This window comes from Eublepharis macularius, chromosome 17 (assembly GCF_028583425.1).
Source record: "Eublepharis macularius isolate TG4126 chromosome 17, MPM_Emac_v1.0, whole genome shotgun sequence".
Lineage (NCBI taxonomy): Eukaryota > Metazoa > Chordata > Lepidosauria > Squamata > Eublepharidae > Eublepharis > Eublepharis macularius.
Window position 1 is genome coordinate 37,502,831 of NC_072806.1, and position 1,147,733 is coordinate 38,650,563.

The 1,147,733-nt window shown below is 45.6% G+C and overlaps 5 protein-coding genes and 1 long non-coding RNA gene across 14 annotated transcripts; 3 read left to right on the forward strand and 3 right to left on the reverse strand.

Annotated features, from left to right (window-relative positions):
* Nucleotides 1-53,851: 53,851 nt before the first annotated feature.
* On the reverse strand, nt 53,852-622,782 carry MSI2 (musashi RNA binding protein 2). 8 transcript variants are annotated; one of them, XM_055001133.1, is made up of 17 exons: nt 622,550-622,782; nt 622,221-622,261; nt 621,627-621,708; nt 620,982-621,066; nt 616,759-616,800; nt 465,921-466,013; nt 332,736-332,784; nt 215,595-215,677; nt 183,892-184,006; nt 164,035-164,109; nt 126,347-126,385; nt 107,353-107,376; nt 102,999-103,061; nt 78,003-78,179; nt 64,016-64,224; nt 61,311-61,388; nt 53,852-59,416 (listed from the first exon to the last, which is right to left on the reverse strand). In XM_055001133.1, the coding sequence occupies exons 1-16, from the start codon at nt 622,609-622,611 to the stop codon at nt 61,347-61,349; spliced, it is 1,281 nt and encodes a 426-aa protein (XP_054857108.1). In that variant the 5' UTR covers nt 622,612-622,782; the 3' UTR covers nt 53,852-59,416; nt 61,311-61,346. The 8 variants fall into 8 exon arrangements, with proteins under 8 accessions (XP_054857108.1, XP_054857102.1, XP_054857100.1 ...); XM_055001127.1 differs by lacking the exons at nt 107,353-107,376; nt 126,347-126,385 and having other exon boundaries at nt 64,016-64,170; XM_055001125.1 differs by lacking the exons at nt 107,353-107,376; nt 126,347-126,385.
* A 114,148-nt stretch (nt 622,783-736,930) lies between these two features.
* AKAP1 (A-kinase anchoring protein 1) lies at nt 736,931-790,666 on the reverse strand. Its single transcript, XM_055001105.1, has 11 exons — nt 790,577-790,666; nt 766,107-767,463; nt 756,542-756,645; nt 754,414-754,540; nt 753,344-753,471; nt 752,223-752,400; nt 750,304-750,454; nt 749,229-749,296; nt 748,161-748,234; nt 747,848-747,913; nt 736,931-738,227 (listed from the first exon to the last, which is right to left on the reverse strand). The coding sequence occupies exons 2-11, from the start codon at nt 767,437-767,439 to the stop codon at nt 738,165-738,167; spliced, it is 2,292 nt and encodes a 763-aa protein (XP_054857080.1). The 5' UTR covers nt 767,440-767,463; nt 790,577-790,666; the 3' UTR covers nt 736,931-738,164.
* Nucleotides 790,667-818,326: 27,660 nt separating this feature from the next.
* NF1 (neurofibromin 1) lies at nt 818,327-1,109,031 on the reverse strand. 2 transcript variants are annotated; one of them, XM_055001103.1, is made up of 58 exons: nt 1,108,786-1,109,031; nt 1,085,888-1,086,031; nt 1,083,998-1,084,081; nt 1,078,616-1,078,806; nt 1,075,854-1,075,960; nt 1,074,399-1,074,466; nt 1,071,668-1,071,743; nt 1,070,565-1,070,722; nt 1,059,881-1,060,054; nt 1,057,971-1,058,093; nt 1,056,218-1,056,292; nt 1,053,472-1,053,603; nt 1,051,945-1,052,079; nt 1,050,097-1,050,210; nt 1,048,469-1,048,548; nt 1,045,686-1,045,809; nt 1,040,999-1,041,154; nt 1,035,840-1,036,086; nt 1,033,507-1,033,580; nt 1,033,278-1,033,361; nt 1,031,195-1,031,635; nt 1,028,305-1,028,444; nt 1,027,519-1,027,641; nt 1,026,506-1,026,589; nt 1,022,642-1,022,758; nt 1,022,031-1,022,212; nt 1,021,725-1,021,936; nt 1,017,813-1,017,974; nt 1,017,243-1,017,346; nt 1,016,417-1,016,552; nt 1,011,697-1,011,759; nt 1,007,748-1,007,906; nt 1,004,807-1,004,904; nt 1,003,013-1,003,159; nt 1,001,916-1,002,062; nt 997,004-997,114; nt 905,678-906,110; nt 898,762-899,102; nt 897,333-897,535; nt 888,752-888,945; nt 886,363-886,503; nt 884,143-884,422; nt 879,742-879,956; nt 875,508-875,569; nt 875,252-875,366; nt 872,456-872,557; nt 871,480-871,620; nt 868,604-868,730; nt 866,642-866,773; nt 865,084-865,219; nt 864,589-864,746; nt 863,317-863,439; nt 862,690-862,817; nt 861,113-861,213; nt 856,608-856,750; nt 854,774-854,820; nt 850,171-850,387; nt 818,327-823,724 (listed from the first exon to the last, which is right to left on the reverse strand). In XM_055001103.1, the coding sequence occupies exons 1-58, from the start codon at nt 1,108,843-1,108,845 to the stop codon at nt 823,582-823,584; spliced, it is 8,514 nt and encodes a 2,837-aa protein (XP_054857078.1). In that variant the 5' UTR covers nt 1,108,846-1,109,031; the 3' UTR covers nt 818,327-823,581. The 2 variants fall into 2 exon arrangements, with proteins under 2 accessions (XP_054857078.1, XP_054857079.1); XM_055001104.1 differs by lacking the exon at nt 1,011,697-1,011,759.
* Nucleotides 941,903-944,801, forward strand: OMG (oligodendrocyte myelin glycoprotein). Its single transcript, XM_055001108.1, has 2 exons — nt 941,903-942,130; nt 943,030-944,801. The coding sequence occupies exon 2, from the start codon at nt 943,036-943,038 to the stop codon at nt 944,371-944,373; it is 1,338 nt and encodes a 445-aa protein (XP_054857083.1). The 5' UTR covers nt 941,903-942,130; nt 943,030-943,035; the 3' UTR covers nt 944,374-944,801.
* On the forward strand, nt 974,313-981,255 carry LOC129344463 (mucin-2-like). The gene is made up of 2 exons (XM_055001106.1): nt 974,313-974,384; nt 979,233-981,255. Exon 2 carries the CDS (start codon nt 979,240-979,242, stop codon nt 981,055-981,057), a length of 1,818 nt encoding a protein of 605 aa, XP_054857081.1. The 5' UTR covers nt 974,313-974,384; nt 979,233-979,239; the 3' UTR covers nt 981,058-981,255.
* On the forward strand, nt 988,835-992,386 carry LOC129344465 (uncharacterized). Its single transcript, XR_008598395.1, has 2 exons — nt 988,835-989,099; nt 991,304-992,386. It is a non-coding gene; the product is annotated as an uncharacterized LOC129344465 (long non-coding RNA).
* Nucleotides 1,109,032-1,147,733: the final 38,702 nt, after the last annotated feature.

The following is a 1,147,733-nucleotide window of genomic DNA, read 5'->3' on the forward strand; positions in this document are numbered from 1 at the left end:
GCCTCAGCATTTGAAACAGGACCTCCAAAGATGACTGAAGTGAACAGAGCGAATGATGGTTTTGCTGGCTATTTTAACTTAATACAACTGGCGGGGGGAGACGAGAGGTATCATGGGGAGGGCTGGGAAAGCTCCCTCCAGGAGACCTTACATTTTCATAGGCTTGAACTGGCCAGTTCTTCGCTTTAATCTGTTCTCAGATAGGTCTCAAGATTAAGTAGGAAGGCAGACAACCAAAGTTTTGCAGAACTTGCGTAGGTCATGGGCCTTTTCCGTGCCTGGGTGGAAGCCACTTAGGCACCCTTCCTCCCATGAGTATGACCTTGGATGCCACAATGAACAAAAGCTTAATAACCCCTCCATCCTGTACTCAAACCCTCCAATTCCCCCTAACGAAAGGCAAGGTAGCTTGGCTGGAAACAACAGCCAAGCTCTCTGTCACTGCAAAATTTAATCCTAAACAAGTTGTAACTAACAACGTTAATCAGGCATAAGTAGCAATCTTAGTTCTTCTTGGCTTTTAAAAAAAAAAAAAAGTTCAAAATTTTGCTTAAAATGAATTTCAAGCAAAAAGACGTCAATTTTGAAATGTAATGCTAGTTAAAATTGTAAAACAGGAGAGACAAGAAGCCTGCCCTTGGTATGAGATGATGCAATTAAAAATATTGGTGGCTACTGCATAAGGAGGTTTTTAGCTTCCTGGAACATTGATCTGTGGTAAAATATCATCATATAATAGGTGAGCAGTTGACCCACAATCAATAGATCCAACCTACACAACGGCATAGTCACTGTCCAGTAGGTGCCCGTGATAGTTTTGCAATCAGATTTCACGAGGAAAAAAAAGGACAGAAATAGCTGCTGAGGTCCAGCAAACCACAGGTCCGGGCAGGAGAGGCTGGAAAATAACTTATATAAATAATGCCCCTTAGTAAACCCTTCAGAGCAATGCCTTTTCTTGGATTAAATGAATGGCACCGATTGAGACAAGTTTGATGCAAATCCTGGGGAGAATCTTATTTTCTCACTTTGGGTGCTGGACAAATGCTGCTTCATGCACAAAAAATTTAAAAATGCACAATTTTAAAAAAGTTCAAAGGCTGTAAGTATATAAAGCAAGCCAACCCATGACTAGACATGGGCACAAACAGCATTACGAACGGAAAAAAATCCACGAACAGCCCGTTCATCTGTTCGCAAACAGGGCCGTTTCCACACGGCTTACCTGCTTGAGTTATGTCCCAGCAGATCGCGCAAAAAACGAGGAAGATCATGTTTTTTCGCACAAGATTTGCGCGACGTCACGTGACGTTGTGCAAATCTCACGTGAAAAACCACAATCTTCTGCGTTTTTTGCACGATATGCTGGGACATAACGCAAGCAGGTAAGCCGTGTGGAAATGGCCCAAGCCATTTGTGAGGCTCCATTCTAAACGAACAAGTGGTCGTTGCAAGCCTTGTTTGTTGCCTTCATCAGCTATTCATCAAGCCGTACAGTCTGGGGCCTTTCAATCAATCCCCCTGGCAACGGCAGGGACTGAACTCTGTCTGAACTCCTTCTGGCTTTCCTTCTGGCTTTAACCCTTCAAACTACTTCCATCAGAGAGTCCCGTTTTTGCCACTGTGAACAGAAAATGACAACAAAGGGAAGGACCCATGGATCATACCTTTCTCAGGGTGCAATCTCTCTGAAACTTGGGGAGTCTTCAGAGGACAGTGAGGACTATGTCCCCTGCAAATTTGGTGGGTATTGCACATTGGGAAGGTCAGTTTGTAACCCCTCAAAGTAGCTGCCTTCCAAAAGGCAGTTCCGTTTTTTGCCACTGTGAACAGAAAATGACAGCAAAGTGGGGGACACATGGATCATGCCTTTCCTGTGGTGCAATCTCTCTGAAACTTGGGGGGTCTTCGGAGGACAGTGAGGACTATGTCTCCTGCAAATTTGGTGGGTATTGGACATTGGGAAGGTCAGTTTGTGGGGTGTTTAAAGGGCCCTGCCCCTTGCACGTGGCAGGAAAGGGCCCTTTAAGCTATCAGCTGGCAGGCGGCAGGGGGGAATTCCCCCTGCCACCTCCCAGCTGATAGTTTAAAGGGATCTTTAAGGGGCCAGGAACAAAGAACAATGAACATGTTTGTGAACAAGGTCATGTTCATTACTGTTCATTGTTCGTTGTTCATGGATGGCAACGAACAACGAACAGCTTGTTCGAGTTTTTTTCCATTCATGCCCATGTTTACCCATGACTAGATCTGAGCAGGGCTTTTTTTTCAACTGGAACATGGTGGAACGGAGTTCTGGCACTTCTTGAAAATGGTCACATGGTTTGTGGCCCCGCCCCCTGATCTCCAAACAGAGGGGAGTTTAGATTGCCCTCTGCGCTGCTGAGCGGCACAGAGGGCAATCTAAACTCCCCTCTGTCTGGAGATCAGGGGGTGGGGCCACTGGCCATGTGACCATTTTCATCAAGGGTGATTTAAACTTTAACCCCCCCCCCTTGTTCCAGCTGACCCAAAGTGATGTCATTTTGCAGTTCTGAGTTCCACCACCTCTTTTCCCAGAAAAAAAGCCCTGGATCTGAGTCTGTTCTCCAGTAGTCCTCGAACAGAACAGGGTGTCCCGTTTCTAATTCCAAGTTGCTAAAATGTGTGCGGTCTTTGCAAAACTGGGCTCTGTATGAAATGTTGTCAGGGGAAGCAAAGCATAATGTGTGACCAACTTGGAAGTGAGGCTGGTTGTTTGTGTGAAGTGGTCTTGCTGTTCTTTTCTTGCAAAAAAAACCACACCAGCGACCGTAAGGTGATTATCAGGGAATAAGAGGTACCAAAAGGAAAAGGGGCAAAGAAGGAGGGGAAATGCCACTTAAGTCACAAAATGCTTGTGAGCCTGAACAATTGAAACGGGGAAAAAAAATTGTGCTTCCATTTTTCTATGGCTTTTCTTATCAACGACTTTCTCACCTTTGGTTTTATTTTACACATTATTTAGACTTTACCGTAATCCCTGCTATTTTACCATTGACACCTCCTTAATACCTTGTCTAACACCTCTGACAATTCTGGCTGGCACCTGTGCCCTTCTATAATAGAGAACAGCTTTGCCAAAGAGGGAAAGAATTGAGGGGGCGAGAAAAAAGCGCTAAGAAATTATTTGCTGTGTGAATAATAAAGATTGAGGGAAGAGAATCCCCTTTCCGGTGAACTTTGCCATTTGGCAACATCTGTCTGCATTCAGCCGCCTCCTGCAGTTTAAAGATTGCATAGAAATGGGAGGGATTTATTACATGGGAGAAGCGGCTCCTTATATGGAAGCCCAACTTCGTGAACCAAAGCGGATTATTCTCTCTCTTTTTTTTAGGTACACCATATACCATCATCTTATGACCAATTGACAGGATGAATGCCTACTATATTTTTATTCTTATAAATCTCGTTGCTATTTTATAACGGGTTTCCAATTTCCCCCAAAGCCAGTATATGCATCAGAGGTTGAATGTGTAGCGGTTAGAGTGTTAAAATTTGGACTGGAAGGCTAGTGTTTGAATCTCTGCTTGGGCTCCGAGCACTGGGTAATCTTGGAACACTTTCTTCTTTCGCAACCTTGCACACTGCTGCAGAAAATGGTAGCCCTTTTGTGCTGGGTTCTGCTCTCTTCCTCTGTGACTGGGGTTGCCACCCTCCAGGTGGTGGCTAGAGATCTCCCGGAAGTACAATTAATCTTCAGTCAACAGAGATCAGTAAGTACCCCTTGAGAAAATGGCTCCTTTGGAGGGCGGACTAGGGTTGCCAGGCCCCCCAAAGCTCAAAGAGGTGGGGTGGAGCGTGACGGAAGTACCTACTTCGTGTGCATGCACAATGCCCGCACGCTCCGGAACACATCTGTGTCATGCTGGGAACGATGCCATTCCCAGCCCAACACAGAAGCAAAGGTCTCACCAGGGGCCAATTTGGTAAAAATTGACACCCAGTCTAGCGTTTGAGGGTGATTTTTTTTCTAGATCAGCACCCGGAGAGTCCTTGCACTTTCGTGTGAGGTGAAAGTGTTCTAGAGTGCATGCTCCATGGGTTTCTTGGTCCATTTCTGTGTCCAGGGCTTTTTTTTCTGGGAAAAGAGGTGGTGGAACTCAGTGGGTTGCCCTTTGGAGAAAATGGTCACATGGCTGGTGGCCCCGCCCCCTGATCTCCAGACAGAGGGGAGATCAGGGGGCGGGGCCACCAGCCATGTGACCATTTTCAACAGGTTCTGAAGCTCCATTCCACCACATTCCAGCTGAAAAAAAAGCCCTGTCTGTGCCTTTCCCTCTACCAGCCATGTAAGAGGTAGTGGAGGCAGAGGCTGGGAGCAGGGAATCCCTCCCTCCCACCAGAGGGCTGGTAACCCTCGGGTGAACTCTATGGCATTATATCCCGCTGAGGTCCCTCCCCTTTTAGACCGCACCCTCTCCTGAATTTTACAACCCAACTGTATCTGTGACACTGACTTTAGCTTACTGTTTTATCCCAGTGATATTCAAGAAGTGAATTACTCCACTGCCCCAGTGATAACCATTTCTGTGGAGTGGAGGCAAGGCAAGGCACATTGGGAATGAGATTTCAATGCCAGGAATGCTAAAATAGCTGTGATGCAGATAGGAACTTGACACAGGCCTGTTCTTTTTCAACGGCAATCCTGTTCTTTATTTGAAATTTTTTCATTGTTCAAAACACTTCATTATTTCATAAGAATACGTTATAATCCTGTGAGAGACACCAGTATGATTGTCCTCGTCTTGCAGCTGGGGTGGCTGAGGATGGGTAGCCTTGCCAACCTCTAGGTGGGCCCTGGAAATCTCCCAGAATTAGAACTGATCTCCAGGGGACAGGGATATCAGTTGCTCTGGAGAAAATGGCTGCTTCAGAGGGTGGGCTGTATGGCATGGTACCCTGCTGAGGTCCCTTTCATCCCTAAACTCCTCCTTCCCCAGGCTCCACCCCCCAAATCTCCAGGAAACACAGGTTTCGCAACTGTAAGGATGAGAGCGTCGCTTGCTTAAGGCCGCTGGGGAATTGGTTGGGTACTAACAGCTCTCAAACTTTTTAAAGTGGAGACCCAGCGTAGAGTTCAGAATGAATTCCTGGAGTGTCACACTGATGTGATGACATCATTTCTGGTTCATACTGGATGTGATATTGTGACAGGGTCACCAAATCCTGCTTGGGGGTGAAGCCTAGGGAGGGCAGGGGAGGTTCCTCAGCAGGGTATAATGCCACAGATTCCATCCCCCAAAGAAGCCATTTTTTTTTCAGGGGAACTGTCAGCTGGAGATCAATTATAATTCCGGGAGATCTCCAGGCCCCACGTGGAGGCTGGCAACTTTAGTGACATTGGTATGATGCCAGTCTGGTGGGTCCCTGCCACCTGCAGTCTTCCACCAAGTGCCCCTGCTGGGCTGGCAACCCTAGCCAGACCCCGTCAGGTCAGACCTCCTCCTTCAGTTTTCCCATTTGGGAACTGGTTGAACTTAATTTCCTCAGCCTCCTACCTAGCTCTTCATGGCCTGCAGACCTCATATAGGCAAGAAGACAGTCAATCCCCGTATACTCCTACCAGTCAAGGCCTACTATTTTAAAAAATCTAAAATAACCAGTTTCTGTCTTACGATCAACATTTGCATTTTTAGTTTGTTTTAATTCTAGTTTGTATGCTTTACATTTGTTGTCCTTCCGGGGAGTTTTGTTTGTTTTATTTTGTTTTTACTCTAAGTTGCCATGATGAGTCCTTTAGGAGATAAGTGGGATAAAAATGTTCTAAATAATTGCAATAATTTATTCTGGAAAGTTAGAGGACCTGCAAGCTAAGCTACAAGAGACAAATTACATGAGGACGCACACATGAAGGGAGTTGCGATGTTAGCTGGGAAGCTGAGTTTTAAAAGAGATTGGAAGGCTTTGTCAATTTCCTCCCTCTACAGAGCCAGCAAAGATCAGCTCCTCAGAGGGTTTGTTTATTTCCTCTTTGTCTCCGGAAGGCTCTGTCAGTTTTACCTCCCCTTCTAGGAGGTGAAGAGGAAATTCGTCTCTTGTAGTTTAGCTCTTAGTCAAGGTGTCTCTCCCCTGATGACTTCCCCCAAAGTCGAATTTCATGGATTTGGTTTTGGAAGGCAGAGGGCATCATACGTAGAAAAAAAAATCCATCATGTACCATTGAGGAGTCAATGAGGAGTCTTGTATTTGTTGCTCAGACTTGAAAAGCCACCTGGATTTCCCCCTTATACCTTGATCTAACTTCCCATTAAAGCAACTATATCTCAAAAGTAGGAACTGTGACAGCTTTGTTGTAAGTTGGCTGAGTGCTAATTCAGGCAAATAAATTTGCCCCAGCTGTGGATCAAACATGATTAATAAACCCTGAAGATCACTTGGCTGCTCTGATGAGTTTTTTGAAGATAGTGGAGTACGTTGGGGGGGGGAACACATCGAGAGTTTTTTAAGGCTTTAATTATTAGTGACACTGTGCAAACGGCTTCCTATGAGTGGAAAGCCAACTACTTAACTCTCTGACCTTATTATTCAAATAAACACTTCTGATTATAGTAACAAGGCTTGTTCGTCAACACATCAAATCAGTTGCCACAGCAGTAGATTTGAATGTCCCCACAGTGTCAGCAGAGAGTACACGGACCTCATTAAGAGTGCCATAGCAGCCTTAAAAGCAGACACCCCCGTACACTTTTACTATAATTCAAGGGCTATTGTGCGTGGCTGAATATGTAGCACAATGCTCTTAAGGAGGGCTAAACGGCTTTTTGGTTCTCATTTTGAAGGGCACATTTGCAAAGAAAGTGTTCCATTTCTCCTTTCAGCATGTCAGCGCTAATACAAGAGGCACATGTGTTCTCAGACTGGAGTAAGTCTACATATGGCACAGAGAGTGTGACATCGTGGCTAGAATGCTGCAGGTCTTTCACCAGACAGACACAGGTTCAAATCTCCACACAGCTCACTTGGTAACCTGGGGCCTGTTGTGCTCTCTCACAGCCTGATCTGCCTTCCAGAATTGCTGCGAGGATAAAATGGGGTGGTAAGAACCAGCCATGCCACTTCTATTTACTATTTACCGAAAATACAACAGATGTTGAGGCAGCACAAAAAAATAGCTTCTGACCCTGGGGTTGCTTTCGTGTTATCATGATGCCGCAAATGCAGAGGTATTTGGAGTGGTAATGGAAATCAGAATCTCCTCGCTCTGATATTCCTTTTTGCTTGCAGATCAAAAACGGAGTGTGACCTGAACAGTATGTGGGGCCTGTTATGACTTGAGACAGGACCGTGATGGTCAGGGCTTTTTTTCTGGGAAAAGAGGTGGTAGAGCTCAGTGGGTTTCCCTCAGAGAAAATGGTCACATGGCTGGTGGCCCCGCCCCTGATCTCCAGACAGAGGGGAGTTTAGATCTAAACTCCCCTCGGTCTGGAGATCAGGGGGCGGGGCCACCAGCCATGTGACCATTTTCAAGAAGTGCCAGAACTCTGTTCCCCAGCATTCCCCCTGAAAAAAAGCCCTGGTGATGGTCATGGAGCCCATGAGATCCTGAGCCGCTCCTAAAAAGCCTTTCTGTGATCTGTCTCAAGCCCAAGTTTACTGCTTCCCATTACCTGGCTGGTTTCCTCTTCCTCTAGGAGCTATGACAGAGGGAAGCGCCTGAAAGATGGCACTGCGCATGGATACCTTGAGGCAGATCTTCTAGAGAGAATCCCTTTAAGGTTGGGCTTCCATGTCTCAGTGTCATGGTCAGAGATTTCAAATTTCCTCTTGGGTTCCCTAGGAGAAGGGCTAAACTTTCAGTGTGAAGAGACAGAACTGAGCAGCAGTTCTGCTTGCTTTGATAGCTTTTGATATTAACCCCATTCCATGTTCATCAGGGTCCGTTCCAGAGGTACCAAGCGCAGCTCGTCTCTTCTGGCCCCCATCAAATGCTGTCCGGATGAACTTGCTACCCATCTCGCCCATTCCACCTCATAAGCTCTGAGGCTCCACCCCTTTGTTCCTAAGCTCTGCCCTCAAAGTCTCAGGATTTGATTGTGAAGGCATTTGACAACTCTAAGATAAATCTTGAGCCCCCTCACTCCCAAGGAATACTAACTATCAATTTTGACTTATTCAAGATTTTTCAGCATCTTTCCCATTTGATTGTCTTGGATCAGGCCAAGTGAGAGAACTTGCCTTCTCCTTTCCCTTAACCAAAAGAAGAAGAAAAAACACCCCAAAACCTTAGAGGAGAGCATGCAAAAAAAGCCCAGCCTCTGCTGAAGCAGTGAATCAAATCAATTCTCTCTTTCTTCTTTGTGATTCCTTTAGCTTTTACATTTTCAACCTTGTCGCAGAAGAACGAGGCCGGAGGAGCAATCCTTTTGTATTGCTTTTGACTCAATTATTTTGCCTCTTGATTTTCTATGAAACGGGCCAGAATGGCAGGCTGATTGCTAATGGCTGTGTATTGTTAAAATCTCCATGTTTTGAAGGTGCTAACTAGAATACCTTTGTCTCTTATTTCTTTTTTTTTCCTTTAAAGAACTTGACTGCTTTTGGAGTTTTATTTTGATTGATGCAAACTGTAGTCGACAAGGAGGGTATGCAAGATGAGATTTAAGCATTAGCAGCAAGAACTAAATGCAGCGTTGTAAGCGGGTTTCATAATGAAAGGTCACATTTTGTCATTCCCGGTCTGTATTACATTGCTGACCTTACTTTTTCTTTGACCTACTTGTACTAATATGCTCAGTCATGTGGTGCCCCAGAGAGCCAATGAGATTAATCTCCTGTGCACTTTGATCGATATATCGCTGGCACGGGGACATTCTGTCGATGTTGCATTTACACAATGTCATTGACTATCACTATTGACAACTGAATGGGTGTTCTCAACACTGAGGTGGGAGCTGCTAGTTACAGGATAATTAACTCAGCAGCTGCTCCTTGGAGCAGAAAACTCAGCGTGTAATAGCCATTGAATATTGGCCTGTTGCCTTCCTATCTTTGACAATATTGTGTGCTTTGGTGGTGTTAACTGAGAAATTACTGGACTCAGTTGGGGACTGCGCACAAGTTGCAATGGCCATGGCACACTCGCAACACTGGGGCCACTGTGGTTTTTAGAAAAGGCTCTTTTTTGAAACGTAACCCTCAATTCATTGTAAAAACAGTTAAAGCCAGAGCTAAAATAATAGCAAATTTAAAAACATGGCAGGAAGAAGGGGCCATTGGAGGAAGGCTGGGCAGACCAAAAATGGTTTCAGGCACTGGCAGAAGATAGTGACAGATTGGGGCAACAAATATCCCGGGGAGGGAGTTCCGTAATCTTGGTGCCATGACTGAGAAGGTGCTGTCTCTTGTTGTCAACTGCCTAGCCCCAGAAAGTGGGGAGGGGGATTTATGAACGCCAGGCCGGTGGCAAGCATCGCCAGGAGCTTTAGGGGCAGGTGGCGGGCAGAAATGACATCACATGATACATGGCTTCACTTCTGCCTGAATACCCAAATGAGATGTCAACATGTTGAGGGATGTTCTGAGTGTTCCTGAAAACTCCATGGTACTTACCATGGAGTTTCCAGGGATGGCCAGAGCATCCTCTGACATGCTTACATCACATCTGTGTTTTCACATCATTTCTCCCCCCCCCCCCTGGATCTTTCTCCCAGTGGTCTGAGGTTGGTGGGAGCCTCTGCAGGAAAATAACAACAACAACATTCGATTTATATACTTCCCTTCAGGACAACTTAATACCCACTCAAATAGGTTTACAAAGTGTGTTATTATTATCCCCACAACAACAATCACCCTGTGAGGTGGGTGGGGCTGAGAGAGCTCTGAGAGAGCTGTGTCTGACCCACGGTCACCCAGCTGGCTTCAAGCAGATGAGTGGGGAATCAAACCCAGCTCTCCAGATTAGAGTCCTGCTGCTCTTAACCACTACACAAAAGTACAACATGGGGCAACTGAAACATGGGGTTAGCGGTGTAGTGGTGAAGGCCTCATTAGGAATATTGTGTGAATTCTAGTCACTATTATGAGTGATTCCGCACACGTTGGATAATGCACTTCCAATCCTCTTTATAGATCATTTGGAATGGATTTTTTTGTGTGCGGAACAAAAAATCCACTTCAAACGATTGATAAAGTGCATTAAAAGTGCATTATCCAACGTGTGCGGAATCAGCCTATATTTCAAAAAGGACGCTGCAGAGCTGGAAAAAGTACAGAAGAGAACAATCTAAATCATTTGGGGATTGGAGCACCTGTCCTATGAGGAAAGGCTGAAGGTGTTGGGACTTGTCCGATTAGAAACAACTAAGGGGGTGTGTAATAAAGGTTTGTAAAATTATACATGGAATAGAGAGGGTGGACAGAGAGAAATTGTGTGTCTCTCTCTCCCAAAATACTAGAACTCAAAATACTTCTTTACACAAGGAGGGGTGAATAAAATGTGGAAATCACTGTCAATGGATGTATTGAGGGCCATGGGCATAGACAGGTTCACGGAAGATAAGTTTATCTAGTGGGTACTAGCCATGATTCCTAAAGGGAACCTCTGCATTCAGAGGCAGTGCCAGGAGGCAAAATCAGATTAAGGCCTCGACTTCTAAGCCCTGTTGTTGGTCTTCCGTAGCAACTAGTTGGCCACTGTGTGAGACAGGATGCCGGACTTGATGGACTGCTCTGGCAGGGTTCTTCTTATGTGCTCAGAGGATGACTGCTTCATTTCCTCATGTGCTTTAACCTTTCTTCAGTTGGCATTTTATTTATTACATGCATTTCCCACCCTTCTTTGGACCATATAAAAAGGACCAGTGAGCCCAAACTAGTCAACTGAAGGCCTTTCCTGGTCTTGTGGCAGGATGTTTAATGTCTGTTACAAGTAGGGGACAGCTGGGTTCGAAGGGGTCTGCCTTTCAACACCAACGTCTTGTACCATGCAGTTGAATATGGCTATTCTGCAAGACAGGGTTTCCACGCAACGCGGCTCTTAGCAATCGTATAGGATTGGCGCAATATCGAATCTTTCCCCCCTCAACCCTTTTGCCTTCTTTTTTGTTTTTAGGGTTCTCACTAGCCATCCCGTTCACATAACACACTGTTTAGCAGGCAGGCTGTATTTGCTTGCATTGAACTGCCACTGTATCTGCTATGCTGACATTTTACTGGCTTGTTTGTCAGCATAAATCAGGGCCTTGTTATTTTGATGTCTCCTCTTGACAATTACAGTCTCGATGGAGGGAGTGTGTAAATCTCTCTGGTCACGGCTGTGGTCTGTTATAAACCTCAGTAGTGATATATCCCTCCTCCCTTTAAGCCGCACGTGGGCTACGTGTCTTGCAGGCATCAGCAATGGGCTTTTATCATTTTTATCATTCAGCTGGAGGCAGTGAAGGCCGCTTGATTAGAAGGTTTTAACAAGTATTATAGAATTGAGTTGAGCTATTTGACAAAATAAGAGCCACAGCCTCTCCCTCAGTGAAGAGCACCCTTCCCTACAGATTCTTTGCATACGTCCAATGACACTGACACAACAGGATTTGAGTCCATCGGCTCCTTAGGGACCAACACAGTTTTCAAGGTAGAGCTCCCACCTACTTTGGAGAGCTTCCTTCGACTCTCGGAAGATCATACCTCGAAATCTTGTACCAGCGGACTCAGATCCTGCTGTTCTACTGCGAACCAGCACAGCTCCCACCTGAAACTATCTTCATGACTGTGGCAGTAGCAGAAAGAAGTTGCAGCGAGTTAACATAGCACGCATCCCCATTGTGTTATGCTGTGTTATAGAGCAAGAATAACATTAAGCAGAGGAGTAAACAACAAAACATCCAGTTTTCTTTAACCTGAAGGTTTCTCCCCCCTCCCCACACACACTTTTTTATTATTATTAAAGCAAAAAAGGGGGTACAGGAAAAAAAGAGGGGAAAGGGGACACGCAGACGTGAAACTGTGTGCTACGAGGATTATCGAAATACAAAATACCAGAGTCATGATGACTCATGAGCTTTATGGATATTAAAATAGCTCTTGAATATTTTTCCAGAATAAGCAACACATGCAAAGTTCAAACCCTCCTGAAGGTTTCTTTTTTAACAGGAATTGTTGGGCAGGTAACTTGGCTTGGAAGAAAACATATAAGAATTCTTAACGAAAGACGTTTTCTTGTCCCCTAGGCCCAGGTTGTCCTGGCCGGGTTCTGAAGAGTTTCTTGGTAGGCCCTACACTAGGATTGCCAGGGCCCCTGCTTACCTGGTCAGTGGGGGGAAAGGAGGGGGAATGCGCCTCCCAGGGTGCCCTTCCAGGCGGTGCGGCGCACACCTGTGCTCTGCAGTGGGCCGATTTTGGCCCCAAACAGGCCTGTTGCAGAGCGCCAGAGTGCGGCAAGGAGGGCCCTGGGGAGCTCCTGCACTTCACAGTGGGCCAATTTAGGCCCCAAATAGGCCCAATTTGGGGCCCAAATCAGCCCACTGCAGAGCATAGGAGAGTTCCCAGAGGAGATTTGGAGGGGAACCTCAGCAGGACCCTCTATAATGCCATAGAGCCGACCCTCCAAGCTGCCACGTTCTCCAGGGGAACTAATATCTGTGGCGTGGAAATTAGTTGCAATTCCAGGAGATTTCCAGCTACCACCAGGAACTTAAACCTACAATGGGCCCTACGGCCATATTATGACTCAGTGCGAAGTAACCAGTCTTTTAATCAGGGTTGCCAAGGCCCCTTTCCCTCCAAGTGGGAGCAGGGGGACCTGCACTTAATGGGGGTGGTTTGCATGCGTTCCCACTGGCCATGATGACATTACTTCCTTAACCACTACACCAGCTTGGTGTAGTGGTTAAAAGCACGGGACTCTAATCTGGAGAGCCGGGTTTGATTCCCCGCTCCTCCACTTGAAGCCAGCTGGGTGACCTTGGGTCTGTCACAGCTCTCTCAGAGCTCTCTCAGCCCCACTGTTGCACAAAACTGTGCTCTTCCCCTTTGCCCCTTCCAATCTTCTGAGCAAAAGAGAGATGAGACAGACAAGGGCTGTTGTAACAGAGTATATTTGCAAATATAGGGTACCAGCTTACAAAATGAGCTTAGAATGTACCACAGAACAAAGGAGCACATGCTTCTTTTAAGGGCTCATGACATCATTTTGGAGAAACGAAACTCACATTCAAACAAAACATGTGATCTCTTTACACCTATGGATAGGCTATTCTCCATTTCTCACTCTCGCGACAGCTTTATTCTTCACAGTAGTCCCTCGTTACTTTCACACACACACACTCTTCCTCCAAAGAGGAGGGGGGAGGACTTACAATTTTCCCTTTGTCTCTCTGCCTCTGCATCCCAAGAATGTTCAGTTATCTATTCCCAAGGACATACATTTCTTCTGTCATAAACAACTAGAGAAAAGGGGGGGGGTGGCTAAAGAGCAGAGACCAGTTAGTTTAAAACATATAAATCCATTCCTTTCCTCTTGCTAGCTTAATTCATAATTACATTATTGATTCAAGGTCTCCACTAAAAATTTGCTAATTCCACACCACCCACTTCACAGGGTGTTTTGTTGTGGGGATAATAATAACATAGTTGTAGATTTTCCGGGCTGTATGGCCGTGATCTTGGCATTGTAGTTCCTGACGTTTCGCCAGCAGCTGTGGCTGGCATCTTCAGAGGCGTAGCACCAAAAGACAGAGATCTCTCAGTGTCAATATGTGGAGAAAATGTTAGCAGGTAACAGCTGCTAGTGAAACATCAGGAACTACAATGCCAAGACCACAGCCATACAGCCCAGAAAATCTACAACAACTAACGTTCTCCAGCTGTGAAAGCCTTCGACATTAATAATAACATACTTTGTAAACTGCTCTGAGTGGGCATTAAGTTGTCCTGAAGGGCAGTATATAAGTAGTCGAATATTGTTATTATCGTTATCATTATCAAGTGATGTCTCTGCACCAGTCTGTGGGTATGCTCTGTCAGGTTCAGTGGGTATCTGTCTCCATTTTCTAATGCTTCTAGTGTTTAAGTGCTTTCCCCACAGGTGCACAAGTTCCCAAGCAGACTTCTCACCGAACGAGATTGTTTGTCTAACAACGTTCCATCCCAGATTGGCCTTGACAGAGTCCAGCTTCCCAAGACTGAAAGATGTTGTTTTGAGAACTGTGGGGGGAGGCTGGCTCAGCTGGGAACTGTTACTTTGTACCTCATGATTTGCTCTTCATTGGTAACAATGCTTTTGTACCATCCTGGATCCCTTATCCAGGACAGTGGACTATAATGGGTCATTTCTACAGTAAAGTTTCCTTATTCAAACAATGGACTCTTGTTTGCTTGTAGAGGAGAACCTGTAGGAAGGATATTATTTAGCCACAGTCTGACATTTTGTTACCAATCATGTCTCAGTCGGGCCCAGCGGAATCCAAAGCCGTCCCAGACAGGGATCCTTTGTTTGAGTCGTATGCGTCTCCCGACAACCCACAAGTGTAACCCCAAGAACTTCAAACACCTGCACCAGCAGGGAACGGAGCTTCAACTACTACTCCGCCTCTAATCGATCTCGGCAGTGGGGAGGAAAAACCGAAGGCCTCCAAGCCAACGGCCACCACCATCCCCTTGTTCTCGTTACCTACACCTTCGGAGTGGGGACCCAGACCCCGAGAAACGAGGGAGCGCAGGACCAGTGGGGTGCACCAGCAATTACCCATGGACGGGCGTCGAAGCCTAGAGACAGTCCCTGAATTGGACAGTAGCCAACCATGGCTGTTTTGGAATAGGACGACCGAGCAAACAGAATGGGACACGTCCCGCCGCGGTATCCTAAGTTGGGATTATTCGGAACTCACTCCGTGGTCGGAGCAACCAGAGGTTTCCGAACAAAGTTGGGTGCAGATGCAACATCGCACTCTTGCTGTGGATTCCGGCATTTCGGCAGTTACGGGACTAGCCAAAGGGATTCTAGCAGCGAGATCGCAAGGCGATCAGGGAGACCCTCCACCTTGGGGGCCAATTTCCCCGGTGGTAGCAGTCGCAGGGGGCTCCACGACGGACCAACCGGGTCCCAGTAGAGTTCAATTGCTGGAAGCTAGGTTGGTCGATATGGAACAAAGCCTAGCCCATGCTATACATTTACTCTCATTGATGGTGGCGGGAGAGAGACCATCACCAGAAGAGATGGCTATACAAATAGCCACCCTGCAAAGTGTAATTTCCAATCCGGGGGAACCTGCCCCGTTGCAGCCGCCGCCCTCAAACGAGTCTCCCGTGCAGCCCCCAGACGAGCCTTCCGAATCGGAGGAAGAGGGGGAGCCCTGCCCTGGAGAGCCGGGAGAGACTCCAACGGAAACCCCTAGGCCGGACGAGGTTCCGCATTCCGGGGATACTCCAGTGGAAGTTCCAGGAGGGAGTGGAGAGGAGCCAACCCGCCCGACAGAGTCGCCGGTGGTACCCCCTCCAACTTCCCCGATAACGGTCCGGCCGGACCAGCCAGAAGAGCCTCCAGCTCCCCCAAGGGAGGGAACGCCACACCAAACTCCAGTAATCATTCCCATACAACAAATCCTAGGGGAGGATCAACCAGTGGAGGTCGTACCACGAGAACAACCTCCAGGTCCCAGACCAACGACGCCGGGAGGGGCAAGCCCGCGCGGCCCAGCACCCATCAGGCCTTCGCCGCAGCGGCCCCTCCCGCTTCGACCACAACTAATACCACTACAGCAGCCGGTAAGACTACCTCCAATGCAACCTGTATTCCCACCTCCCGATCAACTATTACAGCCTATACCACTTCGACCCCGCCGACCCGCACCGCAGCGACCAATCATGGCCCAACCTGTTCGGCCACCTCCAGCCCAACCGGTGCTGCCACCGCCAGCACAACCGGGGCTGCCGCCGCCAGCCCACCCGGTGATACCGCCGCCAGCACAACCGGTGCTGCCGCCACCGGCCCAACCGGTGCTGCCACCGCCAGCACAACCAGTGCCACCACCACCAGCCCAACCGGTAAGGCCCCCTCCGATACGCCCCGTCCCGTATCTACCACCGCCGCCGGGGGCCCCCGGGCAACCATTACTGCCGCAACAGCTATGGCCCCAACAGCCTCCTCCCGTGCAGCCAGCGCCACTGACCATTCCGATGGACTATTACCCCGCACCAGCCCCAAGGCAAGACCTTCCAATGGGCTGGGTGAAACTGGAAGTTACTTTTGACGGAGATCCCTCGAAACTGGGATTTTTTCTGGTACAAGTAGTACAGTTCTTCAATCGATGGGGACATCTTTTTGGGAGTGAGGCCAGCCAGATTGAACATCTCGGTTCACGGTTACAAGGCAAAGCGGCAGACTGGTATGTAGGACTATACAATATTGGGGCCCCGGAACTTAATACCTTACAAGGGTTGGTGGATGCTATCCGGGCTCAATACGAAGACCCCTTAGAAGAAACCAGAGCCCGAACAGAATTGCAAGCCATTAGGCAAGGCAGCATGTCGGCTAGAGACTATGTTACAAAATTCCGACAGCTAGCCGCTAAATGTCCTAGATGTGAAGAATCCACTAAAATAATCCTGTTCAAACAAGGGCTGAACCCGAAACTTCTGGATAGAGCCCTCATGCAAGACAATCCTCCTACTTTGTTGGGATGGATTCAACTCACATGTGAAGTTGAAAATCGGATATTGGAGGTCCGCTTAGTTGAACAACAACAACAAACGGGACAAAGACGCCCCTTAACTTTGCAGAAGGGAGGACGAGGTACTGGATACGCGACCCGCGGAGCGAGGGATGCTAGATGGCAACAGGGTTTGTGTTTGCAATGCGGGCAAGCCGGCCACTTTGCGGCACAATGCCCGTATCGGCCTGTGCAAAGACCTCCGCTCCAACTAAGGCGTCCAACCCCTGCTCCATTCCCCACGTTACAACGCCCAACACCCGCTCCCCGATCGGGTAGAGGCCGTGGCATCTCCCAGCGACCTGCCCCAGACAGAGGATTGGAGGCAGAAGAGCTTATGGAATACGACCCTGCTACCCCAAATATAGAAGGGAACCCAGAAAGCCCCCAGTCGGGAAACGAAATGGATCTGTTGTAAAAGGGCCCAAACGACAGATCCACTCCCGACCCGTCCCAACCAGGGACCGGCCGCATGGGTCCATATTATTCATGCCAGTGACTTTGCTAAACCCCGAAAGGAAAATGCACATCCGTGTACAAGCCCTCATTGACTCAGGCTGTTCAAGAGACATCATCGCCCCAGCCCTAGTCAATGGACTAGTATTGCCAATCCGGGAATTACAAAACCCAGTCATTTTCGAGCAAATGGATGGTACCAACATGAACCCCGTCACTACAGAAACAGTCCCAGTGGTGACGGGCATGGGCCAACACTGGGAAAAAAGGTCGTTTGTCATCAGTACAACAGCCAAATACCCGTTAATTTTGGGCAGCAAGTGGCTATGCGATCACAACCCCTACATAAATTGGGCAGAAGGTAGTATCACCTTCACCCACGCCAACTGTGAAAGCCATCGGTGGAACCAGAATTGGGGTAGTGATCCAACTCACACCGAAAAGGCTCTTCTCACCCAAGAAGAAATAAATCAAATACCCAAATGCTACTGGTCCTATTTGAAGGCTTTCTCCGAAGAAGAAGCGGACACTCTACCCCCGCACAGACGAACTGATTGCGCCGTCGAAATCTTACCAGGAGCCTCACTACCCAAAGGCCGACTCTACCCTATGAGTCTCCATGAATGGGAAGAACTCCGTAAATTCATTGACACCAATCTTCACAGAGGGTTCATCCGTCCAGCCAATAGTCCCCATGCAGCCCCGGTACTCTTCGTGAAGAAAAAAGACGGGGGACTTCGACTGTGCACAGACTTTAGGGGACTTAATGCTGTGTCGACCAACAACGCCTATCCCATCCCGCTCGTCCGGGACCTTCTCAACGTCGTGGCGCAAGGTAAGATCTTTACAAAATTGGATTTAAAAGATGCTTACTTCCACGTCCGTATCAAGGCGGGAGATGAGTGGAAAACCGCGTTTAATACACCCCTCGGACAATATGAATACTTAGTTATGCCTTTTGGATTGACGGGAGCCCCGTCTGTATTCATGTCCATGATAAATGAAGTACTACATGAATTTTTATATAAAGGAGTGGTGGTGTATCTTGATGATGTGTTAATTTACTCAGACTCTGAGGAGGACCACATTCAACTAGTTCAAAAGGTCCTGGCCACTCTAATGAGTAATAAATTGCCCATCAAGCTATCCAAATGTGAATTCCATAAAACTGAACTCACTTACCTTGGTTACTGTATATCTCAAGAAGGTTTAAAAATGGATCCAACCAAAATACAAGCGATCCAAGAATGGCAAACTCCCACTACCCGTAAAGAACTGCAGTCTTTCTTGGGATTTGCCAACTTCTATAGAGACTTTATTGCAAACTTCGCGCAAATCACGCTCCCCTTAACAGAACTGTTAAAAACCAAAGATAAAGGGGACCAAGCAAAGAAACCCTCCTCCAAATTACAATGGACACCCGATTGCCAAACAGCCTTTGAATGTCTGAAAGGGCAATTTGTAACAGAACCCATTCTCTGCCACCCCAACGAGAACTACCCTTTCATAGTACAGGTCGATGCCAGCGATACTGCAATTGGAGGAGTCTTATTGCAGAAGGGGGAGGATGGGAAACTGCGGCCTTGTGCATTCCTATCAAGGAAGTTTTCGGAGGCTGAAAGGAATTGGAATGTGTGGGAGAAGGAAGCCTTTGCAGTAAAAGCAGCCCTCACTAACTGGCGGCATTGGTTGGAGGGGGCGCGCCACCCCTTTGAGGTTTGGACAGACCATAAAAATCTGGAGGCCCTTCGAAGCCCCCGCAGATTAAATGCCAAACAATTACGGTGGGCAGAATTCTTCTCCAAATTCAATTTCACTTTGAATTACCTCCCGGGCAAAACTAACTTTCTTGCGGACGCCCTATCGCGCATGCCCCAGCACAGAAGCAAACGGGAGGAGACTATAGACACTGTCTTCTCACCTACGCAATTGGGAGGCGTGGTAACTACACGCAGCCGCGCAGTCCAGCCCCTCCCGCACAGTCAAGAGTGGAAAACGAAACTTAAGGCTGAGGTGGAAAAGGAGGGGGATAAAATACCCAAATCCAAGCTGAATCAATCACCACAGGGGTATTGGTTATCCGGAAATAGATTTTATGTACCCGACAGCCTACGAAAAGAGGTCTTACAGCGGTGTCATGATGCCCCCACTGCAGGACACTATGGGTACTTGAAAACGCTGCATTTAATACAACGGCAATTCTGGTGGCCGGGCATGCGCAAAGACATTTCCCAATACGTCGCCTCCTGCCCCATTTGCCTCAGCGCCAAAACCCGCAAGGGAAAACCTCCGGGGCTATTGCAACCCTTGGAAACGCCCAACAAACCTTGGGAAACGATATCCATGGACTTCATCACTGATTTGCCAGTATCCAAGGGACATAACTGCATTTTAGTGGTAGTGGATCTGTTTTTCAAACAAGCCCATTTCATTCCATGTACCACTATACCTACCGCTCGAAAACTGGCAGATCTATTCTTAAAACACGTTGTAAAATTACATTCTTTTCCGTCCAAGGTCATTTCGGATCGCGGCGGACAATTCGTTGCCAACTTCTGGCGGGAGCTTTTACAGATGTTAAATATTGAACAAGGAATCAGTTCAAGCCACCACCCACAAACCGACGGGCAGTCCGAAAAAACTAATCAAATCTTAGAGCAATTCCTTCGTTGCTACATCAACTTCCAACAAGATAACTGGGTGGACCTCCTCCCTCTAGCAGAGTTTTCATACAACAACAGTGTACATGCCTCTACAGGAGAAGCCCCTTTCAAAGTTGTGTACGGAGCCCACTTTAACCCTTTTCCACTGGACGCTCCCCCTTCCTTTTCCCCGACTTCGCCAGATGTGTCTTCTTGGTGGGGGGAGGCAGCCCAACAATGGACTCTCATTAAAAAACACCTCGAGAAAGCCAAACAGGATTACAAAAAGTACGCCGATCGCCACCGTGCGGCCGAATGGGATTTGCAGCCTGGTGATCATGTTTATATATTCACCAAAAATCTAAAACTAGCACAAGTCAGCCGCAAACTAGCCTTAAAATTCCTCGGACCTTTTACAGTGCGCAAAGTGATCAACAAAGTGACTGTTGCTGTAAATTTACCCAAAAATCTGCGCCATGTACATGATACATTCCATGTCAGCCTGTTGAAGAAGGCTCCAACAGATGATAAATGGCACGTCAAAGCTCCACCCATTCCAACGTTAATTGATGATCAAATACACTATGAAGTACAACAAATTCTGGACTCTAAAATCAAACGCAATCAGTTATTTTACCTCATCAGGTGGAAGGACTTTGACTCTGGGTTTGATGAGTGGGTGAATTCTGTACATGTTCATGCTCCTAGATTAACCAAAGCTTTTCATACTCGCTATCCATATAAACCTGGGGGAGATTTATTTTAAGGGGGGCAGAATGTCAGGTTCAGTGGGTATCTGTCTCCATTTTCTAATGCTTCTAGTGTTTAAGTGCTTTCCCCACAGGTGCACAAGTTCCCAAGCAGACTTCTCACCGAACGAGATTGTTTTGTCTAACAACGTTCCATCCCAGATTGGCCTTGACAGAGTCCAGCTTCCCAAGACTGAAAGATGTTGTTTTGAGAACTGTGGGGGGAGGCTGGCTCAGCTGGGAACTGTTACTTTGTACCTCATGATTTGCTCTTCATTGGTAACAATGCTCTTGTACCATCCTGGATCCCTTATCCAGGACAGTGGACTATAATGGGTCATTTCTACAGTAAAGTTTCCTTATTCAAACAATGGACTCTTGTTTGCTTGTAGAGGAGAACCTGTAGGAAGGATATTATTTAGCCACAGTCTGACATGCTCCTGCGTTTCACAGGGGCCAATTTGGGTCCCTCTGGATTGCAGCAGCATGCCCACCACCGGGTACGATGTCACTCAAGGAAGTGATATCATCATGCCCAGCAGCGGGCATGCACCCGCCCTTCACAGGGGCTAATTTCAGCCCCTGGGAAGGGCAGGACATGCCAACTGCCAGGTGTGATGATGTCACTCCCTTGACTGAGATGGTCGCACCCATGAGGAGCGTGCCCGCTGCATGCTGGGTGGGGAGCCTTCTTGCCTCCAGGGCCTGTTCCCTGTGGCCTTTTCTCCCAGCTGACCAGGTAAGTGGGGCGGAGGGGGGAGGCTGGGAGCAGGGGATCTGGCAGCCCTACTTTTCTTCCATCTTTAAGGGCCACCTGATCCTTTCCAGGTCTACCGGATTTTAATTGGACTCATGGGCAACTGAAGTTTATATAGGGGTACTAGAGCATAGAACGGTCTGCATGTTTTCCTTGGCTTTGTTTATTTAGTAGTAGAATTATATTCTTATCCCCATAAGTAAAACAACTGGAAACATCCCTTTATCTTTTGAACACAGTGTAAGCAGTCAGCCCAGCCTTCGCCAGTTGTACAGCAGTTTTCATATAGCTGCATGTGATATTAAAAGTGTACAAGCCTCTGGAGTTTAAAATGGCTGCTGTATTGCCACCAGAGAGCCCCTGCCCTTGCTACATCCCGCCCTGGAGGACCAGGCATGCAAGGAATGCTGCCCTGGAATGCAGAGTGACAGCAGCTTGATTGGATCTACTGTCTCCCCGGCCCCACCAGTGCCCAGAGCAACAAAGGCCTCGCAGAGTCACCCCCACTTAGCACATTCCTTTCCCTCCTTCCGTGATGAGATCTCCTGACCATGATTGAGGAGCTAATCAAATGACATTCATAAGTATAGACAGTCGTTCCTGGCACAATGTATCCCCTCCCTAAAAACACTTAACCTAGCTCTGGTGTACTTCATCAGAAAAACTGTCCCTTTTGTGCAGCTCTAGAACTAGTTTTACATTTGTATTCACACACACCGGAAGCTATCAATCAAAGTACTCAAGCCTTTTGTCTAACCCAGGAACTGACCATTGGAGTCTTTGTTCTAACTGCTAAGAGGACTCTCCTCCACCTCAGGGCACATTGTACCTATAAAGGTTGAGCCCTGGCCCCGTTCAAATTGAACACGTTTCCGGATCCACAAGCGCTGTCCCCTTGAGGTTCGCTCTAAGCCTCTTGCCTTGCTGAGGACGCTGGAGGTTTGAAGCTTCTCTCTCTCTCCCCTCACCGCAGACTGGACCCCCTTCTCCAGGATAGGTAGATATATTTACTCCCTCTCACTATCCCCAATTTCTGGCTACATTTCCTAGGACTCTGTGTGTGTGTGTGTGTGTGTGTGTGTGTGTGTGTGTGTGTGTGTGATTATTTTCCCCAGTAATTTGTGTGTATATGCATGAAGTTCGTGTGTTCAATAAAAGTTATTGTTTGATATTAAGCACCAGACTCGCTGTTCTATTGTCGGAAGGGACCTGGTATACAAAGGTGACAGATCCCAGTTACTGCCTCTCATTTAGCTGTCTTCCTTGCTAGCTAATTCCCCCATAAATCATATTTATTGCAAGGAGACCACTTCAGGTAACAACAGAAGCTAAAAATGGGTGGCAGCAGAGGCTGGAACATTTCTGAGGGGAGCACATGCTCTTCTCACCCCCTGGTCTGACTAGATCCTGGTCTGACCCCCACTTGTGGATTCTTGCTGAAGTTTTTAAAATGATGTGTAATAGAGGTACCAGCTGGCAAGCCTAAGTGTGTTGTAGTGCTTAGTGTATCAAACCATGACTATGGATCCTGGGTTCAAATCCCTGCTTAACTACAAAGCATTCTGGGTGACTTTGGCCTAGTAGTCCCTGCCTCTCAACATATCTTAACTTACAAAGTTGTTGGGAGGAGGGAAGAATCAGGTATGCTGACAAGATCTGTGTGGGGAAAGCAGGATAGAAATGCATAAATAGATAATATTTTCCTAAATATGGGTAATTTTTTCTGTGAAGAAACATATTATGTAAGAAATTGTCTTCTCAAGGGATTAGCTTTCTACAGCTTTTAAGTTTTCCTGGGCTAAAAAGTTTAATTTTCACGTAGAGGACAAACTGCATCCCAAAATGCTGCTTTTGCCTAAAAGCCACGTCGACTTACATAGCGTGGCATGCCTGTCCGAAAGCACTTTTGGCAGCTCGCAGGCTGCAGAGTGGTTCTTCCAGCGAGGATGCATGCCAAATGATCTGAGCTGTTCTGCCAGGCCTTGTTAACTGTTTTACGCCCATTTGGACCTTCGGTGCCCAGAGAGACTGCCCTGGCTGCCAGGCAGAACTAAGTGTCACTGAGCCGACAGTTTGAGGGGATTTCATCTCTGTGGACAGCCATGGTAGGAGATGGGCTGAGTTGCCAGCCCCGGGAGTTGTTCTGATTGGATCCCAAAGCCAGGTTAAGTACCTCAAAGCTGCACAAGCAATTAGTACGGGCCAATCTAGCAGTCTAATTAGCTTGGAGTGTGGTGCCAAATGGAACCCAGAGGCCAAGCCGCCTTCCTGAAAACAGGTGTCAGCATATTTGCTTTAAGAGGGGAGAAAATGTTCTGTCCATCCAATTTGACCAATGGTATAGTACATCCTCTCCTTCTTTTTTCCCTGTGAATTATAGTGCAAGAAAGGCTTGCATTTCTTTCTCCTTTTCCCCATCAAGGTAGCTGTCTTCTCTAGTGTTCTTGTTAAGCTGCTTAGCAAATAGTGCTTTAAAGAGAGAAAAAAAACAATCTAAACAGATTCCTGTTTTCTCTCTGGCTGTGGCAAACTTGAGTTAAATATGAACAGGGGATTATCTTCTAAAGAATAAAATAGCCAATTTCAACATTAAAGCCATTTCCAGTTCTCTTTACTCCCCCTTGCCCAAGTACATCAGCTCAAGGAGGCATGTTATTGTGGAGGGAGGTGATGGAAGCTCTTTAGTCTGAAACAAGGAGACATCATTTTCACTCCATTTCTCCAAGCCAATCCAAGAAAATACTCCACTGTCTGGGTGAAAACCAGACACCTTGAGTTGCAATCAAGACCAGGACAAAGGCTGAGAACAACTCCGTGTAGGATGTTGACATTGTGTAGGGGAGAAATTTATTACCTCTGTTTCCAATTTTGAGGTCCCTCTTCTCTTCTTGTCTGAATAATAAATCAAGGCTTCAAACTTGGTGATATTAGAAGCAGAAAATGTTGATTCTGAGAAGTTCTCACATAATCCTGATGCATACTCTTCACAGCAGGGTTCATAACAGCAGGGTTCATAAACAATAAGTTGTCAGCATCTGCATTTATACCTTTCCAGCAATACAAGACAATATTGTTTACAGTACAGAGGATCTCCTATAGGTCTATAAACAAACTGTTAGGTCTTCAAATAATCAAATCAAGTTACATGATTTCCTCAATGTGATGGATTGACAGGTCACGACTAGCATTTAGAGAGGTCACGGTAATAAAAACATTTTGCATGTCACCATTATGTTTTATAACATAACACAGGAAGGAACATACTCAAGGCCGAGACTAGAAATTGTGGACATAAACACTTTTAATCTTTGGTGTGTAATGAAAATTACTTGCAGCGCTTGCTATGTTTTTTCAAGGCCTTTTCGTTGTTATTGTTATTGCTAATTGTAGGAACAAGAGAGTTAAACAAAAGGATGCAGAAAGAATTCATTTGTAAACATTAAGTAATCTAGATCAATGAATTTTAGCGGGTATTGTCATATATGTCTGTCTACATATCTGCCATGAGTATTCTGTGTTCTGTGCTCTGTGCTGATCCACTAAGAGTACAGAAGTTGCATATCAGTGGCCTGTTTGGCTGGGAAGTGTTTATCTTACAGGTGCTGGCTGTGGTGTCTACTTTTGTTTTCCCAGCCGGTTGAGAATGTGTCCTTGAGGGCTGGCTTGAGCTTCATTTTTTGCTTCTCTCCTCTAGTTCTTCTTTGCTCCTATCTCAAAGCCCCTTCCACCCCTTTCTGGCTCTTTCGTGCCAGAATCCTAACCGTCCATATCCTACAGGCGAGAACTTGCCCTATAACTAACCTCTCTAAACCTTTACACGTCACTTCTCCAGTACCCTTGTCTGTGTATGCTGATACTGATGGATCTCTAATAAAGTAACTTTAACTTATACACTGGAGTGTGTGCGTGGAGTGGATCTAACTGCCGGAACCTGACATTTTGGCAGAAGTCCTTTAGATCCTTGGACTTTGTCTTCTATGATTGCTCCATGGCGGAAGTAGCGGACCAGAGAACTAACGAGAGGCCAAAGGAACCTACTACCAACATCCTACAGATGTTGGCCTCTGTGGGGAAAGGACTGGGAGCCATTCCCAAGCTTGGGGTGAATCACAAGGACTGGTTGCTAACTACTCCATGCAAGTGGGCACCCCATAGATCTGGGAATCAGCCAGGCCCAGAGGCGAAGCAGAGGTGTCAAGGCAAGCTGTTCAATCAGAGGATGATTGACCCAAGGAATTTCTAAAGGGGGATTCGGGAGAACCCAAAAGCGTCTCCATGATCCTAGATCAGAACCAAGCGGTTCCAGACAACAAGATGATCGGGCTGGACTGGACGACCAACTGGACCCGGATAAATCCCTGGGAACTCTTGTCGGCTCTGATGAGAAGGACCCTAACAAGGGGAAAGACATCCTCAAACCTAGTGAACCCGTCATTCCTCCTAAGAAGCCATACGATGACATGGAGGATGAGGATGAGTCGAGCGGGAGCGAAACAGAGAGCCCTGATGTAGCTGAGAGTCTACAGATAGTGCAAAGTGAGATGCAGATCGTTTGGGGGGAGTTGGGCAACCTGAAGTCCGATATGAAGCAAGTGATGGGAGGCCTACAGGAGCTAATGTGCCACCTGCCCACCCCTGGACCCCCGACCGGCCTGGGGCCAAGTGGAGCCCCCACAGCCCCAACAAGACGAACCCCAGTGGTCCCACCACCCCGAGGAGCACCCACCGCACCACTGGTGACACCTCGTGCCACACCACAGCCTCCAGGAGGGCTGGTAGCCCCACTGGGAGTTCCCCCACCTGCCAGATGGCATAAACTAGAGGCCTGTTTTGAAGGGGACCCCGAGGAACTAGGTGTCAGTCCCTGGCAGTTAGGTCCCTTCAAGTTCTCCACAGTTAACACACATGGGTTCCAGTTGAAGTAACTTTATTAGACAGCTACACAGTCCAAAGGCATTACTAGTTATAGGGAAACTTCCTGCCCTTCGGGTCCATTGACATTCTGGCACAAAAACCCAAAGAAGTTACATGGGAACTGATCAGCTTAGGCTAGACAGAGTACAAAGTGAAATTATCCCAGTCTCTGGGAAAAGATACATCATTCACTGCTCGCAGCTCGCCTCCAAGGACACTTGCTAGAAAAGTGAAAGTAAATATTTTCAACAGGTAATGGAGAGGCACCACTGGCTCTCCTGTGTTTCATGTTAGCAGTTTACACATTCTCAGATGATATAACAGAATACAACTTTAGCAAACAGTTATGATCAGCACAAACTGTAGAACACAATATTGGCAGGTATGCTGGCATACATGACACTAGGATTCTTCCTAGTACAAGCGATGGAATTCTTCCAAGAGTAGGGTTACACTTTCCCGAACTAACACAGTTGAGTAAGCTCATGGTTGGGTGGCCCAGCCGCCAAGTGTTATGTCACCCTATATGAAGCTGGAGCCTCAGAGCTGAATGATTTGGAAGCATTTGTGAGGGCCCTCCAAGCTCAATTCAAGGACCCGCTAGAAGAGGCGTGGGCCAGAACCAAGCTGAAATGAATAAGACAGGGCAACCAGCCCGTGCAAGAGTATGCTGCAGAGTTCTAGCAGTATGCAGCCAAGGTGCGGGACTGGACAGAGGGGATCAAGATTGAGTTCTTCCGGGCCGGCCTGAACCCCCGAGTTGGTGGCCAAGATGACCCCCGAGCTTTGCTGGGATAAATCTAACTCATGTGTGAGGTGGAGAATCGGGAGCAAGTAGTTAAACTTCTGAAAATGTACCACCAAGTGGGGGTGTGGAGAATCCACCCAGAAGGGGCCCCAAGAGAGAAGAGGCTCCTGAAAATGCAGTCTCCAGAGATGGAGAAGGCCACTCAGATGAGACGGGGACTTTGCCTCCAGTGCAGGGGAATTGGCCACTTTGCAGCCGACTGCCCCAGGGGGAACAAAGAACCACTGGAGAAACCTACGGCTGTGCAGAAGACTTGAGCATCAACTAAGAAGTTCTCCCATAAACCATCTAAGAGACGGGGCGAAGCTGCGACCGGCTTAGATGTGGGAGGGAACCTGGAACCTTCAAGCAGAGATCCTTCTGAGGAGGAAGAAGGCTCCCCTGCACTGGTGGGAAATGCCACCAACCTGCTGTGAGGAGGCCCCACTGGCAGATCACAGAGGAACCAGCACCCACTGAGGTGAGACCCAAAGGGGTTTTGCTTTACATGCCAGTGACTCTAGTTAATCCCCGGAGGGGACTCACATTCGAGTGCATGCTCTAATTGACTCGGGATGCACTCAAGATTTGATTGCCCCTGCGCTAGTTACAAGACTGGGGCTAAATGTGTGTAAATTAGCCCACCCCTTAATTTTCAAACAAATGGATAAGTCGTGAATGAATGAGGCTCCCCGCAGCTACGAGACTGAATTAACCCCCATGGGAATGGGAGTCATTGAAAAGCCAGGAGCTTTATAGTTACCGAAACCACCAAATTCCCCATGGTGCTGGGACTATGAAGACTATGGGACCATGACCCATATGTAAGGTGGAAGACGGGTGAGCTATGCTTTGCGGGAGGGAGCTGCCAAGACCATGAGTGGAATAAAGAGTGGGGGCGGACTGCCCCCCATCTCCCGGAGGTGTCGTTACTAAGTTGGGAGGAGCAAGGGCAAATCCCTCCAGAATACCGTGATTTGAGGCAAGTGTTCGATGAAAAAGAGGCGGATGAACTTCCCCGCCATAGGGCTATGCACTGTGCCACTGAACTCATCCTGGGGCAGAAACTGCCCAAAGGGAAACTGTACTCTATGACCCCTATCGAGCGGGAGGAGCTATAGAAGTTCATCGACAAGAACTCAGCTAGGGGCTTTATCCGTCCCACCAGTTCCCCGCATGCCTCCCCTGTACTGTTCCAAAAGAAAATGGATGGAGGGTTGAGACTTTGTACCGATTATAGAGGGATCAATGCAGTGTCAATGTCCAATGCCTACCCTCTTCCCCTCATCAAGGACCTTCTGAGTGTGGTTACCCAAGGGAAGATCTTTTCTAAACTGGACTTAAGGGATGCATACTTTTGAGTAAGAATCAAAGAAGGGGATGAATGGAAAACCGCATTCAACACCACGATGGGACAGTTCGAATACCGGGTCATGCCTTTCATATTACAAGGGGCACCGGGGTTTTTTTATGAATTTAATTAACGAGGTTTTACATAAATACCTGTACAAAGGTGTGGTGGTTTATCTTGATGATGTGTTGATCTATTCGCAAGATTATGAATCCCATGTCAAAATGGGTGAAAGGTACTGAAAGCTCTATTGGACAATAATTTACCTGCAAAGTTATCCAAATGTGAATTTCACAAGGAGGAATTGGATTTCCTGGGATATAGAATATCGGGACAGGGGCTGAAAATGGACCCCGCTAAGATACCAGTAGTAGTCGGATGGGAACCCCCCAAAACAAGGAGACAATTACAATTGTTTCTGGGCTTTGCTAACTTTTACTGACCTTTTATAAGGAACTTCGCCCAGGTCTCTCTGCCCCTGATGGACTTGCTGAAAACTAAGGGGAAAGGGCAGCAAGGGGTATAGCCAAATGCTAAACTGAACTGGACACAAGACTTTCAGGATGCATTTGAGTGCTTGAAAACCTTATTTACATCCGAGCCCGCTCTGTGGCACCCTGATGAAAATTGCAAGTTCATTGTGCAAGTAGACACTAGCGACATAGCCATAGGGGGAGTTTTACTACAAGAGGATGATGAAGGCAAATTACACCCCTGCGCTTATGTCTCAAAAAAATTCCCAGAGGCTAAATGCCACTGGGCCGTGTGGGATAAAGAGGCCTCGGCTGTTAAATTAGCCCTACGTACCTGGAGGCACTGGTTAGAAGGGGCTGAGCCATTTGAAGTATGGACAGATCATAAAAATTTAGAAGCGCTGTGGACCCTGTGCAGATTGAATGCCAGACAGTTGAACTGGGCAGAGTTCTTCTCCAAGTTCAATTTTGTGTTAAATCCTCCCTGGGAAATCTAATTTTCTAGTGCATGCCCTTTCCCGCATGACCCAACATGACAGCCTGAGGGAGGAAAGAGCGGGCACCATGTTCTCACCAGCACAGTTGTGGGGGGAGCGGTGACTACTTGAAGCCAGGCAAAGTATGCAAAACATAATACTGACCAGAAGGTGTGGGAGGAAAAGGTAAAAAGAGAGACAGAAAAAGAGGGGGGAAGAACTGCCAAAAAATGAACTAGAAAAAGGTGAAAATGGCAGCTGATACAGACATGGTAAAATGTACACCCCAGCTAGCCTGAGGGGGGGGGGGAATCTTAAAGAACTGTCATGACTCCAAGCTAGCTGGACATTTTGGGTATGTAAAAACATTGCACCTATTGCTGAGACAGTTCTGGTGGCCCAATATGAGACAGGACATTTCTCAGTATGTATCTTCTTGCCAAGTATGCTTGATGGGGAAAAAAAGAGGGGGGAAACCACCCAGACTACTACGACCCTTGGAAACCCCCTCCTGACTGTGGGCAACAGTATCAGTGGATTTTATTACTGATCTTCCCCCTTCTAAGGGAAAAACTGTGATTCTGGTGGTGGTGGATTTATTTTCCAAGCAAGCCCATTTCATCCCATGTTCCAAAATCCTGACTGCCAAAAACTGGCCACCCTCTTCATGCAGCACGTAGTCAGGCTGCACTCATTTCCAGAGAAAGTAATTTCCGACCGAGGAGTACAGTTCGTTGCCAAATTTTGGCGGGAGCTAATGAAAGTGGTGGGGATTGAAAAGGGACTTAGCTCCGTCCGTCATCCCGAGACCGATGGCCAAACTGAAAGGGTTAATCAAGTGTTGGAACAGTTCTTACGTTGCTATATCAATTACCAACAGGACAACTGGACAGACTTCCTAGTTCTTGCAGAATATTGTTACAATAATTCAGTACATAGTTCAACAGGGGCTTCCCCTTTTATGATCTTTAAGTATTTGAAAGGCTGTCATTTGAAGGAGGGCAGGGAGCTGTTCCAGTTGGCAACAGAGGGTAGGACCTGAAACAATGGGCTTAAATTACATGCACAAAGGTGCCGGCTGGATATTAGGAAAAACTTTTTCACAGTCAGAGAAGTTCAAAAGTGGAATCAGCTGCCTAGGGAGGTGGTGAGCTCCCCCTCACTGGCAGTTTTCAAGATGAGGCTGGATGAATACTTGTCAGAGATGCTTTAGGCTGATCCTGCACTGGGCAGGGGGTTGGACTAGATGGTCTGTATGGCTTCTTCCAACTCTATGATTCTATGATTCTATGATCACTCAGGGCTATGAGGGCACTGCAATGCCATTTGTCAAGACCCGCCCCCCCCCAACACAAAACCTGGGGACTTTTCAGAATGGTGGTCCAAACTAACAAACCAATGGGGGGGGGGTAATAAAGAAAGCTGTGGATAAAGCAAAAGAGGACTATAAAAAACAGGTGGACAAAAAGAGGTCTAATCCATGGACTTTGCAAGTGAGGGACTATGTGTATATTTCCACAAAGAATCTGAGGGGAGAGCAAACAAGTAAAAAACTGGCTTGGAAATTCTTGGGATCTTTCCCAGTAAAGCAAGTAATTAATGAGGTAACTGTAGAAGTACAATTATCAAAGAATCTGAGAAAAGTTCACCCTGTATTTCATTTCAGCCTCCTGAAGAAAGCTCCCCCTCCTGACAAATGCCACCCGAACCGAGGAGTTCCCCCCCACTACCGGTGGATGGACAACCACATTATGAAGTCGAAGATATTCTGGACTCTAAACTGCAACATGGAGAACTTTTTTATTTGATTCAATGGGTCCATTTTGATAAAAGTAATGTGGAATGGGTAAAAGCCCCTAATCTTGTACGTAGATTTCATAAAGCCTACACTGAAAAACCCGGCCCCTCGTGAGGTGGGGGGGCATCTCCGGGGAGGCAGTATGTCATATATGTCTGTCTACATACCTGCCATGAGTATTCTGTGCTCTGTGCTGATCCTCTGAGAGTACAGAAGTTGCATATCAGTGGCCTGTTTGGCTGGGAAGTGTTTATCTTACAGGTGCTGGCTGTGGTGTCTACTTTTGTTTTCGCAGCCGCTTGAGAATGTGTCCTTGAGGGCCAGCTTGAGCCTGGGAACTGAAAATGACTTCATTTTTTGCTTCTCTCCTCCAGTTCTTCTTTGCTCCTTTCTCAAAACCCCTCCCTCACCTTCCTGGCTCTTTCGCACCAGAATCCTAACCGTCCATATCCTACAGGCGGGAACTCGCCCTATGACTAACCCCTCCAAACCTTTACACGTCACTTCTGCCAATACCCTTGTCTGTGTATGCGGGTACTGATGGATCTCTAATAAAGTGACTTTAAGTCATACACTGGAGTGTGTGCAGTGGAGTGCTATGGGGATCTCACCGCCAGAACCTGACCGGTATACAGGGGACTCCCCCGAATTCCCTAACTCATTGTTAACAATCTTCTTCTTACCCTCCATGCATCTGACGAAGAGAACTGTGATTCTTGAAAGCTTATGCTACAGTAAAGTGGGTTAGTCTTAAAGGTGCTACTGGATTCTTTTCTATATTGTTAACAATGACATACATGGTCGATTGAGAGAAAGGTTTATGCCCACCCTGAGACCATGCTAAGAACTACGTAGCCCAGAAGTAAGTTTCTTTTTCCCCTGGCTGTCTAGCTTGTATGCTTGCAGGAACCATATCTCTGTCAAAAGCAGACAAGAGGCTTCTGGCTAGAGTTCCCAGGTGCCCACCAATAGTGGGCAAACTCCTGGGGATATGCCCCCTTGTCCACCGATTGCCCAGTGATCAGTGGGAGGTGCTCCCGGAGGTTGCCCGAAACCTGCAGGCACCTCAGGAATGCACATTGTGTGCACACTCCCAACAGTCATAATGATGTCACTTCCGGAAGTGACATCATTGCTCTGGCCATGGGACTGTTCCTGCACTTCATTTGGGGATGATTTGGGCCCCAAATGGGCTGAATCGGCCCTGTGCAGAGTGCGGGAGCACTCACATGGCCGGTGCGGAGACGTCACTTCTGGAAGTGATGTCATCGCGTCAGCCTCAGGGTGCGTACGCAAAGTGCATCAGCCCCGGGGCACGCGTGCAAAGGGTGAGCCCAAGCACAAGGGAAGTGCCAGGGTCTCCACCCTCCCAGCAGGAGGTGAGAGGGACCTGGCCACCCTATTGGTGGCTCTTTAAAGACTACCAGATTTATTGTGGCAAGTGGTGTTTTAAAACTTGCCTGGGCCTGAGCAACGTAATTCTCAGTCCTCAAATCAAGGGTAGCTCGTAGGGCTATGGCTGCGTCGTTCACACCTGCATAAGGCGGGCCCCAGGGTAGGACTGCTGTACCTGGGTTTGGGCCTGTGTAAGTTGGTAACTCCCTCACAGGTATAAGAATTAAGGCTGTCCCTTTCTGGCTGGCTTTTTCAACTAGGATGAAATATATTCATTTTAAAGTGAGCTTCTGAGTGTCCTTTCATTTCTTGACTAGTTCTCTGAATATTTTATTCAGTCGTGTGGTTTCTGAGCTGCTGTTACCTTCCCTAAGTCCTACAGTGCAGTGAGGTCTGCCACTTTTCCCGGCACTCAGGTCCTAAGAAGGGTGGAGCCTATACGGTAGGACCTCATAGGTCAGGGAGGAGCCTGATGGGATGGGGCGGGGCCTAGTGGGGACTGGAGAAGTGACCTGGTGGCTCAGACTGGAGCCGGGTGAATATGGGTGCTAAAGCTAACAGCCACACTGGGTTCCCAGGTGCGCGCCACAGGCAGGCAAACTCCCGGGGGGTTGCCTCGTTACCTACCAATCCATCAGTGATCAGCGGGAGGTGGTAAGCCACCGGTAGGCACCATGGGAACACCTGTGGCAAGCACACTCTCAGGCAGTGCGACAATGTCACTTTCTGAAGTGACTTCATTGCGCCGGCCGCAGGCAGGCTCCCGCTTTTCACTGGGGCCAATTTTGGCCCCAAGTGGGCCAGAATTTGATCTGAGCTCGCCCGTTTCCAGCATGATGATGTCACTCCCAGAAATGATGTCATCACACATGCACCAGGAGGAGGACCACGTTGAAGGCACAAGATAAGTTTCAGGTCTGCCCCTCCTGCTGGGAGGGTATAGGCGCCTGACAACCCTCATCCACACAGAAAATCACTTGCCCTTTGGTTCTGCCCGTCCACCTTACTCCTTCACCTGGGAGCCCTAAAGCCAGAAAACTTCATTCAAGCCCTGAAACATGGTAGCCCTACCTGGATAGAGTAGAAATCAAAAGAAAAAGTAATGCTTATTCTCCCCATCCCCCCCCCAGTTATTTAAAGTTCTTCATGGACATTATCCTAGTTAGCCTGTGACTAAGGGATATTACTGGGGAATATTACAGTAATATTACTGGGGAAAGGAGAAGGTGTTTGTCAGTGTGAATCGGGGGCTTGCCTAAGGCTGTCTAATGAGGTCCTTGTTAAGGCTGGAGACAGTTATTTTCAGAGAACTAAAGATAATATGACGAAGGGATTGCCGCTTTTGACTTGCGCTACTTTTTTTGCCTGTGATATGATGAATAGGTGCTGGAGGGATTTTATTATTCAAAAAATCTCTGACAAAAAGCAACAGTGTCTCAAGAGAAATGTATGTTGAGTGAGTTGCCAGCTCTCTCTTGGATGATTCCTGGAGATTTGGGGGAGGGTGGCGTTTGGCAGGGGTCATTTCGTAGACAAAGAGCTGGAGGAACTCATTAGCATAACTCATTAGCATATGCCACACCCCTTGCCATCACCGGAAGTGTGTCATTCGCATGACTGATTTGCATATGCCAAACCTCCTGACATCACCTATCCTGGCTGTTTTGGACCCAATCCTGACCATTCAGTGCTGAAATTGGGCCCAAAATGGCAAAAAGGGGCTGAAAATGGCCAAAAAGGGGCACAAAATGGTCAGGATCAAGCTGCTGCTGAGTGGGAGAGTGATCCACCACCCATTAGAGGCCCAATCTGGGCTGTTTCAGCCCCAATCCAGGCTGAAACAGGCCCAAAATGTCAGGTGGGCGGGGCCATCTGACATGTGACCTCTTTGAGGAACTGCCGGAACTGCGTTCCTGCGTGTTCCCCCTCAAAATGAGCCCTGGCGTTTGGGGAGAGAACTAGGGTTGCCCATGTCCTGGAGATTTCCTAGAATTACAACTGATCTCCAGGTGATAAAGATCAGTTCCCCAGCAGGGTGGTCTTTATAGCCCTATAGCCTGCTGTAGTCCTTCCCCAACCACTGCCCCCCCCGGGGGCTTGTCCTCAGCAAGTAGGTGTGTGAGAGAGAGAGGTGGGCAAGGGAGTGGAGTCAGTCCGCTTAGTCGGTGAGATCACTGGAGAGTGTCGTATCTGGGGCTACCCCAAACCTACAGCTGGCTTTGAAGTCAATCCTTCCTGAGAGACGAAATCTCTGCCTTCCCACTCTGACTCTAGGTTGAGATGACATTTGAACTACCACCTCTAGGCTCATTGCTTAAGGTCTTCACCACTGTGCTGTACCAAGTTTATCATATTTGTCTTGGATATAGTAAGTTTCTGTAGGAATAGAATTATCCCCTCCCAAGCCGAACAGAAGCCCTGTGGAAGCCGGGAAGGCTTCGTTCCAGCCTGCGCAGTCTAGACATCCGCATGCTTATTTTGACTAAATGCGATTGCCTACTGGTACAAGAGGGCTCTTTAGGATGTGTTCACTGCTGTGTTTTAAATTGGTGTTAAGAGAAAAGATAAGCATGCTTGCCTGAAATCAAGGCACCAAGGTGCCCCAAAGTTACTGCTGAGATAATGGCCCCAAATTAGCCAGATACAATACACACACAAACAGTCAAACTTCCTAAATTATGGGGAAAGTAGGGTCTGGGGGAGGGGGAGGGGGAGCCACTTATGGCTCCCCTTAATGAACATTTCACTTAGGGTGAGAAACGCTGAGAGCATACCGGCTTCCTGGTACATCTCTGAAGTTATTAATTTTGCTACTGGTGTCATTTTCCATTTACGAAACCATGAAGCAAAGGATTTAATTATGCAGGCTTAAAAATAGAAGAGACTGTATTTTGCAGTTTGGGGGATTCAAGGCACGCATGCAAACAAAGGCAAGCCAATGTGGTTTGTGCACGGTGGGAGGGGAAGCGGCAGCCCAGGTGAAATTAACTGCTCTCGCCATAAATCTCTGGGAAATTCAAACAGCCATTAATGTTTGTAGACATTTTAAGCGATGGTTTCATAATCGCTCCAATCTATCTGTGGCTTTGCTATAGATGAGGGTCGTTTAGTTTAATGTACGTTTCAGTCTTCATTGCCTTTTAACTAGTTTTTAATCAGTAATTATTGCCGAGCTGGAATGGTATGTGCAGGCCTTCCTGCCCGCTCCCGGAAAAGTGCCAGTCAATATGTCACGTCAATTAGCCTGCAATACGTGGACTGGCAGGAAGCGCTGGGTAGCAAAGGGCAGCCGGAGTACTACCCTGTCTGTCTGATCAACTTTAGGGGGGTGGGGGGGGCGTGGAGAATCTCCCCCCCCCCCCCACATACACACACAATCTTGTTTGCAATCTTCCTCAGGCCTTTCAGAGCAGAAGAGCCAAAAAGGCCGACTATTGAAAATTAAAGCAGTACCAGAACCTCCGAGTCTGTCTGCAACCAAAGTACTTTAGAAAGTGCGCCAAGCTAATCTTATTTTAGACACAAGCTCCTATGAGACCATTTGGGCGGCTTCTGGGGCTGCTTTTTGAAAACACGGGCGATGCGCATCTCTGCAGTTTGTGGGATGTAGGGAATAGTGGAAATGTGTGTTCCTGTTACCTGGGCATAGTTCTGTTTGTTGGTCCTGTTGATATCATGACCAAGCTTAACTAGAATCATTAATAATTAATTGAATGCTTATAGAGCATACAAGCAGTGATTTCTTATGTGTTCGCTATATGCTTAGTTATTCTGAAAAGCTGTGTTTAGTTACATTGAGTACCGAAGGCAAGAATTCAGAGCTTTGTCTCAGAAGATAACGATATAATGGCATTGTGTGTTTGCCAGATATTTCAGGCAGGAAGGAATTTTTGAAAAGTAGCATATTCAGACAATGGCTTATTCTGGAGGCTCACACATGCACAAATCTAATATGAGCTGACTTTGCACTAAAAAAGGTGACATGCGTACTAAAAATTCGAACTGCCCCCTAACCATGAACCAATCATATTGTAATTAGGTACAATGATGTTGTGATGTCATAAGTGCTATAAAAACTCTGCTGCTCAAGGGAGGAGTCAGAGGGAACCATTTGGGGTAGTTTGTTCTCTCTCCTATAATTGCAATTAAAGTTCTATAGACCACTCCCTTCGCTCCAGCCCTTTGTGTCTAATTGGAAGGGGTGCAGAGGTTTCGCTGTTTCAGCCATAACACTGTCTCCTGTAATCATGTTCAATGCAAGGGAATTGTGGGGGGGAGGGGGAGGGAGAGTCTTCTTTCTCCTTTTCTTGCAGCATTGAAACTCATCAGTCAGGGAAACTGAATGACAGACAGGCGAAAGAAAAAGACTTCAGTCCCCGTACACTTGTGGAACTCATTCCTACAGGGTGCAGGGATGGACATTAGCTTTAAAAGAGGACGTGATGGATTTGTGGAGAAAGATCAATCCATCTATGGCTGTGAGGGCTAAATGAGAGCTCCGTGTTCAGAAGGAGCGATATGGGATGGAAAATGCTATACCTTTCATATCCATATGTCTAGTCTGTTTATCTGTACTTGCCGGGTTGCTGTGCTACCAATCAATCATGTTGGATGGCCTAAATAGGGAATATGAAACATGGGCAGACCCCAGTGCTTGAACACGATTCTGGCTTGTACCTGGTGCAGTATTTGCCTCCTTTTGCTAACATTATTTAAATACTTATTTATTTAAATTTGAAATTTTTCAATTCAGATTTTCCTGGAACCCCCGCCTTGCTGCCTTTGAGTATCAGTGTAGAGTGGTGGGAGGGAGGAGGGTTGAATGAGAAGTTCTGAAGAGATCTGGCTGGCCATTGTTAGAAACGGGGCTGCATGAGACGGGTGGATCCTGAAGATCTGTTTTGCAAGCAGACGCGCATTCCTCTGAGGAAAGGCACCTGACACAAGAAGAGTCCCTTGCATCAGTGGAAAATGCCCTCCGCTGCAGGATCTGGGCCAAGTCTAGCAGCGTTCGTGTGTGCAGCCTGCCTCTTCTGTTAGGGTGCAGGACAAGGCACCTTCCTAACTGTGTCAGAAGCTTCCGAGGCGGTTCTTTTAATATTGCTTACTTGCCTCTTACAGTCCTACTCCCCTGCCACCCCGTTTATCATTTTGCTCTTAGTGGATACTGTAGTTGCTTAGAAATTGCCAGGGCACCCCCACCCACCCCTGCCTTCTCAAACTGTTTTTCCTTTGAGTGCTTTTGCCCAAACATGTTGTGTTAAATGCACAGTTTAGACAGAGAAATCACGGCATTGCCTCATCCTGTGGAATGCCTTCCAAAGCTTTGGAGTTTTTCTGGCAGAAAACTGATGTTGACTGATGTATGTATATGGAGAGAGAGAGAGATCTGCTTTTAAGCCTACTGTGGAATCAGGGTCACCTCATGTTATTGCTGCCCTCGAGGATAATTAAGCTTGCAACCACACACTGCAGCTCGGAGGTGGAGGCAGCCCCCTTTCCTCTGCCCTACAAGTGAATGAGCAGACAGCAACTGGGGAAATGGCGAGGGGTGGGGTTATATGCCCCAAACCCTGTTGTTTCTAATTATGGAGGTACAGAAAGCTGGGACTGCTTGAATTTGCATACTCTTTGGCAACTGCCATGCGCACTCTGAGCTTTTTCATGTGCAGGCTACTTTGGGAGCTTCAGCAGAAAGGATAGCTGTGCTTTTTCTACCAGTGTGTGTGCACAACGCCTTTCTGCTTTGCTAAAGCCAACGGGATAACCCTTGCAGACTCAAGTATCTTATTTGTGCATTGCCCACAACAAGCTGCTGGTTTATGGGGTTCGTTTGCTTCCCCTTGGCTTCTTTGTTTGCTAAGATAACTAGTTAAGTTAGCTCCAGAGATTTCACAGGCAGGGAAGGAAGGTGTTTGGTGTGTGGGCACGCAACCAAAGAGTCCGCATGTGTGTCCACCATCTCATCATTAAGCATGCCCTGATCTTATGCTCACTTCGTAGTGTAAACAGTCTTGCTGCTTTCTGAGGGCCTAACTCACCTTCATGTCCTTCCCAAGGATTTTTTATCAGATGCACCTTGCGAGTTGGATGCTTAGATCTCTTTCCCAGGTGTGCTAGGTCCTGCGCTGGATCAAGACGATGTTTCTGTTTTATGCACTTTCTATCATTAGATCTTATTTGTCTTTTTAAATACATTTTCTATAAGAAAGACAATGTTGCATGGGGATTGGACACTAAGCCTTCCTCTCACACCCTTTCCCTCCTTTGGGAAGCCACTATTTCCCCACTGGAGATCTATCAATATATGTACTTTTCCCAAATGGGGTGAATGGCGCTTCCTAGAACTGCTTCAGGTTGGGAAAATGGTGCCTCGTGCCCCGTGCTTCTGATTCTCCACATGGAACTCACAAGGCACATCGGGTTGAAAGTCCTCGTGGCAGAGTGGGAGAGGACACGGAAGGACAATGTCATGTACAGTCAGATCTTGTGTCTCTTCAGGATCCAGTGCAACATCAAGGAGAGATCCCTACCCCATTCAGAGGGGGAGGAGGAGGCAGGGACATTCCCAAAGATTTGCACCGGGCATTGGAGGCAGTCCAAGCACCCACTAAGTGTGACATCAGGGAAACCCTGCTGAGGCAGGGATCCAAGTTTGCGGATCCCGGGGCTGCCACTCAACAGCACCCCTTTCCCCCCCAAGGTGTAGGCCAGTCTAGCTCTGTCACCAAGCTTTTTTCTGGCGGGGAACAGGTTCTTCATCAGGGAAAGGACCGTCCGTGACACTTGGGGTCTCCGATCCATCCAACGTGCTGTCTATTGTGTTGCACTGGACATAGCTGGATACTCCTGCTTTTGTGTGTGTAAAACGCTGTCAGGTCGCAGCTGACTTTTGACAGCCCCTCAGGGGGTTTTCAAGGCAAGAGATGAACAGAGGTGGTTTGCTATTGCCTGCCTCTGCATGGCAACCCTGGACTTCTTTGGTGGTCTCAGATCCAAGTACTAACCAGGGCTAACCCTGCTTAGCTACTGACATCTGACAAGAATGGGCTTGCCCGGGCCAACCAGGTCAGGGCTGTCTGCCTTTTAGTATTTATTTATTTGTTAGGATCTGAAAATGCCAAAAATAACTTGCTAGCAAATAAAGAGGCATGAGGCTGTTTTGTTCCCATGGATAAATAGGTGAAGAATATTAACGGGCATAATTGTTGAAAGGTAAGAATGATTGCTCATTACTGAAGAGCAGGTGGTGCACTGAATCCATGGTATGTGTCACAAAACCAGAGTTGGTGGGAGCAATGGAAGCAATCTCTCTCCCGAGCATGACGGCTTTTGAGCTCGATGAGAGCTTGTGATTAATTTTTGACTACCAAGCAAGCTTCTCCCACCTGCCACCCACCCCCATCTCTGCAATAAGGGGACAGGAAAAAAAGAAGAACCAGGGGCCAGGGGAAAGGGTTTACTGAAGTCTTTAGATCCCTACACATTTTGCTTTAAGCTTTGCCAGGGGATCTTCTATGGAGTATTTCAAGTTTCATTTTGAGCAATAAAATCCATAGACGATCCCCCAATGAAGCTTAAAGCAAAATGTGTAGGGATTTAAAAACTTCAATAAATCCTTTCCTCTTGTACCTGGTGTCTGCGGTCTACAGCCCAGCCCCTGGACTTACCTGGAGAAGAGGACGGGAGACCCTCGGGAGACAACTGCGCAGCTGCCTCAACAGACATCCTGGGCTAGTCCTCGTTCCGCCAGGCTAGCCCACTCAAGCCACGGACTAAGAGCCCTTCCGCTGATGCCCTTCAGCCCACACCAAAAGGCTCTTGTCTCTCGCCAAGCCCCGGCTTAAAGACCTGCAATAGGAAGGAAAACAGAATCTCCCCCTGGATGTTATGCAGAGAGCAGACACGGAGCCAGGCTACAGGGGACGGATGACGCTTGCCTGGCCAGGGAACAGGCTCACACGTGTATTCCTCCCTGTTCACTGGGAGAGCAAGTGAATGGCAAGTGAACAGGGAGCCTGTTCACTGGCTAGGCAAGTGTCATCCGTCCCCTGTAGCTTGGCTCTCATTCCCCCCCCCAGCCTCGATTCCCTTTCTCTGCTATTATCTGTTGTGTCATTCCTCTTTGTCATCTACCAAATCATGGTGGAGCTGAGGTTCCGTCTGGCAACTTTGCCACTCACTCATCCCATGCCATCCTAAGCAGGTCTACTCAAAATCCTGCTCAGGTCTTTTCAGCAGTGCTTACTCCTGGGGAAATGTTCTTAGGATGGCGCTGCTAGCCACTGAGCCACACCAGAATACAGCGGCCATGTGAGAGTTCAGACATAAGTAACGAGACCACTGCGAAAACATACCTGCCACCTTTTGGATATCGTTTTCATCCAAAATATTCTCAAGCGGAACCTGATCTTCGGGTTTTTGGGCAGACGTGCCAATGAGCGTTTGATTGCAAAAACAAGCATTTGATGAAGGGAAAAATGAGATGGGAAAGCCAGAAGCACGTGCAAGTGGGAGACAGGGTTATGGCGAGCAACAGTGGCCCAAGGCATGGAGAGATACTTGGCCCAGGTGCTCCTGACAGGCGCAGCGTCATAGGGGGCATATGAGGTGCTTGGAGGGAGGGCACACAGCTCCTTTCAGCCGTGCATGGGGAAAAACTGTGCTCCTCTCCCTCCTTGGAGCAGCTAGAGGGTCCCCCAAAACCTACTGCTGTCCTGGAAAACAGAAAGCCAATTGAGTTTTGAGCCAGTTTGCCTTCACAGGAGCAGTGCTCACATTGCAAACAATCCCACTCCCTCCCTCCTTTTCATGGGACCTTTCTGTCTGCCTGAAGACCCCTCATGTCCCCTGCTCTATGCAGGCAGAGCTGAGGTGATTTATTCAAGCGACGTGTGTTTCTTTTTTCCCAGTGCCAACGATTTAGAGTGTGTCCTTATGGCTCTATTGCCACAATACACTGGCAACAAAGTCTGTGGGAACCTGACACAAACAGCTTTGCTACATAAGAAGGGATCTGTTAGTGGCACTGTGTCTATCAACATAAAAGGAAAAGCTCCTTCTGGCCTTTGCAGATGGCTTCCCATGCGCACAGTTGCACATTTACAAGATGCCCCAGAAATATGCCACTTCAAAATGCAAATCAGCAGCAGCCTCCACGACTGAAGTTGGTGAACGGAGCTGCAGGAGGGGAAGAGAGAAGCTGCTCCAAGGGTGAGAAAAGAGAGCAGAAGTCCAGCATTCATATACTGGTTTTTAACCATCCTGGTTCTATTCATGGGTTGCAATAATAATAATAAAGCCACAAATGCAAATAGTAGAAATTGAAAACAACCACCAGCAATTACACCAACAGAACACAGCAGCCGGTAGACAAAAATCAAGGACCAGTAAGCTCTTCAGGCTTTCCAAAGTACACAGGTTGGCCCTGGGTCCCTACCAAGGGCATTTTGGCTATTATGGCTAGAGATGGGCATGAACAGCAATACAAACAAAAAAAAGTCACAAACAGCCCAATCTGCTGTTCGTGAGCAAGGTATTCATGAGGCCCCATTCCCCACAAACATGTGTTAGTTCCAAGTCCTGTTCGTGGTGTTTGTTAGCCGCTCGTAAAGCCAGGCAGTCTGCCACCTTCAATCAATTCCCTTGGCAACATAGGCAGGGACTGTCTGAACTCTGTCTGAACTCCTTCTGCTGCCCTGGAAACCCCAATCTAAGGCCAACTTACCTTGATAGGCAGGTCTCCCTTCCAAGCATGGAGCTCCCATTTTGTTACATGGGAGCAAAGAGCAGGGAGGAGGGGAGGTCTTCTGTAGCCATAGGAACACCAATCTCATCCCTCCAAACCCTGTTAGGCAGTTCTGACCACCAACCACAGACCTCCTGTATTTCTTTATGGGACCTCTGGTTATAAAAGGCACTGTGCTCCCAGCTCTGGCTTTCAGTTTTAGCAGACAGTGGAGTGGGAGAGAGCTGTTGCTGGCATTTGAGAGGGAGAGGGAGAGTGCATTGGAGCTTGAATTTTTTCTGTGTGTGGTGTGGTGGGGCTCTGCTCCCTCAGGTTCCAGGGCTGCTGCCAGGCTCTGGGGCCAAGCTATTCTTTATTATTATTACTTGTCTTGTTGCCTGCTCAGGTCAGGTTTCTTGACCAAACTTGGATGATGGCTGGAGGAGAGCCTTCTGAACACTCCCTGTGAATATGGGCTCTCTAAGTCCCAAGGGGGCCGTTCTGGTCCCAACGAACATCCAATCACGAACATGTTCGTGAACAGGTCATGTCCGTTGGTGTTTGTGAATCACTGTTCATGGATGGCAATGAACAATGAACATAGTGTTCCTTTTTTTATGTTTGTGCCCATCTCTAATTATGGCTGCTGGGGAGAAACCCTGTGGGCTGATGGCCTGAGAGGGCTGGCCTCCTGCCACGGCTGCCCTGTGTGAAGTGGGTGGGAGGCACTGCTGCTGCAAGCTGGCAGCCTGCCCCCAGACGAAGTGGATGGATGTGAACTGGGTGGAAGCTGCATGCATCTGTAAGCCAACAGCCCCTGTTCTGCACGATGCAGCTGAGCAGAAGCATGATGCGTCTCTTCCTTCCCTCCCCCTCCAGTGGAGGGCCAGGCCTCTCTTGCCTTCTCTCCCCCTTCCATTGGGCTTGGGGGGGGCAGGGAGTGGGGTCTTTTTTGCTTATTTATTTAAAACAAATATTTAAAATAAAATAATAGAAACTGTGGCAAGAGCTTCCCAAGGCTGCATTGGAGATAAGTTCCCGTAGAACCCCCCAAATAACATTCCACAAGGGTTGTTGCCACCCTTAGCCTGGCTCTGAATGAACTCTGTGCCACATGCTCCAGCTCTTGCAATAAAATATGTCTGGTACCTTAGGGATCCCACAAAATCAAAAACAGGGCCAAAATAAGCAGGGGGAGTGGACAGGGAGTGGAAAACTGGGGCTCCCCCCTGCTAAACTGGGACAGTTGAACTATATGCCCTAGTTTTAGTTGTTCTTACAAGCAGCATGTGACCCACAAAGCCAAACTTGGGGAATTTTTTAATATATATATTATATTTTTAAAATGTTTTAATATTTTTATGTTACTTCATTTGTATTCTGCCTCCCCCCCCCGCCCCCATGGGAATTCTGAGTGGCTGACATTTCTCTCCCTCCATTGCTGCTCCTCTCCTCCATTTTTCCTCACAACAACCATCCTGTGAGGTAGGTTAGGCTGAGAGTGGGTGACTGGCCCAAGGTCACCCAGCGAGCTTCCACGGCAGAGTGGGGAATCAAACTTAGGTCTTCCAGATCTTAGTCTGACACTCTTACAACTTTACCAGACTAGCTTTCAAAAAACAACCACCATCCAGAAACCAAAGAAGGCGTTTAAAATGAAGCTCTGTATACAACAAATCAACACTCAGCATTGGCAGAGGGCTGAAATAAACCAATCTTCAGCCAAAAGCCCTTTAAAAATAATTCTGTCTTATTCTCTGTGACTGAGGGTGGAGGTGTCCATTAAACTGTTTGGATGTTTGGGGATTTTGCGAGGTTGTGTGTCTTTTGGAGGGGTTGCATAACTTGACTGTTTCATGAGCATAGATGACAACAAAACGAAGTCTCCTTTTAAGTGGCTTCATGGCATAATATCAAATGGTGTCTGTCTTGCCCAGCAGCTGTTACAACAAAGAGAAAAAAGAAAGTCGCGGCCTCTTGGAAACAGCCTTTCTTCCAGCAGAAGCCCTGAATAAACTGCTTCTTATTCAAGAAATTGGCTTTGAGGCCTCACATTTTTTTCACACAGGCTGAAAAAGGTTTTGTTTTTTCCCCAGCAGGCAAGGAGAGATCAGAGGGAAACTGGTTCCAGAGTCAGACAACGCAACAACAGGGCCCTTCCTTGGAGCTCAGCAGCAGTGGAGGTAAATTGTCCCCAGCCCACAACTGAGAAAAAATGAGGCTGAAATCCAGTGCCATAGAAATTAGAAGGAGCTGCAGTTTCGGTGCAGCTTCCTCCAGTTTAGAATCTGGGACTGAACCCTGGCACCACCAGACATGCGAAAAGGTATCAGGGAAGGGTACTAGCTACTTTACAACAGACAGAAAATCAGGGGTGGACAGGGACACCAAAGCAGACTCGGAAAAGGACCATGCCCCCGTAATTCCTCTCCTCCACTGACTGAGGAGCAAATCGCGAGAGAGAAAGGAGGTATGGCTGTGCTCCTCTTCGCCAGCTGCTCTGGCCCTTGCCTGAAAGTAGGGCTGCCAATCTTCAGGTGTGGCCTGGAACTACAACTGAACTCCAAATGACAGAGATCCTGGAGAAAACGTCTGCTGCAGAGGGTGGAGTCCATGGCATAAACCCCGCTGATGTCCTTTCCAGACTTCCACCCCCAAATCTCCAGGAATTTCCCAACTCAGAGCTGGTAGCGCTATCTAGCACAGGGCAAAGCCAAGCACTGCTGTGCTCCGTCCTCCTAGCCCCGTTACGGAGGGCAGGAGGGGAACACTTAGGGCAGCAACCCACCAGGACTTTCTCCAGTAAAGTAAATGGCCAGCCCGCCCCTGGATAAACTCAGGAAGGGCAATGACAGGCTTCTCTGGCCAAGGAGCATTTGCTGTGCCAGCTGCTCTGAAGGTCATGCCTGCTCCGATGCACATGGGCTCCGCTCCGCTCCGCTCCCCCCCCGCACCACTTTTTCTTTTAATGCTTTATTTATTTATCTTCCTCTTTTCTCCCTGATGGGCTCCAAAGTGGCTCATTACATCAGTCTCCCCTCCTCCACTTTATCGTCGCAACAATCACCCTGTGAAGTAGGTTTGGCTGAGAGAATGGGATGGATTTAAAGCTTCCATGGGAGAGTGGGGAATAGAACCCAGTTTTCCCAGTGCATTTTCTCAAGGTCTACTTAGAGCCGAGCTACAAGTGACGCCTTACAGAGGTTGGACACTTGTCAGCTTCCCTCAAGTTTTGATGGGAAATGTAGGCGTCCTGGTTTTACAGCTTGGCTCTCCATTACAGCTGCAAGACCAGGATGCCTACATTTCCCATCAAAACGTGAGGGAAGCTGACAAGTGTCCAACCTGTGTCAGGCGTCACTTGTAGCTTGGCTCTTACATGCCAGATTTGCATCTTTGGAAAAAGCCATCAGCTGCGTAGTGGGGTGGGAACCCGACAGAGTGTTTTGATGCTGGCAGTCGGTTCTATGGTCCTCCCAGTCCTCAGCCTTTTCTTGCCACCAGGTCATGCCAGTGAGATGACTGAAAGTCCCATAGCCCAGTCCTAGGCAGGCCTCCTCAGAAGTAAGACTCTATTAAGTGGGTCTTTGCCCCCACATACATCCCGGCGGCATTCCCACGCATTCCCTGGTCTTCAGCCAGGGATGGTCTTTGTTATGCTGGGCAAAAGTCCAGGATGCCCCCCCAGAAACACTGCTATGTCCCTTCTGCTGGGGGCCTCCTGCCCGTGTCTCTTTGGTGGCTGCCAAGCTGGCTGCAGCCAGAACTTCATAGGCCGTGGAAGCCTGCTTGCTTTTCCTCTTTCACCCTCTGTTTGGGGAGGCATGGCTGTGGTTGGGCTGGAAGCAGATGCCCACAGCTAAGACCACCTCAGCTTTCAGCTTTCCAAATTTACTACAGTTGGTCATGTTTAGAAATGTCACATGCTCATGGTTAGACCTCACCTAGAGTATTGTGTTCATTTTTGGGCAGCACAATTTAAGAAGGATATAGAGAAGCTGGAAGGTGTCCAGAGGAGGGCAACGAAGATGGTGAGGGGTCTGGAGACCAAGTCCTATGAGGAAAGGTTGAAGGAGCTCGGTATGTTTAGCCTGGAGAGGAGATGACTGAGAGGTGATTGAAAGCACATTAGGGTTTGGGACCAAGTAATCCCAGGTCTCATGTGCGGAAGCACCTCTGTGCATGAATGCAAAGTGCCGAGCTACCCTTGAGTTAATAACTCCATATGAAAGACAGTTATTTTGAAACAAAGGAAAGCAAATTCCCTTTGATCAAGTTTGTTTACTGTGCTCATAAGAGCCATTTGTTCGTTTAGGCCATTAGAGAAGACAGTTATTTGATTTTTTCCATGTGGTATTCATTTGGGGGGGGGGAATGAATGCGATTGAAAAAATGTCTATTTTTTAAAAATTAAAATAAAAGATCCTTAGGGTAATAATCAGTGTGAATTACACCTTCCAAAATGAATGTCGGGTAAGGATGGTGGTGCTTACAACGTGTGCGTTTCTAATCTATGTACTCCCTCCCCCACCCCCCGGTAATCAATATGCTGTATAAGGAATGAGCTTTAATAAGCACACTGTTTTATTATTCTTATTAATAATATGGAGGCCCTTGAAAATATCTATGAAAGGATCCACTTAAGTCTATAATTAATAAATGCCGGTTTCAGTTTCCGCTGCCAATGAGCTACCAGGAGTGGGTTTGAAAGGGGATATATCTTCATTCCAACAGCAGAGGGGGCCTGAAGTGTGAGCGTGTGCGAGCCGCAGATTAATAAGCAAGCGTAGCAGAAAATATTTAACATGGTTAATGCAGTGGGAGATAATTTCTTTTGTTCTCCCGTTTGGAAATGTAAGGTGAGCTGCAGAGCTCAGCAGAAATTGAGCTGTGAGGGAAACACGGCCACCTTTTCCGGAGTTGGGTCACTTCCCTGATTGAAAGAAAAGTCCCAAAAAAGTAATTTCCATTTTTCAACCTGCTCTGGGTGGCTAAAAACATATTTTACTGGTGCCTGCAAAGAGTACAAAGTAGGCAAGTACATTTCATACACTATGGTGGGGAGGGAATACGGCTCAGCAGGAGCACATCGGCTTTGCGTGCAGAAGGTCCTGGTTTCAATCCCCGGCCTCTCCAGCGAAAAGGCTCAGATGCTGGGAAAGACCTTTCTGTGCCGGAGACCCTGAAGAGCCACGGCCAAACAGAGGAGAAAGCACTGACCTGAATAGACCCAAAGTCTGCTTTGCTATAAGGCAACTTTATGCATTCATGTACAAATGTGTTTAATGCAAGAAGAAGCACTTCCTCACATGGGTAAGATTTTGGTAAGCCTGGTCAATTTTTAGCTAAAGGTTTTGGTAAATGTGGAGGGTAATATGCAAAATGAATACCAAGAATGCAACTCTGTATTCCCTTGATGTTGCCAAGGGGCAGAGGTTGGTCTCCCCCCACCCTTAATTTCTGGGCCCATTGCAGGAACTTTTTGTGCCAGAGCAAGAAGCTTGGCCCGGTTACCAGAGCAGTTTTTGCATAAAGATCCATATTTTTGAGCAAGAAAAGTAAGCCGTGTGGCTTTCATTTGCTGCCACATGGGAGAACTGCTGGGTGTGCTTCGCATGATGTCCGCAATGAATACATTTCTCCTGTGTTTATTTCAGCCTCCTCTCCCTTTGCGGTCTCCCATATATCAAATGTGAACTCCTTGGGATAAGGCTGTGCTTTCCATGCAGTCTACTGCCGTATCAATAATGATGATGACGATGATGTTTAACTGTCACCAGCGCATGTGCAGTAGGCTACCAGGTGCATGCAAGACACAAAGAATTAGTATGGCATAGTGGCTGAGAGACTGAGCTGCAAATTCCCAGGGGAGGGACTGTGATCAGTAGTTAAGCCTCTGTTTGGCATGCTGAAGGTCCTAAGTTTGATCCATGGCATTGTTAGTTTAAAAAGGACCAGGTTTCAGGTGATGCCAACTCTACCTGAGCCCCTGGAGAGCTGCTTCCAGTCTGAGTAGACAATGCTCGCTTTGGCCTGGTTTGGTATAAGGAAACTTCACGCACATGTTCCATCATGGCCAGGGCTTTTTTTCAGCTGGAACACGGTGGAAGGGAGTTCCGGAACCTCTTGAAAATGATCACATGGCTGGTGGCCCCGCCCCCTGATCTCCAGACAGGGGGGAGTTTAGATAGCCCTCCACGCCGCTCAGCGGCATGGAGGGCAATCTAAACTCCCCTCTGTCTGGAGATCAGGGGGCGGGGCCACCAGCCATGTGACCATTTTCTTTGAGGGCAACTCACTGAGTTCCACCACCTCTTTCCCCAGAAAAAAAAGCCCTGGTTGTGGCCTTTGGCAAGCCTGGGCTCTGGGGAATAATTCTGACATCCATTATATATGGTTGCTGCTGTGAGCATTTAGCACACTTGCAAGTATTATATAAATATAAGCACCTGCAGGTGGATCCTCTGTTGAGCCTAGGAGGGCAGGCTGGATATTGGCAGAGCAACGTGGCAATGGGCAGTGGCCACGGAGATAATGTTTGCACCCATTTGGGGGGGAGCTATTTTGAACTGTGTTTGTTTTCCTAGAGATTTCAAGCAGCTGGGATTGAAATTATCGTTAATGACCTGGCAAAGGTAGTTAATGTTGTTTCTTCTATATTTAGGTAAGTAAAACAAAGACTTGGGTTCCCTTGTGTTTAGCAAGTAGTTGTCTAAGCTATATAGAGAAAGGGGGAAATGTTTGGTAGGTGGAGTTGAGGTTGAGGACCGGCGTCCATCCCTTCTTCCATCTTTCGTTCTGACCGGCCTGTCCCATTTTCCATCCCACTCTGGGTGCCGTTCCACAGCTGACCCTGTAGAATCTGAGTTTATACCTGTTATAGTGGCCTGTGTATTTTAATGATGCCTTGAATTGAACTACTGTGATTGGTGATAATAGTTATAGCTTTATGTATTTTAAGCCTGTATTTGATATTTTGTTGTTGCTTGCTGCCCCGAGCCTGTTCATGGGGAGGGTGGGATATAAATCTAATAAAATAAAATTAGTTCCATCCTGGGTTGAAAATCCATTGCATTGCTGATGGCTCACCTGGACTCTCTTTAGGAGTGTGAGGATGAGTCTTTGTCAAAAGGTGTGGGAACTTTAATTTAGGCAAATGCCCTCAGAGTTGCTGCCGAGCATTTTGGAGGATGGATACCCTGAAGAGTCTGGAGGCTCAGGACGGAGTCCCTAGTTCTTTTATCTGTTGAATGTGCAGCACCAAGATCCTTGTTCCACATCCTGTGAAGATCAGAGCCCGTGGAAGTGGGCTCAGTTTCTGGCCACGCCTGCAGAAGGAATAACAACCAAAGGGTAGGGCGAGTAGACAATCTGTGGTACAGGTGCTGGAAGTGTTAGGAATTTGTGGCTAGCTTGGATGGGAGCAGGAGGGGATCCACACACCAGGTTAGAAGATAAAGTCTGGCATAAACAACCCAAGGCAAAAGCATATGTGCAATAGTACCTCCCATTGTGGCACTGCTTCCTACTTTGGACTTGATGTGTGCTACATTGGACTTCGCTTGCTCAGATTTCAATGGCTTCATATGCAGCTGCGATGCTGCAGAGTGTAGTAAAGCTTCCTGGAGATATAACGGTTAATGTCGGAGAAACCGAAACTATTGATGTTCTGCTAAAACGGTTTGTTTGCATTCTAATTATTAGAGCCCTCTGGACCTTTCCTAACAATGAAGACCAGCTCAGAGATGACAATTTTATTAAACAAAATAAAGTAGGGAGAAAGTTTCCAAGTTGTGCAATATTCTTTGGCAGAACCTACCAGAAGAAGAGTTCTGTGTTACTCAAGAGTACAGCTTCCTTGTCCACAGTATTCAATCAAGGGTGTCCTCTGCATCGTTTCAGACCCTGCTTTTGCTATTAGTTAAAAACAGCTGTCTTCCCCACTGTAAATAAATCTCTGTAGACCATCTGCTGTGGCAGCTAGGCAGTTCGAGCAGAGCAGAGTGTTTAAAACCCATTGCAATCCACTTCTGAAATGTTTATGGCATCAGGAAAAGCTAATAAATTAAATCTTCAGGGCCTCTTTTCCTTAGGGAGGAAGGACATTTGACAAGGAGAAGAAATTTGGGTATATTTTACAGACCTGGTTGTTCCCTTGTGATTTTAAGAAGCTGAGAGATGAATGGGAGATCTTATTTTGCTTTTGTGGATCCTGTATATATACAAAAAATCTGGTTGTTGACACCAAATGCTCACGGGCATATTTTTAGCGGAGATACAGGAGGCCGTGGGGCAGCTTGCAAACGCAGAACCCAGTATGTAACACACTCATAATTCACTAATGTTTGCTGAATGGCAGGGTTAAGTGGCTGCTATTCCCGGCCTCCCACTACACTAATGCATTCCAGACCGGCTCTCCTTCTCCGCCTGGACAGAAGTCAAATTGCTTCCTGCCATCCTGGAGGCAGCAGCAGCCTTCCACTGGGCATAAGCACCACTTCCTAAATGGTTTTCATTTGTTTTTCTAATCTAATTTCCCCCCTGGTACTTTGCTAATCATCAGCCCCATTAAGGCTTTGATGGGTTGACAGCTTTCCAGAGAGGGTCCGATCCCACATCCAGCAGGGCGCTGACCTTCAACAGCAGAAGCTCTGAGTCGATCTCCTCTGGTAAAGTAGGCTGAGCCCGGGAGATCTCTTTCTGCCATGGAGATGCTTTTCAAAGGAAGCAACTCTGGGCTGTTTTTCTGTCCCTTGGTTTTCTGCTTGCCATCTGCCTGGCCGTAGTGTAGGGTTGCCAGCCTCCAGGTGGTGGCCAAAAAGCTCTCAGAATTACAACTGATCTCCAGGCCATAAAGATCAGTTCCTCTTGAGAAAACAGCTGCTTTGGAGGGTATACTCTCATTGGACACTGCTAAGGTCCCTCCCCTTCCCAAACCACACCCTCTCCAGGCTCCACCCCTAAAACCTCCATGAATTATCCCAACCTGGAGCTGGCAATTCTACTGTGATGTGTAATCAACTGCCCTCTGTCTTAATCCTCCACCCTTGAGAAAGTGAGGAAATTGAGGGGGGGGGGAATGGCTGGAAAACGGCCTCCTTAGTGACAATCTAGAAATTTCCTTACGTCTTTTTGGACTTTGCCAGTGATTAGAGGAAGTTCAACTGGAAATGACATCAGATCCTTCCCATGCAGGGCCCTCAAACTCTGCCATTTGTTGAGGTCGTGGTGGCAGCCATACAGTACCTTAGGCTCTCTCTGACAGACCCAGGACCTGATTGTATCCTATAGTGTAGCGTGTTAGTGACGCCCTCATTTTTCTTTTTAGTAGCATATAGTAGTCAGTGAGTGGGATTCTGAAAAAGAGTTGCCAATGCTGCCTGTGAAAAACTGGAGTCAAACCAGAAAATATTCCTTGCTGTTCTGGCTGGAGGGACAGTTCTAGCACTCGTTTGCTCGCCGTAGTACCAACCAAGCTACTGGTCCAAACGAGCATGCTGGGGAAGAAAGAAGCTAGGAGGCTGATCGTGCAGAACAGTAAGACCAGATCCTTCTACTGGACCCATGGCAAACCCAAAGAAGATTCCAGGGCCTGCTCAACGTTTTCACTGATTTAGTCTACGGGTCAAGAGTCAAAAATCACCATATGGTTATCAAGTAAGATGGCAAAGCTTCTTTATGTTTTTCTGAAAGGCAATAACATAACATTCAATTTATATACCACCCTTCAGGACAACTTAATGCCCACTCAGAGCAGTTTATTATTCTCATGACAATCACCTTGTGAGGTGGGTGGGGCTGAGAGAGCTCTGAGAGAGCTGTGACTGACCCAAGATCACCCAGCTGGCTACAAGTGGAGGAGTGAGGAATCAAACCTGGCTCTCCAGATTAGAGTCCCGCTGCTCTTAACCACTGCACCAAACTGGCTCCCTGCTATGTATTATGTTTTGAAGTGATAATGATAACCCATTCTGATTGGTAACAAACTTTTTATGGTATCATCAAGATGGTTGAAGCCAATTTTCCGTACCTTTTCTAATTTGAGCTATAACTTGTAAACCAATAGACCAGTTCCAATTTTTATAGCACTGTTGAAAAGCTAATAAATTCCCATACAAGTAACTAATATTGATAATGCCTCTATCACTGTTTTTATAGTTTAAGCCATAAATCAAAGAAACGCTTAATTTCCCCCCACATTTTTATAAGGCTTATGGTGCTTTACCTAATCCAGTTAGTCACCTAAAGTATATTAAACAAGTGTAGCTTATTCTTTTGCCTTTCCAATGAGCCATAGCACGAAGAAATTCATTTTGATATTCCACACTTATGTACATGAGAACAGATTCATGTTATGTGATTTTTACCTAGTTAATTTGTCCGGGGGCCATATCAGATGTTAGGTGGCAAGACTTCTTTATGTTTTTTTCTAAAAGGTGTATGGCTATGTGATAACCCATTCTGATGGGTAGTTTAAGCTTTCTATGATGTCATCAAGATGGCTGAATCCAATTTTCACTACCTTTTCTAATTCGAGCTGTAACTCACAAACCAAGTGACCATTTTCACATTTTAAAGCACTATTGAAAAGCTAATAAATTCTCCTACAGGTATCTAATATTAATAATACATTTATCCATTAGTGTTTTTGTAATATATATCAGCCATAAATCAATGAAAAAGTCCATTTCCCCCACATTTTTATAAGGCTTATGGCGCTTTACCTAATCCAGATAGTCACCAAAATATATGAGACAATTGTCGCAAGACAGTCTTGGCTATCTGCCCACAGTCAATGCTCTTGCAATTGTGCTGTCAACTGTTCATGAAGTTCTAAACCAGTCGATCCACATCATGCAGTCTTCGCAGTGATCCAAGGTTGTGGGCACGTTTGATCAGCACTTTATGTGAAAGCCGCAGAAATCATAAGGAAGCATCCAGAAAAATTTAAGTATATTATCATAATTAGAATGGGTGTATTTTACACTTATGTGTACCTTTTTTGGCACTCATCAGTAAGTAATTTCAAGATGCTGGACTGCAGGACTTGTGCATGAGTCTGGCGCCAGTGCAGAAGGTTCAGTAGCGGGGTGAGCAGATCAGCAAGATTTAAGTCCAGTAGCACCTTGAAGACCAACAAGTTACTTCCAGTGAACTGAATGGGTCTTAAAAGTGCTCAGTTTGGGATATATCATGCGCAACCGAGAGAGCTGCTGGCTGCTCTTGTAGCTAAGCTGCGTTTTCTTTGTGAAATTTCAGTTGTTTGCTTTCATAGCTAACCTGGGCCTCCATTCCCAAGAAGCCACTAGAGGAAGACCGTGAAAAGCCTGGGAATTGTGGCGTCTCCTAGATTGTTCTGAGCTGCAGATGACATGCTTGATCTTTCCTTTTGGGACTCTGACGCACAGGAGAGGGGAATGATTAAAGATGAGAGAATCTCACTATCAAGAACACCACCTTCACGCCAGGTAGGTTTATGTCTCCTCCCTAACAGATGCGGGGAAATGTAGAGCACGTTGTCTGCTGAAACACAGTAATTAAGAAATGATGATGGGCTGGAGCATATGGACACTCTTTAAAGATGAAAGCAAGTAAGGGAAGGGGAAAAATAGACATTAACAGTTTAGCTGTCAAGATCTGCAAAGACACACACAACACAACAATGTTCAAAACAGATTTTTTTTTTATTTTTTCTGAGACAAACACATTGATTTTCTGGACCACAGTAGAGGATGGAAACCTTTCACAAACTTATTTATTTGAAAATACAAATATAAAATTATACTTTCCACATCTGTGATGTGAGAGACCCCCATCCATGTAGTATTTTACAACAGGGCTTCGGAAAGCCATACACAGAGACCTGAAAGATGCTTGATATATATAGATACACGTATATATATATATGTATGTATATATATATTTATATATGTATATAAAAAGTCACTACCAAAGTTCGCATCAGTTTCATACTAAAATATAAAAGGAAGGGGGCTAGGCTTGGCCACTGTGTCATTGTTGAGGAAGTACATTGAGAACCACCTGAAACGCTGAGACTTCGCATTGGGTTACTGATGGAATTCAAAAACGTGTACAACACATACGGTGGGAGTATTTGCTACAGCTAGAATTCAGAATGACAGTCACATTCCGCACGAGTGGTGGTGTTGGAGCATGTACAGAGCACAGCTTATAGGGCACAGGTGACTTCAGCTTTTTTTTGTCTGAAACAAAAATTCTGTCAAGACAATACATTCTGATTGTTTGGTAACTGGTGAACAGATCACTGTGATTTTTAACTCACTTTTTACGTTTTTGGTAATTTTTTAATTACAGTATTAAAGTATTGCTTAGCTTGCAGAATCTCATGTAGTGTTTGCACACACAGAGTAATGGAGTGAAATCAGATTCTGCACACTTATGAAATTCTACAGTGTGTCGATGCAGATTTTGGGGAATCTGCCAGTGTGTCTAAGGCCCCCTGTCACTCAAAACATAGTTAGACCAGCTTCAGTTTGCTTTTCCAACCATTTTGCTTTTCAGAAAAACAACAAACTCAAACACAAAACGAAAAGGAAACCTTTCAAAACAAATACACCCCAGAGTAAAAAATAACTAGTTAGTGTTTTTGTAAACAATTTCATATGCAATATATGATACACAAACATGGCTGACCTTCAAGAAAAAAAACAGTAAACTATATTGCTTTATTCTTGTTTTATGTTGCATTGAATTGGATGGCAAATGAAACAGGTTGGTGTTGCTGGCTGGTGTCAGTAGCCCTCATTCACCCTCTGGATCGAAAGAGCCGTGCGGCTTTAACAGCCGTTTTGGAGAAGAGAGAAAATAAAAGTCTGAACACCTTTCAGGTCCTTCTTGTTACCAACAATTACCCAATGATTTGACTAGCCTAGTGTGATGTATGACATTCATCAGCTTGTGTATATACTGCTGTACAAGGGGAGGGGGGGGGGATGACAGCAACAGAGCCATGCTACCTTAAAGTCCAAGCTACAGATTCAAATTAAAATGAACAATATGCAGAACAGAAAACAAAAGGAACAGGTTGCTCTTCATTTTAATCAAGTCAGTTTTGACTCAAGATTGGATTGTGTGTGTGTGTGTGTGTGTGTGTGTTCTTTTTTCCTTTGGCAGAAAAAGCAAGCAAGAGACTGATGGAAACACTTCATTCTCTTGCAGGAAAAATTCTGCCCCTGTCCAAGTCAGTTGCAAGCAAACAAACCAAACAAACAAAAAGAAGAAGCCTGCCAGAGTTTCCTCCTAAGATCTTTTCAAACGTCCAGACCCATTTGAAATCCTAGTTCCTTTGAAAAAAGGGTGGGATTTCCGTTGCATTTCATGGTGCTTGGGTTTCACAATGTTGTTTTACCAGTGGGAATTTATCTTGAGGCACAAAACAGCATTTTATTGTTATTCATGGAGGTGTACAAAGTATCTGGGGTTAGATACAGACACCTCCCCCCATCAATGGTGCTTGTCAATCCCTGTTTGCACCATTCAGCTCAAACGTTTTGGTTTTTTGCTAACTCCAAGGCAATATTTATAAGGGGAAGTTTGGGACAAAACAAGATGCTGGTATGAAGCATTTGACCGGCTGTGCTTGACTAAAATCAAGAGATAGCTGAGCCTTCTGTGCTAAAATTGATTTCCAAAACTAAACAAATCTCAAATCCTTCCATATGGATTTCTAGATGAATGAGGGAACGAAAGTGAGCCTTAGTCCAGGAAGCCACTCCGGAAACACCAGTTTCCACAAGAGTTGTGCTATGGGCCACTGGGGCTTTTTAAAAAAGGTATAGAAACATCTAAAACATATTCACACAGGATAGCAATTTTCTTCTGACCACTCTTTTTTTTAAAAAAATATTTTTTTCTCTTAGTAAAATCATTTTATTATACCATGCCTCCCTCTTTTTTATTTTTTAAAAATAAATTAAAAAAACCCAGTTTTGCATATCTAGCGTTAGCATTTAAGGTAGTATGGCACACCCTCTTGATAAAAGTCAAAGGGTGGGGATCTACAAAATGCTGCAAGAGCGGTGCAAGCATTTTCTTTCAAACATTGTGAGACCTTTGGTTAGTTGAAACCACATGAGATCAGCAGAAAGAAAAACAAACAAACAGAAAATTTAAATTATTTTTTTTTAAACCTGCCCAAAATTATTAGCGATTATTTTTGTCTTAAATAAGAGAAAGTTCTATCCTTACTGGTCCTAAATCTGAATAACTACATCTATGTATTTAACCTTAATTACGATACAACTACCAATATGTACTAGAAGAGGAAGAAAAGAGAAGGGTCGGGTGGGTGGGTGTCACTACACTGGCATTAGGACAGGACTCTTACAAGATAGTCATTTTATACATTATTAACATACAACAATGATCAACAAAGAATATTCTATGAGGTGACAGGGAATGAATGAGGAGGAACACATGGTAGTATACAGCACAGGCACAAATTTCCCCCGAACTTTTCTCCCGGGAAAGACCATTAAAATGAATGGGAGCCTTTCAGAGCCTGGGGGGGGGGGGCTCTCAGTCATTGGAAATGGGCTTCCGCCAGACAAGTTCCTGGTGGTTGTACTCTGATGTCATCTACATTGATCAAAGAGTAATTAAAAAAAAATTCCCTGCCCACCCCCCCGTTTAGGGTTGCCAGCTCTAGGTTGGAAAACTCCTGGAGATTTAAGGGTGGTGCCTGGGGAGGGTGGAGTTTGAGGAGGAGAGGGACCTCAGCAGGGCATAGTGCCATAGAGGCCACCCTCCAAAGCAGCCGTAGCCTCCAGGGGAACAAATCTCTGTAGTTTGGACATCAGTTATAATTCTGGGATCTCCAGGTCCCACCTGGAGATTGGCAACCCTATTACACACTGACTATCAGGGAATTTTGGTTTGCAGTTAATTTATTTGTAAAGAACTTTTTTTTTGTCTTTTTAGTGTATTACTTGATCAAGTCTCAGTATTTTAAAAAGCGTCCAGCATTCTGGCTTTTAAACCTGGTTGTTTTGAAATAAGAAAATAAAACCTAAAGCATTAATATGATAATCAAACCTCCCCATGATTTGCTTTGTTGGTTTTAAAAACAAGGAAAATGAGGGGTTTTTTTCCTCCTTTCAGTTAGCATTATGGTGCTTCGGTGAGTGTTAACAGATGCCTCGCTGTAAATTGTCTACAGAATGTCTACGTTAGCCTACTCATTAGTAAAATTTACAAAAATAGGAGTGCAGCAGCGATTTTTTTTCTCTCTTAACAAATGTCGCATTCAGTGTCTTATTCTGGCTGTACCTAGAGTACCAAATTTATAAACGTAACAATTTTAAAAAATATTAATAAAACTTGTCAATATTAATGTTAAAAAAAAGAATATATCCACACTATAGTTATGCTTGTATTATCACCTACTGTCTTGTACTTCGAGTTGCTGTTGCCGGCCTATTGACCCATATTTAAAAAAATTAAATTAAAAAATATCCTTCATAAGTCTCCTCCCCAGCAGAGGACCATATATATAACAGCCAAACATTAAACATGTGCAAATAGGAAATTGTCAGTTCTCCCTACCACTCACAGTGCAATGATGTTTTATACATTTTTCCCCATTCTGTTTTCATCTACAATAAATTAAAATCTTCTCCTGCATCTAGGGTGATAACTTGTAGCACTGAGGTATTAAGAACAAAATTTTAAAAAACCCTTTGCTTTCCCTAATTTGTTAATATAGGAAAGGATGGATACAAGGTGAGAGGATGCAAGCTTTAACACTGCCCCCCCTCCCACAGCTTGGGAGCACCCAAGGCAACGCTCGTCCTGGTCAGTGCGCTGTAGGAGACACGGGGCAGCTGAAATGGTGGGACAGTCAGGTGATCTAAATCCCTAAAAACAAGTGTGCTTGAAACTTTAAATACCTTTTAAATATTAAAATTGTAGCTTTTTCAGTTACGAGAAAAGCAGTTGTGTGTGTTTTATAAATTAAAATGTAACTAGACTGTTACTTGTTAAGCTGTGCACAGGTGTCTAGTTAAATATGCTGGTATGACGCTAATACAGTTCTAAGGTCTAACCCCTACAGAACAAGCTAAACAGTGTGGATCTAACTGCTACGGGCCAGCTCTGGCAGCTGAGCTCAGCGTTTACAATGGGAGGGCACAACCCATCAGCAATGTTGTCTGCGCATGTGCTAGCAAAGATGAATGGAAGTTGTGCAGGGGCACAGCAGTGGCACATCTTCCGTTCATTCCAAAGAAGCAGGAGCAGAGAAATATCCTGCTGGGTTATGCACCTCAAATCTTCACTATTTTCTGCCATTCCGTACAGAAACTGCCTTAGTCTGGCTCCATCACAAAAATATTATGCATTTTCTCCTTTTGTAAGTTAATTAATATGCAAGTTAATGGAATTGTATTTACAGTATTTTTTTTTCAGAATTCACAATTTCAAAAAATCTTATATCACTTCTTTTTCAACAAAAAAATGCACTTATAGAAAAAGGACACAAAAAACTTTGTTGTCCTTACCTTATTGCCGAAAATAGATATAATTAGGTTAACTAAGATAAAGAACTGCTAGAGACCTTGCTACCGAGCCAGCCTCCCATTCCCCATACAGCATAAAATAGAACATTTCTGCTCACTGGTCTTCGCTCTACTTCTAAATTCAGTGTGTGCTAAATTCCACCTTAAAAGGTTTTTTCAGCTTCAGAATTGGTACCAGTCAACTGAGAATTGTGTTACCATCTCAGCTTTCTCATTAAGCAACAAAATTACTTAAAGCTAAAGAAAGAAAAAAAGGGAGGGAAATCAGAAAGCAAAGCAAAGAAACCCTTAATATATAAACAGTTATATTATGGTTAGGCTTTTCCTAAATACACAAAGTAACCTACATGACTACAAGCCTATATCAAAACACTACTAAAAAGCAACTAAAATAAATTTAAAAGGATTTAAAAGGGAAGAAAAACCCATCAAGAAAAATAATAAAATGAACAAATGGATTATATATACACATTTTTTAAAAAGCTGTTGTTCTATATAGTACAGCAGGTTCATGAGATGATAGAGATTTTGGACAACCAAGTCTGTTGAGTGCCACCTCCAGTTTGTGTGGATTATTTGGTGATGACGTAACGCTCAGAGTCTGCTAATGGATCACCTAAACATGGGACCATTTAGAAACTTCTCCCTGTCTTGCCTGGACATCCAGATACACTCTACAGGGGATAAAGAAGAGAAGACAAAGAAAATTATTATGCCCAAATCCTGAAGAAATGCATCACTCCTAGAACTAAGGTGGAGTTCCTTACGGGATTTAGGGAGCAGTCAGGTGGTTGCCTGTGACGTTACTTAGTTCAAAATGTGTCAACCATACGCTTGCATCAAAGGACGGATACGCATTATACCCACCAGGGATGTGTCTGCCGCACACTGTCACAAAAGCCAGATTCTACATCAAGTGTGCAGGCTGCCTCTTCACGAGCACAGCCTTACTTGGCAAAATTTGATGGATTTTCATAATTTATTTTGCATTTGCTATTCACAGGAAGGGGCGTGGAGGGCACTGATGGATCTGATGCAGACAGTCCTCCAAGATGACCTCAGGCTGCACCCAAACGCTTTCAAGCATAAAGACCAGAACCTTTCATTTTTCTTCTTTTAAAAAAGAAAGTTTAGCTTCTTAGGGACCCTGATTTCTATGGCCTGGGTCACACCAAATGAGCAATTCCTACTGATTCCCCTTTCCCACCGCAGAGCGTCCTCATGTCATTCCTCAGGGCCCACTTTCCTCCCCAAAGCAGCATTTCATGGCGAGTGCAAGGGCCAAATTACACAGTCAATTTACAGAAAATGGCAGGAAATCTGATTGCAGATCCCTCACATCATTTTGTCCTAAAATGAATGAAGATGGTGCTGTAATCTTGACAACACTGCTCATTTGTTGGTTCTAACTGTCTCTGAACACCCCTTTTAACTTTGACTTAGTGTTTGTGTTGCGAGTAATTCGAGTGTAACAAGCGCTCTGAATAAATGGGCTAGGAATAACTGAGGGTCCAAAGAGATCAAACATTTTTCCATCTGCTCAATGTGGTTCCTGACCACAGTGCTCCTACTCCTGCAGTGTGTGCTCAAAGTGTTTGGGGAAAACTGCCTTTCAGCCACACTGAGAAACACGTCTTTAGGCAACCATCTTGAGCCTGTGCCATAAGGGTGCATAGGAATGCTTTATGCAACATCTGATCGAAGTGAATCGTGTGGGTGTTGTGCCTGGAGGGAGCAGTGGAATATAAGTTCAACAATATGGCATCTGCCAGAGCCTGTTTTAAAATTAATTTCTTCTTGGCCAAAAATGGTTGAGTCACTTCAACACCCTAACTTCCACAACCTTATTCACATCCATGACATACGGCAAGCCCCTCCTCTCTGACAATGAGCCGCATTGCACCAACTGTGAGTTTCATTCCATGCACTGGTGTTTAGAACGCATGCTACAGATCAGACACGTGAGGATGAGTGTTATAAAAATGGCAATGATTCTCTGTCTCTATTTGAGTCATCTATTTTGTCATTCTGAGCCATGGATTTTTTCCTGTGAGCTGTTTTACATACTAAGCTAAATATCTGTACAAAAGACCCCCAAATCAGGGTGAAAACCAACGTTCAGATCAGTTGAAAGGGTAGGAAACGGGCAGTGATTCAGGTGTACATTAGTAATAACATTTTTAATTTGTTTACATTCATTTAATTTTTTGAAAATTGAGGCAGTTGCTGGGCACAAATTCTGTATCTACATGGTGCAGCCATTTAATTAAGCCTTGTTGGTTTTCATGGCTTTTAAACATGTTGTTTTAATAATCTAAAATGCACATTACCAGTCCTTTGAAAACTGCACAAAACAATGAATTTAAATGCTTTTTACAAAATTAGCTTAGAATACCTTTCCGGTTTCCATCCCAGAAAACTGACTTTTAATTTTTTTAAAAAATAAAGACTTATTAGGAGAAAATTGGTGATTAAGGACAGAAAGAAAGAAAAGAATAAAAGTGTGACAAAAATATGGCAATAGAGAAGGGACATAGCACAAAGTACAAATCATATATACTGGAATACCTCCAAGTGAGATGGCAACCAACCCTGTGTAACGTTTCAATGGTATCCATTGGTAAAAGCCGTTGCAATCAAAGGCCCCTAAAATTGTACAATTGTTAAGGTCATCAGTGTGATACACAGGCAGAGATGGTGATTTTTTTAAAAAAATATCAGAAATCTCGAGAGTGTGTTTGCCAGCATGAATATTTTGATAAACTACTGTCTGGTGCCTCCAATGTCTCAGTGCATTTAATGTGAGAGATACTTTTCTTAGTCTGCATCTCACCCCTTAGAAAAGTAAACTGGGAATTGCAATTCTTAAATCACTGTTAGTAAACGGGTGGCATATTAAGATATCAAAGGCATCCACTTTCTGCAGAATGTTATGAAATGTGAAATTTAAGAGCCACCGATGTGCAGACCAAATAAATTTGTAAGCCATATTAGAGCAGACAAAGCACAATGCACAGATTGGGCCACTGCAAAGGTCAGAAGAAGCACACACATTTTCAAGAAAAACTAGTTATTTTTCTGTAGGCAGAAAATGGAAAGGAGGGTCGATGTGTGATAGGTGGCAATTTAAATGGATGTGAGTCTTAACAGAATAATAATCCAAATTTCATAATACAACTAATTCAATGGGTTTTGCAAGTTTACATTATGATGGAAATGGAATTAAATGAGAATTTGGTATTAGAGTGCCGTAACATTTTAAAAATGCAGTAAAACAATTTACACTGAGGCACTTTTTCTATACTTCTTCATTAATTGGTTTTACAGGGGTTTCTTTTGATAATTAAAGGATTCCTATACCTTTTGGTTCCAATAATTTGGTTAACAGAAATTACTGAAATCCACTAATTGTATTGGACATTCATGCTAACACACACAGCTTGAACATAGTACAATTGGCTGGAGGGACCCCATGCATGCAAATTTGTTAAGCAAAATTTCTAGTCCCAAATTAGTAACACAACATTAATATTAAAACATCTTCCAGTCACATGAGTTAATTAATGTTGAAAATTTACAAATGTTTTTGCAGATTATCAGATTAAGGCTGTGGGGGAAAAAAACACTTCCCTGGGGAAAAGGCCCATTGAATAAAATGGGACTTGCTTCTGAACGGACCTGTTTAGGGTTGCTCCCTAAGCCTGCAATCCTGTGCACACTTATTTGGAAGGAAGACCTGTGGCTAAATTCAAAGGACGTACTTTCAATTTGGGCTACATGAGTAAATTGGAATCACAAAACCATTTCCTCTCTAATATATATTGTTTTTTGACTTTCAAAATAAGACTGATTTGAACACAATGGTTATGAACAACTTGCTTTGGAACAGCTCAAACAGTAACCATGTGCAGGGGAAAAAGAGTCTCTAATCTAATCTGGTGGATCCATTCAGTTGGGCAGGATAAGGCAACTTCTTATGCTAAATGTTATAGCAGTGCTTGATTGCTAAGCCTGTAAAGATTTTCAACTTGCCCAGCGCAATTAAAAGCCACAGGAGCAACCTTGCAAGTGACTCTTGTTATCCAAGATGAAATCAAAGGATGGATCTATTCACACATCTGTTTCTTGCAAGCATGGCACATGGGTATATACAAACCTGCTCCCAGATTTTAGGAGTAGAAATGTTACTGAGTAGCAAACAGATCCGTAACACTAATTTATACTTTAGTTATTAAAATATTTCAAATACATGATACATATGGAAGTGATTTGCTTGCTAAAATGTCCTACCTGCTAAAGGTTATGTGAGAGAGATCTCACAAATTTACTTAAATACAAGCACACACATGGCTGAAAAGAGAGATCTGTACTGAAATCCTAAACAGGCTTACACTTCAGTCAGCTGACTTAGAACAGGGGTACCAAGTGCCTGCTGGTGGCAGGCACCCACCTGATGGTTTGCCTGCTTGCCTGCCCAACAAGCTGCCTGGCAATTGCCCGCCACCTGCAGGCACCCTGGACAGAAGCGCTCCCAGCAGAAGCCCTGACGCCACTCTCAGAAGGGATGTCATTGTGCTGGCCTGGGACTGCTCTCGTTCTTTACTGGGAGCCGATTTTGGCCCCAAAGAACACTCCTGCGGCCGGCATAATGACATCACTTCAAGAAGTGACATCGTATTGGCGCCAGGAGCAGGTCACATGAGGATCTTCAACCAGCTAAGTGCCAAGTCTCCCCCCCCTGCCCCCCACCAAGGTGGTACAGGGGCCTGATAACCCTAATTTAGAAGGGAGTCACTCTGTTTAGGATTGCACTGTTGGTGTGCTACACAGCCTGGTGAATCACTGAAAGTCTCCCCCATCCTTTTCAGAAATAAATATACAGCACAACCTCTGTCAAAAGGACACCTCTCAGTAGCTGATATTTATCGGAAGTAAGGGAGCACAACGGCTGTCCAGTATCTGGCAAAAGATCTATCTAGGAGGTCTTGCTGAAGGAGGCTTTATTGTACTTGAAAGAGTAACACTTTATTGTTGCTCTTGGAAATGCGATGCTTTAGTTCTATGGGATCCATATAGGAGGATGTTGTGGGGAGGGGGGGGGGGGAGAGCAGAGAGCCACACAAATAGATTCAATTTAGTTTGTAATTCACATGACAGGCAGGACAAAGTGGGCAGCTTTGAAAGGCCTATTAGTAAATGGAGCAGATTATATAACTAACTTGGCTCATTTCAGATCAGTAGAAGAAACAGAAAACTCAAAAAGGGTTACTTACGGCGATTCCATGCCCAAAGCCGGAACCAGGCTGGGGGCTGGCAGCACTTATGTAGTTACCAACACCGGAGTCTTGACTGGCTGTACCATAGAGGTCTGCAACGGGCCCCGGGCTGTTTGCCCCTGGAAATCCTCCTGGCCGGGCTGGGTTGGAGCCTGCCGGGGAAGCAGGTGCGCCAAAATTCGGTTGAGCACTGTAGCTATTCAAGACTGGTGTGCAGAGAATAAAGCTGGGTATGAGGCCAGAAGCCTGGCATGCACCGTTATTACAAAGCCAAACACTCAAAAAACAGCCTAGGCCCAACTTCTAACACTTAACCAAGGCCATGCGATAGGAGAGCAAGTACTGAAGAATAATCAGCCCATACTACTAAGAAGCTTGGAGCTCCAAATATATAGAAAAATGTATAAAGAGAGGGAAAAAAAAACATTCACTCAACACACTACTGCAACCAGAGACTGTCAGTGCTCATTTTCACCAAATTATCACAAAATATGTATTTTCCAACATTTGATTTGATGCTCATGCAGCAGTAAACGAGTTTTCTAGATCTGGGCACGTCGAGACAGCATTCACATCCCATGCAAACTACAAAGGAACTAGTTTTAGACTACACATTGTGTTAATATTGATAGTAAACGTTGACAGCAAATAAAGCAAATCACAGCTAGGAAAACTATTTTTGGATCCACTGAAAACTTTGGGATGAAGAAAAAAAAACAGGCCTGCCCCGCCCTCCCCTTTTAGCTCTCAAGATACGTGAAGATTTGGAGGTTTGAAATGTTTTCTTTAAATAAAAACAAACAAACAAATGATATGCAATGAAACATTTGGAGTGTTTTGGTAGAAGAGAGGGTTGGTTTCCCTTTGCTTCCCTGTCATTAAAAGAAATAGTTTCTGCCTCTGTCTCCAAAGCTATGCTTGGTACATCACCAAAAGAAAGGAAGTGCTAGAAGCAAAAATTATTTCTATAAGGGGGAGTGCCATGAAACGTGATTATTTCCAGCCAGTTCCTAGAGCTTGAAATCCGTAAGTAGTTCTTTCTTACAACAATTTGTTAGAAGAGAGGTAAAGCAGTTTGGGAGGAGGAAGGTGCCTGCTTTGTGCTCTGGGACCCCTGTCGTCCCACAACTCTTCCCTGATAATATCAAGACACTCAGACCAGGGGGGCTTCTCAGAGAAAGGCAATGGCTAACCACTTCTGTCCATCTCCTGTCTTGAAAATCCTATGCGCTTGTGACTTGACAGCACTTTACAAACACAAATACAGAGTGATATTTTTCTGCAGATCATTCTTGACCTTTCAAAGTCTATTGCTTAATTACATTGACCAAGATGTTCTCAAATAGCTGAGCGTAAAGATTCAATGCAAGAACTTGTGTTCTAGCAAGGCTGTTGTTATGAATTCATCCGTAGTTATTTATTTATTAATGCCTAGACATGTCTGATTTGTAAAGGAGTGGGATTTCTGAAAAAGGAAGCGGAAGTAAATGCCAAAAGCCCCAGGGACCTGTTCCCCGAGAACAGAGCGCTGCTCCACTTATTACATAGGCAAAGAGAAATGGAAGCCTGCAGAATCGTGCCTAGCCTTTCTATAGCTTTGAACTCTTTAGCCCACCAAAACTGCAAGCTTGCAGGTTTTCCCCAGAGATCAATGCAGCACAGAGGTACAATTCTGAGTTCTTGCCTTTCTTTTCTAAGCTTGCTGAAGAATGCTGGGGGAGGAGTATGTGCCCATGGCATTTCCTATTAGCTTTCCACCTGCGTTTTGCAAGACACACATCTACACCTCAAGTGGATTTCTCTGTTCAAAGGCAATAGGAGCCCAAGGTAACACCATGGCCTGGAAAACCAGGGGACTCTCTCAATGCCCATCACATGAAAACGGGAGTCTGTGTACAGTTCTGGTCGCCACACCTTAAAAAAGATATCATAGCACTGGAAAAAGTACAGAGAAGGGCAACTAAAATGATTAAAGGGTTGGAACACTTTCCCTATGAGGAAAGATTGAGGCGCTTGGGGCTCTTTAGCCTGGAGAAAAGACGACTGAGGGGAGACATGATAGAGGTTTACAAGATAATGCACGGGTTAGAGAAGGTAGAGAAAGATGTGTTTTTCTCCCTTTCTCACAATACAAGAACTCGTGGGCACTCTATGAAATTATTGAGCAGTCGGGTTAGAACAGATAGAAGAAAATACTACTTTACACAAAGGGTGATAAACACATGGAATTCGTTGCCACAGGAGGTGGTGGCAGCTACAAGCATTGCCAGCTTCAAGAGGGGACTGGACAAATATATGGAGCAGAGGTCCATCAGTGGCTATTAGCCACAGGAGATAGATGGTATTCTCTTTGTGGGGAGGTGGTGCTCTGTTGTCTTGGTGCTGGAAGGAAGGCAGTGGGAGGGCTTCTGGTGTCCTGGCCTCACTGACAGTCCTTTAGATGGCACTGGATTTCTAGCCACTGTGTGTGACAGAATGTTGGACTGGATGGGCCACTGGCCTGATCCAACATGGCTTTGCTTATGTTCTTATGTTTCCACACCCTACAGACCATCAGTCTAAAACTGCATTGGAATTCCCACCCCAATCCTACGTTTGGTACACTCTGAGCAATATAACACGGGCCCCAAGATAACAGCCTGTCAAGTCTATCTACGTGCACCTGCCAGGATGTCTCATTTGGGTACCCAAAAAATGGAATGTGGGAGTTTAGGGAGACACTGCCGTGCTTTGTCAGCCATAGTTAAATATTTCACAAGTACCAGCCTCCTCACACAACACAGCATACTGGTTGTTTAGTGCAGGAATTGTAATTTACAGGGAAAATGGTGTAGTGACATTACTCTTATCAGGCCAAAGGAAAGGTGAGCAGGGTCAGCACTGGTAAGAAATAACCCAAGAAAGTAACTCTAGTGTGCCACACTGCATTGGAAAACAAAGCACTTTAAAATGTTAAAGATTAAATGTCAAGCTAACATTTGGTGTTCTCACTCATGGAGAAAAACATCCAGCTGAGATATTTGGAGGGCCTTTATTAACTTGTGAGAACGGACTTTTTTCCAGTTCAAGGAAGTGGAATTAGGCGTTTCTGTTAGCTCAAAAGAAAGCTTTGGCCTCTGAAGTACACTTCACATGGAAGCAGCTTGAAATCACATCCTGTGGAGGTCGCCTCTGTGCAAGTGAGCGGTGGCTGTCCTGATAACATGAGGCTTCCCTGCATGACAGGAAGTTCCAAAGGCAGTGCAAAATGGCCACCGTGTGGAAGCTCTTGATGTGAAGATGCCCTGAGAGTGGAGAAGTCTTTTTCAACAAGCCTGCAGAAGCACAAGGCTTTGGAGAAGTGCCAGAAGGGGGTGAAAGATTTAAAGTTGCTTCAGAATTATGTGGCTCATTATTTCTTCATTGGCTACTAAAGCTTGAGCTGCATTCCAAACCAGCTAGAAGACTTTTATTGTAAGTGGCCTTGCACAAAGATCTTTAGAATGGTAAGTTTTAAAAAAGAAACAATCAAAGTGCATGAGTAATTGAAGCAATTCTACGGAGCAGGATAAAGGTGTATCCTTACAGCCCGGATGCAATGCAAGGACACAACTCCCCTAATGCATACTTTATGTTTTCCTTGAAACAACACCATATGTGTGCAACTGTGTAGCCATGCAATCAGTTGGTTTCTAGACAAGCAAAGGAGTTCTTAGATTCTGTGCAATCATTCAGTGAGAAAGGAGTCTTCTGTTCATGGAAGATCTTCTGTAAGCAGAAGAGCACCTTTAGACTGAGCCCCATAGTTTGGATCCAATCTGCTACATATAATTTAGTGGTTATCCTAACAAGAGGTAAGTGAAATGATTCTAAGGAGGGTCAACAGGTTGAGACTAGAAAAAATCTACAAAGAAGATAGATGTTACCTATAGGTGTCGTGTAGAATAAAGATGTAGCAATTGCCCTAAGGCAGAATGCTTTTTCCTGGAGCAAATGCAGCACAATGTAACATGTGCCCTTGGTGTGTATCACTGATAGCATTCTGACTAACCTATGGTAAAAAAAAATCCCTTTCATAGCTGGAAGACACATACGCTAGATCGGTATTGTTTATACATACAGTTTTACTTGTAAAGTCTAAACAAACACTTTAAAATGGTTAAATATACTATGTCAAGATCAGGGCTTTTTTCCAGCTGGAATGTGGGGGAATGGAGTTCCGGAACCTCTTGAAAATGGTCACATGGCCGGCAGCCCTGCCCCCTGATCTCCAGACAGAGGGGAGTTGAGATTGCCCTCCGCACCACCGAGCGGCACGGAGGGCAATTTAAACTCCCCTCTGTCTGGAGATCAGGGGGCGGGGCTGCCAGCCATGTGACCATTTTCGTCGAGGGTGATTTAAACTTTAAATAACTCCCCGCTTGTTCCAGCTGATCCAAAGTGGTGTCATTGTACGGTCCTGAGTTCCACCACTGAGTTCCACCACCTCTTTTCCCAGAAAAAAAGCTCTCGTCAAGATAATTTCCTATTGTCCAAGTATCACTTTGACAATGCATGTTGATCAGAGAACTGATGGAAGGGAAACTGCACAGCACACCAGTATGCTCACTGTGACGTTATCTTGCGAATAGGCTGGCAGAATGAAAGATGCCCCACCTCTTTTTTATGCAAACAGCAAATTCTAAAATCGTCAGAGGCAGCTTTAGAAACTTTTAGAGAGTTTTACTTGAAATCCAGTGAAGATAACTCTTGAAACTGCCGTGAGACCAAACACCACACAATGAGCTGGCTTTTAGCCACACATTTGGCTAGATTCTAGAATGAATTGCTCAGTAAACTTTTACAAGACCTATACTCAAGCCCAAAGCCATAAACACCTCTGCAAGAACAATGCCCCTTCCCTGACGAGAGGACTCATCTAATGTGCAGACAGAGTGGGCCTGTTTTAGAAACAATTTTCCTGTATAACCTGCAAGATTTAGATTGGAAATTTTATCAAATTTAAATGGTTAATACGGTTTCAGTTGCAAAAGGCCATGTAGAATGTTATGGGGATATTGATTTTTTAACCCACACTTTCTGACTTAGTTAGGGCTTCTACTTTTGTTAGGGGAACACTGCAAGCAAGTTCAGTAACTGCAACTTGAAAAAACCAAGTGGCAAAGTTTTTCCCTGATTCTGGCCTAAAATCCTGAAGGCAAAACATATTTCAGTGTCAGGAAACCTCAGAAGTGTGTTGGCCCCTGTGAAGTGAAGCAAACAAAGACAACCATGGACTATTGTTTCATTCTCCACTTTCTCTAGATGCCAGTTTGGTGTAGCCAATTTGGTGTAGTGGTTAAGAGCAGTGAGGCTCCAATCTGGAGGATCGGGTTTGATTCCCCACTCCTCTGCCTGAAGCCAGCTGGGTGACCCTGGGTCAGTCACAGCTCTCTCAAGAGCTCTCTCAACCCCACCCACCTCACAGGGTGATTGTTGTGTGGATAATAACACACTTTGTAAACTGCTCTGAGTGGTGTTAAGTTGTAAATCAAATGTAAATCAAATATTGTTATTGTTATTATTATTAGATGCAACATTCCTTTGAGTTCCCTGGAATGAATTCAGATATGTCCTCCGGGAAGACACAGTAATCTCAGGGGAGGCAGATACTGTACTTGCTGCCTTTTGCCATGTGCCTGATGTTGCAGGTTCCACTGATACGCTCTTGCAGAGAAAATCCTCCTGCATTGTACCCTGGTGGCACACAAACAAAAACTTATATAACTGCTAGTGTAGTGTTCTACACTACTACTAGCACTATGAGCCAATGTAGTGTAGTGGCTAGGATGGCCGATTAGGATCTGGGCGCCCCAGGTTCAATTCCCTGCTCTGCCATGGGAGTTCACTGGTTGATCTCGGGCCGGTCACATACTCTCAGCCTAACTTACTTCAATAGGGTTGTTGTGAGAATATAACAGAGGAGAAGATGATGATGTAAGCCACTTTGGGTCCCCAGTGGGGAGAAAGGCAGGGTATAAATGAAGTAAAATAAAAATTAAAAAATAACTAGGATTTATATATCCCGCGCTTTCTCTTGTATCCTTTAATGGGTCATGGTGAAGAGAGGGGCAGGAAACCTTTCCAGGTTAGAAATTAAAATCCAATCTCACTCCAAAATATAGAGGGGGGGGGATATTCTTCTGTTTCCGTCTCCCTCATAAAAATGGGTCAGGTTAAAGGGGCAATGTGCATCAAGTCCAAGGAAGTGTGACATCCAAATGTGTTTTATAACTTTCCTTGCAACAAGCAACCACTCCCCTCGGACTGTCCTCTGATTCTTCTCTCTTGACTTCCCATCTCATTGCTGCTCCCGTGACACCCCCAGCTACAATACCTGCTCATGATATCAGGACAAATCCGGTTATTTACCACTCCAGCCACGGCTGTCCCATTAGAGGATGTCCTGACAATCATGTGATGGGCTTCCCTGGTTAGGGTAGAGGTTGCCTATCTCACCAGGAGCAGAGGCATCCCTTCTAAATTGTGAGCTTGCATTTCTGGAGAGGCTGTGAAATGGCATTAACCCTTTCCTGCTATCATTTAAAGTAAGCATACGGGGGCCTGCAACTCTCTGGTGCTGTACATATTTGGGGGTTAGGTTGCACAGCCACAAAGGTCCAAAGAGGAGGGTTGTAGTGCCAAGAGGCAGTTGCAGTGGGATGTTGGAGCCTGCAAACCTGTAAGCTATACTGCTATAGTGGATAGTACTGTACCACTCAGACTTGGAGCTGACTACCTGTAAACACAAGTGCTCTCTGATGCAATTAACTGGTTAGTAGCTTTATGAGGCAGAGTACCGAATCAGATTCAAGGTTTTGGTATTAGCCTATAAAGCCCTCTGCGGATTGGGACCAGCGTTATCTGCGGGACTGCCTCTCCCCATACGTGCCCCAGAGGACGCTTCGATCAGGAGATAAACAGCTACTGGTGGTCCCTGGCCCCAGGGAGGCCCACTTGACCTCGACCAGAGCCAGGGCTTTTTCAGTTCTGGCTCCAACCTGGTGGAACTCTCTGTCTAGTGAGACCGGGGACCAGCAGGATCTACTATCTTTCCGCCAGGCATATGGCTGGGGCTAGGCTAGGCCTCTGCTGGCCTAGATAGAGGAGAAGATCTGAGCCCTCCCTATTAGAGTCATCCACCATCTAGCTTCCAACTTCTGAACTGATTGCTCCAATTGGCAAACTGGTTGCTGCTGCATGTATATTAGTTTTTATACTGTATTGTTATGATGTTGATTTTAAACTGTTTTTATGATGTAAGAATATGAAATGTTTTCTCTGATGTAATCCGACCTGGGCCTGCTTGCGGGGAGGGCGGAATGAAAGTCTTAAATAAATAAATATCGTAGACTGCTGAAAGCTGTCCTGGAGGGTCTGCTGTGATGGCAAGGCACAGTTATCAATGTTTAAAATAAATAGTTAAATACGGTCATGTATAGGTGGTCTTTGTAGGAGGTCTCCCATCCAATTACTATACCCAAGGTTGACACTGCTTAGCATCTGAGATCTGATAAGATCAGGCTCACCTGGGCTATCCAGGTTACAGCATGTATAGGTACAGTTCTGGAATGTTAAAATACATCCTTAGCCTGTAGTGGGAACTGCTGGTTACGTTTTTCATTCTCTGTTTTGTTGCAGAGAATGTGAACTTAGGATCCCTGCTAATGAAAAAACTAACTTATCATTGCCTGAATCAATATCCCGCACAGAGGCAGCCTGTCTCATCCTTTACATAGTCAGGCATAGTGTCTCAGGTGGGCAGCTGAGAACAGGCTGAACTGGCGCTGACCTTCAGAGTAAGAGCTGGAGCCTTTGCCAAAGGGAGCGATCCAGGACTAGGCACAAGCTGGGCTGCGGAAATGTTGAACTACAATGGGAACTGAAGCTGCCCCTTCCTGCATGGAGAGTTACATCCCAGATCCTGCCTCCAGTTACACCCCATCTGCCTCCAGCAGCCACCTGGGATCGGGAAGTCCCTGAGCCACCAGGTATGTGTTTGTCTGCCTGGTCCAAGCTTCAGTTCATACATTATGTTGAGAACATGCAGGGACTGGGGGCAGACGTAATATTTCAGGGGCTCCAATCCTCCTGAAGCTCTGGTCCTTCTATGGGAACCAGTGGCAACAGAGAAGACAGATCCTGGAGGACCTGGGATGCAACAAACCTGAGTTATAAAAGGGGGCTCTACAGCATCTTCCTCTTCCGATGAGGAGTCCTCTCCTGGTAAGAATAAACTGGGGCAGACCCTGATACAGCCACATCTTCTTCCTTCTCAAGATAGCTCTAAAATCCCCAGTGTTGTTGCTTGTTTAATTGGGGGAATTAAATAGCAACCTTTATCGTGCTCTGAATGGATACACCACAGAGGGCCATCTAGAGCCATACTCAAAATGTGATACTGGCTTTATAAGGGGATTAGACAACCTGATAGAGGACAAGGAAAGATCTCAACAGTGATCCAGAGGAGTTAGCCGTGTTAGTCTGTAGTTGCAAAATAGTAGCACCTGTAAGACTAACCAACTGTAGCATGAGCTTTCAAGAACCACGGCTCTCTTTGTCAGATGCATGTATTGTAGCATAAGCTTTCGAAATCTGCAGCTCTTTGCCAGATGCATCTGATGATGCGTCTGACAAAGAGAGCTGTGGCTCTCAAAAGCTCATGCTACAATAAAGTTGGTTAGTCTTAAAGGTGCCATTGGACTCTTTACTACATCCACAGATGTTAGCCATGATGGGATGGAACCTCCAAATTTGGAGGCAGTGCTCTTCAGAATACCTGTTGATGAGAAGAAGGTCCTTGCAGGGATCCCAGGGATACCTGGTGGGCCATTTGTGGGAAAGAGTTATTGACAGACCCACCACCCGATCCTGCAGGGCTTCTTTATGTATTTATTTGTCCCAAAAGGATCAGGATGTTGGAGGATGGCAATGCAAGAGAAGATCAGGGCGGATTCACCCTTCTGCCACAAAAAAGGCATGGAAGTGAAGCTTAGAGTAGCCAGCAGGAGACAGGAGTGGGTTTAACAGGCTACTGAGTGAACAAGGTGCATGAAGTGAAGTTGGTAAGGACAGGAACACCATTTTTAATGCTTCCAGGATGCCTGGGAGAAAAGAGGTGAACAAATATTTTAAATAAAATAAATAAAATAAGCTAGGATCTCAAACCATCTAAGGTTAGTCTCATGGACCGAGATTTACCTCTGGTCAAGTTCAAACGAGTGAGCTGTCAAACTGTCAGAAAAATAAAAGACTTTTCTGGGAAGTTTCCCTTGTGTGTTCGCTCCCTCCATCCTGTTAATTTTCAAGCTTGCCTCATTTCTCTCCAAATTTAAGAAGTGCTGAGCATCTTTACCATCCAACCTGAGATGAAAAGCATGTTCTCCACACCAGAGAGCCCAAGAATAAACCAATTCCATTTGGCAGTCATGAAGTTTTATGAAGTATGGGGCAAAGCAATATGCTTGAAACAAGTAAAAAAAATGCACAAACAAAAAGTGATGGATTACTATTCGGGGTTCTTTTTAAATTGGGGTCATACAGGTTGATGACTGAAATGGGAAGGGGGAATACAGTGGTAAAAGCAGCTGTAATCTCCAGGTTTATTGGACAGTGGATCTAACCTTACTGTCAAAACCAGCCGGCAGCTCTCAAATGAGTCTCCAGTGGGAAACTAATACAGCAGTAAAATTCAGTTTCCAGCTGCTCTTTAGGAAACAGAACTGGGCCACAACAGGAACCGAGGGGTGGGTGGGTGGGTTGATTCTTACACCATATAATACTCTCAGTAACCTAGATTACATACTCATGTCAAAAAATTCACATTAAAATAGAGGCTAAGAACAATGAACAAAACCTGCAATCAGGGCTGTTTCCAGATGGCTTACCTGCCTCCGGAACGTTGCACCATCTTGCGGGGAAAACGTGAAATATCGCGTTTTCTCGCACGAGTTTTGCGCGACGTCGCGCAAAACTCGCGCAAGAAAACGCGATATTTCGCATTTTCCCCGCAAGATGGTGCAACGTTCCGGAGGCAGGTAAGCCGTCTGGAAACGGCCCTGGCTAGTTCAGTCTCTGACGAACAGTTTTGTTTTGTAGGGACCTATTGCAATTTAACGCTCAGGTGGAAAATCAGGAGTGATTTCAGAAAAGTGAAGCAGAGATGGAAACATTGTTTAGATGTAAAAAAAGAGGAGAAACAAAAGGAAATAAAATTCAGAATCCAATCGAATCCACTTGGGATCTCATAATCCAACTCAAAGAAGAGATGATGGAGGGAGGGGCATGATTTATATTTAGGTAGCCACAAAATTAGGAGGTCAGTTCATATATTATGTTGGAGCAAACTTTGGTTAGCCACTGAATGTACACTGCAAATTGCAGTCCATCACTACATCCCAACAAATGTACCTATACGATGCCTGGTTTTACAAACATGTTACATTCTTATATTACATTTTTAGGTATACACCTAAACAGTGTAATGTGAACGGTGTCTCTGAGAAAAGGGAAGAGGTTTAAATTGCAGAAAAGCAAACTAAACCCAAGTCTTCTACCTTTCACAGCAGGAAACAAACAGTGATTCTTTATTTAATAGGCTCATTTATTTAAATAAAAGGAAATAGAAGGTGAGCATTGATTTCAAGTAAACTAAAAAAACAAATCCAACAACAAACCATAGCAGAGTGCCCAGAAATAATTTTGTATGAACCAGGTGGCAGTCCTTTTCCTTTGATCAGTTGCTTCTGTAAGTACTCAGATGTGATCGTAGTGAGTAAATGAACTTCTCTTTAACATAATGCCTTGCTGCTTTTCTACTACAGGCTGGCCATAGGAGAAGACTATAGCCCAGAGGGCTTCCCTGGGGAAGGCAGGAGGGAAAGGAGTGGTGGAATGGGGAGAAAGCTGAACTGGGATTAAGATTGAGATGGACTGTGCCACAGCCAGGGCTTTTTTTCAGCTGGAACATGGTGGAACGGAGTTCCGGAACCTCTTGAAAATGGTCACATGGCTGGTGGCCCCGCCCCCTGATCTCCAGACAGAGGGGAGTTGAGATTGCAATCTAAACTCCCCTTTGTCTGGAGATCAGGGGGCGGGGCCACCAGCCATGTGACTATTTTCTCCGAGGGCAGCCCCAACTGAGTTCCACCACCTCTTTTCCCAGAAAAAAAGCCCTGGCCACAGCCGTCAGTCTGCTCTTTATGCCCATCCAGTACATACTTACTCCAAATTCTTAATCCCTCCTTTTTCTTTCCAGCCAGCATGAAATTAGATGTCTCAGAAACAGTACTCAGATTTTGAAGCCTATGACAGACTAAAGTAGCTCTCTGACAGCATGTGAAAGCTGCATGGCTGCTGGAAACGGTGCTTTCGCAAATGAGCCTGCACTGCAGTAGAAAGTGTTCCCGCTTTCCTCAACAGGAGATGTTTTGTACCAGTTCCTTGCTATGGAATGTGGCACCTGCTCTATATTCTTCCTCTGCATCTGGCAGCATTCACACCCCAGTCCACACACTGTGTAGGCCTCACCTCCTGTAGTTTCTGTAATATGATCAGATGAGTAAAATTTCCAACCTCATTAGGACAGAATTATTTCAGCATATATGTTACAAGATCATATATTCTGCATCCCACAGTCCTTGACTGTTTATAAATTCCTACATGTCTCTTTAAATAGAATATTTGAGTAGCTTGGGAAGTGGAAGTTTTCAAGTAAAATAAGGTGATTTTTTTAAAACAAAGCACAAAAAACAGGTGAGGGAAGCTGAGGATTAACATCTCCACCCCCACGTTCTGAGATTTACACACTGGCTTTATTGGGAATATTCTAAAATAAGCGCTTCGAGAATTACATTATGAACTTGACATTGTGGGACAATTTCTGGGAGACTGATTGTGCTCATCGTTTTTTTTACTCCCCCTCTTAAGCCCCCTCCTCCCCTCTGAATGCTGTATCACAAACTGCTTATGAAACTCTGCTCAGGTTCAAAATGGGTTTGACGTGCAGTGGCAGGGAAGGACAGGCCTGTAGATTGGGAAATCCGAGTTTAAAGACCACCCCCACGGGGTGCACAGAACTAACTCTGAAGTTCTTTGGATCTTTCCAGAATTCTTACCTTCTGGCTTTAAACCACATCAGTGATATGTTTTGAACCTGGTTTTATTTGGGCTCTGGGTTAATCAATAGACAATTTATTATTTGCTTATTATTTACCGAATGAATGGGACTGTGGGGGTGGGACGGGGGTAGAGTTGCCAGTCCCCTGCTGGGGGCAGGGGGTTCCCTGCTCCCCCCTCCCCCCCTGCTTATCTGGCCGGCGGGGGGGGGGAATGGGCCTCCTGAGTCGTGTTCCCACGCTCCACAGCAGCCGGATTTGGGCCAAATCATGCCTGATTCAGCCCCCCACGGAGCACTGGAGAGCTCCCAGGGCAGCATGTGGCATGCACGATGATGTCACTGTGACATCATCACGCAGGCCAGGAGAGCGCACACACGTGTGGAGTGCACACGAGAAGGACAACAAAAAGGGAGGTGGTGGGCCTCCAACTTCCACCTGGGGCGTGGGACAAGTGAGAATCCTACTACGGTGTCTCCTATCTGCCTGTTGCACTTTTAGGAGGCAAAAACCTGTAGAGTGAATTATTGCCTCTTAAGCATCACTGAAAGGCCCCGAAGCCACACAGTTGTGCCTCTGTAGCTGACAAGGGAGCACTAAGGGGCCAGCGTATCAGGCATTTTGTCCCATAGCCTGGCATCTTAACATAAATCCCACATGCCAAGTAATCCAGTGTTGGACAGTGTTGATACAAAACTGGGGAGAAATTTCCAGTCATGATTCATTATGACATCTGCCTTAGCATATGGTGTATTACAGCAAGATGGATTCACAAAGTCTCTCTGTGAGAGAAAATGCTGGCTTCTTATTTAAAGGCAAACAGTTCCATGTGTGTTGAAAAGCTCATCCAAGTACATGTATTTAGATCAATTAGCTGTGCAGGAGTTCTCCACCCATTGCGGGGGGGATGGGACAACCTGTATGGGGAGGGTACTTTAAATAAAAAACACCACATGCAAAAACAGGTACACCACTCTGTATAGGGCCAACAGTTCAGTGACAATGCATCTGTGCGATATATGGGGTTTCAATTATGTATTTGTCAGTAATCGCACTTTACTTACTTGGAAAAAGAACTTAGAACTTTCTGCTTAAAAGCAGAAAATGTGTGAAGGGGCACCTTAACATGATGGTCAGACTAAAGACGGGCATGGCTAGAAGTCTACATTAGAAATCTGGATATCAAACCGTTGTGGGATACGATAATTAAGATGGCTGCACTGAAGAAGCCTTGTGGGTTGGGTGCTAAGGAAAAGCTCATTCCAGTGGAAAGCAAATGCTGGAGGAGAAATGAAGTCAAATATTCTCAAAATGGTAAAATATTTGTCGATTAATTCATCAAATGCATAGACATTTCTAAATACATCTTTCACAGGTCATACACCTAAAACAGTAACTCTAACCAATAAAATATTTTCCCCATGCAATGTGATGAATTTTTGCATCAAAATCCACAGAGTCCTGAAAAATCAACACAAATTATTTGGATTTTTCATTTGAGCCTTCCAAGAACACAGCTAGACTTTAATCCAAACCTCAGTGACAAGAATGCAGAACGTGGCTATCTAGAGATACCCTCTTCAGAGTAATGCCTGCAGTGCTCATTAGAACTAGGATTCCACTGACATTTATGAGGTCTGGATTAGGCTCTGGAAGAAAGCAATGCCCTTCAGAGACACCACAAAGTCAATACAAATCCTGGAGTTGAGTAAAAGGATGGAGTGAAGTTTGGTAGCCAACCGTGGTGGAATGGCATGCAGGCCTCCTGCCACGCATCATTAAATATGTGATGATATCATTTTTATTATTTTTTGTTTTACTTCCCCAAAGGAATGAAATTCTATACAAACCTGGGCTCTTAAATTGATCCGGGCTGGGAAGGTGGTGGAGGGGGGAGTTACTCGCTGATGCAGGGTGCTCGCTACGAAGCATCTGAGCCACCCGAGGACCCATGGAACCATAATCCGCGTACGATAACGGAGCCCGTTGGTCACCGGGCGGAGAATAGAAACCGTAATCGGGGATCCCTGGAGATACAGTGACTCTATCATTGTGTGATATTGGACTGATTCTTATTTTCAGTATCAAATTGTGCTTTTCTTTTAAAAGTTACAAGCATGGAAACATAAAAAACAAATATAAAAAGTTGAGGAGTGAATGGACCAAGGTATGAATGCCCATACTTCAGGGTGCTTACTCAAGCCTGTATTGTATAGAGTCGTATTAAGCCTGGATTTGATAAACTCACCATCTGATTTACTAGGTTTTCATTTCCACAGCAGGAACAATGGAACATAAGAATTAAATACAGTGCCCTACTGATTAAAACAACATGGAATACAATTTATTCTGAGAAGTGTGAAGAACCAACTAATGGAGCTAAAGCTAACCTGACAATGGCTACATGAATTCATCCACTTAAGCTTTCTTTCTCCAAACCAATAAACAAAAAATAAATCCCACCCTCCACCCCCTACGTACACAAATGTGTAATTTTTGCATATATATGAAAATATATATACATACACATTCACAGAAAACTATGCATATAGAGCACTGCATGAGCACACAGATTCTCAAAGAGAGTGAAACAACCCCCTCCCTCACTTTACCTTAACTGACCTAGATTGGCTTGTCATCCCAGTTCCTCCGAGATCCTCCTCCCCCCATTTTAGTATTGCATAGAGGCAAGGATCACCATCTTAGCACATAAACCTCATTTTGTAACATATCTGGCCATCAAGCCTCAATGCACGGGACTAATGCTTAGTAGCGACTGCTTTAACTGGGGTGCTGGAAGATTTCAAGTATGCCCAGTCCGATGGTTTTGGGTCACAGCAAGTAAACAATGGACATTATTTCCATTAAAGATTTAACAAGCGAGTCCTGGAACACACAATGCCAAACTACTAGAAGACACGAAGCTGAACTACTCCTTTATTTCAACAAAAAAGCAAGCAGAATCCAGCCCACGTGACCACCGCACCCAATTTATTGGGATTTGAAAGGTTTCAGTTGTTCTTGTCTCAATTCATTACAAACAGGGAGTATGAACAGAACAGCAATCCCGCACAGGCTTTTTTGCCTCTATTTTTTAACAAACCAGACAAGAAGCTTATTCCTTCAATCCAAGGAGTCTGAAGGCACATTTTACTCTAGCTGGTAAACGCAGAGGAAAGATTTGGTTATGCCTGCATGGCAAAGGCCCTTGCTGACAGAAAATGACCCAGCACTTGCAAACCAAAACATCCCTCCACATTTTTTATTACTTTCCCACTGAAATAAGAATGGGTCTGAACTTACAGTGAGAGAGGATAAAGTTAAAATTTTTTTTAAAAAGAAGGATTTTTACATTTAGCACCAAATTCATCATCAGAGGCTGAAAAATTCTCTCTCCATTACGAAAACAGAACAAAGAGCCTGCCAGAGAAGAATCCAGGAAAGGAAAAAAATAATTCACAGGAAATTTTTTCTATCCCAAATCTTTCAATACAAAGTTTTGTGGTAGATTCTCAAACTTGAGATTCTCTCAGACTTGGTCTAGGCATTAAATTATTTACACCCCCCACCCCAGGTTAGAAAAGCTGCATGTTTGGAAGTAGGCACACAATGTGTGCCTTTGTAACTTGTGAATGATACATGTGGCAAAACTCTCAGAAGCTAGCCAAGCAGAATACATGTCTAAGAAACACCGACGCTTCTCTTCTGATTTTCCCAGTGCACATAATATGGAGAGGGACTTCGGCAGAACAACCCAGGCAGAATTCATTTCCATGCTAACTTTTATATTTGCTCATTGCCTTTGTTCTTTGGCCTTGCATAGCTTCTCTTGCCAACTGCATTAGCCATAGGGAGGCAACCCTGTATCTTCATGAAGACTGCTTCTCCAGGTTCAGGTAATTGCAAAGGGAGTTTCCGCACAGGTGGACATAAATAATTGGTCTCTGCTGAGGAGCTGCACACAATGGTGTCCTAGTTTCCAGGACCTCCGGGGGACTCTTTAAGAAGTTAGTGTTCCAACCTTAGCTTAGAACAATTTTAGCATGTGGAAACCCACCAAAATTAAGAGCGTTTCTCAGAAGCAATGCAGCCTGAGACCCTAGTTTACTTGTTAACCATGTCTGGTTATGGACTACAATGCCGAAACGATTGATCTGGACCTCATGTATTGCTGCTATAGGTCAAAGGAAAACTCCAGGAAGGCTTTGTTTGCCAAAATGTTCCAGGAATACAGGTTCTCCGTGACAACCTGCCGATCCAACTCCTGTCTCTTTCTCAGTCTTCCACTCTTCCCCCCACCCCATAAGCAGCCACACACAATTTGGTAGTCATTTGCACCATCACTGTTTATGATAATAACCATGCGTGCTTGAAAGCAGCAGGAAATTTTCAATATAACTATCATTAAGACAAAACGCTTTAAATCAAAGCCATTACTGCTACTGAGAGTTAAAGCTCACAAGATTAGGCCGCCTTTTATCTTTATGAAAAATTCATAGAACAAGCTGCCAAACATCATCTTCCTGCTCAAGAGAGTAAATGATATAATAATATTTAATGCTGCCGATACAGATGAAAGTGGAAACGGAAGCTGCACACAGTAAAATGTATATTAGGAGGACCCTGTTGAACAAGAAGCTTTGACACTCAACACAAATACCAGTGGACATCAGAACAAGCGGGGGGGGGGGGGGAAGAGGGCTTGTTTGCCCATCTCTTACATTTTACAGACCAACAGGTGTTGGTGTGTTCAATGTTTAATAGCTAAACTAATTATTTCCTAAGACTGCAGATTTGCAAGTTCCTAAGTAATATTCCGTTAAAAGGAGCCCTGCAAGCCAAATACATGCCAGGCAGCAACTAGCCACTGAGACAGGAATAGCTCAAGGTAAGTTAAGAACACAGCTATGAATTCTCCTTGTGACCGGAACCAGATGGCCCAAGGAACCATCCCTGCATCATTTCTTGCTATAAAGCTATCAAGAGTCTTCGGTCTAGGCAATTCGCTTTGAAAAGCTGCACGGCCTGTTGAACAGGCAGGCGAGCTGCTCAGTGCCCCTGTTTGAAGTACTTGTATCTTAAGTGGTAAGGGGCGCTGCATCTGGGCTGCTGGTAACTAGTCTGCCTTTTTTTAAATTGCGCAGAAGTTGGTGATGGAGTCTTATTTGAATTATCTTCATGTGTTGTGGATGCTGGCCAGTGTATTTTCTCTAACAGCCCATGCAAGTAGAGCTGGAAGTTTGCATACTTGCTTCTTTCTCTGTTGTAAATAAAAGATATAAAAATTTACAGCAAGAGGGCTTTACTTTTGTGAAGTATGCACAAAACCAGGTCCTGTCTGAATGCTTGAGGGGCACCCAACCTTCAACTTCCCTACTGGTTTCTCTGGCACTCACTGTCCTTCGAATTCTGCCCACGTGTTTTCTGTTTGAGCATAGTTTCTCCCATCAGGAAAAGGTGGGCGTTATGCAAAAATGCTTGTAGATTTGATTTACATTTTTTTCTCTGGAACACCAGTAGGCCAACTTCTAATGGACAAGCTACTTGCCTGCTCATTCTAGGATTCTCCGAAGGACTATTACTAGATGAAGCGGACCTTGGTCTGATCCATCAAGACTCTTCTTATGTCCTTATGTAAGAGTGTATAACTCACTTAACTATCCTTAAGACATAAAAAGAAAACCATGTTGCCAACGACTCACTTCTTATCCCTGCACATGCGCAGTATGCGGGAATAAGAAGTGAGTGAAGGTAAAACGGTCTGCCTCCCCACAGCCACCTCCAGGCCTCCAGAGGCCTGTAAAGGCCCTGCATGGCTGCAAGAAGGCACCTGGGCAGGGAGAAGGTGGGCGAACCGCCACTTTCTCCCTGCCCAGCTGATCTGCAGGTAAGGGGGGTGGCGGCGGCGGAGGGAGGCCGCCCGCCCGCCCACTGCTTAGCTGGGCAGGGCTCCCTCCTCACACAGCTTTCCCGCTGCCTCCGCCAACTGCAGGATCATGCTACTCCTCCCCGCTGGCTCTGCGGCCCTCAGAGGCCTGTCTGGGGAGCCAGCAGGCAGCTGCAGCGTGGGGGGCTCCCTCCTGCATGGCCTTCCTGCTGCCGCTGCTGGCTGTGAGACCTTGGGAGGGCTACGCTGGCACGGCCCTTCCAAAGCCCTGCTGCTAGAGCCCATTGTATTTGTTTTTACAACAGGTTCTATTGCTTGTATCTTAGCAATTAAGAGTTCCTAATAATGCACTCTTTTGCTTTGGAATAAAAAAGTAGACCACACAAGATACTAACCAGCCTTCCTCTGTGTTTAAATACAATGACCTATCCTCAGGAATTCATGACGTACTATATTTCTTCCTACATGGAACTCAAAGCAAAAGACATAGAGGGTTCTTATACAGCATCCCAAGTTAGGCACTGACCAGACACACATCAGCTTAATTTCAGCGGAGGTTGCTGTGCCATACATACTGCGAGATCAGACTGGCTTTTGTAAAGTATCTGGAAACTATAACAGGTTCAGAACAAGGCAGCCAGAACGTTAGCGGGAGCATACAAATGCCCCCACTTGGTATGATCCTCCTGACCTGCAAGGGTACCAAGTGTCAGAATACATTGCTCGTCCTTCAGCTCTTCTGTGTGACTTTATTGCTCGTGCATTGTGGTGTTCTGCCTGTTTGTTTTAACTCATAATCTCTGTTTAACTGATTGTTATCAGTATTCTTGGGGAGTTCCCAAAATCTAAAGTTGTGATATAAAAACATTCATAATAGTAAACAAATATGGCAAAGAAAAAGCTGGTGCTGGCCTTCCAAAGTACAGTCCCAACCAGCATGCACCTACCGCTAGAGATAGGTCAAGGTGGGTAGCCCTGTTAGTCTGTCTACAGCAGCAGAAAAGAGCAAGAGTCCAGCTGTGACTCATGAAAGCTCACACCCTACCACAAACTTCGTTAGTCTTATAGATGCTATGGGACTCTTGCTCTTTTCTATTGGTACAGCTAGAGAGATGCTGAAGCAAATCTGCACGTACTTCCTGAACATCAGTGACACCCATGTGACTAGTTTCTTGTACATTCCTTTCTTACCAAGGGATGAGTTCATCACTTCCATAAGCCATACACATTGGGGGGCGGGATCCCCAATGTATTGCATCCAAGCTGAACAGGACCTAAAAGCCACCAGCTGTCCCGTCTGTGCCAAGGAAGTCTGTCTGCAATTCCCAGAGAGGATTAAAAACTTGAAGGTGGACTGTACTATTTTGCTATAGTCTAACAGGGGCAGGGAGGCTCTTGTGGGGGATGCAGAAAGAAATGTGTGACGTCAGAGCGTTAGCTGTCTCACCATGTATTGCAACAATATTTACCGGCCACAGTCAACATTCATATACTGCAATCCTATGTAGAGTTTCTCCAGTCTAAGCCACTGATTTCTATGAGACTAAAGGAACGCTGCACAGGGTTGCACTTAGAGCTTCTTAAAATGTGCTACAGCAAGGATGGGCAACTTGTTCCATGCAAGGGCCGCATGAGAAATAAATCATGAGGTGAAGGGATGCAGACTTGGCTGCAGGTAATTAATATACTCAGTATATCTATTTCTGAGCCTCGCCATACAGGATATTTTCAGGTGGATAGCTATGTTAATCTGCTGTAGATGAGCAATGTTAAAGACAGGGCTTTTTTTCTGGGAAAAGAGGTGGTGGAACTCAGTGGGTTGCCCTCTGAGAAAATGGTCACATGGCTGGTGGCCCCGCCCCCTGATCTCCAGACAGAGGGGAGTTTTGATTGCCCTCCACGCCGCTCAGCGGTGTGGAGGGCAATCGAAACTCCCCTCTGTCTGGAGATCGGGGGCGGGGCCACCAGCCATGTGACCATTTTCAAGAGGTTCCAGAACTCCGTTCCACCGCGTTCCTGCTGAAAAAAAGCCCTGGTTAAAGATCAACAATTATTTGATCCAGGTATTTAACCCTCTGGTCCTCACAGCTGTTTACACTGTAAATAATTTGAATGTCTTCTTAGCCTTCACCATGGAGCAAAGTTCTGCTGTAGTTCATCCTTCCCTCATACCTTATAATGTATCCCACCCTTGCTTTCTTCTAAAAGAAAACCTACGTCATTACTGGGTCAGTTCTAAAATATTATTCACAAATAGATCTGCAAACCACAAGTGGGCAGGCAGGAAGGAAACAAATGCGGTTTGCTTCAGCTATGAGGCTAATCTGGAATGGCAGTTCCTTGATGGTGAGGGGGCTCTTTCCTCTCTTCACATATTGGAGATATTTAAATGCTCCAGGAAGCAGAACAAGGAATAACCATGTATCTGTTCTACATACCCAGCATCATCCCTCCCCATTCGTGGGGAGGGTGGAATATAAATGGAATAAATCAATCCAGAACAGTGCCTCAATGCTAGGTTGTGTCTGTATTACTGACAGGCCGATTTTACTGATGAACAGTAACAACCAAGCCTCCAAAGTATCCAAAGTCACCTGCTGGGAAGCACTACTCTAAGGCATGAGCAGGATGGATGCATAATTTTTATGCTGGAGATGGCTTTTCAGGGAAATGTTAGAAGACTTGGCCTAAATATTCAGGATATGCTGCTGACTAATTCTTTGGTTTGAGATTCTTTCACTGCAGCATTGGCCAGGTGGCCTGGAGAAGATCCATGCTGATTTGGCAATTTATAGTCATATGGTAGGAAGGTCATTTTTTTAAGCAGCATTAAAAAAAAAAGTGGTATGGAATGATGAACTGCTAAGAACATACTGTAGATCTGATGATCCTTTCAAATCTCACCAAACAGTGAACTCTTGCTGACCTCAGACAGACCCATTTTGAGAACTCCCAACTTCAATAACAGATCAAAACCTTTGTGATAGTACTGCACAAGATGTGGTGGAAGAGATCTCATGGGCAGTAAATCAGACTAAACGACTGCATAAAGCATTAGGACTTTCTAAGTATTTCTAAGCACAAAGTATCTGAATCAATGAAGGGCACAATGAAGGAAGTCTAAAGGCAGTGATACAACAAGATTCCTTCTTTCCCTTTAAAGTTGTCAAAAGCTAAATATACCTTTTGTGCTCCTCTCTCTTCCTCTCTAATAATCAGGTGGTGGTCTTTCTACATCAGAACTCTCTGCTAGCCAGTAAAGATTAAGATGAAAAATTGTCCTAAAGCAATTTCTTGAATAGGTGCATGCAATATCACAAGAAGACTATCTATATACCTAACTGAAAGCACTCTTTGAAGGTTCTCTCCACAAGGCCTCTTTAGAAACTTGTCCATATCTGGGGTTTTATAAAAATAAATGCCAAACAGCAGCATATGGTATACTATCATTGGAGGGCAAAGGTTGTAGGTAAAGCATAGCAAAACCTTCATAATGCATCATTTAAAGTGCTTAATCTTCTGTAGCCTCACATCTCTAAATCCAAGCACTGTGAGTACTCACATTGGTAGCTGCTGGTGAATGATATTGACCCAAATATGTTGGAAATAACAACGGTGCTCTTTCACAAGGCAAAAAAAGAAGAAGAAGGGAGTTTAGAGTCTGAAGAAAAGGTTAGAACATTCCTCCACAAACTTCAGAACATATTGATTGCTTCAGGTATCAGGGTAACATACCCACAAGGGGTGTTAAAGATAGCCCAGAGATTCCACATGCAGCTGTATTCACAGAAAGTCTCAAAAGACCACTGGATACTTTGGGAGAAGTTAAATCCCCCTGGCTGGTATCAAACAACTGTAAACCTCCTGGCTTATGCATCCTATATTCTGGAACATAGGTGCCGCTTCATAGCAAATAAGCAAGATTAAATTGCAGTAAAATCAACGTGACTCAAATGTGCAAAGGACTGCACCACAGTTTAGCAACAGCTTCCTCTTGAGTAAAAACGTCACACACTTATTCCTATACATAACATGACCAGAAAAGTGTGCACGTGTTGCCAGTCGCACTTGTAGCATAACAGGAACACATCAAGAGGATGTGAGGGACTCATATGACACTGCCTTATAACAATTTGGATCATCAGTCCCTCCAGGTCACTACTTTCTACTCGGACTGGGAACAATTTTCCAAGGTCTTGAACAGACACTCCTATCTAGAGTTGTCAGGAATTGAACCTAGGAGGTTCTGCATGCAAAACATGTGCTCTGCCATGGAACCGCAACCAACAGGTTTGTGGAGAAAGATTTGCAGAGACTGGATTCAGGACCATGAATGCCCAAGGTATGCAAAAGATTTGGGTTGGCAGGATGAGAAGAGATATATATGGAAAAGGCGCTCTTGTGGCTAGCAGGAAGTCTGCATGTTAAAAGCCTTTGCAGAAATTCTACACTAATGTTTAGTGAAAATGGCCAGAAATATTCAAGTTGCATCTAAAGTTGTGAAGGCTTGGCGTGGGGGGACAGAAAAATGTTGCGGGAAATGTTTTTTCAAGGCCTCGTTTTCAATTTTTCCAGGGGAAAAACTGGAAATTTCAGGGAGTACTGAAAAAGAAACTCCCATGAAATATTTTCTCTTTTAGAATGGGCGAAAGACTTTTAAAGACAAGGTGAGTATGCTGTAGTCATATACCGCTCTTAAATCCAAGATGCATTTCTGCACCTAGAAGGTGTGAAAACAGAAACGCTTATTTCAATCCTTGTAAACCTCGAGTTTTCCAAAGAGCTGAAGGAGGATAAAAATGAAGGCTCAGAACCAGAAGTGTCAGAATCTGACTCCGATTAGAGACTTCAGGTCCCGATACTTTTTTAAAAAGAGTGACAAATTTTGTACATAATTAAAACACTATAATGTGTTTGCTGATAATACACTACTGAATAGTTCAATACTTTAACGTTATGAATTTTAACTACACATCAAAATATGCTCTTAGTTTTATCGTGTGTGACCCTTCTGATCAAATAATGTATTTTATGTTATTTCACACAAAGCTGGTGTTTTCTGTTTAACTCCTATTTTTTCTCCTTTTTAGACAGCAAAAAATAAGATACTAAGGCGTTTATAACTTTTAAATCCCATAAATAATGTCAAATATTGCAATTTTATATATTAAGTAAATTATAAAGGATGAATTTTATGTTGTTAAAGCAGTAAAAATAGTTTAGGTTTGATGGAACAGTAAGTATTGTGTATATTTCAATTTCCCCCCAATCTCCATTTTCCCTCCCCAAAAGGGTAGTGAGTCCCCCCCCCCCGTGGCTTCTGAATATCCAGAAATTTTACATATTTAGCTGCATCAAATTTCTTATGTAAGTGCTAATAGCTCTGTCAAGTCCAGTGTACAAGGGTTTGCGCCAAGGACAGAATGAAAAGTCAGAAAGGGCAGAAAAAAATGGTTTCAGGCTTATGTGTGCACATCATGAGCCTCTGAAATTGGACCTGTGTATATAATTATCGTGAGTTTCAGGGGGCAGTTTTACTGGTCTGCAGCAGAACAGCAAGATTCAAGTCCAGTAGCACTAGATGGCACCTTAAAGCCCAACTGTATTTCCTGGGTATAAGCTTTTGAGGGTTAAAACTCCCTCTGTCAGATACTCTTCACCAGGTATCTGATGGATGATTATGTAATTCTCAAGAGAACTGACAATAAAAAGTACTTTGTGTTTTCCAAATCACAATGTATACAGTCTAAGGAAATTACTGTTTTGCATTACTAAAAAATTGTGGTATTAAGGCAGCTTCTTCTAATCCACTTGACTGGTCGCAGGCTGACTGGGCTTCCAGTGGTGGGTAGCCATTACAGGCCATAAATATATTAACAGCGACTGCATCTGACAGCTGTTTAAACTCAGTTTAAACTTGAACATTGGTAAAGGACCATCAACAAGAAACTGGGGTCACATTAACAAATACAATTTAAAACCACACAATAAAATATATTGAAAGCATCTCTTCCAAGCCTCACAATTGCTTGCGGTGGCAAATAAATACATTTCTCATATGAGCTATGATGTTTCATGAGTGATCAATATTTATAGCTTATTCTAAGTTTCCCGTTGCAATTTAAGCAGCGCCTCTCTTACAGAGGGAGGGGCGGCATCATTGCACAGAGGCCAAGCAAAGCTCCACTAAGAGAAGCTGCAATCAGGGAGCCGGTTCTCCTTGCAGCATTTGACAAAAGAGTTCCACTTGAGGAGCTCATCTTTAATCATTATAAAAGCACAGAAGTTTAATCCATTTTTGATGTAAGTGCTAATAGCTCTGTGTCCTTGAAGTTCAAAGTGGTCTTCCAGCATGTCACTAATTAGCCAAGCAAGCAGACAGTCCGCTCCCTCTCATGTTTCTAATTAGATCCTTAACAACAAACAAATGTCGACCTTACAAATTCTGTGCTACATTTCCCCCCATTTTTTAAATTTTTTGGGGGTGGATCATTCCCACCCAGAAAACCCGTATTTTGATATTTCATGCACAATGAGACAACATGGCCAGCAAGGCTGACGCATCCATGGAGGCAGGTCCGGCAGCCGCCTTGAGTGCTGAGGTGCCGGAGGAGGTGCCAGGGGCAGGGGTGTATGTCACGGAGCTCGTGGCGGCAGCGCTGGTGGCTGAGCGGGAGGGGTGAGAAGTCGCCTGTGTACCGCCCCGGCCGCCTGTTGTGCCTAGCCCGCAGCTGTTGCGCCCGGCCGGGAGCGTGTGCTGGCAGTGGCAGCGCAGGGCAGTCTAAGCGGGCAGCCTCCCAGCCCTCCTGCTCAGTTGCCCCATGCTGCCGCCGCCTGCACACAGCTGCAGGCCAGGCGGGGCAGGTGGCCGAGGCAGCACGGGGCAACTGAGCGGGAGGGCTGGGAAGCCACCTGTGCACCATCCCAGCAGCCTGCCACGCCAATGGGGCCAGCTCACAGCGGTGTGCTGCATGATGACATCACACACAGTGATGTCATCACACAGCCCAGGTACGTGCGCACTTTGCGCGTGCGTGTGGGGGCGGCAACAGCCCCGAAGCTGCCCCCGGCCTCAGGCACCAGAAACTCTGACACCAGCCCTGATGGATAGACAGACAATAAATTTGTTGTGGATGAATGTATAGGGTGAAAAAATTAAGGCAACATAACAACATGACTGACTATGCAAATAACCCGTTTTGCTTCTTCGAAGGAAGAAATAAACACAGAGTCACACCATTTCATGTTAACACTACAGGGAACATGTGCAGTGTAGTGGTGGTTAAGAGCAAACTAAATGAATGGGGAAGTCCAAAGAGAAGTCCTTTTCACTTTATGCCAAATTCTACAATGGAACTATCAGTGATGTTCAGGAAGTGATTGTCTTCTTTACTTGGCCACTTAAGTGAAGTTCTATCTTCTGTTATTTGGTATTAAAAGCCTCCTAACCTGCCTGTCATTTATAGGGGTATACACTTCAGGATTCCGATTCGGGATAAACACCCAAATTAGGCCTGATTTGGAAAGATTTGGGATTCCTGAATCAGCCCCAGCTTGCTGCTTCAGGATTTGGGTTATTCCAAATTGTTTTCCCGCTACAGGTAAACTGGAAACGGGAAACCCGAATATTTTTCGGTGCACACCCCTAGTCATTTATGCTTCCTCCACTTTCATTTCTCCTGCTCCTGGGCAACCAATCCTTTACTCCATGAACAATGTTTCAGGTGGTAGTCTGTATTGATTTGCAATAGAACAGCAAGGTGCCAGTGGCACCTTAAAGACCAACAGGTTTTATTTTTTTTAACAAGGTAATTATAGGAACTCTAGTAACAAGGGTGGGAAGAATCCTGTTTAAGACCCTAGAAAGCAAGTGCTAGGCAGAGTGAACAGCACTAATTTAGGTGGCGACGCAAAGCAACTTTCTATATTTAAACTCTACCACCTCAAATTCCAAAATTCATTAAATATTTGGTCTTTCTGACACCTAAGAAGCAGTTTATAATCCAGCATTCTTACTGGGACCAGCTCAACAACAGCCTGTTGCATCGTGGTTAGAGAGTCTAAAATCTGGAAGACCGAGGGTTGAAGCTAACTGCCACGGAAGTACAACATTTTAAGTGCAAAATGTATATGATCAGGGGTGTTCACTGGAATTTTGAAATGCCTTGAACACTGAACTCAACTCTTGCAATTTTACAGTTTCTCTCAGACCACTCCATACCATCAAATCCTTTATCTTTACCACAGACAGACCCTCCTTTTTAGTATCGGCCATTGGTGAAGCACTATGTCTATTCTCCTCATAAGCTTTTTAAAGTATTAATATGTGTACTTGTAACACCAGAGTGATTATTCTTCAGCTTGAGAGCTGCTGTAGCATAGTGGTTAAGAAGGTGGGTGGTGAGTCAGTACTCTGCTGGTTTGAATCCCATCACTGCCATGAGCACTGCAGGTGGCCTTGGGTATGCTGTGATGTGGGGATAATAATAACACTGATGATGTTCACTGCCCTAAGTGGGCACTAATCTTTCTAGTAGAGTGGTATATAAGCACACTGTCATCATTATTGTTATTATTAAGTTTCAGCAAGCTCCACTGTGTGAGTGGGACTGGAGCCATTTTGACGATGGCGTCCAGGCACATAAATACCCTAAGGCACCATACAATGAGCAGCCTGCAAGCTATGGAACTTCTATTTAGCATGATAATATGAGCTCAACAAATGCAGGCTCAATTAATTCTACATACAGGAGCTTTTGGACCAGATGCACAGGGACTGGGGCTAGGGTTCTCAGGTGCCTGCTGGTGGTGGGCAATCTCCTAGGGATTCCTGCCTCTGCCCACCTCTGCCAGCTGATCAGCAGAAAGAAGCAGACTTGAGAGAAGCGCTCATGCTGGAGGAGGTAGGCCAGGGAAATGGGAGCATGTGCATCTTCAGCACTGGTTGATGCTGCTGCTTCCGGTGCTTCTGGTGACGTTACTGACTGATGTCATTGATGCATGCACGCAAAGAGAAGAGAGGTAAGTGCCCACTCCCACAGCCGCTAGTTGATAGGGGGACCTGGCCATCCTTGCCAGGAGCTTTCAGGCAGCAGTTGCTGGAGTGAGATTACAAAACCTCAGTTCCACCTGTGAGATACTGAAGGGCATGCAGCTCCATGCACAGACATCTATTCATAACCACGACCACTGTTTGATGACGACTCCCTGCACCAATACAGAATGATTTCCTTATTATTTTACATTTCACTGTCAGAAACTAAATAACCTCTCTAACTTTCTCACTCCCTCTTTGGCAAGAAGAGCTCTACTGCTGCCTTTTACCACTAGCAACCAGATTTGCATTAATTGTTTACCACATCCCGGACAGGCCTTTTATTAATATTAATGAGTGACTGGGAACAAAGGGCCCCTTTATTTTTAGCCTACTCTAATTGCGTAGTAATTATTCATCTACAAAACAAATGAGCCGAACTCTATCGCTATGGCAACCAAAACTCTGGCCTCCCTCTGTAACACATTAACAGGCGATCGTTCCTGCTAATTTTAAATTGTGGCCTTTTGTGCAATAAGAGATATGAGAAAAGAGGCATATTAAAATAAAATCAGGACTTCTTTGGCCATACACTGAGGCTATGACCCTAATTACATTAAGAGGTTTCTCACCTGTTGTTACACCTTGTGCTTCACTAGATATTATGGTTCTCTGAAGGGAAACATTCAGGCAATCTACAATTTAGATGAACACACTCTATGAGACATGGCTAGTTGGAGCTGGTAAATGTACATATGTTCATTTTACACAGCATTAAACTGACAACTGGGAGCCAGAGTAGCAGAGTAGCTAAAAGTGGGAGCTGAGAGCCAGAAAGCCCCTGGCTCAAATCTTACCTTTTCCAGGGACCAATTAAGAGGCAGGCCACTCTCACAACTTCGGCTGCCCAGCTGCATTATGCAGGCACGGATACTGACCTACCTCACAGGTATCGATGACATTTCAGATGAAGCGTATGGAAAAGGCACTGCAATATCATCCAAGATGCCTGGGAAAGGCAGCTGCACTTCTATGCAAAACAAAAGGGGTGCTAAAAGACCAGTCCCCCAGTTTCTTGGCAGTATGAATACATATTTTTTAAAGAGAAAGATTTCTCTTGTAACAATGTTCTCAATGATTAATAGAAAAATGTGAAGGCTAATAGTGGTAAGTGGAGGTAGAGGGATGGACTTGGGGGAAAAGACTGGAATTCTCCATCCCTTTGTGCCCTAGGTGTAGCTGGGCCTATTTGCAACAAAAGGTAACGAGGCCAACTCTTTCTCTAAAGAGCTCAATATCCAAGTAGTCTTCCATCCAGGCAGCCTACAGGGGTGACCAAGTTAGCTTTAGAGCCTGCCCTTTATGTTTCCTCTCTCTGGGCCAGTTGCCCACTGACCACTGGTCTCCCTTCTGTCCGTGTCCATTTAGGACAGAATCTTCTCTGGAGAACTGCATGAAGATCAGAGTCCTCTTGGGACAACATAACAGGAAATGAGGAAGAAAGATGTTTGTTCCAGCAGAGAACACCCGAATGAGAGGAAAAGGCTGTTGCAGGTATTTGCTTCTGGGAAAAGAGGAAGCCCTAAAGCGAGACAGCTTGACTCGATAAAAGAAGCCACGTCCTCCAGTCTGCAGGATCTGAGCAAGGATGTTTGGGAGGTCTTTCATTCACAGGGTCGCCATAGGTTGGAGGTGACTCGACGGCACATCACACACACAGGCATTTGCTCGGAGGGGAGTAAAATTCACCCATGGAGTGACAGAACTTCAGTGGCCCTTCTTCCTGAACGCATGACCAGTCTGTTTGGATGAAAGGGCCATCCAGGTGAGTGTGAGGAAAGGCACCCTGCGAGTCAGAGAAGGTTCTGGGGAAGAGCTTTTGGCCACTGGAAATACATCCACTGACTGAGAAGGCCACTAATAGTTAGTGACTAAATTCATTCAAACTTAACTTATATGGGTACTTAAGTCTGCACTCCTGACTGAGCCGGTTGCTAACGGCTCTACAGATGATCTGTCAAGTGCCCTGGATTTTCTATTATAAAATATGTGATTAAAAACGGATATGTTTTACCTACAATACGATCTAGTAAAATGACTGTGCCTGGGGGTGAGAGAACTTGGCCACAATAATGTTTGAATCACAAATTTACAGAGAGTTGCAGAGTATTCTGCAGATGCTTCAAGGGGAAAGAAAATGACACCCAGCCTCAAGAAAGACAAACAGGTGCCTTGTTCGTGCAGCAGCGAGACACCCGCAACGATATTTACAGGCACCCACGTTTTGGAATTAAGATTTTCAAAGGGCCATTGGTCCATGCAAAGCCAAAGTGAAACCATTCTTCTTTTTTAAAACAGCAGCTTCTTTAGTGGAACAGTACAAGGGGAAGGAGGCCACCGCTATCATTCCTACTGTCCTCACATCTTCTCAGGGCAACCTGCAACAGCTTAGTAATGGCACCTTTTTGCTCCAAGAAAATGCTACACTTTTTGCCCCCAGATGTGTGGTCATGCAGATGGCCTTGGCACTATCCTTTAAAAAGAACATGAGGCGGGTGAATACTACCCCAGAAGATCTCCCTATAATATTAAAAACATTGTCACAAAGTACTAATCCCCCCAAAAGACAGCCAGTGTTCTACTTCCCATTGAACTTCTCCAAGCACAGAAATTAACTTTCTGCCTCACTTTCCTAACTTGTACCCAGGCTCACCACTGCCTTGTCAATCATATATATGTTACATAGGACATCCATATTAACATGTGAATGTTAATAATTCAGGCAACATCGATGAATGTTGGCCATCATCTCGTGATGGTCAGCATACACTGGGATATATCAAAATTTAAAGAAACCAATACCTATGTTTACACTGTCATTAAATTAATCTAAGATTGTCAACATCCATCAATATTTGGACATTCATTTCAACATATTTATGGGTTAACGACCCAATGCACCCAGCAGCATTCTGATCAATGCATACACAGCCAGAAAGGTAATTGAGCTGCAGTGTCAGTGTGGGCTCTGGAACATTCTTTTTAAGACATGGAGGTTAAATCCATATTATAATGAAAAAAATTACAAAATTGTGCTATAGAATGTACAATGGATGCTCAAGCTCTGGCCACTTTCGACTTCAATCTCAGTTCATGTATCTTTGTGCCAGTGGAAGGTCCCAAGATCTCTAGTTAACAGAGCTCTGTGTCAGATTTAGCGAGTAGGCAGCATGGGGCTCCTTGGGCCTGTGACCTAACCCAACCAGCTTTGCGTGTTGATGTGCTTATATAATATATAGCCAGGGAAGAAACTAAAAGTAGGTAGGACATTGTAAAAGAGCAAGGGCAGCCAGGCAGATTTTGTGAGGAAAGCAAATTCAGCTGCTACTTATCTACTCCTCCCTGTTCTCAAGTTTCACTCACTGCATAACTGATGAAAGGTGATCTATATACTGTACAATACAGCTCTTACCGGCCACTTTCCATCTGTAGATGGAAAACGTTTTTTTTTCCCCCTTTTGAAAAGATGGACTTTATGGTTAGGGTAACTGAAAAAACAAACGGGAAACCATGAAGTCTGAACAAGAACTGTATGGCAAAAAACTGGACTACGACCCAAATTTTTATGTGCCTTGGCAGCTCTGTCCTTGAGATGAGGCTGCTTCTCTGTACTTACAGTGCATAGGGCAGCAGGTGAGAAACCAAGGTACAAATTAGGAATGCCCTTTTCCAATCTCACCTCTGCCACAGCCTCAATAGGTGGCCTTAAGCAAGTTACTCTCAATCAGCAGCAGCCTAGTTAGCCACATCTGCAAGAGGGAGATAATACTAACCTACCTTACAGGGTTGTTGAAGCATTAAGGATGTTTGTGAAATACAAATGTTAAGTAGCCTTGTATTGTCGAAGGCTTTCACGGCTGGAGAACGATGGTTGTTGTGGGTTTTCTGGGCTGTATTGCCATGGTCTTGGCATTGTAGTTCCTGACGTTTCACCAGCAGCTGTGGCTGGCATCTTCAGAGGTGTAGCACCAAAAGACAGAGATCTCTCAGTGTCACAGTGTGGAAAAGATGTAGGTCATTTGTATCTACTCAGGAGGGGTGGGGTTGAGCTGAGTCATCCTGTAAGAGTTTCCCAGGGTGTGGAATGCTAATGGCGGGAGGCTTCACTGTATCCTGAGGAGGTTCTTTTGCATATGGATTGGTACTTGATGTGCTAATCTTCTCTGCAGGGCTATTGTCGGGGATAGAATGTAGCCTTAAGTAGCCTTATTATTTAAACATGACACTGTCCTTCCAGTTTCATCCTGTCCCACAGGCAAATATGAGCATTTACAGATGCATCCTTAATTTTGCCAGGCATGGAGGCAAAATTAGTTATCATTTGAGGTTTTCTGTTTCAGCTGCATCAACTCTGCAAAGCTCCAGTTGCTGCCTTCTATTGAATAATTATTTGCTACTCAATGGAGTGGGACACGGTGGACCGGAACCGCTTGCTTTCTCCTCTGGTCCTTGTTACATATGGGACTTGGGGAGGCTGCATAGCTTGTACTAAACTTCACACGCTTTTTATACAGTCTCAGTGCCCTCTGAATCATTGCCCTAATGATCTGGATAGAAAAGCAAACGCAAGCGGCTAGCTAAATGGTTTTGACGCAGTGCTGGAACTCGCTCAGTCACTTTGTGTATATAAACCAACTGTGGTCCCCATCTTTTTTTGTGACTGCAATTTGCAATACAAGATAGGTGCTTAATGACAAGACTAAATATTTGAAAGTACTAGAGTTAAGAATACAACAAGGATTGCTACTTCCCATGCAATTTTCCGCTTCGCTAACTTTTAGATACGTTTCCCATCTAATTTCCCTGGTAAACCCATTAAACAGTGAGCTCCATTTCTTGTAACAGATTGCAACTTAAGGGGAAAGTTATTTATAAGATGAGTAACTCTGTGGAAGCTGCACACCTTCAGTCAAGGAGCAGTATGCACCTGTTCTGGGTGTTAACGTTTGGGTGCAAGGGCCTCAGTGTGTTTTACGGTGTGTTAGAAGAGATGGACATTAATTCTTAATTGCACATCAAAATAATTAACATATTTCAAGAACATATGCTAGAGACAATACTGTGATTCACAGTCTCAACTGGAGGCTCTCGGTCTCCACAGAGCATGTTCAGTAAACTGAACACACTCAAAACCAGCAATGTGGATTGTAGGCAAGATGCTGAACTGGCTAGGAAGGGTACACAATTTACTCTCAGCAGGAGCTGTGCTGACAAAAGAGCAGCACCCACAAACAAAATATGAAGTGGCACTTGGGACTTGCATTAGCAACTGCCAACCCTAACCGACTGCTATGCACTTGGAAAAACAGTTGGAGAAGCTGAGCACAGAAAACTAGGTGCACAAAAGAAACAAGTGAAAATGCAAAAAACAGTTGCTGGCTCAATGGTGAAGATGATGAAACTTGTCAAAGAGAGACCTAATACTGGCGATTCATGAAATGTTCAGCCGTACTTGAGAAGAAAGAGTCTCCTAAGCCCTGACAATGTGGGAAGGAATACGAATAGAGATGGGCACGAACTGAAATACAAACCAAAGTTCGTCATGAACCAGGCCGGTTTGTGGTTCATGAACCAGCGGTTCGTCAGAGCCCATTTCTGACGAACCATCACGAACTTTAGGGCGGTTTGTTTGGTTCATTTTTTGGTTCGTCACTGCAGACAGCCTGGAGCCAATCAATCAGTTTTCTAGGCAACAGGGGTTGGGCTGCAGACCTTCTGCTGACCCGGAAGTGACCTTCTGCTGACCCTGGAAGTGAAATTTTCACAAACCAAAATGAACTGGTTCATAAACTGGGGCAGGTTCGTGAAAGTTCATGGTTTGTGAAATGTGACAAACCACAAACCACATGGTTCGTTTTTTTCTGGTTTGTGCCCATCTCTAAATATGAATAGCAACAAGCACCAATTTTGCATCTGAGGATCTAAAACCAATTCCCTTGTGCCGAAGCATAGTCGGACACTCAGTCACATTCTTTTATTGAGGTCTCCAGTGGGGTGGCTTTCCTGCTCTGCCAGGCCTTCAAAATGATTTGGAGCACTAATATGGAATCTTCAAAGCGTTAATGTGCAATAGGAAACCATAATTATACAGTACTTGCTGAGATTAAACTTGGCCTCAAGCCCACAACACTTACACAAGAGTAACTCCCACTGACTTCAGTGGGAACTACTCACCAGTAAGTGTATATACAATTAAAACAGGGGCCTTTCCCCCCTTTTGATAAAATGGCAAAGTACGTTACATTGGTCAATTGACTCCTACCAGAAGAGCACTGCGGGTCCTTGCAGAACAAGAAGCCATGTTAAATTTGACAGGCTCAAGTTGGGGGAGGGGGTTTAGTGGATGTCGTGCTATAGATCCAGACATTCAGTAGTGCTCTGTGCAAGTATATCTACTCTTCCGAACCAACCACGGCTATGCTTTGACTGCCATGCTCTTTCGAGTCAACAATAACCTATAATATCAACTCAACAATGCATGTTCTACTACTACGTCTACTGCTACCAGTTACGACTACTACGAGTGCATGCATTTAGTTCAGTTCCACAGATACATAACACTCTAAGAACAGGCAAGGGGGATGTGAGATGTTTTACAAACAAACAAGTGTTTTGTTTCATTAAGTAAGGGAAAAGTAATAAGAAACAAAAAGAGAGAAAGTGTACTAAAATAAACAAAACAAAAATAATAAAAGAGAGAGACATTTTTCAAGAGTTGGAATATGAGTCGTTTCTTGAACCGTTTCATCTGAACAAGCAAAAAAAACATGCAACCAGCTGCTACTAACAAGAAGCTGGACACAGAGAGAGGATTAATAGGTGTGGACAAACCTTCCTGCTGAGCGTGCTCAGAAGAGTGTTTGAGAGGAGTGCTCGTCCCAGAGCAAGAGAGGCCGGAGAGAATGCCTCAGAGACACCCTCTCTCACAGCAGCCCCAACCAAGCAAGAGAGAAAACAACAAGAACATAACTGCTCACACTCACCATCCAGGTCAGTAGCTCATGTTATGAGATGGGTTATAGCCAGCAAGTATAAAGGGCAGTAAGGAATGGCAGGTTTTAAAAGGAGCAGAAGATCTGGCCAAGGGGGTGGGAAGGGGAGGCTGTGGACTGTGTGGGACCTCCTGCTTTAGCAATCACTGCAGAGTGCCTACAGATGGTCAACCAGGTAGATTCTCCAGCCTCCCCAGGGCCTGGCAACAGAATCTCTGGCCATTTCAGTCTTAAGTTAGGAGGGAGAAAAAGGGGTCAAGCCTTAGAAGCAACTGGCAGAGGAATAGTCTGCCAAGGTTCATCTTTTGCTGTTCTGTTTCAAATGGACATGAGTGAAAGGAAACAAGCAAGAGACATGTCTTGAAAAAAGGATGTAGGCCCAGTTCTGCCTTCTTATTAGGTGGTGATCCGTTCATGGAGTGGAGGAGCAGATGCATACCTCTCCCACACTCACATGTGCTGCTCCATGGGAAGCTGGTGAAGGGAGATAACAGCATGAATCAGACCGTTACATCATGTACAAATATCCACATGGAATGTTTGTCTCACATATTCCTTAAGGCACATGGAAGAGCAGTGGTACACAGACCCGGTCCTCCATCAAGTGAATGGATCACCATCTTGGTAAATGTCTGAACTAAGCCATAGGAAAATAAAAGCAATCCTTAAACTACGTCATGGGAAATATTTATCTCAATGCAATGATATCTTGATGGCAAGGCTTGCTGAGTACATATCCAGCGTTCCCTTGCTTGTAAAGTAACTTGCATGTGCAAAGGGATAAATGTACAGATCTGTCCCCTCCACTGAAGTGAACATGGAAACTGGAATACACAGGATTTCTGTACATGCTCAGGATGGGACACAAATGTGGGGCTGATAGTGAAACTGTCTCAGATGGGTTTGTTGCAAAATGCAGACTATCATGCTAATGCAACACAGATTCTAATTCATTCACATGTGCAAGAGACAGTTGTCTGGTGAACTGAGTGGTTTTAGTGTACTTGGGCTAAAACACTGCCTGTGGATATTTTCATAGTAGATCTGTGGATCTGAGAGGGGGATTCATAACGGTTCAAGATGATCACTTGATATTATTGTTGAAAGACTTGCAAGCTTTTGAATTTCACAGAATCTTCTATCAGTCAAAGAACTCTTTCATTCCAAAAACTGGTACCATTCTGGAACCATTTTGGAAACCAAGCGATCACTCTAGTAAAGCCTAAGGGGGTCCCACCTAGGATCCACTGACCTGGTACATGTAGATAAAACTTCCCTTATTTGTCACTGAAAGAAATGGGATTCTGTCTCAGAACAGCAACCACCATTTCCTGATCTTTCTTCTCTCCTCTGGGGTGCAGTTTACAGAGGATGCTCATCATCTCCCCTGCAGGTTTATGGGAAGCAAGCTGAGTGTGAACTTCTGCCCAATATTGCCACATTTTGTATGTCTTTCCAAAAGATTTGTCTGTGGGACTCTCCCGCTTACGGTGTGGGTAAATGTAACATCAGGACTACAAGGTACACGTCCATCTTAACAAAGAGACTGCGCAGGGCCTGATTTTTAGACCACGTCTGGAAGTTCCCTTCCAAAGTGAAGGCCTGGGCCTTGGTCTAGTGAGTTTTCCAAATCATGCCTGGCAGAATTTTCAGCATCCGGTGGTTTTAAATGCAACTATTTGACCCCAATGAAGGGATCCGTAAACATACCAGTAGGGTGAGCCCCAGCGGTGCACTTGTGAGGTTCCGGCCCCACTCCCCGGTGGGAAAGAGGGACCCTGCAGAACCTCCCCACCCCCTATAATCTTTCCAGGAGGGAGAGATTCATAAATGCTCAGTGAACTAAAGGGATGTTTTGCAACTGCACATTAGATCTTTGTGCTCTTTAAGGCACAGAGGCAACTAAGTGGTCACTTAAGTGATCTTCTGTATGTGTTCTGAGCAACATGGCTCTAATCAACAAAAAACGAAGCCAATTACTTCCATCTGAAGTGCATTTGGCATTTCCTCCCCTGCTGGTAATGAATCAGACCTGAGCACTGTTAGCATGAAGCTGATTATATTCCATTGCTCCTGAAAACAATTCACTATCACTGCTGATCCCCTTTGGTAGAAACGGCTGCAAACGGAGTGCCATCCTGTGCAGAACAGGCGTCCTTGCCAGTGGAGGCGAGAGAAGGCCTCCGTTTTGCAGGGCTTAATGCACCCTTTCTTCCTCCTCGTGGATGTTCGCCCGGGGATATTTTCAAAACACAGAAGGCGTAGCAGGTGCCGTACTGCTCTTTAAACTTGCATAAATGTTGGTGTTAATTTTGGGTTAGATTTTGGTTTGTATCACACATTAATTTGCTCTTTTTAAAACCAGATTTCAAATAATAGTAAAGAAAAAAAACAATCAAATGATATCAAGCAGAGAAAATTGGCTGATGGTCAGTTCAGTTGTAATGGACACCAGAAGCACTCTAATTAAAACAGGACAACACTGAAGGCAAAGGTACTTTGGCAGAACCCTCAGCCTTTTCATAGGAAAACATGTCATCTCTACTTAAAATAAAACTAAAGCCATGTGGGGAAGGGGTGTGGGAAGTTGTCCGCTCTTCCTCAAATAAGGAATAAAATCAATTTGTTTGAAAGGCAGAAAAAAAACGCAAAGTGAAGTGAAGTAAAAGTAATCCCAGAGTTGTCTGGCAAATCACCCCTTGGACTTTCCCCCACGTCTCACAACAAGAAGCTGCTACGGATGATCCTTTGTAGCCCCGCAAGCAGTGCCAGTTTGCATGGAACGGAGTTCACTTTGGACTCTAGTGAATTCAGGCCTTTCCCCAATGTCCACTAGGGCATTCGCTCTTGGTAGCCCTTCTCATTTTTGTCCCCTTGATTTTGTTCCACAGGGCCTAGCTAGTGTGTAGAGAAGCGCTGCATGGAAGACCCAACCATCATGAGAGAGCTGTAAAAACCAGAGACCACCGAAATCTTTGCTATGTCTCTGAGGTGCCCGATCAGGTAGAGGAATATGGGCCCTGAAAGAAAGTTTCCAGCTGCATTCTTCCTCCCCTTGCCCCCAATAATTCACTCAAGATTAGCAAGAACAAATGGCTGGATAAATGCACAAGACGGTACGCAGTGAGGAGCAAGCAAAGAAGACCGGGAGCAACTAAACCCACTGAGAAAGTGGCCCTTTCTCTTTGCTCTGTATTTAGGGTTTAGAATGGCTGTACACAACCAAGCTGGAGGCCAGCAAGCAAACATTGCAAATAAGAGGCCCTGGCAAGTCTTCACAGCCCACTCATGATGGTCTCAAGTGCTTCAATATACCCAAAGTGCTCATTTGTATTTTCCTCAGCTGAAATCCCTGGGAAAGGACTAATTGATAACAGCAATCTCACTTCCAGGAGGGGCACTGGGGTGTGGGAAAGAAGGAAATGGAGAGGGTTGTGTTTTGTTTTGAAAAGGTGGACTCAAAAAAAGGGTTAACATTTCTCATGAAACTTGTTTGGGAGTTTGCAGCAGGTAACAAAAGCTGAAGCTGTATCTAAGCTCAAAGAACTTGAAACAATATCCAGGCTCTTTTAAAAGTGCTTGGAAAAGACTGTGCTCTTCAGCAGTTATCTAATCTATCCCTGGTATACTGTTCATTGACTGAGACTGCAGATAGCATTCTGCAACTACTTTGGTCTTCACATGACAGCTCAATTTGGACATTATATCAAAGCATGGTTTGGGTTTGCACTAACCATATTTTAGAAACCAAAACATGGCTTGAGCTGCTAGACATACCACGGGGAAAGAATGGTTTAGAGCTTCTTGCTTTCATTCCCACCTCCATATTTCTCAGCTCCAGAACAGGAGCAATGGCCGTAAATTATGCTGTGTTCGCAACTGGGGGAGCAGAGGGAGAAGTTAGACCTTTTAAGATGTCTGTTTTGATGACGGCCATTTTCACACTGCTTACCAGCCATGGAACATCGTGTCGAGCTCCTGAACTGCCATTCTTGGGCGAAATTGCGCCAGGAAAACGCTGTCGTTTCAGAAGCTCGGCACGATGTTCCGTGGCCGGTAGGCCGTCTGAAAACAGCCGACAATCTGAATCCAGCTGGCCACACTTTTGGCTTATCAGTGCACGTAAGTGGGGTGGGAAGCAAATCATACTTCTCCACCTACCCTGCATATTACAGCACTAATGCACATTAGCTAGACTTGGATTACCACAGTTAAGGGACAGGGAAAATTGCTCAATATTTCAGGGTTTTCTTGTCAGTCATATGGGAAAACATGAATGAACTGTCTGAAGAACCCAGCTGTTGAAAGAACCACTGATCAGGAAATGGGGCCCCAGAATACCTTTAGCACATCACATTTTCTTACAGAGCCCTCTGTCTTGGTCCTACAACCAGCCTTTGGAACTCTTGCCAATTTGCATGGATTTGTTAATTTAAAAACCAGTGTGCTTTGGGCTGAAGTCTTTCTGAGAGTGATGTAAACACATCTGTCTCAAGCATAAAAGTGGTACATACAGCTTGCTGTTCCCGCAGTTGAGGGTTTAACTCAGGAAGAAAGAGGACATTGTTAGCCCAGTGCAAACTGCTGAGAAATGAAAACGTGTATCGTCCTTCCTCCCCCTTTTTAAAGGTCCACCCTACAACTCCTCTGCTTCAGAAGTTCTTTCTGTTGTACAGCCTATCAGCTGCTCCAAGTCTCACGGCCTCTGCTTGTCATGTTTGATTTTATTTGGCAGGTTTCCCCCAAGATAAGCATCAGGAAGATCAGAAATGTGATGGAGAGTTGCAGCCACACAGAATACCGACAGAGCTTTTACCTGCCCCTGCATTCTGAGGGTATGCCATGTAGCCGCCTCTTCCACGGGCCCCCCTACCTGATCCTCTCGCTGCTGCCACTGCCGCCGCTGCTACTGGTCCATAGGCTGCTGCTGGAAAACCTATGTACGGGGAGAAATAAGAAGGGTAAATGGAAAAATGCAACATACAGCCAGCAGAATGAAGGGCACAAGCAATATGCACAACTGTGCGTATCTAGTTGCAATGAGCTGAGAAGATGGTCATACTGGGGGGCTCAGAAGTCAGACTGCACAACCCACGTTAGTCTCGTCAAGAACTTCGCCAGCCCTCTGAACTGGAAGGGTTCATGCTGAAGCTATCCAGGATTAAATGCACGATCTAGATATGCCAAATGAGATGGCAGAATGCAGTCAGCTGGTGGGGATTGCGTTTTTGAATGCTTGCCTCCATTAAGAAATCCCAGCATAAAGACAACTGGAACATCAGACTGAAAGGGTCAGCGTAGCTCTCTTTTAGGAGTGTTAGTTTACCACATGGAAGGAGTATTTTTATATGGGAAGGGCATTCAGAAATAGGACAACTCCACTTGCCCTTTGAGGGAATATAGTCCAGAATTTTACCACCTCAGTCTATTAGTACATTATGTAGATGTCCAGAATAGCTGGTGGATTTGGACTGTACCTGCAGCAGAGTGAGGTAGTGGAACCCTGAGGGGGCAGGATGAAGCAGGCCACTCCAGGGCCGTTTCCACACAGCTTACCTTGCTGTGGAAAATAGCGAAATCTCGCGCGAAATCACGCGAGAAGACGCTGTTATCGTGTCTTCTTGTGCGATAACAGTGTCTTCTCGTGTGATAACAGCATCCTCTTGTGAGATTTCATGCGAGATTTTGCTATTTTCCACAACAAGGTAAGCTGTGTGGAAACGGCACTGGGCAGGGGATATAACTGCTGAAGGCTTTCTCATGTGAAAAAGCAGCTGCATACCAGTGAGAAATATTCTCATCCAGCCTGCTCTCTGATTTATTTATTTATTTAGTAGTCCGCTCTTCCCCGCAAGCAGGCTCAGAGCGGATCACATCAATTTAAAAAGACAGAAATAACAATTAAAACTGGTGGCATAAAAAGCAGTTGCAATTTCACAACCCACCCTCAGCAGCATATATTACACATTGCACAATGCACATTGCACAATCCCTGCTCTGTCACCTCATTCTGCTGCATGAGACGGTACGCAATGGGCTGTCATGGTGGATGAAGCCAAATTTGATTGGGATGACCACGAACCAACAAATTCTGATGGAAGATTTTGGATACTCTGAAAGACTGTAGAGTTACTGACTTCTGCACAGAAACACCCCATTGTAAGGAGCAGGAGCTTCCTATTCATTTTAGTGTGGCTTGCAAAAGAGTACTTCTTAGAGATTTGGGCTGCAAATTAATTAATTGTAAAGCAGGCCCCATTTGAATTTTCTGCCACAGGCATCAAAATGTCCTAAGCCATTTGCACCTATCAACTGGGACCTCCCTAGCACCGCCTTGAAGCAAGTTGGTTTAGTAAAAGATCACTGTCTGCTAAGTTATAGAAAAGAACAAGAGTCCAGTAGCACCTGTAAGACAAAGAAAATTAGTGGTAGGGTATGAGCTTTCGTGAGTCACAAAATTTTGAAGAAGTGACTCACAAAAGCTCATACAAATGTTGTTAGTCGTATAGATGCTACTGGACTCTTGTTCTTTTCTACTGCTACAGACAAACACGGCTACCCATCTTGACCCATCTCCATGCTAAGCTATGGCAGTCACTTTTCTCTGGGGTAACCAATTTCGTCTGTTGCAGCAGAAACATAAGAAGGGTCCATGTGGCACCTTAAAGACTAACAAATTCATTAGTCCTTGTCATCTTAAGGTGCCACAGGATCGTCTTTTTTCATATGAAAAGAAGCAGGAGGAGAAACAAAGATCTCTCTTGCTCTCCCCCTTCCCTGTCCCCAGACGAACAACTGGCTGGACTCCTGTTCTCTGGAACAGCCAATCTGGCTTCATTTCCATGTATACATTCAAGCTAGCTAAACTGCTTCTTTTTCAATTGGGCTTGCCTTATGGCCCATTGAAATGTGAGTTAAAACAAGAACCCAGGATAGTTATAGCTGAATTCACAACTGTAGAATTAAGATTCTACTGTCTTGCTTTCACCCTTGTTCGAATGGGTGAATCAAGTTTTGTACTTTATTTGCTTGGAAAAGGAAGGGAACGCAGCAATTTACAGGAAAATGCTACATGGCTGCTGGAAGGCTGTAACTGCCCTGTGCTGAGTCACAAGAAACAGCTGGAGGGAGACAGAGAGGACGGATCAGCCACAAGTGCTTTTTTGCAGATGCTGAGGAGACCAAAACTTTTACTAACTCAACCTCAGCTAAGAATCAACTTCTGATTTACCTGTAATGTGTATATGAGACATGAAGGATTGTGGTCTAGCTCAGATGCCTCATGAACAAACATTTGAGGAGTCTAGGGTTAACTCCCATGATATCTCTGCCAACTCCATTCTTGTCCCATGAGCGAATTTGAGTTTTCTGGGGTTTGGGGACAGCATAGTTGGCTGCTATCGGAACTGGCAAACCTTGGGTTTGAGCCTTGTCAAGCAAGTTTTTGAGGTAGGAAAAAATTAAGAGTTAGGAATTCCAGTTTGCAGGTCTAACACAAACCATACCTTGCAGGTTTGCCTGTAATATTAGAATATGGTTTGCTAAAAACCGAGAAAAATCTAATTCGCTCATGATAGACAGAGGAGGGAGGCAACTACAGGAATGCACCCCAAGCTCCTTAATGGATCGTTTGTGTAGCACCAAATCATGATCTGGCATTAAAGCCAAAACAAGCTATATTACATTTTTTTGCCTGCCTTGCAGACTCATAGAAATCTGGGCAAGGGGAATAGAGAAAAGTTTAGGCATTCAAGATGTTTGAGGGACAAAGCTGGACAATCCCTCTAAGGAGCAGACCATTTTTTTGCTCTGTGCATTTGAATCTGCTTAGTGCTGTCAGTAACTAATTCCAAGTTTCATGAATTTCACCAGAAATAGCCAGTACCTAAGAATTTTTTTTAAAAAAGAGACCCAGATTCTTTTAAAAGGAGACCCAGATTTTGCAAATAAAATTAGGATAACTGGTTTTGTGGGCCCTGGACTCTCATGGGAGACAATGGGTCTGGAGGGTGGTGCTTTCTGATGGAAGACCGCCTAGCATGGTTCAGCTGTAAAAATATGCGACCACAAATTACAAAAAATGGGCCACTCAAGAAGGGTTGGACTGCCCATTATGCAAAATACCTCACATAAGTAAGTATCTAAGCAAACTGGGTGTTTTGACTAGCCCTCCAGTGTGGAAAGGGAGCTTTTCTGCTCCTTAAAAATGGCACTTTCAAGGACAGTGAAAGGTCGCTGTTTCCTCGGTGCCCAGTACAGGAGGAACAGCTTAGTGGTACCAGAACACCAGACATCTGGCTAGCCTGAAAAGCACATATAGCATCTGAACTAAATTTGCAGACTATTCCAGAGCCAGAGTTCATGACTAGGGGCAACCACAATTGTTCTCATGTCTGCCCCCTTTATATCTGAAGTGGCAGGGGCATGTTTCCCATTTTTACAACAGGAGGAAAGGTGTGTTGATGAGGGGAGCCAAACCTCACCCCCTGTACCTCACTGTGCCCCATTATGGCAGGCACTTTTCTCTCAGTGCCAGGCTGAGAAGAAAATCAAAGCGGCAGAGAGTTCTGAAGTGAAGCAAGGGAGAGGAAGGGGGCAGTTCCCCTCACACAAATATTTCTTTTTAAAACATTGACACATACCTCACCCCCTGCATTATAAACAAATGGGACAGCCATGTGAATGAACAAAGATGGCTGCCTGCATCTAGCTTAACCCTCAAGGCAGGCTGGGAACGAAGGCTGAGAGCACAGAAGGCGTCGTCTCTGGGCCCAATGCATTTGGGGCTCGAACATATGGCCAAGTTTCCATAAAGGGGAGAACGGGAGGCGGGGGTGGAAATAATAATTTTAATAAATTCAATTTTTTGTTGTTTTTGAGACCAGATGTGCTGATTGCCAAAAATGTCCTCACTGCAAAGAGACACACATATAGAAGAGGCTGCTGGAAAGATTTGGTATCCTCTGTGAAATTATGACTACCGAATCTCTAGGGTAGTAACTAAGCAGATTGTGCGTCGTTGTTATGAATACAACTGTAGACAGAAAAGAGAAGGGTAGGGAAAAGCAGAAGAGAACAGAAGAGAGAAATCCAGAGTAGTTAGCCAGCTAGCTCTAGTTCTATCACCGTAGCTACATGTATTACTACCAGGGAAAAAACGAATGACAAGAAGAGATAGGCTAAAGTGTCTCTAAACTACTGTAAAATAACAATTAAGAGAAACATACTTGCATTTAAATATGGTAATAGGGCTGTTGAGGAAAAAAAGATTCCAGGTAAATAAATGCAGAGATCCCTCCAGCTATTGAGCCCCCCCCCCCCCGCCCGACATAAGCACTGCTAATCACATCTCTATTAAATGCAGAACGTAATTGGCACACTCTTAAGTGGTGGCATTTAATGGTTACAAAAGGCTGGTGGCCCAAGGGGGTGGGGGAGAAGAAGAAATGCTCCACAGTGCCCAGGGCTGAAGCAAGTTCGCAACCGGAAATGTCTTCCGCATTCAAGTGTTTACTGCCACATTATACTGCAGGGTAGACCAACACAAGCTATTTCCTGGGATATGGAGTGATCTCCTTTTTCATAAAGACTACTGGTTGCCAACCTCCAGGTAGGGATTGGAAATAACAGAGGTCAGTTTCCTTGTGGGAAATAGCGTCTTCAGAGGGTAGAGTCTATGGCATCACATTCCCCAAATTCTGTCCTCTCCAGGCACTGCCCCCAAATCTTCAGGGATTTCCCAAGCTGGAGTTGGCAACTCTACTGTTACCCTAGTCCTCCTGATTATGTCATACAAGTGGGGAGCTGCAAGGAAATTATGGGAGCAACCAACCCATTCCCCCCCCACACCTCTCAGTCTCTCTTTCTCCCTTCCCTCACCCCTTCTCATGCTTTCTGTCTCTGTGTCTCACCCATGCCTGCTACTCCTCCTCTCTTTTTCTCTCCTTCTGCCTCCCCCACCCCGTCACTCTTTCTTTCTGCCTCAACAGCAGTGACTCCCTTGCCTGCCCACAGCCTCGCTGCCTCAGTGGTGGGGGTGGCAGCAACTCCCCTGCCCACCTGCAGTTTCACCGCCTCAACAGCCATTCAGCTAATTATTTTTTAACACTGACCTGAGGTATGCTAAGAGAGGAGTTTGAGGAGATTTCCCTGGTCCCCGTGGACTCATTAATCCACTTACCAGTCTTTGCTAGTCTCCAAGGAAGTGTGTCTAAAGCTTGGCCTACTCTGTGCCACAATGGCACTGTGCGTCATACTACACACCCAAAGAAGACAGAGCACAATTTTTCATTCTCTCTTATAATAACAGAAATTGGGCCACTAAACGAAATTGACTGACAACAGATTTGGGACAGATTTTAGAACCTAACTCTTCACAAAACGCATAATAGATTTTTGAAAGTTATTGCTGCAAATGTAGCGATTCAAAGGACAAGAATCCGGGGAACTATAACAGTAAACTATCAAGAACAATTAATATATATATTTTTACATGTGCAAAGTGCTAAAGTGCAAGTGTATACAGAATCAATACAAAGTGCATGAGCATTCAGGGGTAGTCTGTCAATAAATAATTAGTCACAACAATTCAATATATAGTCTCAACTGGTGGGCAGAGAGTACGCAGAGGTGGGAGAAAAGCATCCTGCTTGAGCTGGAAATCAGTCCATTAGTCCATAGGTCCACAGATAGGATAGGACGGGCCCTAAGGCACTGCTAGCCGACGGGCTTCTGTGCAATTTTCCGTTCCCGTTTTGGTGTTTCTTCTTCTAGGGCTAGTTTTAATGGAACTCCGCAGGCGTCTCTCCTCACACCACACTCAGTTGGAAGCACAATGAAGCCGACAGACACTGCTTCCCGTCGGCTAGCAGCACCTTAGGGCCCGTCCTATCCTATCTGTGGACCTATGGACTAATGGACTGATTTCCAGCTCAAGCAGGACGCTTTTCTCCCACCTCTGCGTACTCTCTGTCCACAAGTTGAGACTATATATTGAATTGTTGTGACTAATTATTTATTGACAGACTACCCCTGAATGCTTGTAACTCATGCACTTTGTATTGATTCTGTATACGCTTGCACTTTAGCACTTTGCACATGTAAAAATATATATATATTAATTGTTCTTGATAGTTTACTGTTATAGTTCCCCGGATTCTTGTCCTTTGAATCGTCCTTTTTTCCTGGGGGTGCCCTTTTTGTTCTCTAGCAAATGTAGTGATGGCTACTACTAGCTTAAAAGTTCCTGGAGCAGGGGGGAGGTCTGCCGATGGCCAATAGCCAATATAACTAAAAATGGAACTCTTATTCATCGGGACCTCCTGCAAGAGATCTGGAAAACCATTCAACAGTATCAGAAGGCCTTACGTGAAAAATGCAGCAAAGTTCACTGCCGGGGCAGATTGTGGCAAAGACCAAGAGCATGAAAAGTCTCGGAAACCTGCTTGCATGGCAGACTGAGGAAGGGAGCTCCAGTCAAAGAGAAACAAAGATGGACAGCCCTCCTATAGGCCTGGCTTTTAGCCTGGCAACTGAAGGGATCGAATGAGTAGGCAAGCATCCGAAGCATCCCTATCTAAGCCTGTGGAAACATACCACGGCAAACACACGAGATCACAACCAGGCACATCCAAAGGCGGCTTTCCTGTGCCAGGGCCATTGGATGCCTAGGGGGGGGGGGGATTCTCTCTTCATTTTAACATACCTTGGATCAGAATCTGGAAAATAGTTTTCATCATGATTTGCCCCAATCCCACAGAAACAGGGAGATGAGGGTCCATTTTTGGGGGGGGGAAAGCAGTAGATAAGCAAGGAATGCTGGCCCCTCCTGCAGGTGAAATCGCCACAGCTTGTTCTCCACCCCATGGCACTTTACTTCTCTGTCAAGCTCATCCATAGGACAACTGATAACAAACAGACTGGAGAGGGTTCTGTACTTAATGTATATGCTATTTTGAGTGCAGAAAATGTACACCCTAGCTCACTCTTTCGATACAGCCGATGCATGGTGATGTGTCTTTAAACACATGGATTTGCAGCTGTTGTGTCTCAGTTTGATCGTCAGAGCATGGGAAAGCAATGTCATACCTGCTCAAGAGCTGCCATTGCAAGAACCTTTGCTGGACCAGCCAAAAACGAAGGATCTGATAGGAAGAGAGAGACTGACACATGGGAGGTATTATCTGGAGCCTGAAACCCTCCCGTTCCTGGCAAAGAGATTCCTTCTGGCTCTTTTGTGTGCCTTGCACTTCTAATTGCTCAGAGAAAAACAAGATGCTGAAGCCATTCAAAGGAGCTAAAGTGGATTTTGGCATTCCAATTAGCGAATATTTCACAATTAATGTTTTGAATGGGTTCCACTGCTGTCCAAGAAAATCCCAAGGATTCTGATCAATTTCATGCTGCCTTTGTTAGTAAGAACTAAAGCCTGTATTTGGAGATAAATTTTTCACAGATAATCCCTTCACTCCCACCCCTACTTCTTGCATCAATAGGTTCCCTAACTACTAGAGCAGCTGTGTGTGGGAGGAAGGACACATCTGCCTTTGATGCCAATGCCCTCAGGTCCCAATTTAGTGAGCAGCCCTCAACAAACATTTTTTCTCCAACATACAAACAAGATTGTGAGAAGGCAGAATGGTAGCAGTCAAGCAATCTACACTTAAGGGTATTTTTCTAACAATGAAGTCATTTCTTGGTGCAGAAGATTTAATCCTGCCTCTTCCATAACTCTCGTGGGGCCTTATGCAAGCCATGCCCTATTAGCCTGAGCCTTCCATCTTCATTATAGGAATAATAATGCAGGCCTGCCTTACCAGGCTGTTGTAAGGAATATGTGAAGCATGTTGAATAGAGATGAGCACGAACCACAAGATGAACTAAAGTTTGTCACGAACCGGGCTGGTTCATGCTTCGCAAACCAGTGATCCTTGGAAGCCCATTTTCCACGAACTTCCACAAACAGGTCTGCTGGTTCATTTGGGTCGTGTTAAACTCCAATACCCCTTTCCGTGCTGCTGCTAAGTGAAGGGGAAAGGGGCATTTCCACCCCCGAATCCCTGACAAGCAGCTGATCTAAGCCTGCTGGGGTGAAATGCCCCTTTCTGTGCCGCTTCACAGTGGCAGGGAAAGGGGCATTTCCACCCCTGGATCAGTTGCTTGTCAGTATCTCCTGCAGGGGTGAAATGCCCGTTTCCCAGTGAAGCAGCACGGAAAGGGGCATTTCTACCCCCAGATCTGCTGCTTGTTGGGGATCTCCCCGCCAAGCAGCTGATCCAAGCTTGCGGGGGTGAAATGCCCATTTCCATGCTGCTTTGCTGCTGCATGGAAAGGGGCATTTAAACCCCATGAACCACGAACTGGTTCGTGAACTGGGACAAGTTCGAGAAAGTTCATGGTTCGTGAAACAGGACGAACCACGAACCGCACGGTTTGTTTTTTCACAGGTCGTGCCCACCTCTAATGTTGAACACTGGATATACTATATAAATACTAAGGATGTTATCTTACTCTAAATGCCTGATTTAATATTACTTTGAACAAGCCTGTTACATGTTTGGTGTTGGGGGTACTATAATCACTTGTATTCTAGTCATCTGTTATCCTAGCTAAATGGATTGATTTAATCTTACTGGTTTCCTTGTGAGGAAACTCTGGGAATCTAAATGAACTGTTATATTTCTGTATTCCAGAATTAATCCATGAAGATCAAACAAGATTTGTTCTAAGAAGATATATGGAAGATAATATCAGATATATGTTGAATGCAATTGCATATTCAAAGAGAAAGGGAGAAACAATGGCATTTATATTTTTGATGAAGAGAAAGCTTTTGACAATGTATCTTTGTTGTTTTTAATGAAAGTTCTACTAAATACGAATTGTGGAATAGAATTTTAAAGTATTTATACAAACCAACAAGCTAGAATCTGCGCTATACATTGATCTCTCATCTAAGTTAACTAGGAGGTTCCAACTGGTGCAAAATGCTGCAGCTCGACTGTTAGCAGGAGTGAGCAGGAGCATGAACATCACTCCCATCCTACAGTCACTCCATTGGCTACCTATCAGTTACCATGCTCAATTCAAAGTATTGATTATTACATACAAAGCTCTTCACGGTCTTGGCTTTGCATACCTATGGGACTGCCTCCCTCCCTATGTCCCTCCATGGCAGCTTCGCTCATCTGAACAGGGTCTCTTGCAGGTGCCAGCCTGCACATGGGTGAAATCAACAGCAGCCCGTCTCCGTGGTGGCCTCTGTCCTGTGGAACGGCCTGCCTGAGGAGGTCAGGAGAGCCCCCACTCTCCTGGCTTTCCACAAATGATGCAAAACCAAATTATTCTAAAAGGCGTTTACTCAGATAGGAGGGCGATATTGTAGGGAGGGGGTCTCACATGCTTCTCACATGCTTAGGGACCATAGACTTCACCACTATGTTACCTTACGTATTATCTGTTGCTTTAAATATATACTATATACTAACTACATACTATATGCTAATAAATATATACTCCTATTGACATGTGCTTCATGTTGTCTAATGTCCATCCTAGAACTGATTAAATTCTGTTTCAGCAATCCTTCAACTCTGTATCGGATCCTTGCTAATGTAAACTTGTATTTATTTATTCTATGGCATTGTTTATGGAAATACCCTTGACACTGTATGGAAATGTCCTTGATACTGATCGCAATAAATAAATAGATAGATAGATAGATAGATAGATAGATAGATAGATAGATAGATAGATAGATAGATAGATAGATAGATAGATAGATAAATAAAGGCTCTTTAACAGAAAAAAGTGAAATAGCAAAAGGAACTAGACAAGGTTGTCCAATATCACTGTTATTGTTTATTTTGCCAATGGAAATACTGGCTATAAAACTCAGACAAGATAGTAGGATTTTTGGAATTAAAAAAGGTAAAGAAGAATATAAGATGAAAAATTATGCAGATGACGTTGTTAAATCTGTAGTAAAATATATAATATTCCTGAAATATACAATGGAGCAAATAATTAAATTTGGAATCCACTCTGGATATAGACTGAATAAAAAGAAGACAAAGATAATGTTACTAGTGGCAACTATAACAGAAGATGAAGAGAGAGAAAAAGTAACAGAATGTGTCGAAACTAAAAAAAATCAATAAAATATTTGGGAATATATGTAACAGGACAAAATGAAAATCTCTGTAAAGATAACTATCAAAAAGTTTGGGCAAGTATCCTTGAAGACTTTCAAAGATGGGAAAGGTTGAAAATTTCGTGGTTAGGAAGAATTTCTACAATCAAAATGAATATATTACCAAAGTTTTTTTTTTAATGACAAAAATGATTAATAATTTTGTATGGGGACGAAATAAGCCAAGCATAAGATTTAAAGTGTTACAGGATGAAAAAAAAGAGAGGAGGCTTAGTCATACCAAATATTAAATTATATCGCCAAGCAGCTGCACTGGTCTGGGTGTCAGACTGGATTTTAAACTAAAATCAAAGGAATGTTAAACTGGAGACAATTGATACTAAAGAAAGAATACATAACTATTTTTGGATTTAAGAAATCACTAAAAACAATTCAAAAGCAAGATGGTAATCATATATCGAGAGACGGTCTGTTAAGAATATGGTTTCAATACAGAAATAGAGTAAGTCTGCCAACTTCGTCACTGACATCCCCAGTTGATGTTTACCGATACAATAACACAAGAAAGAAAATTGACCATATGAGTATATGATGAACAAACAAGGAAAAATAAAATCTTGGCAAGTGGTTCAAGAAGAAGGAAAAAAATATTTTGTGATTGTTATGTCATCAAACGGTGTCTACATTGAAAGAACAAAAAGGGGGACGATTAAGAAATAATACCACCTTTAAATAAAAAATCCCTGGAGATTTAAGACATCTCTTAGAAAAAAATTATAAAATGCTACTGCAATATGACACTGAAACAGAACAAGTAAAAACCTGTATGATAAAATGGATACAAAACTTTGGAGAAAATACACACGAGTCAATGGGAAAATTTATGGACGAAAGAAAATGAGTATACTGAAAGTCAAATATGACAGGAGAACTGGTATAAAATATGTTTAGATGGTATATTACCATTAAATATATAGCAAAAACAAATAAAGATTATAATGCGAAGTGTTGGAAATGTTAGAATAAAGATGCAGTATTTCATCACATGTGGTAGTTATGCAAGAAGGCAAGAAAATATTGAAGAAATGAAGAAATGCAAAAGATATTAAAATGCAAGTTTCCGCTGGATCTGGAAAATGTTATTAAATATTTTACCAAGTAAAATTGCAAAAATACACAGTGAACTATTCAAATATATGGTGGCAAGAATAATATTTGCAGCAAAATGGAAAGTGGTGAAATGCCCAGACCTGAATGAATGGAGGAATAAATTAAATGAATATGCGACAATGGCAAAATTAACCTATTTTATACATAATAGACTGTAGAATTCCAAGATAAATGGAAAGCATTTTTAATTACATAGTTGAAAACTAAGAACAAAATTAATCTAACAAAGAGAATGATAGAAGGAAAGAGTTAGGTAATACATGTCTATAATAAAAATGTTATTAGTTGATAAAAATTAGATATGAAGGTAGATGGTAAAGATACAATAAGATGGTAAAGATAGAATAAGATATTTAAATAGAATTGAAATATTAAAGGTAGATTTAAGTAAGCTTTGTTTAAATATATGTATGTAGTTTTTATTTTAGATTTGTAGGATTATAGTGTATATTTTATGTACATCTGTATGTTTGGGAAATGAAATAAAATATATTAAAAAATAAATGATCTATTAAATTTCTGAGATCATCTTTAAATATTTTAACTAAACAGGCAGTTGTGAATAAAGTCTATTAGATATAAATCAGGGAGATGAGATTTATTTAGGGACTAGCAATAAAGCCCATTGTGTGAAAAAATACAACAGGCTTGAGAAAACTGTGGTTGGTATTTTTTTTATTTTTCATTTTTTCATATTTGTATTCTGTTCTTTTCCCCCTCAGTGCCCTCCCGCTCTGGCTTGGGGGCTGCTGTGAAGTGCCTTCATGCCACTGTGAGGGGGCCTGGTGAATAGACAGCCTGAGCACTCCTCCCAGCGGCAAGTGGGTGCTTCACAGTGGCCTGGAGGCCAGAGCGGGAGGGCAGTGAGGGGAGGCGCAGGGAGGAGTGCTTAGGCCGTTGATTCAGCGGGCCCCCTCCCGGCAGCAAGCAGGCACTTCACAGGGGCCTCAAGGCCTACGTGAGGATAAAAAGTGAGTCGTCGCCAATACGGCTTACCTTTTATATATTAGGATACCCCTTTTTTCTCCTCAAAGTAGCTTACAATATCATCCTTCCCTTCTCCATGTTATCCTCACAACAATCCTGTGAGGTAGGTTAGGCTGAGAGAGTGTGTGATAGGACCAAAGTCACACGGAGAACTTTCATGACAAAAGGGAAATCTGAATCTGAGTCTTCTTCGTTTGAAGGCAAGGTTTGTTACTCTAGCCACTACAATATGTTTCAATTTTCTGGTCACATATGAAGCGTTCTTCTACTGATTGGACCATAGGGCATTATTGTCTACTCTGGTTTTATCAGACTCAATACACCACTCTCAGTCCCCCAGTGGATGAACGGGAGAATATAAATTAAATAAATCTTTATTCATAATAATCCCATACAGATGGGAAAGGACTGTAAGAAATGCTAGATCTAAAGCTATTGCCAAGCTGTAGGGTATTGGCTCTTCCTTTCCTATTAGGTCCTCAAACTGAGATTAGATTGGATAGTGAAGGTATCTGGGGGACTGAGAGTTCAAAAGAAAAAATGGAAGGAGCGAGTGATGGTTTTGTGAGCCTAACTTAAGCGCTGAGTCATTGGCTTAGGGAGGATTGCCCTCCAGTGACCGGCAGGCCTGAAGGGTATTAAGCAAAATGGAGCCTGTTATACTTGGCCTTTTGGACGCTACTTAAGTAGAAACAACAAAAGACCGAGTCCGGGAGAGCAAAATGTTTTTCTTCACTGTCTGAGAGTATTATCCCTATTTTTTAAAGTGAAGCCTACAGATGGGGACCGGAAAGGATACATTTTCTAATTTATCCTGTCCTTTAAACATAGCATATTTCCCCCCTTGTAGACTGGGCAGTTTCTAAATATTAACTAGCTCTGTGCAGAAGCTACGCTGAATACTGGAAGCTACCAATTAAAACCTGCGTATAGGTTGGAACACAGAAAAGGAAAGCAAAACAAATCCTGATAACCTCTTTTCAAATAAAATTTACCAAGCCCTTTTGATTGGCCCAGAAAGTAGTTAAGAAGCTCCCAGGTGTTTCTGCAAATGAAGCTCCTTTTTATGATTATTTTTCTCAGACAGGGTTAAGGCTATGCGTGGAAGGAAGAAGTAGGAAATACCTGGGGCATGATATGATTATGAGCCATTTACTTTAAGATTTTATATTGATTTACAATCAGGGGGAACACATAATATACCATTGCTAAAGTTTCTCCACTCGCCACCAATCAGTACTCTGCACTGGAAAGCTATGGTTTCCCCAGACATAATACTAAAACTGTCACTGCAAGAGTTATAACAAATAACTGTTGCAATGCTGGGTGATGTATATGCTGCTAGCAGAATTTGTCAATAATACCAGAGTCGCAAAGGTTGTAGCTATGGTTTAATATATAAAGACTCACTCAACCCTACAGAAAGAAGCCCAAGGCCAGGAAGGCACGGTTCTCTCAATAAGTTCATACTACATTTTAAACCTGTGATTCTCAGGCCCAAATGACAAAATCCTGTTGAATGAGTTTGTCTATGGAGTGAGATAGAAATGTACAGTCCTGCCTGATCACTGAGACATTTTTTAACAAGTTGGGTTCAGGATTCACTTGCCCTGAAGCTTCAAGGAATGTCATTTTGAAAGTCTGTGTGGGCCTGATTCAGTTTGGGACCATGCCATAGGGGAAGGAGGGTCTCCTGCCTCCCCTCACACTGGTTTCCTGAGCTGAAACAGCCCGGGGGAGAATTATTTGCCCCAATTTGGAGCCGCACATGCAGTATTCTGTGCACACACCCCTCCAGAATGGGACAAATAAATTCCTCCCCTGGGCCATTCTTCTTCTCTCTTTCTACTCCTTTTCCAATACTCATTCTCTTTTTTGTCACCTGTAAATTCTGCGTTGCATAATCTGGGCCAGTAACCTGTTAGCAGAGTAGCATAGTAGGCAGAGAAATGTAGGGGGTAGGAGCTTCCCTTGCTGGGTGTGCACAGGAGAGAACACAAACACACAGAGTCTTGGTTAAGCTTTAGAAAGGAAAGGAGTTCTTTACTGTGTGAACTCCATACATGACAGGAAAGGTGATAGAGAGATCCCTATCTGGTTTTTTAGTCTAAGGACACCAATACAAGACAGGAGGTCTTGCATTCATGGTGCAAGATGGAAGGAAAAATCACGAATGTGACAAAGAGAGGAAGATGAGATGTCACAAAGAGGAAATACCTTGAATAGCATTCTACACATAAAAGTATAGTGTCAGGGCAGTAAAGAGCAAGTGGATCCCTGAATTACTATCCTTCTAATTCTTTGGTTTGTTCCCTTCAAACACATAAGTAAGGGGCATTAGCCCTCCTCTTCTTACACCGCCTCTCACCCTCACTTGCATCAGTCTACTAGGTTCATCTTTGCTTGTAGAGCCTGAAAGCAGCTGTTGGGAGTGGCTTGGTTAGACATCAGCAATCATCTCTTTTGATGGACAAAATAGCAGAGTCCAGTAGCACCTTTAAGACTAACTGACTTTACTGTAGCATAAGATTTTGAGAGCCACAGCTCTCTTCATCAGATACATCTGATGAGGAGAGCTGTGGCTCTCGAAAGCTTATGCTACAATAAAGTTGGTTAGTCTTAAAGGTGCTACTGGACTCTGCTATTTTGCTACTGCAGACTAATATGGCTAACTCCTTTTGATGGACACTAGATCATCTTTGCAATGCCTTTTTGCTGTAGTTCTTTCAGTATGTGGCACTTGATGTCAATGTGCTTGGTATGGTGGTGAATGTCTTCTCTCTGTAATAGCTTGATACAACTTTAGTTGTCTTCATAGAGCATTATGAGTAGTGGGACTTCTATTCCAAGATTGTGTAGTTGCAGGAACTGTTCTATCCCTTGACAACAGCTGAGAGGTATTCAGCTTCTGTGGTAGACTGGGCAATTGTTTCCTGTTTCTTGCTTAACCAACTTATCATTCCACCTCCATAAAAGAAGGTATATCCTCTGGTACATAATCTGGTTTTCAAGTCTTCCCCATAGTTAGTGTTTGTGTACACAGTCAGTTCAGATTTGCTGTTAGCTGATCACTTGAGCATGAAATGTAATGTACCATTCTTTGATGGTTGGTACTGAAGATTCTGCATAGTAGACCCACTGCAGCACTAATGTCAGATCTTGTCAGCTGATAGATTTTTGTCAGTTGATAGCTTTTTGCTTTCACCTGGTTCCTTTACATAGGTTAGCTCCATAGGAATGACAACGGGGTATGCATGAACGTTGTAAGTTCCTTGATTTTTTGTTCTTGCTTGATAACAAAACTTTTAACTTCTCTGTATAGTTGCATGCCTAAGTAGTGAGTAATGTTTCCTAGTTGTTTCATTTCAACATGTTTCCTCGGATGATCCACAACTTCTTTTCTGACATTTGGATTCTCACATGCTAGGATCAAATAATCAAATAATTATAAATCCCATTTGCCGTCTTTCTGTTCAGTGTACAGACAACAATCATTTCCACTTTTTCTTGAAGCCTGCTTGAATGAGCAAATAATTCAATTTCAAGTTCCAGACTCGAGCAGCTTGTCTGAGTCTGTAGATGTTCTTCTGTAGTCTGCACAGGAGTTGTTCTTGGCATGGTTTTACAAATCCTGGTGGTTGTTGCATGCAGCAAGATGTTCCACATGCATGCTTTTGCTTGCAGTAATGCTTCGTAGCATGTCCCACAACAGTTGCAAAAGTTTCATCAAATTCTTCTCCATATTTCTGAGAGTATTCTTTCGCAACTAGTTTCATTTTGACCTTCGGACTGAGCCCTGCTCATCATGCTTGGTTTTGAAGACCCACTTGCACCCCACAGCCTTCCTCTTGCAATGCTGTGTATCCATGGGTTGTTCTTGTACAGGGCATCTATTTGCTCTTGTGCAACTTGTCTCCATTGTGCTGCTTCTTCTGGTGGTAGCTGAGATAGTTAATCCCATGATGTAGGTTTAGTTATCTCCAGTATTCTCATGAAGTCTCAGGACTGGAATACCTTTGGTTGAATTTGTTGATAGTCTTAGATCCACTTCTCTCTGTACATCTGGTTGGACAGGTGTTTCTGTGTGATGAAATATTTGGTGTTGTTGGGATGTGTAATAGGATTCCCTCTAGTTCTGTTGGTTCTTCCTTTGGGCAGTTGGCTCCCTTCGCCAGATACAAGTAGGACTGAGGATTTCCTACAGATTCTTTTTAGCAGTTAAGAATAATGGGCACTGTGGGTAAGTTCTGAAAGAGTTTAGATACATACTTCTTTATTTTCCTTTTTTAAAAATGCACGTGAGTAGGGGTGTGCAAAGGCACAATGTTTCGGGATTCTCGTTTCGGGTATACCCCAAAACACAATTGCTTTCAAAAACACTTTATTTCTTTAACTGTTTTAGGTTATACAGTAGGAGGGCACAACAGGGCATGAAAGCAGCACACTGCACAAAATAATACAGCCCACTTCACCTTTTTTGACAGCAATTGTGTTTGAGTGATTCTCTGATGTGAAGTGAGTTGTGTTATTTTTGTGTAGTAGACTGCTTTTATGCCCTGTTGTGCCTTCCTACTGTGTAACCTAAAGCAGTTAAAGAACTAAAGTGCTTTTGACAGCAATTTTTGGGGTGATTCTTTAATGTGAAGTGAATTGTGTTATTTTTGTGTAAGATACTGCTGCCATGCCCTTTGGTGTGCCCCCCTGCTGTGTAACCTAAAGCTGTTCAAGAAATAAAGTGTTTTTGACAGGAATTGTGTTTTTGTGATTCTCTGATCTTAAGTGAGTCATGTTATTTTTCTGTGTGGGGGACTGCTGGTGTAATGTGTCATAATGCTTTGCCTACTTGTACTTTGAAAGAGAGAAATGTTTTTTAAAAAACTTTGTGTTGTTCGTGTTTTATTCTTTGTTGTCCAGTTGGTTCCCATCATACAGAACAATGGGGCTGGCTGGCCAGCCATCTCTGTAGGTGGTGGGGGAATTTGAAGGAGGGTGTCTGTGGTTCAGGTGCTCTTTCACAGGGACAAGCTGGCACTCAGAAGTGTGCCCACCATTGTGGCACCCCTGGGCTGTGCACATTTGCTCTGGAAAACAGAGTGTTATAGTTCACAGCATAGGAAACAAAAGGAGAAGGTTGGCCAGCCTGTTCCTGGGATTGTGTGGGGCTGCTGGGGCTGGATTTGGGCCTGTGAGGAGCTACTGTGGGGATTTGGATCTGTGTGTGGCAGCTGGGGGAGAATTGGGTATGTGTGGGGCTGTAGGGGGTGGACTTTGGAGGCTGAAAGCACCTACTTTGGGAGGCCATGAAATGCCCCCCCCCAAGTGGGAGCAGGCTGAGCCTTGGGGCTGAGCCTTGGTGGGGGTGGGAGGAAAGGTAGGAGAAGGGCCCCTGAGGGTTGGGGGCATTTTGCATGCAAAATGCCACCCCTAGCAAGACAAGCCTCTGTTATTTCCCAGCTGGAAATAGTGCAGAAAGGGGGGGGAAGAGCACCTACTTTGAAAGGCCATGAAATGCCCCCCCCCAAGTGGGAGCAGGCTGAGCTTTGGTGGGGGGTGGGAGGAAAGGTAGGAGAAGGGCTCCTGAGAGTTGGGGGCATTTTGCATGCAAAATGCCCCCCTAGAAAGACAAGCCTGCCTCTTCATTTCCCCCCCCCCCATAGGAAACATGGAGATCAGCAGCAGCATCCACAACTTAAGAGATCAGCAGCAGCAAGCAAAAATCTTTCCCTTTTAGGCGAGGATAGTGGGACCTGTTTTGGGGGGCCATAACTTGGCCCCCCCAAAGTCCAATCTTTATGAAACTTGGGGGGTTGTTAGAGGGGAGTTAGAGGAAGGTCTCCACCAAGTTTGGCTAGATTTGGTGGGAAAATGCTTCCCCCAGGCTTCCGGGAAGCCTGGGGGAGGCTTTTTCCCATTGAAATGCATTACTAAAACAAGCTGAAATACCGAAACGTTTTGGAAATCGCTGTTTCGGATTACCCGGAACGTTTCGGGTTTTCTGAAACGTTTTGGGAAAACCCGAAACAACCCGAAACAGGTTGTTTCAGGTTTTTTTCGGGTATCATATACCCGAATTGCACACCCCTACACGTGAGTACAGAATGTTAATTTTTCTTTCTTAGGAGCTCTCTCAGCCCCACCCACCTCACAGGGTGTTTCGTTGTAGGGATAATAATAACAAACTTTGTAAACCATTCTAAGTGGGCATTAAGTTGTCCTGAAGGGCAGTGATAAATCGAATGTTGTTGTTGTTCTTTCAGGACACAGTATCTGTCTGTCCTCTTCAGTGTTAGCCCCCTCTACAGGTGTAGCCTTCTCACTTTCATTCCAGTATACATCTCTGCACATGCCAGTCCTTTTGGTGTGAATAAAAAATTCTATATTCTTTGCTTTGCACTGAATATCCAAAAAAGGATATGGAAGGAATATGGGTTTGGAATGTAGGCATAAGCCTTGCTTCCAAATACTCTTAGTTGTTGCATACTTGGTACATAGCCATGCCAGAGTTTTAACGGTGTGGCCCAAATAGCTTTTGTTGGTAGCCTGTTCTGTGTAGCCTTTATGCTTCTTTCCAAAATTGGCTTGGTAGCTGAGCATCATGCAACATGTATCTCGCCATGTCTAGAAGTGTTCTATTTTTTTCTTTCTGCTGTTTCATTTTGTTCTGGTGCAGATGCCACTGTGGTCTGGTACTGGATGTTTTCCTCTCTCGTGAATTGCTGTGTGGCATGAGTCAGGTATTCTGCACCATTGTCTGAATGCAGGAACTGTGATTTCCTTCCAAATTTATTCTGGACCATAGCTTTATAGTCTCTTAGACAGTCCAACACCTGGAATTTTTCACTGAGGTATAATATAGTGTTTCTTGTGTGATCATCTACGAATGTCAAAGAAATATTTGTGTTTTCCCAGAGTGTGCACAGGTAGAGGGCCACAAATATCTGTGTGGATTAAATCAAGTGGCGTCTCTATTTTGCTTTCACTATGCTTTGGAAAAGAAAGTTTGGTAGCTTTGGAAGAAATGCAGCATTCACATGTTTGGTTAATTATATCACTATGTTCCCAATCAATCCCCTTAGCTGGACTTTATTCCGTGTATTTGCAGAATGTGTTCATAGTGGTGTGACCTAATCTCTTATGTCACAAATGTAAGCAGGGTTTGTCTGCACATGATATGGTAAGATTTGCTTGCTCTTGTACAGGTCTTCTGTTGTCTCCTTCCAGATTATAGAGATTTTTACTTAAAGTAGCCACAGCATAAGTTTCTCTGTTTAGGAAAATTGTACACACTCCCATAATTACAATTAAATTCATATCTAGCTTTGATTGGGATATTAAATTAGATTTGAAATCTGGTGCATAAAGCACATTCTTTAAGAGCAGTTCACGCGTTCCTCCATTTGGTAGTTTACAATTCAGCACACCACTTCCAATCTTAGAAATTTTGCATAATTTCCCATCAACTGTCTGAACAAAAGTTAAAAGTATACTTCTCAATTCAGTAAAGAAAGATGCATGATTGACAAAATATGCGCTGGCTCCAGACTCCAGTCTAAACTGTGGCCGTTAATTTCATAATTTATTGGTATATGATAAGACTTGTGAAAGGTCTGATGAAACGGGCATTCTCCCCCTTCCAGATCTGGTTTCTCCATCTCCAGTCCTGCAGCTTGTAAGGGCAGTTAGTCTTCTTAGCAAGACAAATTGCAGCCTTATGACCAATACCTGAAGCAGTGGGTTAAGCTTTCTCTCTATACACTCTCTCTTCTTGCCATCTCCTGCTGCCTCACAGCATCCTCTGTAACTGGACTGCACCTCTTTGTCTACATGAATCTGTGGGGTTGAGCTCGGCTCCTTCCAGTCACACATGCTTAGTAAGCAGAAAGAATTTCTTCCTCTGCTTTCCTTATAATTTCTCCCAACACTTCCTAGTTTATTTGAGAACATGCTTGCACAAAAGACATCACCTTCTGTGTTTTGTTCACACTGGCAAAACTGCTCAGTCGAGAAACAAACAGAACACCAATTTTCTGTTTCTTGTTCAGAACAGAATCAGTCTCTTAACTGGTAAAACACATCTGTAAGCCTGGCTAGATGCTTTTTAAAGCACAGCCCTTCTGAATACTGGATTGAAACCAAGGCTGTTTCCACACGTCTTACCTGCTGCCGGAACAATGCGCAAAACACCCGGAAGACAGCGTCTTCTTGCGCAAAATCGTGCCAGGAACACGCAATTTTGCACAAAACTCCCAGATGACAGTGTCTTCCTGGTGCGATTTTGCACAAGAAGACGCTTCTGGGTGTTTTGCACGATGTTCCGGCAGCAGGTAAGAGGTGTGGAAACGGCCCAATTATTGCTGGAGCTGAGCGGATACAGCCCATCCTGTACTCTTATGAAATAATTCCAGGAGCTGGAATTTTTCTCTGGATGTTGGTGCCTCACTCACTTAAGCCAGATAAGCGTCACTTAGAGTTGCATAAAGCAAATTCGGCACTCTGACATGTAAAGGATCCCATGCCTCTTTTCATTTGTATCAGAGGGAGGTCCCAGAATAACTGCCTGCTATAGCCCCATGCACCTTGAGGGTGAGCCCCAAATGTGTCTTCCGTGATGAGAAATGTCCGAGTTTCAGCTTGGTTAGTGCACAGAAATATCCATGCAGGAGAGGATCCCTCACTCCCCTGCTCGGCCTCCCTGCATTGGTACAGGGAACGCCGGGGCGGGGGGGGGGGGGCTTGAGGTGCCTGCTGAAGTAGCAGCAGGGATGATCACCCTTCCTTTGTCCTCTGTGAGCTCACTTTCTCTCTCTACTCCTTTTCCAATACTCATTCTCTTCTTTGTCACCTGTAAATTCTGTGCTGTAACCTGTTAGCAGAGTAAGCAGAGAAATACGAGGTGTAGGAGCTTGCGTTGCTGGGTGTGCATGGGAGAGAGAACAAACTTACACCCAGGAGTTCTTTACTGTGTGAACTCCATACATGATAGGAAAGGTACGAGAGAGACCCCTAGCTAACTTTTTAGTCTAAGGATGCAAGTGGATGGCAAGACGGGAGGTCTTGCAACCATGGTACAAGATGGAAAGAACGACAATGTGACACAACGAGGGCGATGAGGTGTCATGAAGAGGAAATACTGTGAATAACATTCTACACATCAGAGGATAGTGCCAGGGCAGTAAAGAGGGAAGTGTAAACATCCCTGATTTTTCTTTCTAACTTGTTGGTTTCCCCCCTTTAAAAACCTGAGTATCAGACAGGGTTAGTCTTCCTGTTCTGGGCCCAGGAAAACAACACCGGGGGGGGGCATGGGGACGGGACTCCTCCCCCTGCACTAAGGCCATGAGCCAAATCAGGTCCCTAGTGAAAGAACTGACTGGTGCAGAGTGCAAGAGGGTCACTCTCTGCTCCAGGCACCTGACCCGATCCGCAATCTCTCATTTCCGAGCTGGGAGGTTCACTGGAAGGAGCAAAACATGACTCTTCTGTGCTCCAAGCAGCTGTCACCAATGTGGCTAAAGGAGTGCAGGAAATCCAGTCCCTCCATTTGGGAAGAGTAGGGAACCACAGCAATGGGGGAAGGAAAACAGGGGAAGGAGGGAAGGTGGCTGTGTGGAGCTGGCATTGCTGCAAGAAGCCTGTAGACACTGTCCAAAATTCTGTGAAAAGCTGCAACTGGCTGTGTCTTCAGAAACCCTCCTCTGGTGCTCTTGCCTCTGTTTATAGCAGTAGTCCCAGGTCTCTGGCTCAGCCTTCCCTAAAAGGTCTGACTGGTGCCACCTTTGCTGGCGTGTGGATGCCAGGCAAAGACTTGTTTCAACCAGCTTTTTTTAAAGTCTCCTGGTCAGGTTAATCTGGTGCTGTTCCCTGTTTTTAGCTGACACTGTTCCCTGCCTCCAGTTCAGAGAAGATCTGTGTAGTGCATTTTGGCAACTAGAGTAGGCTGATGCTATCTTCATATGGCAATGGTTTCTAAATTGTGTTCTCAAAACCCATGGTGCTTCATAGGGTTACTTCAGGCGCTTCATAGGGTTACTTCGGTGAGATAACCAGGGATGTCAAATAAGATTTCCACATAACACCTCATCCATCACTATTTTCTTTCATGCATTTCTATACTGCACTCTCAACTAAAAGTTCACACGATGGTTTTAAAACAGTTAAAACAACAAAATAAAATAATAATCCAAGAATGAAAACTAGCAGTATAAAACCAGTAGCATAAACTAACCAAGTTACAAAATAAAACAGTTGTTAGGCATCACTGCTGATGTTCCAATCTGTGTGCATCCACAATGTCAAGAGTGCTCCAGGCATTTACAAGCCACTGGTTTGGGGAGCATTTAGAGAGGTTTCCAATAAGGCAATTAACTACACCACAGATAGAAATGTGTAAATCTTCTAAGTAGGTGAGCAGGGACATGAACATCTATTTGTTACAAGCCTTTCTCCAAGACACTCACATTGAAGGAAGCTGCCTCACACCATGTCATGCTATTGGTTCATCTACCTTCACCGGGCCCAGTGTCATCTACACGGGATGACTGTGGCTGTCCTGGATCTCAGGCACAGAAGGAGCTTCGCCACTCGCATTTTACCACTGACCTACAACCACGTCTAAATATGCATATGAAACAAACAAATGAAATTGCTGCCACACTGAGTCAGATTATTGGTTAATTTAGTCCAGAGTTGCTATCGGACTATTAGCTTCATAGTCCAGAGTTGTCTACTTCCATTTGCAGTGGCTCACCAGGTGCTACTGAAACTTGCTTAGACCTGTTAACTAAAGATGCCAAGGACTGAACCCAAGAACTACATGCAAAACAGGTACTCTCAGCCACAGACCCTCCCCACCCAAACAGCCATAATTCTACCAAAGTTTTCAATGGGAAATGGTTTAAGTGTAAGGAACTTGCCTGGGTAACTGGGTTTGATTGCAGATCCCACGGTAAGCACTAAAAATCCATAGAATCAGATACAGGCATTACTGGCCAATACAGAAAGGTATGAACTATTTTTTTAATGTATGACCTCTATATTTAATCCAGCTATTTTCTCTCTGTCTTCAAAAGAGTAGTTTAACCTGTGTTTAAAGTGCTCACTAAAGGTAGGCCAACAGGGCTCCCCTCCTAGGAAATGACAAAAGACTTTTGCTGTGCTTCTGATAAATTAATCCCATTAACATTTTCAACATCTGCCCAAGAGTGCTTTATTTTGACAGCCACATTAAGTGGCTCCCTTTGTCTTTAAATGCTGTTTTAGATCAAACTTATTAAAATATATTTCACCAGGTCAGGAAATTAGTACGGTGCAGGCTCAGTAGTGGCACGCATAATGAGACTGTCATTAAATAGCCTATTATGAGTTTCCTAGAACAGGTGCTGACAAGTACCAAAGCCTTGAAGCAATGGGTGCACAAGATTCTCTGAGGTCTGGTTGCGATGCCATACCGTCCCACTTTTTCCGCTCCTCACAAAACCCTTTCATGATGGATAGTCCCTATAACATGGGGTTGCTGTCAGATGTTGGCTTGATTGGACACCTGCTGAAACGGACGGCCTGCAACAAAAATAGAGGCGTCCCGAAGGGATCTGGTCAATTACACAACTGAATCGCCTGGCAGAGGGCCCACCTCCAACTGAAGATGCTGGGTTGATCTCCCAATTCCCAAGAAGAGAAGTGCTGAGCAGTAGTGGAAACAGCCTGCAAGACAATCATGCTCTGCTGCCTCCTCCATTCCAGGCAATGCAAGATTGCCCCTGAGGCCACTGTAATGTATAAGTTGCTTCTTTCATGGGGGGAGGTATAGAGCCCCGGCTCTTTTGCATTCCTTTTAAGATCTGCCAACTCTGATGGGGTAGCCACAATCGGAGCAGGCAGCCAGGGAGCAAATGAACATCCTGTGCTTGGGAACACATAAAAACCTGCAACTGGAACCACACATTTCTGTCAGTCCTTGGCAGGTCGACCCCCAAGTCCCTCACAGCAAGCACTCAGGTGCATTGGTTGAAGTAACTTTTATTAGGGATCTATACAGTCCAAGTGATCTATACGAATGCATTGGTAGAAGTGACTATTCAAAAAAGGACAGGGTTAATTATAGGGAAACTTCCCGCCCTTTGGGTCCATTAACATTCTGGCGTGAAAACCCCAAAGAGTTACATGGGAACTGATTAGTTTAGGATAGACCTAGTACAGAATGAAATCATCTCAGTTTCTGAGAAAAGATGCATTGCTCATTGCCCGCAGCTGGTATCCAAGGACACTTACTGCAGAAATGAAATACCTTCAACAGATAACAGACAACCCCCACTGACTCAGTACATTTCATGTTAGCAGTTTACACACTCTCAGATGATCAGTACAAAATGCAAAACACATTAATGGCAGGTATGCAGGCAGGCATACATGACAAATCTCTCTCACCAGCTTTGGGGGAGAAAATGGGCACAAGAATGGCAGAGGGCAACAGATGCAAATCCTCCAGCAACATGCACGTTGGCCAGACCTATGGGAGCATGCCACCCAAAAGTGATGCTGGTGTGAAACCTGGCAAACAGTCCTCTGAATGGTACTAGTCCACAACAGATATATCAGCCTAATTCCTCCCAAACATCTATGTTAATATTTCCCTTCCTCAAAGGGAGGAGGATCGAGATTGTAAATTTTTCTGACTTGAAGGCAATTTTATTTGCCACAAACAAGTGGCTATTTACAAGTGAGATGTAGTACTAGCAGCAATTATTTGCAAACTGCTCTCCATACAATCCTTACCTTGATTCATCTAATAAAATCTCATCTTGGGCAGGAGATTTCTGCTTGCAATTTACAGAGAAGGACATCTGAGAGGCTGGCATGATTCAGGTGTAATGGCAAACCATGGCTTGCCACCCAGTGAATGAGCCAGGAAGATCCTGGCAGGAAAGGGACTGAAAATCAAAAGCTGGCAACAAAGACCCTTGTATAGATCTATGGTGGGGCTGCATTAGGAATACTGCCTACAGGTCTGGTCGCCCCCATCTGAAAAACAATCTTGAAAAAAGGAAAACGATCAGCATGTTAGGGTACCTCCCCTACGAAAAAAGGCTAAAGAGCTTGAGGATTTTCAGTTTAAAGAAATGAAGACTGAGGAACTGATGTAGGTTTATAAAATTATGTATAATATGAAGAGAGAGTCCTTTCCCCATAATACAGGAACTGATGCTCAGTAGATTTAGGGCAGACAAATAAAATACTTTTTGCCACAGTATATAATTAATTTATGGAGTTCACTGTCATAGGGTACAGGGATAGTCACTAGCTTAAATGACTCTAAAAGGAGATTAGAGAAATTTACAGAAAACGGGTCCATCAGTGGCTATTAGCAGTCGCTGGAGAGCAACAACAGGAGGTAGTTCTGACCTATGTGCCTTGCTTCACTGACTTTAAGCAGCAATATATGTGATGTAGAGGGATTTTGTGCGCTACATTTAAAAGGCAATGGCTTGCTGTGCACTTGTAAGTCAGCCCCTAAAGGTGCTCATTGAAGTGTGGCCAGTATCTTCCCAACAGAGAAGGTGCTCTTCACTTCTGTCCCTAAAGTCTGACCCTCTGCTTTGAATCAGGTTGGGTAATTTTCAGTAATGCAGAACTTCCATACCAATGTATTTCAGATTATATTATCACACTGGGTGAAAAGAGACTGAGAGTGAAGACAGGTGCAACATAAAAAGAGTGAAGATGCAATATAAAAAGAACATTTAACTGTGCATCATAGAGGCCTGATTTAAAGTAATAGTGAATGAAGCAAAAGGGCTTTCCCACGGGACTTTGCATCTGCAGTGGCTTGTCTCAAAGAGTCTTCCTGCACAGCTGCTTCACACAGGTAGCAGGCCCAGTCTGAATGAGATACCGAGAGCACAAAGATACACAGGATAGTGTTTTTGCTTCAGTCAGCATCATATTTAAATCAAGCCTCTGTCACAAAGGTGACTCAAGTTTCCTCCTAGTTTCACAAATGAAATTACAGATGTGTATACCCAGCTAGCTCAGTTGTGAGTTTTTCAGGCAGACTGCCCTCTTATAATTTTTTTAAGCCCCCATGAAAGTTGACGCATTTACGTGTTAATTCATCAATTAATTTTTTAAAAGGAAACTTGTATAGCACAGAAGTGCTGCGATGACTGGGGGAAGCATCGTGACAACAACATGGGGGCAGCAAGTAGCACCACACACAGAGCGAGCTTCTGCTGCTGAGCTTGGTACTGGCAAAGGAAGGTCTGGATGTATGCAGAAAGGGGTCTCACTGCACGGAAAACAATCAGCTTCTTTACTGTAAAAGCCCGCCACAGAAAGTTACCGCTTGGTAAACTTTGTCCTAGGGTAACACTTCCATTATCCTACCTGGAATGGCCCTTTACATTGACTGGGTTCCAATGAGAATTCTGTACATCAGTGCATGTCCTGCATTCAGGCTTGCTGTGAGAATCAGACTCACTTGAGCTTGCAGGGGAGGAAGCCTCCCACTGTTCTCTGGGCACACATGTGCCTGCTGGATGCTGCTTCGATATAGCGAACATGCGCACATATTCAACAGCTGTGCCTGCCATCTCTTCAAAGCAGAAATGATTACTACGAAGGAGCAGAACCACCCGACCTCTTTCAGAACAGAGGTCGACAAAACAAATGTCTGCATCCCCCCCCTCTTCTAAATTGGCCCTCATTATACTCCCGAGAGCACTGGGGCCTGGAAGCCTCCCTGCCTCCAACATCCACTTCAAGTCCTTATTACCACAAGTGGATATGGAGTGGGAAGAATGCATGTGATGTTTTACATACAATGATCAAACTGCTCATCTCAGTTCTCTGTAGAGCCCTGCAGATATTCAAGGAGAAACAGACATGCAAGGGCTTGTAAAAAAAAAATTCCCCTTTAACTGAGCCTCAGTGCAGCTGGATTCTAGTAACTTTTTATTGTGCTACAGATCAATTCTGGAAACCTTCCATAGTTTGCAAATGTTTTTGCCTTCTGAAAATTAGTCAACTTTGACCTGATTCTCATGAGGTGGCCACCCTGTATCTGGGCAGTTCCACCTTGGTGTAGTGGTTAAGAGCAGCAAGACTCTAATCTAAAGAACCAGGTTTGATTCCCTACTTCTCTGCTTGAAGCCAGCTGGGTGACCTGGAGTCAGTCACAGCTTCTCGGAGCTCTCTCAGCCCCACCTACCTCACAGGGTGATTATTGTTGTGGGGATAATAATGGCATACTTTGTAAAGCACTCTGAGTGGGTGTTAAATTGCCCCGAAGGGCAGTATATAAATTGAACATAATTATTATTCTTCCATTTCAGATTACAGATATGGGCTCACATGACTGGATGCTTCTCAATAAAAAAAGAAATCCCTATACATGGAAAAGTGATATGACAGGAAGAAGAACCAGACAATGAATGAAGGGGCAGGTGACCAGTTCCCACATGCAGCTTGAGGAGGTTCAGATCAGATACAAATTGATGACCATGTGATAACTAGGAAGTCCTGACAACATCGTCAAGCAATTTTATGAGAGATTCCCAGATTTAAGCTGTGAATCAGTAAAACCTCACTGGGGTCTAAAATGCAACAATCGAAGCTGAATGTTTTGGAGGCTGTAAGGCCATTGTCGGGAAAAGCAGATCCTAGCCTCCTTAGTCCTCCACTTCAAATTCCCTTATAAAAATGAAGGGAAGTGGGGAATAGAAAACTGTAATGATGCTGCACTAAGCATTTTGTATTAGTAGATGCAAGGGGAGGGGGGGTGAGCATTTTAGCAGGACTTTGTAATGTCTAGTTCTGGATTCAGCTAAGTGAAGGAGGTAACCCAGGACAGACAACCACTAACGTATTTCGTGCTTCACTGAGGGCCAAGAGTACCCAAGCATCTTATGCCACGGTCTGACATACGGCGGGTAGATTTGGCACCGAATAAGCTTTTTTTATTGCCATCTTTTATTTCATGATAACCTTTTATATTGTGACTGTTTAATGATGTCAGGTTTACTGCTATGGGAAGTTTCCTATCAAACTGCCAGGCAGCTTAGAAAGGCCTGCGAAAAAGGCTTGCAAAACCCTTATTATTTGCCCACGCGTGGCGTTTAGGGAAAACTAAACAAGCACTTACATGGTTAGTTGAAGAAACTCATCGAAAACTAATCAGAGCCAGTAAGGATGGGCTTTGCAAAACTGTTGTTTGAATGTCATTTGAAATTAACTAGTAACTTCTACTACTGTAGTAAAACACCTTTTAGCAGCCTCTCAGCTAGAAGAAATGTTTACTTAGTAGAATATGTTGTATTCCACCCCATTAGCCTCCCTTCAGCTACCCTGCCCCAAGGGACTCTAGGATAAATGATGAACCTACTTTGATCAAATACTGATCTTTGGTAAATTTATTTTATATCATCCGTTTTTATTATTGTACATGTTGCTGATAACATTAAAAAATATGTGCCACGGCTTGTCAACCATCACAAGTCCTTTACACTCGTTAACCAGAATACTGAAAAAGATTTAGGTGGTTTGCATTAACTGAGCAATTTTAGATATTTTCCCCTTCTGTTCCCCTAAATAAAGGGCTTGAATATTGGGATTTAAAAGTTAAAAACTCAGAAAAGGGCTCAGGAATATTTCTGAGGGATATTGCAATGGTCATGATTCTTAGTGGACTGCTGCCTTCCAGACGCATCTAACTGGCTACCAAAGGAAACAGGACGCTGAACTCAATCGTCAGATCCAGCAGAACTCTTAAGATGATGTTATAATGACTCACTTGTTTGAGTAGGACAACCAGGCCTCCTCTTAGACAAACATTTTTCCAGGTCAGCATTTCAAATATTTTTTCTCTTAAAGCAAGTAAAACCCTTGGTCAGAGCAGGCTCAGCACGTGTCACATTCGACTTGGTATATGTCATTTTTCCACCAGCAGTTGTGCCAAAATGAGGATGTTCCAGGGGATATGAAGTCAGATGACCAGTATGTGCCACATGACAGCCTTCCTCCCTGTTTCTCCCAAGAGGGAGACATTCAAATTGCTTTATTTTTAAGAGTCTTAATTTTTATTCATGAATGACTGAATGGGGAGGGACAGACTTTTCTAGCCAGATCACAGAGTGGCCAAGGGAAAGTGCTGCTTATGGAGGACACATGCTTTTCATGGAGACCGAGCTCTGGGCACAAAATCTCCAGGGAAAACCAAACCAATCTGCTTTGTAAAATGGAGTTTAATGAAGGGCTTCATGGGTATTGTCTAAAATGAAGTGTTGCCAGCAACACAAACACTGAAACCTACTTTTGTCAACCTACTTTTGCTCCGCTCATGGGATGCAAACATCATCTGAAATGCCCATGTTTCATAAGTTCATGAGCAAGAGAAACAAACTTTTGAATTGATTAAACAACACAGGGTGTGTGTGTGTGTGTGTGTGTGTGTATTTTCATCACCAGCCTGTGTAATTTCATCTCACGCTGATGGAAATTAAAATGGAAGGGTCTGACGAATGATAATTAAACTTACTCTGGCTGATTTAATATGCACTTTGAAAAACCATTTTATGCCATGCAGATGTTGCCAGTACTTTTTAGGTAGACAAAGGGGGGTATAGAGGCGGAAGGATTCAGTCAGAATTTGAGTAGGCAGCAATGAACTGGAAAAGAGAGCTGAGCAAAGGCTTCAGTTCTGCATAACTGAACCAAAGTTAAGGTTATTGACTGGCCTAGAAAAAGTCGCAGGCAACTTTTTCCTGCACAATGAGGTCAAAATCACTAGCCCTGTTGAAAATCAATACAGTGGTATGCATGCTGCTCCCATTCATTTCAGTGGGGCTTTTCTATGGATAATATCCTCAGTGCACTCTTGTGTAAAATGATCTTTCCCCAACGCAGCTGCTGTTGACTACGTTGCATCAGTAGTTACAACACAGCACTGTGTCGACTGGGAAAATGTGGGGTTTCCTCTACACTGAACTGAAGAAGAACAATACTAGATCAGAACAAAGAGTAATCTAGTCCAACAGGTTCCGTGTAGCCACCACAGTTAGCAGGCATGGAAAGACCTATCTTCCATGAAAAAATTCCAGTTATTTTTAATGCCTTCTAAACCAGTGGCCATAACCACATATTGCGGTAGTGATATTTGAAATAATTTATTTGGTGTATCCTGAATCCACCACCAACCAGGTTAACTGGATGACCCTCAAGTTCAAGTATTATGAGAAAAGGGCACACAATTTATCTTGCTCTCCATTTTCATATCATAAATCTCTAATGACATGTGGTTCCTTTCTCATCTTATGTTTTTAAACTATACATACTCAAATGCTATCGCCTTCTTTCACCTTGATCATTTTGGTTATTTTTTTCTCTGTACTTTCCAACTCTTAATATTTATTTTGGAGATGGGCTGACCATGGGCTGGTCTAAAGTTTGAAATGCTAGGTGGAACGGCATTGTGTAAGAGCAGGTGGCATGTCCTGGATAGTGCCTGTGGCTTCTCTTGTACACCAGCATCTTCCAATTTAATAACTGCATTTGATTAAAAAATTATTTCAAGACTAATTGAAATTACTGTACCACTCAAGTACAGAACATATTTGTAGTTCTTTAAAACAAAAACAAGCAGTGAACAAGTTATCCCCTCCCACCAAAAGCATTCCAGAGGGAGGGAATATTGTCTCATAGGCGCTGGATGATTCCTAGTGCTGTTAAAGCATTTTTTTTGGTACCTGGTGGCTCCCACTTTTTCAAAGTTCAGCAAAAATTGAAACAAGGAGTCACTGTCCACTACAAGCCTTAACCCCAGACTCATCTGGGGCTCTGTGTTGTGGTCCATGGAGTGTGGGCATGTGGTGCATGGCGGCTACCATTCTTCCTCGGGGTCCAACAGCTCTTGGCAGCCTTCATGCAGCTGTGTGGGTAGCCCTAGACTCATCAGTTAATGGCTGGCCAGGCTTGTTGGAGGCCGGTCCCAGATGGCAGATCTGGAAAGGGTAGTCTTCCCTCTGGTTTGCCAGCTGGGTATATACTGAGGGACCAGCCAGGCCCTCAGCAGTTGGCTCTTGACCAGTTTCAGGCATGAGACAGGCGGCATGCAAAGATACTGTGAAAGATGGGGGAGCAAAGAGCTGGCAAGAATTAAGAGTGAGTTTCAGAGAGGCTGAGCTGGAAGGTGGCTGGTTGCAGCAACACAGCAAGTGGCAACGGCAAGGGCAGCAACTACAGCATCAGTGCAATCAATGGCAGCAGCCATTTTGTTGAGGGCTCAGTGGCCGTCGTGGGCCTCCTCACAAATAGATTAATAAAAAACACAAAAGAGATTTGCTAGGCAGCCATTGCCTCCCACGGGTTGGAGCTGAAATCACTTGGGGTGGTGGGTATACTCTGAGGAGGCCTAAATGAAGGCGAGTGGGAACAGATCATCTCCACACTCTTAAGATTAGGGCTGTGGATTGGGCTCATTATTAAACATTTGATCATGCCACACAAAAAAAGCAACCAGGGCTGGGATCCAGCAAGGGGCTCAGACTAGGAGGCACCTTATGCAGGCTTGGCCAGCATTGGCCTCCCTTTGTGGGCAAGGGCAGTCATGTTAAGTCATTTCAGGGGGTCACAGTTCAGGGAAAGTGGAGGCGGGGCCTTGAGGCTAATTAGGGCCACTGTCGGAGACCCGTGTCGGCTGGGCGCATTACCCACTGACGATCCTTCCTCCTCCTCTGAGGAACTGGAAGAACCCGTGGGAGACCCGCCCGCAGCCCCTGAAGAGCCATCCGGCGACCAGCAACCTGGCCCCTTATTGCAACCCGATCCCGCAGTGCATCCCGGCCCCTCAGCGTAACCCGGTTCCTCAGCGCAAGAGGAGAGGGCGCACAGGGAGGAGGAGCAAGCAACGCCTCAGAGAACCAAGCCTTGCGAGCTGGAGGCAAGGTGGAAGGCTCGGGCAAAAGAGGCGGTTTGGGAACGATGGAAGAGTGCGCGCCTGCAAGCGCAGCGACGGGCGGAGCTGGACACCGAGGACAAGGCAGGGCAATGAAATGAAGGAGAAGCACCTGAGCCTCGTTCCCTTATGCTGCACTGAGCTTATAACTCCACTCCTTGCGTCCAGCTTATAACTTCACCACTCCTTGTGCCCAGCAGCTCGGCTCCTGGAAGCTTCACCCTGCCTTGTACCCTGCCCTCGCTCAGATAGACCTCCTGTGTCCTGACCTCGGCTTCGCCCTCGACCACCTCTCGCCTGTCTCAGCGTGCAACTGACGACTTGGCTCTCAGACCTCGGCTCGGCTTTCTGACTCTCCTCTGCTTGCTCCCCTGATGGACGGACTCCTTGGCTCTTGACCCTGGTGCATTTTGGACTCGCGCTTTCTGCCTCCCGCTCAGCCCAGCACCCTCCCAAGTGGGAACCCCAGCCCTGACCGTGAAAGCCACTCAAGGGCTCACAGTTGAGGCCAAGGGTGGGTGCCCTCTCCAGGGTCTTTCTTGGGCCCTGAAGCTCCTTTCAGAGAGAGTGGAGTGGCTTGGAACCTCTGGGACCAATCCAGCAACTGAAGCAGCTGTCCCAGTGCCTGTACACAGCATCCCCCTGGTGGCTGGCAAAACCACCGAGGACTGGAAGCCCTCCAAGGGTCATCAGTGAGCCAGTGAGGTATCCAGCAGTTCCAGCAGCCCAGAAAGGAGGCCAACTGAAAAAAGACTCTGCAAGACCCAGAGGAAGACCCAGAGAGCTTCTTGAAGGGCTAAGGAGTCATAGTGTGGGAATCACTAGTGAACCTTCTTCAGATGGAGAGGCAGAGGATCCTGTCGAGGACTATTGGGTGCAGCGGCACACGTACCTGGCCTACCAGCTGGGGCTCTGCAGAGGAGGTTTGGTAAAGGGGTTATTGATCCAGGCCCTGGATCAGTCTGGGCAGTGGATCAATTAGGGGGCTCTCATCCCTTCTCCTCATTTACTGATGATGAGGATCTTTCTAGAATTCACCTTGCCTGCAAGATGTGGGAAAGAATCCTGAAGGGCTTTTACATCAATGTCTCCTTGCTGTTAAAAACAAAGGTAGAGGACGGGAGAATCATCCCCCCCGAAAAGGGACAAGAAAGGGTCCAAAAAGGAGGCGGTAGCACATACCTATGGCAACTGACCTGAGGGTTACACAGTTTTCACGGAGGTGATACAAGCAGTGTACCCAGAGATGGGGTGGCACTTGGCCAACCACCTAGGAAATGTTTTGTGTGCCTGAGCCCTCATGGAGAACAAGGCAGCAATAGATTATAGTGAGGCCTTCCAAAAATGTGCCTCTCACAGCGCAAAGGTTAGATGGGACCTTATAAATTATGGCTTCTGTTAATGGGCTCCCATATCAAGGGCAAATATGATGCTTCCAAGGGCGGAAAGTGGGTGGGCAGGTGGGATGGCATTAGGAGCTTCTTTTGGAAGTATAATCAGAGGAAATACCAGTGGTTGAACTGCAAATTCAACCACAGCTGTGACAGCTGCTTTGGTCTACATCCCAAGCCATCCTGCCCCTGCAACTTCAGTGCCCAGAAGTCCTTTAGGGCAGCTTGACCCTCTTCCAATGGGAGAAAGATCCAACAGGACCCCTGCCCAATCCCCTGACTCTGAAAAATAATACTCCAGGTCCAAGATTGAGGTTAGCCTCCACATCTATTAACCTGGAGGCTCTTTGCTTCCTCTTGGACTGCTACACAAGCAAGACTACTGCCAAGTACCTCTGGGCTGAGTTCACCAATGTTCTCCACATCTCTTTCATGGGCCCCCGCGTCTCCACAACCTCTGGTTATCTCAAATCTGCCATGGATGTGCCTGAAGTTGGGGCTGCAAATATGCTTAAAGAGCAGGCTGTGAGCCGCATTATGGGCTCCTTCCACAGCCTACCCCTTCTGAATTTGCAGGATTCCCCACTGGGAATCATTTCCTCCTCCCCTTCCCATGGGGGAAAAAAGTGGCAGAGCGGAAAGTTTGAAAGATACCCTTTTTGTGCTGCTTTCAAACACCATGCTGCTTGCTTCCCCCATTGGGGGAAGGAAGTGGAGTGGCGTTTGAAGCTTAAAGCGCTCCTTTTCAAGCTGCTTGGAAGTGGCACAAAAAGAGGCGCTTTCAAATGCTGCACTGCTTGTTTCTCCTGATGGGTAGGGGAGCCCCCTTCCCCTCCCCTTCCCCTTGCCCATTGGGGAAAGGAAGTGGTGGGCGGGAAGTTTGCTTGCAAGCTGCTCGAAAAAGGTTGCTTTGAGCTTCGGTGCGCTTTGTAAAGATTTTGGAATCTTTATGGAGCATACTGAAGCTTTTAAACACACTAATTGTTTTCCTGCTTCGGGTAAACCTGAAGTGGGACACCCACATCTTTTTTGGGTACACACCCCTATAAGCCAATGCAATAAAGATGATGATGATACTACTTGATTCATCACCTTTCATACCCACAGGGCCCATCTGTTAATGAGGCCACCCCTCTTCTGAGTTATGCCTCTTTTGACCAGGCTGTCCAGCTAGTTAAGTCATGTGGCACAGGGACCATTATGGCTAAGTGCGAAGTCCGGTCAGCTTTCAGATGCCTGCCAGTGCATGCAAGCAATTTTTTCTCTTAGAATTTATATTTAACGGCCTCTGGAATGTGGACAAGGCAATCAATGCCTGTAGGGTGCTCTGATGCCTGTGCTGCCTTTGAAATCTTCAGCATGTTCTTGCAATGGGCTGCTTAGACTTGCAAGGGCTGCCCTCCTGTTATACACTATTTGGATGATTTCTTGATCATAGGCCCTGTGGGCAACATGACCAGTGCCAACACTTTGGGCACATTCCAAGCTCTGGCTGATGAGCTAGGCATTCCACTAACTCAAGAAAAGACAGAGGGTCCTGCCACCCAGTTAGTCTATCTTAGCACTGAACTAGATTCAGTGCTGGGTTGTTCCCACCTCCTCTCTGACAAGCTGCAGAACTTGCGGGAGCTTATCCATCAGGCCCTGTCCCATCAAAAGTGTACACTTCAGGAGTGATAATCCCTTATCAAGAATCTTAAATTTGCATGCAGGGTTGTTTCCCCTGGCAGGGCTTTCTGCACCAGCCATGCCAGAGTTACTGCAGGGGCATCTGCCCCACATTCATGTAACTAAAGGCATGAAGGAGGACCTGGGAGTTTGGCTTCCCTTCTTCACTGGTTTCAATGGGGTTTCTCTCTGGCAAGGACTATGGGACTTGAGGTCTGACTTGCAAGTGTACTCTGTCTGATGTTGTGGGCAGTCTGGGCTTTGGGGTCTATTGGGGGGGTTTGCTGGTGTGACGAGAAATGTCTCGACCAATGGGTGGGGTCTGGTATCTTGTGCAACCTAACCTTAGAGATCTTTCCGATCCTGGTAGCATTTGTCATTCAGCGAGAGTAGCTTAGGGATAAGAGGGTCAAGTTTTGGTGTGATAACTAGACCATGGTTTGGGTCCTAAACAGGGAGTCATCACACTCAGAGCAGGTCATGTTCCTCATATGCAAGGTTGTGCTGGTCTGTGTATCAGCTAACACTTCATTCTCAGCCCAGTAGGTAGTAGGTAGTGATAACAGCATCATGGATACCTTATATTGCTTTCAAACGGAGAGGATCCACAAGCCACATCCTGGACCAGTTTCCAGAGGAACTGAGGGAACTTGGGAGCAAGCAATGATGCAGGGAGCACTCAGAGCAGTCTCTCCATCCACCTTGTGAGCATACTCAGCTGCCGCCTCTAATTTCTTGGCATTCATGGCCAGCTCTGAGGCCTACATCTGAGACCATGGTCTAGCACTGCCTGGTCTTCCTGAAAGAGCAGGGCTTCCCCCGCCCCCCAACCTATGAGCAGTCACCTGGAAGTCATTTCCTTTTTCAGCAAGACACATGGCTTTCCTGACCCTTGTACCTTGTTTGCCACCCATTGGGCAACAGAGGGTGGAAAAGAATGATGCCTAGCTCCCAGGACACCTGCAGGCCCATCACATAGCCCATCTTGGCCAATATCATATGCCAGCTTCCTAGCACCTGTCTGCCAGACTTCAGGGCTCAGTTATGTGGAACTACATTCACACTAGCTTTCTACAGGGCCTTCAGGATTGGCGAGTTGGTGGCTAATTCCTGTCGGGATGTTTCTGACTGGGCCCTGTGGTTAGGATAGTCTGATTCTAAGGTCCACCTTGTCTTAAGGACAAGGTGATCAGAGGGAGTGGGGGAGCATATCTCCCTGAAATCAGCAACAGGTGCCCTGCTATGCCCAGTCTGAGCCACTACAGCTTACCTTGCCACCAGCCCTTTCCTCATTCATGCAGACTGTTCTCCACTCACTAGGTTCCAGTTTACCTGAATCCTAAGGTCCTGTCTAGCTGCTGCCAGTGTCCCCTCCAAGGAATTCAAGGCCCACTCATTCAGGCCACTGTTGCTGCAGAGCTTGGCCTTCCCCCCTTCCCATATGCAGGCCATAGGCAGGTGGGAGTCAGGATCATATAGATCTTATATTCATCCAGAGCTGGGGCTTTCCACTGACTCTCCTCCCTTTTAGCTTCTGCAGGTTGGCACAAATCTGTTTGGATCTGTGGACACAGCATCATACACTGTCATTGTTGGGATGGGGAAGACACCTACAGCTGGATGGGGCCATGGTCATCACATAGATTGTTGTCAGAGGGATGTAGTGGGACTCTTTGGTGCCAATGGGGCTTTGTCATGCCAGAAAAGAAGGCTTTCCAGATGCTCTAACTGTCCAGCAGGAAAAGAATGATCTTGGCAGCTGGCAGGGCATGGATATAACATTGCCTATTTTGGCTGACCTGGAATCTCTTATGAGATGCTTTCCAACAATGCAGCTCTTTTGGTTGGACTTACTGGAAAGATGTTCTAGGTGTGGGGCTGCGTGCCTGGACAGGGTTGACGTGGCCAGAAAAAAGGTGGCCAAGGCTGTGGGGTACTTTATGGAATTGGCTGCGGGCATGGTGATCCATCACCAAGACATTTAATTTTGATTGGAGGCATTGTTCCATCCAGATGGGGTGCACCTGTCCAGCTGGGACAGGATATTTGGGTACATGACATTTAGGATGGGCTTCAGTGTTGGCTGCAGGTATAGGAGTTTTGGTGGGGGCTGGGCAAGGCATCACCCACCTCTTATGGCAGTTTTGTCATTGGGCACAGATCCTTTTGGAGGGGAAACATGGCCTATGAGCCCAACTTCTCCATAACTGGGGATCCCCTGAAGGAATCTCAGAGACAACACATGGCAGGGACATGCTTAGTTCGGGGGCTGTCAAGACATATTCACTCCTAGGTGGCAGGGGATCCACACAGAGGTTTGTGCCCATGTGGCATCCCACTTACTGTCATCCTGCAGTTTCCCCCACAGCAAGCAAGCTGAGGGGGTGAAGGGGTCATCAGCTGGCAGGTGGGGCAATCAATGCTTGGATCCATACCCCATGTGGTGCCAAGGATCCATGCACAGAAAACCAAAAAATTTGTGGCCTTTATCTACGGGACCGTCTCTCCCCATATATTCCCCAGAGGACACTCCGATCAGGGGACAAACAGCTGTTGGTGGTCCCTGGCCCCTCGACTAGAGCCAGGGCCTTTTCAGTCCTGGCTCCTACCTGGTGGAATGCTCTGTCTGCTAAAATCAGGACCAACTATCTTTTCGCTGGGCCTCCAAGACAGAGTTGTTCCACCAGGCATATGGCTGAGGCTGGGCCTCCGCCAGCCTAGAAAAGGGGTGTATAAAACCCTCCCTGTGAAGGCTGTCCACCATCCTGTTTTAAATGTGTTGTTTTTAATGAACACAAAGTTTTAATTGTATTTTAATTGTATTTTTAATATGTTGTTATCCGCCCTGAGCCCGCTCGCAGGGAGGGCGGAATACAAATTTGAAATAAATAAATAAAATAAATAATAAATTCCACAAAATGTGTCTTCTATCACCTTGCCCTTACCCCTCATTCCTTTTGACACTGGGCCCGCAACCAAAACCGTAACATTTCTTGTTCAAGGCTGCTTTTGTTCTGCGCATTTTAATTCTAGCTATATGTGAGAGGTATATCTTTCAGCATTCCCCCTGTAATTTTATTGTGCCATCTTGTTATTACAAACATGTCCCTGTGACCTGTATGAATATATCTCTGTGACCGCAGGGAGATGCCTGGCACAAACCAAAGCAACCCAGAATTGTATGTGTGAACCCACCTTTCTGTGTTTGAACCATCAATTAAAGCTGTGTTCCAAAAAAATCAGCCTAGACACAAATTTGATGTGCTTGATATAAGAATCCCTACAGCACAGAATGAAGGTCAAAACAGGTAAGTATCATATATGTCATCATGCATATCTGCCATGTATGTATTCTGTGTTATGTGCTGATCCTCTGAGGGCATGGGAAGTTTCTTATTGATGCTAAGCTAGTCAGTTATCTTGCAAGTATTTACTTTCTCTTTCCCTGCTGCTTTGAGCAAGTGTCTTTGAATGCCGGCTGTAGCCGGCTTGAGATGTATCCTTCTTGAGAACTGAGATGATTTCATTCTTTGCTCTGTCTAGCCTAAACCTATTTTCTCCCCTTCAACCCCTCTGGCTCCTTCGCACCTGAACTTTAACAGTCACTGTCCTGAAGGCAGGAATCTTCCTTATAACTCACACTACCAACCCCATTTACATCACTTCTGCCAATCCCGTTGTCTGAGCACCCTGAACTTGTTGGATTTCTAATAAAGTTACTTCAACCAATACACCTGTGTGGTTGCTATGGAGAATTTGGGGGATCTAGATGACTGGATATTCTCAATGATTGCTGAAGATCTTCACCTTCATGAGGCCCTAGTTTAGACTGTGATTACAATTCTGCCTGTTTTCTCTAATTGAAACTGTTTCCCTACTATTATTAGCCCCTGAAAGACAAAAGAAGAGTTCCGATATTTTCCCCTCTGTAAAGGACTAAAAACAGTACAAGAATAGGTGTATTTTCAATGTGTAGAAATGTAAGTAGGCAAAAAGGTTAAGTCTCTTTCGAAGTCTACCTTTAAAAGATACTAGGAAATCATCTGGTTTGGCCCATTGCTCCAAGAATTATGGGACAGCAGACCCCACCTTGGCAGCAAGCAGGGAAGCTGAGATGAACATGTGGGAGGCTCAGATCCATTCCATGGGCCCAGGCAATCAGAATTGTCAAGAGATGGTCCTGGTGCCAAGTCCCAGGGTCACTTGGGTGTCTTTCTGAGAAGCTATAGTTTTTGCAAGAGATCAGAAAAAATAGGATGACACCAAGGCCTGGAAGCCAATGACAAAAAGCAAAGAAAGGGAGGGGCACAGAATGAATCACCCTTGCAGGTCTGTCCTAAATCGAAGGGAATGCCAAGGTGGTCCATGGCTACTTGCTGCCCTCTTCCTTGCTTATAAGGTCATTGTGAATTGTCACAAGAACCAGAACACTTGCTTTGAGCCTTTGGCTCAAAACATGCAGTGCCAGCAAATTATTTCCAGGATGGGAATTGGATGTGTCATATTCTTGCTTATGATCAATTTTATGCCGCTTGAATGGCTAAGATTGAGGAGGTAGCCATCTAGTTCAATGGTTCTCAGCCTTATATCTTACGTCCACCAATCACTGTCAGAAAACCTGGGTCTCCTTGACAGAAACAAAAAGCCCACTTTTGCCTCCAAAGAGAACATTTATATGTTTACATGCATTCTGTTATTATATTTAATCATTTATGGTAAATTTTAGGGACATAAAAAACTGCAGGACAAAAAAATTGCGATTATTTATGCCGATCATGTTTCAATAAATTTAAATTTACTTTGTGACAGGCAAATTAAATTTACTTTATCCTGTGCACCGGGAGAAATCTAGCTGTTGGTCACTTCAACCTGATTTACTAAGTAAGAGATTACAGAAAAGTTTCAAAAAGAATTATCAGGATTTTTTAGGTTAAATATATTACTCAGGATTCAAACCCAATTTCAGTTTGGAAAGCTGGGAAGACCTACTTTAGAGGGCGTGCAATAAATTCCTTAGCATAAGGGAAAGGGAAACAATGTGGCAAAGGGAAACAATAGTTTTATGCTTTGCAAATAGGCAAGAGATTCACAGAAAGATGGGGCAGGTTGAGGGGCTGCTTGGAGCCAAGTTGTGTCTGGAGTAGATGTAGATTTGCCAACTCTGACTTAGAAAATTCCTGGAGATTTGGGGACAAAGCCTGGGAGCTTGGGAACCTTAGTGGGGATAAATGCCGTAGAGTCCACCCTCCAAAGCAGTCATTTACTCCAGGGGAACTGATTTCTGTCATCTGGAGATCAGTTGCAATGCTGGTAAATCTCCAGCCACAACCTGGAGGCTGGCAACCCTAGGTCCAAGTAGGCATGTAACAATGTGCATAATTAAGAACTGGCTATTTAAGACTGCCAACTGAGCGGAACAAGTAGAAACTGCTTCTGGACTTGTGGCCAGAAAAGAATGCTTCAGGGCTAGCTGTTTCCGCTAAGCTTATTTTGGGACTGGTCTCTGACCACAGTCACACGTGAAGCCACTGGTCTCCAGTTCACCAGGGTCTCTCCCATGCCAACTCTAGGATCCACCCTCATGCATTAGCCAGGTTCCTGAATGTTCTGCTTCAAGAACTGGCAGCTCAAGGAGGGTCCCCTCTCTGTGGTTCTACAATCCACAATACCAGTGGGAAAGAATAAAGACGAGCTGCCAAAACAACCAAGATCTGATGTGAGAAGTTGCAGTCATTCCAATATTTTGCTTAGATATTGAACATGTAAAGCCAGCTTCTGTTTTCCCCCTGGAAACACCCTCAGACTCAACGATGGTGTTACATACTCAGCTAACCTTTTCATATGTTACTCTCAGGCTAAAAAGTGGGGTCCACTTTATTCCTCACCTTCAAAAGCCTTAAGAAAAGGAAAACAGCGGCAGAGCTGTTGTTGTTACCCCTCAACCATAAGCTGATAACAAATGCAGTGAAAATCTCCCTTGGTCATGCAACATATCTGGTTCTTGTATCTTCTACTTCCCATAATTTCAAAAAGATCTAAATATTTCTGTAACCTGACAAGCCCTTCGAGGACAGGAGCTTGTCATGAAAGCCACTGCTCGGGTATTGTTCATTTTTCTCAAAGTGAGTGCAGAATGAGGCACTGCCCATGGGGACAGCCAAAGGAGGGGACCAAAGATGCTGATGTTTGGTGTTAGAGCACGCTATAAAAATTGTTATCACCAGGTCATGATATCGTAGAACTCCTCTTGGTCTAAACGATCATATAGGATGCTTCTGCAGGCCAGAAGCAGGCAAAAGCAGTAAGGTGGATCATGATTTAGGTATTTTTTGTTAGATGTGAAACTGTAGAGGAGGCACAAGCTATATATTTTACCTCAGTGGTCCTCAAACTTTAGCAACTCCAGTTTGATTAAAATGTTCACGAATTCCCAAGCCCTCCCTTCCTCCATGATGAACATGCAACGCACAAACTGGACATCCCCTTTCAAAGTGTGCAGTAAGGTGTGCATATCCCATGAAGACCTCCAGGGGTCATTTCATAGAAAAAGAGCTGAACTCATTAGCATAACTCATTAGCATATGTCACACCTCCTGACATCACTGGAAGTGTGTCATTAGCATAACTGATTTGCATATGCCACACCCCCTGACATCACCTATCCTGGCTGTTTTGGACCCAGTCCTTGCCATTCAGGGCTGAAATTGAGCCCAAAATGGCAAAAGGGGCTGAAAATGGCCGTAAAGTGGTCCAAAATGGTCAGGATCAGGCCACTGCTGAGCAGGAGAGTGATCCACCACCTGTCAGAGGCCCAATCCGGGCCGTTTCGGCCCCAATCCAGGCCAAAACAGGCTCCAAATGGCCGAGAGTCAGGTGGGTGAGACCACCTGACATGTGACCTCTTTGGGGAACTGTTGGAACTGCGTTCCTACGCGTTCCCCCTCAAAATGAGCCCCGAAGACCTCTATTTTCTAGTGTTCTCAAAACAATATGGGGAGAACCACACCAACCACACCAAGAGGCTTCGTGTTGTGGATTGTAGATGCATTAGTAGTTTCTCCTCTCTTATCCCATTATCTGAAATATGTCTGTGCCCACAAAGACTACAGAACTTGCTTTTATTTTAAAATAAAAGGCAGGACACTTAGGAGTTGGAATGATCCATATGCTTTCTATCTTGATGCTGTAAGAACGAAGCAAATATGCTTCTAGTAACTCTTGTACAGACTTTTTTTATTAATAGTATAACATCCTGAAGTAAAATGCAAAATTTTGTTTGATACAGTTCAAGCATGGGAGTGGGGGGAGACTGTTAAACATTTAACGGATTGATTTAATTTTTCCTCATACTATTATTGGTACTGGTTATTTGGTGCAACCAAACTGAAAGGGCAAGCTAAAACAGCAGAAACACAGCTGGTCTATTGTAACAATTTATTATCATTCATTTTCTCTACCTTAGTTGCTTACAGGAAACAAATGTCTTAAAAACACAGATGGGCTATTTACACAAAGAAACTAAAAGGAATGAAGTAAAAATAATAATACAAGTTAAAATGCCTGCAAAATCATGCACTCTAGAACAAGATCACAAATGCAAAGCAAGTCATAGCAAAAAAACAAAACCCCCAAAACAAATTAAAAAGCCATACAAGTTTTAAAAGCCATAGCTTGCAGTAAAAGAAGGTTAAAAAAAATGAAACAATTATTACATTAAGCATAGTCAATAAAATGAACAGCACAGCTCTGTCTGTAGAGACTTTGACATTTTAAACAAATGTGGATTAAAGAAACACGAAAAAATGCATTACATGCAACCAATTTCTCACAAACTTAGACCTTGAGTAGGAGAGCTTCTCTCTCTCTCTCTCTCTTTTTTTTAAGTGCAGGAGTGAGCCCTTTGTCACACAGCTGGGAAACCAGTTCTCTAGGGACAGTGATACACACAGAGACGGGGGGGGGGGCTAAATAGAGGCAGTGACATGGCATGGGTTGGCCCTGACTTCCTATTCTACCCCCGTGCCATAGTTCACTGATAAATCCACACTGGCTAACTGGTTTGTGCTCACCCTCCACACCAGAATTAGAAGCACCAGTCAAGTAATGGTATCCAACTGCAGTTTAGAGGGCAAGCACAAATAACAGCACACCAGTTTTTTGGATGGGGAACAGAAACTCCCGTGTTATAGAGTGATAGTGTTCCACAGACCTTCATTGACTCAAGTCAGATGCAACCTTGCACTGCTTCCACTTTTTGGCAAACTGTGGCTACACACTTTCCCCCTTTTCCCATACCTCCCAGGACATGGTTGGGTTGCTTGAGGTGAGAGTGAGAGGTGAGAGCACTTCTAGAGCAGCACGCTAGGCAGGGGTATAGAGTTTGCAGTGTGAATGTCTTGGGAAATGGTTTCACAGTGATTGCTTTTGTCAGTAGTCTTTTAGTATCCAAAAGTCACCGTGACCTTGTAATTTCTGACACAAATTTCTGTTTTTTATCACATGTGAACACAACAGACAGGTGGACAAGAACTGGTGGTTAGTTGGCTACAAGTCACAGTTCAATCACACACTCCAAAGCTGGCCTTAAGTAAGCAGTAGTTTCAGACAGCAGCACGGCAAATACGGGTTTCTACTTCTCTTGCTACTATGTCCTCTCATGGTTTGGTGAAGCAATTTGACAAGTGCTTTGCACTGTGGCCAGCTGGAGACACACAGAATTTGTCAGGTGTCGCCAGGCAGATAAGGATTGTATGGATTAGTTCTAAGTCTACTGTTGACAACAAGTGAAATGCCAAGGGCTGTCTCAAATGAATGGGAGCTGTGCGAAACTGTGTGCAGAAGAGCTTCCAAAATGATTGTGCCTGGCAACTTTACTTGGTTCTAAGGCTTATGCTAACAATGTCTTTGCAGGCAAAAAGAATTTATCAATGTTCCAACATAATCTAGTACTATGATGGAAGTATGCTTAATGTGGGGCTACCATTTCCATTCCTTCGTTGAATTATTTCTCCCCCTCCTTTGCAACATACTGAGTTCTCCTCTTATTTTGCACCACTGGCTGTTGGTGGTGCACATTGGATTAGATCACAACATGGATAAATGCATCAAAGCATTTGGAGGAGGATCTACACAGATATGCTGCTATTTTCAGCAGTAGCCCCTTGCTGAGAGTAGTATGTAGTTTGGCCCTATGATGCATGCCATATTTTATGATTTTACTGGCAAATAAAGTTCACACCCAAATGCCCTAACTGAGAAGTGTGTGCAGGCGGAGTTTCCAAACAGAGCTCTCTGTTATTTATTTGAATCAGCACCCCATACTTTGGTGGAGATGCAGGGGAGGTAATACCATGTAGACTTCCGAAAGATGGCTCCATAAAGGGAGGAGACAACGTCAGTATGCAGTTGCAAGCTGCTTGGATTAATTGTCATGATTCCTGGATCGTGTATCTTAGAAAATTAGAGTCATCCTCCTCATTTGTCTAAGAGCCATAACAGCTGTTGTTCGAAACAATGGCAATAATATCTGCTGTGGCTCAGACATGATGGACAGCAGTAAAAGCTGAATGCTAACTGGAAGGGCCAAGAGAAAAATCTCAATGGATGCTAATAAATTATTCTTAAAAGTTTGTGAGAAACGGCAATGCCATCTTGCCCCTCCCCACCACCAGTGTAATTTACATTCCATGTGGGTATTAAAAGATAAAACTCATACAAAGAAGAAGAAACAAACAAAAAAAGAAAGCAAAATCAAAACCAGAAAAAGATATGGAGATTTTCTTTTTGAAAAAAATAGTCCAGTCAGCCAAAGGAGTCAGTAACAGCAGCCATTGTTTTTTCAGTGGACATTTATATTAATGTATGGGCCACCCAGGCTCTCTCTCTCTCTCATTAGCACTGTAGCCAACCCCGATTAATTTGTTATGCATCTTTAAGAACTAGTTGATAAAAATTATGTCTTGTGAAATCGGCAAATAGTCTGCAAAGTGAAATAAGAACAGAAATTAATAGATTAAACTGAAAAGATAAATTCCAGAACTTAAAAAAGTGAAACAGAACAGGGAGCAATTGTGATTGGTTTCAAAAGCAAGACTCAAGCTGAAAGAGGGGAGGGGAAGAGAATCTAAAATCAACCACTGAAGTGCTGAATATTTTCCCACTTGCCCACCAAAGGCCTATTGCCAACTTTTCCGGGAGTTATTGTACAGATAGCATTTTATTTATTTTAATTTATTCTACATTTGTATCCTGCTTTCTAAACACATTAAAAAGCAGTTTATAAATCAGGCAGTTCAAGTGATAAAGCTACATCATAAAACAAATTCTGCATTAAAAAAAACTCAGGCAAGAAATTAATAAATAGTACTTCAAGATGAACATATAAACAAGCCTTGAGATTCCAGTGGGCAACATGCCCTTTGGAAAAGGACATTTTGTCTGGCTTCTAAAGACAGAAAAAGGAAGATGGACAAGTGAACCTCCCTGGGCAAGAAGTTCCTAACCTTGGTGACTCCTGCAGTACCTCAGATGGCAGGGGCATTTGCAAGAGATATGCCTCCACCATTCTCAGTACAGGAAAGGCTTGGAGTAAGTGTTCCTTCAAGTATTGTGTGGATTGTATTGCTCAGACTCTGTGGAACTTTAAAGATGAGAAGAAGCACCCGGTATGTGCCCAGAAACCAACTGATTGCTACTATTAGAGGTCAGGTGCAATATAAGAGGTTCTTGAAACCTCTCTTAGGGCAGCCCTGTATTGAGTGCATTACAGCAGATAGCTGGAAAACTAAGCAAAGCCAGAAAAGAGCTTTGCTTAGTGCACCAGTTTGGTGGGGATGGCCAGTTTGGTGCAGTGATTAAAAGTGACGGGACTCTAATCTGGTGAGCTGGGTTTGATTCCCCACTCCTCTGCTTGGGTGAGTCACAGCTCCCTGGAGCTCTCTCAGCCCTATCCACCTCACAGGGTGATTGTTGTGGGGATAATAATAACATACTTTGTAAACCGCTCTGAGTGGGTGTTAAGTTGTCCTGAAGGGCAATATATAAATCGAATGTAGTAGTAGTAGTAGTGGTAGTGGTAGTAGTAGTAGTAGTAGTAGTAGTTATCATCATCATCATCATCATCATCATCATCATCATCATCATCATCATCATCAACAACAACAACAACAACAACAATAATAATAGGGCACTGCTGGCCATAGCAGCCATCTGACACTCTCAAGCAGCAAACTGGAGACCAGAAGCACCCCCAAGCTGTGGACTTCCTTCCCTACGGAGAATGTGTCTCTGTCTTGAGAAGACAGTTGACCTGTTATCTAGTTGTGCCCCAGCAAAACAACAATTCTCACATATCTGGACTGAGCTTCCATTTATTAGCTCTCAATCAGCCCAATACCTTTGCTTAGGGATTGTACTGCCTTGCTAAGATTGGAAGAAAAGGGAAGTTATAACAGGGTTTTCATTAGCATGATAATGGTACTGAAATGAAAAAAAAGGCTATTCCTACAGATTTTGTGTAGATCTGAAATAGAGTGGACTGGGGGAAACCTCGGTCTGAAATTACAAAGAGCTGCTGTCCAGAAACTACCCGTTAGAGGTACCCACTAGAAGGCTGTCTAAGCTGCTTTGGAAAATGACTATTGGAAAAGTGGGATATAAATCTAATAAGCCTGATGTCTTCTGTTAGTCTTTCACAGCAAGCTAATATCATATATGCCTTAGTAAAATGCAGCTTTGACTACTGTAGACTGCTCCGCATGGTGCTGCCCTTGAAGATGGTTCAATTTTGACTGGTTCTGAATATAGGGGCCAAGGTACTTACAGAGATTGGCTGCAACAAACATATTACTCCCATCTTCTGCCAATTGCACTGAGATCAAGTGTGCTTCTGGGCCAAACACAAAGTACTGGTGTTAACCTTCAAGGACCTAAATGTTGTGCGTGGGTCCAAAGTACCTAGTAGACTGCCTCCACCCATACTGAGGCTGTCTGAGAAAGCCTTATTGCAAGAGTATCATTAGAGAAATCTGACTGGTGGAAACCCATGCAAGAGCGAGGGGTTTCTTGGCAGCTGCCCTGGCTGTTCAAATGCCTCGCTCCCCACAAAGCAGCAGGCGGTTCCTTCTCTTGTGGTTTTTTGACATCAATTAAAACTGCTCGTATTCCAGAAGGCCCTTCATAGTTAACTCTGTCTTCTGAGCTTTGATATTTTTATGGCTGCTATCTATTTTAAACAATTTTGTATGGATTTTAATATTGTAAGCCATCCTGAGCAGTTTTTTAATAAAAAGATGGGGTATATGCAGGGCTTTTTTTCTGGGAAAAGAGGTGGTGGAACTCAGTGGTGGAACTCAAGACCGCACAATGATGTCGCTTTGGGTCAGCTGGAACAAGGGTGGAGTTTTTTAAAGTTTAAATTGCCCTCGGTGAAAATGGTCACATGGCTGGTGCCCCCCCCCAACCTGATCTCCAGACAGGGGGGAGTTTAGATTGCCCTCCGCACTGCTTGGCGGCACCAAGGGCAATCTCAACTCCCCTCTGTCTGGAGATCAGGGGGTGGAGCCACCAGCCATGTGACCATTCTTAAGAGGTGCTAGAACTCCATTCCACTGCATTCCCACTGAAAAAAAGCCCTGGGTATATGTATTTTAATAAATGTGTCAGCCATGGAAAAAGAAGGAACACAGGTAGTCAGTCTGCCTTAAAGGACTTTGTCTGCATCCTCAGGTATTAAGAACTGAAACTCATCCAAGCAGTTTGTGATGAGAGGCGGCCAAGGATATGTCAAACTTTTACAGATCCAGTCAACCCCAGAGAAGTCAGCCGGCAAGGACATCAGAGATTATATCCACGAAGTGTTTAGCAAACATGTCACAGTGAGGGACATCATGAAGGAAGCAAAACAGCCACAGTTTAAAAAAAAATCTTTTCTCCACCTCATCCCATATAATGGAAGCATATGCATACAACAAAACAGGTGGATTGTGCCTTTGTTTCACCTGACAGAAGTAAATATCACATTAGCATGCATTGTCAACAGGCATTTTCATTTGCTTTGAAAGCAAACCAAGCAAAACAGCCTCTGCGGAGAAAGAGCCCCCAAGAACCACCCTGACTGATATTAAAACATAATGAGTGGGTCCCCTTAGCAAGAGTAGCTTAATAGCAGCACACTTCATTATTTTCACGCACGGGAGACAATAATTGCTGTGGGGTGAGCTGACTTCTTCTACCATCTTATTTTAGCACAGACATCAGAAGTATACTATATTTAGGTTGTGTGACACATCTGTGCCGTAATAAGAACTGACATCAGGCCTGCACTATAATGAACCTCCTGACACATCGTAACGAGGGTTAAGAAAGTGAAGTCCTATCAATCCCAGACTTTTGAGGTATAGATAAGAGACACATTCCAATGATTGCTCTTTCCAGCAACCCTAATTTATTTTCACAGGACTTGAGCAGCCCCAAAGCTGGCCAGATTGGATCACAAGGTCCTCGGCTGCATGCTCTTATACTCACAGATCTGCTTACAGAACAGGGCCATGGGACTGCCCAAAAGCATGGCAGTAAATCTGACCGGATGAAATTACCTGCCCCGCTGCACATAGAAAACTTACATCCAAATGAGCTACTCACTTTACTACCAAATCCCTTCCCACAATGGATTTCATTATTTACTCCGTGCTTTTCAGCCACAGTGTCCGAGGCCCAGAAGATTCTCCAGCACCAAGGTATTCATATTATTATCTGTTTCAGCATTTCTTCAACTCTGTATTGGATTCTTGCTAATGTTATGTCTTTGTAAACCTGTGTTTATTTACCGTATAGCATGGTTTATGAAATTGTCCTTGATACTGACTGTACTAATCTCACACTGTGTAATTCGCCTTGAGCCTCAGTGTGAAAGGGGGATCATAAATGACATAAATAATAAATGTTGGCAGCTAGCCCAAGGCTGTGCTTGTCACAGGCCCTGAACCTCTCCTGAAGAGTTCTGCCTGTGACCAAAAGCTGATCTTCAGAGGTGCTCAGCAAAGCACAATTGTGAGGTCCTGTACCCTCTGCAGTCAGCTCTGAGCTTACCAAAAGCAGAGGAGACGCACTTGTCACAGCAACTGAATTTGTGGCCCCTAACAATGTTGCCTACAAGAACAAGCCTTCCCAGAGGAGAATGGGATGGACTGCTCTTAGAAGAAAAGGGAGTATGACCTCTGATGATAAGAGACAATGTTATACCACGCACGAACCCTTCCCCCAATTGTAACTTGCTCTGCAAGGGAAAAATATACAGTTACTTCTGTTTTCCCTGGAAGAGACAAATAATCTCTCTGCTGCAAGGGAAAGTGTCAAGAGGTGAAAGGCAGGGTTTATAAATATTTTAAATAAACGAACACAAGCATGAAACTTCTATACCTGTGCTAAAGAAAGAATTCCACACCTCTTGTCCTATCATATCATTGGTCTCCAAAATCTCTCATGAATCCAGCTATCTCTTACTGGTATCTCCTCAGCCCCAAGTACAAGAATCCCAAATCCTAAGAATACTGAAAAACCATCATAAATGATAAGGCTAGGCCATGTGGTCTTTTATTCCCCAAGATTTGAATTAGGACGCGAAAGATATCTTGGGAATATTATATTACAATATCCAGGGAGATCAGATGATAGATTAACTATGTTACTTGCCGACAAAAGTAAATGGATAACGATGCAAATGACAACATTTATTGCAAGAATGATAAAGGATTTACCAAAACCACCCACTGTTATTATGGCTGATGGATAAATCTATGTATTTTGGCAAAATTGCTTGAACTGATGTTGTCTTTAACTCAAATTTTTGTGTGATTTTAATGATTGTTTATAAATTGTAATGCATATTAGAATTTTTATTGTTATTGTGTTTGTTGTATTATAATTTTTATGTTGTTGGTATATTTTGGTATTAGTTGCTAAGTCTGTGAGCCAATGCGATAAAGCTTATGACGACGACGATGATAAATGATAAGGTTTGCTTCGGCACTCCCTTAAGCCCAGTATCCATTCAGACGCCACTGGGCAGTCACAAGAAGGGTATAAAGGTGAGGAATGTAAAACATCATTTGGCAGTCAGTGGTATACTGTCTTTGCACATGGAAGCTCCAATCAGTTATCACCACTGCTAACTGTCCACCATGAATTTACCTAGCACTTTAAAAACAGCCATCTTAAGATAATGTCCATCACTATACAGCACATCAGTGAATTCCACACAAGGGAAATCTGATGTAATGGATTTTGGGGTAGAAATCAAGGAAGGTTCTTTGGTCTGCCCCCCCCTGCCCCCGCATTCTATCTTCAGTACCACCAGGGCTTTTTTTCAGGGGGAACGTGGGGGAACGGAGTTCTGGAACCTCTTGAAAATGGTCACATGGCTGGTGGCCCCGCCCCCTGATCTCCAGACAGAGGGGAGTTTAGATTGTCCTCCATGCCGTTCAGTGGCGTGGAGGGCAATCTAAACTCCCCTCTGTCTGGAGATCTGGGGGCGGGGCCACCGGCTATGTGACCACTTTCTCTGAGGGCAACCCACTGAGTTCCACCACCTCTTTTCTCAGAAAAAAAGCCCTGAGCACCACACTATAAATTACAAGACTATTTCTCTTCTAGGCAACGAGTAATTCTGTGTAAAGTGCTGTAAGTATCCAGTAAGATGAGAGCATGCAGGGAGATTCGGTTTTCAAAAGGATATGGTCTGTCCCATATGCCTTGCAGCCAAGCACTCAAAATGACCACCAGCTGCACTGGGACTGACACTGAATATTTAGGTTTGCTTGTACACACGGCTTATACAATGTATACCACCAGGTTAAATCAGCCTTTATCCCAGGGCTTTTTTTGAGCTGGAACTCCCTGGAATGGCGTTCCAGCAGCTCTTTAAAATACCCACATGACTGGTGTCACGTGGGTATTTTTAAAATGACCTATTTTGGCCATTTTGGGCCTAGATCGGGCCCAAAACAGCCCGGATCGGTCCGCTGCTGGGTGGAGGAGGGTTCCCCCACCCGGCACCAGCCACACCCTGGCCGGTTTGGCCCCAATCTGGGCAGTTTTGGGCTGTAAATAATCCCAAAATGGCCAAAACGGCCTGGATCGGGGCTGAAATGGCCAGGATCAGGCCGGTGCTGGGCGGGGGAACCCCCACCCGGCAGTGGCCCAATCTTGGTCATTTTGAGCCCCTTTTTGCCATTTTGGGCCAGGCTGCCTGGCGGGGGAGTGCTTTCCCAGGTGGCAGCAGCCCGTTCAGGGCCGATCTGGGCCATTTCTCGCCTGTTTTGGCCCAATTTGGGCCCAGAATGGCCCAGATCGGGCCCTAAACAGCCAGGTTCGGGCTGCTGTCCTGTGGGGGAGTGCTCTCCTGTGTGGCAACAGCCTGTTCCAGGCTGATCTGGGCCATTTTGGCCCAATTAGGGCCAGAAATGGCCTGGATCCAGCCACTGCCGAGTGGGGGAGTGCTCCACTGCAGTGGAGTGCCCCATTCTGGGCCGAATTGGACCCCCCCTGGAGCACAGGAGCACTCCCGGGGCAGCCACACCTGTGTGATGACATCACTTCCCAGAAGTGATGTCATCATGCAGTACCAGGAGCGCGCACACATATCTTGAGAGGCGTACCACCTCCTCCCAGGAGTTGCCCCATGTGAAAGTTCCCTCACCTCTTTCCCCAGAAAAAAAGCCCTGCTTTATCCTATGGCATAACTTTGACAGGCCAAGTAACTGGCGCCCTATTTTTCGCCCTGGGACCTGGCTATAGTAATCCATGTAATAGTCACCTCTGGGCTAGACTACTGCAACTTACTCTATGCTGGGCTGCCCTTGGGCCTAACCTGGAAGTTAGAGCTGGTTCAGAATGCAGCAGCACACGTCCTTACTGGAATGCCAATCCGAGAGCACATTCATCTTGTTCTGTGCCAGCTGCACTGGCTCCCAGTGGAGTTCTGGATCCGGTTCAAGGTGTTAACCTTGGTGTTTAAAGCCCTTCATGGACTGGGACCTGCATACCTGTGGGACTGCCTCTTCCATTATGTCCCCTGCAGGGCGTTGTGCTCTGCAGACAAGCAACTCCTGGTGGTCCCTGGACCAAAGGACATCCGTCTGGCCTCAATCAGGGCCAGGGCTTTTTCTGCCCTGGCCCCGGCCTGGTGGAACGCTCTCCCGCTAGAGATCTGGGCTCTGGGGGACCTGTTACAGTTCTGCAGGGCCTGTAAAATGGAGATGTTCCACCGGGCCTTTGACTGAGGGCCAGCGGGTTTCCTCTTTCTTCCACCTAAGACCACCACTTTTTCTGGGACTGCCCTCGGCCATGTGCTACGCCCATAAATATGCCCATGTATGGACTCCCAACTGTTTATTTAAGTAGCCTGCACCTGGATTATTTTAATGATTGTTTTAAGATTATTATTGATTTTATAGTTTTATGATTAACTCATTGTATTTTATGAATGTTGTGAGCTGCCTGAGCCCATTCGTGGGGAGGGCGGGGTATAAATCAAATCAAATAAATAAATAAAATAAAGCAGGTGTCAGTTACTTTTAGTTAAATTTGTGATCAAGCAAATTAGCCACAAAAACACCCTTTTGCAGTGGCTGCTGGTAACTATCTGATTTTTATATCATCCAAGAACCTTAGGGGAGCATACATGATATTCTCCTTCTCCATTTTTTTCATCACAACAATCCAATCAGGTAAGTTAAATTTAGCAAAGGCTGGCCCAGGATAAGTGATGTTCATGGCAGAGTGGGGATTTGAACCCTGTTCTCCCAAAACCTCATCTGACACTCTAACCACTACACCAGGGCCCCAATGTTTTTCAACCTGTGGGCTCCTTCAGAATTTTGATACAAGGTTATGGGTGTAACCACAAAATGACTGCAATGGAAGTGAGGTTACGCATAACTCTGATAGTTCTTGAGGTGCCTTTTAAAATTTACATGTTGTTTAAAATATTTTCTTGTATACACATTGACCTGCCAGCTCTGGGTTAGAAAATTCCTGGAGATTTGGAGGGAGGGGAGAGTTTGGGGAGGGGAGAAACCTTAGCTGGGTAGAAAGCCATAGAGTCCCCTTTCCAAGGCAGCCATTTTCTACAGGGGAACCAACCTCAGTCATCTAGAGATCAGTTGTAATTCCAGGAGATCTCCAGTAGACATGGGCACAAACAGAAAAAAACCAAACATGGTGTTCGTTGTTCGCTGCCATCCACGAACAACAAACACTGACTAACATGGCCCGTTCACGAACATGTTCATTGTTCGTGGGGGCCAGCACGCTCTCCTTCAGCCATCAAGATCCCTACCGCACCACTCCCAGAAACCTTACCTGAGCAGGCAGCAGGAAAGGTACCAATAGTAAATAATAGCTTGGCCCCAGAGCCTGGCAGCAGCCCTGGAACTTGAAGGGGTAGATCCCTATCTCACCACACGCAAAGAAAATTCAAGCTCCAATGTACTCTCCCTGTCTCTCTCTCAAAATGCCAACAGCAACTGTCTCTCCCTCACTGTCTGCAAAACCAGAGCTGGGAGCCCCCCTCCCCCCCTGCTCTTTGCTTCCTTGTAACAAATTTGGAGCTCCACACTTGAAAGGAAGACATGCCTATCAAGCTAAATTGGGCTTAGATTGGGGTTTCCAGGGCAACAGCAGGAGTTCAGACAGAGTTCAAGGAAATTGATTGCAGGTGTCAGATTGTCTGGCTTGACGAACAGCAACGAACGAGGCTTGCAATGACCACCTGTTCGTTTAGAATTGAGCCTCATGAATAGCTTGTTCGCGAACAGCTGATTGGGCTGTTCGTGGCTTTTTTAAGTTCGTATTGCTGTTCATGCCCATCTCTAATCTCCAGCCACCACCAAGAGGCTGAGAACCCTGAATACACACAACATAAGTTTTTGATTTAGCTAAGAAACCCTCATGTTTCAGGCATCTAACACTTACACAAAAGTAAAAAGTTCTTCTTTTCCTGGCTATCCCCTTTATGTGAGTTCTTCTCTCATGAATCCAGCATTTTTTAACCTGCATTATTACTTCTAACAATGAAAGTTGGTGCTGGTGAGAGCTCCTCATATATGTGATTCTACCCAGGAACAGAAATGATTTTGGAAAAGTGAAAAAATTGATGTAGTGAGGTTATTATCAACTTCTACCCGAATTAAAACTGGGAAGATCAGGTCACTCTAAAGAAGTTACTGTTGTGGCATTTAATCATGCAGCCCAATTGTGTATAGTCAAAATAAAATCCAAGTATCTTTTTAGAATAACACTCTGTCATTTGCACAGGTAAAATACTTTACATAATGCCACATGTCTGCATTATATCATAAACATCAAAAATTCAAGAAGACCCACTTAGTCCCTACCCACTTTCTAGAAATACTTGGTGGGTACCATAAAAGCTGCTGGCAGGCACCACCGCACCCCTGAGTACCCTGTTGGAGACCACTGCACAACATTGTTCTTACTCTCAACTACAGGAAAATTCAGGAGTAAACACAATGTACTCTCTCTCTCTCTCTCTCTCTCTCTCTCTCTCTCTCTCACACACACACACACACACACACACCACTGAAGTTACTGAGGAAAGGAAAGAGATGAAATTATCCATCTGCTTCCCACATTGCCTTGGGAGTGGCTAAACTACTTGGAAAGTGCATTGTTTAAACTGGTATGACATTTGCTCAATTCTTCCTGGGATCACTATTTCCCAGGAGGAGGAGTATGAGGAGGATTGCTTCCCCTTCTTTTACTGATGCTTTGTGGAAGGGTGGATGGGACTGCCTCAATATAGAGAGGGATAGCTCTTTAAGATCTTTTTTCTCCCCCCAAACGGCATTTCTGAAGTAGCCACATTTCAGAGATTTGTGCATGTATCAGCAACAAACTGCACGTGCAAATCAAAAGGTTAGTTGCTACATGAGATGGATGTCCAAGTGCCTTAGGTAGGTTAGCAGGAGAAATTCCCATATCACACAATAGTTGTTCCATTGAAGCTTACAGCCACCAAGGTTAGAATGGAACATATTTGGGTTTTATTGTTGTAAGCTGAGGGATCTAAATATAGTAGTACCAAAAATATGACAATAGCTTTTATGCGTTTACTGGTGTAAAAGTTTGCAAGCTTTTAAAGATACACAGATCTCTCAGCAGGCAGAATGAAAAGGATGTTAGTCACCTGCAACTCAAGAGTCTCTCTACAAAAGACATCTTAAACAGGGACACTCAAGTGACTTACTTTCTGTGTGGTCTTACATTCAACAGTACTCTTTCTCCCTAGCAGTGCACATGTAGCGACAATGGGAGGACAAGTTCACGTTATTTCACGTTCAAGTTATTTCACTTGATCCTACTTGTGTAAGATGTCTTGTGTAGAGAGACTCTCCGAGAGCCAAGGTTACTATGGGTGACAAGTGCAGTCATCAAACAGAAATGGCTGACTATTTCAGCTTCCCTTTATAAAAGAGCCTTAACAGAATCTTTACCCTCCCTCACACATCCACACACAATGTTTCTTTTAGTCAGCATTGTTTCAAGTAGGTAGCTGTGTTGGTCTACAGCAGAACAGGAAGATACCTGAAGAAGGGAGCTTAGACTCTGAAAATCTTATTGGTCACTAAGGTGCCCCTGGACTCAAATCCTGCTGTTTAGCCAACATTGGCACGGCAAGGCTGGAGATGGTAAGTAACTTGCTCAAGATTGCACAGGGTGCCTTAACCATAAGGTTAGCCATCTTTGCCTTTGCTATTTCATTGCGTTTTTTTGAACAGATAAATAACAGTGCAGCTGATTGTTATGCACTCAAGACATTCACTGGGAGGTATTTTCCCTGGTTTTCTACCATGGCATGCAAAATCTCATAAGATGAAACCAAAAATCTCCAAAAGAAAAAGGATGAAAGCATCTCTGAGGCTTTGACAAATGGCCAAGTGAATTCACTCCTATTGGCTTAGAGGAAACATAATGACAAAATTCATCCAAATTGATTCGGTTTAAAGACAAAACAGGGCTATAAGAGCCTCCCACCAGTCCAAAGCATGACTATTAGGAACCAAACTGAGAGTTTTGTGGAAATGCATATATTTCACCTACAATTAACAGAGCCTCATGGCGCAGAGTGGTAAGCTGCACTACTGCAGCCCAAGCTCTGCTCATGACCTGAGTTTGATCCTGGCGGAAGCTGGGTTCAGATAACCAGCTCAAGGTTGACTCAGCCTTCCATCCTTCCGAGGTCAGTAAAATGAGTACCCAGTTTCCTGGGGGCAAAGTGTAGATGACTGGGGAAGGCAATGGCAAACCACCCTGTAAAAAGTCTGCCAAGAAAACGTCGTGATGTGACATCCCCCCCATGGATCAGTAATGATTCGGTGCTTGCATAGGGGACTACCTTTACCTTTACACCTTCTTTGGAGAAAAAAGTTTGGAGAAGGAGTAATTTTCAGTGAAGAAGCAGTAGAGGAGAGGGGATGCTTTGCTTGTCTGTCAATTTCCAGCTGCAATGCCACCCCCACCCACAACTGCTTTGTCATTCAGCAGGATTCCAAAAGCACATTCACTCTCACAAATATACATCTGGTGTGTGTGTATATGAAATACAGTAGAAAAACAATGGACAAGGAAGGGGTGAAGACCCTGCCCGTCCCCAAATATGTCTCTGATGAATATTCTCCACTAGGGGCATGCACAAAAACGGAAATTCGGGTGATCCAGATCCGGGTTTCAGGGATGCCAAAAAAAATTGGTATCTCTGAAATCTGGCTCACATTCTCTAATCCAATTAGAGAATCCCGAACGTATTCCCTAAGGGGAAAATTAACCAGGGAGCTGGAAGAGAGCATTTTTTCAAGCAATCTCCATCAAATTCACAGGCAACCAACTCTTTCCTGTCCTCTCCCAAATTTCATGAAGACTGGATCCCGGTTCTATGGTCCCCCGAACAAGCTGCTTCCAGCTACTCTCCATTGTTTCTTATGGGGGAAACATTTCCAAGGCTTTCCAGGCAAAGGGAAACCATAAGCAAAGGCAACCCCAGGCCAAAAACCAGTCCCAAAGGCAAGTCCCGTTCCCATGCAAGCTGAACCAATAAAGTCCAACAGAAGAAATGTGAAGCAAGGGCACCAGTGTCAAAACAGAGAACCCCAAAATGCGGGGTGGTGGTGGTGGTGATGGTGGTTGAGACTCGCTGGAGCTGCAGAGTTTCAAAGGCAGCTGGCGGCAGCTTGAAATGCTCTTTTGGACCTCAGGCAGGGGTGGTGGGCTGGGCTGGGAATCAACTCTGCCTGCTGCTGCCTGACCCCCACCAGCCTTGCACCGCTCTCCTGCTGTGGCATGGAGCTTGCCTCCGTTTTGTGCCACTGCCCTCTCATCTGCACTGCTGCCCTGTCACTCAGTTCTGCTCCACTTCTGCGGTGGCTGCCTGCCAAAGCCTGCAGCCAAATAATATGGCCCAGAAGAGCTTGGCTCCCTGGATCGAATCTAGGATTCTCCAGTGTGATCCAGCATAGCCAGACTATGCCAGATCAGCATAAATCCACCTATTTAGCTGGATCCCAAATCCCAGATCACACACCCCTACTCCTGAAGCGGTTTTTCTTTTATAGAAAAAGATATAAATTTCTTTACATGTTATGTTCAGTTTGGCCCCAAACAGTAAAATCAGAAATTGCACAGGGCCTATATAGCTAAGAAAAGATCTCCCCTGTTACAATCGTGGAAACTGCATCTTGTGAACGCCTAGTTTGACTGGTAAAAATCCAAGCTGCCATTGGCTCACAGCTGTGAGGACCCCTCCCTCTGGAGGGATGTCTTTCATTTTGGCTGGCAGAAAGCAAAAGAGGCTCTAAGGCTATTGTGCAGCTTATTATTTAAAAACCTGCTTTAGAGTGCTAGCCCCCAGAGAACCCAGGAGTAGAGCACTAGACCACATGCGGGAAATGCAAGAAGAGGAATGGAGCTTGCACACATGCTCCAACAGCCCCTACAGGGAAAGGCCCAACTTTTTGGCACTAGTCCCAATCACTGCCGTTTTGGAAGAGTTCGGAGATGCCTTTTAAAATTTGTTTGTGAAAACTTCTAGAGTAGTTTCAGACTTTATCCTCCTCCCTGGGCCTCTTGTTAAATCTCAGAGAGTGAGCAAGAGCAAGAAATGTGTCTAGTCTTTCATGTATATGCGCACACAGACACCACATAAGGGACAATCTGGCTAGAACTAGCTCTAACTTTTGGGAGGGATGCAGGGAAAGGTTCTTCCAGTGCTCTTCTAGCTAAGCACACAGTGTCATTGTGTGCATACGTGCACACACATTCCTGGAGAAAGAAGCAAAGAATGCTCTTTTTTACACACTTGCATCCTCCAACATAGAATGGGAGACTGCCCCAGATGACATTATGACACGTAAGGGCTTCAGGGGTCACTGACCAAGGGCAAGGACACACCCAGGGGTGGCCTCAGAGCCTTGCAGGCCTGGCACATGCCACAGATGGGAAGCAGGGATAAGGCAGCCAACTGCACCTGGGAGGAGGCTGGAGGAGGAGGCTGGCAGCAGCTGGGGCCTCCAGGGGCCTGGTCAAGCAGGCAGAGCAGTCTCTTAAAACCTCTGAAGATGGCAAGATAGGTGAAGAGAGGGCCCAGCCAGGGAGGCCATTTGCCAAGATTCCCTTCACTCATTTTGGCCCTGGAGAGAGGGCATTGAGGGAATCCAAGGTTAACCCAACCCCAGACAATCCTTTATTAGGCTAGCCCAGGCAAAAGCAAAGGGGAAGAGCTAGGCCACTCTGCAGGAGGTGTTGGGAGAGGCAGATAGCTAGAGAAAGAGAGGGGCCAAGGAGAACTGACCCCCCTCCCTACTGTGACTGAGGCTCATCCAAGGTCTTACTGGGGAAAGGGGATGCTGGAGGGCGCTGTAGCCTACAACTCTGACCGGCCACTGCAGCATATGGGAGGTGGAGGACAGCCTCTAAGCAATGCAGAATGGTGGACAAATGACTCTTGTAGTGACCCTTCAGATGAGAAGTGATATATCACAAGGACAAATGGTAGCAGCAAGAGCGTCCTTGTTCTCAGATGTGATAGGCGGGGGGGGGGGGCACGCATTGCATAGGAAGGAGAAACAAAGGCTTGGTTTTTTATAGGAGAAAATTCATGGAGGAGAGGTTGGCCCATGGCTCTTGGCCATAATAGCTCCACAAAAGCCTCTATGCTTGGAGAGAGCAGCCCTCCCAGTGCCAGCTGCTTGGGATGACAGCAGGGAAAGGCCTTCCTGGCCTCTGAGAGGGTTCTTGGAAGCCTCTAGCGGGTCACTGTCGGAAACAGGGTGCTGGGCCAGGTGGACTCCTGGCCTGATCCAGCAGGGCTCTTCTTATGTTCTATGACAGCTGGGCAACGTTTGCACAATGCTGGAGCAATGACTATGAGGGACCTCTCCCAGCAAGGAACATCACAAATGCGCAAGAGTGGCCAGTCCTCACAGAATAAGGATAGAAGTATTTCTGAAATCTACTGGCTTACTCAAGACCAAAAATAAGTTTCCCAGTAGGATGACTTCCCATTTTCCTACAGGTTTTTATGAAGACCGTTTAACTTGGGTTTTTAATTAACTTGAGCAAGACTCTCTCTTGCACCCTTCTCCTCATAAGCAATTACAGAATAGAAGGCAAGAGGGTGTAATCACTCTCTTGCAGCAGACAGTAATGAATTTAATACACAGTGCAATGCTGGTTGTTAGGTAGCTAGACAGGCTATAAGAAGCCACATGCTATAAGCCAATGCTATAAGAAGCCACAAGTGCCCCAGTCAGACTTTGGCTTCCCACAGGCCTCTCTAGAAACTGGGAGAAAAAAGAGACAGACAGACAGAAAACTGTTTTGTATGGAAGCTTGAACGGTGGCTGATATAAAACAGTACAGGGCATTTGGTTTCCATGACTGCCTGCTGACAGTGGTAGTAGAAGGGATATTTAAAAGCCAGCCAGCCAGCCAAGCACTTCAAAACTTCAGGAGTTCACAAAGTGATGGTCAGTGGTATGAAACTTGGGAGCGAACGGAGATCTCTAAATGCAGCTGGTCTAATAGCTATGCAAAATGGGGGCAAATGACTGGAAGAAACAAACAGGCCAAAAGCATCCAGCTGAAGCCTCTCTCAGTACAGGTGGCTTCTGTGGAATGCTACAGACAGACTACAGGGGGGAAAGACATAACTTAAGAGTGCGTTATAGAGACAGAAGTAATATGGACAATAGTTATACTTAACTTGAAGGAAAAAAAAGAATGCTGTTTTCAAATAACCAGTACCAATTGACACACAAAATGGACACTTTTCCATTCCTTTTTTCCCAATTATTTTCTTCTCATTTTTTTTACTGTTTTACATTAAAAACATTCCTGGAAAGAACAAGCTTGTGTGTTGCCCCAGAATCAGAGGTCTTCTTTTTAGAGACTTATCTGCCTTGGTCAAAGTTACAGAAGCAATTGCAATTGTTTTGTTCTTTTGCTTTGCAAGTATCTGCTCCCTTTGTCAGTATCTATTAAACATCTTTTTTGGCTTTGCAATACCCATTAATGAAGTTTCACATACCTGGGAATTGATAACTGTAACTGGGGGCAAATCCAGGATATCCTCGGCCATAGGTCGCAACAAAATTAGGGTAACCTTGAACACAGAAGTTTAAAAAAAGACAGAGAAAAAACAAGATTTAAATTTTAGCTCTTAAGCCACATGCAAATTATTCCAACAAGTGAAGAAGAAATTTGACTTTTGCACTATGCATTCAAAGAAAACAATGTATTCCTCCTGTACACACCTCTTAATAATTAGTACACACAGTTAATAACAGTGCACATTTAAAATGCTTCACGCTTAACATGTCAAAATAATCTTTAACAGCAACCCTGCAAGGCCGGCCAGTATTAAACCAGTCTGAGCTTGTTGCACTTGAGCAGTGATTTGAAAGGTCCGGGTTCATATCTTGCCTCTGCCACAAATTCATTAGGTAGCCTTCAGCAACCTACTCTCCACTCTCCCATTTGTTATACAAGGATAGCACTGGCTTACCTTACAAGGTTGTTGTAAGGGTTACAACTAAATAATGCATACAAAGCGGTCCGAACACCGGAAGTGCTAGAGAAATGTTGATACTTCTTACCCTATTGCATGGGGGAAGTCGAGGCTGAGAAAGGGCGGCTTGCTTACGGCCAGCGAGTGCACTGGGGGCGGAGGCAAGCCTTGAGCCAGACACTTCTTAGCCACTACAGGACAGGATCCTATCTGCAGCCAAGGTTTCATCAACATGCTGCGGGAATAACAGGTTGCTTGCCTACAGTTTTCCTTGATAATTTCTCCTCGAGACTGGCTACTTATAATTAAAATGCACTCCAGCCCCTTCAGTCCAAGGACTTGCCTGCTTTTTCAGTGTGGAAGAATAAATGCCAAATGCTAAAGCTAAGCACATAACACAGGTTTGCTCTGACATTTGGAGAGCTTACAACAAATGTACTTTGCTTCAGAACTATTGACAATTGGAGATTAAGGCACTAGTAATGCTTCATCTTGAGAGTGTGAAGGGCAACTGTTCACTCATCCAAGAATCAGGGGCAGCCAGACCAAACAACCAGGGAGACTTGGGAGATTTTAAGTTTGCAGGCTACTAAAATGCTAAATACTAAACAGCGGTTGTTCATTCATAGGGTCACCATAGGTCGGTGGTGACTTGATGGCATGTAACACACACAAAATAGAGCAGAGATAGTTGCTTTTTTACGGAGCACCGAAAGAAAAACCTGCACCCATCTCCACGTGTATTTGGCTTTCTGAGAGGGGAACTAGATGTCACAAGGGAAACAACGCAAGTGTCCCTATCTTATCCCTTCCTGGTGCTGTTAATGCTGGAGAGAACTGGAGGCAAGAGGCAGGTGCGCAGCCCTTCACCTGCAAATGCCTTACCCCCAGTGGTTGGCTTGGAGGAAAAACAGCTTTCCGAATATTAATAGGCAGATGCAGGAAAGGTAAAGCACCTCTCTCAGGTCGCACCCCTGCATTCCTATTTAGGGATGCCTAGAGCCAACATCAGCCCACAAAGATCCCCCTACCCCAAAAATCATATGAAACATAGCCCCCCCCCCCCCGCTCAAAGTTATGTCCCTTCTTCTCAGCAGCCTTGCTCCTGCTGGCACAGCAACAAGGACCTAAGAACACGCATTTTCTGAGATCATTTTTAATTCCAGCTAAATTCAAAACAGAGCATTTTCTCGGGAAAGATGACTGCATGGCCCCTGGAAGAGCCTGATCCAGAATTTGTACGTCTTCAGACAATCTTTGTAGTGCTTGGGAAGCTTGTAGTGTGGACTTCCTGGCACTGGATCAAATGCTTTGTCAGTAGTTTTTAAGTATCCAAAATTCACCCTCGTGAATCCTGACACAGAAAGTCTAGTTTTGTATCAGATGTGAACACTAAAAAGAGGTGGAGCTGACAGCCACTTGACCAGAAATGACTCAAGAGTTTAATCATCTGATCTCAAGCTAGCCTTGAGTAACCAGCAATTTAAGAGTCTCTCTACACAAGACATCTTACACAAGTAGGATCAAATGGAAGAGCTTACACTTGTTCTCCCATTGTGGATACACATGCACTGCTAGGGAGACAGAGTACACTTGAGTATAAGACCGCACAGAAAGTAAGTCACTTGAACGTCCCCGTGTAAGATGTCTTGTGTAGAGAGACTCCCAGCTACATGGGAAATATGGGTTTCCACCCCTCTTGCCACTAGTCATTTCATTATGTGGTGTGAGTGATCAGACAACTGCTTTGACCTCTGGCCAGCACACACCTGTGGCCACAGCAACTCTGGCCATAGCACACTCACTCTTGCCAGGTCCCCTTGGCCAGATAAGGACCAAATGGATCAAATTCTACTATTGACAAAAAGCAAAATGCTCAAGGCTGATTGAAAGAATGGGAGCCATGCAAAACTATGTGCAGAAAAGCTTCCAAGTGGGTTGGCGGGGAGAGAGTATTATTGCTGTTGATTTCATGTGCAATTGAAGACTTATAATGTCTATTGTCATAACTAAGTTAATGCTCTTTTTTAAATTAGATTTTAATGCTGCTGCTTCATCATGCATATTAATCATACTACATTGTAGCTGCAGTGAGAAAAGCATGTTCAGTTCTGGGAGGTCAACTTCAAAAATATTACCCTAAATAGAACTAGAAAAAGCAACCAAATTTATTAGGAGGTTGGAGCGTATTTTCTTTGATCAAAGGTTAAAACAGCAGGTTCTATTTAAATTTAGTAAAGAAAAAGAGTGATGGACTATAACTTGGGACAAGGTTCCCATTTTACATAAAGCTCATTGGGTGACTTTGGGCTAATTCCAGCTTAACTTGCCTCACAGAGTTGTTATAAGGATAACGCAGAAGAGGGGAGAACATTGTACACCACCTTCTGCTCTTTGAAGAAAGAGTGCAATCGTTTAGGAGAAAGAGACAACTGGAGGTGGGGGCAGAGGTTTAAAGTGGTTAAGCAATGAAATTGGGGGGAGCACAGTAAAGTGACATACTTCTTCCTATCATGCATATTGAACTGACTGAACTCATTGCCACTAGATATGGTGATGGCAATTGGTTTAGATGCCTTAAAAGAGGCTTAGACACACTAATTGTTGATCACTGACTATAATAATAATAATTGCACTTATATATCATCCTTCTAGACAGATTAGTGCCTCATCTAGAGTGGTGAACAAGTTATTGTTATTATTATCCCCACAATACAGCTGGGGAGCCGGGGCTGAGAGGAGGGGCTTACCCAAGGCCACTTACTGAGCTCATGGCAGTAGTGGGATTTGAACCAGTAGAGTGCTGATTCGCAGATGAACCACTTAACCACTGTGCTACAGCACAGTGATATTACCTGCTTATTATTTACTTAAATAGCCCTCTTGATGCAAGCGTTCTCAAAGGAGATTGCTTTTGGGGGTGGGGGGAAGGGTGGAGGAAGAAATTCAGAGGGAGCTGAATGCAGACAAGAGGAAGGGCTGCTGGCTCTCCTGGGTGCCGGCCTCACCCTCAGAGAACTTCAACAAGGTCGCTTTCTTAAAAGACAATTTGTGCTGTGATTCAAACTTCCGATAGCTGAAAGCACACTGAAAGCAAACAGAACTAAGACCTTCTATTCCCAAGGAATGTTACTTTTTGAGTCAAGCAAGAGTAAATTAAAGGAATGGTGTCTTGGTGCAAGTCACTATTCTGGCTGCTCTTTCTGATTGAAAGGAGAGCTGTGTCTCACGCAGAGGCACAAATCCTCGCTAAGTGCAATGCTGCCTAATGTAGTATTACTGCTTGGCCAAAGTAGTCTTGCCTTCAAATTATACTCAGTTTCCCAAAGCTGGTGCATTGCAATGCAACAAGCTCAATTCTTTTGCCAAACATTGCCTGCCCTTCCATTTCAGATGAGATTTAGACGTCCATATTTCTTTCCATTAATCATCATTTATAGCTGGAACATTAAATGCTTGGATGAGTTTTGATTACTAATTATGAAGGGATGAAACTGAGCATGCAACAAAAAAAGCAGCCAGGGGAATACAAGGTGCTGCGGCTTTAAATGCAGGCAACGGTCTGTTTTTGTCCTCAACAGGCTCATCATTCTGCTAGGAAATTCGCTGGATCATGTTTTGCAAACTGTTTCTTTGAGCAATAGCGATTGAATGCCCTTCCATCCAAGGCAGCATCCACCAGGACTGAAAAATTCACGACAAAGTGCCATTTTGAATCAGACACTATTTTGTTCCTTAATAAGGGCTCGTTTCAGGGTCAGCAGGGTAATGAGTTTGTCACACTGAATTTGAGGGAGTCTTTTCTAACAATTAAAGGCTGGATTGGGTAATGATACAATCATTCTGAATGTAAAGAGATGGATTATATGACTTCTGTTCCAAGAAAAATCTGCACACTGGTTCACACATCCAGGTTCTCTGAAGTTATATTGTAAGTGACTCCCCCACCCACCCCCCACACATGCCACGCCCTGATCCGTGAAAATACCATTGGGAATGTGTTGCTTCCCTTCCACGGAGGGATGACTCCAAATTTTGGAGGGTCATAGATGGAATACCTTCCTGTTGTAATAATATAGATTAAAGCATATTATATTAATCAATACTAAGCTAATACATAGTAATGGCTTGTATTCTGGGTGAACTTTGAAACTTTTCATGAACTATTGTCGAAGGCTTTCACGGCCAGAACTGTCTATGCATTTTTTTAGAGTGTTGGGTAACCAAAACAGGTGCGCTTTAATCTTTTGACAGCTAATTAAAAATAGTGGACTCCATCTAGATTAATGTTTCTTTATCCGAGACTGGACCAATAGTGATCTAGTATCTTAACTCTTCCAGTCATTTCTCACGGATATATGGCTTTGTTTTGTAAGTTAGCTATAACGTCATTTTTTGGCTAATTAGAAGGTTATACAATACAAATTATGAATATTCAATGAAGCATTAAACCAATCATAGTTTGCTTAGGCTATTAGGTGAAAAGATCTTAGGTATTTGCATATGATAACCTATAAAACATGCTAATCTAGATAATGAGTTAGAGTTCTGATTGGAAGAGATCTCATGAAGATTAGGTGAGATTCTTATCTTTGCAATGTAGGCTATGAAAATCTTAATGCATTTCATAAGAACTTTGATTACTTTTAAACTTAAGTGTTAGTTAGGAAATGTTGCCAGATTTAATTCTGATTGCCTTTCTGTGTTCTATTTTTGTAGGACTTATATTAATAATCATATTTTTTTAAACTATTTGCTTCATAAAAAAATAGAGTGTATTTTCAATAAAAGAAATAAACTCGAACAGGTGTCTGAGTACTTTGATTAGAAGCGGCAAAGCAATAAAGAACCTTTTTACAAATAAATGTACTGATAAGCAAATGGTTCAAAGCAGGGGTTTTTTTCTGGGAAAAGAGGTGGTGGAACTCAGTCGGTTGCCCTTGGAGCTAATGGTCACATGGCTAGTGCCCCCGCCCCCTGATCTCCAGACAGAGGAGAGTTTAGATTGCCCTCTGTGTGAGGGCAATCTAACCTCCCCTCTGTCTGGAGATTAGGGGGCGGGGCCACCAGCCATGTGACCATTTTCAAGAGGTTCCGGAACTCCGTTCCACCGCATTCCAGCTGAAAAAAAGCCCTGGTTCAAAGAACAATTTTGCTTGTCAGGTCTTGAACTAATCGCTGAACACTATCCAAAAGAAAAGATAAATCTTTACTTTGGAGTAGTGGAAGCTTAGTTCAGACACAGGCAAGAGAGCCTGTTACATTCCAGAGGATCTCTCACTAGGCATGAAGACGAGGAGGCAGCAACGCCTCTCGTCCATGGTTTGATCTTTGCTCCATCCATTTGGAAAAGGTGTGGGCCAGTGGCAGAGCATCTATGTTGCATGCAGAAAGTCTCAGACTCCATGCCCCATCATCTCCAGTTAAAGAGGTCAGGTAGAGTAGGTAATGTAAAAGACCTCCAACTTGAGACCCCCCCCCCCAGAGCCACTGCTAGGCACAGCAGGTAATACTGACCTTGAGAGGCCAGTGTCCTGACTCAGCAGAAGACAGCTTCAAGCATTCATCTGTTCCCTAGCATGAAACGGGTGGGAAATTATCCCAGAGGCAAGGCCACCTCCTTGTGTGGCAACCTCTCATTCCTTGGGGAGCTGAATAAGCCAAGCATTTCTAGTTGACTGTGGGCCCTCTGCCGGGAGGTGGGCCTTGGCAGATGCCCCATCAGAAGGGCCTTGCACATGGGCTCTGCTTCCACATTATCTTTGGACCTGGATCCAGGAATTTTTGACAGGGTGAGCAACACAGAGTCTGAATTTTTTTTTTTTGCACTTTTGAACTAGGTGACAGTTGATAGTTGATTTTTCCCATGTGTAGACTTTCCCAAGATGAAAATCATCATCCATGATATGTGTGATATGTACAAATCAGTACAGTGACAAAAATCAACATGAGAAAAACAACGGCAAGAAGGGCTAAATGAGATGTTACATGCAAAGATGTGTAATGTAACCCCAACAGCCTTTTTAAAGCAAGAAATGACAGTTCTGCCGGAGTGATCCAAAAGGAAGAAAGTGGGAAGGGATATGTGCTTAACACTTATTCTCTGCTGTAAATTTCTTTTCTCCGTGTGGCTTTTCCCCACTGCAGTGTCCCAGTTCTGGAATGTCCTTGTCATCTGAAATGCCTAGGGAACGGAAAGGAAGCTGCTTGGGGAGGCACAGTTTTAAGTAGGGAAAAAGCAGGCGGGAAAGACGGGTACACATCCAGATTGCTCTAGCTGCTTTTCCTTTTTTTAAAAAGGGCTGCCAGAGTACTGTTACATTCCTCAACACCTAGTCTGGGCCTCACACATTACCCTTTCACTGGGGTCCAGTGCACAGACTGTGCAAATTTCAGTATCTATCTGTAAAAGGGATCACGACACTTTATCTATTCCAAAGTTTCCAAGATTAGGATATAACTAGAGAGAAAACAACCTTGACCAAAATTCAAACCTACAAAACTTTGCTCAATTTAAAAGCAGAGAAGAAAGAACTGAATGCAACCAACTGGGATCAGCAAACACAAAAAGGACACCGTGTCACCCCCCCCTCCCCTCCCTTGTCCCCCACTGCCTTGAAACTGCATGGCTTCCAACAACAAAGACAAAATATACAGCTGACTGGATCGCAGTTCTTATCCATATATCCCATCACAGAATATTTCTCGAGGTCAGGCAGATGAAATCATAAATTTATAATACAACATTACTTCAATTTTCCTCTTCATTTGCCGCTGCGATGCCCAGCTCTGCTCTAACGAGTCCGAGCCTGATCTGCACGGGAGGAAATTGGCTGGCTGAATATCAATAGCACATTAACACCATGCCCATGTGGATGCTTCATCAAGCCAAATTATGGGCAGGCCAGCCTAGCCGCCATTTCCCATTTAGCCACCATTCTCGCCTTGCAATGGGTACTGAGCAATTTATTTGCTTCAGTACTTCTGGCGAATGATCAATCTTGCAGTAATTATCTCTTGTCACTAAACTGAAAAATCAAGGCTTTGCCTCGATTACCTCCCTTGAAGAGAGAACTTCCTACCCGTGAAAGTACAGACCTAAATCAACAATCAAACATGCTTCGTACAGCACAACTTCTTCCTCCCTCTTTCTCCCTCACTCATCAGGGACAGCAGGGGCCAAACAATCCTGCTCTTCCAAGCCTGTTGCAAAGGATCCACAGATGGTGGTAAAGGTCTTGAGCCTGCCAAGGAGGCCACACATAAATACTGCAGGTTTTCATTACAATGTGGCTATGGAGCTGCCTCTGGCACTGATCCCTGGAACACATGGGGCACTGCCCACCACCTGGAGGTCTGAATCTTAAAATATTTTCCTTTAAAGTTTTACAGACTGCTTGCACCCTTTGTCACAACAATTGTCACTTGTCACAAGCACCCAGAAGCAAGTAGGGAACTGCCCACCACAAAACAAAACAGACACTTAGATGCAACTAGAGAAGATACTGGAGATCCCTGATTGATCAGGTCTACTGACACCCTGAATTTTTAAAAAAGCATCCACAGGAAGGAGGAGGCACTGCATTGGCACTAGAACAGGAGGGGCTTAACCAGGGCTTTTTTTCTGGAAAGAGGTGGTGGAACTCAGTGGGTTGCCCTCGGAGAAAATGATCACATGGCTGGTGGCCCTGCCCCCTCCAGACAGGGGGGAGTTGAGATTGCCCTCCGCGCCACTGAGCAATCTCAACTCCCCTCTGTCTGGAGATCAGGGGGCGGGGCCACCAGCCATGTGACCATTTTCAAGAGGTTCCGGAACTCCGTTCCACCGCGTTCCCCCTGAAAGAAAGCCCTGGGCTTAACCCTTTCTCCAATGCAGTTTCCTAGAAAAGAAATTATTTCAAGCTGCAGAGTGGCATGAGGAGAAGGCAGCAGCAGGAACAAGAGAGCAGTAACCCCGCACGCTTTCTCCCTTGTCTACGTATATATTTACTTGCACTGTGTAATCTGCCTTGAGTCTCAATGAGACAGGCGGACTACAAATAAAATAAAATGAAACAAAACAAAATACTGCATCTTTGCCACTGGAAAGCTGCCAGAATTCAGGTGTGAATTTGAATGCTTGCTGTATTGAGGGCTTGAAATTTAAACGTTCCCTAGATACACCTTACCCTTCAATAACAACTCAGCTGAACAGCTGAACGCTGGCTCAGTTTGTGGAGGAAAGAATAATTTGCTTGTATTGATTTTGAAATCAAGGCTTGTAAGTACGTCTTGACTGGTTTCTTGACATGTAACAGATGAGTTAGCGTTCCTTCCCCCTTATTGCAAAGCTATTTCCCAGAGTAAGGAATGTTTACAATCTGGCTCTGCAATCAGAGAGAATCCCATGGAGTTCAGTGGGACTCCCTAGTAAAATGCCTAGGAATTTAGCCAATGGAGCAATTGAGAAATCACACCAAACCATCATCCTTTTTTTAGAACCCAAGCTCTGGTTTGAGCTTCAATACCTACAATGGGCAAACCCTGGTTTATAGCTAGCAGCTTGCCTGTTTTCCTCTCAACACTCAATTTTCTAAGTTCATTTGTTAGTGTCTGAAGAAAGGAGCTCTGACTTTTGAAAGCTTACACTCTGAAATTCTAGTAAAATCAAAAAGAGTCCAGTAGCACCTTTAAGACTAACCAATTTTATTGTAGCATAAGCTTTCGAGAATCAAGTTCTCTTTGTCAGATGCATGATACAGAGACTGGTCAAATACAGAAGAGGAGGGAAAGAAGGGGAGGAGAGAGAAGAGGCAATTAGGGGGGGAAACCAAAACATCCCTTTGCTAGTATATGTAAACATCTCCTTTTGGTGTGTGGATCAGTTGGCTTCAAAGGAGTTTTCCCTGTTAGTTTGTAGCAGCCAAACAGCTAGACCATCCAATTCCAATGCAGTATGACCAATATCCCACATGCAGATGGACTGCTAGCCATAGGGAATACCATCCCGGACAAAACCACAGCACACCTCGCCACTGAACTTTGTCACTTCGTACTCACTCACAATTACTTCGAATTTGGTGACAACTTATATCTACAGATTAATGGCACAGCCATGGGCACACGCATGGCACCACAATATGCTAACATATTCATGGCCGACTTGGAACAACGCTTCCTCAGCTCCCATCCACTGGAACCACTACTATACTTAAGATTCCTGGATGACATCTTCATCATTTGGACCCATGGGAAGGAAGCTCTTGAGAGATTTCATCAGGACTTCAATAACTTTCACCCTACTATCAACCTAAGCCTGGACCACTCTACACAACAGGTACACTTCCTGGACACCACTGTACAACTACATAATGGACAAATAAATACCATCTTATACCGGAAACCAACAGACCGATACTCATATCTACATGCCTCCAGCTTCCACCCTAAACATACCACTCAGTCTATTGTCTACAGCCAAGCCTTACGTTACAACCGTATCTGCTCCAATGCTCTCGACCGAGACTCACACTTAAGAGATTTACAACAAGCATTTTTGAGACTACAGTACCCACCAAATGAAGTGAAGAAACAAATCAACAGGGCCAGACTAGTACCCAGAAACAGTCTGCTCCAGGACAAACCTAAAGGAACTAACAACAGAACACCACTGGTTGTCACCTATAGCTCCCAGCTCAAACCCATCCAACGTATCATCAGTGAGCTACAACCCATCCTGGAAAATGATACCTCTCTCTCAGAAGCCCTGGGTGGAAGACCTTTCCTTGCCTACAGACAGCCCCCCAACCTTAAACGACTTCTCACTCACAACCATGAATCGGCCAGCAGAGTCACCAGCAAAGGTACCAGGCCCTGCAACAGACCCAGATGCCAGCTCTGCCCCTATATCTACCCAGGGAATACAATTACAGGACCCAATGGCATCAACTACGCTGTCTCTGGCTCTTACAGCTGCTCATCCTCCAATCTGATATATGCCCTCATGTGCCAACAATGTCCTTCTGCTCTGTACATTGGACAAACCAGCCAACCTCTACGCAAAAGAATAAATGGACACAAATCTGACATTAGAAATGGAAACATCCAGAAACCAGTGGGAGAACACTTCAATCTACCAGGACATTCCATCAAAGACTTAAAGGTCAATGTAGTTCAACAGAAACCTTTCAAAAACAAAATCCAACGGGAGGCTGCTGAACTGGAATTCATATGCAAATTTGACTCTGTCAAGCTGGGACTGAATAGGGACTATGAATGGTTATCACATTATCACAGGTAACAGATTTCCTTTACAGAGGCGGGGTCTGGGGGAGCTCAGTGGCACCTGGCGTGGGCTTTCGGGGACCACAGATCTCTTTGTCGGATGCATCTGGCAAGGAGAGCTGTGGTTATCGAAGTCTCATACTGCATTGGAATTGGATGGTCTAGCTGTTTGGCTGCTACAAACTCATCCAGGAATCTTAAGTATAGTAGTGGTTCCAGTGGATGGGAGCTGAGGAAGCGTTGTTCCAAGTCCGCCATGAATATGTTAGCATATTGTGGTGCCATGCGTGTGCCCATGGCTGTGCCATTAATCTGTAGATATAAGTTGTCACCAAATTCGAAGTAATTGTGAGTGAGTACGAAGTGACAAAGTTCAGTGGCGAGGTGTGCTGTGGTTTTGTCCGGGATGGTATTCCCTATGGCTAGCAGTCCATCTGCATGTGGGATATTGGTCATACTGCATTGGAATTGGATGGTCTAGCTGTTTGGCTGCTACAAACTAACAGGGAAAACTCCTTTGAAGCCAACTGATCCACACACCAAAAGGAGATGTTTACATATACTAGCAAAGGAATGTTTTGGTTTCCCCCCCTAATTGCCTCTTCTCTCTCCTCCCCTTCTTTCCCTCCTCTTCTGTATTTGACCAGTCTCTGTATCATGCATCTGACGAAGAGAACTTGATTCTCGAAAGCTTATGCTACAATAAAATTGGTTAGTCTTAAAGGTGCTACTGGACTCTTTTTGATTTTGCTACCACAGACTAACACGGCTAACTCCTCTGCATCTATGAAATTCTAGTTTGTCTCTAAGGTGCTACTGGACCTAATCCTGCTGTTCTATTGCAGACCAACATCTAACTGGTTTGCTCCTGTATTCCTGGCTCAGCAGTCTGCAGAGGTGGAACAGTGGCCGTAGCAATGGCTTTTCTTTTCAGACGTTGCCAAGCTCTGTCGAGCACAATCTACTTCAAGCCAGCATCATGAGCCTCAGGAAAGGCCAGCCACTATCCTGATACTTCCTTTCTCTTCCCCTTTTACACAGCTAAACTGAATGCTTTAATGGCAAATGAGTTTGTTGATTTATCCAAATCACAAAATATTGTCGGTTCTTTGGCCCCAAGGATTCTAAATCACAAATTTAAGAAGAAAGAATACGGGAAGGGCCATGGACCAGTGGTAGGGCTTCTTCTCTGCATGCAGAAGGTCCCAGGTTCAACCCCCCAGCATTATCCGTTAAAGGGATCAGGCATTGGTTTGTGTAAGCAGTAGACCCTGTTCTACCAAGTACAAAGTGAAACTTTGGTTCAGGCTTTATACCTGTAAGAAATTTTACCAGGCCTGTTTGCTGAGACAGACACAGCCTCTGCTGATTTACTGCACCTGGGCTACTCTCTTGCTTTGAGAATGTGACCTTGGAGAGGCTTGGAGCCTGGTGCTGCTCTCAGCTCTAGCCATACCTCCTAAACTTTCTCACTGAGGTAATGTCCAATTAAGTAATGAGCCCTGATTGGTTCCTTTGGTGGACTGATGCTCCCACCACTTTGAAGAACCCTCTCTGTTTCTAGGCAGTTTCTCTCTCTCTACACCATTTCCTGACCAGTCCTGACCAGCTTTGCTGCCATTGCCAACTATCAGCTATGCAAGAGGAGACCTTCCAGCTCCATGCCATCTCCAGGATGCCCAGAGTGAGCTGGCACGGATGGACTTTGGTAAGAACAACCAGCTTTGGAACCAACTCAGAGAATGCTGAGTCAGTCAGCCAGCAAGTAGTATTTTAGTCAGTTAGAACATAGTTAGATCCGCAAGCTGTTGTTTGTTTTTTGCTTTGCCTAAATGCTTTTATGAGCGGTTTCTGCCTAGCACACGTTCCTATGTTCTTCTTCTAATAAATTCCTTCTATATTTTACCAGCCTGTGTCCAGTGTTGCTTGCTAAGGAGGTACACGCACTCATAAAGAACCCAGGAAGCAAGGGTGCTTCAAACAAACGACCAGAACTCTTAGAGGCTCCTAGGGGTCCTATGAGGCCAGGAGAACCGGCAGGGACGGGGATGAGAGTCTCTGGGTCGATACAGTCTGACACAGTAAAAGGCAGTTTCATGTATATATGTGTGTGTGACCTAGTGACACGCTTTGGTTTGCTGCAAGGACATTTCACTTTCAAGCTGTATGCAGGGGAGGAACAATGAAGCAGACGAATCTGAGGATTTCCCCAGCTTGTTCCTACAAATATAAGCCAGGGAACCACACCCCACTGCTCCTGATTCTTGTTTGCCAGCCATTCACAGACAACGTAGATTTAGCCATCATGTCCAAATCATCATTAAGCGTCCTTCACCATGACATCTGAATCAATCCACAGTGTTTGATATAGCATTCGCATGGCCGTCTTCTCCGTAACAAGGTGACTTTGGAACAATCACTTTGCAGACAACGTACAAACCTTTCTTGAGAACAGTTTCGCTACAGATTCTGCTTTCTTTTAAGATAGCACCATAAAAAGGAAATCACCAATCCTAAGTGCCTTCTGTTTGCAGGATCTGAGCAAGTCTGTTAATGATAGGATATTTTAGAGGTCTTTCATTCACAGGGTCACCATAGGTTGGAGGTGACTTGATGGCACATAACACGCACACACAAGGGTCCTCCAGGTAACTGTTTCATGGGAGTGTTGTTTGTCTATCCCCTTTTTCTGGGTTTACAAAATATCCCCTCTCACTTTCCTCCAAACAAAATCTTCCATGTAGCAATTTTTTGTTTGGAGGAAAGTCAGAGAGGATATATTTGAACCAGCTGAAAATATGAAACATACCAAGCGACTCAGAACACTCTGTGTGTGTGTGTGTGTGTGTGTGAGAGAGAGATATCTAAAGTTGACTGGAGTGCCTGGGATGGTATTTGATGGAATCGCAAAGCATCAGGCCCCTGGGGTATACTGCTCTCCACCTTTGCTTGCCTTCAGTGCCTTGAAGGCAGCGGTTCCTCTAGGAGAATGACTTTCTTTGAAGGACACAAGCCTCTTTTATGCATGAATGCAGCCTATCTAGATTAACCGAGTGCACTAATGTGGAGAGCTGTGGTCTGGTTCCTACAGTAATATTAAAAAGTCATACAGAGACTTCCTGGAAATAGACTTTCCCATCAGGTAGTATTTCTGTGGGCTGAGGAAATAAATTATTCCTGGCTGCATTTTTGTAGCTTGGAGGAAGGGGAGCTGACTTTGAAGCTTCAGGCACCGTATTTATGAAGATCTCAGCTAAAATGCTTGTCACTGCAAGGGATCTAATCTAAGGAAGAATACCGAAGGACTCTAGAATGGGTAGGAAGTGGCATACACTTCAAGAAGGGAATGTGGGTCCATGATCAGATAAGGTCTTTTTCAAGTTGCCGCCTCATCTTTTTGATAACTTTTTTTTTTTGGTCTTGTACAGGGCCTTGCAATGCTGGAAGGGTTGTCCAATAGTCACAGTAGGAATTTCAGTGAAGTTGGACTCTACAGGATGGGAAACAAGTGGGCATCAAAATACTTCTCATTCTATAAAACATCTTGCACAGCTGAAAATCATGCATATTTACAACTGCAAAATGGTTGCCACACCTGGTTGATCTATTTTCCTTGGGGCCAATATACCAAATACATTCTGTATCAAAGCAGAGAGTCATAAGATGGGAACAGAATCTAGGAATGAGAATAATCCCTTGACCTGAGCCAAAATTCATTAGGCACCAACCCACAGGGTGCATCTGGTTAGCCAGAGAGAAACAGGGTACTGGAGTACATGGGCATTTCTTATGTTTTCTCCAGCCCCTACAATGCAGGGGCAAGGTTGCTAAACACTAGCTTCTTTGTTTCTAGAACCAAACTCCAACCTAGTTTTTGGAATGACTTCTAAAAAAGCAAACGTAAAATTTTTAGTCAGAGTGGATCATCTATTCCATTTCCTGAAAGGCAATGCTGGTGCTTTTGAATCCAGTTGGTTTAAAAAATCATTTCTGACCAAGTTGCGTGGACAAACCATTGGAAGGCTGTGTATTGTAGTAGTTAGAGCAGTCCACTAGGAGCAAGATTTGAGTCCAGTAGCACAAGACCAACAGGGTATAAGCTTTCGAGCGTCAAACCTTCCTTTATCAAACAGAACTAGGAGCAAGTTCAACTCGCTATTCCCACCATGACACTAAGAGAGTGATCTTGCATCACGCACTCTCCTACTTCACCTCTCAAAGAGTTGTTTAGAGGATCAAATGGAAGAGGAACAATCTCTGTAAGCTTTCCTGAGCTCCTTGGAGAAAGGACAGGATAAAAAATATGGTAGATAGATACTAATAATCCAAACAGTTTTACTAACGCAAAACATTTTGCCATAATGTTCTCAGAAGGTCCCCCCTCACAAATACTGGAAGAAGATAACCTCTAAATCTGGAGGAAAGCAACAAAGCTTTCAAAGAATTTTATTTCCTTTCGTTCTCCTACAAACAGTCCACCAAAGGTCTTTAGGATACTAGGTGAAGTATCAGTCCGCATCAGTCTCCCCATGCTAATTTTTCTTGATGAGTTAATTACACCCTGCTTCTGTTCATGGGAGGGAATTCCACCGCTGTGCAGCTGACAGGCTAGGAATGGAAGATTCTGATTGCCTGTTGAGAATCTGCTGACAGCCTCGACCTTGAAGCGAACTTGTTACAGGCAACTAGGGAGACGTGTACGGAATGGGCCAGGCAGACTCCGACTTCTCTGCAATAACTTGGCAGGTTCATAATGATGCCACCGAAACAGCTACCCAGAGCTTGGTAAGGGGTGCAGGGGGTACGAGAGGAGTTGGAGCAGATAATTAAGCATCTGGCCTTCATCATGAATCAATTACTCACTCAGAGCCAGTCAGGATGATTTAAAACCTAATAAGATCACATTAAGAGTCACCCTGCAAAAGCCTGTGGAACAGAACCAATCTGGATCTCTTAATGAATCTGAGCACCCCTTGTGCACTGACAGGCACCTGTTCGGCAAGAAAACATTTGCCAAAACTCATCCACGTCACTTCCTTTCAACTGCAGGAGGTGCTGGCCTGTGGTTTCCATAATCAGCTAAACTTTAATGTCTAAAATAATCTTATTTCCAAGAGTTAATCCAAGCAAAAATCGAGTCAGATCATGCCCCAGGGTTAAATCTGGGTTTCTGATGAATGGCGGTGGGCTCTGGCTCTAAACATCCTTTCCTACGGCTTACCGTCAGTATATGTGACAGAGCAATGCTGGAATTAAGCTCTGGTAACAGACATGGACTGGCCACCTAAGTTAGCGGACAAGTTCCTGGTGGGAAGCTACCCTGGAAGAACTCTGACAGCCAGGAACAAGCTACAGTGGCTCTGCCAGTGCAGGAGGAGCCTCTTTGCTCAGGAGCAGCAGCAGCAGCAGTGATCAGTGCCATTTCATCAGTTCCCTGCTCTCATACCACCAGTGGAGGCAATGGGTGAGCCAATGACGGTAGTCAGCACTGCAGGCTGGGTCTGTGATGAGTGGCCCTTGAATTGTTGGCACTGCACAGTTATCACTGTTTGGCATATTCCTGGGACATTTAAACATCCCCTGACTGACAGAAATTAGAAGGTAGTTTGGGGGCTGTTTCCCTACTGAACGTATAAATGGTGTGTGTAAAGTGCTGTCAAGTTGCAACCAACTTAGGATGACCCCTTGTGGTTTTCAAGAAAAGAGATGTTCAGAGGTGGTTTGCCATTGCCTGCCTCTGCATAGCAACCCTGAACTTCCTTGGTGGTCTCCCATCCAAGTATTACCCAGGACCAACCCTGCTTAACTTCAGAGATCTACGGAGATCAGGCTAGCTTGGGACATCCAGGTCAGGGCAATATATAACCTAGATGTCCTCATTTCACTTGGTACTGTAGAACAGCTGGCAATGGCTGCTCGACTGGGAATTAGCGGCTGTTCCTTAGGAACCAAAAGGAAACGAGGAAACTTGAGGAGCCTGAGCTATATTTCACCTTCACTGGTGGGTGGGGCTCTGGCCTTGTATATAAAAGGTGTCCCTGGAGCTGGCTAAGCAGAACTCCAAGATAAGGGCCTGCAGGTCACTGCAGCAAACTCTGAATGGTTAAGAGCAAACAAATCTCCCCCCAAACAGCAAACAGAAAACCAAATAAAAAAATAAAACAAATATAAAACAAAGTAACTGAATTCGAGACTAACAAAATGGCATCTTTCATTTCTGGGGCAGAACACTGAACCACTGCAGCCAGTTAGGATTCCTTAATTTAGCCATGGGGAGGGATAAGCAAGGGACTGAAGGTGCATGAATGGGAAATGTAAGAACTTTCAAAGGACTTTCTTTAATGTTTATTAGCAAGTTCAGCCTAATCTTGTGAGAATTCTAGACAGGAATACTGAGATCATGGGAAGAGAGGGGGTGCAGTTCAGTTTGGTATTTGGATTAAAATACTTTCTTAAATTTGGTCTGGTAGAATGGACATGATTCTCTGGTGTGACATTGGTCTCCTTGCTTCACTTTGGTTCTGGGGAGTTTCCATTCCTGTGCTTCAGTTTGCTTCTGTTGGGCTAAGTTGCAACAGTGTCGCTTCAGTTTGATTTGGGTGGAATGGATGTGATTCTCTGGTGTGATGTTGGTCCTCTTGCTTCACTTTGAATCTGGGGAGATTCCATTCTTGTGTTACAGTTTGCTTCTGTTGGGCTTTCTCTGGGATGAGCTCAGCTTGCATTTGGCAGTGTGCCTTGGCCATGGCTACCTTGCTCCAGTTTGTTTCTGCAATGGGAATCAGCTTTGACTTTTCCCCCATAGGAAACAATGGAGTGGCTGGGGGCACATTCTTTGGGGGTCCACAGAACTGGCCCATAGGGCCCAATCTTCCTGAAACACAGGTGTCTTTAGAGAACAGTCAGAAGTAGGATCCCTGCAAATTGGGTGCAGTTTGAAAACACCACCCCTAGCCCCCTGGATAGCCCCCCGATAGTTTTTCCCATAAGGAATAATGGAGACTGGCTGGGGGTCCAATCTTCATGAAATGTGAGGGTCTTTAGAGGATAGTCTAAATGACCCTCCCCCAGCCCCCTGGATTGATTTTCTCATAGGAAACAATGGCTGGATTTTACCGAATGTCTCTAATATTCCTGAACTGAATCAGAGAATCAATCCAGTATTCAGGGAATTCTGGATTGGGGTGGTGGTGGTGGTCGGTATTTCTAGTAATGATTTAGTGAATTTTTGGGGGGGTGCTCACTCCTAGATAAGAGTGACAGTTTTTGAATATTTGTCTGATATTCCTGCTGCATGTATGGGTAATCTGAGATGTAATGGACTCTTTTTTCATACTGATCTCTTATTATACGGGCATTTATCTACTATTGTTTCTTGTATGGTGGCTCTTGAGGAAAAATGCACATTTTGGAAGAATCCCAACACTTCCTTTGAAATCCCTGGGGACCCTATTTTGGGTGGAAAGGCAGCATATAAATGTTTTAAATAAATAATATTTGTTTTACATTAAAAAGACCAAGTAAATCAGATCAGATATATGATGAGCAAGTCTAAGTGTGTTGTGAGAAGTTTGCCCAAACCTATCACTTACAACTCCGCTCATCATCATTACTTCCTTGTGTGCTGAAGGGCCAAGGTTCAATCCTTGGCGTCTCCTGGTAGCAAGGCTGGGAAATAACTTCTCTGCCTGTGATCCTCTGTCAAGTAATACTGGGCTGGATGGATCAATGAATTGACTCTCTATAAGCCAGCTTTATATAACCAGACCATTATGGAGAAAAGCTATAATGACAACTTGAGAACTCTCAATAAGCTGAATGCAAGCCTGTAGGTCTGATAATTGTGATTACTGTAGTGACATACATAGACTGAAGAATCTATGGACTCTAGGTCAATGGAAAACAGTAATTTCATACTACCTGAGGGAAATAAAGGTACAGCCCCTTGACTTTAGCCCCTTTCTGGGGTTCAGCTTGAATGGCAGTAGCTGCCAATGTCTATCTCAATACGAAACAAAGGCAGATAAATTCAGGAGGGGAGAATGAATGGAATATTTCTGGGAAATAGAAAAAATAGGGGGAAATACCCTTTAGCAATGGATAGCAATTTAGCAGACCTCTCAAAATGTGTGTGTATATAAAATTGCCAAGTTATATAGGAAAAGCAACTAAGAAGAAACAAAGGAGAGCCAATTATAACTAAGATGACCTGCCACGCAAATAGACTTTCACCATTAAATACCATTTATCCCATTTAATTAGTATCTTCTGGACACAATGGTCTGGACTCAAATGTCGCCTTTCTCCTTGGAACTTCTAATTATTGATACAACCTATGCTAATATGCCTCTCCCACTACTTTTTACAGCTTATGTGCCATTTAAAGCCACAAAGATTTTTAATTATCTATACGGTACTGTCAAAGATACCTTTAAGAATGTGTGACTCAATTTGTCTTAAGGTAGGGGGAGGAAAAGATCATTTTTAGCCATAATTTTATTTTTGTGAATGTTAAGCAGACCAGTCTATTGGAAACATCCATTTAAATGCAAATTTTGGTATTCCAAAGGGTGTGTGCGCATCTTGTGGCAGTGAAAAGATTACTGTGCCCCCAACACCCACATCAAGTCACATATAGGGATGAATGAATGTTCCTTTATAGTTGTATTATATGAATGCTCATGTTTTTTATCATCATTTTTGATTTTTTACTTTTCTCTGTTCGTTTTCAAGATTTGTCTGTATTGTGTACAGACACTGTATAGTTTTTGTATGCAATTTCGTATGCTATTTATATGTTCAATATACATTATTCAGACATAATATATTTACATAATGCTAATTTACAGATGTGCAAATAATGATAAAAATACCTGCATTTTACAGGAAACTTTTAGTGCCAGGAAACAAAATGGTGTGAAAAATAATGAATCACAAGTCTGATTTGTACAACAGAAATACAAAATCAGTTTGCCACAGGAGGGAGAAAAAATCTGAGATCCTGGCTAGTTGTTCCTCACAAAAGCCAGATAGCTGATGTACCTTTGAGTCCCGGAATATGTACAGAAAATACAAATTCAAGTCTTGCCAATGGCTCATCTCTTGCACACTTACCCAACATTCCCATCCCTAGCATAAAAGCATCCATGGTATATGGTAATCCTCGAGCCCTTCCTCTCGTCCCTGGTGGAAACATCACTTCTTTAGGTTGTGCTTTCTTACATTCCACCTATTAAGCAGAAACATGTACAAATGAGATGCAAATGAATTCATGTAAAATGTCAAATGCTGAATTGGTCTGGTTAAGTGGGAGGAGGGAGAATTATTTTTAGCATTTCTTTTCTGGAAAATGTGAACTTTAAAAAATAGGCCAGCAGGGTAAAATGATTTTCAAAGAGTATATTTAAGTTACGGGTACTTCCAAAAACAAAGTAGAATCCAGCTATGGAAGAGAGAATAAACTAGAGAACCCATGCAGCTAAAGAGCTGACGCTAGGACCCATCAGGCAGCCAGCCTGGGAGTTTCTGGCATCTCTGGACAGCTGCTTCTTTGCGCAAGAAGCATGTCACTGATGTTCTTTTGTTTTGCATGAGCCATGCTTCTTTCCATCCAGTAGCATGTCAGCTGCAGGAATATGTCATAGGGCAAGACTATGTCCTATGAAACTAAACACAATGGTAGCCATAATCTCTCCCACCCAGCCAGCAGCAACTGCAATTTCTTCCCTGGCACTGAGAGACCATCAGGATAAGCACTTTCCCCCACAAGATGGGTGTGAGTACAAAGGACATGCCTGTTCAACATAACGCCCCCCCCACCCCCCAAGCAGCAAAGTAGTAGCTGCCTACGGGCAAGGAGTTTAATTCAGCATAGGCATCGAAATGTTTTTCTGCAGGGATTGCTGTAAAAACTTATCAACAGAGGGTTCTTCATGCTAACCTTAATGCAACTTTTATCACATTACAAGTTTTTGACTCATAAGCTTTCAAGAGCATGTACCTCCAACCATAACCAAAAGAAAATGGCAGAGCACAGGGCTGAATTCAGAACTATTTCTACTTGCGTGGTATTGTGGGGGAGGCTGGGAGGGAAAGGCTTTTGGGGGGGGGGGGGACCCAGAGACTAGACTCGGAGGGGACGGGCCTCCTGGGTTCAGTTCCTCATTTTTGTATCTGGTTTCTCCTCAGATCCTATAACTTGATTCTCGAAAGCTTATGCTACAATAAAATTGGTTAGTCTTAAAGGTGCTACTGGACTCTTTTTGATTTTGCTACCACAGGCTAACACGGCTAACTCCTCTGCATCTATAAATCTTTTGTATTCTTCATTCTTGTCACTTCGAATGTGCTGACAATTAGGTGTGAATGGAAAAAAGTTGAAAAGCAACATTTTAAGTTTATTGCCACCAGCAAAACAGAGGGAGAAAGAAAGTATACCTAAATCTTTGTTTCCCTTTACCATGCTTCTTTTCTGTTAAGCCACCAGGATGGAACTATCAAAATATGTAATTATTACTTCTTACATATAGCTCAGGAGAAGTGCTATATGCAAAGGTGAATATAAACATTACATCAAACAACATGCTAGCTGATTGCTCCTTGAGGCATGGGGCAAGTAAGAGCCTGTCTGCCCACCCACGAAGGCCCCCCACTTCCAAATATATCAGGCAGGTAGATGCTATGTTGTGATGAGCATTACAGATCAAAACCAGCATGTCAAATGGAGCTTGGAAACATGTTGAATGCCAGCAGTGCAGTTGCTTTAGAAGTGGAATCGCTTGTGCATCACACCTCCCAACAACTGAGAGATGGGCCAACCTCATCTGGCACAATGTCCCCAGCAAATACACCCATTCCCATTTCATTGTAGTCCCTAAACCCAAAGGTGACAGAAGCTCAGTCATATATAGAATCCTCATCCTTTGACTCAAAATCTTCTTGGTTCACCAAATCCCACATTTATGAGGGTAGAAAATGGTATCTGCTTCAAACCCCAGTCCTTCCTTGATGGCTGAGAGTTTTCATTACAGTAAGATGTTCTTCCCTACAGAGAGAGTGCCAACCATTCATTCCAATGGAAGAAAGTTAAGGGGTACTTCTAAGGTGGAGGAAAAATGGTTCCCTACCCTGGAGGTTCAGCTCATAATGATCAAGATGGCTCCTTTTTGCCTGGCCCTGTATCTGTGAGACCCCATTTTGGTCACAATGGAGTGTGACAATATTGAGAATTAGCCTTTGTACATATAATTAAGATGCTGCTTCAGACAGGGCAATAAGGTCCAGCTTCACCAGGATTTTGAGCAAGGCACAGAGATCTGTTTTTGACTGCGTGCCTGACAGGAAGCACTGTGTGCACGAACTCTGCCACTGGAGTGAGGAAGGAAAGGTGGGCATTGTTCAGAGGTGCAAAACAGGTAATTACATGAGACAGAATGCAGGATAATCTTGCTAACTGGCTCCATTTCTAACAGTCCTACCGGTAACAGTCTATCCATTGTCTTAGAGGAACCGACCGGTGGTTCCTAGGCAACCCGATCAGCGGAAATTTCAGGTTTGCACAATTTTCATTTAGGTAACATAAAGGTTAACAAATTGAAACGAGAGTATTTTAAACAAAACCGCCCACCCTACCCCCATCCTGCATTGCCTCACAGCGTATCTTATTTATTCAGTCTGCAATATTTCTCAGAGCAATAATGCCTCTGTGCTGCCAACAAACTTGTCAAAATATTGGCTTCTCACAAACAGCTTTGCCAGAACCCTTGGCATGCTGGAAAGAAGCATCACTAAGCCCTACTTATGGCCACACCAAACAAACCTGTGGGTCAGGACTACTGCCCTTGGTGGGATGAGAGCAAACTGGGAGAGGAAGCCACTAGGGATAAGCCAGATGTGCAGTCTGGGTCCTGAGTTCGCCAAGCTCGCATAAAGTGCGGGCGTGCAGTCCTTTAAAGCACAGCCTGGGCAGGCAGGCAGCAGGTGGAAATGGAATCCTCTCCCCTGAACTCACCATCCTGAAAATGCTTTTTAAAAACTTGCTTTTCTCCTAACACAGCCCTAAGACCAGAAGTCAGCTCTGCCAGCAGAAAAAACAGCTAGCTTTCTAGTTTTAGATGACAGTTTGCAGGGGGAGGAATCAATTCCCCTCCTCCAGGTCATGTAGCTTTAAGTTATCCCACCCTCTACTTCACAGACAACTGGAAGGACATGGATTGGGCCTGTATGTTTCCACAGAATCAAATATAATCGCTTGAGTTTACCAAAGTGAATTCCTTCCCACACCTAACCCCGTAAATGTAAACCCTCATCACTTACAGAGCTTGGCGTGCTGCTTTCACGCTGGTTTCAGTAGGCCCAGCAGATCCTGAGTCCTTTGCACTCACAGCAGAACTCTCTACTGCCATTCAGTCATCCTGTTAAGTCATGCTTGTGGAGGGAACCTTTCAAGGCATTGTCACGTGACAACAAAGCGACATCCACGTCTGGTCCATCCTCACAACACTAGATGTACACCTGTAGACTGCACTTTAGCATCCAGCCCTGCCTGGCACCTGTTTCCATATTTTAATCTCTTATCTACTGTCCACTCCAGACAAAGATCCACAGATTCTATCTGGACTAAATTTTCCATCCATCCAAAGAACAGAACTTTCCTGCCTCCTCCCACTGCAGCCCACTGAACTCCACAAAATGCTGGTCATGGGGGATGGCGAGACCCTGAAGAATGACATAAAGGGAGGGTCTGCAGCGGAAACACAATTGGTGGACTTGTCAGTTTAGTCTGGATCCAACCCTATGGTTGGTTTATTAGTCAACAACTGGTGAATCTAGAATGGACCAGCAGGCAGCATCCTCAAACACACAGCCTGACCCAATGTGCATTCTTTGAAGCCACATGGCAGTTGTGGGGGACCTTACTCACCCAGGTTCCTGATTTGAATTGGGACCATAGCACTAGGGAAGGAGGGACGACAGCTTCCACATAGCTCATTTGCCCCATTGCAGGGCTCCATGTGTTCTAAATTCCGTATATACAGCTCCACAATGAGGCAAAAAGCACCCCCCCCCCCAAGCTGTATCAGCTTGAGGAAACCATGCAGAGGGGAGGGGGGAGCTCCTCCACTCCCAAACACCACAGTCCCAACCTCAACTGGGCCCTCAATTGGTGCTTGGATAAGCTCCCTGCAAGCTGTTATGAGGCTGTGCAGTCAGCAAGCTAGTTTGGGTAAACCCAGATATGAGTTATGTCCAAATCAGTGCTTTTTTTTCCTTCAAAAAAAGGAGCTGCTGGTACTCATGATGTTCACCCCCTCAGTCCGTCCCAATGCTGAAAAGGTGCTGTCCTGGAGCGTTTCCTCTGAAAAAAAGCCCTGGTCAGAATGCATCATGTTTCACACACAGCATTACTGGAGTAGAAAAGCTGCACAGCCGTATTGGTCCATGCAAAATCCAAAACCAAGAATGAAATAAACATCCTAATAACAGATTTCTCCTCAGTATTACTCTCGTTGGCAACCAGAATTTATGCCAGTGCTAGCAACTGCACCAGAAAGCTGGAATTGTTTGAGAAACTGGGGTGGCGGTGGTGGAATAGAACCTGATCAGGGGCAAAAACCTTCTTGTCTCAACAGTGATCAGACAGACACCCACCAACCCACCCTGTGAAATGTTATTACTGGGAGGATTGAGAGCCAAAAGAGAAGAGCCTCAACCAGAGACGACAAGACTAAGTCTGGCTCTAGTCCCAGTCCTAGAGCAGGACACGCCAAGAAAGCCATGAGCGAAACCCAACAGGGAAGGCTTCCAGCCTGAGCCCATGTCAGTGTTGGAAACCCCTCCCCTGCCCCGAAACAGTCCGTTTGGGCACCAGGGAAAAGGAGGCGAGCTCGGGGGAGGGGGGGGGTCACATGGACACCTCCATTATCCCCTCAGCACCACTTTCCCCTTGCTGTTGAAGGGAGTCTCTTCCGTCCCCATCTGCTCCACTGAGCCTCTTTTCTAGTCTCCACGCACAGTTCCTGCACCTGGTTAAATAATAAAGTTTGCTGTAGTAGAAACTGAAGGGTATACAAACATCTTGAGAAGTGATGAAAATAATGGAAGCGACAAGTAGGAAAAACTGAGGTCAAGGGGAGAAAAAAAAAGGCAAGCTGGAGGAAAAATCTGCTTCCTCCAAACGCCGGGGAGATTGTCCTCCGTCATTTAGAATGACAGGCAAGAAACATCAAATATCACCAGAGGTAAAAGAAGCGAACAGTACCTCTTTGTTTTCTATGTCTTCCCCTGGAAACAGGAGAGCCAATCACAATGATGCCTAAACACAGAACAGTTTGGCAGCACATTTTGTTTGCCACGCTTTTGGGCAAATGTACTGATCAGCACCATCTTGTAAGAGGAGAAAACAACAGTGGCTCCCTTGTTCATTCTCAATCACATAAGCATATAAATTAGGGATTTAAATGTCCTATGAAACTGTTTCACTTGCAATTTTACCTCTGGATTTACTTTTAATGGTTTGGAACTTTATTTCTAATCACCACAAGAAAATTTCCTGTCAGACTGGGTGGCATTTGTTGTAAATATCCCACTACTACCACCACTTTGTGATGCATTGAAATGGCAGAAGAGGGAAGTAAAATTTTTCTATAGGAAACCCCCCACTCAGTCCAGTGCCCCTGTGATGCTCATGATGCTCGCTTGCATTGATTTGGGGATTAACACCACACTTCCCTGCCACACCACCAAGTACACCTGTGAAACAGGCCAAAGACCTGTGAAACAGGCCTAAGTACTGGACTGCAAGCACTTGGCATTGTGTGCTACGCTAGGCCACCACATTAAACAGTCCTCTCCCCCCTGACGTGAGTGGAGACAGAGCAAGATTCCCGTCCTACCTCAGGAACCTCTAAACTCTCTCGGACTCAAGTGCCTGTGAAGCAGCTATTTTTTAATTCTGCTCCTCTCCTTCTCTCTGCCAACGCCCCAAGGCCCCTGATTGGCTGTTGCTGGCTGTCTCTCCAGACGACCAGGACACAAAGGGGATCGACAGATAAGAAAAAGGAGAGGCTTGGCTCTTTCTGTCACACGCCTCCCCCTTCAACAACTCATCGTATCTCCTGGTCTCATCAGGAGATGGGGGGGGGGTCCCCGTTACACACCTTATCTGAAGGACATCATCGCACCGGCCGTGAAAGTGTTCCTGTGGGAGTGCTGCACTCCCACAGAGCTGGCAGAGCCATATTTTGGGTTGCCAGCACCCGGGGCAATACAAGTCCGGCAGCACCCCTGTTCCCACACACTCGCTCCCATGCACGCGCTCCCAGGAGTGCGTGATGATGTCACTTCTGTGACATCATCATGCGGGGTGCCCACAGGAGTGTGCCTGCCATTCTGACTGCTGCAGATCTCCCAGCCCAGCTGCGCAGCTGCCTGTGCTGCCGCTGGAGGGACGGGAGTGCACGGTAAGCCGGCCACCCGGTCAGCGCAGCAGATGCCCAGCATGGTGCGGGCAGCCTCCCAGCCCTCCCACGCAGCCGCCTGCACTGCTGGCGGAGAGCCGGGACTGCGCGCTCCAAGCCAGCAGCTGCTCCGGCACCCTCTGTTTGCCGACGCTCAGGGCAAGCAACCCCCCTACCCCCCCAGATCTGGCCACACACACACACACACACACACACTGCCCAAAGTACATGCTGGTGGCAGGCAATCTTTGGGTGGTATGCAACCTCCTGCTGATTGTCTGTGGGCATGGGGGCAAATTACTGGAAGTTTGCCCACCACTATCGGGCACCTGAGAACCCAAAGGGAGTCTTAAAATAAGTATTTTCTGAACAATAAGCAGTACTTGCCATGATCGCCCTCCGATCAGCATCTGACCAGCTCTCCAACCAGCTCTGGAGAGCTCAGAGGAACAGACTGAGGAGCCAGGGACAGGGAACCAGCAGGACCTGTGGGGGTTAGGGAGGACCTGATGCTGCAAAGGCATCTGCTGACCATACCCCAGCAACACCAAAGGCCGCCCTGCCAAAGCCTGCGAGCCCCTGCTGCTGGCCCGAGATATAATCTCTAGGCTGCCAGGCAGGACACGAACCCAGGCCCACAGCCTACCAAGACCTCTTCCGCACTGCAGGAACGGTGGCACTGTAGGACCCAGGCTGAAGTGGCACAGAGAAGGTGATGTGCCAGGCTGTGCACTACCTCCCTGTAGATCCAGAGCAGAACACTGAGAGTGGTAATTCCTTGCAGGATCTAGCTCAGCCTCAAGAGTCTCAGCACCTGCTAGTAGATGCAGCTGAACTAGATCACCACTTAGCTTATTTAGGTTGGGGTTTGAGAAGGCTGCGTTGCTGAACCAACTGGTCCACTAGGTGCAAGCCCTGCGCTCCAAGCTCTGAGCCCCCAGCATAGGCCCATGGCAGCTTGGCACTCCTGAGCCTAGTCAGCCAAACCAGGCCGTACTCCCAGAGAGTTCAGCCCAGCTAAGCCTGCAGGGAGCAGGACAGCACTTCAAGTACATACAAATTTTTTAACAACGAGCCATATTGGTGGTGGAGAATGCCCTCAAGTCACAGTTCACTTATGGCGACCCTTGGTGGAGCAAAGAGACTATCAGAGGTGGTTTGCCATTGCCTGCCTCTGCAGCCCTGGTCTTCGATGGAGGTCTCCCATCCAGTTACTAACCAAGGCTGAGCCTACTTAGCTTCTGAGATCTGATGGGATTGGGCTCACCTGGGCTATCCAGGTCAGAGCCAAAACTGCCCATACAAGTACATATAAAACAAACCTTGAATCCAGGAGCACCTTAAAGGCCAGCAAAATTTTCCAGTGGAAAGTTTTCATGAGTCAAAGCTCACTTTATATATATTTATATATATATAAAAGTTACGCAATAAAATAAACACTAACATTTCCTGAAAAGAAAACCAAGTTAAACGCTATATACATTTATCCCAGCCTATTTACAATCATTTACACATTACCTAAAGCTTACACTCTCTTGGACAGTGCATCATCTACCACTAATAATATTGTACTTTACAAGATGCTAGAATGTTTAGATCTAGAATTAATCTAGAATAAAATTTCTTTTAACTGGCATTACCTGTGTGATTGAACATACCCATGCAAGAGTGGCAATTAAACTAAACCACCATGCCTAGTGAGTTAGTTTAATTTGGGCTGTTTCCATATATCTCAGCATAGCATACGGACCGAGAGCGTCTTCCTGGCACGATTTCTGACACATCAGAAATTGTGCCAGGAAGACGCTCTCAGTCTGTGAATTTATAATAACATTTGATTTATATACCGCCCTTCAGGATGACTTAATGCCCACTCAGAGCAGTTTACAAAGTACGTAATTATTATCCCCACAACAATCATCCTGTGAGGTGAGTGGGGCTGAGAGAGCTCCTAGAAGCTGTGACTAGCCCAAGGTCACCCAGCTGGCTTCAAGTGGAGGAAGGGGGAATCAAACCCGGTTCTCCAGATTAGAGTCCCACGCTCTTAACCACTACACCAAACTGGTTTAGCACTATGTTGGGATGTGTGGAAACAGCCTTGGTCTGACCTCTGTCTGCCAAAGTTGCAGTAAACTATCTTAAAATACAAAATTTGACCTGAAAGCATTTAAGTACATTTATCAGTCCACAACAGTCAGATCACCAGGGTACAAAAGGAACTGGCAGATAAGAAAAGAGATGGACTTGGCTCTGTCCGTTACACTTGCCCATGAGCCACTCACAAGCAATGCCACAGAGCAACTTAAGTTCCAAGGAAGGGGACGCGGCGTCCAAGCAGACCAATTCCTCTTAAAGTGCGGGCACGGAAAATCAAACCAATGTGCACTTAGAGAATCCACATGTTCCTTTTTATTTCAACTTTGTTCTTCTTATTTCCAGAGTTATACATTTAATCCATACTCTATCATGCAGTATAATTATCCCGCCGTGTTGCCCCAACTGGAGCTCCTGGTGGGAGATTGGCAACGGGTTTGCAAGCCTTGGTTTTTTCCGTTTCGCTTCTTCACGGCCTTTCAAACTGCTAGTTGTGGCTACTTGTTATGTTCTACTCCAAAGTTTTTCTTTCGCCTTAGTCTCAGACCAACTTAAACCAGGGCAACTATACCCACTGAACGCAGACTACTGCCCAAACTCTGCAGCCTACCAGATGCTCGCGTCATGCATTCGGTCTCAACTGCAGCTTAGAAAGAGGCTATCAAGAGTTTAACGTGGGTTTGAAAAAGAAAAAGAAAAAAAAAGAAAAAAAAAGATATCTAAAGTTTATAAGGTCCTGTTAAGATGGTACACAGAAGATGAAACAGTTAAAGTGCAAATGGTGAAATGGGCCATAAATTGTAACAGAGACATAACAATGGAGGCGTGGGAACACTTGTGGAAGAACACCTTAAAGATATCAACATGCACCAATATTAAAGAAAATGTATATAAGATGATGTACAGATGGTACTTGACACCGAAGAAAATAGCATACGGAAATAATCAAATGTCTGATAAATGTTGGAAATGTAAGAAACATGAAGGTTTATTTTATCATATGTGGTGGACTTGTGATGTTGCAAGGCAGTTCTGGAAGGATATTATAGAAGCTATGTCTCAAATTCTACAAATCCAAATAAATAAAAATCCAGAACTGCTTTTGCTGGACTTGAACTTAGACGGAATTATTCCTCAAGACAGAACATTAGTATTTTACATGACAACGGCAGCAAGAATATTGTATGCTCAAGTGTGGAAGACACAAGAAGTGTCATCTGTAGAGAATTGGATACAAAAATTACTACATATGTCTGAAATGGACAAATTAACAAGGAAGCTAAGAGAACAAAATCCAGAAGAATTTTTTAAAGACTGGGGGAAATTGAAACAGCATATAGAAAAAAAGTGGGACGTAAAAGGGGAGATGTGGGCATTAGATAATTTTTAGTTTTTGATTAAGGGAGGAGTTAGTGATCATTACAAGGGGGAAATATGGACAATGATGTGAAATAGTAACTGAGTTAAGAGAACAATTTATTTGCTAAATAGCCAAATAATATTAAGCAGAGTAGTTAGATATTGGGTTGGAAAGCTGTTGGAAGTCTATAGTAGAAAGGGGGGAGGGAAAGGGTGGGGGAATAGATTAAGAATGGGCAGATTTGGGAAATGTAAACATTTATATTATACTCACCCAATATTTTTTTTTAAAAAAAGAGTTTAAAGTGGGTTTGGATAATATTTCTTTTTTTACTATGGATTAAAAAATCAACTCAGAGGCTTTACTATCTTAGAGAAAATATGAGGAGACACAAATAAGTCTGGTGCCAAAGCACTCACGTGCTACTGCTGTTGGTTGTCCAATCACTGAGTGTGGCTAGGAGACAGCCACTGTCACTGAAAGCTCCTTTCAGCCCATTTGCACCCACTTTCCCAATCCTCTCCTCTCCAACCTCCTGCTGCTCCCTTCTCTCCTTCTGTTCTTTCTTCAGCTCCGCCTCTTCCTACTGTTCCCAACTGCCTCTCCTCCCCAAGATTCCCCATCCCGCCCTTCCCTTGCCCACCAGGCTCAATGACTTCCCAGGGACAGGCATAATGCTTGACAATCTTTTCGATTTGCATCACCCGGCACAGTCAGGAGAAGTCTCCAGGGCCTGGCTGGCCATCACCTCGAGCGACACTCGGCTTGGCCCATCACAAGGTGGGTCTGCCTGAATTTCACCAGCTTCAGCTGGCCTCACAGCTCAAGAAACCTAGGAGTGGCTGGAAGTTCATTTATGCTTTTATTTATTTGATACAAATATTAGTCACGGTTCAACTGAAAAAAATCTCCAAGTGACACTCAAGCGATGAACGAATTCATCTTCTGGAAGCTTGTACAATTCAAGGACCCCCCCCCCCCATCCCCGGCGCGGTACCTCAGCAGGCTCATGTTCTCCCCGACAAGCCTCACTAAAGTGAATGTAACGGCACTAAGTCTCAGAGCAGCCCTGCGGGAAGTCCAGAGGAATCTCGAATCCTGTTTCAAACGGTGGCCAGCCCAATGCCTCTTGGAATTTTATTATTTATTTGTTTGTTTAGATTTGTATTCCGCCCTCTCCGTACCGGCAGGCTGAGGGCGGATCACATTTATATACATTAAAATTACAGCCACAGTTTAAAACGTAATAAATACCACCAGTTTGGTGTAGTAGTTAAGAGTGTGGGATCTGTGGGATCTACAGAACCAGGTTTGATTCCTCACTCCTCCACCTGAAGCCAGCTGGGTGACCTTGGGTCAGGCACAGCTTCTCAGAGCTCTCTCAGCCCCACCCACCTCACAGGGTGTTTTGTTGTGGGGACAATAATGACATCCTTTGTAAACCACTCTGAGTGGGCCTTAGGTTGTCCTGAAGGGCGGTATATAAATCAAATGTTATTATTATAATAATAAAAAATATGGAAGCCAACACAAAAGCCTCAGACCTACTGTAGCAACTGGGCTATTCGGGGGCATGCCACCTTTGAATATGGGGGTTCCCCTTAGTTGCCATGACTAATAGCCCATGCAGGAGACCTGGTAGTCAGGAGGATGTCTCCGTGTGACACTGGGGAGAACCAAGTGCAACCCCGCCCCCTGACCCCTGACCCCTGACCCCAGCCAGGAACTCTCCAACTGGCCTGTATCAGAGAACTGCTGTAAAGATAAAGGCAGGCTCAGATTAAGGGTGGGAAAATTTAAACAATAAACAACTCTAAGCAGCCCCGGCAGGATGCCTCCAAGGTGTGACCACCTAATTCAAGGTTGCAGATCTGGAGACCAGAAGCTAAATTTCCAAAAGAACTCTTTAGATTTTATTGTTTTTATAAGAAATATTTAAAAAGAATTGGCCAATTTTTCCCCTCGCAAATTATGCTAGAGCATCAACTCAGGCACATCAATTCACTTCAGAATCGTATTTCTTTATACATCCCTGCTGCATGTCCTGGGGTTACACCTTACCGGCATGTCTATTTCTATCGCTCGGAATGATATAAAAACAATACAGCCTACCTAGACAGACAATTAACAGGAAAATGAAGTTTGGATTAGCAGTGTAAAAACTATAAACTATGAAATTCACTTCTGCTAGCACAAAAATCAGCGACTGTTTCAGAGGTGAAAGACCAGCTTGATTTATGGTTTTCATAGCACATGAGGATGCAAGGCAAAGGCTAGTGCCCCCCCCCTTTTTTCAGGATTATTTTTTAAAACAAAAAGGTCACAATGCTGGGTCCATTTCTAAATCCCTACAAAAAACTATGGACAATCTTGCCCCCCACTTCCCCCCCATTTATTCATGAAAGAGTAAACTATCTTCCATTAATGTGGCTGGAGTGATACAAGCAATCCTCTCTATGCTTGGCAAGTCTGAGCCTGGATAGATGACATTAAGGAACAGCCCATGGTCAAACACTTCTCTTCCACAGCCCCCAACCCGTATTTCAAAGCACTTCCATAATGATGCCTGGGTGTGCGTCATTAGCAGTTCTTTCAACAGGACAGGAAGCCTGTCCTAGAGCCCTTGATTGAAAAAAATCAAAGGACATTAAGTCCTCTGTCACTCCCATGCCTGCCCCAGGCAAGGGGGCTGTGGATTTTCAGGGAGTCCCCCTCTTTCCTAGGGTTGCCAATCTCCAGGTAGGCCCTGCAGTCTTCCCGCTGTTATACCTCCTCTCCAAACTACAAAGGTCAGTTTCCCTAGAGGAAATGCAAGCTTCTGAGGATGGACTTTGTACTACCACAACCGTACTGAGCTCCCTCTCCAAACTCTGTCTTCTCTAGGAACCGCCCCCAAACCTCCAGCAATTTCCCACTGTCCTTTCCAGCTATCTGCCGGCACAGACTCAATCTTGCAGGAGGAAGGAGGTATGCTTCTTCCGTCAAAGTCCCAGCTCAGCCTGCCTTTTCAAGAGAAACTCGATGTATACGTGTGCGTGTATGTCATTCTTCAAGATGCCAAAAAGCAACCACATGGAAACTTAAAACGTAACTTTGGTTGAATTAAAGCTACGTATAAACCACTAGCTCATAGTGGGGAGTGAATGCTTCCTCTGGCATTCACCGCTTCCAGGGCCCAGGCTTCTGGCTTTCAGGGGAAAAAACACAGTTGTACTTACCTGTAACTGAAGTTCACCAAGTGGTCACCAGTGCAGTCACACTTCCCTCCGTCCTACACTGCTGTGAGCTCTCTGTTTTAAATTGTACGTACTGTTATGCTGAGCTCTAGAAGACTGAGAGAAGGTGCTCCCCTTCCCCCCATGTGCTGGGGAAAAAGCAGGAAGACCTGGGAGCGTGCTTTCCCAGCCAATAACCACCCAAGAGTTCTAATTAAAAGCTTTATTGAAAGCAGTATACATGGGATAAAAGATGCAAAGATACATAAAGCACTCTTGCATATGTAAAAGCTATTATGTTAATGAGAATGCATGATAGTTCTACTCTGCCTACATTGAATCTAAGAATAATTCCAAATTATAAGTCTCTTTCCAAAGCATATGCAGAAGAGGCACCCGCACTTCATCCAGATCTGAGAAGCTTGTATCATAGTGCTGGGAGTGTTTATAGAGAGTGCATGTGTGGAAAATTGCGTTTCTAAGCTCCTCCATCCAGCTGAATTGTCTATTTCATGACATGCATTACTCTGAGCATACAAGTGATACTCAAAGTGAAACTGTGACGGCTAAAGGCATGTTGCCAACTGCAAAGTCCTTGTCGTTTTCCTGGGATTTATAATGACAGACAAATGGTTATTCATGAGAAGTTACTTCAACAGTTATCAGAGCTAGTTTATGTTAGCTGAATACATTTCTCTAGGTTTCTAACTGTGCCTTAAGATAGTGAGAAACAAGAAATGTCTGACTGGAGATGGTAAAACCATAACTAATTCTGGCTAACTTAGAATTACAAAATCATACAGATGGAACGAGCCTTACAGACCATCTAGTCCAACCCTCTGCCAAATGCAGGAACAGCCTAAAGCATCCCCAACAAGTATTCGTCCAGCCACTCCTTGAAGACTGTCAATGAGGGGGAACTTATCCCATCCCTAGGCAGCTGATTCCACTGCTAAATTACTCTTAACATGAACAAGTTTTTCCCAATGTCCAGCCAGTACTTTCCTTCCAGTAGTTTACATTCATTGTTTCAAGCCCTATCCTCTGTTGCCAACAGGAACAGCTCCCTTCCCTCTCTAAATTACAGCCTTTTAAATACCTAGAAGAGAGCAATCATGTCTCACCTCAACCTCCTCTTCTTCAAACTGAACATTCCCAGGTTCCTCAGTCTTTCCTCGTAGGGTTTGGTCTCCAGGCCCCTGATCATCTTGGTTGCTCTCCTCTTCACCCATTCCTATTTGTCCACATCCTTTTTGAAGGATGTAATACTCCAGGAGGAGTGTGACCAATGCAGTACAGTGGGACAATGACATCCTGTGATTTGGATGTTATGCCTTTGTTCATACACCCCAAGACTGCATTCCCCTTTTTGCTGCTGCATCACACTGATTGCTCATACTTAGCTTCCCATCCACCTGTATCCCAAGATCTTGTCCACACACACTGCCACCCAGAAGTGTATCCCTCATCCAGTATGCATGCTTTGCATTTTTGTTAACCAGGAGGAGAACGCGGCACTTATTCAAGTTAAACTGCATCTTATTCAATCTGCCCAATGTCAGTCCCTGGCAGTTAGGTCCCTTCAAGTTCTCCACAGTTAACACACAGGTGTTCCAGTTGAAGCAATTTTTTTAGAGATCCATACAGTTCAGGGTGTTCACACAAAGGTAGCAATTGGCAGAAATGACTATTTAGAAATGGACACTACTAATTATAGGGACACTTCCCACCCTTTGGATCCGTTGACATTCTGGTGCAAAACCCCAAAGAGTTATTTGGAAACGGATTAGTTTAGGCTAGGCATAGTGCAGAATGAAATCATCTTAGTCTCTGAGAAAAGATACATTGCTTGCTGCCCACAGCTTGCATTGAAGGGCACTTGCTACAGAAGCGAAAGTAAATACTTTCAATAGATAACAGACAGCTCCCACTGGCTCAGTACATTGTAAGTTAGCAGTTTACACACTCTCAGATGATTTATACAAAATACAACCTTAGCAAACAGTTATGATCAGCACAAAATGCATAACATAATATTGGCAGGTATGCTGGCATACATGACAGCCACCTTCCCAGTGTGTTCAGATCTGATTGAATTCTATTCCCTATCTTCAAGGGTGTTTGCTACTCCTCTCAGTTTCAAGTCATCGGCAAATTTGATGAGTAATCCTTTCACACCCTAGTTCAGATCATTTATAAAGCGCTGGGCCCAGAACCGAGCCCTTAGGCACTCTGCCGGACATCTCATTGCAACCAGACATGATGCCACTGACAGCTACTTTTGGTTGTGGTTATCCAGCCAGTTCCCTATTCATCTAACCATCCTAGAGTCCAGTCCACAGTCCTCCAGTTTACCCATCAGAACATTATGAGGAACTTTGTCAAAAGCTTTACTGAAATCCAGACAAACTTCACCGACAGCATTCCTGCGACCCAGTAAGCCTGTCACTCAATCATAGGAGATGAGGCTGGTCTGGAAGGACATGTTGGAGACACGTCCATGAGGACTTCCCCGTATCAACATGTTGTCCATCAGATGCTTGCTGACTGACATCTTTAATATCTGTTTCAGTATCTTCTCTGGGACAGAGGTCAGGCTGACTGGCCTGTGATTCCCAGGGTTATCCTTATTTCTTTTCTTGAAGATTGGGATGACGTTTGCCCTTCTCTAATCTTCCGGCATGTCAAAGTCTCCAAGCTCTTTTGAAAATTCTTTAAGCACTCTCGGGCATACGCCATCTGGCCAAGGGGCTCAGTGCACATCCAGTGCAGCAAGATGCTTCTCCACAATTTCTCTGCCCATGTCAATCAGCATGCTTTGCCCACTACCACCTCTAGATGGGCCTATTTTCTCCTGCAGGGAGAAAACTGAGGCAAAGTAGGCATTGAGCCTTTCTGCCTTCTCTCTGACATCTGTCAGAAGTTCTCAATTTTCATGCAGCAATGGGAGTATTGCTCCCTTCACTTTCCGTTTGCTCCTCACATATCTGAGGATTTTTTGTTGTTTTGCCACTCGCACCCTGGCCAGTATCAATTCATTCTGAGCTTTGGCGTCTCTGACAGCTGCCCTACAGTTCCTACCTATCTTCTTTGGATGCCCTTCCTTCCCTCCATTTCTTGAATATCTCCCTTTTCCTCCTCAGCTCATCACAAAGTTCTCTGTTCATCCACATTGGCTTCTTAGATCTTCGACCATTGATCTTCTACTATTCAAGAAGAACAGGAAGTGTCATAGAGGAGGTGGAGTGGCTCTGTATCTGAGGAAAGGGTGCGATTGTCAGGAAATACCAGAGAAGGAGAGTGACAACCCAGTAGAAAGTGTCTGGGTGAAGATAAGGGAGGGAAGGGCAAGCAGTATTGCTGGGATGGTGATAGCTTGAGCCTGCAAGAGGTGTTCTTTTAGGAGCCCACCCTTCATTCACTCCTTTCCCTTCCAGCATTCTTGTCCATGGAATAACTCTCATCATAGCTCTGAGTTTATTAAAGTTTGCCCTACTAAAATCTAAAATCTTTGGCTACAAACTCCCTTGGTACACCACAGCAAAAGGAATTATAGGAGAGCATGATCACTTCTCCCTAAGATTCCTACCAGCTTTACCTCATCAACCAACTCTTTCTTGTTGGTTAATATCAAGTCCAATATGGCCAAGCCCTTTGTCGACTCCTCCACCATTTGATTGAGAAAATTGTTGGCCAGGCAGGTCAGGAAGTTGCATGACCCTGGGCATGTAGCAGAGTTGGTCTCCCAGCACACATCAGAGAAGTTAAAAGTCTCCCATAAGTACAAGGTCATGTTTCTTGTAAACCCTATTCAGTTGCTTATGAAGGGCAGAATCCACCTCATCTTCTTGGTTTAGGGGGTCTGTAGCAGACCCCAGTCACAATACTGCTTGCCCTTCCCTCCCTTATCTTCACCCAGACACTTTCTACTAGGTTGTCACTCTCCTTCTCTGGTATTTCCTGACAATCACGCCCTTTCCTCAGATACAGAGCCACTCCACCTCCTCTATGACACTTCCTGTTCTTCTTGAATAACTCATCCTCACCCACTACTGTATTCTAGTCATGGGAATCATCCCACTAAGTCTCTGTAATGTATTTGTTTGTTTGTTTGGATTTCTATTCTGCCCTCCCCACATTGGCAGGCTCAGGGCGGATTACATTTATGCACATTAAAATTTACAGTTAAAACACAATAAATACAATATAAATATTTAAAAATACAAATATAGCGCAGCACTAAAATAATTCAGTTAAACCTTTTCCACTGTCACCAAAAATAATTAAGCATTTAAAATTTCTTTGGAGGTGGATGTTCTGATAGGGAGGGCTCCGTTCTATCCTATTTGGCCGACAGGGGCCCAACCCAGCATCAACCATATGCCTGGCGGAACAGCTCCGTTTTACAGGCCCAGCGGAACAATAACAGATCCTGCTGGGTCCTGGTCTTATCAGACAGAGTGTTCCACCAGGTTGGAGCCAGGACCAAAAAGGCCCTGGCTCTGGTCGATGCTAGGCAGGCCTCCCTGGGGCCAGGGACTGTTAATAGTTGTTTTTCACTGGATTGAAGTGTCCTCTGGGGCACATATGGGAAGAGGCAGTCCCGAAGATACACAGGTCCCAATCCACATAGGGCTTTATAAGTTAATACCAAAACCTTGAATTTGATTCGGTACTCCATTGGTAACCAATGCAGCTGGCACAGTACTGGCGTAATATGTGCACTTCTTGGCACTCTGGTGATGACACGTGCCACTGCATTTTGGATCAGTTGCAACTGCCGGATCAGATCCAAGGGAAGCCCTGCGTAGAGTGTGTTACAGTAGTCTAGCCTAGAGGTGACCATTGCCGGGATCACCGTAGCTAAGTCGCGGGTCGAGAGATAGGGGGCAAGCTGCCTAGTCTGCTGTAGATGGAAAAATGAAGACCTGGCATATTCAAGGAGGCATTCAGGATCACTCCCAGGCTCCTGACTCTTGGGGCCGGTACAAGTACCGCCCCATCAAGGGCAGGAAGCTGGGGCCTACTAAGTCATATCTTTCCATCTGCATTAGTTGATCAAGTTCCTCCTTCTAATTGCCCAAGATTTGGGCACAGGTATACAGGCACCGGAAGCCTTGCAACATTCCCCCTCTTTGACCTGGCCTTCCCAGGTAAGCCTCTGCTATTTGTTATCCTTCTTCCCTGAAATTCCTATGCCAGTGGTCTGTGATGTCAGTTTAAAGCCCTCCCAACATACTAAGTAATGAAACAAAAACTAGAAGGAAGCATATTTTCTACATACAAGGGGACTCAAGAGCAAGGAAGAGGTAAGGAGTGGCCTTGGTATTGAGCTGCCTTACCCTTTGCTCATAGTGCAGATAAACAGAGTGTGCGTGCGCGTGCGCGTGCGTGCATAGCTCTTTTCAGATGATCAGTGTGGGGGAATGAACATGCATGGTGGAGCAGTAAGATTACGATGGCAAGCTCTGCTCCACTTACGTACATTCATTGGCACATATGTAGAGACTAGAGACCAATGCACATACAGCTCCCTCCACGCTATCGGGAATCCTCCTTTTTCAGGGTTCCTAACTGCGTGGAAAGAATCCTGCCTTCTGTATGTATGCTTCCATGAACCTGCACTGTTGGACAAAGGGTGAGCTTGTTGCTACAATTCCACTCACATTCCCTCCCACTCCTCACATCTAATTTCTGAAACAAACTGACTTTCACTTCTGAACAAAATGTGGCTATTTCTACTTTTCTACCACCACTCAGAGCAGATACTAACAGAAATACCCAAGAAGGTGCTCCTCAAGACATGTGCTATTTTAACTTTCTATCATGTTCCATTCACCTTTGAAGCTTGAAGTCTCCTTTGCATGCTTTAAAGCTTCCTTAGTGAGGGTGATAAAGACTTTGGCCAGAACTGCAATGAGGCTAAATTGGCACATTTTTGTTTTGGCAGAAATTCATGTTATACTGGAATGTTCTTAGGCAAAGATTGAGAGGCCAAGCCAGAGGTGAGAAGCCCTTGGTTGCTAGAGTTGCAAAATGAACTCATCATTCTTTTTATTGATGGACTGATTGATACCTGACCTTTTCCCAGAGATGACTCTTACTGGGCAGTTTTAGTAAAACATCTAAGTCGTTATTTGAAAAGTTGCTCTGAAGATCGGACACTTGCAGCCAGAAAATTGGCAACAAATGAACAAACATCATTTGCATTGCTCAAGTGCTGCACCAAGAGCAGATTATTTGCAATCGACAGCACAACAGAAGAGCGATGCTCCTCTGCTTCCTGGGCATAATTCAAGGCCTGCAGAGCCGCTTGGTTTCTACCCCTAAAATCAACTCAAAGCATTCTTGGTTTCCAACTGTGGGATTCTTGACCTGGACATCTGAGAAAGCCCAAGCCTGAGCAGAGCCTTCTTGGGGCAAGTAGAGATGAGCAAGATTATTGTAGTAGTCGCTTAAAAAAAATCTATGCATGCCTTTGCAATATTGCGAGCTGCCCTGAATAGGAAATAAACACATACAAATAATGTGTGTAATACAGAACACACTAAGCATTCGCTAACAAATGCAAAAAGAGTGCACAACTGCTGCAGCAACAACAGAAATGGCATTCTGTAATGAGAATTATGCAGAATTACCTGCATTTGCATAATATTGTGTGACTGCAAGAATTAGATTTGTTGAAAAATATGAATTCTTTTGTTAAAGAAATAGGTAAGGAAAGAAGAGTGACATGGACCAGACAGACAGGTGTGGGAATGGGAAACAGCATCTTGGGAAAGTGTTTCCACCAAGTTTATAAAATTACACATTGGGGTGTAGAGAATGGATAGAGAACTCTCCCATAATACTAGCAGTTGGGGTGATGGGCAATAAATTCTGGACTTCACTGCCAGTGGATAGAACAGGATAGACTCACGAAGGAGAGTGCCATCAATGGCTACTAGCCGTGGTGGCTAAAAAGAACCTCCACGTTCAGAAACAGCCTCTGAATACAAGCACTAGAAGGCAGCATTGGGGAAAGGCCTTGGCCCTTATGCCCCGTTTGTTCCGGGCAGCTGGTTGGCCACCGTGTGACACAAGATGCTAGGCTAAATGGGCCACATGTCTGATCCATTTTGCAAGATGCTTTGAGAAAAGTGTCTAATATACGTATTACATAAAAAGAAACTAGGTCTGAATAAAAGGCAGCAAAGATTCTCAGAAATCCAAATTTCTGCACTTGTGGCCATATTAATTCCACTGATGCATCTCCAAACAAGTTGCAACTGTCAAGTCTCTACTTGAGAAGCTCAGGCTGCTGTCCTGCCCTGTTCCCAGACAGGCACCCATCAATGCACTGGCTTCACTGGCACACAGTATGGCACCCGGTTGCAAGGCTGCTGCCAAATGTTCTGCATTAGGCCCGGCTGCTGCTCCAGGGCTTTCTTTGGGTGTATCAACCTGTCACCATTCCACTCAACTCACTCCCGGAGGGAAGGGTTTTAGATACAATTTGAATATTTTAAGGAAGGAAGAAGCATTCATCAGGAAGGCACAGCATGATGTGAAATATTCATAATCCGCCTCTTGGTGTATTATTCAAGGCAGCTTCCCACAGTTATTAAATGACTAGCAGTAAAACAATAGTTAATTAATTAAAACAAGAGATCAAGTAAAACGAGCAATAAAATCTAGGAAACAACAATTAAAAACTTGCTATAAAATAGCTATTAAAAAGGGAGGGAGGAAACAACCACCACCACCCAACAAAAAGTCCTGGAAAAAATAAAGCTGGTTGCCTAGTACCTTAAAAAAACAACAAAAGCAACAACAGCAGCGACAAAAATCCCTGAATTCCTAAAGCATGAGGGTATTTCTTATTGCTTGGGACTGCCCTCCCTAAAGGCTTGTTTCTAGGTGAGCCAAAACGACGAGGGAAACGGCTGCAGCAGAGAAGTCCTGGCCTTCCACAATGCACCTGCTTTCTGCAGACTGCAGCACAGGGGGAGCTTCTATGGTTGATTGTGGGGCGAGGCTGCACAGGAGCAGGAGCCTGTGGCTCAGTGAGGCACAGAGAGCTGAAGCCCACATGAGCCACAATGCCCACGAGGCCCCCTCCAGTGCACAAAAACATCTGTGTGACATTTTTCAAATGATGTATGTGTACACCTGCACACATCTCAAACGGAGACGAATGCATGAAGTTCAAGTCCACACACTCAATCCCACTCACTCTCTATACATATTGCCTTTTGGACATATATGCCATGTGCACAGGTCCAATGTCATTGTGAATACTGATTATGGATTTTATTTATTTTTATGTTATTTCTAATCCACCTTTCTCATTGAGACTCAAGGCGGATTACACAGGCTAAGTAAATGCCACGGGACATCCAATCAGCAATGCAATGGGGAATGCAAATGCAAATCTGCGGAGATTTGAAAAGAGCTGAAACAGCGCACAAGCATTTAACTTGACATTCAATAATGTAGAAATAACCCAAAAGAAGCATACTTACTGTAACAGGAAAGTACGCAGTAGTACAGGTTACAGTCCCTATCCCTTGACCAATGCGATGCGAGTGTAAGACAGCCCAAGCAAGGAAGATACATGAAATGGAGAAAGTAGCCTGGGCCTAAGATGACAGGGAAGGGGGTGGTGGTGGAGGCAACAAAAGAAGCAGGACAGCAATGGGTGGGACGGGCAATGAGCTGGCCTCAGTGGGGACCAAAACAAGGGGATGAAGGTAGCTGGAAATCTGCTCAACTGAGTATTCCCCCTCCCACCACACTGGCTTAGTAACGCCATCCTAGATTCTGGAAGAAGGAACAACCGGGGTCCAAGGGACAAGAGGCGTCTGGTGCTGACAGTGTGAGGAGAGAGGAAGGTAGAACTTCCTGTGGACTTCCTCTGAGGTGCTTTGCATCATCTCCTAGTGGCAATGGTTTTTAACAATAAATCAAGGGCACCTCAGTCCATGAACACACGACGTTGGTGGGAAGGGGTGCAGAAGGGTGGGGAGGGCCAAATTAATTCTAAGAAAACGCCCTCTCCATTTTTCAGGCTTCCTCATGTACCACACGGCTGCCTTTCCCAACAATGCAGAATGAGTTCACAGAAAGAGCCTCCCTCTTTGCTTACACATGTCAAGAAAGGTGTGTGGTTTTCGGTTCCCAAAAAGCTATTTTTGGCTGGCTGTTTTGTTTTCTTCAATGCTTAGCAAGAATCTTTTTTGCTCCCACACAAATAGTGGGTTTCACTCATTAAATGCCTTGCTGGCATTTCCTTACCACTTCCATACTGCTTGTTTAATACACCCGTTTGACACTCAGGCTTCATAAATGGTGACAAAAGTAGCGCGGAGGCTCTAAAATTAGCACCTGAGCAAGAAGGATGCTGGAAATAGTTCTCACCGCGGCAGTCGCTGAGTTAGGCCCCCCCTCCCCCACCTTCAGGGAACAATCTCTCTCTCAAAGAGCTCAAGAAGGAGAATTATGAGCCTCCGCCGACCTCGTAAAGGAGAGGCGTTCATCTGAGGATGCATTCTTAGCTGCTGCGGCAGCTGCTAAGTGTCCTCCAGTGAGTGATACAGAATTGGCCAAGTCCTCTTGTTGGTCACCTACCCACGTGCTGGTCCGTCCCATCCCCCCCCCCTGCAGCTGATCTACAGGCTCTCTTGTGAAGAGATGTCACTCCCTTGCCTGGATCACCCCACCACCTCTTGAAGGCAGGTGTAAGGCCTATTTCACACATGCAAGGGAAAGAGATGGAAGAATGAATCATTTCAGGCCGCCACTGGTGGATTCCAACTGTGAATGTTTCTGTGTGTGGAAGAAACATTGCTGGACGGGCTGTTCATATCCCTGCAGTTTCTGACATAGAGGAGCATTCCAGAACACAAGCCTCTACCTGCAGCCTGCAGTGATGCAGCCCATTCTGTCAGCTCAGGTTTCTGTCAACTTACTGCAACTTAGTGCCTTCCCTGTGCCAACCAGACCAGACTCAACACAGGAAGAGTCTTGTTGGATCAGACCAAAGTTCTATCCAGTATCACGTTTTCCACAGTCATCAACCAGTTGGCCTTGGAAAGCTGACAAAGCACAGCACTGAAGCCCAAGTTTCCCCCCGTTTGCCTGACCCCGCAGCAGCTGGCATTCAGAAGTGCACATGAAGGGACCGATCCCCCAGGAATCTGTCTACCTCACTGCTAATGCCATCTCCATTGATGAACACTGCTGTATCCTGTGAAAGTGGATTCTATAGGATAATGATGTGAAGGAAAACTTTCTTCTGTCTAACCTTAATGTACTGTACATTTATTTTGTTTGGTGAGTCCCGTGCTCTGCTATTATGGAAAATGGAGGGGGGGGGAACGACTTCTCTCTATCCATTTCCAAAGCAGGCATCAATATATTTAATTCTCAAGATGGCCAAATCTCTGAATACTTAAATCCAGAGACTGAAACCCTGAACCAACAAGACATTCTCTAGAAACCTGAAAAAGCCCCAGATTTGCAGAAAAATCTAAAAAAGAATACATTGGGAGGTAGGGTTGCCAGATCCCCTCACCCTCTACTCACCTATAGCAATGTCTTTGCTCCCGGGCTGTGCGATGACATCACTTCTGGGAAGTGACATCACCTCTCAGGGCCTTGTGCTGCCCCTGGAAGCGCTCCTGCACTCCACAGTGGGCAGATTTTGGTCCTTTTGGGGCCAAATTGGATCCATTTTGAGGCCTAAATTGGCCCGCTGTGAAGTGCAGGAGGTCTCCAGGGCCCGGCAGCACTCCTGCATTCCACAGCAGGCCAAACTGGGCCCATTTGGGGCCAAAATTAGCCCGTTGTGGAGGGCGGGAGCACTCCCAGGAGCAGTGCAATGGGCCCTGGAGTGGTCCTGTGAAGCGCCTCCAAACAGGCCTGATTCAGCCCACTGTGGAGCATGGGGGCGCTGCCAGGAGGGTCCTGGAATGTTCCTTGCTTCACAGCAGGCCAATTTAGGCCCCAAACAGGCCTGATTCAGCCTGTTTGGGGGACAAATCAGTCCACTATGGAGCATGGGTGCACACCGTGTCATCTGGGAGCATGCCCCAGTAGGCATGTTTCTGCACCTTTCCGCCCGCCAGCCAGGTAAGTGGGGGCAGGGGTGGAGGGTGGGAATGGGGTATCCCCCGCCGCCAACTGGCAACCCTATTGGGAGGGGTTAATGACTCCCCAAATAATAGCATCTATAGCTTTAGGAAACCAGTGTCCTCAGTGGCCATTGCTAGGCAACAACAACAGTATTGACAGCCTCCACGCTTTGGTTTCTGTCAGTAAAAGGAAGGGAGAGGGGACAAGAAACTTTCCAGGGCTCTTTTGGCCTTTGAGACCTCATCAGGACCAGGCCTGACAGGACCAGGACCAGGCAACCGACAGATGACTTGGGGTTGTCCGGTCCCCTCACCCTCCTGGCAGGTGAGGAGGTACCTGGCACTCACCTGTCTTCTCTTTGGGAAATGATGTCATCATGCAGCCCTGGGAGCTCATGTATGCACTTTGCACTGGGCTGATTTGGACCCCCATATGGGCCTGACTCCACCCATTTGGGGCCCAAAGCACCCCAGGAGCATGCCTGAGAGGCCTATCCCCCCTCCCCCTCCTGCTGGCCAGGTGAGTGGTGGCAGGGAGTGGAGCATGGAAGCAGGGGATCCCCCATCCTCACCTGGGGAACAGCTATCCTAAGATGGACTTGATACTATGTGATTTGCATGACTCACCAATGATTGGCTGTTTATTACAGTTCAAGAGCAGCCATCCCATGGAAACCATGAGGTGTGAGGTATTGGTTAGAGTTTCAGATTATGATACGGGAGACCCATATCACCACTCTACCATGGAAGTTACTGAAGTGATCTTGGGTCAGCTATACTTTCTCAGCCTAACCCACATTTCACAGTTGTTGTAAGGATAAAATGGAAGAAAGAAGAACCATGTAAGCTGCTTTGGGTCTCCACTGTGGAGAAAGCTGGGATATAAATGAAATAAATAATAAATATAATTGAAGATGGTGCCCAGATAAAAGGGTGATTGGTTGGTGTGTGGGTAGGAGAGAAGCAAGCAGAGGAAAGTGAGAATATGAGGGTGTGGGGAAGGGGATAGAGGGGAAAGTGGCATGCTCCCTGCAACTAGTTCTACATCATGCGACTGGGCCCAGCCCAGCCTGCTGGCCAGCATCATACAAACGGGCCACAATTTTCCTGGGTAAAGAAGGGAGGAAAAGCAGAAGACAGAGTGACAGATAAAGGTAAGTTGGCTAGTGGGTGGGAAGGAGAGAAGGAAGCAAGGAAAGGAAAGAGTCTATAGGGGCTTTCAGGGAAGTGAAAGAGAAAGTAGTGGGGGGGGGATGAGATGCCCGAGTTAAGTCTTTGCAGGTCCCCCACTTGTAATTTTATAACCCTCTACACCTAATGGGTGCCATGGCAACTGCTGACACCTTTCTGGGCACCTGTCAAGCATTTTTTAGAAAGTGGGCAGAGCCCGATGGGGCTTTTGTACAGCAGGCTTTATGATTTGCCACTGGAGATCCGACTGGCTGGGCAGATCTTTAAAAACTTTGCTTTGGCAGCAGCTCCCACCACAGAACAAGGATCTTCACTGTGTGACTGAAGTCATGCATGAAAATATTTTAAAACAATACATTCATTTAAAAGGCATCCTGTTAAACAGAACTTCTGTCTGAAATGTTGAAGTTATTATTAGTTATGCATAACCTCATTCCCTGAGAATTCCATCTCTCATAGCAGCCATTTTGTAGCTGGCTCCACCCCCCGTGGCAGCCATTTTGTGACTCACCTCCCTGTGTCAAAGTTCTAAAGGTGTATGCAGGCTCAAAATAGCTAGGGAGCCCTGCTTTATAGTCAAATCTTTCCTAAAGTCATGACTATAGAGCAGGCTCTCTAACATTTAATTTCTGTTGTATTTTGGCCATGGCTTTTTGCTAACACAATAAAGTTTGATGATGAGGATGATTTTTCCTAAACTAGAAAGGCCCAAGTCTTCCCCAGAAGGAAAGACAGGGTTGCAAGCCTGTGACTGTCACTTTATGATTTCCATAAGGGACAATTTCCTTTTCTTGCATAACGCTATGTGAGGACTGTAGCATGTTAGGACCAGCTGGCTCATTTGTCTAGATGTCTCTCCAAAGAATGCTCTCCTTCCTTCTTCTACCTTGCCCAGAGAGCTGGGAAACACTGCAATAAAGCCAGAAAGTAGACTAAGAAAGGATGGCTGTGTTATGATGTGCCTATAACCTGAATCAAATTCTTGCATCTCTTTCTATGTTTCAGTGAGAAAACTCTGAAACTATGACATCAGCCAGACATCAAAGCTACCAACTTGAATACAACAAAACATGCTCCGCAACTGTAGTCACAGCAAGACAGAAGCAGTCACAGCCCCTTCCTGTATATGTGCTCAGAAAGTTTTGCTAAGCAGGCTTGACTGCATGAGCCCTCCCTGCCCTCGTCTCACTGGACTTCTTGCCAATCCAAGACAACAGGGGCAGGAGGAGGAGGAGGAGGTGTGACAGTTCAAGAAAATTGTATTGGAAGTACGCTTCAAAGCTAACAGCTGTCAGCTACCCTGCTGCAATTGCGTAAGCACTACTGGTTCTCCCCAAAAGGACAGGGTAACTCAAGGTGAGATTTCAGTTTAGAACATGCACAACGCTTTGATGGGCTTTTCATTCACACAATGCGCTAGAAGTAAGACAATAAGGCTGGTGAAAATGAAGAGTTGAATCCAGTCAGGTTTTTTATTCAATCCCATCCAATTTCTCTTCTTACTACAGCCCCCTTGACTGCTAGGAAAGTCGCCTCCCACAGACCACTCTCCCAGCAACTGCTGGTTTGCATATGCTAATTCATTTCAATTCACATTAAACCTTGTGCCCATTGACTAAAACTCAGGCTGAGCTGAGGAGGAGGGGAACAGCTGCAGGGCAGAAGGAAATGGTCAGGCCACAGATGGCAACTCTCCTCCGTGCCCCAAGACATCCGTCCCTGACGTGTGGTCATTTGGAGGCACATTTGGTTGCCAGTCTGCAACAGCTGTGCCATTTATCCAAAAGGAACAATCAGTGTAAGTGTCTCTGGCTACAGGTATCTGGCTATGTCATTTTTCTGCCAGAAAGCATTGAAGTCAACCTTTCTTGCAGTATCATTTTCTTCCTTCTCAACCCAGCAATTCATATTCCATTATCCGTCCCACCAAATGACTGGCATCCGTATCAATAGAGTGAAGAAAATGATGACGATCCTGAAATAGAACTGCATAGCCTGGAACCATTAAGCCCTTTAATGCATCATGTTTAGTTGACACATTTCAGCTGCAACGGCTTGACTGGCTGCAGCCTGTCACTCCCTTTCCAGGGGAAAGACTTGGAGGTCGGCCACACAGGGGGTTCCAGGTGAACGTATTTTCACAACTGATTCCCAGCATAAAACACTGCAGTCTAGGCGAGCAGGGCTGCCTGAAAAAATAACACATGTAGCACTAATCTAAGCCTCCTTAAGAAATACTTTAAGCTGGAGATGGACCACTGAGTTTAAGAAAGCTGGAATAGAACTTCCAGGCACTTGAGGTCATCTTCTCTGCCTGCCTTCGTTGTTGGAGGTATGGAGGGGTGTTTTCTAAAGAAATTTCACTACATTGGAGAGGCTTGGCATCCGTGGAAAACTGTTTTTAGGAGAGTTTTTTCTATCAAGGCAAATTAACGTATTTGCCCTGGTTTGGGGGCTAGGTGACACTGTACTTGGCCGGGTACCTGATTTCTATGCTGCTGGTTGGAGCATCTGTATTCTGGAACATTTGGTCTATTGCTGAATTTTATATGTGATTCTTAAACTGGTTAAAAGTTTTTCTTGAGATTCATATGGACAGGCAGGCATTCTGTGCAGTCTACAGAGTTAGCAGTGACTAAAAGTATGTGTATGTATGAATGTGTATATATATTCTAACTAACTTGAGGCCTGTGCTTCACTATGGTATTTAACTACTTTAAATCCAGTTATAATACTTACAGGTATGTAACATTTTTTGGTTTGTATGTGTGTGTGTTTTGAGTTGGTTTTGTAGTATAATAGCATAGTGCCTAAGCTTCACAAAGGCGTTTGAATAAAGCGAAGCGTGTTGATGCTGAAAATTAATGATGTGAATTTCAAAATGTAACATTTATTGAAGAGATTTTAAAAGGAAAAGATTGTACTGCAATAAATAAAGTGAAAAATACGTACAACCATTTTTTTTCCTACTGAAGGACCTCTTTGTAGACCATATTGGTGGTTTTTCCCTCAAGTGATAGGGTCACCAGGCTGCTGGGTGAGCTCATTCTGGAGCAGGCCACACAGAACTGCCCATGTGAGAAGCAGCCCTCCCTCAAGTCAAACGATGTGTGTATTTCTTTGCTGCCATCCATAAGGTGCTTCCTCCTTTTAGTGTCGGTGTATCTGGCACAACGTCTGCCAGGAGGTTTCTTGGGGGCAGTAAGAGGTGATGGCTGCGAGAGGTGTGAGGTGGAGTTGGACTGAGGGAAGGGTGGTGTGGTGGGCATGTCAGCAGGTTCATGTGAGAGGTTCACATCGAAATGGCCCCTAGAAAGGTCACGCACCATCTCCCCATGAACATTTTAAAACTCAGTTGCCATACTGACTTTTATATAAAATCTCTATTCAGGAGTTGTACCATCTTTCTTCAACTGTCTGCAGTTTCCTTTACCTGATTTTTACCTCAGAACACAGAGTTCCACAGCTGACCCATCAGAGAGAGGGTGGTGTAAGCAGGCAGGAGCCTGCCAACCACACAGGAAAACCAGGCCCCAGAGGGAGATTGGCAACCCTAGTGAACTTTTAGGGGAAGACTGGGAGGTTGCATTTGACCTTAGGACATATTCAATGACTCCCAATAGCAACCGCAGACTGCTTAGAATGTGAGAGGTGAGGACCAATCAGGCCACATACGCAAATGACCTCTGTGTTCCAACTGTCTCTGAGCGGGGAAGAGGATGAGGAGTGGAATGTCGTGAGCCCCAATCAGTCTGCATATGCAAATTGACCTTGAAAGGCTGGCCGAATCAGGGAAGAGTGGCTGAGCTGGCAGTGGACGGGGATGCAAGCAGGCAGCAGCCTGCCAGCCACACAGTGAAGCAGTATCCCTTTGAGAAAACACATTTTACCCCTTTTTATCCCCTTATGGGGCAAATTTCTTAAAATCTCTTCTTAGTAGGTGTTTACATCATGAAAAGAATGTTCTCCCCAAATTTCATGTTTCTAGGTTTGGGCTAGGAGTTGATGAGTCAGTCAGGACATTTGTCTTTATATATATTGACAAAGCCTGTATTTATTTCACTCTGTATTTCAACGTATTATTGGAGACTCATAGAGAAAAATATTGTAGCAAGAAAATATATAGACCAACCCAGCCAGTCATCATGAAACAGGCATGTGAGCTTTGCCCGTTAAAAGTTAATGGACTCAATGCATCCGGATTGCCTCTTTGTGCAGCTGCACCTTCCAAGTTCAGCTTTGACATCTCAACACGTAGCATTTTTAAAAAGGGGCCTGTTATTTTCGTTTCAGATGCATATTGTGCAGAAAGGAACAATGCGAGGGATATTATTTCAGGGCCCTGGGAAAAATTAGCAAGTCAAATATTGAATCAGCCTCTAGCATATGCTAAGGAGATTGCTTTGATCTTATCCAGCCTAAAAGCCCTATTATTGAATTTAAAGTCTGTGAACACATCTCAGACCAATATATAAAGCCTATTTGAATGCAAGTTTGAGAAGCAGAAGATGTTTGACAAAGACAGAGTGGCAGAGAATATTTTAGCTGAAACTGCACGGATTAAAATGCAGAGCAGTTTTTTCTAGATCCCCTCCCTCAGTAATTTGAGGCACTGGCTTTATTGAAAGGACAGCCTAAAAGCAGATCTAAAGCTGTCATAATTTCCCCTCTGGAACACGGGAAACAGAAATTCTCTAGAAAAGGAGGACTAACTGTGAAGTAAGGAGGCAGGGGGCTAGTGTATCCCACGGGGTACACTGAGCAGCGAGCTACCAATGGGAGGTAAGCTTTGAAAAGTTGTAGGATGGCCTCTGAAAACAATTGATCTGCATCAGGAGCAGACCGGGAAGTTAAAACGACCCTGGAGCCAGCCAAGCTGAGTGGCCCCTGCAGCACAACAAGCCAACACCACGTGGGCCACTCAGCTCAGCTGTGCTAACTCCAGGCGTTAATTCACCCAGAGCTTCCTCATGCAAACTGGAGGCAGTGTTTAAGGAGACAACTGGGAAGCTAACACTAGTTATGATAGCTGCTGAGGGGCCTGAGCCAAGCAATCCCCTAGGGTGTTTGCAGAGTTGCTGGGGCTTGGCTCTGCTTGCACTTGGCTACTAGGAAGCTACCGGTAAGCTAAATGGCCCGTCTCCCTTCCCCCAACCTGCATCTGAAATGGTAGCCTTGGGCCCTATGTTTTTTCTACATGTCTGAATCAACTTGAACAGCAAGAGGAAAAACAGGAGGTACCTTGAGGAAATTGTATTTCAGATGAAAGAGGCATCTTGTTTCTGCAGCCATACTCTAAAATATGCAGGATAAAATGGCTGAATTCTGTTGAAAACTTATATAGTTACTTCAAACCTGGTGCGGGCAGCCTTGGCCTATTCCCAACAGTTTAAGGTTGCTGGTGTGGACAGACTGCATCACACGCAGCGTGGTAACATCACTGGAACAAAGAAGGATCTACTTCCTTAGATTACATCAGGGCCAAGGTTTCTGGCTTTTAGAGGCATCTGAACGCACAAGGTTCCTTGGCACCTGCACTTCAAATGTCTCAGACTGCAGGTGCTGAGAAAGAGGGAGACCCAGCAGAATGGTTATCAGTCAGAAGACACAGCACTAACCTCGATGGCCAGGGGTCTGTCTGAGACTAAGGCACCCTGCACATGCTCATACAGATGCTCTGACGTTTACTGGACAGTGTTTCAGTGTCAAATACGTGCTGCCAGGGATTTTTTTCTGGGAAAAAAGGTGGTGGAACTCAGTGAGTTGCCCTTGGAGAAAATGGTCACATGGCTGGTGACCCCGCCCTCTGATCTCCAGACAGAGGGGGGTTTAGATTGCCCTCCGCACTGCTGAGCGGTACAGAGGGCAATCTCAACTCCCCTCTGTCTGGAGATCAGGGGGCGGGGCCACCAGCCATGTGACAATTCTCGAGAGGTTCCGGAACTCCGTTCCACCACGTTCCAGCTGAAAAAAAGCTTTGCATGCTGCTGCTACCACTCTGAATGTGAACGTACCTGGCAGTGTATCTTTAAAAGGACAATTTTATTAACATTGTCAACAATGTTATGATCGTCTATAGGTGAATGTATAACGTGCTGCTAAGTTTGCAATTTTGATAGCTGTATTTATATGGTGCCAATGTTTTAAATGAATGATTTGTATTATTTATATTTTAAATGGCTATTCCTGATGTATTGTGTACTGTGTTTTAAATTGTTGTAATCCGCCCTGAGCCCACTTGGTTGGGGAGGGCGGACTATAAATCTAAGTAAATAAATAAATAAATAAAATAAACAACAGTCCATGAAGGACAGACACCCTACGACATCCAGGGAAGAGGGAAAAAGTGCACCTTAAAAGCTGAAGAGCATGCCAAGTAACTTACCATTTTATTATTGATTTCATGAAAATGGATTTCACAGACTTTTTCAACAACGTCTTCATTCTCAAAAGTTACAAAGCCAAATCCTATTAAAAAAGAGAGAAAGTAGTATTAATTATCATAAATGAGGGTTTGCTTTCTTTTTGGTTGCCTGCAAAATATTTTAAAGAACTTGGATATCTCCATACAAACATGTGAGAGGACCAAAAATTTAAAGAAAAAGTCTTATTAATATGGATTAAGTCAAAAGGGGGGCTTTCCAGAGATGGTAGAGCTATATATTCCCCCTGTCCTCTGGTTTTTCTATAAAGTTAAATAGTTATTTGCCTGGAATAGGGTAGATCAAACATGAAATAAAAAGGACAATAATTCTCTGCTGCAACTATAGGGTTATGAGCCATAATTTCCCTCATAGCTTTCCCACCTGTCCATGAAATTCTATAGTCTTCAGCAGTAGCTTAAACCTAATGGAACTTTGCCCATTATGGACATCTCATTAAGCAGCGGGGGCCGGGGGGGGGGAGGAAGGTCAGTACAAAAGGGATATTTATGAGGCATCCGTTAGCCCGAGGCAGCAACACCTACAACGTTGGTTTTACAAACATGTTGCAACTCAGAGACAGAACGTGCCTCTGAGAGAAAACACATGCCACAAAAGCATGCCTTTTATTTAAAAGGGTTAAAAGAGATCAGCTTTGCTCTCCCTGAAAAGCAGTCAGGATAATCAGTGTGCCTTGGATCTCGGCAGGTCCCAGGCTGTCCTTTCTGTTCACTGTGGCAGTTCAACTCTACAGGTCAGCCAAGATTCAAAGGCAGGCGATTTCCCTCTTTTCTTCCTGAATTACTTCCTCTAATACCTCATCAGGATATCCTGAGGCCTTTAAGGAACTATGGAAGGAAGGTCTCTCCTCAGATCCCTCCTCTTCTCCTCCCTGCCACTTCAAATGCTGTGCCTGATATGGGCCAATTCAAGGCTGTTTGATGCCTGCTGTCTGCCCATCAGCAATATGCTGTGTTTACCCTGTCAGGCCTTCACCATGCCAGGCAAAACCCATCTGAGGGTTTCCGGCAGCCAGCTCCACGCCTGCCTAATGATTCCCACACATGTCTCTTCAGGGGAGTAGGAGGGAGGGGGAGAATCTGCCATTACATTTCTGGCACCAACTTAATGAATGAATGAATGAATACAGAAACCCACTGAAATAAAGTGACAGCTCCCCGAGTGAACCTACAGAACAGAGCTCAGTTCCCAAAACAGTGCTGTAAGGAACTTGGCAGCTACCAAGAGGACAGGAATTCAACACACAACTGACTTGCAGTCTTCACTCCGTGTGGCCATTGCAGCTCAGGAAATAAAACATGGAACTGCCTAACCATGAACGTCTTGAGCAGAGGTCCTATTCTGCACGTCCGGTCTCCTGAGGGGATGTTAGTGCTCATCAGGGCTTTTTTTCTGGGAAAAGAGGTGGTGGAACTCAGTGAGTTGCCCTCAGAGAAAATGGTCACGTGGCTGGTGCCCCCGCCCCCTGATCTCCAGACAGAGGAGAGTTGAGATGGCCCTCCGCGCCGCTTGGCTGCACGGAGGGCAATCTAACCTCCCCTCTGTCTGGAGATCAGGGGGCGGGGCCACCAGCCATGTGACCATTTTCAAGAGGTTCCGGAACTCCGTTCCACCGCGTTCCCGCTGAAAAAAAGCCCTGGTGCTCATCAGAGACAGGATCCTTCTGGTGTGGTGCCTTGCCTGTGGAGCTCCCCCTCACACACCTTCATTTGCCTGGCACTTGCCACTTCTGAGGTTTAGGAGCTAGGTCAACATGTCTCAGTTTGCTCAGAGCTTCCCAAGTTCGTGCTGAGGGCACAGCAGATGCCCAGAGAGATTTAACTGGAGTTTTGCCTGAATGACACAGTATCCCCGGTGGCATGCTGCCATTACTTCCAGTTGCACGGGGTGTGGTGTCAGCGTGTCACTGGAGACGGCCCCCACTGCCTCGGTGAGTCTGTTACTGGTCGCCAGCCTTGTGCCAACAACCCTACATGGAAATGTGTCTTTGGGGATTTTGTTTGCTTTGCTCGCATCTTCTCTCCCTTCCCTGTGCTGTTTTTCATGTTGCTGTTGCTTCCTTGTGTGTTCAGTTGAGACATTTTTAGTCTTTCCTTATTTTTTATAGTAGTTAAATCACATGACAAAAATGTATCTTTCTACCAGCATATTCATGCGTTCACAATTTCAAAAATGCCACATCAATAATATTTTACATTATACCATTCTTTTCCCTTGCTTTATCTATTAAAACACTTGTTCTAGCTAGAGTCCAAATATGCTGCTATTATCCGAATGGAGCAGCAGGCATCTTTCCAATAGTATAGTTTAATTATTAGGGTTTTAATTGTGTCATTGGATTTTATTGTCTATGAACTACTCTTAAGAACTATATTCTTAAGTGTTAATTAAGTCCTTGGCTTGATGTCTCTCACCCCAAACTCCTCGCTTGTAAAAACAGGGCAAAGTTTTGTGGTTAGAGCACTGACCTAGGCCTGGGGAAACCCAGGTTCAAATTGCCACTCAACCATTAAGTTCGCTGGATGACTTTGGGCTGGTCATTCTCTCTCAGACTATCCTACTTTTTTTTTTAAGTAATATTTTTATTAACATATTAAAATCAGGGAACAGAGTTAACAAAGAACAACAAAGTAATAGTTAACTATATACAATTATGTACAGGAATACTTAATCACGATTGGTTATAGCTTCGAACAAGAAACAAGGATAACAGATAATAGTCAATAAGTCAGCTTTGTTAAGGTTCATATAACTAGATCTTCTTTGGAAGTAGACTATCCTACTTCACAAGTTTATTATGCCTATACAAGAGAGGAGGAGAAAACACGACGTGTTGCCCTCAGCACCCTGGAGGATGGGCAGGGGAAAATCCAATAAATAAAATGGCACTTAAATATTTTAAATAAACCAATATGTAAAATAAATCTGATGGAATGATTCATGCAAATAACTTTCTGTAGAGTTCCGATAGCAAAAACAGGTCTATGCACCCAAGTAGTTTACAATCTGTAGGTAAAAAATGGGAAACAGCAGAGTGGATGATGGGGTGAGGGTAAGGGAGTATCAGCTAGTATAGTGCAGTGCTTGGAGTGTCGGACTAGGATCTGGGAGACTGGGAGAAGTTTTAAAATAGTGTGCTCCTAAGGAGCATGTGTAAAAGATGAGCTGGAAACCATATTAAATATGAAGCTGCATTTTTCAGTGTCTGAAGCATGGCTTTTTAAAAACATTTAGCTCATTTTTTTTAAAAGTTCCAGCTATAATAAATTCCTTTTTTTAAAAAAGCTGGTTTAGAAGAGTATCTGAAGGTAATGCAAACATCTACCCTGTTAAAACCGAACTCATGACCCTCTTATGAACTTATGACAGGCTGCTTTTCTTGATAAAGAAAGAACCGCAGGGAAGAATATCTTTATTAGATATCATACAACACAATGGCTCATATTATTTACATTATTATAGCTCGATACTAAGGGTCAGGGACTAGCAAGTCACACAACGCCACATCTGTCTGTTCCCTGGTTGTCACCCACTGATCTATCTGGTCAACCTGTTCTGTGCCTGGTGATTCTCTGATCTCTGCAATTTGCTTGGCATTCTAAATATAAACCTAAGCCAAATAACATGAACATTTTACCTTCCGTCTCATGGACAACACCGATCTGACTAGCAGTTCCCATCGGCCTTTGCTTCTGATCAAGGGATGGGGCATGGCCGTTATATGACAAGGGAGAAAAGGCAGATTAAACCAGAAAGGAACACTGGAAGGAAGCAGTGCAGGCCAGTGACGAGCCTAACCTACACCTGCCTACTAAGTTCTGCCGTGGCTCCTGCTCGAAAAAAAGGACCTCATTTGAGCATTTAAGAGATCTGAAAATACGCCAGGCATCCTTGATCTTTTTCTTAGACAGCGAAAATATTACATTAAATATTTTAAAAATGTATACCCTCTCAAGTTCTATAAAGGCTTTATGCCATTTTAAATCAACATGTTTTTATGGTTACAACAAACCAATGATTAGGTGCCTCTATTTAGGAAGTATTAACTAATAAATGGAAAATGTTGGATAAATTGGACTTTTATCTTGGTGATGTAAATTTCATTGATTAAAAATGAACTTCTTTGTATTTCTTGTATTGTTTTAATATATTGTAAACTGGAGATCATTCAGTCAAAAGTTGGCATATAAATTAAACAGATGTGGTCTGTAAACAACAACATATCCTGCAGATTGCTCACCTCCACCCCCTCAGAAGTAGTTGCTGAGGAGAAAGCAAGAGTAACGTTTTCTGAACATGCCAATTTCACTGATAAACATCAGTTTGACAGCCACGAAAACAGGATTGCTCTTATCTGAAACTGTTGTTCATTCAGGTCTTCTGGGCGGACACACATACGACTGCGCATGTGCAGGCCTGTTGACCAAGAGGTTGTATAGTTTTAAATCCGAAAAGGGCGAATCCCTCCCTCCCAAAGCACATGTGTAGCTGTTTCACGTCCAAACCACACACCCTCTGGGGGAGGAGACACCCCCTACCCTCAGTCTCTTAAGCTGCTGCATCCCCAGGGAAGTACTGAAGAGCACAGCAGAGCAGGAGGGAGGGTGTGAGTGCCCCGCACAGAAGACCCCAATGAACAACAGCTACAAGTAAGTGCAGCCCTGTTTCCATTGTCAGTCTTCTGTGCCATCCCTCATGGGAATTCAGCAAGCCACTTATCATAGGTGTAGATCCAGAGGACTTAGACGTGTTAGTCTGTAGATGCAAAATGGTAAAAAGTCCAGTAGCACCTTTAAGACTAACCAACTTTATTGAGGCATAAGCTTTCGAGAACCACAGCTCTCTGACGAAGAGAGCTGTGGTTCTCGAAAGCTTATGTTTCAATAAAGTTGGTTAGTCTTAAAGGTGCTACTGGACTTTTACTATTTTACCATAGGCAGCGGGAGATGCTCTTCACATGAACAGGGACTGGAGAACAGCTTCTCCCACAGCAGCAGCTGTCCTGGGGTTGACATCCAGGACATAATGTCTTATGAATGTATCTGCAGAAGACCAAGTTGCAGCCTTGGAGATGTCTTACAATGGGACATTTCTTTTTTTTAAAAAAAATATTTTTATTAATTTTCCAAATTTTTAAATATAACAATAGGAGCATATAGCAAATAGCAAGTAACAATAACGAATTTACAATTACAACTTATAACTTTTAAAGCTTTGCTAAAATTCTATACATTGGCATTTTGATAAACTATGACTTACATTATGTTGTTTAGATTCTTACTGGGTTACCATAAGCCTAACATTTCAAAATTACAAATTGCTTGTTGAGGAAGTTTTGTGACCAAAAAATCATTTCTAGAGAGAAATTCCAAAAAGCGTTCCCATTTAGTATAAAATTCCATTATTCTCATCAGATTCATTTGAAAGCATATTTTATCTGTTATTTTTGGTCCCAAATTTTGCTATACCAGGTATTAAGGTTTGTGATTTCCAATATGAAGCTATCGTAGACTTTGCTGCTAATAAAAAAGTAGTTATTAAATGTTTCCTGATTTGTGGTATTGACTGATCTTTCCAGATGTCTAAAAATATCGATTTTGGTTTACAATGGGACATTCCTGAGGAAGGCTGCTGAAGATGCCCGGGACCTGATTGAATGAACGTGTACTTCTCATGGACATGGTAAGTAGGCCCATTCATAGCTAAATTTGATCATTCTAACTACCCAACGAGAGACTGTTTGGGACAAGGCCCTAGATCCCTTTCCTATTCCCAGAAAAGCAAATAAACAGCTAGGCCTCCGATCTAATTGGTGCTGAGAGATCTATATAGAAGGGTATTCCCCTTCACATATCCAACGTATGGAGACCCTTTTCTGCATCCATGGAGGGTGAGGGGAAAAAGACGGGCAACACCACCTCTTGAGATGTTTGAAACGTAGACACTACTTTAGTATAAATTGTAGGCTGGTTCTCACTTCTGAGTACGGCTTTCCCTGGATGTATCTTGAGGGATGGCAGGTCTGATCTTAGCACTGCCAGTTTGCTAATTTGCCTTGCTGAGGTGACAATGGCCACTAAGAAAGCTACTTCCAGAGACAGAAGCTTTAGAGAACAGGTAGCCAATGGGTCAAATGGATTTGACATGGACTTTATGGAAAGTACTACTAACAATGATCACTGTGGCACTATTGGTGAGGTTGGTGGGAACATGTTATTAAGTCCTTTCATGAATAACTTGAAAGCGTAGTGTGAGAACAGGGTCCCCCTGTCAATCGGGGCATGGAATGGGGGCCAAAAGAGCAGCGATAGATGCAGATAGCCCCTCATGCTGAAGTTTCAACAAGTATTCTAAAACTGCAGCTATAGGATAGGAGTGTAAGACTCTCGTCTTGCTCACATTTCAAATGTGAGCATGTGAAATGCTCACATTTCAAACTTATTCCATTTTCTCGTACAAGATACTCTATTCTTTAGTTTTCTTTCATTTAGGATAAGTTCTGCATCCCATCTGAAAACCCAGCTTCTAGGGGTAAATTAGCCACACCATGAGCCTCAGTTTGGATAGACTGTGATGCTTCACTTACCCACAAAGCAATATATCCCGGACTACAGATAAGTGACTACATAGACTTCTGGCTAACAGTAGTAATTGATGGAACCATTTGACTGGCAAGGTCAAAAAGGTGCTATTATTATGCATGTGATTCTCTCTGCACCTTGCTGGGGGAAAGAGGGATCAGGGGCAGGGGCAGAAAAGCACAGAACAGAGCCCCTGACAATCTGATCTGGAATGCATCTCTTACAGACGTTCAGTCCATGCTTCTATCCCCCAAGAACAACATACAGGGCCTTTGTATTTTCAGTTGCGGTAAAGAGGTCCACCTGTGGAGATTCCCACTGCCTGAATACTGAATACTCAACAACCGCTTGTGATTTGTATACCCCAGCCTGCTCAGTCTGTCCGCTATGACACTGGACAACCCAGTGATCTGGATTACCTGGACAGACATGCCACGATGAACAGCCCAGTCCCATATCAGCATGGCTTCTCTGCAAGTGTTTGTGATGCAGTGTCCCTCCCCACACTGCACACATTTGTTTAGGCTTTAGGCAAAACATGGCCATGCAATTGTTGGCGAACACTTGGATCATTTTGTTGCTTACCAGATCTGAGGAGGAGGTAAGGGCATAATGTATGGTTTGTAGTTCAAGCACGTTAATGTGCCAATTTCTTTCTCTCCTCAGCTAGGCACTCTGGGTCAACCTGTGCTAACAATGTGCCCCCTCCATCTTTCTAACAATGCATCAGTGGTTATTGTTACATCAACGTTCGGGAAGCCAAAATCAACCCCTTTCATCAGGTGCATGTCATTCAGCCACCATCCCAGCAATCTTGTTATTGCCCTTGGTATTGAATATTTTCTGGACTGAGAGTGCACTGTGGAATTATAGACCAATAAAAACCAAATCTGCAATAACTGCTATAGTTGTGGCCATGAGTCCCAGTGACTTTTGTATCTTTAACGCTGACTGGAGCTTTTTGAGAGTTAGGGATGACACTGACACTTTAATCTTGTATGCCCTTTCTTGGGGAAGGAAGGCTTTGTTCTACATAGAGTCAAGGACGGTCCCTGTGAATTGTACCCTCCTAGTGATAAGACCATGGGGAGTATGACTGTTCTGAATTTTTGTTGAGGTTTGAATACCCCATCTTTTTTATCCAGCAGGAAAAACCTGCAATAAAACCCAAACCTAGACTTGTTCTCAAGAACAATGCTGAATCGTCCCCTTTTTAAGTAATGTGAGGAGTTCCCCCACCATTCATGTGAGCTGACACCCTTAGCTCTATGAGAGAGACTTAGACACAGAACTTCTTTAAATTCAATTTTATAGCCAACTTTAACTATGTTTGAAACCCAAGAATCTGAGGAGATGGATTCCCACCCAGAAGCAAACTGTGAGAGCCTCTCCCCAAACACTGCCTTTTGCCTCTTCCCTAATCATAAGAGTTGCTTCTGGTTTGGGGGCTGACCCTTGGAGGTGTGGAACCGTGAGTCCAGGTTCGACTTATGAGCAGGTCTCCTTCTCTGATTCAAGGCTGGCATTGTCTGAAAAGAACAGTGTGGATGGGGTTGTTATTGGTGGTAGGGTTGGTGGCAGAATTGCTGCCCTCTATATGACTGTTGTCTCCCATGTGACCTGAAACTCATAGACTGGGTCGAGGGGAGAGCTCCACAGGGCCTTGCCATCTGGCGATCCTTACGCTTTTGTGACAGACAATCATCTGTCTTCCGGGAAAACAGAGCTTGGCCCTCAAAGGGCATGTCATCAATGTTGCGTGTCTCTACAGGGAGGGCAGTTGTCATCACACCTGCCCTCTCTCCTTCTTCTCATACCTATCTGCTCACTTACAACTCCCAGAACTCACCAACAAACTGCTGCTGAATCCACTTCTAAAGGCTGCCTGCTGAGCAACAAGAGTCTAGACAAAGCGTCTCATGCTGACTGTTAATTTGGGCAGTTTTGAATACTCAGTCATCCTTGCCCTTTATATACAATGTGCACTAAGATGGCATGCCCTCTGTCTAATTTGTCTGGGTGCAGGGCACAACATCAGGTTTCCCTGCGTGGCTCTTTATGCCCAAACCTTGGGCATAAACACCTGGCAGTACTTACCCCACCCCTAAATTAATTTTCAAATCCCAAAGAACCCCTACCTATGAAAACGTTTACAGGCCAGAAAAAGTTGATGCTAGGAGCACAATCCATTACTGCTGAATTACTGTCAAGAAACTTTATTTGTAAAGAGCTCCATGTGCTCTCTCTCTCTCAGCCAGCTTGTATCATAAGAAAAAAGTGAAGCATTTCCTCCCTTTTTATTAACTATTTTTTTCAAATGTCAAAACATCAAATCAAAATAAAGTTTACTTAAGTATCAAAATAAAGACATTCAAAGTAAAATATAAAGTTTACTTTCAGTGTGACAAATGGGCTTGTATATTTAGAATTTTTGCAGTATGTCCAAATTTTTATTTATTTATTCCACGATTTCTAGCAAATCCCCAAGATTTCGATGGACACCTGGTAGAGCACTGCTCTACACTATGGATATACCACAATGTCCACTGCGTCTAATTTTTAGACGCTGTCTCATTTTTAACTTTCATGTAGCATTAATTATTGCTGCCAATTTGCAAATGGCAAATGATAAGACAGTTGTACACTTGTTGAGATTTGGAATCAGGAGCAAGATATCTGAATACTGTAGATGGACTTTCCTTCTGTCAGAATGTCTGTTCTCAAGCCACAGCTACGCCATGTTCTCCTGTTATAATCTGTAGTTATTTCGTTCTCCCCCTCCAGGCCCAAGTGCTGCCCAGGCCGCCTATATCCATGGGAACGAAGAATTCTTATCAGCCCGGCCGACCTTGATGTCCTCGCCTTCCCAGGCCTTCTAGACAGGACTAAGGGGGGAGCCTGGGAAGGGGTGTTTGAAGTGTTGTTACTTTCATTTTATGTGTCATTCTCAACAAAGCTTCCATTCAGCCAAGGACCTCAAGTCCTTGGATCATGGACCCCTGTATCCTGAGCATAATCTTCCAATAAACCTTTTGAAACCAAGAGACCTTGTGCTTCTTGCAGAAGGGGGGAGACGAACTCTAGATAACTGGGATTCCATAGCCTGACACCTTCATACTTGGACCTGGGGATACAGCACATGCAGCCGGGCTTCCTGATGAGCCATAGGTGGTTTGCCCAAAGAATACTATAATCCAGATACCGGGAATTATTAGATGTGGAACAGCTGTGGTTTACACATCACACCAGAGCAAGTAGCTGGCCTCCAAAGTTCTTCTACTGTCATGGCAGCAGGATTTCCACATCCTTTCCCTAAAGAGACTGTTCCCATTTCTTCCTTCCCTTTATCCACTTCAGCCAGCCTATTTAACTGCTATACAGCAATGCCTGCAGCTTTCTCAGTCAGTTGACTTATGACTTTCCAGGAATTTTGGAGACTTTAGAGAGTTAAATCATTATTAGTATGATTAGAACAGCATTCCACAGGGATCCCAGTTTTGCCCAGCCCTAGGAAAGTCCAGTTCTGCAAGTTATTAATTGCTTGATTGCCAGAAATATCTTCATCATTAGTACCTCATTAGCAAATAATGCAGCAGAGGACTTCACTTTCGATCCCCTGCCCCCAGTCTTAGGCTGCCAGTAACAAGAAGCGAAAGGGCATTTATAGGAGATTAGAGTTAACCATGCATAACAATGCCAGAAAGTCCACCACAAATCATTAACAGTCCCCAGCTTCTGTGCTACTTGGCCCCTTTCCCTCAGACCAGAAAAAGCCAGTTCTTCGAGAAACTAGCAGTCTGCTCCAAGAGAGATACAGATCTGGCTGTATTTAGAGAGAATAGAAAAGGGGCATTTTTAAAGTTATGAACACTCATTTTTCAGGCTTTTAAAGATCTGCACCATTTTAAAATGCATCTGGCTGCTTAGTTTGATGCAGAAAGTGTTGATCTCACCAAACAGATATTTATTAATGGGCCTAAGGAAGAGCCAAGGCCTCGCAAGACAACAGAGCGGCTCCTACTTCTATACGGCCACTCCACTGAGCAAAGTTTGAAGCCTTAAGTTGGATGAAGGCTCCTCAGGTTGGAAGAAAGCTCCTTAGAGGGTGGTTGGATTCGCCTTAATGATTTGTTTTTTTAAATCACTTCCTTAAAAGTCTGTGGTTGTTCCACAATCCACATGTCTCACACAATGATGTAAGTTAAAAGGCTCACAGCGAGATCTTGATGTAAGTTATGTCATGGGCATCAAGGCCAGGCTGGAGCTTCCCACAGACATGCTTAGATTCAGAAATGCAGCACATCATCTCAAACCCAGTTCCCCGAGACCAGTTGCCCAAACGGAGGAAACCAGAATCGGAACTGCAGCAGGAAGAAGGCACCCCTCTGTTGACCATGCAAGGTCTGAAAGCCAGGCTCCTAGTATTTATATATCAGGCTTGGCTAGAGGTGTGATCCCCTGCCCCCAGTTCCCCTTTTCTGATTCTGCTTGGAGCAGTGGAAGGGGGGGGAATGGCTGTTGAGCCTATGACATGACTTCAGTTCTGGGAAAACCCAGAACTGACATCGTTCCTTTCCTGGATTTTCCAGAAAATATGTGGTGAAACCACAGAATTTTCAGTGATTCCTAGAGAAGACTAGCCGGATTTGAGTCCAGTGGTACCTTAGAGACCTACAAGACTTTCTGAGTATAAGCTTTTGAGAGTCAAAGTTCCCTTCTTCAGATTCTAGAGAAGACTAATATCACTTTGGAGGGACCAGAAGTGCTATCAGTCCTCTCTAGGAATATCTGAAAATGTTATGGTAATTCCTAAAGAGATATGACATCACTTTTAGGTTTTTCTCGAAAGTGATATCACAACATCACTGATTGCTACTCCCATGCCCTCCCCCACAGGTCTCCTGCTGGTTGGCAGGCTGGAGCTCGCAACCTTAGGTCTGCCCAATCCAAAGGCTTCATATGGCAAGCCGATCAAGAGCCCCAGTGTTGCATATAGCTGTTGCTTTCTGTGCCTCAAACAGCTTTAGTGTATATAGTCTCTTGTAGCTCTCCAGGCCACAAGATTCTTGGTTCAAGTCGCAGCATACTTGGCAAAATACTGGGCAGCATACTGGGTGGAAAATCTTCTCAAAGAAGCACATTAAGAAATCACAGTAATTAATGTACAAGTTAGCTGATATAAACAGGTCAACAGTGAATGAATTAAAGATTGAAGAAGGCTGCGAAGAGACTTAGGCTGGCTACATATAGCACTTCTGAATCCTTCATATAATATGTGAAACAAGAAACAATGTATGCTCCAGGAATAATTTCTGCTTGTTTATTTATTCACAACATTACAACCATGCCTCAGACAGGGTTTTGTTTGTTTGCACTGCTTTCCAATTCTGTAATTCTTGCTTTATTGCACTGTTAATAGATACCTTGTGCTCTCTGATGGAACTGTTTTCTACTGCTTTAACTGCACCGTCTTTTACCTTTGTAACCACAGTCTGCATTATGGAATGTCACGTTTTCCCTCCCCAGACAAAGATTCCCTTCGGGTCCCCACTAGGGTTGGGGTTGGGAACATGTTGTTGGACAGCAGTGTGGGCGTAATGATGTCGTTTCTGGGGAAAACCAGGTTTTTTCCTGGAAGTAAAATTATCATCCCCGTGACACTGCCAGTGTTGTCCTTAGCCACCACCTGGAGTGGCAGCAGGAAACTGGAGCTCTGGTGACATCTGCTTGGACCAGGGGAATGGCAAGCTTAGTCTGCACTATCAACACTCAAACATAATCCAAGTGACATAAAAATATAGGCCCTATAGTTCCCTAGAGTGAGCAGGGGCCCTATAATTTTTATCGTTCTAGTTCCCCGCCCTCCAGCAGGTATGTTAGGGTCTCTTTTATGTCATTGTAGGATTTTTCTTCTTTCATAATTTAAGAGATTGCATGTATATATGATGGGACAATGTATACGTGTGGGGAGGCACTGTTTCAAGAGAAATTAAATATGGGCTCTGCCCTCCTGGTAGACTCCACTGCAGGCAAATGAGCCATCTAGATATAAAAACTACTTAATTTGAAGAGCTTTTTAAAAAGTCCATGAAAAAACTTGCACTGGCCAGTATTTAAAACACACAAAATGTATGCCAACCAACCTCTCCATTATTTCAAAGCCAGGAACTAAACAGGTAATTTAATTTGGAAGGAAAACTTTATAACTTGCAATGTCCAGCCTCTGAAAAAAATTACAAAGACACCATATGCAAAAGGGAAAAAAATCCTTTCTCTATGCCCCATTAGTCAGGGTAATGAATACACACTCATTTTTAAATTACCTCAAGTCTTAGAAACCTTCCTGGATTAAACACACAATTGTTTCTTATGAGTGGTACAAAGAGTCAACAACAACCAAAAAAAGCATTCCACCGAAAGTGTATGAGAAAGATTAACACAAAACAAAAGAGGCTGTTTAAAGCGGTGACATAAATAGGAATCCGGTTGTCAGGGAGCGCACATTTTAAAATGAAATTATACTGCATCTTCCTGAATGAAGCTATTATTGGAAGCTAACAAGCTCTATTTAAGAGATAAGCGTTTAACAGAGTCAAACAGGGTGATTCCCCCCCTGCTTTATTCAAATGAATAAAAACTGCATATACATTTGAATAATCCTTTTTGAAAGAAAAATAAAAGGAATGGGGGGAAAAAAGAAACTGGGTAGGGGGAAAATGAGGGTGAAGACAAAGAGCCCCTAAAATGTGGTGATCAGAGCCAAGCCAGATCACTGAAGCGATACAAAGGCAGGGTAAAGGGTAAAGAGAGAGAAAGAGAAAGCAAATACAAACAGGAATATTTTTGGAAAGAGACAGCCAAAAATCACCAAAGCACCAACTACTTGGGAAAATTACGCTTCTGAGTGCTGGAGGGGGTCCTTCTCGTTCAGGGTTTTGTCTCCACATTAGCTATATTTCAGTCACACATTTGATGCTGGAGAGGTTTTGAAATGTGGCCCTGATGCTACCACAGCTGAGAAATACTGTGGTGAGTAGTACTATCAATCTGACCGGGTTCATTTATATGCACTGACACTGAAGCACATGGACCAAGTTGTATAGCACTGTGCTATATACAAATATTGGAGATGTAACTGTTTCGGTAACATTTTATTCATGTGTCTAGAAAGATATATGTAGTGCACAGAAGCTACTGAAGAAAATAAAGCAACTGATCACAAACAATGAGCCGCTGGATTGGCTGATAACACTGTAAAAGGTAAAGGTGTGCTGACCCATGGGGGGACGTCGCATCACGATGTTTTCTTGGCAGACTTTTTGTGACGGGGTGGTTTGCCATTGCCTTCCCCAGTCATCTACACTTACACTGTAGGACTCTTTAAAAGGAGTGGATGAAGAGAAACTCCTGTGACCACTCCACACAGTACGATTGCCCCTATTTCATGGTCCCCATCCCTGGTCAGGCACTGTCCCTGTTTATGTTGGGGGATTATGCTTACAATTTTGTGAGTGACTTTATTCTTTAAGGGTTCACTTCTCAACCCAGTGTCTCCAAATTTCTGCATGGAAACTGATGCATTTTGTCTCTTGCACACAGGTGTATATAAATGTAAACGCATGAAAACTGAGACACCACGCAGGGCACTTTTCACACACGTTGCATCTGCTGGGGCACCTTTACAATGATGAGTATCCCACTGTAAGAGAAATATACTTGTGCAGCAACAGACTGACTTGGATATCCTTCTGGAATTATATTTTGTGGTATATCTTTAACCAAAAGAACCAAACCCACTTTTTCCTTTTAACCTGGTAAAAGACAGATTCTTGAAGAATAATTGAATGCAGCATTCAGACAGTGGAACAGAGTCTTCAGCAATGCGAATTACTGAGGGCTCTGAGAGCGCTTCATGGTATGAGGACGAGTATTAGACTCATGTTCCTATTGCATCTAATACTGGAGGATATTCTGCCCTGAATAGTTTAAATTTTTTTCTTGAGGATGTTTGTGTAAGCAGTTTTGTGCAAAATCAAACAAGAAGCAACTTTTCCCATAACATGCCGCTTAATTATCTTGGCTTCTAGGCATGAAACACAAGAGGACAGGAAATGCCCACCTGTAGCAGTTGGCATGCCTCTTTTAGGGGAGCAGGGGATTTTATTTTTCCTACAGTAGAAATTCTTCCGTTTTTTCTTATGATCCTCCCTGATTTAAGGAAAAACATTTCCTCAAAAAGAACTAATAAATAAGTATCTCTATAAAATAGATGTTGGATCTCCCAGTGCTGGAGCATGTCAAGTAAGAAAAAAGCAGCAGAACCTCTGAGCATGTGCAGAGCAGCTTTTCACAGTGCTACGCAAATGTGCCCACTGCAACCCTAAGTATGGAGACGGGCAGATCAACAGCAAAGGACTTCCTGATTCACAGCGTCCCCACTGTAGATACTAGAACAATGTTTCCCAGACTTTTGATTTCTGGAGCACAATTTGCTTCTGGATTACAAGAAAAGGTGCATCTCAGAACACTTCCAGGACACTCTGCCTATGCATATATTATTTTCTTCATCAGCTTCCAATGAACAGGCATCCTTTCCACGTGCAAGTATGAGACAGCTCCATTAAAATGACTTTTCGGTGCCCCACCCTCCTCTTTGCCCAGAGTCAGGGCTTGGAGATGGGGCTGCGTTTTCTGGGCACTGGGGGTGCTTTCAGGACTCCCCCATGTCTGTCCACTGAGACTGCATCCATGGCCAGAGACTGCCTTGCTAGCAAGGCAGTTTTCCTGGTGACTCTTCAGAGAAATTAACAAAAATCCAGGATACATGGAATAACCAAAATTTCTACAATCCAGTTGTCAAGCCCAAATGTCTACATGAATCTATGCCTGAGAACTGTTAAGTGTCCTAAATGTATAAGCCGAACAAGAATTGTTCTTAAAAGCTTTTGCCTACTTCTAATGAGCTTGTTTCTTAGATAAATAAGCGTACCCCTTCCCTCTTTTAAGCCCCTTGCCATGCTCACAGAGAGGTTGTCAAGGGAGACTTTTTCATTCCTTGGCCTTATATGGGCAAAAGTCTATTTGACAGATCTGCCCTAAGTCAGGGAGATTTTGGATGGACAGAGGACATGCGGGTCAAGGGGGCAGAATTTGACCCCCCCCCCCAATCACTTCTGTCAAGGCACTTGCAGAAGTTTCATCAGAAGCTTCCCATTTCTGTATAAACATAAATCAGACCGTAGAAGGCTCTGATCTTTGCTCCCTGTTCTAGGATGGCATCCTTCCTCCTCCTCTCGCCTCTTCTCCAAGAAGCCAGGCCATTTAAGAACCTGAGGTGGAGAACAGTAACGTATTCTTTCTTCCCTTCCTTATTTTGGCCTCCTTTGGCCCTCTGTCGCCCCTCCTAGCATCCAGCCTCCCTCTCTGGCTTGCGCCTCTCCTCCCCGCACCCCCAGCCATACCCGTCCCTTCACGGCCTCTTTCCAAGTCTAAGTCCTGGGGTCCCACTGCCACCTCCTCCTCTCCATCCTCTCCTGCTGCCACTGCACAGCAGCTGATGAATAAAGAGGGCACCTTCTCCAACGCTTGCAGTGTGGCTGATGGCCAAGCAAGTCAGACTGTGATCTGGGAGACCCGGGTTTAAATTCCTACTCCAGCACTGGTGCTTGCTAGGTGACCTTGGGCCAGCCACGCTCTCGGCCTAACAGGCCTATTACGAGGCAAGAATGGAAGAGGCAAGAACAATGTAAGATGGGGTACGGATGAAGCCAGTACATTGCAAAGAAGCTTGTGATTCTGCTAGGGCTTTGCCTGCCAGCTCGTAGAGCAGCCAGGTCTTCTCAGGGGGAAGTGTAAAGGCCCGGCATACTTCAAAACAAAACCAGGACTGGCTGATCTTGTCTGCAAGCTGAATCCTGGTTGCTCTAACTACGCACAGTTAAGATAAACCTACAGTTTTGCATTATGTTTAACCCAACCCAGAGTTCCCTTGAAAGGAAGGATTTCCTGGTCAGTATTCTGCATGATTTTATTTTATTTATACCTCACTTTTCTCCCCAGTGGGGACCCAAAGCACCTCGCAACACTCTCCTCTCTTCCATTTGAACCTTGCAACAATCCTGTGAGGTAGGTTCGGCTGAGAGTGTGTGTGAATGGCCCAAGCTCATCCAGTGAGCTTCCATGGCAGAACGAGGATTCGAACCTGTGTCTCCCAGATCTTAGTCCAACACTCTAACCACTACACCACACTAACTGTCTGAATGGCAGGTACCATCCTAGAACACTTCCCAGAATTCCCCACAACACACCTATGGTTTTACCGTAGAGGTGTGAAGGTTTCATGGGAAGAAATGCCATGGCTGAAACAGTTCCCTGAAGATTGTGAATTTGAAAACTGGGCTACAAGAGATGCATCTCAGGTTTTTCCTTGACCATCTGAGGATATTTCCTCCCGCAAAACCATTTGAAATACTACAATCACTTGCAGTTACTTTCTTACCAACATCATCATCTTCCATTTTCCCCCCACCTTGCATCTAAAAGGCAGGTTTGAAAACAATAATTATTACTTCCCATTTCTCCTTTCTGACATCCATGCAATCTGTGGGATTTTAAAAAATATTATAAGGGGCTTGACAGCCTCAGGTGCTAGATGACTGACTAAGTAATGTTTCCCTCCTGATTATGGGGGATGTGTGAATAAAGCACAGCCATATTGATTCACACCAATCTATGCATCGACTGTGCGAAATCCACTTGCAATTCCCAGCAGCACGAGTAAGCTTTGCATCGGGGAGGGACGGGACTGGGCAAGTTGCAAAAATAAATTAAGAAGATTGTCAACTTTTTTTGTTTCTTGCCTCGTTATTAATGGACGGAATGAGGGCTCGTTTATCAAAAGGGAAGAAAAATTAATTGACGCCAGCTTTAATATTATTATGCCCAGCTTGTCTAGTCACATTTCTTTATTTTAAAAAGCATTTTATTACAGTTTACAGCGGCCAGCTGCCAAAGCAAGCAGAGTAAACAAGAAAGCAGGTGCATGAATTGTATGGCAACAAAAAGAGAGATTTCTGTATGGCTTCAGCACAAGCGACTTAAGGGTGGGCAGAGGGAGAGACAAAGTAAATATGGACTCTGAAAAGATCAGATGGCAAGAAATCATATTAAAAGGCACGGCAAGAGAAGAGCCATATATCTTCATTATGCAGCCCAGGCTGCAGAAATAGGTTACGGGTGGTGGCAGGTGACAGGGTAAGGCACATCCTTTTTGAACATGAGGTGACTTGTGTTTGCCCAAAGTCCAGGCTGGCGACTCCCTGCTAACAAGTTTGTGTTCTGAACTGAGCAGAATCCAGCCACACTGGTGGCATGCATTGACTCACTCATTCAGAAGCGAATGGGCAAGAGTTTCTTCAGCCCCTCTCCTCCCCAGCATAAACACACACGTCAACTGTCCCTGTTTTTAAAGGACAGCCCCTGCCTTCCTCTTTATGTCCCTGGCAAATTGCTGTTCCCATCTTATCCCCGTTTGTGTTGTTTGAACGGACCTTGTTTAAAATGTTAACATAAATGACTGGAGTTGTCATCCTTCGGTGGTCTGCTCCTTTCCTAAGTCACTGGAAGTCAGACTTCAGAGTGAGGAGGGGGTGCAGCTCGTTTTTAGCGCTCACACATGCGTAGTGTATTCAACTGAAAGAGGCGGTGTGGGCCACGCTCTCCTATCATGCGTCTACAGACTCTGCATGCCACGAGCACAGAAACACCTTCATCCCAAGCTCTTAGGTTCCTCCCAAGGACTACTAGAGGCAGGAAACTGGTCTCCCTTGCAAGCAACTCAGGGAAGATCCTATCCTTACTTCACAATCTGGATCGAAGACGCTGCCCAACTCTGGGCTGGAAACCTCTCCCAAATCTAGCTAGAGGGGAAAGAGCGACCATGCAGAGCAGGCTGCGCTCCAGGCACCTCACGAAGGCACAAGAAGGAGAGGCTCCCCCCACGGCCAGGACCCAGCACAAGTCTTGCAGGCTCTCTCTCAATCGCACCTCCAAGCCACAGTCGCATTCGATGGGTAGACCTCAGGCGTAGCACTCTGTCAGCTGACCCCAGGCTGACAATCAGTCAATCAGGCCTCAGAAAAATCTCATGCCCCGAGCACAAAGTTTGTCACTGGTGAGGACTTGACCTCCTCAGTAAAGGCCCCTCAGCCTTTACTACCCTGACAGAACACAATCCTTGCTTGTCCTGGACTATGCTACTGGGTCTCTGGCCCTACATAACTGACAGCCTACTCCCCACACATCTTTAAACCTTATCCCTAACATGTATACCCTATTTGCTCCTGCAGTATGGGCTACGTGTGGGGAGCCACTGTGTATACCAAAGTCCTGCCTTGGTGTGGGAGCACTGGAGACTGCACAGCCTGCTGGACCCACAGGTAGTGGATAAACTGGTGGACTCAGGTATTAAGTACTAGGTGACCGTGGGCCTGTCAAATTCTCTTAGTCTACTTCATAGGGAACACAGCCCCACGTACGCCATACTGGGCCCCTTGGAGAGGGCGGGGGGAGATGCAAATAGTTCCAAACTGGGAAAATGCAAGCACCCTTCTAATATGCAACCGGAAACGAATGGGGAGCCAAGGTGAATCCAGCTGCTGGGCATACATAGTGAGGTTTAGAATTATATGCGCACCTCGAGGGCAGGAACGTAGTCCAGGAACACTAATGATCCTTCCCGAAAGGCAGCTTCTTGCTGTGAACACAGGCTCATCCCTTGCTGTTGTCAGCCAAAGAAGAACAAAAATAAACCCAACGAAACCACACACCTGTGGCCAAAGCTAGAAAATACCAACCTCATTTAATTCTAAAGCCTCCTCTCTAGTAGCGAGTCTGTGAATGACACTTGTCAAGGGAGAAGATTAGCTCGCAGATGCTTTCTGGTAAGCACACAAGAGTGTCTGAAGCTGGATGGAAGGGAGGGAGGACCACTGAGCCTGTTTCTCTCTACAGACCCACAGGTACGGCTGCCATTAAGATGTGCAAATGCGCAGCCTGGGCCCCAGCGCCAGCTCTCCAAAGCGAAAGCAGCAGACAAGTGCCTCCGAGCGAGAAAGCTGCAAAGAGGTGCTAGCATTTCAATATAAACACAGCAGGAAAGCGGAGGGCTGAGGTCAGTCACACAGCGGGATGAAAGGGCAGCCATATTCTGAGGCTTTTGTTCTGAACAGGAAGGTTCGTCTTCCCTCTCCCCTCCTTGATGGCATTTGCAAGAGAGCTCATTCAAAGGTGTGAGGGAGGAGTGATACACACACACACACACACACACACACAGACGGAATGGAATGAATGCTTCAGTAAATTGTAGAGAATAAAAAATATTTCGGTATCAGTAGAATATCAGAACTAAGCAATGCTGGGTTTTCCTCTTCTCAAGATTTTGTTCTAGACACTTTCAAATATAGGGGTCAAAAGTAAAGATCCTAAATCCTTAAGAGTAGCACAACAACTTGGTTTCCCAAAATCTTGGGAGACATCTACTTCATTTACCTGAACAGAGCTCTGCACCCTGAAGTCCGGCTGTCCTCAACCAGAGCCAGGGCCTTTTCTGCCCTGGCTCCCACCTGGTTGAACTCCCTGCCAAGTAACATTCATGCCCCGCAAGACCTGATGCAGGTCTACTGACCTGCACCCTACTGACACTCCCTCCTTCTCCTTCCTGCCCCCTTTTGTTTGTTTTGGGGCAGTGGTGAACTTTGGAATCTGAAGTAGTATCACCATTCTGAGAATGTTTTAACTATGGATCATTTAAATTGTTTATTATTTATTATTGTTTTTATTATGTTGTTCACCACCCTAAAGCATGTGTATTCAGGAGTAGTGTGGTCTATAAATTGAAATTGTAAATTAATATAAAATAAATAAACTGTTGACCGTAAGGAAGCTCCTGTTCCAAAACTCTGTGGTAGGCTCTGGGAAAGGGTCGGTTCCCAAGTGGCAACCTCCCTTCCCTTTCTTAACTGATACGACTGAGTATGTACCCCCAAACCACTTCCCTTCAGTACAGCAACTTTAAAAATAGGTCTGATTTAATAATTACTAGGCATAAGACAGTTTTTTAAAATGGTGTCATAAAGCTAGGGGCTGGGGCTATCCAGGGTTTTCAGAGAATGCCACATACAGAAAGCCAGTGTTGTGTAATGGTCAAAATGTCAGATAGGACCAGAAAGGTCTGGGGGGGTCAAACATGATTCTGGCCCATGCTGGGTTACCCAGGACCAATCGCATTTTTTCAGCTTAGCCAACAGGGAGTAGGAGATGCCTGCTGCCCTTGGAGGAAGGACGGGGTAAAAATGTGTATGAGAGACACAGGACTGCCTGACTGCAGGGCAGAAGGGGTATGGCTAGGGATCCCATTCGCCCACTGGGGTGGGGGATCCCCTGCTCCAAGTCTTAGCTCCCCCCACCAATTACCTGGCCAGTGGAGGGAGGGGGAAGGTGCGGGGAATGGGCCTGGGAACTTGCTCCAGAGCACTTCCTTGTTGCTCTGGGAATGACATCGTTCCGGGTGTGATGCAGAAGTGCTCCAGAGCACACAGGCATGAGGTAAGTTCCTCCAGCACATGCTCCCCTCACCCCCCCAGTTTGGGCCACCCCTAGTTGTGGATTTGGAGTTCTCAGCACGTTCTTGCTGTTTGGGAATGTTTTCCCAGATAGGTCAAGAGGGCTGATCTAGAAAAGGTAAGGCCCAGACTAAGAGAGACATCCCCCAGCACCTACAGTCCTCATCCAATCCAGCCCCCTCCCCACAGCTACTGTTTCCAGAAGAGAACAAAAGGGGAGGGTAGATAAGAGAACCAATTGCTGATCTTTTAACAAACATCTATACTTTGTCTCTAAAATTTGCCTCCCTACTTGAGTAATGGAAGATAACGCCATATTTTATAAAGATATCCAGACTGTTAGCCCGAATTCTGCCCAAATAAATGGGCTGGGGAATATAATTCAAGTTAATTCGAGAGTTATTACACATAGAAGAACAAGTCTTACTGAAGAAGAATCTTATATTATCAAACTTAGAATTCTGACAGTGTGTTGAAAAATACAATGGTAGTGGTAGTTTTATATATGTTTGTGTATGTGTGCGCATGGTGCATGTCTTTGTATGGATCAACAATCTGGCCAACATCAAGAAGCAAGAATAGGGAAGGGAAGAAAGAGAAGAAAGCAGTGAAGTCCCCCATGGATCTTTACTGGGACTGGTGCTAAGTTAACATCCATAAATTATCTAAAGTCAGGACCCAGCCATATTGGCTGATTATACTAAATTATGCAGAAGGGTTAAAAACCCAAGATGATCATGGAAGAGCTGCAAAATAATCTCTCTAAACTGAGCTACAAAATCTCAAGTAAGATTCGGTGTAAGTGTAAAGTTACGAACATTGGGGCAAAAACAATGCTAACCACATCCAATTACAATGCTAATTAATAGGGTCTGAACTGACTGATAGGAACCAGAAAATTAATCTTGGGGACATGGTAGATGGGAGGGGGGTAGTGGGAGGGGGGAGTTTACTCATGTGCAGCAGCAGTGCAAAAGGCCCATTCTGATCTTGTAATTATTAGGAAAGACATTAAAAATAAAATGTCTGGTATCATTATGACCCAGTGTAGTTCTATGACGCAGCTGCATTTTGAATACAGTATGTAGTTTTGGTTGCTCCATCTCAAAAAGATACCATACAGCGACCAAAATTATCAAAGGTCATCTCTCTTACAACAGACTTTTTAATTTCAAAAAAGACAGTATTGAAGAGGTTCATAAACATTATGGTATGGAGAAAGTGAAAAGATAGATCCCCCCCCTCTCTTTCCTAATATTTGGGCCATCAATAAAATTGGTAAGAATTAGGAAAGACAAAATACTTCTTCATGTAACATATAACTAACTTACAGAACTCACTGCCACATGATATAGTGATGGTCACTGGCTTAGATGGCTTTAAAGGAGGTTAGACAAACTAATGGAAGGGAACGGAAGTCCCATGTTCGGCTGCACTGTACCTCCACGTATCAGGCATCGGGGGGTGGGGGGTGGGGGGGGGTAAAGGGTCATGGGGATCTGTTGCCTTTATGATCCATCTGTGGCCTTCATAGAAGAATCTGACTGGATAAGACACTAAACTAGATGAACATGGGGCCTGGTGTGTAGCATGGCTAGTTTTCAAATTTCTGGTGAGCTGAGATTGAGGACCTGTCTATAGCAAAGATTTAAACTGGCTTTAAAGTTTCCTCCCCCTTGAAGGCACTGGGAAGCAGGTATTTGTCAAAAACTACAACCCCCAGAATTCTTTGGGGGAAGCCATGACAGCTAAAAGGTTAGGAAACTGAGATAAATCTGTAGCACAGATATACTGTGGTGAATTCTCATCTTTATCTTAGCTAAGATTAAGAATTCTAGTGAACTAAGACTACAGTTGCAAATCTACATGTTAAGCTTTGGATTTTGATTAGATATCGAAAACTGACTGTTTACCCATCACATTCTGTCATTTTGGTCTGCTAAATGAGCAGACAGTAGACAGTAATCACTAGTAACTTTGGAAGGGTTGTAACCACCAGTATTAATGTGCTATTACAAATGAAGGAACAGAGCATGTTAGAGAGAAATTACAAATGTTTTCCTAAAATTACTGATGAATATCTGTGCTTCTAATATAATATGCAAACCAATTTTGCAGGGGGGGGGGGAAACTAGAGGCACATAGAAGCTTTTCTGTTGCTTTTGTTGTAATAGCCATGCAAAATGTTGCATTTTCTGGTTTGGTCTTCAGTTTTATCAAACAGATTTCTAGTTCATGGTTCAGAAGCGGGAGCTGTGCTTGATGTCATAAGCAGTGCTAATGCAGGCAGCACCTGAACTTTGCTTGATGAATTTTTCATGGCAACAAATCTTCATTAAAATTTTATTCTACTGGCATTTCGAACCCAAAACCAAAGGGCCGAGTAGATTATGCTGCACCGATAATACACTGCACAGCAAATCAGAAATGTGGGCTTCATGTATTGTTAATTAACAGGGGAAAGATGTATCCCTGGATGTATTCATTTAGAAGCTCGAATGGTGACCCTGGAAAAAGACTGGAAGAGGGAAAGGGTGCTTTCCTTTCGCTGTTATCCTTCCTTTGGTGTCTGCATGGGTTTGATCACCCGTTTCTACTCATATTTCTAACAAACTGAATAGGAAATTCAAATGAAAAGGTCCTCCTCTGAGTTTGCAGAAGACATTTTCAGAATATCCCAAATTCAGTTCAATTTAAAGGCAATACATTTCACTAGGGAAAAGCTTTCACAAGGCAGAAGTCTGGTGCCCTCCACACTCTCTGCCCCCGATTCTTCTGCTCCCTTCTCTATCCCTTCTGCTATGCCACAGCCTGCTCCCAGAACAGTTCCCACAGGGACAGGTTGGCCATAAAAGCCATGGGGAAACTCCTGATGGCCTGGGAGGCCACCCCCCTCCATCAGGGCCACCCTGGTCCCAAGTGAGGGGTGGCTCTCACACTGCGGTGGTGAGAGCTGTCTCTTGCTCCTTTCCCACCTTTCACTGCGAGGCCCACAGCTCTGCTGAGGATGCCCCTTTCCCACCTTTCACCTTTCCAGGGCTGTTTTTGCTTCCCAGTTCACCTGAGTCCCTGTTTTCTCCTCCCAAAGCCTCCCACCTTTCACAGATGCTGCTGCTTTCTAATGATTGCTGTCGGGGTGAAGGACTGGCTTGGCTGGGGACCTGCTGAGGCCCACAGCTCAGCAGAGGGGCATCCTCTCCCGGACTAGGGATGCTCAGCGAGGGGAAGTAACGGGCAGCAGTGGGCCAAGGAGAGCGCCAGAAGACAGCTACATGCTGTGATGCCTTGATCCAGGCATCTCTCCCATCAGGAAAAGGGAGGTCAGCCCAGAGGCTCCCTACAATGTATCAGATTGTTCAGGAGCAGGAATTATTTTGAGGAAGCTACATAGTTCACCGTTACTGATCTTTTCATCAAGGAACACACATCACGCTCCAGAATAGGGCTGCTGTGAGAAGATGGCCAAGCTTTACGGGAGTCACTGTGTGTGTGTTTATCTGTGTGCATATCCACTTGTGTGTCCTTTCATAATGAGACTCTCCGTGTGTTTGTGATCCGGGCAGCTTGAGACCAAAAGAACTTTCTAAGAGTGAGAACAAATTCCATACTCTGCTTTGTAGCACAGTTGTGCTGCACAAGGAAACTTGATGGCCTCTCCTACTCTTACACTTTTCACAATGGCAGCACTTTCAAAGTAAAACGCCATGAGCAGGCCCACTCTGCAAAGCTTCAGTTACATACACTCCTTCTGTCTCACTCGATCAGTGACTGTCCCTATTTTGGTCCTTGTCCCCTGGCAAATCAGTGTGATTATTTTTGCTTTTTGTGCAGGTTGCTGGAGTTGCCACCTTTGGGGTTCTGCTTCCCAGATACTCTAGAAGCTACATCTTGGCATGGAGAACAAGTCCAACCTCTTTCTAAGGGCAGAGCCATGTTATCGCAAACGCACAAATACTCAGGTACCATAAGAAACACAGTCAGCCATTTCACATCCTACAGTCACACAGTATCAACAATTCTGAATGGCTGATAGCCTGTTTAGGACCATGTTGCTTTTCTAAAGTATTTTCAACAAAAAGGTCCAGCATCCTCTCGGCTTTTTATTTTCTTTCTTGCATTTGTATCTTGCCTTCCCCTCAAGGAGCTCAGGGCTGCATGTGTGACTCTCCCTACTATTTTATCCTCACTACCACCCCGTAAGGACTTTTAGGCGGAGAGAGACTGACTGGCCCAAGGTCACTCAGGGAGCTGCGAGATGAAAGAGGAATTTAAACCAGCGTCTCCCCAAGCCCAGCCCAACACTCTAACCACTATACCACACATGCTCTCAAAACTTCTCTTTAAATAGGTGGGACACAGTATATCGGGGAGAAAATGGATACAGCATCAGCATAAAGTAACAGCGGGGTGGGCAGTGGTTCTTGGTAGAGGAACTGGAGTTTCAAGCCTCTATTTTCAACTGTGAAATGTTGAAAGGTATGTATTTATCTCTTCTGCTCTGTGTAAACTGGGTTGTCTTGAAATCAGCATCACTATTTAAAAATGATAGACTGGAGAGGATGCTGGGACTGGTTATGGGATGGCTTACATTCCCTGCTGCCAGAGTTGTTTGCTCTTTGACCTGCTGGGGTGATGGAGGCATCTCACCTTTTCTGATTCAAAAGGGGGGGGGGGGGAGCGCCACAGCGACTCTGGCATTGTCCCGAAGAAGCCCTGCTGCTTCCAGCATCCAAGAATTGCTCCTGTCAGTTCCTCCACAGTTTATTACCAAATTTCTAAAATATTACATTTTTTATTACAGCCAAATTCACATTATTGCATTTGACAATACAGATAATCACATACCATATGCTCCAGTGTTTTGAAAGCGATGTATGTTGACAGCACTTCTTATTCATAATGCATAATTGTATTCACGGCTAAGCAAAGAAGCAATGAAGCACCCGGTCTGGGATCTCTCTCTCTCTCTTTTTGGTGGCTTAATAACAGATTAACAATATTGCGAGTAGATGACACTTCACTTTCAGTCCAAATGGGAAATGCGTCTGGGCTGAAAAGAAGGGCTTATCAGGGAGACGTGTACAAACACATTTCTAATGGCTTTCGGCTACTGTAACCTGGCTTCTGAAACTTAATATCGAAAACAAAGGGCAGGGGCACAATCCAATCCAGGCTTTAATCTCATTGGTGCTCAGGCCAGACGACCTCATGACCAGCATGGTAAGCTATTAAGATGTTCAAATTGGGTGCACTAGAAGTAAAGCTGCAGGGTATCATACTCTGAGAGGAAAGGCTTTAAGCCAGCAATTAGAAGCAAAGGGCAGCCGCTGCAAGCAACACACGCTCCCTCCTGTTCAAGGCTGCAAAGCCTCCCCCTGTTGCAAGAGGAGACTAAAGCGGATTCAGTCTGCACCGGAATTCGGGAGCAAACAGATGACCTTGTAAGAGCACAAAAGTAGAAAACGTGAGATGAGACACTTGCCAGATGGGTTATTAAAACCCACTGCAAGCTAAAGGCGGGAACCAAGATGCGAGAGCCACGCTCCTCATTCAGAGACAAGAGATTGCGTAAGAAACAGGTGACTTTCTGTTCTGAGCCTCCGACATGACACCAGATCAGAAAGTGAGGAGACAGAGAAATCAGGCCAGAGACTAAAAATGTGCTCCAGCAGCAGAAGTCCTAAGACTTCTTTTTAAAACTCCTAGCCTACCTCCTGTCTCATCCATCCCGAATGCTTGCAGAAAGATACTTCGTGGCTTCTGAGTAGGGAGGGCAGGCAGGGTGGCACCTACCTGTAGCAGTTGTTGATCGAGTGTTCTTCTGTGCAGGCACACGTGGGAACTACGCAAGGAATGGCTCACACTGCTTTCATAGCAAAGCTACTTCTGGGCATTACAACGGAACCACAAACAATGGTTTGCACCTTTCTCCCACATACCTGGATTGAACCAGTTGAGCACCCTGGTTTGCAGAGAAGAGTGGAAGCTGTCGTTTGTGGCTTGGATTCAATGGCAAAATTGTTTGACATGCAAAGAGAAACCATTCATTTGCTAGCCATGCAGAATGGCTGGAGGGAGAGGGGAGGGAGTATATGTGCCCTAGTAGAGGCAGACTATTACATCTGACCTATGCCTGTATCAGTCATGAATGTTGTCAAAAATAATTTCATGGATGAGTTATACTTTGTCAACATGGGCATTTTAAGGGTTTGTCTCAACTGTTCTGATAGGGCTCCTGTGCAGGCCAGAAATTCAACCAGTGAAGCTTCCCCCTCACCAGTTCTAAATGCTGGTGAAACACGTCAAGCTGTGCCAAAAGACAAAGCAGAAGTTCAGTGTGCTTCTGTAGGGGCTCCGCTCCATTCATAGGTGTCATTTTCTTGGGTAGTCAGTAAACCTTGTCAGCAGTCAAGTCCTCTGGTTTCAAATGAGCCCCGGTCTGCCTATCCATGTAACATCCTGGCATATTAATGTCCCGTGTGACATTCTGCGAGAACCAAAAGGCATCACTCCAACAGCAACACAAGGAAGAGATCAACAAAGCTATTTTCCTCTTTACAGCGAAATCATAAACCCCAAACCAAGACTTTCTGTAACCAAAGAATGGATGATCTACTCTTTATCCCAGGGCTTTAAAGTGTCCCTCCTCCCCTTAGCACAATCAAGGCCATTTCATGCTTCTCCTAAGCTTTTTCATTTGCTCCAGAGATTTGCTGAGCAGTATTGTAAGCCCATTAGATTATGTTACATGGGGGGTGGGGGGGTGGGAATGTTTGAAGGAAAAATAACTCATCAAAAACTCTGCAGCTCGATCCAGCCTGCTTTTAAAGCTTGCAGGCTCAGCACAGCTCAGGGCCTTAACCTGGAACTTCGTTTATATAAATGTTCACTTTTCCTAGTGGTTAAGAGCAGCAGGACTCTAATCTGGAGAGCTGGGTTTGATTCCCCACTCCTCCGCTTGAAGCTAAAGGATCTCCAGATTACAGAGACCAATTCCCCTGGAGAAAATAGTTGCTTTGGAAGGTAGACTGTATGGCATTATACTCCACCGAGGCCCCTCCACTCCCCAAATTCTGTCCTCACCAGGCTCCACGCTCAAAATCTCCAGGAATTTCCCAACCTGGAGTTAGCAACCCTATCCCAATTGCAAGGAAGGCTCCAGGCCTAGAGACTCCCTTCCAACTTCCAGTGATGGGGCAGTCAGAGGTGGGGGGGCGCGCAAAAAGAGCTAGGAGTCCAGCTCAGCTGTCCCCCCCCCCCGCCCCTCTACATATATGGAACTTGGTGTTATCTGAGTCCCATGAGCCTCTTTGAAAGCCAATTTTTGGCTGAAACGTGGGATAAAAATATTACAAAAAACACCTAGGACTGCTGCAGGAGGAGGAAGATTTTCTCGACAATGTGATGGAAGTCTCATAGGAAAAAACAGCACAACCCAGAATCATAAGTCTCAACAGGGGCTAGCAAGAGTCCCCCTTCCTCATTCAACAAACTTACTTCAGTCTCCTGCTGCTTTGTCCGCTTATGCTCATCTCCCTCACTGGCTGCATGGGCCACCCATCGACTAAGCAGGTATTGCTCAGGCCTGACTTACAAATAACAGGGAAATGAGGTGGTAGATAGATCTGTGCCAAGCCGGAATTAGAATGCTAGCCTTTAAAAAAAATTAAACCTTCCCTGCAAATAGAAAACTAGCACAGAAAGCAAAGAGAGGGGGTGGAAACACTTGCTGCTGTGCTAGTTATCTATATACAGGGAGGGTTTTTTAAAGTAAAAAAGCATTCAAAACTGGAATTGCCACTTGCTGTCTGCAATGATGCAGTCAATTTCTCCACCTCAATATTCTACCACCTGATACTCAACTACACACAATGCTCCATAAGCAATGCCTCCTGGCATTATTATTCCTGAAAAATCAGGTATGTGGGGCCTGATTTGAATCAGGAGTCTGTGGTATAAAGTGGTATAAGGGAGAGGGTATAAGGGGGAGGGTTCCCAACAGGGCAAACAGTGGCTCTGTGGGATGGAAAGCTAAACCTCCTCTCGCAACATAACCACCCTGAGAGCTCCATTCACAGGACTCATGTATCACATGTATTTCAGTTATGTTTGCATACAAGTTAGAGACTATGAGATGTGACAAAGGGCTTCTTGATCTCTCAAGGTACTGAGTAAAACAGACCCATTCAAGGTGAACCTTTGAGGAACTTCTAAGATGGTCACTAGACTGAGGACCCACAGCTGGAATTGTTACCCTTTCTAATAATAAAACTACCTGCCAAAGTAAAACACAGGCATAAAAACCTTGAAAAGCTGCCCACCTCCCTGCCTTCAAGGATAACAGTTTTGTCTCAAAACAACACATACCCAAGAGCAATTGGTAAAACTGTGCGTATGGTCAGTGAAGACTAAACTAGCACAGAGGAAATGAGAAACTGCTGCTTCAAGATGCTCCCAATTTCTCAAAATACACCAACCAGCAACAGATCTTGCCTCTTGAACAATGGAGTCCCGACATGCACCAAGCAAGATTCTTTGTCTCAATTAAGTGGGGACAGCCTGTTCCAGGGGCCATTATTAGTCCGATAATAATCACTTAGAGAAGGTTAGAGTCTTAAGCCAAGGGCACCCAAATCTATTAGCTGACTTATTAAAAGTTGCCAAGCACGTCATTATTTCTATAACTGCTTTCATCACCTTTAACAAGCGTAGACTTTATACCTTTGTTTTTCAGGTAAGTGATGGCAATCCACAAAACCTGGAGGAGACTGAAGAAAACTCATCAATCACCACAGGAGAAGCTGGAGATGGCTATCTTATGAACACATTTCAGGAGGTACAGATACTCCAGTGGGGATGGTAGATGGCAGGGATGAGATCCAGATATGTAAAAATACCCTCTTGAGCAAGAGCCTGAAGAATTATTTGTTACCAAAGTGGAACTTAGGATCTATGCTTGGATAGCAAACGTCTCCCCATCAATTCAGAATGGCCACTGGTGTTTTGATTCCATCCCTCAAGTCAATGTCTCCCAATCCTGGCAAGTTCTTGGGAATGCAAATCAAACATATGATACAAATAGGGGAGTGCGCTTCGGGTTTCCGATTCGGGAAAAATACCCAAATCGAACCCAATTCGCAAAGATTCAGGATTCCCGAAACGGCCCCAGCGTACGGGGGCCGTTTCGGAAAGCCCGAATCAAAGATTCCTGAAGCTATTTGTGTAGCTTCAGGAAGTTTGGGATCAAGGGGTTGAAATGTCCCTCTCCATGTTGCTGTGCAGCGTGAGGGAGAGGGACATTTAAACCGTCGATCAGCTGTTTATCGGGGGTTTCCCCAGCAAGCGGCTGAGTGCAGCGTGCCAGGGGTGAAATGCCCTTCTTCCTGCTGCTGCCCAGGGACATTTCACCCTCGACTCAGCCACTTGTCAGGGGTTTCCCTGACAAGCGGCTGAGTGCAGCCTGCCAGGGTTTAAATTTCCCTCTCCCTGCAGCTGTGCAGCGGCACAGAAAGGGGCATTTAAACCCCGGGATCAGCTGTTTGGTGGGGAAATCCCTACCAAGCAGCTGTTGGCGGGGGGGGGGGGGCTGGAAGCTTCTCCCTTCACTTCCGTATGCTCCAAATCTTTACGAAGCATACCGAAGCAATTTAAACACCCGAATCCGAAGCAGGTTGCCGCTTATGGTTTCAAGTGTTTACGAAACTTTTTCCCACTCTGGATAAACCGAAGTGGGAAACCCGATTTTTTTTGTGGTGCACACCCCTTGATACAAAACACTAGCATGGATCGCGAAACATGGTGTTGGAGTTCTTTCTATTAGACTGACATTGTTTGTCTGGCTTTCTTCTGTAGCTAGGATAACCAATTCTCAAAATGTCTGGCATTTATGTGCGCCTGGGAACTGAGCCCAAAGTTGGCCCAGCCAGCCAACCCTCATCCTTTCCTTTTCTGGTTGCTGGCCCAAATGCCCTCCCCCCTCCCCCCCCAAGTGGGCAGGCCTTTTTTCATGAGTGGATTCTCAACCCAAACTGCAGCATGGGCCTTGCCTTGCCAGAGCTATTTATGCTCTGGGTATCTTTTTTCTGCAAGCTCTGGCAGCAGCATATGGTAGCCCTGGTTACACAAGTTGCTGTGTGGGGTTGGGAAATGTCTCATAAAAGGAGACTGAAGTTGAAGACCTCCTGGGTCTAATTCTCACTGACATGTTGTATACCTGTGTTTGGGCTATAACATTTCAGATGCTGCTGTTTGTCTAATTCCCATTGAAGCCATCTAAACTAGCAGCCACCATTACATCATGTGGCAATGAATTCCACAAGCACTTTGTCTGTCCCCACTATGCTGCCCATCAACGTCACTGGGTGACCCTGAGTTCTAGGGTAATGGGAGAGGCAGAAAATGTTTTCTATTCACTTTCTCCATGCCACATATAACTTTATCTACCATATTCTTCTTAGCTATCTCCCACTCCCCTCAAATTAAGAGGACCAAAAAGCCTTTCAACAAAGGGATCCGCCCCTTGACTCTTTGGTTTCCTTTTCCTTATCTTACAGTCACTTATTAAATTTTAGTCTGCACACATGATTAAAAGCAGTAATGTGTGAATGCAAACATACACATGTATTACAGTATACTTAATAGAACTTTTCAGAAATTGCATTTGCGGTTTAACTACACAAACTGGGAGCATGCATTTTATTTTATTTTATTCATTTATGTCATTTATAGTCTGCCTTTCTCACAGACTCAAGGCGGATTACGCAGTATGAGATTAGTACAATCAGTATCAAGTAAATTTCCATACAGTATCAAGGACATTTCCATAAACAATGCCGTATGGTAAATAGATACAAGTTTTAAAAGACAAATCATTAGCAAGAATCCAATACAATGTAGAAAAAATACTGAACCAGGACATAATCAATTCTAGGTCTGACATTAGACAACATGAAGCACAGTTAGTATATATTTAAAGAAACAGATAATACGTAAGGCAACAGTGGTGAATCTACGGTCCCTAACTCATTAGCAAAGCATCTGAGACCCCATCCCTACAATACAGCCCTCCCATTTGAGTAAAAAGCCTTTTTGAATAACATGGTTTTGCATCGTTTGCAGAAAGCCAAGAGAGTGGAGGCTACCTTGACCTCCTCAGGCAGGTCGTTCCACAGGGTAGAAAGCCCATGCACGGGCTACTGTTGATTTTGCCCACGTGCAGGCTGCCACCTGCAAGAGACCTTGTTCAGATGCATGCAAGCAGGAAGACCTGCAAAATTTGGGGGTCAGGCTGGTAAATGTCTCTGCTAGGCTGAGATAAAGTGGAATGAACATGCCTATTTTCCTCTGACAAATGTTGGAAGGTTTATCAGGTCAGTGCTAGAAAATAGCCAAATGAACACATGGTAGCAATCAAAGGGCACACAGAGCTGGAGTCTGGAGCAAAGCAGTTTTGGACAGTAACTGGATGAAGCAGCTGTACTTTAGAGCAGCCCAGCATGGCCAATGCAATGAACAAAAGCTGCCAAGCTCCAGAACTCGTAACTGTCAAGGTACAACATGGTGACCTGCCAGGCCCAGAGCTTTTACATTCACTATGCCAGAACATCCACACACAATTTAATTGCATTATAATTTCAAAAGCAGTTTTCAAACTGGAAAAAGGCATTTGCTGATTAACCAGTGAAGAGCAAAATTGTTTATGAAATTGAATACAAAAAGCTACAGAAATGTAATTGGGTCGTTCTAGCACCTAATTTTCAAGCCATTTTCCCACTTATTTCATCACGAGACACAAAAGGAGCGAGTGAATTGACTTCATACTAATTAGATTACTCCCTACGATACTCATGGCCCATATTCCAACTGGTTGATAGCAACATTTTAAAAATGAAATGGAGGGGGGGGGGGCTGACAACAGCTTGTCTGTGGGATCCACTTATTTCAAAATCAGCACCTCTCTGGTGAGAAGGCCGTGAATGGTATTGCCAAAGGAGCCCCACATCAACTGTGGCACTTCACTCCATAACAGGCTTGAAAACAGCCTCTGTTAGACAAACAGCACTGGAGGGAACAGTTCGAGGATCCTGCAGGCGCAACTTGCACTAAAATGAGAATTAGTGATACAATACTACCCATAATAATGATGCATAATGCGCCTCAGCGGAAGTTATGAATATACAGCAGCCAATATCCACTTTGACTAACTCTCTAGCCCTGTTCCCTCTTTCTTCATGTAAACATGCAGGGTGGGGTGGTGCGGGAGGGGAGGACTGAGATGGCTCAGAGGCTGCACATCTGGTTTGCGTGCAAAAGATCCCAGATTCAATCCCTGGCATATCCAGGCAAAAGGATCAGGGGGTGGGTGATGTGAAAGACCTCAGCCTAAGACCCTGGAGAGCCACTGCCTGTCCCAAAAGACCATGCTGACCTGGAAAGACCAATGGCCTGACTCTGTAGAGGGCAGCTTCATGTGGCAGGCTCTGTCCCCACCCCTCCACATGTTCAACTGGAAGTGCATATATAGCCCCTGTCAAGGACAATTATGTTGGGAGATTCTGTCTTCTGCAGGTTCTCAATTGTATGGACAAAGTGTACATTTACATTATATTGTCTTGGGTTTTTGTTAGCCCCGTTTTAGTCCCCCCTGGGGAGTAAAGCAGGCAACTAATAACTAAATAAATAAGTGCATACAGTTGTACATGAATAGGGCTCCATGCACATTTTCAGTTGAATCTGTGGAGTGAGGGGTGCAAACATTTCCCCATAATTCACTGACCTACAAAGAGGGCTATGAATTAAGAAGAAAGGGGTACAGTCCACGTGGAAGATTTCCTACAAAATTCCTTCGAACAGAAGGGCTCTCTTATTCCTTTTTATGAATCGTATGAAGGGAAAATGCTGGTGGATTATGTCCATATACAAATTAAAATATGGAAACCGGCCAAGAGTGGCACACTGCATAAAAACTACACTTAAGAAGACCCTGCTGTGTATAACCCAAGGACCAGCACCCTGCTTTTCCACATTGCTTTTCCAGCCAGATGCCTCTGGGAAGCTCCCGTGCAGGGTATGATGCCAGCAGCCCTTCCTTGGCGTTTGCCCTCCCAAGTGATATTCACGGTACATCATCTTTGAACAAGCAGGCTCCATTTAACCATCACGGAAAATCCACTAATAGATGTGGTGAATCTGTTGAATCCCCCCTTTAATGCCATTCATGCTACTGGCCATCACTATATTATGTGGCAAAGAAGTTAATTATGCAATTATATTACAGGAATGTAAGTATTTGTGAAAAAGTGTAAGCCTGTAAAAAAGAGGTCGTGAGGTCGTATTTGATTTATGCAATTTTTTTGTTCATTTAACAAACCTAATTATCTAATTCAATTCTAACTATATCACAATTGCTTTTGAACACACCTCTAATATTTATTAACTTCCTTTTCAGTTATTCATTCACTCAAGGTGGCTTACAACACAACACCAAATCAGAAACAGAACCAATCAACACCAAGTAAAATACAATGCCAAAGACACGCCCCCCCCCCCCCCGAGAAATAAGCTGGGGCAGGTAATAACAGGCCCCACACACTATTCCACAGTCGATCCAGTATTCTGTTCTGGGCAGAAAGGTGATCTGAAGGTGGGGAATTGAAGATGGCCTCCTTGGACAGATCACTAATTGGTGGTGTTTAGACTTAGGGGATGCCAAGGCCCCGCAGAGGTGGGGAATCAGTTGAGATGATCTCCCCCACCCCTAGAGCCTGAGGGATCCAATTGATTCTCAGACTGCACTGGGAGATATGGTTGGTACTCCTGTCAATGCCCTGGTTGACCTCTGGAATGGGGAAATAACCCGGGAAATTGATACGATTGCTCCTAGGCACCCTGTCTCAGGCCTAAGAGCCAGGCAACTCCTTGGCTTACTGAGGCGCTGCCGATGATGAAAAGACAAGGGAGGTGGCTGGAGCAATAATGGAGAAAGACGTGGGATGAATCCAACCATGCTTGGAGCTGGAGCTCATTTCAAAGCCTACTCTGCGGTGGTGATGGCAGTGAAGAAACACTATTTATCCGCATCCACACAGTCTAGACCTGCAGAACTCCTCCAAGTTGTCAGGGGCCTTTTGGGTTCCGGCCTACAGGAGGAAGACTGTGCTGCAGCATGCTGCAAATCATTTTGCTAAACATTTTACAGATAAAATCTCTGACATCTGCTCCGACTTGGAATCTACATTAGCAGTGACAGGATCGGATGGTCCCAGGGTGTCAACTACTGCTTATACAATCCTTGCTCCTCTAGGCTGCTAAAATCTGCCAGGGGAGGGGCTGGTGGGCTGGGTCTGGGGCACAGTAAATACTTCCCTGAAAGAGGGGTGGTTGCACCCCTCTTAGTGCTTAGTGCTCACTCCTAAAGAAACCTACTCTGGACCCAGAAGAGTTGAATAACTACCATCCAGTCCCAAATGTACCATTCTTGGTCGCTGGGCAACATCACGGATTCCTGAACAAATTGGAGGGGTTAGATCCATTCCAATCTGTTTTCAGGCTTGGTCATGGGACCAAAATGGCCTTGGTTGCCCTTATTTTTAATGCTGCTTTAAAATTTTTAGATGCTTTCAATATTTTGACATTTGCTGCCTTGGGGACCCTATTTGGGTGGAAATGTGGCACAGAAATGTTTTAAATAAATAAAGACACACACCATGACATCGGCACATTATTTTCCTGCTCTGTCCCACAACTGGAAGCCAATGAAGCAAGGACAGGGAACTGTTAACACAATGATACTGCATTTCACTGGGAATTTTGCCCAGTACAAGATACCAGGGAGACAGGGGCGGGGGGGGGGACAACACTGGTTAGCAGCATTTCTCTGTAATGTGTCCTTTCGCCTCTACAGTTGCCAACTCCATCTGGGGAAATTCCTGGTGATTGGTGGGGTGGAGCCTGGGGAGGGCAGGGTTTGGGGAGGGATCTCAGCAGGATATAATGTCATAGCAAAGCAGCTGTTTTTTCCCAGGGGAACCAATCTATGCTGTCCAGAGATCAGTTATAATTTCAGGAGATCTCCAGGCCCCAACTGGAGGTTGGCAAATATACCACATATACTTACTTGACAGGGAGTTCCATGTTCCCTCTGCCACAGTACTCCAGCATGGCCCTGGGCAAGAGGGATCTAACAGTGTGGTCAACAACAGTACTGCCTCGTTGTGAATAATTCACCTCACTTCACTTCGTGTCATAGTCTTCTAGGAAATACGGTGGTGGTCTGGACAGCAGCTTTTCAGGCATTGTGCAGTGGCGAGAACTCTTTTGCCGGAACAGCAAGTCCCTTATTCGACTTGGAAAGAAATATGAGACCAATATATGTTTGGGATCTAATGCAGGCTAATTCTTTTTGGCATGGTGCCAGCCCAGTGATTAAAGGTCCTGCGAAGTGCTACATTATGTTGATAATGTACATTCTACGTTTGATTATATAATCAATTACGTTGCACCTAATGAAATTTCAAATGAGTTACTAAAGCGGCAAGTGGATTGCACCAGGTCGACGTATCGAGGTGCCTTCAGGAAACCTCAGCCGCCTTTTCAAGCAGAGTATGAGCCCTTTTGGCAAACATACCAGTTGCAGGCTGGCTGGTATGGGAGAAGGGGGGGTGGCTGGCAGACTTCAGCTGCCTCAGTTAACACTGCCAATGGTCTAAGGGTTGGTTCCAAGAAATCGTTTTGTGTTAAATAAGTGGGTCGACGGGGCAGCCTCATGAGACCAAGCAAAATACTGGGGACTCTGTGTTTTCAGAAGCTCTGTTTCAGGAACCGTTCTTTTAACCCCGTTTCTCGTAGGTGAAGAACAGGGTGCTTAGCAACCAATGTTACATTGACCTCTCCGTGCAGCACAGCCAGAAAGCATGGAGCTACTCCGGAGGGCTCTCTCTGCCCTTCTCGTCTCTGAAATTATGTAATTCTCGTCACCAGACACTATGGAGGCCTTGAAAATATAATCAAAAGCCATATATATGGATTCCTATTGTGAACAGACTAAAACAGTCATATGCAGATGAAAGAAAAGTCTCATGCAAGCTCTGTGTCTACCCCATGCATACATTAAAAAAAAATTAAAATCTGATGGCCAGGCAATCTAAATCTTGCACTAGAAAAAAATATACTTCAACAACCTGCATAAATTATGATAACACAGCTGATTTGCATAATTTTGCATATCATGCAAATATTGCATATCATGCAAGTTAGTTACATAGGAACAGGGGTCATTTTGAGGGGGAACGCACCGGAACGGCATTCTGGCAGTTCTCCCAAGTCAGGTGCTATGCCCACCTGACTTTAGAGCCTTATAGGCCTCGATTGGGGCCAAAATGGCACGAATCCGGGCCAAAACGGCCTGGATCAGGTTGGTGCTGGGAAAGGGAACCTTCCCGTGCCTGGCACCGATCTGATCCCGGCTGTTTCGTCCCCGATATGGGGCGAAACGGGCCCAAAATGGCCATTTTGGGCCCATTTTGTCCCGGATCGGGGACAAAATGGTCCGGATTGGGTCAGTGCAGGTGGGTCTCCCCCGCCCGGCACCAACCCAGTCCCGGCCATTTCGGCCCTGATTCGAGCCCAAGAGAGCACAAAAGGGCCATTTCCGGCAATTTTGGGCCCGTTTTGGCCTGGATTGGGGCCGAATGGGCCTGGATCGGGTCAGTGTCAGGTGGGGGAAGCCTCCCTCACCAGGCAGCAACCCAGCTCTGGTTCTTTTGGCCCCAATCCGGGCCCAAAAGGGCCATTTTCAACCCTTTTGGGCCCTTTTGGGCTCGCATCAGGGCCAAAACAGCCCAGACTGGGTCAGTGCCAGGCAGAGGAGTGTTCCCCCGCCCGGCTCCAACCCAATCTGGGCTGTTTCAGCCCTGATCTGAGCTTGAAAGGCCCAAAATGGCCACTTTCGGCTATTTGGGGCCATTTTCTACTGGCATTGGGGCTGAAACGGCCGGGATTTGGTTGGTGCTGGGGGTGGGGGGTTGCCTCTCCTGCCCAGCACCGACCCAGTCCTGGCCATTTAAGCTGTGATCCAGCCCGAAATGGGCCTAAAATGGCCATTTTTTGCCTTTTTGGCCCCATTCCCGTGGGGATCGGGGCCGGAACGGCCGGGATTGGGTCGGTGCCAGGTGGGAGAACCCTCCCCCACCTGGCACTGATCTGGTCCTGGCTGTTTCTGCCCTGATCCGGGCCCAAATGGCCATTTTTGTCCATTTGGGGCCCGTTTCGGCCAGGATCGGCACCAAAACCGCCAGGATTGGGTCAGTGCCTGGTGGCGGACCGCTCCCCTGCCCAGCACTGACCTGATCCTGGTGGTTTTGGGCCCAATCCAGGCCAAAAGAGGCCCAAAATAGCTGTTTTGGCCTGGATTGGGGCCAAAGGGGCCATGATCGGGCCACTGCCAAGTGGGGGAACACTCCCCCGTCTGGTAGCAGCCAAATCCCGGCCATTTTGGCCCGATCAAGGGGTGTGGCATATGCTAATGAGTTATGCTAATGAGTTCCTGCGGCTCTTTTTCTACGAAATGACCCTTGCATAGGAGTCTGAAACCCCTCCCCTCCAACCACTAACAATTTTCTTTAGACGCTTCTGTTTGGCTTCTGGGATTCCACCATGCACTACTCTCATACTTCCATGCATAGCTTTACAGCTGTAAGGGCTAAACATTTGCTGCTTTGAATAAAAAATGAAAGCTATGGTTCTCAGGAAGCCTAAATTGGCCTCCAGTTCTATATCCTGCACTTTAAAAGCTCCAATGGACCCATGGTAAGCAAGTAACAATAGTGGCCACAGAAACTGAACCAGAAATTAAAACATCTTGGAAACATGCATAGGTACCAAACTGCTATGCGGATGCTGTTGTTATGTTTCACTTAAGGCACAATGAACGATACAGGGCTATGCTCCCACATGGAAAAAACCCTTAACGCCCCCCCACACCCACCCCACACACAAAGCCAAGTTTTCACAGCCAATTCCAACTGCTGAAGGTCAGCATGATCCTAAGAGAATTACTGCTACCCAGACAAGGAAGCTCTGTTTCAGGAACCGTTGTTTTAACCCGGTTTCTCGTAGGTGAAGAAAAGGGTGCTTAGCAACCAATGTTACATTGACCTCTCTGTGCAGCACAGCCAGAAAGCATGGAGCTACTCTGGAGGGCTCTCTCTGCCCTTCTCGTCTCTGAAATTATTTAATTCTCGTCACCAGACACCATGGAGGCAATCAACAGCTGCAGGATGCACTGGAAGAGCAGTGACGTGTCTGCAGAGCTGACTTTGCACGAGGGAATTTTTTTTCAACAGCTGAGGCTCTGTGTTCAAGGTGACTTCTAAGTGATTGGTTATTGAGAGAAATTTCTGGGTGGATTCTGAAGAGGAGAGAAATCTTGCACCCTGCGAGTTACCAAGGGGAGGGGAGAGGGTACAGCTATGAACAGCAGCATTTTGCAAAGTGCTTCAAGGGCAGCTTTACGGTGTCCCCAAGTATCTCCTCTTCCCAGGTCATAACCACAGCTGGTTTTCTGGTTTTATGAAAGGTGACATGGGAGATCGATTACCAGGGGTTCATTTTGTTAAACATCAAAGCAGCTGTGTTTGGCTGGCGATGTGACGGGGGCAGGGGGTGCTCTACTAGTACAGGACTCAGCCATTGCTTCCCCAATCTAAGGTCACCAGAAGAACTTCACAGCACAGTGTGGATATGACCCCATCTCTCCCATATTCCAGTCTGACACACTCGCTGCTACACCACAGTGGGTGTGCTTATTGCATGTCCATGCTCCCTGTCTACATCAGGACCTGGGGCCTGCCTGGAGGAGTGGCACAGTGGAGCATTAGGTGGTCCCAATCCTGAAACACACACCTGAACCATGAGGTTGCTTCATGCCGCCACACTACCCCTCAAACTCCTGATGTTGTGCGGTGCTGCTCCTTTTTGATTCAATGTGAGGCAGTGGTGATAAAGGCAAACTCCATGCAAGAGTTATTAGGGAAACTGAAAATAAAATGAACAATACAGTAATGCTCCTGTATAGATCTATGGCGTAGAGATCATTTGGAATACTGTGTGTAGTTCTGGATACCCTGTCTCAAAGAAGTTGTTATAGAGCTGGAAGTACAACCAACATGTTTAAAAGGCTGGACCTCCCTTCCTGTGAAGAAAGGGTAAAAAGACTGGGACTTTTCAGTTTAGAAAAAATATGTGTGTGGAGGAATGATGGAAATTTATACAATTATGCATGAGATGGAGAAAGTGGAGAGAGAGAATTATTTTTCCCATTCCTATAAAACTAGCAGTCATCTTGGGGGAACCCAATGAAGTTGATGGACAATAGATTCAGGACAGACAAAAGGAAACACTACTTCCCTCAACAAGAACTTAAATTCTGGAATTCACTTCCAGGGGATGTAGTGATGACCACGAATATGCATGGCTTTAAAAGGGACTAGACAGATTTATGGAAGAAAGGTTCACCAATGACTGCTAGCTATAGTGACTAAAGGAAACAGCAGCAAATGTCTGAATACCAATGCTAGGGTGCAATATTAGGGAAAAGCCTTGGCCCATATGCCCTGTTAAGAGCCCTGTGGCGCAGAGCGGTAAACGGCAGTACTGCAGCCCAAGGTCTGCTCACGTCCTGAGTTCAATCCTGGTGGAAGCCGGGTTCAAGTAGCCAGGTCAAAGTTGACTCAGCCTTCCATCCTTCCAAGGTCAGTAAAATGAGTACCCAGTTTCCTGGGGGTAAAGTGCAGATGACTGGGGAAGGCAATGGCAAACCACCGCGTAACAAAAGTCTGTCAAGAAAATGTTGTGATACGACGTCCTCGCATGGGTCAATAATGACTCGGTGCTTGCACAGGGGACTACCTGTACCTCTATATGCCCTGTTGGTTGGCCCTCCAGGGCGCCTGGTTGTCTGCTCTGTGGAACAGGATGCTGGACTAGACGGGCCACTGGCCTGGCCCCGCAGAGCTCTTTTGATGTCCTTATGCTTACCCCTGGCTACAACAGACGCCATGACCTGACCCGAGTGTAGGGAAGGTGGGCCGGAGCGTGCCATTCCAATGTCCATCAGCTACCCTGCCTGTGGCCTGGTCTCCGTGCCGTCTGTTTGCTTCAAGTGGGGACGTGCATGGGCAGAAGGTGCTTGTTCACCTGTGCAGCTCCAAGCAGATCCTCTCCTCAAACCCGAGTGAAGGGTTGTGGCTGACCTGCAGGGATGGGAGTGGCGTAGGCAGGCTGGCGGCTCCTTCCTTTTCTTATCAACAGGGAGGAAAGCGACCAACACAATCCAGTTTTTAACCCAGAACAAATGCAATTGAAAGTGCAGGCTTGTTTTTGCTTGGGATACATAGAAGTGGGGTCACAGCTCATAAAACTCACACCTACCCAGGTGTTCAGAGAAAGGAGCTCAGTTGCAATGAAGTTTTGACACTGCCCTTCCTCTTAATCCTGAGTTTCTGCAAAAAAACCCCTCCTTTCCTGACCTTTTTTCCCACTCTGCATGGCAGAGATTGCAGGATTGCAGGAGTTCAGCAGTCCACGAAGCACGGACAACAAGCACTGGCTATGGGCAGGGGATCTGGAGAGCCGGTTCGGCGTCGTGGTTAAGAGCACGGGACTCTAATCTGGAGGACTGGCTTTGGTTCCTCACTCCTCCACGTGAAGCCAGCTGGGTGGCCTTGGGTGAGTCACAGCTAGGGGTGTGCACCCGGAAAAAATGCAGGCTTCCTGCTTCGAGTTTATGATTTGTAACAACCTGAAACCCAAAGCGGCAAGCCACTTCAGATTCAGGTGTTGAAATGGCTTCGGTATGCTCCATAAAGATTCAGAGCATACCGAAGTAATGGGGGAACTTTGTATCAGCCCCCACCTCCCCACTTAGCCCCTTGTACCCCCCGCCACTTACCTGGCCAGGGAAGGAAGCCAGGAAGACCAGCTGGGCAGCAAGCTGGAGCCGCCACCTCCGCCGCAGCCACTGGGCGGCAGGGAAGGTTGGAGCCACCTCTGCTGCTGCAGTGGCCACCTGGGTAGGCCAAAGCTGCTTGCTCTGCTGCCACAGCAGCCAGCTGGACAGTAGGGAAGGCCGGAGCCACTGCCTCTGCTGCCACACTGCTGCCTCCGTGGCCAGTGGGAAGGCCCAGGTAAGTGGAGTGGTGGGAACTTCAGCTGGCCTGCGGCTGGGAGGGGGGTGGAATCAGGTCTAATTCGGGAATTTTTCCCAAATCAGAAACCCCATAGTCACAGCTTCTAGGAGCTCTCTCAGCCCCACCCTCCTCACAGGGTGTTTGTTGTGGGGCCAATAATAGCATACTTTGTAAACCGCTCTAAGTGGGTGTTAAGTCATCCTGAATGGCGGTATATAAATCAAATGTTGTTGTTGTTGTTATATAAGAGGGAAAAAACTTGGAGACACCTGACTTTGGGCCATAATATTTCCACTGATTCTGTAATAATTCTTCCCATTCAAGCCTCTTACTGCAGGTACCATTCTATAATCTTCACCGCTGTATTATTGAATCAACAGCAGCTACTCAAAACTTAAGATAAATTGGAGTATAATATTAACTGGGGTACGGGGAGAATATCGCCTCGGTTTGGCCAGTGTGAAGGATGTCAGGGAGACGAATCACCAATGTTTTGGTAAGGAAATGGCTGGTTGTGCTTAGGAATTTCTGACACGGAAGGCATGTCTTCCTTATGTGCCCTCCTCAGGGCAGATCCTACTAGCTAACACATTTTTAACCTGCACTTCCCCCAAGGGTGGCATATCCAAGGGTTTCCTTCTTCCCTCATAAACCCCTGGCAGTTAGGCTAGGCTGACCGGACATACCTGGCCCAAGATCACTCAGGGAGTTTCATGGCTAAGAGCAAGAATTTGAACCCAGGCCTCTCCAATCAAAATCCAGCACTCTTGCCATGGCAACCACACCAGTTTTGCCCTGTGCAACACACCAGTCCACCTCCTGCTCATACTATACAAAACTGGATTCAGACAAATGTGCAAGGAGCTAAGTACGTGCAGGAAATCCCCTCACTCCTTTTCTGAAATTCAGTCTAATCCTTGATGATGCCCATATTCCTCCCAGAGAATGGCTGTAAGTAGAAGAACTGTTGTGTGTGCAGAACTGTGACAACAGCAAAGTGTTTGCAAGGGAGCTAAGTTCTTGATTGCAGTGTGTTGTACAGTTGTGGAAGCTTTGAAACTCAAGGTCTGACACATTTACAGTCTGGATAGCCCAAACGGAACTGCAAGGGTGAGGAAGTTATGAATTATACGCTCTGCAGATGGTGGTGATTTTTCAAGATCACAGCAGCCCAAAGAACTATGTGACTTCTGAACTTAAAAAGCACACGTTTAAAGGAGAAGGGAGTTCCGGGACATAAAATACCTTTCAACAGTCGGCCCAGAACTACGTAATCCCACAGAAAACTTCACCCCATCACCATCTGCCGACGTACAGTACATTGTACACAAGTGGTGGTTCAGTATCAATAGAAGAGAAGATAATGGAAGTCAGACTTTACATACAAAACCACAACACAGCTTTGATTATTCTGAACATTCATTTTAAAAATACTGCTAACAAACATCCTCAGATTTATTTCTGATTCATGTTTTTGAAAGGAGAAAAAGTCTACCTATTACAGCACAAGGAGGAAACTTCTGATATATGATCACATTTGAAGCCTGCTTTAATGTTCGATGCCACTGGCAACAATTGAGTGAAAGATAATATCGGTTGCTTTAAATGCATATCAAAGCAAACAGGTTCAGGTTTGCCAAAAAAACCCAACAAATGATGTGTTATGTTAAGATAATCATGTTTTTACATATACATTTAAAAAGTCAGATACAGAGAGCAAGAGTACAGGGGTGGAGAAGACATGTCAATTACATAACACCCATTTATAAATCCATGTCAGATCGTCAAAGGGCAAAAAAAGGTCTTGTGTATGCTTAAACTGATCAAGGATGCCTTTGAGGCAAGTCCAATAGTTATTAAAAGGAGAGCAACTGTTTGCACACACCTCTCCCCAAAAAGTCAGCTTTCCTTGACAGCTGTCAGTGAGGATACCTCTACTCTAGCAAACAGAGAGCTCGGGTGTCTTTGTTGGGCGACAATCTGTTTGGAACAGCAATTTATGTAAATACTACTGAATGGGAGACATGGTTACAGTTTGCACAGCTGATAGAATCCATCTCCATACCTTAAAATTAATGATGTTCATCAGCTTATTTCTCTAACAGAGGCACCTTGTCCCCCATCCCCTCCCCCGGCCCGGTTATAGCTTTATCAAAAGCAGACAGAACTAAAATGGCCCCTGTGATCATTTTCAAAGGGCCTTATGTCAGAGAGAGAGAGAGAGAGAGAGAGAGAGAGAGAGAGAGAGAGAGAGAGAGAGCTCAAGGGCTCAATTCCCAGAGACCTGGGCCTCCTTCCTTTCACAACAGCACCACATAGAGATGAAACCTTCAAATGAATATCAGGCCATGTCTTTCACAATGAGGGACTTCAGTTGTGCTGCCAAATACACCCAGGTGCATCTCACACAGGTACCTTTTGGCACAAAGATTTGCCTGTTGACTTCTGAATGTGAAAAGCGGCCACATGAATCTGCCAAAGGCAGTAACAGAAACCCCTGCTTTCAAAACAGATCCCTATTGCCCTTAATTCCAATTCCTACTTCCGTTATCACCATCTTTAGGGTCAGCAACATTCCATATTAAACGTTTTATCCGTAAGGCGGATAAAACAGCTTTTATAAGAAGAGTCCTCCTAGATCGGTGCAAAGGTCTATCTATTCCAGCATGCCATTTCTCACAGTGGCCAGCCATATACTTACTGAAAGCCCCCAAGCAGGCACCTGGTATTCAAAGATACTCTGCCTTCATTGACGGATCTGTCCATAAATTTGTCTAAGTTCCCTTTAAAAAGATCTAAGCAACTGATCATTAGTATATTCTGTGGCTGTGAGTTTCACAACTTATGAGTTGAGTGAAGAAGTGTGACTTCCTCCCTTACTAAAACCCCCCAAAGGCCTTCCCCAAATGGCAGCACTTCCGTTGCTCTCAGCAACAATGACTGCCAGACATCCTTGACCAAGAGAAATTGGCCACATCCATTTCAATCAACAACAGGTCAAAGGGGCAAGCAATACCTTTCCCCTTTTCCTGCTTTAGAGATTATGGGTTGGGAACCATTTCTATTACCTGGATTCTCATCCACTGAAGCTGGGGGGGGGGGACCCAGGCCAAGCGGCCTCTACAGTAGGCATCACATTTGGCAGGGGAAACCTTTTTACTTTATTTTGCAACGGAAACCATGATGACTTTAAGGCATTTGATCGTTGCTCTTTTGTTTTTTTCTGCCTGGGGCAAGAAACTGCCTTTGGGAAGCAGCAGAAGAGTGTGGCACATGGCCAAATGAGGGGCATTCACTCGCCCAATGACCACCTTGCATATGCAATTAGCTTGCAACACGGGTTGTCTGGCCCAGCGTGAACTCACCTGACCCAACTTGAACTGCTTGGGAAAGGGCCAGGGCCGCTTTCTGCTGCTTCAGCTGTCTGTCTTATTCAAAGAACACAGATATGACAGATTCGTGCTGCCACAACCCCAGAACAAACAGAGCAAGCCAATTTGCTCGTTCTTTGATCGACTGCGTTATTCCTTTGCTGGAATGACTACCATAATCTGAACACATCTAAATCAACCCCAGTACTGTGAGGTCAGCAGAGAGGAGCCACAGGTGCAGAAAAAGGGCAAGTGCAGGCATAATGTTGCCAATATCTTAAGTATGATCAAGCAACCGGGAATGTTATGCCCGTGCCAGCTCAAGAAACTATACCAATCAAATCAAGTCAAAGAGAAACCCTCTCTGTCTCCCAAGATTTCACCAGAAATTGCCCAGACATTCAAGATTTTTTCCTGCAGCTGGGAGCGGGAAAAAAATGGGAGAAAATTGAATCTGAGGATGTTGCATTCTGCACCAGAAGCCAAACCATTTGCCCTTCAAATACGCAAGACCAAGAAGACAAAGAATGAAGTGAACATTTAAAATCTAACAGCCCCAAGCAAAGATCCAAGAGGCGGAGCTCCCTTCAGACACAAGAATACTGTAGTGTTACCAGGTTCCAGTTGGGGCTGGAGATCTCCCAAAATCACAATGGATCTTCAGATGACAGGGATCCATTCCCCTGGAGCAAATGGCTGCTTTGGAGGGTGGACCCTAGGGCATTAAACCCTGCTGAGGTCCCTTGCCTCCCCATACCTTGCCCTCCCATGGTGCTACCTGCCAAATCTCTAGGTATTTCCCAACTCAGAGCCGGTAACCCTACTGTACATCTGTACTGGGGGTGGGGAGGTCATAATAATGTGAAGTTCAGCATCAGTTGTTACAGCAAAAAAGATGAGAAGTACAAAACAAATACTTTTTTCAGCACTCGTAATACTTTTTTTCAGCACTCATAATTTCCTTTTTATTCCTGAACTACTGCAAGGCTATAAAAAGTCTTGGCTGTGGTCTTGGGCTTCCCTGGAGTGTGGCCTCTGATTGCTCAGTAGGAAAATGCATTCTGCATAGGTGTTCTGAAGCACTTTGCTGCCAGAAAAGTCCCAGAGGACAGTTAATGCACCCGCTCATTTAATGAACTAGGGAAATGATGGCTGGGGGGATTCCCAGGGAGGGGATAGAGGGTTATGTCTGAATGTGTGCATGTACACCTACAGAAAATCCACAGGTGCACTGCAAGGGTGTATGAAATGTACGCAAGTAAGTGAATGCTGCACGTATGCGCTCACTCCCAGCAACACCCCAGCCATCCCTCTGCAATTCTACATTTCTTCTTTTGGAAACCCTCTAATGCGTGTTGAAAGTCAAAACCTCAAAAATGTACTAATGCCAATTCTATAGGAACAGGTACTCCACTCCACTCTTACTGGGCAGGGTTTTTTGTTTTGTTTTTTGCAGAAGGGACTCCCAAACTATGGTAAGCTGCAGTAAATAAAAGAAAACAAAACCAGGTCACCAACTGCAGGGAAGGAAATGTAAACCTATTATAAGTACACACAATACTTTTCTCCTAAAGTGCTTCTGTAGCCTTCTGGGAGCTGTTTGCCCCAGGCCCAAAGTGGCAACCCTGCACTTCCCAGAATCCCACAGTTAAAAGAGCCTGCCAGACTCCATTTTCATTCACATCAGAAGCCAAGGGACACAGACTGCTCACTCAGGATCAACTGTCCTTCTTCCCAGGGAAAGGCATCAAAGCACAGAAGCAGCAAAAGGGAGGCAGGTGCTTGCTGCTTTCACATACATTTGAAGGCCAAAAAAAAGAAAAAGAGGTGTGATTTGGGACTGTCCAATCTCCGTTTCAGAGTTTAACTTCCCTTTTAGGGTCTCTAAGGGAAGGAGTATAATTTCAGGGAAAGTACAGAGCCAGAAGCTGGGGGCTGGGAGCCAGAAGCTGGGGGGGAAGCAATTTTCCATGAAGCGCCTTCACTTTCAGCTGTTTAAACTACCCCACCCCCTTTCACAAACTCTTCTTCCAGACTTGCAAGCCAGCTACCTTACTGTGACTTACACCCCACCCTCCGTCTTCCACAAATTCCATTTCCACAACCGAGTGCTAGCAAGCCTCAGTTGGGCACATAGGTGCCCAACTGTGTGAGACAAGAAATAACCCTGCATGTTCCAATTGTCAAGGGAAAACTAAAGCACTCTAAATGCTCTGAGTGCTTGCCAGAAAAGCATTATATAAATATTTTAAATAAATAAATAAGTTAAAAAATCTGCAGTTCTTTACTGATTGCTTTCTGGGTCTCCTCTGGTGCACTCCTCTTTAGTCAATGCTAGCCTGGTGCTACCTACTCAGGCATCTGCCTCTCCCCTCACCGATTCTTGCTGCTCTCCCCTGCCATAGTTTTCATCATACTTCCCCCTGTCGATGGGTTTGCCTGACTCTTGCAGACTCAGTAAAGAGCCTACTGGCTCCAGCGCTACTGCTAGACAAGCAAATTAAGGCAGTTGCAAATTAAGGCAGCTGCAAAAAAAGCTCTCTTGAACCTCCTCAAACAGACCATTCCATAAAGTGGAGGCCACCAGAAAGAATGCCTATGTACAGGTAGCTGTTGATTTTGCCCATGTGCAGGGTTGCATCTGCAGAATGGTCTACCTGAGAAGGTTAGGAAAGCTATCACTCTCCTGGACTTCTGCAAACAATGCAAAATTGAATGGTTCAAGAGGGCTTTTTACTCAGATAGGAGGCCTGTAGTGTAAGGAAGTGGTCTCATAGAGATCCATCCATAAAAAGATAGGGATGGACCACAGGCTTTACTACTATTGCTGTAAATATTGATGACCATAGACTCCAATACTATTGCTGTAAGTATGATCCTACTGGGTGTCAGTCCCTGGCAGTTAGGTCCCTTCAAGTTCTCCACAGTTAACACACAGGTGTTCCAACTTCCGGTTTGGGATTCATGGAGGTCTGACGCAGCTCCATTTGCGGAGCTGACCGGACTGCCGTTTTAAGTGGCCGGCGGGGGAAAAATAGCCCGCGGCCGACTGCTCTCAGGCGGAGAGCAGGCAAAGAACGCTCAAGACCCTAGGGTGTGCTAGATCTCGGACGAGGGGGGGCTCTACACAACGGGTCCCCTCCCGATCCTGGAGGTCCCACCCTGCGACAGGTCGGCTACAATCTCTGCGGCAGTTCTGGGGCCAATTCGGCTGGCATAAGACCTACATACCCAAGCTTCGATTGGGGGAAGAAACGGAGAGGAGAAGTTAAAATCGAAACAGCGATTACAACCCGAGAAAAGTGAATGAGAAGGTAAAGATCACTATCTTCTGTTACGGGACAGATTGATCAAAGCAGAGAGGAATAAAAGTAGATTTTCAAACTGCAACAGGCTAACGATAAAGAGGGGAAGACTCGGCAAGAGTTGTATTTGAAAAGAGACTCAGTTTAAAGAAGTTATTAAAGGAATTGGACTATTGTTTTGAATACTTGCGGTTATGGAGCTGTGAGAAAAAGACACCATCGCGAGACCTACTGTGGGAAGTTGGGAGACAGGAAGTGCGTAACAACAATAGAGTTGCTGGAGAGAAGCGGCCCTTGCTGGAGGGCAGGAAGAAGGGAATCGCCATCTTTGAAAGGGGAAGGGTCGCGGCCTCAGCGGAAAAGGAAGTAGGCCATCTTGGATTGCAAAATCATAGAGAAACCATAGAGAAAAGACGCCCGACATTTTGGACTCTTTAAAATTTAATTTTTGTAAGAAGACCGGGACATTTGAAATAAAAGGACATTAAATTTTACGCCACGGAGTTAAGGAAGAGAGCGGACTCATGGGAGCGAGCCAAAGCAAGCCCCACGATGTCAAAAAAAGAGTGGCAATCGGCAATAGAAAACCTGGATAAAAAACTTTTAGATGTGATTAAAGAACTTAAGGACACGAAACTGGAGCTGATTAAAGAGGTTAAAGAGGTTACACAGACAGTAAAATCGGAGCTGTCAGAAGTGAAAAAAGGTATGGAAACAATACAAAGTGAACTACAAGGAACGCAGCAGAGAGTTAAAACAGTAGAAGACGCGATGGAGAACTTAGCAGATACGCAACAAACAGAGATGAGACTGATGAGGGGGAGAATGTCAGTTGCAGAAACTAAACATATGGAGAAGCAGTTACGTTTTCGTGGCTTGCCAGAAGTGGAAGGAAAATCAGCGCAAGAACAGATGACTGAGGTGTTAGCTGAATACCTGGGGAAGGAGGAGGAGGAAGTTGTGGCTATCCTAGATGTGGCTTATCGTGTGAACTCGAGAATTGCAACCCAGAGGAAATTACCAAGAGACGTGATTGTGCAGTTTACGACACGAAATATGAAAGAGAAGATTGTGACAAAACAGTTTCAAGATCCATTGGAGATTGATGGCAAGACGATTATCATAATGAAGGAATTACCCAGGTCAGTGTTATCAGATCGGAAAAAATATAAAGTGCTAATTCAGATCTTGAAGGACATGAAAATCAGGTACAGATGGGAGTTACCAGAAGGTGTGTCCTTTGAGTTTGGAGGGGCCAAAAAGCGCATCAGATCTGAGCGAGAGATGGAGCGATTTATAAGGGACAATGAAAAAGACTTACCAACAAGACTATGAGTATGGAGTGTAAAGTTTTATCTTGGAATGTAAATGGACTAAACTCACCGAATAAGAGAAAAAATATTTTCCACTGGCTATTAAAACAAAAATGTGACATTGTTTGTTTGCAAGAGACCCATATTAGAAAGCAGGATGTAAAATATTTAAAATCAGGAAAATTGGGCAAAGAATTTGTAGCGGCCTCCAACAAGAAAAAAAGAGGAGTGGTGTTGTACATAAAAGAGGAGCTACAGCCAAAATTTGTAATGAAAGATGTGGAAGCCAGATTTATTGCAGTGGAATGTACTTGGGACTTAAAGAGAGTGTTGGTAGTCAGAGTTTATGCACCTAACGGTGCAAAGGAAAGCTTCTTTGAGGATTTGAGGAAGCAACTAGATGATCTTTCATACGACCAGATAATTCTTGCTGGAGACTTCAATGGAGTGACAAACTTGGAATTAGATAAAAAGACAACAACTGCACAAAAGAAAAGAGGACTATTACCAAAGCTCTTTTTTGACTTGATACAACAGGAGACTTTAGAAGATGTATGGAGAAGAGAATATCCTAAAAGTAGACAATTTACTTTTTATTCTGCAAGGCACTCTACATTATCAAGAATTGATATGATCTGGGCCTCAAAAGACTTAGCGTTATGGACTAAGGAGGTAGAAATAATGCCGATGGTAGGCTCAGATCATAATCCAATCATGTGGAAATTAGGGAAAAGGAGAAAAAGGAAAGCATGGAGAATAAATGAGGACTTGCTACAGGAAGGAGAGAATATGGAGATGTTGAGAAGAGAGACAAAGTTCTTCATACAATACAACGTAAATAAAGAAGTACCAACTGACAAAGTTTGGGACGCTTATAAGGCGGTTATAAGGGGCATACTAATGGACTTAAATGGTAGAGCAAGAAAAAAGAAAGAGGAGAAAAGACAAGAGATTGAGGAGAAAATAAAAGCCAAAGAAATACAGTTAAAAAAGAGACCAGGGAAAAAGAAATTATATCAGGAAATTAAAATACTTCAAGAACAGTTAACAGCAATGAATAATAAGGAATTGGAGTGGAATCTTAAAAGATTGAATCAGAAAGCATTTGAAGGTGCAAATAAACCTGGGAAGTATTTGGCATGGCAACTGAAGAAGAGAAGGGAAAAGAAAATAATAAATAGAATTTGCGAAGATAATAAAACGTATTTGGAACAGACTACCATTAGTAGAGCCTTTTACAAATTCTACGCTAAGTTGTATAATAAGAAAGAGGTAAATAAAGAGTCAATAGCGTTATATTTGGAGAAAATGAAACTTCCAGTAATTTCGGAAGCTTGGAGAAAGAAACTGAACAGTGAAGTAACAGATGAGGAACTAAACAAGGCAATACAATCTGCAAATCTAGGAAAGGCGCCAGGGCCAGATGGACTTACAGCGAAATTTTATAAGGTAATGGCCAATGAACTGGCACCATTCCTAAAAGAGGTGATCAATGGAGTTTTAAAGGACCAGCGGATTCCAGATACCTGGAATGAAGCGAATATATCATTGATCCCCAAAGAGGGCCAAGACTTGACTAATGTGAAAAACTACAGACCTATATCGCTACTTAACAATGATTATAAAATCTTTGCGAAGATACTGGCGGAGAGACTGAAGGGGGGGCTTTCGGAAGTCATTGAGGAGGAACAAGCAGGCTTTTTGCCAGACAGACAAATCAGAGACAATTTAAGGACAGTTATTAATGCTATTGAATATTATGACAAGCGTTGTGACAAAGAGGTTGGTTTCTTCTTTGTTGATGCTGAAAAGGCGTTTGATAATTTAAACTGGGACTTTATGTTTGCCACTATGGAAAAGCTACAATTGGGAGAAAGATTCATTAGAGCAATTAAGGAAATTTACAGAGACCAGACTGCAGCAATTGTGGTGAATGATGAAGCGACTAAGAAATTGATTATAAGTAAAGGAACAAGACAAGGTTGCCTGTTGTCTCCACTGCTGTTCATTTTGGTATTGGAGATCCTGATGATACAAATACGACAAGATGAAAAAATTCGAGGAATTAAAATAAAGGACTATTCATATAAGGTCAGAGCATTTGCGGATGACATAATGTTAATTGTAGAAGACCCATTGGAGAACATGCCAAAAGTGATAGATAAGATTAAGGAGTTCGGAGACTTGGCAGGTTTTTATATTAATAAAAAGAAGTCAAAGATACTATGCAAAAATATGACTAAGCAGAAACAACAATTGTTAACGGAAATAACGGATTGTGAAGTAACAAGTAAGGTGAAATATTTGGGAATCGAACTGACTGCTAAGAATATAGACTTATTTAAAAACAACTATGAAAAACTATGGACTCAGATAGAGAGAGATTTGATTAAATGGAACAGACTAAATTTGTCATGGTTGGGAAGGATTGCAGCAGTTAAGATGAATGTGTTACCAAGAGTAATGTTTTTGCTACAGACAATACCAATCATCAGTGACTCTAAGCAATTTGAAAAATGGCAGAGGAAAATATCAGACTTTGTATGGGCAGGCAAGAAGCCTCGAGTGAAAATGAAAGTTTTACAAGATGCAAAGGAAAGAGGCGGAATGCAACTGCCCAATCTAAGACTTTACCATGACGCAATTTGCTTGGTGTGGCTGAAGGAGTGGATGATGCTAAAGAGTAAGAAATTACTAGCCCTAGAGGGATATAAAAAAATATTTGGATGGCACGCATACTTATGGCATGATAAAGTAAAGGCGAACTCGATGTTCCTGCATCACTATATACGGAGAAGTTTATATATAATCTGGAAGAAGTATAGAATCTATCTGGAAGAAGGAACCCCTTTGTGGGTAGTTCCATATGAGGTGATAGATCCGAGAGCTGTTGATAATGAGCAACAATGTCTAACTTATAAAGAAATAACTAGAACTGAAGAATCTAAACTCAGAATAAAGACTCAGGAGGAACTATCACCTTACTATGATTGGTTCCAGTATAGACAGATTAGAGATTTATATAACTCGGACTCTGTAAAAGGAGGTATACGAACAGAAAACTCGGAACTAGAGCAGACCCTTCTTAAAGAGGACAAGAAAAGAATATCTAAGGTATACCAAGCACTGCTGAAATGGTATACTGAGGATGAAATAGTTAAAGGACAAATGGTGAAATGGGCCATAAATTTCAACAAAGAAATAACAATGGAGGCATGGGAATACTTGTGGAAGACTACAATGAAGACAACGACATGTACTAGTATTAAAGAGAACATTTACAAAATGATTTACCGTTGGTACATGACACCAAAGAAGATTGCGCTAGGGAATTTGAACACTTCTAATAAATGCTGGAAATGCAGGAAGCATGAGGGCTCCCTCTACCATATGTGGTGGACGTGTGAGGTAGCTAGGCAGTACTGGGGGGAAATAATAAGAGAAATGAGTGAGATTTTACAATTTCAAATTAATAAGAACCCAGAACTCCTGCTACTAAACTTGGGAATGGAGGGAATTCCAGCCCATCATAGGACGTTGATATTTTACATGACGGCAGCAGCTAGACTTTTGTATGCGCAAAAATGGAAAATACAAGATGTGCCAACCATTGAAGATTGGATCCACAAATTGCTGTATATGGCAGAAATGGACAAAATGACAAGAAAATTGAGAAACCTGGACTCAGGACAGTTTAACACAGACTGGGAGAAGCTGAAACAATATTTGGAGAAGAAATGGGAGGTGGGAGGAGAACTGTGGCAGTTTGAGAACTACTGAAGTACAATAAAATATAGAGGGGGGTGACTTTACCGGGGAGGAGAAGAGGTAAAAGAGAATTTTTAAGCAGTTATGATATTAGATTGATATATATAGAATAATAAATAGAATATTGATAGAAAATAATTAATCATAAGGGTTAACTATAAGGATTGATTAATTAATAATATTTTCTTTTTGATTCCGTACAGTGTACCAAACTGAATATGTTTATTTGAAGTTGTATATGAGTCAAATTGATTGATATCATATATAGACTTATGATTGAAGGGGAATAGAAATACTAATGTAAACAAATATAACTAAAATAGAAAGAAGAAGATAGAATGAATAATATATAGAGTATAAGTTAAACTGGCTGAATTATATGAATGTATGGTTTACATAGTTTATGATATATAGAAATATTTGAAAGTGAAATAATGAAAAATGGGATAAATTGTTTATCCATTATGGAAAAAGGGACTCATAGTCAGGGTACAGAGTATTAAAAATAGTTAAAGAAGTATTGCTTAGAATAAAGGGAGAATATATATTTGTTAGATAGAGGAATATATAAAGAGTAAGGGAAAAGGGATAAAGGGTTGGAAAACTGTTGGAAGTCAACAAAATGGGGGGGGAAGGGAGGGGGTTAGAAATTGGGAAATGGGAATATTGACTGTAATGTGTAAACATTTGATCCTAACCCAATAAAAAAATTTTCAAAAAAAAAAAAAACCACACAGGTGTTCCAGTTGAAGCAACTTTATTTGAGATCCATACAGTCCAAGGTGTTCACACAAAGGTAGCAACTGGCAGAAGTGACTATTCAAAAATGGACACTACTAATTATAGGGAAACTTCCCGCCCTTTGGGTCCGTTGACATTCTGGCGCGAAACCCCAAAGAGTTACATGGGAACGGATTAGTTTAGGCTAGACATAGTGCAGAATGAAATCATCTCAGACTCTGAGAAAAGATACATCGCTCGCTGCCTGCAGCTCGCATCCAAGGACACTTACCATAGAAGTGAAAGTAAATACTTTCAACAGATAACGGTCAACCCCCACTGGCCCAGTACATTACATGTTAGCAGTTAACACAGTCTCAGATGATTTATACAGTATACAGAATACAACATTATAAGAGCACAAGAGCACACAGTTATGATCAGCACAAAATGCAAAGCACATTAATGGCAGGTATGCAGGCATACATAACACGGGGTTAGTTTCCATGTTGTTTAATATGTCCGTTGTAGAATTGCTTATGTTTTGTTTCAGCATTTTATCAGCGCTGCATTGGATTTCTGCGGGGTTTTTTTAAATCTTTGCAAATTTGCACATATATACCCATTACATGTCTTATTGAAATGTCTTCGATATTGGTTGTACTGACTCACACTGTGTAATCCACCTTGGGTCTCAGTGAGAAAGGCAAACTAAAAATAAAATAAATAGAATAAATCACAAGCAGTAGAACCCTTCGGATTTCCACATTCTGAACAATGCAATGACGCTGCACATTCAGGACACAGCAGGAAGGCCAGCTCCACCGACAGGCCCTCAGCACCTTCTCCCTCCAAAGGAGACTGCCTAGCAAAGGACCCGCAGCACCTGCTCAGTTTTAAAGGTCTGAGCTATGCTCCTCTTACACACACACACCATTTCTGGAAGAGGTGCGGATTCCCGTGGAGAGCTTGGAAGCCAAATCTCTTGCCTCCTTGCAAGACAGACACAAGTATGCTATATTCCAGAAGTGTAGCCATGCCTGTCTGTTGCAGTCAAAAACATCATAAAAAGGTCTTGTCTCAAAGACTAGTAGATTTACTGTGGCATAAGCTTTCTGAAGCCAGAGTCTCCTCTTACCAGAGGCACAAAGTGTTACCCTCATAGTGGGGCTGAGGGTAGAGGGAAGGGTACAAAGAAGGAAGATGGCAAGGGGCTATGCTCACCGAGTCAGGCCAGAAGGGCCAGTAATCCAAGAAACAGGATTACAGAACAGGCATGAAGAAAAGATCTGGTCGAAAGGTAAACAACCTCATCAGAGTAAACATGGATTCCGGATAACTACTGATGAATCGGGGAAAAATGAATAGTGTGTATAAAAACTGGAAGAAGCGACAATAAACTTTTTGCAAGTGAGCTGGCCACTCCCAGACTCAGCTGAGACCAAGGCGGATAGTGACAAAGCTGCACATAAATTCTACCTCTGCAGTGTTGCTTTAGAGTCTCCCAGTGTTAAATTATCTGGCCAATGTAAATGACTTTAGTCACATCATGAGAAGACAAAGGTTCTCTGGAAAAATCAATAATGCTAGGAAAAGTGGAAGGCAGCAGGAAAAGAGGAAAACGGTGAGATGGCTGGGCTCAATAAAAGAAGCCACATATTCCAGTTTGCAGGATCTGAGCAAGTCTATTAATGATAGGACGTTTTGGAGGTCTTTCATTCATACGGTCACCACAGGTCAGAGGTGACTTGATGGCACATAACACACACACCATGTAAATGACAGGCAGTTATCCATCACTTCAGAAGATGTGCAGGTGAATGAGTGCAACATGATATTGGCTTGGATTCTTGCCTGAAGAGGAGGGATGATTAGATAAAATCAGCTAGCATGTTAGGAGAGCATGCTGGGAATCTGGGAGCATTTGCAAGACACATAAAGCCGAACCAGGTACTGCTTACAACACAGAACTGGATTCCAGTCTGGTGACTAAGAATTGTCCTATTTTAGCAAAACATTTCAGTAAGAGGATGAACATTCAGTAAGCAAGAACTCTGAAGAAAAAAACCCTTGTCTACTTGTGAGGGAGGTACAAAGTATGTTGAATTTGAAAGGGGTAATAGCAGTGTTAATCTGATGCAGCAAGTCAATTTGGCAAACCCCTTAATGGAAACAAGAGCAAAAACAGTCTTAGAGACTTTCACAGACTAACATCCACTTCATCAGATGCATGAACTGTACCATCAATTTCTAATCCACAAAAGATGATGCCACAATACACCTGATAGACTTTCAGATGCAACAAGATTCTTTTGTGCTTTTTATGGGCCCATCTGCAATGAATGATCTGCTCATTGGCTTACTTCCTAATATACCTGCTCTGCCTTGCTCCCATATAAACTGATATTTGGGCCACTGGAGAGAAAAAGAATAAGACTACCGGGTATTACATTATGTTTTAATTCTTCTCATGATATTGAAAGCAGCTTCGTTGATCTATTAGAAGTTGTTTCACTTGTATTGTAATTTGTTTCAGATTGATTTTAATTAACGATTTGCTTTTTTAATGACAATGTTTTCAACTGATGTTATCAGCTGCCTTGGGATCCTTTGTACTGGGAGGCGGTGGGCGATTTTTAAAACAAACCATTTTCCCAGGTATCAGCCAAGTAAGTGCTTATTCACTGTTTAGTTTGGAGAAGCATTTCCCTGGGCATCTGGGGGAGAGTGGCTTCACGGCTGCTACAAGGAGCAGCCAATCAAGATGAGGAAACGGATAGGAGATGACATCACAATTGCGACAAAATGCCAGCTAATCAGCACTCAGTACAACTAGGGAGGAAGGTCACTTTGTGAAGGTCTCAAGGGCCACTGTCTGTCTGTAGACAAGTATTTGCTCCTGGGCTCAGTTAAATTTGTGCGTATATTTGCTTGCCCAACGCAGGGTGACTACAATTGCAAGGCAGACTGCTCCAGCTGTGTATGTTCCCCTTCACCCTTAGACACAGGAGTGACTTAGAGGATCATTCTTGTTTCAAATAAGCACACAGGAAATACTCCTTGGAAACACAAGAAAGGTTATGTCTGAACAGAGCAAGCCTAGGATATCGCGCTCAGGCCATGACCCCCTTCTGTCTGTTCCCCATTTCAGGAACCCTAGGCAGTACTTTCAGTGAGAGATGTGGGCAGGGGGTAGCCCTATTAATCTGTTACAATAAGAGTATCATCAACAAAAAGCCAGGTTCCTGTCCCAAAGAGTTCACTGTCTCAGTTTACAGAGGGGGAGGAGAGAGTGTAGAAGGGAGGAGAGATGGGGATGAGGGTGACAGAGGATGAACATGCACATATGCTTAGGCACTGTTGCAATGGAGATGAGGAACAAGAGGTCAAGCCCTGTAGGAGTTTAAGGAGGACGTGTTACCACATCATTTCTAGAGAATTTTCCCCAGGCGCAAAGTGCTCTATAGCTCAGTGGGGAGAGAAGTCCTCTGCCAAGGCCACCTAAGGAGCTTTCTGACCTGGCTAGCTGCACTGCCAAACCCTGGGCTTGAGCTCACCGGACTGCACTGGAACTCCATAACATTATGCCTGGAAGATTGTCATTAACTGTATTACAAAGTTCAGTGCTGTCCAACGTTCGATGCTGTCCAACGATCTGTGTCATTTTTAAATACTGCCATTCTCCCCAACTTAACGTGATGGACAGCTAATAAGGAGCTGAGCCAAAGTGCTGAATGGGGGTAATTATGTGGCGGTTCAATAGGCTGAGACCACAACTGCGCAGAGCTTCCACTGTGAAATGTAAGCATGCCCTTTCCCCAGGGCTCTTATTTAAATATTGTTCCATCTCCCATCGCCTTGTGCTGGAAGGATACTGCTCGGCACGCTTCTCATAAAACCGCGTAATTATGAATAATGCTTCATTTTAACAAAATAAATCACCCAGCGTCATAGGAAAGGCAGCTAATTCTGACATACTTGAGGAATTTTATTAAAATGCCAAGCAGAGTGAAGCGCTGTTTTCCTTGAAATACAGATCTTCACCGTTTCACTGCACTAACTGAGTGGGGCTTAAAAATCCTGATCCCCCCCCCCAACATTTTCAAAACACTATTCCTAAATAATTTGGCATTATACTGCATTTTAGAAACCAGTTTGGGGGCTCTTTAAGTACACATATGTGCACTGTGTCTGAAGTTTATTCCAGCTCCTCCGAACTGTTAGCTGAAACTCAAGGCCAATCTATCCCAATAGAGGCACTTCCTGTTTATTTTATTTTTATTTATTTATGTAATTTTTATTCATGTGTCTGCCATCATGTGTAAAATGGAAGGGGTCATATTTTACAGAAAACACAGCGGGCTGATGAGTATGACAAATATATGAAGCTGCCTTATATAGTGTCAGACCATTGGTCTACCTAGAACCATAATGGCCTCTCTGAATGGCAAAGGGTCTTTCAAGACTATCCTGAGGTCCTTTAGCTAGAAATGCTTCGATCAAATCCAAAACATGTGCCCTACCACGGGATCTGTGCCCCGCTCCTTAAGATCCCAAACATAGGAGTCAGATCATTGGGCCAACAAGCTCTGTATAGTCTACTCTGATTGGCAGAGGACAGCAGATACAGAAAGGTCTTTCCAAGCAACTGCTGAGACCTTTTAACTGGAGATGCCCCATGGTCCCTAAACCCTCCTCCATCCTACACTTTACCTCATTGAGCTCCATTGCATGCCTCATTTAAAGTAGCTGAGGATAAAAGATCATTTTTAATTTTTTAAAGTCAGCAACTGAGATCAAGCTTTTAAAAAGCCATCTAAAGGCTTTGAAGTACCTTAACGTGAACACACATGCATATTCTGGACTGTGTGAGCACAGGAAACAAATGTATTCCATTCCATTTCCTCACTTTTTGTCTGTCTCCAAAATTTGGATTACAAATCAGAAAAATGTTACTATTTTAACACAATGCTCTAAGTGACTTGTACAGCCCCTGTCTTTGTCCCTAAGTATGGACATAACATATCTACTCCATCCCAGAGAAGTACATGACCATTTTTGTTAATCTGTTTCACGACAGTTCTTAGCACGTCCTCTCACTAGCAAATGATTCCTTCCTACGGCGCTGCATGTACCAATTTGTTTTCAGTCTTTACGTAAGCAATATTTGTTAAACTTCCATACATTTTTATGCTAGACCGCTAGAGAGACCACTTTGGATTTCGTATATAAAAACGGGGCAAAACTAATACAGGGACACTACAAGACGAGCCCGATCTCGTTAGGTCTCGGACGCTAAGTAGGGTTGGCCTTGGTTAGTGAATGGATGAGAGGGCTCCATGGTCACTATGAGGAGGCAGGCAACGGCAAATAACCTCTGTCAGTCTTTTGCTTTGAAAATCCCAGCAGAGGTCGCCATAAGTTGGCTACGACTTAATGGTACTTTCCACTAGTACCACAAGTACACAGAGCAAAATTCACATAGAAAAGAAACCAGTGGGAAAACATCGAAGCTTCCTAATGCAATGCCTTACTTGATTCCTATCTCTGTCTCAACACCTAATTCCACTAGGCCAGTCTCAGCCCACCGTTGGGTGATGGATCAACTCCCTTCCAAAGCAGCCTCACTGATGTTCCACTTCAGGGAATGAACTCTCTCCCTCCCTCTCTGTTAGAGTTCTGCCTTCTGGACAATGACTGGTGCTCGTTTCCCCTCCATTCCCCCCTACTACAATTCTGAAGCTTGGAAGGTAGCTGGGAAATGGAGGCCTACAGAAAACTGGCAGCCAGGCCTGCTGCCTGAGCATGATGGAATGGCTGCATTAAGGCCTACCCTCTAACCTCAGGCTTAGGATCATGACATACGCATTTCCCCACAAGCCCCATATCAGGGGCAGATTGGCCATTAAGACCCACGAGAAAAGTCCCAGTAGGCCAAAGGTATGGGGGGCAACCTCCCTCGGGGCTGCTCCAGCCTAAAGAGAAGGGCAGTCCTCATAGGCACTGCTGCAGTGAGCTGGCAGCCTTTACAGCAGCGACTATGGTAAGCTGCTGGCCCTCATCCTACGTAGGGTAGGTGAGCAGCTGCTCCAATGAAAAAGACAAACTTAAAGATTATGTTCGTTCTTAACATCAAGTCCTGAAGGTTCCCTTGTAAATGTGGAGTGATGTTCTAATCATGCAGTCTGTGGTGGACACAGAAGACAACCCATTGGGGCTGGTCGTCGTCGTATGACTGAAATTAACAAGGTTTGTTTTTCTCTCTTCTTCCAAACAGGTGGATATCAAGGAAGGACGGAGGACCCACTAGGGGCTCTCCCGGCCCTACAAGCCGCCGGCTTGAACACTCAGCTTGTTCCACGGCTTGTTCCATTTCCTCAGGGGCCAGTTTTGTTACCACCAATGCAAAGCCACAATCAGTCAGGAAAAGGTTCACGTGCTGTACTCAGCGCATGTGAACCGCCTTAAAGTGATTGGAACATCACTCCACATTTACAAGGGAACCTTCAGGACTTGATGTTAAGAACAAACATAATCTTTAAGTTTGTAACAAAAGAAGTTTTCCCTCCTGTTGGACTACCTTACAGGGACGTGGTCAATACTTACCTTTTGTATTTGTAATACTTGTACTGTAATGACTGTATACATTGTAATCATTGTATTAATGAATTGTTTGGCACTGAGCACTTTAAATTGGTAGCTAATTTCTTACACTAATTGTATTCTGTTTTCATGATTATTTGAAGTACCATCTAAATATTAGTGGCAGGTGCTGTTGGTTGAGCAGTTCTTTCATGTACAGCCTTATGTGTCCCACGCACAAAAATACTGGACATTTATATGTCTTGTATTTTCACTCCATTTTCCCCAGACAGACCAAGGAAATACCGGACTGTCCAGGTGAAAACCAGACACCTGGCAACCCTGTATGTGGAAAGCAGATGCTGTACCACTGAGCCAAGTTTCTAAGCCCTTAGGCAGAAGGCAGCCACGCAATTGCTCTGAAACACCACCTATCTACCTTTTAACTTCCTCTAAGGAGCGCAGGGTGGCATACCTAAGTTCTTTTCTCCTTCGTTTATCCTCACAACCAGAGCCAGCTACCATGTGCCCCATAAGCAGGAGAAACCCAACATCCTATGGCCCGGCCCCCTCAAAGGATGTGTGAAAGCAGGTTCCTGCCCATGTGGAGCTTGGGGAGCTGCTTTCCACTGGTTGCAACAGCTTCTGCCCACCTTGCATGGGGCGAGGTCCACCTCTTTCTTGGCCCTGGTGGAGGAGCCAGCTGTGGGGTGGCAGTGATCCTGGGGCCCCATCCTGGGCTTTTCCCTAGGGATCCAGAATCACTAAGACCACCTCTACTCACAACAAACCTATAAGATAGGTTGGAGAAGGAATTTGAACCCAGACCTGCCCAATACTAATGCAACACTCTACCAATTACACCACACCAGCTCTCCTTACTATCCTAAACCAACTAATCCTTTGGAACTAGTGAAGGTCTCTGAAAGATCCACCTGAACCAACATGACTCTCCCTCCAGAAGGCTGCTATAAAAACTGCTCTTTTTAATTTTTTTTTTATAAAGGAACTTTTCAAGCCATCAATCAAGACTGGCCCGCGGCAACAGCCTCACTGTGCCACTTTGACCACACTGCTCTCTTGAGATAAACAGGGGACTTTTTACAATTATCTTTTGCCCACAAGCAATACTGGAGGGAGGGGGGAAGAAGCAAATCTTTCTACCAGTCAATAATGGAAACTTTCAATAGATCAGAATGAGAGATATTTTAGGCATGTTTCAAATCAAGTTCAGAAAGATAGCTGGGGAAAAGGAAGGCGGGGGGAGTCACCTATCTCCAGCTTTTTGCACATTTGGAAAAGGGTGTTAATTTTCACAACTTAAAAAAAGGAAACATCTCTTACTTATTTCAGGGAAGTCTAAATCTAACCAATTTCACCTTCTAAAAAACCCAAATGAGCCTAGATTAGGGCTCAGACTTCAATAATGTTGTTTTTAATTGGTATCAACTAGATAAAACTCAGAAGTGTGTTGTGTACTGGAGGCCAAGTTTTGCTGGGGGTTTTTAAAAGGTAAGTTTAAAAGATTTTTATTATTCAGTCAAGATGGCAGTCTGTGCTTGAGAACATGCAGACCATGGTCCCTAAACATTCAATTCCGTTGTGGTGTCTGTGTGTGTGTGTGGGGAAGATTGCATACACTCATCTTAGCCATTCTTAAGCACCTATAATGCATGTGCAGGTGCGAAGGAACATGATTCTGACTGGAAGCTCCACCCCTCAAGCTTCAGATATTCAACAAAGCGTATCCACAGAGTTTACAGTATTATAGAGGAACATATATGCAGCTCTCTGCACGCAGCTGGGAATTCACAGGCTTTCCCATTGCATGGACTGAGCACCGAACGTACAAGCTCTATGCACACGTTACTTAGCTCAGGGGAAGAACAGCAGTGAAGAGGCCTGCACCACTGCCAGACCTTCCTGAACGCCTGTCTGGATGGGGATAGGGGCAGAAACAGGGACGCTCACTGGGAGACCTTGGACCAGCCGTACGCTCTTAGCGTAATCTACCTCACAAGGGGTTATCGTAAGGGTAAGATGGTGAGAGGAGAATTGTATTAGTCATCCTGTGTCCCCATTGAGGAGAAAGTTGGGGCATAAATGAAATGAAAAATACCAAAATAAATGTCAACTACTCAGAAGCCAGAGGGCGCCTCAAGCAGTGCAGTGTATTGGGCTGCAACTGAGGAGACCCACTTTTCCCTTCCACACCCTGGATGACTTTGGGCCAGTCATCTCCTCTCAGCTTAATCGACTTCACAGAGTTATTTTGAGGATAAAAGGGAGGAGGGGAGAAACACGCACGTTACCCTGAGGCCCATGGAAGAATAAAATTCATTTGGCCGGGCTTCTATGGCCCAGGTGTTGCCCCGTTATTGCTCTGCCATACTCAGTGGGCTGCCATGAGGTGCCTGGGGAAGTATGGCGCAGTGGCAGTTTTGCCAGTGTGGGGTCCCAGGGCGCAGTTCTGGCGACTCCAGTGAAAGGATTCCGGGTAGGAGGAGCCAGTCAAGGCCCTTCTCTATCCAAGACCCCGGAGAGCTGCAGCAAGTCAAAGAAAGCATGCTCTGCCTGACACTTCTTTGCACTCTTTTTTGTGCTTTTGCTCAATTGTAATCCTAGTCCTAATAATAATTTATAATCCTACTCCTAGTCTAATAAAATGCCTCTTGCCATTATTATTAGATGTCACATGCTACTGGACTGAATTATAATCCACCTTGTATCTCCATGAGAAAGGAGGGCTACAAATAAAGTAAGTGTACAAATAAACTTGATGCTCCTATATAAGGCAGCGTCCTCTGTACCTCACTCCTAGAGCCTTGGGGGTTAAAGAAGGCATTTTAGTTTATTTGTTTAGCTATTTATACCCTACCGTTCTCCTCAATGAGACCCAAAGCAGCTTACAACATGGCCTCCCCCTCCTCCATATGATCCTCATAACAACCCCCTTGCAAAGTAGGCTAGGCTGAGAGAGAGAGTGATTCGCCAAGATCACCCAGCGAGCTTCTATAGCAGAAAGGGGATCCAAGCTGGATTCTAGCTGGACACTCTAACCACTACATCCGTCCGTTTATATGATGCTCAGATGAGAGGAACGGTGGCCAGGATTTGTGACTAAGCACTCCAAGTTCCTCACATGCGCGGTATTTCTTATTACAGATATTGGGCAGGGGTGAGGACTGAGATAGTGCCTCACTTAAAATCAATTTCTTGCGAATCTCTCTTGATCTTAATCCTAAAGCAGTGAAAACTGGGCAGAAAAGAAAAAAAATCAGGCTGGATGGTGTTGGAAAACAGGTTGTGCTTGAAAATATGGCTTCAGTGCCAATTCTGTTCTCTTTTAATAAAGAAATTAACATGATGCAGCCAGGGTGGTGTAGTGGTTAGAATACCAGGCAAGGGATATTCTGGTTTGAATTCCCACCCTACAGTGGAAGCTCACTGGGTGACCTTGGGCCGTTCCCTCAAACTTCCCTACCTCACAGAGTTGTTGTGAAGATAAAATGAAGAAGGGGAGAAGGAAGTTGCCATGGGTCCTCACTGGGGAGAAAACGGGGGTATAAGTAACCTTAATAAATCACAACTGAGTTCCACAGAGGAAAGAAATCCAATGTAATTCAGTTGTCATGGGCCTTAACAAGGTATCGGTCTGTTCTCAGGACTTCCATGTTGTAGTTGACAGAGGACCCATTTCCTGAGCCATTCACCCACAGCAGACAAATCCTGCCCTCACCCAAACCCACCACAACCTGAATGCAATTTCTAGAAGTTCGAGACCCAGAACCACCACACGTTCCCTTCTGTCACCCCCCCCCCCCACCAAGGAGGGTGTTTCCAAAATAGGCAAGGTGGTCTTTTTTCCGGTTTACCATCTCTAATGTATCAAAATGGGCACGAAAGGGGCTACATCAGGCACCACATTAGAAATGGGACCTAGAATGCACCACCTTCCTGAGTTGTGACATTCCCACACACACACACACACACACACACACACACACACACACACACACGCGCGCGCGTGCGCGCGCGCGCGCGCGCACGCACGCACGCACGCACACACACACACACACACACAAAGCCAGAAAGGTTAATATGGATGTGGAATGATTTCACCCGCCACTACTGCAAACAAACAAGGCCAGTAACTGCAGCCTGGCAGAGAAGAGGACACTGGAAAAAGAATTGCTCCGAGCACTGATCAGGATTTGGGGCGGGGGAAGAGAGGGCCAACACCTGCCTTCAGGACAGAGGGCCAGATGCCGCTCTTCGCCCCAAAGCTAGGCCTGGTGGGGAGCGGAAGCCCCTCCCCTCTTCTCCTCCCACCCAAGCCCATGAAGCAACTAGCCAGCTGGGACCCTCGTTCCTATTAACCTCAGCACCTGCGCTCAACAGCCATGGATGGCAAAAGAAGCAGCTGTGGGATTTGTAGACAGAGCTGTGTCTGCTTAATGAGGGAAGAAGGACGAGAAGATCCAAGAATCTCCCAAGCAGATCTCCTTCACTGGGGCTTCCCATGATCCAAACTTGGTCTGCAGAGACTTCCCCATCAGGCCCATATCCAAGGCTCACGCTTCCTCCCTGTACTCTCCCTTCCCCCAACTGCCCGATAATGCAAGTCTCAGACTTCACGGTAGATAATTTGCCGCTCAAGGCCAACATTAGCAATGCCAGTCTCTCAGCTAATCAGCAGGCAATTAGCTCAGAGAATTCAGGATGGCACATGAGATGGAGAGGAAACCCAAAGATGCTAAATTATCATTTCACAGTGATAATACTGCAGGTTTCCCCCCCCCCTTCTACACCCCCCAGCTCCCCTCTTCAATTTACTTCCAGGGACAAACGAGAACGTTTTTAATACCCCTACTCACAAACAGTTTTGCTTACTTTTAACATCTCATTCATCACTGAATTTCAGAACTAAATGGTATTAATGGAACAAATGATTATTTTGGAACATACATAATAAAACACTTTCTCATTTGAATGAGCATCGGGTGGGGTGGCGGGTGGGGGGGGAGAGAAAGCCGCTTATTTTACGTGTTCATTCTGTCAGAATTCATTTTAAGTTGTTGTTGAATACTGTGAAGTTTTAATTAGTTCTCACACCAATTCTTACAGGCAACATTTTAAATAACTGATTTGAGGCAAGCAAGCACATCATTGAAGTGGAACACGGCTTAGGACAGAGATTTTAAAAAAATAACCTAATGTGTCAGTTTAGAATAATAACCTTTAGTCGGCAGAAGATGCTTTTTTAAATTTGAACATGCTTTTAAGAGATTCTACAGACTGACTCTGTGCATGCCTCTAAGTATGTTTTATTGGGTTCAATGGGCTCACCAAGTGTGCTCAGGATTCCAGGCTTAGCCAATTTCTCTGGGAATAAAGCATGAGAATAAACCGTACCAAATGGTGTCTGTACACAGGAGGTGCGCTCCTCCAGTGACCCTATCCCCCAAGCTACTTTCTACAATGAAAAAGAATACACCGGTCTTACATTTCAGAAAATGTCACACACACATCCAATACCTAATGTAGTTAGGAAGGATAAATCATGATTATGTAAGCCCAGAGCCAGCACCAAGATCTGAGCAACCGGACAGCTTTCCTTTATTTCACATGTCTTGCACACACTGAGTAGACCATCATTGGAATTTGCCCTGTTGCATGCACAGGTGCTGTCAGACATGCTTACTAAATGTCTGCCATACATCTCAGCTACCTGACTGGGCCCCTGTGGGTGTGGGGAAGGGGAAGATAATGTGAATCTCCTGCTAGCTTCTACCACCTTATCTGACTCTTCCTGTCATTTACACATGCCTTCCTGCTATGTCCGAGGAGGGGTGGCCTGGAGGAACTCTTCTCACGGGACAGATTAACAAATTCCCGCTTAAAAGCCCCGCACCAACGCTAATGACCCAGGCTGGGGAAAGGGGGGTGGACAAGAAGGAAGAGGAGGGTATAACTATAGATGCTTTGCTTTGTGCAAGCATTCCTGTCAATGACCTGTTGGAGTCATGAACTTGTGATCGTCTAATAAAGAGCTTTAACTCATACAGCCTGGTCTGACGCAGTGAAGTATCTTGGGGGGGGGGGTCACCTGGCAGAACCTGACAGGTGCACACTCCATATGCAGCCAAGCATTCAGGGAGTGGAGAAGGGGCGTGTGTGTATACATGCATCTACAAATATCAGCAGCAATTTAGAGCATATTTGAGCAGCCACGTAACTGAACTTCCAAAGCGCTAATGGAAGCTTTGGTCCTATATTTAAGAGGCATTCAGCATTTTAAATGGCAGCTAGGCAAATCTGTGCATCCACAGATTTGTATTATAAGTATGGGAAGAGGAGATGTGTGTTCCTGAATGCACAACAGATACATCCCAGAGAGCTACAACCAATCGTGGGTCTGCATTTCACATCCACCTTGTGTCCCAAGGCACCTGAGGATACACCTCCTCTTGCCATGGCAAATTCTGGACAGACTCCATGCCTTATTCTGGTCTGATGTAGCATCTCCTTTATGTACATGGCGAAGATCTTTCTCATCTGGAAAGTCTTTTCAAGTGGGCAGACTGGGTAGCCAGTTTGGTGTAGTGGTTAAGAGCGCAGGACTCTAATCTGGAAGACCAGGTTTGATTCCTCACTCCTCCACCTGAAGCCAGCTGCGTGACCTTGGGCTAGTCACGGCTCTCTGGAGCTCTCTCAGCCCCACCCACCTCACAGGGTGTTTTGTTGTGGGGATAATAATGACATACTTTGTAAACCGCTCTGAGAGGGTGTTAAGTCATCCTGAAGGGCGGTATATAAATCGAATGTTGTGGTGGTGGTGGTGGTTGTTATAGCGGTGCTATTTTTCCTCCTGCTGCTTTCTATTTTGATGGCTCCCCGGAGTTTTATGATTTTAGATTGCATAATGGCCTTTCATAGGAGCTGCCTTGAAGATCTTTGCAAGGTGGGAAAGTGGCATATAAGTTTAACTAACTAACAAAAAAGGGGAATGTGTGGCTGGGATGTTCTTCCCTTCCAAGCAGCTTGGGGAGGCTGTATAATCACACCGCACTCAATTTCTAAACATTGCAAATTAAGGCACAAAGGGAAGTAGCAATAACCAAGGATCCAGTCAAATTATGTCCTGTGGGAACCTCACAGAAATAGAAACGAAAGAGAAGAGGAAAAAGAACCACCCTCTGCAGTTTATGGTTTAACTAAACTACGAGTGGAAAGGTGGAAAAATGATGTTGACCAGGGCTCGTTTTGAGGGGGAACGTGCCGGAACACAGTTCCGGCAGTTCCCCCCAAAGGTCACGTGACAAGTGGCCCCGCCCAGCTGACTCAGTCATTTTGGATCCGTTTCGGCCTGGATTGGGGCAGAAATGGCCCAGATCAGGCCTCTGACGGATGGTGGATGACTCTCCCACTCAGCAACGGCCTGATCCTGACCATTTTGGGCCCAATTTCGGCCCTGAATGGCCAGGATTGGGTCCAAAACAGCTAGGACAGGTGATGTCAGGGGGTGTGGCATATGCAAATCAGTTATGCTAATGACACACTTCTGGCGATGGCAAAGAGTGTGGCATATGCTAATGAGTTCTGCTAATGAGTTCCTCCACCTCTTTTTCTGCGAAATGACCCCTGATGTTGACCCAGTCTTAGTTATCACATACTATGAAGGTCTTGTCTGGAAATTCTCCTTCCCTGCTCATATCAGCACCTGTCTTACAAATCAGAGGTGGAACTGGAGGAAGATCCCTTGAGAAATCTTCGTCAGAAAGCTAAATGTGTCTCTCCCCAAAGCCAGTTCACAAAGCAGCTGGAGTGAAAAAGGCACGGAAAAAATCACCCGCAAGCATGATGTTCTCTCCACTATCCCTTTGTTCTGTGCCATGTAATACAAATAAACTTTTGGTTGAGTAATACAAGGGTATCCATAAGAATTACTAGATCTGGCATTTATTTATACTGTCCAGCTGTTCATATATGCCTGCATCAGTCACTTATCAGCTACAAGAACCTACTTTTGTCTGCCTGGTCACTTGTCACCAATTATACACACCACAGGTGACCAGGCAAGTGGCTGTTTGCAAGCACGATACACTGCCATCTTGCAACAGATTTCAATCTGTTTTTTCTTTTGCAAACTCTCACTGCAATCCTTGACTCAAGCAACATTTCCAACAGATCATGTTTTCCTTAAGAAGGTATGGATGAAATGAACTACCAATGCCCTACTATGGAGAGAGAGAGAGTTTTTTCCCCAAATGCAGCTGGGTGCACACAGATGCATATGACATTGCCCCTAGACTGCCCTCACTTCCCACACAAGAAAGGGCAAAAGAAGCGGTTTGGTGGTAAGCTGGACAATCATATTTGCAGGAAATAAAAAAGCAGCAAAAAGTGACAACAAATAAAGACTACACTGAAATGGGAGGTGTTCTTTTGGCTAGATTAAAGTAGCCCATCGGTCTATTAAAGTCAGTCTCATCTACTCTAAACAGCAGCGTCTCTCTGGGGTCTCACGCAGGAGTCCTTCACATCACCTTGCCACCTGGATATGTCAGCAATTGATCCTCGAACCTTCTGCATGCCAGGCAGGTGCTCTACCATGGAGGCACAACCTCTTCCAAGCATACTACATGCAAACAGACAAAGCTGACCTATGCAAATTTGATTGTGCCTATACATTTGATTGTGCTAACTTAGCACAGTCTTCTGTGGCAGAGAAGAGTCTTTCTTACCACTCAACCTCCTTTCACTAGAAATGCAGAGGACTGAACCTGGGATTTGCTGCATACAAATCAGATGTTCTACCAGAAGCCGCAGCCCCCGCACCCGCCTCTCTCCCGCAGATGCCTCCAGAAATCCCACAAGCAGGGCGTGGCCTAGTTTAGTCTGCTCTGACTGGTGGCGGCTCCGTAAGATCTCATGAAAGGTCCTTTCCCGCTCAGTAATCTGAGATCTTTCAGCTGGAGATGCTAGAAACTTTCACTCCGCCTCCTCACCAATCCTTTTAAGTGGAGGTGCTGGGGACTGAACCTGGAACCTTCAGCGTTCAAAGCAAAGGCTCTGCTGCTGTGTCATGCCCCTCCTTAACTGCAGTGAAGATCCTTCCTCCATCCTCTAAACCAGAGAACCCCAAAGTGGTGCCTGTGTGCACCAAGGCACCCACCAGCACCTTTCCTGGTACCTGCCGAGCATTTTTACCCAGTGGGTGGGGCCCTGTGGGGCTTTGGGCCAGCCGGGTTTCTGATGGTCCACTGGAGATCTTATTGGCTGGGCAGATTTTTTAAAAAAGCTGCTTCAGCCACTACAGCAGAAGGATCTTCATGGAATGACGGAAGGAAAGCTGTGTGTATGCAAGAAGGTATTTTTAAATATTATGTTTATTTTAAAAGGCTTCCTGTTAAAGAGAGCTTCTGCCTGAAATGTTAAAGGTAACCGCATTCCCTGACATTTTGTGGTTGGCTCTGCCTCATGTGGCAGCCATTTGGTGGTTCCGCCCACCATCCTGTGTCAATATTTCAAAGGTGCTCACAGGCTCAAACAGTTTGAGGACCCCTGCTCTATACTATAAATCCTGAGTTGTCTCCAAAGCCAATACAGCACTTACTTTAAACCTGGCTCTCTCTGCAAGGAGTTTAAAAACCTCTGCAATAAGGACATATATTTGACATTAAAGAGAGAAGGAAGACGGCAGGCAAGGTTTTTCCTATCATCTGCAGAAAAAGACCCTTCCCAAAGCTGCTCCCTGCACATCCAGACATTTTGGTTTTCATTCTGTGATCACATGAAAGCCACCTTGCACCAAATCAGACCATTGATCGAGCTAGTACAGGAATGCCTATTACGATTGGGGTTGCTCTCCAGGGACTCAGACAAAAAGAGGTCTTTCCCATCACTTGCTACTGAGATCCTTTAACGGAAGTCGCTGGGGGTTGAGCATGTTGCCTTCAGCATACCAATTTGGTGTTTCACTGCTGAGCCTCGGAGGAAGCATTAGCGCTGGCCTCCCATTCAAACAAGGGTCAAAATGCACACACACACATAAAAGACAGAAGTTAATACAGACTGACAGAGATGAACAATTAAATGGGAATGTGGACATGGACTTGGACACGTGGACTTGGGGTTCCTGTGCAGGCTCCTAAGGTATACTGCCGGTATAATGCAGTTAACTTTGCTCAATCAGCTTTCCCTGTAACCTGTGAACTGAGGGAAAGCTGGCAGCACTGGCAAAATCACAAGGCTCCTCGTTCCAAAATACTATAGCAGAGGCCATGCTGGTCAACTACCCCCATTCCCTCCAAACCAATGTCTACAGTGGTTTGGACAGACTGCACTCACAACCTACTATCAGGTAAATGAACCTCATCTAAAATCTTACAGATGGTTTCCCACTGATGGAGGTGAAGGATGCTTCTAACAGGAGATCCAGCAACAAAGCAGCACGTGCAAAGTGCACTGAATTCTTTCTGAAGATTCATATAGTGATTGCATCAGTGTGTACACTTGGAGGCCTTTTGCAACACCAAAAGAAACCCACACACCAAAGCCAGGAACTAGTCTGCGTAAACCTGAGCACCATCTACTGGTACTTCCCCTGCATATCCCTTTGTTTATTGGCATACAGAGATGCTTCCAATCATATGCTGCATTTGCAAGTGAGATTGTGAATGCCTTTTGTCTCGACTTGGGATTCAAAACAAAAATGATGACTATAGTTATTGATGTGAGAAAGGGCTATTTTTAATCTGAATGACTGCTTATAAAGCAGGGTATTTCTTTTCAGTGTCCTGCAGGATTCGTCCCCTACAAGCATATACAGATGAAAATTCACTTTATTTATTTCTAATTACTAGGATTGTTATAGAAATATACTGTGTGCAAATGTCTGGGATTTTCTTTCTAAAAGATGTTGGATGTGGGATAGCCAAGAGCGAAACAGAATAAACATCTGAGCAAACATGCGCATACAGAAGATATAGAATAGCAATATGTCATGTTTTTGTGAAACTAGCTAGAGTTAGCATCTAGTTTAACCACCAATCCAAAGCAGAATTTAAAAAACCTCCCCGTTCGATGTCTGCCAAGCCTGTACTTTAATTCTGCCAAGGAAAGATCTCCAAAACCTCCTTAGAGATCATCATTCCATTACGGTAACCACACGGAAGCTCTGGATGCTTTCCCTGAATGTGTTCAGATTGCAACTCAACAGCAACTAAGGCAACTCATATGTGGTGAGCACCATCGGATGGACACTTCTCCATGAGCCACTAAAAAATAGCTTAAAGTGTTCCAAGACATCTCAACAACTGAATCTCATTCTATCTACCACAAAACATAAACCTTGTCACTTGTGGATCTAGCCATTTTATTTCCAAGGTCTTGGTGCTCATTTAAACAGGATGATAGCCACACAAAAAAGACTTAACCTGCATCAAAACATGGCACCGGCTGCACGGAGTGCTTACACGGGCAAGTCCTTTTTGAACAGCTATCACCATATTTAAATCAGCCCTTCAGGATGATGTTCACATTTGAAACTGGAGGGTACGTCCTTTGAACTTAAGCCAGTCAGATGGTTGATCTTAATCCACTGTACAGTTTGAAAGGAACCATCATGCACCTGCTGGTTACTGGAATTCTGGTAAAGAATCAACTTGTAAAGTTGGTCCTGCAAGGCAGCTGGGGGGGGGGGGGGCGGGGGAGTAGATGATTGAAAGTAGGCGGATGGCAGTAAAAAGGTATGAGTCATTTAGGATATGGGCATGAATATGAATGATGGGAAGATGTTGTATACTTAAAATACAGGGGGATAAATTTCTGTACTCAGGTGGCTGGATAGAGGCCACTGCTGGCATTCTACAGGGATGTGCCACTGTGCAGAAAAATGCCTTGAGTCTGTTCTACAGCAGGGGAGGCAGAAACTAGACGGTGAGGCCCTGGAAACCGACTGCAGGAATCGTGACGGACCACCTAGAACGTGCTTATTGCTAAGATTCTTGCAAAATGTCTGAACCAGGTGGATCCTGGTTTGAGCCAGCGAAGAGCTTCTTATGTTTGAGTTTGAATATATTTGATTTCTAGCCCGCCCTCCCCACAAGCGGGCTCAGGGCAGGTTACAACATTAGGAAAAAAATACACAGGATAAACAATAAAAACAACAATGTCAAAAAGGATATAACTTTCAGCACTGAGAATCAAAAATATAAGTTCCAACGTCTCAGGATGGGGCTCCTTCACACTTCCCTGCCCACCAAACATAAAGAGAGAGAGAGATGTGCAAGTTGATTTTTCCCTATGACAACATATGCAGGGGGGGGGCAAATCACTATACAGACGACTATATAGGCCCCCCCCTCCGCTGGCAGGAGACCATTAGGGAGGCTCGTTTGATGGACCTAATGCCATCCTCAACCATATGCCTGGTGGAACATCTCTGTCTTGCAGGCCTGCCAAAAAGATACGAGATCTTGGCAGGCCTGAGTATCCTCCAACAGAGAGTTTGACGAGGTTGGGGCCAGGATACAAAAAGAAAAAGGGGGGGGGGAACCAACTTCCTTCGAAGCATTGGAAATATTGAGTGGCCTGATGAAAGAACTCCCTGAAACGAGCGAAGCGTGATAGGACCGGCATAGCTCGTTGCCACGCTATTGTTTCGTGCCACATTGTTGGTCTGTTGCTCCGTGTCAACCTGATAATCGCCTTTGCCTCCTTACAGTTGCACGGCTTCGTGGTCAAGAATCCACCAGCTGACCTACAGACTTATATGGAATCTGTATGGACTTAAATGACTGAACTTTACTTGTGAATATCTCTCTGTCTATAGGAACTGTTAATAGATGTGACCTTAATATTGGGATGTGATTTCACTGGATTTTCAGTGTTCCTGGAATTGTATTTCATTGTATAATATATATTAGCATTAGCACACTTCTTTTTTGTGGAGGTTGGGGCCAGGACCAGCCTTGGTCGAGGTTAGCTGAGCCTCCCTGGGGCCAGGGACCACCAGCAGATGTTTGCCCGCTGATCTAAGCGCTCTCTGGGGTACATACAGGGAGAGGCGGTCCCTCAGGTACACTGGCCCCAGTCTGTTTAGGGCTTTGTAGGTTAAGACCCAAACCTTGAACCTGATCCGGAATTCCACAGGGAGCCAGTGTAGCTGCTACAAGACTGGAGCGATGTGTGCCCTGCATGGACTGCCCATCAGGACACATGCAGCAGCGTTCTGGGTCAGACCCAAGGGAAGACCTGCATAGAGCGAGTTCTTGGGCAAGAGAGCAAACTCTGGATTCTTCCAGAGAGATGTCATGACCCTTAACAGATCCTCGGTGTACATTCCTCTTTGTCAATTTAATACATACTCTTAGATTGTTGGGAGTTCTAGCTTTTAAAAAAGTAATGCCAATAAAGGTTGCTGCTGCTGCTTTTTAAAAAAAGCATAATACAATGACGTTGCAAGTCCCCAGTAGCCTATCAAAAGTCCTAAAGTCATGAGAGCTTGAAGTTCATTTCTGCAGCACAGCCTAGCACTAGATGGAAACATTTTTCAGCCCCTGGGCCACAGCAGGGTCTCTGGCTGGCTTTTGAGGTTCTCAGTGGAAAGCAGGCTGTTTCCAACACGAACAACCAGCCCTCAAAAGCAGGAGGCAACTCAGAAAGGCCTTCTTTTCATACTCTGCTTCTCTTACTCGCTCATGGGATGGCTTTCCAGAAGTATCGGCCTCCTCGTCCTAGCTGGGGCTGCAGGTTGCTGGGCCAGGGTCCCCAAGAAGTCAAGCAGCTTAAGGGCTAGATGAAAAGCGCCCATGGGTTGATGAGGCCCTGGACCAGGGCTTTTTTTCAGGGGGAACGGAGTTCTGGAACCTCTTGAAAATGGTCACATGGCTGGTGGCCCCGCCCCCTGATCTCCAGACAGAGGGGAGTTTAGATTGACCTCCGTGCCCCTCCAGCGGGGCAGAGGGCAATCTCCACTCCCCTCTGTCTGGAAATCAGGGGGCGGGGCCACCAGCCATGTGACCATTTTCTCCGAGGGCAACCCCACTGATTTCCACCACCTCTTTTCCCAGAAAAAAAGTCCTGCTCTGGACCAAAGTCCAACCTACTTCACATACACCATCCCCTCGCTGAACCACAGTGTATCACAGGAAGAAAACTTTTTATCCTCCAACATTTTTCAAACACTTTCTGTTTAACAACTTCATTCTCATTCTAAGGAACATAGTTGGAATTCCCCAAATTACTGCTCTTTGAAGAAGGTTCAAACTCTACCTTCTTGCATGCTGTATTCATTTACTCTTCCAAGAGTTCGTCCTCCACAAATTTAAAAACTAAGAGAGCATTAGTTCTTTTGAACAGATAACACTAGAAAATCATCAATGTCCTAAAAGAGGCTATCAAAAGTTCAAAATGCACTTCAGCAGCAGTCGTTCACTGCTTGGTGCCTTAGTATGCATTCATTTTATTTATTATTTACTGATTCAATTTATAGCCTGCCCACCCCGCAAACAGGCTCAGGGCCGGTTACAATAAAATGCTCAATAGGCATTAAAACATATAAATACAGTTAAAAACCGAAAGGATCATAAATACAAGCATTTCGGATGGCGGGCCCCCCTCCAATTTCCCAACCGTCTTATGACAGAACAACAGAACAGAAAGGGGGCGGGGGTGGGTCCCCCCTGCACTTACAGGGGGACGGACGACAGCATTGCCCTCCTGGTGGCAGAGCAGTAGGGAGGCTCCTAAATCATCACTGCGTTTGATGCGATTCATTCAACCCTCCCTCTGAAATTTAACTTCTAAGAGATTTGGCAGAACCCGGAAGCACAACAACTCCGCCAACTCACACAGAACATTTTACCAAAATGTGCACTAAAATTAAAGGAAGAAAATAAGAGAAATAATTTGTTAGAAACAAGGACCAGAATACAGGAATAAAGTAACGGTCAACAGGGCAGTACAATCAAGATCTGACCGTCATGATTTGACCATTAATCTAGATTACTCTGGGAGAAGAGAAAAAAATCGTGTCCAGTCCAGAGTCAGTAGTTAAAACTGGCTAAAGAGAAATGATTTCCCCCAAGGGCAAGAATGGTGGTCAGGCCACACACACACATCACACACCTCAGTTGCAGCATCTTCCCAGAAGTAAAGCTGACCAGATACATCTCAGCATCCAAAACCCAATTCCAGTCACAGCCCGAAGCGCTGCTGCGACAAAGAACAGCACACCGCAGAACAGGCCTCCTCTATGAGAACCCTTATAATTTTCAGATCAATCGCCCTCTTGCACAAAAAAGTCCCACATCCTTTTTTTAAAAACTCAACCAGCTTGCTGTTGGTAGCTTGCTATAGAACAACTCTTTATTCCCCATCACCCCAGCAGCCTTAGCTGTCCCCACCCACAGTTTCTCCCAGACAAGTTAATAAGATGGAAGGCTCCCTCGAGGCCTGAAAGCCAGTGAACATTATCACTTGGAAGCAAGGCAGAAATACTGACACATCGGAAATGACTCCAAACCTATTAATTACCCTCTCTTCTCTGGCACATCGCAGAGAGAAAGCTTGACAAATTGAAAGGCGGCAGAGATCAGTCTCTCCTGCCCCTTCCCCATGCTAACGAAGGCAAGATCTCCCCTTCCACTTTATTATCTATTAAACCATTACAAATTATGGAAGCACAAAGAGCTTTTTAGAAATGGACATGACTAGTTTCTCGCCACCCCTGCTCCAGGTTTAAATCTTTTAAGTAACAAGCCAATACTGATACTGATCAAACAAGGGGTATGAATATATTTATAATACCACAGTGATGTTTGTTTGTTTAATATAAAACACACTTTGGAAATAAGCTCAATCAATAAAAAAAATCGGTCTTGGCTTCTTGCATCAGAAATGCAGGCAGGCAAGTGCACACAGGCTTTCTATTAATTTTAGATGAGGAAATCTCACACTCTTTTCTCTGTCTTCCCTAGCCGTCTCATACATGTGCTAAGGATTGGGTGAACGCCCCATGGTCGGGACCACAGTTTTGAGTTGTGCATCCCTGCAACGATTCCGGCCCACCCAAAGCTAAGCCCAGCACTGGCCTTTGGCAAGTAGGCCATCCAAGAGACATTTATGAATGACACCAGAGTGGTGTAGGAGTTGGAGTATCAGCCTAGGATCCAGAAGGCCCAGATTCAAATTCCCATTCCGTAATGGAAGGCGGTGCTAGGTATCCGTGGGCCACTCACACACACAGCCTAAGCCTTCCTCAAAAGGTGATTGTCATGAGGAGGTGAGAACAGTGTTGTATGTTGCTTTGGGTCCCCATTAGGGACATAAGTGGAATATAAGCATCCAAATAAGTAAATAAGTCACTGCAATCCCTATGCATTTCAAGCTATGAAACAGCTTCAAGGATCCAGGAGGCCTTGGGTATGGCATCTACAAGGGAACCTTTCCTAGATGTGCAAACTGAACACTGAACAAATATTTATTTTGCCTTTCTGCCAAGGAACTTAGGGCTGCATACAAGCCCCCCCCCTTTTTCATTTGATTTGCACAACAAACCTGTAAAACAGATGAAGCTTAAAAACAACAACTGTCCCAAACCCCCAGTCTAAGCTTCACTCTAACCAGTCTCTCCATGATCCTAGTCAGGTGCTCTAACTGCTAGATACACTTCCTCTCTTAACATTCTTGGGAATAAAATAAAAGCGTAAGAGCACCAGATTGGACTAAGATACAATCATGCTTGTTGCTGAGAAATGGAGATATGCCCCCAGACAAGACCCGAAGTTGTGGATCGGGCAGAGGTGCAGCAAACCCCTTCCTTTGCAGATGGGTGCTTGGGATCCTTTACTTGTTCAATCTGTGCATTAAGGCACACCAGCAGTTCTCCCTCTGACACACCCTCTGAATGTTCCTGATTTAGAGGCACAAAGCCACCCCTCGTAGAGACAGACGCGAGTTAAAAATAATGAAAATAATCCTGCATCTTCCGTGCTCCCTCCTCCCCTACATTGTAGGCCTCGGTACAAAAATCTCAGGGATATAATTGATCCTAATTACCCAAGATGAAGATTTAAATGCAGCCTCTCTCGCTGCGTAGCTTCTGCTAAGGACTTTATGAAAAGGCCATTGTATAAATAAATGATTGGATTTCCTATTCAGCGTCTTCAGATCTGACAGCCTTAATTTTGATGCAAAGTAGCCCCTGCCACAGCAAAGAAAGTCACCACCGCCTACTATGGCTTTATTTCAAAGGTGAATTTGATGATAATCTAGGTGTTCTGTGGGGCTGCTTTTTTTAAAAAAAGCCTTAAACAAACCCCCCAAGGTCATTTACCCAGGAAATGACCATTATGTCATTTGTTCACTCCTTTTTATTAGCGTGGCTGTAATTAAAGGAGGGGGACTCACACTTAAAATATCTATCTACCTATCCCGATCTTTAGGCACCACTTATCAAAACCCATCCACATCGCCTATCAATTAGGATTACAATAACCCCACTCCCCAGTTGCCTTTGCTATTAGCATTTTGATTGAATGTCTGTTGAGAAGTGACTGGAAACAGAAGACTGTGCTCGGAAAGTAATGTCACTTTATTCGCTTTCACCGAAGCTTGTCTAGTTGTCTGCAGCCCCGACTCAAAAGAGACAAGACAGTTCCAAAAGCAGCAATTTTTTAATGGTGGATTATTTATCTCACCTCCCCACTCAAACCTTCTCAAGCTGGAAGAAATTGGTAAGGCAGAAATACTATTAAAGCACTTGACAGTAGGGGTCTTGCTCTGCTCTTGAGTGGGATCTGCTTGCGATGAGGACAGCGTTAAGCTGTCACGTTAGGCTGTCACAGAGCGAAAATACCCTCCCTGCCCAAGCTAACCCCAACCCTGACCTCTGATGAGCTACTTTCCAAGAGACAGTTGCTAATAATGTGCTATGCATGACTTCCCAGGAGGGCCAGCAACAGGATTTGGGGAGCCCTTAGCCAAAGCACCCACAATGGACCCTCCCATAACCTGGGACAGGTGGGTGAGCAAACTGAACGTAAGACTCTAAGGGCAGCACCAACGGATCAAAACATGGGCCCACCACCTTTCCCCATGCTGGCCTGCCACATGCCACTGGGAACCCCACAAGCAAGAGGTGAAGGTGAGGGTTCCCCTTGTCATTTGTTTGCAGCCTCTGAACATGAACGCAGAGGTTCTGTTTCTAACTAGCATGACTGGTTAGGTCAGGGAAAAAACCTTGTCGTGTCAAGCCAAAAGTCCGCCTAGTCCAGCCTTCTGCTTCCCACAGTGGCCAGCCTTATGCCTCGACAGGTTCAACGCAGGGCGTGGAGACCGCGGCTCTCTTACGTACAAAATGAGATCAGGGATGCTGCCTGCTGTGTTCCTCCACGGTAGAAGGTGGGTCAGAACCAGGGGTCTCTTCAACTGCTCCCTCACCCTGGCTCACTGAACAGCAGTAACTGGAAGTTTCTACTCTCAAACTGGACTCTATTTATTACTAATGAATTACAAAAATATTTATTTACTTATGTCATTTATAGTCCGCCTTTCTCACTGAGATCCAAGTCGGATTACACAGTATGAGATTAGAACAATCAGTATTCAAGGACATTTCAATACAGTATCAAGGACATTTCCATAAACAATGCCATAGGGTAAATAGATACAAGTTTAAAAGACATAGTATTAGCAAGAATCCCATACAGAGTAGTAAAAATATTGAAGCAGAACACTTCTAGGTCTGACATTAGACAACCTGGAGCATTGGTGGTACATTGGAGTCCATGTTTAAAGCAGCAGATAATACATAAGGCAATATACTGATGAAGTCTATGGTCCCTAACTCCTTAGCAAAGCATCTGAGACCCCATCCCTACAATACAGCCCTCTCATTTGAGTAAAAAGCCTTTTTGAATAGTTTGGTTTTGCATCGTTTACGAAAAGCCAGGAGAGTGGGGGCTCTTCTGACTTCCTCAGGCAGTTCATTCCATAGGATAGGGGCCACCACAGAGAAAGCCCGTGTATGGGCTGCTGCTGACTTCACCTGTGTGCAGCCTGGTACCTGCAGGAGACCCTGTTCAGATGAGTGAAGCTGCCGTGGAGGAACATAGGGAGGGAGGCGGTCCTGTAGGTATGCCGGACCAAAGGCATGAAGAACTTTGTATGTAATAACTAATACCTAGAACTGATCTTGGTAACTGATGGGTAGCCAGTGGAGCGACTGTAGGATGGGAGTGGTGGTCAAGCTCCTGCTCGCTCCTGATAACAATTGAGCTGCAGCATTTTGCACTAATTGGAGCCTCCTAGCTAACTTAGATGGGAGGCCAGTGTATAGAGCATTACAATAGTCAAGCCTTGATGTTACCATAGCATGGATCCAAGTGGCCAGGTCAGCCGTGTCAAGATAAGAAGCCATCTTCCAGGCTAGAGTGAGGTTGTAGAAAGCATTTTTTGCTGCTGACTTAACTTGTTTTTCTAGTAATAATGCTGGATCCAATATAACAACTAGGCTCTTAACTGAGTCTCCAAGGGTCAGACGAACTCCACTGAAAGTGGGGAATGCAATGTCCTTCAAGATCTCTGCCTTCCCAACAGGCATCACTTCAGTCTTGTCTGGGTTCAATTTCAATTTGTTGTTTTTCAGCCATTTCACCACGGCTGTCAGGCAGTGATCTAATATTTCCACTGCATCCTGTGGGGACCTGGATAGCAAGATATAGAGCTGGGTGTCATCTGCGTATTGATGACATCCAACTCCATAGCTGCGAATGAGTTCTCCTAAAGGCTTTACATAGAAGTTGAATAACGTGGGAGATAAGACTGCGCCCTGCGGAACCCCGCAAGATAGTTCCCATTCTGGAGATAGCTGATCTCCAATGGCAACCCTTTCAGTGTTTGCTGCCTTTCTACCCAAATAGGGCCCCCAATGTGGTGAACATTACAATACTGAAAACATTTTTAAAAGTATAAAAAAAAATTAAACACACAAACACACAACACAATGAACAGGGAGGAGAGCCTGTAATAGGGAGGATGAGATGGAACTTTGGGGCATCCCATACTCTGAAACCTACCCCCCAAGTAGGATTGGAACCCCTGCAGAACAGTGCCTCCCAGTCCCAATCTCAAAAGGCGGTCCATAAGGATACCATGATTGATGCTATCGAAAGCCGGCAAGAAGTCCAGGAGGATTAACAGGGTTGCACTCCCTCGTACTTCTCCCGGGGCGTGTCATCCGTAAAGGGTGACCGTGGCTGCTTCAGTCCCATAACCAGGTCTGAAAACAGACCGGCAGACTGGATCCAAGCAATACGTGTCATTCAGGAATGCCTGGAGCTGGCCAGCCACCACTCGCTCAATCACTTTGCTCAAGAATGGTACCTTTGAGACTGGCTGCAAGTTATTCAGCTCTCCTAGGCCCAGAGTGGATGCACCGAGGTTGGAGTGACCACCTCCTCTCTCAGGGAGGCATTTACTACCAAGAATCCTGGTCCATATCCTCGGACTGTTACAAGCTGAAAGGTCACTCACACAACAGGACAAATCAGCATCCTGGGACCACCCGATCCTGTCACTGCTAATGTGGAGTCCAAGTCCGAACAGATGTGAGAGATTTTATCTACAAAATTCTTAGGAAAATTATGTTAGCCAACTACAGAACAGTCCTTCTTCTCCTGTATGCCAGAACCTAATAGGTCCCCGACAACCACCTGAGAGAGTTCCACTGTCTACGCTGCGTGGATGCAATGGTGGCAGAGAAATATTATTCCTTTGCCATCATCACTGCCACAGAGAAGGCTTTAAAATGAGCTCTAGCCCTGTGCCTTGCTGGATTCATCCTGAATCTTCCTCCACTGTCACTCCAGCCACCTCCCTTGTCTTTTCATCATCTGCAGCCCCTCAGTAAACCAAGGGGCTGCCTCGGCTCTTGGGCCCGAGAGGAGGCACTTGGGTGCTATTGTGTCAATTGCCCAGGTCATTTCCTCACTCCAGAGGTCAACCAGGGCGTCAACAGGTGCACTGACTAGATCAACAGGAAAATCTTCTAGTGCCATCTGAAAACCAACTGGATCCATCAGGCTATGAAGGTAGATCATCCTAATCGACTCCCCACCCCCGAGGTGCCTTGGTAGCCTTGTAAACCATCTGAGCCAGGGACAGGGACAGTCTCTCTTTCACCTGTTCCTTTGTTCCTATTTTTCTTTTTAGAGAGTCACATGAAACCACCTCTGCTGCTCATTTGCCCTGAAAGCCCCTGCTGGGGTTGCCATTAGTAAGTTGTAACTTGAAGGCTCGTCCATAGTATACGGCATCGCATGCACACAAGAGCTGCCACTCCCCATTCTACACCACTTACTGGAAGGAGAGATGCGCCTTCCCTGCAGATTAGTGGAACGCACGAGCACGAGCACTAAGACAACAGACGGTGCACATCAGGATTAGGCTTTGACTGTAGCTATGTGCAAGAGCATGGCCATGAAATGTTAGAGAAGTAACCTGGTTAGAATAAAGGTTTCTCTAAGGATGGCTGACCTGTACCTGAACAGAGGATGCGTCCTTCAAATTACCATGAATTTCCATGAGTTCATTAAACTGACTATATTAAAATTAAAATTAAAATAACCTGCCATTTCAGACAGGTCTATGGATAGCTTTGGACATTGCCACTACTGCTTCCCCCACCCCCCAACCATTTGTTCTCACAAGTTGTAGCATTGAGGTTTGCTTCTATCGGGTGATGGGAAAAGATGTGTGACATTGCATCTGCTAGCCATATCAAATTCCCTTTAGTGGAAATCTGCTGTAAACTTTCCCCAAGCAGGTCTAAACAGGTAACGGGCTCAATGAGGCACTCAAACTTATATCAAGATCATAGTCTTCTAACATCAAATTCCTAGCTCAGTGCAGTGAAGTAGATGGGGAGCAAGAAAGAAAGGGGGAGCAGGGGCCAGAAAAGAAGAATTCTCACAAAGGTACGTAGTTCTTGTTCAAGATTAAGTGTGCAGAACCATTTTGAAGACTTTATCTATGTTTACTCTAACCAACAGCAACATTCAGTTGTTAAAAAGAAAAACAGCCTGAAACGTGTTAGAAGGCTGCAATGGAAAATTCTCAGCAGTTGTTGTATTGGGGAATGTACAAAATGCAGGACATTAAAGCTGGACACTTCATGTTAATAAAAAAAAAGGGAGAAATAAGTTTAATATTTTAAAAGCAGTCTTTCTACAAAAAAAACTCAAGTAACTTTTTGTGGTACTATTTATTTCCTGCCTGGCTGAAGGGCACAGACAGGCTGGTCCTATTTTATACTCATTCTCACATCTACCCTCTGAAGTAGGCTAGGCTGAGAGGAGCCATGATTCAGGGGCAGAGTGCTGCCTTGGCGTTCGGAAGGTCCCAGGCTCAATCCAGTTAAAAGGGATCAGGGAGTCAGTGAGGTGAAAGAGCGTTCTCTGCCAGAGACCCTGGAGAGCTGCCGCCAGTCTGAGTAGGTATTTCTGACCCTGCGGGACCGACGGCCTGATTCAGTCGGCGGCAGCTTCACGTGGCTGTTGCTCAGCAGGGGTGTTGCCTCGGCATGCAGAACATCCCAGGTCTGCTCCCCAGCACCCGCGGGGGTTTTGGGGTAAAGCAGCAGCAGCAGCTGATGTGAAAGACCTCTGCCTGGGACCCCGGGGAGCCACTGCCAGGCTGACGAGGCCATACGGACCTTGACTGACCAATGGTCTAATCTAGGCAGCCTCGTGTGAATGCCTATGAGAAACTGGGATGCACCCGAGGCCCCTCACTCACTGAGCCTCACTGTTAGCATTTGTAAAGCTGTCTTTCTGCAAACAAAATGGCAATTAAAAGGGGAGCCTGCGTAGTGTAATGGCTAGAGTGTTGGAGACAGACCAGTGAGGCCAGGGTTCAAGTCCCTGCTCAGGCCTCCAGGCTCACCTTGGGCCACTCTCAGCCAAGCCTTGAGCAGGTCACATGGAAGGGCAGCACACACATTTTCTCAGCAAACCTGGCAATGCTTGCAAGCTCCCAACCAGGACTCCAAGCCTAAGAGCTCTAGGAGGAGGACAGAATCAAAACAGAAGGAATGAAGACATTCACCACAATCCACTCAAATACAACAGCCATAACCTAAAGACGTTCCCCCCGCAGTTATACCCAATGCTGTTTAAAAAATAAAAAGGAAATATGGAACAGGCAAGCCCCCCTCCCCGACAGCTGCCTATCCGTCACCCCAAGAAAGCAGCCAGGTTGGCATATACTTCCGTTCCCTTTTGTAGCTTCCATCTGCTTCCACCAGGTTTCATCCTGGTACTAGTGAGGCAACAAGGGAGGCCTGGCAGGTGCCACACTCTTGCTCGCTGTTCATATTGCTAAGGTCACGGCAGTTGTAGCAGCTCCAGTCCCTGCAACCCTTTTATGGAAGTCATAGTCCTTTATGAAACTCCTTATCTCCACCAGAAATTCTATACTCCCCCCCCCCTCTCTCTCTCTCTCACACACACACACACACACACACACACACACACACACACACACACACACACACACCAGTATTATCTCTTTTGGCAGTCAGCCAAGAGTTTATAATGGTATCAGGTAGCAATTTCATTTTTTTATAACATACTTATCATACATTTAAAGTGAAAGATAAGAAGAGCATACTAAATCATCATGGAAGGAAACACTGTATAAGAACATAGTATTTTACAAATCAAAATAGTTATCAAAAATGAGATTGGGAGGAATATAAAACATAAACCGAGCCCAGAAATGAAGTGAGAGGTGGTAGATCTGGATTATGCAAAAAAGCAATCCAAAATTGAGACTCTTCTGTCAAGAGGCTTTGGGGCTCTCAAGTGAATTGCCTGGTTTAATTCCCCCAAATGGGAAACAAACTTTGTCACAGCAACGTAGAGGGAAGTTTAGAAGAATACTGAATAACCATTTAATCCCTCACCATTTAGTACCTAAACTGGGCGGAGAGCCCCTCCAAACGTTCCGACATGTGACAGATGAAAATAGGGACACGTTTTAAAATTAAAATTATTGAACAACTCTCTTTTCATTGCACACTGTTGAAGGATCAACTCTAATGCATTACTCTACAATACGCTTGTCCCACACTATTAGAACACACACACAAGAAGGAAGGACAATTACTTTCTGTAACCACCCCCAGTCCCAACTGAATCCAGGTCTGATAACACCAGATCTGCAGACGTATGCTAACTCAACAGTTTCTTCTGTTTCCTTTCTCTGCACGATTACTAAAACCTTCAAGTCCTGTACTGACTGTCCAAGGATGCTCCCCCATTAGTTTCTGAGGCCCTAACTACACACTAGACACTTTCCGGGTTGTCATCAAGTGCTGTCGAGCAGATGCACTCTAGGAATGTCCAGCTGAAACGCAGATGTTTGGCCATGTAGGAGCCGATCTGGATCAGGATGAGGGTGCGCTGAGGCCCCTGCCGTTCCCCCAGTGCGAAAGAGCCTGGGGGAGCCTTGCCGGTGAAACTTATGTGTAGCCCATTGATACCATTTATAACGTTATCAGGTGTGTACAGGCTGCTGTTCTGAAAAATAACAAACTGATTAGGAAATGGAAACATGGCTGACATTTAGATACTCAGCTTGCACTTTCCTTCCATCCATCCATATAGAAGTGCACACGTGAACACACACCAGCCAGATCAGCCCCTTGCTCAATCAAGGTGAGTCTTGTCTACTCTGATCGGCGGCAGCTCTCCTGGGCCTCAGGTTGAGATCTTTCACATCACCTGTTACCTGATCCTTTTTTCAACTGAGATGCTGGGGAATTAACCTGGGACCTTCTGCATGCAAAACTGATGCCGTACCAATAAGCCACAGCCTCTCCTGAGTGTATAAAGTCAGCTATGCAACATGCCACTTGCCGTTAACCCAAGAAATGTGATCAATACCCTAGGGCCAAGCAGCTGAGGCCAAACTGCCCCTGCCTGTGTCCATCGCTGCAGTGTTATGCTTTGTCTCTGTTCCAGTCACTGGAAATTGGGGCTGGCAGCTGTCACAGCACTGGATACACAGCCTTTCCTCTGTCACCTATTCTCAAGAGCAAAAGCAAAGTGCCTGCTCTCATATAAAGCACCACCTTAGTATTGTCCTGTTTTCCCCAAAGGACGATCAATACTCGGGCTGCTGCCCCTTCTGGATCCTGCTTTGCCCCTGCATGGGAGGCGTGAAAGAGTGACAAGAAGGGGAAAGGGAAGGCAGAGCAGGCAAAAAAGGAGAGGAGGGGACAGCCAATTCCACTATCCACTCAGTCCTGAACAAGGCTGGTACACGGAGGACTCATTATTACGTCACATATATGTATCTAGTTGTGTAAACAATTTGCATGCACCAGAGATGATTTAGAAGTTATGTAGGATAACCATTTGAATCTAACATGTTAGACTCAAACAAACGACCTAGATAGTTTGTGCGATACCACGACAAAGTGATTGTTCCACCCTTCCTAGCATTGGTAAAATCATTTTGAGCACCATAATTCAAGTAAGTTGGAAAAGATTCTGTGAGCTGCAAAGGACAGCAACAAAACAGACTGGCTCCTTCACCCTGGCCCCAGTCAAATTCTCCACACTATACAATAAGCATATGCACAATAAGCTGGGGATACGCAAGGAATCACATCTTCCCTAGTTTTAGGTGTAGCACTTCCTGGATGAGGCCTGTGCACATCAAAGGCACCTACGTTCATTGCATAGTGATACATGCCTGTTTGTACAGACACATCTCCCCCCCTCCCAACCAATACCGGCAGTTGTCGGATTATCTGACCTGCAAAAACATCTGCTGTTAGAACTACTATTTCATTATTTATCAAATCCATTTTTCAATGAATGACTAATTTCAGACCTGCAGCTGCTCTCCTCTTCCTCTGCAGCTGCTGTTCTGTCCTGAGTACAGCCAGCCAGGTTCCATATTTATCTATCTCCTCTCCTCTCCTCCTGTCCCTGTCCTCTGCTCATGAACCATTTCAAAGACAACACTGCTGTTTCCCAAAGGCTAAGCACACTGTTCTCATATGACAGGCCACACTGCAAAAATGGTGGGTGAGAAAAGAAACAACACTTTAACATGACTGTCTATTGCACATTTAATTCTCAGGTATCAGGTGGTTCTGTTTCCCCCCTAACTTACGGAGTTACTTCCATTTTTTCCCTTTCTTTTTCTAAAAATCAAAATACTCAAAATTTAATTGTCAAAAAAGAAGACCAGTTCACTTACACCTGCGATGGTATAACATTCTCAGAGAGAAGTGTTAATGCTCCCCCCCCCCCCGCCAAGATATTTGTAATAAAGATTGAGAGGAAAAGTAGGGGAAATTAAATGTTTTGTAACAATACATGCCAATCTGCTGGGAACTTGGAAAACAAAGATTGCTTAACTTTAAAAAAAGCTACTAGTGTGGACTTGCATAGAGTCTCCTAATGTATCTGCTTACAAAACAGGGTCCTTTTTGAGGAGGTACAATCCCAACACTGTCTCTAAAAAGGGACTAAGTTTACTTCTATACGCTGCATCCTTTTATTCTTCAATAGTATGCAAAAAGGGTGTTGGTTCTTTTGGCTAAAGGTATCCAGGAAAACATAATTGTCTTGAAATGAGCTACTAGGACTTCAAAACATGTATCAGCAGCTCCAGGGTCTGGCACAGCAGGATGCCTCCATATTCACTGACCCTGAGGAGGAGGCACCCAGTCCCCGCTCAGAGGTTTAGTTTCTACAGATGCTGAGGAGAGAGGGAAACTCCGAAGATTAACCACCCGCACTCAAAAATTTAACAGGACACGCTTGCAAGGTAAAATAGGGCTAGCGTTTGGACAGAGATCAAAAGGGCGGAGGGGGGCTTACACTGGTAGGAAGGGGAAGGTATGCCACCACACCTGGAGAAACTAGGCAATTGGAAGGGATGCTTTCAACACAGAGGAGCCACGCCCAGGAGAGAGAGATGGTCTCCAGAGAATGGCCAATGACAACTTTCAGTTTATAACGGAAGTTCAGATTGTTCATGACTCTTGCATTTCCCCCTCTCTTCCTTTCTCCCCCTGGCGCGGGGAGGGGGTTGGCTTCCAAAACTGCCGCAGGCCAGGGAACGCTCCCTGCAGCGGTGGAAAGTAACACCACGAAAGAGGCATCGTAGCCCATAGGTGCCCATTAATCGGGAAAACTCGGAGCTCCCTCCTGGCACCCCACTCCACCCACATAGCCCGAACAGGGCATAAGATGGCATCTGCCATGGGGACCAATCTGCATGCACTTCCGGGGTGGGCAAGCCCCTCTCCCCGTGCCCAATCAGCTGCCCAGCCTCCCTACATAACCTCTGGCTGTACTGCCCATGAACTCAGGTAAGTGGGAAAGGGGCTGGAGGCTCTGCCCAGCAGCCCCCTGCCACTGGGACTTTGTGTGCAAGGCGGGAGAGTGGGTACTCACAGTGGCAGATCATGAGTGTACTGGGAAGACTTACCAGAAAACTGGGAGCACTTTGCACTCGCTCAAGGGAAGAACAGCAAAGTCCAGAATGTCTGACTAACAACAACCACCAAAGTCCTCTTGCAGGTTATCTTACTCTGCAGTCCCAGCTCACGAAGGGGCGAGGCAGCACTGACAGGTAAGTAGGAGTTGGGGTGGTGGCTACCTTGGCTTGCTGATTTGTGCCAGTTGCCCTCCCGCCCAAACCCTCCCAAACACCAGCCTTTGCAGGTGAGGCTCACTGGAGGAGGGGCAGCAGCGGTGGCAGTGTTGTCGTGGAAGAACAAGAGCTTTGATTCCCAAAAGCTCATACCCTGGAAATCTAGCGGGTCTTTAAGGTGCTACTGGATCTGGTTCTTGCTTAGTAAATCGAAAGTTAGGAAAAACAAGGTTGAAAAGAGAAGAAGAGATCTTTCAGGGTTTCCTACCATTCAGGCAAAAGTTGAATACAGGCAAACATATAAAGCTTCCTTACGCAGAGGAAAGAATATTGATCCACCTAGAAGAGTAGTATCTACTCTGATTTGCAGCAGGATCTCAGAGAAGGGATTCTTCTCAAAACCACCTACCATTTTTAATAAGAAATTTATGGGAACATAACAGCAACTATCCTGGATCACCCAGTGGTCCATTTAATCAATCATTTTGCTTCCCCCCCACAGTGGTCAACCACAGGCCCCCAAAAGGCCTACAAGGATAGCATTGGAAGAAATGAAAGGTATCAAAACAGAGACTTTGATGCACACAAACCATATACTCTGGCAAGCAGGTGGGGGCCGGATGGGAAGCCTAATATTAAATGTATTACACAATTCAGTATATAGTATTAAATTATGATAAATTCATTAAGAGCCATGAGTACCAATCCACTAGACAAGAAATAAGTCCATGCCTCTGTAAGACACTCTGAAGGCCAAAGGGCTGTAGAGGTGCGATTGTTTTTGTGGAGCCTTATTTATAGATTTACCTCCTTTATACTCCACTTTTCCTTACATTCTAGGCAATATGAACCAATCTGCTGGATTTCAGAGTCCCACGGTTTTACCCCCTTTGCCTCCCCACCCCATTCTGCACCACTGACTGGAGGTGCCAAGAATTGAACTTGGGGCCTTCTCCACGCTGAACACATGCTCTGCCACTGATCCTCAGCCCCTTGGCCAGATGGTTATTTACAACTTGGATTGCATAGGAAAAGTAGCTCAAAGAGATCTCATTTACACTAATAAACTGGGCAGAGAGGATATGAAAACTTGGTGCCTACAGCAGAAAATCCAAAAGGTACGTCCATGATGGTAAAATACAATCAAGCCAAGTAATTAATAATTGCAATAGCACCTCAAAATCAATACTTTTCCTTGCCAGGTAGTAGGGTCAGCCATGAAGGTGGGCCCCAAATCACTTCCCCTAAAAGAGACTCCATTGTTTCTCCTGAATTATTTTTTTGAAAAATCTTGGTAGGCAAATGCAATGGCAAGAAAGGGTATAAATGTAACAAGATGTTCATTTGTGTTATATTTTGTTGGGTATGCTGATCTTCTATGAGCGTTCACACAACCATTTGCAAGGCTACCACTCCTCACTGGTGGTGCATATGAAGGCGTACTTGAAGACTGGAGGATTTCTTTCCTTTTGCTATACAATTCCTTGGTCTACAGCAAGCTGTAATGTTAACCAAGCGTAGCCTTAGTCAAGGCTGTGATTGGAGATTAAACCCACAAGTGGATGTGGATTGCATGGATCCAGGGAAAAAATAACATGGAATTATTAGGCCCAAAGTCAACAAATTAAAGAAGGTCAGAAATACCACCCACGAAGCGGAGGGAAAGCCTGTGACACTGATAAATTCATCTGGGCCTAGGCATGCTTCCTTTCAATTCTCAGATAACTTGATCAAATACACGCAGCACACTCACTAGTTGACTTACTTACACTGCTCAGCCCTTCAAACTCTCTCATACTCCAAGGGAAGATCTGTTCCTCTCCAACCCACTTTTGAGTTCTGCAGACCAACCACATTGCTGCATACATACACACAAAAGTGCACCACTTTAAACTAGAATCCATTTCTGTACACTGGTCTGACCACCAGTTTTCAGAGAGTGTTATAGGTTTTCGTTCAAAATGTTTGATTCTTTTCTATAAAAGACTCTCCAAATTCTACGGCAGCAACTGGTTCTGTGGAGTTTATGCTTCCATGTTGTGACTGCAGCTATTCAGATTTCAAGATCCACTGCCCAAAAGAGAACACTAAAGGGGGTTCTGGAAAATGCCCACCTTCTTTTCAGAGTATCTTTTTAGAGCCTCAGAAGAGCACATCTGCAGAGCCCGTGGTCCTTGCCAGTCTACAATGACTTATTCAAAGCTTGGGGATTTAGTTACCAGTTAATCTCCCTGGGACCTGCCCTGCAAAAGCCGCCACAAATGCATGACCATTGAGTCTGGCATGTTGTGATGAACAACAGAAAAAAGACTGTCTGGGCTGGGAAAGGGGTCAGGATAGCAACCCTCCGGTGGGAGTCGGTTTGCTCATGCATTTGCAGCCAAACATGACGTACCAGTTGCATAGCGGGGGAGGGGGAGAGAAAGACTACGATATGAGTCATCCACACACAGAGTTTGTGCTTGTACAGATAAAACCTCTCACAATGATGCAACAGGCTGCTTTTGAAGGTTATTCTTTTTATGGCGTGGGGGTGAGATTACTGGTTAGAGAGGAATCCAAACCAAAAGACATCACTAGACACAAGGCTGCTAATTAAGAGCCAAAGGTCTTTCATGTTCTGTTTTTGACAGTGAGAAAAATACTGCAGTTGGCCTAATCTGGCCCTCTGCCCACCTCCACTGAGACATTTCTAAAATGCACACCTGGAATCCGAAAACAGTTTTAAATCCTACCCCTTCAATGCCTCCCTTTCACAACTGGATGGCCTGAACTACAGGAGCAAGCACTAAGCCTTCTTCCAATTCATTCCTTGCTGAAGCCCAAATGTATTACTTAAGTGTCAGGAAAAGAAAGAACTCTGCTTAGCATTTAAAACACTATTGCCGTCCGGAAATAAAAACATCTCAAACTTACAGGAGCATCCCCAAGCGTAAAAATAACTTCCTGAGCATAACTAAAGGCCGTTCATCCCTAGGTTTAAAGTCTCCCAGATCCTAGTCTGACAGTCTAACCGCTACACCATGCTGCCTACAAATCCTCCTTTGGCATGGAATCTCTCTACATAATGTTTTAGGTAGGTAGCTGTGTTGGTCTGCTGTGGGACATCAAGGTAAGAGTCCAGAAGGACCTCTCCATGCAATAGTGGCAACTCCTCATCCAATGGCAGCAGTCTATAAGGTGACACTCTTTTATTAATTGTTTTGTATTCAATTTTTAGATATTTAGGTAGGTTAAGGTGAGCTAGAGTGATTAGCCCAAGGTCACTCAACAAGCTTCCATGGCAGAATGGGGATTTCAACCTTGAGTCTCCTAGTTTAACACTCTAACCACTACACCAAGCTGGCCACATGGAATGGCTACAACAGGGAAGTATTTCCAGCAGTTTCTATGTGCTCTATCCTTCCACCATAACTCTATGGGGAACAACAGCCATGCTGCCAAAGGAGAAGTCTAAATCCGTATCTTCTTTTACCTTCCTTTTCCTGTGAGTGTGTGTGCGAATGGCAGCTGTCCATTTCATCTTACGTATTTTGTCTCTCCCAGGATTCTTCAAATCAGCCTCTCAAGGAATGCACAAGGTTGTCCCTTGTTGTTTTTGTAGTAAAGGAAGTCAACAATGACTTTCATTCTCTGAATCTCTGATAATTCCCTTAAAAAGGTGAAGATAGCAGATTTCTTACATCTGCTTGCAAAACCTCAACGATAGCAGGCTCGCTCTTTTCTTTTCTTTTTTAACCAAACCCATTAAAAACCACACTCAGAAATGACAATGTAGAACAAATTGTTCAGTATGTTAAAATATTTTATGTAACATTTTCCTTGATGCTGGAGGGTATCTGCCTGTTTTCTCAAGGCTGCCTGCTGATTTATTACACTTGGCATCTTTAATACCATTCACTGCATTAAATCTGTCTATGTAAATGTTGCGTTTTGTTCTTTCTCTCCATGCGCACTTGGATCTGTACCAATTAATGTTTTGAAACCGTCCCTCATGACTTCATAATACAACCTGATAACATCTCTGCTTTTTCACCTTCAGTTCAGAGATTGTACGAACAGGAATAATGCTCAGAGAATTAATTCATGAAGGGAAATTTCCTAATTTAAATCCTGAGCGCACCACAGGGTGTTCCTTATACCGGAAACACCCTGCATGAGGGTGTTCCTCCCAAATAACCTCCCTCCCAAATAAGACTACAGTGAGGAGTTTGCATTTTCTTGTCAACCTTTTGAGGAAAAAGAGGCTCTCAGCAACAGAAGTTGAAGCTCTTTCCTGACTTAGAAAATGACCGCCCCCCCCAAAAGCTCAGCCTTCATCCAACAGACAACAGTTGTAAGAGGTTACCGTAGAGTTGTGTTGGACAGCACTTCCCAGCTTCTAGAAAATGGCCCTACAAGTATAGTAACGGACAAGCTTAAGCACTCCTCCTCAACAAACATTTGTTTTTCCTTCTTCTCTGGATGCCCAACAGGAGATTCCAACTGTTCTGCATTTCCCTCCAACTTTCTGGAACTGATTTCTTGTTACTGATACAACATTAAGCAGTAAGGTACGACAGGCAGCATCTCAAAACATGGCCAATTATTCTGCAACCCGGGCAGTGATACTGAGCACAGGGGGGAGAAGAGGCCAAGGAAGTGGAACCACCACTGATTTTCCTAGCCGTCCAGAAACTTGAGGCTCAGATTCGGAGAGCCACTTCACACATTCAGTCTAACCTGGAAGCCTTCCTCTCTTCCACACGGTAAGGTGTTTGTGAAAGTGCTTGCCCGTGAATGATTCTCTGTCAACGGTGGTGGGAAGAGCTTCCTCCTAGCCCTTTTCAGATGTCCATGCCTCTGTGCGAATGTCTAGAGCAAAGGCTGCTCCCAACACATGCAATTGCCATGTCGCCTGAATGCAGGGAATGCACATATTTTGTGGGCACGTAATATTTATTTAATTTTAAACATTTATTATCCACCTTTCTTCTAAAGGTGTTTTTACAATGTAAAATATAAACAACATAAATATATCAAAAAACAAAAACCCATTAAAAATCTGTCCTAAATAAAATGGCCTTCAGCTGCCCCCTGAAGCTAGAGAGTGAGGGGGCCAGGCACGTCTCCCTGGGGAGATTGCTCCACAATTGTGGGACTGCCCTGTCTCATTTACCCACCAACCAAATTTCTTTGGTTAATGGGAAAGTGAGAAGGGCCCCTCCCTGTGATCTTAGCTCCTGGGCAGGTATGTATGGGAGAAGATGGTCCTTCAGATGCCTTGATCTCAGGCCATGTAGGGCTTTAAAGGACAGAACCAGCACCTTGAATTGGGCTCAGGGGGTGGGCAGGCATCCAAGGTAGTTGCTGTAATATCAAGGTCACATGTTTCTGACCACTGGCTCCAACCAGCAGCCTAGGCTCAGCCTTCTGCACTAGGTACATCTTCCAAATCATCATCAAGGGTAGCCCCAAGTAGAGCACATTGCAATAGTCCAGTTGAGATGTAAGAAAGGCAGGGATCACTGTGGCAAGATCACAGTGAACCAGAAATGGACACAGCTGATGCACCAGCCACCAGCTGACACTCTGAGCCATTGCAGCCACTTGGCTTTCTAAGGAGACTGCTGTGTCAAGCAGTACTCCTAAGCTGTGGACCTGACTTTTCAGGAAGAGTATAGCCCATTCAAGACAGGGGAGGTCTCACATCACTGGTCAGCCTTCCAACTAACCCAGAGAACCTCTGTCCTGTCAGAATTATTCAGCTTGTTCCCCCTCATTCAGCCCATTACTGACTCCAAGCACCAGTTCAGAACATTGACAACATCTTTGGGATTGGATGGAAAAGAAAGCTACAGCTGGGAATCAGCCGCATATTGGTGGCAGTGGAGCTCAACCCTCCTGATGACTTCTTCCAGCGTTTCATTTAAATATAAAATAACATGGGGAATAAAACTGAGTCCCGTGGGACTCCATAGGTCAATGACCGTGAGGCAGAGCAGGAGTCCCCCCGCCCCCCATAGCTCCGACTCAGATTGATCACCCAGACAGGACTTGAACCACTGAAAGGTGATGCCCCTCAGTCCTAGGGTCAGAAGGATACCATGGTCAATGGTATCGAAAGCCTCTGAGAGATCCAGCGGTACTAGCAAGGTCACACTCCCCTGTCTAGTTTTCAGTAGAGCTCATCAACCAAGGCAACAGATGCAGCCTCTGCTCAAAATCCCAGCCTGAAGCCAGATTGAAATGGATCCAGAAAATCAGTCTCTTCCAAGAGCCCCAGGAGCTGAGAAGCAACCACCTGCGGTAACACCTTGCTAAAAAAATGGAAGATTGGAGACTCTGGAAGTTCTCAACATAGTAGGGCACAGGGAAAGGTTTTTTTCAACATAGGTCAAATTACTGCCTCCTTGAGCACAGGGTGGTGCAACTACCATTCTCACGGAAGCATTTAACACTCCGCTTACCCAGTCCCCCTCTGGCAGCCTTTATCAGCCAGGAAGGGCAAGGATTGAGAACACAGGCTGTAGGTCACATCTCTGCAAGGATCTTGTCAACATCCTCGGGCTCCACAAGCGGAAAAGTGTCCTTATAGATCAGACAAACAGATGTCAGAGGTACATTATCTGACCGTGCATCCACACCAGCATCTAACTTAAAGCAGATCTTGGCGATTTTGTCTGCAAAACAAGCAGCAAATTGATCACAGCAAGCTTTTGTGTAGTCAAGAGTCAAATTCTGTGCAGTCTTGATGTAGAAGCTCTCCAACCATACAAAACAACTCAAGGGATGATTATGTGCAGACACCACGGTGGTGCAGTAATATTGCCTTTTCGCCACCATCACTGTCACAGAATAGGCAAACCAAAGCTCTGGGAAATCCAGCGGTCAGTTTGCACATACAAAACCTATATGCACATGAAAATTGTTAGCCCAGTTCAGAAAGCATGGAGATTGGTTATATCAGAAAGATTTGAGTTCCATAGCACGTTAAAAACCAACAAGATCTTCAAAGTATAAGCTTTTGAGAGTCAAAAGTCGCTTCGTCAGATACAAATGGAGATCCCTGAGCCTTTATATCCCAGCCAGACAGCAGAAGTGTTGTTGTAAGGAACGAAGTCAGGTACAGCGGCACAATCCAGCTTGAGAAGAGCAGAAGCTAGCATTTGTAATGAGTGCGTGGGGGGGGGGGGGGCGCGCATTGGTCTGAATTTGTGCATGAAACTATGCTCATATCAAAAATATCTATATGTGGCTGCTGAATTTATGGTACATGTAGATATAATGTCTTTAAAGGGCTCCTTAAGAGTATCTTTTATAAACCAAGATATGTAGGTAGGATTGTATCCACTTAATCCTACTATATAAAGGCTAACTGTGTTCCAGACAACTCACTTCTTACCCTGGTGCGCGTCCAGAGGGCACTGTCATGGAGGGAAACCCAGAAGAGGTAGCCCATCCCTCTGGGAGCACGCCGCGGTGGAAAGCCCCGGTCAGGATCAGGCACGGAGCAGGTGGCAATGCCTGCCCCCCGCCTTCACCCAGCTGGGATCAGGAGTGGAGAAGGTGGCAATGCCCGCCCCCCTCCCCTTTATGCAGCTGGGATCAGGAGCAGAGCAGGTGGCAATGCCCGCTCCCCCTTCACCCAGCTGGGATGAGGCACAGGCGGCAATGTCTGCCCCCCACCTTCACCAAGCTGGGATCAGGGGCAGAACAGGTGGCAATGCCTGCTCCCCCTTCAACCCATCAGAATCAGGCATAGAACAGGCAGCAATGCCTGCCCGCCCCTTCACTCAGCCAGGATCAGTCATGGAGGAGGAGGCAATGCCCACCTGCCTGCCCTCCCCTCTCTAGAGCCCGTTGTATTTTTTCCCACAACAGGCTTTGTTACTAGTATTGTATATTTTTTACTTACTAAGGTTTTGTGCTGAAATATGCCTAATGATCAACTGATTCCCTCTATTCTTTACCTTTAAGGTGGTAGAGGCTCTTTGTAAACTAGGGAGGGTAGCAAAGAAATTCATGGCTGTATTCAGACCTGACAATGCACTGTAGTTTGTGTAACCAACCCCAGCCTTACTAGACATAGGTAACAAATCCCAATTTGTATGCAAAAACAGGGTTGCGCTTACCTGTAACTGCTGTTCATTGAGGTCTTCTCTGCAGGTACACATGGGACTGCGCATGCGCAGGCCTGCCAATCAGAAGTTCTGTAGCTTTAAATTTCTCTGGGGGGTGCCCACTGCCTCCCCGTGTGCAGCCTAAACAGCCTATATCGGGGAGGCGCAACACCCTCCACCTCTTTCCACCACCAGCCCTTCCAACAAGAGCATCCAGCGGGGAAGGAGGGAGGGTATGTGTGCCTGCACAGAAGACCTCAATGGACAGCAGTTACAGGTAAGTGCAACCCTGTTTTCATTGTCTGTCTTCTGGTGCAGTCCCACATGGGAGATTACCAAACTTCTTACCTGGGTGGTGGCAGTGGATTAACGGAAGATTGATTGTAGCACTGCAATGCCAACTGTCATCTCCCGCCTATTGAAGATGTCAAGAGCATAATGCCGTACAAAGGTGTCCGTCGATGACCACATCGCTGCCTTACAGATATCCTGCAGAGGAACCCCGGACAGGAGTGACGTCGACGTTGCTGGGATCTCATGGAGTGTGCCCGAACATCAAGTGGACAAGGTAAGTTGGCGGTTTGATAACATAAGGCAATAGCCTGTACCACCCACCTAGCAATAGTTTGTGAACTGGCTTTCCTCCCCTTCCTAGGGCCTGCATTACAGACGAAGAGGTGTCTGTCCAATCTAAAACACACACACACAACAGGTAAAATAATATCGCTCTCCTCACATCTAATATGTGCAAGCTTCTCTCTGCATCACTAGAGCAATTAGGGAAGAAGACTGGTAACAAAATGTGTTGAGATAAATGGAACGTGGATGCAACCTTAGGTAAAAAATCCAACTTAGGTCTGAAAGTAACCTTTCACTGATGTATCTTTAGGAAAGGCTGATCGATGCAAAGGGCAGGTCATTCACTCAATCTTCTGGTCGAAGTCACTGCAACCAGCAGAGCAACCTTAAGAGTCAATGACTTCAAGGGGCAGGTGGCCAATGGTTCAAATGGCTTTAACATCAACATCGTAAGTACTAATTGCAGTGACCAATGTGGTACTACTTTCCCTACCGGAGGAAACATTTTCCTCAAGCCCCACAGGAAGAGCTTGGAGGTGTAATGGGAGAACACTGTCTTCCGATCAACAGGTTCATGGAAGGCTGAAATAGCCGCTAAATACACCTTAATGGAGGAAAAGGAGAGCTCTGACCTCCTCAATTCCAACAAAAACTCCAGAACTACAGGTAAGGGACACAAGACAGGATCACTCCCCTTATTCATAACCCACAGGAAAAAACATTCCCATTTGCGAGTGTAAGATTGCCTAGTAGATAGTTGTTTGGCATTAAGCAGCACTTTCGCCACCCCCGTGGGGAGGGGACGTACTGTCGAATGAGCCGTGCTGTCAGTCTGAGTCTGTCGATCGCATGGTGGAACACCCCTTCCCACGACAGAAGGTCTGGTTCCAGAGGGAGATGATGGAAAGTCTGGTCGGACATCTGCAGCAGCCGGTGAAACCATGGCTGCCGCGGCCAGAAGGGTGTCACTAGAATGGCCATCGTCCCTTCCGCTTGCATCTTGCCCCAAACCCTGGGGATCAGAGGTATGGGGGGAAACACATAAAAGAAATTTCCTGACCATGCAATCTGGAATGCATCCCCCAGAGAGGTAGGCTCGAGCCTACCCCCCCCCCCACCGTGAGAAAAAAAGAGGGCCCTTTTTGTTTTCCTTTGAGGCAAACAAGTCCGACGGAGTGGAGTGGGAGCCCTGACACTGTCTTGACTGCATCTCCTCAGTCACAAGGGAAGATGGAGGGGGATGAACTGACAGGAAGGGGCATGACTCATCCCTAATCTTGTGAAAGGTCTCAGCCTTCTTTGATGTTGGTGCGTTAGAAGAAGGCTTCTCGCAAAGGTTGGCCATCAGATCTGCCAACTCCTCAACAACCAGGAAGATAACGCTGAGCAAAGTACCAGAATAAATGTACTGCAAGATCTTATCCCTAGGCTTAGGGTCAGTAGGCGTAGACTCGATCTCAATCACCTTTGTCATACGCAAGAGCTGTTCTGAATATGAACAGAAATCATCATTTGTTGAGACCTCTCCAGTGTCACCAATAGCCTCGTCGGGCGATGGTTCCAAGGGACCGCTCAGGCTGCCCTCTTGTTGTTCAGGGTCTTGGACCTGGAAAGTCATTGTCGATCCATGGGAGGTGTAGGAATCCCTACCACTGCCAGGGCAAGCGCTCGCCAAAAAAAGGGATTCTGTATGAAAAGGTTCCCCTACATCAATGCCGTAATGGCTAGCAAAGTGCTGATGCTCCCATGGAGAGCACCCGTGCGAACAGCATCTGCTGGAACGCTCTGATCGCCAGCTCCTCCAAGATGAATGTGCCCTCCCCTTTTCCTCTGAGGAAGATGATGGGGATCGGAGCACAGGTGACAGGGTTCTAGGCGAGATCACGGGCTCTGCAGGTGCAGGTTGAGAACCTTTAGAGGCCTTCACCGGTTCCTTTGATCGGTGCTTTGACTTGGTTCTCTTCTTCTTGGATGGTTCACCCAGTCGGAGCCAAAGGGTTGGATAGTTCCAACTGCACCTGTGGAGGGGAAGCTGAATCCCCTGGTTCCAAACGCCGGCTCCGAGATCCTGTCAGCTCCGAATGAGAAGGCGAGACTAAGTCTGAGCTACGCTTCTGGTTCCGGGCAGAATCCGACAGGCTGGATGTCTCATGGGTGACCAATGGAGGTCGACTCCGAGGAGTCAGTTCCGATGGCATCGCTTGGGTCGCTGGTATCGGAGTTGAGGTCGGATCTGACCGACTTGAAGCAGCCTCCGAGGTCTTTGGGATCGACCCCTCAGCCAGTGCCATCGCTCTTGTCCACAGGGCATCTCTTAGCCAGCTCAAATGTTCTGTGCGCACTTTAGGTGTAAAGCCCTGGCAGATCTTGCAGGCCTGAGTATTGTGCTCTTCCCCCAAGCACAACAAGCAAAGCCAGTGACTGTTGGTCTTAGACATCTTCATGTTGCATTTCGAGCAACGCTTGAATAATGCCTTCTCGGCTATTACTCACAAGTCCTTCTTTATTTTTCTCTCCAGAAGAAGAAGAATTGAAGAACAAGACAAAAACAAGAACGATTTCAATAATTGCTACAGGGAGTCTCTCCTAAGCCAGCGGCAAAAGAGGAACTGAGGGTGGAGGGTGCCGCTCCTCCCCGATATAGGCTGTTTAGGCGGGAAAACAGCCGTGGCTGCGCACGGGGAAGCAGCAGGCGCCCTCCAGGGAAATTTAAAGCTACAGAACCTCCAATCTGCAGGCCTGCACATGCGCAGTCCCATGTGGGACTGCACCAGAAGACTGACAATGAACTCCAGGTTGTCTGCTTCTTGCTTCCTGATCTACCTTGCAACAGGGACATCTTCTCTATATGGAAATTATTGTAGGCAGATGACTAAAAGGGACAATGCTCTAATCAAACTGTGGCTTTCTGAATACATGCACCAAACTAATTAAAACAAGTGCAAAGACTGTTTAACAAACCAACTACAAACTCTAGTCTGAAATCCCTAGTTTGATGACAAATTTGTGTGTGTGGGGGTGTTGCTTGACTGCACACATTCAGATGTCATGACTAACTGGGGTTTGATCAAACCATGGTTTATCATTATAGCTGAACTCAGTCCATTTAAACAGAGAAGAGAGTTAAAACTTAAAAAGAAATGTTGAAAAGGGAAGTGGGAAGAGATCATGGTTGGCAGAAGAGGAGAAAACAGAACAATAATACCCACAGGGAAAAGAGAGAGAGCAAAAATTCTAAACAACCACATCTGAGACATCCATAGGGAACTGATACATGAGAGACACTAAACACAATATAAGGGAAACATGGAAAATAACTCTTAGCCTAGCTTCATACAGCATTTCTTTTCCTTCTTTAGTTCCCCCCCCCCCATCTGTGTTGCCAGTTTTGAACTGGTTCTTTGGAAGCTCTTTCATTAGAATTTGGATGAGTATAGGGTATCTGTGGGTTCAAATGTGTGTTGACATCGTAATTTTAAAGATATTTGTACGAGGGCTTTTTCTGACCTCAAGTGGGATCCACTTCATCAGATGCAGAGAACTGTGGACTGTGAATAGGGGGCACAATGAATGTCGTAATGGCCACAAGCATGGATGGCTTTAAAAGGGTGGTTGACAGATTCACAGAGGAGAGGTCCATCAATGACTGCAAGCCATGGTGACTAAGAGGAGCCTCCGCATTCAGAGACAGCAAACCTCTGAAACACAGTGATACAAGGCAACGTCAGGGAAAGGCCTTGGCCTGTATACCCTGTTGTTGGTTCTCTAGTGCCACTGGTTGGCCACTGGGTAAACACGATGAAAGTCTGTCACTAGATGGACCACTGGTTGGACCCAGCAGGCCTTTTCCTATCTTCAGTACACAGGGCAAGGTATACAGCACAGAGAACATCCTGACCAGTAAATGCGATTTTTAAATCTGTAAATGGGGTTATTATAACTTCTTCCTGCATCAAAGAGATAATGCAACAAGGATTACCTGTCAAGGTGGAGGTAGGTGCTGTGGGAATGAGACAGATCAAAATGTTCTGAGGAAGGAGAAGTTAAGATGGCGACTCTTGGTAACATCTCAGAAATTAAAATAAGAGGGCTTCAATGAATCCTTGCCTAATTTTCTTCTCTAATTTTTCAATTAAGTAACATTAATTAAAAGCATCAAGTTTCTCAGCTCTGCTGGAAAAAGAATTAAACTGTGAATGAGATGGGAGGGCACACAAATCACCAACTTCACCCACAGCATGTGCAACTGACAGATGCTATTTGTACATGAGACAAGAAGATCTTGAGTCAATGCTCAAGTTGCGGTTTCTGACCAGGAAGCCAAGCTGTTCCCCTAGATAAACTGGTCACAACTCTCTGTTGCAAGCCAGCACTTAAAACGAAAGATACGGCAACTTAAGCACTTCATGTATTAGAAGTCCTTCTCTACTTCACCCGTTTCTCATTAATCTTGGTACAGTATTCAGAGTGCATGTAAATGTGTCATGCAGCACAGCCACAGTACACCCAGGTAAGATTTATAGTGTATCAGATCTTGAACCTCTATACTTACCCAAGCAAGCCTCTGTGCTGAAGTCAAAGCAGTACTAACTCCATACATATTATTTAGATATTTGGTGCATGTGTATGGGCTGTTCACCCTACGTCCAATCTGTTCCAGGTTTCAGATTGCTATTAGCAGTTTACCTGCTGAGATATGCATCACTATTTTGTTATTCTATTGCAGTCTGCTGGACATATGTAAATTTTTAAAAGTTTTGATTTTGTTTTAATTCCATTTTAAATGGTTAAAAAACCAGCATGCATTTTTTTAAAAACAGGGCTTTTTTTTCCAGCTCGAACGCGGTGAAACGGAGTTCTGGCACCTCTTGAAAATGGTCACATGGCTGGTGGCCCCACCCCTGATCTCCAGACAGAGGAGAGTTTAGATCGCCCTCCGCGCATAGCGCATAGCAGGGCCACCAGCCATGTGACCATTTTCACTGAGGATGATTTAAATTTTACAAAACTCCTCCCCTTGTTCCAGCTGACCCAAAGTGACGTCCTTGCACGGTCCTGGAAGTGTGTGCACACTTTGCACGTGCGCATGTGATACCAGGGGCACCACCTCCTGCCAGAAGTCACCCCCTGTGCTGGCAACCCAGTGAGTTCCATCACCTCTTTTCCCAGAAAAAAAAGCCCTGAAAAAAAATATGTACTAAAATATTTCTATCCAGCTTTGCCAGCCAAAGGCCCTCAACGTAACTGACAGTTACATGCCTAATGTGAAAAAACAGCATGGCGTGGGTCTACTCTGCAGCTAGCCCTTCTCCATGTCTCCTCCCTGCTAGTCATGATCTAGGAGTGATGTAAAGGCCTTAGATGTGATCCAGGGTCAAACCCTCACTCAGCCATGAGACACCTGAAGTTAAGAGCTAGTAAAAATTACTCAGCATTACCTGCCTGCCCAGAGACTGGGCACTCAGCGCTTCTCAGAGGAAGAGGTCTTGTACAATGCTAATAAAACACGCAATGTGAACGGAAGGTAAAAAAGAATCACAGGGTCATTTCAAGATTAATGCAAACCTCCACATCTGGAGGTATTCCACATCTTCTAAATCCATATTTTCCCAACTTCCACAGAATCATTTTTAAGGTGAATGACTTTGTTTTGTTTCAACAAGACAGCAATAAACAAACAGCGGCATCAATTCTTAATCATCTTTATGTAGTGTAGATAAAAACGTCAATTAGAATTTTCAGAGGTCGACTACAGAAGTGAATTCCTGGCATCCACACAGAACAATGAGAAGTTATTTTTCTCCTTAGAAAAAACATTCTCCTGAGTCAGAGCTTAGATGATATCTCATCAACAACATCATTCCTGTCTCCTCCAATAAACAAGGTGATTACACCAACTGGCCATACCTAGACAATTACTTGTACTTATCAAGATGCACTAGAAGCCAAACTCCAAGTCTTTCTTTAATGACAGAAACTGAAGGCAGGATGCAAGAGAGAGTGACGATTTAGTGATTACACTGCTCAGCTAGGTCCCAAAAAGTCCTTCAAAAAAGTATTTGGCTGCATTGTCAAGATTGGTTGAATGTGGAAATGGGTAACCCGGTCTCAACTTGAATCAGGAATGGCTGTCTGTTTACAGGTGTTAAAAGTGAAGAAAAAGAAGAGGAATGTGTTGAGGAGTCGCATATGAGTCATGGTGACCCCTTCCATGGGGTGTTCCAGACATGAGAGGAGCAGAAGTAGTTTGCCATTGCCTTCCTCCATGTAGCAATCCCAGTATTCCCTGGTGGTCTCCTATCCAAGTACTGACTGTGGCCAACCTTGTATAGCTTCAAAGCCCCGATCAGCTCGGAACAAACTGAGCTAATCAGGCAGTTGCCAACAGTGAGCATTAAGAAAAAATACTCTGTTCCACTGAATGGTCACTGTTCCCTTGAATGCACTCGTTTTCAGCTTTGTACATGCACAGTGCATTCCAGTTCTGCTCTAGCAACTAGCTGTGGTGCATTGCCTAGGCCAGTGGTCTTCCACCAGACACCACAATCAGGATCTCTGGTCTAGGCAACAGCATGATGCCCTCTCTCTTTCCAAATATCCTGTGTATTTGGTGGTTGTTTGCCAGGAGAAAGGAAAAATCTCTCTCCCTCCTTTTATTTTTCTGCTTCCTTGGGCATTTCACCTCTTCCGTCAGGAACTGGAATGTCTGGTCGCTCCAGGAAATATTATCTATTTATTTATGTTATTTATAGCCCATCTTTCTCACCGAAACTCAAGGTGTATTACACAGTGTGAGTTAGTACAGTTAATTTTAAGGACATTTTAATAAAATCATTATGGGGTCTATAAATGCAAATCTGTAAAGATTTAAAACCAGCAGAAATATAGAGTAGAAGAAATGCTTGAAGCAGGGCATAAGCAATTCTAAGACCGATACATTAAACAACACAGACCACTCAGTAGGATCATACCCAAGCAACAGATAGCACACAGTAGTAAAGTCTATGGTCCCTATCCCTCTACTGATACATCTCTGTGAGACCGCTTCCTTATATTACAACCCTCCTATCTGAGTAAAAAGCCCTCTTGAATAATTCAGTTTTGCACAGTTTGTGGAAAGCCAGGAGAGTGGGAGCTTTCCTTACTTCTTCAGGTGGGGGCCACCACAGAGAATGCACGAGTACAGCAAGTGCCTAAGTGCAAGGTGGCACTCACAGAAGGGCTTATTCAGATGAGAGAAGCTGCTGTGGTGGAACATAGGGTGAGAGGCGGTCCTATAGATATGATGAACCAAGGCCAAAAAGAGTTTTGTATGTAACAGCCAATACTTTGAATCGGGCCCAGTAACTGATAGGGAGCCAGTTGAAAGACTGCAGAATGGGAGTGATATTTATTCTTCTCCTAGCTCCCAATAATCACCAAGCTGCAGAGTTCTGCACCAACTGGGGTCTCCGAGTTAGCTTAGAGGGGAGCCCTATGTACAATGCATTACAGTAGTCAAGTCCCAATGTTTCCATGACATGGATCCAGGTGGCCAGATCAGCTGTCTAGAGATTATTTTTTAAATTAGTGGGAACATAGCCACCTGTTTGAGCATCTGGGGGAAAGTGCCCAGAGATAGTGATTGATATACGATAGATCTCATGGGCTCATTTATGTGGTCCTTCATTGATTTTAACAGCCAAGAAGGGCAAGGATCCAGTGAACAGTTCCCACAAGCCCTGAAGTCAGCATGTGTGATGTCCCAGGGACATCATGCACCATCTGCCTCAGCCATTGATAAAATGGAAAGATGAGGCACTGGGGAAAGGAATCTCCTCTCACTTGTTGTCACTGCCATTGTGGTCACAGCAGAGCAACAGGTAAGATGGACTGGGGAACAGGAGAGGAAGATGGGAAATCCTTTTTGGCTTAGATGGTATAGATTTCTGGGGCCTGTTGTGTTCACCTCACAGAGCAGGTAGGCTTTATCAGTCACACTCTGAGACCAGGAAGTACAAACTCTGGTAGGCTCAGAGTAAGACTGCTTGGAGATAGCAGAAGCAAAGCCTTCCCAAACTTTCTTAAGCTCTTGTGGAGTGTAACAGAAAACAAGAAGTTACAAAAGGGTGTACTGATTCTTTTTAAAGAGAAATGAAAAAGAAACACTGGGACGGCGTGTGCAGGCCAGTCACAGAAAAGACTAGGAGTGCCCCTCCTCCCTTTGGCACTTTCCCACCAAAAAAATCAGATGACCAAGAGGAGAAGCGCTATTCCCTCAGATCTCTCCACGCCGCTGGAGACCTCTCAGAAACTAAGGTTCCAGAGAGTTCACAGCAGGGCAGGAGGGAAGGATGTGCGCCTGCACTGGAAGCCAAATTCCAAGTCGTTCCACTCTCAGGAGTGACATTATCACACGGGCCCCGGGAGTGCTCCCGTCTTTGCACCAGGAAAAGCAGAGGACAGCAATGGAGCTCCTCTCTCTGCAGGGGCAAGAACTGAGAGGGAATAGGGCCCCTCCTCCTGGTCACCAATGGGAGGAGGGGTGCTCCTAGTCTTCTAGAAAGCTATGGAAATCTTCTCTGTGGCCGGCCTGAGTATGCGCAGTCCCAATGTGGACTGCCTGACAGAAGCCACGAAGCTGAACTATTGATTGCTCTTCCTGTCCAAGGTAGCCCTAAGATTTGCACAGCACAGAAAAATCAACCCACAGGGTCCCTCTTCACCAAGCAGGGACAGGTATGAAGACTTTCATGCCACCTCTCCAACAACCTTAGGTGATGGGCATGAAGTGTGAATGGTAGCTGTTGGAGCCTTGGAAAAAGGTCAAAGCCACCCACTGGTGCTGGCCTTGCCGACCTGCTTGGCATGCTCAACAGGTACCTGGTGTGCCTTTGGAGCTCTCTTACCTAATGAAGTTAGAAGGACATGATCTTGAGAGATCCTTTCCAGCCTGTGAGATCGATAATTTCTGCTGAGTTTAAGATCTTATCTAGGAAACCGAAAGGATAACAAAATAACTCCCCCTTTCCAATTACTTAATTCTCAGGACTGATCTCTTTTGAAAAAAGGGAGGGCTTCCAACTTTGAAAGGGCCGAGGGAACTCTCTTGACACACTGTTTAAGCCCACTGCAGCCCCTGGTTCATTGGGGCTGTGGGGGAGGGTTCAATAACGGCAGCCTTAGAAATGCTTTATTTCACTATCACAGTATTCTGGGGAATTACTAGCCTGCCCACCTACATGCTCCTGTTCATCAGCTGGTAGCTTGAATGGCAAGACTGACAAGCCACTCAATCATTACTTGCAGCAGGTGAGTTGGCAACTGCCAGACTAAAATGTATTCATCAGCAGAGCTGAACTCCCAGATTACAAATTACAAATTCCCAAATTACAAATTCACAGGGCAGTATAACTGCACAGAAAAACAGCCCAGCTGGATCAGTCCAAAGGTCCCTTTATATCCAGTATCCTCTTTCCAGCAACGGGCAAATAGGTGTTTTCTGCCTCCCAGGAAGGGCGGTTCCATTGCTACCGCAACTAATAAAGGGAGCCCTGCTGGATCAGGCCAAAGCTTCATCTGGAATAGCATCTCATTTCTTACAGGGCTTAGCACGATGCTTTTGAGAAGTCCGCAAGCAGAAGCTGGAGGCAAAACCTACCCTCCCCTCACATTACAGCCTCAGGATAACCAGCAGTCCAAATTAATTCACTGCCTTTTAACACGGAGGTTCCATTTCACGGCAGCTGGCACACCTAATAGCTGGAGACAGACCTCCTTCCTCTATGAATCTGTCTAGTCTTCTCTAAATCTCACATGAGTCTGACCTGGCAAATTAAGGCCCTGCAGCATACCCTTCACCATTCTGAGGTGAGAAGGGTTTAGACTTAACCATCAGCCCACCTCTATTGGCCAAGCTTCTGTCCCCACCCTTATTTGCCTAGACTAGATCAGGTGAGCAACGGAGAGAAAAAGTGGGGAGTGGGCACACTGCCGATGCTCCCAGGAAGTTTCCAGAGGACCATGCGGGTTGGGTGGGGAAGGTCATGACATCACTCCTGGATGATCACCCAGAAATGACATCACAGCACCCACACTGCTTCCCCCCCCCCCAAAAGCTCCTGGGTTCTGCAGATGGACGGCTCGCAACCCAAGATGGGCGGCTAGCAGAGACAGAGGCCCTCTCTGCAGCAGAACCCACAAAGGCTTGCTTTGATCCAGGCAAAAACATCTCATTTCACCAGAGTTAATTCTCTTATGGTTTTTGAGGTGTTGGGCGTGTAATGATCTTAAGTAAATGTGTGCATCTTTAAATGCTTGGTGTGGTATAGATGAAGAGTGGGGTGAAAGAGAGGGATGAGTGAGGGAGATGATTGGTTGATGACTGACATTGTGGGTGGAGTGAAGGCAGAGTGGAGAAAAAAGATTCTCTGATGTTAAGTGAGTTACTGCTGCCATGCCCTTTGGTGTGCCCCCCTGCTGTGTAACCTAAAGCTGTTCAAGAAATAAAGTGTTTTTGACAGGAATTGTGCTTTTGTGATTCTCTGATGTTAAGTGAGTTGTGTTATTTTTCTGTGTGGGGGACTGCTGGTGTAATGTGTCATAATGCTTTGCTACTTGTACTTTGAAAGGGAGAAAATAATTTTTAAAATACTTTATTTTGTGTTGTTCATGTTTTATTCTTTGTTGTGCAGTTGGTTCCCATCATAGGGAACAATGGGGCTGGCTGGCCAGCCATCTCTGTAGGTGGTGGGGGAATTTGAGGGAGGGTGTCTGTGGTTCAGGTGCTCTTTCACAGGTACCAGCTGGCACTCAGAAGTGTGCCCACCACTGTGGCACCCCTGGGCTGTGCAGAATTGCCCAGGGAAAGAGAGTTTAGAAGTTCCCAGCATAGGGAACAAAGGAAGAGGGCTGGCCTTTGCCAGCCTGTTCCTGGGGTTATGGGTGTGGGGCTGCTAGGGGTGGATTTGGGTCTGTGAGGGGCTAATGTGGGGATTTGGGTCTGTGTGTGGCAGCTGGGGGGGAATTGGGTTTGTGTGGGGCTGTAGGGGGTGGACTTTGGGGGCTGAGAGCACCTACTTGGGGAGGCCATGAAATGCCCCCCCAAGTGGGAGCAGGCTGAGCCTTGGTGGGGGTTGGGAGTAGAGGTGGGAGAAGGGCCCCTGAGGGTTGGGGGGCATTTTGCATGCAAAATGCCACCCCTGGCAAGACAAGCCTCCCCCAGCTGTCAGTGGTAGAGAACAGAGCACCTACTTGGGGAGGCCATGAAATGGCCCCCCCAAGTGGGAGCAGGCTGAGCCTTGGTGGGGGGTGGGAGGAAGGGTGGGAGAAGGGCCCCAGAGGGTTGGGGGGCATTTTGCATGCAAAATGCCACCCCTGGCAAAGGAAGCCTGCCTCTTCATTTTTTCCCCATAGGAAATAATGAAGAAAGATGAGCAGCAGCATGCTAACAATATGCTCACCCTTCGCTTTCTTATGGGAGGATAGGGGGACCTGCTTTGGGGGGCCATAACATGGCCCCCCAAAGTCCAATCGGTCTGAAACTTGGGGGGTTGTTAGAGAGGGGTTAGAGGAAGGTCCGCACCAATTTTGGCTTGATTCGGTGGGAAAATGCCTCCCCCAGGCGTCCGGGAAGACAGAGGCATTTTCCCATTGAAAAAGCCGAAAGAAAGCCGAAAGAAGCCGAAACGTTTCGGCTTTTTTTCTTTCGGATAAACCGAAACGTTTCGGCTTTCTCTGAAACGTTTTGGCTAACCCAAAAGAAGCCGAAACACTTTTGTTTCGGCTTTCTTTCGGCATTCAGAAAGCCGAAACGCACATCCCTAGTTATCAGTATTAAAAAAGAAAAAAAGAAATGAAAGTGAAAGGAAATCCAACATGGTGTGTGTGTGCAGTGTTGGAGCAGAGTAACCCCAAACACAGAACTTTTTACCTAAAAAGCATAGATAGTTAATCTTTGAAAATCTAAAAGCGATCCATGTCACCACAACACAAATTGAGCCTGTCATTATATTATTATGACATGCCTTGGGGGGTGGATTTAATGGCATTATAACGTCATAATCACATTGTGTCGGTTTGCCCCCTGAGTTCTGACCTCTGCCTCTGAGCTCTGGGTGAGTCCAGGTGGGGCATTTCAGGATGGCCCGTGGGAGGTGGGGGAGGGGATCATAAATCCAGAACAAAAATGTCTACTCACAGCACGGCTGTCATGTATCAGGGATTTTTTTCTAAAACCAAGCATAATGACCGTTATACATTTATTATGACATCGTTATGCTTGTTTTTTTAAAAAAATCCCCGAAGCACAAGAGCCATGCTCTGAGTAGACATTTTTGTTCCAGATTTATGACCCCCCCTAGCCCCCTCCCCAACTCAGAGAGCCCTGCCCAGGCTCACTCAGAGCTGGGAGCCAGAGGCAGGCAGGCTCCCTAGACAAATCCGCCACGCGCATCACTCTTCAGATCGTATCATTCTAAGACGCTGACACTTTTGTGGTGTATAAGACAATAAAAGCAGCAGTCAGAGAAGTATCCTCCTCTGATGCTGAACCAAATCCAAGCCAGAGACACAAAATGATACAATTCCCCCAAGGTCTGTTCCCACTTGGAAGCAGAAACCACGAGGCAGGGCCTGCCCTCACTCATTCTATTTATGTGTTTAGTGCAAAAAGCAGCAGGGTACACATGGGGCATTAATCGCTACTGGAAAGATGCACCCACCAGACCCACGTTGCACAGGGTGGGGAAGAAAACCTAGGAATGGCTTATACTAGATCACTTCAGTCAGTTTTTGGAAAGGCAGAGCGAAAAATGCATGCAAAAGACTCCTGGCTCACAGAAAACTTAGCTAGCCAAGGAAAATGTTAAGCTTGAATCTTACTTTCTGAAAAGCTAATCAGCATGTGTTTTTTTTTAAAAAAAAAACCTAAGTTTTCAATTCTGAGAGTCTCCATCTTGAAGAGTACAGCCAATATGCACCCCTCAGTGAAAGTCTAAGTCCAAAAACACATCCGGCTTTTTAAAGAGGACATCCCGCTCCGTCCTGATACATGAACACAGACAGCTTAGGCCAAGCCAGACCATAGGCCATCTAACTCAGTACCATCTGCTCTGAATAGCAACAGCTTTCTGGGATCTCTCCCCAGCACTGCTACCCAAAGGCCCTTCTTTTTAACTGGCATGTCAAAGATCGAACTTGGGCCTTCGTCATGCCAAACGGGTGACGTACAACCTTTCCAGAGCTGGATGTCTGTAGAACCATTCCTACAGAGCTTCCTTGGGCCAATTCCTAGACTGCCACCAGAAACAGGATGATGGTTTCCTGGTCAGAAAGCAACCAACAAAGGCGAGGCTCTGTTTACAATGTAATATGATCAGGTAATTGACCTCCATGGACTCTGGCTGACCCATGCAGCATACGACAAATCAACTACAGACAAGGCTGCTATGGTCCTGCTGCACAATGCAGGTCAGCCAGAGAACACACCGCTCCATTATCTGACCCTCTGGAAGGGTTTTTTTCTCTGCTTGAAAACCTGGGCCAGGAGGATTTATTGTGAAGAGATGACCCACGTTTCTGAACCATCAAAACCTGAAGGGTGTTTCGCAACCTTTCTTCCAAGGCAGCAGAAACACCAATCCACGCATGGTTTGAACCACTGGCAGAGCCTTAGACCAGACTCATACTATGCAGCAAAGCACTGAAAATCAGTCGCACACTGGTGTGCAACAAAACCATGAAATTAAAACAAAAGACCAGCTCTCCAGCTGCTCCTGCGCTGGTGCTCTTTCGGGAATATTGTCCGTTCAAGACTGTCTACACCCCCCTGCCCCAATTTTCTAAAGGTATGACCTGTAACCCTGCAGCCTGTAATGGCAATTTCACATGATGAGGGCACAAACCATGAGGATGAGCAACAGGGTTGTCCGTTACAAAGGGTGGCAATAGGTTTCCCACAGTATCTCAGGCCACGTGCCCTGACTTCTCAGGAGCACAGCTCCATCTCACCAACTCACTCGTTCTGATTACTGCTATGCCTATCACCAGGCATACATGCCAAAGACACAAATTCCTTGGCAAGCAAGATGGCTGTTTTAGATCAATATTATTATTACTAATATTCTGGGGTATTAAAAAAGTCTTGTTAAAAATCTGATCTTGATGATATCCGATAGTGGGCTGTTAAACCTTGCTGAGAATCCACACCCTTCCCCCTAAAATTGAAAGCGGAACCTCTGCTCCAGTTTCGTGGGTCTGAGCTGCTCCCAGGTTTGAGAGCCAGTGAAAGACAGACAGACCAATGGAAGATCCGCCCGGTAGAGTTCCTGCTTTTCCTGCATTTCAAACAAAGTGGGGGATAGCAAAAGGTGGTGGTGACGTCATATGGATGCCCCACACTGTCAATCCACACAAGCTGGAACTTGGCATCCTCGCCCCAGCTGAGACAGATTTGGGATGGAGCTCCCAAGGGAAGCCAGTTTCACGAGCAACCAGGGCCGCCGCTTTCCGGCAGGCTGCAGCTTGCCTGGAGCTCAGCCGCCAGGAAGTCTTGTGCCTAGGCAGCAACAGCCTCATTCCAGCCACAGCACCCTCAGAGATCTTTGCTGGAAGGTGAAACCTGAAGCTCCAACAAGGAGAGATGGGAAGTTACTGCAGTTGTATTTCAGGAAAGCTGTAGGTGAGAAAAAGTGCCAACAAGAAGTTACTGTACTCTGCCTCAAGGGCATTAATTAATCCTTTTCAGAAAAAAAATCTTTACTCCCTTAACAAGAAGAATCAAGCCCTAGAATTTGACACCAAAGCGCCTTTGCCGGTTTCCATTCCCAAGCTTGTCACCTCAGCTCTGCCTGTGGGGAATGGCGCATGGAGCCCACACAAAGCCTGTTTGGCTGCTTTCCTGTTGAACATCTTCTCATTAGGTCTCGGCAAGCTGTCACGCTTTCAGATTTTTAAAAAAAGAAAAACCTCAGCCCATGAAAGCAAAAGAAATGTTGCACAGGTAACAGCAGGAACGAGGGGAACCAAGCCAGCTTAGGCACCAGCACCGGAGGCCTCTTCATAACAGAGCAAGCTTGCACTACGTTCCTTCATCAGGGTGAAAAGCCCTGAATGAGACGTCTCAAACCCACTCAGAAAGTGTGCTTGCATTTGCCTTCAAGAAGACCACCAGGCAAACATGAAAAACTATCAACTTCCCCAGGGATCTGCTTCTAATGGAACGCATGCATGCTCAGTTCAGATCACTTTTGTGCAATTCCAGAGACAAAGCGGACTAACGGCAGAAATAAAGAGCATATAGGGATTTGAAAGGATGAAGAGAAACCTTACTGAAGCAAAAGTGAACCACCTCATATGACCCGATAGGGTAGGCACAATGGCTACGATTATGTGGGTATCAGAAGACAATGTTATGGGGATGCAAACGGACAACACTGTAGACCAGTTGCATTGATCCTAGGATTTCTCCAAGACCACACCAGTTTTAAAAAGTCCTCTTCCCAATATGCAACTGATTCCATGCTCTCGACGCACACTTTGACATTTTACCCTCTGAAATTCTGTTTGGCAGATTCACAAATATTCCCTATCTTAAAAAAAACTGTCCTTGTGGAAGGAGGCAACCCAAATCAGTAACTCATGTTCTATTTTATTGTGACTTTTATATCCATGTGCAGGACTCCTGGATTAGCCCCCTATTGTTTAACCAACAGGATCAATCTGACGGAAGGTTCGTCTTTTTATTATTATCATCAGACCAGCGCCCCTATATCACATATACAGATGCACCGTATCTCTCAATTGCTATGTGGATTAGGGAGTATATGGTTAATTCTACTGCCGGCTGATCTTGTTGTATCCTTGGTTTGTCTTTCTCGGCGTAAATTGTTTTTTTTTTTTATTGAATGCCAATAAAAGGTATTGACTGACTGACTACCCCCTGTTTACGTTTCACAAAACAGCTCACATCCATGGGCTCCCTACTCTCTCTGGGCTCTAGCTTGGGAAACATGAGCCCCAGAGCGTTTTTCCCCTATAACCACTGTGCAGGGCTTTTTGGGGGGGGAAAGAGATGGTGGAACTCACAGGGTACCATACACATGTGCAGAGTGTGCACGCACTCCCAGGACGACATGATGACATCACTTCCGAGAAGTGATGTCATCACGCAGGCGCTCCAGAGGGGGCCTGATTCGGGCCCAAATCGGCCTGGAACGCGCCGCTGTCACGTAGGAGAGCACTCCTCCGCCCAGCAGCTGTCATGTATGTCTGACTGCATACCTGCCATTAGCGTGTATTTCCTTTTCTGTGCTGATCTCTATTGTACACCATATTGGGTTTCTGAGTGTGTGTAAAATGTTGAACTGCAATGTACTCAGCAAAAAGGGGGGAATTGTCTCCTATCTGCTAAAGGTATTCACTTTCATTTCTACAGCAAGTGTCCTTGACGGCAAGCTACAGCCAGCTCAGATTGTATCTTTTCCCAGAGAATGAAATGATTTCATCCTGTACTATGTGTAGTCTAAACTAATCAGTTCCCATGTAACTCTTTGGGGTGTGCGCGCCAGGATGCCGACACTATCTTGGGGTGGGAAGGTTCCCTATAATTAATACTGTCCTTTTTTGAAAAGTCACTTCTGCCAATGCATTCGTATAGATCACTTGGACTGTATAGATCTCTAATAAATGTTACTTCAACCAATGCACCTGAGTGTTTGCTGTGAGGGACTTGGGGATTTACCTGCCAAGGACTGACACCAGCAGCCTGATCCTGGCTGTTTCGGGCCCAAATTGGGCCAAATCGGGCCCGAATCAGCCTGGAACGGGCTGCTGCCACAAGGGGAATGCTCCCCTGTGCGGCAGTGGCCAGATCCTGTCCATTTTGGGTCTGAATTGGGCCAAAATGGGTCCAAAATTGGCCCAAAATGGCCCAGATCGGGCCTAAATCGGCCTGGAATGGGCCGCTTCCATGCAGGGGAAGCCTCCCCTCCTTGCAGGGCCCCTTGCAGGGCCCGAAATAGGACCAAAATGGCTGAAACTGGCCCAAAACAGCCCGAATCAGCCTGGAACAAGCCGCTGCAGCATGGGAGAACCCTCCACCACCTGGCAATGGCACAATCCTGGCCGTTTCAGGCCCGAATTGGGCCGAAACAGGCCCAAAATAGCCAACACAGGCCGGATCAGGCACGAATTGGCCTGGAATGGGACACTGCTGCACAGGGGAACCCTTCCCTGCCTGGCAGTGATCCGATCCTGGCTATTTCGGGCTCGAATTGGGCCAAAATGAGCCCCAAATGGCTGAAATGGGACAGAAACAGGCCTGATTGGGCCCAAATTGGCCTGGAATGGGCCACTGCCACACGGAGGAACACTCCCCCACTTGGAAGGGGCCCGTTCCTGGCTGTTTCAGGCCCGAATTGGGCTGAAATGGGCTCAAAATGACTGAAACAGGTTGTAAAGGCCTGGATTGTGCCTGAATCATCCTGGAACAGGCCACTGCCGAGCAGAGGAACCCTCCCCCACCAGGCAGCGGCCCAATCCTGGCCATTTTGGGCCAAAATAGGCCCAAAATGGCCAAAACAGCCAAATGCTGACCAGTCATGTGGGTATTTTTAAGGGGGGAAAAGCCCTGCCACTGTGTAACATAACAGGGTCCTCCCCGCTCCCCTGCACTAACAAATTACGGGAGATTTTGGAGGTGGTACCTGAGAAGAGTAGAGTTTCAGGGGATGTGATTTCACATCCTCTGTGATGTTCTAAGAATTTCCCCAGTCGCTATGATCTGGAGAAATTATTATGTTGTTGTTTGTTTATAGTCCACCTTTCTCGCTGAGATCAAAGGCAGATTGCATATTGTAAGTGAATGCCATATAATCAATAGCTAGGACATTCACAGAGCAAAAATACAACATGATCAACAGGAGAGTCAATGAAAACAGATACAATAGTGTATGTTAACTGCACATTTGAAACCCAGCATAAAGCCAAACACTGAATTAACATGACATCTTTAGAAATCTCAAACTACCTAGCAGGAGCATATTTACATCAGCAGACAATACCCAACAGCCTAATCTACAGTCCCAGTCCCTTATCAAGGTATCTTTTTGAGCGATTCACTATGACACAGCCCCCCTATAAGCTGAGAAGAAAGCCCTCCTCAATAATTCAATCCTGCATAGTTTGCAGAAAGCCAGAAGAGAGGAGGCTTCCCGGGCCTCCTCAGGCAGGCCATTCCGCAAGGAGTGAGGTACCACAAAGAAAGTGTGCTTAAGGGCAGTTGCTGATTTAGCCCAACTGCAGGTTCTCATCAGCAGAAGGCCCTGCAGGGGATGTGATGTTCCCCTGCACTTGGAGGCTGCAATGAGATCTGGAGAATGTGAAGTCACTTCTGGGGGGCACTCTAAGAATCCCTACAATCTTTATGATCTTTAACACAGAGATGGGGGAAATTTTACAGTGTCACTATTGACAATATCTCCCCCTTCCCCATTTTCACTCATACTCTTCAAATAATTGAGAATGGAGGACTAGGGCCGGGGTGGGGAGGGGAGAGAAACCCATATAGAACAGACACATTCAAAGATTCCCATTTCTCGGGATGTCTTTGGGCTTCAAAATAACTTGAATCTCCCCATCTTCGTGATCCCATCAAGTGTCTTAAATCATCCAGGAAGTCCGGAAACTGCCACTTTGGCCAATCTGCCATAGACAAACCTGCTACAATTCTGTATCCAATTGCAAGGCCCAGGAAGAAGGTTAACCTCACGTTTGGGAGAAGCACAAACTCACCATGCTGGGACAGAAGTCCAGGAGTTCTGTTTGTGCCCTAGGAAGCCAGTGAAGGAGCTGCCAGTGTACAGCTGTAAATTAATTCGTCCCTTTCCAGGGGAGGGAGGAAAAAAGAAGGAAAATGTGATCTTGGGCCAGTTAGGATCTCAGCCTGACACGAAGGAACCATCTTATGGTTCCTCGAATTAAGAAAAGGGCAGATGTAAGGAATGATATGACCACTACCACCACCGGGCAATTTATGGCGCGCCCAGTGACAACCAAATAGAAGTCTCTTTCTGCTCAAAGCAAGTCATACAATGGGGAATGCCTGGGACTTGAGGTAACAGCCTGCCTGTTGGTCATTGGAGATCCCATTACCAATCCCATCTTTTGACCAGAAAGTCATCCACATTTAGTCATGTCGTACGGAGAAAAAAGTCCATGACTTGCCAGCAATCAGGCCAATCTAAAGTGAAAAATGAACATCATAGCCGGGGATCAGTTTCGCCCTCTTACCTCTATGTCTGTTGGTGGTCTTGTCAAACATAAGCATGGCATCCTCTACCTGCAAAGACAAAAAAGGAAGGAAGAAGCTTAGCTCCGTGTTCACTAACAGAACAGTCTTAAGAATCTAAAAATCAAATTAGGAAGTAATTAAGGAGGTGAACGAGTAAGCCCCTCCCCCAGTTTTGAGAATAGAACACGTTGTATGTTTGCTGAAGGTATGGATCTGCACAGAAATCGGGATGGAAAAAATTGGGAACTTCATGGAAGAGAAAAATATAGAGATAATAAATTTCTGAAAATTCAATTAAACGCTACAAGTGAGTAAGGAGAATAGGACTTCAGCCTCTCTTCCTCTTCATGACATCAGGAACACATGAAGCTTTGGATATGCAAAACTAAACGGGAAACAAATATTCTGAAATCAACAAGTGACGCTTGTGACTGCATCACAGTGAGATAAATGGTGGGTCCGTTGTTACTGGGAGCAGATCTGGATTCCAAGACTGCCATCTTGTTGATCAGGGGAGTGTTAGGATGGAATCTCCTGATATTCATTTTTCTTCTGTAAATATCCCAGCATGATGTCCCTGCAATGATCTGAGCTTGGATCTGATTGGCAGCCCACCCAGTCTCCAGGAGGATTCCACATAACCATGGATTCCTCTCCTTTTGCCCTCACTGTTCAGTACAGAGCGAGAAGACAAACCACTGAGGACCTCCTGACTGAGTGGGACACAGATCGACCCCTTCTCTGCCCAGGACTCTGGCCTGCACACCATCTGTTCAGATCTGGGATTCATGTTCCACATATGCCTACAAAGTGGGAACCCAGTTGAATTGGTAAATATACATAATTGGTAAAATTACCCTGCAGACATGCTGGTTAAACAGGAGTTACTTCTAACTAGGGAATTGTAGCACGTCCACCTTCCCACCCCAATATCATTCTATTTTTTTCCTTAAAAACAAAAATTCAAAGTGCAAATGTTGGGTGTCACAAGCATGACTTATCTTTGAGTAAGCATTGAAGACCCAGGTACCACACCATAAGGATTATTTTGTTTTGTTTCTGAAAGATGACAGTAGTTGTATTAGGTAGCTCTTTTACTGTGTTACTATAGCTGGCACTTGGCTTCTGTAACTCTCCATGCCACGTTTCAAAGCATGCAGGTGTAATTTTCAAGGTAGTTGCTTGAAGAGGAACAAACTCCACCCCTCACCTCTCGAGCTTTTCCCAGCCACTGGGAAGATGCCTCTGCTTTGCTGCAGAAGGTTCATCCCCCTGGCATCTCCAGATAAAAGGAACAGGTAATAGGGGATGGGAAAGGCCTCTAAGAGTGAGCCCCGTGGTGCACAGTGGTAAGCTGCAGTATTGCTGCCCAAGCTCTGCTCACGACCTGAGTTCAATCCTGGTGGAAGCCGGGTTCAGGTAGCCAGCTCAAGGTTGACTCAGCCTTCCATCCTTCCAAAGTCAGTAAAATGAGTACTGAGTTTCCTGGGGGTAAAGAGTAAATGACTGGGGAAGGTAATGGCAAATCACCCCGTAACCAAAAGTCTGCCAAGAAAACACCGTGATGCAATGTCCCCACCCCCACCCCCACCCCATGGATCTATAATGACCTGGTGCTTGCTTTTAAAAGGTCTCCACTTGAGAACCAGGAGAGTTGCTGCCAGTCAGAGTAGACAAGGTTTGGGGTATACGCAAAAAATAAAAATAAATTGGCTGATCTGCATCCAGGTTTCAGGGACACAAAAAAATTCAGTATCCCTGAGATCCAAGTCAGGTTCTCTAACCCGGTTAAAGAATCCCTAATTTATCCAGACACTATTCCTTATGAGGAAAATTATCCAGGGGGTGGTGGTAGAGGGTCAGTTTTCAAGCAAACATCACCAAATTTGCAGGCAACCTATTCCTTCCTGTCCACTAAAGATTCCCTCCTCCTAAGTTTCAAAAAAATTAGATCCCAGTGTCTAATTCTATAGGCCCCTGAACAAGCTGCCTGCAGCCATTGTTCATTGTTTCCTAGAGGGGAACATTTCCAAGGTTTTCCAGGCAAAGGAAACCTTAAGCACTCCCATGCAAGCTGGACCATCAAAGCCCAACATAACCAAAGTGAAGAAGGAAACCCAACTGCAAATCAGAGAATCCCACTGTCCAACCAGAGTATCTCAATATCCAATCAGAGAACCCCAACGTAAAAGTAGAGAATCAAATCTCGCATTTGACCAAGAGACAGCATTAGCTCACCCTTCCCCTCCTTTACCAGCTGCATTCTTGACAATGACTTGTCCTTGCTATTCCCACTGCCCATGGGCTCACTCAACCTTGGCCTGTTCTAAGGTTGCCAGCCCAGTGCAGGCACCCAGTAGAAAACTGTGGGGTGGGCAGAGACTTGCCTGATTGGTAAGTCTTCTTCTGGCACAAACTGGAAGCAACACTGAACATTTGCTCAAAGGTATTTTTCAGGTTGAGTTATGGCATTAATTCTTGACTTCTTGCCTCCTTCAGCATCCAATATTTTTAGAGTTTTTCTGGTCTCTGTCCTGGTTTGCAAACTTATTTATTTAGATATTTATGCCCCACTTTTCTCCCCAATAGGCACCCAAAGTGGTTTACATTGTTATCCCCTCCATTTTATCCTCAAAACAAGCCTGTGAGGTAGGTTAGGCTGAGTGAGAATGACTGGCCCAAAGCCACCCAGTGAGCTTCCACAGCAGAGTCGGGATTTGAACCTGGGTCTCCCAGAGAGTAGTCTGATACTCTGGCCACTATACCATGCTGGGTCTTCTCCATCCTGTGGGCTATTTAGATTAGACAGGGCAAACATTCTTTAAATGAATTAATTGTTGCCAAGTCAATATAGCAAGGGGCAGTGAGGAGGCCTCGTGTTCAGGAAGAGCTGGCAGACCACGTGGAAGGCCAAGGGAACCATCTCTTCTTTCGTGGTGGGCATTCTGCATTGCTGGAGGTTTGCTGAAATGGCCGGCATCCTTCTCTTTGAGTGATCTACAGCGAAGTCATCTTTCTTTGGCTTTGGCTTCATTTGCAGAGAAGCTCATTAGGGGACCATTGCCTTAATCTGTATTCACACACTGCATGATATTTGGATAGGGGCAATTGTTTTATAGTATCCCTGCACAGAGAGATAACATGGGGCACAGAGAGTAAGAGACTCTCTGCACACTGTCAAAGACCCACAGAAGAAAAGAACACAACCTGTAAGAAACGGAAACACAAACATACAAGACTCAAAGGAACCCAAATCGGTAGCTCTGCTGCCAGAATCCTCCAGGCACCCTTTAGGGAAGTGTGCACATCCCTCAATGGAGTGGCATCTTTTCTCCTAGCCTCCCATTTTGGAGAGGCTAGTACAAATATATCCTATCCCCCCTTTCCAGCTCAGCTACCAAAAGCTTAGCTTTACAAGTCAAATCTATAATCCTGGGAAAGATGCGGGGAGCAGATTGCTCTGCCAGTCAAGCAAGGGCTCACCTGGGAGGCTAGCTACAAGAAAGGGGGGGGGGGCACGCAGATATTAGAAACTAGAATCTGAAGCAACTGTTCTGGTGCAACTGGAGGTGTCCCTTGTCCCTAGCTAACCTAATCTCATTACATCTGCACATCTCCTCTGTTCCATCTAAAGCTTCACTCCGGGAAGACTTTCCTGCCCCAATACTCTCTTCCTCCCTTTTTGTTAATCCTTTGGCCTGAAGAAGCAGTGTAGTGAGTTAATGCAAAAGCTTGCTCACTACTGTGTGATAAAGGCATTGCCCTGCTGTTGCACTCAGAACAAACCCTTACTGAAAAAGGGATGTCGCTGCGAAAGCCTCTTTTGTCAGACAGACTGTAACTGAAACACCAGCCACCTTCTTCTCTGCGCCTCTTCCTCATCTGCTCAGGCAGCTGAAGGAGAAAGGAACCAGGGCATGGACAACGTAACCCTCCTGAAGCAAGCCACAGAACCAAGAGAGATTCCAAGCAGGTGGTGTGGAGGGAAAACCTGCTTCGCCACAAAGGCTTTTGAAAAGCAACAGGAGAGGAGAGAAGGCAGGGGGTTACGTTTGCCTCAGTTCTGGCATTTCCACTTCAGAGAGGAGACTAAACGTATCCAAATGTGACAAAAATGGCTTTCAAGTTTTGCTGGTATTTGCATGATTTATGCCACCTACATTTAATCTGCACAGCCACACCTAGATCCGATGCTACTCTTTAAAAGAGAGAACGCTTGCAAGTTGCTCTGAAGTCTTTCCCTATCCATCCTACAGACCTGTCCCTATCCCCATTTCCCCCAGGGCTGTCCTGCCCGAGTATTCAGGGAATTTCATCAGCCAAATGCTATACCCAGTGTCCAAAGGAATTTTAGACAAGGCATTTCATAGTAATCTTCTTAACCAAAAAGGTGATTAAATAAAAAGAATTGCATTATGTTTTGAGACTAGCATGGCAGTAAAGAAAACTCTATGGCTTGTCATCCTTCATTTAACTCCGTAAACGTATACAACTATGCTTGATCTTGAAAGACTCAGGGCCAAACTAGACATGACATCACCCCATCACAGCTGCCGTGAGGATACCACCACCGTTTTAAAGCATCTTAAATACTGCCACAGGAAGCCGGCCGGGGTGCTTTTGCTCCCCCCTCCCACAGGCCTCATCAAATGCTGAAATGGCTGCATGCATGCGCGCGCGCGCGCGCACACACACACACACACACACACACACACACGGTGGCTGTTTCAGCACTTCAAAAAACAGGGGAGCAACAAGAGCTGTGGGTGTGATCAGGATCAGGCCTTCGCGATATTTTAAAATGACCTCAAAACGTTGGCAGTGTCCTTGTGGGAGCCATGAGGATGCCGTTATGTCTAGTTTGACACTCAGAAACTAGAGAGATTTTTTTTTCTCCTTTAAAAAACCTCATACAAAATAGAAATAAAAATATGACAACAATAGCAGAAGGCCTACACATAAACACTTCTAAAAGGTTTCCAAATATCTAAAAATAAGTTCATGCACAATTGTCATCTATACAACACATGTTCAAATACTTATAAGGTTTTAAGGTCCTCAATCCATTGAATTACAGAATGTGGCCATTTATCTCTCCAGGGTTGTAACAGAAGTCTTTTGGCTACAGTAAGGGCACAGAGGGTCCATTTCAGTTGACCATCAGTTAGCTTCCAAGAAACAGGCAAATAGTTTAAAAGTACATAAGCATCCTCAAAAATGCTTGTGGGAAGAAAGTGGAGACAGAACGGCTCAGGAAACATTCTTCTTTTGCCTTTTCACAAGATGCTGCTGGGTGTTAATGTATTTTCCAGTGCTGCTTTATGGCACTTTACAGCTGTTTTCCAGCACTGAGAGTCAAGAATGTACATGCGGCTTTTAGGAACAGCCAGCTTTCATCTAAAAAAATATAAGGAGCTTAATCAAAAAAGTCAAAACACAGATAAGCTTATTGACTGGTTGATGACTGTAGTAGTTTTGCCCTAGATCTTCCATACAGTTTTCATAAATAAGTAGTTTCTTGTTAAGCGCAAAGAGTTCACACTTAAGAGTCCATACCCAGCATAATACATGAGAGTATTAAATGAAATGGGGAGCCAGTGGGTGGAAGAGAAATAGCTCCGTTCCTGAAACACCAACATACAACACCTAATTCCATGATAACAGGTTAATAACCAGCAGAGCGCAGCAGTTAAGAGTGTGAGACTTGAATATGGGAGATCCAGGTTCAAACCCTCACCTGCCATGGAAGATCACTGGGTGATCTTGGACCTGTCACTCTCTCTCAACCTAGCCTACCTCAGAGGGGTGGTGGTTCGGAGGATAAAACAGAGGAAGGGAGAGTGGTATTGTAAGTTGTTTTGGGTTCCCATCAGGGAGAAAAGTGGGTCATAGATATTTCTAAATTAATAAACAGTGTGATCAGTAGCATTAACTTTGCACTCAAGTTTTTTTAAAACCCTATAAGTTTACTACCTGGTCGAAGTGCAATGCAGGTAAACTGTGGATGCAATTCAAAGAACACAATAAGGTTCAGTCCTACTTCTTTCTTCAACATTTCTGAACAATGTCAGCAGAAATAATCAAGAGTAGTTAGCCAAGTTAGTCTGCAGTAGAGAAATAGCTACTGACGATGCATCTGATGAAGAGAGCTGTGGCTCTCGAAAGCTTATGCTGCAATAAAGTTGGTTAGTCTTAAAGGTGCTACTGGAATCTTTGCTATTTAGCAGAAGAAATAACATGCTTGTAAACCGCTCTGCGTGGGTGTTAAGTCATCCTGAAGGGTGGTATATAAATCAAATAATCTTAGCCAGATCTCAAATTGCAAATTTATATGGAGTGAATTACACCTTGCTTTTTTTAGAGTAACAGCTCTCTTGCCTGCTCCCACTGCACTGGTCTACAGTCTTTTGCAATTCAAGAGCCAAAGTCAGTCAACATTCAGAGCAAGAGCTCCAACAGCTGAAGTAAGAGAGCCTATTTGCGTGACTAAAACTATACAGCTTGACATTACTGGTAACATGCTGATTAATAATCTCATAACATTTCTGGAGCCCCAATACCAATTGTTGCAAGTCCTTTATTAGGAAGTGGCACACACAAGGGCTCACAATAACTAACAAATATACCCAGAAGCACCCTGTGCAACCATTTTAGTGCACTAGCATAAATCTACACACAGTCCACACATGGATTATCAGCTACTGTTTCTTTCTACCGTCTGCCTCTCAGTAAGTATCTCCAATCACAATTTCTGCCTACCATTGCCATCACATACTGGATATTCTAGCATCCCACATTCCCCTCCAATATACCTTTTCACGATTGGACTGGATCGTAGGCATCGTATCGTTCCATCTGCACTGGCTCCCAATTCGCTTCCAGGCCCAATTCAAGGTGCTGGCAGTGGCCTATAAAGCCCTATATGGTTTGGGGCCAGCATACCTTAAGAATCATTGTCCATTTTATGCAAATATTTGTTTTAAGTATCTTGACCCTATTCCTGGAAATAACACAGGTCTGTCTGATTACATTAAAGCCCGTCTTGAATGACATCTTTTCATTAAGCATAATATTTCCCCCTCTCTGGCAAGAACTTTCACTCAAGGCTTAAATTGTCTTTTTCTAACTAGCTGTCTAAGTAAACAAACAGAACAACAATTTAACTCTTTCATGAGGTTCTAATGCTGTAACTAAATTTTATCTGTATAACTTTTTAACCTTTTATTGTAACAATCCTGTATTTTGTACCAGCCTATTTTTATGTTTTATGCCATTAAAGGTGGGATTTGGATCTGGATTTGAACCTTAAGAACCACCTTCTCCCGTATGGACCTACCCGTCCACTCTGGTCATCTCTGCTGCCCTTGCTTCATGTCCTCCCACCATCTGAGGCTAGAATGGGGGCAGCTTGAGAAGAGGCCTTCTCAGTAGCAGCACCAAACTTGGACCTTCCTCTCCAGGGGGATTGGTCTCTCCCCCTCTATTGTGGTCTTCCACCAGCAGGTAGAGACTTTTTTGTTTTATTTTGCATACCATCAATAGCTTCTACTGGCCTTCCTTCATTCTTTATGTTGTGTGTGTTCATTGAGTTGTTTTTATACTTTTAAAAATGTCTCAATTTTTAAAAATGTTTTAATGTTTGACACCTTGGGGATACTATTTGGGTGGAAATGAGGCACACAAATGTTTTAAAATAAATTGTAAAAATAAATTTTCTTCTTTACAGAGCCACATTTGACTATGGAGCCAAAAGCTGTAGGCCCTGGAGCTAGTGGTACACCAAGCCCACTGCTCTCTCGCACAAGCCTTGCTGAAATGGAGCTAACATAAGCCGCCTGAGCCAGCCTGCATCTGAACATTTAGGAGACTGTTCACTGAGCAATGGCATCTAATCTTAGGCTAGGCATCACGCTGCCCACGTACTTGGGGCGCGGGGGAGAGTTTGGACTCAGAGGTTTCTTCTCCTGTTTGCTCTGTCAACCAGCGTGTGAGGGAAACGGCCCGTTCAGTTTATCACCACCTGTTGCATGTAAACTGGATGCAATTCACGGCTACAGCAAGACACTCCAGCAAGCTCCCGACATCCCAGGAGGCAGCCACTTCTGCTGCTCTGAAGTCCCTTTGTTTACAGAGTTGCTTTAAGCTACTTTTGTAGCTAGGGTTACAAATGGCAAGGAACTCAGCCGATAAGGGAACGGCTCTTTGTCTGAAGGGAAAGCGCTGGGCACAATGACGCAGAACCAGCTCAGTACTAGCTGTAACCTAGGTGACTGTGCTCCCAGCCAGCTGGCACAGGGCTTCCTTGCATGTGATCCTGCAACTTTGGGATTCCTGATCAACCGGTTAATGAACATATTACAAATGTACATCTGTTTGCAAGGTCAAGGTGGGAGGAGAATGTACAATGCCCACCCCAGTGGTGATGTATCTCTCTCCCCCTACTGAAAATGTCCTAATTTTTGTTTTGTTGCAGGAGGTAGTCAGTAGGCAGTACTGACAGGCTCGAATATGGGACAAGGCCTGCTCACACAGCTCTTACAGACAAGCTGAAACGATACTGCTATCCGACTCCTGAAAGTATAATCTATCCCCCAGAGGCAGGGGAAATTGATCATAAGGGACCCTCCTGTGGCAACGTGTACTTCAAGCACTCAAAAAGGTCATTCAGATAGCACCGAGTACCAAGCTTCACACAATAAGGAAGGCGGGGGTGAAGTCCAACACAATTTTATTGAACAAACAAGAACAACAATAAATAGATATGCATATATACATCTACGTAAAAATACTGTGTAAGGACACATAAGTTCGGGGATACGGCTGGCGTGACCCGTCAGTACTGCCTCCCGGCGCCCTGCTGATCTTTCTGCTGGGCCGGTTGTTGTGACGGGCGAAGCTTGAAGGGCCGACGCCTCCTCTGCTGTTGTGCGGGAGGGTATGGCCGCTGCTGGTAGGCAGGATACGGTTGGTAGCCCGGCCGCTGATGTTGGTATCTGCCCTGGTAGTGGTAAGGGCCGGACCGGGGAGCGTACCGTGGTCTGGAGGAGGGCTTGTCCGCTGGAGCCAGACCCAAGGACCGCGCCGTCTGCCTGTCCTCTTTTTTCTTTTTCAGGGTCTCGTCGGTCGATTTGGAGAACAGCGAGTCCCCTTCAAAGGGCATGCTCTCCACCCTGGAACGCACCTCCTGGGACAGGGCCGTAGACCGCAACCAGGAGTGGCGCCTGAGGACCACCGCCGAAGCCATCCCCCGAGCAGCAGTGTCAGCAGCGTGGCTCCCGGCATTCATCTGCTGCTTAGACAGCCGGACAGCCTCTGTTTGCAGCAGGGACACCACAGCCTTCTGCTCCGGTGGAAGGTCCCGGGTATAGGATGCCAACTTCTCCCAGAGGTACAGCTGGTACCCTGCCATGATGGTCTGGTAGTTGGCAATCCTCAGACCCAGCGAAGCGACGATGTACTGGCGCCTGCCCATGGCATCCAGCTTCTTGCCCTCTTTATCGGCAGGCACCGAGGAGTGACCCGACCGTCGGGGGTTGAATTCCTCCGTTGGTCGGCTCCGACGGCGCGGGCTCGGCTCCGGCCCCGACGAGAATTCCGCGGGCACCGTCTCGAAGGCCATCGGATCCGGCACTGGCACGGAGATGTCTTCTGGCTCCGGGGAGCCCAGATGAGGGGAAGGCGTGTGAGGAAGCACGATGACCTCCTCCTGAGGAGCGGGACGCGGCGACCGATGATGCTTGGTCTTCTTCTTCTTCTTCGCTGGTTCCGAAGAAGACCTCGGAACCGACGCGCTCCTCGCCTTCGAAGGGGACCTCGGCTTCGACCTCTTAGGCTTCATCGGAACCGATCCGGTCGTCGGTTCCGACCGGGGACTCGGTACCAGGATCCTCGGTTCCGAAGCTGGTCTCGGATCCGACCTGGTAGATGACGCGCTACGGGGCGGCCGCACCGGTCCCTGCGCTGGAGAGGCCGCTCTCGACGCCGAGGTACTCGGGGGACGCGGTTTCGACCCCGACCTCGCGGAGGCCACTGAGCCAGCTCTCGAATGCCGTTCGGCAGAGGGGCTTGGGCCGGCCTTGGAAGAGGGCAAGGGAGCGCCTCCGGACATGACCTTCTGCCACAGGGAGGAGTTTAGTCGGGCCTTGCGCTCCTGCCGGGCCTTGCTGGTGAAGCCCTGGCAAATTTTACAGGCCGTCACATTATGGGTCTCTCCCAAACAGAACAGGCACAGTTCATGGCCATCGGTCTTGGCCATTTTTGTGTGGCATTGCAGGCAATGCTTGAAGAGAGCCTTAGAGGCCACCTTCAGGGGCACGCGAAAGGAAGGTCAAAACAGTCCGAGTCAAATTACCGAGTCCACAACAAAGTCCAAAACGAGATCCGAAGAATAGTCGAGGTCACGAAGTCCGAAGTCAAAAGCCAAGCAATCAGTCAGAATAAGCACGAAGCACAAAAGCACAGAGCAACGAAGCTCACGTTCTCTCCAAGCGGCGGCAAGAAGAGAACTGAGGGAAGGGGCCGTTGGTCGCTGGAGGATCACGTGACCGTTTGGGCGGGAAAACGGTCGCTGAGGCGCGCGACAAACGGCCCCTTCGGAGCCATGGAAGCTCTAGAAAATTCTCCAGCGGCTGGCCTGCGCCTGCGCAGTCCCCATGTGTGGAGGCACAGAAGAACGAAGATGAACCTACACTTTTGAAACAGGGTACCTGTGCAAAACCCCTGCACACGCACACTATGTGCTTTTTGTGTAATATCTGCACCAGTCCTGAGATGCGCACAATCTCAGTGTGGGTGTCCCCCAATGCACTGTGGTCTTAAGCATGACCTATCATGGAGGGAGGTTCACTCCACAAGGTTACTGATACAGCATTAGGTTTAAATACTGAGTAGATTTTGCTGGAAGCAAACTCCCTGGAATCCAATGGCAATCACATTTGAATAGATTTTGTTAACAATACCATACCAATTGTAGGTCCTGCTGTAGTATGAACTAACGGGACGCTTTAAGGAACCCGACACGATACTACTGCCTTCTTCCTATGAGGATGCTCAAGTTAGAACCTCCTTACATTCTGTAGAACCTCCTCACTTTTTGTGATTGGACCCAGCCCTACCTGGCAGCCATTTTATTACTGGATCTGCGCACCCCCCCCCCCAGCAGCCATTTTGTTGTGGCACCCACTACCTTTTCTCAAAGGTGCCCACAGGCTCAGCATGGTCAGGGAGCCTCATTTAAGGTGCCTCTAGTTATTTTAAATAATTATCTCTGGCTGTGAACATAAAAACCTTAGAAGAGTAGAAATATTCTCCCAAACCAATGAGATAGGCGCCCATTCACTCTGAGGAGCAAATAGTAGCTCTGGGACATTTTTGTTCTATCTAAATTATTGGGGAAGATGGAAAGAGAGCTAGTTTCTGTTTTGGACTCCAAAACAACACGGATGAAGTAATAAAAAAGAAAAGGTTTTATCCAAGGGAGAGACACATACACAAAGCTGTAATTTTGCAGGATTCAAAAGCTTGGGTGAGGCAAGGAAAAGTTCTCCAGAGGACAGAGTATTGTTTGGACCGACCAGTGGGTTATACCCCTGGATATTTTAAAGCCAGGCTGCCCTTTTAACCAGGCCTAATTGGTTATCTTTTTTTGTTTCAGAAGGTCAGAACATTTTATCTTTGCCTCTGCCCTTTCTAGGTTTGCCCCACCCGGCGTGATTTTTTGTAGAGCAACCATTGTAACAGGAGAATAGCTGCTTTCCTCCACCGGCTAGTGACACAATAGCGTTTCTCAATACCTCCTGAACAGATAAAATGCAGCAAGCAAAAGAGACATTCTATAAATGCCTTTTGAAAAATAAAACAGGTAAGATGACAGGAAGATGTGCAAAGTCAAATGGAAAGAAAGGTGAGTACTTTGCAGGGGAAACTTCTTTAGGAAAAAAACTCACTGAAAACAGGAGAAAGGTAAGAGTAGGGCTAAGCAATAGAAAGAGGCTATTCATTCAGAAGCCCCATCAATGCCACTGAAATCTAAGTGGCACAGCCCAAAAAGAACACAGAAGAATTTGAATATGCAAAGGCTGAACAGAATGAAGTCAAAGGCACAGCAGCTCTTCTCTCAAGCTTCTTTGTTCCCATCAAGTCAAAAACTGCTTGTGTTAAGAGAGAAGAGTCCAAGTACCTAGCAAGAAAAGCGGAGGGAAGTAAAGCTGTTCTCTCCCACACCCTCCACTTTGCTCCCAGAAAGCACAAATGAAACTGTATCCAGATTTGGGAGCAGTTTCCAGATTACTATCCAAGACTTAATCCTGTTTGCGTTGGTGAGATGTATTCCTGAGAGAGTGTAACCATCATGTCTTTACAGAAGGCAGAGGAGAGACGATGTCTTTCCCCAGCCCACCCAAGAGACAGCTCTTCATCTGGGAGTGTTCAGCTCAAACTAAACCACCCAAATAAAAACGGGCGGGCAGGGGGAACCCTGAGATGGTTAAGGTGAGAATACTTGCAACCTGAAACACCTAGCTGAGAAACCTAAGGCTGGAAAACCAAAGAGGAAAAAGATAATACAGCACAGCTTGGATGAAGCACAACTCCATCTACCTGGGTCTCCTGACACCCAAGCAAGGAACACAAAGCCAAGGCTTCCAGCTGGCTAGAACAACCATGGATCTCTTTTCAGCTGTTCTGTGACTCAGTCCATGAGTCCAACACATCTGCTAACTCCCTGATCTTCGTAGCCACCCTACCCAGTGCTTCAGGGGACAACAGCCGGGGACACGATTGTCAACACCGTCTGAGGAGGGGGGAAGGTGGGGAGGATGTGGTGTCAATTCTGGGCTGGGCCGGCTCCAGTGTTGCCGGCACCCGAGGCAGCTTAATGCGCACGCGCACACACCAGACTGCGTGATGACGTCACTGCATGTGGTGTCATCACGCAGGGGCTGGCACGTGCACGGGGAGCCTTCCAGCCCTCCCATTCAGTTGTTCTGCGGGCCAGGCACAGCCAGCCGCCCTGGCCGCCGGCTGCGCCCGGCCAACAGAGCAACTGAACGGGAGGCTGCCTGCTCAGCTGCCCCACGCTGCCACTGCCAGCATGCGCTCCTGGTTGGCAGCAGCAGCGGCAGCTCTGCGGCGCGCACCCCTGCCGGCGCCGGTCGGCACCCCTCCGGCGCCTTAGTGCCTGAGGCAGCCGCCTCATTGGCCTCAATGGACGGGCCGGCCCTGCTTCTGGGTGACATACTTAAGAATTTTCCCCAATCTCTATGGCAAAGATCACAGAACCATGGGGAAACTCCCGGGATGTGACTACGGAGGTCATTTTTCAACCATATTTTCTCCAGCAACTCAGCTCCTTGAGGGTGGGAGATGGGGACCACATCAGGTTCTGCTCCAGAAGCCAGGTCCTCTGTTGCAATGGCAAATGGCCAAACTGCAAGAAAACAGCATGGGTGGATTCCCATACAGAACTGGATCAAGAGCAGGATGGGTGCGAGAGGCAGTATTCTCATGGAAACGATACCACTCAGTACTCTCGGGAAGCCAACCCTGCTGGACTCAGTACTTACCGTCAGAACTGCATAGTGGTTAGCATGACAGAGTGGGATGTGGGAGACCCAGGTTCAAATCCTCACTCTGCCATGGAAGCTCACTGGGTGACCTTGGACTCAGCCACACACTCAGCCTAACCTACCTCACAGGTTTGTTGTGAAGATAAAGTGGAGGAGGGGGAACAATGTAAGCCAATTTGGGTCCCCATTAGGGAGAAAAACAGGGTATAAATCACTCAATAAATAAATTGAGGGTATAAAACAGGGTATAAATCACTCAATAAATAACTACTTGCACACGGCTTCTGGCACAGGAGACACCTCTGAACTGTGCCACCGTAAGCAACTGCTTTGTCTTACTTTAGTGGTACAAGCCAAATATCCCAGATCATCGCCTTTCCTTAGCAAAGTGCATAGAAAGAACAGCAGCAGTGCAGGTAGCCTATTTCAGAAGACAAAAGGGGAGGATACATCTCCAGATCACAGACGACTAGGATGGCCGGACCTGGCTGGGCAACCAGTGGGAGACGGGGGTGGGGGTGGGGTTGAGACAGGGGTGGCTGGCGGCAACAGCATGACAACGCTTATAGGAAAACCCAGAATCGCTGGAAGCTCTGTCGAGACAGGTAGCTGTGTTAGCCTCTGTAACAGTGGGAGAGAGCAAGAGTCCAGTAGCACCCATGGAAGGAAGCCCTGTGATCACTTCGCTTCTAGGTTTTTCCCAGAAGTGATGTCAATGAGAGCAGGGTTGTTGTTTTTTAATTTCCATATGCCACTGGAGTGCCAATGGGCAATGCCCACTGAGTGGTGGGAAATCTCCTGCCCCCAACAGGCGTATGGCAACCCTAAAGGTGACCCAGGTGCTCTGATGACAGATCTCGGCAGGCTTCTCCTCTGGAGCATCATGTGGCAGACCTTTCCACTGAACAAAATAAAATCTTCTAGTAATGCAAAATGAGTATTTTGCTTCTTTGTTTGTAAAATGTAAAGTACAATTCCAAACAGTTATCCCCACATGGCTCCATGTGGTAGTTTGCAAGAGCTGATTAATCCAGACGAATTAACAGCCTCAAATGAGAGGGACACTCTCAAAGCTTCAGCAGCCTGAAGGTGCAAGGGGGGGGGGGTGACATTTGCTATTAAATTAAGGTCAACAACTAACTGATAGGTAATAAATAGTTTTGTCTTCTCACGTCCTCTTTCCTCCCTCTGATAAACATACTTTGCTCTCTCTGACAGAGACCAAGTAATAGGTTTGGACTCACTTAAGGTTTTACTTTCCAAGCCAAGAAGAAAGAGAGGCACCAAATCTTTGATCAGTACTGTTCAGGAGCAGGATAAAGTGAGGCATCACAATTTGGGACAGTGAACTAAAAAAAAAAACCCCAGAGACTTAAACAATCCTTTACTTTACAGTTCCTGGACACACCAAAGCTTTTCACAGGGGGCCCCTATTGAGACCGACATAGGGCAACTTTTGTCCTCCTACTTTAATAACTGCTTTCGCTGAAAGATAGTAAAACTGAGATGAGCTGTGCATAAGGAAAAATCCTCTTCCGCCATACAGACCTCTCACTCCTTCTCCTGATTGTAAACCACCAGAAATATCCCTCCATGTGAACGGGGGGGGGGGGGGGGAAGAGACCCGAAGTCCTGCCCTCAAGCCATAGCTTACTTACAGCAACCCCCTGGTTGGGTTTTCATGGCCAGAGACTAACAGAGGTGGTTTGCCATTGCCTGCCTCTGCATCCCTGGCCTGTGTTGGAGGTCTCCCATCCAATTACTAACCAAGGCCAACCCTGCTTAACGTCTGAGATCTGAAGAGATGGGGCTCTCCTGGGCTCTCCAGGTCAGGGCTCCATGTGAACTTACTGTTGGTAATAAGGGGTTAGTAATCAAGCTTTGGTGAGTGCCTGCTTTGCATGCAGACGATCCAACTACTGGCCTGGCCTTTGGCGGGTCCATTTAAAGGATCCGCGAGAGATGTTGGGAAAGCCCTTTGCCCAAGGCCTAGGAGAGCTGCCCAAGGCTCCAGCTCAGCACAGGGCACCTTCCTGTGCTCATAACCACACTGGGAAGCAATAGAGTTGGAAGACAATCCTCATGTAGACGGGCTGTGGCTCATATGAATCTGCCCACCATATAATTATTATAATTAAACAGAGATCGTCATTACAGACACTTGTCTGAGTCTCTGCTGAACTTGAGTTGGTGCCAAAGGCTGAAAGAGTCTATTCCATGGTGGCCCCCCAGCTGCCAAACCCCCTCTCCATTCAGGATCCACTTGGCACCCACAGGAACATCATTTAAGTGCCAAGTGGTCTCTATTCAGTTCACCTGTGCTTTTAATCAAATCAACAGCTTTCTAAAATGGAGTACGTTATACTAACTGTGTTGCCTATTTCATCCTGGATGGCTATTATTTTTATTTATCGTTTTCTGCTTTAGTGCAGAAGTCTCCAGGTTCAATTCCTGGAATCTTCACTTAAAGGGACCAGAGGGTAGGTGATGTGAAGGAATGCTACTAGCAGACAAGACTGACCCTGATAGACCAGGGGCCTTTTTTGGTATAAGGCAGCTTCATACAGCAGCTAACAGGAAGGCAACAGGTGCCTTGGACTTTGCAGAATAATACCCTGTTTTCCACCTGCTAATGCCTGGCCAACATTCCTCACCACCCACCACCACTTCCCAAGCCTTATGTTATCTTCTTTGTCATCAAATACATATTTATGTAGCTATTTCCGTAAGACTGCATACACACGTTCTCTCTTAGTAATTCTTACAATGGCCCTCTAAGATAGGCCACAGAGATGCAGAGGAGGCAGAGATCACCCTCAGTTCCCAGATAGTTTTCTTAACAGTGATGCTTAACAGTGTCTGTTCAGAAGGGTAAAATGTACAAATGTTAAACCTCATTGAAGAAAATATTCTGGGTTTTGCACCCCATACAGTGTTCCATGAAAGGCCCTCCACAGTATTCTCCTAACATCTCTAAACGCTCGGCCACCTCCCACCACTGAACCATCCACTGACATGTGTCACCTCCAGAGTGACCTGGCAAAGCGGTGCCAGACAGCCCCAACTGCTTCAGTGCTCCCCACATCTGCTTCCACTGACTGCGTCGGGAGCGAAGAGGCGCGACTCAGCCTGGGTGCTAGATCCTGGCCAAGCACAGCAAGCAGATAGTCAGGAGGAGATTTGTCACTGAGCACGGTCTGCACAAATAGTTATGGGGGAAAGGTGGTAGTTTACTTAATGGACAGAGAGAAAAGAGCTGTGATGGACAATTACTCAAGTAGGGAGACAACAGCACTATCAAGCACTTATTGCAAGATGGGGGAGAAAGCAGGCCTGACACGCTTCTGACAGATGTCACAGATGCAGCACGTGTGGTGCTACGCTCTCCTTGACTAGTGACTGGCAGTATTAAAACCCCCTATTACTTCCCATCACTTGCCACCTCCACAGCTGCCTGATGGGGGGAACAGCTGCAACTTCAAACTGTGGGCTTCTCCCTATCGACTTCAAAAGGGTCAAGCAACTCAAGCTGGAGAGAGAAATGCCTTTGCCACAGGGAGCCAGCCTTACAGGGAAGGGGGAATGGAGAGTGTGGTGTTTTATTATCATAAAGACTAATGTCAATATGATAGCTTTTCTGCAAAAGAAAAAAATTATCATCATTATATATAACTGACAAGGTGGATCCTGCCAATCATGAAAACAGCAAAACTAGGTCACCGTAACCCATACCCCAACTACAGACTTTGCAGGTACGATATTTGGGGGATATTACAGGTATAGGGGGGGAAACCTCTTTAAATTAATCAAAAGACAATCTCAGCCCACTGAAGCCTGAGTACACTCCAAGAGGCACAGAATGTTGAGAATCAGTTAAAGAGAAAGAGATGCAGAGAAGTTAGCCGTGTTAGTCTGTGGTAGCAAAATCAAAAAGAGTCCAGTAGCACATTTAAGACTAACCAATTTTATTTTAGCATAAGCTTTCGAGAATCAAGTTCTCTTCGTCAGATGCCTGATACAGAGACTGGTCAAGAAACCGGTTAGGGGAAGAGACTTGGCCTGCTCAAGTCTAGGAAAGTTTAGAAAGTCTTGGAAGAACTTTGAAATGGTGTAGGGAGAAATGTGCAAATCCTACTCTCCAAATACGTAATTCCTTGTGGGCTGTCTCCCTTATTTTTTCCAGCAGGAATCTCAGCTCTTCCACAAACTCAGTAGATGGTGTTTATTTCTATTTTTTTTACTTCATTTATACCCCACCTTACTACCCCATGGGGACTCAAAGTGGCTCACAGCATTCTCTTCTCCATTTTATCCTCACAACAACCCTGTGAGTTGGTTAGGCTGAGTGTGACTGGCCCAAGGTCACCCAGTGAGCTTCCATGGCGGAGGAGGGATTCAACCTTGGGTCTCCTAATTCTTGGTCTGATGCTGTAACCACTATACCATATTGGCATTAAGGCAAGAGGCACTTAGTTGGTGTTAAGGTACGCCTCAGCCCCCCCCCCCCCCCCGCAAATATAGGACTATCATGCCGGGCTGTTGACAAAGCTACAACAATATTATATGAGTTGAGTACTATATGAAATGTTAATTTTCATATTTCCTAGGAGGTCTGAATGATGGTTCAGCCGCACATTAACCCAGAGAGATAGGTTCAGCTGAAAGAAAGTGACCCAAAATCCAAAAAGCCCCCCACCCCCACCCCGAAGCATTAATAATAAGTGGTTCTTGGATTACTCACAGATTGTGAATCCTTCTTACATGAATATCAGCATCAAATCTCAGGGAAAAGTTACTGGTCTGAACTTGCTTTGACAAAACCATCACTCCCAGATGGGCGGCGGGGGAAAGCAGAGGCCAGCAAAGGTGGTTTAAATTTCCAGTGCCGGTATATCTTCAGAATCTCTGATCAAGAAGCATCTGCCATTTAGTGTAACATTCACCATTTACACACACACTCAATTAATGAATGTTGACCGAGTGATAATTGTACAGATCTATCTAGCGCTCTGAGGAATCAACGTGTTTATTACTACTGAATCAGGGAGCCTGTCAATAAGCTAATCTTTTCGAATACGTACAGAACACACAGTGACAGCCGTGAAATAAGGGCACCAGACAGTGAAAAACACACACACCCCCTCCTCAAAAGGAAACCATTTGCAGCCCTGATTAAAACGCTCAGTGCTGAACAGCAGCAGGCGACCTCACCAAACGAGCAGCACGGGGCACTGCTCTCCTTCAGCAGTTGCAGCAATGAGGCTTGGGTGGTCGGCAACTGGCCAATCAGAACCAAGTGGGTTTTTCAACCGGCTTCAAGAAATAAGCTCTTGGCTCCTCTGAGCGCGACCCCAAGCATCCATCACTGGAAAACTGGCTGTTGGAATACAGAGAAGCAGCTCGGCAGAGAAAGCAATGGCAGGTCAATGGCAGTGGGCTGAGCAAATTAGAAAATTAATGTTCATGCCAGAACAACAATACACTTAGGGAAAACCAGACAGAAATCACTCAGGTTCCCACTGTTCCCAAATTGGGACAACCCAATCACAAATGCAAGCCTGGTTGCTTCAGAGCTTGAGCTGGCACAGCAGATTCAGATGACCCACTGATGGTCACTGGTTGACCTTCTGGAAAAGGCACCTGAGCAGGAGCAAAGTTCCTCTGCATAACCCTTGCAACCACTGTGTTCAAAGCTTCAACTCAACCTTCCAGTCCCATCGTTTAGTGTTCAGTGTGTTTTACCCCAGAACTAGTCACATCTCAGTGAGCAAAGGAGTGACATCTTTCGAAGAAAATCACAAAAGTGAGACAGTGGCCACCTCCATCCACCTTGCTGAAGCCATTTGGCTCCTCCCCATCCAGAGGGACTCCTGCAGTAGCCATCCCACCTGAATGTTTCCTAAGAACTGTTATCCGCATTTAATTTATTTCCTTTTCCCATCCTTACTTGTAGCACATCTATCACAACATATACCATTTGTTTAAGTGCCTTGCACGCACTGGAAGAAAGGTGGTATGCACAGCACATGTTTCAAAAATTAAGAATGCATTTCTGAATGCAAGAAACCTCAAGTTAATAAGAATAACTAAAAGCACATATTCTCAGAAGAAATGCTGCTCCATTGTCTGCATCTGAGATTAGACTGGTAGGGATGAGGAGCAGAGCCTTTTCAGTGGCTTCCCCCACCCTTACAGATTATTTCCCAAAGGAAGGCAGCTGGACAAATTCTGTGCTTGCTTTCTATACATTATATAGCACATTTTGTTTGGTGGGAAACATGGATTTTCACTGACTTTTTTGTAACTGCTGCTTTGTTGCATTAAATTTTCAATTGATTATCAAGAGGGTGTTACTCTTTTTACTAATAAGATTATTTTGTATTTTCCATAGTTGTTATTCTGTTCACAGCCTTCAGAACCTGTTAAGAGCCAGAAGGTGTGATGCAAATGCAAAAAAAAAAAATACTATTGCACTCTGATATCAACTTTCATTTCGCCCAAAGTCCTTTTGACAGCATCACAACCACTTAAGAATGGCTTCTGCTATTCAAAAGACTCAGGATAAATCTGATAAGACATGGGCTAGAGCTCATTTTGAAGCCTGCTCTTCAACAGCGATACCAGTGAAGAAGCCATCTTTCACCACCACCACCACCACCACTTTATCCACACGGAGCAGGCCTGGGTTTGGTCAGGGGCCTATTGGGATCTGGTCTGCAGGCAGAGGAAGATTCCCCTTGGTAGCCCACGAGGGATGCGTTTCTCCAACCCTGGAAGGCTGGTTTTGGGAGATGATGCTGGATTCCTTGGCCTCTGCAAGGCTTCATCTTCTTCTCCATGATTTTTAACATCTACATGCAACCACTGGATGAAGTCATCCACAGATTTGGTCTTGGTTGTCACCAACATCTGGATGATACTTAGCTCTACTTTGCACTTTCAGCAGTTCCCAGAAAGGCTGTGTATACTTTGAAATGGTACCTGAAGGCAGTTTTGGGATGGATGAGGACTTATAAACTGAAGCATAATTCAAACAAGTAGACATGCTAATGGTGGGTGAAAGTACTGACTTCAGAACTGAGGTGCCTCTTATTCTGGGTGAGCTTACTTTCCTTCTAAAGGAACAGATCCGTAGCTTGGGGAGCTACTGGACCCAGGCCTCCTGTTGGATAAGCCAGCTTCAACCGGTGAATCAGCTATGACCTTTCCTGGGTACAAAAGATCTTGCTACTGTGGCGCAAGCCCTAGTAATGTTCAGGTCAGATGACTGGGATGCTTTTTCTGTGGGGCTGCCCTTGATAAGTGTTTGGAAACTACAGATGGTAAAGAACACCGCAGTGAGAATGCCAGTGGCTGGATTGGGTTACAGAGACCATGTCACTCTGTTCTTATTCCATCTACAATGACTCACAATTTGCTTCCAGGCCCAATTTAAAGTACTGACTGGTATTGGCTTTTAAAGCACTATATGGCCCTAATCATTATGGTCATCTTTGGGGGCTCTACTTCAGTGGCCCAGTCTGTAGCTTGATGGGCTTTCTCAGTCATAGCACCAGAACTGAGAAATTCCTTTCCCAGCAAGGTTTATCTGTCTCCCCCATCATTGTCTTCCACCAGTTAAGTGAAGACTTTACTTGGTGTTCCCTTTCTGACCCTTCATCTTGTTTATGTTTTAACTGCTATATAAGAGCCAGAGCAGTATATTGGTTCAATGAGGATCTTGGAGACCCAGGTACAAATCCCCTGTCTAGCATGGAAGCTTACTGGGTGTCCATGGGCCAATCTTGAATTCTCCGCCTGCAGGGTTGTTGTGAGGATGAAGTGGAAGAGAGGAGAATGATTTAAGCAGCTTTGGGGAGAGGGGTAAGGGTAAAATATTGTTTTTAAAGTTGATTTTTAAACTGTTCACTAAGTTGAGGGCCCTAGTTGGGTGCTAAAATAAATAAAATATAGACCTTCAGTCCTTTCAAACCATCGTAAGAACTCTGAGGGCCAAAGCAGAGGTGTGTGGGGAGATAGTGGAAGAGTGGAGGGCATTTTAAATTGAGGAAGAGGCATGAGAGGAAACAATTCAGGTCCCTCTCACCCTGTGATTCTTCCCCATTTTTAAAGTAGCCACTTTTTAAAAAAAAACTGATGTTTTGCATTTGTGTCTGTTTTGGTCCTCATACATGTTCTGGGCTGGCTGTGATGCAACCGTTGTCAGGATCAGAATGCTCTTTTGTATACCTATGCTTAACCGACTCCATATTTAATCCTTTCAGTGTTCAGTGCTTTCTTCCCCAGGTGCAGAGGTTCCCAGGCAGCTATCTCACAGACCAACATTGTTTTGGCTACCGACGTTCCACCAAGAACCGGCCTTGGGGAAGCTTTCGCTTTTGCAGCTTCAAAGGGAATATTTTGAGAACTGTGGGGGGAGGATGGGTCAGCTATGATATTTAATATGTATCTCTTGCTTTGCCTGGCATTGGTAACAATGCATATGTACCAACCTGGATATTGCATTCAGGCCAGTGGACTATAATAATCTTTTTCTTCATTAAATGCTTTTTGGAAACAATGGACTTTTGTCTAATTGCAGAAGGCAGACTGGAGTAAGGATTTTATCTAGCCACAGTTCTGACATTTTGTTACCAATCATCTTTCCAATGCCTCAACCGGATCAAACGGACTCCAAAGTTGTCCCACCCCGGGTCCCTTTGTTCGATCCGTATGTCTCTCCCGGTCCTCGAGGCTCGGAATCTTATCAAGTTGTGCCAAGGAGACAAGGATCCACGGTTACAACCATTTTTACCCTCGCTCCCAGTACGGAGAGAACGAGGCCCAGCGCGTCAGCCATTTCATTGCTCAGCGTGCCGACCCCGACGCAGTGGGGCGCCCGGCCCAGAGAGACGAGGGAGCGGCGGATCAGTGCGATGTTTACCCAAATACAGTTGGATAGCCGGCGTAGCCTGGGATCTATACCGGAGCAAGCTGAGGGCCGTCCATGGCTGTTCTGGAACCGGACGGCCGAGCGAACGGAAGGGGATACTTCCCAACGAAGTGCTCTGAGCTGGGACTATGCAGAAGTCACCCCGAGAGAGGGGGAACCAGATGTCGGAGAGCATCAATGGGCACAGCTCCAGAGTAGAACTATTGCCATTGATTCGGGGATTTCAGCAATCACTGGATTAACCAAAGGTGTACTTGCTGCGCGGTCGCAGGAGGAACAAGGGGTAGAAGCACCCCTGCCGTGGCAACAGACGCTGAGCACGGACCACCCGACAACCCCTCCAACTACTGGGGATACGGGGGATCCGCAGCAGTCCACAGACAGAGTACAGAGGTTGGAGAACAGACTACAGAATATGGAAGAGAGTCTAGCCAACGCTGTACACCTGCTTTCAGTTTTAGTGGCGGGAGACAGAGATAGGGCCCCGCCAACGGGCCTGTCGGGCATTAGCCAGAGTCTGGCTAACTTGCAAGACCAGATATGGCCGCAGCAACCGTCGGAAACGGGTGAGGTGATTGGAGCCACTGGAGGGGGATCCCTCCTGACGGGAGTAGTTGGTGAACCGTGTCCGGGGGACCGGTACCCAGACCAGCCTGCAACCACGGATACCAGCAGCAGCGAGGAAACGGAGGAGGAGGAGGAAGAACCGCCACTCAGACCGGCTTCCCCTATAATTCCTCCACCAACCACCCAAGCGAGTCAGCCCACCACACCGACGGTGGTTCCAGGAACTTCGCCGGCACAACCACGCGGGCCGACTTCCCCTATAGTTTACCCACCGACAACTCAAGCAAGTCAACCAATTACACCGTGGGTGGTTCAAGGAACGCAGACTTCACCAAGGGGACCTCGCCCCACCCGACCAGCACCAACCCGACCGACGCCGCGCCAGCCGACACCGAGGGGACCCCTACCGTCTCCGGGGTCGATACCGCTAACGGGGCCAGTGGCCCCTCCGCCCCTACAACCTCTACACCCGCAGCCAACGCCAAGGCAACCGGTCCCCCAACCTCAACCGTATTCCCACCCGCGCCAGCTACCGCTACAACTGGGGCCAATGGACGTTTATCCCATGCCAGACCAAACCCCCAGACAGGATTTACCCATGGGATGGGTCAAACTGGATGCTACTTTTGATGGAGACCCGTCCAAATTGGGATTTTTCCTGGTACAAGTGGTGCAATTTTTTAATCGTTGGGGACACCTGTTTGGAAGCGAAGCCAGCCAGATAGAGCATCTGGGATCGCGTCTCCAAGGTAAAGCTGCTGACTGGTACGTGGGACTATATAATGTGGGGGCCCCCGAGTTAGAAACTCTCCAAGGGTTAGTGGATGCTATTCGGGCGCAATATGAAGATCCCTTGGAGGAAACTCGGGCTAGAATGGAGTTGCAAGCAATTAGACAAGGCAGCATGTCGGCTAGAGACTATGCCACACAATTCCAACAGCTCGCTGCCAAATGCCCGAGGTGCGAGGAGTCCACCAAGATCATCTTGTATAAACAAGGATTGAATCCAAAATTACTAGACCGAGCGCTCATGCAAGACAATCCGCCTACACTGTTAGGATGGATACAGTTGACTTGCGAAGTTGAAAATCGGCTCCTGGAAGTTCGTCTAGCGGAACAACATCAGCAACCCCCGAGCCAAAGACGCTCCTCCACACCTTTGTCTCTGAGAGGGAGCAGGGGAACTGGGTATGCCACCCGGGGAGCGAGGGATGCTAGATGGCAACAGGGATTGTGCTTACAGTGCGGCCAGGGTGGCCATTTCGCAGCGCAATGCCCATATCGGCCTGTTCAAAGACCTCCGCTCCAATTACGATGCCCAGCTCCCCTAACCAGCCCGGCGCTGCCGCGCCCTTCTCCGGTACCCAGAGCTGCCCCGAGGAGTAGGGGAGTGCCAAGAAAAAGTTTCCCAGATAGAGGACTGGAGTTGGAGGAGATCACCGAAGACGATCAAACAGCCCTGATCGGGGAAGGAAATCCCGAGAGCCCGGAGTCGGGAAACGAAATGGATCTGTCGTAAAAGGACCCAAACGGCAGATCACACGTAAGTCTGGTCCGGTGTTAAACCGACCCCCGGGGTCCATACTGTTCATTCCTGTAACGTTAGTAAATGCTGACAAGAAGATGCACATCCGTGTGCAAGCCCTTATTGATTCGGGCTGCTCTAGAGACATTATTGCACCTGCCTTAGTTAATGGACTAGTGCTCCCAGTGAAAGATTTGGATATTCCTGTCATTTTTGAACAAATGGATGGCACTAACATGAATCCGGTTACCACAGAGACTGCCCCGATCATAACCGGCATGGGATCGCATTGGGAAGTCAGATCCTTTGTCATTAGTGCCACAGCTAAATATCCCCTGATACTGGGAAGCCGATGGTTGTGTGATCACAACCCCCACATCGACTGGGCACAAGGGAGTATTACTTTCAACCATGAATCTTGCAAAAATCATCGTTGGGATCAAAACTGGGGAAGAAATCCCACTATGTCTGATTCAGCTCTACTCACCCAAGAAGAAATTAATCAAATACCTAAACAATATAGGGCATTCACTCAAGCCTTCACAGAAGAAGAGGCCAATACGCTCCCTCCACATAGGAGGACAGACTGTGCTGTGGAAATTTTACCAGGGGCTTCACTGCCCAAGGGTCGGTTATACCCTATGAGCCCCAACGAAAGAGACGAACTTCGGAAGTTCATTGATCTCAATTTGCAAAGGGGATTCATCCGCCCAGCTAATAGTCCCCATGCAGCCCCAGTGTTGTTCGTGAAAAAGAAGGATGGGGGCTTGAGACTGTGTACTGATTTTCGGGGACTAAACGCTGTGTCCGCGAGCAACGCCTACCCCATTCCACTCATCAAAGATCTACTCAACGTCGTGGCCCAAGGTAAGATCTTTACTAAATTGGATTTAAAAGATGCTTACTTCCATGTCCGTATCCGAGAAGGGGATGAATGGAAAACCGCGTTTAATACCCCACTCGGACAATATGAATATTTAGTAATGCCTTTCGGCTTGACTGGCGCCCCGTCGGTTTTCATGTCCATGATCAATGAAGTCCTACATGAATTTCTGTACCAGGGGGTAGTGGTGTATCTTGATGATGTGTTGATTTACTCACAAACGGAGGAGGAACATGTGGAACTTGTACAAAAGGTCCTAACTACACTCATGAATAACAAACTGCCTATTAAACTTTCAAAACAAAACTCACTTATCTGGGCTATTGTATATCGTCAGAGGGCTTGAAAATGGACCCAGAAAAAATACAAGCTGTATTAAATTGGCAAGTCCCCTCCACCAGAAAAGAATTGCAGTCGTTTCTAGGGTTCGCCAATTTCTATAGAGAATTCATTGCTAATTTCGCCCAGACCACGCTCCCCCTAACTGAACTATTAAAAACGAAAGACAAGGGGGAGCAAGCAAAAAAGCCTGGTGCAAAGCTCTCATGGACACCCGAATGCGAGGTCGCATTCAATCAATTAAAAGAGCAATTTGTCTCAGAACCCGTCCTACAACACCCCGATGAAAACCGCCCCTTCATAGTGCAGGTCGATGCCAGCGATATGGCAATTGGCGGTGTGTTATTGCAGCGAGGAGAGGACGGAAATCTCAAACCTTGCGCCTTCCTTTCTAGAAAGTTTTCTGAGGCAGAGAGAAATTGGAATGTGTGGGAAAAGGAAGCCTTCGCTGTTAAAGCGGCGCTCACAAATTGGAGACATTGGCTAGAAGGAGCCCGACATCCGTTCGAAGTCTGGTCGGATCACAAAAATTTAGAGGCCCTGCGCAGCCCTCGCAGACTAAACACCAAGCAATTGCGGTGGGCGGAATTCTTCTCGAAGTTCAATTTTACCTTAAACTTCCTACCAGGCAAAACTAACTTCCTCGCTGACGCTCTATCACGCATGCCCCAACATAAAAGCAAAAGGGAGGAGACAGTCGACACGGTGTTTTCGCCTACGCAATTAGGGGGTGTGATGACTATGCGCAGCCGCGCTAAGCCCTCCCCGTCGCCCGATCAGGGGTGGAGAGAAAAGCTGAAAGCCGAAGTGGAGAAAGAGGGGGGGAGGCGCCCAAAGACAAACTGCAACAATCCGCCACGGGGGGATGGCTTTGGGGAGACCGTTTTTATGTGCCTAAATGTCTGAGAAAGGATGTTTTACAACGATGTCACGATGCCCCCACAGCGGGACACTACGGTTACTTAAAAACGCTCCACTTGGTGCAACGCCAATTCTGGTGGCCAGGCATGCGCAAGGACATTTCCCAATACGTAGCCTCTTGCCCCATCTGTCTCAGCGCCAAATCCCGAAAGGGCAAACCTCCGGGACTTTTGCAACCCTTAGAAACGCCAAGTCGACCATGGGAAATTATTTCTATGGACTTTATTACTGACCTCCCTCCCTCTAAGGGACATAATTGTATTTTGGTCGTGGTCGATTTGTTTTCCAAGCAAGCACACTTTATACCGTGTACCACCATTCCCTCCGCTAGAAAACTGGCTGATATTTTTATGAAAAACATTGTGAAAATACATTCTTTTCCATCCAAGGTGATTTCGGATCGCGGCGGGCAATTCGTTGCCAACTTCTGGCGGGAGCTTTTGCAACTACTGGGAATTGAACAAGGGCTCAGTTCAAGCCATCACCCAGAAACAGACGGACAATCCGAAAAAACTAACCAGATATTAGAACAATTTCTAAGATGCTACATCAACTTCCAACAAGACAATTGGGTTGATTTGCTCCCGTTAGCAGAGTTCTCCTATAATAACAGTGTACACGCATCAACAGGAGAAACTCCTTTCAAAGTAGTTTATGGCTTCCACTTCAAGCCGTTCCCGTTCGAAGCACTCCCCCTTCCAACTACAGCTTCTCAGGACGTCACCAAGTGGTGGGGGGAAGCAGCTCAACAATGGACTCAAATCAAAAAACACCTCGACAAAGCCAAGCAGGACTACAAGAAATACGCAGACCGCCACCGTGCGGCGGAATGGGATTTACAACCTGGCGATCTTGTCTATCTGTCTACAAAAAACCTAAAATTATCTCAAACCAGCAGGAAACTAGCTTTAAAGTTTTTAGGACCTTTCCCAGTGCGTAAAGTAATCAACAAAGTGACTGTTGCTTTAGATTTGCCAAAGAACCTACGCTACGTGCATGATACTTTCCATGTCAGCCTCCTAAAAAGGGCTCCAACAGATAACCAGTGGCACATCAAAGGCCCCCCTATTCCAACGTTAATCGATGACCAGACCCACTACGAAGTACAACAAATACTGGACTCCAAAATTAAACGAAACCAGCTGTTTTACCTAATTAGGTGGAAGGACTTTGATTCTGGGTTTGATGAGTGGGTCAGTGCTGTACATGTCCATGCCCCTAGACTGGTGAAAGCGTTCCACTCTCGCTATCCACATAAACCGGGGGGGGGGGGTTCTTAGGGGGGGCAGAATGTCAGGATCAGAATGCTCTTTTGTATACCTATGCTTAACCGACTCCATATTTAATCCTTTCAGTGTTCAGTGCTTTCTTCCCCAGGTGCAGAGGTTCCCAGGCAGCTATCTCACAGACCAACATTGTTTTGGCTACCGACGTTCCACCAAGAACCGGCCTTGGGGAAGCTTTCGCTTTTGCAGCTTCAAAGGGAATATTTTGAGAACTGTGGGGGGAGGATGGGTCAGCTATGATATTTAATATGTATCTCTTGCTTTGCCTGGCATTGGTAACAATGCATATGTACCAACCTGGATATTGCATTCAGGCCAGTGGACTATAATAATCTTTTTCTTCATTAAATGCTTTTTGGAAACAATGGACTTTTGTCTAATTGCAGAAGGCAGACTGGAGTAAGGATTTTATCTAGCCACAGTTCTGACAACCGTCTATAACAAGCACAGAGTCAAGGAATGAGGATTTGGAAGGAGGAGAGTGAATAAGGTTATATTTTAGGAAGTTGGTGCCTCTGCAAGATGTCAGGCAGCGACGGGGCTTTCCCAATGGCTGCAGTCTGAGAGAGCCAGTCACCACAAGGCCAAGGAACGAACCTGCAACCTTCTGTAGTCTTTCTGTAGTCTAAAGCTTACACTTTACTGCCTGTCACTGGTCCCTCAGCCAGAGCTGTGCGTGTTCATCCAACTCTTCTATCAAGTTGTGAATGGCTGGTCCCCAAGAGAGCCTTTGCAAAGAAGTTCCAAGGGAGGAAAATGAGTCATGATGGCCAGATTAAGATGTTTATCACCTGGGGTGCAAGGAAGGCACAGGACAGTCTGATTTTCTCTGAATTAAGCTGATGTTTCACTTGAGAGCTATCGTGGTGTAGTGGCTGGAGCAGTGGTACTCACTTAGTGGCTCATGAAGAACCACGTTCACAATTGCCATAAACAAAGAGAGCCACATTTACTTCCCTCACTGGCATGAGGTCTGCACTTTGGCAAGGCTCACAGCTTGCTCACTTCTCTGATGTCAACTGTTTCTAGGTGGGAACCACCTGCTAACCACAGGCTCCACCAAGCAAGGGCACTGCCCACTCTCCTGCAATGTGAGCAGGTGCAACACTGGGGAACAGGGTTTAGAAGATCCATTAGCAGCATGTCAAAGAGCCACTGAATGGGTATCAATGGGTCAGTGTCAGACGAGGACATGGGATACACAGGTCTAAATCTGCTGCACTCTGCCACAGAAGCTCACCATGACCCAAGGTCCATCACAATCTCTTCGCCTAACCTACTTCACAAAGTTGTTGGTGTGAGGATATGATGGTAAAAGTGAGGGCAACGTGAAAGTCCACTTTGAGTCCCACTCAGGAAGGAAAGCAGAATATAAATAAACAAAATAGTTAGTCTTGTCCAGAAGTTATGCCTGATTAGGTGCTGGTTGCTCAAGAATTCCCATGAATGAAGTAGTACTTCTTGAATATGGGGGGCAGGAGGGGCTTCTCCTTTAAACAGATGTGGCCAATAAAATGTTTAGTTTCTCCTGTTCAAGTAAAACTATGTTGATACTGTTATGCCCTCTGTTGATACTGAAGTCAAAGATCATGCTTTGAACCAGCTTTATTCAAGGGGTTTTTTTCCATCTGTTAAAATAAAAACACGTGGACTCAAACTGGCACAGCATGATTGTCCCCCACTATTGAAAAATCCCTGGAGGAAGGGGAATGAGGTCCAGCAACACAGACGTGCAGCATTTTACATCTCTTGCACTTGAACGTTCTTTCCAGTCCCTGGTTCTTCCCCTGGAAACATACTGGGTGAGTACTGTTGGCTTAATTCCTCAGATTATTTATACGCATTGCACTACTCATACAATATTTTGCTTTCTGAAGCAGAAAAAATCTTTTAGCCACTTGTAAACTGTCAGGTGCTATTATTTTAAATACCCATGTGAAATCTAAGAGCCAGCAACTCGCTTGTACAGATTTACTACTTTCTCTTGTATAAAATAACCAAGACAAATGCATGCTGCAAAATCAGGTGACTGGAGACTGGGGTAGGGGTGGAAGGCTGAGCCTTGCGCTTTGACTACAATGGAATTCAACAAACACTAGACGTCCAGTCTCACCCATCACCAACTTTTCAACACCAGATATCACTGACCCACCACGTGCATCTTTGCCTTTCCTTCCAGTACATAAAACACTGAAATGCAAACTTTCACAAAGCTGAGCAGTTTTATACCCTTTTTGGAGCGGTGGGTCCTGGAGTCAAGGCCAAGTGTCCAGGAATGCCACTACCACAGATTCAGGAGCAGCCCGCATGCTGCTGCCACTGCAACGCCAAACTGGTCTGCAGCCCCAACTCCAGACAGGCAGGAGGCTGTGATCAAGACAGAGCCACAGCAGGCACAGGCACTGCCGCCCAGCCCAGGGAACCCGTGGTCTCACCTTTACTGCCCAGTAGAGGCCCCAGCTAGTGTCTTCTGAGGCCAGCAGTGTCTTCCCACATGAGCTCCTAGGAGCTGGGACCTTGGGAGGGTGAGGCAAGACAAAAGGGAAACCAGATGGCCTGGCAGGTGCTGTGACAGACAGGCAGGAGATCCTGAGCCAGCCCAACAGGGCCATGAAGAAGAAGGCAGGCTCAGAGAGGCAGGTTGGTGTAGTGGTTAAGAGTGGCAGGACTCTAATCTGAAGAACTGGGTTTGATTCCTGGTGGGTTTGATTCCCTGTGGGTCAGTCACAGCTCTCTTGGAGCTGTCTCAGCCCCACCCACCACAAAGGGGGTCTCTTGTGGGGAGAGGAGGAGAAAGTGATTGTAAGCCTCTCCAAGGCAACTTCGGGTAGTGAAGTGCAGGGCATAAAACCAACTCTTCTCCTCCTCCTCCTCCTCAGAAAATGCCTCAGGCAGGAGGGTGGGCCAGGAAGGGCCAGAACCCAGGTGAGGCTAGGCCTGACACTGGGCTGGAGGGCCTCTGGTAGGGGGAGACAACTGGCAAGGTAAGGGGCAGGGCCTGGAAGAAAGACAACTACTCTCAAGCAGGGCCAGGTGCTCCTCAGAGGGTGAGGTCCAAGGGATGAGGTTCAGGAGGGGTAAAAGATGTTCTGGGAACAGCCAAGGGGGAAGAATAGGACTCTGGGCAGAGAGAGGGAACGGAGAAGGCCCAGACTCAACTCCCTTCCCCTTCCCCTCATACCAAGCCGCAGGAACTTGTTTCGGCAGCAACTAAAGCTGATAGAACTTTGTGCCTAAATGTGTTAAAGGTAAGTTTCTAAAGCTGACAAGAGTGGATGGCAAGTCAGGCTTCCATCCATAGCGACTCAGGTAGCTAAAATCCAAATGGGATCTTGAACCACAACTGCTCCATCAGAGGCTCCTTCTAACCCAAACAAACTCAACTCTCCTTGGTAACATCTGAACATCATACAGCAGGGTTGCCAGGGGTCTCAGGCCAAAGTGGTGGAGGGCAGCAAAGTGCTACCTCCCACGTGTGAGTTCAAATGTTCTTCTCTGTCCTGCTGAACTGGCTTCAGTGCACACGGCATTTCGTTCCTTGTGCTGGAAAATGACATAGTCACTGGGCATGCCAGTTCAGTGGGATGGGGGAGCACTGAAGCCTTCAAATGGAGAACTGTTGGCTTCAGTGCACCCCACGGCTCTTTCTGTGTGCTGGAAAAAAAGTCATTTTCCAGCACAAGGGAGGAAATGAAGCCAGTTCTGAAGCCAGTTCAGCAGGACGGGGAGAGTGCACATGCGTTCCCCTCCCCCCGCCGCCCCTCTCCCTGCTGGCCAGGTGAGCGGGGCCAGGGGGTGGCGGGGGGGGGAGGTTCCTCTGCCCTTGGGGGGGGGGGGAGACAGCAAGCCTATTGTACACATGTCCAATTTTAAGAGCAGCTCATTGATGAAGCCTCCACTGTAGGCTTAATTTTAGACCTTTAACAAGTAGAGATTCTTTCTAGCTATACCTCTCTGTTGGAGCCCAAAGGGATGGAGCCATCGACAGGACAGAAAACAATAACCCATATCTTACCTATTCACAGAGCATGAATCTTAAAAGCAGCATAGAGCTCAGGCCTGTACTGACTGGAATATGTTTAGCCCACTTCAGTTGTTTTTCCAGAGATCCCAAGGCTGTATTACACCCTTGTGAGTAAACTCTCAATATGACCTGGGTATGTATCAGAAGGGTGGAGTTCCTAGAGTATAATTCCCGCTGTTTGTAACATTTCTGTCCTGTCTTTCGTCTACACAGATGAGGGCAGTATACATCATTCTCCTGCTCCCACTGTGTCCTCACAACACCTCCGTGCAGTAAGACGGGCTCAGATATGGTAACTTCCCCAAAGTCACCCAATGACTTTCACAGAGGAGCAGAGATTTGAACCTGGTTTTCACCCAGTCCTTGCCTCAACATTCTAACCATGTTGGAACTCTTGCAATCATGGCCACCATGTCCCTTAATCAATCCTAAGAGATCCAACTGGTCATGTCACAGGAGCTCAACACCTTTTGAGAACCTGATCAAAGACAAAAACTATCACTTCACAGGTCCAAGAATATTGTCCAAACCCATTCTCCCACTTCGAGGTATACAGATCTATAGCTCTGAAAAGAGAAGACAAAGTCCCTTTTAAAAAAAAAAAGAAGGAATCTTGTCCTGTTTTGATAAAAGATCACATTTCCTAGCCTGCAAGATGGATTGCATGATATAAACCATGCTATGTTTGTCAACACATTCCTCCAGCTGAGGACAGGTTGTTTTGGTGACAGCAAGAAAAAAAAATTATTCTGGAGGACTGCAGTAGAAGAGGAACTCTTGGAGAGAACTCAGTAAACCAGAGGTGGCCTGAACCTTCAACCTTGTTGGCAACATTTACTCAGCACCATTCTGGGTTCACTCAAGAGGGACTCCTCTACAGACCTTCCTTTGCAGAAGCCTTTTTGCCCACATGAGTCACACCAAGCTCTGTCTATTCATGCCTTAGGAGGCGAGTGAAGTCCATTTCATTCCTTTGGAATTACAGTGATGCAGCAATTTAGTTTTTATTATCTTGATATTTTAATATTAAAACTTACAGGCTGTGATCCAAAGGACAGCAAATTTAGGGCTGCAAGCCCCAGGAGCTTTGGGTTTGTATTTATCAAACGGTACCACCCCACCCACCCCCCATGTCACATAGCACACTGCTTTTGAAACATTGGGGTTTTCAAGATTGTGACATAATTGAGGCAGGCCAGGATCTGTTGTCCAAAGTTAAGAAGTAAAAGAATCCCACTTGGCACCTCCATCTTTCCCCCCTGACCCCACTTTACCTGGCTGGTGGGGGGAGTGGAGGCAGGCCAGGAGCCACCAGAGCATACAGGGAAGGGCATGCATGCTCTAGAGGCCTTGATGATGAACTTCCGGTTGAAAACCAGAAGCTGTGGGATCTCAGCAGAGCCAAATTGGCCCCAAATATAGCAAAAATGCTCTGTTTGGGGCCGATTTTGCCCCTGCTGAGACCCTGTTTAGTTTTTCAACTGGAACTGCCATCACACACAAGGAAGCTGGAAAAGGCCCCTGCATCTGCAAGGCGACTTCTGGTCCCCTGCTCTAGAGCTAAGGGGGCTGGGGCCATAGATTATGCAGCTGAGTTGGGGGAACTGCAGGGGTCAGCAGCACACCCGGAGTGCAATGAATGAGCCTCACCCGGGCAACTCTACTTGGCCCAGTCAAGCCCTTGAAAATACAAACCAGCCTTAGACCAGGCCAGAACACTGGTTCATCTGGGACTGTGAAGCTGTAAGTTAGGATTATAAATAAAGTTCCAGTGGGCTGAGTGAAAGGAAGTATTTTGATAGGAAAAAGAAAAGGCCAAGATAGGAGTATTTTAGTTGAAGAGAAAGGAAGAAGGGCGGGTGGGGGGGACTGCTGTACATTACTTCCTGTTCTGTCATTTGCACCCTGCCTCTCTTCCCAAGGGGGACCCAAAGTGGCTTACACCACCCTTCTCCATTTTATCCTCACAACAACCCTGTAAGGTAGGTTAAGCTGACAGTGTATGACTGGTCCAAGGTCACCACAGTGTAATATGATTCTGAACGTTCACTCATTCCTGTAAGATCAGAACAATTTAGGCTTGCCATTTGCCAACCTGTGGTAGGTAAACCCACACCCTTGGCCCCATTCTCTGCAGTAACCACTCCAGGCTGCAGCCTTCCATTCAGAGAGCCCCGTCCTCAGGCAGCTGCTTACCTCATACAACTGCAAAGTGGCTTGGCAAAGTGAGGAAGGACAGCAGCGCGGGGTGGTATGAAGAAAAGTTCTGAAGTCATGTGATGCACAGCTGCATACAACAGCTTGCAACATGGAGCAGCAGCCATGGGGAGCACTTAAAGGGGAACCAGCACAGTCGACTGCATCAGCCACTGGCTTGCTGGCTACCCAACATGTTGTTACTGGGCTGCCCCACCAGGTTCATGGTCCTCTGAGTCAGATCCTGCCATGTGTTGGGACTTGAGGAGATAGAAGCATTGCGACATCCAATGCATAACTTGTAATGCTCTAAGATTCAGCACACTGAAGTGTCTTCCCTTTTTCTGTTTCAAATTAACACAAGAACAAATATATTTTCTCAAAAAACATTCCGAGTCTACCAACATGAACAGATTTTAGGATCCCACTGATTCGCAATGAGATACTGATTTCAACAAAATTTACTTTCTCCAAAACCAGAATCTCTGTACAGGCATCCAGTTAAATAGAGTTTTAAAAACTGCTGCAGATCTCAGACTCGTGTGGAAGTCCTGCTTTTACTGAAACAGACCCTGAGGCCTTTTCCCAACACAGGTGCGTTTACATCACGCCAAGCTGAGAGCCTGCACGGCAGAAGGACTCTGAGCCCACTTCCGAAGCAGAACACTCTTTTCCCAAAACAAAGTCTGGAGGATGTTAAACAGCCATCAGCGTCAATATGGCTTTCTTCACAACATAAACTGATAGAATGTCATGCATTGTACCTCTAAAGCTAGCCAAAAAGTGACAGCTTAATGTAAATACAGTGTTGCTTAACTATTATACTAAACAGACTGCATAGGGACATTCCTTCCCAAAGAACCTCATTTAAAAGTTACTTTCCCATCCTGCACAGGAGAGCTGGTTTCATGTGCTTAATATGGGTTCCCCAGTCAACTGTCCCTAGCGGTGCAGCCTCCTGCAAGCTCATTCTTCCCTTGCACCGAGTGCAAAGCCATACCACTGCGCTTGGCCATGCATGCTTTATTCCAGGCTGCCAGGGGCACAGGCAGCCAACAAGGACTGTTCCTTCTTAGGGTTGCCAACTGACCAGGAAAGGAGCAGCCTAGGCATTGCTCAGGCTGTAGGCCTGTCACCAGACACTTTTAATGGAATTTTAATAGCACTAAAATCAGCACCATCATTTTCACTTAGCGTTCATGCCCAAACGGAGTAGCTCCCACACATGCATGTTAAGGCACCTTTTCACCTGCTGCTGCAAAGCACATGCATCTCCATCTTCCACAGCTCCTCCCCACAAGTTTGGGGGGGCTGATAAAGAAATCACTGGTGATGGCACAGCAGTGTGTCACTCAGCAGCAACAGCTGTGGAGGTTGGCCTAAATTAATTTTTCTTATATTGTTACCCTGCTTTTCAGCCAAAAGCTGGCCTCCAAAGAGTCACAGGAATCTATTTCAAATGGCAAAGTTCTTTCGGAGAGGATCTTCAACTGAATCTGGTTGGAAGAGGTGCCTGGCTGCTGCTTCCCCTGACTCGGCTGGACCCACTGATGGCATCTGAGAGCTTGGAAGGGCAAGAGCCAGCTCTCCAGCAGCACAACACCCAGCTGTCTCCTGACATTCACTTCTCCATATAGCTTCAACTCCTCTTCTGCTCATGTGCTGTTGATCTCAAGGCCTTAGTAACCATGTGTCGGCTACACTATAGCTCAGGCATGTCCAATAAGTAGAGCCAAGTATAGTGGTTGGACTGGACTGAAGAGACTCAGGTTCAAATACATGCCCCCCCCACGACACTTACTGAGTGGCCTTGAGCCACTCTCCCTCATCCTAACTTATCTTACAGGGTTGTTGTGAGGATAAAATATCAACCATGTATGCCGCCCTGTGCAAGAAAGGTGCAAGAGAAATGCATTAAATATTATAAATAATAAAGACATTTTCTGTATCTGTGCTAGCCTCAGCCTCTGCTACAGTCCACCACGAACCAACTTTGCCCAGGCACCGGAAATTTCCAGTTGACAAGTCTGTACACAAAACAAATCTCCCTTCAATCTGAGGAACAAGGGGAAATTTAAGGAAGTCTGACAAGGAAGGAGTTGACTGGAAAAGCACATAAAAGATTCTGAGCTTAAAAACAACCAGTTCTCATTCTATTTATCTTTCCTGGCACTAGCAATAAAGAGAGGCAAAAATACACAGAAACACTTGGGCATGATGACGAAGTTCTCTCGCGATGGTGAGGACATCACCTATCCTCCGTGCGGTTCCTGGATGCCCCACCAGGGAATCCAGCAGCCCCACCCTGCAAGGAAGGGCAGCCACAGCCCTGGGCATGGCTCTGGGTGGGAAAGCGTTGCTGGCAGGAGGGGAAGGCACAGATGCTCATCGTGACAGGGCTCAGGTGACACCCGTACTGAGATGCTGGCAGGGACATTGCTCTCTCAGCACTTCAACAAGCCAGGTGCGAGGCAGCTTGCGTTTTTACTTTCACGGAACATTAGCCATCGTCAGCAGGAATAATGCTTTTTCCCTTCACGGGGCTTGTGCGCATATTAACGGTACGAGAATTAAAGATGTGCAAACTATTTTCTTTGCCAGACAATACTGAAACAATGGGGGAGGGGGGGACACAGACACCCAACTTTCTTGGGGAATTGAAAAGCCAGTCCTTGATAGCAACCATCTTTAACCACAATTCCATGGATAAAACTTTCACTCTTTTTTTTTATAGACCCCACAAGCAGAGGCCTCCCTCCGCTGGGAAAAGAGTCTGTAATTAACTGCCACTTGGTTTTGATCGGATTGCCTTCCAATGAGTCAATAAGAGAACATTGCATTTTTCACCCCAAAGAGCTTTAGCATTTTTATTTTCAGCAAAAAAAATAAATATTTTGCACAGACATACCCTTGGAACCTGCATAGGGCGAGAGGCCCCAGGGGCCAAAGTGTGTGTGTGGGGGGGGGGGGGCTGGAGTCACAGGGGTCTTACCTCCTGCGCTCCCCGTTCCACTGAACTGGCTCCAGAGTGCCTGGAGTTTCCTCCCTTGGGCTGGAAAATGGCGTCTGTTTCCAGCATGAATGAAGAGCCGCGAGGCCTCCAAATGGGGGGGGGGGGGTTGGCTTCAGCACACCCTGCGGCTCGCCGTTTGTACTGGGAAACAACATTATTTTCCAAGGGAGGAAACGCTGGGCACACTGAAGTGTATTCAACGGGAAGGGGGAGTACGCGTGCATGCTTCTCCCTCATCCATGCCCCTCCACCGGCCAGGTGAACAGGGCCGGGGGCCAGTAGGTGGGGGCGGGAGTATTGCAAGCCTAAACCTGCAAAAAAATATCATCAAGTTTAATTACACAGCACTTACACTATCTGGATTCTGAGTACAAGCTAAGTGGGGAAAACAATACTGGATGATATTAAGGCAGGCAGATGGTCAGAGGTTGTGATTCCTATTTTGGTTTCATTTTCAAAGAGCACACATCTGTTCCTCCTCACCAAATTTCAGCACATACGCACTGTGCCAAAACAAGGTAAAGCAGAAAGCCAAATCCTGCACCAACCCAAATTCTTTGCAAAAACTAAGCTTTGGAAACAAAGGAAGTTTACATTTTACTTTGCAATATTTAAACTGATTTTAAATATTGCTAGCTCACCTTTAGACTGCGTGGTCCGCAAGGTTGCTTACAGCTCATCCTTGAACAGAATATTAGCATAAGGTAACCAAAGTAATAAAATATAAAAATCATTCAATAGAGCACAGGGGGGAAAAGCTTGAGAAAACAGCAAATGGTTTTAGGTGCCATGTCAAAAAGAACCACTCAAAGGCCAGTCAAAAAGAACAACTTTGGCCTCAGTGAAAGCAATATGGGACCTGATGAGCAGATACAAGGAAGAAGTTCCCTAGAAAGGGCATCACCACCAAAGAGGCCCAGCAATCTCATCTCAGAAGATGGGGATACCCAAGACCCTCTGCTGAAATCAGACAGGTTTGTACAGGAGGGAGGCTCGCTGGCAGAGTTCCTGCTTGGCATAAAGTCCCAGGTTCAATCCCTGGCATCCTCAGTTAAAAGAATCAAGTAGGAAGTGATGTGAAAGACCCCTACCTGGGACCCTAGAGAGCCTCTGAGTAGACAATACGGACACTAATGCACCAATCGTCTGAGTCATTATAAAGTGTCTTGTGTGAAATCAACCCGTAAGAGCTTCTACTTCCAGGCAGTGGGACTTGGAGTTCTCCCAGAGTGACAACTTATCTCCAGACTACACAGCAGTTCTTCTGGGACAAAGGGCAGATTCAGAGGGTGGACTCGTAAGAACTTGCTCTGGAACAGGGCTCCCGAGCAATCTTTGAGCCTATGGACACCTCTGGAATTCTGACACAGGATGGTGGGCACTATGACAAAATGGCTGCCACAAGAGGCTGGCCCAACCCAAAAATGTCAGGGACTGAGACCATGAATAATTTGAATGGTAACTCCAACATTTCAAGCAGAAGTTCTGTTTAACAGGATGCCTTTTAAAACAAATATATTGTTTAAAAAATTTTCTTGCACAAACAAACAGCTTTTCTTCAACAATACAGCATCTGCACAGCCAATCAGATCTCCAATGGCCATCAGAAGCCCTGCTGGGGAAATTGTAAATTCTACTGCTACAGAATTTAGTGGATGCACAGAATATAAACATTCTTTCCCTCGGTGCTGTGCTTTCCAGATCCAAATCATTGCTGCTATTTGAGGTTACAAAGTACTTCCAAGAACCCAACTTGGTCCACAGAATCTTGGTTAAGTAGCAAAAAACAGGCATGCTGCTGGCCCGCCAAGAACAAGGGGAATGTGTGTTGGACCCAAAAAGCTCCTGCAGTATCAGAGCACACACATTTATAGCCGAGAGTTACAGATTGCTCTCGTAAACCATCATGTTGTCACAGCTTTTCATTTGTAGCCCTAAAGATACAGGTGAGCACAAAGTCAATAAGGGTTATTAGGAAAGGAAATACGCTGGCTGGAGAAGTGGAGGTTTTTATGAGAGCTGTGCAGCCCTGAGCTAGGACCAACGCAAGAAAGCATATCTGATCCGGACACATCCTGTGCGAAGTTAACAGGATTGAGTTGAAAGACTTTCCCGCTGCCCTTTTTGTAAATACCTGCTGAGTAAGGGTGAAGATAAGACAAGTATTACATTACGCTGGCTCCTGATGCATGAAGGACTTTTCTTTTTAATGCACAAAGTTCTAGAGGGAAATATATATATATATATATATATATATATATATATATATATATATATATATATATATATATATATATATATATATATGAGCAATTGCCACAGCGAGTTTCAACAGAAAGGCTCAGGTGCAAAATCAGAGAGCTGTTTATTAGCAGAGATAAATGTATCTACGCTTCCCACAGCTGGAAAGAAAAGGAGGTTAGATCTATTTTCTATCTGAAACACACACACACCTGCCTCAGACCCGCTTGCATATTTAAAACAGATGCACTCTACCCCAAGAAAGATCTAGCTAGCATCAAACGGGGTGGTTAAAACAATCTAGGGTATGCCAACCAACATTTAAATGATGAACATTATTTTGGGTAAGGCAAGAGCACGCTAAGAGAAGATTATAGCAATTAATGAGGGAAGGGGAAAGTAAAGATCAGCTAATTGCATATGCTGCTTTTATGACTATTTAGTGCTTTACAGTGAAATCTGAGCAGAGTTACTCCAGTCTCTAAGCCCACTGATTTCACGGTTTATGTGACCGTTTTGATTTTTAAATTTTAATAAACCACTTTGAATATTTCCAATATTAAAGCAGACAATAAATAAAATAATTTCCTTTTAAGTGAAAATAGGAAGCCCTTTAAGTTCATGAGTGGAAGCGTCTTTTTTTTATTCATGAGTGGAAGGATTTTTTTCAAACAAACCTTCATCTGCCAAGAGATAGTATTTGGAAACAATGGTGCTTGTATCCATTTTCGGATACCGAATCTTTTTACTTTAAACTTTTTTTTTACTTTTTAACTTTTATTTGGTAGATTTACATCTTTTGTGTTTTATTATCAACATAATGGCAAAAAAAGGAGGGATATGGAGATACGGTATGGAGATATGCATACAAGAACTGCTGTACCACAGTAGTTAAGTGGTTGAGATGTGAATCAACCCCCCCCCCCCCGTTACCTTTCACTATAGAAAGCATTCAGCCAGGTTTTCGCCAGCTGACACCCCCAAGGCCTGCGTAAAACAGATCAATGGAACTGTAGGTATCATCCTCTCCTTTCCCTTTCATGTGTGCATCCTTCCTGCACCGAGATGGTGCTTTTATCCTTAAACTACTGGTTAATGGGCATACTGTGAGCTTCAGCCTCTCTCCACCTGGAGGCATTCTTAATGTAGAACCAGCTCTCCCACTGGGCAACTGTCTAGGTCAGCACTTGGCCCTGGACAGTGCTTTGGTTACAGCAGGAAGCAAAAAGGACTCTTCCTCTCCCCTCCCATATACACAACATACACACTGCGGCAAAGCACAGGTTTCTGCTGCTCTTGAAGAGGGGGAATCAAAACAAAGGGCTCAGGAGCCCGAAAAGACAAGGGATATCTACATACTTACACCACGATTTTCTTTCCAGTAGGAACCCAAACAACATTTTTCTCCCACTTCTCCACTGTATCCTAACAACCACTCTGTGGAGTGGGTTTGGTTGAGAGAAAGTGGTATTTCTCTCTTCCCCTTCTTTTCTAGCTGCTCACATTCTTGTCTTTCTCCTTTGCAAAAATAATGAGGCGGAGAAGTTGTCTGGCAACTAGTTACTTCACAACAGTAGATGGAAAGTGAGCGGGAGCTGTTCAGCATACGGAAAAGTGAGAGGAGGGGAGAAAGTGGGGCCTGCAAGCACAGGCTCCGGCTTGGCGCTGCTCCTTAGGGCCCAACCTCTTGCCCAGCCCCCTGCAGTGCTTCACTGCCTTCTAACTGCTGTACGAGATGTACTGCACTGAGCTACTTGCTTCCACCTCGTTGCCAACGTCTGCCATCTTCTAGCATCTCCGCAACCCCAGTGCCTTCTCAATCTCTTGGACCATCCCTGGATGGATCACCATACAAAGTAAATTTGGTCTTGGATCACCATACTAAAGAGGATGGGAATCACTGTGTAACAGGCTCTCTTGCCTGTGTCTGAACTAAGCTTCCACTATTCCAAAGGAAAGATTTATCTTTTCTCTTGGATAGTGTTCAGCAATTAGTTCAAGACCTGTGAAGCAAAACTGTTCTTTGAACCATTTGCTTATCAGTACATTTATTTGTAAAAAGGTTCTTTATTGCTTTGCCGCTTTTAATCAAAGTACTCAGACACCTGTTAGAGTTTATTTCTTTTACTGAAAATACACTATTTTTAATGAAGCAAGTAGTTAAAAAATATATGATTATTAATGTAAGTTCTACAAAAACAGGACACAGAAAGGCAATCAGAATTAAATTTGCCAACGTTTCCTAACTAACACTTAAGTTTAAAAGTAATCAAAGTTCTTATGAAATGCCTTCAGATTTTCGTAGCCTACATTGCAAAGATAAGAATCTCACCTAATCTTCATGAGATCTCTTCCAATCAGAACTCTGTTATCTAGATTAGCATGTTTTATAGGTTATCATATGCAAATACCTAAGATCTTTTCACCTAATAGCCTAAGCAAACTACGATTGGTTTAATGCTTCATTGAATATTCATGATTTCTATTGTATAACCTTCTAATTAGCCAAAAATAACATTATAGCTAACTTGCAAAACAAAGCCATAAATCCGTGAGAAATGACAGGAAGAGTTAAGATACTAGATCACTATTGGTCCAGTCTCTGATAAAGAAACATTAATCTAGATGGAGTCCACTATTTTTAATTAGCTGTCAAAAGATTAAAGTGCACCTGTGTTAGTTACCTAGCACTAAAAAAATGCATAGACAGTTCATGAAAAGTTTAAAAGTTCCTCTGGAATACAAGCAATTACTACGTATTAGCTTAGTATTGATTAGTATAATATGCTTTAATCTATGTTATTACAACCACTGCACTCCAGTATGCTGGCTCCTCTGTACCTTCCACGGGCTATAGGTGCCATCTGATAAGTGAGCAGCCACCAAGGGGTTCTCCTGAACCACGGCTCACTGTGAAGACTGGAGGAAGGGGCGAACCAAGGAGTCCAGCAAGGCTGTGCAGCTACAGAAGCATGGTGTGGGCCAGCATCACATGCAAATAAATCCTCAGCAAGCTCTCACATTCTCCAACATCTCTGTCATAATCAGGCATGCCTTTAAATGCGTAATTATCAGCAGAGTCTTGGCCCAGGTGTCAGTGGCTTCAACAGAGGCTTGGTATCTCTGATCTTACACTTATTGGCAGGCAAATTGAGTTTTTACACGCCAGTGATGAAAGAGCTCATCATTTTGACAGATAATTTGCTATTCATCTGAAAACGCAAAAGGCAACACGCTTCAGCTAATTTTTAATTGCCCTTCATTGGCACTGGAGCAACACAGGATCTATTGTGGTATTTAGATTATTTTTTTTAATGGAACGTCTGCAAGTCCCACGAGTATTTTTATTTGAAACTCAATTCCTCCAGTTTCCTGCAACTATTTACGTCAGTTACGACCTTCCAAAGTCAAGGGGCAGCAGCAACTGCTGTCATCTTTGGTCTATCCGCTAAGAAGCATTAACAACATGCTGACTGCAAATTGTTGGGAAAGACTCTGAAAACCAAGAGCAGGTTGTTAGTGCTTCAGGCAGATTGAAAATAGACCTAAAGGGGGCAGAGATTCCCCTTACGTATGAGTGCATGCGCGCGCCCACCCACACAATCATCTCCCAAGCTGCAACACTGGCGAAGGAGATGAGCGATGCTCTTTTCTGATGTCCCCAGGAATAGGATGAGTTGAAATTTTTACACTAGGACAGCCAGCAAAACTAAATAGAAAGGGGAGGAAAAGCACCAAGGCGGCACAGAAATGGGCAGAGTGAGACCATAGCAGAGATCTCTGAAGTGGTGATTTTACTTAAATTTACTGCTGACTGTTGATTTTCTTATTGCTAATTTTATTGACTACTTTTATTGGCTCTGATTTTTTCAAAGCAGTTTTAATAGTTACTGCTGAGTAACTATTGAGTATTGCTGTTTTAGTTTTATTTTGGATCGTTGCTAGTCCCTTTTAAAAGATTTTTTGTTTCTAAGATACGTTTGTTTCTTAATAGTTATAGTATCTCTCTCTCTCCTGGAAAAATACATTTCTGCAGGTTTGTGGATGGTACTGATTGAGCAGCATCCTTAATGATGGTGAGAAATCTTCCCTCTAGGATACTTGAAGCAATTTTATGCTTCAAGAAAAGTTTATTTTATTAAACATTTTTATGACAATGACCAAAAAAACTAAACAGATCAACCAGTGCTTAACAAACGAGAGATGAACAGCCCACCTGCAGCTGAGGAGTCTTTCATTCGCAGTCAAGGAGGGAGCCAGGGACACAGGGTGGTTAAGGTATCTGCTCTGGGTTCTCCTGTTATGTTATGCCCATTTATACTGGACTAAAAAGCTTTTAATGTGTGTAAGTTGCTGGAGACATTTTTATTTAGCGCTGCTTTTAATTAACTTGGTTTTTATGTTTATTGGCAGTCCTAAGCTGAATTTTTAAACTTTGTTTTATTCATTTGATTCATATTGCAAGTCACTTTGAGTTCCTGCACGGCAGAAAGGCAGCTAATAAATTTGAAAAATAAATTTAAATAAATAAAATTTGCTTTTATACAGCACTTATAGTATTTTCAAAGCAATATACCTACATTATGATGTTATCTTTGTAACAGTTTGTAAGGTAGGTCCGTATCATTATGCCCATATTACAGATGAGGGGGGGAGGGGGAGGGGGAGACCACCCAGTACATTAATGGCACAGGTGAGATCTGAGACAGGGACTTTCCAGCTCACAGCCACAAAACTTCACTACACTATGATCAGAGTCTTCCACCGTCCCTCTTGTTCATCTCCGTAAGAACGTTTTTGGCCAGTTCCTCCCTCGCTGCCATAGTTTTCCTTACACGGGAGATGCGGCAGAGGCTGCTGTTCATACCGGCCTTGCTCTTGGGGTATCTGGATGTAGCAAACAGGGGCCAAACTCCTGCAGTTTTCGGGAGCCCGGCTTTTTCAAATCCTGATGCCTGAGCGAAGTTCACAGATCACATTATTTTCATTCCACAACTTGTCAAAGCAATTAAGCCACTTACGAGGTTATACCTATGGGCATGAATTGAAATCTGCATAGTAATGAGATGATCTGTGCCCGATATTCACCTGTTTAAGTCACTCAACTGTAGCCCAAGAGGGGTGAAAAAAGGAAACAAGGGTCAAGAAGCAAAGTGCACAAGCAGGCAATTGCATAACACTAGCGGTATTTAAAAGTTAATGCTAACTTACTGAGCAAAATAGCAAGTGAAAGATTCCCATTTTGTCTGTTGGTTCAATTTGTATCCTATACTCTCTGCTATTGCTCTCAAGGACAGAAAGCAAAAATAGGGACCACCCCGGTGCAAGCACAAGCAAAATTACAGACGAAACCAGGGCTGTGAAGTGAAAACTCAATGAATACACATTAAGAACACTCAAATTATCAAAGATATAGTTATAATGTGTATATACAAAATAATCCAAATACTGAAGTAATCAAGATGTGAGTATTACAACAACCATCCCAGTAAATACATCACAAAAGTGCTCACTGGCACAAAACAGTAAAGGGGGGGGGTGCACGCAGGCACCTCCCAAGAACTATACAACCTAAAGGCAGCAACACTCAATTACAAATATACAAGGGTGCACACTGGCACTACCATTCAATTAGGCAGCCATGGAATGGTTTACAAGGGATACCGTCCACAGCAAAAACATTTAAAGGGCGAAAATGCCCAATAACATCAAGCTGCAATTGAAGAAAAGCGTCTGTGACTAATTGGCGGCTTCACTGAGAGAGTATGCAAAACTGTTCCACAGGGATCTAACTACACGTGCCTGCTGAAGAAGTGACCCATTCACGAAACGGGCTAATACTACGTATGCTGGCAAATCCCGTCCTGTGGCTGATGAGGTGGCTGAATTTGCTGACCTGGTGTTGGACCCCTTCAGCTCTTCACAGCCTCTTTTCTTCAATTGCAGCTTGATGTTATTGGACATTTTCGCCCTTTAAATGTTTTTGCTGTGGACGGTATCCCTTGTAAACCGTTCCACGGCTGCCTAATTGAATGGTAGTGCCAGTGTGCACCCTTGTATATCTGTAATTGAGTGTTGCTGCCTTTAGGTTGTATAGTTCTTGGGAGGTGCCTGCGTGCACCCCCCTTTACTGTTTTGTGCCAGTGAGCACTTTTGTGATGTATTTACTGGGATGGTTGTTGTAATACTCACATCTTGATTACTTCAGTATTTGGATTATTTTGTATATACACATTTATAACTATATTTTTGATAATTTAATTGCTCTCAAGGAAGCTGCTCATAATCCATTATAAAAACCAGAGTAAGTACAAATTCAACTATAAATTATTACTAAAGTCCTAAAACCCATGATGAAACAGGTCAAACATTTACAAAGGAACTTAAAACCATAGTACAGCATCAAAGAAAAAGTAGTAGCAACAGGTAACACAAAATTCAAAGAAGATCTGGGAAAATAAAAATGTTTTACTTGGTGCCTACAGAAGACTTTGGTTCAGGCAAATCATCATGAAGACAGAGTTCAAAAACTGAGATGCCACCAGAGAAAAGGCCCTGTCTTGTACCCCACCCACCTTTCTTTTAGGGGAGGGCACACACAGTAGGGTCGCAGGGCAGATCTTAACTGCAAAACAGGTTCATATGGATTAAATGGTCCAAGTACCCTGATCCAAGCATCAGGAGGTGATAACCAGAACCTTGAACTGTGCCCAGAAGCAAACAGGTAGCCAATGCAAGTATTTTAATGCTGGCAAGATTTGTTCCCTCTAATCCATGCCAGCCAGCAACTACCACTGCATTTCTCATAATATGATGCTTCTGCAGAGTCTTCAAAAAGCAGGTCCACATTCTGCGCATTACAATAATCTAACTTGGACAGGATCAGGTCACAGATAACAACGTTAATATGGTGGCTTTCAAGGTGGACAAGCTGAAATTGGCTAAAGATGTTACGAGGCTCAGAGAGAAGGGCTCGTGTTGCTAACTGTAGGCAGGCTCTGATCTAGCAGTGCTCCCAAACCACTGACAGTATTTTCTTTCTGAAATTTATTTTCCTGAGTTATGAACATGTCAAGTCATGCCTTGATCCAGTCTAGAAATCGTTTGAGCTGTTTTGCACTTGGCTCTGTTCCTTCCAACCCTTCAGCAATTGTAGCCATTATAATTTCAACCTTTACTTCTACAAGATCAGAACCGTACTCCGTGTGTTTTGAATACATGGGCTACATGGGCTGTAGGAGGTCCAGAGCCTACCTTGCCCTCTCTACAGTGTACGTGCCACAGTGTACGTACCTTGATTGTATCTCCATAGTCCTGCACTCATTCCCAGCTTCAAGGGGGCTGGGCACTTGCTTTTTTCTAATAGCAGTGCCACATGCCCAACACCACAGAGCAAATAACTTCCAAAGACAAAACCTTAAAAAGCAGCTTATGATACAGCCCCACTAGGATCTTCATTTCCAAACAGACAATGGTCGCTTTTTGCATTCTGCTTAAATGTGAATTAGAATAGTGCCGCACCCCACCATCAATCCTTTTAAGAAAAGGGGTACATCCAAATCCCATTTTTTTTTTAAAGGGGCTGCAAACTCCTGAGGAGTCTTTCCTAAAAAGACGGCAGCAATCCGCTTCATAAGCGAAAGCAGCGGCAGAAACGGCCCAGGGCCTCCGTGTTCAGGGAACCAGGGAGAAGTCCAGTCATCCATCCTGGATGACAGACAAGCTGTCCGCTTGCTACTTAAGGGGCAGGGGAAAGTCTCCCTTGACTTCACTTCATTATAGCAAAAGAACATAAGATACGATAATTAAGCCCTGATCTCAGAGGATTGTTCACAATGATAATTCTACCTTTTTAATTCAAGCTTCAAATAAACCTCTTTTGTTCTGACTTTGAACACAGATTCTAGTATCATTCAAATATATTAACTGGAGCCTTATTACTGTCACACAGAAATGTTCCCCGAGCCATAGCAAAGAACTCCCCAGACAAAACTTTATGTCATGTTAATCCAAGCTTTAATAACTAGGAGGATATATAACTGTATTCTAATTGTGCTTTGTGCTTCTGAATACAAAAAAAAACCCTTAAATATATCAAAAATGTCAGAGGCAGCTTTCTTCAAACAAAACACATTAAAATCCAAATTCTGGTGTTTGGGAGGGTTTTTTTTTTAAGGAAAGTTTATTTGAAACAGACTAGAATTAAAAAGGTGGTTGACAGTTAGTACCAAGTAAATAGGCCAGGTAGACAGTGAGACAGGGGGAAAAAATGGTGCCAAACACAGCTGGGATTTCAGCCACAGGATACTGACGCCCTCCCAACGTTCACTTTAACAGGAAGCATCCATAGCATGGGCATTCTTCATATTTAATTCTAGACTGAGCGCTGTAAACTGACAGGATAAAAAGACTGTAACAAGACAGACTGTTCTGTTAACTTGGTGCTTTGAAAAATAAACAGCCTCAGCTGTATTTCCTGGTGCACGTTTCAAACCAGAAAAGCAGCAGCTGAGGTCTTCTTGGGTCTTGGGCACCTTAAGAGAGCTGGGCGGCCAAAAACATATGCAGGCATGCTCTGACAGGGCTCAGCCCAAGAGCAGGCCACGCAGATGAAGCTGCCTTGTTCCGAGTCCGACCGTTGGTCCGTCCCGCTCAGCACCGCAGTCGCTCTCGCTGGCAGCAACCCTGCAGGGTCGCAGGCAGGGAAAGTCCTGCACAAGCCCTGGGGTGCGAGATGCTGCCTTTCCAACCTGGGGCTTCTGGAGTGCCAATGGTGCGCTCTACTACTTAGCCACAAACAGCTCCTTCCAACGTAAAGGCACCATTTTGCACAATCTCTTGCCTCGGCGGAGATCTATACAGAACAGGGATTACAAGCAGGGCCACAAGTACAGAATGTAGATGCAGGATCCAGTTTCTTGCAAATTTGCTGCTTTAAACAAGCAAGGAGAATACGTTTTTAGTCCACAGGACTACAGAAATATGCTGGAAAGTGTATGAAGTAAAACCCGGTGAAGTTTCAGAGGCCAAGCTGTCTGTGTTCTGCCTTGCTCTTTTGTCTGTTCCGGGATTAGAAGAAATAGACTAAATTATGCAAAATAAGCCAAGTCATATTCTATTAAATTGCATCACTAATGTAAGTCAACAACAGTTGAATTCCTTTGGTGTCCATCTGTGTTTTAAGCAGAGGGAATACACAACCTCATTCAGTGTATTGTGCGTTTTATTTACTAGCTTTGGCTGCCAGTTTTTCATTTGATTTTTATTTTATTCTGTTTTACTGTGGCTGCTAAGTATGCATTTATCACCAGTTTTTTAGTTCAATTCATATTAATTATTTATCGAATTTGATTTTAAGATGCATTTTTGGCTTGGATATTTGAATACTGAAAACCACCTTAAGGTTTTTTTTTTTTAATCAAGACCTACAATATATAAATCTATCAAATAAATGGCAGCAGGTTTGGTACGATGAATGAAAATAATACAAGTAGAGGCTACCCGCTCCAAATCTCCCGCACCCCTTTAATTTCCCTCTCTATCATACTTTCTTTATTACTTGGCCAGAATACCTACAAAGCCTCAGGTTACAGAATGACAGCAAGCAACAAAGGGGAAGACCTTGTTATGGAAATATCTTAAGATACGTAGGATATGGCTCAGTGGCAGAGCATCTGCTTTGCATACACATTCGATCCCTGACATCTCCAGTTTTAAAAAGGATCGCATAGCAGGGGATATGAAAGACCTGAGACCTGGAGAGTCACGGTCAATCTGAGCAGACATTACTAATCTTGATAGATTGATGGTCTGATTTGGTATAACAAGTAACAAGAGAGGCTCCCCCAGTAAGACAGAACAAGAAAAAACAAAGTGGTCAAACCACGACCAGGAGAAAAATTAAACTCTATCAAGTTAATCTCTCTGAAATCAAATTTTATGGTCTAGTAAATCTATTAAAGTGACTAAGTGCTATAAAAATATCATAAAGTGCTCAGTGTTACTCAAGACAATTTCAGACAATTTCCAATTTGTTGGCTAACAATAAATAGCATTCATATTCAGATGGCATAATAAATATCGTATATAAAATCTATACAAAAATATACTTCATAATGACGGCCGCAAAGAATCAAACAGACACTCAGCATTCAAAATACAAAAGTCCTTTTAAATCTTTTTCAAAATAGCTGGGAGAAAAGGCTCTGGGAAGATATTCCAAAATGAGGTAGGTAGTGTACACAAAACATGCTGGTTATTTCTTTTCTCTTCTTCTTACAGGTGGAGATGTAAACAACGGGGACGAAGAACAGCCACCTAGCCCAACCAGAGGCCGGCTACAACAACATCACAGGTTTTGTCCGCAGACGTCATCAGGGGCACATGTACCATCCACCTTAATCTCACCATTAACACAGATAACTCTTGCATCACACAAAGTCGGGCCGTGAACTGAACTGTGGTCAAGGACATTTAAATCTTGACTTAGCGGAAAACTAACTAGGCAGCCTTAAGGAAGCCCCTTTCTCACAGCCTCAGCCTCCCCTTATGACCTTGCAGGGCTGCTGTGAAGATTTAATGTGGTAATGTTTGTAAAGCACTTTGTAAATGTTAAGCAGTATTACTTGTGTTCAACCTTAATACGAAGAAATCCACAGTGATGCCCCAGAAGGCATGGTGGGATTTTGCCCACTCAAAATTGCCACCTTTCCCCCACAAACAGTCTTTCCTGCTTTCCCCGCAATGCTCTTTGGCTGTTTAAGGAAGCTGTGCACGGTGCGTAGCCCTGAATGCTACACAGAACTTTCCTATCCTCTCACTGCAGAACCCAGAGGGCATTTCCAAGCCATTAATGGCATTAAGCTAACAGCTAATGAAAATAAATATTTTACATTATTTACTCATTACTGATTTATGCCTGTTAATCACAATAAAGGCTCACTTTGAAATGTCAGTGAAAATTGTCTTCGTCTCTCAGCTAAGAAATACTGACAGCTCGACTAAGTCCTCTTATTTCTCCTTCTGAAATGCTCCTCAGCAAAGCAAAAGATGCCTTGTTAAAGCAGCCCAAACGATGCTCAGCAAGCAGACATCCTTTTCCTGCCTTCACAGGCTCAACGGTGCTTAAACCTAAAAAAAGGAAACTGGTTTATGCTATTCTTTTATAATTATGTTAGATGGTGTCACTCCTTCCAGCAAATTGCCCCATAAACACAGTTCTTGAGGCACAGTTCTCAAGATGCGCATTATTTATGGCTCAGTTTCGAGGAGATGTTGTTTGCTCAAAACAAAAAGAACTTGTTACTTTTAGAAGGGCTTGTGAAAAACAGAGCTGGTGCTTGAACACAGCACCCAGTACAGTTACATCCCCCAAAGTAAATTACTAGTGTATTTTTCTGTTCATCTCACTCTTCCAAGGGACTCATTTGGGGCCTCCATCATTCCCTCTTCTTCCATTTTATCTTCACAACAGCCCAGTGTGGTTATCTTGACTATGATCACCCAGCAAGCTTCAGGGCACAGGGAATGTTTGAACCAGGCTATCCCAACACGCTGCAATGCCAGGGGAGCAGTCATCGGCTACACGAGTTGGAAGACACGAGAGGATAGGAAGAACTTCACTAGACTATGAACTGCTTCTTGGATGGTTGCAAAAACTGATCAACATTGCTTGCCTAAATATACCATGATTGCTTGCCTAGGTTAAGAGCCTAGGAATTATACTGGATCCAGCACTACTACTAGAAGAACAAGTTAAGGCAGTAGCAAAAAATGCTTTCTACAACCTCACTCTAGCCTGGAAAATGGCCTCTTCTCTCGACCTGGCCACCTGGATCCTGCTATGGTAACATCAAGGCTTAACTAGTGTAATGCTCTATACGTAGGTCTCCCATCTAAGTTAACTAGGAGGCTCCGATTAGTGCAAAATTCTGCAGCTTGACTTATCAGGAGCAAGCAGGAGCATGAACATCACTCCCATCCTACAGTCGCTCCACTGGCTACCTATCGGTTACTGTGCTCAGTTAAAGGTATTGGTTATTACATACAATAATATGTAATATGCTGGACCGAGGCCGCTTCAAGACCTTGGTCCGACATACCTACGGGACCGCCTCCCTCCCTATGTTCCTCCATGACAGCTTCGCTCATCTGAACAGGGTCTCCTGCAAGTGCCAGCCTGCACATGGACGAAACTGGCTTTCTCTGTGGTGGCCCCTACCCTATGGAACGACCTGCATGAGTAGTTCAGGAGAGCCCCCACTTTCCTGGCTTTTCGCAAACAATGCAAAACCAAACTATTCAAAAAGGCTTTTTACTCAAATGGCTGTATTGTAGGGATGGGGTCTTAGATGCTTCGCTAATGAGTTAGGGACCGTAGACTTCATCACTATGTTGCCTTACATATTATCTGTTGCTTTAAATAAGTACTCCTATGTACTACTTGTGCTTTATGTTTGCTTTATGTTGTCTAATGTCAGTCCTAGAAGTGATTATGTTCTGTTTCAATATTTTCTTCTACTTTGTATTGGATTCTTGCTCATGCTATGTCTTTTTAAACATGTATCTATTTACCCTATAGCACTGTTTATGGAAATGTCCTTGATACTGTATGGAAATGTACTCGATATGGATTGTACTAACCTCATACTGTGTAATCCATCTTGAGTCTCAGTGAGAAAGGCGAATTATAAATGACAAATGAATAAATAAATGATAGCTTACGTTCTTTGTTGTTTGGGCTGCCATAGACAAACACCTATCCCCTCCAGAGTTTTAAATTTTTGCTGTGATTTTGCCTTGGTTTCACATCAGTGTCTTCGCTAGTATGAAGAAAACCACTGCAGGACACTTGCACTATTACAGACGTGGCCATGCTTTGCATTCTAATTGGGTATCGTTTCTAAAAGAACACGGCTCCGGCTTTCCCCAACATACCAAGCCAATCCCTCTGCCACCCAGCTTATTCCATTTCAGTCTTCTGAGTTTTGCCTAAACAGATCCAGTGAAATTTGCCATTGTACAAGCTAGTTCATGCCAATAAACAAAACCTGTTCCCAGTAAGACATGTTCTTATTTTATGATGATTGGATTTACTGCAGGAAGTAAGCTGAAGATTCTCTGTAATTAGAGTTGGCAGCGTTTAAGGAACTGTTTTTGAAATTTCCTGACACTCAAGGCGTGAATGTTTTATCTTTACAACACCCCCCCCCCATGTAGATCTAGAATGCCTACAGATTCTCTATAAAAACACAAGGAGGCCAGAAACAAAATGGGGACATCGTGTTTCCTCCTCTTATGTGGAGAATCTTCCTCAGCATGGATTTTGGCTCTGCTTGCTAAACATAAACGAGCTAAAAATGTATAGAAATGGAACATTTACCTCTATCTAATTGCTATTTATGTCGCCTTAGTACTAGGCTGCAATTTTCCCTCAGTAGCCTGGCCCAAGCAGCAAGTCCATTATCTATGGTCTATTTATGTAATTTCAGAAAAAATACTTTTATTTCTTGAAGTTTGTGGCTTTATTAGATAAGGGTGGGGTGGGGGGAGGCATGTTGTACATTTGTACCAGGCCCCAGATATTGTACTCAGTCATTGCTAATCAACCACTTTGGGTCCCCCATACACTGCAAAGGGTTTTGTCAATCTGCCTAAGGAAAGTTCTGGCCTTGATCACCATAATACGTTCTGTGTGGGACGACCCTTGGAAGCTTTTACTGGCAGCTCAGCTGTTGGTGGAGGTACGCCACAGGAAGCACATACCACCAATTTTTTAATCTGCACTGTTTCCGTAGGCAGCCACTGGTGTAGAGGTGAGAGGACAGGACTAAGACTTGGCCACAATACTCATCTAGTTCAGCTACTATTTCTCAGAGCTAAACTACACAATACGAATTACACGAGGATGCACAAGTGAAGGGAGACGCAACATTAACCAGGAAGCATAGTTTGAATTTCACCTCTCCCTACAAAGCCGGCAAAAATCGTTCCTCAGAGGGTTTGTTAATTTCACCTCTCTACAGAGCAAGCAAAGATCCTTCCTCAGAAGTTTTTGTTAATAATTGACAAATCCTCCAGGCAGGCAAAAAGGAAATTAACAAACCCTCTGCAGAGCCATCTTTGCCTCTGAGGAGCTCTGTAGAGAGACGTGAAATTCAAACTATGTTTCCCGGCTAACATTGCATCTCCCTTCACTTGAGCGTCCTCGTGGAATTCGTCTTGCGTAGTTTAGCTCTCAGTCTTAGCTACATCACAGTTTGCTGTAAGAACTCAATGGTAAGCAGTAAACTTTGCGTGCTACCCTGAGTGGGTTTTATTTTTAAAATTTGTTTATTTGTTATTTGCTTTTTAACAAAAAATGCTTTTATTGAATCTGAAGCCAGGCCCCCAGAGTCCTAGCTTGATGTTCTAACCAGTACACCTCCTCATTTTATTACGCTCATTCAGAAAGAATGGAGGGTAGGAAACCAGCAAGCATAAAGCCACATTTCCTGTCTCTACCTAGGTAACATTACTATGTCAGCTCTGAGTGGTGGTGAACATTTTGATTCCCCACTCTTCCTTCACATGGCACAGTCTCCCTATGCAAAGATGCCTTCAAAAGGAAACGCCAGACAAGACCGTATGTCCCCTTGCAGCAGCTTCGCTGTGTTCAAAGGTAATAGAAATGTGCATCAGAGAGTTCTGTTCTGCTGTAATGCTTTCTAATGCTTTCTGAGTCAAGATGCTGAGATGCATAAAAATAAAATAACCTTTCGATGAAATATTAAATTCCATGGCAGATCTAGGGCAGGTTGAGATTAGGAGACCAGAACAGCTGGCAACAAGGAAATGCAAAACTGATCCTGACCTCAATGCTGTTAATTTTACAGCATTTCTGTCCTGACCTTCGGTCCTTAGCAGGTGTACAAGTTAGAATAAGAGGTAGTGGCGAGGGCCCCAGGCCATCCCTGTGAGCTCTTGCCTGCTCTCACCAGAGCCTTCTAGAAGAGGCCACAACAGTTAAACCAGTTTTAGGGAGTGTAGGCCTCATGCACTCCACTAAGGTACCTTGGAGTGCAAAGGGGAAACAAGAATTGATTCCACTGATGTGAGAATGAGACTGCTCTTTGTACATGAGAGAACCTTGATTTCCACCTAATGAAATGTATATGTATTTGTGTGTTCACACACACACATCAGGACAGCCAGTGTGGTGCAGTAAAAACAGTTTTGAACGTGGGAGACTTGCGTTCAAATCCCTGATGAGACCATGAAAGTCACTAGGTAACTTGGGGCTCTTCATTCTTTCAGCCCAACCTACCTCACAGGATTTTACTGAGAGGGGAATGGATGAACACATCTGTGTACACCATGCTGAGTTCTTCAGAAGAAGGGTGGGATATAAAGGTGAGGAAAACGCAGTGTGTTATGTCTGTATGTAAAAGCTTAGATGCTTAGTCAGTTTGCCCGCACGTGGCTGGAAGAATTCAACAGTGGAAGCTGCAGGCTGACACCTATCGAGCTACACAACTTGATCTGCATTGAGGACTGCCCGGGAAACCTCTCCGAAGCAGGAGGCTCAGGCTTAATCCGAACCTTTTAATTGCACACAGTTTACATTTTGCATGTAGTTTTCATGGAGTCTGGCAGATGCCAAGGGAGAGTTGGCAGATGTCCTGCACTAATTCAGCAAAGCACGGAAATTGTTTCCAGCCCAAATGTGAAAAGCATGAGCACCCCACAGAGAATTTACCCACTCCAAATCATATGCATTTGTAAAGCCCACTATACTGAGTCGAATCGGCACAAGATGAAAGAGGGTGTCATAAAATGAATGAAGTCTGCCTCTTACTGGCTGAGCAAGGAAAGGTTCACTCTCTCTTATTGGCTGAGCAAGGAAAGGTTCACTCTCTCTTACTGGCTGAGCAAGGAAAAGTGCCCCATTCTGGAGCAGCAGCCAGGACCAATAATAATTCGACTTGCTCAAATCTTACTCCTTTCTCCTGGTCACTGCAGAATGTTATCTTCAAACCTGTGGCTAGATCCATATTCCAAACTCAGCTCTAAACAAGGGCTCAGATTCTCATGGTCACCATGCACAATTCGGGTTTCCCTATGTCAGAGCTGGAAAGGGTGGGGCAGCTAAAATGATCCAATAAACACTCAAGGGTTGGGGATTTTTCAGAGGGATTTTTAAAAGACAATTAAGACTCCTTTTTATTTTTGCTGCAAATGACTAACAAGCTACCTCACTAGAATGTTTAACAGGGTGGATTGTCCCTTGGAGAGCCCTCACGGCATAGCGGTTAGAGTGTCAGACTAGAACTGAGAGATACAGGTTCAAATCCCTGTTCCTTCAGAGGCTCACTGGGTGACCTTGGGCTAGTCAGCCTTTCTCAGCCTTAATCCTTACCCCACAGGGAGTTGCGTATGAGGAGAAAACCCCACTGCAAATGGGGACTGGGGAGAAACACTGGCTGGAGGCTCACCGGGTGACCTTAGGTCAGTCATTCTCTCTCAGATCAACCTACCTCACAGGGTTGCTATTGAGGGGAGAACAATGTTGTAAGCTATTGTGAGTCTCCACTGGGAAGAAAAAAACAGGCATAAATATTGAAACAGGGAAATAGCTAAATAAATTGCGCCCTTGTAGGGAGTGTTAAAATTCTGAGAGCAAGTTTCTCCAGCTGCCATTCTATTGCAGATTAAATCAGTAGTAAAGCAGGCAGGGCAGAGCCCTCAGCTTAGGGAGACATTATGGGTGGGTGGAGGGCTCAAGACGTTACAGTGAGGTGTCCCAAGCATGTGCTTCCATCTTGCGAAATGCTGGCTGGTGCTAATAAGACAGCCAGGTTAAGCACTCTCTCCCCCAGGAGGACCAACCTGCTCAGTTCTCAGGATCCACTCCAGTTACCCTGCAAGAAGGAATACAGAGCTGCACTTGCAACCCTACACTGCCAGACTTACAAATACTAAGGAAACAGCTAACCCCTGAGGGAGAAGAGGCTCATAAATTCTGCCATACTTTTTACTATATTTATGAGCCTTTCAGCTGTTTCTGCTGCCATTTTATGACATTTTTATCTAGCTGTTTAATGGGCTTGTGATTTTATTGTTGATTTTTCTATTTTCTTGTGTTTTTATAAACTCTGTCTGGAAGCTGCCTTTACGGGCCACGCATCAAAACATGGAATACGAATTCTCTAAATACCTTTAATAAAATAATAAACCCAAAACATATCATACTAAAATTGGGGTCCAAAAATGGATTTATTAGATTTTTATCCTGCGCATCCTCCAAGGAGATCAGAGCAGCGACACCATTCTCCTGTCCTTTATCCTCATAACAGCACCGTAAGGTGGAGAAGGAATTACTAGCCCAAGGCCACCCAATGGTCTTCACAACAGGAGAGGAACCGGAAGCCACATTTCCCAAGTTCTAGTCAAGCATGATGTCAAAGTCCATTACTTATTTCTTTCCTTGTAGGAAAAGGACGGTTGCTACAGCTATTCCTCCTTACCTTCAAATTTTAGAAACACAATCTGTGTCTAAAAGTAGATTGTACATACAGGGCTCTTGGAAATAACTGAGTGGCATTTAAACACTGGGCCAGTTTGAACAGCTAGGTTCAAAATGTCTGAATTTTCTACTTTCCTCGTCCAGAGTCCGCAAAGAGATACAACCACTGTGACAGTGCACACTTAAATATATTTCAAGTCCAAAATGTGTGATTTGGGGGGCACTTCCCAAAAGCGTTAGCTGGTGGTATGAAGCATCTCTTTGAGCTCTCCGCAGTGGATCTCCCTGGACAACACCAGACAAAGAGGCAATTTATCATTCAGCTGAAGGTTGTGCCTAGTGCATTATCCGTCTTCCATGAGGAAAGGCACATTTTGTGCAAGCCCTCCTGTTTCTGCAGAATGACCCGCAGTCCTCCATTCTGAGATACCAACATAGCAACACCAAAATTAACACAAGGAAAAGACCGTTAGGTGAATGCATTTATTGATTGCATGAAATCTTGTAATTCATAATTCTATTACCTTTTTATATCTCACCTTAACTACTCGGTATATGGGGGGAGGGGAGAAGATGGCAATCACGGAGGTCATCACTGGAGGGAAAGCCTTGCAACATATAAGAACGCTAATAAAGAACTGATGGATGTGATTGCGAAGTGGTGATCATCAAGCATCAGTTCTCATCAGCTTGGGTCGATTATGAGGTGTTTTTTTTAAAGATTCATGCCACCTTTCCATGCCCCAAAAGGCCCTGATGATGGCTCATACACAAATCACCATCATGTCTCCCAATCTACCTACTGATCTGTCCATCTTCATCTAGTTCTTACTCCAAGAAGTTTAGGGCAGGTTACCTGGATATCCCCCCTTTTCCTCACAACAACCCTGTGAAGTAGGTCAGGATGAGAGATATCTGGCACAAATTGACCCAGTTAATTTTGTGGAAGAATAGGGGTTTGAACTGGGTCTCCCAGGTGTGATACTCTGACCACTACATCACTCTGTCATGCGTACTTTGGACAGGCCCTGTTTTCTGGTAACATTTCTTTCATAAATATACAATCCCATTTTCGCATTCTGGGAAAATTTTTGCATGTACCTTTAAAAAAACATTCAGAACAGCCAGTTCCTTCTATTCTTCCACCTGCCTGCCGTATTTTTATTATACCCTTCCACTAAGGAATTTAGGGGAGCATACAGTTCCCACACACACAACCATACCTGCCTGTCCAGATAGCAAATGCTGCTGAAGATATCTGAGTTGCAGCTATTCAGTGGTAAGAACAACCAGGCTCAAGGTGAAATATTCTTAAATTTTAAAAGGACGCAAGCCTAAAACTAGAGGAACAAAAACAGAGGCTGAAATTCAAACACAAATAAAGAAAGGGGAAATGGTTATGACTGGTTTGCTAGAATCTCTGCTTAAGAAGCCAGCACGGGGAAGGCTAGGGCAGAGGAAATGAATACAAAGGGGAGCCTGGAAAAGTCAGTTTTCAGGGATGTGCAATGAGGGTGGAGCTTGTACACTGAAGGGAGAGAGCATAAGGGTTCTTGGCCTGTGGCTCTTAGCCTGGAGTGCACAATGGGGTTGCAGGCATCGCCTGTTCCAAGTGGAGGATGCTCAGAGAGAGGAAGAGGAAGAGGAAGAGTCCCACTACTGGCTTGCCTGATCACCAGGAGCAGCTGGCATGGAAACATCACTTGTGGGACAATGCTTGCATCAACCATATGATGTTTGGTGGCTGTACTGGTCCAGTGCAGATAGGAGGTGGTAGATAAGGGTATGGGATCTATAAAAGCTGGCCAGTACCAGGCAAATTTACTTGCTGTTCATCTAACCTCTCTAGCATCCTTACAGTCGACAACACAAGGACCTCTGCCACTACTACACTAACACTATGCAATACCAGATCTGTATGGAACAAACTGCATGCCTTACTAGGATGCTGCAGGAAGAGTAAGTTGATATAGCTTGCATAACAGAGACATGGTTGGAGGAAAATGATATGAAGTATCTGTTCCAACTAACTTCACCAAGCATGCGATCCTACACCAATCATGCCTTGGCAGCCAGGGAGAAGTGGGTGCTGTTAACCTTTGTGAGTCCTTCAAATTTTGTAGACTTCCAATACAAGCTATAGCAGGCATTGACTGTATACTCCTTTCATTGGGAACTAGAGATAGATTAGGTGTTCTGCTTATTTACCGTCCACACCGCTCCCCACACCCTTTCTGAATTGGCACAGATGATCTCAGATGAAGTGCTGGAGATATCTAGACTGATTGTTCTAGGGAACTTCAACATTCATGCTGAATGGTCCACGTCAGGGCTGGCCCAGGAATTTATAATAATAACATTCGATTTATATACCACCCTTCAGGACAACTTAATGCCCACTCAGAGCGGTTTACAAAGAATGCCATTATTATCCCCACAACAAAACACCCTGTGAGGTGGGTGGGACTGAGAGAGCTCCAGAGAGCTGTGACTAGCCCAAGGTCACTCAGCTGGCTTCAAGTGGAGAATCAAACCCAGCTCTCCACATTAGAGTCCCGCGCTCTTAACAACTACACCAAACTGGCTCCCCTGACGGTTCTGGGCCTCTCTCAGTGTCAGGGCTAGACAGGGGCACAAACCAAAAAAATTTAACCAACCAGCAGTTCAGAACTAATGAACCAAAATGAACTTTTCCCGTTGACGAACCAGTTCAAGGTTCGTGGTTCATGGGTGTCAGAACGGCCCCCGTTGGAATTAAAGCACCCATATTCCCAGGGAGTGTTTAGCAGGCTCTCCTCCAGCCAGCACCCAAGTTTGGTCAAAATTGCAATAGGGATCTTGGAGTTACACCCTCTCCAATCCGAAGCCCCCAGGAAACTCCCATTCGATACAATTAGAGTCACCAGTTGACGTTGGCCCAGTGTACAAGGGGTTGGCCGTCAGAACTCCCTATCAGGGTTTGCAGGGATGAGATTGGAGTGCCCATGGCTACAGAACACCCTCTTCCCCTTCCCTCCCCCCGGGTGTCTTCTCCCATGTAATTGTAACCAATTTGCAGCTCCATGGTTGGAAGGAAGACCTGCCAATCAAGGTAAGCTGGGCTTCGATTCAGGTTTCCAGGGCAACAGAAGGAGTGCAGACAGAGTTCAGGCATTCCCCCAGCTCCGTTTCCAAGGGAATGGTGCCTGACTGTCTGGCTTCACGAACTGCGGGCAAACGCAACGAACCGGGCTTCCAACGAACGCTGGTTCATTGGCCATGGACTCTCATGAACCGCCGGTTCGCGAACAGACGATCGGGCGGTTCATGGGTTTTTTTGGTTCGTAATGCGGTTCATGCCCATGTCTAGTCAGGGCCCATAAAAGAGGCCACACCTTGGACTTAATATTTTGCACTGATGTGTTGAAGGAGAGCCTTACTTTAGGGTTGAAGATAACAGCCTGAACCATGCATCTGACCATTATCTACTGAAAGCAACAGTGAATATGGCCTTGACACCCCCCCCCAAAAGGGGGAGCCTTTAAAATGGTTCACCCACCAAGGTTCATGGACTCTTCTAAATTCCAAAATACCCAGGGGATCTCAGGATTCCAAACACATGCTCTATCAAAGGTGCTGTAGGAACACGGAATGTGAAACTGCTTGAAGCTATTGATAACACTGCCCCTTGCCGACCCCCCCCCCCACATGTCACAAAACCCAGCCCCACGGCTTACCGTGGAGCTGGGTGACCTAAAGAGGGCTGAAAGATGTCTAGAAAGATGCTGGCAGAAATTTCGCACTGAAACTGATAGTGTGCTACAGAGCCCATTGGAAGGCCTATGAAGATGAAGCAGCACTAAGGGCAGCAAAGAAGCTCCATTTCTCTGCAACTATTCCATCAGCCAGCTCACGATCAGCCCAGTTGTTCAAGGTATCCATCTCCTAACTCCTAAATCTGAATCTTTACAATCTCAAGGTCAAACCATTAGCTTTGATAACTTCACAAAGTTTTTTGCTGAGAAAATAGCACAAATACACTCAGATCCAGAAGCTAGCTGTAATACAGGTGAGGTCGAAGAAATACCCATTACACCATCTGGTTCACATATGGACCACTTTAAAACAGTTACAACAATGGATATTGACAGGACCCTGGCGTCTGTGAAAGCCACAACCTGTACAATGGACTCTTGTCCGTCTTCACTGCTAAAATCGTGTAAAGACCATATAAATGAGCCCTTGAGGCCCACTGTAAACCACTCACTAACTCAGGGCACCTGCCTGCTGTGCCTTAATCCATCAAGGACAACTTGAGTTGCATTCAGAAGTGCTATGTGGAAAAAACGTGGCCAACTTTGATTTATCAACCTCCACTTTGAAATATCCAAAGAAACATAGTTATGAATGAGTGGGATAGCAAAACTTACCATCTACACTCAGTGATAAAGAGGAGTGTGAAATACATTTCAGCAGCTCCTCCAATATCATCAACTTGCACCTTGTCATTCCAACTCAATTTAAAGGATATTTATAAAGACTATACATTGAAAGATTTCTCTTCAGACTTATTTATTTCGGGGGAATGGGTTAGATTACTTTTGTCATATGCTCTTCAGCAAACTGGATATTCTTCATTCAATATTGGAGGCTGCAGATTAGTTTTGGCAGCACCTGCAGGTTACAGGAGAAGAGAGAATATGCCAGTGCTAACCAGCTGCCACTCGAAAAATAATTAGATTCACTGTTTCTAAATAACATGTTAAGTTGTAGAGGGGACTGGCTTCCGAGTGCCCACGTGACCCTGGCTGCCACTCTCACTGAATGCCCGTGTGGATCCTTGGGAATGACACGCATGCACAGGAAGGACACTGGTAAACAGGGCAGCCAGGGATTACGCACACCACCTATCAACTCCCCACTGCACTTTTTCAAGCTTTGTGAGAATAGAAAGCAGCCTCTAACTCCTACACAGGGGTATATGAAGGAGCTCATATAAGCCTCCTCAGTGGAAGGAGACAGGATTGTTATCAGACAATTCTGAGAGGGAAGGGCCTTGCTTCTGGAATGCAAAGGGATGGAGAGGAGAACGCAAACTTTTGCCCGAAGAACAAAGACTCCCAAGCGCCATAACAATGCCTCCCACATTCTGAGGACAGATGTATCCTAAAAAAGCTTCCCAGGAACCACCTCTTTAAGAGCTGAAATATGACTTCCAAGAGTGTTGGACCAGGATCCAGGAAAACCAGGTTCGAATCCCCACTCTGCCATAGAAGCTGGCTGGTTGACCTTGGGCCAGTCACACACCCTCAGCCTTACCTACCTTGCAGGGTTGTTGTGGGGATAAAATTGAGAAGAGGACGAGCCACCTTGGGTCTCCATTGGGGAGGAAGGTAGGGAAAAAAACAAACAAATAAATAAATAATAGTGTGAACTAAAAATTGTCAGGATTTTGAACATACCTGTGAAGCTGCTTTACACAGCAGGGGGCCACGGGTCCGGCAAGTTCAGTGCGGCCTACTTTCCCCAGCAGTGGCTCTACGAGGCCTCAGGCAGAGCGAGGCTTTTCCCAATGCATGCTCAGAAGCCTCCCAAGGAGCTACAGCCTCTCCCCAGGTGAGACTCCTGAGGCAGGGCAGCTGGCTAGCAGTAAAACTGTAATATTTAAGCGAGCATTTCTCAAGCACCAACAGAATCTTTCCTCACAAAGCAGAAACTTCACTGGGGAGCCAGTTTGGTGTAGTGGTTAAGATCATGGGACTCTAATCTGGAGAGCCAGGTTTGATTCCCCACTCCTCCGCTTGATGCCAGCTGGGGGACCTTGGGTCAGTCACAGCTTCTCGGAGCTCTCTCAGCCCCACCCACCTCACAGGGTGATTGGCTGTGGGGATAATAATGACATACTTTGTAAACCGTTCTGAGTGAGCATTAAGTTGTCCTGAAGGGTGGTATACGAATCGAATGTTGTTGTTATTATTACTCTCCCCTGTAATACTTCCTTCAGGATTTCTACATGTGTTTGCCCACCTGCTGTAACATTCATTTTCCAGCCAACACATGGCCCCGTAACTGTCAAGGAGTACCCTAAGCCTCCCACTCAGTTTCAGCCCTCACTTTTGGAAACCAAAATGACTCTTCGAAGACCTGTCATCAGCAAGGCCTGCACTGTTGGATCCAAAGTGCTAAAATCCATGTTCACTCAGCAGCGCAGAGTCTCTGTGAAACTCTTGATCCAGTCTTGTAGAAAGGAGCCATCTTTCAAGTCTGTGGTCAGGGCTGGCCCAACACTTAGGCAAACCTCAGGTATTATCACCTCAGGCGCCAGATTTGGAGGGGCACTAATAAGGCAAGCAGAGCCTCCTCTACTAGCTTGGAGGAAAGCTTGGCAGTAGCTGGCAGTAGCATCTCCATATCTACCGGCTCTGGCCTTCTGTAGCTGCCATGATGCGACATGGAGGGATTTTTAGGAGCTACATAGTCTCATTTCTACGTTGTTCGTTCTGAAGGCCCAGCAAGTGAAATGCTCATCCTGGACTTCTCACTTTTCTCTCTACTGATTTGGAGGGAGGGGGTGCCAAAGCCATAGTTTGCCTTGAGTGCTATCGTGCGGTCTGGCTTCCTCGGGACCCAGGCAGTCCCCTGGCCGGCTGGCCTCAGGGGTACAGAGCAGCAGGGGCCTGAGCTGGAAGCCGTAGGCTGGAGTTTAGGCACCAGGCGCGCTATGCAGCCCTCACAAGCCTCAGGCTGAATCAGCTGGGAGCTAAACTGGCTCAGCTGCCTCTGCTGGCAGTGCTGACGCTCAGGAGGCTGTGCTGTGCTCCGGCCGGGATCCTGCAAGGAAGTATCACACTCAGTGCTTTGTTCTGAGGCTGCAGGCTGCCAGAAAGCACTTCGCCTCCTTTGCACTACTCCTGCCTGAACCTTTTACCACTGCTGTTCCTGCAGCTTGGAAGAGGCTCTTAAGGGTCTAAGCGCCTGGGTGAGTCTCCTGCCTGACAGGAGCCTCGTTGTCATCTCAGAGAAGGGTGGCCAGGACTTGCTTGCAGGCTCTGGCAGGGCAGGCTCTGGCGCTGCTGGGGCATCGCCAGCTGGTGCCTCTGCAGCATCAGCTCCTCCCTGGCCCCACTGGTCCTCCTGGCTCCCTGGCCCTGGTTCCTCAGGTTCTTCCCTGAGCTCTCCAAGTTGAAGTCGCCAGGCTGGTCAAAGGGAGTCACAACAGGTGCCAACCTTAGGTCAGTCCTTCCTCTGGTAATCAGCTAGGCCTGGCTCCTACCACAGCTTACTTAGGGACTGGTGTTATCTCGACCACATTAGCTTCCAACCGGCCTTGGAACTGGGCTCAGAATGTCTTGCGCTTATTAAAAGCCCGACTTTCTATAAACAGAGTTCTAATGCTCACAGCAACAGAGATAAAGCTTTGAAAGGGAAATGGCCAAAGTTTCCAGTGAGGTCCTTCTTACCAACAAATGAGCAGCTCTTTTATACAAGATCACTGGGTCTGCCTTCTTCAGCATTGTCTACTGTGACGGGCAGGAGCTCTCCATTGTCTGGGGCCACGAACTTTTCTGGGTACATCCTACATCCAAGCCTTTAAAAGGAGACGACATCTTGGACCTTCTATAAATAAAGCACGTGATCCTACCACAGAGCACAATGCTCATGCCTGTCTCAGTTGGTTCAAATGCATTAAAAAGACGCAGCCCTTATCATGAACACTGAGTGCACAATGGAACTTCCCTGGGAGTGAAAGATGGCTCCACTGTAATTCCAAGCTGCTTGAGCTAACAAATGTCCCATTCACCACCCCCCATGCACGTACACCTCCTCTTCCCCCCCCCCCCCCAAATCACAATGTTTACACTCAAGGAGTAAGATCAGGTTGGGAAGCACTTTGCCAAAGCTTTTATTATCACACCAAAATGGGCTTCTCAACCCAGTTCAAAACTAACAGTTAAGGCAGAGAAACACAATTGGCAACTGGTAACTCCAGCTTTCCCCTCCATTCTTTTGCATGTACTTTTTATTGTCCTTCCTACACAGACGCAAGTCTTCCGCTCAAATGATGTGAGTGTGATGGGGGTCGCACAGAAACGGTACCTTTAAAGCTTCAGTAGTAAATCTTCCACAGCACTCTGCAATCATGTTGTTTTATGCTACTTTCTGAAATACAGACCCCCATAATAGTCAGCCCAAAGTCAAACTAGGAAGCATTCTAACCTGCAGCAATTTCACCTTTTTTTCTTTCACGAGACCAAGGAAACAAGAAGCAAAGTGTGTCCAACTGAAAAGTAAGGCAAAGGTATCTTTCACCTCTTTCCACAACAGCAACAGCAGTCTTAATCCTATTCTTATTATTCCCTCCCTAATATTTTGCATCCACTACCTAAGAAATTAAGAAGGGGTGGGTATGGGAAAACAAACCAAGATCATGTCATCAGATCAAAAGCCTCTGTGTCTTTCCTTGCCTTCAAACTAAAACCATAGATCAAAGGATTCTTCAAAGTGCAAAGAAAACTTCACTTCTCCAAAGCCCCGAAGTTGCAAAACATCTGCTCTAAAGGCTTCAGGGTGCAGCAGAAGGCTCCCTTGCTGAATCGAGGCAGATCTGAATCTGGTAAGTGCTTGGTTGGGACACCTCCTGGGAATCCTACATGTACTACCTTGAGTTCTGCGATGGAAGAAACACCGAGAATTAAACACTGGAATTAAAAATAAATATATGAACGTCTATAGATTTAAAAGTTTCTTCTTCAGTTTTTTCCAGTTAAGACTTTTCAAAATCCCCCCTCCCAGTTACTGGTGATGTGGAAGGACGCTAACGAAAACTTTCCACTGCAACATCAACCTGTTGGGAAACAGGTCAAATGACTTCATTGGCTCTGCCCAAGGAGACACCTAAGCCCAGCAGGCCACTCACTGGTTGGTGAGAATCCTGTGTTCTGCAGAGGGATCTATATTCCTGTGGATGAGGCCTCATGTCTTGTCTCATGTTGAGAATTAGATCTGATAAAATTAGACCACTAGTTTTTTAATCTTGATATTCCTAGTTTCTTTGCCTGTTTTCCTCAGGTCTGTTTTTCACCCTCAGAAATTTTAATTGGCTGTTTTTGACATGTTTTGTCAGACTACAGCCCTGTATCAAGATCATTTAATTTTCATTTGGAATACCTGAATAGTAGCTGTATACCTTGCTTATCCTATTTCATCATTTTTATTGTTGTTGTTGTTGTTGTTATTTACATTTATAGCCTGCCCTCCCCACGTGCGAGCTCAGGGCAGGTTACAGTAATAAATAAGAATACAAAAGATAAAAAATAATAAAAGCACATGTCTATGGATATAACATCCTATAATCAGGCTCAACAAACAGACTCTCAGGTATGCTGGTCCCAGTCCGTTTAGGGCTTTAAAACCAAAACCTTGAATCTGATCTGGAACTCCATAGGGAGCCAGTGTAGCTGCTGCAGGATTGGATTTCCATGTGCCCTGTAAGGCATGTTTGTCAGGACATGGGCAGCAGCATTCTGGACCCGCTGCAATTTCCGGGTCAGACCCAAGGGAAACCCTGCATAGACCGAGTTACAGTAATCCAATCTGGAGGTGACCATTGCCTGGATCACTGTTGTTCAGTCATGGGTTGAGAGATGGGGGGCAAGCTGCCTGGCCTGCCAGAGATGGAAAAAAGCAGACCAGACAACTGCCGTGATCTGGTCCTCCATTGATAAAGAGAAGTCCAGCATCACGCCAAGACTCCTGACCGATGGAACTGGTACAAGTGGTGCACCATCAAAGGTGGGAACTGGATCTCCACATCCATCACCCCACAGCCTAAGTAAAGGACCTCCATCTTTGCGGGGTTCAGTTTCAGTCTGCATTGCTTCACGCATCCAGACACAGCCTCTAAAGCTCTAATTAGGGCATCAGGAGCCGAGTCAGGCCAGCTGTCCATCAACAGATACAACTGGGAGTCATCCACATACTAGTGATAGCCCAGTTGAAACTCAGTACCAGATGGGCAAGAGGGCACATGTAAAGGCTGAATAGCAAAGGGGAGAGTATCGCCCCCTGTGGGATGCCGCACACCGATGGACGGCATGCTGATAACCGCTCCCAAAGCGCCACCCTCTGTCCCCGGCCATGGAGAAAGGAGAAGCCACTGCAATCTGTTTGAACCTCAAACCTCTCTGATCGTGTAATTGCTACTTCTGTTCTCTTATGACGGGATTCACACCTAGCAACCTTTCTAATTCAATGCCTTCCTTTCCCCCTTAACCAAATAATTTACACTTGATTCACACAGAATTCATACCATGCCCCTATGTCTCAACTCAACCTTCTCCACCCCTTGTAATTTCCTGAATAAAAAGAGTTCCTAGTATGCTCTTCCCTTCACATGTGTGAAGAAGTGACCAGTGAATCATAAAAGCTCATACCGAAACAGATGTCGTTAGTCTTTAAAGTGTCACTGGACTTTTATTTTGCAGTTGTCTAAAACTCTCCACAAGTTGGGCTCCAAGATAGCAGATGGAAGAAGATTTTCTTCCCAGTTCCTCAGCTACCAGCACAGAGAATCACTGTCTCCTAACCCGTTCTTCCCAGGTGAGGCTGGCAAGAACTACGAGCATGCTTAGCTTTTCTCCAGCTTCAGCTGCTTTGAAATAAGTACCTTCATAACAATGCCACAGAAAGTCACCCTTCAGTGCTTCCCGAGCAGAGTTGCCCTTTTGGGTGTGGAGGGGAGAAAAATGGGAGGGGGGGGAGCTCACCAAGAGACTCAAAGCAGCTGAATAAGAGAACGCTGGAAAAGAAAGGAGGGGGGAGAGGCTGGGAGAACTGAATCCAGTTTAACTACTTGTGTATTTGATCAAGGCCACTTTCAAAGGCAGACACACAAAAGCAAGAGAGACATTAGAGGGAAGCTTATTCCTGATCAGCAGGTGTCAAGTGCTGAAGAGCAGGCTGTCTTGTCTGCAGTCAGTTTTTCTACCAGCCTGCCAGACTCAGAATCCATTAACAATCAGTTGTGTCTGAGGCAAGATACACATCAATGGCAAAGAAAAAAAGAGAAAGAGAGAAAGAGAGAGTACTTTAAGGCCAAATGCATGTTATCTTTGAAGACTGAATTCCACATTTACTTGTCAGGAGTCAAAATAAACATTTGCTGATGAGTCTCCTTTGGGAGGGGCGGGGGACACACCACACTCTAAATCAGCTTCATCTTTTTCCATCTGTGACATTTATATACCCTGCACCAAAGAGCTCGAAGAGGCATTTTTGCCGTTCAGCATCCCCCACCCCCCACCCCACCCCGTGAGGTCCTTAAAGTCAATTGCACCCTAAAATGTGCCCATATGGAGGCAAGAGCTGAACCCACATCTTGAAACCCAGTTCCAGTTTTCCACCTGGCAGGTGACACTGGCTTTCCGGAAAAGGTACAGACCTTCCGCCAAGCCACAGAATTCCAGACAAAGCCCAAAATGAGGACCCTAACGCTCAACAGCCACGGGCTTGCTGCTAATCAGGCTATCACTGACAGCCCCTCAACTGTAGGGCAAAGGCCACGTCAAAATCAGCCCACTCTCACACTGTCAATGCTTCTTCCTACTTCCTGCTACACTGGAGTGAGGGGGGGAGGGGGGGAGAGAGAGAGAGAGAGAGAGAGAGAGAGCATGCACATAAGAACATAAGCAAAGCCATGTTGGATCAGGCCAGTGGCCCATCCAGTCCAACATTCTGTCACACACAGTGGCTAGAAATCCAGTGCCATCTAAAGGACTGTCAGTGAGGCCAGGACACCAGAAGCCCTCCCACTGCCTTCCTTCCAGCACCAAGACAACAGAGCACCACCTCCCCACAAAGAGAATACCATCTATCTCCTGTGGCTAATAGCCACTGATGGACCTCTGCTCCATATATTTGTCCAGTCCCCTCTTGAAGCTGGCAATGCTTGTAGCTGCCACCACCTCCTGTGGCAACGAATTCCATGTGTTTATCACCCTTTGTGATAAATTTGGAGGCAGCTCTCCAGGGAAGAGGCATAGGTCCAGGCGACATAACTTTAGCCAGCTCTCCCATTTCTGAGGCCTGCAGAGACCTTGGGATTGGATAGTCAGGATAGTGGCCAGCCAGGAGGTGGACCCTGCCCATTCTGGGGGCCCTGAGGTGGACCATATGCATGCAGAGGGCCCCCAATGTGTTTCCACTTCCCCAAAGCAAAGAGTCCGTCCTGGCTTGCTTCCAGTGCACCGAAGCAGAAGGGGCTTCCCAAGAGCCTTGTGCTTGCAAGCTCCACCCATTTGGAGTGGCTTACCTCCATCACAGGAGGGAGCCTGGCTTGTAACCTCCTAATGTTTTGGGGAACCAATTTCGTAATTGGATCCAGCCCTCACGGCAGCAATTTGGTGACTGATTCCATCCCCAACTGCCATTTTTTTGTGATTCCCACTACCTGTTCTCAGAATTCCAGAAGCGCCCAAAGATGCAACCAAGTTGGAGACCCCGCCCTCGGAATTAAGCACCTGGCCAATAACGTCAGAGGTGAAAACGGCTACCTGACTGCAACAGCTCAGCTGTGCTAGATTCAGATGAGGATGCCCTAAGACCAGACAGGGAGTTTTGAGTGATACCTGCTGGGCTGAAGCTGCTTCGTGATCTTCGGTATTCCCTGTAGGGGACGTTGACTGCTTAACACCTTGAAGCCCAAAATAACCTACCTGTTGTGAAACAGGTGTCAACAGACCTCTGGTCTATTCTTGGCTCTGTCTCCCACTTTTACATCCTTGTCTTCAATAAGTCACTTCACCTCCACCTTGTCTGGAATAATTAGGCACCAGCCTCTTGCAAGCGGAGGCCCACTCGGCTTCTTTCCTTTTGAGAGCACTGGGAGAACATCTCCCTCAAGTCTGGATGTTTGTGATGCCTGAGGACATTGTGCAACTCGGGACAAGGGCAACTTTTGGGGTGCCAAATGCACAGCCAGTCACACCTGGGTTCACTGTATCTGCCACTACTTTCTGAAACGAAATGCAGAGCTAAAAATGGGTCTAGCAGACGATGTGCATGCACCTTTACGCCCCTTCATGATTTGGAGTGGAAGGCGTCTACAGTGGGCTTGACAATCCTTTCAGGTGGAAGCAAAACTGTCCATTGGTGCCAATTAAAGACTCGCCAGAATTGGGGGGGGGGCAGTCCAACTGGCACCCCTGACACAGATAATACAGCAATATCACTCATTTGAGAGGTGACCAGGGGGCTGGGCCTTCCGCCCTCCTCGTCATTTATCTCTTCAAAGCAGCACTGTGATTTTTTTTTAAAAATGAACTCTCCCAGTGTTTCAGGAAATTATGGGTTTGTTTTGGACAAGAGAGCGGAGCCCTGACAAATTGTACCTTTGGCAATGACCCACGGCAGTAAAGGGTCGGGAGGATGAACAATCATCAGGGCATCCCCCTGATTTCATTCCTGGACTCTCCAAAACATTCCCAGGGGTGGGGGCAACTTCACTACAGTGACTCTGCGGCAAGACAAACGCACTTCAGGCGAACAAGCCGAGACCAGAAGCCAGATCAGGCGGCATCCACTGGACCTTGGCTTTGCATGCACTGTGTGTGTGTTAAACATTCCCCAGAAGCAGCGTAACAAGTGTGACTTCCCCCAAAGGGGGAAACTGATGTGGTCATAGGCTTTACCAGTGGAACTTCCTCTGGTCCTAGGAGCCCTGCTGGGATAGGCTAGTGACCCAAAAGGAGAGGCAAAGGGCAGAGAGAAAATGCAAAATTGTTCTTAGGGGATTGGTCCCATTCTTTAGGGTCTAACCTCCGGCACAGCCTGAGGATTAAGCAAAAGACTCCATCTCGCTCTTCCCAGCTATGGACAATGATGAAGGCTTTGGCAGAGCCCTCTCTTTACTACACGCCCCTGATATTCACCTAACCAATAGGAAAGGGCGTTTTAACTTTTCCCTTGCTGCCACAGTGAACACAGCAAAACTAGGCTATGGGATTATGAAACAGCTCAGCTGTGGACTTGTGTCAGGACGTAAACTAATGAGGCAGGCAGCAGCAGAGAACAGGGGAGAATCACATGGCAGGAAAAGGCGCTAAAGAACTTTTTGCCCATTTGGGCTGCTCACATAATCAGCATTGCAGGCTCATCCACTTATATGAACAGAGGACCATATAAATTGTCTTATAAACACTAGATCAGGAATTAACGGCCATGCAGGACCCCAGGACGAACCACAGTCCGAGCAGCTTTTCATATGTCTGCATGAGAAGGCGCTGCAGTGGGTATAGCCTTGGAGAGAAAGGATCTTTCAGCGATGGATACCTGAGATCCTTACCTGAAGAGGCGCGGGATAGCACCTGGACCTTCTGCACACAAAGAAAGTGCTCTGCTACTTAGCTACAGCTATTCCATGCAGGTATATGAGAAACCACTGGGGCACCGGTTCAAAGGCGCAGGCTCGACCTGGTGTCTCACGTGTCCATTCTAGGATATGCTGCTGTCTGCAGCCAAAAGCCAGTAAAGAGCAATGTCTGGACAACAACAAGAGTTTTCCTCGTGTTTCTGGCATACACTGCATAATTAGATCCACAACAGCAAAACCCAGGCAGTTTAAATAAGGGAGGCAGGGGGGCGATAAACCCCCACAACAGCCCAACACAGAGCGGGCTGAAAGACATCCGCAAAGGTGCTTTGACAAGCAATGGCAGCACAAGGCAGAAAGCTTCGTTTTGATAGCCGATAGCGACTACTTCCCTCCACTTGTGTTCTTTTAAACAGTTTAATTTTTTTAATCATTTAATTATTCGTGCAAAACAGGCTAAGGTTGCTGTCAAAAACAGAACAGCTGATTGGTTCAGAGTACCTGAATTTTCTTTAATCAACAAAAATAAAAACAAATGCAGAAAGTAGTAAAAATTGATAACACAGATCAAAAGTGGACTGGGAAGTTTAATAACATTAATTTATTTTCACTGAGGCCTAATTTGGCTCCTGAAAAAAAATGATTCCTGAGGTAAGGCAATTGTTCTGAATCAGAGGGCAGAACTCAGAAGCAGAGCCAGGAAGCAGAACCCTGAAGCCTGGGTTGGGTCTGGAGGAAGGCCTGGCACAAGAACAGTCTGTTTAGGTACCTAGAGCATGCAGTTCTCCCCCCCCCACACACACACACATGCGTGTGCACACACAAAACTGTTAGGGAAAAAGACCAGCTTTGCTCGTAGGTTAGATTTTCATAGGGCCAACTTCGATGAACTCAGAGGCTTGATGAGAGTCATTCTGCAGGGGAGTGTGCTGGAAGGGAAAGGAGCGAGTGAAGGGTGGACCCTTCTCAAGCACGAGCTTTTGCAAGCTCAAGCCCTCACTATCCAAGCAAGACGGAAACATGGTAAGGGCTCCAAGAAACCGATGTGGATGCACAGAGAGCTCCAGAATACGCTAAGGGAGAAAAGGGAAATGTTCAGAAAATGGAGAGAAGGACAGACCTCTAAAGAAGGAGTATATGAGGCTTACTGGGTACTGCAGATCAGCCATCAGAGAGGCCAAAGCTCAGTACTCAGTACCGGTCAGTCTGACTTCTGTTGCTGGGAAGGACAGACCTCTAAAGAGGAGTATATGAGGCTTACTAGGTACTGCAGATCAGCCATCAGAGAGGCCAAAGCTCAGTACCAGCTGGGCCTGGCCAGGAGGGCTCGCTACAATAAGAAAAACTTCTACAGATATGTGAGAAGCAAACGCAAGGTAAAAGAGGCAATTGGACCGCTGTTGGGAGTAGATGGAGAAACTCTGATGCAGGACAGAGAAAAAGCAGACAGGCTTAATGCCTTTTTTGCCTCTGTTTTCTCCCTGAAGAACTCAGGCACATCTAGAGATAGTAGAAAATGTGGCAGGACACCTGAGTGGCTAATTGACATTGACAGAGAGGTAGTGGAGAGGCATCTGGCTGCACTGGATGAATACAAATCCCTTGGGCCGGATGGGGTGCACCCAAGAATGCTGAAAGAACTTTCCAGAGAACTTGCAGAACCCCTGTCCATCATCTTCAAGGCCTCCTGGAGGACTGGGGATGTGCCACAAGATTGGAGAAGAGCTAATGTTATCCCAATCTTTAAGAAAGGGAGGAAGGATGACCCGGGAAACTACAGGCCGGTCAGTCTGACTTCTGTTGCTGGGAAGATATTAGAACAGATTTTAAAGGGATCAATCTGTAAGCATCTGAAGGACCACTCAGTGATCCGGGGAAGTCAGCATGGTTTTGTTCCTAACAGATCTTGCCAGACCAACCTGGTTTCCTTCTTTGATCGAGTGACCAGCTTACTGGATCGGGGGGAACTCTGTTGACGTGATTTATCTGGATTTCAGTAAAGCTTTTGATAAGGTCCCCCATGACATTCTGATGGGCAAACTGGAAGACTGCGGAGTAGACTATAGGACAGTTCGGTGGATAGGGAACTGGTTGGAGGACCGCACTCAAAGAGTGGTGGTCAGCAGCGTTTCATCAGATTGGAGGGAGGTGTCCAGTGGGGTGCCGCAGGGCTCGGTTTTGGGCCCGGTACTTTTCAATATTTTTATCAATGATCTGGATGAAGGAGTGGAAGGGCTGCTCATTAAATTTGCTGATGATACCAAATTGGGAGGAGTAGCAAACACCCAAGAAGATAGAATTAAAATCCAACAAGACCGGAATACTCTGGAGAAGTGGGCAGCAGTGAATAGGATGCAATTCAACAAAGACAAGTGCACAGTATTACATCTGGGCCACAAAAATGGGAAGCACAAATACTGGATGAGGGATACACTTCTGGGCAGTAGTATATGTGAAAGGGATCTTGGGGTAAGAGTGGACTGTAAACTGAATATGAGCAGTCAGTGTGATGCGGTGGCAAAAAAGGCTAATTCAATCCTGGGTTGTATCAAAGGGGCCATAGCATCGAAATCGCAGGAGGTCATAGCCCCTCTCTATACTGCCTTGGTCAGGCCACACCTGGAGTATTGTGTGCAGTTCTGGAGGCCTCACTTCAAAAAGGATGTGGACAAAATTGAGAGGGTGCAGAGGAGAGCGACAAGAATGATCAGGGGTCTGGAGACTGAGCCCTACGAGGAAAGGCTGAGGGCCTTGGGAATGTTTAGTTTGGAGAAGAGGAGATTGAGGGGAGACATGATTGCTCTCTTTAAATATTTGAAAAGCTGTCATTTGGAGAAGGGCAAAGAGCTGTTCCAGTTGGCAGCAGAGGGTATGACGCGAAGCAATGAGCTAAAACTACATGCACAAAGGTACTGGCTGGATATTAGGAAAAACTTTTTCACGGTCAGAGTAGTTCAAAAGTGGAATCAGCTGCCTAGGGAGGTGGTGAGCTCCCCTTCACTGGCAGTTTTCAAGAAGAGGTTGGATAAATACTTGTCAGAGATGCTTTAGGCTGATCCTGCACTGGGCAGGGGGTTGGACTAGATGGTCTGTATGGCCCCTTCCAACTCTATGATTCTATGATTCTATGCTCCTGGCTGTTCTGCCAACTGAGCCAAAAGCAAAAAGACTGGCCAATGGGTGACCAGCTCTTTTTATATTTAAAACAGGGTGATGGTACTGATGGATAAAATTGCGTTGATTTCCACCAATTGCTCCTTCAGGACTTGGGAGAGCCCCTAAAACGTGCCAGTACTTGTGCTACATCACAAAAACGCCCTGTAGATAAAACTGCTGAACTTGAAGCACAAATCATTCATGGGTTAATTTGCAAAATACAAACTGGTTAATTTGCAGGACGCAGGTACAGAATGGGTAAACAACTGACACTGGTACAGATCCAATGGTGTGATTCTGTACAGGAACTTAAGTCCTTGGAAGAGGGAGGCGACAAGGAGGTGGCTTAACCCGGTACGTGCTCTCTTTCTGGATCCCGCTAGCTGCCTTAGACTTAGCCCTCAGCTGCTATCCCCACTGTTATCATCAGGGTCCTGGATCCCATCACTGAAGTTCCAACCTGCACAGAGTAGCATATTGGGAGAAGAACGTTTCAGCATACTTTCACACTTTCATACTAATTCTCTCTACAATATGGTTATGCTGCCTTCTACCATGGGTCTTGGGGCAATCTACATAGTTCTTGCTTCTTCCATTAATCGTCAGAGCAACTCTGTAAGGCAGGGTAAGGCTGAAAGGGCAGCTGGCCAAGATCATCCAACAGGTTCCATGGCAGACTAGAGAGGTGACCTCAGGTCTCCCAGATACAAGTATGAGACTCTAACCACTCCACCACACTGGTTCTGTGTCAGGGCATGACAGGGCGCCAGGTCACAACGGTACTAAAAATTTCATGGCTGGCACCTAGCATTTTCATCAACAATTTTATTGTAGTGTCTCTTGGCAATCCTCAGTCGAGTACAAAGGTTATTTATCATTTCACATCAGAACATGTTTTGTGGTATGACAAAAATCTATGTGGACAAAATTATTGTCATTATTTATTTACGTTAACTTTACACCATGCACTAATAGTGGTGTACACCCAAAAAAGATTCGGGTTTCCTGCTCCACTGCTTTTTTTACCCAATGGGAGGGGGGTTCCTCCTCCCTCTCCCATCAGGTGAAAAAAGTGGCTGGGCGTTCGAAAGCAACACTTTTTTTGCCACTTGCAAGTGGCAAGAAAAGTGTTCCTTGAAAGTAAGCAGCACTTTTCTTGCTGTTTGCAAATGCCCATTTGGGATTCCCGAATCAGCTCAGCAATGCAAGGCTCATCCTGCATTGGGCAGGGGGTTGGACTAGAAGGTCTGTATGGCCCCTTCCAACTCTGTGATTCTGTGAAACCTTTCTGAATCGGGCCCCAGTTGGGTTAAAAACCTGAATCAGAAACCGACATCTCTACACACTAATAGTGGATGAATTAATTTCTTAATTGGCTGTTTTCTATATTGGATCCAAAATACAATTAAACGGAGCTTTTTAAAGCAATAAGGGGATTGTAAAAATTAGAGGAATTTAGGATAGGGTTAGAAGTTAACTTTTTGTTGTGGTGATGACAAGCAAGGTTATCCTATATTTATTTATATACTTTACTGCATTTGTTGTCGCTTTAGTAAAAATGTAATAAACTGTGAACAGTTTAGGATTTAGGGGCACCAAAAGGCAGGAATATGATCCTTAAAATACAAAATCTTGACACCTGAAAAATCAGTCTGGCGCCTCAAACGGTGTCAAGGCCCACTCTACGTACGGAGGGAAGCGGCACTCCAAAACAGAAGCCCCTCCCACCTGCCCTCCAGACCGAGATGCCGGTTCATCCCCTCAGTCAGAACTTGGCTCTGGCCACCAAGAGGGAGAGGGACATTTTTAAAGGCTTCCTCTTGGGCGAGTTTCCAGGCAAAGGGGCTTCCAGAGTTGAGGGGGAAGTCACTGATCCCACCCTGCTGCTTGCCTTTATGGTCCGGATCAGACCCAATACGTCTAATGTGCATAGCGGTATTTGTGTGTGTGTGTGTGTGTGTGAGAGAGAGAGAGAGCAGAACAAGGTTATTGCTGACCCATTTTTACAATTACTATTGAAAGAGAAAGAGAAAGCCTGGAGTACAGAAGTTATGAAACTTATTTCCTGACCTTTGCATGGCAGAAGCAGCAAAATGGATTCTTTTATATAACCTTTCAAAAATAAATCTATTTTATGTATGTGTATCTATGTTTGGAATTCCACTGTATCTTCCAACAATTAAATTGTTTCAATATTTACACAGCCTAGGGCTGCCAAGTTTGAACGGAGAGTAATTCAATAGTTATTTAAAGAAGGGGGGAGAGAGAAGGCGGGGAGAGAAGGAGGAAAAGAAACAGAAGGAAAACTGCTCCCAAGGGCCCTGGGGCGGAAGTGCCTGATGTCAGGAAACGTTTGTTTTCATTTCCTCTGCCGCCAAATGCATTTCACTCGTGGCAGTGGTTTCAGGCTGGACTGAATCCATACAGAAGCTAACCAGAAGCATTTGTTTCTTAAATAAATGCCTCTTCTGGGAACAGGCTATATATAAAGAGGAAACCTCCTTCCTTAACAGCCATGTGTTACGCAGCCCAGCATGCCTTTAAAGAGAGGCTGGCAAGTCGTTTCCAGGCTCCCATTAGAAAGTATTAAAAAAACACACTCCGAGCACATGGTCGCTGCACTTAGATATCTTCATCACGATGCTAAGAATAATCAAGGCAGGCTCATAGGTCCCCTGCTGAGTTCAATACTGATCACAACTCCTGGGTGGAAAGGAGGAGGAGAGAAGTGCACCTGGGATGTCTGCCATGCAAATCTGTGGCTTTAGGAGTATGTGGCTGGGAGGTGCTCTGACCGCAACATGTCTTTCTGTTGCTGGGGACAAAAAGCAGTGGGAGAAAAGATGGAGGGGGGGGTTCCTGATGGTGCTTGGGATGAGAAAAAGAGCCAGTTTGGTGTAGTGGTTAAGAGCGCGGGACTGTAATCTGGAGAGCCGGGTTTGATTCTCCACTTGAAGCCAGCTGGGTGACCTTGGGCTAGTCACAGCTCTCTCAGAGCTCTCTCAGCCCCACCCACCTCACAGGGTGTTTGTTGTGGGGATAATAATGACATACTTTGAAAACCGCTCTGAGTGGGCATTAAGTTGTCCTGAAGGGCGGTATATAAATCCAATGTTATTATGTTATTAAAAAGGAGTCTGGTCATGGAGCCCAAGAAAAGGTAGCAGACAAGGGCTGCCCCCAGGAGCCAGGTGTACGAAGGCTCAGATCATAAGGAAATGGGGTCTGGGTTCAATAGGGCATACTGATTTTTATTATTATTACTGTGGTATTCAATCAAATAATTTCCAAGGAGGCTTCCTAAAGAGCACCCAACAGAGGAACCGAGGCTCCCAACGGAACGTGGCTCCTAGCTCATCTCTCAGTAGGGGCAAGCTAAGAGAGAGAGGCAGGATTTTGAAAAGCTTTTCTGAGCTTGCAGGCATTGCTCTCACTAGCTGTTTATGAGGCCTACAATGGAACTATGGGGAGCAGCCCCTCCCCCTTTCCATCCCGCCAGTGTAATATCAAGCACCACTAGGACAGAGAAGAAAAGTACGAGAAGTGCAGAAGACTAGGCGGGTGGAAAGATGGGAGGGGGATAAAGAATCAGGCAAAAACAAATTCATGGGTATTTGGAACCCAAGCAGAATGAACGGCAAAGCAGATGCTCACATCTGCCACATTTCTCTCTGCTTGCTGGGCAAAAGGAGGTTTCAATACCATACAACACAAAGTTAGTTTAGCCGCAGCATAGGGTGAGGCAATGGCTATTACTGTACGTGGATTTACAAAAGGGACAGGAAAATTCACGTCCCTGGCCAGCACGGCTTTGAACGTCAGTTGCTGTGAACGGCACAGAAATCACGCAGGAAGGATGTTGCCTCCGTGCCTGGCTTTTCAATTTCCTGGAGGCATTTATGCACTCCTTGTTCGAAACAGGGTGCTGAATTTAACACGGGTAAGTGCTGAGTTCTCCACCTCTGCAACAAAAATGCAAAGCATGCATTACTAGATGAGGGATACACTTCTGGGAAGCAGTATGTGTGAAAAAGACCTTGGGATAGGGTGGATGGGAAGATAAATATAAACAGTCAGTGTGACATAACAGCAAAAAAGGTGAACACAACCTTTGTGTGTATCAATAAAGGCATAACATCCAAATCACAGGAAGTCATTGTCCCACTATATAGTATGTTGGTCAGGCCCCACTTGGAATACTGTGCGCCCTTCTGGAGGCCTCATTTCAAAAAGGATGTGGACAAACCAGGGCCAGATCTTGGATTCCCAGCGCCCGGGACAACCCAAGTCCGGCCGCCCCTGCACGCGTGCGCGCTTCCTGCGCTGCGTGATGACATCACTTCATGACATCATCATGCAGGGCGGTGTGACGCCTGCAGAGTAGCAGCAGCACTGGTGGCTGAGAGGCCGCCCACGCCACTTGCCTGTCCCGCTGAGGGGGGTGGCCGGCTTGCTGCGCGCTCCCTGTCCTGAGGGGCAGGCGAATGGCACGGGCGGCCTCCCAGCTCTCCATGCCACTCGCTTGCCCAGCAGGACAGGGAGTGTGTGGCAAGGTGGCTGCCCCTCAGCGGGACAGGCGAGTGGTGTGGGCGGCCTCCCAGCTCTCTGTGCCATTCACCTGCCCAGCTGAGGGGGCAGCCAGCTTGCCGCGCGCTCCCTGTCCTGCTGGGCAGGTGAATGGCGCGGGCGGCTGCTCAGCCACCCGCACTGCCACCAGCGCGCTCCCAGCGGCTGGCAGCTGCGCCCAGCACTCCCTCTTTGGTGGTGCCAGGGGCAGACTACCCCCCACCCCCCCTCGATTCAGCCCTGGGACAAACTAGAATGGGTGTAGAGGAGATCAACCAGGATGACCAGGGGGCCTAGAGATCAAGCCCTTCAAGGAAAGACTGAGGGACCTGGGAATGTTCAGTTTAGAAAAGAGGGGGTTGAGGGGAGACATGACTGATCGCTCTGTTTAGAAGGCTGTCATTTAGAGTAGGGAAGGGAGCTGTTCTTGTTGGCAACAGAGGATAGGACTCGAAATAATGGGTTTAAACTACAAGAGGGAAGATACCAACTGGACATTAGGAAAAACATATTAAGAGTAATTCAACAATTAAATCAGAGTCTCTCTACACGAGGCACCTGGGCGCATGCTCGTCAAGTGCCAGATGATGCAATGTTAGCTGGGAAGTGTAGTTTTAAAAGACAGAGCTGGCGGAGATCACTCTGGGGGGGACGGATTCTCTCACAGCCCTCTGCCACCTCTGGCATGCCGGACTGTCTCCCAGAGCCTTTTCCTTGCCCCTTTCGCTGCTTATAACTTTGAATTAACCAAGCCTCGGCACAGCAAAGGCTCTGGAAGGGGAGGCAGACTGGCATGCCAGAGGCGGCAGAGGGCTGTGAGAGAATCCGTCCCCCCCAGAGTGATTTCTGCCGGCTCTGTCTTTTAAAACCCCGCTTCCCAGCTCACATTGCGTTCCTCAACATGTGAAGAACACGTTAGAAGTCTTGTGTCATGTGTTCTTCACGTGTTGCGAGACGCAATGTTAGCTGGGAAGTGGAGTTTTAAAAGAGCCAGCGGAGATTGTTTCGGAGGCTATGAATTCTCTCACAGCCTTTCTTACATGACAGCGTAACCTTGGCTGTGGGCAACTTTAAAATATTTGTACTTTTTAAGGATGGCAGTAATTACCTAGAGCCCTTTAGCCCTGAAGTTTTAATGTCAGGTGCTCTGCCAGTGACAGAAGAGAGGCAAAAAGCTTACTAAGACCAGCAATGATGTGAATGTGTGTTAGTGACAAGAGCCAGACCCATGGTACGGCCTCCCCAGGTCCACTGAAGCAGCCAAGTTTGTTTCTAGGCTTTAACCTTTCCCATGAATAAACAAAAACGGCCGGGTCCTCACCATGCTCATTCGCCTAACACCCTTTGTGAACTGCAGCTAAATGTAATGGGGAAAAATTGACTGCTTGCTTGGCGCAATAGGGCATGACTCTGTTTACACAGAAATAATAGCTCAACAGTGATGGATTCTAAATCTCCATTATGGCAAAAGATTTGAAGAAGCAAAGCAGTTAGGAAAAATAATTAGCTTTCTTGTTTGGGTTTTTAAAGAGCCCTTTACACGCTGAGAGAGCTAGATGGTGTTCTTCCACAGGGTGCTGCCAGTTTGGAGTTTGTTTGTTTAAAGTTTAACCAAATTCTCAGCTCACTTAAGGTAGAGAGAAATTATTCTTTACCATTCAGTTGACAAACTGGAATGGATACCCTCCTCCCCCAGGAGAGACCACCACCCTGTTTCCCCAAAGCCTATTGGCTATCCCACAGAGAACTGTAAGCACACAGCCTTGGTGTATACAGAGAAGAGGTTTTATTCAATACTGATAATTCACTCCTAATAAATGCTGGTATCAAGCCAGGCTTGGGTGGGATAAAAATATAAGCTTTGCACAGTATAGCTGGGATTTGCAGTACTTGAAGACAACCAGCCAACCTTGTCCACTCACGGCTGCAGATCTGTTAACTAATGCTGGCTGCATTTTTTGCCCGCCAATATTTTCAGGACAAAATAGGCAAGCTGGGGAGAGGAAACACATTGCAGCATCTCCTCCGCCCCTCATACCTTTTCACACACACACAGTTTTTGTCCCTGCTTTTCTGTACCAAATGACCACTGCTAAAAGGCTCGAAACCTGCTGTGCAGCTGGAGCCACCGCCCACCTGCCATATCCTTATGGCTCATTACATGCCTGAAGTTTGGACTGAGGGATTGTTGGCGTATATCTATTGTGATAAATTGGACTTGATCTTTATTTCATTTTGTAAACCCCCTTTTTAGTTCCCAGTGTGTTAAAAAGTATGATAAAAATATTCTTGCTAAATGCACCATTTGACATTGCTTCCCCCCTCCCCTGCCAATCTATATTCTTGTACCGTTTTTCAAAAAAGAGGAGCAGGGGCAGGATCCTTCTTGAGGTGGCCCCAGCCAGTCAGAATTACATAAGCAGCACAATAACATCCACTGTCACACAGCCAATTATATTTGGGTATGTGACTATGGTGTGAAGGCAGAGCAAGACAAAAACAGGCAGCAGTGCCCTTACTTGGAGCAGTCTTCCTATTGAGTCCACCTAGATGTTTAGGGTTGATGAATTCAAAAAGCCAAATCAGAGCATGGCCAATGCTTCCTGTTCTCACTCTAGAAAGGAGAACATTCTTGCCCCATTATGCACCACAAAGACCACTTCTGGGAAGCAGGGGAGCTTGTTTTTTCTTGAATTATGCCTTCTCCCAGTTTCAGCTCAGACAGATCCATGCCACAGTTTACAAGCGGACAGATTCAACGGAAGGAGGTGCATATACATGACTTTCCATTGCACTTCTCCACATGGTGTATGAGGTTGTCAGCATCCAAGGGGGGCCTGGAGATCTCAGAATTGTAGCTGATCTCCAGGGTACAGTGACCAAGATAAGGGGACCTATTAATAATGTATTGCCATTGAACACATTATGGCATATTAATTGTTGCCCACATTATTTGCATTTAGACAAAAAAATACAGTATATTGTCTACAGTAGAAGATTTTTTCCCCAGTGTTTCCCACAATTTTGCAAAAAACTTAGAAAATCTTCAGATACTTCCATGGGGTACATTTGGAATGAGCAAAATGCTTTGTAAGAATATTTTCTCACTTAAAAGATATATATTTTACAGGATTTTGTTTTCAGTGCTCCCTAAAATCTCTCAATTCTCCCACTGGAAAATTGAAAGAATCCTTTTTCATATTATACATTTTGAATGTGAAAAAGCTTGCTTTAAGCAGCATTTCAGTCATTCTAAAGGAGAAAATATTTTGTAGGCTTTTTTTAAATGCTTCAAAGTCTTTAAAAAAGGAGAGAGGAATCCTCCCCCTGCCCCCACAACACATGCATTCACACAACCCCCCAAATCTATTAATTCTAGAGACAAAACTGGACACCGAGTGCAGGCTGCTATCATTTGAGACCATTTGAGCTAGTTTCATTATTCACACCGCACTGGAAAGTGGAAACACCGGCATCAACTAGCTAGTGAAGTTCAATAATATACAGGAAGAAAGACCCCCCCACACACAAACACACATGCCCCCCTGAAATGGGAAAAGACAGGCATTTATGAACCCTCTGGTATGTTTGCAAATACTTTTTAAAAAAAATTCTGGGGTAGAAAGGGGTGGCAGCTGGATGGGTTGTTGTGTACGCTCATGCTAAGGACCTCGTTCTTGCATGTTGTCCCTTAAATCCTTTGGAGACAACTTCTAAATTATTTATCAGGAGCTCTAAATTATTTATCAGGAGCTCTGTAGTTGTAGATGTAGATGTCATGGAAGAAGATGGCATAGGCCAAGAGAAGCTGGCAAAAAAAGGAAGGGGAGGAAACCTGCTGCTGACATTTGTGCTATCTCTGAAAAGCCCGAGCTGGGCCATTTGAAACTGCGCCATCCCCAGCAACAATGGGCCACGGCTCACCCAGGCTGCTTTAGGGCATATTTACATACAAAAGACTGGCCGCGGTGAAGCTATTGTGCTACAAAGTTTTCATTTGTGACCCACTGTGGGCTTGGGAGAGGAGAGGTCACTGGCAAGTGTAAAGAACCAACTGAGACCCCATTAATTTTTCAGGATTTCTCAAGGCTTTGGCCTTTTCAAACTTGGCAGGAGGGGGAAAAAGCAGAAAATATTCCATTTATGAGTCTCTCTCTCTCTCTCTCTCTCTCTCTCTCTCTCTCTCTCTCTCTCTGTGGTTCTCTGCGGTTCTCCCCCCTTTCAAACTGTTTTTGTCAAAACACAGAAATGAATAGAGCTTGTTCTGAATGTACCTTATTCCTTAATTAGGAACATTTTTTAAAAAATAAGTGGCACCTTTCTAGTCGTAGCAGAACAAGGCTCCAGACAGACCAGAAGTTTCTCTCTGAGGCACAGTTTCTGGAAATTTATTCCAGTTGTAAACCATTAGTTGCCAATTTTTCAAATCAATCTTAAGACTCAAGAACATCGAAAGCATTTTCTGCCTAATAGACTCTGAAAATCTTCTGCCAATGTGCGGCTGAGCAAACGTTATCTAAAATCATCTTTATAAATCTCCTGCTATATTTTTTTCATGCCACGGGTAAAAAGGCCAGCTGCAGGGAACTTGACTGGGGGGGGGGCTGCATTGAGGAGAGAGAGCCCTCCAGAACAGGATGGCCCTCTCTCTGAAGCAACGGCCTGTGGGGAATAGCACGGGGCCACATTCCCGGGAGAAGCATTTCCTATGAGCAGCAGTTGTCAAAGCTGCACACTGCCTCCTAGTTTGGAACAAAATAGTTCTGAAAATTATGCCCACTGGCAACAGTTGGCAATGTCTTGAATCTCCATTTGTCCTATGACTGTTTGGGAGGCAGACATAAGCGAGAAGACAGATTAACTGAAGATCTGCCTCTTTTCATTCAGGGCCCACTTCAAGGTAGGGCAAGCATTAAGGCTTGCGGCCTGGCAGAGGGCTCGCCACGGGGGAGAGACGTTTGTCCGGGAACGGTTGTCCAGGATTGTCCAAAAGAATTCTGCAGAGTTGTATCGCCCTCAGGACAGTCTCCCATTCCATGCTGGGAAAACTGCCCAGGGAGAGCAGCGCACACAGCCAAGAGGCCACCACAAGTTGCAAGGCCTTTGGGGCAATCTCTGATTTGGGTTGGGGAAAATACACAGAAGAAGCAGAGCACAACACTCCTTCCCTCTCCTTGCTGATACAAACAGGACTTAAAGAAATGTGGAAGAGGGCGTGTGTGTGTGTGTGTTTAGTGGGACTAGGAGGCATACTGCTTAGGGCACCATTTTGATTCATTTACTTATAAGAAAAACAAAATAATTTTAGAACAACCAACCTACATCCTTTATCGCTCAACTGCCATTTGTGACACTTGCAGCAAGGGGCTGGGGCTGGGGTGGCCTCGGGAAGAGATGCTGCTCAAGTGGCACGCTTCCACTGAACTCAAGCCAAGGAGGCTCGCCTAAGGAACGGCAGCCTCGGAGCCGGAGTCCTGTCAGGCTCGATATTAAAGCCGCAGCACTTCAGCAAGGGAAATTAGCAGAAGGACACCTCTGTCCAAGGCAGTCAACACCCCCTCCCAGAGCTTTTCTGCCCCCCTCCTTCCCAATGTACCTTGCCAATTGCTTATCAGTTATCATTAGACCAATTCTGTTCCACAGTGATGTACACAACCAATAATTCTGTATTGTGCTGAGAGTGGACTCTCTCCCATGTCATTTCTCAGGCTGAAAGTTTAATGGAGGATCGTTGCAGCTACGCATGTCTCATCAGCGTTGGCAGCAGGGCATCCCCTACCCAGTCACCAGCATCAAGCATCACAACAGCCTCAGAACTGGCCCCAGAAATTGCAAGTGATTCACACCTGCTTATTTTCAAAGTGACCTGGTATAGTATTAAACAATATATTTGCATGTATTATATGTATTGTTCAGTAGTACAATATATTTTTCTGGGATGTTTTTCTGAATCTCTTTCCTAGGTGCTACATAGCTGCTTTAAGATATCTTCCAGGGTTTTCACCCTGCTACTTTATCATTCTAATACAACACCAGAAGGGCATCTTTTCGGCAGGTCAGTCTAGATGTTCTCAGGGAAACCTGACTGGAGGCAGCCAGTTACCAAGATGCTTTCCAGGAAACCCTTGGTCTAAGGGAGTTCCCAGCAAGGAAAGTCAACTCCCCCTGCCACCATAATAATAAAGCCTCTGTCCGTAGCAGTAGAAAAGAGCAAGAGTCAAGTAGCACCTAGAAGACTAACAAAATTTGTGGTAGGGTATGAGTTTTCAAGAGTGTATCTGAAGAAGTGAGTGTACCTGAAGAGGTGAGCTGTGACGAACAAAAGCTCATACCCTACCACAAATTTTGATAGTCATCTAGGTGCTACTAGTCATCTACGTTTCTACTAATAAAGCCTCATTCTGGGGTAAACAAATATGTTTGGGACTATCACAATTCACCACACAGACACTGGGCTGCAGAGGTGGAGGGCGAGCACTGCAGCTGCAGTCACCAGCCAAATGGCTAACGGAGGGTCCTTCTGCCAAACATAGTCCAACCCCGCCCCCCCCCCCCCCCGCGCACAATGCAGGAAATTCACAGCTACCTCCCCTACCTCTCCCAGTGATTCCAGGCTAACTGCCATCTCTCTCCACATGTGGTCCCCTCAAAAGATCCCTGCATATTTTTAGCAAATCATCCTTAGCCTGTGCTTACAGATCTCTACAAGCCTAGCCAGAGCAAAATGCAGCACTGCCCTCTTGATTACACAAGCCAAGACTACAAGGTAACATGTGAATGATCTCAGACTCCTGCACGACCTTGAGGAGGTCACGTTGTTCCATTCTCTTCCTACAAAAGACAGGGGAGGGGGCGGGAAAAGCCACAGACTGCCCCCCCACACACACACAGGGCAGTGAGAATGAATTAAGTGCTGCCAGAGAGATATTCAGACCGATGGAAATGGGACTAGATCAAGGTCTAAGGAAGAGAGAGAGCAAATGAAGCCTTTTCTCTGCCACTCACACCTTTTTGTTGGCTCCTTGTTTTAAAATTGTACCTGAAGGCAGTGCCAGGTGCACATCAGAGAGCAATTTGGGCTTCTTTTGTCAAGTTAAGCTACTGTGGTATTTATCTCAGGCTTCTGAAAAGAGCGAGTGGTCAAGCCTTCTTTCATTTGCTCTTGTGCAAATGGAAAGGTTGAATGCTTTTTGTGAAGAAAGTGCCAAGAGGTGAAGCTTATAAGCTCTGAACCAAATTTCACAATTGAGATTTAAAACCCCAGGACGGAAACAGTGGAAAGCAGGGGGAGAAAAACATTTTTGGCTTATGGTAATGTGGGCCAGTTTCCCTTAGGTTGTAGATTCAGCTATGCTGTTGTCCTAAACGCACCACAATTTATGGCCAAATACCAAACAACATCCTTTTGGCCTATATGCTCCTGTGATTCCACCTGGATGAAGAACTTAACAGTAACAACAAAAGCCATTATTAGTTGCTACAACTGTGTGTATCAATAGCTCATCAAGCAGGCTACCTGATATACATGAACACTGCGTTGTCCAAACAGGAGAAACATGTATTTTTGCATGTGCAACCTCAGTACCCATAAATATGAACCCTGAAAAATCTAGTGGTCTGTCTGTGTGCATCATACAGCTGTATAAGCATGGCAAATATGCGTGTTTATTTAGACATTTATATCAATTTTTTCACCTCAATGGGAATCCAAAGGTGATTGCAGCATTATTCTCTTTTCCTCCATTTTATCCTCCCAACAAGAAACCTGGGAAGAAGTTATGCTGAACGTGAGAGATCTGCCCAAGGTCACCCAGTGAATTTCCATGGCAGAGTGGGAATCTGTACCTGGGGCAATGTGTACTGAAAGCCAACATGACATAATGGTCTAGGAAAGACCACTATGCCATGCTGGCTTTCAGTACACATTGCCTTCACTCATACAACACGGCAACCGTGCATTTGGAAGACGTATGAAAAGCCCAAGGTGAGCAAGAAAAGGAGAGATACGGGCCAAGTCATTCCTCCTCCTCCTAAGCAAGATGAAACCTCGATTAACTAGAACATGAGCACACCTTAGAAAAGGCCTTGTGAAATCAGTTTAGTGGTACAGGATACTTGAAAGAGTGGTGAGACACCCGAGAGATTATCAGTGCCTCTGAAACCCTCTATGGCAGGAAAGAGAGGGGCAGTGGCGCTTCCTCAATGCCAAAACCCCACCGCAGCTTCTTTAACAGGTTATTTTTTTTATCAGTCAGCACTTTTTATGTACTTACTAAAATTCAAAACACTGAGCCACTGACCCCTGTAATTTTTCAATTGTTCAGATCACGAAGACTGGCTTGGCTAATTGCGAGTGAACAGCTGCTGGAAATGACCTTGCGATCAGCAAGAAAAATAGCGATGAAATGCTGCTTGTCTACCAAGATCAGAATACAACATTTCCACCAGCACCACCATGCTTATTTAAAATAAGTTCAGAAGTTAATTACACAAATCTCTCGGAGGGGTTATATATAAGCAAACAATTTTAGGGCCAAATGAGTGGCAGCCCTAAGGAACATGCACAAAGAAAATTTCACCTTTGTTTGCACTTTGCTGAGATTATTGCTGCTGTCTCAACTCCATGCTAACACACTGCCTCATCTTTCACACAGAAAGAAACAGAATGTTGTGGTTGTTGGTGGGAAGAGAAAGGACAGACGGGACTGAAATATTAACAGAACAAACATCCCACCACATGGATAGTTTGCACCCATTTCAGTTCACAGCATTTTGAAAGCAATTGAAAGGAAAACCGAGCCTCGGGGATGATGGAGCAGAACAGACAATTCTCCCTTCACGGCCATTGTATCAGATGCAGTGAGCAGCTCCACAAAAGACAAGTTGTTTTAAAACATCCTCTGGAGAGGCTTTTAGAAATGAAAAATATCTATACAATCAGCTAGCAGGGACTGTCTAAACTTTTGATTTAAATATGTGTCAGGGGAAAACCAAGATTAAATTAGCATTTTTTTGAAAAAATAGGAAATCCTTCAGAAATTTCCATTTGTTGACCATATCAATCAACTAAATATACCTCCCTCCAACACCTTCCTAGATATTGAGATTCTGAGGAGCCTGGATTCTGAAGTCCTCTAAGGGAGATGATGATACATATAAAGCTGTCTTGTACTGAGCCAGACCACCAACCATCTCACTCAGCACTGTCCATTCTGCCTGTCAGCAGCTCCTCAGAGTCCCGGGACCTCTTCCCATCTGCTAACCAAGATCCTTTTGAACTGGAGATCCCAATGACAACACCTGTGACCTCCTGCAAACGAAGCAGGCACATGCTAAAAGATACCCATTTGCCCACCTATAAAGGCCTGTCAAACTAGAAGGGGGAAAAAAGCAGTAACTGCGCTTATGTACCACTCTTCTAGTCAGATTAGTGCCCTGCCCAGAGCGGTGAACAAGTTAGTGCTATTATTATCCCCACAATGCAGCTGGGGAGCTGGGACTGAGAGGAGTAGCTTACCCAAGGCCACCTACTGAGCTCTTGGCAGTAGCGGGATTCGAACCAGTAGAGTGCTGATTTGCTGCCGAACCACTTAACTGCTGTGCTACAGCAGCATCACAACACAGCTTCACCAGTTACCTACAACAGTCCCCAATTTTAAGAGGCCATTTTTAAAAACACGGACAACAGATCATGGTCCACCAAGATTGAAATGTGGTTGAAAATAAAACAACCCAGAAAGCATGGGCAACTGAATGTAAGGGAGAGACTGGAAAATAACATGACAAGCAGCATTTTACATGCCCCCTGCTGAACATTTACCCTATTTGACACATTGATTTTTCCCATACAACTCTCCTCTCCACTCTGACACCTACTTTTGCACTGGCTGATTTTTTTTTTATTATTACTATTATTTCTGGAGCTGGCAATAAAGCATTATTGACTAACACACACCACTGCAATGGAACCTCTAGCAGTTCTTTAAACTGCCCGGATACATTTAAAAGTGCATTTTGGATTCCTGAATTTTCCACACTGATGAGATTCAGGGTTTGCTTGGAAGTATTATAACAGAAGAAAAGAAAGGACAGTGGTTTGTTTACATCATTTCAACAGAATAGATTCCCGTGTTCTCAGCTGCCCCGATGCAAAAGTAAAGCAGGAAAAAACCCAGTTGCCTGGTTTGCCGTGGAGGGAGGGGAGGCAGAGTACAGCTGCTCGGGATGAGAGTGTGAGAGATTTGAAGAGCTCCGTCGTTTGAAAGCTATCATTTCAGATCTTCCTTCAAGTCAGCACTTGTCACCAACAGGAAGGGAACAGATGGTTATAATCCACATGTGGACACAGCACACACCTCAGCTCCCGGCTGACCTCTAATTATCCCAAATCCTGGCAAAACTAGCACTGAAGAAGGGGTCCATTGGATTAGCCTGGTGGCACCAGCAATGTGGCATCTGTGCCAGCATTAACTGTTTCCAAGGGGCATGTGCATTGTTGGTTTAATCTGGGAATGGAAAGTGAGCCTTAAGGGGCTAGAATAGCAGAACTGGAATGAAAACTATTTTAATGCTGCCTTCAAAGTCGGTTTTGCTTTCATAGCAAGAATACTGGGGGATGTTACCTGAACTGCTATACGTGTGGAGGCCCTGTAACAAGCAAAGGCATCCCTTTGCTGGCCCAGAACAAACGTGTGTGTTGCAGGGTATTTCAAACTGTATTTTGGTATCTGTGTATACCAAGGTCTAGATTCAGTCCAGAACTCAGAATAACTAGGGGAAATAAGCACTCTTAAAATAAAAAGGGCTTTTATTGAGATAACATAAACTGAACTAAACAACAGTTACCAGAAATGAGAGAGAGAGAGAGAGAGAGAGAGAGAGAGAGAGAGAGAGAGAGAGAGAGAGAGAGAGAGAGAGAGAGAGAGAGAGAGATTGCAAAGCGGCAAACCAAAAACCCTTCCCTAACAGCTACCTGTCTATAAGGAAAAACAAAAAAAGGGGTGGGAGCATCCTGTCATGTAGAGTGTGGAAATCCTGTACAGTCCTGATATGAAGAACTGAAGAGTGGAGTGTAGAGACAGAGACCAGCTCGTGTCTCCAAGGAGCCTGTGCCACACAGGGGGAGTAGCTGGAAAAACTGCTGCCAAGTACTGGGGATGTGGGGGCCATATTTATAGCACAGATGTTCATGATCTGGAATGTGCTGGTCACAAGGTGAGGCAATGATAAGTGAACAAAAGACAGGAAGTGACAGGTGGCTGTCTCTGGGAGGAGGATGGGGCTGTGATAAGGCTGACTGCTTGCTAGATCCTGCCCGGCATTCAGGCTATCAGAACACCTAATTCTGGAGAATCACTCAAGTTTAAAGTGGGGAGGAGACTGATATTGAAAAGGGAAGCTTTCCTGGTTTGCATAAAAGTTAAACGCGCTTCCTGGAGATCTGGAGAAACACCTAAGGCTGGGAGGAATAACAACATCAAGGAGGAGGCAGGAATCTTCCTGTACAGTCAACTAAGATACGGGGAGGGACTCGCTGGGGTCAGGCCAGGGCTTATTGTCTTCAAGACTCGCTTTGTTCAGTAGGATCAAATTATTCAGGGAGGAGGCTATGAATTGGGGGGGGGGGGAGAATGGCCCTCCAGTTTAATCAGCCTGCAGTGGGCTTTAGGGAGGAGTGGGTCTGCCTTCGGTTGCTGCTTAATGACCCGCTGTGGCTTCACTGACCTTGGCAGGCTTGCTGCTGCGGAATGAGTTAGCTTAACTTCAGTAGTGGGCAGGCTCCATTTCTAGCCTTATGCCCATGTCAGAACCAAACTAGAGACCCAGAAATGCCCCCCTTAAGGCAAAGGTCCAGGGGCTACAGGGAGCATCAAATGGCAGTGGGGCGCACACAGCAGCAAATGGGCTGAAGGAAAGCATAAGCCACTGCTGAACTGAAAAGGAAATATTACACACTCCACGGAGGCACAAAGTATCTGGAAGCCCTACCCCCGCTTCCCTGGGGCACACTCCGCCTGTCAAACAACCTCTTTCAAGGATCTCCATAAGCACTGACTTCTGTGATAGTATCGTTATTATTATTATTAACAACCACAACCACAACCACACACTTTTCTGCTGCCCCTCTCCAAGGTGCTCACAGTGGCACACAAGGCTCTCCCCTCCTCCATTTTATTCTCACAGCCACTCTCAGGGCTGTGAGAAAGAGTGACTGACTCAAGGTCAACCAGCAAGCTTCATGGCAGAGTGAGGATCAGAGCCAAAGTTGTCCAGATCCTCGTCTGAACCGCTAACCGTTACATCACTCTTCCTGCTTTCTGACATGAAACCACCAGGCTTGGCCCTGCAGTTGCCTTACTGTCCAGCAGCAACAGAAAACTTGGTGAAATGAGCATGGCTGGCTCTAACATGCCGCAAGGCCGGGCAGCTGCCCAGGACCATAGGGTATTTCAGGGACTCCATAAACCAAGGCCCAGACCCAACACAATCCTTGGCCCATCCTCGGCTTCGTCCCCTGGTGCTTAGATGGCCAGAGAGGAGGGTAGATTAAGAACCACACAGCAGGTGCAGCAAACCTCTCTTGGCCAAAAGGAAGCAGCCCCCTCCAGGTCTCCTGACTTGGAATCCACACAATGTAGGGTAGGTCGACCCTGGGCAGGAGCTCATACCTCAGGTTCTGGAGAGGCAATTTCCCTAATGCAGCAGCAGAGAGGGAGTCACTGCTAGCCTTTTCTGAGATTCAGAAGCCTGCCACTCTAGCAGTGGCCTTAGGACAGTCTGGGCCTGAATTACATTCTGTTCAGGCATGGTAAAGGGCAACCAAACTGAAGTGGAAGTTCTCTTTGGATTTGCTATAGCATACTGGCTTTCTCATATGCTTTGACACAGGACTAACAAACGAGCGTCACCAATCAAATGCATCTTTTCCCACAGCTGAAAGGCTCCATATACAAATTGCCTTCTCCCCATGTTCACAACACAGCTTAGTATATAAAGGTTGGAATCCACCAACCACCACCTCTTAAGCCAATAGCTACACCATCAAAGGAATAAAAGCAACTCTTTCTCCCTGATATTAAACTGGATTCTCAGAAACTCCAGCAAGCTTGGCTGGAAGACCTTTAATAAACACATTTAATCCTGCTCAGTCCAAGATGCTTTTTACAGAATACAGATAGAAAGAATCTGTTGCCACTGCATTCTCCAGTGTGGTGCCAAGGCCTAATTCCATAGCAAGGGCAACTTTTGCACCAAGTTTCAGTCAATGGTCGCTTACTTGCATTTAGCACAGTCTGGACAGGAAGACTTACAAAGGATGTGAGAGAGGCAGATAATAAAATACATGATGTGCGCTGGCACATCTCTCGGGTTGCAGAGCCCAACCCTATTTCTGAAACTACAGAGGAAGGGGAGAACTTGTCCGGTGACAAGGGCCACATCAGAAATCCAAAATGAGCTGCAGACCTGCAGCTTATTTGCATGTTTTCAATGTGTGTGTAGTTTTTGCATATGGAGAATGGAGGGAAAGGAATATGCTTGCGAATCTCTCTCTGAGGCTTCAGAGCAAGTTAGTGGAGGGGGGAAAGCCCTTTATCTAGAAGAGGATCCTAAAGTTCAGACCAGAGCAGGGTATATATTTGCTACAAAAGGGACCTGAAATACTGAGCAGGAATATAGCTTTAACTTTTTACAAATATAAGGAAACAGGAAAAGTAGTCTTCTTAGATTAATGTCAGAACTTGCATTCCCCCCACCAACGGGATTGAGAATATTTCACTGGAAGGCTGACTGGTGGATATTTTTAAGGGCAGGAAATTGACATGAAGATGGAATATCGGAGGGCCCACCTTGATAATACAATACTTTTTTTTCCATGTGAAATCATATGTTTTCCGTGTTTGCCATAGCCACACAGCAGCTGAGGGGAACTACTGGGGGGACCAAATGGGCTTGGAATGGCACCAGGGGGCATCTGCCTCCCCTCCAGTAGTTTTGTCGCACAAGAACAGTGCAGGGGGGAAGTTATTTCACCATTTTTGCTGCCCCCACATGCACAGGACATGGAACAGCAAAATCAGCAAAAATACCCCACCCTGGTGCTGTTTTCACATGAGAAAACTACTTGGGGGTGTAGGCAGGTGTCTTTCCTCCTCTCACAGCACCACTCTAAGCCCCTTTGGGCTCCCCCACCCACCCCAAGCAGTTCTCAATAGCTGCTGTGTGGCTGCGGGGCACATGTGAAAAGACCATGATTTCATGTGAATAAAAAGTTTAGTCTACTTTAGCCCTGACTGAGCAAAACTAGCATCACTAAGCTTAACAGTGCTTAGTTTGTGTCAAGTCTCAGCATGGAAATAAGAGGACAGAGACCCTGAACAGGAGCTAAGTGCCCATCCCCGACTGAGAGGGTCCTCTAGATTAGAAGGAAGGGAAGCACATCCTGGCCAGAGAGTGACATTTCCACCTAGGCTCTAAATCTTACCCTCCAGAACTGTGTGGCTTCCTTACAGTCAGAGTGGTTAAAGGACAGATTCCCCTTCCCTTTCAACTCACAGGCAACATGGGCATATTCACACCACACACGCTCACTCCCTGTTTTCTAGTCCCTGGAAACGTCCAGAGTTTGTCCTTACCTCAATCTTACGAGGATGATAAAATTCTTCCAACAAACAGCTTGAGCTGTTATTCTCCCTATGAAGTCTCTACAAGTTAAATATCAGAGGGCAGAATGGACTCACATCTCTCTTGCACACAAGTGTATCAGTGCACGGGCATGAACACTAAAACACCGTGCACAGTGCAGTTGACAGTTCCTGAGGAATGTTTCTGACTTTTGACAACCAACTTCTGACCACAAGAACACACACTTTCATGACTTTAGAGATCAGCAGAAGACAGGCTCTCTATTACAGTTTAAATCAATACAGCATAAAGAGGTGGAACTTTCAGTTATGTGGAACAGCAGGGTATTTCTAGCGTCGCCAACTCCAGGTTGGGAAATTACTGGAGATTTTGGGGGTGGAGCCTGGATCTGGGGAAGGTAGGGAGCTCAGGGGAGATAATGCCAGAGAGGTTACCCTCCAAAGCAGCCATTTTCTCCAGGGGAACTGCTCTCTGGCCTGGAGATAAGCTGTAATTACAGAAGATCTCCAGGCCCCACCTCAGAGCTGGCAACCCTCTAGGTGTTACAGGTCTATTTCCTTCTGCTAAACGTTGGGGGATATGTGGGCATATTTATTTACCTCATTGAGACTCCACTTTTCTCCCTAATGGGGACCAAAGATTGCCGTTCTCCACTTTTCCTCACAACATCCCTGTGAGGTAGGGTCAGGCTGAACGTGTGAATGAACCAAGGGTACTTGAGTCTCCCTGATCCTAGCTTTAAACTCAAACCACTGCATCACATTGGCTCTCCAGAGCAGAAGGGTTAGTTCCTCTAAAGATTCATTAATACAGCATACAAGGAAATGACCATGCATGTAGAAAGGAAGTTTTCCAACTGGGGGTCGGACTCAGCCGTCTGAGTTGCTTTTAAATGCTGTATCCCTCCCATGTGGAGACTTCTAAGTTCAGTTTACTGAGATACACAGCTTATTTTCTCATCCAGGCTTTAACAAGACCTTTGAGTTTTCTTTCCTCTGATGCTCCCAAAGTCCCCTGCATAAGATCAATCAGCCAGATTTGACCAAGAGGAGGGGTGGGAGGAGAGAAACCTGTCTAGCTAAGAGGCACTCTTCATTTTGCAAACAATGAAAAAGGCAAGCTTTTGTCCCTAGAAAGTTCACACAAAGTCATACATCACACCAGTTGGCATGTTTACTCCCCCAAAGTCTCTAAAATGCAGCAGCTGGTCTCAAAGCATTTCAGAAACTAGGAGTCAACAAGGAATTTTCATTAACAACTTAGAGCAGAAATCAATGTTCCCCCAGTGTCATGTTATTTCAAGGGGGGGGGGAGAGATGCACAATGCAAGTAGCTTCCAGGCTCTGGCCAAGCTGTCCCACACAATTGCTGCCTCCCCCTCCTTTCATATCACAAACAACTTTTTCAAAGCTTTTAATTATCCCTAATAAATTACCTACACAGGCACAGGCGCCAAAAGCCAGGGCCCTCCCTCCACCCCTGCTTTTCCTTTATTTTGCACCTCTTCATTGTTGGCAAAGCAATACCACCAAAGAGATAAAAGCCTCCACCTGACCTGAGAGAGATAACAGGGGAGCTGCTGCCGAGAGACAAATCGCAGATAAAAATCCGAAGAGCCAGTGATCCAGACCAGTGGTCTATCTATTCAAGCCAACGGCATTTTTCAAAGACCTGCTTTTCCCATGGAGAAAACCTCAGGCCTAGGCAGATACTCTGCGAAGAGCACTAGATGGAAAGCACAGGAACGTTACAGAGAGATCCAGGCTGGTCGCCCTTGCCAAGCCTTCCCAACCCCCAGGTTTTAAAATAAAGGACAGGACTCACAGTGAGGGGTGAAACAACCATCTCCTCCCCATGATGTCCAGCCCACCAGTTCAGATCTGCCTTGCTCTCCACACCCCTGCCTTCAGAGAGGCAACCAGAGAGAGGGGGCCTTTCAGCAGTGGCCCCTTGCTTATGGGATGCCCTTCCCCTTGAGGCTTAGCTGGTGCCTACAATACTTTATTTTACGTTCCACGGCAAAATATTTTTGTTTACCCACAGTTTTAATCATTATTATTGTTGTTGTTTATTTATAGTCCGTCTAGCTCACTGAGATCCAAGGCAGATAAACTGCAAGTGACTACAACATCATCAAAAGCTAGAACATTCACAGAGCAAAAATACAATATGATCAACAGTTAGGATAGTCAATGAAAACAGATACAATGAGCTAATTTTTTAGTGTGCTTTTATGTTAAATTCATTTTAAGTTGCTCAATGATATGCAAGGGAACAGCATTTCTTGCTTGGCATTTGGACTTGAGTACTTTCTGTATTTCAGTGACAGAACAAAGAACAAAGAAGATGGACTGAATATAGCTTCCCAGACAGCATGCTGTAACTCGGCACCTCTGCAGTAAAGTTAAGCTAACCGCCTGGCTGTATCTCATAGAGGATGAGTGCAAGCAAGATCAGACCTTAACATCACGGCATGAAAAACCTGCTTTCCACCTTACTTTTAAAATTTTGTAACATCCAGCCTGATGAAGAATTCTGACGAGCTCAAAAGCTCACACAATGTGTTGTGTCAGTTTGATTGTTCCTAATAAGAAGTATTACACAGATTGCATTCTTGCTTTATGACTAACAAGCATTTCAGGTATGTAATAGCTATCCAAGTAATTCCCTGATACATCCAAGAAAGTCTGAAGTGTCTAAAGGTATTCCATTGTTTGGTGGGCACTGCCATGATGCCAGGGTACCAGATATTTTCAAGACTCGGGTCCAGTAGCACCATAAAGACCAACCAGATCTCCAGGGTATGAGTTTTCAAGAGTAAGGTACCTGACAAAGGGAGTTCTGACTTTTGAAAGCTGGGGATCTAGTTGGTCATTAAGGTGCTACTGGGCCTGAATCCTGCCCTTCTGAAGACATTTTAAGGCTCTTGAGGATGGACACGCACCCACACAAAAACCGAAGGTATGGTAAGGAAGCACATAGGGGCTTCAAAAAATTAGGGTACATTCAGACCAGTATTCTTATAACATCTCATTCCTTTCAGTCCCTTGCTGCCCCAGAACAAAAATCTGTTTCCTACATATGCATTCCCCCCACTTTAAGAACTGCAGGCTTAGTTTTTCCATTCCCCCCTCCCGCCCGAGTCAACGTGGATTGAGTGTAGTTGCATCGACAGCCCTCCACCTCCCAACAAACCTCTGGATGCCAAGAAAGAGCTGATACGCTGAGTACCATCCCCCCTCACTATCAAGGTGCCTTTTTAATTTATAGAGGAGTTGCTGTAGCCTAGCGGTTAAGTGTTTGGGCTGCAAGTCAGCACTCTGTTGGTTTGAATCCTTCTACAGTCATGTGCTCAGCAGGTAGCCCTGGGTAAGCCACTCCTCTCGGTCCCAGCTCCCCAGCTGTACTGTGGGGATAGTAATAACACTGATTATGTTCAGAGCTCAAAGTATGCACTACTCTAGCTAGAGGAGCAGTATATAAGCACACTGTTATTATTATTGTTATTCCACATTGCTAAACATGTCATGTGAATTAGTTATGCTTTGTTTCAGAAAGATTTCATCTCTGTGCTCAGCTTTATGCTTGTTTTTTTAAATGTTCTGCTACCATGCCCTATTGTATCTCTTCTACTGAAAATCCAAACGGTTGTTCATCACTGTACTTTGCTCAGTGATTGTCCTAGCGGCTGATTATATCATATTTTCACTCACACTATGTAATCCCCATTGGATCTTAGTGAGAAAGGCAGACAATAAATTGTTGTTGTTGTTGCTGCTGCTGCTGCTGTTGTTGCTGTTATCGGTCTAGGGAATCACTGAAACATTCACAGAACTTCTTGGGTGCTGACAGTAATTCTGTTACACGCCAATAAAGCAATGGATAAATTTCATTTTTCATTTAATTTTCAAATATAAATTTCGACCCTGGGCAGCAATAGGAAAGGCTAGTGAGAAGGAGAAACAAAAATTAGCAAACACTCCTGAAAGAGAGACCACGATTTCTACAATGCCATCAATGTAAATTACTCTTTACAGAGAGCTTTCTAAGAAGCCAGGTCACTGCCCCAAGGAGCTTGCTAGCCCTTTCAGATGAAAGATGGTAAGAATGCCGTCTTAGCTGCAAATTCAGGAGCATCTCCAGTCCAACAGCAAAGCAACCAAGGAGGAAGGAAGAACACAGGAGCATTTGTTAATGGGAGCATTAGTCAATCCTACACTTGGATAACTTGACACTTGTTGCTTGTTAATATATGCAGCCTCCACTTCTCTAAACTGCTTATGAACACTGTAATTTTCTCCACTAAAAACACTGTCTAATAGCACCACCCCCATTCTAATTATAGGCGGCGCTCTTATGCATTATAATCTTTACACAATTAAGCCCTCTTAGAAGAATAACTGATTGAACACCCCTCCAAAAATTAACGTATTCAAAGAGCATGAAGGTGGTGATGCAAAATGACAAAAGACTTCAGAAAACTGAAAATTAACAGCATTTTTCATCTCCTACATTTCTAGATCAACGGGATGGAAAAAGCAGCCCCAACTTTCAAAACACAGCGATCAACAATTCACCCGCCCAGTATTGTTTCTATAATGTAAAATTACATCCCTTCAGAGAACCTCACATAGAAAGGCGATCAGTCTCCCACACTTGGCATATTATGTGAAATAAAGCTGTCTGGGTTTATATCAAACGGAAATGTTCTCCCTGGAATGTTGCTGGGGATTAATTAAGGTGAGTACTTTCAATTAGAAAACAACAGTGGCAGATGTTTAAGCTGGGAATGAACCTTTGACAAAAAGGACAACAATTGATTCAACAGAGCCACATTGGTCAATATTCATTTTCAAACACATATTTCTCAGAAGCCCTACACCCCCACCACCCCACTTTGAAGAGGAGGTAATGAGTGATCCAAGACAGGGCCTTTTCAGTGGTGGCAACTCACCTGTGGAATACTCTTCCTCTTGAGGCTCACCTGGCACCTTCCCTCCTCTCTTCTAGGCACCGGACCAAAATGTTTCTTTTAACCAATATTTTAATTAAGAGAGTGGATCTCTTAACATCCTTTTAATATCCTTTTAGTATTTTAGTGTAAGTTTTAAGTGTGTTTTTAAAGTTGATTATTAACTTATTGTATTTTACTGATGATGCGAGCCGCCTTGAGCCCATTCGTGGAGAGGGTGGGATATAAATCAAAATAAATATTAATATTACTCTGCTTCTAGCCCAAGAACTGTTTTATGAGACTCGTTTTAAGCTGCTCAGTGTTTTATGTTCTCAGTGGGTTTTTACTTGTTAGCAACTTTTATAGTGTTTTCTATGTTTTATTTTACCTCAAGTAGGTTCTCTGAAAAGATGGCAGAGAAATTTTCTAAACAGTAACAATCTTTACAAACCAAGAAAACCATTCCAGAAGTGTTATTCCTGTAGCAAAAGAGGAAAAAAGTATATTCCTCCCCCATATACAACTGCCCACATTTCCCTGCTGCCCCCCCCCCCCCAGCTCAGAATCCCTCAGCTCTCCTGCTTCGAAGCTGAAGGAGAAGCAAGCTGCAAAATTTAAAAGAAGGGGCAGCCCCCCCCCCCAACCAGCAGCCATGAACTGAAACAGGGTGGCTGCTGGTGTGAGGTGTGAAGGAACCCTGTGAGCCCTGCCTGCGCACTGATCCTAGCACAATGGCGCCAGTCTGAGGCTAAAAACAGACCCTGAGAAGCATCAGACGGCCCATGCACGGCACCACTGCAGCCTGAATTGATTTAGGTACCATACATGCAATACTCCATTCAGGCCCAATTGGTAACACACTTAAATGAATAGATTTCAGTTCTATGAATGTGCCAGAATACGATTTGTCTTCATTTATAAGTTTGGCATGAACAATCTTTTTAGTTTTATGAGTAACTTTTAACCTCTGCTGTTTGGCTTATGCTGCAGCCGCTATGAGAGGTCACAGATTTCCTTGACCAGGGAAGAACTCCACCAGAAAAGCAGCCCCTTTTCGAGCCACCAACCCAGCCTCAGCTCAGGGCTCCCTTTTACTTTGTCACTCACGTTTTGAGGATAGACTGAAATCAGCAGCATCTTTGGTTGCTCCAAAACAGGGTCTCACAAACTGAGCTAAAGCAGCTGCCATAAAGTCTCATTAAGCAGTTTCAACAGCTGCTGCTGGACACCCAAAATTATTGGAGAAGCAAAGGAGAAGAGCTTGCTACAGATGGCTTTTCTCATCAAAACGCTTCTGACAAGGTGAATCCACAAAGCCTTTAAAAAAGGGAAAGCTGGCTTTGTTTCCACCCCTTCCCTTGGAATCTCAGAAACAGCTTTAAAAAGTCAACACAGCAGTTTTCAACAAAGGCCGGGACAAATGCTGGTTCCCTCGGATGCTGAGCTGTAGGCTTCTCTTTGTCTCATCTGCTCAAACAAGACATCTCATAGTCCAGATCAGCAGATCTTGTTTGAATGCAACTAACACATTTTCCCCACATCCCTTTCCAAGGAAGGTGAATCTTCTCAATTACAACTGATGGTGACCTTGCAAAGTTTGGGGCGTCCAGTATATGCAGTAAATTCAACTCCCAGCACTTTTCCCTGTAAGAGAGATATCTCATTAAAAAAGTGCGGATGTCTTAAGATCACGGAGGGGTGGCTGACTCAGTGGCAGTGATCTGCTCTACCAACAGAAGGTCCCAAGTTCAATCCCCAGGATTTCCAGTTTAAACAAGAATCAAGTAATAGGTGATGTGAAAGATGTTTCAACCTGAGGCCCTGGACAGCTGTAGACAATTCTGACCTTGATAGACTGATGGTCTGACTCTGCATCAGACAGCTTCAATATCTCCAATAAGGGAGCACAGGAGGTTAAAGTAATACATAGATAGGCAGGAAGAAGACAGCAGTCTACTGGAAGGTCTCAGGTGCAGCAACCCTTAACTAGATGCAGCAGGTTGATGGCTGGAACCTTCTGCATCACTGAGCCACAGGTAGTCATGAGAGCTGCTGTAGCACAGTGGTTAAGTGGTCCGGCTGCAACTCAGCACTCTACTGGTTCAGATCCCACTACTGCCATGAGCACAGTAGTTGGCTTTGGGTAAGCCACTCCTCTCAGCCCCAGCTCCCCAGTTGTATCAGGGGTGGGGAGAGGAATAATAATAACACTAACTTGTTCACTGCTCTGGGTGAGGCACTATTCTGACTAGAAGAGCAGTATATAAGCGCAGTTATCATCATCATCATCATTTCACAAATCTAGTTTTTGTCTTCCAGGGGGTGAAGACATTTCAGCACCATCCAGCACACAAGTCACAAGTGAAGACTGATTACTAGTAATAGAGGGCACGCCCAGTTCTTAATTTTCTAATGTTTTGTTGATTTATCTAATCCCTTTGCTAGCCATATACCAATGGAAAAGCAGGCTACACATTTAATAGCAGGGGAGGGGAGAAGGATTTGGGTTTCATCGTATTGCTTGGAGCTCTCACTCAGCATTGATCAAGTCCATTCCGTCCATTCTCAAAGGGTCCCAAATCTGCCTATTTCAGTCTATCCATTTCAGATGGGAAGAAATGAGACTCTTCCAATGCATAATGATTTCTGTTGCAGGTGCAAGAACATGATGGGAAGAGAGAACTATATGGATTTTCTTAGTCCAGTGGAAAGAAATCAAGCAGTGCTTGTCCAGTTTAACAGACTGTCCTGTGATCACATTTCTGATATTCAACAGCCTTTTACCTCCAAACATTTTTCACAATTGGGAAGGGCCACCTCCTATGCAGGAACGTCACTGGTTCCACAGATTTCTCTCTCTTTTAAAGCTGCATTTAAACTGTCTGCCACCATCTCTGGACACAGCCCCAAGTAATCTATGTAAGGGTCAAATGATTTACAACAGTCCTCCTGGCAGTTCCTTTCCCTATGGAGGATCAATTCCTCCCACCAACTTGCTCCAGATGCATCCCACAACTCTCCAAAATCCTGCCCACCTGCCTCCTCCAGCTCTATGACGACTACCCAACAGAACCATGCCCAATCTAGATGTTAATAAATCACATACAAGCAATAGGTGCCTCACCCTATGGGGCGCCTGCCCCACTTCTGAATTACTCAAGGAAGTATATGAAGCATGATGAAGGCAGCACGTAACAGTAGCCAGTGAAAGGACTAAAAGCTTAGTCTTTAGGTGCAGTGGAATGAGGAGGGAGAATGGACCACCCCACTTCAGACTTCAGAGGTGGGAATCACATTTTAAACACTGAGCATACTTTTTATGGGCTGTTAAAATAGCACCCTTCACCTGCAGTCTTAAGTGGTGCAGTCCATTCTCCTGCATACAGAAGCAACACCAAAGAGGATGAACAGCTTCCTTACCTGTAACTGCCGTTCTCTGAGTGTCATCTGTGCACTCGTACTGATTGGCTTTTACGCCTGCACCGATCTCAAATTCAGAAACTTCTAGAGCTAGCTTTTAGGTGCAAAGCCCATCAGTGTTACCCACAAGAGGCCCTGAAGAAGCAACCATAAGCCACGACCGTCAAATACAGAACTTCCACATTCAAAGTCAGTCTACCTCCAAACTGCTATGGATAAGCATCATTATGCTCTGCCTGCAAGTTTTCCCGGCGGCATCTGCTGGCCACTCCACTTCTGGGCAGGGAGCACCTTTGGCCTGACCCAGCTAGAGCATTCTTTACTTCTGAAACTGACTTCCTTCAAAGTTGCTCATCCAAGACTCCACTAGCGCCACACAATGAAATAAAAATGAAAAGCTGAAGCTTCATTAAAACAAAGAAAACTTCTGCATACGTCAATTTGCTCGCATACTTGCTTTGCATAACATTCATTTCCTTGCCTTTCTCACCTCCTTGTTCTGCTGTCATTTAATTGTGAGCAAAACAAACTAGATCTCTGATGTTGCCTTCTGTCTCTAAATTGGAAGACTTGCCTGGAAGAGCCATGTGGCAATTAAACAAGTGTTTATATTACACCTTGTTTCAGTTGACAGCAACAGAGCAGGAAGGCCACCCACGCGCTGGCTGGGCACTTCCACACACCACACGCCAGTAAAAGGAGAGGGGGAGAAGAAGCCATATGCAACGCTTCTGCTGGACAGGCGCCGGAGTCCTCTTCCACCTACGGTGATCCAAGGAGAATCCACAATCAGACAGTACCTACAGGCTCGCAGCGCTGACCTCGAGGGCACAAACAGTGTTTTCCGCAAGATGCATCCTTGTCACAAAGAAACATCTGCATACATTACAGGAAAGCCTCAATATTCTCTGCATGGCATCTCTCCACATAGCATCCGTGCGTAAACATCAGGGAGTACAGAGCAGGAGCGTCTGCAGAGGCGGCCATTCATTAAAAAAAATCTGTGGCACTCAGCCAACATTATAAATAGCCCAGTTTGTCTGAAACTGACCTGCCTGGAGAGCGGTTGCTTCAGCTCTTGGTCTTACTCGCCAACTAACACTGCAGAAAAAACCTCTCACGGCCCATTACCGAAAATCAGGATGGGAGAAGTTATAATGTTAAAGGACTGCAAAAAGCAGAGACCTAGACAAATTTAAGTCCCAGTTGGGCCATCTATTAGTTCAAAGCTTCCCAATTAGAAGGGTACACACACTTCACTCAGATTTGTCTTTGTTCTTCTGTACTATATAAATTAATTATCTTTCTAAATTCTCTCTCTGCAGGAAAAGAGCAGGGCTGCTCGGCCTTACCTAACAACTGGTGGGAGCTGGGGGAGGGAGGAGGGAGGCACAATATCCTGTGTGCAGCAATATCACTGCCAGGGAAAACTCTCCAAAATGGGAGGCTGGCAGCCCTAGAAAAGAGGCTTCTTGAGGCCTAAATCAAGGTATCCCCCACATCCAAAATCATACCTCCAGCATTACATTGGCTTTTTACACCCGCTGCCACTGATGCCCAATGCAGGTAGAATCCAGTTGTTGGGTCTGGTGCGGGGGAGAGAGGATCCATTTTGGGACCCGGGCTCAAAGTGCCTAGAACCCAAAATGGGTTGATCCATGACCAAAACAGCTCAGGATTTCCCCGAGGTCTGAAAATCCCGTATCATAACTGATGTCAGCACCAGGCACTGGAAACTCCTGTGATGCTTCCCAACTTGCTGTATGCCTCTTCAGAGGAGACCCCCACCCTCGGTGTTGTCTCCACCTCTTGGGAGGTGGAAATGGAAAACTCCTAGGACCTGCAGATCTAGCCCCCATCCAACACCCCTCCCAAGGGCGAGGTTTCCCCCACTCAACGTGCTCCTTTCCCTCTGTTGCTCCGCACCTCCATTAAGTAGTTTAAGTAGTCTAAATGGAGGTGAAGAGCGGCAGAGGAAAAGGAAGCCTCAATCATCTTGTGGCCCTTTCCACCACTGCTAAGCAGTTAGAAGCCAGGAGGAGGAGGTAAAGAGGGCCCCACCCTTGTCTGGAGTGGAGCAGGAGGGCTGCCACCTTCAGCCACTCCTGTCAATGCCAAGTGCACACAAAAAGAGTCCTGCTGGATCAGACCATCTAGTCCAGCATCCCAGTTCACACAGTGACCAACCAGTTGACCAGGAGGGCAAATAAATAGGCCAGAGAGGCTGAGGCTCTCCCCAGTGTTGTCCCCTTGATCTGGTTTTCAGAAGTTTGCTGTCTCTAGACATGCAGGCACCCACTGATCACCAGGGACCTCTCTGCCATGACTCTGCCTAACCTGCTTTTAAAGCCATCTCTGTGTGTGGAATCGCTACATTCACGGGCAGAAATCCCCACAACAAAATGACTCGGCTAGATGCCTCCCCATTCCTCCACAGAAACACAGTCTATCTTTTTTAAATGTCCTCTTGGCTCAGTTTGCCTCAGACACAGGAGGGGCTGCCCATTTCTACGTGAGTCCACGTACACACTAGTACACACTAACAGTTACTTCTGCTTGGAATGCCTTAATGCACATTCGCGCTTTTCCTGGAATCAAAGGTTCAGTAGCACAATACCTTTTATTAGGACTAAAACTAACTCTTATGAAAGTATTGTGCTACCTGTTCATGTCTGGATTTTTTTTTTCTAAATGGACCAGCGCTGTTCCTGACATTTCTGTTTGCTTTAGATAACAGGAAGACCAGTCCTTCTAACAGATTACATCCCACCATTCCCAAGCTGTGGTGTCACAAAAACAGGATCTCTCTTTCCTTACTGGATTGCCTCCCTTTGTACCATCAAGAGGATAGCTATGGCCTGTCTAGGAAACAGTGGGGAACACTGGGACGACTTCTTGGAACGCGACCCTCGTTGTGGCCAAAGGAAAGGAACGCATTTCTGCATGCAAACCGAACGTGAATGGTAGTAAATTAGGACATTGGATCATACATAATTCCTATAGCCAGTGCTCTTCTTCTTCAGTTCTTGCAGATACTGCCTAAGATCAATCTGACATGCTTTCAAAGCAAGTGACTGTGGCCAGAGGCTACAGACACATAATCAGGATTAGACCTCCATCAAATACATCAATACAAAGTAAGTTTTCCTTTTGGGAAAGCCATATATTGCAAGGGCAAGACTTATGTGCACCACAGGAAGGATGTAGGCTAGCAACTTGAGATCTGGAGCTCCTCTGTGTGAGTTCGCCCAACAGCACTGCATGCTTTCTTGAACGCAAAAAGCAAAGGATCCATATTTCTTCCTTAGCTAAGGTTACATGGAAGGGTAATCCTCCTTTCATTATGTGTAATTATCATCATTATGGGCAACTTGAAAGAAATTCAACCACGGCCGTTATTTACAACAGCACATATGGGGCTGATGGTGATGGCAGGCTACCAAATTTACCGTAAAGCCGGCCAAGTTTGCTTTATTAATTCACAGTGCTCCTCTATTATACATGCCTTTCAGAATTAGGCAGGTTTCTAAAAGCTCATCAGATTAGTGCGATTACAGCAATCTGGAAGCTAAAACGTTACACTAGCCTGCTCAAACCTGCCAAGGGGGGGGGAGTGGCATGTAAGAGGGAGGAGGCAACAGCATGGAAGGAAAGAGACAGGAGGAGCATGCGGAGAGGGCAAGGGGGGGTTGGCTATCCATAGGGTGGCCTCTCCAGGCCTCTCCCTGACGTGCAGGGATGCAAAGAAATAAACTGATGCAAGAGTACAGTGTGTGCATGCGTGCACACATACACACAGACTTTTATTTCTTTTTTAAAATCTTAGTTGATTATAGTAACTTTGAGGAGGCACACACAGTTGTCTTTTTCCTGCAACCAGACACATCTGAGCTGTTCCGATGCAGAATACAATCAATTCATCAAATGTTCAGCTCCTATGACTGGCATCTGCAAGCGGGATGCCAGCTGAACTTGTGGGCTAAGAAGAGCGTTTTCAGGATTGGCGCGAAAATACCACCACCACCCCACCACGCCCCACTTTTTCATGACTGTTCACAACCACATGTTCCGTTGATCACCACTTCTGGTAGGCCTCCTCTGCTACAAGACCCAGAAAGCAAGCATAAGGGCAGGGTGCCATGTGGCCTTCACTGCCTGATGGGGAGGGAGGAACGAAGCAGCAACCTGGAAATCCTTTCTCTCCTTGCGATCGATCGATCGATAGAACACCCCCCACCCACCCACCCACCCCCTTTCAAAGCTCCTGAAGGCTGGCAAACCAAGGCAATCCCCTGAAGGGCTTCTCCAGCAGCAGAAGCCACTGGTAAACCTTCGCCACCACCTGCCAGAGAAGGGCGGGAGCTGCAGCCAGACTGAGCAGAGACATGAAAACCTGCCATGTTGAGAAGGTCCCCCCCCCCCCCCCGTCTATCTGAGCATTCTCTCTGCAAAAAAACCCAGCACGGTCATGGGGGAGACGTTTTGCGACTGTTAAGCAAAGCAAGCACACATACACAGAGAAACACCCTGCACTCCGGTTCAGCCCTGGATTCCTGCCAACCTCAGCTTTGGACACCTCAGGCCTAAACCTCCACTTTAGGCACAAAGAACTTGCGGCCTCCAATCAGGACAGGTCCTCCTGTTCAGGGCAACCTCCTGTTCACGTAGGAAGGTGGTGCATTACCTCCCTTGCAAGGTTGTTGAGAGGACAAAGGCGGTTTTTTGTTTTTTAGCAAAGACCAGATGGGAAAAAATGCAGTCTAAACAGTTTTACGTAAGGCAGAATTTACATAGCACAAGGGCATGTTATTAGCCAGGTAACAGAATTTTGGCCATGCCAGCCCCACCGCCCCCGGCACTTGAATAAATATCTTTCAAGTGGTATTTATAAAAGCAGGGGAACCATTCAGTATTTTCACTGTAAATCCCTCACCTATAGAAGGAGGACAGGAGTCTCTCTCCTTGGAGAGGGGAAAAATCTAAGGACTTTGCAGATCTGAGGGAGAGGAACCTTTGCTTCAAAAGGCATCTAAAGCATTTCAGAGTTGGTGCTTTGATTAATAAGCTTTCCCCTCCAGCAAAGAATGATGTCGCCAGCTATCAGTGTTCTTGGGGATATTGCCATGTTTGTTTTGTCTGCATGGAGTTTTTTTTTAAAGTTAACTGGAAAAAGGAGGGGGGGAGATGTCTTGGACACTTTTATAAACCAAACTGTTTACTTGCTATGTTGTCCTGACCTTCTGTCCTGCCCCCCTGCTCATCCCAATCTCAAGCAACAGAAATTAAATTGATTCAGTCTATCACAGCTCTGCATCTAAGTGATTAAAATTCAGCTGAGGAGCGGGGGGGGGGTCTGGTTTGTGCTGCATCTGAGAAATACAAGCCCTTGTCAGTGGATGTGATCCTACCAGTGGAAGAGAGGGGACAAGGGGGGGGGGGCGTAATACAGACCTTGCCTTTGTGTTTTTTATCGCAAGCAACATCTCTCTCTCTCTCTCTCTCTCTCTCTCTCTCCTGCTAAGATGGCGGTTTGGCTGCTAGAACGTCCCAACATTTCACAGCTCTTGGCTCAGGTGGACCCATAGCAGAGCAGAAACCTTTAACCATCCGACTGCCAAGGCTTCACAGGTATTCTCTTTACTTTTCAGAGGCAAGACAGAAAGGTGACATGGTGTAGTGGTTAGAGAGCCACACTAGGATCTGGGGGGCCCAAGGCTGAAGTCCTGCTCAGCTGTAAAGGCTCACTGGGTGACTTTGGGGCACTCACGCCCAGCCTCAACTCCCTCAAAGGGTTGTGGTGAGGATAAAAGGGAGGAGGAAAATGATGCTGTAAGCAACTGGATCACCACAGGGGAAAGACACATCAATTTCACTACCACCATGTGCCATGTACACCACGTACCATGATGTACAGCCAGCAGGGGGTGGCAGACTGGTCGCATGGAAGAACGCTCAGTCATAGTACATCTCCGAAATGGCTCACGGGGCAAAACACTGCTTGCTCTGGGTGGCCCACTCCTGCTGAAAATCACTGCTCAGCCCCCAGGGCACTTTCGGAGCTTTTTTACTATCCTGAAGTTTGCTTCTGTCACCTGAAGTGCTACAGCATTTATAAGACTTCCTAAGCAACATTACTGAGAATTCTGCTTTATGAGCCAAGCTGCTAGACAGATCACAGTAGGGCTCTTTTGCAAACACTCCTCTGCAGGTTATTCAACATATGGTCGTTACCGAGAAACAAGCAAACAAGTTTGCTTATGGGGCCTTGTAAAGAAAACTTGGCAACCCATTTGCGGCTCCTTGAGCAAGACACACTCCGCAATGCTCCACAATGCATCCCCCTTCAATTGGATCTTACCCGCTGGTTGCAACGTGGTGAGGAAAGCATTCTTGCAAATGCAACCCAAGAATTCTTGCAGAAGAATGTGTGTCTTTGGCCAAGAACCCGTCACTCACTGCGACAATGGCAAAAGAATTCAAGTTTTCTCCCTACTTATCTGATGCCTACTGATGAAGTTACAGCTTAATGCAAATTTAACAGAGATAAACCATCATTTTAAAGGATTATAAGGAGCCGGGGGGGGGGGGGTGAAAGTCATTTCTCTTACTAGACAAAACCTGATCCTTGGAAATTCAAACGTTATCAGGCTATGCATTGCATGCACACATGGACATGGACGCACAAGCTCCCCTAAAGATGTGCTCAGTGACTGTACAAAAAGAACAACCTGGAAGCAGTTCAAGTCCTGCAGCAGGCCATTTCCTGCATTTCTGGGATTTCTGAAACAGTGAGTGTTTTGACCCGACCCGACCTTAACCCAACCGCATCAAAAGAACTTCAGCTAAAGTAGGCCATTCCTCACAGGAGCAAAATTGAGGGGAAGTGGATGGAATTAAGAGCTGCCTTCCTCTCACCAACACCCACAGCTAGCAGCCCTTTATAAAACTCTCCGGCAATGTTTTTGGTTAGCTATAAAACATTTCAGAGAAGAAAAGTATGCATGTTCCAGGATAACCCCCACTGAACCAGCAGTTGAAAGAAGCACAACTGAAAAAGTCATGTGCTAAAGATACAGGACTCATTCAAGTAAAAATAATGGCTTTAAATAACCAACTACAAAGCAGATCTAAAGCCACTTGATTACAAGGGCTGGGAAATTCAACAATCAGTTTAGCCAAAAACTGATATACTGTCACAGACGCTTAGTCCACACGTATTTACATTCCCTCCTCCCATTTAACACACCAACAGTGCCATGTAAGTATTCTGCCCTTAAGTCCACTGAAGTAAATGGCTTCAGAAGGGTGCAACTCTGCTTAGGATGGCGGCGCAACACGTGTCCAAGGAAGCCGAGCAAAAGCAAGAGAGATGTTAAGAGATGCTAAGAGACAGCCTGCATTTCAAACCATGTGCTCATTTGTATGTTCAGCATATACACATGTAACACAGAAAGTCAAGCCACAACTTCATCAAGCAGAGCCCTGTCTACCCTGAATGGCTGGAGATCCCCCAAACTTCTTGCAGAAGCTTTTCTAGCTCCTTCCCAACAACCCCAACTAGGGATGCCAAGGGGTAGAACCTGTGATCTTATGCATGCAAAACGGGTGCTCTGTACCTACAGAAGTACCACGTCATGGACTCTGGACTGAACTCTTCTTCCTGAATTATTACATTTCTATGTGCATGGAATATGTTGGGGGTGGATGGGGAGCAAACATACAACATTCCACCCACAAGCTGATGTGCAGGACAGGAAGAGATATCCCCTTGATTCTTCTGATTGGATTTGGACTAAGTCACCTGGAAATCTCTTATTTAAACAGAATGGCTTCATAGATTTAACAACACATGAGTGAGGACCAAGCTACGGCGGGGGGGGGGAGACACACTGCAAAAACAACACATGGTCGTAGACCTCATGTTCAACGACAGCACATGATAACTAGAGACACTGGCTCTAGAGATACAATGCAGTGTAGTGGTTAGAGTATTAGACCAGAACTGGGAAGATCTGGGTTCAACTCACCACTCCGTCACAAAGCTCACTTGGTGATCTTCGGCCAGATGAATTCACCTGAGCCTAATCCACCGCACAGGGCTGCTGTGAGGATTATGCAGAGGATGGGAGAAGGTGTATATGCTGCTCTGAGCATCTTGGAAGAACAGAAAGGTATCGACATGGGAAAAATAAGGCTGAACAGTCAAGGACTCACTCTGCACCGAATAAGCAGACCTCCAGTCCATCCTCCCAGCTGTGTAACAGCTCCACAAGCAGGAAGTTTATTACTCTGCTTCTATGCTAACATAAAGTCTGAACTTGCCCTGCAATGCAAAACACAAGGGCTTATTTGCCGAGGGGAACCAAATTATTCTGTCCAAAGGGCCAAACGTAAAATACCCCATTATGGTGCATGATCAAACAGCACAAATTAATTTAAGCCAAATATCCTTGAAGCTTCAATTATGAAACTACTCTGTGGAATTTTGGGCCAGATTAGTTCATGTTTGAACAGTGCTCTGAAATGCTAAAGTGCTATATAAGTAGAACTATCACCAGCAGCCTGCTGAGGGTGCCTTGTCCATTTATAATCTGAAGGGAAACAGATTTAGACAGTCCAGAGGTCCAAGTGCACTTCAATGGTTTCCAAATATCATCCCAATTAACCACAGATGGTGTGAGATTTGAAGTTCCTTTCCTCCGTTCATCATACTTCCCCCACCAAGAAATAAAAAGGGCAAAGGGGGTGGGACTTTCCCCACTCATGACATCCCTGAGTCAAATGCCTTTGTTCCCTCTAGCAGCTTGTGCTGTTTTCTATAGAACGGGGCCGGGGGGGGGGGCGGCGACACAAGCGCCATAATTTGGCCAAGACCCAAATATAGAACTAATATTTTAGCAAGCTTATCTGACATCCTGGTAAGCACAATTCAAATTTCGGAATTCACGAGGGCACAGTCTGAACAAAATATCTCTGCGAGGCCTGCCTTTACAAGCCTCGAAGGCGCTAGACACCAGTGTCCAATAAATGACCTACATTCCATCTTCTTTGCTAGCCGTTTTATTTTTTAGCCTGGAGATTGTGTTTTACCCACACACAAAAGATCTTCAATTACACCAAAAGACCAGCTATTTTCAGCTATACTATCTGAACGGGCCACATATATTTAAGATATAAAATTAAAAAACAAAGATATTATATCCTCTTCATAGGCAGGGTTCTGCCAATAATTCTGGGATACATTTCACGTTTTCTGAAAAAAGCCTTTACTTTCAGATTGGACTTCAAATAAAAGCTTACAATCTCAAATGTTTGCAGGAAAGCAACTGATTTACTCATGTGCCTCAGAAACGTTAAAAATAACTACACATTCAATCATACAGGACTTAGGGAAAACTCACATATAAATGTGGAATGGATACAGGAGTGTGCACTAAAAAAATGTTATTTTTCAGATTTGGGTATCTGGAATTCTATATATATTCAGTGTTCCTGATAGTCAGGTCCAAAAATGCCATTATAGTGTTCAGATTCAGATTTTATTTGAAATTCCAAATACATTGGGCTCCATTATTCCCTGTGGGAGAATCTTTCTGGGGGCCTGGAGGGACTGTTTTTTGAGCAAACTATACCTAAATTGCAAGGAACCTAGTCCTGTATGTCCACTAAAGACCTCACAAGTTTCAAGTCAATTGGATCAAGGTGTCCAGTTCTATGGGCCCCCAAATGGTGCCCCCAAGTCTGCAAGAGGTGTGTCCGGCGACACCGGCCTTTGGTCCACCCCACCACCAGCCCTGCAGCAGCAGGCACCCCCTTTAGGCCCTGCAGCACAGCCTCTGGCAGTACCTCAGTTGCAGGAGCCCCTACAGGCCTCTCTCTCACCCTTAGGCCAGTTGCAGCCGACGTCCAGGCACCACTCTGGGGAACAGCCTGCAGCCACTCAGCAGACTCACCTGTCTCCTGCAGTTGCCCAGGTGGCTCCACTTCATCCAGGCTCACAGGAGGTTGCCATCAACACAGGCCAGGCAGGCCCAGGCCCCAAGATGCCAAAGGAGCCACTGGGGAGGGTTCAGAAGCAGCAGGGGCGAGCCAGGCAGAGAGCAGACCAAATGCCCCACCCTAGGCGGGGATGGAGTGGGTGGGGCCAGGAGACTGTAGAGTCTACCCACCCAGCCCTCCAATCAGATTGGCTGGGAGCAGGGCCAGTCCGGGAGACTGTGTGGTGATTCGGGGCAGAGCCAGGAAGGTGGGGCCAGGGGAGGCCTTTAAATTCAGATTCTTCTGAAGGCCGAGGAGGATTTTGCAGGGAGAGACAGCTGGAGCGCGCTGCTACTCCCAGGGCAGGAGAAGGAACAAAGTGGTGCAACCCCCTTCCCTGCCCATCTGAGGCCGGAGGACACCTGCCTGGAGAGCTGGTAGGATGGCAGGCTGTCAGGAGAAGGCGCCAGTGAGGGAGGAGCCTCACAAGGTGTAAGGGGGGAGCTACAGGAAGAAAGGAGAAATAGAAAAGCTCCTTCAAAAGCATGGTCTAGGATCATGGTTCGAGTGATGAGAGCACATGAGGAAGCACCCTCAGATTCCTCAACCCACAATCACCTGTGCTGGTCCAAGCCTTCTTGTGACCAATATGGAGAACCCAAACTGCACGCTTTCCTCCTCACTAACCAACATCCACCAGAAAACTCTCCCACGCAAGTTCCAATGTATAGGAGTTCTTTTTTACACAGTTCTTATTGTTTTATATTGGGGTTTGAGTAGAAGACTTTACCAGGTGATTGTGGCCCGTGCCCCAGGTATGTCTGTCTCCCACGCCACTGCCCTCGATCGCACCCAAAATCCATTGCTTGAAGCAGCCACTCCTCTTTACCACTGGGAAGGACCACATCAAGACACACCAAGAAAAGACTGAGTCCGTATGCCATTGCAATTTGCCACAGCCTTATCCCCCAACACAGCTTTTGTAACTAAAGATGTGTACATCATGAATGAGGAAGTACCTACTCAAGAGATTCTTTTCCCCTGAGAATGGCGGGGGGGGGGGCACAACTGCACAGGACAAAGAGGGAACAGGCTCCACTGCAAGAGCAGCCAGCTGCGAAACAAAAAAGTACAACACACCCCAGAAGCCCCAGGAAAGACAAGCCTCTGTAGAAGTGTTACTGATGTGAAAGTCTGTCCTCTTGACAGCACTGTTTTAAAGCTTTCTAGAAGAAATGAAAAGGTTAATTTTACTCTTTGGAAATTACAATGGTACTGGAAACACACACACACACACCAGGAAATGTAGAGTATTAAAAGAGTATAGGAAATTATACCACCTCTCACAGCTACTGATGATATATTTAAGATTAAGGATGTCAGGATGGTTTCATTATACTTCACTGATGGGAACAAAGAGAGGCTCCTCCTAATAACAGTCAAGCCACAGGAAAGGGAGAAAGAGATGAATGAAAACAGCATTTTCAAAAAACCAACACGGGTCTTCTTGTACCCTCCCTGTGAACTTCCCTCTGTGGAGAGGCCACCAGCATCTTGGGGAATGTGTGACCTTCCGCGCTAGCATCCCAAGGTCGAGTCAGCAGTGGGAATACTCTTCCGTGGCAGGGAACAGCTCAGCTGACAAAATCTCAGGCATGGTGGATAGCTAGGACCTCACAGGATCAACAGGAAGGTCAAATTCCAGAGCGTCAGAAACCCAACAAAGAAAAAAAATGACCACCAGATTGTGTCAATTCCTTTTTCATCCTCAAAAATCAAGGAGCATTTAATCTCCTTCTGGTCTTTCCTTTGGCTGGATCAACTCTTTAGGAGTAGGCCCAAGCCAGAGGGGTCAGTTCAGACCATCAGAGGAAACGGATCCAGATTTTATGAACTTTTGGCAGCAGCAAACTCCTACAGTACAGCCTATTATTAGCTCAGTTGCATTACATGGAAGGGGGTCTCTTAAACTGCCCAAAGAAACAAATGGGCAAATCAAATACTGGAATTAAATGAGGTTTGCCAAGTGCGTACAGCAGTAATGCTTAAGACAGAGATGCAGGGAGAGATAAAGAAGGTCTCTTTAGCCTTTCACTTAAAAACCTGAATTCAGATTTCCTTTCTGTATAGTTGCTGGGTTGCAAAAACACACAACAAAACAAAAAGCCCTAAACTAACCCATTTTACCTAAATGTAATAAACAAAGCCCCAGCCACATCAAATCAAGAACAGGGTCAATTTCCATCAAAAACACAACATTATTTTCCCTTGAGTTGATTAATCCAGGCCATCAGACTTTCCCCTAGCTATGGATTCTCAAACACAGAGAAGAGTCAGAGGGACAGCTGAAGTCGCCATGGTGCAAGTTGTGTGCATGTGCACATCCAGGTTTGATTAGCCAAATACATCACAACTGATTAAAAGATTGCATACATGCACTCAGGCATGCACATATTACACGTGCCAAATGACTAACTCGGTGGGGTTTCCACCACCATGTACTGATGCTCACTATATTCAAGCATCCTCCTGACTATATAATCAGAAGGGGGGGGCAATACATTGCAGAGCCACTGTGAGAAGCGTGACAGAAGCAAGGATAGCCCTGCTGAAATGACAGTCCAGGGGCATTAGCACAGTAGAAAGAGGGTAAAAGCACACTCAATATGATGTGATCAGTTAAAAAACCAAAACCACTGTAACTGAGGGCAGATAAACCCAGGTTTTGAAATCTTCCCCCCCCCCCACCACCCCTTTCATATTACCTAAGGTCACTGTTCCAGTGATGTGATGGATGTGAGGAAACGCAGAAGTCACATGGAGGACCGTATGACCTTACCCAGGTTAACCCAGGAAAGGGACACTACAGTGCCTCAGAAGAACAGGCGATGTATGACATACCTATTTAACCTCCCTTTGCCAACCATCCCTTTGCCCAGACCTCTGGGGGCTGAGCCATTCCCAAACCCTGCTGGTGCTCTGCTCAGATTTGAAGGAAAGGGGTCATGGCTCAGTGGCAGAATAGAGGCTTTGCATGCAGCAGATCCCAGGTTAAGCTCCTGGCAGCTCCAGTTCAAGGGACCGTGCAGCAGGTGATGCGACAGTCCTCAGTCTTAGACCTGGAGAACCAGGCGGGGGAGGCCACACTGACCTTGACAGACAAGACTCAGCATAAGGCAGCTTCGTGAGTTCAAGAACAAAAGATCACCTAGGCTGTGCACAGATAGCAACATCTCACTACATTACAGGGGGAAAAAACAAAATAATTCCATCACCCTGCACAACAAGAGCACACTGTTCTCCCTAGCAGCCAAGCTTCCAATAGCTCACAGAGGATTGTTTCACCTGGTAAACAACCTCTCTATAAATATACCCACAAGCGCACTGGCACTTCTGCTAGTTCAAGTCTACATTATCATCAGCCATCTCCTGGGAGTATCGGGCCACAGAAACAACCAGCTGGTACACTACAGTGATTGCCCCTTCAGGAGAAGCCTATCTATAACAGAACCTGAAAGTTCCAGCATGAACTTCACACATTCCTGTCCTTTTGGTTTATTCAGCAGAAATAATTATCAGCAGCAGACATCCCCAGTACCCCATGCCGGATAAGGGCACTAATATTTTGCCAGCCCAAATAACAACAACAACAACAACAACAACAAATAAATAAATAAATAAATAAATAATAGTAATATCATTATCACAACCTTAAGAGCAGAATCAGCTGACTCTCCTACCAAACTACGATTCAAATGCTGTATAGAAAAGGTCTAGCCTTGCTTATATTCTTCCATGAAAGTTAGTCCAAAATTATTCTGAGGGGGGGAAAGCCTTATCTCACAGGACCAAGAGAGTTATAAAGTCCCCAATTCAAACTGGATGGTCTTCACAATCACTCACTTCAAATCCCCACTCCTCCCCTTGAAGCCAGCTGGGTGACCTTGGGTCAGTCACAGCCCTTCCAGAGCTCTTTCAGCCCCACCCACCTTGTGGGGATAATAACAACATACTTTGTAAACTGCTCTGACTGGGTGTTAAGTTGTCCTGAAGGGTGGTATATAAATCAAATGTTGTTATTGTTGTTGTTAATAGCTAAACAAGAGGGGTCCTTCGAGTATAGAACACTCTCAAACAATAAAAGAACCACGAAGGTTTTCACTTATATCAATTTTTATATTTAATATATTTTGTAAATTTTTATAGTTTTAGTTCATGCTATGTGTTCAAATATGATAAATATTCTACAAAAAATATCTAAGATCCATCCAATTGATATCCAATAAATATTTATAAATATATAATCATAAATATTCTTCAAGAGTCCAATCAATCAAACCCACTTTGGGGAATACATTCCAATTTCCAGAGATGTGAACTGTATTGACTTTGTTCTTGTTCTGTTTCAGAGCTGTTAATGTCCATGTGGAGTTTCTTCAGACGACAACATTGCCTAGTGGGTTACAGCTGAAACCCTCAAAATTGGGCTGTAAGAGCCTGACAGGTTCCGCCAGCCTACTTTCCCATTTCAACAATGCCTTTATCAAAGGCTCAACCGACGGCAATGGCCCGTTGGTTCCTTCATTTTCCTAGAGATGAGTGTGGTGGTGCTGGAGTGATTCACTTGAGCCACTGATAAAGACGTTGTCGAAACGGGGAAGTACAATGAAAAAGAAAAGTATGGCCGTTTCTGCAACCGCAGTAAAGACAAGGGAGGGGTTACCCACAGAAACGTTTGCACTCTGTGTGCACACCGCAACAATAATGAATGATTATACAATTTTCAAAGTGCAAGTGCCTCTTGTTCGTTGAGCCAATATTACAATTCATACAAAGACCATTGCTCATAGGACAATTCATACATGTGCAAATCGTACAAGTGCAAAATCATACATGTGCAATTTCATTTCTGGTGCAGTACAGCTCTACAATACCAGGTATATAAGTAATACAATGAATTTTATACAGATTCACTCCTTCCTCTCCTTCAACTAGTTCTTCCCAAAGGTGGTGTAAAGCCCAAATGAATTCCAAAAGAGGGAGTGGAGACCGCCACGCTCAATCTGGGGCCGGCTACGAACGCAGATTTCGTGCCACCTTCTTCAGGAGCGTGCCATAAACACTCCCCAATAGAATGTCACCACCACATTTCTCTCATCGCCTGGTTAGTAGGTATGCTTGTTCTCTTCCTCTTCTCACAAGGAAGAGAACAAGCATACCTACTAACCAGGCGATGAGAGAAATGTGGTGGTGACATTCTATTGGGGAGTGTTTATGGCACGCTCCTGAAGAAGGTGGCACGAAATCTGCGTTCGTAGCCGGCCCCAGATTGAGCGTGGCGGTCTCCACTCCCTCTTTTGGAATTCATTTGGGCTTTACACCACCTTTGGGAAGAACTAGTTGAAGGAGAGGAAGGAGTGAATCTGTATAAAATTCATTGTATTACTTATATACCTGGTATTGTAGAGCTGTACTGCACCAGAAATGAAATTGCACATGTATGATTTTGCACTTGTACGATTTGCACATGTATGAATTGTCCTATGAGCAATGGTCTTTGTATGAATTGTAATATTGGCTCAACGAACAAGAGGCACTTGCACTTTGAAAATTGTATAATCATTCATTATTGTTGCGGTGTGCACACAGAGTGCAAACGTTTCTGTGGGAAACGGGGAAGTAGGCTGGCAGAACCCATCAGGCTCTTACAGTCCAATTCTGAGGGTTTCAGTGTTGTCATCAGAAGAAACTCCACACGGACATTACCAGCTCTGAAATAGAACAAGAACAAAGTAAGTACAGTTAACGTCTCTGGAAATTGGAATGTATTACCCAAAGTGGGCTTGATTGTTTGGACGCTTGATGAATATTTATGATTATTTATATATTTATACTCAGGAATCTCACTCTACAACCGCTTGCAGAGATAGGGTTGACATGACCCAACTGAGAGAAGCTTTGAATGGCAGGGGATGGAAACATGAAGGCCAATTGACTCAGTGGGATTGACTCCACTGAGGTCCTCTCTTCTTGATGTAGAACAATGCAGAATGATGTCAGCAGCTCTTTGGATCCATATCTATTTACGGTCCATGAAATTACATGTATGGTGACCTCGGTGACACCTTCTGCAGTCACAGCTGAGTCAGCCAAAGGTCCATAAGCACATCTCCAAAACTAGGGCCTGTTTACTAGAACCAAAATCTGAACACTTGAGACAACAGCCTGCATTCTAAAATTAAAAGAAAATTGAAAAACCAAAAACCGAGAACGAAACGTGAAATATTGCTAGATTACTCAACAGGGCCCTTATTAGATAGCACCAAATTCACATTCCTGTTTCCATATAACATAAATCTTCCTCCCACAGTTGGTACGAGCGTTCTTTATAACCATTACCAATATTCCCAAAAGCCTTAGTGTCCAAAAGATGGTTCCCAAAGTGTCCTTTGCAATTCACAAGTTGCAAAAATATACACATACATAACCACAGGTCAGAAAGATCATTCACAGGAGAGCTGGAAGTAATTGCCTAGAAAGTGGTGTTAAACAAAGGGTTGAAACCACAGAATTGCTGAAGAGGGAACATTAAAAATGTCAGCATGAATGAAAGACATCCACCAGTGGTTACAGTTGGGGAAACAAGCTACTGGTCTACAGATGTCTTGAAAGGGTACTTGGGCTAATGGGATCAACATGACCATTTTCAATATAAATTATATCTTGGAAGCCAACAAAACAAACAGCAACAAAAAATTCAGAAATGAAACAAGTTCAAACTTCTTTTATAGTAATAGTCTCCAATTGCGCATACACACAAAAGCTACAAACTGATAAGATTGTCAAGACTAAGGAAACATCTGTGAGATAAATTAATCTCCAAGGGGAAGCCAACAGCTTGTTATCGTTAAAGGAAGCGATGCTCTCTCTGCATTTGAACTGCAGGCCACCTTGTTACTGCTTTTGGAAAAGCAATTGAGCCAGATGTTGGCAGCTATCTTCAGATGGACGGCAGGCACCTGCTGCCAAGAGGGGAGGCACTCAAGGGCTCTTTAATTTGGGTCCTGTTCTAGAAAGCAAATGAGGGGGCAGACCCTCCAGTGCCAGACCTTCCAGAGAACGGAGAAAGCGCCCTGCTTTACTTGGAAAAATAAAACCACCAGGTAGCTTCCTCCATTGCTTAAGGGGAAGTTTTTCAATCATCTTTTCAAGAGGATAATAAAACAGAAATGGCGGTAGTACACAGGGAGGTGAAACACTCCAGCCCTGTGCTAGTCTTATCAAAGGGAGCTAAGCAAGTTTAAATACTTCCCATATGTTTCAATCAAAGAGGAAGCTTCAAATGGCTTAAAATTACATTCTGGGTAAAAAAAAAATCCATCTGTGACTTACACAGTAAACTCCTTGAAGCAGGAACTAAAACATGAACTAAAACATGAAGCCTTTGTTAGTCCACCAAGTGTCACGAACAGTAATATTATAGAAACAAGCAATACTTAGAGATCCACAGAGCACTTCTGCGCCCCCCCCCCCCCGCCCCTGCAAAGTTTTGCCCAAACGATCAACACTCTTTTTGCTGCCCTTGAAATTCTTCCTTTTTCACCTTAGGAGGAACCTCCCCAATTTGTTTCCAGTACCGCAATGCCGGTGGCTTGCCTAGCCCAAGCTGATGGGGGGGGGGGGCATCTGCACAAATCCAACCGAAGGCCTATTTGTTTCAAACAGGGTTTCTATGAGAGCTGTTCCCACTGCAGCCTTTTCAGCAACTGTCGGAAGAACTAGTATCAAAGGACAGGACTCCCTTCCTGCACGCTGCATGCCTCTACAAAGGATATTTTACCCTTAAGCAGATTCACTGCATGCTGCAGAGAAATCTGGTGTTCGCCTCTGGCAATAATACAGCCCCATCAGTTCTGGCTCATCCCAAGATCAAGAGTTTACAAAGTCTATTTTGGAAAAAAAAAAATCCTTGTGTTTAGACACAAGTAATCACGAACTTCACAGAGTTAGCACAGTTTTGATATCAATGGGTTGCTAGCAGGAACAGACACCTCCCCCCCCCCCCACGTTACTGCTTCCCCTGTAAGAACTTTTCTTTCAAATGTCAGGGCAGGCTGTAAAAAAACACCTACTGGGATCTTTGGGGTTTGGAGGCAGGCAGCATAGCATCCTTTAAAATAAGCGCAAGGCATCCTGCTTTTTATTTAATCCTCTCAGACATGCATCATCTCCAGCCATTAATCTGAAGATGGCAGGTGAGTTACACGTCCACTGATTACAGCTTCCGTAAGAGCTGGTTTTTCGGCCCTTTCTTGGCAAAGTTCATAGACAAAAAAATACAGTTCATGGCTGGGCAACATGCATTTCCCTGAAGATATTTGTTAGAAAGTTGTGCATTCTCTCATACCAAATGTATCTTGCTCTATCAAATCTACACATTTTGTGCCAACACGAACAGTACCCCAAAACACTATTTTATAATAAGCAAACGTGCTTAGAGAAGAAAAATGTGTATTTATTTATTTAGGTAATTCCTTGGCTGCCTTTTTTGCCTCACCTTCATTTATTTGTTTAGTGCCTTTTACCTTGTTCTTCCTCCAAAAAGCTCAGAGCGTTATACATCGTTCTCCCTGCCTCAGTTTATCCTCACAACAGCTCTTTTTTTTTTTTTTTTTATAAATTTTTTTATTTTTCATAACTACAAAACACTACACCAGACTATCACAAGGAAAGGGGAGAGGGAAAGGACAAAGGGGAGTGGAAAAAGAAAAAGGGGGGGGGAATGAACTACAAACACTAAACACTACACTTCAATGTTTCCCTTCATACTGTCATAATACAAGAATAGCTCCATAGAATAATGATGGAGTGGTTAATCATACAGAAAATAAACATTTCAAATTCTGATTAAACTTTCCTCCCCCTTCTAGGTCCCGGACGCAATTCTCTCTGTGCAACTGCTGTTGCGATGCTCTCCTCCTCCTCCCCCCCCCTCCGGCTCCTCCTTTTCTTCGTTCTTGGTGCAGCAGAGTTCTGGGTTTTTATTCTCAAAATCCTTTAGTTGATCTTCTGATAATATCTTATAGGCCTGATCTTTATATCTGAACCATATTCCTTCCGGGAATAACCATTTGTACTTTATTCCATGGTCCCTCAGAAGAGCTGCAAACTTTTTATATTTAAAACGCCGTTTCCGGACTAGAAATGGAACGTCCTTCAAAATCTTGACTTTCAAACCCATAAAGTCCAAATCCGCATTGTATGAGTTATATAGGATGGTGTCCCGAATCTTTTTAGTTGAAAAGTCAATAATGATCTCACGAGGCAACTGTCGCTTTGTTGCATATTTTGAAGAAGCCCGACGGACCTCCAAAATGGCGCTTTTAACCTCTTCTTTAGTCGTCCTCGCGGGTGTCGCCAGTAGTTCCGAGACCAAATCCCACAGATCCTCATTTTCCTCCTCTTTCACGTTTTGGAGACGCAAAATTGTCTGCGTTCGTTCCACCTGTAGCCCGATCAGTTGGTTCTCCACCAACTTCAGCTCCTTTTTTGTAGCCTTCACAAGTGACGCACTTTCCAGAGCAGACTTTTCTGCCCCCCCCCCGCTGCTGCCTTAATGGTTTTCACCTCGCTTTCAATTAAGCCCACCCTTTGATCAGTTTCGTTCAGCTTGTCAACAAAGGGTTTTATGGCTTCCACCACCGCCCTGCGCACCAACTCTTCGAGCGACTCCCCTTTCTGCAAGGTGGCCGAGATTGACTTACCGAGAGCGGGACTTTGCTTCTTTGCTGCCATTTTGGGGGGGGGGGGGCGCCAACAAAATTCTGGAACTCCACGAAGGGGAAGAGCGAGTCTTCTTCAGATCAACCTCTCCTTCACAAACGCTTGTAGAACAGAAGGGATTCGCTTGTTTACAGGCTTCCGCCTGTTTCTTTTACTTGCCGTTTCTCGTTGCCCGGCGGCACTCGAGGCGCCGCGCACATCTGCCGGCCTCCATAGGGACAAACGGGCAATTCCCCCCCCGCATTGATTTCGGGGAGTTCTTCCCGCCGCGTCCCGGACCCTGGCTCCCTCCCTGGGAGTCCTGGGGGCTAATCCTTACGGATCAGCCGCCCGGTCAGGGTGCCCGGTCGTTTCCTCCCGGACCAGCCGAGAGGAGCGTCCGGCATGGCTGAGAAAACGAAACCGAATCCTCACAACAGCTCTATGAGGTAGGTTAGGCAGAGAGTGACTAGCCCAATGTCACCCAGCAAGCTTCAATGCAGAGTAGGGAACTGAACTGGCTTTCCCAGGTCCTTGTCCAACACTCGAAGGATTAAACCATACTGGCTTTCTTATACAGGCACCCAAGGTGGCTGACAAGAAACCAAAAGATAAAATGCAGCAAAGTTAAGCTTTTAGCATATCAGGCAACTCAGAGGCAGCCACCCATTTCTGACAACTTTATCCAAAGGCCTTCAAGAATAAAACTCTTATGTCTTCAACCTCTTCTGAAGAGACCTGTAACCACTATAGCAAACATTGCTCCTGAGAAGGCCTTCACACTAGGTAAGAACATGCCATCCAAATTTCAGATAATGCAAGTTCTTCCATGTATCCTTAAACCTAGGCAGGCCCATAAGAGCTAGTTTGGTGTAATGGTTAAGAGAGGCAGGTCTCTAATCTGGAGAACCAGGTTTGATTCCCCACTCCTCCACTTGAAGCCAGCTGGGGGACCTTGGGTCAGTCACAGCTGCTAGGAGCTCTCTCAGCCCCACTCACCTCACAGGGTGATTGTTGTGGGGATAATAATAACATACTTTGTAAACTGCTCTGAGTGGGTATGAAGTTGTCCTGAAGGGCGGTATATAAATCAAATGTTAAGTTATTAAGAGGTGAAGATGAACTTGTTGGTACTATGGACCCAACCTGAGTTGTTTAGGACACTGAGGGTCAAAGCCAGCAGTGTGAATTAGGCCTGGAAGCAAGCGCTAGTTTTGTAGGTCCACCATTCTGAGTCCCTGCTGAAGTTTTAGAAGCAACACTTTGATGTGAGGGGGTGAAGAAGAGGAGAGGGCAAACAAGGGTAAAACAGAGCAAATGAGAAAGGCCGACTATAAATGACAAGATAAATAAATAAATAATGTGAGAACCCCATGGAAGTCACTGGAGGGCCAATTGTGAGCAAAAAAGGGGTTAAGGCAGCACTTCACATTTCTCCACTTGGGATAACATCTGACAGTGAAGAGAAAACGCTAAGGAATCCGATATGGGGTTGGGGGAGAGTTTAGGCTTCACATCGACAAGGATCCTGTAGCAGCCCTGTATGACAGGCCAATACTATTACTCCTATCTTAGAAAAGGAGACTGAGGCTAAGAGAACAGCAACTTGCTTAAACCTGTCACTTTGATTTGAACCAGAACCTTAACGTTTCACAGACACTATATCACAGAGCTCAAAAATTTCTAGCTTATCTTTCTAATCCAATTGCACGTTAGGGAGGAGGCGTGGGGGGGCATTTAAAATGTGCAACATTGAGGAAAATTAGATGCAGGTTACTTTAAATATACGCCAACTCCACCTCCAGCTCATTAAGCATTCCCCCATGAATATGACAACTGAATCAAACCCCCCCCCAACACACACACACAAAGGAAACTTCTTTCAAATCCACAGAATAGTTGTTTTGAGTCACACCAATTTCAAAGAAGGTCACATCTGAACACTCAAGCCTGACCTCGTGTATCTTGGATTTGTTTCAGATTAAGATACTGCTAATCTGCCTTTTGTGCAGATTACCTAAATTGGTTTTCTACCTGAGCTACTTAGCCTTGTCCTCATTTCCAGGAGACTATTTTTTATGACCATACAATGCATCATGTGATTTTTTCATTACAAAATGCATGCAGCAATTATAGACATACAGGCATTTCTTGCATGAAATTCAGACAGGTCACCTAAGGACCTCTTCCAAGGGGTTGCAGCAAGGGGCCATGTTCAAGTGTACATGAGTCTGAGCTTCGTGGGAAACTGAGGCTGCTGGATTTTCTTGGGTGGGAAGAGAGGTAGCATTATACATCAGGGACAGGGTTGGGAATTAAGATTTCTGGGATTCTCAGGGGGGGGGTTAGATTTGATCTTGTTAATGGGGGTTTAGGGGTGAGTCTCCTATCTACAGAAGTCCACTGCATAGTTTTTCTTCACTGTAGGGTAAGAGGTGGAGCAGAAAAATAAGATTTTTAGTAGGAAACAGACTGTGTGGTGGTGACCTTCTGACGGGTGAAGGGGGTCACTCTGTAAGACGAGGACTGGAGATGGTGGCGTTGAGTGTGGGACAGACGGAGGCCAGAATGCGGATGGGTCAAAAGGCTCCTGTGTTCCCGCAGGGCAAACGAGTCTAAGAATGGCTGGTTTAACAAGAAGGATGTTTTGTGAGGTAATATGTGGGTTGCTGGATCTTCTAGGAGGGGAAGGGGCCATTCAGGTTATCTGGGGCAATGGTACCTATGAACATTTCTTCCTGGGAGTTTCGTATATAGTTCAGATGTCTATTTAATACTTGGGGTTTTTATCTCCAATGTTTGTATAAATGTGATTTATTTTTAATGGATCTTTTCTGTATAAGTTGTAAATTTGATAATAAAGATTTGTTGGGGAATTTCAAAAAACAATACCAAAGACGAGGGAATTATGTACTTTACAAATGAAAACCAAAAACATTCTCAATATATGCTAAACCTTACCATGCAACAACCACATACATTTGCCCCCTTGGAGTAACAGTATTTTCCCCTGGTACTGTTAGTAATGTACACAATAGACCTGTGAGAGCACATATCAGTAATACATTCTGTGTTCATTTCTCTTTCCTTCTCACACATTCCCTAATTCAAATTATTCATACGCAGCACACAAAATGGATGCTGCTCACACATGTAACACTCGCACACACTTCTCACCAACATGCTGCTCCCTGGTCCTCCTGCTGCTGAACTCCACCCTGAATGCTCACCCCAATCTGCTCCTGGGCCTTCAGTGCTGACAGGTTGGGGGGGGGGTTGTTTTTTTACAGTTTCTGCAGAGTTGAAATGTTAGCAAACATCCCGTAACACCTGAGCCAATCTCTAGGGAAGGTTTAAGTCAGTTGCAGCCAAAGCTTAATGAAGGATTCAAACGCTGCTGCCTGCATGTGCTTTGTTCTCCGCTCCATCCACGTTTATCTCATTTTTTGTGATAAGTTGGCAAGCATACAATTTTTGTGAAAGTCTATGTGCCTGATGCATTAATTTGTTACCTCTTCCATTTCCCAAAGACCACAGCAAAGCACCCTGACACAGCCAAGCCCCAGCAGGGAAGTTACAGAGAAAAGTTTGCCTCATCGGGCAAGTGCCAGCAACCCAGGCCTGATCCACTCCTGGGGCCTTCCTTGTCAGGCAGACCTGTGGAGGGACATCCAGTGATCATGAACCAGAAACTTCCATATCACCAAAGGAAGCCACGTGTATTCTTGCAAACCCTCGTAGGGAGGGGACCCGCTGCAACATTTCCTAAGAATCTTATCATCAGACCAGCAAAGAGAGGGGAGAAGATGTAAGGGGCAACAAATGCACAAAAAAAGAACACAACTTTTGAGGGCACTGTTCTAAGCAAAACATGCACAAAAAGCCTAACAAACAGGCATGGGTCCCTTTCACCCAGCACTGTCTGCTTCGATTGGCAGCAGCTCTCCAGGGTCTCAAACAGAAGGCAGGTGCCAGGCATTGAACCAGGGGCCTTCTCCATGCAAGGCGGGTGCTCTGCTTCTGAGCCACAGCTTTGCCTCTGTGAGTGAGGCACATGCACAACATTCTAGGAATAGAAGAGGAGATAATGCCAGCCACTGTCTAAAAACTTTCTAGACTCAGAAAATAGCAGTGACGGTATATAGAGACACTCAAACAGGTCACAAGTGACCGATTTACAGCCATTTGCTTGCATGTAGGCGAGTGTCATTATATGCATTTTCTGCAATATAGTACTTCCTTTACTACACACACACATACACAGTCTGTCTGTCTGTCTGTCTGTCTGTCTCTCATTTTAGCCAAGGAACATTTTCCCCTCACTGAGATTTTAAATACTTCCGGCTCTTATGAGTATTCTGATCTAAAACACCCTTAGGTAAACACCACTTTAACTTGGAGATAACCACACAGCAGTGCTATCGCACACTCTGCTTTACTAGGCAACCCTCTTCCTTTCCTTGCTCTTCAAAAAACAGTCTTCATGGATCTTCCGAATAGTTCAACTTAGGATGACCCAGATTTTACTCTAGTGTCTGACAAGCAAGTAAGTGCCAAGAAGCCCAGCCAGGCTTCCAACCGGGAACGAGCAGCCCATCTACCACTCGTTTCCTAAGAAGAATCCTGCTGGACCAGACCAGTGGAACATCAGCATCCTGTTTCACACAGCAGCTCATCAGCTACCCTGGAGGGCCAACAAACAGGGTATAGAGGATGAGGCCTTCCCCAGATGTTGCCTTCTAGTACTAGAATTCAGACATGCACTGCTTCCAGATATGGACATTCCCTTCCATCACTATACCTAGTACCCATTGATGGACCTCTCCTCCATGAACCTGTCTGATCCCCTTTGAACACAAGTACACTTGTAGCCATTACTATGACTCCTGGCAGTGAATTCCACAATTTAATTACTCATTGAGTGATGAAATACTTTATTTTGCTGAATCCACTGCCCATCAACATCATTGCATGCCTCCAAGTTCTGGTATTATGGGAGACAGGGAAAAAAATTCTATCCACTTTCTTCACCTTATGCATAATTTTATAAATGCCTCTCTCCTTCTCGATCTTCCTCTTCCAGTAGGACAATGAAGCCACTGGAAGTTTTTACGCTAACCATCAAAGGCCAGCTAAGCTGCCTTAGGTTCTGACTCGTCTTCAGTTTGGCCTTCTAATTGGCCAGTGGCTGCTCATAAAATTCTAGTCTCTGGAAACCTTGTGGCTAGAAGCCTAGGTATTCGCATCAGACCTGGCTATCATGAAGCTGAGGATCAGGGTAAGACAAAAAGCTGCTAGTAAGTGGCACCCACAAGTCTCCCACTTGGTTTATCAAGCGGCATTGTTTTGTTTCAAAAGGAGTTACTAGTCACAGAAGCACCCCAAAAAGTTTGCCTCCATGCATCAGCTCAGAGTCGAAGGGGAACTAACAACAGGAAATACAAATTATTGTCCCGGCCAGCCCAATTCATAATCGTTCTTGCAGGCCTTGTGAAGATAAATGGTGGCCCTGTAAAAAAAAATGCCAACATGATTTCTTTCTTTGCATACTAAAACCTTGTGGGTACACTGCTTATTACATATTAGAATTCTAATAAGCCCACAAACAAAAAATCTCAAAATGCAGCACAAAATATTATAACAGCTTAACAATTAATCAACATTTTAAAAAATGGTTTCTGAATGGAGTAATATTTTTTAAAAAGCTTCTTCAGCATACTCTATGGACTGTGTGTGTAAGGCCACATTTCCAAATGCAGCAAAAGAATCTCACGCCAGTCCAGAGTTTGGTGCTGGAAGGACTGCAGACCTCTGCATTTCTAGCACAAGCAGACATTCAACAGTACACTTCAAAATTCCCCTAAATGAGTCCAGGGAGAAGCTTGCATTCTTTTTTTCAAGCTAACAATCCAGTAAGAATGACATCTTTTGGAGCCCATTGGGCCTCGTGGGAAAATAAACTTTTGGAGCATTTAATACTCCAATGGATTGTTAACCTGCTCACACTCCGTGCCAGAGGAGCCAGAGATCTCCTGTCTGGATACAATATTTCCACAGCTGTTAAAAGAGAAGAGCCTCTAGGAAGTGGCTTCCGGGACGGACCTTTCTTGCCCCTTTTGGAATGTTCTTAAGGCACCCAGGATGTCGTAGAACACGATTTAACGCAAACACCTGTTGGCGGACTTGAAAAAGAGACATGCTGGCTTCACTCTTGTTATTCCAATGTTTGACGTATTAAAGATATTAACAGGGTAGTACAGTCTTATTTTCTTTGGTGCTTATATATTTTTGGCACCCACGACACTATGCTTGCAATATAAAATGGACACACAGCAAGGATGTAATCCTTATTCTCTCTGCTCCTCATCTATTTTCATTCAGAACACCCTGGGAGGACCCTCCTGGACCGCCCTGGGTACACTCACATCAACAGCTTAGCTTACTTTGGCATTCAGTTCAGCCGCAAGACACTTCATTTGTGTATCGTTGGCACTCCGGGAGGAAGTGAACTGCCATTCATCATAGCTCTGTCCCCAGGACACAAAGAAAATCAGCAGCTGTCTCATCTTCCTTTGCACAGAGTAAGAGAAAACAGAAGATCCTACCTTTGGAAAGGGCACCCAGCCAACCATCTCTGTACAACAATAGTTATGGTCTGCTCTCATGAACAAACATTGCTTCATAAGCAGCTCAGAGGAAAAGTAAAGTATGCTATCAAAGCAGTGAGGAATTTACAGGGGAAGACCCAAGTTCAAAGCTCTGTTCAGTCAATACAGCGTCTGGCTTTGAGCGAGATGCTCTCCTCTTAGCCAGCCTTACCCTTCTGAAGATAAAATAGGATAGCTGCACATATGCTGCCCAAAGGACAGGACATGCATGTATTATATATTATTACATATGCATATACACATACATATACACACACACACACACACACAATATATGTACATATAATAATTTATGCGACCCATAGATTCATAATCCAAACCTTTAAGCTGGCGCACTGGGATAAATTTTAAAAAACAAACAAAACAGAAGTGGAAAGATTTGTTCTCCTTGAAGATTATATTTAATAAAGGTAGATTGATAGGAAATTTAATGGGACTTTCCTGAGAACATTCTTCCAGGAATGAGAGAAATCTCAGAATGAGACTCAAATGCTAAAGATGTACTTAACATGCTCTAGCAGTTGCATTCTTGATCTTTTAAGAACTACTGTATGGCACATATTATTTTCTAGATATTTCAGGGCTAAATTGGCCCAACAACGCACAACTACCTCTGAATCAGAGGAATCAGCAAGGTTCAAGCAGCTGCCCCACACCATTGCACCTTCTCACATTCCTGCTTATATACCACAGTGAAAAATAATACTATAAACACTGTAATTCAGCTGCTGCAAAAGCCGAACTCAACATTTTTCTAAAAAGATTTTCCATGACCGGGGCAAAAGAAGCACAAACCCAGAGCCGGCACTCAGGCGACTTGGGCACATCCCATGTAGAGCAACTGGCATTTCTGACCAAAACAGACTTTTAAGGAGAGATGTATTTTGGAAGCAGAAAGGAGTTAAACATTTCACAATGCCATGCTGCATCTTGACACAAAACCAGAAGGATATGGGAAACTGGGCAGCCAAGGTATAAAGGGCCAATTGTAGCAGCCACCGGATTGGAAATGGCTCGTAAGCCTAATAAAACAAAACTTTGGCAGTAAAGCAGAATGAAAGGAATGAGACAATAAAAAGATGGGAACAAAAGGGAGCAGAGTTGTTTCAGCTTAGTAAAATAAGCTCACTTTGTTGTTGGGAAAAGGCAAAGCCGATTAGGATAAAATCAGTGACTAAGCATAAGTCTTCCCAACTAATTACATAGCTCACCATATAAAGTATAAATTGCAAGTCTCAAAATAAGGACTGAGTTACTTTCACAGGAGTTCTGGAAAGCAAGTGGAACCCACTAAGGGGGTGGGGAGAGATAATCAATCCCTTTTATTAGCAGCAGCTTACAGCTTTAAAAGGCTGCTCATATCATGGGAGAAGCATGTTAACTATGAGCTATCTGAAAATTTAAATCACATTTTAAGAGACTGGACGCTTTTAAATAGCTTTATATTTTCTCTATTGCTCAACTATGAACATATTCAAAATTTAAATACTTCTGTATATTCCACTTGCTGTACAAAGAGGGGAGAGCAAAAACCCATTTCAAATGCTGGAGCGGAGTCTGGGACTCCCTAAATCAATCCCTGACCTTCCCACAGGTTCTCTGCATCATCCTGGACACACACCTGGTTTACCTGAAGCTGCTGCTCCTGACAACTTGGTCCGTGTGCATTCACAAGTGTTTTCCAATTTTACATCAATATCATTCTCCAGAAGGAAAAACACCTCAATAGCGAAACTGACATACTAAGAGATCACACTTACAAGGATTTTAAGGCATGTTGTCTAATGTCAGTCCTAGAATTATGTTCTGTTTCAGCATTTCTTCAACTCTGTATTGAATCCTTGCTAATGCTATATCTTTGTAAACCTGTATTTATTTACCCTGTGGCATTGTTTATAGAAATGTCCTTGATACTGACTGTACTAATCTCACACTGTGTAATTCACCTTGAGTCTTAGTGAGAAAGGCGGACTATAAATGACAAACACACACATTAAAAAAGGATGTTTGGGGAGCAGCTCTCTGGCTGACACAGGAGGAGACACAGCTCCTCTGTTTTCAATGGGACTCATTTAAATGGGCAAGAAATTGAATGCAAAGAAGGATCCAGCCTGCCAACAAACAGATCCTTTGTAGATTCGAGAGCTTTTTCTAAAGAAACCAACAGCTAAATCTTAGCACTGAGAACATTATCCCAACCTATAATTGATAGTCTTCCGGGGAAAGAGAGAAAAAATTATATTACAATCATGTTAGCAGACAGGAATAGGGAAACGACGCTCCAAGTGGCAAAATACGGCTGGATGGTCATTAATAGGAGGAAATCCTGGCTTAGGGTGCAGAATCCTAGATAAGTATTGTTATAATTTGATAATATAAGGTAAATTGAATTTTAGGTATTTATATAATGTAAATTATAGTAAGCTACAATTTTAATGATTGCCTGGATATTTTAAGTTTATATTGTTGCCAAATAATTATGCTTTTAGGACTGATCAAGTTTATTTTATTTTATTTAAAGATTGGTTTATTAAGTAAATTTCTAAAGGTGGTAATTTGTTGAAATATGTACCTTTTTAATGTTTATTTTAAAACGGTGTGTGTCTCACTGATGTGCAATCATGTAATTTTGAATTGATTTCGAGAATGTGATGGCCTCTGACTAATAAACTTTGTTGTTGTTGTTGTTGTATGCAAAGAAGGATCCAGCCTGTCAACAAATAGATCCTTTGTAGATTCAAGAGCTTTTTCTAAAGAAACCAACAGCTAAATCTTAGTACTGAGAACATTATCCCATCCTAAACAACGAGCTCCTAATAGCTCCTAATAGCAGAAAACCTACCATAACAGTAAGCAACAGCCAGCTTTTATGGTACAAATGTACACTGCACTGAAAACTAAGGTTTAGTGACGGGATGTATTTGTTTTTGTGGTCACAATAAAAATAAATGTATTTTTTTTAAAGAGGAGGGCAAGATTTTCAAGAAAAGAGGCCTTTAAGAAAGGTCCCGTCCCCCCCCCACCTCCAATGAAACAAAATCCAAAAGAAGCCCCAAACTCCACTAAACCGCTTGGATGATCTCAGCCTGGTTGTCTCTATTTTCAGACGCAGCATGAAGCCACCAGATGGCAAAACAAAAACAATTCCTCAAGGGTGCACAGGAGCAACATGGAAACATGCATGCAGCAAAACTGTTATTAACTTCAAAAGTAGATGGAGGAGTTTGGCAGATTTGACAATAACTAAGGAAGAAACATTCAAACACTGCCATAATCCTTTAATAAAGGACTCAGCGGGCTGTAAACATCATCCTGCCGGAATTGAAGATTATCATTGAAAAATAAAATGTATGGTTTTGCAAAACAACTATCAGTTCAGCACAGTGACTATTTAGAAGCTTCCCCCACAGTAATGGAAGGTATACACAAACAAGGCTTTCAACTGCTACCCTAGAAAATATAGAATGAAACAATGGAAATTTCTCCTGTAAGACTCCATGGAAATGGCTGAGAGTGGCACAGGCTGGAAGACTTCTGGCTGGTGTCCTTCCTGTGTAATTTGTGCACAACACAGCACATGGCAAGAACTCTTGGAACATTAGTAACAGCTGTGGTCACCTCCTCTAGGCTCAAGCTACACTGCAACCAGAGTGGGCACTCCGAGCAGACAATGGAGGGTGCAAATGGCACTCCATTTCTCATTCAATAAACAGCACCAGCCTCACTCAAATTAACAAAAACAGGATATTGATTGATTGGTTTTATAGGCCATTTAAATCACATTCAGCTCTTACGATGCACCCCCAAAATCTGTGGAACAAGAAGTCCAACTTACTGCATTGCAAAGAGTTTGTGTAACATCCATGGGCCCATGCTCCAACTAACAGATGAACCTGCCTTATACCAAGCCATGGTCCATCTAGTTCAGTACTGTCTACTCTGACTGGCAACAGCTCCTCAGGGATTTCAGGCACAAAAAGGTCTTTCTCAGCACTCATACCTGTGATTCTTTAACTGGAGATACTGGGGATTGAACTTACAAACTCTGTTTTCTAGCACTGAACTAAAGTGCTTGCAATTTGATTCTCCTCTCCCCCTGCTTTCGCATAGATTTCCCATGCTCATCCCATCACGGTCATCTCTTATGTGCTTGCTATGACACGTATGTTCCAGAGACCCTCAATGAACCTTTTCACACAAAAGGATATACTCTTATGTGTTGAACATACACAGACTGCTAAATTCAGCAACTCACTTCTCAGCATGCACAATCCATCCTCTCTCCCACACATCTACCTTACCACTACAAATGTTATCATCCTCCTCTTTCTACTAGACAAGCTAAGAGTGCATTGATGTGCCAGACATGGTAACCCTGCACTGCTAAACATGCTCATTTGATAACAATGAGCACGCCACCTTTTTACTAGGAGCATGATGCTCTTCGGCATGACACAGAGTGTGACATTTGCTGATTTAGGCACTGGTTATACAGAATTATCCATCATTCTATATTTATTACACAGAAGGAGAGACACACATGAAAAGATCACAGACAATGGGGTGCACAGAGCTAAATCAGAAACAGCTCCCTTGCACAGTGGGGTTTCAGCTGTTGCTCTGGTGTGTCTTTGGGGACTCCTGAAAAGCCATAAAGAATGTAGAGTATGCTGAATGACCCACACTGGAACTCACCTTGCCAAACTGTTCAAAGTATTGCTTTACATCTTCCACTACTGTATTAGCAGATAATCCACCTACAAATATTTTCTTTGTTCTCGTGACCATCTGTAAGAAATTACAAAACAAAAAGAGCATTACCCCAGATTGTTCAAAACAATGTCTGCCAGAGACCTAGTTTTCAGACGCTGCCCTCTAATCCGGTTAACAAAAATCTCTCCCTTCATGAAAGGAATGCACACTGAAGTCAATTACATTAGTGCTGTTTGGTTAAAGAGATCTTTGATGGCAGGATTTAGGCATTCACCAACCCCACTGCCCACTGGGTATTTTCATAAGCATTCTCATTTTGAAAAAAAGGATTCCCCCTTCCCTTGCCCTTCCAATGCCCATGTAAAACCCAAAATAAGTTGCAGCAGAGCAGCAAACGGTTCCTGCAACATAACAGCTGCTCCAAAACACGGCTATAACTCCAGGAACTTAAAAAACAAAACAATTCGCATATCCACACCTCACCAAGATGTCTATGGTGGCTGATGCAAGGCACACACATTTGCTACCCAGAACAGAGTTATTCTGGATGGAAACCTAAGGGATACTTCACTCAAAGGGAGACAACATCGGCTCCATCCCCTCTCCCAGGCCTTGTCCTTACATCTCAGGAAGGCCCCTGTCAATGCTGCCCCCTGCCCTCACTTTTGCACAGTCAGATTCAAAGATGGGCTGTGCTTCCATGGGTGATGCTGGGACTCCCGTATTTGTGATTGGCTGCATCCTTATTCCCTTCCTCAAGGAGGGAATAATCAATGCCAAATAAAGCCTCTCTGCTCACAGGGCCATAGAGCAGGGTGTGCATCTAAAATTAAATATACAATAGCCATGGGTGGCTTGTCCCACAATTTTTTTTGCACTCAAGTTTGCATAAAAATATAAAAAATATTTTTGAGGTTTACTGCTAAAAACACCATGGCAGTTAACAAACAATAGCAGTACGGAGAGGACTGGATTAGAGCCCCTAATAGTTTACCACTTTCAGGAAGCGTGTTTTTTTAAGTTAGAGCACATTCAAAATTAAGTCTGTCTCTGTCATTTGCCTCCTACACTCTCAAGGGGGACAGTCAGCTCTATCCCGCCCCCCACATCCTTCTGCATGTCCAAATTAGGCCAAAAGAGGAGGGAGAACAGTCACTAAAGGGTCCCCAAACTCTCTGCTTCAGTTCCCACAACGGCAGGAGACATCTGAGGTCCCTATTTTGAAGACAACGTTTCTGAAGCCTTCTGTAGATTAACAGTGATCATTTGTGATTTTCACAAACGAAATCCAATTTGATGGAACAGTCCCCACAACACAGCCTGTTATATTGTCATGGCATGCATCGCAGAGAGACTCTCTTGGCAAATTTTGGACGTCGCAACATCTGGGAGCAGAATCTTTGGTTTTGTAGATTATCAATAATATTGGTGAAACTAAGAGATGCATTTCCTTCCTTTGATTTTCAGTCCTTGAGGGAGTGCAAAGCTATCATATTGTTGAACTTCTCCCATATCCTACTCCCTCCCCCATTTTATATTTTTAAAAAAGAAAGCCCTATATAGCTGGAAGGAAAAAGCACTGGAAAAAAATTCACCCCAGTAACACAAACATAGTGGTAAAAACTTAACAGGTGCCAAAAAGTACTCAGAGCTCCTTTTTGGCCACAACAGCAAATGTGTTGTGACTTGCACTGCAAGAAGTAGTGTTCTGTTACTCTGAGGCTCAATTAAAAACTAATTTCAGTGAGAATATCTTGTATGGGATTTCGGCAACTCTGGGTGGGAAGCATTCAAGAGGAGAAGCAGAGAGGGGGAAATGGCTCTTTGCCTGTAAAATGCTGCTGCTGGAAACCACGAGCACAAACCTGTACCTAAAACAGGGACCAGAGAATATTCAGCACTAATTTTCAAAGGGTAAGAAACACACACAAAAAGAGCATACGTGGGGGGAGGGGGGACCTCTCCTCCAGCGCCTTAAGCAGAAGAGCCTGTGGCTGTGCCTTGCAGAAGAGATTCAAGGCAACAGAGCCCCTTCTGCCCTCCAAATGGGGGGACAGGCCCTGCTATGCCCACATTTAGAAGGCTCTGGTGGGGCAGAACTCCAGGAGAAGTACTCTCTGCCTATTTCCCTCATTTAAGAACATCTAATGCTACCTTGCAGCCACTTCCCTGAAGCGGTCTATATTTGCTGCAGGAAAGGGTCGAAGGCTTTTAGGCAATGTGAAATACTGAGCCCCTGGAGAGTCCCTGCCGGTCAGAATAGACCCACAGACCTTGAAAGAACAAAGATCTGACCAGGGACAGCCTGAGAGCTCTGGGTGCCCTTGGCCGGCCGAGCCTGGCATCCGCTCATGTGCACTGTGGGCTGCCAGCCAGCTAGGCAGGTGTCTGAGCCACTGGTTGGCTGTTCAATGAGTGCATGTATGCCTGGGCTGCCATCAAGCCAGTCAGCCTAGCAAGCATACTCCAAGTCGCCAGCGGCACAGCCATCAAGCGCATGCACGTCTGGAGCTTCTGGCCAGAAACAGGTCCTGCCTGCTTTTGGTGCCCTCACCCTCTGGCTTACCTGGCCAAGGCTGCCATTAGGCAGTATGATCGTCATGAAATTACATGCCCTGAAACCAAAGACAGCTCTTTCTGCTTCCCTAAGAATAAACACGGCCTGAAAATAATAGTAGACTCTGTTGCGTAGCCGGAGACAGAACCACATACTAGGTTGTAGCTATGGGTTTTTTAAAAAAAAAGTTTAAAGATTCCCATGGTGTGCGTGGACACTCCCTGAAGAACTTCAGGCAAAGCACAGAACAAATTAAAGACCAGTCCAATTTCAAATGCTATAGAAAGTTGGCCAAGGCAGGTACTTCCTCCTGAACTCACAGATGTGCCATCTTTCAGCAACTTAATTCACTCTCTTTTAAATAAAATCACCCTAAAACCGAGCAGTATTAAAATTCAATTATTCCTCTTCTGGCTGCAATCCACGGCTCTACAATTGAAGTCCAAGTATATATTTTGCTGTAGAAAATTGTCATTTACAAATAAGAACTGGTTGGAGCAGCCTCGTAACGAAAGCATTTGCAAGCCTTTCAGGGACCTTTTGCATGCCACCATTTGATTTAATAGGGGGGCTGAGCATTTGGTGCCATAAGAAAAAGGGAAATGGGGGGAGGCAATTATCCTAAATCTTTAAAAAGTTAGAATGATAAATTTGATTTGTGACATCTCAAGGCGGGGGTGGGGGAGCCACAGCTACTTCCTTTTGGAAACTGAGATAAAAAGGATAAAATTGCTTTGTTTCACTAGCTTTAGTCAAAGAAATATTGGTAACGACAAGAAAATGCAGTGACACAATTTAATGCTCAGCAATGCAGTGCAAGCAGGGACGCTTAGAACTTGGCTGGCAACACCACTGCCAGCTGAACCCACCAGGGTCCAACTTGAGTTGAGCCGACTTGGTAGAGCACCACAATGTGGCTGTTCAATGTCCAACTCAAACATCACATAGAGCAGCTTCACGCGTGTCCAGTGGCCACTTACGGCGCGGGTTGTGCCTTCTTAGTTCAGTTTCACTTTCTCTGCATTGCAGCTTACATCTACTTTTGCACCATTCCAGTCAGCAAACTCTCCCAAGGTCATGTTGGGATCATTAAAGTGACCTATTCTTCTTTTCTTTTTTAAAGCACAGATCAGCCACAATTTGCCCTCCCTTTGCACAAGCCTAATAGGAGGCATCAGTTAAAGGCTCCATGCTTGCATTTTTTGTGCCTGAGCAGTTGGGAACACCATGAATTGACCGCACGATTCATCCGTCGCATGGTTGTACTGAAGAGCACCAAAGAGTGAGTTGCAATGCAAAATGTCAAAATTTGTTATTTTTCATTTCACCTGCAGTGGCCTGGATACAAGTGTTATTTTTTCGGGCCCAAACGTGTAAAACAGTCAACCTCCAGATGGTGCCTGGAGATTCCCCGCCCCCCTTCCCAATCCTGATTAAAGAGATCAGTTACCCCTGGAGAAAATTGTTGCTTTGGAGGGTGAACTCTATATAGCGCTATAAACTGAAGAGATTTCTCCTCTTCCCAAACCCTAACCCTAACCCTAACCCTAAACTTCCCAGGCTCCAGCCAAAATTGGCAACCCTAAATCTCATGAACCATGAAAAAAGTTTTAGTTAAAAATTACTGTTGCATATTCTACATTTCTGAAAAATGTCCACTTTTGCCACTTTTGATTAATCATCACACCAAGCCTCAGAGCCCTACAAGTTCACTATTTGGTCAGAAAACATTTTGGTCACTAAAAAGAGAGTATCCCGTCAACGTATTTTTAAAAAAATTGTAATGGTCTTATTGGGATACAAAGATTAGGCCAATTAAACTTAAAGCTTTAGTTTCTTGGTCTTTTTTATTGCAAATCATGAACCAGCCTCCCAAAGTAAATTTCTTTTGCAAGTTCACACTCAACAGACCAGAGGGCTAAGCGGCTTAAGCATTCTGGCTCCATTGTAACCCCTGCACTTTTTGATGAGTGCTAGCTTGCTGAAATGTCTTTCCATTTTTTCCAGTCACTTGCAAAGAATCCACCCTTCCCTGAAAATTAGTTGCCACAGGCTAAGTCTATACTGACATCATTTTCATCTTGATTCTGTTCCCTAGTCACCGTACTGTACTGACTGCAGAAAGGCCTCGTCTGATTTGAAAAAATCTGAGCGTATTCTAGCGTACTTTGGATTCTTTTTGTCCCCTTTTCCCTATGTTCCTGGTTTCCTGATTTGTATTTATAATAACCATCACCAGACATGACACCGTGGATGGAGTGTGTGTGTTTGAGAGTGGGCCTGCAAATCCTACCAGAGGCAGCAGCAGCACTTGCTCCCACTGTCATCTGATGCTTTGCCCTTCCCATCAGGCATTTCTTCCTCCCTCCCTCCCGCCTCTGCAAAGGAACTCTGGGACTGGTAGTTCTTGATATGATAGACCCAGGAGGCCCAGCAGTTCAGCATGTTGTTTGAGACTGCTGCTCTACTGATTGGCTCCAGCAAATCTCACAAGATCTGGACAATAGACACATAGATAAAAGGAAATAGGTTTCTATAAATATCTTCAGGCATGAGCTACAGTTTATTCTCAATTCTCTCCTCACAGAAATGGGAATTGTAGCCTGGGTTGGGCCTCTCTGGGCCCCAGTAAGGTGTACCCTCCCTCTACGTGGGAGCCTTGGAGGTGGCAGGGGAGGTGCTATGAGCATGGAACTGTGCATGTGCAGTCATCTTATCCTGCCAATCAGATACGTTACAGCCATCTGGATTCAGATGGACAGTCCAAATGCTCAGTGCCGGTGACTGCTACACATGAGAAGGACATGAGCTGAACCAGTGGATAATCAAGTATCTCTGATTGCAAGGCAGAAAACTGTTTTGGAAAGCAGCTCTTTGTCACACACACACACACACACACAAATAAATAGAAAGTACACAATTAAATTTTGTCATGGCAATCTATGTTTTCCTGAAAAGACAGTTTAATTGCTTTGTTATACACGTTGTCCTCTGTGAAAGAATAAGTACTTATTCTTAAGTTTGCCTTAGCAAGTATTTCCGCCATAACAGGCTTCAGGAGACACATTACTGTATCCTATGAGGAGAACAAGCCATCCTCAGTGCCTGCCGTAACTCCAACTGAGGCCACCCATGGGTCTGCCTCCATTCATCACTATTTCAGCCTCTCAGCTTTACCAGAGGTACAAAGGCAACGTCAATGCAGGAAGGTCTATTGTAGTATTGTATTTTTCAATGAACAAACACAGTTAATATACGCAACATTCAATTTTAATTCAAGCCTAAGAGTAGGGTCTCCCCTGTGCGTCAAATTTTTGCCAACTCCCCCCTCCCCACAGTGGACCTTTAATCTACACACTACACCACGGGATCCCATCTCCCGGAAGCCGTATTTCAGGAGATGTTTTGGATTACAGGAAGAGAGGGGAGGTAAGGAAGGAAATCTTTTCCATCCACGGAAATCACCACTGAATCCAAGCCCCTTGAAATGTAATAAACTTAGTCTTAGGCACATCACCCTCGTCCTGTGAATAAAGATATGCACTGGCAGTCATTGGGCAGTCTTCTTTACTAGAGAGAAACAGAATCTCAGAGCCTAAGAGCCCTGCTGAATTAAAGAGCCAACGTGGTATAGTGGCTAGAGTGATGGACTAGGATCTGTGCGATCCAGGTTCAATTCCCCACTCTGCCATAGAAGCTTGCTGGGTGGCTCTGGGCCAGCTACATACACAGCTAACTTACCTCACAGGATTGTTGTGAGGACAAAAACGGAGGAGAAAAGAATGATGTAAGCAGTCTTGGGCACCCAACGAGGAGAAAGGTGGAATATAAATGAAGTAAAATTTAAAAAATAAAAATAAACCGAGGCTCCATCCAGTCTAACAGCCCATTCTCCACAGTGGCCAGCAGATGCTTCCAGGAAGCCCACAAGCAGGGAGTCGTTCATGCACTGGTCGCTTGTCCTGTCGCAGCGGGCACTCCGAGGAATAGATGCGGCCTCTCAGCACAGAGGCGGCATTTTGCCCTCACGGCTCATGAGGCTTGGTTCCTTTTTAAAACCTAAGCCTGCAGAAACATACACCACAACTTCATGTGAAAAAGCATTTTGTTGTCGTCTGCCATTAATCCACTGCTCAGCAACTTCAGGGGGTAGCCCCGACGTCTTGCATTACGGGAGAGGGAGAAAACATTCTCTCTGTCTGCTTTCTCCACCACACGTATAATCTTGTCAGCTTCTATCACATCCCCCCCCCCAACTCCAGTTTTTCCCTAAGTGAATCTGTATATCATCCATTTCCACTCTCCCGCCAGACATGCTTGGAAACAGGAGTACTGGTACTTAAGAGAACAACTGCTGTCTGTGTATAAAAACTTTTCTTAAGGATTTTAATTTAAAATGTGGGTCTACAAGATATCATGTGGACCCTGGAAATTAAACATACCACATATGCATAGTGGGAGAGACCGCCTTAACTAAAGATTTAACTAAAGACTGGTACGAGGGCCCAAGACATACAACTCTGAATTAGTTTCAGGATCTAGATGCATACTAAAGGGAAACCAACATCACCTTTTTCTGCACTTGAAGCATAACTTTCAAAATAGCAGCAACATCTCCATTCACTCTGGCTTGGCATTCAGTTTAGTGTTATCGCCACAAAACAGCTATAAATTTAACCAAATGTTTCAGAGGTGGGCAGTTTTTCAGAGATTATGCTGTGGTCCCTTCTAATCATCAGCCTGAGTCAGTTCAAGAAAGAATGAATGCCATTTTTTGTGGACTGAGGTGCTGTCAAAAGAGGATGAAGAGGCCGTTACATTGGAGAAAAGTTACATGTCAAAATCAGTTGGGTCTCAAACCTGCCTGCAGACCTGTGCTCCTTGGGGTGAGCCCATAAATGCTTCAAAGCTGGGCCTTTACCAAGAACCAAGACCACTGAGCCGTAACAGAGATTCACCACTGCACTATCCCCTGGCCCACAGATGTGGTCCTTAACCGCAGCAGCGAAGAGTGGGACTTCCAAGCCAGCAACACGTACAGCAAGTTTGCCGTGTTTTACGGTCACTAAAAGGCCATGAATATCCACATGCTGGTGCAAATTTAAAGGGGGGGAGTATCTCTCTTCAGATTATCCTTTGGAGGCCACATACAGTCAGTGGGGACACATTCACTATCAAATAGGGTTGCCAAGTCCCTGTACTCTCCTGGTGGAGGTGGGCGAACCCAGCATGACGATACTTGTGCACGTGCACTCTTGGCTGGCAAAATGATGTCAGAAGTGATCACAGAATCATAGAGTTGGAAGGGGCCATACAGACCATCTAGTCCAACCCCCTGCCCAGTGCAAGATCAGCCTAAAGCATCTCTGACAAGTATTCATCCAGCCTCTTCTTGAAAACTGCCAGTGAGGGGGAGCTCACCACCTCCCTAGGCAGCTGATTCCACTTTTGAACTACCCTGACCGTGAAAAAGTTTTTCCTAATATCCAGCCAGTGCCTTTCTGCATGTAATTTAAGCCCACTGCTTCGGGTCCTACCCTCTGCTGCCAACTGGAACAGCTCCTTGCCCTCCTCCAAATGACAGCCTTTCAAATACTTAAAGAGAGCAATCATGTCCCACCTCAATCTCTTCTTCTCTAAACTAAACATTCCCAAGGCCCTCAGCCTTTCCTCGTAGGGCTCAGTCTCCAGACCCCTGATCATCCTCGTCGCTCTCTTCTGCACCCTCTCGATTTTGTCCACATCCTTTTTGAAGTGAGGCCTCCAGAACTGCATACAATACTCCAGGTGTGGCCTGACCAAGGCAGTATAGAGAGGGGCTATGACCTCCTGCGATTTTGACGCTATGGCCCCTTTGATACAACCCAAGAATGAATATTGACATCCCTAAGCCTGAAAGACTGATGTCACTGCGTCACCCGCAGGAGTGCTCTCGCACTTTGTGGGAATACTCCTGCAGCCAGCACAATGATGTCACTTCCAGAAGTGAGTCGTCGCCAGGAGCATGCGTGCCACGCTCGTGCCCAGAGTGCCTGCCAATGGCAGGTGATCACCAGGCGGCTTGGAACCTTCTACTGGTCACCAGCAACTGGCAGGCAAGTGGGCAAACTGACAGGAGCTTGCTCACCACCAGCAGGCACCTGGGATCCCAACCATCACACGATGGTGCAAATCGGCAATACATTCAAGCCTTCAAGCCAGCCAAGGTCGCCTACAAATAGGGCATCTTGGGGAGCAGTGGAGACACAAGGACATCCCGAAGCCTGAAAGATTCAAGGCAGCAAAAGCTTGAAGACTTTTCCTCATCTCCACAAACCAGGACATTCACCTGGCCTTCTCTTCCTGGGCACTCCAGTTTGACAGCGCTTGTCGGGAGAACTAAAAATGCATAAAGTGCTTTAATCTGCAACACAAATTGCCAAAATTAATTTAAACTTCAGAAAGAAACTAATTAGTCATAAAGCTAAAAATGTTTCTCAGAGTGCCTTTCCACTCCGTGAAGATCATAAATATACAGAGATAGATAGATATTAATGGGAAATGTTATAGCTCCTTCACCTAATCTTCACTTTGCCACATCATCATTCTAGGGTGCTCATGACTTCTGAACACATTTATAAGCAACAGAGGGGGGGATCACTTTCTGTATATACACTGAGTTACATTTCATACTCCATTGTGCTCTGCATTCAAAATACAACATTACATCTGATTAAAACACAACTTGCCTAATGGGAAATGTGATCTTTTAACTGAATGACTGCTACCTACACAGCAGAATACAGAAAAGGAACAAATCCGACCATGTCTGGAATTCCTTTCCCTGGCTGGGAAGATCTGAAAGGCTATTTAACAGAGGCCACCATTGAAAAAGAATATCAATTTGTAACTTTGGCTGTTGCTTGCTCATGACTGGAAACTCCTTCAGTCAATTCACCAAACGTGATGGCTGAACACATTGAGGACTGCTACTTTTAAAATGATTTACTTTCTATTTAGCACCAGTACTCCAAATGGTCATGGAGTCAACTCCAAGCAAAGCGTTCTTGTTCAGTCAGATAAGAGGCATGTCCACTTGACGGAGAACAAGAGCATGTTCAAACTTTACAGCCTGTACTAAAGCAGGAAGTTAAACTTGCTGATTGTACCTTGACTTTTATAGTAAAAAACTGTCTAATTAGGTAATGTCCAACACTCCTAAATACACCCTTCTCTTCCATGGCTGTGACTCCCTCCTGAAGTCTCTGTTGTAATCATTGCTCATTCTCCACACTAGTGCAGGAAGCACTCCTGGCAAACTGACACCCACCCAACACTGGGGCTGCTGGCCAGATATGAGCTGAGTAGCGAGGGATCCCAGGTCCCCTGATGGGGGTGAGGGAATCCCTGCTTCCACCCTCTGCCCCCACCTCCACTCACCTGGCTCACAGGGGAAAGGCAGGGGAACAGGCCTCCCAAGCGTGGTCCCACACTTCACAGTAGGCTGATTTGGACCCCAAACAGACCAAATTGAGCCCATCTGGGGTCCAAATTGGCCAGCTGTGAAGCATGGGAGTGTGCTCCTGAGGTGGCGCAATGATGTCACTTCCCGGAACAAAAAAAAAAAAGGTGAGTGCTGGCTCTCCCTCCTCCCGCCAAGAGGGTAAGGGGGCCTGGCAACCTTATGAGCAGACCATGAAGCACACTGGCTGGCAGCAATCTAAGGCCACTCACCCTGGCATGGTCCTGGGCCATTTTTTTGCTAGTGCGCTGCCAGCGTGCACAATATATTTTGTGATTTATTTATGTCCCACTCCCCCCCTACAGAGACACAAAGCGGCTTAAACCATCACTCTTCCCTCCTCCATTTTATCCTTGAAACAACCCTGTGAGACAGGTTAGGCTGAGATCATGACTGGCCAAAGGTGACCCAGTGAGCTTCCATGGCAAAATGGAGATTCTGACCTGGGTCTCTCAGATCCCGATCTGTCACTCTAATCACTGCTCCACAGGGACGCTCAACACACTAGGTCCCATTAACCAGCTGAACTTTAACAAGCACCTGACCTGCTGGGCTGAAAATCCATTCTAGGGTGTCTATCAGAAGCAGGGTCTTTTGGGCAGTTGTGTCCTCCCCGAAGTATGATCTTTGCCTGGCATCATCATAGGCATCTTTTAGACAAGGGGTGAAGTTTGAAGTGCTCGAGTTAATTTTTTTTCATTCCTTGGCGCTGCCTTTTTTAAAGCACTGGTTTTGCTGCTGCCTTTCCACAATTTAGTAAGTTTTATATTGGTTTTGTTTTAATTTATTGTAGGCTAGCCTGAATATTCCCACTGAGGCAGAAAGACAGCAAATACATATTTAGGGTGGTATTATCCATGAAACCAGAGTGGTATGAAAATGAATGAGGGCAGAGTGCCAAAGTTCCTCTGCGAATAAAACTCAAAACATGCCAAGTGAAAAGGCACCTGAGAAAACGTCTTCTGCAATGCAACAAAAATTAAGGATACACTACCATGATGGAGTCCTACACAAACGAACCAGTTCTCCTGCTCGGCGGAAACATGCCAAGATGGGGCGGGGGGGGGGGGGCATCACAAAAACCAAACAAGTCTTGTTTTTACTTTGTAATATTACAAGGATACAAAGGCCTCAGAAAGCATAAAGGGCCAATAAAAGGAGATGAGCCAACACAGAAGCTCAAAAGGCAAGAAGAGGCAGAATTTGCTGAAAACAAGGAAGAGCAGACAAATTTTTTTAGTAGTGACTGTAAAGGGCAAAACATTCACACTAAAATGAAGGAAGCTCTTCCATCAGTTATTTATCCCATGAGTAAGCACTGTAACCATGATTAAAATGGTTGAAATTATTTTAGAAAAACAGCTTCTTATTGCCTCTCCTTTCTCGTTCTAATCCACTGCTACTAGAGGCCACCCAGTCAGTTACTTAACTGTGAGACTCCGACACGGTTCTCAGCGCATTAGGAGCTAATTCACAACCTTGGAGAACACTTTTCATCAGGGCCGAAATATCTCACGTAGACCAGGCTTCCAAGAGATTTAAATACAGGCCTCTAGGAATATACTTCCAACATTCCTAAGCCCAAATAGCCAATATTGGCTTTGGAGAAAAAAATTGAAGCTGATGACTGGGAACTTTTTCTTGGCTATGGTGGGGCTTCTTCCCCCCACTCACGTCTTTAGAGGTGGAGTGATTAGATCAGACACAAAAGTTAGATTCAAAACTTGCTCTACATTTTTTTCTAGTTTTGATGGCAGGAGTGTATATAAACAACTATTTGGTTACTAGGAAGAATCCAAATAGCTTCCACTTAATTACCTAGGGAAGACTTTGTAAAAGTTTATTCTTTTAGGCCTCAGAATGACCGCCATATTTGCACAACCAGCCGGGCTAGTAAAAAAAAGGTACTGTGCATGCCCCCAACTGCTCCCATTTACTTAAGATCACCCCCTTTTTGTTAGCAGGAAAAGACTGTTATTTTGGCTTTGGGGGGATGCCTCGTTAAACGTTTGTTAAGCATGAGGTCCCTCAAGCCATTATTCTCCAGGATTCTGCTCCCTTCCCAGGGTTACTTTTCTGAGTGGGAATGGATGGGTGCCTCTTGTCCGTAGAGTGCATATGTATAAATGCAAGCACATGCTCACTCAGGTACTATACAGCACACTGTCTGCCATTTCAGATGCAGAGGTGTATTTCTGAAGGGTGATAATGTATTATTAGGCAGTCGTGTTTTCCTTCAAACGTCACTAAGACAAAAATGCCAGCTTTGCTTTTAAATCAATGGAGGAACAGCGACTGTAGAAAGTACGTGAAAGCATATTAGAGCCTTCATGCAACGTGCAACTGGGGGAGGGGAAGAGCGGGGACTGGAGCATATGTCTTGGAAACAAGAACGGGGTATTACTATGCTGGGAAATGCTGCAAGGTGTGCTACAGAGAGCTTTAGGACAAGTCTGCTTTGGGAAACCAGTATATGCCTCAGCGCATTCCTTTGCCCACAAAGCAGTGGCATTCTCCCCAGTGTGGCAACTGGACTCATTAAACTCCAGGCCACTTCTAATCATCAAATGGCCGGGACCAACTAGAGCTTCATAATGGCCTTATCCAATCAACAACGCTGATGCAGTGTCTAGACGCTGTTCTACTAAAGCTGAAAAACTTCAGGAGGAAAAAGGAATGGGGAAAAATAATGTTTAAAGCAATTTACCTTCCTGCCAAACTACTCTAGCTGATTTCTTTTTTTTTTTAAAGGGCTTGAACAAATGGAAAAACTTTAACCCTTAGCCTTGATTAATTTCATCTACATAATACAGATGCTTGCAGCAATCAGACTTTGATGAGCAAGACTTCCCTTAATCGCCCGAGAGAAGCCGATGTCTGTGCAACACTCCAATTGGTTTTTTCCACAAAGATGAGCTTTTCATCTAAAGAGAGCCCAACGAGCTCTTTCCAAAAAAGAAAAAAATGAACTTGGGGGTCTTTTGCTTATCACAATTTCTCAAACAGATTTGACCAGATATGCTCCTTTACATTCCGCATATCTAGAAATGCGGCTACCCCACGATCTGGATGTGGGAACCAGGGTAAAAAATATTATGAAAGCAAGTCAGGTGGCTCAGATCTAACCACTAGACCAGAAGGCATCTAGCCACCAACTTTTTTACTGCTGATAACAGACACTCCTGAGCACTGACAGATGTGCTGGCAGAAGAGCAGACAAAATCTGATGCACCTCTGTTCTTAACAAGGAATTATTTACTTACAGTAACAAACTTGGAAGATGTGGGCAAACTACCCACTGGAGCAACAAAACACATAGATTATTCTTTCATGGCTTTGGGACACAGCTCCTCTTATATCTGCCTGAAACTGTTCTTTGCTGACCCACACTATTGCAAAACTAGTACAAAGTGGTAACACACTTCTGTTCCCACAATGAGGGCTACTATCTGGGCCGAATCCACACTTTCTATTGTTTCCGCACCTTTTTCGCAACCGCGGTGCTGTTCCAGCAGATACTCACATGCTTTCCCATTCTGCGTGTTCCCCGCCATCAACGCGCCACAATTGCGCCTCCTTTCCATACCACATAATAAAGGCAGAAATCTGTTTTTGCCCGGCCTTTTTTTTTTTTTTAAAGGGCTTTCATAGCGCATTTGCACAATAAAGAAAGGTCGGTATACCGGAAAACCTACTTTGTGAAAAACAGGGTTTCCGGAGAATGCTTTAATGTGACAAATTATTTTCACATTTGCCCATCATAACAACCAGCCAATTGTTAGAAAGTGGTCTGTGATGAGCAAAAAATGGGCCAATCAAAGTTGAGGGGGAGGGGACTTTGCCATTTCTTAAAAGTCGGAATATCGGTATAGCACAAAATTAACTTCTTTTTTTTTAATTAAAAAAAAAGGAGGAGGAGAGATGATGGAGGATAGAACCGCCCACTATAACACTTTACTCAGTGGCATGTGAAGAAATGATTGCACCACGAAGATGCACTGGGAGGGTGAATGTGATGATGCACAGCGTGGTAGCAGAATGAACCCAACTGCCATGACTGCGCAAGATAAGCGGATGGTGAGTGCGTGTGAATTTGGCCCTGACCTGTACTGCAAGGCACCTAAGCTCTTGTGCACAGGCAATACTTAGCTACAGTCTGGACCAGGACGTCCACGTTTTACAGATACTAATGACATTTTCAAAACCTTCCCAAAAGACAAAGAAATAGGGCAAAATCAAGGGTAAAGATTGTCCTTAATCCACAGGAAGGTATGCAGATGCATTAAGGCCAATATTATGTACTGAGAATTCATAAACCTAATAAAGAAATATATTAAAATCAGAGGTTTCAGCAATTTCTTTTTTTTAATCAGCTGGATGTATTCCGTATGTTCCAATACACCATTCCTACACAGACACTGACTTTTCAAATCAAGAGTTAAGTAAGTCCTCTTTATTTAGACAAGTTTTTTTATATGTAACTGGCTTATTTGCACAGGATGTTAGATTAGTTTTATTGATGGTTTTTAAACTGCTCTTTGGGAATTTGTTTTGTCCCGCCATAAGAACTGTTACATCAAAAGGCGGGTTATACATTTTCTAACATATATTTTCAGTTTATAAAAGAAGGATGTCACTTGTTATGGGTCCTCAGAATCTGGTGGGATATCAGTTGGAACCAACACATCAAGCTTGTGCTGTAGGTTCAAGCGACTCGTTGAAGGCACTTTCCCCAGTTCTGTCCTGGAGCACATGGTTTCTGCTACCCAGGGACACATGTGGTCTATGGAAATGCCCAGGGAGGGCATTATTTGGCCTTTATCCGTGATAAATTACTGATCTTATAGGATCTTGTGGAGAGCTTTTGAGGGATGAGTTTTAAAACAAAATTTTGATATGCTCTGATATTCAGTAGCATCCTTTATGCGAACACCCTGCTATCAATCCAAATAATTAAGCGCTGCTAATACAAACCGCTGAAGTTCTATAGTAAGTACAACCAGACCCGTTGTGAAATTAAAGATATTCAAGAAATCTTATAAGTTCTTTTTATCACCCCCTGAAACCAGTTTGATTTGTAAATCGATATTACTGATTTGAGGGCTTTAATGTACTTGTTTGAAACGGGTGGAAACCCTTATGTGGAAAAACACATCATAAATCCCTCAAATAAATAAATATTGTGATAAGGAAATTGTTATGGCCAGGTTACTGACCCAACCTTCAGAAATCTGTGCACAGATTTGCCTCCGGCAATGTGCAACAGTGTATATATGATCCCGTGTCTGGGGAGGCTTTACTTAGGCAGTGATCCTGGCTGTAAGAAAAAGAACAAGTGTCCCTGTTTTCACAAGGAAGTCCCTAGTATGTTCCTACTTTCACAAAAGAATCACACGAGTTCCTATTTTCCTTTGCAGAATGTAGACAGCGCGGAGTGTGGAGGATCACAAAACTGTGTGCCCACAACATTCACATATACTGAATTTACCCCAAAGGACTACAACCCTGAATATAAGATGAAGCAACTATTCTAGCCATTTGCACCCTATTCCAAAGCATACTTATTTACACCATGAGCCAGATATTTTTCTCTGCATGCTCAGAAACATAGCACCATAAATTCTTTTAGTACAGAAGTTCAGCTTTTAGAGAATGGCATAAGAAAGGCCATGGCAGTGAAAACAGTGGTTTAACAACTAGAATGTGAATTGCTATAGCTGATATATTGCTACCAACATTCATTCCATTTTACCAACCCAGCAACAAATATCCACACACACATACACTACTGGAGTGCAGATGGAGGCCAGGGGAATCGAAGTCACTTCCAAGCAAAACTTCTAGGTCTGATTTTTGCAGCTTTATGCCACCAAGTTCAAAATTCAAAAAGAACCTCAAGGTGGTCTTCTTACTTTAAGGCAGGGGTCCCCAATGTGGTAAGCATGGGTGCCATTTTGCCCATGGACACCTTTCTTGGCACCTGCCAAGGGTCAGGTGGGGTTTTTGCCCAGCAAGGCTTTTAATTGGCCGCTGGAGATTTGATTGGCTGTACAGATTTTTAAAAGCATTGCTTTGGCAGTAGCTGCCCCCAGAACATCACTGTGCAACTCAAGGTAAGCTGTGGCAGCCATTTTGTGGCTGGCTCCACCTCCTATTGCAGCCATTTTGTGCCAGCCATTTTGTGGCCATGCCCATCACACTGAGCTCAACACATTGCTTTAAGGGGGCAGAAAATGGAAGGTAGCCCTATTCCACTACCACACATAGTAGTAAATCTTGCCTGGATCTAGCTCTACACCTTCATCTCCCATTGACAGGACCACGAACAGCTAGGCACCCCTCCATCATGCCCAGACCAGCTCCAGCTGAGAACCTCCTCCCATTTGTGCCAGGGTTCTCCTCTCCAGCTTCCAAAGGCTATGAATGGAGCCATCAGAGGAAGGGCAGGAGACAGCACCCCCTCCCACTGGGCCAGCATCCAGCTCTCCCTGAGTTCCCCTCACCTCCCCTGTCAACTGACAATGATGGGGCCATTGGACAGAACACAGAGATTAGCAAGCCAATGACATCTTCCCGCAACAAATATTTTTATTTGTCATATTTCTGTCCTTTGAGCCACTTTAAGATACAATCTCTGCACAACAAGCAGGATAAAAATATGCCCTGCACTGCCAACAGGGTGAAACACTACAAAAAATATGAGGAGAAAGAGAACTGTTTTGCTGAGCTCCTTGGAGGAAGAATAGGATAAAAATACTATGGGATATACTGCTATATTTACCAGACAGTAGCCCTGGCTGAGGGAGGGCCTAAGAACTGAAAATCAAGGTTGAAACCCAATACTTCTGTGTCAGTGCTCACTTTCTGTTGGGGTTTGTGTATATACATACATGCACAAACATGCACGTCAGAGCATTTAACATTCCTCAGATGAATACTGACACCTCAGTTCTCACACCACGATCAGTCTCCTAACAAGGAACTGATGGAGGGAGCTTCGTTTCTCAAAAGTCTTGTTGGTCTTTAAGGGGCCACTGATCACGAATCTGGCTATAACAGGCTTAATTGTGGTTGTTATAGAATAGCTGCAACTCAAACATCTACAGCAACATTTACTGCCTGGTAGTTAATCAGTGATGAGGGAGAGATTGTGGAAGGAAAGCTGGTACAAATGCTCTTACACAAGATTTTCAAAAGGTATCTCTAAGGCATCTCCAAGTAAATGGACCAGGTAGGAGGCGATGTGAAAGACCCCCGCCTGAGACCCTGGAAAGCCACTGCCAGCCTGAGTAGACCAGAGAGATGGACTGAGGATCTGATTCAGTACAAGGCAGCTTCATGTGTGTGTTCAAGAAGGAAAGGGGGCAGAGTGCCAAAAACAAGGGACAGGGACAGATGAAGAGTAAAGGATATGAAACTTTCCAATCTTTGGCCAATTCAGACAAAGAAGTACATTTACTTGTACTTGATGGATGGAAGCAGCTCAGCACAGGAGGGTGTAAAATGGGAAAAACAGCCACTTCCCAGAGGTGAAATTCGGCCTTTGAAATTAACATTTCTTTATAGTGTATATGGATCTACTACCCATTTCAAAAAGTATATTTTAACATTTAGAATGCCATGAATCCACACAATTTCCTGCATGTCATGAAAATCTCCCCAAACATTATAACTTTACAAACTTTCAAAGCTCAAGTTAAACTGGTAATTGTATCAAAGAATTTGACATTCTACTAGCAAAACAGGAACACTTCAAGGATACGTTGCAATATCATAAATCGAGACTTTCTTCACCAAGGGGAAAAGAAACAAGTCTTGTGCCTATTAACATCAGTGGACTGCATGAGAGAGATCCCTTGGCTCAGAGGCAGAGCATACGCTTTGCATACAGGAATATTCAGATCCAATCCCTAGGGTCTCCAGACAAAAGCATCTTGGATGGTCCCGCTGAGAAAATACCTTTGCCTGCTGTCCAGGAGACGTGCTGCTAGACCAGGTAACAGCTTCTCTCTGTAGGTCAGCTTCCAAGGGAAGAAGAACGAACCTACAAGCCTATGTGCCAGGAAGCATGCAAACTCTTTTGCACTACCCACTGGCTGCCCACCATAACACACAGGGGGAAATTACTTCCCAGCCTTTACAGATGTTTCTTGCAAACAGATGAAATTCCCCCACAGTACACTGGGGTCCCATACAAGGCATTAGGAAGCTATATTCTTGGCTGTTTCCTGTCCAGTGCTCTCTGCAAAACCAGAGGTGCTGCCTAATATACGGAGCTATTAGGAACTTCTGCAGAAAGAAAATGCTGCTAGTCCCTCCCTCTACAGGTCACCAAATTCCAGTTGAAAGATAATGAGCAACTATTTGATGCTCCATGTTGCGTCACTGTGATGCTTCTATTGCTGGAAGGGAAGACTGAATATTTTATCCCTGCATTTCAGTCAAGCCTTTCCAATCCAATGCACAAACAGAAGAGATTGAAAGCACAGCTGGCAACGTCTCTCATTCCATTAAAGAACAAGGTCCAACAAATCTGAACCTCCCAAACGCACACAAACACAACACACTTCAGCTTCACTCTGCCCCACAGTAGCAACCTGGGGACACAACCTGGAGGTTTAGGGGTCTTGCCTTGAATGCTCTCCAGGGGAGGAAGGGTGCCAGAAAACTTCAAAAGAAGGCCATAAGAACAGAGATTTCATATTCCCCCCAATATCGTTTCTGCTTTCATCTGCCAACTGAGCGGGGGAGGCCTGATCATGCTCTCGGAAATTTCGGGCATTTTCCAACTGTCCTCAAAGCATTTCTGTCTGCTTACAGACAATAAGCTTGGGGTGGGATAAGAAAAGGCAACAGATGGAGTCTCCTTTCACAGCCCAAGCCTTCCAGTCACTGGGATCAAGACAACAGCTCGAGTGCCCTGTGTCTCATACAGTTCTTTCTTCCAGCATGCTGCCTTAGTCCTCCCCACCCTAAACAATTAATATTGGAACTCAGGGCCTCTCCAAGTCCATGAGCTAATCACCTTGGAAACGCTGTGGTTAAAAAAACAAACCAGGATCAGGTACTGCAAAATGTCTCAGACAGAATTTAGAAGTGCCCTCCGCCTAGATTACAATTTCTGAATGAGCTCAAACCTGCCCTTGAAAAACATTTGTTCTTTTTACTGACTGGAAATGATACTAAAGCCACCACATTGATGCCTTCCAAGGCTTCACACCTTCTGCTTTCTTTCCAGTCCAGGAACCCCAATTGTGTCTGTGCAATTGGATTTCCTCTCATCTTCTGAAATGTTAGTGTCCTCCAAAGCAGCATGATAAGCAGGCACGACGTTTCACATTTCAAGTCAGAGACAGGGCTTGTGTTGCCAACTTCTCAAGAGGAAACTGCAGCTGTGAACTGCTTCAGCTGCTGAGTTTTGCAAGTTAAGCAGCAGAGAAAGGGATAACAGTAAGCTAAGATTTTTTTCATGGTCAGTTGGCAAGCCTAGGTGAGGGCAAGAAGCCTGATCGTGAACCCATTAAAGGTAAAAGGTATGCCTTGAGTGTAATTTTAAAAATAACTGTAGCTATTACATTTTATTTCTCATGCTGCCCTGCCCTCGAGTATAAAATGGAAGTATTGGCCAGAAATCTAGCTCTCTCAGGTAACAGGGATACGGACAGCAAGGCTGCGTTCCTCCATCCTATGTCATTCCTAACCAGACTTCCTTTACTTCAAGACTTGCCCATGCAGCCAGTCCATTTGTTTGTCTATTTGTTTATACCTCATTTTTAATAATAACTGCTTATATACCACTCTTCTAGACAGATGAATGCCTCACCCAGAGCAGTGAACAAGTTAGTGTTATCATTATCCCCACAATACAGCTGGGGAGCTGAGGCTCAGAGGAGCCCAAGGCCATCTACTGAGCTCATGGCAGGAGTGGAATTTGAACCGGCAGAGTACTGATTCATAGCCGAACCACTTAACCACTGTGCTACAGCAGCTCTCGATAGGAATCCAAAGTAGTTTATACAGTCATTCTCCTCTCCACCATTGTATCTTCATAACAACTCTGTAAGATAAGTTCGGTTGATGGTGTATGACTGGCCCAAGGTCACCCAGCAAGCTTCCATGACAGAGCATTGAACCTGGCTATCACACAGCTGAGTCCAGCATGCTAACCACTATACCATGCTAGCTTCAACAGAGCTCATTTTAGATTCCCTCACTTCTGTGGTGGTCTTTCCCTATAATACATAATTTTATTCCCATCTTTGACAGCAAAATGAGTAAAGGATCAGGGTCTTTTCTGTAGTGGTGCCAAACCTCTGAATTTTATCTTCTCCAAGCTGGCACCTTCAGCATTTGTATTTGTGTTTCTGCACCAGATGGAAAACTTTTTATTGCCATTTGCTGCCATCTGCCTTTGGCTGAACTCTGTTTGGTGATTTGTAAGTGCTCTAACTTTATGTTTATTCTGCTGTTGCTGCTATATTATTTATTGATTTGAACAGCCATGGATTGGTTTCCATACTGTAATTTGTTTTACAAATTGCAATTTTACAAGTCAAAACATTATGTTGGGGAAAGTCAGTACAAACACAAGATGATGATGATGATAACGAAGATGACGACAATGACGACGATGACTGTTAACATTAGTATTATTACAATCCTTCCAGCTCCAGTCAACACATTCAGCAACAACTGCCACCCACCAGAGCTTATCAGAAGTATCTCAATGCAAGGAAGGAACAGTTCTCCCAGCCAAAGAAAACTAATTCAGAACACATGAAGAGTTTTACTGCAGGATCGCATCTTAGAAGGTCTCTGACCACAACAAGTTTCAGCAAGAGCCAACTAAACAGACAATTGCAATTCATATCAAATCCTAAAATAATCATGTATACACATGCCATACAAATAATAAGAGAACAGCATATCCATTCGCACAAGCACATCCACACACTGTGTGAATGTGGGATTCAGCTTGTGTACTCAGCTTTGCTTTCAAACCCTGTTAAGGGTGTCTCCCAAAGCTGCAAGATTTATTGCTCCGTACTATAACTGCTGCACACCACTTTGTTTGTTAATTGCGATTAGCTTTGCCTTCAGAAGAGTGGGCAGCTAATAAATCAGTTATCTCCAGGAAGAATTGATTTTAAAGTTGTTAGCAGTGTAAACTAAAGACCTTGGTAACAACATCCAGTTAAAAGCCCCAAATCTGTTTTGCATGCTTGTACCAGAGAGTTGTTTCCACACATAACTTTTTGGTTCTAAAAGGCTACAAACTAACCAGTCAAGACATGAAAATTAACTGAGTGGGGGGGGGGGATACTCACTTGTCCTTGTGCCATTTAAAACAAACAAACTTGTCTGCTTGGAACAAGTTCCAACTCCGATTATCTAAAATTCTGCAGACCAGATACTAGCTTGAATTTCAGCCAAGTAAGACACCTGCATGCTGTTCAATGGATGGTTGTGAATAGCAAGAAGCTGACCCACCAGGTTAGCCTTTGCCATAGATATATATTGATATATTGGGAGGGGAGGTCTAGGTTGTGATTGTCGTATCTTTAAGAATCAGAAGACATCCCCAATGCAAAGATGGAGGCTTTTCAAACCATGCTGGAAGTGGACTGGACAAAGGTAGTGTCAGAGACAGAGTGATATCATGGTTAGAGTGCTGGATTAGGATTGGGGATACACAGGTTTAAATGCCCACTTGGCCATGAAGCTCTCTGGATGACCTATGGGCAAGTCACTCTCTAAGCTGTTGTGAGGATAAAATAAATGAGGAAAGAGCCACGTATTCACCAAGCTCCTTGGAAGAAAGATGCCATTTTAAAAGTTGTAAGTAGGCAGAAAGAGGCAAACAAACTATATAGCAAATCACAGAGGTCCGGGCTATCTGCCGTTATAGGCAGTCCAGGCTTTTGGCCAGCAATGTGTTTTGCCGATCCAAAATATCTGCAGTTCCTTTCTCCAGCTGGTGCTGCAGACCAAAGCACCACTGGTATCATCATCATCATCGCACTTATATACCACTCTTCTAGACAGATTAGTGCCCCACCCAGAACGCTGAACAAGTTAGTATTGTTATCCCCACAATGCAGCTGGGGGGCTGGGGCTGAGAGGAGTAGCTTCCCCAAGGCCACCCACTGAGTTCATGGCAGGAGTGAGATTTGAATCAGCAGAGTGCTGATTCACAGACCAACCACTTAACCACTGTGCTACAGCAGATCTCTGAATTCCACTGGACTTTCCCCAAACACAAAAGGATGGCTTGCCAGAATAAAATGTCAATCCCAGATTTGACTGGACATAGAAACTGCACTATAGTCCCTGCAGATTCTCCCCACTTCAGGTATAAACCAGTTATTCTGACCTTAACAAGCTTGCTGACAAACCAAAATGCCAAGCACAGTTCTAAGGGACGTGACTTGGCCACTTTGACACAGCTAAGCAAGCCACAGTTTGTCTATCACCTGGATTCCCACCTTCTGGGAACCCATGGTAAACTGTCCACATGGAAGAAAGGTGGGAGACAAACAGAATCATAAAACAAAACACTGCCTCTTGAGCTATGCCCCAAATAGAGCTTTGGGTGCTGCTCATCAAGAGACACAAGCCAGATGCACAACATTTTGCAAAGTCACCCAAAAGCTGGAAGGGTTTCTGCATCCCCTTCTGCATCTGAACATGTGCTGGCATCCGGCTGAATCTGGAAGGAAAGTTGGCATCAAGAGTAGATTAAAAGTCAATCGCTGCCGCGCTGCTGCTAGGTCTCGCCACCGTTCTCCCCCATCCCCAGAGCTACTAAACTTGCAGCGCTCCAGGAGCCACAGATGTCATTTCAGTCATTCGCCTGAAATCACAGGATACTTGAAAGATGTCGGTAGCACAGGCCATGTGACTCTTTCCTTCCACTCACATTCCCAAAGCCATGCAGGGCCAAGAGGCTGGGGCTTCACATTTCTCGAGATAACATTGCACAGTGCAACTTATTTGTAACTTCCCCCATTTCACCATTAATCATGATACTGACAGCCACACCAAGGTTAGCTGGAAACCTCCCCTCCCCTGCACCCATGTATGTATGTGTCATATATGCCTGTCTGCATATCTGCCATGAATGTTTTCTGTGTTATGTACTGGTCCTCTGAGGGCATGAGAAGTTTCTTACTGATGTTAAGCCAGTAACTTATCTTGCAAGTATTTACTTTCTCTTTCCCCGCGGCCTCCAGCAAGTGTCCTTGAATGCTGGCTGTGGCTGGCTCGAAATGTATCCTTCTTGGGAACTGAGATGATTTCATTCTTTTTTCTGTCTAGCCTAAACCTAGTTTCTCCTCTTCATCCCCCCCCCCCCCCCGACTTCTTCATGCCCAACCTTTAACAGTCCGGGTTAATGGCGGGAATCTTCCCTATAACTAACACTACCAACCCCATCCACGTCACTTCTGCCAATACAGTTGTTTGAGCACCTTGAACTTGATGGCTCTCTAATAAAGTTACTTCAACCAATACACCTGTGTGGTTGCTGTGGAGAACTTGGGGGATCTACCTGCCAGGGACTGGCAGTATGCCTTGCTGCAAAAGAAACATAGCTGCTAGCTATTGCTGTAGCCACTTGAGCACATTAATCCAAATGATGAGCTACACTGTCTTTGAGGAGGACTGAATTGCCTTTGGACATCAGACAAGGTAGCTGATGCTTCCCAAGTGGAACTTCTCAAGTAAAGCTCAATTTGCATGCAAGCAGGGCCATGGTTTGGAGGAATTATGGGGACAACATTCCAGGGGGCCTGGGCTCTTGGGCGGGCTCATGCGGTTGGATCCAATCGTTTTTCACGCTGGTCAAAAAGGGAAGGATCCCCTCTGCATCACAGGACCTGCACAAAGAACAGCCATATGGGGTGAGGTTATAATGAGAATTGTGGGAATTGTGAAAGACTGAATGAAAAAAGCTGGTGGGATCCAGCCCATAGAGTTGGGCTAGACATCTGACTTTCCATATAACATCTGGACGGGGTCTTAGTCATGGGAGGGGTGTATGGCAGCCCTGGGGGCCCAGGGCAACTTGCAGCAGCCATGATGGAAATGGAGGTCACGGGAAAAGCACTTATTCATATGTACATTCCATATATACTTTTTAATTTTTAAGTGCATTTACCGCCATACACACTTGCTGAAGTGAGGTCTGGGGAAAAGCGTATCTCAGGACGTCAACCCAACACATTCCCAAGTGACAAAATATACATATAAATACAGATACAAAAATGTAATGGGAGGGGATTAGCCTGTGAACTTTCCCAGTGTTTAACTTCTCTTTTCCTCTTTCAGAGTGAAGTCACCAACATGTTTCTGGAATGTAACTCCACACTTTGGCACTGTGCATCTTGTGAAATCTCACAGGCCTTCCAGGTCTTCCATCAATATTGCAGGCAGTGCATAATTTCTAAACAGAGACACGCCAGGGCTCAAAACTGCCTGGAACCCTACTTTAAGACCTGAAGCCCTTTGCACCACTCCAACATGGTGGAAGCTGGCTGTGAGATACACCAGTGCTTCACCAGAGCAAGCTCTCCTTTAAAATTATTCAACAGACTCACTTGATGGATGACTCTGCAATACCATAGATGCAGACATGTGGTACGAACAGCACAAACTTATGCAGTTACACTTGCAAAGAAGATACAGAAGATATTCAAGAATTATCCTGTTTTTTTTTTAAAAAGCAACAAAGCTCAACCTAGGAGCTGGATTCTTTAACTTATATAAATTAGGCACATGTCACTAATTTTGCATAATTTATTTTTTTCTAGTAGTTACAGAGAATAGCAAAGCACTATGCAATGCCTAAAGCTCCACCCCAACCAATGAAAATTCTAGTCCACAACCACAGGTTCTAAGATTCTGTCACTTGCTGCACATGCAACTTAAGTCTTAGGAACCGCTTCATACTTATTTATTTATTTACAAGATTTTTACCCCACATTCCTGCTTTCATGGGGCCACCAAAGCAAGATACTTCAGATTATATAAGAAAGAGGGGCATAGCCAAACTGCACTCATTCTTGGGCATACTGGTATCATATTACATACTCTGTGTTTGAGGCACTCATATATCAGATTTCCAGGTAACATGCCCACGCTCTCTGCTTTGTGAAATAATTGAAGTCTAATGGAGAACCCATCTAATGAAGTCTTAAAGGGACATCAGGTTATGCACTTTCACCCCCAAAGGGTTCTTATTGTAGGCTCTCGTGTATCTTAGGAATGATCTTGAGTCTGATTACGGAGTGAACGAAGAGAGTACTCTGACAGAAAGGAGAGAAACAGAATAGATACTGACTACCTCAGTAAAAAGGGAGGAGGGCCTTCCTGGAAAAAACAGGAAGCAGAAAGTAGCCTAAGAATACCAGTCTGGAGACATGCAGGAAGGACGGAAGAGAGGAGGAAAGAAGGATCCCACTCTGCCATCTATCTAACTGTCAGACCTGCTGCCCCTTGCAGGTATTCTGTGTCTTCTGCCTTCTCTGTGCATGAGACATTGTGTTTCCAACACCCCTTCTCAAGGTCTAGTGTACAGAGTCCACAAGGTTTAACTTCTTGCGTAGACTTTCAAACTTATCTTTCGGGAGTGGATTAGTGAGTACACTGGCGATCATCTCTTCTGTGCAGCAATACTCCAACTCAATAAGCCCATCCTCTTGAATATTTCTCACTAGATTTTAGAGCTCATCTTTTCTGTTTGTGCAAGTTTTATGCACCCTTGATTGTCCTCGAAGAGTTTTATCGGTTTGGGTTCTTCTGTCCCAAAGACATTCATCAGTTGCAGCATCCGCTTCAGTTGTCTGCATGCCACTGCTGCAGATACATATTCAGCCTCAGTCAAGAACAGAGACAGAGTTTCTTGTTTTCTGCTGCTCCAGCTCACTGCCCCATTGCCATAAAAGAATAAATGTCCACTAGTAGACTTTCTGTCCTTGGTATCTCCTGCCCAATCTGCATCCATATATCCAACCAATCTGGGATTATCACTTGTTGGCAACTTCAGATGCATAGTCCCATTCAGGTATTTGGCCAGTCTCCTGACTGCATTCAAATCTCTTTTGCTTGGTGATTCAATCTTCCTGCACAACATGCCAACTGCTGCTACTATATCTGGTCGCATCAGGTTACTTTATGTACAGCAATTTTCCAATTGCTTCCCTGTATTGTTTATTGTTGGGCAGGAGTTGATCATTTCCTTGTTGCTTTAGGTAATTTACTTCCATAGGAGTATCTGCTGCCTTACAATTTTTCATTTGCATGTATTCCAGAAACTCTAGGACTTTCTGGTTTTGGCTGAGAAGATAGCTCCCATCTTCTTGTCTTTCTACTTGGACTCCCAGGTAATAGGTGATAACTCCTAACTCTTTCACAGAATCACAGAGTTGGAAGGGGCCATACAGACCTTCTAATCCAATCCCCTGCCCAATGCAGGATGAGCCTAAAGCATCACTGACAAATATTCATTCAGCCTCTTCTTGAAAACTACCAGTGAAGGGGAGCTCACCACCTCCCTAGGCAGCTGATTCCACTTTTGAACTACTCTGACCGTGAAAAAGTTTTTCCTAATATCCAGCCGGTACCTTTGTGCATGTAATTTAATCCCGTTGCTACGAGTCCTATCCTCTTCTGCCAACTGAAACAGCTCCTTGCCCTCCTCCAAATGACAGCCTTTCAAATATTTAAAGAGAGCATTCATGCCCCCCCCAATCTCCTCTTCTCCAAACTAAACATTCCCAAGGCCCTCAGCCTTTCCTCGTAGGGCTCAGTCTCCAGACCCCTGATCATCCTCATCGCTCTCTTCTGCACCCTCTCGATTTTGTCCATATCCTTTGAGTTTGCCTTTTTTGCCACCGCATCACACTGACTGCTCATATTTAGTTTACAGTCCACTCTTACTCCAAGATCTCTTTCGCATACACTACTACCCAAAAGTGTATCCCCCATCCTGTATTTGTGCTTCATATTTTTGTGGCCCAGATGTAATACTGTGCACTTATCTATGTTGAATTGCATCCTGTTCACAACCGCCCGCTTCTCCAGAGTATTCAAGTCTTATCGAATTTTAACTCTATCTCCTTGGGTGTTTGCCACTCCTCCCAATTTTGTATCATCATCAAATTTAATGAGATTCAACCTCACTTCAACCTCTTGACTCAGATGTTGGACTATTTCATCGTAGTCTTTGTCCTCTTCATAACACAAAATCCGAGCATCAACATAAACCAGAATGTAAGTGTAATTGTCTTTGTACCTTGAGTAAAGGCATTGTTTAGCTTTGCCTTCTTTCATCAACATTTGGTATAGCAAATAAACCTGGGAAATATTCAGCGTGGCAGTTGAAAAAGAAAAAAGAAAAAAAGGTGATAACCAAGATTCAAGAAAATGGAATGACATTGATGGATCAATCAGCAATTAGTAGAGCATTTTTTAAATTTTATGCAAAATTGTATCAAAGGAAAGAAGTAAATTTGGATGCTATTGAACAATATTTAGATAAAATTAAATTACCATTGATATCAGAAAAATGGAAGGAAAAGCTGAATGCAGAAATTACAGAGACAGAAATAAAAGAAGCTATTCAGTCGACTAAATTAGGCAAGGCACCAGGTCCAGATGGAATCATGGCTAAATTCTATAAATTATTGGTAAATGAATTGGTACCCTTTTTGAAGATGGTAATGAATGAAATTTTAAGAGGACAAAAGGTTCCAGAATCTTGGAATGAGGCCATTATATCATTGATACCAAAGGAAGACCAGGACCTATGTAATGTTAAAAATTATCGACCTATTTTGTTGCTGAATAATGAGTATAAAATTTTTGCAAAAATTTTGGCGGAGAGATTAAAGGAAGGGCTTGTGGAATTTATTGCAGAAGAACAAGCAGGTTTCCTTCCAAATAGGCAAATTAAAGACAATTTGAGAACTGTTTTAAATGCGATAGAATATTAAGACAAACACTGTGAGAAAGAAGTTGGTTTCTTTTTTGTGGACGCAGAGAAAGCTTTTGATAATCTAAACTGGAGTTTTATGTTCACCACAATGGAAAAACTGCAAATGGGAAAAGATTTTATTCAAGCGATAAGAGCGATTTACAAAGACCAATGTGCAGCAATTGTGGTCCACAATGATTTAACTAAAAAACTGGAAATCAGAAAGGGTACAAGGCAGGGTTGCCCATTATCTCCATTGTTGTTCATCTTGATTTTGGAAATGCTACTGATTCAGATTCGAGAGGATGATGCTATAAGAGGCATAAAGATTAAAGACTTTACCTACAAAGTTAGAGTTTTTGCGGATGATGTGATGGTTATTGTTGAGGATCCAATACAAAATATGCCAAAGCTGCTAGACAAAATAAAGGAATTCGGAGATCTGGCTGGATTTTATGTTAACAAGAGAAAGTCAAAGATATTATGTAAGAATATGACCAAACAAAAGCAACAAGAATTAATGGAAATTACCAATTGTGAAGTAACGCATAAAGTAAAATATTTAGGAATTGAGCTTACAGCAAAGAATATTGACCTGTTTAAGAATAATTATGAAAAGCTATGGCAGCAGATTGATAGAGACTTGATAAAATGGAATAAATTAAATCTGTCATGGCTGGGAAGAATAGCACAGTTAAGATGAATGTGTTACCACGGATTATGTTTTTATTACAAACAATTCCAATTATTAGAGACAGTAAGCAATTTGAAAAGTGGCAGAGGAAGATTTCCGATTTTGTATGGGCAGGCAAGAAACCTCGAGTAAAAATGAAAGTTTTGTGTGATGCCAAAGAGAGAGGTGGACTGCAATTGCCGAATATCAGATTATATTATGAAGCAGTTTGTTTGGTCTGGCTTAAAGATTGGATGTCACTGGAGAACTGTAAGCTACTAACTTTGGAAGGCTATAAAATTGTTTGGATGGCATGCCTACTTGTGGCACGATAAATTGAAAGCTGATTCTATGTTTCTGCATCATTATGTTAGAAGAAGTCTCTTCACAATCTGGAAAAAATATAAAAGTCATTTGGGTGAGGGTATCCCCTCGTGGGTGGTACCATTCGAAATTATCGACCCGAGAGTTATTTATAATAGAGACCAATGTCTGTCCTATAAAAAGATTCGTATTCAGGAACAAAATATGATAAGAATTAAAACAGAAGAAGAGCTAGCTTTTTGTTATGGATGGTTTCAATATAGGCAGATAAAGGACTTATATAACTTGGATCGTTCAAAAGATGGAATTAAATGGAAAGACTCAGAATTGGAAGAAGCTATACTACAAGAAAGTAAGAAGAAAATTTCAAAAATTTATAAAATTCTTTTGAAGTGGTATACAGAGGATGAAACTATTAAAGTCCAGATGGTGAAGTGGGCTATAAATTGTCAAAGAGACATAACAATGGAGGCATGGGAGTATTTGTGGAAAAATACACTGAAGATTTCAACCTGTACCAGTATTAAGGAAAATGTTTTTAAGATGATATATAGGTGGTATTTGACGACAAAAAAAATAGCTTATGGAAATGCTAAGATGTCTGATAAGTGTTGGAAATGTAAAAGTCATGAAGGATCATTGTATCACATGTGATGGACTTGTGAGGTTGCTAGGCAGTACTGGGGAGTATTTTAGAAACGATAAATGAAGCCCCCTATGACTGTGCTGTATCCTGAGATAATTTTGCTGTCTGGGGACACGACTGTGCTGCCCTATGAATTTATTTCACAACGTTTCTCCTGTTTTGTCTGTATTATTTATGCCAATAAAGGTTGCTGTGTGTGTGTGTGATAACTGCAGCCTTTGGATATTAAGATAGAATGGACAGCAATCTACAGATGCTTCTGAAATTCTCTTTTTCCACCTATGTCCCCAGATTTCAGGCTAGCCCAATCTCATCCAACAGCATCAGTCCTGGTTAGTATTTGGATGAGAAACCATCATGGAAGACTAGGTTTGCTGTGCAGAGGCAGGTAATGGTAAACCACCTCTGAATGTCTCTTGCCTTTAAAATCCTATGGGAATGCCCTAAGTGGGCTACGGCTTGATGGTACTTTTCACCACCAAACACTGATTACTATGTACAGGCACACTGTACTGCAACCTTCCGTTGTTTCATGTCTTCCTCCTCCTCACATTACTGATGCACAGATGGAGACTGATAAATGTTGGGTAAATGGGTGGCAGGGGTGGCCAAAGGCACCTTGTGCCAGCTCCAGCCCTTCATGGGTGGGACAGATCTTACCACTGTGGTGCATGCCCACAGTGGATTAAATTACTGTAATGCTGTCTACATGGAGAGGCTTGAAGACTGTCTGGAAACGATAAATGAGATTTTGCAGATTTCAATAATAAAGAATCCAGAACTCCTGCTACTGAACTTAAATATGGAAGATGTTCCGACGCAACACAAAACATTGTTATTTTATATGACAACAGCGGCAAGAATACTATATGCACAGAAATGGAAAGTGCAAGAAACACCATGTATTGGAGAGTGGATACAAAAGTTGCTGTACATGGCAGAAATGGACAAGATGACAAGAAGGCTGAGAGACCAGAACGCTGAAGAATTTTTTCAATGACTGGGGGAGATTGAAGGAGTATTTGGAGAAAAAGTGGGACGTGAAGGGGAAATTATGGCAATTTGAAAGTTATTAATTGGGGGAATTATTAGAGATAGGGATCTTTACCATTTAAAGTGAAGTTTTAATTATTGTTAAGTTTAAGTTTTGAATAGATTTGACTTTAATGGATATTATTTAGTTTACTAAGGAAATATGGGATAATAATATATAGAGGGAATAGATAAGTAAGTAATAGAATAAGATAGAGGTTGGAAAGCTGTTGGAAGTCCGAGAAAAAGGGGGGAGGGAAAGGGTGGGGGAAAATTGATATTTAGGTTTTTTAAATAAAAACTCTATTTGTAATCTGTACTCACCTAATAAAAATTTTTCAAAAAAAAAAAATTTGGTATAGTTTTTCATTCCAACACCTAGCAGCTTGTTTGAGCCCATATAAGCTCTTTTGCAGTTTACACACAAGATGCCTGTTCTGGGATTGTTTGAATCCTGGTAGGTCTTCCGTGTAAACTTCCTCTTTTATTTCATCATGCAGAAAGGCTGTTTTTATGTCTAGATGCTTCACATGCATCTTTTGCGCTACAGCTATACTCAGGAGCACCCTTATTGAAGTGTGCCTCACCACTGGTGCAAAGGTCTCATCGTAGTCTTCACTGTATTTCTAAGTGTAGCCTTTAGCAACCAATCTCACCTCGTATCTTTGTACTTTGCCTTCTGCATCGCGTTTGGTCTTGAAAATCCACTTGCACCCAACTGTTCTCTTCCCTGGAGGAAGTTCCCATGGAGGAAGGGTCCATGTTTGATTTTTGATGCGAGATTCAATCTCTTTCTCTGCAGCCTTTCTCCACTTCTCTGCTTTGCGGCCCCTTTTGGCTCTGCGGGTTCCACTGCTGTGTTGTGTGTGCAGTCCATGATGGGTAGTTGTATTGCTCTTTGTTGCTGTTCTTCATTTTCTCCAGTTGGTGTGCTTTCACCAATGTCTGCTATCTTCCTTTCATTAACATAGACAATGTGGCAGATTTTTATAGTTTCAGTCTTTGGGTTAAGGATTTGGTATCCTCTACATCCTTGTGCATGCCCCACAACAATTCCTTCTGCTTGGAGATCCATCTTAGACCTTTTTTCTTTAGGAACATAACTGTAGGCTTTTGATGCAAAAACCTTCAGGTGATTCACACTTGGTTTGTAGCCATACCATAGTTCATATGGAGTAGTGCTTGCACCTTTAGTGGGCAGTCTGTTTTGCAGGTAGGTAGCCCTGTTAATTGCTTCTCCCCAGAATTTCTCAGGTAGTCTTGCTTCAAGGAACACTCATCTACTCATTTCAGTGAGAGAGTGATTCTTTCTCTCTGCTTCTCTGTTCTGCTCTGGCATGTATGGCACAGTGACTTGATGCTGAATCCCCTTCTCGGTCATGTAATTTTTCATTTCATGTCCTACATATTCACCTCCACTGTCAGTGCAGAGTGCCAACGTTCCCCTCTGGAGTCTGTTACTGACCCTTGCTATATAAGATTTAAATTTTTCCAGCACTTGATTTTTCTCCCTGATCGTGTATGTTACAGTATACTTGGAGAATGCATCAATGAAGGTGAGAATATATTTGTTGCCACTTGGTGTCACTATTCTCATTGGACCGCACAAGTACTCTGTATTAAATCTAATGGCTGCCTTGCCTCATTTTCCTCAGTTCCTTTCCCTTTAAAACTGGGTCTGATTGCTTTGATTTTAATGTAGCATATACATTTTTTTCAAAAACACACTTTGTAAATTGCATGACTTTCATCAGATTATTGCTTTGAACTTACATTTCAATGCCCAAACCACCTGTGCCAGATTAATGAGCAATTCTTATGTTTATGGCTCTTCTCTGCATTTGCAAAGTCAGCTGCTTGCTGGCACATGTTGAGGGCATACAGACTGTCCCTCTTCTTAGCTACAGCTATTATTTCTCTGTCCTCAATGAGACATTGTTTCCCAAAAGATACTTCCATGTTTTTCTTGGTAAGCACACTTACAGAAAGCAGGCTAGTTTCCAAAGTTGGCACATAGAAGCACTTTGTTAGCAAGATTTTCTGGGTCTGTTCATTTGGAAGATTGCATCTTAATGTTCCAGACCCTGTGCCTGCTATTTCTACAGATCTACCATCTGCTACATGCAACACCTCCCTTTTTCCTTCCTTTAGCGTTTCAAAGAAAGCTTTATTCCATCATGTGAGCTGTACATGCTGAGTCAATATACCAAAATTGCTCTAAAGGTTCTCTTTCTGCTAGCATAAAGCATTTCCTTGCAGGTTTTGGTTTGTCATGTTGGAAATTCCTCCCTGCTCCTTCCTTTCCTCTCTGGGAGGAATCCCTTTGTTTGGAGAGAGCGCAGTTCTTTTTGAAGTGGCTGCCTTTCCACATTCATGACAAAATGTTTCAGCTTTCTTGCTTAACTTTACAGCACTCATAGCACTTTCACAGTCCCTCAGTCCAGACTGTCTGAATTCTGGAATTCCGTATGTCTATTATACTTCTCCAGCATGCTTATGGCTTGACTCAGAGTCAAATCTTTCTTAGCTTCTACTTGATTTATGAAATTTTCATACTCTGGTCATAGGCTAATCAGCAACAGTTCTATCAGATCTTCATCAAGGAGATCTTTTCCAGCTGAGCAACGCTGCTAGACTAAAACCAGAAAATCATCCAGGGGCTCACGCAACCTCTGATGCTCTCCCATTCTAATACTGAACAACTTCCTTTGTAAAAACATTCTACTCTTAAGCAAAGTATCTACATAAAGTCTTTGAAATTCTTCTAAGATATTTTAGCTTTATCCATATGAATCACCTGCAAAATATCCTGGTCCTCCAAACCTTTAAACAGGATCCCTTTGGCTTTGTCGCTGTGTTCATCCCATTTCTTTGCTTTTCAGGTTCCTCATTTGCCAGTCTTGGATCCTTAATTGCGTCCCAAACTCCTTGTTCCATGAGATGGGTCTGCATGTGGCCTTTCCAGACTACACAGTTTCTTTCATTCAGCCTTTTTATCATTGCAACTTGCTGAATACTATAGGTGGCCATTTTGTCTCCTTTTCCTCTCTCACACTCAGCTCGTGAGGGAGCCTCTGGGGAGTCTCATTCCTTTAATCAGAGATCAAACCAGAAACCATCCTCTGCTACCATGTAGGCTCTGGTATATCTTAGGTATGATCTTGAGTCTGATTAAGGAGTGAATGAAGAGAGTTCATTCAGGAGCTACAACTTTGGCAGAAAGGAGAGAAACAGAATAGATACTGACTACCTCAGTAAAAAGGGAGGAGGGCCTTCCTGGAAAAAACAGGAAGCAGAAAGTAGCCTAAGAATACCAGTCTGGAGACATGCAGGAAGGACGGAAGAGAGGAGGAAAGAAGGATCCCACTCTGCCATCTATCTAACTGTCAGACCTGCTGCCCCTTGCAGGTATTCTGTGTCTTCTGCCTTCTCTGTACACAAGACATTATTTTCCCAACACTAATCACCTGAAGAATATCATGAAAATATGTACTGGAGCAGAGTGTCACAGAAGGTCCAAGGTCCAACCCTCGGGCTGTCAAGTTATCAAGTTTAGGCAGCCCAACCGGCAAAGATCTTTGCCCAAGTTCTTGGAGAGATACTACAAATCAAAAGAGACCATGCTGGGCTGGATAAACTAAAGGTCTGACACAGCAGAAGGTAACTTCATTATCCATACTAATCCTAATTTTAGCTGCATTCCTAAAAAGTGTAATAGGTGGATCCTTAATGCAGCCTGCATAACTAATGTACTTGGCATTTATAGAATTTAAAAGTCTTCACGCACATCTTCTTTGGCTTCCTTACAGGACTGTTGTAATGTTGGCAAAAAGCTAATCAATCTTCAAGTTGATGATGCAGGGCTGAAGCTAGGGGTGCCAGCTTCAGGCTGGGAGATACCTGGAGATTTGAGTGGTGGAGCCTGGAGAGGGCAGGGAGCCATTTCCTCCAGGGCCTGGAGATTACTTGTAATTCTGGTAGACCTCCAGCCATCACCTGGAGATTGGCCCTAGTTGAAGCTGAGAAACAATCGCTTGCAGAACAAGTGAGTGACAGAGGCATGTTCTGAACTAGAGGCATGAATCAGTTTTGAACAGATCTCAGTTCATCCCCCTACCCAGTTATGCTATACCTGCTCCCAGATTAAAATTGTTTTGATTTTGTGCCTTTAAAAGAAAGTAGAGATTTTATGCCCAACACTGAATTCACAACAGCCAAATTATCTACAGCCTTGCTATTAAGTGAAAACCACATTTTGTACTAACGCGCGCGCACACGTATACCTACATACAGTTTCCGTTTTTGTAAAAGCTACAGAACTCAAATTAGCAGAGGCTTTAATATCCATCTCAAGTGGTTAAAGAATGTTAGGCACCCCAAAGAGAACCAAGCCCAGAGGACACAAAGCTTCGGTTTCCTTTAGCAGGAAGAATTCTTTTTCTGTCTCCCAAGACAGCTCACTAGGTGGTTGGCTTTCCATTTTGATGAGCTTAAATTAGCAGCGTCTTTTTTTAGTTCTCAAACTGTGCCCCGTGGATAAGCACATTTGTATTGTCCACAGTGAAGTTCTGATGGATTGTCCTCTAGGAAACACAAGAGAGAAAGAGAAAGGGGGATACACAAAGCAGCAGGTGACTCATAAGATGTCACGACTTCGGATCAGGTTTGGCAGCTTGTCTTGATAGAGGCGTTTGCGCACTGAAGTTTTTGAGAAGAGAACATTGGGTCTACCAGAATCCCCAAACCTCCCCAGTCTTCTATACTACAAAGACTTTATTTCTTCCCCAAACAGGATCCAAAGCAGCTTACAACATCGTTCTTGCATCCTCCATTGTATTCTCACAACCACCACCCTGTAAGGCAGATTAGGGTGAGAGAGACAGACTGAATAGCCCAAGGTCACCCAGCAAGCTTCCGTGGCAGAGCTGGGATTCAAACCTGGGTCTCTGAGATCCTAGTCACATACTCTAAACACTACATCTCACAGGTAACAGCAAGACTAGCTCAACTTAGCCTGCACAATGGATGGGGGAGTGTCTCAAGACATGTCCATCTTGAACTCGTCACCGTAAGCTTGCAGCCATTGCTCTCCTCACTGCACTATCCTCTCAGCTTGCACCAAAAAAACCTCCTTTCTTTTTGTTACTCTCAACTCTCCTTACCCCCATTCACAGGCTCCTACTGACCCCAGAAGACCTTCAAATACCAAATCCCTTCCAGCTCTTATTTGAGCAACTGTGAGTAGCTCTACAAACATAGTCCTCAGCTTCATTTTGCAGGACCCCTCTCCGTGGTGCTTTCTGCAGCACTACTTCTTCCAGTCCTGCCAGTTCTCCTGTCCTCCAGCTTTTATAGCATTTATCCCAGTCCTGAACAACAACTCTCAGCTCTTACTTGCTGCCTGTCCTCTCTCTCCTCTCATCCTTAATGCCCTCACTTTCCCTTCATCAGCTTTCCAGTGTCGACAGAGGCCCTCATTAAGAAGGCAGCCGGATTTGGCCACTGCGCTTCACCTTTCTTTCCACATTTCTCAGTGGTTTGAACATTTTTTTTCAGAAGTTCAGTCCAAACTGGAAACATGGGAAGTGCCTCCCTCACATACTCCCAAGAAAATATCTGCATTCAGAAAGTAAAAGGCTGAGATAGGTCTCTGAGGAATCACTCCATCACTGCACCAGAACCATTTGTTTAGCATGCAAAGCACAACTGTGTGTCACAAATGCAGGCACTCATTGTTGAAACATTACCACCAACAGCTAATATGAAGGGGGGAGGATAAGCATAATTCCACTCCCACCAATGCGCACAGCCTCATTTATTTCAAATAAACCATTTTCAATTTGGCTGATAGTGGGGTGTAAGCATGTGTGTTTTTAAAGAGAAATCTTGAGCTTCCAAAATAACATGAAAGGGACTTTTTATGTTATTGAAAATGTATTGCAAAAAAGCAGGGTGAGTTTTATTGTTATTTTAAAAGATGATAGTTAGCCAAGGAGAGCATGCACCATTCAGTGTGAGTGCGGGAGGGGGGAATGATGAAAAGTAATAGGACAGAAAATTAATTATTCTAGCAAAATTCACACAAGCAACAGAACACAAGATAAAACAGAGAGAGAGAGAGAGAGAGAGAGAGAGAGAGAGAGCACTAAAAATCCAGACTAGTTTTTTTCCTGATATACTAGCTCTCCAAATTCAGGGAGTTAAAGCAACATTCACCTTGCCAGTTTGTTTGTGTGAATGAGTCCTTTGTACTACCCCACCCCACCAAGCACCATCATTCACACACTAAAGGCAGCATGAGGTAGAACTTTTAAGAGAGTATAGTCCGAGGAGCTTCGCTGTGGGATACGCTTTTCCCAGCAATGCAGAAATGACACCTTATCAATGAACCTCTGTAAGAAACAGTATCATTGCCTTATTTTTAAAAAATCCACAAAAATAACTTCACCTGACACGCATGACAGCTGACATTCTTAACTGAAAAAGCTATTTGCTGAGAATTATCAGGCCTGGCTTCTCTCTCTCTGATAGATGACAAAGGGAAAAAAACCAACAAAGGCCACACACATATCATAAATCACAACTTTTTACTGAATGCCTAGCCACATAATAGCAACAGTCAAACCGAATAAAGATGCTTTTGAGGGCTCATGGGGGGGGGGGGGGAGGTAAAATACTTTAGTCTTGAAAAAGCCACTTCTAGCACAAAAAGCTGCACCCTGGAAAGAACCGATATTTAATATCCTGTCCAATGTTACAATTCTCAGCATGCCATTACTTAAGTGGGGTTTTAGGCAAACCAAGAAAAGAGACTTACAAAAATAAAAATTAAAACTGTAAATAGACACACAGAGGGGACCTCTACTAGAAATGTTTTGCTTAAGGGAAGATGTATAAGGAGAGACCATCCATGGTACAGCATCGCTGGGACAGATTCCTCAGGCCTGGAGACCATTGGAGAACAACCAAGACATTTGCAGACCACCATTGCTGTTCTGGGTTTCTTAGCGTAACCCCCACCCATCCCAGTGACAGCTGCAGCTTGGCAGTCTGTCTGGATCCCTGCCCTGCAGTGACGCTTCCCTCCCCCCCCCCATGGGGGTGCTATGGATCCAGGCCTGGCTGCCACAAAGCAGCAGCCACTAAACCTGGTTGACTGACATCATTTATATCCTGCCTTTCTTCCTTATCAAGTTGGAACATCTTGACATCCACAAAACTATGCATTTATTTTACCCTGTTCTTCCCCTTTGGGGAGATCAGGTGTAGGGTTGCCAGGCCCCCTCGATCTCCCAGCGGGAGATTGAGGTCTGGCTCTTACCAGAGGGGGTGGTGCGCGTGTGCAGAGAGTGCGCACGCACGCTCCTGCAAGCGTGATGACGTCACTTAGTGAGGTCACCACACAGCCCGTTTGAGTGCGGATCGGGCCCATTGTGGGCCCCTGCGGAGCGGAGCGTTCCTGCGCTCCGCAGGGGCCCACAACGGGCCCTATCCACGCCAAAACGGGCCCAATCTGCACCCATTTTGGCGCGGATCAGGTCCATTTTTGCACAGATCGGGCCCGTTTAAGGCCCCTGTGGAGCATGGGAGCGTTTCTGCGCTCCGCAGGGGCCCACAACGGGCCTGATCCGCACCAAAATGGGCCCGATCCGCACCCATTTTGGCATGGATCGGGCCCGTTGTGGGCCCTTGTGGAGCGCAGGAACGCTCCCGCACTCCACAGGGGCCCTGATCCAGGCCAAAACAGCCCCGATCCTGGCTGCTGCTGTGCACGGGGGTGCACAGCACCACAGAGGGGCGCGCATTGAAGGTGCCCCCCCGCTGGCCAGGGGGGAGGGGGGAGGGGGATCCCCCGCCCCCACCGGGGGTCTGGCAGCCCTAATCAGGTGGCTCGTACAGTCTCTTCCTCTGTACTTTATCTTCACAACAGCCCTGTGAGATAGGTTATGCTGAGAGGCAATGACTGGCCCAAGACACTCGTACGGGCAAAAAGTAAATGTTTATGGGATGGTAGGATTTCTGTTTTCCTTTTTAGAATTCACATACAGTTAGACCTGTGCTTTTTAATCATTAGTGCGTCAAAAATAATTTAAGAAAAATAAAACGTATAGTTTGTGCGCTAATTCCTTCAGCACACCATATTTAAAGGTTTGAAAGTTTTATTTGAACAAACGCAGGGCCTTCCCTGGCCTCTGCTTAGTAGAGAACAAACAGCCCACAACATGAAGGGAAAATGAAACCAAACTACTACACAGGCTTTTCGGCCTTAAGGGATCAGGGGGGAAATACTGAACAGTTCAATAAGGGAACATCACCAGATTCACAACTTGCTACGATATAACAGTTTGGTTCACTAAAACAGACCCCGGATTTTAAAAAGCTGCCTCTTCTAGAAACAGCCAGTACCACGGAACACTAAAGAGGCCGCATCAAGGATTGGCACAGGAGGCCCCCTCATGCTATGATTGGCTTGCCTGCTTTGATGTTATAAACAAGATTCCCAACCCAGGTCTGAGAGCCAGCATGGTGCAGTGGTTAGAGCATTTGGCTAGGATCTAGGGAGAGCCAAATTCAAATCCCCTCTTCACTGGGTGACGTTAGACCAAGCACTCTTTCTCAGCCTAACTTGCCTCATAGGGTGGTTGGGAGGATAAAATGCAAGGAAGGTGTTGTTAGGTACTTGGAGCGTCCTTGGGGAGAAACAAGGTAATAAATAAAATTATAGAGGAGAAATTGCTGTTGAGAGAACTGGGGAAATGTGCTAATCCCTTCAACACAAGCAACGAAATGAATAAGGAGCTGTTGCATCCCTAGAGGACTTTAATCTATTGTGATCAAGGAAACACAAATAACCCTCTTTACTAACAAGACTGGACTAGCGCAGGTCACTGATACCTGGATACCCAGTACTTATGAAAAGCATAAAGCCCAATGAATGGCTATATAGGACTGCAGATAAACATAATAAATAGTACTTTGCATTTCCATAGTGCCTTTCATCTAAGCAGTTCAAAAGGATGTTGGCACTTTATTCTCTGAAAAATCAAAGAGCCAAAATGCATTTGTTTTTATGCTCCCTCAGTAACTCAGAGAGCTTCTAATAAGAACTCTCCCAGAAGATAAAACCAAGGGCAGCTGTGACAGAAGCAACAAAAACAGAAACATTTAATTATCAGGGACTTCTCCCAAATATTTTCTTGTGTGGCTTTCTGGATACACAAAATGGCTTAATTGTAAGATTTGCCACAGGCCCTTTCACTGCAATTGGCTTGTCTGTTCTGATGTCAAAAAAAGTAGTTCCAAGCCAGCCCATGCCTGGGGCAAATTCAAGCATATGAAAATGTTTAGGCCATGTTTGCAATGCATGCAAACTTCAGTTACTTCTTCTAGGTCAATGCTCCCTAAGCCAGAGGTACCTGACACTTTTCCTGAACCACAGGCTGTTGGGGACTCTTGCCCTAATCTCTCAAGCCATACCTTCTTGGTGGGTCTTTGAGGAACATGCACACTCCACAGTTATGCATGTGATCTCATTGTTTATGTTACTGTAAAATTTTAAAATGTGATGAGCCTTAATATTACCATGTGAATGCCAAAAATCCCAGATTGACTTCATGAATGTCCAAAATTAGATCTCTATTTCCTTGCTTTTCAGATATACGCCACTGAATACTGTCAATCACATTTAGGCTACTGTCAACACTCGCTGGTATTTCTCTGAGTTTTTGGACACTGACATGTGAGCGTCGACAGTCACTGAATTTTCAACAGCTACTCTAACAGACACAATTACCTCCAGACGGAATCAGCAGAGGAAAAAAACAACACCCAAACACCCATCCCAAGAATTAACCCAAACAGGAGATAGGCAACTCTCCTTCCTGTCAACACCTGCGATGGCTCCTCACCGCCACATAATACTTTGTAACCTCTGCAACAATATAGAAGCACATCTCATAACAAGACCTTCGCTATCACACAACAGAAATCAACAAGTCTCAAAAAGCAGTAAGGGAAGTCAAATGCATGCAAGGTCAAATATATTCAGGAGGCAAATCTCCTGCTGGAAGGACAACCTAACAGGACAACCAAAAATGTGCAACTCAACAGGCAGCCTGCAGTGAGGTGCAGCACCAGTGCTTCTCAATCAAGAAGGTTTCTACCAAGCCCATGTCTGAAACTCAAGCCCTTGGACAAGAGCACACTGACTGTTCCCATCTGGAATCCTTGGAGCACTCAGACTTTTGAGACTGGCATCACGCTTGCTGGGAGGGTTCAAAATGCCCCTCTTCCCCGTCTCCCCTTTCCTACTCCTTTCGTGCTCACTAAATCCAAGTTCAAGTGTTATGCTTTAAGGCAAAAGACTTCGGTTTTGCCTAATAGGAGAAGCATTACATGTCAGTGTTAAGTTTCTTGGGCAGCAGAGGAAGCATGCAGTGCAGAAGAGCTTCAGCATCTCTTAACAATTGATTAAAATCCCCTGTAAGTTGCCACCCCAAAACAGCAGTGTTGCAAACCACATTAGGCTTTCCAATCTCCCACGATGAATACTCCAGTATCTTTTCCCCACTGCTGGTGCCCCAGTCACAGCCCTCCCCTCTATGCACACACGTGCATCACTATAAGGTAAAATGGCATGATGGACTAGAGCAGGGGCATATACTAAAAAGCAGCACGTATGTGAGGTTATTGCAAACAAGCTTCTCTATATTTACACCCTGTCTTACTCAAAAGGGCTTGTGATGAGTCTCAATGTAGCATGAGGCTTCCTTGCTCTCAAGGGCTCACAATCTGCTGTACTCCTCACCCCCTTCCAGGGCATGTTCAGAAGGGCACAAAATCCAGCACTGTTAAACCTATGCAGGTCCAAGTCTGGCCAGTACCCGAGAGACCACCAGAAAGCCCCATGAATTGTCCTTCACATTCCATGGATTAAAAGGCAAGATGTTGCTCATCATAGGCAGCTGATACTAACAGCAAGCCCAGATCTCCCTCAATAGGTTAGACCGCAGGATTTGAATCTATGTCCCTGTGGACCCTCTCCAAGCAAAAGCAAAACACTTAACCAACTAAGACAGTGGAGCTTTCAAGCCATCCCACCCCCTTCCTGGTCAATAGGTCTGAAACAGAAATGACACACGAAGCTCTGAAACAAGCCTCCAACCAACTCCTACAACCAAGATTCCAGACCATTCTCAAGCTCACAGCTACCACTGCCCTGTGTCCAACTTCCTGTGTGTCATTCATGCTCCCCCACCCGCCCTGCCCCATCTGCTACCACACTTTTTCCAAATACAGGTTTTTCCCTCTCCTTGGACACCAGAGCCAGGTAAACACAACTTCTGTTCCATGGTCTAACATTCTCATCTCATGCCAGTGACCACTGAATGGCTGTCACTCTTGTGTATCATCATTCAAAGCACTGTAAACAGGCCGTTGTTCAGAGACTCATCCAATGTCAGATATTATCAGCTGGGCTCTACTATAAACAGAAAATAAATAAAACACTCCCTTCCCAGAGGTTGCTGATGTTGAATGCTGGGAGAAGTGGTCCCTCCTCCCATTCAAAGTTTTTTCTATCCTTAGGCTGCACTGATTGTCTGTTGCAAAACATGCATTACTTACAAGAAAAAAAAATAAAATAAATAAAATAAACATTTCCCCACTAAGGAAGCTTTGGAACCTAAAACACAAACACAAATATCTTAGCTGCAAACCCCATCTGTTCCTACTGTTACCCTAGCCGGAAATCCACGCTCTCTTACCTCTGAGATACCCTGACAGGTTGCTCTAGAAATAGCAAATATCATTACACAGACGGTGTTCGGTTTTTCCGGCATGGGAAATTGGCAGTAACAACAACCAAAAAAAGGATAATGTGTTCCCCCTGGAGGTTTTCTTTTTGCACAAAGATAAGAAAACACAAGAGGAATGCAAGACCTAAGCAGATTTGCTTTTAAACTGAATGCCTTCCTTCTTTTTCCCCCACCCCCACATCAAAGTTTCCATCTAGCCATTAGCAGATCTTTAATTTTCCAGTTTTGCAACTGTTTGTGTATGTGGGGTGGGGGGGGGGGAGAGAAAATCCAGATTAATGAAAACTCAAACATGTCTCTGTTCGCTAAGCATGTAGTCATTGGCATCAGTAGATCTTTTATTACTGCTAACAAAACACAGGAAGAGAGGGGGAAGAGAGTGCTCAAAAGTGCTGTATCATTCTTTCTATATAAGGACCCCCATTACCAGACTGTACTTTATTTGTAAGTCTCATTTTTATGCCACCGTTTCAATACATTGGCAGGCTTGGAAAACAAGCCAGGCGTTTAGTTCAGTCAAAGCTAACTTAATCTGACAGCTATAGCACTGATGCCTGCCAAGCTTGATTGACTGGTTGGATATATTTAGACCTTAGGGAGGGAAGGAAGGAAGAAAGAAAGAAGGGGGGAAAGAAGGGAAGAATTGAGGGGGTGGATCCTGTTCTACTCAACCAAACCAAAAAAAAAAGATATTGTTAGCAAAGGATTGCAAAATGTTGGTCCAGACGTATATCTCCAACAGTATTACCACTAGAGCCAGTTTGGTGTAGTGGTTAAGAGCACGGGACTCTAATCTGGAGAGCCGGGTTTGATTCCCCACTCCTCCACGAAGCCAGCTGGGTGACCTTGGGCAAGTCACAGTTCTCTGGAGCTCTCTCAGCCCCATCCACCTCACAGGGTGATTGTTGTGGGGTAATAATAACACTTTGTAAACCGCTCTGAGTGGGCATTGAGTTGTCCTGAAGGGCAGTATATAAATCGAATGTTATTATTATTAGAGAGGGGCACGAACAGCAATACGAACAAAAAAAAGCCACGAACAGCCCAATCTGCTGTTCGCGAAAAAGCTGTTCGTGAGGCCCCATTCTAAACGAACAGGTGGTCGTTGCAAGCCTCTTTTGTTCCTCTTCTTCATTACTGTTCGTTGCTGTTCGTCAAGCCAGACAGTCTGGCACCTGCAGGCAGGGATTGTCTGAACTCTGTCTGAACTCCTGCTGTTGCCCTGGAAACCCCAATCTAAGCCCAATTTAGCTTGATAGGCAGCTCTTCCTTCCATGTGGACTGGAGCTCCAAATTTGTTACAAGAGGAAAAGACCAGGGGGGAGGGGGGCTCCCAGCTCTGGCTTTCAGGGAGAGACAGCTGCTAAGAGAGACAGGGTGAGTGCATTGGAGCTTGAATTTTCTTTGTGTGTGGTGGGAACCTTCAGGTTCCAGGGCTGCTGCCAGGCTCTGGGGCCAAACTATTATTTATTATTGGTACCTTTCCTGCTGCCTGCTCAGGTAGGGTTTCTGGGAGTGGTGCGGTAGGGATTCTTGATGGCTGGAGGAGAGCCTGCTGGCCCCCATGAACAACGAACATGTTCATGAACAGGATCATGTTCGTCAATGTTCGTTGTTCATGGATGGCAATGAACAACGAACACCATGTTTGGTTTTTTTTTCTGTTTGTACCTATGTCTAATTACCACTTTCTCTCCATGAACACACACACATATATATAAACTCACACATAGGCCAGTACTCCTTAGAGACCACTCCTGGAAGCCTCAGCGGTAGAACACATTGTGCATGCAGAACTTCCAGTTCCAAAATATCAGATAAATAGGAGATTGAGAGCCAGCATGTTGTAATGGTTAGATGAGGACTGGGGAGACCCATATTTGAATCCCCACTCTAGCATGGAAGATCACTGGGTTACTGTCACTCTCAGCCTAACCTACCTCACAAAGTGGTGGTTATGAAATAAAACAGAGAGGGGGAGAATTACATTGCAAGCTGCTTTTGATCCCCATTGGGAAGGAAATCAGGGTATAAATATCTAAATAGATGAATGAAGTAATTAAAGGGCTGAGGAAAAGTTCTGTGACAGGTTCAAGTAGATTGCATTTATTTTTATTTACTTCATTTATACTTCGGTTTATACCCCACCTTTCTCCCCAATGAGCACTCAAAGAGGCTTATAGTATTCTCATCTCCTCCTCTCCATTTTATCCTCCCAATAAGCCTGTGAAGTAAGTTAAGCAGAGAATATGTGACTGGCCCAAGGTCGTTCAGCTAGCTTTCATGGCAGAGTGGGGATTCCAATCTTGTTTGCCATGAAAATTAACAGACCTTGGTCCAGTCGATCTGTTTCAGCATAACTTAATTGTTAGTATTATTGTAACAGTAAAACAGAGAGGGAGAGAATCTGTCACTCCTCCTGAGCTCCTGGAGAAAGGACCGGATGAAAAAGTAATATAGACTTGTTATAAGCCCACTACACATATGCCTACAAATACTTAAGAGGTGCTGTTGTGAGGGGTGGCAATACTTGTGTTGCACACAGGTCTCAAGTCCAGCCCCTGGGATTCCCAGTTAAAGAACAGCAGGACTTGAAAAGATTATTCTTTTGAGAACAAAATGGCTAGACAGATCAATGGCTCCAACTCTGTGAAAGAAGGCTGTGTCCTCCGCATGCTGTTTTTACAAGATTTGACTGTTTTTGTGCATTTGCAAATTGTGGCTTTGTTAGGGTTAGAGATACGGCAAGATATATATTTAAATAAATACTGAGCTACAGTTCTAGTTCAGTATATTGCATCAAAAATGTTTATAAATACCTGAAACCATTCTGTAGCATGCCAGCTACCTACTTTTCCTTTGGTTTTCAGTCCAACAGCATACCGCGGGATGGTTTTTTAAAATTCTGCTACTGTCAGGGTCATACATTTAAAAAGTAAGTTATACATCGAGGGGGGGGGGAAAGGGGCAGCAATATAGGGAGGGCATTGGGTGAATGAAATGTGATGCTCTTATTCCCAGCACCATCACTTAGTACATCATGAATGTTCTCCCTCAATTTCCCCCTGCTTTCCCCCCTTCCACTCTGCTTTGTCCACTCCCATCTCCCCTGCCTGCTTTCCCAATTATTTTTGCCACCTTTATTTTACTGCGAACTATTCTCAGACGTCCCCTGTCCTCCTCCACCATAGTAATCTACCTTTTCCACACTAATGGGAATACCTCCAAACATATATATTCCCCCACTTTTCTAAACTGAGAGGCCCTTTTGTAGAATATAAAGACCTCTGTTTACCTGAAAGGAAGACTTATTTTTCCCCCCTAGGCGTACCGTCAAGAAAAACAAATTCACATACAAGTTACAGGTATGAATGGTGATTTTAAAAAAATGTTTCTGTTTAAACTTGGAGGGGGAGTAGTTTTAAGTTCAGGGTCGCCTTCCTTGTGGCTGAATACAGGTACATTTTGTTAGCCATTTTATGAACAGGATATATTTATCTTTTTTTTGCAATGGAAGGATTCTGTAGGTTGGATCCCACATAGATTTCCCTGGGCTCACAGGAGGGTGTCTTTTGTCGATTCCCCTCACCTATGACAGCCCCAAGCGCCTCCTCCAGAACTCTCTAGCTACGATAGGCGATCTCCTGCTGCCACTGCTCAAGTAACAGTGGCAGCGGGAACAGGGTGGACACTGTGTATATGTCAACATCACAGATGCTGTAAGATTTCTTAAACCTTTACAGTTTTAGCACAGAGATCGGCAAAATCCGATCTTCAGTGACATCGCTTTCAGGTTTTAGCTGAAGTGGCATCAACATGTATGCAACGTGTTTCTCCCTCATACTCCAACCCACAAACTCTTCTGGGGATGAGATAATAGAAAGCTCTTCAATGGCAACACACAACATTTCTAGACGATCTAGATGGTGGGCCTGGATGACACAAAAAGGGGGGAAATGTGGTATCTAACTTCTCATGAAATTAGCATTATTCGTCAAAGATTTTGATTGTTCTTTCATTGTTTGTTGGTGGTTTCAATCCACAAGGAAAATGTGGCTGTACAGTACAGTCCAATGCCAAAAAGGGGTTCAGCCACATCAAAAACAACAGTAAGTCTGAGGCCCACAGAGAGGGATGCCTAGAATATTCTGCCCTTCCTAGAGAAGTCTGAACGCTTGGCAGGGTGGCCATTTTCTCCTTAGAACTGGTCACAGCAAGCAATGTTTTCTCTCCCTCATACATACACAAAGCATACACTTAACCCCCTCTCACATGCTTAGTAACCAGATAGCATGTTTGCCCCCTCCCATTCACTTTCAATGGGAAAACCACACATGCCTTCCATGGAGGACCATCCTGTTTCCCCACAGATTCTCTGATAAGTAGCAGAGCTGCTACTTCTTCCTATGGGAGGTGCTCATGGGCGTCATGTTCAATGAGATGGCTGGGTGTACACCTGACCCTAAGTGCATCTCATCAAGGGAAGCCTCCTCCCAAGAAAAGGTCTAAATAATGTCTTGCATGGGCACATTTACAAAGCTGCACAACTGGGAAGGCCTGGGCCCAAGATCTGACCCAATCTTTAGTAGTCAGTTCCCCCAAATGGATGTCAAATTGCAAATTTAAGGATTTCGGGGAGAAGGGGAAGTCAGCAGATCAGAGCCCAAGAACCTTAATTTATCAATTAGACACCATCTTGCAGATTGCTCTCCTTGAAATAATTGTCGAATCTGACAATGCACCGCTGCTTTTAGAAAGTTTCAGCCAGCTTTGCTTCCATTTAATTAAATTCCTGCACTTAACTTTGATTGCGCTGAAAGCACCGCTGCTTTGCCCAGATTGAGTTCCTTCACCACCTGCTGTGGTCGATCTAGTCATGTTTCTACAGTTATTGCAAAAATTATGTTTCATTTAAAAAAAACAGCTTGCCTTCACCCCTACCCTACTCCTTCCCCTTCATAAAAACCCTAAAGGTGAAGCAAAATCACAAGAAACAGAACATTTGCTAGAAACAAACAGCAAAGTACAGATCTGTCTTTGCATTACAAAAGACACCACACACTAAGAAAAATTAAATAATAGTAATTGAAGACTTTACCCCTTATTTATGAAATACAAGCATCAATTATGCCATGCATATTGTTGTGCAAAAACAATGATAAATGAGGACTATGAACTACTTCAGAACATCTACACTGTACATTTAGTCTGTTTGATGACCATTGACAGACAGACAGAATAGAATTTTATTTTATATTTTGTAATGAGGCAGAAGAGAGGGTATATCGGTAAAATATTTTTAGTAAAATATTTAGTCAAAACTTAATAAAACAATTTTTGAGAGGCGGCATGGTGTAGTGATTATCAGTTCAGGCTAGGACCTGGAAGAGAAAGGTTCAAATCCCTACTTTGCCTCAGAAGCCTGTGGTGTGAGTTCAAGCTAGTCATTCACCTGCTTTTGTTCAGCCTAACCTACCTTACAAGGTGGCTGTTGGGAAGACAGAATGAAAGGAGAACGATGTTACAAGCTATTTGGGGTCATCATTGGGGTCGGGGGGGGGGGGAAGCTGGGTATAAACATCTAAATAAACAAAGAGTGGAGGAAACAGTACACCTGGCATATACTTGCACAAAAGTATGACTTGCTGAGGAACAGTAGCTCATTTGAAAGAATGAACCTTGATAAACACCTTGCATCATCACTCAACTATGAATATTAAAGATGCCCATATTGACTAAGGCTCTCGATAGCGATGCCACTGCCTTCCTAACAAAAGCACATTATGTGCCCCAATGGAAGTTTTTTTAATCTCACAGATTTTTAATCTTGAACCAGGGAAAAGCTATCTACTGTGAGTGCCTACTGGCTACCCCAGCTCCCACATCATAACACACATACTCTCTCTCTTACCCTCTCTCTCTTCCAAAATGTTAGTTGTCCCTTTTTGGTAAGGTGAGCCATGAACCATATTTGATGCTTGAAAGCACAAATCCACAATGGGTGAGGCAAAACTAAGAACAGATATACCACAGGGGCAAGGAGGGTGACTCAGCAGTGTAACACACAACTTGTTGGTGTGTGCATCTAGCACATGTTGCAGTGCAATGGATGATATCACAGGTAGTGCTACATCTGTTAGCACCCTTAACCACTCCCTTGGAGTAACTGATCCTCCTGGGCACAGGCAATGGTAGTGTGTGGGCTGATAGGAAAGGTTAATTTCAAATGCATGGGCTGATAAACTATGTTGCATTTATCTGCAAGATTTACTGAAGAATCAAAGGCATTCCCTGAAGAGATACAGTGGGTGTGCACAATTATTATACTGCTGTCTTCTTGGCTCTGGGAAAAAACTTGCCATGAATTGTAGTTACAAGCTAATATTTATGTAGGGTTTTAACCTGTGGCTTATGTTGCTGAAAAGACAGCAGAGAGTGACTACATTTCCAGAACACTGCCATAATACATTTTTTTTAAAGTTTCATCGAAGGTTTACTGCTGAGGCAGTTAACCACTCCAACGTCAATATATGTTTAGGCAAGTTCCTAAAAATAAAAAAACATATTGCAGTCTTTTGCGCTCAAAATGACTCCTTCCAGGGATATACTGTGTGGAGAAGAATGTATGGAGTTTTACACAGATTTTTTTTTTAAAGCACTTGGGCACAACAAAGCGGAAATCCAACAGGAAAACTGGGAATTTGGACTCTAGCTTATTAAGGGACACAAACACCACCCTTGCCATCAGTTCACACTCCCCCTCTCAAATAATGATTAAGGGCTGCATCCAAACGAAGTTTTCCCTCGGCAGAATGGAACTCCCTCCCCTCTCTCTGCAGTCCACCGGTCTCCAAGGGCAAGGCTGCTCTTTGGCAAGGGGGGGGGGGGCTGAAGAACGATACAAGGGGAGTCTGCAGGGAGAAAGGGGGATTGGTGGAAACTGCCGATTTAGTCTGCCTCCAACATCAGGATTAACCATTTTTCATGCCACACACTCAGTTTAGTCTTCCAAGAGTAAGTAACAAATCTCAGCTTAAAGCACGAGTTGGCTGCTTCCAGCCTTCTTCTCACTTCTCTGCTGTGATTAGGGGCCAAAAGGGACACCACTACTCCACAAACTAAGGAGTAGTTTGTGGAGTAGTAAATTCAGAGCTCATACCTACACCAAAACAGGCAAAGCAGAGAAAAGCTTTAATTTGAAATCTCAGTTGTCTCAATAAGCAAGTCCTCGTTTGTTGAACTACCTGAATTCAGACCTCACAACTAACTGAAGTATTATCAAACAGCTTATTGTGATGTCTGAAAGCAGCCAGAAAGTAAGAAGTGAGTTGCTAGCAAATGGTCAAAATGACTCTGGAGTTCCAGGAACCCAAATTGTCCTCAAACAAAAATCTATTGCTCCAGTCCTGCCACTACACCACACTGGTTCTTATGAATTCAGAGGATGAGCAGAAGCAGAGGAAAAAATTTTGTCTCTTTCTTTATTTAACACAAAGCAAAGCCAAGCTGCAGCACAAGAAATAGTAGATGGTATATCACAGTATTCTGCAGAGCACAAAGAAATATAAGACCCAAACAAATGAATGAAGAATCCAAAATCAGCCCCTTCATGCTACTCCCATGCAAATGAAGTTCAGATGTGTGAGGAACAGTATTTCCTGTACTTGCACATGTGACCCAATGTACATGCCCCCACCACTTGCAGAGCTTACAATCTCACAAGAGCAGTAAGGGTCAACTACATTACAAGCAGCAGCAGTGGAGACAGACACACGTCTTGACTTTCAATCCTGCCCTAAATTAACTTTTAATGTGGAACAGAATGTCATATTCACTTGTCTCCATAATCTAAAAATTTCTCCTTTATGCTGCAGTAATAAAAGGGGGGTATTTAAAAATTAAACAGCTAAAGAGAGAAAAGGGAGAGAGAAGAAAGCTATGCAAGAATGGTCACATTTACATGACTCCACATTTTTAAATGTTTTTAAGAGAGGTGCTTCTAAAAGTACAGGAGGGTAAATGTACAGGGGGGTAAATGTAGTTCAAGTTAAAGTAACAGATTTAGGAATGAAGTATACCTCTGAACATATGAAGCTGTTTTAGCCTTAGCCAGACTGTTGTACCAACTAGATCAACAGTATCTGTTTGGACTAGCAGAGGCTCTCTAGGGAGAGAAAGGTATTTCCCAATATCTGACAGTTCTTGAGTGCCAGCCAAATGCTCCTCACTCACCTTCTTCCAAAGGACCATCTTTGTTTACCAAAAGACATGCAAGACAGTTCACAATAAGATGCCAACAACCTAAATTAAGAGTGAGCAATCTGGATCTGGGATTTGGGGGGAAATCCGGATTTTTGCCCATCCAGCTAAATCTGGCTTTGCTGAATCAAATTATAGAATATGGGATTCAATCTGGGAAACTAGATCCAGACCGCTGGATAAATCTGGGAAAATTTGGGAAACATGGCTTTGGCCTTTGGCTGGCTCCTTTCTGAACTTCTCCTGCTTTTTCCCAAGAGGAAGGGGGAGGGAATGGCCACTCTCTATGCAGGAGTTCTCCTTGTCTGCCTGGCTTCTGTGAGTAACACTGGCTCAGTTGAACTAAGTTGCAACAGTGTCCCTTGCTTCAGCTTGGTTTGGGTGGAATTCTCTGTTTTGACATGATTATCCAGTTTTGTCCCCTTGATTCTTGTTGGTTCTGTTGGACTTCCTCTTGCATTATGGAGGGTGCCTTTGACCACTGGCAACTTTGCCCCTGGGTGTTTCTGCCTGAGAGCCTGCTTTGGAAATGATTCCCCTATAGGAAACAATGGCTGGGACACCTTTTTCAGGGGCCCAAATAACTGTATCACAGGGTCAGGTCTTCCTGAATCTTGGAAGGTCTTTGGAGGCCAGTCAAAAGTAGGTTCTCGGCAAATTTGGTGGAGTTTTCTTGAAAAGTGCCACTGTGAGCCCTCAGGATAGCCCCCAAGATATTTTTTCCTTATAAGAAATAATGGAGCTTGGCTGGGGGCACCTTTTTCAGGGGCCCACAGAATTGGGCCCTCGGGTACAATCTTGCTGAAAATTGGGGGATCTTTAGAGAACAGTTAGGAGTAGGTTGCCTGCAAACTTGGTGGAATTTTCTTGAAAAATGCCCCCCCACACACACACCAATAGTTTTACCCTTAGGGAATAATGGCTGAATAAATCTGGGATTTCTCTGATCTGTCTTAAACTGGATTTCAGGAATCCCGGATTTTTTTGAGATCTCTGAAACCTGGTTCCAATTTCCCAGATTTGGGGGGGGGGGGGGTTGTTGCACATCCCTAACCTAAATCAATATACAGCATTAATGTAAGGCACCAGAAACATTCATTTACTTACTTTATATCCCACCTTTCTCTCCAGTGTTGATCCACTTTATACCGCAACAACCTTCTGAGGTAGGTTAGGCTGAGAGTGTATGACTGGCCCAAGGTCACCACCCACTAAGCTTCCATGGCAGAGTAGAGATTCGAAACTGGCTTTCTTGGATTCTAGTACAATACTCTAACCACTACACCACACTGGCTAAACCCAGAGCCAGTGTGGAGTAGCAGTTAGTGTGTCAAGCTAGCGCATGCCCACTCTGCCACTGAAGTTCTCTAGGTGACTTTGGGTCAGTCTCTCTCTCTCTCTCTCTCTCTCTCTCTCACACACACACACACACACACACACACACACACACACACACACACACACACAGGGCTGCTTTGTGAGGACAAAATGGAGAAGGGAGACTGACGTTGTGCACTGCTTTTGGTCCGAAAAGGGGGAGTACAAATATTTATACATAAGTAACATCAAAAGCATAACAGCTTATTGTAAACTGCAAAAAACTAGGAAGCCAAAAGAGCTAAACACTAAGACTTTTTTCAAAAATGAAAGATCCTGAACAAACAAGACCAACTTTGCCCAGCCCCTAGAGGATGACAAGGATGGTGGCAGGAGTACAGCCCCCCTGAGGGATTTCCATGAGTGAGACCCAACCCCCCAGGCCCCCCAGGCCCCATCGCATCTGCCTAACTTCCAAAGCCAGAAGGCACCTAGGAGGATCTTGACTTGCAGACATGTGGAAGAAGAGGGCCTTTACATGCCCTAGTCCCCATTCATGACCTTGTAAGTCAACATCAGTACTTTAAAACATGCCCAGAAACAAAGTAGAAGCTGGTGAAAATCTTTGTTCACCAAACACCAGGAGACTCTGCTGACTGGGACTCTAATATTAAAAAGGAATTGCCATTTTGCCATTGAATGGCTGCTTTAGGAAGCAGATACCCTCATCACAAGACACAACACTGCATTTAGTAATTAGCTGGCACTTGTCTTTAAAGTACAGATGAAAATAAACTGGACCGGAAGGGCCGGCTGGGCCCGTCCCTCCTCGCCCTCCCCCTTCAGAAGCTATTTCTTCAGGCCATAAAGGCATCATGGGATAGCAAGCAAAGCCTCAGGCGCCACCATCTTGCTGGACTGTCCAAAAGCCCAGAAAACCTCCAGAACTTTCAGCGTTCCCCTTTCCCCTCTCCTCCCCAATTGAAAGAAAGCACTCATGTGAAGTAAGCTCTTTGGTTAACGGGCGTAGTCAGACCCAGCTTTGAGAAAGGTGGAGGCATTCATAATGACCCTTTTGTACAATTTCACACAGCTGCTGCCATCTGCAGCCATCACAGCGGAGACAAAATTTAATCTGACAAGCCCTTTTCCTTTCCCTTCCTCTCCCTCAGCAATCTGGTTTTATTTTTATGCCCATTGCCGAACAGTCCAGATGACAAGGAAGAGGCTCCATTGATGGGAGCCAAAAGTGTTTGCTGAGCAAAGTCAGAAAGAGGAGGACACCTGGGGGAAAGCCAGGACAAACCAGCAGCACTTGTTTTAATAGTTTTGTAATGCTAGATAGCCTGTTTTAGTTGGCTCCTGATTCTTCTTTATAGGCTGAATTAATTTTGTTGGTTTTAGCAACTCTGTCTACATGCAATTCACCAGTGCAGTAGCCCTTAAACAGGACCGAGCAACAGAAAATGTCCTGGAATAGATGACTGCAGAAAGCCAAAAAGATTCACATCCCCATCGGGCAGTTGCCTGTGGTTTACACAAGATGAGGCGTACAACTTAGACTTCTGCTAAGTACAACGCTGTAGACAAGCACTGAGTTATCTGGGACATGAAACAGCAGCTAGTAAAAATGATTCAGCCTTTTAAGATGCACTCAGACATGGAAAGTTCGGGGGGGGGGGAGCATCAGAAGGGACCTCACACACGCATCCAGTCTGGTCTCCGGGACTAAAGCAAATCACTGTCTGCTAAAGGTGCACACACACACCCAGCAGATGCCCACCCAACCTTTCTCTATACGGTCTTCTAAGAAAGAATACTCCTCAGCTGCTTTGGACAGCACGCTCCATCATCCCACTGCTTGTACGCGTGGGGAGTTTTCCTTACTGCTTAAACATCTAAGACCACTTTTCTAAAATTTCAAAATACTGCAGCTGAAACGTTTATATGGCTCACCAAAGCATTTCACACAACAACTTGTGGCAAACTGGTTAAAATGGCAGCTGATTTATATGATATTCCATCTTACAATTTCACAACTACAATTTATAATTTTCTCTCCAAAAGTTTTTATGTCTGTTTAAACTCTGTTTTAACAGTTTTAATGATGTGTTTCACTGGATTTACAGTATGATTTTAGTATGTATGTTTTAATTTAACCGCCTTGGTGGCTCTTAAGAGGCCTGAAAGGTGGGATATAAATTTTGTTAACTAAAATATAAATCTACAACAATTCACTGAGATGAGAGAAGCAGTATTCACTTTTTGTTTCTTGGTTGATTGCTACTGGTTACATTTTCAAGCAAGGTAGCTGAGGTTAGCACATGTGGCTCTCCTCTCTTCCAACATTACTAAAACCACGAAAGCTCACACGTTTTCAGACCTCTGTCCTGGCTGTGCCGGTTGTGGCCCACCCTTCCTTGTCAAAGGCATGAGCAGAACAATCTCCACTTGCAACTAAGATGAAGGGTCATGGTGTGCTTTTTCTGGGAATACTTTTTATTTTATTGATAAGACTAAAAGTCCAGTTAAAAAGGGCAGAGAAATAGAAAAAGAAAGTAAAGAAAAACGAATACAAAGAGAGAAAAAAAAATTGAAAAAAGAACAAAGAAAAATAATACATATTTCATTTTCCATTTTTCTCTACAACACTTATCAAATTTTAACAAACATTATATTTTTATTATTTATTTATTTTATTTTATTATTTCGATTTATAAACCACCCATCCTCAGGGGCTCTGGGTGGTGAACTACAGTTAAAAATCAATAAAAACAAGAAAAGAGTAATTCGAAAATCAACATACAATAAGCGATAATAAAATAAATTAACCAAATACATTAAGGCGCAATGGTGGGGAAAAAAACCCACCCCAAAGGTGGGAGGCCGACATGGCACCGCCCCCTTCAACCACCGAATGCCTGGCGTTTTAATTTTAATATCTCCAAAATTTACCTTTTCAATACTGCCTCCCTTCTATTTATTTTCCCCAAATTTATCTTCTTAGAAATCAAAACCACAAATCATCAGTTCCTTTTCCCTCATCTCACTTAGAATGTCATTGACACTGAAGACAGGTTGTGGTGTGCTTAAGCCTGTCTTCAATGTCAATTAATCTCCCTTCCTGGTCAAAAGCATTTCCCACAACTAGGGCTTTTTTTCAGCTGGAACGCAGTGGAACGGAGTTCCGGAACCTCTTGAAAATGGTCACATGGCCCTGCCCCCTGATCTCCAGACAGGGAGGAGTTTCGATTGCCCTCTGCACAATCTAAACTCCCCTCTGTCTGGAGATCGGGGGACGGGGCCACCAGCAATGTGACCATTTTCTCCAAGGGCAACCCACTGAGTTCCACCACCTCTTTTCCAAGAAAAAAAGCTCTGCCCACAACTAAATAATAACAATAACATTTGATTTATATACTGCCCTTCAGGACAACTTAATGCCCACTCAGAGCGGTTTACAAAGCATGTTACTATTACCCCCACAACAATCACACTGTGAGGTGGGTGGGACTGAGAGAGTTCTGAGCGAGCTGTGACTGATCCAACGTCCCCCAGCTGGCTTCAAGCGCAGGAGTGGAGAATCAAACCCAGCTCTCCAGATTAGAGTCCTACCACTCTGAACCACTACACCAAACTGGGCTCTCTATCCACATGCATATGTTCTTCCATGAGTAGTCCTCACAAACTTCATTCTAGAAGGTTCTTCCAAAACCCTTGTCTTACAATTAGGCTCTTCAAATGATTCCAACATCAAAAGCTCCCTGCACAAGAGGCTCCTTCCTGCCCTTTACTTTATTTTCATTCTTGGAGACAGTCTCCCACAGAGCAAGGGTTTCATAGGCCATTCATTGTTCTGCCAAGTGGCATGTTTTAGCAATCCACTTCAAATTGTTAGGAGAGGGTTTTACATAAGAGACAGGTTGAGGCTAGCAGCCTGGAGCTGGGCTGAGTAAAAATGGACGTTAATAATCTATAGCTTTCATGAACCAAGTGATTAGCGGACAGTCATGGAATGCTGCCAGATTTGAAGGAAACTGAGCTCATGTTTTGCTCTATACAGCTCCACAGACACACACTCCAGCCAGGGACCCTTCTCTAAGTTGAGGTCCCTGGAACATCCTTGTTCCTAGTTTTGCCTTTTGGATGCCTTAATAAAAGTTTTTAGTTCAAGTTGCTAGCATTATCATTTAGCAAGGATCAGCTTTCTCTCCAGGTTGTGTGCAAAGAAAATCTCTGAATAGATACATCCTGTCTAGAGCACATGGACATTTATTTATTTATTTTTATTTTCGATTTATATTCCACCCTCCCCACATTTCCAGCAAGCTCAGGGCAGATTACAGACACATACAAGTTAAAATATATAAAATAATTGTTATAAATTAACAACCATAAAAACATCCAAATTTACACAATTTAAAATACGTATAAACATAAACATAGCAGCTCAAAATCCAACTAACCAAACCTAGATCATCTCCAGAGACATAATTACATACACGCATGAACGTTAAAGAGCCACACAGTTCACAGCCTGCCATTTCACACACTACAGCTGCCGAGGGATATCTTGAACTAATGACAGAAGTTTGCAAAGCAATTGTTTTACTAGCATATCTTTAAACATAAAGAACACACATCATCGTAGTGTCTGAAATACTGGCAGACTTGATGTTTGTAACAACTCTGTTTTCATGAGTGAAATGTTGGGAGGGTATGCCCAAGTTCTTACTTCCAGAAGTTTTATTACCTGGTGCCTAGCTTAGGTCAAAGTTTTAAATTTTTCTGTTCATCGAATGCATATCCATGTTCCTTTTTGTGCTGTAATAAATTGAGTTCTGCACACATGAAGCTGTCTTATAAAGACCCCATCTAGTATTGCCTCCACTGACCAGCAGAGATTCAGTCAGATTGAGGTCTTCCCCAAATCCTGCTACATTAGACTCTTTAACTGGAGATTCTGGGCCTTCTACATATGTCTACCACTAGGTAATATATTTTTGCCTTGCCAGGACCTAGTGCCATAGTTTCCTGCATTATGAACATTAGTGGAGTACAAGCACAGAATCTAACCTAACATCAAGTACGTGCATTTTAAAAGAAGGCAGAGGGAGGAGAATGATGCCAAGGGAACAGCTGCCGTTCACTAGGGCAGTAGAGGGGGGAAAGATTGAGAAAAGACTGCGATCACCTCCAGTGCCCACAGCAGTTATCAGTTGTGTGCAGATAAAACAGCTTCTCGTCACTCTTTCAGTTGTTGCCAAAAAGACGGCCTCCCTCCATCCTGAAACGGAGGGTGTGTCAGTGGGACATTCTCCCTCTCCAGTTCTTCTCCACAGATTCAGCAGCCCACTTGCTGTGTCAAGCAATTAGTTTAAAAATATGGGGAATAAATATTTAAGAGACTATTTTTTCCTCTGAGCCACATGCCACCTGAACCTACCTTCCTCTCCTCCCGCTTCCCTGACAGAACCTCCTACTGGTTGCCGGCAAGGCTTAAACAGTTGCGCAGGATCAATGGGATCAGCAGCCCAACCAAGTAAGAACCCTCTCTCGTCCTGCTGTTTCTTAAACTAGAGCAGCAAGAGGGGGAGGAAATCTGTTCACTACTCCAGCTAGGCTTTTTCAAAAAAATAGTTCACAGTCTTATGGAGATTCCCTCTTTCCATCTATTCCAAGTCTTGATTTAGCACACAACCCACAGAATGAGGGGTAAGGTCTAAACTTTGTTAAGCACGATATTGCACATGACAGGTCTTGACACAACATTTCTGCTGCATCCCGGTACCTTGCAGCAATGGCCTAATCGCACTCTCAGTTATTGCTCTCTATGGTATTTAACATAATAGCGCTGACCACAATGACTTTATTTGAAATTAACACAGAGATGGCTGGGACTTCAGCAGGATCTCTGCAGCAATTCCCCATTAATTACTGAACCGTTATTTTTAAGTGTTAGCCATAAACCAGACTGCTGCCACATTTTCATTCAGAAGACCAAAAAAAAAAAAAAGCAGGGAGGTAAATGAGAAATAAATTAGACAGAAACCAAGTGCTGCTTCTAACTTCAATATTCCCCAATTAGTTTATAATCCGGAGGTAAAACGTTTAACCTCTGGGTCATGACCCCCTTCTCTTCTCCATCTCCTACAATGGAGGGCTATGAATATATTTTCTCTTAATTTCTTATACCCTCATTCAAAAGGAAATTCCAAGGCGGGAACTAACATGGTCTATGGAATCCATAAAATCTGCCCCCTTACTGTTTAGTTTTTAATTGCACTTTACGTGGGGGCCGTTCGGATGTCATTTTCTCTAGACGGGAGGGCCTGTGGGCCAGAGGTATAGCACATACTTTGGTAAGTAATCCCATACATCTCCAGACAGAGGATCTCACATTGTCCTCTACACAAGAGACCTTGGAGAGCTACCTCCCCAGAGTACACAATATTGAGCTAGGCGGACCAAAAGTCAGGCTTGATATAAGCTACCTTCATGCATGTTCAATTTTCAGATTTTGCCCCTCTAGAGATTGGGAAAGAGCTGTGGTCTTGTGTATTCCCTCCTAGGGTCAATGAATATCCCACATCCAAGCAACTGAGGCATCTCGCAAATTTGGGTACTCTATTCTCCTTACAATGGAGAAGCTGGTAGGGAAGCAGGTGCCCAGTCCATGTCTGATCTCTTACTGGGGCAGGTGTGTGTTTGAGAGGAACAATAATAGACTTGCAACCACATAAAAATCCCAATTTTTTCTCAATATACATTGTGCTCCTACACAGCACATTCCTCACTCCATTCAGGCAGGGAAATTAACACACTGAAAAATACATACACACCGGTTTTTGCAACATGGTCACTAAAATAAGAAAAAAGCCATCTATCCAGAGGGTATAAAGGTGAACATAAAAGCCATTGGGCCATTAAATGCCTTTCTCAGCAATATCCTTACTTGGGAGAAAAAGCTGAGCATCTCCAAAGCAGCTTTTGAGCACCAACAGCCTCCAATGAACAGCCGTTAGCAACAGGTTTGGAGGGGGGATTACTGGCTCAACAGCTATCATCAGAATAGGTATGTTGTTTATGAGCTAAAGTAGCTCCATATGGTTAATACAGAATTTCAGGGGCAAATCTGGGATAGCTTCTAAGCAGAGGGCTCTGGAGGAAAAAAATTTGGAAGAAGAGAGGGCCACATACAATTCCATGCTCCACTGCCCATAAGCTTAGGGCAGATTCAAAAACTTCACACAATGTGCTCTGACTGTCTTTAGGCATGCAGAGCATTATGTATGGCCTGAATAGACATGGCCATAAGCTTTTACAACTAGGGCACCATGCATTTCAACTGCTGCAAGAGCAGAGAATTCATTCCAGGTAGCTGTGGCGGCACTGTAGACAGTCTGACCCAGCTACATTCTTCATGCAGATGCACCCTTTGCCACTGCAGGTGGTAGGAAAGGCAACATTTATTTTAATTAACAAACACAGTGTTGAGGGTGCCAGGTTTCAGAAGGGACTGTATCTCTTGGTCGGCAAAGAAAGAAACCAAAACTGCATCCTGACTGCACGACAGAATCCCTTTAAACACAATAAGCACATTGTTCAACATTATGATCTCAGAGCCATCCCAGAGAAGGGCCTGTCCCATTTAATAATCACCTACCACACCACAGAAGGTGGAGTGAAAACAAAGTTCACCCCAGGTAGAGAGAGCAGAGTGTCTTTAAGAGCACCCTCCAGTCCTTCATCAAAAGTCTGCAACTTCTTACCATTAAAGAGCCAAGACAGATCAACTAAGAGCCAGTGTAAGAAGACCTATTTGCATAACTGGAACTACCCTGATAATTGACAGGTTGATTAATAATCCACAAAGATTCTGCATCCCAAACACTGGTTGTTGCGAGTGCTTTAGTGGCTCACACAAGAGGTCTCACAGTAAGTCACAAATATACACAGGCACAGCCTGCATGATTGTTTTAATGCACTGGCAAAAATCTGCACATGGCTTGTATGTGGGATTCCTGACAACTGGTTCCCCTCTCCCATTTCTGAAAACGTGAAGGCTCCACGCCCGATCTCAATGCCCGTACCATACCTGATGCAGCCACATTTTATAACGAGCGGCAAAGGCGAGTGCTTGAGTGCGCCATCCTCAAAGTGGGACAAATCATCCCCACATTAGTTAAGAGTGAAGTGGGAGACACAGCAACTAGGCAGGGCTTTCAAAGGGCAATGCAGCACAGAGTGCTGGAAGCACAACTCCTCCCGCTGGGAGATGGTTTTTCAGAGTGGTTTGTGGCAGCAGTGACTATTCAGAGAGAGGTGGACAATCCTCCAGTAGGAACGGGATAAGGAAAAGCAGGGCATGGCTGGCAGAGACCTGGGACAGCTACAGAACTCCTGGAGCTCCTGGAAGTCAACGGAAGAGGTGTGTGAGCCTGTTTCCTCGCAAGAGGTATAGTGCAAAGGTGCACAGGACAGGGGTCAGGCCTGCTCCTTTGCCTGAACAGGAAGCTTAGTGCTGAGGTGCTCCGTGGGGCTGAGGACAACGTTTCTATCTCTCCTCCACCCTCAGCCCCCATCAAATGCGACTGGCCACCAGCTCGAGTTCTTAATTAAACAAAGCCTTGGAGAAAGGAAGGGTAGAGGGGGAAATAATCAAGGATAACTGGATCACACTGTAACACTTTATTAAATTCTTAACCTAATCCCATAAATTTAATCAACAATGTTCAAGTTGGAATAATTTATCCATTTTACTCGCACACAACACCAGTAACTCATAATTCCGCAGTTACAGGTTCCAGCTGCTGCTGCCTGTGCTCAGAAGGGCTTTGCTGGCTCACTGGCAAACAAACTCCTTCTGGATTAACTCTTCAATACAGTGTTTCTGAAATCTTTGATCATTGGCTTAAATAATTTTGACAAAAAAAGTATGCCCATTCTAAAAGCAAACTTTTTGAGACATAAAAGTACTTGCTCTTACTGGTCCATGCAACGAACCGCCCTTTCTCTCTGTAGGAGTCACTATTCTGTGCAAGCCTCCCACGGAAACAAGTAATTTCTGTTCTTTTTCAGCTTCAGAAGTGGTTGAAATACCCAATCAAGCTGCAGCAGAGGCTGCTTGGAAGAAGACAAAGATACACCCAGAAACCTCCTATGCAAGCAAGAACTCTGGGCCAAGAGCCGTTCACAGAAACTGCCTTTTGGCACAGGAGTGTGCTGCAATACGAGGGTTGAGAATTACTGCTTTCACAAAACCCCACATAGCAAGTATGCTGCTTTGCTATCTGTTTAATGAATTATGCTGTGAAACAGCATTGCCATAAAGGAAAAAAGGGGGGTGCCTAAGAGAGAGGGACTTCCATGCAGGCCTGTGACGTGGGGAAAGCAACGAAGATGGTGATGCAGAAAGAGAACAGAGCGATAAAGGAGAAAAGAAGGCACGGTGAAATCATGGGGGGCAAAAAAAAGAGATCGGGTACATAGTTGCGATTTCACACAGAAAACATAGCGCACCTTTGCAGTGGATGATTTACCCATTAAAATATGTATGCCCCATCTTTCCCTTGTGGTTCCAAGATGAAAAATATACCAACGGCAATAAAATCCACTCCTTGTCACCTTCTGAAAATGCCTGCAACTTAACACCCATTAAAAGCCCTCTTGAGTACAACGGCTTTATAGCACTGCCTCAAAGCTTCTATAGATGACGCACCCCATTCACCTTCCCAGGGAGCCCCTTCCAAAAGGCAGAAGCCACTCTAGAAAGGGAAGGGGCACATGCAAAGCAGGCCCCTTTAAAAAGGTCAACAACTACAAGGTGGCCACCAGAAGACTGCAGAGGAAGGGAGAATAGAATTAGGGAAGTCCTGTGGTTGTGCAGGGACAAGAGAAGGCAAGTGATAAGGCAAGAGATGGGTGATGGTCAGAGATCAGATACAGGTGGGGGTGTCACCAAGATAAAATGGTTCCAGGTGGGTAACCACACGTTGGTCTGTAGTAGAAGAGCAAGATTTGAGTCCAGCGGCACTTTAAAGACCAATGAGATTTCCAGGGTAGGAGCTTTCCAGAGTCAGAGCTCCCTTCATCAGACCGGTATCTAAACCTTGTCCTTCAAGACAAAATGGTAACACAAAAGCCTTCCCTGCAGTTAACACAGCAATGCTGCCTTTTCAAGTTAGTAAAACTTAACAGCCATTCTCAGAGTGACCTGAATTAAGTGTTACGTACTTACTCATCAGGCTTCCCTCAATGGGCTTTTACAATCTCGTTCACCAAGTCTCAAGCCTGACAACTCTGACCCGTAAAACAAAAAGGCATGCAAGCTCAAGCACAGAAGCTCTTTGAAATATTCTGTGCGGGAGGACAACTGCCAGGATTGGGTTCACTTGCTCTTTCTCTCTCTTTTTAAACACACCTTTCAAAGCGGTGAGAAGCAGCAACAGTTTCAAGTCGTGACAATAGCCATGTGCATTCATCTGGGAAGATAAACACAGGCTTTTAAAAATAAAAAACAAAAAAGCATAGAAGAAAGGGGGGGTGGCCTCTGAATGCCCATTTCTCTTCGCTAAAACGGGGAGGTATACGTTGTCCGCGTACCAATGAGGTGTTGTGCCAACATCCCTCTGAGAACCACATCAAATATAATTTTCAAACCAATTAGCTCCGAAAAAGCATCCAAACCAAAGCAGTTGCCTTCTTCATTCTAATTACTAGGGCATCCTATTCAATTCCTAATGAGTGGAGAGACAAAGGCGGTGTATGCATTAGGGTCCACTTCAAGAATCCTTTTTCTTTTAGCAAACAGATCCTCTTTTGTTCTGGTTAAACACCAATTACTCCATTCTCTCTAACATGCAAATCAGTGGAAAATGGGGCATGGCGCTGCCCGATCCTGAGTGGCTGCAAGTTTGAATGAGTGGAAAGAGGGGTGACAGAAACCAGGGGGAGGGGAGAGAGAAAGAAAGAAAGGAAGAAACCCTCTAGGGGTTTTCAATTCCAAGTACTTTGTACTGTGATAAAGCTCTTTTGAAAGAGCTTTTTTTTTTTTGTATTATCTACAGCAGTTCTCATAAGGAGGGATTTTGCCATTATCCAAAAAGAAAAAAAAGGGAGGGGGGAATAGCACATCTTAAAAGGTGTACAATATAAGCAAGGAATCAGAAGTAGCCAACAAAGCTGTTTACATGTAGCTCCTAGTTGCAGTGTTCACAGTAGGGATGTAACAACTCAGAACATTATGAAAACTATTGTACCTAGGGAAATAGCTAGAGCACGAGGAGGGGGAGAGAGCAAAAGGAACCAAAGCCCAGATTTACAATGTGTTCTTTTGTGCAAGTTGAGTGCTCATGAGAGAGATGCCAGACAGACAAGCCTGGGAAGTACAGCGCTCCAGCTTTTCAAGTGGGAACACAACCTGAGTAATGACTCTTAACCCCCACCCTCACCACCATCTAATACCATCTACTCATGCCAGCACAGACCTGGATGTGGGGGGGGCGGGAGACTTGCTCTTTTTTCATTGCCCCTCAGAACACAGGGTCCAAAAAGTACAGACAAAAAAGAGACCCGCTTAGAAGAACAGGCACCCATAGTGAAATCCAACATGCACATTCACAGCTGCCTTAATCCACTGTCCCCACTAGCTCACCACTATCTATTCTGATGGGCATAGGCTCTTCAGTGCCTGAGGCAGAGAAAGGCCTTCCCTAACACCCGCTATCCAAAACCCTTTATGTCAAGACACTTTGTCTTCCTCGAAGGCTTGCAACCAGCAGAAGATTTCCTGCAGCAGCAGGGGGAGCTTAGTTGGCAATGTTGTGATGTTGCTAGCAGCGCAGTGACGTTACTTGATGCTACCCAGAAGTGATGTCATTGTATGGGGCAGGCACAATCCTCTGGCATTCAGTTTAAACACAGAGTTTGGGATGAATGCTAGAGTGCCACCTGACACAATGATGTCAGTTCTGGGTCAAGCAAGAAGTACTGTCACAGCATCACTTCTTATGTTCTTATGATAGGTTTCCTGCATGCCGAGCAAGTGCTGTACCACTGAGCTATAACCTCTCCCTCCTACTGCCTTTCCACAAAAAGCCTCATATGTCCTTCCTAACATCTAGGCAGGCCATCCAGCTGGCTAGCTCGGTACTGGTGCATTTTGATGTTTGGGGGGGGGGGGGTGCTGTTCACCAACTGCTGAACAGCTCTAGGCCTTCCTGGATGAAATTTCTGTGCTTGACACCTTCCAGTCCACCTTCAGGCCTGGGTTTGGGACTGAAACAGTGCTTGTAGCCCTGGCTGACAACCTTCGCCTTCAGTTAAATAGAGGTGGCTTAGTGATGCTAATATTGTTAGATGTGTTAGTTGCTCTTGACACAGTTGATCATTTGATCATAGTCACCCGCCTGGCCTCACCGGGGGTTCAGGTACCGCCTTAGCATGGTTTTCCTCATTCCTCCAGGGACGCTCTCAGAGAGTTGCCATTGGAGACAAAAGGTCCTCCAAATGGTCACAGGAATGTTGTGTTCAGCAGGGTGCGATCTTGTCCTCAGCATTGTTCAGTATTTATACACGCCTGCTGGTGGAACTCATCAAGAGGTATGGCATTGGATGCCACCAATATTCTGATGATACCCAGCTCTTCCTCCTGCCGAATACGGCTTTCTCGGAGCTGGCCTGGTGCCTGGAGCTGGCGGAAACTGAATCCATCTAAGATGGGAGTCATGTGGGGAGGGGACTGGGCCTCTGGAGGGGTGCAGCTACTGGCTCTTGATGGGATCCAGTTATTTTTGGTGGATTCTTGAAGAGCTGGGGGTGGGGGTGGGGGTTGGATACCTTGCTTTCCTCGGATAAGCAGGTATCCACAGTGAGAGGCTGGCATTGTACCACCTTTGCCAGGCTCACCAGCTGGCCCCCTACCTGTCTCGGTCAGATCTGGCCACAGTGATTCACATCACAGTCATTTCCACATTAGACTACTGTAATTTGCTCTATGCAGGGCTTCCCTTGAAGATGCTTTTAACCTGGTTGTTGTTTTTCTACTATTGGTTTTATTTGTGCGACTCCTTAATTGTAATTATTTTTTTATTTTTAATATTTTTCATTGTTTTTTATTGTTTTTTATTGTTTTTAATGTTGTGAACCACTTCAGGCCTTGTTTGAGGGAGAGGTGGTATAAAAATCTAAAAAACAAAATAAGTAAAATAAATAATGTAAAGAAAGCTCTTTCCCAGCACCAGTGACCTCAAGAACCTGGGGTGCTTCTGAATGTAAAGCAGGTGGTTCTACTACTGAACTATAGTTCCTCCCCCATTTTCTCAACACTCTCCCCCCCACTCACGATCCCCTTTCAGGGGAAGTGGTTATGCAGGGAGGGGCTATAGCTTAAAAGCAGAGCATGTGCTTGACCTGCAGGAAGCCCCAGGTTCAATCCCTTGCATCTCCAGCTAAAAGAATCAAGGTGGCAGGTGAGGTGAAAGGCCTCCACCTGAAATCCCAGAGAGGCACTGCCAACCAGACCTTGATGGTCTAATTCACTATAAGGCAGCTGCACGTGAGTTTGGGTGGCAGGAACAGCTCCACTTCATGCTGCTCCAGCCTAAGGAAACACTTCTATAAAGCCACAGAGCATAAGAGTTATCCCAACCTGGTTGCCACATGCAACGGCTGGAACATGTGCTAAGTGCTCACATGCTGGAGCCCCACAGAGAGATGTGGTACTTGCACAGAAATTCACCTCACCATTCAGTCTTCCCACTCCAATTACATCAATATTAGGAAGAATCAGTTTTCTTTCTGTGCAGTTTCTGCCTCTTCAAGGAGCTGCCTACATCACAAATATTCTGCTGAGGGCAGATTCTAATAGCTGTGGCTTGGTCCTATTACACATGGTAGCTGGATTAACTTGTTCGAGGGGGGAACATATGGATGATCCATGGGAAGTAGGCTACTACTGCTGAAGGGAATCAGAAACCCTTATGTATTTATATTTACAGCAAAGCAATGGCCATCTATCCAGACAAGACAACAGTATTTCCCAATCAGCCCTTGAATTACAAGTCTCAGACTTCTATCTAGGTATAGGTTTAGCTTCAGGATCAAGCATAACCACACTGTATTCTCCAACTCTAAACTCTGCCAAAAAACACAGGGGATTCATCTTCACTGCCAAGCATTAAATCACAGCCGACGAGCCTCTCAAAAGTTCCTTATTCCGTTTTGTTGGCCCTTTAATATATTTTTGATTTATGCCATCTTGAAGAGGTTTCAATAAAGCTAAGGAGAAGAAAGCGTTCTTGTAATTCCAGATTTTGGCTGGTTTTAAACAGACACCAAAAATGTAATAAATATGAAATGTCAGACTACTACTGTGTCATGTGCTAGCAAAGGAAGGATGTGGATTCCTCCGGGCTGTGGCTTCCCAGTGGAAACCTGAGCAGAAACAACAGCATTCCCCCCCCCCCGCACGCGCACACACACTCACCAGCACATACTCCTGTACACACAAGCATTAAATGTTTGGAATCCAAAAGATAGCAGCAGCAAAATGAAAAGGACTTCTTGTGTCAAGTTGCCATTTCTATAACAGGGTCCAAGATCCTTCATCTACCTTTCTGCAGAAAAGAAATCTCAGAGAAGTACAAGTAGCTAGAGGCTACAAGATTGTCCAAAGAAATGCAGACATGATCCACAGAGCAATTAACACAAAGTAAAAGGGTGTAATTCTATTGGAAGCCTATTCTAGCCCGTGTTAGCTTAACTAGTTTCTAAAGCCAATTTAGGCTTTAGTAAGTTTGAAATGCAGGCCAGTAATGAGGAAACATGGTACAGAGATCTTGGCATTTATTTATACTCCACTTTTCTCACAAGTGAGGACCCAAACCAGCTTACAACATCATCTCCCCCACTCCATTTCATCCTCACAAAAACGACCCTGTGAGGCTGAGAGACAGGGTCACCAAGATCTTCCACAGCACAGTAGGGATCTAAACTCAGGCCTTCTGGATCCTAGTCTGAGACTCTAACCACTATACATGCTGCCTCTCATAGCCCAGGTGCAGGTAGCTCCCTCATCTGCTATTTGCAAAAATTATGCCCCCATGGCAGGTGACAGCTGTTCAGCAGCATTATTGTACCAGGAGAGCGGACACTTCTGGTGATACTGTGGAAGGCAACAAAGCTTCCTTTCAATAGCATACGCGGAAATCCTGAAAATGTTTACTGAAAAAACTCTCCCCATCAATCTAATGAATGAATCACTGTGCCCAGCAATAGGGTGCTAGGTAGGGTCGACTGTGAGCATTTTGTTTACAGTAAATGCCTCCTGCACAGTTTACTGCCTGCAAGAAGAAACTGGAAACTCTTCGCATCCAGCCCTCTGAAGTTATTATTCAACAACAAATGAGCCCTATATTTAGAACATTTTCCATGCTCTGCCCGTCTCCAAGGGCCATCAAGCGAGGAGCCACTGAAAGTTTAAATAAGTCTACCGGACAAGAGAGTATGCACACACACACACACACACACACAGTTTCCAAACTCAAAGTTCAGTTGTAGTTATCTAATATGCACCATTTACAAAATGTTTTATGCTATAGAATAAAATGCATCTCCCTTAATACTTCCAGTACCAACTTCTCAATTAAATCACGGATCTCTCATCCTCAGTGCCATAACACAGACACGTCTTCCCTGTACAACTTTCACAAACAAAGCTACCAGTGATGACCGTAAGTCATTTTGTAGCCGAACTCTGCAAAGGATACACAGCATGAAGTGAAAGACCCGCCCCCCCCCCGTAGCCTGAGAGAACTGCGTTGGGGGAGAGTTACCCCTTCAACGCCGAGCAGAAACGCAGAGCCCAACGCTCCCCCCACCCCCAGAATTTTCTGGCACCTGCAAAGAACATGAGAGGGAGGAGGGTTTTGTCTCCTGTTCTCCAACATTCCTCTGATGAAAACAGTGACATGCTGGGATCACCCAAGCTCCCCTCCTACCGCCAAACACACACACCGCTGATGGTTCTACCCTGTCTTTTTAATTTATTTAGTTCTTGTTTTTTTAAAAAAAGGATTTTACCTAACAAAGATGCACTACAAGCACATAACTGTCCAAATGAACCTCACCAAAACAGGAAATGGTGGGGTAATACAAATCAACTTAATAGTCATGCGTCTAAAAACATGCACATTAAAGACAAGGTATATCCAATCACCCACGCAGAGATTTCACTTGTGGAGAGGCTGCTGATCCTGGAGGAATGACGACATTAGTAAATCTCACACTCGTTTTTAACAAGGCTTCCCCCAAAAGCATAATTGGCAGCAAGACAAGGACATGTCCCAGAAAATCAGAAGCGGTCAATAGGAACAGCTGTAGAGTACGGAATACGGGAGATGTTTTGGGCTGAGCTTTGGAAACAGAAGCGGAGAGAGATTCTTTCTGCTTCTGGGTATCGCTAAAACTTGGCACGATGCAAGCAGAGGCAGAGCGATCAGTGGTAGCCACAAATAATGGGTTGCCTATCACAGCAAGACAAAAATTGTGGGTCCCTGCCCCCTCCACAACTGTAGATCACATTCCTCTGCAAAAATAAAACACACAATAAAGAATAAAATTAGCAACACTGTATTAGGGTTAATTCATACACATTTGGCAGCATGATGGATCTCAAAAGGGTTGCCAAATAGCATGAGTAAAATCTTTTCCAGTAATTTTTTGTCTAGTTCACACTCCATGTCATGTTAGGGGGGGGGGTGGAGCTACTCTGCAGCATTTCAAGTTCAAATTTTCAACACATTTCCCATAGGATTTTTACAATTATTATTATTTAACTGAAAAGCCATTAGGGTCAGCAAGCCCGCACTACTCAGGAGAAGTGGAAAGGGAAGCACGGCACACGCAAAGCAGAGGGGTTTACACAAGCCAATGTAATGAAAATACTATCACAGACACTTCTATGTGGATGCAGAAGTAAAAGATGTTACCCATAACTCCAAGAGATTTCTGAGTTAAACGGGAAACAAAATCCATGGGTCAAGGGACTGGGTACTTCCAGACTTCACAGGATTCAGCACTAGGCCTCAATGAAGTCCCAAATGCTATCCCTACAGAGCTGTGCCCCTTTCACTATGAACAATTAACCCAAATCCCGTTTTTTGCAGCGGACTGGAATCATTAACAAATACATCTCACTGTTTTTTAATACTGCAACTTAATTGGAGTCTGACCTGATTAATAAAGTGCTTTTTCCTTGTGCAGGGGAGTTAATAACAAACAGGACAAGGAAGTAATGGAAACCTTATCTTCCATGATGTTTCACAAGAGCTGGGACAGATTTTCAGTGCTGGAGAAAACAGAACAGCCCAAGCAAGAGTCAGTGCTGGCCTCGCCTTAAGCCCATTTCAGGCAGTGCTTTGAATCATCCTCGAAAGCCTGACATCATGACCGGATGGGTATTTCTGCACACAGGAACAAAAGCCCCACATGGTTGGATAGGAGAGTATTTACATACTGTATGTCATTCAGTCACAATGGAGTCCATTCTCTTTGGGGAGAGGAAAGGATGGGCCCTTTATTATTTCTAACACACAGCGAACTGGTTTGAACTGCGGAAAGATCCTCACATGCATAATTAAGTTCTATTTCAATGGGCTGAGCCTTTTTTAATGACCTGGGTATTACAATATACTCCCTGTATCCACAGCACCCTTGTGAGGAAGAGAAGGTGGGAGGAGTTAAGTAATATTCAATGACATGTAATAATGAGGCTTCACCAAGGGAAAAGCAACATATCCACCCTCCCTCTCACCTGCCATGGGGAAGCAAGTCACTGTCCTCCCAAAAAATTGCGCTCCAGCTGCACATAGAAAGGGTGGAGCATACAAGCATTAAAAACATCTACCTACATTGCCATCTGTCTTTAAGGAAAATAACTTTGCAAAAGAAAGGGGGGGGGATACAAACCTTTCATCCACACAACAGAGTGAGTGGATAGTGAACTGCCTTCTTTCCCAGCGTTCTAGGTGTAGTGTGTCCTTTCCCTGTCCCACTTTCCTAAATTAAACAGTTTAAAGTGACTTACAACTAATAAAATATGTAATCTTCCAATAAAAGCCACTAAAATTAGAAAAGTTAAAGTAAGAACTCAAAACTGCCATGAACAGCCAGCCACTTTGGGAGGCAACGTTTGGTTAAAAGAGGCACTGTTAATAAGGAAATGAGCCCACAGAGCAATCAGAATAAATGGTAACAAAATAAATGGTAACAACTAACTCATAATATAACAGCTGGAATTGACAGTCATGCTAACTGAAACAAAAAAGAGAAAAATTATGTAGAACAGAAGCAAAATGGAAAAGATCTTTGCCTGATACCTGAACACCAACAGTGAAGGTGCCAGGTGAGCCCTTTGGGAAAGGCTATTTCAGAACCACGTAACCACAGCTGAAGGGGCACTCCACCCCCACCCCCAGTCTCCAATCTGCCTCATTTTTACACGTGAGGGTACCCGGAGAAGGGCCGTGGAAGACGTTTAAGGGTTTCACCAATAACAGTCAAGTTCACGTGGGGAAGATGCTATTTCAGACATTGTGGGCCCAAGCCATCGAAGAATAGGTCAGGGAGATTATAAATATATATTTTCTTCTTTAATTTTCATGCAGTCAAAATGACAATTTTTGTGCCACCTGATAAATTTCCCATTTCCAATTGTTTTCAGGGTTTTTAAAATACCAGTCATACAGAATTACAGCAACAACATGCACCAATTTTGTTGGTATTATTTCTACAGGATTTTGTTAATATAGTCAAGGAAAAGGGATGGCTATAGTTTTATCCTGAGCACAGAGAAACTGTAAAAGAAACGTGAGCCAGAGTCACCCTGAAATGCAGTAACTTTCCCAGTCAAAATCACCCCTTTGAATGGCATCTGGAAACAAACCAGGAGCTAATGAAGAATTTTCAATATAAAGATAACACAATGACTACAGCATGTCCCCCAACAACTCCCTTGCTGCGGCGTTTTCAGCCAAGATTCTGAGAAATCCAGCCACAGACTCTTTCATCTAAATCTACATGCAATCTCATCAGATCTCAAAAGCTAAGCAGGGTCAGCCTTGGTTAGTAATTGGATGGGAGACCTCCAATGAAGACCAGGGTTGCAGAGACAGGCAATGGCAAACCACCTCTCTTAGTCTCTTGCTAGGAAAACCCAGCAGGGGTCATCATAAGTCAGCTATGACTTGAGAGCAGAACTTCATATAGCCCTGACCTGGATAGCCCAGGAAAGCCTGATCTCCTCAGATCTCAGAAGCTAAGCAGGATTGGCCTGGTTAGTAATTGGATGGGAGACCTCCAGCAAAGACCAGGGTTGCAATGCAGAGGCAGGCAATGGCAATCCACCTCTGTTAGCCTCTTGCATTGAAAACCCCAGCAGGGGTCACCATAAGACAGCTATGATGGCACTTTTCACCACCAGTACATGCACTGGGTCAGTGGTGTTCAAGTTGCAAATGCTTTAATGATTTCTCAACAAGCAATGTTGGACAACCTTCCCTGGAAAACTGTTTGCCACCACCAGGGGTCATTTCGTAGAAAAAGAGCAGCAGGAACTTATTAGCATAACGCATTAGAGCAACTCATTTGCATATGCCACGCCCCTTGCCATCACCAGAAGTGTGTCATTGGCATAACTGATTTGCATATGCCACACCCCCTGACATCACCTACCCTGGCTGTTTTGGAGCCAATCCTGGCCATTTAGGGCCGAAATTGGGCCCAAAATGGCAAAAAAAGGGCTGAAAATGGCCGAAAGGGGCCCAAAATGGTCAGGACTGGGCCACTGCTCAGCAGGAGAGTGATTCACTACCCATTAGAGGCCCGATCCTGGCCATTTCGGGACCAATCCTGGCTGTTTGGGGCCTGATCCTGGCCATTTTGGGCCAAAATTGGGCCGTTTCAGCCCCAATCCATGACGAAACAGGCCCCAAATGGCCAAAAATCAAGTGGGTGGGGCCACCTGACATGTGACCTCTTTGGAGAACTGCCGGAACTGCGTTCCTGCGCATTCCCACTCAAAATGAGCCCTAGCCACCACTATTGATATGACCCATAAAAGCAGAGCTGGACATGCTCTGGAGTACAGTCTAAGGACAGTGTCCTATGGGAGCCAAGGGTTAAGCCCTACAATGCACTCCAGAACTCTCTGCAACTTGTGAAGTATCAAGATCCTATGCCAGAGGGTATGGTTACACGCTAAGCTCTGAAAGGCTTCAAAAACCGCTCCAACAGATTACCCCAGGGTAGGCAGTCAGGATTTTCATGTCACACACGGGTTCAGACTGTAAGTGCCCTGCGGAATCAGGGCCAAAGAGGAGACAGTCAATAAATTTGGCCTCCTGCCAAATCCTTACAAAGCAGTGGAATGGTGGGAAAGATCTAGAGTATGTTGTGGAAAAGTGAAAACTAACTAAACCCTCTCCTTTTCTGCCCTTTCTCACCTGAAATCACTTATGAAATAACCTTTTCTTCCCAGTTGGACACTGTGACCAAGGGCAAAATAATTTACATTTTAAGAAGTATGTTAAGATTTTTTTTATCCCACCCATTCCCCAAAGGGGCACACATGGTCCCTCCCTCTCACCTTTTCAAAATTAATTAATTAATTAATTAATTTAATATCCCACCTTTCTCCCAACAGAGACCCAAAGTCCATCAAATCCCAACAGTTTCCAGTGGTGGCCAAACAAAGGCCTTCGGAGGCTGACAAAACAGGACATAAAAGCCACAGCAGCCCCATTTGTTATTAAGAGGTAGATTGTCTCACAACACCACACCACATCCTCTTCCACACAGTGGCAAACCGGTCGCTCTGAAGGACCAACAAACAAGGCACAGGAGCCAAGTCCTTCACTGATATTGCCTTCTAACAGGGGGATTCAGAGGCTTACCATCTGCGATTCCTTTAGTCACCAAATCTAGTAGCCACAGGTGGTCCTATCCTCCGGAGACCTGTCCAATCCCCCTTCAAAGCCATTTATGCCTGTCACCATCACTATACTCACTGGAACCACATATCTAAAACCACAAGTGCACAGTCAATGCAAAAGAAAGTAGGGGAGGGCATCTCTTTTAACCATATGACCATTTTGTCCCAAACTTGCATTTCTAACACTCTCCTTAATCATGTGAGCTGACCTTACTGTCATCCCTTGCAAGGACAGAGAAATTCTCACTTTTCCATCATGTTTCCCCGGTGTTTACAAAGTTGTCCCCTAGACTAGGCATTTCTGCGGAGCTCTCCAAAAGACTCTGGGAAGGAATAAAATTAAGAAAAGCAACAGATCATCGCTTCCAGCACACACCCACAGAATGAGTGACTAATATTAGATGAGGCGTAAGCTGTAGATTGAGCCTTTTACTCACAAAAGTGACAGCTCGTCAACACTCTGGGCCCCAGGAGCAGCTGGTCAACAAAATGAGAAATCTGAATTTGAGTTAATAGGTCCCAGCTGGTATTCCAATCTTAAAAAGTGGGGTGGCAGGCACCAGAAGTTGGCATTGTTGGGCATTTACTAAACCCCACACCCTAGCGGGGGCCTGAAGCCAACCCCACAACAGTCTCCCTGGATGCACTGCTCCTTTTGCATGCTTTTATTGGCTGCTTGTTTAAAAAGCAGGTGAGGAGCAGGGGAAAGAGTAGAAACAAGTACTACAGCCACCTCATTGATGGGTGGCAGTGTGGACTGGGCCAGGAAGAGAGCACAAATGAATGAGCAACAGATAGTAAGAGGGTTTGCCCAAATCATCGTAGCCAACTACACATTCCCCCAACTGTTTCTAGCACTGTTAGAAAAGCTATTTGTGGAGGACAGATTTTACCTAGTAGAGAGGGGGCAAACATAGTCTCTTTCACCCTTTCCGTAAAAAAACCCTGTGCTTGTTATAGAGAGAACTTGGTATGCTACCCACATTGACGAGGAATGGATCTTTGTGCTGTCAAAACCCGATGGCCTGGAAAACTAGGAGGCCGCATCATGGCCAGATAACAACTGGCAGCAAGAAAAAGCAATTCCAGACGCAGACATCTCTAGCTTGGAAAGTAAGTTTCATGCCATGCTGGTCCAAAGATGAACACAATCCAAGTAATACCTTTTATTAGGTCCAAACCAAAATGACAAAACAGTGTGAAAACTTTTGAGCTCAGCAGATCTCAGGTCATGATCTTGAAGCCTGTGTGTGCCAAAGAGAGAGCTACATCAAGTGGGGGAAGGGGTTCCCACCAACAGCCTCTGGCTGAGCTGCTGTCAGACTTCACTAGAGACCTCCCTCAAAGAAGATGAGACTTTTCATCCTAATACCAAGTGTCTGGTCAAAGGAGCTCCATGCGGCTAGCCCCCTCTGGACCACAAAGAGAGAGAAAACGCACACACTGGCTTGGAACAAAAAAAAGGAGAAAGACAGAAGTCAAAATGGGGGTGGGGGGAAAGAATATCCAAGTTCAAGTCTGGAAGAGGTACTCTGACACTCATTAGCGCTCCCCCCAAGCAGCAAAGCAAATCGGAGCACCCCTCTCCCCCTGGAAAGTGCACCTGGAACATGCCGCTGAAGCCAGGCCGTTCAGCATGCCAATGCTTTGGCTTCAAGACGGAAGAAAGAAAAGCCTAAAGTGACCCTTCTTCTAAGTGCTCTCTCTTTTTCTCTTCCCCTTTCTCCCCCCCCCCCCAGAAGAGATGGGGGGGTGGAAAGATGAAAAAATGCAGAAGGAAAGAGAAATAGTTCTTCGACCTGCCACCTGTGGAGGGGGGGGGGTCTCAGAAGCCACGGATCATTAACCTGATCTAGGGTTGCCCTTTGAAGTGCATACTTTGAGGCCCCTTGTAAAAGGGAGACTCACACTTACACTTTCTTCCAGCACAAGTTAGTACAGTAGAGTGGAAGAATCACTTTGCTGGATAAGACCAAAGGTTCTTCCCATCCTGCATACCTTCCACTATTTGTCTTAAGCTCCTGGCATTCAGAAGGCTACTTCCTCTGCAAGTGGAGGTTCAGCTCAGCTACCAGGGTTCATTCCTGTAGACAGACATCTTCCAGACTCATTCTAAAAAATCCTCCAGTGAAACCCATGTCAAACTGGATGCTAAAGAGTCCAATGGTTCCCTAACTAGCCTAAACAATAAAACCAGAGTGCCAAATGCGTATGGCACCCCTTCATGCAACTATGCTCCGGGGGGGGGGGGGTTTGCCATGAAATTTGTGAGCTTCATGGCAGCATCTGGCTAGCCCCTATATATAAGGATGCTAGGCTGGATGGACTTTGGACCCAATCAAGTAAAGCTGTTCTTCTTAGCAAACCAAAGTACAAGTGGGTACATCATAGTGCAGTCTTCACTGTAGTTCTTTCTACCCTTCAATACACTCCTTGCTGTTAGGGCTTACTGGAAACACACACACACACCCATCTCACTGCCTGCTGCCCTTTTTGCAGAAACATTTACATCCAATGCAGGATCTAATGGAAGGACACTCAGGCCATCACCAAGGGCCACCTGACAACAGGGGCATCCCTGATCTAGAATCAATTCACATGTCACCGCAAAACCATAGCCTCGTATTGGGTGAGCAAGCTCTGGGTTTATACACTCTCTTCTGCACCTCCCCTCATGCACAGCAAACCACAGCTGGCTTTTACAGCTGAAAGGGGAAAAAACTATGGCTTCCACTTCCCCTCCAGAACAAACTTGGAAGCTACCGATTTAGAGGGAAGCAAACAACTGTGTGTAAATTCAGATGTAGAGTAGGGTTGCCAGCTCCAAGTTGGGAAATTCCTGGAGATCTGGGGGGTGAAACCTGGAGAAAGTGGGGTTTGGGGAGGGAAAAGACCTTGGCATGGCATAATTCCATAGAGTCCACCCACCAAAGTAGCCATTTTCTCCAGGTGAACTTATCTCTGTGGCCGGGAGACCAGTTGTAATTCCGGGAGATCACCAGCCACTACCTGGAGGCTGACAACCCTAATGTAGAGGCAAACTGTAGTTTGCCAGAACCCGGAAGTCAGGGAAGGAACTGAAAAGCGGGGAGGGAGTGCTATTCAGGTTTGTTCACATATGAATGCACCATGCTTTGGTATACCATTTCCACTAGTCCATAGATTAAAATAACTCAATCTCATCAGAACATGGGGGAATCATGTTCCTACCGGTTGCAACCCACTCTCAAAGTCTTCTGTAATATACAACATTCCAGTATTCAAATTGCCTTTCTGTACATCTCAGCAATGTGTACAACAGTCCTCTGAGGCTAGCATTACTTTAATATGGCTTATGGATGTGTGCACATGATTAATATTCATTTGCCAAAAGCCACCTAGTGAGCAAGAGGCAGAAGTGGTATCTGAACCTGCCTCACACTCTTCGTTACTGTACTTCATTAGTTCTACAACTGCATAATGGACTTGCAAATAAGAGCACAAAAAGTTATGAGCCAACCCCCAAAGGAAGCAAAGATAATAGCCCATTTGGTCACGCATAGTTATTCAATTGTGCTAAGTGGATAGCTTGAAAGGGAAGAAAAATCCAATCATTCCCAGTTGAATGCCCCCCCCCCATCTTCCTGGTTACCTAGAGGCAATTCTTACTTGTTTAAAGTGACCAGGTGAGCACTGGTTTACAAACCTGCACTTAGGGAAATCTGCACAAACGTTCTTTCTCCCTGTGGATACAGGAGGAGGGAAAGAATAAGAAGGGAAACATTTTCCAAGGTGAGAGATTTACCTGCTCTTTCATTCATGCTCATTCTACACTAGAAACCCACAGTGAAAATAAACATCTTGCACATAACTGCTTAATGCCCTCCCCAAGCAGTGGCAGCTCACTGGTGCATGGCAGAGGCAGTAAAGCAAAAGCAAATCACAAACGCCAGCTACTTCTTAGTAAGGCTTGCTAGCTTGCAAAAGAATTTTGGAGTTACTGAAAGATGACAACATCCATACCCAGGAGATTTTAACCAAGATTAGGACTACAAAACCAGTAAATAAAAATCTGGATTCCTTCACTTCACCCCCAGTTGCTATTCACATCTGCTCTTTGGCACCTTTGCAAGATAGACTGAAGACAGGCGAGCCAACAGATGAAAAAAGCAGATCTTACCACCTCTAAAAATAAGTGCGGAATAAAGTTGCAACCTGCTTCTGGATTCCAACCCACACTTTCGAGCATCGCTGCTCTAACAGTATAAACTAGCAGCCCTGGACCAAATTCATCAAAATCATACACTGTGTGCTTAGGAAACATTGGGCATGAAACTACATTTCAGGTTGAAGCATGAGTAACGCGCCGCATGAACATTTATAGAAAATGCTATTGGCCATGATGCTCTTCCATGGACATGAAATCATGTCCCTCTCTCCTTCTTGCCATCTCTATGGTGAAAATGCCATACTACTTTGTGTTGGAATCTAGAGCAGAAAACCATTTTCAATTTTAGGCCAGAAGTATTAATGAGGATTGCGCTGGGACTGAGACACTTTTTGCCAGGAAGAAAAAAAAATGGCATAAATGGCTCAAAGGCCACATTGGCCACATTCCTTGACGTTTCCACTTGCAACCTTGAAGCAATTATGCTGTGAGGAAGCTTCTGAGCAGCCACCAGTGCATTCTCCTTATTGCTCCACATTCAGAATTTCTTGAGCGTCCCACTAAAAAGTTTAATCCATTTTAAGTTCACATCCAGTGCTATGAAGTCTAGAAACTGACTCTTTAAAATCGAGAAAGTTAATATACTCAAGAAATCTTAAGGAGAGAATCACTTCGTTGGAGGTTGCCATGGTAGAAGCTGATTTCCATGATTGCAGTGATCCAGCAAATTAGTCTCTCCGCTCATGGACATTTTCATACCCAAATGAGCCAGAACAGGAAGCTCCCCCTACATCATCACCCCCACATTCTTCCAATGGAAATGGGGACAGGCAAAAAAAAATTACAAACAAAAAAGAAGAAATCCACACTAAGACACATTGTCAGGGAACTCCAGATATTGGCTGAATGTATTACATGAGCAAACATTGCTGACACAGGTACTCTCAATGCCTGACGTGCCAGCAAATGAAGTGTGAGAGACAAATTGATCCAGATTCCTTGTCTTCCTCCTGTGACAATTCAGTAAACATTAGGAAATTTACATCTCACAAACATCATTCCCTGAATTTTAACGAGGCCAGGTGTTTCACACTGGCAAAGCAGTTTCTCAGAAGGCTTAAATATGTTGTGTGGAGTTCAGAGCCAGAGGCCAGGGAAGGGGCATGGGCAAAGCCACAGGTGGAACTTCAGAGTCAAGACGGGCACCCACAGATTTTTCAAGTTCCTAGCCAGATGTCAGGAGGACAAAAAGCTGGGCTTCCTTTCTCCTTGGTAATAAGAAATGCATGAGAGACAGGAAAGGCCTGGTGGGACATGTAGAACATTTTCATACGCACAACAAAGCAATCTGCAAATGAAGAGGCTACAATTTCCTCAAGTGTCACACAGCAGTAGTTGCTGGATATACAGGAACTTGGCATCTCTAATTAGGGGACACACCCATGCCCAGTCTTGGGGAAGAATGAAAGGTAAAGGGCACATCAAACCTGCTTTACATCCCAAAGATCCAAGGTCATGTCCCTGTCATCTCAGGCTCAAGGGTGGCAGGTAGCAGATATTGGGAGGGACATTTTCCCTGGCTGAGACTGAAGGGAGCCATTGTCAGTCAGAAGACAGGAGACAATCCTGGACTAGAAGGACCAAAGGTATGCCTCAACAGAAGGGGACCCCATATATATTATAAATAGCAACAAATAGTAACAAGTATTATTAACAGTCCTGTTCAAGGCCCAGTTCCCTCACTTAGAACTCTCTTGGAAAAATGTGAGAGCATATTTATCTACTTTATGCAGGATGTTGTTCTAATTTCTTTATGATAAGAATTCGCCATAGAAAATGCAGTTCTGCTCTGAGTAGTCCATTTAATGGAACATAACTGCATGAGTGAGGGACCAGCAAGGACTTGCAGAGGGTATCTCATTTCCTCCTCCTTCCCCCACTATTTCCTCTTTCTCTTCCCTTACAGCCCTCATAGCCTTTCCCACCAACCAACCTACCCACCTACCTATATCTGCCCCATCTTCACCTAGCCCTAACCCCTTCCTTACCCCTGGCAAACTCTCCCTGGGAAAACCCTGGCTGAGTTGCACAGTAGCCCCTGGTGTAGGACCGGACCCAGGTGCATGGTGGCCAATGGCCACTACTAGCACCAGCCCAGGCCAGTAGTACTGCTGGGCCAGCTTTCTTCTCTCCATTCCACCCACCAGCCAACCTACTTTTATCCCCCCTCTCCCCACCCCACACACTTTCAGCTTCCCCTCCTTTCCTGGCAGACTCCACAGAAAAAGTCTGGCTGGGCTGCAGGGTAGCTGGTGCTGGGCTGCACAGAGGTTGGCCCAGCTGAACGGTGGCTGCCGCCACTGGGCCAGGCCAAGTTGTGTGGGCAATAAGTTTCCCATAGTTACCCTCTTTGGCCTGTTCCCGGCGAGTCCTCCTCCACCAAAGGATATCACAGTGGAGGGGGGGGGGCTCTTTCAGGGCTGTTTCAGCCTCCCAGCACACTCCTGCTTGCCTCCTCTCCCCCCCTCCCCCTCGTCTTTGATTTACAAAAAACAAAGGCTTGGAATGCTTGGCCATCTTGTTCTGGTTGCCTAGGAACCCCCAAGAGCCACCAAAAGTTCAGTAGGCATTCTTTTGTTAAAGCTACAGGCTTTTGTTGTTGTTGTTGTTGTTATTTTGGGATGTTTTAATCCCCAAATGTTTGGGGGGGTTTAAGATTCATGTTTTTTCTGCAATCCTGGAACCTCCTTCAGATTTGTAGAGAAATCTCCCAACTGTCAGTTTTAAGGTTCTATCAATCATATTCTCTATGGCATGATTTAAATTACATGCACAAAGGCACCAGCTGGATATTAGGAAAAACTTTTTCACAATCAGAGTAGTTCAAAAGTGGAATCAGCTGCCTAGAGAGGTGGTGAGCTCCCCTTCACTGGCAGTTTTCAAGAAGAGGCTGGATGAATATTTGTCAGAGTTGCTTTAGGCTGATCCTGCACTGGGCAGGGGGTTTGACTAGATGGTCTGTATGGCCCCTTCCAACTCTGTAATTCTGTGATTTGAAAATAGATATAATGATTCATGTGCACTATTTTTGTTGGCACATGACAAATTGGTTTGTGCACTGGGTATGCATAGTTTATTTTTTTTAATTTATTCTCACTGAGTCTCAAGACAGATTATGCAATGTAAGTTAATGAAATCAACAAGATGAGACATCTAATAAGCAATGTAATAGGACTAGGACTGCATTAGTTACACACCTGGATATGAATCATCACTATGGAAATACAGATGGAAACCCATACACATAAAGCTTGTGCCAAAATGCACAATTGTAGATGCATCCATTCAAACGAAGGTTGTAGAAATTTGTAGCATACCATCAGAACGATGCATAACAGAATGCACCATAGCAAGAGTACAGAGCAAATATGGAATGGAATGAGAGACATCTGTCCAACATGACACCTTACTCGAAGCTATATCAAGTTGTCCATCTGACCCAACTAGTTGCCATCTTTCTCAAACCAATTCCTCTGTGATTTTTATTCATATATACCCCAATTTTCTCCCCAAAGGAGACCCAAAGTGGCTTACACAGTTGCCATCCTCCCTCCATTTTAATAATAACTTCACTTATATACCGCTCTTCTAGACAGATTAGTGCCTCACCCACAGCAGTGAACAAGTTAGTGTTATAATTATCCCCATAATACAGCTGAGGAGCTGGGGCTGAGAGGAGGGGATTACCCAAGGCCAACTACTGAGCTCATGGCAGTTGTGCGATTTGAACCAGTAGAGTGCTGATTCACAGCTGAACCACTTAACCAGTGTGCTACAGAAGCTTTAACCTAACAATCACCCCGTGAGATCATTTAGGCTGAGAATGACTGGCCAAGGTCACCCAGCAAGCTTCCAGGGCAGATTGGGGATTTGAATCTAGGTCTCCCAGAGCCTACTCCAATGCTCTAACCACTACAGGGGCTTTCATTCATTCCAAGCTCTGCTACCAGAGATTCTTTAACTCAACAAGATTACTTGCATTATGCCTCATGCACACAAACGAAGGACTGACCTGCCTGCATTTAAGAGGGGTTCACCGTTGGGAAGGTATCAATTCAGCCACTAGCTGACCCAGAGATCCCACAATAAAAGCATCTGGAAATGGGTAGGCATCACCAGACAACTGTTTTCTCTTCAGGTTCACATTGCACCTCTTTGAAGTGTGACAGTGCTTAATTTCTGAAGAAAGAGGCCCTGGGGCTCATGTCTATCTTGAAGTCACCCTCTGGTCTGAAAGTTAACCCTAATTCCAGATGTTTGGGGGCTGGTTGCAATTATTCGGTGACAAGGTAAGGCGTTCTCTGCATATCCTCTCCATGCCACAGGCACCAGCCCATGTGCAATTCTTTACTAGGAGTTCTTATGTCTCAGGACTGAACCCTGGTACCAATTACAGGTTTTGGAACTCTGTTGACGTGATTTATCTGGATTTCAGTAAAGCTTTTGATAAGGTCCCCCATGACATTCTGATGGGCAAACTGGAAGACTGTGGAGTAGACTATAGGACAGTTCGGTGGATAGGGAACTGGTTGAAGGACCGCACTCAAAGAGTGGTGGTCAGCAGCGTTTCATCAGATTGGAGGGAGGTGTCCAGTGGGGTGCCGCAGGGCTCGGTTTTGGGCCCAGTACTTTTCAATATTTTTATCAATGATCTGGATGAAGGAGTGGAAGGGCTGCTCATTAAATTTGCTGATAATACCAAATTGGGAGGAGTAGCAAACACCCAAGAAGATAGAATTAAAATTCAACAAGACCTGAATACTCTGGAGAAGTGGGCAGCTGTGAATAGGATGCAATTCAACAAAGACAAGTGCACAGTATTACATCTGGGCCACAAAAATGGGAAGTACAAATACTGGATGGGGGATACACTTCTGGGCAGTAGTATATGTGAAAGGGATCTTGGGGTAAGAGTGGACTGTAAACTGAATATGAGCAGTCAGTGTGATGCGGTGGCAAAAAAGGCTAATTCAATCCTGGGTTGTATCAAAGGGGCCATGCATCGAAATCGCAGGAGGTCATAGCCCCTCTCTATACTGCCTTGGTCAGGCCACACCTGGAGTATTGTGTGTAGTTCTGGAGGCCTCACTTCAAAAAGGATGTGGACAAAATCAAAAGGGTGCAGAGGAGAGCGACAAGAATGATCAGCGGTCTGGAGACTGAGCCCTACGAGGAAAGGCTGAGGGCCTTGGGAATGTTTAGTTTGGAGAAGAGGAGGTTGAGGGGGGACATGATTGCTCTCTTTAAATATTTGAAAGGCTGTCATTTGGAGGAGGGCAAAGAGCTGTTCCAGTTGGCAGCAGAGGGTAGGACGCGAAGCAATGGGCTAAAACTACATGCACAAAGGCACCGGCTGGATATTAGGAAAAACTTTTTCACGGTCAGAGTAGTTCAAAAGTGGAATCAGCTGCCCAGGGAGGTGGTGAGCTCCCCTTCACTGGCAGTTTTCAAGAAGAGGCTGGATGAATACTTGTCAGAGATGCTTTAGGCTGATCCTGCACTGGGCAGGGGGTTGGACTAGATGGTCTGTATGGCCCCTTCCAACTCTATGATTCTATGATTCTAACTCAGCTCTGGCCCCGTATTTCATAGCAATGCCCTATGTATGTGTAGAATGCCTTTCCAAGAGACGTTCACTCAACATCTTATTTGATAACTTCTAGATGCTAGATTATTTTAGGGCTTTACAGTAATTAGGGTAATTAGCAATATTCTCTTTTTAAAATTACATTTATTGTAAAATGCTTCTACTTTGTCTTGCCTTTTGTTTTGTGAATGGGATTATTTGATGTTTTACTGGATTTTGGACAGAGTTTTTTAAGGACGGAAAAAAATCTAAGATTAAATTCTTATCTAAATCAACTAGGACATGTACAAAATAGGGAAGGCAGGTTATTCTCTTCTAAGCAAATAAAGTAAGCTAAACCTTGAGAAAGTGGTACTAATTTAGCCACAATCCTGGATCAACTCCACACTAAACAACTAACTTGCTCCATTTGACGAATCCATCTTTGGATCAATCTGTGCTTTTCTCCCCACCCCTTTCATCACTGCCACTCTAATAAAGTCGGAACAGTTGGGCTTTTACTTCCATGTTATGTGCAATCCTAGGTATGCAGACCTGGGAATATGCTACATTAAACTCAACAAGAGTTCCTTCCAAGTAAACATGCACAGGGTCGGACTATACCTCAGGACCAAAACAGGATATGATGTGACAAGGTGACTGTTTGATGCAAGCCGCCAGACTTCAGGCTACAGGGACTCAGTCAGGAACTGCAAGTAGGTAAGCCTCAGCTTACCCTAGTGGTTTTCAGACTTTCTACCTCCAAAGCAGAGATAAAGTTATGCAATTTTAGGCTCCGGACTCACTGGTTTTATGCCCTCCCTATTAGATAGTATAGTTTTAGTATGAAGATACCACCTACTTTGGGGGGCCTGTGAGCTGTGAGCTGGGGCACGAAGCTTCCACACTGAAGTCTGGCTCTGGCAGTGCAACTGCTTCAGAGAATCCTTTTCCACATTAAAATCACCTGCTGCAGAAGCCCAATGTGATTCTGGTGCACGGATCTGTTGCACCCTCCAATCTACACCGGACAACCACTAAGTCTGTTCAGCCTTTCTGTTGCCCTGCTTGAATAGTAAATGCATTCTAAAACACATCCAGTCCCTCTTCTGTACCTTCTCACTGCTGAGGTGTATTAGTACTTTGTGGATACCAGGGGAGGTTATTCCATTTTCTATCTTAAAAAATGAATGCTTATTTTTAGTCACGCAGATGAAGCAGCACACAAGCAAGTGTGAGGCTCATCAATGAAAGCTTTGCACCCAAACACATGATTGCATAGTGAAATTTGTACCCAAAATGTTTGGAACATGTCAGTAAAATATTTATGACTTTACTGTGCCTTGCTCCCAACTGTCGTGTTTTGCTCTTGGCAGAGGTTAAGGCAATTCCTTCACCATCCTGCATAACTCTATCCTAGGCTTTTTCACAAAGCCAACTGTAGCTGGGGAAAGTGATTAGTGAACCTTAGGACTGGCACTTAAATTGATTGTGTTTCGTGGAGACATCTGCTCAGGTGCCAGAAGAACAAGATCTGATCCCCAGCTGCTGAGGCCTCATTCTGTAACATCCACTTTTGCCACTGCGAAAACACAACTTGATCTAGTTATTAGAGCAGGTGGACGGTGCACTTCAAAAGGTATGTTTCTCAAAACATTTGGAAGGGGAGGGTACATCAGGAAACAACATGCTACAGCCCATCCTGGGACTGGGCCACAGTCTTTCTGCCTGACATGCTAGCTTCCCGTAAGCGGGAAGTTTGGAATGAGGAGACACTGAAACACCTGCATGCCTGCTTCATCTGCATCCCTTTTCTGAACATGAAGATCAGCTGTGAATGAGAAAAAGGTGAGAGATATCAAAGCTTTGGGGGGTGCATTGTTCCCCTTAGACTCCCCTCTCCCTTCCTCTGGAAAAACTGGAAAATTTGGAGAAGCTGTGCTTTTAGAAGAAGTGAAATGTATTAAGATAACACAAGGGGCAGGAGCATGCAGCTTTCTCTCACTTTAGTATCGGGTGTATCTGCAATTTTGCTTGTATAAATGTAAAGCATTTACACTTTTAAATTCCATAAATGTAACAATGCCATTTTATATACTAAGTTATAACTGACACATTTCATGTTGTGAAAACAGCAAAACAGATTTAGGAAAGAAACGAAAGCATCGCATGTATTTAAATCCCCCGAATGGAAAGACCCAGTTCTTTCCATGGCTTCGAAATTTCCAGAAATTTTGCATCTCTATTGCTGGTCCTTAATTTCACTGAATTATACATACAATATCTCCAAGCAGGTGACTTTAAAATATTCATTGAACATCTACCCCTCCATTACGCATTTTGCTCATAAAGCTGCCACAACACAAACACCACAGTCAGCTTCAGTTAGCAAAAAGGAAGAAATGGGAGGGGACCGCAAGAAAATCTGAGGTGGTTATTAAGCCACATAGCCTCCATTTTGACCCCAAACAGGTTCATGGTTTTGGTTTGCAAGAGAGTGGAACAGCCTGGAATGCAACTTCAGGGGGGGGTCTGGATCCTGAGACAGGCAGAAACCTCCTCCCCACAAAAGTCCAAAACATGGGTGAATGCAATGCCCCTTTCTTTATTGACACTAGATTTGTGCTGTTCAGTGGGCCTCCCCATTCCCCATCACTTGATCTGGGGAAAGTGGCTTCTTTTTTTCAATGACAATTCCCCATTATGCGCTTTCAGACGGAGGTCAGAGACCTTGTTCCACAGCCTGTGACAGATTAGTGCCCCATCCCACAGATTATTGTGCATGATAGCCAGCTTCCAAACATTCACCCAAAGAACTAATGGCTGTTCGTAGGTTGTAGACCCAAATCTGTTATTCATAGTCTGCCTTTCTCATTGAGACTCAATGCAGATTATACAATGAGAGTCAGGACAGCCAATATCAAGACATTTCAATGAACAATGTAATGAGGTAGATTTAAACAACGTAATAGGGTATATAAATGAAGATTTGCAAAGAATTCTAATACAAAGTTGAAGACATGCTGAAATAGAGCATAAACAATTCCAATGTACTGAACAACATAGAAACTACTAAGTATGATCATACATACGATCATATGGACATCAACAGGCAGTATATAGTAGTAAAGTTTATGGTCCCTATTCTCTGTACAAATGCATAATGGGGAAGAGATCTCAAAATACCTGAGAAACTCTAACTGAACATCAAAAAAGGATCTACCCAATTCCCCTGACTCTTTTCACTAGTAAGACTTATGACAGAATGAAGATTGATGTGAATTATAAAGGAAACAACAGCAGCATAGCTTGTTTCAGATTTCCATAATCTTAACCTTATTACATTGCTAATTGGATGTCTCATCCAACTGACTGCATTGATTAACACTGTACAACCTGCCTTGAGTTTCAGTAAGAAAGGCAGGCGATAAATAATGTTAATAAATAAGAGGCAAGCCAGAATTTGAAAGCAGATGTTCCAGGTAGCCAATGACCCTCCCCATGACAAATTCTGAAGCAAACACTCCCTGCTAAGTGCTGTTCTAGGCTAAGGATGGTCAACAAGCAGCCCCCTCAAAACTTGAATCAAAGTAAGCTTTAAAAACAGGGGCATGCTTCTACCTGCAAGGAAAGGAAGAAGAAAGGGTTTCAGACTGTAAGAGATACATCCTCTTAATGCTACATCTCTCCTTGAGATAGCCAGTGTGCTACAGCGACTAGGAACTGGGAGGCAAATTCCCACACTGTCACAAAAGCTTGCCAGCCCCTTTTGCCTCAGCCTAACATACTTCATGGAGTTGCTGTGAGGACAAAATAGAGGCCGGGAAAACAATGTCACAAGCTACTTTGGGTTCCCATTGGGGAGAACAGGAAACTGTAAATAAATAATTACATCTTGTATCTAACAAAGTAGGTTCAGGGTATGGTCTGACAGCAAGTTGGAAGCTAAGCAGGTCTACGACTAGTAAGTGCCCAGATAGGGGGCTTCCCACATACTCTGCTTTTGAGTTCCAAGATGGAAGAAAGAGAGGATATTCAATTACTTCATTATGTGAACATATGCAATGTTATATTTCAGGCTATACCTGAGCACATGTGTGCCATAGCCATTAAGCCTTTATGGTTAGGTGGAAAAGAATTTGATTATGGAAACTTGTCACCTATGTGAGGGACTTGAACTCGTACAATAAGAGACACCCTCAAGAAAAAAGACATTGGCCATTCCTGCCCCAGCCAACTGCCAAGGGCTATCCACTGGACTGAAAGAACTGAGAGTGGTGATTTTAATTTAGACATATATTAATATTGGAATGCTCTTTTGCAGTTAACTGCTAGCACTGTAAAACATTTGCAGAAATCAAACTGTTTACAGCCACTTTGGAACCTGATCAGAAACTGGGGGGATATTAGCCATCAGGCACCATGTACCAATTAAAATTATTTCTACTCTCTCTCAACAATAATGGAATAAATTAAGGAATATTTACAGATCAGCACCTAGTACTGAATAGAAAAAGCACAGCAAAAGAAGAAGCACGTGGAAGTGGGGGGGGGGGCTGCTGAAGAAAGGGAGAGGGAGAATTGGCAGCCTAGAGCAAAAAGGGTTAAGGATACTCCAAAATAATGAGATCTGGGGTAACTTAACCTTTGAAGCAAGATGCAAAAATCACAGTGCGTGGATAGATTGTTGGAGGGGCTGCTCTGGGAGATACCAGACATCAATCCAGGAGAGGCAGTAGGAAGGGGAGAAAATCCCAAAAAATGTACAGCACAAAAGGCGTTGTGAGAGGAATGGTTCTTGATAAGGCCCTAAACATGCTGCCCATGACCGATCAACAGAATCTGAGTTTCCATTGGTTAAATAAAGATGCATCCAACGTTAGAAAAATCTAAAGCTGTGCCTTTGCTGGAAACAAGAAGGGTTGTGAACCTCAAGCGCCTGCAGCATACATTATTTAAAGCACAAAGTCAGCTCTGCCTTAAAAGGGACTTCATTATTTTGATTGGAGAAGAGGGTGATTAAGATTAAACAACAGGGCAACTCCAGCAAGTGCATTTCAAGTACATATCAGCTACCCAAGGCTAGGCTGGTCTTAAGTGCAGCAGCAGGGTAATTCTGACGATGGTGAGAAATTATTCCCTTCCTCGAACCCATGCAGTATGTATACTTCCACTGCTTGGCAATGGAGCGGGGGGGGGGGGATGGGGGGCGGGAGGGGATGAAGAGGCTGATGTTACAAAGGCCAAAAGGAAGGCTCATGCAACAGGCGAAATTATGCCCAAGAAAACCGAGCCATCCAAATGGACACGCAGAGAAGTCTGAATCAGGCTCCTTGCTGAAGGGTGAGCAAGGAGCGCTCTCATACGTATTGGGTGCCAAACACGCTGCTTAATTATTCCCCCACAGCCAAGGGGACCTCAATTAGACTGCACAAAGTCCTTTGGAGAAAAGCCCACATCTTCCCTCAGGTGGGACCTGGAGAAACCAAGCACCGTTGTCAAGACAGAATTCTCCCTGCAGATTTATTAACTCCGCTGTTTGGTTGTTTGTTTAAAAGGCACCCAAAAAAGCCTCCAGGTGAGCAAGGTGGGGGGGGGGGAAACAGAACACACACATACACAATCTGAACTTCACAATACAAGCTCGCTAGTGCCACTCCCACAAAGGCCTGCAACAGCCGTTGAATTCAGGAGTAACACAAGCACACACCAAGAAAGACACAAAGACTAGGACAATGGCGTCACACTCGCGTAACTGTGCTTCCTACAACAAGTCTTGATCCAAATCTGGATCAAGAACAAAAAACAAAGTCACTAAAAAGTCAATTTTTTAAGAGAAATGACCACCACTACCACCCCGATACTGCTTTCACAAGAAGTCTCTTTACAATAATGTTCCATTAGCAAATAAAGGGCTTTCTGACCTTCCTGAAGTTTGTAGCTATGTTTTCTACAAGAGCTCTCATCTCCATTATTTTGGAGCTCAAATCTGTCCTGGACTCCCTCTTCCCTGCTCTTCAGCCAACAATGACACGGGCAGCTCTTCTGGCTGGTTACAATTTTTTTTCTTTCATTAACAACTTTCCTCTTTACCAAAGTCAACACACAGGTTAAAATGCTGCTCTGTTTTGGTGCTCTTTCCTTAGCACAACACAAAACACCTCTAAAATATACAAGAGAGGTAGGGTGGGGGGGAGAGACACATTACAGCCTCCACTACTGTGTTGAAGATTCAAAAGGAACTCCTGCCTCAGTAATCTGAGGAGTTCTACCAGGTGCAGCAGCACATCAGTACATAACCAACCTGGACATAATTTAAGAATGGAGGAGCTGTGTGCACAAATCACTATTTCTTAATGAAGAATCCATAAATGCTCGCACAACTCCTCTAGATCTGTTTTGGACTGGGTACACGCTCCCCCCCTCCCCGCACCCTCATCCCAAACTTACTGAGGGGAAGCTGGCAGGGATCTAGGGCAGAATCTACAACCTATGGGTTGGAACTCTTAGGTGGGCCACAGAGCCCACCTACGGGGCCCCAAGCCCCTATACAGAGGTGCCAGATTCTTGCTGAGGGGTCCGCAAGGGTGCCTGCCATTTCCTCTCTGTCTCACTGAGAGGAGCCAAAGGATGATGAGGGGAGATGGCTCAGGGTGAGGATTTCCCTCTATAAAGGGCCAGCTGGTTTAGAGGCCCCCTCCCCCAACCTGCAGAAACCCTCACTTGCCATCTCTTTCCCACAGCTTGGCACAACTTGGCTGTGCAGGACAAACAAGGGTCTGCCAGTTCTCTGTATGTGTTTGCAGCATACAACCTCCTCCCCTCCACCAACAATAAGTGGCTTCCCATGATATCACTCTTATGAGACATGACTGAGACATCAGGCATTTTTTTAATGCTTGCAGCTCAGTGGGTCCCATCCACTGCCAATGGTTACAGGTGGGCCGCCAAAAAACTTGAAGACCACTATGCCAGGGAACATGTGACAGGAAACTTCAGCCTTGAAAAGCCAGAGGCTGCGACATGCATGGTTAACAGAAGACGCAAGAACTAGGAAAGGGCAGTTCCCATGGCATCTTATTTATTTAGGGTATTTTTAGCCCATTTTTCTCCACTCAGTTGTAGACTCAAAGCAGCACACAATACTACCCCCCCCTACACACACGCGCATGCACACAGAAAAACCAAAACTATTTACTCTGCTAGCAACATATCTACCATCAACAAACTATGGTACAGGGAGAAGAGGGGAGGAGACATAGAAGATGGCAGCAGCTCTGCCCTCGACGGCAATTGTGTCTCCCCAGGCACTCACTTCCTTTCTCCCAAGAAGCACTTCTACCCGAGGCTGAAGGAGAAGGGCAGAGCAGGTGGCTGTGAGCATGCATGGCTGCATCTGTGGCTGCAGGGACCCATGAAAGATACATTTCTCACGATTCCCTGTGGCCACAGATATGGCTCAAGGCAGCGACCAGAGATGCAGGCTGGAGCCCCACCTATATCCTGTACCCTTTCCAGCTTTTAAAGGCCCCTTCTCTGCCACCCCACTTGCCTCCAGTACATAATGCAAAATGAGAAGCTAACAGAAAAAGAAAAAGCATCTGTGCTGCCAATGATGGAATTCAAAAAGTACTCAATGCAATGCCAGCACAGGGGAGGGGAGACCCGCCAACCTAACACACTTGGCCTAAAGCATCACCAGTTCAGAAGAGGAGAATGGACCAGACCGTAAGAGTAACCTCCTTTCTGTCCCTCAATGCCTTTCTCACAAAGTTGCTGCCATCTCTGCATTTGTCCTCAAAATCACCCTGAGAGGCAGACTCTTCATGACTCCCTCTTTAGCGATAGAAGAACATATGCAAAAAGATGATGATGATAATAATAAAACTTGTTCAGAACTACATGATTATCTCAGCCTCTGGCAGAGATAGGAGCCAGTGTGATGTAGCAGTTAGTGCTGGTCTGGAAGAGAAAGGTTTAAGTCCCCACTCTGCCATGAAAGCTTGCTGGGCGACCTTAGGTCAGTCACACACTCTCAGCCTAACCTACATCCCAGGGTTGTTGTGAGGAGAAAATGGGAGAGAGGACGATGTGAGCTGTTCTGAGTCCTCAATGGGAAGGAAGACTGTGTATAAATGAACTCAAATAAAAAGAAGGGACTCTTTCTCCTTGCCCCTGGACGCCAGTCTAGCTCTCTCTCAAACAACCACAGCACTGTAATACAGCCCTTAAGCTTTGTCCTTTGCCATCCTACCTACTTCCCCCAAACCTGTCCCTCCTTCATGAAATGCAGAATGGGCAACACAGAGGAAAGTAATAACTAGAATTTATATAACTGCCATTGAATTATCACCAGTGGCAACAGCAAAAGGACACTCCAGCCCTGCATACAGATGGGAACAATTAATTACAGTCATCTATGTGGTACATAGAACATGGCATTGGAAACTGCAGCAAGGCCACAAAGAAGGCACAATTCCTAATACAACCAAGGCCCATCTGAGGTAGTGGGAAAAGGAAGGGTCTGTGAGGGTAGAACAAAGTCTTTGGTTAAAGATTTATCTTCTCCGAGCAAAGTTCTACTGCAAGTTGCATGTGGGGGGGGGGGGGATCCCTTGGAGAAGAACAGGTAATCACTCAGCGGAAGATCACTTTAGGGTCATGCTCTTTCATCTTCCAAAGAGGCTAGAGAAGGATGCTGCAGATGAGACTGAGCTCTGAGCCCAGTTCATCTGCCCTGAACATATGTTAGGTAATATGCCTTAAGTACCTTTTCCTTGATCACAGACCTCCAAAGGCACCCTCAGGATTTATTGGGGGGGGGTATGTATCCTGCCGCAAGCTGGGGAACTTCCTCCATCTGAAGGAGCCTTCCTCCAGCCCTGAAGTTTCCCAACTTGACTCAGTGAAGGATACATTTATTTATTTACCTTATTCATTTATTCTCCACCTTTCTTGCTGAGACACAAGGATACATGCCCACATTTTCAGCAACAAACAGTATACCCAGGGATCCGCATGTTTGGACACCTACTGAGAAGGCCCATTCCAACAGGAGAGGCTTCTTAAGGAAGAAGAACGCGGAGGAAGCACAGCTCAAGGGAACTGCACACTGCAGCTTGTTCTAGGTGCCCTGTCAATCAGAACAGAGGTGCATGCAACACTGCAGTAGCCCTTTCTTTCTCCTACTAGTATCACTGGGTCTAAAAAGAGTGTGAGTGCTTCCTTCTTTCATAATGTGCGTGTGGTGTAGTGACTGGCATAGAATTTGGGAACCCAAAGGCTCATAAAAGATTGCAGAGATTGTTGTAAAGAGTACCGACACAAAATAAGTGTACATGCAGCATATATGAAGAGCTAGTGAGGTGTAACAGTATAAGATTGGCCAAGGGTTCGAATCCACACTCAGACATGAAGGTCACTGGATGACCTTGAGTCAGCTGCTCTCCTTCAGCCTCATCTACATCAATAGGGTCATTTCAAGGATAAAGTGAGTGAGAGGAAAACACTGCACACCACTCATGCTCTTTGAGGGCAGGTGGGATAAAAATGATTGCATGCTCTTCTAAAGCACTCTGTAAATGTCAAGTGAAGAATATTTAAAACTAGTTGACAACACATTACAATAATGCATGTTTGGCACAGTTAAAAACAAAGCAGAACAGGCCCTGCAATTCAAGAAAGAAACCACAGAAATGAATGGACAGGGGGAGCCACAGAAGCGAAAAGGAAAATAAACTCAACCTCTACCATCACACACCTAATTCTTTTTCCAACTTAGTTTTAAATGTATGCTCATCTCAGTCATGCACTATTAATTTCTCCAATTTATTACCACACTGAAGGAAACAAATTGCTTTGATGAAAAAAGGACTGGGGGAGGGGAAGAAGAAAAGAAACAGAAGCATCCAGCCAGTGGACAACTTTGATAAGCATCCAGGACAAGAAGAGGAGAAGCAAACACCTACACTGGAAAATTCCAGAAATTAAGGGAGGTTTTAAATATCTTCTAGCCATGCTTTTCAGTGCACCCAACTGGTTCTAGGGACAACCACAGATGTTTTGAAAGGGAATAGTCAACCTATTTGAATCCACAGGAACATGAAATTTTAAATAGACCGCCACATGAGAAATGTATTGCTACTAAACTTATTCATTCATCTATTTGGAAATTTTAACTATCTTTCCATTAAAATAACCATTAAAACAGATATTATCAAAATAATAAAGTTCAAACCAGCAAGAAGAACACACAAATGCTAAAGAGATGAAAATGCAGAGGTCGAGCAAATTTGATTAGGGATAGAGCTCCACAACTGGGGTCCACCACATAAAAGGCCCTTTCTCTAATAACCAACTAGCTAACCTCTAACAGTACATGCAGGTGATCTTGACTGACAGGCAGTTTTACATGAGAGAAAGAGATCTGCCATTTAGGGATATAGATCATTGCCAGAGTTTTAAACTGGGCTCAGAAGCACATGAGGAGCCAGTGCTTTCAGGATTGGGGAAACATGACTAGTCTTAGTCAAAAGCATATTTTGGACCAGCTGAAGCTTCTAGAACAACCTTCAAAGGCAGCCTCAAGTCCAGCACACTCAAGCCTAGATACTACCAGGTTGCCAACAACTAGCAAGATCGTCTCTGTACAGAAGATGCAGCTCTGTACAGAAGATGCAGCTGGCATATCAACTGAAGTTGGTGAAAGGCACTTTGTACAATAGATTGAACACTGAACTGCAAGACTGAATCCAAAAGCACTCTCAAGTATAACCCTAGAGTCTTCCCCCACCTCCAGTTCCGGAACAGTAAGAGTTCCAGTTTATTGGATTAAGTACCCCAAAACCAACAGGATTACTGTCTCATCTGGATTACGCTTCAGTTTATTAATCCTCCTACAGCTCATCACCAACTTCTAGAATCTTAAGAGTTGGAAAGGGCCTTACAAGCCATCTAATCTAACTCCCAGCCCAATGCAGAAACACCCTAAAGCATTCTTGACAAGTATTCATCAAGACGCTCCTTGAAAGCTGCCAACGAAGAGGAACCCACCACATCCCTAGGCAGCCAATTCCACTTCTGAATTACTCTCAACGTGAATAAGTTTTTCCTAATCTCCAGCCAATACCTTCCCTCCTGTAGTTTAAACCCCTTGTTTCAAGTCCTATCCTCTGTTGCTAACAGGAACAGCTCCCTTCCCTCCCTAAGTGATAAATACTTGAAAGCAGCAACCATGTCTCCCGTCAACCTTCTCTTCTCTAAACTGAACCTTTCCAGGTCCCTCAGTCTTTCCTTGTTAGGCTTGGTCTCCAGGCCCCTTGCTCTCTTCAGTACTCATTCCAATTTGTCCACATCCTTTTTGCAATGAGGCCTCCAGAACTGTACACAGTGCTTCAGGTACTGACCAACACGGTATACAGTGGGACAATGACATCCTGTGATTTGGATGTTATGCCTTTGTTCATACACCCCAAGACTGCATTCCCCTTTTTGCTGCTGCATCACACTGATTGCTCATACTTAGCTTCCCATCCACCTGCATCCCAAGATCTTGTTCACACACACTGCCACCCAGAAGTGTATCCCTCATCCAGTATGCATGCTTTGCATTTCTGTTACCCAGGAGCAGAACACGGCACTTATACATGTTAAATTGCATCTTACTCAAATCTGCCCATTTTTCCAGTGTGTTCAGTCCTCGTTGAATTCTATTCTCTATCTTCAAGGGTGTTTGCTACTCCTCCTAGTTTGGTGTCATCTGCAAGTACAATTAGTAATCCCTTCACACCCTCCTCCAGATCATTTATAAAAATACTGAAAAGCACTGGGCCCAGAACTGAGCTACGAAGCACTCCACTGGACACCTCCCTCCAATCAGACATGATGCTGTTGACAACTACTCTTTGGTTGCGGTTATCCAGTCAGTTCCCTAACTATCCTGAAGTCCAGTCCACAGTACGCCAGTTCTCTGTCAGATAATTGCAGATTGATGCCTTTAATATCTGTTTCAGTATCTTCCCTGGGACAGAAGTCAGGCTGACTGGCCAGTAGTTCCCAGGATTGTTCTTTTTTCCCTTTCTTGAAGATTGGGATGACATTTGCCCTCCCCTCCAGTCTTCCAGCACATCATCTGTCCTCCAAGAGGCCTGGAAGATGATTGACAAAGGGTCTGCAAGCTCTTTTGAAAGCAGATGCTTCTGGCCTAGGGGATCTGTACACATCCAGTGGAGCTAGGTGCTCCTCAACAACTTCTCTGCCCATGTCAATCAGCAGCCCCAAGGCCATGCCTTACCATCTCTCGGTGGGCCTGTTCTCTCCTTCAAAACTGAGGCAAAATAGGCATTGAGCCTTTCTGCCTTCTCCCTGTCATCTGACAAAGGTTCTCCATTTTCACCCAGCAATGGAGGTATTGTGCCCTTTATTTTCAGTTTTCTCCTCACATATCTGAAGAACATCTTTTTGTTGTGATGACCCCCCCACACACACACACACCGCCAGCCTGTCTCAGCTCCTTCTGAGCTTTGGCCTCTTTGACGGCTGCCCTACAGTGCCTAACTACCCCTAGATACTTTTCTTTAGAAGCTCTCCCTTCCCTCCATTTTTTGCACATCTCCTTTTTTCCTCCTTAGGTCTCTGTTCATCCACATTGGCTTCTTAGATTCTCTACCACATTTCTTTCTTACTGAAATGGTGATGGCTTGAGCCTGCAAGAGCTCTTCTTTTAGAAGAATCCATCCTTCACTTCCTACTTTCCCTTCCATAATTCGTGTCCATGGAATAACTCTCATCATAATCCTTAAGTTTCCCCTTCTTGGATACACACAACGCGGTGAGGGGGTTTGAGTGTGTCAGTGAAGCTGAGAGCAACACCATCAAGAGCACAGGACTGGTCAAGAGTCTAAACTTCTGGAAGAGTCACTCAAGGCGAAATGGTCAAAGCTGAGACACCAGACTTAAGATGTATCCACCCCCTTCAAGAATCAACGGTCACATCGGCAGAATTGAATGTTCCAATGGTGATGGGAGCAGAAGAATCCTTGAACGTTAGCTACTGGGAAGCAGTAGTAGTGGAAGGTGACACAGGTGGAGGATCTTTCACAGACAACGGCAGTGTCACCTCAACTAATCCTGGTTAGTTCTGCGAAGCGGAAGAAGGCAATGGTAAACCACTTCTGCTAATATCTTACCTTGAAAACCCTATGATGAGACAATCCAAAATGAAAAAAGATATAGTGCTGGAAGACAGGACCTCCAGGTTGGATGGCACTAAATTTGCTACTGGGGATGAGTCGAGGACAAGTACGAATAGCACTATTCTTAATGATGGGACTGGATTAAAGCCAAAAGGACGTCCAGTTGCGGATGTGAGTAGATGCAAAAGGAACGTTCAAAGCTGTGTGACACACATAATAGGAACATGGAACGTAAGAAGTATGAAAACAGGTAAGCTAGAAATCATAAAACAAGAAATGGAATGCAGTCCTGGGTGTGAGTGAACTAATGTGGACCGACTCAGGACATTTTCAGTCAGAAAATCACACAGTGTTTTTCTGCGGAAATGAACTCAAAAGAAACGGTGTTGCTCTAATAGTGAGGCAAGACATAACACAAGATGTTAAGAGCTACAATGCAAAATCTGACCGAGTAATATCAATCAGACTTCAGGGAAAATCTGTTAACATAACCATCATTCAAGTTTATGCTCCAACTACGGTTGCTGAGGAGGAAGAAATAGAAAACTTTTACGCAAGTGTCCAAGAAGAAATTGACCGTACACCTAAACAAGATATGCTGATAATCATATGCGACTGGAATGCAAAAGTAGACAATAAAGCAGAATCAAACATAGTTGGAAAATTTGGATTAGGATCACGAAATGAAGCAGGAGAGAGGCTCATAGAATTTTGTGAAGCCAACAACCTGTTCATTGCTAATACATGCTTCAGGAAACCAAAAAGATGATTGTATACGTGGAAATCACTGGGTGACCAATACAGGAACCAAATAGATTACATAACTGGAAGCAGTAGATGGAGCAGCTCTATTCTCTCAGCTAAAACAAGAACAGGAGCTGATTGTGATACATGTCACAAGTTGCTAATATCAAAAACTAGAATAAAGCTGAAGAGAAACACTAAAAGAATCATAGTGCCAAAATACAATCTAAATAACATTTCTGAAGAATTTAAAGACCAGGCAAGGAACAGATTTGCAGTACTAAGTTTAATTGATCATGAGCCAGAAGAACTATGGGCTAAAACTAGAGATATTATCAAGGAAGAATGTGCAAAGACTATCCCTGTAGCCAAAAGAAAGGAGAAGCCTAAATGGATGTCTGAGGAAACTCTTAAAATTGCTATAGACGAGAAGCAAAAACAAAAGGCAAAAGAAATGGGGTCAAAACTCTAAATGCAGCTTTTCAGCGGCTTGTACATAGAGACAAAGAAATCTATTATAATAACCAGTGCAAAGAAATAGAAGAGGACAACAAAAAAGGAAGAACAAGAGACTTGTTCCAAAAGAACTGAGAAATCAAAGGGAAATTCAAGCCACAGCTTGGGATGCTGAAAGATCAACATGGAAATACAGTATCTGATCAGTTCAAAATAAAGGAAAGATGGAAACAATACACTGAGGAACTACACAAAAGAGATGGACAGATGACAGATACTTTCGAAGACGAATCTTTTGATGGAGAACCAAAAACCCTAGAAAGTGAAGTAAAAGCTGCACTCAAAGCAATTGAGAGAAATGAAGCATCTGGAGTAGATGGAATACCAACCGACGGGAATTTTTTCTGGGAAAAGAGGTAGTGGAACTCAGTGGGTTGCCCTCGGCGAAAATGGTCACATGGCTGGTGGTCCTGCCCTCTGATCTCCACACAGAGGGGAGTTTAGATTGCCCTTCGCCAGCAGTGCGGAGGGCAATCTAAACTCCCCTCTGTCTGGAGATCAGGGGGCGGGGCCACCAGCCATGTGACCATTTTCAAGAGGTTCCAGAACTCCGTTCCACCGCATTCCAGCTGAAAAAAAGCCCTGCCAATAGAGCTATTTCAAGCCACAGAAATGGAGTCCATCAGAATCTTAACAAGAATATGCGAACAAATATGGAAAACAAAACAATGGCTCACCGACTGGAAACGCTCAGTCTACATTCCAATCCCCAAAAAAGGGGATGCCAAGGAGTGCAGCAACTATCGGACAATCGCGTTAATCTCCCAGGTAAGCAAATTGATGCTCAAAATTATACAGCAAAGACTCCTATTATATATGGAACGAGAAATGCCAGGTGTTCAAGCTGGATTCAGAAAAAGAAGAGGCACCAGAGATCATATTACGATGGGTACTACTAGGGAATTTCAAAAGAAAATCAGCCTGTGTTTTATAGTTTACAGCAAAGGTTTTGACTGTGTAGATCATGAAAACTATGGAGAGTCTTAAAAGAAATGGGGGTTCCCCAACATCTGGTTGTTTTGATGCTCAATCTGTACTCTGGACAAGAGGCTACTTTCAGGATAGAATAAGGGGAAACAGAATGGTTTCCAATCAGCAAGGTTGTCAGACAAGGATGCATATTATCTCCCTACCTGTTCAACCTCTATGCAGAGTATATCATAAGGAAAACTGGATTAGATCTAGAAGAAGGTGGAATGAAAATTGGTGGGAGGAACATTAACAATTTGAGATATGCAGATGACACCACATTACTAGCAGAAAATAGTGAAGACTTGAAATGACTACTGATGAAGGTTAAAGGAGAAAGCGCCAAAGCAGGATTACAACTGAACATTAAGAAGACAAAAGTAATGACTACCAAGGAATTTTTGACTACCAACTCAATTTTAAAGTTGAAAATGAGGAAATTGAAATTGTTCAAGATTTTCTATTACCTGGCTCAATCATCAACCAACAGGGAGACTGCAATGAAGAAATCAGAAGAAGATTGAGACTTAGAAGAGCAGCTGTGAGGGAGCTAGAGAAGATCCTTAAAGATAAAGATGTCTCTCTGGGAACCAAGATCAAGATAATCCAAACTAAGGCATTCCCCATTGCCATGTATGGATGTGAAAGTTGGACAGTAAAGAAAGCTGACAGGAAAAAATGGATTCATTTGAAATGTGGTGCTGGAGGAGAGTTTTGCGGATACCATGGACAGCCAAAAAGACAAATAAGTGGGTACTAGATCAAATCAAGCCTGAATTCTCCTTAGAAACTAAAATGACAAGACTAAAGCTATTATACTTTGGTCACATCATGAGAAGACAAGATTCTCTGGAAAAGACAATAAAGTGGAAGGCTGCAGGAAAAGAGGAAGACCTAAAATGAGATGGCTTGACTCAATAAAAGAAGCCACGTCCTCCAGTTTGCAGTATCTGAGTACGTCTGTTACAGATAGAATGTTCTGGAGGTCTTTCATTCATAGGGTCGCCATAGGTCGGAGACGACTTGATGGCACATAACACACACAATCTTTAAGTTTATTAATGTTTGCCCTACTAAAATCTAACATGCATGCTTGGCTACAAACTTCTTGCTACCCTACAGCAAAAGGAATTCTAGAAGGACATGATCACTTCTCCCTAAGGTTCCTACCACCGTTACCCCATTAACCAGCTCTTTCTTGTTGGTTAATATCAAGTCCAGTATGGCCGAGCCCTTCATCACTTCCTCCACCATACAAGAAAGGAACTTGTTGGCCAGGCAGGTCTGGAAGTTGCATGACCCTGGACATGAAGCAGAGTTGGTCTTGCAGCACATATCAGGGAAGTCTCCCATAACTACAAAATCATGTTTCTTGGATACTCTATTAAGTTGCTCACAGAGGGCAGAATCCACCTCCTATCTTTGGTCAGGAAATTTATAGCCGACCCCAACCACAATACTGCTTGTCTTTTCCTCCCTTTCCACTGGGCTATCATCTTCCAGTATTTCCTGACAATCACGCCCTTTCCTCAGATACAGAGCCACTCCACCTCCTCTATGACACTTCCTGATCTTCTTGAATAACTCATACCCATCCACTACTTCATTCCAGTCATGGGAATCATCCCACCAAGTCTCTGTAAAGCCTACCAGGTCATATATTTCTGTCTGCATTAGTAGACCAAGTTCCTCCTTCTTACTGCCCAAGCATTGGACATTGGTATATAGGCACCAGAAACCTTGCAACATCCCCACCCCCACCCCGCCCTTTGACCTGGCCTTCCCAGGTAAGCCTCTGCTATTTGCTCTCCTTTGTCCCTGCTATTCCTATGCCAGTTGTTTCCATTCCCCTGTGATGTCAATTTAAAGCTCTGCTGATGAATCTTTCCAGGTCCCTTCCAAACACATTCTTCCCTATCCTTGACAGGTGAAGTCCATCATGTGCAAGAAAATGTAGTCCATTGTCCCAGAATCCAAATTGCTCCTGCTGGCACCATGAACACAGCCACTGGTTCACATCCATACTCTTCTGTTCCCATCGTATGCCTCTTCCTCTAACAGACAGGACTGAAGAGAATACCACACGTGCCCCCATTTCCTTCAGTTGCCTCCTGAAGACTTCATAGTCAGCCCTTCTCAATGGTATTCACGATCATGTCATTTGTTCCCACATGGACCATCACAAATGGTCTGTTGGTTTGATTAGTTTGGCCATCCAGTCTGTGATATCCTTAATCTTCACCCCTGGCAAGCAACATACCTCTCCAGCCATGGGGTCAGACCTGGATACATGACGTGCCATACCCCTCAGCAGAGAGTCACCAATTACCAAGGCACTTCTTGATAATGTTATTTGTTTATACCTCCATGGCATCCCTACTTGTCCTTGCAGGTCCTTGTTTTGTATACTGGCCAGTAATTCTTTCACGTTAGCAAGGGCCTAGAATCGATTTCTCAGCTCCAGTAGCACTGACTGCCCCCTTGCTCTGTGCCTTCTGGCTTGTGCTGTTGATCTCTTGAGAAGGTTCATTAGGAAAATATTGTTTTATGGTCCCTTCCACCACTCTCCCATTCCTGTGCAGGGCCTGAAGACTTTTCTTGATGAAATCCTCTTCGTCTTTGAGTTCTTGAAGGGTACCAATCAATTCCTCCAGGCTCCTCAATTTTTCTTCTAGTTACACTACCAGCTTGCACTTACGACAAATGAAGTCGTAAGAGTGAGTGAGTGAGTGAGTGAGTGAGTGAGTGAGTGAGTGAGTGAGTGAGTGAGTGAGTGAGTGTGTGTGTGTGTGTGTGTGTGTGTGTGTGTGTGTGAGAGAGAGAGAGAGAGCGAGAGAGAGAGAGAGAGAGAGAGTGAGTGTTTCGGGGGGGGGCAGGTCTTTACAGGCTTGATCTTCAGGCTAAGAGACACGGGCCAAGAGCTCTTTGGTGAGGAAGAAAGAAGCCTTTCAATTTCAAAGGCTCACAGCCTCTGCTTCACAATAGTAGCAGCAGCAGCAGGTGTGATAGTGATCACCCCTAAGCAGACAGGCTCTCCTCAATTAGCAACACTACATACAGAGAGAAAAAGGAGAAAACCGCTCCCTTTGCAAGCTAAGCTCACCAACTCCCTCTCAACCCCTATTCTCTCTCTCTTACACACACACACTCCACACACCAACAGCAAGCCTCACCAATTGTGCCCTGGCAGCTTAGGAAAGGCAAGGAAAAAACACTCGCCTCGCTCTAGCAGCCCATTCATGTGCTCCTTTTCCTAACCTAGCTGGTACAGCTCTCTAGGCCCTGTCCACTAAGATGGAGGAGGAAGATTATGCAGAGTTATTATAGAGGGAGGGAAAATCCTGAAGGCAACTAAGGTCAGTGACAAAACTACACCCTTGTAAGTCACAGCACCGGGTTATTAAATCTCATACAAGACAACATGGGAGTTTCTCTTTGATCTCAGCTTCCAGTCCACTAGGTCACGCCTCAAATGGATATTTACTATCTCCTATACTGCTGTGCCTTTTTTAAAAAGCTGATTTTGTCCCAAAAGTATTATAACAATAAATAGGCTATATCCTGGGCACAGCACAGAAGTGCCATCACTTTTCTCCACCTTCAGGCCTCTTGCCCAATGACCTTTCTTGTTTTCTGGACGTAGTTGCCCGTTCCCCCTTTGCCCCCTTGGCCTCTTGCCCAATGACCTTTCTTGTTTTCTGGACTTAGTTGCCCATTCCCCCTTTGCCCCCTTGGCCTCTTGCCCAATGACCTTTCTTGTTTTCTGGACTTAGTTGCCCATTCCCCTCTTGCCCAATGACCTTTCTTGTTTTCTGGACTTAGTTGCCCGTTCCCCCTTTGCCCCCTTGGCCTCTTGCCCAATGACCTTTCTTGTTTTCTGGACTCAGTTGCCCATTCCCCTCTTGCCCAATGACCTTTCTTGTTTTCTGGACTTAGTTGCCCGTTCCCCTCTTGCCCAATGACCTTTCTTGTTTTCTGGACTTAGTCGCCCGTTCCCCCTTTGCCCCCTTGGCCTCTTGCCCAATGACCTTTCTTGTTTTCTGGACTCAGTTGCCCATTCCCCTCTTGCCCAATGACCTTTCTTGTTTTCTGGACTCAGTTGCCCGTTCCCCTCTTGCCCAATGACCTTTCTTGTTTTCTGGACTTAGTTGCCCGTTCCCCCTTTGCCCCCTTATCTCCTAAGTGGTTAATTGCAATGGATTCCTCTACCACTCCCCCAAGCACTTTACCTAGATTGCCTTGGTGTAATCCTTACAAATATCTCTACACATTTAGGTCAGTATTATTACACCTATATTGCAAATGTGGGTGGATTGAGCCTAAGAAACTAACCTAATGAAAAATCTAATGAAACTTGTCCCTGGAAAAGCATTGCAGGAATCAACAACATCTGCAAGCATCCTCTCTTGAAGTCAGGAAACATGTTTCTCAGAGCTCAAACCTGCTCTGCTAAATGCAGCACAGGAAACCAAACTCACACCCAGGACCTTGTGCCAGCTCCCATGTCATCATCCATTTACAATGCAAGGGTCCTCCCTTCCTCAAGCCAACATGGGCAACCTCGGGCGGGCACACAGTACCGTGCCCAGATGCCCCACTAGCAAACATATCAGTAATAGTCTCTCTCTGTCCCAACACACAATTCTGCCAGAAAAACTACTTAAGCCCCAAGCCGGAAGCCCTCCCTGCGACTGAGACACTGTACCAAAGCAAATACATGGTCAAGATTTATGATGTAGGCAGCTACTGGCCTCCTGCCCAGTGTTAGGAATAAAAAAGGTAAAGCGGGTATTTGACTTGCATTGGTAATGCCCAAACCCTGAAACATCCTCAGCTTGGGCCCAATCACATGGGAAAAACAGCATCTTAAACTGACCAAAAGCAGCTCCAATACTAAAATCCAGCCTCACTTATGCTTGCTCTAAGCAAAAAACAACTATTTTCTTTTGCACTATACTTGCTCTAGCACTAATTCAAGAGTAGGTATTTTTTTTTCCCAAAGAAAAAACAATTACCGGGAGATGCACAACATTGAGAAGATAACATACAAGTCCTTCAGAGAAATTTTTCCTAATATGTTAGCATATAGAATACTTAAGGTTTTGTGACCATGACCATTAAGAAAGTGACCTGCCAAATGGGAACTTCACTAAACCAAAAACAATTTTCTCCATATAATACCCGTCTCTGGCATACGCAGACAGATCATCAGTTGCAGTTCCACCCAATAATTACCCTATCATTTTGACATATTGATTCTTTGCTTTACACACTACATGGACACTTGCAAATTCTATTTTTGACAAGGTTTGATATTTCTTCTGTGGCTAAGGGTTCCCCCTCCCCATTCTACTGTTTATATTTTTTATTTTTGAAAGTCAATGAAAGAGATTTTTTTTAAAAGAAAAGGAATGCCATTGCAATGCTGAGCGCCACTTTTACTGCTAAGAGGTCCGTGAGCAACTCAGAACATCCTACTATTAGGGTTGCTAGCAGGCCTGGAGAAAAATATCCTGTCCCTTTGAAGCGTGGGAATGGGGAGCTGAAACTTGTACAATGCACGGAGGTAAGCAACATCCCATTAGCCTCTGTTAAAGGGAGATGACGTTTTTCTCTTCTACCTACCACTCAGGGCAGTTCCCTCCATGAGGAATCCCTAGCAGAGGATGCAACCCAAAGCCGCCAAATGGCATCCACAGCAGGAGGTTTCAGGTCAGAGCATAGCTCTGTAAGTCTGCTCATGGGGTTACAAGGGCTTGGAACAACATCAGTTCCAGCACCAGGAGCTCTTGTAGGTCCTGCAAAACCCACTAAGGCAGAGCCAAATATAGAACAAAAACGACTCTTTCAAAAAAAAAGTGAAATCTTTCAGGTATATTTGGAGAGGTAGGTGAGATGCTGGAATAACCAGTATGGGACAAGAAGGGGGGCAGAAAAGGACTTTTATGGGATGAAAAAGGGCTTCTTTGAGCTGTCTTACAGAAAGTGAAATGATAGAAGGAAACAGCTGCAAAGTGCAAACCAACTGTAGATGTTTGCTTGTGCACTAAAATAATTACATGGGGTGCTCCTGTTATGCCTTATTGTAAGCCCCTGTGTGGCCCATCTAAGGACTCCTAACAATCATTTGAAATATTTGAAATATTATTCAATGTGTTAATTATCAGCAATGGTGATCTATATATTTTCAGTTATACAAACATGCTCTCTCATACTACCTTACTTTGTTGATTTCTTGCTCTGAATTTTGATGTTGATTGGCTCCTTGCTTATAAAACATTGCTTACCCCTTCTCTGATGAATGAGGGAAGCTGAAAGCTAGCACCCACACAGCTGGCTTAGCAGCCATCAGCCTCATGGCTTGGCTGGAAAAAGTGGCACTACAGGGGTAGGAAGTCAGTGTGAGGTAGCTAAAGCATTGGGCACTGACCAACTACACCCAGGTTTAGATCAAGATGAAGCTCACTGGATGATAAGCGTTGCCAGCCTGTGGCTGACAACTCCCAAGTGATTTGGGGGGTGGGGAATTGGGGATCAAGGAACACTATTCCATGACATCATTTCTGCCCGTACAACTAGAAGGGATGTCACCATGCTGCCAGACATTCTAGGATTCACTCAAAACTCAATGGTAAAATCAGCATTTTGGGTGAATGTTAGAGTGTTCTGGGTCTTGCACTTTCCCCCTGCCACTCACTGAAGCGAAGGTTGGCAATGGGATGGGAGTTCCCCCACATCCACCCTGGAAATGGCAATCCTATTAGAAGACCATGGGCCAACCGTTGTAATTAATCCGGACCTAACACACAGGGGTCATGGTGGCGGAGAGTGCCGTCAAGTCATAGCTGTCTTATGGCGACCCCCTGGAGAGGTTTCCATGGCAAGAAACTAACAGAGGTGGTTTGCCATTGCTATCCAGGGGCTATCCAGGGGTCAGTACAATACACAGAGGAATTGTCAGGATAACAAGGCGGAGAAGTCTATGAACACCACCCAGCCTCCTTGAAAGAAGAGGGGGATGCAAACATGATTCATAGTTCTCAGCCTCTGAAATAATTCACTTATTTTTGTTAAAAGTCGACAAAATTTAGCATAGGCATCTACAGTGGGGCAGGGGAACAGAGTGTTATTGCTGTTTTCTATTAAAGCCACTAGTTTAATAAATACATGAACTCTTGTGCAATCGACATTTCACATAAGCAGTGCAAAAGCAATGGCTGCACCAAACTGGGGCAGGAGTCACATTGTAGATGACAGCACTGACATTCGGGAGCGCAAGAAACAGCACAACTTTCAAAACAAAAACTACCCCAAGGAAAGACACACTCATCAGATGAATATCCACTGCATATGTACTGTGCTAAAAAACACAGCTAGGAAAAAAACTTAAAAATAGAAAGGGCCTTTAAATGTCGTGAAGTCACCCAAATAGCTCATTCTTTTAAAAGCTGGAGTGGTGTGGGAGTGGGAGAAGAGTGTGGACAGGCCATGGGCACCCACACAAATGCCCAAAGGCAGAAATGAAATATTCACTCAGATGCCAAACTAGACTTCTCGTTCTGAGCAAAGGCAAAAATTGGGAGGGAACATTTTGGGAAAATTCGTCAGCCTTGCTAGGCAAATCTTTTCTTCTGCTTCCACAAATAATCTCATAATAGTGGCAAAGCTATTACAGAGCCAACTTTCCACAGCGCAAGGAGGAAACAGTGTCCACTCTAAATCCTGACAGCGGAGGGAAATGTGCTGTGTATTGGGCCACCCTTGCCAACTCGATTGAAACATCCAACACACAGCATTTCACCAGCTGGTTCTCTTGAAGGAATTTCCAAATAAAAATGCTCATGAAACATCAGAATTTCAAATTGCTGTGAATGCCAGAACCTATGAAATTTGCAAACTAGCTTCTGCTGTCTGAGGGACTGGTTTGCCTGTTATCTTTTTAACAGGTCCACACTTTGCCAGTAGTAATCACACCTTGAAGAATATTCAGCACTAGTAGTGACCACTTTATCCTTCCAGTTTCCCTGCAAAACACAAAATCTGACTTTGGAATATCGGATACCTGCAACAAATCAGTTTAAACTTGTACTCTGTTCTTTAAACATTAACCTTCTTTAGATCCTTCTCTTTCATCATTCTTTTGCTCCTTTAAATCTCTTATACAGAATTTATTTTGTGGTCAAAAACCAACCAGAAAACCCATACATAAACAGAATAGTTATAAAAAATTATAAACAATCATTACATAAGGAATAAAAAATATTTTTAAAGTAGCAAATGTGTATCATTAAAATATGTATCACTATGCACAGAATCCAGCTACTTATACTCTCTTTTGATACTGTCTTACTAAACAGATATCAAATTTACTCAAAAGGTAGACTAACAAGTCTCTTTCCGTATGTGCTGGCAAAAAAAAGGAGAGGTCATCTTACATTTGCATATAAGTTACCAGCTTGATACCAGTGCTTCGCTAGGGTATTTAACTACTTTAAATCCAGTTATAATACTTATGGGTATGTAACATTTTTTGGTTTGTTGCTTTTCTTTTCTTTTCTTGAGCTGGCAACCCTAGGGAACTTTGAGGGGAAGACTGGGAGGTAAATGACTCCCAATAGCAACTGCATACTGTTTAGAATGTGGGGGTGAGGACCAAGCAGGCCGCATACGCAAATAACCTCTGTGCTCCAACTGTCTCGGGGTGGGGGATGAGGTGTGGAATGTTGTGAGGCCCAATCAGCCCGCATATGCAAATGACCTTGAAAGACTGGCCCAATCAGAGAAGAGTGGCTGAGATGGCAGTGGGCAGTGGCACAAGCAAGTAGCAGCCTGCCAGCCACATAGGGATGCTGTATCCCTTTGGGAAAACACATTTGATCCCTTTGTACCCCCTTAAGAGGGCGACTTTCTTAAAAGCCCTTCTTAGTGGATGTTTATATCATGAAAGGAAGGTTCTCCCCAAATTTCATGTTTCTAGGACTAGGGGTTTGTAACAATATTTGTAACAATATTCTGCAAAATCTAGGAAGTCCGTCCAGTTTCCTGTTGGTAATTGATATAGCAACGTAAGAACTGTTCCAATACTTGATTAACCCTTTCGGTTTGGCCATTGGTCTCGGAATGATGGGCAGAGCTAATTCCCTGTTCAATCCCCACCACTTTCATTAGCTCCCACCAGACATTGACAATATGTTTCCTCTTGCCAAGTATGCTTAATGGGAAAAAAGAGAGGGGGGAAACTACCCGGGCAATTATGACCCTCGGAAACCCCCTCTCGACCATGGGCAATGGTATCAATGGATTTTATTACTGATCTCCCCCCTTCTAAGGGGAAAACTGTGATTCTGGTGGTGGTGGATCTATTTTCCAAGCAAGTCCATTTTATCCCATGATCCAAAATGCCGACTGCCCAGAAACTGGCCACCTCATGCAACATATAGTCAGGCTGCACTCATTTCCAGATAAAGTAATTTTCGACCGCAGAGTACAGTTTGTTGCCAACTTCTGGCGGGAGCTAATGAAAGTGGCGGGAATTGAATAGGGAATTAGCTCCACTCATCATCCCGAGACAGATGGCCAAACCGAAAGGGTTAATCAAGTGCTGGAACAGTTCTTACGTTGCTGTATAAATTACCAACAGGATAACTGGACAGACTTTTTAGTTGTTGCTGAATATTGTTACAATATTTCAGTGCATAGCTCAACAGGGGCTTCCCCTTTCATGATCGCTCAGGGCTTGATGTGTTCTCCGAGCATTGGTATGCAGAGGCGAAAGATTTATGTGATCTGAAGAGAAACCAGAGTATGGTATTCAGAGGCTTACTGCCTATGGCTATGTAGGTTCTCTTCAGTCATCAAGCTCATTAGCCATAGATGGGCCTCTCCTCCACGATTCTATCTAATCCCCTTTTAAAGCCATCTACGCTTGCGGTCATCACTGCATCCTCTGACAGTGAATACCACATTTTAATTAGTCAACAAGTGAAGTTGTACTTCTCCTGTCCTGAATTTACTGTGCATCAGCTTCATTGGTGACGGAAAGTGCAGTCAAGTTGTAGTCCTCTTATGGCGTACCCAACTGATGTTTTCAAGGCAAGAGACTAACACAGGCAATTTACCATTGCCTGCCTCTGCATGACTACCCTGGTCTTCTACGGAGGTATCCCATCCAATTACTAACCAAGGACAAGCCAGCTTAGCTTCTGAGATCTGACAAGTTCCAGCTTACCTGGGCTATCCAGGTCAGGTCATCAACTTCATTAGGTGCGCCCAAGTTCTAGCATTAAGGGAGAGGGAGAAAAAGTTCTCTCTAGTTACTTTTCCACTCCACGCATAATTTCACAAGCCTCTCTCATGCCTACTTTTTTCTAAACTGAAAGCCTCAGTCTCTTTAACATTTCCTCTTTAACATTTCTTTAATCATCTTGGTTGTCCTCTTCTGCACTTTTTCCAGTTCTGCGATACCTTTTTTAATAATAACAATAACATCTGAGTTATATATTGCCCTTCAGGACAACTTAACGCCCACTCAGACTGGTTTACAAGGTATGCTATTACTTTCCATACATCACTCAACTCCCCCGCCCCCCACAGCAATATGAGAACACAAACCAGGGACTCTCCTTGATAAGTGGGGAGGAGCCGAAGCATATGCCACTTCCTGCTAGGACCTTCAACCTCCACATGCTTAATGGCTAATAACACAGAAATTTGAGAATTCTTACAGAATCTCAGTTCAGATTTTGTAGCTCCTTTAAAGTCTCAACACAGCACAGATGGAATGGCAATGAACTCAACAAGATAAGCAAGCTGTTTTATTGAAGCTGCCATTACACGATGCTCCAGAGAGGGCATAACTAGCAGCAAGATATTAAATTGGACTTTGTTGTGGTAAGCGTTGACTCAGAGTGGCATTATGTTTATAGGGAAGCCATACGTCTTCCTCCCCCCTCCTGAATATGCTAAAGGCTTGTGTATCATGTTTATTTCATTAAAATCCTATTAAGGAATTAGAAGCCATTGTGCTGTAGAGAGGGGGAGGGTGTATCTCAACTCCTTTAAAGGCCCTGCATTTTAATTAAATTACATCCACCTGCATATCTAAATGTGCAATAAATCAGCTATAATTTGCCACCAAGGTGGCTATTCATCTCCACCGGTTATTGATTACCTGGGCTTCATCACTGTGATCAGTCCCTTATGACCAATAAGGAGGGGTCCATATGGTCCACCCCATTACCAGCACTCTTTGAAAGGTCACCACGTGATAGGTATCTTGCCAAACTGTGCCAATTAGAAGGAGCACACTATGCTATGGATTCCACCGCCAAGGGGGAAAGGAGGAAATTGATCACCAGAGCCACACAGTCCTAGGGTCACCGGCTCCCTGAGACTGGAGCAAGCAGCTGGAGTGTCCTTGATAGATTCCTGCCCAACAAAGGTGAAAGGCATCTGGTTTGCTCATGTGGCCAGGCACTTGAAGGGGTTCAAGACATAATCCCCCCATACACATACCCCTACCACAAGCGACAATGATACAACGTAGTGCGTAAATAAATTTTATTTATTTTAGAATGTGCACCTCTACATTACCTTGCCCTCAAGGCAGTTTTCATAACAAAAACAGAATTAAACACACACAAATACTAAATGACTTAAACTAATGAAATAATATCGTAAGTTACCCCACCTGTAAATGTTTCCCTCTATTTACCATTTAAAAATTACATTCACATAAATTACTCATCAACCCACCCCAAAACACCAACATGACGGAAACCTGCCAACAGAAGTACCCCCTGCGCTTCTTCCTGCAGGCCAGCCCCCAATACCAGCATCACTATGGGGAAAGCATGAAACTAAACTAATGACGTGCACACTTAGTGGAAGAAGCAAGCAGCACAACTGTTGCAAGAACCTAAATTCGCACAGGGGAGCCTTTAGAAATGTTTTGTTCAGTGCCACTTTAAACAACATAACAGGACACAAGAACTACTTACATGCACAGTGCTTCACACAACAGCCAGTACATGTGCAACATCTGCACAACTGCATGAGGCCTGTCCAGGCAATGGATCCTGGCACACTAACATATACACAAGGCAACACTGTTTAAACAAGATGCTGGCTGCCTCAACCACCACAAGGAAGGGTACCTTCTTCTTACATGCCCACCATTATCTTGATACATGAGCCAGATGAAAAGAGAGGGGAAAGGGCACATCCTCAAGGAAACTTCAAGCATTTCTGCAGTATCAGGGATACAGATGAACACCACATGCTCAAAGGAACTGCGATGCTTCACAAGTTGTGTGTGCCAGCTTTGCTACTTCTCCCACATGAACAATGCTGCCTGTAAACAGCCCATAATTCCCACACCTGGATGAACAGGAAGCTCAGAACAGAATGAGCACCAGGTGCAGTGTGGCTTAGAAGGATCAGCTGTGCTGAATGAGCCCCCCCCCCTCCCCCCCAGAAACACTGGGGACCTTCTAGTTCACTCTTAACCATTCTGCTAAACTAGATCACAGGAGAGGGGGGGTTGCGGCAGGGGGGGGGGCAGATGTAAATCAAGTTCTATCAATGTGTTTCCTGAAAGAGCAACATTTAAAAATAAATCCTTGCACAACAGGAAAAAGCCAATCCAGTTATTGCTCCATCCTTTTTAACAGTGGCAAATTTCACCAAGATGAGAACTAAAATAATAAAGAAGAGAATGGCAAGAGCAGCAGGTTATAAGCTGGCACAATGTACTAAGCAAATCTTCAGAGAAATATTTGGCCACACGGGGCTGGCATCCCAACCTGGATTTCCTGCCGCTTCATTGCTTATAAAAATCCAATTGCAACGGTTTCCAAGTACACATAACGATGGCAAGCTAGATACCAACATGGACCACACAGCCAACCAGGTAAAGTATTTGTGAACCTTTTTCTACAGCCTCATAGTGTCACAAATGAAGTAGCCCTTAGCTAAGACAGGCAGAGATAAGGAAAGTCTGCATAACAATCTCCCTGTCCTTTGATGCAACCTCCAGGCATTTCTTTGACTAAGGATTAAAAAAGAGGGGGGAGAGGCTGTTGTGGTTCTTTTTGGAAGTGGAAGTTCAGCCTTCATACTAAAACACATGACTAAAATTAAGGGGGGAAATTTTATGAATGCATTATGAATAAAATAAACAAGTCTCATATTAGTTATTCCCCCACCCCCCACCCCAACACATCAAGATTTGAGGGCTGACTCTTATGTGTGGAGCAAGTAACCTCCCTTTCAACCTACTGTTGAATTAGTACAATGTGTCATGTTCATTAATGCTATATGCAAATTATGTTTACTACAAGATGCAACTGAAAAATGCAAAGCAGTTGTGGGCCTTCAGAACTCAGATTCGTTACTGGACCCCTCCCCTCACTAAATAAGCTGAAATTCCTTCCTTAAATCTCTCTCTCTCTCTCTCACACACACACACACACACACACACACACACACACAAACACACCCAGCCCACAAATGCACAGCATCTATTTGTATAAAGTACAAATCTGAATATTTTCAGGGTTTGCATGGCTTATCTTGTACTGCCTTCCAACTTTGAACTTCCTAAATTTCACTGTGCCCCAAAACTCCAGACTGTTAATCAGGTGTGTGTGTGTGGGGGGGGGGGGGATAACCAGGAGAGGCTCTTCAAATTCTGTGATGCTTGTCAATGCTGAGCAGGGCAATGGCAAAGATCAGAAAGGCAGTTTTCCCATCTGAAGCACTCTTCCCATTGGCACCACAATTGTTGCAAAAAAAAAAAAAAGACTCAAAAGCCTGAAGACCATTTGTTTTGCAGAAGCTGTTCCCCTTGCCAAAAACAAAACAAACCCCTTGCTTCCCACAAAGCCACATACACTTGTGGTCCAGAGGAAGTTTAAAAAAAAATATCAGCAGATCACCTCCTGCCCTTCTGACTCTCAGACTGAGATGCCCTTATAATGAACACTAACAGAGCAAAAATAGCACTGGCAATTTTTTTAAAAAATCAGAATTTTGTTTTCAACTGGAACCATATAAAGAAGTGACTCGTCCCTTAACATGGCACATCAAGAATGCAGTCTGGCAAGACAGTTGAATAACCTCTCCAAATTCAGCACGATCAAGAGTATTAGGGACCAGATCAGAAAGCGCTGGGCAGAATAAAACGTCTACGCCTACCCTGGCTCAGTCAGCCCCAGTGCTGAACCTGAAAGGGATTATGTAACATAAGCTGCCCAGCAATCATCTGTTCCTCCTGCTTTGTTTTAAAGTGGCAGTATGTCTGGCAACCAATTTCAAAGTGGAGTCAGACTCGAGAGGGAAAGCAGCCCTCTCCCGTCTCCAGTCAGCAGACAGAACCGTACTTGTGTACTTTTCTAAGCTCAGCACAATTAACTAGCTCACAAAACTCCCATCTCTCCAAACAGATATTTAAAAATGTTCCCACTCTTCAGTTTACTTACAACTCCCCCCCCCCCCGCCCGCCAACTTTCCAGCATTCCATATCCCATTTAACGGGTATGGTCGGAATAGAGAGCCAGCACGGCACAGTAGCGTCTGGCAGTGACGTGTGGGAATCAGGTTCGAATCCTTGTATGAACCTGGAAGCTCCCTGGGGGACCTTGGGCCAGTCACTCTTTTAGCTTAGCCTACCTCACAGGATTATCATGGAGACCAAATGGACTGGAGAGCGATACTGTAAGCCACTCCGGGTCACCACCACTATTGAGAAAAGCAGGGTATAAATATCTAGATAAGTAAAGGGGCTAAGCTATTCCCTTTTCCTCCCATGGCATTCAACATCTGTAACGTTGGCATCTTTTCTCCCTCGTATTCATACCATTTGACTCACAGCTACAGCCGCCAGTGGGACTCAGCTGGGGCAATGCAGGCATGCTACTGTTTCTAACCTTTCATTCAAGACGGAGGAGAGCATTTCATTAGTGAGGTAGCTAGTTTTATTGCCAGTCTTAAACTGCAATTTTAAATCATGTTTTTCTCCTTTTTTATGTCTGTTGTGTTGTTTATATTTTATTCAGTTCCATAAGGTAGAAAGAAGGCTAATAAATGTTTTAAATAAATAAACCTTTGCTCACCATCCTTAAGCACTCCTGTATTATTTATTTCATGTTTATCTCATTCTACCTCCAAGGAGCTTGGGGTGGCATACATGGCTCACCTAACTCCATTTTATCCTCACAACAACTCTGTGAGGTACGTCAGGCTGAGTGCAACTGGCCCATGGTCATCCAGTGAACTTCATGGCAGATCAGAGACTTGAAAACTCAAGTTTATTTCTCTATTTAAAAATTTGTATGCTGTCTTTCTACTCAAATAGGGTCCCCAAAGCGGGAACATTAAAAAATGTAAAACAACTTTTTAAACAATTTAAATTTAAAACATCTAAAGTATTATAAAAATAATTCAATAAACACACATACAACCAATTTTTTTTATTTTGAACATTTGCCCTACCTAGCCTTGCTGCCCTAGCCTTAACATGCTAACCACTACCTTTCATTCACACAGCTTGACTTTCCTTGTGAGACAGAAATATGATGTAGTGCTTGAAGTGACCAATTAAGACTCCAGATGCCTACATTCACATTCAACCTAGGGGTGCCAAGTCTTCCTGGCAACCCATGGCAACCCAAGTGGCCAAAACTTATCTTCTCATCTTCTGGGAACCCTAACTCAGCCACAAAATTCACTGGGTGACCTTGGGTCAATCACTGCCTTTTGGCCTAACTTACCTCAAAGGGTTATTGTGAGTAGGGTTCCTCCTGCCCCACTTAGGGCTGCAAGTCCCCCGGTAGGGCAAGGGATGCCCCGCTCCCAGCGTCTGCCCCCGCTTCCTCGCTGTGGGGAAGAAAGGCCCGGGGAACGGGCCCAGGAAGATATCCATGGACTTACTGCGACTACAGTACAGTCTAGTCTCGTTGCTTTACAGTACCATAAAATAGAGTTAGGAAACAGATTATTAATGTCCACTTAGCTGTTATTGCATCCTCTCCTATCCTGTACAAAAATTTCAGTTTTTCGGAGTGTAGATCATATCGAGCACACAGTGGTTCAGCAAAGGTACTTACACATCAGAGAGAAAAGAAACAAAAGCACTCACTTTTGCTTCTAGTCAAAGCTATTCTTTTCTCTTCACCTGCATAGCTTTGAATCTGAACTTGGTTTCAAGATACCGCTCTACCTTTAAAAAACAAGTCATTGACAAACTTTTCTGGCTAACATCAACAGAGGCAAGCTGGCTTAAGAGGTTTCAGTTACCTGCCATATGCCAATGAGCTCTTCATCACCCGATCCTACATGCCCGTCCCCTCCCCTTAGGAGGTAAGATGGCCTTCCCTCTCTCTCCCTGCATCTTTTCACCTGCTGCAGACTTTGTTAAGTTTTAAACGCCGAGTAAAGTTGTACTTATTCTCCCAAACTCTCAGTGGCGTTATCATTTCCTGTGGTTTTGCCCTTGTTGACCTTGCTTTTCTTTTCTAAAAAAATTTACCATTTCCTTTATTACAGAATTGATCTACAGCTGAAATTTCAAAGCATTTCATTTCTATTTTAAGTATTGTGTGGATTTCAAATATATTTTAATAGATGCATGCCACCTCAAGAACGTATGACTTATAAGGCAAGAATACACATATACTAAAAAAAAAATTCTCTCCCAATCCCCTGTATTTTACTACACACGAAGTGGCATAACAACACTGCATTAAGATATTAAGTGTTAACCAAGACACCAGACTCTCAATTTTCTTCTTAATATAGGTCCGTTTCCCCCCACTTCTTTACCTTTGCCCCAGGTGTCTGGGTGGTGGGGAGACTCTGCCCCAAATCCCCATTCATCTAAGAAGTTATCTCAGTTTGAGCCATTCCCACCCCCCACCCCCCACAACCACCACTACCACAGTCCAAACTCAAGACAGGTTGTCGCCAGGATAAAAATGGGAGGAAAATGTCACCTTTAGCTCCCTGGAGGAAGGTCAGGATAAAATTCTCAACTTCACATATTAAATACGGGAATAATGACTGACCTGACCTACAGTTTTGTCATAATTACAATACCTCAAGTGCTTGAAACCCTCTAAAAATATTTTACTGTAAAAGTATTTTATTGGACTTTCTTTAAAAGAGCCAGTAGCAGGCAGACGGGGTCCTTCCAATTATCTCTACTTATATATTCTGTCTTTATTGCCTGCATTTTAAATCGACTATACACGAGAAAGACACAACAGAATATTGCCTTCCATCATCCCCTTCCTGCCCGGCTCAGCTTTCAAGTGCTTGACCTCCGAGCATTTACTTTTGGCGGGAAGGGTCGGCAGCATAATAGGCCTTTGTTGATCAAGGCAGGGGGTGTTACCTCAAAGAAACGAGGACGGGTGGGGGCAGAGCTTGCTCACAGACACATATATTCTTCAGGAACTACAAACATTCTGGGAAGATCTCTCCTAGTTCAACAGTAAAAAATAAAGAGTCCTCTCCATGTGAGGTAGGCAGGCAAAGACTTTATTATAAGCAATTAGCCAATCAATGGCTCCCAGAGACTCTGTTTTAGGCCAGTAGGCCTTACAAACAATGGGCGAGGAAACTGTAAGGGGAAGAGCTATCTTTCAAGGTGGTATCAAAAGGATTTAAGAGTTTAATTCAGTGACACTCACCTGTGGCTCTTCTGAGGACTGTTTCCCAATGTGGCACTCTCACCAAGTTGCAGGAAACTGAGTGGCTTCTTTAGAAAACGACTAATTTCATCATTCCTAGGAGCGAGGGATCCCAGCTGCCTGCCAGGGGCAGGCAAACTTCTCGGGGTTTGACTCCTTGTCTGCCGATCCTACAGAAACTGGTGGGAGGTGGCAGAGGTTGCCTGCCACTGGCAGGCACCCCAGGAACACGCATGGTGCCCACATTCGCACGGGGGGGGGCAACAACATCACTTCCGTGGGTGGCATCATCACGCAAATGCTCTAGCACTTCACTTGGGGCCAATTTTGTCCCAAACAAGCCGAATCAGCACCACACATAGTACAGGAGGTTCACCCAGCAGGTTCTATTGCAGGATTGGGATTTCAACCTGAGGCTCCCAGATCCTAGCTTAACACTTTAACTACTACTTCAAGTGTTCTAACCACTTAATGCAAATCTTTCAGCAATCCTTACAACAGCCTTCTTAGGTAGACCAGTATTACTTGTTCTATGTTACAGACAAAGGCAGGGAGGTTAGCATACCTAAAATAATAATGTGTTTTTGGTTGAAGTAAGATTTAAAAATCAGGGATTTCCTGACTGTCACACTTTTAGCCACTATCTTACACCAGATCCACTTATAAAGCAGCAGCATAGCTTCTTATTTTGCACATCTATCATTTTGCAGCATTACTATTCCCAGAAGCCAGTTTGAGAACAAGACCCTCTCAGAAGAAAGCTTACAAAAAGAGAGCCATTGAATCCTTCAGCGCCATGTACAGGAGAGGACAGGAATCGTTCTGAAAATATAAATCCAGGCTGTTTAAATATTTTGTTTTGATTGGACACCCAAGGACCCACTTGTGACCCTGAGTCTATTCTTTTTTTAATCTAAGTAGGGTGCTATTCTAAACAAGAATTCTGAGAAGCAAATCTCAATTAATTTAGCTGGACTAAAACACACTCCCCCGTGAATGCTGTGATCCTGAGAGGGGGGAGGCTGCTCACTGGTCATGACTGTGTACAGTTCTCTTTACAGTATGAAAATCATTTTTATTCTGTGTTGCTGCCTCCTAAAAGCTATTACAGCAATTTTAGCACATGTGCTATATTTATAGTTTGCTAATCCCTTTACTTCCAGAGAAGTTACTGTACCAAAAACTCCCACAAAAACTAAACCCACTTTGTTTAAAACCAATTAAGCATTTTAAATCATCAAGAAGAGACAAAGAACTTTTTGCAAGCAGATCCAGACTGTACTTCTGTTCAGACATCTCACCAACCCACAGATTGTGCTCCTTGTAAGAAAAATTCACATTACATGACTATGATTTGAAGTCATAGGAATGAGCTCAGAGAATTCTCGAGCCTGTGTGCTATCATTTACTCACATGCATCTAGAAAATTAAAGTATTTCATAGCAAGCCATAGTTGGTCATTTTGGCACATCCAGAAACTAGGATATGTTCTCTGTCCTTCAAACTAGACCTAGAATAGACTCCAACAGTATCTGGAAAGCAGAAAGACTATAACTTATAAACTATCTACTGTTTTCTGATCGGGTTGCCAGGTGTCCAATTTTCACCCAGACAGTCCTGTATTTTCTTAGACTGTCCAGGAGAAATGGACTGAAGAAACTGGACACCTGGCTGCAGGAGGAGAGAGAGGAGAAAGAAAAGGGAAAGGCGAGGAGGGGGAAGGAGCGGCATACACGCAGGAAGCCAGCACACTCACCATATAGCAGGTGGGACTTAGCCTGGAGGCCAGCACCACCACTTTTCTGCTCCCCCTCGAGAGGTGCCCATAGGAGGGTGGTTGGGCTGGCCAGCAAGGCTCTCCACCACTGGCTCCCAGGCTACATGGCCTCGCTGCTGACAGACTTGGGTGCTAGGGGACTGCACAATCTGGTGTGATGACATCACTTCCAGAAGCTATGTCATCATAGCTATGTCATCATGTCACGTGCCAGGGGGCACGTGCAAAGATCATTCATAATGTGAGTACTGGAGACCCCCTCCCGTCCCCAGGGTCCAGTATTTGGGCAGACCTTAATTGGCAATCCTATTTGCTGATGAAGAATCCAGCTTTCTAGCCAAGTACAAATGAAGGGGAGGCACTGCAAGCCCAAGGATTTCCATGGTCTTCTTCCAGGACTGACAAACCATAGTTTGTGAATCTTAACATGTGAATTTTAACACAATTCTTACCATCAGCTTCCATACAGGCTAATTATACTTCAGAGCTGCTTGCTGGCTTTTGCCTTCCACCTACTCAGAATTCCCATCTCCAGGTGGACTGACCTCCAGAGGGTGGCATCATCCATAATTGTAGTTTGTCAGAGGACATCTCACCACACCACAATTACATTTTTGTAATCCTGTCGGTAGTGACAGAATTTAGAGACACCTCCTTATTTTTGACAGTGCTGAGGAATCAGTAGTTTGTTGACTTGCCCTGAGATCACATCAACTGGTTCTTGAACAAGGTTTAGCAACTACTGTACAAGATGCTTCAGTTGCTCTTCACAATAATGTTGTTTTAAGGTATTCCTTATCCTGGAAGTTCTTTTAAAATTCTGTGTACCAAAATATCTTACAACGTCTAAATCGAGTCAGAGAAATGAAAGAGGCCAAAGTGAATCCTTGTTCGCATTATTCCCAGCTTTAACTTGCTACATCTTTTTTTAAATTCTCCCAGGTGAACCCCAGAGTTTCAATCTTCTACCACCAGATCGGCTTATTCTACTGTAATGGATTTATAAGATCTTTTATTTGTTGCAAACACACAGAAAGGGGGCGGAGGTCATTATCCCTGTCTTCACAATACCATGAAAAGGAATCTCAAAATCTAGGAGAAACAAAACATTTTTGCAACAGTGATGCTCCATCAGTGCATAGGGCTAAATTCTGGCTGTGTCACTACCAGCAGCAAAATGCTACTGGCTGCATCTGCTTTTCTCCTCAAAATGCAGAAAGCCCCCCCCCCACACACACACACACACCAATTTCAGTATAGCTTCTACCTGTAACCACATCCCCTTGGTAGCAACACACAAGGGGGTGAGGAAAGCACAGTTTTGAGCTTCTCTTTTCATCTCTATGGTGACCAAGAGCTCCAGGGAGAGCAATAAGGGCCCCCTTCAATTCAAAAGGTTTCTCATTCTCAATGACCGCCTTTCACTATATTTTTTAATTAAATTGGAGGAGAGGGGATTGGTGGAAAGGAAGAGAACTAAGAGCAAAAGGGAAAACTTTTTTTTTTAATGTGTGGCTTTCTTTCCCCTCCTCTGCCTGCATCTATCCATCTTATCTATAAATGAAACAGGTACTTTGGAGAGTTGCAGACTATGGAAGAAAAAATACGGACTGAAAACATTTTAAACACAAGGCAAAACAGAAACACTGAAGAGTTGCAAAAAAATGAACAGGATGAGCGCACAAAAGGACCACCAGCAAAGGAAGGTTAGGCGATTTCTTATTTAATCAACTTTGGTTTGCGTACAAACATTCAGGTTTTACAATGGCAAAAAATGGTGCTCTTGCTCTGGAATTCAGAGGCTTCCCAAAATGATCAAGAAAGAGTCTGCACATCAACTTTGTCTGGCAAGCATCCCTCACAAGTCACAGAATGTTTGGGGGCATTTTGTGAGTGCATGCTCAGTTCAACAGCCATGCTTCTTTGGTGTGGCCATGGTGACCAAGAACTTGGGGGGAAGACTATGAAAGTATTTAAGGTTCAGAATTAGTTAAATATTCGTAAGTCACAAGAATAAATGAAGATGGGTAGCTGTGTTGAAAACAGCAAGAGTCCAGTAGCACCTGCAAGACTAAGAAAATTAGTGGTAGGGTACGAGCTTTCATGAACCACAGCTCACTTCTTCAGGTTGTGTCTCACGAAAGCTCATACCCTACCACTAATTTTGTTAGTCTTATAGGTGGCTACTCTACTCTTGCTCTTTTCCAAGAATAAATGAAACAGCGTAACAGTAGCCAAGAGAATGAGCTATGGTATGGAATGTCCCCCAGTTCAAAATTCACCTCTGCACCAACATAAAGAGACTGTTTTAGGCAAGTCACCCTCAGCTCCCCAGATGTAATACGATGATAAAGATACTGGCCTCTTACAGAGGAGTAAGGATTACCAAATAATCTATGTGCTGAACACTCAATACACTAGATAAATAGTACTGTTACTATTATTGCATTATATAAAAACCAATTTACTGTTATTGTATTAATACTTACCAAGTCTCTTTTGTTGACAAAAAAAATCCTGCTTAAATTGAAACTGTATTCATTTACCTTATGACATTGTTTACAGAAATGTTCTTGACACTGTACGGAAATTGCCTGCCCTTGTCCTTGCCACTAATTGTACTAATATCACACTGTGTAATCTGCCTTGAGTCTCAGTGAGAAAGGCGGAATATAAATAACATAAATAAAATAAAATAAATAAAAATCCTGCCAAACAAATACATCTAGAGGTCCACAAAATTCAGCAACAGATTACTCAAACTGCACCCCCACCCCCACTACATCAAGAGCCCAAATTTAAGCAAACCTTGGCAAACTACACATTTCCTCAGGGATTGCAGCAGAGGCCTTGCTCATCCTGGGAAGTGGCCACCGTCGCTTAATGGAAGAGGGCATGCTTTGCACTCAGAAGGCACTGGGTTCAATTCCAGAGGCCTCTTGTCAATAAGCTGAGGATTAAAAAAGGGTCTTCTCTGCCTGAGAATTTAGAGAACTGCTGCCACTTGGAGTAGTCAAATGTACAAATGATCTGGCCTGGTTAAAGCCAGCTTTCATACAGGATTTAATTAATTACAACAACTGCAGTAAGAATCTCGCAATTTATCACTGCTGGTAATGGCATCAAACTGTTCCAGTAGCCTCTCCATCACCCACTGTGAACACAACTCACACCTCACAAAACATCCAGCATTGTTTTGCAACTGCACATCAAGATCAGTAATGACAGTGCTGGCCTACAGGTCACCCATCACAACCGATTTGCTCATGGAGGAACCCGGCAGGCTTCCTAGAAAGCCCACAGTTCCCCACCATACAGTTAGATAACTACTCCTTCAACTGAAACCATCAAAGATTGCTCTGTTTCTTCAAAGGCAAACAGTCTTTTGTGCAATTCCCCTGATGACTCAAGTTTAGAGAAAGTGATGTTGCAGAAGTCCCTGGGTGATACTGAATCACACTAACAATAAACAGAGTGAGTTGCTGTAGCAACTTGCACCCAACCTTGTGTGCCTGCATCTCTCCACACATGTCCCTACCTCTTCATTATTTATTTTGGGGGGGGGTATGCATATATTATTTAAGGGCTTTATTTAGCAGGTAAAAAAATGCTGAGCTCAGGATTGTAAAGAGTAGCTACATTCACATGTGTTATTTATTAATTTATTTGCTTAATTTATACCTCACCTTTCTCGCCAACGGGAACCAAACAGTTTATATTATTCTTCTCTCCTCCAGTTTATCCTCACAAAAGGTTTTATCCTGTGGAGGAGGAGAGGCCCAGAGTGTATGATTGACTCAAGGACACCAATAAGCTTCCATAGCAGAGTAGGGATTCAAACCTGGATCTCCCAGACCCTAGCCCAGCACTCTAACCACTACATATCACTAGCTTTTGCAAAATTCAATTTGCTTTCAAGATCTTGATCAAGGGTGGACAGGTAGGATGGACTGAAGAGGGAAAAATAACTGGGAAACTATGCCCAGAGGTGACAGGGAGGCATGAAGAAGGCATGAAGAACCATGAAGGCCCAATCCTGTTAACCACTTTGCCTAGACTCCATTGGCTTCAATCCTGCTACACCATCTCTGAGTTCCAAGTGTATTAAGAACCATGATTGCTAGGGACTTGCTTTTCCAAAGAACACAGAATGCCAACAACAATGCAATTAAAAGACAAAGATTCTCAGAATGTCAATGCCTGCCGCCAAAAATCTGATTTGTGTTGTGAACCTGCAGACTGTGCACCAATGTAAATAAATATACAGTCTATGTGTCCCTTGCAAGATTAATTGCAAGGGTATAAATACACACTGGAATTATCAGGAACAAACAGGGCAGAAAATATAACGGAATGGGGCAGCCAAGATTTCTTAGTTCAGACCACCTATCAAGTAATAGATATGGTACGCTGTGTTCTATAATGTCCCTTAATTTAGTATTTCATCTTGCAACCCTAACATTAAGGTACATTTTTAAAAGAAGCTATTTTCATTTTTCATCTTCCAGCTACAACACTCTATCGCGGAGAGGCCAAGAGGCCAGCCACGGACACAGCTAATGCATCAAATGAATGCTTTGGAGACTGAACAACATACAAACAATTCCAAAGGCATCTTTAAACAAAGAGCTATTCCAAAGCTGGGAGGGGACACAAAACACAAGGAAGGCTTCAAGGAGAAGCGTATTTCCCTCTTTAGAGAGATATGAAGTTGCGCACCAACGCATGGCAAATTCTCCATCCAGATTTAAACTTCACCTTTAAGGAAACATTTGTTTAAACTCCCTGGAGGGCCTGATCTTGTCAGATATCAACTCCAGGGGTTCTTGTAAAGATTTGGAGAAGCATTCATAGTTAAGTCAAATTGTGTCCATTAACACCAAGCGACCCATATTTACTAGACACAGTCCCCATTTTTCAAGATCCTATCCCAGATAATCCCTGATAGGCAATTGAGTGTAATAAGGTGCAAAATAAATAATAAGGTGCTGCTGGACTCTTTGTTTTCTATCCCTGATAAAGGACTGTACTATATTGTTCTTTAGGTTTTAGAACAGGGATCCCCAACTTGGTGCCCATGGGCACAACTGTGCCCACCAACCCCTTTCCTGGTGTCCAAACATTTTTAGAAAGTGGGTGGGGTTTTGCAAAGCACAGCTTCTGATTGGCCATTGGAGTATTGTTTGCATCAGTCCTGGTAGTTAGGTCTCTTCAAGTTCTCCACAGTTAACACGCAAGTGTTCCAGTTGAAGCAACTTTATTAGAGATCCATACAGTTCAAGATGTTCACACAAAGGTAGCAACTGGCAGAAGTGACTATTCAAAAATGGACACTACTAATTATAGGGAAACTTCCCGCCCTTTGGGTCCATTGACATTCTGGCATGAAACCCCAAAGAGTTACATGGGAACAGATTAGTTTAGGCTAGACAGAGTACAAAGTGAAATCATCCCAGTCTGAGAAAAGATACATCGCTCGCTTGGCAGCCATTTTGCTGCTATGCCCACCACACTGTGTCAGAATTTCAAATGTGCCCACAGGCTCAAAAACACTGAGGGCCCATTTCAGAGCTAGTTGCTACAGTTAGAATTCTTAAAGGTTCTTTCTCCATTCCCCAGAGTCTAGAAATCATTTTTTTGGGTGTGAAGAATAGGCTCATCTCATCTCTAGTTGCCTACGCATGGAAATGTATGGGGCATGATCACTAAAGCACCAACCAGTCTACAGCTTGCTCAGTGCAGCTGCAGAGACCTAACTACTCAGTGCAGCTGCGGAGATATGTTTCTTCTACTCCATCAACAATTCAAAATGTAATTATGCTGAAACAAAATTTTCTAATGAAATGAACCAACGCTCCTTTTGACTTTCAAACTGATAAAAAATGAACAAAGCAAGCCTATGATGGAGCAGAGCATTTAGCAAGGAGTAATAATGTGGAGACTAAGGCAGTAATCTTTCAGAACATTAAAAAGCCTTCTGTTGCATCAGCCGAAGGGCCCATCTAGTCCAACGTCCTGTTTCTCAGAGTGGTTAAGGAGATGCCTCGGGAAGCCGACAAGCAAGGCACAAAGGCAACAGTCCCCAACAACTAGGGTTGCCATTCCTCCACTGGGGCAGGGGATCCCCAGATCCCACCCTTCCCCCCCCCAGCACCCACATACATGGCTGGCAGGGGGAGCATGCTCCCTGCAGAGCCCCCTCCGCGGGTGGTGCAGTGCGTCCCCAGGCAGGAGGCGCGCTCCCATGCCGCAAGAGCAGGCGGCGGCAGCAGCAAGAGCAGGCTCTTGCTGCAAGCGCAGCTGCTCGCTCTCACTGCCACCATTAGCTCTCGCTACCACGGCCCTTGTGCGCCAAATGAGAGCGAGCGAGTGGCAGCGGCCCAACTCGCGGCAAGAGCCAGTGGCGGCAACAAGGGCCCCCCTTTGACCCCCGCATGATGACTTCACTCACGGAAATGACATCATCACGCAAGCCGGAAGCACGCACGTGCACAAGCCGGGATAAGTACCAGCTCCCAATCCCCCAACAGGAGACTACAAGGACCTGGGGATCTCCTGTTGAGGGACTCCAGGTCCCTGGGAACCGTAACAGCAACTGGGCTCACTGCCTCCATGCTGCACACCTCAGAACATCAATTTGTGGGGAAATCCTTGGTACAGGAAACAGAATATTACAAGTCTGTCCCCATTTTCTTTCATGAAACATTGGACAGGATAATTGGAGTAAGCTGTTTGAAATGTTTGGAAAGAAGACTGGGAGAAAGAGTCTGGAGCCTAATTAAATTCAGAGCTGAACTGAATTTTTAAAAATCCCACTCTGACTTCTTTTTTGAAGGCTATTTCTAAGCTGCTCATTTAGAGCCCTATTCAAGGCGGCTTATTATTAAAATAATGTAAAACAAGGTTGCGCTTCCCTGCAACTGTGGTCCATCAAGTATCTTTACGGCAAGCACACATTGGGACCGTATAGGCCAGCCACGGAGAAAGTGTTTTGGCTTTAAGGCCTCTGAACGAGTGCTCCTCGCCACGGCACATGCCAAAACGCTCAGAGCCATTAAGGGAGAGCACCCTCTTTCCCTCAATTCTCCTTAGCTGCTGAGAGCTCCGCAATTAGTGAAAGAAAAGAACAGAGCTCACTGTCATGTCTGTACCCCTACATCCATAACATTGTTCTATGTGTTAAACCACTGCTAATGCTGTACCTTGTTTGCATTTTGCAAATGCTCTAACGCTTTCGTTTCTCTAACAGCCTGAGAACCCAGCTGCGTTCTCTCGTTTCTTTGCAGCTCACTGAAGTGACCTTGTACTGTCTGAAATGTTACAGTTTACTTCCATGCATTCCCAGACCCTTTTGCACGCAAACCTGTGGTCTAGCTGGGAGGAGGGAAATGAGTGGGTATTTAGAGTTGCACTTTCCTCAAGTCTCAAGGAAGTATGTACTGCTGAGATGCTTTCTTGCCTCTGAGTAACTCTATGGAAATATATATGGAAAAGATTGGATTTCTGAAACCATTTTAACAAGAGCTTGGACTTCTTGTTGCAATGGTGCAGGGACCTGTCTACCATATCCTGTCATCCATAGCCTGACACTCACAGTGGAGCGGGAGGGAGAAATAGGTGCCTGCACAGAAGTTACTTGATGAAGAACAGTTACAGGTAAATGCAACCTTGTTTACATCATTATATTGGTATCTGTGCAGTCCCACACTAGGAGTACATTGAGCTACTCACCAATAAAGGAGCTAGTAAGCCTGTTAGCTGAAAAGAGAGTGTAGCATCCCTGTTCATACAGCTGACCCGCTCCTCAAATTTATGTCCACAGAATAGTGGCGTTAAAAGACGTCTGCTGAGGGCCATAGGACTGCTTGTCAGATGTCCCTGAGAGGAACTCCGCAGAGGAAGGCAATGGAGGAGACCTGAGCTCTAATTGAAAGGGCACTGACCATGACAGGAGAGGACACCAGCTTGTGTGTAACGAAGTTTAATGGTCAACTGGACAAGGACTGAGCAGAGACCTTACGGCACTTGTACGATCAAGAGTAGCTTACAAAGAGGCACTTTGGTTTATGAAAAACCTTTGTTCTGCTTAGGTAGTATTTCTTAAAATCCAATTTATGCAGTGTGTATTCTGAGTCAGACAACAGATGTGAAAAAAGCACAAGCAACTTGTGGCAGATGGAATTTAGGGACAACTTTGGGCAAGTATTCCATGCTAGGGTGTAAAACCAACTTTTCAGGATAGAAATGAAGGAAGGGGGAATCAGATCTCAGTGCTGTTAACTCTCCAACCCTTCTAGCAGATGTGATGGCCACCAAAAAAACCAACTTTCCATGACAGAAGTGGCAGCATAAGCCTAGCCAGCACCAGGGACAAACTCCATTGACAGATAGGAGGGAAAATGTTCATGGGAAAATGTTTTTAAAAATCCTTCAAGAACTGTTTGGAAACGTAGCAAGAGAAGGCAGTCTTGCCATCCACTGGCATGCAGAAAGTGGATACGGCAGCAAGGTAGACTTCAATGGAAGATACAGACAAACCCCTCATTTTTATTGCCATGAGGTAGTTAAACACGAAGTGGTAGGAATAAGTAAAGAGATCCTCTATCTTCTGCCCAAGAAGAAAAGGTGTTTCAGTTATGCTGATAGGAGGAGTTCATTTTGAATGATCTGAGCCACCTCTACTGAGAAGGAGGGTCTGATGGGTTCAGCAACCTGGCTATTAACTTGAGTCTGATTACATCATGGTGGAAGATGTGATTCTTGTGCAACAGGTCAGGGGCCAATGGCAGATGCACATATTTTCATCAGAACATGGCAGGAAAGGCAAGGAACCATTCTTGGCAGGGCCAAATTGAGGTAATCAGGATGCAATGGGCATGTTGTCAGTGTATTCTGCTTATCACCCACGAAATAAGCAGAGTCAGGGAAAAGGCATAGAAAAGCCCCTGATCACAGGGGATTTGGAAGCATCTCCTGCAGAGAGGAGGTTGTTGGCTGGCTGTAAGCAAAACACCGTGGCCTTGGCATTGGTTGCTCGTGCAAAGAAATCTACGGCAGGGGATCTCTGTTGATGAAACACTGGGAGAATATACTTTTCTGTAATTGCCCAGTCATGATTGGAGGTCAGAACTCTGCTTAGGGCATCCGCCTGAAGGCTGGAAGTACCTCCTATGTGTATGGCCTGAAGGGACGTGTTGTTGTTGGCAATTACCCACTTCCAGACTCGACTTGCTTCAACACAGAGCATGAAAGAAGCCAGAACCAGAGTATTTATTGCATGCGGCCAAAGGCCATCACAATCAAGCAAATGAAACACATAAGCAAAACATGACACCAAACAACAAAACTTTGATGTTAAAAACACATAAAGATACATTAAAACACATGAGCACCTTCAGTATACAGTATAAGCACCACTCAAGCCCTAATTATCTTAGTTTTCAGGGCAAACTGTGTTACTCTATGTGTAAATCCAGGTCAGAAAGAAACTGTTTCTCCTTGTTTGTTCAAGTAACACCTAGAGGAGGTGTGGTCCACGTTTGCCTGAAATGTCTGGTTGTGCTATACACCTGAACAAGAAGCAAGGGAATGACGGATCACTGTGACTTGGATGGGGACCATGCACCTTATATAAAAGATCCCTGACGTGGGCCTCAGGACCTGTACAACAAAAGGGGTACACTGCAACAAACTAGGTCAGTGTGTGCACCATGAGAGGGATTTAATGACAGACCTAGGAATGCAGAGTTTGAGGTCGTGTGAATGTTCTGCTGGGCTGTAACATCAGACGAACCAGTTCTGGAGAGATCTCATATGCAAACAAACAAACAGTACCACTGTGGTGGTCAGAGCCATGAGACCCAGCAATTTGTGTATCACATGTATAGGTCGGAACTTCACAGATTGAAAAGAGTGAGGCAACTGCTCTATCCTGAGGCAGGAAGGCCATTCCTATGTCTGAATCTAGTATGACACTGATAAACTGTGTTTTCCAGGTAGGCATCAGGTTGGATTTTTTTCTAGTTGATAAGGAGACCTAGACAGGAAATGGTGTCCATAGTAGTTGTAATACGGAAGAGTAGTTGCTCTCTGGACTGGACCACCAAGAGCCAGTCATCTAAGCAGGGATATATGAAACATTCCTGAGGTCCCAGGAAGGCAACCACCACAGCCATGCATTTAGTGAAAACCTGTGGGACTGGGGATAATCCAAATGCAAGAGCTGTGTACTGATAGCATACAATGTGGCACTTGAAGAGGAGATATGAAAATATACGTATTTCAAATCAAGCACCGCAAACCATGAATCAATTCCTAATAACTGTATAACCTTAGAGAAAATTAATATCCAAAACTTTTCAACTTTGATAAACGTATTTAACTGGCAAAGGTCCAAAGTGGGCAACATGCCTTCATTTTTTTTTAAGACCAGGAAATACCCGGAATCAGACCCAAGCAAAGGAGCATGTTGAAGGACCTGTGGGGCAGCTCCTTTAGAGGGCAAGTCATCTGAACACAGAACACCAACTGAAGGTGGGAAGTGCAAGGGCAGGACTTCAATATAATGCAAACTATATCCCCATCTACTGATGAAGGTTAACTAGGAGTCATTACGGCCTCCCAGTCAGTCCATAACACTTGCAGAAGACTCTTCAGACCTCTCAGACAGTCAGAATGGTTTCTGTGTTTGCTGATTTGACTTAGTAGACTGAGGCTGGGAGTACTCCGATGATGGTCTTTTAAGTCTCCCGTTCTGGGAGTGTGATGGTGTGTAGGAGCACAGAGACTGAAACACGGTGAGATTCTGGATGGCCATACGGGCACTGCTGCTGTTGTTACCCATGATAGCGATACTTGTAGGATTGTTGTTGGTGCAATCACTCCTAGTGATTTTGCCAGTTGTTGATTATTCTTCATCTGGGAAAATGTCATGTCTGCACCCATCCATGCCATTTATGTTTCTCTGATCTAATATACTGATCTCATGCATTGCTCATATGATTGTGTTTTGTACTGTAGTCACATAATCAAGTACCAATGTGAACCTGCTTGAAAACGAAAGTGCCTCTCTCCCAGAACAAGCAACTGTTATCTCTGAAAGTACGCTCAATGACCTTGCAGCTGTAATGTATCTCTTCACAGGGGAAAGAGGGAGTTTGATTCCTTGTAATCTTCTGCCTTTCTCTATCCAGACAAAGCTATTGTGTTCTCATGGAACTTTTTAGGATTTTCGCACCTAAATGGTAACTGCTCAAAGGGAGAGGGGAATAGCGCTCCTTATATCAATAGTGCATATGTTTGTATACTCATTCACCTATGGATGTACCCATGAACTTAATGGATCTCTGAATAAAGACCTTTTCAACCAATGCACTGGAGTGCTTGCTGTGAGGGGTTTGTGGGTCTATCTGCCATGGACTGCCGTCCCTAGAACTGACAGAAAAAGAGTCATTTGTTTTGAGAAGAAGTGGGTGCCTTCAAAGGGGAAATCCTCTACCTTGTTTCACTTGACTAGGGGAAGTGCAGTGGAACTAAGCCAGGCATAGCAATGCATAGCAAAGCAGAGTCCATGGATCTTGCAGAGCAGTCAGCCTCGTGTATTGCCTGCATTCATTTGTTGTTTTGCCAGGCAGACTGCTTTTCCCTGAAGGACCATGGCTAAAGCACAACAATCTTCAGGAAAGTCTTGGATGTAAGTGGAAAACCTCTCCCAGAGAAAGAGGTTGTAAGATCCCATGATTGCTTAATTTGTGATTTGGAAATTCAGTGCAGCTGAGGAGTAGAAGTTTAAGCCCAAAGCATTCAGTTTCCTGCCCTCTTTGTCTGCAGGGGCGGATTGTGAGCCCTGCCTATAGTGTGACTGAACCTCCTCAGTAACCAAGGAAGATGGAAGCGAGTGAGTAAGAAGGAAACCACAACCCTTCTTGCTTTGAGCTTGTAGGGGCGCACAATTTTCCTGAAAGTGGAAGGCATGGCTGAGGGTCTCTCCCAGATACCCTGGGCAAGGTTAAAGTGTTTCTTGACAGCAGGGAAGGCAACTGAAGCTGGAGAGTCTGAATAAAAAGCCTTAAACACCTTATTTTTAGGCTTTAGCGTGGAGGATGAAATGTCCAAGTCAAGTGCTCTAGTTATGTGGAATATCTGCTTCAAGAACAGCCAAGAATCTTCAGTCGGCGATGAAGATGTAGTGTCACCCTAGGGATTCCTCAGCTGATGGGCCAGAAGTGTTCAGATGTGATGTCTCACTGAGATGCAATTTCTTCAACCTCTGAATCAGAAAAATTGACTGACAGGGCCAGGAACCAACACACCAAATGAACTGAAAGTGGTGCTGAAATCGGAGCAGAACTCAGTGGAGCAGGTGGAGGTTGCTGGAACCATCTGAAGAAGTTTTGCCAAATTCCCATATGAACAGGTGAAGTCATCGTATATGGAGGCAACAGAACCGTCTGCAATGCAGCCAACTGAGACATCTAAGTAGGTGGTGCAGAAGACACCTGTGGTTGTGTGGGAGCTGAGGTAGTTGTTGTGCTGGAACTGAGGGCAAAACCTAGAACAAATCTGTGACAACTTCCTCAGCTGTTATCGGATCCATATCCCCCAGATGGAATGAGAGGGCACAAGGTGGAGAGGGAGTCCGTGGTGGTAACTTAATCACACCTTTGTCGTCTCTGTCCAGGGGAACAGAGACAGGAGTCAACAGAGCCAAGGCAGTAACTGGAACAGACACAAGTGGATGAGATGCCTTACAAGGGGACAAATTTGTCTTCAGATGCTTTGTCTTCATCCTGGCTTTTTTAGCTGGAGGTTCTGAGGAGCAGCATTCCAATGATGGAACTGGGGAGCGGTGCCAATGTAGGCAAATGGCAGAACTGTGACAACCAATGATGTCGACTCGGTTCTGAAGACAGGCTCTTGCACTGCAGGTGGCTTAACTACTGGAGTTTCTGAGCCAAAGGCATGAGGCATAGCTGCTCTTAGCCTTGGAAGTAAATCTTTGGCAACGACCACATGGAGCCACACTGTGAGACATGTCCAGACAGAGGAGATGTAGGTCATACTCATCAGTGTGACTTATCTTGGTCTCACACTATGTGCACTTCTTAAAGAGAGATTGTGAGAAATTTCTGCCCATAGGAAAAATAGGAGACTATTGACCGGCAAAAAAGATTGTAAGTTGTAACTAATGGCAAGACATGACACCGAGCCAAAAGCAAAAGAACTTCTCTCATTGGTGGCAAAAGAAGAACTGATGGAAAGAGGGCACTCCCCACCCCCCGCCCACCAGTGCCTGGCATTGGGGGGGGGGAACTATCTGGCACACACGGTGGGGAAGAGTGCCCACTCGCAGGACCTTAAAGCCAAAAGACTTTCTCTGCAGTTGCCCTGCGCAGTCCTGGCTTTCTGCAAATAATGCAAAACTGAATTATTCAACTGTACTGTAAGGAAGGGTCTCAGAGGGATGCATCAGTAGAGGGATAGGGACCACTGGCTTTGCTCCTATATGATACTGTGTGCTATCTTGCTTTGAGTATAACCCTACTAGATAGTTCTACTTTGTTTATGCCCTGTTCCAGGCATTTCTTCAACTCTGTATTGGATTCTTGCTGGTTTTAAATTGTTGAAAATTGCATTTATAGAAATGTCCTTGAAACTGACTGTACTAATTCACACTGTGTAATCCACCTCAAGTCTCAGTAAGAAAGGCGGACTACAAATAATGCAAACAAATAAATAAATGTGGGACTGCACAGACAGATACAATGATGAATTCTACAAAATGACAAACCGCTAAAAACAAGCCATTGGACATTAAGAACATAAAAACAGACCTCAGACCAGAAGCTGACCATTTTAAACGATGAGGAGATAAAAACCCCTGAGAGATAAAAAGATGGGCTTTGGCCAGGCACCTGTTGCAATCTTACTTTAGAGTAAGACACAATGAACCAAAAAAATATATACTCTAGCTATAAGTTCTTACACCTTTAAAATATGAATTGCCCACAACGCATTCACCATTTGTGTTCCTCTGCACCCAGACCAAATGCCAGAAACCAAGCAGGATTTCAAAGCACAGTTGAATCAGTGCTGTTCATCTCCTGCACCAGCTGAACATGCCATGGGTTTAAACTAACTGTAGTTCATCATGATGTCTGAATGCAGTCATGAAGAAAACTGTGAAAAGGCAGAGTATTTTAAATGAATTTGTTATTGTTGCATTTTTCTGTGTCAACCACTTCCACTGCTGCCAAGAGAGGTCACTAAAGGGACAGAGTGTCGAACTAGGACCGGGGGGGGGGGGTCAAATCCCCACTCCGCCATGGAAACTTGCTGGGTGATCTTGGGCCAGTCACACACACTCAGCCAAATGTATTTGATTTGCAACTATTCTGACTGTAACTGCACGGCCAGATCCACCATGCGATGAAACATTACATAAAACAAGGAATTTTCTAAAAACAGAAACTGTTACAACCAGTTTACTCAACCCACTCATTTCAGCAGCCAGTTTAAGACAGGCTATTATTGCAGAGGAGAACAACATGGCATGTGGCAGGCAGGACTTTTAGCAAGGCACAATAGCAGAGGGGAGGGGCGCTCAAGCATTGACCCTGGGCATGAGAAGAGAGCCGTTGCAAATAAGTGTTTCTATTTTCATCTGTGAAAATGTTGGAGGGTCTGGCCAATGGACAGTGCACAAAATAATTGAGCACAGCTGAGCCACAGCCCCTCTTGAGGAACCGCTTGCAATGTGGCATGTCACTTCCCTAAGTGGTCCCTGTGAACGGAGATGGGGAAGAGGTTTGGGGGGGCATGCTCCCCAGAGTTCCCTGTCACGAAATCTCACAAGTCTTCCACTGGCTTATAAGCATGACAGCTCTTGCATGCTAAAATGCTGGTCTCATTTTCCCTTGTGGGTCAGTGGCAGAATATATGCCTGGCATGTACAAGGACCTGGCATTTTGCAGTTAAAAGATCTCAGTCAGCAATGCTGGGAATGCCCCCTCTCTTTGCCCAAGTCCCTGGAGAGCTGCTGCCAGTCAGAATATACATTTAACGAACACCTGAAGCTGCCTTATCAGATCATTAACCCGTCAAGGCCAGTGATCTCCCTTCTGACTGGCAGTGGCTCTCCAGGGTCTCAGGGGAAATAGACAACCTTGGGCGAGATGGACCAATGTCCAGACTCAGCGCGAGGCAACTTCCTATGCCTCCGTTCAGCAAGCTCAAGAGAAAGGTTAAAAGTACTGGAACTTTGTAAATAAGGACCCCAGCCAGGAAGAGCAGCCCGAGGCCACCCAGCGAGGCCAAGCTGAGATTGGATCTCAACCAAGATGTCCCATGTTGTCCGGAACCCTACTCAATGGACTACACCGGCTTGTCTCACTTCCTCCCTCTGGCTGCCCTAAGTTAGATTTAAAAGCAACTGAAGAGATGAAAACAAGATGTTGTATTGCTTAAAGCACCAGGGGACATTAAAACAGCAAATGAAATATAACCCTGTTTTATGAGCTGCTTATAGTCAAAAGGGTTGGTTTTGTTATTCTCCCCCTGCCCCCCCCTCCAGCAAATGTACATTAAAACATTTTTAAGGGACCATTGAGAATTGTTTTTGACAGCAGACACATACACACACACACCGTGCAAATTGAAAAACACACACAGTTAATGCTTCAGGTCCAGTTATTCCCATCTGTAAAGTCTTTTTCCATGTATGTAATTCCTTGGGAGGGAAAAAAAGATGGAGGGGGGGAGCTTAGTCTCACAAAGGAGTATGAAATAAATTGCTTTAGCGAAGGTTAATAATATTCTGTCTCCGTGGTAAAAGACTCAATTACCAAACCTTCAGAAGAGGTCCCAAGGAAGTCATCTGCCTGCAGTGACAGGGGTTTAAACTGGCAAAAAATACAGAAGATGGCTAAGTGTTCCCCAAACAAGGGGAGGGGCAAGAATAGAAACACATGGACAGAAAAAAACAAAAAGAGAAGGGAAGGTTAAAAATAGAAAGAGGGCACTCAAGGTTATAAAAAAGGGGAGAGGGTGAGAAATCAGACATAGAAAAAACTATAAATCAGCAGGGCACACAATTCTCTATAATCTCAGCAAAGAATTATGACCCAGAGAGATCAGTACTAATTTTAGTATCTGATTTATTATGCAGGAGGGAACTGGAGTTAGCAAAAGCCTGCCTCGCTGCTTCTAATGGGCAGATCTAGACACACTCCAGAAAGACTGCAGCCAAGAGAAGGGAAAGGGGAAAAAAACCTTCAGGCCAAGCCAGGAGGGAAGAAGAGAAGAAGAACTAGTTACTAGCAAGAACAGCTCAGCCGACATGCTTGCTTCTCCCAAGTCTTAACCATACCGGGGAAATCCAAGACAGAACTGTGCACACAGCTTAAGAACAGCTCTGCTGGAACAGACCACAGGGCCCTGTCCACCAATGCCCTTTCCAAGGTGGCCGGCCCAGATGCTCCTGGGAAGCTCACAAGCTGGGCCAAGCTTCCCTACTCAATTTGCCCCTCAGCATTTGGCACTGAGAGGCATACTACCTCAGAACACGGAGGTTCAGGGGAGTCACAGCTCAGTGGGAGAGTGCATGCCATGAATGCAGAAGGTACCCGGTTCAATTCTCAGCATCTCCACTTGCAGGACTAGGTTGGGGATGGTTAGCCTGAGGTTGGGAAGCCAACTTTGTGTGCTCTTACCGCATCAGAACAACCCTGCTGGAACAGACCTTCTAGTCCAGCATCCTGTTTCACACAGGTGCCCTGGAGGGCCAGGGAACAGACAAAGGCCAGGGCCTTCCATGGAAGTTCCCTCCTAGCATAGTGGTTACGTGGTTCGGCTGTGAATCAGCACTCTACTGGTTTGAATCCCACTCCTGCCATGAGCTCTGCAGGTGGCCTTGGGTAAGCCCCTCTTCTCAGCCCCAGCTCTCCAGCTGTATTGTGGGGATAACAATAACACTAACTTGTTCACTGCTGCGGGTGAGGCACTAATCTATCTAGAAGAGCGGTATATAAGTGCAGTTGTTGGTGGTGTTGTTAAGCTACCCCTGACTGGAGATTCCCTTTAGTCACTACTGAGCCAATCTCAGCTCTCTCCTCCATGAATCTTTCTAATCCCCTTTCCAAGCCATCTCTGCTCATGGCCGTCACCACAACCACTGAAAGCGAATTCCACCATTTAACTACTCATCGAGTAAAGAAGTGCTTCCTTTTGTCCGTCCAGAACCTGTTGCCATCAGCTTCATCACATGTCCCGAAGTTCTGGTATTAGGGGGGAGGAGAAGCTCTCTCTCTCTCGCCATTTCCCCCAAGTGTCTCCTCAAGTCTCATTATCTCTGGAGAGAGAACACAGGTCAGGCAGGAACTCCCAGAACAGAATTAAGCTTAGCGTTCCACGAACGCTCACTCGGTTTAGTAGCCAAGCCCATTATTTGTGGGGCTGCCCACACCTATTTCTCATTTGCCCCACTGGCTCCTGTGACACACGCAGAGAACCTGAGGGACGGCCTATGCTATCCTAAGCAGAGTTCTGCCTTTCTACGTCCCCTGAAGTCAAAGGGCTCTGCTTAGAGCCCCTTCCCGCAGGGCTTTTGCAAAAGATGCTTCCTGCATCACATCACTGCGGCCTTCCACAAAAGCCCAGCAAGCAGGAGAGACAAACCGCTGTTGCTTTTCTCTGCAGGGATTAGGGGGAGGAGAGAGGCCCTGGGCAACTGCACAGCCAAGCAGTGACGGCGATTTCCAGGGCCAATTCCAGACTGGTGGGGGTGGGGGGAGAACAGGATGCATCCCCCCTCCTGGGGCAACCCTGAAAGATGCAGAAGAAGTGGGCAAGTGGCTGCTTCCAAGCACTGTGGTTTCCCATTCATTCACCCACCTGCCTTCTCCCTCTGGCTACCAACTGGATGTCTGGCTCCACTGGTCGCTCAGGCAGCTGAGTGAATGGCACCGTGCCTACAAAGCAGAGGAGCAGGGAAGGAAGGAAGGAAGCCGTTCCTGGCACCTGTGGCATACCAAGGGTGGGAGAGAGTTACGGGCTGCAAAGGCAAGGCCACCGTCCAGAAGGTGAGGGCGGGCTACAAAAGCTCGTATACAATAAAAGGCCCTCCAAAGGCGATGGGATACCAATCCCCAATGTCAGCTACAGTTTTTCTTTAGATGTGAAACCTTTTCTCCTTTCTTTCATTGAGAAGAACTAAGAGGCAAGGGCTTCTCTCTTATTCACAGACCATCTGATGGAAGCTTAGAGGCACCTGCCAGACACGTGACAGGCACTCTCAGCTGGCGGGGGAATGCACGGGGCCCCAGCAGAGGCCCAGCCTATACAGACTGTTTCTGACACGAACCACTACAAGTGGGCAATGGAGAAATGTAGCAGTGATCCCTACAGAGGATACCTACACAGACAAGACTGGGATCAGGAAAAAGCAGTAGGAGAGGGGTCTCTAGAATGGAGCTCACCAGCTGTTGCCCAGCAGTTTAAAAGTTCCCCTTAAAAGGCCCAAGAAAAGATTATGAGAAGATCTGCTTTAGGCTTTTATTGCCTAGGATTTTTCACTATGCCGCTTAGTTTTACTTCTGGTGCTCTACGTCCATGTCCTGATTTTAGGACTGGACAAACCTTGGTAACATGGCAGGATGGGAGGAGTAGCTCAGGATGTTTTTCAATACTTAAAGCAGCTCCTATTGAGGCAAAGAGTAGCAACCCCTCAACGAAGCCAATAATCTTTCTTCCTACGGGCCAATTTTTTTGGTAAATGTATCAAGGAGCGTGGTACAGTGCTTAAAATGCTGGACTCAGCTGTGGACACTTGCTGGGTGACCTTGCGCCATCACCCTCTCTCAGGATAAAATGAAGGAAGGGAGAATGGCATAGACTACGCTGAGTTCCTTCAAGGAAGGGCATAATAAAAATATATTAAATAAATGAAGTTATCCATACAATCTTCTTGCAGCCATCTGAAGCAGCATACCTAGAAGCAGAAGAAACAGGTGAATATGGCGCTGCCTTATGTTATCAACTCACTGCTTCTTCTCACATCAGGACTGCCAACTCCAGCTTGCAGAGAGACTCAAGGGTCTTGGACAAATTCCTCTTGGCTTTGCTGTTTGAGACCCCCCAGCACGATATGTGCAAACGGATATATGAACCTTTCTTAAAGAGCACTAGACCACTAACTCTGCCTTGACTAGCTAAGTTTGTCTAAGATGTGACTGAGGTACAAGTCCTTTTTTTTTTTACAATACTTGAGATCCTCAGATTGAAAACACTGGGGTGAAACTTGGAACTTTCTGCGTACGAAACCAGGATTCTGCCACCCAATCATGTTGCATAAAAGTAGGAGGGGGCAAGCAGATATAGCGTCAACTCTGTTGCCCAAAACGGAATAGACACTTCTAGTTTTGTTCAGAATTTCCCCTCCTTGTTGACTGCATTTTTTACTGCATCGTGTTCTGCTTGCATTTCACTTGCACAGTGTTTAACAGCATGTGTGTTTGAAGCAATTTCCACTCAGACTCAGCTAAACTTTTTTTAAAGAAAAAAAGAAAGAGCCAAGCAGGTGTTATGTGCTGGTTTTGGCTTTAAAAAAGAAGTTTCAGAGAAGCAAATGTAGAAAGTAGTCTCCGATAACAAGAGCTGCACCTGCTAAAAGGTCTCAAGAACATTATGAAAGAGCAAAACTTCCTTTGATCTTTCCTGCGTAAAAGACACTCACTCTGGCAAGCAAGTTCTCTGTTTTGGAGCCAAAGGTTAGTAAAGGAAGAAGGAGAGATGGGGAAAATACTCCAGTGGCAAACAATGTAAACTGCAAATTGTTACAACCACCACGAGGCAGCTATCCAATTAATAAGAAGGGGTTTGAATCCAGCATCTGTTTGGCATCAGATGGGACTCTGACTGTGTGGTATCTCTTCAGTCTCTCCCAAGGCAAGAATGGTACTAGGGGAGGCAGGGTGTTGATTTTCCATAGTTAATTGCTAACTGTGTGCTCAGGATAAAACAGGGCGCTCCATAAACTGCAGTCCCATCCCAGATTGTGTGTGCGTGGCTTTCCATGGTGAGCCCTGCCTCTGGCTCAGGGGTTGCTACTTGAGACCTGGGGTGGAGCTTGGCCATTTACAACAGGCACTAGAGCCAAGTGCTGGCTCAGAGTTAAGCTGTGGCACATGTCCTGCAGCTGATCTGCCAAAAAACCTGAGAAAGCCTGGCTCTTATATAACCTCCTGTTGACCAAAGGACACCGCTATCCTGCTTCCCCTTCCCTGGTAGGAGAACAGCAGTGCTGTATGTCCCACTGAGAGGAAAGGGTGAACAGGGCAGTTGTGCCTGTTGGGTTTTTAAAAAAAAAATAAGGAAGAAATTTGTGAGCCTTCCATTTCAACAGCAATATGTTGGGTAGAGCAGCTGTTTTGCAAGGGTGAACATCCAATCTGGAAGCTACAGAAGGAGCCTCAGAGTAGAAAAATAACTGCCAAGCAAAGGGTTAACACAGCCCCTTCTCACCATTCAAAGTTACCAACACCTTACGCTGCTTTTCATTTTTTTAAAAGAAAGCCTTTCCCAAAGATTTGCACTGAATGTAGATTGCCCAAGACCATGGTGCTTATACTCACTGAGCGCTATATCAAACATTCAGCTAGACACAAGCATGCTCCACGGCACTTCTGTTAAGCACATGGGCCACAATTCTCGCCCCTGGGAACAGTAAGCAGGAGTGCCAGTGCAACCTGTTTGGATTCAGGTGTGGGTTCCAGCCTCCAACGATATTTTTACTTACAGCATAACAGCATCAGTACATGTTCTGAGGGGTGAGAAACTTCCAAATACAACAGAGCCAATAAATGCTCAGATATTTTTTAAACAAAATCAAATGAAACAATTTCTTATTGCCAGCTTTGGGAAACTGTACCAGTAGAAGCAGCTGTTAAAAAAGGCAGAGTTAGGCTGCCTGTTCTATCGAGCTAGGAGCAAGAACGTTCTCTGTGTTTCCTTTCTTAGTGCTTGTTGATGCTGAAGAAAACATAAAGCTCTGAAGAGTCAGACTTCAGGTGCATCTCAAAGAACATAAAGCACAACAGACACGCTGCAGGGGCATAGTAGGACAACAACTTTCCAACAGGCCCACTCAGAGAAGGGCATGGTGCATGTATGTGTTTGTGTATAAATACATGTGCTGCATCCACAAAAAGTAAAGGTACACAGACACAAACTGCATGCAGGGCTCCTTCCCAACGAAGAGTATGTTCAGAAAGGGGCATCCAATTCTTCAGAGAACTGGGTTCAAGCCGTATGATGAAAAATACACAACATTCCCCAAAACTCTACCATAGTATTTGAAAAGTATTTAGACAACCTTCTCTATAGGACAACGTGCCCACTCCTAGCGAGCCTTTCCTACAACATGAGGTGAACATACAAAGCTGACTTACACAGAATCAGATCATCGGTCCATCGAGTTTGGTATCTTCTATATTGACTGGTAGCAGCTTTGCAGGGTCCCAAAAGTCATTCTCCAACACCTGCAACCCAAGATCCTTTAACTGGGGACTGGACCTGGGGTCTTATGTGTGAAAAGCATGTGAGTCATGGCCCCTTCCCGTCAAGCACACTCTACAGCCTCCGCCTAATCCATGCAGGGTGACGGAGGGGCCATCAAGCTGATGTGGAAAGATGGCCGTGCTTTTGCACGCACACGTTCATCGTTTCATCACTGAATGTACAAAACAGACTTCACAGATCAAGCATCTGAGGGACGGAGGCTGCTTCTGTTATGTATCTCAAGCCAGACAATTTGCTGCAGAGACAATTGTACATCTTCAGCTGAGAACCACCTAGTACTGCATTTAATGAGTGTGAGCGCACACCAGATCTCTAGCACCAATGATAAATGTGAACACCAGACCCCGAAGGAAGCATGCCTTGGTTGTGTGGTTCAGTGCAAATCAGAAACAAAAAGACAAGGTGGGCTGAGAAGTTATGCAGTAGGGTTTTTGCTGGTGAGCACTCCCCTGGAAAGATCCCATACACCAAGGGGGGCGGGGTGTGGCAAGGGGCAGAAGAGGCTGCATTAAAACTCTACAATTAAAGAGAAGTTCAAATCACAAAATTTCAAGAGAGAAAAATTATGAGGAGCCACAGGTCATATATGATTGTACCATCTCTGGCTGAGAGCTTTTTTCAAATCGTCAGATCCATTAGTTGAGCAGGAGGATTTTTATATAGTACTCAGCTGATCAGCTCCCTCAAAGCGACCAAATTTAACACAACCCATTCAGTAATTACTGAATCCCCACTGGTGGTGGGGATCTGCTACACAGCTTTCAGCCAATTCCATTTCTCTTCTGTTCCTTCAGAGAAAACTAGATCCTACTGTGAATACGATCCAACCATTGACTGAAGTAGCAATTAATGATTTTGCTTACACTTTAATGGTATATTTGTCTGTTCTATCTTTTGATTTGCAATTTTGTATTATTATTACTATTTATTTGCTATGCTTCCTAATATTTTAACATTTTATTGGGCTATTAGCAATGGCTAGTTGTGCTGAGTGCCCTAATAGAGTGGAAAGGCAACAGAAAGATGATTTAATCAACTAAAATAAATATTACGGCACCAGTCCTCAAGATGACTGGAAAGCACCACTGGGGGGCGGGGATGCCATCCTACACATGGACTCTCCTGCTGCATCACAGAGCTGAAGCCAGGATTTAGTTTACTAAAGGTTAGGAATGAACTGGACTGAGCGGAAAGGTTTGCAAACTCATTTCGTAACCACCTCCCTAAGTCAAGAAAAACAGTGCACTACCTAGGACGTCATTAAGACAGATGCCTCAGCACTGACTACCACCACCCTTGTCCAAGCGCAGAGCGAATTCCTAGGAAAAGTACACACAACGACCAAGATGAATTGCTGGGAGGGTGGAGACACAGTGAGTTACTTCACAGGCTGTCGGCACTGACAATCTGTGCAAGTGCAAGAAAGACCTTGACTTGGTCAGGGAAAGGGACAGGCTGGAATTCTCCATTCAGTCCAAACAAGGAGGGACTAAGTGCCCCTGCTCTGCAGGCGGGGAAAGCATATGGATGAAGCGGCTCTCACCCGCATACTGTCATTACTGGACTAGCCTGGGAGAAGTGGGCAATTCTCGAAACGGCCGTCTTTGACACACCATCCCCCTCCAGCAAGCCAGAACCACCTCTGGCACTCGCAGCAGAGCCCTGGATGACAGCCACCACCAAGCCCCTTGCCCGGGGGAAGAACCACGACCATATCACTGGAGGGGGCAGCCACGAAAGGCCACCAGTCACTGGGTTTGGCCCTTCAATACAGACATCAGGAGGAACGCAGAAGCATCTACTAGTTCATTAGAGGCTGGTGGAAGCCCTTCATTGCTAGGACTGGAAACAATGCTGTGAAATATATTTGCAAGCTCACTTGAGGGACTAAAGTGGCAGAAAGCCAGGAGATTATTTTGAAATAAGTAGTACACAGGGGACATTCAGGAGGAGTTGATGCCTCCTTGAACAGCCTTCCTACGCCTCTTTAAGCACACCCACCGCAAATCTGCTAATTTTTTAAAGGATCACCTCTAAAAGAAGATTTCTATAGGCCCTTATTATTTATTAGACTTTGGTCTTTATCTCTGACTGTAGACTATTATTATTACTAATGCCAATAAAGGTAATTGACTGATTGATTTCTATAGGCATTCAAGATACCAGTTAGCAACTTCAGTTTAAAAGCCAAGGCTCCGAAACTAGGAAAGAACACCACACGGATGATTCACCTTTAAAATGATTCATGCCATGGTCCAATGCAAAGGTGCAAAGTATACTCTGCCTACAGCGTGCTTGTTCTTTCAAGGACTTCCTCTTCTTTCTGAACAAGATCTTCCCAAGGAAGACGGCCGGGAGGTGGGAGGGCGGGCAGCTAGATTACTAATTTTCTCCTCCAGCACTGGCCTGCTCCACTCACACAGCCAACAAGAAAGCCATTTTTGACTGCGTAAGATTTTAAACTGACAGACGCTTAGGTTTGTCTAGCAGGCTGCCAACAGAAGCACCAGGGGGCAATTCACAAAACCAAATTTATATGTCAGGAATGCAAGTGGAGTGGATCCGAGCAGAGTTCAGCACACAGCCAAGAGCCAGATAATTGCTTCATCACATGCCCAGTTTGCAACCCAACCCACATTTAATGCACCACAGAACTCAATTTTTGGCAACTTGATGGCAGTGCGGAAAAAAATGAAGTGGAGACTGAAAGACTAGTGAGAGATGGCCATGTTGCTCAAAGCAGCTGTCCCCACCCCCACAGCTTTTTATCTATCTAGGGAAGAGGCTCAACAGCACAGCACCTGCTTGGTATGCAGAAGATCCCAAATTCAGTTCCTGCCACATGCAGTTAAAAGAATCTCAGGGAACAGAGGTCAGCAAAAAGATTTCTGTGCCCAAGAATCCCAAGCCACTGCTATTGAGCTAGAGGGCAGAATTCCGGCAGCATTCACAGAGGCTAAGTTTGTTTCTACTACTGCCTTTCAGCAACTCAAGGTGGCTCACAAGAGAAAATAATAAGCATTAATATCAAATACACTTGAATTCTGCAAAAGCAGCAATAACCATATCAGAAAACAAATAGCAGCAGCATGTCGGGTGGGAGACCAATAATTAAAATGAAAAAAATAAACAAATGACAGCAAATCAAGAGACTCATAAGCACTACAGAGGCTTTACATCACTTCAGAAATTACTGGATCCAATTTTCCTTTACTACTTGATGGAGGGGGCATTCTATAGAAAGCCTGCACAGCAGGTTCTGAATCATTTAGAATCTCTATATCTTAGGCAGGCTCGTGCCCATGTCCACGGCGTTTTTAAAGAAAGCAGCAAGAACCCATGCACAGGGCCACAGCAGTTGCTTAAAAGCCCTGCAAGCCCCAGTGCCTTGCTCAGAGCCAGCCGATGGTGTGTATCCACCGGTGCCATGCGCAAGACCCAGCCTGTTCAGCTTCTCTCTTCCAGCACTTCCCAACCACACTCAAAGATGAATCCTGGGCACGTCACCAGAGACGCAATACCAGCTGGCAGAGGGCTGGAAGCCAGCAACATGGAGCATCTGCAAAGTGCTTTTCCCAGGGCTACCACACAGCTAGCAGTTTCACACTAACTTGTCCTGAAAAGTACCAGGAGAATGCCAAAATCAGAAAATCATATAGATTAAGGGGGGGGGGGAATCAGAGAGACAAGCAATGTTGATTCCACTCCCCTTCGCAAAAGACGCAAGCTGTTTTGCGCTATTTCTAACCGCTCTCCTAAAAATAAGACCTGCGTTTTCTCAGTAGTGATGATTCTCAGTATACCATGCTGTGGGGAGGGGGGTGCACAGAGCAAGAGACAAGGCAACAAGCTAAAAAAAGAATCTATTATCATTAACTGGGCTGTCACTGGCAGTGACAAATAAATGAATTTGATGGTTTCAGATCAGTCATTAGCAGACCTACCCCGGGGGCTGATAACGGCTGAGTGCCTGGGTAGACAGCTAGGCTCGGAAAGCTGGGAAGCAGAAAGAAGTCGGGAAGGGCATTACCCAAATGGCCGCCTCTCTGCTCTCTTCTGCCCTACACCCAAGCGGCCAAAAGGCCAGCATGTGAGGGAGCAGATCCTGAGGTCCTGTCAGACAGAGCTTGGCAGGCATTTTTAAGAGGAAATGAAAACACAAAAATGAGTAGCCACACATAAATCATCTGCCCGTTCCAACACTGGACACCACGATGACCACACACACACGGAATTAATCTTAATGCAGAAAGTGTCCTCTCTTTTCCACCCACTCTTTCCTCCAAACCAGCAATGATCACGACAAATCACACAAAATGATAAATCAATGTATCGTAAGATTTTCTCTAAAAAGACTAAACAACATGAGAGCTATACTTCAGGCCTCTCCGGTTAGCATTTTTTGCCTAGTTTAAACAGGGCCACATTCTGAGCAGAAGAAAAACTGAAAAGATCAGCAGCATTGAGTCTCTGGCACATGAACCAAGAAAAAGCCAAAAGGCTCATCTTCTAGCCAAAGGGCTCAGCTTCTCCAGAGGAAACTGCAGCACAGGCTTTTACAAACTGCACCCACAGCTGCTCATTTCCATTAGTTTGTAACTAGACTCAGACAGGGACGAAAGCCTCTTCTACTGTTCATATCAGGAGAGGGAAGGGGAGAGAAGAGGTGCAAATTTAAGAGCCCTTTGGCTGGAAGAAAGATAGAGGCACATGAGGATATGTGCATCTCCCTTATACCAAGAGACCATTGTTCCATCAAGTTCAGTATCATCTACTCTAACAGGTAGCAGTTCTCCAAGGTTGTGAGCCAAGAAATATTTATCCCAACACCTGTCCCCCAAGACCTCATAACAGAGATAACAGGGATATGGATTGTTAGAACTTATTACATAACCTAAGATAGGTATACATTTTTATCCTGCCCTTTCTCTCAAGGCGTTCTGTCCACCCACCCACACTCATTCACATATTCCCAGTGTGATGAAGATCAGATAGGATTTGTCCTTGGGTCTCCAACACTAACTGCTGCACCACGCTAGCTCTCTAGCACTGAGATACAGCTGCTACCTTTAAGATCAACAGCTGCATCAGGAGCTTGATAGGAAACATCTGGAGGACCAAACCAGGACCCCAGCCACCAGTTTATACCAGTGCATTCCTCAACTTAACCAGCACAAAACCAGGCCTGCTCACCCTACCCAGTAGGAAGCCTCATCACAGCAGCAAAAGCTGCAATCTGCGACATTAGCAGCTTCTTTTCTCTAGTTCATCCAATCAGAACAGAGAAAGTGGATTATGAAGCTACTGAAAAATTCCAACAGCAGTCATATTGATGGATGAGGCATAAAAGCCGATCTTGGTTTAAAGCACGGGCACACACCACACGCGCGCGCACACAGACAGAGGAGGTCACAGACTTGTTTCTTCTCGAAGAGGAAGAGGTCTGTAATTCTGCAACCATTTTTAGAGGGAAACACAAAGAAAACAAAACACACACACACACACACACTCCAACATTTTACAAGACTAGCACAATTCACCTAGTTAGTGCTGTAGCATAGTAGTTAAGTTGTTGGACTGGGAATCAGCACTACTGCCATGAGCACAGTAGGTGGCCTTGGATAAGCCACTCCTCTCAGCCCCAGCTCCCCAGCTGTACTGTAGGAATAATAATAACAGCGCTCTGAGTGGGGCACTAATTTGTCTAGAAGAGAGGTATATAAGTGCAGTTATTATGATGTCCTCTTTTGGTTCCAAATCATAAATGCTAGTCCAAAAAGGAGAAATACAAATGAACAGATTTGGTCTTTGTTCTTCCATGTGTATGTTCTAGCTCAAGATTTCCATGTTAGCATGATTATTAAACGCTTTTGCTACTGAAGAGCTACTTTGAGAAGCTGAAATAGAAAAGAGTCCAGTAGCACCTTTAAGACTAACCAACTTTACTGTAGCATAAGCTTTCGAGAATCAGTTCTCTTCTTCAGATGCATCTGAAGAAGAGAACTGTGAGAAGAGAAAAGTGTACGCAGAATGAATGCAACAGGGCCAGAAAAACTGTAAAACTGTAACACCTTCCCTCAGCAATTCAAAAAAGCCTTGATATTAGGGCTGGGTCCAATTTTTGGAGTGCCCCTGTGGTCTCTCCCCCCCCACCCAAAAGTACATGCAAGCATGTACATTCCTAACCCAGAGAGGACAGCACAGTACTTTCTCAACGATAGGGCACAATTGTCACCAGTGAAAGGTCAAAGGAACACAACATTCATGCTCCACTCCCCACAACTCCCTCCTCCAGGCATCAGTCCCAGAAGCAAATGGGAGATCTTGCCAGAGGCCTTGGTGAGATTGCCCATTCCTGGTGGAAGCAGGTGGAGCACACTCACCTGTTTGGCTGTAGGCCTCTTGCAGGGCCGAAAGCCTCAGAGGCCCAAGCCTCATCACCAGCCCTGAGAGACCAAGAATCAGGAGAGAAAATCACTCCAAAATATTCCTCTACTATACATTTGTTACTGTCTCATTACAAACACGCACCAACAAAGCTGCATCCTTAAAGATCCCAGGAGACAGGGGATAACTTGGACAGACTTGAGGGGGTCAAGCCAGGCTGTTTGCTCACATCCATGAAGACACTGGATGACTAGCATTAATTTCAATAGATCCAACTATTTTATGTTATTTACTGTATAGTCCGCCATTCTTGCTGAGCCTGAAGGCACACTGCAAATTTAGAAAACACTGCAATGAAAATACACACAAGAACTGGGGCAGAAACTGGAAGGCAAGGATTAGAAGATGGTGCAGTAAACTACAACTTTAATTCCCTTTACAAAATGTTGTAAAATGTTTGTTAAAAGTCCATCCTGAATCATTTCATTTTACGTGTGGGAGCCTTCTTGACCTTCTCAGGCAGGTCATTGCACCAGGTGGAAGCCACCACAGAAAATGCCCTGCTAAACTGTTGATCCTATCCATTTACAGGATAACACCTTCAGAAGGCCTTGCTCAGATGAGTGCAGCTGTCACACCAGGTCATATCAAGGATATCTAGTTAAAGACAGTTGCATATTTACAAGAAACAATTATTAAACAGGGATGGGGGGGGGGCGTTGTTAGCTGGTTCAGAGGCCTGAGTCAGAAAGCTGATATTAAAATACACACTTTCAAACGCACCCACTCACCCCTGCTTCAGTTAGGCAGCAGGAATTATTGTACTGGCACTAACATTAATTCCATTTTACCTTCTTCTCTCCAATACCCTTTTTTTTAAAAAATACATCCTTCCTACTGTAAGCCCTTTATGAAAAACACAAATCTTGCCAAGTCACAATGGATTAATAAGCAAAGACTAACCCGAAAGGCAGGTGCAGAACAAACTTGGGAGCTTTCCACCTGGAGAGACCACATTGCTGAAGCAAGAAGCAGACACACGCTTTAATATTTTCCTTGCACCTTTGAGACATTCACTAAGGGAAAAATAAAATCCTAAATAAGCAGGATTTAAGTTGTTTGCATGATCAGAAATCCTCGTGTCACTACAGCCTTTAAAGCGCGCGGTCTAAGCCTTACAAAATATTCTGTGTCAAGCTATTGACAAGTCAGTGCAAGCCAAAAAAAAAAAAAGTAGATATATTATAAACTCTGCAAAAATTACTGCAGACTATCCTGCATGTTACAGAGAACTGAAGGCAATTGAGTGGGGGGGGGGGAGCAGATACTTTTATAAGCAAAGACTCAAACTATGGCAAATGCCTATTTATAGGCCACAGTTTCCACTTCCACTGGTTTCAAAAAGCATTCAACCCCACACTTTATCTCCATTGGGGAGTCATTCCTTAATAAGTGCTTAAGTTTGGCTTGATTGTGCCCTTTTACTTAAATTGGATCAGCAGAATTCACACAGAACTTGAATACAGTGCTACCATTTTGGCAAACCCTGTTCTAAAAACTCAAGCAGCAACACCAAAAATCTGCTATGAGAACATGATACATCTATCCCTTTCTCTCTGGGCCAAAGAGTTTTAATTGTTGCTATGCTTACAACAGCACACACCATGCAAGAATACACAATCTACATGTTTGCATGTTTCTCCAATGCGATCTGTCTAACCTGGCACAATCTCATAATATTAAATTCTTTTACCCCAATCCATAGCCCTGAGAAATCTAGGACAATACATTGCACAAGGATGGTAAACACTGAGGCACCCCAAAACTACAAATCCAAAGCTTCAGAGCAAATTGGAGCAAAAACCCACACAGGAAAGAATGCATTCGTGATCCTTTAACAAACAATATAGGAAGGAAGGGCAGGCAAAAGAATTAACCTCAAACAAGTAAATGGCATTTTACATTAAAGTCAGCTGGGCCAGTGGCTTGAACTCAAAAAAACTAAACAAAAAATAAAAACCATATAGTCCAGCAGTTTTTGCACACCATTGTTCATAAATGTCAACGACAAAGATGCTTTTTAAGAAAACACATAGCATGCCCTTAAAGAGAGTTATACAAATGCCAGGTAATAGCTGCTTTGGGGCAAATAGCCTGTCCAGTTCATCGGCTGCATTAAAAAAACCTAGCAAACCATGTGTTTGATGCGTCCAAGAACAAGCTTCTGGAACACTGGGGCTTGCACCCTCTCTCCTACGCCTCCCAGTCGGAAACAAGTTGCAATTTGTTGGGATGTCCCAATCAGATATGTTCTCTATTGCGGTTTGTTTCTTGTTTTCAAATCAGGATTCTAAGTAACAGTTTAATCCTTTCTCGGAGAGAGCTGGGTTTGTAAGCAGAAAACAAATCAAAATTTGTAATGCGTCCCAGCAAATCTTCTGTCTCGGTTTGGTATGACCAGAGGGAGGAAGAAAGTATGCAAGTCTAAGGACTTCTGAGGTTCACATTGGGATCAGGCAGGGATTGTTTGATTGCCTGAATGTAGGAATTGTTTAAAACCACTCTGCAGAAAGGAGGTAGATGAACTGGCAAAACAATTCCTTCTAATGGCTTCTCCTCCCATATCAGTCCACCTGGCAGATTAATCTGCCCTTTGGGAACTTCAGACTGCAGGAACACAGGGCAGCGACTCTAGTGTCTCACCTGTGCTATGTCCCCCCCCCCCCCCCGCAAGGAAGTCTGACAAGCAATCTATTGTTGTGTTTAGAAGGCTGAAATAAACATGTTTGTTCAGCCTGGCTTTTGTGCAGCTATTTATCAATGCAACTGATTTTGCTCAGTTGTTATACTTAATCAAAATCTGAGTCCAGTAGCACCTTAAAGACCAACAAAACTTTCTAGGGTATAAGTTCTCAGGATTCAAAGCTGACTTGACTCATGAAAGCTTATCCCCTGGAAAACCATACTGCCTTTTAAGATGCGACTGGACTTGAATTTTGTTCTACTACTACGGACTATCAGGGTTATTCAACTGAAACTTGCTCAGTCAAGAAATCCTCGCAGTTAATTTGGCTTGCACATGTGATTCAACAGTAAGGCAACCAAGTTTTTAAAAATGTATAAATACTCCAGCTACCTTTGCCACCAGCTCTTTATAAGCTATATTAGGAAAAGTGATGTCAAAAGTGAGGTCAAAAATATTATCATCTATGAGAACATTTTTAATAGGGCCGGGAAACTGGGTTGCCACAACTTTTAGGTTCCCTTCACTGTTACTCCAACTGCATCCATTTCGTTCTAAAACACAACATCAGCAGGGTGAAGGCAGCTTACTTCTACTACTTTTTAAAATTTACAACGTTTTTGTATTAATTTTCCACCCAAATGATTCTCAATTATTTTTCTACAGAACTACAGAACATGAAGTTTCTATTACTCCCCTCGGTGTACCTTTCAAATTTAACTTTGTGGTACAATAATTGTTAAAGGTTCACATGCAGAATATTAGCTTACTGCAAGAACTACTTCAGGACAGACCAGTCTTTCTCCCGATCCATTTTGACACCTATTTGCTTGTTGGTTTGTGCCTCCACAGGCACTCTCCTTAACAAACGGGCAGTACAGCAAAACAAATGGGCAGAAAAGTAGTTTTGGAAACCACAGGCATCAGAGGTATTGTAGCCGAGATTCTCTGAATCCAAAGGGGGGGGGGGCGGGGGACAGTCAAAGAGAAGTCTGTAGAAACTTCATAGCATACTGGGCTAGCTAGCTGGACTCTAGTAAACAAGCCAGATCATTCACTGCCTGTGCACATAAATTCTAAGAAATTAAGTCTGGGTGTGTTTGCATATGGCTTTTTGAAAGCAGACGGTGCCAAAACTACTCCTGTACTCCAATTCATACTAACCACTTCACGCCTATGGTTCCCTGCCCAATTCATTAGACCCATTTTTCCCCTTGCTTTTTATTCCTAACCAAACCGATCACCAGAAAAGTTTTCCCATGCCTTCTTGCCAGCGGAAATCGCAAACCCGCCCCTCCCCCTTCCATTCCCCAATGGAAAGAAAAGAGCAAGACTAAGCAGAGTGGACAGAATCAATTAGTCCAAACTGTTGAGAACACTCGAGGGGATGTGCCATTTGTGCTAGATGTTCCCGTTCTAGTTTAGAAGAACAATTTCAGCAAGCATTTTGGAAAGGAGGCGGAGGGAACCCAACGTGCTGAGCTGCACTGAAAGCGTTTCCTCCACTTCAAAGTAGAGAGCAGCAGCAGTGGACTAACACCTACAGCCAACTCCGAAAGTTGGCCTTCCAGCAGCCATGGTGTACTGGATATGTTTCGGAGGCAAGCATTCATACAAAAGCTCCTTTGAACAAGACCGACATGTCCTTGCAAGAAACCTAACGCATTACAACGAGGCAGTCCTAAAAAAAGAACAGGTCACTTATCCAATCATACTTAAGGCTCTTTGTTTCAATGCTTCTTCCCTGGACATTCCCAAGCTCGCGGAAGAGTGCAGATCTTCCAAACAGCAGCCAGAGGCTTGCCTACTCCAAAGCTCATCAAGAGCACTAACACTTCTCAGAAAAAGTTATGCACAAGATGAACAGAAGGCACGGGGGGGGGGGAGTAACTCTCTCTCTCTCTCTCTCTCTCTCACACACACACACACACACACACACACACACCAGTCAACAAAACAGGAGAGAATCTCCCCTCTCCATCTTCCTGGAAAGTTCACTGCCCCAGACAAACAAGAAATCCTTAGCGCTGTCAATATATCACAGCTCTTCAACACAGCAATCTATGGTTATTTAGATCAGAGGGCTGGGGGATAGAAAACCCCTACAGGCTTCTTCAACCAGACACACAATTACAGAAGAGTGCACCAGGAGGTGGTTATACTTGAGGCGAGCATTATTTCATACAAAGCAGTTCTGTGATTGAGAAGGCCTTTTAAGACAACAGGTATTCCAAGCCTTAAAAAGTCTCCATTGCACATTTCTTGCTGCGGCCACCCCCTCAACTCCTTTCAAAACGTGAACTGCCCAGCAATAACAAGACCATCTATGCACCGAAAAGCCCATTATTGAGCCTTGCTTCTTACCTTAGGTTGAGCTCGTCGGGGAAACGCAACTTTAGGATCAATCTGCAAGGGAGGAAAAAGGAAAGCAATATAACTTGCATGTTTTCCATGGAAAGGCAAAAGAGGAAAAATATATACATTGAATGATTAATCCCTCATTTCTCAGGTTGGGGGAATCTTTTGAGAGCAACTAATTGGTACCAAAGCTAAAGAGGGAGAATTAACAGAAGGTGAACCAATACGTTATAGAAGCTATTCATGACAAACTGCGAAACTGGGTCTTCGAAGCCTATCCTGAAGCTCCACGGCCAAACCTGGCATGAAATCTTGGATGCCAGACCAGGCATAACTGGAGATTTGTTTGTTTTTAAATAATTTTATAGAAAGAAACTACGAACTCTTTTTAAATTTCAAACACGCCATCTTCATGGCATTAGTATCTTCTGTTTGTTTTGGGGAGTGGTTATGTTTCCTCATTAGATTAATAATAGCATTTACCAGTTTAGTGAAATTTCAGCTAAATGGTCCACAAAAAAAGCACGTTTTCAACTGCATTCCTGATTTAGCTTTTAACAGTCACCCAACTGCAAACAGGCATTTAAAAATGCAGGAGCAGAACACAGAAGTCGTTATCTTGGAAGATCAATGCTAACTTTCTGTGAAAAGGAACCATCCATATAAGGCAGGTCTAGCTGTGTTTAAAATTGCTTAATCTGTTAAGTTTTGGGGGGCTATCTGCATTTTTTATTGTATGTATGAGTATTCAAACAAACTCTAACCCAAACCAAACATTTAATATTAATGATAACATTTGTGCCACAGACACAAAAATTAAGATTTGTCATGTACGAAATTCAAGAAAAAGCTGAGGAAATACCCTTCCAATACCTGCAATTCTAACTCATTTAAATGCAAGTTCCACATTAAATGTAGCTACCCAATATGGGTAGGGGACTAAGAAATACAAATCTCGATTCTACCACATGGACATCAACCGAAATATTTTGGAATTGCTTTACATAAATAAATCCTGCACCCACCTGAAGTATCTTTCTAACCATCTGAGTGGCAAATTTCTTTTTTCAAGGATGGAACAGGGCAGTAGAGGACATCCACATTTTGTCACAGGTGGTTTACAAAACAGCTTATCATAGCCATTATGAACATGTTCCAAGTGGTTGGGGTGAGAACCCTTTTTCTAAGGTTTACAGAATGTGAGAAGTAATTTTTGCATGCAATTATTGCAGATTGCTTGTACGATGGGGTCACCCTTGTAAAGTCTGCCTTCTCTTTGCAAGCCAGGATTCAATTGTTAACTTTTAAACTCAGAAGAAGAAGAAAAAACACTTTTGCTCAGCTGACTGATGACATCAGAATTGCTTTTGTGGTTTAAGAAAATCTGCACTTGTTGCTTGTGCAACAGAAGATATTTTCAAGTTGCTTTTTGTTCAAGAACCAGCCTTCTGCTGGTACGCAACACCATTCCCTTCATGTATGAGAAAGAACATTTAAGAAAATCAAATACCTGAGAAATGAGTGATTACATGCTACTGTATAGTTTACAAAGCAGAGAAAAAGTGAGAACTCAAATTCTTCATCTACAGAGCCAACCCTTTCATAGAGATTAACATTATCTACATATGTATTCAGCACTGGCTAGGTTCTTGTCTACCAGAGAAACACAACAGGTGTAGATTTTCCATTAAGTTGCCCAAAAAGTCTTTTGGGGGCGAGTTGCTACAGAGTTGACAGGCATACAATTGTTCTACAAACTCTCAAAAAAGGTTTAATTGTTGCTTTTTAAAAGTAGAAAACTAAGGCAGTGGCGAGAGAAACAGCCCAGTGAACCTGAACCAAATTCCCACAATGTTGTTTTTGTGATTTTCCACTGGCAGAGAGGAGTTAGGTAAGCCTTCCAGTTCTAAAGCATGATATACAATATGAGAAGTCCGGAATCAACAAAGATGGGTGTTCTTTGCAGGGGCAAGGCTGCAACTTTCTCCAAATCAAAAGCAATGCTTTAAAGCCCATGGCATTTTTTCAGCCTAACCTGTGATCAACATGGCAAATTCATACCTGTTGTGCATCCCTGTCAACTATTAAAGACCAAAAAAAGCCAACAGAAAAATAAGGTCTACTAAAAAAAATAATTAGTTGGTTAGATATAATGCTACTTACTGTATCTACAAGTCCTCTAGGAAATGACTATAATAATAGTACTATTTCTGATATGAATGGCCATTACCTAGACCAAGCTTTTAATGCAACGCCTTCCATGTCAAAACCCAACCGAGCTGCTTCCTGTGCTGAACGTTGAAACAGAGTCAAATGCTAGGCAATGCTGAATGACAAGAAACTATCAGAGGTCTACAATCAGTGGCTAATAGGTGGATATTTGTCTGAGCTTTATACTCTGGAACAAAAGATCTCAAAAACAACAAAAAAAAAAGAGGGGCCCAACACCAACATTCTCAAGCCACCTGAAGCCCGAGAGTGTGCCACCTCATGATCTAACAAAGGTCATTTTCTCTTCCTTGATGACATCATAAATCAAAATAATGCAGGCATTCCTCCACCAATATCCTAGCACTGTCCTCCCCACCCCACAAGAAAGTTACCATGGGAACAAAGCTTAAGTATACACAGAGTTATATTGATCCCCTTCGGACCCTCTTCTCTCCCTCCCTTTGTTAGTTTTCCCACTATCAGATTTTTAAAAAAAAAAATTGTAATCCCCTGGGACAGGACAGATTTGCCTCCTCTCTGCTCTCTATTGTATGCCCTGTATGTTAATGGCACTGAATATATATATTATTAACAGATGGATATTCATTCTCATTAAGTGGGTAAGAGTGCAACTAAAATAGTTAACTTCTTTCCCAGAACTTGGATGGAATTTTTCACGTGACAAAACAGATTGTTTTTCCTGCCTGAGTTATTACTTATTGCTAAGACATAAAAATGTACAGCCTCTCTCTCTGTAACACTACAGAATCATATGAACTGGTCTCTCACCACCTCACCTCATCGCCCCCCCACCCACCAAATCAAATCATTAAGAAATGTTCGAGCACAGGGTACATGCTCAGACAAGCCCGGCAGAATTTATAAATTAAATTAATAACCCCCCCCCAAATTCCACCTGCTTCATGATGGACAGTGGGAAATAAAAATGTAAATCCCAGATCGGTTTCTGGCCTATTGCTTTTAAAACGTTCAATATAAAGCAGATCTTAGTAGCGTTAAAAATATCTTGTGTTTGAATGAAAACACATACATTTTTACAAACTGGAATATGCTTTTTAAAAACTCATTAAAATAGCTGATTTCATAAGTACACTGGCAGCTGCATCAGATTTCGTCTCCTTGAAAAGATGTGCCCCCAACGCATTGCAGAAGAACAGATGACCTCTACGAACGTCCTTTGATTAAAAAAGTTTGCCCAAAGCTTATTAATGAAAGGAAAGTTAATTGGACACAAATCTCTTTTTAGAATCTTAGAAAAACTTCTTATTTTAGGATCTGAGAGTGATAGAAAACTGATGCACTTCCCACCCACCCCCAGTCAGAGCAAACTCTCCAAGCATTTCAGCACGGGGCAACAACTTTTGAAAACAGTCAGCACGAAAGGCAAGCCGCTACCACTGGACATACCCCTTCTACCCTTCAGTCTTGAAGGTTCCTTCTCATCCTACTCACACCATTTCTTTCTTGTCAGTTCTAAAAAATATTTTTCGCCCATAAATGACTGCAACAGGGCAGGGGGATAAAAAAGGGGGGAAATATTTCTGTGCTAGATTAAAACTCCTAACTTTTGTAGAAGGTTCTGATTGAATGCAGCACTTCTGTCTTATAAAGAAACGTAGTAGCTTGCCGACAGTCCCTACACACTCCTCTGAAACTGTGTACATAATCATTATGCAAAATTAGTAGCTCAAGATGTGACTGGGTGAAAAAAGGCACCATGATTTGGGGGGTGTTTTTCGGGGATCTGCCAAGTTAGTAAACATTTTACCAAATTGTTTTTAAGTTGCATAAAGCCAGAATGAGCTTTCAGGCTCAACAAAAGCCTAGTGTTTCTTCAAAACAGTTAACTGATTAAAAAAAAAGCACCCTTGCATTTTAAGCAAACTAAACAAAAAAGGACACTGTCTCTTTAAATAAGCCTGTCATAGTCACAATACCGTAAGAAATAAAGGAGAATTAAAACACAGAAAACGAGCAAAACGCGTCATGTAACATACCGTCTTGGAATCTAATTCATGATGGGGTTGAGCTAATACTTTATCTACACTTGCCGGATCTGCAAATGTAACGAAACCAAAGCCTCTGAAAAAGAGAGACAAAAGCCGGTGGAAAAAGGAAAAGCAACGAGACACTGAAAAAATGGACAGAAATACAAGATAAACAGTTTCACTCTCAATTATAATTCCTCTCTTCACGCTACTAAATCTCTCCCGCTTAAAAGTAAGACTCAAAGGGGGGGGGGGAAAGGGTAAACCCACAAGCAGTTTTTCCGACACTCTCCCCAACCCCACCCCTTTCCACATTTTCACCTTCAACCCATCCCTCTTTTAAATAGAAGAAAAGAACTAATGGGATGTGACTACTCATTAAGAAAGCCAAAGAGACTTTAAAAGGGTAAGAATAAGTTTCTGCCCCCCCCCCTCAAAGAACCCCTGTCAATGTCAACATTGATAAATAAGAAACTGAACTTCAACCAGAAAAGTTATTCTTTAAAAGGATATTCACTCCCAGCAATTCTTACTCTATTTGCTGACACTCGGTATAGACTGGGGGGGGGGGGGAGGTCACACTTTCAAGACCACACATACAAGAGCTGTCTACATTAAGGAAAACTTTGATTTCAAAAAAGCAAGATGGTTTACCTGGAACGTTTTGTAGTTGGGTCTCGCATCACCATACATTCTCTAATGTCTCCAAATTTGCTAAAATAATCTCTAAGGTTATCTGTGGGTAGGGGGGGAAAAAGAGAGAGACCATGAAAGAAGATGGGGGCCAGAAAGGGGGCCAGAAAAAGATAAGGAAAGGAAACAAAAGCAAAATTTCAGCCACTGGAAAACAAAAATACCAACATTGGATTTGCTTTCCAAGAAGACGGGGAAGGAGAGGGTGGCAACCATGAGACGCCACTTTGCTTTTCCTCACCCCCCCCCCTTTAAAAGTGCGCGCACGCAAATTTAAGGTCGAATAGAGGACTCAAGAAAAGGATCTGCTCCATGGAGGGAAGCGCTCATCTCCCCGACCCGGTGCCAGGCCAGCCCGGCGGCGAGTGCGGCTCTCTCGGGAGGAGAGTGAGTGGCGGCGGCCGGGGGGGGGGGCGCTGGGGGGGCCGAGGAAACTGACCTGGGGTGGCAACAAAGAGCCACAAAGGAGGCCGGGCCGGCCGGCCGGGGAGTGGGAGCCGCGGCGCCCCCCTTCCTCCCTTCCCTCCCGCCCGCCCGCCCGCCGGCGCCCCTTACCTGGGGAGGTCTGCCAACTCAGGCCGCCGATAAACATTTTGCTGGAAGAAGAAAACACAACAGAGTTAAGCCCAGATGTCAGATCGGCCATTTTGACGTGTAACTTACAAAAGCGAAAAGGAAGCGCGCGGCGGGGCCGGGGGGAGGGGGGGCGGCCGGAGGCGGCGGCGGGGCCGGGGCGGGCGGGCGAGGGGGGCGCCCGGCTCGGCCCCCCAGGTGGGCCACTCCGGCGCCGGCCGGCCGGCCGCCCCTCCCCCCCCCGGGCCCATCCGTGAGGGGCGCTGAGGCGAGGGCGCGGCGGCGGCGGCGGCGGCGGGCGCCCAACTTACCCCGGGTCGTGCTGCGCGTCGTTGGGGCTCCCGGAGCCCGCCTGGCCGCCGTCCGCCTCCATGGCTGCGGAGAAGGCGAGTGGCGAGCCGAGCGGGAGCGCCCCCCGCCGCGCGCCCCCCGCCCCGCCTGCCTGCCTGCCTCGCTCCCTCCCTCGGGCTGGCTGAGGGCAGCGCGCGAGAGAAGCCGGGCAGCGGCCGGAGCCTCCTCACACGTGGGCTCGGCTCGGCTGGGCTCGGCGCCGCGCGGCTTCCTCCCGGCCCTCCTCCTCCTCCTCCCCCGCCCCCCGCGCCCGCCCCCTCCCAGCCATCCTCCCTCCGCGGCCAGCCAGCCTCCCTCCCCCCTCCCTCCCTCCCAGCGCGCGGGGCGGGGCTCCGGGACGCCGAGCAGCCCGCCGGACGACGTCACGCCCCGGCCGCGAAGCCCCGCCCCCTGGCCTCGCGCGCCGCCGAGCTCCCGCAGGGCGGGGGGGGGGGGGACGCGCTGCCTCCGGCCGGCCGGCCGCGCACCCCGCGCCTCCGCGGCCTCAGGGGCGGGCAAAATCCGAAAGCGCCGACCCTTCCCCAAATTCTGCTAGTCTTCAAGGTGCACCTGGACTCTTTTCTGCTGCTACAGACAGACAGAGGAGTTGTGGGGAGGATGAAGGGCAGGAGGGCAGAACCTGTGGAGAGAAAAGCAAGGAATGAATGCCTAAATAAGTTAAACAACATTTTGAACAGTCTCAGTAGAAAAGAGCAAGAGCCCAGTTGCACCTATTAGGCTAACACAATTGGTGGTAGGGAAGGAGCTTCCCGGGAGTCACAGCTCACTTCAGATACTGAAGAAGTGAGCAGTGAAGTTCCTGCTCTCCCCAAATTTTCTCAGTTTTATAAGGTGCTACTGGACTCTTTTCTACTGCTGCAGACAAAGGTATCTACCTATCTTGATCTACCTCTCCGGGTTGTTGTGGGAAGGATGAAAGGGGAGGGGGGAGAACCTGTAGGAAGCCAAGTTGGGTCCCTGTTGGAGGGATAAATACCGAAATAAGTAAACATTTTGAACGGTTTCAGTAGAAAAGAGCAAGAGTCCAGTAGCATCTATAAGACTTAACACAATTTGTGGTAGGGTATGAGCTTTTGTGAGTCACAGCTCACTTCTTCAGATACAGCTATCTTGCCGAATATCAGGCAAATGACAATTGGCTTGACAATGTAACCAACCTGGATTGAATCAAGACCTAGGCTTTCTGTCTCATTACAGGTGCTGATTTCTCCACACTCACCACCCATCTACATACCTCACCCTATTCAATTGCGCCTGCTATTGTCATTCCCCAGCTATTGCCATTTACCTGCTGTTGTCATTTGGCATCTGAAATCACTCTATATAAGGACAGATGGACTCACACTGTATCTGAAGAAGTGAGCTGTGACTCATGAAAGCTCATATCCTACCACAAATATTGTGAGTCTTATAGGCACTACTGGACTCTTGCTCTTGTGTACTGCTACAGACAGACTAACACAGCTACCCATTTTGAACAGTCTTATTGTTATGTCCGCAGTACTATGATAATTTTATTTATTTACTCAAATAATTATACCCCCACTGGGATTTCAACCCATCCTCTACAGGTTTAAAGGTAGGCTATCCTTCCCCTCCACTTCCTTTGGTGTTTGGGTTTCTGCAGTTTGATAACAACAACGTAGCCTTTCTACAGAACGTTCTCAGTTTAAAGCTCTTGACGTTGCCTCGGTCATTCTTGCAACAGCACAGTAAGGCAGCGCACACACAGCATATGGTTGGCTAAGGCCGTCATATATCCGAAATCTGAACCGAAAGACCTCACCAATCGCAGTTTCTTTTACGGGTTTATAGGGAGAGGCACTCTGCACCTGCCCACGGGTACGCTAACATTCAATCCATGCACTCCAGAGATGGCAACTGGCACTGAAAACAAGATTGTTAACATTTAGTGCCTCCTTGGCACAATGTAATGCCAACAGCTTAACAACAACAATTGTTGTATCTGAGGTGGATTTTAATTGTCGGAAACTGCCTTGGGAACCAAACCTTGGCTGAAAAGCACTGCACAGATGTAACTAGCAAGGAAACAAAACAAAACAAAATCACAAGCTTTTTCATGTGCCCATCACCTAATTCTCAAATATTATTGTTATTAATAACAACAACAACTAGTAAGCAATACTTAGCAAAGTAAGCAATAGATATTATGGGGATTTTAAGTTTCTGATGATTTAGACTACAAAATCTCATGCCCATAATACTTTAATCTTTTAAAATGTCAATCCTGTCCATGCTTACTCAGAAGAAAACCCCACTGAGCTGGATGTGGCTTACACCCTAGGAAGTCCACTTAAGTTTGCAGCCTAAGAACTGCACAACTTACAGAAACCCAGGAGTTAGACATATTTGCAGCTAGGGCTGTCTTTACTGGCAGATTTGGAGTGGGGGAAGTACTAATTGTAAATTATTATGGTTTGGATTTAAATGAATATAATTTTGCTCATGGAACACACTTTTATGCTTCTACTCCACTGGCTCCATCCCCAAGCTGCCTTCCCCTGCCCGAAGCATGAAGAGTTCCCACTGGAGACAGGAATAGTGGAAACCTGAGGGGGGGCATGCTTCTCTGTTCCTTGCCCCCAAAGGTGTCGATGTTAGTTTCCTGAGCTACAACAAAACTAGCCTGGCTGTGCTTCCGGAACATGGCAATGACGGGGCGGGGTGGGATTGGAGGGTGGGCACAACTGCCATCTTGACAATCTACATAACTATCCTTCCAGTACAGCATGTGTTCTATGTTTCTTCTCCCCAGTTTCTCTTCCCCCTCTTTTTAAAAAGTATTGATGAGTTGTCAGATCATTCACTGGCAAAGTTGGCTGAAGATTGCTGAAGGAAGACAGGGAGTTTGCAGACAACCTGAACCACTTCTTTGTGGCTGTTTTCACTGTAGAGGACATTGGACAGATACCTGCCCTGAATCAGATTTTTCAGTGATGATGTGTAAAATACTGGCTCAAATAGGAGTGTCCAAAGAAGAAATTCTAGAACTGACGAGCTCAAACATGAAATTACTGAACTTGTAACTAATATATGTAATTTGTTATTGGCATTAACCTCTGTGCCAGAGGACTGTATAATAGTCACATGTCACACTGATATTTCTTTTAAAAAAGGGTCTGGGGGTAGACAGTTTATACACAGATTAGGCCACCCTTGGTAAATTTACAGAATCTGTAAACTTATTGAAGAATGAATCTTCCTGAAGGGGAATCAGCGTGTCTTCTGAAAACCTCATTTCATCCTCAACAACTTCTTAGAATTCTTTAAGAGCGCTAACAAACATTTATAGAGGTGATCCAATACACATTCTTGAACCTCAACAAAATCATTTGACAAGCCGTCTTGCCAGCTTAACGTTCTACTGGCAGTATAGTAATGGGTTTATACAAGCCCCAACTGGTGCGGCTGCATTTGGAATACTGTCTACAGTTCTGATTGCCCTGTCTGAAAAAGTATGTTGAAAAGCTGGGAAAAGACCAGAAGGGGGTGAGCAAAACAATGGGGGGGGGTGCACCTGACCTGTGGGGCAGCTAAACCCTCTGGAGCTTTTTGGTTTAGAAAAAAAGGCAATTGAAGAAGGGGCATGTTAAGAGCTCATAATAATACACAGTGCTGGGGAAGTGGACGGAGAAAAATTTTTCCCCTCTCCTATAATACTAGAATTCAGGGGTCACCCCTCAAAACTGATTGGCAGTAGATACAGGACAGACAAAAGGAAGTCCCGCTTCACACAATGGGTAGTTGGCATGTGGAGCTCACTGCCCCTACTGAACCAATGCACGGAATGCTCATAGGAGGCCTGTGGCCTTGCTAAGTGAAAGGGCTTCTGGGTTCAGAAACAGAACGCCTCTGATGGTCTGATACTGGGGAGCAGACAGGAGGGGAGGGCTTGTAGACTTCCATGGGGGATCTAAAAACAAATATATTGGGGTGTTTAAAAAAAACCCAGAAGGATAAACGGAGAACCTATAACTTTAGGAAATAAACGCCCTCCCTGTGCTTTGTTAGGCAACCACAATAGTTTTGCTGGCCTCGAAGACTTCATTTCTGTCAGAAAAGGGCAGGGGGAGGGGCCAGGGGCCATTACAAGGCTGCTTTGGCTTTTGAGGGAGAACCTCAGAGCCAGACACCCCAGCCACCTGGCTAGCCTGTGATTTGTGTGAGTCACTCAGGTCTGGCAGCGTGCTCCTGTTGAACAGCAGTCACACCATGAAAGCTAGCCTAGTGTAGTGGTGAGTGTTTCAGACTAGGATCTGTGAGATCTAGGCTCAAATCCCAACTCTGCCATGGAAGCTCACTGGGTGACCTGTGCCTGGGTAACCTATTTCACTGACTTCTTGTGATGACAATATGGAGGAGAGGAAAGTGACGTACGCTGCTAGGGTCCTAGGATCCCCCACTCCCAGCCACCGCTTTCCTGGCCAGGGGCAGGGGGAGACATGTCCAGGAGGCAAGAACCCTCCTGGGCACACGCTCAGTAGGCACCAGGGCTTTTTTTCAGCTGGAACGCGGTGGAACGGAGTTCCGGAACCTCTTGAAAATGGTCACATGGCTGGTGGCCCCGCCCCCTGATCTCCAGACAGAGGGGAGTTGAGATTGCCCTCCGCACTGCTAGAGCGGCGCGGAGGGCAATCTAAACTCCCCCCTGTCTGGAGATCAGGGGGCGGGGCCACCAGCCATGTGACCATTTTCTCCCAGGGCAACCCACTGAGTTCCACCACCTCTTTTCACAGAAAAAAAGCCCTGGTAGGCACACTTCTGGCAAGCATGGCAATGCCACTTCCTGAAATGACACCATCATGCCCAGCAGCGGGCATGTTCCTGCACTTTGTAAGGGCCAAATCTGGCCCCCACCAAGTCACTTACTTTAAGGTCCCCCCTCCCACCACGAGGGTTTGCGGACTTGGCAACCCTATAGGGTTCCCATTCAGGAGAAAGGAGGACTATTAATGAAGTAAATAAATAATAAATGTAGCTGAAGATGGGGGCAGATAAAAGGTAGGTAGGTTATTGTGGGGGGGAGAAGGAAGCAGGGAAAGATAAGAATATGGGGGCTGCCAGGAGGAGGGAAAGAGGGAATAGTGGGGGAAGGAATACAGGGAATTGTGAGGTCCCCTTGCAGATTCCCCAGTGTACACCTGGGCCTGGCCTCTCTCATTTAGTATTGTGCAACTGGATCCAGCACCACGCAATTTGGCCAGACTTTTCCTAAGCTGAGGCTGCTGGGGGAAGGAAAGGGAAAGCGAAAGCTGAAGACGGGGGGGGGGGTGGCAAATAAAGGCAGGTTCGCTAGTGAACGAGAAGGAGATAAGGGGGCATGAAAAGGGAAGCTGCTGTGGGGGAGGTTCAGGGGGAGGAAAAAATAAATAGTGGGAGGGGGTATAAGAGCCCCCCCCCCAAGTCCACAACAATAAGGAACAGAGACTGACCTTTTTACACTGTGTTCTCAGACTGCTGGTAAGGGAAGCGAAAGCTGTATATAATTTCCAAAACGAGAAGGCAGGGATTTGCTACAGTTCCCCGGGAGGAAGCCTTGATTCTTATGTGTATACTGGCAGCTGCAGTTGCTGAGCGGTGAAGGAAAGGTACTCTGTGCATGTTCAGTCTACTTTTTTTACATAGCGTTACTTCAAATCTCCCTTTTTTGGGGGAGGGGCAAACAGCAGAGCATAATGCAGCCACATGTAATGAATCCCAGATGACCTCCCCCCCCCACAACTCCCCTGCAAAATGCCTGCAGAAGAGGGTGCTCTGGAGCAGAGGGGGAGGGAGGATTTAACTTGGACTGTTTTTGCGGAAATTTCCCCCAGCCCAAATGGCCTGGCCTGTGTTAAAGCACTCGTGTTTACCTTGCCAATAGAGATGAGGGGATCAGCAGATAAGCAATTTACAGGGTGTGGGAGATGTAAGTGTGAACTTAGGTGGATCATGAGGGGGTGAGCATGAAGGGATGCGCTAGGCTCCCACGGCCCTTTCTTATACGCCCAGGGTAATACCAATTGCCACTTTGGAGTCAGGAAGAATTTTTCACCAAGCCAGATTGGCCAGTGATCCAAGGGGCGGGGGTTGCCTTCCTCTGGGCATGGAGCAGTGGTCACTGGGGGAGGGATAGCTGTGAATTTCCTGCATTAACCCTTCCAGTTCTATGTCTCTATGATATTTCTTCCCATCCCTCTCCAATGCAAAACCAACCCCTTCCCTAAGGTGCTAAGTTACGAGCTTTCTAAAGTGAGATTCAGAAGGGAGTTCTGATTCTCAAAACCTCATATCCTCAGGGCTCATTTCGAGGGGGAACGCACAGGAACGCAGTTCCGGCAGTTCTCCAAAGAGGTCACATGTCAGGTGGCCCTGCCCACCTGATTTTTGGTCATTTGGGGCCTGTTTCTGCCTGGATTTGGGCCCTAAATAACCAGGATCGGGCCTCTGACGGGTGGTGGATCACTTTCTCACTCAGCAGCAGCCCAATCCTGACCATTTTGGGCCCCTTTTTGGCCATTTTCAGCCCCTTTTTGCCATTTTAGGCCCAATTTTGGCCCTGAATAGCCAGGATTGGGTCCAAAACAGCCAGGATAGGTGATGTCAAGGGGCGTGGCAAATGCAAATGAGTTATGCTAATGAGTTATGCTAATGAGTTCCTGCCGCTCTTTTTCTACGAAATGACCTCTGCATATCCTGAACATTTTGTTGGTCTCTTAGAGCAGAACCACAAGTGACAAAAGGCACAGATTGGACACTTGTCAGCTTCCCTCAAGTTTTGATGGGAAATGTAGGCATCCTGGTCTCACAGCTTTGCTCTCTGACTGCTGTCCAATGGACTTTTCAACTGTCACTTGTCCAACATTCCGCCAAGCTGCCTACATTTCCCATCAAAACTTGAGGGAAGCTGACAAGTGTCCAATCTGTGCCTTTTGTCACTTGTGGTTCTGCTCTTAGGTGCCACTGGACTCAACTCCTGCTGTTCTATTGTGGATCATCACGTTTGCCCACCTAAAACTATCTGTATGTTGACAATGACTTTTATAGCAAGCCTCCTGGGGTCCTGCTTTGCAGCATAAAGGCAGGGCAAAAGAATTTTTAAACCAATATGTTAAAGAAATAAGTAACATGCAACTTGCCCATTAGCCACAGATAAGAGAGGGTGATCCTATATGGCCATAGGAGGAAGGGTTGAGCTGCAGTACCTAGAGCATTACTGTACTTGCAAGATAATTTTTGTACTTACACCATTAGTGCTGGCCCACATTCCCGTTAGGAAAAACAGTCTGGAGAAGCACCTGAGGGAGGGAAGGGTCTTTGGCTTCTCTGCTCTTTTGTCTTAAACCTCTTCTTACTCATATCTTCCTGAGCATCTCTAGAATACAGAAGTAGCCATCCACAAATTTCATTAAGCCAGTCTCCTCCTGGTTCCCAGTTTCAATATGATTGTGTTGGCTGAAATGGCTGGTGCTGGATCACACATCCACAGACGTCTCCCCCAAAGGCCAGATCCCATGTGCCGCTCTGCAGAGGACACTCTTCATTCTCCATCGGAGCTATTGCACTTGCAGGTAATCCCTGCAAATTAAGAAAACTTGGAAGTGATTCACTACTTTAATCAGAATCCCTCTTTTTTGTATTCTCTTTAAAACCCAATGGTACCCACCTACCAGAAGAAGAAAAAATACCAACAGCAGCACTAGCTGATATGGGGACTAGTCACTTCACACTAGCAGCAGGGGACAGGGGAGAGGCAAATATTTCCCACATTGTCAACATAATGCTATTTCAAGGTCAAAGGAGAAAGATGTTTTAAAAATTACTATTTGATTTCCCTCTCCTCCCCTATTTAAGATAGAACCTGTTTGCCCAAGCCTCCTTATGCAAACCTTTTGGATGACTCCACGTTTTGGATACATTTTGTGAGGTAAAGTTATGTGGTACTTTAAAGACTAAGATTTAGTTCAATATGAGCTTTTGTGAGTCCAAGCATACTTCCCTCTGATACCTGAAGAGCTGTGAGTCACTAAAAGCCCCTATTGAAACAAGTATTGTTAGTATTTAAGGTGCCAGTGAAGTTTATGTTGCTTCAACAAATTAACACAGCTACCCCTTTTCTATGCTTAAATTATTAAAATAATCTATAGGAGTAATCATTAAAGGCATTAGCATAGAGCTTCTGTGACCCCCAACAAAGTTTTGGATAACTTTTCAGACATTTTGAGGCAACGCTTATTTATATTTAAATATTTCTCTACTTTGCGTTTCAAGGCAACTTCCATTGAAAACAAAAATAAACACTAAAGAATATTTATTAAACCTGCATGCCACAATTTCAGCACTAAAACATGTTAAAAGTAATTGATTTTTATTTATTTACATCATTTGTAGTCTTCCTTTCTCATTGGGACTCAAGGCAGATAATACAGAATAAGTCAATACAATCAGCAACAGGATGGGATATCCTCATTCAGTAAACAGTGCAATAGGATTTGACCTGTAGAAATCTGAAACTGAGGTGAAGCTATGCGTAAGTGTTAATGTGATACATTAAATGATGCAAAAATTACATAGCGGGAATCTTCATATAGCAAAAGATAATATGAACTAATCATGGTGTCAACAGAAATGTATCCTGGTACCTAAATACTTTAAAGTCTCAGTGCCCGACCTGCAGCAACCAGAAAAGCATTCCAAAGACAAGATGCTACTCCAGAAAAGGCCCTGTTTTGAGTTACCATCCTCTTTGCTTCTGACCATGAGGCATCTGTACCAGGACCTCTAATGAAGGTTGGTTAGTCTTAAAGGTGCTACTGGACTCTTTTTGATTTTACTGAGAACAGGTGACTGTTCAAACAACAAGCACTGTAAATTGTGCCTGAAAGCAAATAAGCAACCAGTGAAACCCATTGTAAAGTGGCAAGAGGTGGTCCAAGCAGCCAGCATCTGTGAGGTTCCTTACATAAACTGAAGTTCTCGTTGCTGAGGACAGGTGTATTCAATAATTGTCAGAAGAGCAGCCAGGCTGATATAATAAACACATAGCTTGTAGTGGTACTCAAATAGCTCTAGTCAACCTTTAATCATTTCTCCATAGTTGATCATACCCACCAATTTTCACAACTGGTTACTACTTGCCCATCTTCCTATGGGCAGATTCACACTGTAAGAACTCCACAGCATCCAGTACCAAAACAGTTCAAAACATTATTTAACTCAGGCAAGGAATAGTCTGGATCTGGCTAGGCTGTAACCAGCCACAGCAAACCAACTTAACCAATGAAAAGTTAAACTAAAATAAAGGCTTTCTCCCTAAGGAATCAGGTTAAAATAACTATACAATACAATAAAGGAACATCACCAAATTCACAACTCCCCACATAACACATTATTACTGTAAATCTAAGATGTGAGAATCACATATTCAAATATCCCAGTCAAAAACATGGCATCTAAATTTCTGATCTTTATCTCATCATTGAGAGCCAGTTTGGTGTAGTGGTTAAAAGCACAGGACTCTAATCTGGAGAGCTGGGTTTGATTCCCCACTCCTCCACTTGAAGCCAGCTGGGTGACCTTGGGTAAGTCATAGCTCTCTGGAGCTCTCTCAGCCCCACCCACCTCACAGGGTGTTTTGTTGTAGGGATAATAATAACATACTTTGTAGACCACTCTGAGTGGGCGTTAAGTTGTCTTGAAGGGCGGTATATAAATGGAATGTTGTTGTTGTTGTTATTGTTATCTGCAGACACGTTTGGGGTGGAGGTAGGGTTGCCAGCACACCTGGAGAAAAATGTCCTAACTCTGTAATAGGGGCTTAAACTATGGAAACAGCTAACATCACCTGATAAATACCATTCCATTAATCCTCAATTTAAAAGAACAGGATTTTTCTTCTAGGCAATTAGCAACCGTAGGTGGTGGCTACAAGCAACAAGGCCTTCTCTGTGGTATACCATCAAGCCCATTTTTAGATTTTGCCAGGTCTTTGAGACTGTTGTGTTGACACAGATGACTTGCTCCTGATTTTATGGGCTGTTCTAGTATGACATGATATAGAAGAACCTTCCCCTCCCCCCATTATTTTGTCACAGTCAAAGCTATTTTCCAATCCTGCTAATTTAGATTCTGTGACTAACCCTGCAACCATAACAGTAGAAAAGAGCAAGAATCCAGTAGCACCTATAAGACTAACAACATTTGAGGTAGGGTATGAGCTTTCGTGAGCTACAGCTCACTTCTTCAGATACCATAAGCAGAGTTACTTGAAATCAATGGGCTTAAACTGGAGTAACTCTGCTTAGGGTTGCACTGTAAATATGGGTCCTTTGAACTGCTAGGTTTTACCACTGAACTATAAATGTTGTAGGTCTGTAAAGTGCCTGCCCTTGAGGGGACCCACTTAATTTTATTATTTAAAGATCTATATCATACCTTTCAGCCTAAAAAGGCTACTGACAGTATCATCTTGAACAGTTCATTTAAAAATTGCTGAAGCCATTGATTTTAAAAAATACGACATAGTGGCCTTTTTCACACTGCTTACCAGCCACAGAGCATCACACCAAGCTCCCGGAATGACAGCATCTTCCTGGCGCGATTTTGCTGTCGTTCTGGAAGACGCTGTCGCTCTGGGAGCTTGGCGCAATTTTCCGTGGCCGGTAAGCAGTGTGAAAATGGCCAGTAAACCAAAATCCAGTTAGAGTAAACATGGGAGGCAGTGAATGAACCAGAACCAAAATTGCAGTGATCAGGAACATTTTAATGTGGTACTTAAATTTTCCAAAAGCAAATGGCTGGGCTGAGCAGATAATGGGATTGACACTCCACAGCTGACATCCCACTACAGAGAAGGCCCCGTTTCTGCTAGAAGCCTGTTTGATCTGTGTTCTGAACATTGCTATAAATGATGGTGAAAAATTTTAAAAAAACAAACCCATAAAAATGCTCTTAAACTAACACTGCTTTCTTTTTCTTTTTTGCAATTGAACCTTGCAGGTGTCTAAGCCTCAGAATCTTCTGCAGAAACCCCACCACCAATGGCTTTCACAGCCAGAAAGATGGCAGAGAAATCCCACAGAACTGCTTGCCACTCAATTCTGCATGTGTTGCATGTGCTGAAAGCCAAAGGGGCAGCAGATCAATGTAGATAAGCATGCGAGACCCATGGGTTTGACCTTTTCTCAGGAAAGCTCGCCTTCTGCCCAACTCCTTTCTGCCACATTTGATTCTTCAGCAAAGGGCCTTATGGGAATTATACATATTTATCGTATTAGGATGATTACATAAGGAAGCAAACAAGGACTGTCTAAAAAGCCAGCACTCTTACATATGAATGCAAAGCACCTACCCCATAGCACAGCCTGTCGCTTGAGGCACCGCGGCCTACATTTTGCAAAAATATTCATTCGTGCCAAGTAAGAGCCAAGTAAATACCTTTCTCTCTCAGAGCAAGCAAGGTGCCACATGACAGCCACCAATTATCAAGTGTTTTCAGTTGCAAGACACCCATTCATTTCTTTAGTGGTTGTTTGATATTCATTATCTCAAGTAAAAATGCCATCTTAAAAATATGCATAACCTCAGTGTCAAGCAGATTCTCCCAGGAATCATTTAGATCAAGTGAAAATGAGAAACTGACATTGGAGTGGACTTAGAGCTCTTATCAAAATCCCAAGAGACCCCAACAACCTAGTGATTCAGGGACAAACAAGCCACAACAGGGCTTCCAATTGCTAATGATGGGGCTATTGGAAGGAGGGCAGGAAGCAGCTAGGTACCCTATCATTGTGCCTCTATCTAGATGAGATTTGGCATTACAGATATCATTACCAAAATTTTGTGTATGCTAAAAAAAACTATTAAAAATTTTCACTGAGATAATTCAACCTTTGCACCAAGAAAAGCCCAAAAGATTCCTTTTAAAATGTACGCACATATACCTGAATGTCTCTGTTCTGTATTTGCATAATATCCTATGGGTTTCATGTTATGGGAAGGGCGACAAGCATCCTCCTCCAATACTGCAAGCCATTCCTCCGATTTGTAAGACTTCATCAGGTATTACTTAGCACTCACGCGCTCCCAAGCAGATTTTCAGTCACAAGGCCTAGACACTATTTTAAAAAAACTTTTTGCATGAAAATCTACACTTTCCAGGAAACCACAGATTCTGCATCCAACCCTGCCAGTTTTCTATGCACCTGTGAAATCCCAGCAAATTTACATTTGCTTTGCATTAATGACACATTTTGCAGATTCTTGTGATTACTGGATCTGCGCATAAAGATTTAATTATTAATAAAAACCAATAAATAAAGCCAGTGATAATCAGTTTCAATTATTTCATTATTCCATCTGAAAAACATGCACAATTGAAAAATAAACAGGAAAATATGATAGCAAAAAATAAGTATTCCATTTCAATCGATGCTCCTTTATGTGATTTTATACTTTTACTTAACTTCACAAGATTAAACCCTGAATCAAGAAGCAAAAATGTCAGGGAGGACAGAAAATGCCTCTCCCCCCGCCCTTCCTTGTTTGTATAAACTGGTATGTGCAGGTGGAGACTACTGCCCTCTGTTGGACAAGTTATGAAAAAGTTCCTCTTTCTGTTTGCCTGAAATTACACATCGCTAGTGCAGCTTTGCTCAGTTACTAATTGAGAGCCAATTTTTTTGTAGGTATATATGAATCTTGACTGGCACCAAAAGAGTCACTGGCCCAGGCAAGCAAGACTTTTTATTTGCAACAACGTTTTAGCATTAAGAAGAAAGAAGAAACCTGAGGTAAATCAACCTGAGGTAAATCATTAAGGTGGAAAAAAATCCTAGGTAAATCAGATTACAAGGGAAGCTGAGCACAGTCATTTAAAAATAAAACACAATACTGACAAAGGAGTGTGTAGCTTTACAACTGAGGGTCAGAGAGGATGAGATTTTCAGAGATCGGTTAGGTGCTCAAACTGCAGTTTATGGGTCCTTTTCACCAAGCACACGAGATTTTTAAAAACACAACCAAATCAAGGGCTGCTGAGTGCCCAGATCAGCTTTGTGCCTCCAGTTCTGGGCCCAGGAATAAACACGGCAATCTGGACATGATGAGGACCCTGCGCCCTGCATACCCTAGGCATGTGTGGCCCCACCCTGGCCCAGTCCATCAAATTGTTAATATCAGTGAGGACCTCAGACCCAGAGGCCTGCGGGCCCCTGTGCTAGGGGCATCCCTTGCTACGCTGACAGTTTCTTGCAGGTATGGAGATTGGCAGTCGTGGAGAAGGATGCCTTTAGAGTAAGTAGGTGACCTGGGCCGTTGTCACACAGGCATCTGTTCCATTAAATTTACAGCATATAGCATCGCTGATATCGGCACAGTAACGTTTCTTTGGGCCACCTTGCGTTTCTTCGCGCTCCCAGCTGTCCACACCTAAGCGCTCTGTTCCGTTCTCTCTAATCGGCGCAGAAGCAGCTCCCCCCCCTTTTTAAAAAAATTTTTTGGCGTTTAATTCCGCTATAACGGAATAACATTAGCTTCCTAATCTACTGCTGTTTCCTGAATAATCTGAAATCCGTGTGCACAACTGAAGTTGTTGTCAGCTGGATGAGGCTGCAGTCTTCCGCGCCTAAGATCCTCTCGGTAACGCAAAACTGAAAGCGGAAGTCGGATAGAACGGTTGCGGAGTTTAAAATTTTCCCATGCAAAAAAAATAAAGGAATTATATCGCTATAACATCGTAATTAAAAAAACCCCGGAAAATGACTGAACACAGCCATTTTTAGCGAGGTGTGGTTTTGGGTTAAAATAAAAATTCCTCTAATGGCAATTCAATCATTTTTATTTGTTTTCTTCAGCAGAAAATTTTCATTGTGTGATGTCATTATAGTGATATAAGAACATTATTACAAAAAAAAAAGAGTCGCAGGAGAAATGGATTCTGGGATTGAGGACAGAAAAAAAGGGTGGGCCTATGGCGTGGCGAGGCAAAAAACATCAATGTGAGGCATTCACACTGAGGCGCAAAATATCGCGACTATCAAGCACAAAGCAGAAGAGAGAAAATCGCATCAGTGTTGGAATAAGGTGGGTGTTTGCCGGGAAATTGCGCCATTTTCACGCTAAATAGAAGCCCGTGTGACGACGGCCCTGTTAGAAAAGAGCCTTTCCTTACCTGACAAACCAATATATCTTCACAAGAGACCTCTCCAGGGTAGAAAGAGGAGTGGTTTCTTCTGATAGTGATTAATTCGATAATTAGAATATAGGTAGGTAACTTGTTTGCCTGATGTGAAGGCTGTGGACATCACATGCTGTATAAATAGCTCTGCACTTACGGTGCGCTTTAGTATTGTGAAGAAACAACAACAGTGTATCAAATATATGTATAAAAAGTGCAAGAGTCCAGTAGCACCTATAAAACTAACAAAATTTGTGCTAGGGTGTGAGCTTTTGGGAGTCACAGCTCACTTATTCAGATACCTGAAGAAGGTATCTGAAGAAGTGAGCTGTGACTCCCAAAAGCTCACAGCCTATCACAAATTTTGTTAATCTTATAGGTGCTACTGGACTCTTGCTCTTTTCTACTGCCACCAACAGACTAACACGGCTACCCATCTTGATTTATCTACATATAAAAAGTGTAAATAATAGTTCTGTATGAAATAAGGTAATGCTAATATGAAAAAATGTAATGTTATGAGATAAATATGATGCAATCTTAATTCTGTGGGGGAAATAAAGTTGCACAGCGCATGCCAGGCAACTAGTGACCGTTACCAAGGGAGTGTTTTTTCTCTTTGAGGTTTTCAGTGGGCTTCTGTCATATTTTCATAGCACAGCACAATTCAAAATGCATCACTTGATTGGTTAGATTTATGATTGGTCATTTAGTGGACAATATAATTGGTCAGTTAGTGCTGATTTAACTACATTCATTGGCCTTTAGCTTACAACCAATGACACTCGTTCTGTTGCTTCCTTCAGTAGAGAGGAAGAGAAAGTGTGCATACATGTGCAGGGGACCCTCTGGAGGCCATTTTGTTTAACTGGCCATTCAACTTACCAGAAAAAGATTCCTGGTGACCTGCTGCCTCAGAGGTGCACCATTGACCAAGTCCAGGATGACCAATTCACAAGAGCTGCTTGATGCAGCCCAGCCAGTTCTCGCCCAGAAGAAGGCAAGAAGCAAGTCAACTCCATCATCACTGTTGCTACTCTCCATGGCCAAGCTGATTGCTGCGAGGGGGGGGCCTCTCCACGTAGTTTGTTCCCAGCCCCCGGTAGTATCCCAATCCATCTCTGTAATCCAGGGCCCTATAAAATCTGGAGCTGCCTGACTTCGCAAGCCACGGAACAATTAAAAACTGTAACAATATATTATTTTGTTACAACATTTATACCCCCCCCCCTTTTGCTGTCATCAGAGCTGCCAATAAAAACATATCTTAAAAACAATTAAACCCCAACAAAAAAACAACACGAAGACAATTTAAAACCAAGTAGCAGCAGAAGACAAAACGGCACAAATTCCTTCCTGATGATACTTGAACAAAGCAACCCAGTGATTCTGGGGGAGGGCACCACTTGTTCACATGAAGCTGCCCTATAACGAGTCAGGCCCTTGGTCTTTCAAGGCCAGTATTGTCTACTCTGGCGGGCAGCAGCTCTCAGGTGGAGGCCTTTAACAACAACAGCAACATTCAATTTATATACTTCAGGGCAACTTAACACCCACTCAGAGCGGTTTACAAAGTATGTTATTATTATCCTCATAACAATCATCCTGTGAGGTGGGTGGGGCTGAGAGAGCTCCAAGAAGCTGTGACTGACCCAAGGTCCCCCAGCTGGCTTCAAGCGGAGGGGTGGGGGGATCAAACTCAGTTTTCCAGATTAGAGTCTTGCTGCTCTTAACCACTACACCAAAATGTCTTTCACATCACTTACTACTAGGGATGCCAGTCCTCCACCAGGGGGAGGGATCTCCCACTCCCACCCTCCATCCCCTACCCCTGCTTACCTGACTGGCAGGGGGAACATGTCTCATGGGTCACGCCCCTGGGCGGCGCAGTGTGCTCCCAGCCAGCAGGGTGCGGTCCCGGGTGGCAGGACCAGGGCTTTTTTTCAGCTGGAACGTGGTGGGATGGAGTTCTGGAACTTCTTGAAAATAGTCACATGGCTAGTGGCCCTGCCCCCTGATCTCCAGACAGAGGGGAGTTTAGATTGCCCTCCGCGCCGCGAGTGCTGTGGAGGGCAATCGAAACTCCCCTCTGTCTGGATTGGACCCAATTCAGGCCGGATCGGGCCTGAATCAGCCCAGATTTGGGCCAAACCGGGGCCAAATTGGGATGAATTGGGCTGCTGCATAGTGCAGGAATGCTACTGTGCTCCCCAGCAGACAGAATTGGTCCAAATTGAGCGCAAATTGGAGCCCAGCAGCACTCCCAGGGTGGACCATGACCCACGTGATGACATCACTTCCCAGAAGTGATGCCATTGTGCAAGCCGGGAGTGTGTACACACGAAAAGAAGGAGGAAAAGGTAAGAGCCAGGCCTCAGATCACCTGCCAGGAGGTTGGGGGACCTGGCAACCCTACTTACTGCCTGCTCTCTTTTAACTGGAGATGCCAAAGATTGATCCTGGGATCTTCAGCATGCAAAGCAGGAGCCCTACCACTGAACCATGGCCTCCTCCTCATAAAGCTGAACATGTGAAGTTACTTTCTCTTGGGTACTTTTCACATTGGGACTTTAAATCATTTTAGCACCGTCTCTCCTTCCCACGTTTGCGCGACTTTCACACTTGAAAGGTGGTCATGGGACGCAGAACCAAAGATTGTCCGCATTTCCCCTGATTTTTCCCCCTGCACAGATACCGTGAGTTTTGTTTTGAAGCCGCAGGCGAGTCGCAGCTGGCGCGAACCTTGTCAGTGTGAAAGCATATTCTCCCGTTTGGCTTCTCTGCTGCTCCCTCTCCATCCCGGGAGCTGATTGGTCCATGAGGAATTGACCACACCTGCCCTCCAGACCTCCTCGGCCACTTTTTCCGCCATTTTTTTTGTTTCTGAATAGGACAGCAATGTTGCAGCATCACAATGTTAACTTGAGATTTTAAATTATCATGCTTCCGATAACGGCGGGACTCACAGCCAGAGTGTGGGACCTTTTAAAAAAAAATAATGTGTTGGTAGGAGCAACGTTGTAGCATTACTGTATTGGGGAATCAAAGGTTTGTTGAGAATCCCCAATGTTGCTGCGCATTGTACACATTGGCTTACTGCAGTAAGCCTATTATTCCAAGGTGGGGTTGAGGCGTTCATAATTGTAACTAAAATGGCGTTCGGTAGAACAACTTCTGGCTGCATTTGTGCAGAGGAAAATTGCCCTTCCCTCACTCTGAAACTGGTCACATGACAGGGGAATCTGTGCAGTGACAATATATTGTGCCGGCATCTTTCCTGCCAAAATGTATAGGCCAATCACTGTTTTTTCAATTTAGGTGGGATTCTTTCCTTCCGATAAAGGATTGATTGGCATGGGGGGGAGGGATCCTGATGGGCAGATGATGTCAGATGAGGTATCAACCTCACAACATTGTTACACATGCGCAATTTTTTTTTTTAAAAAAAAGGTGGTGACGTGCTGCGAGGCCCATAAAGCCCGAAACTGAACTGAGGCTTCTGAAATTAAAAAAGAGACACAAAATCGAAGTTGCCCAACAGTGTGAAATGAACAGGTGCGATGCCGACTTCACTGCGATTGGGGCAACTGCTCATCAATGGCGGTTTAGGCCATGAATGTGAAAAGTACCTTGGTCTTTCAAAATCAGTATTGTCTAATCTGACTGGTAACAGGGTCTCAGGGGGAGGTCTTTCACATCCCTACTGCCTTGGAAATGGAGATGTTGGGGACCGAACCTGGGACCTTTTGTGTGTGTGATGTCTTGTGCTGCATTGCAGAACAACTGTTGCGGCCACTTCATACTGTTTGCAAATGTATACTTACCAACACAAGGCCACATCCTGGGTATTTGAAAGCAATGTGATTCAACGGTGCCCTTGGGCTATAAGACAGGGGAGGGGCAAGGGGAGGGCAGACCACTGGGTTACCAACTCTGGCTTGGGAAATTCTTAAAGATCTGGGGGCAGTGCTTGGGGAAGGCACAGCACAGAAAGGGGAGGGGGCTCACTTGTTAATGGTCAGACTTGCCCCCATAATATAGGCTTACGATTATGGATACGCCGTAAGTCCCTTCTCTGAATGTCCTTCAGGCACTAAAACTACTGCCCAGACAGGCAGAAAACATGGAAGCCAGATCCTGGCTGAGAGTTGGAATGTGCAAACATGGGGAATGACAGGTGAGGCCAGTTCACCCCCTCCCACACCCAGGAGGTGTGCTAAGGAGGATCCTGATACAACAGGGCCTTCCCGGAGTTCCTGAATTAACGCAACACACCCTATTGATCTCCCCTTAACTACTTTCGTATTCTTAGGTGATTCAGGGAACTGATAGCCTCACCCATCCACCTCGTCGGTTGTCAGTAATAATTGAAAACTTTAGTTCCACTCAGGAAGACCCAATCAACCCTTCCTGGTTCATTATCACACCTCAGAGATGGTTTGCCAACTTATTGTCCCGCTTCAGAGACAGTTCACCAGCTCTTTGTCTCGCCCCAGAGACAATTTCTCAATCTTTTGTCCCACCCGAGGAACAACCACTCAAGTGTTTGTTTTTGGGGTAGAAGATGCAATCTTGCCCCTGGGTAGGATCCATGGTATAAAACAGACTGCCCCTCTGCCATAAGCTGTGTGCATGCTTTGGATCCAGCATCCACCCTCGAACCTCCCACCCTGAGCGCAGGCCACGTAACGCTGCTCCTGGACATCTGGATGGTAAATATAACCCAATCCCTCCAACTCTATCCAACGTTCACACCTGCTTTCTAATTAGCTCTGAATGCATGTTGTGTGTGTTTTGTATGCTGTTGAGCTTTGTTATTTTCAATTAAAATCCCCTTTTTGGTTAAATAGCTGTCTGGTATCCTCGTATTCCTTGTATACATTGGTGGAGATCCCTTGGTTACCTCCTCTCGCTGCCTTCTCCTTGCTGCTGATTCCCCCAACTTGCAAGGAGATCTTCCCTTTTGGTAACAGACTGGAGAGCTCCTAAACCAAAAAACCACACCAAAGCAACACAGCAGCATTACAAGATCAAATCTGAACAAAGTCCAATAGCAAGAAGAAATACTTAGATGGCAAAAGAGTAAAATGACATCACTAATTAACATAACTATGAACACACTTTTTAATCTTTCTTCTTTCCACGCCTACTGATCATAGACATATACATCAAAGCATTTTTATTTCATTTTATTTCATTTATACTCAGCCTTTCTCCCCAGCGGGGACCTAAAGGGGCTTACGTTGTTCTCCAACAGAGTCCTTCCCATCCTGCTTCCCAGAGCTGCTATTCACCAGAGAAATAAGAAAGGTCAGTTCTCCGGACTGGTTATCTAGCTATTACATTTTTATCTCACCCTTCCTAAGGATGGTTCACAAGGAAAGCGGTTTCAAGTTCACGGCCATTGACCACTTTGGCTGCAGCCACAGCGACTTCTCCAGGGCAGCTGGTTGGGATGGCAGTAGGAGTTTGGAAAGCCCAAAAAGCAGAAGACAAAACAACATGACTGCCAAATTTAGAAACATTCCTGCCTTTAAAATTGTTACATTAAAAACCAATCCCAACTCCATTGGAAAGCCCAATGGGACCACCAGGGAGAACAATGTAGTCTGACACTGTCTTGTACCACATTTTGACTCCAACCCAGGGCTTTTTTCCAGCTGGAACGCGGTGGAACGGAGTTCCGGAACCTCTTGAAAATGGTCACATGGCTGGTGGCCCCGCCCCCTGATCTCCAGACAGAGGGGAGTTTATCTAAACTCCCCTCTGTCTGGACAATCTACACTCCCCTCTGTCTGGAGATCAGGGGGCGGGGCCACCAGCCATGTGACCATTGTCTCCGAGGGCAACCCACTGAGTTCCACCACCTCTTTTCCCAGAAAAAAAAAGCCCTGCTCCAACCTATTCCCGGGCAGAAGTCCAGTTCTTCCACACAGAATCATTCCAGTGCTGCATTGGATGGAATAAAATAAAGGCTCGTTCCTTCCTGAAATATCAACCCTGCTTCTATCCCTCCCTGTGCGTGCCTACTCAAAAGTATACCCCATTTCATTAGAAAGGGCTTCCTCTCAAGGAATTGTACAGATGGGTACAGTCTTAAATTACTCCTGGTTTTTTTTTTTTCACATGGAGGCTTTCGGACATGGAGCTCTTTGAATTTAAGCACCTGGAGATCTTGCAAAGGCTGGGAAGGGATGTAGGAAAAAGCTGTTGGTAAGTTTGGAAAGAAACCAGTTCGATGCTTCCAGAAGTTGATGGGGAGGTTTAGGGTGGCAGGTGTTTAAAAAAATGTACTTGTCTGTCCTCAACGTGTTCTTGTTGGTTGATGTTACAATAGTGAGAAGCTGACATTATGTGCAAAGAGTGATGTATCATCAGAACGGCATTGTTCCGAGGATGTATTACGCTAATATATCACCGGAGCAACAGAGCTTTAATGATGTATGACGCCAAAATGGCCCTGGCCAGGAAGAAACCATCCAGAAGGTTCTGTCCATTTCGATTTATAATCAGGAAAAACTTTCAAAAATTGGTTGTCTCTTTTCTTTGTCAAAGTTTCATTGATGAAGAGTAAAGTTCAAGGAGAGCCACTGATGAACTGCAGAGGAGTTTCAGTTCCCAAAAGTAGATCAGCACAACTGTTCCGTTTGCTGTACAGCTATCTGATGGACCCAACCCAGGCTGAAGAACATCTTGGCACCCTCATTTTGGGAACAGGCTCAGAGACTTAGATGGGCTGTGGAGTCAGGCTCTTCTGGGGGCGGGGCTTGCACTCCCCATAAACCAGGTTCCCTAACTCAGCAGCCATGGGCCCCATAGTGCCCACCAGGACTCACTCTGGTGTCCACCAAGGTTTTTAGAAAGCAGGCAGGGCTTGTTGTTGGCTGCCTTCATTCCACAGCTGCAATAGCAGCCACAGCAACTAGAGAATCTGGAGGACTCATAATAAACACCCAGGCCGGTACTTCCACCCCCTTTAGGCCTTCCTTCTTTTTATTCCCCAGTCTCTTTCTCGCGCCCTCCCCTCCTCAGGCTTTCCTTTCTTTCTTTTTATATTCCTTCTGTGATTCTTTCACAAAATTAAGAGGAAGGTATTATGTTTGGCTCCACCTCCTGCAAAGCCATGTTGGTGTAGCACTCACCACCACCCCTTCTCAAAATCCCAAAGAGGCCCACAGACTCAAACAATTGCCATCAACAATGGGCTTCATAGCCTGAATGCTTTTAGATCCACGCCTTCTGATAGAGCTCTTTTCCATGAGACACAGTGCAGTTGGCCAACTGTAGTTGGTCCAGCACATATGGCCCTTTCCTTGATAACCATGGTCTGACTATAGTTTCAGGTGGGTAACCAAGTTGGTCTGCAGTAGAAGAGCAAGTTTCTGTATCTGACAAAGGGACCTTAACTCTTGAAAGAAGGAAATCTTGTCGGTCTTTAAGATGCATGATCTGACCATAGTTACATAGACTCTAATCACATCCAGACTGGAATACTGCATTGCCCTTTGTGTGGAGCTGCCTTTGAAGACTGTTCAGAGGCTTTGGTTAGTGCAAAGTGCTGTGGCACACTAGGGCAGGCTTCTCAAAACTGTATTGAAGGATCTGCTTTGGCTGCTGATTTGCTTCTAAACCTAGTTTGAAACTCAGGTTATGATGACTAGAGATGGGCACGAACAGCAATACGAACAAAAAAAAGCCACGAACAGCCCGATCTGCTGTTTGCGAACAAGCTGTTCATGAGGCCCCATTCTAAATGAACAGGTGGTCATTGCAAGCCTTGTTCATTGCTGTTCATTGCTGTTCGTCAAGCCAAACAGTCTGGCACCTGCAATCAATTCCCTTGGCAACTCAGGCAGGGATTGTCTGAACTCTATCTGAACTCCTGCTGTTGCCCTGGAAACCCCAATCTAAGCCCAATTTAGCTTGATAGGCAGGTCTTCCTTTCAAGTGTGGAGCTCCAAATTTGTTACAAGGGAGCAAAGAGCAGGTGGGAGGGGGGCTCCCAGCTCTGGCTTAGTTTGCAGACAGTGGAGAGGGAGAGACAGTTGCTGTTGGCATTTTGATAGAGTGCATTGGAGCTTGAATTTTCTTTGTGTGTGGTGGGATAGGGATCTACCCCTTCATGTTCCAGGGCTGCTGCCAGGCTCTGGGGCCAAGCTATTATTTATTATTGGTACCTTTCCTGGTACCTGCCCAGATCAGGTTTCTGGGAGTAGTGCAGTAGGGATCTTGACCAAACTTGGATGATGGCTGGAGGAGAGCCTGCTGGCCCCCACGAACAGCCAACCATGAACATGTTCGTGAACAGGGCCACGTTTGTGGTTGTTCGTGAGTCCCTGTTTGTGGATGGCAATGAACATCATGTTCAGTTTTTTTCTGTTTGTGCCCATCTCTAGTTATGACCTCTAGAGCCTTACAATAAAGGTATTTGAAAGGATCCTCTCAAACAAGCCCACCTACAGGTTAACATCTGCCACACAGATTTTACCATAGGTGGTCCCACTTTCTAAGATGAGTGAGCACTACAGAAAATGCCTTTTTGGTAAAGGTGTCCCTGTTTTAGATTGCTGGCAACAAAACTGCTGTATTTCATGTTTTTATTTCCCTCTACTCTCTCAGTTATATAATGCTTTTGTCCCCTCTCTACAATTGATTATTGTTTTTCTCTTGTCAACCCCTCTCAGTGCTTTTTTATTCATTATATTTTCTTCCTGATTCAAAGATGAATTGAGCTACTTTTGGTTGAGCTAGGTTTGCTTCAACTAAATTGTTTAACCACTGCTTTTGATAATTTTTATGTGGTGGATTTTATTGGTTTTCATACTTTTTGTTCTCACTGATGTTTATTATTGCACAAAAACACCTAGAAAGCATTGTGCTGGGAGTATGGTGGGAGTGTGAGGGCTGATTCACATATTACAAAGTTCTCATGTCTCTCACCACATGCAGTTTAACTCAGATGTGCACTGTAAATTCCAGTCTCAGAACTCAGTTCCCAGGTATGCAGGGGTTCGATTCAGACCAGGAATGCATCATATGGGGAGAGAGGCTTAAACTTTTTCATACACACAAGTTTCCCTAGTGTGGCAAAGGGTAGCTCTTTGTGACCATTTCAGATTGGCAAAATGGTGCGAAGGGAAAAGCTTAAGACCCTTCTTTTCACATGCCACAGTCCTAATTGAATAGAATTATCAATGCAGAACTTGCAACATGCATCTAATATGAAGTCCTTCTTGGGGCCATATCAGGGACTGGTGAACTTGGTAATGTCTGGATTGGCCTGAGACACACACACACAACTGTTTTAAACAAACAAGTGAATGGGGAAGGTAAAACAAGATGTTTCTCATGGGGAGGATGAGGTTAAGGCCTGTATGAAATTTGTCTTAATCTTCAGATTTTAATGAAGGAAGTTCTTGAAGACTAATTAGGTTAAAAAAGTGCCATGTGCAAATGATAGAATACAGAGTGACATATTGGGACATATCGGTCTCTCTTTGAAAATACAAGCACTAGCAGTAACCATAATCTCTTTCTGGAACTAGAGAAATTAGACTGAATGAGCCATGGATAAGAACAGAATAATTCTTAAGATATTATTTTTAGTCTTCAGATGGATTCATCTCAATGGTTTCCACATCACCAAGTAAGCTTTTCCCATCACCTCAGAATGGCTACTGTCTTCAACTATGTGGAAAGGCGAGTTATAAATGCTGTAGTAAATAATAAATAAAGAACTAGATCTTATTACTTGTTTCATTAGCTTGGCAAGGGTTCATTTCACAGATACTGCAAGCCAATAAAATACATGAATTTTTGAACTACATAGTCTGGGCCCCTCCCAAAACATTTATTTATTTATTCAGGGCTTTTTTTCTGGGAAAAGAGGTGGTGGAATTCAGTGGTGGAACTCAAGACTGCACAATGACATCACTTTGGGTCAGCTGGAACAAGGGGGGAGTTTTTTAAAGTTTAAATTGCCCTTGGTGAAAATGGTCACCAAGCGGTGCGGAGGGCAATCTAAGCTCCCCTCTGTCTGGAGATCAGGGGGGTGGGGCCACCAGCCATGTGACCATTTTTAAGAGGTGCCGGAACTCCGTTCCACCACGTTCCCACTGAAAAAAAGCCCTGTATTTATTTATTTATTTATTTATTTTCCGCCCTTCCTATGAATGGGCTCAGGCGGATACAACAAAATTTAAAACTACAATAAAATCAGAAGCACTAAGAATTCAATTTGGTAAGACGATGAAACATCCCAAAATGACTGCTATACTTTCTTGACCCCAACCAACTCACCCCACGGGTGGAGGAGGTAACCAGGTAAGCCAACAGATCAACCGGTGGGAACCAGAACAAGGGTTGCATTACTCCCACACGCAGGAAACCTGTCAGGAGGCTTGTCTGTACCCCAGCATCAGCCATAAGCCTGGCGGAACATCTCTGTCTTACAGGCCTGGCAAAAGGATTCTAAATCAAGCTGGGCCTATTTCTGAACAGACAGAGAGTTCCACCAGGTTGGCGCCAGGACAGAGAAGGCCCTGGCTCTAGTCGATGTCAGCCGAGCCTCCCTGAGGCCAGGGACCACCAGAAGCTGTTTGTCAACTGATCGAAGCATCCTCCGAGGCACATATGGAGAGAGGAGGTCCCACAGACACCCCCCCCCCCAAGAAGCAGAGACAGAGGGAAAGAAATTTGTCATCTGAGGTTTTTTTAAAAAAATACTCCAATAGATTGTCCAATTATAGGCATTTTCATGTTATGGCTACATGCAGACCCATTTGTTGTGTTTGTAGCAAGTAAGGTTTGCTCTGTCCATTTAAGAAAAATGTCACCCCTCAAAATGTTTTCCCTAAACCAAAGTTACCTGCCATCAAACAATGGTATGATAAAATTTATGAATTCTTATACTTCGTAAGATTTCCTGACAACTAAAAACAGCCTAGCGAACTCATTAACATCATTAACTTTTCCATAGAAATGGCTTCCATTCCTCCCACATGTGGAAAAGTAAACTATCTCATAAATGCCCAATAAAATAAAAGCTCTATTCTTACCTACCTAAGTTCATGTCTTGCCTTTTTCCATTTGTTTTTCCTTACTCTTTGAGAAGCATTTCTAAAGACCCTGAAATACAGACCCATGAGCTACTTCAATTGCTCTTGTATGTCTTTGGAACACTGTTTTGAGTATGTGTATTTGTTTGTTACTATTGTTGTTAATATCTATGTTAATATTACTATAAATGGAAAATCTTTTTTTTTTTTGTAAAAGTTTTCCCATAGCTCATTGGCCCCACTTTTAACTTCTTGTTTTAAACCTTACGGTGGCTCCTGCCTGAACTCTGCTCTAGATAGGGAAAAGTACTGTGTACCAGTTGTTTAATTGTGTTTACATCTAAATGACTGCTACACAACTTCTATTTGATCTTCTTTTCCCATTTAATTTCATAAAACAATATGAAAGACATAAATCTTTATAAAAGTTTAAGGTTTTTCCCCCCACACACAAGCAGCAAAGACTCCATAATGCTGACTTCATTTTGTCTCCACCACAGTCAGACCTGGAGCAAATTTCAGTATCTTTACAACCAAATTGTGGACTTCACTCCTGAACTTAAGTGTTCTCACAGCCAGATCTACAAGCAGCAGCGTCCTCCCCGTGCTCCAAGCTTCATGCACAAAGCTTACTATGTGGACTCAACACCATGCACAAAACCCACTGCAGGTCCATTTCCCCAGTTGCATCTACAAATTATCATGTAGTTGTGTAGGCGGCATGTACAACTGCCCACATAATGTAGGACTTATAGTGCCAGGGTAAGTCCAGGAGACCTGGAGTCAGTTCCTCGCTCTGCCTTGCGAGTTCATTGGATGACTTTGGGCCGGTCACATACGGTCCGCCTCACCTATTTCACAGAGCCCCTTAGACAAAAATGTCATAGACAGCTGTGGTGTGCAGGGGGAGCCTAGTGGCCCCCAATATGTCCGGGTCCCTTCCCCTAGAAGAAAAACAAAGGAGGGGGCATGGTTACACTCTTAAGTACTGTCCTTTCACTTTTCAGGAGGCTAGCTGAGTTGCACCACACACAACAAAAAGTCTCCAAGCATCTTCAGGCTCATATGTTTGTTGTGATGTTAGCATTTCTGCAGCTGCACACTCCTGGCTTCCCTTTTAGACAAGTGACTGCAGGAATGGAAGAGGTAGGATGGGAGTAGAGAGGTTCACGTCCCTTTTAAAGTTTTAAAGAGGTTCACACTTCTACCCTTACCTCCTGCTTTATGCAGCAAACACGTAAATAGTGGGTCCATCATGCCTGGATTGGCCCTCATCTGCCCTTTATGACAGCAAAAATATATTAAGTCGCTGTAGGCTTCTATAGGAACAACATGGGAAGAGGAATGTGAGCATGTGCTTTGGATCATGGCAGAGAATGTGGATGGGGTAAATCTTGGCGTTCTTAAGACGTTTTAGGTGCTGCATGTCTCAGTGCCAGAATTTGGCATTCGCCAGGCTTCAAATCCCACATAAATGAGGAGCAAGACTGCAACTGGTAAATACTCAGAGTTTGTCTCAGCAGAGCTCTCAAGCCTTATCTAATCTCCATTTTCCTAACGATGCGGTTTAGAATTAAATTATGGTGTTTTTAATCTCGTTATAAATGCATTTACCAGGCACGTTTCATCTCCACTTGCATAGTGCTGGCATTCAGAGTAGGTGGCCTGTGGCTATACAAACTCAGTTGTTTTGTGGGTTCCTCCTTGCATCCATTTCCATTGTGTTCCAACATACCCCCCTCACATACACATCTGTGACTAAAGGTAGAAAAATATACAGTTCAGGTTCGCACTCCATGGCAAACTCGCGTCTCTGCCTGTCACAGAGGCAGGCCATTGGTCCATCAAGCTCGAAGCCCCCTGGCTGGCAGCAGCTCACCAGCCTCTCGGATCTTTCCCAGCCCCTGACCTTTCGAGATGCCATGAGCTGGACCGAGAACAGCAAGGCAGGCGTTCTACCGCTGGGCTACAACGTCTCCCATAAACGTCTGGAGCCGACATTGGTTCATTTTGCTTAATACTTTTAACTGGTAGAGGACAGGCTCTTTTGGACAGATGCCCTAATACTGGAGATCCTTCAGACTGGACATTTCAGAGAGGGAATGTAGGACTTCCTGCATGCAAAGCACATGCCCCACCACGGATCCACAGTCTCTCCTATATACAGTACATGCAATGTATACACATGATATACACATGATGCGCCCTTATACACATGATGCGCTCTTATACAAACATTTGACATAGTTGACTACCCTGACCAGCAGCTTTCTAGAGCTTCAGGCAGAGGAAGACAGATCAAGATGGGTAGCCGTGTTCGTCTGTCTGTAGCAGTAGAAAAGGGCAAGAGTCCAGTAGCACCTATAAGACTAACAAAATTTGTGGTAGGGTACGAGCTTTTGTGAGCCACAGCTCAATTATTCAGATCTGAAGAAGTGAGCTGTGGCTCACGAAAGCTCCTACCCTGCCACAAATTTAGTTAGTCTTATGGACTGAGGAAGGCCTCTCCTAACACATCCTACCAACAATCCTTTCCCCAAGTAGAGTGACCTTCCTCAAGGCCCGGTGGTCTTAGAAGCATGTCGCTCTGCTTAGGAGGGCACTAAAAAGGGGCCCTAGACTGAGTGGAGTCAGAGCTAGAGGGCCAGACTAGGATCTAGGTCCAAACTCTCACCTGTCAAGGAAGCTCCCTGGGTGTCCTTGCCCCATCACTCTCTCTCTGACTAACCTACCTCACAGGCTTGTTGTTGTGAGGATAAAACAGAGGAGGGAAGAATTATGTTGTAATCTGTTTTGCGTTCCCACTAAGCATAAATCAGAGTAATAAACAAAGGGGTTGGCAAAGGGCTTTTCCTGGCAGGGAACCTGCATCTTTAAACAGCAGCAGTACAAGCAGCAATCAAAACAGAAATATTTTCTTAGCATACAGAGATGAGGAAAAATCTCCCCCATTGCATTTCTGTCTCTTGCATGCAACTATTAAAAGTACAAGTTTTTTTCTAGGACAACAAAACCAAAAAAGGTTGCTGTACCTACTTTAGACTGGAAAGTTTGGGGTTATAAGATACTATCCAAAGCGTTGAGCTAGCTGCCTACAACTTTTGGATCCTTGGCATATCTCAAGTATTGCTGTTTCCTTGAAATCAGGCCCCGGCTGGGACATACAGAAAACCATACAGGAGAGGAGAGTTATGAGCAGGCCATAATACACAGGTGGCATTCATCCTGCAGCATAAACAGTAAAGCATGCTTCTTCATAAAGATGCCCGGTCTGCTGCTCTGACAGTCAGGATAAACAAAGTAAGCTTTACAAGAGCTGAGCTGCTCCAGTGATAGTGAAATCTCCTTCCAAGAGTTTCATTCCTCTGCAGAACAACAAAAATAAAAAATAACTTCAAAGCTTTGCAGATCTGTTACAAGGAAAAGCTTGGAGCTGCTTGCTGTGCCCGGCAGTGGCACTCCAGGGTCTCGGGCAATGAAGGGTCTTCTTGACCTGTCCCTGTCTGGAAGAGCCAGGGATTTATTTATTAACTTCCTTTATAGTCTGCCTTTCTTGCTAAGACAGAAGGAGATGGGAACTGCAGACCTTCTACGTACAAGGCAGTGTACCCACTCTCCCAGCCATGGTTCCTCCCTGCTGAATGACAAATGCTCTGCACACATGTGATCCAGTCACCCTGTGAGTACGTTGTCAGGTGAAGCACCCTGTCCTGTGTTGGGAACCGATCACACACACAGCATGTTCTAACATCTCAGCCACCAGCGCTCCCTCTGCACATTTTTCAGGATGGAAAGCACACTCTCCCAGCCAAATGCATCAGGGAATCAACAAACATAAAATCTGCATGGAAGCATTTAATTAACAAAAAGGAAAGTAAACAAACCCATCAACGCTCCAAGGTCAGTCAATAAACACCGCCAATTATGAGTTGCCATTTGCACAGTGACTGAGGCAGGCATCCTTTCCTGCATGCAAAATGCCACAAGCGGAACGCCCTGCCCCAAGGAGCTGACAGTGGCAAGGGGGGGGGGGCAGAGCGTGCCATTCATCCGTTGCATTTCAGGAGGGAGGGTTGCCAACCTCAAAGCGGGGCCTGGAGTAACACCACAGCTACCAACGATTTCCAGACTACAGAGATCAGGTCCCCTGGAGGAAATGACATGACATCCCCTGAGCTCTCTTCCCTCCCCAAACTCTGCCCTCTCTAGGCACCACCTCCAAATCTCCTGGAATTTCCCAGGCTGGAGCTGGCAACCCTATCAGAGTGGGTCTTCTAAGTGTCCCAGGCTTACCAATTAAACTCATAGATTCGAATGGCCAGCAAATAGTGCTTCATTGTTGTCTTGTTGTCACTGGTGTTTCACTGGTGAGTCCCAGATTAATGTGTGGCCATTATAATCCATCAGGTGGCGGTTCTAGTGAAGCAAGGAGCCCTTGCAACCCATATCGCTTGGCCAGTCCCGTTGCCCTAAGCCAGTCTTTGCATGCCCCCAGCACCTTCCAGCAGTTACTGGCAGATAGGAAACCATGAGACTGCCTTATACCAAGGAAGGTGGTTGGTTATGGCTGCCACCCTCCAGGCGGGCCCTGGCTATCTTCCCCAGAATCACAGATTATCTCCAGACTTCAGTTCCCCTGGAGAAAATGGCTGCTTTGGAAAGTGGACGGTATGGCATTATACCGCACTGAGGTCCCTCCCCTCCCCAAACCCCACCCATCCCAGGCTCCGCCCAGGGTTGGCAACCCTCTCATTGGTCCATCTGATCTGGCAGTGGCTCTCCAGGCCCTCGGGCACAGTTCTCTTCTTGCCCTGCTCCCTGGGATCCTTTAACTGGAACTGCCCAGATTCAAATCTGGGAATTTCAGGAGGGAAAGGGCAGCTCATCCTCCAAAGCTTCCGCCCCAGCTCTCCTCACACCCGAGGGCAAGAATTGCCTCCCGCCTGCCCTCCAACACGCAGGTCAAGGCAGCATCCAGTCTGGTTCAGAAACTTGCAACTGAGGAATCTTACGAAGCGCAGCCTGAGTCAGAACCCCCCCCCCCCAGGGAAGGCCCTGAGGAAGCGTCTTTCCCAGAGGCCAGCAGCTGCCCGTCCAGGACACGGACCTTTCTTCCCAGTCAGTTGGAGTGCAATTCTCAAGATATCTTAGGGGGAGCCTTGACAGTCAAACTGGTACAAGACTGATTGTAAAAAATGGTAATAAAAGTATGCTTTGTGTTTGCGGCAAGCTGAGAATAGTACAAAAAAAAAAAAGAAGAACCACAAGATTTGTTTTCTATCACATGGAGAGCTATTGTGGCTTACAGTGCAATCCTAGGCGGAGCTGTGCCTTCCCAAGTGCCAAAGTAGACATGACTTATCCCACCAAGCTGGGTGTACAGCCCTCCCATGGAGCAAGTAACACCCTCCCATCACCACTGGAGTTTGGGGAAACAGTGTGTGTGGGGGGGTGCCAGACTGCCGCTTCTTCTGCCCTACCACAGTCCTCATGCAAATCAGGCCCCTGTGCTTGGAAAATTAATTCCTAGCAGCTGACATCTAAGCAAAGAGAACGAGAGTTGGGTCAGGGAAAGTTGTGGGGGGGGTCATCATGCCTACTTTGGCTCTTGGAGGGGGGCCACTCTGCTTAGGGTTGTCGTTTAAGGTAGGTTAGTCTGAGAGAGTGTGATGGGCCAAGGTCACCCAGGGAGCTTCCGTGACAGGTGGGGGTTTGGACCTAGATCCTAGTCTGGCCCTCTAGCTCTGACTCCACTCAGAAAAAAATTGAAAAGGTCTACCGTATATCATCTGCTTTACCAAGATGTTTTTGCAGCTTTATTTATCTACTTCATTGGTACTTCATCTTTCTTCCCAATGGGGACCCAAGGTGGCTTAGATAATTCTCTTCTCCTCCACTAGTTTATCCCCACAACAGCCCTGTGAGGTAGGTTAGGCTGAGAGTGTTTGACTGGCCCTAAGTCACCCAGCAAGCTTCCATGGCACAGTGGTTCTTCTAGATCCTAGTTCAATACTCTTAACTATTATACCATGCATTGCTTATTAAATCACATCTTTTCTAAAATAATTAACATGTGTGAAAATAATAATAAATATGTTACAGGGGGTGATAATATGGAACTACTTTACTGAGTTGTTGTAAGAAGGACAACACGTACGTGAAGCACTTTGAACATTGAAAGTGCTACGTTTTGCGACATTTCAGTTGTCAGCTGTACAGGAATGCAGCATTTGATATTATCTATTTTAACCTCAGTCATAAAAAGAACTGACACGGAGTTTCATCAAGGAATTCCTGCCAGGTTATATCCACACCATTCATTTTACTTGGCACTTTTTCAAAAACTGTCCATAAAGTGAAGCAATGTCTCCCAGAGATAGTCTCACCAGTCCAGCACCTCACAGATCACACAACCTGAGAGTTCAAAGATCATCCATCTCGATTTTGGGGGCGTTCCAGATGAGTTTTAGTGTCATAATGGATTGGTAGCAATGAAGGAAATAGGAAAAGTGAAGAAAAGGGACTTGGGGAGGGAGAAATGTCCATGCAGGACATGCACAAATCAGTTCTGGAAAGAACCAGAAGCAGGCACAACTTTTGTATAGAAGGGGGCAATTTCGCACAGGGTCATTGTCCCATTGAGTGACAATAATTAACAATACAACATATTTTTAAATAAAGAAAACAAACTGATGTGCCCCTGAGTGGGTCACTGGGTGATTGGCCAGATAGGAGCAAATTTCCCTATTGTGTTACTTATTATTTTTATTTAAATTTTTGTTAGCAGTTTCACTGCTGCAATTTTTACTGTTGGTTTTGTCGATTCCAATGTCCTGTGTGTGCTTGATTTTATACAGAATTTATCCAGCCTTCAGATACATTATTATGCCATTGTCTATAAAAGAACAAGATCCAATAGCACCTTAAAACACAAACTAGATTTCCAGGTATGAGCTTTCAAGAGTCAGGGCTCGCTTTGTCCGCTGCTTTACTGATGCACAAACAGCACTGAAAATGCATACATTTTATGGAGGCGGGGAACCAAAACCAGAAAATAGAAGAAAAATAAAGGATCACAGGCTCAATCTGCACAAGGAAGAAACAAAGCAAAACGGGGTCAAGACAATACAGGAGAGAAATTCAAAGTCATCTGGACGTGGAAGACTTGCCAGCTGTCTTCTCCCCGCAACAAATTTCCTAGTGAGCAAAAAGCGAAGTAGTTCTGTTTCATTTATTATTTCATATGCACAGTCACATCCTCAGTGGAATTCTCAAAGCAGTTCCTAATACATCAGTAAAATATAAGGAAACACTAAATTTTAGTCAAATAGAGCAGCGGCATAAACATTAAATCTGGAGACTCAGCTTTGAATCAGGACCCCTCCCAAATCTAAAACAATTAGCAGCAGCAATAAATTTGGAATCAAGATCCCAGACTAAACTGGCCTGGAAGAAAATTCCTTCCTGACCTCAAAGTGGTGATTGGCATTACCGTGGGCATACAAGAAAGGACCATGAGAGCCTAGCACCCGCTCATCTCTTCCTGCTCTCCCTCTCACAATCTGCCTACATTTATACCGAGTCATAGAATCAACATTTGTTGATATATGGCCATTTAGCCTTTGCTTAAAAACCTCCAAAGAAGGAGAGCCCACCACCTCCAAGGAAGTCTGTTCCACTGAGGAACAGCTTTAACAGTTAGGAAGGCTATCCTAACGTTGTAGCCAAAAACTGTTAATTTTTACCCTTTGATTCTGATCCGACCTTCTGGGGCAACAGAAAACAACTCTGCTCCATCCTCTATCCTCCATCCTTCTAATACTTGAAGAGGGCTAATCATATCACCTCTCAGTCGCCCCCCCCCAGGCTAAACATGTCCCGTTTCTTCAACCTTTCCTCATAGGACTTGGTCTCCAGGCCCCTCACCATCTTTGTTGCCCTCCTTTGGACAGGTTCCCTCTTGCCAACATCCTTCTTAAACTGTGGTGCCCAAAAATGAACACAGTATTCCAAATGAGGTCTAACCAGAGCAGAGTGAAGTCATACTATCACTTCATGTGATCTGGACACTATACTTCTGTTGAAGCAGCACAAACTCGCATTGGCCTTTTCAGCTGCTCCATCACACTGCTGACTCATGCTCAGTGTATGGGCTAGACCCTTTTCACATGTACACGTGTCCTGCTGCCAAGACAACTCTCACCCATCCTATAATTTTGCATTTGATTTTTTTCTACCTAAATGCAGAACTTTACATTTGTCTCCATTGAAATTCATTTTGTTCGTTTTAGCTTATTTTTCTAGCCTGTCAAGATCATCCTGAATCTTGATTCTTCCACTTCAGTTCTGAGGGTTCAAACACAGGAACCTGTGAAATTTTAATCAGCGGTAAGACCTGGGAAGCATTAAAAAGAAATAAAGGAACCATTTCTGCTTAGTTCTGGGGTTTTTTTTTCCAAACATTAAATGAAATTGATCTCTGTCTTGAAATTCTACTTGACTGATCAATTGATCGATAAAACTTATAGTCCGCTCTCCCTGTGAACAGCTCAGAGCGGATAACATCAGTATCAAAATTCACAATAAAATTTGCTTTAAAAACCAGTTTGGTGTAGTAGCTAAGAGTGTGAGACTCTAATCTGGAGAGCTGGGTTTGATTCCCCGCTCCTCCACTTGCAGCCAGCTGGGTGACCTTGGGTCAGTCACCACTGCTCGGAGCTCTCTCGGCTCCACCCACCACACAGGGTGTTTGCTGTTGTGGGGATAATAATGCCATACTTTGTAAACCGCTTTGAGTGGATGTTAAGTCATCCTGAAGGGCGGTATATAAATCGAATGTTGTTGTTATTATAAACAAACATACAATTCAGTACAAGTATAAAAGAGCAAGAGTCCAGTAGCACCTACAAGACTAATAAAATTTGTGGTAGGGTATGAGCTCATACCCTGTGCCTCACAAAAGCTCAAACTCTTTTCTACCACTACAGACAAACACAGCTACCCATCTTGATCCAATTCAGTATAAAACAGCTCTAGATGATGGCCCATAATTCCAACCCCAACCAAACATTTTATGGGGTGAGAGATGGAGGAGCAGCAGTAGTCCAGCCAGTGGGGGGGAAAGAATCAGGGTGGGGATTGCACTCCCCCCCGCAACAGGAGATTGGTAGGAAGGCTCGCCCATAGCCCAGCTTCAACCATATGCCTGGCAGAACATCGTCTTACAAGCCTGGCAAAAAGAGAAAAGATCTTGGCCGTTTCCAGACGGCTTACCGGCCCCCGGAACATCGCACCACATTGCGGGGAAAACGCGAAATATCGCGTTTTCTCGCGTGAGTTTTGTGCGACATAGCGCAAAACTCGCACGAGAAAACGCGATATTTCGCGTTTTCCCCGCAACGTGGCGCGACGTTCTGGGGGCCAGTAAGCCGTCTGGAAACGGCCCCTGTTGGGTCCAGGTTTCGGAAGACAGAGAGTTCCACCAGGCTGGTGCCAGGACTGAAAAGGCCCTGGCTCTGATTGAGGCCAGGTGAGCCTTCCTGGGGCCAGGGACACCAGCAGGTTTTTATCGATTGGTCAGAGCACTCTCTGGGGCACGTATGGTGAGAGGAGGTCCCGCAGATATGCTAGTCCCAGTCCTCTAAAGGCTTTATAGGTTAAAACTAAAACCTTTAATCTGATTTGGAACTCCACAGGGAGCCAATGCAGTTGCCGTAAAACAGAAGTTATATGTGCTCTATATGGAGAGGAAGAGGAAAGACATGTTTGGAGAAAAAAACAGGAGGATTTGTTAAAGTGGTCTGGCTAGATATTTCTATTCTTTCACTCTCTCCTTTATAAAAGATCATTAGAATTTACCCTGCAGTAGTAAATAGAATTACATGCTGCATGTCAGGGCCTACTAGTTAGATCCCCAGTTACTTCACTGAGTCCAGTTAAAGTTCCTTTATTAGAGATCCATCAGTATCAGTGCACTCAGACTACAACACTGGCAGAAGTGACAAAAAGGGGGAAAACAATGTTAGTTATAGGGCAAGGTTCTCGCCCTGGGATGAGGACCGTTAGAATTTAGGCGCTCAGGGCCTAGAAGGATGGATGGGGTAGGGGGAAGGGGAAGGGGAGGATGAGCTCATTCCATGTTTCAGAGAGATGTGGCTCCGACTGGCACGTCAAGGACACTTTCCCATGCCAGTCGAGAAAGTGAAAGTAGACACCTGCAAGATAAGTGATCCACAGCTACACAGATATTTCTTTACACATTCTCAGAGGCCCACAATATAGAGTATAATAGGCACAAATGGCAGATAAGTAGGGCACATCTGACACTGCAGTTCTGAAAAGTGAAATTAACTGATATTTGTTTTCAAAACTTCATTTTCATATAATATCTCTTCCCATAGCGTATTTTCTCTTCCCTCTATTTTCTAACCTCCTCTTCATCACCTATTTATTTACTGCATTGTCATCCCATGTTTTCCCCAAGAACTTAATTGTTCTCTTCTCTTACATTTTATCTTCTCTAGAACCCTGTGGGGTAGGTTCAGTTGCAAGAGAATGGCCGTCGTCACACAGGCTTTTATTTAGCGCTAAAATGGTGCTATTTCCCGGCAAACACCCACCTTATTCCAACACTGTAGCGATTTTCTCTCTTCTGCTTTGTGCTTGATAGTCGCGCTATTTTGTGCCTCAGTGTGAATGCCTCACATCGATGTATTTCGCCTCGCAACGTCCTATGCCCTCCCTTCAATCCCAGAATCCATTTCTTCCTGCGACTCCCCTTATTTTATTTTATGATGTCCTTATAACGCCATAACGACATAACACAATGCAAACTTTCTGCTGAAGTAAAAATGACTCAATCGCCATGGCAGAGTCTTCAGCGATGGGGATCACGTCAGACAGGGAGTTTTCAGCGGGCAAAGGGCTATTTATATAATTTTAAAGTTGGAAAAACAAAAGGGTCGTAATGTTTTGCTCTAACGGAATGTTTATATGCTGTTATTCCGTTATAGCGGAATTAAACGCCGGAATGATTTTTAAAAAGGGGGGGAGGAGCTGCTTCTGCGCGGTTAGAGAGAACAGAACAGAGTGCTTCGGTGTGGACAGCTGGTGGCGCGAAGAGCCGTTAGGTGACCCAAAGAAACGTTACTGTGCCGATAACAGGTAGGGCGCTATATGCTGTAAATTTAACGGAAGAGATGCCCGTGTGACAACGGCCAATGAATGGTTCAAGGTCACTCAGTATGCGTCATGGCAAGCAGGCATTTGAACGTGGCCTTCCAAGGCCTAGCCCAACAGCCTAACCTCTACGCCGCACTCGCTCTCGGGCTGACACATGATACTCCCCAGTTCTCTTTTGTATGGTGAGATCAGGCTGGATACAGACTTTTCCTTCCTTAACTCTTCTTCCGCCCCCCGCCCTCGCTGTAATCTTCCTTATAAGAATGATTCCCACATATCTGAAGAAGTGAGTTGTGCCTCACAAAAGTTAATATTGAAATAAATGTTGTTAGTCTCTATACTGCCACTGGATTTTTGTTATATTGCGCTACAACCAACTAACATGGCTGCCCTTTTGCAAACAACATCCATCCTGAAAGATTCTGGGGTGGTTTGGGTAGGGAAGAAAGATGGGGGTTCTTGCTGGCAGCTGCTGCCTAAGCTCTGGGCTGAGTTTGTTTCTCCTCTGTTTGTAGGTATTCGGACTAAGCACACCCAGAAGCTAAGCACTTTGGTATGAGCCACAAAAAAGTACTTAAATAATGAAAGAGATCTCTTAAGTTATGGACTTCACAAGAAATCCCATAAAAACTTCTTAGCCAAGTCTGACTGTTAGTCTATCGAAGCAATATTATCTAATCTTTGGACTGGCAACAGCATCTCTCCAGGATCTCAAGCACAGAAAGTTTTCTTCTGCTACCTGCTACCTGTTCAAGTGGAGACGGAGAGAGGGCTTCTGCCTGCAAAGCTTGAGCTTTCTTTATTTCAAGATGGCAAGAAGTAGATCCACCCCATAAACAACAAGGATCCTGTTTTATTCCAAGTCCCTCTAGCTCGGTATTTATTTATGCTGGCCGCCAGCAGCAGCAGATCCTTTACCTAGTGATGCCAGGGATCGGACCTGGCACCTTCCACATGCAGAGCACATGCTCTGTCACTGAACGATACCCCCTGCCCGCAAAGAGCCATCAAACCCCATCTGGGGTTTCTACAAGACTGAGGGGAAGAGAAGAAGGAAAGTGCCCGGTCCCGAGGCTCGCTCACTATGGGAACCGATCTTGTCTGAACAGAGGTTGGTTGGGACTTGTGGGAGGAACTTTTCAGCCACTGCCCCCAGACTCTGGAACTCCCTGCCACCGGAGGTGAAAGCAACACTGTTCCTGTAGACATTTCTGCTCCAAACGATCCTTGATCTGAAATTATCAACCATGGGACAGCAGCTGTTTTACTGTTCCTGATTTTTTAATTAGACACATAAAAAAACACTCAAAACAAACAAACAAAATCTCAGTGCTTGGAAAGGTGATTGGGTGGCGGAGAGAAATAACATCCAGATCCCAAAGTTTAACCTTGATGCTGTTTGTTCTTTCCTCTTTTGAGTCTGACATCGTGAGGAAGCTTCAAATGTTCACATTGACAGGGGCCCCCCTGCTGCATGGATGTGTCTTTTAAAACCTCTGGATTTATTTGCTATAATACATGAAGTTACACAAAATGTGGCAGTGAAAGGCAAATATTAGTTCGCTTCCCATTGAAGCTGATGTTCCCATGTCATGAATTGGGATACTTCAACAAGCAACAGCGGGCAGCACTGGAGGGAATGGCATTCACATGCCCTGTCCCCATCCTGCTCAACAACAGTTGTAATTCTGGCAGATCTCCAAGCCCTACCTGGAGGCTGGCAACCCTACAAGTCATGCCTGAATTAGGCACAATGCCCTGTGGACGCTCCTAAATACAGTGGGTGGCTTTCTGCAGTCCATACTTGAGAAAAGTCCCCACATGGAAACAGTCTCAGATATTTATTTTATTTATTTATGTCATTTATATATGGACCATCACTCTTGAATTGATATGTATTAACAATTAGAGTTGATTGTCTTTTGCTTTTCTTTAGCTGCTATCTTTTTTGCTGATTTGGCATGGAATTATTTTGAATTGTTACATTTTTATCATCTTGTTCTGTTTTTATTGTCTGTTCACTTTGAAAGGGAAGAGAGGGTGAAAATTATTCCCTGTACTAGTAAACTTGGCCCTTTTTGAAATGGCTCCAGCTAGTGCAATCTTGTTGCATCTCAGATGCTAAGCAGGGCTGGCCCTTGTTAGTACTTGAGTGGGAAACCACCAAGGAAGTTCAGAGCTGCTGTGCAGATGCAGGCAATGACAATAAGCCACCTCTATTCATCTCTTGCCTTGAAGACCCTGAGGGGTTGCCATAAGTCAGCTGCAACTTGATGGCACTTTCTACCATTGCTAGCAAAACTGATGGATCCAGGATCTATCAGTAAATCACTAAAACTTGACACGCACAGAAAAAGTAAGATTTTTTAATACACTGGGGTAGGCTTTCTAGGCCTCTGATGGGGTCACAGGATCCCTCACCCTGAGTGGGAGAGAAATACAATTTTAAATATAGCCATCAGTCAATGTCATGCCTGTCGAGGAATCGGCTGAAACTCTGTGGTAAAACCAGGAAGTGACATCAGTCCTCTCAAGGAATTGCTGAAATTCCATTGAACTTTGCTGTTTTCTAGAGACATGTGGCATCAGTTCCAGGTTTCCTCAAAAGTGGTATCACATTGTCAGCACACAGCCACCCCACCATGTCTCTACCCCAATGCAGGGCACTCTGGAGAGCCCCCCACGCCCTTCCATCCCCCCGGGCAACTCTACGGGCAACTGTGCCCAGGGCACTACTCAGATATGACTTTGCAGAGAGAGAGAAATAGAACAGGTGAAAACCAAGCATCCTCGTTGCCCTCGAGGAGGTACAGAATGTTGAGCGCCAGACAATGAAGACTTTGGCCTGCATATAGAGCTTATATGATCCTGGTGCGTCTTTTATCCTCTTGTGGCTCCTTGCAGGCTCCCAATTTGTATTCTAATACTCAATTAACAAACATATTTCCAAGTTGGTGAAAGAAGGAAAAACTTTGGGGAGGGGGTGAAAAGTCTGTGTCTGCTAGATAACTGAAGGCTCTTTGTTACAGGGCCTCGTTCAATTTTGCTACTCACAGACATGTTGCTCCTAACTTTAGTGTCTCCATTATCTACATTCTCATGACCAATTGCTCAGAAAAATAATCATAGCATTTAATAAAATAAAAACAGCCCCCCTTACGTTTCCCTGCAGCTCCTGGCGGCGCCTCTCCTTAATAACAGCACTCTCCAAACATTTGTCAGGTGAAAACGGCAGCCACGCACAAGGCCAGGCTGGCAGCTGCTCTGAGCCGACGGCCAGCGAGACTCTGGAGAGGCAACAGCCAATCAATCTCAAGAACTTGCTAAGTGAGAGATGGGATATAATGTAAGCCATTATTCCTTCCTTATGCATGAAAATGAATTATTCAGTAAAGATTTAGACTCCTTTTTATTACCATGTTGGATTTATGCTGCATACAAACCATAAAGGCAGATAGGAAATTGCTTCCGTGCCTCCTCCACAAGAGCCTGGGGCTTCAGAGAGCTCAGCTCACTCTTATTCTCTTCTACCTGGCCTTGTGGACTGGCTAGCTTACTAAGGCCCTACTGTACCATGCCCAAGTTCAGCCATTTAGCCAGCCCTGACCAGGGCTCCTCTACTCCAACACGCTGCTATTCTCCCACCTATGCCTGACACTTGAACTGTTACCCGCCATGTCTCTATCATAGTGCTGCCAACCTCCACGAAGGACCTGGAGATCTCCTGGAATTACAACTAGTCTCCAGCCAACAGAGATCAGATCCCCTGGAGAAAATGGCTCTTTGGAGGGTGGACTCTCTGGCATTACACCATGCTGACGTCTGTTCTTTCATCAAACCCCGCCTTCTCCAGGTTCCTCCTCCCAAATCTCCAAGAATTTCCCAACCTGGAGTTGGCAACCATACCCTATTATCCTCATTTTATGGAATGGAAATGGCATCTGAAATACAAGTGGCTCCTCTCCAGCCGAGGGAGGAGAATCATGGGAGGGGGCTGCCAGTTGTGTAAGATCCAGGCCAAGCTTTTGTTTCCCTCTCGTTGCAAGTATTTGAAGCGAAAGGGATCTCAGCCCTTGGCTCTTAGCCCATGGCCTGGATGGGTGCCCTAGTGAATCCCTGGCCAGCCTAGATGTTTTATGTACCTGTCATTTTCTCTTTGTCTACACTGTATTTTTTGCTTTTTTGTTGTTGCAGTTTTTATTGTAAACATTGCATCAACTTATTTAGTGTTATGCATACAAAGAAAAGGAAAAATGAAAAGAAAATAAGAGAAAAGGAAAGTGTTTACAACAGTTCCTAAAAAGCTATAGAGTATGTCTTCTCTATAATTTTTTCATTCCGATACATAATAAAAATTGCCCAGCATTTACTAAACCTATTTGCAAATTGTGAATTATTTCTTTGCATCCTTTGGTAGCATGCTAATTTATTTACGAAGTCTATATTCCAGGTACAATTAAACCAATCTTTTCTAGAAGGGGCTTCTGTCTCCCCATATGCTGCAATAACCATTTTAGCAGCTGTAAGCAGAGTTAAGATTAGCTTAATTTCTCAAGCATCTATCAGTCCTTTTACATATATTAGTAGAATATCATCCCCCCCCCGCCCACATCCCTGAGCTGGCTCTGCACTCTGACTCGGAGGCCTCATCAGAACCAAGCTACATGAGATGCCCCACGCGGGGCGGGTTCGTGCAAGTTTACCTGGGAAGTGTAGTTGGGCCAGCAGCAGCAGCAGCAGGGCCAGAAGGACTGGAGGGAAAGAGTCAGCAACGGGAGCCCGAAGAGAGCCTTCTGCTGCTGCCAGCCGCCTGGAGCCTCAGCCTCAGGCTCCCCTCCCTGACTCTCTCCTTCTTGTCCTTCTGGCCCTGCTGCTGCTCTGACATGCCCTCCCCCTGCCCCTGAGCTCCCAGAGGAAGACCCAAGCGGAGCAGATCCTTCCGAGTTTTCCTCCGGGAGCTCGGGACAAAGGGCATGTCAGAGCAGCAGTAGGGCCAGAAGGAGGGGAGGGAAAGAGTCAGGGAGGGGAGCCTGAGGCTGGCAGGCGGCTGGCAGCAGCAGAAGGAGATGCTGAGGCTGCCCCCCTCCACCACCACCACAGCTGCCACTCGACCATCCCTTCTCACAGAGAGGGGAAGTTGTCTCCAACTACACTTCCCAGGTAAACTTGCACAAACTTGTCACATGTCAGACATCTCGTGTAGTTTAGATCTCAGAAGAGGAGCCCGAGGAGCCGGAAACATGGCCGGGGGAGAGAACTCAGGGAGACCCCTGCATGGTAGACAACCCAGCCCTGTGTGTGCCAGAGGCTGCCCCCAAGAAGCCTGCCCCCGAGGGCCCTCCCCCAGAACTTCCCTCTCTCCCCCCACATTCCAGGGAGACCAAGCGCAGTCCAGGAGCTCACCACGGCCTGCATCCACCCAGCTGGAGCAGCAGGGCACGGACTTGCGCTGAGGTAGCTGAGGGGTGATGCAGTGCCAGGTTAGCAGCCTGTGTACCAGCTGGGAAACCAGAGAGATGGCGCTCCCTCAAGGATTCCGGCCAAACGGAGCCCTCCCAGGAGAGTTCCAGAAACTGCCTCCAGAACAGCTGGGGCTGCTTTTCCTCAGTCTATTCAAGCTGGGGGCCAGGAAGCAAGCGCTGCTGGGTCAACCGGTGCACGAGGCTGCAACCCTTGGGCGCCAGCTCCAGCCCCCACTAGGCAAGTCCTGGCTCTCAAGGAGACCAGCACACCGGGAAGCCTGAGGCCAGAACAGGAATTATCTTGGGATCTAGGGGCATATTACAGTGTGAAAACCATGTCACACATATCAAATCTGCTTGTCCTGGACCACATTTCTAACATACATCTGATAAATTTTTGTTCATAATTGCTAATTCATTTTAAAAAATCAAAATGGATATTTCTGTAAGTTGTTTCGGATCTCCCAGGGGAGAAAAGCAAGATAACAGGCACCCTAAATAGTTCTATCAGTTCCAAGGGCAATATTTCAGCCATTTGACACTGTTGGGCTGCACCTGTTGATTTGCATATAAACTGAATTGCCTTCTTTATGCAAAAGTGTACTGAAGGTACTACCAAATGCAAGCCAAACCTCATGTTCACAAAAAGGCAACAACCCAAGTGGACAGCAAATGGACAGTCTATAAACCTTCACCAACAGAGAGAAGTCTCAAGAGACTCCAAGTGGTCCTCTATGGAGCAAACATAATTTAAAAGCTAGACAGTCCAACCTGGGGCATTTCCAAAGGCAGTGCCTGTCTGGGGCAGATGTAGGCAGCTGGAGCCTTCAGGAGTTGAAGGGAGATACGAATGTGAGTTTCCAGCTTGGACTCAGAAGCAGAATCAAATATATGAAACTTCTTAGTTCTGCCTTGCCTCATCTGGTTGGCAACAACCCTCCAGGGTCTGAGGCAAAGAAAGATCTTCCCCCATGCCTGGTCGAGATCCTTTAACTAGGTTACCCGAAGGTTCAACGTGAGCCCTTGTGCAGGCAACACAGATGTTCTGCTATTGCGCTAGCTGTTCCCCGTTGAGGGGAGAACCTTGGATGAACCTTAGACCAGGGCCGTTTCCACATGGCTTATCTGAAGCCGGGTCATGGTGTAACGTTGCGGATCATGCCGGGGGAAATGCGATATTTCGCGTTTTCCCCGGCATGATCTGCAACATTGCGCCATGGCCCAGCTTCAGGTAAGCCGTGTGGAAACAGCCCAGTTCAGATCAGACTAGCTCAGTATTGTTTACTCTGACTAGCAGTCTTGGGCAGAGAAAAGGTTGTTCCCCATGCCTGTTACCTGAGATCCACTTACACAAATTGCCAGTGACTGAACATGGGACCTTCTGAAGGAAAAGCAAGTGTTCTGCTGCCTCAGAGGTCAAGGAGGCCAATACTACAGAGTACTTGTAAGGAAGCGGCTATCTTTTGCTTTGAGTCCATGAGAGAAACAGATTGGTAAGAAATAAAGTTACGTTCACCCCTGTCTACCCCTGAACAATGAAATCCTTTGTCTTTTTCCTTTGAACAGCTCATCAGAGTTCCCTCAGGCAAGCTTTCCTGTGCAAGGCCCCAGCGAAGAAGACTCCCGGTGACCTTCCTCCACGGAGATCTCCTTGGCCCCAGAATCACTGTCCAAGGCAGAGGGTCGGGGGGGGGGGCATGTTTGTCTTCATTGTAGCTCCAGATAAAGGAGACCCTTTAAAAAAAAGCTTTTACTCGATCAAACATCTCTGCACAGAAATGACCCTCTTTTCTCTCCCCTGTTTCCCTCCACTTAGATTCAGAATGAAGGACGCTGTGTAAAGACAGCTTGTGGTGAGACTGACCCTGTGTGGGACTCTTATCATATTTCATCTCTTTCAGGGCTCTGAGGACAGCAAAACTGTTGTTGGTGATAATGTATTTTCATCACCTGCATGGAGGATGCATTTCAAGCCTATTGAGGTCTATGCTCGCTCCAGCATCTGAAGAATTTCTGTGTTTGTCCGCTTCTCTTTCATCAGGGTAGATAGACTAAGCTGAATCTTCTTGATAGCCTATTTTGGGTTTAATCTGTCTGGGAAATCTGAGAGGAGAGAGATTCTCAATGCCATCTCACCTCACCGTGTTCTTTGAGGTAATATCACTGAACTGTGTTCCCTTTCTGCATGCACAAACTGGTCTCCCACCACCACCACCTGTTGCTACTGAACTGGAATTAGGAGAGAATCCAAGAAATGAGGGCCACAAATAAGGCAGAGGTTTGGAGTCAATTTCAGTCAGCAGGTAGAGAGAGAGTTATCCCGGAGACATTGAATCTGGCATGGTGGTAGGGAGGAGAAAAAGAAGAATCCAGGATTCCAGACAGAATCCAGCCTATGATGATGTGAAAGCTGGTCACTCTCCCACTCCATCTTTCATCATCAAGGTGCATGTTTCACTGCTGAGCTGCACCTGGCCAGTGCATGTGCTCCCCATACCCTCAATTGGCTCCATGTGCCTTTGAGTTGCTAATCACACACTTCACCTTCTCTTCAGTAGTTCACGATGGACTCTCTTCCAGTTGCGCTCCAGTGGAGGCGAGGTAGGGTCGTGATGGAGCTAGTTGGTATGTCATGGGCCTCTGCTGACCAGCGGAGGGTTGCTTGTAGCCGAAGGCAGGTGGAGACCTGCTGTGGTTGTTTCATCGTCTTTCCCCGAACTGTCTGCTTCATCGAAGCTAGCTGTGCCTGACTGTCTCACGACACAGGCAGTGTATCTCAGTCTCCAGGCAAGAGCAAAATGGAGGCTGATTGAGGCAAACTTCCTAATTTACCTCCTTCCAGCAGTTTTTAAAAGACATTCTCCTTCTTGAGAATCCCATTGGCCAGAGAAGGAGAGCTGCTGCAAGGATTGGTCACTCCCCCCCTTTCCCGTTCCCCTTCTCTTTTGCCTGTATCTCACTCCCCCCCTCCCATTTGGTTAAAAAAGGTGGGAAGCAGTGTTCCTTTGCTGTTTTTTAATGAAGCAACAGCAAGGAACAGCACAACAACACTTCGCGAATTTTACCAAACTAGTTTGGTAAGCTTGTGTTAGGTTTTTCTGAATTTATTCGGGAATTCCAGCTCAGTCATACCGAATTTTACCGAATCAGGTAAAATTCAATATTTTTTACCAAATACCGAATCCAAATTGCACATCCCTTGTTCACATATCAAGCAAGCAAGCAAGCCTTTATTGGCATATATAAAATATAAAATTTTAAATACAGAAATTCCATACAAAATGAGATTAAAATACAGATAGGAGCAGGGCAACAGTGCAGCAAAACCAGTACAGAATATTACTTGTCAGGGCATATAGCCATGGCACTGTACAGAAACTTAGCTACTATTTCAGTTATTTCCCCATCTGGGTTGTCAAGCAGGAACTGAACCTTAAAATCATCAGAAAACTCTGCAAGTTGGGCTAATATGGGATGTAGAAGATCCCGGCGTGGCGCCAAATAAAAAGGGCACTGGACAAGAACATGGGAGACAGTTTCAACACAGCCCATCAAACAAAGACAACACCTGCTATGATAAGGAATCCCATGAAATCTACCAGATAAAATGGCTGAAGGAAGAACATTAAATCTGGCCAGGGAAAAGGCTCTTCGCAAATTGGGAGCCAGGAGTAAAGGTATTGTCAGACTATGGAATCCCAGTTATCTAGAGTTCGTCTCCCCCCTTCTGCAAGAAGCACAAAGTTTCTTGATTCCAAAAGGTTTATTGAAAGACAACACTCAGGATACAGTTATCCATATTCCAAGGACTAGTCTTGGCTGAACAAAGGCTTTGTTGAGAATGAGACACAAAGTGAAAGTAACAACACTTCAGACACCCATCCCCAGCCTCCCCCCTTAGTCCTGTCTAGAAGGCCTGGGAAGGTGAGGACATCAAGGTCGGCCGGAACGGAGTGCTAAGAATTCTTCGCTCCCATGGATATATGCGGCTTGAGCAACACCTGGGCCTGGAGAGAGAGAACTACAGATTATAACATAAGAATATGGCGTAGCTTTGGCTTGAGAACTGACTAGCAAACTGACACTCTGACATTCTGCCCCCCTTAAGACCTCTCCCCTCACCCTTCTGCTCCTGCTTTCTCTGGGTATTTCTTATGGAATTTAGCAACCAGTCTGGGAGCATTTACATGAGAAGCTTCCACCCACTCACGAAACCCCTCCTCAAAGTCCTTCCACCTAACTAAGTAAAAGAGTTTATTGTGTCTGCATTTGGAGTCTAAGACTTCTTCAATTTCATAGTGAACTTGATCTTCTATCGTGGTTGGGTGTGGTACTAATTTGCTGGGATGCCACTCATCTGGGGGAGGTGCTTTTTTGAGCAGGCTGACGTGGAAAGTTGGGTGGACTTGGCGTAGATTCTTTGGTAATTCCAGTTCTACAGTCACATCATTGATTACTTTCTTTATTGGGAAGGGTCCCAAGTATTTCAAGCCCAACTTTTTACTAGGTTGCTCCGTTCTGAAGTTTTTGGTGGAGAAATACACTTTATCTCCGGGGTGTAATTTCCACTGTGCCACACGATGGCGATCTGCATACTTCTTGTAGTCAGCTTTGGCTTTATTCAAAGTCTTTTGGATTTCTGTCCACTGTTTTGCCAGGGCGGTCCACCACTCGCCCAAGTCCCCCGAGCGTGTGCTGAGGGGTTGCATCTCAAAGGGGAACGCTACTCCTTCGTAGCCATAGACAATTTTAAAGGGAGTCTCTCCTGTTGAACTGTGTAAAGCGTTGTTGTAAGAGTATTCAGCAAGATGCAAGAGCTGGGTCCAATTATCCTGTTGGAAATTAATGTAGCATCGGAGGAATTGCTCTAACACTTGATTAGTTCTTTCGGACAGTCCATTGCTTTGAGGATGGTGGGCGGAGCTTATTCCTTGTTCAATGCCCGCCACTTGTAAAAGCTCCCACCAGAAGTTGGCAACGAACTGAACTCCCCGATCCGATATGACCTTGGAAGGAAAAGAGTGCAGTCTTACAATATGTTTCATGAACAAACTGGCCAACTTCTTAGCTGAGGGAATATTGGAGCATGGAATGAAGTGGGCTTGTTTGGAGAATAGATCCACCACTACTAGAATACAGGTACAACCCTTAGATAGGGAGAGATCAGTAATAAAGTCCCTGGAAACCACTTCCCAGGGCCTGTTGGGAGTTTCCAAGGGTTGTAGTAGTCCCGGGGGCTTCCCCCTTCTGGGTTTCACCATAATACATGTGGGGCAGGAAGCTACATATTGAGACACATCCCTCTGGATACTGGGCCACCAAAACTGTCTTTGAATCAAATGCAAGGTTTTCAGGTATCCAAAATGGCCGGCGGTCCAGGCATCGTGGCATTGCTGAAGCACCATTCATCTTAAACTAGCTGAGATGTACAGTCGATTTCTCTTAAACCACTCTCCAGCCGCCGTTTGTGTCATTTTTTCTGTGGGCGCTTGCTCCCCCTCTTTTTCCACTTCGCTTTTCACTTTAGCTCTCCACCCCTTTTGATTATCTGGCTGCTTGGTTGCCTGGCTATGAGTAGTAACCACTCCCCCCAATTGGGTGGGGGAAAACACCGTGTCAATAGTCTCTTCCTTCCTGCTCTGGTGTTGGGGCATGCGCGAAAGGGCATCCACCAGGAAATTAGACTTGCCTGGTAAGAAATTCAGAGTGAAATCAAATTTAGAAAAGAATTCCGCCCAACGGAGTTGTTTAGCATTAGCGGGGCGTTCGGAGTGCTTCTGAGTTTTTGTGATCAGTCCAGACTAGGGGTGTGCAATTCGGGTATATGATACCCGAAAAAAACTCAAAACAACCTGTTTCGGGTTGTTTCAGGTTTCCCCAAAACCTTTCAGAAAACCCGAAACGTTTCGGGTAATCCGAAACAGTGATTTCCGAAATGTTTTGGGTTGTTTCGGGTTTTTCAATGGGAAAATGCCTCCGTCTTCCCGGATGCCTGGGGGAGGCATTTTCCAACCGAATCAACCCGAAATTGGTGGGGACCTTCCTCTAACTCCTCTCTAACAACCCCCCAAGTTTCAGACCGATTGGACTTTGGGGGGCCATGTTATGGCCCCCCAAACCAGGTCCCCCTATCCTTGCCTAAGAAAGGGAAAACTGAGCATCTTTTTAGCTTGCTGCTGCTAATCTTCTTCATTATTTCTTATGGGGGAAAATGAAGAGGCAGGCTTGTCTTGCCAGGGGTGGCATTTTGCATGCAAAATGCCCCCCAACCCTCAGGGGCCCTTCTCCCACCTTTCCTCCCACCCCCCACCAAGGCTCAGCCTGCTCCCACTTGGGGGAGGCATTTCATGGCCTCCCCAAGTAAGTGCTCTTTTCTCTACTACTTACAGCTGGAGGAGGCTTGTCTTGCCAGGGGTGGCATTTTGCATGCAAAATGCCCCCCAACCCTCAGGGGCCCTTCTCCCACCTCTACTCCCACCCCCCACCAAGGCTCAGCCAGCTCCCACTTGGGGGGGCCTTTCATGGCCTCCCAAAGTAGGTGCTCTCAGCCCCCAAAGTCCACCCCCTACAGCCCCACACAAACCCAATTCCCCCCAGCTGCCACACACAGACTCAAATCCCCACATTAGCCCCTCACAGACCCAAATCCACCCCCAGCAGCCCCACACCCATAACCCCAGGAACAGGCTGGCAAAGGCCGGCCCTCTCCCTTTGTTCCCTGTGCTGGGAACTTCTAAACTCTCTTTCCCTGGGCAATTCTGCACAGCCTAGGGGTGCCACAATGGTGGGCACACTTCTGAGTGCCAGCTGGTCCCTGTGAAACAGCACCTGAACCACAGACATCCTCCCTCAAATTTCCCCACCACCTACAGAGATGGCTGGCCGGCCAGCCCCATTGTTCCCTATGATGGGAACCAACTGCACAACAAAGAATAAAACACGAACAACACAAAATAGAGTTTTTAAAAAATTATTTTCTCCCTTTCAAAGTACAAGTAGGCAACGCATTATGACACATTACACCAGCAATCCCCACATAGAAAAATCAACACAACTCACTTATCATCAGAGAATCACAAAAGCACAATTCCTGTCAAAAACACTTTATTTCTTGAACAGCTTTAGGTTACACAGCAGGGGGGCACACCAAAGGGGATGGCAGCAGTATCTTACACAAAAATAACACAACTCACTTCACATTAAAGAATCACCCCCAAAAAATTGCTGTCAAAAGCACTTTATTTCTTTAACTGCTTTAGGTTACACGGTAGGAAGGCACAACAGGGCATGAAAGCAGTGTACTACACAAAAATAACACAACTCACTTCACATCAGAGAATCACAAAAACACAATTGCTGTCAAAAACGGTAAAGTGGGTTGTATTATTTCGTGTAGTACACTGCTTTCATGCCCTGTTGTGCCTTCATACTGTGTAACCTAAAGCAGTTAGGTTACACAGCCTTGGTGGGGGGTGAGAGGAAAGTTGGGAGAAGGGCCCCAGAGGGTTGGGGGGCATTTTGCATGCAAAATGCCACCCTTGGCAAAGGAAGCCTGCCTCTTCATTTTTTCCCCATAAGAAATAATGAAGAAGAAGAAGAGCAGCAGCAAGCTAAAAAGATGCTCAGTTTTCCCTTTCTTATGCGAGGATAGGGGGACCTGGTTTGGGGGGCCATAACATGGCCCCCCAAAGCTCAATCGGTCTGAAACTTGGGGGATTGTTAGAGAGGAGTTAGAGGAAGGTCCCCACCAATTTTGGGTTGATTCAGTTGGAAAATGCCTCCCCCAGGCGTCCGGGAAGACGGAGGCATTTTCCCATTGAAAAAACCCGAAAGAAACACGAAACAACCCGAAACAAACCCGAAACGCTAAACACGAAACGGCTAGCCGTTTCGGGTTTTGCTGTTTCCGAAACAGATTCTTGTTTTGGGTAACAACAGATTCTTGTTTCTGGTAAACCCGAAACAAGAAACACGAAACGGTGTGCCTTCGCACACCCCTAGTCCAGACTTGAAATGGATGACGCGCTCCCTCCAACCAGTGGTGCCAGGAGTCTAAAGCAACTTTAACAGCAAACGCTTCCTTCTTCCACACACTCCAATTCCGTTCTGCCTCTGTAAATTTTCTGGACAAATATGGCCAGGACTTTCCGGACTAATTTTACATGTGCCTCTTTATTTTCTGAATAAATAAGCACGTCATCAAGGTAAACAACAACTCCTTTGTACAAAAATTCATGTAGGACTTCATTTATCATTGACATGTAAACCTAAGGGGCCCCAGATAAGCCAAACGGCATGACCAAGTATTCGAACTGGCCGAGGGGGGTATTGAACGCGGTTTTCCATTCATCCCCCTCCCTTATTCTAACATGAAAATATGCATCTTTGAGATCCAATTTCGAAAAGATCTTACCCTGCGCCACTACACTCAGCAGGTCTCGAATTAACGGAATCGGATAGGCGTTGGTCATAGACACAGCGTTGATGCCTCGAAAGTCGGTACAAAGTCTGAGTCCCCCATCCTTTTTCTTCACAAACAACACCGGGGCGGCATGGGGGGAGCTAGCCGGGTGAATTAATCCTCTCTCTAGATTCTTGTCTATGAACTTTCTGAGTTCTTGCCTCTCCGACGGACTCATGGAATATAACTTTCCTTTGGGGAGCTTTTCCCCTGGGATTAATTCAATAGCACAGTCCGTGCTCCGGTGCGGCAGCAGGCTATCCGCCTCCTCCTCACTAAAGGCTTGAGCCATGTCCTGATACTCTGGAGGGATTAGACTTAGTTCCTCAGCGGTTAACAGGGCGACTTGCGCATGTGTGGGGGCTACTTCACCCCACTCTGCCTTCCAACGATGTTGTTGGCAATATTCTGGATCAAACACTATCATTTCTTTGGCCCAGTTGATGTAGGGGTTATGATCCCATAACCACCTACTGCCTAAGATGAGCGGATATTTGGCGGCTTGGCTGACAATAAACGGACGCACTTCCCTGTACAATAACTGAGCTCCAATTTTAGCATTGAAGGCTTTAAGAGCAGCAGGCACATATTGGTTACCTCGATCAGAAAAATAAAAGCATTCACATATCAGTACATTTCCCCTCTTTTGGCAATTGGTTTTACTACTAACATTTTATTAGCATTTCAATCAACCTAACCTAACTTGAGGTGTTAGGTAGACTATCAATCACCTCTGATTGAACCTGGGGATTATTTGCCCCTTAACAGGTTGCCATCTCTAACTAGATAAACAAAATCAATCTCTCTAACATGCTGGTTTATGGACCAGTCTCCCTCCGGAGGTAACTTTCACTAGGCTTGAAGGCGTTGAACAAGTTTCATTAGCTGCAGACGGCACTTGAGCATCCTCAGATGTTGCCAGATCGGGTGCAAGAGGCTGGTCAGTTGACATGATTCATTCATTTGAACGTTCTTGTCTTGAAGTCTCTGTAGGTTGTTCATTCGGACACATTTAAGGTACAAGTTGTAGATGTTTTCTATTTCTCCTCAAAGTGCCATTGCTGGTTGTAACAATGTACAACTGTGGCGTTCATGATCCCTGTATGGTTGCGGGTTCAGACCATCCCTTCTGGTTGTTGAGTTTTATTTTCACCTGAGAACAGAAGGGAGCTCTGGGTAACGCCTTTACTCCAGGGTGTCTGTTAAAGTAGAATTTGTAAGCTCATTTTGCTTTTTTGTCTGAAGCATGACCTTTGTCGATTCAGGTCACTGTGGGTACAGATTTGTTGCTAGAGCTGGAAGTAGTATTTGCATCGTCATGCAAGCCCTGGGAAAGTGCGCACACACAAACAAAAGACTCCCAGGAAGCATGAGGTAAGTGCCGGGTCCCTCCCCCTGCCCAGAGGGTATAGGGAGCTGGCAACCCTAATGTGGAAGCAGCCTTTGCACACACACAGAAATAGGGCTAGCCTAGCCTCACAACTAGACATGCCACAAAGGAAGTCTAGAGGCCGAGAACAGGACAGCCTGGGAGAGGAGCATAAAACAATAGAGTTACACAGTCATATTGCCATGTATAGATTAAAAGAACCCAGGTGCCGGGATCCAAGAATGGCAGGAATGTCTTCCAGCACAGAGTCTGGCAACATTAATTATACAAGGAGAGATGTTTTTGGTGGAAGGCCAAAAGATATTCATATGTAAGAGAAACTTGTAATCACTAATTTTACATAGCCATGGTTAAGAGAAGAGGTAGCAAGAATGAACTATTTTTATATATTTTAAGAATATGTTTTGAATATGGATTACTTTGGTGTTTGAAATTATAAGATAATAAGCTAGCCAAAAATGTCTGTCCCTTTGAAGCAGGACAGACTAGGGGTGTGCAATTCGGTAATCAGATTACCGGGAAAAAAACGAAACATACCTGTTTTGGTTTGTTTCGGTATTACCGAAATGTTTCATGATTACTGAAACGTTTCAGTAATACCGAAACAGCGATTACTGAAACGTTTCGGTAATCGTTTCGGTATTTTGGCTTGTTGCGGTAATGCATTTCAATGGGAAAAAGGCTCCCCCAGGCTTCCCTGAAGCCTGGGGGAGCCATTTTCCCACCGAATCAAGCCAAACTTGGTGGGGACCTTCCTCTAGCTCCTCTCTAACAACCCCCCAAGTTTCAGACAGATTGGACTTTGGGGGCCATGTTATAGTTCCCCAAACCAGGTCCCCCTATCCTCACCTAAAAAGGGAAAGGTTTTCGCTTGCTGTTGCTAATCTCTTATTTTGTGCTTGCTGCTGCTGATCTTCATTATTTCCTATGGGGGGGAAATGAAGAGGCAGGCTTGTCTTGCCAGGGGTGTCATTTTGCATGCAAAATGCCCCCAACCCTCAGGGGCCCTTCTCCCACCTTTCCTCCCACCCCCCACCAAGGCTCAGCCAGCTCCCACTTGGGGGGCCTCCCAAAGTAGGTGCTCCCCCCCTTTCTCCACTATTTCCAGCTGGGAAATAACAGAGGCTTGTCTTGCCAGGGGTGGCATTTTGCATGCAAAATGCCCCCAACCCTCAGGGGCCCTTCTCCCACCTTTCTTCCCACCCCCCACCAAGACTCAGCCAGCTCCCACTTGGGGGGGCCTTTCATGGCCTCCCAAAGTAGGTGCTCTCAGCCCCCAGAGTCCACCCCCTACAGCCCCACACATACCCAATTCCCCCCCAGCTGCCACACACAGACCCAAATCCCCACATTAGCCCCTCACAGACCCAAATCCACCCCCAGTAGCCCCACACCCATAACCCCAGGAACAGGCTGGCCAGCCCTCCCCCTTTGTTCCCTATGCTGGGAACTTCTAAACTCTCTTTCCCAGGGCAATTCTGCACAGCCCAGGGGTGCCACAATGGTGGGCACACTTCTGAGTGCCAGCTGGTCCCTGTGAAAGAGCACCTGAACCACAGACACCCTCCCTCAAATTCCCCCACCACTTATAGAGATGGCTGGCTAGCCAGCCCCATTGTTCCCTATGATGGCAACCAACTGCACAACAAAGAATAAAACATGAACAACACAGAATAAAGTTTTTTAAAAAAATATTTTCTCACTTTCAAAGTACAAGTAGGCAAAGCATTATGACACATTACACCAGCAGTCCCTCACACAGAAAAATAACACAAGTCACTTAACACCAGAGAATCACAAAAACACAATTCCTGTCAAAAACACTTTATTTCTTGAACAGCTTTAGGTTACACAGCAGGGGAGCACACCAAAGGGTATGCCAGCAGTATCTTACTCAAAAATAACACAACTCACTTCACATTAAAGAATAACCCAAAAAAATTGCTGTCAAAAGCACTTTATTTCTTTAACTGCTTTAGGTTACACAGTAGGAAGGCACAACAGGGCGTAAAAGTAGTCTACTACACAAAAATAACACAACTCACTTCACATCAGAGAATCACCAAAACACAATTGCTATCAAAAACGGGGAAGCGGGTTGTATTATTTTGTGTTATTATTTTGTGCTTTTATGCCCTGTTGTGCCTTCCTACTGTGTAACCAAAAGCAGTTAAAGAACTAAAGTGCTTTTGAAAGCAATTGTGTTTTGGGGTGCAAAATGCCACCCCTGACAAGACAAGCCTGCCTCTTCATTTTTTCCCCATAGGAAATAATGAAGATCAGCAGCAGCAAGCACAAAACAAGAGATTAGCAGCAGCCAGCGAAAACCTTTCCCTTTTTAGGCGAGGATAGGGGGACCTGGTTTGGGGGGCCATAACATGGCCCCCAAGGTCCAATCTGTCTGAAACTTGGGGGGTTGTTAGAGAGAAGTTAGAGGAAGGTCCCCACCAAGTTTGGCTTGATTCGGTGGGAAAATGGCTCCCCCAGGCTTCCGGGAAGCCTGGGGAGGCTTTTTCCCATTGAAATGCATTACCGAAACAAGCCGAAATACCGAAACGATTACCGAATCGTGAATACCGAAACTGCTTGCTGTTTCGGTATTAGCGATTACCGAAACGGTTTCTTGTTTCGGTAATAACCGAAACAAGAATACCGAAACGGTGTGCCTTTGCACACCCCTAGGACAGACAGCCATTGTAAGAAGATGCTTCCGAAATCCCATAAATATGAGAAGCTGAATTGATCTGCTTCTTCCTAGAAGGGGATCCTTGCCTGAGACCTTCTTATCTTTGTAAGATACTGTCAGGAGGACTTGTCAGGTAGATCCCCAAGCACTTCACTGCAACACATCAAGGTATGAGTTAAAGATACTTTATTGATGAGATATACCAGTATCAAAATGTTCAGACGGAAGCATTGGCAGAAGTGACGCAAGGTTAGTTATAGGGGAATGTTCCCGCCCCTGGGAAGAGAAGACCATTAGGATTTTGATGTGAAGTGCCCAGGAGAAAAGAGAGGAGGGGAAGACAGGAGGGATGAGCTCATCCTGGTTCTCAGGGAGGATGAGACGGCTCCGGCTGGAACTCCAAGGCCACGTTCTCAAGCTGGCCGGGAAATGGAAAGCAAAACACCTGCAAGATAAGCGGTCAACAGCCAAGCAGCAACTGTGCCCCCTTTGCACATTCTCAGAGGTCCAGAAACACATAAGACAATCATGGCAGATATACTGGGGTGTATCTGACAGATACTTTTTTTCAGGGGGGCTTTTTTTCAGGGGGACCGTGGGGGAACGGAGTTCCGGAACCTCTTGAAAATGGTCACGTTTGGTGGCCCCGCCCCCTGATCTCCAGACAGAGGTGAGTTTAGATTTCCCTCTGCGCTGCCGAGCGGTGTGGAGGGCAATCTCAACTCCCCTCTGCCTGGAGATCAAGGGGCAGGGCCACCAGCCATGTGACCATTTTCTCCTAGGGCAACCCACTGAGTTCCGCCACCTCTTTTCCCAGAAAAAAAGCCCTGCTTTTTTGGACTCATGCAATTGCTCTCCTTGTTATAAAGGATGGTGTCATTTCCTGTTGATTGTGTTGATATTAAAATTACTAAATAATTAAGCTGGGAGACCAGCTTAAATACCCCAAAACATACCCTGGGGCAGGTGCTGTACTTGGTGGTTCTCACAGATTAAGACAAAGGCTCTAATGGGTTACTGAATGGCTTGGATGGGCCACTTTGGTAATCTGATTGTGATAAGTGACACCTCAGGAAGAGGGGACAAAAGAGGGAGGGGGAAATCCTAGTGGGCTGAAAGGATGTTCCAGCGGACAGGGCTTGTCCTGATGTCATCAGCTCTGGAATGCGGAGGTTTCTTTGAGATGCATTCTCTAAGTGCTTGGGATGGTCGGCACTTAGTTCCTTCTCCGGGGCGGCTCCTAAGATATGCAGAGCGGGGCGAGGTACTCTCGCTGCGGACGTGGTGTGCCCGCTTCGCCGAAATGGCTTCCCAAAGCAGGCTTCTTCCCTGGGTCTTCTGGCTGCCTAAGAACATGGATGCCGGCTGGGCATAGCTGGGGCTGGATAGCAGGCTGCCCAGTAGCGAGGGCAAGCTCGGCAACCGGCCCGCGGGAGGCTCCAGACGGGAACTGACCAGGGAGCGCCTAGCCAGGCTCGCTGGAGGTTTCCCCGTCAGGCACCCGGCTGCTAGCAGCGGCTTGGGCCCATATGAGGCAGGCTTCCATGGAGGCAGGGGGAACAGCACTTTAAAACACAGTCCAAAGCAGGGAACAGGCACGGTCGGTGGCAGATGGCAATGCAGGCACGGGGCACACTTGTAATAAAGTCCAAACACACACTGGGAAATCCAGATACAGGTCACGGCAGGGCTGCCCAGAAAAAGAGTCCTTTGTGCAGTTAACCAAACATGGAGTCAGGGAACTACACAGTCTATTGCAGCAGCAGGGTAATCAAACAGCAAACAGGAAACTGACACGTGTATCAGAACACACACGTGCAGGGCAATCTTTGTGTAGCAGTGAAACAGCAACGCAGGAAACTTTAACACAGTTCATGGCAGGCTTTAAAGCATGAGAGGGGGCCTACTTGGCAACAGTTCCCTATCAAGATTCCTTTCCCTGATGCTTTTTTTGCAGTTAAAATAAGTGTCTTAGCAACTGCATGTGAAGTTTCAGCATCACATGTGGCTGGGCTCTTAGATGGTTATTTACTCTAAGATTTTGTATATGCCTAGGTATGTTTTGTATTTATTAGAGGATTTTGTTGAGTTGCCCCATTGCTATAAATGTTGGACACAGATATCTGGAACAATTCCTTGGCGGGCCCTGTGTTCTAGTTGAATCAGCATCAACATCATCATCAACAACAACACAATTTTTGCTAGCCAAGAGCAACTTGTATACAACTAAAAAACACTTTGAAGCAGCACTTGTATGGCAAAAGTTCTTTCTTGTGAATGTGACGGATTGTTTTGATGATCAATCACTTTAATCATTACTTAGCGATCAGTGTGACATTATATACCTTATATATGAAATCAGGTAGAATTTTCATTTACTTCATAACAGAAACTTTGAACAAGCCCTCACCATTTGAGTACTATTCAATAAGACCTTCAACTCTGAGCACCGTTTCGAAGTCACCTTCATCCATAACCGTCAGTGTCACAAAATCAATTCCTCCTTTGCTTTCAGAAACACCCAGTCCAGTCCAAGAAGGTCCCCCCCAAAACATTCCACAGCCAGCTTCATCTGGTCTTGGTTTCTCATGGCCAACATCCGGAAACACATAAAATTCTCTCTGTGGTCCAATTCCGACTATAAGGGTATCCTACAGTGACCCAGAATTGGATATCATTGACAGCAGACTAGGATATCATCAAAAATTCTCTACTGCTCAATGACTCCACCAGCTTCAATCTATCCACTCACTGGCACCGTACATTGGAGTGACCCCAACAACACCTTTCCCCTTCCTTCTTCATTTCTCCACCTATGAAATAATAATATAAGCAGAGCTTTTTTCCTGGGAAAAGAGGTGGTGGAACTCAGTGGGTTGCCCGTGGAGAAAATAGTCACATGGCTGGTGGTCCCGCCCCCTGATCTCCAGGCAGAGGGGAGTTGAGATTGCCCTCCACACCGCTCCAGCAGTGCGGAGGGCAATCTAAGCTCCATTTTGTCTGGAAATCAGGGGGTGGAGCCACCAGCCACATGACCATTTTCAAGAGGTTCCGGAACTCCATTCCACCACGTTCCTGCTGAAAAAAAGCCAGATATACTTAGTTACTGATATAGGAAGCAATCCTAAGCAGGTCTACTCAGAAGTAAGTTCCATTTTATTCAATGAAGCTTATTACTAGAAAAAAAGTGTTCTTAGAATTGTTGTCATAGTTATACAACAGTTTTCAATTTTTAAAAAATATTTTTAATTTTTTTAAATAGAAAAAGGGGTACAAAAAGAAAAGGGAAAGGGGACAAAAAGAAAAGAAAAACACAGAGCTATGTGTTACAAAGGTTATCAAAATACAGAGTACAAAAATCTTATAATGTTTGAAAATGTTAAAATAATATTTGAGAATATTTGAGATATATATTTTTAAATAAACAACATGTAGAGAATTCAAATCTATTACTACTCATTTTCGGAAAATGAAAAACTCATTACTACCCTTATCTTATCATTGCCTTATACTTGTATATTTCTTAGCAATATTTCAGTTCTGACTTCTTCACAGTATTTCAATATTAGCTATTATTCAGGTTTCAATTATCTTGAAGTGATACGTGGACACACAGAAGCATGGTGCAGCCGATGTTCGTGGAAGACTGTGAGCCTTGCTACAAGTGACATTTTACACGTGAAGGATAAAGGATCATTTTCGCAAGTCTTTCTGGGAACTGAAGTTCCTCTCCCCCACCCCTTTTCCTTCTGTTCCTTCCCCTCGCTGCCTGAAGAGACAGAGCGACCCTAAGGCAACATCAGCTTTTGCAAATCGTCTTGCTGGGGGGGGGGGGGATGCTCCGGAGAAAGCTGAGAAAGTTGCAGCTGCCTGCCCCAAAGATCACTGAGAGCAGGCTTGTGACTGGAGGAACGATTTGCAAAAGCTGCTGTTGCCGCAGGCTTTCTCTGTCTCTTCAGGCAGCAAGGGGAAGGAACAAAAGGAAAAGGGATGGGGGAGAGGAACTTCAGTTCCCAGAAAGACTTGCGAAAATGATCCTTTATCCTTCACGTGTAAAATGTCACTTGTAGCAAGGCTCTGTGTTTTGTGCTTCCCACTGTCACTCACCTCATACCACACGTAACTGTGCAGGACAGAGTAGCACTACAGTGTTTATTCAGCCAAGTACATACACAATATTTCAGAGTGGCAGTTGCACTGGTCTGCTGCAGCCAAAGAAGGATCTTGTTGTGACACCTTAAAGGCTAACAAATGTATTATGTGTTAATGTGTGTCAACCAGAGCCAGATGTGTGAACAGTTACATCCACTTGGTAGAGAGATTTAGCTATGAACAGGGAAGGGAAGAACCAGAACAAACAGGGGCCAAGGAGCTAGATTCCAGGGCTTGCGTGTACAATTGTCACAATGCAGAGCATAGATGAAAAAGGATACCCAGTCAGCAGAATACCTTATGAGAGCCAGTTGGCACGTCAGACTAGCATCTGAGAGACCCAAGTACAAATCCCCACTCTGCCACAAAACTTGCTGGTGACTTTGGGCTAGTTACACACTCCCTCGCAGGGTTGTTGTAAGAATGAAATGGAGGAGGGAAGAGCTCCTTAGAGAAAGGGCAAGATTTTAAAAAATGGATGAAGCAAACTGTATGATGTATATTCACATAATGCATGTACTTTAAAACTTATTTTCAGATGAAACCGTTTGGTAAGCAAATAAAGAAAGGTATTTCTGGCTTAGCCTGAAAGAGGCAGAGAAGAATAAACTTCTGAATTACTAGAAACATGGAAGAAATAAAATGGAAAACTCAATTAATACTTGTTCTGTCATTATCGCAGTGTTGCTATACCTTGTCAGGAACTGTTCCCAGACAAAATGGGAGAGCTTTTTGTGTTTAAGGATCTTAGGAAGTCTCTAACCCTTTCCACAAGTGGAGGGAAGCCAAGACCACTTGGGCTGTGCCAGAGGAAAGCAGACAACAAAGTTCCGGCTGGCTTCCCTAGCCCATCTCCCTTTGCGTTCTTTGTTTGTGGCTTGGAGGGGAACAAGTGGCCCTATGTTCTTATTAAGTTAAGCGTTTAATAACTAGATTAAGGGTCTGGCACATCTGGACTGAACAGCAATTCTGCTTGGCCCGAAGACACAGAATAAAAGCTTAAAGATTTTCAGGATTTTGTTTAAGAGACACTTCCAGGTTTTGTAACTGAAAGGGTTGAAACTATAACAGCAGCATATCCTAAACCTATGTAGTGATGGTTTAGACTGCAGGTCCCTGCAGTGTCAGGTCAAATTATATGTGTTGGGAGGGTTCAACATTGAGAAACCTGTGTCTCATTTCTCCTTTGTAGCTGCAGCTGCCAATACAGCACACAGGCAATGGAGCTTCCACATAGCAGGTTTCCCCACAATGTCCCTTCCCCGGTCCCCCAGCAGCAGCCAATTTGCTTTCCTGCAGAGGAGTACAATTTTCCCACTGGGGGCAGGGGATGTCCAGCCCCCAACCCTCACTGCCCTCCCCCACTGTGCTGGTTGGTGGGAGGCTCAGCAAAATAGGGGGCAAGCAGCAACCCTTCCGGTGCAATCTAGAAGTGATATCATCATGCCAGGGTGACACTCTAGCATTTGCCCCAAACTCTATGGTTAAATCCCAGCACAGTGATGTCATTGCACCCGGGGCAGCAATTGCACCCCTGACAATGCAGAAGTCCCTGCCTCCCATCTCCCTATCCCCACGCACCAGTATATATTTTTTTCATTTTTTAAAAAACCTACAAGTGAATATCTTTACCATAATGTCAGCTGCCTGCTTAGCCAGTGTGCATGTGCCCTGAGGAAGGTGTTGCCATCCCCCTGGTCCTGGTGCAAAGGAGCGGGAAGCCACAGGAGGAAAGACATGCAATATACATTTGCCTTTTCCCCTTTAAATGTTGAAGACATTCTGTTCTGTCTTGTATAAATTTGTCATGTGACTGTGGTGTACTGTTTGCTGCCTCTTGACTGTTCCCATACAACACTGTGGTGCTTTTGAATTATTTGATGTTATATATTTGGTAAGTTTGTGTTTTATAACTTGTATATTATGTTACACTCTATTTTTTCAGCTACTGGTGATGCTTTAATTGTATCTTAACTTTTGTAATCAGCTTTGTTTTAAAAGCCACTCAGAGAGATTTTAAAAAATATATTTTTATTATTTCTTAAATGAATTTGGCTTGTTGATGCCAGGTGTTGAAGCCACCCCAGAGGATGCCCCTCTGGATGAAACATCAGGTCACCTGCTGGCCCTGAATGTCGGGCGGATCGGCGATGTCTTGGGTGACCCGTTTACATTTCACACCACCTGCAAAATAAGCAGCACATCATAAGTATATTTAAACTAAGAGCGGAACCACAAGTGACAAAAGGCACAGGTTGGACACTTGACAGCTTCCCTCAAGTTTTGATGGGAAATGTAGGCAGCTTGGCGGAATGTTGGACAAGTGACGGTTGAAAAGTCCATTGGACAGCAGTCGGAGAGCCAAGCTGCAAGACCAGGATGCCTACATTTCCCATCAAAACTTGAGGGAAGCTGACAAGTGTCCAACCTGTGCCTTTTGTCACTTGTAGTTCCGCTCTAAGAATTCTTCTATACAAGTTTCTATATAAATTTCTATGTAAATTGGATACTTACCTGAAGACTTACTTGATTTACTTTTGACGTCCATCCTGGATCTACACTGTACCTGTTGAATGAACTGGCAGTTACGCTACACAGGAAACTTCTGTTTTGATCCTTGGATGTTCGGAATAGAGCACCTGCTGTATACTTATTGTACACAAATTGCATTGGTTTATTACTGGCAGTTACCATATTTGAATATAATTGTATGACTCTTATGTTTATTCATTGAACTGTTGACCAAGCGTATTGCCCTTTAAGAGAGTGATTCCATGATATTAAATGCTTTTCACTGGGTATATGGCATGTCTTTCCTCCTGCGGTTTCCCGCCAGAGCTCTCTTTGTCAGATGCATCTGATGAAGAGAGCTGTGGTTCTTGAAAGCTCATGCTACAATAAAATTGGTTAGTCTTAAAGGTGCTACTGAGCGCCGTGTCAGTTAATGGGAAAAAACCCTCTTGCCATGCAGGATTTAATCCTGGACCAGCAAGTGTACCTGGCATGTATTACAGAGACCTGGCTGGAGTGGGTGAAGGGGGTAAAACTGACACAGCTCTGCCCTCCAGGTTTCTCTGTGCAGCAGCAGGCTAGGCCAGGCCAGGGGAAGATGGAGGGGGGGGGGGTTGCAGTGGTCTGTCGTGATCCCATCCCTCTCTCGAGGTCCTCCATCCAACAGTCTGCTTGGTCTGAGTGTGTGTTCCTGAAGTGGGTAACCAGGACAGGGTAGGGATTCTGCTGCTGTACCATCCTCCCTGCTGCACAGCCGTGTCTCTTCCCAGCTCACAGAGCTAGTCTCAGGCGTGTTGGGGGAGACACCTAGATTAGTGGTCCTGGGTGATGTCAACATCCATGCCAAAACCAAGCTGTCAGGAGTAGCTCAGGATTTCATGGCTTCCATGACGACCCTGGGACTGTGCCAAGTAAATAATGACCCCCATACACTCGATTTTGGTCTATTACACTGATGGGGAGGGTGATCTGGAGGTGGGGGCATTAAAACTTACTCCCTTGTCATGGTCAGATCATTACCTGATAGAGTTTAGACTCACTGCTTCCTCTTCCCCCCACAGGCATGGTGGGCCCATTAAGACGGTCTGATGGATCCCGAAGGCTTCCTGTCTGTGCTTGGGTATTTCCCACCTTGGCTGCTGCTGATTTTGTTGATTCTCTGACTGCTCTTCGGAAAAGGGAAGTAGCCCTGGTGACTGACACAATTTTCCCTAAATGCCGTCTCCTCCCGGACAGAACGAAGCAGTCGCCATGGTTCACAGGGGAACTGATGGCCATGAAACAAGAGGGGCAACCGCTAGAGAGCTGCTGGCGGAAAACTCGAACTGCTCGAACACAACACAAAGCCCGTCTGAGAGCCTATTCTGTAGCAATGGTAGTGGCTAAAAGGTCACCCGCTGTCCCTTGGAGCTCGGCAACCCCATGGGAAAGGGCCTTTTGGGCGGCCATCCAATTGTGGAACCATCACGTGTCTACGCTCCCCACTCTCTAGCTTCAGGAGGGGGCTGAAAACTGTTTCAGTTAGGATAGACTTTAAATGTATTTTAACTGTGTTTTAACTCTGTCTTTAACAGTGATATTTTTAGTATATTCATATTATTTGTATTTTACATTGTAAGCCAGTTTGAGCACTGTTTGGATAATAAAAATTTAAATAGAAAAATAAATAAATGTTATTATAATCTATGTAATTCCCAGCTTTCATTAAAATGGGAAATGTAAACCATGAACGAATATAGCAATACACCAATATTCAGTTGGCAATTTTTTAAAAAATCCCCAGTGGCTGGGGCGGGAGATGGCTGCCATGGGAAAAATGGCTGAGTGTGGGATTTGGCAGCCTTCCAAGCTTTTCTGTTATCTCTCCTAAAATTACGGAGCAAAGCAACTTTGAGAAAGATGAGGGGAAAGGCAGGGAAACCCCTAGAGGTACATGAATTCACCACAATGCTGTGGGGAAGCAGGGGGGAAAAACACTTCCCAATAGCCTCGAACCTGCGGCAAATAACCTGAGCAGAAAGAGCCTGAGCTAGGAATCAGGCCAGTTCTAGAGAAGCTATTTAAACACTTCAAAGCGCTGCATAAATGCATGGGCGTTATTTGGAGCACCCCTTTCTCAGTGGGGGACGGAGGATGACCAGGAGGCCCTGTTGCTTGGGTCAGAATACTTGCCTTCATTTTGACACCATCAAACACTTTTTACTCTCGTTCTCCCCCCCCCCTACTCCCTTTTCTTGGCATTTTTTTGCCTTTTTTAAAGTAAGCGTGTCTTTATGGATTGAAGCAAGCCCCTTATATGAAAAGCAGGAAATAAATCAATACAAATTAGAAAGCTGGTAATCCCTGTATCTGACAAAAAACATTTTTCAGTTAAAAAGATGGGTGTTACACACACACATGAACAGAAAAGTTGCTTCCTCCAAGGAAAGAGAGATTTTGCAAGACTGGAGAAATTTGGAAAGGTATTTGGCTGCTGGGGACTGACAGCCGATGGAGCACTTTGCCACAGTTAATTACTTCTTTTCAGCAGCAAGCGAAGTGTCCACCAGGAGTGACAGGGACTTGCTATTCCAAGGTCACAAAATCTGCAAGTCAAAGGTGAAGGAACAGCTGCTTGGGCTCAGTGATAAAAGAGGAGGAAAATATAGCATTTTTTTCTGTTTAAAAAAATTACAATGTAGTAGGAAGCAGTGGTCCAAGATTTCTGGGAAAGCTGGATTGCCAATCATTTTTATACCTCTGCACTTTGAATTGTAATAATGTGCTGAAATGTGAAATTGACTGTGGTTGATGTGGCTTTGCTTCATGCTATTCAAATACAAGTGCCAGGGGACTTGGAAGGTGGGAGAGGGCTGGAAAAGAAATGCAGATGGGTGCTGGGTGTCCTGTAGGTGGAAGAAACAAAGAAGAAAAGGGAGTGGCCTGGAGAATGAGATAGGCAAACTTCAGCAACACCCCTGGTCCCAAAAGGAAAAAAATATGGTATGCTAAAATGAATGGGAAATACGACAGAATGCTGCTATTTAAAAAGATGAAACGGCCCCATGGTTTCTCCACCCTCCCTGCCCAATAGGGTAACTTCATGAAAAAGAAGCCAAATTAGGGTTCATGTGTGAGTTTGTTACTATCAGATGTGGTCTTAAGAGAGACTAGGAGGGGTTCATTTTCTACAGCAAAGAATTTTCTGCCCATATCGAGTATCTGACATTGGCCAGTTTGGCACATGGAAAGCTGATGGCCCTATCCTCATGAAAGTGATTCTCTGTGGACTTTCCATTGCCACCGTGAGTGCAGAGGCATTCGCAGTAACATCAGAGAATCCACAAAGCAGTTTCTCTGAACTTCTTTTGCCCCTGCACTCTGTGGCTGCCGCATGCACACACACACACACAGGACTTTCATAGATACCCAATGAACAGAGCCATTGCTTGTTTTGGCAATTAAACAGGCCACAACTTTATTAAAAACAAAAAGGATCTGCAATGGGCCGCAAATAACAACAAAACTCAAATTCCGAGGAACTAACGTAAACAGGATACAGAGGCCTCACAAGCATCATAAAATGTGAGGGTGCGTCACCCTGGCTGCAACCCTCCGAAAAGCCATTGAGACTGTGCAGTCTCCTCTTTGGCAAGCACTCACGGATGCCCTTGTGGAGGGCCTCTCTGACCCCTTCTCAATGGCCTCAAGATCTTTGTGTCGTGGATCATGGCAGCCACAGATCCTGGTCTGAGAAATATCCACTGCACCTTTAAACCAATGCTTCTGGATGGTCACTGTCAGCCTCCGCTGCACCCACCTCGCTGGCCTGTCCTTCTGCCATGCTGTTGTGCCCTTGGAAGGTCCTCCCTCATCCTCAGAGCTTGGGGAGGGGAGGGGGTTGCTCCACCTGGTTCCTCCTCCTACCTGGTTGTGAATGCCCCTTTGCTGCCTAGGTCACGTCAACACTGTTCATCCCTGGCTTCATGGGGAGGAGGGCTTGGCGCTTTTCCTTTTCCCCCTCCCACCAGTCCCCCTTGTGGGCTTGCTGGCCATTAACCCTTCCCCCAGTGGCCATGGAATCTGATGGGTTCCTGGTTTGGCAGGCAGCCCTGCCTGCCCCTCCTTCCCTGTTGGGCCCTCTTCCCTGCTTGGCATTCCTGGGCTAGGGGCACCGCCCTCTGGCCCTATCCAGGCCTCCAGACCCCAACTCGGCTGCCCCAGAAGCCGTTAAGATACTTCTCTGGCAGCTTGGCTGGGCAAGAGAGGAACTGCTCTGGCTGCTGCAGTGGCAGTGTCCGCGTGGAGGCCCCACCTTCCATCAGCTTTCAGCGGGCTGGCTCCTCCCTCTGTGGCCTCTGCTGCTGAGCTGGTGGGGCTGGTGGGGCTTCTGGGGCTGCCACAGCCTTCTCCAGCCCTCGTTGGTCTGCCTTCTCTCCTGGCAGCTTCTTGGACGCCACTTCTGCCTCTCCTTGCCAGTGGCAATCCACTCCCAAGGCCCTCAGTGGGTTCCTAAACCCTGCAGCGGTGCCAGCTCTGACATGTGATCCTGTGAGGTTGGGGGTGGCCCATGGACGGGCCTCAGCCTTGCTGTGCTGGTGGGGAGTGGCCCTGCCGAGTCCAGTGTGAGCTGCTGCGTCAGGCACGCCTCTTCGGGGGCAAAGACTTCTTGTCAGGTGACGTGTCCTCGTGGACCCTGGACCCGTAGTCCGCCTTCGCATGGGCTCGCCCCAGCTGCTGTTGGAGAACTAAACTAACAGGGAAAAGGGGAAGATACCATTGTGATATGCGTAGATTATGCTCCTTCATCTGAGCCAATCATAGCAGTGGGGCACGGTCAGTGATCAGCGTAAAATGATTGTTGGCCAGATAGAACTGAGGGGCCTCCACGGCCCATTTCACCACCAGTGTCTCTTTCTCCATGGTCACATACATGGTTTCTGCGGGTTGTAATTTCTGGCTGATGAACAGCAAGGGATGTTCCAGCCCATCGGTGAGTTGAGAGAGGACAGCCCCCAGGCCCGCATCTGAGGCATCGGTGTAGACTACAAATGGTTTTTTGAAGTCAGGATTATGCAGCACCGGGGCATGGGACAGGGCCACCCAGAGTGATTCAAAGATGTGCCGGCATTGGGGGGGGGTGTCCACTGGAGAGGATTTGGCTGATCTTTACACAGGCAATCAGAAAGGGGGCTCGCCTGACTAGCAAAGTTGGGGACAAACTCCCCATAACAGCCCACTAAATCCAGGAAGTGGTGCAGTTTTCTCTCGATATGCGGGCAGGGGCTTTGTTCCTTCCTCTGGTACTGGACGCAGCTGGCCTTGTCCGAAGATATAGCCTAGGCAGGTGAGCTCCTGAAAGTCTACTCAGCTTTTCCTGGGATTGGCCTGCAGACTGGCACCAGTCAGGGCTTGGAGCACGGTCTCCAGGGGTTGAAGGTACGTGGACAAGCTGGGGCTCAAGATGATGGTCATCAGTGTAGGCCCACGCAAAACTACGTCTACGTGCCCATCCCTGCACTGCTCGCTCTGAATGCTGCCTCGCCCCACCTCCTTTCTTCTGTCACGAAAGTGGCAATACTAAAAGCAAGGTGATTTTGCTGCCTCCCCCCCATGACCCAGCAACCCTCCTTTCCCATTCTCAGCTGAGCTGCAGTGAAACACTACCACAGCTCAGCTGTGAAACAAAGATGCCCTGGAAGGGCTAAAGGAGAAGGGTGAAGAAATGGAGAGCTAAGCTGCAACCCCTCCGGGGTTCTCCTGATATCTATATCTCCACCCCATATTGGTTGCAGGTAGAGCAGCCACTTGACCCCCCCCCTGCCCCCCGCAACCCCCTACACTTTCTCCTTTGAGCCAAGTCAAAGAAGAAAGCCCCAGGAGGTTTTAGAGCTGCTTCCTCAAACAGCAGGATCATCCCGCTGTCCACACAAGCAGTGTGTGTGTGTGTGTGCGCGCGCATGTGCAGGTGCGCATGCACGCACACACACATGTGCATGCTGCCTCCCCTGCACCTTGCAAAATTGTGCCTCTAGATTTAGGCAGGCTGTTCATGTGGCAAAACCAACCGTCAAGATGCCCACTCACTCTGAGCTGCTTGGTCGTATTATCTGCACTTTTAAGGAAGAGGAAACTGAGGTACAGAGAGATGACATGTGGGTTTGTATGAGCTGGGAATGGACCCCCCCCAACTATTCCACCGTTCATCCCCCCTGGCTGTTTGCTATTCCTTCCTTCCCCAGAATGGTTCCGGACCAGCTGCCGCTCCGCTGGCAAAAACCTTGGCCGAGACCCAGCCCATGTGGCACGCGGCATCTCCACAAGAAGCATTTTTCTCTCTGCATCAAGCTGCCATTATGCGGTGTGACAAGCACATAACTCTTTTTTGGATGAATAGATTTCTTAATCTACAATTTTTACAGCCCTATTTATATATAAATACGCTCCCCTTATAAAAGGGGTATACGTGTACCTAAAAAAACACTCCAAAGCTATTTCTTCATAAATAGGATACTCCAGATAAGGGGGTGAAAACATGATGTATGTAGAGATGGTGTGGGTTTTTTCCCCCTCCATCTGAAAAATTATTGCATGATTCATTAATCTTCTCCTCTATTCCCACCCAAAGTGTTCCCCCTCCTCTTCCCCCCAACCCCAACACAGCAACATATAAATAATCATTTCTCTGCCATCCACTCCAAGTGTCAAAACTTCTGCAAAGTCATTCCAAGAACAGAACATTCCTATCTCAAGACAGGCCAGACAGAAGGACACATTCAGCCACATGCAAAAGGACATGTTATTTTATTTACTTATTTAAATATCCACTCCACATTTTTAATCCAAGTTCTGGAGGAAGTTAACAATAAAACAACATAAAACCAGAAATAGTAAAAACTAGCAGGATAAAGTCAGTGGCAAAGCATTCCAGGAAAGTTCAAAATACAGAAAATTAGCTTCCCTGCTAAAACAATTTGCATCATAAGACACACACACACAATAAGATTTATTTATACCCTGGTTTTCCACCCAATGGGGACCCCAAAGTAGTTTGCCATTGTTCTTCCCTCCCTCATTTTATACTCACAACAACCCTGTGAAATATTAGAAGAGGAGGAATGCTGTCCCTTACTCAGGTTTCAGAAGGGGACAAAGTGAAGAGTTAGATAGTTAGATAGATAGAGTTAGATAGACCTGTTTACCATTTGCCCTGGCACTATCCTTCGACGAGGAGATTGCTATTCTCTTTGTGACAACTCAGAGCTGTGATGTCATAGTGCTTAAGTAGCTGGACTGCAAATCAGCCCTCTGCAAGCTTGAAACACACGACTGCCATGAGCTCAGTAGGTGGCCTACAGCTCTCCCAGCTATATAGTGGGGATAATAATAACACTTTGATCACCACTCTGACTGAGGCGCTAATCTGGGTAGAAGAACAGTATATAAGCACAGTTTTAATCATCTTCTTCTCTTTGTTACACCCTCTGCTCTGGTCTCCATCTTAGCACCATCCTGCCGTTCACTGGAATTAGGGTTGCCAGGTGCCTTTAATCCCCTGGAGGGGGACTGGGAATCTGGCACTCACCCATTGGTGTGCCTTCTCACGTGTGTGCTTCATGCATGCGTGTGCTCTCGGCGTGCGTGATGACATCACTGCCAGGAAGTGACATCATCGTGTGGGTCAAAGGGCAGCCCGGCGTGCACTCCCACACTTGCCGAAGGGCTGAATCACCCCCCTCACAGTCCCAATTTGGCCTGAAATGGGCCCATTGCAGGGTGCTGGGGGTGTGGGGCGCTGCCCGGGGCATGCTGTGTCACTGGGGGGCAACCCCCCCCACTGGCCAGGTAAGTGGGGTCTGGGGCAGAGGTGGGAACAGGGGATCCCCTGCTCCAGGCGGAGGATTGGTAGCCCTAACTGGCATCTTTAGATTAGATAGCTAGGTAGAGATCGGTCTCTCATCTCCTATCCTGTATGGAGTTCCTACAGTAGAGAACTCTTATCTCCTTTCCAGAGGTGGGTCTACTGTGAAACTAATGAAGCTTAAGCTTCATTAGCAACTTTCTTTTTAATGAGTGAATTTTTCAACAAAAATTAATTGAGTTTTTAAAAGTGTTTTTTATTAAAATAAGGCTATTTAAGGATAGAATCATAAGACAATGGGTTGAAGTACTTAATAGTGACCTTAAAATGGAGCATGCTCAGTGTTGTAGCTTCCCCTAGAGTGGGCTGGTTGTTCCCAGCAGCCTAGCAGTTCAGCTTGGCCCAGGAAGAAGCAACAGCACCATAAGGGTGGGGAAAGGCCTGCTAGATCTTGTTTCAAGGCCTGTTTTGGATTATTGCAGATAAATGTTGGTAGTCTGGGCAATTATTAGTAGACATGGGCACGAACTGAAAAAAAGAACCATGTGATTCGTGGTTCATCGCATTCCACGAACCAGAAACCACGAACTTCCACAATCTTTCCCCAGGTCACGAATTGGTTTGTGGTTCATGGTTCGTGGAATTTCAAACACCCGGTGCTGGCTGCTGAAGCCGACCCTGGGTGTTTGAAACAGACAGCCCCTTTCTTCTGCTGCTCGTGGCAGCAGGAGAACGGGGCTGTCACTATCACACACACCAAGCCAACTGAAGCCCATCGGCTGAAGCCGGTGCAGACTGTGTGAAGCTGACAGCCCCGTCAACAGGAGAATGGGGCTGTCAGCTTCACTCACCCTGTGCCGGTTTCAGCCCATTGGCTGAACCCAGCAAGGGGTCTGTGAAACTGACAGCCCCGTTTTCCTGCTGCCCAGGGGCTGAACTCGGTGTGGGGTGAGCGAAGCTGACATTTCCCATTCTTCTGCCGCCCTGGGCTGTCAGTTTCACACACGATCAGTGGTGCCAGCCGGTCTGGATTTACAAACCCCTGACGACTTGCATGAACCGGGCAAAAAAAGTCATGGAGTTCATGGATTCACAAACCACGAATTGCCCTGGTTCGTGCGGGTTTTTTGCTTTGTATTGTGATTCATGCCCGCCTCCAATTATTAGAGATCTTTTAAAACAAAGGTGAGGTTACTTCTTTGGAAGTTATTAATTGTTCATTCCAGTTCATTTGGAATTACTAAGACTTTTAATGGGAAATGTATATGATTTTGAAAAATGTCTAATTTTATAGTTTTTAATCCTTTTACAACTGTTGCAATACATCTTTCTTAGTATTCTATTTGTTAATGCTTCTGAGCAGTTCAGCCTGGCTACAGCACCATAAGGGTGGGGGGAAAGCCTGCACAGATCCTGTTGTTTCAAGGCTTGCTTTGGATTATTGTAGGTAAATGTTGGCAACCTGTGCAATTATTAGAGATCTTTTAAAACAAAGATGAAGTGGGATTCAGGATTCACGTGAGAAGAACTGCAGCCTCCCAGGTACAGCCTGAAAATCTCATCTGCTGTTCCAGTATTGTGTTAACCTGGACTTACAATATCTGTATTACTTATGTTTTTACACTTTTTGTACTGTGCATCTTTGTGGATGCTGAAGATATTTGTAGCCAATAATATCCTAAAGAGCCTTAATAATAATAATAACAACATTCGATTTATATACTGCCCTTCAGGACAACTTAACACCCACTCAGAGCAGTTTACAAAGTATGTTATTATTATCCCCACAACAATAATCACCCTGTGAGGTGGGTGAGGCTGAGAGAGCTCCAAGAAGCTGTGATTGACCGAAGGTCACCTGGCAGGCTTCAAGTGGAGGAGTGAGGAATCAAACCTGGCTCTCCAGATTAGAGTCCTGTGCTCTTAACCACTACACCAAACTGGTTCTCTTGTTCTGAAGTAATAGCAACTGGACTGGAATTAACAAGGATTCTTACGATAATGCATCTAACATGAAGGGCTTGGAGAAAGGGCTGCAAGCACTCTTTAAAAACATTAACAGGGTATGCAGACTATGTACCATGTGCAGCCCATTCACTCAACCTTGTTGGAGTAAAGGCAGTGTCTACTGTGCCTGAAGTTGTTGAGTATTTTGGCATTTTGCAGGAGCTGTATGTTTTCTTTTCTGGATCTCCACAAAGATGGGGAATTTTAAACACACAGGGCAATCTAGATTTTTCCCTAGAGTTTAAGAGCCGAAACAGACGAGACGAGTTCCCTCAATTCAACCTGGGTTGAATTGCCTCAAGGTTTGACGGGAAATGTAGGCATTTCTCCTTCCCATCGCTCATAGGAGGAGGGGGGAGGAGGAGGGCTCCTCTTGCCTGGCCGCCGCCATTCCCAAGCGCGAGGGACTCGAGGAGCCTGGAAAGTGGCGGGGGGATGCTCTTAGGCTGGGGCGCGGCGGCGGCGGCGCTCTTCCTGCAGCCGCCCCCTGCCCCCCCACCCCGCCTCTTCCTCTCGTCCTCCTTCCTCTCGGCTTCCTTCTCCAGCCGCCCCCCCGCCCCCCCTGCCCCGCCTCTTCCTCTCGTCCTCCTTCCTCTCGGCTTCCTTCTCCAGCAGCGAGAGAGGCGGCGGCGGTGGCAGCGAGCAGCAGCAGCAAGAGCGCCACCGCCAGCGCGCCCCAGCCTAAGAGCCACTTTCCAGGCTCCTCGAGTCCCTCATGCTTGGGAACGGCGGCGGCCGGGCAAGAGGAGCCCTCCTCCTCCCCCCTCCTCCTCTGAGCGACAGGAAGGAGAAATGCCTACATTTCCCATCAAACCTTGAGGCAATTCAACCCAGGTTGAATTGAGGGAACTCGTCTCGTCTGTTTCGGCTCTAAGTGTAACTAGATGGTCTGCACAATATGAAGCAGTCCAGGCAATTAAAAATGGATATACAGGTATTTTACAAACTCTCAAATGTATTTTTGAAGACTCAGAAGAGAAGCCTGAATGTAAACGAGAAGCAAAGTATTTATACCACAAGTTGGTAAAGTTGGAATATGCTATTTTAACAGTTATTTGGGAAGAAGTTCTTGAGCGTTTCAACAAAACAAGCAAGAAACTCCAAACCCCTGGTTTTGATTTATTTGACAAATTTAGGATAGAAGTTCTAAATCAACTCTATAGACCCAGAGGAGTTAGCTGTGTTAATCTGTAGTAGCAAAATCAAAAAGAGTCCAGTAGCACCTTTAAGACTAACCAATTTTATTGTAGCATAAGCTTTCGAGAATCAAGTTCTCTTCGTCAGATGCATAGTACAGAAACTGGTCAAATATAGAAGAGGAGGGGAGGAGAGAGAAGATGCAGTTAGGGGGGAGGGGGAGGGTGCAACCAAAACATTCCTTTGCTAGTAAATGTAAACATCTCCTTTTGGTGTCCTTTCGGGGTCAGTTGGCTTGGGTGGGGCTTCAAAGGAGTTTGCCCTGTTAGTTTGCAGCAGTAAAACAGCTAGACCATCCAATTCCTATGTAGTATAAGCCTTTGATAACCACAGCTCTCCCCACCAGATGCATCTGACAACGTTAGTTTCTCTGGTTGTGGTAAACATCTGCCAGTTCCTGGTTTAGTTTCTCTGGTTGTGTTAGATGCATCTGGCGGGGAGAGCTGTGGTTATCTTTTTTTTTTAATTTTTTAATTTTTAACATCTAAAACAGTAAACTACAAAAAACTACAATAGTACAAGGGGAGGAAAAGAAGGGAAAAAAGGAGAGGGGGAAGGGGGGGTGGAAGAAAGGGGAAGGCAACATACAAATACTAAACACTACACTTCAATGCTTTCCCTTCATACTGCCATAATTGAAAAAAAGCTTAATAAAGTAATGATGGAATGGTTAATCTTACAAAATACAAATTACAGTTCATATTAAATCTTCCCCCCCCCCCTGGGCCTCGGACGCAGTTCTCTCTGAGCAGCTACAGCCGCAGCGCTCGTTGCCTCCCCCCTCCCTTCAGTCTTCAAATCTTCTTCTTTTTGCTTGGTGTCTTGCCCAAATTCTTGATTTTTGTCCACAAAATCCCTTAGCTGATCTTCCGAATTAATCTTGTAAGCTTGATCTTTATAACTAAACCCGATTCCTTCTGGAAAAAGCCATTTGTACTTTATGCCAAGTTCCCTCAAAAGAGCTGCCAGCCTCTTATACTTAATTCTTCTCTTCCGAACTAAAAATGGAACATCCTTCAATATCTTGACTTTATTTCCCAGAAAGTCCAAGTCCGCATTATATGAGTTATATAGGATGATGTCCCTGACCCTCCTAGATGAAAACTCAATAACAATCTCACGAGGCAGCTGCCGCTTCATTGCATATTTTGAAGATGCCCGACGGGCTCCCAAAATGGCGCTTTTTACTTCTTCTTTAGTTGCCCTCGCGGGTGTCGCTAAAAGTTCCGAGGCAAGATCCCTTAAATCCTCGTTTTCCTCCTCTTTAACATTCTGGAGACGCAAAATGGTCTGTGCTCGCTCCACTTGCAGCCCAATCAGCTGGTTTTCCACCAACTTTAGCTCCTTGTTCGTTGCTCTCATAAGTGACGCATTTTCCCGAGCAGACTTCTCTGTCCCCCCTGCTACTTCCTTGATGGCTTTCACATCGCTCTCAATTAAGCCCACCCTTTGATCTGTAGCATTCAGCTTGTCAACAAAGGGTTTTATGGCTTCGATAACCGATCTTTTCACCAATTCCTCGAGCGACTCGCCTCTTTCCTGCAGGGCAGCCGAAACTGACTTGCCCAGAGCAGGACTCTGTTTTTTTGCTGCCATTTTAGGGGGGGGGGACCGCCAATCTTCCGAGACTCTGCGAGGGGGGAAAAATCCGAATCTTCTAAACTTCAGACCCCACTGCTCCTTCACATACGCTTGTAGTGACAGAAGGGATTCGCTTACTTACAGGCTTCTGCCTAGTCCTGTTCTTTGCCGTTTTCCATGGCCCGGCAGCACGCGAGGTGCCGCGCACGTCTGCCAGCCTCCATAGGGACAAACGGGCAATTTACCCCCTGCCTCGATTTGCCAGAGGGCTCTTCCCGCCGCGTCCCGGACCCAGACTCCCTGCCTGGGAGCCCTGGGGGCTAACCTTTGCAGATCAGCCGCCCGGTCAGGCTGCTCGGCCGCTTCTTCTCGGACCTGCCGAGAGGAGCGTCCGACATGGCCGCGAAAATGAAAACGAATCGGGAGAGCTGTGGTTATCGAAGGCTTATACTACATAGGAATTGGATGGTCTAGCTGTTTTACTGCTGCAAACTAACAGGGCAACCAAAAGGAGATGTTTACATTTACTAGCAAAGGAATGTTTTGGTTGCACCCTCCCCCCTCCCCCCAACTGCATCTTCTCTCTCCTCCCCTCCTCTTCTATATTTGACCAGTTTCTGTACTGTAAATCAACTCTATAACTGCTTGGTAATCCAGTTAGGCAAGAGGATTGACACATCTGAGCAGATTGCAAAAAGGTTTAAGTTCCTCTCAGAATTGGTGAACAATTCTGAAACTGATGAGGACAATATTAAACTTATAATATCACATTACAAAGATGATATTGACCACAAATTAGTAAACAAATGTTATCAGTTCAAAGAATATTTACACCTTAGGAAATCCCTATCACAAGCTGTAAAGCAGAAAGGAATTTCTCAAAGCTTTCCTTTATAAAGAACAAATTTTGGTCTACCATGACTGAAGAGAGCTTAAATTCTTTATACGTATTGTCTCTAGAAAATGAGATTACAAGGAAGCTCTCATATGACAAAACTGTATGTGAATATGTTGCTAGAAAAAACAGGGGGGGGGGGAAGTATTTTGTAAAATGTGCTTCCTGTAGTATGTATTCTCATAGGTGTCTAAAATAAAAGATTATATCAATTGTGGTCTTTGCCATGTTTTATTTTATCATTTTATGAGGTATCATGCATGTATACAACTTCCCCCTAATTTTTATCCAAAGCCCATAGAGTTTATTGTCTATGGCCATAGGGCCGTCACACTTTTTATCCCCCACAACTCAGGAACTATAAGACATAGCCTAGGAAATTTTTATTCACAGAAGTGACTTTGACGTGTGAGATAATCCAGTAGAGCAATGTTAATAAAAATCTGAGATGTAGTGGTTAAACTTTTTTTAAAATTGTGGTGATCTGCCATGGAACAGCCCCACGGAAGAAGGTAACAGTAACCCAGGCCTTGTTGCTGGTGGGAAGGGGCTTGCTGTATGGCCCATTTTCAAGGACTCCACCCCACCATCCTATTCTCTGCCATTTGAGCCTTGAGGTCCTTGCAAGGGCATCAAGGTCCTTTGGGCCTTGTTGGATGTTGCCCTATTGTTGCTGGTTGAGCAAGGGCCCACATAACAGTTCAAGCTTCAGGGCCCCAAAAATGTAGATCCGCCCCTGTTCCTTTCTAAAGCTTAACCAAGGCTCTACGTGTAAGTTTGGTTCTGTTTCCCACGCACACCCTGCAACGTAGGCTCCCATGCCCCGTGTTTCTCTGCTTACTATACATCTTTGCTAACTGTAGGTTAGGCTGAGAGTTTTGTGACTGGCCCCAAGTCACCTGACAAGCTTCATGGCAGAGTGAGGTTTCTACCTGGAACTCCCGGATCCTAGTCTGACATTCGAACCACTGCGCTAATTAAGTTGAAGTGTTGGGTGACAGGCTTGGGATTCTTTCCCTGTCCTGAATCTACTGCTATCAAGTTTATCAGAAGAACTTGAATTCTAGTATTATGGGACAGGGATAAAAAGATTCTACCTACTGTCAGATGCGCCCTGCTTATCTGCCATCTCTGCCTATGAGTCTCTGTACTGTATTTGGGGCCTCTGAGAACGTGTAAAGAACTATCTGTGTAACTGTCTAACTGGGTAGCCATGAGTAGCTTATCTTGCAGATGGCTACTTTCACTTTCTCGACTGGCATGGGAAAGTGTCCTTGAAGTGGTGGCCTGAGCTGTATCTCCCTGAGACATGAAATGAGCTCATCCTTGTCTTCTCCTCCCGTACCCCACCCAACCTTCTAGGCCCTGCGTGCCTAAATTCTAATGGTCCTCATCCCAAGGCAGGAATCCTGCCCTATAACTAACATTGCTTTGCCCCAGGCCTTTTTTTCTGGGAAAAGAGGTGGTGGAACTCAGTGGGTTGCCCTTGGAGAAAATGGTCACGTGGCTGGTGCCCCCGCCCCCTGATCTCCAGACAGAGGGGAGTTTAGATTGCCCTCTGCGCCACTCAGTGGCGCGGAAGGCAATCTAAACTCCCCTCTGTCTGGAGATCAGGGGGCGGGGGGCACCAGCCACATGACCATTTTCAAGAGGTTCCGGAACTCCATTCCACCGCGTTCCCACTGAAAAAAAGCCCTGCTTTGCCCATTTACGTCACTTCTGCCAATGCTGCTGTCTGAGTGCACTGATACTGATGGATCTCTAATAAAGAAACTTTAACTGGACTCTTGAATTGTCTTCAGTGAAGTAATTGGGGATCTAACTGGCAGAGCTTGACACCTACTTCCTCCACATCAGCCATAACTTTACAAATCACTTTCATTTCCCCCTTCCCCTATATTCTTGTCCTTCTAAATTATATAACAAGCAATCCATATGTAGGCAATGATTCTAATATCCTATATATTCTTAAGTTAACACGGGATATATATTCTTGAAGCGCAAGGATTTAGAGCAAAGCAATGCATTTATATTGTGCTGCTAGCTTCTCTCTCACCTCCCTGAGGATTCAACACAGGAAGGACAAAAATGGAAAACAAAGTAGTGAGAAAAAAGTGTTGCTTGCCCTGACCTTGAGGGCTCAGAGTCAGCCCTGACTAGTTAATGCAGAAAATATCATAACTTCCCAAACTTTCTTCCTCCACGCTAAGCGAGATCTGCCTTGGGTGCTTTGGTGTATTTCCACTAACCCTGCACGGTCTTCGCAACAAGAAGCAACGTGGTTTTTTTTAATGTTTAAACATTCATATCCCATCTTTCTAAATTTGAAAGAGGAACATCACTAATACACCCAACAAAAGAGTTAAAACCCAACAGCAAGAAGCAGCAATCTCAAAAGACAAAAAGCAGAGAAGGAGCATTTGAACCTGTCTTGAACACATTGAAAAAATGGACAAGACGAATGTAGGATTGAGTTGGAAGTGTAAAGAAGCAGATGGCTCCTTCCTTCATATGTGGAGGACATGCAAAAAAAAAGCAAAACATTTTGGAAAGATATACATCAGAAGACTTAAGATTCAGAAGATCTTAGGAGTTAATTTTGCCATGAAATCCCAGATCATGCTGTGGGGAATGATACCAGACAAGACAGAACATTACATGAACTATTTCAGTACTTGTTAACGGCAGCAAGAGCAGTGATGGCAAGCAAATGGCGAGAAGAATTCCCCACCAGAGAAATCTGGAAAGATAAAATGTCAGAATATGCGGTGATGGCAAAATTGATGACTATATCAACAGAAGGCCCATTGACAAATTTGAAGAGAAATGGGGAAGATATTTTGTTTACAGTGAATAAAACTTTATGAGGTCTTAATTCTGGAAACCGGGAAACAATTGTATATTGATGTATTTCATAATTTGATTTTAAGATGGTCAATTACACAAAGATAATTGGTTGTTTAGGTAAATAGTCGGTAAAACAGACTGTATAATGTGGAAATATTGGTATAGAAGTAACATGTTAATTGAAAAGTAATGAATCATCCACAAGGTAAAGAGATGCAGAACAGATACTTTTGTACAAGATAAGGGACAGAAAGAGGTTAACATTTTTATAGTAACCCATATTTATATTAAAGGTTATGGTAAGCAGTTGAATTAAGAAATAACTAGTGATTCTGCCATTTACAGCCCAATCCTAACCCCCCCCCCAGGCAGCACTGCGTGTAAATGGGGCGGCGCTGCATGGCACTCTATGGACTTTTGCAGGATAGTCCCGCCAGCACCCAAGTGTGGCAAGGCAAGATACAGTGGCCCCTGGGAGGTCCCGCCCACCGTTCCCTTGACAACCCTGCTCACACCAGCCAATGGCCACACCCTCCCCTGACATTCAGGCAAGGGGCAACCAGCGGCACAGCAAATGGGGAGGGCCAGACTGGTGGCTGCATCTTGGTGCGCCTGCACATACCCGCCGCCACTCCCACTACCAAAAGAAAAAGGTCCCCCCCCCGAAAAGTAGGGCCAGACAGTAGGGAGCTGATCCCCGTTGCCTGGAGAGCAGTTGTACTTTCGGGAGATCTCCAGCTACCACCCGGAGACTGGCAACCCTAAGTAGTCCCCAGGTTTCGGAGAAGCAGGAGGGGGGGCTGTCAATGAGTGACAGGAACACCCATTGGGAACCATGTGGGAGGCCGGGAGGCCATTTGGAAACGAGGGGAATGAAAAGCACGCTCAGACTTGCTGCTGCGCAACTCGAACACGTCACTGCATCTCTACAAAGACGCCAAGTCCATCTGCATCTCTCCCCACGCCAAGTCCATCCCTGCTTCTGCAAACACATCCCCCACCCCCCGGCAGCAGCTTTCCACCTGTAGTGACCATCTTCCTGGCTTATCAGATGCCAGCAGTTCAGCCTGTCAGAGAATGAAAGTCCTCAGTGCCTCTCCCCCACCCCCACCCCGCAGACATTCATGGGCCACAGTACAATTCCCACCCCATATTGAGGGGAAGAAGGGGGCAGGGAGGCTGGATGGGGTGCCGCTTGATACATTTGTGGGGATGTGTGAGTGGGCATGTGTGACAGGGTGTGAGGGGCTAATGACAATGTCAGTCAGGCATGTAAACACAGAAGTTTGTTGTTTTTCAACACATTTTATTAAACTGGAAAAAGTGCCACCGTCCCTCGGTAGCCAATGCATTTTGAGCAGCCCTCATTCGGTGCTCCCAGGGGTAGGGCAGAGATGCTGACTGCCTTGAGACACACATGTGCAGCAAGTAACTCTGCCGAGCCAAAGCCCACACTCCAACATCTGAGAAAATGCACATAGTAGAGCGCAGCAGCGGGAGCTCCACAGGTGCAGCTGGCAACCAGCTGATGCAAGATCCTCTGGCGAGGAAGCGCTCTGCCTTGGGATGATTTTACCTTTAAGGGAGAAAGTCAGCGGGTGGTTACAAACACCTGATCAAGAGTAGTTTTCTGGGAATCTGCCTCTGGGGCAGGCAGGGGCTGCTGCCACCGTCGTCTCCCCTGCCAAGGCGAGTTCAGGTGATGGGGCAGCCAGCACAAATCAGCGAGCTGAGTTAGCAACCGCCACATCTCCCTCTTGCCTGTAAGTGCTTCCTCACTCCTTACTGAGATGGAACTTCAGAGTCAGATAACCTGCAAGGAAACTTGAGTGGTTATTGTTAGCCAGACAGTCTGGACTTTGCCCTTCTTCCCTTGAGCGAGTGCAGAGTTCTCCCATGTTTCTCACAAAGTTCCCAAAGTGCACTCAGTGCCTGCCACTGTGGGTACCCTCTCTCCCGCCTTGTGTTAAAAGTACTCACAGCAGAAAGCAAATGGGCAGAGCTTTCAGCCATGTGCTAACTTACCTGAGGTCATGGGCAGTGCGGGCAGATGCTTTCTAGGGTGCATCTGCAGGTGATTGGGTGCAAGGGGGGCTCGTCCACACCGGAAGCGCACGCGGATTGGACCCTGTGATAGTTCCCATCCTATGCTCCTTCAGGCTGTGGGGGCGGGGTGGGGCGCTCGGAGGGGGGGCTGAGTTTTCCCCGTTCAATGGGCACCTATGGGCTATGCCTTATTTTTTCGTGGCGTAGCTCTTTTGCGCCGCTGTGGGCAGTCCTGCTTCTGGAAGGGCTTAGGGAGCAAATGAACTCTGGCCCCGCCCTCTGCCCTGTCCCCTCCTGCACCAACGCAGGGCCCTGCACCGCTTCTCCGCCTCTGTCCGGCCGCCTCTTGCACCCACCGGCGGCGACCCGACAGCAGTAGTACACCTCGTGCCGCCACCAGCGGAAAGGCATTTACGCCCATGCAGGAGCCAGTTCCGCCAGCGCAAGCCTTAGTTCACTCCCCCCCCCTTAGGATTGCGCTGTAATTGTTAAAAAGGAATAAATAGTAAGGAGCAACAATGAAATAATGAGGTCTTTCTTTATATTAGTAGTATTATTAATATTAAAAATAAGCAGGAATAGGCTCAAACTATGCTTGTGTAGCATAGCTGGAAAATATATACGAGCTAAGTTTAATAATTAATTAATTTCTATCTTAATATTGGGAAAACTTTTGGTTATAAACCCTGTGTTTTTATAATCTTTGTAGCACAAAGTTATATATCTGTTTTAATTTTCCTTCCCCTTTTACCCTTTTTCTTCTGTACCCCCCTATGAATTGAAAAATAAAAGCATACTTAAAAAAAAAAGAACCTGCCTTGCACAAACTTACATCTTTTGGTTCATCTAAGGACTAGATATGGGCACGAATTGAATTATGACCCCAAAAAACGCATGAACCAGGCCGGTTCGTGGTTTGTTAACACACAGTTCGTGGAGCTGTGTGTTAACGAACCCCCACAACTTTTTCAGGCCTGATTCGGCGGGTCGTGACCGGTTCATGAGTGCAAACAGGCTGGTGCCGATCCATTAATTTCCCAGGCAACGGAGGCCTGCAACATCTGCAGACCTTCAGTTGCTGTGGAGACCCCAATCTTAGCCCAGTTTACCTTGATTGGCAGGTCTCCCTTCCAACTGTTGAGCTCCCAGTCTGTTTCCTGGTAGCCAAGAGCAGAGGGGAGAGGGGCCTTCTGTAGCCATAGGAACTCCAATCTCATCCCCAGGGCTGGATTGAGGGGGGGCAGGGGGGTTACCCTGCACCCGGTGCCGCCAAAGAGGGGGTGGCAAGCCGGCTGCCCCAGAACATGGTGTGCTGCGGAGCTGGCAGTGGCTGCAGGGGCAGCTGAATGGAGGGCTGGAAGGCCGCCATGCCATTCTCCTGCCCCACTGACCGGGCGGCTAGCAGCAGTGCAAGGTGCCCCCTGGAAGCGTGCCGCCAGCGCTGGAGGGAAGGGAGCGCGTGGCAAGCCAACCGGCCCATCACTGGGGAAGGGGAATGGTGCGGGCGGCCTTCCAGCCCTCCACTCAGCCGCCCGCGCAGCCACCACCAGCTCCCCGGCGTGCCATGTTCCGGGGCGGCCGGCTTGCCGTGCACTCTCTTCCCTCCAGCGGCAGCAGGATGGCATGCTTTTCCCGGGGGGCCCTGTGTGATGACATCATGAAAGTGATATTATCATGTAGTGCCAGGAGCACGGGGCTTGGGTTGACCCGGGCGCAGGCAACCCTAGTTCCGGCCCTGCTCATCCCTCAAAACCCTGTTAGGCAGCTCTGACTGCCAACCAGAGAGCTCCTGCTCTGCTCTATGATAGTTTTTGTTATAAAGCTCTCACTTTCAGTTTCTGCAAGCAGTGAGAGAGAGGAGGACTGCTGCTGGAATTGGAGGGACAGGGAGAGAGAGAGGGAGTGGATTGTTGGAAGGGAGCTTGGCTGCTGCTGGCTGGTTGAAGAGACTGAAAAGCCTCTTCTGTTTCAGTCTGCATTGTTGGGAAGGGTGTCTTCTTTCCTCTACCCCACCCCAGTCCCACCCATGGCTCTGGCCTGGGGGCTAGCTTGACTGAGGCCTACTAACCCCTTGGGGGGGGATTTTCTTTCTTTTCATTCCTTCTTTGTTTAATTATTAATTCTAAATTTTGTGCTCCTCAGGTGTCTGTGCTTGGGGAGGTAAGGCTCTACTCCTCACTGGTCTCAGGGTCACTGCTGGGCTCTGGGGCCACCTTTCTTTTCGAGTTTATTATTCAGCTCTTTCCATTATATTTTGAGCATCTGTCCCGGTGGGTCAGGTGTCCCTCATCGTGGGGAAGTAGGGATCTACTCCTCACTGGTCTCAGGGTCACTGCCAGGCTCTGGGGCCAAGCTAAGTGGCCGCGTCGGCTGAGGGAGGGGTCCCCTTTCTTTTTGAGTTTATTATTCAGCGCTCTCTTTTTTATTTTGAGCATCTGTCCTGCTTGCTCAGGTGGGTCAGGTTCTCTCGGCATGGGGAGGTAAGGATCTACCTCCTTGGTCTCAGGGTCACTGCCAGGCTCTGGGGCCAAGCAAAGGGGGCACATATTGAGGAGGGCTTACACTCACTCTTCTTCTGCTTTCCATTTATACATGCTTAGCAGCACTATGAGGCTTAGAGCAGGGGACAAGGGTGGTTGTGGGGGGGAAGTGCAAAAGTTGTCCTGGTTGCCCATCGACCAGCACTGGTGAGGGGCAAGACCCGGTGACACCAGAGACTCCCTCTAAAGAACATCTGCCTGGGGGGGCCTGTGGAGGAGGCAGAAGCTTTCTTACCGGTGGGAGGAAAGGAGGATCTCCGAAAACTGTTTGCGGAGGAGGAGGAGGAGGAGGAGGAGGAGGGATCTCAGGAGGAATGGCAGGGCTTTATCTCCATCCCACCCACATCCCAACCCCTTGGGACTGACAGTGACCGCAGTCCACCTGTCACTCTGTCTTTCCGGCCACGCTCCACACCACGGCCGGTGATCCTCAGTTATCCTCGTGAACCAGCTCCCGCTGGTCCTCATTTCAATCTCGCTATCTAGAAGCACTATCGGGCCGTTCCCAATGACCTCAGTGTGGCACAGTGGAGACGGGACTTGTTGGGCGATCCTGTCCAGTCTTCCTTCTTCATAGTTACGGCCCCTCTCCCCACTGGGGTGGGGAGGGGCCTTCTTCCTCACTTCCTGCTGTCTTTCCTGTGTTTTGCTGTGCTGCTTGTCTAGGGCTGCGTCCTTGGCCCCTCTCCCCAAGGGGGTGGAGAGAGGCCTTCTTCCTTGCTTCCTGCTGTCCGGCATAGCAAGACAATACGTTTTCTCTGTGGCTGCCACTCACAAAAGATGGATTCTGTAGGCTTCTGTTGGTCTCAGTAAAGGGGGGGGGCTCCCTTAGTGACCCTGTGTCACCTGGCCAGGGGTGCATCTACAGCCCCTCTCTCCCACCCCCTAGAAGGGAGGCAGCTATCTGACTGCCTCCCCGACATTGTCCATGTTTGGAGGTCCCATAGTCAATTGGCATGGATGGCTCCAATTGAATTGGATGCGACTTTCCTGGGAGTACCGGCTTTGGGGGTCTATAACTCAGAGATCCGTATTGGAATCTTGTAGAGCCTGCTGAAAACTCCCTGCAAGTATGGGCTCTCTCAGCATGAAGGGGACCGTTCTGGGGAGCTGCAAACCGTGAACCAGTTTATGAATTGGCGGAAGTTCGGCAAAGTTTGTGGTTCATCAAAATGAACGAACCATGAACCGCGCGGTTCAGGGTTTTTTTGGTTCATGTCTACTAAGGACCAGTATCGTCTATGGAACCTAACTACATTGTACAGTTTTCCGGGATACATGCCTGGGATGGTTGAGGTCAGTCCAAGAGCTCTAAGCTCCCCGGGCATGCAGGGGGCTGGTTCAGATCAGGGCTACAGCATGTGAGGCAAGGAGGCTTAGGCTTCTCTTCCTGCCCTTTTTCCAACCTGCCATGGCTCCGCAAAGCCACTATTTGCCCCATCGGTGGCTCTATGTGTACAGATACAGCTAAATGTCAGAATTGCCAGAGGAGAAAATGGTGGCTTCTAGGGTCATTTCAGGTCAGAAACAGCAGAGGTGGAAAAGCTGAACTGCCACAACATCTTTGACTGTGGAACTGGAGGCAGATCCTGGAAACTGGGGAGAAGTTCCTGGGCAAAGCAAGAGCAAAACCAAACAAATCCTAAGATGTACATTTAAATAGGAAAGGGGCGTGTTCCATGTTTCCCCTTGAAGAACACCAAACATGATAGAATAGGCTGGGTTCTTTCCTCCAGCTGGCCGGTTGGCACCAATTCCCAAGGCCGCAAATGCTTCTTCCTCTCACCTGAAGCTACTTTAATCTCAAGTTTATTTGCCGATATCAGAGACGCAAAAAACAGCCAATGTCTTCTCTGTGCGGACTTTGGAAACAAAGAAGAACCAACCCCCCCCCCCACATCCACGCAGTACCTTTTATTAAGATCAGCCAAAGAAACAACTAAGTCGCAGATTTGTTTTGTTTTACTAGCTTTTGCTGTAATAATAAATGACTGACTGAAACAACTAAGTCGTCATAAGTGAACAGAAATCGCTCCCCTCCTAGTCACCCCAAAGGGAGGGGGGCGGGAACAGACAAGAGGAGGTCTGAGGAAGGGGGTGCATTGCAACCAGGATGGAAAGGCCAAGAAATCTGAAGTTTAAATGTTACTACAGAAGAATAAAGGTTGCAGAGGTGAGCTGGGAGATAAATTTCAACCATGTGGGGTGGGGTTGGGGGTTCTGACCCTTGGCTGTACAATTTCAAGCTGGCATGCCTTATGTTGGTTAGCAAGCGGAGAGGAGCATTGATTTGGTAAACAGATGAGCAAAATTTTGAATGCGAGGAAGCTGATGGGAAAAAGATTGAGGTGGATGGCAAAGAGATGGGAACGTGAAGAAAACAGCTGTGCACACCAAGAGGCGCATGAGGTGTTGAGAAAAGAGAAGGTCACCATGATCCATGAAACTCTCAAAAGAAACAGCGGCTACACGGAGGGGGGGGGGAGCGGAGGATTGCTGGGGACACCAGATGTTTCCACACCAAGACAATGATAGAACAGTAATTACAGATAGACAGAGCATCCTTCAGACTCACAGGGGGAGGTGGTGATGGGGGGGGGGCGGTGAGAAGAGACGCTTGTCTGGAGGCCTGCATAAAGGATGCCGTAATAAGCACACATCCCGGGCTATTTATTACGCGGGCAATGGAGAATGGATACTTCTCTACATGAATGAAGATGTGATATTACCATTACTGCAGTCAACAAAAGGAACATTAAATGTGGCAGGCAGGGAAGAGTGCAGTGGGGAGTGGTGGAAAGTTCTACACCTTTTTGCAACCCCAACCCAACCCTATTAGCCACCATTAGCACTTGCCTCCCTCCTGCTCTTCGTTTCAGGCCATTGCCCCAGGGTTCTCCAGCCCTAGCTCTGCCTCCCCCGCCTGCCTGCTTCCCCCAAAGTGGGCACTGCAGGTTCTGCTTTGCATTCTGCTAAGCTGGAAAATTGTCACATTCTCAAATGTGCTTCTTGAAGGAAATGTTTTGTTCTTTCCCCGTAACCCTGGACTTGTGAGCAAAAGAGATAAGCCATACCATATTGTGGAAATAGCAGATGCAATCCGAGACATCTCTGTGCTTAATCAGGGACTCTCTGGAAGATCCAGGGTCCAATGTAGACAAAAACCACCATAGATCACTTTTAGGTTTAGTACCTAGCTCCTAGAGAACCCTTTGTCAGGTTCAGTGTGTATATGAGCTGTACTGACTCCATTTTCTAATGCTTCTAGTGTTTAAGTGCTTTCTCCACAGGTGCACATGTTCCCAAGCAGACTTCTCACCGAAAGAGAATGTTTTGTCTATCAACGTTCCACCCAAGATTGGCCTTGAGAGAGTCCAGCTTCCCAAGTCTGAAAGCTGTTGTTTTGAGAACTGTGGGGGGAGGCTGGTTCAGCTGGGAACTGTTACTTTGTACCTCATGCTTTTCTCTTCATTGGTAACAATGCTCTTGTACCATCCTGAATCTTCTATTCAGGCCAGTGGACTATAATGAACTATTTCTGCAGTAAAGTTTCCTTATTCAAACAATGGACTCTTGTTTGCTTGTAAAGGATAACCTGTAGGAAGGACATTATCTAGCCACAGTCTGACATTTTGTTACCAATCATGACTAAGCCGGGCTCGTCGGAATCCAAAGCAGTCCCGGACAGGGATCCTTTGTTTGATCCGTATGCTTCTCCCGGCGATCAACAGTTGCAACCTCAAGGCCCTGCACTGGCGGGGACCAGAGCTTTGACTACCACCCCTCCTCTCATCGATCTCGACAGTGAGGGTGAAAAGCCGAAGGCCATCACCATCCCACTGTTCTCGGCGCCTACACCCTCGGAGTGGGGACCCAGGCCTCGGGAAACGAGAGAACGCAGGGCCAGCGGGATGTTCCATCCGTTAACCATGGATGGGCGCCGAAGCCTAGAGACAGTCCCTGAGCAGGACAGCAGCCAACCATGGCTATTTTGGAACAGGACGACCGAACAGATGGAATGGAAAACGTCCCGCCGCGGCGTCCTAAGCTGGGACTATTCGGAAGTCGCCCCGTGGACGGGACAACCAGAGATTTCCTAACAACGTTGGGTACAAATGCAAAGTCGTACCCTGGCTGTGGATTCCGGCATTTCCGCAGTTACGGGATTGGCCAAAGGAATTCTAGCAGCGAGGTCGCAAGACGATCAGGGAGACCCTCCACCATGGAGGCCGAGTACCCCGGTGGCCACCACCGCAGGAGACTCAACGACACTGAGTGAAAGACCGACGGACCAACAGGGTCCAAGTAGAGTTCAGTTACTAGAAGCTAGGTTAGCCGATATGGAAGAAAGCCTAGCTCATGCCATACATTTACTCTCAGTAATGGTAGTGGGGAACGGAGAGAGGCCATCACCCGAAGAAATGGCTCTACAAATAGCTACCCTCCAAAGCGTTATCTCCAACCCACGGGAGTCTGCCCCAGTTCGGCCGGCAACCACGGGCGAACAAGGGACAGGAGGTGAAGGGGATTCCTGCTCCGATAACCTGTGCCCAGACGATCCTGAGGGGTCTACATCTGACATGGAGGAAGAGGAAGATTCCTGCCCTGGAGATACTCCGACAGAAGTCCCTAAAGATTCCGGCCCTGGAGATACTCCGACAGAGGTCCCGGGAGTGGGCGGAGATGAACCAGTCCGCCCGACGGGATCAACTACTCCGGTAATACCCCCCCCCCCGACTTCTCCAGTAATCCTCCAACCGGATCAGCAAGAAGAACTTCCAGCTCCTCCAAGGGGGGGGACACCACACCAAACGCCAACAACAACCCCCTTGCAACAACCTCCGGGGGGGGATCAACCTCTGCAGACCATACCCCGAGGACTACTTCCAGGTCCGAGATTGCCAACGCCGGGAGGGGCAAGCCCGCGCAGTCTGGCACCTATCAGACCCTCACCGCAGCGGCCCCTTCTGCTCCGACCTCAACAAGTACCACCACCGCAGCCTATAAGGCCACCTCCAGCTCAACCGCTGTTACCACCTCCCGATCAACCGGTAAGGCCTCCCCCACTTCAACCGCTCCGACCTGCACCTCAGCGGCCACCTCCGGCCCAACCTGTTCGGCCACCCCCAACCCAACCGGTATGGCCACCGCCAGTTCAGCCAGTGAGACCGCCACCAATTCCATCGATCCCGCATCTACAGCCGCAGCCGGGGGGGCCCGGGCAACCATTACCGCAGCCACAACCCTGGCCCCAACTACCCCCACCCCCCCAGCAACCTCCTATCACACCACAAACGCAGCTATCCATCCCGATGGACTACTACCCCACCACCACCCCAGTCCCACGGCAAGATCTCCCGATGGGCTGGGTGAAACTGGAAGCCACTTTTGACGGAGATCCCTCCAAGTTGGGATTTTTTCTGGTACAAGTGGTACAGTTCTTCAATCGATGGGGACATCTATTTGGGAGCGAGGCCAGCCAGATCAAACATCTCGGATCCCGACTTCAAGGCAAAGCGGCAGACTGGTATGTAGGACTGTATAATGTTGGGGCCCCCGAACTTAATACCTTACAAGGGTTGGTGGATGCTATAAGGGCACAATACGAAGACCCGTTAGAAGAAACTAGAGCCCGAACGGAACTGCAAGCTATTAAGCAAGGCAGCATGTCGGCCAGAGACTATGTTACAAAATTCCGACAACTAGCTGCCAAATGCCCCAGATGTGAGGAATCCACTAAAATAATATTGTTCAAACAAGGGCTAAACCCGAAACTTTTAGACAGAGTGCTCATGCAAGACAATCCTCCTACGCTGTTGGGATGGATTCAATTAACTTGTGAGGTTGAGAATCGTATATTAGAAGTCCGATTAGTTGAACAACAACAACAATCGGGACAAAGACGACCTCTAACTTTACAAAAAGGAGGACGGGGCACTGGATATGCTACTCGAGGAGCGAGAGATGATAGATGGCAACAAGGCTTGTGCTTGCAATGCGGGCAAGGTGGTCACTTTGCAGCGCAATGTCCATACCGGCCTGTGCAGAGACCTCCGCTCCAATTACGGCGTCCAACCCCTGCTCCGTTTCCCCCATCTCAACACCCAACACCCGCTCCCAGATTGGGCAGGGGTCGCGGCACTTCTCAACGAAATGTCCCCGACACAGGGTTAGAGGTGGAAGAACTCATGGAATACGACCCTACTGCCTTGAACGGAGAGGAGAATCCAGAGAGCCCCCAGTCGGGAAAAGAAATGGATCTGTCGTAAAGGGACCCAAACGGCAGATCCACCCTCGGTCCGCCCCAACAAGGGACCGGCCACAAGGGTCCATATTGTTTATACCAGTGACTTTATTAAACCCTGAGAGAAAGATGCATATCCGTGTACAAGCCCTAATTGACTCAGGCTGCTCTAGAGACATCATTGCCCCCGCCCTGGTTAATGGACTGGTATTACCAGTGCGGGAATTGAAAAACCCAGTCATCTTCGAGCAAATGGATGGCACCAATATGAACCCTGTCACCACTGAAACAATCCCGGTGGTGACGGGCATGGGCCAACACTGGGAAAGAAGATCTTTTGTTATTAGTACCACTGCCAAATACCCGTTAATCCTGGGCAGTAAGTGGCTATGCGATCACAACCCCTACATAAATTGGGCTGAAGGAAGCGTCACCTTCAGTCACGCCAATTGCGAAAACCATCGGTGGAATCAAAATTGGGGTACCAATCCGACCCACACCGAAAAGGCCCTCCTTACACAGGAGGAAATAAACCAGATACCTGAACATTATTGGACTTACTTACCGGCCTTCTCCGAAGAAGAAGCCGATACCCTACCCCCGCACAGACGGACCGATTGTGCGGTAGAGATTTTACCCGGAGCCTCGCTGCCAAAAGGCCGACTCTACCCTATGAGTCTCCAGGAAAGAGAGGAACTCAGAAAGTTCATTGACACCAATCTCCAAAGAGGATTCATTCGTCCAGCCAATAGTCCCCATGCGGCACCAGTTCTTTTCGTAAAGAAAAAAGACGGAGGACTCCGACTATGCACAGACTTTAGACGACTTAATGCTGTTTCAACCAACAACGCCTACCCCATCCCACTCGTCCGAGATCTTCTCAACGTCGTGGCCCAAGGTAAGATCTTTACAAAATTAGATTTGAAAGATGCTTACTTCCATGTTCGTATCAAAGCTGGGGACGAGTGGAAAACCGCTTTTAATACATCCCTTGGACAGTATGAATACTTAGTTATGCCTTTTGGATTAACGGGAGCACCGTCTGTATTCATGTCCATGATAAATGAAGTGCTACATGAATTTCTGTATAAAGGAGTGGTGGTGTATCTAGATGATGTGTTAATTTATTCAGAATCGGAGGAAGACCATATACAATTGGTCAAAAAGGTCCTGGCAACTCTAATGAATAATAAACTGCCTATTAAATTGTCCAAATGCGAATTCCATAAAACTGAACTCACTTACCTTGGTTACTGTATATCCCAAGATGGCTTGAAAATGGATCCAGCCAAAATATGGGCGATCCAAGAATGGCAAACTCCCACTACCCGTAAAGAACTACAATCTTTCTTGGGATTTGCCAACTTTTACCAGGAATTCATTGCAAATTTCACGCAGATAGCGCTTCCCCTGACGGAACTATTAAAAACCAAAGACAAAGGGGATCAGGCGAAAAAGCCCAGCTCCAAATTACTGTGGACACCTGATTGCCAAATAGCCTTTGAACGCCTGAAGATGCAGTTCATAACAGAACCCATTCTCCGCCACCCTGATGAAAACTACCCCTTCATAGTGCAGGTCGACGCCAGCGATACTGCAATTGGAGGCGTATTATTGCAGAAGGGGGAGGACGGGAAGCTTCAACCTTGTGCATTCCTATCAAGAAAGTTTTCTGAGGCTGAAAGAAATTGGAATGTGTGGGAGAAGGAAGCCTTTGCAGTAAAGGCAGCCCTCACAAATTGGCGGCATTGGTTAGAGGGGGCACGCCACCCATTCGAAGTTTGGACAGACCATAAAAATTTGGAAGCCCTCCGAAGTCCCCGCCGACTAAATGCCAAACAATTACGGTGGGCCGAATTTTTCTCCAAATTCAATTTCACTTTGAACTACCTGCCGGGCAAAACCAATTTTCTTGCAGACGCCCTATCGCGCATGCCCCAACACAAAAGCAAACAGGAGGAGACTATAGATACAGTCTTCTCGCCTACGCAATTGGGAGGCGTGGTAACTACACGCAGCTGCACACTTCAGCCCCTTCCGCACAGCTCCCAAGAATGGAAATCGAAACTTAAGGCTGAGGTGGAGAAGGAGGGGGATAAGGCACCCAAATCCAAACTGAATCAATCCCCGCAGGGGGAGTGGTTATCGGGAAATCGCTTTTATGTACCCGACAGTATGCGGAAGGTTTTACAGCGGTGTCATGATGCCCCCACCGCAGGACACTATGGTTACCTAAAAACGCTACATTTAATACAACGGCAGTTCTGGTGGCCAGGCATGCGCAAAGACATTTCCCAATACATAGCCTCCTGCCCCATTTGCCTCAGCGCCAAAACCCGTAAAGGAAAGCCGCCGGGTCTGTTGCAACCCCTGGAAACGCCCAGTAGACCCTGGGAGACGATATCCATGGATTTTATCACTGATTTACCAGTGTCCAAGGGACACAACTGCATTTTAGTGGTAGTGGATCTATTTTCCAAGCAAGCTCATTTCATCCCATGTACCACTATACCCACCGCTCGAAAACTGGCAGACCTATTTCTAAAACACATTGTAAAATTACATTCTTTTCCGTCCAAGGTGATTTCGGATCGCGGCGGACAGTTCGTTGCCAACTTCTGGCGGGAGCTTTTGCAGATGTTGAATATTGAACAGGGAATCAGTTCAAGCCACCACCCACAAACCGACGGGCAGTCGGAAAAAACTAATCAAATTCTAGAGCAATTCTTTCGTTGTTACATCAATTTCCAACAAGACAACTGGGTAGACCTCCTCCCTCTGGCAGAGTTTTCATACAACAACAGTGTACATGCATCCACAGGAGAAGCCCCGTTTAAAGTTGTATATGGGGCCCATTTCAATCCTTTTCCATTAGACGCCCCCCCTTCCCTTGCACCGACTTCGCCAGATGTGTCTTCATGGTGGAAGGGGGCAGCCCAGCAATGGACTCTCATTAAAAAACACCTAGAGAAAGCCAAACAGGATTACAAAAAATACGCAGATCGCCATCGTGCGGCCGAATGGGATTTGCAACCAGGAGATCATGTTTATATATCCACCAAAAATTTAAAACTAGCCCAACTCAGCCGCAAACTGGCATTGAAGTTCCTCGGACCTTTTCCGGTACGCAAAGTAATTAACAAAGTGACTGTTGCTGTAAATTTACCCAAAAATCTTCGCCATGTCCACGACACCTTCCATGTCAGCCTGCTGAAGAAAGCCCCAACAGATGATAAATGGCACGTCAAAGCTCCACCCATCCCTACTTTGATAGATGACCAAATACACTACGAGGTACAACAGATTTTGGACTCTAAAATCAAACGCAATCAGCTGTTTTACCTCATCAGATGGAAGGACTTTGACTCTGGGTTCGATGAGTGGGTGAATTCTGTACATGTTCATGCCCCTAGATTAACCAAAGCTTTTCATGCTCGCTATCCATATAAACCTGGGGGGGATTTATTTTAAAGGGGGCAGAATGTCAGGTTCAGTGTGTATATGAGCTGTACTGACTCCATTTTCTAATGCTTCTAGTGTTTAAGTGCTTTCTCCACAGGTGCACATGTTCCCAAGCAGACTTCTCACCGAAAGAGAATGTTATGTCTATCAACGTTCCACCCAAGATTGGCCTTGAGAGAGTCCAGCTTCCCAAGTCTGAAAGCTGTTGTTTTGAGAACTGTGGGGGGAGGCTGGTTCAGCTGGGAACTGTTACTTTGTACCTCATGCTTTTCTCTTCATTGGTAACAATGCTCTTGTACCATCCTGAATCTTCTATTCAGGCCAGTGGACTATAATGAACTATTTCTGCAGTAAAGTTTCCTTATTCAAACAATGGACTCTTGTTTGCTTGTAAAGGATAACCTGTAGGAAGGACATTATCTAGCCACAGTCTGACACCCTTCAGATGAAAACAGTAACTGGCTACTAACTAAAAGAAGGGTGTATATTGAACAGGGCTGCCGCACTGCAGCATCAAACCTTATAACACAAAGCACACTGCTGTCCACTTACCAGACATAGAATCATAGGCTTGGAAGGGACCTCTAAGGTCATCTAGTCCAACCTCCCACACAATGCAGGAAATTCACAACTACTCCACCCCCGGTCACCAGTGACCCTTGCCTAGAAATTATCAAAACACCATCAGGAACCCTAGCCAAACTGGCTTGGGAAAAATTGCTACCTGACCCCAAAGTGGCGATCGGCCTTACCCTAGGCAAGTAAGAAGGGGCCACGTCAGCTACGATATCTGTGTCAGACCTGATCCAGAGTCCATAGGGGTGACCAGCCTCCCACCCCAAACCCCAATGCAAACATTGCCTCCAAGGGAATGAGAGAACACCATCTACTTACATTTGTGTGTGTGTGTGTGTGTGTGTGTGTGTGTGTGTGTGTGTGTGTGGGTGGGTGGGTGTGGGTGTGTATGGGGAATTTACAGGTAACCCACACATCTGTATGCCATGGGTGACCAGAATTCATTTCTAACTGGGATTCACTCTGCAAATGAGACAAGGAGCTGGGTTTCTGCAGATTCCACTTTAATATCAGTGCAGCCTGAACAAAGAGGAGGGAATTAAAATACTGTTTGGACCCCCACCAGCCTAATACTAGCCCACATGATCAAGAACCAGAGATGCCTATCCTGTGGCTGAAATAACTTCTGCTCTTCTTCACACACACAATAATGCCAAGGTGCTTCGCCCCAGACGCTGTCAATCACACATCTCACTGTACACTTTGCATTCAAGTCACCAGAGATAAGGATTCCACAATTCTTTACATGATCACTTATCTCTGGATGAAAAGAAAGATCCATAGAACGCCAGTAGCCTGGATGGGGCTAGAGGGCATACCATCACACACAGCACCCACTTGTAATCTAAAAAGCCTTTAAAAAAATTCTGACACCACAGCTTCTATGTGAAGAAGAGGACTTGTTTTTACAATGTGAAAAATTCATTTGTTTTAGTTGCCCACCTCCCAGTAGCAGCTGTTTAACTACTCCACCTTCCTGATCACCTGAGTTGTGCCAACCAAAAATTCCTCCTTTCTCACAGCAACTTTTCAAGATCACCCTTGCCTCCTTGCGCCTGAAGTCATCTTCTCCCTTTAGCTACTTCAGGAGAGAAGGGCCGTTTTCACACTGCTTACCAGCCACGGAACATCGCTCCCAGCTCCCAGAACAACAGCATCTTCCTGGTACAATTTTGCACGAGTTCGCCCATGAAATTGCACCAGGAAGACGCTGTCGTTCCTGGAGCTTGGTGCGATGTTCCGTGGCTGGTAAGCAGTGTGTGAAAACGGCCAAGTATAGAAGTCTGGACTTGTGAAAAATAACAGAATACTACATTGAAGGAAGAAATAAGTCTTCTTAGCAGGGTTGGTCCACAGTATTTTGTTACTTCCCAAATAGTTTCCAGGAACATTTTTTTATTTTTTATTTCTTTAATGTTAAATATATGGTCCTTATTCATTCATCCATGGGATCATACCACCATGACACAAAGCATTTTAATGGGTGATAACGGCTCTTCTTCATTAAAAAGGAATGTTATGACACTTCGAAGATGAAAAGATTTACTGTAGCATAAATAATTGCTGAATAAATATGTTGCCAAAATAGAATTTAACAAGAGATGTGGCTGCATTACCCAGGACTTAAGCAGATACCATTATGGCTATGGTGAATGGCTACTGTGGTTTTCCGACATTTTTGAGTTTTACACAGAAGTGCCTAGAATTTCACGGCATTTTCACATCACTGTTTCACAATCTTCCCCCTCTGAATCCATGTGCACAGCTATATGTGCTAACAGGGGATTCGAGTCATGCATCTGATGAAGCAGATTGTAGCTGAGAAGCAAACAGCATAGGTTTTTTGGGGGGCGGGGGGGTGATCCCTTAATTATTACTTTTGATTTTAACGTATCTGCTTTGTTGTGCTGCAAACCTTGATTTGAAAGCCCAGGTTTTCAGAAGCATAAATTGTAGCTGGGCCCATTTTGCTGATCTTTTGATCAGCAGAGGGTCCAACTCTTGAATAAGGATAATAAAAAAGATATTTCTTGGCTATATCCATACAATGTTGGATACTGTGCTTTTGCACTACAGCAGTCGTGTGCAACTGGATTTTGTTGTGTGGACAAGACAATCCAATTGCAAATTATTACAACAGTGCAACCATAGTGCATTATACAACAGTGTATGACTGCATTCCTTAAAGACTTACATAAGGAAAGCATTTATAACAAAGCTGGTAAAAGCTTTGGAAGTTAGAAACAATGTTAGAACAAAACTCAAGTCCAGTAGCACCTGAAAGACAGACCGACAACATTTTCTTGGCTAAGAGGTTTTATATATCACAGCTTATTTTGTCACAAAGGATTTACTACATGGATACGATGCAGCAGGCTATAGGCATGAACCAGGCACCACAGCTTTAGGGTGTGTGTGCATGTGATTCCCCAATTACTATTTTTAATGATGGTTGTTGTGGGTTTTCTGGGCTGTATTGCCGTGGTCTTGGCATTGTAGTTCCTGACGTTTCGCCAGCAGCTGTGGCTGGCATCTTCAGAGGTGTAGCACCAAAAGACAGAGATCTCTCAGTGTCACAGTGCTATTTTAGTACAGTGTCACATGTACTATTTTTAAATTTAACATTTTTGGGCATATAACTTTTTGCTTTCTGTTCAAAACAGTATTTATTCTGTTTATGTATTCCCAGGGCTTTTTTTCAGCTGGAACACGATGGAACGGAGTTCTAGAACCTCTTGAAAATGGTCACATGGCTGGTGGCCCTGCCCCCTGATCTCCAGACAGAGGGGAGTTTAGATTGCCCTCTGTGCCGCGGCGTGGAGAGTAATCTAAACTCCCCTCTGTCTGGAGATCAGGGGTGGGGCCACCAGCCATGTGACCATTTCCACCGAGGATGGTTTAAACTTTTAAAAACTCCCCCCTTGGCCCTGGGAGCATGCGTGCACTTTGCATGCACACATGCGGTACCATGGGCACCACCTCCTGCCAAGAGTTGCCCCCTGTGCTGGCAACCCGCTGCGTTCTACCACCTCTTTTCCCAGAAAAAAAGCCCTGTGTATTCCTAATCTTAATAATTCAGATATCAAAACATTCAGAAGCCCTTTTCAGACATTTGATTTTGGCGCTCTAACTGCATATAATGGGAACGTGAGCTACCCATGACCCTTCCAATACATATGGTCACATTTGGCACACCATTTGTTCATATTGTTCCACACATGCATAGCTTTGGAGCATGCAAATGCAGACCCTCAGCAGTCCAGTGTTCTGTTTGGGCAGACCCAAGCTGGACAAGACAGGCATTGCCCTGTACACCCAAAATGGTGGCCATGTGTAGCAGGAGGCCTGCATGTGATGCACCCTCCCTGTTATGTCCTGTTAGAAAGCCAAAATCAAGAATCTGGAAAGGGCTAGAGGCGCATGGGGTTGGCCACAGGGCCAGAGTAAGTTGTACTGGTTACTAAGAAGTCTCTGCTTAACCTGTTTATCAGGCACAATGCCCCCCCCACCTCACAAAAGGCTAAGCTCAGCAGCTGTCTGTTCAAACGCCCTCTCAGTAGTGACCCCCTCATTGTAGAACGGCCTATCTGAGGAAATCAGGGGGGCTCCCACACCTTCTCTCATGCCGCAGAATGTGTAGAACGCTAATGTTTAGAAGGCCATTCTCAAACAGAGATTGGAACTGTTTTACTGAGAGATTTATACTCTGCTTCCCCCCAGCCCCATGGGACCTAAAGCAGCTTGCAACATTGTCCTCCCCGCCTCCATTTTGTCTGAACAACAACCTGGTGAGGTAAGTTAGGTTGAGTGTGAATGACTGGACCACGGTCACCCAGCAAGTTTCCATGGCAAAACAGAGATTTGAACCTGGATCTCCAGCCCTGTAACCACTCTACCACACTGGCTCTTAAGACTTTCAGCATGCCGAACAAATGGTTTCTGGTAGCCCATCCATTTCAAAAAGTATTTGGTCATAAGGCATGGTGGGGCTGCTCTTTGAGAAGCACAGGTCCAAAGGGCAAGCTTAACGAGCTGTGTGGCTCTTTGTCCCCCAGCCGATGGGCTGGTTTGGACAGTGTCAGGTGGGGAGCCGTGGCATGCCGTTTCTACCTGCCAGCAACCGTTGCCAGTTCCAACCCCAGTATTAGCAGGAATTCGAGGGTTGCTGTAATTATTTATTTATGCCATTTATAGTCTAGCAGGCCCCTGCACTGGAGGTGGCCCAGAGCAAGCTGAGCGCAGCTCCATAGCTGATACTTGGTTCATACCCAGACCACATTGACAGAGAAAGGCCCTCCTGTCACCTTCTTCAGTGCCTCTGCTGTCCTCTCTGCCTAGTCAGCAGTAGAGGTGGGCACGAATCACAATACGAAGCAAAAAATTGCACGAACCAGGGCGATTCGTGGTTCGTGAAAACGCGGTTTGTGGGACCGCATTTTCCACAAACTCCACGACTTTTTTGACCCGGTTCATGTGAGTCGTCAGCGGTTTGTAAAGCCAGACAGGCTGGCGCCGCTGATCGTAGGTGAAACTGACAGCCCCATTTCTCCTGGCACTTGGGTCAGCAGACACAAAAAGAGGTGATGGGCGAGAGCATAGCTGTTGTCACCTCTGCAGCATAAACAAGGGCCAAGCAGCAGAGCTGCCATCGCCACTAAGGCTTAGCTTGGCTTACTTCCTGGTCTTTTCAACATTCTGATTGCCCCGTGTAGCTTCTACTTTTACACTCTTAGGCCCTGTAAGCACCGCTGAAATGCTATCCTTAATCTTGGATTTAGCTGCACCAATAGCACCTGCGCATACCCATTTGGACAAAGCAGTAATACCTATCATACCCACCAGCATTTGTCGGTTCACAGAAAAGTAGGGAGGAAGTGCCCCTTTCCTCCAGCTCCCCCATCAGGCCAGGGCCTACAAGTCACCTGAACCAAAAGAATGTTCAAAAAGTTCATTCAAAGGAAGTCAACAGAGATGCCCCAGAGCGTGTCTTTCCCCACAATGGGGATAAAAAGCCACTTACATTGTTCTTTCTCCTCCATTTTATCCTTGGAACAGCCCTGCAGTGTAGGTTAGACTGGCCAAGGTCACCCAGCAAGTTTCTGTGGCAGAGTGGGGATTCAAACTTGTGTCTCCCAGATTCTAGTCTGACATTCTAATCACTACACCACCCTGGCCAAGACAAGCCACAACCTGGACATAAGGGAAATGGTAAAAATAGACTCTTTTGTCACTTATATGTAGGGCAGAGGGCAATTCAGGGAGCATTGTTATCTTCGTTAACAAGCATGAAAATATCCCCTCTGTTGAGCTAGTGCTACGATATTTGTTTTAACTTGGTTAATTAATCGATTAGAAGCAAGACACTTAATCAACTGGAGTTTTAAAAAACACTCCGCTTAATTGGCTGATAGACCTAACAAAGCTCAGAGAGGACTATTCCTGCCCACTCCAGAAAATGAAAACAGCACAGAACTGGCACTGCTGACCCAACACTACGCAGCCATCCTTTACCCTCTTGCTCACCTGGTATGCTTGCCACAAGGTCAGCAGGTGGCAATGTTATGTCTGAATTTAGTGAAATCCAACAAGCGCAGGCACTGTATGTGTGGTCGATCTCTTCTTAAATCCAGGAATTAACCATGTTAATGGAGCCTATACATGTGGGGCATGACCCACATTCATCCTTTACAATATTATACCAGATTTTGCTGGGGCAGGTGTTCTGGTATGCAAAGGAGGATGGAGGACCGCAAATCTTTGGAATCAGCCCTGCCAATGCAGGTCCACTTTCAGTCGTTGGGGAGAAAATTACCTTGCCATAGCAGGTGTTCCCCACCCAGCAAAGACACAGGCATCAACTCTCACATTACAGATCAAGGTGGATGGCTGTGCTAGTCTGTCTGTAGCGGTAGAAAAAAGCAAGAGTCCAGTAGAGCACCTAGAAGACTCACAAAATGTTGTGAGTCTTATAGGTGGCTATTGGACTCTCACATTACAGATGCAGAGGTTGAGTCTGTGAATTGTGCGTTCTCTTCAGTTCTGATGTGCCTGGTGCCCATTTCAGATCAAGACTACAGCATGCATGGAGAAGAGAATTCAGCACGCGCACGCGCACGCGCACACGCGCACACGCACACTTGCAACCTCAAACAGCGCAACGGGCTCCTTTTGGCAAACAGACCATCTATCTCATGAAATCAGCCCAAGCACAGTAAGGGAAAAAAAATGTTATCCCTGAACCTCAGAACTTTGAAAGCTCGGTGTGCTACTTTTTCTTTTTCCTAAGTGATGCTAACTTTTAGATTTCTTACTTCCTTTGCTGACAAATATAAATCAAAGTAACCTGCACATGTCATATCCCAAAGAGGGGGAAAGTTCTGGTGATGCATTACACCTTGAGAGCATCGATAGTTTTCTTGCAAGTGGCGTTTTTGTCAGTGTCAAAAACAATGATGCAAACGCACGTAGACCCTGGCCTGTGTCTCTGTTATAAATAGGCAGGGAGGGAACAAAAGAAAAATAGAGATATGTTTTAATTTATCATTACTATTATTCTCATAGCATTCTGAAGCAGCAAAATGCATCTATTTCATCAGAGCGACATAATTACACTCAGAGCCAGTGCAAGACATTTTGGTACCTGAAGGAGAAGATCCACACTCCCTTACTAATTAATGCTGGGACATAATGAGAAAATTCTTCAGGGCATGCCTTTTAGAGAGAAGGAGGTTTGGCACAAGAGCGCCCATTCATTTCAACTGGGTTTCTGCCAAAAATGTCCTCAGAGGGCTGATTCACACCTTACAGAAGACAATGTGTCCCCCACGCAGACCTTCTAGAGATATGTTCTGGGAGTTCTCATATGCACAAGGGAGGAAAAGTGACATAAGCCTTTGCCTCCACAATGTTTTCCTGACCTGAAATGGCTTGGAGGAGCCACTAACCACTCACTGGACTTACTGCTGGCTCCACACTAGTTTCCTTAATGGCATTTCAGGGATAGGGATGATGGCCCAGTTGGAGGAAATCTTAAGTCCTCCTTCCTCTCTCACTTTGGTCAGGATTGGAACTGGGCCCCACACACCTGGGAGCTGAGTTAAGCACAAATCCCCAGGCCCAAAGTCTTCAGGGCAGTCCTATGTAGGCTGTTTTCTGTAGATTTTGCCCCATGGATCTACCCTGTTCCACTGCCTTACTGGATATCATCCAAATCCACCATTTTATTCAGCCTCATAGATCCACTCTGCTAGCACAGGCACTTGCCTCTTTCTACTCGGACAAAGATTTTGCACATTTTTCCTAGCATTATTGTCTTTTCCAGTGAGTCTTGTCTTCTCATGATGTGAGCAAAGTAGGATAGCCTCAGTTTAGTCATTTCAGCTTCTAGGAAGAATTCAGGCTTGATTTGATCTAGAACCCACCTGTCTTTTTGGCCATCCATGGTATCCACAGAACTCTCCTCCCGCACCACTTTTCAAATGAATCAATTTTCTTCCTGTCAGCTTTCTTCATTGTCCAACTTTCACATCCGTATGTAGTAATGGGGGATACCATAGTATGAAGTTGATTTGGTCCCCAGTAACACATCCTTATCCTTAAGGATATTCTCTAGTTCCTTCACGGCTGCCCTTCCAAGTCTCCATCTCTTTCTGATTCCTTGGTTGCAGTCTCCCTTTCGATTGACAATTCAGCCAGGGAACAGAGAATCTTGTGTTACCCAATGGGAAGGAGTCTTTGCAAGTTGGGGGAATTAGTGTGCAAGGAGAGGCACTGAGAGGGGGTAACTTTGGGATTTCCACCAGTGTATATGAGGATTGTCCTGGCTAGAGAATTCTTTCAATGACCCGACAGAGGTTTCAACCAAAAAAGGGGACTTTTATTGAAAATAACAAAGATCAACAGCACACAAAACACACAGAGCACACACTCAGAGCTAACTGGAAAGCAGTGGATAGAGTCTGAGGGATTGGGTGATATTTACCATCCAGAAGAGGGCATCTAGGAGAGAGAGTGCTGAACAATCAGCAGGTCAAGGCAGAAGAGCTTGAACGGTGGATGCTAGATCCGAATGCATGCACACCGCTATGGTGGAGGGACAGTCCAGTGATACTGTGGGACATACCCAGGGACGAGATTGCATCCTCTGCCTCTGAAACAAAGATGTAATGGTTGTTCCTGGGGTGGGACAAAGGATCAAGAAGTTGTCTCCGGTGTGAGGCAAAGAGTTGGAGAACTGTCTCCAAAATGGGACAATGAACTGGCAAGCCGTCTCCAGAGGTGTGATTATCAATAATGATTGGCGATTTGTGAAGTATGGATGGGTGAGGCTATCAGCTCCCTGCCTAAGAACAGGGAAGTGGTTAAGGGGGGGGGATCGATAGGGTGTGTTGCGGTGATTGATTCAGGAACTCTGGGAAGGCCCTGTTGTGTCAGGATCCTCAGCACATCTCCGGGGCGTGGGAGGGGGTGAGCCAGCCTCGCCTGTCGTCTCACATACTAACAACATTCCATCTCCTGGCTGGGATCTGACTTCCATCCTTCTATCTGCTTGGGCAGTATTTTTAGTGTTTGAAACACAGTCAGAGAAGGGGCAAGTCTGACTTGAACCATTTCAGTTTCTTCATTGTCAGTTTTAAAGTTCAGTAATTCCTCGGTAGTCATGACTCTTTGTCTTCCTGATGTTCCGCTGTACACTTTCCCCTTCAATTGCCATCAGTGGTCGTTTCAAGATGCCCAGAAGGAAATCTCCTCAGCCAGTGGGATCTTCACTGAGGAGGTCAGTCTTTGTCTGGGCTAACTTTGGCCTGGGGGAGGGCGCTCACTCAAAGACTGGGACAGCCTGCCATACAAAATTCATCCCCTATATATGGCGAAGTATTTTCAGCCGCATCTGTGCTAAAGTTAATAATGGGGAAATCAATATACCTTTGGAATCAATCTGGATGGATGCAAGGGCCTGATTTAGGGTCATTTTGCTAACAGTTTTAAGAGAAGGCGGGAAGAAACATGACATATTCAGATTTCGGATTCATTTGGGGATTAAGCATCTTCCAGAGGACAGGCCTATTCACCTTGATGGGGGAGCAGTTAGAGTGTCAGACTTGATGGGGGAGCTGGGTTTGAATCCCTACTCTGCCATGGAAGCTTGCCTGGGGCCAGTCCAGGCTCTCAGCCTAACCTACCTTACAGGGTTATTATGAGGATAAAACAGAAGAGAAGGATGTAAACTGCTTGGATCCCCACTGAGAAGAGAGGTAGAGTATAAATGAAGTAAATAATAAATACATCATAATAATTGTATCACCATGAAATAACGTTTGGACATGCTTGTTTACTGCTGGAACATAACTTATTGTCTACATGAGATGTATCAAACCAATAATTACTTCCTTGGGACGTGTAGCCATCTCAATCTTCTCCACCAAATGTGAATAAAGTCTGCTCTGAATCTTTATGGATGGGGTGTGTGTGTGGAGTTTATTGCAAACAAAATTAATGGACAAGTGGATGCTGTAATCTCTTTAGAGATTTATCATGAAACAAAGTTCATTGTTCACCATGTCTGCTAGCATCAAGCAAAAACTGAAGATGAAATGCCAATGAACAGAGCATTTTCATGCATTTAGGGAGCATTCCTAAGCAGGTCTACTCAGAAGAAACCCTGTGCTATTCACTAGGAGCTTACTCTCAGGAAAGTTTCTTTAGGATTGCATCCTTTAGTCTTAACTTTTCTGCAGTCTGCTATTTTTACTATATTATAGCATGTAAAATAATTTCTTAAAAGCTAACCTTGTTTTGCCTGAGCACAGGAAATAACACAACAATATATTTTTAAAATGCCGAAATAAAAATAAATTATTATAAAAATATAACTAGCCTGTCAGGGATAATTATTTCTGCCTAGAAATTAGGGAAGTCACCAGTGCAGGAAATTAAGAGGAAAGGAAACTTTAGCAGTGCACAGGAAGCAGTTTATTAAGGCCCCGGGCACAGCGGGAGTCAAGATACACTCCCTCATGGCTGACTAGAAAACAAAATGCAATAGCGTAACATTAGCGCTGCAGATCTCCAGAGTCTTCTTGGAATGACAAATGATCCCCAGACTTCAGAGACCAGTTTTCCGGATGGCGGCTTTGGGGGGTTGTCTCGAAGGCATCACATCCCTGTTGAGCTCCTTTCTAGGGTGGCCAGGTTCCTGTATCCTCCCGGCAGGAGGGCTGGGACCTGGCACTTACCATTTGCTGCCCAGCTTTGAATCCTCATGCATGTGCTCCAGCCGCAGTGTGATGATGTCACTTCTGTAAGTGACATCACCATGATGAGAGCACGGTGACTTCACTTCTGTAAGCAACATCATCGCACCGGCCGCGGGAGCACCCTCGTTCTCTGCACAGCTGAGATCCAGCTGGTTTGGGGGCCTAAATTGGTTCCAAACGGAGCACAGGGACACTCCCGTGGCCAGCGCAATAGGTGGGAGCATGCTTGTGGTGCGTGTGCCTGACTGAGGTGCTTGCTGGTGGCGGGCAAGCACAGGGAATTTGCCCCCTCCCGTCGATCGCTGGGCGATCAGTGGATGAGGGGGCAAATCCCTGGGATTTTGCCCGCCACCAGTGGGCAGCTGGGAACTCTACTCCTTTTCCTACCCAAACCCCACCAAATCTAGGGCTGCCAAACGGAACGGGGGGACCTAGCACTTACATTGAGCATGCGCTTGGGAGGTGTGATGATGTCACTTCCAGAAATGACATCATTGCTCCTGTGGGGAGAGTGCCTGCTGTGCACTGGCCTCTGGGCCCGTTCCCCGGAGCCTTTCCCCCCTGCCAGCCAGGTGAGTGGTGGTGAGGGGCAGAGGCTGGGACAGGGGAATCCCCCACCCCCACTGGGGACCTGGCAGCCCCCCCCCACCCCCAGCCATCATCCTTAAATCCCTAGGATTTAATCCCAAGACAGAACTGTACATAAGATATACAAAAGCACTTATATTTTTGAAACAAATGTCTGTTTTTAAAAAACCAACATATTGGGCAGTATTTCTGTTGAATAATTTTGAAAAAGTTCACTTATCTAAGGGTATGAGAGAGAGAGAGAGAGAGAGAGAGAGAGAGAGAGAGAGAGAGAGAGAGACTGGATAGTGTCTGTGAGTCTAAGGTTCAAGTTCCATCTTTGCCATGGAAACTCACTGGGTGACCTACGGCCAGTCACATACATTCTCAGCTTAATCTACTTCACAGGGTTGTTGTTGTGAGGATAAAACAGAGGAAGATAAAATGAGGCTGTGAGCCACTTTGTGAGTGGCTGTGAGTCCCCATTTTGGAGAAAAGCAGGATATAAATAAAGTTGTTAATTGGAACAAAAGTTGTCCTTAGTGGTGGATGGGAAAAAATCAAGGTCTAATCTTAAACTTAGTGGGTAGCTAAATTTGGGGAGATGATGCGCATGTGCATTTGAGTTTTTGTTTATGTTGATAAACCAGCACATCACAAAGCCATCCAAATACTGTTTGTTTTGAGGTTATTGATTACTAGCTATTTTACAATATGCTCGTCAGTGCTGGGCCTGACTGCATCCCTTTCTTTCCATACAGAAACTTTAAAAAATAGTTCTGGGACAATGATGCTCATTGTGAATTTCTCTTTTTTTAATAAACTTTCCTGCTTGCTGTTTTCTTGTATTGGCTAACCTTGCACCGTGTGCTCATCTGCTGTTTCAGAACTAGGATAAATAAAAAGTGTGTATGTGGAAGGACTTCTACACAAGTCATTTAAAAAGCAAGACCTGAAAAAAGGGACAAACCTCTCCATAAAAACCATTCTATAATTGCATATGAAACACTTATTTGATGTATTGTCGAAGGCTTTCATGGCCGGAGAACGATGGTTGTTGTGGGTTTTCCGGGCTGTATTGCCGTGGTCTTGGCATTGTAGTTCACAAGCATCAGCAAAACTTCAACAGGAAAGAAGAAACCTTAAGAATGAACAGAGCATGGTTTCCAGTTCTGAAAAACACCAGGCTAACAAAACACTCTATACCCGACAATAGCCCTGCAGAGAAGATTAGCACATCAAGCACCAATCCATATGCAAAAGAACCTCCTCGGGATACAGTGAAGCCTCCCGCCATTAGCATTCCACACCCTGGGAAACTCTTACAGGATGACTCAGCTCAACCCCACCCCTCCTGAGTAGATATAAATGACCTGCCAACATCTTTTCCACACTGTGACACTGAGAGATCTCTGTCTTTTGGTGCTACACCTCTGAAGATGCCAGCCACAGCTGCTGGCGAAACGTCAGGAACTACAATGCCAAGACCACGGCAATACAGCCCGGAAAACCCACAACAACCATCAAACACTTATTTCTCTCTTTTTTTAAAAAGCATCAAAATGGAAATATTATATATATAATAAAATACGGTCGAAAAACAGACTAGACAAACAGAGCCTTTTGTTGGAATCAAATTCTTTCCCCACTCTCTCTTGTTTTATAAAACAGATATATTTAAAAGAAAACAATATATAACACACTTCTCCTAAGCCAGTTTCTTCCACTAAAATACTTAAGCAGCCATGCATATTGTCAAGAAAATTAACCAGAATCACAGCCCAGAAGAAACTTTTATACAAACCTGAGCAAAAAAGCCAAAAAGCCCGTTTGCTCGCAGTTACAGGAGACAGTGAGAAAAAACACAGGCGCTGTTCAGGAAGGAAGGAAGGAAGTAGGGGCGGGGAGAGGAGACTTGGAAAGAATAGGGAATTAAACTTATTACTTCAATTTAGCACCCTTTCAGTTTAAGAGAGAAAACCTAAACTCAAAATCCTACTAAGGTCTGTTCAATGTGGCTTACTCTCAGGAAAGTGTCCTTAAGGTGGGCCTGTACATGACTTTGACATAGGAGAGAAATAACTTGCAGATATGTGTATTTTCTTATATTGTATACTTGTATTGTATACTTATACTTATATTGTGTTTTCTTATATTGTATACTTTTCACATTTCCATTTTAACCCGGTTGTTGCCCGTTGTTTCCTGACTTCATGTAAACCAGTGTAGGGGTTTCAAACAGCATCGCATCCATTTATGAACCGTATGTGAATCACTGTGGCTATTACAAATAGTGCCACTTCTCCTGGAGTTGGAAGCGGCTTCCTCTCCCCACTGCAGCCACTATGGCTTTGGAATTCTTTTTTTTTTTAATGGCACAAAAATATCACTATAGCAGAGTAGTGATGGGTGCAGCAGGTTTTCTGGATTCCCAGCTTTTGTTTTTAACAAGCAAGTCTCTAGCCCCTTCCCTTGCAGAGATAAAAGGGGAAAGATTTATTGGGCAGGCCCTTGCTGGTGACGTAATGCACTGGTGTCACTTCCAGTGACACCTGGGAGTGAAATCAGCATGTCAGGATGCTGCCAATCACTATGATTTCCCTGCTTCTTTTTCCTGTCTCATTTTCTGCTTCCTAGCTGAGCAGTGGTGAGAAGTACCCACTAGTGATGGGGAATTCCCTGCTACCAGCGGGGACCTGGTTAAGAGTCCTCCCAAAATTACAACTTATCTCCAGGCTAAAGAGATCAGGTTCCCTACAGAAATTGGCTTCGAAGGACGGACTTTGTGGCATCACTCCCCCCTCCCCCCCCAGCTGTCTCCCCTTCCCAAATTCTGCTCTCCCAGACACTGCCTCCAAATCTCCAAGAATGTCTAAAGCTGGACTTGGCAGCACACAACTTGCAGTCAACCTTCTCAGCTACAAGTCCTCATTTTATAAAGAAATTAAATAGAACATATTGATAGAACAACATTTCTGGCATTCACAGTTAAGACAACACACAGCTCTGTCTGTAATGAGATGCTGGTTTTGCATCTTAAAAACATGAAAGCAGATTCCTTGATCGAAACTTGAGTAACTTTTTACATTAACTTTTAAGTTGTAGCCTGTGGACAACTCACCTGTCTGTAAGCTGCCACAACCTTACAATCTGAGGTGCCCATTAGAGAAACCTAATTATTTGGATTTAGGAACTGAGTTGAGAAGTTAGGATCTACAGCTGAAATCCAAACTGCTGCTAGGTATATATGACGAAGTGCATTTCCCCCTTCTTTGCACAGAGCAGAGCAAAAATCGCTTTAAAAAGCTCACCTCTTGTTACAAAAGCACTTTGCTGTCTGGTATGGAGAGACTGAAGTTTGAAAAACACAGATCTCTCTCCTTTGGGTGCAAGGAAGTGGGCTTATTTTTCTTCTGTTCCCAGATGAGGTTATAGAATTCCTCCGTTTTCAAAACTGCAAGCATACAAAGACTCATTCTTTATTTCAGAATCTATGGGCTAAACAACTGTGATCCTCGGGTTTTTGTTTTCACTTTGAAACAGACATCCAGGGATCCAAACAATCAGAACAGGGTGGGAGCGCATTTATATTTTTCAGGTGGTGACCTCATATTAGAACGGGGAGGGAGAAGAATTGAGGCCAGGAAAATGACACGGGGAAATACTGAACTCCCTGCTTCCAGCACTCCTGTTCTAATCAAGCATGTTCAAATGTTTATGCCGCCCCTCCAACATCAGGAAAGCTGCTCAGAACGTTGCTCTCCCGGCCTCCATTTTATCCTCACAACAACCGCTCTGAGAGGCAGGGTAGGCTGAGAGTGTGTGACCGGCCCAGCGAGCTTCCAGGCCAGGGTGGGGCTCCTGGTCCAATGCTCTGACCACTGCCTCACCCCTCCTCGCTTTAAAATGAACATAAAAACTTTGGGACCACACGTGTCGCTCAGTCCCAACTTTATCAAGAAGTCTCGAAGGGGAAAGTCACACGGCCTACGTTGCGGCGCCGTTCTCTCAGGCCCAAAGTAGATGAAGGCTCTTCCACCCCCCAATGCTTTCCTTCCAAAGCTGTTGCTGTGGCGACGATGCTTACCCTGTTCCCAGACGCTTACCCTGTTCTGTCCCCCAAGTGGCCCCTTCCCCCAACCCACACCCCACCAAGGGGCTTCTTTCAATGATCCCCACCCAACACAGCTGGGGCCTGGAGATCTTCTAGAATTACAGCTGATTTCCAGACGACAGAGATCAGTTCCCTGGGGAAAATGACTGATTTGGATAGTGGGCCCTGTGGCATTGCTCCCAGCTGAGGCCCCTCACTTCCCCAGCCAGGGGGGGGGGTCTGGGGCCCCATTAATTCTCCAGCAATTCCCCAACCTGGAGTTGGCAGCCCCAGTGATATACCAGTCTACTGGTACAAGTGGGGGATCCACAAGGACTCATTTCCCCCTCCCTCCTCATGTCCTCCTTCCTTTCCATGGCTACCCATACTTTCTCCCCCTTTTCCTGTTTCCTTCTGTCCTTCTCTCCCTCCTTTGGCTGCCCATCTTCACTTCCCCCCTACCTCCTTCTCTCCTTCAAACCCACTAAACGACTGACATTTTATCCACCCCTCCAACTTTATTTACTAATTTACTTCCTTTATATACTGCCTTTCTCCACAATGGGGACCCAGAGCAGCTTACATCCTTCCCCTCACCTCTCTCTTTATCCTCATAAGAACCCTGAGAGGTGGGTTAGGCTGAGCGTGTGTGGCTGGATCAATCACCCAGCGAGCGCTTCTACAGCAGAGTGATTCAAACCTGCATCTCTCACATCCTGCTCTGAAACTCTTAACAATTATACTACACTTTTGTGGTGAGGAGGGACTTCTGTTGAACAATAGCAAACAGCTAAGCCTGGATGAGTCATGCTGGTTGCATGGTAGCAAGTCACCCAGGCATTGTTTCTGGCCCTGGCCCTGAGTCCTCCCTCAAAGGCCAAAACAGCCCTGGAAAGGGCTCTGCCCTGCCTTTTGCTGACAGAAACCAAGCCTGGAACACCCGCTAAACTGTTATGGTTGCCTAACAGCAGCATGGAAGGCTACAGGTGCTTTTAAATTTTTTTTGAGTTTTTTAAAAAAACCAGCATATTTTTTAGATTTCAGGTTTTTTTTACAAACCTGAGACATCTTTTTTGGTGTGCAGGAAGATCAGTATTGTTTGTACATGGCTTCATCTCAGGATTTAAGTATCCACAGATCAAGGCAATACGTCACCAGAAAAAAATAATCCTGGAAAAATCTCCCCATCCCAGGGGAGGGGAATGGCTGGGAAAATGGCTGCCACATGGGCCTCCTTGGGAAAATACACTTTCCTGCCCACAGGGTAGCAATTCCCTTTTTGCTTCACTGCAAAGCAGGCTTTGGAAAGATTGGGGAAACACCGATCTCAGTATCCAGTCTAGCCTTGCTTTCAGGCACGAAATTCAGAGAATAGGAATAGTGTTTGGTAGCTTGTACAGTATCGCCATCTACTGAGGTATATCTGGCTATTACTTCAATAATGTGATGGATGAGAAATAAATACAAATTCACACAAACTTGAAGTTTGTCACCAGGCATTTCCAACATTTTCATCAGTTGGATAACAAGGCCAAAGCTACCCAATTATCCCATTCAGGCCACAAACCAAAGTTTGGTATCCCAATGACTATTAATTATCTTTTTAGCACTAAATTAGGTTGACCCCACACTGATATTTGTATCAGCATTTCCTTCCAAATCAGAGTGGTGGTTTTTGGACCACCTGTATGACATTGGCTGATTCCGCACACGTTGGATAATGCACTTTCAATGCACTTTATCAATCCTTTGAGGTGGATTTTTTTGTTCCGCACACAAAAAAACCCGTTCCAAATGATCTGTAATGAGGATTGGAAGTGCATTATCCGATGTGTGCGGAATCACTCATTGTCTGCTAATAGTCCACTTTCCAGGTTTCCCCCATCCTCAGCATCCTCTCATAAGCCTAGCTTACTATGGTCTCTTCTGAAAGAATGCAGGGCAAGTGCATTAATGTGCCATCAAGACAAAAGTGTGCAGTTTCTAAAAAAAGGGAACGTTACTGAAATTTTTTTAAGACCAAGTAAAAGGTAAAAAATAACAAAAAGGAAACAAAGAAAAAATAGAGAGAAAAGAAACAAACATCTATATAGGAAAATCTTTCAATTTTCTCAATGATAAATATTAGCATGATTACAAAATTCACACTTTTGGTATTGTTATCAAAATAAAACTTTTTTCTATCATTCTTTCCCCCCCCCCTTTACTCCAAGGAAGGTGTGTAGTTTTAATGATTCCCACCCACAACAGCACTATCTCCTTTCTGTCGGCCCATCATGGCTACCATTTTCTCTACCAATTACAGGTTTTTTTGAGAATTTAAAAAAGCCCCCCAAAGTCTTCCAGTGTTGTAGCAGAGACAATGGAGAGAAGCACCCAGAAAACCCAGATGTAGATAATGTGTTTGGTGCAAATGCCTCGGCAGCAGCAATAGACACAGAATGGGAAACCGTCACCCTGTAGATGCGGGGTGACAGAAGACAAAGGCAACTGTCCCACCATGGGCACAATAGACTGCCGCTAGAAAGAATGAACAACCCCACATGGCTTGGAACTCAACCCTGGCAAATACCAGAAGCTAAAACAACGTAACCTACAACATCACAAGCAGCAGTCTGACCCGAAGACAGGTTGTCCTGTAATCTGAGTTACTGTACATTGCAGGGAGTGTGAGCACCGAATAATGATCCTGGAAGTCCCCAGTTCATGCCAAACTGCTCAGTTCAGTAAGGGGCCTCATGCTAGACCTTCTGTGCCCTCCGGATGCAAAATGCAGATAATTCTGTTTTACTCTAAGGTGGTGACTGCCAAGATAATGCTTTAGAGTGTTTGCAAGTGTTCTATATAATTTTTTTACATTTTTACACATCTGATAACTTGTGCTGTATATAATTACATTCCTGCACTAGTAATTTCCCATTCCTACTTCATAGCATTCACAGATCTGCCCATGTAAAACAGCACTGGGATCCCGCTCTTGGCTGATGGGGCAAATATCTAGACTCACCTGCTGGACGAGCGCTGTTTGTACATTGGTAATCCATAGCATTCTGCCTAAATCATAGGACTTTTAAGTAGGCTTGCCCCACCCATGAAGCACGAGATGGTAAAACTGAGGGGGGGGTAGGAAAATTGTTAGAAGAACCATTTCAGATCACATTGAGTGTGTGCATTATATTTTAATGCTTAACCTCAGCAAACGGTCTCTGTAAATATGCAGAGAGCTCATCAAGGAAGAAGATTCTTGGCTAGTTCTTGGCATGCTATGCTAGTTTTTCACTTGCAGGGCATTATGAGATCCAGTTTGGTGTAGTGGTTAAGAGCGGCAGGACTCAAATCTGGAGAGGCGGGTTTGATTCCTCACTCCTCTGCTTGCAGCCAGCTGGGTGACCTTGGGCTAGTCACGGCTCTCTGGAGCTCTCTCAGCCCCACCAACCTCACAGGGTGATTGTTGTGGGGATAACATTGTTAACCACTCTGAGTGGATGTTGTCCTGAAGGGCAGTATATAAATCTAATGTTGTTGTTATTATTATTATTATTATTATTATTATTATTATTATTATAATTATAAGAAAGGGGAGCTTTAGTCACAGGGGACACTTTTTGAGAACTTGTAGTCCTTTCTGACACTTCATCCTGCTGCGGGTATAACTCAGACCTGCTGCTTTCACACTGGCCTCTTCATTGAGAATTAAACAAGCGCAGTTCCTTTGTTTTGTTGCTAATGCAACAAATGCTGGCCCACATTCCAGTTCAACTGTTTTCCAGTGGGAGATGCTGCCCTGGAAAGCCACACCCACTCCAACAATTCCTGTGTAGGGAAACCAAGAGCATCTTTCGAACCTTGGCCCTGCAATACACAAGTATCACTTTATGGCTTGCAGTAGAAGGTGCAAACTTTTTGCACAGTCCTCGTGACATTGATGGAAAGCTGTTTTATAAGGTTAAGATAGTTTCATTTTTAAATATATAGTTCCACTCAAGAACACTTGTGTTGGAAAGCAATATTGTGAATAAGTACTTCCATTTAATTTATTCAAATCAACTATTTAATGAATTAAAATATTTAAAACATTGCAACATAAATTTCTTAGTGTCACAGATTTGACCCCCTTCTTGCCCGACAAATTTATAGACTCTCATTTTGAAAGAACTGTTTCACAATAAAACACTTTTAAATTGTAACATACATTTCTAAAAAGCCCCCTGTGGGATGTCTAGCGGCTCTTTGAAGCAGGTAAAACCGCTTCCTATTGGTACCACCACTAATGGAGTGATGCACATACATGTGCAAACCAGGCTCGGACTAGGGGTGTGCAATGAGATTTGGATCAAAATACTGTATTTTGGTTGCTTTGGTAAAATCTGAGTATTCCAAATCAAAAACTAGGTATCTCAAAATTTTACTGAATTTCAGGAAAAAAATGGTAAAATTCAGCCATTGTTTTCTATGGGAAAATCACTCTGAGAGCTATCCGGAGGGCTGGGACATTTCTCAACCAAACTTCACCAAATTTTGGAGGAAACCTACTCCCAACTGTCCTCTAAAGATACCCCAGAAAACTGAAGCACGGGAATGCCGTGTGCTTGGGGCTGGGTACTGCTTGGTTCTGTTCTGTGGTGTTTCCCCACTGGCTGAACCCAGTGCCTGGCTGCTGTGAATGACACTGGTTCTGTTGGGTCAAGATGCCAGTGTCACTTGCTTCAGTTTGGTTTGGGTGGAATGGGTGTGATTCTCTGATGTAGTGATGTTCCTCTTCACTTTGGTTCTGGGGAGATCCCATTCCTGTGCTTCAGTTTGGTTCAGTTGGGCTTTCTCTGAGATGGGCTCAGCTTGCATTGGGAGTGTGCCTTGGCCCAGGCAGCCTTGCCCCAGTGTGTTTTCTGCAACGGGCATCAGCTTTGATCTTTCCCCACAGGAAATAATGGAGTGGCTGGCGACTCCTTGTTCAGGGGCCCATAGAACTGGCCCCCATTGTGAAATATTCCTGAAATTTGGAGAGTCCATAGAGGACAGTCAGGCATAGATCCCCTTAAAAATTTGGTGGAGTTTGCATGAAAAATGCCACCCCATCCCCCTAGAGAGCCCCCCAGATACTTTTCCCCATAGGGAATAATGGAGTGGGTGGAGGCCCCTTCTGTGGGGACCCATACAATTGGCCTTTGGGGACAAATCTTCATGAAACTTAGTGAATCTTTAGAAGACAGGCAGGAGTAGGTTTCCTCCAAATTTGGTGAAGTTTGGTTGAAAAATGACCCCCCCACACACACACAGCCCACCCAATAGCTCCCGGAGAGATTTTCCTATAGAAAACAGTAGCCATTTTTTTTGGAAATACCCAAACCGTTAGAGAATCAATTCAGAATTTGGGAGAATTCTCAATTTTTTCTGATTTGGAAAAAAAATTCAGATTTACCAATTTTTTGGTTGCACACGCCTAGCTCTGACACATTTAAGTCTTTGGCCTCATTTGGCTCAGAAGCAAACACCACTAAAATGACTGGACTCGGAGGACTTTTCTCAGCAATCATTTTATTCACTATCAAGGGTCAAAGAGGCAGGAGGGGCATGCCTTGTGATTAAGACTGTCTGTTTGATGAGTAGGGCATGTTCACAAATTGAGGGAAATTTCCTTCTGAACAGGGAAACTTCAAACGCTAACAAGCCACAGCCATTCACCCAATTCTCATATAACGCCAACTCTCAAATAAAGCCCTTCTCCCGTCCCTACTACACCTGAAGACTCTACTGTGCATGTTGCATGAGTTCACTCTGCAATATTCCTCCCCTGCCCCCAGTTCTATGCTGGTCCATTGCCAACTAAGCAGTGATGTAGTTACAGGGACTGGGGGGCCTACTGGTCCTCGCCAGCTGTCATGTGTTTGCTTCTATGGTCCCGCAGAATAATGGCATTGTGACGTAACCAGTAAACCACAATCCATTGCTGGTGGGCCATACTGGCCAATTTAATGCAGGCTTCAGAAGTTGTGCCTATCTCCCAACAGCCAGACCAAATTTTGTTCTCTCTTGGAAACAGTACAGCATTAAGAAAGCAAAACAGACTGCATCCTGCAATAGGAAACCCATACTCCCCGAGTATTTTTTTTTATAGGGTGAAACAAGAAACTGTCCTTTCCAACATTAAGGCAGCTGTTCTCAATGGGTATTAGCCATTATGGCTTTATGGAAAACTCCGTGCTCAGAAGCGATGTGGCCTCTCTGAAGGCCAGCTGCCAGGGAAGAACAGCAGGCAGCTTTCGCATGCGCGCTATGCTTGTAGGCTCGCGGGAAGCCTCTGGCACGGCCACCACAGGATGTTGCCTTTTCCATCACCCCAACTGCACCTGAGAAGAGTTACTGCCTTGTTATGAATATTTGTGTCCGAGGAAGGGTTTTGCCAATTCTCAAGATGCTGGATTCTCTTCCCAGGACAGACAATGTACCCAACACTGAGAATTCCTGAACACAGACGCACAGACCCCTCTGCTTGCCACGGTGTCTGAAGATGAGCCCCTATTGATCCTCTCTAAATAGTTAAGAATTCATGCTGAAATGAACTGCAAGATGGTTGTTTTGAATACATTCAAAGGCAACTAGCTGTGGGACATAGTGAAATCAACCAGTTTTAAAGGGATTCGTTTGTGAAGTCTGAACATCTGATCCCGATGAAGGCAGGAGCACGCAACATTTGTATGCTGTACCACTTACAGAACTCTAAGTCCTCTCATGATGTTGTTGCATAAGCGCACTGAATTCTCCGGGAAAAAACAAGAAGCACCTAACTAAAGTCAGAAATTCACCCTCTTTAATCAGAATTAGTCTGTGGGTCTTGTGTACACATGACACAAGATCTTCTCAGAAAGAGAAATTACTTGCAACAAAGATGAGAAATTCTGCTGAAGACCTACCTTTCTGAAAAGGAGCTCAGGGCAACATATTCCACGCCCCGCCCCATTTCATTTTCACAAACACCCTCAAAGACAAGTTACCCCAGTACAACGCACAGCTGGCCTCAGCTTTGGAGCAGAGTTTCTATTTTAACCCAGTCCAGGCCTCACACCGACCATTTTCAAGTATCTTTTCCACCAATAATAATACCCAACTCAAAAGCCATGTTTAAATTCATGTATGTTTTAATGGTATTAAATTAACTTAAATTATTTGATTCTTTTTTTAAATTCCACATTTGAAACCAATCTAAAGAGGAGCAAAGAGAGCAAGACACACCACTGCAATATTAATTCCAAATGTTACCCTCCCCCCTCTTTTTTGAAGTCAGATCTGTACAACAAAGTAGTAGCAAAGAGTCTGTATATTACTGTCCATCCCATTCAGCAAGCTAGCGGAAACAGTCATCCTATACATAAGAGTGCAAAAGGCCCCCACAGCTTCCAGCACTTCGCTGCACTGATATAAGCCAAATCATTCTTAATTACAGAGGACATTTCGGTGTAAAAAAGTTGATTTCATTTTATGTTCCCTTTTAGGTTTTTTTCTCCAGTGTTATTCCCCCCTCTTGTACAAAATATTACAATATTTTTATATATATTTACATAGGTTGTTGCACAGCTAGAAAACTGGAATCCTATCTATCAGGCTTGGCAATCAATTTTTGTTTGTTTAAGCATGATCTGGGGATTTAAAAAAAGATTGCTGCTATCATGGTTTATTTAATCAGTTTAAGGAGTCTGCAAAATGGCAGTTGCTTTTTCTTGCACAAACTGAGCCTTAATTATAAAACCAAGTCAACAACAAAAACAGTACCACAATGATGGTTCTCCATTCATTTTCCAGCTACTACCATCAAGCTGACTACAGCCAACACGTTTGGAAATTCAGAAAAACATGGGGCTGTGCGCTCCCAGAACTCCAGCCCTTTCCTTTACTTATTGCTGGTCTGAAGAGATCTTTGCTTCCAAGCAGGATTATCTCAAATGTTAATGCAGCAGTCAGTCTGACAATGGGTGTGTGTGTTCAACACACAAGTTTAAATCCATGGCAATTTCCCATCCTACCCTGACAGGATTTTTCATTCATATATACTTTTTTTTAATCTTTTGGACCCAGGTAAGGGAGAGAAGAAAAAAATTAGGCTTCAGAGATACAGTATCTTTATGGCTTATGGTTTAACTCCCTTCCTTGCGACAAAATGAAGTACACAGGTGGAAAAATGCATAACTATCAGATGAACATATTGGATCAGACCAGATGTGCCAACAGCATATGCTTTGTGTGTTGAAAGGGATCGCCAAACCTGATTCTGAAACAGTGCCAACACACACACAAAGGCAATATAAAGGAGTGGACAAGGGAGACAACTAGTCAGGAGAACACCAGCGCCTTTCCTAGTAGCTTTCAATCCACTTCGCGAACCCTCTTTCCACCATGGTCCGGTTTATAGACACCAACTGGAAGAGAGGAAAACGATTTAAGTTGCCTCATGCAAGGAAAGCCTCTTTATGGGTTTACATGACAATCAAGGAAGGAGAATGGCGTAAGAAGAAGCCTGCTGTGTATAACATACTCATGTCTTCAGATAATTGCTACCATAAGACAATGATACCATAATGAAGAATATCTCAGTTCCTCAGAGTGGCTTGCTTGCTCTTGCACCACAAACCCTAAGGATTTTGTTTTATAAATTTACTCTAAAAATTCTGACATTAGCACTAGGGGTGGGTGGGTGGGAGCGGAGCTGCAACTATACAGAAATATGGACAGGATGTAACACCTGGTACAGCATTCAGCTTCTTAGAGATTTGTCTAAATACTGAACACAAGTTTCTAGCCCTTCAGCCTTACTGGGGAGCAATGCCTGTTGATCTAAAAGCCAGGCAGGCTAAGTCAAGGAATTCCAGTGCAGGACGGTCATGGGGAAGACTGGTAGGCAGGTCAGAACAGCAGGTCTCACAGAGATGCGCTTGGCAGCCTCCTGCGTGGGTGGGTACTTGAAGCTCACTGGGGACATGAACAGGGCACCTTAACAGCTTATGGCCTACCACGTACCAGTTCCTCAGCTTTGGTCTCTCTGAACACAAGTAGTACAGATTTGCCGAAAAACAGTGTTGCGCTTACCTGTAACTGTTGTTCACAGAGCTCTTCTGTGCAGGCACACCTGGGCACACACAGCAGGCCTGCCGATCGGAGATTTCTAAGCTATCTATTAATCGAAGAGTTTGACAATCCCTGTCTTTGGAGTTCTGACAAAAAGTCTAAGATGTGATCTAATGAACATTCAGTGGCATTAATGTCTCTTTTTTCTGCCCACGCAGTGAACCTTCCCCACTTCCAAGCCACAGGACTGTCTGGTGGATGGGCGTCTGGCCTATCCACCAGAGCTACATCTGGGGAAACCCCTTACGGTGTTATTAACCACGCTGTCAACCGGAGCTTGTCCACATCGTGATGCAGTGTCCCTTTTCAGGACAACAGGTCTGGTACATCGGGTAAGTGGAGAATCTTGTTGTTGGCCAGTTTCAACAGGCTGTGGAACCACAGCTGCCTGGGCCAATATGGGGCTAACAGTATTATCTTGGTGTTCTCTGACTGTATCTTGCTCACTACCCGTGCAAGTAGGGGAATAGGTGGGAAAGCATCATACAGATGTCCTGACCTGCTCAGCTGGAACGCAACTCACGAAGAACCCTTTCCCTGGCCGCCTCTTGAGCAAAACCATTTGGTCTTCCAATTTTCTTTTGTTGTGAATAAATCTACATCTGGGAATCCCCATTGTTGAAAAATAGGGACTATGTACTTGTCTCGAATGGCCCAATCATGTGGGTTTACACCTAACCTGCCTGAGTCTGTCTGCAATAGTATTGTCTGTTCCCAGTACGTGTACCGCACTGATGCCAATGTTTTGACCTATGGCCCAAGTCCACAGTGACATGTCCTCTTTGCAGAGTGTCCGGGAGGTAGTGCCTCCTTGCTTGTTTAAGTAAAACATTGCACTGGAGTTGTCTGTGAGAATCTGCACATTTCTTCCTTTCACTACATCTGTAAATGAAACTAAGATATAATAGATAGCTCTTTATTCTAATAAATTTATGTGGAAACCACCTTTCATTGGGTTCCCATGGGCATAGGGCCCCTCACAGTGTGCACTCTAACCTGTGTTTGATGCATCTGTGGTGATAGAAACTTCTGCTATGGTATGTCTGAATTGGACCCCTTTAAACAAATGCTCAGCCATGAGCCACCATTGAAGGGACTTCAAAATTGTTCTGGGAATGTTAAACTTCCTCTCTTGCGAGACCGATTCCCCATGAAACACTGAAATAAACCATAATTGCAGTTCCCTCATTCATAACCTTGCAAAGGGAGCGACTGCCGTGGTGGACACCAGAAGCCCTAATAAGGTCTGAATTCCCCCTGCTGGTAGGAAACGGCATTCCTGAAAAATCCAAATTATCCCTTTTATCTTTCTTGCCCTCTCTTCAGGTAAAATAGCCTTGTTGGCTGAACCACCCGCTGTTGCAACTATGAACTGGATTTGTTTAGTTGGCTCTAATCTAGATTTTTTCTGGTTTACGAAAAGACCTAGTTGCAAGCAGGTACACAAGGTTACTGTCACTTATCTAAATGCTCCTCCTTGCCAGAGGCAGAGCAGAAGCACCTGGGCTGAGGCCAGAGCACATGGTGGAGAGCTGCGGCTAGAAGGCAAGGGGTTGTGGTCTTTCTGCCCTTTTGCCCTTTGCCTTTCCTAGCTACTGTGTGAGAAGCGGAGGGTGAGTGGGTTCTGTGTAGCTTGCTAGAGAGTGCTCCTGGTTAAGTTCTGTGTGGGGCTGTTGGGGGCTGAGGGAATTGCTGTTGTTTGCTGCTGGTTGCTGTTGCTCTTGGTTACAAGCCCCGCCCCCTCGTGTCCTGGGCCCCTGCTGGGCTAGGCAGGGAGTGACCTTTTGAAACAAAAGGCTCCTCCTCGCCAGAGGCATGAGCCTTTGGCACGAGCCCAAGGGCTCTTGGCCTGTGGCTCTTAGCCTGGGGATCTGCCTGGGGGACCTGAAACTCTGCTGGTATACTGGTTCTGCTGGTACTCTAGGTATATATTTGGAAGGCAATCCTGTCTACTGAAGCCCCCTTCGCAGTCACCTGCATGGAGTGTGTCATGTTTGTTTTTCTCCCAGAAGAGAAGACAGAGTTCACTTGCCAGAAGTGTAAGCTGGTCAGAGTTTTGGAAGAAAAGGTTCAGAGCCTGGAGGAGAGGATCACCACCCTTCAGGAGATCAAGGAGGGAGAGGATTTTATGGACAACAGCCTGGGGGCTCCGCACAGCCAAGAAGAGGAAAGTCAAGGAGGAGAAGAAAGAGTCAATCTCCCTTCTGAGCCTACTCTCAGATCTACGGTACAAACCCAAAGACATCATCGAAGAAGATGCTCTGGTCCACTTGAGCTCAAGAATCACTTTGAAGTGCTAGAGATGGTGACGGAGATGAGAGTGGAAGGAGAACTGCAAAGATCTGGAAGAGGGAGTACAGAAGACATGGGGCCACATGGAAGTGGAAAAAAAGGGAAGGTGGTGGTTGTTGGGGACTCTTTGCTCAGGGGTATGGAACGCCATGTCTCTAGGCCAGATCCCCAATCCCGAGAGATGTGTTGCTTGCCGGGGGCCAGAATTCAGGATACTACCGACTGGCTGCCGAAACTCATCAAGCCTGCTGATAAGTACCCGTTTGTGCTGATTCATGTGGGAACGAATGACACAGCTGCGAATACTGTTGCAAGAATTAAAGAGGATTATGAAGCTCTTGGAAGGCAGCTGAAGACATAGGGGGCTCAGGTGGTATTCTCTTCTATCCTTCTAGTCACAGGGAGAGGAGCACGCAGGGAGCAGACCATACTTGAGGTGAATCGCTGGCTGAGATGATGGTGCCGGCAGGAGCGCTTTGGGTTCTGGAACCATGGGATAGGTTTTCTTAGAGAAGGCCTTCTAGCACATGATGGGCTTCACCTCTCAAGGGCAGGGAAGAAAACGTTTGGAACGAACCTGGAGAACTTCATCAGGAGAGCTTTAAACTGATGCCACAAAGGGCAGGGGATGATCGACATGGGGACTTCAGTGATGAAGTGAACACAGTGGGGACCCACCTGGGTAGGAAAGGTCAAAGAAAGGTACAAGGCTACAAGTGTCTATATACCAATGCCCAAAGTATGGGTAATAAGAAAGAAGAGCTTGAGCTTCTATTGCAAACAGAGGGCTATGATATAGTAGGAATTACTGAGACTTGGTGGGATGATTCCCATGACTGGAATGTGCTAGTGGATGGGTATGAGTTGTTCAAGAAAAACCGGAAGGGTAGAAGAGGAGGTGGAGTGGCGTTGTATGTGAGGAGAGGGCTTGATTGTCAAGAAGTTATGGAGAATGGGGCGGACAGCCCAGTGGAAAGCATATGGGTAGAAATAAGGGAAGGACAAAGGGTATTATTGTTGGAGTCTGCTACAGACCACCTGACAAGCGAGAAGAAATGGATGCTGCCCTCTTTGAACGGATTGGTAGAGTATCCAGACATCAGAACCTTGTAATTATGGGTGACTTCAACTTCCCCGATGTGTGCTGGGAGACAGGCTCAGCAGAGCATCATGAATCACGCAATTTCCTGACCTGCCTTGCCGATAACTTCCTTTTTCAAAAGGTGGAGGAAGCTACAAGGGGCTTGGCTGTACTAGACTTGATATTAACCAACAGGGAAGAATTGGTAGATGAGATGAAGGTGGTGAGGACGTTTGGGGGAAGTGACCATGTCCTCCTTGAATTCCAGTTGCTGTGGGGGGCCAAGGACGTTCGTAGCCAGACTCGTAGGTTAGATTTTCGTAGGGCCAACTTCGATGAACTCAGAGGCTTGATGAGAGTCATTCTGTGGGGGAGTGTGCTGGAAGGGAAAGGAGCGAGTGAAGGGTGGGCCCTTTTCAAACATGAGCTTTTGCAAGCTCAAGCCCTCACTATCCCAGCAAGACGGAAACATGGTAAGGGCTCCAAGAAACCCATGTGGATGTACAGAGAGCTCCAGAATAAGCTAAGGGAGAAAAAGGAAATGTTCAGGAAATGGAGAGAAGGACAGACCTCTAAAGAGGAGTATATGAGGGTTACTAGGTACTGCAGATCAGCCATCAGAGAGGCCAAAGCTCAGTACGAGCTGGGTCTGGCCAGGAGGGCTCGCTACAATAAGAAAAACTTCTACAGATATGTGAGAACCAAACGCAAGGTAAAAGAGGCAATTGGACCGCTGTTGGGAGTAGATGGAGAAACTCTGATGCAGGACAGAGAAAAAGCAGACAGGCTTAATGACTTTTTTGCCTCTGTTTTCTCCCTGAAGAACTCAGGCACATCTAGAGATAGTAGAAAATGTGGCAGGACACCTGAGTGGCTAGTTGACATTGACAGAGAGGTAGAGGAGAGGCATCTGGCTGCACTGGATGAATACAAATCCCCTGGGCTGGATGGGGTGCACCCAAGAGAGCTGAAAGAACTTTCTAGAGAACTTGCAGAACCCCTGTCCATCATCTTCAAGGCCTCCTGGAGGACTGGGGATGTGCCACAAGATTGGAGAAGAGTGAATGTTATCCCAATCTTTAAGAAAGGGAGGAAGGATGACCCGGGAAACTACAGGCCGGTCAGTCTGACTTCTGTTGCTGGGAAGATATTAGAACAGATTTTAAAGGGATCAATCTGTAAGCATCTGAAGGACTGCTCAGTGATCCGGGGAAGTCAGCATGGTTTTGTTCCTAACAGATCTTGCCAGACCAACCTGGTTTCCTTCTTTGATCGACTGACCAGCTTACTGGATCGGGGGAACTCTGTTGACGTGATTTATCTGGATTTCAGTAAAGCTTTTGATAAGGTCCCCCATGACATTCTGATGGGCAAACTGGAAGACTGTGGACTGGACTATAGGACAGTTCGGTGGATAGGGAACTGGTTGAAGGACCGCACTCAAAGAGTGGTGGTCAATGGCATTTCATCAGATTGGAGGGAGGTGTCCAGTGGGGTGCCGCAGGGCTCGGTTTTGGCCCTGGTACTTTTCAATATTTTTATCAATGATCTGGATGAAAGAGTGGAAGGGCTGCTCATTAAATCTGCTGATGATACCAAATTGGGAGGAGTAGCAAACACCCAAGAAGATAGAATTAAAATTCAACAAGACCTGAATACTCTGGAGAAGTGGGCAGCTGTGAATAGGATGCAATTCAACAAAGACAAGTGCACAGTATTACATCTGGGCCACAAAAATGGGAAGCACAAATACTGGATGGGGGATACACTTTGGGCAGTAGTATATGGGAAAGGGATCTTGGGGTAAGAGTGGACTGTAAACTAAATATGAGCAGTCAGTGTGATGCGGTGGCAAAAAAGGCTAATTCAATCTTGGGTTGTATCAAAGGGGCCATAGCGTCAAAATCGCAGGAGGTCATAGCCCCTCTCTATACTGCCTTGGTCAGGCCACACCTGGAGTATTGTGTGCAGTTCTGGAGGCCTCACTTCAAAAAGGATGTGGACAAAATCGAGAGGGTGCAGAGGAGAGCGACAAGAATGATCAGGGGTCTGGAGACTAAGCCCTACGAGGTAAGGCTGAGGGCCTTGGGAATGTTTAGTTTGGAGAAGAGGAGGTTGAGGGGGGACATGATTGCTCTCTTTAAATATTTGAAAGGCTGTCATTTGGAGGAGGGCAAGGAGCTGTTCCAGTTGGCAGCAAAGGGTAGGACCCAAAGCAATGGGCTTAAATTACATGCACAAACGTACCGGCTGGATATTAGGAAGAACTTTTTCACGGTCAGAGTAGTTCAAAAGTGGAATCAGCTGCCTAGGGAGGTGGTGAGCTCCCCTTCACTGGCAGTTTTCAAGAAGAGGCTGGATGAATACTTGTCAGAGATGCTTTAGGCTGATCCTGCACGGGGCAGGGGGTTGGACTAGATGGTCTGTATGGCCCCTTCCAACTCTTATGATTCTATGATTCTATCTATGGACCTCCTCCTCCGACATACCTGTAATGAGCCAATTGTCCAGGTAGGGATAAAGAGGACATTCTAATGTTCAAAGGTGGGCAATAACCACCGCCATGCACTTAGTGAAAACACGTGGTGCAGTAGATAAACCAAAAGGAAAGGCCCCAATATTGGAAAATCTCACCTTCCTATATAAATCTAGGGAACTTCCTATGCGCTGGGTGAACAGAGACATGGAAGTAAGCATCCTTAAGGTCTAATACAGCGAACCAACAATCTCTTGCCAACTGTGTCAAGACTGTGTGTAAAGTTGTCATCCAGAATTTTTGAGTGGTAATAAATTTATTCAGATCCCTCACGTCTAGAATGGGTCTATGTTCCCCATCCTTCTCATCCACTAAAAAGAACCTTGAATAGATACTTAGTTTTGTTTCTTCTTTTTAGACGGGTTGTATTGTACCCTTATCCATTAGTGCTTTCAGTTCCACCACCAGTTCTGGTCGTTTCTGACTTTCTGAGCAATTAGGAAGACTCAGACATGGGGAACAATCAAACTCAACTTTATAACCTTCAAGAACAATATTCAGAACCCATGTATCAGTGGCGATAAGAGCACCATGCATCACAGGATGGTAACAGCCTTTCACCAAAGGTGGGTTCTGGACCCTGGTCTAGTCAGAACTGCTTGGTGCCTTGATGCTGATCCTTGGGCTGATGCGATTGTGGCCCCTGCCTAGGTCTGTGGGGCTGCTTCCTTTTTGCGAAGCCCTCTTAATTGCCCTGGTAAGACCTTTGGGAAGGATATGCGTATCCCTGATAGGGCTGGAAGCGATAAGACTTCCCTTTGTATTGAGATTCTTGTCTGAACTGTCTTCCTTGGCTTTGCTGTGTTGGCGGGAGGATGCCATAGGAATGTGCTGTCTGACGATCTTTCCTTTTCTGGGATAGGTAATCATCCGTCCTTTCTGAAAAGAGCATCTTCCCCTCCAAGGGCAAGTCTTCCACCTCCGCACGTGTCTCGGCGGGTAGTGCTGTTGCACGCAGCCATGCAGGCCTTCTCGGTACCCCCGCAGATGGCAGGGATCTCACCGAGATGTCAGCAGCATCACGTCCAGCGTTCATTTGATGCCTGGCAAGCCTCAATGCTTCCCCTTGAATGACTCTGGCCAGAGACCTCGGCTCTTCTGGCAACTTGTCATGGAAGGCAGCTGCTTTGCTCCAAAGAAAAATTCGGCATGCTCCCATCATTGCATTGTCATTTGCAATGTTTATGTTCAAGGCAGCTGAAGAACAGTTTTCTTCCTATGGCATCCACTTTGTTTCCTTCTTTATCAGAAGGGGTGGAGTGTGGGCCTTGTCTCGGGTGTGTCTGCATTTCCTCAGTTACAAGCGAGGAGGGTGGAGGATGTGCCAACAGAGGCTCTCAGCCTTCTTAGTGGTGGCTATAGCCGATGCGCGTTTCTCTGGAAGAGCATTCATCATCTCAGCTCGTCCCTCGATGATGAGGAAAGCTACGTTAGATGTAGAGCCTGAGTAGAGATCCTTGAGAAGCTTATCTTTGGGCTTGGGTTCAGTTGAGGAGATATCTGTCTCCAAGGATCCTCATGAGTTGCTCTGTATACACCCGGAAATCATCCATAGGCCATGTGTTTCCCGTGTCCCCCACTGTCTCATCTGGTGATGGGTCTGAGCGGTTACTAGGACTGTCTGCGGCCAGGTATGGGTCAGGACCAGCTTCTGATTCAGAAAACTGGAAAGCCCTCCTGGAGCTGGAGAAGGAAAGTTGTCTCCTCAATGGTCTTGGAGACAGTTCCCTGGGCCATACGTTTGTGGGGTATGCTCCCCCAGTGCCCACCTCACAGTAAGGTCTGTTAGTATGTCTGGAATAACTCCTTCTAGACAACAGTTGAGTGGGGAGATCAATATCTCCCGTGTGAGATCTCTCCTGACAAGCTTGGTGACAAGTGTCCTGGAGCACACTGAAGACGTCCTGGAGTGCACTGAAGGAGTATGGGGAGGTTTGATAAGCAGGACCTACTAGACAAGCCATCCACTCCTAGGAGGTGTCCCAGGAATATCCTCCTTAGGGGCCAGATGTTTGGTCTTCCTTCTCTTCTTCCTAGGAGGCTCTTCCTCAGAAATTGCTTCTCTGCCAGATGGTTCTGACGTAGCCTGGAAAGGAGTCTTGGAGGCTTTTGACTGTTGGGTCCGGTGCATCGGATCCGATAGCATTGGAGACCGTGGATTCGATTTATCAGGTTGGGCTCAGGTCAGTTCCGTCAAGCTCTATGTTTTGAGCAGCATCGGTTCTGTCTGTCCTGGTTGGATCCGAGTCGATTCCAGTGCACTTAATGCCTCAAGTGATATGGAATGGAACTCCGAGGAGTTCTCAACTCCAAAGAGCTGGGTCATGGATTCAACGGGGGCTTCGGATCTGAAAGCTTGGTGCCATCCGGCTGCCTGGTTTGGCCGCCTTTGGAGATGATCCCGCAACAGCTAAGGCTTTCTCCCACAACGACGTCTTTAATCAGACAGCCCTCTCAGCCCTTGCTTTTGGGGTAAAGCTTTGGCAATGCCTACAGGATTGGGGATTATGCCCTTCTCCTAAGCAGATCAAACATAATGAATGCCCATCCGTTTTGGTCATCTTAGTGTTGCAACTTGCACAATGCGCTTGAACAAGGCTTTATCAGCCATCGTACTCACTCTGCTTGATGAAAAACAATAAAAGAGAAAAAATGCTACAAATGCAATGAAGCTTCGATGACAGTCTCAGCTAAGAACCTCTCTAACCGGTGGCAAAAGAGGAACTGAGGGTACGAGGGGTGCCCTGCCTCCCTAAGGGGCTGTTTCGGTGGGAAAACAGCCACGCAAGTGCACGAGAGGTGAGGGCGCCCTCTAGTGGTTTTAAAAGAATATAGCTATGAAATCTCCGATCGTCAGAACTGCACACGTGCAGCGTCATGTGGGACTGCACAAGAAGACCGAAAATGAACCTACATTCTTTACTCCAACCTAGGAAATAAGCGTCAGATTTCTGGGCACACGCTGAGAATTTTCATCTGCACACTTTTTCTGGTAGTCCTCCTACCTCATCTCCCATCATGCTCCACAGCTGTATCAAAGGCAGCCCCGTCACACTGTCATAATTGGTAACCTGGAAAGAGAGATGCCAATTAACACCCATGAAGAGATGGGCTGTTTCGAGAAGGAGCATGACAGCAGCACTCTGGCAGGAAGCTGTCTGAAACAGAGCACCTAAAGGCTCAGGAGGGGCAGCTCCAGGGTCAACACCAGCCCCGTCCGATCTTCACTCCATCCCCTCCCCAAAAGTGACTCTTGGGCAGAAGCCAGCCATAGTTCTGTACGGGGATTCGCTAAACATACCACTCCAGTGAGCGTACCTGTGCCAGCAACGGCGTGCCTCGAGTCATTTCGCTAACCGCTGTGTCAGCTTCTGATGAAAAGTGGTCTTCATCTTTGATGCAGCGGGGAGGGAGAAGGGATGAAAGAAAAAGTCACTCTGAGAATCGGCTGAACCTACTGTCAAGGCAACGTTGAACACAGAGGAAAAACTGATGCTATAATAGTTACTTTAAAATGTTATGTTACCTTTCCACCCAAATAGTGTCTCCGAAGGCAGAAAATAATTGCATACGGTATACCCGCCCCCCCGGACTTCACTACTTCCCTCACTGCAGTCCAGTTCATTGTCCGAATGCTGCCTTCCTCTACACAAGAGCTCTCCCTGCATGTAGACAGCCAGCACGCCAAGGAGGAAACGACAAGGTGCCTAAGGATCCTCTTTATCACTCTCCTACTTCTGAGCTTTGTGCATTGGAGGAACAGCTTCCAAGCAGGGAGGTAAACGACAGCATTTAGCGTGATTGACTTCATACCTCATGCAGCATCTTGAGTCTCCTCAGCTAACACAAAGATTAGGAAACGTTTGCTGTTCTTTCTTCCAAATGGGGATCTGGGGTCCTTTTCCCTCCCCCCCCTCAGATACACAGACGGGGGGGGGGAACGCACCTGCTTGTGAGCTGGAGGGTGCCTCCCATTTTATGATCTGCAAGCTACCATTTTCTCACATAACCTAGTAAGTACAGTAACCTCTACCTTATTTTTACTGACTTCGTTTATACCTTGCGCCTTCCTCCCCATTAGAGACCCAAAGCAGCTAACATAATTCTCCTCTCCTGCATTTTATCCTCACAACAACCCTGTGAGGTACAGCACCTGTGTAACCAGAAGCAGCAGCGCCTAAGCTCAAATATGCAATCCTGCATAAATCCCTCCCCCTGGTGTGCACACGGGTCTCTCAACCGAACGGCTGCAGAGGGCCCAATCCACAGAACGTGACTGCAAAGCATCATTCACATAGCCTGGATTAAGCTTTTCATACCTTCCCTAAACATTGTATTCAAAATATACACAACTACATAAGCCCCAAACGCCCAAGCCTGCATTACCTGGAAGGGGCACTATGTTGTCCAACAGGACTTCAGCTCCTTGGAAAGGGAGTGTTACAAAGTCAGACCTTTAAAAAACACAAAAAGTGTCTAATACAAGAAATATTTATTAGTAGCATGTTGCGACACAGGATGACAGCGTGTGTTGTGATACAGAGGCCTGGGTCCAGACTACATTTCCTGCTTATTCATGGCATTTCCCTCAGTGGAACAGAGTTTTCCTGCTTCCCACGTCCTGCTGCCACCTAAATCCCACACCTTGGGGAGGGATCCTGGTTTAGCAGCAGGGCATCTGCCTTGCGGGCAGGTCTCAAGATCAATCCCCAACAACTCCAGTTGAAAAGGACCAGGCAGCAGGTGACGTGAAAGACCTCAACCTAAGTCTACCTGGAGAGGTGCTGCCAGTCAGAGTAGACAATATGGAATCTGATAGCCTGACTCAGAAGAAAGCAGCCTCATGCGTTCACCTTAAACTACAGTGCATTTAATAAACCCGCCAGATAAGTCCCTGTTGCCTAAACTTCTGAAAGTCAAGGCAAGACATCTTTTCTTAACTGAAACTTGGGCATTCTTCTCACTTGTATAAAGAGGATCAGAATAAAACAATTACCAACTTGAAGAAGATCAGCAACTCATGCAGAGATTAATAGGCTGCCTCCTCTGCAGGCAGAGGGTGCAGCTGCACAACCAACCCCGGTACAGGTACTTTGGAAGAAGGCACAGACACAGCTCTCCCCATGGGGAAGGGGTAAAATGCATGGGGAGAATGCTTGAAACACACAGAAGACGTACTTTTACTTTTGTCTTACAGCAATGCGGCTTCAAGTTCAATGAAACAGGACATGAAGTGTGTGTCTCCCCCCACCCCCAAATCAGCCTGACTTTCCTGACCACCACACCTGCCACCAGATACCAAAAAGAATGGATAGCTTTTGCACAGAGAAAGACACACAAGAAACGCAGGGCTTAATTGGCAATCTAAAGTCAGCAAGCCATTCAAGGTTCACACCACCTTTCCCTCTGCACTTTTTTTTTAAACACGGAGCAGAGAAATGTGGAATTCCACCCTGCTCACCTGATCTGCCTGAGCGTGTCGATTTTGACTCTCTCATATCCACCGTAGTCCACGTATCTGATCTCCACTTCACCAGCATCTTTGAAGTAGCCAACGACTTGCGCTCGCCACCAGGCACCATCCATGCCAGGGGCAGCACAGACTACGCCAACTGCAGGAGGACCATTGAGAAGGGGGTTAGTGTGCCCCTCCCCCAAAGAAGAATACCCTACAAACTGATTCCCAGAACTGGCAAGAGGCCAGGATGACAGACCACCACGAAAAGGAACCAGTGAAATCTTCCACAGAGGGGAATCAAAACCGGAGCTGCAACCCACCAGTTACTGACATCATTGGTTAACTCAAGTTGGTTGTACTTGACACCCACTCAGAAAAACAACTTAAGGAGATTCCTATTTGCATAATTTTTAATTTTAATTCATTACATTTATATTCTGCCCTCCCCGCATCAGCGGGCATAAATAAAGATGTGAAAGTTCTGTAAACGCTGAAGCCACAGAAAAACAGTTTTTCCTGCAACAGGAAAAGTGGGATATACGTATTTTGATTCATAAATAAAAGTAAATAGTTAAAGAGATGCCTTCAACTTGGAAGGTCTCGGTATCCCAAGCAAACATGGCAGTGTGTCTCCAAGTGGGCCTACATATACGCAGGAGTTTTCCTCTCCACCGAGAGGCTCTCAGAAGTTGATTTTGTTCTTGTAAACCAGGAAGAACCAAAACTGGAAGACTTTTACTCCACTGATCAGTGATATTTGACTCTACGAAATGCAATTAAGAGAGCCAAACGCCATCAAATTACGCAACTAAGTATTACTGGTAATTGACATGTTGATAGATAATCCATAAAATTTCTGCAGCATGAACACTGGTTGTCAAGTGCCACAACACAAGGAAGTGCCACAACACAAGGTTACACAGTCAAAAATATACACAAGAGTAACTTGTGCAATTGTTCTAGCTCTCTGGCATAAATCTATGCACCCTTTACATTTCGATTCCTGGCAACAGTTCCCTCTCTCATTCCCCTTTCTGTAAAACATCTCTATGAAACATTTTTTGTCCCAGAATAGGCTTTGCTTGCCTTTCTCTTCAACTTAAAAGTTATCATTTTCTTTTTAAAAGAACCGTATTTGATTTTGTACTGAGCCCATTTGGTTCTGGAGCTACCTGTTGCACATCCCTGCTCTAATGCCACAACTTCCAAGATCCCAGGGTTATAAAACACTTGGCTAACCTCTGAGTTTCTGCATGACAGCAAAAGTGATCGCCCCGATAGTGGTCAGTGACAGCAACACTTTCTTCTTTCTACTAGACAACACTTGCTGCTTATAGCAGAGCTGTGGCTGATAACTGCATTAGAAGTGTCCGGAACCACTCAACTGATTTATGCCAACAAGTCACTGGAGATCTACAGCACTCCATTCACATCAAAGAGCTACTAGAATTTCTGTTCCAAAGTCTTCATTGCTTCGCCCCTCTGTGGCATCAGAACAGGTCAGCCAATGGCAAAGAAGCAACGCAGGCAGAGGTCAGAGAACAAAGGAGACTAGGGCAGCTATGTGGTTTGATGACAGACTGTTTGATACTGATGAATCTAGTCTGAAAAAAAGATCTTTGTTCCACATATGTCTGGATAAGCGTGTGTGCAAGTACACAGCATGGAGATCCTAAACCTAGATTGCTTATTAATTCTCACTGCTAACCCTCAAAGGTAGGACAGAGCAGATGAGGCTACGAGATGGGCATGGTCTGCCTGGGTGGATGCAGGGAGAAAGCAACTTGCCCAGGAAGGAATCTGGAGCAGTGACCACAGTTTATTCTTTGCCACTGTGAGGATATCAGCTCCCACCAAGGCCCAGCCAGCTTCACATATTTCCTTCTAAGAAGTCCCAGGAAATCACGTTGCAAGGTGCTTACCTTCCACAGGCGTTGGCATAGTCGGAATTCCAGGCTGGGAATAGCAGAGGTACATCTGCTCGTCTAAGCTACGCAGGACATGAAAAGTGGGGTGCGTGTGCTGCTGTACAAAGAGATGCCCAGCGTTGACTTGATTAACCACTATTACTTCCACCGTGACTCCGTCGGGAAGCATGAGCTGCCACAGAGGAAGGAGAGAATCTATTTACTTTTTTACTTATGTATTACACACACATGTGCGTACCACACATCAGGAAGGGGACTCACAGGACAAAGGAAATGCAAGATGCCTCCAAGAGGGAGCTTTGTGGTTGCTACCACCAACCTAGTTTGCTCATACTCTGATGCTGCAACTAGGATATTGTTACCATTTCGGACTGTTTCCTACAGGACCCTAAACAACAGCCGCAGCTGGCCATGCTGCATGGATTTTTCCAGTCTGCACAGGAGCTCTCGGCTGTTCGATATTGTGTCTAGGCAAACTCAGTGTAGCTAGTTCCAGGGCTTTTTTCCAACACAAGTCAGCAGCACAAAGCTGCAACAACACAACTTGGGAGAACGGGCTGCTATAATGCAGATGTCTAAAAGCTGCAGCACAAACAAGATGCAAGAGAGAAAAGAACCTTTTGATTTGCCCAAAGGAAAAGCTGTTTAGGTAGCAGAGGCAGGCCACAGTTTCTGACCCAAGAGTACTCTCTTGCTCCACTTAATATTTTCCCTAAAACGTCTGGTACCACGGGCAGCGGTACTTAAAAACAGGAACCACATTTTACTTTACACGCAACGAGATGTAGTTTCCCCCTACTACGGAGGTTTACAGCGCAATCCTAAGCAGAGTTACTCCAGTCTAAGCCCACTGAAACGAATGGGCTTAGAAGGGAGTAACTCTGCTTAGGACTGCACTGCTAGTTTATTAACATCAGGCTTGTCATCCCCTAGGATTCACTCCAGTAGGTAAGACACCTGCCCCCAAGGACAAGCCTGTGTCCTGCAAGCCCACACAGAATCCAGGATCTGTTATCTGCCTGCAAGAAACGGTGTGATGCAACAACCTGACCTTGACAAGTTAGTGACTTGGCTTCTTTAAAGGCACACACAGGGAAACCAGAGTCCATCCTTACCCAGGAAGTCATAGGGAGGGAATGCAGGGGCATTGCAGGAGGGGGCAGAGCATAGACATTGGCGAGGCTCAAATCTTTGAACTTCTTGCCAATCAAATTCAAGGCTTTGTCAACATTTTGCTGGGAGCCTAAGCAGAAAAGAGAAGCAGCAATTATTGTATAAGCATAAACCCAGAAGGTTCAAAGCAAACTGTCACAACGACCTTACACTTGAGACTGAGAACCGTGTACAGCTGTTATTAATACAAGTGAATAACAGTTCATTTGTATACCACTTTTCTGGACAGATTAGAACCCACTCAAAGCTGTGAATAAAGCCAGTGTTATTATCCCCACAATACAGCTGGTGAGCTGGGGCTGAAAGGAGTGGCTTACCTGAGGCCACCTGGTGATTTCACAGAAGTTGTAAGAGTCAAACCACCAAAGCGCTGCAAAGCAGCTCAACCACTACAGTATACCAGCTCTACACCTGCGCACGTAACAGTCAACCAGGCAGGGAGATTTGAACAACGGCAGGTAAGTCTGTGGCAGAGACGGAATTTGAACCCAAACTGTCCAAGGTCTAGGCCTCCATGCTATCTAGAGAACCTCATTGGCCCTTAAATTGTTATACTACTACTTTATCCCCCCCACCCCAGCCCTTTAAAGTGTGTTGAGCTGAAGACAACCAGTGGCCCAGGACATGCAGTGGACTTGAATGCAAAGCGGAGAGTAGAATTTAGGCCTCCCTGACTCTAGGGAGACACTAACGCACTGACAGTACGTAGGGAGACAGCAGTACCAGTTTCTGTAACACTCTTCATTTGCAGGACTGGATGGAACCCGAAATAGCTGGGGGAGGAGGCACAAGTGGGGCAGCCAGCTTAAGTTGATCTTTGATCTTTGAAATGGGCAGGTTTCAGGTTTGTACGGCTGCTAACTGTCCTGGAAGCACGTGTGCCTAAATACCCCACAACCCCCCCCCACTGCAACCTGCAGGTGTTTTGAGCAAATCGGGCGTGCCATTGAATGAACTCATCATACTAGCTGATGTTCCCGCTAGATCCCTAAAGGGATCCATCCCACCTCACCTTCTATATGGCAGATCTGGAAATCCTGAGCATAAGAAACTGTCGAAATGTAGATCTTGGCACCAGACGCTTGTTTCAGGAAGCTCACGTACCGCCCCTGCTTACCGATTAGCCGTCCAACTAAATGCTACAGGGAAAGGACACACAGAAATCACTAGAGAAGATAACCTTTTCAGAGGGCGAAACCTGAAACGGCCGACACAGTGGCCATAAACCGAACGCAATTCAACACAAGAATTTGCACAGAATCGAAGCTATTCCTTGGGTCAGAGTGGCAGCAAGTCTATCTGGCAACACTACAGGGTTCCCAGTCTAGAACACATGCTTATAAAGCAGTAATAAAGAATCGAGTGATTCCTGATGATCTGGAAACATTAGATCATCAGGCAGAAAGAGATAATTAAATGGTTTCCAAAGAGGAGTCATTTAACTCCAAGTAATAGTTTTGCCACTGAAGGAAGCAGAGTGGGACAAAGACCTTTCAGCATCTGGGTCTTTACACAGGAAGATCCAGCAGGGACAGGATATTGCTGCATGTTACTGAACCCAACTTAAGCCACATAGTAACAAGCAAGGGTTGGGAAACCTTGCCAGTTTAGACTGGTGGACTTCCAAGGACATCTGTCCTTTAGCTACAGAAGTGCCAGAAATCCAACCTGCAACTCAGAGGATTGTGGCCCAGTGGTAGAGTGCTTGCTCTGCATGCACAAGGTCCTAGGTTCAATTCCCAGCATCTCCACCTAAATATCTCAAGCAGCAAGTACTGGGAATCTCTGCTCAAGAGCCTGGAAAACCTCTGCCAAGTATGACCCGGCAATACTCAACAGTTTCGGAGAAATGCATTCAAACAGGCTGTGGATTTAAAAAAAAAATAGAGCTGTGTTTTTACTGCAGACAGAGCAAATAATTTGCTCTAGTTCCAGTTGCTGCCACCACCTCTACACCAGATTGTAGTTGCAACCAATCAGGCAGCAAAGCAGGCGGAAGCTTTATGCTTTGGCTCCTGCCAAAAATCGGAAGGGAGGAAGCCTCTTTCATGTTACTAATGTACCCCCCTTTCCATCTTTCGTTGTTCACAGCAGTGGCACCTTTCTCCTGTGCAAGGCGGTCACTGAATAATTTGGGCTATATACTTGCTGCATTTAAACTGACTTCAGCTTTGCTTCACCTGTTTTGGTTGCTGTAAACTGCTTCAAGCTCCCCAGTGGACTGGGCAGAAGGACATACATTGCAGAAGACAGAAAGAAGGTGCTTCTAACAGATGGAAGAATATCCATCTCTGAACTCTGAAAATGAACAGGGTGCAGGGGAGAATGCTAACCCCTTGCTAAATTCACCCAGCTAGTTAGCAGGCCTTACTGCTGAATTGGGTGGAAGGGAAAAATGTCACGCCCCAACCACTGCTTTCTGGCATAGACCCCAACAGCTCCTGACTGGCTGACAAAATACAACAAGCCTCGTAAATGTTCCCATTTGCAAAATGCCTTTGCAAAATCAGGTCTGGTTCACATAAAGCATTTGGTAGTAGAATGGACGGCACCATTTTGAACTACAGGTGGCAGATGACGTTTTGGAAAGCTCCCATACGTTAAGACTCCATGTGCAACTGTTTACATTTGGCAGAGGGCATTCCAAAAGAATATCTACCATCTACAGCTTGAAGTGGTGCAGTCCATTCTACCACCGTATTCCTGGCCATGCGGGAACCAGGCTTAGAACCTGTAGCTTTGGCGTAACTCCATTCCTCTCCCAAACCTGTACAGTAGCCAGAATCTTTTCCCCCAGGACATGCTTCAGTAGACGCCAAATGTGATCCCTCCCTAGACACGCCCTTTCCCACTACTCCCAACAGCTGTACCTGCTCTGTTTTGAACACTAGAAGAAATGTGAGTGTTCTGAAGTTTAAGTATTGCTTGACCAATGGTCCACACGCTAACTGGACACACACGGGTGTTGCAAGCTGCAAGCCTGGCTAAAGTTGCGAAATCCCACCAGCATTTCCGCTCATTTGGGCCAACCTATTCAGCAACCCACTACCTGAATTATTCTGTTCATGATGCAGCCATATGCAAAGCAAGTTTGTGTTACTGCCAGTGAGACGCCATCAGAGGAATAGTTTGATTATTACCTTTGGTACCTCAATCTCCCAGATAACAAACTCCGCCTTATTTGATTCAGCTCCCAAGTTCTGGCAACCGCTGTCCACAGAATCCATGCTATTTACATCTGAACCTATTTTTTAAAAAAGAAAAACACAGCACTGAGACAGACTGGACAGCTCGGAGATGAAAGAAGGTGCATTTTTCTGAATCGCAGAACCCAAGAATCCCACTGGAGGGTGCTTCTTACATTTCTTATGCCTGCAACGATAAACAGAAACACTGCCTAGCACTGGGGTCCACAGCTTTTTACACTTAACGAACCAAACAATGTGAAAATTCAGAGCCAAAGATCAGAGGGCCACCCTAAGGAAGCCCATTCACCTAGCTGAAAACATACAACCTACAAGTGATAATTGACATGCAGATTAATAAGCCTGTAACATTTCCAGAGCCTAAAGCTTGTTGTTCTTAGTCCTTAATAAGGAACTGGCACACACAAGGTCACACAACAACCAATAAATATACAGGAGCATGTTGCACAATTCAGTGCACTGGCATAAAGCTGTGCATCTGAGGGCCAAACTACAAGTGACGCCTGACACAGGTTGGACCCTTGTCAGCTTCTCTCAAGTTTTGATGGGAAATGTAGGCAGCTTGGCGGAATGTTGGACAAGTGACAGTTGAAAAGTCCACTGGACAGCAGTCGGAGAGCCAAGCTGCAAGACCAGGACGTGCCTACATTTCCCATCAAAACTTGAGGGAAGCTGACAAGTGTCCAACCTGTGTCAGGCGTCACGTGTAGCTTGGCCTTGAGACTGCTGGCAACTTTTCCCCTCTATAATTTCCCCTTCTGCGGAGCCTCTCCAAGGGGCCCTTTCATGCAATAAAATCTTTGCCTACCATTCCCTTCTCATACTGCTTATTGTAGCATCCCAACTACTCCTTCAATATGCCTTAAGGAAGATTTCATTTTCTTTTTAAGAGCCACATCTGGACTGAATCTGGCTCTAGAGGCACAAGAGGAAGACCCCTGCTTAGACTCATACGAAACAAAGTCCTCGCAAAACCTGTGGACTAAGGCGGCGTAGCTATGATTGCAGAGGCCGATGGTTCAAATCTCAACAAGCTACATTTGCTCAGTCCCTTATCTGCAATTCAGAGAGAACACTGGCTGATTTTACAGGACTGCTGTAGGACTACCATAGTAAAGTACATATTTTGAAAACTAGGAGTGCTATTCAAGAAGAATAACATTTGTATAGCATTTGCATTTGCTATACAAATGCTAAGAAAAATCTTGAAACGTCTTGCAGTTCTTGGGGCTCCCCAGATTACCAGCAGCCCAAGAAAAGCTGCAAGCTATGTAAACAGGCCATGTAAACAGGCATCCAACAAATACTGGACATGATTAATACGCACCATTGTTTCTAGTTCAATAAGCAGAGCAGACAAAGGGGGAAGGAGCCCCGTGCAAGGAACATGAGAGCCGCCCTTCTGTTTTGTGTCCCTTCTTCCGTTACAGAAAACTCAGAACAATCAAAAGTATTTCACTCTGCAAGTTGTTACGTTCTGGAATTCCCCGCCAGAGGACAGTAGCAAAGACAGCTGTAAAAGGGGACTGACAGATTGGCAGAGGAGACGCCCGTCAATGGCTAAGAGCCACGGTGACTGAAAGGAACCTCCAGATTCAGAAGAACAAGATTCGGGTCCGGTAGCACCTTAAGGACCAACCAGACTTCCATGATACGAGCTTTTGAGAGTCGAAGTTCCCTTCTCGAAAGCTTGTACTGTGAAAATCTAGTTGGTCTCAAGGTGCCAGTGGACCCGAATCCATCTTCAGAGGCAGTCAACCGAGGAGGAACACCCACAGAAAGCCTTGGCCCCTAAGCCCTGCTGCTGGCCACTGTAGGAAACAGCCTGCTAGAGTAGGTGGTCTTCTGGTCATTCAGACCACCCCTTTAGCAAAAGGAGGGCAGCCAAACCCCACCAACTTGCTGCCCCCAATGAAGGACCTTGAAAGAGATGTCAAGGGGTGGGGCGGTGGGGCTGATACAGCTCTTCAAATTCTCATTTAAAAAGGGAGTCCTTTTCTTTCAGATGATGCTTCGACCCCATACCAAGTAGTTTGAACTGCAGTAATTGTTATCAACCTTGAGTGCGCCAATGAAAAGGCAGGATCCCCGGGAAAAAGACCCACTAAAACAAAAGAGATCATGCAGAGATCTCCCTTCCACCGAAGGTGTAATTTGGCTACCAAAGGAGCCACAAGAGGGACTGAAGTCCCAGGGGTGGGAAGGGGGGGGGGCTCTTTGACCTCCAGTGTTTCCACAACCCCCCTCCCCATGAGCAACTTTTAAACCCCAGTGGGGGGAGGAGAGGCACAAGCCCCATATAGGGGCTCATCTTTCAACAGTGTTAACCCCCTATATACCCAGCATTATGTTCAAACCACATTGCCCCCTCCAAGCTACTTTTTATAGTTAAATTATACCCAGGGAGATGTGATCACAGACCCCAAACATTCTGTTTGGCTCGGCCCTCCATCCTGAACATACAGGCTTCAGCGGCAAGACCAACTGCTCACGAGTCACCTTGCAAGGAAAGGCGCTGCGATTGCCTGCACCTGATGCTACCATAGCACATGTATCTTAACTTGGGGGCCTCTGAGAAGTAGGAGAAGGAAAAGTTGAAGGCAAAAAACAAATTCTGTAGTGAAGAAAACAAAGTATGTTTGGACAGAAACTCTCATAGAAGTCACAACAGGTAGAACTACCCTATATATTTGTAGTTTAACCTATGAGATTGAAAAAACACTGCTCTTTAATAACATTTTCACTAGAACCTCAATTGTTGCCGAAATTATTTACGTTTAAACAAAAAAGTTTTAAATGTTTGCAAATGTTGTGTGTATACAGTATACATAGAAATTATCATTACCTAATATTATAGTCTGTCTTATGTCATAAATCATACTACATATTTTGAGTAAAAAATTCTTTCAAATTCTCACTGTAAAAGCAAAAAAAGTCACTTTTTTCTCCCAGTATTCCACAAATTCCTCAATTTTTCTGTTGGATTTTTTTTAAAGTACTTAAAAATCCCGTTTCATCCTCAAACCCCCTCCCCTTTCCCCAAGCCATCATATCTCTGGCCCTGCAACCCAATGGAAATGTCCTAAAGAGATATCGAAGAGGGCTAAAAGAAGTGATATGGGTTTTCTCGAAAAATTTGGACTGGAAAGTTATCCAGTGTCATAAAAAGCATGTGAACTAAATTTAGCATGTTCAATCTGTTTAGTAAACAATATACCCCATGTTAATTTTATGTCTCAATAGTAACAAATACTTGAGCATTTTATTAAGGGGAATATAAAATGTGGTTTAAGTGTTACGTGCAAGACACATTCAAAGTTTTACGAGAAAATAATTTTTATTGGGATAATACTAGTAAAAGCTTTAAGACAACATAGCATGCAATTCCCTTACAATGACAAATGTAAGGGGGGAAAAGGTGCTAAAACTGTAGACACTCTAGTTTAAAAGCACACTCAAAAGAACTGCATGATGTGCTGTGCTTGTCCGTTTATCTATTTCACCAGACCACGACGCCTGCTCACAGCGACCACTGGGCTTTCTCCGACACCTGCAGTACCTGCTGATTCCATATCAGATGGGTGGTGGAAAGTGCCATCCAGTCGTAGCTAACTTACGGCGCCCCCTGCTGAGATTTCTAGGCAAGAGACAAAAAGAGGCTGTTTGCCATTGCCCGCCACTGCACAGCGACCCTGGTCTTCCTTGGAGGTCTCCCATCCAATTACTAACCAAGGCCGACCCTGCTTAGACTTATTGTCGAAGGCTTTCACGGCCGGAGAGCGATGGTTGTTGTGGGTTTTCCGGGCTGTATTGCCGTGGTCTTGGTGCTACACCTCTGAAGATGCCAGCCACAGCTGCTGGCGAAATGTCAGGAACTACAATGCCAAGACCACGGCAATACAGCCCGGAAAACCCACAACCACCACCTGCTAGGATCTGAGGAGACAGGGCTATCCCATATCAGACTGGTGATGACAATACCCCTTGCACTGTGTGAGAGGAGGCACGTAAGAGTTTTAGCTTCGGCTGTCCAAGTCAAATTAAAAACATGTCAGGTGAATTAGTAACTTGATTTTTTAAATTAGTGGTTTAATCTCCCTATATCCAGTTTATAAAATCAAACATATATTTACACTTTTCTGAGGGAAAGTCACCAATAAACATGACAATTTCTGAACTACCACACTTGCCAAATGGCAAATATGTGAAAAATTTTCTGCGGAAAAATAAAGCAATAGAAAGATTTCTGTGGAAATCTTCTATCTCCAGATAGAAGCATGCAAGCACTAAAGATCAGATTCCTAATTATTTCAACTTAAGCACAAAACCACGTTCTTTGGTTCGAGTTTTGGAGTAGACGGCCACATCCAGTCCAAGCCCTTACTGAAGCCAAAGGCAAAGACGCTGCGCTTTCTGCCGGTTTTTTTTTCCAGTGTTCACACTACAACCAAGCAGCACCAACAATATTTCATGGGGTTTCTGTTATTTTAAGCTGGTTTTTTGCTAGCTTTATTTCGGTGCTTTACTCGTAGTGTTTTTGCAGTTTTAAGTTGTATAACAGTGTTATTGTTCTACTGGTAAAAAACCCCAGCAACTAGTTTTGGTTGAGAGGTGGGGAAATAAAAATTTTTGCATTTACAGCCCACCCGCCATAAACTCAAAACAGTGCACACAGAATTCCAAAATGCGCCCCCCCCCATTCAGCTACCAGCCACCTTGTCGTTTTAACAAACCTGCTCCATTCTGCCCCCTTCCCCCACTTTGTTACAGGGCATACATGAATTAATCACATTTGCACTTTAACGTACTTGGTTAATTAATTTTATTACTGCTTATTGTATGTTGATTTTAGAATTACTGTTTTCTTGTTTTTACTGATTTTAACTGTTGTTCACCGCCCAGAGCCCCTGAGGGGGGGGGGTGATTTATAAATCGAAATAATAAAATAAAATAAAGCTGCAAAATTTGCATGCTCTTTCTTTATCCAAGACCCTAAAGAGCCGTCATCAGACTGGAGAGCCAACGCCAAACTAAATAGTCTAATAGTGTCAGATTTTCTTTATTCCATGATAAACTGGTTCTATTTATTTCAATAGGGCTTGACAAAATTTCTACATGAAAAACATTAACTTTCTAAATCCTGAATCTGCACAACAAGTATGCAGTCTGTATACCACCATCTAGAGCGCCTGGGAAAATATGCCAGTCACATGAGGTCATACAGCCAACTATCCTGGCCAAGTTAGTTATGACCTTTTAACTTGCCCTACGTAACTAGCATGATCTTCTAGCAAATAAAGTTATGTGAATAAGCGTCAGATGTTTCCTCTGCATTGCAGATTTGAGGTGGGAGGCAAGAAAATATGTGAAGAGAGTGGCAGGAAGGGACTACAAGAGCCCACTCTGCAGGAGGCCAACTAATTACACCCTGCTTAGATTATGCAAACCATGGACTAGGTGCATTTGGTTCCACTGCCCAATTTATTTGACTTCTAAGTTGTGTGTTTTCAGTTACTTTAAATTTTGTTGCAAGGCTTGTAAAAATACAAGCAAAACATACTCGAAGCAACATACTTGCGGCCAGCAAACAGCAAGCTTCTCTGGAGTGCTTCGCCTTCAGCCAACTCGTGAACGCCAGTGTTTGGAGTGTCTATGACAGAAGAGACCCTGAGAGCTAAACTACAAGAGATGAATTACACGAGGACACTCGTGTGAAGGGAGCTGCAATGTTAGCCGGGAAGCTGAGTTTTAAAAGACAGATCGGAAGGCTGTGTCGATTTCCCCTCTCTACAGAGCCGGCAAAGATGGCTCCTCAGAGGGGTTGCTAATTTCCTCTTCACCTCCTAGAAGGGGAAGTGAAACTGACAGAGCCTTCTGAGAGGCAGAGAGGAAATAAACCCTCTGAGGAGCGGATCTTTGCTGGCTCTGTAGAGGGAGGAAATTGACAAAGCCTTCCGATCTCTTTTAAAACTCAGCTTCCCAGCTACACCACAACTCCCTTCACGTGCGCATCCGTGCGTAATTCGTCTCTTGTAGCTTAGCTCCCAGTTCCAACTCCCACTCTGTCATAAAACTCACTGGCTGCTTTCTCTTGGCATAGCCTCCCTTACAGGGGGAGTTCTCAGGTGCCTGCCACTGGCAGCAAACACCTGGGGATTTGCCTCCTTGCCCGCCAACCCGCCAGTGGTCAGTGGGAGGTGGCAAGCTTCCAGAGGTTGCCCGCCACCAGCAAGCATCCCAGAAATGTGCACTGTGCGCGCAAGCTCCAAAGGGATGCAACGACGTTACCCCCGGAAATGAAGCTGTTGCACCGGCCACAGGAGCATTCCTGCGTTTCGTATGGGGCCGATTTGGGCCCCAAACAGGCCGAATCAGCTCTGCACGGATCATGGGAGTGCTCCCGTGGCCAGTGGGACGATGTCACTTCTGGAGGTGACGTCATCATGCAGGTGCCAGAACACATGCAAAGAGGACCTCGCTGCCAGCATGCCCCCCCCTCCCCAGTGGGAGAGTATAGAGACCCGGCAACCCCACTCACAGGATCACTACGCAGAGAAAATGGAGTAAAATGTTCTTGGATGGATCTGAGTTTAATTTCCAGATTCTGAATGGGAAAACCAGAATGGGGCAATGGTTGAATTAGGATCTGGGAAGACCCACGTTCAAATCTCCACGCTGCCATAGAACCTTTCTGGGTGACCTTGGGCCAGTTACACACACAGCCTAACCTACCTCACAAGGTTGTTGTAAGGATAAACTGAAGAAGGGATAAAATGTTGTAAGGCCCCTTGGGTTCCCACTGGGGAGAAAGAGTAGATATAAGTGAAATAAATAAAATGAACGAAAAACCCTTGCTGTACCCGGTGATCACAGCAACGGGGTTGAATCCAAAAACGTGTTCTCAGACGGGTCAGGACAGGGTCTCCATGCGCAGATTAAAGAGTCCCTTGGTTCACCTTTCTAGCCAGGGCTGGGAAAAACACCTGGCCGAGTCACTGAAGGCCCAAGAGCCAAACTAGATGAAAACGGGGCTGCCACCTCTGCTTAGGCATGCCTGGCTCCATCGGGTATCTGCTCGCCACCTGAGTCAGACCCTCAGTCCGCAGAGCGCAGCTTTGCCCGCCTCTTACGCAAGTTGACTGAGGGCGAGGAACCTCGGAGCCCAGGGCTGGAAAATACTGGGTCATCAAGGCAGGGAGCCTCGGGCAGGGGGGTAAGGCTTTCTAAACACCTGTTCCTGAGAAAAAAGCTGGAGAAGGAGCCCAGCGGGCTTCAGCATGCAAAGCACGGGCTCTACCATGCAGGGGTTAACAGTGTGTGCAGGCAGCCTGGAGGAAGAGTGGCCTTGCTCGACAATGAGACTCCCCCCCAATAAGGTGGGGAGCTGCATCGACAGCGTCTACCACACTCAAGTCTGCTGTGCTTGCCTCCAAACGTGGTGCTAGGCTGTACCACTACAGACTGCAGGTGGGAAAAATCACAGGGTTAAAGCACCCCCCCCAACCGTGTCAAGATTCCCTGCAAATTAGCACATTAGGAGGGAAGATTCTAGTGCTGTGTTAGTCATCCCACTTACAGGGATGAATGTAAGGGAGGGGGAAGATAAAACGCTTCATTCAAGTTCAAAGTGGTACAGTCCATTCTAACTTGTTCTGCTGCACAGGGAGAGCAGCCCATAACCACTGGATACTCAAGTAATGTGAAGCTCGGTGTGAGCCACCTCCCTCAACCCTGCCTCAATTTGGCTAAGTGAAAGGGACCCCACGCTAATGCCACTGAGCTCACAGCATTCAGAGCAGCCACGTGTGGCAATTTAAAGCCCCCCCCCCCCACATCTGGAGCCAGTTAAGGATGCTCAAGCTTCCGGGCCCACCCAGGCATCCATAAGAGACAGCCGGGGCACTCACGGCAGGCACATTCTGTCGGCTGAACTGCTGCATGCAAAATTTCTCACATTCCAAACTGAGAGCTTGGAATATTTGGACATTTTGGCACAGGAGTAACTGACAACACTTCTCTGCCTCAGCAAACAGATCTGGCATCTTCCAGAGATCCCACTGGGTGGCTCCATTTGAGCAACGGGAGGCCAAGCGCAACATCAGCAGCCATGGTTTTAGACAGAAGCCGTCTGCAGGCGATGCAGAAGTAGAAACTACAAACTGGTTTTGCAGCAGTTCATTGGTGAGGCCGCACCTTGTCCCTCCTGTGCAAAAAAAACCCTCAAGGGACTCAAATACTACGCAGAAGGCGGGCTGCTTCTTAGTCTGACTTCACTTCTCGGTTCAGAGGGCTTTGCAGAATAGGTGCACATCTGCCAAGCTTTGAAAAAGCTCAACAGCCGCAACTTCACAGCTGGGAGAGCTCATTGGTACACACACAGTTGCAGAAGCCCTTCCAAGAACACCACCACCAAGTAGGTCAGGACCTGATCTCACTGCTGCAGAGACTTATCAGCTTGCCCGAGGCGGCCCCTGTGAGTTCATGGCGGAGGCAAGAGACGGCAAGCAGGACTCGGGCTTCTCCGCCTCTCTTTCACATGTGAGAGAGGAGCTTCAGGTCAGGCTTGAAGAATAAGCAAGACTGACTGGTGCTGTATTGCTGAGCTATTTTTTCAGAACTCCACTTTGGAACATGTTGGACAGATGCCAGCATTGTCTGGAGGCCAAAGGAGGACGCAGTGAACTGTGCACAAATGGTTCACACTACACAACACAACTAAGGCACAGAAATGGGGAGGAGTCAGTAAGTTCAGGGGAAGAGCTTCCTGCTTTGTATTGTCGAAGGCTTTCAGGGCTGGAGAACGATGGTTGTTGTGGGTTTTCCAGGCTGTATCGCCGTGGTCTTGGCATTGTAGTTCCTGACGTTTCGCCAGCAGCTGTGACTGGCATCTTCAGAGATCTCTCAGTGTCACATCTCTCACTGTGACACTGAGAGATCTTTTGGTGCTACACCTCTCAAGATGCCAGTCACAGGTGCTGGCGAAACGTCAGGAACTACAATGCCAAGACCACGGCTATACAGCCCGGAAAATGCACAACAACCATAGCTTCTTGCGTTGTACACTGAAGCTCTGGCATCTATCATTAAAGGATCTCGGGTGCACAGGACAGCCACTACCAGTCAGACCACAATGATCTAGAAGGCTCAATGATCAAAGTATTAAGCTTTGCATTAAAACACTGAAAACTGCATCCCCGTGTCATGTTGCTCACCTCCAGAATGTCTAGAAAATGCTCACTGAGTGAGTCCAAGTGTTTCACCGTTCCCCCACCAAGTACTTAATTATACAAAACGCACAGTAGAAACCATCACAAGCAGCTCTAGGCCTTTAACAAATGGCAGAGATGCCCGTTGGATGGAAGACCCACAGCTCCCACGTGCATCTCCACCGTACGAGCTGGAAGAGCTGCGTTAAGAGCTGTAAGACCACCAGGAGTCCAACCCAACTTGCTCTGCTGAGAAAAGCAGACAGATGCAGGAGCTGGAAAGAGGCCCTTACCTCCAGAGTGATCAGCGTCCACTTCTGTCGGCCACGGCTGCTCATGGTGCAGGTCCAAGCTGTCCTCCCGCAGTACTCCGTTGCTATACGACACCTTATTCTCAGACGGCATGGGGGACGGAGGTCTCTTGCTGAGTGCAGAATTCTGCTCCGAGTCTTTGACTGCGGACACAGTCAACGAATCCAGGCGTTGCCGAGAAATGGGAGAAGAGCCATTTTTCAAAAGGTCTTCCGTGCTCACCGCATCTTCTGAGGTGCATGCGCTGCAGTCAGAATCTTCTGTCACAACATGAACATCTTTAAACTCCTTGTGGTTTGCAACTGTGGTTGGCTCACCAGCAGGCTGCTGGACATGTCTGGAGTCCCTGGGCTGGCTGCAATTCAGGTTGGCCAAGACGCCATGTGTCAAGTGGCTTGAGAACGTTGCGTGGCAGTGGGTTCTCTCTTCTGGTGGGGGAGGAGATCCCACTGTTGCCTTCTCAGAGACGCAGTCATTGCCCTTGGTGGATTCTGCCGGATGAACAGCTCCGGAGGGCACCTTTTCCAGCGGTTTGTCAATGTGGCTGGCTGCCATCTGACAAAGCCTGTCAGTCATGTTACTAACTGAACTGGAAAGCACTTCCTCAGTGGCGGCCAAGATGACCTGTGAAATTATATGGATGGCTACCTGCTCAATTTTCTCAACTTCCTCTTCGTCCAAACTTACACCTCCAGTCCTCTTTTTCTCTGAGCTATCCCCCAATAACTCTTCCGGACGGGGGGATTCCACCGAGGAAGCCACCAACGGCACCTGGTCTGCAACCTGACTAGAATCCGGCCGGCCCCCAGCAGTAATGTCAGCGCCGAGGGAGTCACTGGTCATTTGTGCGGTAAGAAAAGGCTCTTGTGCAGGGAACCCAAACACACCCTGGGGCACCACCACGCTATCCAGTTTTTTACTGTCGTCCTGAGGCATGTGGGATTCAGGGGTCGTTCCAGCAGGGGCAGGAGGGTCTCCTGAGGAATTAAAGCTCTGGGCACTCTGCTCTGACGGGGACGCCCTCAGGGGTGGTGAAAGTGTGCAAGTCAGTCCTTCGGCAGAACACGCCGTTTCTGAAGGCAGAGCGAGCGTGCTGTCTGATGGCGCGCCTTCTCGGGCACGAGGTCCGGGATGTTCCCTACAGCCAGGCTCCCTCTTGGGAGAGCCCACCCTGCACGCTTCCAAGCTGTCCAAGTCTGGTCTCTCATGATTGCTGGCACGTTCTTTTTTACGCGACGAGAGCCACCACCATCCAATGAGCGCCAGCACTCCGGGTATGGCAAAAGGTAGTAAGGTGCGGAAGCGCAGAGCCATTTTGAGTATCCTCAGCAATTATACCTAGGAGGCAAAACAAAGCAAATCATGTAAAGGTTTTTCACTGTTTGAAGCGCTTCGCTAGCGCCATTCCAAATCATTTTTAGATTGCTTTCACTAAGAATTCAGTTCTCCAAAAGTTTAGAGATTCTAACGGGCGCAGAATTTAAACTCACTTCAACGGATGTCCTGATTCTTGCTACCTTGATGAGCACATGAGCTAGTTCTTAATCTGTCTTTTCTACAGGGCCAAGTCAGACAGCACTGTGTAGTGGTTGGAGCAGGGCTCTCTAGTGCGGCACGCAGAGGCACCATAGAGTCCACCTGCACTTCCCATGGCATTCTCCAATCTTTCCTGAAAGTGGGTGGGGCCACTGTAAGGCACGGCTTCATATATGCTGGTCTCCTGCAAAAGAAAGGATCTCCCACGGCTGCAATATTAGCCACCGCCACTGGAATATGAGAGCAGGCAAGTGTCTGGCACTGTGGTTCTCTTTCCTGTTCTACCACCACTACCCAAGTCTTTCCTTCCTACTCTCCCTCTGTAATTCTCAAGCAAAGCAGGGAGGAGGGTCCTGTGTTTGCCCCTGCCTCTTCCAGAAGCCATTCCAGGTTTGACTCTGCGTCCCCCTCTCAAAATTCCAAGGGAGCACTTGGGTTAGATTGCTGGACCAGCACCTGGGAGACCCGGGTTCAAATCCCCACCATGCCACGAAAGCTCCCTGGGTGACCTTGGCTAGTCACCTTCAGACTAGCCTACCTCAGGAGGGCAAAATGGAAGACAGAAGAATGGCATACGACTGGAGAGAGAAGTGGGCTATGAACAAGCAAACATTCAAAAGAAAGGTGGTCAGTCAGATGATGCTAGGAGGAAATGGGAGTCAAGTGCAGGCAATGCTATCACATTGCCTTTTATATGGGACTTCACTTTTATTTTGTTGTTTTTTATTGAGTATTTTGCAAATTGTCCTGGGGACCCTTGGTCTCAAGACCTGCTTTAAGGGACTCAGGCTATAGATCCGGGAGCCTGTTTAGCCACATTGGGGGGGGGGTCACTTTTCCATGGTGGGGCCCAGCAGCGCAGGTGTTAGCCACAGGACAGTCATCGGCAGAACACTGATGAACTAAGAGAGAGAACGGCTTTTAGAAGAGTGATTTCATATAGTTAAGTGGTATTTGGTTAAGGGACACAGCTGAGGACTATACTACTGAGTAGCAGGTAGCGACCAGGTAACTTCTGCATCATTTAACAGGCCATGTCTAATTGCTTATCCTATGTTTTGGCATTGTCTCAGCTCTGTATTGGATCTCTGTTTGCATTCAGATTTCTGTAATCCATACCCGATTGCAGTGTTATTGAATGTCAGAGCCATTGATCGTATGTGTAATCCACTTTGAGACTCAGGGAGAAATAACATAAATAGGTAAATGAGCGGCACCCCAAAACTCCCTCCATGAGTTTAGTGACTAAAAGCATCGCTGGACTCCATGCCCCTCTAAACAGAACAGCCCTGACCAGAAGCCAGGTCAGTAGTATCAGGGCACTGGGTGGCAATGAAATGGCACCCCATGAGATGGGCATCAGTTCTTAAGAGTTCTTAAGAGGCTCAGACACTTGACACGTTTTTCCTTTAAAAGGCTAACAAAAAGCAGGCAGATTTTGCATAGTAAAACCATGTGGACATCCACCTTTGCATAGTAAAACCTTTAAACCTTTGCTTCCTTCCCAGCACGACCCCGAGACAAAATGAGGCTGCATGACACTGCAGCTTGTGTGGAAGGAGGCTGCAATCTTCAACTCATTTAAGCTTTATGTGCTGCCAAATTGTTGGTATGCCAAGCCCTGAAAATTAAGGGGGGGGGCAATTCTTGATGCTATATTTTCACTTTGAGGCCTGCTTAGTTGCAATCAAGGTTGATTCTAGCCCATGTAATTGTTTCAGTTGTGCACCCCTACTGAAGTGTCCTGGTCCAATGACAGGAAATACAAGATGTGTGGCAGATGACCACTAAATCATTGCACAGAGCAAAGCTCTCATGCTGCTATGATTACAAATGGCTGTGTGAACTTGCTGAATTTGACATCTTGGAACACAAAAGCAGCCAAGCTGCACATAGAAAATGGTTTCACTTCCTTCTCCACCCAACATCACCACCACCAAAGAGTCCCAACTATTATGCTGAATAACTTCAGCATCCCAACATATTATCCAGTAGTGGTTAGGAGGTCAAGGAACTTGCTACCCCTCTGGCCCCCAAGTCCCATCCCCAGAGCAGCTCTCTTGCCAGAGCTCAGTGCCAGCACTAGCAATGCTCCAGGAGGTGGCTCAGCGACACCACGAGTCTCTCTCCTTGGAAGCTAGCTGTGCCCAGCACAAGATAAACCAAGCTGGCATTTGCAGAGTTGAAGCTCCTTGAGAAGAACAAGGGGGCCACCCCTGATGAGCTCTGGAAAAAGCTGGGCACACAAGTCCGGCTGCCTTGCGACAGAGACAGGGTAAGGCCACTCCCAGACGATCTCCAAGTAACTACAGTAACTGGTTCACCGTTTGTGTCGGTTTGTATTTTATTTCAGTATTTGAGTGCCTTTTGGCCAAAGAGCAGGATACAAGCTCTGCTTGAGACCCTAGAAGGTCGCCCCCACCAGAGACTCACGCACCACTCGGAACAGGTAAAACTTTGCCTTAAATAACAACATAGTAATAACATTTGATTTATATACTGCCCTTCAGGATGACTTAACACCCACTCAGAGTGGTTTACAAAGTATGTCATTATTATCCCCACAACAAACACCCTGTGAGGTGGGTTGGGCTGAGAGAGCTCCAGAGAGCTGTGATCAGGCCTTTTTTTCAGCAGGAACGCAGTGGAACAGAGTTCCGGCACCTCTTGAAAATGGTCACATGGCCGGTGGCCCCACCTCCAAATCTCCAAACAGGGGGGAGTTTAGATTGCCCTCCGCACCAGTGGCGCAGAGGACAATCTAAACTCCCCTCTGTTTGGAGATCAGGGGGTGGGGCCACCGGCCATGTGACCATTTTCGCTGAGGGCAATTTAAACTTTAAAAAACTCCTCCCTTGTTCCAGCTGACCCAAAGTGATGTCATTGTATGGTCCCAGGAATGTGCATGCACTTTGCACGTGCGCATGTGGTACCACCTCTTTTCACAGAAAAAAAGCACTGGCTGTGACTCACCCAAGGCCACCCAGCTGGCTTCAAGTGGAGGAGTGGGGAATCAAACCCTGTTCTCCAGATTAGAGTCCCGTTGCTCTTAACCACTACACCAAACTGGCTCTTAAAGTATTTTACCCATTCCAAAAAAAAAAAGAAAAAGGGGAAAAAGCAACATTTTCATGGAAATGTTAGTAGTATTCCAACATATCCCAGTTTTTCCATAGGAAATACTGAAAGAAGTCTCACCCAATTTTTTTTCACCCCCAGGCCTTTACACTTCCCCTTACGAATCTGGGCCCCAAACTGTTTGTAAAGAATGCTGCAATCTCAATCAATCAATCCGCATAAATCTCTATGGTGTCGGTGACATATCTTTGTATATATAATCATTCAGATTGCCTAGTTAGATGTTAACTATTTGGTTTCTATGTATATCTATGTATAGTGTTGACTGTTCTTGTACTTCTTATATATATATATATATATAAAATAAAAGAATGCTACAATCTAGTTTATGGTCCAGATGTATGGACAACGGGCATCATTCAGTCATGGACCATCCTCCAGGAGATCTTATGGACTGTGGTCAGCAAAAGAGGCTTCACCAGCTAGTCCAAGTTTCACCCAGTTCTTTTTTTTTAAAAAGAGAAAAAAAAACTCGTGTTGCGAGAAGCAAGGCAGCCTACAGTCAACCATTACAGCTGACGGGCTGGCTAACAAGAGACGTAGGTGTTCTTGTTATGCAGCCACAGGCCACAGCTGACAAGGTGCTGCAGCCTCAGGGAATATAAAATGCCACCTCTGTTCTGTCTAAAGGACCACAACTATCCTGTTAAGAAATATAGACCCCCCCCCGGGGGGTGTCTATAGTCACCAATTCTGCAACCCTGCTATAGGCTAACCTCAGTTTAGTTATGACAGCCATGCATTTAGTTGAGGTGAGGCTGGACTTTCCACACGTCCTCATGCCAAGATTAGAACTGGTGAATGAATACTTTTAAACTTGTACTAATTATTGGGACTGCTCCTCCCATGTGAATCTTGGGACTCTTTTGGAGGCCTCCTGTCTGGTCCCTCTTTCTTAATAGAGCGCATTAAGGTCTACTCATGTTCCACTCCGTCCACTGAGATCTGTTAATTTTATTGTTGCGCTAGAGCCCGTTATGATTTAATACAACAGGTCCTAGCAGCGGGCACCGGCCAGCCTGCTCGCACCACAGGGGGCTGCTGGGCCGGGCCACCTAGCAGCTGGCCATACCGCAGCTGGCCGGGCCGCCCGGCGCAGCAGCAGGGGCCCCCTTGCCCGTGGATCACCTGGGCATGGAGAAAGCAGGTTCACCCGCCTTCTCTCTGCCCAGCTGAGGCAGGGTCCACTGCCTCACGCTGCAGTGGGCCGCCAGAGATTTTTACTCTGGATCAACTGATTAAGTTATAAAGATGAACAGGTTCTCTTGCATGGGCCGGCCTGTACATGGGCAAAATCAACAGCAGCCCGTACATGGGCTTTCTCTGTGGTGGCCCCTACTCTATGGAGGAGGACAGGAGAGCCCCTGCCCACCTGGCTTTCTGCAAACAATGCAAAACTGAATTATTCAAAAAGGCCTTTTTTCTCAGCTAAGAGGGTGGTATTGTAGGAAAGGGATCCCAGAGGTTTTGCTAGAGAGTTAGAAACCACAGATTTCACCATTATGTTACCTTACATATTATCTGTTGCTTTAAATATATACTCCTATATCCTACCTGTGCTTTACGTTGTTCAATGTAAGTCCTAGAATTGATTACTGTTTCAGCAATTCCTCAACCTCATACTGGATCCTTGCTAATACTGTACCTTTGTAAACTTATATTCTTGAAACTGTATTCGTTTACCCTATGACATTTGTGGAAATGTTCTTGACACTGTGTGGAAATGCCTGCCCTTGTCCTTGCCTCTAATTGTACTGATTTCACACTATGTAATCCACCTTGAGTCTCAGTGAGAAAGGCGGAATATAAATAATAAAAATATGTATTTTTATTATATTTTATAATTGTATATTTTATATAATAATTGCATATATTTCTCCCACTCCAATATTTCTCGGTTTCCGCTACTGAAAAAAAAACATTTTTTTCATAGCTTCAACATTTTCAGTCTCTAGACTTCACACAAAAGATGTGCAACTAAAACTGATATGGAACAGTCCAGCACTATGCACAATAGCTAGTCAGCTTGCTACACATAAGTTAATATCTAAAATCAATTTAGAAAAATCTTCTCTTCTGAAATTATCTATTTGTTTTAGCAGGCTCATTTTTTTTTTTTTTAGCAAGACAGATGTTTGCAGGAATGTTTCACACATCCTTCTCAAGAGCAATACAGCTACAAATTTAGGCACTTCAACACAACACTGCCAGTCAGGCTGTTTGTATGGAGTCTCCGTTGGAGTTATAAAAAGACAAGGCCGGCATTCCTTTCCTTAACAGAGGAGAACGGGCAGGCCCTGTGGGTGGAATGCAGGGGGGGGGGGGCGGGGGGAGAGATAAAACAGCTGCCCGTTCACGGAAGAGCTTGCCTACAGTTTATGGCAGCAGACTTTGCCAAGCAAGACGCTGTCCTTGGAGACACTGAATGTTGGAAGTTCCATCCTGGGATACAAATTCTGAATCCTTGTTCTCTCCAACTTGAGAAACTGGGGTTGGACTGGACCACTTTTGATTGATTGGAGAAGTGGTCACGTGACAAAAAAAGATACACCCTTAACATGGAAAACGAGCATGCTATGCTACAGACCTTTTGACTGGCAAGCCGATTGTCAACATGGAGGGAGCTCGTTTTGTGTGATGGAAGAATCAGGTCTAGGATGTAGCTGTAGACATGACTATGGTCACTCAGCCTCAGTAACAAGGCCTCAAATCACAGTAAAAAAAAAATCTGTCTCAAGGTTGTGACCAGTTGTGATCATGTATATGAGCAGTATAGGACTCCATGCCAATAATCTCCGAAGTCCCACCGATCCTCCAGGCCTCCGGACTAGGGATGTACAAAATGAAACAAACGAGCCAGAAATACTCCTGAAGAATCACTGGTTCAGTTAGTTAAAACAACTTCTGGAACGGCAAAACAAACTCAGGAAACAAAGCTGTAATGACTCCCTCTCACCAAAAAGTTCGTGTGTCTCAGTTCAGTCTTACCATGCAGCAGCAGTGCAGGCAGGCACTGGACCAATGCATCATCTGTAACTGTTTTCCTTACTGGCAACCAGCCAATTGGATCTCGTTGGTGGGAAGGGGAATGTGTACATTGTGTATGAGCGCATTGTGTCTTTGGGCAATGGCATTGGCTCTGAGTGGCTCATCCTCATAAGGATCAATTCACAACAGACTTACTTTGAGCAGCGGGAGGTCGGCTTCACCTCGCCCATCTCTTTCTATGTGCTTTTATGCACAATGCAAGATAAGGTCAGCAATCCACATCCACGCAGCTGTGTACATGCAGGTTTGGGGAGAAAGGGATCTCTTGCAACCTCTGAGTTCCTGACTGCCACAAAGACTCATGTAATGCACATTACGATGAAAATTGTTAATAACAAAGCATTATTACAGGAGAGCTGCACTGAGGACAACACAGGCCTGTGGGGGCCAGGCTGCCCACTCTGTAGCCTTCTGTGGCTGTCCTTTGCTTAGGTGCCACAGCAACTTGCCAACTGTGATTGAAGATGTCAACCTAAGATAATGGGTCAAGAAGCACCAGGAGACGCTTCACCTTGCCTAGAAAAGACGACGACTTCTTTTCTGGGCCCTGATTAAAACTGTTAACCCTGTGTTAAATGAGCAGAGATAATAGGGCTGCGTATGCACTAATGCATGGATCCATGTAGACACTCAAGTCTTTTCAGATCAGTATTCTACATGGACCGGTCTAGTTAAAGACTGGACTCCCTTCATTTGAGACTAGCTTTGGCTTCAGTTCTCCATCATTCAAATCTGGGTTAATAGTTACCCGCTCAGCCTCCCACCTTTACTGATTAAAAAATGGAGAAAAGAGGGTCACCCTTCATTCCCCCAACATCCCATTAACAAAACCACAGGACCCCCCACCGCTGCTCCCAATCTCATCACGGTGGACTGTTTTAGGAAAGAATCCCTGGGGTAGGGGGAGAGGAGTGAAACACAGCACTCATCCCTGTGGTGACGGCACAGCAACCCCCCTCCCCAACATTTCTGTACCAGTACAGCAGTACAGCATTATGGCCCACTGTCAAGACAAGAGGTCCAAACAAAGGATCAGGGCAATGGGGTATGCATGGTCTACTCTGGTTGGAAACATGGCAAATTTCGAAGAACAGCAGCTGTTCAGAGGCAGAGGGCATCGAGTTAAACGCCAGTCAGTTTCCGCAGGTCTCTCCAATGTGACCAAAAAAATCTGATGCTGAGATTAAAGCCTTTATGGGAACACTCTGCTCAATTTTGAAGTCTGAGAAGTGCTCCACAGTGCTCTTTCCCGGCTTTTCAGTTCTGGCATTCAAAGATCAGAGCCGAGGACTGAGTTCGGTCAGATCCACCCACATCAACTCTGGTGGGGACTGTACAGCCGACACCCCTGGCCAGGCACACACGCCACAGGCCAAAACTCATGAAAGCGGAAAAAACAAACCGGTTAGAGCTGAGACAGCAACAGCTTGCCTGGAACAAAGCAAGAACGGAACGGAGTTCGTTCAGATGACCCAGATCCAAAACTGAGATGGAAATTTCCTCAATGCACATGCATATTCTGAACCAATCCTTGCAATTTTGGCCTCATGAAAATCCAGATGTTTGCCAGCCACGCCATTGGATGGGAGGGGGTGAGCCCCACTCAGTTTAAGATTTGGAACAGAGAAACTTTTTCATCAGATAGGGGCTATCGTGGCTCTCGATAAGAGTGGCAGTTTAGCCACAATTTTTATTTGGATTTTAGGCAGGCTTAGGGAAGAAAACTTATTTGTAGGTGATAAATGAAAGCCAGAAGTACCAAATCAACTTGGGCAGCTTCTGTGAACCAGAAACTGTGAGGTGAAATGGTAAAACTACACCTTCGAGATAACCTGTCTGGGGAAAGGAGATCAAATCTCCCTTCAGTGTCTGTATTAACTGAGGCTCAGTTTCAACTATTAGGACAATTTATAACTCCTGGGGAATGAAGCTGAGAGCCAGCTGTACATTCTATACAAACGTACTACACAGATGTTTATCCTTTTACACACCTTATTTTCTGCAAGTAAATCTTTGTTGTTCATTTTTATCTGTGTCTTGTCTATCATCGAATCAGCTGTGAAAAGTGGTTTATACTTGCTTCACCATTAAGTGCATTGTTCTTGTAGGGGGCCAAATGAGAGCGCTTTAGGGAAGACAAAGCTTGCATGCTATCAACCAGTTTATCACATCTTGTGCCTTCCTGACTGTAAGCCACTTGGGTTTCAACAAAGAAAAAGCAGGGAGAGCGGGAGTGGACAGCCGTAATTGGCAGAGGGCAGAAGCCGCCTCCTCTCATTTCACCCATCCCATCATAGCCACCACACCACCAATTCTGCAGCGAGCGCTCAGAGGGACCTGCGTGACTTTGATCCACTGCTATTCTGCTGTGGTGGCAACAATTCTTTTTGAACTACCTGAGATTCTTTTCCAAAGTAGGGAGACGAATATGAATTTGGGGGGTGGGGGGTGGGATGAGACATGCACAACTGAGGAATGTAATGGGGGTGAAGGAGTGAGAACGGCTCTGAAAGGAACCTGTATGAAGTCTGCTCAACTCACCATCCAAGTTTCTCAATAACATTCCTTGTACTAATTCAGAGATTTGATGAAGTGATGAAGACCGGCAACCTGTGAGCCTGGGCAGCACCTCTCGATTAGGCCAGTGCCTGAATCCCAAAGCCGGCTCTTCCTGCTCTGCCAAGCGTTTAGAGCCCCACAGAGCCAAGACACCCTCTATGCCCCAGAATGACAGGTCATACATTATGCAGCAAGGCCTCGCAGGCAAGGATTCATTAAAAGACACAGTTATGAGCTCATGATCTTAACAAGTCACCTAGTACAACTGTCCAGGGAGGGGTGGGGAAGGGAGAGGAGTACACAGCAATCCAGATTTACTACCTCCGCTGGAAACCACCAGACGACAAGCCTCGCTGGGCAAAGGCCTTGTCACCCAGTTTCTTGAGACAGGGAGCTGGTGCCACATTGGGGAACAGCGCTCAGAAGTGTCACCAGTGGCAACTCATGAGCCACTTTGTGACCTCACAAATCTATCAAGCACCAGAAAGCAGCAAGAGCTGGGTTTCCCCAAGGGCAGAGACCAGCACAATCCCAAGCCCTTCTCCCTTGGAAAAGGGGAGATGCTGGAAGCCCAGCATATGAGAGTGAATATCTCTAAAACTCACTGTGATGTTAGGACCCCCCCACCCCACCCCCCGCCAGGGGGTGGGGAGTACAGATTTTGATTGCCACTGGGTGGATCCAGCCATCCTCCAAGGAACCTCCCTCCAATTTTATGTAGCCCTCTTGACCGTCTGCCAACTCGCCTAATATGATGTATGCCATCAGCCACCCCAAGGGATGCACTAGGCTGGGCGTGGTTTATGGGCTGTTGTGAAGAACTGCTGCCTCCTGTACAGATTTTTATGCACTGGTTTTTATGCTTTTAATGTATTTAAATGCACTTATGTACTTAATGTATTTTAAAACTGATTTTACTGATTGATGTTCCAGCTCTGAGCCCGCTTGCAGGGAAAGCAGGTTATAAATTTAATATAAATAAAAATAAATAAAATTAAGAGCTACTGAGGTTGGAGGAAAGCTTCAAGATTGCTTGGTAGTATATGGACAGGATCCAAACCATGTGGGCACGGAAGTACCTTCCTTGGATCTGAGGGGTGTCTGAATAAGACATCGCATGGGGACTTCCCTTACTTGTATTCTTCTACATTTATCCTTGCAGCAATGAGAACTAGCAACTTATGGCCAACAAATGCTACTCACCTAGGCCACATCTTGCTTCCTATCATTCTCTGAAGAGCTATATGGGCTGCAATTTACAGGTTTTGTGGTATATAGCTGCCCAAAACTAAGCATTTAGAAGCAACAAAGTTACACAAACCAACACTAAGAACACAACATGCAAGGCCTGGCTCTCACTAGGTTTCCTGAGGTCAGTGCCAGACCTGGACCATGGCACACGGAGACTAGTATGATAGAATTTTCCTCCATAACATTCCCATGCAAGCAGAAAACTAGTAAGTCAGGGAGAAAGCTAGGCTGGAACCCTTCTCCAGCTCAGGATTCCCACATCACCAAGGCCTGTGTCACACAAACACCTCTCAGCTTTCACACAGAAATAGCTTCAGGTCTAGGGATACTTCCTTTGGTGAAGCAGCTTAGGCGGTCTGTGTTTCTGAGCACCAACAGCCAACAGAACAGAGGACAACAAGTTCTTTCCCTAAGAGCGACTCTCTTTAATTTCATCACTCATCTCCAATACAATTTTTATATACCAACTTACAGCATAAACATGCATGATGCGTACATGATGCGTCCATGGAAACCACCACCGCCGGATAAATCCTGCTGGACCATGGCACATCCTGCGCAGATTCCCATTTCACAGACTGGTCAACCAGAGGCCTCCAGAAGGCATGCAAGCAGGGAACACAGACCAAGGCCTTCCCCCGCACCAAGAGAGATGATCTATTTACGTGTTGCTGCTAAGAGAACCTAGCCCTAATGCCATGGATTTGTTTAACCTAGTCTCCACCACTGTATCTTGTAGCAGTGGGTTCCACAGGTTAATTCTGTGCTGTACTTTCATCTGTCCTCAATCTACCACCCAGCAACTTCACTGAGACCAAGTGTATTACGACAGAAGATGCTCTTAATACAATGGCATATAAAGCCTCCAGCCCTGCCCCTATCTGCTTCCCGAAGAGGGGGCCGAGTCCTCCTTTATTGCAACAGAACCACTAAGCACAACTCCGCGCCCAAGCAGGGCTGCTCAGCCTTCAGCAAACAGGGCCATATAAGGCTAGAAATGATAAACAGGGTCATGTTTTCAGGAGAGACTAAAGAACAATTCTGCTTAAGATCCACAAGGGAAAAAGCCGGCTGATTTTGACTTCAGCCAAAACACAAAAACTTCCATGCCAGCCAAGCCACTGAACTGCAAATGCCGACTTGATTGTGAAGTCTGAAAGAGCTCGTGAGGGGCATACCCCTCTGTGTTGGACAAGCCCAGAGACCCCAGCAGTCTGATCAATGGGCAGACATTTACCTGGGCACCCCTGCTGGAGACCACGTCCACTTTCGTGTTGCGAGGAAGAGAATCGGGATAGGGGCTGGTGTTTAGAATCTGCATGGCTGGGCACCTGCCGAGGGCCCAAGCTTGGCAGAGGGCCCGTCCCATGACTGGCAACATTAGTTCAATTTCCAACAGAAACAGTGCTGGGAGGAAGGGAAGTGCCGAAGCAGCCTGCTGTTCTTGCCTCCCTAAGGGACCACCCCAAATCAGTCCCCGCAACACTGCCCGTGACTTTCTTGCCTCTTGGCATCAATGAGTGTTTCTAAAAAGCATTCAAATTCCCACTCTGCCGTGGAAGTTCACTGGTCAAACCTAGAGCAGTTTCTGAGTGACCTGCCTCAAAAGGCTGTTGTGAGAATAACATTGTAAATGGCTTTGGCTAGCATTTGCCATATACTGCTTGACAAGCTTCCAGTCCATGCCAAGTCCTGCTAATACAATGGCAAGTAATGGCAAAAACAGAAGCAAAGGAAGCGTATGAAGGGGAGTGTGCTGAGGAGACACAGGATTCTCAATGGCCACCATGTCGCCCCCTCCTCTGAATCACCCCCTTTTCTTTACAATCACATAATAGTTGCGTATTACTGGAGAAAGAGAGACGGGCAGTAAAGTGTCAGGGAACGCAACTGACCAGGCAGAAAGACATTCTGGATGGGACCCGGTTGCATGAAAAACTAAAGTCACGGGGGCTGGGGAATTTTTCCATGTTAAAAATAGCCCAAGGACACCCGAGCTGCCTTATAAGCCAACAGAAGCTGGAGATCCCAGAAGAGATAGGTACGGAGTTAAGCTAAGGCAAAAGGGAGGCAATGTCGTTTCCATCTCAAAGACCCACCCTTTGCCGATCAGCTAGGCTGGCACAGGGCTGCCTCAAACGCTCTGGAAGATCAGGACACCAAGCCAGACATGTTGCTGGTGTGCCCTTGAAGGGGGTCTCCTGCCAACTCCGGAGCCTGCAGGGGAGAGGGGCACTCTTCCGATGCCTTCCTTCCAGAGCAGAGCAGAATGCCCTTTCCGCCCTTAAACTTCCACAGGCTTGAAAGCGCGCAACACTGATTAGGGTGGCTGCCTTCAGACACGAACATTGATACAAGAAAAGGCCATTTCTAGGCAGAGAAAAGAGTGCCACACACCACAGCACTCAGCTGCCAGCAAAATCTCTCCCTCCTTTGTTTAGCTCCATTATAACCCTGCTTTCCGTGCCCCACCCCCCCACTCAAGACAGGTAACTTGTTAAAATCCTAGCTTCACTTTGTTCAGGGTTGAACATCAATTCAGTACATTTTCCTCCTACCCTTCCACTGGCAAGTTCAGAGCGGCATACATAATCTCTATTTTATGCACACAACCACCCTTTGAGACTAAGAACTGACCCAAGCCAATGCCATGCCTGAGTGGGGATTTGAACCCAGGACTACCAGGTCCTAGAGCATTAATCACTATGCTACCCCTTGGACCATACTGGCTAAATAAAGCCAAGACAGCTGCTTTGAGTGCCCATATGTAATTTTTGGCATGGATCCGGATGAGCGTTTCACTCCCTCCACGCAGGCACAAGGACTTCCGCACGCAGAACATGGTTTTCCCACCTAACTCCTCCCACAGCAACCCTTGACATCCTGTTCCGGGGTGGAGTTGGGGGTCTGGAATTTCAGGGGACATTTTTGGACTGCCACAGGAGGGAGAAAACATGCTTTGCCAAGCAGAAGGTCCTTGCATCTAGTCTGGATCAAACCTCTTGAAACCAGTATTTTTTTGTTAAATAATTCCAAGATAAGGCCCAGGGAATGCAGCAGGAAATAAAGCTCTCAAAACCAGTGGAAAAAGTGAACACTTCAAGATGCAAATGGCAGAACTGAAGTTTTATTTTTTTCTACCAAGCAGCTTGGTTGCAACATTTTGAAAAACTACTGTACAGCTGTGCCTGAAAACCGTGTTGTTCGGGAACAGAACGGTGCCTGAGAAATGTACTTTGACCTGCATTACACAAATAAAGCACTCCAGCATTAAAGCAAACACAGAAAATGAAGTTGGAAAACCAATGGTGGACAGCACACAAAAGGAGACTTGACCCAGCAGCTGCGGAAGCTCAGTTTAAAAACCAAGTTAATTTCAGCAGAAAACTTCCTTGAAATTAAAACTTGCAGTTAAAAGACTACCATATAATTAAATACTACTCACTAGTGTCCTATCACAAAGTGTCTTGACTGGTAAGGTCTGACAAAGACATACCCAGAAGGCATTGCTGCTTTTTCTGATTGAAAGACTACCTTGCAACAGATTGGGAACCTCACATCTATAGGTGAAAGGAGGCCCTTAGGCAAGTAGTATTGCCACAAAACCTACTATTTCATTATCTCGCAAATGGTCAGTTTTTCACAGTGCTCAAGTTACAGGAGACCACAGCTGCTGCCGCTGCCCCACCCACCTCCTGTTTTCAGGATGCTTTCCTTGGTAAGGATTAGAGACAGTCACAGGGCATGACAGGGCCTTTTAAAAGGTGGGACCTGAGAAACTGCCCTTCATAACTCTCACACTTACTGTTTTCAAAGGCTATAGAGATCTAGGGCAGAAAGATTGAAACCTATTGTGTTCCAACAAGCGGGGCTGGCCTAAATGTGTTTTAATTGAGTTGTCCTGTTCTGAGTTAAATTACTTAATATGATTATATTTTATATTCTTATTGTTTTATATTTGTATGTTTTATTTTTGCTGTATACCGCCCTGAGTCCTTCGGGAGATGGGCGGTATAAAAATTCAATTAAAGTAAAGTAAAAAACTGGGTTGTAAAGTGACTTAGAGACCAGCTGCAATAGGCCCTGATTTGCATCCCACTGCTGACACAAATTTTATTAGGTTGCCTCAGGCAAATTATTTTATTATCCTCCCATCTGCAATAGACATTTATGCTAGCCCCAACTTACACAACTCCTATGAGAACATTATATGACATACCTGGAACAATCAACTACTCCATATAAACACAGTTTTTAAAATTTACATGTTCCACTGGCCCTTCCGCTAACAGCCTTGTCCTCCCTGTTTTATCTTCAGAACAGTCCTGGGAGGCGAGAGTGTGACCAGCTCAAAGTAATGCAGTGAGATTTGTGACAAAGTTAGGATGTGAACGCTTCCTCAGTTCAGAAGACGTGTAGTTTCTGGAAAGGGGTGGGGAGAACTCATCAGGAGAGATGTGAGAGTACGGGCAGCGCGAGAAATCTGTTGGGAGGAACCCAAAGATTCCTGTTTTCTTCATTTATACCCCCCACCCCCCCCACTGGGGGCCTAAAGGTGCTTAGATTGGTCTCCTCTACTCCATTCACCCTCACAGTCGCCTAGTGAGATGTCAGGCCAAGCGTGTGCCACAGGCCAAAGGTCACCCAGTGCGTTTCCAGGGCAGGGTGGCCATTCACACCTGGGTGTCTCGGATCTCCCGTACTGGTCTCCAACACCAACCGCTACACCACAGCAGAGCCACACAACCTGCACCGTGTGACTATGCCCTGAATCGCATGAATGCCAATTTTACTGCATCAATACTTGAGTGCATTAAAACATTACTGGTAAAATTCCATGGTTTGCATTTCCTAAGACGTACCACTTCTTAAAAATCCCACAGGAACAAGGCTCAAGACAACCGGTGTATCGCAATCTATGGAACAAAGCCAGTGATCAGCTAGAAGTTTGGCAAAGTTGAGATTTCACTCCCTGACCCTGTCTGCTCTCACAGGGCTGAGATTCCCAACGCAAACTCAGATAGCACCAAGCTTTTCCGTGGAGGACCGGGGAAATCCTTCCCTTTCACTGGAGGGAAAGTCCAAAGCACGGCAGAAAAGGTCCAGGTGAGCAGTTCATGGACGTGTTGTTTTAAGCAAGAAGTGCGAGGCAGTCTGTGATCCCGCCTACAGAGTCCGCTTCCACCAAGAAGCCACCAGCCCTCAAGCTGGAGAGGAAGGCTGCTTTCGGCCAAAAAGCCACCAGGAGGAAGTCAAATTAAGCCATAGATATGCCTCACGGCAAGCCCCAGTGCCCAATTCCTTTGAGCCAGTGGGCTCCATTCACTCGTTAAAAACCAGAGCAGAGGGAGGCTGGAGGAACGCAGCCGCGGCCCCGCAGGCCCACCCAAATGGTCCCTCTAGCCCAGCACCTGTTCCCAGCCAGGCTCAACCTAATGCCTCCAGGAAGCGCACACGATGCCCAGAGGAGCAAGCAAGCCTTTCCTATGACTGTCCCCTGGGAAGCCATATTCAAAGGCTCACCGGTTCAGAGCAAGGAATTCTTATTTCACCATAATGGAAGTCTTGCAAGTTAGGTCAAGTTGACACAGCAAGTGGTCTGTTACTAGCAGTGGGGATTTGAATGCCATCCTGCTAGCCCAATACTAGCTCCTTTTAAACACAGTTACCTCCACACTTTTAGAAGGTTAGCCACAAAGTGACTTTGGGTTTTCTGCAAAAATGACTCTCAACTGTGCAATGCTCAAAGCCCCTAGTTGTGGCTGCAAAAGTAATCTCATGGGTCTTCAGGAAGCTCCACCTACTCTGGCACGTAATAGGAGAACAATCTGGTCTATGGACGGGGAAGCATGCAGCCGCCACCACCCCGTTGCCCCTGCCTGCAGACAGCATCCTGCTCCCACAGTGCCGGCATCACCAGGGGCAAAGCAGCACCCAGGGATTTCATCCAAGGCCTGAACAGCAGCTTCCTTAAAGGAGACCAAGAAACATCGCAAGGGAGCCTCCTAAACTAAAAGCACAGGTCCTCACAAACTTTAAAAACAGCTTTTCCATAAAAGCCCACAGCTGTTTACAGGGAAAATGTATGGCATAAAAAAAGACTTGTGCACGCCACTACTTTTAATTACAAGTCTGCAGCCCAGCATAACCCTTAAAACAGACAAGCAACGCTAGGCAAGCAAACACAGGAACTAAGGGATCCCCTTTCTTCTGCACTTCCTTCCCTGCTGCATGGAAGAGATTCATAGAAGCAACGCCACGCTGACAAGCCCGAGGGGCCTCTGAGGGTCTCTTTCCAAACGGACATCCAGGGGGAGCTTTTAGAGGCAGACCCACCTTTTAAGTTTGACCAACGAGAGCAGTGTGCATGCCCACCTCCTCTGCCAAGCCAAACACGTGTAATGGGGGAAGAAAGTTGGGTGGCAGGTGTGTGCAGAGGGCAGGTCTGCACATCACAGCAGCCTTTTGGTAGGTGCTCCACAAAGCACTGCGGTATCCAACATGAGTGCTCCATCCCAGGTGGGTTGCCACTTCTAGAATGGCAGCTGGAAGAACTTCTGCAGTTAATACACCCTTTTTGTGACATGGGGAAGAAGGGGGAACATAAGAGAGAGGAGGAGGGTCATGTTTTCACCTGTCTGTAAGTAACAGACTCCAGGGGCCGAGTGAAGAGTGTCTATTTTGCTAACTGCTGCCATCTCTGTGATCCCCAATGCGGCACCTGGGCCACTACGGTGCCTGCCAGTGTACCTTCCGACACTCACTCGCCTCTAAAGTCTTGGAATAAAATCTAAACGGACTTCAAGAGAAAAAAATCAGGACCTTTGGGTGCCTCCTTATAACTGACTGAGTAGCAAATTACTTTGATCTCCGCAGGCAAGAATATCATAGTAAGAGACACAAGGCTTGCCCATACAGTCTGTTCAGACAGCTCTGTACTGTCACAGGCCCGATTCGGTTTCGTTTTCTCAGCCATGCCGGACGCTCCTCTCGGCTGGTCCGGGAGGAAACGACCGGGCACCCTGACCGGGCGGCTGATCCGCAAGGATTAGCCCCCAGGACTCCCAGGGAGGGAGCCAGGGTCCGGGACGCGGCGGGAAGAACTCCCCGAAATCAATGCGGGGGGGAAATTGCCCGTTTGTCCCTATGGAGGCCGGCAGATGTGCGCGGCGCCTCGAGTGCCGCCGGGCAACGAGAAACGGCAAGTAAAAGAAACAGGCGGAAGCCTGTAAACAAGCGAATCCCTTCTGTTCTACAAGCGTTTGTGAAGGAGAGGTTGATCTGAAGAAGACTCGCTCTTCCCCTTCGTTGAGTTCCAGAATTTTGTTGGCGCCCCCCCCCCCAAATGGCAGCAAAGAAGCAAAGTCCCGCTCTCGGTAAGTCAATCTCGGCTACCTTGAAGGGGGAGTCGCTCGAAGAGTTGGTGCGCAGGGCGGTGGTGGAAGCCATAAAACCCTTTGTTGACAAGCTGAACGAAACTGATCAAAGGGTGGGCTTAATTGAAAGCGAGGTGAAAACCATTAAGGCAGCAGCGGGGGGGGGGGGGGCAGAAAAGTCTGCTCTGGAAAGTGCGTCACTTGTGAAGGCTACAAAAAAGGAGCTGAAGTTGGTGGAGAACCAGCTGATCGGGCTACAGGTGGAACGAACGCAGACAATTTTGCGTCTCCAAAACGTGAAAGAGGAGGAAAATGAGGATCTGTGGGATTTGGTCTCGGAACTACTGGCGACACCCGCGAGGACGACTAAAGAAGAGGTTAAAAGCGCCATTTTGGAGGTCCGTCGGGCTTCTTCAAAATATGCAACAAAGCGACAGTTGCCTCGTGAGATCATTATTGACTTTTCATCTAAAAAGATTCGGGACACCATCCTATATAACTCATATAATGCGGATTTGGACTTTATGGGTTTGAAAGTCAAGATTTTGAAGGACGTTCCATTTCTAGTCCGGAAACGGCGTTTTAAATATAAAAAGTTTGCAGCTCTTCTGAGGGACCATGGAATAAAGTACAAATGGTTATTCCCGGAAGGAATATGGTTCAGATATAAAGATCAGGCCTATAAGATATTATCAGAAGATCAACTAAAGGATTTTGAGAATAAAAACCCAGAACTCTGCTGCACCAAGAAAGAAGAAAAGGAGGAGCCGGAGGGGGGGGAGGAGGAGGAGAGCATCGCAACAGCAGTTGCACAGAGAGAACTGCGTCCAGGACCTAGAAGGGGGAGGAAAGTTTAATCAGATTTTGAAATGTTTATTCTCTGTATGATTAACCACTCCATCATTATTCTATGGAGCTATTTTTGTATTATGACAGTATGAAGGGAAACATTGAAGTGTAGTGTTTAGTGTTTGTAGTTCATCCCCCCCCTTTTCTTTTTCCACTCCCCTTTGTCCCTTCCCTCTCCCCTTTCCTTGTGATAGTCTGTAGTGTTTTGTAGTTATGAAAAATAAAAAAATTTATTAAAAAAAAAAAATGTACTGTCACAGGCCCAAGAACACAAAGAGAGCTTCAGAGCTATGGGGGGATTTGAACCCGGATCTCTCAGCCCCTAGCCCAATACTCTAACCAATACACCACAGGCTCCATCATCCCATTACATCATGAGCTCAGGAAATCCTCTACAACCAACAGCAACTTCAGTATGATGAGAATCATATTTTTCCATGTTTCACGATGTGCACAAGGCTGAAAACTCACCAAGAGGAACGGGAACCTGAATGCAAGCCCCATCTGAGCTCTTATCCAATCTGTGGCATACTGTTCTTCCTTTCCTTCCCGTCCCCCAAGTTAAAAAGGCTCCTTCTGTGCAAACGTTGCCAAAGAAGCATGCCTTGGCAGGTCTACTCAGGAGTAAGCCCCGTGTTATTCATCCTTAGGACAGCAGCCAATGTAGCGCAGCACTCAGAGAATTTGGTTCTCTCAAAAGGTTTTTTTGCAGACACAAAAATCCAGTTTCCAGACCGTGCAGTTCTGCAGGCAACGCTGACTTGGAAGTCTCAGAAGCCAGATGAGTTGACAAGCAAGGTTTGGGGAGGGGGAGATGTCCAGTGCCTCCTCAAGTAAAAAGAAGATCATGCACCCTAGCACACAGACAGGGAGTTGGCATCACCTGGGCATGAAGCTGCCCGTTCTTAACGGAGGAGAGCAAACCTAGCTTTGCCCCCACCCCAGCATCAGGCAGCGCTTCAGTTCACAACACACAACAGCAGCACTTTCCCTTGGAAATCAGCCTGCTCCCACCTGACCCCAAGCAACAAACGCAAAGCCTGCACTTCCTCTCAGGGTCACAGAGATCCAGGGGGCCGATTCTAGCTCGAGCACAGCTTTACCATCCCACACCCTTTGAAGACTTTCACGGATTGGATTTGTCCCTTAGAGGGGGGGGGGCGGTTTCCATGCTCCTGAAAGATGGCCTTGGCTGTTACAGATGTGGGGGGGGGCATGCACGGCAGGCAAGAACAAGCTACGAGAAACATCTTTGGAAGCAGTTTGTTTTGCAGCCAGATATAAGCTTTTAAGTGGACGAAACACCTCCAAGACACTGAAGTGGGAGGGGGGGGAGTATCAAGGTCAATTCTTCAAGCAGATGTTCCGCTTTGAGAGAAAAGCTAGCCAAACCTCCTTCCCCACTCCTGAAGTATCCACTGCCCTCCACACTTGGCCCCAAACCTCTTCTGAAGGTGGTTTTTCCAATTGGGAGTGCAACAGGAGGTGCAATTTTCCTGTGTCTTAATTCTGGAGTACCAATTAAAACCTTGTAAATATTTGGGCTCAAGCAACATCCAAAGTGGTGTCCACCTTATGCACTCTACCACAGCCACCTAGCACAAAGGCCAATCCCCTAAGCATTCATCCAATTCAGATTAGCACATGGGAAGCCTACTCCAGAGAAGGCACCCCTTCCCTGCACAAGTCAGCAAGAAAGATGCACATGCATCTCTTTTCTCGAAGCAGTTTAAAGATTTTACTTTTTGAAGAAAAAAAATTTGGCGGTGTTTTGAAGCTAGAGCTACCACCACACGAGTGTTCCCAACACTTGCAATGTTTTATGTATTTCATTTCAACTGGTTAGATGTCTTATGTCTTTTCAAACAGTCCCTGTTCTGAGTTCTCCTCATGAGGCGACCTGCAGGCAAAAGAATTTAAAAGATTACACAGCGCCTTGCATTCTTAGAGAACGGCAAGTTTTTTAAAAACTCAAAACACAACAGCTATGGAAAGACTAACTGTACCAGCATGGTAGCCCCCAGTTCAAATCCCGGCCTCCTCAAATACACTAGGTGCCCCCAGCACCCTCAGCCCCAGTCTCTCCCCCCCCCCGCACTGCAGGGATAATACTGCACTATTTCACAAGACTATTGAAAATATGTTTGAAGAAACTGCAAATCAAGCACTTTTTGTATTTTCAAGTGTTCCGTGTAAGCCCTAAACACATTTATATGCTGCTTTTCTCTAGGATTTAAGCAGCTTACAAATTCTAAACTCCCTCAAATTCCAAACTCCCTCAAAATTCAAGGACATTACTAGAATTTTCAGCTGCACAGAGAGCCTGCAGTCCTCAACCTAAGCGCCACGGCCAGATTCTGCTCCCCACTCTGTCCAGACTATCACAGAAGTTCAGCAGAGCCTCCCTGAAGAAGAGACCAGCCCCCCACTCAAACAAGCCACATGATCAGCAATAACTGCTTGCCGAAATCCACCCCATGAGCCCTTGGGAATCTGCCTGGCAATCACTGCTCTCTACAGTGGCAATCAGGGAATCCACTCTGGGGCAGAGGAGCGAACTCTGCTTGGCAGACGGGCCAGCTCCACGCTCTCAAGAGGAAGGAAACGGGCGACGCTGATAAGGCCAGCCCCAATATCGGCAGCAGAGGAGGGAGCGGAGGCATGGCCATCACGGGCTGACATTTCTCCTCCTGTTACGAGTCACCACCACTAACCCCATTCAAAGGGGTAGCAATGGGTCGCCTCCTGCAGTCAGTTCACCAAGGAGCTGGGCCGGTGTTTCGCTTCCCAGCCGGCTGAAAGGGCCTGGCTCTAGGATCTGTCGGTGCCTGTTTATAGCAGGCAGGAGTGATCTTTAAAAAGAGAAAGCAAACAAGGCAACATGACCTTGTGAGCAAAGACAGTTCTGGCTCCTCCAATGACCCATGCGCCGCAGCCATAAAGGGTGCAGGTGTGCGTGCGTGCGCGCCTGCAACGCCCTCTAGCTCCTGGAGGAAAAGGGTGTCTTCACCGGTCCAAGCGAGAAAGGGGACCCCAAGGAGACCAGCCAGCCAAATCCCGCCCTTGCCATTACAAGGCACTTAAGATCAACAGACTTCAGACTGCGCTTAAGCCGAGGGACAGAGTCAGATCTTCATGTATGCTTGGAATGGTGTCCCACGGTTTAGCTGAAATTTTCAAGGTATTTTTAGCCCACCTTCTCCCCACCCCCACAAAACAACTTTAACTCCTACACAATACACAGGAATCACTGTAAGCCTTGTGTTTTCAATATCCATGCTGGTTTTAAAACAGCTATATCATGTTTGAAAGCAAGATCAAGACAGCAAGTTACTAAATACATTACAAAACTAGCGAGCAGTTATCACTTTGTAGAAGTGCCAGAAGAAGCTAATGAACATAAACAGCAAATGACTCCCAACAAGTTAAGAGTCCAAAAGAGAGCTTGTCTCTGCTTAACACCTTTCACTTTTAAAAATAAACCCCACCATCTGGGAGAAAACCACATCTTTGCCCCAAACTCACTCCAGCCCCATCTTAATAACAGGAGCAAAACAGCGACAACTCATAGAACTGGACAGCTCAGTAGGACTAACAGGTGGAACATTTTCCTCACCCGAGAAGTGCAGGTGCGTGAGAGGCCTACCTAGTCACTGCCACAGGACTGCGAGCCACGTTTTGACTATTTCTCAGCGGAAGTCTAGGCCATGATGGGGAGAACCCTTCCACCTAGCCGTAGGTATAGCCTGCCCTTCATCCGAGAGGACAAAACTTGGTTCTAGCCTCTGAAATTTTATCCTCACAACAGCCCTGCAAGGCAGGCACGCAGGAGACTCGGGGCCAAGGCCGCCTGGCGGCAGGATGCAGAATGGACTCCAGCCCGCCAGCCTAACCGCACACAACGCCGGGCCCTTCAGCCCAGGGCTCCGTTGACTGGCACGGCAGGGACACGGGCCGGTGTCGGGTGCTCAACGTGCACGGGGCAGTCCAGCCAGGGCGATGCCAAGCCACCCGCCTCCGCCTTCCAGCCCCAAAGCAGAAGAGCCTCCACTGCCCCCCATTCGGCACACGTTTTGGCTGCACCCCACACTCGGGGCCGCTCCGCTTCCAAAGGTGCCACGTCGGAGCAGGCGGCAGGCGGGGAGCGGGACCGGCAAGGCGCGACGGGCAGACGGCAGGGCCGAGCGCGAAGCCTCCCCGCCCTCGCCCCCAGACCCAAGGAGCGGCAGCGCCGGGAACAGGCAGGGGAGCGAGAGAGGAGCCGCGCACGTGGGCAGAGAGCCTTCGCCCAAGGCGAAGCGCCAAGGGCGGGCGGGCGGTCGGGCGGCGCTGCCCGGGCAGCCTGGCAAAGGGCGGCACGTGCACGTGTGAAGCCGCCTCAGAGGCGCGGGCAAGCTCGGCCCGTGAACGAATCAGCGGACCCTGCCCGGGAGGCAGCCGCGCCGCAGCCATCACGCCCGGCCAAGGGCAAGAGAAGCGGGAAGGGCGCCCGGGGGCGAGCGGCAGGCCAAGACCAGCCCAGCCGCGCCCCGAAGCGGGCCTCGGCCTGCCCCTCCGGCCGGCGGCGAAGGAGCGCCAGCGGGACCCGCCGGGGGCCCCCGCCAGCCGTGCCGGGCCGTGCCGTGCAGCCACCAACAGAGCGGCGCGTGAGGACTAGCGCCTTGCCGGAGCCCCCCGCCCGGGCCGCCACTCACGCTGCGGTCCGGCGCGCTCGCGCTCCTCCTCCTCCGCCTCCTCTTCCTCCGGGCCGGGCCGCCCCCGCCGCCGGGCCCCCGCGCGCCGCCGCGCCCGCCCCGCCACCCGCCGCTCGGTCGCCCCCCACGTGCTGCCCGGCCGGGCCTTTCGGAACGCCGAGACATTCGACAGATATACACGGCGTTCCACTCGCCCCGCCCCCCGCGCTCGCGCGAGAAGTCCGAGGCCACGCCCCTTCTCCCGGGCTTCCCCTGCTCGGCGCGGAGGGGGCGGGGCACGAGTGCGCAGGCGCCGCGGGAGGCGGGCTCTTTTGCCCCTTTCAGGCGGAACCCTGCGCCTGCTCGCCTGGAAGTACTCCCGCTTTACTCCCGAGTAAACATGCCTTTTAGGATTGGGCTGGAAGGCTGCACTGCCAAACGCACTTACTGAGATTACACGCATACACACATAGAAGAAAAGAGTCCAGTAGCACCTTTGAGACTAGCCAACTTTACTGTGGCATAAACTTTTGACAATCACAGTTCTTGCATTTTGCATCTGAAGAAGAGAATTGTGATTCTCGAAAGCTTATGCTACAGTAAAGTTGGTTAGTCTTAAAGGTGCTACTGGACTCTTTTCTATTTTGCTGCTACAGACCAACAGGGCTAACTCCTCTGGAAACATACCTACGTGCATACTGGGAAGCAACATCCCGTTGCACTCAGTAGGGCCACTAGCTTTTGATTTTATTAGTTGCCAATCTCCAGACCAGGCTTGGAGATTCCCAGAATTACAACTGATTTCCAGACTACAGAGATTTGCAGTGCAATCCTATGAAGAGTTACTCCAGTCTAAGCCCATTGAAGTCAATGGCCTTAGACTGGAGTAACTCTCCATAGGATTGGACTGTCTGTTTCCCTGGAGAAAATGGCTGCTCCCCAAACTTGGCAACTGTACTTTTTGCATTTTTATCTCACCCTTTCTCTAAGGGGCTCAAGTCATGGTGCTTCCAGCTTCCAATTTGAGAGCCAGTGTGATGTAGTGGTTACTGTCAGACCAAGGAGGCCCCGTAGCCCCGCTTACCACACAGCTGAGTGACCCTAAGGTAGTCATACTTAGCCAAATTTATACCGCAAGGTTGTTGAAATGGTGGTGTGGTGTACTATCTTTGGGCCGGGCCTCTAAGACAGAGATGTTCGCCAGGAATATGAGTGAGACTTCTTGCCGGTCTCCTGTTGGAAGAGGTAGTGTAACTCCGCCCCAATTTTCTACCAGTAGGACCACTGCTGTTCTTCACCTCCCACCCCTTGGAAATGTTTTACTGGGGCTGGGAAGGTGGGGTACTGTCTAGAGTTGTTTTATGAATGAAATGTGTGTGTATGGTTTTAATGTAAAATGTTAATATAAATTTTAATACTGATGTTATCCGCCCTAAGCCTGTTTCCAGGGAGAGCAGACTGTCAATCTAGTCAATCAATCAGAAGGCTCCGACTGAGTAACAGTAAGGATTGACCAGAGGGGTCCTTCCTATCTGCAGCTTCAAGTCCCCTGAGGGAGACAGAAACAATAGGCAACTTAGAGTTTCATCTCTGGTAGGGTACAGCCTGTGTTCTCTCTGCTAGGAAACAGAAGAATGGCAAGTAGACGTCTAGTTCTGACGTTGCTTGTAGTAGAGTCATACTGGTCAAAACATTTGCCGACAGCCTTTCTCAACATAGTAGACTGAAGACCAGGGCTTTTTTTTTCTGGGAAAAGAGGTGGTGGAATTCAGTGGGTTGCCCTCAGAGAAAATGGTCACATGGCTGGTGGCCCCGCCCCCTGATCTCCAGACAGAGGGGAGTGGAGATTGCCCTCCGTGCCACCAAGTGGCGCAAAGCAGCGCAGAGGGCAATCTCAACTCCCCTCTGTCTGGAGATCAGGGGGCGGGGCCACCAGCCATGTGACCATTTTCAAGAGGTTCCAGAACGCTGTTCAACCGCGTTCCAGCTGGAAAAAAGCCCTGCTGAAGACACTTTACAAAAAGATGCTCAAGCACACAACATCCCATCAGGACTGCGGTCTGACTCAAAGGGGAAAGCATTCTGGTATTTCATTGGGCCGAGGGCCAAGCAAACAACTACCTAGGTATAACAAAGTTTTGCATTATACATAAAAAGAGCAGTAATGGAAATAGAAAGCAGAAAAAATACACCACCCTCATCCAGTTTACAATTCATAACATCAACAAGTTCTAGTTCACTTTTAAAACATTATTTTAAAGCGTTTTAAAGCATCGCATTTTTATCCTGCCCTAAAAAGCTCAGGGCGCATCCATAGCTCCCCTGTCCCCTTGAGCCTTATTGGAGAAAAGGGTGTCCAGTACCTGTATATATTCAAAGGCACGTATGTAAGTGCTTGGACCATAGGTCAGTCCGGGGTCATTTTCGCCCTACACTGGGAGCACTTTCAAGTCAGAATCTGGCCTGCGTTTTCCAGGTCTGCGCAACACACGGAGAGATCAGTTGCAGTGCGGAAATTATTCAAGAAAGCTTGGCTGTCATTTCAGATGGAATCCTCTAGGAGCTTCTGAGACGCTTCTGGGATCCCACAGTCTGGGGAAAGCTGTGATGATTTCAGGATTGGATCCTTACCCTGGGAAGCCAAAATGCTTGCTGGGAACAGCAAAAGCTGGTCAGTTAGATCCCCTGCTCGTTGAGGACGGGTGCCGCCTAGATGTGCCAAGGTAAGGTAAAGGCAGTCCCCTGTGCAAGCACCAAGTCATTACTGACCCATGGGGGGAAGTCGCATCACGACGTTTTCTTGGCAGACTTTTTACGGGGTGCTTTGCCATGGACACGACTGGAAACCCCTCCCCCCTGTATTTTTATTCATGCATCTTGGTTTTCCAGGGTGTGGAGGTGGCTTTGTTACCCAGAAATGCTGGGGGGGGGGGATAGTAGCGGGGGTTACCATCAGCAGAGCAGGTCTTGATCCAATGCTGCCTCTACAAATGATCTCTGGCACCTCATTGTGAGTAGTCCTGGGATAATTCTGAACTGGGCATCTCTCTGGTGGGCAAAGCTGTAGCCTCAGCAAAGGGACACAGAGCTGTGGTGGGAAGAGAAGCAGCACTCTGCACACATTCAAAGGTGCTCTGTTCATAGTGTGCACATACGGAAGATGTGTGGTTTACACATATCTGACTGTGAAGAGGTCTTGAGTCAGCCATGAGGGCAGCGCTCTCTAATTGTGAATTCATAAGCCGGGGGCGGTCTGTGGTGATTCTGTGCAAGAAGAAATGCCTTCTATGCTGAGAAATACTTTGTTTTTTTATTACAGGTGCTTATGAGCAAAACTGTTCCATCCTCTTGGGGTTAGCAAAATCGGGGTTAAAACCTCTGTGACAGACTGTCAGGATGTTGGCACCTGCCGTCAGTCCCAAGGGTGGGGGACGAGGCAGCTGAGCTGCTCTTCCAAGGTTGTGCAGCCGAGTTGCTTCTTCCAGGGTGGCCTTGAGCTCTCAGGCCTTCAGGCCCAACCCTCACAAGGGCGGGGGTGGGGACTGATTGTCTGAAGCATGTGTGTGACTGGATTTTGCAGGTGCCTTGTTCCTAACAATGCCTTCGTAATATTTTGACATGCGGTCTTACAATAAAGCTTCAAAAAACCAACCAGTGGAGTCTTTTGTAATCCCTTGGCAGGACCCTTATCCTTACACAGGTTTTTTTTATCTGTGCTTCATTAAAGCTTCCAGAACATCCACTTCTGAGATATATCCCAACTCTGAACATCTCCCATTAGATAAGACCTAAAAACAGAGAACTTTCTTTGAAGAACCTGTGACTGAGTACAAATAATTTGTATGGGTTGTCACACAGAGGCCTTTTGTTTGCAGAGATAGTTTTCGCTGCTTTTGGCTCCAAGCCTCTTCAGGTTTTCTTCCGAATTCTAGACAATTAACTCCCCCTTTGGATTTCAGTGCAGTATTTCAGGGTGTTTCTTCAAATTTTCTGCTTGCGCCTTCCCCCCAACGTTTTCCTTGACACAGTTTTGAGCCAGCGTCCTAGACCATGCAACATTTTCCTCCACCCTTCCTCCCGCCTTCTTCCCCCTCTTTGCTGGCTGCTTCCCACTGATTGGCCTCTCCATCTCCCCGTTCCCCCTCCTCGTTCCTCATTCTCCTCCCTTCCACCCTCCTCAGCCTCTCCTCCTCCTTTCACTGAACAGACCTTTTTTTAAAAAAAGAAACTTAATGTAGTAACATAATAACGTTAAAAAATGCTGGTTCTCCCATTTTCTTCAACTGTCATTCCCTGTTGCAAATATTCTTTTCATCAGGGCATATTTTTAAAGTGGGTAGCTGGATGCTAGGATCCTGGCTGTAGCGGTGTGTTGTGGACATTTACATTTTTTAAAAAACTTGATCACAATGTTATTATAACAGCATCAAAACGAAAAGGATGCTTGGTTTGGTGGCTAGGTGGATCTTCTTATGTCCTTGAGGCTGAAGTATCTGTACTGCTTTGGTGTAACGTGGTTTGGGGTTAATCTGTGGGAAAGATTACTGAACGCACCATTTTGATTTGGGTTTTGCTTTCAGCATTCTGCAGCACCATTTTGTTTTTGCTTTTTGCTTTGGGTTCCCCCTCCCTTTGCATAGCTATAACCAGGCATGTGTGTTCACCAGAGAATCGCCCCCTGGCAAATCACCAGCCCATCGGCTGGGCTCGTGATGTGAAACAGCCAATCACAGCACCTTCGCTCAGGGCTCTAACTTTGAACTGCTTTCTGCAAGGTGAAGGGCAGCGCCGTTTCCTTTTTAGTAGCATTCCAAGAGCCATTATTAACGTGCACAGCTTGCCTCGCCCTGCTGCTAAGTCCGCCAGCGACACGACTGCTGGGGGCTGAGGGTCTCTTGGCATGAGAGAGAAATCCTGGATCACCTGGAATTACGGAGCAAGAAAAAGGTGTAGGAGGCATTGGGCTGGCTCACATCACAACACAGACATTTATGAGAGGATAGCAGGGAAAGTGGCTAGCCGGGGTCACTGGCAGATAGCCCTGAATTGCTGGACCAAAGCGAATGCAGCGCGGCAGGAACATAAGCAGAAGGTGGTGCACAACAATGTAGCTGGGAATTCCCCTGCAACTCGTCCTTACCGCCTGCAACTGCACAGCATTCTGTGGGGTGAGGCGAGTGTGAAGCCCAGAAGACTAGCAAGAAGCATTCCGATTCAAATGGTAGCTGGGGGGTCTAGACAGAGAGAGGACTTTAATGTTGGGTCGGAGGAACTTTCCCCCCATGATCTGGTGATTATTAACCTGGGGGACATCCGCTGCTCCATGCCTGTTCCTGGTAAGTATTGCCTCATGGCTGTTTGCGGCTGTGCCTGATCTGTCTGTCCCAATCTTCTTAGGAAAAGGCTGGCAACATGCATTGTGTGATTGATTTGTTGAGACTTCAGTTGACTTAAAAAATGAAATGATACACTTATATTGGAATGTTGCCCCCTAAAGCCTCTCTACGTGAGACATCTTACACTGGGACACTCAAGTGTAGGGAGATCCAGTGTTAGCTGGGAAGTGCAGTTTTAAAAGACAGAGCCAGCGGAGATCGCTCCTCAGAGGGTTTGTTAATTTCAGGAGGTGAAATTGATAGAGATTTCGGTGAGGTGAAGAGGTGGTCCTTCTCACGCAATTAGCACCTCTAGATTACTCCTTCCTTCATCAGCCTCGAACAGAAGGTTGGGGGGGGATAGCAATATTTCTCTGATACATTTTTCCGTTCTGAGGAGTCCCTGCACCAAAGATTTTTGGCACTGAATGTGTAGGCCTGGCGTGGGAAGCTGGGGAGAGAATGGGTGTTCTGCTGCTATAGTGAACACTGAGCTTGCCAGCTGACACCCTGCTGAGGCTGTTAGAGGCTGTTGCTGATTGGGGGCTGCGGTTCCCCAGGTCAGTGGTCCTGGAGGACTTCAACATCCATTGCAGAGGCTGTCTTGTCAGACTTTACGGCTGCCATGGCAACATTGCGTCTGTCTCGGGTTGTGTCAGCTCCCACACATGAAGCTGGCCACGGGCTAGATTTGATCATTTGTACAGGAGGTTGATCTGAAATCTGTGGTTGTCGGTGAACTGGTGCCACGGTCAGATCATTTCCTCATTACGGTGGGATTAAAGTTAGCTGTCCCCTCCCACTTGGGCAACAAGCTGATTTATGGAGACTTATGGATCCTGCTGGATTCCAGAACGCTTTGCAGGATTTCTCTGGGCCTGCTAGCAGCTTGCTCAGGGGGCCGACCAAGTCCTGGGATCAGGGTCTTCAGGAGGCCCTTGACAGAGCGGCTCCCCGATGCCCTCTTCGCCCTCTGCGGCTCCATGGTATGGTGAGGAGCTGAGAGAGGCAAAGAGGTCATGAAGACGGCTAGAGGGTAAAAGGCACCCGACTCATGAGGAGACTACGAGGACACGTTAGAGGGCTCCGCTGAAGGCCTAAGAAGTGGTGGTGAAGGTGGCAAAGAGGAACTACTTTCCCGCCTCTGTTGCCTCCACTAGTTCGCAGCCAGCTCAGTTTAGATTGATTCGGCAGTTAACTATCCATCTATGGAGTCTGAAGTGGAAGACGCTTTAATGTTTAACTATGATTTATTTGCAAGTTCTTTTACGGATAAAGTCTCTGTGTTTCGTGCTGACCTGTCTGCTAAGTTTGTTGCTAGGAGCATACTAGTGGCTCCATCTGCATTGCTGGGTCCATTTTTAGACTCCTTCAGTCCACTTACCCCCGCAGATGATGACAGAATCCTAATGGCTGTAAGGCCCACCACCTGCTCATTGGACCCCTGCCCCTCTTGCCTAATGATATCTTGCTGTGATGTGGTGGGAAGCCCCTCGTGAGCAATTATTAACTGTTCCCTAGCAGGCCAGTTTCGTAGCTCCCTTGAGGAGGTGACAGTGAGGTCACTGAGAGGGTGGTGGCTTCAGGAGTTTTTGAATGACACGTCAGCTCTTGAGCCATTCCAGTCTGGTTTCAGTCCAGGCTTTGGGACTGAGGCTGCTTTAATAGCTCCGGTTGAGTATATCCGGCTTCAGTTAGATAAGGGTGGTTGTGCGCTGCTGATTTTATTAGATCTGTCGGCAGCATTTGATACAGTTGACCATTTGGTCCTAGCCGACTGCCTCGCTGGGGGGTAGGCACCCCCCCCCCGGCCTTACAATATTTGCCTCTTTCCTCCAAGGATGCTCAAGGAGGGTGGTCACGGGGGATGAGAGCCAGTTTGGTGTAGTGGTTAAGAGCGCAGGCCTCTAATCTGGAGAGCCGGGTTTGATTCCCCCCTCCTCCGCTTGAAGCCAGCTGGGTGACCTTGGGTCAGTCACAGCTCTCTCAGAGCTCTCTCAGCCCCACCCACCTCACAAGGTGTTTTGTTTTGTTGTGGGGATAATAATGGCATACTTTGTAAACTGCTCTGAGTGGGTGTTAAGTCATCCTGAAGGGCGGTATATAAATCGAATGTTGTTGTTATTATCCTGACAGGAGCTACACTGAGGGGTCCTGCAGGGATCGATCTTGTCCCCGATGCCTTTAAATAGATATATATGTGGCCTCTAGCAGATAATTTTAGGGGGTTTGGGGTTGGATGCCACCAGTATGCTGATGACACCCAACTCTACCTTCTACTTGATAAGCAAGTGGAAACAGATCTCTTTTCCTTGGCCCAGTGCCTGGATGCGGCAGTGGAGTGGCTTAGGGGTAGCTGGCTGAAGTTAAATCCTTTGAAAACTGACGTCTTGTGGCTGGGAAGAACATTGGCTGTGGGGAATTGTCACTCTCATTATGTGACAGAGCCCAACTTTCTGCTGTGGGCTCTTTAAGAGTCTGGGAGTTTGGCTTCATTCTAAGCTTTCCATGGACAAACAGGTGTCCATGTGGCTCGAGGAGCATTTTGTCCGGGGTCTGAGCCCCAGCCCCCAGACTTGACAAGAGGGAACAGCAGGTCAACTGGTCAGCCAGCAGACAATAGGTCAACCGGTCTGACTGGCAAGCAGAGGGGGCAGCCGGGGGACAGCAGGTCAACCCCTCCCATGGGCAAATGGAGCCAGAACCTGCCTGTGCCAGGGGCAAGGGGCAAAGGCCCAGAGCCTCAGGAGGCAGGGGGAGACAGAAGGAGGTCAGCGAGTCCCACTCCCCTGGGGAAGGAAAGGGGACTAAGCAAGGCAGAAGGGGGCAAGGGCAGAGGGGTTGGGGGCCCAGCAGTCACCCACCCAAAAACCTTACCTGAGGAGGAGAAGCAGCAGCAGCCCCAACAACCCAAAGCCACGCCCCAGCTAGAAAATAGTAGCCTGGCCCAGGAGTTGCCAAAAGCCAAGCCACTCCAGGTGGGGCTATTGGAGGCACTCTGCAGGAAGCCCTGGGCAACCAGCCAAGGAGCCGCAGCTGGACCCACCTTCAGCCATCAGCTCAGCCAGGCAGGCCGGGCTGCTAGCCAGGGGACTGCAGCTGGACAGGCCTGCAGCAATCAGCCAAGGCAGGGAGGCTGGGCAGCCAGGGAACAAGGCACAGCTGGTGCTGGTCAGTGGGGCCAGATCAGCTACCCCAGCTGCGACTGCTTGGTGCAGCCCAAGACCAGGCTGGAAGAGGGGTGGGACAGTAGAAGGAAGCCCTATAAAAGCTGGCTGGGAAGAGCCCTGTGGTGGTGGGTGTGAGTAGGGAGTGATGATGTGGAGTGAGAGCGGTGCGATGCAAGCGTGGAGGTTTGGAGGAGAGCTCTGGGAGGAAGAAGTGAAAGAGGACGCAGAGGGTAAGCAGGCCAGGTTGAGCAGGCCAGCGAGTGGACTGAGAGGGAGTCTGGGTGAGGTATACCGCCCCTCCTTCCACAGAGCAGGGTCCTGCAGAATCCCTGGCCCCCCTATGACGTCAGGAGCAGACCGCCCAGTGCCACGCCCAGTGGCAGCGGTGGCAAGCCCTGACACATTTTTCCATCTTCGCCAGGCCTGACAACTTTCCCCATCTCTCTCTCAATCTGACTTTGCCACATTGATCCATGAGATGGTCACCTCTCGTTTAGACTACAGCAACTCACTCTATGTAGGGCTATCCTTGAAGGTTTCAGGTGGTGCAGAATGTGGTTGCTGACCAAGTCATCATGGCCAGTTCATATAACACTGATTCTGAAGCCGCTGCAGTGGTTACCAATTAGCTTCTGGATCCAATTCAAATTATTGGTCCTCACCTTTAAAGCCCTTCACGGTCTGGGACCCTCATACCTTCGAGTCTGCCTCTCCCATTATGATCCCCCCCCCCGTCTGCTTCTTTGTTCATCTTCGCGGGGCTTTCTGGTGGTTCTTGGCCCCAGGGTGGCATGACTTTCTTCCACCAGGAAGAGGGTCTTTACGATTGTGGCACCCTCCCTTTGGGATGCACTGTTGGAAGGCACTCGGGCTCAGTAGTACCTGCTGTTGTTTTGGAAATCTGTAAGGCAGAACCATTCCGGCATGCATTTGCTATCTAATATTCTTTTATGAAGCAGATAAAATTGCTGTCCATTTTTATCTACCTGCAATTTGTATGTTATCCGCAGGGTTTTATAGGCTGGGGTTGGGACTAAAGTGGTTTTTAATTGTTTGTATTAGGCTATTTCACTGTGATTTTATTGAATATTATAATTTTGTATTGGTCTTAACCATTGTAATTGTTGTGAACCACTTTAAGATCTTAAGTGAAATGGTATAAAAACAGAATAAATAAAAATAAAATACTGAATTGGTTGTCATAATGCAATAATATTGTAATATATTAAAATGGATTCTTTTAAAAAATGAGAAACGTTACCTTTTCAACTTTGGTTCCAAGGCAGACCATCTTGTGTCATAGCTCCGGCTCCATGGCAAAGCAGAACGCCCGGACTGTTTCCCTTGATGTGGGACAGCTGCCCCCAAACTGCTGAGACCCCCCTGTAGATTTCGGTGTTGGCGAAGTATCAAATGGCAATCGCACACACTTCTCAACAGGAAGAGGTTCATACATGTTCTCACGATGAAGCCATCCTTTAAGTCCATGAATGTGGTGCGGTTCATGCAAAAGTTGGCCAGGTACTCCTAACTGTCCCGTACTCGCTGAACAAAATCGTCCCACCAGTTCCTGCTCCATGGGCTCACCCGGAAATAATGGTGAACAGGCACCCTGCAAGGGCATACCAATTAATCCGGGAGCGATGAGTGTACTACCTCAATAATCCATGGCGACTGGGCTTCAGACTGTTGAAGAGCCCTGCAGTGAGACTCAAGTTTCTTAAAGAACACTGCACGTATTTCTTAGGCACAGGATTATTGTGTGTATCAGCAACAACAGAACCCCATCGAGCAGCTCCATGGCACACAAACAGCAGAAAAGCCGCACTGCAGAAAAGAGCTGCCAGAGTCTCCTTGAAACCACCCCAAAAGGGCGACCAGGAGAGTGTTCACATCAGGGGATTCCAGACTCAGGTCAAAATAATGCAATAATGTGATTGAGCATGTGCAAAAATGAAAAAAGAGGTGGTGAGATTCACATCAGAGAATCCGGCCTCATCTCCTCAGAACACAATAATACAATTAGGCATGTGCGGAAATAAAAAAGAAGGGGTGGTGAGATTCACGTCAGAGAATCCGGCCTCATCTCCTCATAATGCAATAACACAATTAGCCATGTACAAAAATTCTTTTAAAAGGAGGAGTGGCAAGGTGGGTTGTCAATGATGCCAACAATGACGCCAAACCTGGCATGCTCACCCCTCACCACATAAGCCTGATTATTCAATGGGGGTGCAGACCAAAAAGGGCCACAGCACACTGAAAACAGGACGGGATAAAAGGGAGGTGTGGACAAGCAGGGAGTCAAAATGAAACTGATCCTTGGGGAGCGAAGGGTCAAAAAGAGAGCAGTAGATAGCACGTGCAAAAACTGCCAGAGACTTCTTTTAGAGTTTAAAGTTTATGTTTATTGAAATAAACTCTAATGTTATTAATTAAACACATCACTGAAATGTAAAGGATTAGTAAAATGAAACCTGTAAGTAATGAACTAATGCATGCAACAAGGATTAACTCTCCTAGTATCACTCAAATAAATCTAAAGTTAATTTAAAATCAGTTCTACTATGAAAGGCACTGAATTTTCAGCAAGCACACATACAAATATATTTCTCACCCAGATTTTAATGAGATTTCCTTCATCAAAACCGTAATCGCCTATCTGGGTGAGCTTCTTTTATACTAATTGGCATGTGCTGTAAACAGAACGCTCACACGTGACAACAATATACAAATTTGATTGGTTTTTGATTTAGCTGATCCTTCAGGTTTTCAGTCAGGTGATTCTACCAAGCCAAAGTGATGCCATTTTGCAGGTGCAAGATAAACTTCATAAATCTCTAGACGTTGACACAAAAGTCAAGCGAGCAGATCATGATCGGTCTGTTCTAGCTATTAAAAATCATTTGTCTACTACCGTCCTCTACTTTTAATTGGTTGTCAAAGATAAAAGGAATATCTGTGTGGTTAAACATCCTGTTGACAAACTACATTAACGTTCACACACAGTTCACTAGAATACATGTGTGTAACTAGAGTATATTGTGATCTAATCCATATTCCTGTTACATCCCACTCAGCTTTGTTATGAAGCTCAGGGGTGACCTTGAGCCACCCTCTCTCAGCCAAGCCTACCTCTAGGGTGTTGTGAGGATAAAACAGAGGCAGGGAGAATCTTGTACAATTCCCTGTGCCCCTTGGGGGACAGACTGGCTTAACGTGTGATAGATGTAGAACTCGTTACTCAGAGCTGTGCATACTTCAACTCACAAAAATGCAAGCTGCGTTCTGCAACTTCTAATCCCCACCTGATGGAAATTCCAGCCCCCCCGCCCGGCCGGGTTGATGAGATTTCCCTGGCATTGCCTACGATATTCCAAGACTATATTTGCGATCATAAATACTAGATGCTTACTTTGGAGGGGGGGGGGAAGGAGAGTGCCCTCAAGTCATAGCTGACTTACAGTGACCCCCGGTGGGGTTTTCATGGCAAGTGACTAAAAGAGCTGGTCTGCCATTGCTTGCCTCTGCAGCCCTGGTCTTCATTGGAGGTCTCCCATCCAATTACTAACCAAGGCTGACCCTGCTTAGCTTCTGAGCTCTGATGAGATCAGGCTCACCTGGGCTATTCAGGTCAGGGCATATAGCAACAGTAGCATGCAAAAAATAAAATAACAATCCACTCTACAGGTACAAAATTCAAGGAGCTGCTTGTCCACAAGCCTGTACACTCAGTGTGTCCAGGTGCCATGGTGCCTGCTGATGTGGTGCCCACTGCCTTCTTTCCCAAAGCTTCCTCTGGCTTACCTTTGGAACAGGAGGTGCATCAAAAGTAGGGTTGCCAGGCCACTTCCAGGAACATGCAGGAGAAATTGGGAGGCTGAGTCTGGCTTACGGGTATGGTGTTGGCCCACTGATGTTACTTTTGGTTAAAATTGGAAGTGATGTCATTCGATGCTCTAGAGTTTACAAAATCCTTTTGTAATTATTATGGTAAATTCTGAGTGTCTATGATACAGTCTGTATCATAGTAGAATATGGGGAAACAGAAGGGTTTCCAATTGGCAAAGGTGTCAGGCAGGGAGGCATATTATCTTCCTACCTATTCAACCTCTACGCAGAGTATATCATAAGGAAAACTGGATTAAACTGGTAAAGCGAAAATTGGTGGAACATCAACAATTTGAGATATGCAGATGACACCATGTTACTGGCAGAAAACAGTGAAGACTTGAAACGACTCCTGATGAAGGTTAAAGCAGAAAAGCTAGGATAGGGAAAGGGGAGAGACGTTTCCTTGCAAAGAAAATGGAGGGAGGAGATGTTGGGAGGGGGAGGGCCCCAGGCCTGGGAGGATGGAGCTTTGAACATCACTTGCTTTGCTCTGGATTGGGTAATACAGAGCCAGTCTTGTGTAGTGGTTAAAGAGTTAGACTGGGCTCTAGTTTTGCCCAGGTCCAGCCTCCACCAGCCCCTGCCTCCATTTACCTGGCTGGAAAGGCCAGAGGCAGGCTTGAGGAACATGCGCACAACAAGCGCATGCCATCGTTTCTGGCAAGATGTGGAAACAACCGGTTGCACTTGCAACTGGTTCTTTAAAAATTGGCCCCAAACACTAACAGTACAACCCTAAGCAGAGTTACTCCAGTCTAAGTCCATTGATTTCAAAGGGCTTAGACTAAAACAACTCTGCTTAGGACTGTACTATAAGTTTGGGCTGATTTTTAAAGAATGGGGCCTCGCCATGACCTGTGGCTTCTGTGTCATGCTGGAAATGACGTCATTTTCCAGCAACGTGGGAGCATATGAGGTAAGGAGAGAGAAGACCGTCTGTGTCTTGTGGGCTTCGAAGTCTGTATCATGATTTCACTGTACGATTTCTTCAGGCACAAAGTTAAGTCCTGAGACACAGCGTTTGAGCACCTTTCAAAAAGTAAGCTGCGGTTTTTGCTTTTTGGACTCCAAAAACAACCCAAGTTGCTTTTGAAAAGCCTCGCCCCTCTCTTAATAAGGCAACACATTTGGCACTCGTTTGACGTTTCCCTTAAGTTTATCTAATGCCCCTGCACGCCTATGCAGAGAAGGAAGGAGCTTTGACCTTTCATCTACCTAAATGAGCGTTCCCTTCTCCAGGGAGCTCTGGCGGCTTCTTCGCATCCCATCTCCCTGGCACACCCTTCAGGTTTCTCAGTCAGCAAACTTCCCTCTCGGTTGTAGCCCTGAGACAAATCTCCTGCCTGTTCAAACAGGCCACAGCACTTCACCCCTCTTGATGCTGCCACGGGAGCCGCTCCCACGGGCCTCTTTCTGCCTGAGCACCTATGAGTCGAACGTTGACTCTGGGGAACCCTGTTTTTAGGGGAGACATCCCAGGGCTATTCCTCTACACTCTTAAAATTCGTAAAGCTGATCGCCTTCTCCTCTAGTATTCAGAGTCTCACACCAACTCCCAGTTGATCTAAACATGACACCAAAACTCATTTTTTTTAAAAAAAGTCTTACCCATGCAAGGTTGCAAATCTAAACAGGGGTGCGAGCCCCTCAGCAGCATATTCCTGGACTGTGGATTGCTGTCAAAAACAAAAAGCAGACCTGGGGCACCAAAAAGGCAAATGGATTGGCGCATGAGATGTTATGAACTAGAGGCCCCCCCCCACTTTAAACAGCAAATTTGCTGTTGACCTCTGCCGTGAGATCCACACTGTACCACAGTATCGGAGTGCATTCTGTATAATACTAAATGCACTTTTGGAATTCTCTGCCACAGGGCATGGTGACCATAGCTATGCACTGCGGCAGTGAATTCCAAAAGTGCTTTAAAGAGGGATTGAATCCATTAATGGAGGGAGGTCCAGCAATGACTATTAGCCGTGATGGCTAAATGGAATTGTTATGTTCAGCGGCAGCGTAACTCTGAATACCAGTTCTTGGGGGCAACAAACAGAACAGGCCTCGGCCTCTGAATCCTGCAAGGAGGCCTTCCAGGAGCATTAGTCTGACTGCAGTGGGAATTGTGGTCTTAGATCTGATCCACAGGCCTATTATATTACAATGTATATTCTTTGCATGGCAAACTTGCTGCTAATATGTACGTCTCTTAATGAACACTAATAACATTCAAAAGAGAGATCAGTGTTTATACATGCATGGAGGATGCCTCATAGCCTCTGAGCATATGCATCCAGCACGTTGGCAATCACACATTGTCTTTCAGAGCCTTGGAAGAGACACAAGGTGGGCAAACCTATCTGTGGGATGGAGTGCAACCTTCTTGGCAACCAGCAGAGGGAGCTGCAGATATGCAATTCGTAGCCTGAAAGGACTTCAGCAAAGACAGTAGATATTTAAATCTTACTAGTGGAAGGCAGTAGGAAAAGAGGAAGACCTAAAACGAGATGGCTTGACTCAATCAAAAAAGCCTCGTCCTCCAGTTTGCAGGATCTGAGCAAGTCTGGTTGTTGTGGGTTTTCCGGGCTGTATTGCCGTGGTCCTGGCAAGTCTGTTAATGATAGGACGATTTGGAGGTCTTTTCTTCATAAAGTCGCCATAGGTCAGAGGCGACTTGATGGCACATAACATACACAGGGAGATATTTGCACTGACCGGGATAGCCTAAGCAAGACAGATCTCGGAAGCTAAGCAGGGTGGGCCTTGCTTAGTCAATGGATGGGAGGCCTCCCACAAACACAAGAGTTTCTGTGCTGAGGCAGTCAATGGAGGACGAGGGGGAAGAGTAAAGCCCTCTGCTAAGGTTGCCAATTCAAGCCTGGGAAATTGCTGGAGATTAGGAGGTGGTGCCTGGGGAGGGCAGAGTTTGTGGAACTCACTGGAGATGTGGTGCCATACAGGCCCCTCTCCAATGCTCCTACTTTTTTCCAGGGCAACCTGGAAAAAACATTCTCTGTGTAGATAAGGAAGCATTCAAAGTGTTATTTATTTCTTTTATACACATTTAAGGTTTACAACGCTTACAAGACCTATTACCTGTGATTCGGTTTCGTTTTCTCAGCCATGTCGGACGCTCCTCTTCGCAGGTCCGAGAGGAAGCGCCCGAGCACCCTGTCCGGGCGGCTGATCTGCGAAGATTAGCCCCCAAAACTCCCAGTGAGGGAGGCTGGGTCCGGGACGCTGCGGGAAGAGCCCCCCGGAATTAATGCGGGGCGTTAATTGCCCGTTTGTCCCTACGGAGGCCGGCAGACGTGCGCGGCGCCTTGAGTGCTGCCGGGCCATGGAAAACGGCAAAGAGCAGAACTAGGCGAAAGCCTGCAAGTAAGCGAATCCCTTCTGTTACTACAAGCGCACGCGAAGGAGTGGTGGGATCTGAAGCTAAGAAGGCTCGTTCTTCCCCTTCGCTGAGTTTCAGGATCTGGTTGGCAGTCCCCCCCCCCTAAAATGGCAACGAAAAAACAAAGTCCCGCTCTGGGCAAGTCAGTTTCGGCTGCCCTGAAGGGAGAGTCGTTGGAGGAAGTAGTGCGGAGGGTGGTTGGTGAAGCCATAAAACCCTTTGTTGACAAGCTGAACGAAACAGATCAAAGGGTGGGCTTAATTGAGAGCGAAGTGAAAACCATTAAGGAAGCAGCGGGGGGGGGGGCAGAGAAGTCTGCTCGGGAAAGTGCGTCACTCATGAAGGCTACGAATAAAGAGCTAAAGCTGGTGGAGAACCAGCTGATCGGGCTACAAGTGGAACGAACACAGACAATTTTGCGCCTCCAGAATGTGAAAGAGGAGGAAAATGAGGATTTACGGGGTCTGGTCTTGGAACTACTGGCGACACCCGCGAGGGCAACTAAAGAAGAAGTAAAAAGCGCCATTTTGGAAGTCCGTCGGGCTACTTCAAAATATGCAATGAAGCGTCAGCTGCCTCGCGAGATCATCATTGATTTTTCATCTAAGAGGATCCGGGACACTATCCTATATAATTCATACAATGCAGATTTGGACTTTTTGGGTAATAAAGTTAAGATATTGAAAGACGTCCCATTTCTAGTTCGGAAAAGACGTTTTAAGTATAAAAAGTTCGCAGCTCTTCTGAGAGAACGTGGAATAAAGTACAAATGGTTATTTCCGGAAGGAATCTGGTTCAGTCACAAAGATCAAGCTTTCAAGATATTATCAGAAGATCAACTAAGGGATTTTGTGGATAAAAATCCTGAATTTCAGTGCACCAAGCAAGACGAAAAGGAGAAGTCTGAGGGGGGGGGGAGGAAACGAGCACTGCGGCTGCAGTTGCTCAGAGAGAACTGCGTCCGGGACCCAGGAGGGGAAGGAAAATTTAATTTGAATTTAAATTGTAATTAGCATTTAGTAAGGTCAACCACTCCATCAATATAACATAAAGCTTTAACTTTTGAATAATGGCAGTATGAAGGGAAAACATTGTGTACATGTACAGGGGGGGGGGCGCCTGTCTCACCCTATTCCTGCTATCTCGAGCCATCTCCTCCCCACTGGCCTCTTGGGAGTTGTCTGGCCCTCCCCCTGGCCCCTCCCTGGGCAAGCCTATCAGTTGACTCTGAGATGCACGAGTCCTCATCTGGTCCATAGATCTCTTCCTATTGGTAGCATTCTGATTTAATAATTCATCAAAAGCTTTGAAGTCAATAGGAGAGTTCTGGGAGTGATTCAGTATAGAATCCGCAAAACTAGGAGGTGCTGGTAGGGATCCCATTCCCCTGGTGGGGGGCGGGGAATCCACCACTTTCACCCTCTGCCCCCTGCCTGCACTTACCTGGCTGGCGGGGGAGGAAGGCACAGGAATGAGCCTCTATGGCATGCTCCGAGCGCACTCCTGCGCTTTGCAGCAGACCAATTTGGGCCCCAAACGAGCTGAATTGGGCCCATTTGAGAACCTAATTGGCCCATGGTGAAGCATGTATGCACCTGCACAGTGACGTCACTGGAAGTGACATCATCGGAAATGACATCACCACACAGCTGCGGGACTGTGCACACTGAGTGACATATGAAGAGAAAAATCAGGAAGTAAGAGCCAGGTCTCCCACCCTCCTGCTGGGAGAGTAAGGGGACTGGGCAACCCTCGGTGCTGGCACATCGTTTAGTAAAGGGGCAACTCTATTGGCGAGTACAGTTGGCGAAAGCTGCTGAAAATATTCCTCTCTCTTACTTTGCTTTGCAGCAGGCACTTCCCCCCATAAGGAGCAGACCTTTCCCCCCCCCTTGTTATTGATCAATTACAAGGGACCAGCCTATATAAAACCAAAAAAAATAATGTATCATGAATGATGTAAAATAATTCCTAATAAGAAAATTCCTAATAAAATAAAGAGCTTAAAATTAATAGAGCTTGTAAAATACAGGGTACTATTAAATTAAATTAAGACTCTAATAAAACCCCCACCCAAAATAAATCTCCAGTAATAAAACAAATAATAAAATACTGATAAAATACTAATAAAATAGTTAAAATGACTATAGAGTTAAAACTAATACTAAAATCGACAGTTGCAGCTCATACTGATAATAAATGACTAAACGAAGGAGCTGGGATAAATAACTGAATAGAGAAAGAACTGTGAAAGAGAGAGGAAAAGAGGAAAAAACCCAAACTCTTTCCCCTCCCAATGAGAGAGAAAAGAGGCAAAACTCTCTCCTCTCTCAATGACCAATACCTGAGTAACAGATTAATTAATACCAAGGCTTTTTTTCAGCAGGAACGTGGGGGAATGGAGTTCCGGAACCGCTTGAAAATGGTCACATGGCTGGTGGCCCCGCCCCGATCTCCAGACAGAGGGGAGTTGAGATTGCCCTCCGCGCCGCTGAGCGGAGGGCAATCTAAACTCCCCTCTGTCTGGAGATCAGGGGGTGGGGCCACCAGCCATGTGACCATTTTCTCCAAGGGCAACCCACTGAGTTCCACCACCTCTTTTCCCAGAAAAAATACCCCTGATTAATACTCTTCTATGTAAAAAAGGTAAAGGCAGTGAGTTATTACTGACCCCTGGGGGGACGTCGCATCAAGATGTTTTCTTGGCAGATTTTTTGTTACGGGGTGGTTTGCCATTGCCTTCCCCAGTCATCTACACTTTACCCCCAGGAAACTGGGTACTCATTCTAGGCTGCAACAAGCTATGATAAAAAGTAGTAAAATACTGATAAAATAAAATATTAATAGAATAGCTGAAATGGCTATAGAGTTAAAACTAATACTAAACTCAACAGTTGCAGCTTATACTGATAACAAATGACCAATGCCTGTGTAACAGGTTAATTAAGCTCTGTGTTTTCCAAGCAGGAGGGAAAATCCTTCCAGCCGGCCAACGTCAGCCACCAAAAAGAAAACAGTAACTCTCCTAGGCTACAACAAACTATGCTTTACTACTACAAGAAAAAATCCTAATATAAATAAGCCATAGTTAGTTAAACAAATTTGCTCTGAGCGGAGTTCAGCGTCTGCTGCTGCTGGCTCTCACCAGAACTAGATGCATTTATCAAATCACTTGGAGATGCCTTTTATGTAAGATCATTATTGGTAGTGATACCATTATTGGAAATAAGGAAGTCTCTATCTTACCCCCATGACATTCTGATGGGCAAACTGGAAGACTGTGGAGTAGACTATAGGACAGTTCGGTGGATAGGGAACTGGTTGAAGGACCGCACTCAAAGAATGGTGGTCAACGGCATTTCATCAGATTGGAGGGAGGTGTCCAGTGGGGTGCTGCAGGGCTCGGTTTTGGGCCCGGTACTTTTCAATATTTTTATCTACGATCTGGATGAAGGAGGGGAAAGGCTGCTCATTAAATTTGCTGATGATACCAAATTGGGAGCAGTAGCAAACACCCAAGATAGAATTAAAATTCAACAAGACCTGAATACTCTGGAGAAGTGGGCAGCTGTGAATAGGACGCAATTCAACAAAGACAAGTGCACAGTATTACATCTGGGCCACAAAAATGGGAAGCACAAGTACTGGATGGGGGATACACTTCTGGTCATAGCCCCTCTCTATACTGCCTTGGTCAGGCCACACCTGGAGTATTGTGTGCAGTTCTGGAGGCCTCACTTCAAAACGGATGTGGCCAAAATCGAGAGGGTGCAGAGGAGAGCGACGAGAATGATCAGGGGTCTGGAGACTGAGCCCTACGAGGAAAGGCTGAGGGCCTTGGGAATGTTTAGTTTGGAGAAGAGGAGGTTGAGGGGGGACATGATTGCTCTCTTTAAATATTTGAAAGGCTGTCATTTGGAGGAGGGCAAAGAGCTGTCCCAGTTGGCAGCAGAGGGTAGGACGCGAAGCAATGGGCTAAAACTACATGCACAAAGGTACCAGCTGGATATTAGGAAAAACTTTTTCACAGTCAGAGTAGTTCAAAGGTGGGATCAGCTGCCTAGGGAGGTGGTGAGCTCCCCTTCACTGGCAGTTTTCAAGAAGAGGCTGGATGAATACTTGTCAGAGATGCTTTAGGCTGATCCTGCACTGGGCAGGGGGTTGGACTAGATGGTCTGTATGGCCCCTTCCAACTCTGTGATTCTATGATTCTATGAGAGCGTTCCAGAAGTTTGTTTACAATAAATAGTGACCAGGAAAACAAAAACTTAAGCCTTAAAGAGCAAAAGCATCAATACTGATTTGGAACAAAACTGCGGATCAAATTTATGTCCGATGCCTTCCTAGCTAAAAGGCTGTGGATGAGATGAGGCTCTAGCAAGCACTGTCCCTACTTCAAATCAGGTCTCCTGGAGTTACAGCTGATCTCCAGATGACCAGTCCCCTCAAAAAAAGGCTGCTTTTTTGCCCTGCCAGCTTGAGTCCCATTGGGAATCAGATCGAGTTATTTGGCAGTCTTTATCCCACTTGTGCTGGTAAGGCAATAAGGCACAGGTGTCTTTAGAAATAAGAGAGACATAAATAGTAGAGACTACCTTTCCTGGGTAGTTTGGGCAGTTCTAAAAGAGATTCCAGATTATGTTGGAGATCTGGTCTTATCTTGGGGATATCTAAAAAGTGTTTAACCTGAAGGTATTGGAACCACACTGCATTTGGATTTTGGGGTTCTTTTGCAGTGGTTTTGGGTCTAGGATAAAATCACATTTAGTTATGTCAGAGAGCCTAGTAATCTGAAGGGTTCTGCTACAAAAGGCCGGACCTCTCTTCTGGGCTGAAACCAGGACTGAGCCAGGAGGGATGACAGGGGTGAAGCATCAGGGGCTAAAACAGCCCTTTCTTTGTCTCAGGTTTTAGGGTGGTGTGAAGAGGTTTGTTTTGTCGAGTTTGGGTGGGTCTGTCTTTTGGTTGCATCTGTGTGACGTCTCTTATGTCACATGGCGAAATATGTGTGGTTTCAATTCGGACCCAATCTACCTTCTCCTGTGCATTTAATCGTATGACCAAGTGGACTGACTAAGATGCCATGTGATACAATTCCAGGTCCAGATTGTCCATGTGATACAATTCCAGGTCCCCCCCTTTTTTTGGGGGGGGGAGAACTTTTCATTACCTGGGAGTTGATTCCGGGTCTGTTGTTACTCCAAATGAAGTTCTTGAGGCTCTCCTGCCATTTGGATGTTTCCGAATCTAAGAGGGTAATGGGGGCGGGGGGGGCATCCTAAAGTCAAACAAAAATATGGGCGGACAGGCGACTTGGGGGGCTCAATTTCCCCCACCGGGTTCAGCGCAGTTTAGCCCACGGCAAAACGACGCTGCTCATTGCGTTGCCCCAGCCCGTCTGGAGTCGGGCCGCGGCCTGGCGCTCGCCTGCACTCCCCGCCCAGCAGGCGGCCCGGGAGGGAAGCCGAGGGGCGGCGGGAGGAGCGGAGCCACCCCCGGGAAGGCGCTGCACACGCCCGGCCCGGCCGAAGGGGCAGAGGCCGCGACCGGGGCCCGGGAAGGCAGGAGGGGGCGCCGGGCGAAGCCTCAGCCGCGGAGGGGAGGCGGCGAGGCCGGCCGGAGGTCCAGCGCAGCTCCTCGGGCCGCCCCGGCCTTGCCAGCCGCGCCCGGAGGCTCCGGGGCAGCCCCTCGAGGGGCGCCCTTGGGCGAGGCTGCGCGGGGCGGGCGGGGGCCGCGGGGGCTGCGGCCTGCCCGGGGGCTGGAACTGCGCGGTGTTGCAACGCCCAACGCGGACGCTGCTTCGGTCCTCCGTCTGTGGCTGGGATTGAACCCACCGCAGTTCGGGGGCGCCGGCGCCGGTTCCCTGGGAGGCGGCTCGGGTGGACCGGCATTTCATGGCGCCCAGAGATGCGGCGGAACTCCGGGCGAGCCTCTTCTCAAGCCTGACGTGATGCCGGAGGTCGACGGGGCAGTCCGGAGCGGGGCGAGGGAAGCGGGCCGAACTCGGACCTGTGCGGGCAGCGAGGCCGGGCAGCGGGCGGGAGGGGCGGGCCTGAGGGAGCCGGCTTCCCAAGCGGCTCCTGGCCTGGGCACGCCCCAGCGCGGCGTAGCCCACGGGCACGCATTGATCAGGGCAGCTGGGTTCCGCCGGTGCCCAGCCCTCCCACCCACGTGGCCCGGTGGAGCATCGGCTGGCAGCTACCGCGGCAGCCGAGCCCCCTCCGCGTGCCCAGTCAGCTCCCTGGGCACCTTATCTCACGTCCGGGCGAGGCGCCCATGAACCCAGGTAAGCGGGGAGGCGGCTGGAGGCTCTGCTCAGCTGCCCCCTGCAGCCGCGGGGACTTAGAGCTGCAGGGGCTTAGGACACGTGGCAGAAGAGAGGGTGCTCACGGTGGTGGGGCACAAGGGCCCTGGGGGGCTTTTGAGGAATCGGGGAATACTTGGCACGCACTCAAGGGAAGAAGAGCTAAATCCGGAATGTCTGGCTCTCAGCTACCACCCAAGTTTCCTTGCAGGTTGGTTGACACCTGAGTCAGGAAGGGGCAAGGAAGCACCGACGACGGGTAAGGAGTTTGGGGCAGTGACCCCCTGGCACACTCATTTGCACCAGCTGCCCCCCCCTGCAGGTGAGGCTCGCTGGGGGCGGGGGGGGGCAGGAGCAGCTCCTGCTGGTGAGGAAGACCATTGCGCAGGGAACCGCTCTCAACACAGCCGTTGGGGGGAGCTCCAACTTCCCATTCGGGGGCTCTGTTTAGGCCCCCACAGCTGGGCACCCCCTGGCAGGAGAGGAAGTGTGGCCGCAGGTCGGGGTGACTGGATTGCTATGACTCCCTGTTGGTAGTGGGTGCACAGACCCTCGACTGTCTCCCTCACAGGGCCAGACCCTCCGGAGGCCGACGAGGAGTGATTTCTCGCCAGAGGGGCATGCCTCATCTGCCTGCAGGCTGCACCTGTGCCGACGGAGCTGCCGCCGCCGCCCCCACCCACAGACACCCACCCGGGACATGGCAGGCAGGGCTGGGGCTTGCACAGCACTGGGCCCTTTGCCACACACGAGTCTGCTTCCCTCTCAGGCAGGTCACGGACCTTGAGGGAGGCCCAGGGGCAGCACGGCTGCTGCAGCCCCCCCCCCATGATCCTCCTGGACTGCCATTCAAGTTCAGCCCAGGGAGGGGTTCTCCAGGCAGCCCGCGTCTCCACTCTGCTCCTGGGAGGGCAGCACGAGGAATGGATTCTGCAGCTCTGACAGTTGCGCAGGCTGCAACTGCTGCTGCCTTGGCCGGGTCGATATGGGGAAGACGCGTGTCCAGACCCTCTTCCCTTGCTGCAGTTCAATAAAATTGGTTTTGAACACCAACCCCCTCCGGTCTGCTTGCTGGCCTTTGGATGTCAGCAGGGTGGGACTTGGCGTGTAGCCTGCGTGTCTAGTGGGGGTGGGGGTTGTGCCATGGAGGACTCTTGTTCTCCAACAGATCGCCAGGTGTCTAATAAGTCGGGCAGAGGACCTCTGCTTGCGGGGACCAAGGGTTTGAGGGGGGGGGTGGAACAACGTCTTGGGATGTGGGGGGCTCTTCCCCTGTGAGGCCATTCGGTTTGCTCTTTGTGGAGCCAGGGATGGACTCCAGGGGTCTTGTGCTGGGGAGTGGGATGGCGGCTCCCAAGCAGGTTCTCTGGTCCCACAGGCCATCATTCCATTCTGGGGGGGGAGGGGGCGTGTCATCCTGGGGCTGGGGAATGGCTTGCAAGGGCCACCCCGCATTCTCCTTACACCTTTTCGATGCAGTGATGTGTAATGGAGCCGCTGCAAGTCGAGGGGCATTGGTTGCTCCCTTCACATCCAGTGGTTCTTCCGGTCTCCCCAACGGTCTCCAGTGGGCAGCAGTCAGATCTTGCAGTACCCACCTCCGCTCGCCTCTAAATAGCTGTCTCTCCTGGACCTTGGAGGGCTGATCCTGGGTGCTGGGACCCTCTTCACTCTTTGCAGCCTTTCTGGTTCCAGTTTTCAGGGAGGGGGAACCTGTTCCTTGCAGCAACGGTGTGGGGCAGGATTGCAAGTGAGCGGAGCTGCAGCCACCGGCCTGGCCCTCATCGGAAATGGGGTTGGACGGGCAAGATGGAGGGTGCCCTCTCTGCACCTTTGATGTTACTTCTGCCCCTCCAGCAGGGATGCCTGCTGCTCTTTGATGGGAGTGGTGTTGCTGGGCAGCATAGATTGTGGCCTCCCCAAAAGTCCATAGGGAGTGGTGGAGTGGCACTGCTTTTATGTTGATGTGCAGCTGCAGGCAACAGGCCAGCCCTTAGGATTGGGTTGTTAGTAACATAAATGACCAGGTCATCTGCAAAGAGACTAATTTTGTATTTGTGATTTGTGATATTTACACCATGAATGTTGGAGTTACGCCTAATGAGCTCTGCCAGCAGCTCTGTCAAGATACTGAAAAGCAAAGGTGAGAGGGGGCATCCCCATCTGGTACCCCTGGTAAGATTACATGACAAACAAACAAACACATAGGGGGACTAGGATTAGGAAAACAGGGTTAACTCCAAAGGATTTAGGAGTAACCCAGTCTTTTAAAATCTTCTAAAGAGCAGCATCTGTAGTGGTGCTGAAAAAGGCAAATCTTCTACATGGACGCTACTAAGTGGGGGGGGGGGGGGAGGCCATGGACCTGGCAGGCTCCTAAACGTCACTGCAAAGGCGATGGCTCTAGAAACACAGTCTGGTACAGGATGGGCTGTGTTTATCTGTTACTTATACGGGCTTCTCCTTGCAATACTTTTGCCAGATGTTTCTTATCTTCTGGATGAGTCCTAGGTAGGACCAATTTTTTTCCCAAAGGAAGATCTGTTTATCTCCCCACAATAGTCTCATAATTAATAACCCAAAAAGAGGGCTGAGGAGGCATAAACTAAAAATGTCCGGCTTCTTCCTTTCCTTGTCTACCAGAATAAAATGGGGCAGGCCCTTTGGGTACCTTTTCTGTGCAGTGCTTCACTTGTCAGCAACAGGTGGATGAATAAGGAGGCTGGATTTTCCTACCTGGCTTTGCACATATCTTCCAGCTTTTTTTGTCATACCTGGAGTAAAGGCCGGTCTGGTCCAAATGCCTTTAGTGACATCCAGCATGCCTTTGTTATGCATGAAACAGCGAACCCTCTGCACCCGTCACAATTAGACACAAAGGGCTAGAGCGAAGGGAGTGGTCTATAGAACTTGGACAACCTGAAAAATCAGCAGTGGCTGAACATAGCCTAACGCAAACAGGGCACAGTATCCTATTCCAGGACACCAAAATACTGGACAACACTTCCAACTACTTTGTCAGACTTGCACAGGGAAGCCATTGAAATTCACAAGCATAAGCCAACAGGAAAGAAGAAACCTTAAGAGTGAACAGAGCATGGTTTCCAGTTCTGAAAAACACCAGGCTAACAAAACACTCTACACCCGACAATAGCCCTGCAGAGAAGATTAGCACATCAAGTACCAATCCATATGCAAAGGAACCTCCTCAGGATACAATGAAGCCTCCCGCCATTAGCATTCCACACCCTGGGAAACTCTTACAGTATAACTCAGCTCAACCCCACCCCTCCTGAGTAGATACAAATGACCTACATCTTTTCCACACTGTGACACTGAGAGATCTCTGTCTTTTGGTGCTACACCTCTGAAGATGCCAGCCACAGCTGCTGGTGAAACGTCAGGAACTACAATGCCAAGACCACGGCAATACAGCCTGGAAACCCCACAACAACCATCGTTCTCCAGCCGTGAAAGCCTTCGACAATACCCCTGCAGGAAACCCTGTTCAGATGAGTGAAGCTGCAGTGGAGGAACATAGGGAGGGAGGCGGTCCTGTAGGCATGCCAGACTAAAGCCGTGAAGAACTTTGTATGTAATAACTAATACTTTGAACTGAGCAAGGTAAACGATGGGTAGCCAGTGGAGCAACTGTAGGATGGGAGTGATGTTCATGCTCCTGCTCGCTCCTGATAACAATTGAGCTGCAGCATTTTGCACTAATTGGAGCCTCCTAGTTAACTTAGATGGGAGGCCAATGTATAAAGCATTACAGTACTCAAGCCTTGATGTGACCATAGCATGGATCCAAGTGGCCAGGTCAGCCATGTCAAGATAAACCATCTTCCAGGCTAGAGTGAGGTTGTAGAAAGCATTTTTTGCCACTGCCTTAACTTGTTTTTCTAGTAATAACGCTGGATCCAGTATAACCCCTAGGCTTTTAACTGAGTCTGCAAGGGTCAGACGAACTCCATCGAAAGTGGGGAGTACAAGATCTTTGCCTTCCCAACAGGCATCACTTCAGTCTTGTCTGGGTTCAATTTCAATTTGTTGTTTTTCAGCCATTTCACCACGGCTGTCAGGCAGCGATCCAAGATTTCCACTGCATCCTGCGGGGACCTGGATAGCGAGGCATAGAGTTGGGTGTCACCTGCATATTGATGATATCCCACTCTCGTGGCCTCACAAGGCTTATTTTGCACACTGGCGGGGGTGTGGCGGTGATCTGAATATGGCTCTGAGTGGAGGAGAACAGGAGCGGTGCTCATAATCAGGACAGCGACGGTGATAACAGACATCTTGGTAAGGAGGGTTCTTGTACCCCAATGCCTTGAACGAGGAGTAGGTGAAGGAGCCCTAGGAAAAGACGCTGGATCCACAGTTTCAGCTGGAACCAGGAGCAGAGGAAGCGGCCTTCCTCTTATGCAAAGATTTTGACCTGGCAGAGGCGGCAACGGATGGGACTCTGTATATGAATGCTTTAGTCTTCCTCCTTCCTTTTTGGCAGGCGGCTCAGACTGGCCACAGGGAGAGAGCTGAGGTCTTGGAGCCAATGCGGGAATGAAGGGAACCCGCGCAGGGGTGAGATCTGGGGCTGCGGCTGGAGCTGGAGGAACTGAGGAGGTGCCTTTGTTGGCAGTGGGGGCCAAGGGCGTTTCTATCCCTTTTAGGGCAGTTTCCTAAAGGCATAAAGTCTGTTTATTGCCTGACTTTGGTGCAAACTGCTTACAGACCACACACCTTGAAGTGCTGCGGGTCTCGTCAAGGCAAAGTAAGCAGGACTCCTCACGGCTGCTCACTGAGGGAGGCAGGAGCAGCTCTCTCCCTTTTATATTCACTATTTGCAGGAAAAGGTGCTGAAGAGCGGTTTGTATTATCAGGAGCTTTGGGCCTGCACATGTGTGCGTCCCATGTGGGACTGCACAAAAAACATGAGAATGAACCTGAAGTCTACGCGCCTTGAAGTCCATAACGATAGATAGGACAGAAGTGTAATCTGCACTGCCACCGATCATTCTTACAGAATGTCTGTGATTGTTCACTGTTGCAGAATTACCCTGTTATTAGAAAATAAGTTTGGGGACATGGAGGGAACCATAGGAAGGGGTGGGAAACACCTGGAAGTCCCACCCCTTTTGCCCTTCTCAGCTCTCAGGGGCTTCCTATCAGGCGGATCTTTTCTATTGCCCATCAGCTCTCTGTAGCTAACTCTCAGCTGTAGTTGACAGCACGTGCCTTCTGGTCAATTTACAAAGCTAATCGAGCCCCCCCCCCCATAGCCTTCTCTGCTGAGGGACCAGTTTGCTGTCCATTGTGCATAAGCTGGTCTATTACTCATTACAGGAAACATTTATTAGGCTTTATTATTAGGCCACCTATATGTTTTTATATTAATATCTCTGTTTACACAAGGATAAGTCTTTGCATTAGGGTTCAAGGCTAAATGCTGGAAATATAATTTAAAAATCTTTACACATCCAGGACACACAAAGAGATGAAGAGCCCACACCATTATAATTAAAACAATGTATATTCTCTTCCTTCATTTGTTTTTAATTTGTGAACTGGACATGTTGCTTGTTCTGTATACAAGTTCCGACTATATATTGTTGCACTTTAATAAATTATTTTTTTAAAAAACATAATGCTTCCTGGGTGCTCAGAGCAATAAGGAACCCGGACAATTCAAGCCACATGTTGAATTTACATTTGTTTTTTAATTCAAAAAAAGGGAATTACATACATGAGGAAAAGTAGGGGGTAAACAACAATTATTTGAAACCATGATTTCTACAGATTTTTATATATATATAGATATATATATATATATGCCTCCAATAACCAACCATGAATGTGCAACTTGGCAGAATTCCCAGCCAGGGCTTGCACTAGTGCTTATAATATTAACAGGACTGTTAGACAGAGAAAGAAAGAAAAAAAAGCCCAAAGTTGAGGCTCTGACTGAAAGGGAGAAAGATTGTAATATACACTGTTTAAGTTTATGAAACACAGCCTTGCTCCTTTAAATGGCGGAACGCAACAGCAGGAAAAGAAGTAAGTAGTACGTTAACGATTTACTAAACACTAAAGAGAATCAAATTTCATTATGTTATACATGTACAGCAACTAATTGCTTTACAAAAAAAAGCAAAATACAATATATCGTCACATATATTTACAGTGTAGTAAATATACTTTTTTCTGTCAAATTTTACACAAAACTATTTACAGGGTAAGTATACTGCGTTAAAAAAAATAATGTGTGGCCGATGCTCAAACTGACACTTGTAGGTTAGGTGTCTAAGACATACTTTAATACATCTGGAAAAAGTTTTTTTTAAGAGACAGCAGGGGGGAAGCAGAGGGGAAAAGAAGCCCTAAAACCCCACAAACCTCTCCGGGGAAAGGGCAGCTGAAGGTTTCTTAAATGCTCAGCTTCCAGCGCATCAACAGAGAACGCTTTCCTAGGAAGACTTACTCCCTTCTAAGTCTATAGAAGTCCGGGGGCTTATAAAGGTGTAACTCTGTTTAGGATTGTACTAGTCATGTTTCTTGGCTACAGGAAAGAAATGCTTGCACATCCAAAGTGGAATCCATTTGTGGAGTCAATAGAATTTTTTTAATGACAGGTAAAATATATCAAGGTTAACTTTGAATCAAAGACACCGAAATAAAAAAAAGGTAAAATCTTTACAACATTTCACAGTGCACGTGGAGACTGATGCTTGGAAAGAAATAAATTTCTTGGCTTACATGATATTTTGATCCCTTGGAATTTTAAGTTTTGGACGGAGGGCACGTTTCTAGTCAAAGCTTGCCTACAGCCAGAAAAGGGTCTCTGCTTGAGGGCTGCTAGTGCAGGCTGCCTCTCGAGCCAGAGGTCTGCTCCCACAGGCTAGATGTGTAGCTGCAAGGAGGATCCGTTCAACAATCTGCTTGCAAAGGACGCGGGGATAGTGGCCCACTGCAAGCAGTTTGGCAAGTCCCAAATTTCCTTAGGAGTGGGCAAGGATGCGCCGCCCTCCCCTCCCCCTGGATCTGAGACCCAGGAGTGCCCTGTGGAAGCATTCCTGGGCCCGAGTCATGGATGGAGACTGGGTCTTCTTAAAGCAACGGTACTGAATCAACCACTCATCTAAGTAATGGAAGGCAGATTCAAAAAGGGCAGTTGAGGAGGGGAGGGAAATCAGCTGTGATGCTGAAGGAGGCTCAACCCCTCCCCCCAGTAGAGGAAAGCGACATTTAAGGCACTGAGCAAATCATCAGCTAAACGGATTAGCCTCTGGGAAAAGGCCATGGACGCTTCTCGATTGCTATGCATGCTGTCTTCATTTGGAACATGCAGTTTGGGATTTCAGCTCTTCTATCTAGTTTGACAGTTCTGCCCAGAAACAATAAAAACCGTTGAGAGAAAATTAGGAACAAAATCTCTGTGCCCCCACCCGCCCCCGGATAAACCTAGTGAAATCATTTTTGCTGCCCCATAAAGTATCAGTTTTGGTGGTGCTCCCAGTTGTAACAATTTCCAGTAAAATTTAGCTTTGATTTGTACCAGAAATATGCAGTTTGCACGACTGAAAAAACTTATGAGGCCCACTGAGTACAAATGGCCACGTGGCCAATGCCGTGGACCTACTTTCAGTGTTTGGCTTAATTCTCTACTCTGCCCAGGTAAACTTTTGACAGGCCTTTAGCCCCAAACAACTGAAAATACGAACAAAACCCTAACTAACAAGACGGCTCCAAGAAAGCAGCCCTAAGTGGGTCTGCTCAGAACCCTCCTCGGGTTTACTCAGCGGAACTTACTCCCAGGAAAGCGTTCTTGGGACTCCACAAAAAGTCTCGCATGGCAACTACACTGTACCCTCCTAGTTCTCCTGTATGCCGGCAATGTCTGGAAGAGAGAGAGAGAGAGATGGGCAACGATGGCAGCAAAAAATGAGAAAAAAAAAGTGTTAATAAAAGTGAGACCCAAAAACAACTCGACGGAGCCAGCAGGAGTCTCCGCTCTCCACGTCCGTCCGGTCGCTGAGGGAAAGGCCTTCTATTAGCACAGTGGCCCATTTGCCATAATAAAGTTGGGAAGGTCAGACCAGGGGGGCGGGGGGAGGAACCATCCTTCTCATGGGAAGAGAGAGGACTTTCCCCAGCCCAGAAGTACTTTGGATTCACTTCCCCAAGCTCTCCAGAGGATTTCACCAAGCCCTTGATATCAACAACTAGCCCAGAGGACACACTGAGTGCACCCAAATATGGGTTGCTTCTCCTTCTGTTGCTCCGTGCCTCTTTGTGTGGAAACGGGCACGGTCTGGCTGTTCTGTGAATGTCCACAGAATAGTAAGAACATGTTGCAGCCAGGCTTGAAACTTTAGCATTTATTGGGGACAAGAGGCTACCCGTTTGCTTATTGTCCCCAGGGCAGAGTATAGGCTGGCCTCCTCTGACCTTTGACTAAGCCATTCATGCCCCAGGCAAGTCCCTTCTGGCAGGAGCTTCTGGCTCTCTGTTGGGGTCGGCCTCTGTTGGCATAGAGGACAAAGGGTAAAGGTGGCACCTATACGGGGCTCTTTTCCACATGCATAAAGCGCTGCCCCAGTTCATCCAGTCTGCAAGTACCTGGAGCTGAACACTTGCTGGTCCCCGTTTGGGTTCAGCAGAATTCTTCAAGAGTACAATTTCCACTCATTTTGGAAGTACCTCTCCAATTTTTGGTTTAGTGCACATCACAGTGAGAGGAAACCACAGGGCAGGGGGGCCCTGGACGACCGAGGGCCCCCCATTGATCACCAGGCTGAAAAACGGGCTTTCAACTTCTTTCCCCTAAATCTTTCCCGTCTCCCAACTGATTAATTTTGGTGGCAATTTCTATATGATAAAAGGGTTTATTCCCCTCAGCTGCCTGTCTCAAAGAAATTGTCCCTCTTTAAAATTTCCTTCTTGGTTTGGCAAACCAAGCATTCGGATTTCCTCACCCCAGGAATTATAATAGCAATTCTTGGTCTCAAAACAACGAAGGCAATTGTTTTAGATACATAAAACGAGTTGTGTGTTAACTGGATACTAGTGGCATTATGATTCTTTTACTTGTATTGTCATCTAAGTGGAGTTTAATTTGCTGAATCATTAACATTTTCCCCCTTTAAAGCCACAAAATCATTGACTGTTGTGTGGGGTTAAGATTTTTTAGAAGTAAATATATTTTGGCTTTAGCAGTAGATGCCTATTTAAAAATCAGAGCTCCTACTCCCTTTTCAAAACTAGACAAAATGTACATTTTTGACTGTCAAATGCAGCCCATCTGCAGAATCAGCTTTGCTTGTGTTGACTCAACATAATGATGCATTGCCTGTTGCAAACGTAATCCTTCAATTTCCGCAGACCGTTCGCAGTGACAGAAAGCAGAGTCAATTTGCTGATCCTAAATCCCAGATCTATGTCCCTGGGTAGGGATACTTACTTGAAAGCTTCCCAACCAAACACAGCAGGGGACGTTTATGTGAAAACGTTTGTGCTGATCTTAGAAAAAGCAGCTCAAACATGCTGTTGGTTTTGACAAAAATCGTCAGTTGCTAAAATAACCCATACACCAGCATGAAGTAATGGCCAGAAGGTCAGACTAGGATTGGGAGAGCCAGGTTGGAATCTCCCCTCTGCCAAAAGGGACAGGCCAGCCCCTCTCTCCCAGGCTAACCTACCTCAAATGGAAGAGGGGGGAATCTTGTATGACACCCTGAACAACCTGGAAGAAAGGCAGGAGAAAAATGCACCAGATAAATAATAAATATTGTTTGTATATATGTGGGCAGAAGAGGCATTATCAAATTAAAGTTTGGCAAACCCTGACAGTGAATGTATATAACTGATGTGCTGGGTGCTTCATTGTGCAAAACTGGCATATAACTCACATAATTTCAATGCAGGGAAAATTAATTATGTAGTGTGTACGTGACATAACCTTCTTGGGAACAACCAGTGACACAGCAAAGGTCTGGGGCCTCTGCAGGTTGAAAGGGGGCTGAAGCCCCCCGTTTTTGCAGAGAACACATTTTTGCACAGTGCTTCAGCAGTGGCAACTGGGTGGGAAAGACAATAGGGAAGTGCCTACCAGGCTGGGGAGCATGTATGAAAGGAAGAGGCTGATTTCTAGGTGGCCACACCTGCCGATCTGTACAATTGTCAAATGAAGCCAGTCAAAGGTCAGCCAGAAAATACTGTCAGCTTTTGTCCAGTCTGCTCCATAGACACAGAGGAGGCTGTTTCCTAGGGAATCAAGAGACCGGCTTTTCACCCCACATCCTTCATAATGTCTGGCTAGAGAGTGCGCGCGAGAGAGACTTTCATACGCTGCAGTATCTTGCCCTCTGGTTAAACATGTTGTCCTGCTGCTGGGATCACAGGCCTTCTTCGGTACAGTAAAAAAAACAACAGTCCACTGCTAAAGAGATTAGAATACAAAAACAATATGTCCACTGGTCAACAAAAACCAGGAACAGGCAAACTGGATTAACAAGTAACACTTTTTCTTTAAAGTAGATTAAAAAATGGAAAAAAGGTGTAAGAGAGCGACAATTCTGTATTTGATGCGACTACCATGATTCCCTGTTTCCTTTGGGGTCTGTTTCAGCAGTTCAGAGATTACCAGCAAGGGAAAAAAAGGAACTCAGAACAGAACAGGGCAGCTGCAGTAAAGCAGAAATGAAAAAAAATCAGACAAAAGTTTCAAAAACGGCTTATCTGGCACCAGGGCTGACAGGATAGGTGAGGCGTTGAAGATCAAGTGCGCTGTAACCACTTGCACGGGGTGGGAAGAGGGGGCACTAGTAAGAAGCCCACATTATGTACGTCAGTTCTTTGATATTTTAGAAAAACAAAACAATTTAAAAAAGAAAGCTTCAAACAATCTTCTTAATGCTGTGACGTTTGAAGCTGCCCGTGCTCCTTTGTTTCTGGACTTGGCTTGCTGAGCCGTGGCGAGTCCTTCCACTGTTGGAGTGCGCTGTGGTTGGGGACAGCTCCACATTTTCCTTATCAATTCCTTAAAAACAAAAGGGGGGGGAGGAGAGAGAAGTTATTTTTTTCTTCAACAATAAAGCATAAAAAGCAGCAACTTTTTAAAAAAGTAACAGGAAGTAACATCTTTGCCTGCTGAGAACCGGAAAGTTCCTCAGAAACGGGGGAGAGAGAGAGAGAGAGAGCGGAGGCAGATTCTCTTGTGCCGGGATTGTGTAAGAGGGGAAGGGGGAGCGCTGCAGGTGAGGCAAGACGCAAAGCCAGACCGCAAAGACTTCCAGCGTGCACCGACCACCAGTTGCCAGCAGAGGGTGCCTGTTATCCCATATGCCACCAACTGCTTGCGCCACCAGCCCGCCTTCTATTGAAGCAGCGCCTCCAATGCCTAGATATTCTGTATTAACTTGGAACCCGATTGCACGAGTTTACAAATTTCCTTTAGGTACAAGTCAGTCGGCAGCTAAAGGGTTGACTCCGTATTTCAAGCCGCTTCTCACTACTGCAGTCCTGTGCACGTTCCCCCTCCCCGCTACAGTTTCCCGTCTTCTCTGAGCTACTCTCTCTCTTCCAGGCTTCTTTGACATCTCCTTCCCTCTGCCTGCCCTGCCTTTGCCAAAGACTCCTTTCAGCTTGCTCCCTACCCTGCTTCTTCTGTGACATCACGGCATCTTGGCCAATCAGAGCCAGGAGTGGCACTATTACCACCAAGTGCCCTCCATCGATTTTAACAAATTTGCCCGGCCCACCAGGACTTTCTGATCCTATCGGCTTGAACTGTCTGAAGCGTCCCTTTTCTTCTGGGGAGGGAGGGGAACACATCTTTATTACTGGAGACTCGTGGCTTTTCCACTCGCTCAGCTTACTCCTGATTTTCTTAGCAGTCAACCCAGAAGGATTGGAATCAATTTGGGCACGGTTCTTTTGCATGTCTGCCCCCCCCTCTGCATTTTTAGAGTTTTGGAGTCGGTTGATTTTCTTTGGCACATGCCTTAAATAATCAGGATTTCCAAGCGAGGGTGCTGTTGTCATTGACGATGTCACTAGTAGCATCAGAGCACGACCCCCTTTTAAATATTTTTTGTGCAATCTTATAACAACACGCAGGCTTAATTTTTAAAAATCCAAAGGAGAATCTTATTCCCTTCTGCCACCTCTAGCGCCCCCTCCTTCTGAAATGAAGCGAAGCTTTGTGGACCCTCTGACAGCTCCGAGCCAAACTTCTTGCCCAGCTCTGAAAGGGGGTGGGAGGGAAAGACTGGCGGCGCGAGGGCTGCCAGAGCCGGAAGCTGTGCAGCCCAGCTGTTTGTGGATTCGCTGGCTTGCGTCCCACTGACCAAGCCCAGTTCTCTGCAGCCGCCATGCAGTGCAGCAGGGGCAGCCGTGGCAAATGCTCTGTGGAGTGTGTTTGTGTGCACATGTGGAATGGCAAGTTGTTCAGTGAGCACTCTTTCCTCCCCACATCATAACAAAAACAACATTCGGTTTATATACTGCCCTTCAGGACAACTTAACACCCAATCAAAGCGGTTTCCAAAGTATGTTGTTATTATCCCCACAACAAACACCCTGTGAGGTGGGTGGGGCTGAGAGAGCTCTGAGAGAGCTGCCACTGCCACCCCCTCCCCCCCAGCTTCCCATAAGAGCTTAATATGCCTCCCCCCCAAAAACCCCCACTCTGTATAAAATAAAAAGGCAAACAATGAATCTCTTTTGCTCTCAGTACAAACCGCAGTCAAAGCAGGCAGCTGGCAACAGTAAATAGGGGGGAAAGGAGAAAGAGAGTATGTGAAGAGATAAAGAAATTTAAAAAAAAGAAAAGAAAAAAGGGAAGTGTAAAGGGAGAAAAGCAAACCATAGAAGCTGCAAACCAGGTGGAAATTTCATTTTGGGAGGGGGGCAGAGAAGAGAAAAACTGCTAAGCAAAGGAAGCAGCAGCCCAAACGAACCCCAGGGTGGAACCTCCCAGCCATGCCGCTCAGGAGCTCTGAGAAGCAAGGAGGGATGCTCACGCACGAGAACCCCATGGCCGCAATTCTCTGATCCCTGGTAGATAAATGCTCATGCGCAAGAATTGCCACAATGGTGATTTGCTGACCGCTGGAAATAAATACAGACGTATGAGAATCATCGCAGTGACAATTCTGATTGACAGCTGTTTGTTTTCCATGCAAAACCGAAAGTGACAGGAAGAAGGCAGGGAGAAGATCAGAAGTTGTGATAAGGAAAAGATTACATGTGAGGAAAAAGGCAACTCAGAACCAGCTTCCAAAAAAATATCGGGGTAAAAGCAGGGGGAAAACCAGGAAACGCGACCCCCCCCCCCAACCAAAAACTGAGGGCACAAAAATGCATGTGGAAATCAAGGGAAACATGGAAGCAGTATGGGTCCAGAATCAACAGAAAAGCCATAGATGGAAAATCCCAAAGGAATGGCATGGAATGGACTTTCCCTATAGCTCAATGAAAACTCTTCCTTGGGGAGGTTTAGTGGGTGGCTCATACTTCAAACTCAAGGGTCAAATGGTTGCCGTATTTGAGTCATGAACAAATCTCCTCAGTTGAGTGTGTAGCAATCTGTTCCCTTGCAATGTGTAGATGGGCTCACTTGCTTGAGCTACCTATACTATTTCACTAAGCTAGTCTTTGACTTACGATAGCCAGCATGTCCACTCCTGTTCTTTGCTTGTGATAAGCAACCACCTGGATTTTGGCCAAAGCGGGAGCGATTTAATGCACAGACAATTCAGAGATCTCTAATGTGTCGTTTCTTGCTTCCTGAGGACAAAATCCTAAAGGGCTTGTATGAAACAGGGAGCTTTAGGGTTGCTTCTGAACAGAGACTGAACAGCGAAGCACTGAGCACGTCCTAGCTGTGCCCCTCAATTTAGGCCAAGACGCAGACTCTCCTATGCTGCTGGGCTTACAAGCATCTTCCTGTGGCCGTGCAAGCATAGTCAACTGCCCCCTTTACTGTCAACTGAAACCCAACAGCATCTCCTCCCCAAAGTAAAGAGATGACCCGGGCTTGCCTGTACCTCATTCATAGAGTCACAGGTTTGGAAGGGTCCTCTAGGGTCCTCTAGTCTAACCCTCTGCACAATGCAGGACATTCATAAATACCTCCCCCCATCTGCATGGTGTGTCCATCCGGAAGCAGCTGCCCTCCTGTGGGGGACAACGCTTGCCTTGGAACCTCCCAACTCCACGCACTGGACCTACCCCCAAGGCAGGCATTTTGTGGTGGGGTCTACTACCAGGACAGAAGTTAGAGTGTCCGGCTAGGATCTGGACAACCCAGGTCTGAATCCCGCTCTGCCATGGATGCTGGCTGGTTGACCCTGGGCCCATCACCCTTTCTCGGCTTAATCTAGTGCACAGGGTGGTGGCTTTTGAGGATAAAATGCAGAACAATATGAATTGCTGTGTGTCCCAACCAGAGAGTGGCTCTCTTGTGCAAAAAGTAGTGCCCCGTGACACCCGCTCGCTCACATTCTTCTGCTGGAGATGCCAAGGGCTCAACCTTCAACACCCAGAGCAAGAGCTCTAGCATTCAGCCGTGGCGCCTCACCACCTGATCGCTTCTACACCAGCCCTGCGCCACTCGTGACCCACCAGGCAAATGCCGCTTGCTAGTCTCATTGCATTGCAGCCGGCCAAGTGACTCAGGAATGCCCAGCTGCTGCCATACCTGGCATGAAAAACAGGGGGCTTGTTCCAGGATGGCTGGTTGGTGGGAGGGGAGATATCCTCATGTAAAGCAGTTTTCCAGAGACAACTCCAGAGGTCACAACAACATCCTCTTCCCTAAAAGCTCCAAGATGTTTTTGCGTCTCTGAAAAATGGTCAAGTCCTTATTGTGGAGTGATGGGAAGGAGTCCAGCAGACGTCTCAGGCACGTGAGAACCACTCGGCTGCTCCGGCTTAGCAGGAGAGCCGCCGGCTTCCCCATCACTAGCCAGAGGCCTCCAAGAAGCCCACAAGCAGGGCTGTCTGTGCCTTGAGAGCTGCTATTCCAAGGATGTGGAGACTCCACTGAGCGACGAGGGCTAATAGCCCTGCCCGGGAGAGCCCAGGGGAGCCTGGTCTCGTCAGATCTCAGAAGCTAAGCAGGGTCGGCCTTGGTTAGTAACTGAATGGGAGACCTCCAAGTAAGATGAGGGTTGCAGAGGCAGGCAATGGCAACCCACCTCTGTTAGTCTCTTGCTGTGAAAACCTCACCAGGGGTTGCCATAAGTCCGCTATGACTTGAGGGCACTCTCTACCACCACTAGGGATAACAGCCCATGTTCCTCTGCTGGGATTTTGTGTAATTTTGTTTAAAAGCCAGATAAGCTACATCCTGCAGTGGTGAATCCTGAAAGTGCATTAAGCACTGCATTAACAAGTGCTTGGTTTTACCATTTCTGAACCTTTTACCCATCAGTTTCATGAGTTCTAGTAACATGAGAGAGGGAGGGAAATGTCTCCACTCTCTTCATGCCATAGATTTCTACCTTCCGCCGTTTGCACTGCAATCCTATGCAGAGTTACACCAGTCTAAGCCCACTGAAGTCAATGGCCTTAGACTGGAGTAACTCTGCATAGGATTGCACTGTTGGTCTCTTTCTTATAAACTACAGAGCCGCAAACTCTTTAGCTTTTCAATGGCAAGAATGTTCTCATAATCACCAGAGATTTATGTAAGGGCATTTGGATAATGGCCATTTTATTCCCCATCCCCTTTTCTGAATAAATGCTGAGTTCGGCATCAGGGAGAGAGGAACAGGACGGACGGGCTGCAAAGGAATGGCACAGAGCCACCATGCAGCATGGACCTCGGGGCAGCTGGGCACTGGCCTGAAGTCGACATCTGGGAGCCTCAGGGGGGAAAGGCTGGTGCAGCAAGGCCTTGCTATCGAAGGCAGGGTGTGTGTGTGTGTGCTGTATGCAAAAATGTTCCTTTCTACCAACCCTGTCAACCACACTGCTGTCAACCACGTACAAGTTTCCATGACCTGCACTTTGATAAACCAGAAAGGAAAGAGTGAGGGCCGACAACCATGTCTGAATGTGTTTTAAGAGGCTGATAAACACGCAAAGCTGCAGTATCGCTACCTTAGCGTCTGTTCACTCTGGCTGGCAGCAGCTCTCCAGGGTCTTAGGCCAAGGAAGGTCTTGCCATCATCAGACACCCGGGCCCCTGAAGACTGGACCGGGGTAACCTTCTCTGTGCAAAGTATGCGTCCTCCCCTGAGTCACAGCACCTCCCCGGGGTGCTTTTCCAGCAAGGCCACTCAGCTTGTGCCCCCGGAGGCTGGGCCACTTCTCATGTGCAGTGGAGCCCCAGGTGCTCCACAGTCCTTACTGGAAACATCCCTGGTGGACTGTCACCTGTGGTGAACAACTGGCATTCCGCTAGGCGGGTTGCAAGAGGCACAGGTTGGTCCTACAACTCTCTCTCCGCATTACAGCAATGACAGAGGCATGTAAAGTGGGGCTTTGGCCACTGGGAAAAAGCAACATGCACAATATTCATTTGCTCTATGTTTTCTTCAGGGTAAATCTGTACACGATTCACCGCATAATATTTATCCAAAGTGCACAAGTATCTCTATCTCGTTCAATCTCACAGTAATGCTGTGAGTCAAGCCCTTAATGCGCCCATTTTAGATTCAGGGAACCGAGGCCTGTTCTATCCAAGCAACAGAGTGAGGTAGTAGAGTGATCTATGCCACGAGTTGGGTGAGTCCATTTTTGAACGATTCCCCTTCCTTTTTCATTCTATGAAAAAAGAAACCTAGCAAATCAGAAGAAGCCTTCTAATCCAGCCATGCCAGTTTTCTACTTGAAATGAAACCCTGCCCTCAAGTCATAGTTGACTTATGGCGACCCCTGGTGGAGTTTTCATGGCAAGAGACTAATGGAGGTGGTGTGCCATTGCCTGCCTCTGCAACCCTGGTCTTCGTTGGAGGTCTCCCGTCCAATTACTAGCCAAGTGTCATGTCTGTATTCAGTCATGCCATGACTGTCTGTATGTTGTAACCACAATGCTCATCATTAACCTGATGCATTCTCTCCTTAGTACAAGTGTTACTTTTGAGACCCAGAATGGGCCTCTCCTGTTATCTTACAGAAATAGGCTCCTCTAAGCTAGCTCTGACCTTGGAGCGTCCAGATGGCAGCTCTCACTACTTCGCCCAGATGCTGGGATTGTATGATTGTATAATGAATGTCTAGCCATAACTAAAATGGGGTTCTCACAGGACCCGTGTATGTTACGTGTCAAAACCTTAACAGTTATTTGAGCGCCGGGAAAATCAAGTATAACATAGAACTGCTTGCCTTGCCTTGCCACTTCTACCAAGATGGAGCGCAGACCTGAACTGTCAAATCCTAAATAAAGCTTTTCTACTGGAACCATGTGTGTTCGCTGGAGAGGGGCTGAGGGATCTACCTGCCAGGAACTGACAGCAAGGTCAACCCGGCTTAGTTTCTGAGATGTGATAAGATCAGGCTCTCCTGGACTATCCACGTCAGGGCTAGTTTTCTACTTACATGAATGTTAAAAAATAAACTGGAGAAAGTGTTCAAAGAACACAATCATTCACACTTAAACGCATGAAACTGCAAATTGCATTCTGCCACTTCAGCATTTTATAATCTCATTCACTGCATGTAGAAAGACAAAGACTTGGGTGACGCTGGCTGGCAAATCAAGGGTTCAGCTGGGATTCAGAAAAGACCAACATATTCCACGGGGTTGCCATTAGGTAATGTGATGCAGAAGCAAGAGTTTCTAGCACTAATAGACTGGTTGATTTTATTTCTTTAAAATATTTGGAGAGAGAGTGGTGTTGAGTTTGCTTGATGGATTTATGGTCCTCTTTCAAAGCACTGGGGGAAATAACATTTACTTGATGCACTAACCACTACACCACACTGGCTTTCATGAGCCAGCTTCTGTTAAACAGTAGCAAGAAGCGGGCTTGATTTAGTCAGGCAGGTCCCTTGGTGGCCAGTTGCCTGTGGCTGCTGCTAGGCCTAGCCCGGAGGAGCCCTCTCTCAAAGGTCAAAGCAGCCCAGGAAACGATCCTGCCCCGCTCCCCTGTCTTTTACGGACAGAGACCAAGGCTTGGTGGCTGGCAATACTGTCGCCACGGCCCAGCAATGCCCACCATGGTCACTTCGTTTCTTAAAGCTACAGGTATGGCTTCTACTTTGATGGGTGTTTTAACTCCCCCTATACCATTTTCGGGGGGGGGGGGGATTTCAGATTATTCTGCAAATCTTGGGGTTTTTTTAGGTTTGTGGAAAGATCTGCCTTGTCTGTTCATGGCGCTAATCTCTGGCTTAAGTATCAACCAATTTTTCCATATTGAGAATTAGATATATAGATGCAGTTTTTATTTTTATTACAATGTACTGCATTGGAATTTTTCCCTGGAGAAACTTTCTGGAAAGCGTGGTTGGTATTAATATTCAAACAATCAATTTTAAGGGGGTCCCTTAACATGGATATGCTACTTACAAATTCTTTTTTTTTTTGAAAAATTTTTTATTGGGTTAGAACATTTTTATTTTTACATTACAGTCAATTTTCCCCTAATTTTTCGTTTCTAACCCCCTCCCTTTCCCCCCCTTTTGTTGACTTCCAACAGCTTTCCCACCCTCTGTCCCTTTTCCCTTACTTCTATTAAATTCCTCTGTCTAAAACAGATATACATTCTCCATTATATTAAGCAGTACATCTTTAACTCCTTTACTTATTATACACCCAAACTATACGTCTTTAGATAAACAATTTATCCCATTTTCCAGTTTTGAATATTTCTATATAAACCTATATATCATAAACCATAAAAATTTCCCACATTTAAATCAAACAATTTGATTTGTTCTCTATATATTACTCATTTCAACTTTTTATGGTAATTCTATATAACTCCTCGCATAATCAATCAATTTAACTCTTCTGTACATTCAGTTTGGTGCATATAAATCTTATCAAAGAAAGAAAATATTGTTATTTACTCAATCCTCATGTTTAAACCTTATCATTAATTATTCTCTATCAATGTTCTATCAGTTAACCTATACATATCTATATATATCTCAATCAATTAATCTAACTGCTTATAAATTCACATTTCTCTTCCTCCCCCGGTAAAGTCACCCCTCTCTTTTATACTTTTATTATACTTCAGTAGTTCTCAAACTGCCACAGTTTTCCTCCCACCTCCCATTTCTTCTCCAGATATTGTTTCAGCTTCTCCCAGTCTGTGTTAAACTGCCCTGAGTCCAGATCTCTCAGTTTTCTTGTCATCTTGTCCATTTCAGCCATATACAGCAATTTGATATGCTACTTACAAATTCTGACCAGAGCGGCTATGAACCAGAGAAGTCTATTACATGAAGAAAAGATTCAACTCAAGGAAAAAGAAACATTTTAAAAGATACCGGAGGGGACACCCAACAGGGCCAGAGAACTGTATCATGTCTGACACTTCCTTGAGAATCACGCCCCCGAAGAAACTGAGAGCAAATCCCAATTCAACTCAAATGCAGATCTGGTTATCTGCATGGTATTAAAAGGATGTTGGCAGCAGCTTCAATCCTGAGCTGATGGGGCTGCTCCATTTCAAGGTTCTCCAAACTAGGTATGCCCAAAAGCAACACAGATCAATAAAGCTGGGCAGTTGCTTCCCCATCTCCAAGTTGGCACTCCTTTTAAAAAGCCCAGAATAGAATATGAAATATTTCATTAACTTTATTTACAGTATGCATTTTTCACTGAAACTTAAGGTGAAAGCAAAAAAAAACCCCTCCCAGAACAATGAAGAAGTCCAAAACAAGAGTGGACATGGAGGGTTTTGCAGAATGCCAACCTAAGCCAACCTGTGACGCCAACCTAAGCTCCGAAACGTCAAATTCGTGACTAAGCCAGTCTGCAGCACCTCATCAGTGTCTGGACAGAGGACCACCTGGGAGCTGAGTTTCATGACGGAAGGAAAGGTGAGCGAAATCTAGCAAATGGTTCACTTGTTTTTGGATACGATCCTCAGAGCAACTCTCCTGTGCCCAGAAAATGTGGCAGCAATTTCCAAGTTTCTGACCCGTAAGGCTGCCCAGCTAGACCAAAACTATATGGTCAATAGCTGATGTACCTGTAGAAGGAGGGGTGGCTGAACAGGGCTTCAGTGACCAAGGGTGAGCCTTCAGTCCCTTGCTTAGCTCCATCTTGCCCCACCTCTCCCGTGACAAGCCAAAGCAAGAAATTATGCAAAATAAACATAAATATGCACACAGCAGCCTGAGTTGGTTAGCGCCACCAGCTAAGTTACGGAGAGGAGGGTGGGCAGTAAAATTTTAGGGCAGAGCCCCTGTAGGACTGCAGAAAATGAAGCACTCTACAAGCACCACGGCATTGGTATTCCGGCAACAGCAAAATCAGCGTGTACGTGCCATGTCCTTGAAAGGTTTCTCAGCAGCAACTGCATTATGTAGGTGGTATTCTGCATCTGAACAAGGCCCGCACCGGGACCGAGATTTTTTTAATGCTGGTAAGAGAAGAGTGACAACAAAACAAACAAACAAAGACCAGAGAGCAATACACAAGAGTGGTTCAACCACACAGGTGGTCTAGGCAGCTACCAAGGTAGAACAAATCAAATCAGTGTGCCAGGAACAGGCGGTTTATACACCCCCTGCAGAATGGCCTGCTCTACATTTGCACTCAGCGTACAGCCCCGGCATCCCTGAAGAGGGTTCTAGGACATGCTTTCTGTTGAGCTGCTGCGACAAGGTAAGCTTTGCAAGAAATCAGCTGCAAAATAGGTAAGACTGAAATTTACAGAAGGGAACAAAACCTTAACTTTTAAAATCAATCATGTGGCAATGTAAAAAGTCTCAGCAGCTTGGCCTTTAATCCAACATTTCAGAATGCCATCCATGAACACACACATTAAAAGCAGCTACCAACTTGCTTCCACGCCCCATTTAAAGTAACGTTTTAAACCTTTAAATTGCCTAAAGCTTTACAGAATCTGGATCCAGGATACTTCTAAGTGCTACTTGTATCTGTACGAATCTTCTTGCCCACCACAAGCCCCCGAGGTGGCCCTCATCCCTGAGCGGCCACTACCCGAGGTACACTGAGCAACCATGCAGGGAAAGGACTTTTCAAGCAAGGGAGCTTGGAAGGTGGAATCCACTTTGCTCCTTGCTCTGACCGTGTTGCAGCACCCATTAAAGCCGTTGTTTTGGAGACCTTTTGAGACCCTCAAGTATACCTGGCTACTGCTGTTTTCTCCTTTTAAAAAATTCCCTTGTGGTAGTGTATTTTGGATTTTGATGTTCTCTGTCTTTGTAAAGCTCACCTTAATCTGGTGGTTGTTGCCACCTCTAGAGGTTAGGAGCCGAGATAAATATTTTACTAAAAATAAACATGACATGTTTAATTACTTTCAATCCTTACTTTTAAGAAGGCCCACAGGTTAAAGGCTTGATTTTAAGAGAATGAAAGAGCCCACTCACTCAACTTGGAGGGATTCTAGTGCTAAAGGGAAATTATGCCCAGAGGAAGCGAGGAGTGGATTCATGCAACAACTGCAAAGAAAAGAACATCCCAACTAACCCAACGGGCTGTACAATTTTGGCTTCAGATATGTCCAAGCCCATTTGGCAACAAGGGGATTAAGATCAGATTGTTAATGCCAAAGTTTACCAAAAAGGGTTTACTTAGAAAATTCATGCACCATCTCTCTATTTTAGCCTTTACACCCAATCTTTTCAGTTATACAACCAGAGTTTTACAGAAAGCTCCATGACAGTGGGTTATTTCTGTTTCCCTCTCACTCAGGAGCCAGCAATTTTTTATAATTAAGGAACAAAATGATGTCAAAATCAAGCAAAAGATCAACAATGAGCCCGCATAACAAATTCCACTTGCCTAAGTGAAAACATACAAGATTACTGATAAAACAGGGTTGACATACCTGTAACTTATGTTCATCGAGTTCTTCTGTGCTGACACACATGGGGACTGCGCAGGCGCAGGCCAGCCGCCGGAGAATTTTCTAGAGCTTCTATAGCTCCGAAGGGGCCGTTTGTCGCGCGCCTCAGCGACCGTTTTCCCGCCCAAACGGTCACGTGCTCCTCCAGCGACCAACGGCCCCTTCCCTCAGTTCTCCTTGCCGCCGCTTAACCAATACACATAGCCACAACCTGCACAGACACCAATATTTGTTATAGCCCACACAGCATTGTGCATTGGAATTCACAGCGGGGTAGGAGGGAGGGTTGTGTGTCAGCACAGAAGAACTCGATGAACATAAGTTACAGGTATGTCAACCCTGTTTTCATCTTCGTTCTTCTGTGCCTCCACACATGGGAGTGTACCAAGCTTCACACAATAAGGAAGGTGGGGTGAAGTCCAACACAATTTTATTGTATCACAGAAGAACCATCAACAAGTGTAAACAACATATAACTATATACAAATATATACAAAAATAACACATATATACAATATACTCCCATATATACACCACTTGTATAGGGATGTATTCAATAAATATATATAAGTATATATACATATAAAACATACAACTACAAAATTGTAGCATCATAGCGTAGCATCCCAGAACCCTTTAGGAAAAAAGGGAATGCAATACAGCCCTGGCCACAGCCACATCTCGCCCTGTATCCACATCCACAGCATAATGCCTGACGAAGGTGTCAGCAGTGGACCAGGTGGCTGCCCTACAGATGCTAGCCAACGGAACCCCCCGGAGGAGAGCCGAAGAGGCAGCCTGGGACCGCGTGAAATGGGCCCTAACCTGCAGCAGGCAACTCGCCCCAGCCAGGGAATAGGCCTTACTAATGGCTGTCACAATCCACCTGGACAGAGTCTGCGAGGAAGCCCTATTGCCCTTGTCCTTGGCCCCAAAACACACGAACAGGTGAGGACACTTTCGCAAGCCCTTTGTCCTGTCCAGATAGAAAGCTAGCGCCCTCTTCAAATCCAGAGTGTGCAGCGCCTTTTCCCCCTTGGAAGAGGGGTGAGGAAAGAATGCAGGTAGCGATATATCCTGCGACAGATGAAAAGTGGACACCACCTTAGGCAGGAAGCCCAGGCAGGGACGCAATACCACCCTATTGGGATGGAATAAAAGGAAGGGGGGTCAGACCTTAGTGCAGAAAGCTCACTGACCCTCCTGGCAGAGGTTATAGCCACTAGGAATGCCACCTTGTACGATAGCAGGTCCCAAGGGGCAGGTCGCCAAAGGCTCGAAGGGAGGCAACATTAGCCGTGCCAGCACCAAAGACAGTGACCATTGTGGTACAGGAGGCGACACTGGTGGGTAGAGGTTGAACATTCCCTTAAGGAACTGGCGGGATTTTGGGTGGGAAAAAACCGTGCTACCATCAACTCGAGAGTGGGTAGAAGAGATAGCTGCCAGGTGAACCTTGAGGGAGGTAACCCTTAATCCCTGGTCCCTCAAGAGGCACAAATAATAAAAAATCAGCCCTAGGGAGCTATCCGTAGGCACCACCCCTTTCTCACGTGCCCAGGTCTCAAACCTCCGCCACTTGGCCTTGTAAGAGCGCCGGGTAGATGGCTTGTGGGCATTCAGGAGGACCCGTTCCACCTGCGTAGAAAAAACTAACGAGGAGGGACGATCCGCCAAGCTGCCAGATGCAGCTTCCCGGGGTCATGGTGAAGAATGTCCCTGTTCTTCAAAAGATCCTGCCAAGGGGGCAGCCTCACATAGGTCCGCTGAGATAGCTGCAGGAGCCTCGGGAACCAGACTTGCCTCGGCCAAAATGGAGCCACTAGGATGCAGTCTGTCCTGTCCTCCTCTATCTTGCACAGGACCTTGGCTATCAAGGGGAAGGGCGGAAACATGTAATGCAACCCCCGGTCCCACGTAAACAGGAAGGCATCCCCAATAGATAGTGGATCGCTATTGCCCGGGAACAGAACGTCTGGGCTTTGGCGTTCGCCGCAGTAGCGAACACATCTATAACAGGTTGACCCCACATCTTGAAGATCAGCCCAATGCACCCATCGTTCAGCTCCCATTCGTGGTCCAACAACAGTACCCTGCTCAGGGCATCCGCCCGAGCGTTGTCTGACCCAGCCACATGTATGGCTCGCAGGGTGACGCCATTCTTGACTGCCCACTGCCAGGTGAGCATGGCTTCCCGACAGAGAGTCATGGACGCTGTGCCCCCTTGCTGGTTCACGTAGTACATGGCAGTGGTGTTGTCTGTCTGTACCAACATGTGACGATTTTGCAGCAGTGCTGTAAGGGACACAAGCGCAAAACGAATGGCTCTTAGTTCCAAAACATTGATATGGAGCGCCTTTTCACTTTCAGTCCAGACGTCCTGGACACAGACATCCCCACAGTAAGCCCCCCATCCCAGCAGAGAGGCATCAGTGGTCACCGTGATGTCAGGATGTTGATAACCGAAAGGGAAACCTCCAAATAAATTGCCCTCAGACAACCACCAATCCAGCGAGGACAGTACGCTCCTAGGAATGGAGAGCTTGAGGGACGGAGGGTGCCGAAGGGCATCATACCTTCGTACAAACCAGTTCTGTAGGGGCCGCAAATGCAACCTGGCGAGGGGAATAACAGAGGTGGCAGCAGCCATATGGCCCAGTAAGCACTGGATAGTGCGTACCGGTTGAAAACGGTTCCTCTTGAACATGGACACAAGACCCCTTAGGGACCTAGCCCTCTCCTGGGGGAGCAGAGCCTTACCCTCCACAGAGTCCAGAAGTGCACCAATGTAGGAGACCGTGCGACTAGGGACCAATTTAGATTTTTCCAGATTAACCACGAGGCCCAATCGGTCGCATGTGGTAAGCACCAGATCAATGTCCTGGACCAATCTGGGCTCAGACTCAGCCACGATGAGCCAGTCATCAAGGTAGGGGAAGATTGAACAACCCTGCTCCCGAAGGAAGGAGACCACAGGAGCAACACATTTAGTGAACACCCGTGGGGCAGTGGACAGGCCAAAGGGGAGCACCTTGTACTGGAAAACCCTTTGCTGGTAGACGAAGCTCAGGTATTTCCTGTGTTCCTCACGTATCCCCACATGAAAATATGCGTCCTTCAGATCCAGGACCGCAAACCAATCCCCCTTCCTGAGCAGGGCAATCACAGTTGCCAACGTTACCATTTTAAATTTAGTCACCCTCAAAAAGGCATTAAGGCCTCGTAAGTCCAGAATGGGACGCAACCCCCCGTCTTTTTTGGGGACTAGGAAGAACCTGGAGAAGAACCCCTTCACAGAGCCCTCATAGGGCACTTCCTCTATAGCCCCCTTGGCCAAGAGCGATGTTATTTCAGCGTCCAGCTCGGCCATAGTGTTATTGACAGCGGTCAACGGTGAACCGCATCTCGGCAGTTCAATGAATTCCAGCCCGTACCCCTTCTCAACAATAGTTAAGACCCATGAGTCAGATGTTATTGACTCCCACTCCGAGAGGAATGGCCTCAGTCTGTCTGAGAAGTTCGGTGGTACGGCTGGGTTGACCCGTCAGTACTGCCTCCCAGGGCCCTGCTGCTCCTTCTGCTGGGCTGGAGGCTGCGAGGAATGAGGTTTGAACGGCCTACGCCTTCTGGGCTGCTGCTGAGGAGGGTAGTGTCGCTGCTGATAAGCCGGAAACGGTTGGTAACTCGGCCGCTGCTGCTGGTACCTGCCCTGGTAGTGGTAAGGGCCGTACCTGGGATTGTACCGTGGCTTGTAGGCGGGTTTGTCCGTGGGAGCTAGGCCCAAGGACCGTGCCGTCTGCCTGTCCTCTTTCTTTTTCTTTAAGGCCTCATCAGTCGACGTGGAGAACAGCGATTCCCCTTCGAAAGGTAGGCCTTCCACCCGGGACCTCACTTCCTGGGAAAGGGCCGTAGACCGCAGCCATGAGTGGCGCCGGAGGACGATGGCGGAAGTCATCCCACGAGCTGCCGTGTCGGCCGCATGGCTCCCTGCATTCAGCTGTTGTTTCGACAGGCGGACAGCTTCCGTCTGCAGGAGCGACACCACTGCCTTCTGTTCAGGGGGGAGGTTGCCAACATAGGATGCCAACTTTTCCCAGAGGTAGAGCTGGTACCCAGCCATAATCGTCTGGTAGTTGGCAATCCTTAGCCCTAGGGACGCGATGGAATACTGCCGTCTACCCAGGGCATCCAGCTTCCTTCCCTCCTTGTCAGGTGGCGCTGAGGGTGTTCCAGAACGGCGAGACTGGAACTCTTCCGTGACGAGCGATGAAGGCGGAGGGTGTTTCAACAACGACGGCCAGGTGCCCTGTTTAATCTTGTAAAGCTGCTCAATCCTCCTCGAGGTGGCAGGTTGGTCACAGGGCACCTTCCACACCTTCTCGACAATCTCCTCTATCCCTTCAAGCATGGGGAAACCGATTGTTGCAGGATTGTCCGCATAGACCCTCCTGAGCAGCTTGTCCTTGGTTTGGGGGACGGCTGAGGATATGTCCATGTCTAAGGCTTGAGCCATCCGAGCCATCTGATCCGTGTAGATTCTCAAATCTTCATACGGAGAACTACTGCTCGGCGCCACGTTGTCGTCCGGCGAAGGCTCGGAACAGGACTCGGAACTGTAATCTCCGACGCTCCCGATGTCCTCCCCTTCGGAACTGTGCGATTCCTCTCCCCGGGCCGGCGGAGGGAACCATGCCTGCCTAGAGGTCGAGGGCCTCGGTTCCGAGTATGCGAAACCAGGAGCCCCTTCCCAGTGGCAATGGAAAGCGGGAGGCAGATCCGAAGCTTGACGATGACGGGAGGCCAACGAGCGCACGGAACCGACACTCCCCTCCTCGGACTGACGCCGCTCATGACTGGAAGCAGCTGTTGGTGAGCGGTGATCAGAAGACGACCGATCCCGGTGACTCGGAGGCGGGCCTGGATCAGCTACCGGAGAAGGCGCAGATGGTACGACCTCAAACACGCCCGGGTCTGGCACATCCTCCGGAACCGGAGAGCCCAGATGAGGAGATGGTGTACGCGGTATCAAGATGACCTCCTCCGTCGGAACCGAGCGTGGAGAACGATGACGGTGTTTGGTCTTCTTCTTCTTAGCCGGTGGCTCTGAAGAAGATCTCGGTACCGATGCAGCCCTGGATGACGACGAGCGCGGCTTAGCCACCGGAATCGACCCAGCCGTCGGTTCCGACCGAGGGCTCGGAACCACGATCTTCGGTCCCGAGGCGGCAGCCCTCGGATCCGACGCGGTGGAAGAAGCGCTTCGGGGCGGCCGCGCCGAACCCTGCGGTGGAGAGGTTGCTCCCGACGCCGCGGCACTCGCGGGGCGTGCAGACCGAGCGGAGGCTACCGAACCCGCTCTCGAGCGCCCTCCGACAGAGGGGCTTGGGCCAGCCTTGGGGGAGGGCAGCGGTGTTGCTGTTGACATGACCGCTTTCCAGAGGGAGGAATTCAGCCGGGCCTGCCAATCCTGACGGGCCTTATTCGTGAACCCCTGGCAGATTTTGCAGGCGGTCACATTGTGGGTCTCCCCCAGACAAAAAAGGCATAGGTCGTGGCCATCGGTCTGTGCCATTTTAGTGCGGCACTTCAGGCAACGCTTGAAGAGTGCCTTAGAGGCCATCTTCAGGGGCGCGCAATTAGAGAGGTCAACCAGTCCGAGTCATAAAATACTGATTTCAAATACCGTCCAAATCAGATCCAAAAAGCGAAGTCCGAAGTCCAAACCGATGTCCAAAAACCAGAAGATCAATCACAAGCAATAAGCGCAGAGCAACGAAGCTAACGTTCTCTCCAAGCGGCGGCAAGAAGAGAACTGAGGGAAGGGGCCGTTGGTCGCTGGAGGAGCACGTGACCGTTTGGGCGGGAAAACGGTCGCTGAGGCGCGCGACAAACGGCCCCTTCGGAGCTATAGAAGCTATAGAAAATTCTCCGGCGGCTGGCCTGCGCCTGCGCAGTCCCATGTGTGGAGGCACAGAAGAACGAAGATGAACTTATGCTCATATAGTTTCTGCAGCCCAAACACTGGTTGTTGTGTGTTCTTTATTAGGAAGTGGCCCACACAAGGTGTCTCATAGCAAGTAATAAATACATACAGGAGCACCTGACCTGATTGTTTTCATGCACTGGTGTAAATCTTGCAATTATGGCACCTATTCAACTCTATTATTTCCTTTTCTGTAAAGCATCTCTAAAGGACCCTCTAAGGAGTCCTTTAGTCACATTAAAATATCTGCCTGCCACTCCTTTTACGTACTGCTTCCTCTAGTATACCTTTTAATGTATAACTTCATTTTTTAGAAAGCCATATTTGGCTCTGTACCACAGACCCCTGGCTCTCAAGGGGTTCCGGCCAAGAAACACCTGCCCCCTGACATCTTTCAACAGGAGATGACCAAAGACCTTCTGTATGCAAAGCAGGAGCCCTGGCCACCAACCTCACAATGCCCTGAAGAGCCCCCTCCCCACCCAGGACAGTAGTCATAGCAGTCATTCACTCTAAACCCTTTTGGCCTAGATTTTTGCACCCAACATTGCAATAAAAACAGCCAAACTTCTCCTCCTGCCACAAGCCCTGACTCTGGCACAGGCCAAGCAGTGTCTCGTGCAAAGAGAATGAAAGGATAGTGTACCTGGATGAAGTGGCATGAACACGGCGGATTTAGAGCAAGGCAGAGAAGCTTCAGGCACAGAATGAAAGAGAAAATAGGGGTGGATCAACATTCAGGATGGAGCTAGACAGAAAATATTTACAGGGCAGTGGCTTTATACATCTTGCTCATCTCCTGTCCTGTTCTGAGGAGACAAACTTCCCTCCGCCCCATGCAACTTGCATACCTGCTTATTTTTAAAAAGTTACTTTAAAACCACCACATTTGGCAAAGGAGAATAGCCCAAACTGAGCTAGTGTTCTTTTTATGTGCTTTTCAGTACTATACACTCAACCTATCTGTGTGCTCTATAGTAATGTAACTCATCCCGATGGCTTTAGGTACAGCGTAATCATCAGGCCAAGGTCTGATGTTCATATATCATTTAAGAAAGTGCTGAGCATGTGGACTGCAGTTCTCTGTACCCCCATATATTCCTCTATTCAGCCGTCGGGGAGGCCTTAGCCACCGTCAACTGTATGCCTGGCGGAACAGCTCCATCTTACCGTCTTACAAGCCCAGTGGAAAGATAACAAATCCGGCCGGGCCCTGATCTCTTTAGATAGAGCGTTCCACCAGGCTGGGGCCAGGACTGAAAAGACCCTGGCTCTGGTTGACGCTAGGCAGGCTTTCCAGGGGCCAGGGATCATTAACAGCTGTTTATCGCTGGATTGAAGCGTCCTCCGGGGCTTATAGGGAGAGGCAATCCCATAGATACGCTGGTCCCAGTCCGCACAGGGCTTTGTAGGTTAATACCAAAACCTTGAATCTCATGCGGTACTCCACTGGCAACCAATGCAGCTGCTGCAATACTGGCGTTATATGTGCATTAGAAGGTACTCTGGTGATGGTTCGCGTTGCTGCATTTTGGACCAGCTGTATCTGCTGGATCAGGTTCAAGGGAAGCCCTGCGTAAAGCGCGTTATAGTAGTTTAGCCTAGAGGTGACCACAGCCTGGACCACTGTAGGTAAGTCATGGGCCAAGAGATGGGGACTGAGCTGTCTGGTCTGTCGGAGATGGAAGAAAGAGGACCTGGCAACTGCTGCGACCTGGGCCTCCGTCTTCAAGGAGGCATCCAGGGCCAGCCCCAGGCTCCTCACTCTCGGGGCCGGTGTAAGCACCGCCCCATTGAGTGTAGGAAGCTGGGGCCCCAAATCCACGCTCCCGCAACCCATATACGGGATCTCCGTATTTGGCATTTTAAGGCTAACTAGTTATGATGACAACAGAAGAACCACGTCTGGTTCCCTGGCTGTATCATACATTTTAAATTGCAGCCACGGAGAGCCCTGGATTCGCATCACAGCAGCAGCAGCACACGCCATGGCGCTTTCACAGTCTAAAGGGCCGTGAGGAAGTACTGGTTCTGGCTGTGACAACAGTGTTGGGGGGAAAGATGGATCTCCCTGGTGCCCACTTTGGATTGGGACTTCACAAGGCTGGGGAAAAAACAAGCAACAGATATAAAGTTTGGGCTTTAAACGATGAGCTTTTTATCCCGCATCTGTAGCACCAGAAAGGGATGAGTGAAATCTAGCTCTATCAAAGGCCTATCCACTGTTGTTATTCATTTATTTAATTGTCTTTTATAGTTCACCTTTCTCTCTGAGACTATAGGCGGATTACACAGTGTGAGTCAGTACAGTGAATTTCAGAGATTTCAATAAACCATACATAAAGACAAATTTGCAAAGATTTAAAGCCAGCAGAAACCTAATTCAGACTTGAAGATACGTTGAAACAGAGCATGAGCAGTTCTAAGACTGACATATTAAACAGCGTAGAAACTACTCAGTTAAGTTCATACTTACTGCAACAGGCAGTACATAGCAGTAAAGTCTATAGCCCCTATCTCTTTACTCTTGAGACCAGTTCCTTACAGTGCCGCCCTCCCATTTGAGTTAAAAGACTTCCTGAATAATTCAGTTTTGCATAGCCTGATGAAAGCCAGGAGAGTGGGAGCTTTCCTGACCTTTTCAAGTTGGTTGTTCCATAAGGTGGGGGCCACCACAGAGGAGGCACGTGGAAGGGCAGCTGTTGATTTTGCCCAACTGCAGGGTGGTATCTGCAGAAGGCCCTGCTGCCATGATAAAACATAGGGAGAGAGGCAGTGCCATAGATATGATGGACCAATGCCATAAAGAGCTTTGTATGTGATAGCCAACACCTTGAATTGAGCCTGGTAGCTGGTAAGTAGCCAGTGGAGTAACTGCAGAAGGAATCTTGCTCCTCCTAGCACCCACAGATCCAGAGGAGTTAGCCATGTTAGTCTGTAGTAGCAAACAGTAAAGAGTCCAGTAGCACCTTTAAGAAGTATCTGACAAAGAGAGCTGTGGTTCTCGAAAGCTTATGCTACAGTAAAGGTGGTTAGTCTTAAAGGTGCTACTGGACTCTTTACTATCTTGCTAGCACCCAACATAACTGCGCTGCACCATTCTGCACCAACTGGAGTCTTTGAGTTAACTTAGAGGGGAGCCCTACGTAGAATGCATTACAGTAGTCAAGACCTGACATTAGCGTGGCATGGATCCAGGTGGCCAGGTCGGCTATGTTTAGGCTGATCCTGTTTGGGCAGGAGGCTGATCCTGCCAGGCTAGACTGAGTTTGTAGAAAGCGTTTTTCTCCCAGCCTCACTCTGTGGATTGACAGTCGCTGCTGCAGTCTCCAGTTTCAAATTTGGTTTTAAATCTGGGTTTTTAACTCTACTGTTCTTTAATTAGTCAGTTGTTGGTTTTAATGTTTTAGTTTAGCTGTTTAGAATTTTTATCTTTCTGTTGCTTGGCACTGTGGAAATTTAGTTTTTAAGCTTTATATTAAATTAACTGTTTTTATTTTGTTGTCAGCTGCGCCCAGAACCCGTTTTCTGGCTGAGGGGTGGGATATAAATGCCTACAGTAAACAAAACGCATTTTATTACACTGCAACTGCAAAACAGGGGCAACCAGCACACGACACATACAGAGAGGCAAGACTGAATCATTCACATCACCGGAGAACCAACCACCTCAACAGCATCAGAGATGGCAGCTCAGGACATTCAGCTGCAAATCTATTCTTGGGGCCTCCATGAACGATTTGGCCCAGATGATGTCAGTGGCTTCCAGGGACTCTCAGAGCCTGTCGGTACAGCTGACATTTGCAGACACAAACTTAGATCCCAGGCCTAAGCCGTCTCTAGGGCATGCGCAACTTCCTGATGGCCTCTTAACCCAGACCAGATGGGGCAAGAGAAGGCTGACTGTGACAGCGACAGCCCTGCCTCCCCAGATGTGTGCTCTGTGTTGGTCTGAGTCGCTGTTGGCCAATGACACAAGCCACTGAGCAAGGGGGAAGTCAGCTTGTTCCTGCTTCTGCAGCTTTGGAAATAATTCCAGGTGGGTCGTCTGTTGCAGCAAACTTAAGCAGGAGTCAGATGCACTTGAAAGGCTACTAAAATGTATTTGGCATAAGCATTTGTCTCTGAAAATTTACGTTCAAAGCAATTGTCAGCTTTTAAGCTGCCATTTAATGTTGCAGCTTTGTAGAAGGATGATGGAGTTTATTCCAAGATCTCTTTCCCATGTGGGCCTCAAAGAAAGTTATTCCTACTTCTTAGTCCACAGTCTCACCTCTCCAATGAAAGGGCGAGAGTCTGGCTTACAGTTGCTCCACCTACCCCTCTGTGGCAGGGACAGCCCTTGTTCTCTGTCGAGTATAACCCCGTCCTTATAGCATCCCTTTGGGGACAAGCAGGGACTGTCTTTTAAAAGCACTATTAGCATGAACACCAGTGTGCTTTCCATCCCCCACCAACACTACAAAGAAGGTAAATGCTACTTAGCTAACATTTGAGAGACAGCTATTCCAAAAGTACAATATCTGCAGTGGGATTAACAGAATGTTTTAATCTTGCCAAAAAAAAAAGAAAGGAAAGAGAAGGAAAGGGAAGGGAAGAACCGTGGCCAGGTTTCTAAACCCCTGGTTTCAGAAGTGTGAGCGTGGCAGGCCCTCTCAGACCGTGCGAGGAAGTGGCGTCTTCCTGTTTTGTCCTTGTTGCCGAGAGGCAGGAGACCTTCCTGTTAGTTTCAGACGCAAAGTGATGTCAAAAACAGCCAGAACAGAAGTAAATGGGTCGTCTTTGTCCCGTGGACACACACCCTAGGTGTAGGAACCCACACACTTCCCACGATTGCTTTAGTGTGCATGAATGTGAAATCGCAGTATGCACTTGCCACATGGGGGGTTTTGTAACCGGCAAGAGTTTAAACAAGTTCTGCTTTTACAGAACCCTGAATATGGACATTCTGGCTTCAATCTATAGAAGGTCAGAAAGTGGGCAAAATCGCGCTGCCCCACATTGTAGGCAAGGGTTGTGGGGGAGGAACTGCCCTGCTGCAGCATTTGAGCTAGGGCCAGCTTTGGGTCTTCAGGGGCAGCAGCCTCTTTTCCCCCTTCCCTTTCTTGGGGAAGGGGATGCGTCTGGCATCTGGTTTCCACCAAGCCCCTCCCCCCACGCCCGGGCATGCCAGGCGACCTGGACCCTGTCTGTCAGGCTCCCTTATCCCCCAGAAGCAACATTGTGTGGAAATCAGTGATCCGCAATGCAAAGGGGGAAACAGGAAATTTCCATTCTGCCAGGGGAAAATTTATTCTGGATCCAGCCTATTGCTTCTGGGATATTCTGACAACCATAGCAGATTCCTGCTTAAAGTTCTGCTCAGGGCCTTGCCTGTTATTCTATGGCTGACTACTTCAGCCTGGAGCAGCCGGGGTCTGCTCTTGCCAGCCCAGCTGGCTCAGGATTCAGATGTCCTAGATATTTTGTCTGCACAATGCCTGCTCCTACTGCTGGAGGAAAGACTGGAAGTGTCTCTCTCCCTCCTTCTCCAGGCTGAACCAACTCTAAGGGAAATGGGCATGCCACTTTTAGTTTGGCCAGTGCTGTTCCCCAGGTGGCTTTATTTGGGTCAAAAGTAGCTTGTAAATCCCAGGCGTCCCTCCCAGAAGTTCCTGGGTATCTTCCAAGTTGGAAATGGTCCAAGAATTCTGGAGCATGGTGGGCACTGTATTATTGGCAGGAACAGGTATATTGACTACATGTTCTCCCATTTTTTCTAATTATGTGGTTTCTTTACCATGTAGGGATCCTATTTGCCTGGTGGGCAGGGGATCCCCCACTCCCAGCCTCTGCCCCTCGCCATCGCTTATCTGGCTGGTGTGTGTGTGTGTGTGGGGGGGAGGTGTGAGGAATGGGCCTCAGAGCTCTGGAGAGGGCTCCTGCATGCTCCAGAGCACTTCCTTGTCGTGCCAGGAATGTCATTCCCCGTGTAATAAGGAAGTCCTCCGGAGCATGTGCGCACAAAGCCCATGCGCAAGGCAAGTTCCCCCCATGTGTGCTCCCCCATGTCCTCCCCATCTCCTGGTTTGGGCCCTGGGGGAACGTGGCAACACTATTACCATGAGATGAACAAGTTGTTGCTCTTTATATGACAAATACTGCCAGACGTATTTTTGCCACCAAAATTTGGAAATAAAAAAACCCCTACACTTAAGAACGAAGACTGGCTAGGAAAAATTAAGGACTGAAACAAGGTATTGCTCTTGTTTTTTTTCAGAATATGCATGAAATAGAGATGGTCTGAAAAGATACGATCACCTGGACACACTATATAATGTCATGTTTGATCTCTATTAGTGTATTTGATTAACTTTGTTCTATGAATCATGGTTTTTCTTCTTCCTTTTTCTTAAAAAAATAAGGAAATGGAACCAGAAAGTCACATGCAGCAGGCCGTTCTCTCTCTCTCTCTCATGCCACTTCCAGTTTGGGAGGGGCAGTTTCCCATTCACCTCTGGCCTGTAAGAACCCTCCTCTCCTAAGGATGACAGGCATTTTTGATGACCAGTTAATCACAAATGTTCTTCTAGGCAGAACCCTCAGAGCTCTTCCAGGGACTGTAATCCATAATGCTGCTGTCAGAGGTTCAAACGACACATTACCGGTAACGTGTGTGGCCATGAGGACTCGCTGCAGGATGCCGACTGTGGGTTCTCCATGACAACTCAATTCAAAAGCACTACAGGTATCAAATTTAGATCAGGACTGTGGCACAGAGGGGGGAAGGGACCGTGTGTCACATGCAGCACATAATCCAGGTCTTCGAAACTAAGTTTAGCTGTATCATTTACTCAACTTAAAAGAATTGCCCATCTGCTTGATGAAGTATGAAACGAGTACATAATACAAATTTGGCCGGGCATACTAGCAAACCTATTTCTGCTGTCTGATAGCTTTATTACTAAATCAATATATGTTAAAATAGAAAAATAATAGCTGGGACAATTGTTCCAATGTGCAAGAAGCCTTAAGCAGCCACCTTGCGTATCTGAGGGTTAAAAAGCAGCTACATGTAACTACACGAAGAACTCATTAGAGTACATGTCTGCAGAGCCCAAGTTTATTGCCTGTATGAAAATTGTCCCCACTATTATATTGCACCCATTGGTGTTACTTTACAGTTTAGTACACAGACAGCTGCAATTATGAGGGGTGTGGAGGTATTCCTGTATCTGTTTTATTGTGTCAGGCAACTGCATGTGTGGGGTGCACACATGTGCAAACCCCTTCACTGCATTCTGTTACACTACAATTCAGAATTCCCCTATCCCAGCATTTACACTCTTGAAGCCATACCTGCCTGCCTGCCGCGACTTTACAACTTAAAGTCATAAAGCAATTCAAACAGCAAGCCGAGAGTCACAGGTGGTTTGAGATACACATGCAATCTTTGTATGAACTGAAACATCTACGACAAAATTCAAGTGGAGAGCTTCATAGTATCATCACAAGCAGCCTTCAAAGGCCCCTGACTTCACAGGTGAGGTGGGTGGTGACTGGAGACAGGGTCTTCTCAGAGGTAGGCCTTTCCCAGAGAACTATGATTGGCTCCATCACTTTTATCTCAGCCATAAAACACTTATTTTCTAGAGCTCTCTCTCTCATGGCTGAGACATTTCACCAGCTGCTTCTAGAAATCTCTATGCAGAGGATTATGGACTCCTCCGTCTATACAAGGCAATGAATATCTTCATAAGAGGACAGAACAACAATTTTGTCTGCTTTTTATTTTTATATTGAAGAAGAACCAACCCTTTGATAACGGTCTACGTTTGGACTCATGTCTTCTTGCCCTGATTATTCTTTAGTCATTGTTATATTTGTTGTCAATCCTGAGTCACGGGTACCTTGGAATTGTACTTGAATGCTCGTGTCATTTCGCTGTCAAGTTTTGAACTGTATGTGTTCCTTGTTACTGTATCTTATTTTGCAAGTATTTCAATGATCACATTTAACATCTGGAGTGTTTGCTGTGGCATCTCATTTTTCTTTAAGCAACACTGTTGGTTCCCCTTTATCTGCTGACACAACGGGAAGGCCAAGGACTGCCAAATAGGTTAATGTGCAATTTTCACATTTTTAACTCTAATTTTTTTTCAGATAGGTAGCCATTTTGGTCTACAGCAGAACAGCAGGGTTTGAGTCCAGTGGCACCTTAGAGATCAACACAATTTTCAGGATGTGAGCTTACAAGAGTCAAAGTTCCTTTCTTCAGATATAGGGAATACCCTGTAACTGAAGGAGAGAGCTTAGACTCTTGAAAGTGAATACTCTGAACATCTTGTTACTCGCATCTTCGATTTTGTGAACTACCTCCAGCAGTTCTCTTAAAAACCAAGATTTCAACATTTATAATAAATAAATAATAGGCTTCTTTTGTATTTATTTAATATGTAGTTTGAAAGCTGCCATGAGAGTCGTTTGATCAAAAGGCACGCTGTACATCTTTAAAACAAATCAGTAATAAATACATTCAAGAGACTTACTTGCCTGGGGCAGGGGGGGGTGCTACTACAAATGGAGCTTTATAATAATAACAACAACATTCGATTTATATACCGCCCTTCAGGACAACTTAATGCCCACTCAGAGCAGTTTGCAAAGTATGTTATTATTATCCCCACAACAAAACACCCTGTGAAGTGGGTGGGGCTGAGAGAGCTCTGAGAGAGCTGTGACTGACCCAAGGTCACCCAGCTGGCTTCAAGTGGAGGAGTGGGGAATCAAACCCGGATCTCCAGATTAGAGTCCTGCGCTCTTAACCACTACACCAAACTGGCTCTCTTTGTCATTTATTTGTTCACCAATCTCAGTTTGTTTCCTGCACTTTTATTATTTTCTGATGTCTTGCAAGACATTATAATCCTATCACCACCTTCCTGTGAGGAAGGCTGCTTGTACTCTAATTGCTGAAAATAAGGTTCTACACACAGAAAAATACCATTCTGTGACATACACCATGCTTTATGATATTTGAGTAAATTTGCATGTATTTGCATATTTATGGCACATTTATTATCTTGCAAAATTCCTTGCCTGCCTCCAATGCCAAATTCTGCACTTGTGCAGCATCACAGCATCCATCTTGGCTTGGTTGTTACAAGTTTATGAACTGGGGTAAAATGAGACCACCAAGTGAAAGCTACAGAGCTGAGGGGGAACAATGAGAAGGAGCACCTGCTACTGCTCACCTCATTTACTTGCCAGAGACCAGTAGGAATTAGGGGGCAAGTAAGAACAGCAGCATGGGCAAGCACGTGGGCCCATTCAGAGACACAACCCCCTAAGGGCATCTTGCCCAACAGCCTCCCAAAAAACAGAATGGACCTTGCGCACAGCACAAGAGGAGGTTTCAGCTGCCAAAGTGAGCAACGCCAAGACCTCAAAGTTTGCAGACCATTTAAAGGAGTTTCAATGGCTCCATCTTTTACAATAGAAAAGAATGGCAGACTAACCTGGGGAATGCTGGGAAGTGGCGAGCGAGGTCATGGAATTAGAGAGGTTAAGGTTCGCTGTAATGCTGAGCTGACTCTGCACAGCAGGTGGGTATGGTGAGGTTGGCGTCAGCAGGGATTCCTCACTGGTTTCCTCATCAATGCCAGGCAAGTACGTGTCAATCAAGGCATCAAGGAACTTCACTATCAGCTCAGCATAGTCTGGGATTTGCGTTTGCTAGAAAATGAGAAACGGGTCAGTCCTTTCACTTCTTCAGCACATCTACATCCGGCTTTTCCATTCACCAGGATCTGCAAAGGGGCCTGATGTCCACCTCGTGCTGTTACTGCTGCCCTTCAGGCACAGAAGCAACCTTAAGTTCTGGTTCAACTATGAAACTATGGATGAATTAACTCAGTATTGTTACTGTTGAGAACAAGTGTAGCACGGTGGCCTGGAGAATAAGTTGCAGCCCAGGAGGCTTCCCATTCAAACGTCTCTTCAGCGATTACAGACAAGCCGCTTTGTCTCAGCCTCGTTCCCCTCCCCAATAATAAGAACTGTGGCCAACTGTATAGGGCTGCTGTAGGAAATGCTCTGCTGATCAGCATTTAGTGGTTTGTACTCTGAAAGGGCCGTGCAAATGCTGAGAGCTCCTAACGTGATGATGCTCGTGCAAAATATGCTGCAATGTGCCCTGAAGATCCGTTCCAGGATGGAACATAAATACCAAAACAGAATAAATGCTAAAAAGAAACACAACAGGGCTCTGAACACGTATAAAAGCATAAATACAGAGTAAAACACACCCTACCATCAGCAAAGGTCATAGGTCATGAGGGACAGCAGTGCAGTAAGGTGCAGTGTGAGGTGCATTACAGTAATCCAATCTGGCGGTTCCCAGACCACAAGAGAGGGTGCCTGGGATCCCCTTCTACCTAAAAAGTCTCCATTTGGGTTGGCTGGGCCATTCAGCAATCCCTGGTGGCTGCCAAGGCCAACACTTTGCAGAAACCGGCAACAATCACCGCAGCTACAATTCTAAAAGCTTCTCCCTGCCCTTTTTCTGGTAGCTTCTGGAGATTCAAACTGTCATATTCATTGAGGTGAAATGTAGTACATGAATGGCAGTGAGCAGGGCCGATACCTGAAGGCTGCATATTGAGGCAGCAAGACTCGCGGACATTCCCGTCACAAGGCGAGCCCTGTCGCAGCCTGGGATGTTACTCGTTTGTGAAAAATCATTGTGCCCGCCCTCTCCTTGATCATCTCTCTGGCTAATGAGAACATTCTGCCGTACAGATGACCAGGCCTTGGGGGAACTGATGAGCGCCCAATACAAAATGTGGCAGGCTGTGTGAGTGTGCATGAGAGAGAGAAGTAAATATTTAAAACGCCAATTATTTGCACTCTGATAAACAGAATGGCCAAACCACCAAGAAAAGGTGGCTGGGGGTGGGTGGGACACGATGGAAAGATAGAGGGTTTTATAAAATTGTGAAACTTTTTTCTCCCTTTCCCATGATACTAGAATTTCAGGTCACCTGGTGAAAAAGATGGGCATTTGATTCTGGGCAGGGGGAAAGGAAGTTTTTCTTCATACAGCATATCTGTAAGTTGGGGGGTCATTGCCCCAAGACATGCAAGAGCCTGCTGGAAGAGGTCAGGATGGCTCCCATTTCCTGACTTTTTGGCAAGGCGGTGAAACAGGAGTTATTCCATAAGCTTTTGCTACAACACGAGTCTGGCCAAAAAAAGGGGGATCTGGGTGCTTTGTAGCTGATGTTGTTTTCATATTAGTTATTTTAATACACATATAATGTATTTGGTATTAATTATGGTTGCATTTTATCTCTGTTAACAAGTCTTGGGTCCCGATTTGTACAGAGAAATTCATGGTCATAAATATTTCAAATAAATAAAACAAACCATTAAAAATACAAATCAAAGCCATGTCAAAAGTTATCTCAACTCATTAATAAATGTAAATTGAAGAATGTGGCCCTAGACCATGCTGGAAACCTTAGGATAATATTCCAGGAAAAGCAGTGGCACCATTTAGAAATCCGCCAGACAAGCTTGGCTTCTGCCCACTTCATCAGGTGGGTAAGAACCTCTATCCTCAAAAGATATCAGGACGGCATCAGCCCATTCATGGTTACTGGAGGCTGCCTTCAGTTTCCCAATGTCCAACTATCAGTGGTTTCCTTGCTGTTAAAAGATAGCATGGTAAGGCTGTGCAGTGGTATAATGTGCCTGTATATCAGCAACAGATTAGAAAGATTCACTAGAAAGCTGTGTCCCAGCATTCCTACCCATTTTAATCAGGCACAGAGTTTCTTATATTTTTGATGCAGCCCAGGGCTTTCCCTCCAGCACTCTGGACATGGTGCAAGGTACCAGGGCAGATCCAGCCATTCACACATCCTGCCACCCACCCTAATCCTCCCTGCACAGGTTTGGGGCTTCCTAGGCAGGTAAGGGCTGGGCACCACCCTGGTAACATTTTTTCCATGATACCTCCTCTGTGCCCTGAGATGTTTCTCTGGCTCTATTATCACTGCCCACTGTATGATGGTTTTCAGGCAGGCAAGGTTCTTTATGTGGCCCACCCCTTTAAAATATTTTTCTGAGGAGAATTTTTTTCTTCCTAGTCTCCCCCCCTCCTTATGAACACTAACTCATCCATAATCTCAGCAGCTTTAACTACTGTCCCTGGCTTTTTATCTTGCACCAGCCAGCAGTAATCAGTGGATATTATTTTTTAAAACTGTTCCAATTCTGTAAGAGTGACATGTTGCCAGCTCTCAGCTTTCTCTACTAATGGCTTTAGTAACCATTTTAATTTACAGGCTACTTGAGCATAAGTCTCCTCAGATTTCTTTGATGTTGTAACAACATAGATCAAAGCACACTAAACTAATCAATACTAAGCTAATACATAGTAATGGCTTGTATTCTGGGTGAACTTTTAAACTTTTCATGAACTGTCTATGCATTTTTTAGTGTCAGGTAACCAAAACAGGTGCGCTTTAATCTTTTGACAGCTAATTAAAAATAGAGGACTCCATCTAGATTAATGTTTCTTTATCAGAGACTGGACCAATAGTGATCTAGTATCTTAACTCTTCCTGTCATTTCTCACGGATTTATGGCTTTGTTTTGCAAGTTAGCTATAACGTTATTTTTGGCTAATTAGAAGGTTATACAATAGAAATTATGAATATTCAATGAAGCATTAAACCAATCGTAGTTTGCTTAGGCTATTAGGTGAAAAGATCTTAGGTATTTGCATACGATAACCTATAAAACATGCTAATCTAGATAACAGAGTTCTGATTGGAAGAGATCTCATGAAGATTAGGTGAGATTCTTATCTTTGCAATGTAGGCTACGAAAATCTGAAGGCATTTCATAAGAACTTTGATTACTTTTAAACTTAAGTGTTAGTTAGGAAATGTTGGCAAATTTAATTCTGATTGCCTTTCTGTGTTCTACTTTTGAAGGACTTATATTAATAATCATATATTTTTTAACTACTTGCTTCATTAAAAAACAGTGTATTTTCAATAAAAGAAATAAACTCTAACAGGTGTCTGAGTACTTTGATTAGAAGCGGCAAAGCAATAAAGAACCTTTTACAAATACTGATAAGCAAACGGTTCAAAGAACAATTTTGCTTGACAGGTTTTGAGCTAACTGCTGAACACTATCCAAGAGAAAAGAGAAATCTTTCCTTTGCAGTAGGAGAAGCTTAGTTAAGACACAGGCAAGAGAGCCTGTTACATTGGGAAGCTTTTAAACTCCTTGCTATGTTCTGGGGTCACTCCGAACCTTTGTTTGGCTCTCTTTTTAAAGGCATTATAATAATTTACCTCACCACCACCACCGCCCCACTTCACTTACACTTCACTCAGACCTCAATAAGATTCTCTGGTCATCAGGGATGTTGTCTCGAGACTTATAAAATAAGCCTTATAAATCAACTCCTTTTTGAAATCTGTCAATTTTTTTCATATCTACTGTCATGTATTTGTCTTTTTGACCCCTAGGGGCTGGATTAACTCCCCTCAGTCCCATTTCTCTCAATTTGAGGTTTTGTATTTGTATTGCTGTTTCTTTCTCCAGTCTGATCTTTTCAAATTCTCTTTGCCTTTTGTGTTCCTCCATTTCTAATCTGGCTAATTCAAATTCTCTTTCCCTTTGTCTTTCTTCCCTTGGCGCTATTCTTTTTCTTTCCTACCTTTCTTCTTTTTGAGCTGCTGACCTGACTCATTCAAGTTGTTAGTTTCTGAGTGACATGGTGCTGAGGTGATATGCTTCACCACACAAACTTCCCACAGTATCTTCATTAAGTCTGACATAAATGAGGTTCCCATATCAGAGATTATTTCAGTTGGGAAGCCTAGCCTACAGAATACGTGGGGATGCCTGCGACAGCGCCGACTCTGAGGGAGGACCCAAAAACCAATTTCAGTGCACCCAAATTTTGTCTGTCTGGAGTACAGACTCAATGACCATAAAAACTCAACATGAAAGACACCTTCTTCACTGCCAGTGGGATTCATATTATCAGACATTACTGACGTTACCTAGTTACTCCTGAAAATGCCATTCTCTCACCTTTGAAAATGGTCCCGCAAACCTCCATAAGCCGTTAAATCCAAAACCTGCAGCCAACACAAAGAAAAAGAGTATTAGCACATGGGAGCAGAAGAAGATTGTGTAACTTTACCAGGATTGTTACATCTAAAACTTCTTTAAAAATTCAGCGACATTAGGAGAATTTGGGGCTCTCTCTCTCCCTGTCGGCAGCTAAACTTATTTTGCGTGTGATAGTAAGGATATAATTAGTTCCTTACTATTGTTTACAATCTGTCTACTGAAATTAAGTATGCTCCCACTAGGTAATTTCTGTACTAACACACCATGTTCTAATTGCTCATGCTTCATTTCAGCTATGTATCAGATTTAATATGATTAATTCCATACTACTTTGTAACTCAAAAGGAATATATTGCTTCCACTAGGTAATTTCTATATTGTTTTAGCACGTCATGTTCTAATTGCTTATGTTTCATTTCAGCTCTGCATCAGAGGGTGGGAGCAGTGGGAGGGTGGCGCTGGGGGAGAAGTTGTCACCTTGCCACCCACTGGCCTTCAGTGTCCTGCAGGGGGCAATACTCTCCCCATTACTGATTAATATCTACATGTGCCCCCTCACCCAGCTGGTGTGAAGTTTCAGACTTGGGTGTCACCAATATGCAGATGACACCCAGTTGTATCTGCTGATGGACAGCCGGCCTGACTCGGCCCCGGATGTCCTGGAGCATGCTTTTGAAACTGTGACTGGATGGTTGAAGCAGAGTCGGCTGAAATTGAACCCTACGAAGACGGAGGTCCTACACTTGAATCGTGGGTGTGTAGGTTCGGGACTCCGGCTCCTGACCCTTGATGAGGTGCTGCTTGCGCCAGTTCTAAAGGTAAGGAGCCTGGGGGTGATCCTGCATGCCTCCTTGAAAATGGAGGTGCAGGTCGCAGCAGTTGCCAGGTCCTCTTTTTTTCACCTTCGACAGACCAGGCAGCTTGTCCCTTGCCTCTCAATTCGCGATTTAACTACAGTGATCCAGGCAACGGCCACCTCTAGGCTGGGTTACTGTAACTACATGGGGCTTCCCTTGAGTCTGATCTGGAGACTGCAGCTGGTTCAAAATGCAGCGATGCGTGTCATTGTGGGAGTGTCGAGTGGAACACATATAACACCTATACTGTGACAGCTGCATTGGCTGCCAGCGGAGAACCGAATTAGATTCAAGGTTCTGGTACTAACCTATAAAGCCCTATGTGGACTGGGACCAGTGTATCTGCGGGACCGCTTTTCCCCTTATGTACCCCAGAGGATGCTTTGGTGGTCCCTGGCCTGAGGGAGGCCTGCCTGACCTTGACCAGAGCCAGGGCTTTTTCAGTCCTGGCCCCAACCAGGTGGAATTCTCTGTCTAGTGAGACCAGGGCCCGGCAGGACTTACTATTTTTCCGTCGGGCCTGTAAGACAGAGATGTTCTGCCAGGCCTTTGGCTGAGGCTGGGCTGGGCCTCCGCTGGCCTGGAGAGAGGAGAAGAGAAGATCTAAGCCCTCTCTATCAGAGTCGTCCACCATCTAGCTTCTAGCGAACTGATTGCTGCTGTCTTGCATATTAGCTTTTATATTGCACTGCTGTGATGCTTGTCTGAATGTCTGAATTTTAAAAACTGTTTTATTGCTTTTATGATGAAAGGGTATAAATGTTTTTTATCTGATGTAATCTGCCCTGGGTCTGCTTGCGGGGAGGGTGGAATAAAAATCTAAAATAAATAAATAGATAGATTTGTCATAATTTTGATATGCGGTCAAGCAATTTCACAATAATTTGGGTCAAATCCAGAAGAGCTGATAGGCTCACATGGTTAACATTACATACTTTGTAGATAAGAGGTTTGGTACTGGGGTGGAGATTCTTCGTGATAGACCACACTCTGAACAATGCCATGAATTGGATTCAATAAATTTGGGTCCTGACACTGCGACAACAGAGTGTTTATCTTGAAGTCCAGTAAATTGTGCCTAGGCAACAAAACAGAGAAGAACCAGTTAACCGGATACCATTTCATAGTTTGCTAATTTTACCACAGAGAGCAAAGTGTAAATTTTATTTAACCAACAAACCCAAATACAACAATTTCCAAATTGAACTTAAGAGCATGGCAGACAAATTCCTATTTCTCAGGGAACTGTAGTTCTGTCCAGGGGAGTTTTGGATCTCTAACAGAGAATTCTCATCTTATCAAACTACTTTCTAGGATTCTTTGGGAACAAAACCATATTGTTCCTATCAGTTTAGAAAAACTAGCTCCAGTTACCCATAACCAGAGTAGCTTCATAAGTACACACCTGTGTTCTTAGAGCGTATGTGGAAAAGCAATTTTAAGAGCTCAGCTTAGGGAACATTCTTAGAGACGGGATGGTAAAGTAGGGCCAGTCCATTTAGTATGAAAGCTGGAACCTTGGGTGGAAACCCTGCCAGGAGTTCCTTATCATTGCTGCCTCTTTTCTATAACCTGCTCAGTGTTTGTAATTTTCACATTATCTTCCTGTAATCCTTATAAATGCTCTGGAAGGTGGCCGAGTAGTAACTGCATATTGCCAAGGGAAGAGAGGGGCTAAGGCTAAGAATGGCTTGCCTGAGGCCACTAAGATGGGATATTTAAATCATAAACAAGATATTCTCTTAGCCACTATGCAGTACCAGCTCCTATACAGATTCCCTTATTTCCCCACTGGAACCAGCATTTATTGTTCAGCTGGCAGATAGACACTGGCGTAGCTGCTACTGAACCCAGAAGTCAGAGATATGGCTGACTGCACAGAACTTGCATATGGCTCTCTCCACTCCTGAAGGGGAAAAAAACCCCAAATTTTGGAGAGAGTTGAAGACAGGAAGAAGAGGCAGTTAAAGCATGTATACGCAAGTGAGAAGGGAGGGTTTGCAGCCAATGAAAGGGTTTACTTAGCTTGCTTATACAGGAGATAGACTCGTTTCTCAGACTCAGCAGCCCTCACACGGGCTTTCTCTGTGGTGGCCCCCACCCTATGGAATGGTTTGCCTGAGGTCAGGAGAGCCCCCACTCTCCTGGCTTTCCGCAAATGATGCAAAACCGAAAAGGCTTTTTACTCAGATCGGAGGGAAGTATTATAGGGAGGAGTCTCAAATGCTTCGTTAACGAGTTAGGGACCATAGACTTCACTACTACGTTGCCTTACATATTATCTGTTGCTTGAATATGTACTCTTATACTATCTGTACTTCATATTTATCTAACCTTTAAAGAGCTGCCTGAGGCCCAACTACTGATTTCTTGGCAATGAATCAGAGACTTGCCACCCACGGTTTCTGCGAAATGTTCAGCAACAGCCCTGCCTGTGGCGGAGGGTGGGAGGACTCACCTCTACAAGAGGTGGGAGGACCCACCTCTACAAGGACTCCCCCACCAATAGAAAAACCAAGCTCTGCACCCAGGAAAACCAAACACATGGATCTCAACAAACCAAGCGAATTAAGCAAATGTTAACTTCATTTTTATTATGAATTGATATTTCTGCAATGCTCTATAAGCAATGAAAAGCTACGCAATACTCCAAGGACATGCTCCTAGACACCCTCCCCTTAACAGACAATAGGTACGTGAGCAGACTTGATTCTGAGGCATTTATCATAGTTTTACACTTTTTGTACAGATGTTTCCAAAACTGTTAAGAAAACTAAAACACAACAATAAAATAAAATCCAATCAACAATTTTAAAAGAATCATAATCAGCATAATACATTTCCAACTTAGCTGTCCATGCTTCCAAAGACCTGCTGGAACAGGTTTGTTTTTACTTGGCTCCCAAAGAAGGTAAGAGGTGAGACAAAGATGAGACCTCAGGGAAAAGAGTCTTCCACAGCACTGGGGCCAACCACTGAGAAGGCCCCACTCCTTTCAAATGCCCATCTGGCCTCCACAAACAATCCACTTCAGGCAGCTAATGAAAAGAGCTCTAACGCACGAAAGCTTGTGCTGGAACGAACTCCATGACGTGCCATCGGACCCCTGTTTCATTCTGCTGCTAAAGATTAACCTGTGCGGAATTACCACCCACAGTATCCTAAGCAGGACCTTCTGAAAAGAGATTAAGGTGTGTGTGTGGGGGGGGGGGGCGGCTCATGGGAAAAGTGCTCCCTAAGGCATTCTGGACTGCAAGGCAAATGAAAGCCTTTGAAGAGTCTAAATTGTACATGGAAACACACTGGCAGTCAACAGAGCAGTTTTAACACTGAAGTAGAATCAAAGAACTGCAACGGATACCAAGGATCATCTAGTTCACCCCCCTGCACAATGCAGGAAATGAACAACTACCCTGCCCCCACCCCACTAACTACTCTAGGGACCCCTGCTCAATGCCCAGAGGAAAGCAAAAAACCTCCAGGATCCCTGGCCAATCTGGTCTGGAGGAGAATTCCTTCCTGATCCCGAAGTGGTGATCAGCATTATCCCGGCCACATCAGAGCCAAGCGCCTAACCCTTCCTGCCCTCCATCTCACAATCTGCCTAAATTCATACTGAGCCCTAGAATCAGCAGTGCTGACAGGTGGCCATCTAGTGTCTGCTTAAAAACTTCAAAAGAAGAGAGGCTGTCACCTCCCGAGGAAGCCTGTTCCACTGAGGAACTGCTCTAACTGCCTGGAAGTTCCTCCTAATGTTTAGTTGAAACTCTTTTGGTTTAACTCTAATCCGTTGGTTCTGGTCCAGCTCTCTGGAGCAAGAGAAAACAACTCTTCTGTTTGTTCCCGTCAAAAAATAACAGGATTTTGAACTCCTTGAAGATCACAGGCAATTTTCAGTGCGATGCATTTTCAGCAGTGCCTGCACCCAGCCCCTCCCCCCGACCGTAATACACACGCTGCGTAGATCAGAAGAGATCTCATGCAACACGGAAATTTTAGGTTCTGCTTAAAGTGAAAGATTCTTGGCTAGGACTTGCAGTTATTTATCACTTCCATATTTTGCTGTGGAGCGCACAAAGATAAAGTTGAACAGAATGCAGGCTTCTGAAAATGCAGGCTTCTGAAAATAAATTCTTATTCAAATGATTTATCAGCTTATACTTTTTTTAAAAAAGAGAGAAAGCTAAGGCTGTAGATCCTTATTGCCTGGGGGGGGGGAACACGCTTGGTCTGGGAGAAAAAACACGCTTGAGGACCTACTTTTTCACAGCCCTACAGTGCTCTTTTTTATTGCAAACCACCAGCAGTTTGACTGCAAACTTACACTAAACTTTAATTGCTAATGCTCAAATGTTTTTAACTTGGCATGGCTCTTCAAAACAATTACATGGAATCCTTGCTTCATTCATCCAGTTTTGAGTAAATGGTTACTCATTTCCCATTGCCCTTGCTAGAAACAGTGCCTCCAGACTCAATGGCAACGAGCAAGGAATACTGAAAAGGTTGCAGTAAAGGAGAGAACTCTAGCCAATTGTTTTAGCCTGGGAGAATAAAAAAAGTCACTACACTGAATTTTGGAATCATATTCCTGTTCCTCTGTGTTCCATTACTCTGTGCTGCTGAGAGGGAAATAAAATTCAATTTAAATGCTAAATTAACAAGGGGCCTTCAAAAGAAAGGTCTAATTTTCAGTGTATTTCTACCAGTCAGCCAGTGACAAACAGCTGGAACGACCACGAGTTTGTTAATTGCACAGCTGGCTTTGTACCAAGCTGTCCACAGCTAGTGGGAATACCAGTGCTGGACAGCTCCCTGACTAAAAGTGTTTGCCCGTTCTAGGATACCAAGGAGTGTGTTTAGCCTATCACTAAGGTAAAGGTAAAGATAGTCCCCTGTGCAAGCACCGAGTCATTACTGACCCATGGGGGGACGTCGCATGCCGACATTTTCTTGGCAGACTTTTTGTTACGGGGTGGTTTGCCATTGCCTTCCCCAGTCATCTACACTTTACCCCCAGGGAACTGGGTACTCATTTTACCAACCTCGGAAGGATGGAAGGCTGAGTCAACCTTGAGCCGGCTACCTGAACCCAGCTTCCGCCGGGATCGAACTTAGGTCGTGAGCAGAGCTTGGGCTGCAGTACTACAGCTTACCACTCTGAGCCACGGGGCTCTGATGCCTATCACTAGCCAGCTATTAATGGTTGTCTCACACATCGCATCCTGTTGCCAACTGTTCCCTGATATGCCTACTTGTGTTACACCTGGGCTTCCAAATATTCATGTGAAATATTCATTCCTTTACCTTTTAAAGGTATACTTACAATCTTCTGGGTGTAGCCCTAAATCACTAAAGCACAAAGAAAGGTGCTATATACTTTATGGATAAGCATTTTTTTTTTTGCAAAAAGTAACTTAGTTATGAGAAGTTGGATACTTACACGACTGGAAAGACCTTTGGAAAAACAACACTGGCTTCTGCTAAATACTCATACAATATTCTCTGGTCAAACTCATCTGCAGTGTATTTTACTAGGGTTGCCTGCCGGAAAAAAGCATGCCGAAAAAAGTATGGTAAGGGAGAAGAAACCAACACATCATTTTTATTTTAGAAATGGTGTTTTCCTGCTGAAAGATACTGATGAGAGCAACAAGAATAACTGGATTACATATCTCCATTCAACATTAGACTTTGATAGACCAGTTCTTTGCAGGGGGTGGGGGAGGGGGGAGAGCTGCAACTGTGTTTTGCCACAAAAGGCAACAATGAATGTTGTGGCACCTTCAAGTTCTCTTGTGGCAGAAGCTGACAAAGTGGGCTCTGAGTCTATGAAAGCTTCTGGAGGGATACATCTGTCAATCCATCAGTCCCTTCTTTAGTGGGATAGTCCTGCCTGATTCTGGTGTTGCTGTGAAACAGATAAACCTCGGCCAGCACAATATTGAGGCAGAATGCCCCCCTCCCACTTCTGAAGCAGCCACTCAGAAATGACAGGACCCTTCGACTGGGCCTTGCCTGCGCCAGACCCTGGAAGGGTCCAAACTGGCTCCAGCTTTGAGCACCTTGGTCCCTTTGCCAGTTCCAGCAGGGTGTGTACATGTGCATCAGGGATGCTGCCCCATTCACTTTCTCAACTGTCCACTTCCTAATCCATCATGTTTTCGTTGGTGCTAGACATCTTTGCCTTTTAACGCGATCTGTAGGTAAGCAAACATGGCAGGATGGCCTCTTTTAAAAGGACTCCTGCTTGCACGCACGGAGTCGCATTGTTTAAAAAAAAAACAGTAGCTCAGGCTAAAAAACCGGCCACGGCTTAAGTGGTGAGGAGGGGCAGGATACTAATGGGTTCAGCATTCCACACTGGGCCTCCCCACAAGACTCCTGCCAGGCCTTAATTCAGCCTCCTGTTTCACCCAGTATCGCGAGCCCCCTGTGCTGCGGCGCTTGGTTAGGACTTGTATTCCAGAATTCCAGTCTCTCTGATGCCACCACCTGCTTTTTATCACCTGTCTTCATGCTGTGGAAAGGAGAGCCCTGACCTACTGTTGTGACGTTGCTCCTTAGGGCCAAACCAGACACAAAATGCATGAACAGATCCCCCTCAATATCTTTATGACTTCAAACTTCAGCCATGTAGTGCCCTAATTTGACAGGAACAGTAGTACACAGATGAAGTGGGGGGGGGGATTCTTCCCTATATAACATTTTTGTGATTTGAATTCTGTCCTCACACAGCTGTGCTCTCCACCAGGGGCAGGGGGCAAACATACCGGTCAAGGGCAAGGTCAAACACCAACCCTGTATACGTGACTCAGATCACAAAAAGAGTGTGGAAGAGGGGTCATTACATCCTGTTGGAGCTCCAGTCCAAATGAGGGCCCCAAATAGCTGCAGTTGCAAATTTCAACTAAAAATTCACAGATCACGCTTTCTGACAATTAGATTGGCCATTACAGAGTGCTGCCTTAGAAGTCTGCAAGAAATACGGTACATGGTGATGCAAGATAACATTCTTACAAGGACAGTAAGCAACAGGGCTTGGATTTTGGGATCAGTGAGGACTTCTTCATCCAGGAGGACATTCGATTCAGAGACTGACACTTTCCGGAGGTGTGGATGCTGCTGTGGAGATATCCTTTGTGTTTCTGCAGGAAAGAAGTTATCATTATTTATGAGGACAAGAATACTGATCTATTTACTGTGCTGTCAAAATGAAACCTTATGCTACTACAATGAAAGGCTATCTTGTGAGAACACCTGTGAAGGGCTACCACAGAGATGGCCATGGAATAATGGTCATGGAAACAGATTAGACAGGTTCACAGAGGCTAGGTCTGTTAACGGCCCTGGTGACTAAAGGGGACCTCCGCATGCAGAGGCAGCCAACCTCGAATCCCTGTGCCAGGAGGCAACATCAGGGGAAGGCCTCAGCCTCTATGCCTTGTCTGTTGGCCCCCCAGAGTAACTGGTTGGCCACTGTGTGAGACGGGATGCTGGACTAGACGGTCCGACCCAGCAGGGCTCTTCTTACGTTCTCATCAATGCCAGAATGAATCTGGAGGCCAAAGGTGTTTTTTTCCTCATGACGATAACCTCCTCATATGCCTGTAAAATACACACCAAGTAATAAGCTTTGGTTCTTACCCATTTCGTAATCATTTTCTGCTACCCGTCTCATCTTCGGAGGTGTGGTGATCCCTGATTCTATTTCCTGTCTTTTGGGGGCCTTAGTATCTGATATCAAATGGTCAAAACTCTTCCTTGTACCTATGAAAATAAAACCAAAGTACAACAAATCGTGATGCGGGAAATGAAAGCAGCAAAGCAGTGACCATTCTGTAGCCCATCCAAACAACCGAGGCTGCCCGTGCTCGTGGCTGAAAAGCTAGTCCCTTCACCCAAGGCAACCTGGCAAAGACCCCAGAGAGGGTTTCCCTTCCTCCGCAGCAGGCAGGCAAAGCTGTGAAAGAAGATCCTGGTGGCCTACGCAGAACGGTGGGCTGAATTCAGTGTTTCCTACAAAAGCAGCAGGATCACAACCAAGACAGACAAAAAACCAGACAGGACATCTGCTAAGTGTCAATTTCAGCTTTGCTCATTTCCTGCAAATCTTAAATCGTGGCAGATTCATTAACAGAAAAAGAAGGAGATGCAAGATGGATTTTCTGGTGTGGGCAATGACTGAGCCAATGTGAGATGGCGGTCTGACTAGAAATGATAAAACCTGGGTTCAAATCCACATTCAAGAGGCATCATGACATGGCGGTTGGACTAGCAGTCTGTACAGGACCCTTCCAGGAGCTGCCTGAATGCTTCGAGAGTAGGAGCAGGTGTGGCCATGTGTCTCCCAAATGTCCCCAGTCATGGGCAGAATGTGCACCTGGACGCTTTCTCCTCATGTAGGCGCAGTGCTCATGAGCCAGCGATAGCGAGGAGGCAGGAGGTAGGGCCAAAGAGCTTGGGCTCGCTGCTGCACATGCAGTCAATGTGCAGAGAGGTTGATTGTCAAGGGCTAGTGTCAGTTTAGGGCCTGAGAGACCCAAGTTCCAATCTCCACTTTGTCATGTAAGCTCACTGGGTGACCCTGGGTCAGTCACTCTCTGCCTAACCTACCTTACAGGGTGGGCGCTGGGAAGATAAAAGAGAGGAGGGGAAAATGAGGTCATCAGCCACTTTGGGTTCCACACTGGGGAGAAAAGCCCTGCGTGAACATCTCCTAGTTCACCTTGAGCCAGCCATCCTTTTTCAGCCTAATATACCTCTCAAGTCTGGTGGGAGGAGACAATGGGCGGGAGGGGGTCACTGACGCCACCCGGACGTGCCTCGGAGGAACATGTTACCAGAGGACTGCGCTGTAAGCGCTCTCAGGGCGATGCTTTCGCAGCTAAGAGAGGGAGGAGGGAACTTCCCACTGACCCAGCAGTTTTTTAGTGTTGGCTTGAGAAGGCTGCCCCATATCCAGGCTCATGGACTTCCTGGTGCGCGGACTGATCTGTCCCGCGGTCGGGTAGCTGGCGGCGAGATGCCTGTCGGAGCCCTTGGGAGAAGCCCACGGCTGGTTTTCCCTTAGTGTCCTGAAAGGGAGGAGAAACCCCGTGAGCACAAAGCCCGGTGGCAGACCGGCACCGTCCCCGGCCACTCCCTCCATGCAGGCAGTCCGTCCTTGAGTCGCCCCGTGCCACATGCCCAGGGAGTGATTAGCCAGGCCCCTCCTGTAGCCTCAGAACTGGGAAGGAGGGCAGCTCCCTGGCAGGGACCAGGAGTGTTCAGCAGCCTGGCTTCTTCGTGACAAGATGCCACCCCAGAACCAGCCCGAGCTCAGATGCTGAGTTCCTTAGCTATGATTCTGAGCCAGGTGCACCCTCCTGTCGGGACTGCGGCCAAATCCTGTAGCAGAAAAGGCCCACTGACCTATAGCTGGCATCGCTGTGGTGGATGGGACATGTATCCATAGGAACGTTTTCCACGGAAACGTCCGTCAGGAGAAGGGATTTCCTGTGCTTCAGGCTGCACCGGCTTCGGACCTCCTCGGACACAGTCAGCAAAGCTAAAAGGAGAAGGGCGCTCAGAGTGAATTCTCGTCTGGACCGTTTGTTCCCAAGCCCTAATGTCAATTTTTGAAACACTCTGTGTACATAGGCAGGGCGGTATGTATTTATTCTGCAAGTAAACAGTGCAAGCCCAGGAGGAGCTGAGATATGCAAAAACACTGTGAGAATCAAAACCATTTTTAAAAATAAAACCAGGCATCTAGTAATTCCAGGTCCAATGGAAGGCTTGAACTCAGAAGCTAAGGGGAGGGGCCAGGGGGGTGGAGTGGGGCTTCCGGTGGATGCCGGATCGATCTCTGGCGTCCCCTGCTGAAGAAGCATGGGCAGAGGGGAAAAGACCTTTCTGGGCCTGAGACCCCGGACAGCCACCGCCAGTCGAAGTAGGGCGATTCCGAGCTAGATTAGCCAATGGCCAGCTCTGGACAGGCTCATGAGCTCATGGGATGGGATTTCCTTGCACCACAAAGCATTTGGCTCCTACTAGTAGAAGCAAAAATTATGCAAAATAAAAAAACCCACACTGTGTTTGCTTACTTTGTTTAATTTACATGTTGCGCAATTCTGCACAGAATATATAGGCGTAGTTGGTTTTCCTCTTTTCTCCCCCCCGCCCCCGCTAAAGGAAATACCTTTGGTCTTGGCTTGTGTAGGGATACTCAAAGTGGAAAAAGAAAAAATATATTTTTTTTAAAGTTTACCTCTCACTAAAAGAATGATAAAAAGAAATACTAGCGGAAAGGGAAAGAGATCAAAACCTCCCTCCTTCACAATGAATCCTCCCTCCCTCTAGAATGTATTTATTTTATTTTATTTATGTCGTTTATAGTCCGTCTTCCTCACTGAGACTCAAAGAGATTACACAGTATGAAATTAGTAAAGACAATTTCAAGTACATTTCCATAAAAAAATGCCATAGGGTAAATAAACACAATTTTACAAAGACATAGCATTATTAAGAATCCAATATAGAATTGAAGAATGCTGAAACGGAATATAAGCAATTCTAGGGCTGACATTAGACCGCACAAAGCACAAGTAGCTCATAGGAGCACATATTTAAGAAAACACGTAGTACGTGAGGCAACAGAGCGTTCAAGTCGGCGGTCCTTAACTCATTAGCGAAGCATCTGGGAGCCCCTCCCTATAATACAAAAGCCTTTTTGAATAATTTGGCCACACAATTCCCCATTTTTTCTGGACCTTTAATCTTTAGGTATGCATTAGCAGAAAGAGTTAATTTCTGGAACAGCCAAGGAAAAATAAAAATAAAGTGTCCCGCACAGTGTAAGAAAAATAGGCAGCCAGATCCTGAAATGGGTCACAACCGCTTTCTCTCTGGCTTCTTGTTTTACATTTTGCTATAAACAGAAATATTCACTTCTGAGTTTGCTACGAGCCCAATACGTTTGGTTTTTTACCTGCAAGGTAAGCCACACTCTGGGTATTCACCTCAAACTTGTCACAGTTCCTGTGCTTATTAACCAGCGACAGAAGCGTGTGTAGAATCCGTACAGTCCTGGCTACGATGATTGGAGAAGGATGCCGATACCCTGAAGGAACAAAATGACACTGAGTAGTTGCAAAGCTGCTGGCAAAGAAAGGCAAGCAGTGAAAACATCGACAAGGAAAGAAAAGCTCTGAAATGGACAATGCATTTGGGAGCCTTTCATGAGAACAAGGACAGGCTTGGAAACAGGGACTGAGCGTTCAATGAGGTTACAGTCTAACGAAGGGCGTGCTGAGGCACTGGATGGAAGGAATCCCATTTTGGATTTGCAAGTGCTTATAGGTAGTTGTTTTATTGTATATGGCCACTGGCCTTCACAATATCAAAACACTCTCAAATAACAGAATCATACATTATCAAAATAGTCAGGGAATTAAACACTTCAGAACCACATAAAACACCCTGCTAAAAGACTTTAAAATTAACAAAACCTTCTAAGACCAATCACATCGAGTCAAAGATTAATTCCTTTGCTCTAATCTTCCAAGTGCTTATATGCAAAGCCCAGTCTGTAACTGCAACCAAACAAGGTGGTACCGAGTGGGCTGTACAGACTACCAGTGTGTATATAGGAAGGATGTGCGTGCCGTTTTTCAGTGTTCTCGCTTATAAAAGATATCCTCACAAATGTAAAATAAAACAAAAACAAAAAAACTCAACCTAACACATCAAGAATAGTTCTAGCTCAGCCCATTCCCTACTGTATCACCTTTCTACTAGCAGGGCGGGTTTTTCCCCAGCAAGGAAAAATAAAAAAAATCCTCCACTGTATACCAGAATAGTACATAGTCCATTCTACCAGCTTCACTGTGGTGCTCTGATAGATCAGGCTTTCAAAGTGTCTAGTCAAATCCTAGCAGTTCCCTTCTAGCAGTGCTTCCACAAAGTATTTATAGCAGAATTCATGCTATTCATGATTTCCCATGCCTCACAATTTGAGACCAAAGTTCCCGTTTTATGTTTTAAAGAGCTCCTTCTGAAGTATTGGAGATCTTATGGAATCTCTCTCCTTCCCACATTGTTCTGGTAAGAATTCAACTCTCAGTTAAAAGTTCTTGGCATTACTTTTAAAGACTACAAGGGTCTGGGCATGTGCATCCCAAGGCCAGCCAATTCCTGCATCACCCACTCATAAGGCCCTGCTCTGTGCACCACTGACTTTGGAAGTGAGGTGGACGGTGAGCAGAGATGGGGCTTTTTCAGTGATGGTACCCTTGGCTGTGGAAAGTCCTTCCTATAGGAACCCGTCTTGGGGCCAAACCTTGATAACATTCAGATGATAATCAAAGACATTTTTATCTGCTGAGGCCTTTTCGTTAATATTACGGTAACCAGATGACCCAGAGAAACTACATTTATTGCTGAAATCTTTTATGACGTTTTGTTCATTTTTACTGAAATGGTTGCTGATGATTTGCTGGTCATGTTTTATCGTAATTTTAAACTCAGCTTACTGTACTTGCCGTTTTAGATTTTTCTGGGCAGTTTTGCTGCTTCAGTTTTCTGCAGCTGCTTTTAAAATCTTGCTTTTTATTAACTGTATGCATTTTAGTGTAAGCACCCAATACCCACTGTGAGGCACCTTGGGCAGCTGCAAACTCCATGAGAAGCAAACTAACACCGAAGCCTGAAAAGGCCCTCCGGCCCTCCACGCTATCAAAGCAGCCTGGGAAGCTGGCGCACTGGAGCAGGCCCCACTCTGCAGAGGCCGTGATGGGGGGGGGGGCTCTGAGGTGCACTGGCAGGAGGAGGGGAAACTTGAACAGGCGCTCCTGCCGATGGTCTTTTTGGCAGATCAAGGCAGTCTACCTGGCAAAGAACCTGGGTGTCCAAACTAAGCTGGTTACAAAACAAACAAACAAAGCCTTCCTACCTTTGAGCAGATGTCCCACAAGTGCAAAGTTGAAGTTGGAGTTGAAATTGAGTCCCACGAAGTGGTCCATCTGCTTGCAGTGCCACTCCAGTGGCCTCCTGATCTCCATGAAGACTTCTTCTGGGCTCTGTTGGAAACCCAAAAGGCAAAAATGCAATGGGCCGAGGGAAAAGTCGCCACTAGCTCATGCTGGAATCCGTGACAAATTTGCTCACAGCAGGTAAGTCATAAGGACGTAAGAGGAGTCCTGCATTCTGACAGGCATTCTGTTTCTAACAGTGGCCAACCAGATGTCCTCAGAAGGTCCACAAACAGGGTAGGAAGACCAAAGCCCTGCCATGTCCTGGGTTCAAGGGTACACTGGCTTGGAACACAGAGTCTATTTAATAACCATAATGAATATTGCTGGACGTATCCTCCATGTCTTCGTCTGATTCCCTTTTAGAGCAGTATATGTGAGCAAATATCCTAACATCTTGTGGCAGTGAGTCCCACAAGTTTACTTCTTCATACTGTATGGTTCTTTTTTCTGTGTTTAAAGCTACTGCCCATCAGTGTTGTTGAGAATCTCAAATTCTATTATGATGGAAGGAAAAAAAAGGTTTTTCTTTCCCCCATCATAATTTTATAAATCTCTATTATGTCCCTCTCATCTCACTGGTCTTTTTTTCTAAACTGAAAAGGCTCAAAAATCTTCAGCCTTTCTTTGTAGAGGTGAAGATGCCAGCGGGTGGCACCTCCACATAGCTGTAAAGATACTGTGTTTAAACGTACGCTCATACTCTTTATTTTTATACTGGAGGGTGTAATTCCATCTAAGAAGCCCAGAATAGTTTGTATGAGGTCATCTGACTTGATCCTTTACACCAAGCTCTATGGGGTTGGTTAGGCTTGGTGGGACCGAGACCAGGTTGCCCATTGAGCTTCATGGCTGAGCAGGAATTTGAATCAGGGGCTCGCTAGTTGAAGCCTGACACTCAACTCTACATGGGGCTGGCCCTTTGCTGGGTTAAGGCTGAAATCCACACCTCCAAGTAAGAAAAAGCAACTTCCAATGCACCCCCTCTAGAGCTTTATTTATTTATTCACACCCCGCTTTTCCTCACAATGAGGATCCAAAGCAGCTCACAAGATCCTCTACTTTATTCTCACAACCAACACCTTGTGAGGCAAGGGCAGGCGGAGAGTGACTGGCCCAAGATCACCCCGCAAGCGTCCACATGCCGTATCTGCCTGTCTGCCATGAATGTATGCTGTGTTCTGTGCTGGTCCTCTGAGGGCATGAGAAGTTTCTTGCAGATGTTAAGGCGGTAGGTTATCTCTCAAGTATTTACCTTCTCTTTCCCCGCTGATTCCAGAAGTGTCCTTGAAGGCTGGCTGCGGCCAGCTCGAAATGTATTGTTCTTGGCAACTGAGATGATTTCATTCTTTGTTCTGTCTTGTCTAAACCTAGCTCTTCCCTGGCAACCTCTCTGGCTCTTTCGCGCCCAAAACTTTAACAGCCCTTATCCTGATGGCAGGAACGTTCCCTATAACTAACATCACAAACTCCATTTATGTCACTTCTGCCAATTCAGCTGTCTGAGCACCTTGAACTTGATGGATCTCTAATAAAGTTACTTCAACCAATACACCTGTGTTGTTTGCTGTGGAGAACTTGGGGATTCTACCTGCCAAGGACTGACACCACAGCATGATAGGGATTCATACCTGGACCTCTCCAGATCCTACTCAGAGACTCTAATCACTATACCAGCCTATTAAGAAGAAAAACACCTGTGAAGAGGGAAGGTGGATATGGCTGGGATTAGATACAATGCCACATCTCTTCTTGGGTGCTCTCTCCTTTACTGATGCAGCTGGAGTTAATTCATGCCTTCCAGTTTAGCTCAAACCATCTTTTGCATCCACATTAGAAAATGCAGCTTGTGTTTTCCATCCAAATCGGGAGAACAAACTAGTTTCAAGCCATGGCTTACAGTTCTGGTTCGGAGGAAAAATGTAAATCAGCATTTGGAAATTCAGGTGGAACACCAAATAATGGCTTGATCTAAACTATGTAGAAATCATTGACTCCAGTGGCATGTGTTAGGGAGTCGGGGGAACACATGAGCACAGAATGCATCCACGCATCACCAAACCAAGGCTTGGCATTACATCTGAACAAATCTTGCTACCAGTAGGAGCCCATGAACACTTCACAGCTCACACTATCATGGGGCACAAAAAACGAACTAGTGATTGCAGCAGAGCTGCCCCTGGGGTCTGGTGTTCTAAAACCTTTCAGGGAAAGAGCAAGATTTGAATTCAGTAGCACCTGAAAGACTGACTCTTAAGGTGCCACTGGACTCAAATCTTGCTCTTCTACTGCAGACCAACACAACTACCCACTGGGAACTTTCAGAGAAAGGAGGCTTAAGGTCCCTTCTTGTAGTTCCTTGTCCATCAATGATTACTTTTGGCCTACAACAAAACTAGAAACATTTCTAGACATATTACATAGATTTATGACAGAGTTATTTGAAACATCTCTGTGATGATAAAAAAGCTGGAGAGGAAAAAAATATATTTCTTCCATCTCAGAGCTTTTTAATGCAGCTTTGACCTTCAACGCCTAAGCCATTGTTTGATAAGCCAGGCTGTTTTTCAAACCACAGATGGGCAAGGCTAGCTGTTGGCTACCAGCCCAGGGGGTGAGCTAAGGGCAGAGGATGTGGCACCTTGCTTCGCAGGTCTGGGACTGGTCAGCGCTTGGACGGGAGGTCTCCTGAGAATGCCGTATATGCTGCCTTGAGTCTCATGATGGAAGAAAGGCAGGAGAGAACAGTAAGGAAACCAATACATACTCCAAGTGTCCTTGTAGGTGGCTCGCTTACTTTGTCGTTGAACACTCGAAGGTTGTCCAAGGTGTGGAGGTTTTGTTCAAGGAGAGCTGTCCCTGCTGAATACAGATTGACTTCGTCCAGCTGCAGAACAGCCATGGCCACCCAAAAGAGAGCCTTGTGCAGAGGCGAGTCCTGGACAGAAAAGGTTCCCCAGATTTAAATGCAAAACTCTCAGTGGCACCTTGCACACTGGGTGTATTCTGCATCAAAATAAACTGGTCTACACATACAGGAGACGGAAAATGCAGGGAAAGCAAATCGCATTGTTAGAATGGTCCCATGTCTGAAACTCCCTGAAAACAGAAAAGTAGCTCACCAACAAGAAATGTTCTAGCCCATTCCACGATACGCTAGCTCTCCATTAGCAAGGAGCGTGTTACCATTTGTGGACGTTACTCCCATGTTTCTGCCCTTCTGGTAGTCTAAACCTCCACAGGACCTTTCTACTCCAGTCTACTGTGTGTGTAGATCAGACCAGACCACAATCCCAAAAGCCTTGGAAGATCCCCATTCCATCATCAAGGGACCTTCACCTATATCAGAGTCAGCGTTCCCTGCTAAATTAGGTGTGGTTGTTTGTGTTGAGTCCTGCAGATCCATTCAGCTGGTGAAGGTGGAAAGCAAGACAGCACGAATTCACAAGTGAAAATGTCCGAAAGAATGAGGTTGGTATCCAAGATTTAGATGTCAAACGGGCTCAGGAACCACAGTTCTGCTTGGAGACACTAACTGCTTTATGGTATTTGGTTCCCAGGATGCTTAGTAAATTGCATCCCCCCAAATATGTAAACAGCAGTAGTTTAACATTCCTGTTGGGCTGAAAAGATGCTTAGAGGAAAGACATACGAGAAGATCCAAGCTCCAGGCATAAAGCCGTCTTGTTGAATAAATGTACACACACAGGGGAAGAAAGTCATCCTCTCTCTGTCCAAGGCACTGGGAAAGAGGCAGTTTGAGGCATGATTACCTTATTGAGAAGAGGCTGCAGCTTGGTTAGTGCAATGACGGTGGCTTCTATTAGAACCTGGCTGTTGTAGTTGTCTGGGCCCTTCAAGCAGCTCTCGAGACCCTGTGGGTGACCAAAGGACAAGAGGCAGTTGCCCCAAATCATTTCTTATGTTTGGAAGCACAAGTGCAAATTTTGAACCTTTTAACAAAGATTAATTGCACCTTCTCTATTAAGATGGTGGTTCTCCAGCATTAGCAACCCGTTCTGATTACACCAGTGTTATATGCTGGTCTGAAGTAGAACAGGAGGATTTGATCAGGTGGCACCTTAGAGGCCAACAAGACTTTCAGGGTATAAGCTTATGAGAGTCAAAGCCTGGTATCTGAAGAAGGGAGCTTTGACTTTCAAAAGCTTACACCCCGGAAATATTGTTGGTCTCCAGGGTGCCACTGGACTCAAATCCTACACGTTTTATGGACCCTTAAGCCCTCCTTCACCGGTGCATGCCATGTGCCGGACTCAAAGTGCACATGGCAAGCTGCATACATCCCAAGGAGGCTTCCACACTAAGAACAATACAACGAGATCTAAATCTTCTAAACTTTAAATGTAAGTTTAAAGTTTAGGTGGCAGGGGTTGCCAGGAGTGCCTTTTACCAGCTTCAGCTGTTCGGCCAGCTGCAGCCCTTTCGGCAGGAAAGCTCTTGCCACCTAGTACCCACCCTGGTCACATCTAGAGTGGACTACTGCAATGTGCTCTGCGTGGGGCTGCCCTTGAAGACTGTCTTGAAGGTTTAGATGGTACAGAATGCTGCAACCAAAACGCTGACTGGCGTGGGTTGTGGGGACCATCTCGCTACAGTCTTGTTCCATCTGCACGGGCTTCCAATTTGTTTTCTGGCCCAATTCAAGCTGCTGATACTGACCTTTAAAAGTCCTATACAGCTTGGGACCAGCATATATTAAGGACTGCCTTCTCCTATATGTACCTGCCCATCCCCCCTGGTAATCTTCAGAGGTCCTGCTTTGGGTGTTCCCACCCTATGAGGCTAGATGGGTGGCAACCTCAGATAAGACCTTCTCAGTTGTGATATTAAAACTTTGCAACTCCTTCCCAAGGGAGATTTGTCTTTCCCCTTTATTGCTATCTTCCACCAGCTGATGAAGTCTTTTTTGTTTTGTATGGCATAACCCCAGTAATTGTTACTGACTGTCCTCCTGTTCTTTGTGTAGCTGTACTTATTGATCTGTTTTTATACTATTTTAAATGTTCGAGTCCAGTTGCACCTTAGAGACCAACTATATTTCCAGGGTATGAACTTTTAAAAATCAAAGCTCCCTTCATCAGAAACAAGGAGTGGAAACAAGTAGGAGTCTTTATAATGCCCTTTATAATCCAGGCAGAGGATGGGGAGGGGTATTGCAAATTAGTGTCAGGAAGCTAGCTATAATACATATTGTAATTAGCTTGATAGAGCAAGTGTGTGAAGTGCAGAAACTTAGCATCTGTAGTGCAAGATTCAACCCTGAGGGGTCCTTTGTTCCAAACTTGCAAAGAAGCTCCATTTCAGCAATTTCGTGTGATAATTCTCCTTTGAAGTTTCTCTGTTTGAGAACTGCAACTTTTAAGTCAGCAATGGAATATCCTGGAAGATTAAAATGTTCGCCCACTGATTTCTGAATTTTTTTTGGTCAGATCTATGTTCATTTATTCTTTTGTGTAGGGACTGACCTGTTTGTCCAATGCAGACAAACAATGTACACAATGGAAGGGCTTTGCTGACAACTGATGGCAGATATAACACAGAAAGATGAACAAGCAAATAAACCTGAAATTATAGAACTGCTGCTGTTAAGTCCAGTGATGGTGTTGTCAGAATAATATGAGGACAGAGTAGGCATTTTGTTTTATTGCAAGCCCTGGTTCCAGAGTCCCTGTCCATGTTGGGAAGTGCATTATTGTAAGTGAGGAGTTGTTTAAGATTGAGGGGCTGTCTGTGGGTAAGAAAAGGTTTGCCTCCCAAAGCCCACAAGAAATGAGTATCATGGTCCAGCACAGGTTGCCGGTCATTAATGATGAATTGAACTGGTTGGAGCTGGGAATTGTATCTGACTACCAGCGGTGCTCTGTAGTTGTTTTGTTTGGGCTTATCTTGCAGCAGGTTATCCTTTGGTATTATTTTGGCTTTGCTGATCTGTATTCTTACCACATCCGGTACTGTAATTCTAGAAATCTGTTGTAGATCCCACAGGTGAGAATCTCTGCCACAGGGGCTGGAGCAGATGGGGCGGCCACACAGAGCTTGGCTGTAGACAATGGACTGCTCGGGGTGTTTATGATGGTTACTGGAGGCACGTAGCTATCACCCCTGCTCTATCAAGCCAATTACAACATGTACTATAGCTAGTTACCTGACACTTTAATTTCCTGACAGTCTGCCTGGATTATAAAGACTCCTATCTTTTTCCACCTCTTATATCTGACGAAGGGAGTTGTGATTCTTGAATGCTCACACCCTGGAAATATAGTTGGTCTCTAAGGTGCAGCTGGACTAGAAGTCTTGCTTGTCCCCTGCAGACCAACACAGCTACCCACCTGAAACTATTTTAAATGTTATTTTACATTTAAATTTAAAATATTTAATATGTTGTTTTAAATTGTTTCTTACTCTTTTAATGTTTGCTGCCTTGGGGACCCTGTTTCGGATGGAAAGGCAGCATACAAATGTTTTAAATATATAAATAAGTAATTAAAACTCTTGGGCTTGTAAGCAGCCCTCCAAGAGAGCTGCAGAGATACACCAAGATGACGCACCTTGCTAAGGATCCGGATGATTTGCTTTATCTGCCCATGTGACACACGCTTGCTTATGCAGCCAAAGACGACCAGGGCCCTCGGCTGGAGGGAGGGGTTATACTGGAACGCAAACCTGCAGGAGGAGGAGGGGGCACACCTGCATTAACCACATGCCCGATGGAAGAAGGCCGCCAACACAAGGAGCAGCGAGAAGGTGGAATTAAAGAAATGGCAGGTACAACACAGAGGAAGGACCGGAAGCAACGTCACCTACTTCTGAGCCAGCTCCGTCCACTGGTCCAGCCACTTGCAAGTTGGGATATCTCTCATGCATGCCTACAGGGAAAATACCCAAAAGCAACGTTGTCTGAGCATGCGACATTCATGTAAAAACGTTACTGCCTGTAAGATACGGACCTACTTTTAAAAAATACTTTCAAGTATCCAACATATACAGTAAACCTATGCATATTGTGGCTCCTCATATTCTCCTATTTCAGTCATTGATAGGCACAGGGCTGGCCTCAGGGCTTGGTATTACCAAGCAGCTGGTTGCCTTCCCCTGAGGAAACTCACTTTCTGCCTACCTTCATATACAACAACTAACATTATAACAACTAACTTCAGCCACAGAACAACTTTTGCTCCCAGTCTCTCAGAACAGCATAGGCTGCCTGCAGTATTTTGTGCAACGTCCTTATGCAGGACACTAGCTCTCCATATTTGTTATGTATCTATTTTAAACCTCAAGATTTCTTTCTTGTACAAAATTTTATCCACAGACCCAGAACAGCAGGGAACTGCCCATTATATGACTCTGTCTTGATGTTAGATAGGCCAAAGGTCTACCTATCTTTTAAAAATATATATTTTGTTATAATTTTGTTTTATACAGCTGTCGTCATGTAAACTATAACATGGTGCTTTACTGTCGGCATGAATCCATTTCAAAGTGGATTTTAGAATGGCAGAAAAACAGTACAATTTTAAATTAGGATATGATAACAAGGACATCCCGGGCCAGGCCAGCCTGATCTTGTCAGATCTCAGAAGCTGAACAGGGTCAGCCTTCGTTAGTAATTGGATGGGAGACCCCCAACAAAGACCAGGGTTGCAGAGGCAGGCCACGGCAAACCACCTCCGTTAAGTCTTTGGCCTTGAAAACCCCAGCAGGGGTCGCCACGAGTCAGCTATGACTTGAGGCACTCTCCACCACAATGACGACATTACAGCCATAGTGGTTAGTGCTGGACAAGCAGCTGGAAGACCCAGGTTTGAATCCTGACTCTGCCAAAGAAGCTTGTTGGGTGACCTGGGCCAGTCACACATTCTCCATTTAACTTACCTCAAAGGGTTGATGTAGAGATAAATGGCGGAGAGGCGAATTATGTACACCACCTTCAGTCGCCATTGGGGAGAAAGGTGGAGTATAAATAAAGTAAGTAAGCAAATAATCCTCCCATGCGCCTCTCGGTTTTGTTTTCTGTGACTCTCCAGAGTCCAAAAGCAAAGGCTTCTGCCACTGGAGATTCGTTTGCACGGCAGGTACCAGGGATCGAACCGAGGACATTCTGCATACAAAGCAGGTGCTCTGCCCCTGTGCTATGAACTAGCAGCCACCTTATTTTATCAGCATAGGCCGAACAGCCATAAATTTGTGCAGTGAGTGACTAGCAGTAATGGGGTCATTTATTATAAATAGAAAGGCTGGATACAAACGTTCTAAAACAAACATAAAGAATAGATATTGCCATTGAGCCAAAACATACACCCAGATCCAGTGGGCCCTGTTGCTAAAACAGCAATCTGACATGTCCCCAGACCTTGAGCTTTCCTTGGAAACTCATTCCAAGGAGTAAACAGAAACAGCCGTAGTGAGAACCGACATGGCGGCTTCTGGCTTTGTGTTTGGCAGCCAGGAGCAGATGCCTCCACTCCATTCCACGGCTGCTTGACTTAAGGCTAGTTGTTCGTATGAGTATGAAAACCACACACACTGTCATATATGCCTCCTGCATATCTGCCAGGAATGAATATGGGCTCTGCCTCTGGTCCCTGAGAGTACGGGAAGTTCTTTATTGCTATAATGCCAGTAGGTTATCTCGCAAATGTTTACTTTCTCTTTCTCGCTCTGCTGAGCCAGTGTCCTTGACTGCCTGCTGAAACTGCCTCAAAATGTATCCTTCTTGAGAACCAAAGATAAGCTCATCTTTCTCACTCTCTACTCTAAAACAATGTCTCACTCCAAACCTCCCCTCCCCGTTAACGGTCCTGTTTCCCAAAGGCGGGAACATTCCCTATAACTAACATTGCTAGCCCCACCTACGTCACTTCTGCCAATTCCACTGTCTGAGCACCTTGTACTGAAGGGATCTCTAATAAAGTTACTTCAACTGGAACACCTGTGTGTTAACTGTGGAGAACTTGGGGATTTCACTGCCAGGGACTGACACACTGATGCATAAAGAATATGCATTTTGCGGCCAATACATAACTGGCAGAGTGGTCATACATTGAAAGAAGTATCCACTCTCTTATCTGCTCTGCTTCTGGATCAGTCTGTGAAGGGTATGTATTTCTGGGGAGTTTCTTCTCAACACAAAGGCCAGGAGAACCGCAAATGCCACAAACCTGAGTAGGGAGTGTGTCATGGGCCAGTCTGGGCTCACTGAAAGTGAGGACCCCTCAAAAGGAGAGGAGCCTCGTGTAGCCAGCCCTGACTCAGCTGAAGCTGGTGATCAGGAAGAACAGCTGCTGGCTAATCAGAGTTCACAGCCAGCAGCTGAGCCAGCTCCAACACCACCGACACCCTCCAGCTCCAACACCACCGGTGAAGCCCAGCCACCAGTTGCCCAAAGTCCTCAGCCAGCAGCTGAGTCAGAGACACCACTGCCCTCCAGTTCCATCGCCGTGGGTGAAGTACAGCCAAATTCGCCCAGACCTCCAGCCTCACCCAGAGAGTGCCGCAGTCAAAAGCAGCATGTGGAGCTGCAGGAGAGGCGGCATAGTGCATGCTTCCTGGCCAGACTCCAGCTGCTTGTTGAGAGCGATGAGGAGTGAGCACAGGATAGCTCCCAAGCAGTTGGCTGCAAGCCCAGCCTGTCTATAAAACCCAGCTACAGAAGTCCAAGAGGTGTGGAAGCAACACCTCGGAATCCTGCTCTGAAGGCAACCACTCTGCTGAATCTTGCCTTGCTGTGTGACCCCTGGACTGTGCCTTGACCTAGTATCTGGATCGCCCTTACTCTGACTGGTCACTGACCTATGGACCTCCTGACTTGGCTTTCGGATTCTGGACTTCAGACTTCGTACTCACTCCTGGCTTTGGACTTGTACTCTGACCTCAGACTGGACTTGGACAACTCTGCTTGGGCTGTCCTAGCCCATGACAGAGTGTGACATCTCCTCAGCCCCTTCTCATTCTAACTGCCAGAGTCAGCTATCTATGGCAAGTATTCTGTGGCAGACATCCCCCAACACCGTAACTCAGAAGTCCTTGCCAGCTTCCCAACTGGTCCTGGGGCAGATTCTTCCAGGTGGGGCTTGCTCTTTATCAAAGGGGCACCAACGGACATCAATGAAGGGTGCACTGGGGGTGCTGGCCCTCCAGCATGGCCTTCTGCCATGGCAGCCAAGTACAGACCAAGGGAATCTGCTAGTTTGATCTGTGTAGAAGATCTGCAGCCAGAAGGTGACCACTCATGGGACTGAAACCAACTTTAATGAAACATATTTGTAAGCCTACTTGACAACCTACATGCTGGAAAAGCAGGATATAAATCTGTGAAAACAACAGATAAAAATATTCTGAAGACCTCACCTGCAAGACAGAACAAGATTTGCCTAGAAATGTTAAGTGAAAATTTTTATTAATCAAGATGATCTATTTGTTGATTAAAGGTAACTAGAGGCATCAAAACCTACAGCTTAACTCACACAAAGGATCAAAGATGACCTTCCATTCTGTGTGAGCAAAAGACTCTTTCTGTGAGAGGAAGGGCATCTTCTGGATCCAAACCACGGTAAAAAAGCGATGTCAAATATTCTCTTAGTAGCAACCCAGCCCGTTGTGTAAACGACAGGCTTGGTAGGGGCGCAGCAGGCTTCTCCATCGAGACCACCGCAATGATGGAGAAGGCCAGTGCAGCGGACCTCCCTGCCGCCACCGTGGCCGCTGCAGTGCCTCTGGAGGGCCACACCAGTGCACCAGGCCTCCCCACCACCTCTGTGGCCACTCCTTCTCCAGCTTTCTCTGTCACCATGTTGCCAGTGACTCACTGCTCCTGCACCAGGATAAAAAGTGAGTTGTCAGCAACACAACTTGCTTTTTATATATTAGAGATTCCCTAAGAAATAGTATGCATAAGAACCGGAAAACACAGATAAATATTACCTTAATTTTCGGCATCAATTCCCTAATTAGAAAATCACCTCATCTATCAGTTAAAACTCAGGGCTGTCAATAGAATTCACACTCACAGGTTCATGATTCACATCACTGGTCATACCTCCATAATCTCTAGCAGCGCTTCTGTAACCGTTTCCAAAGAGGTCAGTGCAAAAGTCTCCCTCTCATAGGAGCCAGGAGAGAATGACCGGTCTCGATAGCTGGATCGGAACGCTATGACTGCTGCTGACTTCACTTTGCTAATTCCAAACAGCAAATAGAACTTGGGGAGCGAGAACTCCGTCAAGCTCAGTCGCAACACTTGTTTGGTCTCCTCTGTTAAAAGACATAAAAGCATACACTTTAACTCTCATTCAACTGTTTAACAGATTCAAATTAAACCATAACAGACTCCGCTGTAAACTCAAAAGTAGACTTTTCAGAATGGCATGTTTTAGGACAGATTCAGAAATAGCCCCCACCCTTTAGCACTAAAGATCTGTCCACCACCCTACATATGAGCCAGGGCTTGAAAAGCAGTATTTTATCATCGCCATCTGAAGAGAAGCTGTATTGTGTAAAGTTGTATTAATGTTTTTTGTATTTAATGTTTTTTGTATACTGTTTTATCTGTTTTTAACTGTATTTATGTAAACTGAAATGTTGTACTCCGCCCTGAGCCCACCTGGCAGGGAGGGCGGACTAATAATGTATTTAAATAAATAAATAATAACAGACATACTAGTAATGTCCAATTCTAGTAAACTATTCTGCGTTTAACCTCCACACACAAACCCCTTAACATTACAGATCATTTTCAGCCCCTAGTTATCTTTTCGGGATACATTCAAAGACGAAGAAGAAAAAAGAAAGAAATTGGACAGCTGAAGAGAAAAATTCTACTGGTTATGGAAAAATGAATCCAACGTACAGTATGAAAACCCATGTGGAAAAAAGCACACACGTGATGCAGGGCACTCCGTGATTTACATGAGAGCCCCACGGCCCACAAGCCTCTATGTATTGTAGACAGAAACCGCACGGGAAGCCTCCCAAAGCAACCCTTCAGGCCCACGGAAGGAGAGGCCGCTCTAGCCGTTCAAAATCATCGCATACTGGAGAATATTATGGTCTGCACACAAGAGACCTGCCCACAGAAGGCACTACTTGTATTCTCTTGGGCAGAGAGACAACAGTCACAGCCGATTCTCATAGAATCATAGAGTTGGAAGGGGCCATACAGACCTCCTAGTCCAACCCCCTGCCCCGTGCAGGATCAGCCTAAAGCATCTCTGACAAGTATTCATCCAGCCTCCTCTTGAAAACTGCCAGTGAGGGGGAGCTCACCACCTCCCTAGGCAGCTGATTCCACTTTTGAACTACTCTGACCGTGAAAAAGTTTTCCCTAATATCCAGCCGGTACCTTTGTGCATGTAGTTTTAGCCCACTGCTTTGGGTCCTACCCTCTGCTGCCAACTGGAACAGCTCCCTGCCCTCCTCCAAATGACAGCCTTTCAAATATTTAAAGAGAGCAATCATGTCCCCCCTCAACCTCCTCTTCTCCAAACTAAACATTCCCAAGGCCCTCAGTCTCCAGACCCCTGATCATCCTCGTCGCTCTCCTCTGCACCCTCTCGATTTTGGCCACATCCTTTTTGAAGATTCTAGGCAGTAATGGGTTGATGCAACCTCTGCAGCAAGGAGCTGGGTTCTCTCAGGGCTGCTTTAAGCATACGTTGTGAGTGTGACCAGGCCTGCAGCGCCCATGGAGGCAGTGCTGGCAGCCGCCTCGAGCGCTGAACTCTGAAGGAGGTGCTGTGCCGGCCCCCGACTCCCCCCCCTCGGGCCCAGAAGCAGCCTGCGTCCCCGCCTGCCCCTCTGTCCCTTTGCTGCCGCCGCCTGCCTTGGCTTGGCTCCTGGCGAGCCGGGTGCCCAGGCTGCGTGGCAGCAAGCAGGAAGGTGAGTGGGGAAGCGGGCCACCCCCCTGCCCCTTCGCCGCCGCCGCTTGGCTCAGGTGAGGGAGATGCTCCTGCATGATGACATCACCAGTGACGCCATCGCGCAGGGCTGGAGTGCGCACAAGTCGCCCCCTCCTGCCCCGGGAGCTCCACGACCACGTTATGCCGCTGCCCCTCCCAATCACCAAGAATACTGAAAGCAGGCTGGAAAAACTGGAAAAGGTCTAATTTTGGAGATGTATTTAAAATTCATCATTTTTAAGCCTACAATATCAAGCTGGTTAGTGGGGGGGGGGGGCAAGTAGGTATCTTGCCTCAGGCGCCAGAAACCCTGGCGCCGGCCCTGAGTGGGACTCAAACAATGTCTTTCATGTTTGTGTTCAAAGAATGCGATGACTGCCAAAATATGCAACATGGCTGCAATAGAACTGGCCCCAATTCCCAGATGGCCTCTTCAGACCCCTCCAGAAGAGGCGAGAAAAAGAACGATCGATTTGTGGAGGATTCCCACATCCACGTTTCCAGGTCACATCCAAAGAGAAGAGAGGCTTGTGCTGACTCCACTGAAGGCATGACGTGCCCACCCCTTCTGGAGACACGACCCAGAAATACGAGATGGCTCCAGTCCCACCTCCTTGTTGCCGCTGGCCAGTCGTGACTGTCCCAGCAGGCTGTCAGAGCCGGAAGAGAAGCCACCTCAAGTTACCCCTTGCAACTCACGAGGCCACCAAGGAAAAGACTGCAGTGGGAAGAAGGAGAGGCCACTGCCAGCAGCCCCGCCTGCAGCTGGAGCTCTCCCTGCCCCTCGGCCAGCTGCACAAACAGCTTTGCAGAGGAAGCCAGAGCCCCGCCTCCCGTCATGAAGCCAGGAGACTACCCAGGCTCCCCTGGGTCCCATCTTCCTCCTTCCCTCTATTACCCGCCCTTCTGGAGCACAGGGTGGCCTGGCCTGGGAGCCGGCTGCTCTGCCCGTCAGTGGAACAGCACTGCCTCCTCTTAGGGAGACTGCTTCTCTCACATAACGGGAGAAATGGTTTACATTTCCTTTCCCATCCTCCCTGCTTTCAACAGCCTTTTCATTGTTTAGCCACAAAACAATTTGCTTTTGAAACTGCAATAATACAACATTATTTTTTATTACACACGTTTTACAGTCTGAGCTGGGAAGCTGATTTTGCCTCCCCCCTGCACGTTTGGGAGACTGCTCTTGCCATTCTTTAGGCATCATTCTTAGAATTCAAGTGCCACATTGAAAAGCTCACTATGAAAACAAAGCATGTTTGCCATCCAAGCCTGACAAATGGACTTTTACACTGAGATTACAAAGAAACGAATGGGGGAGGGAATCAACCGCAGAAGCAGATTGAGAGATCAAAGCATGGCCAGCAAAAACGTGACTGCAAGACCTAATTGCTACCTTGACATTATAATGTCTTTAAAATATCAGTTTTTCACCTACCATGAGGACCTCTGTCGCACTGCATATAAATACTTTGACCTACCCATGATGAAAGCACCTTGCGCATCAATAACGTTTTGAAGTATGAAGAGTGAATTTAAAGCAATCAAAAGATTTCTACCTCCCCCTGCCACTATTTCTAGTCTAAAGACATTATTAGTGGGAACACATACCAAAATCTCCTTGGCAAAATTCAGATGCATTCACATGTCTATCTTCGTATTGCTGGGACTGCGGAAGGGCCAAATCTACATCACTGCAGCCCAGTGGTTACATGGTTTGGCTGCGAATCAGCCCTCTGCTGGTCCGAATTCCACTCCTGCCATGAGCTCAGTAGGTGGCCTTGGGTAAGCGGCTCCTCTCAGCCCAGCTCCCCAGCTGTATTGTGGGGATAATGATAACACTAACTTGTTCACTGCTCTGGGTGAGGCACTAATCTGTCTAGAAGAGCAGTATATAAGTGCAGTTGTTGTTGTTGTCGTTATCGTTATTAACAACAACAACACTAACTTTGCACTTTGCCCAGCGGTGTGTCAGTTTCTTCCAAGACTACTGATTCCTCACTCGATAGCCGTGAAGTGCCGGCAACGGAGGGCAGGGCCTGGACTCCAGCCACAGTGGGTGGGCACTTGGCACAAGGCCCTTTAGGGAGTGCTGCCCATGTGATAAAATTTCTTCCTGGCTTCCTCATTGCTTGTTTCTGACATTTAGTGAAAACTGGCTCTTTCAGAAAGCAGTTTGGAAACCAAATGAGTAGAAAACAGATCTGATTAGCCTGCTTTGATTTCCCCTTCTGCTGTAGTATCTTTCATCATTTAAATATTTTCTCTCTTGTTAAACTGTTTTATATTAAAAAAAGAGAAAAAAACTATTTTCTAAAGGCATCCTGGAGATCACAGGATGCAGGAAATAAATATTTTAATTAAAGTATTTCCTCGCTAGTTACTTACAGGGTCACAAAGGGGCCAGACTAAACCGGGCTAGTGTTATTTTGTGACTCTCTGGTGATCATTTAAACCTGCCAATGCTAGGAAAGAACAAGATAGCAAACCAAAGGGAGCGAACCAGCTCTAGCTAGTGGAAACTGCATTGTAAAGGAACTTACCACTAAAATGAAGCTGCGAGCAGGTGCACAGGGAGTGGATGATGTTGATGACCAGGCCGTGGGTGGAAGCTCGAAGGGAAAGAGGACCGGTGGCCACCAACAGAGTCACTACGTGGAAGAGGTACGGGAGATGCGCAGCCACATCGAGTGAATTGTTGAAGGAGAGCATCAGCATGTAACGGGCTAGGATGGCAATGTCGTCCCACATCAGGTGCTGCTCTAATGTAGGAGTCGGAGACAGGCAGGTCTTGTCGATTATTTTGCACATCCTTCCAATTACCTGGCAAGGGAGCAACTGGTTACTTTTTGTTAGGAAAGGGAGGATAGCTTGAAAGAACAAAAAAAGTAGCACCACAGTTTCTGGAATGGGTAATCTGGAAGTGCATTGGAATGAGGGGGAGGGGGGGGAGGGGGGGAGGGGGGAGAGAGAGAGAGAGAGAGAGAAAGAAAGAAAGAAAGAAAGAAAGAAAGAAAGAAAGAAAGAAAGAAAGAAAGAAAGAAAGAAAGAAAGAAAGAAAGAAAGAAAGAAAGGCATTGTGATGTGATGTGATCCACTGGAGAGGCACAGGTTCCCAAATGTGACATTTCCAATTTCTTCATGTCCTCAAATGTCTAAATTATGCCACCTCTCCCCCACCCCGTGAGAATTCCTCCTTACAGCCCGTACCAGCTGTGAGGCATTTAGCTTAACCCGTCAGTCCTCCTCTCCCAAAGAAACAAAACCTAACTACATATGACTGCATAATCGTATCTGACCTCCCTTTTCCCACTCTTGACCCCCAACTCCTCCTGCCATTGTCCAGGAATTTACATTCCTCTGTAATGTGCCATTTTCAATGAGGGTGTTAAATAATTTAACAGCGATTTCACAGTTTCGGGGCTCTTCCTTATTTTATCATCACCACCTTTGTGGCAGATGCACTGCCTGTTTGCTTCCATCCTCAGTGTAAAGCTCTTCCTATCTCAGAGAGAGACTCCCACTCATTCTCTCTCCATCTCACTCTCAGGAGAAGCAATCCACCAAGAGACTGTTGCCGTGATTTACAGTGCAATCCTAAGCAGAGTTATGCCAGTCTAAACCCACTGAAGTCAATGGGCTTAGACTGGAGTAACTCTGCTTAGCATTGCACTGTTAGTGTGCTAAGCAGCAAACTCTCCCCACCTTCTACATCAAACTAACAGCCATTAGGGTAATGAATCTGAGCAATTCTGCCATGCAAAAGAACTCTAAACCTGCTCCCTGCGCTGGAGAGAAGGGGGCGAGAGGTCTCTGAGACGATTTGGGTTGACGAGCACTAATCATGCTCTTAGTTACAGGGAAGAGAGGAGAAAAATATATACTGTAATAAGGTGAACTTCCTCAGGCTGATGGCTGCATATTGGGGCAGATGATGGATACTGAATGACAGAGACTGGGTGATCTACTTTTCGAACAGTATATGAGTTTGGTACGAAACAACAGGCAGGGAAGCACGGAGCTTGAGGATATCTCTATATATGCATGAGACTTCCATTTCATAAAACCAGAGATCTGGAATAATCCGAACGGTCCAACTTTAAAAGTACAAGGCAGAGTCTTTTACACATTTAAGGCCACAAACCAGATTACAGGATATACAGAGAATGGGGGGAAAGCAGCCCCAGCTAAAGATGAACAACTTTAGGATTGGTTAATTGATAGGAGTGCACACGATACACGTGAAGACATAAATTCCAGACAATTGATTAAGGCAATTTAACCTGGAGGAAAATGTCATTTTGTGACCCAAAACAAGATGGACCAAAATTGTTTCCTTCAGCATAACTGAAGGCCAGGCAGCCAAGCATGTTGGACTATTCTGGGGGAAATCCATCAGTACTCTGCCTCCTGTCCTGATACACTAGCACAGGAAAGAATCGTGGAGAAAAATCACGGAACCTTCATCAGACGTCTCTACCCTCCTTACATCTGATGAAGAGAGCTGTGGTTCTCAAAAGCTTATGCTACAGTCAAGATGGTTAGTCTTAAAGGTGCTACTGGACTCTTTTCTATTCTGCTACTGCAGACTAACACGGCTAACTCCTCTGGATCTATGCCCTCTTTACAGTTATATCTGTACAATAAATACTGGGGGAGATGGAAAGTGATGAATCTCACATTGCACTGCTGTTACCATTCCTCTGTAGATGCTGTGACGTGTAAGAAACACTTCACTGAATTTAATGAAGAGAAGTACTTACTTTACTGGAAACCAGTTTCACATTCCCAGAAGCCAGAGCTACTGCCGTATCTGCCATAACCTCTGCTTTGATGGATCCCAACCCCCCTGTGGCACTGGTTTTGATGAAACTGTCCAGCACAACATCAAGCAGATCTGTTATCTGTTGGAGGGGAAAAACAACAAGAAGTAGGTTCACACTGGTTAGCATACGAACAGCTAGAGCCCAATAAAAGCTCTGCCCAAGTACCAACAGAAGAAACGGATCAGACAGATCGGACTGCTCTCCAAAGCTTAGCATGCATTTGCAATGCCAAATCTCTCTCCTCACACATTTTAACCCCACTTTTCCTTCAAGTTGCTCCAGGAGGCCCTGCCTCCTTTTTATCCTCTCAACAACTATGCAGGGTAGGATGGGCTGGGAAAGACTGAGTGGCCCACAGTCACTCGGCAACCTTCATGACAGAATGAAGACATGGGTCACCCAGTCTTAGTCCAACGTTCTCATCCTCAGGGCTGGTTCACCATCTATATGAGGGTTTGGGAGCCAAAACATCAGACAGCAGGTCATAGGAGCAGGGGGCAGGGGTGGAAAGTGGTTGTCAGGGCTCTCACATGTGCACCAATGCCACCGGGTCTCAAACAGACTGCAGAGGGCTTCTACAGCTCTTCACAGAAATGGGCAGGGCCGCGTAAGAGGCAGCAGGCGCCCACCTCGTGCTGTGCCACCCCATTTCAAGATGGGCACACAGAGCACTTACACACCCCACGCTCAAGCCAGTGGAGCAGTACCCAAGGCAGCTGAGCCAAATCTGAACCCACCGCTCAGCACAGCATGTGAAATCTCTGGCATCCCCAGAGGGTTTGCAGGGCCACTCCCATGTTTCACTACTTGCATGTCCAAATCACGAGTAGGGAAGCAATCCGAAAACATGTGAAGGTGGTCACAGGGAGGGCTCACAGCTCAGAGGCAGAGCACAGGCCTCGCATTCCGCATGCATGCTGGAGGTTCAATTACCACCATCTCCAATTCAAAGGATCTTAACATGCTGAGGCTGTGACACTGGCGAGGGCTGCCAGGCAAGAGGGACAAATATCAAAGCAGCGGGACAGAGGAAGCACTGAAGCTTTCCGTTCATGTTCCTATTTAGGAGAACTGCAGCTCAGTGACAGAACAGATGCTTCGCTACCTTGCTGAACATTGAAGAGACATCTTTGATCACCTTCTAATCATGTGCTTGATGTTGGATATGGCTCTCAGTGACAATGACCAATTGAGGCAAGAAACTCATGACTGTCAGTTTTACTAGACAGCAGTCAGAGTGTCAAACTAGGATCTAGGAGAAACTGATTCAAATTACCATTCAGCATAAAGTTCACTGGGTAAATCAGTCTCTCCTGTCCTAACCTAGCTTAAGAGCTGTCAAGAGGATAAAATGGGGAACGACGAACCAGACATACTGCACTCAGCTCCGTGGAGGAAAGGAGGGATAAAAATGTCCCAAGTACCCAAGGACAGGAGACAGATGTGGCCTTACCATGGCTCAAGAGCCACATGATTCTCCCCGAGGAAGTCAACAAAATAAGCAAGCATGTCTCCAACTGTGTAGCAGGAGGGCATGTCTTACCCTCGCCTCTCTTCTGCCACCCTGCTCTTCCCCTTCGGATGAACCAGGGTGGGGAAGCTAACAGTCACAGCAGAACTTACGGTACTATAAGGTATAATGTCCTTATGGATCATGAGGCCAAACTGCAAGCTATCCAAATCAGACAGAGGAGATTTGGATAAAGAGAAGGCGTGGGGAGGAATGGAAAAGCAAATCAAAGTTATGCTTTGTCCCTTATTGTCGACTGGAAACCCTCTTGGGAGTTACGTTGATGTGTGGAATATAAATGTTTTAAAACAAACAAGCAGATGGTGCTCACTTGATACCTGTTCTGAGACCAGGCCCCACACTTTGCAAATTATGCTTTAGGCAAGACAAAAAATAAAACATCTACATCATGCATGCAAAGCGAACACCAACTTTCCTCAACTATATCAAATTGCATATGCAATTTTGACAGCTGAACTGGAGATTTCTGAATATTTGGATGTCTCCCCTAATAGGTATGGATGAACAACAAAACCCAGTGAGCAGGGCTTTCTGAACCTTAACTCCCGTGGATGCTAAGGAGAAGTCTGAGAAAAAGGAAAGTTTAATGTTTATTTATTTAGAACATTTCTATCCCGCTTTATCTTCTTGTTTAACAGGAACAGGAAATCAAAAAAACCATTTCCCCACATGGATTTGCAACCATGCCAAAACAGGAAGCAAAATTGTTTGCTAATATCCAAGTGACTGTAGGAACATCAGCTGAATCTTTTTTTGCATGAACATCATAGAGGTGAACAATGGAAAATTCTGCACCTGTCCCAGGCTCCCCCAGATCTTGGCCTGAATGGAAGGGTACATCTGCTTCTCGTTTATGGTCATTGTGATAAGTTTATCGAGAATCGCTGTAACTCGCTGCCGTTTGGCATCATCATTGTGTTTGCAGAAACGAACCAGATTCAACAGCCAAGGAGTCATGTATTCCAGGCAAAGGTGTTTCAATTCAATACCTGAAATAAAAAATTGCAGTGAACCGTAAGCCCAGTGAGGCTCGTTACTGGTAGAATCCTGTGCAAAAGTTTGATAGTATTGAAAACAAAGCCCAGGTTTTAGAAAAAGTACAGTGTGCATAGTCAGCAACACACTACCTACAAGAAGCTGTAAGTCTCGTAATGCGGATTACTGGAAAAGGGAACGAATTCTGGAACTCAAAGAACTATGGAAGTGCCCATGGAGGCTTTGAACTCTTGTTTCTTGAACTGACGTCCATCAGGCTGCATGGGCAAATGGCTTATGAAGATGAGGGAACTTTCAAAAGTATGCCTGGGAACTGTTAAGAAGTCAACAACTTTACTGGACAACCACTGCGATGGACAGGAGGCTGCCCTGCCCCTGAAAGGTACAGCAGCTGATCAATTGTTAGGGTCTGAGCCTGGCAATCTCCTCTTAGACGGCTGGTGAAAGAGGAAGGGCAGCAGCCAAAGGTCTCCGGTCTGCCTCAGGAAGAGAGCAGGCACTTTTGTATGCAGCTCCGCTTGCTTGAGAGTGCAGGGTGGGGTTAGCTCTACCTCTGTGAGAGGAAAGAGTTATTAGGTTTTTAGGTCTGCTTTTAGGTCTGACTGGTGATTAGCAGACCTGTAATAGTTTAGCCTGCCTCTTGTACATAAATAAACCATCCTTGCTGTGCCTTTTCAGCTCTTGTCTTAGTATCCCCTTCACACACCTCAAAACTTGCCTTATGGCAGCAAACTCGGAAGCCTTTACACAAGCTACCATATATTCTAACTGAGGGAGAGAACTGAGGGGAAAGTCTTGTTTAATGGAGGCTGTGTGATTCCCCACTGTTTGATTGAAAGCTCATCAGAAGAACTGATTCTTTTGATAAGTGTTACATAGACCTTTGGATCCTGGGCCGAGAGAGGCACTTTCACAAAAATTTGAAAAAAATAATAATAAACAGGCAGGGGACCGACAAGACTTGTATGCATGTGCATGGAGGGAGTGAATCTCATTTCTCTTCCTCCCCTATTCTTTCCCTTTCCTGAAAGTCCCCCCTTTTCCTGCTTCTCTCCTTTCTACCCACCAGCCAACCTACCTTTACCTGTCCCATTTTCAAGCTTTCCCCCCTGCTCTCCCCCTGATCGCCTATCTTGGAAACACCACATATGGTGCCAATATCCAGACAGAGGGGAATCCACAAAGACGGCTCGGAGGCATCTCACCTGTCTCTCCAATCCCCTCCCCACGTTATTTTTCTTCCTCCTAGCAGCCTTCAAATCCTCACCTTTCTTGACTTCCCACCGGCCAATCAACCTGCGTACCTTTTACTGCCTCCTTATATTCATCTATATTTATTTATATCCTGCTTTCTCCACAATGAGGATCCAAAGCAGCTTCTATCACTCACCTCTTCTCCATTTTATCCTCAATACAAAACTTAAGAAACATGTTAGTGAGATCCAACAGCAGAGCAGAGATTTAGACCTGGGTCTCTCAGATCTAACCACTATATCACGTGGTGTTTGTAGGATAGTAGCAAGCAGCCAGGCTTGGTTGAGTCATGCAAGTCACTCAGTGGTTGCTGCCAGGCCTGTCCTCTTAAGTCTTCCGCAAACTGCCCTGGAAAGTGCCCTGCCCCATCACCCTGCCTTTTGTTGACAGAAACGAAAGGCTTGAAGGCACCCGGGCCTGGCACCCGGGCTGGACTCCAAGCAGCCATCCGTCTCTGCCCCTGCTGCTGTGGGTGGAGTCAAGGGGCAGCCCAGCTCCACCACTGCAAACTCTGTCCACTCAATGCAGGGATGAGAGGAGAACAGCTCCAGCAGCTGGATGGGAGCTAAGGAAGAGGCTCTGTTGCCTGCGACACGGGCCCATGTTCAATGAGCCCCCAACAAGGCCAGCCTCGTTGCCACCAGCACCGGGGCAGGAGCCCGTCTGGGCCAGCGGTGACTCAGCACTGATGGAGGAGGTGCAAGGCCCTGGAGGGAGAGGGCTGTTGTGGCAAGCTTTGCTGTGGCCACATGCCAGGCATGCACCAGCCCACACTTCTCTGAGGGCAGGGAGGCAGCAGGGCAGGGAGTGGTCCTGCTGGCCAACTGCCATGGGGTCCAGGCCGAGTGGGGCCAGAGCAAGGGGAAAGGAGGGGCGAGGAGTGCTTTAGGCTGATCCTGCACTGGGCAGGGGGTTGGACTAGATGGTCTGTATGGCCCCTTCCAACTCTATGATTCTATGATTCTATGAGCCTTGCTACAAGTGACATTTTACATGTGAAGGATAAAGGATCATTTTTGCAAGTCTTTCTGGGAACTGAAGTTCCCCCACCCCTTTTCCTTCTGTTCCTTCCCCTCGCTGCCTGAAGAGACAGAGCGACCCTACGGCAACATCAGCTTTTGCAAATCGTCTTGCTGGGGGGGGGGGAGGGGAATGCTCCGGAGAAAACTGAGAAAGTTGCAGCTGCCTGCCCCGAAGATCACTGAGAACAGGCTTGTGACTGGAGGAACGATTTGCAAAAGTTGCTGTTGCCGCAGGCTTTCTCTGTCTCTTCAGGCAGCAAGGGGAAGGAACAAAAGGAAAAGGGGTGGGGGAGAGGAACTTCAGTTCCCAGAAAGACTTGCGAAAATGATCCTTTATCCTTCACGTGTAAAATGTCACTTGTAGCAAGGCTCTAAGAGTCCCCGACCAGCAGCCAGGTCAGCAGCTAACCTGACGCAGCTGGGGCTTGCCTCCAAACTGCGCCAGGTACGGCTGCCTCCCCTAGCCCAGCTGGCTACCCATCTCACAGGGTGGGGGCAGGGTGCTGGGATTGAGGAGGGTATAAATGAGAGAAGTCCTCCACAGGCAGGGGAGGAAGTGCAAGGCAGCACTGGTGGGGGAGAGAGAGGAAGCCAGGCAGCCTCAAGGGGAGGCAGGGTGTGGGGGTGCTGTAAACCCCCCTTCTCCGAGTCCCGAGACGCCTTCCCCAGTGGACAATGGAGGCCAGCACACTGGAGGGAGACCGGGAGGCAGGACAATAGGAGGTGGAATCTTACAACACAGTGCAGAATGCAGGCACTTGGCCTGCGATGAACCAGCCTCGCCCCAGGTTACCCACCCCACCGAGGTCGACTAGCACCTGCCCTCTCCTCAGGGTACCCACACTGCTGATGCCAACCCCTCCGATGGAGGCAGTCTCCACATTTGAGACAGCATCTGACAAACCAGCTCCTGGCAATCCCAGGGCCATGGATCTGGCACAGTTTGGTCAGTGGCTGGTCGAGCATCGGAAGAGACAGGTGCGAGATGTAACGCAGCAACACAGAGAGGTTCAAACCTTGTTGGTGAGGGACCTGCGCCGTGCACAGGAGGCAAGCCAGGGCAAACCAATGCCGGAGGAGGGGACCGGAGCTGCCAGAGGGGCTCTCAGAGCAGGGAGAGCCCAAGATTTCAGCTAACAAAACTCAAGAGTTGAAGACAATGTTGGCACCTACCTGGAGGTGTTTGGATGCATCACTGAGGGCTGCCCGGTGGTCACAGGAGCAGCGGGCATTTATGATTGGCCCCTTTCTGATGGGGAAGGCCCAAGCAGCCCCGAAGGCCCTCCCAAAAGAGGGTGGAGCTGACTAAGAAACTAAAAGATGCCACCTTGGATCGGTATGTAACATTGCCGGAAACGTGCTGCCAAAAGTTTAGGGCCACTACCTGCAAGAACGGAGGCTGCTCCGGAACCTGCTCACCGCCTTGTGTGATGCTGCCTACCGCTGGCTGAAGCCTGTCTCAGAGGGTGAGAAGAAGATAGCAGACCAGGTGGTCTTGGTGCAGTTGCTCCAGCCCCTCTTGGCTGACACCCAGCAGCTAATGGGTCACCTGTAGCAAGCCGGCAGATTTGAAGGAGGCAACCAGACTACTAGAAAACCTCCTAGCCATGGAGCCTCGGGACCAGTCGAAGGACTCAGCACACCCCAAAGGCCAGAGCCTCAGTGGTATGGGTTGGGGCGGCATGGAAGACTCCAAACCGGGCTGGGCCCGAGGGGCCACATCCTGGCATCGCCCCAAGGAGTGACAGCAGACAGCATCAGCCCCAGCTGCCCCTGACTGTGAGCCCTCTAGAGAATCCTGGGGCCAGCAAGGTTGAGAGGAGCGCGGGCCCATGCGTCACCCGTGGGCAGTACAGACACTACTGGCATGACTGTCCTTGGATGGAATGTCATGCCAGTTGGCACCAGGCCTTCCCTACCTGCATCCCACCTCCCTGTCACTGGTGATCACACTAACCATTCACGAGTGCCAGCTGTCTGCCCTGCTGGACAGCGGTAGCTCCATGCCCATGATCTGCACACACCTACTCCCTCCTGGACTCCCGGTGGTCCAGATGAAGCCGGTCGCCTATTTCCACTACCACTCAGAGCAGTATCCAGTGGTACGCACGATGTTCTGGAGCCTGATGCAAGAAGTGGACCTGGTCCAGGTACCAGCACTGCCCGATCCGGTGTTGCTAGGACGCATCAGAAGCCTTTCCTACAAAAGCCACAGGTGAGTCCCCAGCCACTGACCCAGTGACAGACTTGATGGGACTGCAGGGGAACTGGTAAGCCAATCCTGAGTTCCTAGCAGCACAGGAAGAGGAATCTCTCCGCACCCTATTCAAGAGCGTGGCAGTAAGCGAAGGGGTGGTCCAAAATGTCTGGTGGGCTGGATGACTACCCCACACAAGGCAGGAGGGAGGGGTTTGGCACAGGCAAGTCAGCTACTGGGGAGATGAGAGGAAGCAGTTGCTGGTCCCCCATAAGTACCCCCAAGAGATGCTGGGCTTCACCCATGATTACCTCTGGACTGGGCACCAAGGGGCCACAAACACACTGACGTGTGCCCTGATACACTTCTTCTGGCCCTCAGTGGCCCAGGACATAAACGAATTCTGTCGAACCTGTGGAGAGAACTGGCTGCCCCCATGAGTCCTGCTGTCCCCTCACCCTGTCATACAGGGAGTCCTGCTGTCCCCTCACCCTGTCATACAGGTCCCCTTCAATAGGGTGGCTATGGATTTTGTGGCTCTTCCATGAACACTCTGGGGAAATGGGAGGTGGGACCACTGAAGACAGAGTTTCACAGCTAGCAATACTGTTGTGATTGCCTAGCAATGGCCACAACACTGGGAGTATGTTTGTTTCTGAAAGCTATTTGCGCTGCTTCTATTTGGGCAAGGAAATTTACCCCCCCCCCTTTTTTTTTAATTTCAGATTTTTCTGCAAACCTGGGGCTCTTCTCAGGTTTGTAGACAGGTCTGTCTTGTCTTTTCATGGATTTAAGTGCCCTCAGATGGGGCCATGCTGACAATTAGATATACAGATAAAATTAAATAAAAAATAAATAAAACAGTATCTGTCATAAACAAGATTCTGCAAACCTTCTTAGCGCGTCAGTTCGGGTTGGGGCCTCCTTCCCACGGCCAAGCAGCGAGGATCTCCTTCCTATGCCGTTGGCCGTACTTTGGCCAGGGGGCTAACAAACACTTACTTGAAATCCTAGTTTGGTGCCAATGATCAAGCCCGGTTTTGTTGGACTGCCTACACTCAACTGACACAGCTAACTGGGGTTTGATCAAATTATGGTGCGCGTATATCGGGCTATTTGAACTGAGTCAATTATAGGTATTATACTAGTGTTTTCTAGCATTCTGTGTACAGGAATTCTCCCAGAAAAGCTTTTAAGCTATTTCACGTGCCCACTGAGGAGGACTAATCCTCACAGCGGAATCAGAGGCGCCCCATTTGCTGCAGGACGGGCCTTCAAGAGAATGAAATAAGTAGTGTTAGCAACCTACAGGCGTATGTTTGTGCATAAGCAAAGCCAACGGCTCTGGGCTCAGGAGGATCTGTTTATCGGTACAGCTGGATTTCTAGCTACTCTGTGCTTTGGACTTCATAATCTTGTAATTCAGGGAAGACAGGAAAGCTCACATACATTTTAAACTGTTCCCTGGAAACATATCAGCTCCCTACATTTGGACATTGCCTACATTTCGACAGAGACTGCCGGCTCGAAAAGACTAAGCATTTGTTTAAAAAGCGAAGTCACTTGCAAACTTCTTTTTTGGAGGGAGGGTGGAGGGAGGTTTCCCTAAAAGCAGCCCCCAGCAAAGACCTCATCCTGCTCACAGCGCTTCAGAGGGAGTGGCTTGGCACGGCACTGGGCTCTGCGCACTGCCTGGCACCGGAGCCCTCTTCTTACTGAGCAGGATACAGAAGATGCACAGGAGCCGACATACGGGTGGGCTGGAGGTTCCCCTGCTAATGAAACCCCTTCTGTGCAGCAGCCAAAAACCCATGAGATGACCTTGCTAACAAAACTGGAACTTTAAAGACATATTGTATTTACTTTTTCAGAAAACTATAGGACTGTTGAAAAATTGTTATGATTACAAACCTCACCAACAAAACACGGACTTCAACAGGAAGGAGGAAAGAAAAAAAGGAAAGCTCATGGAAGACAGAAATGAGAAGAAGGGGCATGCTAAAGGAAAGAGTTTTCCAGGACAGGGTGGATGGGCAACTACTGGCCAGCAGGGGCATTTACAGGAGCAAGAGAACAGCTGTTGAAGAACGGACTGCAGGACAGAAAATTATACCCCACAGCATTACATCTTTACGTAACGTATTTTTAAGTATTTAATTATAAACACCAACAAAACAAGTATTTCTTGAACACACATAAAGCTTCCTTATACTGAATCAGACCCTTAGTCCACCAAGCTCAGTATTGCCTATTCAGACTGGCAGGGTCTCAGGCAAAGGGTTTCACATCACCTGCTGCCTGGTCCTTTCCTAACGGGAGATGCTGAGGATTAAACCTGGGACCTGCATCTAAAGCAGAGGCTCTTCCACTGAGCCACAGACCCTCTCCACATTTCTTTTACTGCAGCGGTCTATCTAATTCAGCATCCTATTTCACATGGTGGCCAACAAGAGGGCGTAGAGGCCCCGGCCTCCCCCCAGCCCCCGCTGTTGTTTCCTCCTGGCACGGGCGTTCAGAGGTTTCGTGCTTCAGAAGGTAGAGGTCTTCTTTAGTCAGCATGGCTGGCAGCCAACGATGGACCTCTCCTCTAGGCACCTGACTAATCCCATTTTAAAGCCATCTATGCTTATGGCAGCAAAGTCCACAATTTAATGACTCATTGAGTGAAGAAGTACGTCCTTTTGTCTGTCCTGAATCTATTGCCCATCAACTTCATCAGGCACCCCTGCATTCAAGTATTATCAAGTCACTTTTTCCAAACTCTGTATAATTTTATAAAGCTCTGTCATGACCCCCCATTAGTTGTCTTCTTTTTGAACTGAAAAGCCTTTTCTTATAGAAAACACCATCGTTGTACTGGCTACCCTCTTCTGCACTTTTTGCAGCTCTGTAATATCTTTATTGAGATACGAGGGCCAGAAGTGTATACAGTATTCCAAATGAGGCCACATCATAGATCTATACAGGGCATCACAATATTGGTCATTTTATTTTCAGTTTCTTCCCTAGTACTACTCAGCATGGAGTTTGCCCTTTTCACATCTGCTACTCACTGTGCTGACATTTTCAGTGAGTCACCCACTACAACCCCAAGATCTTTTTTCCTCTTAGGCTCAACCAGTTCAGAGTCCATCAGAGTATACATTTTTTTGGTGGCAGAGTGCATCACCTCACAGCTACCTACATTGAACTTTATTTTATTTATGTCATTTATAGTCCATCTTTCCCACTGAGATTCAAGGTGGTTTACTTAGTGTAAGATTAGCACAGTCAGTATCAAGGGCATTTCAATAAACAATGCCACAGGGTAAATAAATGCAAGTTTCCTGTCCCATGTTGCCACCATTCCTCCAAGCTGGCGAGATTCTCCCAGAGTTCATCACAATATGCTGAAGTTTTCTCCATTCTGAATTCTCTGGGACTTTGTCTGCAAGCTTGTCAGCTTACACTGCCTCAACCCCTAATTCCAGTTCATTTACAGACAAGCTGACAGAACCAGTTCCAGTACGGATGCTTGTGGGACACTACGGCTTGCCTCTACGGACACACAATTGGCGTAGGGAGTCCAGGGCTCCATGAAAGCATCAGATGTGAAAGTAAGTATCATGTGGCCAGTTTGTGAGGGTTATTGTTTTTATACGCATCTCTTCCCCAATTCTACAGAACTGGTTTCTAATAAGCTCTTTTGATTTCCTCGGAGGGTCTATTTGCATTATAGCTGCTAACAGCAGAAAGCATTATAAGGTGTTGATGATGTCCAAGAACATCTATGATTTCAAAGCAGCAAGAAATAGCATGAATAGATCAATTTGGAATAGTGTATCTTTGTTGAGGTTTTTATGTACACATTCAAAAACAAACTTTTTCATGGTTCACATTGGAGAAGAAACAAAACAACTCTACTTACTAGATTTGCTAAATCCAGAAATGCATTCTTCCAAAAACTCTAATGTAAGGTGTGGTTCATTAGCTGCCAGAGTCTTACTAATAGAGACAATAAAAAGGGTGTTGTTGGCAGGGATACACAGACCCGAAGTCTCCAGTAACTGGCCCTCTATCTTTAAATTAAAGGTACAGGTTAAGGCACAGAGAAGATTATAGGCTGCGGACCTGCAACAAAGAATAAGGGATGCATTTTTTAAAAAAAATATTTCCTCGGGTAGGAACTTGCAAAATCTATCTTCAGAAAACAATTTCATAAAATTAAGTTCAGAGCTATTTTCAAATCTTCCACTTTCTTTCACTCCTAAAATACTTTGTACCCTACCTTTCAATTAAAATCTTCAAAAAGGGTTGCCAAGAACACGAAACACAGACTAAAATCGCACAGCGGTTAGTTGAAGGCCACAAAAGAAAGCAGCTGAGCTAAGAAACGGGGGGGCAGCCAGCCACGGCAAGGCAACAGAGAGGCCCCCCCCCCGAAAGCTTTCTGAAAAAGCACAGCCACGGGCTAGTTGCCTCCACTGCAATGTGGGAAAGTGCAACGAATGCCTCCTTTGGGAGTTCCACAGTTTTGAAGGTGCTTCTGTCTGAAAACAGCCACTCATCGTATTTCTGATGGAGGGGCACTAATCAGGGCTAGTATGTCTAGTCTCACACGGGTGGCAATCCCAGCCTGAGCTACCATGCAAACCAGCACACAGACCCCAAATCCAACTCCCGAGCCAACAGGGGGCAAGAAGGGAGAGAAGTGTCATCGACATACAGACCATTCACAAAGTTGTGCATAGGGCAATCTCCACAGGTCCCAAACCAGTGTTGCCCCAGGCTGCCTACCTTCCCCTACCCTAGTCACTGTGCCAGGACTGGTGGTGATAGACAGCACTGTCAAGTTATAGTGACGTATGGCAACCCCTGCTGGGGTTTTTAAGGCTGTGCCAGGATTGGATCTGGTATTTTTTGGTAGGGGTGAGGCACGCGCGCACACACAGTCCTTTCCTAGCAAGATGACAACAGTGGTTACCCGGCCAGTTCAGGAAACCATTGCATATGCCCAGCAATGCACACAGGGCTGCAGTGCCACCCTCCAGCCCCAGAGCAAAGAACAGCAGCTGCCGTGTCCCTTGAGTGGTGCTTCTAGCTATGTACACCTCTCTTTTCAAAAAACCTACTGCTGCATTCTGCTCTGACTACAAGACCTGCTGCCTGCAAGCAAGACAGGGCTGGTCTGGGGAAGGAAGCAGAAGCCCTGTCACCAAGAGTACAAGCCCTTGCCTATGAACTACGAGAGGGGTTCTTCCAGTTGGACAGACTGCCCAATCTCTGAGTCACCAGAGAAGTCCTTAAAGAAAGTAGCTCCTGCATCAAATGCTCAGGAGAAATGAATGGATCCATACCGTAGACTTGGGTCTGAGCTTCCCAGGTTGAGCAATGCAATGTTCAGCAGTGTCCCAGGCACATCCTTGGGGCGGATTTTTGTGTGCTGTGGGATCGAGTCCGGTTGCGAGAGTTCCCATCGTGTCCGTATGTGAATGATGGACTGGACAATGGCTTCACACTCCTGGTGCATGAAAGTGAGAGGCGTGCCTTGGTTGCCAATGGTTAAGGTGAACTGGTTCTCATCCACGAGGCAGATCTCTTCGATTTCAGAGGCATAGTAAATATCATTCAAGAAGACTGTCTGCCCCAGGACTCTCGTGCGCTCCGCAGAAGTGACTTGGACGGCGGTAGAACCAACCTGCGCAGAAAGAGCAAAAGAAAATGGGAAGGTTTTAGCCTGCGCCTGAAAAACAAATGAAAGTAGGAAACAGGATTACGTACTACAGCTCCCTTAAGCAGATTGAGGCAGTGCTTTTTACCCGTTTTGAAGCAGGAGCCATTTCTAAGCTTCTCGTGCTTTTCAGGATGCACCTCTAAAACGATTGTACTTTTTGGGATCTGCACTATTTTCTCTCCTCAAACAAAAAAAGCAGGGATCCCCCATCAGTTAACTCTCTGTTTATATTTTCCATGTTTAGTATTTATAAGGTTATTTAGAAATTTCTGGTGTTGTTCTATTCCTCCCTTGGAGATGAGGAGCAACAGGTGTATCTCATGGCCATTTCACTGTTGATAAACACTTTTATCCCGATGGTTCAAATCCTGCTACTCTCATGAATATAGAAGGTGGCCTTGGGTAAGCTCCTCCTCTCAGCCCCAGCTCCTCAATTGTATCGTGGGGTACTAATAACACTGACTTTGTTAACCACTCTGAGTAAGGCTGTAATTTGTCTAGAAGAGTGGTATATAAGCACAAAAGACAATAAAAGGCACAGAAAGCAGGTGAGCTTGTGTTAGAGATAAAATGAGGATCAAGGAAGAGATGCATATTAAACCAGGAGAGGAGGGGGAGAACCTGCCCAGGAGCCACATCTGGGCCAGGGCACCTCTGACAGAAGCAAACCAGACGGCGACGGGCCTGCGGGGTGCCCGCTGCAGCCCGATTCCATACAAACATACCACAAATTCCTCACTAATCAAAATGAATTCTGAAACCTCTACATGACAGTGGTAATTTTCACAGCTTGTCTTACATATTTTTCTTCTGGAACTTGGGGTGGGGGTGGCTGCATCTAAGGCCCACCCCCACATCCCCCGCTTGCAAGACTTCACCAGGCATTATCCATGCACAGCTTCAGGCCTATTATTGCAGGGTTTTTTTAGAAATCCAGTTTACCATTTTCTCTCTCATTCCTTTTATTTACTTTTCACTTAACTAAGATCTTCTCAATGTAAACAAAGTTTATATCAACACAAGAAGTTCTTTCCTAACATCCTTGTTAGAAAACCTGTTCTGCTACTGAAAAAAAAAAGGTAACAAGTGTTGTGTGAAAAGTCTAGATGTCCTTGTCACTGAGATCTTTTTGTCTTAGAACCAATAATTTATCCATTGCTATGATGTCCGGGGACGGCGCCGCGCAGGAGAAGCAGGGGGCGAGGAGCCCTGCCCCGCGGGGCACAGCTCGCAGCAGCGCAGCACCATAAACAGCCAGGCCTACCCAAGGCCAGCAGGCCAAGGGGAGGCCAGGTGCCAGGCCCGTGGAGGGCAGGGCTGGAGGGGAAGGAGCAGACGGCCGGGCCCTGCCCCCAAAGGGCAGACAGAGGCCGATGCCGCCTGGGGGAGGACCAGGCCCCGCCCAAGGCCTGAGGGTGGAGGAAACTGAGGGAGGTGGCCCCGTTGACCAGCCAGGGGGCAGGTGGAGGCAACAGGTGTGGCCACAACGCCCAGGTGGTGGGGCTTGCACAGGGTGTGGGTGGACGGGAGGCAGGGCGAGGCCAGCCTTAGAAGGGAGAGGGGATAAAAGGAGGGCTCATACTCCTGAGAGGGAGGAGTGAGATGGACCATAGGACCCTGGACCATAGGAGTGCCTGGGGAATTGGTCCAGAGACCCTGTTTTCTGCCAGTTCCAAGAGGAAGACATAACCCTGGAGCCCCTGAGAGACACGATGGCGGTGAGCGAAGGGGAGATCCGGGATGGGTGGAGGGCTAGCTGCTACCCCCAGGTGGTGGAGGGGGGCACATGGTTCTGTCTCACCAAAACCCGAGGGACCGAGGCTCAACAGCTGTTGGTGCCAAAGACCTACCGGGAGAGAATTCTGACGTACGCCCACGACCACGCCTGGGCCGGGCATCAAGGAGCTAACAACACGCTAGCGTAGATCCTCATCTGGTTCTTTTGGCCCTCAGTGTCCCAGGACGTCAAAAATTTTTGTAAGAACTGTTCCATATGCCAACAAGCCTCCAGCAGACCACCACCACAGGCCCCACTGGCCCCCCTGCCAGTGATACGCACGCCCTTTGAGCAGATAGCTATAGATTTTGTGGGGCTGCTGCCCCAGACTGCTTGTGGCTACTGCTACTTACTGGTCCTGACGGACTATGTGTCCCTTTACCTGGAAGCCTTTCCACTACGTTCCATGCAGGCATCGGGGGTGACTTGGGCCTTGTTGCGGTTCTTCGCCCAGGTGGGCTTACAGAAGGAAATAGTAATGGACTGCGGCACGTCTTTCACAGCCTCCATCACCCGTCAGTTTCGTCGCATGTTTGGGGTCTGCCAAATCTTCACAACGGTATACCACCTTCAGATGGACAGGCTGGTGGAGAGATTCAACCAGACCCTCAAGGCGATGCTGCAGAGGGTAGCCAGGGAGCACCCGAATGGCTGGGACCTTTTTATCGACCCCCTGCTGTTTGCGGTATGAGAGACTCTGCAGGCATCCACTAGGTTTGCTCCCTTTGAACTGATCTATGGGTGGAGGCCATGAGGCATTCTAGAGGTGGTAGAAGGTCAATGGGCGCCCAGCTCTGGGCAGGCAGGACTTCCCATGACTGAGCATGTGCGGCGGTTATGGGAGCAGCTCGAAGAAGCCTGGGTGGCAGCCCAGCGCAATTTGCAGTTGGCCCAGGCTGCCCAAAAGGAGTGGTATGATCAGGGAACCCGCCTCTGTACCTTCCAGGTGGGGGACAAAGTCCTGATACACCGCCAAGCCTTTGGGCCGGGCACGGCCGGGGACCCCTGGCAGGGGCCATTTACAATGACCAAAGTCCTGGGGCCCCTGTGCTACAAGATGGAGTGCAGGCCAGGCCCCTGGCAGTACAAGAGGTTGCAAGTTAAAAATATGAAAGAATGGCGGGCGAGGCCAACCCAGGGTTGCCAGCTGGCGGACGACCCGATGGAACCATTCAACGGAGCCCTCCCGTGGATGGTGGAGGAACAACCTGAGGCAAGACCCGTCTTAGGCGACAAGCTTGAGCCTGAGCAGAGGTGGCAGGCCTTGCTTCAAGAGTTCGCTGACAGCTTCTCAACACACCCCAGGTGGATGTTGCTGGTGAGCCACTCCATATCAACCCCTGGGGGTCAGGTGGCCTGGGCGCCCTGCAAGCAGTGGGAGGTGGTCGGCAAGGAAGTGGCAGATATGCCACAGTTAGGGTGATCGAACCCTCGAATAGAGCTTGAAGGAGCCCGGTCGTACTGGTCCTCAAGCCCAATGGATCCATACGATTTTGTGTCGACTACAGAGAAGTCAAAAAGTTGGCAATGTCTGATGCCTATCGTATGCCCTGGGCTGAGGTCCTGATTGACCAATTGGGGACTGCCCGGTACCTGTCAGTGTTGGACTTCACCAAAGGTTACCGGCAGGTGCTGACAGCACCTGAGGACATAGAGAAGACAGCCTTCACCACCCCTCAAGGCTTGTTTCACTTCCAGGTCATGCCCTTTGGATTGCACGGAGCCGCAGCCACCTTCCAGAGGTAGGTGAATCGCACCTTGTCCTAATGCCAGGGGTTTACAGCCACATACATTGACGATATTCTCATCTACAGCCTGGACTGGACATCTGATCTGGACCACCTTCGGCAAGTCTTTCAGGCGTTATGGGCCCCCGGACTCAAGGCCAACCCCTACAAGAGCCACCTGGGATTTCAAGAGCTTAAGTACCTGGGATTCATCGTTGCTGCTTTGCCACACTGGAAAACTGCCTGCTCCCAGCTATGAAGCAACAGCTCTGCCAGTTTCTGAGACTGGTCGGGTACTACGGTAAATTCATTATGAACTTTGTGAACCGGGCTAGCCCGTTGACGGATGCCCTGCAGAAGATTTAGCCCAACCAGGTCCAGTGGACATCAGCTCGTCAGCACACCTTCAAAGACCTGCGCACGGCTCTCTCCCAGGTGCCCATCCTCTGAAATCCTGATTTTGGATGACCCTTTATTGTGCAGACAGATGCATCTGACATGGACCTCGGGGTTGTACCAACCCAGGAGTTTGATGGACAGGAGCACCCCATCTTGTTCCTGAGTCACAATCTGCAGCTGGCCGAACAAAAATATGCAGTTTGGAGAAAGTGGCCCTGGCGGTCAAGTGGTCCACCGGGACGTTACAAAACTACCTCACGGACAACCCGTTTGTTTTGGTGACGGACCATGCCCTCCTCCTATGGATGGCCCGTATGAAAGATCACAATGCCCGAGTACTGAGATGGTACCTGTCTCTTTTGTCTTTTAGTTTTTGGATATGCCACAGACCTGGCCGGGAGCATGCCAACAGTGACTTCATGTTAAGGATACTCAGCGACGAAGCACCTGGAGCCGCTTTTCCACGGAGTGTGTGTGTGTGCCTGGGGATGGTGCCCCGACTGAAGCAGGACCCCACCCTGCTGCCAGCCAGCCCAGCCTGCACACAACTGAAGCCGTAGGAGGCGGCCGGGCCCCACAGCAGCTCCCAGAGCAAGCCAACTGCATGGAAGGGCTGGGAAGACACCCCGAGATGCCATGCCTGGCTGCGGTGCTCCCCATCAATGACGGAGGGTCCAGCAGTGGCTGCGGCGAAGTGCAGGAGAGTAAGAGGATCCCGGCCCCACAGGGTTCAGCTCGTGGCGGCACTGTGCCAGAAACAGCCAGGCCTACCCAAGGCCAGCAGGCCGAGGGACGGCCAGGTGCCGGGCCCCAGGAGGGTGCGGCTAGAGGTGGAAGGAGCAGATGGCCAGGCCCTGCCTCCAAAGGGCAGACAGAGGCCGGTGCCGCCTGGGGGAGGACCAGGCTCCGCCCAAGGCCTGGGGGTGGAGGAAACTGAGGGAGGCGGCCCCATTGACCAGCCAGGGGGCAGGTGGAGGCAACAGGTGTGGCCACAACTGGCCCAGGGCTTGCACTGGGTATGGGTGGATGGGAGGCGGGGCAAGGCCGGCCTTAGAAGGGAGAGGGGATAAAAGGAGGGATCATACTCCCGACCGGGGAGGAGTGAGAGAGACTTGTCCCTGACGCTAAGGGCAGCCTTTCTGGCAGGATTCAGGACAGGAGAGCTACCCACCCTGGTCCCAGCCATTCTGAGGTCATAATGGAGGAGCCCTATCTTCCGCAAAGGGGGACAGCGGAGGGTGGACAATAGGGCCAGCAAGGTGGCCTCGAGCTGAGGAAGAGCCGGTAGGGCGGCCAGCCATCGCAGCATCACAGCGGAGGGGCGTGCGCCACAGCGGGCAGAGCCTACGCATTACACATGACGTGCCAAATTTGCTTCCATGTTTGGAAAACTGTCTTTTCCAATCCTGAATGAGTAACATCTTGGCTGCCACGATTACATATCTCAAAAGATATAGTTGGCTTTTAAACACTCTTCCAAAACAATATCCTAATAAATACAATTATTGAGACATTTCCAAGTTGACACCTAATATTTCACATTTTGCATTATGTATCTGTTACCAATATTTTCCGATAACTTGGCATTCTCATCATTTTATTCCGAAAGGAGCCTTCTTGATTCTTATGTCACCAGCAAAAATTAGATGAACCCACAAACACTTTCATCAATCAACTAGGCATATAACAACATCTGTAAACGTTAAGCAATTCTCTCTGATTTAAATATTCCTATGGAAGTTCTATTCCACCATTCTCGGGGGTCCCGCCTGCCATCCTTTTTTAAACCTCCCTTGTTACTTTCTTGAAATAAAGTATATAAATTGCATAATAAACCTTGCTGGTCAGACGGATTTTCCATTAATTTCTTTAAGCTGGTTAATAGTCATATATATTGGCAGGGTGATAAATTCCAGCGCTTCCCTTTCAAATTGTTTTTTTTTTTTTAAAGCTGTTATTTTTGTGAGGTTCATTAGCAGAAGGGACAAGATTTTCTGAGTCGCTTAGGGGAGGAGGGGAAGCAGGAGCACAAAGCAGAGAGAGCTTTGATTTTTTTCTCAAGAGCAGGGGATGCTCTCAACAAGACAGTCTGAGGGTTAGGCATTTTAGGGAGACACTGTGAATATTGATGTATTGCTCATACAGATGGCTTGCTAAATTACTGATTTATGTATTAGCTGAAAGCAGAAGAGAACACTCGGGACCTCAGCTCCTGAAGAGACCATCTTTAAGATTTCAGGGAATTTCCATTCCATTGTTTTGCCTTAATATTTTGCATTGTAAATTACCTTGGCAGGAAGTGCCTTGACAGTAAGGCATTGTATAACTGCTGCAAATGAACAAATGAATATCCAAGTACATTCTGGTTACACATACTCTAAACCCTGAGTAGCATGTATCTCTTGGAGAAAGAGCCACTTAAATTGGAAGTCGGGCTCCTTAAGGTGGAGGAAGGTTTCTAACTTTGCTCAGTAGAGTAGTAAGATACATATTAGTATTTTCATTTTTCCAGAATGAAAATAGAAGTTAAAAACAAAAGAGGATGAGGAATTCAGAGGTTAATACTTGCACTGCAGAACTGCAGTACTCATACAGCCCTGATGACACAATGAGGGACAGCATAACACAAGACTCACTTTGATAGAAACTTTGGTATCCTTGTGGGCCAGCTTGAGAGCATTGTGGAAAACCTTTAGGTCTTCTTCTAGGGCCAAGGTGGCAGCCGGAAGTTTCTGCTGCTCATGCTCTATGTGTTCTGCCAGTTTCCCTGGACAGTCAATGAAGATTAGCCTCTTGCTGCCTTTGAGGCCCGTCAGGAGTCTCTCATGGTACTTGGTGTACTCCCTCACCCAAGAGTTGCAATTGTAGATGTAAACTGCGGAGACGTTTTCATAAGCGAACCCTGGGAACACGACGAACCATTTGGAAAGGAAGTCCGTTTTGAAACGGTTGCTGGGTCCAGCGTGAGTGAGGTCCACCACGATCTCATATGGCTTAGCGTAGTATGGCTTCAAAGTTAACAAGACGTGGTATATCAGCAGGTCACCGTTGATATGGCCGGTCTTGAACCTAGAAGAGAGAAAATCAACAGCAAAGGAATGAAATAGTGGAAGCTCACCTCAGCATGAGTCCTCTTGCTTAGGACAAAAACAAAAGAGATCATCCCCCAGAGATTCTTGCAGAGATATTAGCTCTGCAGTGACTTTGCTGAGAAGGTATAAACAGCTGCTATTACTGTTCGGGCTCAGATCATCCATCATGTTAGCGACAAGGAGGAATAAGGACAAAGCCAAATGTTCCTCATGAAAAAGGCAGCAATCTATAGTAGATGGGGCTGATCTTTCCATAAGGCACATGTGTTCAGATTCAGAAAGGCCCTGATAATCAAGCTACTTTTTATAGTATGGTTCTTTAAAAGGGTCATCCATTTGTGGGTGCCTTTCCATGGAAGCACAGGGACACGAGGATCGCAAGAAACACTCCCAACCACGCATCTCTCCCTGTACCTTTTGATCTGGGCACAACAATTTAACGTGCCATTTCATTATTATTTATTTAATTCAATTTATATTCCGCTCTCCTCGCATGCGGGCTCAGAACGGATCACAGGCAGTAATAAATACAATACAAACAAATTACATAAATTAGATTAAAGCATCAGTCACATCACCCAAGCATTAAAACACATCTGTGGGGCAGGGCGGCCAGCTACCAGATTACAACAATCTGGGGGGGGCAACACTCCCCCCCATAGGAGGCCAGTTTTTTGGCCCGCTCGCCTCAACCCCCATATGCCTGGTGGAACACTTTGTCTTACAGGCCCAGCGGAAAGATAATAAATCTGCCTGGGCCCAGGTTCCATAGACAGAGAGTTTCACCAGGTTGGGGCAAGGGCCGAGAAAGCCCTGGCCCTAGCCGAGGCAACGTGGACCTCCCTAGGGCCAGGGGCCACCAGTAGATGTTTATCGGCTGAACTGGGCCATCCTTTAGTATGGAATATTTCATTAATTCTGTGTGAGGGCATCCACATCATAGAACTGTCTTCCCTAGGAAGGTTGCCAGCCCCTGCTATTGTCCCTTTACTACTGGCAATCTTTTTGCTTCAAATCCTTCTGAGATTTTTACTAGCATCAACTTTTAATTAGATTACTATTACTGTTGCCTCTCTAATTTTACTAAAGTGAGTTTGTGGGTTTCAGTTATGATTTTGTTTTACCATAATGCTACTGTGTGTTCATTTCATGCTGTGCCTCACTTGCCTTTCTCACGTAGACCCAGGAGACATGAAAAAATGCAGACAACAACACTGATCTTTTCCTGTAAAATGCAACGGTATGAACCCTTTTTCAGCTACTTTCACACAAAGACAAAGAACTTTATTATAATAACCAGTGCAAAGAAATAGAAGACAACAACAAAAAAGGAAGAACAAGAGATTTGTTCCAAAAGATCCGAGAAATCAAAGCGAAATTCAAGCCATGGCTTGAGATCCTGAAAGATCAACACAGAAATACAGTATCTGATCAGGACGAAATAAAGGAAAGATGGAAACGATACACCAAAGAACTATACAAAAGAGATGGAAAGATGACAGATACTTTCGATGAAAAATCTTTTGATGAAGAACCAAAATCCTAGTAAGTGAAGTAAAAGCTGCACTCAAAGCAATTGGAAGAAACAAAGCACCTGGAGTAGATGGAATACGAACAGAGTTATTTCAAGCTACAGAAATGGAATCCATCAGAATCTTAACAAGAATATGCCAACAAATATGGAAAACAAAAAAATGGCCCACCGACTGGAAACACTCAGTCTGCATTCCAATTCCAAAAAAAGGGATGCCAAAGAGTGCAGCAACTACCAGACTATCATGTTAATTTCCCACGCAAGCAAAGTGATACCCAAAATTCTATAGCAAAGACTTTTACCATTTATGGAACAAGAAATGCCAAACGTTCAAGTTGGATTTAGAAAAGGAAGAGGCACCGGAAATCACATTGCAATTTATGATGGCTAACGGAACATACCAGGGAATTTCAGAAGGAAGTCGGCTTGTGTTTTATAGATTACAGCAAAGTTTTTGACTGTGTGGATCATGAAAAGATATGGAGAGTCTTAAAAGAAATGGGGGTGCCACAACATCTAATTTTTTAAATGTGCAACCTTTACTCTGGACAAGAGGCTACTGTCAGGACAGACTACGGGGAAACAGAATGGTTTCCAATTGGCAAGGGTGTCAGACAAAGATACATCTTATCTCCCTACCTGTTCAGTCTCTATGCAGAGTATATCATAAGGAAAGCTGGATTAGATCTAGAAGAAGGTGGAGTGAACATTGGTGGAAGGAACATTAACGATTTGAGATATGCAGATGACACCACGTTATTGGCAGAAAATAGAGAAGACTTAAAACAACTACTGATGAAAGGTTAAAGGGGAAAGCGCCAAAGCAGGATTACAGCTGAATGTCAAGAAGACAAAAGTAATGACTACTGAAGAATTACACAATTTTAAAGTTGACAATGAGGAAATGGTTCAAGATTTTCTATTTCTTGGCTCAATCATCAATCAAAACCTGAGGAAACTAGGGCCCGGCAGGATTTGTTATCTTTCCGCCGGGCCTGAAAGACGGAGATATTCCGCCAGCCATTTGGTGGGGGCTAGGCTGTCCTCTTGCCAGCCATACCACTGAAGACCTTCCACCACCCATGCAGGAAAATGCTGTATTTTAATATTTTATACCCGCCAATTTTAATTGTTTTGATATAATGTTTTAATGTTTTTATAATCTTTTTACTGTTTTAAACTGTTGTTAAACCACCCTGAGCCTGTCTGACGGGGAGGGCGGTCTAGAAATGTGATAAAATAAATAAAATAAATAAAAGAGAGACTGCAATGAAGAAATCAGAAGATTGAGACTTGGAAGAGCAGCTGTGAGGGAGCTAAAGATCCTTAAAGATAAAGATGTCTCTCTGGGAACCAAGATCGAGATAATCCAAACCATGGTATTCCCCATTATGATGTATGAATGTGAAAATTGGACAGTGAAGAAAGCTGACAGGAAGAAAATTGATTCATTTGAAATGTGGTGCTGGAGGAGAGTTTTGCAGATACCATGGACAGCCAAAAAGACAAATAAGTGGGTACTAGATCAAATGAAGCCTGAATTCTCCCTAGAAGCTAAAATGACAAAACTGGTCACATCATGAGAAGACAAGATTCTCTGGAAAAGTCAATAATGCAAGGAAAAGTGGAAGGCAGTAGGAAAAGAGGAAGACCTAAAACGAGATGGCTTGACTCAATAAAAGAAGCCACGGCCTCCAGTTTGCAGAATCTGAGCAAGTCTATTAATGATAGGAAGTTTTGGAGGTCTTTCCTTCATAGGGTCACCATAGGTCAGAGGCAGCTTGATAGCACATAACACACACATGAACCCCCTTTACGGCAGAAACACACACATTTGTAACGATGCATGCATATAGGGGAAGGGAAATCACTGACAATTGCAGCTCTCCAGGTGCTGAGGCACATTCACCACATCTGCCTTCAAAACAATTTTGCACCCCTCACATATAAACATTTGCAATGTGTAAAAGGGCTGCTGCAAGTGTTACACTTTCAGCCTTTATTTGAGGGACGGGCAGAACATCACTCAAGAGTGACCAATCACTTAGCAGGCATTTAAAAGTAGCTCTCCTCTCACCCCCAGTGCTGCAGAAATCATTTTCTTATATTTCCCTTTAAAACCACTGCTATAAGCTTCTCTCCTCTTTCTCTTTTGTGCTTATGGATGTAGCAGCAAACGTTCCCTCCACTGCTGTGCATGGGGAAACCGCACCAGCACTCTTTCCCGTTTGCCTCTTCTCTGCTGCCTTCATATGCACTCTTGCTCTGGGTGCTACTGGCTCTTCCTCCCTGCATCCAAGCAGCTGTTTTGCCTCTTCCAGGATATATTTTTCCACCTGCAGGGCAAGCTACTCTTTGGGGGTAGCGAGGTGGTTTACTTTGGGGGAAGTAAAGCACAGTAAATGTTTCCCCACTCAGGCACAGCAGACTTGTTGTGAAACTCAGTAATTTTTATGTGAACCACCATTTTGTGTCCCACCCACCAAGCCACCATTTTGCCACTGGTAGCTCCTAAGGCTCTTGAAAAAAAGTAACTCCCAGAAACAACACCTGACCTTCTTTGTATAATAAAACCATGTGTAATGATTCCAAGTAAATGTGTGCATGTATCTTTAAATGCTTGGCGTGAGACAGGTGAAGAGGGGGGTGAAAGAGAGGGATGAGTGAGTGATGTGATTGGCTGACGACTGAGAGTGTGGGCGGAGTGAAGGCGGTTTAGACTGAGGGTGGAGAGCCAAAGGTTCAGTCCGAGGAAGGCCGGCCGGCTGTGTGCTGCCTGAGTATGTCCAAGTATTTATGAGGGAAATAGAACCTGTGTGGAGCCTGAACTGAGCAAGTTTGTGAAAGGACACTCAGCCGGGGAAAGGGAGGCCAGCCGTGGGCTGCCTGAGTAACTTTAAGCACACCTGTGAGAGAAATATTGAGTCAGAGAAAGAGGCTAACTGTGTGTAAAGCCTTAGAAGCGATCTGTGCTAATGAGAGTAAATGAAGTAACTTTAAGAACCGAGAACTACTTGTATGAAACCGATACGCTTCTTGAAAAAATAAAAGTATATTTTTTGTTTTGGTTACATCCCAGAGTAGCTGTCATTGCTATATCCCAGTCCTATCCTCAGGGCCACATAGAGCCACGAAGGAGCCTGACGCTTAGGAACGTTACCAAAGGGAAAATTGAAATAAAATATCTTGGAATATAATATTCCTGGTGGCAGCAAACTACCCAGAGGGTGTTAAGGGAAAGATCAAAGGCAAAATCTACCCAAGAGCAAGCAAGGGTCGTAACGCCATGACATGCTAACTCCAGATGACAATGGGGGAGAGCTTTTGGTTCCGCAAGTGTCAAGTCTGACGAACATCTGAATCAATCTCACTATGACAAATTTTGAACATCCGTGTCTTTTAGCAGGCAAATGCCTGCAGCTTTCACATAGACTGCCCCCCTTAACCCTCTAAAAATAAGCAGAAAGGAAGAACAAATCTTAGCTAAAGAAAATGAAGATGGTCATCACAGCACATCAACTATATTCAGATTTTTACACTTTTTAAAAAGGTAAACTTTATTTCCTTTATAAATAGAACCAGCACCCAACATCACAGCCAGGATTCCACACTAAATTCCAATTTATCTGCTTTCCTTCAACTCTGAGACCAATGCCCTTTCCAAAACATGAAATCAGGTCATTTATTAGAATGGTGCTGCCCTAATTAAGCAACACCTGGCATTTACATTTTGAATCCTTCATTTGATGGGATTATAAATTCAGATGTTTTAGGTGCCAAAGTCTATTACGCAGCACCCCGCTGCTTAACTGGATGAATAGCAGAAGAGCAGAGATGTTTAGAGGCTTTGAGAATAGCAAAACAAGCTCATCTAAAGCCCTTCTTAGACTTATTTTAAAAGCTTTACTGCTGTTTTAAGGAGGAAAGCAAGCTAGCAGAGGAAAGTGTAAAATGCTTAGCACAGCAGACACAGGTGAGGCAGATACTCTAAACCAAGTCTCCTTCCTTAGGGAGTTTTAACAGGTGCCCTGGCACTTGCGTTCTCAAGGATCACTGGCTGTTCCGCTGCCCTACATACGAAACTGTTACAGCAGCTACTTAACCCAGATTTTGAATACAGGCAGCTAAAAAGAGAAGCCCAGACTAAGGAGCTCAAAGCAGCAAGAGACATGACGCCCCTGGAGGTCATGGCCAGTGACAGATTTTGATGAGTGTTTGGGGGTAACCATGCCTCCCCGTTGCTGCTCCACTCATTGTGGCCACTTTCCTCTGCAATCACAGCTCCCTTCTTCCCCTTCTGCCTTAACAGAGCCTGTTTTTAAAAGAGTACCTGGATACAGCCACGTTTATTACTCAGATCCGCCCTGAGCCTGCAGGCTGTGAGAAGGGCGGAATATAAACTGAATTAAATAAATAAATAAAATCTCCCCTAATTCCTTCCAATACATCCCCTGTTACCATGGCTTTTGACCATGCAAGTCCCCTATACCCAGCGTAAACATAGTGCGATACCCACGGAAGGCTGCTGCCACAAATCACGTTTGTGACATTTTGTAAACGGATGGTATCGCACGAGGAAGCTGGCAGCCTTCCGTGAGTATCGCACTATTTTTAGACCGTGGAGAAATGGCCATAGTCTTTTTGGTGGTCAAGGAGAATTACCCTGCTTCCTTTTTCACCAGTGGAAAAGATGGTTGGATCCAGCCCATTGTGCTGTTGAAGGGGCCTCTGTGCTGACATGAGAGAAACGCATGGATAATACGTACAGGAACTTTGGTCTCTGCACTGTGCTTCCTCAACTGTCTATTTTCTCAATGGGCCCTTTGCCAGGCAGCTGCCCATCCATGCCAACTTCAGATGCTGGCCCTGCTGGGTAGTTTCAGGTAGGCAGCCACCTTGGCCTGGAGCAGAAGAGCCAGATTCGAATCAAACAGCTCCTTAAAGACCAGCAAGATTTTCCAGATTAAAAGCTTTCAAGAGTCAAGCTACCTTCATCAGATATAAGATCTGAAGGGAGCCTTGACTCTTGCAAACGTATACCCTGGAAAATCTTTTTTGCATTTAAGGTGTTCTTGAACTTGAATCTGGCCCTGCTCTGAGCCCCCAAAGCAGCAAATAGTCCAAGACAGTCTCTCTTTTCCTGATTTAAACTGTAAAGTGCCCTGCATAGAGCCTTGACAGAGAAGCAGCACATGAACATAAAGAGAAAATCAATAAATGCTGCTGGAAATGGAAAGTTTACTTTGAGACAGGTTGATCACAGTTTGTAATGATGTGAGGTATTTTAAGTTGCACTGACTTTCCCCCCCGGAATTTTCACTTGAGCACATTTTAGTCAGGCAGCAACTAATAAACTCATTAATGTGAAACAAAACATTCTCCTGTCTTTTAAAGTAATCATTCGGAATTGATTGTCATTTGCTTTCTCTTTCTCCAGTTGTGTGGTGACCTGTGATTTTGACAGTAACACTGAATTCCATTACTATTGGACACCCCGGTGCCATCTTTCCCTACTGCCTTCTCAACAGGTGTCCGTTGATAATGGATGGGGAGGAGGCGATGGCTCAGCGGAGGAACACCTGCTTGGCACGCAGGAAGTCCCAGATCCCACTCCTGGCATCTCAATTTTAAAGGGCCAGGCAGTAGGTGGTGTGAAAGACTTCCATTGGAAATCATGGAGAGCAGCTGCCAGTCTGAGCAGACAATACTGAAATACATGGTGGACCAATTAAAGGCAGCTACAGCTGTGCCATGCAGGCTGCCCAATTCTACCTCACTGCCAGTATTTGTTCTTGTAGTCTCCCCCCTCCCCCAACTCCTATGGGGCTGTACATACCATTCCAACGCCTTTCAAAGCCCCCAGATTCCTCCCAGGCTAGGCCCAGATAGTCTTCAGGCACCAATACGGAATAGCCATCAATTCCAATTAAATAAACATTAAATTAGCTCCTCACCCTGCCCTAGGGTTGCCAGCTCCAAATTGGGAAATTCCTGGAGATCTAGGGGGTGAAGCCTGGAGAAAGAGGGGTTTGGGGAGGGAAAGGACCTTGGCATGGCATGATTTCATACAGTCCACCCCCCAAAGTAGCCATTTTCTCCAGGTGAACTGATCTCTGTGGCCTGGAGACCTGTTGTAATTCCGGGAGATCTCCAGCCACTACCTGGAGGCTGGCAACCCTACCCTTCCCTGATCACACCCTGAATTTAGGCAGCGCTCTTAGCTACTTCTTGCGCTTACCTTCTTCCAAGCAAGTAGGCCCCAAGAGTTCTTTCTAAGGCCACTGCCCATAGTCACACCACACTGGTATTAAGAGAAGAGACAAATTTAACTAAAACAAGAAAATACTAAAGCATCTACATGGCAGCCTGTGTCACATGAATCATTTCTTTGTTTAAAATGCAAATGCCTTCACACTTTGCCCAGGCTCAAGGCAGTTTACATGAAATGACAATAAAATGATATAAAACTACAATTAAAACACTGAAGATGCTGCAATGAAACAAGGAATTTGGCAGCTAAAAACAGAAAAGCGGTTCAGACTAGCCTCTAAACGAAACCTAAAACCCGCTTCACTACAACTTCTTGGTGACCTTGCAGAGCGCTGTGCCAGCCCTCCTCTACACAGGGAGGTCAGTAAAGTGCTGTAGGGACAGCTGAAGTCAAGCCCTGTCCCTTGAGAGGTTGACGACGTTTCCCACAAGGCTTGGTTTCAAAGCGAAAGAGGCTCGGCTCGAAGATATTTGTGGCCGCTCTAAGGACAAGAACCACCATTCAGACCAGCTCAATGTACAGATCACAGGGGACTCCAGGAGTACATGCATTCAAAGGCAGGTTAGAGAGAGGGAAAGACAAGAGAGAGAGAGAGAGAGAGAGAGAGAGAGAGAGAGAGAGGGGCAAAAATGCAGAAAGACACAGGCTGTCCAGGAGGAGATGCGTGCCTGCAACGGAAACCCCCATTTAAATTCAGTATAAAAGGAGAAACAGGCTGGGTTTAAACTAACACTGAAATCCTAAGCAGAGTTACTCCAGTCTAAACCCGTTGAAATCCATGGGCTTAGACTGGAGCAACTCTGCTTAGGATTTCACTGTAAGCACAGATACAATGGGGAAAAAATATCTCTTCCTCCCAAGGCAGGGCTGTTTTTGTGCTTTTTCATACCACTTGGAGGACTAATTTGAGTAAAATGGTGGTTTCTCCCCCACCCCTTCCTCTCTAAGGCATCATGGCATACTTACAACAGAAAGGAAGTGTGTCATCTCTGTGGTTTGGTTCTGTAAATGGAGAACTAAACACAGTGTTTAGGATGCACGTTCTCTTATAAAACGTTTTTTTTTAAAAACCTCATCATCACCCACTTCTAGAGTTTACCACTGTGATGGCCAGAAAAAAGAACAGGCAGCTAACTTAATACAACTCTTCAAAGCCAGACTCTGCTGGCTCCTCCACCAGGTAAGAGTTGGGCTTCATTTCTATCTTTCTTTGTAACGTGTATCTAATTGCGGGTTTCAATATAGAAGAAGAAAGTGGTTTATTCAGACAAGCTCAGCCTTTGTGCTTGGAATGTATTTTCTGAGGGAGAATACCTCTGACCTGCTCATCATTCCTTAAATTTTATTTATCTGTCTGACGTGGGGAAAAATACCTGAAAAGCAGAGTCAGGAACTAGATAAGGTGGTTACACTGAATTTATCATACTGCATGGTGACAAACCCACAGGATAACGGTGTGAGGTGCTTGGAATACATGGAAGAGGCATAGAAATGCTAATTTGTCATCAAAATGACCCTATAAATGAAGTGACCTACAGTGGATAAGGAGGCTGTAATAGTCAGGTTTTGTTTTTGTGAAAAATGGAATCCTTAATATTTTGCCATTAAATAGCACAGTACAAATAGGGCAGAATCCTACCAGCTTTTCTGTTAGCCCAAAAGGAAGGAGGGGGCCTTTTGACCCCCTCCCCAATACTGGGGACTGTGGAACTCATTGAGGCAAAAAGCCACAGGGTTGGCAGCAGGGAGGAGAAATGAGCAAGCCTGCCTCTTCCTCCTCTCACACCAGCAAACAAGCTTGTAAGATCCAATTCAGAGAATAAAAGCACGCCATAGCAGCGATGGACCTTTGTGGGTATATTCATCAGTCAGTGGTGCCATGTAGGACCAATTCAAGTCAACTGAAAGTCTAAACATCACAACCAAGGTTGCCTTTTTCGGGGGGGGGGGTTAGTTCAAAGTGTGTTATACAACATCCCCAAAGTCTTTAATTCAGGAGACACTGGCACACTTGTAAATAGCTGCTTTGAGTTTTTTCTCTGGATCAAAAACTTGCCAACAGTAACAACAAAAACAAAATCACACATTTTTCTGAAGGCGAGGAGGAAGGAGGCAAAGCCTGGGACAGACTGGGGCCCATAGCTTCCAAACAGACGCTTGGCACACAGAAGATATTAAGTTCAGCTTTCTGTTAAAGGCGTATCAGGCAGCAAGACTGGGCAGGCCTCCGCCAGAGACCCTGGAAAGCTGCAGTCATAGACAACGCCGAATAGACCAATCGGCATCAAAGTTCATATAAGGCAAGTCCCCAAGATCAGTTACAGTCCTGATTGACTAGAAGAGGGGGAGAAGAGAAGGTGTGCTTGGAAAAACCAGAGAGAAGTGCTTATCTTCACCCAAGTTTGCTAGTTTTATATAGGTGGGGGAGATTTTAACTTACAGAAGAGCTGTCAAAACCAGCAAGTGCCTATCTGTGCAGATGTGGGGTGTATTAAATACTCTCCTGTATGCTTGAATTGCTTTTGTTAACTCCATGCCGGATGTTAAATTCTCCATTTGCATGGCACACCCACAGCTCACAACCCTGAGTGTTCACTAACTTGCTTTTCACCCACCAATTGTGTGGTCAAACAATTCATATCTGAAGAGTTACCATTTCAGGATCAAAGCTCTATGCACTCAGGAAATTGTCAGGCTACAGGATGAACAATGCTTTCAAGATGAACAGCTGATGTTTTGCTTTCTCCTGTGTGTGTTGCCTGGGGCTCTTCCTTCCTTGCTTCACAGGATCATAGGGGTCTTGCCCCCATTGCTCTGCTGAAAAACCCTGACATAGCTGAAGGATGCCCAAGATACAGCAAAGGCACCAAAGAGGAGAAATGGAACTTCATCTCCCTCTCCCATACCACCAGATCTCAGGGACATCCAACGAAACCGATGGGCAATAGATATAGGGCAGACAAAAGAATATACTTCTTTACTCAACAAATAAATAAATTGTGGAGTTCACTGCCAGTGAAGGTAGTGATAGCCATGAACACAGATGGCTGGGCGGAGGGGTTAGACTCATGGAGGAAAGGTCCATCAACGGCTACTAGCCACGATGAATAAAGTGAATCTCCCTATTTAGAGGCAGTTGACCTCTGGCACTCAGTGCTAGGAGGCAACATCAGAGGACAGACTTGGACTCTGCGTCCTGTTTCCTGGCCTTTCTGGGCAACTAGCTGGCCTCTGCCTGAAACAGGTTGCTGGACCAAATGGACCGCTGGTCTGATCTCACAGGGCTTCTTAATTCAAGGGGTCCACCACCCAAGGACTTTGTGATGGACAAATTAATTATTTTTGTTATGGTGACAATTCTTTTACTGTTTGCTCTGTCTGCAAGGCAAGGATGACTTTTGCAATAATCTTTTGTACAGTTAAATTTCCACAACATTTACCCCTTCCAGTTTTAACAGAATCCAAGATACTATATATGACCAAAATAAATGGTGTATATACTCCCCTCCAGTATCTCTGAGGCTGGGAAACAGATCGTGAATGCGAATGACAGGTTTCCCCCTGTTTTCGGTTTTAATCTATCAGTTTGCAAGATGACATCAGTTATACCTGAGATCGGAAGTCAAGGCGGGAAACTGTTTCCCATTTTTACTGGCTGTATTAAAGCTTGCAGGCTTAATGCCAAAGTAACATGTTGCTACCTGCCTCAACCCCTAGGGTAGAGTGGATTAGAAATAAATAAACCATTCCACTATCAAAGTCAAATATACTGTTAATTAAAAAAAACAAAAAATGCTCAGCAAAGACATTATTAACCATTGAAGTAGATGTTCCTGTGTAGAGCCAATTCAGCCTCATCTCTTCTGTATCTCTGCAGGTGACAACTGACCCATCAATATGGAACTGATGGGCAACGCACATTTACATTTGGGATTCCTTTTGGGATTCCTAGCATTGTACTTACAAGAGACAGCAAGTGCTACTGATGCTCCTTTAGGAACGACTAACAGTCCTGAAATTCCTACTAGTCAAAACCCAACAAGCCAAAGCCAAGAGACGACAAAACCAACCACGGCTCTTACTACAACGGTTTCAACCCCTGCGACACACACATCTACTTTCCAATCTTCATTGCCAACAAAGATGTCAACTTCTCCCCCACTGCCCTCAACGCTCCCATCCGAGGCCCTGACATCTTTCTATGCTACCGCTACCACCAAAACTGATCAGGGGCCTGTGACTGTTGGCAAGGATCAGGCTACGGTTAACAAAGCTGAAATCTGTGAAGAAAACAGTAAGAGACTAATGTTGATTTGCTTCATTGTCATCGGGGTTCTTGTCTTCATCTGTGTTCTCTTACTCTTGGCCATTGTCGTTCTGGCGAGCAAAATGTCCAGCCTCAAGAGAAGGCAGCCGAGCAAGCGCCTGCCTAGGAGCAATGGGGATTTTCTAAACAGGAACAGTTTGTGGCCAGTCAGTTTGGAAACACTGCAGAGGATGTCCAGTGAGACAACAGGAGCGGATTCAAAGATGCAAGGCCTCGGGCAGGAGAGAACAAGTGGAGGACATGAGCAATTTGAAGAAGCTGGCAAGAAACTAGCCAGAGAAATATCCAGCAGGCAGAAGAACCGAGAGATGCCAGCAAGATCCCATGACAGCCCTACAGCAAGGGTTGAGATCTAAGCCAAATTCAGACAGCCCTTTTAAAAACTTGAAAGTTGCACACCACCATTGTGAGTGCATTAGGTTCTAAGTAGTGACTGCTACTGGAAATGTTCTGAGCGTCACAGATAAATGAGTTATTGCAAGAGACAATATTGGGTGGGAAAATAGGTAGAAAAACAGAGCTATGTGGGAGTGGTGGGGAGACATCAGGAAAGACTCCTCCTGCAAACAGTCACCAAGATTGTTGAGAGGCAGAATTCGGGTTTACAAGGAAAGCCTTGGGTCACTGTTTGCATCTCGTCCTGTGCGGCTCTCATTTCATGACCTCAGGGGAGGTGCCACCTCCTGCCTGCCTGAACCGCCCCACATCCCTAATCAATGGGCATGCCAATCCACCCCCTTCCGCTGGCCATGCATCACTGCACGAGGGGGTGCCGTTTGCTGTGTTGCTTACCAGGACTGCCTCAACACCAACCCTGCATTTGGCAGCATCGCCAAAACGTCTCCTTGTGACCCTAGTACCTGCCTATACCTGGATGCTCGTCTCCTGAGAGACACAGACCATTTCCTCTCCTGGCACTTGGGGGAGGAATTTAATCAGTGCCAGCCCATGGAATTTAGTTCCCAGTGGTCAAAAATCTCCATGCCAATCCCAGCTTCTAACAATCTCTTCAGCTTCTGTAAAACTTGCTCTTCAAATATGATTTCTGAGTTTTACGAAGAAGGGAGGGAGACGGTACTGCCTTGTTAGCAGGATGAAAGAAAAAGTGTGGAACAAGTTAACTATATACACTGGACTACCAAATGGAAATATCCATCTTGTGCAATTGCTCAATTTGTTCCAAATAGAATCTCTTCTGTTAAACGTCATTCTTGCTTGGATTTCCCCCTCATTTATACGGCTGAAAGTAAAAATCTTGATCTGTCTTAAATGAAGTAATAACAACAACAACAACAACAACATTCGATTTATATACCACCCTTCAGGACAACTTAACGCCCACTCAGAGCGGTTTACAAAGTATGTCATTATTATCCCCACAACAAAACACCATGTGAGGTGGGTGGGGCTGAGAGAGCTCCAGAGAGCCGCGACTAGCCCATGGTCGACCAGCTGGCTTCAGGTGGAGGAGTGGGGAATCAAACCCCATGGTCTTAACTGCTACACCAAACTGTAGGAGTAGGAGCCAGAATGTTGTGCTTTCTGTTAAGGTCAGGGCCAGGATTGAATTCCTGCTGGGCTATGAACCGCAGGGGGTGAGGGTCCACCAGTTACTCTCAGCCTACTTCACAGGGTTGTTACATGAAGATTAAATGGGGGAGCGGGGGATGTACACTATTCTGAACTTCTTGGGGGAACACAACAGAATCAAAATAGTACCGATTATTATTTGCAAGGTTGTTATTGCTTTCAAGCTCACCAGATGTTAGAAGTTTGTTGCCTTGGGATAGTAACTGGCTACCCCAGATTGATTCTGAGGTATTTACACACGAACCTCAATGAAATTTCATCGTATCTGACAACCGAAGTTAGTTCCTGCAAACATAAATGCACAAGTTATGTCTTGTGGCTTATGCTTGTATCCTACATAAACCCATGTGGGTAGCTGTGTTAGTCTGAAGCAGCAAAATATAAACAAAATATCTCATCTTTAAAGATGAGATGGCAAACCTTGGCTGAAAGAGCTTAAAGCTTGCCTTCTTGAACCCTTCTCCTGAAGGGAGCTAGCTGGTCATTAATAGCTGATTGGACCAGATGTAGCAGTACACTATGATTAAAAGTTTGTCCTGCAAGTCAAGACTCCAAACCACTGACCAATCCCTGAGGGGAGGGAGAGAACAAACAATGGTTTCCTAGTCAGGATGGAACAGCAATAAGCAGTATGCAGCAACCTGGAAATAACCATTGTGTTGTGCATGGGAAGAGGGCTGGAGGAAGAGGGGAATGTGCACAGGTGAGGATCCTTCAGTTCATTCATGGAGAAAAAAAATATGGTCTGCTCTTTCATCTGACCCCCACCAAAGAGTAGTTCTCATAATGACCCATGACTCCATCCTGAAAGTCCTCCTACACTGGAAACGGACACGGCTTCCTTGCCAGTTTCTAATGTTAGGTCAAGGTAGTCCCCTGTGCAAGCACCGAGTCATTACTGACCCATGGGGGGACGTCACATCACGACGTTTTCTTGGCAGACTTTTGTTATGGGGTGGTTTGCCATTACCTTCCCCAGTCATCTGCACTTTACCCCCAGGAAACTGGGTACTCATTTTACCGACCTCGGGATGGAAGGCTGAGTCAACCTTGAGCCGGCTACCTGAACCCGGCTTCCATCAGGATCAAACGCAGGTCGTGAGCAGAGCTTGGGCTGCAGTAATGCCGCTTACCACTCTGCGCTGAAGAAACAACTTGGCCCATTTCTCATGCTGTGGGGACCCACAGATAATAAAAACACTTAATCTGGCAGGAGCTTCTTGCCATTACAGACAGCATAATGAGAAACGCATTCTTCAATGTGCGTGGCATGGCAGGGCCTTTAGCAAGCCATCTTCAACACTGTACCACAATCAAAACAAGGACTTCCACGTCAAGATAAGTGGTTGTAAGTTTGGGATGAATACTTCAGAATATTTGAGCATGTTTTCAAGGTATGCAATAACAAATATTTCCTATAAATTGCTAAAAGGCACCACCTGCACAGTGAATCAGAAGGGCATTTCCCACACACAGCAGCAGATCTAATCATTTTGCCAAAAAGACGGCTGTTGGGGGAACAGGGACTTCTCAACAGGGCTACCTAGCCAGCCTCCATGGGGGGGGGGGGGATGGAGACCACCTAGAATCAGAACTGATCTCCAGGCCACAGAGATCAGTTCCCCTGCAGAAAATAGCTTCTTTGGAGGGTAGATGTGGCCCCTCTTCTCGCAAAACCATGCCCTTCACAGGCTCCAACCCCCAAATCTCCAGGAATTTCTCAGTCTGGTGCTGGCAACCCTACACTGCCACCTCAATTAGGAAACTCCCTTCTGATGAAGGTTTACTGAATTCCATTGTTGCTTGCTGTGTAAAAACACAGCTGTTTCATAAAGCGCTTGGGACAATTGATAGTTATTACTAACTAAGGGGCCTAATTAGCAACTTCATATAAGTATGTTGTACAAACGAGGATAAAATTGCAGGGGGCAGGGGAAGAAGGAGAATAAATAGTTGAAATTTATCCCCCTATCAAAATCCTCCTTCCTAGAATACAATCTTAGGACTACAGCAGGCCAATTTCCCTCCCCCAAACACTTGTGTTCCTTTTCTTCCCCGCCTTTAATTGCCACCCAGACGCCCCTCGGTGTTCCCTTTCAATCATCTTCCGTAGCTTCTTCAACGTGAAATGAACAAAAGCGCCTCTTCTTCTTTAGCTCCTGCCAGGCGGAGCAGAAGGCTTCACGGCTCCTTGTGTGTTTGTGTGCAGAGTGTTCAGCACGGTGGCCTGGCCAGGGGGCCAGCAGAGCAGCGGCACAGCCTCCCTCTTTCAGGAGGAGAGAGCTCAGGCCTGCGCCTCCCCACTGAGGACGTACAGTAATGCACCATTTCGAAGCACATCGAGCAGCTTGGCAACGGCTTTTGCTTTTTATGAGGTGCAAACCAGCAAGTGGAACTCCGAATTCCCCTTGGAAAGAAGCTTTTTTGCTGAGCCACAGGGAAGAACTCCGAGCTACACAACACCCACTCACAGCCACAGAGGAACACAGCGCTTCCTGTTCATAGTTACCTCACAGGCTGACAGCCATGACAGGAATTGCTCATATGGAAATGCATCCAAGCTATCAAGTGGCCTTTTCATGCAATTTAGCAGACAAACACGGAGAGGAAACCAGTCCTACGCAACCAGTCAGCTGGTGCAGGCTTCACGAGCCAAGCTAGGCATCCCCTTACTCACGTGGCCTTTGCTTGTATGAACTGCTTGGAAAGCTGCCCGCTGAGGCAAGGAGCCAGCGTTCAGAGGAGCTGGGAGGCCTGGTGGATCAAGATGGGTAGCCATGTTAAGTCTGTCTATAGCTGGAGAAAAGAGCAAGAGTGCAGTAGTGCCTAGGAGACTAACAAAATTTGTGGTAGGGTAGGAGCTCTCGTGAGCCCCAGCTCACTTCTTCAGATACCAGGTATCTCACGAAAGCTCCTACCCTACCACAAATGGTGTTAGTCTCCTAGGTGCTACTGCACTCCTGCTCTTTTCTCCTGGGAGGCCTGGGTTCAGATCAAAGCTTACAGGATGATCTTGGACCAGTCACACCCTCTCAGCCTACTCTGAGGAGAGGGGAACGATGTGGCTCATTTTGGATTTCCGCTGTAGAGAAAGGCAGGGTATATATAAATAAGGAAGGAACAGCTGTTCAGCTAAGGGAGAGGCTTCTAAATCGACCACCACCTTCTCTAGAAAGAGGAAGCCACCATTTTCACTCTACTTAGAAACTGCTTGGCTGAGTAGGACAGCCAGTGTGATGTAGCTGTTAGAGTGCTAGAGAAGAACCTGGTGACCTTGGCCCGACTCTCAACTCTACCACAGAAGTTCACTGGGAGACCTCAAGACAGTCACACACACTCCCTTTCCCTTATAGGATTGTTGTCAAGATAAAATGAAGAAGGAGAGGAGACAGACGCTGCAAGCCACCTTGGGTTCCCATTGAAGAGAAAAGCAGAGTGTAAACACCTAAATACACAGGAGGAAAGCCAGTGTGTCAATTTTATTCCTAACCATCCTTGTTTATAGGGACAGCTTATAGAAAGAGCCGTTCTATATGAGTAAAGCAGAGCCGATTGCCATGTGAATTAACACAGCAGACCGAGGCTCTTGACTGATGTCTGCACTAGCACATTATTGCTGTGGAGTGAAGGTGTAACGGAAGAGCAATAACCACAGGATTGCACACTCCCTCATGCTCCTCCCCTCTGAGCGCCACCACCCTGTCTTCCCCAAGAGGCTCTAGCATGGTTCCTGCTAACCAGGATTCCTGCCACGACCACAATGTGTTAATGCCAATAAAGGTCGCTGCTGCTGCTGATTTGAATCTAGATATCAAAGCAAGCTTGAAAGCCATGACTTAGAAAACACCTGATCAGAGTTCATTGTTTAAAATAAGTATTAGACACAACAATGGATATGGGGAAGGAAAGTGGGAGGAACTCAGAATCTTACATCCCATTCTTGATTTTCTAACCATGTTTAAGAGAATAATGAATTACATCTATGCCAGACTAATGAGAAATCTTTAGCTCCAAAGCCCTGCGTTCCAATGGAAAAAGTAAACAATGAGCTAACACACAAGTTCATCCAATGAAACAATATTGGAGGCAGAGGCAGGTGGAAAATACACACACACGGGGGGAGGGGGGGACTTGTGAGAAGCATGAATATTTTCTCTCTCTGAAAGTCCCCGTAGCTTCTCCTCTTCTCCTGCTTCCTTACTAGATGGCCTGCAAGGCCCCTTCCAACTCTACGATTCTTCCCCCACAAGCCAACCTACTTTAATCTGCCCCTGCCATCTTCCGCTTTCCCTCCCCCAGCTCTCTCCCCAGGCAAACTCTGCGTGGTTCTGGCTGCTGGGCTGGGCCCCGTTGCACAGTGGGGACCTACAAGGAACTACCGGGGGGGGGGGTGTCACTTCATTTGCACCTGTATCCCCTACTCGTGCTATTTTTTTTCTTTTCCTCCTCCTGGCAGCCCCCATATCCTCTCCTCTCCCTGCTTCCACTTATACCTACCAACCTTTAACCTGCCCCTCATACTCAGATATTTTATTTACTTCAGCTATACCCCACCTTTCTCTACAATAGGGACCGAGAGCAGCTTATATCATTCTGCTCTTTTCCATTTTATCCTCACAACAACCGTATGAGGTAGGTTAGGCTAAGAGTGTATGACTGGCCCAAAATGACCCACTAAGCCTGCCTGGCACAGTGGGGATTCAAACCTGGGTCTCTTAGATCCTAGTCTGAAACACCAACCACTACACTACACTGGCTTGAACAATGGCAAGAAGTTGGGCCTGAGTGAAGCATGGAAGTCAGGTGGCAGTAAGTTGTCTGGTGGTTGCCAGCAGGCTTGACTCCAAGGCTTCAAGGTTGCTAACACTTTCATGGTCTCCTAGCAACGGCACTGAGGGAATTTGTTTCTTAGAACTACAAGTTCTGCTTCTATCATTTTGTGTGTGTGAGGGGGGTTTAAAACACCAATGTTTTTGTTGTTGTTTAAATCTCAGATTTGTGGAAAGATCTGTCTTGTATGTCCATTGCTCCAATCTCTGGATTTAAGTATCCACAGATTTGGCTCTGCACATGCACACACACCCCACATGCACACTTTCCACCAGCTGACAGTTTGTTCAGCAGTCAAGAGCTCTTCTCCAAAGACTGCACTGTCCATACTGCACCCTTCATCTGTGCAAATGCTAATATCCAGATTCTCAAGTCATCTCTCCGCTTGATGCTTCCTGTACCAAAGGGCGATAAACTTCCTCTTTATGTGAAAATAGTATCCTTCAGCAGTGCAAGAGCCACCCACCATTTAACACCCTATTGTTGTGTTCTCACTTCCTTACTCTTGAAATATTAAAATGTGAACTCGAAAACGAGAAGCTTGGTTAGTACAGACGACATTACCATCCAGGTAAGACAGACTTTATTATTGCTTGTTTTGTTAGAAAAAGGCTGTCAAGTTGTAATATTGGTGTGGAATAATCTTTCTATTCAAAGTTACATGCTTTGCAATACTAGATACTTAGAGGGACCTGGATACTTAAAAGCTACTCTATTTTCCCCCCTCTACCATGTTCAAAGTTCATACGTTGAAAAAGAGTAATTTTTGAAGTCTCCTAATTGTGAATTGCGCTTTTCCTAGTGAATTACCAGACATCTCATTGCAATATGTGCATGCTGATGAGTAAGTTGAGAGACCAGGCGCAGTCATTACAGTACAGGACTGTGGCTTGAGTTCAAATCCCCAACTTGCGATGAAGCTCACTAGATAAGTGAGAGCAAGGGACACACTCAGACTAACAAAGGTAAAATGGAAGGGGAGGCACTGCTGAGCTTTTTGAAGGAAGGTGGGCTAAAAATGAGGGTGACTGCTACAAGATGCAGGGCTCTCAACCCTGCTTGAAATGTCACTTCAGTTCAAACAGATAACGAGAACAAGAGAGATAAATCAGGTGTATAATACATGACGGAAAGAAACTAACATTTCTAGTGGAGTGAATGTTTTTTAAAATGTGGGCATACTACAGCCTCTAAAGTAATAGGGAGGGGCCACAGCTCTGCAGAAGAGCATCTGCGTGGCATGCAGAAGTTCCTAAGTTCAATCCCCAGCATCTCCAGCTCAAACAATCAGGTAGCAGGTGACAGGGAAGACCTTCCTGTGCTGAGATTCTACAGAGCGGATGCTAGTCGGAGTAACATTGACCTTGGTTGTTGTATAGCCGTGGTCTTGGCATTGTAGTTACTACAATGCCAAGACCACGGCTATACAGCCCGGAAAATCCACAACAACCATCGCTCTCCGGCCGTGAAAGCCTTCGACAAAAAATTGACCTTGATGGACCAAAGGTGGCCGCAATAGAAGGCGGCTTCTTGTATATGCTCGTTTACCCGGGATAGCTATTATCTGTCCACATATGATGCTATAGGGCTATGGAGCAGTACACCGAAAATACAACCTTCTTCGGTGCATTGTTTCCTTTCCCCCAATCCAAGAGACTATAGGCCATTAGAAACACATTAATTAAATGCTCCGATCCACAGAGGCTGCCTGTTGCATCTGTGCATGATCTACTGCTCTGGTCTCCCTTCCAAATGAGGTTGTGCTGGGGAAAGGGGAGCAGATAATGCTTTTGCCTCTCTGTATCAGCTGTCATTACAGCATTCAGGAGGCTGCCCATTCTGTCTCTTTATGAATCTTTTCTTGGCTTCTTGAAGAGGAACAAATGTTCACACTGAGACACTCTAAAAGAAAACCTTTTGAGACTTAAGAGGTAAGGTGTGCCTTCAGCTCTCATTCAGAAAAACAAGCATGCCCCACTGTCAGAAGTCTGGAGGAAATTGCTGGGTCCCAACAGCTTTGCCCGTTTTATCTCTCATACCATTCTAGAGCCTGACAGAAGTTCAAACCATGCAAAAATACCCTTCCAAACAAAACAAAATGCTGATGCAGGACACAAAACGGGCAAGGGAAGAACCTGCACAAAGTTCCCAGATAGGTTTATTAAGTTGCACATTTTGGGTTTTCTCAGCTGCAGTCCAGAAATTATATTTTATGATTCAGACTTCCAATATGCCTTGCATAGGAAACAAGGGCGCTGTGAAAATCAAAATTTGCTTCTTCAGAGAACAGTTGAATTTCTTAGGGGGGGCCTCAGGCTAAATACTAAGTACGCAGAAGATCGCAGGGTCAACCATATACTCCCGCTGTAACCAAAACCCACCCAGATGCCTCAATATGTTCTTTTAGACATCACAAATTAGTAGTCTGAGAACTAACTGCCTTTCTTTTTTTGACAGCATAGGATGAAAATGGACACGATCCCCATTGTTTTCATTTTCTTCTATGGGCAACTGTGGTGTAGCTACCTCTCAGCTGAGATCAAGGGGCCAACAAATTCTTCACTTCCACCCACTTTTCAGATATCTGCCACTGTAGGAGTTGGCCCCACTACCCAACCCTTCAGGTATTCATCTTCAACTAGCAAACACAGAGCCACTGTCAAAAATGCAGGGTGGACGGCTCCTGCCTCTACACTCACAGTTACAGTGGCACAAGAAAACAAGCTTCATGATGGGCACTTAATCGGGGCAGTGCTAATTGGGATCATCTTGATGGGTATGATAGTAGTGATCGTTGGCATCTTTCTATGGAAGAGGCTGAAGACGACAACTTTGGTGGATCCCCATTGGGCTGGCCGTTCCCCATTTGCAGATGGAGACGTGCTAGAAATTACTGCAGACAAAGAGCCCATTCAAAACTCAAAGCGAGCCTCCGTTCTCTCTCTTTTGCCTTGGAAGTTCAACAAGAACACGCTCCTGTTGGAAAACGTTGAGGGACAGCTCTCTGAATCAGGGCAAAGCCTGGATGTTCCAACAGCACACAGTGATAAAAAAAGGGACAGCCGGTCAAGCCCTACGGAAACGGGGAATTCAGTTTCTTCAGTTTCTTCAACCAGCCTGCAGACTCCAGTCTCAGATGGACCAAGCAGCTTGATCGACATTCCGCTCCAGTCGGATGGTCTCTTACCAGAACCGGCAGATCTGCCTCCTCCGCCCAGCAGCATCAGTGAAGTCGGCAAGGACCTCTGTCCAAATGGCCCAGAGTCCCCCCCATTTCAGTTAGCTGCAGAGACTCCATGTCCAGTACTTCCAGACTTCTCTCAAGAAAACCCAGGCGAGGAGTCGTCGCTCCCTCCACCACCCGAAGATTTTTTCTAAGCCGGGACTCTGCCACAAACTCCACGTCCTCCTTTCCACAGGCCTTTTGGAAGCAACGTGAACTGGCAGGAAAGCCAATGTAACTTATAACTGCTGCTTGCCTGTGGCTTTCTGCAAGCTTAAGAGGAGCACCGTTGCTTGCTTGGACATCAAGAGAGCCCTGCTGAATCCGACCACACGGGTCCATCCAGCCCAGTGTGCTGTTTCCAGTAACAGGCAAGCAGTTGGTTCCAGGGTCCACGCCAGCAGCGGCTGCCCATCCTTGCCAACTCACATTCAGAGCTGGACTGCTTCTGATCATGGAGGTTCTGTTTAACTGTCATGGCGAACAGCAGCTGGATATCCTACGTAAGCTTGTGCTCCTTTCTATTTTCTTCATTTAGTCAAGATCTAATTTTTTAAAAGGAGCTTTTTTGGGTCTTTGCTAAGTACCTTCAGGATTGGTTTAGATCTTCCCTGATCTGCAGCTTGCATTTTATCTGAGCTTCTACTATAGTGAACGTAAGCATCCTGAAAGGACTCGACCCTCCCGACTCTGCCTTTTAGCTTGTCACTTCTGCTAAAATTAAGCACAGTCCACACTGGACTTCCTAGGTGACTTTTCCATTCTTGCGCAGGACTAATTCGACTGCACTACACTTACTGTTCCCAAATGGTTCAAGAGTACTTGCCCTTCGCACCCGATCCCGGAGCCAAGGATGAAGTCAAGCATTCTCTTCCCGTCACAGCAGGCTGTGGGACTGACCATTCGGAAACACACCCCATTTGCCGTATTCGTTTGTTGCAACTTCAAGGTACATTTGCTCCAGACAATCTCAGCTGAAAAATAACTATTGTGATGTTTCTGCTTTTGGCTGCCCCAGGAAATGATACTTTTACTTTTAACGATACTTTTATATGTGGATTTCATCTTCATAAACTGAGATTTGCCTGCAGTAGCGGGGAAGTGACACACAATTACCTCACCACATGTTGAAGTGCCTGTTGTTATAATGGTGAGGTGTGTGTGGAAGGTGTGCACAGGAGAGAGTCCTTTACATCGCAAGGGTCTGCAGTGTTTGTATGCTTTTCCATTCCAAGAGTCCTGCTCACTGAGAAACACCGCAACGATCCACCGGCCCCTGAAATCCCTGTTTGGGTGTCCAGAACGCAGGGCATCCTTGCTAGTTGTGCCCACGTCCAGGACTGCCCATTGGACTTCATCTCTTACCGCACTGTGCCATATGATAACGTTTGTTTATAAAAGCATTACCAACTGTTGTCATTAAGCATTCCAAATGGCTTCTAATGTTCAACATTTCCACTGTTCTTTCTAAACGAGGTTTAAGTTTTTAGTACCCAACTCAATACTTTTTAAAAATTATCATCATCATTATGCTGTTGTTGTAAGCTGCCTTGGGTTTTCTTAAAAGAAAGCAAACCATGTAATATTTACACTCTGACGGTGCTGCTAATTGGGGCATTTCTCTTATATGAAGCACTCTGCAGCTTTTGAGAGAGAGAACATCAAGGGAGAATAAAATCAAGAGCCACACTGAGGCCCTCTCTGGTGAGGCAGTTACCACACTGGACAGGAAGCTTGCACACTGCGGTTTCCTTAATCTACTCTCAGAGAGAGAGAGAGAGAGAGAGAGAGAGAGAGAGAGAGAGAGAGAGATGCAGAGGAGTTAGCCGTGTTAGTCTGTGGTAGCAAAATCAAAAAGAGTCCAGTAGCTCCTTTAAGACTAACCAATTTTATTGTAGCATAAGCTTTCGAGAATCAAGTTCTCTTCGTCAGATGCATGAGAGAGAGAGAGAGAGAGAGAGAGAGACTGTATAAATGGGGAAGAAAAGTGTGCATACACAAAAACTGAGGACAACAACTGACAGTAATGTTTTCCTGAATCAGATAAATTTAGATTGTCATTGCGGTGCAGTAGTCAGCGTGTCAGAGTAGGACTGGAGAGACCCTAATACAAATCTCCACTCTGCTACGAAGCCAGATATCTTACAGGGGACTAGTAACTTGCTTACACACTCTCTCTTTCTAACCTAAACAACCTGGAATTTGCTGTCAGGTTTTTGAGCTGTTTTGTTTGTACTTTTAAAAATGATTTTACTGTAGCACTTGCATTGATATAAGCCTCTTGAAGACCTATGGGTCAACATGGCAAAATGTAAGAAATAAAAGAGATTCAAAACACCAAATTGACTTCGTTTCTGGACATGGGCTTAGTTCACTGAAGGCTGGTGTTCCCTGCCTGTTCTGTTTGGGAAACATTCCCATCCTCTGAGCCAAACAAAACCAAGACTTAGCAGAGGCCAAACTTTTCTGCTATTTTGCATGCAGGAAAAGCAGCAGCCCCCAACCAGCGCAAGGAGCTGAAGCAGCAGCAGGAGGTGGGGTCAGCTCCAGGGGACGAAGGGGAAGCATCTCCGCAACGGCTAGGGGAGAGCTGAGGAACCTGACCCAGAAAGGGAAGTGGCGTAAGGGAGAAAACCACTTCTCACCAAGGGCCCGTCGCGTCCCCTTTTTCTTTCCTGCTCATCTTAGACCCCCCCCCCCCGAAATGCTCCCCAGCCACCATCACCTTGCACAGCCCTACACTCGCCAGCTCCCTTGGGGGCGAAAATCACTCCCATTATTCTGTACATAGATGTGCAAGTCCCAAAAGAAATCCTTTCGGAGGTGGTGCATTTTAAAAAAGAGGTGCCATCTTTGATCAAGAGGAGCTCAATGTAGGAAAAAATATTCCTGGCTGAAACTCCCCTACTTTCCTTGCACGAAGACCCGCCTATGGCAAACGGCTTCCATGAGGGCTGTGCGCTTAAACGTGAGCAGAAAACAATGCTGAAAATTCAGCTGGAAGTTTATTTGGTGGCTTTGGGAGAAATACATTCTTCTGAAGCCAAACTCTGTGCCTTTCCATTCTAAAAAAAAAAATCTCAGCAATATTAGTAAAGAAAATACAAAAAACCTCCAAAGAGGAAAAAGAAATGGAAGAGGGGATCGAGGTACTTCCCAAGGAGAATATGAATCAACAATTGTAACTCAGGAGGAGAAGTGTTTTAGACAATTTGACCAAAGGAGAGTTTATTCCCAAAGAGCATTTCAATTGTCTTCACGTCTTATTTTTGTAAAGGGTTTTATATACCAGTGAAATTGGTGTATGTGTGTGCGCATGTGTGCATTTTAGAGCTTCACAGGTTAAGAAATAGTAAAGAGTCCTGTAGAGCCAGTTTGGTGTAGTGGTTAAGGGCACATGGACTCTCATCTGGAAAGCCGGGTTTGATTCCCCCCTCCCTCCTCCACTTGAAGCCAGCTGGGTGACCTTGGGTCTGTCACAGCTCTCTCAGAGCTCTCTCAGCCCCACTCACCTCACAGGGTGTTTTGTTGTGGGGATAACAATGACATACTTTGTAAACTGCTCTGAGTGGGCATTAAGTTGTCCTGAGGAGCAGTATATAAATCACATGTTATTGTTATTATTATTAAGACTAACCAACTTTATTGTAGCATAAGCTTTCAAGAACCACAGCTCTCTTTGTCAGCTGCATCTGATGAAGAGACTTGTGGTTCTCAAAAGCTTATGCTACAATGAAGCTGGTTAGTCTTAAAGGTGCTACTGGACTCTTTACTATTTTGCAAGTACAGACTAACACGGCTAACTCCTCTGGGTCTATGAACAGGTTAGAAAGGAATACTAGTGTTCCAGGTAAGCATCAGAGGTGAAAGTGTTAGCTGTCTCACCAATATGTGAAGCAATTTTAACTATATACATCATACCATAGACTTTAATTTGATGAAAGCAAGAATATTGAACGGTCTTAATGTTATCAGAAAATAACCATGTATGTCTGCCACGTATGTCTATTGCACTCTGTTATATTCTGGGCCTCTGAGAATGTGTAGAGGAATAACTGTGTAGCTGTGAATCGCTTATCTTGCCGGTGTCTACTTTCACTTTCTTGACTGGCATGGGAAAGTGTCCTTGAAGTGCCGGTCAGAGCCGCATCTCTCTGAAACATGGAATGAGCTCATCCTCCTCTTCCCCTTCCCCCTCCGCCATCCATCCTTCTATGCCCTGCGTGCCTAAATTCTAATGGTCCTCATCCCAGGGCGGGAACCTTGCCCTATAACTAACGTTGCTTCCTCCCTTTTCGTCACTTCTGCCAAGGCTGTAGTCTGAGTGCACTGAGACTGATGGATCTCTAATAAAGGAACTTTAACTGGACTCTTGGAGTGTCTACACAATGAAGTATCTGGGGATCTAATTGGCACGGCCTAACACAAGCTCTCAAGATGGCTAAGTATGTTTATACATTGGTTTGTACTCCCTGTAATTTTTTTAATGGGACAGGTTGCTGCAATGCACACTAGTTCAAAAGGCCTTAAAAGGGATGTAGACAAATTCTATCAATGGCTATGATGGCTAAATGGAACCTCCATGCTCAGAGGTCGTGTACCTTTGAAGTCTAGTGGGTGGGACAATAGTGTGAGGCTTTAGCCTTTACACCCTCATCACTCTTATTACTCTTATTAGTATGTTAGAAAAGAGATCTCCAGGAACTCTGAGGGCCTGTGGCATCCTTTTTATGAGCTTCTCAAATAATAACTACCTTAGGAGCACCTTTAGACAGCTGGGCAGTCAGTCTCCTGCATTTGATTTGATTGTAAAACCTGTGAGTGCTCAAAGACCTTAAAATTGCAAGACATTTTGACGGGATGTGTGTGACAAACAGGCCCTAGATACCAGAACGAGGAGGAAAAAGGAATCCCCTATACACAGCTCAAATCGCCCGCCTGCACAAAATCACCGCAGAACTTCCCAGTCCAGACACACCCCTCAGGCATTTGGGAGTTCTGTGCCAAATTTGCATTTCTGAGGGCTGAAAAAATGTTTTCTTCGGTTTGGGCTGCATCTGAAGGCTTAACCTTAAAAGAGTTCAGAGCACGCCTGTTTCACTGGCAGTTTGAATCATTCACTTATTCACCCCATGCCCTCATCTGCCCCCAAGGAATGCCCTTTTCAGTCAATCTCACTGCTCAGGTATATCTAAGGACAGAATCCAGGAATGTAAGTGGATGCTAAGTCACTATTTTCTTGCACCGCTAAGTGCCAGAATTGGTTTCAGCTGGTTGTCAGCACTGCAGAGTGAAGAGCTGCCAAAAAGAGTAAAATAAGTAAGTAAGATGCAAGTACAGCACAAGTAAGATGACATACGCTGTGATATACTACTCAGACTCTGCCTTACAGGGTCGAAGAGCTCACAATGCGCACACAGGCCTTTCTATGGTTTTAAGCGGTTATGGTGGAAATTAGTTTAGAAGGCCTTAAGGAGAAGACAGCCACGGAACGTCCATGCTGTAGTGGTTGCAGGAGGGGGGAGGCCAACAAGCGGCAAAGGGTTTGGCTTTTGTTCACCTGCTTGTGGCCTATTCAGGGCACCTTGCTGTCCATTCTGGAAAATGGGGCACTGAGCTAGACAGGCCATCTGGACCCTTATATTCTCGCTAGCTGTGACAGCAGGGAATGGAACCTCCTTGTTCAGAGGCAGTATAGTGCTGAGCAGGGCTTTTTTCCTGGGAAGAGAGGGGGCGGAACTCAGGACCGCACAATGACGCCACTTTGGGTCAGCTGGAACAAGGGGGGAGTTTTTAAAAGTTTAAATCAGCAAAAATGGTCACATGGCCGGTGGCCCCGCCCCTAATCTCCAGACAGAGGGGAGTTTGGATTGCCCTCCTCGCCGCTGGAGTGCGCAGAAGGCAATCTCAACTCCCCTCTGTCTGGAGATTAGGGGGCGGGGTTACCGGCCATGTGACCATTTTCAAGAGGTGCCGGAACTCCATTCCACCGCGTTCCCGCTGGAAAAAAGCCCTGGTGCTGAGTATGAGACAGTGGGATAACAACAGAGGAACGTTATGCAGTAGGGCTGCCAGGCCCCCCTTCCCTGGGCAGAAGGTGGAAGGCCTGCACTTACCTTAGGCAATCTCCTCGCACATTCACACTACCGGCCAGCACGATGACATCACTTTCAGGAAGTGATGTCATTGCGCAGGCCATGTGCTGCCCCTGGGAGCACTCCCATGCTCTGCAGGGAGCCGAATCCGCCAGGGTGGCGCGATGGGCCCTGGAGTGCTCCTGCGCTCCACAGCAGCCTGATTTGGGCTGAATCAGGTGGCTGTGGTGTACAGGAGCGAGCTGTGCCACCTGGGAGCATGCCCCAGGAGGCGCACTCCCCCGCCTTTTCCCCCAGCTCCAGGTAAGTGGAGGCAGAGGGTGGAGGGTAGGAGCGGGGGATCCCCTGCCCCCAGCAGACCCTGGCAACCCTAGTATACTGCCATCATCATCCCCCCTGCTTGAGGCCCTGCCAGGACCACTATGGGAAATAGGACGCTGTGTTGTGGAGATATTAATTTAATCCCATATACTCTAGTTGTACATGTGTATTCTAATGAACTTTGTACGACCTTTAACATAGTTTTTTAGTAGGTTGTATAAAAGCACAGATGTTTCTTTTATCTTGGAACAAAGGCAGATTAATGTTAACAAAGGTAGACAGTTCATAGAATCATAGAGTTGGAAGGGGCCATACAGACTATCTAGTCCAACCCCCTGCCCAGTGCAGGATCAAAGGTAGATTAGTGATTCCTTAAAGTGATTCCTCAAAGTTGGACAAAGGTAGATTATTCCTTAATTGCTAGAATGGACCACTTATACTCCACTCATCTAGCTTTTGATAACTTTTTAGGATTTATGGAGTTTATCATGCAGGTGCACAATAACATCACACTTAGCTTTAGCAAAATGTCATATGACTGAAAATCTTAAGAATCAACTAAATCTAAGACCAATCATATTTTTATGTTATTGTCACTTGTAAAAGATCTTAGAGATATCTTTATAGATAGAACATGTCAGTTAGCATTAAAAATGTTACCCAGGTAAGAAACTAGTCCAGGATTTTGATGAAGAAAATCTATGCAAGTGAGAAATATACGTCTCTGTGAGTCTATGGAGAATTCAATATTGAGAATCCAGAATTGAGTATGATCTGATTTTAAATCATTCATAGTTTTGAGAAATGATAAGGGATTCACTTTTTATTGCATGCATATTACTGGATTCATTTTAATAAGCTTTTATATTTTAGTAACTTGCTTAATTAAACAGATTAGGGTTTATTGTCGAAGGCTTTCACAACAACCATCAGATTAGGGTTTGGTTGTTGTGGATTTTCCGGGCTGTATAGCTGTGGTCTTGGCATTGTAGTTCCTGACGTTTCCCCAGCAGCTGTGGCTGGAATCTTCAGAGGTGTAGCACCAAAAGACAGAGATCTCTCAGTGTCACAGTGTGGAAAAGATGTTGGCAGGTCATTTATATCTACTCAGGAGGGGTGGGGTTGGGCTGAGTCATCCTGTAAGTTTCCCAGGGTGTGGCATGATAATGGAGGGAGGCTTCACTGTATCCTGAGGAGGTTCTTTTGCATATGGATTGGTGCTTGATGTGCTAATCTTCTCTGCAGGGCTATTGTCGGGTATAGAGTGTTTTGTTAGCCTGGTGTTTTTCAGGACTGGAAACCATGCTCTATTCATTCTTAAAGTCTCTTCTTTCCTGTTGAAATTGTGCTTATGCTTGTGAATTTCAATGGCTTCCCTGTGCAACCTGACAAAGTAGTTGGAAGTGTTGTCCAGTCTTTTGGTGTCCTGGAATAAGATACTGTGCCCTGTTTGAGTTAGGCTATGTTCAGCCACTGCTGATTTTTCAGGTTGTCCAAGTCTGCAGTGTCTTTCATGTTCTTTTATTCTTGTCTGGATGCTACGCTTTGTGGTCCTGATGTAAACCTGTCCACAGCTGCAGGGTATACGGTATACTCCTGCAGAGGTGAGGGGGTTTCTACTGTCTTTTGCTGAACATAGCATCTGTTGTATTTTTCTGGTGGGTCTGAATACTGTTTGTAAGCCGTGCTTTTTCATGAGCTTTCCCATCTGATCAGTGATTCCTTTGATATATGGCAAAAACACTTTTCCTGTGGGAGACTGTTTTTCCTTAGTTGTTTGATTTATCCTTGGTTTACTCGATCTTCTGAGTAAACCAAGTAGCAAGTCTCTGTCTTGTGGTGCTACACCTCTGAAGATGCCAGCCACAGCTGCTGGCGAAACGTCAGGAACTACAATGCCAAGACTGCGGCTATACAGCCCGGAAAATCCACAACAACCATCACTCTCCGGCCGTGTAAGCCTTCGACAGATTAGGGTTTGTTTCAATAATGAATAAAGATTAAACTTTAAAGGAAGTCTGTGTGCCTTGTTGGGAAGAGTTAAACAAGAACTCACACAACATAAATTGTACAGAGAGGCAAGTGCTCTACAAGAGAGATTTCTGCTTTCAGACCTTATCTGAAAGCAGACCTTTCTAAGCTTACCCAGAATTTTGAGAGATAAATAACTGAACTGGACAGCTTAGAATCTTTGATGAGGTAGGGATAAATCAGTCCATTATAGCTGGACTATATGGACCATTGCTTTGATACAGCAAAGCTTTTATGTTTGCGATCATGGGTTTAAATGTGGTAGTATCTTTTCCTAAAACAATTACTTAATGACCAAGTGTGGATTAACTGCATTAAAGTAAAATGATCTGCAGATTTGCAATGGCCACAGCTGAAATGATCCATCCATTTGTACAACTATTCAACATCTTAAGTTTTGAGGCATAGGTTAGAAGGGTGAACAATTGTTCTTAACAAGATGATGATTTCCCATTTCTATCACCCTGATAGTCGAGTCGGCCTAGGGCAACAGGAAAGCCAAGAAAAGGCTGCAATCGTCTACAGCACCGTGGGGAGCTTGCCAGGGATTTCAAAGGGGAGGTGGGCTGCAGAGCACCCAGGGCGATCTCTCGTGCTGTGCCAACCACTCTGGGTGGAGGAGCAGACAAGGCCCCCAGCTCAAACTCCTCCTGCACCGAAACGCACTCGTAGAATCGTGTGGGATTTAGGCCCAGGAAGCGGCTGCCTGAGCTGCGCAGCAAGCCTCTCACGCGCATGGGAATGCTTGAGCCCCTTAGGCTGGAGCAGTGGTTCAGTGGAAGTGGACAGACGGTGTTCCTCTATTTTTAGAATGTCTACCCCACCTTTCTAAATGCAAGGATACCTCAGTTAACAGTAAAACACACAGATTAGATCAGACCATCGCTGAGTCAATCTGAACCAAAAAAGCACACACCAGTATAAACACAAAACGCTGTGGTTGCCAGCAGCAGTCGCGGTATTAAAAACAACAAACTAAAATGTCCTGGACAGATAAAAATCAATTTTCAAAGGCTCTCCAGAAGAAGCACAATTAAGGCCAACAAGGATTAGTGGTGCTAACTGTGCCCCTTGGTGGTGGTGGGATTCTGGAGTCTGAGTACTTACCAGCTTCACCTGCCACTGTGAAAGTTCGCTGGGGCTCACGGCCCTGGTCATCTGCTCTCCAGATCCCAAGCTGGTATGTATAGATGAATATGGCCCTTCAGGTCCCTTGGACCCAAGGTGATGAGGACTTCAGGTAAGGTCCCACATAAGGGACTCTTGAACCAGGGTTCCCAACAGCCAAGCTCGAGGGCCTTAATGGCTTAGTATATGCACTCTACTGCTGAATACAGACAGGCAAGAGGCAGAGACAGGGAATGCTCCTCCGTGCTCTAAAGGATAGGGGGACAGCCCAAAATTGCTAGCAATCTTAAAGTGAAGAAAGAAAGTTGTCATGTGAGCCAGAAGTTGCCTCCAGGTCATAGGCAGCCTTGACTGCTCCAAGGAAGTGCAATAAGACTAATTCAAAGGAGTATAATTTCCCCTGAAACAGTCCATTCATTCTGCAAAGCCCACACTTGTTTGGAAATTGTACCCGTCAACTGAGCCAACTGGCAGGCGCTCCAGAGCAGGCAGCATGGCTCAGGAACACTGGAACCAGCTCCCTATACAAGGGCTGCACAGGAATCTGCCTTTGGGGAGAGGCTCAGATGCTGCCCCGAAGCACATCTGTCGAGAACAAAGACCTATTCATCCCCTTTCCTTTCTTACTGTAAAATGGCAATTCAAGGCTGCTTACAATAGAAAAGCTGATATCTAGCAATCTACGGCAAAACTGCCAACAAACATAAAATTCCTTGTTTAAAAAGATATGTAGTATGCCTTCTTTACGCAATCCACAGTTGAGTTGCCCCCAATGAGAAAGTCCCATTTCATCCTAGATTTAACTTCTCAGGAAAAGGGCAAAGATGGCAGAGTTACCCTCACCTTTCTCAATATCAACAGAGCTTAGTCAGAATGATAGAGAGTATAGAGAGAGAGTAAATCTGGTGCACCTCCTGGAGCCAAATCAAATAAGCAGGCCCCATGTCGACGGAAGTACACACACAAACACAGAAATATGTATAATATCTATTAGAATCAATATCAACATGGCCTCATCTGTGGATACTTCAATCTGGAGACAGGAGCCATGGACAGACAAGACAGATATTTCTACAAACCTGAGAAAAGCCCTAGGTTTGAAACCTAAAAAAACACACACTAGGTAAATGCCCCCCCAAAGAGAGAAGCAGCACCTGTAGCTTTAAGAAATTAATGCCCTCAGTGGCTGTTGCTAAGCAACCACAACAGTATTGCCTGCTCTCCAGCCTTGGCTTCTGTCCATAGGATTGTCGAGTGCCCGTTTTCCCCTGGACAGTCCAGTTTTTTGCCAGACTGTCTGGGGCACAGAAATTTGAAATACCAGATACCTGCGCATGCCCACTCACCTTCCTGGCCTGCTGCTGCACGATGCGTGCCCCCACTCCCCCGACCATCCAGCCTGCCATGAGCCCGGGGAATGGCCAGCCCACTCACCTGCTCAGTCTGCTGCTGCAAAGCACATGCCCAGGGAGCAGCCAGACAGACAGTCTAGCCTCTCATGCTCCAGCAGTGATGTCACCATGCTGGGCTGGGAGTGCACATGCACAGAAAAGGGGGCCTGGGTCCGGTCTGAGGGAAAAGCCATCTGGCAACCCTATCCGTAAAGGGCAGCAGGACAGGCAGGCGCCTTCTTAGCTGTGTTTTAGCGTTTGAGAGAGGATTGCAGGCTTGGCACCAACCGCCAGGTGACTCACTACCACGAAACTTACCCAAGCCCAGCTGTTTACTAATGTTCAACAGCAGCTATCCCACAAAAGACAATGTTGTGTAGTAATTAGAATTTCAAGGTAGGATCTGGGAGACCCAGGTTCAAATCCCCATTCTGCCATGGAAGCTCTCTGGGTAGTACTGGGCCAACTATACATTCTCAGCCTATCCTATCTCACAGGATTGTTGTAAGGATAAAAAGGAAAAAGAGAAGAATACTGTAAGCTGTTTTGAGCCTCCACTGTGAAGAAAGATGAAGTATAAACAAGGTTGCCATATACTCAACGGGGGCAAGAGATGTCCCGCACTTTAGAGGCCAGTGAGAGAAAGAATAAAATTGAAATGCTGTCAGGGACAGCATGATGTTACTTCTCGGTTCCTCAGAAAAATCTATCATAAAACCATAGAGTTTTTGATGATTCCTAGAGAGATGTGATGTAACTTTTGGTGTCGCTGGCAGCTACATTTCTATGGATCCCCCGGTCTCCCACTGGATACCAGGCCAGGCCTGGCAACTTTAGATACAAATGAAGCAAATAAGTAATAAACACAGCTGAAGATAGGAGAGCAGAGAAAAGGCTGGTGGGTGGGTGGGAATTTGTAAGCAAGAAAAGGGAAGAGGTTATGTGAACTACCATGGATGGGAAAAATAAATAATGTGGGGAGGAGGATACAGGGGAAAACGAGGTCCCCCCCCCCGCCACAAGTCTTCGCAGGTTCGCCACTGCACAGCTGGAACAGGCCCAGAAGGCTGGGGACTGTGTGGCTAGGTTTGCCACCCTCCCCTCCTCCACCTGCCACCCTCCAGCCCTACTCACCTGGCTGGCAGGGGGGAAGAAGTGCATGCAGGCACGCCCATGTTGCACTAGTGCTGAAGCCGAGCTCAGCTCAGTAAAAACTCCCTCCAAACAGGGAATTTTTACTGAGCTCAACATGCCCTACAGCTCCCCGTCATGCCGGAAAAGGACATCATTTTTGGCACGACAGAAAAGCATGGGAGCTAAGCACACTGCTGCTGCTCCTCACCCCTACACCCCATCCTTTGGCCCCTGGCAACCCTACATGCTGCTGGGCCCGGGGGTAGGAACCACAGGGCCAGGCCCAAGGACCAGAACTCTGCAGAAATCTGCAGAGAACCCTGACAGGCTGCCGGGGGAGGGAAGGAGGGTAAGCTGAAGACAAGGGAGGAGGAGCCAATAAAGGCAGGCTAGCAGCTGGAGAGGAAGGAAGCAGGAAACGGGGAGACAGTATGGGGAATATCAGGAAGAGGAAATAGTGAGGGAGGAGCAAATAAGATTCCTCCTGTAAGCCTTATAATATTCCTAATTATTTAAAATATATCAGACATCTTGTGATGTCCTTCAGCCAGCATCAACTAGTACCAGCTAACACTTAATTGGGGAAGCTGCAGTGAATCAGAAAATAGTAAAGAGTCCAGTAGCACCTTGAAGACTAACCAACTTTATTGTAGCATAAGCTTTCGAGATCCACAGCTCTCTTTTCAGATGCATCCAACTGATGAAGAGATGCAACCGATGAAGAGAACTGTGGTTTTCAAAAGTTTATGCTACAATAAAGTTGGTTAGTCTTAAAGGTGCTACTGGACTCTTTACTATTTTGCGACTACAGACTAACACGGCTAACTCCTCTGGATCAGTGAATCAGCCTCAGAGAGAGAGGAAAAGTAATTCAGAGCCAGGAAGCACACTGGAGCAGAGAGTGTTGCAATGAGCAAAGTGGGTGGGTGGGAGGCAAGGGCTTGTAAAGAACACCCCAGAAATGGTCATCCTAGTATATATGAGGAAAAGTACTTGGGGGGGGAATAACTTTTAGGTATAATGCCATTTTTTATTGCCCACGCGCAATAAAATTAATTCTCAATGTGGCTGTATGATGCTGCAGCTGCGATGTCATGAAGAACTGACTGAAGCAGTCAGAACAGTGTTTTTTTTTATGAAAGAGGTCCTTAAATCACACAGGCAATTCATGCAAGGGGGGGAGGGGGGGCTTTGCTTGGCTCCTGCTTCTTCCTTATAGCCTAATACATTGTAGCCACTTTCAACCTGCCGGGAGCCAGAAGCAGGGTCAAGACGCATGATAACGCATGGAACGTCTGGCAGGAGGCCAGACTAGACCATCTTTGCATTTCTTTGCAGCACTATAGAATTTAGAAAATAAAGTCTATTTATACATGCTCTTTAAACTCACTCCTCTTCAAAGGACTTGGAGCAGTATGCACAGGTTTCCCTTCCCCTGAAAATCAGTGATTAGCCTCAGGTTAAGCATCATAGCTAAGTGGTGGTCTCGAATTGAACCTGGGTCTCTCAAGTCATAGTCTGAGACTGTAACCATTACACCACATTACCTAACCACTCCAAAGATATAAGAGCATAGTTGCCATCTAAAAATGCAGGAGATGTACAAAATAAAATTTTAGAAAGACACAGTGGTTATAAAGTGAAGGTACGGCATACAGAGAATTATGTAAACAGCAGCAGAAAACTGCCCAGGGGCTGAAGTATTATAAATGTTTTCTTAAAAAGAACGCACACAAACCAAAATTGAGACTAGATACTATTTGCACAGCTCTGGAACACGTGCTGCATCCTAATGCATCAAGACACAGGAGGGGGAAGGGGGGCGGGAAGAGAAGAAACACACCAAGAGAAGTTTGGCAACTCGGCTTTTAAAAACCTGTCCATTTTGTCGAGTATGCACCCCTTATGATAAATTTGAGTCAGCACCAAATGATTGGGCTCTGCAGTCCTCCGACGAAGCACTGATCAGGTGGTTACAGAGCCCCTGGAAACGGCAGCACGATGCAGCTGAGGAGGCAAAGCACAACCCACAGACAAACTGTGGCTACCCTCGAGAGCGAGCCGAGCTTTGCATCTCCATCGTTCAGAGACACGATGCGCTGAGGCTGCAGCAGGGACTAGGGTAAGTTTCTGGCTTTTCTTCTTTCTCCCCTACCTCGCACTAGCCCCTCCTAGCTTGCTTGCTTTCAAGGCCCAAACCTTCCACAATTTTGACCGACACACACACATATATGAGAGAGAGAGAGAGAGAGAGAGAGAGAGAGAGAGAGAGAGAGAGAGAGAGAGAGAATGAATATGAATAATCGGCAGAAACATAATCTTAACTTGCATGCCTAATAGTGACAGCTGCAGAATCTCAGCTGAACAATTTGAGTTTCAAATGGACATGCTGCCAGCTTAGGAAGAAATGGGGGGATATGGGGTGGGGGAAGAGAACATTGGTCATGTAACATACCTAAAGAATTGTGGCTTAAGGATGCCAGATTTATATTTGAGATAAAGAATGCTTTTGGAACTATGTCATATTTACAGCAAGGGGACCGCTTACATTGCAGCAGGGATTTTAAGACTATTTCCTTTAGACAGCCATCCTTTTCTGCCCCACAAACAATCCTTTATATTTTTAAAAAAGAACACCTAAAGATAAATATGAGATTCAAATCCCTGCAAACAGAAAGCAGACATTGTATAACATTTGGAAGAGACAAGCAGTTTAGGAAGAATGCTACCATTGGGAGCTGGCAGTGGAGGGGGAAAAGGAGGGAGGCAGGAATAGATGAGCTCGACAGCAAGACAGTCGAGATTAAGAGAGCTTTTGTAAATAACCATTTTTTTGCCCAGGGACGGCCATGCCACATTGATGGATATGTGTCTGCTTGTTTCATATATATGCATTTTCAGCTGAAACACTGCAATGCATGGGAGGGAAAGATGGACAATCCTTCCCATACAATCCTTCCAAGTCACATTCCTAAGATGTGCAATAATAAATTGGGTGTTTCTGTATATATTTGCTTCCAGGCAACCATGGAGAATTGGGTCTTCAAGGCATCTCCCTGTGTGCTGGCTCTTCTCTTCTTCGCACCAGCTGTTCCGGGAGTTTGTCCTCCTACGTGTTCATGCTCAGGAAACAACAGAAACGTGGACTGTTCCAGCAGAAACCTGACCACACTGCCACAAGGACTTCAGGACAACATAACCTACTTAAACCTGTCTTATAACCACTTGGCAGACCTCAACAGCCAACTGACTCGGTTTGCCAATTTGAGGACCCTGGATATTGCCCATAACTGGCTTCGGAACCTGCCGGCTAATCTGCCCAGGTCGCTCTGGGAAATATATGCCTCTCACAACAACATCAAGGTTTTACAAAAGCTGGACACAGCTTATCAGTGGAACCTTAAGGTCCTTGATGTGTCTCAAAACATGGTGGAAAGGGCTGTTCTCATCAACAATACACTGAGCAGCCTCAATTTTCTCAATCTCAGTAGCAACAAACTCTGGACGGTCCCCACTAACATTCCTTACAACATAGAAACAGTGGATTTATCCAACAACTTTTTAACACAAATCCTACCTGGCACGCTGGTGAGACTCACACGCCTTTCCAAACTTTACTTGCACAACAATAAGTTCACTTATATTCCTGATAAAGCTTTTGACCAGCTCACTCGATTGCAACTAATAACGCTTTACAAAAACCCATGGTTGTGTGAGGATGGCAAGCAAGCCCTCTTGTACTTGCAGACATGGATGACAGCCACCCGTGCTGCAGTCCTAGGGCAGCCATGCACAGACGAAGCAGCCACCACATCTGGGAAATATGCCACGCTCATCTCTGCTGCTCCCACAGCTGTTGAGAACCACTTCCTAGTTAAGGCTATTAAGGCAGCAGACACAGCTGGGTCTCCCATGACAACGGAGCAAACCCAACTAGGGCACCACCAATTTAGAACGAAGGAGGGTATGCTCAGCGCTACGGTTGGTCACTCTGTAGCCTTTACAAGCACCGACAGGCCACTAATCGTCTACCCGGAAGATCTGAGCACAGAGAAACTGAACTCGTATGAGGCAGCAGCAGCCACGCAAACGATCCAGCTTCAAGGCACAACCTCTGTAAATACAAGCACAATGGGTCTGGAGAGAACCTCCGCGACTCCAATGACCTTGAGTATCACCAGTGGGATCCCTACAAACTATTCAAAGAGGCCTCAAAGCACAACCGTCACTGTAAAGAAAGGGGAATCAACCACAAAAGGAAGCAACCCGAGATCCAGAGCAAGTCACTGCAAGGCAGCGCCTCTCTTCATCGTAACCCTGACAGCGGTGGCCCTGGCCATCGGGGAAGGGCTTGTGCTCAAGTGAATAATTGCTTCATTATTCCTTCTCAATAAATGGTTGGAACAAAAAATGCTCGTGTCCAACAGTGATTCAAATGCAAGAGGAGAGCCCGTTTAGAGTCTGAAAGCAACCTCTCCTAAATGAAAAGACTGCACAAAATTAGGTCTTGATAACCAAGCTGCTACTTACTTCAACTATGTCTGAGTTTTTTTTTTAAAAAGGCTAATTCTTTAAATAACATGATTGTTTTTATGAAATGTGCTTATTTTGTATTTACATTTTTAATTTTCTTCACACACAAAAATGAAAGTCTGTATTTTATGTATAGTTTTGTCATTAAACATCTGGGAAAGAAACATATAAAAGGCCTGTATCATATATGTATTGCCTTGCTTGACCTGCTAGTCAGAGAATCTTGTAATATAAAAGTACTACTCCTTTATAAAAGATGACGTGCAAAGGAGATTAAAGAGGAAAAAATAAAATCATCTAAAACTTAACTGCTTGTTATTTTGAGGCATATCAGCGGCGCATAATTTAAATTTGTGCGTATGCATATATATTTATGTTAAGGACATCTTAATGAGAAGGAATGGTTTTAAAATATTTACTTAAAGCATGTGTACAAACCATGTTTCATCGGAGGTAATGTTAACCACGGCTTGTTGCCACAATTCTAATTACAATCCCAGATTCCAGTGAAACCTGCTGAGACCTGAATGCCACCCCCAAAGTACAGAAGCCTGGAAATGGCTTTGTTGGCACAGGGGCAGCACTGAACAACTTAAACCATGGTTAGGCACTTCAAACCAACATTTCACATCCTAGTTTGCAAATCAACCCTTATCCACTGCTTAGGTATTTTGAAGTTTAGCTTAATACCAACGTTAAGAAAAACAAGCCACCATAAAGCACTTTGTCAACAGAACATGTCGGTAGGACAGGCAGGTGGGTGTACTTCAAGGATATCACAAAACAATCAAAAGGACTGGTCTCAACAATCTGGAAACACAAAGGGACCACAGGTCCCAGAAGACCACACTAACAATATGTAATTTTATTATTCAAAGTGCTAGTGCAAAGTGCAAATTTTCAATAACTTATGTTCTACTCCATGCATAAATATTCAAATCCAATGCTCAACAGTCCAATATTACAGTTCCAATTCCTATATGATAATAGGCAACGCAAGTCTGCTCCGATGAGTACTGATTTCGTAAGGTACAGTGTCCAATATGAAATCTGTTGTTTCTTTTCCTGTAGGCAAAAGCCGTCAATGGAGGACGACAAAGAAATCCCCACGGGAGCCAAGGTGGAAAATAGGTCTCCTGGGCAGTTGGCAATGGGAGCGCCAGCAGTAATAACAGCCCGTTTCATGTTGTTACGCTTTATCAAGATACTAATGCTGATGTAGTGAAGATACTTGTTGAAGAAGATGTGTTAAATGATGGCTTGATAAAACATAATGTGAAACGGGCTGTTACTACTGCTGGCGCTCCTGTTGCCAACCGCCCAGGAGACCTATTTTCCACCTTGTCTCCCCTGGGGATTTCACTGACGTCCTCCATTGATGGCTTTTGCCTACAGGAGAAGAAACAAAAGATTTCATATTGGACCCTGCATCATATGAATTCAGTCTTGTTGCCTATCATCATTTAGGAATTGGAACTGTTATACTGGACTGTTGAGCATTGGGTCTGAATATTTACGCATGGAGTAGAACATAAGTTATTGAAAATTTGCACTTTGCACTCTGCACTTTGAATAATAAAATTATATATTGTTAGTGTGGTCTTCTGGACCTGTGGTCCCTTTGTGTTTCCAGCACTTCAGGGATAGCCAACTTCCATAGACTCAAGAGCCACTCCAGGAAGTTGTATGAGAACCTTAAAAATATTGCCACAAATACATTATTGGTCACAACACAGGTGTTGTGATGCACATGCAGGCAATTTTTCCAAACCGCAAACAGAGATCACAAATGCATTCACCAGTTGCAATCACAGATTTTAAACTGGTGCGTGCCTGTCCCAGCACAACAAGAGAGACATGGTGGAGGCGGCCATTGACCATACACTGGGTTTCAAGAGGACCAATGGATCACAGTATCTCAGTGCTTCAATGCCTTCAAATCAGAGTCAAGCCCCAGGTGAGAGAAGGGATCTCCCTACTTGCTGAGCCCACCCACGTGGATGACGTGGATTCTGCACCCTGGGATGCTGCTCCTCCTCCCCCCTGCACAGTCTCCTTTAAATCAACAGGAACAGCTATTAGGGGACATTTCCCTTTTCAGTGTGCCCTTGCAGGAGCCCATCCCAGTTCTCAAGTAACTGGTCCTGACTCCCATCTCGCTGCAGTAGTCCATCCCCACTCCTGTTCAGTTCAACTGGCATATGCAGACATTGTCCCTCTTGCCATGCCAGTGCTGCCTCCTCCATCTCCATGACAACACAGAGATACAGCTTTGTCACCCTGACAACCACATCACAGCTTGCTCTTCCCTCCTGATGCTCTGGCTTACTTGCTTCTGGCAGAGCTCTGTGCCCACTGCCCCACACTTGTACTGGAAATGCAAAAGCACTGCATAGGAGGCTGTTGGTAACCATCATGTTTGGCTGGCTACCCAGGCCAGTCAAGATTTGTGGACCCTTGACCAAAAGGGCCCAATTACATACACATATCTAGGTGTCTTAACTATGAAAAGAAATGAACAAGCATCACAGATAAAAGCTCAGAGCCAGACAGGATCTAAATGGTATCCTTAGTCTGTCTTCACCTATGAGCCTGGTGCAAGAATAGCCACTGGCTTAGTTTGCATTAAGCAGGGTTTAGACAAATTCACAGAAGACAGGCCCATCAGTGGCTATTAGCCATGATGGCAAAATGGGCATTCCATGTTCAGAGGCAGTATACCATGGGGGTGCAAAGGCAGGGGGAACTGGCCTTCTCCAAAGACATTTGGTTGGTCATCGTAAGAAACAAAATGTTGGACTAGATGGACTTTTGGTTAAGGCTAGTTGGGCTTCTTATGAGGACTACTACTGTGAGCACAGAACGCTTCTTATTGTGGGAGGAAGTTTTGTCCAAGGGGGAAAATGGTCTTCAAAAAGAGATTTACAACAAACATTTTTGGGGCTACAGTACCCACCTAATGAGGTGGGGAAACAAATTGACAGGGCCCGACTAGTACCCAGAAACAGCCTGCTCCAGGACAAACCAAAAAGAACCAACAACAGAACCCCACTGGTTGTCACCTACAGCTCCCAGCTCAAACCCATCCAACGTATCATCAGTGAGCTGCAGCCCATCCTGGAAAATGATACCTCTCTCTCAGAAGCCCTGGGTGGAAGACCTCTCCTTGCCTACAGACAGCCCCCCAACCTTAAACAACTTCTCACTAACTACCATGAACCAGCTAACTAAGTCACCAACACAAGAGCCAGACTCTGCAACAGACCCAGATGCCAACTCTGCCCAAATATCTACCTAAAAAATACAATTACAGGACCCAATGGTGTCAACTACACAATCGCTGGCTCTTACAGCTGTTTCATCCGTGATATATGCCCTCATGTGCCAACAATGCCCCTCTGTTCTGTACATAGGACAAACCAGCCAACCTCTGTGCAAAAGAATAAATGGACACAAATCTGACATCAAAAATGGCAATATCCAGAAACCAGTAGGAGAACATTTCAATCTACCAGGACATTCTGTCAAGGACTTAAAGGTCACCTTAGTTCAACAGAAACATTTCAAAAGCAAAATCCGATGGGAAGCTGCTGAATCGGAATTCATATGTAAATTTGACTCAATCAGACTTGGATTGAACAGAGACTCTGGATGCATATCTCATTATCAGCAGCAACTGCCCTTCAGGCGTTCCATTCAGATTCAGCTACAGAGGGGTGGGGTCACACCCAGCCAGGACTGTGCACTCCACCTTTCATGACTTTTGCAACTGGTTTGCATCTATTCCCCCCCTCCCCTAACCACCTATATATCTCTAGAGTTTCTCCATACCCTCCATGCATCTGACGAAGAGAACTGTGGTTCTCAAAAGCTTATGCCTCAAAAAAGTTGGTTAGTCTTAAAGGTGCCACTGGAGCCTTTACTATTTTGCGACTACAGACTAACACGGCTGACTCCCGTGATTCAAAAAGTTGGGTTTTCATGGACTGCCAGGGAGAGGGGGCTGGTTACAAATTGCAGAAAAGTTTCCTCCCCGTGGATGGAAAGGAAGGAAAGATCTCTTGAGAGGGGGAAAGTGCACGAATATTGCTAGGGAAGCATCCTGCTTTGGCCGCTTTTGAAACTGCTGCACTTTCTGCCCCTCCCAAATGACTCCCAAGTGAACATACGCACTGCTTCCCTTGACATGCTCTCCCTGTCTCTTGCGCCCTGGAATATCTTCCTTGTCACATTGAGAGACCCCCTCCGCTAGGATTCTGGGAAGATGCGTTGTGCTACTGACTTGAGAAAAGAGTTGCACTGGTAATTTTTCTGCATCAATAAAGCACTTTTAATACACAAAACCTTACGCAGATCTTCAAGATAACGGCCTGGATCCAGATAAATTTTTCTGGTGACAGAATGCACTTCCATCAGCAGTACAGAAATCTCCTGTCTCCAGTTTCCCACTGCGAACCATTGGCCTCCCCCAAATTCTGTCCTGGCAGACAGGGAATCCTCAAGAACGGCATGGGGTAAATCTGGCCTCTGCAGCAGGAAAGGGGAATTGGCAGAAGCTGCACCTTCCTTTCGCAGAAAACGTAGTTGGATCCCACTCTCTGCGTGGGGAGGGGATCGAGATGAGGTTCACTCCCCCCCCCCCAAGCCTCTGGTTATATATTCCTGCTTCCACACAGGCCCATGCACATCGAGTCCAATGTATGTGCTTAGCACACATACGTGGGCAAGCCTTAGGAAGCTGCAACTAACACAGGGCAGAGGAGCACAGAAGCGCCTATCTAAAATCTGTTGGAATATCCTTGAAATCTGGACAGGAATTCTGTTTCAGAAAGATTGACCCTTGTGCCCATGGAGGGAAATTTAATGGAGTGCAGGACGCATCCCTCCCTGCACATTTATTTTCTACATTTCCTCTAAGACTACAGACTAACATGGCTATCTCCTCTATGATGGAACTCAAGGCAGTATAAGGTCTCCTATCCAGGGCAAACCTGTTCAGCTCCAACACTGTATTACGGGCCCTGCAACCATACCTTGAGGTGTCCAATGCGCACACACACACATAGCACTGGACACTACCTTCACCTTGTGCGATTTGAGCACAAGTCTACCATCAGAGCACTTCTTCAAACATGATTATTAGGATGGCTGTACCATACGCCACACTTCTCCGTGGATATGAGGGCCTTCAGCAGAAACTGTTGCGGGGGACGGCTAAGAATAGGCAGTGGCTGAATGATTAAGCTTTGACTAAATAGGCGGGAGGGAGGGAAGGTGGCATGGTATAGCCCAAACTCGTCAGATCTCAGAAGCTAAGTAGGTTCAGTACTTGGATGGGCGACCACCGAGGAAGACAACGGCAAACCACCTCTGCCTCTTACTTCCCTTGAAAGCACTTTGCTGGGGTCACAAAAAGTCAATTGCGACAGCACATACGCACACAAATATGCAGCAGGGACATATTCCAGTTTAGAAAATGCAGCAGAGCCACTGCTCCATGGAGAAGCTGATATTCTAAGCCTTTCTTCCCCCACTTTGGACTGTCCAGGACTGCAAACTCTGAAAATACAGGCTACAGAAGCCACATCCCTGCTTGGAATGCAAATTTTTGGAGCTCAATGCTAAAGGTGGAGGGCAGGATTGGCAGCAAACTCTTGACACGTGCCAGATTTTGGCTTTGCAGCTTCTACAACAGGTTACATATTGCAGCAGTTATTTCCATGGTAACCAGAAGCAGAGAACTCTAAAGGGGAGGTTATTCCTACATATTAAAGAAGAAAACATCGTTTCTCCCTGTTCAAAGGATCAGAATGGTATGCAACAACGCCAGCTGAGAGAACAGTTCTACGCATCATGCAAAATTAAGCCGGCAGGTCTAGCTATTATACTAGTGGCAACACAGCAGAAAACCCATGACCCAAACAGGTCCTCCTCACGTGTGGTCTTTGGAGTGTGTACTTGCACGCGAGTGCCTGGGGGGGCCGTCTAATTCAGCCCACTTCCCCATGGCTGTTTTTGAAAAGAAGGGGAAATTGCCAGACACATCAAAAATGCACCACCCACAACATTTCCTGCCGTCTACCTTTTCCATCCAAGAACGGCGGCACAACCATCTGGGGCCTCCTATTTTTATTTTATTTTTTATTTCTTTCATTTCTACCCTGTGTTCTGAGCCTCAAAGCAGCTATGAGCATACTGGTACTGGCAGCTGCAGCAAATGGTGGTGCAGGGGGAGCAAAAGACCAAAGTGGCCCCTCAGCTCAGCGCTATTCCCAGCAGCCGACTCCCGTGTTAGGTCGTTCACCGCTCTGCCTCCTAAAATCTGCTGCGCTACGCCCTCCACGTTTCTACCTGTGCAATTAACTGGCCGTGCTCCACGCAGCAACAGCATACAGTAAAGCACTCTCGGCAGCCACCCTTCTGACTTCCATAGCCTTTTTCAAACGCGCTACAGCTACCTGACTTACTCTGGGGCTTGGTGGCCAGTGTCAGACTGTGGCTAGATAAGGTACTCTCTGCAAGATTCCCTTTAGAAGCAAGAATAAGTCCAATGTCTAGCAAAGGAAGTTTTATTGCAGAAAAGGTCCATTATAGTCCACTGTCCTGAATAGGAGACTCAGGATGGTACATGATCATTGTTACCAATGAAGAGCAAGCATAGGATACAGAGTAACAATACCCATCTGGAACAGCCTCCCCCCACAGTTCTCAAAACAACATCTTTCAGTCCTGGGAAGCTGCTCTCCTTCAAGGCCAATGCCTGGTGGAACGGTGTTAGACAAAACAGTCCTCTGGTGGGAATGCTGCTTGGGAACTGGTGCACCTGAGGAGAAAACACTTAAACACTAAAAGCATTAGAAAATGGTGTCAGTATGGTTAAGATATATACTGGACCTGACATTACTGCCCCCCTTAAAATAGATCCCCCCCTGGTTTATATGGGTAGCGAGTATGAAAAGCTTTGGTCAATCTAGGAGCATGAACATGTGCAGAGTTCACCCATTCATCGTAACCAGAATCAAAGTCCTTCCACCTAATGAGGTAAAAAAGCTGATTCCTCTTGATTTTAGAGTCCAAAATTTGTTGTACCTCATAGTGTATTTGGTCGTCAATTAAAGTTGGAATGGGTGGAGCTTTGATATGCCAATTGTTGTCGGTGGGAGCTTTCTTCAAAAGGCTGACATGGAACGTATCATGCACATGGCGAAGGTTCTTGGGCAATGTTACAGCAACAGTCACTTTATTTATTACCTTGCGCACAGGAAAAGGTCCTAAGAATTTCAGAGCGAGTTTGCGGCTTGTCTGAGCTAGCTTTAGGTTCTTTGTGGAAATATACACATGGTCTCCTGGTTGTAATTCCCATTCGGCCACACGATGGCGATCTGCGTACTTTTTGTAATCCAGTTTGGCTTTTTCAAGGTGTCTCTTAATGATAGTCCATTGCTGCACCGCTTCCCCCCACCATGAGGACACATCTGGCAATTTAGAGGAATGGAGAGGGGGTGCGTCCAAAGGGAAGGGATTGAAGTGAGTCCCATATACAATTTTGAAGGGGGCTTCTCCCGTTGAAGCGTGAACACTGTTGTTATAGGAGAATTCAGCTAGAGGGAGAAGGTCCACCCAGTTATCTTGTTGAAAATTGATGTAGCAACGAAGGAACTGTTCTAATATTTGGTTTGTTTTTTCGGATTGCCCGTCGGTTTGTGGGTGGTGGCTTGAACTGATACCTTGTTCAATATTCAACATTTTCAAAAGCTCCCGCCAGAAGTTGGCAACGAACTGTCCGCCGCGATCCGAAATCACCTTGGACGGAAAAGAATGTAATTTTACGATGTGTTTTAGAAACAGATCCGCTAGTTTTCGAGCGGAGGGTATAGTAGTACAGGGGATAAAATGGGCTTGTTTGGAGAACAGATCTACCACAACTAAAATACAATTATGTCCTTTTGAAAGAGGTAGATCAGTGATAAAGTCCATGGAGATTACTTCCCAGGGCCTGTTCGGTGTTTCCAATGGTTGCAGGAGACCCGGAGGTTTCCCTTTTCTGGTTTTAGCGCTGAGGCAAACAGGGCAGGAACTAACGTATTGGGAAATGTCTTTGCGCATGCCCGGCCACCAGAATTGTCTTTGAACTAGGTGTAAAGTTTTCAGATACCCATAATGTCCAGCAGTGGGAGCATCATGACAGCGCTGCAAGATTTCCAACTTAAGGCTGTCCGGGACATAAAACTTGCTCCCAGCTAGCCAATCCCCCTGTGGGGATTGGGTTAGTTTGTTTCGCGGAGCTTTATTCCCCTCCTTCTCCACTTCAGTTTTAAGTTTCGATTTCCATTCTTGGTCGGCCGGGAGGGGCTGCTTAGCGCGGCTGCGAGTAGTCACCACGCCCCCAAGTTGCTTAGGCGAGAAGACCGTGTCGACAGTCTCCGCCCGCTTGCTCTTATGTTGGGGCATGCGCGACAGGGCGTCCGCCAAAAAGTTAGTTTTGCCCGGGAGATAATTGAGGGTGAAGTTGAATTTGGAAAAGAATTCCGCCCACCGCAATTGCTTGGCATTCAGTCTGCGGGGGCTTCGGAGGGCCTCCAAATTTTTATGATCTGTCCAGACCTCGAAAGGGTATCTCGCCCCCTCCAGCCAATGCCTCCAGTTAGTGAGAGCTGCTTTCACTGCAAAGGCCTCCTTCTCCCACACATTCCAATTCCTTTCTGCCTCTGAGAACTTTCTAGACAAGAATGCACAAGGCCGCAATTTCCCATCCTCCCCCTTCTGCAGCAAAACCCCCCCTATCGCCGTATCGCTGGCGTCGACCTGTACTATGAAGGGGGACTGTTCGTTGGGGTGGGAGAGGATGGGTTCCGTTACAAATTGCTGTTTAAGGCATTCGAAAGCCGTTTGGCAATCGGGGGTCCATTGTAGTTTAGCAGAGGGTTTTTTGGCTTGGTCCCCTTTCTCTTTGGTTTTCAGCAATTCTGTTAAGGGGAGTGTGATTTGGGCGAAATTTGCTATGAAGTCTCTATAGAAGTTGGCAAAACCCAGGAAGGATTGCAGTTCTTTGCGGGTGGTGGGTGTTTGCCAATCCTGGATCGCCTGTATTTTGGCTGGATCCATTTTCAACCCCTCTTGTGAGATACAATACCCAAGGTAAGTGAGTTCGGTTTTATGGAATTCACATTTGGACAATTTGATGGGCAGTTTATTCTTCATCAAGGTGGCCAGGACCTTTTGTACCATTTGAACATGTTCTTCCTCGGTTTCAGAATAAATTAAAACATCATCAAGGTACACCACCACCCCTTTGTACAGAAATTCATGTAGAACTTCATTTATCATGGACATGAAGACAGACGGGGCTCCCGTCAATCCAAAAGGCATAACTAAGTATTCATATTGTCCGAGGGGCGTATTAAACGCGGTTTTCCACTCATCCCCTGCCTTGATACGAACGTGGAAGTAAGCATCTTTTAGATCTAATTTCGTAAAGATCTTACCTTGGGCCACGACGTTGAGAAGGTCTCGGATGAGCGGTATAGGATAGGCGTTGTTGGTGGACACTGCATTTAGTCCTCGGAAATCCGTGCACAGTCTGAGCCCCCCATCCTTCTTTTTCACGAAGAGAACTGGAGCGGCGTGGGAGCTAGAGGCTGGGCGGATGAACCCTCGTTGGAGGTTGGTGTCGATGAATTTCCGGAGCTCTTCACGTTCATGGAGACTCATGGGATAGAGTCGTCCTTTAGGCAATGAGGCTCCGGGTAAAATTTCCACCGCACAGTCCGTTCGTCGGTGCGGGGGTAGAGTATCAGCTTCCTCCTCCGAGAAAGCATTTAGAAAAGGCCAGTATGGTTCGGGTATTTGGTTGACTTCTTCTTGGGTGAGGAGGGCCTTTTCTTTATAAGTTGGGTCTTCGCCCCAGTTTTGATTCCAACGGTGATTTTTACAGTTGGCATGATTGAAGGTAATACATCCTTGAGCCCAGTCTATGTAGGGATTGTGATCACATAGCCATTTGCTGCCTAGAATTAACGGGTACTTGGCAGTAGAGCTGATGACAAAGGACCTCTTTTCCCAATGTTGTCCCATGCCTGTGATCACCGGGATGGTTTCAGTCGTGACCGGATTCATGTTGGTACCATCCATTTGTTCAAAAATTACTGGATTTTGTAAATCCCGAGTTGGTAAGACCAGTCCATTGACTAGAGCTGAGGCTATGATGTCTCTTGAGCAACCCGAGTCAATAAGAGCTTGCACCCGAATGTGCATTTTTCTCTCTGGGTTGATTAAAGTCACTGGCATGAATAAAATGGACCCAGGTGGCCGGTTCCGTGCAGGGACGGGCTTGGGGCGGATCTGTCGTTTGGGCCCTTTTACGACAGATCCATCTCGTTTCCCGACTGGGGACTTTCTGGATTGACTTCTGTAGATGGGGAAGCGGGATCGTATTCCATAACTTCTTCCGCTTCCAGCCCTCTTTCTGAGGCTGGCCTTTGGGAAGCGCCGCGGCCTCTGTTTGCTCGTGGAGCTGGAGTCGGGCGTTGGAGCGTAGGGAACGGAGCAAGGGTTGGACGCCGTAATTGGAGCGGAGGTCTTTGCACAGGCCGGTAGGGGCATTGTGCTGCAAAGTGACCAGCCTGTCCGCATTGCAAACACAGCCCTTGTTGCCATCTAGCATCTCTCGCTCCACGGGTGGCGTAGCCAGCTCCCCGAGCTCCCTTCTGTAAGGTCAATGGTCTTCGTTGTCCCGTTTGTTGTTGTTGCTCAACCAAACGGACTTCTAAAATGCGATTTTCCACTTCGCAAACAAGTTGAATCCAACCTAACAGCGTAGGGGGATTGTCTTGCATGAGGGCTCTGTCCAAAAGTCTCGGATTAAGTCCTTGTTTGAACAGAATAATTTTTGTGGACTCCTCACACCTGGGGCACTTGGCAGCCAATTGTCGGAATTTCGTGATATAGTCTCTCGCTGCCATGCTGCCCTGCTTAATGGCCTGCAATTCTGTTCGGGCCCTGGTTTCCTCTAAGGGATCTTCATATTGTGCTCTAATAGCATCCACCAACCCCTGGAGAGTATCGAGTTCTGGGGCCCCGATATTATATAGTCCTACGTACCAGTCCGCTGCTTTCCCTTGTAAACGGGAGCCGAGGTGTTCAATTTGGCTGGCCTCGCTGCCGAAGAGGTGTCCCCACCGGTTGAAGAATTGCACGACTTGCACTAGAAAAAAGCCCAGTTTGGAGGGATCCCCGTCAAAAGTGGCGTCTAGTTTCACCCAACCCATTGGGAGGTCTTGCCTCGGAGCCGGGGCTGGGTAGAAGTCCGCCGGAAGCCTCAATGGCACTTGAGGTATGAGGGGACCCGGTTGAGCTGGCGGTGGCCTCACCGGTTGAGCCGGGGGTGCCGGCCTCGGCTGGGCTGGCGGTGGTGCTCTCGGCAGGGCTGGTGGCAATGCCGGAGGTGCTGGCCGTAGCGGTTGAGGTGCTGGCGGTTGAGGTTGGTGTGGCGAAGTAGGAATCGGCCGCTGAGGGGTGGGTTGGTGGGGTCGCAGTGGTGTAGGTCCCATCGGTTGGGTCGGAGGCGGTCTTACGGGTTGTTCCAGTGGCAAACGTATCGGCTGCAGCGGCGGGGTTAGTTGTGGTCGAAGCAGAAGGGGCCGCAGCGGCGAAGGCCGAATGGGTGGAAGGCCGCGCGGGCTTGCCCCTCCGGGCGTTGTTGTTCTGGGAAGCGTCGGCTGGCCTTTTGGCGCTGGTAGACCATCTCCCGGAGGTTGCCCGACGGGAACAGTTTGGCGCGGTTGACCAGGGGCTCCCCCCCCCGATGGAGCCACGGGTGCTCCCGCTTGGTCCGGCCGGACCGTTTTCGGGGAAGTATGGGGGGGTATCACCGGTGTATCACTTGGCTTTTCCTCCCCTTCCGTAGGCCTCTCAACGGGGGTCTCGTCTGGCGGCACATCCCCTCCCGTGATAGGAGGTTCGATGGGAGTCTCACCGGATGGCACAACCGGGTGGTCCCTTCTCGGTGGAGTTTCCCGCTGAGGGGGAAGTTCCTTGGGTTGTTCTCCCGATTCGCCAGGATAGGTGCCCCCCCCCGCCGGTAGGCGACGACCGCTGCTGAACTTCCTCCATCGGATAGGAGATGACACTTTGAAGGGTAGCTATCTGTATCGCCATCTCTTCAGGAGACAGTCTTTCCCCTGCCCCCATTGAGGAAATTAAATGAATGGCGTGAGCCAAGCTTTCTTCCATATCCATCAGCTTAGCTTCTAATTGTTGTATACGACTTGGCCCTGGTTGTTCGCTCAGGGAACCTTCATTCGCTGTACTCACCGGGGAGAAAGGGCCCCACGGAGGAGGGTCCCCTTGAACTATTCGCGACCTCGCGGCTAGAATTCCCTTGGCCATACCCGTCACGGCCGAGATGCTGGTATCTACCGCATAGGTGCGACCTCGTATCTGCTCCCAACTTGGTTCAGGGACTTCCGTTGGCTCCTTCCACGGGGCAAGTTCGGAATAATCCCAACTCAGGGCGCCTCGGCGAGACGTGTCCCCCTCCATCTGCTCAAACGTCCTGTTCCAATATCGCCATGGTTGGCTGCTATCTAGTTCCGGGACGGTTTCTAGGCTCCGGCGCCCGTCCATCGAGACTCGTGGATGGAGTCCACCTGCCCGGCGCTCTCTGGTTTCTCGGGGTCTGGCTCCCCACTCCGACGGGGTGGGCACCGAGATCAAGGGGAGAGCGGTTGCTTTCGGCCTTGCCCCGAGATTGCTTTCGGTCCCGTTTCGAGTACTGAAGTCGATGAGAGGCAGGGTAGAAGTGGAGGCTCCGGTTCCGTTCCCGGTTGCTCCCAGCTCCTGGGAGTCTTGGGTTTGCACCGGTTGATTGTCGGGAGACGCATACGGATCAAACAAAGGATCCCTGTCCGGGACAGCCTTGGATTCCGCTGGGCCCGACGCAGACATGATTGGTAACAAAATGTCAGACTGTGGCTAGATAAGGTACTCTCTGCAAGATTCCCTTTAGAAGCAAGAATAAGTCCAATGTCTAGCAAAGGAAGTTTTATTGCAGAAAAGGTCCATTATAGTCCACTGTCCTGAATAGGAGACTCAGGATGGTACATGATCATTGTTACCAATGAAGAGCAAGCATAGGATACAGAGTAACAATACCCATCTGGAACAGCCTCCCCCCACAGTTCTCAAAACAACATCTTTCAGTCCTGGGAAGCTGCTCTCCTTCAAGGCCAATGCCTGGTGGAACGGTGTTAGACAAAACAGTCCTCTGGTGGGAATGCTGCTTGGGAACTGGTGCACCTGAGGAGAAAACACTTAAACACTAAAAGCATTAGAAAATGGTGTCAGTATGGTTAAGATATATACTGGACCTGACAGCCAGGACCCAGACTGAGATTCTGCACCCCATTTCATTTAGCTTGATTTTCACTGGGACATTATGGGGTAATCCAGCCAGTTAAGCACTTCGGACTCCTACTTCAATAGGAGAGAGTAACATGCTTCATTTGTTCCCTGAAATCAATGGGCTCTAAAAGTGCTTCACTCTTGCTGGATTGAGCCTCTGCTTGTGCCTTTAAACTATCTGCACTTTAGCATTAGTACTCAAGCATAGCGTTTCCCACAAAAACACAACCCACAAAACACAAATGGCACTTAAAATGAATGGGGGCATCCCTCCACCTTTTAAGTACAGCATAACAGCCGCAGCTTTTGATCTGTAGCCATCAGGCCCAGCCTCTGGTTCTTACGCTTTGCTGTATCTGATGGTTCAGCAAACATATATCATTCTATATTTAGGCAATTAACTCAGCACTTCTTTTGCTTCCATATGATTCAGAAATGGAGCCCAGGCAAGGAGAACATCTGATGTTTCACCTGATATATGCAAGCTTAAAATGTATTTGCAGCTCTTATATCCCACATTTTTTCTCTAAAAAGGGAGCCAAAGCAGATTACAGCACACACACAAAAATATACAGGCAAAAATATCATTAAGAGAAAGAGACCCAACTTTAAAAAAAAAAAATCATTGTCTCTACGCGGTTCCAAAAGCTTTCCTAGAGAGCTCCATCTTATGGTCCTCTAAAAGCCAGGAGGGAAGCTAATTTCCTGACCAATCCAGAGAAGCTGTTCCAGGGAAGACGTCCTCCTGTGCAGAAGCATTTCTGATAGCTCTACAGGAAGGAACAGCAAGGGGAAACAGCTGCCATGCATGTGCACTCAAAAACCCCCAGATCGTGCCCAGTACCTGAAATCTTAGGTGTCATGCACCAGATTAGAAACAAACATGCTCCTTACTAACTGACTAGAGGAATCTTTAAAGACCATTTCAAAAATTCCATCCTCTCCTCTGTACAGTCCATCTAAGAGGCATTGTGGGGCCTTCCAAAGGCATGAACTGGTCTATAATGGGGCACAGTGTGCTGACAGAACAGGTGCTTCACAGTCAGAGCATCTCGGGTTCAGCCTCTAGCAAGTCTCAGCCCTCGGAAAGACAAGAGTCACCTGGCACACTGGACTACAGACCAGGTAGTTGGCTGAGGACGGCTGAAGCTGCAGACTCTGTCTGGGAAGCCCTCAGTTGCTGAGCTCCTGGAGGGGAAGGGAAGCGCCACCACTGCATGCAGAAGGCCTCTTTTTAAAACGTCTCTTGAGCAGAAATGTTGGGAGAGACCCTCTGCCCGGGGACTCACTGCTAGCTTGGGCAGGCAGCCCTGAGCTAGAAGATCTGGCCCAGTATAAGGCCCAGTAAACAAATCTGCATTTATTAACAGCAGCCATTTTGAACCAGGAGGGCTCTTGTTTATTTGCTCCTTATAGCTCGTTCTCTCACTGAAATGTAAGGTGGATTACAGAATTTTTAAAAATGCAAATGAACGGCATAAAACATTCAAAGAATAATACAGTTGAATTAGGATTACACAATTAAAAGACAACAAGCGGGGGACCCACAAGGAGTTGCAAGCAGTGTCTCATTTCCCCCTCCCTCACTATCTCATCTTTCCTTCCCCTGAAAGCCCCCCACTGCCTTTCCCCCTTTCCTGCTTCCCTCTCTCCAGCCCACCCACCAGCCAGCCTACCTTTCCCCTCCTTCCCTCCCCCTGGCAGCCTATTTCCAGAAAATTGTGGCTAAGTAGAGCAGGGATAGTAGCCTGGCTGAGCCCTATTGCATGCCGTCACCCAGGCCAAGCCCAGCTGCGAAGTGCTGACTGAGTCGGGCCCAGTTGCATGTTGGGGAACCTACAAGGACATATTGGGGGCACATCACTTGCCTCTGTCTTCCCTCCCCACACGATTTCCTCTCTCTCTTCTCCTGGCAATCCCCCCTCCACGATATCCTCACCTTTCCTTGCTGCTTTCTCTCTTTCCTAACCAGCTACCCATCAATCTACATATACCCCTTCTTCAGCAACTGCAGCACAGTGGTTAAGTGGCTGGACTTTGATTCAACACTCTGTAGGTTCAAATTCCTCTATCGGCATTAGCTCATTGATTAGCCCTGGGTAAGCCGTTCCCCTTGGCCCCAGCTCCCCAGCTGTACTGTGGGGATAACAACAACAGTGACTTTGTTCACCACTCTGAATGGGGCACTGATCTGTCTAGAAGAGTGGTACATAGGCAGTTATTAATATTTCATTTACAGCCCATAAAGAGATAACCCGAATAGAATCTTCTAAACTTAAAATAAAGACACAGGACGAGTTATCACCAAATTATGATTGGTTTCAGTACAAACAGATCAGAGATCTTTACAATTCGGACTGTACAAAGGGAGGCATAAGCACTGAGAACTCGGAACTAGAGCAGACACTTTTGAAAGAGGACAAGAAGGAAATTTCCAAGGTATACCAAATACTGCTGAAATGGCATACTGAAGATGAAACAGTTAAAATACAAATGGTGAAGTGGGCCATAAATTTCAACAAAGAAATAACAATGGAGGCATGGGAATACTTGTGGAAGAATACAATGAAGATTACGACGTGTACTAATATTAAAGAGAACATTTACAAAATGATTTATCGTTGGTACATGACACCAAAGAAGATTGCGCTAGGGAATTTGAACACTTCTAACAAATGCTGGAAATGTAAAAAACATGAGGGTTCCCTGTATCATATGTGGTGGACGTGTGAGGTAGCTAGACAGTACTGGGGGGAAATAATAAGAGTAATAAGTGAGATTTTACAATTTCAAATTAATAAGAACCCAGAACTTCTGCTACTGAACTTGGGAATGGAGGATATTCCAGCTCAACACAGGACAGTTATTTTACATGACAGCAGCGGCTAGACTTTTGTATGCGCAAAAATGGAAAGTACAAGAAGTGCCAACTATTGAGGATTGGATTTATAAATTGCTGTATATGGCGGAAATTGACAAAATGACAAGAAAACTGAGAAATCTTGACCCAGGACAGTTCAACACAGACTGGGAGAAGCTGAGACAATATTTGGTGAAGAAATGGGAGGTGGGAGGAGAACTGTGGCAGTTCGAGAACTATTGAAACATAATAAAATGCAGAGGGGGGTGACTTTACCGGGGGGTGGAGAGGCAAATGAGAATTTCTAAGCAGTTATTTTGTTAGATTACTATATATAGAATGATATATAGAATATTGATAGAAAATAACTAATTATAAGGATTGACTAACTAATATTACTTTTGGTAAAAATTGTATAATGTATTAAAGTGAATAAGTCTACCTGAAGATATATAGGGGGTAAATTGATAACTTTTGATGATAGTTATATAGATATATAATCAAAGTAGAATAAAAATGATAATATAATTAGATATAACTAAAGCAGAATGAAGATGAGATATGTAGAAAAAGTAATATATAGAGTATAAGTTAAATTGGTTGACTTATATGAATGTATGGTCTATATGATCTAGGATACATAGAAATATTTGAAATTATGAAAAACGGGACAAATTGTTTGTCTAATATGGAAGAAGGGATTTAAAGATAGGGCACAGAGTATTAAAAATAGTTAAAGAATTATTGCTTAGAATAAAGGGAAAGTATATGTTTGTTAGACAGATGAAATTAAAATGAGTAAGGGAAAAGGGACAAAGGGTTGGAAAACTGTTGGAAGTCTATAAAAAGGGGGGGAAAGGGAGGGGGTTAGAAATTGGGAAATGGGGGAATTGAATGTAATGTGAAAATAAATGATTCTAATCCAATAAAAATTTTATTAAAAAAAAAATATTTAATTTACAGCCCACATTTTTCTACAATGCGGGGGGAAGGCAAGAAGCTTACATCATTCTCCTTCTTGCCATTTTATCCTCACACCAACCCTGCGAGGTAGGTTAGGCTGAGATTGTGTGACTGGCCCAAAGTCTCTCAGATTCTAGGCTGAAAAGAGCTGGGGCCAGGCTGAGGCCTGCGAGTTGCCAAGCGGTTGCTTCTGGGCCTGGACCTCACGAGTCTCCCTTCCAAGGCCAAAAGAGCTTCCATGTCCCCCTCGCATCCTTTTTCTGATAGAAACAAAGGCTTGAAGGTTGGCAATACAGCTGCGGCTGCCTCGCAACGGCCACTGAGGATGTGTGTTTCTTAAAGCTACACATGCTGTTTCTATAATTTTGAGTTTTTAAAACCCCCGTGAGGTTTTTTTTAAAATTTCAGAGTTTTCTAAAAACCTACGGCTTTTCTCAGGTCCGTAGAAAGATGTCTCTTGTCTGCCCATTGCTCCAGTCCCAGGAATTTTAATTTCCACAGATGGGGCCACGTGGATAATCAGATATACAAGTGGGGACCCACAGGGATGTTCTCCTCTTCCCCCATGTCCTCTTTCCCTTCCCTGCCCCCCACAGCGTCTCCTCCTCTTCCTGCCTCCTGCTCTCCTTCCCCCCCGGACGACTTGTGTAGCGCCGACTGAGTCAGGCCCAGTTGTATGAGGGGGAACCTGCAAGGACTTGCATGGCGGTATTGCTTTCTCCCCTGGGTCCCCCTCCCCACACTATTTCCTCCTTTCACCTCCTGGCAGCTTCCACAGGCTCTTCTTCCTCTCTGTCCTTCTCTCCTTCAGATCCATTAAACAATTTCCCGTTTGTTTCTCCTCCATCATTTATACTCTGCCTGTCCCCACAGTGGGGACCCAGAGCAGCACGCATTGTTCTCCTTGCCTCCCTATTATCCTCACAAGAACTCTGAGAGGTAGGTAGGGTTGCCAACTCTGGCTTGGGAAATACCTGGAGATTTGAGGTAGGGTTCCCAGGTGCCCACCGGTAGCGGGCAAACTCCCAGGGATTTGCCTCCTCGTTTGCTGATCACCCAGCGATGGCTGGGAGGGGGCAAACTCTCACAGTCTCTGTCTGATACCGGGGGGGGGGGCACCTCAGGAGTGCGTGCTGCACGTGCGCTCTCAACCGATGCGGCAACATCACTTCTGGAAGTGATGTTGTCCGCTTCCTGTAGGAGCGTTCCCATGCTTTGTTTGGGGCCAATCTGGGCCCCAAACGGGCCAAATCAGCCCTGTGTGGAGCATGGGAGCGCACGTGCGGCGGGCTTGGTGATGTCACTTCTAGAAATGATGTCATCACACCAGCTGTGGGGTGCACGCACGCATATGCAGCACACAAAGTAAGTGTCAGAGACTCCACCCTCCCAATGGGAGTTGAGGGGTACCAGGCAACCCTATTTGAGGGATGGAGCCTCATAGCAGGTTATAATGCCATAGAGTCCACCCTCCAAAGCAGCCATTTTCTCAAGGGGAACTGATCTCCGTGGCCTGGAGAGCAGTTGTAATACCAGGAGATCTCCAGGCCCCACCTGGAGGCTGGCAACCCTAGCGGTAGGTTAGGCTGAGCGTGTGTGGCTGGATCAAAGCCACCCTGTGAGCTTCCACAGCAGCATTAGAATCTGAACCTGGGCCTCCCACATCCTGCTCTGAAAATCTAACCACTACACTATGTAGGTTTGGGCGGTGGGGGCTGGTGTTGAGCAGTAGCAAGCAGCTGGGCCTGGGCGAGTCATGCAACTCATGTGGAATTAAGTCATCCAAAGGTTTCTTCTGGGCCTGGCCCCAATGAGCCTCCCTCAAAGGCCCAAACAGCCCTAGAAAGCCCCCCCCCCCCCGCTTTTTCCTGACAGAAACCAAGCCCGGAATACTGTTATGGTTGCCAAGCAACAGGCACTGAGGGCATCTGGTTAAACCTACAGACGCTCCTTTTATCATTTTGAGTTTCTACCCCCCACCCCCATGTTTTTTCTTTCTTTAGATTTCAGATTTTTTTGCAAATCTGGAGCATTTTTCAGGTGTGTGGGAAGATCTGTCCTGTCCATTCATGGCTCCAATCAGGGCCACTTGGCTATTAGTACATAAGATGAATGTGAACGAGCCGCCTAGAGCAGGCCCTGGAATGAAGTGACTCTTCTCTAGCAGCATTCTGGAGGTAGCAAGTGGCACTGCCCGAGGGGTTATCACGTTCAGATTCCAAACTCCCTCCCTTTTTTGAGCCTTCCTACAACTGTGCAAAGTAACTGTAATCAACACAACTTCCCTGTGCAGGCTTCATTACAGCAACTTTTGTCTACGTGTCACCACCGCCCAATTCCCATTGCAGCTCCTCCCAGACCGTTTTCACCTCTTCTGCACTAAGGAGCAAGAGGAAATCACTAAACTAGACAATCCTGTTGCACATGTCATTAAATGAAGCACTCTCCTAAGAGGGTGCCACTTCAGAGCATAAGTGAGGGATCCCATATTTGCTCACTTCCACCAAGGCCAAGAATTCCTCACGTTTAGAAAGCCAATTCATGCAAACTTTCTAACTGCAGACAATTTTGCACATGAAGTGGTACTGAAACTTGTAATCTACTCACATCCCAAGGAGAATAACCGTAGGGAGAAGGGAATGGATTTTGCAGGTTATGACTTCCCCACCATCCTACCAAAGAATGAAGCATAACTTCCAGCTTCACCAGACAGGGCTCACAGGTCCCTAAAAGCTGTCCTCAGAACCCATAAGGGCGTCAGATTTGCTATTTCGATATAAACAGCAAATGAACAACCAAACAGGGTTAACATACCTGTAACTTATGTTCATCGAGTTCTTCTGTGCTGACACACATGGGGACTGCGCAGGCGCAGGCCAGCCGCCGGAGAATTTTCTAGAGCTTCCATGGCTCCGAAGGGGCCGTTTGTCGCGCGCCTCAGCGACCGTTTTCCCGCCCAAACGGTCACGTGATCCTACAGCGACCAACGGCCCCTTCCCTCAGTTCTCCCTTGCCGCCGCTTGACCAACACACTTCAGCCATAACACCTTAAAAACACCAATTTCCGTTACAGCCAACACAGTATTGTGCATTGGAGTTCACAGCGGGGTAGGAGGGAGGGTTGTGTGTCAGCACAGAAGAACTCGATGAACATAAGTTACAGGTATGTTAACCCTGTTTTCATCTTCGTTCTTCTGTGCCTCCACACATGGGAGTGTACCAAGCTTCACACAATAAGGAAGGCGGGGGTGAAGTCCAACACAATTTTATTAAGCAAACAAGATCAACAATAAATAGATATGCATATATACATCTATGTAAAAATACTGTGTAAGGACACATAAATACTCGATATTTACATATATACACACCCCCAGGTACATATATACACACTTTCACTCAAGGGTACCCAACAGGTACGTCAAGAAAGTCATACCAAAACTCCCTCAGGAAAAGAAAGAGTGTAAGACAGCCTTGGCCACAGATACATCCTGCTCCGCATTGACATCAACGGCGTAATGCCTGACAAAGGTGTCTGCAGAGGACCATGTGGCTGCTTTACAAATGTTAACCAGGGGCACCCCCCTGAGGAGTGCCGAAGAGGATGCTTGGGACCGCGTGGAGTGGGCTCTGACATGAAGCGGGCAAGCCACCCCTGCCAGGGAATAGGCCTTGCTAATGGCCGTCACAATCCACCTAGACAGGGTCTGTGAGGAAGCCCTGTTACCCTTGTCCTTGGCCCCAAAACATACAAACAGGTGAGGACTGGAGCGGAATCCCTTCGTCCTATCCAGGTAATAGGCTAGGGCCCTCTTCAAGTCTAGGGTATGGAGGGCCTTTTCCCCCTTAGAGGAGGGTTGAGGAAAGAATGCAGGCAGTGAGATATCCTGCGAGAGGTGGAAGGCGGACACCACCTTGGGCAGGAACTCAAGGCAGGGACGCAGGACCACCTTGTTGGGATGAAACACAAGAAAGGGAGGGTCAGACCGCAGTGCAGACAGTTCACTGACCCTTCTGGCCGACGTGACGGCCACCAAGAATGCTACCTTGTAGGATAGCATATCCAAGGGGCATGTAGCCATAGGTTCAAATGGAGGCAACATGAGATGTGAGAGCACCAAGGACAGTGACCACCGAGGCACTGGCGCAGACACAGGTGGGTAAAGATTGTACATGCCCTTAAGGAACTGGCGGGATTGTGGGTGAGAAAACACCGTAGCACCCTCAATTCGGGTGTGAGCAGCTGATATCGCTGCCAGGTGGACCTTGAGGGAGGAAACCTTCAAGCCCATACCACGCAAGTGGCACAAATACTCGAATACAACCCCCAAGGGACTGCTGTCAGGCACCACCCCTCTGGCAAGTGCCCAGAGCTCAAACCTGCGCCACTTGGCCGCATAAGCGCGCCTAGTGGATGGCCGACGAGCATTCAGGAGGACCCTTTGTACCTCGTCAGTAAAGCCTATCGGGGAGGAACGATCCGCCAAGCCGTTAGGTGCAGCTGCTTGGGATCGTGGTGGACTAGGCTCCCGTTTAGGAGAAGGTCTTGCCGAGGAGGCAGACTCACATACGTCCGTTTGGACATCCGCAGGAGCTTCGGGAACCAAACCTGCCGTGGCCAGAAGGGGGCCACTAGGATGCAGTCCGTCCCGTCCTCCTCTATCTTGCACAGGACCCTGGGAATCAAGGGGAACGGAGGAAACATGTAGTGCAAGCCCTGCGTCCACGTAAACTGGAAGGCATCCCCAATAGAGAGGGGGTCGCTCCCTGCCCTGGAACAGAACGTGTGGGCCTTGGTGGTCGCCGCAGTGGCGAACACATCTATCACTGGATGACCCCACATCTGGAAGATCGGCCCAACGCACTCTACGTTCAGTTCCCACTCGTGTTCCAGTAAAGGGACCCTGCTGAGGGCATCTGCCCGGGCATTGTCTGACCCAGCCACGTGTATAGCACGGAGCGACACGCCGTTCTTGATAGCCCACTGCCAAGTGAGTGTGGCTTCCCGGCACAGGGCCATGGACACTGTGCCCCCCTGCTGATTCACGTAGTACATGGCAGTCGTGTTGTCCGTCTGCACCAACACCTGACGATTTCTCAGCAGTGCTGTAAGAGACACAAGTGCGAAACGAATGGCCCTTAGTTCAAGCACATTGATATGGAGGGTCTTTTCCCTGTCAGACCAGACATCTTGCACAGCCACATCACCACAGTAAGCACCCCATCCCATCAGAGAGGCATCAGTGGTAACCGTGATGTCATGGTGTTGATACCCAAAAGGGGTCCCTCTAAACAAGTTGTCAGCAGACAGCCACCAGTCCAAGGAGGAGAGGATGACCCTCGGGATAGAGAATTTGAGGGACGGAGGGTGCAGTAGAGCATCGTACCTCCGCACAAACCAGTTCTGGAGAGGGCGCATACGCAGCCTAGCGAAAGGCACCACAGAGGTGGCTGCTGCCATATGCCCTAGTAAGCACTGGATAGCGCGCACAGACAGGAACCGGTTCCTTTTAAACATGGACACTAGACCCCTTAGGGACCGAGCCCTCTCCAAGGGGAGCAGGGCCTTACCCTCCACAGAGTCCAAAAGTGCACCAATGTAGGACACCTTGCAGTTGGGCACCAGTTTGGATTTCTCCAAGTTCACCAGGAGCCCCAGGCGTTGGCACGTGCTAAGTACCAAGCCAATGTCCTGCACCAGCCTAGACTCTGAGTCAGCCACGATGAGCCAGTCATCGAGGTACGGAAAGATAGTACAACCTTCTTCCCGTAGGAAGGAAACCACAGGGGCCACACATTTAGTGAACACTCGTGGGGCAGTGGACAGGCCAAAGGGGAGCACCTTATACCGGAAAACCCTTTGCCGGTAAACAAAGCTCAGGTATTTCCTGTGCTCCTTCCGTATGCCCACGTGAAAGTATGCGTCTTTTAAGTCAAGAACCGCAAACCAATCCCCCTGTTTCAGCAAGGCGATCACAGCCGCCAACGTTACCATTTTGAATTTGGTCACCTTGAGGAAGGCATTAAGGCCCCTCAGATCTAAGATGGGACGTAAGCCCCCATCCTTCTTAGGGACTAGGAAGAACCTAGAGAAGAAACCCTTTACAGAGTCGTCATAGGGCAATTCTTCCACAGCACCCTTGGCCAAGAGCGACACGATCTCCGCATCCAGCTCGGCCATAGTGTTATTGACAGCTGTCAGGGGTGAACTGCATCTAGGCAGCTCAACAAACTCCAGCCCGTACCCCAGTTCAACAATAGTTAAGACCCATGAGTCAGATGTTATTGACTCCCACTCAGAGAGGAGTGGACTAAGTCTGTCCGAAAAGTTCGGGGGTACGGCTGGCGCGACCTGTCAGTACTGCCTCCCGGCGCCCTGCTGGTCTTTCTGCAGGGCCGGTTGCTGTGCCTGACGAGGCTTGAAGGGCCGACGCCTCCTCTGCTGTTGTGCGGGAGGGTAAGGCCGCTGCTGGTAGGCAGGATACTGATGATAGCCCGGCCGCTGCTGTTGGTATCTGCCCTGGTAGTGGTAAGGGCCGGACCGGGGAGCGTACCGTGACCTGGAGGAGGGCTTGTCCGCTGGAGCCAGACCCAAGGACCGCGCCGTCTGCCTGTCCTCTTTTTTCTTTTTCAGGGTCTCGTCGGTCGATTTGGAGAACAGCGAGTCCCCTTCAAAGGGCATGCTCTCCACCCTGGAACGCACCTCCTGGGACAGGGCCGTAGACCGCAACCAGGAGTGGCGCCTGAGGACCACCGCCGACGCCATCCCTCTAGCAGCAGTGTCAGCAGCGTGGCTCCCAGCGTTCATCTGCTGCTTAGACAGCCTCACAGCTTCCGTCTGTAGCAGGGACACCACAGCCTTCTGCTCAGGAGGGAGGTCCCGGGTATAGGATGCCAACTTCTCCCAGAGGTACAGCTGGTACCCTGCCATGATGGTCTGGTAGTTGGCAATCCTCAGACCCAGCGAAGCGACGATGTACTGGCGCCTGCCCATGGCATCAAGCTTCTTGCCCTCTTTATCGGCAGGCACCGAGGAGTGACCCGATCGTCGGGGGTTGAACTCCTCTGTGACCAAGGAGGAAGGTGGAGGGTGTTTCACCAACGCCGGCCAGGTGCCCTGCTTGATCTTGTAAAGCTGCTCGATGCGCTTGGACGTTGGAGGTTGATCACAGGGCACCTGCCACACCTTCTCCACAATCTCCTCAATACCCTCGAGCATGGGGAAGCCTACGTACGCCGGATTATCTCCATAGATACGTTTGAGGAGCTTGTCCTTGGTCTGGGGAAGTGCCGAAGAGATGTCCATCTCGAGAGCCTTGGCCATCCTTGCCATCTGATCGGCGTAGATGCGGAGGTCCTCGAATGGCGAGTCCGCAGATGGCACTAGCTCCTCAGCTGGCGATGGTTCGGACCAGGACTCCGACTGGTAGCCGCCAAAGCTCTCCCCATCCTCCTCATCGGAACCGAGCTGGGATTCCGGAACCTGGAGCGGAGGGGGAGCCCACGCCGACCTCGACGTCGAAGGCCTCGGTTCCAACACGGAGAAGCCCGCAGGTGCCCCCTCCCATTGGCAACGGTATGGCGAGGGGAGGTAGGAAGCCTGCCGATGCCGGGACGCAGTGGACCGGACTGATCGGACACTGTCCCCGGAACCATGCCGCTCACGACCGACCAGAGGTGGAGACGGACGGACAGGCGACGGACGGCTCCGACGAGGAGATGGGCTCGGTTCCAGCCTCGGCGACCGAAGGGCAAGCGATGGTCGGCTCCGATGGTGCGGGCTCGGCTCCGGCCCCGACGAGAATTCCGCGGGCACCGTCTCGAAGGCCATCGGATCCGGCACCTGCACGGAGATGTCCTCTGGCTCCGGGGAGCCCAGGTGAGGGGAAGGCGTGTGAGGAAGCACGATGACCTCCTCCTGAGGAGCGGGACGCGGCGACCGATGATGCTTGGTCTTCTTCCTCTTCTTCGCTGGTTCCGAAGAAGACCTCGGAACCGACGCGCTCCTCGCCTTCGAAGGGGACCTCGGCTTCGACCTCTTAGGCTTCATCGGAACCGATCCGACCGTCGGTTCCGACCGGGGACTCGGTACCAGGATCCTCGGTTCCGAAGCTGGTCTCGGATCCGACCTGGTAGATGACGCGCTACGGGGCGGCCGCACCGGTCCCTGCGCTGGAGAGGCCGCTCTCGACGCCGAGGTACTCGGGGGACGCGGTTTCGACCCCGACCTCGCGGAGGCCACTGAGCCAGCTCTGGAATGCCGTTCGGCAGAGGGGCTTGGGCCGGCCTTGGAGGAGGGCAACGGAGCGCCTCCGGACATGACCTTCTGCCACAGGGAGGAATTCAATCGGGCCTTGCGCTCCTGCCGGGCCTTGCTGGTGAAGCCCTGGCAAATTTTACAGGCCGTCACATTATGGGTCTCTCCCAAACAGAACAGGCACAGTTCATGGCCATCGGTTTTGGCCATTTTCGTGTGGCATTGGAGGCAATGCTTGAAGAGAGCCTTTGAGGCCATCTTCAGGGGCACGCGAAAGGAAGGTCAAAAACAGTCCGAGTCAAATTACCGAGTCCACAACAATGTCCAAAACGAGATCCGAAGAATAGTCGAGGTCACGAAGTCCGAAGTCAAAAGCCAAGCAATCAGTCAGAATAAAGCACGAAGCACAAAAAAGCACAGAGCAACGAAGCTCACGTTCTCTCCAAGCGGCGGCAAGAAGAGAACTGAGGGAAGGGGCCGTTGGTCGCTGGAGGATCACGTGACCGTTTGGGCGGGAAAACGGTCGCTGAGGCGCGCGACAAACGGCCCCTTCGGAGCCATGGAAGCTCTAGAAAATTCTCCGGCGGCTGGCCTGCGCCTGCGCAGTCCCCATGTGTGGAGGCACAGAAGAACGAAGATGAACAAGCAGGGTTTTGCTTGCAGATCTGGGCTCTCACCCCTCACTCTCCAGCTGTGGCAGGGAGAGGTTCAAAAATGGGATAAGGGTGTGGCACGGGGGGGGGGGTCACAGGCAAGAGAATCTACAGAACCTGCAGATCTTTCCATCCTTGTACAAAGAAGGGGTGCCATCGGCTTGTGCAATCGTGTCTTTGGATCCAGCTCAATGAAACCAAAATTTCAAATGCCAGACTTTGTGCTAAGGAAAACTTTTGTACAGACACTTCAAAAAGTGAAGATTAAAATAATAGAGGCAGCCTGTATTTCTGATGGAGAGTTTGGCCTATCTTGGATGTCCATAAACTAGGTAATGTAGGACAACTACCCAATTCAAGAAATCTTAGTTGATTAATTGTAAGATGCCTATAAATCTACATATTAACAGAATACGCTCAAAGAACAAAAGCTCAGCATTTTTAATTTATATTATATTCAATAATTTTTCAATTTTACATTAAACAAAGAAACAAACATTAAACAGGTTTAAAACGTTTGAATATGTCATTCTTGTCTCAACATTAATATAGCAATGTCGATGAAGTAGTATACAATATTTACAAACTATTTACAGTGATACAACTATACAGTATTCTAAGAAAAAAATCAAAGATATGCCAGCCTTTGAAAGTATTCCATTCTTGGGGACGTTTGGTTGTGTATTCATTATTAGTTAGATATTCCAAGATGCCCACCAGGTCAACTTAAATACCTGTTTTAAGTTTGCTTTGAGGTGGGTTTCTTGTAGCACCAATGTATCAGGGCATTGCTTTAAAACCACTGTTGAAATTCTTTTGTTCCTAACTAAATTGTTCAGTCCCCTACAAGTGAGTGACCAAACTTTAAGAGACATACCAAAAAAAGTAAAAAGTTGCTATCTTGTATAGCCACATTATTGCTGCTGCTATAATTTTATATTGAGGTGACTTTATCTTAACAGAACTATTTTTTGTTAAGTATTCAGCTGCCCTAGTCAAACAACCTGGCTTTCTTCTCATAGGTGGACTGGCCTTGCTTTCCAACCAGTCTGTTGACAGTTTGCCAGTGGCTGTAAGAAGATTTAGTTAAGGAGAACAAGAAGTTGAGATAGAAATATAAGTAAAACTAGAAGTAACAACATAAACCAAGCATTATATTCAGGCTATCCTTCATATTCCCCCTCAAACAAGGGCCCCACCAGAGTATAAACTCCTTAAAATAAGACTCCTTAAAATAAAATAAAATAAAATTGAGTGAAATAAAATTTAACAATGGGCTATAGAGCCCAGTATCTGGGGGGTTACCATTTGTCTAGGAGGCTCAGAGGTCCTCAAATTTCCTCCCCACCTCCCACCCCAGGCTTAATGCATTATTTATTTTATTTATTTCAAATTTCTATTCCGCCCTCCCCACAAGCAGGCTCACAGCAGATAACAACATATTAACATACAATAAAAATTAATCTACATTAAAACATCATTAAAACAGAAGTGTATTTCTATTAATACACATTTAAAACAGGATGGAGGACAGCCTTCACAGGGAGGGTTAAGATTTTACACACACCTTTTTTCAAGCTGGCGGAGGCCCAGCCTCAGCCATATGCCTGGTGGAAAAACTCTCCCTTGCAGGCCCGTCGGAAGGATAGTAGGTCCTGCCAGGCCCTGATCTCAGCAGACAGAGCGTTCCACCAGGTGGGAGTGAGGACCTAAAAGGCCCTGCCTCTAGTCAAGGCTAGGTGAGCCTCCTTGGGGCCAGGGACCACCAACAGCTGTTTGTCCCCTGATCGGAGTGTCCTCCGGGGAATATATGGGGAGAGACGGTCCCGTAGACATGCTGGTTCCAGTCCACACAGGGCCTTATAGGTGAATACCAGAACCTTGAATCTGACCTGGTACTCCACTGGCCCAGTCCACACAGGGCCTTATAGGTCAATACCAGAACCTTGAATCTGATTCGGTACTCCACTGGCAACCAATGCAGCTCGCGTAAGATCGGTGTTATATGCGCCTTATTTGGCACTCTCATAATAACACGCGCTGCTGCATTTTGTACCAGCTGTAATCTCTGGGTCAGGCTGAAGGGCAGCCCCGCGTAGAGCGAGTTACAGTAATCTAGCCTAGAGATGACCGTTGCTTGGATCACTGTAGTTAAGTCACGAGTTGAGAGGTAAAGGACAAGTTGCCTGGTCTGCCGCAGATGGAAAAAAGAGGACCTGACAACCTCTGTGACCTGTGCCTCCATTACAAACTGAAATGGAGTGAATTTTTCCCCTACTCAGAGGGTTGAGGAAAACGAAACTTAAATACTGTATCTATCTTTGCAGACTCATTATTTCTCTACTCAGAGGGTTGGAGAAAAAACAAAACTTAAAAATACGAAATTTATATGCCGCATCTTATCTTGCAGACTCTTTGGACTAATTCTCTGTGCACTCTTCAAGTGTCCTTCTTAATGGAGACCCTTGTTCCACTTCTTTGGTGAAGTTTGGTCCTTATCCAGTCTGCTTATCTTGGGAGTTAGTTCTGGGAGGGGATCCAGCTGCAGTCCTTTGAGCATTTGGAGACCGCTGTCTAAGTTGGCGCTTGGTAAGTCTTGCCCTGATGAAATACGACAAGTCTTGTAGAAGCTGCCCAATGATATCTAATATTGGCTTCCAACGGTTTGGAAATAATTGGCTTTAACTCTCTTCTTTTAGTAAGGATCTCTGTGGACAAGTCCTGGTAAACAAAGATCCTTTTATCATGTAAGGAGAGAGAGCCTCTAGTTCTTGCAGTTTTGATAATTTTCTCCTTTGTTTTGTAGTCCATAAACTTTAAGACTATATCTCTTTGCCTTTTTAGGTTCCACACATATCCCAGCCTATAAGCATTTGTTATAGTGGGGGCAATTCCCTCTTCCAGCTTCAATTCTTGGGCAAGCCAACCTGCTAGGAATGCTGTGAGATTGGTGGTGCCTTCCTCATTTTCATCAAAGTCCCTCAGCTTGACGTTATTTATTCTTAATTTATTGTCAAGATCGATTCATTTGTTTTCAAGCCCCTCTTCTTTGTTTTGTATTTCACGTACCTCTTCCTGTAGAGTAATTCCCACCTCCATTGCAGTGTCACCAGTCTGCACCACCTGGTGCAATGAATCTTTAATCTCTCTTAGTTGCTTTGTAATAGGCTTAAGGAGACCTTCAATTCTTGATACAATTTTTAAAGTTTACTTTCTAGGGCTTGTGTTTCTCCCATTTCTTCTAGGAATACTTCCTCCAAGATAGCTGCTGCAATCTGCAGTTTTTACAGTTTCTTATATAAAAAATAACTAATAATTTTTTTGTTGGACTGCCAGATTGAGAGAATCTTTTTAGACTATCAAAAAGTATTTAATCATGAAATGCATTAATCAATTAAATGATGCAGCCCTAGTTGATAAATAGAATGCAGTCAATATTGAAGGTTAAATTGCCTTCAGCATTTATGTTATATGCTCTCAAGCCTATATGAGATGTGTTTTTATTTGTTTCTAAAAAGATATTTACTTTAGATTATGTTTCTCAAACAAGGAAGCAAACCCTTTGTTAGCATTATGACGCCATCGTTCACTGGTATAAATTGAACTCCCTGATATTTTCCCCAGCTGTTTCAAAGACTGGGCCCACTAAAATAAGCTGGCTGAAAAGCCGTATTTGTTCTCCCAGGGAAAGGATCTGCAAAAAAGAGAGGTAGGAAATTCGATACAAATGTCTCATTATGAAAGTGATAGTACCTGCTCAGGTTTTTTTCTTCCATCTGCTTTTGAAATTTATTTCAAGGGCATAATAATCATCAGAGTTTGGTAGTGGTCCATGACATTGGCCTCCCTTAGAAGTATGGGGCAGGGCTTTTTAGCAGGTGTGCATTGGTAAAGGTTCCTAGCTTGGTTATCAGTAGCCAACATTTGCAGTTTCTCAGCAATGTTTGCTTGGCATGGGGCTGGGAGGAGCTGGGGAGATATGGGTCTTTCCAGCTGGGAACCCACGCCCTGCCCCTTCCAAGCCTTTATTGATTGCTGTTTTTATTGTTGGGGGCCAGCTAGTTCTTTGTCTGCCTAGATTACAATGAAAGTTGTGACAGGTAAGGGGAAAACCATTTGGGGGCACGGGTAGAGCCAGGAACACTGATCTTCTTGAAGCTCTAGATGAATGGGCAGCAGAGTTGCCAGATCCCTTTACCCTCCGGGGGGGGGGGCTCAGTGCTTAACTGGAAGGCGCTCCTTGCCTGTGTGCACCAACACAATGATGTCACTTCTGGAAATGACATCACCATGCCCCACTGGGAGTGCGCCCACTGCAGGCTTGCCCAGGAGTATTTTTGATTCCTGGGCCCATTCCCTGCACCTTTCCCCCCTGCAAGTAAGGTGGAGTGGGGGGAGGGGAACAGGCTGGGGACTGGCAACCCTAAACTGGGAAGAGCTCTTTCACTGGGAAAACATTCAAGGAGCCCTATCTGTATCTTGAAAATGGCATCTCCTGGTTCCTAAAAGGCTAACAGATTTATTGTAGCCCCCCCCCCCGCCCTGTACTTGATGCATCAGATTATTCCAGTGGTTCAGCAAAAGAAGAATTTTCTCTGTTGATGATTTTGGAACTTTCAGTGTCTAGGACAGGATCCTCAGCATGAACATGTTCCTTCACCACTTTAGCAGGGTAGAATACGAGCAGATAATGAAAAAACCCTACACAAAGTAGATGCACCATAGTGGCAGACTGGTTGAGCTGTGAACCACGTAATCACTGTGCGATGCCGACATGGCCAGCCCCACTCCCAGGAACATATCATAGCATTTGCCTTGTTCAAGATGAGTCAATCCTCAACAACCAAGGTTGCGCTTTTTATTGCTTAGCTCAGTCCCAACCAGCAGTTTTTTAAGATTAACCATCAGCCTGAAGCCAGGCTGGTTTCTCCCTCATTAGTTCCACAGGCTTTCGCCCAGATACTTAGACCTGCTTCCTCTGGGAGGTCCTCCCCCTGCTCCTAATTCTGGCCACCTCCTCTCTTGGCAATGTTACCACTGGATGTAGCTAAGCCCCCGCCTGCCCCCCACTCCCCCAGGCCTGGCCCAGTGCTCGCTGTGGCCTCTGGAGTGTTGCCTTCCCAGCCTCAGGGAATCCTGTCGAGAGAGCTCAGCCAGGTATGTTCCCCCTCTTACCTCCTGCAGCTGGGCCCTTTTTATCCTCCTCCTCCTGGATCCATTCCTGCTGCCCTGTGCCTACTCCTGAGTAGGTCTTTCCTCCCAAGGAGACCTTTGCCCTCAAGTAGCTCATTTTCCCTATCTGCTCCTGCCCTGCCCTTGCTGATTCCCAGGGAGCCTCCTTCTGCCCTGTCTAAAGGCTGCTGGCATGATCAGGGCACTGCCCATGCCCCAGCCCCTCTTCCCTGGGGCGCAGATGTCCTGAGGTGTGACACCCAGGCTCAAATTTCACACCTGTTTTGAAATCCCTCGCTGGGCTTAAAGTAGCTACCATGCCCCCTCCAGCCTCCCATTTTAGCCAAGCTATTTACTTAAATCAACCTAACTGTTGCTTTTCCCTCACAGTGGAAACTGAGTATTTTAGTTCCAGTATTTAAAAGGGGAAGTAAAATAGTTCTGCCAGATACAGCCTCCAAACTGTATAATGAATATCTTCTACACAAGCTGGGAGGCTTCCAACCAAGTTGTCCATCCTGAGCAAGCAGGCTTCAGAAAACAGCAAAATACATCCAATTATTGCCTCTTTACTACCCAGCCTTACAGAGCACCAAGGGTCCCAATCGTATCTTTTATAGATTTTATAGATCTAACTTTGACTCAATTCATAGAAAACATGGACCAGTGCCTGCCTACCCCAACATCTTCGCTTAAATAAAGTTGGGCACCTCAGGCTCACTAACTGAGGAGGTCCCAGTTATTAACTATGCTATATTAACTATATTAACTATGCTAAGACCAAAGTGATGGTCTTTAGAAAAAGGTCTTGTAAATTTAAGTGGACCTTAGGTGGCACTTAGGTGGCCCAATACACCAGTGTAGCACCTTTAAATATCTGGTATTTAAATAAGGGTGCCCCACAACTTTTGTACAAAAGTTTGGGGCTGGAATGGTCATCTGGTCACCAAACTGGAATCTATCCAGCACCTCTTTTTCAAGAGAATTCCAGCCCTGCCCAGAGACAGCATGGAATTAGCAGCTCTGATGTGGGCAGAACTTGGTTTGCCTTCAATCAGCTCCTAACATACATGCTGTCATGTTCAAATTCTGGAGAAAGCAAAGGAATTACACTAATAGTCTATCTTAGAGGCAGTGCCTCATGATGATGCAGAAAGATGCAGCCTGGGTAGCTTGCTACAACAATACTTACCACCGTAATTCCAGATCAGTCTTAGGTGGGTAGTTGTATTGGTCTGCAGTACAACAGCAAGATTTGAGTCTAGCGGCACCTTACAGACTAACAAGATTTTCAGGGTATGAGCTTTCAAGAGTCAGAGGTATCTGAAGAAGGGAGCTGTCTATATCAGTCAATCACTATATTGCCTTACATACTATCTGCTGCTTTAAATATGTACTCCTATGTACCACCAGTGCTCCATGTTGTCTAATGTCAGTCCCAGAATTGATTATGTTCTGCTTCAGTATTTTTTCTACTCTGCATTGGATTCTTGCTAATACTATGTCTTTTAAACTTTTATCTATTTACCCTATGGTATTGTTTATGAAATGTCCTTGATATTGTATTGAAATGTACTTGATACTGATTGTACTAATCGCATAGTGTGTAATCCGCCTTGAGTCTCAGTGAGAAAAGCAGACTATAAATGACATAAATAAAATAAAATAAAATATCCAGGGTGTCCCTCTGGCTGGGACGAATATTTGGGACTGGGTGTTCAAGTATGATGCACTTATGCAGACAATACATCTCCAGCCCCAAATTTTCCCTCAGGTCTAAATTGATTAAAAGGAACCACATCCTATCTGACTAACCCTTCATAATCTCTTTTTTTTTTTTGAAAAATTTTTATTGGGTTAGAATCCATTATTTCCACATTTACATTCAATTTTCCCCAATTTTTTCATCTCTAACCCCCTCCCTTTCCCCCCCCTTTTTGTTGACTTCCAACAGCTTTCCAACCCTTTGTCCCCTTTCCCTTACTTTTATTAGCTTCCTCTATCTAAAACAAATATATATTCTCCATTATTCTAAGCAGTACATCCTTAACTATTTTTAACATTATATGCCCAAACTGTAAGCCTTTGTTTCTATCTTAGATAAACAATTTATCCCAATTTTTCAATTTCAAGTATTTCTATATATCATAAACCATATAGATCATACATTCGTTTATATCAAACAATTTGACTTATTCTCTATATATATTACTCATTCTATCTTTTTATAATAGTTCTATATATCTCTCCTCACGTAGTCAATCAATTTGACCCATCTATATCTTCAGACATTCAGTTTGGTACAAAACTTGTCAGAAAAAAAAGAAAATATTGTTAGTTAATCGCTCCTTATATTTAGTCCTTATAATTAATTATTTTCTCTATGTTCTGTTTGTTAACCTATATATATCTATATATGTGTCAATCTATTAATCTGACTGCTTATTAATTCACATTTATCTCTTCTCCCCCCGGTAAAGTCTCCCCCCTCTACTTCAATACTTCAGTAGTTCTCAAACTGCCCCAGTTTTCCTCCCACCTCCCATTTCTTCTCCAGGTATTGTTTCAGCTTCTCCCAGTCTGTGTTGAACTGCCCTGAGTCCAGATCTCTCAATTTTCTTGTCATCTTGTCCATTTCAGCCATATACAGCAATTTGTAAGTCCAATCTTCAATAGTTGGCACTTCTTGTACTTTCCATTTTTGCGCATACAAAAGTCTAGCTGCTGCTGTCATATAAAATATCAACGTCCTGTGTTGGGCTGGAATTCCCTCCATTCCCAAGTTCAGTAGCAGGAGTTCTGGGTTCTTATTAATTTGAAATTGTAAAATTTCACTCATTTCTCTTATTATTTCCCCCCAGTACTGCCTGGCTACCTCACACGACCACCACATATGATAGAGGGAGCCCTCATGCTTCTTACATTTCCAGCATTTATTAGAAATATTCAAATTCCCTAGCGCTATTTTAACCCTTCATAATCTCAAAATAGCATTTTCATTTGTTCAGTTCCAGAACCAGCCAACAGCTTTGCTTGATGACCGTTACTCTCCAGAACGGTTCGCTTCACACTTATGTGTCTATGAAGCGCCAGTTGTGGAGGACCTGCCCTGTTGTATTCTCTTCTGCCCTCTTTACCCAGAGCCTAGAACCAAATTTCTTGCAGCGCTCCTGAATGGCTTAAACTCTTCCTTGGGAGCAAAAAACCTGATTTCTCTCAGACACTGACTCGTTCATTTCATACAAAGCATTGTTTGCCTTGGCAGTCAAGAAAATACAGGAGAAACTGTATCTGAAGGGTTAAACATTTTAACTTGATAAGCACTATTAATGCGTCATTCAATACATTAATTTATTTTCTCTTCTCTACATTTCCAAACATCTAGGTGAACAATGCAGTTCTATTTAAATTCCATCTGTGTTCTGCTTCTTTCTGTTACTTGCAAGCATCCAACACAGACCACCATGATTTCTGCCACAACTGTCAACGCCACCACCACAGCTCCTTCTGCTGCCCGCCTGAGCACCATCACTACTGCCAAGGCCACCACTGCAGCTCCTTCCACTGCTGGACCCACCACCATCCCTGATGTCAATGCAACTACTGCAGCTCCTTCCACTGCTGGACCCACCACCATCACTGCCACCAATGCAACTACTGCAGCTCCTTCCACTGCTGGACCCACCACCATCACTGCCACCAATGCAACTACTGCAGCTCCTTCCACTGCTGGACCCACCACCATCACTGCCACCAATGCAACTACTGCAGCTCCTTCCACTGCTGGACCCACCACCATCACTGCTGCCAAGGCCACCACTGCAGCTCCTTCCACTGCTGGACCCACCACCATCACTGCTGCCAATGCCACCACTGCAGCTCCTTCCACTGCTGGACTCACCACCATCCCTGATGTCAATGCTACCAATGCAGCTCCTTCCACTGCTGGACCCACCACCATCACTGCCACCAATGCAACTACTGCAGCTCCTTCCACTGCTGGACCCACTACCATCACTGCCACCAATACCACCACTGCAGCTCCTTCCACTGCTAGACCCACCACCATCACTGCCGCCAATGCTACCACTGCAGCTCCTTCCACTACTGGACTCACCACCATCCCTGATGTCAATGCTACCAATGCAGCTCCTTCCACTGCTGGACCCACCACCATCACTGCCACCAATGCAACTAATGCAGCTCCTTCCACTGCTGGACCCACTACCATCACTGCCACCAATACCACCACTGCAGCTCCTTCCACTGCTAGACCCACCACCATCACTGCCGCCAATGCTACCACTGCAGCTCCTTCCACTACTGGACTCACCACCATCCCTGATGTCAATGCTACCACTGCAGCTCCTTCCACTGCTGGCCTAGCCACCACCAATACCACTGCTATTGTTGGCCCAGCCAATGCCAATGCCGCCACCACGGCCTCATCCACTGCTGGCACAAATGTCACCACTGCAGTTCCTTCCACTGCTAACATGACTATCACTGCTGCTGCCAATGCCATCACCGACACCACTGCCAGCCTACCCAATGCCACCATCATGGCTCCTTCTACAACCAGCATAGCCACCACCAAAGCTGCCAATGCTACTACCGAGACATCTTCCACAGCCATTCCAGCTACCACCAACACTACCACGGCTGCCAGCCCAGGCAATGCCACCGCCATGGCTCCTTCGCCCGCTAGCCTGAGCACCACGACTACCACCAATGATACCACTGCAGCTCCTTCCACTCTTGTCCCAACCACCATCACTACCAGCCCAGCTTCTGCCAACACCACTACCATGGCCTTTTCCACTGCTGGCCCAGCCACCAGCCACATCACCTCTGAGGCTCACTCCACTGCTGAACCGACTACCAATGCTACTGCCAATGCAGCCACCAATGCTGCTCCCTCCACGACCAGCCTGACCACCGTTACTGCCAATACCACTCCCACGGCTGCTGCTAGCCCGGCCAACACCACCACCATCACCTCAGCTCGCTCTACTGCTAGCCAAAGCTTCACCGAGGCTTCTCCTTCCTCTGGCTCAAACATCACTATCCAATCTCCTCCTAATGTACCAAGCAATATCACCATCACAAGTCAGTCTACTCTTTCTACAACCATCAAAAACAGAGCAAATGTGTTCCCAATTACTTCATTTTTTGGACTTGCAGTACTTGCAATTTCTGTATTTGGCTAGTAAGACAACGATCTGCCTAGATCATTTTAATCTTTTAATATTTGTACATATGTCTACACACTAGAGTGTTTTATTTGTATGGATTGTAATGGCCTTTGGCCACAAACAATAAAATTACCTTACCTTACCTTACCTTACCTTACCTAGTAAGACGACAATTCATACATGGCCATTTTATGGGGAACACAAATCTGGAAATTTAACGCATTGTAACACTCAAATAATATTAATGTTCTACAACGTATTTAGTGGGAAGAATCAATTTGAAGTGGGGGAGGCAGTGACAGCAAGCCCAGCACCTCTCTGGATACATTAAAGGTCCCCTGGTAGGACTAAAAGGGATCCAAAACAAAGCATAGCAGAGGAGAATGGAGATAGGATACCCCTCTGATTTACCAACCAAAGCTTTTAAATTCTTTTCAACTGGGATTTTCAGACCAATAGGTTTGGCGGGGGGAGATGAAAGAATCACAGCTGTGTGTAAAAAACCAGACACAACTTGGGGACAGGAAACCTTTCGTTCTTTCTTGGCCAAGGACTCTAACATACCTCACAAGGCTGCTTTCCAAGTTACCATTTCGTGCAGAGAAGAAGCAAAAGTGAACCAGCTGTAGCCTTTCCCCAAGGAGCCAATTTCGTAACTAGGACCCACGCTCTGATCACATTTAGACCGGATTACTGCAATGTGCTGCACATTGGGCTGCCTTTCAAAACAGTCCAAAAGCTTCCGTTAGTACGCAATGCTGCAGTGAACCTGCTGACAGATAGCAACTACTAGGATCACACCTTGCCTAGTTTTAAAAGAGCTTCAATTCAAAGTACTTGTACCTTTAAATTCCTAAGCTGCTTGACCACAGGATACTTGGAAGATTGCCAGCTCCCGTGTAAATCTGCCCAAATAATAAGATCTTCATCCAAGACCTCACTCCAGAGGCTCAGTGGATGGCTAGCCAGAACAGGGCCTCTTCTGTGGTGGCCTCTGAAATGTGCTCCTCATTACCGCGTTCATGAAGTCTAATCCTCTTAGGGAATAAATAGCAGTAGAATAAATACCAGTTCAATACTACATCACATCACTGGCCCCCAACATGAGCCACCTTCATTTCTTAGAGCCCAATGCTCTATATTCTTCAAGAAGATCAAAGCTAGCAAATGGGTAAAAAATGCACATGGGTGCCAATAGAGAAGATTTCATTTAACGGCATGAGTTCCAGGGAAGCATCTACCACGGCCAGCTTTTAACTGAAGTCCATCCAACAGAAGGCATCATAACAACGTAGTTTCCACATGGGGGAGGAGGCCGCATCATTTGTGGACAAGGGACCAGCCACTGAGCCCGCTCGCGGGGAAGGCGGAATACAAATACAATAAATAAAATAAAAATACAGAGCTCTGGCAGCTCAACAACTAAGGAAATTCAAAACAGCAGCGTCCACCACAGCACACATGGAACATAACCAAACAAAGTTTGTGAACACCACAAGTCAAAGTAACACAAAGTCCTCAAGATAGTAACCAACGCTTTCCTGTCTGGAAAATTATATACTCGCCAAAAGAGCAGAAAGGCAAAAATAGCACTTAATTGTTACATGGCAAATAACCATCTTACACCTCAGAGCTTAACACACATTTCCTTGGGAGGCCTGTTGTGAGACAGCGGAGGAACTGGCTTCCAAGCGAGGGGGGTGGGGGGTGAGGGCAGCTCCAGGGATCTCTGCAGGGCCTTGAGTCACTCCGAAAGGCACAGCCCACTGGTCAGGCAGCCAAGGGCCGATTCACACCTTGCTCTTTTTCAAGTGTACACCTAAGAGATCTTAAATGTACACTAGAAAACGCTTTTTAAAAAAAGACCCCCGGAACGTTAACGTTTCCTCCAAAGGGCTGAGAGATCTGGATATGCCCCCTTGTGGCCATATCATGCAGCATCATTGTGGTGTTAGAGACGCATCTCATAACTACGGGTCTCGTTGCCACAAGTGCTTCATGACTCGTTTTCAGCATTTGTGTCAGATTAGAGGAAAGCAGCAGCAGGATCAACAAGAGGCCTAGAACTGAATCCTTTAGGGTGGAATGAGGTTCTGGTCCCCACACCCCACGCAGAAGCCACTGAGACTTTTTAATTAGAGAATGTAAGGGCTGCTAGAAGGACTCAAAGTGCTATACAAAAGAAGAAAAACATTCAAAAATGAAAAAAGAGATTGATTGCACAAAACACAGATGAAAACTAAATAAGCAGGCAAGCAAAACCAGGAAGGTCTTAAGCTGGCGCAGAAAGAGAGTAACGGAGGACCCTCTTGGGAATTAAGATACCAAAGGGACTCTTCTTGAACCACCATCTGCCTAAACCTTTAAAGCCCTATACAGCTGGGGACCAGCATACCTCAGGGACCATCTTTTCCCATATGAACCTACCCCGTCCACTCTGGTCATCTTCAGACCAGAGTGCTTTGGGTGCCCCTGCCATCTGAGGACAGGTGGGTGCCAAACTGAGGAAGGCCCTTCTTGGCTGTGGCACTAAAACTCTGATGAAACTCCCTCCCCAGGGAGACGGATTTATCTCCCTCCACTCCTGTCTTCTGCCAACAGATGAAGATTTTTGTTTTGTTTTGTTGGATATACCCCCAATAACTTCCACTGGCCCTTTCTCTCTGTTCATGTTGTGTGTGTGTTCTCTTGTACATATATTTACTGGCCTCCTTCCTTGTTGTATGTGGGACTGGTTATATGTTTGTATCTTTGTACTGATCCAGAGGAGTTAGCAGTGTTAATCTGTAGTTGCAAAATAGTAAAGAGTCCAGTAGCACCTTTGAGACTAACCAACTTTATGGTGGCACAAGCTTTCGGGAGCCACAACTCTCTTCGTCAGATGCATCATGCATATGACGAAGAAAGCTGTGGCTCTCGAAAGCTTATTCTACAATAAAGTTGGTTAGTCTTAATATATGTTTTTATTGTATTTATATATACATTTCAAATGTTATTTTAATGTTTTAACTGTTTTACTATCTGTTGTTCACCGCCTTGGGGACCCTGTTTAGGTGGAAAGACAGCATATAAATGTTTCCAGTAAGTAATCCACAAAGGATGCTCTCTTCCCCATACAGCAGCACACAAATCCTCTCCTCTGCAAAAGTAAAGTTCTCCTGCACCATCGGTCAGAGTGCCAGTAGGGCAACCAGTGTTGTTATGATGTGCACCGAATATTAGGATGGTTTTATTTGGGAAGCAATCTAACTGAAAAGAAAGGTATGGATGTTAAGTTCCTCCTTCCTTCTCCGGCAGTTCTGTATCAGGAGGTCAGGAGGTGCATAAGGAAATAAAGTCTGTGATATGTTGAATTTTGTCCCATGTGTTTTTTCTCTTAGAGGATGCGTCAATAGGCATTTAAAATGAGCGTGCTACTTCAGTCAGTTATTGCAGCGACGATGTTACTGGCACAAGCTTAGAAACCAACAACATCAGGAAAAATGCATTGGTTATGTATAAGGTCTGGCATATAAAGCTCATGGATAAGATCACAATTTACAAGTATATACAGTGAAAGAAAAGTTGGATTCGAGGTAAGTTTATAGTCACATCTGACGAAGAGAGCTGTGGTTCTGAAAAGCTTATGCTACAATAAAGTTCGTTAGCCTTAAAGGTGCTACTGGACTATTTACTATTTTATATTTATAATCACATAGTCATCCATCATTCAGTTTTGGAAACAGCATAATCCGTTAGATTTAAATCAGTCCAAGGCACATCCTCTGATACCCACTTCTGCCTTTAAATGCCTCAGCAAGATGGCATGGTCTTCCATATCAAAAGCTACAGATAGATTGCCCAGTCTCTAGCCTGCCCCAAAGTGATTGAGAGAGCAGTAGCTGACCAACTCCAGGTCTTCTTGGATAACTCTAGTGCTTTGGACCTTTTTCAGTCTGGATTCAGGCCAGGCTATGAGGCAGAGACGACTCTAGTAGCTTTAGTAGACAATACCCTTCTAAATATAGGCAAAGGCCTCGCTTCATTATTACTCCTCTTGGATCTATCTGCAGCTTTTGATATGGTAGACAAACGTAAAATGGACAAAGTTCAAATGGGGTCAGAAAATTATGGGCATAATGATGCCAGGTTTGGCATTTCTCTACTCATACCTGTTATCTGCATAAGAAAGGATTACCTAAGGTCTAGTAACTAATGGTAATAAGATCTCATGTTGCATCATGTATTCCCTGCAATGTTTTCAAAAACGATAGCAGCAAACCCTTGGCACAGTCATGTGCATTGCTACGTGACTCAATTCATACAAGGTGCCTGACTAATTTAACAGGGGCAGCTTTTTCCTGTGATTCTTTATAGACATTTCTAACCAGGTCTGTCTAAAGTACAAGGAGTAGGGATGCAAGCTGTTTGTTTAATTGGTCAGATGAAATTAACTATGTAACATTTAGATCCACTAAAGGTGAGCCCAATTCATTGGACCCCGGACTTTTAAACATCTTGTTAATACTCATAAAAACTGCAAAGGGCAGGTGTCATTTTAAAAGACAGGCTGTTTACAGTAGGGTTGGTCTGGAAGTAAAAGCCAAAAAGCCAAGAACACAAATCCATATAATAACCTTTGTTTCCTGTGTGGGAGAGAAGAAGCAGGGATGACCATTTGTCTAAGATGGTGCCTGCTGCAAGGCGTGAAGCTAACGCAGTGTAAGGTCAAGAATGTCAGCATGATGTGACTAGAGAGCCCTGAGCTCAAGTCTCCCCTCCGCCATGAAGCTCACTGGGTGAATCTGGGCCACTCACTCTAACCTACTCACAGGGCTGTTATGAGAATAGCGCTTTCTGCTTGTATTTCCATGCACTGACTGGCTTCCAGCATCTCCTCCCTGTGTGACCGAGGCCTCCAGCTGGCTAAGCCATGTCTCACGGGATCAAACTAAATGAGACGCAGGGAGATACATGAGTGAATCTCTGGTTTTTTTTAAACCCACATTCTCGGGGGGAGGGGGGTATGGAGGAGGATTCCATCCACGGCAGTATTCCCAGGACCCCCAACGTCTCAAGGTGTTAGACCTTCAGGCCCCCGTGGCTATTTATCAATAGAACAAGCTCAGAAGACTCATCCTCATTCACTTTGGCTCTTGGTTAGAACTCAAGTCTCGATGTTTTCCTTTCTTGAAATATGAAAGTTTTCTCCAATGCTTTCAGAAATAGTTCTACTCAGAGACTTGCATTTGATCAACAACGTAATCTGCCAGCATTCCTTGAGTTAAGTTGCTTTAGGGGAAGGAAACATAAGGATTTCTGACTATAGCCCACAATTCAGGCTAGTTGGACTATGAGTTACACTGAATAGGAGACAAGAGAAACCTTAGTAACAAATGCGCTTGAAAAAAAATCAACGTTTTTCCTTTTTAAGATAAAACCACAAAGCTCAAAATCAACTTAGGCTTCAATATGTACTGCCCCACCCATGGTACAGGTAGAATTAGTGCATGACTGTGCCCTTTTGAAAAAGCAGGCCATTCCAGGAAGAGAAACACCTTGAATAGAATGTGTAACCATTCCTAGGAAACAAAGATGCACACACTGTGGTTGCCACTGGGATTTTTTTTTAAGTTAAAGCTGCTTGCTAACCATCGCTTGGATTTTCTATACCCTACCTCTGTAGGGGTTGGAACCTCTTGCGGGGGGGGGGGCCATGAATGGGAGGGGGACAATTTGGGAAAAAGCCACTGCTACACGCTGGGGAACACAGCAAGCACGAGGAGGAGTTGCTGGTTTCCCGAGCTCCAGGACAAGGACCAAGACCTGTCAAGAAGAAGATCCTGTTGCAGGAACAAAGAGAGTGAGAGGTGGAATGAAAAAATATTAAAAACATTTATATTACACCCTTCTGTACCGCCCCCCCCCACCACCAAAGGAGTGCATTACAACATTAAGCAGCACAGAACACAGCCTTAGAATAAAACTTTTAAAATAACAGCACAAGAAAAGCCGTCAGACAGCAAACCATCCTTCAATTTCTCCTTTTACCACTGTCATTTAAAGCCAACATCATAAAATGGAGAACCAAACACACACACACAAACCAGACGGCGAGCAGACAGCAAAGGCCTTCCTAGACCTTCAGCAGCAGGCGGCAGATACAGGGATGGGACAAAATTGCGCCGTACCAAAACGTTGGTTTATCCAGGCTTTTAATTATGGGATTGATCTTCTAAAATCGTTTTTGCAGTAGTCTATTTCTAGCCTGGGAACTTTTTATGAGGCTTGTTTTAAGCAGTTAAGTGTTTTATGGTATTTTTATGCTCTGGCTAGATATCTAATAGGGTTGCCTGCCTGGTGGCTGGAGATCTCCTGGAATTATGGCTGATCTCCAGGCAACAGAGATCCGTTCCCCTGGAAGAACGGCTAGTTTGGATTGTGGACTTCATGGCATTACCCCCTACTGAGGTCTCGCCCTCAACCGACCCTGCTCTCCCCAGGCTCCGCCTCCAAAATCTCCAGAAGTTTCCCAGGTAAGAGCAACCCCATTTATTAATGTAGATGTTTAAACGGTTAATCAATTTTAACTATCTTTGAATGCTATTCTATGGCTTCTATTACGTTTCATTTTATAAGCTGCCTCGAGCAGGTTGTCTGGAGAGGCAGCACAGGCATTTTGCTACATAAGAAAATAAGAAAATAATACCCTGGTGCATCAATAAAATAATACCTGGTGCATTAATAAAATAATACCTGGTGCATTGTGTGCAGTTCTGGAGGCCTCACTTCAAAAACGATGTGCACACATTGGAACGGGTGCCGAGGAGAGCAACCAGGATGATCAGGGGCCTGGAGACCAAGCCCGACGACTATATAATATAATCGAAAAAATAGGTTGAAACTACAGGAGGGAAGGTACCGGCTGGACATTAGGAAAAGCTTCTTCATGTTAAGAGTAATCCAGCAGTGGAATCGGCTGCCTAGGGATGTGGTGGGTTCCTCCTCTTTGGCAGTCTTCAAGTAGCGGCTGGACGAATACTCGTTGGGGATGCTTTAGGCTGTTCCTGCACTTGGGCAGGGGGTTGGACTAGATGGTCTGTAAGGACCCTTCCAACTCTAGGATTGTATGCTATGCTCACCTGCACATTAAATCAGCAGCATCAAAATTCTAAATATTTTGAAAATTGTTTTTAATGTCACCCACTCATTTCCTTTCATAGATTTCCTGAACATGTTAAAAGTTGCCCAACAGTCTCATACCGAGTCCACACACAGTTGCACACATATGCGCTCTGGGCCTCTAAATATATTTCACTAAATAGTTCTCTTCAAATTTCATTTATTTTATGTTATTTATAGTCTGCCTTTCTCACTAATACTCAAGGCAGATAGTGTAAGTCATCACGATTCAATAACATTCAGTAAACAATACAATAGTGTAAGGATTGCAGTAATTTGACATGGCATATTAAATTGTGTGGAAACTCCCAGCATACAGGAACAGACAGCACCCAGTAGAATAGTCTATAGGCCCTGTCCTTTTACCAAGATTTCTCTCTGAGCCATTTCTGAAAGTACAGACCTACTGCCTGAGTATAAACCCCTCCTGAATAATTCAGTTTTGCATAGTTTGCAGAGGAGATCTTTCCTGATTTCCTCAGGCAGGCCATACCGTAAGGCGGGGGGGGGGGGGGAACCACAGTGAAAACATGTTTATGGGCAACTGTTGATTTTGCCTGTTTGCACATCACTGCCCCCACATTTTCTTTTAGGGTGTGGACTTTGAAAAAGACTCAGGAAATAACACACTGATTTTCTCCTTTGACTTATTTCCTTGATCCACGCTGGGGGAAGATTGTTTCGTGTTTGCATTTGTTGCCCTGGAAAAAAGCAACAAGAAGACATCTCTGCTAGCCACAGGAGCCAATCACTGGTGAAGCTGGAGGTCACGTAATCATCCTGAAATTCTATTTAAATAGCAGCGATGGGCTGGAGGACCACAGACAGCCCCCGGCGGGACTTCCCAGTGGCTCCTGCATTTTACTTGCATCGTAAGAACCTGAAGCCAGAAACAGGTATGGAATAATAAATCGTAAAATTAATTGAATACATATGAAAGTGGAAGATGACAAAGCTAAACAATGAGGCATAAATCTAAGAATAGGTTTTTTGAACTTGGATAAAAGGATGTGCGTGGGGAGGGTCTATATCAGCAAGTTATAGAACTATTTATTTATTTCATTTTGGAACAAAATCTAAGGAAGATGGGGAATGAAATCCAAGCTTTAACGAACTGTACAGCCAGACTCACAGAGCCACGTGACATATAATGTAGAAACAGATAGCTTCTGCAAAACTTGTATGCGTGTGGTTGAAAACATTCCTAGCCCTAGTGGTTAAATGGAAAACTGGCGCTACATCTTACTGAGGTAAGACGATTCCAATCTAATACAGATTTTTACAAAAAATCATTACTGGGCACTGTAGATGGATAACCCGTTCTGAGCACACAACCTTCTGGAATTATTTTGAAACCATTCAGGGTTAAACAATTCATTTGAAATCAACCCTGTGAAGCTCTAGTGGGGTATATGCAGAGCTGGGACTTTTCATAATTATGGGAGTGAACTAGCTACCTTCTCAGGTCTTTTCATAGTTCCATTCCCTGTCTCTTTCTACAAATCCATTAACCCCTGACTCCAGCGTAAGAATACCAAACGTCTTCCTCAGACACACACACTGATGTACGGAGTGCCTTCAAAACCAGTTAAGTAAATCAAGCAAGCTGGTGCCTATTTGTAAGTGCTACTACTGGAATAAACAGTCACCTCATCCATATAACTGAGAAGTTCTTAAAATAAATTCCAAGCATGTTATTAGAGGTTTGACTTCAAACCAACACACTAACTCTCATTTCAAAACATTAAATTTTGACATTTTTTTTTGGTTCATTTTAGCGTGTGGGACAGAGATAGTTCTGTTTTCATGATCTCCTGAGGTCGCTAAGATTCAGAAAACTTCACTGTATTAGTACTATAAATGTATAAAGCATTTTCAGTGTTCAAAGCACTTCACATATATTATGGTGATCCTTCCAACTCCCCTCTAGAGTAGGCCAGTATTATTACCCCCATACTACAGATGGGAGAAAGGGTGCTGCCTGCCTAAAGCCACCTAGGGCAGGCCTACACCACTCTGGACAGGCCTACTCAGAACGCCCCAGGTGAAGCCACAGGGCTCACTCCCAGGGAAGTGCCCTGAGGACAGCAGCTCTAGCGAGTTTGTGGCTGACAGAAGATTCGAACTGGCAGTCTCCTAGACCACAGCTCATTTTCTCAGCTGTTATGCTATAGTCCATAGAAGTGAAGTAATTTCTTTACTTCTTTAAAGAAGTGGCAGAAAAGGATAAATGACTTTGTATGGAGTGGGAAGAAACCAAGAATAAGATTTAAAACATTACAAGATGAATGAAGTCAAGGTGGGCTGGCGGTACCAAATTATCAAACCGTACCGCCAAGCAGCTGCACTCATTTGGATTATAAATCCAAACAGAAGACATATAAAGTTGGAGACAGTAGATACCAAGGAAGGAATTCACAACTACTTATGGATTCAAAAGCATAGAAGTGAAGTAACTATCATGCAACACAGGCTATTAGTTGATTCCAGTTAGGAGTCTAGAATAACTTGATTAGAGGTCGCAAACCTAAGCAAAGTTCCTTGGGACTAAGTCCTGCTGAACTCTGTTAGGGAAAATGCAGCAAATATAAGAGCAGCCATGCTGGATCAGACCGAGAGCTCACCCAGTAGTAGGGCGCCCTGGGCCCACAGCTGCTGACCAGAAGCCTTGGAAAGCCCACAAGCAGGACGAGAAACCAGTAGCCCTTCCCCCCTACTTCCTCACTACAGTTGGCAGCCAGGCAGGCACACAACCCGTGAGCTCGGAGGTTACGTTTAGCCGGCTTATAGCTGTCAACGGGAGTCTGCAGGCTACTGCAGGGGCCACTGACTTTAAAATGGAAGAAGTCCTATCAATTCACAAATCTGTCTTGTCTCCTTTTAAAGCCATCTAAATAAGCTGCCACTGTCACATATCTGGAGTTCAATAAGATAAATACGCTCTGTGTGAAAAAACACTTTTTGTTTGCCCTAAATCTACTGCCCACTGACTTCATTGGGTGGTCTTTCCATTTACCCTATGGAAAGAACTTCCATAATGAAAACAAGTTTTTTTTCAAGGGTGGCAACTGCTAACTGCGTTTACTGTTCACAAATGCAGAATGAAAAGACTGTTCAGAAGACTTTGGCCCATCCTGGTGGCTGCCATTTTGTATGGACCTCATCTGGCTTCTGGGAACAACAGTACAGCTGCTTCTAATGTGACAGCTGCTCCTGTCACCCCCGCAACCACCCCCTCACATGGCAATGTTCCTGCGGTGGCAATCTCACCCCTCTTCAGTTTTGTACTTTTGTATCTGTTCTATGACTGTGAACGTAACTTGTAAAAAAGAATTCATCCTTTGATCTCTCAAATTGCAAAATGAAATTTTCCTGAATTTAACAAGCTTTCATCAAAGTCAATGAGTTTTTAATAGCAACCAAATGGAAAGTGGAGGAATGTCCAACTAGAGAAAATTGGAAAGACAAAATGGCAAAATATGCTGAAATGGCAAAATTAACGAACTACATAAACTGAAGACCTTTTAAAGAATTTGAAAAGAAATGAGAAACTTATTACTCCTATTAAAGATAAAGATGGGAAATAAATGATACAGACTAAATTTGAGTTTTGATTTATACAAAGTAATAGAAATGATGTTTGTTTTAAGTTTTTGATACAATTATAGATATATGTGTTACAACTGATCAGTATAATTTAATCAGTATTAATACATTTTTATGATATAATATCTTATATATAATTAGTTTTAGATATGAGATAGGATTGTTAGTATACCTTTTTGAACCATTTTAAAATGCATTACTTATTTTTTCTGAACCAATAATCATAAAGCATAGCTATGTCACTGTTGTAAAAGTATATCAATATATAATGTTAAATATTTTACAATTTATAATATTTAATGTCAAATATTTTTTTTTCATTTTAAACCATCTCAATCATATAGTTTATTAAACATCTAATAAGGAGATTCATTGGGATGGGGAGAGGAAATATTCCTGAGGTTTGTGTTGTATACCTGAAAACTATATTTTAAATGCCATGGTTATTGCATTTTGATAGTCCTTGTAATGCATATCTTTAATTTTCTTTTAAATGTAAACTTTTGTTCTCTTTCCCCTTTTCTTTTCTGTACCCCTTATTTGTTTTGAAAAAATAAAAATATTTACTCCCCCCCAATTTTGTAAAGTCTATGTGTTTTGCTTATCTGTGTGCATTTCCTTAGCAAATCCTCAGCTAAGTGTTTTGCTCATATTTGTATTGGGGGGGGGGGGGGCAAAATTTCTCAAGAGTCCATGAGGGCTGCTGAACGGTTTTGTTTTCAGGATATATATGAAAATTCAGCTTTCATCTTGCAGTGTAGTACATGCCGAACAAATTGTCAATGTTAATCTGTAACGCACTTAAAGGTGGTTAAACAAGGGTCTGTATTAAATCAGTCTATGAAGTATGATGAAAATAACGACGCTGTCAAAGGAGATGTGAGGAACGGAGCTGATGATCTAAAGGCAGTAGAGGATTCAGCTGTATGAATCCCCACAAAAGCAATCAAAGCTCAGTCTAAGAAACCATGTCAATGTGCCTCAGTTTACAATGAAATCTGTTTTATAATTGTTAATAAAGAATATAATTACAGCACGAATTACAGAAAAACAGATCACATTGCTAAGCGGGGGTCCACAAATGAGTTCACTAATTCACCAGGGGTTTGGGTGAGATCCATTAGCCTCCTCCTGAGCTTGAAAAAGAGTTGGGGGAATCTTGCAATCTCACCAGGGCGAGACTTGGAAAGCCGTCTTCCTGCTTTCCAGAGTAAGCACAAGGTTAGGGAGGCGGGCGAGAGCCGCCCCTCCAGCTCATGCAGCCACCTTGCTTCTCTCTAACTGTTTCTAAGCACAGGACGAGAGGGACAAAGCCCCCTCCCGACCACACATCCCACACCAAGCTATCACAATAGACACCCCCCCACACACACACACACACTCAAGAGGGGCAGAATTAGTGGCAAGCACACATTATGCCCAGCTAACAAATTCAACCAAAAATTAGTAGAGCTCCATTCCTAGGCGATTTACTATTAAGTACAAGTTGTTAAAGGGCTTGCAGTCTACCCTGCACGAGTCATTACACTCCCCCAGTCTGTGCAATCCAGCCAGGTGCCTCCCTGCTGTTCATCACACTGTGGATATCAGGCAGGGCTAATCTTTGAAAGTGCACTCAGAAAATGCATATCTTTGATTTTTAAAAACTTTTTTTTTTAAACATGGCCCAACCATCTGGCTACCTTAAAGCCAACAAATTCATAGAATCATAGGACTGGAAGGGATCTCCAGGGTCATCTAGTTCACCCCCCTGCACAGTGCAGGAAATTCACAACTTCCTCCTCTCCCACACCCCCAGTGACCTCTGCTCCATGCCCAAGAGATGATAAAACACCATCAAGATCCACCTAGCCAAACTGGCCTGGGGGAAATTGCTACCTGACCCCAAGGTGGCGATCAGCCTTACCCTGGGCGCGTAAGAAGGGGCCACAAGAACTAAGCCCTGATGGAACTCTTCCTGCCCTCCCTCTCATGATCTGCCTTAGTTCACAGAATCAGCATTGCTGTCAGATGGCCATCTAGCCTCTGCTTTAAAACCTCCAAAGAAGGAGAGCCCACCACCTCCGAGGAAGCCTGTTCCACTGAGGGACCGCTCTAACTGTCAGGAAGTTCTTCCTAATGCTTAGCTGAAAACGCTTTTAATTTAATTTCAACCAATTGGTTCTGTTCTGACCTTCTGGGGCAGTGGAAAACAACCACGTGTCATACTCTATATGACAGCCCTTCAAGTACTTGAAGATGGTTATCATATCACCTCTCAGTCGTCTTCTCTCCAGGCTAAACATACCGAACTTTTTCAACCTTTCCGCATAGGTCTTGGTCTCCAGACCCCTCACCACCTTCGTTGCCCTCCTCTGGATATGTTCCCGCTTGTCCATATCTTAAACTGTGGTGCCCAAAACTGAACACAATACTCTAGGTGAGGCCTAACCAGAGCAGAGTAGAGTGATATCATCACTTTGTGTCATCTGGATACACCCTAAAATTGTATTTGTCTTTTTAGCTACCACATCACACTGCTAGCTCATGTTCAGTGTATGGTCTACTAAGACCCCTAGATCCTGTTTGCACATACTACTGCCAAGACAAGTCTCCCCCATCCTATAATTATGCATTTGATTTTTCCTACCTAAATGCAGAACTTCGCATTTATCTCTGTTGAAATTCATTTTATTTCTTTTAGCCCAGTTTTCCAGCCTATCAAGATCATCTTGAATCTTGACTCTGTCTTCAATCGTCTTTGCTACCCCACCCAATATAGTATCATCTGCAAATTTAATAAGCATTCCCTCTGTTCATCCAAATCACTTATCAAAACGTTGAACAGAACAGGTCCCAGGACCGATCCTTGAGGCACTCCACTAGTCATTCTTTTCCAAGAGGATGAGGAACCATTAACAAGCACTTTTGGGGTGTGTTCTGTCAACCAATTACAGAGCCACCTAACAGTAATAGGATCCAAACCATATGTTACTAACTTGTCGACAAGGATATTACGTGGAACCTTACCAAAAGCCTTACTGAAATCAAGATGAACGATGTCTACAGCACTCCCCTGATCCAGCAAGACAGTAACTTTCTCAAAAAAGAGATAAGGTTAGTGTGACATGACTTGTTCTTGAGAAACCCATGCGGGCTCTTCTTAGTAATCACATCCATCCTTTCTAAATGCTCAAGGACTGACTGTATGATGATTTGTTCCAAAACTTTCCAGGTATAAAGGTCAAGTAGATGGGTCCGTAGGTACCCGGATCCTCCTCCTCCCCCTCCTTGAAGATGGGGACAACATTTGCCTGCCTCCAGTCCTCTGGCACCTCAGCTGCTCTCCAAGAATTCTCAAAAATAATGGACGGGCTCAGACATTCCATCCACGAGTTTTTTTAGTACCTTTGAATGCAATTCCCCTGGCCCTGAGGACTTGTTTTCATTTAAAGAAACTACTCCTTGCCCATCCTAGGTTGTAACTCTACTGTCTCATCATGTGTTCTGTTATTGCCACGTTGAGCACCGCCTCCCTCGCAGGAGAAGACTGAGGAAAAGGAGGAACTGAGCAGTTCTGCCCTCTCCTCATCACCTGTTGCGATTTCACTTCCCCGCCCCTGCAATGGCCCTACCAGGTCCTTGCTCTTTCCCGCACTTTTGTTGTTGTTGCAGCACCTCTTGCGAGAGCTCACACTGAGCTCGTGCTCTTCTAACGCACTCCCTACAAGCACTGGTTATTTGACATAAGCATCCCTGTGTTTTTAAAGCTGCTCCTTTTTTCAGAAGACTCTGAGTCCGAACAGTCTAACAAATTTTTATATAATATCAGGTTAAATCGCACTTTCCCCGTGACAAATGTTTGCTAGGTGAACCGCTGATCCTCTCAACATCCCTTATGCGTAACAACTAACTGTGTTTCAATTCCTTATACCTGAAAGACTTCTGAGGAGTTCACGACAAACCCCTCTCAGCTCCTCCTTTCCTCCGCTTCTTTAATTTCTGCTATCAGTATTCCCAAAATGCTTCCCTTTCCCCCTCTCTGGACAGGTGAGCTCTGACTCAAGAAGACTCATGGGAAAAAACATGGTTAGTATTTAAGGGGCCACTCACTGCAGTTCTATTTCATTTCACTTGGTGCCAATCTTGATTCCTGGGCACTTGTGCCTTCTGCTACTGGCCGTTTGCTCTCTCTTGAACACTCACCATTCTCCTCCTTTTGATGTCTAAAATGATACCACAAGCGTAGGACAAAGCAAAGGCCGTGCAGCTTTACTGGAAGGGTGCTGAGATAGAGAAGCTGTTTAAGCCACATCCCTTCCTAAATGAGAGCTGTGCACAAGTTTGAGACTCAAAATAAAGGGGTCCCTGCCACAGCTATGAGTTTAACAGGCAGGCTTTGTTTTTGCCTTCAAAATATATCTTGTAACACCTCAAAATGGCCAAATGGGTCATAAATGGACCAGCATCCCAAACCTATCGTTTTAAGCTGACTGGAAATGAACATGATGTGCATTCCTAAAATAGGACATGTGGACTCCAGAGGACAAAGCAGAAAAGGCACCAAGATCAGCTAGCTTCCCATGAAAAGACGGAATCTATTGAAAGCATTAAAAACACACATGTTGATGTTATGAAGCTTTGAACTACTGATGTCTTCACATTAATATAACAACATACAATATACCCAGAGAAACAGAAGCACGAATGTAACAATATATTTATTCAGCCCATAAACTTTCTCCATGATCAAATACTGCCACTGCTCTGCCCTGTTCTCCACAATGTATGCCACCTTTTACACCATAATGCACAAAAAACAAACAAACCAGCAATCAATTCTATCTATTTCTCTCTCTTGGTGTATACGACTAAAACCACAAAATACAGAAGCACAATCTTCTTTCTGTGCAAACAGAAGGGTCACTCCTTTCATGCCCGCAGCCTGTGCCAACTCAGGTAAGGCCTGTGCACATGGAGCACTTGCATATGCAAAGTAGCAGCTACATTATGGCAAAAACCTTTGCCCTACGAGAGTGTTTGTAAAGATTAGCTTTACATCAGAAATATGTGATGGCGCATCTCTGTACACAATACACATTTTGCCAACATTTTACAGAACACAAAGGAACTACTCAACATTAGTGGTACACAGATCTCAGAGAAAACAAATGTGTTGATTTCATTACTTTTAACAGTAAAGAAGTTGTCTTACCGCCTAGCAATATAGTAGAATACAGGATTCCCAGCTTTGGATGTCCCAGCCTGGTAGAAAATATTCAGAGTTTTCAGGGCCTTGAACTCTTCTTTTTCATGTACCTGGTGCCTGAAGAGGCAAACGTAAGCATGATAAAGACAACAACATGGCATAATACTCTACATCAATGGTCCCTAACCTTTTAGAGGCTATAGGCACATTTTGAATTCTGACTCGGTGTGGTGGGTGCAGCAACAAAATGGTTGCTACAAAATGGCTGCTGCAGGAAGCAAAGCCAACCACAAAATGGATGCCACAGCTTAACTTCAGTCACACAGCGAAGATCCTTGAAGAAGTAGCTTCTGTCAAAGCAAGGTTTTCAGAAATCTGGACAGCCAATCAAATCTCCAATGGCCAATGAGAAGCCATGCTTGGCAGAAGCCCCACCTGGACCCATCCACTTTCTATAAACACTTGACAGGCATCAGGAAAAGTGTCAGTGGGCGCAATGGTGCTCACGGGCGCTACACTGGGGACCCCCGCTCTATACATCCCACAGGATTACAGGCAATTATAAAGTTTCTGTCTCAGAAATGCATAAAAGAATTAGGAGCTTTCCCCCATCTTTGGTGGTCTTGTCTATATATTAAAGCTCTTTGGTTACAAAGGCTCAAAGGAATAACCAGAATACCATTGTAAAATGGTCCCCAAATTAATCACAAAAGCTACACTTTGACACCTACAAACATACTCCGGGGGATGGGAATACTCCGCAGGTATGCCAAAAATTTTTTTTTTTACATACAGGGCTGGCCCAGCCAATAGGAAAGCCTGTGCCATCACCTAGGCACCAGATTTTGAGAGGTGCCAAAAAGGGGGAGGGGATTCATGGTTCACTAGGGTGCCAAAAACTCTGAGCCAGCCCAGTTTAACCAAGAGAAAAAGAGGAGAAATCCCCAACAGCCTGAAAATGACAGCGTATGCTCCAAGACGAGGGGAATGGCAGAGAAGCTGAACATCATTTAAAGAGGAGAAATCAGGCCACACAAGCCTTTCAGAGCTTTTAAAATCATTTCAAATTCTTCCACTCTATAATTTTTAATAAGCTACCACGCTACCAGCATGCATATTCTGAAGGAAGGAAGGAAGGAAGGAATAATGATATGGAGTGTTCAGTTTTGCCAAAGCAATGAGATAAGGCTTTAAGTCATTTTCCTGCAGCTACTACAGATCTTAAGTTGCAAACTATTCAGCAAAAAAATTATGTTTAGGGTATACTGGACACCACAGCATCTTTCTACTCGAGGTTTAAGCACAGTGCCTGACTGTTGGTGGTGTAACTCACAGGATGCCTCTCTTAAGCATATGCTTTGGACATGTTCAGTCATTCAGCCCTTTTGGGGGGGAAGTTATTATATTAATTTTGTGTTAGAAAACTCATAGAAAACTGCTATGTTCATGTTTATATGTATTTTAAATTATGTAGTAATTTTGGATGTTTTTATGGTTGCTAATTTATAATAATTGTTTTATATATTTTAACTGTATGTGTCTGTAATCTGCCCTGAGCCTGCTGGAAATGTGGAGAGGGCAGAATATAAATTGAAAATAAATAAATAAAATTTTGAGGCTGTTAAAGTACTGTTAAACTACTTGCCTGTCTCCTGGAATCTAACTGAGGGTCAACAGAAATGGACCCTCCGTGCCCTTTCAATCGCTGAAAGACTTATACTACAACACTGGAAAGACAAAAGTCCACTTCCTGTAAATCACTGGACTGAAGACCTTATAAACGTATAAACTTTTGAACATATCACATATAGAAGGCAATTGTGTATGGACTTATTTTTAACTATTTGGAAACCTTTTATAGATACCTATGTATAGATTTGCTAACAATGTTTTTGTAGCCAGCACTGTTTTCTCTTTTCCCTTGTTTACTTTTTTATTTGTTTTCTGTTTTGTGCTAATAAAAAATGTGAAGATACACACAGAGAGAGAGAGAGAGAGAGAGAGAGAGAGAGAGAGAGAGAGAGAGAGAGAGAGAGAAAATTAATGGGAACTGCAGCTAGAATTCTTTATTCCAAATACCGGAGAGAAGAAATGAGAGACAAGGAATATGCAGGTAGGCTAAATTAATTTAGCGCAGATGAAGGAATATGTTTAGTAAAAAACTGAAACGGCTTATTGAGTATTAGTGTAATAAGGCACAGGCATTCAGCACACATTTAATCTACTGTCATCCAATCTGTTCTGTTGCATCTTACAATTAATCTATGCAAGACACTTTTAAAACCATAAAAAGTGGGGGGGGGGGGTTGAGCATGATAAAGTTCAAGTTGGTCTGGTTACAATCTTCTTTTAAAAAACAGAAATTTGCTGCCATCTGTTTCAGGCTTACCCAAAATACTTCCACATATGTGGAAACATGAACACAAATAAGCCTGTGATATAGCTAACCTCTCCCTCTCAAGTATTCTGCTGTAGTTCAATGCTTTTATTCAGCTGACCAGTATAAAACAGATACAAATGTTTAAAACATACGTTATAAAAGAACAGCATTAAACCAACCAATGGTCAGTATTTAAAATTCAAAATTAGAAATCCACACCTAAAATTTGATGATGAATTCTGCAGGCTGCTGAGAAAAATCTAGCACAGCTAATAGTAACCTGTGGGGTAGCATCCATTAAAAATGTCTTTGAAATATTGGCATCAGAAACACCTTAGTATTTATTGAACAGAGGGAAGATTAAGCTTAACAGGGCTTCCTGGTAAAAACGGCAGTAGAACCGCACATGTTGAATGGATCCCCCCACCTTGTGACTCGCAAGGGCAGGTTCTCTCCTTCATGGGACTCTTTTTATACCTCCACTCTAAGACTGCAGAGGGGAGGACTGGTCATCTCACCAAAGTGAAAGCTCTCCTTTGACTGGGCACTTCCAAGATAGCGAGATAAGGTGCCGGGGCAACAACTTATTTAAGTTTGTCTGGAATCGGGAAACTTGGGACAATGCTTATATTTCTTTGGTGTTCAATTATATTTCTTTGGTGTTCAATTATATTCAATTATATTTCTTTGGTGTTCAACCTTTGTTTGATCAATAATTTTGCTTGATCATAGCCCAATCGCAGGACAGATTTGCAAGAGAGACCCATACTTCTCCCAAGATTGAAAATTGTCTTGTAGGGCTAAGGCTATCAGACCATTTGGGTTGTATGCCAATTTTAAACAAAAGTTGGTGGAGGCGAGGCTTATCCTGGCCTCTACATTTACCAGGCCCGACTCAAGGCGAAGACTGGCATTTCACACACAACTAGGAACCTGAAATAAAGCTCTCAGAAATCTTGACTGGACTTTTTCTAGTGGTGCAAAGTGGATAGAGGGGGGGTCCAAGTACTGTCCCATACATCAATTGGGGCAATGTTTTTGCCTAAAGTATTTGGCTGGAGTCCAAACATATAGGAAAAGGGTTGGGGGTGGGGAGACATGAACATCAGCCTATTGCACTGAATGAATACTCAAGCTTAACAACAACAACAACAAGGTTCTCAGGGAAGAGCCCCTTTAGTCCTCTGTGGCAAAACCAAGATATCTTATGGCACCAAGAGATATACTTCAGTAACAGTGAAAGCATAAAGAGCAATAAACCCTGAAAATAGTCTGTAACTGCAGTGTGAAAATAAGGAAACAGAAATGAAAAAGAAACACAGAACATAGCAGTGTAAGAATCAGGGCAAAGAACATAGAAGAAGCCATGTCTGGGGAAATAATCTGGTGCCCAAGCCACAGACCAAGTAGAGGGGAAGATTTTTCAAGGCAGGACTCCAGCACAGAAACGGCCTAGAAAGCAGGGACACTCAAAGCAGGGCTTCTGAAGAGAACCACTGCTGCTACCAGACAGGCCCATGCAGGAAACGCCACAGGTATCTTTCTCACTCTGGTTAACATTCAACATATGCATTCCCTGACCTTTGATGGAGCACCACCTGTGCCCGTTCCACCAGTCAGGAGCTTAGGGGTGATGCTGGATACCTCCTTATCAATGGAGGCCCAGGTCGCGGCAGTTGCCTGGTCTGCTTTTTTCCATCTCTGGCAGGCCAGGCAGCTTGCCTGTCAATCCATGCAATGGTCACCTCCAGGTTGGACTACTGTAACTCGCTCTACGCTGGGCTTTCCTTGGGTCTGACCCGGAAATTGCAATGGATCCAGAATGCTGCTGCACATGTCCTATTTGGTACTCTCTCTATAAATGACATTACATTAAAAAATATAGGGCGCATATCACTCCCATCTTGCAGTAGTTACTCTGGCTCCCCATGGAATTCCGGATCAGATACAAGGTTTGGTTTTGACCTATAAAACCCTGAGTGGACTTGGACCAGCATACTTGCGGGACTGCCTCATGCTGTACGTACCCCAGAGAGCACTTAGATCAGCTGACAAACAATTACCGGTGGCCCCTGGCCCCAGGGAGGCTCGACTGGCCTCGACCAGAGCCAGGACCTTTTTGGTCCTGGCTCCAACCTGATGGAACTCTCTGTCTGTGGACACTCGGGCCTGCCAAGATGCTCTATCCTTTCGGTGGGCCTGTAAGATGGAGAGGTTCTGCCAGGCATATGGCGGAGGCTGGTTTGGGTCATCTGGCGAGCCTCCCTACCAGCCTGCTGTTAGTCATCTTGCCCCTGCCCCCCTGTGAATCAATCCGACCAGAATGGCTGATCCCGTCTTCCCCGCTATGCACTATCAGCAGAGATGGATGATAAAAATATGGCCTGCAATCCTAGAAATTGCAAACCATAAATTTATTATTGTCATGATTTTATGGTGGTTTTAATTGTATTTATACTTGGATGTGACCCGCCCCGAGCCCATTCATGGGGAGGGTGGGCTAGAAATTGAATAAATAAAAAATAGAAATAGAATTACCTAGTCATGAACTCTTCAAACTTGGAGCTGGTGAGGTTTATGCTGGACCACTGTGTATCTGCCACAGGCTTGTGCTCAGGAGGACCAAGATATGCAAGCAAAGTTGCCATCTTGTCAAACGGTCGCCTTCCAACGGCTTTGTGGTCCCTAGGATAATCATGTTTTAATCAATAAAACCCAACACAATTCCTGCTACTTCTTTAGTGTATCATTTTGTATCTACTGAACGTTTCAGATTTTTTCATTCCCACGGACTGTCGCTGGTAATCAGCACACAAGATGCAGTTTGCCTTCGGCAAGCAGAAGCGTTTCTGGCTCCAGATGAAAACCCCTCCTTCCCTCAACCCAAGGGCTGTCCAACTCATGTGAACAGAGGAGTGTGCAAACACAGATGGAGAGCCAACCATTTTGATATTCCCATTGGTGAATGAATACCTGAGGCCCAAGAGTTAAAATAAAAAGCTGCATGGATACTGTCAAACCAGTGGTCCAGCCACCAAATCCTACAGCATCAACTACCAGCTCCAGCCAATAGTCCCAATCTTGACATTTACACAACTTAAATGGAAATAGTGAGCTTTGAAGCCAGAGCTTCAAATCTAAGAAGCATATATTCTACTGCAGAACTGCCAGTAAATTCTACTGACTGCTTACAAACTGTCTCTTGAAGGACATCAAGAGGGATTCCCACTTTACAGATCAGGCAACCATGGTCTCAGTGACTTGTCCAAGGTCATATAGTGTGTGCCTGAGATTTGTATTTTAGTCTTTCTAGTCCTATGCCACACTAGCTATATAAAACTATGTTTTTAACATATTTTTACACATTTGTTTTAAGTAGAAAGTTGAGTGCATAGACTTAACATTCTCCAGCATCTGCACAAGAAAAGCATAAGTACTGTATAAAGTAAAACAGAGCAGCTGCATGGATCAAAATGTGCTATTCCAAAATAAAGCCCTTTTCTAAACTGCTTCAATGCTGCTCAGTGAAAAGGCAGATCGACCCACCAAAATCCCTAGAATATGCCCCCACGTCACCTTCAACCCTAACCAAACCAATGCAAACCCATTTTTAACCACTGGTCAGTTACTTATACCTGTTGCTGGAAAGGTATTGGCCAATCTTCTCCTGATTGTTCCAGAGAAGACGGTGCAGAGCCAGTACGTTGCCATCACTGATAAAAGACAGGCTATGATTCACAGTGTCACTCGCTGGACAATCCGATGCAATATCAAGGAAAAACCTACACAGAAAGAAAAGCCATCAGCCTCTCTGGCAGAGATATCAAAGCACTTCAGTGCATCAAAAGCGGCCAGGATTTTTTTTTAAAAGGACACACAAATCCTTGATCTGGTGCCTTATGGCAAGTGCTTTACATAATTGTCTTCATGGAATTTCTTTTTTCTTCCAGCATTGGGTTGCACCAGATGAAGGCACTACAGCACTGCAGCTGAGCTAATCACTCTTGGCTGCTCTTTACATGCTTACAGAAATGACAGAGAGAAGGGAGATTGTGCATAAAGACTGACCCCTTTCTGACAGTGCGTTCTCTGCCACCAACACCTCACAACAGAGACAACACCAGCAAACGGGCAGGAACATTACCAAAATCAGCACCAGGATATGCCCAATTCTGCAAATGCACTTCTAATTTTGGCCTATTAGCATACCTCCCCTTCTCCTGGAGATAAAAAGTTGGGGCCATATGAGCCATGATTCCTCACCCATCCTTGGCTTCACCCAGAATTTCCTTTTAGAAGATCCTGCTCAGTGTCTGGTTGATCTGCACCATTTCAGGTCTGGAAGGCATTTTCCCCAGTCAAAACTGGGTAGGTTCCCCCACCCCATCTGTTTTGATATATGAAACACCTGCTCTGCGGGCAGTTTTCTGCGGTGCTCTTTCTGTCACCCAGTGTGGCATGGGTGGCAGCGGAGCACAAGAGGCTGATGGGTACAAAGATATGCAGCGGCTTCCTGCTGAGTCAGACCCACCGGTCTACCACGGTTCAATATCACCTCTCTGGAAGGCTGTCCTTCCTGTCACCTGCTGCCTGGGATCCCTTTCACGGAGAAGCCAGGGATTGAATCCGGGACTGTCCTATGAGCACAGCAGGTGATCATAGGCCCTTCTCAAGTGGAGAATCCTTCCTTTGTCAAGTGACGGGCACTCGGACATTCCGAGTGACATACGATCTGCAACGTTCAAACCCAGACCTCCCCCGCCCCGCAACACACACATCATAATTGTAAGCTGGAAGCAAGAACCAATAATGCTGGAGCCAGTTTGGTGCAGTGGCTAAGAGTGGCAGGACTCGAATCTGGAGAATTTGGTTTGATTCCCCACTGCTCTGTTTGAAGCCAGCTGGATGACCTTGGATCAGTCACAGCTCTCTCAGAGCTCTCTCAGCCACACGCACCTCGCAGGGTGATTGTTGTCGGAATAAAAACAACACACTTTGTAACCCACTGTGAATGGTGTTAAGTTGTCCTGGAGGGCAATGAAATTGAATGTTATTATTAAGAGAAGCCTGCAGAGTGGCAGCTAAGGAATAAAGACTTGATGGTGACTGCTCCTGAGGTCTGGGGTGGGAGGCAGGCACTGTGACCGATTCTGCAAGGATGACCTACAGACTCCTCACATGCTTGTTGCAGCCGTACAGGGTTGTGGCATCTGACAGACATGATCCAAATCCACCCACTGCTACGTAAGGTGGCCAGCCCATGTCCAGATACCTACCAATGGGGAGTCTTAACTTCCACAACACCCAACTGGCGGTGGTCACAATCAATAGCATCCTGGGTCAGCCAGGTCAAGCATCTCGTGATCTTGTGAACACAAACTTTGACTGAAGAGGCAAAACTTTCAAACATCATGTTTCAACTGGCTTACCTCCGGGCAGCATCAAAGTTGCTTTTTACAAAGTCATTGAACGGCCGCATGTGTTCTTCCTTTGTAAACAGGACATGGTTGGCAATACTTTGCAGCACCTGGATAAGAAATAAAACTGCTCAGGTGGGTGATGTAACAACGAGACAAACAGAGCTTTTGAATTCTTTTGTTCCTCAATACATTCTAGACATTAAAGTGTTTGTTTTGATACAAGATGCCTGAAAACTTTACTAGTGCTGTCATTAAGGGATTGTGTACACCAACTACTTCAGTTTTTACTCCAAGAACCCCTAAAGTGGCACAACCAGCAAATGTTTTCATTGGGGCTATATGCTTCAGCTGCTCACCTCACGGGTTAAGTCTTAAGAATGGCTGAAATGCAGCACTGGCTTAAGGCAAAAGCACCCCCCTGTGGCACTCACAGAACCTCTCGTTTAAACTGGGTTACTGCCTGCGAAAAGCAGCTAGGCTGGTTCTTTGGCTTCATCCATTTTGTTGAAAGCTTTCTAGTGCTTAGAAACATATTTGTAAGGACAACGGTATAGCAGTGGCTCAGGAATTTAAATAAAATGGCAGGGGTGGGGGAAAGATGGGTCTCTTCTATCTTTTATTTTTCTACACTCTCACAGCAGTTTATAGAAAACACTCAAACTGCAATAGAGATTAAACATTTCCAGAATTTTTGAATCCATAGGAAAAAACAATCCCCACCCCCAAAAGAAACAGATATTTTGGGAAAAATTGAAACGGACAGTTTTTTATAGTGTTCCACAAACCTTCCAAATTTTTCTACTAGAAAAATTGAGATTTTTTTACTGCTATACATTTGAAATGAGTGAATTGCTTTTTAAATCAAGGGTTTTCTCACTCAAAAAGAGAATATTACATACAAGGCTTTTTCAGTGCTCCCCAAAATTTCCCAAAACTGAAAAAAGCGCTGGGAGGGGGAGCTTTTTCCTGAGTTTTTCCCATTTTTCCCCTGGGCCTTAACAACTTTAAACAGGAAGAGCCAATAAACTAAAAAAAGTATTAAAATTATTGAAATAAATATTTTAAAAAGCAAATATAAAAGACTAAAAGGACAAAAGTAGCAGAGACTCTCAATTTAAAATTAATTAAAAGCACGGCAGAATAATAATGCAGCAGTATGTCACCAACTGGGGTTTAGGATTCTTGGAAGTCCACAATTTCTTTTCAAGAAATTCTCATGCTTTCTGGTTAACATGAAAATGGAACCCCTTCTGGTCTTATAGAAGTGGGTGCAGGGACTTTCCACGTCAGGGGAAGGGGCCAGAATCAGCTTCTCCCTCCGTCACACAGCTGATGCCACCCGCTGCTGCCCAGCTTTCAGTGAACTTCAGAGCAGCAGCCAGGAAAACTGCCAGCTGACTACTGGGAAGCTCTAATGGACTGACAGGTACCAAGAGGGTACAGTCCTAATAGTGTTAAAATAGTTACTTATGGTTAAAAAAACTGAACTGGTAGTTCACTTTATTTTCGAATGCAAAGGATTTTAGGGAGAAATGAGAGAATGGTAGCTTTCAACTGGATACCAGAAATTCAGATTTTGTGATGCTGAACTAACTCTATTTCTATGAGAATCTCTGCAACTTTCTGCAGGCCCCTTCCCACCCCCTGTGCATCTGGTGTCTAGTTAGACGTTATAAAACAATAAGGCATCTTCGGTCTCCAGCACAAAAACCTTTCCAATAAAGTTTTGTTAGAACTTGAGTCAGGGCCTTCTAAGTTGCAGGTCGCTCGCTACCCTCTTGTGGCCTGCCTTCCAGAAATCTGAACTTGTAAGATTTCAAATGGGTGTTTTTAAGGTGAACTTTGCTCCTGTAGTTGGAATAAAATGCCTTATTGCTATCCATTTCTATCGCTTCACAGATGTTGTCCAGAAAAGTTTGAGCAAAGGTAATATAGACTGAAAGTAATACAAAGCAATACAGATGTATTCTAAGTGAACGTCTGCACTTCGCATGAACTGAGTTTTTTGCAGACTGTTGTATAAGAAAAACAGGTGTGCTTTTATCTTTGACAGCCAATTAAAAATGGTGTACACTACCTAGATTAATGCTCTCCAATCGTAGAATGGACCAATGGTGATCTACAAACTTAACTCTTTCTTTCATTTCTCACAGATTTATAGTTTTGTTTTACAAATTGGATATAACATCATTTTGGGGCTATTTAGAAGGTTATACAATAGAAAATATGAATAGTTAATTAAACATTAAACCAATCATAGGTTATCTATGCTATCACATGAAAAATATCTTTGATATCTGCATAAGATAACCAATAAAACATGCAAATTCAGATAGTATGTTAGAGTTCTGATTGAAGGAAATCTCATGAGGACCTAGGTGATAATCTTACCATTGCTATGGGAATCTTAATGCATTTCATAGAAACTTCAATTGTTTTTAAACTTAGAGTAAATTAGGAAATGTTAGCAAACCTAATTCTTATTGCTTTTCTTTATTTTTGTAGGATTTATATTAATTATCATATATGTTTTGATATCTTGCTTCTTCAAAAGACTAGAGTGTAATGTCAATAAAAAGAAAAAATAAACGCTAGAATGTCTCTGTGTGCCTGATGAGAAAAACACATAGCAAGAAGAACCCTATACATAATGTACTGATAAGCAGAACTTGTTCAAAGAGCAGTTCCTGTTTGACAGATCTTAACGAATTGCTGAGAGCTATCCCAGAGTAAAGATAAATCTTTCTTCTGGGATAGCGGAAGCTTTGGTAAAGACATGGATGAAAGACTCCATTAACGAAGGTATGCTCTTGTGCTTAATACTTGAGCAAAACTCCTTTTAAAACCATTCTTTAAAAATCACCTCTGTTTCATCAACGTAACAAACTGACCAAGTCCTCCCCTTCTATGTACACCCCACCACCATCACACCACAAACACCACTGCTCACCTTTGACATTAACTTCAAACCTCTTTCAATTCGAGGTGGTGGCTTTTTCTCCAATATCCCCGCCTCATACGGCGAGACAATTGCAGGGTTGATGAATCTGAGGAACATGGCACTCCCAACGGCTCCGATGCTGTTCTGCGGAAACCGCTGACTGACAACCTGACAAGCAGAAGTCGGGATTTGATAATAAAAAATGTACAAGCTACCAGGAAGGGGGGGGGCACGCGAGAGGAATTCAGAGACATTTTAAACTCCCTATTCATTGCTAGTCCTTGTATGCATGTCACTGTTTAAGACAGTAGCAAAACTGGATGCCAAAATGGATCTCTCTAGTTAAACAGACTTCAGAGGGAAGCATCAGATAGTTATTAGAAGACGAGGAAAAGGAAAAATGTTATTTTTAATAGTACAGACGAAGTTTGGTTTTACTGCCCCTTTTCTCTTTCACACCCACGCATGCACGCACGCACACTCACACTCCACCTTATGGTGAAGCCAGTTCAAGAGCAAGTGAGTCCCTATCAGCAGAAGCCACTCCAAAGAACGCTAACCTAAAAATGAACTTTTGTGTCTGGATTGCCATTCCCAGTATTCTTCAAGCATGGCATAAGCCCTTGCAAATTGTTTTCATATACAAAATGCTGTGTGTGGGGGGAGGGAGTGGTGGATGGAAAGAGCCCCCTCACAAAAATTTGTATGCAAGTTCTGTCAAGAAACAGCAAAAGGTCCCCATATGGCAAAGAAGCTGAGAACGTGCATTATCAGTGAAAAATAAGTTCAGAGAGAAGTGCAGAACTTACTTCCCCTAAGAAGGAAGGGAGAGAGATAAAAATTAAATGGTCCATACCATTTATTCATATTTGAGCAAAGAACTATCACCTCCCAAATCTTCAAGAGGTCCTCTCTGGTTTCTTAGGAGCTTTAAATAAACTATGAAGTCAGGGCAGTGCAGAACACAGAAGGCATCAGGAAGAAACCTTCCAAAGGAAGCACCCTGGAAAGCCACGGGGTGGGGAGGAAAACAGGCGGGGCACGGTCCAAAAGAACAAAGCAACTAAACTGAACTAAATTAGCTGCACTCACTTAGGGATGGTTTGGGCTTGGGTTTATCATGCCATGTGGAAAACACATTGTTAAAATTAAAAAGACATTCAAAAGCAGTTTGTGCCGTGGCATGGGTGCACCTGCTTTCAAGCAGAAGAGGCAAGAATCCCTTTGGGCCCCATCCAAGGTCTTTGGTGCGTATCAAGCAGTGCTTTGTGTCGAGATGCAGCCTGCACACCACTGCGGGTTCTGCAGCCCTTCTTCTGCAAACAGCGCTGTGCCCAGGTGAAGAGCTCCAAATACAGCCGATGAAGCCTAGCTAGTGGGGGGCAGCAGCTGGACTCTGAAGGTCTGGGTGCAAATTCCCATTCAGCCACGAAGCTCATGAGCCCCTCCAGGGCTGCCCGAAGGATGAAATTCAGGGTGAGGACAGAACCGGGCGATGCCACGACTCGGAGGAGGGGAGATTTTTTTTGGGACAGAAAAGAGAATCAAATTTCTTTTTTTTAAAAAATGCCATCATAGCACAAGGATTTCCCAGTGCCACTTTTGCCACTTTCTACCCAACTCAAGATAAACCATGCTCAGAAAACCAGCCTACAGTCACAGGGCTGGGAAGTGGCCCTAAGATGTGGACAGCTGCCCCCACAGAGGAACAAGAGGACAGGCTACTTCAAGCAGGCCAACATTTTTACATGGAATTTTTGCCACCTATGAAGTAGCCCTACGTTGCACAAATGGCTAAATAGTGATTAACTAGGTCAATTGCTATATAGGTCAATCCAACAGTTTTAGCTTAACATGATCTCATCAAGTACAAATAACCATGGCTGTGCCAATGGCTGAACATCTGTGGTTCCAAACGGGGCCTCTCCGAAGGACTCCCCTCCTTGAAAGCTGCCCGACTGCGCACTGCTGCACTACCACCTTCAGCTGCCACAGGCGGGTCTTTGTCACCTGGCAGTTCTGATTCCATGATGTGAAGACATTATTAGCTAGGTGACCAGATGAAGTGAGGAAGGCCCCTGAAGGAACAGCTGAAAAGCGATGTGAAGAGGCTCAGCCAGGAATTCTACCACTACCTGAATAGGAAAGATCGGGGGGGGGGGGGAATGCCTGAATACAGTGCTGGGGGGGGGGGGGACTCTCACTGTGGGACCACTTCTGCCCCAGTTCAGACCACTCTCCCAGGCCACTTTCCACAGGAAGGAAAGAAGGAAATATTCACTACAGCCCTCTCCCCCTTCATCTCAATCTACCTTGATTTTTTGGTTACATAAAAAGGCAGGCCATAATTAGTGTGTATGTTTAAGTCTCCATGTTTGGCAGGCTAATTCTATGGGGACAAACTTTTAGACTCACTTTATTATCCGCGTTATCAATGCCTAGTTACACCTGCTCCACGTAGATTTTTCCCTGCACGAGAAGCAGGATAAAAGCTGCATACTGGTGCTACACATCTGCTATTTTGCACCATGTTTGCAAGCCCAGGGCTGCACAGAGCAAGTGGCCATGATGGCCACGAGACTTTGTGGCGGCCTCTTCTGAGCAGCAGGAGGGAGTCCCAAGCCACTCACCTCCCACTGCAGCAGGAAATGTGGGAGCCAGAACAGACCCAACCGAACAACAGAACCCATACTACTGGCATATTTTTAAAAAAGCCCTTCCACCCTAACAGAAATATCACCTGAATGTATTTGTTTTTATTGTGTAAGTAATTTCAGACGCCCAAATTAATCAGGTATTTTTCAAATTTTCACAGTTTTTTTAAAAACTGGAATATAAATTAAATGTTGTTGTTGTTGTTATTATTATTAAAAAGTGCATGGGATATAGCTAAAACAAGAAGGTGGTGTGTGTGTGATGTAGCATTACGGTTAGCAAATGTGTTCTTCTGCATGAAACAAAACCAGCATCAACTTTCTCTTTCACACTTAGGAGGGAAAGTAGGAAAGGAAGACCAATTCATTTTGGGAAGTGTGTGTTGCAGTCCAGCCCCTCCTACTCCCCCCCCCCCAGTGGTAAAGCCTGGTGAGTCTCTTTCAGGAATTCACGGTACACATTTGGCTTGTTTTCCCAGACTTGCCTGCTTTGAAACCAGGGCTCCTTAGAGCGAGATTGTTCCAGGCTTGCAGAGCTTATGACTCTCATCCACATTATCTCAGAAGCAGCCCAAAAGGTAACCCTTATTTTGTAATGAGCCTTCATTTTCTCATTTACAGAGCTTCATACATATACATGAACATGTAAATTTGCCTTACACCGAGGCAGCCATTGGTTCATCTATCAGACCACTGGTCAATCTAGCTCCATGTTGTCTGCTCTGATTGGCAGCTCCTCTCCAATATCGCAGGTTTGCCCAACACTGGGTATTTGAGATTCCTGAAGTGGATTTTTGCCAGGGATTGAGCCCGAGACCTACATCATGCCAAGCAGATGCTCAGCAGCAAAACCTCTCTGACGTGTTTTAGAGTGGTCTATCAAAACCTCTCCCTTTTCCAACAAGAGAAAAGGGCATCAAAAGGGAGGAGGAGGGGGCCACCAACATCACTGCAAACAACCTTGCCCTTGTCAGACTTTCCCTTTTAGAACTGCAGGTGGTGCCAAAGGAAAGACCCTCAAAATGCTTGGGGTGCAGCTGCAGAGTGTGCCTTCAGTTGCAGAGTCAAAGAGGCACACAGAGAATGCTTTCACAAACAAGACTTCAGTCCAGAGTTAATTGAAACAGAAGCTCTGGGGGCGCCAGAATTAGTAGAATGATTTTACAATGAGAGTCAAGTTGGCTAGAAGTGAAGGATTTTTTCCCTTGGCATAGAAGAGGAGAACAGAACAGAAACCGAAGAAAGGGTGTGCGTGTGCGCGTTGACAGAAATGGCTAATAAAACTTCTCCATAAAAAAACTTACTGATTTTTTGTTTTCCTTTTTTTCTTTTACGGTAGCTTTATTCAGGAGAGAGTGACAAGTAGCCTACAGAACAGAGATGAGCACAAACAAGTCACAGCACCAGCCACAGACAGCGACCCAAAAAAATAAACAACACAACCAACCAACCAACCACTGTTGACTAGTGCACAAAGGTACACCATCAAATGTAACAGAACAGAAAATGAAATGTGCCTTCTTGGTGGCAGGCGGCATTTGCACTTCACATGCGCAGCAGTGATGTGTTTCATGGAGCCCTAAATATAAGGCAAGCAAATGGCGGGTCTTGATCATTACTACTATTTCTGGCTGGGCTGCCGATTTTTAAAGCATCTCAATTTGCTCAGCACACACAGCACACACCGCTGTGCAATCTCACCTAGGGCATTTGAAATGTGTTATGCAAAAGGCTAAATTAATTCTTCCAAACAGATATTCATGTGAGATTTCCCTTATCAGCCCCCAAAACAACCTTCTCTGTGTGTCCATCAACATCTTATCAGGAGTTGGGTAAAAGAAAAATGTAAGTATCATTACAGTCATGATTCTCATCGTATCTTTTATGCAATATAGCACTGGCATTCCCTCAATGATTTCTCCGCCTTCTCTAATGTTTTATCTGTTATTTTTATTTTTTTGCATTCATTTTAAGCACTGGTTTTAAACTGTTTTAATGATATATTTGTGCACTGATTTTAATGCTTTTTAAGATGAGATTTTAATTTGTTTTAATTTGTTAGCTGTCTTGGTGGAAAGGTGAGGTCAAAATCTTGTAAATAAACCAATCAGCACATGAAGACAGAGGGAGGCCCCCGCTCCTAGACAGCATCACAGGCCCACTCATCCACCCTAACAAGCGCTAGCTCTGCCGCGGGAGCCTCTGTTTTGAGCCTTACCCCATCTCATGCACATATCAAGTTGCTGTACAAAGTGATATAAGTCCTTCCCATCCTAGAGGAATACAGCGGGATGAACATGGAAGGAGTGCGCAGGTGGTGTAACTAGACAGGAGCACTGGGAGGTAAGGACCAGATTGCACCTAAAACAAATGCACTGATTTTGCATGCCTTCCTTCTGCAACAGCTACACCAAGGCTGTTTTGTAGTCCACCTTGAATCTCGGTGAGAAAGGCAGTCTATAACAGGAATAAAACTACTGCCTCATTAGCTAGGAGAATTCTGAGTAGCAGTTCGGGACGTAAGAGCAGCCCTGCTGGGTCAGACAAGAAGTCCACCTAGCCCAGCAGGAATGGTCAGCCAGATGAACTACACCACCAAAAACATTTCAGGAGATTATTTTAAATCATTGTGAGAAGCAACTTTAAAAGTCAATGCAGAATTACATTCAGGACCTTACTAGCAGCTCCCGTACAGCTTAACTACAAGGGAGAACTAACCTTTATGAGATACCACCTTTCACGGAAGGCTGAACGTCACAACACGTTCTGTCAACAAAAATTATTGCATGTTATGTGGTTTCACTTCAGGCCTGGCTCTAAAACTGCAGGTTCAGCTGTTGCACCACAGAGTGGATAAAACCACTACTTGCTGGCCAGAACTAGCTCTTACTCGATCTGGATGGTGCCTGAGCTTCTGGCCCAAAGAATGAAATGAGCGTGCCCGCAGGGGCAATTCACTTCCCCCGCGTGTTGCCACTTCAGATGGGGTCAGTTTGGATAAAAAGCAAAAGGAAGGGAAGGTCAGCCAACACGAGCCTTCCAGCCGCACCTCCCCAAGAGTGCGATTCAAAAATCAGGCAAATCCAGCGCACGTATGCTCAGGCTGCAGGGCTGATGCCTGAATTTTTCCTGGGAAATCGACTGCTTGAACGGGTGTTGAGTTTACTTCATTTTTGTTTCCATCCCGCTTTTCTTTATGGTCAGGCCCCAAAGTGGCTTTTTACATCATTCTTCCCTCCTCCACTTTATCCTCACAGCTACAACCTTGCAGGGTAGGTCAAGGCCGAAAGATTACGATGGGCCTGCAGTCACCAGGTGCGTTTCCAAGGCAGACCAGTCATCTCAAGCCCTTGCCCGACACTAAGAACATAAGAAGAGCCCTTCTGGCTCAGACCAGCGGGCCGTCTAGTCCAGCAGTCATTTTGGAAGGCCGACAACAGGGCACACTCAGAGGCCGAGGCCTTCCCATAACATCGCCTAACTGTGCCATCCTAGCCCTCCAACCCCATGATGGGGCAGGTTTGGCAGGTGAGTGGGGAGGCGAGGGGCACTCCTGTTCCCCCTCCCAACTCCCCACCACACTTGGGCTGAGTGTTATCTGACTCAGCCCATATTTTACAAGAACCGCATGGAACCAATTTCTCCAGAAACGAGAGAACTAGTTCTGAGCAGTGGAGCAGACCAAGCCAGGAACCCACAATCATTCACTGAGGGGAGAAGGAGCAAATACGACTCTGAAGAAGGGGGAAGAAAGTGCCGCGCAGTCCAGCCCAGAAGCCACACATTTCTTTTCATTTTCTTTTTAAAAAGCTGCTTTCTAGTAGATGGAGATGTGGTCAACCTATGGGCTGGAGTTCTGGAGGGCAATGGGAGAAGGGACAGAAGTTCAACTCTCTCGACTGGCCTCACGCTGAATAAACAGCAGGACCAGTGAGCACCACTCCCCACTTGGCAGATGGTTGCCTGTTGGAAAAGCCAAGGCATGCTGGAAGAAACTCACTGAGATATTTCACAGAATGAGATGAATTCCCTCAAAGTATCTGTAAAGAGGCAGGCAGTAAAACGAATATCATTTGTGTTTCAATTTACAATGCAGATTAATTTGTTGGTTATTGGAGGCAAACAAAGCAGCCAACGCTGCTGATGCTTCGAAATCCCTTCCAAGAACAGAACAAAGGCGTAGTAACAGAGGAAAGTTTTCGGGAGTCCAGTTACAGCAATGAGATCAAATTCAGTTGATCAGCAAGCCGCAGGAGTCCTATTTCAAGCGCCCCACCGCTCTCCATGACTGGCAATAGGTATTCCATTTACTTCCTGCTTTTCCTCCCATGCACAACCTCCTCAATTACTGGTTATCATAATCTGCTTCACCCATTTCCACTTCTATACCCCTTTCATGCTGCCCCCAACATCTGGAACCGGGTCTCCTTTTGATCACATGACTTCATTTTCTTTCTCTCTGATGACTGCAGCAGAAGACTGGGGCAGGGGTGCAGGGATAAAAGCAAGGTTCAGCGAAGGCTCTTGCACCTTTGTCTTGGGATATGGCTGATCACAAGAATGCCACAATCCAGCTTCAGAAAACAATGTAGAGGATTGCCAGGTGGAACACGCCCCCTCCAAGCCCATACCTGTAAAGCCTGATAGGGAGAAAGGCTTTAGCAAGGTCTAAACTCACATTCTGAAGTGGTACAGCTGCAGGAGTGTTACACCATGTGTGTCTTGTGAATGTCAGTTCTATGAGGTGGATATAGCATGTCTGTGTTCTGTACAGTGTCTGGCACATAAATGGTACCATATATAGATTCAACAGTTTATATAGTTCATCAAAGCTGATGCTAAAGTTGATAAGCGGCCTAGATGACAACCAAGATGGCATTTATATGTGAAGTTTCCTGCACCTAGCAGTATTAATTTTCATTTGCATGACTTCCGGCTTCTAAGAGGAAGCACGCAGACCAAAAACACCCAGTTTAACAGTTGTAGGATTCCCTGAAATCATTTTTCTTGTGTCAATCCCCTAAGGCAGACAAAAGCAACGGTAGCAATTGAAATGTCACCAATTAACCAATTAAAATGTCACAAAACAAGAAGAAAGCTATTGAATATCTCAGAGGTCTCGTGGGGATCAGGAATAAAAGCACCTGCTTCTCATGCAGGAAGTCCCAGTTTGGGTCCTTGTCCTCTCCAGTTAAATGGGTTTCAGGCGGTGGACCTCGGAAGGGGGTGCTCTCCACTTGAGGCCCTGGAAAACTGCTGCCAGTGGGGGGATTGATGGGCCCACAGGTGGACTCACAACCTCGCTTTTGAATTTTGGATCCCATGGACCAACACAACTACCTGCTACTTAAAAGCATGACAGCATGTTCAAGAAATCGGTCTTTGCTAATAAATACAAGATTTATTCTGGATTTCTCAGTCCAGAACCACAAAATGTTTATTTGGAACCAAGGGGCCAGGTGTCGCACCATCACAGGTAAGGCAACTAATGCCAAAAGGGAGGGCCAATTTATGTTAGAAGGGTAAAACACCAAGGGAAAACACGAGCATTTTAAACATGGGGGTGCATTATGAGTGCAGTCTGTGAAGAATCCAGTGATGGTGGAGCTGCAGCAATGCCCGCCTTGTAATCTCATTCAGTAATAAGAATCCTTTAAACTTGCCCACAGACCGAGATCATGGCCATTCTGGAGAACAGGAGCCCCCAATTTGCCAGGCAGCCTTCTGGTGGGGCGGGGGTGGAATTCCGTATTGAGCACCCAACGCGAGACGGAAGAACGGGCAGGGGGGAGAACTCGCCTCTCCCCAAACCAGTAGCCCACCTCTCCCTTGAAAAGGAGGCACCGCTTCCTCAGCTGAGAACGCTTGGGCGGGGGGGATCACCCCTCCATATCGCTCCACCTCCTCGATTTCTCATCACGGAGTGGAAGAAGTGCAGCATTTTTCAAAAGAGCAGGGCTGCTTCTTCGTAGCATTTCCAAGCAAACATACATCAACAAAGACCATCGCCTGGGCTGCACATACCTGGTACAGACAGTGGCACACGCTCCGAAGCTGGGGTGGGAACTCCGCAGAAGAGCTGATGATTGCTTGGAAGAACTTCTCAGCCACCTGGAGGAGGCTCCGCTGGTTGTCTTCAAGGCTTTCGCTGGATTCCAACCTGCAAGTCACACCCATTAAGACCTTGCTCATCTAGCAATACTAGAGGTGCACATCAAAGGTGGGAGAGGCGACACCGGCACATAAACAGAAACAGAAACAAGACCGGACATTTCCCCAGTGATGGATTAGTGGGTCCTTGACTAAAGGAACCCACAGAAATGTTAAAGAGTTTCAGTGATTCGTTGTTTGCCTCAGATAAAGGCTCATATTTTAATCTCAAGATAGGCAAGAATAGGTTTGCATTCAAAAAACAGAGCAAGTGTACAGGTGAGCTTGTGACTGATCTAGAGTAGGAAAATGCAGCCAAATCGCTCTGGAAGGCTGCAAGTATGACCAGCAGGCGGCCAGGTGACTGCAGTGCCACCAGGTGTTTCGGTCCCATCTCTTTTTCTCCAGGGGACAAGCAGACTGGAAAATGAGCCACTCAGCCATATGCCCTGCCTCCTTTCACAAGTAGGGGAAAAAGTTGCCACGGGCAGCACCAGGTTAGGTCCGAATACTAACTAAAATCCAATGAGGGAGAAAAAAATCTGATCAGTTGTTGCCCCCCTGCCACCAGCGAAATCGCACGGTTTCAGAGGGCAGAAAATCCATCAAAACCTTGCAGGAGAGAGAACCCTTGCAGGTGAGTAATAGGAGTGGTAGACTATTGCAGACTTCATCCCTTTCCCCATCACCAAATTCAAACCTTGTTGGATCCACTTCAAAGCTAACATGCTGCCACTCAGAAGAGGTAATGATGGTCCTTAATAAAGGTTCCAAAAGCTTTTGCAGATACGTTGCACCATAAACCTGCAAGTAAAAATGCTTATGATCTCGAGCCCATTTAGACAACCACTAACTTCTTTTGAAGTTGAGCAGATTTATACTATATGGGGGTAACACACAGCTGCTGCCAAAAATGGTAGCCCCATGCTGAGCTTTCTCCTTCAACCTTCTACAATGTATAGCAAAATTTACCCACTTTCCCAACATCATCATGTTACGTATTTCCGTGCTCATGCTCCACATCTCTGGCTGACACAGGAAGGACAAGAAAACTTAAAACATGAATAGGCTATGAAGGCTCAGAGCAATTCATCCTACATATTATGCAGGGGACAAATTCTACACAGATATGCCATTTTTGGAAGGAGCCTGTTTAATTTTGTCTTCCTTTTAATATCAAAAATCTTTTAAGTTAATCTGTTTTTTGTTTAGTATTCTGCTCTGTTTCTCTCTATACTCTCAATAAAATCTTTTTGAAGATCAAACATACCTTAAAACAGAAAGTCATTATTTTGCTAGCCAAACTGTTTCCTCTGAAGAGAGTCTGCATTGAGTCTGCCAATTCCACTTCTTTAGAGAACATGTTCCAAAGCAGCTGGTAGAGTAAATGTCGGGAATCAAAGAGGGTAACAAGGACGCGAGCCAGTTCATCCTGGTTTGTTTAAAAAAAAAAGGGGGGGGGGCATTAAATCTGTATAGGAACATGACAATCCAAAACAAAATGGTAATGAGGGGGGGAAATGCCAATTCTATCACAACCAAACCCCTAGAGACATATAAGAAACACTTACTAGGAGCCACAAAAACTCGCCTTCCCTTGAAACCCAGAATCTAAGAGTATTAGTACAAATTATATGTAGTTTCATCATTATTCTCCCCCAGGATTTTTGTTTTTAACAAAAAGGATGCTACCATGAATGGTCCCTGCTTATAGGTGAACAGAGGGTATTCTTGTATATGAGCTTACTCTGCCCATCTGCTCCAACACCAGAGCTTGGAGTTCAAATTACTGGGCTGAACAATATCTTTCATCCATTACATCATCCTAAAACAATACAAGATGCAATTTGGTCCAACCAGAAATACCGACCAGTAACAATTAAACACAATAGCTTTCTTGTTGAAATACTCAAAACTTGGGATAAATATAAAATTAAATTAATCACAAAGATTTCCCGTTATTCTACTATAGCATCAAATGAAGGTTTGCCTACCAAATATACTCAGCCTTTCTTAGGGAATAGGGAACAACATAAAAACTTGCACTTAATAGATATTGCATCAAAAGATGAGTTACTTGAAAAGTTCAATTTAGAAACTATGCCAAAATATTCCACAGTTTCTCTACTTCCAACTCATCTATTTCTCAAATGACTTAAAATTAAAGGAAATAATGAAGAAACCGAAAACAGAATTAAAACAGCTTTTAGACAATCCTGAATTTGTTCATAAAAGTTTAGTCTCTAAAATTTATAATATCCCTATACAGAGTAAAGAACCTCAGATCACAGCAACACAGTTAAAATGGCAGCAAGACTGTGAAATAAATATATCAAACAAAGATTGAGAACAAATTTGGTCATCGAAACTAAACTCTCCTGTTATCAATACAAGACTTCAGACTTACAAAACTGTTTACCATTGATATCTTACACCACAAAAATTAGCCAAAATCTATTCCAACAGCTCGCCCCTATGTTGGAAGAAATGCGGAGAACTTGACACGTTTGCACATTACTGGTGGAAGTGCAAGTATATAGCAGAATCCTGGGGAGAAATCTTACATCAAATTACCCTTATCACGTCTATACCCCTAAAGCCAGAATTAATTTTTCTAGACTTTTGGAAAGAGCAAACGTTACCATGAATCAGACAAGACTTGCTTTGTTAGTCACAGCTAAAACCGCTGTAGCTTCAAGATGGAAATTACACTTACCATCAGATCTAAATACCTGGTTCACAAAAATCTGGGAACAACTAAAAATGGAAAAAATTACTGACAAAATACACCTACCGGCAAACCCCTCAGGAACAACAGATTTCTATGCGAAATGGCAACCCTTCCTAGATTTTCTAAGAATGATTTACTGTTAACAAAACTCCCTTACCAAGCAATTATCAATCTGGAAATTTAGGATTTACAGTAACTTTTTTGGGAACTTAACTATGAAAGTTTATTATCATAGGTATATCTTATTGTTTTAAACTTTTATGTACAAAGGTTCTTAACTGTAGTATGGATGTGACTGTTGTATGTTTAACTGTTTTGAAGACATAATAAAAATATTATTTAAAAAAATTACTGGGCTGAATGGCCCTCACAAGAGCTGACATGACATTGTACAGCAGAAAAGGGAAAGAAAGGAGGAGAATGTAGTATGCAGTCCAGCATAGAAATGAATGGAATTTTGTTCCCAGGTCATATGTAATGGGAGAGGAAGAACTGACAGTATTCAGGACCACAGACCTGCCCCATGGGACACTCAGGATGGGCCAGGACACTCTCCCCCCATTGCTGAGGGGGACCATTTACAATTAGTCTAATGATCCTAATGGTGGAGGAGGATGCCCTGAATGTGGGATAGGAGCCCTGCGGGGAACATCACACTCTGCTCCGACTGATGTGGAAGGACCTACTGTCTTCACGAGGCGGCACCTGAAGACACGCATGCACCTAAGCGTAGCGTCTTATGAAGCTGCTCTGCAGTTCCCACCTCCCTTCTGAGCCGAGTGTGGTAGGGTGCAATGAGATGATCACCCGAAAATCTGAATTTTCTGAATCCACAGGCATATTTTTCTGGTGTTCCTTTTAAAGAGGGAGCTGGGATCTGGTCTAAACGGTAGAAGGCTGGGTCAGTCTGAAATACTGATCCGCTTTGTTATAAACAACAACAACATTCAATTTACATACTGCCCTTCAGGAGAACTTAACACCCACTCAGAGTGTTTTTCTTATTATTATCCCCACAACAACCACCCTGTAAGGTGGGTGGGGCTGAGAGAGTTCTGAGAGAGCTGTGACTGGCCCAAGGTCACCCAGCTGGCTTCAAGCGGAGGAGTGGGGAATCCAACCTGGCTCTCCAGATTAGAGTCCTGTCTCTCTTAACCACAATTGTTACAATTTTAACTATTTTAACGTCAATGTTTTAAATATTAGAAATCCTGCGGTTCCCAGAAAACTATATACATTTTAAGATAAGATTTTAAATGCTAAATGTATTTTTCTATGTCCTTTACATTTTTACGCTGGATTTAACTATTCTATTGATTGATAAGGATGTATTGTCATTGTTATGGTCTCTGACTGCAAATAAATTCATTCATTCATTCATTCATTCAACTACAGTTGGTTAAGAGCAGCAGGGCTCTACGACACAACTATTGCAAGGTACATAAACGCATGCTGAGCTGAAGAGCTCTGAGACTCCCCTTGAGGAGTTAATTGCCTAAAGAAGGTGGCCTTTAGGGTCTGAGTTTATAGTAGGCCTGTTCGGAGTGTCTCCAATGGGTATGTGCCCTCAACACCTACACGGGTCCCCAAAAGGGAAAAAGTGGGCCCTTGGGAGTGGGTGTCAGTGGTAGCGCCCCCTCCAATGAAGCTTTAAAAGGAATTAAATCTCTTTTCTCTCTAGGACGATTGACAATACAGCTATTCATCTTTGAAAGGTCCCAGGGCACAGGCCCCAATTCATGTCTGCCAGGAGAACATCCAGTACATTGCTCCGTCTTGCCATGGTGAAGGGTTGTTCCGCAGGCTCACTTACAGGCGGTAAAGATCGGCTCCACTTTGGGCTTCTGAAATTCTGCACCTGAGGGAGTCGAATTGAAGCAGTGTCCAGTTTTTATTTCTGCACTTAGAAAAATGCCTCGTTTTCGCTGCGGGCTTTCTGGGAAAGACAACCTCAATGTTTTCAGTGGGTCTGCATGTGTGTGTGTGTGTGTGCACATGGTGCTAAAATGCTGTAAACTTAGGACATTAGGAGGGGTTATGGTTAACCCTTATCTTGCCCTGTACTTGTCTATCAGTGACTGGATGGAGTTATTTGAGCTCCAAATGTAATAAAATTTCTGTGTGTTGATTGGCTGAGGCATTCTGAAGGGAAACTAAAATATTAAGTGGGATTTTTCAAAAAAAATTAATATAACAACATTGCAACACTATTGTTTACATTTTTTAAAAAACACTGGGAAAAAACTGGAGTATAAAATACAGGAAAACAGAGACTTCTGCACAGGCCTCCTGGGAACATGTACGCAAAGAGGACAACTTAGGTGAGTATCACCATCAGCACCCCTCGCCACCAGGAGGGTAAGGATACCTGGCTCACACATGACCCACCACGCTCACGCCATGTACACATGCTAAGTAAACAAAAGCAACCAACAACATGATCTCTCTCACCCACTGTGAACAAGGCACCACATTTGCCAAAGCCATAGCAATGGGTAGTTCTCCTTGGTCACCCATCATGGTGACCAGTTCCACCAATCTCTCAAACCGATCCGCCAGAACCGTTTCCGCCAGAGTGTCAAACTCTGTGCCTTGCTGTAGAATTTTGGTGAGAACCTCCATGAACGTAGCTCTCGTCTGGAGATCTTTGTGATAGCCTAACCCTGAAAACAACAACGAGAGATTTAGCTGTGGTGACCACGCAAGGCTCTGCAATGCCAAATCTTCATGCAGGTCAAGTGAAGGTGACTGTTGTACCTATTGAGTGCATAAGGCCACTATCCACGTTCGCATTGAGCAAGTTGGACATGGCAAGAACAGTGCAGTGCCGCAATGACGCCAGCCTTCGGGACATCCCACGCTTTCTGCCTCCCGTTTGTGCATTTTCATCTTCAACTTCGCTGCAGTCATTGAGGAGGTTCATAAATAAGGTAAAATACCTACGTGCAAAAACATTTTCATACTTAAGTGAAAAAGTTTAGAGCCTCTTGAACACAAACACAAATCAACACAGATGCACAAACTCCAAGAGACTGGGTCTATAACGTTTTATGTTTGTAGAGGTTGCTAGCCCCTAAGCTAGCAGCATGAACTGGGCTTTCCTACTGAATCATGAAATCTTAGGAGAAGAGTTTGAGTCAGAAAACACACACAAACCAGGATTTGTTCGGATGTCATTCCCCTTCCCCACAAGAGTTCAGGATTTGGGCCTGCATGCTTTTCCCCGCTTCCCTCAGTGAGACAGGAACAGCTGGGCAGATCCTGTGCTGTGACTTGAGGGCACTCTCTACTGCCACCATTAGCCAGGCACAATACAATTCTGACTATTTTAATTGATAGGACACTGGGAAAGCAATAAAGGCATTTACTTAAGGAACAACTGAGATTTGGCTTCCATCAGTTCAACTCCATCTCCTTCTTCAGGCTGCAGGGGAAGCCCTGCAAGGAGAGAGACCACTGCTTCCATGCTTGCCTGGTCCAAATCTCTGAAAATCAAAAACGAATCAGAGCAGAATTACATGAACATTTAATTTACAAATTTTATATCCCACCTTTCCGTCCAATCAGGATCGTTTAGGAGGCTAATAATTAACAACAGAGCATTGTAAAAATAAGTCATAAAACCAAAACTAAAATACTTATGTAAAAACACAGAAACAGCCAATTAAAACTTAGGGCAGGAAGAAAGGGGTCACTGAGAGAATGCAAGATGAAGCAAACAGTTGCAATGGCTGAAAGAAGACAGTAACAGACGGGGCAGACGAATACGCCTGGGTAGGAAGCTCCACAATTTCGGCACCATGACTAGGAGAGCCCTCTCTTGGGCTGCCACTCCACAACCCTCAGAAGGCAGGGGGATGCAAAAACAGAGCAACAGAGGATGGCCGTGGCAGTCAGGTGGGTCCATATGGGCACAGGTGGTCTTCCCCCACTGCCATCCGAGCACCCGCAGGGTCCAGGTGGCCTTCACCGGGCTTGGCTTTGCCACACACACCCCTCACGCTGCCTCCCTGCCACCTGCCATTCCTGCACACGGCTTCTGTGTGCAAAACCTGTGGATTACTTGTGAAGTCCAAACCATGACACTGTTTCCTGCCTTCTCTGGCCTCAGGCTGGCTGCTCTATGAGGTACACCAAGACCAATTCTACTCTTGCTGGGTGCAAGAAATAGACAAGAAACTATCTAGTCCTGGCCTACCAAGGGATGATATACTGAGACCTGGAAAAAGTGAATCTTTACTATCAAGAAATGCATAAAAGATCTAGATTACTCTAGCTCAGTTATACAAGCTCAGAGATTATGCTCCACCCAGTTCTTCGGCATCCTTCCACCTCCAGCCATTCCAACCTACACTAAATGCCAAAACATTTTCTCATTACTATGAGCATTTATGCTTGCACACCTGAACACTGCCCCCTCAGCAGTTCTATATGGGAGATATTGTAATTTGCCTTACTCAGACAGACTCTCAATGCATTTTGAAAAAGGTTGACTCCCTATCTTACATGATATTGGAATGCCCCCCATTATATTTTTTTTTGCGAATTATGGATTGCCTCTATTTTAACTAAATTATCTTCCATCGTATCAAAAGATAATATAGTCCCCTATCTGTAAATGGATAAAAACTAGAGATGAGCACGAACCAAAGTTTGTCACAAACCGGACCAGTTATGGTTTGTGAACCAGTGGTTTGTCAGTGCGCATTTCTGACAAACTGCTCTGATTTTTAGGGTGGTTCGTTTTTAGTTCTTCACTGCAGACAGCCTGGAGCCAATCAATCTATTCCCTAGGCAATGGGGGGGATGGACTTCTGCAGACCTTCTGCAGCCCTGACACCACCAGTGTCAGCCCTCCAATGCTTGATACGCAGCTCTGGCTGCCAACCAGAGAGCTCCCATTCCGCTCTATGAGAGCAGAAGGAGTATAACCCCCAGCTCTCAGGTGAGTAGTTTCAGTTTCCAGCAGACAGACAGGGAGGAACTGCTGTTAGATTTTCAATCACAGAGGGAGCTATTTAAAGCCTGTGCTTGACATTCCGGTGCTTTAGGGCTCTGAAGAACCTGCTTCTGTTCTACAGTCAGGCTCAGGGGCTAAGCCTAGTGTGTTACTTATCTGAGAAGTCTTTTATTATTATTTTGAGCACCTCTCCCATAGGGTTACCAGCTCCAGGTTGGGAAGTTCCTGGAGATCTGGGGGAGGGGAAGCCTGGAGAGGGTGGGTTTTGGAGTGGAGAGGGACTTCAGCTACGTACAATGCCGTAAAGTTAAGACTGCCAGCTCCAGGTTGGGAAGTTCCTGGAGATGTGGGGAGGGGGGAGCCTGGAGAGGACAGGATTTGGGGAAGGGAGGGGCCTCAGCAGGGTATAATCCCATGGAGTCCACCCTCCAAAGCAGCCATTTTCTCCAGGGGAACTGATCTCTGTCACCTGGAGATCAGTTGTAATTCCGGGGGATATCTAGCCACCACCTGGAGGCTGGCAACCCTACTCTCCTGGTGTCAGCCTCAGGGGCCAAGCCTAGTGGGTTCATGTGAGGACTCACAGAATACTTTTATATATCATACTTATTAACAGTATCATTATTATTTAGAGCGCCTGTCCCAGATGGGAAGGTGTCTGGGTGGGTCAGGGTTCAGGGTCCCTGCCAAGTGCCTCCCCCTCACAAGGGGGATTTTAACTTCCTCCCCCACGGGTCCTCCTGTCCCCTAGTCCACCAGTGCCTGCATCCCAGCAGAGAGACTCAGTTGTTGGTTTGTTCCAGGAGGATCTGAAGCTCCCCACCCCCCTTTTGGGAATTCCTTGCCACTAGACCGTCCAGGGCCTCGACATCCCAACCACTTGCTGATGCAGCCGCTCACATTCCCCACACACCCCATCCCCTACTTAACCCCCTTCCTCATGAGTCCCCTCAAGAATCGGCCACCCTGTTGCAGAGATGGATTCAGCTGGAGGAAGGCTTCCCTCTCAGCTACACCGTTGAGGAGATGGACTCTGGTCGCCACAACTCTCACCCAGGACTCTCTTTCCGTCTCCCTCACAAACTTTCTTTCCTCTCAAAAGAAGACTTTTGTCTTTTCTTTCCATCCTTTCAAAGAACATTTCTCCTCAAAGACTACGTCTTTTCCTCCAGTTAGATTTCTGTTCCCCCAAGGTCTCCTGGCTTCCTCACAGAATTGACCTTCCCTCGTGGATCGCCTCAGACCTTTCCTGTACAAGAATATTCCTGTCTCCCCAAAGGACATTTACTTCTTCCCCCCAAGATTAACCTCGTCTCATAGATTGCCTCTGTCCTCCTGTCCTTTAAAAGAATATTCCTGTCTCCCCAAGAACATCTCCTTGACTGTCCCCTCAAAGAGTACTTCTGTCCCCATTCCAGCCCCAGAGAAGTTTTTCTGCTCCCAGGAACCATCATTCCAGAGGAACATTCTCTAACTCCATCCCATGTTTTCATTGCACCTTTTTGGTGCTGCAATGTATTTCAATGGAGCCAATGCAAGTTAAGTGGCATTCGTGGCTCCCATTACATCTAATGGAATTTTCCTCGGGCACCCACTTTGGAGGGCTATAACTCGGACTTCCAAAATCCAATCTTCGCCAAACTTGGAGGGTGGCTGGAGGAGAGCCTGCTGAAGACTCCCTGTGAGTTTGGCATCTCTGACTGTCAAGGGGGCCGTTCTACAGCCTCTGGAAGTGACGCGATAAACCAAACGAACTGGTTCACAAACCAGGCAAGTTAGTGTAGGGTTTGCAGTTCATGAAACCGGATGAACCATGAACCGCCATGTTCCTGGTTCGTACCCATTTCTAATAAAGACCAAAGGACTATGTTGGCTATGGCCAAGTATCTCTCCACCATATTTTCCTTAAAGAAATAAAGACTCAAGATCATTGGATCAAAGGAGCTTGAAAGGAAAGGAATACAGGCCTCTCACTGGAAATAGGCAATGGGAAGTTGCAAGGGAGGACCGCTTACATAACTCAGGCACATCCTTTGCAATACATACCATTAAGAAACTCTGAATACTAGGCAATAAACTGAATCTCTCCACAGATTTCATTGCTGCTGTTGTTCAGGGGAGGAGGAGAGAAGCTGGTTCACTCATATGGGTAACAGTTCTCATTCCTTACTCACAAAGGCACTTTAAAAATCCTTCAGCTATACTTGATGCTAAGTTACTGCACAAGACTTGTACCATTTGATCTGAAAACGGCATCTTAAATTGTACTTACCTAGTTAGACATTTTACATCCTCATCCGTTGCCTGGTTGGATGTTCCCATAACCCAATCTGTCAGATATTCCACCATCTTGTTCCTGCAGTTTGGTATCACAGAACAGAAAATTTGAAAAACAAGTCATGCCAAACTAGATCTGATGTAACCTGTATGAAATACAGAATAAAAGAACAGCTTGGAAATTTTATACGAAGATCTTGCACCAGTGCAGATAGTAACTAAAACCGTGGTGAAGGAAGGACCAAGTTACGATGAAAAGCACTTGTACTGAATGAGGGGATCTTTCCAGGACCTTGTCAAGTCCACAGTCATCTAAGCTACTTTCAACCAGTGGTCCAAAATCTTGCAGAAGTCCTGAGTTGCTGCTGTTGGGAGCTGGAGGAACCATGCATGTGAAACATACTAATAAATTCTCTAGCTGAGTGCATTCATTCCCTGATTTCAAATACTAATTATGGGGAACGCCAGAGGTCAAGACAGACTAAAGGAAGCATTTCTGCACAACAAAAAATTATTTGGCCAAACAAAACTGTTGTGGGAGATAGTTATGATGAGTAATACAAAAGACTTTAAGAAAAGGACTTAGATGCATGGAGGATACTGGCCCCAATGGCCAAAGGTACACCCTCCATGTCAGGAGACAGCATATTCATCTGGCTACCAGGTTCGGTTCGGGGGGGGGGGGAGGATGGTGTTGTTCCAGCACACACTTAACTTGGGGGGAAATCCCAGGTTCATTCCCTTCCCAGTTAAAAGGATTTCAGGGAGCTGAGTTGGGAAAGATACTTGCCAGAAAACCCGGAGACACTGTATGAGGCAACTTTACAAATTCATCAACCGTTACTTCACATTTCTTTGCACTTAACAGCATGCCTAGTTGGGAGGAAACTACCCCCTGTAATCTTATATGCCCCCATCCACCACTTCCCTGCACAGGGAGTCATCCACCAGGAAGACGAGCGTTCTTCACCAAAGCAAGCCCAATGCAGCTACTCAGTTAATCCTCACCGGAACTTCATCTCTTGACAGAAGGAAAGGTCATCCCGCCTCTCCATCATCACTTTCACGAGTTGACAGAGTTTGGTTTTGATCTGAATGGCATGCACCAGGTTCCCAAGGACACGCACGTATCTATGAACAAAAAAGGAGGCACACATCTCAAGGTTAACTAGCTTCGAAGCATCTCAGGGCCCTCTCCTTCAAAGCAATTATCAGTGATCGCGGATACATAGCGTTCTTGCTTAGTAAATTTAACATGTATTGGTAAGCAATTAAAGTTTTAATAAAAACAAACATTAGACAAAGCCCACCCCAGGAAGGAAGCCATAAAATACATCAGACTGGGTGATACTCCCTGACACCAATCACAGCTTCCCAGCCAGGCAGGGCTGCTGATTCCTGTCAACCTCTCGATACCTGGTTTGCTCCCTGGCTTCAGTCTGCTCTTCTCCCAGTCTGATGGCAGCTGGGTCTCACACTAACTTCTTGGACTGAAGCACCAACAGCGATGAAAGAAAACTCTGCGCCTGAAGCTACCTTTGCAAAGTTACTAACCCATCAACATTCTTTATGAATCGACTTGTTTTGCCCCATGGAAGGAAAGTTATTTGCAGCAAGGGGTCAGTTATGCTCGATCTCCATTTACTCAGCCTACTGAGGACACTGAATGGTGGCTTCCTATTTTAAACTATTCTCCTGTAAAACAGCAAGGATCCAGAGCGCAGAAGTCAAGATCTACTGATTTGGTGCGGGTGCACAACACGAGCGGAGGAGGCACGAGAGGCGCCAACTCGCCTGACTAGATTCAGCATCATTGTCTCAATGCTGGCCTGTCCCAGGTGTTCCGAGCTTCCTTCAGTGTGATTGTCAAGCAGATTCTTCATGATAGCAATCGTCTGTTCCACAAACTGGGTATTGGTGTCATTCAACAAGACCTGCAGGGTAGCAAAACATGTTGTAACAGGTATTTTGAATGGTACATTGTACTAACGCTGAAATATCTTATCCAACTGAAGTTGAATTCCTAAATTACCAGTGTAATCCTAAACAGAGTTTACACCATCCCAAGTCCACTAAAGTCAATGGTCTTAGAAAGTGTATAGCGAATCTGTTTAGGATTCACTGTACATTTATTATGTAACTACAGACATTTGCTTAATATCTGAATAATTAATAGCTTGAATATCTTGCACCAGCAGCCACAGAAACCTAAGTTTTCTGCTTCAAAGGACCACTGGCAAGAGGTCCCCAAACAGAAGCCCCTGGCACATTGTACGAAGCACGCCCTAAGAGTCATCCTACTATCCTACCAGGCACAAACCCCCCATCATAGTAAAGGAGTATTTTACTAGGCTAAAATAAAATGGTGTAAAACTGGGATTTCAATGACAACATCACTCAGCTCAGATACCACATCAAACCATGTGTCATGCTAACCACAGTTGATAATCCAAACCACAGTCGTCTTTGGATAAGGGCTCTATTGTGTCTACATTCAGACCACATAAATCAACAAAAAGGGCCACGGTATTCTAAAACTAGTATAAACACAAAGTTGAGTGCTTCCCTTTCCTCACAAGTAATATTATATTTGAATTTACCTTGCTTTGTTCTTTCCAATTCTTTTATGTCTCTAGTAATAATTGGAGATAGTAATAACATGGTAAATATAGGTGTCATGTTAACATACTTGATTGTAACTGACATTCAGTAAAAATGGCAAGGTTCTAAATTATGTGACTAGCACTTTAAACACAACAAGGTCTGTAACATAGATGTTTTCTACTAGGAGAGCTGTACCTTTAAAAATTAGCTAGTGACCATTCAGCCTAAGAAACTTCTGGCCGGTACAGAAGGAAACAGACAGTTACCTTTATTTTTGGAGGAATTATTTATGGAGAACAAATTGCTGTCAGGAAACAGTATTCAAAGGCTTTGGGTAAACTTTAGATTAATAATAACATTTGATTTATATACTGCCTTTCAGGACGACTTAACGCCCATTTAGAGTGGTTTACAAAGTATGTTGTTATTATCCCCACAACAAACACCCTGTGAGGTGGGTGGGGCTGAGAGAGCTCTGAGAGAGCTGTGACTGACCCAAGGGCACCCAGCTGGCTTCAAGTGGAGGAGTGGGGAATCAAACCTGGCTCTCCAGATTAGAGTCCTGCGCTCTTAGCCACTACACCAAACAGGTGGTTATAAGGAACCTTTAAATATGGATTTTGAATATATAGTGTTTTGAATATGTTATGTTAATAATATTAATTGTATTTATAGTTCCATAAGATATTTTCGGAAGCACATGAAAACATGCACATACAAGTGGCCTGTTTGTTGCTGGGGAGCTGGAAGTTCTCATCAAGAATTTGGAAGAAAACTAGACACCAATTAGAAACTCCAACAACCTTTGTGCTTGCCTATGGAAATTTGTATAATTCTGTTGCAAAATTGTGTACTAACGTAATTGTAAACACAATTTTAAGACAGAGATTACTATAAATATTTTGAAATTCAACCTAGCACGGTAATATTTGTGTTTATACTACATTCAGACCATGCCAAAACTCAGTGAAGCTTCCTCATCCGATGCCCGAGTTGAACCACAATCTCAGTACCAGGGCCGGCGCGCCCATGGAGGCCAGGTAGGCGGTGGCCTCGGGTGCGTGGGCGCTGGAGGGGCGCTGGAGGGGGTGTTGGGGGTGGAGGCGCGCGCAGCGAAGCTGGCATGACTGGGCTGCCTGCAGCTACTGCTGCAGCCAGCCAGCCAGCCAGCCCCTTGCTGCCGCCGCCGCCACACACCCCAGCCGGGCACAGCCTCTGTGCGCCGCTCGAGCAGCGGCTCGCGGCTTCTGCGCCCAGCTGGGGCGCGCGGCGGCGGCGGCGGCACGGAGCTGGCTGGATGGCTGCAGCAGCAGCTGTAGCCAGCCCACGCCAGCTCCGCTGCGCGCTCCTCCGCCCCAGCTGGGCGCAGAAACCGCGAGCTGCTGCTGGGGTGGCGCACGGAGCAGCCTCCGCGCGCCGCCCCAGCCCCGGCTCGCAGCTTCTGCGCTCAGCTGGGGCGCGCGGCGGCGGCGGCGGCGGCGGCACGGAGCTGGCTGGATGGCTGCAGCAGCAGCTGTAGCCAGCCCAGGCCAGCTCCGCTGCGCACTCCTCCGCCCCAGCCGAGCGCAGAAGCCATGAGCTGCTGCTGGGGCGGCGCACAGAGCAGCCTGTGCGCGCCGCTCCAGCAGCAGCCCGCAGCTTTTGCGCTCGGCGGTCCGTGCGCCGCCCAGCCCCCCTGCGGCGCGTGATGACGTCTGTGATGACGTCATCACGCCACGCGGAGGCGCAGGCGCACGCCGCCGCAGGCGCTAAAACCTCTGGCGCCGGCCCTGCTCAGTACGCTTCTTGCTGTAGCACCATCCGTACTTCTCTGGAGGCTGATAGCCCGTCTGGGAAGCTCCTGAGGAATCATCCCAGGAAAGCAGTTTCTGCCATTTTAATCCCAAGTGAGTTTAGCTCCACGAGCTGGATTAATCCTGGAACAGCTCCAAGACGCATCCAAGTACTCAGGCATTTATTTTTCAAGAATTACTTTTGTTATATTTAAAAACTTAGGCTGCCTGTTTCAAACATTATCAAAACAAAAGAGGAAACATGGCTCTGGCCTTGTATGCATCAGGCGACACAGTTGATGCTTTACCTGCCCTTGAGAATCAAAGAACTTGCTGATGATGCTCTTCAGCTTGTTGAACAGCATTGGGTAAAGAGCTGGGCTCAGTTCCAGCCCCATGAGATCTTTGATGTTCGTCCGTATCTGCAGGCCCACTTTCTCATGGGTGCAGACCATCAGGGACAGCAAGCGGTCCATGAATTTGCTCACGGGGCTCTCTGTGTTGCCTTCAGTCGACATCATAGATATCATGGAGCCTTTGCGCTCGCTCACGGGACCCATGGGAGGGCTGTAGGTGGCAAACCCTGTACTGCTGCGATGCTGCAAGCACACCCCTCCAAGTGCGCACAGGAAACCCGTCATGTTGATCCATTCCTGCAGGGAGTCAGTGTCCGAGAGGTCTATGGAGCCTCCTCCGCTGACATGGGACATGCGCCTCTTGACGATGGTCTTGTGGAGGCTTTCGGTAACCTGAAAGGAGTTGACCATGGGGAGGGGTGGGTAGAAAACAAAGCAGAGTCTGCAATGTTCACATGTCTTTTCTTATTTGATCTAGAGGTGCAAAGGGCTCTCAGATAGAGTATGACACTCATTCCTTCAGGAGAACCATGGGAGAGAGGATACTGGAAGCCTCAGCTTTACAGGAAGTAACAGAGGGTGAGGCAGATGTGGCCCAAGCCTTTCCAGGGGGGTTTATTCCCCAAGAAAAATTCTGAACCAATTCTCTATGGTCCAGCATCCCAACCAGGAAGACTCACAGAGGCTACTAAAAGTTATTCATTGATCAGAAGAGGGTTCCAGCTTCCTCTCTGACCGACGGGGATTGGGAGATTGCTGTTTGAGATCTAAGGACAGTTCTGAGGAAAGCGAGGAAAGCGTATCTTTTTCCAGAGTAACACAAAAATATGAAGTGGCCTGATACCAAGTCAGACCATCGGTTCATCTGGCTCTCTACGGTCTAAGCCGACTGGCAGAGGCTCTCCCATGAAAGGGCCTCTCTCACACGTTCCCAGTGAAATGTTGGGGGCTGGCCATCGGACTTTTTGAGTGTAAAGCGACTGTTCTGCCACTAAGCTATGGGTCCTTCCTAAATGTCAGCATAAGCACACGAGGCTGCCTCATTCAGAGTCAAACCACCGGTCCATCTAGCCCTGTACAATCTGCTCATTTTCTATCAAGGGTATAATATGGATCTCTTTCCCAACACGGCTGCCTGTAATACTTAAGTACAGATGCCAGTGATTGAATCTGGAACCTTCCTGTCTCACCCCAGGGCACCCTAAGTCTGGGGAGAAGGGGAGCACAGGTGCTGCCCTAAGAGGGCAATCGGGCAGTTTTGGAGCAGAGAAAAGGACAAGGGTAAATAAGGAGCCGGCAGGAGGAAGGACAGCCAGCATTAGCCTCCCTGACGTCAAGAAAGTCAGGAATTGGGCGTGGCTAAAGGAAGTGGGGGATAAAAGGCTCCAGCAGGAGGAAGTGAGTGAGGAATCAGCTGGCTAGTGCAGGCGGGAAGCTAAGAAGGAGGGGCCAACAAGGCCTGGGGTCTCAGCAATCTGGAGAGATCAGACCCTCCCTGGGGCCCAGGGAGGAGGCCTTATGGCAGGCTGCATCACTGGTGCCTGAGGGCTCGCAATCAGGGTACAGTAGCCAAAGCCAACAACAAAGACAACCTGGGAGCAGCCCTGGGACCTTGGAAGAAGCAGGCGATGGGTGGCAGATTGGCCCCTTGACTAGGGTGTGGCTGTCAAACTCAAGAGCTGGCTTCTAGGAGTGATTTATATAATTAAAGCAAAATCTCAGCAGTTCCGTGGCACTAGATGGTCCTTGATGAGGCTGGTGGAAGATGGGATAACCTGGGGGCGGGGGGGGACAGACCATGGCCCTTCCCCGTGTCATGCAGGTGCTCTACCACAGTCCCTCAATAAACCAGATGAATGAACAAGGCATTTACAGAGCAGCATAAGTAAGTGGTAAGCAGGGGACCAGATCCCAGCTAGGTCAACCAGCAAGGAGGGGAGATACTTTCAGTCTTCTTTCCCTGAATGGTAACGTGAGCTAAAGAGTCAAAAAAAGTAGAGTAACAGATCTGGAAGATGTCTCTACATCCTCTTACCTGGCCATCTTCCATTTTAGTCTTTGGATAGTTGAGGATATGTTTTGTAGCTGTCTCCCATTTTAGATAGGTATCTTCCCAAGCCTAAAAAACAGCAGAAAAAAAGAGTTGTTCTGAGCATCCTACAAAACAGACCAGAAAGCACAATCTGGCTCCATGCTTAATGGAAAGCTACAGGGTTTCAAGGAAGGACCAGTATCTGCATAAAAGGGAAAATGAGAAGCTGTACCTCGGTGTTACCTGGTGTCGGGTGCTCAATTCGCCTTAACAGTGCCATTGCTCGTTTCTGGAGAGCTGCTCTTCCTAAGGGCAGGTAGTCAAAAACAGTCTTCAACAAAAAGGTCATTTATGCATGATCATCATTTTCTTTACGAACGAAGATTCTCAGTCAAAAGGACTGGCAAGAGAATAATTAAACCACAACCTTTTAAAGCATTAGAATTGCTTATGTGTTTGGGTTTCTAGCTCAGCTGATCTTCTTATGAATAACTTTGCTTCAATGTAGGATAAGCCCAACAAGGAGATCTCAATATTTAACATACACACAAATGCGCACACACACTATTTTTAAAGCAGCTTAAAAAGTGAGTCTGCAGGTTGGGTTCAAATACAAATATAAACAAATACACCAATAAAAGTCAACATGCGATAAAACTGTTAACAAATTGATTCTCTAATCTAACTGTTCCAAATTCATTCTCTAATTCGGTTTGGGTATTTCTGAAAAATTTGGCCATTGTTTTCTATGGGATAATCACACGGGAAGATATCTGGTGGGCTGGAGGGGTAATTTTTCAATCAAACTTCACCAAATTTGGAGGGAATCTACTCCTGACTATCCTCTAAAGATCCCCCAACTTTCATGAAGATTGGACCCCAGGGCACAATTTTATAGGCCCCTAAATAAGGTGCCCCCACACATTCTCCATTCTTCCCTATGGTAAAAATATCTGGGAGCTATCCAGGGGGCTGAGGGTGGTATTTCTCCTGCAAAGTTTCCTGCAGTTTCCTGCAAACTTTTTTTGAAAATTCTCTAAAAATTTTGGATACCTGATTTTTGAGTTGGAATACCTGGATTTTACCGGATCAGCCAAAATTTGGTGTTTTAATCCGAATTCAGAACCGAACTGTACACATCCCTAATCAGTAATTTCAAGCACATCCAACCTCTTTAGCTCTGAATACCAATACTTTTGGCTGCTTTTATTTTAAGCTTTAATTTCACTACATTTATTTTTTGAAAAACCACTTCACAAATCTGAGACTGGGTTGAAATTGAAATCAATGAAGTTACATTTTTTTAAAAAAACCAATGAGAGGTACTTGGTAATGACGTGAAAATATCTAATTTTATATATTATTGTATATAACTTTATTTACAATGGAATGGATTCTGCTATTTGGAGTCTGCAATCCAAGGTCTTGGAAGTCTGTCCAGACTAAACCCCCTTGCGGGGTATATTTTATTATATTTTATTGGATTAGTATAGAGTTATAGTAATATAGTATTATAAAGTTAAGAGTAAGATAGCATATTCATATGGGAAGTAATAAGGTTGAACAATAAGGTTGTATAGGCAGTAGGGAGTATATATGATATTTTAGTGATGTAACAGAAGCAATAGATTTATAATATAGATAATAGGTATTTAAGGAATAGTATATTATATATATATTTTTTTTTCTTTTAGTTAGTATATGTACCTATTATATACTTATATAATTTTTATACTCTTAATTTAGATAAGTATTATATTAAGATAGTTAATACAATTAAATAGACTAGATTAGTATGTATTATATAGATATATATTATATATATTATCATAGATCTTAAGAATATATAGTATATATTCTTTAGGTTAAGTTGGGTATGGAAAACTGTTGGGAGTCATTAGAAAAGGGAGGAGGGGAAAGGATGGGGAAAATGCAATGGGGTGGAAAATGATAATGATTATTATGTTTATGTTTGTAAACCCATCCAATAAAAATTCTTTAAAAAAAAACAGACTAAACCCCCTTCCTCAAACACTGTTTCCTCCTACTCAAAATCACAGGGAGAAATCTTGGTTTTTTGTAAATTAATGGGTAAAACATCTTGATCTTAAGTACTGCATCAAAATAAAGACAACTACTGTGCTAATGAGTTCTCACACCGCAGTGGGGTCTTTCACACCCCAGTACTATGGAGGTAAATAATTCTATTCCCACATTCACTTTACATAAACCCACAACACACGCCCACATACAAAACTGGAGAGGAAACTTGGAACCACACAAAACTGAAAAAGAATAAACATAAAAACTGCATGTTGAAAGAAACAATTCATATATTTTTCATACCTCTGTGGGTAAGTTTGGATACTGTCTGCAGTCCTAGGGCAGTTATTTCTGCCAATTGTTTTAAACTTTAAAGCAAAACTCTTAACAGTGCAATCCTAACAGAGTTAATCCTTTAAAACCACTGACTTTAACAGATTCAGAGAAGTATAACTCTGTTTAGGACTGCACTGCACACCAGAGTCTGGAAAAAAGAATGCACTCTTGCCTCCAACTTCTTACCTGTGGACATGATATTGCTCACAGATGCAAATTCCATAAAGGTGTTGTAGTTGGGCAAAAAGTTGTGTACCGAAACCTCATCTACTCCACACCTGATGTCTGCTTCCTCACAAAGATGCCGGAAACAGGACATTGCAACAAGTACAGCCTCGGTATCTGGACTCCAGAGAGACATGTAGAGCGCGACCTCCAGCTTCGTCTGGGCTTGGCGACAGATCGGTGTCCCGCTGCAACCTGCAGTGCTTTCCTTGGAAGACAGGATAGAGGGGGAGTGAGAAGTCACAACACACACAGAGCAGGAATTACTCTTCAGAAACACTTCCAAGATGGTTGTTGTGGATTTTCCGGCCTTCAACAATACATGCAAGATGAACTGTGCTACTTTGGTGCCATCATCTGAAGACCGCAAGTGATGATGCCTCTGTCCCATTAGACACTGGCACAGATCACATGCAATGGCCAAATCATGGTATGGTCCTTAGGACATGCCCAGAGTTCACACACTTCCACCTGCACCTGTTCCCTCTTCACTTCCTGCTTTGGAATTCTGGTTTAGAGCCACAATGTCATTTATGGAAAAGGTTGAGAGAGGCCAGAGGATGAAGAGATGGCCACCAGGTACCCTTCCATCGTACCTGGATTTCATGCCTTTCCATTGTTCAAGACACCTTACAATTTCAATGGTTAAAAACATACAAAATACGGTAGAAACCCGTTTACTTTCCGCCCCCCCTCAAGAAATGCCTGTAGCATAAACCCCAGTCAAAGCCTTCACAAATGAAACGGACATACAGTGCTTCCTAAAAACGCCTAAAGGCAGTGCCCCCTCCCCTCCTCAGGGGGCCTGTGCCACGAAGTAGGAGCGGCTATAGAAAAAGAACCGTCTCTAGCAGACCACAAGAAGCCCACCACCTGGGAAGTGGAAACCAGAAGGCCGTCGTTGGAGCACAGGAAAGACTTGAGATGACAATGAAATTACATACTGATATTTATTTGATTTCCTATTAAAACAAGCAACTTTTTTAGTTGAAAGCAGAGAAAAAGTACAAATAAAGAAATAAGGTTTGATGATGCAACAAACTAGTTTGTCAAAACAGGAAACGTGAGACAGAGCTGTATTCTTAGGAGAGAGTGCCGAATCCCGAGGCATGGCTCTGCGGCCAAACTCCAGTGTGAACCAGCCGTAGGGCAGCTATACAAAATGCCATCTCTTTTCCAAAGTGGTTTGCATCTTAAAAGGAGAAGTCAGGGCAGAAAAACAGCAGGCACCAGTCTTCGTCTGACATGCTACCGCTGAACTGCTTGTTTGTTTCTTAGCTCCACAACACAAAACCATCAGAGAGAGAGAGAGAGATTATGCCCAAGTTCTGAAAGAAGGATGTGGGCCTACAAAGTCATGCCCACTTTGGTAGGTTATGGAGCCAAGGGTGAACAAAGGGCAGAGTACAGAACAGGAAGTGGAAACTTGGCAATGGTGGGGTGGGTAAAGATCTGAAGAGAAGAAAACAAGAGACGAAAGCAGAGACAGGATGCCGGAAAGGGGTAGCAGAACAGGAACAAAGACTGACAAGAAATAAGGCTTGTAACATCCACCTGGCAGTGAATGTTGGTCGGTGCTTACTCCTCCATTTGGTGCAGAATGCTGCAGCTCGATTATTATCAGGAGCTAGGAGGAGCATGAACCTTATTCTCGTTCTGCAGTCACTCCACTGGCTACCTATCAGTTACTGGGTTCAATTCAAGGTATTAGCTATCACATACTAAGTTCTCCATGACCTTGGTTTGACTTATCTATGGAACCACCTCTCTCCCTATGCTCCACCATAGCAGCTTTGGCTGGTCTTAAATGTTTGTATATCTGTATTAATATACCATATTACATTGATTATTGAAATGTCCTTGAAACTGACTGTTCTAAGTCACACTGTGTAATTGTCAGTCCTCGGCAGATAGAATCCCACAAGTTCTCCACAGCAAGCATGCAGGTGTATTGGTTGAAGTAACTTTATTAGAGATTCAGCAAGTTCAGGGTGCTCAGACAAGTGAATTGGCAGAAGTGATGTAAATGGGGTTTGTGATGTTAGTTACAGGGAATGTTCCCGCCATCAGGACAAGGGCCGTTAAAGTTTTGGGTGCAAAAGAGCCAGGGGGGTGAAAGGTAGAAGCTAGGTTTAGGCTAGACAGAACAAAGAATGAAATCATCTCAGTTCCCAAGAAAGATACATTTCGAGCTGGCCGCAAACAGCCTTCAAGAACACTTCTGGAGGCAGCAGGGAAAGAGAAAGTAAATACTTGTGAGATAACCTACCGCCTTAACATCAATAAGAAACTTCTCAGGCCCTCAGAGGACCAGTACAGAACACAGAATATATTAATGGCATATATGCAAACAGGCATCTTGAGTCTCAGTGAGAAAGGAGGACTATAATGTCATAAATAAACAAAATATTATTTCGCTATTATGTGTTTTGCCTATTAAGTCATGTTAAAACAAATTGTCCAGAACAGAGTTCTGATTTCCAGTCTGCTTCTCTCCACACATACAATGAAGAGATTGTATGCCTTACCCTCAGACAAAGTAACACAAACAATACTTGCGCTTTGCCAGAGCTGCCTTACCATGCTCGCTGGGATAGTTACTGAACTGAAAAGAGATTTCACTGCAGTAAAGTAAGAGCTGATGGAGTGCAGTGGGCTGAGAGCCTGAGCAGGGATCAACAGGTCCCCAGTTCAAATTTTGCCTCTGCCTGGAACACAGCAGGTTGTCATAGGCAAACCACACTCTCAGCTTCCTGCCTGCAATATGGGAATAATAATACTGACCTACCTTAAAGGGCTGTTGTCAGAATGAAACAATGAAGTATACACAGCGCTTCTACCACCCAAAGTGCAATTTAAAATGCTAAGTATTATCTGAATATAAAACTCCAGTATACGGCAATGGCAACCAGGGGGAGGAGGGGGCGGATACTAACCTTCTGTGGATTGTAAGACCCACGGATGCAGTGAAGCTGAAAATTCTGCTTCACTGCTTAATGCACCGGCCACAGTAATGTATTAATTTATAGTCTGCCTTTCTCACTGAGACAAAAGATTATTTACAAAATTTAAAAGCAACGCAATAAAAACAGTGCAATGAAATGTCCTACTTTTAAAACAGAGATTAAAGCTATAATCGCATTCCCCTTTACATAAGTGCTCTTCTGAACAATTCCGTTTTGCACAAGAAAACAGAGACTAGACAAAAATGGTCAGCTGGGGCCACAATGAACTTTGAGCTTCCCCTAAATACCTTCGTATGTGCTCCTATGTACTACCTGTTGCTTTAAGTATGATCCTACCGAGTAGTTCTAGGTTGTCTGTCAGCCCTAGAATTGCTTGTGCTCTGCATCAGCATTTCTTCAACTCTGTATTGGATTTCTGAAAATGTTATGTCTCTTAAACTTGCATTTATATATCCTAAGGCATTGTTTATGGAAATGTCCTTGATATTGAGTGTACTAATCTCACACTATCTAATCCACCCTGAGGAAGGCAAACTATAAATGACATAACTTAAATAAAATAAATATTAATAAGTAAAGCCAGTCTGTGACCTGCAGTGCTACAACGTTTAACTGGCAGCTGTAGGCGCCCCCCCATTTCTGAAACCAAGCAGCCTCCCAGACATCGCGGCCTCGGGAACTGCCCCACTGACATGGGCTGCTCTGCCGGGCTCTTCTAGCCTCCAGCGGTCTCCTGCAAAGCCCCCCCCCCCCCGAGCCCTGCTTCAGACAGCAGACCTCCCTGTCGCGTATGGAAACCTCCCGTTTTTCAAGGGCGGAGTGATCACTGAGGGCAGTGAGGGGGCTCTCACAAAGTTCAGGTAGGGTACGCTCCAGAACCTCCCCAAAAGTCGGTCCTTGGTGGAAAGCTAGGGAACAGGAACCTAGCTTACCACTGTCCCTAGTTTTCTCTGTGCAGGGTTTTATTTTTTAAGCATGAGTGTTCCGGCAAGCCCCCCCCCTGCACTGCAGCCTAACATGGTGCAGCCCAGCCACAGGTTGACCCTCTGTCTAGACCCTGAGAGCTCCGGCTACCATTTCCTAGCACTGAACTGACAGCCACTTGATACCCCTTGTGGGGAATCTGGCCCTCAAGTCTGAGACTTTTCAACCTCTGGGTGCAATTCTGGGAGTAAAGGCACACATTCAGTCAGCAACTCTTGACACCAGAAGTAAAATATATTCTGTTTATTAAATTCAGATTAGGAAGAGTGTATGCAGGGCAGGAACCACTCTATTAAGCACGGAGCAAAAAGGCAAATGAAAGTAACAGCTTGTCTATGCTAACTACAATTAACTGACTAGACATTAAAAGGCTTGCTAACTTGCATCTCTGATGGAGCCTTCCAGGCGTTGCTCCAACTCACAAACAGAAAGCAAAGTCTAAACCATGCCAGGCAGCTCTGGTCATCCTGGTATCTGTCATGCAGCAAAGAGCCCCTCTCACATGCTGATAGAATGGTTATAGAGAGGATCAGATCGGATCCACGGTGCTGTGAGGAGCCATCTTCTCAAAGGCTGTCAGCCGATCAGGGCACACTTAGGTAACAGTGTTGCTAGCATGAGAAACTGAGGAGGGCGACTGGAGCTGATACTCCCTTCCACCCAAGGACATCTTCCCTTGAGAACAGGCTGCAGGTTCTACAGCTGATTAAGAGGCCTGTTCATTCTTCTCAGGGGCCAGGCCAAAACTGGGCCTGTGGAAACTTACACTCCTGAACCAAAGTTACATGGGCAGGCCAGTCACGTAGGTTGTAAGGCTGGTCTTGACTCAAGGCAGGGGTGAACCGAAATATAAACCAAAGTTCGGCACGAACCAGACCTGTTCGTGGTTCACGAACCAGTGATGCATCAGAGCCCATTTCTGACAAAACCGTCACGAACTTTAGGCCAGTTCATTTGGTTCATTTTTCAGTTCATCACTGCAGACAGCCTGGCGGTAATCAATCAGTTTCCTAGGCAACGGAAACCATGAACCACACGGTTTGTTTTTTCCCAGTTTGTGCCCATCTCTACTCTAGATATCCTCTCATGGACAAAAGACAACAGCACCGAACGTCTGTCAAGTGCCTCAGCTGTGCTGAGCAAGGCAGTTCTTGCCAAACTGCAACTTACTATGCAGAAACTCCCCTTGCCCTTCCTGAGCGTAGCTCCTGGGGTACAGCGCATCATCTCTTCATGATCAAGGGAAATCTGATTAGCTCCGCTTCCAGTAACATCACATCCTACACCGTAAAGGAAGAGGAAATGACAGGAACTCCTATCTGATTGCTAGAAAGAAGAAAGAAAAAACAAGGATTAAAAAATCACCCAAGTTCTATAGGGAGGATAAAAAGAAACTGCAAGATGGGGTTACAGGTGACAATCAAAGGAGAAAATGGGATCTTTGAAGTTAGGACCTCTTTGGGGGCATAAAAGGTTTTGAACTTATAATGCATGAATGTCAGTTTTGCTTGTAGCAGAAGAACAGCCGCCTTTTTAAGCTGAGCTACGTGACACTAGGAAACATATCCCAAAACAGGTGGGTAGGGAGTCAGGAAGGAATTCTGTTCCCAAACCTGGTTCACATCGCCACTGGCAAGCGGAATGCAGGGGGCTGTGTCCTGCCACTCTGCTCAGCAGTATCTGAAGCCTTCCTCTGCGGACTCCTTAGGCACACATTGCTGAGTGGCTTTGGTTGGAAACAGGTTATACAAACCTTCTTTAGCAATTTTGGCCATAACTGTGTGAGCTTTTCATTCAAGCAGTTTGCTCTACTGGAAGCCCATCTATCCCCAAGTGCCTGGATTTTATAAGTTTTTATTCCCCTTACTCCTTTTATTTATTCTTTATTTTTATACATTTGTTATGGCAATTTGGGTTACAGCCAAAGAAACTATGCGCCCCATAACCTTCCAGGACAAAGGTCAGTATTTTCTTGCCTCTACCCAATCCATACCACACCCCACCAGAGGCTTTTAAAACTATGGGAAATAAAAGATCAAAAAATACAATCAGTCATATCCCGCTCACTTCAAACCAAAGAGGCAGACTGGGTCATGCATCTGACAAAGAGAGCTGTGGTTCTCGAAAGCTTATGCTACAATAAAATTGGTTAGTCTTAAAGGTGCTGCTGGACTCTTTTTGATTTTGCTACTACAGACTAAAACGGCTGACTCCTCTAGACTGGGTCAGTAACTTGCAATTGTGCACCATGGAAGCTGGAGGAAGAATGGGTTTCGGAAGAAAGTGTGTGTGGGGGGGGGGGAGGTGTCCCCTACTCCTGCAGCCGACTGATTCTTTTTTTTCAAAGAACCTGCTAACGGAAAGAGGATCTTCATGTTCGAACAACCAGAAGGCAATAAGCTGCACGACAAAGGGTGTGTGTCACATCCAGTCCCCTTCAGATGAGCATGTACATCCGAGTATGGTTGAGAGATAGGAAGAATATATAGAATATAAAAAACCCCTTCAAGATTCCATTTGACTAGCCACCTGTTATGGGGGGAAATCTAAGTGAAGGAAAGGACGACCCATAAAAGCATGGAGCTCCAAGTGGGTTATCTTCTGAAAGATTTTGGGAGAAAAGGATCAACAAGACAACCCAGACTGCAGGTGGTTCAGAATGCGACAGCCCAGTTATTGTCTGGGGCTAGCCAGGGGGAAAATATCCTGCCTATTTTAAAATAGCTACCTTGGCTGCCCAATTTCCCCCTCCCCGAGTCTAATTCATGGCCCAGGGCCCACGCAGCCGAAGGCCCATCTCTTCACAGGCATCCCTAGGCACCAATTACAGCCCTCAGTAGGACCCTATTTCTGTTTTAATTTCATTTTTAAAATGTTTTTCACATGGTCCAATGTTTCAAGAGGAAAGTCAAACAGTTGTTCAGTGAATTGTTTATATTTATAAGGTTTATGCCATATTTCTGGGAGAAAGGCAGGCTTATTAGTTATATATTAATAAACCTGTCTTTCTCTCAGAACTGTGGCATAAGGAAGTAGCAGTGTAGTATAATTCATTACTACTTCTTCAAAAAGTTAATTTAGTTGCTTCACAATAACTTTCTCAATTTGTATTTTGTAACTAACAAAAATATCTCTGATTATTAAAGTATCTTTGAAAAAACAGCTCTAGAATCAGCACCCCACAAACCCAGTGTATGGTTCCGGTTTGTGGATGATACATTCATCATTTGGAGCCATGGGGAGGAAGAATTGAGGGAGTTTTTGAATCATCTCAACAACATCCACCTGAACATACAATTCACAATGGAGAAAGAAAGTGAGGGAAAACTCTCATTCCTGGATACCTTGGTCATCCGCAAAGCAAACTTTCAGTTAGGTCACAAGGTCTACAGGAAACCAACTCACACTGATCGGTACTTACACAAAAACTCCAATCACCACCCCCGACAGAAAAGAGGCATAATGAAAACATTAGTGGATCGTGCAAGACGGATATGTGAGCCGCGCTTTCTCAATGAGGAAATTAATCATCTAAACCACGCACTTCAGGCAAATGGCTACTCCAGAAATGAAATCCGAAGAGCAATCAAACCCAGGATGAATCAAACATCCAAGGAAAAACAGTCACCTACAGGAAAAGTGTTTTTGCCATATATCAAAGGAATTACTGATCAGATGGGAAAGCTTATGGAAAAGCATAACCTTCAAGCAGTATTCAGACCCACCCGAAAAATACAACAGATGCTACGATCAGCAAAAGACAGCAGAGACCCCCTCACCTCTGCAGGAATATACCGTATACCCTGCAGCTGTGGACAAGTTTACATCGGGACCACAAAGCGTAGCATCCAGACAAGAATAAAAGAACATGAAAGACACTGCAGACTTGGACAGCCTGAAAAATCAGCAGTGGCTGAACATAGCCTAACTCAAACAGGGCACAGTATCTTATTCCAGGACACCAAAATACTGGACAACACTTCCAACTACTTTGTCAGACTGCACAGGGAAGCCATTGAAATTCACAAGCATAAGCAAAACTTCAACAGGAAAGAAGAAACCTTAAGAATGAACAGAGCATGGGCTCCAGTTCTGAAAAACACCAGGCCAACAAAACACTCCACACCCGACAATAGCCCTGCAGAGAAGATTAGCACATCAAGCACCAATCCATATGCAAAAGAACCTCCTCAGGATACAGTGAAGCCTCCCGCCATTAGCATTCCACACCCTGGGAAACTCTTACAGAATGACTCAGCTCAACCCCACCCCTCCTGAGTAGATACAAATGACCTACATCTTTTCCACACTGTGACACTGAGAGATCTCTGTCTTTTGGTGCTACACCTCTGAAGATGCCAGCCACAGCTGCTGGCGAAACGTCAGGAACTACAATGCCAAGACCACGGCAATACAGCCCGGAAAACCCCCAACAACCATATCTTTGTGTTGCTCAAAAGAAAGTTAATTCTTTAAAAAAATACATGACCATTATCTGACAGGTCAATTAATCAACAGGGGGAGTGAGGAGGGCAAGAAGTGGACTGCTCATATGTTTGTTTACTGCAAACATCTCTAAATCAAGCAAACGTCACAGAGACCAAACTGGCAGTTAAGCAGAAAAGAGGGCTTCCTTGTAGCAGCAAAACCCCCGATCACAGAAAAATGGAATACAAAAAAACAACACCGACAGTCAATCAATGATTTACAAAAATCTGGGACTACCTTATCGTAGAAAAAATTACAAATGGGACTTCAACAATCATTTGGAAGTATAAAGACAACACGATTTTATGAGAAGTGGTCGCCATTTATTGAGTATATCACCAAAAATGACATAAAACCATCAAATACATTATACCAGACAATACTGGATTCCCAATCAAAGAGATAACAGAATTAGAAAATACTTAAAATATGATGTCAAATCTCTTACATAACATAAAGCAAAACTTCTGAAAAGATATATGCACTTAAAAAATTAATTATTAGATTGTGTAATTGGATAGTTGAAAATTTTAAGTATATAACAGTTATTACATTGATCAGTGCTTGTATTATTATAGTTATAACAATATGTAATAATTTCAATGTTATTCTTGTAAATATCTTTGAAAAGTTAAATACAACTCATTAAAAAAAGAAGAAGAAAAGAGGGCTCATTTTCACCCTGGATTTAGAGGCAAAGAGTGCAGAGTAGGATGGGGAAGCCGATCGAAAGAGGGACCTCTGGGTCACATGGTGGATGGTGCCGCTGGCATGCAAGCGCTCGGCTGCTGGCATTGCGCTAACTGGAGGTTGCCTAGACGAGGCGCTCAAAGGGCGGAGCCTCCGTGTCCCAGGGATGCAGGAGCTCCTGGCCCACTGCTGGGCTCTGCCAAAGGTCCACACACTGGACACAATGACTAGTTAAGACTAGTGAAGACCAACATGGGCAGGCCAAGAACCACACCGTAACTTCCCTAATTTTGCACTGCTTGAACCAACCATGTGTTGAAATCTGTGCAAATGTTGTGACTGTTGCATGGAGACCGGTGGGCCCAGAGGCATGACAACCATCCTCCAGCGGGCTCGATGGTACCCACAACCCCGTAACAAACCTGAGCAAACAAACCTCGTCCAAAGGAGCCATCCTAATTCATGAAACAACTAGGTGGAGGGGGAAAGGCTCCTGGGAGAGGGCTATGCTTTCCCTGAAGGGGCATGGCTGCCAACTCTCAGCAAGCTTTAAGCCGTCTGATATTTTTTATTTCCTTTACCTAGCAGGAGCATTAAAGAACAGCTAGAGCTAGTCACATTTCGTATTAATCAAGACCTATCCATTATGGAGGAGAGGAGGTCTAAGGCATCCACTTACTTTGTTTTTCAGAAGAAACTGGTTCCTGCAGATCAGGATCTCTCGCAGCCACTTGAGAATTTCTGTGCTGCTAAGAATCTGGTTGGTTGTGAGTCTCTTGCAAATACAAAACAGCATCTGTGAACTGCCAGAACACAAGATCAGAAAGTGACAGTCAGCATCCCATGATTCAAGTGTTTTCCAAAGCACCAAATTACAGTATCTGAAACAGGCAGCTTGCTCCAAACCAGCGGCAGCCGATACACAAATGCTTCAGCCCCACAGAAGATCAACCTGCACCCTCATTGTCGAATACGCGTATCCCTTTCAGGTAGTGCAGAGTATGCACAAGATTCGAGTCTAACCATTCCAAGGGATGAATGGTTTGCTGGCTTATGAAAGAGGGGGGCGGGGGGTGGGTGGGTGGGACTCACTACGATAGAACCGACGAGTGATTTCACGAATCAATTTACAACTGTATTTGCTTACTTCCCAATGGGGACCCAAAGCGCCTTGCATTATTCTCCTCACCTCCATTTTATCCTTACAAGAACCCTGTGAGGCCAGTGAGGCTGAGCGTGTGTGATTAGCCCAACGTCACCTAATCACACACAAGAAATTCACAGCTATCCGCCCCCCCGTCTCCTCCCCCCTCAGTGACCCCTGCTTTATGCAACCAAGGTTATGATTTTTTAAAGGCTGTTGTATCGTCCTCTGCTTTTAAAAAAACATTTAACACTTTATTCTATAACAACTCCATAACTTAACAAATTTTATAATACAAATCTTACTATACATTCTCTTAGTAGCAATAAATGCGTGTCAATAAGCCATTTTTCAGATCAGCACTTTCCAGTATCAATCTGGCTGTAAGAGGTCGCGTTTGCTTTGCAGAGCTGTTAAGCTAATTAGAAACACACAGCTCTCGTTCTTTCAAGCCACTCCGGTTCTTTGTTCTTTTGGCTTTCAAATTGTTTGGTTTATTTTATACTGTTAAGCCACCCTTGGAACCTGATGCATGGAAAGGCAGAGCATGTGTGATGTTAAAACAACTATTTTTTATTACCTACCATTAATTCTATGTATTTATTACTAGTATGATCAACTAATGACCACTGGCTATTCGTGAAGCCAACTGAAGCAGCGAGAACAGCAGTTTGGTAGCTCAATCAAAGGTAAGACAGACCTGGCTAGCCACAAACTAAATGCTGGGATGGGGGGGGGGTCAACTAACCGTGCAGCCCTCTCTAACAGACAAGACCTTTCCACTAATTAGCATATGCTTTGGAGGCAGTTTAAAGAAGGACTCGGCGAAGACGGATGGGAGAAGGAGCAACAGATGCCCTCTTCTTTGGCTTCACCCCCTTCAAATACTTGCCTCCTAAGCCCGTTGATTTCAAATGACATAGAACATAACTCTGCTTAGGACTGCACTAAAAGTTAGACTAAAATAATAGTTCGATGGACTGGTCTGTCTCAGACTCCCATTTCAACTGAGAAGAAGGGCATCATCATATTTACATAACGGACAGATAAATACCACCTTATCTCGGAAACCCACAGACCGATACTCGTATCTACAAGCCTCCAGCTACCACCCTAAACATACCACTCGGTCTATTGTCTACAGCCAAGCCTCACGTTACAACCGTATCTGCTCCAATGCTCTTGATCGGGACTCCCACTTAAGAGATTTACAACAAGCATTTTTGGGACTACAGTACCCACCAAATGAAGTGAAGAAACAAATCAATAGGGCCAGTAGTACCCAGAAACAGTCTGCTCCAAGACAAACATAAAGGAACTAACAACAGAACACCACTGGTTGTCACCTACAGTTCCCAGCTCAAACCCATCCAACGTATCATCAGTGAGCTACAACCCATCCTGGAAAATGATGCCTCTCTTTCAGAAGCCCTGGGTGGAAGACCTCTCTTTGCCTACAGACAGCTAGCCAACCTGAAACGACTTCTCACTTACAATCATGAATCAACCAGCAGAGTCACCAGCACAGGTACCAGGCCCTGCAACAGACCCAGATGCCAGCTCTGCCCTCATATCTACCCAGGAAATACGATTACAGGACAAAATGGCATCAACTACACTGTCTCTGGCTCTTACAGCTGCTCATCCTCCAATCTGATATATGCCCTCATGTGCCAACAATGTCCATCTGCTCTGCACATTGGACAAACCAGCCAACCTCTGTGCAAAAGAATAAATGGACACAAATCTGACATTAAATATGGCAACATCCAGAAACCAGTAGGAGAACACTTCGATCTACCAGGACATTCCATCAAGGACTTAAAGGTCACTGTAGTTCAACAGAAACCTTTCAAAAACAGAATCCAAAGGGAAGCTGCTGAATTGGAATTCATATGTAAATTTGACTCAGTCAGGCTTGGATTGAATAGGGACTATGAATGGTTATCTCATTACCAAAAGTAACTGATCCCATTATCAGAAGCTACTGATTGCATCTACTCCCCCCTCCCCCTATACATCTGACCAGTTTCTTCTTACCCTCCATACATCTGATGAAGAGAACTGTGATTCTCAAAAGCTTATGCTGCAGTAAAGTTGGTTAGTCTCAAAGGTGCTACTGGACTCTTTTCGATTTTGCTACTACAGACTAACACGGCTAACTCCTCTGGATCAGATTTAGGGAAACACTCTGTCCCTGTTTATTAGAACATCCAATTCAATCCTGCATTGGAGTTAAGATGTAGATATACCTTTTACCCATGCCTCGTTCCCAGGAAAGCCAGTGTTGCCCAGCCCAAGACAGGTGAGCTGCTTACCTGATCTCCCAAAATGTCTCTATAGGGGCATCTGGATTCCACAAGTCTATGCTGTCCAACTGATGAAGCACAAGCAAGGCCTGAACATACAAACAGAGAGACTTCATAATTATAAAAGAGTTACAGAGCAGTATTTCCACAGAACAAAAGAATTAATCAAAACATGAAGTCATGGAAAAGGAACATCATTAAACTCTGTATTCATGATTGAATAAAATTGGGCATCTGCCAAGCCCCTGAACAGGAGTAGGAGATGGTGGTTGCAAGAGACGAACTATGGCAAACTAGGCTACAGAAGGCCACTGCATAAATTACAGAATTTTTGCTTGCACAAAAAAATAACACGTATGTGGACCTTCACACAGGCTACATGATATTTATTTAGATATTGTACCTGCTTTTCTCCTCAATGGGGACCCAAAGCAGGTTATATCATCATTCTCCCCTTTTCCATTTTATTGTCACAACAACCCAGTAAAGGCAGAAATACAGCTGAGTATGTGTGACAGTCCCAAAGAGAGGGGATTCCAACCTATATCTGCCAGATCTAGTCCAGCGCTCAAACACTACCACTGTGCTATTCCTTACATAGAAGCATCTTCAGTACAGGAATTCTGGCAAATGTCTTGGACCTTCATCAGCCCCTATGAGCCCACCCAAAGCTCTGAAGTCTTGCCTTTAAAAGAGACTGACAAAATTTCAGCAGAATGGAAAGACTTCAGAAACACATTCAGATCACTAGTTCTCTATCTACAAACACAGCAGACATAATTCACTTCCTGACTGATTGATTGCCCGCCTTTCTCACTGAGACTCAAAGAGGTTTGCACAGTGCAAGTCAATATGATCAACAACTCGGGAGTTTCAAAAAACAATAGGATATTCATTGCAGAAATCTGAAAAGAAGCATAAAATCAGTAACAAAATACAAAGATGGACCTTGCTGAAACAAAACATGGCAGTTTGCAGGTGCATAGATGGGGCTGACAGATGTTTGCACAGAGATCTATTTAGACACTTCCGTTTCCGTGGCAACCCTTAGTATGCCATATGATGACATCAGATAACTACAGTTTGTCATTTCCCAGCAAGCCAGGATTCAAACCAGGAATAATCCAGAGTTTGGAATTCTAGTTTACAGGCAAGTGACCAAGCACAGTTTGATACTTCAAACATAGTGGCATACTATGGTTTGCAAGGAAAGCAAAAATCCAACCACGTGCAAGCGAACTAACGAGGGAGAAAGAAAGGACCCCTCGGCCTGGTTGTGCAGACATCAAGCTACCTTATAACTGACAGTGCGATCCTATGGAGAGTTACTCCAGTTTAAGCCCATTGACTTCAATGGGCTTAGACTGGGGTCACTCTTCATAGGATTGCATTGCCAGTCAAACCATTGGTCTATCAAGCTCAGTACTGCTTACTCTGACCGGCAACAGATCACTGAGGGTGTCAGGCTGAAGTCTTTCCCATTACCTACTACCCAATGCTTTAACTGAATCTGGAACCCCTGGCAAGCACAGCAGGAGCTCTGTCAATTAGCCTCGGTCCACCTCGACTGGCCGTTAAGCCTGAACCAAACTGCACTGATGGATTTGCATACAAATGTTCAAGTGGCAATTCCTTACCTCCATGGCTTCTTGTGCTATTTCTGGCATGTTGGACTGTGGCACCAGCTGGACAAGCCCGGTTATTAATTCAGCTGTGCTGCCCTGGGTCTCCGGTCCCTGCTTCCTTGGGTTCTGTATAAGAAAACTGAGATGTGCACATGTTTCTTTGCAAGCCTGGCTATATTTTGGCCTATACTTGGCCTATACACAGGCCAAGTTCCAAAAAGCGACTTTAAGAACAGCCATAGCCACAGCTAGTAGGATCCTGGGAGCAAGAGCAAATGACGTGTGTTGATTGGATAAAACAGTAACTCTGGCGTTATGTGAAACAGGAAAGGAGGGAGAGAACTAGCAGGCAAGGCGGGCGGGGGGGGGGGGGGAGAGAAGACTGTACACAAGCCTGAGGCTCATGTGACATCAAATTTGAAAAAGCCCCAAATGCCTTTTCTTAACTTATTATAGGAAACACATACTGATTTTTTAAAAGATGCCCTGAGCCAGAGGTACTCACTTCGTTGCCTGCAGAGAGTCACATTCAAAACTACCATCAGCCAAAAGAGCCTCATTGACAGTTGTATGCTCTGGATAGGTAGTTGTGTTAGTCTGTCTGTAGCAATAGAAAAAAAGCAAGAGTCCAGTAGCGCCTATAAGACTAACAAAATTTGTGGTAGGGTAGGAGCTTTCGTAAGTCACAGTTCACTTCTTCAGATACGTGAGTTACAGCTTTATTCTTATCTGAAGAAGTGAGCTGTGACTCATGAAAGCTCATACCCTACCACAAATTGTTAGTCTTATAGGTGCTACTGGACTCTTGCTCTTTTCTACAGTTGTATGCTCTGCATGCCACCCAACCAAACACACACAAATAAAATAAGACACAGCTATTAATATTAAATATATAATTGTAAACTTCTAAATTACCAGAGTATCTCCATGTAAGAACGCCTCTCCCCACCACCGCTGAACCCATCGGCCCTCTACTTCCTGTGTTGCCTCCTTCATCTCTCCCTAACATGAGGCTCGAAGCTTAGAGCAAGATGGCCACAGCCACTCTTCCTCATGCCAGGCAGAGAGCGAGAAGGCAGTGAGGGAAGGAAAGGTGCCCAGGCTCCCCACTGCAGAGGCCTGCTCTGAGCCAGCCAGCAGACTTGTGAAGCCTCTCCTCTCCATGCAGGAAGCCTGCGTGCCTTGTGCTTTGTTCTCCGCCTTCATGCTCTCTCCCCAGCATGAGGCAAAGCAGCATAGGCCGGAGAGTGAGACTGCTGAGGCACCCAGAGGAGAGCTAGCCGGCCCTGTAGAAAAGGGAGGGAAACCAAAACCCACTGCAGCTGGACTGGTGGTTTTACTTTCTCTTCCAAAGAAACCACCTTGCTCCCCTCCACCCAAGGTGCTGGGATAAGACAGCAGAGGCTGCTGAGAAGGGTGGGAGCTGTTGGAGAGGAAGGGCCTGCTACTTCTATCCCTGACCTATAGCTTGCTCATCCTACCGTTTTTCCAGCAGAGGTTATTTCAAGGTGGGAACCAGCTACCAAACAGAAGCCTCTCGGGGTAATGGCCTTGCCCACCTTCTTGATATAGTCAGGACCGCTTTGGGGGATGTTCAGAAGAGCCTGGGCCACTGAGCAGGCACCGCTGCCTGCAGCTTCCCTTTGCGGACAGCAAGGGGCCAAAGCAACATACAAAATATCAAAACAAAGAAGCATTTAATGCACTGCTTCTCATTGTAATTGTTCTTCAAGGTTCCATTTCTGAATTATATTTCTTGGCTAGAAACTCTGTGTGTTTTCAGCTCAAAGACTGAGGAAAAACAACCCACACATTCATATCAAACACATTTGTTTAAAACAGAAAAAAAAATTAACTTACACAGAGCAAAAGTTTTGGGTCAGCGTGGATCAGTTTTACTATTGACAACAACAAGACTTTGTAACTTCTAGTTTCAATGTCTGTTGGCTTCTCCTTAAACTTAAGACTTGTCATTTTCTCTTTAAAGGTAAGACTCTAAGGAAGAAAACAGCAGGACAGGACAAGGCAGGTCAAAAAGGTACAGCTTAATTTTTCCCAAGCAGTACCAAAGCATTTTGTAAGACACTGATTTAAGGAATACGCACATCACTGCCAGAAGTACTTCACAAAAATTCATAACTACCACCAACTGTCAAAGGGCATTAAATGGGGACCAGAGAAATTAATGGACAAGGAAATCAGCCATGACAACTAGATGAAACCTCCACATTCAGGGGCAGTGTACCTTCAAAACATCACTGCTGGGAAACAGGAGGGAACTGCAGTTCATGCTAAGCTAGTGAGCAAGAGGATGCTGAACGAATGGAACTCTGGCCTCTTAGAGCCTTTAAGGCAGTCACGTGGAAGCTACCCGTCCACTCACACACAGGCAAAGGGTCTCCCTTACTTCTGCTCTGCTTCCACCCCTTCAGCATCAAGGAAACTGGGCCACCTGCACTTGGGGCTTCCTTTGTGTTGTCTCAAGGATTAGAAGAAAGAGGCTCAGAGGGGGCAGGACTGGCATCTGAACAAGGTTCTTTGTGACAGACTTCTGCTTTTGCCAGCGTGGACGTCTGAGTGAACAATTCCACCAAGAACTCAATGGACAGGCAGAGAGCTTGCACCAAAGCATCTTGCTCTTTCTTTGTGGCAGGAGCCCCCACTGAAAGGATCACAATGAACCATCCCATTCATTCGTTTGTTCATTCATTCCTACTCAGAACGTTGATGACTCTGATGGATTCCAATTCAGTTGCCTTTTCCCTAACACAGAATGTCCTTAACAGTTCAACTGGACCTTTCGAAAGATCTCTGTGCAAATAAAATGTCCTGCGTGTGAAGAAGCACAACAGAGTTCAAGTACAGCCACTGCCTTCCTGTGTGTGGTTTTCGGTTTTTTGTTTTTAAATCAGGGGAATAATGCAATTATCCTCCCGCCTGCAATTTGAAAAAGTATGGTCCATTCTGCCCCTTCATTCTGCCGGATGTATAAAACTACTCCCAATTACTATCTATGTTAGTGGAGCCGAGAGGACAGGAATTGGACACTGATGTGGCCCAGACCCGTTTCACTCACCTGTCAGATACACTTTCACCATCCAAACATGGTTGGAATGGCAGATGCCAAGCCCCTGGGAAGTTAACCATCAGTCCCTGACCCTCCCCTCCTTTTGCATGGATAGAAGACAGTTTGGGAGCAACAGCCAAGCTCCTTTTCAACTTGGTTGACGTTGTCCCCAGACAGACATTCAGAAGGGTCATCATTACAACCTCTGCTTTCAGGGCTGCAATATCTACGCCATCTTCCAGGATAACAGACCCACAAGAAGGAAATGAAAACACTAAAACAAAATTGCTAACAGCTGCAAACAAGAGCTTGCTCCTTACCGGTGTCATGCGTATTGGTGTGTGCACACCAGAGCCCTGTAGCGCCTTGTGAAGGGTTTCGTTGAACATGCTGCGGAGCTCCACAGAATGACAATACACTGCATCGATCTTGGGCCACCAGTCCAGGGCAGACTTGGGAGGAGGGAAAGATACCAAGCGGAAGTCATAGTCAGAAAAGGCTCAATGGACTATGGATAGCTAAATCACACTATCAGGGATATGACTAGAACTACAGGGGAACAATTGCTGGATACGACCAAGAAAGTTGTTCAAGACACCTATACACACAGAAGCCAGTTTAGGGTAGTAGTTAAAAGCAGCAGGACTCTAATCTGGAGAACTGGGTTTGATTCCCCACTCCTCCCCTTGAAGACAGCTGGGTGACCTTGGGTCAGTCACAGCTTCTCAGAGCTCTCTCAGCCCCACCCACCTCACAGGGTGATTGTCATGAGGATAATAATAACACGCTTTGTAAACAGCTCTGAGTGAGTGTTAAGTGGGTGAAGGGTGAATAAATCTAATGTTGTTATTATTATGTTATCATTATTAAACAGCGCTAGCCCAGCCCCATAACTAAATACGCCATAAAGGGAGTCTAGAGGCCTAGAATAAAACAACCTCGGAGAGGAGCATAAAACAACAGAGTTACATAGTTGTAGTGCACTGCCATGTGTAGATGGGAAGAGCCTTCCGACTCATCCTAACGCTTACGATGTACCAAGGCCCAGAGGCAAGGCGTGTCTGAGCAGGGCAGGAATGTCTCGCTTCATAAGCGGCTGGCAACATTATTCAAAGACAGTTCCACTGGTGGAGGGCCAAAAGATATTCAGATGTATGAGAAACTTGTAATCACTAATTCTACACAGACTTCGCTAACACAGAAAGTAATAAGAATAAACTAGCTATTGTTATATGTTCCAAGAAGTTGTTTCAAATATGGATAGTCTTGTTTAATGTATGAAATCATAAAGATAATAGTTAGCCAAGAATTTGTCTTTGAAGCAGCTATTGTTAAGAAAAGATTCTGAAACCCTCTAAATATGACAAGCTAGACTAATTACAAGCTTCCTCTTCGGAGAGGCTCCTTGCCTGTGACCTTCATATCTTTGGGCTCATGTAATTGCTCGCCTTCAATCATCTGTGCAGTTATAATGGATGGTATGACTTTCTGCTGACTGAGTTGGTATCAAGAATACTGAATGATTATATTGTAATAATAATGGCTTAAATGGAAGTAGAGGCTCCATAATTGTATTACTGTGTATAATACCCAGTAACAAACCTAAGAAGTTATCTGTGATGTACCTCTTGCGGGGAGTTAAATGGTTTGCTAGAGGAAAGCTAACTAGATGCTCAGGGCTTCCTAAGCACATGCCTGTATCTGAATCAGACCTGACCAGAGTCATCCAGAACTAGACATATCACCCCAGTGGTAACTGTATGCAGTTTGTCTGCATGGAAAAGCTTTTTTACTTTCAGGCAACCACCAGAACTATATAAAGGCGGTAACAAGTATAAACCCCTCCCCCCCCACCCCTCTCAATGACTCAACACTGCTGAGAAACGCACCTCCACTGGGCTGTGGCAAGTGACGCGACAAGTTCTGGACGTTCTTCTCACTGCTGCAGATCCAGAACCAGGAAAGGGCAGTGTGGGTGACATCAGCCCGTACGATCCTGCGCATCCTCTCCCATGCTCCCTTCACTGACACATGCACGTTCTCCCACTTAACCACAGTCTGTTATACCTCAACATTAGCCATGGCGAACGCAAATCAAGGTGCGCTTTATTTAATAAAAGGGCTTAAAATAAAAGGGTCGATGTCAGAATGCCTTTAAAGCTGCATTTGGAACACGGCCCATCATTCTAATTCCGCTCTGCTGAAAAGAGATGCTGTGAAACTGGGAAAGGTGTAAAAAAAGGCAGGTGAAACAGCCCAAGCATTGGAGCACCTTCCTGTGAGGAAAGGCTAAGTTGCTGTTGTTGTTTTTTGGGGGGGGGGAGATAACTTATGGGAGACTTAAAAGAGGCTTATTTACAATGATGCCAAGTATGGAGAAAATGAAATGACTGAGTTTGGGGGCAGCCAAGTGTAGCAGATTCAGGACAAACAAATGGAAATTATTTTTACACAACATGTAATTAATTTGTGAAACAGACTGCTGCAAGACGAAGCAATGGCCCCTAACTCTGATGGCACTAAAGGGAATTAGACAAATTCACGGATGACAGGATGGCACAAAGGTCAAATGAGGCCTCCAGGGCAATGATCTCCGAACAATAGCAGGAGAAGGCTGTAGCCTTCATGCCTCTGCCACCAGGCTGGCCAGGGGCATCTGGACGGCATGCGAGAAACACATCCTGGCTAAATCCAGAAGGGCACCTCTTAGGTTCTAAAAAGCTAGAATTTGCAACTGTGTTTTGATGCCCTTTCAAATCCTAAGGAGCACAACTGTAGCTACCATGTTTTTACATATGTGCATACAGAGCCATGATTCGGGCTTAAGGATGACAGAAGGGATTTGCCCTGAAAGGGGAAGAAGTGCCCAAGCACCATTCTTCACCACACCAAGGGTCTGCTAGCATTACACTTGCTCTGCACAAATTTAACAGCTTCTGTGACTTCTACCAGCCAGTCACCCTCCCAGTCATATCCCGCTTCTTCAGTTCTAGTCAAGTCCCTGCAAAATTGCTTTTTACACAAACCATCAAACCCACCCAGACCCTCCAGCTTTTATGAACTTACATTTGTGATTATTCGGTGGAGTGAATTCACCAGTACGTAGTGAAATGTGGATGGGGAATTCTGAGCTAGACAAGTCTAAAAAGAGAAAGAAAACCAGTTTCTTTTTAGCAACTTTAAAAATCAAAAAGGTACAAATCCACCAAGAATGCCTTCAGACTTGTGAAATGCAAGGATGATAATAATAACAACATTCAATTTATATACCGCCCTTCAGGACAACTTAATGCCCACTCAGAGCGGTTTACAAAGTATGTTATTATCCCCACAACAAAACTCCCTGTGAGGTGGGTGGGGCTGAGAGAGCCCTGAGAGAGCCGTGACTGGCCCAAGGTCACCCAGCTGGCTTCAAGTGGAGGAGGGGGGAATCAAACCCGGCTCTCCAGATGAGACTCCCACACTCTTAACCACTGCACCAAACTGGCTCTCAGGAAAGGAATTCAGCACAGAAAACAAAATCCCTTACATTTTTATCCTCCAAGGGGCAGTTGTACCTCCGTCACTGTTTCAGCTCAGTCGCTTTGACTCAGATCCTATGGCATCACTCCTTATGTACTTCTCTCCAGCGGCTGCAGAGGCCGTCTCTTCCCCTGCGGCACCTCCTTCCTGTCCCTCCCTGCACTTCTGTATGAGCAAGACCAATTTTTTCAAGCAGCTCTTCCGCAAGCAGAAGTGCCAGAGGCACAGGACAAGTGCTTAAGGAGAGGACAACCTCCACAGCAGCCAGAGAGCAACACAGGGACCACAGTGTCATCGGATGCAAGCCAGAGAGAGCAACCGGCCCAAGGTTACCCAAGGAGCCTCATGTCTGAGTCAGGATCCGAAGCCAGGACTACCCTTTTAAGTGCAATACTCTAACCATTATTACACTCTGGTATGAGCAAAAAAGGCTTCCATCTGACCTCCAAGCAAGGCCGACTGTGGCCTAGACCACGTGAATCCAAGCAGAGCAAGACTGGCTCTAGGCAGGAAGTGGAGGCATTGCCTAGAACAGCCCCTTGGCCAAGCCTTGTTTAGGGAATTCCCTGGGGGAGATCATTCCAATGTCTGCACCGCTGGATGACAACAAAGTGGAACAATTACTGGGACGCCCCAGGACTCATGAAAGGGCAGAAGTACTTCTATGAGAACAACACCTTGGGGCATTTAATTGGGGGTCACACGGGGAGATATGCTGGGCAGATTATGATTTCAGTTTGTTCCAGTTAATTCACTCCCCACCCCCCGGTAACTAAAAGCAGCAAGAAAGGAATGTTGACAGCTAATCATCTAAAGAAGAGCCTCATGTCACAGAGTGGTAAGCTGCACTACTGCAGCCGAAGTTCTGCTCATGACCTGAGTTCAATCCTGATGGAAGCCGGGTTCAGGTAGCCAGCTCAAGGTTGACTCAGCCTTCTGTCCTTCCAAGATCGGTAAAATGAGTACCCAGTTTCCTGGCGTAAAAGTGTAGCTGACTGGGGAAGGCAATGGCAAACTACCCTGTAACAAAAAGACTGCCAAGAAAATGTCATGATGCAATGTCCCCCCAGGGGTCAGTAATGACTCGGTGCTTCCACAGGGGACTACCTTTATCTTTCTAATCATCTAAAAATAGGTTTCTAGATGAAAAATATGCAAAAGGTAATTGCTGAGAAACAGAAATTCTCTATTATTCATGAATTCCCACCGGCTGCTGGCCTACTCTTCATATCTCATAGTTCAAAAATAGTTTCAGGACAGGGAATGGTAGAGGCAGGCAGCACAGCTACAACTTCACCTTGAAGTGCTGGTTGTTGTGAGGGCTGATGCGGAAGCAGGACACCAAGCAATCGATCATAAGGTCAATGTCTGCATTCTGGTTGCCCCTGGAGAATGGCTTGCTCGGATTGAAGAGCAGGTTCTTTAAAAAAAGAAAGAAAAGTAAATTGCATCAGAACTATTTTGGTACAAATGTACCATCCTACTGGGCTTTTTGTTTTTTAAAGCGCACACAAACAAAAACTGTAAGACAAAAAGAGCTCCTTTTCTAAACACTGAGGAAGATGCTCACGGAGATGACTTAAGGCACACACAGCGGACACTTTTTCTTGAGCTGAACACAAAAGTGAGCCTTGCCAGGCAAGACCACGCAGTCGCCAGAGCAGGAACAGGCTGCCCTTTGCAGATGCACGCAATTTCAATTCGGGTATCAGTCCATCCCAGTGAGACGGGTTGTCCCTTCCGTCTCGGAATACAAGGCAGCAGACGTGGGGCTGGATCCAGGTCAAGTTGCCCCCACCCACTTCAACCCACTGACCTCCTCAAAATGCTGCTCGTGGGGGATGGGAAGATGCGGAGGAGAGGGCCGACTTAGTCTGGAGCTAACCCACGTTTGGGCCTTTCCCCCTCTTCCAGTTTATCCTCGCCAATGGCAATACCTGGGCAGGGGTTTTTTTTTAAGTGAAAGCTGGGAATTCAGAGAGCCTGCGTCATGTATTGTTACAACCGTAGGATGAAATAATGCTATGAAAGTGGTTTTTTTAAAAAGAAAACAAAACCAAGAGGGAGGGATGTGGGGGGAGGAGTGGTTCAATGCCCAATCATCAAAAAGCAGTTCGGAAGTGGGTGGGAGCACATGGGACAAACAAAACTGAAAGAAGCATTACGCACAAGGAAAAAATCAACTCAAAATCATCTTCCAGAGAAAAGACTGGGGTAAAAGTGGTCTCAAAAGAGCTGGAAAATCCGGTGGGAGGGGGGGGGGACACAACCAAAAAGGAAGCAAAAATGAAAGGCAAAAAATGCATGCAGGAATCAGGGATACACTGAAGCACTGTGGGGGCCAGAACTGATGAGGAAAAACAGGGTGGAAAACCCCACACAGAGAATTACGCTGCAATTTCCCACAACAGACCTGTAAGGCTGGTCAGCATCACTCCCCCTGTATCTGAGGTCTGAACTGGGGGGACGGGCTAAGAGAGGCTCGCTGCAAGGGCAAGAGTTGAACCAGGGACTCCCCCGACAGGCTTCTCAATGCGCTGCTACACCTGGCCTCAAGCAGCCAGCACGGGAATTCTCCCGCCTTGAAAACCCAATCCTGCCACCAAGGAATTCAAAGACCTACTTCCCCCGCACCCCTGCCCATTTTATCCCCCCAGCCACGTCAAGTAGGCTAGGCTAGGCGAGTGTGACGGCATCCAGATCTCCTAGTGACTTTCTCAGGGGAACATAATTTGAACATGGGTCTTCCCGGACTCAACTCTATCTACCTCATCACATTGGGCTCCCAATTTTTTTTTCATCATTAGAGTACAAAGTTCACATAGGGTTTTGCCTTATTTGAAAATCCTGTGCACACAACCACACTCTGCAGGCAAGGTGGTGGCTCAGCAACAGATAACTTTGCAGGCAGAAGGACACCGGTTCAGTCTGTGGAATTTCCAGTTAAAGGATCTCAGGGCAACAGGAGCTGGAGAAAGCCTCCCTCTGCCTAGGACCCCTGGAGCACTGCTGCCACTTAGAACAGATTACAGTGCTAGATGGACCAAGGGGTCAACTCAGTTATAGAGAGGCTCCAGATACACTGCCTCCAACTTATATTCTGAGAGAGTTTTAGTTAAATTCCAGAGGGCATCGACACAGTTCAGCTCGTTGCTGCTTAAAAAGAAAGTGATACAATTTTTGACTTTGCTGTTTTTTTATTTTTACCTTGAGATCCACCACCATGGACTGCACTAAAAGGAAAATGACAGAATTGTCTTCCCAATTGATGTAGGTTGATGCTTTGCACAATTTCACGCAAGCGATGGCAGCACTTTCAGTCAGCTGCCTGCTCCCGCTGTGGCCTGCAAGAGCCTTCCTGAGGTTGTCCAAAAACAGTTTCTGCAAAATCCACACACAAAAGAAGAAAGGAAGTTACCACACACAGCAAGACCAGTTTTTACATCTGACCTGCCTGAGCCTTTGGAGACACAGATGACCCTAACGCTGCAGCCAAAACGCAAAGGAAGCCCTCCCCAAATACATATGTAACACACACATATACATATCAGTAATCTGTGTCACTTCAAGCTCTGTGTATTCTCCAATAATGAGGGGATCGATCCACTGGTGGGCTTTCACATATATGATCTCACAGAGAGGATCGTGGGATCCATTAGAGCCCAACAGAACTAAAAAGCCTGGACACCCAAGGAGAGTCCAAATGATCTAAATGCGTACTGGAAAGAGGCACAGTGGAAGCACATTTAAACCCAGCAGCGACTATGGCATCGGGTGAGAGGCAGCCTGGCTTAGCTTCAAGGCAGGTATCGCACTACATGCTTTTCAACTGTTTATCTACTTTGATGCAATAATAAGGAAGGGTTAATCTTTTTCTTGACATGCCCAGAAGGTTCACAATTTTTTTAACAACATAAAGTGTAGTGGGCAGACTGCAAACCCCCAAATAAAACAAAAAGAAGCAATGTAATGGCTATTTTATGCTGTTGTGTGAGTTTAGATGAGAAAGTGCTTGGTTTCAGGACTGATTTGTTGTTTACATAAATGAATGGAGAAATTACTGGTAAGTCTAAAAGACCTCTTTGAACTGATTCAAGCCTGAATAACAAGAGAAAGCAAGCCAAAATCCCTAACACTGAAGGAAGGTAAGCAAAGTCCACATACAGAACACAGCAGTTATTGCTGACCTGCATTAGTTAGAGAAAGCACATCTTACCAACACTAAAAAAGAACTTATTGCCTGACAAGTTAGTTTCCAGGCGCAACTGAATCATAGAATCATAGAGTTGGAAGGGGCCATACAGACCATCTAGTCCAACCCCCTGCCCAGTGCAGGATCAGCCTAAAGCATCTCTGACAAGTATTCATCCAGCCTCTTCTTGAAAACTGCCAGTGAAGGGGAGCCCACCACCTCCCTAGGCAGCTGATTCCACTTTTGAACTACTCTGACCGTGAAAAAGTTTTTCCTAATATCCAGCCGGTACCTTTGTGCATGTAGTTTTAGCCCATTGCTTCGTGTCCTATTCTCTGCTGCTAACTGGAACAGCTCCTTGCCCTCCTCCAAATGACAGCCTTTCAAATATTTAAAGAGAGCAATCATGTCCCCCCTCAACCTCCTTTTCTCCAAACTAAACATTCCCAAGGCCCTCAGCCTTTCCTCATAGGACTCAGTCTCCAGACCCCTGATCATTCTCGTCGCTCTCCTCTGCACCCTCTCGATTTTGGCCACATCCTTTTTGAAGTGAGGCCTCCAGAACTGCACACAATACTCCAGGTGTGGCCTGACCAAGGCAGTATAGAGAGGGGCTATGACCTCCTGCGATTTCGACGCTATGGCCCCTTTGATACAACCCAGAAATGAATTAGCCTTTTTTGCCACCGCATCACACTGACTGCTCATATTTAGTTTACAGTCCACTCTTACCCCAAGATCCCTTTCACATATACTACTGCCCAGAAGTGTATCTCCCATCCAGTATTTGTGCTTCCCATTTTTGTGGCCCAGATGTAATACTTGTCTTTGTTGAATTGCATCCTATTCACAGCTGCCCACTTCTCCAGAGTATTCAGGTCTTGTTGAATTTTAATTCTATCTTCTTGGGTGTTTGCTACTCCCAATTTGGTATCATCAGCAAATTTAATGAGCAGCCCTTCCACTCCTTAATCCAGATCATTGATAAAAATATTGAAAAGTACCGGGCCCAAAACCAAGCCCTGCGGCACCCCACTAGACACCTCCCTCCAATCTGATGAAACGCCGTTGACCACCACTCTTTGAGTGCGGTCCTCCAACCAGTTCCCTATCCACCGAACTGTCCTATAGTCTACTCCACAGTCTTCCAGTTTGCCCATCAGAATGTCATGGGGGACCTTATCAAAAGCTTTACTGAAATCCAGGTAAATCACGTTGACAGAGTTCTCATGATCCAGTAAGCTGGTCACTCGATCAAAGAAGAAAACCAGGTTGGTCTGGCAAGATCTGTTCTCCTTTCGTGGGGGAAGGCATCCATACTGGAGGGATGCAAGCACACAGTCCCAGGAAGGCATATACAAAAAGTCTGCATAGCCTTGCCAGGAGCAAGAGGAGGCGTGACTCAGTCACGCCTTCCTGGGACTGTGTGCATGCGTCCCTCCAGTATGGATGCCTTCCCCCACGGAAGGAGAACGAAACATTGACCTTACCTGAACGTTTCTTCTCTTCAGTGGGCCGAAGGCATCCAATTCTCCCACCCTGTTTCTAGTACAGAGTTTTATTGTTGTTGGTTAAAATTTAATAAATAAGCGTTTTGAGAAAATCTCTTTGAGCTGGGCTATTTTATCTCTGGAGGGATGCACGTGCACCATTAAGGCCCTAAAGAGTTTGTGACTGGAGAACCTCAAGGACTGCCCCTCTGGAGGTCCTGCTCGGTGCTCCCTCCACCCACCTCCTGAAGGAAACTGGGTGATTACGATCAAGAGGGCCTTCTCTGTGGTAGCTCCCTGGACGTGGAATGCTTGGCAAAGACTCTCTTTAATTTTCAGAACAAGGTGACCTTCATGTTAACTGCCTTGCTGACAACACAAAGACTCCAAAATGTTTCAGGGTCTGTGGCAACATCAAGAACACTAAGGGTGAGAGGTTACAGCTTAGAAATAAGAAGATTTTAGCAGTAAAGGTACTTGCATACATGTGCGATTTTTTTTTAAAAAATTACATTATTTATAGTCCACCTTTCTCACTCAGACTCATTGATAATACAATCAATGGCTAGGATATTTAATGAATAAAACAGTAAGATTGCAGAAATTTGAAAACATGCAGAAATATAATGCAAAAATGAAAACAATGCTAAAACAAACAAATTGACGTGACGTATTATATGATGGGAAACGATGCAGTAGGAGCATACTTGCAGCAACAGACAGTACTCTGTAGTATAGTCTGCAGTTCTTATACCTGTACCAACCCATTGCTCTGAATCATTTCCTTACAGAATAGTCCAGTTACCTGGATAAAAAAAAGCTCTCCTGAATAATTCAGTTTTTTATAGTGTGCAAAGAGCCAGGAGAGAGAGGGCTGTCCTGACCGCTTTCGGTGAGCTGCCGTAGCACAGTGGTTAAGTGCGTGGGCTGCGAATCAACACTCTGCTAGTCTGAATCCCACCACTGCCATGAACTCGGTAGATGGCCTTGGATAAGCCATGCCTCTCAGGACCAGCCCCCCAGCAGTATTGTGGGGATAATAACAACACTGACTTCGCTCACCGCTCTGAGTGGGGCACTAATCTGTCTAGAACAGTATATAAGCACAGTTGTTACTATTCCATAAGGTGGGGGCCACCAGAGAGAATGCATGTGCACAGGCAGCTGTGGAGTTTGCCCATTTGCAGGGTGACTCCTGCCAAAGGCCTGGTTCAGACGAGTGCAGCTGCCATGGGAGAGCATAGGGAGAGAGGCGGCCACGTAGATACGAGGGACCAAGGCCTGTTCAGGGATTTGTATGTCACAGCCAAAACCTTTAAATGAGCCGGAGAACTGAAAGGAAGCCAGTGGGAAGACTGGAGAAGGGCAGTGATATGTATGCTTTGTCTGCCTCCTGATAATAACTGAGCTGTGGTGTTCTAGGCCAAATGGAATCTCTGAGTTGACTTTGAGGGAAGACTTACGTACAGTACATTACAATGGTTTAATCTCGTTGTTTCCATGGTGTGAATCCAGGTGGCCAAATCAGCCATGTCAAGGCAGAAGGCCATTTTCCAGGCTAGCCTGAGTTGTGAGAAAGGCTTTTTTTTGCAGCTGCCTTAACTTACTTCTCTAGCAGCAGCACTGGATCCAGTATAACCCCAAGACTCTTAACTGAGCCTGCAAGGGTTAACTGAACCCATCAAAAAGGGGGAGCACAGTGCCCTTCAAGATCTCTGCCTCCCTAACCAGCATCACTTCTGTCTTGTCTGGGTTCAGTTTCAATTTGTTCACTTTCAGCCATTTGACCACTGTTGTCAGTCAGCAGCTTAAGGCCTCTGCTGCATGACCAGGGGATTTAGATTCCAAGATACAGAGCCAGGCGTCACCTACATACTGATGACATCCAACTCCAAAACTACAACAAATTTCTCCTAAAGGCTTTAACATAGAGCTAAATAACATGGGGAATAAGACTGTGCCTTACAGAACCCCGTAAGATGATTCCCACACTGAAGACAGCTGGCCTTCCACAGCAGCCCCTTTGAAGACATTCTGTAAGGAACCACTTCGACGAGTCCAAGGCACATCTCCCGATACCTACTTCTACCACGAAACACCTTAACAGGAAGGCATGATCTAATGTATCAAAGGCTGCAGACAGACTCAAGAGGAGCCAAGCCTTCTCTGCGTGGACTTTCTCTACATTCAGAGATCATCAACTAGAGTCTCCACAGCCATCTTCATCCCCATAGAACAGACTGAAAAGGGTCCAGAGCACCAGTTATCCTAGAATCGCTGGAGCTGGTCTGCTACTGTTCTCTCAGTCGCTGTCTAAAAGCAACTGGGCGATAATCATTTTTGTTTAGGGATGATTTTTTAACAAGACCAAGACAAATATGTATATGTGTGCATTATGATTCAAATTTCCCAGAAGTTACTCTTCATATCTGTTTCACATTAAAACCTTTTGGAAACAAATGAGCATTAAGAAAAGTGCCTGGGGAAGCTGCTAAGTAGGTATGAACATGGCAGACAAGGAAGAAGGAGCTGGTGGGGAGCATGTGACCTTGCTTTGTCCACAGAAAGATCCGGTACCGGATGCAGAATGTTTGTTATCACAACAGACTTTGATTCTAAAGGATGTTAGGCTATTTATTCTTTCCTGTGTCATCAGACATCTTTTTGGACATGTGCTAGGCACATGCAGTGCAATCCTATGCCGAGTTACCCCAGTCTAAGTCCATGGAAATCAATGCATAGGGCTGCGCTGTTAATTATGCTTAGAAGGCATCTCCCTCAGAGAAGCACACAGGTGTGATCATTTCGCATAAGCCTTCTTTCTGAGCTTCTTTTGCTTTATGATAATGAGTTTATTTAGCAGAACCAACGCACTAATGTATAAATCCTAATCATAGTATAGGGTTTGCCCATCTCCCAAATGAAAATCTAGAAGAACACTCCTTTCTTTCACTGTGGTTATAGTACAACACTGGTACCTACTACCTTTTTTCAAATGTGTTACTGATGCTGCTGGTTTTGCTGGTGCTTTTATGGTCTTACTGGTTTTTAGACCTTAAAGTATATCAGACACACACACCAACACACATGAAGCTGCCTTATACTGAATCAGACTCCTGGTCCATCAAGGCCAGTATTGTCCACTCGGACTGGCAGTGGCTTTCCAAGATTTCAGGTGGGGGGGGGGGCTTTCCCATCACCTACTGCCTGATCCTTAATGCTGAGGACTGACCCTGTGACTTTCCACATGGCAAGCAGGTGCTCTACCATGCTTTTTAAAAATCCTTTCATCGTGAACTGATTCAGAACCCAAGTGGAGCCAAGAAACTAGACTACAAGCAAATTAAATAAATTTGTGTTCACCATTCAATAGTGTCTCAGCCCTTGCTAACTAATTCCAAACAGGGAGATGTGTCTACATGCTTTAGATTTCTTGTAATGCAACAAGCAACTCCGTCCACCAACTCTGGAGACTGCTATACTGGTTGCACTAGCCAGTAACACTTTGGCCAGCTGGGCCTGGGCCTTTGAGAGGCTGCAGTTGGCAGCAGTAAGAAATTTATTTAGATATTTAATACTCCACCTTCTCCCCAGTGAGAAATCGAAGCGGCTTACAACATCATTCCTCCCTCCTCTATTTTATCCTCATAACCACCCTCCCGTAAGATCTGTTAGGCAGAGAAAAAGTCATTCACGTAGGGTCTCCCAGCAAGCTTCCATGGCAGAGTGGCGATTCCAACCTGGATCTTCCAGGTCCTAGGCGGACACTCTAACCATTACACCATGCTGGACCACCAAAGTGTCCTATAGAGAAGGCACTGTAAGATGCTTGGAGAGAAGGCCCAGCAGAGGAAAAAAAGAGGAAATTCGGGGGGGGGGGGGTCTATACTTTCTCAGAGGATTTTTAAATGCTGGGTCCCAGTCGCCTGGTGGAAATGTTTAAATGTTTTTCCCAGTGGGGAAACTAGAAACTGAGAAGCAAGTTTTTAAAAATCTCCTATGAAATTTATTCCCTGTTTAAATGAGTGAACCACATTTTAAGACAAAGTCTTATAAAAAACATTTCTAAGAATGGAGATTTGTATGGAAGATAATCTACAATATTAGATAATAGCTTCCATTTACTCAGCCGGCATACTTAACAGTCAAATGCAAAATGCACATCTGCATCAAAAGCATGCTGCCATTTAAAAGCAAGTAGTCAGAAGTTTTCTCTGTTTATAGTTAGGAAATCCATTGACAGAATAATCACTAGAGGTGTAACAAAAATCCTGAGCTGTAAAAATCACAGGGGGGAACTGTTTTTGAGCCTTACTTCGAGCTCTCCAGAACAGAGACCCTGGTCTGGTCTGTTTGGTAGTCACTCACAGGAACACCTTCCCCAACATTCCGTTATATTTTTTCAATTTCGAGAGCTTTCAGCCAAGAGCATTTCAACCAAGAAATGCATATATGTTCTTGTTAGCCGGAAAACGTAGTCTGAATTTCATCTCCCTCTACAGACCCTGCAAAGATCACTCCTCAGAGGGTTTGTTAATAACTGATAGAGCCTTTTGGGAGGCAAAGACAAAATAGGAGCAATCTTTGCCAGCTCTGTAGAGAGAGGTGAAATTCAAACTTCGCTTCCCGGCTAACACTGAGTCTCCCTTCACTTGGGCATCCTCATGTAATTCGTCTTGTGTAGTTTAGCTCGCATTTAATCAGGGAGGAAGGCTTTCACTAGTGACCCAACAACTCCTGGTAAAAAATAGCTTTTTAAAAATGACATTTCTCCTCCTCCCTGCCTCCCTTCCATTTCTCAATCAAACATACACAGTGCCTGCCAACATCTCCAACAAGGACGCAGCACTCTTATGCCAGTTATCTTCCCCAACTGCAGGCACAAGCTGACTGTACCACACTGTAGGAGGAAAGAGTTAATGGAGGGTGCAGCTGCCAAATCTGCCTATTCCCACATCTTTCCACATTCTATCAATCTGTTTCCCAGGAGTCAGAGGACCACCGCACAGAGGAACAGGTAGACACACGGGACAACATGATGGTTGTATCTGCATGTGACTCTGCAGCATGATTAACATATGGGGAAAGGAGCTTCGCTTCTGCCACCTTGCATTGTGAGGATGAAGACTAGGCAAAGATTCGTACGCATCTAGCCCAGGAGAAAGAAAGTAAACTCATGGGAAGACTCCGTCTATCCGGTCTTTACAAGACAACTGGAGGGCAGGCAGCATGTGCTAACAACACTACTAACAGCAAAATTAGTATTTCTCTGAAGGGGCAAGGGTGCAGGGGAACAAAAATCACCCATGAAAATTTCAATTCACCCATAAGGGATTGGATATGAATAGCAAGCTTCATACAGAGGTCTCAAGGAATGCAACTTGTTAACTTCAGCTATGAAATCATTTGGTATCGGCAAGGTCAAGTCTCCATCTTTCACTCATATTTAATGTCTTGAGAGGTGCTGACTAGCACCTTTTCCTGCCTACAGTGTTGTAAAGGTAGGCATAAAAGAGACACCTTGTCTCTCACATTTAGTCCCAGCTGGAAAGCAGTGGTGCCACGGCAAAAAAAAAGGACTCATTCCTAACTCTCACCCCCCTGTTAACGTTCACCAGATATGCTGGCAGAAGGGCCACCCCCATCCCCTTGGTAAGAAGCTGAGGTTGGTTTGGGAACTGTCTGGGAAGGCAAAAGCTCCCTTTGTGCAGGCCACCAGACCCACCCCCCACAACCATTGTGGCTAGCAGTCAATTTCTCTGGGTTTTTAGACACAGAAAGGAGTCAAGCACTTTCTGTATGCCCTTATGTAAAACTTTCAGGAGAACTCATTTGTAACTATGGAATTGGAGGCTATCAATATGCAGATGACACCCAACTCTATACCTTATTATTCAAATCACCATGGGATACAGCAAAGATCTCAGATCACTTCCTGACGACTGTGGTCAAATGGCTGAAAGCAAAAAAATTGAAACTGAACCCAGACAAGTTGGGAAGGCAGAGATTTTGAAGAACATTGTACTCCCGACTTTCAATGGAGTTCGTCTGACCGTTGCAGACTCAGTTAAGAGCCCAGGGGTTAAACTGGATCCAGTGCTATTACTAGAAAAGCAAATTAAAGCAGCTAGAAAAAACGTTCTCCACAGAACCTGGAAGACAGCTGTCACATATGCCTCCTGCATATCTGCCATGAATGAATATGGGCTCTGCCTCTAGTCTCTGAGAGTATGGGAAGTTCTTTATTGCTACAATGCCAGTAGGTTATCTAGCAAATGTTTACTTTCTCTTTCTCGCTCCGCTGAGCCAGTGTCCTTGACTGCCTGCTGAAACTGGCTCAAAATGTATCCTTCTTGAGAACCAAAGATAAGCTCATCTTTCTCACTGTCTACTCTAAAACAATGTCTCACTCCAACCCTCCCCTCCCCGTTAACGGTCCTGTTTCCCAAAGGCGGGAACATTCCCTATAACTAACATTGCTAGCCCCACCTACGTCACTTCTGCCAATTCCACTGTCTGAGCACCTTGTACTGAAGGGATCTTTAATAAAGTTACTTCTACTGGAACACCTGTGTGTTAACTGTGGAGAACTTGGGAATCTAACTGCCAAGGTCTGACAATGGCCTCCTACCTAAACATGACCAATCTGGCCACCTGGATCCATCGAAGACTGGACTACTGTAACATCAAGATTTGACAACGGTAATGCACTGTACATAAGTCTCCCCTTTAAGTTAACTCAGAGACAACAGTTGATGCAGAATGCTGCAGCTCAGCTATTACTGGAAGGTAGGAGAAGCATTCTGCAGTCACTCCACTGGTTATCTATCAGTTACCCGGCTCAATTCAAGGTATTAGCTTTCACAAAGAAAGCTCTTCCATGGCCTTGGTCCACCATATCTACAGGAGCACCTCTCTCTCTCTCTCTCTCTCTCTCTCTCTACGTTCCACAATGGCAACTTTGCTCCTCTGAACAGGGCCTTTTGCAGCTGCCACCTTGCACATGGGTAAAATCAACAGCTGCCCGTACATGTGCATTCTCTCTGTGGTGGCCCCCACTTTATGGAATAGTCTGGCTGAAGAGGTTAAGAAAACTCCCTCTCTCCTGGTTTTCCACAAACTATGTAAAACAGAATTATTCAAGAGGGCTTTTTACTCAGCTAGGAAGGCTGTAATCCAAGGAAGCAGTCTCAAAGAGATGCATCAGTAAAGGGATAGGGACTAACTGCAGGCTTTACTACTATTGCTGTTAAGTATGATCCTATTAGGTAGTTCGTATGTTATTAGTATGTCAGTTTTAGGATTGCTGATGCTCTTTCAGCATTTCTTCAGCTTTGTATTGGATTTCTGCTGGTTTTAAATCTTTGCAAGCCGTCTCTGAGCTCCATGGGAGGAGTCTCCTCCCTGCAAAACAGCAAGGGATCATGTTATGCAAACGAGGGTAAATTTGGAAATGAATGACTGTTTTTTAAAATGGAGAGAGCCACAGCGATGGCCTGAGGCATTGGACTAAGAGTGCCATTCAGTGGCCTTCTGCTGGTGTGCTTCTTTGAGATTTTTCCAATTGCCAACTATGACTGTAGAAGTCCTGCAAAAGTAAGGTGGAGGAGCATCGAGAGGTGCTCTATAGCTACCCAAAAGACTGCAGTCTATTTGGGCTCTCACCGACTGAGAATGTTAACCCTGAGCTGAATGCTGGAGAATATCTCCTGACATGCTGGTCAGGTAGTTGCCTTGAATGAACAGGTGTGTCTCTGATCCCAACACCACATTAGCATAGTGGTGTTTCCACTCAAAATGAACCACCACTTAAAAACGAGCATTGTGAAGGAAAAGGTTGCCAGCATTTTCCTGGTAAGTATCATAATATGGGGATGAAGCAATTGCCAAGCATGAGGTGGGCATGAAAGCTAGCATGATAGGAGAGCTCCATTTTTGCTGAAATAGAGCTTGTGCACTGCATGATTAAATGTATTGAGATGGTCTTCGACCCTCTACGAGCAAAGCAATCACCCAGCACAGCCTCCCTAGTACTCTACCATTGCAGACTGCGGGCAGGGAGGGACTGCGTGGCAGAAAGGTCTCCACCTCAGAGCTCCTTGCGCACCGACAAGTAGCACATTAGGAGAGACTGTAACCTGGCCCCCTCCCTGAAAGCTGAGCAAAGCACCCAAGGGTCTGCACGTAGGAGACATTCCGCGTTCTTCACCTTGTTTATTTTGTTTTCCTCCACCACGTCCTTGGCTATGTCTTGGATGATTTCTGGACACAGGATGAGAAGGATGATTTGCAAGGGCCAGACAGCTGCTTTGCGCTTTGTGCTTTCGGCAAATCCGTCCACTAAATCAAACAACTTCTCTGCACCTTCTGCATGGGAGGAGTGGGGACGGGGACACAATATACACGCTTGAGTTATTTCCAATATTTGAGTTATTTTGCTGAGGCGCAAGCACCAAAATGCCTCCCACTTTTAACTCATCATCAATATTTAATCGTGCTGCAACACCACCACTCTGGGAAGAAAAAGGGCTCCAAAGTTACTACAACCTTCAAGGAAGCACACATCATTACAGTCCCAAATGTTGTATCTGTTTTTCAGAAACGCTTTTTTAAAGGAGAACCAGGCTGAAGATCTGGAGGCAGGACACAAAGGTTTTCTTCCCAGGGAGGGAGGGAATGGTCTGCCGACTGACGATCCAACCTGCAACTGGGTGGCCACATCCTGTGGATTCCCTGGGACACTTGTTCATTTTCTGTGTAGGCAATCATGGTCACAAAATCTGATGGCAGCGAGTGGCTCCTGCCGAACACGAGAGCAGCAAAATCTGGCCACCCACAGAGGACTCCACAGGAATGCAGGGAAACGTGGCGTGAGGAATTAAAAGGGGGGAAGGGACCCAAACGCAGCCTGATGAGGAGCTGAGCCAGCTCAGGGAGGCCAAAGATGAGGGAGGGAACGGAAGACGTTTGGGAGACGATGGAGAGAAAGGAAAGCAGAAGTAGGCAGAGACTAGCTTAGCCCTGAGGGACTTACTGCCCCGTGGAGGAGTAGGTGGAGAGGGTCCACCCCACCCCACCCCAGCTAGAAGAACATGGTACCAAAAGGGCCACTCGACGCTCTGACAAAATCAACTGCTGAACAACATATGAAAAATATTCACATTCCATCGGGTATTTCTTTTCCTTCTGAGCATTAACACAAAAAGTATCTGAAGTGGCTGACCTCCGAAATCAAGCCAGAGTCAAAGAAACCATTATAAACCTCAGCCAAGTTTCATAGAACGTGGTGCCCAACGGCCTGTCATGCCTTACCTGCCAGATCCATCTGTGGTGTCTGGTACAGTCTCGTAAACTCATCTGGATAGTTTTCCACCCAGTTCCAAAATGCCTGCAATACACATTATTGCAAAGCATTGTCAGTTTTGGGAACCAATTTTCTTCTGCAGCTACATTTCCAGGGATGAGAGATGCTGTCTTGTCCCTTCCAGTCTCATGGCACAGAGTCATTAGAGTCACTTTCTTGGTTACAAAGCAGCAGGGAAAAGCCAGCGATTTTGTAGATGGGAAACGCACAGGCTTCCCTCACGGCGAGAGTGCGTATTTCGCGTAGCCCAGTTTGGTGGGCAACAAGGGGTGATGCGTTTTCCAAAAGGCTCAGAAAGTAGGAAAGGATACGCCTCACCACCATAAAGATGGGGTCCCAGGGAAGCCTCAACTTTACTCTCTGAGATGCCATTTCTTATGTTTTCTGTAAGGAATTAGCGAGTGCGCAGGCTCACATTAACTGATAGCAAAGTTTACTTCCCTGCTCCCTAAAGGTATTCAGGACACTGTAATATACTTGTCAAAACATCAGTGGCTGAATTTAGAGGTTTTGATAACCTGTGGTTTGGGCAGCAAACTTTGCATCACCTACCAGACAAAAGTGACAAATACTAGCTGGTGCACAACCCCCCCATTTGCCTTCTCCTTGGCTTTTCAGCCCCCAACAGCGAGGAGGACATATTCCCATTCAGCTGCCTCTGTGATCAGGTAGCCACTCGGGGTGGAGTGACTCAACAAACAGGGGTTGATGTAGTCAAATATTTTATTAAATAATTTCACTAAAATAGGCATAGGCTGTCTTTCTCCCAGCACCCAAAATGAGATCTCACAATGAGTAACTACATAAATTAACCACAATAATTAACAATACTAATTTTCAAAAGCACCAGTGCCGACACCGTGATCACACTACGATTTTGTGAAGTTAGTTAGGGGGGGGGGGGCTGCAAAATTTAATCTGTTCAAAAAGCACCTTCAATAAATCAGGCAGATTTTTGAAAAATTCATATTTGTTCCTGGCTTTCTCCCACCCAAGATGGCAGGAGGAGGAGACAGGAAGAGCTACAGAACGCAGGCCTCTTGTGCCCCTTGCCGAGCTTCAGCCTGTCCTTCCGGGAGAAAGCGCTTTGTAAGCCTTCTGATATCACAAAAGCAGGGAAAGAGGACCAGGCCCGGCTCCAGGGTTAACAACTAAGGTGTGCTATTATGTGCGTGAGCTTGGGCAAGTCTGTGGCTCACTTTCATGACAATCCAAACGCTGGCTGGGAGGAAAGGGACCAGACCTCAACGGCTGCCTGTACTACAGCCTTCTCTCCTGGAGCTTGCCCACAGGGGAGAAGGAGGTCAGGATGGCTCCTGTACCTTCGTTCGTAACCCGGAAGGTGCAAAATGGAACCGTTTGGGAGGGCATTTTTATCAAGGAAAATAAGGTTGTAGGCTTAATGTCTAAACATTTCAGGCATTTCTTTTTAAGGATATCACATTATTTACTGGATGCATTACACTGATTATATTTAATAGTTCTCTAATTTTGTGAGCCAGTTTCGCTGCATTGTTTGTTGCATATTTTATATTGATGGTTTTGATGCAAAAGAGGCCGGGGTCCTTAATTCTCAACACGGCCTCATCTGCGGACACTTAAAAGATTGGGCCACGGAGAGACAAGACAGATCTTTCCACAAAGCTGAGAAAAGCCCCAGGCTCTAAAAAAAAATACATGGTTTGTGTGTGTATGTGCTGAATCCCAAAACGCGAAACGGAGCGCCTGTAGTTTTAAGGAACAGACGCCTCAGTGGCCGTCACTAGGGAACGACAACATTACTGCCAGCCTTCAGAGCTTTGGCTTCGGCCAGTAAAAGACAAGGGGAGGGGGGCCAGGCTCTTCCCAAAGCCATTTTGACCTTTGAGGGGAGACTTCTTGGGTCCAGACCTGGCAGCAACTACCAGGCAACTTGCATGACTTGCCCCCCTTTGCTCAACCCCCCACCCAAACCAGTGCAGTGCAGTGCTTAGAGTGTCAGAGCAGGATCTGGGAGACTCTGGTTCAACCCCCCCCCCCCTTGCGATGGAAGTTCTCTGGGCAAGTCACACAATCCCACCCTAACGTTCCTCACTTGAGTTGCTGTGAAGACAAAAAGGAAGTGAGGAGAACCATGTAAGCAGCTTTGGGTCTTCACTGGGGAGACAGGCAGGATATAAATGAAATAAATAAATCCTAAACCTAGGTGAAGGTGGGTGGCAAAAAGTAGGTGAGTGGGTGGGAAGGAAAAAAGGAAGCAGGGAAAGGTGAGGGTACGGAGTCTGTCAGGAGGAGGGAAAGAAGAAACAGAGTGTTTAGGAGGTGAATACAGGGGGAAGTGAGGTCCCCCCACCACGACTGGCTCCCCACTGCACAACTGGGCCTCACTCAACAGCCAGCAACACACAGCTCAGCCCACGGCGAAGCTGCTGGGGGAGGGAACGAGGGAAAACTGAAGGCAGAGGGCAGGTAGAAGTAGGCTGGCTGGTGGGCGGGTAGGAGAGAAGGCGGCATGAAAAGGGAAGAGGCTGTGGGGGCTGCCAGGGAAGGGAAAGAGGAAATAATGGGGGGGTTGACATCCCCCCCCCACAAGTCCTTGCAGGCCCCTTAAATAGTTTGTGTTTCAGGTACAATGACAAAACTATGGCACGCTTGCAAACACTGAAGCATTATGCGATTCCTGAATCAGAGTATACTTGCCTTTTCAAGACTGTTGATAACAGCCAGTTGCGCTACTTTCTTTAGGGCTTTGAATTTAAACACCGTCTCTGTAAATTAAAAAAAAAACCCTTATACAATGAACCGAATGACAGACTCTGCAACTATCCTAGAACCTACTAAGTGGTTATCATTTATTGACTAATGATAAGTAATTGATCTCACAATGACACCCCCCCCCCCCCCCCGCCATTTAGAATGGCACATAATAGCTACCAACTGCCACAGTTTACAACATTTCACTGTCCTTATACAGACTGGCATAGCCCAGTAGTTAAAAGACAAGAGTAAGCCAGGAAGGCCTCGTCTCAAATCTGACTGCTGATACTATTTTGTCGCATTTTGTATCTTATACAGCCCCGTGGCTCAGAGTGGTAAGCTGCAGTACTGCAGCCCAAGCTCTGCTAACAACCTGAGTTCGATCCCTGCGGAAGCTGGGTTCAGGTAGCTGGCTCAAGGTTGACTCAGCCTTCCATCCCGAGGTCGGTAAAATGAGTACCCAGTTTCCTGGGGGTAAAGTGTAGATGACTTGGGAAGGCAATGGCAAACCACCCCGTAAGAAGTCTGCCAAGAAAATGTCATGATGCGACGTCCCCCCAGGGGTCAGTAATGACTCGGTGCTTGCACAGGCTCCTTTACCTTTTTTTTACAGCACGGATGAAAGACGTTTTCCGGCTCCTTTTGAATAAGCAGGGTAATATAGAAATGATCTGATGAAGATCTACTTGAAACAGAGCTTAGCTCGCCATTCATAGTTTGTCATATGTAGTAACTCTTTTGATGTATTATATAATTGGACATTTAAACTATTTATCTGTGTAGTGGGATGCAAATAAGCTCATGTGTAAACCTTATGAACTCACCTCAGAAGTTTTTAAAGTTTGAGTGGATCACCTGGCTTTATCTTTTATTCTAGAGGCAAAATCCATTCTTGTTATTGGTACACAGAATATTGTTTATGTATATGCTTGTTATATTTTTTCATATTGTGGATTCAGGTGGCATTTTCAATTTGCAGTTTAATACACCCCTATTTTTGATGTACCTTCTTGTACTAGTGTACTTTGTTTCTACATATTTCCTTCCCACCCCAGGTTACTAAACTGAAGACAAACACACATCCCAAATCGGTACCCAAATGTATTATGGCATTAGAACCATTTCTCCTTTTTAAAAATTTCCCAGAAACCCACAGTCAAATAGATGAAGTATTTCTTTAAGCAAAAAGGAAATGCGCTATTTATCCACTTTTTAAAAACTTTTGGTCGATCATTTCTGTGCACCCAAACCTGGTTCAGCTACAGTAGATTTCGATTCTTGTATGCCACTTTTTGGCTGAAGAGCAGAGTAATAAGTAAGATTGCCCCAGGGCATCAACAACACCTATTTCTAAAAAACACTTTGGCTGGGCCCGTCCCATCAGGCTACATCTCTCACCTTGCAGGATCCGCTTCAGTTTAGCACAGTCCACACTGATGTACTGCAAGAGTTCAATGTCATGAACGTCAGCATTGTCTTCAGAGCACACTGTCAGTTCCTGTAATCTAGGAAAACAAATGCCAGCTTCTCAACATGGAGGAAAAAGAAATCCGGAGAATTTGCAGCCTCAGTGTAATGAATGAAGAATACAGAAGGCAGTGAGTGTATTCGTAAATGGAAAGGTATTCAAGACAGAGTTCCCAAATTCAGGCTGCAGTATCGTAGACTAAGGCAGCTCAACCTTGGTTGAGGTTTTTTAAAAAGATGTTTAGCTTGCTAAGGAGCAACATTTCAATATCATGCAATTTTACAGAATAAATTCCTGCATGTCATTATGAGGAAGTCTGCACAAGAGGATCTTCTTTTTCTTGACAATTTCATTTGGAAAACAGAACTGGGTTAATGCACCTAACCAGATCAGGAAACCCCTCCCACGGGCATTCTTCCTCCTCCCCTATACCACCAAACACAGTTCACTGCCATGCACGGCAATGCCTCTGCACATCAGGTCAAGTTATTCAACTCCCCCAGATTGAAGAAGAAACATATGAATCCATATGGAACACCTGCTTTGCTCATTAACTTCCCATGGGGAAGGGAAGAGGCATACACCCACACCTTTGCCTTACAGAATGAAATGCAGGACAGTCTAGTGCCTGACTAAAGTCACTATTTTATGAATGAGACAAAAAAGGGAGGCGGGGGATTCGCAGCATTAAACTATTATGGATGAGGCGAGTCAAACCACTGGTCTATTAAGCTCAGTACTGTATACTCTGAGTTGCAATGGATCGCCAGGGTCTCAGGCCAGGCAGGGTCTTTCACCTGATCCTTTTGACTGGAAGTGCTGGGGACGGCACCTGGTACAGATGCTGTACCATTGAGCCACAGCCTTTCCCCAAGGATAATCTTCAAGCAATGTTAATAGTCTGCATGCATTTTACCTTCTCCTAGTTTTAATTTACATGTATCTGAGGACTCAATATGCACGTGATGAAGAATAGCATTAGTAGCTCCACAGGCAACAAGAGGCCTCTCCTTTTGATTTATAACAAATGAAATGAGCTATATCTAAGTGCCGGCCCAGATCTCACCTCCCCGCAACTTCGAAATAACAGACTTCATAATGCACTGGCCCACATGCCACTAATCACTCAATCAGGTGTTTCCTTTGCTAGCTGAACATCTGCTTTGGTTCTGCTCCAAATCTGCAGATGTGTTCTTGATGCAATATGCAACTTCTACTGCTAGACCCCAAGGGAATTCTTCATTTCATCTATGCACAGGAAGATTTAATGGCTCAGGTTTGAAATGGAAGCATACCTGACACTGGCCTTGACAAACTAGAAATTGTTCTGCAAGGACCTAAACAGGAAGCATGGGTCACTGGGTGGCAGTGCTCACTTGCTGGCAAACTGACCCCTCAAGGAGATATGAACAACAGACAGACAAATGTTTAAATTTGTTGTGAAGCAACCTACGGGTCACTGGAAACCCTACGCTGACTGCCTGGATTTTTCCTTCCGCAGCTCAGCAGCTGAGACCAGGAAACAGGGAGCCTTAAAAAGACAGAGAACTCGGTTCAAGTATTTGTAAATTGTTTTTGGCTGTTCCTCAAAATGGAAATGCAGGGATTTGTTGCTTATTTTGTAAGCAACATCTCTCATCAAACATTTAAGCATTAAAAAAAATTAAATCCACATCCTCCACAGCTGGCTGCCAAAAATAACTCCTTTTGAAAAGTTATTAAAGGCATTTAAAGTTTAGTTGAGGCTCCTTTAATCTCAGAACTGTCCGCTGTGAGGTCTCAAGCTAGTCTTAATCTAAGGCATTCATCTTTACCGCAGGAAAAAAATTCAGCTCAGAGAACAGCCATCTCTAATCATTTAAACGAACTGAAGAATAGGGGGCTTGAACTTTCTCTGACAGCAACTAAGAAAAGGACAAACTCTCCAGATTTTGCTGTGGCAACCCAGAAAAAGGATCCTCATGTCTTGAACTGAGATTACCTGAACCTACATTGTCATCATCATTATTATACGTTTTATTGCATTAGTTCACAGCAAACAACACCAAGAGAGAACAAGAACCTATACTTTATGTACAGAAGATACACAACAGTTCGAACTCTTTAGAAATATACACCCTGGTGCCCTTTTTCTGCAGTTTTCTCCAGTACTGACTAAATGCAACTCCCAGCACCCATTCATACCCCCAGCACCCAGCCCCATCTATCCTATTTTTACCCCTCCCTTTCTCCAAGGAGTTCAAGGCAGCATATATGGTTCTTGTATCTTCCATTTTATTTTTACAAGAGCCCTGTAAGGTAGGTTAAGCTCAGTGGGAGTGGCTGATCCAAGGTCACGCCGTGAGTTTCATGCCTGAATGAGGCTTTCACCCAGGCCTATTCCAACAATTTAACCCCCTCATCACATCCTGCCTCCATGACGGCAACAAATGCAAACTCCAAGCCAAGCAGAATCCATTTTTGAGGCTGATGAGAGGCACTAACAGAGGTGGTGCTGTTACCTTACTTCTTCGCCAAAATAACAGTGCTTTACATTACATCTTGGCATGGATGCCAAACTCCTAATTTGATCTCCAGTTATCAACCTAAGCTCATTTACAAAAAGGCAATGCTCTTAGCAGTGAGATCTAGAAGACATCTCAAAGATCTAGCAAATCACACAGGAATGGGCAACCAACACTTATGCACTCACCGGGTAGAAATGCGGCTGAACACGGCATTGAAGTTGTTGCAGCTGAGAGAGAAGAGAACCCCCGAGGCAGAATTGCGAAGTTCCGCAGCGTGTTGATTCCCTTCACGGTAGGTGTGGATAAAGTGGCAGATCTCCGGCAACAACTGTTTGACAAGCATCGTCTCATCAAGCCGCATAGTGTCCTTTGGTTGCTAAAAAAAGTTACAAGCCTGAAGGATTTTCTTGTTTAGTTCCATACTCTCCACTATTCATAATTCAGAGAATGCTAGCATTCATTAGTAAGCAATCAACATTGGTTTTATAACTGAAAGTATATGTCTGAATTCCTGGGACACCCCGCCAACCTATACATATCACAGCTTGCCACTCCTAACCACAATAGTTTGGAGGACCAGGAGCACATCATGGTCTCACATGCTCCCCTATTAGTGCTGCCACATGCCCAGTGGCACTACAGCAGTTGGCATGAGAAAGAATTTTTTTTTTAAATGGCTGTTGTTGACAGTATGATGTCACTTTCATGTCTTCCCCAGAAGTGGCATTAATCCTCTATAGGAATTCTGGAAATTTCTAAAGAGGACTGGTGTCACTTGCAGGTTTTTCCATTTTATTTTTACAACAGCCCCTGTAAAGTAAGCTAAGAGGGAATGACTGACTCTAGGAATTGCCAAAATCTCTATGGTTTTACCACAGAGTTTCCAAAGATTCCTAGACAAATGTGACATCATTTACAAGTTTTCCCCAGAAGTGATGTCACACCATTGCTGACAGCTGCCTCCCACGTCCCCACCCTATCTAGTCTCATGCTGGTTACCAGGTCAGGCCATGGCAGCCCTATTCCTCATCTCATCCTCATGCTAACTCTTCAGTCCTCTGTCTCTAATGGTTTACAGCAGGCCTTGACAAATTTTCTTCAGCTTGTTTATTTTTCAGGAGCTTGTTTACTTTTCCAGCTTTCAGAGTTTTATATTTTAATAACCATCACCATACTTTCTAATTATTGCTACTACAAAAACTAATCCTAAACTCCTCATAGTCTGTCATTTTTTTTAAAGCTATAACTAAAGTGTACGTAAAGTGGGGCAACTCTGGATATCATCACAACAAAAAGCTAATCTCTACTCCTCACTTTAAATAGCTTTGTACTTCTACTAAGAATCACCAATAGGCACTACAATAAATGACTGCTGAAAATACAAGGCACCACATGAAATTTCTAGATGCCATGGCACTCTGGTGCGTGGGAGTTGTTGAGCTCCGATTACACAAACCATACTTTGCCTCCAAATGATAAACTAACTTCAAACTGTGGTTTCAATCCTTTGTTTGGAAGCAAACTATGATTTCACAAGCCTGAAGGTGGCCATCGTGACCAAAATGGCAAGTTATATTTAATCAAGTAAGGAATAAGCAACAAGCAATTAAAAATAAAAATCTGGAGCATGCAAGAGGAAGAGGAAATGCATGAATCTGGGGCTAGCGTGATTTAGAGGGGCAGGAATGTTACGTTAAAACCAGGTTAATTGTCTGTAACAGGGCTTGGGCTTCAAAATCTCTGGCCATGTAACATTCTTTCTTTGCTTGAAAAGATATTTTATTGCCACAAAACAAGAGCAGCAATTTTCTACCCTTCTCCCCAGCTACACAAAGTCCCCTATCATTACAAGCTAAAAAATAAGCAATCATAAACGGGCTGCACCACCCAAGTCAGACTGGCAGCCTAGGGACTTACAAGCCAAGCGCTGGGTCCTTATATTTCATTGTTCAGAGAAGGCTAGGCATGGGCTGCAGGTCTCATGAATACATACATTGTCTATACATATGTTTAGACAGGTGTCAGATGACGACAACTCAAGAACTATTTTGTCTCTTCTGGCTTGGAAAGCCGTCCTTCGCACCCGGTATTGGAAACTGCCAACAACTTACAGATGACCTCATTACACTGAACTTGAAAATGTGTGAAAGGCAGAGCTGGAAGTCAACAGAGACTCTTCGGTTTCACCGAAGTTCAAGTTTGGCTTCCCAGCTGCGTGACTCAGCAGAAGGAGCCTGACCCAACGAGGGCCTCCCCCCCAAGGGGCCTTTCGAGAACAGAGTTAAGTGAAAAGAGGGGCTTTGTGCTGGAAATGTCAGGACTGGATTCCCACTGGAAGTTTAGATAAAGTTAACTAATGTAAACTAGGAAGCACCTGCAAAATTCATCTTCAGCAGCGGAAGAGAAAGCTCCATTATTTGAGTACTACACTGAGCCAAACTGAAATAAAAGCAAGCAGCTCAAAAGAGATTTCTATAACATTTTTAATTAGATGTTTACAGTTGAAAAATTGGATACGAGTTTAATTTTTCTTTCTTGCACTGGCTGAGCAACAACTTTTAAAAATTCTTCAGCATATAAAGGTAATTTTAAATTTCCACATGTACCCACATGATTTATACCTCTTTATACCTGAATGTACTAAAGCCTGTAAGTTTGCTTTCCATGTGCAGTGTGATTTGTTTTTGTCTAACTCCCTCCAAAGAAGGGGGGATGGTTTTAAGCAGAACAGGAATTAGTTATTAAGAACTTTCTTATACTGTCAACTGTTCAAAGGACAAGGAGGAAAAGCAGATTCATGCCTAAAATCTTGCTCTAACCAGTTAGCTCCTATGTCGCATCTGCATACCTAAATATGCCATTGAAAAGACAAGCCACAAATCTGCTTTGATGCACATTAAGAGGATGCAAAAATAAACATCAGCCACATCAAGCAGACCTACGCAGCAGAAAACTCCGTCCTTCACAAGGACGTATTGATGATGATCATGTAAATAATGGCGTAGGAGGTTATTTTTGCTTTCATGGTTTTAGAAAAAATATCCATCTATCTATCCATCCATTTTTACCCTACTCCCCTTCCATAGAGGTTAGGACCATGTAGGTCATCCTCCCCTGTCTCTCACCCTATATTTTCTGGAGGTTGCTCCAATCAGCAGACAAACAGCTACTGGTGATCCCCGGCCCCAAGGGGGTTCGCCTTGCCTCAACCAGGGCCGGGGCTGTTTCGGTCCTGGCACCCACCTGGTGGAACTGTCTGTCTGGGGAGGCCCTGTCTCTGCAGGGCCTGTTATCTTTTTGCCGGGCCTGTAAGACGGAGATGTTCCGCCAAGCTTATGGTAGTTGAGGCAGACGAATCATCCAACCGAACCCTCGCAGTGGGGGGGGGGGGAGAGATGTGCCCAGACCCTGCATTTATCAATCTTAGCCACCCTGCACTGCACACCCTGATGATATCCGAGATGTTTTTAGTACCGTATTTATGTGATTGTTACCAGTTTTATTTTATGTTTTATTATACATTTTTATATGTTATTAATCCTCTCTAAGACTGCTTGCAGGGAAAGTGGACTATCAATTAATTAATTAAAATTCAGACATGAAGGAAGTGCAGCAAATACTTCATTTTTATATCTGGGACTGAAAACTAGCTATTTGCAGATACTGGGTTAGTTTCCTAAATGCAGCAATTATTGCAAGCTATGGGAAGAAGGGAAACAGAGACAAATTGTTTCACAGTTCTAAGAATTATTAATTAATTAATTAATTAAAAACAACCACATGAAGTAAGTTAAAGTGTGAGGAACTGACTGGCCACAGCTGCCCTGTGAGCTTCATGGATCAGCACAAGTCAGAGCCTGGAGTTCTAATCCTAGCCCAGTGCTGTAACCCAAGGGGTTCCCAGTCTTTTGGATCCTGTAAGCACCTTCAGAATTCAGATACAAAACAGGGGGGCTCATTTACAAGATGTCAAGGGTCATACATTATTATAACAGTAAATCTTCAACATTTCAGGCAGAAGCTCTGTTTAACAGGGTGCCTTTTTAAACAAACATACTGTTTGAAAAGGTTTTCTTGCACATGCACACACAGTCATGCAGCGAAGATCCTTATGCTGTGGGGGGCAGCTATTGCTGAACAATTTTTTTTAAAATCTGCACAGCTGGTCTGATCTCCAACGACTGATCAGAAACCCTGCCAGGCAAAAGCCCCACATGTCCCCACCCCTACTTTCTAAAAACACTTGGTAGGTGCCAGTAAAAGGGGCGGTGGGTGTCGTGGAGTTCACAGGCGCCACGCTGGTGGCCACTGCTGCAACCACCACATCATGCTGACCGTAACTCTGAAACAGGGACCCCGGAGCACTCAGGCATATATGCAGAAATGGAGCGTGAAGTTTAAGAGAATGAATTACCAATAAATAAAGCAGAATGCCCTTTGGAAAAGATAAACATACAATGTGATCTTCTCTAAGAGAAAAGTGTTACAAAATGTTAGTACAATGGTATTTAACTCCATAGAAACTACTAAGAGAGCAGAACATTGGAAATCTGACCAACTGGCCATATGTCAATTGGCTGGTCAAAGACTGCCAACTGCTGCCTCTTACTTGACCACAATCAAATATTTTGAGTATTTTATGGCATAAAGAAAACTACTGTGTGAGTGAAAACTTCCTGTTTTAAGTTCTTTAAAAAATAGTAACAAAAATTGTAACTAGAATGACTCTTCTATTCTACAACAAAATCTAAAAAGAAGACCTAACCAGTGAATCATTCATTTATAGATCCATCAAGATTATATTACTTGCCAGCCTTTAAAAAAAACTGTGTACAATGAAATTTACTAATTGCTTTGTAATTAGCATAAATGATAAACTTGCTGATGACTGAAATATATTTTTGCTGCTCTAAATAATAGCAATCCTTTGAAAATACTTGACCATTATTTGACAATTTATACTCTAACTCATACGGGAGGGGTGGGCCCTGCAGTAAACACCACTGATCCCATGAGTTCAATTGGGATATTCAGTAAACGCTGTGTTGACCATCATCCATGGGGAATGGGGATTGCCAGCTGACTAAATATGGCAGTTATTGAGGCTTTTACCTGGTGGCAAGTGGGCAGCAGCACTGAACAGGTGGCAGCCGTGTCCAAGACCTGGCCAGAACATGCAGCCCACTTCAGTTCTTCATGCTTGGAACTGCTGCTCTCTTTCTACCTGCCTCACTTGGCCAGCATCCACAGCTGCCAGAGCTCACTGGCAGCAAAGGCAGCAGTGCCAAGCAGGTGGCTCTACATGCCAGTTAAACAAGCTGTCTGGGGCACTGGGTGTTGGTGAACAAAGCTGTTACTGTAAAAAATAAATACACCAGCATGTGAGTGAATAATTTTGATAGATGGAGAAGCTGTAATTGGACTGGCAAAGCAAGCTGCATGCTACCATTTCCACGTGACAAAATTTACAAATGATCACCAGTATTAACCTTGAGAAGAATGTACAACTGGAGGTTCTGCTTGCACAGCTAGCCCAAATGGAAGTTTAGGAGAAAGTCGTTACTCACCCCAGCAAGACATTTTTCCAGTGTATCCAAAATAATCAGCTGAGAGAGATACAAGTTCTTTTCAGCAGCTTCTCCAAATATTCTCTATAAGATGAGAGATCAGTTTAAGATAATTAAGAACACGTATTAGCTGTCCATCATTCCCACACAATGCTTAGCACCCAGAAATGGGCAAACCGTCTGGATTCTTGCGAATTTTAGTAAGATTTTGGCCTTCAGGATTAAAGCAAAATGTTTGCAAAAAGCCAACAAAAGTAAACTACGGCAACAAGGTGGCTGAAATACGATCCCAGCCCTTTCCCTGATCCCTGCACTTTTCCTAACCTTCGCTCTTCCCTCCAATTTAAACTATCGCAGTATTCTGAAAACCTTGAAACAGACCCTGCAGGTCTGACAATGCACCAGTTTCATTAGACACAGAATTTGCCTTGGAGAAGAAACAGGCCTTTAGGTGCTGAAGATGCCTGAGAATGTAACATTCAGAAGACAAACAGAATGGCTGAAAGACAAGTGAGGGGAAAAGTTGTGACTTCTCCCCACCAGGTACGCACGGGCTCCGGGGGGGGGGGAGGAGGTTGCCGCAAAAAGGCTTCGTTCTAGATGGTTCTGAATTGAGACTATTCACAGACTTGAGATCCAGAGGCCACAAAGATGCAGCTTTACTGCCCAGCAGTGGAACACTGCCTTCAAGAACTCGTACTGGCAATGAAAATAAAGCTCCCAGCCCCCAGAGTTGCAGAATCGAGGGGGAGCAAGCGTGACGCAGCCAAGCTCCGCCTTTTGAAGAATTCCCATCCAACAGTCACCTAATGATAAGTTATGAGCCTGTCTTTCTCAAGGCTCTGCCTAATTCCCACTAGACTTAAGATCAAATGTGCAGAACATGAGCTGTATTCACCACCACCGCCACACACATTCCTTTACTCAGCTTGCCGGACCTCCTGAAGCAATGAGTGGCAGGTAGGGGCGCTGGCTGTCTAGAGAAAAAAATGCCCTCTCCCTTTAAGAGAGGCTTAATGGGATTCTATTTACCAGGTGATTATGTCATTTACCATCTTGCCAGGAAAAGCTTCAGCACGCTTTAAGCCTCTATTAAAGGGACAAGACTGTATTCTCCAGGCCTGTTGGCAACCCTAGTGGCAAGAGACAGATTGTGGTGCACTCCTCTCTAGCCTCTAATGGGTCACCTAAGTTCTGCTAATTGTCAAGAATTCTTGCAAAGAATGTTAACTCCTTGATCTGATTCAGTAAGCAATTTGGTACATTCTTAGGCAAGCATGCCTATTCACTGTCACTTAACACCGCTTGGTTAGGCTTTGACAGTTCAGAGGATCGGATCCCTTCTAAATCCAGGGCATGGAAACACTTCTTTCCTGCCTCCCTTGTCCAAAAGCAACCCAAAATGGCATTTGAAATGTTGCTCCTGCCCATCCACCCCCACCCCAGAACAGCATTAGGGAGGAGCTGGAGGCCCACAGCAGGAGGGGAATTGCCCCCTTCCATACAGTTTTTTTGCTTAGCCAATCAAATATATGTCAGGCCATGGGAATTCTGGGAAATCAGGAACTGTGCAAGAATGAAGTCAGCCCACCCCTGCCTTAAAACACAAGGTGACTGCCTCACCCCTTTTAACAAGCAAGTACTCCTGTTTTGTCCTAGTAACAAGTAAGTCAGACTTGACCCAATCTAAGTTTAATCAGGTGTACTATAACAAACTTTGGAGACCCTAAAACGCTGCTATTAAACACAAGAAGTACTCATCAAATGCCCAGAGCTCTTCTGCCACATGATACTCACTGGAGGCTTGACGAGTCACCGCAATCGTCCCTTCTTAGCATTCAGATTTTCTCCCCCTCTCATCCAATCAGGCCATAAAAGAATAGGACTTACCATATTGTTGACATTTTTTAAGATATTGGTGAGTCCGCTGATGACCAGGGAAAACTTGTACTTGGAGATGTTGATGAGACATTCCTTGTTATGTTCTGTGCTGACTTTGGTGTGGGTATTCTGTTGGCCAGCTTTGATGGGAAGCTGCAAAAAGGCAGGATCAGTAAGCACTTGGCGTACGTGGAGATACGCAGCACTGCCTACGTTTAGTGTTTCACAGGCGGGTGGGGGAGGGCGATAAGGTTTTATTAAAAGAAACAGCGCAAAAGCAATTTCTGAGATCTTAACTCTATATGATTCTCCTCCTTGGCAATGCACGCTTGCCATGCCACCCTGCACACCTCCCATTCCTCAAAGCAGACTGTCACCAGCCAACTAACGACTGGCAATACTCTTTGTTTTGGCCACCAGAAAGGAGAACACTTCATCCTCATATGCTTATACACTTTGAGAGCACATGCCACTAAATGCCAAAAGGCCCCCCTCCAAAGGAAGCTTTTAAAAATAACAAATCTCCCACATTTCCTCCACCACTACAACCCTGCCAACTGCTGAACATTAGCAAACAGAGAGATAAAAAGTTCTGACAAGATCTGCTGCTCAACTTGGATATAATACTGGAACAAGGAACTGGGCGCAAGGCAAAGAATCAAAATGGGCCCCCTCTCTGCCACTGGCACGCAAATTCTTCCCGTGGCCTACCTCTTACTATCCCTCCTCAAAATGAACCTGGATGCTCTTTTAAATTCACCCAAAATCTTATTTAAAACTGGATTCTCAGAGCGAGTTTAGGAGTATGGCTTTAAAAAAACAACAATAAAGGTCAGCCATGGCTGCCCACCACACCAAGACCTCACTGGAGAGAGCGAGGGAATCAGCCACAGGGGAGGTCCTACATAATCTTGGACCGGCTTCTGGTTTTTTTAAAACCTGGCGCCTTGTCCTTGGCTGCCTTGTTACCAAGTGAATTCTGCAGGAAAGAGATGGGAGGCACTGACAGGCTGGCAGGACCCCCTCTGATCCCCTCAGTGACTCCAACTCGGAATCCCCAGCGGAAGAGCTTGCGGAGCTCGGGTCAGTGGCTGGGGTGGACCAGAGGGATCGAGAAAGGCCCCGCACTGCCAGGGCGCCTGCCAATGCCTCGTCAGTGGCAGAGGATACTCTGTCAGCGCCTGTGAGGGAAACCTCAGCAACAGCCTCTGAGGCGATCACCAGGCATGACTTCAACCCAGGCCTGCAGCCCCCCATGCCCCTCTCCCAGTCTGCGGGAACACTGGCAGCAGAAGGCCAGGAACGAGGTGGCACAGAGGAGGCAAAGTGCCAGACTGGCTGCACGCAACCCCACGGCAGAGTTAAGAGCAGTGCAGGCGAGGGTGGTCCCTGGCAGGACCCTGGCTAGTGCACGGAACAGCCCCAGGAGCTCTGGCACCTGCTGGTGGGGCCAATTTCCTCCCCCCTACTCAGTCACTTGAGAAGGCAGCCTTTCCTGGATGAACCGGTTCACAAGACCACAAACAAGAGCTTGAGCCAGCACCAAACACTGCTTAGTGAACATTTTCAGGGTAAGTTCTGGCTCACGAGGTGACACACAGACTTAGAAGCCTAGGCCAGAACACAGGCATTTTATGTGTGTGATTGGAGGGGCAGTGTGCGGGTGTGGGAAACCGATATAAAAATGCCAGAAATACATCCTGACAGCTGAAACGCTGGTCGTGGACACCACTCCAACATTTGCTGTAGCTGTACAGAGGGCATACTGAACACACTCACTACCGCATCGGACACAAACATCTCACTCTCCAAACTGGAGCTGTTCACTGGTTGAAGTAATCCTCATCAAAGCCTACACTGTAGTGGCTAAATCATAAATTAGAATATTTTGGAAGATGATGTTTAATAGCGGCCAAATTTCCAGCAGGGCAAAGATGGAGCAGCCAGCGACATTCACACTTGTGTTGATCAGATGAAGGGAAGGCTCTTCCAGGCTGGGAACAAATTCATTCATTCCCACCATACTGTATACACAGTAACTTTGGAATCTCCTTCTCTTCACAACAGTAAACAATTACAATAGTAAATGTAAATAGTAAATAGTTAAAACATTAACAATTTTAAAAAATATATTAAAAATTCAATAAAAACACATGCACAACACAAAGAACATTGAGGAGGGTTGGTAACAGTTACTGGAGATATGCCAAGCACCACAAAAGCTCTTCACCTGCTGGTGGAAGGCAGCAACAGAGCGGACAGACAAATCTCCCTGGCGAGGCAGCTCCAAAATTTTGGTGCCAAAACTGAGAGAGGCCTTTCTTGAGTTGCGACCTGTTCCGCCTGAGATGGTGGGCGCACCTGAAGCAGGGTCCACAAAGGTGACTGGAATTAATGGGTGGGTACATACGGGACAAGGCGGTCATAAAACATGCTGGCCCCAAGTCCTATAGGGCTTTAAAGGTCAATGTGAGCATCCTGAATTGGACCTAGAAGCAAACTGAGAGCCAGAGCAGGCAGAACAATAGTGATATAGTCTCTATGACCAACTCGGGTCAGCATTTTGGCCAGAGCATTCTGTGCCCACTGAAGCTTCCAGACCATCTTCAAGGGTAACTCCATATACAGCACATCGCAGTAGTCTAATTTATATGTTACCAGGGCCCATACAACAGTGTCAAGATCCTTCTTGCCCAGGAAAAGCTATAGCAGGCTCACCTGTTGAAGCTGGTGAAAAGCACCCCGTCAGTCACTGCTACCTGTTTACCCAACAAGAGGTCCAGGTCCAGCAGCACCCCCAAGCTATAAACTAGCTCCTTCACAGGGAGTACAACTTCATCGAGAACAGGAGACAAGCCCATTTCCTGGGTCAGGCCTTCCCCTCACCGGCAGCACTTCCATCTTGTCAGAATTAAATTTCTACTCATTAGCCCTCTCCCTAAACGGCCTCCAGGCACGTGTTCACAGTTTCCACAGCCTCCCTGAGATCTGCTGGTAGCATGAGATAGAGCTGAGTTATCCACATACTGATGCCAACTCAGCCTATGACCTCTCCCATGGGGGAAAAGATTGAAGCACCCCATAGACCAGAGGGCAGAGCAGCTGCCCCCCCAGCACCAGACTCTGAAATCCAGGTAAGATCAGTTTATTAGCCCGCAACTACTCTAAAACTGCAGCCTCCCTAGGATCAGCTGGAAGCGTGTGATAGAACTGAGTGTCATCCACATACCATATGATGCTTCATCTCAACAAGATGACAGAAGTGCTATCACTGATGAGTGGAAGGTCGGACCCAGGATTTAACGTGTCCCCCCTTCTAGATGGAGTTGCACTTCCCTTGAAGAAGCAGGTCCATAGTTTGGGGTTGCTCTTGGACCCAGGCCTACTGCTGGGTAAGCAGGTGGCAGCTGTGGTCAGGAGTGCCTTTTACCAGCTCCATCTGGTTAGCCAGCAGCAGTCCTTCCTGGGCAGGAAAGATCTGGCCACTGTGGTGCATGCCCTGGTTACATCTAGATTAGATTACTGAAATTTACTCAATTGGCGCAGAATGCTGCAGCCAGAGTGTTGACTGGAATCTTGGCCCATCTACAATGGCTCTCAATTTGTTTCTGGGTACAATTCAAGATTCTAGTGTTGACCTTTAAAACCTTATATGGCTTGGGAGGACCATCGTATCTGAAGGACTGCCTACTCCCTTAGAAACCTACCTGACCACTGTGGGTGGACACCTTCTGAGATTAGAAGCTCAGGAGAGGGCCTTCTCAGCTGTAGCACTGAAGCTCTGGAACTGTCCCCCCAAGGAGAGCCATCTGTGCCCTTCTGTTGCCATCCTGCACCAGAGAGCGAAACTTGTTTTTTTGTTCAGCATACCGATCCCTCTTTTGTGCCCAGTGTTTTGTTTCGGATGTTTTAATTGTTGTTTTTATGTCTTTGTATGTTTTAAAGCTCTGGTTTCAACTATTTAATAATGACTTTGGGTTGGTTTTAATAGTTTTACAATGCGATTTTAGTATGTTTGTTTTAATTTGTTAGCTTCTCGGTAGTTCTCATGAGCACAAAAAAGCATGAGTTACATTTTGTTAAATAAAAAATGAAGCAGTTCTGCTGCTGAAGCTAAGCGGGCCTCATCCTGTAAAGTTGCCTTGATAGAGGACTAACCTTCTTCATGGTAAGGGTAATTCGACATGGGGAATCGGCTGCCCAGGAATGTGGTGGGTTCCCTCTCATTGGCCATCTTCAAGGAGAGGCTGGACAAATAATTGTTGAGAATGCTTTAAGTTGTTTCTGCAATGGGCAGGGGGTTGGATTAGATGGTCTGTAAGACCCCTTCTGAATCTATGGTTCTATGCTGCCCTGAGCTCAATGGAAAACAACTGTGGAATAAATTTTAAACACTTATTTTATAAATTAACTCCCCCAGATTTTTCCCTTCTCAATAAAAAAAAAATCTGGAAAAATATTGCGGTGATGCTGGTGGTGGTATGATTCACCTTAGATTTAGGTACAACCCACTCAATGAAGATCAATGAGCCCCAACTGAGGCCTGAGCTTAGAGACCATCCTTGTGCGCCAGGAGAGCCTATTGTGGGAGGCCCCTCAACCCTAGTTGCTATACTCCTCTCCAACTCCCCTCACTCCTCATTTTCATTGCCTGAGACACACTCTTCATACCTCCCAGCTGGGGCACATGAGGAGCAACCCCCGCCCAAGCCAGCCAGCTCCAGCCAATAAAAGCAAGTGGGGGCAGGCAGGTACCAGCAGTGAGGAGAAGCAGGAGCTCGCAGAATGGCAACCAGCCCAAAGGCTACTGCTCTTCCTCACCACCACCCTGCCCAACAGACACCCCTAGTCCATTTCCAGGGCTCTGTTCAGTGATGGGGCCTCCCCATGCCACATCATGGGTCTCCTCCGCAGCCAAGAGATGCTAAACATGGACATCAGATTGCTACCAAAAGCAGGAAGGAAAGCCAGTCTCCCTTTCTGAAGATGTAATTGCCTTCTCTGTCTCTCTCTTTTTTCCTTATTCCTTTGGAGGGCTGGTGAAGCAAAGAGGGGACATGCATTTCCCAGGGAAGGCTTGTGGGAAGATAGTGTGATAAGTCCTTGTATATAAACAGTTGTGTCTGCTTCATTTATAACAAAAGCTAACATAAATGAAAATCTAACTGCAGAAGCAATTAAAAACTGCACGTTACAAGTATTTCCAAAATGAGGCACCATTCCGAGTGATCTCTGACAACTGTCTCAACAGCATCCCCAAAGCACCCAGTTCTTCCGAAGCAAAGACTCACAGCCAATCAACTGGAAGCAGAGAGACAATTCCCAGAAATTCTGAAGTCATGAGAAAAGATTTCCCCCCACACACTTTTTTGTGCAAAAACTGAAATATATACAATACTTACTACTTTCCTACAAATCTTAAGCTCATTTTAATGTTTTACCACCACAAAATGCATCATGTATAACTTAGCTGCATATGAAGTTGTACTATTTACCCATTGAGTTACTATCTAGAGGGCAAGCAAAGAAACTGTGTATAAATCTGAGTACCATTCCTGTTTTACTGCACAACCACTACCATAGCGTACACTACACATTACGTACTGTCACACTATTCTACTCCCACCATTTTTAAAAATGAAAAACACCACGGCGAGGAAAGCAAAGGGTTTGGGGGTTTTTAAAGCCCTTTTCTTACTAGTCATGTATCTGCTCAAAATCTTCATCCTACTTTTTATTTGTTTTTTACATTTGATATTCTGCATTTTTCCCACCATGAAACTGAAAACCATGTACACCAAAGACTCCTATGCAGGGGAAGAGCTGTGGGGTCACCGCTTTGCAGGCCGGTTTATGATTCCTGGAATCTCCATTTAAAGAATCCCGGATAACAGATGCTGGGGAGAAGCACTCCCTGCTGAGACCCTCGAGCACTGTTGCCAGTCAAAGTAGACAACCATGAACAGCTGGGCTTTGGACTCAAGTACTGGGCAGGGGGTTGGACTAGATGGTTTGTATGGCCCCTTCCAACTCTATGATTCTATGATTCTAAGTACTCCTGAGGTCTTCATCAAACCAGAGGTTAACTTCCAGTCTGATTATGAATTCTACAAGACTCAAAAAATGTTACACACTGTTGTGTAGTGCTTTTGTAGGTCCTAACAAAAAGTATTGACAACTTTTTTTTTAGGACTGTTCTATGGACCAATATAACCAACCTCTGGTCACATCATTTCAGCCAGGATATTATTTTATGGGCCTTCAGAACGTACCCTAAAGAACATGTAGCTTGCCCCATAATTTCCTCCACCTTTGGAGAAATGCAGAACAGCAGGCAGTCACTTTTCCTATCCCAACATGTCCTCCTTTGCTCAGTTTCTGCACCCAGAGGCCAATATGTGCCTCACTCTGAAACAAGGGAGAGACACTCCTGTTTAAATTATCTGGTCAAATAAGTCACTAAAGTTTCACAGTGTTGTGGCAGCTTAAAGGCTATCATATGCAGTGGCAAATGCTTTTGCAGGCAAGAATAGATTGCTATGGGATGCATTCCATCATTTGAAACTGCATTCCAAGGTATACTCTAACTTACATTGTACTGTTAATCTTTTTGTGCCAGACCCAAGCAGAATCATTAGCAAAGAAAGATGTTTCAGAATAAATGTTGGTGAAAACATGGAAGATTCTCTATAAACAGCAAAACTTCGACCCAACATTATCTGTGCCACTGCTAGGATACCAAAGATGAGAAGCAACTAAAGCAACCCAAGATAGTAACCTTGCTCTGTGAACACTGGGCACTTTGTTTCAAGTTATAGTCCATGAATTCTTCAAAAGGTCACAGACCAATCATTTCCCTCATGCGTCATTTGCCAGAGTTGGTTATGAGCAATGCTCAACAGTGCAATGGAATCGTGCTGAAACCTACATGGAAGAAGTTTGACTGTTGAACAAAGTCAGCAGCTTTTGATCAAACCAAAAAGCATGCTAAGGGTACAGGTTACAGTTCCCCCCACCCCCAAACTGTATTATACTGTATTTTGTCACAGAATTGAAAAAATATAGAAAGCCAGAGAAAAATAGCTATTAAATCCTCGGCAGAAGAAACAGTCATCCCATAAGCAATCATATACTTAATCAGCGTCTCCAATTATCACCAGTGGAATTTAGCGGTAGGTCTGCATTGAGGGATTTACACAACCTCTGATTCATATTTTACTAGGATTTGAACCCAATGGCTGCTCTCTTATGATCATGAGGCACATGAGCAGGTAAGTCTGTGGGATTGTAAGATGTAACTGGCCTTGCAGTTTTCTAATGGGTTATTTATCTGCTTGAAAATCCATGTTTCTCGATACATCCCTCACTTCTCCTCAAACCTGGAGGCAGAAGTGAGTATTGAGGGAGGTGCCTTGGACGGCTTCAAAGTTTCTCATGGAACAGACTCAAAGGGTTGCTGATGGAAACCAGCTATCTCCAGAGACTCTGTGGGGTTCCACTGGGCGCCATCTTATCCCCCATGTTATCCAACCTCTATATAAAGTCTTTAAGAGAATCCACTTGCAGCTATGGAATTGGATGCCATCAATCAGCAGATGACACCCAGCTTTATATCTCACTATCCAACTTAACACGGCATGCAGTAGAGATCTTGGGAAGCTGCCTGATAATTGTGGTCAAATGACTGAAAGTGAACAAAATGAAACTGAACCCAACAAGATGGAAGTGATACTGGTTGGGAAAGCAGAGATCCTGAAGGACACTGTACTCCCCACTTCCAATGGAATTTTTCTGACCCTTGTGGACTCAGTTAAGAGCCTAGGGGTTATACTGGATCCAGTAATACTGCTGGAAAAGCAAGTTAAGGCAGCGGTAAAAAATGTTTTCCACAAACTCTTTGTTTTTGAGGCAGAAAATGCAATCTCGCCCCTGGGTATGTTCCATGATATGACTGGACTGCCTCTCCACCATGCTCTCAGATCTAGCATCCACCCTCGAACCTCCGTTCAAGCTCTCTGCACTGACGCGCTGGTCACTCATTGAGAATACCTGGAGCAAGCATTTTTTAACAACCCCAGGCATGTTTTTCTTCCATTTTACAGGTTTCATAGATTATTGGGGGGGGGGGAGGCAGCTCTACCAGGCAATAGGATCAGTTGTTAGGGGGAAACTATAACTGCCTGCCTAATCATGACAATCTTCAGGACTTGTTTGCCCATAGTGGACTTCGTTTTAATATATTGTTTAAAATACTATTTCAAGTTTTTCTGATTTTTTTCTACTTGCTGGAGGGGGGGGTAGTAGAGGGGGAGTCTGTTTTCTTTCTAATTCTTTTTAAAAAGAGTTTTTGTTGGTTTTGTTTTGTGCTGTTTTTAAGAAAGTTTTAATAGCGTGTACTGTTGGGTTCACTTCTCCTGAGTTATTTCAAAATTTAAACTGCTTTGCGTTTTTTTCTGTTTTAAAAAGATTTTAATTTTTAAATGGGAATTCCAAGTTGTCATTCTTTTTTGAATTCTTCTAGTTTTATGGTTGTTCATTTAGAATTGTTTTAAAGATCTTTCTACATTGTGTTTTCTTGAGGGAGTGGCGTGGCGCCCCGGGGGTGTTTCTGTTGGTTTTTAAAATTTTAATTGTTGTAGCAGGGTTTGATGATGATTTCTGGTAACCACAAGTGATAATTTAGGTATTTTTTAAAAAATGTAAAAACTAAATCTCAGCTTAGGGTCAGTATTCTCAAATAAAATAAGCAGGCTTCAGTTCAGCTTTCAAAAAATAAACCAGTTTTGTTTTAATTAATGAGAGCATAAGATTTACTTTTTAAAAAATTATTGGGCTTCAAAAGAACTGAAGCTGGTGGTTAAAAGACAGGATTTAGGCTGACCTGTTAGTCTTCCCAAAAGTCTTCCTAGTCTTCTCCCTAGTCCACCTGTGGGCTTGGAAAACAAATAATCGGATGTTTTTGAGGAGAATTTCATACTTGCATCACAAGTTGTAGTTACGGAAAAAAAAGATAGTCAGTTTTTAGGCAAGAAAGACAGAATCAGACCTTTAAAAGGAATTCAGTTGAAGCAAGCTTAGGTGTAGTTTTACCACACACACAAAAATTAGGTTACGTGGGCTCAGAAAAAGGCAAACGCAGGCTAGTGCTCAAGAGGGCAGGTAGACAGGAACAGTCACCGGTAGCAGGTTAGTGAGTCAAGATCAAGAGCAGGCTAGTTAACGCTCCGGCTAAGAGTACAGCTTACTTCAGTGAAGTAATCCAGGGGGACAGAATGAGCAGCAGGAGGGGGGTGCAGTCAGGACCCAGGGGGAAAAATCTGTGCTTGTAGAAGGCGCAGAAGAAGGGGGGAGTGGCGGCTTTCCTCCCACCCGTGCAGAGGTCGGCCTTAATGCTGCCTTCCCCCCCTCCCCTTCTGGCAGGGTTAGCAAAGCAAAGAGGTGATGCTCTGCCCCCTCTGGCTATTCTCAAACTGGCCACAGTGATGGAGGCCATCGGAGAGGTAGATGGCACCAGTGGGAACATGGGGCAAGAGCCAGGTATCAGTGGGCACAGTAGCAAGCAGCTTTCTGAGCCCTAGGAGTCACGTGCCGCCAATCTACTGAACTGCGAGGTCAGGAAAGAGACCGTCGGGCCAGATGTCTCTCTCGTAGCTCAGGGGCTCGTCTTGTGATTTCCAATGGGCGTGCAGCGTGAACATGCTTTTTCCCACACGGGCAAGACTGTCAACTTACACTGTTCACATCTGCTCCCCTACAGGGGTTGAGCAACTGGTTTTCCTGATGATCATCTTGCTACTCTTTGACTCGCCAGTCCTAGACTGAGTGTAGTGAGCATGTGCACAGACTCTCAGTCTATTAGGAAAAAAAAAACCTTCCCAAAACTTAACAAGAACTCAATAGGGAAGTTAGCTAATTTGATTGGTGCTATACACAATCCACATTCCAAATTGTGTGCTTAAAAAAACTTTTTAAAACCCTCAACTGAAGCCTAGCTGTTGTGCAGCATGGGAGGAAGTTGGTGGCGCTCACCACCTCTTGGCACAATTCTGTGCAGAAATTAAATACAGTCCCAAAAACGTTCTTGCCACTCTCACAAAGAAAAATCCACAAATATCATTGAAACAAGAAATGTTACTATGTAGACAAGCGTCTTGATTAAAACAAGCAGAGCCCACAAAAGCTAAGTGTGTGCCTACTGCATTGGTGTTGTGTTTCTTCTTTACCAGGGGTGGGAAGGAACAGGAGCGCCAGGGATGAAGGGCAGCTGCAGTTCCTGAGGCTCCTCCAGCAAGTTGAGAGTCGAGGCTCCCTTCGTCAGATATAGGAGTGGGAAAAGGAAGGAGTCCTCATCACCCAGGCAATGAGTGGAAGGGGTATTGTAAACTAGTGTGTTAGGAAGCTACCTATAATACATGTAATTAGCTTGACAGAGCATGATTCAAAGTGCAGAAAATAAGAATCTGTAATGTGAGAAAAATCCTATCTCCTGATTCAACCCTGGGGGATCCATTGTTCCAAATTTGCAAATAAACTCCATTTCAGCAATCTCACCTTGTAATTTTCCTTTGATGTTTCTCTGCTTGAGAACCGCTACTCTTAGGCAGATTAAAATGTTCTTCCACTGGTTTTTGAATGTTGTGATTTTTGATATCAGAATTATGTCCATTTATTATTTTGCAAAGGGACTGGCTTGCTAAATTTAAGCATACATAAATTCTCTAGCAGAAACATCCCTTTGTGGAATATTACATTATAACAAGCCTCCAGAATAATTTTAAGCAAGAAGCAGTGGAACTGCTGTACTATAAAGAGCCAGAACTGAAAAATCAAAGGAAGATGGAATATTGCATCTGAGTACCGTCTGTATTTTAAATCTTGTTTCCCCCATCCAGTCTATGGTTATACATTAAATATAACCCAATGGAGTAAAGTCACGTTACCAGTTAATGACATGCCCTTCTGGCATGTAAAGATGCTTCATACCTCATTAAGGCATTGTTAAATTATTCCTGAGCCCTGAAAACTGGTACATGCACAGTCTGAGACACCCCAGTTACTAGGGGGAAGGGGAATCTGGACGCAGGCAATCAAAATATGGGATGCAAATTCACCTCATACCAGGCCACCAAAGAGTACCTCAACTCAAGCACAGAACCAAATATAGAACGCAGGAAGCTCAGCGGTCTCTTCAGCATTGGAGCATTAGACGTGGGGACATTTCCAGTAAGCACAGCCAAACCAGCAATTTGAGATGTTTGGACTAACTCACTCACAAGTACATCAAAATTGTTACAGGGAATTCCTGAAGAGCTAGTGCTCCAACTTGATATTCGTCTCACTCAAAATGAGGGGCTCAAAGTGTGTCCTTAAATAGTTAAGGTACTTCCAAGACGTTCAAAAAGCTGAAAATTGTCGCATGACTCCCAATATATGATATTCCCCAGAACGTTCTAAAAGGCAGACTTCTGGAACTTTCTTGGTAATAACAGGAGGAATGAGTACAACTCAAACGGTTGGAATATTTCAGAAAGCTGAAACGTGACACTAGTTATAGGAACAGCCTGAAAGGGAGACTTTAACTAGACATACAGATAGTAGAAACGTACCCCTAAATACCCGCTCTTTTAAATACAACTTAACATAGTGAGGGGGTTTGAGTATGTCAGCGAAGCCAAGAGCAATACCGTCAGGAGCACAGGCTTGGTCAAGAGTCTCAGCTCCTAGCAGTTTAGACTCCTCAAGGCAGAATGGTCAAAGTTGAGACACCAGACTAAGACGCCTCCACCCCCTTCAGGAATCAACAGTCACATCGGCAGAAGAGAACTGAGAGTTCCAATGGTGATGGGGGCAGAGGAATCCTTGAAGGTCAGCTACTGGGCAGCAGGAGTAGCGGAAGGTGACACTGGCAGAGAATCCCTCACAGACAACAGTAGTAACACTTCAGATAACCCTGGTTAGTACAGCGCAGATGAAGCCAATGGTAAACCCCTTCTGACCATCTCTTACCTCGAAAATCCTATGATGAGACAATCCAAACTGAAAGACAGAGTGCTGGAAGACAGGATTGTTAGTTCAGATGTCACTACCAGGGAGAAACAGAGACTGGCCTGAACAGCATTCTTCTTAACGATGGGACTGGATGAAAGCTAAAAGGACTTCCAGTTGCTCATTTGACTGAGCAACACATATAATAACAAACACGGGATGTGAGGCAAGATTGAAATCAAAAAACAAGAAATGGAATGTTTAAACATTGCAATTCTGAGTATGCATGAACTAAAATGGCCAGGATTGGGGCTTTTCAGTCAGAAAATTACAAAGTGTTTTACTCCAGAAATGACAAACTCAGAAGCAACGGTCGGTGTGGCTCTAACAGTTTGGTGAGATGTAATGGAACCAATCAAGAGCTATAACACAAAGCCTGACCGTCTAATATCAACCAAACTTCACGGTTGATATTATATAACCATCATTCAAATTTATGCCCCAACTACAGATGCTGAAGAGGAAGACAAGTGTCTAAGGAGAAACTGATCATACACCTAAACAAGATACACTGAGAATCATAGATGGCTGAAATGCAGAAGTAGGAGACAAAGCAGAATTAAACTTTGCTGAAAAATTTGGACTAAGATTATGAAATGAAGCAAGAGAGCAACACATAGAATTCTGTGAAGCCAACAACCTGTTCACTGCAAATACATGCTTCAGACAACCTAAGATGATTGTACGGGTGGAAATCACTGGATGGCCAACACAGGAATCAAACAGACTACAGAATCAGAAGACAGAAAAGCTCTATTCTTTCTGCTAAAACAAGATCGCTAAAGATAAGGCGAGAAGCAAAAGTAAAAGGTGACAAGAATAGAATCAGACTTCTAAATGCAGCAACAACTTGTAGGGGTGTGCAAGCCAAAAATTTTCGGCTATAGCCGAAAGTAGAAAGCCGAAAGAAGATTCTCTATCGTTAAAGCCGAAAGCCGAAAGAAGAATCTCTTTCGGCTTTCGGCTTTCGGGATTCTTTCGGCATTATTTCGGCATTCTTTCGGCTTTTTTCTAAGGGAAAATGCCTCCGTCTTCCAGGACGCCTGGAGGAGGCATTTTCCCACCGAATAAGCCCAAAATTGGTGGGGACCTTCCTCTAACCCTTCTCTAACAACCACCCAAGTTTCAGACAGATTGAACTTTGGGGGGCCATGTTATGGCCCCCCAAAGCAGGTCCCCCCATCCTCCCATAAGAAAGCGAAGGAGCAGCATATTGTTAGCATGCTGCTGCTAATCTTTCTTCATTATTTCCTATGGGGAAAAAATGAAGAGGCAGGCTTCCTTTGCCAGGGGTGGCATTTTGCATGCAAAATGCCCCCCAACCGTCTGGGGCCCTTCTCCCACCCCTCCTCCCACCCCCCACCAAGGCTCAGCCTGCTCCCACTTGGGGGGGCCATTTCATGGCCTCCCCAAGTAGGTGCTCTAATCTCTACCACTGACAGCTGGGGGAGGCTTGTGTTGCCAGGGGTGGCATTTTGCATGCAAAATGCCCCCCAGCCCTCTGGGGCCCTTCTCCCACCCTTCCTCCCACCCCCCACCAAGGCTCAGACTGCTCCCACTTGGGGGGGCCATTTCATGGCCTCCCCAAGTAGGTCCTCTCAGCCCCTAAAGTCCACCCCTTACAGCCCCACACAAACCCAATTCCCCCCCAGCTGCCACACACAGACCCAAATCCCCACATTAGCCCCTCACAGACCCAAATCCACCCCCACCTGCCCCACACCCATAACCCCAGGAACAGGCTGGCAAAGGCCAGCCCTCTCCCTTTGTTCCCTATGCTGGGAACTTCTAAACTCTCTTTCCCTGGGCAATTCTGCACAGCCCAGGGGTGCCACAATGGTGGGCACACTTCTGAGTGCCAGCTGGTCCCTGTGAAAGAGCACCTGAACCACAGACACCCTCCCTCAAATTCCCCCACCACCTACAGAGATGGCTGGCCAGCCAGCCCCATTGTTCCCTATGATGGGAACCAACTGCACAACAAAGAATAAAACAAGAACAACACAAAATAAAGTTTTAAAAAAATTATTTTCTCCCTTCCAAAGTACAAGTAGGCAAAGCATTATGACACATTACACCAGCAGTCCCCCACACAGAAAAATTAAAACAAAACTCACTTAACATCAGAGAATCACAAAGCATGATTCCTGTCAAAAACACTTTATTTCTTGAACAGCTTTAGGTTACACAGCAGGGGGGAACACCAAAGGGCATGGCAGCACTATCTTACACAAAAATAACACAACTCACTTAACATCAGAGAATCACAAAAGCACAATTCCTGTCAAAAACACTTTATTTCTTGAACAGCTTTAGGCTACACAGCAGGGGGGGAACACCAAAGGGCATGGAAGCAGTATCTTACACAAAAATAACACAACTCACTTCACATTAAAGAATCACCCCAAAAAATTGCTGTCAAAAGCACTTTATTTCTGTAACTGCTTTAGGTTACACAGTAGGAAGGCACCACAGAGCAGGAAAGCAGTGTACTACACAAAAATAACACAACTCACTTCACATCAGAGAATCACACAAACACAATTGCTGTCAAAAACGGTGAAGTGGGTTGTATCATTTTTTGTAGTACATTGCTATCATGCCCTGTTGTGCCCTCCTACTGTGTAACCTAAAGCTGTTCAAGAAATAAAGTGTTTTTGCCAGGAATTGTGTTTTTGTGATTCTCTGATGTTAAGTGAGTTGTGTTATTTTTGTGTAAGATAGTGCTGCCATGCCCTTTGGTGTTCCCCCCTGCTGTGTAACCTAAAGCTGTTCAAGAAATAAAGTGTTTTTGCCAGGAATTGTGTTTTTGTGATTCTCTGATGTTAAGTGAGTTGTGTTATTTTTGTGTAAGATAGTGCTGCCATGCCCTTTGGTGTTCCCCCCTGCTGTGTAACCTAAAGCTGTTCAAGAAATAAAGTGTTTTTGACAGGAATCATGCTTTGTGATTCTCTGATGTTAAGTGAGTTTTGTTTTAATTTTTCTGTGTGGGGGACTGCTGGTGTAATGTGTCATAATGCTTTGCCTACTTGTACTTTGGAAGGGAGAAAAAAAATTTAAAACTTTATTTTGTGTTGTTCTTGTTTTATTCTTTGTTGTGCAGTTGGTTCCCATCATAGGGAACAATGGGGCTGGCTGGCCAGCCATCTCTGTAGGTGGTGGGGGAATTTGAGGGAGGGTGTCTGTGGTTCAGGTGCTCTTTCACAGGGACCAGCTGGCACTCAGAAGTGTGCCCACCATTGTGGCACCCCTGGGCTGTGCAGAATTGCCCAGGGAAAGAGAGTTTAGAAGTTCCCAGCATAGGGAACAAAGGGAGAGGGCTGGCCTTTGCCAGCCTGTTCCTGGGGTTATGGGTGTGGGGCAGGTGGGGGTGGATTTGGGTCTGTGAGGGGCTAATGTGGGGATTTGGGTCTGTGTGTGGCAGCTGGGGGGAATTGGGTTTGTGTGGGGCTGTAAGGGGTGGACTTTAGGGGCTGAGAGGACCTACTTGGGGAGGCCATGAAATGCCCCCCCAAGTAGGAGCAGTCTGAGCCTTGGTGGGGGGTGGGAGGAAGGGTGAGAGAAGGGCCCCAGAGGGCTGGGGGGCATTTTGCATGCAAAATGCCACCCCTGGCAACACAAGCCTTCCCCAGCTGTCAGTGGTAGAGAAAAGAGCACCTACTTGGGGAGGCCATGAAATGGCCCCCCCAAGTGGGAGCAGTCTGAGCCTGGGTGGGGGGTGGGGGGAAGGGTGGGAGAAGGGCCCTTGAGGGCTTGGGGGCATTTTGCATGCAAAATGCCACCCCTGGCAACACAAGCCTCCCCCAGCTGTCAGTGGTAGAGATTAGAGCACCTACTTGGGGAGGCCATGAAATGGCCCCCCCAAGTGGGAGCAGGCTGAGCCTTGGTGGGGGGTGGGAGGAGGGGTGGGAGAAGGGCCCCTGAGGGTGAGGGGGCATTTTGCATGCAAAATGCCACCCCTGGCAAAGGAAGCCTGCTTCTTCATTTTTTCCCCATAGGAAATAATGAAGAAGATTAGCAGCAGCATGCTAACAATATGCTGCTCCTTCGCTTTCTTATGGGAGGATGGGGGGACCTGCTTTGGGGGGCCATAACATGGCCCCCCAAAGTCCAATCTGTCTGAAACTTGGGTGGTTGTTAGAGAAGGTTTAGAGGAAGGTCCCCACCAATTTTGGGCTTATTCGGTGGGAAAATGCCTCCCCCAGACGTCCGGGAAGACGGAGGCATTTTCCCATTGAAAAGCCGAAAGAAAGCCGAAAGAATCCCGAAACGTTTCGGCTTTTTTCTTTCGGCTACCCGAAACGTTTCGGCATTCCCCGAAACGTTTCGGCATTCCCCGAAAGAAGCCGAAACACTTTTGTTTCGGCATTCTTTCGGCATTCTGAATGCCGAAACGCACATCCCTAACAACTTGTATGCAGAGACAAGGGAGATCTATTACAATAACCAATGCAAAGAAATAAAAAAGGGAAAAAGGAAGAACGAGATCTATTCAATAAAATCAAAAGGAAATTCATACCATGGCCAGGGATGCTGAAAGATCAACATGGAAATACAGTACCTGATCAGGACAAAATAAAGAAAAGATGGAAACAATACATAAAGAATTATACAGAAGAGATGGAAGGATGACAGATTCCCTCAAAGAAGATTCTTTTGACCAAGAACCTGACATTTTAGAAAGTGAAGTGAAAGCTCCACTCAAAGAAATTAGGAGAAACAAATCATCAGGAAGTAGATGGTATACTAATAGAACTATTTCAGGCTACAGAAACTGAGTCCATCAAAATCATAACAAGAATTTGTCAGCAAACATGGAAAACGAAACAATGGCCTACAGACTGCAAATGCTCCAGTTCCAAAAAGGGGGGATGCCAAAGAGTGCAGCTACTATTGGACCATCACATTAATTTCCAATGCAAGCAAAGTGATGCTCAGAATTCTTCAACAAAGACTCTCACCATATATATGGAACAAGAAATGCAAGATGTTTAAGCTCAGTTTATGAAAGGAAGAGGCACTAGAGATCACATTGCAAATTTACAATGGCTAATCGAGTATACTAGGGAGCTTCAGAAGAAAACCAGCCCATGTTTTATAGATTACAGCAAAGCTTCTGACTGCATGGATCATGAAAAGCTATGGATAATGTTAAAAGAAATAGGTGTGCCACAACATATGACTGTCTTGATGTGCAACCTGTTCTTTGAGCAAGAGGTTACTGTAAGAAGAGAATATGGGGAAACAATGGTTTCCGATTTGTAAAAGTGTTAGACAAGGGTGTATATTGTCTTCTTGTTCAACCACATGCAGACTATATCATATAGTAAGGAAAATTGGATTAGATTTAAAAGAAGCCGGAGTGAAAATTGGTGGAACATTAACAATTTGAGATATGCCGATAATTAGCACATTACTAGCAGAAAACAGTAAAGACTTGAAAAGACTACTGATGAAGGTTAAAGGAGAAAGTACCAAAGCAGGATTACAGTTGAACATCAAGAAGATAAAAGTCATGACTACTGAGAAATTACACAGTTTTAAGGTTGACAGAGAACAACAACAGAACACCACTAGCAGTCACATACAGTTCCCAGCTCAAATCAGTTCAACACATCATTAACGACCTGCAACCTAAGCTGGACAATGATACTGCTCTCTCACAGGCACTGGGAGGCAAACCTTTTCTTGCCCACAGATAGCCCCCCAACTTTAAATAACTCCTTACTCACAACAATGCACTTCCCAACATGGACAGAAAACTCTGGGCCTGCAATAAACCAAGATGCCAACTCTGTATTCACTCCAACACCAGCAATACCATCTCAGATTCATTCACTTGTATAGATCAATGCCCTTCAAGTCTATATTGGAGAAACAAATCAGCCCTGTCACAAAACAATGAATGGATATAAATCTGATATCAAAAATCACATTCAAAAAAGCCGACAGGAAGAACACTGAAATGTGGTACTGAAGGAGAGCCTTATGGATACCATGGAGGGCCAAAAATTCTCCCTAGAAGCTAAAATGACAAAACTGAGACTATCGTACTTTGGTCACATCATAACTCACTGGAAAAGTCAATAATGCTAGGAAAAGTGGAAAGCAGTAAGAAAAGAGGAAGGCTGAAAATGAGATGGCTTGACAACAAAAGAAGCCATGTCTTCCAGTTTGCAAGATCTGAGCAAGGCTGCAAATGATAGGATGTTTTTTAAGTCTTTCATTCATAGAGTCGCCATAATTCGGAAGCAACTTGATGGCACATAATACACATACACATCCCAAAATGGTTCCAGACCATCCAGAAATATTAAATTTGGAGCCTATGCTATGCTGTCTACTAGGTAACATTAAAGTGAGACTTTTTAACATCTAAAATACAGGGCATGTTTACCACTTAATGGTTCCAGCATCCCATATAAATGCAAGCAAAGTCATTCATGGGATGCAATACTGCATTATACCTTGTATTCCCCTAAATCAGTAAGAATGAGATCCTGCTTGGGAGTGAATGAATATTTCTATAAACGAAAAACTATCCACACTTGCAAAATTCAAGATTTGTGAGGTCTCAGAAAAAGAATGGTCCTTTAATAGGGCATGCCAGGGATTGAACTTGGGGCCTTATGCAAAAAATGTGCTGTAATCCTAAAAACATATGGCACTGCATTATATCATGTCAGACCATTAGTACATCTAGCTTAGCAATATCTAGTTTTGCCAAGATATTATGCAAGAAAAGGTCTTTCTTGCTACCTGAGATTCTCTAACTGGAAATGCCAAGAACTGAACTTTGGACCTTCTGCATCTAAAGCATGTGCTCTACCACAAATTTAATTTACAATCAGGGGACCTGCAAGGACTTGCAGGGGCAATCTTGTTTTCCCCTCCCAATTATTTCCTCTTTCCTTTCCCTGGCATCCCCCATATCTCCCCCCTTTTCATACATCTTTCTCCCTTCCCCATGCACCAACCACCCTATTTTTATCTGTCCCCACCTGTCTTCAAGCTTTCATTCCTCCCCCACCCAGCACCCTCTTCTGGCAAAGCTCTGGCCAAGTTGCATGCTGGTGGCTGAGCTGGACCCAGTTGCACAATGAGGGACCTGCAATGACATGCAGGGGGTACCTGACTACCCCCTCCCATATCACCTTTCCCACACGATTTCCTCTTTCCATCCTCCAGCAAGCAGTCCACACTTTTCTCTGCTTTCTTCTCTCCACCCCCACCCATCTACCTTTTATCTACCTCCCATCCTCATTTATATTATTTATTTATTTGATTTGATTTATACCTCTACCTTTTTCCATAACAGAGACCCAAAGCAACGGACAATAGAGACCCAACGCAAGTATTTTATTCTCACAACTCTCTGAGGTAAGTTAGGCTGAGTGTTCATGACTGGCCCAAAGTCACCAAATAAGCTTCCACAGCAAAGCGGGAGTTCTAACCTGGGCCACCGAGATCAGTGTGAAGCTCGAACCACTACACTACTATCTTTCATAGGGCAGCTGATGTTGAACAGTATCAAGTAGCAAAGACTGAGTGAGTAATGCAAACTGTATGGTAGCAAGTCACCCTAGTGGTTACTGCTGGGCTGGACCAGATGAGTCTTCCCTCAAAGACCAAAATACCCCTGGAAAGGACTCTGACCCCTCCTCCAGCCTTTTACTAACAGAAACGGAGCATGGAAGGCTGGCAATACTGTTGTGGTTGCCTAGCAATGGCCACCAATGTGCATTTGTTTTTATTTATTTATTTGATTAGATTTTTAGTCCGCCCTCCCCACCAAGCGGGCTCAGGGCGGAGCACAACATTTTAATTTACATAAAAACACATAAAAGCAGATAAAACTTCTTAAAGCTACAGGTGTTCCTTTTATTATGGAGGTTTAACCCCCCCCCCCCACACACACACACACCAATTTTGTAGATTTCACCTTATTCTGCAAGCCTGGGAAACTTTTCAAGCTTACAGAAAGATCTGTCTTGTCTGCCCATGGCTCCAATCTCTTGATTTAAGTATCCACACATGAGGTCAAGTTAAAACTAGATATATTGATTAATGCACGCATACAGCAAGTTTAATTTGTTTTAAAAGTCCAACATAAACCTCTTCTCAAATAAGCAACCACTTAGCAGACACAGAAATGCATCAAAGGAAAGTTGCTGATTTCCATCATTCGTAATCCGACCATGGCTGTAATTAGATCAAGGTGGGTAGCTGTGTTAGTCTGTCTGTAGCAGCAGAAAATAGCAAGAGTTTAGTAGCACCTATAAGACTCACAAAATTTGTGGTAGAGTATGAGCTTTCGTGAGTCACAGCTCACTTCAGCTACAGCTAGAATGTGAGTCCATCTGTCCTTATATCCTCACAATGTCGATGGATTTCCATTCTGTATGGCTAAATGTGGTACCTTCACATTCTACCTGTATCTGAAGAACTGAGCTGTGACTCACAAAAGCTCATACTCTATCACAAATTTTGTTAAATCTTATAGGTGCTACGGGACTTTTGCTCTCTTCTACTGCTACACAGTAACACAGCTACCCATCTTGGTCTATCTCCATAGAAGGCACCACCTTTAGCTGTATAGAATGGAAATCCATCGGCATTATGAAGATATAAGGACAGGTGGACTCACATCCTAGCTGTATCTGAAGAAGTGAGCTATGGCTCATGAAAGTTCATACCCTACCACAAATACTGGACTCTTGTTCTTTTCTACAGTTTATCTATATGACCTCACGAAGTTTGTTAGGCTTGACTTGCATTGCATTCCTCTCCTGGAGCTCATTTCAAAACTCTGACCACAGTAAGAAAGCAGTCTCAAAGCTCAAGCGAGGGGGGAATTATTTTTCCCCCACATTTCAATTACTTTATAAAACTAGTTCATTCTAACTGCTCTGTACACCCCTCCCTTATATATTCTAAACATAAATACTGGATAAAATACTTAATATGAAGCAAGTTAATCTATTTCAATGGACAACCTGTACTGTGGCAACTTGAAGGCAGGGCAGATCACTGAACTAAATTTCGGCTCTTCCTGTTGTCCAAAAAGCACTGTGGAAAAGTAAGGAACCTGTGCAATATATACTGGACCCTGACAGAAAAAATCCAAACAGCTATTCTTCCTATAAACAGCTTCTAAACTTCCATAGCCTCAGGCTAAGAAATGTTTCCTGTTTCCATCATAAGTAAAGATTGTTTTCAATTGCTCCCTGTTTTAAAAACACAAGCCATTTCTCAAAGTCCATTTAGAAGAGTTTTCCAGTTCTCTAATGCTAGTGAGGCTAGATTATTTCCCTGCACCCAAATCCAACCCACAAACCCAATTTTTTTCAGATAACCCCTTTGATCGCACACAGGATTCCCTTCATTCCTCCAAACTGCCAGTGCAGCTTTACTGCCCCCAGAGAACTCCTCAGTCTCTCCAGTATGGGCACCAGTTGTTTCCAATCCCACTCAAGCGTCTCCCACTCCCAAAGGTGCGGTATGTATCCACAGCTACTTCGTTCATTCCAGAAGGCTTCCGCCTTCCACCGGAGAACAGCTGCAATGTATCCAAGCTGCTTTTCTTCACGTCACCCTGAAAACCCTGTCTTTTTTGCAACCCACAGAATTACATCTGAGAAACCCACAAGGAGAGGGTCCTTTCACATGTACTTTGCACAGGAGTCAACTCAGGAAAACCTGTTCCTCAGAACTCTCTACCAACAAGGTTCCCTGTCTGCAAGTCAGTTGGCTCCAGATCCCTCATCCTACCAGAGAAAAGCTGCATTATATCCCGCTGCTTCCTCACCCCACAAAAGGAAGACCCAACTCCGAATCGCCCCCCAAGATGCCTTCAGCAATGCCTGTGGAAATAAATCCACCTGAACCAGGCCATTCCCCCGCCCACGGCATCTCTTGTCCAAGGCAGCTGCTCACTGCCATTCGCCCGAGGAAGAGTCTCCAGAGCACTGCCTGGGGGGCCCAGTGAAGCCCTTCCACAGAGCAACAACTGCAAAGGCTGTTTTGTCTCGTATTTTGTTTGTGTCATTTATAGTCCGCCTTTCTCACTGAGACTCAAAGCAGATTACACAGGGTGAGATTAGTACAGTCAATATCAAAGACACAATGCCATAGGGTCCCCTCAAAGGCCATTCCAAAGGGCAGATGTGTCCCTAAAATGCTCAGGCCAAGTCCTTTTCTTCTCCCCATGCCATGACACCAAGAGGAAAGACCCCTCCCCTCTAATTCACACTCCCCCAGCAGCAACCCCTGGCACCCCAGTTTCTCCACTCTCATTTCAACTCCTCCAGAGCTGGGCCCTTTCCCCCCCAGGCATGAACTCCACCACATCCTTGGGGGAGCGACGGCCTCACCCACCAGAGAGGAGCCTGGAAGCTTCACCCTGCAGCTTCATCCCACATGCCCAGAGAAAGCCACTTCAGATCAGAAGGAGGCACATCCCTTCCTCTCCTCAAGCCAAGTTCGAAATTATATGGCAGGGTCTTCCCCCCCTCCCTCCCCCCCCCCCCACACACGGTTGCTCCTGGTGTTCGGTTTCTCCACCGGGCCTGGGGCCTCAGGTCCTTCCGCCTTCCAGCCACGAATGCCAAGGCATCCTTGGGGAGGGGCGCTTTCCGGCAAGATTCTGGCCAGCCATCCCAGCCGCTACCTCAGGAGGGAAGGGGGGCAGCCCCCTCCCCTCCCCACCCCACCCAAACCAAGGCAGGAGGCCAGCCCCCCCCCGACCCCTTCCTCCCACCCCCCAAAGAGCAGAGGAGGGAGGGGCGGTGGAGTCCTCCCCAGGCCCGACCCCCTCCTCGCCGCCCCCCACCGTAGGCCCAGCCCGGCCCCCGGCCCGCTACCTGCTCGTCGAAGCGGTTCACCACAGCCTGCACCCACTCCACCGGCTTGTGGGCCGCCATGTCCCGCCGCCCCCCGGGCCAGGAGGGGGAGGGTCTCGCCGCCCCCTGCCCCTGGGCTCGCTCCGGGCGCGCCGCCGAGCTCTCAGCTGCCCTCCTCCTCCTCCTCAGCCATCAGCGCCCACCAGGCCCCCCTGACACCGCGCCGGAAGCCCGTCCGCCCCCGAGAGTGGCCAGGCCGCCGGGAGAGGGAGGCCCGGGAGGGAGGGAGGGAGGCAGCGCGCATGCGCTCAGGGCAAGGCGACGGAAGGCGGGGAGGGAGCGCCAGGGGCCGCGCGCGCACACGCGGAACGGGGAGAGCCGGAGGAGGCAGAGGGCAGTGCGCATGCGGAGAGAGAGGCGGGGAGCGGAACGGAAGGGAGGCAAGGCGCATGAGTTGTCGGCTGCCCGAGGGGATGGGAAGGCGCATGCGTGGGCGAAAGCTGAGGGAGGTAAAAAGCAGCAAGACGGGGAAGAGGCAACTTTGCACATGCGCAATAGGCTAACGGCTGGAAGGGGAAGCGCATGCGCATCGGAGCGAAAAGCAGCCAAGGCGTGCGATAATAGGGAGAAAATAAAAGATGAGGACAAAGCGGAGTAATCCTGCGTCCGCGCTTTGATTGGTACTTGGTAATGCGCGTGTGCAAAGTTAGAGCCGAGCCCGGGTAGACCTGAAACGAGCGCATGCGTAAATGAGCGGGTTTTTTGATTGCGGAGTTCAGTCGGTTGTCTGGTCGATCTATTTCCACGTCTTCGGGCTCTTCTTCCCGCGTCTCCTTTTTATTTTAATTAATTTGTATTCTGATTTTGATTTTTTTTTTATTGCTGGGCTTTTTTAAATGAAATGTCTACTGGGTGAAAGGCACCTCCAAGGGCATCTAGTCCAACCCCCTACACAGGGCAGGAAATTCACAATTACACCCCCCCAACCCGCTTCCCACACACCCTCAACCCACCCCTCCCTCCTTATATAGATATATGTTATACCCCGCCCCCCTCCCCGAGGCTCTTCCACTCTAAGGCTGCGGCGCTGCGCCTGCAAGAACTGGGGCTCGCCTTGGATCCGACCGGCGGACTCGGCAGCGGTGCTTTGGCGCCGGGCCGGCCAGGCGGGGGGGGGGGGGTGCCGGGAGCCGCCCTCGGGGTGCGTGGCCGGGCTCCCCTCGAGCGGGACAAGGGCGGCCGGCCGCGCAGCGCCTTCGCCAGCAGCAGCCGCCGCCTCCTGCTGCTGCGGCTGCGGCTGCTGCTCCTCCGGGCGCGGCGGCCGGGCTTCCCCCCGGTGGGCGGCGGCGAGCCGGAGTGAGGGCGGCGAGGCCAGCCGGTTGCCCGGAGCTGCTCCGAGGACCCCTCCCGAGGGCGGGCGGGGAGCGCGCGGGCGCCTTCGGAGCGGCTCCCGGGAACAGAGCGGCGGAGCCCCCCAGCGAGGCCGCGCGGGCGAAGCGGCGCCCGGAGAAGCCGCCCCGAGCAGGGGCCGGGCGGGCGGGCAGCGGAGCGAGGCTGTTTGCTGCTTTCAGGTCTCGGTGTGTGGAGCGGCACGGGAGAAAGTGCCGGAGGCTGATCGCTCGTGGCAGGATGACCCGCACAAAAGAAAGAGTCGCGCACATAGTTGGGCTCTGAAGCTAAGATTTAATAGGGTATTTTTTAAAATATCTACCCCAGTCTCTGATCATTCTCTTTCTTCCCTCCCCTGCAAGTATCCATTTCTTCTTTACATTCAACAGAAACGTATATAGTTTTATATTTGAAAATGTTAGGTGATGAACTTTTATGTTAATACCAGAGGAGTTAGCGGTGTTAGTACGTAGTGGCAAAAATAAAGAGTCCAGGAGCACCTTGAAGACTATCCAACTTTACTGTAGCAGAAACTTTCGAGAATCACAGTTCTCTTCCTCAGATGCATCATTACATCTGACGAAGAGACCTGTGCTTCTTGAAAGCTGATGATGCATCGGACGAAGAGAACTATGATTCTCGAAAGCTTATGCTACAATAAAGTTGGTTAGTCTTAAAGGTGCTCCTGGACTCTTTTCTATTTTAATACTGTGTCTCTGCCTATACTTTTCTGAATAAGCGCTCAAAATTGTCAACAAGAAAGCATCATATTTTGGGGTGGTCTCTTTTTATCAGAATCATTTCCCAAAGCTAATTCTAGAACGGTACACCAAACCACTGGTCCATCTAGTACAGCAAGCTGTTTCATAGAACAGCTGACCAGCTTGGAGGGCGAACAGAGTATAAAGACCAAGGTCTACCCAGGGCTGGTGCGCCCATAGAGGCCAGGTCGGCGGTGGCCTCAGGCACAAGGGCACTGGAGAGGTGCCGGAGGGGGTGGCAGAGGCGCGTGCCGCGGAGCTGGCATGGCTGGCCTGCAGCTGCTGCAGCCAGCCAGCCCCATGCTGCTGCCGCCGCCACACGACCCAGCCGGGCACAGCAGCCACGAGCGGAGCACAGAGCAGCCTCCCTCCGCCACCCCAGCCATCCGCTGGTGAATGCCCCCAGCTTGCGCTGCGCAATGACGTCATCGCGTGATGACATAATCACGCAGTCCATGCGCGTGCGGGGGGGTTGCCGCAGGCGCCAGAAACCCTGGCGCCGGCAGTGGGCCTACCCCTGCTGCTGCCTCCCAGTGCTGGTATTCAATGTCTGCTGCCTCTGAATATGGAGGCTCCCTTGAGTGACCATAGCATTGATGGATTTTTTCTCCACAAATGTGTCTAACCCCCTTTTGAGGCAATCTGTGCTCACAGCCATCACTCCCTCCACTGACAGGGAACTCCGCTATGTAATTACTTCTTGAGTACAAAAATACTTCCTTTTGTCTGTCCTGAAACTATTGCCGAGTGTTAGTGTAACCTATTTTGTTCAAGGGCAGTATCAAATAAATAGATTTATCTAATTTGAGAACTGGGAGAGTTCATGTCTATGACAGTGTGATCCCACCTTGTGACGCATTTATAAAAGATCACAATGAACAGACTTGAAAAAAAACATCTTATTGGGAACAATACAATAATAAAGCATATATAACAACAATCATGTAACAAAGCAGGCCTGTTTTACTCAAGCAGACCCCGGCCTCAGTCTTTCTGACTTCTGTGTGGTGGTCAGTCCCTTGAATTGCAGCCACTGGTAGCTGTGCTCTGCGTTGAGGCGCCTTCTGTTCTTCACAGGAGTCCTATCACATCAATAGAGAGTTCACAGAAAGGCGTGCTTCTGAGGGGAGAGCGCTTCTCCCTGCAGTTCCAGGCCCTCCAGTCTCCCAGGGAAAATGGCGCCTTTTTTTCCTTATAAGGAATACCCCAACACTTTATCTCCCTCTAGTGGACAAGGGTTACATTAGCAGTTAGACCCCCTCCCCACACTTCAAGGGCAGTTTATGGATATGGGATATCATAACCCCCTTGCCATAAGTCCTGGAGACTACCTGGCCCCAGGCAAAGTGGGTGCCAGCCGGCCTGGAGACTGGAAAGTTACCAAGCCATGAGTTACAAGCCTTCCTGAGAAAACTCCCTGCCTAATCCCATCAACGCCTTCCTCCACCTTTCCTCTCCCACTTACCTAATCAAGGCTATTCAGCATCGCTGATAGCCTCCCTATCCTGTACTTACCAGGTCATCAAGTAATATTTTTACCTATAACTATCCCAGAGAGTCATATCAAGCCTTCCCAAGTTATTGTCCTACCTCTGGACAAGCCATTAAGCTATTGTGTCTGGGAGCAAGGCGTCAGCACTGCCCCAGGGAACGTTTTGCCCTATAACTGGGCTCCCAGCCACGGGCTCAGTGTGTGCGCACCTTGGTACCCATCCACGTACCCCCCAATCCATTCGGGCTTCTCTCCATGAAACGCTGGTTCGTTTACTGCTCCTCTGCAGACCCTCTCCTCTTTGTGACTGGTAATTATCGCCCTTCCCCGAAACTGCTTTCCCATTTCCTCACTGTTTTATTAACTAGCTCTGTGTGTGGTTCTCTGTATGAGTGCCCTTTCTTTTCTCTATTAATAAAAAAACCCTGCCTGTTCATTTGAGCATTCTCTAAGGAATTAATCCCAGTATTCATAGGTGGCGAATATCAGTTACCCCCTCACTTGTCTCTTTTAATGTTAATTCACCCAGTTAATTAAGGAGACTTCCTATTTGGGTAATACCAAAAATAAGTGCTCCCTGAGTTGTAGTTTTACAGGAAAGGGAGAAAAATTTTCTATCCGCTTCTCCAATCCCTGCATAATTTTTGTAATCCTTATCATGTCTCCCCTTCATCACCTTCAAATCTCGACCACACCCAAAATCAATCGAGGCTCGAACACTGATATGGGTCCTTTGCCGCGGGTGCATTAGAGTGATAGGGAGGAAAAATAAAGTTCCTTTTGGCATCACTAGAGGTGGCACCTGCTCCTCTTGGACCTGCTGGCTGGTGCCCTTCACAGCCGGTCTCCGCCGTTTCCTGCCGGCTGCGCCTCTTCTCCCTCACTGCTGGATGTTGCACCACCCCCCGAACTCCTGGGTCCTCCACTCGCTCCTGCCGCCTCCTCATTCAAACATACAAAACAACAAGCCCAATATCTGGTTCAGACCAGAGAAGCACAAAGTGGAAAACCACCCGGATATTCACAAAAACTATATCAACATTTATGCAAAGTTTCGGCAATATTATATACAAATTTATCAAATGTACAAGCAGTGCAATTATACTAGCTTATTACATACATCATACAACAACATTCATATATCATTTCCCAATAGTCCAATTGCCACAGGGAACTGCGTGCCCTGTTCCGTTTCTTCTATGAACAAGGCAAGGTCTCCATGGGTGAAAAGAGATGGTAAGTATGAGTCAAAGTAAAATTCTTCTGCTCTTATCTTTTTATCGTTACAGGTGCCTCACACGATGTTCATCAAGATGTTATACGGAGAGTCCAACCACGTGCAGCCCCACCTTTGCAGGACCCATCTTTCTCGCAGGGAGAGCCTTCATCACGCTGGGACATTCCACGGCAAAGTGGCCGGCACCCCCACACTTTAAGCACAGTCCTTGTTTCATCTGCCTCCCCTTTTTGGCCGGAATGGTCAGCCCTTTTGGACGGGGCTTATCCCCCCCTCTATAGTTCCTCACCTTTGGCCCACTTGATGTTGGAGACGGAGCAGCTACACAACTTGCTCCCTGTTTTCAATCTCACATGCCCGTTGAATCCACCCCAGCAAGGTGTGCGAGTCGTCTTGGACCATGGCCTTGGCCACCAGATCTGGGTTCAAGCCGGCACAGAAGAACTCAATCTTCACCGACTCAGTCCAGTCTCACACTTTGGCTGCATATGCTTGGTACTCTGCCGTGAATTCTCACACTGAGAGCCAAGCTACAAGTGATGCCTGACACAGGTTGGACACTTGTCAGCTTCCCTCAAGTTTTGATGGGAAATGTAGGCGTCCTGGTTTTACAGCTTGGCTCTCCGTTACAGCTGCAAGACCAGGATGCCTACATTTCCCATCAAAACTTGAGGGAAGCTGACAAGTGTCCAACCTGTGTTAGGCATCACTTGTAGCTTGGCTCTCAGCAGTTTCCCTGCCTCACGTGCTTCAGCTTGGTTCACACCTCCTCCTCCTCGAGAGGGTCCCTGTACTGCTTTCTGAGTGTGTGTATGAAAGTCCTCACACTCCGGAGTTCTGGGGCTTTGGCCACGTACAGAGTCGCATACCATTTCGCTGCCGCTCCCCCCAGCCGGGAACCCAGGTAACTCACCCGTCTGGCTTTGTCTGGAAAAGTGGGGCCCCGTTCCCTCAAAAACTCTGCCACCTGCACTAGGAAGTACCCCCGTTCCTCATGGTCCCCATCAAAAGGAGCTTTTAGCTTGTGTAGCCACAGAGGCTGTTGAGGTACAAGTCCCAGGACTGGGCCTGCCAGGGCTCCGTCTGGGTGAACAGGTTGGTCTAGTGGCTGTGCTGGCTCTTGGGCCCCCTTGATCCTCTGGGGGAGGGATAGGCTGCTGGTCCCCCTGCAGTTGGGCGGCTTGATCTGGCCACCTTAGTCTCCCAGCTGCTTGGGTTGGAAGGCAGCCCGCATCATCTCTTGGACATTGCCCACGAAGGCGTGCGTATCGCACCTCAGCTCCTCCATCTCGGCCTGGAGCTCTTGCACCACATCCGTGGAGGTCGCTCCCAATGACCCTGACCACTCTGGTTCCTTGTACTCTTCCTCCTCCTCGAGGAGTCCTTCCCCCAGGAACAGACTCTGTCTGTACAGTCGGCTCTGCTGATGATCCCGCATCTCGATCTCCCTCCTGGCCAATGCCACGCAAGGGGTCCATCCCAGTGGAATATCTTCCAGCCAGTCTCTGTAGCTGGCATCCCATTGGGGAAAACTGGTGTGGGGCCGTGCGTTGGGCCCACGCACATTCGCGGGGTTTTCGGGTTTTTCCTCGGTCTTCTCTGTAGCACCGGTATCCTTCCCCTCTTCGGCTGCCATGGCACGGGTGTCAGGATTCTGTGGTTGCTCAGGTTCGAGGAGAAGTGATTCCTAGCAGTCTGTAAGGATCTGCCAAGCAACTCTCAAAAGACTTCACTGCAGGCAGTAAAATATCTTTATTGAAAAGCTGCTAGTATCATGAGCTTACTCTCTTTGCCAGGAATAACGTTCACATGCAAGCATCAGACATATGTAGGGTTTCAAAGTGCGGGCAAATCCTAAGATCCTCTCCCCCCAGTCTAACAGTTAGCTAAGCTCAGTGCGAAAACATCTAAGTGGGAAAACAGCAGAACTGCTATAAGGGATTTTTAAGGACGTGGTGTCTGGGAACTACTGGGTGCAGTTCAGAGGAGCATGGATATAACAGCAGGAACCAATGCCTCCCTCGAATAATTTCACATCGTGGGTCTGAAAGGCAAGGCAATCAGCAGTTGCAGTCCAGTCAAAGAACAGCCTCAGCATTCAACCATAGTCATAACATCAAGCATTAGACTGCAAAGATAATAGCAGGGAACAGCAGGGGGTTGCTGGGTATGGCAGGTGATGCTAAGCACCTGACAAAGAGCAGTATTCTGGTACTGAGGATCCGTGTCGCTCTGTGTTTTACTCTTCCCCCAAAATATCTCAAGAGCAATCAAAATAGCTGTTCCCACCTTGCTGGTTTCCCCCCATGTGTCCACTGAGCATAGTACTTCATGCTTCTGACAAAGGGGCTCACAAAAGCTTGTGCCACAAAACTTTGGTTGATTCTGCTACAACAGAGTAACCTAGCTAGAAGTCATAGAACTGTACTATAAGTCGGGTTACCAGGTGCCCGCCAATGGCAGGCAAACTCCCGGGGATTTGCCCCCTTATCCGCCAATTGTGGAGCGTTCAGCGGGAGGGGGAAAACTCCCGGAGTGTGCCCGCCACTGGCACGCACCTCACCCCTCGCGCTGGCTGCGGGACCTTTCCTGCTCTCCAATTTGGCCCCAAACCAGCCAAATTGAAGCACAGGAGCGCTCCCGCAGCCAGCATGACGACGTCACTTACAGAAGTGGCGTCATCATGCTCCCACCAGAGTGCATGCGCAAGGGTAAGTTCCAGGCCCCTATCCTCCCACTGAGAGGATAGAGGGACCTGGGAACCCTGACTATAAGACTGTCTCCAAATGAAATCCAGATCCAGACTCACAGTTAAATAGCTGGAGCTGGCTTGTGCTTGAGTTTTTGCAATTGCAATATTTTCCTCTCTGTCTGTGTGTCCACTGATACCCAGGGCTTTTTTTCAGCAGGAACACGGGGGAATGGAGTTCTGGAACCTCTTGAAAATGGTCACATGGCTGGTGGCCCCGCCCCCTGATCTCCAGACAGAGGGGAGTTGAGATTGCCTTCTCCCCTCTGCCGGGAGATCAGGGGGCGGAGCCACCAGCCATGTGACCATTTTCTTCGAGGGCAACCCACTGAGTTCTACCACCTCTTTTCCCAGAAAAAAAACCCTGCTGATACCATTGGCCACAGAAAGGCAAATCCCCAAATGTATGTTGAAGACCAGCACACCTGGCGATTTTGCCCAGCATGCAGCCACCAAGAGGAGCCCCTGGGGTCATTCACCTCCCAGACCTGCACCGTCACACGCCAAGCCCTCGGGCACTGGGAACTGGCCCTGACAAAGCTGCTGGAGCTCAGCCACATCTTTCTGCCCATTTTTTGCCTGTAGAGTAACATCTTCACAGGTAGCTATTGAGAGGTTTCCCACACTCCAAAGTGTGGCTGCCTCTGGAATGATCAGGTACCAACCAATACTTTCTGAGCCCTTTCTAAGCCCATTTTTGTATAAGTATGATTTGGCTTTCAGTAGAAAAGGGGCCTTTTCTGTTGCAGAGAAAAATCAGAAATGTGGCCCATTTAAAACTAACATATTTATTGTGAAATAAGCTTGTGTGGCATAGTAGCATAGTAGTTAAGTGGTTGGGATGCAAATAAGCAAATAGTGGGTTTGATTCCCTCTACTGCCATGAGCTCAGCAGGCAGTCTTGGGTAACTCTCAGCTCCACCTCCCCACCTGTATTGCGGGGATAATAATTGCATTGACTTTATTCACGCGAAGCATTAATCTGTGTAGAAGAGTTGTATATAAGTGCAGTTATTTTATGAACAACAGCCCACTTCATCTACTGCATAAAGTGCATGGGTACAAAACAAAATGCAAAACTGTGGAGCCAGAAATACAAGAGATACTTTAAAAATTTTGTTGGCAAAACTTGATCAGCTTTTTTTTTAAAAAAAATGTCTTTGATTCAAGGAAGTCTTGCTTACAGTCTTTAGTCTTTCCTCTTTTACTAAAGAGCGGCATTCTGTAGCAAGTTTGTCCACTAGAGGTCAGCAAATTATGCCAAAACACTTTCACCTTTCTAATAACCAGAAGAAATAAGTAAATTGGGCTTGGCTTTATTTTCACATACTTGCTAGGAGCGCTTGAGTTTCTTGCATTCTCTCCGTACTGTTGACATCTCGTGACCAAGCTGGGCAGGGCCCTGGGAGTTCCATGGGCAGGATCCGATCTTCCCAGGGACTTTTATAGTCCCTGACATGAAGGGCCCAAATGGGGATATCGTTTGGTGCAAGAACAGAGATTTTTGTAATCCTTTTGAGCTTTGAGGAAAAGCAGGTTATAACATATTAAATAAATTGTATGCACACAATTTAAGAAGTAATAAATATTCTGAAATGACAAAAAATATGTTTTTACGTTAGCAGGCTTGCAGTCTGAGCTGACCTTCCTAAGCGCCACCCCCCCCCCCCATATCCTTCATACCCTCCCTGCTAAATACATCAAATATAAGTCCCAAAAGTTTGATGATTAGTGGGAGGCCTGGAGGGGAGGGCAAAACTGCTGTTTTATATGTGTTCAAAAATCTTCATGCTAATTTTGTGTTTGTGTTAACTCCCAGCTAGGGAGGATCCCCCACCTTCACCCTCCACCTCCCTCCATCACTCACCTGGCTTGTGGGGGAGAAAGGCATGGGAATGGGCCTCCCAGGTGCACTCCTGGGGGCGGCGTATCAATGTGCTGCTGCCCCAAGAGAGCGCGTGAGCTATGCAGCCATCCAATTTGGTCTCGTTTGAGGCCCAAACCGGCCCATTGCGAAGTGCTTGTGTGCTCCTGCACCCGAGTGATGACGTCATCCAGAAGAGCTGTCACTAGAAGTGACGTCATTGTGCAGGAGTGAAGCATGCGGGGGACACACACAACAAAGCTAAGCCCCAGGTCCCCAGCCTCCTGTTGAGACAGTCAGGGGATCTGGCAATCCTACTTCCAGCTGATTTGAACCTGCCTACCGTTGACTGTGCAAGGGTTTGCTAAAAGCATTCTTGATATGGAAGTCTCTTTACAGGGAATGGTCACCTCATGTCAAAGGAGCTGTGCCTGAGTTCAAGAGCATGCGCAGAAGGCCCCAGGTTCCATCACTGGTGCCTGCCCTGAAAGATCTGGGGTGTTGAGAAAGACCCTTATCTACCCTGGAGATACTGTCCGTTCAGAGTAGCCAGTAGCAAGCTATATTGATCCATGTTCTGAACCAGTATAGGGAGGCTTCACGTATTCAGAGTTCCTGTAGCTCAAGTATGCATCCAACATGGCCATCCTCAACTGAGTTATACCGTTTAAAGTCCATTTAAGTCAATGGACTTTATTTATTTATTTATTTAGAATACTTACTATCTACTCAGACTCAAGGGGATTAACAAAACAGCAAAAGTCACAAGGCTACAAACGTCATAAGCTTACAGTAAAAAGATAAAAACCAACACACAACTAAAATACATTTTCAAAAAGAATATGCAGTTTGAAAACACAGCCAGAACAATTGACCCTCTGGAACAAAATGCCAGGCTGAAAGCAGTAAGTGAAAGTGCTCCCCTTAGGGTTGCCAGCTCCGACTCGGGAAATTCCTGAAGATCTGGGAGGAGAAACCTGGAGAAAGTGGGGTTTGGGGAGGGAAGGGACCCTGGCATGGCATAATTCCATAGAGTCTGCCCCCCAAAGTAGCCATTTTCTCCAGGTAAACTGATCTCTGTGGCCTGGAGACCAGTTGTAATTCTGGGAGATCTCCAGCCGCTACCAGGAGGCTGGCAACCCTAGCTCCCCTCACCCAGTCTGAGAGTGCCTGTGACCTGATGGTTGCCAAACAGAAAATCGAAGTGAGGTTACTGTGAGAAGGAATTTGGGTTGCCAGGCCTGGGTTGGGAAATTCCTGGAAATTTAAGGAGTAGAACCTGGAAAGGACAGGGTTTGGGGGAGGAGGGGCCTTAGTGGGATATAGAGCCCACCCTCCAGTCTTTGTCACCTGGAGATCCATTGTAATTCCAGGAGATCTCCAGCCACCACCTAGAGGCTGGCAATCTTAGAAGGAATGGCCTGTGCAGTGTCACTTAACGTTGGCGCAGACATCAGGACTTCCGAGGGGGCAGGAAAGTCAGCAGGGCAAGATAGGATACTCCTTTCTCTTTCCTCTAGACCCCTCTGTTGCTAGGGTTGCCAGGCCCCCTCAATTTCCCAGCGGGGAATCGGGCCTGGTTCTTACCTCTGTTCTGAGGGGGGGGGGTGCGTGCGAAGTGAAATGACGTCACCACGCTGCGCACGCCGCCCCCCCCCCAGCGCACCCACACTCGCAGGAGCTCGCATTGGGGGCTGCTGTGGAGCGCAGGAATGCTCCTGCACTCCACAGCGTCCCAAAACGCACCTGTGGATCGGGCCTGTTTTGAGGCGCTGTGGAGCATGGGAGTGCTCCTGCGTGCCGCAGCGTTCCAAAATGGGCCCGATCTGCACCAAAACGGGCCCAATCTGCGGGAGCGTGCAGGGGAGCACGCACAGAGGGTGTGTACCCCCCTGCTGGCCAGGTAAGTGGGGGCAGGGTGTGGGGGACGAGGGCGGGGGATCCCTTGCCCCCACCGGGGGTCTGGCACCCCTGTCTGTTGCTGTGCCCAAAATGCTGCTCTTAGGAGTTCCTTCCTTCTGGCTTCCTTGCTCCTCTTCCCACCCCCTTTGTCTGCCATGATCGCTGGACATGCTCTACAATCTCTCTCCATCCTAGCCTAGAGAGAGAGCTGTAGAAACTCTCACTCTCTCTTTCCTGTTTAGTCTGGAGTTTCTTAACAATAAAGGACTTCTGTTTCCCTTCTAAAGGCACAAGCCTCTACGCAGCAAAAGTATCACTCCGCTGTGCAAAGCGAGCGTATGTTTTCAGGACCCCCCCCCTGCCCCCCCCAACAGTGGGCTGCCTGTGAAGGTGCACAGGAGTGTAGTGGGAGGTACAGTTTGAGGGCCTCAGGCTGTGAGGGGCCTTGCAGGGGGAAAGCAGCGCTTTGAATTAGCCCAGGCCAGAAGCAGAGAGGCAGCCATTGCGCCAGGGAAGGCGGAGCCGGATCGATGAAGGGAAGAACCAGTCCTGTGGTCAGAGCGTCAGACTAGGATCTGAGAACCTCAGGTTCGAATCCTCACTCTGCCATGGAAGTTTACTGGGTGACCTTGGGCTGTCGCTCACTCTCTCAGCTGAACCTACCTCAAAGGGTAGTTGTGAGACTAAAACGGAGGAGAGAAGAATGATGTAAGCCATGAGGGTCCCGACTGGGGAGAAAGGCAGAGTAGAAATTAAAGGAAATAAATAAAGAATGCTGTCGATGGCGTCTGAAGCACAGCTGGGCCTTATGATGCGAGTAAAAAATCTTGTGGCCGCAGTATTGCGTCAGGAGCGCCCAATGGAGACACCTCCTTGCATGATGTAATTCCATTAAGGTGATAATATTGTTTCCCACTTCATATTAGGACTACAAATTCAGGCATCACAAACGCAGGGCGCCTGGACTTTCTGTCACTCCAAAGGGCGCCCTGCCAGGAGACCTGTTGTTGGACATGTGAGAGCCAGCCCACAGGCCTGGCTGAAAACCAGAGCGGCCGACATACCAAAACACGAATATGAGATTCCACTGCAGTTCTTAGAACGGCTGTGCTGACACACAGGACTTCGGGCTGCCAGTCTCCCAGTGGGGATGGGGGGGGGATCTCCCACTCCCAGACTCTGCCCCCCTCTGCCACTCACCTGGCCAGCAAGGGGCGGGGGGAGGCCTGGAGAATGGGAACAGGAGGCGAAAAGCCTCCTGGGCTCGCACGCACCCACCGAACTTCACAAACTTCTTTTCCTCATGGCTGCTTTGTGCTGAGTCACGTTTAGGAATATTTCTCTGGAAAGCTGTACAAACCGCAAAATGAAAACTGGCCCAAAATGTATGTTACATTTTCTTCCTGTCTTCCTCAAGTCTTCTATAACCGGTATATTTTTACTTATGGGGAGATGCTACAAAGAGAGCCCTGTTTAAAACAGGACAATGCTGTCTCTGGACAACTATATTTCTTTCCTACAAGCCTTGAATATAAATGCATCGACATACTGGATCTACACACACATGTATCTGATGAAGTGAGCTCTGCCTCATAACTGTTGTTAATCTTTAAAGTATGACGGGAATTCTGTTTAATTTTGCTGCATTTTTAAAAGATGTGGTAAACTACCTTGAAGTCTTTATGGTTGAAAACTGGGATAAAAATCTAATAAAACATCTCCTCCAATTGGGCTCTGTTATGTTACAAAAACATTTTGTTTATTTATTTAAAATATTTATACCCTGACCTGGATAGCTCCTGCAAGCCCAGTCTTGTCAATCTCAGAGGATAAGCAGGGTTGGCCTTGGTTAGATAAGAGGCCTCCAGGGAAGACTAGGGTTGCTATGCAGAGGCAGGCAATAGCAAACCGCCTCGGTTAATCTCTTGCCTTGAAAACCCCAGCAGGGGTCGCTATAAGTCAGCTATGATCTGATGGTACTTTCCACCACACAAAATATTTTATTTCCTTTCTCCCAGGCATCCTATGATCCGATCTGGGTAACAATAATATAAAAACAATTTGATAAAACAATAAACATTTTAAAAGATACAGAAAAAGATATGTGGTATGTATAGTTTTCAACTCTTGTCTGGGAAAATCCTGGAGATTTGGGGTTGGAGCCTGGGGAGGGCAGAGTTTGGGGTGGGGAGGGATCTCAGGGTCTCTCTAGATGTGCAGGTTTTTAAAGAGTTGGGTCCGGGTTCCCCAGAACCGACTTGGGTTCCCCGCAAGTGGGGAATGGCTGTTAAAAAATAAAGGAGAGCCCAAACGGCCTTAGAACACCACTGTGGTGGGAGGAAGGGCTCCTCCCCCCAAGCCTCTTCCTCATGTTAAAATAGCAGAGGAGGAGGAGGAGGGGGGTATTTCCGTGTTTTTACTGCTCCACATGCACAGAATACTCCAAGTGGAGCAGCAAAAACAGACCCCTCTTCTCACTAATTTGGAAAACAGCTTGAGAGGGGAGGCAGCAGCTCTTCCTCCCCCCCCCCCCCCGCACCCACAGTGGTGTTCTGAGACTGTTTGGACTGTCCTTTATTTTTACAGCCCTTCCTTACAGCTGTTGTGCAGCTGCAGGAACTGGGGAATCCATTCCTCCAGTGAGGGCGGGGGACCCCCCTCTTTCACTCTCTGTTCCCTGCCTCCACTTACTTGGCCGACGGGGAGGAAGGCACGGGAACGTGCCTCCCAAGCGCACTCCCAGGGCAGTGCAACGACATCATTGACATCGTGCCGCCCCAGGAGCACTCTTACGCTTTGCCGCAGGCTGATTTGGGCCCCAAATGGGCCGAATTGGGCCTGTTTGAGCCCCAAATCGGTCTGCTGTGAAACGGGTATGCCCCCTGTGCCTGTGCGGGGATGTCACTGGAAGTGACATCAAACCACAGCTGTGGGATCATGTGCACATAGTGCACTAGGGTTGCCATCCCCCTGCCCGGGGCAGGGGATCCCCCGATCCCACCCTTCCCACCCCGCTTCCACTTACTCACCTGGCAGGTGGGCGTGCTCCCATACCGCGAGAGCAGGTGACGGCGGCGGTAGAAGCAGGCCACTCTTGATGCTGCCACTGCTGCCAGCGTTGCCCACTTATGCTGCCGTCACTTGCTCTCGCAGTGCGGGAGCCACAGCGCTGATGAAAATGGCTTGCAGTGGTGAGAGCAAGCAGCAGTGGCAGCGGCAGCAAGAGCAGCTCACTGTCGCCAGCGCCAATGCCTCCTGCTGCCGCTGCCGCTTGCTCTTGCTGCTGCAGGCCGCTTTCACCAGCACAGTGGCAATGGCAGCAGGCGGCGCTGGCAAAAGCGAGCCGCTCTCACTGCTGCTGCCGCCGTCGCCACTGCCGCAAGTGAGCTGCAGTGGTGGCAGCCGGGAGAAAGGGGGCACAAGCCCCCTTTCTCCTGCACGAGCAGCAACACCAGTCCCAGAAGTGCCGTCATCACGCACATCGAGTTGAAAAAAGAAAATAAAGGTAGGGTGGGTGCTAGGATCCCAGTGCCCCGCCGGGGGACACGAGGGACCTGGCGACCTTACAGTGCACACAGGTGAAGAATAGAGATGGCAAGAAGAAGGTAAGCACCAGGTCTCTCCCTTTCCCACTGGGAGGGTAAGGGGACCTGGGAAACCTAGCAGGAACCCAAGTTGGTCCTGGAGAACCCAGACCCAACCCTTTAAAAACCGGCATGTCTAGAGACACCCTGAGCAGCAGTGCGATGCCATGGAGTCCACCCTCCAAAGCTGCTGTTTTCTCCAGAGGAGCTGATCTCTGTAGCCTGGAGATCAGTTATAGCTCCAGGAGAACACCCGCCTGGAGCTTAGCAACCCTAAGTAGAAGTACTGCTGTGACTCATGTATGCTTGATAATATTAGTATTCTGCAACTTTTCTTTCAGCAGACATTATCCTTTGTGTTGTCATTTGACTAACTGAAAATGGTGTTAAAAAAAGCACACACCCCCCCAGTACTTTTTGAATCCTAAACCCAGATGGTCTCACATGAGTGCCCTCGTTTCCAGCTCTGCCTACAGCTTCGTAGCAGCCTGGAGTAGATTCCAAACATTCCCTTCTAAGGAGCGGACGCAAAGGGCTGCTTGGTTGTGGCAGGTCTGTGTGCCTTTGCAAGCAGAACTAGGAGGGCCACCCCTGTGGGACACTCATCGGGATGACTTAAGCACAGGGAGTGGCCAGAAACACACAGCCTGTTTTTCCTGAGATTCTTGAATTCGGGGCACTTGGGTCATTGCCCCTGCAGAAGAATGCAGAACTTGATAGCTTTCTTGCCAGATCTCGAGGTAGGATCCAGTTAAACTGCACACACACACACCCAGGCTAGATGACATCAGCTGTATGGATTTAATTAGGGTTGCCAACCTCCAGGTGGGGCCTGGAAATCTCCCAGAATCATAACAAATCTCCAAACTATAGAAATCCGTTTCCCTGGAGGAAATGGCAGCTTCAGGGAGCAGAGTCTGTGGCATCTCATCTCTGCTGAGGTCTCTCCCTTCCCTAAATGCTGTCCTCGCTAGGATCCACCCCAGAGCTGGCAACCCTGTTTTTTCACAACTCTGGCCTGCTCGTGTATTTCAGGAACTGAGCGGGGAGGTCTACGTTTTAGACAGGGCTTTTTTTCAGCGGGAACGCAGTGGAACGGAGTTCCAGCACCTCTTAAAATGGTCACATGGCCGGTGGCCCCGCCCCCTTATCTCCAGATGGGGGGGAGTTTAGATTCTAATGTCTGGAGATCAGGGGGCGGGGCCACCGGCCATGTGACCATTTTTGCAGAGGGCAATTTAAATGTTAAAAAACTCCCCCCTTGTTCCAGGTGACCCAAAGTGACGTCATTGTGCGGTCTTGAGTTCCACCACTGAGTTCCACCACCTCTTTTCCCAGAAAAAAAGCCCTGGTTTTAGATGAAAAGAAGTTGCAGAGGACCCCCATCCACCCCCTTACCCCCTGCCGCCTTTCCACCTCACATTTCTTTGCCTTAAGCAAAGTCTGGTTTCTAAGGGAGTTTGGGTGGAAGAAAGATCCTTTCAATAATACAGTAATACAGTGTGGAGAGGTGGGGAGCGCTTTGCCCAAGGCTCCGTCTGAAGAGATCCAGGCCCAGAATGCAAATTCCATTCAGTGATACATTCTATTTATGAGATTTTTTTTGTCTTTGATAAAGGAAAGTGGAAACGATCGGGCTGCTGGACGCTGCCTTTTGTCCCAAACATCCGGAATGGACTTGAGTCACATCCATGTGACATAGTGGAAGCAGAAAGTAGTTTGAGGGCAAGAAGAAAGAGGAAGCAGAGCCCCGGTGGTGGTTTCTGTGTTGGTTTTGACTTGAGAGGGGATGATCGTTTAGAAATGCCAAGTGCTGAATAGCTGTTGCATTGGGCCAGGCACAGCCTTCCCACGTGCTGATTTTTGTACCCCTGTCAAGTCTGTCTAGCATGTATTTATTTATTTTATTAGATTTATACCCCCTCCCTCCCCGCAAATGAGCTCAGAGCAGCTAAAAACAAGAAAATAATCATACATTAAAACCATACATGAATATCTAAAAACAACACACAAAAATTAAAACAAAACTGGCAACATGAACAATACCAGCTACAATAAATGTACATTTGGATGCAATGTTAGCAAATTGTTAGAGGGCTCCCGTGCTCTGCCCCCCACAAGAAAGTGATCCTGTAAAGCTTGCCCTGACCCTTCTCCCACTGTAATACAAAATAAACTGGAATGTTTAGACCCTTCAGAGCCGCAGTGCAGAGCTGGCCTGTGTCTGTGGGGTGCAGACGGAACAGAGGAAGGGCTACAGAAGGGGCTGATTTTTCACAGCCGCACTACTGGAGGCCGGAACACCAGGCTCCCCTTCAGCAGAGTAGAAGAGGCTCCTCTTTTGGGTGCCCCTCACAATCTGGTGCCCTAAGCAACTGCCTCGATTTGCCTAGTGGGCCGTTTCCCCACGTCTTAAAAATAGCACCTCACTCTCTGAACGCTGGCAGCTTTTCTGCATGATTTCTGACATCACCATTTCCAAAACAGATGCAAAACGGAATCATAACTGCCGGCATCCGGTTCAGGATCATAACTGCCTGTATCCTTTGGAAATGGTAATGTCAGAAATCACGCGGAAAAGCCACCAGCGTTCAGAGAGTGGGGCGCTATTTTTAAGACGTGGGGAAACGGCTGTGGTCTGGCCAGCCCTGCTCTGATGAAATTCTACTTATGAAACTAAGCAGGTCTGACCCCAATATGTTGGGGTTCCAAGCTCAACCCCTTGGAGGAAGAAGAATGGTTAAATGAAATCAAGTGGGGAGCATGCTATTTCTAATCCAGACTATGAGTTATTGCAATTACTACAAAAAGTTCCCATTGAAATAGGAACAGAGTCAGTCATGCACAACCTGTCCAGATACTGTTCCTAGCTGCATCCAACTGTGTCTGTGCGGGATTCAATCTATGATGCAATGAGTTGCAAGACAGGTGCACATCACCACGTAAATGACTCATGTGACTCACACATGCATTAGAACACATGAAATGCACAAATCTGCCAGTGCAAACTAAGTCTAGGGACTGGACAGAGAAGCCTGTTGGGGAGGGTGGGATAAAAATCTAACAACAACAACAACAACATGAGGCCTCCTAAGACTATCAATTCCTTATGGAACAGCATCTCCTCTCTCCATATGTTCTTCTTCAAAGAATGTTTCCTGTGCACTCCCTTGTTCAGGTGTGTAACTGGCCAAGGAAGGATCATGCCAAAGAATAAGGTGCTGGGCTCCATGAGCCAGGGCACCCCAATTGCCAAGCTCCGATGCCTTATCCTCTATGCTGGTGGTTCCCAAGCGAGTGCCCATGAACACCATAGTGCCCACCACTGTGTTTCCTTCTTCCCCAAAGAGCCAAACCTGGCTTCCCTCCACTTTACTTGAGTCGGAGGTTCTTTGGAAGCACCCAGGGGGCGTTGCTGTTCTTGCGTCTGCAGGGAGCACCCATTTGGAACCAGCTGTTTTCATCAAAGCAGGAGACTTGGTTTAGAACCCAGTAACATCTCGTGGAGCGTTCTTTGTGATTGGACCCAGCCCCACTCCCCAGCAGCAGTTTTGTGGTGATGGCCATTACCTGTTCTCAAAATTCCAGAAATGCCCACAGGTTCAATAAGGTTGGGGACCTGTGCTCCATTTATTTATTTATTTATTTATTCATTTATTTATTTATTTATAGTCCGCCTTCCTCACTGAGACTCAAGGCAGATTACATAGTGTGAGACCAGTACAATCAGTAGCAAGGACAAGGGTAGGCACTTCCATACAGTGTCAAGGACATTTCCATAAACAATGTCATAAGGTAGATGAATACAAGTTTACAGAGACAGCATTAGCAAGGATCCAATACAGGGTTGAAGGATTGCTGAAACAGGACATAATCCATTCTAGGATTGACATTAGACAACATGAAGCACAAGCAGTATATACGAGTACATATTCAAAGCAACAGATAATATGTAAAGCAACATAATGGTGGAGCCCATGGTTCCCAACTCATTGGCGAAACATCCGAGACCCCCTCCCTACAATACTGCCCTCCTATCTGAGTAAAAAAGCCTGTTGGAATAATTCAGTTTTGCATTGTTTGCGGAAAGCCAAGAGCTCTCCTGAACTCCTCAGGCAGGCCGCTCCATTGACACCCACTGCAAGCCTGGAGAGAGAGCTCTTTCCAGCGCACCCTGGAGGCTGCTCCGCCAGCTCCGCCAGCTCAGCTGCTCTCCAGCCAGGCCCTCTCCGCCAAGCCTCTGAAACCTCTGAGTTGAGCCAGTCAAAGCAACTTGCCCCTGGGATGAAGGCAGGGTCTCGCCGGCTCCTACAGGCTTTCTGCTCCTTGCTTGCTATCCCGGACTGATGCTTGCTGAGCCTGGCTACGTTGCTGCCACTAGGCCTAATCCCCAAACCCATCCACTGAAGTGCATCCCACACTGAAGCCCAGCACAGAAAGAGCAAGAAGAGTCCTTTTTTAATTGCTTAAATTGCTTCTCTACCACCTCATACCTCTAAGATTCTTGAGACAAGTAAAGGGTATGTGAATTATTAAGAATAAAAGCAGTCATACTCTAACAATCAGTAAAGCGGCAGCAAGAGCAGTATTAAAAGAAGAAAAGCAGCAGCTACTGTATGAAATTGGAAAACAGGCAAGGAAGTCCTGCTGCAAATCACAGAAGGAATTTCCTCCCCATGCCTGGAACTGCCCTCTCTGCTGCTTAGCTGGGAGAAGAGTGCTTGCCCGTCCACTAGGGAAGCCTGCCCAGCAGGGCATTCGGTTCGTGGAGGTGGGGTATGGCTCCACCCCCTTCCACACAGCCCAGTGGCAGAGGATAGCACAGCATGGCTGCATGATGGTTGCACGGCTGCATGATGAGCTTGCACTTTGTATGACAATCCCACTTACCCAACGGGTGCGCCATGCTCATTGATATATTGCAATATGTCTCAACTCCATCGAAGCTAGAGAAGTTTAAAGTACCTCTTCAGATGTGACAGTTCCCCCCCCACACACACACACCTTAGAAGGCTTTAAAAGGGAACTAGAGGGTTCTACAGAGGAAGATAGAAAATAAATGTACAAAAGGTATATGGAACTTCCACATTCAGAGGCAGCAGTCTGCCACTGAATGCCAGTTGCTGGCTGGACCAGAGGACTATGTTCTCCATACTCTGCTTGACACTTTCCATGTAATGCTAACTACTGTAGGAGACTGGATCGTGGGGAAGAAGTCCCCTTCGTCTGGTCCAGCAAGTATTTTATTGTGTTCTTATGAACTGGCCATGATAGGAATTGTACCCCCATGTACAGAGGCAGTGTACCTCGGAATGTCAAATGCTGGGGAGCATTCAGCAGGAGACAGCTGCTGTCTTCACACTCTGCTTGCAGGCTTCCTGGAAACATCAGGTTGGCTACTGTGGAAACGGAAACACGATAAGCTGGCTCTTCAGTCTGATCTAGTTGATGAATATTCTGGGAAATCTGTTTCACAAATATTAAGGATTCTTTTTCAGATGAATCAAGCACAAGAAAGTGTTTGAGCTGTTAATCTAGGTAAGAAATATTGTGCACCAGACACTTCACCACCTGTGCACCTTTCAGGTGAGCCTGAGACATTCTTTGTCTCCAATCCAGGCAGAACAATGAATGTAGTTCAGGCATACAAAGTGCGTCGCCTATTACATAAATTGCAAGCCAGGGTGCCAATTATGAGAAAGGCATCCCTGAAGAGTTCCGAGTTTATATAAGATGGGCTTTCCCTGAATATTAATTAGTCTACAGATATTGAGACTGTTGAAATGCAGGCAGTGAAGATACCAGCCACATATTTGAGAGAAGAGACCAAGCGCTAAATGAAAGAAGAAGGGTTTGTCCTGGGTTAGCCTTTCAATTAAGCTTTACCTGCCAATGTTCAGCTGGTTCTAACCAAGTTTACTCGGAAAAAACACCGGGGACTGGTGATCGCCTTCGGGGGCCCAAAGATTCCTTCTAGGGCCCCCTGTCTTCGTGTCGCCCAGGCTCAACCCACAAAGAATATAGAAACAAATCACTTCCTTTGCCTGTCTCCAAGCCCGCCCACCCCTTGGATTTTGTTTCTTCCTGATTGTCACGTTCGCTTTAAAGTACTCTGAAGCGGCTTCGGCGCTGCAGCTTGCCATAGGCAGGCCAGTTTGGCCCTCAGCCAAGGTCCTCTGCCACCTCACAACAGGGTGCTGGAGGGGAAATGGGGAGGGGCCAAACAAGCGTCTTGTGAACCCAATATCAGAGTTGCCAGCCTCCAGTTGGGCCTGGCTATCTCCCAGAATATCAGCTGATCTCCAGACTACAGAGATCAGTCCCCCTGGAGAAAACGGCTGCTTTGGCATTATACCATTCTGAGGTTCCTCCCCTCTCCAAGCCACTTCTCCAAATTTCCAGGCATGTCCCAACCCCGAGTTGGCAACCCTAATAATATCTCTTCTGACTGCATAACCGAAATGGCATCTTGTACCACATCATCTCTTCCAGCCACATAGCCAAAAGTGATATCACTTGACCATGGGACACTCCAAATTTCCCCCAAAGCATTATAGTTTTTACCATAGAGTTTCAGGGAAATCCTAGAGTGTCCCACAATCCAGTAACATTGCTTTAGGTTACACAGCTGGAAGTGACATGGCATTGCAGACCGATGTGTGGGTAAGTCTCTGCCACCTCCTCTTCTCCTGGGTGTTCCTGGTCAAGGGCCTAGCTTACCAGCCTGACCCTATGCATTTTCAGCTGAGAATTGTCCTCTTTGCACACCCCTGCTGCAAGAGCTACATCCTTGTAGTGGAATTCCTTATGGCTGCTGCATGTGTACAGATACTGCAGGCATAATGGCAAGACCAATAATCTGGTATACAGAGCTCCGTTCCCCTGGAGGAACCATATTTGTGAAATGGAAGTCTTAGAGTGGCTACAGAGAGCAGATGCTCTAGGAACCCATTTCTCCTATACTATACCCATAGAGACTAGAAAAAACCATTCATAGTCTTTTGAATGCTCAAGTTCGGGGACTGAGAGAGGGACAGGACAGCTATTGGCTGTTGTGCTCCTCTGAATGGATTTTTCTCCTTAACACTGAGAAAAATCTGAAGACAATTTTGAAAGTTTTTTTTAAGGTTGGGTGATATAAGGCAGGAAATTTAAAATCTGGATATTTTTGAAAGGAAATGACCCCACAGAAAGTGGAGGAGTCAGAGGAACTGACCATTTGACCCAGATGTGATATAATAGGATGTGACATCACATTCCCACTGAGCTTCTGACACATATGCCTGTCTGCATATCTGCCATGAATGTATTCTGTGTTCTGTACTGGCCCTCTGAGGGCATGAGAAGTTTCTTATTGATGTTAAGGCAGTAGGTTATCTCTCAAGTATTTACTTTCTCTTTCCCCGCTGCTTCCAGAAGTGGCCTTGAAGGCTGGCTGCGGCCAGCTCAAAATGTATCTTTCTTGGGAACTGAGATGATTTCATTCTTTGTTCTGTCTGGTCTAAACCTAGCTTCTCCCTCCCCACCCCCCTGGCTCTTTCGCACCCAAAAAACTTTAACGGCCCTTATCCTGAAGGTGGGAACATTCCCTATAACTAACCTCACCAGCCCCAGTTACGTCACTTCTGCCAATGCACTTGTCTGAGCACCTTGAACTTGCTGAATCTCTAATAAAGTTACTTCAACCAATACACCTGCGTGATTGCTGTGGAGAACTGAAGGATTCTACCTGCCAAGGACTGACAGCTCCCTCCCCAAACTCCACTCTTCCCAATCACCGATCCCAAATGTGCAAGAATTTTCTGAGTCCGTATTGGCAACCCTGATCTCCTGTAATTATAGCAGATCTCCATAATGCAGAGATCAGTTCCCTCAGAGGAAATGGCAGCTTTGGAGGGTGGGTGTCATATATGCCTCCTGCATATCTGCCATGAATGGGTTCTGCCTCTGGCTTCTGAGAGTGTGGGAAGTTCTTTATTGCTCAGTGCCAGTGGGTTATCTTGCAAATGTTTACTTTCTCTTTTTTGCTCCGCTAAACCAGTGTCCTTGACTGCCAGCTGAAGCTGGCTCATGGTGTGCTCTTCTTGAGAACCAAAGATAAGTCCATCTTTCTCACTGCCTGCTCGAAACAATGTCTCACCAACCTCACCCCCCCCCCCCCGTTAATGGTCCTTGTCCCAAAGGTGGGAATATGCCCTATAACTAACATTGCTAGCCCCACCTACGTCACTTCTGCCAATTCCACTGTCTATGCACCTTGTACTGAATGGATCTCTAATGAAGTTACTTCAGCTGGAACACCTGTGTGTTAACTGTGGAGAACTTGGGAATCTAACTGCCAGGGACTGCCAGTGGGCTCTGTGGCATCTCATCCCCCCCGTGCTCATCTCCAGTCACTGCCCCCATATCTCCAGGAATGTCCCCTTGAGCTAGATTTGGCAATCCCAGTCACAAAGTTTCTTGGGCCAGTCACTCTTTCAGTTTAGCCTACCACCACTCAGAGCTCCTTGGAGAAAGGGTAGGCTAACACAGTAATTCATAAACCAACAAAATGGTCTGTCATCCACATGCTGGCTGTTGTAGTTGTCATTAATCTGCTGTTCCCTTTGAGGAAAATACTCCTCTCTTCTGGATGTGGCAAGTGGTTCTTTTCTGCAACTCACGTCCTCCAACCAACCGACCCACCCTCAGCCTCCTGCTGCTGCCCTGATTCCCGTTTTCTACATCCATGGGTTCTACAATGCCACGTAGGCTTAACTTAGGGTTCCCAGGTGTTCTCCAGCTTGCCTCTGTACCTGCCAATCACTGTCAATTGGTGAGAAGCGGCAAGCCACCTGGCAATCACTCAGCAGGTAACCTGGGGAACGCAGAGCCACACACAGGTGGGCACACAGCCACACAGGTGGGCACGATGTCACTTCCGGAAGTGACATTATCACACTAGATGTGGGAATGCCACATCCTACCCTTGTACCGCCTGAGAATCCAGTTCCAGCACAGAACTCCCAGGTAACGTCTTTTGGCAGTCCCTGGAGATGGACCCAGGGAAAGTGAGGTGCTCAGCTTGTTAAGTGAAAGGAAGTCCTTCCTGTTTCACTGGGGCTGCAGGAGGGACATCTTGGCCCCGCTCTGAAAATGAAAGGCAAATGTTAAGGATCCAGCACGGCTAGCCTAATCAGTGACACGCTTCTATTGAAGCCAATGGGCTTAGCAGGGTGTAACTCTCTGCTCAGGAGGGCACTGTGGGTCTTTTTGTTGGGAAGAGGGCGGTTCATGGGAGGAGGTGCCCGAGCCAGCCAACCAGATGGAAGTAAAAGTCTAACTGTGGAAAATGTGTTTGGCTCCCAAGAATAACTCTGTTGACTGAGGGAATTGGTCCAAGAGACGCCTCTCGGCTGCCAGACTCTCTTCGCGAGGGGTGGGGAGGATGGAAATAGAGAAGAAGAAGAAGGGTTTCTATGAAAACTCTGAGGCCTGCACACAGTAAGTATTATGTTCCCCGGGTCACAGGACTAGTCTTGTGGGACCAACAGCCTTACTCAGACCACCAAAACCAATCTACACTTTAAGCAGAACAAAGGGGCCTGTGAAGTGGTAGAATCAATTGTACCACAGCAGGCGAGGAATTCTGTTTTTGCATGATCTCACTTTTTAAAAAAAAGCCTCATAGCAAGTACACAATTAGTGCACAAGGAAGGGCTTCCCAAGCTCTTGCAAGAAAGCCTCATGAAATGTATGCCTGCTAGGACATCCAAAACTCGCACAATAATTGTTTAAGGAGACCCCGGAATAAGGAGAAAAGGAGAATTATTGCTTTCTGGGGAGACAGTGGGAAGGCGGTGAGAACCAGGGCAGGGGTGGTAGGTAGAGATGGGCATGATCCAAAAAAAAATACCGATTAAGCCGTTCGTGGAACCCAGGCCACCGATTCTAACCGATCAAGTCCTGTTTCCGGTCTGGAATCGGGAAGGCCAAAGCAGGAGGGCGCCCCGCTGTTTCCAGTGATATAGGAATGGTGGTTGGTGGCAGCGGCCGCCAGGCCCGGCGGGCAGGGGGAGGCGGCAATGAGCCGCCTCCCTTCAGGGAGGGAGGGGACATTCACACACTCACACACACACACTTAGAGTAGAGGGGTGGGGGTTTAACCCGGCAACGAGCCGCCTCCCCTCAGGGAGGGGACATTCCCAGGGCCGGATCTACGGTTGCCAGCGCTCAGGGCTACTGTAGTCAGGCTCTTGTGCGCGCGCACGCGCGCTCCTGGGTCGCGCCCCCCCCCCACCCATGCAGCAAGCCGGCTGTCCCGGTGCGCTGCGGAGCTGGTGGCAGCGCGAGTGGCTCGGCGGCTGCCCACGCTGTTCACCTGCCCCACAAGACAAGGGGCGGCCGGCTTGCCCGCGCGCCCCTTGTCCTGGGGAAAGGAGAATGGCGCAGGCCAGCCACCCGCACTGCCTTTTGCCTTTCCCCAGGACAAGGGGCGGCTGGCTTGCCCACACACCCCTTGTCCTCGGGAAAGACGAACAGCGCAGGCAGCCTCCCAGCCACCCGCACTGCCTTTTGCCTTTCCTTTGTGCCCATGGCTTCAGAACATCCCCTTCTCCCTCCCTCCCCTGGGTTGCTGCTCCGTGGTTGGAAGGAAGCCTGCTAATCAAGGAAAGCTGGGCTTCCATTCGTGTTTCGAGGGCGACAGAAGGAGGGCAAACACAGCTCATTCCCCTAGCTCCGTTGCTCCGGGAATAAATTAGTGGCACCAAAGTGTCTGCAATTCCAAACAGAAACTGATATATCCGATCAAGTCCCGAACAAGCAAACCCCCGACTGCTGGATCAGTTGCCATGGACAGAACCGATTAGCTGAGTCACGATGGTGCAGATGCCAAAATCGGGGTTCTTTTGAAATCGTAATTCAGATCGTGCCCATGTCTAGTGGTAGGTGGTCAGTCAGGCAAGGATACATCAGACAACACCCTGCCTGCCTGTCCGCCTGCCTGCCTGCCTCATTTATATCTCATGTTTCTTCCTCAGTGGGGGCCCAAAGAGGCCCACAACATCCTCCCCATCTCCATTTTATCCTCTCAATGCTCTGAGGTAGGTTAGGTTGAGGATATGGAGCTGGCCCAAGGTCACCCAGCAAACTTCCATAGCAGAGCAGGGATTCACATTTGGTTCTGACATCTCATCCTCTGTACCAGGATTCCTGACATGGTGACCATCGGCACCATGGTGCTAAGGGATAACTGTCCTGGTGCCCACCAAGTGTTTTGAGAAAGTGGGTGGGGCTAGTTAGGTCTCTTGCCCAACACGGTTTCTGATTGGCCAGTCTAATTGTCTGTGCACATTTAAATAGTGTCACACTGTTGGTTTTCTTCTCCCACTCATTCCTATTTTCTAGTGTATTTTTAAAAATTAACCCTCTCCTCTCCTGTACCTGGGCTTCGTCTCTGCCTCCCACGGCAGCCGTTTTGTGGTTGTGCCCTCCAACCTGTCTCAGAATTCCAAAGGTGCCCACAGGCAAAAAAAGATTGGGGACCCCTGCGCTATACCATGCTGGCAACTGACTCCATTGTTGAGCCACCACTGTCTGCACCTTTTATTAAGACAAAGTGAAATGTCACAAATTAGTAAGCAAGCTTTCAAGTTCCACAGATCTCTTCTTGAAGCTGGGTTATTTATATAGCGCCTTATTTATTGGGTGTGTGCATGTGTGGCTTACGCGCCTTCAGCCAATTTCATTTCCATTCACTCTTTATCTAATGCTTCACCTAACATTATCAATATAATTATTGAAATATGTCTTTCTTTACCTCTGCTCTGTTTCTTACAAGGGAATCATGTACCTTGATTAATGTATTAAAATCAAGACTAGCGTCTGCTTTTATATTTTATGGGAGAATTGATATGTCTTGCTTTTCTGTCTCAGCAGTCACATGCTACACATTTAGCACTATCTTTTCTAATAACATCAGTAAAATTTCCTGTGTCCTTTTCTGGGCTGTTACAAATTACAGGTTTTGAAGATTTTCCTGCCACGATACCACCTTATAAAACATCTTTCTTTCTCTCCTTCCACATACCCCCTTTTTTGTTAAAGAACAACCAACCAGATGTTGGATCTGGTTGGAACTCAGAAGATCCAACCAGATGTTGGATCTGGGGGGCTCAGCGTGCTGCTCACTGATATGTCCTGCTGGTCCCAAGAAAAGAGATTCTACTACTGCTCCGGGGAGAGGGGCAGGGTTTGTTCCTAATGGAACCGCCTGCAATTTTTACCCATTTTATACCAGGAGCTGTTCCAAACAGATACTTATGAATGTGATCAGCATTCAGTTCTTTTAAAATATTATTTTATTCATAGGCTTAAAAGAAAAATAAAACAGGATGCGATGAGTTCTTCTCTGTTCAAATTCAGGCTGCTCCTTTTATAATGCTAAACATTTAAAATGTCAGGTGTGCAGTGTGCATTTCCAGGAACCCTCTGCTTCATAAGGCTGTTTCTGGGGTTGTTTCGATTTAGGTATTTTAATAATTAACCATTTTCAAAGTGCCTTTTGTAGGTCTTTTCCTGGAGGGAGGCAAAGGAGGAGTCCTATGCTACAGGGCAAGTGGCAGTGCTAGTACACATTCCCTATGACCACCCCTTGTTTTATTGCTGCTTCTGATTTTTTTTCCTTGTGATACTGTTTAACTAGAGATCAAATGCTGTGTTATTGAAGAGATCTGCCATTGGGGTTTCCACCGTTTTCTTTAACATTAAAGAGCAGCCAAGGGGTGGGGAGAGAAAGATTAGGGCCATGGTGCTGGGACAAGGGAGTGCCCCCCACGCTATTGCCCTGATACAAATCCACCCCACCCACCCCCGAGTTACTAGATGTGGTAGACTAGTCCATACTGTCTTTGACAGATTAATTGCTGGCGGACGGGAGTTTTAGTTGGTGAGGCTGAGAAATAAAAAAGCATGCTCGTTTTTTTTTTGCAGGATGGAATATATTTTGCTTCTGCTTCAGTGCGATTTGGCTGGCATCATGAGCGTGATGTGAACTTGGGTTTCCCAGATCCTGGTCTGACCCGCTAATGACTTCACAAAGCTGTCTCTGCACGTAACGGCTTTGCTTCTTACGGACCAAGCCGCTTTCCGTTCCATGCAAATGAGAACTGCGCTTAGACTCTGTTGGGTTGCACCAGTCCCAGGTTGCTCCCACCCCTTCACCATCCTACTGACTTTGTTTGGGTCCCTTGAAAATCTACTAGCCCTCTCCATAAATCCAAATGCTGGGAATTATTTTATTTTAAATATATATATATATATATTTCAAAATTTTTGATTTAACAAATTTATCAACAGTAAACAATAGTCAACAAGTTTTAACAGTACAGGTGAGTTGGTAAAACAAAAACAAAACACACACACACAGATTCGAAGTGCATACATGTAGCCTACAATAAAACGTACATATTTGGAGAACCAAAAGTCTCACACTTCTAAGGTTACACTTTTAAGGTGGAGAACACGTGAAATTCGTATCGTCTGTTTCGGCTCTAAGAAAGGGTCTATTGGGTATTTCTTGCTGGGACCAATGTCTTCTTTAGTCAAATAATCTAGTACTGGAAGCCAGTCTTCCCAAAAGTCTGATTGTATTGTTGGCGATTCAGAACAATAGATTTGATATGTTACCTTCTCCATGTAATACTGGTCCCAAACTTTGTTATACCACAGGGGGAGTGTAGGGGGTCTAGGGTTCTTCCTCCTCAAAGCGATGGCTGTTCTAGCTGCAGCTAAAAGCATAGCCACCCTTTTCTGGGAATTATTTTATTTACATATTTTAACCATCCAGCGCCACTACCACCCAATTTTGAAATATTTTTTTCCCTTTGGGAGTTTTATTAATGTATTAATTAATATCCCTTTAGTATATTAACATATTAATTAATGTATTATTATTACATTTTTTCAAGTATTTTATTGTCTATCATTTTACTCAGAAGCTTTGAACAAATACTGGTTTGAGAGATAACAATATCAGTAGAAAGAACATGCTCCAAAAATATACTTTAAAGTGCAAAATTTGAATCTTGTTTGTGCATAATTCCCCCCTTGGTCTTATTTAATAACAACAGCAGCAGCATTCGATTTATATACCGCCCTTCAGGGCAACTGAACACCCACTCAGAGTGGTTTACAAAGCGTGTTATTATTATCCTCACAACAATCACCCTGTGAGGTGGGTGCAGCTGAGAGATCTCTGAAAGAGCTGTGACTACCCAAGGTCACCCAGCTGACTTCAAGCAGAGGAGTGGGGAATCAAACCTGGTTCTCCAGATTAGAGTCCCGCTGCTCTTAACCATTACACCAAACTGGCTCTGTTACAAAACCTTTAAGTTTTGTGACAGTGATTGTGTTGAATGTTATATGTATATGTGACTCTCTAGAGCATTATGGTCTGCCAAGACACTTTGGTCTGTCCTTTGGAGAGAACCCCTCAAGATCCCCTGCTAAGCAGCCAATCGGTCACTCATTTTAGTACATCCTTCCCCTCCCAGAAATTCCCACTTCTATCTGGTACGAATTTTACAGACAAAATCTTTGTGCTCATGTGAAGCAGCTGTCCTCAGAAAAGCTACATTTCACAATTTTGCCATTCCTGGAGCTAATAAATGACTTGGCTGAGATTAGAGATCTGGGACAAAGGTCTCTTAAAGTTTTTAAAAAAAGATTTGGTGACTTTCCATTCTCTTCATAAGCAGAAGCAAGGGCTGGGCTCACACAGAGGGTAGTTGTGGGCTTGGCTAGTTATTTTACCCTTAAGAAACCTGTGGAAATCAGGGCACTGCTGAGGCAAGTATTACACCTGGCCTCTGTGGAAAAACCACGGCTGCTTTTAGGGTTGCCAAGAGGCCTGGGGAAAATTGTCCCCTCCTTTTAATAGAGGTTCAATGTGTAGAAATGCCATGGGCAGCTGAAGCTTTTCAAGGCAGGGAAGTAAACGACATCACCTGGGTCTAATCCACATTCACCCACTACCCGCATGTTTATCGGATATCTTCTGTTTGCCTCCAATCCGTGATTTTTTCCTCTTCGTTCACATTCCTGCTTCCAATCCGTCTTTCTCGCGCGTCCCTCAGGTCACACGGCCGCTCAAAAACCGCTTTTTTGGGCAGGACCTTTTTTTCCCGCCCATTTTTAAAAAAATTTTTGAGCGCACTTTTCCGTTATTTCGATCTTGCCTTATAAAGAAACATCATTGAAGATAATGATGCCTCTCTTTCCCCCACTGACAGCACTGATGGCTCTCTCCCGTTTCTTTTTTGGAAATTTGGAAGCATGTGGGAAGCTTTCGTGGGCATTTCCTATGCAGGACAGTTCAGTGCCTGAATTTTACTGAAGTTTCACTTCCTAGGAGTGTCATTATTTCGATATTTCGTAATTTCGATATTACAGTAATATAAAATAAAAAAATAAAAAACAGTTAAAAAGGAAGTTTCGCGAGTCCGTTCTGAGGATGGATTCACCCCAAAATGATTTTTCAAACTACCAGATTTGGTTCAGAAACAGCATAATCAATAAATCCAATGCTATGAAGTCAAAAACAGTCTTTTGCAGACTACGGAGCACTTGCAAGTTGAATCAGCCAATAGGAACTCTCGGAACGGCCAGAGAGACAGGAAGCGGGGTGGTTTTTTAAAAAAATGCATAAATTGCGCATTGGCCCGTTCACAGCCACCGTGAAACTCCCGTTGAAAACCTGAGACCACATATTCGGAAGAAATGCGAATGAAATGCATCTGTTTAATGAGGTAATGTGACCGGCTCTTGGGATTGCGTGGGGAATGCGGGGAACATGCAACTTAGAATGAGTAATGTGGATTCGACCCTGGTAAAGAACATCCTATTAAGCATATATTGAAGGGAGAGGGCTTTTTTTCTCCAGGCAGTTGGCTATCTTAGCTGTTTTACAGTCACACAAGTGGAATGTGTGCATGTAGAATCTTCACCACTGTTGATCTCTCTTTCTTGTGGTTCCCGTCTAGCTAAAATTTTAGAGTGAAACCTCACTGGGGCAGGGTCCTGTCTACTTGTAAGAAAGCAAGTGCGTTGTTGGTAAGACAGTGAGTCAGTGAGAAGATGACATTTTTCGTGCTGAGGAGTGGATGCAGTAACAAAGGTTGAAATTCACACATACATCTTAAAGTCACCAACCAGTCTTAAGTCTCCAGGTCTCCCGTTTATTTATTTAAAACATTTATTAGCCATCTTTCTACCTTACAGCACTCACATTATAGAGTATACAGTTGCGGTCTAGGGTCCCCTACCCTCACTGTCACAGTCCAGCATGAGTTGCAGGTTCACCTCAGTTCCCACAAGCATGGAGCACAATATTGCAACTGCATCATGTGTGAAGATGGGGCTTCTGCTGTCCCCTAGTGTGGGGCCATTTCCACACGGCTTACCTGTGTGCGTTATGTCCTGGCAGATCGCGCAAAAAACGCAGAAGATTGCGTTTCCTCTCGCGAGATTTGCGCGATGTCACACGACGTCGCTCAAATCTCGCGCAAGGAAACGCGATCTTCCGTGTTTTTTGCATGATCTGCCAGGACATAACGCACACAGGTAAGCCGTGTGGAAACAGCCCAGGTTCCCCACCTGAGGGGGCCTTCTCCACTCTATCAAGTGAGCACACGTAATGTGGAAATCAGGCCACGCATGCCCTGAAAGTCTTCAGAACCTGATTCATGTTCTCCTTCACCACCATTCTTCTTCCTGTTCTGTCCTTATGAACTCTTCATAAACCTTCACTGCCCCAATCAAAACAAACTCACTCATTAACCATTAACAGTACTAACCAAGGACCCCAACAAATTCCTTTAAAAAAAAAAAGGACTTGAAGCTGTGTGTGTGTCTGCAAATCTACCACGTGTCTAGCTCGCACAACCCTTGCTCCCCATTTCTTCAGTTGCTCCCTTTTATCTCTGCTCTGTTTGTTTCCAGATTGCAGGTCCAGAGTTTGTCTTCCTTAGTTGCATACTTCAATTATGTGACTATTCAAGATTGCTATCATTTGGGCCCATCAAACAGCCAAACCAGTCTGTGTCGCAAGATTTCTGCATCAACACATGTTCTAGTCTTATGGGGGGAGGGAGGGAGAAAAAGTTATGTTTCTCCACTTCATTTATTTATTTAAACCTCATACATAATTTTATAAACCTCTCTTGCGTATCTCTTTAGATGTATTTTTCTAAATAGAAAATTCCTTAGCCTTTCTTCATAGGGAAGGCTTTTCAACCTGTCAACTAACAACATTTATTTCAATATGAGCTTTCGTGAGTCCAAGCTTCACATCTGTGAAAAGAAAATCATTTGGGAATTCTTAGGAGTTGAGGCAGAGAGACATTTGATGTGACTCCCTTCGGGAAACCTATAAGAACACTTCTGGAATGTTCCGTAGTCCTGTACAAATTTCCAGAATAATTTTGTCTTTGCTTACCCAAAGAAGCAATCTGTGGCTCACAGAAGGTCATGTTGGAGTAAATGTTGAACTTGTCAATCTTTAGGGTGCCCTGGTATTTTTTTTTATTTTGCCACCACAGACTAACTAGGCTGTGATTATTGCTGGTCTGTCTTCTTTCCTTCCCTCTTTCTTTCCTTCCTTCAAATCTTTATGCAAAAAATAGCTCCCAAGACATACAAAGTATAGGCAAGTGATTAAAGAATCTCGTAAAGACAATTATGATCACTATCAGCCTTATAAAAATCCTGTTGGTATTCCTGCCTGCAGAATAAAAGCGATTCCCTCTTGCTCATGAAAGATCCTTGTAGGCTATGACATTTTGTTTTTGGAAGAAAGTAGCAAAGCATCATGACATTCAATTTACTTATCTTCAGAGCCAAACAATTTCATGGCAGAGCTATACTTGAAAGAAAAACAGTGGCATTTATACCAACCTTGCCCCGCCCGTATGCAAAAATGCTCATCATTTGCCTAAACTGGTTTCTGCAATTATCTGTCATTAAGATTCAATCAATTGCTTTTTACTAACCTTCACAGTTGCACACCCTGACACCCTTTGGAACTTTTCCTTCTCATCTACTTGTAAGAAACTGAAAGGGGAAAAAGCTGATAGTTGGAAAGTCAGATATACCCTGTTAACTTCTGGCAGCTTTATATCAATTTAACTGTCATGGGTTTTGTCCAAACAATCCTGGTAACTGTAACTTGGTGAAGCGGCTAAGAGAGATCCTCTAGCTTCTTCACAGACCAAGAATCCCCTAGGTGAGTGGCTTACACGCCTTCAGCCAATTTCATTTCCATTTCCAGGTGGAATTTCAAAGGATGGTTGCAGAATCTGTGGTTTCCTGATACCCAGTAGAACCCACTAGAATCCTCTCACCAAGTCCCAGTGACTATGTATATTTTAATGTCAGTGACACAAATATCTAAGCTGAATAAGGAGAGTTAATTTGAAGTTCAGGTGCTTTGGCCTGCTAATAATAAACCTCTCACTGAAATGGATAGCTTCTTTAAGTGACCTTAATCCCCTTTAAACACCTTGCCATGTGCATAAGCTAAATGATGTGTTATATTGGGTATTCATGATTAGAACGCCCAATATGAAGTTTGATTGCAAAAAGGATGTGGTGTGTGGGAGAAAAGCAGGGCTTTTTTCAGCAGGAACGCGGTGGAACGGAGTTCCGGCACCTCTTAAAAATGGTCACATGATCGGTGGCCCCACCCCCTGATCTCCAGACAGAGGGGAGGTTAGATTGCCCTCCGCGCCATGGCACAGAGGGCAATCTAAACTCCCCTCTGCCTGGAGATCAGGGGGCAGGGCCACCGATCATGCGACCATTTTCGCTGAGGGTGATTTAAACTTAAAAAAAATTCCCCCCTTGTTCCAGCTGACCCAAAGTGACGTCATTGTGCAGTCCCAGGAACGTGTGCCCACTTTGCGCATGTGAATGTGGTACCAGGGGCACCACCTCCCACCAGGAGTTGCCCCCTGTGCTGGCAACCCACTGAGTTCCACCACCTCTTTTCCCAGAAAAAAAGCCCTGGAGAAAAGTATGGATTGAGTCTGCAGTGCCTGGAAAAGGGTAATCACACCCTGACAGAAAATGGTCCAGTAGGAAATCTGATTGCTTGGTGTTTGTTTTTTTTAAAGATAAAATGTTCTAAAGTGCAGTCATGTACAAGAAAGTCAACATTACTGCAAAAAGCATATAAAGTTTTCTTTTCTCCTCTGCTGGTCTTACTTTAAGAGCCCTCCAAGGTTAACAAACAGTTTATTATTGACAATCTTGTTTATATCTGTTCTGAGTCCTCTCTCTGCTAGCCGAGGACATGCAGAAGGATTCATCCCTCAAACATGCACAGAACAATTGAAGAAGCATCACATGAAAAGTGACAGAGTCAAGCAAAATATGTTTCCACAAAGATTTCAAAGATTTACAGAGTCAAAAAATTCAGCAGTGATCCACAGTTCTGTAATGGGTAATCTGCCTGAGATTTGCCAAAATAAACCTGGATATTCTATAGATTAAACAAGTGCAGACAAGTAGTCACAAGTCTTCCCCATAACTCTAGAGAACTAAAAGGCCAGTGAGAACTCTTGGAGGGTTTAGGGCTTCATTTGAACCGGGAATTTCTTTTCATCGCACTGCTCTCCAAAGGACTTCACCAACTGTTTTTAATCCTGAAAGAATGCTGAGATGGAATGGACTCTCAGTCCGTGTTCCTTTGGGTTCCCAGGAGGACATAAAACTCAACTTTCCATTTGATGATGCAACCGTTTCCCTTACTCATGGGGGATATTAAAACCCAACTGGACAGTAACCACGATCACCAGCAAATCAGAGAGGCTGTGTTTATTTTGTGTTTACAAACCAGAGTTCTAAACTGTCACACCCAAAAAGGACAGAGACTGCTAAGAGCCAAATGGTAGAAAGCAAACTATTTCTTTTGGGGCAGAAAGATCCAAATGGACTGTACAAAGAAAATTCTAAATTGTCCCGGCATGGGGAAGAAGCTGTCTTCTCTCACTCTTCCATTTTGGGCAGCTTTTTGAATGAGTGGACTGGAGTGGCTTGGATGGACTGAGCTTTCACTCCATCTTGGACAAGGGACAATGGAGACAAGATCCACCCATGAGAACTAATGTAATGCTGCACTTTAAACTACTGCAACTTTAAGTAAAGGCAGCATGGCCTATTTAAACATTATTAGGATAAGAATTAAGTGTAGAGTACAGAAAAGGGACTGTGTATTTTCTCCTTTTCTTTGTTCCTTTGCCCAGCCAGAAATGGTTGAACAGAACACATGTAATCTTTTTATTCACTTATTAACATTCCTTATATTTTAAACACACTAAGGCTGATTTGTGAAAATGTACCGCACATATTTAGTCCTGCTGTCTAAAGTGTGGTAACGGGAGGAGCAGCAGAGCAGCTGGTCATTCCTGGACCAGGAGACCTCAAATTTGTAAAGTTGGGGTAGATTCCCCCCCCCACCTCCACTTTTGGAGCAAAGCTGGTAGACGCAACAACTAGGCAGAATCTGTAAACAGCAACGCACATACAGAGAGCTGGACTTATGACTCTGCTTAGCAGGAGATACTCTTAGGGTTGTTAGTGGCAGCGGAGGGGATGCCAGTGTATTTGTGGCAGATGGTTTCTGACCTCCTGGGGGCCAGCCAGAAGGAACAAGAAGGGGTTGGGAGTCCACTCCTTCACCCTAGACCAAGGCTATCTCTGCACAGGGGCAATTCTCTATTGTGCACTCATTGCTGCAGTGATTGCAACTGAGATTTGAGGGCAATGCCTGGGGAGGGGAGGGAAACAATCAGGGTTGTGATGCCATAGAGTCCACCCTCCAGATCTACCATTTCCTTCAAGGGACTTGATCTCTGAGGTCTGGAGATCAGTCATAATCCCGAGAGCCCCAGACCCCACTTTGAGGTTGGTTACCCTAACCACTGAGGCGAATGCAGAAGCATTCATATCGGCAAGGGAGCATCCTCACAATGGGGTACTCCCTGTTTTCCTCCAGAGTCCCCTGTTCACCACGTTCCCCTTCCCTGCTGCACCACCAGAGACCCTTTTCTTGGCTTTTCTTTTTTCGTAGTACCGAACACATCCCTATAGTGTTATAGTGAGCCAGCAAGTACCAACTTTTAAAAGCCTGCTGGAGGCAAAAGAAGAATGGCAGGCGTGAGGAAATACAGAGGGAAAGAGGTGCAAACGTGGGCTGGGAGGACTGGAAACTTGCCCCTTGCTGTCCACATAGTGGAAAACCAGCTTTGCCTTTCATCTTCCTGAAAAGATAGCAGCAAGGATGGGGCAGACAATCAGAGCATCATGAGGAGAGTCCAACACATCTCACAACTGTTTGTTTGGAAAACTGGGCCAAAAGCTCAGTGTAGAAACAGTCCAAGATTAAACTGTGGTTTAAAATCCTAATCTGAAGACTTTCCGGTCTGCAATTTTAGCTCCGTGCATAAGGGGGGAGGAGACACAGCAGCCTGAGATTTTGGCAGGTTCACCACAAAAAAGCTGACATTAACTTAGGATGTTTGAATGCATTTTTGTTTCTAGTTGAGGACGTCTGGGTTATCGATTTATTTTCTGTCCATGCCCCCCTCTGAGCATGTAATCAGAGGTAGGACATGAATTCTGGGCGTTTTGGTATAGGGACATTGAATTATGCACACAGACCCACAGCCATGTCTGTCTGTCTGTTTTCCTTGTGGAATCTTGAGACTTAAGACTAAGGGGCACATTTAGGGGTTGCCAACAGGCTTAGAGAAAAAAATGTTAATGTCCTTTTAACACAGGTTTAAAGTGTGGAAATGGACAGGTGAAACTTTTTCATGGTGTGGAGGTAAATTACAGCACCTGGTAAAGAACATCCTATAGAGCTTCTGTTAAAGGGCAAAACATTTTTTTCCAGGCCTGTTGGCAACCCTAGAAACTTTCTGAGACATCCTGGTCTAGATATTAGCCAAGTATCCTGTTTTCAAGCTATGGATTGTTGCGAAACTGGGAGTCTCCGTTTCTGCTTCATGTTTTGTTGCCTGGCATTCCTAGTGGGTGCTCTTTCCAGCAACCCAGGCAAGGAATTGCTGTTGTCATTTCTCCATTCTGTGATAAACTATTTTTAATTTCAGTCTTAATCAAATTGGCCCTAATTTTAGCTAATCAGTCTTACATCAGCTGTGTAAACCAGTTCTACAGAATAGTAAATCTGTCATGATAAGAAAATGTGGTTATTAACTGGGCACTTTGTTATTGCGGCTTGCCTTAATAAACAGAAAGGCTAATGCCACTATTGTATTTTAAAAATCTAGTTTCTTTGGAAAGCTTGTTGCAGTTTTTCTCTCCTTTGGAATTTCTTCAGGCACGCAAGGCCACACCTGTTTGTAGCAACACCCTCCAGAGATGAGGGAGTATTTTTGGAATCCATTTTGGCAGCACTTACTATGCGGAACAAAAAGAGGTGTTGAAGGGGCTTCCACCCCACGACTGTTAATTTCTTCTCACATTCAAGGAATGTGAAGAGATGGCAGAGGAAGGGTGTGGTTAAGCTCCATCTTGGCATTCAATAATGAGTTATTTGAGGACATGGAGATGGCTCTTCTATTTACTGTTGCTGAAATAATTTGTGGGCAAAAAACAAAATTCTGGAAAGCCAGAGGAAGAAAAATGGGACGCAGTAAAAATTCTCTTTGGATCCAGTTGAGCCTGTGGGATGATTTAACGTGCTGCTGACCTATGGAATGCAGGTTTCATTTGTCTCCAGGGCAGACTGCTGCGGCAAGAGGTTTTTGGATTTTCTGTCCACAGAGACGGGCAGAGCAGTGGGGGGATGAACTGCAGTGTGCTTGCTGGCTTCACCAAAGGGCTGATTCACATTACAGCTTTCACCAGTTCCTGGTTTACACAGCAACCACAGAGGCTGCAAAATGGCTCATCATGCGGAAATCTCCTTCTGAGTGGAGAATTGCTATGCTACTGGGCACAACCACTTGGTGAGCTGGTTCCAAAGACTAACACTGTCTTTAACTACCAGTTCAGGAGGTTGCTTCAGGTAGACTGTATTTTGGGTTTTCCTTGGTCTTTAAAACAATATTTGAAGCAGAAAGATGAAGTGCAGAGTAAGCTATATAGATAAACAGTAGGGGGTGGGGAAAGACAAAGACTTAATAGAGATTTGGGATTTATATCTCACTATAAAAGTTTACTGGCCAAACAGAACCTGGGACACTCAGCCCAATACAGGTGTCAACTAACCTGGTAGTGAATTGTCTATTTTTCTTGATTAGCTTTGAATTTGGCATTTACATCATACATTTCATAGCCCTTTCGCTCTGTTTCTTAAAATACCCTCTACATAAAATGGCACTACAGTGAGGGTTTGTTATGAAGAAGTGGACTCCAGTCGATAAAAGCTTATTCTGGCATCAACTTTTGTAGGTCTTTTAGGTATCACTAAATTTCTCTTTAATTTTGTGAGAACAGACGAACACAGCTACCCCTCTGGAATGCAGATACCTTCGGGGGCGAAGGTGGGGGGGGCCTAGAAAAGGCTCCCACCTCCAGCCCTGCCCCCTCCCCCAGGGGAAAGGGAGTATCAGCTCAGTCAGCCCTGAGCAGTTGCCTGGAGCTAGCAATTCTCTGGATGAAGACCAGCAAGCCAGGTGCTGACTGTCAGTTCTGTGCCCAATCTGAGACTGAGGAGTCAGCCTGTTTTGGGTAGAATTTAAATAACCAGTTTGCAGCTCCCCTCTGCTTTGCACTGTTCTTTTGACCAGCTTGCCAGCTCGCTGCACCCCTTTCCTGAGAAAAGCGCAAAGACAGGGCTTTTCCTCTGCTGTCACATTGTTTATGGAACACCCGCCTCACAAACATTTGTCTAGTGCAAAGTAAGCTAAATTTTCAGTGGGAGCTAAAAGACCTGTTTACCTAAGCTTTTCAATTAATACTTTATAAAAATGTGATTTTTATATG

Excerpts from the sequence above, each read along its gene's own strand:
- MSI2 (XM_055001133.1), bottom strand. The coding sequence starts at position 622,611 with ATGGAGGCGGACGGCGGCCAGGCGGGCTCCGGGAGCCCCAACGACGCG. Across the intron at positions 622,262-622,549 it reads GACGCGCAGCACGACCCGGG|CAAAATGTTTATCGGCGGCC; the intron begins GTAAGTTGGGCG and ends TTCTTCTTCCAG. Across the intron at positions 103,062-107,352 it reads ATTACCATATTTAAATGCAA|GTTTTCCAGCAGCAGCCTAT; the intron begins GTATGTTTCTCT and ends CCCCGTACATAG.
- AKAP1 (XM_055001105.1), bottom strand. The coding sequence starts at position 767,439 with ATGGCTCTGCGCTTCCGCACCTTACTACCTTTTGCCATACCCGGAGTG. Across the intron at positions 748,235-749,228 it reads CAACATAGTGCCCCTTCCAG|ATGAAGACCACTTTTCATCA; the intron begins GTAATGCAGGCT and ends GCTGCATCAAAG. Across the intron at positions 747,914-748,160 it reads GCACGCCGTTGCTGGCACAG|GTTACCAATTATGACAGTGT; the intron begins GTACGCTCACTG and ends CTCTCTTTCCAG.
- OMG (XM_055001108.1), top strand. The coding sequence starts at position 943,036 with ATGGAGAATTGGGTCTTCAAGGCATCTCCCTGTGTGCTGGCTCTTCTC.
- LOC129344463 (XM_055001106.1), top strand. The coding sequence starts at position 979,240 with ATGCAGTTCTATTTAAATTCCATCTGTGTTCTGCTTCTTTCTGTTACT.
- NF1 (XM_055001103.1), bottom strand. The coding sequence starts at position 1,108,845 with ATGGCGGCCCACAAGCCGGTGGAGTGGGTGCAGGCTGTGGTGAACCGC. Across the intron at positions 899,103-905,677 it reads ATACCAAAGTTTCTATCAAA|GTTGGTTCTACCGCCGTCCA; the intron begins GTGAGTCTTGTG and ends CTTTCTGCGCAG. Across the intron at positions 886,504-888,751 it reads TCTGGGGGAGCCTGGGACAG|ATAACAGATCTGCTTGATGT; the intron begins GTGCAGAATTTT and ends CCCCTCCAACAG.